The sequence below is a fragment of the Mesocricetus auratus genome, unplaced genomic scaffold, assembly GCF_017639785.1.
Source record: "Mesocricetus auratus isolate SY011 unplaced genomic scaffold, BCM_Maur_2.0 Super-Scaffold_100011, whole genome shotgun sequence".
NCBI classification, from domain to species: Eukaryota; Metazoa; Chordata; class Mammalia; order Rodentia; family Cricetidae; genus Mesocricetus; species Mesocricetus auratus.
This window is the reverse complement of record NW_024429195.1, coordinates 50552045-51668398: the sequence shown is the minus strand read 5'-3', so window position 1 is coordinate 51668398 and position 1116354 is coordinate 50552045. Positions and strand designations below refer to the sequence as shown.

Here is a 1116354-nt window from a genome sequence, read left to right as displayed (position 1 = left end):
TGTGTAATCCCAGGAACTCAGAGGTAGAGGTAGAAGAATCAGAAGTTCAAGGTCATCCTTGGCTACATAGGGAGTCTGAGACCAGCCTGGGCTACATCCTAACACCAAACGGCAACTGAAAAAACTTGTTCTGTGTTCTCTTGCAAATCATGACTTTAGTTAGTAATATGTACTTTATATTTTAAAACGTCTGTAAAAGAGGCTTTGGGGCATATTTTGTCATGAAGAACTGATGAAGGCATGATGTATTAGGCATAGTTACTACTTTGATTTGTTTATTAGAGAAGGTATATTAGAGTTGAAGCATCAACTTGTACCCCCTTGTCTGTAAAATTATCAAGTATCCACAAGCCTGTGGCTTAGCAGGATCATAATCTTGATAATGGGACACATACTTTTACTCTCACAGTTACTGGAATATTGATTTTTCAAGTATGCCTCAGCTTTGCTTAAATCTACAGTTTTGTTCAAGATTCCCCATCCTTCGCTGTAAGTCAGTGGCTCTTAACCTTCCTAATGCTGCTACCCTTTAGTACAGTTTCTCATGTTGTGGTGACCCCACCCCCCATATTTTCACCCAGTTCAGTGGCTGCCTCTTAAGGAACCACTGTCTTAATCAGCAACTGCAACTTATCAGCTATCATCAGAGGTTCAGCAGGAAGGGCCACAGCCGGAGCGGATTTTGTTCCCTCATGCACTGACTGCCTCAAAGCCACTATGGGAAACTTTTTCTAGATCTCTACCCCTCAATAGAACTCAGGATTCAGCCTGAGGTGAAAACCTCCTAGCTCAGAAAGGCGGAATCGCAAGGAGCTAACCTTCTGTCCTTGTTCTCCTGAACAACCCAGGAAACCTTCCTCTCATCTCCCACTTCGGGGCATTCACCACACCTGGCTCCTCCCTACCACTTCCGTTCAACTACTCGCTGACTCAGCCTCCTGACCACCGATTAATTTCATTTACTCAAACAAATGAAACATGTTTTTGCATTGTAAACAAAAGCAGTAGGAAGAAATGTAACACACCTTAAAATAACATTTCACATCTCCTAGCATATCAGATGTTCTGCATATCAGATAATTGCATCACAATTCATAACAATAGCAAAATTTGAGTGTAATTTTATAACTGGGGTTCACCACAACACGAGGAACTGTGTTAAAGTGTCACAGCATTGGGAAGGTTGAGAACCACTACTCCACTGCTAAAAACAAATGGAAGTCAGGCTTCACACTGTGTAAAGACGTTTGTTCACTGTAGAGCGAGGGGACAGCAATTTGATGAACTCAGATGCAGATAAGCAATAGAAAGGGAGAACTTACATCAGTTTCAGTCAAAGTATTTTAACTGGCAAGTTACAATTAATTCCTCAGAATAAATCTACTACTTGGTGTAATAGTACTACATCTTTGTGTACTGCAGAGTCCTAACATAGAAGAGTTACTATAATCTTATTTTTCTTTATTTTTTTTCTTTTATACCTCAAAATTTCCTTTCCGGATGCCCTTTTTTGCATTCCTTTTAAAACCTAAACATTTGTTGGTTCCGGTACTATTTGAGTCTTTTTAATTATTTTATGAGTGGATCAAACGCAAACATATTTCAGCTCTCTGATAGTACAGCAAATTATTTTTAGAAGGCAAATTGAAAATTGACAAAAGAAGTAGGAGCGAGGACAGTATTTTCAGGAGACAAAAACAAAAAAAAAAATAAAAGCAAGAAAGCTGATTCAACTATTAGCATCCACCTGGATGTTTTTGATAAATAATTCACAACTAATTTGCCTGTTTGAAAGATTAAAGATGGATTTGAAGAGCTATTTTCACTCAGCCTACTGGTGTTGATCTAAGTAGTAAAGACAATAATGAAAATTCTCTCTAGAGATTACTACCCTGTAGGAGGAATTTGGGGGGCCGGCATGAGGCCAGATTTTTGTCCAGTATTGCAAAAGCATTTCAAAACTGAGCAACAAAGTGTAGCGACTCTTCCCAATTTCCCTCTTGATGTGCTTGCTGTAAAATTGCTGCCTGTGCTTCCAGCCAAAAGATATTTGCATCTGCCTCTCAAAGATTAAACTGTGTCTGTCAACAAGAAATGGGCACCGGGGAAGCACATTTGATGTTACAAGGCCTTGTGTTTTCTCTTCCTGAGGTGTTATGGGAATGACATTAAATTAACATTCTCCTGCTTTGTGCTAAGCTGTGGAGGGAAGCTTTGCTCAACATTATTCTCAAGAGGTAGGGTGCCTTGATTAACAGAGAAGGACACATAATCAAGAGGAAAGACAGCCTTCTGGTCCAGTCACTCCCTACACACAAAACACACATTTAATCTGAAACCTTGGACTTTAAATAACACACTAACTTCTTTCCACAGATAACTCCTGAAGGGAAACACAGTTTTTACTTCCACTCCCAACTAAGGAACACATACAGTCTCAATCACCGGACACATAAAATATAGAAGTAAATTAATAATACCCTCATAGTTCCTCTTGTATGTCATATGTACATTTATTTGTTTGTCTTAATTTTCATTGTATCTATGGCTGTCTATTTGTTTGTGCATGCTTGAATATGGAAGGCAGAGGACAACGTACCAGAGTTGTTCTTCTCCTGCCACTGTGTAGGTCTTAGGAACCAAGCTTACGTCTTTGGACTTGGCAATAAGTGCTTATACCCACTGGGTCATCTTGTTGGCCCCACATGCACTTTGACACTTTCTAAATGTTACACACTTTAGTGTGTCCTGGTTTCCCAATTTTAAACTATTTTTTTGTATGTTAGAATTATAGGGAAAAGGATAAACACCAAAAGAACCATCACAAATACTTTGTTTTTAGACATAAGAATACAAACACACACACACACATTTATTATAAAATTTGATGTGTCAGTGAAATTTCTTAAAGTTGAATTTAGTATCTTCCCCCGGGAGAAAGACAGAAAAGGCTCCATGGTAGGTGATAGCTACATAATACAAATTCATGAAAATAGTTTAAATGTTTGAATTTCAGAATTGAATGGGTGAGAACTCTTTTGCAGTTTCTTTATAATATTCATAACTAAACGGGATGACAGTATAATGAGAGTATGTGCTTTGAGAGAATGTGGCCAAATGGGAAAGTCCAGATATAAGACTCTATAATTTCCCCAAGAAGAATATTTTTCTATTTTGTGAAGAAGTGAGATTATAAATTTTTATTATCACCTTTAAAAAATTAAATACTAGTCTTAAAAAACTGCTTAAATTTGAATAGCAAGGATGCAACCCATTAACTAGATAATGGAGTTTGAGATCACAATATGGATAGATGGAAAATACATTCAAGGAAGTATCTTTTTGATCTTATTTTGTAAATTATTGTGTTTACTGGCACTAAGTATTTTTTGTAACTTTCAATGTATTTCTTGAACCCTTCAGAAAGTGCTTATATATTGTGGTTTGCTTATTTTTGGGTTGTGGGAACCGAACTTAGGTCATCAGGTTTGGTGGCAAGTGCCTTTACCCACTGAGCTGTCTCACCAACTCTGTGTTTTCTTTTAAAAATATAATACCTTATTAAATTTTAAAGAATTTTATGCATGCATATGATGTATTTTGATCAATTCATTACCCAGTCCTCCCCGTAACTCATCCTGGATCCATTGTCAATCCCTCAACCCCCTTCCCATGTTGTGTCCTCTTTTTCTTTTTAATAACCCATTGAGTCCAACTTATTTGTAGTTCCTTACCAGTGAAAAATTAATCACCATCTCTCTGTTTTCTTCTGATAAAATCTTTGTAGATTTTTTTCTTCTAATATCTCTCCAATTTTCATGTGGGTTTTTTGTTGTTGTTGTTGTTTTTGGCCTAGAGTTTTAGATATATCAAGATAAACGTATCATTTTGGTTTTGTTTAGAAACAGCATCCATTTTTATTTTCCATAATAGTTTCTTCATTCCTGGCTCATTGTTTTTTTCTTTTTATTTATTTTTTTATTTAGAAGAATATCAATATCCTGGCTCATTATTAAACATTGTGCCTCCTTACTTCTTCTATCTATGAATTTACTTACTTGGCTAAAAATAAACTTCCACAGTTCTTCAAATGTTCTTTTAGCTATGTTTGCTTTGGTTGTGCTGAAGGCTGAAGACGGGGCTCGGCACAAGGTTGGTAAGTGCTCTACCATTGACCTACATTCCCAGCCTGTGACCTTTCTCTAGATGTGTATGTGTGACTCACAGTGGCCTCACAATTGGAGCTCTGCCGACTCTGGGACTAGAGCACATTTGTATTCTCTTAACAATCTTTCAGATGTTGGGCATCTACTTATTCCTGAAGAACATCTATAATTTGATTTTAGTTCTTGTTTGGAGATGTTTCTTTTTATCACGATACATTACCATTTTATTACAGTGTAACCCATGATGTGGGTTTTTAGTGCATTACTATTAGTAGAATTAATTTAGTCTGAGAACTTCTTTCTTTAGTATGCTTTCATGATTTCTTCTGGGGTTTTTTGGGTATTTATAAAGTTTGTTATTAAACAAACTTGCAAGCATTTAAAACATCACACACCAAAGTTAACCAGACCCAAAAGTCTAAATCAACTTCTACATAGTTAGGATAGCCATGTAAAATCAAAGCTGAACAATCTCAAACACTGAGAAGCAACTGGAGTTGCTTTGCTTCTATTTTTTTGTTCTCTTTGGGAAGCTCCTGTTGAAGTTTTCTTGACCTAAAACTTCATAATTTTGCAGGTACAGATGCCTCTATATGATTTTGCTTAGTTTTGCCAGTTTTTGTGTAGTATCTTGCTTCTTTTTTAAAGATATATTTATTTATTATGTATACAGTATTCTGTCTGCATATATACCTGCATGCCAGAAGAGGGCACCAGATCTTATTACAGATGGTTGTGAGCCACCATGTGGTACCTGGGAATTGAACTCAGGACCGTTGGAAGAGCAGCCAATGTTCTTAACCTCTGAGCCAACTCTTCAGTCTGATATTTGTTTTTTGGAATATGTTTCCCTTCATAACCCATTGATTTTCAATTTTTTGAATAAACCTACTTTGTGTTTTATGTACATATTGAATCAGAAAATAGGAACTTAGCTCTGGCTCACCTCACCATCTTGATTTAGAAGCCACCAGTACTTATTAAAGAGACAAAACAGAAAGACAGAAACTGTAACTAGAAGCACAAATGCATCATATGCTAAACTAACATGTGATCTTATGTTTTTGTTTTTTAACCTTAAGATGAAAAACCAAATTTTTCTTGTGAGTCTATCAGTTATCTCAAAATTACTGGATACTTGCTTTTAGCTGAAGGAAGAGAAACAGAAATACTTCTCATGATTCAAGCCCATCTCCCCTAAATTTCAGATTCTTTCCAAGATGTGATAAAGGAGAAAAAGTCGAATATCCTGCATCATTGACCTATAGAATCACGTTGCTCTAAAGAAGGGAATTGCACAGTAAATGGTGGCCTTCGATGAGAAGGGGAAGGAGAAAGCAGAAAGCTTGAAAAATGAACATTTGCCATTTCAGAAGCCATGACCAGGTGAAAGACTTTTAAATTATCACCATACTTTTGGATCCTTTCAGGTAGACTGGTAATAGCGATAGCTGTTTCCATGGAAACCTATAAGCTGATGTTAGAGTTTTCCAAATCAGCAGGTATTTACATTGTCAATAGCAAAGATCAAAGGAACAAACTTTCAGTATTAGGTATTCTGAAATTTTTTAACATTTTCTTATATCCTTTCTTGGGCATTGTTCTCCGAAATTATTTTTATTTGCACTTGCTTCTATTTACTGAGAAACAGCTGGTTAATTCCAAGATACACATTCATTAAAAAGTTAAAAATCCATCCTTGAAAGGAGGAAAAGATCTTACAGAAGGGATAGGGGATTACAAATTTCAAATAGGATACATGTGACATGAAAGCAAAAATGGGAAGGCTTATGGGAAGAAGGGAGATGAGCAAGAGAGGGGGGAAGGAAGGGGGCAACAAGAGTAAAATGCATGCCAGATGTCAATGTTCTCTCTCTCTCTCTCTCTCTCTCTCTCTCTCTCTCTCTCTCTCTCTCTCTCTCTCTCTCTCTCCTTCCTTTCTTCCTTCCTTTTATTTATCTTCCTGCCTTTCTTCATCCCTTTGAGGGTTTAGGTGATGACTGACATGACACCTGAAGGAAGTCAGTGTCAAACCCAGGTGAAGCTTGTAACACTTAGAGCTACTCTATGATCCTAAAATGAGTAATAGCTTTATACATAAGGCTGATATTGGCATAGTGAGTGAAGATGGACAGATGGCTCAGAGGTTAAGAGTGCTGGCTGTTATGGGATTCCCCCCTAGGTCCCATTGCTGCTTTAGCCCCCAAATAACACAAGAGACAATATATTAATTATAATGCTGTTGAATGTTTATGGTTTCTTATTGGCTAGCTCTGACTTAATTATTAACCCATCATTACTAATATGTAGTTTTATAAAGATTTATCTTTCCGAGGACACCATCCTGATGTGTCCTCTCCTCCTGGGATCACATGGCAACTCTCTACTCTTGACTACATTTCCCAGAATCTTCCTCGACTCTTAGTCCCACTTATCTTGCTTCCCTACTGGCCAACAGTGCTTTATTTATCAACCAATAGGACAACATATACACAGAAGGACTTCCTCTATCAGCTGGCTGCTCAGTTCCCGGAACTTAGGTCAAGTGACAGTCCCAGAGGATCCAATATGTTTTTCTGGCCTCTGCAGACACCCATGTAAGTGTCAGACATACACAACCACAGAGAGACACATGTGCATAAATAAAAAGAAGTATTTTTATGCAGTGGTTCTCAACCTTCCTAATGCTGTAAACCTTTAGCACAGTTCCTCGTGTTGTGGTTAGACACCCCTACCATAAAATTATTTTTGTTGCTACTTCATAACTATAATTTTTCTACTGTCACAAGCCATAATGTAAATATCTGATATGCAACCCCTGTGGCAGCAGCAACCCACAGGTTGAGAACTGCTGATTTAAAGACTGGTATGTTATTTTATTATTATTTTTTAAACAGTGCTGAATTTGAGCCCAAAGTCATGTTTATACATGTTAGACAAGTTCTCTACTACCAAGTCACACCTCCAGTCCTAGCTAAATGCATTTTTCTCCATATTCAACAAATTAAACCCCCTAAAAATAGAATCATTCTTAGCAGATGAAAAGATGACTTACTACCTGATTAGTTTTCAAGTGATAACTGACTTAAGTCAGTGTCATAGACTGCATTGAGTAACCCATTCGAAGTCCTAGCAATGTGTCCCAGAAAGATAATCCTTGGTAGAATGGGTAAAGCCATGCAATGAAGTATAAAACCCAAAATCCTCTTCTATGACCTTCCCAAGGTCACACACTTCATGGCAAGCATTTCTTAGCTTCCAGGGCACAGCACCTTCTAAAGTATTCTAGGGAATGTTACCATTTCCTGTCCTAATACAATTGTGACAGAGCTTGATGGGTTATCAGGAGGGTGGGGGCGATAATTTGCTATGGTTGTCAATTTCTTCCTGTTAAGATGCCGCGTAGAACAGAAAGTCTGCCGCGTAGAACAGAAAGTCAAAGTTTTATTATGTTGAAAGTAGCATAGTAACACATAACTGTAGGGGAGGGAGAGGTGGCTCAGATAAAGTGTTCACATACACATAAATACATACATACAATATATAGAAGCAAACCAGTTAACGCCACAATTGTTCATGCCTAGGTGCTTTTTGGATGGTGATTTCATGATCATATACACTTTCTACAGTTAGTGAAATGGAATCAAGGGTCAGAGTGAATTTGAATGTTGTTTTTGATAAGGTTGGGTGAAAAAAATCCATGATCACAGCCAAAATTACTACTCCCATATGACCTTTGGTAGTAGTAACATAACCCACCACATATGGGTAATGCATGTTTGACAGCAGAAGTCCAGGCTCCCGGTAGGGCAAGACTATGGTCCATTGGACCCCTGCTGATGTTCTATTATGGCTAAGATTTCATTGCTTAAAGAGTATCAACAGGTTTTTTTTTTTAATACCTCACATTACTGCAGAAACATTCATCATTTTAGCTGCTGGTTTTTTTTTTCCTGTTGTTCTTTTCAGTAAACATTTTAAGAAGACAGATTTTATTCTGGCTGCCACCATGGTCACCTGATGAATCAGGGTGCAGGAAGAAAGGCGAGACATAAAGAATGTTTAATCAGTGGTGATTTAAAGAAGGGACACGTTTGAGGGAATTAACGAAATCAGCATGCTGGTTGCTCCAGGCTGAATTTTCTTGCTGGTGGGACTAAATGGAAATCAGCATCCAAAGCTTTCAGGTCCAATTCACGCTGACTACGTAAAAAGCCTGCCAGGATGAAGGGCTGAGTCACTCCTGATGCCAGCTACAGCTGTGTGTTTCATATTTATGATGTATTTCTTGATTCCAGTGTTAAGAAATCACCCCTCTGCCGGAGCTGTATTCTTAGCTCTCGTCCTCCATCTCTCTTCCTTTCCCCACTTCATTCCTAGGAACTGATTGCAAGGCGGTTAAAGCATGATCGTGTCACGGGAGGTTCAAAGATGTCCTAATTTAGCCTGATGTCAGTGTTCCGAGGGAAATATTCTGAAGAGGAATCAATCAATGAGTGACAATTCTTTTGCCTCACAGAGCCATCAAGCATAAGTGAGCTAAGTGAAGTGCTTAAAACTATTATGGCAATGAATTTGGAAAAATAAATAACATTAAAGTATAGGTTTAGTGTCGTGGGAGATTTGATTTAACTGCTATGTATGGGGTGGGAGGTACAGGAGTTTACAGAGCGAAAGTTCAGTGTGTTCCAAAGGCACAGTGCTGCAAATGCCAACTGAAATCATTAGAGTCATGGTGGCCATGGCCAAGGGGAGAAGATTCGGTTCTTTCTTACACCAGTCGTATGCTATCTGAATCAACACCCATAGTTCAAAGATGCAGAGATGTGGTGATATTCTGTTTGTGATCTGACAAATAAAGCATGCCTGAAGATCAGAGTGCAGAGTTAAGCCTCTAGTTAGCCTTATATGTCAGGCAGTGGTGGCACAAACCTTCAATCCCAGCATTCAGGAGACAGAGGCAGAGGCAGAGGCAGAGGCAGAGGGATCTCTTTGAGTTCAAGGCTACTCTGGGCTACATGAAACTGAATCAGTTGAAAAGAGAAACAGAGTCAAGCAGTGATGACTCACAACTTTGATCCCAGTACTTGGGAGTCACATGCCTTTAACTCCAGCACTAGGAAGGTGGAGACAGGAAGGGATGGACATGCCTGGGCTGAGAGAGGACCATAAGGTGGGAGGAAACAGGAGCTCATTGCATTAAGTCTGAGGATTTGTGGAAACAGGATCTTGCCCATGTTGGTCTGAGGATTTGGTATAGGTATAAGTTCTCTCTAGTTTCTGGCTCCTTTGCTTCTCTGATCTTTCAGCATTTACCTTGATATCTGACTCTGGGTTTTTATAATTAAGAACAATCAGAATTCTTGCGACACAGATATTCACATAATAAATATTCCTGGTTAGTTGTCTTGGTAACTTATATGTCACATTTAATTTTTATCAAGTGTTACAACCCTCAGCATTTCCCCCATGAATTTGTAGGGTTACGTATTCGTGGAGAAATGAGCAGTAACTTATGAAAAGAGCCAGTAACAGAAGAACCAGCCTGTGAAAATTCAACCACAGATTACAAATGGGCATCGCTTCATGACCAAATGTTTTCAGGTTAACAGTGAGTACAATTCTGGTGGAAGACACCAGGCGTTGGTGGCACACGCTTTTAATCCCAGCACTTGGGAGGCAGAGGGAGGTGGGTCTCTGTGAGTTCGAGGCCATCCTGGTCTACAGAGCAAGTTCAAGGACAGCCTCCAAAACAATACAGAGAAACCCTGTCTCAGGAATAGAGGGATGGTTCAACATATGAAAATCCATCAATATAATCCACCATATAAATAAGCTGAAAAACAAAAGTCACATGATCATTTCACTAGATGATGAAAAAGCCTTTGACTAAATCCAACACCCTTTCATGATAAAGGTCTTGGAGAGATCCGGAATAACAGGAGCATATCTAAACATAATAAAAGCTATATACAGCAAACCAACAGCCAGCATCAAACTCAATGGACAGAAACTCAACATGATTCCTCTAAAATCAGGAACCAGACAAGGCTATCCACTCTCTCCATACCTCTTCAATATTATACTTGAAGTTATAGTTAGAGCAATAAGACAACAAAAGGAGATCAAGGGGATACAAATTGGAAAGGAAGAGGTCAAAGTTTCACTTTTTGAAGATGATATGATAGTTTACATAGTGAAACTCTACCAGGGAACTACTACAGCTGATAAATGCCTTCATCAAAGTGGCAGGATACAAGATCAACTCAAGAAAATCAGTAGCCCTACTATACACAGATGATAAAAGGGCTGAGAAAGAAATCAGAGAAACATCATCCTTTACAATTGCCACAAACAACATAAAATATCTTGGGGTAACGCTAACCAAACAAGTGAAAGACCTGTATCGCAAGAACTTTAAGGAAAGAAATTAAAGAAGACACCAGAAAATGGAAAGATCTCCCATGCTCTTGGATAGGTAGGACCTACATGGTAAAAATGGCAATCTTGCTAAAAGCAATCTACAGATTCAACGCAATCCCCATTAAAATCCCAGCACAATTGTTCACAGACCTTGAAAGAACAACTCTCAACTTTATATAGAAAAATAAAAGACCCAGGATAGCCAAGACATCCCTGCTCAACAAGGCAACATCCGGAGGCATCAGCATCCCTGACTTCAAGCTCTTTTACAGAGCTATAGTCCTGAAAACAGCTTGGTACTGGCACTAAAATAGACAGATAGACCAATGGAACCAAATTGAACACCCCAATATTAACCTGTACACATATGAACACCTGATCTTTGACAAAGATGCTAAAATTATATAATGGGAAAAAGAAAGCAACTTCAACAAATAGTGCTGGCATAACTGGATGCTGATATGTAGAAGACTGAAGATAGATCCATGGCTATCACCAAGCACAAAACTTAAGTCCAAATGGACCAAAGACCTCAACATAAATCCAGCCACACTGAACCTCTTAGAAGAGAAAGTGGGAGGTATCCTTGAACGAATTGGTACAGGAGACTGCTTCCTGAACATAACTCCAGTAACATAAACACTGAGATAGACAATTAATAAACGGGACCTCCTGAAACTGAGAATCTTCTGTAAGGCAAAGGACACAGTCAATAAGATATAAAGGCAACCTACAGATTGGGAAAAGAAAATCATTAACCCCATATCTGACAGAGGGCTCATCTCCGAAATTTACAAAGAACTCTAGAACCAAGTCTCCAAAGGATCCAAATAAAAAGAGGGGCACAGAACTAAATAGAAAATTCTCAGTAGAGGAGTCTAAAATGGCTAAGAGACAGGCAAGAAAGTGCTCCACATCCCTAGCCATCAGGAAAATGCAAATCAAAACAACTCTGAGATACCAGCTCACTCATGTCAGAATAGCTAAAATAAAAAACACCAATGACAGTTTATGTTGGAGAGGATGTGGAGAAAGGGAAACACTCCTCCACTGCTGGTGGGAGTGCCAACTCTTACAGCCATTTTAGAATTCCTTTTGGAGATTTGTTAGGAAAATGGGAATCAGGCTACCACAAGATCCAGCAATTTCACTCTTAGGCACATACCCAAAAGATGCACATTCATACAACAAAGATGTCTGTTCCACTATATTCATAGCAGCATTATTTGTAATAGCCAGAACCTAGAAGCAACCTAGATGTCCCTCAACTGAAGAGTGGATAGAGAAAATATGATACATTTACACAATGGAGTACTATTCAGTGGGAAAAAAAGCAATGGAATCTTGAAATTTGCAGGCAAATGGATAGTACCAGAAGAAACCATTTTGTGTGAGGTAACCCAGTCACAAAAAGAGAAACACAGTATGTACTCACTCATTTATGGATTTTAGACATGAATCAGGAGAGTGCCAGCATATGATCCCCCTGCAAAAGGGTCTGGGAAACAGAACCTTCATCTAGTGGCTGATGGAAGCAGATGCAGACACCCACAACTAAACACTGAACTGAACTACTGGAATCCAGTGATAAATAGGGAGGACTCCTGAGCAAAGGGGTCAAGACTGGGCTGGTTTAACACACAGAAACAGCTGACCTGAACAAGAGGGAGCTCTTGTTTCCCAGACCGAGAGCTCGGAGGCAAGCATGGGTCTGATCCAGACCCCCTGAATATGGGTGTCAGTGAGGAGGCCTAGGCAATCTATAGAGCCTTGGGTAGTAGATCAGTGTTTATCTCTGGCATACAAATGGACTTTGGGTGCCTGTGCCACAATGAGGGATGCTCTCTCAGCTTGGACTTGGGGGAGAACCTAGGCTCTGCCCTGAATGAAATGACAGACTCTGAAGATCCTGCATGGAGGGCCTCACCTTCCCTGTGGATCAGAGTGCGGATTGGGTGGGGGCTTGGAGGCCTGGTTGGGGGACAGGGGAGCAGGGGAGGGAGAGGGAGCTGGTCTTGATATGTGAAGTAAGCTTGTTTCTAATTTAAATAAAAAAGATGTGGAGTTTCATGACATATTTCTATACATGGAGAGTTTTTCTTGAGAGGAATTCACTTTGTTTTTAATTTCTTATTAGTTCATAAAGAATTGTTCCTTTACAGCGTTTTCCAACATATATGTTTGTCATGTCTCTTTCAGCCTCTTCTTCCGTGTTTTCCCACCTTGCACTCTCTCACCCCAGTAACCTCCTGTCTACTTTCACTTGCATGTGACCTACTGCCTTCTGATACTTCTTATTTCTTCCTTGTGGACTCCTACCGATACCTGTTCTCAAAACCCATTATTTAAGTACACCGAAGATGAAAAGTTAGGATTTTGCATATGAGAGAGAAGTGCAATTTTTGACTGAGCCTAGAAATGCAATTTTTGTGTCACTGTGATGCTTTTAGAGAGAGAATACATGAAGGGGGGGAGAGTCTGAAGAAACAAAGGTAATGGTACATCTGCTTTTTGGTAGTCTGAGGTGTACACAGAATGTGTAAGCAGCTATGTCAAGCAGGCATCACTTCTCTTTTTCTAGGATCTCTCTTTGTCTACCACTGAAAGGTGGTGTCCACACTGGGCAAGGTCTTCCCTCTTAGTTAACCTTTCCTGAGATTATCCTTGCAGACCAGCACAGAGACAAGTTTCTTGGTGGACTCCAGACCCAATCAAATAGACAGTCAAGATCAGTTATCGCAGCAGGGGACTGGGTATAATGAATACATGGGAATGCATACTAGAAGCATATGAGCATGTAAATTACCCTGTAAATGTATACATGTAAGAATTAAAGAATGGGTACCATTCTGTGTAGTTGTCATGGAAAATTTTAAAGATAAAAAATTAAAGGGTTTTATTGGTAACCAGGAAAATCCAACTTGGTAGCAGATGTACCCACAGAAAATATGGGAAGTGGGTGCTACTTCTGTAATATTTTTCGGTGTTCCTGTGAATTCTCTTCTCAGATTTCTGGTGTTTAAAGTAAATTTCAAAACTGTGGTTGTTTTACAGTAGCAGTCATGACTGTGACACTTCAAATCCTCAGCATGTAGTATGCTTGAGTTGTCTCCCAACAGTCAGTTGATTTCATTTTGTACGTTGCTTGTTTTTGATTGCTTGTTTTCATGTAAGAACAGTGAAAGAGGTACACCAGCAATGGTTCTCAACCTGTGGGCCATGGCCCCTGGCAGGTGCAATGACCCTTTCAGAGGGGTCACCTAAAGCCATGACAAAACAGATATTTACATAGTGATTCATAACAGTAGCAAAATTACAGTTATGAAATAGCAATGAAGATAATCTTATGGTTGGGGATTACCACAGCATGAGGAACTGCATTAAAGGGTTACAGCCGTAGGGAGGTTGAGGACCACTGCTTCATTGCTCAGAGTTCAGCTTCTTAGTCCCACCAAACCCTTGTGTACTGGACTTCACTCTTCCCATTCTGCAGATAGAGAAGTATAGGCTTAAAGAAACCAAGGTTACTAGGATACCTCTTCCTTTTGTCATTATTCATACTTAAAAATGTTGCTAAGTTGTTGTCAGGGTCTCACCCAGCCTCCCTAATAGGTATTTGATATTTCTTCACTCGAGCACTGTTCTGTGTGCTTAGATGAAGTCTTCCCATGTCCTGCTTTTCTGAAGGAAAGTGATCTTCAGAGTTCTCTACCGGTGGTTGCTCTAAGCAATTAGGATAATTGTTATCATTGCCACCACCATTATCACTGGTAATATCACACTGTCAAGTTTACTCAGATACCCATAAAACATTTAGAAAAGCCCTCACCAGACAATTAAAAAAATCTTACAAGCAGAAGTGCGTCCATGTGCCAGAATCTTCATGGTTCAGGAAGGCAAATGTTTATTCCTCAAACGTTCTCTCATCTCACGTATATTTACTGACATTCAAATTTCGGTGAGGGGAAGTGAGATCTTCCATGCCCTAAAAGAGCTAAAACTTAAAGGATGCATACTTTTTCTTAAGAGAAAATTTTAATGAATAAAATCAACCCCAAGGTACAAATTGAAGTGCTGATTCAATTAGAATAGAGAAATGGAGTCAATTTCTGAGTGAAGATTAGCAGATGAAGGGCCCCAGAGAAGCGGGAGGATGAGAAGCACAGGTAACCATAGTGTGCAGTTTCATGCCATTGCTTAAAAGCATCCTTTGGAAGGCTCCTCACATGCACAATCCATCTTCCCACCTCTCTAAGAAGAGAAGGCAGCCTTTTCCTTCATTCTGAAATGATAGATCTGACTTTCTTCAGAAGCTTCCTGCTCTAGATTTGTCATGTAGTTCCTCACTTGTTGACATATATTCCATCATGTTTGTCTTTATTAATGATTTTAAATTATAAATGCCTGAGACCAAGATCTAGCCATATTGCTTACTATAGCGGATTGCAATTGGTCTATAACCTTCGAAACAAATCACAAATATTATCTGATGTGGTTTGTGAAAATTAGGAGGGTTTGCCTCAAAAAGGTTGAGATGTAATACTGTCATTCAAACCTCCTTGGAGAAAAGGCGCTGGCTACAAAAGAAAAAAGAATCAAGAAAATTGCAAGAAGAAAGAGGCTGCGAAAGATCCCAGATGGTTTAGACAAGTGTTTTTGTGACCCAGATTCCTTGTGAGCAAGAGACACAGGATTTTAAAAATTACTTTAAACTCTTGAGCTGACAAGATATGGATAGACTTTGCCTATAGGCAGCATCTTCTGTTCTCAGGACATTTGATGTTGATATTTTGTGTATTACTTCCTGAATAGTGAACAATTCTGTTTATTCTTTTAACATTCTCTTTCCTGGTGATCAATTCTAGTTCTTTTTTTTAAATCTGGAATGTCCCTGAATGAAAGTCACCTGAACAAAGCAAGAAATGATATTTTGAGTAAAATGTATTAAAAGAATGTTTCTATGTTCTTGAAAGCCCAGTGACATCTTGGTGGAAGAACAGCCTTAGATGGCTGACAAACTCCTGGGGTTGTATCTGTCTGATACAGTCAGAGGAACTAAGGTACCAATGTGGTCACATCAGAAAGGAGAGGGTTAATGAGAGTGACGAAGCAAGATGGTTTGTTATTGAGGCCTTTCCAATGTTATGAATTTGTCAAAGCACAGTATAAGTAATGGTCCTACATATGACTTGCAAGGAAAACCCACATAGACTATATTAACTTTGACAAAAACTACATAGTGGTCTTGGTTTGAAGCATCCTGGCCACCCTTTCTTCATTTCCTTTTTTCTTTCTTCTCCATTCATTCTACTTTTTTCAGACTAGTATTTTTCAGATTAGTTTTGTATTAATTAACATTAGTATTGATCTTTGATGATGAAAGAGGTAAATGGTTCAATGCCATTTAAATGAAATATCAGTGCAAAAATGCATGGATTTCAACTTAATTCGTTGCCATTTGGTACATTTTAGAGGACAGAGGTGTATAATCACTTTGAATTAATCACCTTACTGTAAATATGGTCTGTTTCATTGACTTGGGAGTAGAAGGTATGTTTTTAGGGATTTATGCCCAATATAATACCTGACCCTTTCCTAGTTTTCAGCCTTATTTTAAATTAGAAATTAGCTTATTGACTATTTCATGGACCAAGATTATAGCTTAATTAATAAACTCAAGAAAAGAACAGGAGCTTATGTAATTGACTAAAACATCAGTTAGCATCACAGAATTTAGCACAGAATGTGGAGATCAAATTATATGGTGAGTCTGAAATGCAGGCATGAGAATAAGTGACATGTGACAAGGAGTATAATTGGCTAAGGTTCACAAGTATTTTTGATCACACAACAAGAAAAAAAGAGACGAGAGCCGGGTGTTGGTGGCGCACACTTTTAATCCCAGCACTCGGGAGGCAGAGGCAGGCGGATCTCTGTGAGTTCGAGGCCAGCCTGGTCTACAGAGCGAGTTCCAGGACAGCCTCCAAAGCCACAGAGAAACCCTGTCTCGAAAAACCAAAAAAAAAAAAAAAAAGAGAGAGAGATGAGAGAAGATAAAAATCTATAATGTCATTTGGACCATCTATAGAATAAAATTTCTTTTGAAAGGAATATTCTATTAAGACTCAGGAAGATAAATTCATGACTTGAAACAGCTGTGGTTTATTCCTAGAAGATCCCATGAATTTATTAGTATTCATCACATCTGAAAACCCAGAACTTAATTACACAAAATTATTACAAAGAGAAAACTTGTGGTTTTGCTTTCTATCAGTGAAAGAAAAAATAAGTGCTTGGATGGATAGTTTTAGGATCTTCCACAAAATGAAGTAGACACAGCCTTTTCTCCATATTCTTAGATTGTTCCAGTACCAGCCTCTACCTTTGTATGGAGAAAATACATGAGAGGAAAATACAAGAGTGAAGATGGTCTACAGTAGTGGTTATCAACCTATGGGTTCACGACCCCTTTGAGGAGTCATACAACCCTTTCATAAGGGTTGCCCAAGAACACCCTGAATATCAGATATTTACATTACGAATCCTAAGAGTAGCAAAATTGCAGTTATGAAGTAGCAACAAAAATATTTCATGTCTAGGCATCACCACAACATGAGGGTCATGGCACTAGGATGGCTGGGAACCACTGGTCTACAGTCTTCACCCCCTACAGCTGACACAGTATTTTCTTCATAGTACTAAAGCTGCTCTCAGACCAAATCTATATTTACCATGAATCTTAACGATGAAATTATTTCCATATTACCTGTTCTTCAATAAAGGAAAGGAGCATGAATCATCAAACTTATTTCATTTAAACTTCACAGTTCAATAAGAAAGAAAGCTCGTGAACTAGATGTCTCACACTTCGCTAAATCAACGGTGAACAAACGCAGGGAGGGGCAGGGCCGCTGGAGCTGTTCATGGTCCTGACCCCTTCGCTCCAGTTTTACCCTCTTGCTGCTTTCTCTGCATTTCCTTTTTAAATAGCAACCGTCTTCATTTTAGCGTCCAGAACACCCTAACTCTTCGCATAGACAAGTACAGTTTTCTCTTTCTCTCAACCTGCTACCGTACAAGATAGGAGGGAGCCTAGACCCCCCACTATTTGATTTAAGAATATGTAATGTATTGAGAACCTTGGAGAAATTCAAGACAATTCTCTTTTCTCCGGAGGATACAGCAATTTATTTCCATCCTATATTTATTTGTCAAGCTCAGCTTCTTGGTTATAAAAACCATTCATGATTTATTACTGTCAAACCACAAACTTTCAGCATGATTAGTTAGAAGATGAGGCTTTTATAGCAATAGCATAGCCAACGCTTGTCACACATATGCTCTGAATCTATAGTAAATCCTGACAAAAGCCAAACCCGTTGAATATTAGCATAACTTACTGACTACCCAAAGGGTTTGCTACAATGTTTTATTTTTAAAGTAGAGCACATATAAGAACAATGTCCTGTTACATAAGAGCATCTGATTATCCAAGAGAAATTAGTATCAATCATTTATAAATTTTATATATGTATTTCATTTATAAAGTTTGTTTATTTGAGACAGGATTTCATATACTTCAGGCTGACCTTGAACTCAATTATGTAGCTGAGGCTAACTTAAAAATAATAATTACTTTTTTAACTTAAAAATTAGGTTTCATGGTGGCATTTTTTATTCATTAAACAAAATCTGTGTTTCTCATTTACCTCTCCCTTCTTCCTCATTCCTTCTCCCCCTGTTTGCACTCTCCCAAGCCCAGTAGCTGAGGATAGCTTTGAACATCCTGCCTCCACCTCCCTAGTGCTGGGATTGCAGACCCAAAGTGCCAGACTTAGCTTCATAACTCTTGGAGTAATAAATTCTCAAAACCACTGATGTTCATGTAATAGATATGGTGGTCCCTGATCAGACATTACTTTTTTAATTCTGAAATTTACATTATTATTAAAATACTATAAATCATGAGGCTGATTTTCCAAAAGCATTTTTAAAACCCAGTAAATTGAATCTTAAACAATGCGCCCTCTGACCTGCTTCGTATTCAAAACCCAAAACTGAAATTCTGCCACCCACGCTGCAGCCTATTGATTTGAGAACTACAGCTGCAGAAATTAAACTGTATTGTTAGCACAGAGCTTTCAGCTGAGGAAGCAATTTCAAATTGGTTTCTTCTCTAGCCCAGCTTAGTATTAAGTAAATATGTGCTTGTAAGTATCTTGGGCAGATTATTACCCAAAGTGGTATGTGCAACTTTGCAGGTGCAGCTCCCATGAACTAAAAGCCACTTTGGAGAGGCACCTTCCTACCCAGTGGGTAAAGGTTATTATGACACTGGATGCACAGTTATCCCCTGAGCCCCCGGAATGCATCAAAGTTAGGTTCCTTTTTGATGCCTAAAATACTTTCATATTTGGTGCTCTAGATGATGACTATATAGCAATGAAATGGACACAGTCCCTGTCCCCAATGGGCACCTGGTCCAAAAGGAAGACAGAGGCAGGCATCAAAACAACATGGGATGCACATGAGATTTCTGTGGTGTGTGATGAAAATCTTCTCCCCTCTCTGTCTCTGTGTCACTGTCTCTGTCTCTATGTCTCTGTCTGTCTCTCTGTCTCTCTGTCTCTTTGTCTCTCTCTCCCTCTCTCTCTCTGTCTCTGTCTCTCTGTCTCTGTCTCTGTCTCTGTCTCTCTCTGTCTCTGTCTCTGTCTCTGTCTCTGTCTCTCTCTCTCTCTCTCTCTCTCTCTCTCTCTCTCTCTCTCTCTCTCTGTGTGTGTGTAGCAGGGGTAATTTTAGGAAGGGGAAGGTATCCCAGAGGAAATCAAGTAGCGATTGATGGGAACAAGGTCTTTGCTTTATTTTTTTAATAGCAGGTTCAATTTCCTGGTTCAAGAAATAGCTCCTATTCTCTAAAAATAATAAAATAATGTTCCTCCTGCTGGCATAAACAGTAACTGAAGTGGCGGAAATAATAACCCATCATTTTAAGGACATTCTGAAAGATGAGAGGAAAGATGATGAATAGAAGAATAATATGTAGAGCTGTGCATTTTTAGTAAAAAATTTAAGTCAAAATATCACATATTTAGATTTCAGATCTATAGACAGATATTTTGGAATGTATTAAAAATAAAAAACAATGTCTTTTCATGAATGCCTTATCTCCTTTAGAATATCTTTCCTTTCAAAGTTACACTTTGAAATAGGAAGAAGAAAACATGTAGAAATTTGTCTCAGAAATCGATAAAACCTGGCTTAGTTTGATAGCGTGTCAATTTAAGTTTACATCTGAATTCAATCAGACTTGGTTTCTTCATAGAGGAAACCACAGCAGCTATTCTAAACAAAGGTAAATTTCTACCCAAAAACCCTTAAGATGTGAAATTACCCACTGTGATGCATGTTTGTCATAAAGAGATGATGCTGAGGTTTTTGAGTGGCTCTGTTTGTAAAAACCATTTCTGTTAACCAGTGTGTGGTGTGTACTGTATCTATGAAAAGCGATCATCTGCATCTTTACCACGTGCTTAAAAGAAAGGAAAAGCCAATGTGGATGACCCTGGTTACGGGTCACATAGTTTTGAGGAACTGTACTAGAGAAGCAAATCTAAAAATTGGGAAGTGGGGGAGAAGAAAGTCACTATGCTGTCACAAGCCAGAAACAACACTGTGAAGGGCAGTGAGACTCAGGTGCATCTACATCTCCTAAAAACAAACAAGCAAGCAAACAAACAAAACCCCCAAAGGTGAAGCTGTCAGATATACTTGTCTGTAATACAATGTATACTCCCTCCCCACATAACAAGTACAGTGTATCTACTCTCCCAACCATGACAAATCATGGCTATTTTGCAATTGTGTGTAGTACAGTAATATCCACCCTCCCCATCATAACTAATGGTTATTCTGCAATTATCATTGGTCATAATGATATTCTTGTATCATTTCATGACATCGCCAGCCAACCTGACACTAAGCTCTATCAGCTTCTTTCATGGAATAGAAATCATTGGATGTGTCATTATTTTACCCATTTCTAAGAAAGCAAACACATGAACTGTGATTTTCTTTCTATTTTAGCCATGCTTAGATTCTACTGTGAAATCATGTACTTTCTTAATAGCCCTTATTTTACCAAAGAACAAGCTAAAGATAAGGGCTAGGAGTTCAAGTCATCCTCCTGTGTAAGACATTTAATTGACTTGAAGTTTCTTTATCCATAATAAGAATATGTCTATTTCAAAAGACTGTTATGCAAATGAATTATTAGAAGTGATATTGAATTCCTCAGAATGGAACAGATACTCCTTGAAAGCTAACTATCAAAAATCTTCTCCAAATCAGCCTCCAGTGAAAGTGTGGTCCAACTCTAGATATCCCTTATGTGGAAGGAATTGGCAATAGGGTGGGAGGCCGGGGGGGATGGGGGTGCGGGAGGAGGCGAGGGAGAGGGAACTGGGATTGACATGTAAAACAAGCTATTTAAAATTAAAATAAAAAAATAAAAAAAGAAAGTGTGGTCCAAGATATGCTCGAGGACATTAGGAGCTATTTGCATTTTCTTCCTACAAATATCATGGTAGTGGTGGTGAGTAGTTGAAGAAGATGGGGACAATGGAGCACTCCATTACTAAGAGATGACCGTCTTGGAGGGTAACTTTGTATTTGTATGCCACTCACCTCCCCACCCAGTATTCATTTCTCTGGTGAGATGTCATGGATTTGAGTGGTACTGCCTTAACATGTAGCTCCATGGACGAGTGTTGCACACAGAACTGGAGTCAAGCATCCCTTCAGATGTGCTTTCCTGTAGAGGAGGTTTGGTTGTGATCTTGAGGTGAGCCATATACTCACTCACTCTGGACTTATGCATCAAAACTTGAAGCTGCTAATACCCACCTTTCCAACTATGAGAGTGTAAGAGATAACACAACATGGTATGAACACACTTGAGAGATGGTGAGAGGCGGTATCCTGATGATATCCCTCTAGTCCATGTTGAAACTATTTTGATTCTATAAGTTTGTTTTCTTGTTTGCTTGTGCGTGCGTGTGTGCGTGCATGCATGTGTGTGTGTGTGTGTGTGTGTGTGTGTGTGTGTGTACTAATAGTTTCAGCTCCTTTATTCTTTTGAGCCCGTTTGGGTTGGGCTATATGTCACTTGAAACCCCAAATATCTGAGTGACTCTGAACAAGACATCAAGTCCTTGCTTGAAAGACTTGACTATTGAGAAGAAACTGTACAGCTCATTTCCTTACTAATTCTCTTCATGGGGCTTCAAGACCACCAAAGGCAGTTTAGGAAAACAGACACAGTTGAAAATAGCCATATAACTTCCTTGATTCACAGTGTGTATATGGCTTATACCTATAACATGTCTGATCATGTCTGGCTTATCTTTGTAGATAGTCATTCAACAATCAAAAGCCACACCATAGGGGCTTCATATATACCCCCTCACTACATTTCTTGGTAGAATTAGTAAATGTCAGCTCATAAGTAGAATAACTCAGGGCCTGAGCCATCTCAGTACACATCAGAAGAATTCAAGGTTAAGGAAAATAGGTTGTATTGGATATAGGTTAGACATACTTGGAACTAGTTCTACTTCATCAACTTTATTCTACATCTTATATGCAAATCAAAGTGCAGAGCAGGTTCACATTCTTTAGTCTGGCATTTAAGTCTTTCTACTTTCTGGTGCCAGACCTTCTAGTAGCATCCCACCTCCCTCTTTTCTTGTGCTAATCAACTGTCAGGCAGCCCCTGCACCATCATCTCTTCAGCATACTCAGTGCTCTTTCATCTTGCCTCTTCCATTGCTGAGGAAAGTTTCCATCTCCTTCCAACATTACTAAGACCCCAGGAAGTGGATCGACATTCCTAGCTCTGCAGTAAATGAATACGTTCTCTTGTGTTTCATGGGGTCCTTGTCTAAAGTTGCCTTTCCTTCTTCTCAACACCTAGATCACCCATTGCTTGCCCATCATTAGACGAGCACTTGTATACTGCCTTCACTCTTAGTTACCACTCATGTGTTTCATTTTTTTCAACTAGAACAATACTTCTTAAGATAAAACACATCTACACCCATATTACCCAATAAGCCCAGTAATACCTGCCTGGCCCAGTGTTCAAAAACTACTGTGTATCTTAAGGGCATAGGCTAGGCAACACTCTGTTCTGTGTGCTTATAATTTCTCTGTGGGTCTGATCTAGAAAAGGTAGAAATATGGATGCTTGGAAAGGAATGCAATTGCAGGAATGGTAGCCTGGAGAAGATAAAGGATACTGAATCTCCAGGGTTGCGATGAGACATGATAGCAGTCAATCTTCCTAACACTGTAACTCTTTAACACAGTTTGTAATGTTGCAGTGACCCCCAACCATAAAATTATTTTATTGCTACTTCATAACTGTAATTTTGCTACTGTTATGAATTATAATGTAAATATCTGTTATGTAAATGGTATTAGGCAATCCCCTATGAAAAGGTCATTCAACACCCAAAGGAGCCACGGACCACAGGTTGGGAACCACTGGCATAGAAGCTTTAACTCTCAAACCTGCACAAGTTCCACCCATTGAAGCATCCACTTTAGCAAGACTCATCATACAGGATGAGCATCCTCTACTCAAGCACATAGGATTGTGTTGTCTCGATTCCCAGTACTCTTCACTGAAGGGTTGTAAGGGAAGTGTTTCCTTGGGAAGAGAATTATAGTTGGACCTTCAAAAGAGGAAGCTCTTTCTAACTGTGATTTCTAAACCATGATTTCACTAGCACCTTAAAGGTAGGATGATAAATTTATTTTTAGCAGAGCATATTCTGGCCCTGAGAATACAAGGATCCTGTTATTGTAGAAACTTATAAGAGTATGTTGACTAGATTGATGTCAGAGACACAGAATTTGAGGCTAAAGCCCTATACAGAATGCCGGAAAGAATAGTGCTTAGGACATAGTCATGTAACCTGAGACACTTTACTTGGTGCTTCAGAGGGTAAGTTCCTTCAACTATAAGATGACACTAAGGTTAGACACTGCTAGTCCCACTGGCCCACATCGACTCTAGTGGTTTCTGCGATAACAGAATCTTCATATCGTCAGGATCAGAAAATTCTCAGCTGAAAATAAATTTCCCATCCTTCCTTTGAGGTAGTGAGAGCAGAGTTTAGAAATCACAGATAGGAGATGTGTCCTCTATATTACATTCTCTTTTTCCTCCTCTCACCTAAACCATAAATGTGATGACTGGAGCTATACTGGTCATTCTGCACCATAAGATGATGAACAGAGGGATGTAAGAAGTTTGGAATCTGGTGCCATGAATTTGTTTATTTGGTTTTTGTTTATTTGAGACAGGGTTTCTTTGTATAGCCCTGGCTGTTCTGGAACTCATTCTGCAGACCAGACTGACCTCAAACTCAGAGAATCACCTGTCTTTGCCTACCTGCCTAGCACTGGGACTAAAGGTGTGTGCCACCACAACCTGGCTGGGATTGACCATCTTTCAACTACTTTTAATGTAAGAAGAAAACTTCTTCTACTGCTTAATCTACACTTTCTGTTTCTTTTATCAGCAGCCAATATAATTGGTACTTACAAAAGTCAGCGCGTACATTAAATATTTATATGTATTATTATCCTTTATACTATTTGTAAGATTTAATCATAGAGTATATAAACTCCAGTTAAAAAGAAAACACTCACTTTATTTCAATTGTTTGCCCCCACATAGAGTTGACAAGTATTTTTATATCACCATACTCCATATAGGAATATTTAAGTTGTTTCATCCTGGCTTCCTGTCTTGCGTCTTTACTGATGTCAGACCTGGTTGTCTTATGTGTACTCTGCCTGCTCTGTGCTAACTGCTAGTGACATCCTGCTTGTCACTTGTCCTCATCTTGCGTACCCACATCCATCCAGCTTCCAATGTTCATCAGATTTCTTCAGTCTGTGGTAACTCCCCCATCTTTGTGCTTTGCAATTCTTACCAACCTAAGCTGTGAATTGTCTACTTCCACAGCTGACACTGAACACTTTCCTTCATAACTTCCATTCTGTTGTTTGGTATGTAGAAATTTTATAATTTGTAAACATAGTCATTGCTTTCTTGAGGTGCTTGGAACATAGTTAAGGAAGGTCTGCATGCTGGCAGACATGGTGCTGGAGAAGGAGCTGAGAATCCTACATCTTGCTCCACAGGCAAGTAAACTGAAACACTGGGGGTGGCTTAAGTGTATATGAGACCTCAAGGCTGGCCCCTACAGTGGCACAGTTCCTCCAACAATGCCATGTTTACTCCAACAAAGCCACACCTCCTAATAGTGTCACTTCTTATGAGCTTATGGGTGCCAGTTATATTCAAACCACTACAGAGATCAGTAAGAACACGTTCAGTCTTAGCATACATCAAAGTTCCATCTACTGTCTCTAATGCCATAGTGTGTGACCCAGAGCAGGACACAGAGATAAAGCTTAATAAATTCATCTTTTTTGTGGAATTGAAAACTGTTTTGTTTTGGTTGAGTCAGGACACAGGAATAGAAAGTCCAACAGATATTTAATCAAGAGTTCTCATCTCACACAAAGTTTCTGCCCAATGGACTTGATGTACTGGGTCAAGACAAAAAAAAAACTGGAAAGAATGCATAGTTAGCCAGGAATGCGATGGAAAAACACAAGGCTGGACAAGAACCATTTCCAAGTTCTCTGTCTCCTTCACTGAACAAAGAATCTGTTCAACTTTGTCTAAAAAGCTCTTTGGTTGGATGCCAGTGAGTTTCTTTCTACCTGTGAAATGCAGAGGCTGGGTCCACAATCTCAGAAACTAACATCGGCATATTTCAATTATTCTCTTGAATGTCTAGCACACAATGATCATTTCCACCTATCAGTTTTCTAGAAAGGGGCATTACATGTTTAATCAGAGATTAAGTGCAACATTTAATTTAATCTTGGCTATCCTCAAAGCAGAATGTTTCTTTTGAAGTGTGAGTTGAGGTTATGTATTTAGCTCAGGGAAACAATTCTTGCCTAAGCATGTACAAAGTGCCAGGTCCAATCACAAGACTTATAGCAACAAAATGTGTAGGTTGAAAGTAACAATAAAATGTAGTGGTGGAGTTGGAAATCTGAATGTACAAAGATAAAATCAAATAAAGAGAGAATGCACTTATACCTTTGAATAGTGAAGGTAGTCACTAATAAATCAAGTGATTCTTAAAATTGGATGAATCCTTTAGGTTATATAAAATTGGTTGTTAATAAAATTATAATGCCCACAGTAACATTTTTATTGCTACACAATGAATGTATGTGTGTTATAGGAAAAAATCTAGAAATGCTACATGAAGAAAGGAAAAGAGAAAAACAGTTAAAAATCATGCAAGACTACCAATTATTGACATCTGGGGTTATAACCACTAAATTGTGCACATTTCTTATAGGATGAGTTAGATCCTTACTATTCACCTAGGGATCAGGTGAGTCAAAGGGTGCAGAATCCTTCACATTTTCTACTCCAATGCCTGAGCAGGCTTCATCTTGCAAGTTTGCTGGGAATTACCATAAGAGCATCCTGGGCCAGCACTGCTTTGCTCTCCACTGCTGCCCAGGAGATGCAATGGAAAGGCTAAAAGGCGCCTACATGTTAGGAATATTCTGTTTGGCTTCTTTGTCTACAATGTGAGTGAACAAAGGAGATAGTTTTCTCTATCATGAAACCCCATGACAGGACTCCAAATAACCACTCCAGCCACTAGAGATATCTATAAAGGTGGATGCCTATATCCTATCCTCCAGTTGGTTCTAGCTCAGGACCAAACTCCACATGTACAATCTGAATGGAAATATGCATTCTACTGCATAAGAGGGCTCTTCAGAAGGCACAGATGAGTAGAAAGTATCTACGTGTTCTATAGAGGTGGAAAACAGCAACCAACCCACCCTAGAGCACATGTGATTCCCAAGAGTGATATATTTAAAAAATTCCATATGGGCTTCTGCCCAAACCCAGGGCAGAGGTCTGAGGTGAGCACTGGGTCCCCATCTTAGACTCAATTTCCTCCTGCTTGTCCTCTCTCGGATCCCCTGGCTTGGGGACTGCAGCCAGGTCGACTCCCCCAGGACGGTCAGCCAAGCGACCAGGAGCCTGAGAGAGAGAGCTGGTCCACTTCTGCCCACACTCAGGGTAGAGGGCAGAGGGCAGAGGACAGAGAGCACAGGCAAGAGAATATTGGATTTGCTTACACCTACTGAAAGGAAACCATGGTCGCCTACACACCAGGTAAGGAAGAGACTCTCTCTATACCCACTGGAAGAAGTGATGGGGAAGAAGCAATATAAGAACACACTCAGCAACAGAAAAACAAATATGCCACCACCAGAGTCTAGAGATTGTACACAAGGAAGACCTGAACACCCCAACATGGATGAAGCAGAAGAGAATGACCTTTAAAACATCTTTATGAAAATGAGAAAATCCCTTAAAGAAATGGAAGAAAAAACTAACCATAAAATGCAAGAAAACAAACCAAAAAATCTAACAAATGCAAGAAAGGAAAGAAAACACAAGCAAAAATTACATTACAAGAAACCATTCAAACAGTGCAAGGGTTGAAAGCTGACATGGAGACAAAAAAAAAACCACAGTCTGAAGGAATGCTGGAAATAGAAAAACTGGAGAAACGGTCAGGTACTACAGCCGAAAGCATAACCAACAGAATACAAGAGATGGAAGAGAGAATATCAGGTGTTGAAGACACACTAGGAGAAATAGATTCATCAATCAAAGAAAATCTTAAGTCCAACAAATCCCTAACACAAAATATCCAGGAAATATGGGACACCGTGAAAAGACCAAACCTAAGAATAATAGGTATAGAAGGTGAAGAAACCCAACTCAAAGGGACAGAAAACATATTCAACAAAATCATAGAAGAAAATTTTCCCAACTTAAAGAAAGACATGCCAATGAAGGTACAAGAAGCTTACAGAACACCAAAAAGTCCCCTCGCCATATAATAATCAGGACCCCAAGCATACAGAATAAAGAAAGAATACTAAGAGCAGCTAAGGAAAAAGGTCAAATAACATAAAAGGCAAACCTATAAGAATTACACATGACTTCTCCATGGAAACTCTGAAAGTCAGAAGGTCATGGATAGATATTCTATCAACACTAAGAGACCACGGATGCCAGCTCAGACTACTATATCCAGAAAAGCTTTCAATCACTATAGATGGAGAAAACAAGATATTCCATGACAAAACCAGATTTAAACAATACATATCCACTAGCCCAGCTCTACAGAAAGTTCTGGAAGGAAAACTTCAGTCCAAGGACATTAAATAGATAGTCCCACTTTACCAACACCCAAAAGAAAATAGAAAATAGAAATCCACATACAATACCACCAAGAACAACCATTCCAAAACAATGAGAATGACAATCAAAGGTCATTAATATCCCTCAATATTAATGGTCTTAACTTGCCCATAAAAAGACACAGGCTAACAAATGGATTCGAAGACAGAACCCATCCTTCTGCTGCATACAAGAAACACACCTCAGCCTCAAAGACAGACATTGCCTCAGAGTTAAGGGTTGGGAAAAGATTTTCCAATCAAATGGTCCCAAGAAACAAGCAAGGATAGCAACCTAATATCCAACAAACTAGACTTTATACTGAAATCAATCAAAAGAGATGAAGGAGGTCATTTGATATTTATCATAGGAAAAATCCATAAAGATGAAGTCTCAATTCTGAACATCTATGCCCCAAATACAAAGGCATCCACACTCATAAAAGAAACATTACCAAAACTCAAACCACATATAAAAACTCACACACATACAGAGGGAGACTTCAGCACCCCAATGCCACCACTAGACAGGACTATAAGACAGAAACTTAACAAAGAAACAAAAGAACTAATAGAAGTTATGACCCAATTGGTTTTGACAGACATCTATAGAATATTACATCTAAACATAAAAGAATATACCTTCTTCTCAGCACCACATGGAAGCTTCTCAAAAATTGACCACATACTTGGCAACATAGCAAACCTCAACAGGTAAAAAATTGGAATAGCTCCATGTATCAAATCAGACCACTATGCTTTAAAGTTAGAGTTCAACAACAACACAAACGGCAGGAACCCTACAAACTCATAGAAATTGAATAATGTGCTATTGCACCACTCCTGGGTCAAAGAAGAAATATAAAAAGGAATTAAAGATTTCATAGAATTCAATGAGAATGAAGACACAACATATCAAAACTTAGGGGACACTTTGAAAGCAGTGCTAAGAGGAAAGCTCATACCACTAAGTGCCCACATGAAGAAACTGGAGAATAGTTACACTTTAACAGCACAGCTGAAAGCTCTAGAATACAAAGAAGCAAACTCACCGAGGAGTAGTAGATGCCAGGAAATAATCAAATTGAGGGCTGAAATAAATAAAGCAGAAACTAGGAAAACAATACAAATCAATGTAACAAATAGTTGGTTATTTGAGAAAATCAACAAGATAGACAAACCTTTATCCAAACTCACCAAATGGCAGAATGTGAACATGCAAATTAACAAAATAAGAAATAAAAAGGGGAATATAACAACAGACACTGAGCAAATCCAGAGAATCATCAGGTCATGCTTTGAAAACCTATACTCCAAAAAATTTGAAAATTTAAAGGAAATGGATGACTTCCTGGATAGATGTCACCTGCCAAAATTAAATCAAGAACAGATAAGCAATTTAAATACGCCTATAACACCTAAGGAATTAGAAGCAGTCATCAAAAGTCTCCCAGCAAAAAAAAAAAAGCCCAGGGCCAGATGGCTTCAGTGCAGAATTTTACCAGAAATTCAAGGAACAGCTTATATCAATTCCCCTCAAATTATTCCATGTAATAGAAGCAGAAGAGTCTTTGCCAAACTCTTTTTACGAGGCTTCAATAACCTTGATACCCAAGCCACGCAAAGACACAGATAAGAAAGATAACTTCAGACCAATTTCCCTCATGAACATTGATGCAAAAATACTCAATAAAATACTGGCAAATCAGATCCAAGAACACATCTGAAAACTCATGCACCATGATCAAGTAGGCTTCATTCCAGGGATGCAGGGATGGTTCAACATACGAAAATCTATCAATGTAATCCACCATATAAACAAGCTGAAAAACAAAAATCACATAATCGTCTTACTAGATGCCAAAAAAAGCCTTTGACAAAATCCAACACCCTATCATGGTAAAGGTCTTGGAGAGATCTGGGATAACAGGAACATACCTAAACATAATAAAAGCTATATACAGCAAACCAACAGCCAACATCAAACTAAATGGACAGAAACTCAAGGCGATTCCACTAAAATCAGGAACAAGACAAGGCTGTCCTCTCTAACCATACCTCTTCAATATTGTACTTGAAGTTCTAGCTAGAGCAATAAGACAAAAAAGGAGATCAGGGGAATACAAATTATAAAGGAAGACGCAAAACTGTCACTATTTGCAGATGTTATGATAGTTTACGTAAGTGACTCAAAAAACTCTACCAGGGAACTCCTACAGCTGATAAATGCCTTCATCAAAGTGGCAGGATACAAGATCAACTCAAGAAAATCAGTAGCCCTGCTATATAAAGAGGGCTGAGAAAGAAATCAGAGAAACATCACCCTTTAAAATTGCCACACACAAGATAAAATACCTTGGGGTAATGCTAACCAAACAAGTGAAAGACCTGTATCTCAAGAACTTTGAGTCCTTAAAGAAAGAAATTAAAGAAGATTCCAGAAAATGGAAAGATCTCCCATGCTCTTGGATAGGTAGATCAATGTAGTAAAATTGGCAATCCTGCCAAAAGTAATCTACAGACTCAATGCAATCCCCATCAAAATTTCAGCACAATTCTTCACAGATCTTGACAGAACAATTCTCAACTTTATATGGCAAAAGAAAAAAATGCAGGATAGCCAAGACAACCCTGCTCAACAAAGCATCATCTGGAGGCATCACCATCCCTGACTTCAAGCTCTATTATAGAGCTGTAGTCCTGAAAACAGCTTGGTATTGGTACAAAAATAGACAGGTAGAACAATGGAATTGAATTGAACACTCTGAGATTAATCCACAAACCTATGAATTGATTTTCAACAAAGAAGCTAAAATTATACAATGGAAAAAAGATAGCATCTTCAACAAATGGTGCTGCCACAACTGGTTATTGGCATGTAGAAGACTGCAGATAGATCCATGTCTATCGCCATGCACAAAACTTAAGTCCAAATGGATCAAAGACCTCAACATAAATCCAGCCACACTGAACCTCTTAGAAGAGAAAGTGGGAGCACCCTTGAACGAATTGGTACAGGAGACTGCTTCCTGAACATAACACCAGTAGCACAAACACTGAGATCGACAATAAATGGACCTCCCAAAACTGAGTAGATTCTGTAAGGAAAAGGAAACAGTCAGCAAGACAAAAAGGCAACCCACAGATTGGGAAAAGATCTTCACTAACCCCACATCTGACAGAGGGCTGATCTCCAAAATTTACAAAGAACTCATGAAGCTATTCTCCAAAACACCAAAGGATGCAATTAAAAAGTGAAGGACTGAACTAAAGAGAGAATTCTCAATAGAGGAGTCTAAAACGACTGAGAGACACTTAAGAAAGTGCTCAACATCCTTAGCCATTAGGGAAATGAAAATCAAAACAACCCTGAGATACCATCTTACACCTGGATGAATGTCTAAAATCTAAAATACCAATGACAGCTTATGCTGGAGAGGATGTGGAGAAAGGGGAACACTTGTCCATTGCTGGTGGGGATGCAAACTTGTATAGCCACTTTGGAAATCAGTATGGAGGTTCCTCAGGAAAATGGGAATCAGTCTACCACACAACCCAGTAATTCCACTCTTAAGCATATATCCAAAAGATGCCCATTCATACAACAAGGATGTCTGTTCCACTATGTTCATAGCAGCATTATTTGTAATAGCTAGATCCTGGAAGCAACCTAGATGCCCCTCAACTGAAGAGTGGATAGAGAATATGTGGTACATTTACACAATGAAAATGTAGGCAGATGGAAAAAAACAATGAAATCTTGAAATTTGCAGGCAAATGGATGGCACTAGAAGAAACCATCCTGAGTGAGGTAACCCAGTCACAAAAAGACAAACATGGTCTGCACTCCCTCATATATGGGTTTTAGACATGGATAAGGGGAGTGTTAGCCTACAATCCCAGGGCCAGTGAGTCTGGGAAACAGGGAGGTTTCCAAGAGATATGCATTATACCCCAGAGAAGTGGAAAGAGACAAGATCTCCTGAGCAGATTTGGAACATGGGGGGGGAGGAGAGGGAACCAGGAAAAAGACTGGGGGATAAGAGGAGGGTAGAAGAAGACATGGGGGAGCAGGACAGTTGAGTCGGGGTAAGAATAGAGGAGACCAGAATGAGAGATACCATAACAGTGGGAGTCATTATAGCTTTGAGGAGAGAGCCGACACTAGTGAGATTTCCAGTGATCCACAAGGATAACACCAACTGGAAAACTAAGTAATAGTGGAGAGACTACATTAATAGCCATATAAGGTTGATGACTACCTTATATGAACCTTTATCCAGTGACTGATGGAGACAGAGACAGATACTCACAGCTAAACACTGAACTGACCCCCTGGAACCCTGTGACAGAGATGGAGGAATGATGAGCAAAGGGGTCAAGACCATGCTGGTGAAACCCACAAAGACATCTGACTGGACAAGGGGGAGCTCTTGAACCCCTGACTGATGGCTAAGAGGCCAACAGGGGACTGATCCAGACTCCATGAATGTAGTGTCAGTGAGGAGGCCTCAGAAATCTCTGGGGCCTTGGGTAGTAGATTAGTGTTCACCATGGCATACGAATGAACTCTGGGATCTCATTCCATATGGAGGGATGCTCTCTCAGCCTGGACACATGGGGAAGGGCTTAGGTCCTGCCCTGGATCAAATGACACACTCTGGAGATCCTCCCAAGGAGGGCCTCAACTTCTCTGGGGAATGATGTGGGGATTAGGCTGGGGGTGGGGAGGTAGAGGTGGAGCTGGTGGAGGGAGAAGGCGGGGGAGCTGGGATTGACATTTGAAGCATGCTTGCTTGTAATTTAAATTAAAAAAACTTAAAAATCCATATGAATAAAGAAGAATATGTTGCAAATAGTGCCTGGTGCTTCAGCCACCTCAATCCCAAATAAACACACAGATGCTGTATTATGAAACTGTTGACCAGTGACTAAGGTTTCTTATTGGCTAATTCTGTCTTAATTACTAACCTATTTCTATCAATCTATGTATTTTCACATGGTCTTGGCTTACTGGAGTATGTATTGAGCCTCCTGTCTTCCTGGGTTCTACAGGACAATTCCATCTGCCTACATTTCCCAGAATTCTCCTCATCTCCTAGCCCTGCCTATCTTCCTGCCTGATCAATCAGTGTTTTACTTACCGACCAATAAGAGAAACATAAGTACAAAAGAAACTCCCATCAAGAGTAAAAGTGAAAGAATCCATATACAATAAGTCTCAAAATAAGCAAATAAAGATGTGGGCAGAGGCGGCAGGAGCCAAGGTACCATAGTTTCCTGCTCCACCCATGGAACTAGGACTAGACTGGCTACTGGTGCTTGGGATCTACCACTGCATCTTTCATCCCAGAGGCAGGAGCCAATGCTCCCTAGTCTCCTGCCCCCACACAGGTCTAGGTAAACCAAGGCCCATTTCCAGACCGCCTGCCTGGGCCTGGGCTCTGCCACTGATACTCCCTTCCTGGCAGAGGCAGCAGGAGCCAAGGCATCACAGTTTCCTGCTCCACCCACGGAACTAGGACTAGACCAGCTGCTGGAGCTTGGGGACTGCCCCAGCGGCTTTCATCCCAGAGGCAGGAGCAGACTCACCCTAGCATCCTAGTCTCCTGCTCTACCCATGTGACTAAGACTATCAGGGCCTATCTCCAGGTCACACTCCAGTGCCTGGGGTAGACCACTGGGGCTCCTATCCACCCCAGTGGGATCCAAAGCACCCCAGCATCCTACTCCATTTTTTCACCCATGAGACCAGGGAGTGGAGAGCTACAGAACAGTGGACTTGCCGACACCCACCAGAAGGGAACCCTGGTACCATACCCATCAATAGAGGAAGAGGCACCCTCTGGAACCCACTGCAAGAACAGATGGGAAGGAGACAATATAAAAACACAAGGAGCAACAGAAAAACCAGTATGACACCGCCAGAGTCCAGAGACCCTACACCAACAAGACTAGAACACCCCAACACAAATGAACTAGAAGAGAATGACATAAAAAACAACTTCATGGAATTGATAGAGGCCCTCAAAGAGGACATGAAAAAAATCCCTTAAACAGATGGAAGAAAAAACAATCCAAAAAATACAAGAAATGGAGCAAAAGACAAAGCAAAAATTGTAAGAAACAATTCAAACAGTGCAAGGGCTGAAATCTGAAATAGAAACAATGAAAAAACACAGTCTGAAGGGTTGCTGGAAATAGAAAAGCTGGGAAAATGGTCAGGTACTACAGATTCAAGCATAGCCAACAGAATACAAGAGATGGAAGAGAGAATCTCAGGTGTTGAAGATACACTAGGAGAATTAGATTCATCGACCAAGGAAAAAATTAAGTCCAACAAATCCCTAACACAAAATATCCAGGAAATATGGGGCACCATGAAATGACCAAACTTAAGAATAATAGCTATACAGTCTCAAAATGAGAAACATGGCATGTACTCTCTCATATATGGATTTTAGACATAGATCTGGGGAGTGCCAGCCTACAATCTCATGTCCAGAGAGTCTGGGAAACAGAACCTTCATTCAATGGCTGATTGAAGCAGAGGCAGACTCCCACAGCTAAACACTGAACTGAACTCAAGGAATCCAGTGACAAAGAGGGAGGACTGATGACCAAAGTGGTTAAGACTGGGCTGGTTTAACCCCCAGAAACGGCTGACCTGACAAGGGTTAGCTCTTGAATCCCAGACTGATGGCTGGGAATCCAGCATGGGACTGATCAAGACCCCCTGAATGTGGGTGTCAGTGAGGAGGCCTAGGTAATCTATTGAGCCTTGGGCAGCAGATCAGTATTTATCCCTGGCATACAAATGGACTTTGGGCACCCATCCCACAATGAGAGATGCACTCTCACCCTGGACTCTCCGGGGAGGGTCTACCCCCTGACATGGATGAAATGACAGACTATGGAAACCCCCATGGTGGGCCTCACCCACCCTGGGGAAATGAGGGGATATTGGAGGGGTTGGTGGGAGGTCATGGGAGGAGGGGAAGAAATGGGAGAGGGACCTGGAATTGACATGTGAAGCAACCTTGTTTATAATTTAAATAAAAAATGAATAACAGGTATAGAAGAAGGTGAAGAAACCCACCTCAAAGGGCCAGAAAAAGTATTCAACAAAATAATAGAAGAAAACTTTCCCAACCTAAAGAAAGACAAGCCAATGAAGGTACAAGAAGCTTACAGAACACCAGAGTGGACCCCCCAAAAATCCCCTCAACACATAATAATCAAGACCCCAAACACACAGAATAAAGAAAGAATATTAAGAGAAGCTAGGGAAAATAGCCAAGTTACATATAAAGGCAAACCTATCAGAATTACACCTGACTTCTCCATGGAAACTATGAAAGCCAGAAGGCCCTGGATAGATATTTTACCAACATTAAGAGTCCACGGATGCCAGCCAAGACTGCTATACCCAGCAAAGCTTTCAATCACTATAGATGAAGAAAACAAGATATTTCATGACAAAACCAGACTTAAACAACACATATCAACTAACCCAGCCCTACAGAAAATTCTGGAAGGAAAACTCCAACCCAAGGAAGTTAATTACTACTAGAAAAACATAGGCAATAGATAATCCCACTTTACCAACAGGCAAAAGAAAAAGTGGTGGAAATCCACATATAATTCCACCACCACCCATTCCAAAACAAACAAGAATGAGCTATCGATGGTCATTAATTTCCCTCAATATTAATGGTCTTAACTTGCCCATAAAAAGACACAGGTTAACAGAATGGATTCGAAGACAGAGTCCATCCTTCTGCTGCATACAAGAAATACACCTCAGCTTCAAAGACAGATGTTATTTCACAGTAAAGGGTTGGGAAAAGATATTCCAATCAAATGATCCCAAGAAACAAGTGGGGGTAGCAATCCTAATATTGCTACCAAATTAGTCTTTAAACTAAAATTAATCAAAAGAGATGAAGGAGGTCACTTCATACTCATCACAGGAGAAATCAACCAAGATGAAGTCTCAATTCTCAACATCTATGCCCCAAATACAAAGCCATCCACGTTTGCAAAAGAAATATTACTAAAACTCAAAGCACATATAAAACCTCACACACTCGTAGTGGGACACTTCAACACCCTATTTTCAACACTAGACAGGACCACAAGACAGAAACTTAATGAAGATATGAAGTAACTAATAGAATTTATGACCCAATTGGGTTTAACAGACATCTATAGAACACTCCATCCAAACACAAAAGAATATACCTTCTTCTCAGCTCCACACGGAACCTTCTCAAAAATCGACCACATACTTGGCAAAATAGCAAACCCCAACAGGTACAAAAAAATTGGAATAGCTCCGTGTGTCTTATCAGACCATCATGCCTTAAAGTTAGAATTCATCAATAACACAAGGAGGGGTAGGAGAGGGAGCTGGGATTGACATGTAAAGCATTCATGTTTCTAATTTAAATAAAAACATATATTGAGGAAAAAACAAGCAAATATACCATCAGTTATATTTATAAACATCTCAAGAATAATATCAAGTCAGATGACAGGAGAATGAGTTGGAAGCACTGAAAAAGATAACACTGGCCAGGCGTTGGTGGCGCACGCCTTTAATCCCAGCACTCGGGAGGCAGAAGCAGGCAGATCTCTGTGAGTTCGAGGCCAGCCTGGTCTTCAGAGCAAGTTCCAGGACAGCCTCCAAAACAATACAGAGAAACCTTGTCTCGAAAAACCAAAAAAAAAAAAAAAAGATAACACTGTACACATAACAAAATAGTCTCTAGAACAAAGGCAGAATGGAGGCATTTTGTCAAAAAAACAACAACAATCAGAGGTATCAGACTGAAGGTGAATAACCTCAGAGGGAAGGTCTGACATACAAAGAAACATGAAGAGTGAGAAACTGTTAAATGTGGGGTTCATTTACTTACTGTGTGTTGTATACAACAGCATAATGTTTAAGGGGGTTGAATAAAATTATAACATTACAATATGTGGAAAATAGAAAATGATAATCATATTGAGGCCAAAAAAGTAATGTCTTAGTCTTAACAGCAAAGGAAAAAGTATTAGCTCCACATTTTTAAACTTGAAAGCACTTATACTGGTCCAACTTGGTGTTAGTAACTAAATTAACATAAATAATAAATAGGTTTATGGTGTTATAGAAGTGAGGTAAAATGAAACAACGCTGAGAGAAAAGGCAGGCTGGATACCTTGAGAAATACCAAGGTCAGACACATATGGTAGTATATGCCTTTAACCCTAGAACTTGAGAGACTGAAACAGGAGGATTTCTATGAGTTCAAGGCCAGTGGAGGCTAAAGAGTGCAACCCTGTCTCAACAACAAGAGAAAGGATAAGATTTATTATATATATTATATATTTAAATACATCAGTAAATATAAAAATGGGCAAAGATGGCCTAGCATACTCTCAAGCTACATGAATTTTTCTAGTGATGTAACCAAAACATAAGGTTGTTGAATGGTTAAAAGTGAATTGGTAGAAGATATCCTGCCTCAAAGCTGGTATCATGAGATAATGTGGGACAGAATAGAATTCAAACAAAAGAAAAACTACTGAGGATCAAGATGATAATATAACAGAAACACAGCTATTTCAAATGTGCATAAAATGATAATAGTGCATTAAAATTTATGAGTCAAATCTGATATATTGAAACAGAAAATATAGATAAAACTCATGGTAGAAACTTTGTATCATTCTTCTTTTATTCTTTTATTCGATGAAGAAACAAGATTTGAGCATAGAGATAATTCTGAACAATACGATGGTCCTACTTGGCCTTAGGGATGGTGATGGCCTTATTTAGAACACAGCATCAACAGCTGCTGAAGATGTACCAGAAAAGTTTGTAAAATGGATTATTGAATTTCCAAATTTTAAAGAATTCTAATAGCACAGTGTATATTTTCTGACCACATTGCAAGCCAGATTGAAAACCAAGAATCAGAAACTACCCATATGCTCTTAAAAAGTTGCTGAATAGTTATAGTGATTAATGGGGAAATCATAATGGAAATTAGAAAATACCCTGACGTACATGATAATAAAAATATTTTATATCAACAACTGTGAAAATTAACAAAGGCACTTTTTGGAACAGAAAATTATACCTTACATTGACATATTAAAAAGTATGTAATGAGCAAGCATCTGAAGAAGCTTCATTTTAAAAAGATTAAAATACCCCCCCCCAAAGGACAAAGCAAGAATAGGTTGAGCAGCAGAATGTGGCTGGAGAAATGGCTCAGTGGTTAGGAGCTTGCACTGCTCCTGCAAAGGACCGGAGTTCGGTTCCCATCACCCATGAGTGATGGCTTATAACCATGTGTAACTCCAGTTCCGGAGGTCTCAATGCCTCCTCCTGGCCTCAGTGGGTACTTACCCTCATGTGCACATAGCCACAGACAGACACACCTTCATATATATTATTTTAAAAATAGAAATGTATGAGATTATGAATAAACCCACAGCAGATAAACACAGCAAAGTCAACATTATTTTCCAGAAAGAATTATTTGATTATAAAACCTTATAGTTTTTATAAATAGTGAAGAATATGCTTTTCATCAGTACCAGGAATAAAGACCTGAGTCTTTATGGGGCCCTGAGCTGTGGATCAGTGTCTATCCCTGGTATACAAACAGTCTTCGTGTGCCTATAGCACAAAGAGGGATGCTCTCTCAGCCTGGACTCTTAGGGGAGTGTCTGGACCCTACCAAGAGTAAAATGACAGACTCTAGATATCCCCTATGTGGAAGGATTTGGCAATAGGGTGGGAGGGTGGGGGGGAAGGGGAGTGCGGGAGGAGGGGAGGGAGAGGGAACTGGGATTGACATGTAAAACAAGCTATTTAAAATTAAAATAAAAAATGATAAAATAAAAAAAGATGTTATTTGTAGAATAAAAAACTTAATTATAGTTTTCACATAAGCCATAATAATAAACAGCATAAGGAATGATGAAAAAGTGCAGGCAGTAGTGGTGCACGCCTTTAATCCCAGTCCTCAGGAGGCAGAGGCAGGTAAATTTCTCTAAGTTTGAGACCAGCCTGGTCTACACAGCGAGTTCCAGGAAAGCCAGAGCTACACAGAGAAATGCCGTCTCAAAAACAAAATCAAACAAAAAGACTGAGGAATAAAATGTTTACTTTCCAAGCATCTAGTATAAACACAACTAAGAGAGTTATAAATACACCTAGGGGAAAAATCACAACATTTTAAAAAGGGACATTCAGGAAGCTCTGAATATCGTACCTTCCCATGGTCATACCCAGAAAGAACTTGTTATCATCAAATCTTCAGTCATCGTTACATTGATGTGTGGAGTCCATGGGATCCTAATAAAACCCCAACAGGAATTTGTATACGAGTGTATACAGGAAAGTTATGAACTGATGTAAGATGTATATGACACACAGAGGGTAAAAGCCATCATGCACATGGAAGAAAACAAAGGGAGATGTGCTATCAGAGAGCAAAACATACAAAAGGCCATGGGAAGGTAGGAAGATACGTGGGCCAGTGGACCAAAATAGACTCAAGGCAGCTGCGAGGGAACATACAGAAAGGGGTGCTGTGAGTTGGTGGGGCAGAGGGGGGATACTCCATACACGAAGAGGTTGGCCATATGAGCGACGAAGAACTGAGTCCTGCATCACACACAAAGTGGAAGACCTGTAGTGGAAAGTATGGTAACATTTTAAAGAACGAGCACGAGAGAGGATCTTCATGGGGTTTGGAAAAGCATACATATCAATAGCCATAAAGGCAAATCATTTCAATGTAAGCCTTAAAATTATGAAATTAGTTTTAAAGATTTAGAAAATTAAGTTTACTTTATTTACTTAGTGTATTTATTTATGTGTATGCGCACATGCATGTGTGTGTGTGTCTGTGTCTGTGTGGTGTGTGTTCTTATGCTCATTTGTGTGAGTACAGAAGTATGCATGGAAGTCAATGGACAACCTCAGGTATTAGTCCTCGAATTAGTACACTTTGAGACAGTTTCTCTGGTTGTCTTCCACTATGTATGATAGTGGCAGCTAACTCATGACTTTCAGGGGAGTCATCTGTGTCCACCTCGCATCTCTACACAGGAAGGTTGGGATTGTAGATGTAGGCTACCAAATTAACAAATGAAATCTGTTTTGTTTTTGCAAGGGGGTGGTCTGCAAATTCATACTTCCATCCTCACATTTACGTAGAAGCGCATTACCTGCTAAGCCATCCTCCTAGTCCTCGAGTGTCTCATTTTTAAGGGCAGGAATTTCCCCATGAGAAGTGCATTTTAACTGCATGACCTAAGCACCTCCCAAAAGCCACCTCTTCATACCATCTCCTTGAGAATCAGAGTCTCAGCGTGTAAGTGATGAGCGGACACAACCAGGCAGTCCATGGCAGAAGGCCGCTCTTAATTTCTACTGTGAATACTTGGGCCTGACACTGCCTCAGCAATGTGGGATCTACAATTCAGAGTGAACTCAGATGGGCAGGGATGTCATGAGTTTCTTATTCTTTCAGAATAAAACAGATTTCTATATATACAGCTCCCTCCCATTCCCTAACAAATTAGAGCATGTAATTTGATAGCAGGGAAGAATGGTCACAGAACAGACTTATAAACCAGAGAAGGGAGCAGGTATTATGGAGACCAGAATATGTTCCAAAGAGAAATCCCTGATACTAACTTTGCTTATTCTGTGTGTTTCTTTGGTCCTGGCAAAGTTCTCCCTTTTTCTTCTTGGTCACTCTTTTGCTTCCACAGCATCCTCCAAACAGCTCCAACTCATGGCTCTGAAATGAAGGTAAATATGTGATGGAAAGGTAAAGTAATTAGAAGCAATTAGGGGAGTGTGCTTCTTCCAAGTTCTCCCTGCAAAGCCTAGGCCACCCGACCTCAATCACAGCCAAGGTCATGATCAAGAAGGTGGATGTTGCATTAACTGGCGGAACACCATAGATTTAGATAATTACAATTTCTTATAGCAACCCCTTGACACATACAGTTACAATTTTATTCTTGCTTTGTCTTATAAATCCAGAAGCATTAAAACTTGCTGATCCCTGATCCATTAATATAAATACACTAAGGTCATCAAAAGCCTGGCACAGCGGGTCCAAGTCTATTCCTTTCTGCTGCTTAGCCGAGTCTGATTTGTTTCTGTGTATGTCTGCAATCATTACTGTCCTGCTGTATAATTGAACCGGTTTGTATTAGCATCAAGCCTTCTCAAAATGAATTCACCATTGGAGAGTACACACACAGTAATAACAATCAGCTGCGTTCACATCTCTTTGGTGACTTTTCCTGTAGGATATTTAACTTATTTTTGTGAGGGATACACATCCTTAGCTGTTATTAAACCCTCATTTTCAATCCCTTCTTAGGTACCAAGAATGAAAGTCCAGCTTTTGGAATGGATGAGCTAGCATATGGTGGTCTTTCTCTTATGATAGTCTCAAATATTTGATCTCTGTCATCCTTTCATTTGGGGCTTTTTTATATTAAACTGTCATCGACCTTGGAAGTGCCAGCTGTCCTCTTGAAATATGAGACTGGTAATGATGACACACAGCATTGATAATAACAAATGGTGCTTCATATTTCAGCTGAGCTGGGTTTTTATGTTCTGCTTTTAGACTCGATGTATTCAATATGGATAGGAAATATTAAAGTGTAATTCAACTGGCTGATCTCTCTCATACATCCCTTCTATTTTTTTCCTTGCTACTAAGCAAGATATCTGAAATTGAAACCTATATCAAGTCTGTTCACGACTCAAGCTAGTCCTGGCATTAGGGTTAGGCAACTCTTTCTGAAGATTTTATGCTCTTATTTGGAGAGATTAGATTTCTATCTAGGATGGAGAAATTTTTACCATGACTCTCAACCCTGCCATAGGCTGTAAAGTAAACACAATGACTTAAATTCTTTCATAGTTTTGGATGAAAATCAAGCCAACTCAGAGATTTGCGAATAGCAACTCGGAGAGTAAGCGACATAAAAGGAATAAGGCTTAAGACAAGTTATCTTCATGTGTTAAAGGAAAATAATTTTCCATGAAACTTTGAATGACTGGCCTTTGATCAGTTTTCCCTTTAAATACACCGTTCCCTTCTCCTGGGGTCAATGAGCAGATACTGGGCAAAGGGAGCAAGAAGCTCAGTTAGAAAGCAAGGATAGGGCTTTCTTTTGTGGCTGATTGCACAGTATGGCAGATACTGTTAATAACAGGGTATTGCGTTTTTCAGAACTCCTAATAGGTCTACTCTCAGTGTTCCCACCACAGAAATTAGATGAGCATTTGAGGCACAGCTACTGAAAGTTGATCTAATTAGATCACTTCATATTAAAAACGTTCACAACATCCCGTTGTGCTTCACAAACATATATGATTCTAAGTTTTCAATATATAACAAAAGAAAGCAGTTTTAAACAGGAATGTTCTTCGCACCTTGGGAAGAATCTGCCTATTGGAGGCCTTCAGAGAGAAATTACAATCGTTTTGTTTTTCCTTTTCACCTTTCAGAAGAGGCCTTCAAAATGCCCTTGGCACACCACTAATGTGTGCAAACACTTTGTTTTAAGGTATAATTATTAAAATTCATTTAAACTCATTGACTTACAGCTTGACAGATAGCTACCAGCTGGGTCCATATCAGATCTCTGCTTCGTAGCCGCTGTGACAATGTCACAGTTTGGGGCCTTCTGGGTAGGATTCATGAGCCAAGTTTGCCCTTCAGCAAGGTTCAGATAGAAGTAAAAATAAAACCTGTGCATCTTTGGCCGTAATGAAGGGAGGAGTCTGAACTTTCAGCTCAGAGGAGCACATTCCATGTTAACAACTCTGTGTGTGTCTCAATTGTGGGAGTTTACTGCTAATGCTGGATTACTACAAAATTTTATGCTCCAGGAGTGTTTGGATTCCACATTTTTCTCTAACAGATAACTTCCTGTGTTTCCTCTTGTATCTCTAATTAGAAACAAGACCCAGATCCCAGCACAACAATATGGCCAGAGACCACATGGTGTTGGGCTGCGTATTTCTGGTTATCATCATACGGACCTTACCACTTTTCAAACCTATCCACCTGCTAGTTATTCTGACTTCAGAGCTCTCTCACCAGATACCTTTACTAGTTAGATTGTACTTATTTTGAGGGGCATATGTCCAAGTTTACAGAATACACTGAAATGAACTGGTTACTTTGATCTTCAGAGCAGGGCTGAAGTACAAAGATTGGTTCTACTGGACCTATTGACACAGATTTGGGTTTCAGGTGGATAGTGATGATGATGGTGTTGGTAGTGGTTGATGATGGTGGTGAGAATAATAGAGATGATGAAGAGATGATGATGGTGGTGATGATGAAGGCGGTGGTTGTGGTGAGGTATTGGTGGTAATGATGCTGGTGATGATGGAGATGGTGGTGGTGGTAGTAGTAGTGATGGTTGTGTTGTGGATGAGGGACATGTTGATAGTGATGATGAAGATGGTGATGATGATAGTGATGATGACGGTGGTAGTGGTAGGGATGGTGATGATGATGTTAGTGGTGGTGGTGGTGGTGATAGTGATGATGATGGTGATTGTATTGGTGATGATGGTGATGATGATAATGATGGTGGTGGTGGTGATGATGGTGATGATGGTGGTGGTGATGTGTTTCCACTCCTAAAAGGTGTTGATGTCAGTGCACAAATAGAGTAACAGCCTTCACAACATGCTCATGAACCCAAAGAAAAATCTGATGAACCAATGGCACATGAAGTAATAAACTAGTGTGTCTGCATAGCATCAAATATTTGAGAACAAAGGAATTTGTTCTGATAACAGTAATCTTTAGCTTAATCTGAAAGTGCAGAGTGACATGAGGTGTATTTTAAGAATCAGCTCAGATGTACTTTTACAAAGCAACATCACTGAAACCATAAAAAGTGGTGTGATTTCTTTGATAGGGCTTGTATAATCTTTTACTGGAAAGTAATGTATCTGTACAAATATTTCTTATGAGGAACATTGTATCTTTGTGGCATTAAGAACAATGGCAAAATATGGTTGTGTCACATCAAAAAGTCACTAAGAAACTTTTACGAGAACTTCAAGTAATGAAAATGAGGACAAAATTTTAGAAGTGAGAACAAAATTGAAGATAAAAGAAGTCAATGGAAAGAACAAGAAGACATGGGATTCAAACCAACACTCTGATATAGAAGCAGGAGAGCACTACAGGGCCCTCCAATGACAGATGGGAGCACTGTCCACAGGGTCATCAGTGTTTGCTTCCTCAGGGATAGCTAAGCTGCACATGGCTGCCTCATCTAAGGTCACCATCTATGTCGGACCCACATCTAGTAGCTGACAAAGCAAAGTGTGGCGATGGGTCACTTCATTCTTCAACTCATCATTGGGCAAGCAAAGTTTTGTGGCCAAGCTGTATCCCAGCTCAGAGCTCATCTTTTCTTGTTCAGATGTATGCTCTTCCTTCTTTCTCATATATATAGGATCAAAGAAGGCGTCCTGTTAGATGTCCAGCACAGTAACTCAGTTTCAGAATCTGAGCTACACAATGCAACAATGGGGTGCATGATGTTGGCTCTAGGAAACCTGACTTCTAATGAGAATATCTGGGTTAAGAAAAATAAGTTCTCTCTCTCTCTCTCTCTCTCTCTCTCTCTCTCTCTCTCTCTCTCTCTCTCTCTCTCTCTCTCTCTCTCTCTCTCTCTCTCTCTGTCCAAGGTATTGTGCTGGTAAAGACTATTATAATCACGACTGTACCATCTCTGACTGTGTTTCTTGGGGGTATAGGATGTTTCTAGATGAGATTGATATTTAAATTGCTAGACTGAATAAAGTGGATTGTGTTTTCCATAGCATGTGGAGGGGAGAGGGTTGAAGAAGTTCATGTAACTAGCCAAAAGCCTATGTAAAAAAAAAGGATGTTGATCTTCCTCAAAGAAAGTATGCAATTCTCTGCCAGTCTTAGCACGAATTGAGACTGTGACTTTCTTCCTGACTTGGAACTTCCCAGGTCTTCAAGCCTGCTGGTCCTTGAACAAGTACTACATTTTGAGTTCTTCTGGCTCTCAAGTCTCTTAAGTAGTTCACTCACCAGGGTCTCTAGCTTGTTAATTCACCCTACAGAACCTGAAACCAGAGACATATAAATAAATCTCCACTGCCTCAAGAAATTAATTATCATATTGTTACAAGTCTATCAAATACACACAGAGAGGTATTCCATACTACTGGCTCTGCTTTTTTTTGGAAACCCCACACTACAGAATATGACAACCTTAGAGAATCTTGGAAGAGGGGATTATTAAGACTCAAAACTGGAAAGCAGGTGGAAAAGAGAGCCAGCACCCAGAGTTTCTTGAACAGCTCTGTAATCAGCAACAGAAATCCCATAATGCAGAACCAAGTCTGAAACCACTCATGGTGTTGCTACGCGGACTTCTCTGTGTGTGCAGGAGCCTTGCAAGCCAAGTCCCCCGTCGAAGCTGAAAGAGGCCCCTTCGCCAATGCTTTCTGCCTCCATGCTTTGTGTTCACCTGTATGTCACACCTTTCAGCATGCTAAGTCACTGATAAGTCTTCCCTATCAGTACTGAGAGCAACTTGAAAGTGGGCTCAGTCCCCTCTGAATTCTACCACATCAGTTTCTCCCTTCAAAATGTCACCTCTTTCCCAAAGGATTAGTGCCTCAGTTGCCCCAAAGGCTAACTATAATGCTCTCTCCAGAGATATTCTAGTTGAGATAGTAATGCTACATATCTTTGTCCTGTCATAGAAAATAAAACACCGATAGTATTTTAGGAAACCCCAAATAAGATAACTAGAAATAAATAAAATGTGTGGTTGCTTCCCCTGTATCGGCTCACCTGGGAACTTAGGAGCCACAACACATAAGTAGTGACAAGCTGACCATTCACAAAAATGGTTCTGTGAATAGAGATGACATCACAGAGTGACAGAGAGAAGATGGGAAAGAAAGGAACTTTTCCTTCAGAAAGCCCTGTTATATCCTATGTTTGCCTCACAGACACACCAGATTGTGTTCCAGTGTTCCCAGAAGAGGGAAATTGTAGCTGAAAGGAACAACAGGAAGTGATGGAAGAATTTAGAGGGAAATCCTTCTCATTTCATCAAGTAAGTGGAACGGATGGAGAAGGGATTTCTAAAGAGAATTTCTCAATGTAAAATTTTTATTTAGATGCTTTGTTCCTGTGAATCCCAAATCCACTTGCCACTGTTCTCAAAGTTGATAGAAAAATGAATAATCAGCTCTCATTTGTGCTTTTGGTGGTGACAATGACAGTAAATAGCAAATCATTTTTATGGTAAGATTTGTGTGTGTGTGTGTCAGGCATTTTGCTAACTGAATAAGGAAATGTGGGCTTTCTTACATTTGCTTACGCAGTAGGGCTCCTGCCGATGCTTTTTCAGTTCTTAAGTTAGAATGGTAGACAGAGGGAACATCTGGGTTTCGTTTGCTGGCTTATTTGTATTTACTGGCTTTATTAGTATTCTTCAGGGTTTGAAAGTGACATGTCCTCACAAGCTCATGGGTGAAAACTTGGTCTCCAGGAGGTGGTACTGTTTGGGGATGTTGTAGCATCATTGGGAGGTGAAGCTCAGCTGAAGGAACTGAGTTACAGGCTTATTATGGGTTATAGCCAGGCTGAGGGCTCTGTTGGTTTGTGTTTTAAATTTTTTAATTAATGTAGCAGATATTATTTTATATGATGTTTCCATGTATTGTTTGTTCTTCTTAATCCTCTCCCCCCACCCCCACCCCACCCCCGTCTCTTTGTCCCCTCCACACCAGTTTCTTTCATCCCCTTTAAATCTTTCTTCTCCTTTCATGCCACATGTATTATCTCCATAAAACCTTCTCCCTCCAAATAGTCCTTTTTCTAGCTCATGATCTATATCCCCATTCACTCAATATGTGTGAATGTACATGAGTGCATGTACCTGTGGAGGCCAGAGGGATCACATTCCCTGAAGCTGTTAGAGGTGGCTGTGAGCCACCCATTGTGGGTGCTGTGAATCAGAATCTTGCAAGAGCAGCTTGCTTTCTTAACCACTGAGTCATCTCTCCACCCCCCATAGTCTAATCTCCAGCCACTCCTTTCTTAAGGCTTTCATTGAATTTCTCATTGTGTTTGCACTCATTACATTGTGAGGTAGAAATTCACTTATCTTTTTGTTTGTTTGTTTGTTTGTTTTTCAAGACAGGACTTCTCTGCGTAGCCTTGCCTGTCCTGGAACTCACTCTGTAGACCAGGCTGGTCTTGAACTCACAGGGATCCACCTGCTCTGCCTCCTGAATGCTAGAATTAAAGGTATGTGCTACCAACACCCTCCGCCATTTGTTTATCTTTTTTCACTTGTTTGTTTGTTTCGCTTTTTTCAAGATAGGGTGTCTCTGTGGCTTTGGCGGCTGTCCTGGAACTAGCTCTTGTAGACCAGGCTGCTCTCAAACTCACAGAGATCTGCCTGCCTCTCCCTCCTGAGTGCTGGGATTAAAGGCCTGTGCCACCACTGTCCAGCCATTTGTTTATCTTTTAACCAATGTTCATTTAATCATGTTGCCAAAGAACAAACTTACTATTCCTTCTGTAAAACATGTTGATTGCTGTTCATTGTGCTTACTGACTAAGGAGTCTAAACTCTTCAATATGCCTTTAGATACCTCACACCTGGACAAATGTTTGCTTAGCAGGAACCAGGTAGGGTGCCTCCCAGACTCTGATACAAGCATCCTCGTTACCACAATTATATACTCCAAACACTATAGAAACTAATAAAATGTAGATGGATGCAAAAGGAGTCACTTTATGAATAAGATGCAAGGGTTTAGAAATTGCTAATAAAGCCAAGCTACTAAAAACTGCCGAACTAGGTAGAGGCAACACTACTGCAAAGAAGGAAGAGGAGGAGGAGAAAGGCAGAGCATAGAAACTGTAGAAACTAAACAGGAATCTGCGTGCAGCTCAATGACAAATGCATGAGAACCTGCTCCACTTGGAACAACTTGAAACTGAGTGCGATTTATACTCAAGTGGAGGGCTCACACTTTAGTAACTCTACATGAAATAGGAAAATTAAAGTACATTTGTTTGTGTTAAATAGGGAAATTTAATTATAGTATTTGTGTATCGTGCTTTGTCTCCCAGGTCTAGTTTATTTTATTGCTATTACAGAACATCCAGTCCCAATTATAGAAAGAAAGTCTAGTGCATGATTACTAATTTACAAGTCCCTGTGTGTTCTGAAACAAGCAAATGATCACAGAGCCCAGAGATTGGAGACTGAAGACCAGAATTTCAGTGTGTTATAGAGTGGTAGTTTGAATGGCCCCCATTGATTGGCTCATGTATTTGAATGTTTGGTTCCAAGTTGGTGGACTGTTTAGGAAGCCTTAGGAGATATGTCCTTGTTGGAGGAGGCATGTCACTGGGGATGGGTTCACATTAGGCCCAGTCTCACTCTCTGCCTCCATTTTGTGAATCAGATATAAGCTACCAACTACTGTTCCAGCACCTGGCTGCTGCCATGTTCCTTGCCATAATGGTCACGGACTCACCCTGTGAAACTCTAAGCAAGCCCCAATTAAATGATTCCTTTTATAAGTTGCCTTGGTCATGGTCTCTATTCGCAGCAATAGAACAGTGACTAAGAAAAGGATCATAGAGCTTGGGGGCGAGGTGTATAGCTTTTTAACATCTTGAAAATGGTTTCTTCCCCCCTCCTTTTCATGTGCTTTTGTGGGTGATGTGCGTGTGAGTGGGGTGTGTGTGTGTGTTGGTGTGCATGTTTGTAATGTGCATGTGGAAACAGAAAGCTGATGTCAGGAGTCTTTATCAATACCTCTTCCACCTTGTTCTTTTGCAGCAGGGTCTCTTAATCAAACACAGAGCTGGCAGGTACCACTGCCTTGGTCTTTTGCAGCAGGGTCTCTTAAACAAACACAAAGCTGGAAGATACCACTGGCTGCAGTATCTGCTTGCTCCAGGGTGCCATGCGTTTGTCACACAGTGCTGAAGTTACAGAAGAACCATCACATCCATCAGGCATTTATATGGGTTCTGGAGATTTGAACTCCTGTTGTCTTACTTATGCGATAGCCACTTAACCACTGAGGCGTTTTCCTAGCCCTAGAAAAAGTGCTCAATAAATTTTTGTCAAGCCTTGTATGGTCACAGATTTCATAGGATAAGCTTAACTCATTGAGAAAACTGGAAAGACCAGCTAATGATGATTTCCTTAGATACAGCATTATATAGTACTATCATTCAATATCCATGATGATAATGCCTTATCCTCCTTGTTTTGCACAAAAAGTTTTCACTCAAAGTTTTTCTTCTTTGCAAAACTGGAACTGTTGAGTTCCTGAGAGTGATGCTTGTTCAAGAAGCTGTTTTTAAGTTGAATAATGAATATTCTTTCTTTAAAGGGAAGGATGGTCTTACAATAGTTCCACTTTCTGTGTGTTCTATTCTATTATTCTATTATAAAATAAAACAAACATGCATATTTTTCATGTGAATTAAAAAGAAATACTTGCTTTCAGTTATTATCAAACTACAAGGGCAAAGCAATGTACAAATTAAATACCAAACAGAAAGGCAAAAGCATTACAATTCAAATTAACAGCCTTAATTTAAATTAATACATGATATTGTTTATAGGGACTCTGTTGCTGACATAGGGTTTTTAATACATAAGGGTGCACCCTCAGGTAAGAGACTATATATCATCCACTTGTGTAGTTTGACTTTGACAGTACAACAATAACAACAAAAAATAGTGTATTCATTTAAGAAAGATTCTTTTCCTAGTTCAAGAAACAATTTTCCAATATAATCAAGACTCAGTAAATAACAATCCTAGAATAATTCCAGGAAGCTCCAACTCTGTAAATCTTTTTAAGTTGAATATTGCGCCATTTAAAAGGTCTGAATAGGGTTATTTAATCCAGCTATTAAAGCAATGAATACTTCATATTGACTGATAATCAGTTACTCATGCTTAGAAACCAAGCAAGGCAGCCACTTGGAGAACAAACATCCTAGATGACACAGTAGGCCTCTTTCTACATTTTTCATTATTTTTTAATTATATATTTTAAGAAAAGAGCTTGCTTCACATGTCAATCCCAGCTCCCGCTCCCTCCTCTCCTCCCACACTCCCTACTGACCCCCCTCCCACCCTAACTCCACTCCCTTCCACATAGGGGATATCCAGAGTCTGTTATTTCGCTCAGGGCAGGGTCCAGGCCCTCCACCAAGAGTCTGAGAGAGCATTCCTCTTTGTGTTATGGACACATGAAGTCCGTTTGTATGCCAGGGATAAACACTGATCTACTGCACAGGGCCCCATATGCTGCTCAGGTTTCCTCACTGACTCTCACACTCAGGGGGTCTGGATCAGTCCCATGCTGGCCTCCAAGCTGTCGGTCTGGGGTCCAAGATCTCCCCCTTGTTCAGGTCAGCTGTCTCTGCTGGTTTTTCCAGCCCATTCTTTGCCCATTTGCTCATCACTCCTCTCTCTGTGTCATTGGGTTCCAGAGGTTCAGTTCAGTGTTTAACTGTGGGTGTTTGCCTCTGCTCTTTCTACATTTTTAATTCTGCTTGCCAGTGTCATCAGAATCGCTGTTGTGACCAGTCCTTCCACCACATTTCTCTCAAGGCACTGGCTGAAGCTACCACAATGCCATTTGGTACAAAGAAGATCATACATATGAACCCATTCTTAGGTGTTAGGATTGCAAAACATTAATTAATCTATTAGCAGGTCATAATTTTGATAAGTTAGAATGTTACATCTCTTTTAAGTTTCTTAGTAATTAGAAAAGAAAAAACACTTAGTTAAAGATCTTTGACTCTCTGCCTCTACTACCTTAAACAGTAGAGATAAAAAAAAAGAATGCCACAAAAGAATTGCTGAGTTGGAAGGAACTTTTAAAAACCTGTAGGCCAGAATTTTGCAACTTCTAGGCTAAAGAGGTAAATATTTACATCTGTAGCAAGAATTTCTACTGTCCTGAAGACAAGAGCATATTAATGCTCTTTATTGAGATTTATTTACCCTCAGACTTAGGTCTTTCAGATATTAGAGGTAGAATTGTGAAGTAGCTTGATGGGTTCTTTAACTCAGTCAAATTACAAACTTAAATAGCCATTTTAGGAAATAAAGTCGCAAAAGGGCATTGCATTGGTGATGAAGAGCTGTCCTGTAAAATTCTTCATCCCTTTGCAGAAGAAGATGTCTTGGAAAGTGGCATAACAGTTGCTTAGCTAAGAACTACACTTCTTGTTCCACATTGCAGCTGAAGTCCTATGAGTGCAATGTGATCAGGAGTCTGTGAGACACTTTAAGGCCAGGGCTGTAGAGCTTCTCCATCATCTTGTTTTCCATTCTCCCATGCAGACTTAAATTTTGATACTTAGGATCCAAAGTGGGTGACTGTAAGCTTTTTCTGTACAAATCCAGACAAGTAGTTTAGGCTTTGTAGATCATAATAGGTGTGTTACATTATTCCTATTGCATTAGTTATTACCATAGGATGAGTACACCCATATACATGCATACCCCCCACACTCACAAACACACACATATACAGTGACAGTACACACGATGTCCATAAGTGTGTTTTGTGGGTGAATCTAAATCCAGTTGAGTTGACAATCAAACTTAAACATTTTGAAACTCCTACTATTGGACAGAATTTTTGGATGATCTATGGAGACAGGGGAAAGGGTACCTACAAGACAGTTCTCTCCCTGGAGAAGGGGTTCCCACAAGACAGTTCTCCCCAGGGGAGGTAGTCCCCCACAGACAGTTCTCTCTTTTTTGTTTGTGAAGCTTGCAGTTAGTTGACTTGCCTGGACAGCCTGATGAGAGATTTTGGTATTGCCTCTCATAGTAATTCTCTCCTTATCCTGCAACAAAAAGATGATTTAGCAAGCAGGCAATAATGGGATCAATGACATCATCTTGAAAGGTCTCAAGAAGGAATAAATAACTTATCATTCAAACCAATCCTGAGCCAAGATATGGGGTAAGGAAACTGTGTTTTACGCCTGCTAATAAGAGATGAAGGGAAATGATGTAGAGTACAATGGACTAGAAAAACAAAACATGATGCCCATCTCTTTGGGATGGTCTACCCATACCTATGTGAGTAAAATTGCTTTGGGTTTTAATGAAGATTTGCATGTGTGCTGCAACTCTACCACTATTTTCCAAGTGTGTGTCTGGATTCTCCTCAATGAGCTAGCAAGAACTGAAAATGTTTCTACAACACTGTCATTTATTGCAGGCACAGACTACACGGAAGTAAATGGGCATGGCTGTGCTTCTGTAAGATCTTATTTGCAGGAAAAGTCAGCAGGCCAAATTTGGCCCATGGACTATGTTAGACAAGCTTTATTGTGGAGGATGATGGAAAGACTCCAAGTCTCTCAATTCCTCCAAGAAACAGTAAGCCTACTTTAGCTAAGTACTCACATGAGAAATGAATTCCTATCTCACTAAATTAATGCTCAATTTTTTAAAAAAGCATTATTTGTTGTAATATAGAGTATCACTCTGTCCAAACACACACATGGTGAATGAGAATATGATCCTACATCAGCAACAATTCAGAAATAACATGTATAGCATTAGCTTAGGGGGCAGATGGGTGAATCGTAAGCACTGAGGAGAAATCTAATGCTGGGATAATGGAGACACAATATAGCAAATTCACAATTTGCAATAGCTCAGAAAGGTGAAGCGCTAAGTGAGTCTGTAGTTCTTACCATGGAAGGATGGGGGGAGGGAGACTGGAAAAAGCCAGAATCTCAATTGCTTCCAATTGCTTGGTGGCTTCATTTGGTAAGACATTGCAAGAAAGTAATGAATTCAGGGAAAGACTATCTGCTTATGCATATACACACAAAAGAAAAAGACACTGGAAAGAGTCCAGGGGGACAGGGCTCACTAATACTGAAGAATGCACCTGGACCCTAAACAAAAGAAAAGAAAAACCAAAGATTGACACAGTCCTTGAGTGTCCAGGGAGTGACTCAGCCCTACAGCAAAGACACACACAAGAACACTGCTTATTCACCCAGGCTGGTCTTCTTAGTGGGTTTCAAACTGAAGAGGACCATCCTATGGAAAAGAAAGTGACAAAATCCCTGGACTGGAGAGCTGTGTCTAGGAAAGAACTTGGGTTTGTTTTCATATGGAGCAGACTGTACACAAATAGATCAAATCTCACTACATTTCTGAGGGCTCTATTGCCAAGAAGAGATGTTATCTTAGCTCCTTTGAAGAGATTATACACACCTGCCCATGGTGAAGTTTGAGAACGAATGCCATCCCGTCCTCCATACACTTGAGAAGCCACTTCATGGCTCTGTTGAGTCAACACAGGACTTGGAGTTAATCTTCCAATCATGACCCCAGAATAGAGAAGTCACCAAAAAGAAACTGCTGTCAACCCTCAACTGATATTTAATGTGAACAAGAAATAAGCTGTTCTTGTTGGAAACCACCAAGTCTCAGTCAGGGGTTGCTTATTATGTAGCAAATTTAGCAACAGCTGACTAACAGATGAAGAAATATCTCTCATCCCAATATCATGTTTTTTTAAATACCAGGCCTTATATGAGTAAGAAGAGGGTTGTGGGAACTGGACAGAGCCCAAAGATTTCAGTGCTCACAGAAGATTCCCAAAAGGCTTTCTGGAAGAAAGAGCCCAATGTGAACAAAGGATGTTTTCCTCAAAGCAAACACAAGGTCTGTGAGGAACTCCCACAATCCCCCAAGTTTTGTCAATGCCGCTCTAGTGGAATTTCATACTGTTGTGGTCCTGTGTCTGCTATGTGCTTCCTGCCTTTTCATCATCGCGGTAAGACTCTCATTGCTTGTATGCTTTTTTTTGTTCAGTATCCCACTTATTCTCTCTGGATGTGTGGCTTCCAGACCAAAAGAAGAGTCTGTAGATTTATTATATAGGACAATACATTGCTCAGGTATGGTGATGTTTGAGACTGCTGTAGAAAGTGACTAATACTTATACTTGATCCTCTCAAGCAGCAGTTCTCAATCTGTGGTTCTCAACCCCTTTGGGGAGGGTCACCTAAGACCATCAGACATATTGGATATTTATTTTCTTTTTTCTTTAACTTAGAAACAAGCTTGTTTTACATGTCAATCCCAGTTCCCTCTCCCTCCCTTCCACCCCTGCTCCCACAAACCCCCTATCCTATCCTATTTCTGCTCCCCAGGGAGGGTAAGGCCTTCCAAGGGGGATCTTCAAAGTCTGTCATGTCATTTAGAGCACGGCTGAGAGAGTATCCGTCTATGTGGATTGGGCTCCCAAAGTCCATTCATATACTAGGGATAAATACTGATACACTACCAGAGGCCCTATAAATTAACCAGACCTCCAAACTAACATCCTCCTTCAGGGAGTCTGGAACAGTCCTATGCTGTTTTCCTAGCTGTCAGTGTGGGGTTCATGAGCTCCTCCTTGTTCAGGTCAGCTGTTTCTGTGGGTTTCTTTAGCCTGGTTTTGACCCCTTTGCTCATCATTCCTCCCTCTCTGCAATTGGATTCCAGAGTTCAACTCAGTGTTTAGCTGTAGGTGTCTGCTTCTGCTTCCATCAGCTACTGGATGAAGACGCTAGCATGGCATATAAGGTAGTCATCAATCTCATTATCAGAGAAGGGCATTTAAGGCAGCCTCTCCACTATTGCTTAGTTGTTAGTTGGGGTCAACCTTGTAGATCTCTGGACATTTCCCTAGTGCCAGATTTCTCTTTAAACCTATAATGACTCCCTCTATTATTCTCCTCTATTCTTCCCCTGACTCTATCTTACTGCTCTCTTCTGTCCTCCTCTCCCCTCCTCTCCCTCCTCTTCCCCCTTCTCTTTCTACTAACTCCCTCTCCCCTCCCCTCATACTCCCAATTAGCTCAGGAGATCTTGTCCCTTTCCCCTTCTCTGGGGGACCATGTATATCTCTCTTAGGGTCCTCCTTGTTTCCTAGATTCTCTGGCAGTATGGATTGTAGGCTGCTACTCCTTTGCTCTAGGTCTAAAATGCATATATTAGTGAGTTTATACCATGTTTGTCTTTTGTGACTGGGTTACCCCCTCAGGGTGGTTTCTTCTAGTGTCATCCATTTGCCTGCGAATTTCAAGATTCCATTGTTTTGTTTTTCTGATGAGTAGTACTCCGTTATGCAACTATACACATTTCCTCTATCCACTCTTCAGTTGAGGGGCATCCAGGTTGCTTCCAGGTACTGGCTATTACAAATAATGCTGCTATGAACATGGTTGAACAGATGAATGTTGTATGAATGTGCATCTTTTGGGTATATGTCCAAGAGTGGAATTGCTGAATCTTGTGGTAGATTGATTCCCATTTTGCTGAGGAACCACCAGCAGTGGAGGAATGCTCCCCTTTCTCCACAACCTCTCCAGCATAGATTCATCATTGGTGTTTTTGATTTTAGCCATTTTGACAGGAGTAAGATGGTATCTCAGAGTTGTTTTGATTTGCATTTCCTGATGGCTAAGGATGTTCAGCACTTTCTTATGTGTCTTTCAGCCATTTTAGATTTCTCTATTGAGAATTCTCTATTTAGTTTTGTACCTCACTTTTTAATTGGATTATTTGGTGTTTTGGTGACTTGCTTCTTGAGTTCTTTGTATATTTTGGAAATCAGGCCTCTGTCAGATGTGAGGTTGGTGAGTATCTTTTCCTATTCTGTGGGCTGCTGTTGTGGCTTGTTGACTGTGTCCTTTGCCTTACAGAAGCTTCTCAGTTTCAGGATGTCCCATTTATTTATTGTTGATATCATTGTCTGTGTTACTGGTGTTATGTTCAGGAAGAGGTCTCCTGCCCCAATTCGTTCAAGGGTACCACCTACTTTCTCTTCAAAGAGTTTCAGTGTGGTTGGATTTATGTTGAGGCCTTTGATCCATTTGGACTTAAGTTTTGTGCATGGAAATAGACATGGATGTATCTGCAATCTTCTACATACCAGTATACAGTTATGCCAGCGCCATTTGTTGAAGATGCTTTCTTTTTTCCATTGTATCATTTTAGCTTCTTTATCAAAAATCAGTTGTTCATAGGTGTGTGGGTTAATGTCATGGTTTTCAGTTTGATTCCATTGATCTACATGTCTGTTTTTGTGCCAATGCCAAGCTGTTTTCAGTACTTACAGTATATCTTATAGTCAGGGATGGTAATGCCTCTGGAAGTTCCTTTATTGTACAGGGTCGTATTGGCTATCCTGGGTCTTTTGCTTTTCCATATGAAGCTGAGAAAGAATTGTGCTGGGATTTTGATAGGGATTGCATTGAATCTATAGATTGCTTTTTGGCAATATTTCCATTTTTACTATGTTGATCCTACCTATCCAAGAGTATGGGAGATCTTTCCATTTTCTGGAATCTTCTTTAATTTCTTTCTTTAAAGACTCAAAGTTCTTGCAATACAGGTTTTTCACTTGTTTGGTTAGCATTACTCCAAGGTATTTTATGTTGTTTGTGGCAATTGTAAAGGGTGATGTTTCTATGATTTCTTTCTCAGCCCATTTATCTTCTGTATATAGTAGGGCTACTGATTTTTCTGAGTTAGTCTTGTATCCTGCCACTTTTCTGAAGGTGTTTATCAGTTGTAGGAGTTTTCTGATAGCGTTTTTTGGGTCACGTACGTAAACTATCATATCATCTATAAATAGTGAAAGTTTGACTTCTTATTTTCCAATTTGTATCCCCTTGATCTCCTTTTGTCTTATTGATCTAACTAGAACTTCAAATACAATATTGAAGAGGTATGCAGAATGGACAGTCTTGTCTTGTTCCTGATTTTAGAAGAATTGCGTTGAGTTTCTCTTAATTTAGTTTGATGTTGGCTGTTGGTTTGCTGTATATTGCTATTATTATTTTAGGTATGTTCCTGTTATCCCTGATCTCTTCAAGATCTTTATCATGAAGAGATGTTGAATTTTGTCAAAGACTTTTTCAGCACTTAGTGAGATGATCATGCAGTTTTTATTTCTCTTTTTTTTTATTCTTTTTTTAAATTTATTTTTCAGTTTAAATTTAGATAAGAAACAAGGTTGCGAGGTGAGATTGGGTCTCCAGCGGGGACCGCCTGCCCATCACCCATCCCCGGCACGATCTTCTGGGCTGCTTCCAGCATCCAGAAGAGCCGCCCACACAGGAAAGAGATCAGCCCCTCCAAGACCCCAACCCAGCGAGCCCAGCTTCAGGTGAGATTGGGTCTCCGGCTGGGACCGCCCGCCCATCACCCATCCCCCTCCATCTTCGGGGCCGCTCCCGGCTTCCAGAAGAGCTGCCCACACAGGAAAGAGATCAGCCCCTCCAAGACCCCAACTCCAGGGAGCCCAGCTTCAGCCCGCAGTAAGGAAGGAGACCAGTGGAGACGGAAAGACCCACCAGCACCCACTGGAAGAAGAGATGGGAAGAAGACAGAATAAGAGATCACTCAGCAATAGAAACACCAACATGACCCCACCAGAATCCAGGGATCCAACACCAGCAAGTCCCGAAAAGCACTACATAGATGAAGAAGAGGAGACAGACCTTAAAAATTATTTCATGAAGATGATGGAGAGCCTCAAAGAAGAAACGAGGAAATCCCTTAAAGAAATAGAAGAAAAAACAAACAAAAAAATCCATGAAATGGGGGAAAAATTCAAGAAATAAACAAATCTCTCAAAGAATCTAAAGAGCACCAAGAAAAAACAACCAAGAAAATTAAGGAAACAGCTCAAACAGTTGAAGGATTGAAAGCTGAAATAGAAACGATAAAGAAAACACAGAATGAAGGGATGCTGGAAATAGAAAAGCTCGGTAAACGGTCTGGAACTACAGATGCAAGTATCACCAATAGAATACAAGAGATAGAAGAGAGAATCTCAGGTGTTGAAGACTCATTAGAGGATATAGAGTCGTCAACCAAAGAAAATCTCAAAACCAACAAATCCTTAACACAAAATATCCAGGAAATATGGAACACCATGAAGAAGCCAAACCTGAGAATAATAGGTATAGAAGAAGGTGAAGAACTTCAACTTAAAGGTACAGAAAACATATTCAACAAAATCATAGAAGAAAACTTCCCTAACCTAAAGAAAGATATGCCTATGAAAGTACAAGAATCTTACAGAACACCAAATAGGCTTGACCAGAAAAAGAAGTCACCTCGCCATATAATAATCAAAACATCAAACCTACAGAGCAAAGAGAAAATATTAAGAGCAGCTAAAGAAAAAGGCCAAGTAACATACAAAGGCAGACCTATCCGAATTACACCTGACTTCTCAATGGAAACGATGAAAGCCAGAAGATCCTGGTCAGAAGTCCTACAAACGCTAAGGGAACAAGGATGCCAGCCCAGACTACTATATCCAGCAAAGCTCTCAATTACCATAGATGGAGAAAACAAAATATTCCATGACAAAGCCAGATTTAAACAATACGTATCCATGAATCCAGCTCTACAGAAAATGCTAGAAGGAAAACCTAGAGCCAAGGAAGATAACTACATTCACAAAGACACAGGCAATATATAATCATACTTTACAAAACACTAAAAGAAAAAGGGAGGAGAAACAACACAAAATAACTTCACTAACAATAAATCAAGCGCAAACAAGGATCACCAATCAATGGTCATTAATATCCCTCAATGTCAACAGCCTCAACTTGCCTATAAAAAGACACAGACTAGCAGAATGGATACGAAGACAGAACCCTTCCTTCTGCTGCATACAAGAAACACATCTCAACAACAAAGACAGACGTTATCTCAGAGTAAAGGGCTGGGAAAAGATCTTCCAATCAAACGGCCCCAAGAAACAAGCGGGCGTAGCAATCCTAATATCTAACAAATTAGACTTCAAATTAAAATCAATCAAAAGAGATGAAGAAGGGCACTTCATATTCATCAAAGGAAAAATACATCAAGACGAAGTCTCGATTTTAAACATCTACGCCCCAAATACAAAGGCACCTACATTCGTGAAAGAAACATTACTAAAGCTCAAAATGCACATAAAATCTCACACACTAATAGTAGGAGACTTCAACACTCCGCTCTCACCGCTAGACAGGACCTCCAGACAGAAACTTAACAAAGAAACAAAAGAATTAATAGAAGTTATGACCCAACTGGGTTTAACAGACATCTATAGAACATTCCATCCAAATACAAAGGGATATACCTTCTTCTCGGCACCACATGGAACCTTCTCTAAAATTGACCACATAATAGGAAACATAGCAAATCTCCACAGATACAAAAAAATTGGAATAACTCCCTGCATCTTATCAGACCACCATGCATTAACATTAGAATTCAACAATAACACAAATCGCAGAAACCCTACAAACTCATGGAGATTGAACAATGCACAATTGCACCATCCCTGGGTAAAGGAACAAATAAAAAAAGAAATTAAAGACTTCCTCGATTTCAATGAGAATGAAGACACAACATACACAAACTTATGGGACACTTTCAAAGCAGTGCTGAGAGGAAAGTTTATAGCACTAAGTGCCCACATGAAAAAACTGGAGAACAGTCATACTAGAGAATTAATAGCACAGCTGAATGTTCTAGAACAAAAAGAAGCAAACTCCCCAGGAGGAGCAGACGCCAGGAAATAATCAAATTGAGGGCTGAAATCAATCAAGTAGAAACCAGGAAAACACTGAGAAGAATCAATGAAACAAAGAGTTGGTTCTTTGAGAAAATCAACAAAATAGACAAACCTCTGTCCAAACTAACCAAAAGACAGAGAGAGAACATGCTAATTAACAAAATCAGGGATGAAAAAGGGGACATAACAACGGACTCTGAGGAAATCAAGAGAATCATCAGGGCATACTTTGAAAATCTGTACTCCACAAAATTTGAAAATTTAAAGGAAATGGACAATTTCCTGGATAGATATCACTTGCCAAAACTAAATCAAGAACAGATAAATAATCTAAACAGACCTATAACCCCTAATGAAATAGAAGCAGTCATCAAAAGTCTCCCAAACAAAAAAAGCCCAGGCCCAGATGGCTTCAGTGCAGAATTCTACCAGAAATTCAAAGAAGAGCTCATTCCAATACTCGTCAAAGTATTCCACACAATAGAAGCAGGAGGCTCACTGCCAAACTCTTTCTATGAGGCTACAATTACCTTGATACCCAAGCCACACAAAGACACAACTAAGAAAGAGAACTATAGACCAATTTCCCTCATGAACATTGATGCAAAAATACTTAATAAAATACTTGCAAACCGGATTCAAGAACACATCAGAAAAATCATCCACCATGATCAAGTAGGCTTCATTGCAGGAATGCAGGGATGGTTCAACATTAGAAAATCTATCAATGTAATCCACCATATTAACAATCTGCGAAAGAAAAACCACATGATCATCTCACTAGATGCTGAAAAAGCCTTTGACAAAATCCAGCACCCCTTCATGATAAAGGTCCTAGAGAGATCAGGGATAACAGGAACGTACCTGAATATAATAAAAGCAATATACAGTAAACCAACAGCTAACATCAAACTAAATGGAGAGAAACTCAAAGCAATTCCTCTAAAATCAGGAACAAGACAAGGCTGTCCACTCTCTCCATATCTCTTCAATATTGTACTTGAAATTCTAGCTACAGCAATAAGACAACAAAAGGAGATAAAGGGGATACAAATAGGTAAAGAAGAAGTCAAACTTTCATTATTTGCAGATGATATGATAGTTTACATAAGTGATCCAAAAAACTCCGCAAGGTCACTCCTAGAGCTGATAAACACCTTCAGCAATGTGGCAGGATACAAGGTAAACTCAAAAAAATCAGTGGCCCTAGTATATACAGATGATGAAGTGACTGAGAAAGAAATCAGAGAAACATCACCTTTTACAATAGCCAAAAACAGCATCAAATATCTGGGGATAATGTTAACCAAGGAAGTGAAAGACCTGTATATCAAGAACTTTGTGTCTTTGAAGAAAGAAATCAAAGAAGATACCAGAAAATGGAAAGATCTCCCATGCTCTTGGATTGGTAGGATCAACATAATAAAAATGGCAATCTTGCCAAAAGCAGTCTATAGATTCAATGCAATCCCTATCAAAATTCCATCACAATTCTTCAAGGACCTGGAAAGAACATTAATCAACTTTATATGGAAAAACAAAAGGCCCAGGATAGCCAAAACATCCCTATACAATAAAGGAACTTCAGGAGGCATCACCATACCTGACTTCAAGCTCTATTATAGAGCTATAGTCCTGAAAACAGCTTGGTATTGGCACAAAAATAGGCAGGTAGACCAATGGAACCGAATCGAAAGCCCTAATTTTAACCCACACACCTATGAACACCTGATTTTTGACAAAGAAGCTAAAACTGTACAGTGGAAAAAAGAAAGCATCTTCAACAAATGGTGCTGGCATAACTGGGTACTGGCATGCAGAAGACTGCAGATAGATCCATGTTTATCGCCTTGTACAAAACTTAAGTCCAAATGGATCAAAGATCTCAACATACATCCAGCCACACTGAAACTTTTAGAAGAGAAAGTGGGAGATACTCTTCAACGAGTTGGTACAAGAGACCACTTCCTAAACATAACACCAGTGGCACAGGCACTGAGATCGACAATTAACAAATGAGACCTTCTGAAACTAAAAAGCTTCTGTAAGGCAAAGGACACAGTCAAAAAGACAAAAAGGCAGGCCACAGAATGGGAAAAGATATTCACTAACCCTACATCTGACAGAGGGCTAATCTCCAAAATTTACAAAGAACTCAAGAAACAAGTCTCCAAAACACCAAAGGATCCACTTGAAAGGTGGGGTACAGAGCTAAATAGAGAATTCTCAGTAGAGGAGGCTAAAATGGCCAAGAGACACTTAAGAAAGTGCTCAACATCCTTAGCCATCAGGGAAATGCAAATCAAAACAACTCTGAGATACCATCTTACTCCTGTCAGAATGGCTAGAATCAAAAACACCGAAGACAATTTATGCTGGAGAGGATGTGGAGAGAGAGGAACACTCCTCCACTGCTGGTGGGAATGCCGACTCATACAGCCTCTTTGGAAATCAGTATGGAGATTCCTCAGGAAAATGGGAATTAATCTACCACTAGACCCAGCAATTCCACTCTTAGGCATTTATCCAAATGAGGCAGGTTCATACAACAAGGGCATCTGCTCCACTATGTTCATAGCAGCATTGTTTGTAATAGCCAGAACCTAGAAGCAACCTAGATGCCCCTCAACTGAAGAGTGGATAGAGAAAATGTGGTACATTTACACAATGGAGTATTACTCAGCAGAAAAAAACAATGGAATCTTGAAATTCGCAGGGAAATGGATAGCACTGGAAGAAACCATCCTGAGTGAGGAAACCCAGTCGCAAAAAGACAAACATGGTATGTACTCACTCATATATGGATTCTAGATATGGATCAGGATAGTGCCAGTCTGCACTTCCACAGATAGAGAGTCTGGGAAACAGGAAAGAACCTAAAAGATATGCATATATGCATAGTACCCAAGAGAAGAGGATGGAGACAAGATCCTCTGATGGGGAACACGGCGAGGGGTGGGGGGGAGTGGGACCTGGGAAGAATAGAGGGGGTAAAGAGGAAGGGAGTTGGTCATGGGGGAACAGGAAGTTGAGAGGGTGGGGGTAGAATAGGGGGAAGAGGGAATCATAGGATCGAAGACAGATCAGGCACCAGAGTGACCTCGAGTGATCTAAAGGTATAACATCAATTGGCAAGCTAGGAAATAGTGGAGGGACCACCTCGAATGCCCATTCCTGATAATGATCTTGATGTCTATAACCATCCGGGAGCCTTCATCCTGTGACTGATGGAAGCAGAGGCAAACACACAACTAAGCACTGAACTGAACCCAAGGAACCCAGTGACAGAGAGAGAGGAGTGATGAGCAAATTGGCAAAGAATGGGCTGGCAAAACCAGCAGAGACAGCTGATCTGAACAGGGGAGTGCTCTTGGACCCCAGACCGACAGTGGGGAGGCCAGCATGGGACTGATCTGGACCCCCCAAATGTGAGTGTCAGTGAGAAGGCCTGGGCAACCTATGGGGCCCTGAGCTGTGGATCAGTGTCTATCCCTGGTATACAAACTGTCTTCATGTGCCTATGGCACAAGGAGAGATGCTCTCTCAGCCTGGACTCTTAGGGGAGTGCCTTGACCCTACCAAGAGTAAAATGACAGACTCTAGATATCCCCTATGTGGAAGGATTTGGCAATAGGGTGGGAGGGAGGGGGGGAAGGGGAGTGCGGGAGGAGGGGAGGGAGAGGGAACTGGGATTGACATGTAAAACAAGCTATTTAAAATTAAAATAAAAAATGATAAAAAAAAGAAACAAGGTTGCTTCACAAGTCAGTTCCAGGTCCCTCTCCCTTTCCCTCCCCTCCACCCGTGCCCTCCCTCCAACCCCCCCATTATCCCCTCATTTCCCCCAGGGAGGGTGAGGCCCTCCATGGGGGTGTCCATAGTCTGTCATTTCATATAGGGCAGGGCCTAGACCCTTCCCCAAGAGTTCAGGGTGAGAGTACACCTCACATTTTTGGATGGGAGTCCAAAGTCCGTGTGTATACTCGGGATGGGTACTGATCTGCTGCCCAAGGCTCAATAGATTACCTAGGCCTCCTCACTGACACCCAGATTCAGGGGGGTCTTGATCAGTCCCATGCTGGATTCCCAGGCTGATGCCTGGGATTCAAGAGTTAATCTTTGTTAGGTCAGCTGTTTCTGGGGGTTAAACCAGCCCAGTCTTAATCCCTTTGGTCATCAGTCCTCCCTCTCTGTTACTGGCTTTCTTGAGTTCAGCTCAGTACTTAACCTTGGTAGTCTGCCTCTTCTTCGATCAGCCTCTAAATGAAGTTTCTGTTTCCCAGACTCTTTGGCCATGGGATTGTAGGCTGGCACTCCCCAGATCTATGTCTAAAATCCATATATGAGAGAGTACATGCCATGTTTGTCTTTTTGTGACTGGGTTACCTCACTCACAATGGTTTCTTCTAGTGTCATCCATTTGCCTGCGAATCTCAGGATTCCATTGTTTTTTTCTGCTGAATAGTACTCCATTGTGTAAATGTACCACATTTTCTCTATCCACTCTTCAGTTGAGGGACATCTAGGTTGCTTCCAAGTTCTGGCTATTACAAATAATGCTGCTATGAACATAGTGGAACAGACATCTTTGCTGTACGAATGGGCATCTTTTGGATATATGCCTAAGAGTGGAGTTGCTGGGTCTTGTGGTAGGTTTATTCCCATTTTTCTGAGGAATCTCCATACTGTTTTCCAAAGTGGCTGAACCAGTTGGCACTCCCACCAGCAATGGAGGAGTGTCCCTTTTCACCACATCCTCTCCAGCATAAATTGTCGTTGGTGTTTTTGATTTTAGCCATTCTGACAGGAGTGAGATGGTATCTCAGAGTTGTTTTGATCTGCATTTCCCAGATGGCTAAGGATGTTGAGCACTTTCTCAAGTGCCTCTCAGCCATTTTAGACACCTCTATTGAAAACTCTCTAGTTCTGCAGCCCACTTTTTAATTGGGTCCTTTGATGTTTTGGAGACTTGCTTCTTGAGTTCCTTGTAAATTTTGGAGATAAACCCTCTGTCAGATGTGGGATTAGTGAGTATTTTTTCCCATTCTGTGGGCTGCCTTTTTGTCTTGCTGCCTGTGTCCTTTGCCTTACAGAAGCTTCTCAGTTTCAGGAGGTCCCATTTATTAATTGTTGATCTCACTGTCTGTGCTACTGGTGTTATGTTCAGGAAGCTGTCTCCTGTACCATTTCGTTCAAGGGTACCACCCACTTTTCTCTTCTAAGAGGTTCAGTGTGGCTGGATTTATGTTGAGGTCTTTGATCCATTTGGACTTAAGTTTTGTGCATGGTGATAAGCATGGATCGATCCGCATTCTTCTACATGCCAGCCTCCAGTTATGCCAGCACCATTTGTTGAAGATGCTTTCTTTATTCCATTGTATATTTTTAGCTTCTTTGTCAAAGATCAGATGTTCGTATGTGTGTGGGTTAATATCCAGGTTTTCAATTCGATTCCATTGGTCTACCTGTCTATTTTTGTGCCAATACCAAGCTGTTTTCAGGACTATAGCTCTATAATAGAGCTTGAGGTCAGGGATGTTGATGCCTCCGGACGTTGCCTTGTTGAACAGGGTTGTTTTGGCTATCCTGGGTCTTTTGTTTTTCCATACAAAATTGATTATTGTTCTTTCAAGGTCTGTGAAGAATTGTGCTGGGATTTTAATGGGGATTGCATTGAATCTGTAGATTGCTTTTGGCAGGATTGCCATTTTTACTACATTGATCCTACCTATCCAAGAGCATGGGAGATCTTTCCATTTTCTGAGGGCTTCTTTAATTTCTTTCTTTAAAGATTCAAAGTTCCTGCGATACAGGTCTTTCACTTGTTTGGTTAGCATTACCCCAAGGTATTTTATGTTGTTTGTGGCAATTGTAAAGGGTGATGTTTCTCTGATTTCTTTTTCAGCCCTTTTATCATCTGTATATTGTAGGGCTACTGATTTTCTCGAGTTGATCTTCTATTTCCTCAGGGGTTATAGCTCTATTTACATTGCTTATCTGTTCTTGATTTAGTTTTGGTAAGTAATATCTATCCAGAAAATTGTCCATTTTCATTAGATTTACAAATTTTGTGGACTACAGGTTTTAAAAGTATGACCTGATGATTCTCTGGATTTCCTCAGTGTCCGTTGTTATGTCCCCCTTTTCATTTCTGATTTTGTTAATTTGCGTGTCCATTCTCTGCTGTTTGGTAGATTTGCATAATTTGTTGATTTTCTCTAAGAACCAACTCTTTGTTACATTGATTCTTTGTACTGTTTTCCTAGTTTCTACTTTATTGATTTCAGCCCTCAATTTGATTATTTCCTGGCCTCTACTCATACAGGGTGAATTTGCTTCTTTGTGTTCTCGAACTTTCAGTTGTGCTGCTAATTCTCTAGTGTGACAGACTATTCTCCAGTTTCTTCATGTGGGCACTTAGTGCTATGAACTTTCCTCTTTGCACTGCTTTCAAAGTGTCCCATAAGTTTGGGTATGTTATGTCTTCATTCTCATTGAATTCTAGGAAGTCTTTAACTTCTTTTTTTATTCCTTCCCTGATCTAGAAATGGTGCAATTGCGTGTTATTCAATTTCCACGAGTTTGTAGGGTTTCTGCATTTTGCGTTGTTGTTGAATTCTAACTTTAAAGCATGGTGGTCTGATAAGATACCGGGGGTTATTCCAATTTTTTTGGTGCCTGTTGAGGTTTTCTTTGTTTCCAAGTATGTGATCTATTTTAGGGAAGGTTCCATGTGGTGCTGAGAAGACGGTATATTCTTTTGTGTTTAGATGGAATGTTCTGTAGATGTCTGTTAAACCCAATTGGGTCATAACTTCTATTAGTTCCTTTGTTTCTTTTTTAAATTTCTGTCTGGTAATCCTGTCTAGTGGTAAGAGTGGGGTGTTGAAGTCTCCCACTAAAAGTGTGTGAGGTTTTATATGTGATTTGAGTTTTATTAATGTGCCTTTTACGAATGTGAATGCCTTTGTGTTTGGGGCATAGATATTCAGATTTGAGACTTCATCTTGGTGAATTTCTCCTTTGATGAGTGTGAAATGACCTCCTTCATCTCTGTTAGCTATTGGGATTGCTACCTCCACTTATTTCTTGGGTCCATTTGATTGGAAAATCTTTACCCAACCCTTAACTTTGAGATACTATCTGTCTTTGAAGCTAAAGTGTGTTTCTTGTATACATCAGAAGGATGGATTCTTTCTGGGAGCCTATGTCTTTTTATTGCTGATTTAAGACCATTAATGTTGAGGGATATTAGTGATTGATTGTTCATGCTTGTTTGTTTTGGATTTGTTGATTGTGGTGGAATTATGTGTGGATTTCCACCCCCCTTTTTTGGCTGTTGGTAAAGTGGGATTATCTATTGTCTATGTTTTTCTGGTTTTAGTTAACTTTCTTGGTTGAGTTTCCTTCCAGGACTTTCTGTAGGGCTGGCTTATTGGATATGTATTGTTTAAATCTGGCATTGTCATGGAATATCTTTTTTTCTCCATCTATAGTGATTGAAAGCTTTGTGGGGTATAGTAGTCTAGGCTGGCATCTGTGGTCTGTTAGTGTTGGTAGAATATCTATCCAGGACCTTCTGGCTTTCACAGTTTCCATGGAGAAGTTAGGTATAATTCTGATAGGTTTGCCTTTTTATGTTACTTGGCCTTTTCCCTTAGCTGCTCTTAGTATTATTTCTTTATTCTGCATGTTTTGGATCTTGATTATTATGTGGCAAGGGGATATTTTTTGTGGTCCACTCTATTTGGTGTTCTGTAAGATTCTTGTACCTTCATTGGCATGGTTTTTTTTTGTTTGTTTGTTTGAAAAGCTTTCTTCTATGATCTTGGTGAATATGTTTTCTGCACCTTTATGGTGGGTTTCTTCACCTTCTTCTATACCTATTATTCTTAAGTTTGATCTTTTCACAGTGTCCCATATTTCCTGGATATTTTTTGTTAAGGATTTGTTAGATTTAAGATTTTCTTTGGTTGATGAATCTATTTCTCCTAGTGTGTCTTCAACACCTGAGATTCTCTTTTCCATCTCTTGTATTCTGTTGGTTATGCTTGCATCTGTAGTTCCTGATTGTTTACCCAGCTTTTCTGTTTCTAGAATCCCCTACATTTGTGTTTTCTTTATTACCTCTATTCAGTTTTTAGTTCCTGAACTGTTTCCTTCATCTGTTTGATTGCTTTTTCTTGGCTGCCTTTAAGAGATTTGTTGATTTCTTGTTTTTTTTTTTTTGGTTTGTTTTTTCTTCCATTTCTTTAAGGGATTTTCTCATATCCTCTTTGAGGGCCTCTATCATTTTCATGAAGTTGTTTCTAAGGTCATTCTCATCTGCTTCATCTGCATTGGGATGTTGAGGTCTTGCTGGTGGAGAGGTCCCTAGACTCTGGTGTTGTCATATTGGTTTTTCTGTTGTTCAATGTGTTTTTATATTGCCTTTCCCCAATCTCTTCTTCCAGTGGGTACAGGAGGAGTCTCTTCCTCTTCTGGTGAGTACGGGACCAAGGCTCCCTTCTGGTGGGTACAAGTGGGTTCAATATTCTGATGGCTGTTCTCTTCCCATGCATGGAGGTGGGACTAGTACCAGGGCCTTGGCAGTGTCTGGGTGGGCTGGATGGGTTCCCCAGTGCACAGTCCCTAGACCTCAGATGACTCTGAGCAGGGCACCAGAAGGCCGATATCAGATTTTTTATAATTCATAACAATAGCAAAGTTACAGTTATGAAGTAGCAGCAAAAATAATTTTGTTATTGGGGGTGATCACAACGTGGGTAACTATATTAAAGAGTTACAGCATTAGGAAGGTTGAGAACCACCACTGCTCTAGAGGAAATTATGTGTATCATCTGTGAGAAGAAGAGGTAAAACAGATACTTAGTGATGGAGCAACAGATTGCAGACAAAGGCTTGTACTCCCCCATCCTCTTTATGTCTAAGTGACCCCTTGTGGCCAAAGGAATGTTTATGTCAATTACAATTGTCATATTCAGGCTAGAGCTTTAAGAAATAGATATGGCTTTTTTCCATGTTGTTTCCCAGGTATAGATCATTGGTCTTCAACCTGTGGGTCACGACCATCAAAAAACACATATTTCTAATGGTCTTAGGAACTGAAACACCACCCAGTAGTAAAATGGCAGTTATGAAGTACCAGTAAAATTTTTTTTGGTTGAAAATTCCTAAGTTCATCAGAAATATGTGTTTTCTGATGGTCGTGACCCACAGGTTGAGAAACACTTGTGTAGATGATTACTATTAAAGGCTTAGAGAATGTTGCCACCAAAGGGTAATAGGAAATATGGTCTGCTGATCAGGAACCATGCTTCAGTTTTATACATGAGTGAGGAAAAAACCCAACTTCTATTGTATTTAAATCACTTTTTGTTTTAGTGTATGGGGAGGCATGAGATGAGGCAAGGTTTTGCACTATAGTTCAGGCTGACCTGACGCCGTACATCCCAGGCTGACCTTGAATTGATAGTCCCCTGGCTTAGGCTCTTAAGTATAACAGTTAAGGTAAGCATCCCACACTCAATCATTTTCCATTTCTTAAAGTTCATTTTCGTCTTATCTAATGTTAGTCTAACTAATGCAAAATAGTAGTCACAAAAATATACAAATATTGTCGCCCTGAACTTCTATATGGCTGAGAGGGCTGAATGAGCTAACGCATCATGCACTCTAGGCACATAATTGTCAATGAATGTACTGCCATCCTGTTTCTCAGGGCGGAAGTTAAACATCACTTTCTTTTCCGTGACTTTACTTCTGCTTGCTTTTATGACTAGCATGTGCTTAGGAAATTTTTCTTCATACTGTCCTCTTTACAGGGATCCTAGCTCCTCAAGCAAGAATGCACTAAAAGCATATGAAATTGGCTGTGTGGCTATTTTTGCTTCTGGAAGCCATCCAGAACATAGTCCGGTACTCTCCTCATACACAACTCTCTATCACTATATCCCCTTTGAAAAGTTTCCTTTGGCCTTTCCATCTTTGATTGTCACTTTCTCCTCCAACTTTTCATCTGGATATGCATTGCATGTCTTAAATGCAGCAGCTTTTGCCTTCTGTCACTGCTCTCAGGCTCTGACCAATGCTGAAGTCTCCTTTCCTAAATCTACTTTGAGTCCCTTGGGGAAAGGGGACTTTTGTGTTTCAGTTGATTCAATCCCAGCTCTTTCTACCATCAGGAAATGAATGGATTATATTCAGGGACATTATGCAATGTCATGAATCATGCCACTTTTCAGGGAATTGGGAATGCACGCTAAACCCAGTATTAGTGCTGCACACATGAATAGCCATCTTCCATTAAGATGCACACTGGGCACCCATCCTGTCAAGATATCAAGAGACTAATAGAGCCTGTTAGTCATTATATTCAGCCTTTTTTCACCTGCCAGGCAGGGGCTTTGGTTTGTTTGTTCTTAGTTTCTGGAAAAAGAAAGGCTTGCACATAAGCATTAGTGACTGTTGAGTAAGTCACTGATGACTCAAGTACCCTACAGCATCCTCCTTATCACAAAATTCCACTGCAAGCCCTGAGTAGACCATTTTTAAGTCTCTATATCACCTAGTCTTCATTCATCAAAACCTCTCTAAGTTTGCAACCTAGAGGCCGAGGACCTTCTCTTTGGTGTTGAGATCCAGGGATCAGCTCAACTTCCCTACTTAGCAGCTGAATAAGTTGAACATTCTCTCTCTTTAGGAAAAGCCAAGGTCACCTGCAAGTTCAAAGGCAGCAGTTGTGGCATTCACTCAAGCCCCCCACTGACTCTCAGAAGTACACTGGAATCCTATACAACTGCTACATTCTTACCTAATAGTCATTCAAAGTGACAAGAGGCCCTTATCAGTCCCTACTGTGAACCAGTTCTGCATCACACTGTACTTAACAAAGCAGAGAATCTCTAACTTGGATGAGGTGTGATGGGTAAAATGTGATGATGGCGTTATGGAAACACCTCATTCAGTGTGGGTTCCTACTGATGTTTATCTGGTTCAGTATCTTGGCTCTATTTTAATGAGTCATAAATGGGATATCCCATGACTTTGTAAATGAAAAGCTTATCTTATGCATATGAACTCCAATGAATTTAGTTGAAGGCTATTTGCCATAGTGCCATCCCCTGACCAAATATGAGAAGTGTGAGTTGAGGAGGTCTGTTTTAGGGATCTGATGGCAGCAAAAGGAAGGGCTTACAATTTCACTAGGGGAGCATATTCCAAAAATCAAGAGCTTCGAAGTATCCTAGACATGGTCTGATTGCATGTTGTTTCTGAGATTTTGTGGTCAGTTACCTTCTATTTGTCTAATCCAATGATTCTCAAAAGTACAATCCCCAGACCAACTGGGTTACCCAGAAGTTCATCAGAAATTAATAAAAATCATTGTTTTATATGCCTGAAATTGTAAAGTATTGATATAAACTTTATTCATTCTAATCAACAATTCATTCTGTTTTCTAGATTTTATTTCAATGTGTATAACTTGATAGCACCTTAGAATAATCATTTAACTAAGACTTTGATATTTCTCCCCATTATTAGTCATGTTGATGATGTCAGAATCACATTTCCAGGACTTAAGCACTGTGTCAATGATCATATTGGCCAATGACAAACAGCCTCCTCAGAAAAGGAAGGTGCCAATCTGATGGGCAATGCATAAAGTTGACCATTTACAAAGAATTGGCTTTACTAGAAAACTCTAGGGGTTCAATTTTGCTTGGATTCCTGCTATGACTACTATTCCAGAGAGTCCTCCCAGCCATGCTTCGACAAGAACACTATGGAAAGATTCATCATTCCATCTCAGGATAGCTCTGCCTTACCCCAATTCTACTAAGCTGTGAGTGTATTAATCCCTGTGGTCATGTGTTATTTTTAGCATAGCATTGAAATTGAAATATATTTGGGCTTTGTCATATCTCTTGCTCCCCCACATCTTCCTTAACCTCTCCTGACTTTCCAACTTTCCCCTACCTCAGGCCCACAAGGCTGAGAAGTAGTTAGGTCACTTTTTCCTAAGTGCTCTGGTTTCGTCTAAATCTCTCCTTATGGAAGTCTGATTCTCAGAACAGGACACAAATCTCACAGATTTCAAATACACCATTCTTTTAAAGATGAACATGAAGCATTCCAGACAAAGGGGATGCAGGAAGAGCATCAGTATCTTGAAACAACATGAGCGCATTCATACAGCCATCTGCATCATCTGCCTAACCCTCCCTTAGTCACCCCCTCGTCTCCCCATGAAGCAATCTCTGAAGGATGTCACTGTTCTCATGCGAGGAATGATAATCACTGTTTGACATTCCAGTGTATTTTATGTCATCAAAGATGAGTTCTTCATTAACCTTTATGCTGCCCATACTTTCTCAGGGTGGTAACTGTCTATCTTGTAAATCTTTGTGAGGAGATTTGGTGTTTTCATGTTTAATTTTATTCTTGCTATTATATTTGAAGGCACTTGAGGGGTGACCCTATACGTGGAGATTACTTGGGCTCCATATTCTTCTGTGATATCTTTGTATAAATTTGAAGCTGTCCTTAAATTTAAGTTGAGCTTAAAAATGTCCACAAATATCTACTAGGCAGGTAATGAAAATATGATCATGTTATATCTTCCTTTGAGCCCTGGTATCAGTAATTGCTTCCCAATACCTCAGGCAAGACTCCTTTGGTATTCTGAGCTTCCCTCAAGAGGATTAAATTTCCCCCATATCTCTGAGGTCCTGGAAGTCTATTAATAGCTTAATCTATGAGCAGGATCTGGCAGATATAAATGCAAGTATTCCCAAAGTGACTTCACACAAAGCACAATGTCTGTGTAAAAGCTAGAAGGAAAGAACCGAGCTTTCCCAATATTGTGGACAGTTGATCCTACCAAAATATCAAATTCTTCAAAGGACTTGGTCAACAAAATAAATACACAGGAAGGTTATAGGCATCTCAACATTGTTGAGGTTTAATGCTGTGGCTTCAAGGGTATTCTGGGAGTATACCTTAGAAGCAAATGTTCTCAATTTTCTGATGCTTAAAATAGGCCCATCAATAAAATGATGTTTGCTTTCTGTATTGTTGTAGCAGAGATGAAACTGTTTCTAAAAGATTTCTCCCCATAGATTAAAGAAAAATAATTTTAGTCTTTTTCTTCCCCAGTGGACTCTATCTTCATTAGACAGAAGGCAGTGATAAATCATTTTTGGCAAGTTATACAAAAATGAAAGGAGATAGATATAAATTGTACCCTTCAGAAAGATTATATCTGAACCTTTAGTATCAAATATCCTGGAAAACGTACAAATCTCTATAGACCTCAAAATGGAATACTAATCAAGTAAATTATATAGCTTCAGTTCTAGTAATAAAATTGTGCCCTTTATTTGTTGAAAGGAGAAGCCTGTGAAACATAATAAAACATTCCTGGAAAAATTGATTAAGTTGCCCAGACCTCAAAACTCAAATAAAGTAGTAGTTGAATCATTATTACTTTTCCAGATTTTAAGAAAATGTAAAATAATAGAAAATAATTAACCAATTATTGTGAAAAATCGACAAATGCTGTTCACACTTTGGTATTTTGTTGTGATTTCTAATTTTGTCTTCCTTCCCAAAGACATATCATACACTGGTGGTTTGGAAATATGATGTAGATCCATTCATTTGTGTTTTTATGTTCAATACATTTATGTGATTTAGGTTGTTTGTTTTTAGTTTACGTAAATATTGCTCATAATGTTCAATTTTAGATGTCAAGTGGGTTAAGGAATATTTACACCCCTGAAAAAGCATTGTTTTGGGCATGTCTATGGGGCTTTTTCACGGATGGTTATCATGTGAGCCTGAACAGCAAGCTTAGGAAGCCCCGCCCTCAGTGTGGGCAAGCAGCATTCAACTACTTGGATCCCTAGAGAGGACAAAGACAGAACCCCATTTTTTTTCATTTCCCATTCTCCATCCTTGGAAACTAGGATATCATTCTGTTTCCTTGCATGTCTGTCATCAACACTTTCCCATATTTTGCAATTATTTTATGGCATTTTTATTTAATTATGGGGGTTACATGCCATGGTGAGTGTGTAGAGGTCAGAGGACAGTTTGTGGAAGCCAGTTCTCTTCTTCTACCATGTGGGTACCAAGGAATAAGCTCACGTTGTCAAGCTTGGTAGAAGGCACCTTTACCCACTGAACTGTCTCACTAGCCCTCATTTTTGGGTTCTAAGCACACACAGGTGAGTCCTTCTCAAAGTTCTCAAGCTTTTGTCCTTGGACCAATAGTTATGACATCAGCTTTTCTAGTTCTTAAAATCAGTCATTGGTCTCTCAATTATGATAATTTAGTCTGTCAGTTCCCTAATAAATTTCCTCCCTTATAACTGTACACATACCATATGTGTTATGATTCTTTGAAGAATCCTCAAATGGTATTTGTGGCCATTTCTGAAGTAAACATTTTCTTTATCATTGTATTATTGAGGATAAACCTGTTGACAAATGTATATCTACACTAGTCTCTTTCATTGGTATGTATTGATTTGAAGAGTTAGTGATAGAAAAGTAGGTCGTCTCCCATGGCATGATGATGATGATGATGATGAGATGGCATTTATAATGCTTTAACAGTTACAGTCATTTCTGTTCATCTTGTGCATGTGTGCTGAAGTTTTTTCAGAAACAAGCATGATGAACTGGCTGCATATTATATATTGGCAATTAAAATCCTCTCCATGTCATTTGTACCAGCTGTAAGAGCTCTTGTCTCTCTGTGCTCTTTTTAGTATGTGGTATTGCCAGTGTGGCAACAGCTTGCCATTCTATTTGGCTATCCATCACTTTACTACATATTGGAAATTGTTTCCAATTTTGAATCCTTATCTCTCCCTTCAGAAGCCATATTCTCTCTTTGCCTTAGGCTCTGCCAACTCAATCGTGAATAAAAAGCAGTGGCCTAACTGAAGCAGGTGCTTCTTGAAACCCATTCTTGTTGGAAGCAGTTATCCCCATTTCTCAAAGACCTCAGAGACAAGAGGTTTCCAAACCAGGCCAGATTTCTGGTGGTTATGAGGTTTTGCTGGTGTTAAATGGTGTGATTTTGTGTGTGGCGCCTGGTTCTTCTGTAGACTGAGTTTTCTGATAACTGAGTGTGGCTCTAATAAGGTGCGCTTTGCAAATAGGTTGCCTGGTGATACCCTAAGTCATCATCTTTTGACATACTAGCCATGCAACCTTGGGCAAATTAACCACTCATAGCCTCTTCTTCTTCTATTACATTAAAAATAGCTGCATCTACCTTACAGTTTTGCAATGATTAATGGAGAAAATGCCCATGGTACATTGTGGACTGTGCCTAACATATGGTCAACAAGCAGTAAAGATTATCTGTGATGATTAAGGGCATTCTTTATTCCTGCCTTAACTACGGTTGGCTTCTACAGACCGCCAACTACAGAACCAGGTCTAATCATTCAGGCGTTTCCACTCTCCCTAATCTGATGAATGTCAAATGCATCTTACAGTTTTTACTGCAAATTCCTTGATACAATTGCATTTGAGCACTCTGTCATGGGTGGCTCACATCTTGCGTTCCCTGAACTCTTGGTAATAGCCTTTGAGCATTTTCCATTGGGTTTCATTTCTTTTCCTTGTCAAATGGTTTGCTGTTTTTACATACTCTCAACACTCAACCTGTCTTTGTTTTACATGTTGAAAATACCTTCTCCCAGTCCATCATTTGCCTTTAACTTTATTTATGTTTTATCACACTGAAAGTTCATATTGCGATGTGATCCAATTTTTTTCGGCTATTCCTTTATCAGCTAGGCATTCTGTGTCCTGCTGAAATTCTCAACTCTTCATGCAATTATAAATATATTATCCTATTTTCCCCCTTAAGAGGCTTAACATATTTCTTTTCAGATTGCACTTTTTATATTATACTGTCTGAGCCGTAAGTTTTATGAGTAAATCATGAAAACATTTACAGCAGTAAGCAGTAGTTTTCTATTATTTCCCAACTACTATCTTAATAACAATGTTTGCAAAGGGCTTGTCTGTTCAGAAACTGAAGAGCCAATTTCCTGAGATACAAGAAGCAAGAAAAGACTGGTAACACTGTGACTAAGTCTGGATCAGGGGTCTGACCAACATATCTAGAAGATATATTACCTTGCCTTGTAAAGCCTTTCCAACTCCATATAAACATACCCCACATACATCTTGAACATAGAAATCTAAGCAAGTGTTAGTGACTGAGGAGGTCATCCTTATTAAGATTAGGGAGCAGGGTAAGAAAATCTTGGGGAGCTTAAAGATGTCAGCTGTCTTGGTCCAGCCTGACTCACAGTCAGAGTGATGATGGCTTCCAGGGACCGCATCAGTGCACCCGGCTGAAACTCAAAACGGATTGTGTCATTTTAAATTAGTCATTTCCAAAGTACCTTCCATATCTGTCTTGGCTCAGAGTGAAAGTCTGGTCTTGCTGATTTTTTCCCTACTTCTCAAATGAAAATGACTGTCTTCATTTGCTTTTCTATCTTTCCCTGAGGAGCCTATATAAAGTTGGACTTTGTGCATATACTGTATAAATATTCATTTTTTCTTAAAACTAAGTTACTTTTGCTTGAAATTGAAATTGTTGGGGCTACTGAGATGCAGTTATAAAGTCATGGTTGAGTCCCTTGGAGACCTCTGTAATTGCTTGGTGTCAATTCGACTTGCACTTGAAGTGCTACCAACAGATATTTGAGATATGTGAGTTGATGCTTTGATTTTGTAACTCCAGGGCTGCAAGAAACATCTGGGAAGCTGAAGATTCTGAGCCTTGTTTGCTTAGATTTTTTATTCAGCAGGTCCTGGAGGGACACCCAGGACTAGGCAGTTGTATATAGGAGAAAGGCCTGTTAATCTTCCTTTCAGAAAATGTGAGCTACAGTATTGCAGCTCCAGGAACATCCTATCTAAATGTTCTACGCACCCTGGAGCAATTAGCAATGGATAGACTAGGGTGAATCAACTATCAGCTTTGCTAGTAGTCTAAAATCTTAGGAAGAGAGAGATTTGGTGGAAAGTCTTGCTGAAATGAAAGGCAGAGGTGGAACTATGTTTAGATATGTTTATGTGTGCTTTGCCTAGAAAGGAGAAACTTTGTTGGGTCAGTAAGCTTATCCCACAAGAGCAGGGTGGGGCCCAGGACAGGATTCCTTTGCTGGCCCAGCCAGGTCAGCCATTGTCTATCTTACACACCTATGATTTGGAACATACCTGGCAAGGTCCTTAGGCTCTGCTACACTGCTTACACTGCTTTCTCTTCCCAGATACTGACTTTAAATGAGGAAATTAAGGTACATAAATTGTACAGTAAAGCTGAATTGACATTTTTTATACAAGTGTAGTATAGACAGCAAAAGACAAGACTAGTAAATTTTCAAAAAACTTTGACATCCAAATTAAAGCAAAAAGAGACCATATAATATAGTATATGATATATATCATAAGGTAGAGTCTAAGAGATATAGGAATTGGCAAGGTGGTGCATGCCTACTACCCCAGTATTTGGGAGGTTGAGGCAAGAGAATCATAAGTTCGAGGACAGTTAGGGATACACAGAGAATTCCAAGCTCTCTTGGACAATATAGCAAGACTGTCTTTTAATATGCAAGAATAAGCCAGAACATTTATGATACATGAAATTCTAGTCCTACACAGAGGAAAGAGAAGGATGGTGGCATAGCAGTACTTACAGAAATAATGCTGTTAAATCTCTGAAGTGGATAAGAAGCATTAACCCATTCATGGAGGGAGCCTAGAGACTAGAAAGCATATAATATACATATATACTATATATCCAAAAATATGTATAAGATACAGATTGGCCCATTAAGAACAGAAACTTCATTTAATGGCTGATCGAAGAAGAGGCAGACTCCCTTGGTTAAGTACTGAGCTGAACTCAAGAAAGCCAGTAACAGAGAGGGAGGACTGATGATCAAAGGGATTAAGACTGGGCTGGTTTAACCCCCCAGAAACAGCTGACCAGACAAAGGTTAACTCTTGAATCCCAGGCATCAGCCTGGGAATCCAGCATGGGACTGATCAAGACCCCCTGAATCTGGGTGTCAGTGAGGAGGCCTAGGTAATCTATTGAGCCTTGGGCAGCAGATCAGTATCCATCCCGAGTATACACACAGACTTTGGACTCCCATCCAAAAATGTGAGGTGCACTCTCACCCTGAACTCTTGGGGAAGGGTCTAGGCCCTGCCCTATATGAAATGACAGACTATGGACACCCCCATGGAGGGCCTCACCCTCCCTGGGGGAATGAGGGGATAACGGGGGGGGGTGGTTGGGGGGAGGGCACGGGTGGAGGGGAGGGAAAGGGAGAGGGACCTGGAACTGACTTGTGAAGCAACCTCGTTTCTTATCTAAATTTAAACTGGAAAATAAAATATAAAAAAAGAATGAAACTATTAAAAAACAAGGCTTCAAAGTAGTTAAAAGGGCATGCTGGATTGTTTCTTCACCTGTTCTTTTGTCCTTTGGATGGATTTGGGGCATTGTTTTAGAAGGAATGGAAGAGAGAACAAAAAGCATTGAGAAAGGCTGGACATCACATTGGTGTTCTATTGGTGGCTGGAGGCTGACTGTTAAAATAGGGTAGTAACGCTGAAGCTGAATGTCAATTCAGTTCCAAGTGACAGTTTAGGGTTGTTCAGATGTCTCTGTCAGCCATAGCTCAAGAAGCCTGTAGGCATGTGTTTACCCTACTGCACTTTATTAACAGTATTGGGGTTTGTATTTGTGGGTTTGAATCAGACACAGAGTAGGAGAACACAAGTCAGAGGGATGTTACATGACACACATCAATAAAATGAGGAACTTCCTTGACCACAGAACCAGGCTTACCAAGGACTGACTTCCAACTCCATCATTGCCTGGTCATGTTGCCTCTGGAGCTTTCCTAGCCTTTCTCCTCTAGCAAGCGGAGACAAGGATAGTATTATATTTCCAATACCACCCTCTTGTAAGATCCTTGAGAGGATTAGAGAATGTATAGTATATATTATTTATGCCTATACACAACACGTGAAAATATACATAACCCCGGCACATTGGATGGTTCACAGCACTTGTTTGCCTCAGACTAAGTACTGAGAAGATTCAAATTCCCCATCCTCATCCCCTACATTATGCTACATTATGACGGTGGGACACTTTAGTGTCCTATGCCAGTGTTAGTAAAAGTCACTGTTGTTCTGAAAGAAGGGATTTACAGTTGGTTATTTGTGGTTCACTTTACTCTCCAGAGGTATGACTTTTATTTAAGTAATTCAAAACTGTTAGCCTTCACTACAGTCGTATTTAAGAACATTGTTTCAAAGGAAAATTTTAGGACTGTGCATATATAATAGAAGAGATAATTCTTAAAATTATTTCCAGGGATTTTTTTCTTGAAAATGTAAAAAGAAAGTAAAACACTAAAACATGCAATTAAAAATAGATAAACTCACTGGACATGGTGGCCCATGCCCTTAATCCCAGCACTCAGGAGGCAGAGACAGCCTAGTCTACAAATGAGTACCAGGATAGCCAGGGCCGTCTAAGAAACCAAACCAAACAAGCAAAACAACAACAACAACAACAACAAAAACCAAAACCAAAATAGCAACAACAAAGCCAGAAGAAAGAAAGGAAAAGAAAATAGTAAACTCCTTGAGTTTTAATAAATATAAGATACCTTGATCATTGCTCAGTAACCCTTTAGGGTGTTGCATAAATATTCAATTACCTGTGACTTTTACTTACAAAACCACATTTTAGAAATAATGACTTTTCCTGTTCAGCAGAAATTAAAATTCACTGCTCATGATAGTTGGATTTTACTTGCTATGAATAATTTTCAGGTGTTTCTTTCAGAGTTCTGAATATTTTGGCATACATTTCCCACTTCCTTGCAAGGGAAGTCAAACCTGAATGAATTTCTCTTTAGTCTTATTATAAACACAGCTCAAAGACATACCAGGTGGAATTATCCGTGCGACATTTTCTGCGTTAGATGCAATCACTCTCCTACGAATATGTTGCTATATTTGGAAATTTATTTCCCGTCGTGCAAATTTCCTTTATATATTTCTGTTAATAGGGTTATCAAAAGATTAAAATATCATTTGAAGTAAAAAATAAGCGTTCTGTAAGAGAACCTTTTGGATTTTCTGGATTTAGCGAACTAATGACTCCAGAAACTTCATACAAACCATTATTTTTTCAGATCTCCTTGGTATATACATCAGTTCTTGAACTCTCTACTGTGTAGAGCTGCAATCACTTGTGTTGTGTCATCTGTGACAGTATTTAGTGCGGTGAATGACACATTGAAAGATGCAGTGTTTGTCCAACTTAGTGGCTTTCTCAGTTCCAGACTGAAGAAATGATGTGCATCATGTTTTCTTGTGATCAATGTGGAAGATTGCACTATAGTCCATGATTCTACAGACACACCCGCTGGTAACGTTTGATAGTTAACTCCCTCCCTGGGGAAAGTTCCAAACACGCTATGAAGTTAGGAGAAGTGATAACCCAACCAGAGATCACAGCATTGGCTCCTGAAATGCTGTGTGTCCCGGGGTGAAATTGCCACTGCTTCATAACAAAAATTTATGCTTGCTTTCCACTAGGAAGTAAGAAAGAAAAAGCCAAGTCACACCTCCGGGCAGATGAATAAAAATCCATGTGTTTCAGCAGTGTATCCAAAATTTCTGGGCTGACTCCGACTATGAATCAGATTTGTGACTTTATTGTTCAATTAAAATAACACATCCTTGAGATGGCAGAATATCAAACCTACATACACCGTAGGATTTATCTGGAACATGAAAGCTGAAACTTGTGTCTACAGTTAGATGAGCAAAACAAAGTAGAAGAAATTTAATTCACAAGATGGATAAAAAATAATCTGAATATTTCATAACAAATTTACTAGCTAAATGCCCCCCCGCCGTTAATTCTGAAAAGAATAGTCATGCAATGTAAACTAAAATTCCAGTAAGAACCAGTTACTGAATTTGTGGGAGACAAATTCTAAAAGTCACCTACAGTGACCTTAGTCTCCTAGTGTCTTCACTTTTATAGAGCCTCCTCCTCTTGAGCACAAACAAGATTTTTCATTTGTTCCTCCATGATAGAACATGGCAGGGATAATGGATGTTATTCCCATCTGGCACGACTTTTCTTAGACTTTGTGTTTACTACCAGCGGTAAAGATTCCTGTGGCCCTCATGAAGTTTGTAGTACTTGTGATATGATCATGCAGCAAGGAAAGTGAGGCAGAATCCCAGGACATAGACAGCTTCAAGGATTTTACTGCAGCATCTGTCAACCATCAGAAAAAAACCCTGGGACCGTCTGTCAGCCAGCAATGATAAAAATGAATTCAGTCAGCAACCAGGATGACCCTAGGGACAGATTCTGGCTCAGGAAAGATGCCAGGTGAGGATGTTGATGATATCACCTTCATCATGCCTGCTAAGGAAACCCAGAGAAACTGTACGCCAAGACACATCAACTGTGAAATAATGAATGTGCATGGTTTTAAGTCTGTAAGTTTGTGACTATTTATTATATAGCTATAGGAAATTAAGATAACCATAGAAAGGGCAAAAATGGAACACAGAAAATACCAAGTGTTATCAAGTATGTGGGGCAATTGTGATTTCCATGCACTGCTAGAATCGAAATTGGAGATTCAGTTATTTCAGAAAACCATTTGGCAACATCACAAAAATTAGAATCTATATTTTCTGTGGACTCCAATTCCAAAATTACAACAAAAATAAATGAATGAGAGTTGAAGAGATGGCTCAGTCATCGAGAGTACTTTCTGCTCTTCCAGAAGACACAAGTTCAGTTCCCGGTGCTGATATTAGGAAATCATAACCATCTAAACTCCAGCTTCAGTGAAGCCAACACCCTCTGCATTCCACTGTCACCTCCACATCATAGCAGACACATAGATACACATGCAGACATACATGCATGCAGACACACACCATACATACACAGCAAACACCAACACAAACACACACAGACACTCAGACAGACACACATGTATACACACACAGTAGACACCCATACAAACATACACACACACACAGACACACATGCATACACACAGCAGATATTCACAGAGATAAACATACAGACACACATGTGTATACAAATTGCAGATACATATGCATACATACACAGACACACACACACACACAAACACACACACACACTGCAGACCCTCATGCAGACACACATGCATACACATGAATAAATATTAGGGTTTGGAGAGATGGCTTAGCCTCTTTCAGAGGACCTGATTTTGATTCCTAGTGCCCATGTTAAATAGTTCACTACCAGCTATAACTCCAGTTCCAGGGAATCCACTAGTCTCTTCTGGCCTCTGCAGACATCTTAACTCATGTGTACAAACCTCCACACAGACACATGTGATAACCATAATTAAAAATAAGACAAATCTAGTTAGGCGTTGGTGGCTCATGCCTTTAATCCCAGCACTTGGGAGGCAGAGGCAGGTGGATCTCTGTGAGTTCCAGGCCAGCCTGGTCTACAGAGTGAGTCCAGGACAGCCTCCAAAACAATACAGAGAAACCCTGTCTTGAAAAACAACAAAAAAGATAAATATTAAAATAATAAAAATCAAATAAATGCAAATAAATAAGATAAATGAATGACTATGCCAAAAAACATATTAAAGTATGTTGCCAGTCAAACTATTTAAATAATCCAACGTCCAGAACTGTGGGAAACGAATTTCCATTATTCATGAGTTGCCATTATATGGTACTTTTGTGAGAGCAATGCAAAGAGACTCATAATACATGTACACATACCTACATAAATATATACATAAATACATACATATGCACATGCATACATGCACACACATACATGTACATATACACATACACATGTACATGCATACACATGCACATGCATGTACACACACATGCACATACATACATACACACATACACACAAGCATGTACATACACACACACACACACACACACACACACACACACACACATACACACACTGGCAGGGAGAAGGTGTCATGAAAAAATAGCTTCCTGGCACTTACATTGCTTCATTGCTCTCTCAACTTGTATGGATCCTTAACCCTGCCTCTTGCAGACACAGCCAGGTCTGCCTGCTTCGCTCACATCCACTTATAGAGTGGTTTATGGAGCACTTTCACCACCATTATGTCTTTTGATACTCGGAACAACCTTCTGGTAGAGCCAGGGGCTATCATTATCCATTTATGGAGGAGGAAAGTAAAACTTTGAAGTTAAGCAAGCATTTCATGGTCTCTAAGAACACCAAGAATCCCAAAGCTCGTGTTGTTTCAGTTTCCCTTTTTAGTCAGGGCACTGGCCTTTGGGCACAGCTGGGCTCTGCTCTTGGGGAGACTATTCAGCTCTCAGCTTGCCCCTCATCAGTACATGTTATGTGTGAGAACTGAGCTAATAGAATCTCACGATCGTGCCTAAAATAATATGGTAAGCAAATAACACTGGGAAATCCATCGTTTTAAACACAGTCAAAATGCTCTGAAGCCAAGGGAAATATGACATAAATGCAAATGCATGAGGGCTGCACCTTTACAAAATCTCATAAGATATATTCCATGTTTAAGTGTATATGAACTTAAGAGAGCACCGTGGGAGGCTGGAGAGATGGCTCAGTGGTTAAGAGCATTTGAGTGTTCTTCCAGAGGTCCTGAGTTCAATTCCCAGCAACCACATGGTGGCTTATAACCATCTGTAATGGGATCTGAATCCCTCTTGTGATGTTCAAGAAGATAAAGCACTTGTATACATGAATAAATAAATCTGAGAGAAAGAGAAAACACTGAAAAACACAAGCAACAACAATACTGCTGTCATGAGACAGGTAGGCAATAATATTAGTCATAGTGTCCTTATGGAGATTATACACATCTATCACATCTCTACATAGTCATGCCTTATATTCACATTTAGTTATGGCTTTATAAGCCAAAAGACAAAATTGTATACAGGAATGGGAACTCTCCCTAGAGAAATATTGGCTACATTAGGATATCTGCAGAGAGGTCTAAAAACCGGATGGCAGAGCCTTAGGCAAAGGAGCATAATGCCTGAAGAAAGGATTTGCAAGATGTTTCCATTTGTTTGAGAAAGACAATAAGTGCCAGGGTCAGCACAAGTTAGTGCATGGTACCCTTACACATGAGGACAAATTGCCGAGCCAGGCAATGAGGAGCGCATTAGAATGTAAGACAGAAATGGGCTGCCAAGACAATAACCTTCCTCTGTTGTGGTGAATCAAGTGTGCCACATGTGTGCAGTCAAGTGATACCAACCATTGATAGAGGTCTCTTCCCCCAGTAATCTCAAATTCACTTGGAAATCCATGTTTCAATCCAAGACACCCACTTTCTTGGCCCTTTGGAAAAAGCAATTACAATCTGTAAAGGGAACTTCAGTTTTTCTGGAAGAATGGAGCATGAGAGACAGTAATCAAGAGGGAGAGAAGGAATGCCAGTGTGACAGATGATGGAGAATTAAATCATGCAGCCAACTTGTTGGGAGGCTGGGGAAAGCACTTTACCTGTCTTGATATCTGTTTTGACAACTGTAAAATGAAGGCTTAGACAAGATAATCTTGCTAGTTCCTTGCCTGCTCTAAAGAGAAATTGTTTATCTGTAGATCTAAAATTGATTTTTTAAAATACTTTTCTTGCTATTTTAAACAATCTCTGCCATATTGTTATAAAGTATACCAGTTGCATATTAATTCTACTCATGTATGTGAGGAACTCTTATTTTTCAAAGTGATTTCTTTCCATTTGCTCATGTTCCCATTAAATTTTATTGTTAATTTGCAGCCCCTAATTTGCATATGATAAAGGGAGAACTGGATCCACTAGAAACCAACATTTGGGGTGATCCGTCTAATTAAGTGGGAATGCATGTGTGTCTTTTTATCACTGACATAGCATGACTCATGAAGGTTACATAACTTCTCTTTTTTCTTTGAAATTGCAATATAATTACAACATTTCTCCCTCTTCTTTCTTCCTTTCAAGCTTTGCCACACGCCCTCTTTCCATAGCCTTCATTCAAATCCACGGCCCCATTTCCCACTAATTGTTATGGCATGCATACATGTACATGCATACATATACATATTCTTAATATAACCTGCTCACCTGTATAATGTTACTTGTATGTATGTCTCCAGGACTGACTGTTTGGCACTGACAATTGGTGTTATGTTCCCTAGTGAAGACCACTTTCCACTCCCAGATTTCTTCCGGTGCGTATTGTTCTCTATGTAGCATTGAGGCCTCGTGGGCTTTTCTCCTTCCACTTTGGTATGTCTGTTGGTGTCATGCTCATTCAGCAATTGTTTGAGTTTATGGGTATGGCTTCTGATGTTACTAGGAGACACCATCTCAAAGCAAGCTCTCTGGTCCTCTGGCTCTTACAGTCTTTCTACCCCCTCTTCTGCAATGTTCCCTGGCCTTAGGTATAGGATGCTTTGAAAGTTGTATCCACTGAGCCTGGGCTCCACAACTCTGCAGTTTGATTGGTTCTGTTTTTTGTAGGGTTTTTCCTACATTGCAGAGTGAAGTTTCCTTGGAAACCATGCCTGGTACTGGAGACCTAGCTAATTACTCAGAGCTAATGAAGTCACGGTTAGTGGAGGAGAATCTACAACCAGTAATTTACCAAGCCAGTATAATCCCTCACAATAATCCACAAGCATTTGCACTGATACCCACAGATAAAGGTGTGCACCCCACCTCCTTTTTTTAAATCTCCAAGCAACATTTATAAGGTATCTATATTCATAATCTCTTCTTCTACAAAATTCTTTAAAATCAGAAATGCTTGGACAATTTAGTGAGTCCCAGAGTGGTTAATTATCATGATAGGATGCTCTCTTAACTATCAACCCATGTCTATTAAACTATGTGTTGCCAGTAGATTGTGGCTTACCTGTAATGCTTGTTACTCCTTCATTGGCTACATGGCACATATATCTCCCTGCCAACTCTCAACTTTATTCTTCCCAACCTTCTCCCCATCTGGTAGCCCCACTTATATTTCCTGCCTGGCTACTGGCCAATCAGTGTGTTACTCATCAACCAATAAGAGAAACATATATACAGAAGGATATTCCCTATCAAAGCAGGTCCAAATTTAACTCTGATCTAATGCTGAAATCAATCAGGGCTGTTTCAGTGGAGGTCTCCTCTCCCCTTTCTTTCCTCCTATCACTCTGCATGTTCAACATTGTGAATTTCACCTTGTTGGAAGCTAGACATTTTTGCCTATGTATAACAATTTTCTGAGTACCATAAGATGCAACTAGATGCTTAGAAAAGTTTAGTTATTTGAGTCTTGTGTTATAAATGTACTAGGCATCAGTAGTGCCACAGTTAGTCTGGGGCCAGATATTCCTTATGGAGACAAGCCCTCCTGAATGCTCTGTCCTTGACTTACAGAAGGTCCCATTCTGGTTGGTGAGATGCTAGTATCCCAGCCAAGTGCACACCTATCTCCAGTCCTTCTGAACGGTTCTTTCTTCCGACTTGAGAAAGTTCTACATGAGTGTGTCTGGTCTATACTCTGTGGAATATTTGGAGGACAAATCACTGCAGACATGCCCAGTTCAATCTCTTGGATGACCTCTTCTCTCAAGAACTTGGTTCTTAGGAACATTGCATGCTTTAATTCTCCCCAATCCTCACCTATGCAACCATTCCATGCTTGATACAGCTTTTCTTGAACTGCATTTTGGAAATTCTCTCCAGGCAGTAACCAGTGGGTAACTGCATGTATAGCAGTCACCATCTGTTTTTCATGCATCACCATCCCTAGCTGACTGCTGCCCAATTTTAAAAATGCCCTTTTTCATGCATCTTGTTCATTTGTTGGGTTGTCTTACAGAAAAGGATAGTTCTGGATCTTTCATTCCATTCTTTCAGCTTCATAGTTTAAATTGTTTTATTTTCAATTTTTAGCTAAACAAATAAATTTCTCGATGTTCACAATGATCTTTTTAGAGGCCTTCTGTTTGCTCTCCTCACTTTTCACAAAACTTTTGTGCAAACATTCATGGAAGCATTTAACGTGATCTCATTATAGCATCAGGATTATGCTCTAATGCTAGTTATAATCCGGTTTCTAGTATTTTTTCAATTCTTTACTATGTCTGGATTTCCTTTGCTGGACCAGATAGCTTTGCATTTAGGCAGGGCTGTTTGACTGCCTCCAATGGATGGGCTATGAATGAAACCAACCACATAGCCTTGTAGTTAGGCAGGCTGTGTGACTGTCCCCAATGGATGGGTTCAGAGCTTTAAAAGAAAGAGTGAATTGTCTATTCATTTTCTTGATGTCACAGAGAAGTCCCAATGCAAGGTGAAATAACAGTATGAAGCAAGTGTGGACATTGCATTAACCTGAATCCTGGGAACTTTACCAAGTTGCATTTAATACTTAGTGAGAGCAAGAATTAACTTGTTATGTAAAATCATCAATATCTTGGAGTTAACTTGTTTATGCAGGTAACTCTGTCTAATGCACCTATGACTAATGCATTCTGAAGCAAGTACAGCTTTTATTTCTTTCCTTTTTTAAAAGGATGTTCTCTTGACACCTAAATTGTAGTAGTAGAATTTAAAAACATCTCTGAGAATAACTAATAACTTTAGAACCTCTCCAAAATAACTTTGGGAAATGAAATAATGTTATTATGGAAAATAATGAGCACACTCTGTGTTAAAATACATGGGATGCTGCAAGATCTGCATGCAAATGGTTATTGCTATCTGATTGAATTCAGTACTAGAAAATGCACCAAGACCAAATCAAGCTTATTGCAAATATAATTTAATGTAAAGAAATATACTAACACAAAATATCCACATGGAAAGGTTAAAGAATGAAAATAATCTTCACAAATGCTAAAAAGAATTTTGATATGATTTAAGATAAAAATAACATCTTAGCAAATGTGACCAGGAAGGCACTTGCTCAAAATTACAACATAAACCAAGTACCGATTTCAGTAATAGCCGAACGCAGCCTTCTTCTTTAAAGAAGTGAAAAGGCAAAGGCATTTGTGCTGGCTCGCTGCAGAATCAACTTGAGGTCAGCTACAGTTATTTGGAAAGAAGTGGGAACTTCATTTAAGAAAATGCCCCCGCCAGACTGACCTGTGGGCAAGACTGTGCAGCATTATTCATATATGAGTCTTAGCTAATGACAAATGAGTATGGACACAGCACACAACTGGGCAGGGTGGTCCTGGGTTGTATATGAGTGAATGAAGACTGAAAAGGCCATGGGGAGTAAGACAGAACGTGGTGTTCCTCCATAGCTTCAGTTCCTGCCTCCAGGTTGCTGCCTTGAGTTCTTTCCCTGACTTCCCTTCATGATGGACTGTTGGTAGAATGCTCAGGAATAGATTCTACGTGTGTGTGTGTGTGTGTGTGTGTGTGTGTGTGTGTTGTATTCAAACATGGATATATATCCACACAATTTAGCATATGAAAAGATGACATTTAAAATAATTGGATAAATATGTTGTTGTTTTAAAGGACATTAACACAAAGTTAGATACTCACTTGATACTATATATTAAAGTAATGCTCAGATGTACTTAAAAATGGAAATTTCAAAGAGCTTGAACATTCTGGAGTATTATGGCCCCTCAAGTCCACAAAGGTTTCTAGTACCAGTCTACTTAACAGCATCCATGACAACAAACAGGGCTTTGATGAGAAGTGTCCTCTCCTGATTCCCTGGAAGAACCTGACTCTGGAATTCAAGGCCTCTAGCATTGTGAGTTACAACAAAACATTGCCAGGTTGATGGAAAACAATAAAGGCAGGCTGGGGATGAAGCAGGATAAAGGAATGTGGGCTACAGAGCTGCATAGCTCTGCAAGGGAGTAGATGACTTGAGGTTTGACATAATGCTAAATACATTGATTATAAAATTCTTAGTGAGAACTCAAAGACTACATCAAGGAAACACACCATGAATGACTATGTCCTCTACAAGTAATCCATGTCCACAAAGCTATCTGAAAATGGCATGGGGAGGATGATAGGGTACATTTTGATAAATTCCTGCAATAAGAGAAACTCTATGACTGAGATGTCACTTAAGAATACAGACTCTGGTTACACATTTAAATGTGAATCTTCCATTTCTTACCTTTCCATGCTTGAGCAAATCATATGTGGTGATTCCCAATCTATGAGTTGTGACCCACTTTGGGCGTCAAATGACTTCTTCTCAGTGATCTAAGACCATCAAAAAACATAGACATTTATATTACATTTCATAGCATTAGCAAAATTACAGTTATGAAGTAGCAATAACATGGTTGGGGGTCACTACAACCATAAGGAAATATATTAGAGGGTCACAGCATTAGGAAGGTTGAGAACCACTGTCCTAGGAGAACATAATAGTAAGATTGTCTTGAGCGTTAAGCATGGTACTACAATGCTGTACTGACTATGCAGTGTCTGGCACACAGCACTGATGAAAATTAACTATTTGTATCATGTAATGGAGTATCAAGTAAACATTAAATCATGTCTTGACAGTTCATGTAATAAAACGAGAACCTATTTTCGATGTATTGTCAATGGAAGAGGGAAGGGAATAAAATTTTATGATACAAATAAAGAGTAGAACCATAACACACATAAAAAACAGGATAGTGTACACCAACATGTTATTAGTGTTATCTCCTGATTATTTTTTGTGCTTTTCTACAATGAACCCCTATTTTGAAATTTTTAAAAAATACACATAAAATGTAATCATGGCTTAAAATGTGCTCCCCTTTCTTTTCCTCGAATATCCACTATGCTCACTCTTGACATAAATAAAACATCATGCATCATTTTATTCTGCTAAAGTTGCAGCTTATATTCTATTCTATCATCCTACATTTTTAAAATATTCTGTCCCATAGCTTCTGGAAAGATCATTTTCCCTTCACCTGTTTCCTTGCCTCTTGGCAGACAGAACTTTTGCGAGCACTTATGAAGAATGTACTTTTGGTGTACAGCTGATTCAGAGCTAGTCTCACACGGTGTTTCATTGGTTTTGCAGTCCTGATAGGACTGAAGGTTAAAGATATAACAACTTAAATTGATTTATTAGTATTCAAAAGACATTTGTCTTCTATTAGAAATTATAATTTGACATTCATTGTGTGTCTGAGTATTCACCACTCTGATCACCTACAGAACAATATTAAATGATGGTGGTCAAATGGTGGAAAATGATACCAAGAGCAGAAATGATCAACAAACACCCAATAAAATAAATTGAGCTTCAGCAGTAAACTTATGTTGGTCTCTCATTGGCTCCCCATCTAGGGTGAGAACACAGCTGGTCTCTCATTGGCTCCCCATCTAGAGTGAGAACACAGCTGGTCTCTCATTGGCTCCCCATCTAGAGTGAGAACACAGCTGGTCTCTCATTGGCTCCCCATCTAGGGTGAGAACACAGCTGGTCTCTCATTGGCTCCCCATCTAGGGTGAGAACACAGCTGGCCTCTCATTGGCTCCCCATTTAGGGTGAGAACACAGTGGGTTATGACTTTGGAGGAATAGTGCCACATGCACAGCACTGGGAAATGTATTTTTAGTTACATAATAAAGTGCTTGGCTAAAATTCAGATTACTGCTACTAAATTATAACAGAAAGATGTTATCTGGATGTGAGTAACAAAAACACTCTGGACCCCTCACTGGTGCTTTAACTCACTCTGCTGTCTCCTGTTCTTCCTCCTCCTCTTCTTTCTGTTCCAACAGAGTCATCATCTTACCGCTTTGTTTGGATAGTATTCTCCATGGTTATCATGATTGGGTATTGAACCAAAGTAGCGCTCATCTTGTCTCAGACTTACAAGGACATCCAGGAATGAGGAACTTCACCCACTGTATTCCTCAAATCTGTCTTCTGAGTGCCATGTCAAAACAATACGCTTGCACCTTAAGAAATCTCTCAAGGTCACCATCTCTTTTTGTTTAATTGGTAGCTGCCATCACAGGGACCCTCAACACACCTTGCTTGGGGATCATACTGACCAGGCTCAACATGTCTTCTTCCTGCACACATCCTTAAAAGTAAACCAATGAAAAGAATCACACAAAGGCATAGTAAGGGCAGCCCTCGGGTAGACACCTGGGGAGCTGGGGTGTATTCTCGGTTTGCTTTATACACACTATGTAGTCTCATCAAGACTCAGCACTCCGCTGGTACTCTGTTCCCTGCAGGAGGGGATGGCAGGACTATACCTGGTGGCTATCTCTTGTCCCTTCAAATTTCACAGTCACTTAGAAGCTAAGGACAAGTACAAATGGCTTGGATCCAGAGGAGTCACCACCCTGCCCAGCACCTAGTAAAGTTGAGGGAAAAGACAGGTTTGGATCCTAATTGTTAAGGTGTTCTATGCTTCCTGATACTCGATGTTTCTAAATCACAGGCCTTCTCAAATGACAGACCACGAGTAGCCTCCCAACATGCATTGATTCCCTCATTTACTTAATAAATATATTGAATGCTCATAGTAGCCACAGCCATTTTCATCTATTTGTGTGTGTGTGAATGTGAGTGTGAGTGTGTTGTGTGTATGAGTGGATGTCACATGTGCACAGGAGTCTAGGAGACTAGAAGAGGGTGTTGGAGTCCCTGCAGCCAGAGTTGCAGGCAATTGTGAGAACTCATATCATTTACTAGAATAGTGTGTGCTCTTAAGCACTGAGTCACTTCTCCAGATCCAACACCAGACCCTTTGAGGAGTGACTGGTAAGTAAGGTGAGCATGAATGACCCAATTCCTGCCCTCAGAAAATTTGAAAGTAATGGGGAAATCATCCATTGTAAGAAGCAGTGACCACATAGACCATACATGCTGAGTAGGGACTGGAGCAGAGTGTTTATTAAAGAGCATTTAACCCACTATAAGAAGATCAGAGAAGCCCTATAGAAGAAATGAAGTGCAAAACTTTGCTTTTGTATCTTCCAAATTCTTACTGGACTTATGATGTTTTATTGGTTTTTGTTCTGTGCTTTCTGCTCCTCCTGTTGAAATTACTCTTTAAATAGTGTGTCCTCACTTCTGTCTTGAATTCACTCTTTGATGTGAGAAAATAACTATCTTCCCCCACTAAATAAGATATCTGGATCCCCTTCTCTCCTTTCTGTTGCTGGGTCATGCATACTTTGACTAATTTCTGAGTATGGAAAGCTTTGAATTCTAATCTATCCACAAAGTTTGGGGGCTGTATTTATCCTGACTGATTCACTCTGGTTTGTTTCCCCTTAACTCATTTATTCTCTGTGGTTCAGTTGCCTTTGCATAGCACTTGTCTTAATCTCTTTCATACTGCTGTGGTAAAGCACCACAACAAAGGCAGTTTATAAAAGAAGGTATTTAATTCGGATTACGGTTTCAGAGGGTTGGAGTCTATGACGGTAGAGCTAAGGAACAGTTGCGTGTACACATCTTGATTCACAACTGTGAGGTAGAGAGAGAGGGAGACTCTAGGACTAGCATAAGTCTTCTGAAACCTCAAAGCCCACCCCCAATGACACATCTTCTCCAACAAGGCACATCTTCTAGCCCTTCCCAACCAGTTCTACCAACTGGGGGCCAAGTATACAAACATGTGAGCCTATGGGGGGGAACTCTCACTCAAACCACATCATTCTTCAAATTGACTCATCTGCTTATTCTAGAGTTCAATCATTCACTCCATGGAAATCCATCAGCAGTCCATTCTGGTTTCCAGTGATGTCTGAAATCTATTGAGACTGAAACAGGTGTTAGGCGTTTTGAAACGTATCCCAGGAACAGCACATGAAACTTTTGTTGCAAAGTTAAGCATGGGTGCATAAAACAGATTGGGGCCACCTGTGCCCATGACATACTTGTGCTACACATCATTGATGATAAGTGACAAATTGAACCAAGTGTTTTCAGTCCTACTTCAACAAGCCCTTCTACCAGGAAACTGTCTCCATCAGTCAGTCAGTCAGTCAGTTAGCCACTGTGAAGTCATTTCTAGCATTTCCATCATTCCTATTTTTCTCCATTGCTTGATATTCTTCTAACAGTATGGTATAATCCTTCCTGAAAATAGCTTGAGATACAAATTGACACTTGAAAGATTCCATAGACAGTAGTTGAACTTTTTTTTGAGCTTAGATTCTGCCAGTCGTTTGCTTCGTGACCTGTCACAAGTCACTTGTCCACCCACACTTGCTTTCCCATTATGAGCTGGAAATTGATAGCTCCAGGGAAGGATGTGGCTAAAAAGGTGCCTGTGAAATCCGAGACACATCTTGAAAAGCTTGTTATGTGATTGAAATTCATTACTACTGATATCAATCAGCCCCCTGTCCTGATACATTATTCATTTCAGTTAATTAATATAATTAGTAAGTAGATCTCAACAACTTTTTCTTTCACAATGAGTATAGCACCACTTTTATCTGTTCTTTTCTTCTTGTTGGCATTTAGCCTGCTATTTACAACAATCAACATGCATACTTCACTCATAGGAGGAAAAGCAGTACATTAATTATTATTGGTCACCCAATAGATTCCTTGAGTTTCAAGGGCCACCTCCCCCACCCAGCAATTTCTACTCTCTGCCACATTTGAGTAGTGATTGTTGACAATTGTTCTCACCCATTTTGGCTGATGGAAAGCCAAAAGTTTAAAATCAGCATTTGATCATCATTTTCTTGTCACATGCGATAATTTGTTCACACAGGATCGACCTCTGTGATGGATTGAAAATTCTGTTCAGTACAAGGCTTACATACAGACACAACCTGGGGTGGTTTCAAATTTTGTCCTGGAATGTATACCAAATGATAGCATCACTACTTCAGCTCAAAGTTAGAAAAGTATGAGCCAGTACACAGCAAAACTCGCCAGACTACTTTGAACAGTCTCTCTTGCTGTCTCTTTTTGTGTTTCCCTCAGAGTCTGGGAGTCTGCTTGCTCTTTTCTGTCTCCCCACGAAGACTCATCTATCCCTATTATACTCTGTATCCTAGAATGGCAGAGCTGCAAAGGATGGTGAACTCATCAGGTTGTAAATGGTGCTTTGGTCTGACTGCAACATTTGTCAGGGCTGTTTTCCCATCTCTGCTTGAGGTCTTCAAAAGTCAGAAATTCACAACCTTCGGAAGTAGCCAATTTCCTTAATCTTTTGATCGCATTGAATCAAGCTGTCCTCTATTTAATAAAAACCTGCTAACTGTTCATTTCCACCTTTGCTCGCTCATTTACTGAGGATGAGAAATTAGAAAGACTATTTAAGGACCACGGTAAGGGTTTTCAAAGAAAGGGGGAAAAGCATATGGAGAAGCATGAAAACTGAGCCAGAGATTATCAGGGCAGATCACTTTACCCCCTCTGCTATGGTCTGAATGTTCATCCACTACAAATCTCTACCTGTACAGTGATAGTCCTAGGAGATGAGCTAAATAGAGAAAATGAGTAGAACTTGAGTTAGGATTAATGACCTCCTAAAAGAGTCTTTCTAAATCCCTTCTAGCACAAAAGGGATTTAACGAAAGGGAACCATCAATGAATCAGGAATGTTCCTTCAATAGACACCACCTCTGATGGCACCTTAATCTTGTGTCAGCCTCCAGAAATCTAAAAAACAAGTTACTACAGTTTGTAATCTACCTAGTCTGTGGGGTTTTGTTGTAGTAACTCAAAATGGCCAAGGTAACTTGATTGTCTGTCTCTTTTATTTCTTGGAGAATTCTTCAATGTTTGCTGCCAATTCATACCTCCAAGCCCCACATTGTAGACATCACCACTTATTATCTATAACTGCTCACTCCTTTTCTTGTTTGTTTGTTTTTGTTTTTCTTGTTTAAACCAAAGCTGGTTACTTCAAGGATTGGGAACCACAAAGCTTGCTAAAGCACACACTCTCCCCAGTCCCCTAACAAAGTGTTCACTCTTGCTCTTTTCTAAGACTCCAGCACCAAAGAGCTTGAAAGAAGTCCATACCTGTGACACCCCACAGCCTCTTCTTGGTGGCAATTCCTCCTCCTTCAAGTATTCCCCTCTTGTTTTCTGAAACCACCACTCTTGGGAGACCACCCCTGCTATTCCCTGCTCTTTCTCTCTGTCACTTTCTCTGACCTTTCGTTTGTTCATATATTGTATAAGATAGTTTTCAAGAATTTCTCCTCACCTCATTGCATATGCTTCCAAACTCTTCTAAACCATGGTCCAACTGTATCTCTCTAGCTGCAGCACTCTACCTCAACCCCATTTCGAGTTTCCTATTATTCATAGCAATCATCTGTGTCAACATTTTTAAAATAAAACTATTTAATAGTGTCTCACAGTGTCCTTCACTCCTAAACTGTCTCTTCAATTTTGAAGTAAACAAAATATCAGTGAGACATTTTCAATTCTAACGTGAAACTCAGTAGGTTTGAACAGTAAGCAAAGTGTATTATTTTATAGAATGGGCCTGTGGGAAATAGCCCAGCCCATTTATTAGTCAGTCCTGAAGACAAAGGATATCAAGCAAATTTCTGCTTTTTTCTATTTTTGCTTCTTGCTGTTTTCAATCCATGGTTTGATCCCTATGCTAGCAGCTATGCAAGTTCCAGGGACCATGGTGTCCCCCCAGAAGAAGGTAGGGGCTATTTCTTTTCCTGTGCCTCTTCTCATCCACAATGTAAAACTTTTTATGGAGCCTCCTCCTCTCAGTCCATTGACCAGAGTCGTGTCACATGTGCTTTCCAAAATCATGTCCTAGAAAATGGACATGGGAGAACCACGGTGACAAGCCCGACTGCCTTGCAACATGCAATTGCCTTGAAAAAGGTGTGTGTCGGAGCAGAGCCAGGGTTCTGCTAAAAAGGGAGAATGGCTGATTTGATTATGATTAGATTTGATTAGTACGAATAAAGCTCCAAATCATATTTAAATGTGTAAAGGAATCCAGTGGCAGACAAGCCAGTGTAGCTGGTACTAGCTCCAAGAAGAAAAGAGAATTCTATATTCATTCCAAGCTTTCTGGCCCTCTGGACAAGCCTTCCACACCACAGTCCAGCCATTGTAGTTACTGTGTTAGAAAGCAAGACTAAGGATGTAAACCCTGCCTCTCTTTATGTCTGTAAAAAATCTTTATTGTTTTAGATTTTGTTCATTTATTAACTTGCATGCAAAGAAACATGATTTATTATGGCATTTTCTATATATTTTTTGTTGTTGATTTCTACCCCCAAATCCCTTGCTCTGTCCTCCTGCCTACCTCTTGCTGATCCCCTTACTCTCTCAAGTATCCCCACTTCCTGCTTTTGTGTCACATATATTCTACAAGTATTTTCTTCCCTCTCCTGGCCCCTTTCTAGTTTCATTATCCATACACACTGATACACATCACCATGATAGAGGGTCTGAATGTAAGAGATACCATTTGGCTTATTTCACTTAACATAACAATCTCCAGTTCTTCCCATTTGTCTGCAGATGTCATGATTTCATTCTTCTTTATGGCTGAATAAAATTCCATTGTGCCTATGAACCACATTTTTCCTGTCTGCTGATGGTTGTCTAGCATGTTCCTATTTCTTTTCTACTGTGGATAGTGAAGCAATAAACATCAGGGGCAAATACCACTGTGGTACGTTGGCTTAGTGTTGCTCGGGTCTGTAACCAGAAGTGACATAGCTGGGCCCTACGGTAGTCCCAGTTTTAGTTCTGTGTGCTGGCTAGTTTTATGTCAACTTGACACAAGATAAAGTTATCTGAAAGGAGCGAACCTTAGTTGAGGCGATGCCTCTGTAAGATCACGCTGTAAGGCGTTTTCTAAATTAGCAATTGATGTGGGAGGGCCCATCCTATTGTGGGTGGTGCCATTCCTGAACTGTTGGTCCTGAGTTCTATAAGAAGGTGGGTTGAATCAATAAAGGGAGCCATTATAGGTTTAAAGAGAAATCTGGCACTAGGGAAATGTCCAGGGATCCACAAGGATAACCCCAACTAGGAATCTATGCAATAGTGGAGAAGCTACCTTAAATGCCCTTCCTCTATGATGAGAATGATGACTACCTTAAATGCCATCCTAACACCTTCATCCAGTAGCTGATGGAGCAGAAGAGAAGCAGAGATCCACAGCTAAGAACTGAGCCAAACTCCTGGAATCCAGTTGCAGAGAGCTAGGAGTGGAGAACAAAGGGGTCAAGACCATGCTGGGAAAACCCACAGAAGCAGCTGACCTGAGCAAGAGGGAACTCGTTGGACCCAGTCTGACAGCCTGGGAACCAACATAGGACCAAACCATGCCCACTGAACTTGGGTATCAGCTAGAAGGCCAGGGCAGTCTATGGGGCCTCTGGCAGTAGAACCAGGATGCATCCCTAGTGTATGAATGGACTTTAGGAGCCCATTCCCCATGGAGGGATACTCTCTTAGCCTAGATACATTGAGGAGGGCCTATGCCCTGCCCCAAATGACTTGACAGATTTTGATGATCCATCATGGAAGGCCTCACCCTCCCTGGGGAGTGGACGGGACAATGGGATGGGGCATTGTTGGGGGGCATGGGAGGATGAGAAGGAGAGGGAACTGGGATTGATATGTAAAATAAGATTGTTTCTAATTTAAATAAAATTTATTTAAAATTTTTTTAAAAGTTGAATAAGCCATGAGGAGCAAGCCAGTAAGCAGCACTCCTCCATGGCCTCTGCATCAGCTCTGCCTCTAGGTTCCTGCCCTGTTTGATTTCCTGTCCTGACTTCCTTCAACAATGAACTGTAATGCAGAAGTGTAAGCCAAATAAACCGTTTCCTCAATTTGTTTTTTGACAATGGGGTTTTGTCTCAGCAATAGAAACCCTAACTAGGACATTCTGTGAGAAATCTTCACCCTGATTTCCACCGTGTACACCGATTTACACCTCAGTAGCAGTGAATAAGGGTTTGTTCCTCCCCACATCCTTACCAGTCTCTGTTTTAATACTTTCTTAATGTCTCAGGCAAGATTTCTACAAAAGAGGCTGGTCAGTGTCATTTCCAGTTTGTTAGGGGCTTTGATACCTGGGAAAATGTCCATTGGGAGGCAACAATCTCATGTCCTATGTGGCATATGATGGTGTCCGTAGAGTCAGCCAAGAGGGTCTTCACTATCACTATACCATCGGACCCTGAGCCTTGAAGCCAGAAACCAGTGGTCTAAGGTTGTTTCCTCATATCAACTGGCATATTCAACAGGACATGGAGCCCTGATTAGTTAGTGTGAAAAACACTTAGCAAGCTGCCAGCTGCTTCCGCCCACCCAGCACCCACTGTTGACCGGATCAAATGTTGCCTGGATGCTGTACTAGCTCTCCTTCAGTTTCTCCTCATCTTCACACACATCACACTTCAGTCCTGTCTTCACCTAACCTTTACTCTCTTTCTTAAAGACAACTTTGATCTATAGAGACAACAACAGCAGCAGAATACAATTAACTTGCCGGGCATGCCAGTCAAAATGCTTGCTAACTGATCTCTGACAACCCCTCACTCCCCTGTATGCTCTAGCCACTCAGACCAAATCTTTTTAGACTCGCCCACACGAAAGTCTGAATTTCGTGGTTTATGCTTTGATAATATATTGTCAGATGCTGTTAACATCATTTCTACTTGCTCCAAAAGCTGCCTAATGCCTTCAGCCAGTGATATTTCATTGTACTTTCCTACATTGTGTCTATTCTGAGATACGCATGCCTTATTCCACTATGATTTTCTTTCTGTTATTTATGTGTATGGTCCGACAAACAGTTTGAACTTGTGATAGCCAACTTAAGATAGGTGGGTTATATTACCTGTTAGATCTTAAAAAAGGAAGGAGAAATAACTCATGGACTTAAAAATGCAAGACTATTTCAATTGATCATGGAAAAACCAAATGTAGAAACTATTTAGTAACTAGGAATTAGTAAAAAAAAAAAGTCTTTTGGTACGTGAGATGCACCACAAATATTGCTGCAGAGAAGCTGATCCAGTCTCCATCATTTAAATTGGAAGATGTGTGAGTTGTGACCACAGCATGACTCTTAGAGTTAAAAAAAAAAGTAGCCAGAGCATGTTGCTGTAAATGTATTTCCCCAGTTTATGCAGCAAAAAAACATTAGAGTAATTAGTGTCTTCACTACCAGAAGCATATACTATGTCTGTGTACTTTAGACAGACAGAAACAGGTTCATTTATTTATTTGCTTATTTGTTTTTTAATTGAGTCACAGCCCCTTGTGGCCTAGGTTGGCCTGAAACTTGCTATACAGCTGAGGTTACCCTTAAACTGATCCTCATGCCTGCCCCTCCCATGTTCTGGGATTACAAGTGTGCACCACACCCACCTGTCTTAAAGTGGATTCATCACAAAGCTCCTCAGGCTTATGGGCCCCACCCATGCAGGTCCTCTCTCAGATTCACACACCGTGACTGTACATGTAACTGAAACTAACTTAAAAGCAGCAGAAAACTGGGAGTGGTGGTGTATTACTGGTAGGCAATCCAGAGATCCTAGTTGAACACTGATGAGTTTCCTGGTTATGAACCTTCTGCAAGTGATGCTTCAGGTTTGTGTTGTTTCTTTGTTTTGACCCCGCCACACTGGAACTGTCTGTCAGTCTTTCCTGGATGTTCATGACTTCAGTCTTTTGAAAACCACAAACCAAGTATCTTATAAAAAGCCTTTAAGTTTGAGTTCATCTGGTGTTTCCTCATCATTAAGCTCAACTAATCAATTTTGAATAGCCTCATTATATCTATACGCGTCTTTCCTTGGTCTTACTAGCTATGCTAACTTCGATCAAACCTGAGATGGTACTGAGAAACCAAGATGTTGGTATCACTGGTCCCAGGACATACAAAAGAATAAGTGTGCATATGCACACTTCTGTAATTTGTCTCCTACATGTGAGTTCATAATACTTGTGATTCCAGTTCAGCACAGTATAGCACTGTATAGTTCATTTTAGTTGTCTCCTTACCATATCATGACTCTGTGCTGAGACAGTGGGACCCTGGCTACTAAAATTTCAGTTTACCTACTCATTGGACCAATGTTTTCCTTCATGTAACCAGTCTTCAATCTCTCTATCACTACCTGCTATCCCCACCCCTATTGCATATGTGTACCCAGCCATGTATTGGCTTTTTCTTCTTGCCTTCCTTGCTATTTGATACCATATTCTGGGTAACCATTAGCAACATGTCCCATCTTATCTCATATTTACACTGTTTTTTTCCTAGTCTATCCCCTCACTCCATGGCCAATCTTGCCATAATTTTTAGTTTGGACAATCCACACATAATCATTTGGTCCCATTTGTGCTCTGTCTACCCCATGAGAGGACGATGCTATTACCCTCCTAGATACTACCCTTGCTTGTCCTAAGTTCTTGATTTGGGACTAATTTAATTAGGAAATATGGAAAGAGACATGAAGGTATGAAAGGAGGTACTTTTCAGTTTCATTAAAATAAGATCATTGCATTCCCATAAACTTATAAAGATGATTATATATATATATAAAATCATGAAATGCTTATATATATACATATATATATGTTGGTTGATAAAATATGTGGAAATTATTCTGGGAATAAAAAGTAAAATTTCATTCATAAGAGAACATAAGTGTTGAATACAATTAATAGGAAACATTTGAATGTTGTATGATGATGCAATTAAAAGAGTGAGGCACATGGGTCTAGTGGAAAAAATAGATTTCTTGCTGACTTAACAAAATAACCAACATTATGGAGGATAAAATAAAATCTATGATATGCCACTGTAATGAAAACATTAATGACAGCAGGCTAATGTTATAATTAATTCAGAGACAATTGAAGGTTAGCCTCTGCTTTAAAAAATACTAGAACTACAATGAAATCTCACTGCTCATACATAGAAGGTGATGGGTAGATATTTTCCAGACATTCTGTATACTCCAAAAATTTTGCACAATACTGCTAACAGCGAGCTGTGACATTAGAATATATTTTTCTAAATTGGTAGTAATGAAAGCAAAATTTTAACCAACCTAGCTATTGCCACATGAAGAGACTATGAATGAATATATCCCTCAAAAATATTTGGGGGCTGGGATTATAGAATTCCAATAGGCAGCTAATAAATGCAGTACCTAGTCATAGACTAGTATACAACTAGTTGTGCTAGTTAATGAAGTATCATTTTACTTCCCTGGAAGTGTGTGCATATCTTATTTGTAATAAGGTACAGAGATGGTCACATTCCACTCCGTTCCCCATGGGACAAAGGTTCATGGAGTCAAGACAGTGTTATTTGTGTGGGATTTGGTAAACACTTGTGTCCTGGTGGATTTATTAAAGAGCCGTAATGTTACACAACTCTGTGAAGCCACTGGATACACAGCTGTCAGTAACCAGAGATATCACGGTGCTGTCATTGTTCCCCACTTGCTTAGATTTCCAGGTCTTTTCCTGACCTCTTTTGTGTCTGTAACTCAACACTTACAGCAGATGCCTTTTGGTGGAGAAACACTTGTGTTTTCTAAAGCCGTTGTTAAGGTGTGGAGAGAAAGGAGTCTCCACCGTGCTCGGGAGGTGGGGGGAGGTGAGGGGAGTCTAACTTGTCTTTGTATTGTGCATGAAGGCATGGAATCCTTTTGATGAGGATTTCCTTTCATTTCCTGGTCTTATTATAACCATCTATTAACTTCCTTTCCCTCACAAAGGCAATAAGGTTTTTTTCTGCTTACTTTTCTTTTCTGTGTGACGTGTCCCGATTTCTCTCTGATGTTTAACATCTTTGCTCTATTTCTGTTTGAGCTCTCTTGCACTGCTTACCCACAATGCACATGTGACTGCAAAGTACTGCTCCAGGCCTGCCTGCTCTAATCCTCCTGTTTTCTTGACACTGGTTCATGTCCAGGCCTACATGCATAAATCCATTCATGTCTTAACACTGGCCTTTGATTCTTATTGTTTCCTAGGCTGGGATTGTCATCATGCCCAGGACTCATCTGCCCAACCCCTTCTGCAAAATTATCCGGGACCTCTCTCCCTTGTGTCTGAGCAATAGTCTTCTGATGATATGGATGTGATCTGTGTTTATTCAAATAGAGGTAGCCCCTTCTTTGCAAGTGGATTCCTTATTGTCTGATGCTTACACTAAGCGTTCATGTGCTGACATGTCAGTAAACTATAAACAAGTGTTTCCTGCGTATTAACCACTTTTAAGACATTGGGAGGACAAATGCATAGTAATTGGTCTTTGACCATCAAAAGATTTTTTTCTAGCATTTTAAAGTCACTGAAATAGAGGAGTATTGAATAGTATCCATTTTCTACTGTCCCCCAAGAGTTCTATCTGTAATTATAGAGCAATGGAAACTTAGAGGCATTTTATAATGTCCCCCTTCCAATGCTGCTCATGGGTCAGGTGGTACCATCAAATGGTCTCTAAGCATCATTAAAGGTTTGTAGGACAGACAGCTGGATAATGCAAATTTCCTAGAATTTTATCTACTTTAATTAGAAATACACTATTTCCCCCCTTGGAGGAAATGAAAAGTCTAGAGCAATGAAGACACACCATGGGCAAGATAAGTGGTACCAATGCCATAACCCCACTGAGTTCCAAGAGCGGCCAGGTCAACATGGGGCAGAAGTACACCACTGTTCCTTTCCAACCCTGCCCAGCTCCAGGCCCAGGTTCAGAGCTGTCAGAAAGAGCTGCAAACACTTGAAAGTGACCTTCACAGAGAATCTGACAGAGAAAAGCAGGGACAACAGACCCCAGCTTTAGAGAAACTGGCATTGCTGACAAAATCCATAAAGGAGGATTCCAAAGGTTGAGCAGTAGCCACAGCTTCCTGACTCCTGAGGAGTTCCTTCAGCAATTAGACCCTCATCAGCTCTGGGTTGCTTTGGGAAGAATCAGCAACTTGGATTCAGAAGGAAGATGAAGGGTCTTGAATTGGAGGACAGGAGGGTGACAGGGTTCAGAATGACTGCTCTGAGCACAGTCAGAACTACTGACCTCTCTGATTTCTTGTGTTTCCTGGAACCACATACCACTGTCTTTCCCGTTACCCTGTAGTAAAGGAGACACCTGCCCGGCGTGCAAAAATGTAGACACAACGTTTTGAGTGCTTTCATATGCCTGGTTTCTTGCTACACTTAGCTTTAGAGCATCCTCTGTGTGGTTCTGTACAATGAGTATTGTGGCTCCTACTTTACAGTAGAGGAATAAAATTCAGAGGCAAGATCTGGACTTTCTGCAGGATCCCACAAGGAAAACTTATTTCAAGCTGGGTGTCTGACTCACTCAGCCAGGCTGCTTCAAACTCTACCTTGTTGGAGCTCTGCTTGTATGAGATACATTTTGAAGCAATCAGGGGCCTATCTCCTTCTGCATGGTACCCAGGAGACACCAACACAGGCACTTAAAGTTTTTATAGCTATTACTTACTTTGTCATCTCCCAGGGAAGCTATGGGATGCGGATTGGACTCCAGGGAGTTGCTGGAAGTACCACTCGATGACCTGGCCCACTTCAGATAATTCTCTTTTTTTATGGTGTATGTTAGGGAGGGGTATGTGTTCATACACTTTAAGATATATCTGGCCTGCAGCCTGAGGGACTGCAGCAGAGGGGGTGGGGTTTTATTTTGACACAGGTTTAGAAAGAGAAATGTATTCATCACTGAAGCGTTTTTTTATCGCGCCTTGCAAGATGCCAGTCCAGGATGATGTGAGTTGGTTGCTCACTGTAACAGTGAGGTTGCAAGGAGCTCTTGATCTTAAGTTGTACTTCTTAATGGATGCTCTCCATCCGTAACTGACTTAAGCAGTTGGGGAAAAAGGCATCTTTCATTGCTGCTGGTATTTCCACTGACTCCTTTGGGGACTCATCAAGGGCTATCACTTCTAAAGTATGATAGGTATGGGAGGCCAGTGGAGAGCTGGGCTTCCTGAATTAAAGGCTCTGTCCTCAGAACCTGTGTTTCCCAGATCACACCAGCCTTGGGAGACTCGGGGAGTTGGGGTGCAGCAGGATCAAGAGATTCAACAGAAGGATGTCTCTTCAGTCTGACACCATGAACTATGGGAAGTTCCAGTCCCCACCCCCACCCCATCCAGGCCCCTGGAGTAGTGAAGGGAATCCCCAGAAGGGATCTCTACTGGGCCTCTCTTTCCAGCTTCAGGGGAGTCTCTGCCCTTCCTTCTTTCCAGGGATGGTTACTATGGTGTCACACTAATGTGACACTACAGAACCAGGTGGCCATGGTCCTTTCTGGTGAATCATACAGTAGCAGACATGGGGATCCCAAGTGTCTGGTCTTGGTGGTTATTGTTTGTGTAAGAACTGCAGTGCCAACTGCCTTTAGGTGGAGCTGAGGAATTTACCTACTGTCTTACCTCTGTTTCAGGCCACAGAGCCAAGCTGTCTTTTCAGTGTCTTACAGTGTGTGGGCGGGTTCAACTTTATCAGATGCTTCCTCTGGGGATCTGGCCCTGGGCTCTGGATGCAACTAAAGCCAGAGGGAAGTGTGAGTTATGCAAACTTTGTTAACCTCAGGATTGCTCCTCCCCTCTGGCAGTGACTCATTAATCTGCAGCCCAGTGTGCACACCTCCACCTACTTCAACTAAATCTCTTCCCATAAATCCCCATGGTTCCTCTTGTGTATGGAGAAGATGAATTCCTGAGTGAATGTGTACTGGTGACATGGGCACAACCATGTCAGGGATCCCACTGCTTTGGACCCCAGGTATTAGCAACACCTTCCTCTGATCAAAGGGCAAGTGGTTACAAATGATTGACCAGTGTGTGCAAAAACCAGCACAGCCTCCTCCTCCTCCTAGGTGTTTACCGCCTGAGACTGCTTGCTCTAAGACTAGCTAGCTCTTTTTCCCTGTGCTATACATAAAAAAATGGGGTGAGGTTCCAGGTTGTTCCTTAGTAGGTACACCTCCCTCAGGCCACACGTGACTCACCTAATCCCAACTTTTATGTACTTGTGTTTGTCTGTCCTTTCTTCATTTCATCTTGACCCCAGTCAGGCTTCCAGGGCTGAGCTTTGCCAGATGTGGTCCTCTGACACAGTGTGACCATGCATCAGGATTTGCAGGGGCCTCCCAGATGTTAACATCAGTTCCCATTGGTCATTTGAAATGCTGAGTTTTCGTACACGTCTGAGCATACCTGCTGTTTGCTCAATGGTCACACCCTATTCTCACCATCCACATCCTTGCTACAGGCAGCTTCGCAATTATTCAGGTTTTATCACAGAATTGTTTTGGAAAGCTATTTCATTCCTCAATATTTATTTTTTTAATATTTATTTTTTATAAATTTTCATTATAGAAAAACACTTCAAATGAATTTAAAAAACAATCACACACCAAAATTAACTAGACCCAAAGTATATATAATTTAATGAACTTATACACAGTTAGAAAGGGCAATTTAATTTTAATTGCCAACGAAAATAGTCTTTAAATTATTCAAGAAACTAGCCCCTGCTATTAAAGCTATTGGACAAGATTACCTAGTTTAGATTAAGTGCCATTTCATTCTATTTATGAAAAAGTACCTGGAGAATTGTAGACAAACCTGGCTTTCAGCCAAGATGAAGCAATACATTTCAAGATTCTCTTCAACTTTGAAACAGACTCGATTACAATTTCTAAACTGAGGATTTCCCAGAGGTCTACCTGAAGAGACTGGTGTTATTCTCATCGCGGTCATAATGAAAATTTGAGGTGACATAAATACTTTTGAATTTGTTTGCAAGCCACATTAGGAGCACTACAAAAGGGTCAGAGTAAATTCCAATTGTTATTTGCTATACAGACTTTACATTCCTCCAAAGAAAGAGGAAGACATGTTTAGAATTGTATTTCATTAATGTTCACTTGATTTTTTAGTTTGTGCCATTTTAAGGAGTCTATTCAACTTGAGAAATATTTAACTCAAATAGCTGGAATCTTGAATGCATAATCTTCATTGTTATAATGTGGCTAATCTTGGGTAAGCTTATAATATGTTGCCTAGACAAAGAAAGCATAATCTTCTTATCATTAATTCCCAAGGAAGAGACGATGCATACGTAATAAGAAAAATCCTAGCTAATAAGTAAACCAGGGGTCATCATGCTTCATGATAGTATGTACTTTTCACATTCTTTTGCTGTCTCCAGTGGACATTGTTTCTCTTAATTTGGGATCTTGAAGTAAGTGTGAAGAAATGAGACATCTTGCACAAGCTTTTTCCTTAGTTAAGTTAAATTTTTATCAAAACAGACCTAAAGGAAAGCATCCAGGCTAGTTGTTTAGTGATAGAGCCATCTTCAATAGTGAGAGAGGACATTTGCTTAGCACTTTAAACTTCAGAGGATTTGCCCAGCAATAGAACACAGGACTCTAAAGTGAGATTATTGCTGATGGAAGGAGACACAGTAAGTTGATGACCCACACTTATCAGGCACACCGGTGATCTCATGCTGGAGAGTAGCCTTTCACCAAATAATTGCTAAAATAACTTTAAAACTCAACAGTATTTGTGGGAGAATCTGCAGCCAGCCTACCCAGTGGCAGGCCAGGCATGAGCATGTGTACACCGAGCAGGCACTTCCTCCTTGAGCCAAGCCATCAAGCCACCAAGCCTGCCTCTATGCCCAGAAACTACTGATGGGAGAGACACCTGACCCAGAGATACCAATGAAGAAAGGCCACACAGCAGAGTCAGCCGTCTGAGTCAATGGGACCTTGGGAGGGGGTACAAAGACAGGCCTGATTTCCTTAATAAAGGAGTCTGCAGCACACTCTGCTCCTCACTGACTCCCAGTGCCTGAGTCGTTGGTGCTGCTTCTGCTCACCCCCTCCCCCAAGGGGTGTCCCAGCAGGGTGACCGGCAATAAGAATTTGCTTGTGGAAAGAAATTGACGTTAAAATAATGCTTGCTGCTACTGTGTTGATGACCACCTTTCCAGGTGTGAGACAAGGGACAGGAATCTGCTGTGCCCTAAGTCTACCTCAGTTCCTCTGTGATCATTTTGTTGTAGTCAGACCTCCAATGTCTCCCCTAAAATGAAGTCAACTGTTTTTTTTTTCCTGCTGCTCATCTGTTTCAAATGTAAACGTATCTGAATCTTCAGAGACAAGACTGGCTGGTGAATTTTCAAGGCTCACTTTGAACCTCCATCTTTTTTTCTCAAGCTGACTTTAGGGCACCAACCCGTAAATATGAAACACTCCCCTGATGGATTCATGTTTTGGAAACTTGATTGCTAGCTGATAGTGCTGTATTTGGAGGTTCTAGAAACTTTAGGAGATTGGGCCCGGCTGGATATTTGGCCTAGCTGGGGCAACCCCCTACAGGTAGCTTCTTGCTTCGTCCTATATGTCCTCTCGGCTTCTTGTCCACCATGAACAGCTTCTGCAGCAAGCCTCCTTTGCCACAGTAGTGAAGCACACAGAGCCAGACAACTAAGGGCAAAGTCCTGAGACCACATGCCAAAAGGAGTCCTTTCCACGTAGGTTGTTCCTGACAAGCTCTTTGCAAGAGCAAAGAACATCTAACCCCATCTCTGAGAATTTGCTACCCTAACGTACAAGCCGCCACTGCCATTCACCTCTATGCCAAGTGCCTTCATTCCTAGCAACAACAAAACAAAAATCACATGATTTCTCATCTCCTCTCCCTGTACATTTCTTGGTTTTAAACACAAGATTAAGTTGGAGGACAGGAGAAAGTACAGAATATGTTTGTTTTCCAGAACTCCTCTTAGCTGGCCTTGGCTGTATAACCCCTGAGAACCTGGGCCTGTGTGTACAGTGCTCACTCAGGATATCTTGCATGTTTCTGCTCAGTTTCGTCTAACCAGGACCCGGTTTCAAAGCTCTGGTGTGAGGTTTTGTTGCCCCCTTCTTTGTGAGGGATTGAAAATGTTAGTGTTATCTGTCTTCCTTTTCCCTTTTTCTCATGGCATACCCACTTTGCTACCTGTTCATTTGGGTGATCCTTTTATTTAAACAGATCTGATTATTTAGCATGTATATTATTCGTTGCCTATTTCTGTCTCCTGTATCCAGAGATGTGTGTGAAACACGAGAACCATGCCTTGGCTAGCTAAATGTTTAGCACACGTGTGTTGAATTAGTCCCGAAGCTCTCTGCATTGAATGTCCTGAGTAGAAATGATTTGAGGGGTTGATACTTAAGCTAGTCTGCCATCTATGCTGTCTCCATTGTCATTAATAAAACTTTTAGAAGTTGCTCATCAGTTATTAGAACTACACAAAGAGAGGTACAATGTCTAAAACAATTGACTATTTGACAGGCGTCCAAATCTATTACTACCAATAGATTCAGGGTAGAAAATTGTATGATAGAAATGTCTAAATCTAGCCAGTGGTCCATTTATTTTAAATTAGGCTCTTATCTACAAAACCCTATTACAGAAAAGTGATTTAAGCAGATTCTCATGTCTTCTCTTTAATGTGACTTAACCTATAAGTCAAGAAGATTTCAATTAAATATTTTGATGATGAATCTGCATTTTTTTAAAAGATCTTGAGTAATTTTAGCTGAGCAGTGGTGGAACACAGGCCTTTAATCCCAGCACTCGGGAGGCAGATTCAGGTGGACCTCTGTGAGTTCAAGGTCAGGCTGTTCTACAGAGGTAATTCCAGGATGGCCAGGGTTACACAAAGAAACCCTGTCACAAAACAAAAAACAAGAACAAAAAGAGTTGTATTTAAACAAATATCACATTTCATAAACTCTTTATTATCAACCTCTCAATTGTGTCTTTCTCTTCTTAAATCATCTTCAGCAGTGATGAAGACAAGTCCCGAAGTGTTCCCACTTTGACCCTCAGGTGCCCTCAAAGGGTAAAACCCCACACTCAAACGCATTCAGAACATCATTTTGAGCACCAGCCTATGCTTTTCCTAACCACATTTGAAGCTTACAGATCCCTGCTCTGCTCAGAGACAAAGACAGTGAAACTGAAGAGGGTAAACATGAGAGGATCAAAGCAACCCCTTTTGAGTGCTGTGCCTTGTGGGCTTTTTGCTGTTGTTTTATTTTTTCTTTTTATTAAAATTCCAATGTCTTATGTAGGGTTTCTATTGCTGGATTAAACACCATGACCAAAAGCAATTTGGGAAGGACAGGGTCTATGTAGCTTACTTTTCCATATCACAGTTCATTATTGAAGCAAGTCAGGGCAGGAACCTTGAGGCAGGAGGTAACACAGAAGTCATGGAGGAGTGTTGTTCACTGGCTTACTCCACCTGCCACCTGCTTTCTTATAAAACCCAAACCAACAACCCAGGGATGGCGCCACCCATAATGGGCTGGACACTTCCCTATCAATTGCTAATTAGGAAAATGCTTCACAGGCTTGCTTTCCTCCTCCTCCTCCTCCTCCTCCTCCTCCTCCTCCTCCTCCTCCTCCTCCTCACCTTCTTCTTCTTCTTCTTCTTCTTCTTCTTCTTCTTCTTCTTCTTCTTCTTCTTCTTCTTCTTCTTCTTCTTCTTCTTCTTCTTCTTCTTCTTCTTCTTCTTCTTCTTCTTCTTCTCTCAAGTGACTATAGCTTGTGTCAAGTTTACATAAAACTAGCCAGGACATTTAGTTTTTTTTATTTTGTCCATGATGAGTCATTGTGATTTGTAACAACTGACTTGAAACATAAAAGGATGAAGATTGTATTTTTCTATACATAAGCTAAGCAGGTTCTCTTATAGTTCCAGGAATCTGTTGGAATCCTGGACCCACCTCTCCTTACCAGAACTTACATTAGACGTGTTTTACAACTATTCTGAGACACTGACTCTTCACTCTTGAAACAAAGTTTTTGGTACTCAACGTGTAGCCTGAGACAGTGACTCCCATGTACAAGCAATAAATCTCACTCCTCACAGCCTATAGGTGCTGACATACATGTCATTGTAAGCCATAACTAAATCAGGATGCTAGTTTTCCTGATGGGTCTGATTTACTTCCTTTGGAATTTTCAAAAAAAATTACAAAGCTCAAATCTCTTTTAATCATGTTTGAACCATTACTTTTATTGAAAAACATCATGTAGAAATAGTGTCATTCAGCACACATCCATATATAAAAATGTCCAAGTTACTAAATCTTTGTCCTACAGATCCAACCTTCGTCTGGGAGCCTAGAAGTCATCCTGACATTTCGGGAGACTTAAAGACCGTCCTTGATCTTTGTTAAGCTAATTGATGTGTGTAATAGTTCCTAGCTGCTATTGGTTGAATTGTAGCCCTCAGAGAATGTTAAGTTCCAATCTTCAGGTCTGTGAATATGACTTTATTAAGAACTAGGGTCTTGTAGAGAATCAAGTTACGATGCAGCCATCAGGGTAGGCTGCACTTCAGTATCACTGGGGTCTTTACGAAAATGGAGCAATTTGGACACAGACACACATATGCATAAGGCAGGGATAGGAGTTTTATAACTACTTGCCAAGGAATGTCCAAGGTGGTCAAAATGATCAGAAGCTTGAAGACCAACATGCAATGGATCTTGCCCCCAGCTTGAGAAGGGAACAAATCTCTGGCACCTTGATGTGGGTCTTTGAGCCTTTGGGTGGCTTAAGCTCCTGGTTGTGCTTTGTTATGCCACCCTAGTCTAGGAGGGCACGCACCCACCATGGAGGGAAGGGGGGGATCAGGGAGGCGTGGGCAGCTTGTAAGCAGTTTCTGGTGCTCTAGCTCCATTCAATGTGTTCTCAGGTGCTGGGTCTTGCCAGGATCCCAGAGTTCCAAAACGTTCCTTTGATAGAGTAGAGAAACAAGGTGAACTGGGGGAGAGAGACAGAGGAGAGGGCAGGGGATGGGTAGGGGTCTGGGGAGAGAGAAGGAAAGAAGGATCAGGCAACAGGCTGGAAAGCTACTAAGAAAGAGGATGGCGGCAGCCACGAGGTTTTCAAATTCTTGCCTCTCCTCCACTCAGCACCAGGAGTCCTCCCATCACAGGAAAATCATCTTTTCTCTTTATTGCAAGGAAGAAGGCTTTAAGCATCCATTCTTCATGCTAAGCCACATGGATCTGGTGGCAGTTAAGTGATCGCTACAGTTGGCCCCTCTGGCCACCCTTATCCTGCAAAGCACCAGCTGAGGTTGAAGGAGAATTCATCATTTCCCACTTCCCCACCCTACAGCAAACCCTATTCAGGCCCTTTTCTGGCTAATGAGGCCTGCAGAGCCACCAGCTGTCAGTACTTATCCTTGAATCAACCAAAGTAGCAGCAGGTAGCACCCATCTGCCAAATACATGCACAGTTTTTGATTGCTAGGAAATGTAGTTACCAGTAGTCACCATTAGTTGACGAAGTACAATGCTAAGCATTTTGTGCACACATACCTAAATATTATTAGTGCTTGTGCTATGTGGTGTTGGTGAGTGTGTGTGAGTGTGTGAGTGTGTGTGTGTGTGTGTGTGTGTGAGTGTGTGTAAGACTGAGCATTTTGTATAAAGGTCAGAGGATAACTTTTGGAATTGGTTCTCTCCTTCCTCCATGAGATCTGAGGATGGAAATCAGGTCTTCAGGCTTGTGTGGCAATCGCTTCACCCACTGACTCATCTTGACAGCCTTATGTACATTATTTAACAGGCATTCAATCAATATTACATAAGAGCCTACTGTGTACAGCTACCGAGTTGGGTACTAAAGACAGAATGGACACAGAGGATATAAGCCCTCCTTATTGTAGATGCATGTAACTTACCAACCACTCCCAAATTTTCCAAGTTGGACTACAGAAAATTTCACTTGGTAACGCCTACAGATCAGAATTTTAAGCAAACACATTTATGGTCAAGAACTTAACTTTTCTTATTAAAATTAGACAGAAATGGCAATTTTGATCCCTTTTTCTTTCTTTCAGCCATGACTTAGATGCAGTACCTACAGCTGTCACAGCTATCTTAAAACCATCAGCTAAAGACCAAGTGACATGAATGAGCTCCTAAGGCCTTCTGAGCAATCAACTGTTTAGGGATGACAGTGATTCTATCCTGGCATAATTACTGAAACTTGGTGTCTCTGGTGCTTGCAGGTAAATTACAAAATGGATACGGCTCTTTCCATATGATGCTGATGGTGATGGTGATGGAGATGACAATAATGGTGATGATCATAGTAGTGATGATAATGATAATAATGATTATGCTGGTGGTGATGATGGTGATAGTGCTGATGGTGATGATAATGGTGATAGTGATGATGATGATGATGATGGTGATAGTGATGATGGAGATGTTAGTGATGATGATGATGGTGGTGATGATAATGGTGGTGATAATGATGGTGGTGATGATGATGGTGATAATGATGGTGATGGTGATAATGATATCTAAAGGACCAGACACAGCCAGTTTATCTCATAATATTTATTTAGTTGGGACTGTGACAAATGATATTGAAGTACAGGACACTAAGAGCAGGTATAATCTGCATATCCAATGCCATCTGCAGAAAGATGTGGGCACAATCCTCATTCTGCCACTATCAAGTTGTATAACTTTGGGCAAGAAGCTGAACCTTTCTAAAGCTTTCCTCCAAAATCTGTTAAACAGGGAACATAACACTATCTTCCATAGGTTTTCCACAAGGTTTCATTGATGAAATGCATGTTAATGTGTCTCTGAACATTAACCATTAAAACAAATGTTTACTGGTAATCATTAGTAATGTATAACTATGCTATATATCACATATGGATATTTTAAAATGGAAATTGATTTATGTATCTTAAAAATTTCATACATGGGAACTGTACATCATTTCCATCCCTTTGCTCCCCCTCTACCTCCTCCCATGTTTCTCCTCTCATTCATGAACTCCTCCTTAATCATTCTTACATATGAATAAATAATGAGTTCACTTAGTATTGGTCCTATGTGTATATGCTTATGGATGCTCTCGGGAATGAATAACCTTGTCCCTAGAAAGGCTGATTTTAGTTCTGTAAGCATTAATTGCCTATATCACTTCATCTAGGGGTAGGGTCTGTAAGATGTCTTCCATCTGCACTGGCATGCCAACTAGTGTTGTTATTGTGTAGGTCTTGTTTAGGTGACCATGTTTGAGATTTAATGTTTATCATATATAGACAATGCTATCACACAACAGATACCCTGGTTCTTTGGATCTTACAGTCTTTCTGTCCCTTCTTCCATGATGTTCTCTGAGACTTAGGCATACGAGTTGCATTGTAGATATATCAGCTGGGGTTAGGCAACCCATGGCCATTTGTTCTCTGTATTTTGACTAGTTGTGGATTTCTGTAACAGTTTCCTTCTGCTGCTAGGAGAGCTTTCTTTAATGAGAAGTGAGAGCTACACTATGACTGTATTTAGAATTCAGTCAGAGATTATAATGGTTTAGGAAAGTGGAGGCAATAGATTTTCCTCTGGGGTTCATGACCCCAAAAGCCATAAGTAGTTGACTAGATTTACAGTACTACACATGAGTTCCTGCCTATTAAGTAGGCCTCAAATCAAATTAGACAGCTATTGGCTACTCCCAAGGCACAATTGCCACTATCTCACTAATTATTTTTATTTGTGAGTGGTTATCTGCTGGAGATAGCTTCTAGGTTAGAGATGTTTACTTGTGTCCACTTCTGCTCAGTGCTAGGACACCATCTGTTGTAGACCTGTGTCGATCCAGCTGGGTTTAGAAGGCCTTGTTTCCTTGGTATCCTTAGTCCCCTATGGCTCTTACAGTCTTTGTACCTACTCTTCACAAAGTTCCCTGAGCCTGAGGGGATGGAGTTCATCAAGTCATCCCATTAGAACCCAGTGTTACTGTGTCTCTTACTCTTTGCACACTGTCTGGAGATTGGTCTGTATATTTGTTCCCATCTTCTGCAGAAGGAAGCTGCTCTGATGATGGCTGGGCAAGGCACTGATCTGTGAGTATTGCAGAATGTCCTTAGGGCTCATTTTATGGCTATGCTCTTTTAGCAGAACAGTAATATTTGGTTTTCCCCTAAGTCCCTGGTCTATCTGGTCTCAGGTTCTTGGCTACTCGAGAAATGTCAGGTTCCATCTCAGGGAGTAGGCCTTACATCCAGTCAGGTATTGGTTGGTCACTCCCACAAGCTTTGTGTTGCTGATGTACTAGAACATCTTGGAGGCAGAGTATCATTGTAGATGGAAGACTGTGTAGCTGGCTTGGTGTTTAGCTTTCTTCTTGGCTAGCATGCAGAGTACCTTCTAGGACCATAAACACGAGTTTGTAGGGAGGAAGGTTCTACATAGGTACCAGCTCAACTTCTCTGTGTTCAGTGAGTTGTGTATGTGTTGTCTTCAGCTGTCAAGCCCTACTTAGGCATTGTTCTTAAATGATTCATAAAGATCATACTACCTTGTTACAAGTCTTGGTGAATCATCTCCCTGGAGTATGTAAACCTGTAAATGTGATAGTATATCTTTCCTAAAGTTATATTTACTGGTACCCCAAAGAGGTTCTAAGTTACTGCCTTCTGTAACCAAACAAGCCCTTTTAAAGCAGAGCACCATTTGCAGGGAAGAAGGCCAGAGATATATTAAGATGTAGCAGGCATAGTATGAAGTACCTCCAGAACCACATGAACTAGAACTAAAGACAGCTACTGAAAACCAATAGTTGCTGGCCCACAGTTAACAAGTAGGGACCTCGCCTTACTCTTCAGCAACACAAAAACATGGTGTCTCAGACATGTGAATTTGGGAGAGTTTGACTTCAGATGAGATAGCATCCCAGCTAAACTCTCAGTGCCCATGTGGACAAATCTGAGAGGAAATCCTACCTGAACTAGGTCTGAAAAAATGAAAGACAATGAATTTATGTTTTACTCCTCTGCATGTTGTAATTTGATATATAGCTATAAAAAATAAAAATAATTTTAAGTACCATATTATATGGAAGGATGTACCACATAATAGACTACATATATGCTTGCTTTGGTTAACCCAAAAATGAAAAAGTAGAGAATTATCCAAGGTACAGGGAGTGCATTTCCCTCTGTCATCACTGTCCTGAGGTAAGTAGGGCAGCCTCAAAGGTTCCAGGTGATTTTAGTTCCCAATTTACTTGAATAATCACATAATTACTTTTTACCCATTTTGTTATCAAGGTCATCCATGAAAAAATCCCTTTGCATCTTACCTGAAGTCACTCATTTGCGTGTGTGTGTGTCTGTGTGTGTGTGTCTGTGTGTGTGTGTGTGTGTGAGAGAGAGAGAGAGAGACAGAGAGACAGAGAGACAGAGAGAGACAGAGAGAGGGGGAGAGAGAGACAGACGGAGACAGAGGCAGATAGAGAGATAGACAGAGACAGAGATAGAGAGACAGAAAGAGACAAAGAGACAGACTAGGACACACACACAGAGACAGAGGCAGAGAGAGAGACAAAGAGAGACAGAGATAGAGAAGCAGAGGCAGAAAGACAGACAGACAGACAGACAGACAGAGACAGAGCAGGTCTGGTGCATCTATTTCACATGCAGAACTGACAGAGAAGTTGTGGTCATGGCCTGAGTGTACAACCGGCTTTTGAAGTTTGGCCTCATAATCGCGCCTAATCTCGAGAGTCAGGGATTTTCCATCCCACTGATGCTGCATAACCCCAAGAAAGAGGAGAATAAGTCTGGTCAACAATTAGTCATTTCTACCTCAAAGATGACAAACTAGTAATCACTACAGTGTGCTGCCAAATTGCTCCCCAACCTTGCTTTCCCGCTGAGCACTTTGTTTTGATGGTTTCAGAAAAGGCTAAATGTAATTGCAGAGGAGAGGCCTCACAATTTTGCAATGCCGATCCACTCACTCACAAGGCGATGCTCGGCTCTTCCAGGAATGGAGGCATGAAGGACTATCATGCTTGTTTTAATTATGGCAATTCATAATCAAACACCCTTTCCCCGGGGCTTTGCAAACAGGTACAGATGTATTCCTATCCATGCGTGTTCTCTATCTACAAACTTCACCTGTGGGAAGGGAGAGGATGAAAAGGTAGGATAAAGAGCCCTCCCTAAAACAGCCAGGCATTTCCTCAACCCTCATCCTCTTTCCTTTAGAGGATTATAGGAGAAGGTGTGGTTCGGAATCTCTGCTAGTTTTGCTTGAGGGATGTTGTTAGGTCTAAGCTTCAATGCCAGGAAAGGAGGAGAGTTCCACGAGGTTGCAGAGGATTCTGGGAATCACAGGCAAGTCCGACAATTTTACTCACCAACACTCAGGCCACTGGGCAGGCAGATGACTTCAGGCACCCAGATACATGCCAGCATATAAGGACTGCACACAGATAGGCACAGAAACACAATCCCTAACACACAGTCAATATACAGATAAGTGCATAAGCTTAAAGACAAACATAAACACACACACACACACACACACACATACACACAAAGGTGTGCAAGCCTTTGTGCGTGCCTGCACACTGCCTGCAAAGGTGAAAGCCTCTGATTTCAAGGTCATATTTATACAGAAGTACACAACATGAAAGTGAGTACCAGAAATAGCTATGTAGCAGATTACATCACTGTTTACATTTGCATTTTCTAGACATCCTCCAGTGTTAGCCATTTTATGCTGATTCAGTACCCTGTGTCCCCAAAGCCCAGCATAAGCAGTGTTTGCCCACGCCAAATATTCAATCCAATTCCATGTTGTCTAAACATAAACTGATCCTCTATTCCCAATAGATTCTTACCATAGCAAGAAAGGCCAGAGAGACATTTTCTATCTTTCCTTGAAAGAATGTTATCCAAAATGCCTCCTTTTAGCCAGGCATGGTGGTACATGCCCATGCAGGAGGAGCTCTGTGAGTTCAAGGTCAGCCTGGTCTATAGAATGAGTTTCAGGACAGCAAGAGTTACACACAAACAAAACAAAACAAAAACAAAACAGAAAAGCCCCTTTGTTGAGATTTCCCTGACGACTTCAAGAAGGGTTTTTGTAGAGATGTAGACAGGGCAAATTGATGGTTGGTGGAATAGCCACTCCATCAATGCTTGCTGGTGTCGGTGGTAATTTTTTGCTAGATTATTCATTGTTAGAAAAAGGGATGCTTGTTCTCAGGTTTACAGAATCTCCACCACTGAACAGTATTGATTGTTGCATTCTTTTCCTCTAAAACTGGAGCTTGGCTCCAAAGGCATTTTCCAAACATGTATTTTGCTAACTGTATATAACTCTGTGTGTCATTTCCTCCAGAAAACTTATTTCTAAAGTGGTATTTTTGTCTGAGCTCTGTGATGGTGAGAGCATCAGGACATGGGAGGAAAGTTTGCCTTCTGATAGGATTTTTTATTGTGTACCCAAAGTCCTGGGATGCTGGTAGCATCTTTTATAAAAAAGACTTAGAGCATCTTTTCAAATAATAAGCCCCTTCTTTCCTTCTGCTCCACACTCCCTCAGCAAGTAGCAATGTTTAGGACACCGTTGTTTTCCTTTTTTTTCCAAGAATTTCCCACAAGCAGCAGAATCCATTTCATTTACACCTAAACCAGCCCAGTTAAGGGTCCACTTCCCCTTTTGCCAAGGTCAATCTATGCCAATGAAAAGGTTGGTTTTTGTAACTTCTACTGGGGTACTATGGTGACAGCAGAGGATCCATGACCCTGTGTAATTACTCAGGGAGTACTGAATCTGTTGGTCAGAAAGCCAGGAATGTTGAAGGATCTGGCAGGATAAAAAAGAGAAGTGGGCCAGTCTCCCCTTTCCTGCCTTCTTTGTACCTCCCACTTCCAAGGGCAAGAGATGGACCCAAACTTCATTAAAATAGGGAATTGTTATTAGTCCAGAACACTGACAAACCAGACATGCCACACACACGGGAAGAACAAATAAGTTCTGAAAACAAGTTACAGTGCCCTCATCAGGATTCTGTAGAGGACTAGAACCAAGAAGTGTATGTGTGTATGTATGCATATATGAATGTGTGAAAGTTGGTGTTCACAATCAAAGACTGACTTAGTAGGCTGACTTACACAGTCTGAAGCTCAGTGTTGCCCCATAAAAGAGTCATAGAGCCAGAAAGACCAGCAGTGCTCTATTGGAGAATTTGAGAGCTTCAGAGCAAAGGAGACAGGAGATGTAGCCAGTCCTAGACTGAAGACTCTCTCTCTGGGTTTGCTGCTGGGAATCAGTTGTAGAAGGCTGGAGGAGCTGGAGCCCGTGAGCGATGGCAGCAAGAATAGTCACACACCTGTTCAGAAAGCAATCAAGTGTTCATGCACTGGCTACCTTCTACAGTTTATAATTGCTTCACCCAGGTCCTCAGCCTACTGGATCTGGCCCAGGTCTTTTCCCTTGGTTACCATCCCTCAATTGCATGCTGATCGTCTACAGAAAAGTCTCACAGACACACGCAGAAGTGTGTTTCACTTACCTCCAGGGCATTCTTGATAGCATCATGGGCAGCAATCAAAATCAACCATCACTAGTGGGTGCCTACTTTTTTTTCCCAGTGGGGCTCGTGATTTCATCCAGACATCCAATGTATTGATAAGATACAACTTACTGAAAACCAAGCAACCCAATACTCTCTGGAGTTTGTTGAGCTATGTTTTCACCATCACCGCTCTTTTGCATCTTAATCTAGGGTGTTCTTCCACAGCTCATGGGACTGATGCTCATGGGAGATCTGGGGTTGAAACTTGGCTGCCCCGTGTGGTCCTCTACTCATTTCCCTGATTCTTCACAGCAGCTCAAAGAGCTAACTTCAAGCTTGTTTTACAAATGGGGGGTTGCAGTGCTCAAGTTTATTCAGTGGCAAGTGACGGAAACCACAGCTCTGATCCTAGACAATCTGCCTCCAGAGCCTGGATGTTAAACCAACCATTATATTGGCTCCATGGCTTTTAGGGAATTTAGGTGACCAGGAAGCAGCAGTGGTAGAGCTGAGACTATTTCTCTACTCTTTCTTATTTCAGATTCCTGCTGTTTGGGGGAGCTCTTGGGCTGGAGGCTGGAGGCAGACTTCTCTGCCTGCTCCTTTGTGCTTCTGGTCCCCCCACCACTGCAGTTGCTTAGAAATCAACCTTGCTCCAAGGTCACACTCAGGACTTAAAGCCTTTAATTTCCTGCAAGTTGACATTTTACTGTTTCATAGTCCCTAAGCCTCCTACGGCTTTTAAAAGAGCGATTTCAGATATCCACTCCCCACAGCTCCAAGAACAATTCATTTCAATCTTGGGACATTGCCCAGAACTCAGGGAAACTAGCACGATGCTTTCAGCCCAGCTTTTCATTCTGTTGACAGGCATCAACTACTAGGTAAGAGGTAGGAAACTGAATATTCCAGATGATATTTTTATCAAGTGTTTTGTCCAGATAACAGATAATTTTTTATTCATATGAATGTTGTAGGGTCATGTAAACAGTGGGAAACTACGATGCATGATTTTTATCACTACTTAAATAATGTTAGAACAAATGCTGTCTAATCATAACAAAAAGTTGTTTGCTAAATCTAAAATAATTTTGATGAGCCCAGGAAAAAAATAATTACTTTTTTTTAACCAGAGAATGACTTCAAAAAATTAGTGTTAGAAAAGGATCCATAATAGTCTTTTGGCAGCCCAAAGATTTTATAAATTGATTTCCAAAGACAGCAGAAATATCTTCAGCAAATTAGTTTGAAATGAACAAAATTATAGCACTAACTGTTGATCAAAGGTATATAAGGGGTTTCTAGACTGAATAGTTATTTCCCATAATTGCTTAAATTCCTATCATTATTGATAGTATTTTTTAATTAGTTGAAATTAGCCAAATAAGAAGTTTAAAACTAAATTTAATGCTGGATATGAAGTCTGTAAACATTTGCAAAGTGATGCTTTTTTAAGCTAAGCACAGTTGTGAGGTGGGTCAATGGTTAAGAATCCAAGAGTTCAGTTCTCAGACCCCACATCAGGCAGGGGTCATAATCACCTGTGGCTCAGGGCCCAAGGGATCCGTCACCCTCATTTAGCTTCTGAGGGCACTGCACACATGTGTATAGACCTACACACAAATACAATTGTGTACACGTCATGTTAAAAACAAATACATAGTTGAGACCAGGCTGGAGAAACCCACAGAAACAGCTGACCTGAACAAGGGGGGAGCTCATGGACCCCAGACCAATAGCTGGGAAACCAGTATAGGAATGCTCCAGACCTCCTGATCATGGATGTCAGTTAGGGAGCCTGGACAATCAATAGGGCCTCTGGTAGTGGATCAGTATTTATCCCTAGTACATGAATGGATTTGGGAGCCCATTCCACATAGAGGAATACTTTCTCAGCCTAGACACATGGCGGGGGGGGGGAGGCTAGGCCCTGTTTCAAATGATATGACAGACTTTGAAGATCTCCCATGGAAGACTTCACCCTCCCTGGGGAGCAGAAAGGGGATGGGATAGGAAGTCAGTGGGGAGCAGGGGAGGAGGTGAGGGAGAGGGAACTGTAATTGACATGTAAAACAAGCTTGTTTCTAATTTAAAAAACAAACAAAAAACCCAAATAAATAACAGCTCATAATTCAAAATGAACAGCAAGCATAAAGATTCTTCTATGAAAAAATGTAAAGTTATTTGTGTGATGGTAAATTGTATAATTCATTTTCAAATTTAAATTCCTTTAAAACAATTGGAAAAAAACCTTCTTCAGGCCATCTCAAATATACTGTTATGGAATGCAATGCAAGGATGAAAGGAAGTCACATTTTGTGAACAATGTTTTTATTTTTTAGAAATCATATTAAAAGGTAGAAAGACCTTTATAATAAATAAGCAAGCTTACTTTGTGTGGTGGTTTGTGTCCCTTTCTTTCTATCTCTCTATCTCTGTCCCTCTCCCTCCCTCTCTCCCTTCAGATTAGCATGTAAAGCCCTCAGTTACTGCTTAGGCACCATGCCTGTCTGTATCCCACAATGATAATCATGAACCGACCACCTAAAACTATGAACAAGCTCCCAGTTTATTGCTTTCTTTTACAAGAGTTGCCTTGGTCATGCTGTTTCTTCACAGCAATAGAACACTAAGACATTTCCCAGTCTCTCATAATGCACAGCTATCTGCACAAACTAAATCTCACTTAGTCTGAGCCAGCCCTCAAACGGAGCTGCTCATTCATGGACTGTATTTTTGAGCAAAACAAATCCCTGACACATTACACTAGTCTCTAATCCTCTGTAATTTTCAATTTCATTGGAAAAGCTCCATAGGCTATTCCTGACAAAATTTCCCCAGATAATTGTTTTAGAATGATGTCCTTGCTCCAGCCCAAAGGAATGAACCTCTTTTGTTATGTGTGGTGTAAGCTGCTAACATCTTGGAATCATGATGCCCAAACTACTGGTAGAGAATAGAGAAACAAATACCTTTCGAATTGTACATTATTATCAGGAAGCGCAGAACAGACCCCACGATTTCAGTCATGATGGGAAAGGTTTACTACAAGGAAGAGCCTGGACTGGTACCGTAATGTTCTAACTAATAAAATTTTATAAAAACAACGCTTCCTCAATCAAGCTCAGACAGGATCATGACACAACTTTCGTTTGTGACATGCCATTTAAAATTTTTTCTAAAATCTTGCTATCCTGCAACTACCTGGCTTCAACATATTCCAGAACTCCAGTGACAAAAATTACCTTTTGTTTTAAAGGAGCATGTGCTTCCAGCTCCTTTAACATTATATTGTCACATTCCTTTTTCAATTCCATTTTCATGACAATAAGTGCAGATATATAATTCTCTTTTTTTTGCAAATGACAAAACAAACACTCCAAAAGGATGGGAAACCTGCCCAGAGCTAGCAAACTGGGGAGAAATAAACTCAGGTGAGTTTGCTTCCATAGTCCAGGCTTTTAGTTGGCTCTGCTCCCCCCTCCCCTTTACACATTGTTGGCTCTTCTCTACAGCTGCCTGAGCAAGGGATTAGTGTTTGAGGAGGGCTTGGGAGGAGTGCCATGGTAAGAACAGCTCCAAGCTGGTAGATAGAAGTGTTTGGCAAAGTACCTCCTGAATGCCCATCAACTCCGTGAGCTAGAAGACAGAGTAGAGTGTACAATGGAAAAACAGAGTGAGAACTTAGACCAGGGTTCAAATTCCATATCCACATGAGTACCTTGATGTCCTCTGTCTGCATCCAGGTAGTTGTACATAGGATGCTACTCCAACCAAGGTCCCATGCCACTATTGCTTTCTCCTTGCAAGTGTGAGCTCTGTGCTGTGGTCTACACTGGGTATCAGTGGGCTGTTATGAGATATTTGTTTACACTGTAAAGATGTGTTTCTACCTAAGGTGCCTTCTGGTTGGTTTAATGAAGAGCTACATGGCCAATAGCTAATCAGGAGAGATAGGTGGGACTTCTGGGTAGAGACAGGAAATTGGACATGAATCTAGACAAGCTAGAGATGTCAGCTAGATGGTGGAATTAGTAAGACACACAGAATGGCATAGAGGTAAAAGCCACAGGGTAGAACTAGATTAATAAAATTATGGGTTAGTTAAAGTTATAAGAGATAGTTAAAAACAAGCCTAAGCTAAAGGCCAAGCTTTCATAATTAATAATAAGTATCCATGTCATTATTTGGGAGCTAGCTGGCAGGACTCATCACAGTATACTTCAGCCTCTCTCCTAGTCCTATCGAAGTCAGGATGTCTTTTCAGTAGCTTCCCTCTTTGCAAGCTACCGTTCCCATCCTGACTTTTGGTCAGGACTGGAACTGTACTTGCCTTGTCCTGATCTCCCAACATGGACAGCACATTGTCCCTCGTGGGTCTGGTACCCTATTCTCAGACCTATAGCCCCTGTACCTGTAGCAGAAAATTGCTCCCCACCTGCCTGCAGTCCCAGCAAGTGGTGACTTGGCTATGGCTCCTCAGATCATTTCAGTGGTCTTACTGGGCTCCTTCTGGGTGTCAGTTCAAATCCCTTAGTTCACCTAGATTGACACAATAAGGCCCTCAGCCTGGATCATCATATTTCTCATAAGACACAGTGGTACAACTAAAACTAATAAGCACTTCCTTCACATCTTTTTTTTTCATTCAGTGTCTGTATTCTAAGAGGCAGTATCATGTTTTCTGAAGGCTTGTTTGGGGGAGTGTGAGGGGAAACTTGTTTGGGGGGAGTATATGGGGGTACTTGTTTTGGGGCAGTATAAGGGGAAACTTGTTTTGAGGAAAGGGGACTTGTTTTGGGGGGAATGTGAAGGTGCTTGTTTTGGAGGAGTATAAGTGGGGGACTTGTTTTGGGAGAGTATGAGGGAGATATGTTGACTTCACCATCCACTCTTACAGAGTAAATTCTGGATATGTTGGATTGAATACAGTTTTAGAACTAACTTTTCTTTTGAAAAGTTAGGAATTCTGATGGGGAAGTCCTGTGTATATGTCAATAAAGCATTGTTGGCCAATAGGGAAGCAAGATAGGTGGGACTAGGAGTCAAGGAGGACTCTAGGAAGGAGAAGCACAGGGAGTCACGATGTAGCTGCCATATGGATAAGAAGTCCGGACCCTTTCTCCAATGAGAAATACTTAGATGAACAATTATGGAGTAAATACTTAAGTCAGAGATAACCAGCAAACTGCCAACAGCTTCATAAGTAATACAGCATCCTGTGTGTTATTTGGGGACTGCAACTGTGGAAGAGCCCAGGCAGATGGTGGGGAAGACTTCGCTCTACAGGATTCTATTAGGGAAATGTATTAATTACTGCATCCTCAAAAACACTTTATGGTCATAAATTTTTAACATATTAAGAGTATGAAGAATAACACACTGAATTACCATATATGACTGGGGTTATGGCTCCATGGGTAAGAAAAGGATTGAATCACCAGAATCCAGGTAAGCATTGGACATGGTCAAGTGCCTGTTGCTCCAGTGCTGTGGGTCTTGGAAGTTCATTGGCCAGTCAGCCTAGCCAAAATGGCAAACGTTAGGTTCAGCTTCTCCATCTCAAGAGAATAAGACGGAGACCAAGAAAACAGGACACCTGACATCCTCCTCTGACCTCCATGGGAGTACACCATAAAAATAAAATAATACATAAGAGCTCTTCGACCCCAGACCGATGCGGGGAGGCCAGCATGGGACTGATCCAGACCCCCTGAATGTGAGAATCAGTGAGGAGGCCTAGGCAACCTATGGGGTCCTGAGCAGTGGATCAGTGTTTATCCCTCGAATACTAACAGACATCGTGTGTCCATAACACAAAGAGGGATGCTCTCTCAGTCTGGACTCTTAGGGGAGTGCCTGAACCCTACCCTGAGTGAAATGACAAACTCTAGATATCCCCTTATGTGGAAGGAATTGGCAATAGGGTGGGAGGATGGGGGGGATGGTGGGGGGTGCAGGAGGAGGCGAGGGAGAGGGAACTGGGATTGACATGTAAAACAAGCTATTTAAAATTAAAATAATAAAAAATATTTAAAAACGAAATAAAATAATAAATAATTAAAAAATGAAGTGCCATGGAGCCATCACTAACGTCATTGTGTCATTCCCAGCCTCTTTACTTTATCCAATCCTTATCTCCCATGGTCTATATGCTTCCCACATCAATTCTAGGTTTCTTATCACTTCTTTTCATGAATATTTTGTGACATGTGTTTAAGATAAGGATTACTTTAAAATAACTGTAATGCAATTGTTATACTTAAAAATTAACTGTTCAATATTATCAAGCACTTAGTTTTCTCTGATTGCTTCCAAAGATAACATTTGCCTGTAATTACTTTGTTCAGCTAAGGAGTCAAAATACACATTAAATGCTTCTAAAGTCGATCCTCATATGTGTCCCATTTTCTTCTTTTCTCTTTAAAAACTTTTTTTTTACTTTTGTTTATGTGCTATATGAGTCTTTACATGTATGTCTGGTGCCTGCAGAGGCCAGAAAAAGTTGTAAGATCTCCTGGAACTAGAGTTATAGGTGACTGTGAGTCACTTGACATGGGTGCTAGGAGCCAAGCTTGGGTCCTCTGGAAGAGCATCAAGCCCTCTTTACCACTGAGAACTCTCTCCACCTCCTGCTCATTCCTCTTTTCCTTTGGTTTTCTTCTAGTGAGGCAGGCGGCTTGACCCTTTAGGGTTCCCTGCCCCATGCTGAGTTTTTCTGTTTGTCTTTCTGTGATGTTCTTTGTCTCTTGAACTTTCTGAAAAATTCACAGAAAGGTCAGGAGGCCTTGCCAAGGATCATTCAATTTTTGTAAGAATATTTCATAGTATTTTATGTTTTCCTTAGCATGTTCTGAGGAAGCATAGAACTTATGGTCATTTACTATTTTCTAGTTTAATTTCTTCTGTAACTTCTAGGTAGTCTGCTCCGTCTATGCCTTACAAAATTTCCCGGTAATTTTTACCCCTAATGTTTTATTAACAGTTATTACTCAGGCCTTTTTTCTTTTTTTTTTTTTTTTGGTTTTTACGAGACAGGGTTTCTCTGTATTGTTTTGACTCAGGCCTTTTTTTCAATTTAACTAGTGATAGTTTAATTCTATTAACCCATCAAGTCATTTCAAAACACGCACACACACAAACACACACACACACACTCCAGTAAATAAGTACATAAACCTTTTACCAGTGAACTACTTGGTGATTCTGTGATATATTTCTATGGGAAAAAGCATGGTAAACACTTTGTTTGTGTCTTTTTGCTACCAGCTTCCTAAAATGACTAATGAGGTGTGTAAGAGTGTGCAAGTGTGTATGGCTTTGTGTGTTGGTGGTGGTGGTAGTGTGGGTTTTTTGATTATTTGCTTTTTGGGGTTTTTTTTTTTGGTGTATTTGAGGGAGAATGTTGCTTCAAACTCATGGAAACCTTCCTGCCCTGTCTTTCTGAGTACTTGGATTCCAGGCATGTGTCATCATTATATCTCATCTATTTTAGCATATTTAAATATCATTATAAACTCATGTGTTTTAACATATTCAATTCATTTCTTCATGGTGCATGCTAATCCTGCTCTATAGATATCATCCTTCAGACTTTAGGTAGCAATATGTAAACACAGACAGCAGAAAGGAAATCTCAGCGTGCTAACTGAAATCGTGAAAAATCTTAAACTAAATAAAGTAAAAACGGTCAGTTGGTAGAAATGTCATTAAGAAACAAAAGCAGTCAACAAGGGTTTGGATGTGACGGTTCAGCAAGTGCTGAGCTGGGGGAGGACTTGGAGTTCATCCTCAGCTTTGCCAGTGGTCATCAACAACAAACACTGAAAATTTAGAAGTCTAGAGAACACAGCTGAGAGCTGATCACACAGAGTGCCTCTCAGGATCCAAGGAGGTCTAATGAGTGAAGGCCAGGCCAGGCTGGGATTCAGAGAGGAAGGAGTGAATGATCCCAGGAGGGAAAGGGAGAGTAGGAGTCAGGAAGCTCAGCAGGGAGCCTGGAGGAGCAGCTTTTGAGTCCCCCACAGTGAACAAAGGTGAGTGAAAATAACCGGGCATCTCTACATGGACCAGATCTTTACAGTGTGTGCAGGAAGGTATACCCACTCTAGTTGCTTCGTGGTCCTCTCGGCCATGATTTCCTCTCAGGGATGTTCCCAGAACAAGAGAGGAGTAAAAAATGGGAGGAAGGTCTTAAGTTGAAGAATATAGTTTTTAGAGAAATTTTTTTCTCAAGGACATGAGAAAAAAAAAGTCTGTGGAGGTTTCCAGGGTCTACATTATCCCTGCAGATGGCCATCACTCCTGCAAACATTCCTATAGTCTTAAGCGGCTATCACAGTAAGTATTGCTTAACTATTATTATAAAGACATTTCCAACCATTCATTTTAAGGGAAGGTTTAATAAAAATAGAGGTTATAGAGTGAGAAAGAGCTTAAAGGTCATGTAGTTATAATTTTAAATGAAAATATTAAGTCAAAACTCTCATTCTATTAAAAAAAGTTGAGATTAAGATGAACAAATTCAACAGAGGCCACAAAGCTCTTCTGCCTCCTGGCAGAAGAATGAGTTTTAGTAATAAAATGCAGCAAGAAAAACAAACATAACTCATAGTCATTATTAACTTGCCTTGTAAGAGGCCTTTTCCATGTCTTGGGAAACTGGAGATTGTCTACCATACTTCCTTGTTGAACATGAATACCACATTCTGTAATCACTTCCCAGGCTAAATTTGTTCTCTCTCTCTCTCTCTCTCTCTCTCTCTCTCTCTCTCTCTCTCTCTCTCTCTCTCTCTCTCTCTCTCTCTCTCTATTTCTCTGTGTGTGTGTGTGTGTGTGTGTGTGTGTACAGGTGAATACACTAATGTAGAGACACCTTTGAAAGCCTTGGGTATTGCTTGTTACTCAGGAATGGTGCACATTTTGTTGTTTGTTTTAGATACAGTGTCTCCCTGGGCTGAAAGTCCCAACTTCATTATGCTTCCAGGTCGGCTTTAGCCCAAGACCAGCACTGTGATTACAAAAGAAAGTCACCATACTTGGCTTTTTGTTGTGGGGTTTTTGTGTGTGTGTTGTGGGGGGGCTAAACTCAGGTGCTCAAGATTGGAAGGCAAATACTTAAGACTGGGCTATTTCTCTACCCCATTTGTTCTTAAGGTAGGTTGACGATATAATTAGAAAATGTTGTGCAGGCAGTGGTGGGCTTACATGGACCAGATGATATGGCCTTGCATTGTGTGTTGGAAGTTAAAGTCATAAACATTGAATGTTCTGCTCAAACAGTGCCAAGATGCAAAATTGGAATGTCTCATTGTTCTTATTTTAATGTAAACAATAGTTTAAAGTGTCTCATGGCAATGATGTGCCTCAATAGCTAATAACTCTGAAGTCATTTTCATACATACAGAATTAGAATTGAGACAAGTAGCCCAGGCTGACCATTATGTAGACAAGGGTGATGAGCTTCTATTTCTCTCTATCTTCCACAAGCACACACCACCACTTGGGTTTATCCAGCCCTTTGACTCAAACTCAGGGCTTTGTGCATGCTAGGCATCATTCTACATTGAACTTCACCGCCAGCTGTATATTCATAGGAGATATGAGTGAGAAAACAGTAAAGGGATTGGGTCAATCAAGCTTGCCAACATTTAGCATGCCTCTGAAATCTTGAGTTATTATGTAACCACACAGCCCTTTCCCTTTTGAAACTGTTTGCTATTGGGAAAAATTGCTACTTTTTTGTCCTGGTTAAAGGTGGGGGCATGGAAAAATCTAACTGATCTGATTTAGATAGAGTTCCTGATTGTTTGAATGACCATCTCTCCTACTTTTGTGGAGGGAAGACAAATACACAGAAGGGTAGAATAAGGTGCTAATGGAGATGGTGGTTTGTGTGTGTGTGTGTGTGTGTGTGTCCTGAAATGTTGCTTTACCCAGAGATAAGGCTAATCATCCCAAAGAGAGAAACTGCTCCTTCATGACTCAGTGCTACAGTCATTTTTGTCCCCTTGCAGCACAGTTCCAAAAAAAAAAGTTAGACTTGCTATTCATGGCAAAAGTAGAACTGGCATTTAGATCATTATCAGAACAAATGCTCAATATACAAACTTTTGAACCATGAAACAAATAGCTCCCAGGTGGTCCATCCTAGAGGCAGCCAACTCTAGCATTCAGTGTGAAAGAAAAGGAATCCTTCCCACATAAGCTAGACTGTATCAGCATCATCTGTATTGTTTCCTTCTGCCCTCTTACCTTAGGGCTAGGCAATTCCCAGTTAGTAACTCTTATCGGGTATTTTTGGTGTGGCAATGTGTATGGTTTGAGGGTTGCATAAGGAAGAAAAGGGAGAAAATGTTTCCATTGCCCATATTACAGAGGTGGGATACAAGACTAGTGTAATCACTTTCTCCAATCTGGCTGAGCTTGCCGGTCCCTGGCCAACAATGCGTGTTGACTAATGCCCAGAACATGCACGTGAGTTCACTCCTCACAGGCTGGACTGCTACACTGTCAGCACAGTTCTTCAGGTGACCCACTGGGAAGAAGAAAACATCTCTGCGAAGCTGGGAGAGGACTCAGTAGGTAAAGTGCTCTGAGAAGCTGGGAGAGGGCTCAGTAGGTAAAGTGCTTGCCTTGTAAAACCTTATGTTAATAAAGTCAAGCATGGGGTGTGTACTTGTAGCCCCTGTTCTGTGCAAGTGGGGCTCACTAGCCAGCTGGTTAGCCTAACCCTAGGCCAGTGAGAGACTTTCATAAAACAAGGTGGAGAGAGCCTAAGGATTACATACAAAGTTGACCTCTGCCCTCTACACCCACATGTGTACACAAAGTACTCATGCCAGTACTAGACACCTATACACACACACACACACATATATATTTTAATCAGAGTTTCTTTACAACTTTAAATGACAGCTGTCTGTATAATTATGATATGATAAATCTTTTATGACACAGAAATAGATTCTAACAGAACAATATTTTACTGTGACAAACTGATGCCAACTGACTTATGGAATACTTATTATATATTATTGCTTTGAACAGTTACTTCTCCCTCCCCCCACCCCGGTCTTCCACACAGGAAAACAGATGCAACAAGGTGACTTGAGTTTGCAGAGAGACAATGCAGCACGCCTCAAATACAGCTCCATTTGATTGCATGCTTCATTTGCTTCCCCATATTTAAGGTGAGCCTTCCATACTTGGGTTTCTATTCCCCGACTCTCAAGCCTTTTTCTAATTGAGTGTGTGTGTTGGGGACGGTTGTACCATGGAAGGGAACTAGTATAGAGTGTCAGTGAAGTGGCCATCCGCTGTTCCTGATCCCTTAGGCTTATTGGCTCACCACGAGGGCTGACGTAGCCTTTGCCTTTGTCACTGCCATCACTTTAAAGGGAAAATAAACTGTCTCGTGGGGTGATACCAGAGCATATCCAGAAAGATCGGTTGCTGATTTTCAGAGGGATCTGGGTATTGGTAGATACCACTAGTTCCTATGAAATTACATAGCTATGCAACCTACTGCTACCTCTATCAGAATCAAATTGAGCTCCAAAGTTGCACAATGAAGACACCGAAACGTATTACTGCCAGCATTTTCTCCTTTTTCCTGCAGACTCTGAATATTTGTCTAAAAACCCAGCTGAAGGCAGGGGAGATGGATGGCCCTGCTGCCACAGACACCTGTTAGGAAGCCTGAAGACTTGAGTTTAAGCCCCAGAATGCACACAGAAAATCCACACACATACCATGGCACACACATGAAATAAATAAAGAAATGAACAATTTATTCTTAAAATCTGGTTAAATGTCAGCTGCACAGAGGACTTGTGAAGGCAGATCAGTTTCTGGAGTTCCTGTCCATGGTAGCTTGTGTCTTTCTGTTTCCTGGCTAGAAGATTTCCTTTATCCCATTATGAACAGTTTTCTCTTATTCCTACCATCTCTCATTTTCATCTGAAAGCAGGTTGCTGGTTGGTTCAGTGAAATTCATCAACCTCTGACTAAATCCAAATGAATTGCATACCTTAGGCATGTTTTAATGCAGGCTTCCAGAAGACCATGGCTTGACCCAAAACACCTTGTGTGTGTGTGTGTGTGTGTGTGTGTGTGTCTGTCTGTCTGTCTGTCTGTCTGTCTGTCTTCTCATCCCTCCCTTGGATGAAGAAATGTCATCTCTGAAAAGGAATACATTGGTCATACATCTTGAAGGATAAAATATTAAAATAAATAAAAATTAAAAACAAAAATGGTGCTCAGAAAGATGACTGTTAGGTATGATGTCAAATGTGGATCATTGAGCAGGTTAAGAGAAAAAAAACCTAAGAGTGGTAAATCTCCTGATTCAGACCTGTGCTTTAGTTAATTGTTACCACTTTAAAAAATATATGCTTTAGCACATCTATTGAAAACGTTCTTTTTATCCCTTCCTTTTGATGTCTTAACCTATAGCTGCAATACTCTTGATTTAGTAGATATAGATTAACACATTATATTCTTATGAGCAACCGCGGAAGCAGTAAAAACTGCTAGTCTTCTATTTCAACTGAAAGCATTCCTCGGTACAAGTTGTTAGAACATGTTCAGAGATGTCTATCACAGGAACACATAATAGGATAAGTTGACTGTAGGAGCAGAAGGCGGGAATTACTCACTCGGAGGTTGGTGGTGTAAAGCCAAGGGTAAGGCCTCCATACCAGGCTGACAACCATAAGATAAACTGGCATCCTGCCTCAGTCCGGGTGTGCACTTACTTCATAATGGACTCATGAACTTTCTACTGGCTTGGATAAGGAAGCCACAGAAACAGAAAAATTAATTTTTAAGCAAGACACTATTTATGAGGGAGATTTAAAGCTTCTCTATTCGGAGCTGGAGAGATAGCTCAGAGGTTAAGAGCACTGGTCTGCTCTTCCTGAGGACCTGGGTTCAATTCCCAGCACCCATGTGGCAGCTCACAACTGTGTGTAACTCTGGTCTCAGGGGATCTGACACCTTCTATACCAATGCAAATAAAATAAAATTAATAAATAGTTAAAAAAGCTTCTCTATTCATAGTATACTCCGTTGACATTCTTAATTCCACAACAGAGTCATCAGTGGTTAACTTAATTAGGTAAAATATGATCAAAGCAAGTAAGGACTCTCCATGGAACTTGATGAGCCTTCCTTGCTCCCCAATGATTGTAAAAATAGCCCCTTTACAGTCAATTTTTTTTCTAAACAACCATCTAATTTGTAGAGGGCAATGACAGCTGAGATAGTCAAGCTGCTACCTACAGGGCAAGTTTGTGTACTCTATGCTCTTAAGACAAGTCTTTTCCTAACTAACCTCTCATTGCTAGTTTACCTTTTCTCCCAGAATCCACAGTAAGCCCCAGGGCTGTGTAAAAAGGATGGTGGCCTGGAAGCAATCTTGCTTACCCAATGGAGGAAACCATCAGTCTACAGGTGGAGGAGTTTGGAAAAACTAAAATACCACTTTCCCTTTGGAATACATGTGGCAGAAATGAATAGTGCTAGAAGTGGCTACCCTTACAACTCCCAACCAATCTGGTACTTATAAAAACTAGGTTGAGATCGAGTTCTTGCAGGGTTACTAGTGGTTACAATGAGGAAAAGACCCAATCAGAAAGGACATAAGGAGAAGAGAAAATGAAACGAAGACACACAATGGTATTCTCTGTTACCACTTAGTGTTATCCAGTCTAAGATACAGATAAAGCTGGGAAGTTTTGCTGGTAGCATCAGCTGGTCTCAGCTCAGTGCTCATTATTTGTACAAGGATCCATGATTTTCTCCATAATATACATAAGCCCAATATAGAATATTTAAGGGTTTTTTTCTGGAGGTAGGGACTGCCATGTTAGGTCAACTTCAACCTTGGTTTAAAATATACAGCCCTGCTGGATTATTTCTGGTATTCTAGATTATGTCCTCATTTTCTTTTAATTCTCAGTAAGGAATAGATTCTAATATGCAGTGGCTCATCTCTCAGACCTCATTATTTTGTTCTCCCAGTGAACATCACAATGAAACGACTGACTAAGGACTTCTGAATACAAGTAAATATAGAATCTCTATGTAAATATGCCCGTCAAAGGAGGAAAGCAGAGGGAGACGCTCAGAGCGGCTGTTGATGCTTTCTTCTGTCTCAAGTGCCATTTTCTCTGTGCATCAAGACAACACATTGATTCTAGCACACTTCAATTCTCAATTTTCCATAAACCATAAAAACCTTAATGACTTTCCCAAAGCCCAAGTGAGAAACAATCAATTAATTTTCACAGTAGTTCAACTCCGTCAAAATCAGACCACTGTTTTAATAAGATTTCAGACACTTAGTTTCCACACACTAGCAGTTTAATGCCAAAAAAGTCTTTCTTTCACCGCTACATGCAAAGTTAAAATATAGACCAATTAAAGAGAGAGTTCAAGTATTTTAACCTTTATTATAGACACTAAAGTGCAGGCCACTTGAGAGGACACTTTTTTCCTAGGGTTCAACTTATTGCTGAGTCCACAGCCATTCTCACTGTTCCCAAATCTTCACAAAGCTCAGAAGATCAGCTCTTAGCTCCCCAACAGTAACCCATGAGCTGAGATTTGAGGACAAGAATATCGTCTTTTTATCCCCACACCTCAACATGCACACACACACACACACACACACACACACACACACACACACACCCTACACCTCCCCACACCCAACCACAAACACACACACATCCTACACCTCCCCACACCCTATAATCCCCCAGCCCCACAAACACACAGGCCTACACCTCCCCACACACAAACACAAACACACACATACCTCCCCCCCACACACACACAGAGGGAGAGACACAGACAGGGAGGGAGGAGAGAGAGGAAGAAAGGGAGTGAGAGGGAGAGAGAGAGAGAGAGAGAGAGAGAGAGAGAGAGAGAGAGAGAGAGAGAGAGAGATAACATCTTTACCTAAAATCCCCACCACCAATTCCATGTCTTTCAGATGTTTGTTCAAAGTAAAAAAAATGCCCAGAAGGGAACAGAAGATACAAACACCAGCATCCCTTTAACAGGGACCCACAGACCTTAGCCTGCCTTAGCCTGCATTGTGTCATGCTAATTGGTTTTCTTTAGAAAGGGGGGATTTTCCAGTGCAGCAAGTCCAGTTAAGGGCAGGTGGAGAGGAGGTGGTAAGGTCTGCATGATGAAATGACCCTGTGGTAGCCTGTGGTGGGGGTGGTGGATGGAAAAGAGGCAGGGGCGCCTTTGAATTGGAAAAGGCTACAGGCAGCTTCAAAGAGAATTTTATTTCGGGATGTTCTGAATATGACTAAGACCAAAACACAGGATAATTGGGATTGTGAACTGGGGTAAAAATAGAATGAAATTACAGGTAGATAAGTAGGATACTGTAAGCTTCCTTAAGTTGAATGTGGCCTGTACTTTGCTGAAGTAAAAATGTAGCTATGACTCTCGCTTGATAAAACTGACTTTGTGAAAACCCCACAAGGTTCAGGACCCGCTTAGAGATTTTGTTTCATTTCTGACTTGGAGTTTTTGCTTTGGCTTTTCAGGTGGGTGATAGAAAAGGGACTGATTAATAATTGTGAATGGGAGGGAGTGATCTTGAAAATTCTTCAATTTATTTATGATGTCTTTTCACAAGACTGGGTCTGTTCTGGTCCACAGGAGCAGCACTTTCTCCCAGGCCAACTTGCCATTGGTCCTGCTTTTCTGTTCCATTTCAAAGCAGCTATTGGCAATTACTTTTTCTAGTGCCTAGTCTACTGTTTCATACAATTTTGAATCACTGCATTATCTGCCTGTTAATCATTGATAGATCCTTGTTTCTGTGGCATAGGTCTTTTCTTGGCCCTCACAGAGCTGTCCACATAGGACAGAGCTCTGCCAGCTTCTCCATCAGGCCCAGGACAGCTTTGCTCCCTGAGAGCAGATCTCTAGTTCCTCCAGGAAGCTGACCTACCTCATGGTGTCTAGACTTGCTCTTGCCGTTCTGAAGTGCAAGCCGTTATGTTATACTGTCTTTATTCCCAGCCATATCTAGAGATCAGACGACTGCGTGGGTGGGAAAATGGAAAGGTTGCTCATCATTTGGGACATAAATAAAAATCAAGAGGCAACAGAGTCACCAAGTGCAAGAAGGCTAATCGTGTCATCAATCTTCGAAGTTATTTTCCATTTACATAACTAGTAGCAAGCATCAGTCGCAGTGCTTAAATAATGTAAATACAAACTCGGAGTGACTCTCACCATGGATCTTAATGAAACATTGTATATAATAAGTACGGAATAAAAAGGCTCATTGAACAGATTTGAAGACGTCAAAGAGAATATAAACAAATGCTCACACATGCATAATACATATGTGTCAAGCACTTTGCATTCCTTGCTGAGCCTGAATTTTGTGGGCTGTGAAAATAAATAAGCTTACAAATTCCCAAGGGATTAAAGAATAATCTTTTGTTACATTAGACAGAAAGCCATCTGAGGTTTGTATTCCTGGGGATTTCAGTAGATTGGCTGGTCAGGACCCCACAGCTAGTGTGGAAATAAACAGAGTTCAGTGATAAGTTAAAGGGGAAACATATTTGCCTTCACAAAATGCCTGGCTCACCCTCCTTGTGGAGATGTCCTGCACTCAGGATATAACCTATTTGCTTCATTCCAGATGTTCACTCACCGTTACTTTGAAGTTGGCAGTTGACCATTATTGGGTATTTTGACACAATTGGATAGGAAAATTATAGACGAGCACAATTTTACAAAAGGCCATGTTGGCAGAAGCAAGAGTTCAACTAAAGTATCTCCATTAAACTCCTTAGCCTCCTGAAAAGTAGTTAATAGATACATCAATTCCAGAGTCGCTTTAAAACAATCTCTAGTCATTTGTTCTTGGTACTTTAAAAAGTTTACTAAAATATTCTTTTAAAACATGACAGAGTTATGGGTTGCATAACAATGTCTCAGCCAGCTATAGTCCTGTTATAATAGTGGTATCACCTTGTCACACTGTAACCTTTGAAAAGTTGGGAGTATGCATTTTGTTTGTGGTACTGCTAGTGTCAATACACCTACGGTACTGCCAGCCACACAAAATCATATCGCACATTATTATATGTTATTGCATATTTTTATTAGTATATTGTATTACTCTTGGTAATGACAGTTAGGGAACCTATTGTTTTGTGATCTTACTCTACTGTGTCTTATATTGTTTTCTTTGTGTAATGGGGACTGAACCCAGGATCTCTTGCATGTTAGGTAAGTGCTCTACCACTGAGCTACATCCCATTCCTTACTGTTGTTTTAGAGCGTTCTTTATTTGCTTGCATAAAGAAAACAGTTCTCTGTGTTATGCAGGCCCTAGCCCCAGGCATCTCTGATTTTCTGAGTCTCTTGAGCGCATCATTCTCTTTGATGCTAGATTTAAACTTACAAATTGTTCTTCCTAGCTCTGGGAGCAATAGAAAGTTCTACACACATGTGCACATGAACACATGCTCAAATATGTACGTACTAGGTATTTATCAGTGTATTCCCAGATAGCTTTGTGCAAATGCCCTCTGACACTTGCACAAAAAATCAGTTGATGATACTTTTCTCAAAACAAATCTCCATCATTAAGCAACTACTTTTTTTAAAAAATTAAAAATTGTAAAAATGGTTGAAAGGAGAATGATTAAACAGGCAGATAACGTCAACAGCAAGAAAGAACATATTGTGGTGCTTTGCATCCCCTTGAGAAGCATTTTCTTTCTATATTTTGCTTCTTATTAATCTAAGAAACCATCTCTATTGACAAGTACCGTTGTTTGTGCTTATTAAGAAGGATATGTTTGATGATGCACAGCTGTAATTCTATGACTGGGAGGCTGAAACAGGAGGACTGTGTGTGGGCAGCCAACCTAGACTATACAGAGAGTTCCAGGATAGTCTCATAGTCCTTACTATCTAGTAAAGCCTTGTTTTGAAAACCAAGGCTTAGCAGGACAGCTCAGTCACACAAGACCAGCAGTCAGAATTTGTTTCCCTGAATCCATGTAAAGGAAAAAGTAGAGACTTGACTCCTTGACTCCTGCAAGTTGTTCTCTGCCATGGACACACATTTTAAAAATTCAAAAGAAAGACAACCAACCTGTCCTTTAGAAATAAATTCTATCCAATAACTTTCACTTACATAACTACAATATAAATGAGATAAGCTGGCTAAGCATCAATAAAACTTTTCCACTTTCACGTTTATGATTCACTAAATGATTCAGACTTTTTGAAGGTTGTGGTTTTGCATTAAGTATCTCACCCTGGCTTGGGTAACAGTAACTCTTGAAACCGTGTCTTGCTTTTCTCTGTAGAACTTGTCCTCAGGCAGATGCCTCCAACCCACAAGTCTTCCTACAAAAACACCTACAATGAAAATGTAAGACTCATGATTTTCTCTGACTCCAGACATGTAAACATGGTAAAAACAAAGCATCCTTGGATCTATATAACCTCATTGTTCAATTATATATCATTGGAACTTATGGTTGTCTTTCAAATTGATGATAAGTAAGGGTTTTACAAGGTTCAGTGTAATTTATGTAAACATTCCCAAGTTACTGGCCATTCTGAATCATTTGTAGCTTCTTGCCATAAATAAAGATACGATAAACATCTTGGTACATAAAAACTTCTTGGAAGATACTTCCAACAATAGCAAAAGTGGGCAAAACATGTAGTCAGCAGACTGTACTTATTGCCAGTTTGCTACCCAAATGGTCACGCCAGTGTGGACAATAACAGGAGTATGAGCGTGCTCTGAGAGGATTTCTATGCAGTAGTCCTTACTACTTAGCAAGTGTATACAGGCTATGTCTTACCTCTTACTCAAATAGTCCCTGTTTGATTCTCCCTTCATCCTCATCTGTCACCTGCAATCATGATAGTAATTCCTTCCCCTGCTTGCTCTCCTTATCTCCCGCCCTGAGTTTCCACCAAGCCTGTCTCAATTAGTCTACAACGGCTGTAGCCACCACTGTGTGCCTCTCTGGAGTCAGCATCCACAGTCACTCCTTCGTTCTACTTTCTCAGACACTCAAGGGACTAAACCTACATCCATTATTAGTAGTTCCCTGCCCCACGTCAGGAAAGTAAGGATCACCTATTTAATTTTCTGATAAAATGCTTCTTTGTGTCTAGTCTTCTAGTCAGTCAGCAGCTTGTGCTCTTGCCAATTACCTGGTGTGATCATCACCCCTGTAACAGTTACCGTTCTCCATTCAGACTAAATGAGTTCTCTTAGAAATACTGTTAGGCATTGGGTGGTGGTGCACGCCTTTGATCCCAGCACACAGAAGACAGAGGCAGGCAGATCTCTGAGTTCAAGGGTAATCTGGTCTATAGAACGAGTTCTAGGACAGTCAGGGCTACACAAAACAAAAAAAGTTAGGCTTTTATTTTAGGAACAAATGAGATTTCAGTCTTAGTACATTTGTAGGCAGTGTCTTCCTGATTACACTGCAGGTGTATGTAGAAAAGAGACAGTTCTTAGTAACCCTCTTAGCAAGTACCCATTGGGCACACACAACTCATAAGGTACAATGACTGATATTAGGAACAATCCCATCAGCCAAAGCACATTCCTGACACAGTGTTAATAACAACTCAGATGTATTGTACTGTGTGTATCAGATCCAGCTCTAAATGCTTGCATGTAATTGTTTATTTAGTTGTCTCAAGAATAACACAACATTGGTCCTATCATTATCCCACTTTACAGATGAAGAAACAAAAGTGGAGGGAAACACAGGATCTCTTGGGGGAGAACTGGGCTTTGAATCTGGACCCATTGACTTCGGAATTCAGCTTGATGGACACACACTTCTGAATAATGGGGCAGATCATATCTACATAAACCAGACGCTATGGTAGTGTAGGTCTTGGGGAAATGAGGAAAATCAGGTCTAAAGAAAAGGTAGAATAAGTTGGCTAGAAATGAAAGTGGGTGCTTTGAGGTAGGGCTGGAAGATAAGAGACCAGCATTTCCAGGTTTAAATTCTGGATCTAGCACATATTTGTGGTAAAACAACTTCTCTTAGCCTCAGGCACTCAAACTATTTTAGTTCTGACAGCAGTTGGGTAGAGAAGCACTTATGTTTAAGGAATAGAAGCCATGCAGGGTGGCTTAAAGTGGCTGAAGGGAGAGAAGGAAGTGCAGCCACACACACATCTGGAGAACCACTGACTGAGTGTGGCAGAGGGGCACATGGAACTATCAGGGCTGGGCTTTGAGGGAGAGTGAGGTGAGCCGGGAGACGCCAGGTGTTTTACTTCAGGGAAAACACGGTTGGCCGCGGTGCCCACACTGAGGAAGTGAGAATGAGGGAGGCTGATGGAGTTAGCCAGGTAAAGGATAATAAAAGGCCAGAATCAGGGCGATGCCATGAGAAAGGAGAGAGATTCGGGAGTCTCTCCAAAGGTAAGTTTGAAAGAATTTGGTAACCAACTGGGTATTAGGGACTGAGTCAAAATGACCTTTCCTTCGCTGCCCCAGGGGCCTGCAGCGATGAAACTGCAAGCTAAAGAGGGCTTAGGTGTGAATCGGAATCGAAAACTTGGTTGTCAGCTGAACAGGTGACTTTGTGAATGGAAAGGGAGAGAGGGCAGGGTGTTTGGCTGTCAGTCCTCCCAAGACCTCACTAGGAAGGTAAAGTTCTTGGCCATTAACCTCCTCTTCCAAGTCAACCCCAGCATTATACACAATGAAGTCTTCTTTCCATGCATTTTGGGGATCTTTAAACTCACTAATGCACACTTTTGCATTCATTTGTAGGGACTTTTTGTATTCTTGGAAGCCCTCTAATGTACTCTGAATGACTTCTTTTATTAGCCCAATTATTAATATTTCCCACCCCTAATTAAATACCTCTCAGGGACTAAACTAAGCATCTGATCTATATTAGTACATTTAATTCTGCCATGACATGGCCACTTTGACTTTCCATTTCAGACACAGAAGAATACAGTGTTCAACTTGGGAAGGTTCACAGAGCTAGAATGTGGTAGAACCAGAAACTGAACATAGGGTTCCTATGTTAGTATTCTCCAGAGACACAAAGAGATTTGTTTAGAGGAACTGGCTGGTGCCACTGTAGAGGCAGATGAGCTTCAGGCTGTGCAAGAATGCGCCAGTGAGCTGGAGACCCAGGAGACAAGATGACGCATTTTCGGTCTGAGTCCAAAGTTCTGAGAATCGGAGTCAAGTGTAGCTCCACTCTGGGGAACAGCTTGGGACTCAGGCAAAGGTGACGTCAGCTCCTATTTGCATACAGGAAGAAACTCTGGGTCCTATTACATTTTAGTCAGTGAGGAGTGAGCTGTGTTCACAAAGAGGCTAGCCTTTTGTTCCAACCAGACCTTCAACTGACTGGATAGGGTCTACTCATGCTGGGGGAAGCAGTCTGCTGAAAAGTTTGTTCCCCCCCAAAAATCCCCTCAGAAACATCCAAACTAATGTTTATATTTTTTGCTGATGTGAGTTAATTGTACAAAATAATGGATTGCATTGTTACAGCTGTATACACGCCTATAGCATGACCATACTCATTGCATTACTCTCTCCTGCTTCCCAACCTTTGCTCTACTTTCTCTTTCTTAGTCATTCCTATACTTTTCCAGCAGTTACTCTTTTCTCTAGACTTTATATATAAGAGAACACAAGGATATTTAACTTTCTGAGTCTGGCTTATTTTGTTAACAAACCACAAATGATGGGATTTCCTATCTATCTATCTATCTATCTATCTATCTATCTATCTATCTATCTATCTATCTATCTTCTATCATCATCATCTATTTGCCTGTATGTCTATCTGTCTATCCATCTGTTCATCTATCTTTCATCTATTTCTGTTTGTCTATGGCCATTTGAATAGGAATGGCCCCATAAACTTATATGTTTGAATGTTTGGTCCATAGGGAGTGACCCGAGTTATGCCCTTGTGGGAGTAGGAGTTGTTGTCAAAGATAGAATAAAGTGGTTATGGAATCACTCCATGACTAAGCAAAGCCACTGAGACCCAGCATATGGCATAGAGAGGCCACTGAGTGTAGTTGTGAAGGAGAAGCCTGGATTGCACTGGAGACCCCAAAATGTTGGAGATGCCAGAGTTATGGGATACCTGCCAAGGAAAACTGTAACAGGGAGTGGGATCAGCCCAAGAGACAGAAGTATGTTGTAGTCAACAAAGTTGAAAGGAGCTGGAGATCTAAAGAGTGCTTTGAAATCAGATACGGAGGAGCAGAATTTGGAGTTTGCCCAGCTGGTTTTTGGTCTTGCTTTGGTCCAATATTTTCTCAGTTTGCTCCCTTCCTTACTTTTTAGAATGGTAATGTGTATTTTGTGCCATTATGTATTGGAGGTATGATATCTACTTTTTGATTTTACAGGGTATTACAGTTAAGAAATTGCATGAATCTCAGAAGAGACTTTGGACTTTGAATTTTTAAACAGGGTTGAGAATGTGATAGACTGTGAGGACTTCTGAAGTTGGACTGCATGCATTTCTGCATTATGTTATGGCTACAAGCCTATAGAGGCCAGGGAGTGGAATGTGGTGGTTTGAATAGGAATTGTCTCCATAGGCTCCTGTGTTTAAATGCTTGGCCCATAGGGAGTGGCACTATTAGGAGGTGTGGAGTTGTTGGACGAAGTGTGTCACTGTGGAGTTGGGCTTTGAAGTCGCATATGCTCAAGCTATGCCCAGTAAGGCTCACAGTCCCCTTCTGCTGCCTATGGATCAAGATGTAGGGCATTCAGCTCCTTCTTCCGCCTGCATGTTTCTCACTCTGACAAAAATGGACTAAACCTCTGAAACTGTAAGTCAGCCCTAATTAAATATTTTCCTTTATAAGGGTTGCCATGATCATAGTGTCTCTTCACAGCATTAAAACCCTAACCAACTATCTATCTCTCAATCATATATCTATAATTTTTAATACATTCATCTGTTGGCAGACACCTAGGATAATTCCACATCCTGTCTTTTACAGTGTGCTGGGTTGATTCTTTTCAATTTAGATCCAGGGGTGGTATAGTTATCAGTTAGTTCATGCTTAGATAAAACTACATGCTCACTTGATACTGGTTGGACTAATGTACAATAAAGTGGTACACAAACTTGACAAACACTTCGGAAAAGAAGTGCAAATAGCAAATCTTTAAGAGGATGAACTAGTCTTCAACATATTTAGGTATCTGGGAAATGCAAATGGAAACTACACTCAGGATTCCTTTTCACCCTAGTCAGAATGGGCACCATCACCAAAACAAGCAAGCAAAACTATGAATGGCAATAAGAATTTGAAGGGGGAAAGAACACTTAGATGCTGATCTTGGGCATACGAATTAGTCTGGATTAATGTTTTCCCGAAAATCTGGGTGCCTAGTAGGCCAGCTAAATTGACCAACTTTGACTGGAACTTCTGTGCCCTCTTCTGTCATTTTACAGGACACTGTGACTTTTAAAAAGTGAATATTCTGGCCAGGCGTTGGTAGCACACGCCTTTAATCCCAGCACTGTGAGTTAGAGGCCAGCCTGGTCTACAGAGCGAGTTCCAGGACAGGTTCCAAAACAATACAGGGAAACCCTGTCTCGAAAAACAAAAACAAAAAAACAAACAAAAAAAAAACAAAAGAAAAGAAAAAGAAAATCAAAACAAAACAAAAAAAAGGTGAATATTCTTTTGACTTTTGGAAGTTTTTCTTTCTCCCGTTACAGTCTCCCAGCTCAGTCTTTCTAAATAAAAATCAACATGGGCTTATTCTGTTTGCTGCCGCCTTGTCTATTACTTCTTTTTTCTTTTTTTCCCATAAGAAGATAAACTGCCGAAGAAGCTTCTTTCTTTTCAAATGTTCAAAGAGGACTTTGCAGGCAAAAGTGAGTTAGTGCCATCTAAAAGAATGCATGGTGCCCACTCGGAGGATAGATGGGGCATTAAAAGAGTTTGCAGATTCACTGCATTCAATAGCATGTGAGTGCTGGCTTTGCAGAGCATAGCTGAGACTTCCAGCTTGACTAACATGCTGTAGGTATTTGTGAAAAGGGTAAATGCACAGCTTAAAAAATACAGCTGGGATTTTACCTCTCTTGGGGAATTCCTTGAACCCCTGGAAACAAGTACCCCAAACTCATACTGTCATTAGAGTGAAGACCCTGTGAACAGGAGGCTGGAGGCCCGGGTGCTATAACACAATATAAGGAAATGAAAGGGACACAGATGTTGTCAGCTCCTTAAAGAACTAACAGTTGTTTGTCCATCCCTGCATGCTTGAAGACTATGATCCAATAATATAATTAAAGCTTTCAGTTTACAGAATTTTTCTTATTTCCCCTCCCTCCCTCCCTCCCTCCCTCCCTCCCTCCCTCCCTCCCTCCCTCCCTCCCTCTCTCTCTCTCTCTCTCTCTCTCTCTCTCTCTCTCTCTTTCTTTGAGACAGGGTTTCTCTGTATAGCCTTAGCTCTAGCTGTCCCAGAACTCACTCTGTAGAGTAGGCTGGCCTTGAACTCTGCCTCCCATGTGCTAGGATGGGCCGATATTGTTCAGCCTAGAAGAGAAAATGCCTTTTATAAAATTTAGAACACTATACAAGGGAGACCAAGCAAAGCTACTTTTAGGAATATGTCCTATGGTCTGTATAATTTGGTTAAGGTAAATCAAATTCAATTTTGAATTCTGTAAACTCAGGCTGTATCACCATTCAAACTACACTGGATACTTGGAAGAATTTATATTCAAAGAAATTATACAAATTTGAGATCTTGTCCAGAAATAATGGTTGTAGTTACAGGCACATTCTTTTCTTTTCTTTTTAAAAAATTCTGAGATTATAATTCAACGCTTCCCCCTCCCCTTTCCTTTCCACCCTCCAAAGTTTCCTTACACCCCTCCCTCCCCACTCTTCTTCAAATTCATGGCTTAAAAAACCTAATTGTTATTGTCCATTCTTTTTATTAATTAATTAATTGGAATTTCCGACCCTGATCACAGTTTCCTCTCCCTTACCCAAGTCCCCCCTCCAACCTCTGCTTATTCCCCATTCCATCCAATTCTCCTCCTTTCTCTTCAGAAAAGAGCAGGCCTCCCAAGGATAGTAGCCAGCCATGGTTGCAGTAAGAGTAGGCATCTCCCCTCCTGTTAAGAAAGGTAAAAGGCCCCAAGGCAAAATATAAACAAAGAGAAACAGATTAAAATAATAGCTAAGATAAGATCAAGCAGTCATAACTAATAATAAGTCTCTGTGCCATGATTTGGGAGATTGTTGGTGGCCCAAAAGAAAAAGCCTGCTACAAGGCTAGTTGATTCTTGGGTTTTCTTGTAATGTCCTTGACCTCTCTGCCTTGTACAAATCTTCCTCCCCTTCTCCCACAGGACTTCTGGAGCCTTTCCTAATGTTTGACTGTGGGTCTCTATATCTGTTTCCATCAGTGGTGGGGTAAAACGTCTCTGATGACAATTGGTATTGACCATTCTTTAAAGGACATTGACTTTTACATTTGCTAAATAAGAAAAAGAATGTGTCTTATACCCATCTAGTTTGCTGTTTGACGTCTTTTTTTTTAAATAAAGATCAGGACAATGTCTTGGTTTCCTTGAATAGACTTTTAGATACATTATTTTGAGTATTAGGCCACTTCAGACAATGGAACTGAATCCATCAGACTCAATTTAAGTGATCTAGTATTGTTTTCTAGTATTTTTGTCAACTGATCTGAATAATATAATGAGAAGGATTTATGAAGTGACTGTTTCCCTACAAGAAATGCCAGGGGTAGCCCAAGAGAGGACAAATGCCAGCACCATCAACCATCACTGAGTTTATTTCCTATGCCACTGGAGCTACAAATAGGAAAGCTGTATATGACCCTGACCCAGCTGAGGTTTAGTTGATGGTGGCCATATATGCAAAATGATGCAAGATGTTGGATATTAGTGAACAGATATTTGAGTAATAAATAGTCTGCTATAGCAGAAGCTATGACGAGTTTATCTCTTGCAGCGATATAATCCACAAGATAATTACTTACCCTAATACCGAAGATGTGCTAATTTGAATGACCACTAAAATAAACGTTTCTTCTTGCATCCCAGCTTTTATCCAAGAGTCCAACACATAGTATGAATTTTGTCAGCATTAAAATGCAACCAACAAGTGTGTGTTAGAACTCTTGTCAACTCCAAGCTGTCACTTACCAGGGTGGGACAGTCATACCACTGGTTGCAGTAAAACCTTATGCTTGAGGGTCAATACATATGAAATGTTTATTGGGTAGGTCTCCCAGATTTACACTTGTTAGAATAATCACCCACATCTTAAATATTGCATAAAATGCTGCCGTGGTTATTGTGTGGTTGGAAGCTGAGGACATGCCTGTACTCATAGCCAGCCTGGCTTTTGTTCTTTCTCAAAATCAATGACACTTTCAGTTGGAGAACTAAACTTTGAAACAAACTTAGTGCAAGACCACAGTTATCCCAAGGCTCCTGAAGGATGTGCTGTTCTGTTTTCTGGACTTTACCAAGAGTGTGGAAAGAAGGGCCGAGCAAGCTCAGATGGGATTTCTAAGGAGGAGACCCTGGGATGTGGCGACTCTATTCTTTCTTACTCCTTCGGATCCTCTGTGCTGAAGCTCTGGCCCCGCGTCTCTTCCTTTCCTTAGGACAGATAGCCACTGGTTTTCGGCAGTTGGACAGTTCTGCAATGGCAACCAACCGCTCAGACAAGGGGCAACTGAAGGTGCCAGCAATGCCTGCCTGATAAGACTGCTTATAAGGCGGCAGAAGGAGAGACCTCATCACTTAGTGTTGTGTGATTATGCTATTTCTCCTCTTCCAAAAGAGAAGAGAGGGGAGGTTGGCATGAGCCAGTGTCCTCATTCAGGGAGAGGGGTTCCTCTCCTTCAGAGGCCAACATAAGCCACCGAGGAGCTCCCCCCAAAAGAACCCCACCACCACCAAAAAACAAAACAAAACAAAACAAAACAAAAAAAAAAAACAACCCAAACGCCAATAGGTCCAGCCACAGGGCCTCCAAATTCTCCAGGACTTATCAGATAGGAGGGGAAGGCATGGTCGTTTTCTAGCTAGAGGTCCAGACTTGAGAGATGGATGGCCTCCCTGTGCAAGACAGACTGCTGCCGAAAGTCCTTCTCCTGGCTGAAACCCCAAGGAAGAGCCCACATGCTTGGGCAGAATCTTCCAGGCTCTAATACAAAACCACCCCCTTCCCCTTTATTCGTTTCCACTGATTTTTCTGTGAGCCTATGACAAGAGGAAAAAACTAATCATAAAACCTGATCATAAAATCCTTCCTACACTTGAAGACAGCTATTAAATATTCACTCAGCTAAGGTCTGCTTTCGTCCTTTAAGACAAAGGGACTCCCCACTCCCACCGTCCCCACCCCTGGAACCAGCGCTGACCATCCTGAAAGTTACCACTGCTCTATGTTGAGGGTGAAGTTAGCGAATCCTGAGCTGAGCTGCGAGTCTCAACTTGGGGGAGGGGGCGACGGGCAGGGCGGGGTGGGGTGGGGAGCGGCGAGAAGGAGGGACTTGAGGGAAGGACACTGCCCCCTGCTTCATCGAGGTCATCGCCGAAGCCGCCTGAGCGGCCGGTGGGGTTTGGGGCGGGAGGCCCGGGAGGGGCGGGCGAGGGCTCCGCAGCCGCGGCAGGGTGCCAGGCTCCGTACCTGGCGGGCCGGGCGAGCCTCGCAAGCCGGCGGAGGGTGTGAGCGCGCGCGCCCCTCCGTGCTCGCCCAGCCTCGCGCGCGTCGCGGGGGAGAGGCTCCGGCGACAGGAGCCCCGGGAGCCCGCAGCTCGGTCCCGCCCGCCCTGAGGAGCTTTGTGCGGCCGCGGCGGCTCCGAGTCCCACCTGCTGGCGGCAGAGGGACGAGGAAGGGGAAGAAGGAGGCGAAGAGGAGGAGGAGCGGAGCAAGGCGGCGCCAGCCCTGAGCTCCCGCCGGCGCCCACCTCCGGGGGCTCGGCGGTCCTGCACCGGCCTGCTCCGGTCCCCCGGCCTCGCGGCCACACCGCGCCACCGCGACTGCAGACCCCCCCTCCCGCCGCTCCCGCTCTGCCCGCGTACCGCGCGGCCCGGCCCGGTCGCCAGCCACCGCCACTGCCACCCCGGGGAGCTCCGGTGACTTGGAGGCAGGCACAGGGGCGCTCGGCGTCGCCTCAATGTTTCGGGGAGTCGTCTCGGCGCCCCAGCCCCGCTGAGCAGCCCCGGGCGTGCTGCGACCCGCCGGAGGGCGTGAGCCAGGAGGCACGGCGAGCCTCGGAGCCGGCGACCAGCGAGCGAGGAAGCGAGCGAGCCCCAGAGCAAGCTCAGCGAGCAGACACCATGCCGGGCTGGAAGAAGAACATCCCCATCTGCTTGCAGGCGGAGGACCAGGAGAGAGGTGAGGCTGGCGTCCGAGGCTGGGGGCCGAGCCGGGCGTCCCCGGTGCCTCTCTGTCCCCCAGCTCCTGAGACCTGTCCTCGGGCCAGCAAGGGAGAGGCGCCGCGCCCTCTGGGGGGTGGGGGCGCTCCAGGCCAGGTGGCACCTTGCGAATTCCGAGAGGGGATTTTGGGGTCTTGGGAAGAGTCGAGGGGGGCGGGGGAACGGTGCTGCAGCAAGCAACTTTTCGCCTGGGGAAAGATTTTTTTTTCCCTGGCGTGGACCTAAAGGGAACTCCAGCGGCTCCCGGGCCGGCTCGCACGTGGAGCCGGGGCTCCTGTCTGTGGGGTGGGCGCTTTGGGTGCTGGGGGTGGGGGAGAATCTTGCAGTGTTTTAAGTGACTTTTCAAACTTTCCTACTCCTGCTGCGGCCGCCTTCACGATGTCCCCGCCTCTGGCTGGGCTACGGTGGTGCTGCCAAGCCCGAAGTTGCTGGGGATTCATAAAGGAGGAGGAAAAGCAGGAGAAGGGGGGAAGAGTGTGGGGGCGGAAAGGGGACGCCGCCGTGGGTCGCTGGAGTGGGGTGGGGCGCGAAGGGAGACGGAGAGGGCTGTCCCCAGGCCGAGGGGTCTGGGGCTGTTAGCGTCTGCCTAGGAAATGAATTGTGCCCCAGTGCAGTCCCGGCTGGCTTTCTAGTTAATACCGCAGGACTGCGGGCTTTTCATAATTACTGTCTATTTTCTTCGTAAGAGATGGCTCTCGGTGCCAGGTGGATTGCAGACCTTTTATGGTTCAGCCTGACTAGTGTACTGGGCACGTTGCTTTGAAGTGACCTGCGGAGAGGAAAGTTGAAGGCCTTTTGCAGCTTAAATGCTTGGTGCTGTTGTCTTTTTATGGTGTTTGGGTTGTGCAGTGGTTGGCCAGGAGTTCAGCTCTGTAACCTGGATATGATGTACGGAGTGCACCAAAATTTCCTACAAGGCCCCATGGGACTGTGGGGGTGCCCAGTATCCAGAGGGCTTCCTGGCTGTCAGGGCCCACCAGGGTTTATATTTCCCTGCTTCTTCTATTCCAGCCTGCCCTGGCTCGTTGAAGGAAAATGTTTAGAATTGAATGGCTTTCAGGATGCAGGGTCTTCATGAGTATGACTACAGTTGGTGCTGGAGGTTAAATGGTGCTGCATGGTGGGTGACCAGGGAAAAAAGAAGCCAGTCTGGTGTGCAGAAAAGACAGTTGTTTCTTTTCAAGTGAACTTGATTCTGCAGCGTGGGGGGTGGGGAGCTGGTATGGACTGTGACTGGGTTACTGGTAATGTCAAAAGTTTCAGGCTCCTGAACTAATGCTTACAGTGGAAGAGCCGATGTACAATTTCCAATTTTTCTGTAGGTGGCACAGCGTGTCTTTGGTTGGTAGCTTGTTTAATGACTCAGGGAATTTATCTCTTTTAAAAGCATTTCCTTATTAGATTTGTGCATTCATTTCCAGTACACTTTCTGGCATGTGACCATATATTTACCCCTTCCAATGGTACCCCTGCTTCAGAAATGCCTCTGTCTTTGCTTAACCGCATTTTGGAGTGTGCAGATCCAGGTGCCAATAATTTACCACCAGGTATAAGCACTGAAGGAAAGCATTGTGGCAAGCAAACACTGTCTGTCCTATCAGCTACATGCGCAACACACCTGATGTTAAGTGCATTAGTTTTATTAAGAAAAAAATCACAGCACTGCCCCCAGGTTTTATCAGAATGCTGAAGTAGCTGGAATTGTATTTTTTATTTATTTTTGGATTGTAACAAAATGTACTTGCATGTCTTTTAGAAATATATGGTAACTTTGAAAGCTGATCACCTAATCTGCTTGGTTGAGATAAGACTGGAATTTATCCAGTACATAAAATCTGAATCAGAAAAATTGGATTGCCTTAGCTCCTCCAACAGGAGGAAACAGGGAATGTGTTTGGTGCCTTTTTTCTTCTAAGGATTCTTGCTCCGTGCTTATGAGATGTTTTCCTAAACAACAAGTGTGTGTAGATGTGCACATATGTTTGTATATACCTGGTTATATTTTCTGAGGTACTTCCTGCCTTATCGAGAATGTACAGATGATCTTGTTCTTTAAACACCGAGCACAAACCTGGAATTCGTGTATGTGAATGCATTGTGTGTATGTGAATGAGTAGAGATGCTTCCACGACTTCCAGTCAGAGGACGTTGTTTAAGCTTGCCTTGCACCTTTTCCAAAGTCTTATTAGAAAGTGTTGAGTAGTTGATGCTTTCTGTTTACATTTGAAAGAGCATTGTATAGAGTCCTCCTTCCGACTGAGATTTTAAGTGATTCAGATAGTATTGAATTAGGTGCTTTTGAAATATAAAGAGAAGGATTAAACTGGCAGGCCATAGAGAAAAATAATGAACATGGTATGCATACATTGCTAATGTTGTTTGAGGCTACAGTCAACCAGAAGGCCAGTTTCTAGTATCTTCTATTAAATCCTAAGGTGTGCTCTGCTTGATGCCCTTTCCACACTTCCGCCACTCCCATTTTACACTCACCTTCCTAAAACCCATTGTGGAGAGAGACTACTCTATACCCCACGTGCCTTTTATTTAGTTAAATCATTTTGGTTGACTGTAACCCAAATTTATGAGATGCTAGCTAGCTTCCCCAAAGTCCACATGTATGAACAAGTATATATTTCAGCATAGTTTATTTAAGATGCTAATTTCAGTTCACTGATGGGAGGACCTGGGGAGATGGCTTCGTCAGCATCTTTGCAAACATGAGGATCCAAGTTCCAATCCCCAGAACCCTTGTAAAAAAAAGTCAGAAGTTGGGCGTTGGTGATGCGTGCCTTTAATCCCAGCACTCAGGAGGCAGAGGCACGTGGATCTCTGTGAGTTCGAGGCCAGCCTAGTCTATAGAACAATTTCCAGGACAGGCTCCAAAGCAGTGCAGAGAAACCCTGTCTCGAAAAACAAAAACAAAAAAAGCCAGGTATACCAGTGCATGCCCATGATGCTAGTGCCAGGGAGGTGGATTACTAGGGCTTGCTGGGTAGCCAGGTCAGCTGATCTGGTGAGCTCTGGGTTCCATGAGGAACCCTGTCTCAAGAATAAAGCCGAAGAGCAATTGAGCAAGGACAACCGCACTAACGCACACAAGAGACTTAGGGGGCATACTTTCTTGGTGTTATCACATGCCAAAATGTTTTGGTTAATCTATGTAATTTTGTATCATACCCACATGCCACTCATAACTTGGGTTTGCCCTGAAGGTCTCCGTCAAGACAAAATTGAATGAGCTATTGCAATTGCATGCAGGGTTGAACGAGAAACCGTAACTTACGGGGTGTTGCAGTAAGTGCAGCCACTTACAAGATGACATGTGAAGACTTAACCATGTGAAGTGACATATTATTAAAATTCAGAACACATTTCTCTGCTCCCCCTCCCCCATTTTCTGCTTGAGCCGCTAAACCCAATGCATTTAGAAGCCACCAAATACACTTTTGGGTAAATGTTTTAGGAGAGGAAGAAGGAGTATGATGTTCTCTTTACTATCCCTTCCAATCAAATTAAACTAAGCAGTTTATTGGTTGTTTCACATCTGCTTCTTTGCTGGTCCTTTGTGATAGGAATGTAGTTGCAGAGAAGAATCTCAGTACAGAGGGGTAGGCGCCTCTGTAATTAGTAGTGCTGTTCTTTGCCTTGTGGCTTTCTGACTCGTGAGGCTTTGGCTAGTGAATGTTTATTGTAGTTGAGCATCTAAGACCAAATGTGCTTCTTAGGAAGACTGATTTGTTTCTATCGCAAACATGCCTCTTCCTAGTTGACTTTGCGGCAATAAAACAATATGAATTGGCATTTTCTTTAAATTTGAAATACTATCCATTTCTAAAGATGCCCTAACCATATTTTATATGGCTGTCTATGTGCAACAGGGAGAAAGGAATCCATTTTTTAATATTCCTCATACCTTTGCCTTTTAAACTTTTTTCTTGTAAGTTTTGGAGGTCAGCACAGGATGTCCATCAGTATTTCTGTTATAGCAGGTACTGTCTAGGCTATGCGTGAATTTTTGAAACCGAGAGACGTAGAAGCCTTTCCATGTAATTAGCTTTTACTACAGTATTGATGAGAATGGTGGGGGAGGGGTAAAGAGTGTGCCCTTACTGCACCCTTGGTCTGTCTTATTTCTGTATCACAGCATGCCCTGTGTAGTAAAATGCCAGCTTCACATTTGAGTTTTGACCGGTGAGTTTTGTGTGGGAGAAGGGAAGAAAGTAAAGAGAGTCCACGATGTGTTGGACACTGCCAAATGCTGCATATGTGTGACTTTGTGCAATTTCCTGCTTCCCATAGTAGGTATTATTGCCACACAAACAAGTTGTGGCCCAGAATCAACATGTTTGCTTCCAGTTACAAAGTCAATACCCTGAGTACTAGTTTCTAAAAGAGATAATTAAAAAAAGCTACAGTTCCTTAGAGAAGCTTTGTGACATTTTATTAGCACACTATAACATCTTCCACTATTCCTTTCAAAAAACACTGCTGCTGAATCTCTCATCGTGAATTCATGAGACAGTTTTTGTAAGTTACATAGATAGGAAAGCGCTTGTAAAGGTATATCTTGTGCTTTTTGTTCACTGACTTTAGAAGATAGACATACTAACTTCAGTAGTAAAGATGGCAACATGGATAAATTTATTTATTCATTCATGTTGCACTGTTTGTGTATGGGGGTGTCATGCCACAGCATGAGTATGGCCATCAGAGGACAACTGGGGGGGGGGGGGAGTCAGTTCTCTCAGCATGTGAGCATCAAGGATCAAACTCAGATGGCCAGGCTTGGCATAGGCAGGTCTTATCACCTACTCAGACACCTCACAGGCCCTGATTAGTTCATTTTTGATAGAGTTTTTCCATGTGATCCAGGCTGCCCTGGATCTCTCTGTCCTCAGCGCCCAAGTGGGAGGATTTATTTAGAGATGAGCATCACCACACTTGGCTCAACATGTTTCTCAGCAGAATTATTTGACAAGCTTGAAGTAACTCATTTAGGTGAATAGCTTTTTCCACCCATGTTTCGACATTATTACAGTTTTCCTTGTCTTTGGAGTGTATTAGCCATGAAGGCGAGAATTAAGGGGAACAAGGTGTTGGTTTCCTGTTGTGAGCTGGTAAATGACTGCATTGCAGTGACCATTGTGCCCTTGCTTTGTTGCCAAACATAGCACATAATTAAAGCCATATATCTGAACTCTTCGCCTCACTACCAGCGACCAAACAAAGGGATCTCTTCAGGCGATACTTTCTTTTGCAGCAATCTGATTGGTTTCTTATACCAAGAAAAAGAAATATCAATTTATATGAGTGAAGGAAATTGAGAACTGAATACCACGGGATTTAGTATTGTTTTGCTAAGTGCTCCACAATGGCAGACAGCTTAAGGCATTTGAGAATTATTTGTTTTCCATTAACTTGCAAGAATAGTTAGTAATAGAAAATGCAAGAGCAATAGTAATAGAAATTCACCAGTCTAGCTGCCATCCACTCTGAAACGCAAAGCTGATTCTGGGTTTCAGTCTCACAGAATTTTGACTCTCTGAAATGCTGAAGTTTCTTAAATGTGAATATGAGAAACCTATTGATACAGGGCTCCTCTGCAAAGATGCCCTGAGTGGTGTAGTTGCTGTCAGCTTTGCAGGAAAGTGAATGCTGTTTAAATATATCTAGCAATTAACATGCATCCGATTTAATGTCCTTCATTTCAACAGTGTTTAACCTGAAGGCACCCAATGAGGAATTGGCTTCAGTACAGTGGGAGACAACAAGTAATTAGAAAAGAAATGGCATCAAAGTGTAAACCCACTGTGACAAGTAACATCTTTCATGTAATAATGAAATGATACTAACAAACTCAAAAGATACTCTAGGTAGTATCTTGCCTCTCTAGGTGGCCACTATTATTACTCTTCTTCTTCTTCTTCTTCTTCTTCTTCTTCTTCTTCTTCTTCTTCTTCTTCTTCTTCTTCTTCTTCTTCTTCTTCTTCTTCTTCTTCCTCCTCCTCCTCCTCCTCTTCCTCTTCCTCCTCTTCCTCCTCCTCCTCTTCTTCTTCTCCTCCTCCTCCTCCTCTTCTTCTCCTTCTCCTTCTCCTCCTCCTCCTCCTTCTCTCCTCCTCTTCCTAATTATTATTATTATTTGATTTTTTGAGACAGGGCTTCTCTGTGTAACAGTCCTAGCTGTCCTGGAATTTGCTATGTAGACCAGGCTGGTCTGGAACTCACAGAGATCCACCTGCCTCTGCCTTCCAAGTGCTGGAATTAAAGGCATGAGCCACCACCTCCCAGCTTCTCTCATTGTCTTTATGATGTCTTCAAGTAGGAGATCTGTAAACCTAGCCCCTTAGGTTATCTACATGATGAGATGATATTTATTTTTTATTCTTTGCAAACATCACAAGCTGGCAGAGGGGAGTAAAACCAGTGTTTTGTGGGAAGCTCCAATGAAAATGAAGCCGAGCTTTCTGAGGCCAGGTTCTTTGATGTCTTCTAACCTGATTCTTGCACTAAGATGAAGAACTCAGTGGAGAAATCAGCCATCTCAAGACCAAGTTTCATTCCCTTGCAGAGGTCTCTTGGACACTAGCTGCCATGATGGGTGTGTGGACGAGAAAACTGTTTGCTTGTTTGTTTTTAGGAGATGGTTAAGTACAGTTGTGGAACCCGGGGTGTGACCTATGGCCCTCAGCAGTCTCCTTGCCTCTGTGCCAGCCAGTGTTTCTCCTCCTTTCAATTTGTCCTGCCCATCCTCCCTGCCACACTGGCTTTGTCCTCACAGCACCTCCTCCCCTGGCCCAGCATAGTCACTTTCCCTACTCTTCCCGGACACCATCACCATCAGATTGAAACCATGTTTGCAACTTTTTCAAGAAAGAAAAAAGTTTTTGCTGACCTCTGCTGCTACTGCCTTCTTTTTTTTATGATGCTATTTAAACATATATTTATATGTCTAAATTAAATTAATAATAATTAATACATTAATTAATAAAACTAGACACTGTGAACACAATGTCAAGAAGATGAAACAGAAATACTTCTCTTCAAAATCAGTCACATCGAAATGAACAACATTTATTACAAGTACTTTGACTTTTTGGCTGAACCTGAATTCCCTCTGCAATGCAAATACAGCCCTTGTTATTGCAGAAAGTAAATGTCGCTACTTTTTATTTTTTCTATCTAAACTTGTGATAATACCTGATTCTTTTTTTCTTTTTGGCCGTAAACAGTTTATTTGCACGGAATGTCCTTTGCAGTGATCCTAAATGTAAAACCCAATTTTAGCCTTAAAATTGTGTCCCATTCAAAGTGCACACTACCGTTGTCCTTTTTGATTTACCCTTGTCCTTCTTAAACAGTTTGTGGTGAGGAACTATTTTTAGTCAGTCACAGGTTGAACTGTAGTCAAATGACACAACGCATTGTGCCGCAAGTCACCTGCTGGGTCTGCCCGGCCGCCCTAGTCTCTACCCCATTTGATGAAATGAGTCCACCAATCATAGATCAGAATGTAAGCATGTCAAATGGTGGCAGGAATTTCTCCACCAATCTTCTGTTTATTTAACCATGAGTAGGAAACATGTACTCCCGTCCCAAGTTGGTGCCTGCCCATATACAGGGGACACTTTAGTGTCCTGTGATGCTGGGAGAAGGGCGATTCATCCCTTTGCTGTGTGACCCTCACTGTGTCCAATGCTCTGGTGTTGGCATGCTTGGAACCTGAACATTGTGCCTGGTATCCACTGAAATGAGTCTATTCCCTCTTATTGTTTTGAATGTCACCCTGGCAGTTGGTTTGCTGTCTTCCTGGGCCTTATCACTGTGTCTTCTTGGGAGACCTGCTTGTCTGTGGCCTTCCTCAGGCCTTCCTTATATGCCTTTCCTGTTGCACTTCTGTCTCCCTCCTGGGAGCCGGGGCATCACTGAGGAGTGTCTCCAGTGCATAGGCTCATTGCCACGTTGAACATTGCATGCTGGATGGTGGTGTCTTTGGCCACTGGGTTCTCTAGTGTGCTCCAATGTGCAGGAGTACGTTTTTCCTTCCTTTCCCACCTGTCAAGATATGCTGTAGCTTTTAGGATGCATAACACCTGATCTACCAGCTCCCACCTTTGTTCTTTCTTTCCAGTCCTAGGTCTGGAGGTATTTAAGTGACTTGAAAACTTAAACCAGAGGAGACAGAGATCAAAAGGGTGAACAGGCAGTGAAAGGGAAGAAAATTCCTGTGTCTATGTAAAGTGACCACTTCTCTGAAGAGCCAAAAGAAATAGAGACAAATGGTCCAGCAGCCCAGAGATGACATGGCTTGGGGCTGGCAAACAGTCCCCCCCTCAATACCGATTACTGGCCAACCTTACACACTAGCCTTTCTTGATTGTTCAGCTAGAAATCTGCCTTCTCTATTTCTTCAGCAGACATAGGCATATAAGAACTGACATGTTCCCCCTCAGAGTTAACACTGTGTGATTCCTAACAAATACTGATATTTTGTTCTGAGACAAGAGTCTCACTCTGTAGTCTAGACATTCCAGAAACCTACAGTAATCCTTCTGCCTTAGCCTCCCAAGTGCTGGTATTAAGATTTTTAAACCACCATACTTGGTTTGATATCAATGCAGTTTTTAAAAAGCTTACCTTATATTTCAAGTGAAGATTCACAGAATAAATTACCAGATATATTTAGGATTTCTTGCATGGGTTCACAGACTCAATCATCATCATCATCATCATCATCATCATCATCATCATTTTCTTCTTCTTCTTCCTCCTCCTCCTCCTCCTCCTTCTCTTCCTCCTCTTCCTCTTCTTCCTGCCTCCCCCCTCCCCTTCCTCTCTCACTCCCAACCCCCTCTCTCCTTTCTTTTTCATCTCCTTCAACTATTCAAGGGCTATTGTCTTTGATTTTGCTAGCTTTTGAATATAGGATAGAAAATCTTGTACACAGTTTGACAGATTAAATTATTAGAATTTATGTGTTTTTTGGTTCAATTCATCATTTAGATAAAAAATAAACAATGTGTTTTTTAACCCATTTGTTCACTTAAAAATGGCAACAAAGTAGAAGAAAATAGTGCAGGGAAACATTTTACACAATGATGTGGGAGGTGCCCTTTGTTTATTCTATGTTTAACCTACGAATACTTTTCCTTCTTGCTATCTCATGATGTCTAACGTTTATATCTTACTGGTGTTCACAAATTCCACCAGGAAAGATTAAGAGGAATGCAGAGATCTCCTCAAGAAGCCAGACTTAGTCACAGAAATTTCTAACTTGGCCTTTTCAGAAGTGTTGGGATTATTAACTAAAAGAGTGGCATTCAAAATCGGGTTCTTCAGAAGAATTTAAGTGTTTCCTTTTAAATGTATAATTTTCCAGTATGGGAGCATATTTTTGTCAAATGAAACTCTTGAACAAGGCAATATAAATTTAGCTTCTTTGTGACTGTTTCACTTTTCTCCCTGTAATTTGAGTTATGGGAATGAAAATGTCTCAGGCTAGAATCAGACACCTGTAGGGCTGCCGCTACTGGGAATGAATCTCATCGGGCTGTGCTGGAGAGCTTGTGTGTGGCTATACAGAGGAGAGCCCTGCCATAAAAATGAAACCTGTTCCCTCCCACCCACAGTCATGGGAAGTTATTGCATGCATCTTAACTCTACATTGAGCAACTGCACTGACTCAAACCCCTAATACTGATCATACTACAAAAAGAAGAAGGGAGCAGTATATACGTTTGATCAGCGTGCCCCAACAGAGCGCCATGACTGGTAGACTGGGCGAGTTAAGCAGTAGAAATGAATTTCTTTACAGATCTGGAGAGTTTATTATAAATGGAAGGAGGGAGGTGGGGGAAGGAGGGGAGGGAGAGAAGAGGGAGGGGGCTGACTGATTTAAGACTCACTCTCTTGTGTGTCTTCTTAGGAGGACATTGATCCTATTACATCAGCGCCCCACTCTTAAAACTCCAATTAGCCTTAATTACTTTCTTAGAGACCACATCCCTGAATAAAGCCACACTAGAGGATTAAGCCTATGTATGGATTTTCAGTGAATACAGATACTCTGACTGCAGTGAGCAGGAATGGAACATAATTCAATTTTTTTTATTATCATGTTTCTATAAATTTTATCTTCTTGGTGTCTGGAAGCTACCAATTTTGAAGAGAAAATAGTTGGCTTTGAAAGTGTGAACTCGGTTTGTTCTCTTTTCCTCATGCTGATGGGATGTGTGTGGGGGGATGGGGTGAGGTGAGGGTGTGTGTGAGTGTGCACATGCATGTGTTCATATGTGAGTGGATGCACCTGCATGTGTGTGTTGAGGCCAAGGCTGATGATATGAGTCTTCCTCAATGTCTACTGTGTTTACTGAAGCAAGGTCTCTCAGTTGAACTTGGAGCTCACTAACATGGTTAGTCTACCAAGGTTGTTCAAGGATCCCATCTCTACTGGCTCACCCATGATCAGAACTTTGGCTTTCACACTTGCTGTTTTTTGGTTGCAAGTATTTTAACTCCTACGTCATCTCCCCCACACTAACCTCTCATATTTTTTTATTGCTGTTTTTTCTCATTGAGCATCTATCCCCCTCCATTTAGATACTATCAGGCTTGTGTCTGCTTTAAACAACAGTGTTCAAGGACTGATGATTTGAACCCCTGGGGCTGGGAGGCAGAAGTTGGTGGTGTTTTCCCCCTTGCTATCTGGAATACCTGTGCCTTGACCTCATGGAGCCACCACGCTGGGAGGGAGGAATCCCCTTTGTATGGGCAGGCTGAAGTTTCTCTAGGTGGCAGCTCTGGGTGTCTGATCTTTTGAGGCCAGGGACTAGGCACAGAAGTCACTGAGCCTTGAGAGGGATTAGGATCCCTGGTTATTGAGTTGCCTCAGGTATTGGTGTTGATACTGAGGTTCTGGACATTGTGAACTAGTCACTGGCCATTTTTGTAGTGACCTCTCTTCATTCCTGACCTAAAGGATCTCTGAGCTTTGGAAGATGGCAGCTCCATTTTGGTGAGATTTGTTATGTAGCAGGGACACGAGAGCAGATACTGAAGAATTTCTATTTGGGGACTCCGTTTCAGTTCATGCAAAATATAATTTAAGTGTGGCTTAGGTTGAGTAATATGTAGATGGTAGAAATGTATCCTTTACACTCAAACATCCTTGCAGGCTGGGAAGTTTAAGATCAAAGTCTGAGCAGATTTGGTGAGGACTGTTTCCAGCTTCTGAGGGGGCAACTTGTTGCTGTGGCCACATAGGATGGAAGGTGGGAAGGCAGAAGGCACTGGGGTGATCACTCCAAACCCCTTTATAAGAGGACTAACCCACTCATGAAGGCAGAGTCTGCATGACTTAATCATTTGCCAGAGGTCCATATCCTAATACTTCATCCGGGTTTGAGTTCCAACATGCAGATGTTGGAGAGATGCATACACACGTGTCTACATGCAGCTACTGCTGCACTCTCTCCCCCCCTGTCTGCCCTGAACAAAATCCTCTGGATCCCCAGCCTCCTCTGTCAGCTTCCCTTCCCATTTTTGCTCTAATGGAGACATGGCTATCACTCAGATTTAGTCTTTCTCGTTGATTTCTCAGTTGTGTATCATTGTTCTTCACTTTTTTATATTCATCACTGTAGGTAACTTACTCATGTCTGTGGCCATATTCTGGGCCATTAGTTCTCAAAGGCTGCCCTGTAATCTTGGAATGTCTCTTAGATGCTTTTTAGAAGGTGTGAGGTCAAAGCATTTTCCATAACGATACCAAGACACTATTTGCCTTTGGATGTGTGTTGTGTCATGAGTGCATACTGTCCCGCGCTACCGTCTCACCAGCAAGAACGACGCGGCACACTTAGGATCCTTCTGCAGAACAGCTTTAATGCGTCTTGAGAGGGAGAGCATAAGCTTACAGAGTGGAGACCCGGGGAGCGAAAAGCCCAACCCTTATATAGCTCAGCAGTCCCTGCCTCGGACGTGTCATCTCCTGACTGGCTCCTGCTCGTCAGCCCATATGACGCCACGGGAGAGGCAGAGAGTAAGGGATGGAAAAGTAGCAGGCACATGCGCACCAAGGTTGTTTATTCCAACTGACAACGGGTGTCAGCGCCATCTTGTAACGGAGAATGTGGGGGCGGCTCTCCACAGCATACTGTGGATTTTTTCACAGAATTCATGGCACATGGAGACACTTTTACTCTAGCAGCAAAAAGAATTGTAGATACTTGCATTTGAAATGTTTTCTGTTTTAATGTCCATTATACCAAGTATCTACCATTGACATAGGTAGAAAATGGTGTGTGGGGTCATTAGTACTTTGAAATCTTCAGACTAGAGTTTTGAAAACTGAAGTTCTGGAACTCGACCTTGTCCAGAACTCTTAGTCTTTGGTCTTGTTTTCAGCTGCCCTGCTCTTCAGTGAACACCAGTCTTCCTTCATCTGACTCCTGTAATCCTCCAATCCTGTAGAACCTCAAATCCCCACCCTCTATGCACCACTCTGCAAACACTGCTTCTTCTATCTGCAACTTTAATGCGTTTCTACAAGAAAACGACCATGTGAGATATCCTGCCAAGATAACCCATTTATTTGTGTGCTGCTCACACTCATGTTTGCTAATGCAAGCTGAAGGCAGGAATTTCTTTCTTCAATATCAGCTTCGTTACCTCATCATACAGAATAGTCCTTAGGAGGTCCATAGTTAAGTGCTCGGCTAACATCTGTCCAGTGAGTGAGGCACATTAAAGTCACAGATACAGAGCAGTGTTCCGGGTCCTAATGTGAACAAGGAAATTGAAGGGGGTCTAAGAGAGTGACATTTAATGGGGATATTTGGAGAGGTGAGAGGTCAAATTATACACACAAAGAAAAGAGGTAGGAGCAACTTGGGTGCTTCTAAATCCATGGGGCTAGAGTAGAATGTGTCAGTGTCGTCATAATGGGAAGTGGAAAGACCCACAGGTGCTGACCAGGTGAGCATGCTCATACATGCTTACCGGTGTGCTTCCGTAATTTCTATGATTTGTATCGGAACACTTAGGCATCTGGATTCCAGTGGAAGATAACCAGGGCTGATTTTGGCACATTCTTACTTTCTGTGCTAGTTAGTTCAGAATGTCAATTTGACCTGACACAGATTCATCAGGGAAGAGAACCCTGATGAGGAATTATCTAGATCAAGTTGGCCTGTGGCTATGCCTGTGGGGAGACTGTCTTGATTGTTAATTATTGTACAGACCTAGGCTAAATGCGTGTGATATCACTTCATGACTGGGAGCTGTGTAAGAGGGAGGAAAGCTAGTGACATAAACATGCAGGCAGCAAGGAGCCATCCGTTTCTCTCTGCCCTTGACTGTGGATGTGATGTGACTAGTTGCTTGAGTTCAGGCTTGCCTTCTGAATAATGGACTGTAACCAGGAGTTGTAAGCCAAATGAACCCTCTCTTCTGTAAGTTATATTTTGTTAGCATGTTTTATCATAGCAATAGAATGAAATTACAACACTCACCCACTACAAACAATTGGGAAGCTAAAAAAAATCCCACACCAACATCTATCTCCTTTACCCACCTGGGAGGGACGATGGGCAGGGAGCTTCTTATCCACCATTGTTGAACTACACACTGGTCCTTGGAAAATGTCCCTTGATGATGAAGGCCGCAAAGGCTTCTGGCTAAAATACACCCCCGTTAATGGTACAGTTGATGCTTTAAAGCCGAGAAACAATAGAGGAAAGCTTTCTCTTGACATTTCCTGTGAGGCAGGATTATTTTGTCAGCCATTGTGTCACAATCTCCCGATTTCTGTCTGTGCCGCCTACCTACCACAGTGCAAGGCACAGTATGGATGCTTAACCTTTGCTAGGGGAATAGAAAATGAGGTAAAAATGAGTGGGCATTATGCAAAACGGTGGCAGCAAAGAAATAGACTTCATCTTCTTCCTCTGCATATAGAGAGAACTATGTAAAGTCAAGGGTACAGCATGTGTAAAGAACATTACCAATAAACTGTATTACATAATTGATTTAGGAGAAAATATTTTTGTTGATATTACTCATAAGACTTCAAAACTAGTCCCCAAACAAGAGGGTTTAAAAAAAAAGCAGAGCTAAATAGTTTACATATTTCTTCAACTATACTGTTTCTGTTTCATTCTTGGAACTTAGAGGAAAGCTGTTGGCATTATCTATCAACAGCCTCTCCTTCTGGCTCTGAGATTGGTTTTACCAGTGTATAATAACATGCCAGTAAAACGAAGATTAGTGTCGTTTGTACTGTCTTATTCCTAAGCCAGTTCAACATGCTCTACTCACTCTGGAAAGAAATAGAAATGGCCTTTAATTGAATAATTTATTGTGCCTTTTTTTTTGAACATCAAACACAAGAAATAAGTATTTAGTCAATTTCTTTGCTTAAAGCATAGTTATAGAGAAACCTATTATCTGTAAAATTATGTATATGTAACGCATGTACACATTACATATATTGGAATGTTACATAGCATTGTCCCTGAATTTGTTTATACATTCTCAGACACACCATTTTTTTTTGCTTTAGACACAATTGATTACATGGTGGATAATTTCAAATTTCAGTGTAATCATAAATCTTACTTAGATTAAGGTAGCTGGCTTAATTGGATAGTTTTCCCCCCATCAGCGCATCTCTCTAATAAGTTTTACCAGACTTCCAGAACATGTACACTGCCATTTTTCTTTTTTTGGATATGTATTAGTGTTCCTTTGCTGTATGAAGTCTTCCATCCTATTTTCTCTCAGTTCCCTACCTCGTTTTTTTCCAAATTCTATGGGATGTGCTTGTTTTTTCCTTCAGTCCCCAGCACTGCAATATCTGACTAGCAATTGATTCAATGCATGTATCTGATCCCAAGCCCTGCAGATCTCAGTTGTTCTCTCTATACTTGTTGGCTTATTAATCTAACCCCCTATATCCCTTCCCTGCAGATACTAACCAGGGCAGTCTCCTGGGGGAATCACATGCCTTTCATGGATTTTTTCCTAATGCTACCAGTGTGTTAGGTTTAGACTTCAGGTAGTGGATGAAGACATATCCCCTGGGCATATTTTTACTTTCTGTTACAGGGAAGCAATCTTGAAAACTTGGCTCTATTGCAGGGCAGAGACCCCGGCTTTTATTGGGGACTTGGGTTTGAATACTAACCCTGGCACTAACAGACTCCATGGCCCTGGGCAACTCTTTCGTAAATGAACGGTAGGAATGCCATCTCCATCTTTAGTGTAAAAACACCTGCCAGCAGTTGGTCCTTAGCAAAGGGAGGTAACTATGGAAGACTGCGCTAGCACAAGACTATGTACAGTTTTGGACTAGGCATCCCAGTTATTGTTAATGGTGCAGTGACCCAAAGACTGCTTACAGGTAGGTCCCAGAATGTTTGCTCTCGCTAGTATCCATCTCATCAGGAATGAGGGAGATGTTCCCCAGTCTCTCTTGCTAAAGTAGACATTTGACAATGCAGGGCGCATTTGTTAAGAACAATTGAAAAGCAATTATGGATGTAACTGAGAAATTTATCCAAGTTGTTTTGTGTGAAACTTGAGGGCCCTATTCAACGCTATAGAATAATGCGTGCATGATAAAAGACCTGCTTTTACTGTCTCAGGGCTCTGTCTGTTCTGCTGCTAAGTGTCTGAGACTGACATCAAGCTCAAGCTTTTCAGTTCCCTGTTTGTGTTGTCATTTGAAGGTTTTATACAGCAGGAGGCTTTCCATTTTTGGTAAAACACGACAGTAAAGGTGCCAAACGAGCTCCTATGTCTCCTATTAGAGAACCTGCAAAGATGCAAAGATCTGGATCTTATTTCCACATTTCAATTCGTGTTTCCAGATAAAAACACCAGCAGGCAAAAAACAATCTAGGAAACAGGAAGTCTGAGTTGAGGTCTGGGAGAGCCCTTTCCCCTGTTCAGATTCCCTGGGCTGCTGATAACATTTATTATTTATCACCATCAGCAACTTCTTCGCTCCCTGAACCACCAGCAACAATGTCTGTCTCTCTGACCTCACAGGGACCCGGGGCTAGCTCCTTTGAGCTGAGTCTCTGAGCACAAAGAAACAGGAACGCTTGCTAGGAAGTCCTGGATTGCTCTGGAGAGCAGAGTTGACCACCTTGCCCAGATGGTATCAGTCACAACCACAGCCCGTCATTGGAATTATGGTGCTAGTAACATCTTCACACTTAGTTCTTTTTACCACAACACACACTTTAAGTGCAATGTTAAAACATCCATCTGCAGAGTGCTTTCGCCAATCCCCTCGTGGTAAACTCATGTCAAGTAGCTTTGAGGCAGCAAGTGATCAGCATATGCAGACTTTCAGGTGCTGTGGGCTAGCTTAGCTTTTGGTGTTTGGGATTGGTGCCAAGTTACGCCATCATTCTATCATTAGACTCTTCCACTTCCTGTTTCTGGCCCATCATTTTCAAGCATCATGTACTTTTTGCTCATATCAGCCTCCAGCTCAAGCCCTCTCTGTATCCATGGATATTTTCTATCTGCTTCTTGTCTCCTCCAGACTTTGGCATTTCTTCTGTGTCTTAAATGCAAACTTTGTCCAGTAAGCATTTCCACTGGAAACCAGAATGCTGATCTCTTTGTCTATCTGTCTGTCTATCTATCATCTATTTTTCCTATGATTGACATCTTTTCTAGTTCCCTACCCTAGCCAAGCTCTGACCCTAACTTCCATTCTATTGCCTGTGAAAGCTGTCACCACCAGACTTTGGTAAGCGGGTTTTGGGTGAATGATAAAAGCCATGTTCAGCAACTAGTCTGATCACGAAACTCCTTTGCAACTGAGGCATTCTGCTACTGGATGCAGCTCAGAGACACGGGGAGAAATGCTGCCAAGTGCAGTGGTAGTGGGATCTGGAACTCAAAAAGAAATAGTAAGAGCATGTGTTGCACTTCTTCCCACAGAAGAGTGTCAGTTCTGCAGGATGTTTGGTTCCGGCCCATGTTGATATTTCCTCTGTGTTCCCGTGGTGTTGTCAATCCAGTTAAAGTCTTGATTTTCTACTTTGAAGTCCGGTGCCCTTCCTGAAAGCGCTGTTTTCTCTAATTGAGCACATTCAGCATTTATTGCGGGCCAACTCTATGTCCTCTACTGTGGTACTTGCCAAAAAGAAAACAAACCAGCCAGATCTGACCTTGAGAAGCCATTATGCTGTACAGTGAACATTTTATAAAGTTGGGACTACACAAAGCCAATTATTATTATTTTTTCCATCTGAGGCCTAAAACATTTAACAGGGATTTATTCTCTTTCCACTCCAAATAGTAAAGGTACCCCTAAGGGTAAAGAAGGAAGTTGTGAGTGTATTTTAAAAAGGCATGTATGTGAGAGAAATATCATAAGTTACATGAAATTTTAATAGTCTTATATGTTGACACTTGCCATAAACAGAATTAAAAGGCAAATAGTAAGCTAGAAGGAATGAAAAAGACAAAAATTCAATATCCTGTATAAAACTAGCACATAGTGGCACATAGTAAATCATTGGGTCAATGAATGAAAGAATGAATAAGAAGCAATAAGGAAAACAACCTCACCAGTAGCATAAAATACAAAGATGTGAAAATGTAACACATGGCACATCACACCCGTGTAGACATATACACACACCCAGGTACACAGATATACACACACAAACACACACACACACAGATGCACACAGTGAACATACACACCACACACAGAAAAATATTACCAGTGTTTTTGATCTTGTATGTGTAAACATAACAAATGCTTTAATGTTTAGAGAGAAGCATGGCCAGATAACAGAGTAACATGTGTTGAGGGAATAAGAAATACAGAGTAGTTGAGCAAATATGTGATAGGGACAGGAAACAGGATATCTAGTCACTTAGTACATGTTTAGAATTATGGTCAATATTTGTTTTTAAAGATTCAGATAACTATTTCTTGGTTTTGTGTGATTAGAGAGCTTTTTATTTATGTCACTGGTTTTTCTTTTATGTGTATTTGTGTTTCACATGAATGTATGGCTGTGTGAGGCCATTGAATCCCCTGGAACTGGAGTCACAGACAATTGTGAGCTGCTATCTGGGTGCTGGGAATTGAACATGGGGCCTCTGGAACAGGAGCAAGTGCTCTTAACCGCTGAGCCATCGTTTTAGCCCCTCTTTTTTTTTTTAAGGCTTCCCAGTGTTTTTGGAAGGTCTGCTGAAACAGACATGACATAGGTCCTGGTTTGGCAGAAGTAGTTAGATGACAGATGCTAAAAGTCTTAGAGCCATTTATATAAACTTCAGTCCAGTATTTCACCTTCTAGAATTTGATCCTTTATAAATAATTCTATATCCTGAAACAGGTTTATCCTCCAAGATATATAGGATTGCCTATAATTGCAGAGAGTTGAACGTAACCTAAGCATCCAGTGTTACTGTCATGTGGTAATCAATGATGCAATAAATTGCCTGTTGATGAATTAGCCAACAAGTACACAGTGAGTGCCTGTGCTAGCTGGCGATATGCTTTGGGTGCTGTCGAGGCATCGATGAACAGAATAAGCAAATCTCCCCCATAAGTGTGAGTTTTTAAAAGATGACAGCAAAACAAAATATTTTCAAAAACAGAGTATCAAGATACACACACACACACACACACACACACACACACACACACATCAACAGTTTGAAAAATAGATGGAGGGGTTGGAGAGGTGGCTAGTTCAGTCACAATCCTAAAGATGTGATTTTGGAGTCTCAGTGGCCATTTGAAGGTGTAGCATGGTGGCACACATTTGCATCTCTAGTGCTTGGGGAGAGGAGACAGACAGACCCTCAGCATACACTAGCCAGCCAGGCCAGCCTAATTGGTGAGCTCAGGCTTCTCTCTAAAAAGAAAGGAGAACAACAGAAGAAGACGGGGTCTCCACATGCGTGTGTGCACACATACCTGCATGTACGGACTCACTCACACTTACGTCACACAGACATAGGAACATTGAGTAAATGCAAAAACAAAAACAAAAACCAGAACCTCACAGCAAAAGCTTGGAACAACCCTGTTGCAATTAGATTGTGGATCATCTTCTGAAACAACGACTTTGCTATGCTTCCCAATTTTTGTCATAAAAAAAGTATGGTTTTTTTTAGGTTAGAAAAATAAACATAAGATGTAATTTCCATTACTCATCGAATGTTTACAGTATTCTCTTTAGGTAGGAAAATAGGAAACTCTTATGTCCAAGCAATGTACAAGGTTTAGTAGATCTAACTTAAAATGCCGGGATCTGGGTTTTTATCATTCTCCTAAAATGTCGTTGGTTTTATTGGTATGTTTAAGGCTTTTAAGATGTTGCTTTCATTAAAACTCCTGTAGTAAATGGTAATTGTATATTGAACAGATTAAAAACTTACATCCAACAGATCAAAAAGCCCAGCACAATGCCAGTTTGATTAAGCAAATGCACAATTAATAGCATAGTAATTCTTTAGTCTTCTTTTTTTACATGCCATGAAGAGTGCAGTAATATAATTAAAATTGCGAAAATGGCTATTTAAGATAATGGTGGTTCCCTCCTTCCTCTTTTAAAGTAAGATGAGGGAATTTAAATTTCTACTGAAACATTATTTCCTGTGGTGAAGGATCCCACTACTGTGATTCTAAGTAAGCTTTAGTTATGTTTAATACTTTTTTTTTGGTTTTTAAAGACAGGATCTCTATTGTTTTGGAGGGTGACCAGGCTGGCCTCAAACTCACAGAGATCCGCCGGCCTCTGCCTCCTGAGTGCTGGGATTAAAGGTGTGTGCCACCAATGCCCGGCTAGTTATGTTCCATTCTTACGTGTAAATTTATTTTGTGTAATTGAGTCATATTTTGATGTGTGTGTGGATAGTACTTTCAAGTTTAGAAATTTTTTTCTACATGTTGTGTTTGAAATTGAATCAAAATGGAGATTTTATTTTTTAGACAGCATAAAATCATAAAAGATTTTTGTCTACTGAGTTTCTGTCGGGCCTGGTCCCACTGCCATTGAGCCTCAAATAAACACAGAGACTTATATTAGTTATAAATGTTTGGCGTATGTCTCAGGCTAGCTCTCGCTTAATTACAAACCCATTTCTATTCATCTGTGTATCTCTGTGTGGCTTTGGCTTACTGGAGAATGCTCCAGCATGTTACTCTTTCGGCGGATACATGGCTTCTCCCTCGAGGCCTCTCTCTCCTCTTCTCCCCAGAATTCTCCCCGTCTCGAAGCTATGCCTATAATTCCTGCTTGGTCAATCAGTGTTTTATTTATCAACCGATAAGAGAAACATATGTACAGAAGGATGTCCCCCATCAGATTTCTATAGCACTTTGAAATGTTGACCATAGGCCAGAAATTCTGTTTCGGTTGTATCAGGAGTGGTCACGGGCTATGTAAATGTACTTAAAGCCAAGCAAAAAATGATTGTAGTTCACATGAAATTGTCACATGAGAATCAAGTCAAAGTTAAGCCAGAGAACTGCAGGGATGCCAGGAACCACAAGCGTCAGGCTCTCCTTGAATCTGGTGTGAGGAGAGTTACTCTACACGTGAAATTCCTACCTGGGGATCCTTGAGCTCTCCAGAGTTTGGTTACAGACAGAAGGAAACACTGAACCTGGACAGGTTACCATTGCAGCTCGGTTGTTGCAGGGGAATACACTGGCTTCCCTCTGCTCTTCCCCTAGGCACTGGTCAAAAGCTCTTGACTTTTGTGAGCAGGGTGCATGTGTGGGGCCACATGAAGAGGGCTTAGATTCCCTCACTTGTTTTCTCCAAAGACAAAGGAAAATGTTTGCATGCTCACCTACACGATCTATAGATGCTACAGGAAAGATAGTTGCATCTCTGCTGTGTACTTTTGATGCCAGGAATGGACCCACAAACCAGGTTTGCTGTTTGCATCTCAGGTTCTTGTTGCCTTTTGTGGAGTCTCCCTCTTCCAAAGCAGCCAGTGAAATGCACCCCCCTCTCTATTGCTGTCAGCCCTGATCACTGTTATGTCATACGTGGAACTGCTGACAGCCGCTGCTATGCTGGTGACCATAGACAAAGCACAGGGCCATCTTTCCTGCCCTGCCACCTCCCTAGTGCATGAATGTCTTTGTCCTCGGTCTTCCTCTTTTGGAGTTCGCTGTGGGTTGATACTGGAGACTCTCTTTTCTGACTTCAAAATCCCAGCAGGTCTCCCTCTGGCTCATCCTGATCTTTATTGCCCATGTGGTGCATCTTCCCATGCATGGCATGCAAAAGCTTCCTCTTACCTCATGGTCTCCTGGGAGTTGCATCCTGTGACAGGCTGCGGAGATGAAAGACAACACAAAGGAAAACATCTTTCTCAGATAACATCTATTTCCCACTCACTTCTTTGGGCTCTGGAGAGAAAATTAGGTTTTTCTTATTTCTTTAGAGTTGACAGAATCCTGTTGGCTAGTTTATTTGAAGAAGAACAACAAAAAAGATAAAGTATCATGTCCATCCTTCCAGATGTGTGTTTGAAATATTGGTAACTTTTTCTAAGCAACATGGCTAAGTCTATTCTGTGTTGAGCCATGTGTTTTACTTTGAGGCAGGGATGGGAGGACAGACTGAAGATGGCGCATGCCATTGAAATCATGGCTTTGCCATTTCTTAGCTGTGTGATGATGGGATGTGCCTCTCATCACTGATGTTTGAGGCAGTGAAAATGCCATGTTTTTCTCATGGGCAAGCATGTACAAAGCTCGTCAGCATAGTTATGTACTCTCTAGGAACAACTGTGCTTAATTCATGGGAAAAGCATGGGAAACACATTAACTCCTTGAGTTGCTCCTTTTATACCACCTTGACTTAGAATAGTTGCATCACTTGACTTGGATTAAAATCTGTTTAGTTTCTGAAACAAAAACATTGTGACAGGCACTACCGGAGAATTACAAGAAGCTGGTGTCAGCTTGAACACAGAAGAATGAGATAAAGAGCAATTGTGATATAGAAAACACCCTGGGACTCAACAGGAATTTTACAGTAATTATGATTATGGCAACAGTTGTAAGATTTTCCCAGTAGCCGTTTTTATTTATAAGATGAATGTATAGCCACTTAGGAAAATCTGTAAGAAGTTTTTGTTTTAGAATAAATCTTATATTCTATAAAATGCAAAATTGAGCAAGAAAATGGTTGAATAATGCTTCCCCAGGGAATAATACAAGATCAATAAGTGGCAAATCCAAGCAGCTTAATTCCTGATTTGCTACTTTGTACATACAAATCCCAGTTCTCTCAGGATGGGAGCTATTTGCATGTGAGATTTAGGGGAAGAATTCTTTAGATTAGTCCCTTAGGTGAATACAGCATGCCTTCCTTCTGCAAGGACATTTAACTGGTAGAGGAAATGTACTCAACACACACACTACTGTCTCCCAGGAAGGAAGTGATGGGGCGTGCTCCCAGGAGGAACCAGAAGCATCATTAGCTTCTTTTCCCAGCACTGGTGCATTTTCCTCGTTCTTTCCGAGTCGAACACTCAGAATTAATAGGCAGATCTCTGAGGATTAAAACTCACTGAGCTATTATGAGGGGTTCCGTCAGGGTCAGCCTTGCCTATGGGTGGAGTGGGCCCTGACTGAGTTATTTCAATTCAGAGACTGAGAAATGTCTTCTCATTCCTTCCCAATATCTTTCTATATCTACTCATTGAAATCTCACATTAGAGAGTCTTTTTTTTATTTTACTTTCTAAAATGAATTTTATCTTTCACATGTTCTACACAAGACCACGTATCCCAGGCAGTATCATAATTAGTGACATGTGACGACGTGAAGGGACTTAACAGCAATGTGCCAGGGTGTTCAGAAGCCATTCTGAGCCCTATGGGTTTCTGGTTTGGTTTGGTTTTTCAAGACAGGATTTCTTTGTGTAGCAGTCCTGGCTGTCTTGGAACTTGCTCTGTAGACCTGACTGGCCTGGAACTCACAGAGATCCACTTGCCTGTCTCCTGAGTACTGGGATTAAGGGCATCTGTTTTCACCATGCCTGGCACATTATGAAGACCTTTTTGGGAGGGGCTTTAAAACTATTGATAAGGAACAGTGACTGAGGGTGTAAGAAGGTAATGACTCATTGACAAGGATGGGGCCTATAGAGGGTGAACTGGGTGACTCTGGGCCTAAGCTTGCTTTCAGGGTCTTGGAGTAATTGGAAATCCTTGCTTCACACTGAGTCATTTAGGTGTACTACTGAGAGTGGCAGTGTATGCTGCTTTTAAGTGTGTGGGACCACATTCTTGTTTTCTGAGAATTTATTACAGAGTTGGACAGTTTAGTGAAACCCAGAGAATTTTCTGTTTTTCCCCTAAGTCCCCACAGGAGACTATAGGTCTTTTCCTGTTTATCCATTCCTCTTAGCAGTAGACTCCAGAGCTGGATTCTGTACAGTAAAGATGGACATTTCATTTGTGGCACTTAAGAGGACGCTAAGTGAAGAGAAGGCACGGGCTCTATCATTTCAGGAATGGTCACGGACCTGTAGCAGGACCTGTACTTGTGGCTGGAGTCACTTACACCTGCAGAGCCAGCCTTGGCTGCTGCCAATAAATAGCACACACCTGCCAGCAGGCATTTTCTCACTTGGTCCAGGCCATTTAAAGGTTGGACAGCAGGCAGATGGCATTGCTCTGGGATCCTCCGTCGGTCCAAATTGTGCTGTCATGTGCACAAGTCTATTTGTCCCCTGTGAGGACCTCCTCTGCCTCCTTCCCTGCAGCTTTTATGAGAGGCGCTCTCAGATCCTGTCCACATTTTCCCTTTGGCCCCAGCCCATTCCTTCTGGCTCCTGCATAGCGTTTAAACTCTTCTGCTTCATTCTCTCCCTACTCCTATGTCACAGGTGCCACACCTCTCTTCCTGAGTTATGGCCACATGGCTACCCTTCACCATCAGACCTGTCCCTCTGGTGTCTGCTATTCTAAAGTTCTTAACAATAAGCTGTCACCAGTCCTGGCCTCTGGCCACTTCCAATCTGGCTTTATGGACCTATCTTTCTGATGATAACAGAAGTAAAGCTATTCAAAGTCAAATGGCAGGAAAGAGACAGAACAGTTAGGACACATAAATGTCAAGATATGGACAAGTAAAGAAATAACATGCTTGGCAGAAAGACAAGGCCATTTATACCCTCTGAGTTGAAATAGAATAAAATTACCAGGTTTGCAGATCACCTTGACCTTCTGCTAAAGAGAAATATGGGAAGAGATTATGGACAATTTAATACCTCAGAGACATGCTGTTTCTTTATTCTATTACAGTACACAGAAAGAGGGGTTTTGTTTTCGGGTGGTAAGCACATATTTGTAAAATCCAGTAGGTGTTGGGTGTGGTGTGGCACATTTATAACCCCAGCATTTATGAGGTAGAGGCCAGGTTTGGCTACATTGTAAGTTCAAGGCAACCATTGCTTATATGAGACTATGTCTCAAAAAATAATCAACAGCAGAACACCCCCTCCAACCCCCTCATCCCCAAACCAAAAATAGCAGGACAGTAGAAAGTTGAACCATCCCAGTGTCATGACTTTCGTGAGTTTTCTGTAAATCTACAATACAAGCATTGCATGCATCTCTCCAAAGTTTGCATTCTACTATATACACAAAATGGAAAACAATTCATTTGAAAGTTGTACGCCTTCCTTTTTTCTGTGGATTTTCTAGATTGGAAAAAAATGTAAAAATTAACATACTCAGTGGGAACACTTACATGTTTGTCTGACATACAACCCATACTGGGAGCATTTTATGGAGGATCACATTTCTTTTGCTCTAAGAGGGGTGAGAAGAATGGCACTATTCTTCCTGTGGGAAGAATGTAATATATATTCTATAATAATGATGATTATAAATAATAAAATAATAACAGATACTGTATTATAGTTCTCCTGAGTAACAAAATCAATAGGGTGTGTATTAACCAGGGAGGGGTGGGGGGAGAGACTTGTGCAATATTATTTAACTAGGCAAAGATGTGTTACATTTGTTTATGCTGTGTAATGTTACTTTACCTGTTAAGGGGTGTTACTTTTGTTTATGCTTCATTTGTATAATGATGTAAGGATATGTGTTTAATTATGTAAAGATGTGTTGCATCTGTTTTACCTTGCCTGTCTAAGGCACCTAATTGGTTTAATAAAGAACTGAACGGCCAATAGCAAGACAGAAGAGGGACAGGGTGGGGCTGTAAGGCAGAGAGAATAAATAGAGGAGAACTCTAGGCTCCAGAGAAGAGAGAGAATGAGGGAGATGCCCCAGGGCCAGAAACCAGGCAGCCACCTGCCACCAGAAGCAGTGTAAGTAAGATACACAGAAGGAAAGAAGAAAAGCAAAAAGCCCCAAGGCAAAAGGTAGATAAGGAGAAACAGGTTAAGTTAAAAGAGCCAGCTAGAAATGTGCCTAAGCTAGGCCATGCATTCATAACTAATATTAAGTCTCCGTGCCATGATTTGGGAACTGGTTAGTGGCTCAAAAGAAAAAGCATGGTATGGGGGGGTGGTATGCTGTAGATGCTTGGTGGCTTGTGGACTTTAAAATCTTTGTGGGGTAGGACAGCAAGCTGGATATTAGGAGAGAGCTTCAGAATGGAAGTAGAAATCCCTCTTATTTGGGTGTGTGTGTCTGTGTTTCACTGAAACCTTCAAATTTCTGGGTACTTTACTCAAGTCTGTCAGTCTCAGCCAAAAACCTACAATCGTTCAACTACCCAGAGAGTGGTTTGACCAAGCTTTCCAGTGCTGTGGCATAGATACGCTGACACAGACCTAACGAACTACCTGAGAGCCTCGCCCGAGCATATTCTGAGGGTCAGGCCCCTGCTAAGCTCCCTTGGAGGAGCTTGTATGTGTTAGTTGGTGTCTGTTCCCCAGTCAAGGAAACTCCAGGGAGGAAGTGGGAGAGTTGCCCAAGCCTACTCGGGTAGGGAGTGCTGAAGGGCTGGGGCTCAGCTTTCTGCCTGCCTGCCTGCCTTCCATTTTGTTTCCCTTCCTTCCTTTCTTCCCTTTCTCTTTTCTTTCCCTGTCCCACTCTGTTCTCTGCCCCCTTTCTTGTGTGTGAAGAGAGTGTGAGTGTGAGAGACAGGGTTTCTCTGTGTAGCTCTGGCTGTCCTGGATCTTGCTCTTAAGCCCAGTCTGGCTTTGGAACTCAAAGATCCCCCTGCTTCTGCCTGTTGTCTGCTGGGGTTAAAGGTGTGGGCTGCCACCACCATTTAGTTTATACTCAGTTTTTTTTTTTAACTTGGGAATGTTAGCTGAGAAATTCACGGCAGTCCCTTGAAGGTAGGTCTACATCGCTTCAGGGGACTCTTTGGTGCAAATGGTTTTGTAACCAAAATTGTGACTTTTTATGAGAGCACTTGGAATGGGGACTCGTGTGGGAGGATTATCCAGCAAGACTCAGAAGCGTATTGTAAAAAGGGTATTAATAGACTAAGCAACCTCTGCCAAAATATTATTTTCAGGTGTGTGGCTTTTGTTAATCCTGCATTTGTTTAACACTATGAAGCTGTGATTCTTTGCCTGTCTAAAACACCTGGTGATCTAATAAAGAGCAGAATGGTCAATAGCGAGGCAGGAGCAAGATAGGCGGGGCTGGCGGGCAGAGAGGATAAAGATGAGAAATATGGGGAAGAAAGGATCGGGAATGAGAGGAAGGAGAAGGACTTTACGTGCCAGCCACCCCAGCTACACAGCCAGACATAGAGCAAGAAGGAAAGAAAAAGGTATACAGGAATAGAGAAAGAAAAGCCGTGAGGACAAAGATAGATGGGATAGCTTAAGAAAAGCTGGCAAAAAAACCCCAAAACAAAAACAAGTCAAGCTAAGGCCAGGCATTCATAACTAACAATGAATCTTCATGGATGATTTACTTGGGAGCTGGGTGTGGGCCCCCATTCCCCTGTCCTAAAAGAGAAAAACCAAGCAACAATAGCAACTTAAGTGTAGGAAAACTGCATGCATTTTAGTTATCTCTCATGTGTCTGTAATTCACCTAACCATGAATAGAACATGGACAAAGGCTATGCATGCCATGAACATGTATGCATTATAATTCAGCCTGCATGTGAGTACCCAGACCCCTGGGCTCTGCCATTAGGAAGGCCTGGGAGGTAGAGCATTGGAGTTATGTCAGAGAACTCAGATGTGCAGAATTTGCCAAAAGTGTTAGAACTGAATTCTTCTTGGTGCTGCAGCTAACCTGACTGCCTTTTACCCTGCTGGACACAGATTTACTTTTTCATTTTATAGGCCGTAATGGAAGAGTCACTTTTAGAAACTGTTTTTGTGGCCATTCCTTGTAATACTTGACATGTTAAAAAAATGAAAGGGGCTGTTTCCTTTTGTCTAAATTTGTTTCTCAGCTCTCTGAAGGTAAGTGTGGTATTTAAAAAGTCCAATGGTATGTTCAGCGGTTGTGCTTGGGATTGCTTTAAATAATAATAAAAAATAACTCAGTCTGACCTAAAATACGATGCTCATACGATACTTGGTTTTTGGTAAGATTATTTATAACTTCAAGTATTCAGAATCTGTTTTTTCATCTTTTTTTTTTGTTTGTTTGTTTTCATGACAGGGTTTCTCTGTATTGCTTTGGAGTTTGTCCTGGACTCTCTCTGTAGACCAGGCTGGCCTCAAACTCACAGAGATCTGCCTGCCTCTGCCTCCCAAATGCTGGGATTAAAGGCGTGCACCACCAGTCTCAGGCCTGTTTTTTCCATCTTAAAACTGTTTTATGAATAAGTGCTATGTGTGCCATTGTGCGCAGTTTGTGGCTATTTCTTGTAACGTATTTGTCAGAGTTTGAGGATGAGGCAGCTTGATTCTGTGGTGCATAGTAAAAGTTGGACTGGGCACTTCAGGGCATATGTATTGATTGGCAGGGAATACAGAGTCATGCTACATTAGAGCATTGATTGATCGTATTTTTAAAGGTCAATACTGGATCATCTAAGATAAAATGTGTGTTTCTGGCAATTGAGCTAATTCCAAGGAGGAAGATGCCCTTGTGACTGTGCAGAATCTGCCTTTGTAAGGTAGAATGAACAGAAGCCTGAAGCAAATTCCTGGGATTTTTATCCTCTAGCTTTTCCTCTCAATCTTATACTGAGGTCAAACGCTCTGGCTGAGAAAAACATGTAGAATGAGTTTCTAGTTATGAGTGCATCATGGTGTGTGTGTGTGTGTGTGTGTGTGTGTGTGTGTTTTGTTGGATCACTAACACAAAGACTCTTAGATTTATATATAAAGAAGTCCTTCTGGTGTGCTATGCTTTTAACTGCTCTGGGATCTGATGACTTAGATTAATAAAAACCCCAAAATTCTAAATAGCAGGCAAGAAAGTATTTCCTACTTAAAGATCTTTGTTCCAAAACACAGACAACAACTGAAATAAATTTCGAGAGAGTTGTGTATTATTTAACTAGGTAAAGATGTGTTGTATTTGTTTATGCTGTGGAACATTTAGCTGTAAAGGTGTGTTACTTTTGTTTATGCTGTGGAACATTTGTTTGATGATGTAAAGATGTATGACTTTTGTTTATACTGCATTTGTTTAACTCTGTGAAGCTGTGATTCTTTGCTTGTCTAAAACACCTGATGGTCTAATAAAGAGCTGAACGGCCAATTGCCAGGCAGGAGCAAGGAGATGTGGGACTGGCAGTCACTAAGGATAAATGGGATAAAGGGGAGCAATGAGAATGGAAGGAGAGGAAGAGAACAAGGAGAGGAGGATGTCAGGGGCCAGCTGTCCAGTTACACAGCAATCCATGGAGCAAGAGTAAGATTTACAGAAGAGAACAGGAAAAGCCCAGAGGCAAAAGGTAGATGGGATAATCTACATTAAGAAAAGTTGTCTAGAAACAAGCCAAGCTGTGGCCGGGCATTCATAAGTAATAATAGCCTCCATGTGTGATTTATTTGGGAGCTCGGTGTTGGGCCCCCCTAAAGAGCCAAAAGGCCAAAAGAGTAAAAAAAATTTAAAACAGTTGGTTAAAAACCTTTCAATGACAAGGGCAAAGGCTGCAGCACTCACTAGTTCTTCCTGGGCAGAGCTCAGGACTGCATACACGAGTGCAGACAAAGAGGCCAGTGCAGGCCATTCCTGAGTCCTTCCCTGTTTGCTGTCAACTTCAGTGTTGGCAGTTGACAGGTAGCTTTTGACAGTTTGACTGTATTCAGGGCAGCATATGGTTTAAGGTAGTTCTAATGGTGATAAATCCCCCTCAGCATGAAGGTTAAATAGAAACCTGTTTTAGGTTGTGGATGACATAATGGTTAGCAACAAGGACCAGTTGACTGCAAAAAAAGCTGGTGCTTTGTAGATTTACTGAGAAACAGCATGGAGTGAAGTTGAACCTGAGCGTTTGGTTGAGGATCTTTCCAGGTTACAAAGTCCGGTCATACTTTTAGTGCTTTATAAGCTAGAACTATTTACTCTTAAATGGATGATAAATTCTCACTTAACTATTCATGCTGGAAATACAGCTCATTTTCTTTATATTTGCTTTTGCTTTGACATGATGAGAATTGTAACTATTTGTCAAAATTGATATACATCCAAGGACTCACACAGTCAAGTTTTCATCCTATAACAGTGTGCATAGAGAGGATGTATGTTTAATGTCCCCCAGACACTGAAAGGACTGGCTTCTGACCCAAGAGGAAGACAGCAGGTTGGCACAAATTCAGAATTTGGTTATTTCACTCCTAGACCATCAGGAGGCTTTTCAGCTTTGTCGAGTTGTCAGATACACTTGTCAGTTACCGCAGGGTCTTCCCAGCCTCCAAAAATAGATGCAATGTCGACTCAATGTCTTAATGTCTCCAGACATACATTTTTATGAGTTGGAAGAAGTATTGGAGCCAGAGGTCCTCGGGGGGCAGCTTGGGGCTTTGGGGAGAAGTTAAGTCTTGGAGGGCAGGAAGTGGGTTCCAGATGAACAGATCTAGTGATCTGTAGGATTTAGGGAGCTGAAGGAAAGGGGGGATTTAGAGGGCAGAAGTAGATGAAAGAGATTTGGTGGTGATGCCGTATGGGAGTGCAGTGAAGTTATAAAATAGTGGAATCTATTTTCCACTGCTGTGGTCGTCTGAGTGTAGTAGGCAGAGTAGAAAAGCATTCTAACCACCTTACACCAGGTACTCTCGTGATGTAAGCAGTCTGGTGAAACGCAGAGCTGCCTGCTAAGTTTTTTATTTTATGTTTATTTAGAGCCCAGGCTAATCTGAAGCAGGTGACAAGTCACAGCTTACTCCAGTGTCAGGTCCCACTGGCACAGTGGGAGTGCTGACCTTTGTGTCAGCAGCTCTAAACGACTCATGAAACTTTCAGATGGACCAAAGTCATATTTACATGAACTGTCTCTGGCATGTATCACAGTCCACATGTTTCTATTTATCATCATCTTAGAATTTACTATGTTGGAGAGCTGGACCATGTTTGATGCTTCGGACACAACACTTTTCCTGTGGTCTCAGAGCATATGGTCCATTGGGAAGGAAGTGTACCATACATGCATTTCAAATGCATAGTTGTAGGTAAGTTGCAGAAAATAAAGGTGAGGTTCACCGATAATGGGAGAGGAGGCACTGTTTCGATAGTGCTGCAATGGGAGGAAGTAGGTCTCCAGTTTCCAAGTAGAATCTGGTTAGCTTTCTGTCCCTTTTGTTTTTGTGATATTTTTGATGCCCAGTTGGCAGCCTCACGTCGCTGCTAACCTCTCCTCTCTGTGGGATCTCATATTCCAGCAAACACACCATGAGCACTTATTTAAATGCCTAATCATTGGCAGAAATGCAGCTGTGTTCATTATTGTCAATTCCGATTTGTATGATGTTCCCATCCAAACATACCTCAGGGTACATTTGCGCATCTAATTACAGCATTAAAACTAATAATAGCCTGATAAAGCACTGCTCAGACAAACGTCTAAGCAAACAGCTGGCTGTTTCTTTGTGTCCTGAAGGACAGGCAGTTTGAGACTTTGTTCTCTAACTGGAGGGCCTGAATTCCAAACTGCAAACCCGCCTCCACGAGCATCCCACTGAGGGGAGGCACAAGCAGGAATTTATTCAAAGGTTTGAATAAATAAGACCTACAAAACTCAAGGTTTAGGGGACTTCATAGAGGGGAAAATTGTGTGTGTGTGTGTGTGTGATTTTTTTCCACCCAGAGGTAAACTAACTCAATTCACAATAACAAAATACAGCAGGATATTGCTACAAAGATGTCATTAAAATGCCAGCTTTTAAACCACATTCAGAAAATTGATATACAAAATTTCCAAAGATAAAGAATACTTTCCATTGTTATTTCATGGAAAACAGTGGCTCATTCTATTTGTCAGTGTTTCTATGATTTCTTTTATTGAGAGAGAAGAGATATTTTTTTAAAGTTGGTATATCCTACTGGCACAGTCAGACTTCCTGTTAACCATGGCAGTAAGAATGTGTTGCTTAGGAGATAGACACTATCCTCCTTCCATGTTCAGCTTTAGTTCAGGAATTGGACTGTAATGCTAACCAAGCAGTTAAAAAAAATTTAGCAGTTAGGAAATATTTGGCATGCACCCTATAGAAGATCCTATTTGGCTTCAGGTGTACTGACATGGATAATCTTTGATTCACATCAAAATAAAAAATGTAGACTTGTAGAAAGCTTGTTAATTATGAGAATGGTCTCTTACTGAAATGTTGAGAGAACACACACGACCTTCAGTAGGCATCATACCCTAAGGTGTAAGAAAGGACTCAATAAATCTTCAAGTTGTTCTCAGTGTCTTCACAGGTGCCACCCCTTTCAGATCGGGCAAGTGCAGTGCACAGCATTTTTACAGAGATGAATTTATTTAGAGTAATCCTCACAAACTGTAGTTATCATGTTAGGTATGAGGAAGCCATGGTTGAAAAGTGAGTGTCGCTCAGTGGAGGCTGGGAGGGCAAAGGATCAGGACTGGCAGACCTTGGGCTCCTGCTTCCTCGGCAATGAGTGATTTCTCACTCTGCCTAGATGCCCGTTGTTTCATTTGTGAAGTCCAAGTGGGGAATGTCTCTCTCCTCCACCGTAATGCATGGCCCAAGGGAAATGTGAATGAAATCAATATTTAATGAAGAAGTCTTTGCTTCTCTGCACACTAGGAATGCTCCTTTGTAGGATGTATAAATGCTTATGGTTCCTCGGGTGGAGATGTGGGAAGAAGGCAGAGCCTCTCTCTGTGTGACACGCTGACTCCTGGAGCCTAGTGGGCTAGAATTCCCTGCCTGCTGCCCCTTACTTAAATTTTCTTCTTTCCTCGGGTCTCCTTTCTTATCCCAGTCCTCTTATCTGACTGCTTTGAAGTTTTCTGAGTTCGTCTGATGCTGAACTTTGGTGTATTTGATTATAGGTATGAATAATTATGGAGCAAGAAGAAAGGATTTCTTTTCTCTTTTTTTGCCTCTAAAATGAGCTCTCAGTCTAGGGAAACTTTTCTAGATTTTAAACAACGGTCTTACTAGCACCTGTGGCAAAGATAATTGAAGTGCAGTTAATGCTCTCCCTACAATACACATTGAGTCTCAAAGACTAACAAGAAGAATTAAAATTATTTCACTAATTTTTCATATTGATTACTTGTTGAAATGGTATTTTAGTATGAGGAGTTAAATATCACATGTTGTTAAAATAGATTAATATTCTAATTTTATGCTATTCTTTTTTTGTTTTGACATGATCTTCTTATCTTGCCTAGGCTGGGCCATAAGCTCTTGGGCTCAGCTGCCTGAGAAACTGGGGTTAGAGGTCTACATCTCCCTGCCTGACTTGTTTCTTAATTAATGTAAAAGCATATATTATACTTTGCATCTGCAACATGTATTATGGTTGAGAGCAGTCAGTGTGCCTGGTGGGATATGACTGGAGATGAGGCATCATCTTTCCAGCTTCCCAGTGTAGATGATGTAGACAGGAAGAATAGAAATATTAGAAACTAAAGCTTCATTTACATTGTATTTAAACCAACATGTAACTAGCAACATTATTGAAAGGTTACTTCAGTCAGTACTGGGAGACTGTAGCTGGTTATCATGGAAACACAAAAGCAACAGGTCTCCTCAATCTTAACAAGTATTCATTGGAAGGCTGCAAATCATCTTGGAAATAAATGTGGGAGAATAAGTGCATACATGTAAATACACACAAATATTGTGTTCTGACTGTACACAAAGCTTCTACAAAGGAAACAAAAAGGATGTGTCATTCTCACCTTCACAAAGCCTTTAGGCCAGCATGAGGTAGCATGTCAAGCGTATTATGTATCTTCACAGAATGTTGGGAAAGCAGCTGTGGGAGAAACAGCTCAAATTCCAAAGAACCATATACCATGTTTTGGGAAACCAGGAACTGTTCCCTGTAGAAAGTCCTATTTGAAATATATTCCTATAGATGAGCAAGGGGATAATCCATGGAGACTGTGGTAAGGCATACAAGGCAGAGAGAACAGCATGGCCAAAGACAGGAGGCAGGATGTAAGATGTGTGTGCAAATACTTCATATTTTTTTCCTTGCTTGGAAATCTTTTTTATTTTTAATTTAAATTAGAAAAAAGCTTGCTTCACATGTCAATTCCAGCTCCCTCTCCCTCCCCTCCTCCCCTGCCCTCCCACCATCCTCCCAACCTCCCACCCAGTCCCCACTCTGTTCCCCAGGGAGGGTTAGGCCCTGCATGGGGGGGTTCTCAAAGTATGTCATTTCTTTTAGGGCAGGGCCTAGGCCCTACCCCATGTGTCCAGGCTGAGAGATCATCCCTTATTGTAGGATGGACACCCAAAGTCCATTTGTGTGCCAGGGATAAATACTGATCTGCTACCCAAGGCCTCATAGATTGGCCAGGCCACATCACTGACACCCACACTCAGGGGGGTCTGGATCAGTCCCATGCTGGCCTCTCAGCCATCAGTCTGGGGTCCAAGAGCTCCCCTTGTTCAGGTCAGTTTTTTTTTCTGTGGGTTTATCAGCTCAGTTTTGACCCCCTTTGCTCATTACTCCTCCCTCTCTGTCACTGGGTTCCAGGAGTTCAGTTCAGTGTTTAGCTGTGAGTGTTTGCCTCTGCTTCCGTCAGTCACTAGATGAAGGTTCTAGGATGGTATATAAGGTAGCCATCAAACTCATTATCAGGGAGGGGCATTTACAGCAGTCTCTCCACTATTGCTTATTTTGGCAGTTGGTGTCATCCTTGTAGGTCTCTGGAAATCTCCCTAGTGCCAGATCTCTCCTCAAACCTATAATGACTCCCTCTGTAATAGTATCTCTCATCCTGCTCTCCTCTATTCTTCACACGACTAAACCTTCCTGGTCCCCCATGTCCTCTCCCCCCCACGCTCCCAATCTGCTCAGGATATCTTGCCTCATTCTCCTTCTCTGGGGTACCATGCATATATCTCTCTTAGGGTCCTTCCTGTTTCCCAGACTCTCTGGCAGTGGGATTGTAGGCTGGCACTCCCCAGATCCATGTCTAAAATCCATATATGAGTAAGTACATACTATGTTTGTCTTTTGTGACTGGGTTACCTCACTCAGGATGCAAATACTTCATATTAAGCTGGATAATAATTAAAATTTCGGTGACAAAAAAGAACAAGAATAAAAAGAAAAAACCACTAAACGAGCAAAACCAAATAATGGAGATCATTTATAACAGATTGGCAAACAACAACGTGTGCTCTGGGTAGTTGATGCCATGTATGTAGATAAGCAAACTAGAGTGGAATTTTTAGCTTGTGTGCCTGAGGACAGAGAGGCCAGGAGGTTGGATTTGTTTGGCAATCATAGAAAGATGATGGGTGTGGTATCACCTTGATGCATTTGAGGTAAAAGTAACTTTATCTATTCAGGTGGTGCAGAGTGTGAGGCTGCCCCTTGACCACATCTATAGGCTGAGAGGGAAGATTTTGGAGTCCTCGAATGTAAAGTGACTATTGATACTGCTCCAGCAAGACATTGTCAGTGAAAGGGTCAGGAAACAGCCTTAACTCTACAACTGTTTAGATGACAGAAAGGAAAAAGTCAGTGAAGGGATTAAAGCTGTGGAAATGTGGGTCAAGACACAGGAACAGGATCTTGGGGTTCAGAGGCTTGTCCCCTGGGAATGGTCCATGGATTGTAGAGCCAAGATGTGTTTACTCTTGATTTCACAGTTAAGTAATATTAGGAGTGTCCAATAACTAGGGTGGGCTGCAGTTGAGTGTATGACCAAGTTGCTGTTTCCTGTGGGCCCAGGTTGACCCACAAGCCTCTGTTGGCAGAACAGGCATTAATGTTGTGTCATTCATTCTCTTGGATTATTCATTCCTTCATCAGATATTCATTAAACACAAAGCCATTGTTTTATCTTGCCATACTATGGCTGGTTATCTGCTGACAAAGAAGTGTGAAATACAGCATCCATTCTCAACTTGTAGGTCCAGGCCCCTTTGTGTGTCGAATGACCCTTTCACAGGGGTCGCCTAAGACCATGGGAAAATAGATATTTATGTTAAGATTTATAACAGCAAAATTACAGCTATGAGAGATAGCAATGAAAATAATTTTATGGTTGGGAGTCAACACAACATGAGGAACTGTGTTAAAGGGTGGAAGTGTTAGGAAGGTTGAGAACACTGGGTTAGAATCTTCATCATACACGGAGTTCACAAAGCCATGGCTTGGGAGAATGGCAGGAAGACATGTTTTTGGTCTTTGTGCTCCTAACTTAGATCTTGTTCACTTGTTTCCTTCAAAGCTCTGACCATCTTGAGGACTGTCGTCTTTGATAAGGGAGCAAGTCCATTCTACTTTCCGCTAGACAGCTTAGGATGAGGTGAATGATTCTGGTAAGATAACATGAAATAGAAATGATGGGAGGCTAAAACTAAATAGACCCACTCCATCCTTGATGGCATTTTTTTTTATAGTAACGAAAAAAGTAATTTAATTCTTACATTTTATCTGCTGTTTTCAGAAAGTTTGGTGAATGCTAATATAACTGCCTCATTTTAATATTTATGATGGAAGGGAACTGGGAAATAGATGAATACCGTTTTATAAACCAGAGTGAGAGAATAATAGTCTTAACATCTATTTCCCAGTTGGAAACTTTTTTTTCGCTGTTGGATTATCAAAAGCCATGCTGGCTATAATTTCTGGCCTTTCCTACACATGCTTCAGGCTTCCTGTTAGATATCATAAGGCGCTGTGTGCTTCCCAGCCTAGGCTGGGTCAGCAGTATTTCCATCTCACCCCGAGGTTGACTTTTCTGCATAGTGTTACTGGCAAGACCTCATTTCCTTACAGTGATGATCTTGTAATTGGTGACGGCTTTTATGTACCTACAGACACCATGTTTCTGATGTTTTAGGGGGAACTTAGGATACTAGTCAAGGGAGAAGTTTTATTGTTTTCTATTACCTTTTTATTGAGAATCAGAATAAAGGTGGGAGATAATTCACACTTGAAGCACTTGGACTACTTTCAAAAACAAACCACAGAAGACACAGGAGTAAGAACACTGGTGCTGTTGCCAGCAGCAGCAATAGTTCAGTGTGGCTGGAACATATCGGTGACCACTCCTGAGCCTCTACTATTCTAGAGTAGATGGGAAAAGTCAAAGTCACAGGGATGTTAGGGTATTAGTTTGGTGATAGGAAATGAACTTCACTAACTTTAGATTCATTGCTTGGTCTTGATTCAATTTTATGTAATCCTATTTAATATTTAAGCCTAAGATTCCATGTTTATAAAACAAGAATACATTCAAATCTCATTGCCAACTTCACAGTGATTAAATCACCAGTGTTATCTTAGGTGTGGCAGTAAGCAACAATTATTAAAATCCTGTAACAAATGTTCTCCATAAATGCTGTTTACTAATCAATTTAAAAACCAATTTTAAAGCGCTGGCATAGGAGAAGTTTAGAAAAAAACTACATTCTTTTAGGGCTGTGGAAACATAGCTCTGGAATTTCTGAGTTCTCCTTGCTGCCTGGCAGCTCCTGGGACATAATGACTTCTTAAACCAGTGTCATTAAAATCACTGTCTGGGCAAAATGGGAGGGGCTCATAGCATTGTAATTTATTAGTAAAATACATTAGTGAAGTGGAAAAAAATGGAATTGAGAGAGGTTAAAAAGTTCCCCATGTGCCTACAGGCTGCACTAGCTGTATCTTCCTGCCCAGTAGCAGGGCTGCAGATCGTGTCGCCATTGCCAGAAATCTTTTGAAAATTTTGCTTATGTAAACACTGGAAATTGGTATAATTGCAAGTGAACAACTCTGGCTGGAGCCGTGACTCAGTGGTTAAGGGTACTTCTGCTCTTGCAGAGGAACCCATTTGGATCCCAGTGGGTAGCTCACAATTGCCTGTAACTCCAGCTACAGGAGAATCTGTTGCCCTCTCCTGACCTCCACAGGGACATTCCTCTGTGTGGCACATATCCACAGACACAGACACATAAAGTATCTAAACTACCAAGTAAACATGCAACCCCAAATACACCTATGAAGTGACTACACTAAACATTGTCCATTTAGTCTAGTTAAATATGGTTCTACTCAAGTACAGTACTTTAATTTCAAATTCTAATGTTCAGGTAGGGTTTTGCTGTTGTTTTGCCGTTGTTTTGGGGTGTGTGTGTGTGTGTATGTGTGTGCCCCCAGCACCATGGTAGGGCTCTGCCTCTGAGGCCCTAGTGTTCAGTTTTAAGAAGTTCATATTTGATTCTTTGGTTGTGGTTCTCTGTCAGTTCCTAGCAGAGTGGCTGACTGGAAAGCAGAAACCTGGAATTCAGCACAGCAGGAGAAAACACACGTGGTTGTAAGTGAAAGTTTCTTCTGGGACTCACATCCTGAGGATGGCCGAGGCATCTCCCTCTCAGATTTTAGAGTTGGGGAAATAAGGGATGGCCTGAGAGATACAGCACTTGGAGGTCAGGGTGGGGAAGGGAAGCTGCTGGTTGGTTGACTCACACACCTTGAGACTGCTGTTTCCTCGTGGTGAGCCTCCAACAGTCACTTTGAATTGTACTCACATTTTCATGATTATTCTCTTACTCCTTGTCCACCCCTCAACCCCATGAGTTTATGAGCTGTACAAAGGTCAGCATGGTGTCCGTGGTGTACAGCATTATCGTCCTACCATCCAGCATAGCACGCAGTGTGTAGAAATCTTTGGTAAATACTGGAGGGACAGATGGAAGACAGGAAGGATGGATTGATGGATGGCAGCACTTGGATTTCCACAGCTGGACAGGGAGCCCCTTGTGTGTAATGCCTACCTCGTTGCTTCAAGCAGAGGGCAGTAGCAGTGATAGCACAGCTTTGTAGGCTTCTCTTGGTGTGTGTGCCACATCAGAGGCCCTCTGTCCTTCCTCCTCGGTCTCACAGGCCACTAGATGTGTTTATGAGCCGTCCTTGCCTTTCTCCTCTCCCTGTCCCTCACCAGGCATCTCTTCACCGTGCAGACCAGTCTTGTGCCTCTGAGAGTGCTTTGGATGGGAATCCACCAGAAATTCTGCCAGAGAGCATCTCCGTACCTATTAGAAACGATTTTACCAGAAAAGAAGATAGCAAGGGAATTCTGTAGTTGAAGGGAAAGGGACCACTATTTTCCATGGCTTCTGAGCAGTTGTTTTCCTGTGGAGTAGTTATCTCTAAGATGGTCTTATAAAATACATCCTTCTGCATCAGCAACACCAGAGGGGCTCTTGCATGTGTGCTGCTGTGGGGCCAGGTAAGCCGAGGAAAGACAGCAAAGTGTCAGAAAGTTCCCAGGCAAGTTTTGGTGGAGATAAGATCTGGCATCAACTGAGCATGTGTTAGATATCTAGCATTGTTCTAAGGGTCAAGGGCAAGTTTTAAATCATTTAGTCCTAATGACAGCCCTTGGAAGGAAATATTTTCACCTCATTTAGAAAATCTTTTCAGAGAAGTGAATAGAAAATGAAATACTATGGCATATCAAAATAAAGGAGAAAACAAATGATTAAAAAAAACATTTCCCCAAACAAAAGAAAATGGGTGAAAATGTAGAACATGAGAATGGTAGTGAATTACTGTGGCCTTTAAAGAGTGTTATCTGTGGCTGGTGGACATGGCCTCTAATAGTGTTATCTGTCGGTGGAGTAGGCATGTTTCTTTATACTTTTCAATAATTTAAAATTGCAAGCCATTCTTCTTTTAACAGAAAATACAGTTGACAGAGAATGCTTACTGTTCTTAATGAGTAATCATTAAGGAAAAGTTAAGTTGTATTAGAAACAGTGTCTAGGGAGTCATCAGGATTTTGAGGCCTTATAAGTAGGATTGAAGTAACCCTGGTCATTAGGAAAATGAATCAGAGGGTGTATACTGCTCAGCAGAGAAGCCCTGTGACTGCACTTTGGGTTCTTGAGGTGGGGAACACAAGACAAAACTAAATAAACTCAGGCTAGACCAAACCAAATTCAAATAGCCAAGCCACAAAATCTTTAAGTTGTAATAAAGTTTTGAACACTTTTCAAATGGGAGAGCTACTGACAATCAGGAGTAACTGTGAAAAATCCACTATTGCAAAGGTCTTTTGCTTAAACTGCATGTGTATCAGTCATTTTCTGTTACTAAATTCCTTCAGCACAGTTTCCTCCCGTCAATACAAACAACTCCTCAGCCTTTTGTGCCATCATGGTTATAATCCTTCTTTGTCACCATTCTCAGGAGTAATAGAAAATAGAGGGAAAAGGGAGCATTATTAGCTTTGATGAATTATGACTATTTGTCCAAAAATGTCCCCAGGTGAGGACTTGCTTCAGGAACCTGAACCGGGTGATAGTTATGAAACATTGAACTCTGGAAGATGATAGCGGAAAGGGAGACAGGAGAGGGGATCTATAATCCCTATGGAGGAAAAGAAAGATAAAGCCAAGAAGGGTGACCAGGAACTGGCCTTAAGTCTTAAGGAGACAAATGGATGAAAGATCACTGATGGGTAGAATAAGAAGTCAAGCCAAAGTTTTGGGTGCCAGTCAGTAGCTCTGCTTGGGAAGGTTCTGGAACCTTTATGAGCTGGAGTCCTGCTGGAGGAAGTAGGTCACAGGAGTGGTCTTTGAGGTTTTATAGTTCTCCCCCACTTCCTGTTCTTTTTCTTTTCTTCCTGTGTGGATGAAAATGTGATCATCAAGTTCATGTCCTTGCCTTTTCCACCATTTTCATGACTTTCCCTGTCTTGATGGACTCTGTTCCTCTTGAACCACAAACTGGATAAAGCAACAGGAAATTAGCATGTGGGTGACATGTGGGTGCTGGGAACTGACCCTGCGGTGCCATCTCTCCAGCCCCATTAGTTCTGTGTCTCAGGTTTTAATTGTTCCTTTATGTCGATAAAAGTTTAGTTTACAATTCTATATCCTTATGAATGTTGGCTGTTTGGCTAACATTTTGTCAGTTTAAGTTGACAATATCCAGAGTGTTAGTGATATGTAAGTTTTTTCCCCTTTTTACTTTGTTATATGCAGGCTCAAAACAATAAAGCAAATATTGAAAAGCCCCATTGTGTGCTCAGTGCTAGGAAACACAGCCATACTGATTTTTGAGTTGGGAGTTGCTCTGCAGAGATCACAGCACACAGAGTCCTGCTCTACTTTGTGTGGACATAGAAAACTGTTAACTGTGTGTGTTCTTTCTCAAGTATGTAGTAAGTGCCTTCTTTGAGTTTCATAGTTGAAGTGCCCTAGCCAAGTTACAAAGACTAGCATTCTATAAGCGTTCCTATTTTGTTGCACAGATTCAATTTATGAGCCATGATGAAGTGAGGAACTATGAGAGACAGGCTTTAACCAATATCCAAAACACAATAGTTGACTTCTGTTTCTTGTAATACATGACTTTTCAGGTTTTCACTGAGAGGTACAAGTCCTTCCTGCAGAAATGATGACACCTTCTCTTTTCAGCTCCTACAACAATTTTCATGTACAAGCAACATCATTTTAATAACAATGAAGAAAGGACTATAGGAGAATTTACCTCTACATTCATTCTTCTTTTGAGTCTCTTGGCCTGAGAGCAGATTTGAAAGTTAGTAAATGTCATTTCTGGCCTAGTCGCCCTCACTTGAAAATACAGCTCAAGCTCTGCGTATAGGAATGTTAGCATTTGTTTCCTACAAGTTCTTTCTGTGTGAAGTTTCCTTACATGATTCACGAGGAGTCGGGGAACTGAAGGTTCTTTCTGGACAGCATTTGCTTTCCCACTGCACTTGTTCCTGGCATCTCTCTGACTGTTTTACAGGGTGTCTATCTTTAACATGCTTCCTTTCTTTCCACTGTTTATCCTCTTGCCAGCTAAGGGCAAGAGCAGCTGTGCCTGTGGCTCCCAGTCTGTCTAGTGGAGGGAGAAGGATGTGTCTGTATTTATATCTTGTCTTCACTCAGCCCTCCTTGGTTGCACTGTGGAGCTGCTGAGAAGATTCTTTCATTGCCTGCTTCTCTCTCTCTCTCTCTCTCTCTCTCTCTCTCTCTCTCTCTCTCTCTCTCTCTCTCTCTCTCTCTGTGTGTGTGTGTGTGTGTGTACACATGCTGTGACAGCTCTGGGCAAGACTGTGGATTGCCTTTTATACCTAAACCACTATTTGTGAAGCCATTCCCTTGTCCCTAAGTGTGCTTCCTCCTCCGACCTTCTGTGATGGAACCCAGGTTCTGGCTTAAGCGAGGCACTTACTTTACCATTGAAGGACACTAAGCCCCACCCTCAGCCAGCTCCAATATCATCTCATTGCCTTATGGTTGGTTCTCTTTATCACGAATTTTCTTAGAGAAAAAAAAACTGTTACAAGCCCCAATAAATGTGAATCCAACTTCCCCATTGATGTGTGCATTTGACCTCAGTCTCTTGAGCACAGGATGAGAAGCTTTTCTGTCTTTTGATGGGTTTCAGGTTCTGGAAAGAGTTTTCAGAGAAGGGATGCACACTTGCTGCCCTGAGACCATTTTGTGGTGGTGGGGGGCAATGCATTAGTCTGCCCCTGGGTATCCCCTGTGGACCTTGTAGGGTTTAAAAACCAACTTATATGCTTTTGGTTCCCTCTGAAATGTAGGTATCTGACTTGGATGTAGCAGCATTTACTTATGCAGCAGTTCTCAACCTGTGGGTTGTGACCCTTTGTTGGGAGGGGTCACATATCAGATATTTACATTATGATTCATGACAGTAAACTTACAATTATGGAATAATCTTACAGTTGGAGGTCACCACAACATGAGGAGCTACATTAGAGGGTCTTGGCATTAGAAAGGTTGAGAACCACTGACATTTCTAGGAAGCAGAATCCGTGGCAACCAGCTCTGTGGATTACCTGTCATGTTCAGCTTGCTACGCTGAAGGCTCTCTGCCTATTATCTTTCCTCATATAGTCTTTGCTTAGATTGCCACCCATCAACATGTGCCTCACCCACCCACCCTTGTGCTACCACTGTCCTGACAAGGCTGATCGTGTAATTCAACATACAAATTGGATCACTTGGGAAGTAAGGGGCCCCTTAGAGGAAAACAGGCACAAGCTTCTGGGATTGTTCCTAGCAAATGAGGGCGTACGATAGCTATTTCCGACTCGTCTGTCCTCTGCTGCCTCTCTCCACCAGTGATCTTTCCCCACTGATGAATTCGCTCGAGTCTCTACACATTTCATCGTTCTGGTATTTTGAGTGTTCTCTTAAATTCTGAGTTCCTAGAAAACAAAGCACTCGCTTCCCCGTTAGCCTTTTCCAGAGCCTTTGGCACAGCCCTGTGCATGTAGTAAGTGATGATAGGAGTGGAAAAGAGTGGACAGACAGAGGATCCCAACACTGATATGCCATTGTGAATATCTTATAGAATCGATGGCTGCCAGCCCATCTAACATCTAGTCATTGTCTCTTTGTAATCAACTTCCACAGAGTCCTGGGCATGTGACTTAGCATCTAGGCATCTCGGTTTCTTCCTTTCAAACATGAGGAAAATTGAGCTGGGCAGCTGGCTTGGTGGGTAAAGCAATTGCTATACACTCATGAGCGGTCCCAGTGTGCTTCCCAGCATTCATATAAAAAAGCCAGGTGTGGCTGTGTGTGCCTCTTAACTGCACCGCTGGGAAAATGCAGACAGAAGGATCCAGGGATGTACAGTTCTGACAATCTAGCTAATTTGTAAGTTCTAGCTTAAGGGAGAGAGACTCTCTCAAAAACTAAGGTGGGGAGTAATTAAGGAAAGCCCCTGATGTTGGTATGTGGCCCCCATAGATACTTGCACACACATGTACATGCATCCTGTTAATTTGTTGCTTTTCTATTTGGGTAAAACATCCTGATCAAGACGACAACTTATAAAAGAAAGTATTTAGGCTGCTGGTTCCAGAGTTTTAGAATCCATAGTGGCAGGACTGAGACAGCAGACATGAATCTTTAAACTTTCAAAGCCCACCCCCAGTGACCTACTTCCTAAACACAGCTAAACAGAGTCACCACTTTTTTGTTCTGTGACCTCAGAGTTGGCATTTTATTTATTCATCCCTTCATCCATTTGAATATATATGGTCACGTATTCTTGTGCATATAAATACTATCTTTTGTTTGGAGTTATTGTAACAGATATTACAATTTTTGTATATATTAATGCTTAAAATCAGAAATTTTTTTTCTATCTTCAGAAAAAACTATTTTAACTTAATTTCTTACATTTACACAAGCTATAAAGCAAGATGATGTCCTTCTAGTCCTTGAGGTATGGCATCATCCAGATAACTGAATGTATTGGACTATAAATGGCATGAAGGACCTTAGACGTGTAACCCTTGGGCTATTTCAGTAAAATACTTTGGTACCCTGAAACCCTTGCTCCAGGCATCTGAATGGTCAGTAAAAGCCAAGTGGTAGAGTGATGGTGTCAGTAGAGGAGCCGGGACAGTAGTAACTGTCAGTGTCATTTTTACCCCGTGCTCTATTCTACTGTAACTCTGCGGGTGCCTTCCAATGAGGGCAATGCTATCTCAGAGCTTAGCAGAATTTTCCTCTTTTCCCAGCAGTTGTGTTGTCAGCAGCTGTGAGATGTGTCCTGTACTTCTGTCTCAGACAAATTGAAGGGAATTTGCTTCTTTACTATAGGAGCCCAGGAACCCTTGATACTGGATTGTTACACACTTAGGAGTCTTCCCAAGGCTGCTCTAGTGTAACTTTGGGCATCTGATGCTGAAAACAATCTATACATTCTCCCTTCTGATGCTTAAGACAATCTACACATTCTCCCTTTGTCTTCTGTGTCTGGATTTCACATGCCCAACATGGAATTCCTGTCAAAATTGCTTTTAGAGTGCTGCCGCAAAGCTCCAAGGACTCCCTGAATTACAGACCTGGCCAGCCCAAGTTGGAGTGAAGATGCCAGTCTTGTTTCAGTAAACAAGATTTATTTTAGGGCAGCTCTACAGCTTTTTGTTTTATTCTACTCAGAGTCAAGAGAACATCCCTTGGGGACAGTGAAATATGCCCTGGCCCATTTCTCTTGAGCACATGTTTATATTTCAGCATGAAAGAGCCCCCTTAGCTTGCTAAGAATTTATATAGCAAAGGTTGCAATTTCTCAAGTCCCTTGTAAAGTCATTATGGTTGATACGCCCTCTGGGATAATGTATATCTTGAAGAGCTGCAGGATGTGAGCCTGTGTACTTCCTCATCAGTGCGGGGATCCATGTAGGTCTAATTGCTGCTGTGCACGTGTGCCGTTTTCCTAGCTTTTTATTGCTGTCTTGTATAATCAAATTCACAGCTTTCAAAACTACCTTTTTCCTCACACAATAGAGGTGTTTTCTGTTATCTGTAACTTTAGTCATTAGGAGTGGTGAGCTTTTTTTCTATTTAAAAATTAATATTTTTGTGTAGTGTATGTATGCACATGTGTGCATATGTGTGTGCTTGTGGAGGTCAGGGTTGGCTGTCTCGTGTCTTCCTAGATACTCGCTGCCTCATCTTTTGTTGATATAAAGGGACTTTTCGCTGCCATCAGCTAGACTGGCTGGTCTGCAGAGTTTGGGGATCTGCCTGTCTCTTTAACTCTACATCCCATATTAGGTTACAGATACATGCTATCGTACCCAGCTTTTCAGTGTAGGTCCTTGGGATGCAAACTCCAGTCCTCACACGTGTGTGACGGGCACTTCATGATCAAGTCATCTTCCAAGATCTTAGTTTTTTATTTGGTTTTAATCTTGTTCACATACTTACTTGATTATTTAACACTGAAAGATGTTCTAGAAAAAAATTTTGAATGTATTCATTACCTTAACACATTTTATGTAAAAGATGCTAAATTTCTCACCATTCTGTTGACAGAGTCCTTTGCCTCACACAGCCTTTCCCAAGTCGCTGTTAGTAGAATGGTTATTGACTTCATAGCATTGGGCATCTGTTCCTAAATTAAGTTATTGGATAAATTCTGGGTTGTGACAGTTGATATTGTCAACTTGACAGCATCTAGAATCACGCAGGAGATAAACCTAGTCACGTCTGTGAGAGATTTAGACTAGGTTAACCTCTGGGCATGCCTAGGAGGGCTTTTTTAGATTTGGTGAATCAAGTGGCACCATTTCCTGGCCTGGGCCCTGGGCTGTATTCAAAGGAGGAAGTTAGCTGATCAATCACCAGGAGAACATCCATCACTCTATTTCTGATTGAATACAAGTGCCTGTCACCCTTACTAACCTAACATGACAAAATGTGCCTTTAAAGTGTAAGCCAAACTAACCCCTCTCCTCCATAAATGGTTTTTGTGAGGTTATTTTGTCATAGCAACAGGAAAAGTATTATAAGGAGTGAACAAAATTAAGCAATATTGTTTTTTTTGCTTCCCAGGAATACTGTATCATGTCAAGGTTTAATTCAACAAGGAATCACAGATTTTTTTTCCTCAAATACAGTTGACCAGAGAATACCATGTTTATTTGTTTTACTAGTGAGTCCTTAATCCAGTGGTTCTCAACTTTCCTAATGCTGCGTGTGCCCTTTTGTACTTCATAACTGTAGTTTTGCTACTGTTAAATGCAAATCTTTTTGGAGCAGAGGTTTGCTGAAGGGGTCAATATAAGATATTCAGGCATTATGTTTGCCTGCCTCTGTCACCTGGCAGGATGCACTCAGTCAGTACTCTGGTCAGCCCAGGGTTCATTGACTACTAGTCTGCATGCAGGTGCAAAGGACCCCTTTATGAGAAAGACCACTGTAATGTGAGGTTTTCTTGGCCCAGCTAGGTCCTGCTGGGCCCCAAAGAAGCTCACAGATGCTATATTAATTATAAAACTATTGGCTGTTCACTATGGTTTCTTATTTGCTAGCTCTGTCTTAGTTATTAACCCATTTTCTATAAGTCCAAGTATTTCCACGTGGTCTTATCTTACGAGAGAAAGGTTCAGGGACCTCTTTCTTACTCCTCTGGCATCATACATCTGGACTGCTCAGCATCTCCACTGAGAAGAGGGTAATTTCCTATTTGTCCCCTGCTAATATCCTGATTTTGCCTAGCTATGTCACTTCCTGCCTGTCTGTACAGACCTCGAGACCTCTATAATTAGCTACAGTTCTCCCCAGCTATGTCACTTCCTGGGATCACGTGACAAATCCTCTCTGCCTATACTTCCCAGACTCCTCCTTGTCTCCTAATTCTACCTATCATTCTGCCTGGCCAATCAGTGTTTTATTCATCAACCAATATGACAAATATACACACAGAAGACAAACATTCCCCATCAGACCAATGCCCACCTACACTCTTTTTCTGCTGTCTTTACTTCTGTTCTCTGGGGCACTTTTCCTGTCTCCCTCTTCTGTACTCTCTCTGTCCTCTCTCTGTCTCTGTGTCTTACTGCTTTTATCTTTCCTTCTCCCCAGCCTTCCCCTTTCTAATAAAACTTCTCACTAAGCTCTCTGCCTGGCATGTTCATGAATGGAGTCATGAAGAAGGATTTGGCCAATACATTTGTTCTGTTATACATTAGTTTTAGCTGTCAACTTGACAGTACTTAGAGTCTTCAGGGAAGAGAATCCTAGTGAGAGCTGTGGGCTTGTCTGTAGGGGATCGTCTTGATTGTTAATTGATGTAGGAAAATGCAGCCCCGTGGTGGCTAGCACCATTACATGGGTGGGCCCTGAACTGTAAGAGTGAGGGGAAGCTAGCTGAGAGCAAGGAAGTGAGGACATATTTGTTCTTTTTGTTCTTTCTTAACTGTAGATGTGGTGTGACCAGGCAAAATTACTCTCCCCAAGGTTTCCTTTGGTGAAGATACTGTTTTATTTTTATTAAGGTGTACCTGCATGTGGACTATGTGCATGCTGACATAAATGCAGGTGCCCACAAAGTCCAGAAGAGGACGTGTTTGGCTCCCCCTGGAACTGGAGTTTGCAGGTGGTTGTGATGTACACAATGTAGGTGCTGGGAACTGAACTCTGAGGTCCTCTGCAAGAGCAGTATGTGCTTTGAACCACAGTGCCCTCTCTTCCTGCCCCCTACCCACAGTATTTTACCACAGCAGCAGAAAGCAAGATAGAATAAAATAGCCAAGAAAACATTAAGAATTCATCCTGAATCCTATTGGTTTTGATTATTTTGTTAAACAAGTTAAGTATGTTCATTATTAAAAATTTAAAAAGCTGGGTAAAAAAATTGAAAGCAGTAATGAGGTTCTACACTTTGACTGTAGAACCTGACTAATTTTGACCTTCTGAAAAAAAAACTAGCCTGTTTATTGCATAAGCATTTGTGTGTGGAAAAAGGGACTCTGTCTTTTAAAACCAGACAGAGCAGGATTTCTTTTAAAAAACATTTATTTATTTATATATGAGTATGCTATTTGCATATATACCTGCATGACAGCAGAGAAAGGGCATCAGATCCCATTATAGATGGTTGTGAGCCACCATGTGGCTGCTGGGAAATGTACTCAGGGACTCTGGAAGAGCATCCAGTGCTCTTAACCACCAAGCCATCTCGTCAGCACGACAGAGCAGTACTTACTTTGTGCTGTACCTACTTCCTTTCCCCCAACAAATGATGACCAAATTACATGACTTGGTAATGTTACCAGACTAATACTTCACCTGCCTGTTTTCCTTCTCTGAAATACAGATTGAAAAATAATAGCTTTTTTTCACCAAGGTAAAAATATTTCTTAGGCATAAATTATTTCTATTTACGTAGTTGTTATATTTAGCATGAGTGCAGTGAAAGTTGTTTTTAAAAATGATTCTGCAGGAATGCAACTCAGTGCTTACTCACTGAGAAGACAGGCGTTCAATTCCTCCTAGTGCTGAATAAGTCAGTGATAGTGGAGTACAGCTGTAATCCCAGCATTCCAGAGGTTAAAGGCTGAAGGATCAGGAATTCAAGATCATTATTTTGATATAGGAAGCTTCAGGACAGCCTGGACTCCATGAGACTGTCTCAAAATACCAAAATCAAAACAGTCCCCCAAGTAAAATCTCAAACACCCAAATGAAACAAGTTTCCCCAAATTGACTGCTTAATGGAATGATGTGGGACTATTTGTCTTTAGACTCTTATAAAGAATTTGATGCAAATTAGTTTTTGAGGGTTTATCTTTTAATCCTAACCACATGGGTAAAGTAGAGGAATAACTTCACATCCATCTCCTGAGGTTCACTAGTTTGAGTGTATGAAATAAACGGACAGCAGGAAAATTAACAGTAAAATGGTTTATAAATTTATTATGAGCATAGAGACAACACATGAAAGAAAAGTGAAAACCCCAAATTCCAGTAAAGACCCACTATCTATATACTTTCTTGACAAAGGGGAGTGTAGCCAATTTGGAGTAGAACAAATGACTTGGGCAATGGATGAATGTGAACCCCCAGAATAGAGGCTTGTCTGGCTTGACATCAGTCTGTCTGTGGAACTGTTCTCCAGATTGCAGGGTACTCCAGACAACTGAGTTTCTTTTATTTAGAGACTGTTTCTATACACACACACACACACACACACACACACACACACACACACACAGAGACAGAGACACAGAGAGAGACAGACAGAGAGACAGAGAGAGACAGAGAGAGAGAGAGAGACAGAGACAGACCCTTTTTGCATTGTATTGGTGGCCTGCTGCCCTCACTTTGACCTCAAAGTGCCATTATTTTGTGGTGTGATTTCTGGAAGTACTTTGCAGGAACCTGTTAGGAATTTTATTTAGAGCTTGGATGCTGCGCTTCATGGGGCAGACATGGTTAGGGGAAGCTGTGACTTTGTGATAAAAGGACAATCGAAGTCCTATGTGGCTCCTAATCTCAGAACTTCAGCCTCTTTATCTGCAAAATGAACATAATGACATTTAAGTGGGAGGGGCTTTCCAAAATAAAATGAATCATGCCATATAAAACTCTTCTCTAAAGGGAGGACTTAGTGAATATGCTACTGTCCCTAAATGGCTAGGCACTATGTGATGACATACACTGTTAAATGTGCTGGTCTCCTTGTGCAACCCTATCTCAGCCAAAAACTGTCCTTTCGTTTTCCTGGAAGATGGTCCTTCCAAGTGTTAGTAAATAGACCATTGGAGACCACTGCATCAGAAGGTAGCTTGTGCATATTTTTGGCCAGTTGTGAATCTTAATAACAGCATACATTTCATTTAGAATTTATAAAATGAATTCACATCTGTTAATTTATCACCACATACACACACACACACACACACTATCAGATAAAAATCTTTAGGGCAGTCATTCTTATGAACAAAAACCTTCTCTCCTAAAAATTGTAGAACTGTAGGCAGGGAATTTTATTCTGAAGGGCTTCCTTCAGACTACATCAACTCAACAGCTGTTTATGTGCAACTAATACCAAGCATGTCTAAGCATCAGATAGAAAACTAAGGGTAAATAAGTCTTGTCTTTGCCTGTCTGGAAATTACTGTCTAGTGTGGAAATCTACAAGTCTTAGCTCAAACCCTGCCCACTGGCTGCTTTTGTAAATACAGTTTTATTCAGGTATAGCCAAACTTACTTTCTATTTGCTGTAGCAGCTAAATTGAGTAATTGCAACAGAAATTGAGTGTTCTACAAAGCCTAAAATATTTACTATCTGTTTCTTGTGTCTACTTGACACAAGCTAGAGACATCAGAGAGGAAGGAGCCTCAGCTGAGGAAATGCCTCCATGAGATCCACATGTAAGTCATTTTCTCAACTAGTGATCAATGAGGGAGGGCCCAGCCCATGATGGGTAGTGCCTTCCCTAGCTGCTGGTCCTGGGTTCTATAAGAGCAGACTGAGCAAGCCAGTAAGCAGCTCCCCTCCATGGCCTCTGCATCAGTTTCTGCCTCCAGGTTCCAGCCCTGCTTGACTTCCTGTTCTGACTCCCTCCAATGATGGACTGTGATCTGAAAGTGTAAGCCACATAAGCCTTTTTCTCCCCAGCCTGCTGTTTGGTCATGATGTTTTGTCACAGCAATAGAAACCCCAACTAAGGCAAGCCCTTTACAGAAAACCTTTTCCAATCCTCAGTCCTACAGACGCAATCAGTATTCTTGAGTACATTGATAAAAACTTCATTTCTTCATTTCACAATTTTTATAGCACTATGAAAGAACTTTGGACAGCCTAAGTTCGATTGAGCAGCAAGTCACAATACAGTATGCAGTGAGTGCAGAGAAGAAACCATTAAGAACAACTTCCAGGCACCTACTAGAAGCCAGGAGTTAGAAGCAGTTGCCTTTTGTGCAGCGAAGCATCCTGGGGAAGAAGTAGCTTAATGAGTATTGATGATGCAAGATTTGGGAATTTGATCTTGAGACACAAATAAGATGCCTAAGTAGGAACAGCAAGAGGAGAGTTGGGTATGCCAGTAGATGGAAGGAGTCATTCACAGTCATGAGCATTACAACTCCTTGAAGCTGTTGGTGAGTGAGGTTGCTTATGGTCCTCAGAGGAAAGTATTAGGCTGGAGTCCACAAGCTCAGAAGTTGGTACTCTGAATGGAAGAGGAGATGGGGATTCTACAGGGATCTGAGAAGGAATAGCCAGAGGAGGAGGAAGAGTCTAGAGAAACGGTGTTTCTATGCTTAAGGGAGAAGGCTTCGGTGAGGCTCAGTTTCACATGGTCCCTGCTGATGAGCCCTGATTTTACATGGTCCCTGCTGATGCGCCTCTGAAGCCTATAGTCATCCCCTAGGGTAGACACTCCAAGTACAGTGGTAACCTGAGCAAAAAGGCTTCACCAAGTGCTGCCGGCAGACACTAGATTAGTATAGCATGGGAGGATCATGCAAGGAAGCATTTTTTTTCCTAAAGCTATTTGTCTGTAAAGGATGGGGGAGAGAAAGCACCATGTAGAGAGGTGAGCACATGGAGGAAGCTGCTGTCAGATGCTTTGAACGCAAGGAAGACAAGAGCTGAAGAATAATGACTTTCAGAATACTAGAGGGGAAGGGAAGGGTCATGAACCATGTGGAAATACTGGTTTCTATAGAACACAGATGCAACATTTTTGTAACAAGGAGGGACATTGCTGCAGGTAGGCTTGCCCCTAAGCTGTTGGAAAGGGGAATGGCAGGTTCTGTGTTCTCTGTGGAGGATAAAACAAGGTAAATCTGGGATTGAATTTTCTCTTTGCCCATGTCTTGATTTTTAAACAAAAGAGTAAAATATCTCAAGATTAGGCAAGGCAAATCCTCCACTCACTGACCCTTAGATACCATTACTACTCTGCTAGAGAGATTGCATGGAGTGACACCATAGGAAACCCCCTGGAGAGGGGCAACCTTTGGGAGAATATATGGAGACCAGGAGATAGGGGAGGATAAGAATGATTGTACCATGAGGGCTGTGGTCAGAGAGCAGGGTAGTCTGTGAGCAGCAACAGATAACTGAAACAATAGAGAGGCCCTCATTATGTAACTAGAAATGACAGATACAAGCCACACTGGTGGGTTTGATCTTAGTATTCTCCTAGAGGGGAGTGAGTACTAGGAGATGACTCAGCTGTTGTTGATAACAGGCACCTAGAACCTGGGGTGTGAGGTTCTGTTGTTCCTCATGTCTGCACCTGGCTCTTAGGTTAGACACCAGGAGGTAAGGCCCCTGGCCCATTCTTGCAAAGGTTTTTCTCCCGGGTTACCACCTTGCTGTCCTTAAATATCTGATTTTGAAACTACTTGACATTCTTGTCACCTTCCCTATGTGTATTCCATCTTGCCAATGACCTTCTTAAATGTGGTACCCAGAACTGAACACATCAATTCTTGGAATGATTCTAGCTGTGGAGAATAGAAAAAGCACTATTATGTTTTCTTGTGTTTTTATGTTTCTGCTTTAGGCATTGTTCTTTGTAAATGCAACTTGAGATTGCTTTAGTTTTAGGGGAAAACTGTAATACTGTTGACTCATATTTAGCTTGAAGGCAGCTAAAACACCAATGTCTTTTTTTTAAAACCACAATAGCTGTTAGGTCAAACCTTGCACTTGTATGTTCAATTTCTTGAACATGGAATGAAAAATTAAATTATCTGATATACTTTGACTCATTCACCTAAATCATGTGGTCTTTAAGTTTTGTTGCTGCTGCTGAGCATTTTAGCTTCCTATCATTGACATCTAACTGCATCTTTATCTTCATCATCTGTATCACTATTAGGAAAAAACAGATTGATGGAGAGCTTGAGGACCATTAGTTACATGGCCTTTGGAACACTGTTTAGATTGAGACAAAATGTAAAAGTCCTCTTCAGTAATAACTCCTGAGAACTGTAGCATTTGCATTTATACCTCTTTTTAGTAATCATTCAATACAGGGATATTATCTGACAATAAAAAGGAATGCGTTGGGCATCCTATCACCTGCTGAAGTGTTGTCCATATGATGGCCTCTGTGGTGGTTGACTCAATCTCCTTCTTTCAGAACCTTCAGCAAGTAGGTAAATGATATCAAATAAATGTTTGTGGAATTGGCTAGAAAAGGAGTCTCCAGGCACACCTGTGAGGGGTTATCTAGCTGACCATAGTTGAAGTTGGAAGACACACCTTAACAGTGGAAGGCACCGTTCCATGGGCTAGGGTCCCAGAGTAAATAAGGAGGAGCATAGGCATTTAAGATCCTTTGCTCCCTGACTAAGGATGCAATGCAAGAAGCTCACTCCCCTGTGACTTCTCCACCATGAAGTTTCCACCCTTGTAAGTCAAAATAAATGCTTACTTCCATAAATGGTTTTGGTTGGGGCATTTTTATCACAGCAGCAGGAAAGTAGCTAACGTCACCTGGGATAACTTCCTTAGCTGTGGATGAAAAGGTGTGACCTGTTTTCAAAGAGGGTAATTTCATAGATCTCCCTTTACTAGGTGAGCATTTGAAATGCCCGATCTTCATTGAGTACCATTCAGTGGAACCTGTAATCTCCCCCTAGGATCAACAGATTGTATGTGTTGTAACATTGACATCCAGGATCCATGAAGGACATTTGCAGCAGTGATCAATCATCCATGTCAGTCTTTAAATCTACAAACAGGACAGATTTTGGGACCAACTAAAACCCAGCCTGGGTCACCTCTTCACATAGACCACTCTCTGAGTGGTAGTGGGAAGGCTATGCTCTTCATGGAATAGATTACACTCTTCAGTACCATGAGAAGGTAGTGGCTTCTACCATCTTTGCCTCTCTCGTCACTAAATAAGGAAGCACAGTTTTTAGGTGAGCTGCATGTGCGCCCTCTGTCAAAGTTAATTGAAAGATAAACATCTTTCTCTAGGTAGTTAGCAAATCAAATGAAGCCAGCAGCTCATTACCCTCAAAAAGAAAGTGAAATAATCCCCTATGTCAAAATCTTCAGCAATTAGATAAACTATATCAAATTACATTTCTTCATGATTCTTAAAGGAAACAATTCCTAGCCAATTCAATCTGGGAACACAAGTGTATGGAGTCTTTTAAAACAAAAATAAAGTAGCAGTTTGACTTCTCTTAGGTTTTTTCTGACTGAAGTCTGGGCTTGTAACTGCTTTGCCCAATTGCTGTCTTATCATCTCTAATTTGATATGTTTTTATTGGACATTAAGTCAAAGTCAATTTCCTAAGCAGAAAGTAAATAATGATGTATTGAGTAGCCTTCTGTGAAAATGAATTCGTTGACTTGGTAGTCTTCAAGATTGTTGACTCTCTGAACAGTATGGCCAGGGGACTTCAGATGTGTGTGTAAACACATTTTTCTTTTCTTTCTTTATTTTTTTATGCTAAAATGATGGCTGTTTCTGCAGATTTCAGTTTTTTCTTTCCTTTTTTGGCATATAATACTGGGCATGTTGAGTGTTCATGGGACAATGCCCTTTGTTCTCTTTCCTGTACCACACATAGGCAGAGGCAGAGAAAGCTGTCAGCATCGAGACTGGCTGGAACTTTTCAATGAATATGGAGGGATTTGGTGGTGTGTTGAGTCATTTGTCAGAAAGAAAAGTTTAAATACATGCATATTATCCTATGTCATGGAAACCTTTATTATGATTGATTCTTTCTGAACAGCGTACTATGCAGATGTTTTATTCATGAGTTATTTCTGCAAAAACTCTGTGGGTTCCTATTTCATTCTCCTCAGCTGAATATGCCATGATTTCATTTTTTTGTTAAATGTATCCGTATATAGACAATATTTCTCAGATATTGATGCATGCTGTAAGCCTAGAACACAGCTGTTTATAAAATTTAATGATTGTTGGCGGCAGTTAAATTCCCATGAGTTGGTAGCAAAGATATCATGATATCAAAAGCAGGCATTGACTATGCAGAAACATGTTATCTTTGACATACATGGCAAAACTGTGATCCTGCCATGTCCCTAATTTTCCTGTTGTGGCAGTGTTGGTTGTGGGAAAAACATTGGAAATGACACATGACTGACAACAGTGATGAGGAACAAGGGACTGGGTGTAAGTGCACCTTTGCAGTAAACTTCTGAGCAGTCTGTAGTCATTAAAGTAATTACATATCAACATTCTGAAAACCAACATCACTTCAGGCCATCATTTTTCTTATTTCTTCACCCTGCTTTTGGCAGGAGGTAGAGGCTGCTTGTATTGCTTCCTGTCAGATAGTAAATGCAATGGCACACTAAAATTTATGGAAGAGATTTCAAGTTTAAAACTGTGAGGATTTACATTTGAGGGTTTATTGAAAATTATTTGTGACAAGGGAAGCACATTTGGGATATCACTTTTGTGAATAAAACCTGAATGGATTCTTTCCGCTTCCTGTTTTAATCTTGTTGTCCTGAACATTTGCAGATATTATATTTAACATCAGTGTAGAATGAGGGTGTGTGTGTGTGTGTGTGTGTGTGTGTGTGTGTGTGTGTTTGTTTGTATTGTATTGTGCATATGTATGTGTGTGTTTGGGTATGTGTGTATACTTATGTGCTGGGCTGACTAAGGTATCTTGTACCCTCCTGCTCTCTCTCTCTCTCTACTCTTCTGTAACACTTCAGCTTCCCATGTAGACATCAAAGGAAGCTGGAGGTGAACAGTGCTTGGTTGACGTTGATTTCAGCTATGAATTCCAAGCTCTGCATTTCTGTGTATTTGTTCTGTGAATCAAGGAAATGGATCATCTTGAAGCTCCATGTGAGGAACAGAAAAAGAACACATGCCCGTACACATGCCTGTACACACGCAAAAACTTCCTTTTTGTTGCTTGTCTCTGAGTTGGGCTACATTACACATTGTGTTTCTTCCTATGTGGACTATTCTAACTTCTCTTTGTGTTTATTCAGTTACCAGATTTTAAAAACAAACCAGAAAGTCTTAATGGATGAAGGCTGCCATAGTGGTTTTCTATCAGTATCAATTTTCCCAGACTGGGCAGCTGTGGGGAACTGAGTTGGGCTCAGTGTTTGGTGCTCATATATTTTCACTTTTTTCCTATTTTTTTATTATTTTACATTCTGTTATTTTGAAATTATAATTATATTATTTCTCCCTTCTCTTCCTCCCTTCAGACACCTTTGTATGCTCTTTCAAATTCATGGACTTTTTTATCATTTTGATTGGTGTTTGTTACATGTACATATGTATATGCATTCCTAAATATAACTTGCTCAGTCTATGTTACATGTATGTGTTTTCAGGGCTGGCCATTCAGTGTTGTATACTCAGTTGCTATGCTGCTCTCTTGGTAAATCACCTCTCCCAATCCCAGCTTTCTGTAGTTGCCTGTAGCAGTTCTTTGTGTAGCATTGAGACGTCCCCATCCACTTTAGCATGTCTATTGTTGTAGTTCTTGTTCAGTTCATGTTTAGGCAGTCATGTTGGTGAGACTTTATGGCTGTAACTTTTGATGTTACCAGAAGACAGAGTCTTCATAGGAATCTCTCTGGTCCACTAACTCCTACAATCTTTCCACCCCCTCTTCCGCAGTGTTCCCCAGCTTTAGGTGTGTGTTTACAAATGCCCCTTTCATGTCTCCATGTATCTTTACCTTCAGTGTGTCAGGCCCTCAGAACATTGACTGTTTCCTCTATTAAGGTATATTTAAAACGATGGTAATGCTTTTGTCCATTCCCTTTTGTCACTACAACCATTCCTGAAATAAATACGAAGGAAAGATCTATTTTGTTTCATGGTTTCAGAGGGTTCAGTCCATGGTCACTTAGCATATGTGCTTTGGTACAAGGTCATGCATGCTGTTTAGAAACTTCTTTACTCTTGTGGGTAGAAGGAAAGAACAAGGAAGGAACTAGGGACCAGGCATAACCTTTAGAGGAATGAGCCCTGTAACCTACTAGCCTAGTTAGAGAGTACCTCACAAGGTTTCAAAGACTTCCTCGATGTTGATCCCCAGAACTTCCGGAGGGGCTCTTACATTCTAACACTAGCTGATCCTTGCCACTTGTAAGTTGAGGAGTAGGCATGAAGTATGCATGAAAGTCACGGGAGATGGAAAGGTACAGTAGCCATATTCCAACAGGCAGATTAGGTGACTCCCTTTTTGTGTCTTTTCAGAGAGTTTTATTTTGTTGTGTTTAACATCTATTGTCCTTTTACAATGGGCTTGGTTGTTTGAGTATTCCTTGCTGCAGGAAAATGCTGCACTACACTAATAATGTGTGACTACAGGGAACTTAATCTTTTTCTGTGACACTATCTTTAGCTTGGTTTAGTCATAATAGCTCCCTCCCAGGAGGAGTTGCAAAACCTTCATTTGTATGAGATGCTTTCAGAAGTGCCCAACCTGAAGTGTGCATCCTCTACATGGTAGGTATTGTCACCTAGGAAGGACAGTGGATGGAGTTCCACAGACTGCAATTACCTTCTCCCTTTGTTATTTTTCATCTGAGGATCTTGACTTCATTTTCTATTGTTTTTTTTTTCTTGAGACAGGGTTTCTCTGTATTGCTTTTGGAGGTTATCCTGGAACTTGCTCTGTAGACCAGGCTGGTCTCAAACTCACAGAGATCCACCTGCCTCTGCCTCCCGAGTGCTGGCATTAAAGGTGTGTGCCACCAGCGTCTGGCTTGACTTCATTTTCTAATATTGAATTTTTTTCATGAAAACAGTAATTTTCTCATTAGACTTTTGTGGTTGTTAAAGAGCCTATATAAATGCTTAACATTGTGCATGGACTAGAATGAACACTCAGCAAATGTTAGATAAAATCGCCAAAAATTTTGTATTTCTGAACTTCTTTTTATCAGTTCCTGTCTTGAGTCAACATCCTGTCTGTGTCTAAACCTGATTATTTTTGTATAATCCAAATTTAGATTAGATATAGACGCAGCTGAATGTGTAGAAAATTAGTTTCTGAAATGCTTTACCTTTGTTTTCTGTATATACACATTTTGAAAGGGGAGAAGAACAGCATGTTGCTATGGAAACTTTCTATGTGATGTCAAGAATACTCCTGTCTCTTTTTTAGAGTCACTCATGCTTTCATATCCCCTGCCCAAAGCAAGGACACAAGCTCATACTTTGTTTATGTTTAATGGAGCAGGGTCAGTATGCAGCCTTTAATGCAGATCTTAAGGTCTGGTAGGAAGGTAGTTTTTCTCCACTGCTTTTGTTTCTTGGATAATGTATTGAATACCTTTCTTTTATGCACACATTTCAGATCTTAATCTGTGTGTGTTCCCTATCAATTTGAGTTTTATTCCAGATAATTAAAAAAATTTAATGTGTATGAATGTTTTACCCGTATGCACGTGTGTGTACCATACATCTATCTGGTGCCTGCAGAGGCCACGCGAGGTTGTTGGATCCTCTGGAACTGGAGTTCCAGATGGTTGTAAATCACCACGAGGCACTGGGTCCTTTGCAAGAACAACAAATATTCTTAACTGCTGAACCAACACACCAGCCATGGACGTTAGGTAAAGCTTTACCAGATTAGCTATATACTCCATATTCATTTAATCTTCTCAAAAGACAAATATCACCCAAATCTGTCCCCTCCTTCATTTTTCCTCTTTAAGCTCATAAGAGCAATTTGCAGGAAAATGGATATAACCAGAGATAATCAAATCAAGTGAGGTAAGTCACTGTAAAAAGAACATATATTGTGTGTTTTTCCTCATTTGTGGGTCCCAGATTATGTACAGATCCATAAAATCATATATAACCAGATGATGTCAAAGCAGAAGGGACCCTGTCTTGGGTAAGAAGGGAACTTAATGGGGGGGTATTGAAGGGTGAGACAGGATAGAACAGTGGATTATAGGAGGGGAATATTCCCAAGCTTGCTTATATGAAAATGGCGTAAGTAATCAAGTATAATGAAATATACAATTAACAATAAAGCAGTTATTTATCATTTGTTTCTTTTTGCCCTCTGTGATGTTCACTGTTCAGCTCATGTTATTCCCTTGTCCTAGGGAATATTTGTTATCCCTCTTTTTTTAACCAATGGAAGGAGTGGGTTTTTATTGCAGCATATTGTGTTCTCATCTTGGTCATTTGTTTTGTTTTGTGATGGTAAAACATCACCTCATTCATTAGGCACCTTCTAAGCGGGAACTCTTTAAGGTTCGGTTTTACTCACTGAATAACTTCTTAATTAAATGAGCTGTGCTGTGCAGGTGATTTTCCGGTTTAAGGCTCTTGAGTTCTTAAACTACAAAGTGCTAAAAACATCTGTTAAAACCAGGGTCTGTTCCACACAATTGTAGCATCTTTAATACATTATGCAATTAAAACACAGAAAGTAACTGGTGCTTTTCAGTCAATTAAAGTAGTTTTCATTTAGTATGGTACTCTTATAGTAGGTTGAAGGGGGGCAGGCACCCAAAGTGACCAAGTATTAAGTACTGTAGTTTCAAAATGTTAACGATCACTACTATTTTTCAGTGCTGGGATCAATCCCGGGACTTTGTTTTTGCTGGGTAAGTGAAGTATTACTGAGCTACAGTGTCAGCTCAAATTAAGGATACAGAGGTGTGACAACTACCCAGTATTCTGCAGTGGGCCCATTGTGCCATCCCAAGTGTCCCTATAAGAGAGCTTGAGAGAGAGAGAGAGACTACACAGTGCTGAGAAAAGGCGATGTGAGGATTATAGAAGCATGCACTTAAGCCAGGAATGCCAGGTCAGCTACTAGGAGCAAGACACAGCAAGGAAGAGTTCTCACCTCTCAGGGCCCGTGGGCCGTCCTGATTCCTGAATTCTAAACCCTAAATATCTGGAAGAGTATATTTCTGTTTTTAAAGCTACCACAATTATGGTGAATTTGTTATTGCACTACTGGGAAAACCCTTTTCCTCTCTCCGTATAGCACTTAAACGAGGCAGGCTGGGGATGGCTCGAGTAAAGCTCTAGGATTTGAGTTGGGTCATCAAATGTTAAAAACTGGATGAGGTGTTACCCCAAGCTGAGCAGCAGGTAGAGGACAAAGGACAGTATTTGAGGCTAATGAACTCTATTGAGCATTTTTTTAAAGGTGGGGGCTAGAGGGATGCATCAGCACGTTAGAGCAGTAGCTGGTCTTCCAGAGGACTTTGGTTCAATTCCCAGCACCCACAAGGCAGCTCATAAGTCTATGTGGCTCCAGTCCCAGGAGATGGGACACCCTTTTCTTGTCTCTATGGGTCTTCAGACATGCATGGGATGCATAGACATGCATGCAGACAAAACACCCCCATACATGTAAAAATTTAAAATATAATGTGGAGAGTTTGAGGAAAGAAAGCTGACATTGCCTCCCACCTCTACATGTCTGCACACCTGTGTGTACATGTGCATCTAACAAGTACATGTTGAACTTCAGCCTCCACATGTGTGCACAAGCATGAGTGTGTGCACCTACTAAATACACACAAACACACACACACACATACACACTAATAGACCTAGAGCAAGGGACAGAGAGGAGAGGGGAAAGGCAGAGAGAAAATCTAAAATGGTGGTGGTAGTTGCCATTGGTTATAGAATGAACAGTGTAGAATTGCATTGCATATTTGGGAAGTTGGTTGCATAAGAATCAACATAATAAAAGGCAGTAACTGACACATGGCACACCTTTCTCTAGTCCCGTTTTGATACTTGAAACGTGAAACAAATGAAGCAAGTGGATGAGGGATGGGATAGAAGAGCAGACGGTGTAAGTAGAGCAAACAAGGATGAGATGCTTTGGAAATGCCTGAAAAGCGGTTGAGTTGCATGTGGACCAGTGCACATCATTCCTGCCATTTCTTCATATGTACGCTATGCAGAGGAACCTGATACCTGCTGTTCCTCAGTGTGGAGAGACCCTGGCATTTGATGGGCACAGAAAGGCAAAACCATCTCTTCCTCGCATTCTCTTCCTTGCCAGCAAAAGCCAACTGTGCCTTAATATAATCTTCCTGGTGGTGAGGGGCTTTTCACTTAGAAAAATCTCTGAAACTGAATATTACAAGAAGGAAAAGACATTTAAAAATGAATAAAAGAAAGCATCAGAGGTCTGGGAAAGCTCATTGGGATATGGTTGGTTGCCTTAAGCTCCACGTCGGACCGTCTAGAAGTGGGGGCAGAGCATCCATGCACATCCACATATTCAGAATCATGAGCCATTAATCATGCATGGCTTTTGTAATAAGAGCCTAATTAGTTTTGTTTTTCTGAACAAGCGAGAGAGCTCTGATTTGCCTTGTCTGAATCGCTGTGTGGAGAAGGCCAGCTGCCCCCTCCATCTAGCACCGAAAACCACCGCCTGTGCGAGGGGCTGAGGCAAGTAGCTGCCAGGCACAGCGGTGCTCTCCTTTCCCGTCAGTCTGGACGCCGCCGTGCGGCGCTCACCATTTTTCTCCCATCAGTAATTTGCAGCCATGTCTCATCTGTAATCTTTAATATTTAGGTCAGTGAATTTCAACTTGAAGATTTGTTGATTTAAGTGGCTTTGCTTCGGGTAGACTCCAGTTTTGACAGATTGTACAATTCACAAACGCTCTGTTTTGAGCAGGAAAAGAGTAGTTGCATTACGATTCTCTTGAATGAGGAGAACTGACTGCATCTATCATGGTTCCAATAATAGCAAATGTGCCGCGTGTGTTCCCATTGAGTTTGCATCCAATGCTGTTCATTTACTATGCAGTACTTGCAGTATTCTAAGCCTCACACGATTCTCTTGATTTATAACTTGGGATGTGCTTTCCTCAGGACATTTTTTCCTTATCTTGTGTATATAAATACTGCGCTGTATTGCAGTCAGCTTTATTTGACAACCGGGCAAACATATTCATCTGCCCAGTGTTGACAGTGGCGAACACCGATAATGGAAGCTGGGGTCGGGTAGGTGTGCTATGCTTGTCTTCTGGTGCATCTACAGATAGGATTAGGGAATCAGAGTGGCTGATGGTGTGGTTGAATGCAGAGTAAAAGGTTGGAATGTCAGGATCACAAGCTCCAAGGTTTCTGTGTATACAGTGTGGTGTCATGAGCCAGTAGCCAATGTGTGGTAGTTGGGGGTCTTGAGAGAACACACAAGCTCCAAGGTTTCTGTGTATACAGTGGGGTGTCATGAGCCAGTAGCCAATGTGTGGTAGTTGGGGGTCTTGAGAGAACACACAAGCTCCAAGGTTTCTGTGTATACAGTGTGGTGTCATGAGCCAGTAGCCAATGTGTGGTAGTTGGGGGTCTTGAGAGAACACACACGCTCCAAGGTTTCTGTGTATACAGTGGTGTGTCATGAGCCAGTAGCCAATGTGTGGTAGTTGGGGTCTTGAGAGAACACACAAGCTCCAAGGTTTCTGTGTATACAGTGGGGTGTCATGAGCCAGTAGCCAATGTGTGGTAGTTGGGGGTCTTGAGAGAACACACAAGCTCCAAGGTTTCTGTGTATACAGTGTGGTGTCATGAGCCAGTAGCCAATGTGTGGTAGTTGGGGTCTTGAGAGAACACACAAGGCTGAGTGTTGTTAGCAGCAGCAACTAGGTTCTAGTTCCTTAAGTTCAAGCTCGCACACACGAAAGGAAGCTTATGATGCTCAGGTGCTCCGGAGACAGAACAGAGCAATTTCAGGTAATGCCCTAATTATTCAGTGTGAGTAATTATTCGAAACGCAAATTAAAAGGCTACAGAATATTACAGTGTGCAGGTGAAATAATGCAGGCTCGTGGGTCTCACCGGAGACATTGCTTTGCATTTGTTGCCGCTCTTTTGGTGACTCTTCATGTATATTGATGTCCCAATCCTGTTCACTCCTGGAGCTGGAGAAAGAGAATGTAGAATGTTCACAAGCTCCCAGAATAACGTGTGTGGGGAGTCCTAGTGAAGAGTTGCTTCTTTGAAGGCAAAGAGCTGAGCTGAGGAAAATCTAGAGATAATCACTTCTAGAAGTCACATCAAAGGGTCCAGCAGGGATGGATGAAGAAGTGGAAAGAGGGAGAAGTGACATAAGCCAGGAAGTGTTCTACAAAAGCATGGGCTCAGGCAACCTGGACTCAATGTGTAGTGACTGTGGTCCAGGGATATGAGAAGAATGACTTCTGTCCCAGATGCCAGATGACACACAGGACACAGCTGTGGATGAAGTCAGCATGCAGGAAACCCTGTGTGGGATCCTCAACACCACGTACATTGGGTGTGTGAAATACACCTTCAATCCTAGTATCTGAGCGGTGGGGGCAAGAGGATTAGAAGTTCAGTATCCCCCTCCTGGGCTAGAGGGATGGCTCTATAGGGGCACATTGAAGGCGGTGATTTAAACGAGTTCACCAGACCCAAGATAAATGAGAAATAGATGCTTTATTAGGGACGAACTTACACAGATAAGAGTAAATAACTGCTACAGCCTTCCTGCTCCAGAAGATTCATTTGCTGCCTTTCCGATGCTTTCTGTGACCCAAGAAAGCATGCACCTGCAGCTCCTCTACCTTCCTGGGTCACATCTGCACTTGAAACCATGCCCCAAGACTGTGGCCACTACTACAAGTTCACTGACAACATGGCTCAGCAGTTAAGAATGCTTCCGGAAGACCCAGGTTCAGATCCCAGCACACATGTTGGCTGCCTCACAGTTGCCTGTAAGAATACTTCCAGGAGATCCATTGTCTTTTTCTGGGCCCTGTGGGTATCCCCACATATGTGACATTCACATTGCATGTGTGTTCATACATCTGTCAATAAAAATCTTGATAAAAAGATCATCCTTCCCTACATCAGGAAATTTAGGCTAGCCTGGACTATGTAATACCCTATCAAAATAAAATGTGAATTTCAGGTAAATAATTTTTTGATATAAGCGAGGATGAAATACTGAATGGGACAATCTTATACTAAAACATCATTCACTGTTCATATAAAATTCAAAGAAAAACTAACATCTTTTTTTTTTGTTTTTTTTACGAGACAGGGTTTCTCTGTATTGTTTCGGAGGCTATCAGTCCAGCCCGGCCTCGAACTCACAGAGATCCACCTGCCTCTGCCTCCCGAGTGCTGGGATTAAAGGCATGCGCCACTACCGCCCGGCTTGAAAAGCTAACATCTTATGTTTGAGTTTGCTAAATCTGACCACCATAGACTATGAGACTGGGCAAAATTCATTTCATCCCAGAATATCTGCAATCTGAAAGTCAGAAAAGAGATGTAGTAATCTCTTCCAACCGCAATTAGAGTATTCAATGTTGACATAGTCTCATGGTCTATCTTTTAACTTACCCATGTTCTTGATGAGCATGGCTGCAGGTGGGAAAGTGGTCCAGGCTAGACGGTGTGCAGAGCTAATGTGAAACATCACCGGCTGATGCTGTTTAGACGTCTGTAATTGGCTGAAGGCTTACACAAGAGCTGGACAGTTTATTTAAGGATGCTTTTGTTGCAGACAGAAATGTTGGCTAGACACTTCAGTGGGTATGCAATAGTGGAAAATGATTATAGGAGTAGTGGGTACCAGTATTCCTGCTGTTTGTGTAGGAATTAAATGAGGACATGAAAAAACACAGACAGTGTATATCCCATAGAGTTGTGATACTTCAATTTTATATGCCATTGCCCCGGGTGCTTGAGTCTTCATTATTTGCAGCACTATTTGTGTACAATGTAGTTACCTGATTTATTTATAACATACAGAGAGCTAGGATATGAAGACAAAAAGCATCATAGGATAGAGCTATCTTCCCCCAAAGGTTCCAGACTAGTTCAGTGTGACAATAAAGATGGGAAAGATAAAGGGGAATAAAGCTGTAAAACAAGTGCTGTCATGTGGCTTGCGTCTTTGTGGCAGTGTAGATTTTTAAATGAACAAAAGACAGACAGACATCTTTGAGTTTTTGAATCCACAAGAACTTAATGGGAAAGAGGAAAAAAACCATTGGGTCTTTACAGAATGAGGAAAACATGTGGGGGGAAGAAGCCAGAACTCACTCACATGTGGAGGGGAGTGGGTCTTTGGTGTAGCAGGTGTGAGCGCCTGTTATTTTCAGCTACGTCTCATGATGGTCAGAGAGCAACAGATCCTGTGAGTGCACATCTATGACATACCATTCGATCATCGTTTTTCTATCTGTGACACACAATTCTATCATTGTTTTTCTATTCTATGGTGTTTTTGCCTTCATATCTGTGTTGATTAGTGAGTTCTAGGCTACTTTCCCACACTGTGATTTCAGCATTCTTTGTCATTACCTTTATGATTTTTAGTTGGCTTCAGTATTCACTTAAAGTGGGTTTTTTTTGAGAATTTTATACAAGTGTGCAGTATGTTTTGATCAAATCCAACTCCTCCCAGTACCTAATCTCCAACTCCTTTCAACCCCCTCCCCAACTATATCTCCCTCACAATGTGTTATGTGCTTTATTTTGTCAAACCATTGAGTTCGATTGTTGCTGCCAGTGTAAGCATGGGTATAGAACCATCCAATTGACCATAACCAGCCTACCTCAGGCTGCAGCCACAAATAAAATACTCCCTTCCCCCAATGACCATAAACTGCCAATAGCTCATGAGCATGAGAAGGGGTTTCTTGAGCCCTTCCCCAACATAAGCTGGAATTTTAACTGCTTTCAGCCACCGCCTGTATGAGATCATGTGTATGCAATGGAATGGGGCCTTTCATTTTCAGAAAACAATGTTTTACAGCAGTTCTACCAACCTCTGGCTCTTAACATCTTTCCTTCCTCCTCTTCCATGATGACCCCTCAGTTTTGGGGAGAGGGGGTGTGATGTAGATATCCTATTAAGGGTTAAACATTTCAAGTTATAGCTTCATTTTGCTTCTTGGTAGCCTGGACGGTATCTTCATTGATATTAGAGGAACAAAAAGTGTATGTGAATGCCAGTTATATGGAGAAGCTGTATCAAGTAGTTGCTTAGAGCCTGCTTGTGTCCTTCCTGGTTATACTACTCTTTGGCTGGGTGATCTTGGGGAAGACCTATAACTTTCTTTTGCCTTATTTTCTGGACTCTAAAATAACATATTGAAAGTGAATTTCTGTGAAAATTGAGCAAGACAATCCAAAATATGGTTTATTATAGATAATAATTGTAACAATTATCCTATTATTAATGTTACTTGCGGCATTCATTGTGTGTGGTACTGACAGACAAGACCTCTATTGTCTTGGAACTGTTTTATTCTGTTGTGTGATAAAGAAAAGACTGTGGTGAGGTGACATGTGGGCACCTTTGGGTAAGTGTGACCAAATAGTACGGGAAGACCAGAAGCCTAAATGAGATATGTGAAATTGGTGTCAGAGCTTAAGGAAATGAAACAGCCCCATCTTTTTGTAAAATGCACTACAGCATGTTTTTGGTAGTTATGGACTTGACACAGCAAACTGGGGAGTGCTGACGTTACAGGGACAGACGAGCTGATGGCAGCAGCAGGCACTTTGACATGAAGAGAGGGACCCCTCCGCATGAAAGAGCTGGTCTGTGTCAGAATGTTGCACCCTTCATTTGTAAAGGGAGAAGAGAACCTGAGGCTGGTGGAAGGGGGCTCCTAGCACGTTGTTTTATTTTCCCTTTGAAGAATAAGGGGATGTCTTGTAATAGTAATTATGCCTGTCAGGATTAGGAAAGTGGTGTTGGGGACAGCTGGGGGCCTGGGATACTAGCTTGAAAGTTTGAGTAGAGAAATGGTTGTGTGAAATGAACTTGTCAGGGATCAGCAGTGGGATTTGGGGCAATTCGTGGTGCCTATTTGGGATTTGTGGTCATGAATTTCAAATGAGACTAGTTGACCGAGTTGCATGCCTAAAATAGCACTTTCTCCAGAAAGGTACATTGTTAGTATATTTCCTGAGATGTGTACATAACTGAAATATATTCTAACTTCCAAAGCAGAAATTCCAAGTTGCCTGTGTAATTACTTAGTTAGGAATTCTTATTAAGCCATATGTGCAGTGTCTACCTGTAAATACTTGTGAACTGTTGGATGCTGAGGTAGGATCAAGAGTGTCAAAAAAAAAACATCCCCGCCCACTGAATAACAATGACCACTAACCCCCAAAGCAAAGTTTTCCTAGTGAAGACCTTATGCTTTAGCTTTTTCTGTAGGACTCTCTAGAAGAACTAAAAGGTTCTGTTTCTTTTGTTCAGCCCAGTAGCTGTTTTGAACTCTTGAAATACCGCTAGTGCCTCTGAGAAACTGGAAGTTTCATTTGATTTGCTTTTCTCTGTTTAAAGTGCCACATATGGCTAGTAGCTATTGTTTTGTATAACAGAGCTGTATCCACTGCCCTGTCGCTTAATGACATTTGTTACCATAGAGAAGATTCCAAACCTAGTTGTTTTGTTGTTAGAAATCTGAAATTTCACAAATTGTAGGAATGATTATGAGACTTGTTTTTAGAATGTACTTGTTGAATACTTGGCAGTCACTAAGGTTTTGGGGGAGGTCTCTACTAGCAGAGCTGTTTTGTGATTAACAGAATATAGTTCTTTGATTGAAAAATAAAAAGATTTAGAAGCTATGCCATGGGTTTTTAGCTCTATCCCAGAGACTGTCAGTTGTGTGGCCTTTGGAATTATCCTCCTGTCTTGCAGAATTATTTACTTCAAGATTGCAATCTGCTGTAGCTGGAGGACACACGCTTTCCCTTCAGTGCTTGGTTCATTCGCCATTTCTTCATAGGTGTCTGTCACTCTTAGCCAGGACCACTGCTCGAAGCTTCCCCAGAGGTTGCCTTCACTCTTGGTCCTTTCCAGATTTTATTTCTGTTTCTGAACATCTTTTCCCATTTGTTCCTCATCCTCACTGCATTTTCGTGGCACAGGGCTCATTTTTCACCTTGGCTTTTTTATTTCTGCCCATTTCTTTTCTTCTTCCTCTTATTTGGTAGAGACAATATGTTCTGGAATCTTGGCAGGTTCAGCAAAGATCCATAGGCTGCAGCAGAGTTTGTGCCCTGTTGCCAGACAAGCCGAGGTGAGAGGATTGGTTTTGAACTCTAGAGAAATGACCCCTTGTGTGTGAGAACTCATCGTTGAAATTCTTCACTATAGATAGTTCACTAGGTCCCGTGTTGAATATTAAGGGGCCACCATTTTCTGTGACCATTATTCTGTCCAGTGATTGCCAAATACCTCATTTTCGGTCACCAGTGGGAAGTTGTTAGGTAAAGCATTGCCACAATTCCTGAGACATGGCAGGTTAGTAACTCTGTCTCTTTCTTCCTCCTTCCACACAAGGCTTCAGTGGATCCTGCGGGTGAGGTAGAAAAAACCTTTATCTCAGGTTGAAATGAGATGGGGGGGGGTTGGTGAAGCTCCACTTCTGCTCTTAAATGCTGTCAGGAAAATGGAAAGCTGTGCGTGCGCACACCTGGAGGGTGTGGATGTCTGGTGAAGCCCTCCCATCCCTTTTCTGTCTTTTAGAGTCAGTCTCTATCTGCCGGGTTTAAGTTTCTCTTTCTTCTACACACTGCTTTCCCTGTTGTCCGGGAGAAGGGGTTGTTTGGGCTTGATGGTTCTATTTTTTCCTGTGGCAGTGGAAGTAGTGTTGGGGTGAAGGCTGATGTGGGGGTGACTTAGGTGAGCTGCCCTTCAGATTCCAAGGCCTCCCTCACAGACGCTGCATTGGTTTATTTCTTTCTTCTTAAATGTGTGTTTCAGATCTTTGGTCCACATTTCTAGAATTTACTGAAGTATAATTCTCATATAACAAACACACTTTGCTTATTTTGAAACATACCACTTAAATGTACTCGTTTAAAAATGTTTTTTAGTGACTTTTAGTATATTCAGTATTCTGTACTCATCAATCCCAACTCATTTGGGGGGAACATTTTTATTGCTACACCAGTAGAAACCATGTCGATAAAGCCTTAAACATATATAACTTTTGGAAACTGCTAATCAACTATATGGATTTGTCTGCTGGAGCCATTTTACATACTTGTATTTGATTAACATGGCATCATTGATAACTTCTTTTGCTTAGCAAGTTTTTGAGGTTTATCCACACTGGTAGTTGTGTCAGCTCTTCATTTTTATCAACAAAAAGTATTCTATGACGTGGACATGGCTTATTGTGTTTATCCATTATTCAGTTAGTGCACACTTGGGTTTGCTTCTACTCTTTGCTATTATGAATAATGCTGGGATGGTTATTTATAGGTTTTTGCTTGGACATGGTTTTCATTTCTCTTGGATGTAATTTAGGGATGATATTACCGGATTATATAGTAACTCTGTGGTTAATGATTTGAACAAGTGCCAAAGTGTTTTGCTAAGCCAGCAGAACTAATTTTTATACTTACTTGCAATATGTGCATCTCTGGTATATCTAACACACAAATACCTGTCTTTATTACCTACCATTTTTCTTAAGGTCAGTTGGTACCTTATTGCAGTTTTGATACTCATTTCCTGGACAGTAGATGATATTGAGCATCCTCTTGTGGTTTACTGGGCACTTGTGAATTTTCTATGGAACAGCTCGTACTCAAAACATTTGCAGGTTTCCACTTTTATTTACCATTCCATTACTGAGTTCCAATAGTTATTTACTTTTTTAAAACATTAGTCCCTAATACATAGTATTTAAATTTTTTCTCTATTGTGTAGGTGGTTGATTTACTGACACACTAGGATTTTGTTTTGTTTTTCTGGAGTATCTACTCCATTCCATTAACTTATATGCTCACATTAAGTCAGAATTCTGCTGGCTTGATTATTGTAACTCTGTCTTTAATTTTGAAATAACAGTCTTATTCTTCTACATTTGTTCAGTTATTTTAAATAATGATCATTTTGATTCCCTTGAAAAGATTAGCTTAAAACATAGAACTAAGGTTTTGATGGGGGAATGAATGTATGGACACTGTTGATTGGGGAATTTTACAGCTGTAATCATTTTAAGCCATCTGACTTATGAACATGGTATATCTTCAGTTTTATATGAATCTCCTTTCCTTTCAACATGGTTTTGTAGTATTCAATTATCAATTTTGTGTATCTTCTATTAAAGTTATTCCTGTGTGATTTTTCTTGTAAATTGAATTACATTTGATAAAAATATAGAGATGAGTTGATTTCTGAATACTTATACATTGTCCTTTTGTTGAGCACATTCATTTATTTTGAATATTTCTTAAAACAGATCTCAGGAATTTTAATAAGATTATTTCATCTGTAAATATGGTACTTTTATTTACATATATGCCTTTTATTTCCAATGTATGTGCCCTTTATTTCTTCACGCTGCCTATTCTGGTTGGAACCTACGGTGTATGAAATTGATGAGAGGAGGACACCATTGTTTTGTTCCTCATATTTAGAGAAAGAATGCAAGTCTCATTATTATGTTACAATTTTTTTCACAGATGTGCCTTTGTTGTTGTTGAGAAATTTTGTATTTCAATTTTAGTGATTTTTTTTAACCATGAAAGATGTTTTTGTTTTATCTTGGTTTTTCAAGTTGAGTTTCTCTGTGAAACAGTCCTGACTGTATTGGAGGCCACTATGTAGACCAGGCTGGCCTTGAACTCAGAGGTCTGCCTGCGTCTGCCCCCTGAGTGCTGGGAATAAAGGCATATGCCACCACCGCCCAACTAGATGTTTCATATTGATAAATGGCATTCCGTTTCTGTTAATATTGTCATGTGTGATTTAGTCCATTTAGTTGACATGGTATATTAGATTCATTGACTTTCAGATATTGAATCAACCCTGCATTCCTGGGAATGAATACCACTTGATTGTTTTATATATATACTCTTTTAAAACATATGTTTTTAGAACATGTTTGTTGGTGTTCAGCTGGAGATTTTTGCTTATATGTTTTTAAGAAATACCAGCATATACATTTGTTTATATTTCTGAGTTTTTAGTTGTTTGGTTCTTACATTATCTCCATACTGGGTTCAAAGAATGAGCTTTTAAATGCACTGGCTTTGAATAATTTTGTGATGCATTTGTACTAACTTTCCCTAAAATTACTAATCCAATTTCTTGTTTGGGTGTATTCTATTCCAGTTGTCTATTTGTTATCAAACTAGTCTGGATAGTTTGTATCTATGGTGGTTAGTTGTTCATCAACTTGATACCAACCAGAGTCAACTAGGCAGGAGGAACTTCATTTGAGAGGTTGCTTCCCTTAGAGTGACCTGTAGGTGAGTCTCAGAGTTCACTTTCTTGATTAATGATTGGTGTGTGAGGGCCAGTCCCACTGTGGGCAATGCCATCCCTGGACAGGTAGTCCTGAGTTGTAAAGGAGAGTAGGTTTATCAAGCCATGGGATCAAACTATAAAATTCTTCTATGATCCTTTTAATTTCTATCCAGCATCTCCTCATTCAGGGTTGAGCTTAGTAACTCGGGTCCTCTCTTTTGTGCTGTTTGGTCAGCCATTAAAAATTTATTCATTTTCTAAGATCAAATTTCTTTTGTTTTCTTTCACTTCTTTTCTAATTTTCCTTCTGTTTGTTGTAAATTTTCTGCTTTCAGTGTCTTATATGACAGGGTAGCCTCATTGCCTCTGTGTTTCTTGAGATAGACATTTCTAGTTAGCAACATCCCTGTAAGTACTTACTTTTGCTGTATCTCATCAAAATCCCGTGTTTTATTTTCATTTGCATGCATGCTAGTGTTTACTGGTATTTTTAAGATTCTTCCTTCAGTTTTGATTTGGAAATATGTTTTTCTGCATATTTGTGGAATGTCTACATTCTACAAATGCTTGTTGCTACTGATTTCAATTTTGATTTCATTCTTGTCATGAAACAGATTTTTGTATACCATCAGTTCCTTCGTGTGTGTGTGCGCGCGTGCGCGTGTGCACGCGTGCATGTGCAAGCGTGCATATGTGTGTATTGCTTGTTTTATGGCTTACCATTGGATCTGTTCAAGGATGAGCCATGCATGCTTCAGAAGGATGTGATTATTGTGTTCTGGAGTGCTTTGTGTGTTAGGCTTCAGTTTATAACAAATGTCTAACCTTAAGTTTTTGTTGACTAAGAACAGATTCACCAATTCTGTGCTTGTTGATATTTTCAGATCTTTAGAAGAGCCAACTGCCTGTTTCATTGTACTCAGAACCCTTACTCTTCCAAAGGCAAAGGAATTAAATTATAGTGAAAACAAAGCAAGGACTTGGGGAGATGGCTCAGCAGATAAAGTGTATACTCTGTAAGTGTCAGGAGTTGGCATTCCTAGAACTTTTATAAAAGCTGGTCAGGCATGGTGACTGCCTACATGTCCAGCACTTAGAGACCAGAGACACAAAGAGGTCCCTGAGGCAAGCTGTCTAACCAGACTTGCCAAATTCGTGAGCTCCAGCCTCAGCAAGAGACTCCATCTCAAATCAAGTAGAGACTATTTGAGAAAGACATAGAATGTCAAACTGAGGTATGCATAAGCAAACACACACGTGCCTGTGTACATGAAATATACATGCATACCACACACATTTGTGCAGAAAAGCAAAGCACTGAATATTTTAAATAAGCAAGCCTTAATGTCATTTTCCTAGGATGTGGGTCTCACATTTCTAGTGTAAGGTGTGGGTGTCAAACATAGCCTGATTACTCATGTTCTTATATTGAATTGTCTTAAGCTCAATAGAACTGCTGGTTCTCAGAGACTCATAGAACACATAGGAAATAACAACTTCACAGATTCAAAGAGATTCAGAGATTCCTAAGGATATGAATTACCCTTTATATTCCTGCATCCTTGGTTGACCATATTAGCTATGGAATGCCCTTCAAGAGGACAGAATTCAAGATGCATTGGATACACCCAGCTGTATCCTCACACTTGTCAATTTGAAGACAGAAGTATTTCAACCATTCCTTGAAACGTCTGTCCTTTAAATTCAGTTTTGGGTGATATTTGGATATATCCCATTTTGTTAGTGCGTGTTCTCTTTTGTGAGACTGCTGGAATTGAGGCCAGCATCTCCCACTAGTCTTGTAAACCAGGATACAAATTGAGATGGTCTCTGGCTGAATACACCCCAGAGAACTCAAGAATTGTTCAGTTTGGCAAATAACAGTGTTCTCATTGACTGACACAGTTACCATTGATTAAAATATGCTCATATCACTAAGTATTATTTGGGGCGGGTTGAATTTTTTTTCTGTGCTGCATTAGACCAGCATTAAATATCTAGCTGGCTTTTTCCAGCACCATTATTATAATTAGCTTTTACAATATGAACTTGTGAATGCCTTTTTCCATTGTTGAAAAAAAATGCTTTGTCCAATATGTTTACCTGTGCTCTTTCACTTAGGAATGGTCATCATTTGGTGACATGAATAAACTTCTTATGAGTAATCTTTTATTATACTTTTACTCTTTAAATTATTACATATAACCACTTGACTGTTTAAAAGAATCAATTTATTTTATATCTTGGCCACAGATGCCCCCACCATCCTCCCCTCTCAGCCCTTTTTCCCCATTTCCCCCATCCCCCCCACCCCCAGTTCCTTCTCTTTGGAATGAATACATCCAGGAAAGGACTGATTTCCTATGAGTATCAATAAAACATAGCATATCATGTTGCAGTAAGACTAAGCACCTCCTCTTGTGTTAAGGTTGGGCAAGGCAACCCAGTATGAGTAGAGCCCCAAAAGCCAATAAAAGAGTTGGAGACAGGCCCTGTTCCTGCTGTTAGGAGCTATGCAGGGCGTCTAGGTCATTCTCATGTGGGCTTCCTGATTGTCAGTTCAGTATGTGAGCCCCCATGAGTCCAGGTTAGTTGATGGTGTGAGCCTTCTAGATAATCACTTGGTTTTTTAAATTTAAATTAGAAACAAAGCTTGCTTCATATGTCAAAGCCAGCTCTCTCCCTTCCCTCCTCCCCCACACCCTCACTAGCACCCCCAGCCCCCCACCCAACCCCCACTCTGCTCCCCAGGGAGGGTGAGGCCCTCCATGGGGGATCTCCAGAGTCTGTCATTTCATCCCTCATGTGTTTAAGCACTCAGCTATATGGGAGAAATGTTTCTTTCCTCCCCACTCTATGCGACAGTGCTTTATTTTTCCTAATTTGCAAAAGAAGTCATGTCTCCAACCATTACTAATTGATCATTTTCATTATAGACTTTTTGTAGAGGCCACACAACTTGAGTTAAAATTTGATTACTCATTAGGATAGTTTGTCTTTAAGAAACCCTGTCTCGAGGACTGTTTTATGTTATATTTAGACATACTTGTGTAGCAGGAAGGATAGATATAATGACTTTCACTCTCCATTTAATTACATTAGTGGGTGATCTTGATTGAGCAAGCGTGCAGTTTCTCTGAGCTCTGGTAGGCATTATGCAAAGTGGGACCAGTGTAGTCATTGGTGGGTGGTCATGAGTGTTGGAGATCCTCAGGATTGTAAAGCACCTACTAGGTGCCTGGTCCACAGACCAGTTCCCAGGAGCATTAGCTTCCCCTTTCCCTCCCTTTCTTTCCCAGTGGCAGATGAGCTCAGTGTTGTCATTTTCCTTTATCAGCGTTTATAATCAAACATTCTGCCCAGCTCCGCACTCATCGTGGAGATGATTTTTTTTTAAATATTAGTTTTGACTGGGTGGCAGCAGTACACATCTTTAATCCCATCACTGATGAGGGCAGAGGCAGGCTCATCTCTGTGAGTTCGAGGTCAGCCTGGTCTACAGAGTGAGTTGAAAGACTCCAAAACTGTTTCTCAAAAAACAAAAACAAAAAAAGTTTTGCATGAATTACACCTGTTTTCTCCAAACAGATGTAACTGGAACTTTATTTTGATTTCTTTTCCCAACTACAACAACAACAAAACTCCTACTTTCCTAAGTTTATGGCTTTTAAACATTAGGCAGTTATTACTTTTATCCTTGTTATGCCATTGCCTATTCAAGAGTTATGTTAATATGTTGCTAGTCAAGAATAAAAATACTATGGGGGATCCTAAAACTACCACTATTTATCTAAATTCTGTGAAATCTTAAAAATAAATATAACTCTGCAGTTTTAGTTTGTTTTCCCCTGGGGCATTTTACATTTGCTTTTAAAATCACTTATACTTTTCTTTATCTATCTCTGAAGCACTCAATAGACCTGATCGTATTCATTCCTTCAGTTGTCAGTCAATTTCCATTACAGGTCTTGGTGCTGCCAGCCTTATCATGTTTGAGCCAGGGATTCTATTTCCCAACAGCAACTAATATCCATTAGTGTCTTCCTTAAACAGTGACAGTGTTTAGTGGGCTTCCAAAGTCAGTTTGGAGTTGAGCTTTGGAATGTTATAAATTAATATGACCATACTTGGCTTTAAACATGGTGTCTGAGGATGAGATAAATGTTTTCTGTTTAATGATGATTAATAGCCTATTTGGATGTATCCATCTGAGGAGCTGAAGATAATTTTGTCATCAGTTCACTTCGGTAAGTGCACAGATGAGTCTTGCTTTACACCCTGGAGGCAAACAGACCAGATGCCCCTTTAATTGCTTGGGGAAGATGTGAGCAGGCATGTCTCCCTTCAAAGGACACTGATTGTCATTGTGACAACTTTCACGTTTGATGCTTCTCAATGACATAGAAGCATCATTGCATTTGTTCAGGAAAATCTTTCTGGACTGGACTGTGGCTCTTTACCTCGATGAAGAACCAAAAAGGGTTTCCAGTGAATGAAGGCAGCAACACCGAAGTCATAGCAGATGTACATGCAGATCCACTCAGAGGCAGACATGTTTGATTGATGCTTGGAAATTGCTTATGCCCTCTGGTAATACCAGCTCCGAGGCCAGAAGTTGGTGATTCACACTATCTCCTACAGCCTCATGTCTCTCTTATAATCTGTTTATGAGACAAATAGTCTCTCTTAGGGACTGGTTGTCAATAAGGGACCTTGAATTGGTCCATAGCAAGCATGCGTATGTGGCAGTTCAGATGACCTTTAGTTTCTAGAGAGATGTATATTATCTCTTAGGTATGATCAACCTTGCTCTCGCCATCATTTAAGTTCATCAGGTTAGCTGTGTTATCTAGTCTCATGAGCACAGTACCTACACAGCAAGGAAAGAAAGTTGGAGTTTTCTTACTGAGAGAATCAATAAGCACACTTAGCTTTTTCATCTCTTGAATGATTGTATAAGTAAGCAAACCATACATTCCATCAGATCCTGAAATGGTAATCTAAAAAATTCCAAAAACACTTGCTTTAAACTCAAATGCTATTCAAAAATACAAATTTGGGAACATTGTGAAATGACATAGCATTTTGTAGGTAGTGAGTGTTTTTAAATATTTACTTATTTATTGGTCAAAGAAGTAAGCAATCATCATTAGATGATAAGAAAGAACGGAGTTATTAAATTACTTTGCAACATTGAGAAAGATTATTGTTTGGAGTTTTTCTTAAAGTCTTACTAATTTGAAGAATTTGTGATTGGAAGAGGGTAGTCGATTTTTCTACTCTCAACTTCTAGTTCTATGAATCAGGAGTCAGAAACTCTGGGAGTTAAGTGACTGGACTATAGAAAGCAGGTTAATGAGTTGAGGTGAGGCTAGAAATCAGTCTGAAGACTGATGGAAGGCAAAAGGAGTTCATTTCATGGCTCTCTCAGGCTATACCCATCAGTGCTATTGAGTGGGTATTCAAAAAACGATGGTGGGTGGGACTGGCAGGAAGAAAAAGGTATTTACAAGAGATGTTTTCTTGCAGAAAAGACTTCCCGTGAAGGACACACATTGTGTACATTAATTTTCAGTGGGCCCATGACACTGAGAATGAAACAACTTTGTTCCTTGGTGATGACTTGAGACTTAGGTTCTTGTTAGTGAGACATTAGTTCAACAGGCTGTTAAACAGTGCAGGCTGTAGGTAATGTCTGTCTCCAGAAGGGGAGGCACTGGGCGGGTGAGTGAGCAGGTTGGTCCTGGCAGATTGCTTTTAGGCAGCTATATCTATGTTCCTTCACACATGTGATGGAGTTCCAGCTCTGTTCTTGAGTTCTCCATGGGGGATGGACAGTCAGCATTCTACTCCAGCTAAGACTTGAATGTAGGAGAATGGATATATTGACAAGAAGAAAGGTCTAGAGAAGTACTTATCAGAAGAGGGAAGTTGGAACCTAATGTTTCACTTGGTTTTGTCTTGAAGATTTTTCACATTTACCAATATCATTTATTCTTCATTCAGCGATTACTAATTGAGTACCTACTTGCAGACACAAACTGTTCCAAGCATTAGAGCTATTGAAGGGAATGATAATTTTTGTCTGTACAGTGTCTTCATTCTTGTGAGGGGAGGAATAAAATTACATCTCTTTTTCTCACCTGCCCCTTTGACATACTCATTTGTTCATTCTTACCTCCCACTCATCTAGAAATATCTAAGAATTCAACTCCATTATTACGTGTCTCACCTTCCCTGACCTATGTTAAACTTTTCTGTAAGTCAAGATAGTTCCTTTAATCCCATTGAGTTCTTCATTTGCCCAGCAGATCCTACCTGGCTGAAGTTCTTACGCAATATTCTTGAATTTATGGGACTTTGATGAGTTTCATGGAATTCCCATTTGTTGTTTCGAATGCCTTCAGACAGTTTTCACCCAAGATTTTTTTTGCCAACACCACTATATCAATTACTGGAATTTTGGGGGTAAAGTCGAAAGTATAGAAGCCAAGGTTTGTGTTTGGGTTAAGTAAGGTCTAAGATGTAGGTCACTTAGGGAAAGGGCATTGCAGCTGGTAGCAGTGTCTTCAGGTGAGAATGGCTATGATGAAGAAACAGCATGCAGCTTGTTTACAAAGATGACCCTGGATTTTAGACATGGGGGATACTGAGTGCTTGTCATCACAAGGAGATCAATGGCTATTGCTGACTGTTGACCACAGGCACAGGGAATAAATACTGTGATGGAGCTGTTTTCTAGGGCCCTCAGTGAAGGTTCTACAAATGACATGCCATCTTGGTGAAGTGAAACAAGATTTTGATTTACGGTGCTTTTTTAGGGTGAGATGAAGTGTCTCAAAGGTAGTAGGTGTTACTGAAAATGACATTTTATCTTTGAAAGCCTGAGTGGCAGTACTCATTTTTCTCCTTTAACATGATGATAGAAAAATCTAATCTTTAACAATATCAGCCCTCATCTCCCTAACTTATTACCATTAGAAAGGTGATTTGGCCTCACATTTGATTCCTAGGAGGTTGAAATTGAATCAAATACAATGACATTATAAATCAAAATGTCTTTGGATTCTTTAATAGAAAAAAGGTATACAGTGCGTATTTTATTTTTAAAATAACTTACAAGATAGTTAATTACAGTAGCACATATGGTTGACCTTGTTTAATTTTATTATTTGTTGTGTTGGATTTATTCTTAGATGTTGTAATGCGCTCATTTTCTTGTTGTGATGTCATAGAGTAGGCTGCTCCAGTAGTTTTCATATCATCACATGCTCTTTTTTTTTTAAATAAAATAACTCCAACATCCTTTTTCTTCAAGGATGTGTTTGATGTCTTTTTTTACTTTGAATCTGGGTTGCCTGACAAAGAGTTGGAAGTGATGTGTTTTAGTTCTGAAACAGAATCACAAAACTGACATGCACTTCCACCTTGTTCTTTTGGGATGTTTGCTCTTGGAAACCATCCAGTTAGCTGTGAGTATGTATATACTGGCTTGCTGCCCAAACAAGGTCCTACCTACAGCATCAACTCATGAGATGCTGGAGCCTGCAGGCATAGTTAACCCATCCCCAGGTTCTCAGCCACCCCAGCTGATAACATGTGTCCCAGAGAACAGCTCTGTTCAGATTGAGGACTTCTTACCAAATGGAAGAGTTATCCTTTTCAGTCTTGGAGTTTGTGCCCAGTCATTTCACAGCCGAAGACAATGGGAGCACGTTGCTAGCATATGTTGACAGAAATCTGCCCTATGAATCATGTTTTAAAGAGCAGCTACATATTTAGTTTATCTATACTAAAGGACAAGATCTTGACTCTCACAGCTAAGTAAAGACTATGAGTCCCACTTGTTGGATATTCACTTTTGGATGAGCATTTAGTGGTGTGGTTTAGATAGAGTGAGACTGTCTATACAGCTCTGTCATACATTAGTCAGTGGACAAGATGCTTATTCCCATCATCCACAGAATGGGGATGATATTAGTACCCTTAACATAGAGTTTGAAGATCAAATGATTTAGTACATGTAAAAATCTTGGAACAGTACTTGACAATGCAAGCAGGGAATGGGTGACAGATACTGTTAGTAATAGAAACATAACCCTGATGCCGTAGGAATGCAATTCAAGGATTTGTCACAAGTAAAAGAACTCAAACCCAATAATGATTATTTCCTAGTTTCTGCATGTTCTTGCCAATGATGAACCATGTAGTAACCAAGCCATGTAGTGTATTTTCGTCATGGTTTCCAGTTTCACCTCAGTGATGTTCTTTGATGACAGACACTAACCTGCAGGGATACTGAGATGGTTTTGTGCTTGACTTGATCTTCATGGCATCCTTGCATCTGCTTTTTTTTGCTTCAGAATTTTCAGTTTTTAAGTAGAGCAGAGGCTTCTTTTTATCTGTGCATTTCTAACTATGGCTTACTTGCTTGTTTTTTTTTTTTCTTTTTTCTTTTGAAATTGTTCTCTGTGGTCAAGTAATGTATCTCTAACCGGAACATCTTCATCTGTGTTGCCTTTGCTATAATTGCTGTCTTCTGTGTCTTGTAAAGATAGGAGAAGGCAGGCTTTAAATCTGCTTGGTGGGGAGAGGAACTTCCTGCCTGGAGTCTGATTTTGAAAGTAGATACACTATTGTAAAAAACAAAAGCCCTAATACTTCCTGGGCGAAGCATTAACTGCATTCTCAGTAGCAGCATCCAAGGGCCTGTGCTGTACCCTGATAGTTTACAGAGATGCCACCAGCTGATGAAGTGTGGACATTGCATTCATCTTGCTATTTAATGAGTTTACATGTAGATTGTCTTGAAAACACACACGACTCCTTCAAATTAGCATATAGCTCAGGGAAATATTTAAAACGCTTATTTTATTGATGAATAATTAATTCTTACAAAACATGTACCTTTCTTTTGTCTGCTTTCATGTGTATGCCTGTTCATTTGTATAGGAGTGCACATGCGTGTGTGTATGTGTGTGTGTGCATGTGGAGGTCAGGATAACCTCTTTTCTCAAGTGCTGTCTCTTGTTCCTTGAGATAGGGTCTGGTACTGGCCCAATGCTTGCCAATTAGTCTAGGCTAGCTGGCCAGTAATCACCAGGGGCCTGCATGTCTCTGCCTCTCAAGTGTGGGGCACCATGCCCTGCTTTTTTTGTAGGTGTCGGGGCTAAACTCAATTCCTTCTGGTTGTGTAGCAAGCACTTTACCAACTGCGGTACCTCTCCAATCCCTACAAGCCTTATTGTTTTTATTTCTTAGTATACGAAGTGGTGGATTTCTTTACATCATTTCCATTCACATGTGCCCTTTGTCACACATTCTTCTCCAAAGCCCTCTCCCATTCCCTGGCTGGCTCCCTTCCTCCTCCCAGAGAAGTCCCCCTTCTGCTCCCATGCCATGTGTTTCTCTTTACTCTCTTTTGTCCCGACTCTTAGTGTATCTTACTCCTCTCAAAAACTTCTCACTTCTTTCTAGTTTCATGACTCTCAACATTTATTATATATACAGTCTCCATATGAGAGAAAAAATGGTGAAGATGTACTCACCACTTGACCCTTGTCATTGCAAGTCCATGCTTTGAATTCTTAAGAAAAAGTAGCAGTAAAGATTTGTTTGTGTTGCCCTTTTTGGGCATTGATTTAGAAGAACATAAACTTCACATGAGGAGGAAGCTGTCACATACCTTTTGCTTTATAGAGAAACCTGAAGCTTCAGACAAAGCTGGAAAGGGACTAACTTAAGTTGCATTTGGTCATAACAGAATGGATGCTTTTGTCAAAAACAAAAAAAGAAAAAGCATTGTGGTGTCAAGAAGGTGTTTGGTGTTCTGGTGACAGCTCTGTGGCCATAGCCTGCTCAGGTTTAGGCCAGCTGTGGTTGACTTTGCATCCCAGGAGAGGAGTGAAGGACCAGCAGCTCATGAAAGATGCATTTTATCCCTTTAAAGTCAAGGAAACAGAGTGGTTTTCCAGTCACCCTGTTCATTGAACTTCTCATCATTAATAAGTCATATGACATCTGCTAACACCAAAGGCTTTATCTTAGTTATCTGCTGCTGTGTGATAAATTACCCTCCACTATACCTGAATCCCAACATACCCTGTGGGTTGTTAACCCAGTGACAGCTTTGCTGGTGCCTCTGTCCCCATGCTTCTCAAAAAGGGTGACCAAAGTGAAGGCAGGTATCTGAGAACTTGACAGGAATACGCCCTTGATCACATGTTCGCTGGACTGAGTACCAGGTGTGTTGATGGTTTTGGCTTTAGTTAACTCACAAGCTATTTATTGATCAGAATTCTTTTATTCCTTCTCCTGGAGCCTCTCCATGGAGCATGCCACAGCATCATACTTAGCTTGTCGTAGAATAAGCAAGAGTAAGAGAAGGCAGGGAAAGCACAGTGGCCATAATCTTCTATTTTAGTTGTTACTGTGATAGAGGAGTTATATGAGACAGGGTCTCACTTTCTGGCCTAGGCTGGCCTCCAGCTTATAATGATTCTTCTGCCTCAGTGTCTCAAGTGCTGTTATTTTAGGTGTGAGCCACCATGAAATGCTTCACAGTTTTTTTTTTATTTTGTAAGTGATACCACCAAGACCACTCCACATTTCTGCTTTTATGCATGGCAGTAGGTCTAACCCATGCTCAGTGGGAGTGGCTGTATAAGCTATGGGCACACAGAAGGTAGGATCTCTAAGAACCATATTACAAGTTTTCTACCACACCAATCAAGGAAGACAAATACGTTTAGTGTATATGTTATTAACAAAGTCCCAGAAAGAGAGGTGTATGAATGATGTGTTGTATGCAGTTAGCCATTGCTATTTGTAGAGTGAAGAGAAGCACAAAGTGCGAGGATTCTAGGAACCAAAGCTGTGCCGCCTAGTCAATGAATTAAGGAATGTCTTTGACCCTCCGTTCTCTCAACAAAGTCGTAAAGTCATTGTCTAAGTTACTTGAGAAAAATGAAGCATCAAAGCATGCATTGTAGGCTCTGTCACCTGGAGCTCTTCTATTACTGTATAGTGGAGATGAAACAGGAATCCAGTTTCTAAACAAAACAGCAGATTTTCCATTAACACAAGATGGTCTAGCCCTGATGTACAAATTCTGAGACAGTGTGGAAGCCCAGTATCCAGATAATTGACTTTCTTTATAAATTACCACCGTTTTGAAAAGGTCATCTCCACAACTGTGTAGGCAAATGTCAAGGGGTGCCATGCACAGGAAAGTGATCATCAACTATGCTGTTAGGATACCTATTCCAATGCAACACTGTGTGAATACGATTGGCTTTGAGAAACGGTCACTTTTTAAGCAGAGGGCTTGTATTTTAAATCTGTCTTCGGGTTGCATAAAGATATGTTAGGATCTTGGTACAAAGCAACAATTTAAAAAATTTCCAACCACTTTTAAGTCTAAATTACAACTTCTGTAATAGATAAGAATTGAAGTTTTTAAACGGAATTCCTTTACATATCTTTGGATAGATTGATTATTCTGTCTCTAGAGTTCAATTTATTGTTGAAGCAGAACCAGTAACTCGATATTATGATCATTATGTATCCATCCCGTCTTCATCCAACACATTGGGTTTGAACACCTGTGTGGACAAGGCACTGAGGAAGTTGCTCTCAGGAAGATGTAGAGTGGCCATCAAAGCAGTAATCACGTGAAGGCAGTAATCAGGTGGGTTTTAGCTTCCCAGTAAGTATCATGGGAAACCCTGAATGCAAAGGGGATCAGAGAGGAAGGGACTACTTCAAGCTTGCAAATCAGGAAAAAAGTCACTCTAGAGCATGGCTAGCTCCTGAATACAGATTAGGCAATTAAGCATTTGAAAGGAAAGTTTGCTGACATTGTCACCTTCTCTGCTAGAGTGCTTGGTTGACAGTATTGTATGCCATCATTCAATAGAAGGCCCTTTACATGAGAACACTTAATCCCCCTGCCCTTGGAAAATAGGAAACACTACATTGGCAGATAGGACCCAGCCCTGCTGAATGTGGGTCCCTTGTATGCACACACGATAATCTGACCAGTGTCTAAGATGAGGGTAGAAGGCACCGAGTAGGAACAGGACAAGTGGCAGAGTCAAAATTTACTGGAGTGGCTCTGTCAGTTATTCATGGCTGTGGTGATACTGCCTCTGGACTGAGATGGCTGTTATCTTTGGGTGAGCAGGCATCCTCTTGTTTTGTTTCTGCAGTTACAAGAATGCTAATTTCACAGCTGTAAGAAAGGAATGAGGTAACTTGTAGGGCTCCTCAGAGAGGAGCCAGGTGCATAGTAAACACTCCATGTGTTTTAGCTCTTACAGTTGTTTGAAGTGTGATGAATTCCCAAGATGCCAGTCTCTTACATTTAGATAGGAGTGGAGTACAAAAGGCCTTTTCAAAGGCAGATTGATGAATTGTGTATAGTACTTTGTCTTTTCCTAGATAATGGAGAACTTAACAAATTCAGTGAACTGTACTAGATTAGTCTCTTCTGATCCAGGAGTGTGGAATCTTACGAAAGAAAGGACATCACAGAAACCCTGTTAGTATTCTACTGTCTGTACAGTTATCACAGTGTGCCCTTGTTCCCCTGGGCTGCCAGAGCAAACTAGGAAAAAACCGGGTGGTGTAAGACAATGGGAAGTTCTTGGTTCACAGTGCCAGAGGTGGAGGTTCCCAGTCAAGGTAGCAGCAGTCTGTCCTCCCTTGGAACCTCTGGTTAGCATCACTTCCTAATTCCCCCTAGCTTCTGGTGTTGCTCACACTCTATATATCTTGGCTGACAGCATTCCTATGTTGTCTTCAGTTCCCTGAGGCCATTCTCCTTTTAAGTTTAAAATTTCCCATAGCATCTCTCTCATAAAGATAGCAACCATATTGGAATTGGGGCATGTACTGATGCCAGCATCTTAATTTGGTTACTGTAAAGATCCTGTTTCCTGATAAGGTTATGTCCACATAGGTATAGTTACACTGTTTTTTTTTTAAGAGAAATAATTCAACATTGAATTCTGTCTCTTAACAGTGAGGAGGCTTAAGGCTCTAGGAGGGGCTAATAGATGCTTTGATGAGTATGTGGGGACAAGGGAAGAGGATTCAGAGTAACTTTTGAGTAGTGCCTAGTGTGGATGATCTGGCTGCTGAGTCATTTTTTACTCCTGGGTCCATTAGTGAATTCCGGTTCAAAGAGAGCATGGAATTTGTTATTGTAGTGGGGGAAGAGCCATGCATTTTTTGTTTGATTCCTTGGGAGGGCTCGGTGGTCTTAGCAAATCACATAACCTGGGGAGAAGCCCAGATGATGAAAAGCTGCTGACCGAGCTTAGAGAGCCAAGATGCTGCTGAGGCCAGACAGCCTGGTCTTCACCAGATCCTAGAGCCTGGACCGGAGGCTGTGTCATGGTCCACAACCCTGCCATTTGTCTCCGTGAATCCTGAAAGCAGCAGATAAGATTTTCAAGGGCTTAGCTGCCTGCAACTTAAGAATGAACTTGGTTAGAAGTCAGATCAAGCAAAGAAAATGAAAATGTCATTGCACAAGAGAAAAATGAACAAACCGGTGGAAATTTATTTCTGAAATAATGTTTTGTGTCCTCCTTGTTCCCCGCCGGTTATTTTAATTTGCTTTTTGTCTTAGATTTTGAAGGAAATGCTTCTCTTTTTGGCTATAATCTAGTAATGGCTAGTGTTTGAGAGGGAATAAAGTAGAAACCAACTTGTCTAAGTCTGGAAAGAATGCTGAAGCTGTTACACAAAGGTCGAACACCTATGTGGTGGCATTCTTTCTTGGGAAGCATGTGGGCCATTTTGAGGTGTTGCTAAGAGTTACAGGATAGAGACTATAGGACTGAGAGAGTGGTCATATTCATTGACACAGTGAAAACTATATGCGTTGGGGATATGGCTCAGTGGAGAAGTACTTGCTGTACATGTGTAAGCACCTGAGTCTGTATCCCCAGCAGTCATGTTAATCTTAGACATGCATGGTTGCCTACCTGCCATCTCACTGTTGGGGAACGGTGGAGTGGGGTGGGGGCGGCACATTTCCAGGACAAACCAACTAGTTGGACAAGCTGAGCTGGTGTGGGAAAGACCCTGCTACAATATATAAGGTGGAGTGTGGCCGAGGAAGTCAATCTGTGTCAACCTGTGGCCATCATGTGCATGTGTACTCAAACACATGTTTATCCAGTTATGGGAACATGCAAACACGCATGCATGCAAAGAAAAAAAAACTAGATAAAGCAACTGTATACCTTGATTTTGATAAAATGCATTGGAACTTATATACAATTTATGATTCTGGCTGTTCCCAGCTTAAATGGTGTTTTTAAGTTGAATGTTGAAAAGTTACAACATGGAGTTCATCATTGTCATTTTATTAGCGTAATGAGTGGTAGTTACATCTTCATCAAAAAGTCATTCTACAAGTCTTGAAGTCTGAATCAGTGTATTGACTTACATTGATCCAATTTCTTTATTTGAACTGAAAGTTTATACTTTAGGACTTTACAGAAAGAAAAATCCCAATTTGGGAACTAATCAGTGACAGAGGGAAGATCTACTCACTGATCTACTGTAAAACTTAGGGGTATCAACTATTCTCGTATACAACAACCAAAATAAAAGACAAGAAAGTCAGAAACAGTGATAATACATGTACTGGATTCCTATTCATTCAAAGTTAGAAATAGGCAAAGCTTGGGGCACTGGCTGCTCTACAAGAGGACTACGGGTTGATTCCTGTAATCTGCATGGTAACTTACTCACAACCACCTGTAATTTCAGTTCCAGGGGTTCTGACTTTCTATTCTGGCCTTCTGGCCTCCTCAGGAACCAGAGATATGTGTGATGTAAAGACATACAAATAGCCAAGACACCTGTTTATATTACATACACATACATACACTTACACACACACACACACATCTCTGGTGTGCGTGTGTGTGTATGTAATATATATCTAATTTTTAACATGGTATGTTAACCTTATCATAAACACACACACACACACACACGCACACACGCACACACACATACACTGCAAAGCTAACCTTACAGTTTTAAAAGTTAGATGTGATAATGCTGTATGCATAGGTGATGATTTTGGAGAAGGCATAGCTGAGACTCTATGATGATATTTAGTTCACAATCTAGGAACTGTTGGTTTCACCAGTCCATCTTAAGATGCGTTCATCTTAAGAAAATTCATCAAGCTCTATACTTAACCTGTGTACTTTGCCACAACTTGTATATTAAAAAAATAAACACAACTATGGGGAGTTTATGGGGACTTGCGTATTAAGATAATTTTATCCTGAAGAAAATTAGATTTTGTACAGTTATTAATGTATGTTATTAAAATTTGTCTTGAAGTTATTTATGGCAGATTTGGGAATATATCCACACACATAAAATTAAGAAAAATATTTACACCAAAATTGCTGACTGTTTCTCTGGGACTTTACATTGATGTTTCTCATAATTAACAACTACTTTTGTTTCTAAAATTATATTTTTCAGCTACGTAAATATATTCAAAAGCCCTCTTGGGGGACAGGATTAACTGTAATTTATATTCATTTAGAATACAGAACTTGCTTATCAGATTTCCTCATTCCTTGGCAGTTAATGTGGTTTTACATTTTAAATTTTAGGAATCTGAGAACTGGACAAAAGGAAAATAACAGGAAGGGTGGGGGTGGTGAGAAGAGTCTCAGGAGGGTGGGTATGACAGGTGGTGACACAATGTCAGAAGACAGGAGTCTACGTGTAAAATCAAAAGCAGGATGAAGGAATGCAGTCTGGGCCACACACCTTACACTTCCTGTTGGCCGTCTGTGTTGGACTCCAGTTGATGGACTGGATTTAGATCATTGGCTTAGTTGTTAGAGAATATAAGGAATTTAGATTTTATTTCAAATTTTACCTATTTAAATTGCTTTGGCTGAGTGCTTTATGAGGAATGCAAAGTTTGAGTTAGGTTTAATATTATTTTCTCCCAGCAAGAACTTATTCTTGTACTGAATAACCAAGTCATTTATAGGTAAAATATTTAAATGGCAGTATATGTGTGAGATCATTGGGGATGCATGCAACAGGAACACTAGTTGAGTGAGAGTGTCCTAGTCCCCTACCTCGCTGGCATCTCTCATGCGTCCCTGGAGTACCCTCTTCTCAGCCTCTGTTTTGCTTTTAAACAGAATGTGTGGGTTTGGTTTATCAACACTTATAGTATTCACCGATGTTTCTCTGCCATACTTTGATCTATTGGTGCATTTGTTTGCTTGCCAGTCATGAAGCACTTCCTCTCTGGTGGAAAACAGTGAATGAAGTGGGATAGACTACAAAGAAAGTTATTAGCCGAGCAGTAGTGGTGGTGCACACCTTTAACACCAGCATTTGGGAGGCAGAGGCAGGTGGATCTCTGTGAGCCACAGCCATTACACAGAAAAACCCTCTCTTGAAAAATAAAAAAATAGAAATTTATTAACTTGCCAAATAAGTGTATAAAAATGTGTGGCACCAGTAATAATCTCAGATTACTGATTACAGTTTTCTCTGTCATCCTGACCCATCAAGAATATATGTTGATACCCACTGTTGCTGAAGCTTTATGGGAAGCAGCCAATTGGTATAATCTTACTAGTGGCAATTTCAGCAGCTGGTTGAGACTCAAAGCATTCTTACTCCATGGCTAGAGACCACTATAGGACCATTGAGCCCTAAGTTCTTAAAAAAAAACAAGAAAAAAAAGAGGAGGAGATGCCAAAGTTGAGAATTAAATATGAAAGTAAAGAGTTTGAACGAGGGAAAAATATCATAATTCTTTTCAAGTTGATCAATAGAACAAACATCACAAATTCATCATTAAGTGGCAAGTTAAATCAGCCTGACTCCAGGGCAAGGCTGTGAACAGCTGTGCTCTGGCGGCCTCAGACATATTATTTGTATATGTCTTTTGATTATAAAAGACCAAATCTTGTTTGCAAGATTTTTTGCACTCTGCTGTAAATGCCCTGATCTAAATCTGGATGGTGTGGCTCTTGGGTGACTGGGGTAGTCTCTGCCTTGTCCTTGTTTATGAACATTGTTTATGAACAGGTTTTCATACCCAATTTTGTGGCATTCCTGTGAAGTAATTTGTGTTAGCTTGGTTGCCACTGGATTGCCTTTATATATCACAGTGATTTTTATATTGTTTACTACACAGATACAGGAAAGACACCTAAGTCCTCTGGCAGGGTTTGATGGCTAGATCTTTGTCTATATCTCTCTTCCTCCCTCATTTTTTAAATTTTATGTGCATTAATAGTTTGCCTGCATGTATGTCTGTGCACCATGTGCATGCCTGGTGTCCATGAAAGCCAGAAAAGAGCATCAACATCCCCAGGAACTGGGGTTACAGATGGAAATGAGACTTCATGGGCTGGCAACCAAACATCTGCATGGACAACAAACATTCTTAGAGTCTTAAGTGCACCAAGCTGCCCCAGAACTCTATGGAGAAGAGGATAACCTTGACTTCTGCTCTTACCTCCAGTCTCTCAATGCTGTAACCACAGTTATATGTCCCTGCATGCAGTTATGCAGTGTTGGATTGAGTCCAAGGTTTCTTAGGTGCTAGGCAAATGCTCTAGTTGAATTATATCCTTTCCACTTTGTATTGTTAATGGTTAAGATATCGGACTTGAAAACTCATGGGCAGTTACTTGTGCTGATTGTAGCTCCACTGCAGATTGGCTGCATTCCTCCTTGCATGTGCTGATAATATCAAATATGTGCTCAACATGGGAGAGCTTTCCTTTAGTTTAACTGCTGCTGTGAACTGAATCTCTGTCTATAAATTTAAACACCATCGACTGTGGAAGATTTTTCTTTCTTTTACTGACCAGCTCTTCTCTGTACATTTCAAATATTATTTCCCCTCCATTACCCACACATTTTTGGTGCAAGTTTGGCATGAGGCATTTTCACTGCAAAATAACCCTTGACCCAGCAGGGTGAGTTGGAATCATAGGCAGTAGAAACATCCCTGAATGTTTCTTCTCTGGAACAGGCATCCATAATTGCTCTTGAAAATGAGCCCAAAGCCAATAGATGAAAGGAACTAAACCAAAGTAAATTGTCACCCTCAATTCAGTTTGTGCTACCAGATTTCAGGGATGCCGCTCATTGTAAGGGAAGCTGGGCTAACAGAGTTGGGGAGGATAGTGACAGTAGTCACAGTGGATACAGTTCAGCATTTCATTTTCATAAATTTAACAAAAACATATGGTCACTGAATACATTTTGAGGATGTGTCACATCTTGGAAGAGGTTTTGTCAAACTATAGGCTCTGAAGCTAAATTCTTAGCTAGCCAGCAATCATCTTCTCAAGGCAGTGATGGAGACAGAGTGCCCACTGTCTGCAGATTCCTGTTAAGACTCCATAGTGATATCTTTACTGGTTGTTTTTATAGTTAATGATTGTCTTTCTGCTTTTAAAAATGCTGCAGAAAGTGGCCTGGGTACATGCCTATAGCCCCAGCTCTTGGTGATAAGGATTCGCCATGAACTCAAGGCCACAGTGACATTGTAAGACCCTGTCTTAAAAAACAGCAACAGAAAACAAAACGCTAATGAATGATATCAGTATTTAAGTAAGAATTCCAATTTAGACAAGTCAAAACCATGTTCATTTTGCCGTATCTTTTCAGTTCTCTCTTTATGAATATGTTCATTAAATTAATGTACCAAGTTTATTACTGAATGTTATGTATATTTGAGATGTTCAAATTCATTCTTCATGGACTTGACATTCTTGGTGCTAAACCAGTCAAAAGTATAGACGTGAAGTCTATAACATTTTAGATATAAGCATCCAGGAAAACAGTGGGTGAAAGGTGAGACAGTCTGAACTTGGCAGCAGGCATTGAGCCTTCAGATGGGTGTCTTGGGGAGAAGGTGACATTGACCTGAAGGAATTTGACAGCATTGTGGCAGTGTAGAGATGTAAACTTTCCTTTTTGTAAGTTCGGAACAGCTTGAGTTATGTCACAGATGTTGAGAGTCATGTTAACATGACTTGACTTATTTTAAAAGTATCCCTCTGGCTATTGGGTTGAAAACAGAAGAAGCTGAGTTGTAATAGGGAGATGGGCTAGCAGACATTCTAGCTGTTGGTGCTGGATGGATGATAGGGATGTGGGTCAGGGAGGCATGCGTGTAGATATTGAGAAGGTGCCGGCTCTGTGTTTGTCATTAATAGCTGCATAGACAGATTGCTGGCTGAGGAATATCAAGGCAGTCTAGCGTGGTTCTCGGAAGCTAGTTCTCACCAGTTCAGCTACGCGTGCTGTAGTTCTCGGAAGCTAGTTCTCACCAGTTCAGCTACGCGTGCTGGGGAGGTTGACTTAGAAGGACTTTTCATGTTGCGTGGTGGCTTCTTTCTTTAGAAATGGGAAAATCAAAATAAATGTTTTGAATTTATCTAGAAAGATCAGAATGCAAGGAGGTAGATTGAAAAGCTGCATCTTTTGATTCTCTGTCTTCTTGTTAATTGTTATATAAACTAACTTTGTAGGTTTAAATAACTATGTCAAGATGAAATATTATTTGAGTGTGTCTCTGTGTTGGATATTTCTGTGAATGTTTAATGTTGAAAAGGAGAAAGAAATGGATGGAATAGGAATAGGTTAGAGTGTTATAAAACCCTGGAATTTAGAAAATTCAAGCATTGAATATTCAATATGCCTAAGGGTCTGCTCTTGCAATTTTAATGCTTGAATCACATTAAGATGTATTAGGAGAAGCCGCAACTATCAATTGGCTTTCACCTGATGTGTGTACTCTTGGAAAAGGCAATATTGTACCTGCAAATTCGCTTTCATGTAGGCTTATACCTAGTCATTTGTTGAATGGCATTGAAATGAATTGTCATTTCATGTAACGGATTTTTTTCTTCCTGGAGTTCTTTAAAGATTGGATAAAGTGGCACCAGCCATGCTGAGATGTTTTGATTTAGGCCAATGGAGGTCAGATTACTTGACAGCACATGATTTAGTAAGGTGAATCCGTTCAGTGTTCTTTAAAACTATATCCTCCTCTGTGGTGGCGGCAGGATCAGAACCAGGGGAATTCAAAATGGCTTGAGTAGGAGGCAATGTTTTCAAGTACTTTTTCTTCCTCCTCCTTTTTCTTTTCAGTTATCATGTCAAAAGAGAAAATAATTTAAATCTGCCTTGAGCCCCTAAACAAGCTGCACATAAACATTTTTATTTATTTACTTTTGGTGTAAGGCCTGTGTGCAGGCATACAGACATACACACATATAGAAAGAGTTTTCAAGCGTGGTTATACCAGAAAGACCACAACTACGTGATTACTGGACATACAAAATTAAGTTACTATGTTCATAGGAAAAGAATGTCTGTTTTGGAAAGAAACTGAGGCAATGTTTTTTGGAAAATGTATAGGCAGTATTGAAGAAACCCAAGAAGGCTTTTGGGGGTTGTCAAGCCTGCTTTCATCCCAGCCTTCTATGTGTCATGTGATATTTCAGAGCTCACTTTAATGCTGCCATTGTCTCCTTTTATCTTCCCTTCTCACCCCAGCCTCCGTTTAGGGGGTCAGGGATTCTTTTGAGAGTCTGAGTGAAGTCCTGAAAGCTTCCCCTCAAAACTATGCCTTCATGCACAGGAAATCTGCATAAAAGTTCAGGGCTCTCCTGGCTTCAGGAATCCATCTGGGGACCTCATCTGAGTGTAAGGGAATGAGGGATGTGTCCATAGCAATTTGTGGCTCCAAGAGATGCCACGGGAACAATTAGAGTGTGCCTGTGGTGATCACCAGTTGTAATGTACAGCTTGTAGGATGGGCCAGAGGATTTCTGTATGGAAAGAGTTGTTTGCTTTGGATTGTTTCAGAGGGGGACAGTCCTTCGCCATAGCCACCAACCACATGCTCTTACATAGTTAAAGAATTCAGTTCTCTATTCACAGAAAGAGGTGTTCAAGTGCTAAGTGACAGAGTGTGCTACTAGTGGCTTCTGAATCGGACAGCAAAAATATAGAATGTGTCATCTTGTTAGACAGGATCTTCCTTCCTTCCTTCCTTCCTTCCTTCCTTCCTTCCTTCCTTCCTTCCTTCCTTCCTTCCTTCCTTCCTTCCTTCCTTCCTTCCTGAGCAGAGTCACTCTGAAATTGGGAACTTTAGAGTTTAAATGAATAGAGTGAATTATGGAATGGCAGATTGTTAGTTCACCATGGCCAGAAGCACTGTATTCCGTTTAGCCACCCAGTGCCTATCCTGTTGATTGGCTATCTCACAGCATAGAGAACACACTGTCATTTAGAGGAGTCTTGCAGAGATGATGCCTACCTGTTCCAAATGATGTAGAAGACTCTGCAGAGAGCTGTGGGGCATTTATGTGAGAGGATGACTCTGCAGTTCAATACTTCCTTTGCTAACAATGAAGACACAGATGCTAGGCTACACACTTTCATCACAGGCCCCACAAATGGTTAGTGGAAAAGTACTACATTAACACCAGTGGTTTTAAGAAGTGAAACTCGCCGGGCTTTGGTGGCGCATGCCTTTAATCCCAGCACTCAGGAGGCAGAGGCAGGTGGATCTCTGTGAGTTCAAGGCCTGTCTGGACCGACAGCCTCCAAAACAATACAGAGAAACCCTGTCTCGTAAAACCATAAAAAAAAGAAGTGAAACTCAACATCTTAATTTCAGCCCAAGTAGATTTCACCCCCAGAAGAATCATCAGAGACAAAGAGGAACAATTTATAATGAAAAAGGAGTTAGTTCTCCCAGAAAGAATAGCAATATGAATACTCTGAAACAGAGCACCAAGAACACGTGAGGTGAAAACTGAAGGCAAGGAAAAGTGACAGATTTACTATAGTAGCTTCAGGCTTCAACATCTCTCCTCTAGTAAAGAGTAAATCAATGGAACAGAAAATCAGACACACACAGATGAACTAGATAGTGCTATCAGTTAGCTCCATCTAATCAACAATTGTAGAGTACTCTATTCAGCAACAGCAGAGTCTATTCTTTCAGACTTTGGGTGGAGATTAGTCAAGAGTGAACAAACGGAACCTGAAATGTCCTTTATCAAATTTAAAAGGATGATGTTACATTAATAATATATAATTGGGTGATAATGAGCTTAAGCTAGAAGTTACACTATGAAGATATTTGAAAAGCTATCAAATATGTGGGTATTAAACAGCACACTTTTAAGTAAAAAAAAGATCAGAAGTCACAAGATCAGTCAAAATATTTGGATAAGATGAAATGTAAAATTAACAAAATTGTGGGATATAGGTATAGCAGTGAGAGAACAACTTATGGTATTTAATGTATTAATCTGAAAAGAGGATAACGATGAAGCAAAGTGATGTCTTTCAACATACAGTTGGATTGGTGCACTGTGGAACATCCACACAAGCATAAAAACTTGGAGAAGAGGCACCAGCCCTCGTATCTAAACAACTGATGTATCTTCTTCACCTTCAGGCATGAGCATTTCTGTTTTCCAATCCCTAATGTAGATTACATATAATGTCTTTATATAAAATACTATAGGGTAAGAAAGGAGAAGGAATTAACTTTACCATAGTTACTACATAATACCTACATAAATACCTTAGAGTATGAAGGCTGACTCAGTGATAAGCTGTAACATCATACATAATGTGATAAACATGACTCATTGTATCTGTGGTCTTGTTGCCTCAAACATACAGTCCCTGTCTAATCATGCAAAGCAATGCCAGTGTTCCCTCCCTCTCTTCCATCATGATCTCTGAGACTTGCCAAGAGGTGGTGTGATGTAAATACCCCATTTAGAGTTGACAACTCCAAAGCCTTTTATTCATTGCACCTTGACCAGTTGTGAGGTTCTGTGTTAATTGCCCTCTACTACAAAATGAAACTTCTGTGATGAGTATTGAGATGTAGCAATCTGTGATAAAGAGACGTCATTGGGAGTCAGTTTATTACTAAGTCCGTTTAGCAGAGTAACATGAGTACGTTCTTCCCTAGGGCTTGTGACCTGTCTGGCGACAGGTTCTTGCCCAGATGCTGGTTTCAGATATGAGTGTTGTCTTGTGGGTCAGACCTTAAATTCAAGCAGATAAGTGAGTGGTTATTACTTCAGTGGCATTGGTCCCACTACTGCTCCGTGTGCAATCTTAAGCCTGACAAAATCCCTGCACGGAGAAGGGAGGTTTCCAGGGCACTCTTCCTCCTTACCAAGGAACTACAGCTGCTGTGAGAGGAAGAGTTTTTCTCTAAGGGTGTGATCCCTAGTATGGCTCCATACCTCAGAGCATATATGCACCATGGTTGGACTCAATGGGTTTAGAAAAAATGAAGAGACAATGTTGTGCGAATCCAATATAGGGGGGTGGATCTAAGAGAAATTGGCAGCGAGTATGATCAAAACACAATGCAGGTCATTCTCAAAGAATAAAAATAATTTTTAAAATTAAAAAAAGAAAACCAACCAACTAAGCAAATATACATAAAACCCAAAGCAATGTCAAGCAGAACTCCTGTGAAGGGCATATTCTGCAAGTTTGAGTTCTCCCCAGAATTCTCAGGATCATCAAATGGGGGGCAGTTTGAAGACTGCTTCCATAGTATCCCTAAGCACTGGATTTGATACCCCAGTATTGCAGAAAACTGCATGTAGTTTCACATTCTTGTACTCCCAGCACCTGGTGGTAAAGAAAGGAGAATCAGGAGGTCAAGGCCAGCATCAGCTTTAATTAGTTTGAGTCTGATGTGGGCTACATGAGACCTGCCCACAAAGAGAACAGAATGGATAGCCAAAATGCAAACATCTAAGATACAGATGTTGGTTAACAAAAATGTATCAACAGTAGTACACTGATTTGAGATTTTAACAAGAGGGAAAACAGAACTATGGATTCTTGGAGTTCATTCTATTATCTGTAATGTTTCTTCACATCTGCAACTCATTTAAAATATAATTTATTTTAAAAATTACTGCAGATACACATTTTTTCACTTGAAATATTTCCATGCTGACTGTTACAGTTTCAAAATTTCTGCTAAATAAAGCTTTTTGTATGTGTGGCATCTAGTTTGTTTCTGGAATATAGTAATCCTTTTTTTTTTTCCTGTAGAAACATTTGTCACAACAAAATCAAAATGTCAAAATTCTATGTCTTCCATATATTTTCAGTGCCTGTTATTATCCACTATAGTTTCGCAATGCTCTGCAAAGATTAACTATGTAGAGCCATAAGTGAGAAATGAAGTGGGACCATCCTTTCCACTCTCTTCATATTATCGTCATATATGAACAACCAGTTTGAAGAAGGCATCATCTTTAAACCAGACTGGAATTTGCAGAACTACATTCTGCAATGGTGCCAGATCTGGGGAGATCTGCTATGTAGAAGTCTTCATGGTTCATTCATGCATTAAGAGAGAGAGAGCTTTGCCGGTTCCTCTCCTGGCAGAAGAGCATGTTGCCATGACAGCCGTTTAGGGATGTGGAGATGCTACTTAAGAGCAACTCAAATGAAGAAAAGGGAAGAGTGCGTAGGTCTCACTGATAGTACATGGAATAGGGCGTGGATTCTCAAAATGAACCTTGAAAGTCAGTCAGCCTCATTGCACACAAATCATGCATTACCATGATTTGAATGTGGTTTGTGTTGCCTAGTAGTCCATTGTGATTGGCATCTTGTTTTGTACAGTGGCATTATTTGAAGGGGGTGTAGGAATTCAGGACACCTGAGAGGTGGAGAGACTGTAGGTCTTTTCGGTGTGAAGTGTTTATGTGTGACCCTTTTGGTAGGTTTTTAGACAGTAGTTGTGACTCAGAGTAGCCTGGCCATTTCCTTTCTCTACTTCTGATGAGCTGCAATCTCTCGTTTGGCTCCACCTCTTGTTCTCACGAGAGGCCAAAGGCCTCTGTTACTTGAGGCCAAACCAATCAGACTGAACCTTCAAAACATTAGCTAAATAACGTTTTCTTGTTTTACTGTTTTTTTCACTTAGACTATATCAAGAATCTCATTGTTCACTCACTCACTCACACACACACACACACACACACACACTCTAAACATGGGAGAGAGACAGAAATATAGTTCATCTTTCAACATGCTAAGCAACATATAGAAAAAATTAAAATGCCTATAAATATTTTCTGTTTGGTTACAGATCAAAGATTTATCATTTAGAAGATTGACAAAATTTATGAGAAATTATAACAAGGGGGAAGGTTTTTCAAGCAGAAGGGCTCTTTGTCATTCTCTAACATATCTTCTTGAGACAAGGTCTATCATGGAAGCTGGAATTTGCTGACTTAGCTAGGCTGCTGAGGCAAGAAGCCCCAGGAATCCATCTGTGCACAATACCTCCCTGTAGTGCTGGGGTGACAAGACCACATCTGGGCACATCAGGCTTTCTCTTGGGGACTAAGGGTCCCAACTTAGGCTGTCAGGCTCATGTTACAGTGCTCTTACCCACCAAACCATGCCCCAGACCCTATCCCCTTTGTCTAAATATATGAAAGAACTATTATTGGAAGACACTCTTTCTTCCATCAGTCCCCAGTAGCTGTCTGATCTCTAGTGGATGACCTTCCATCTAAAGTACATACTGACAGCACTAAACACATTGAGTGGATTTCAAAAGAATATATGAAGCTGAGAGGGCAAGTGTGTGTGTGTGTGTGTGTGTGTGTGTGTGTGTGTGTGTGTGTGTGTGGTGGAGGTATCAAGAAAGGAAGAAGCAAGGAACACATTTAATCAACACATTCATATATATGAAATTGACAACAATAAAAGTTTTAAAAGAAAATTAGCCTTCAAAGCAAAGAAATATGAGAAACTCATAAAAAATAGTGTGGGAATAATTAGGGCTAACAGCAAAGGCTGTATATCGGTCACTTAGAAAAATAATCTTATGTGATAGCTGCACCTTTAAAATTATTGTATATATTAAATTATTAAAATATGTAATATAGCACATATACATATATGTGCATGTGTGAGTATATGTTTATATACATTCATACATTTATATACACATACTTAACATAGGCACAACTGTCAGTACTGTGAGTGAGGGATCCTTTTCTTGCCTAGAGTTTTTACAAGGGTTTGCTGGCTGGTGCATGTAGATATTTATATGTTCCTGGCATGGATTTCTCTTGAATGAATCTTTGATGTTGAGAAAAATAAAGCTTCTGCAATTCAAAACCAAAACAAAACTAAGAATTTATATATAATTAAATATATTATTTATATATAAATAAATGCTTATGTATTAATATAAATATATATTAGTATATATAACAGAAAAATAACAATGTGTCTGTATTTGCAAACAGGAGCCTTGATGCTAAAAATGACACTATTTGGGTCCTTCCTAATCAAATTTGACTGATACCCTTTATGTGAGAGGAGGAGTTGTGTATGTATGAACTGAGAATGACCACAGAGACACATGCAGGGAAGATATCATGGCAAGACCAGGGGCAGGGAACCTTTCCAAGTGGAGGAATGAAAGCAGATCTGCTGATACTTTGATCTTATATGTTTTGTAGCCTCAAGAACTGAGGGAAGACATTTCTTTTAAAAACGGTGACGCTCATGGCATTTTGTTATAGCAGCTGTACTGTAATAATGCTGGGCTATCTCAAAATCAGTGCATACCTTTTTTTTTTTTTTGCTCTCTGTGGTCATGTGTAACTCAGGAACAGATGGATCACTGTGCTGTGACAGTATAGCATGGCAAATGATGTAACATGGGATATTCATATTGCTTTGGGAGTCTGGGAATGGACTGCAGCAGAACCAGAACCGGAGTGATCCTGGAGGTGGGGTGGAGTTAGGCTGAGTAAAGACAGTTGGAACAGAATAAATATTAAGTACCAGGTAGAAATGTGGGACAGTGACACATTTAGAAAAAGTAGTTCATCAGGGATGAAGGATTGAGGGAGTGTTAAGAGCACTCGTTAGCATAGTGTGGTATTCTCTCCGTCAGATACAGGGTATCTACTACATCACTTAGCACACACATGTGTATCTGTGCTTCATTGCTTAATTATGTGATCTGTCCTCTTGGAATAATTATCCTTTTGTTTTCTGGTTTCTTTTGTTTACTGTTGTATCTTTCATTATCAGGCACAAAGGTGTCCAAAATAACAAAGAATTCTATGTAGGTAAATGAATAAATTTTGTGATTTGTTCTTTGGGAAAAATCATGATGGTGCCACTGTAGGGGAATGAAGAATGGCCTCCGGCAGAAATAACACTTAAAAGGCTACGGAATAGTCCTGTTTCATCGATGGAAGAGGTGTGATGAAAAATAGGACTCAATATAGGGCTTTGGGAAAAGGGTTGCCTCCAAGTCCTTGCACCGAAAGATAAGGTCATTTCTGAGGCAAGAAGTCTGGGGAAAGCGAATCTGAGCATCTGGGAGATTGTGAGCTCAGTGCAGGTTCCTGAGCAGAGATTCAGGGAGGTCCATGCTGGACTGAGAGTCTGAACTCTCAACTTAGATAAAAGAAGCCATGGCACTGCTTGCGATTCTTCAGGAAGCAGCTTGCAGGCAAAAGACAAGGACAAGCTGTATAGTGAGTAAAAGGAAGCAGAAAATTGAACTCAGCCACGAGAAGTTCGGAACCTCTCCCACATCACTCTGGAGCTTCTATTCTATATTGGGTTTTGCCTTCTAGAACCTTCGGGATGCACAGCTCTGTAATCACTCTGAAGCCATGATCTTGATGTCTGACTGCCCACACCTTTTCTCTATCTATAAAGTGGGCTCAGTTATAACACACCCTTCTATTACCAATTTGAGCTGAAGGCCAGGTGAAATGGACGCGAAGCCCTTAGTTGACAATAAACAATAGCGTCTCTATTACTAGAACTCTTCTAATTTAATTATTAATTTTACATCCTGGCCACAGCTTCCCCTCCCTTCTTTTCCTCCCAGCCCCTCCCTCCCACCTCTGGTTTGTTACTTTTAATTATGTGTAGGTGTATGTGCGTCTCTGTGTGGGATATGTACATGTGTGTGCAGTGAGCATTTGATGGAGGCCAGAGGCATTAGACACCCCTTGAGCTGGGGTAACATGGCTGTGTGCTGCCTGACGTGGGTGCTAGGAACTGAGCTTGGGTTTTCTGTACCAGCAGTATATACTCTTAGTCGCTGAGCCGTCTCTCCAGCCCCTATTATAATGTTCAGTTAATTGCAAACTTGTGATATTTCCAGTTGAGCACATTAGTGTACATGTTTCCCAAGACCCACCATGGGTTTCTGGGGGAGTGGCTTGTGTAGTGAGACAGAGAGTTCTTTTATGGTGTGTTTGTGATGATTGTGGATGGTGATTAAAATACACAGTTAAATTTAATTAATGTTAAATCATCAATCTACCTACTGATTATAAGTTGTAAACCAAATGATAGGAAACTTTAAAGCAACCACCTAATAAAGCAAACTGCAGGAGAAAACCTGAATCTTCATTATGTTAATATTTTTCTGCTTTCTTTTTGTTTTAAGGTGGAGGTCTATGTCAGTGCTTGAGTACATATAAGTCCTGGACCCATATAGGCTTAAATGTGTGTTTGTAGTTTTTTCTGTTTTCTTTAATCCAGTGGTTCTCAACCTTTCTAATGCTGAGAGCCTTGTATACAGTTCCTCATGTTGTGGTGACCCCCCAACTATAAAGTTACCTTGTTGCTACTTCATAACTGTAATTTTGCTAATATTATGAGTCATAATGTAATCATCTGATGTGTAGGATGTGTGATTTGTGACAAATGGGTCATGATCCACAGATTGAGAGCCACTGCTTTAGTCCATATCTTGATGGACTAACTTTATATGGGAGCTCCCTGTCTTCTGTCTGCGAAGAGTCTGCTTTCTGTCTTTACTACACTCCTCAGCACAAATGCCCCTGTTTAACTGTAAGCCAGGCTCTGAGAACACTCCCCAGAGACTTTCCCCACCAGAGAAGTCCTCTTCGTTTGACCCACTTCTCCTCTTATTTCTATTCTCCTTTGAAGTCCAGGGTGGGAAGTTCCTTTGTATAAAATTGTTTATGATAATACATTAATCTTGTTACTAGGTTTCTGTCCGTAACTTGCCTCTCCCGAACATTTCCTTATATAATGGAAGGAAATAGACTGTTGACTTTCTAATTTTAAAACTGCTAGCTTGGGCTGTGTTTCCACCACTACTGTTATAGCCGTGGCAAAAAATATAAATACTATGTAATTGTAAATGTATAACTGAAACATATATATGTTATATATACACACGTGTACACACTCAGACACACACACACACACACACACATCTCATACCATGTGGGTAAGTCTTGCCCCCAGGGTAGGCTCTTAGGCAGGACTGTCCTATTTATGGGTGACCTTTATGATTTAAAATTTGGTTCTGAACACTACTAAGGCTGTTTTGCTGTAAGAAATAAATAAATGTATAGGGTAATCCTGCATAAAAATGCATGTTCTGAACTACATTAGGGTAAACAAGAGTCATTTGTAAAATTGAGCTACAGTCATTCATTTCTTCTTTACTCATGCATTATTAATCAATTACTATTTCTCAGATGCCAAGCAGTAATGGTAGTTTCTTAGCATTTTGCAGTGAACAGAGTGTAGAATATGATGTTGATTTCCTTATAGCTTGGTGTTTATTGGGGGAACAGACATTAAACAAATGCCCATGTAAATATTCATCAATACTGGGTGAACAAATGAGGTTTGTGCAAAGCTGGGACTTGAAGCTGCTCCTAAGAAAAAGGAAGGCATATAAGCCAGTGTTGTGAATAAACCTGTAATCTTAGCACCTGGGAGTCTGAGGGTAAAGGATTGCAAGTTCAAGGCCAGCCTGGGCTAAATAGCAAGACCTTGTTCAATAAATAAATAAATAAAGCATGCATGATTGAAAAACAAAACTGAAGAGAAAAGGAAGATGGAAGGAGGATATATACTCTTCATGTCTCAAATTTCTGAGTCTCATGAATCAAAGAAATCCATTTTGTGCTGCACTTTTTCCAAATTATCTTCATGATTAAAGGATTTCCAGGTCATCCAGGCTTTTGTGGTTTTCTTTCAACTTCTTCCTGTGTCATCTCTGGAATTCCACTCAGACTCTAAATGATCATTTGGTGTGTTTCACATCCTCAAGTAGGGCTTGCTCTTTTCACAGAAACTCATTTATCCTCTTTACCTACACATATTCTTTGGAACCCGCTGCTCCCTCAATCAGTCATCAACTCCCTTTCCTTAGAGGTCAGGCTCTGAGAAAATAGGAAGGTGACTAATGCAGGAGTTTAGAGTTCGTGCAGTTTCCTCCTTGTGTCTATAACTTGTTGCACGTATTGTGTCCTGCTTAAGAACAGTAGAGGTTAGCAAACATTTTAGGGGCCATTATGAAAAGTTGGTTGGAATTAGTTCTTGGTAAAACTGAATGCAATGCGTATTTCTGTGCAGTGTCAGCACTGGAGTACTGTTGCCTAACTCTGCCTTTGGTGTTGAGATGTTCTGTAGTTCTGTGACTGGTATTTCTCACTACTGGTCCTTCCTTAACCACCTGTGGTTTTCAGGTGGTTGACCAGTTGTCTCATCTCATCACCTTCTATACTGAGCTTCTCTGTATTGTACTATTGACCTTTGGGACCTAACTACCTTTGGTGTGGGGACCTGAGTTGTGTGTTGTGTGCTATTTGGGGATATCTCTTGCTTTCCTTTGCTACATGACCTTATTTGTGGCAACCAAAAATGCCTTCAGACATTGTCATATCCCCCATGGGGCTGCATAACTTCCTCAACTCTGAACTGAGAATCACTGTTTTATACTTTGTCCCTAAGCAATGCCAGCCTCAAGAATCCATCTGTGACCTAGTTGCTAATCACACTCCTTGCTGTGCCTCTGGTCAGCCCTTGTTTTTGAGCTCTAGTGGGATGTCTTTTGTATGTTTCAAAGAGTCTTAATACTACAAAAGACCGAATGCAGCGGCTCCAGTGTCTCCTGCCACATGAGGCACAGCCACTCCCCCATCTCCTTCACTCTGTTTCTATGCATGTTGGAGTGCTAATGATTTCATATTCCAGCCCCGCCACAGGTCCAGTTCCGTCTCTTCATATTTACAGGTGCTGCCATCACGGCTTACATTACCAGTGGACCTGTGTACTGGACAACTGGAAGTTTCACTTCCTTTTGATTCATTCTCTACACTACTCAGAGGGTCTTGTAAAGCAATATATTTGAAAAGTCACTAATGTGCACACTTAGCTGCTTTCAGGCTAAGGACTCAGTGGGAAGACCACGTGGCCTGTGTGATTCAGCTCTGTTTGCTTCTCCCCTGTAAGACACACCTGTTTTCCTGAACATTCCTTATATTCTCTAACCCCCAGGTCTCTCTGCATGGACAGAAGCTACCTGCTACTCCACCCTTCCCACCTAGCTGTTCCCTGCTACTAGGGATGGACAGGTGTGTCTGCTTCTTGGATTCAGGAAATTAAACAGGACAGCATGAATATCCATATACATCTTTTTCCCTGAACTGAGAAATGTGTCTCTAGAAATATGAAAGTGGAACAAGAAAGAAGTTAGACACTGAATTATCTATACATATATTTGTACATATGAAATTGCTTTGGAAAATACTTTCTGTTTACCAAATTTGATTTTTTTTACAATATACCAATATGCTTGAAAATATGCTACATGATAAAGATTCTGAGGGAGGTAATTTGTGACTACTAAACTAGAGGTGTGTGTGTGTGTGTGTGTGTGATAAATTAAGTCTGACAAACCTGTCACAAAAATAACTTTTAATAGAAGCATAATATGTGCTTTCATAACTATGTCAGAATCAATAATACATCATCAGGTTTTTTTTAAGATTTGCTCACACAATGTAAAAAATGTGAAAATAAATGTATTTTAGCATATAAACAGTTGTAAAATATAAAAATATGGCTTAGGCAAAAATAATAAGTTGTAGAGTGTGGAATTTGGAAATGTATTGAAAAACAGACCACAAATAAGACAAATTAGAGAAAATAATGAAATATATTCTACACTAAGAATTCATTTCTTTAATATATACATTCTCCATTTTTTAAAAAGTGTACTATAGAGTTTACTTGTTAGGCAAAAATATTTTAAAATGGGAATTCATAGGGTGAACACATTTAAAACACAGTCCATAGAACCATATGCACCAGTAACATCTGCTAAGACCAGTTTATTCACTTCATAGGAAATTATACCTAAAAATGTCAGAAACAGAAGAGAGCTAATGATAGAGTGGGGGGGTGCAATGGACATGCATCTTCTGTGAGTAGGTTCTGGGAATTTCTTTCATAACATGTGTTACAAGCCTTGAACTCATGATTCCAACCTAGGGGTGATTATCTTGAGTGTGATGATTCCTTACCAGAAAGTTTATCCCCGTGTTCCATTTCCATATACTATCCAAGCTTAGAGACAGGGCCAGTGTCCGCCAGTGGGTGGTATTTCCATGGATATGCACAGTGGACAGTTTTAAAGATGATCATTTAGACTTCTTATTCACACAGAGAAAATGTTTATGATGGGTTAGTAAGTCAAATGTAGAGGACATGGCTAGGTTTCAAATCCTGGGTCCTCATACTATTCTTCAACAGAGGGAACAAGCTTGTAGGAACAACCAATTGTCAGGCTGGCCAACAAAAATACAAGATGCCTCAAAGTAAGAAGTATTGAAAACACACAGTCTAAACTCACAATCTCACTTTTTATTCAAAGGGACCTGGGTCCCAATGGCCAAAGATTGGACAATGAGTATCAAAATAAAATAATATTAGATTATAATACAGTCCACAAGACAAATACCCCTGAGTTTATACTAATACTAAAAAGCACCAGGTGATTGAACAAAAGATAAGAGTGGAAATTTCTATGCAGAAAAATTCCTAGTAATTATCTTGCCTTTTGATTTTCAACGACTAACGTTGATTTATTTCCCAAGTGTATGTGTGTGTGTATGTGCATGCCACAGTGTGTATATGGAGGCCAGAGACTATGTTGTTTTTTGTTCTCTCCTTCCATGTTGGTTCCAAAGATTGAACTCAGGTCCTCAGGCATGGCAGCAAGTCTACTTACCTGCTGAACCACCCCACCAACCTCCAAATAATCTATATAGCAGCTCTACCCTGGAGGATGCAATTTTACTTTCTACTCTTACAAGGTACTCATAATGGTGTCTTTTTGAAAGTATAGCCAGGTGAGTTTACAGTGGCAAACTCTAGTGAGCACCATGTCAGCAATGTGACCAAGGTCAATATTGACAGTGATATATCCTATTGATTATATGGTATGAAGAGAATATCACTGTAGCTTCATAGTCTTTCTTCCCTGACTCTCTAAATCCAACATTATCATGAGAAAAGCAGACAAATTCAAGTTGAAGTCCAGTAGGATGGCTCAGAGGGTAGAGATGCTTGATGATTTATGTTCCAATTCCAGATCCACAAGATGGGATTAAACTAAGTTCTGTGCACATGGACGGACACACACACACACACACACACACACACACACACACACACACACAAACACACAAGTGGGGGAGTGGTAAAAAGATGAAAATAACAAAATTTAAATACCAATTGTTTGTCATTTTACACAATACCTGCCCTATCATTCATCAAGACAGTCAAAACTAACCAGAACTCAAGGTAGTCTTAAAGGTGTAGTGATAGGATATAATGGGTTAAATTCTGGTGGCTATAAGAGAACACTGGGTTAAAACTAAGAGAATTGAGTAAATAGATTTTAGTTAATAATGCATCAATAAGTCATGTAATTTTATCTATTACAAGTCTTAGGTGGACATATTGCAGTTTTGCTTCCTCTGTAGGGTCCATGAAAAGAGAATCCATTCTAGCTCTACTTGACTGTTACCTTGATATCATTGACCTTTCAATGTGTCTGCGACCAAATTTACTTTTTTCATAAGAATCAGTGGTTCTATTGGATCAAGTAATAGTCTAATAACCTCATTAGAACCTCTTTAATTAATACTTTATTGAATATGGGTAACAATCTGATGTAGTAGGGAATTTTCCAAGATACAATTTAGACCACAAGGTTTCATTTACAGAGGAAAGGAACTACAATTAAGTAACAGAAAAACTAGAGTGACATGCAGCAAACTCAGATTTACTTTATTAAGTGCAAAGAGGGATAAAGACATAAATACAGGCACATAATATGCTTATCAGTATGTATGCAAATGTTTCGTGGGTCTGCTCATTGAGAAAGCCTAGACATGGTGACAACTGCAGTTATGAAAGTCTTCCTAGTGTCAAGTTAGTTTCTAAATACCATTCTTTAATAGAGGAAGAAAGAGTGGTTTTAAGACTGAGGTGGGAGAAAGGATCAGCTAGGGAGAGAGTTTAGAGAAGCAGGCTATGTGCATAGCTAGAAAGTGTCTCATCAATTCTGCTTGCATGCCAAAAGATAGAACTCGGGTCTCTTTCTCTTGAAAGTATGCTTGGAAGGGAAGGAAAACAGAAGCCTTATGGTAGAGAGACCTAGTAGTCTTCCACTCAGGCTTGGTGTCATCAGCAGCTGACACCATGTCCCTCAGGTGGTAATGTGAGAATATTGCTTCCCTTCACTAATCTTCCCCTAAGTCCATAACCCTATCTACTGATGAAAATGACCTCCAGAACAAAGCGAGGAGGAATACCCCGTGAAAACAGCTAGCTAATTCCTTCAAAAGTGTCTCAAAATCAGTACATCGCCTTCACATAGTGTCATGTTTCTAAGGTTGAATGATGAGTGAAAATATTTGGGTGAAATTGCTAATACTCAAAAGAAGAATCACTTGATTCACACTACCCCTTGGGTTAGGAGACAGCTCTTTAAATCATTAACTCTCTATGTACCTCCATTGACAGGACAACCACTGCAATGTAGAAGGAGACTTTCTCCATCTATCTCGGTTCTACTGGACTAGTTTTTCTCCATCCACTATGTCCTTCCAGGCACTTAATGAAATGACCACTCTGTGGCTTAGTGTCAGTTACGATTGTTTAGCCAATGGCTTAGGCTTCTTACTGGCTAGCTCTCTCTTAATTATTAGCCCATTTCTATTCATCTGTATATCACCATATGGCCTTGGCTTAACAGTGTTATCCTGGCATCTTGACTACCTGGTGACTACATGGCATATCCTCTACTCTGCCTACTACCTCTCTCTATCCATGCTTGGATTTCTCACCTGGCTTTACTCTGTTAAGCCACTGGCTGGCTTTATTCATTAATAAAAGAAACACATAGTCACAGTATACAGAAGGACATCTCACCACTGCATGGCCTGGGATCTTGTTAGAGATACAGATTTCTGAACTTGAACCTCAATTTTATCATTTTGAATCTTTGGTAACAGAGCTTAGCTGTGTTTCACAAAGCTCTCCAGCTGACTCCCTTCCTCCAAATCATGGTCTCCCACCCACCCGCTTTGAGTGTGTGTGTGTGTGTGTATGAATGTGTGAATAGGTGGATGTGGGTGTGTTCATGTATGAACTTGGAGCTCATCAACTGGACTAAGTTGGCTGACCAGTGAGCTCCAGATACACGCCTGTTTCTACACTTCTATCCTTGGCTAGCCCAGGAGTTGCAGGTGGCTGCCATTGCCCCAGATTTTTATGTGGGTGCTGGAGATCCGAACTCAGGTCTTGGTGTTTGCATGCAAGGCACTTTAGCAATGGAGCCATCTCTCCAGCCCACAAATCATAGCATTTATATTTTTAAAATGCAAAGATTAGCAATATGACCTTCAGATAGTATCATATATGTCAGCAACACAAACCTGATTTAGCAATTGCCAAGCACATTCTAAATTTGTCAGTAAATGGTGCCAGTCAAGACCAGATATTTCCACTGGCTGCTTGCAATACCTTCAAGCCACCCCCCTCACTCTGAGTGATGTTTCATCAACTAGACTTTCTTATACCACCTCTGCCAAGTTCACACGCTTTGCCATCTGGAACTCCATTTCTGTCCCCTCCTTCCAACTCTATTCATCTCCTTCTCATAAGCTCTGTTTTATGTATTGATTAGGTGCATTTAAAAATGCCAGTTTTTCCTGCTGGGTTGCAATTTCTCAAGGGCAGGGGATTTCAGTATTTATTGATGGAGTCCAAATTCTGAAATCTGTGCCTGTCAGAGACAGAGGTGTGAAATATTTCAACAAAGCCATTGTGACAATATTGTCCAGTAAGAGTGGGCTACAAGTTCTATGCTATAGGCAGTTTAGGAGTTGGGCATATTTAATTTGACTTACAAGCTTCCATAATTAGACTGCACAGCCTAATTATGTCCACAGCCACTCAGCACTGCTTTGCCTGAGGCAAGAAAGGGCCACATCTTAGCTGCCTTGAACACTCAGCATTTTCCCCAGAGCTTAGTTCTAAGGGGAGGGGAGAGCAGGATTCTGAGAGAAATTTCATTCACAGAAGGTTTTTGTAGTTTCAAAGACCTTGCAATGTACTTTTCTGTGCTATTGTGCTACACTGAGTTTGTTTTCTCAAATACTGCTGAACTCTGCCATCACCTTTCAGTGCCAAGAGTAGCAGTTATGGGCTTCAAAGTTGTTCTTAGCAGAACACCTAAGGAGGTGTCAGAAAGAAAAATAAGAGCTAAGGGATAATTCAGAAGGGATTACCTGAAGCAAGTGGGTTCCCAGATGGTAACTAACCAAGTAGAGAGGTGTTAGAGGCCAAACCTACATGAGTTTCAGGGTCCTGACTCAGTGAGATAAATGAGAACTTAGTGTGGGGAACTCTGGAGGATTCCCCGAGGATTGTTGTGAGCACCATGGTTTTAAACAGTTTTGGAGGCTGTGAAGGACCCTTGTGATTGCTGAGCTGGAGATCAGACACTGAATGTGGACTGTTACTACAGGAGTGTAATGTAGTCAGCCAAACCTTCATTATCTAGGTTGCATGTGGTGCCAACATGGTATACGTGTGTGTCTCAGGTGTGTCTTTGAGCGTCTAATAAGGGTTATCCAGTGCTGCTCAGCTTTGTCTCATCGTCTTCCTGCCTACTTCTTTTTCTTGTCTTCTTCCTACTTCTTTACTTGTTTTCTTGGTCTGTCATCTTTGGTGAGGCTGGAACAGCTTCCTAGGAAACCTAGGAAACTGACAGTTAAGAACATTGCTGTGGTTCAGATATGGTGCTCACAGTTTGGTCACATTTTTTTTGTTTTTAAATTTTATGTATATGCATGCTCTATCAACTTTATGCCAGAAGAGGACATCAGATTCCACTGTAGAAAGTTGTGAGCCACCATGTGGCTGCTGGGAATTGAACTCAGGACCTCTAGAAGAGCAGCCAGTGCTCTTAACCACTGAGCTGTCTCTCCAGCCCATTGTCACATTTCTTAAAACCTAGCCTATTTATTGTTTCACTGAGCAGCATTAAAATTTCAGAAATTCCTTGATGTCTGTGAACACTGATCTGTGCCAAAATCCAGCGACACCAAAACATCCCTGTATTATTTTCTTAAAATCGAGATAAGGACATTATCAGCCATTCAGAAGGCCACTGCAAGGGTCATCCGTCATCATATTCCTTATGGGTGTTTACTCTGGGCATGGCACAGTATAGTGTTGCATTAATGTCCGTGGCTGGAGTTCCCTTTACCATCTTTATCCTCCTGTCTCCCCAGACTATCTATAACCCCTCTTACTCCATGGTCCTTCCTATCATAGAACTCCATGATTCTAGTTTTCCTCTCACATGGATTATATATGCATATATATATCCTGGTCACGCCTGTGACTTCTACCCAACAGAAAGCACATGGCAGCAAAACAAGTCACTGAATGCTTGAGTGTTATGGATTGTTTTTTAAGTTGAAAAGGCATAAAAAGATGTTCTTCATTTGTGGCTGGCAGAACAGTTTCTTCCAAGAGGTGGCATAATTTCTGTGCTTTGAAAATCAGCCCCTGTGTAGTGTCCTCTTCTGGTTTGTGTTGCAGCTCTGCTCAACCAGTTTCGGAATTTGAATCTCTCTGTGTGGCATAGTCAAGCTATACAGAATATTTATAAAAGTCCTCATGCCACTGTAATCATAAACTTGAATAACTTTGCAAGTGTGCACAACAAAAATGAACTAAAAGTGGCATGTGTTTACTCATCAGAATCATGTTCCTTTCAGGATGCTGAGGCCTGGATCATGTATGCAATTTATGAAATCATTCATCCAGCCACAAGTGGAGAATGTTTTTAATAAGATGTCAAATCAGATGCAATTGTGGTCCTGAAAGATGTTGAATATATCGAGTCACAGAAATTTCTCTATTCCTTGAGATGAGGCATTATGCTTTGTATTAAAAAGAAAAGTAAATGTTTAACTGCTACTCATATTTTTATTTTCAGTCCTATTTTTTGCCATAGCTAAGAGCAGATCATATGATCAGTCAAGGAAAGACGAGAACAGATTTTGGTGGTGTTGTTGGTTCCTTCCTTGTGAAAGTGGATTGTTGTCCATTCACTTACTGGACTTCCTTAATAGGTCATCTATAGGTACTATTACACTGTGACTCCATTCATGTTCTTGAGTTTTGAAATGTAACGCACTAGATAAACTGAGTCAGTGCTTTGATAATATGACAGTTCTCCCCACATTTTGCTCTTATTAGTGTGCACTGTACATAGCGCCTGGCTTCTTAAAGACATTTCTGTTCAAGTGCGCCACGTGCTTTCACCTCTCATCACCCCTTTCTTTCCCCTTCCTCTTCCCATGACTCCTCCTCCTCCTATCCCCAGAGTCCCCTTACTTGCTGGAATCACTTTCTTGATCCCCATTGTCAGGGTTGCTCCCTGCCTCCTTCCAACATGATCTGGCATCAGTTTTGCTGTAACTCAATTCCTGACAATGCATCCTGCTGACTGCTGTCTCAGGACGTTTGTACCATGACTCTCCTTGCCTGGAATTAATCTTCTCATCACACCATTCAGCTGCTATGTTTCATCCTTAAGATTTCAGTTTAAAATGTCATTTTCTCCAGGAACTTAACACTAATGATATAGAGTGATATGTTGCTAAGATGAACAAAAATAGTGCACATATAAGGTCTGTATTATATATTATTTTATATAGGTGTTTTATACATAGTGCACACCAATTGAATTCATGGATGCAGAGTTCACAAATATGCAAATTTGACTCTATAAAATACCTCACCATTCAAAATCCTTTGTTTCATGCAAAAATATTTAAAATATGGCTTAAAATTGTTTTCTAGTTACATATATATGTGTATATATATATTTACCTGAGACAGAAATGATTTTTCAAAGTAAGATCTATGTCCTTCTCTCAAAGTATTTTATGCAAATATCCTCACTTTTCCCCCCAAATCAAATCTATTGCTTTTAGCACAGCTGTTGTTTTGCCTCACACAAGTACTTATTTTTGTTAGTGTTTCCTAGACAGTGAGAGCTCCATGTTGGCAAGGATCATGACATCACTGTCTGACATAGTAGCTCTCTAAAGTAGATCTAGATAACCAGCACAGCTATCCTGGTGACTTCTGTGTATTTTCATTTTGACTCTTATGGCCCTTTGTATTCTTCCTTCCTTCCTTCTTTCCTTCCATTGTATCTGAAACAATGTACAATAAGGACTTAAAGTTCTGGGTTAAGAAAGACAAACATGGAGTAGGAAAACTCCAGAGGAGGGAGCTGGTACGTAGCTGTGATCAGTGTACAGTCTTTATACAAACACCTTTACAAACAAATGTCATATGTCTTAGTAAGTGTACTCATGTGGAAGCTGGGGATAGTGTTGTGTCCTGTTTCATTGCTCTCTAACTATTCCTTAGAAACAAGGTCCCTCACTGAACCCAAAATTCCCTGTTTCAGCTAAGTTGTCTGGCAAGCGAACTCCTGTGTGTCTGCTAATCTGAGTGAGGATACAGGACCCTGTGGTCATGGATTAGGAATCAAGTGCCACCGAGCCACTCCTTGCCCAAGAGCCAACTTTCTAAGGGTGCTTAAAACACCACATCAGGGACATGTCATGGACAGAGAAATAGGGTGATGAGCATGAATTCATTTTTATGCCTACTCTTTGGAATGAGAGAGATAATTTGTCACCAAGATGATTGGATAGCACAAATCATTGTTGTTGAAAACATTTAAGAAGTAAACAACACCCACATTTGTCATTGTCTTTAACTTTGTCCTTGCCAGCTTCTTGTGCCTGTTAATTTCAGGGTTGAGATGCCCTAGCATAGCTGTAGGCTCACATTAGGTAGGACAGCTAGCAGTGCTAATTGTACACACACCTCGCTTGGCTCCTCAACCTAACTCTCGGGGGAAAATTGTAGAATATGACTTTATTCATCTTTCCCATCAGAAGAATGCTTGTTTTTGTTCTTTTGTTTTCTCCCTTTAGAGAAAACTCTTAAGAGTGTTCCGAGGCAGATCACATGTCCTGAGGCCCAGGTCAACGTAGTGTTCGAGGCCTTGGCTCCTGTGCCATCTACTCCAGCTCCATCTGTCTGTGTGAGACACAACTGTTGTGTAAACACAACTGACCCCTTAGGAGAGACTGGACACCAGTTTCCCAGGTCTACTACCAGACTATCTCTTTGGCACTCTGCACCTGCATATACCCACCCAACTGTGCCCAACTGAAGGCTAAGAGGCTTAGATCTTCAGCCACCAGGAAGACTCAGGAGCAATCTAGCCATGATGCCCTGCCCCTGCCCTAATACAATAACTGGGAGGCATGCAAGAAGGAGCAGCCTCATGCCTATGACAATAAGTCTTGATGCTCAACACTCCCACTAGGGACAATGCCACCTCAGAGTCTCCTTCTGGTCTGATGACTGTGACCAGAGGGCAGATGCCTCCCCATGAACAAAGTGTAATGAACATTCTTCAAAATATTGCGCACCATTTCATTAAAGCCAGTGTTAAATGTAAAAAAAAAGTTCCCTAGGAAGCAGCTACACAAAATTTAATGCACATTTTATTTTCCTAGCATCCTCCTTTTTGTAATAAAATATTAGAGAATAGGTACCCATAATTATATCTGTAGATTATTTTCATAGTGCCAAAACCCTTTTAACAAACATTTTCAACAAAACTTAAGTGATTGCCTTTTAATTAAAGGAGCTAAAATAGATTAATTTGTGGGATAAAATTGGAAATAACACAGCATTGGTGTTATGGGTCCTCTGCTCTTCTGCCTGTGGGTCAGCTATGTGCTTTTAGCAGCAAATATCTTCATTAGTCTATAACTGAAACTGTCTACTATTTAAGATGGAAGTGAAAGTAGATAGGGAACAAAATTCTACAGTTCCAGCTGTCTGTGGTTGGAAGTTTGGTGCTTGTCCTGGATGCAAGGTTAAGAAGGGATCTGTAGAAGGCCTGCCTTTACCCCTGTCCTCTAATTTAATTTACCCATGAACCCTTGGAAACCAAGCTTAAAGCATCTTTTGGAGTTCTTCATTACTCTAGGCCATGGCTGTGTGCCTCATGTTCCCAGGTCACTGTACATGACCGTTGATCTCTGTACCCTGCGTCACAACATTCCATCTGGTCTCATGTCTGTCCCTGTCCTTTATGATTGTGAGCTGCTTTGGGACACATATACATTGTCACTGATTCATTTTAGAGCCTGTCTTGCATATCACTGTCCACTGGGCTTAGATATGTACCATTACATCCAACAATTGGACAGTAAATCTGAGTTCTAAAGCGCAGTCATGTTGAAGCCCATTTAGATAAATACAAAGAACAAATAGTTATCTGACTTCTTTGTGCTTGAGAAGCAGAATAAAGCAAAAAAGTCCCTGACCAAGAAGGATGTCAAATATCCAAGTGTTGAAATATTTCTAATACATAAGAAACATAGATATTTTAATAATTCTTTTGAAGCCAGGTATTGATGGTGCATGCTTTTAATCCCACTATTCCAAAGGAAGAATCAGGTAAAACTGTTGAGTTGGAGGCCATCCTGGTCTACCGAGAGAATTCCGGCACAACCAGGACTACACAGAAAAACCCTGTCTCAATCCTCCCCACAACTAATATTAATAATTCTTTTGATGAAAACATTCACTATACCTTTGGTTTGGGAATAAGACTATCATCTGAGTTTTGGTTCAAACATTTCTTATTCAGGGAGCCATTGGTGTATGCAAATGTATCCTGCCACACTGAGCAGGTGAGCCCATAAAGCTGTCTGACCAACAGGGTTCTTCATGTTCAGAGATGACTCTACAAGGACTAAACCTTTGAGGGAGGGAGAGGGGGTGCACAGCACCTCCCGTTTCTTCACTGAAAGATGGAAGCAGACTCTGGATTTCAGTTTACAGGGCCCACCCCCAGTGGCTGTGGCTTTTGCCTGAGACTCAATTATTGATGAGGCAGTTAAGTTTAGAGAATCTGGCAGACATCACAGAGAAATCTCGCCCATGAGAAGATGTGAACAGGGCCTCTGATTTTGGTTGCAGTTCCAATTCGTAGGGATTTGACAGCAATGGAGTGGAAGCAGCCATGCAATCAGAGCATCAGTCATTTTTATGCCAGGAGCCACCCATCTGTCACCTGCTCAGGACAGTACAAAAATAATCACATCTAAAAGCTAAACACATGAAGCTGTGTGTACCATCTCATCCATTTTATCTCCTCCAAACTTTTCCCTTTTTGCATACTCTCTCCCTCCAGTGTTCAGGAGCAAATCAAGCAATCAGCAACAATCGGAATGATTAAGGGGAGACCGTGGGGCTGGGAAAAGAGCATGATCTTTTAAATAGTTCCACATTTCTGTTCTTAATGTTACTGTAAAGACAGGGGTCTGGGAGAAGAGATTCATATGCAGACTGCAGCAGCCCTCACTCAAGATCTTGCAGGAGAGAAGCAGAATCTGTGGGAACTGGATGATTCATCACTGTGTGTGGGCTGAAGGGGACAGGTGAGAGTATTTGCTACCTACAGCATCAGCAGAAAGCTCCAGCCATTGTGTTAGCAACAGCACTGGTATGCCCTTCCTGGCCTCTTTGGATGAAGGGAATGCACACTTCTGTTAACTCATTGAATCTTAAAGGGACACAGGGCTGGGCATACTGGGCAATGCTTGTAGATTTTCCACCCTACTGTAACCATAGTTCAAGGGCCTGTGTCTATCTCAGTTTTCCAGCTATTTCTGATGCTAGCCAGAATATGAGAGAACAACTGCACCAAGGCATAGAAGGAGTAATACAGGCATGGTGTCAGGTTCTGGAAGGAAGTCATGGTGATATATTTAGGTTAACTGTTCTTTAGAATGGTGGCTTTAGTGGGAAAATAGTATTAAGAACCACAATTACTTGATGAGTATTTCACATCGTGTGTGTGTGTGTGTGTGTGTGTGTGTGTGTGTGTGTGTGTGTGTGAATATGTGGAGGTCAGAGGATGACCTCAGGTAAATTATGGTTCCCTGGCACAACCTTGAGTTGAGGCTGGGCGGTGGTAGCGCACGCCTTTAACCCCAGCACTCAGGAGGCATAGGTAGGTGGATCTCTGTGAGTTTGAGACCATCCTGGTCTACAAGAGCTAGTTCCAGGACAGCCTCCAAAGCCACAGAGAAACCCTGTCTCAAAAACACCAAAAAACCAAACCAAAACAAAACAAAAACAAAGAAAGAAAAGAAAAGAAAAGCTGAGGCAATGTCTCCCATTGGTCTGGAGCTGACCAATTATCAGAGACTGACTGGTCATTGGGCCCCAGGAGTGTCCTGTTTCTGCCTCTCAATTTCCAGGACCACAAGCGAGCATCACCACACCTGGCGTTCTTGCTTGCGTTCTGGGGATGGATGGAGCCCCTTACTGCCTGAGCATCCCAGCCTTTGTCCATGTTTTTCAGGCAAGTCTGTCACCTCACGCTCTCTGTTTGGATTGAGTTATGCAAAGCTTTGCAAGAGACTATCCTGTCAGATAGGTGTGTAGACTATCCAGTTCTCTACGTAAGAGAACTCTAAATGTACTTGGGGGTTGTGGGAGGTGGGGGTCGAGCAGAAAAGGGCAAGCAAATAATGAGAAGTCAGGAAGACAGGGCTGGTGCCTGAGATCTCAGGAAGAGAGGGCTGGTGCCTGAAAAGGAAAGAAACAGATCTTTAAGGGAAGATTAAGCTGCTGACTGTGTAGTAATCTCCCCATAGCCTTCTCTAATGGCCTGATGAGGGCAAAGCTGGGAATAGTTTTGTCGCAGGAGGAATGGGGTACATGGTGAGGGATGAAGGAACCGTCAGTTTAGAGTTTGTGCTGAGGTTTAACAGACTGGACGTTTGAGTTCTGCTGGGGGTGTCAAGTGGCTGACACTGACATCTGTCTTCCATTTCAATGATCACAGGTAGAGGAATGTTTCTTATTTTTCTTTAGATTTATTTATTATGTACACAGCGTTCTGTCTGCAGGCCAGAAGAGACTGTCAGATCTCATTACAGATGGTTGTGAGCCACCATGTGGTTGCTGGGAATTGAACTCAGGACCTCTGGAAGAGCAGTCAGTGCTCTTTACCTCTGAGCCACCTCTCCAGCCCCAGGAATGTGTTTTTAGTGAGAGTTGTCTTGTCAAAATGTTAGAGTCCACACTCATTACTTTAAAATTTCTGTGGACAGAAGGGCAGAAGGGTCCTGGAAGGAGCTCCTGTGAGATAGATTCCTGGGCCCAGTAGTACTGTGGAGATGTGGTAACCTTTCTCTTTTAGGCCCTGGAGTGGCTTCCCCTATCTCCACTTTCTCCGTGTCTTGTAAGGTCATCGGACTAAGGGGCTCGATCTCATATAGCAGAGTTCTCTATTCCTGCTGTGGGAGTCCCACTTTCTGTGTGCCAGGGAGTGACTGTATGGGAACTCTGTTCATCAAATTGCCTGCCAAAACCAGAAGTGCTCCAATTCAAACCCATCAGCATCCCCCCTTCATCAACTTGAAGTTCAAGCTGCGTGTCACATTTACCTAACAGGAAATTACACCGAAGATAGATTTTATAGTTGCCTCAGGGTGAGGCTGTAAAAAATGGAGAAAAACCAAGTTGTCACAATTCAGACATGAGGAATTGAGAGTCGGGAGAACCTGTGGTTTTACAGAGTCCCATGTCTAACAGAGCAAGAACCTGGCAGGGGAATGTGTTGGCCCAGTTGCAATGAGTACCCTTCTGTGGTGCCAAGGGCTTCTTGCTTTCCTTACCATCAAAACCAAGGATGGTCAGGGAAGGTATCAGCCATTCATCTCTTCTAGCTTTCCCCAGAAGGACTGCACCACAGCGCAGTCCATTCTGTCCAACCTGCAACACCCACAGGCTGCAGCTGTTGGTTATTTGAGCACCAAAGGGCATCACCGATTATAATCTTAACTTGAGTCAAAAGTAACTTTTGAACGAACTTAAGAGAATAAGTTGGGCTCTGCTGTTTTCTTCCATTAGATACAGAGGAAACCATAAGGATATAATGAGGGAGAAATACTGAATCAAATTTGCAGTGTTTCAATTTTTTACTTTTATCACAGTTGTAGGACCACAAACCTTTTCTTATTTAATAAAAACCACCAAAGCAACCAAAGAGCTTCTAAATGTTCTGTAAGGTTAAATACAAAGAACGATTCTGGTGCCTTGCACTCCTGAGTGGAATGATCTGCCCATGCTTTACTGTGATGGCACTTGCACTTAACAGATGCTCCCTGCCTTTTTCCCTTTGTTTTTTGTTCTAAATAGAAACATCTGCACAGGGAAGAGCAAACTCTTGACTCAGTCTTCCAAGGTTCCTCAAACGGTGTCTGCCGGGTCTTCCAAAGGACATAGTACATTGGTGGTCAGTGAAGGTGTGGTGTGTGCTCAGATGGATGTATAAAAGGTAAAGTGAAGGCGTAGGTGTAAAGATTTAACTATACCCAAGATAAATGATAAATGGGTGTTTATTGGGGAACACTTACGGAGAAAAATGCAGAGAACCTCCAGAGCGTTTCTCTGCTATTCCTACCCACCAGAAAAACCATGCAAACACAAGCCATGTCTCAAGCTTATCTCTTTCTGCTTCTGTCCTCCTGAAGTCACACCCAAAGGGGCGTGGCCACCATTACAGGTTCACCGGCTTATCACCAATGTAGTGAAGAGATCTGATGATTTCATTAGCCCGTAATTCATGGATTGTAAGTAACCCTCTATTGATCATGGTAGATATCTCAGAGTGATTAATAATTCAGATAGCTCATGGGTTTGTGACTGGCTGCCATTTCATTCTGAGTCTTTTAAATTACTTATGTATTTATGGTTTTGTGTTGTAGGATATTTTAAGGTGTGTTACTTTTGTTTATGTTCTGGAACAGTTGTTTAATGATGCAAAGATGTTTTTGTTTTTTTTTCAATTTTTTTTATTTTAAATAGCTTGTTTTACATGTCAATCCCAGTTCCTTCTCCCTCCCCCACTCCCCTTTCCCCCCACCCTCCCACCCTATTGCCAAATCCTTCCACATAGGGGATATCAGAGTCTGTCATTTTACTCTGGGTAGGGTCCAGGCACTCCCCTAAGAGTCCAGGCTGAGAGAGCATCCCTCTTTGTGCTATAGGCACACGAAGACTGTTTGTATATCAGGGATAGACACTGATCCACAGCTCAGGGCCCCATAGGTTGCCCAGGCCTTCTCGCTGACACTCACATTTGGGGGGTCCAGATCAGTCCCATACTGGCCTCCTCACTGTCAGTCTGGGATCCAAGAGCTCTCCCCTGTTCAGATCAGCTGTCTCTGCTGGTTTTGCCAGCCCATTCTTTGCCAATTTGCTCATCACTCCTCTCTCTCTGTCACTGGGTTCCTTGGGTTCAGTTCAGTGATTAATTGTGTGTTTGCCTCTGCTTTCATCAGTCACAGGATGAAGGCTCCCGGATGGTTATAGACATCAAGTTCATTATCAGGAATGGGCATTCGAGGTGGTCTCTCCACTATTGCTTAGCTTGTCAATTGGTGTTATCCCTTTGGATCACTCGAGGTCGCTCTGGTGCCTGATCTGTATTCGATCCTATGATTCCCTCTTCCTCCTATTCTACCCCCACCCCCTCAGGATAGTGCCAGTTTGCACTTCCACTGATAGAGAGTCTGGGAAACAGGAAAGAACCTAAAAGATATGCATATATGCATAGTACCCAAGAGAAGAGGATGGAGACAAGATCCTCTGAATGGATGGGGAACACGGCGAGGAGTGGGGAGGAGTGGGACCTGGGAAGAAGAGAGGGGGTGAAAAGGAAGAGAGTTGGTCATGGGGGAAAAGGAAGCAAAGATGTTTTTGATTAAATAAAATTCACCTGTGGTCAGGAGGGTGGGGTCAGCAACTTAGCTGACAGGAAGTGGTAGGGAACAACCAGGTGGAGAAGAGATGAGGGAAAGCATGAGGACTTCTAGAGAGAATCGAAGAGAGGAGGTGAGCTACTTGCTATTCAGCCTCTCTGAGGAGCGGAATTCCATCTCAGTCTTTGACTCGAGTTCTTCAGAGGAACAGATTTGGATAAGTTCCAGTCTTAGCCGTGAAAGAGTCGGTGTCTGAGGGAACAGAATTTCCTTAGGCCGTGACTCTTGTGGCCTAACCACTACTGATAGCAGCAGAGTTGCAGTTGCCGATTTGGACAGCTGTGACATAAAAGGCAGAAGCAATTAAAGAGAACAACAGTTTTGTTTCATATGCAGCAGGGATGACATGGAATGAAAGCCATACCAAGGCAAGGCTAGGTAACGAGAAAGAAGAAACAAGGGTCATCTTCACACATAGTCCCTTGTTGCTGTCCCACACAGTTCTTCACAGTAAAACCGCACTGGGGCTGGGGTGGGTGGTGTTTTACTTTGGAACTGAGAAGTTAAGTTTTAAGGGCCCAGCTCTTTTTGTAGAAAAGGGGGGGGGGCTGGTTGTATGCATTTGTGGTTCTAGACTGAACTGCATGAAAGTAACTGGAGGGAGATATACATTCACTGTCACAAGACGTTTTAGAAATGGCAACGGTGACCTTATAAAAAGGGGTGAATCATTGGACCATTAAGTTGAGACTGAACAGACTCAAGTCCCAGATGTGACTGATAGGACCCCGGTGTGGCCTCTAGAAAAGCACCGAACAATGGCCTGAAGTGCTTCAGCAACAGGAGCTCATGTTTCCATGTGAGTATTTTAAATTGTTTTTTAACCAACGCACAAAACATAAATATGCAAATTGGTGGAGCAACATGTGATGGTCACAGGTGTTTTGTAATGTATGGCTTAAGGTACACCAAGCTCTTCAAACAGTTTCTTTATGGTGAGCATTTCCATAGTCTAACTTTCTAGCATTTTGAAACGTACATAGATTATTCTGCTGTTCTCCTTTACATAGAAGTGCGTCAGAATGGTTCACTCCTATGTAGTCACTACCTGGTATCTATGGTCAACCTTTCCTCACTCCTGTCATCCTCCTCCTCTCCTCTGCCACTGTTTCTATGCTCAATTTATAGTTGACTTAACAATGTGCTGTGCAGTGTTTTACTCCTTTGACTTTTTGGTCTTTTTGGCTATTTGGTGGACCCACCACCCAGCTTCCAAATACATCACACACAAAGACTTATTCTTAGTTATGAATGCCCAGCCTTAGCTTGGCTTGTTTCTTGCCAGGTTTTCTTAAAGTACCCCATCTACCTTTTGCCTTTGGGCTTTTACCTTTCTCTTCTGCAAATCTTAGTTTCCTTATTACTCCATGGTCAGCTGGGTGACTGGATCCTGATACCCTCCTCTCCTTGTTCCCTTGCTCCTACTCTCTTCCAGATTCCTCCTTGTATTTATCACTTTATAAACAAAAGTCACACACCTTAAAATATTTTACCACAATGATTTCCAGTTTTATCCTCTCTCTGTCTGTCTCTGTCTCTGTTTTTCTCTCTCTTTTGCATGCACGCTTGTGTGTGTGTGTGTGTGTGTGTGTGTGTGCAGGCATGCACATGCATGCATACACACTTAAACCATCCCAGAGTCCTCCAGCTTGTTTCCATTTCATGGCTACTGTGAACAGAGCTACAGTAGCAGTTGGAATGCATATGCCTCTTCAAACATACTGTGTGTTCATTTACTTTGGCTATATGGGTAATAGAATTGTTGGATTATATGGTAGTTTCATTATAGCTTTGTAGGAGCCTCCACACTGCTTTTTTGTAGTAGCTATATTTATAGTCTCACCACCAGTATGCCAGGTTCTCCTTTCTTCACATCCTCTCTAGCACTTGCCATCTTCAGTCTGTTGGTGGCAGACATTCTTGCTAGTAGAGGTGATACCGCACTGTGTATAAGTCACTTGGTTGGCATTCCATGGGTAGCTTGGTCATGTAAAGACAAAATATCATGTGAGAGTCTTAAGACACACTATTCTAATGTAACCAAGCTTGTTGGGATTTTCTGGGTAACATTTATGCACCTCTTTGAGTACTGATAATCACAAGAGCATCATCAAAACTTTCTATAATTTGCTTAACTCTGTAGAGCTGATCAAGTAGAAGATGATTTCATGGAGGTAGGGTCTATTGATCTGGCTGATGTAAGTTAGTCACTGTTGGAGGATGGGGAGGAGTCAGGCAGCCAAAGACATGTGGGAGCAGCAGTGGGGTTTAGGGGAAAGGAGAGGGATCTGAGAGCATCCCTTTCTAAACAATATTAATTAGTCCTAGAATGCTCACTCAATTTTTATTTATTTATTTATTTATTTTTTATTTTATTTTTCAGTTTAAATTTAGATAAGAAACAAGGTTGCTTCACAAATCAGTTCCAGGTCCCTCTCCCTTTCCCTCCCCTCCTGCCATGCCCTCCCCCCACCCCCCCATTATCCCCTCATTTCCCCAGGGAGGGTGAGGCCCTCCATGGGTGTGTCCATAGTCTGTCATTTCATATAGGGCAGGGCCTAGACCCTTCCCCAAGAGTTCAGGGTGAGAGTGCACCTCACATTGTTGGATGGGAATCCAAAGTCCGTGTGTATAGTTGGGATGGGTACTGATCTGCTGCCCAAGGCTCAATAGATTACCTAGGCCTCCTCACTGACACTCACATTCAGGGGGTCTTGATCAGTCTCATGCTGGATTCCCAGGCTAATGCCTGGGATTCTAGAGTTAACCTTTGTCATGTCAGCTGTTTCTGAGGGTTAACCCAGCCCAGTCTTAATCCCTTTGGTCAACAGTCCTCCCTCTCTGTTACTGGCTTTCTTGAGTTCAGCTCAGTACTTAACCAAGGGAGTCTGCCTCTTCTTCGATCAGCCACTAAATGAAGTTTCTGTTTCCCAGACTCTCTGGCCATGAGATTGTAGGCTGGCACTCCCCAGATCTATGTCTAAAATCCATATATGAGAGAGTACATGCCATGTTTCTCTTTTTGTGACTGGGTTACCTCACTCAGGATGGTTTCTTCTAGTGTCATCCATTTGCCTGCGAATCTCAAGATTCCATTGTTTTTTTCTGCTGAATAGTACTCCATTGTGTAAATGTACTACATTTTCTCTATCACTCTTGGGCTGCAGAACTAAATAGAGAATTCTCAGTAGAGGAGTCTAAAATGGCTCAGAGGCACTTGAGAAAGTGCTCAACATCCTTAGCCATCCGGGAAATGCAAATCAAAACAACTCTGAGATACCATCTCACTCCTGTCAGAATGGCTAAAATCAAAAACACCAATGACAATTTATGCTGGAGAGGATGTGGTGAAAGGGGGACACTCCTCCACTGCTGGTGGGAGTGCCAACTGGTTCAGCCACTTTGGAAATCAGTATGGAAATTCCTCAGAAAAATGGGAATAAACCTACCACAAGACCCAAGCAACTCCACTCTTAGGCATATATCCAAAAGATGCCCATTCATACAACAAAGATGTCTGTTCCACTGTGTTCATAGCAGCATTATTTGTAATAGCCAGAACTTGGAAGCAACCTAGATGTCCCTCACTCAATTTTGATAATACTGAGCATGTACATGTCTGCTGTCTGCCTTTTCTTGGTGATTATATAGAAGATCTAAAAGTTTGATTCACAATAACAAATTTGTCATTGAAAGTGAGACTTGGGTATAGGTGCCTCCAATTCTATGCCTTATGTTTCTTTCTGTCCAGGGCCTGTTCTAACCAAGAGGAACTCAAGATTATCAGTTCTTGACTCAAACCTTTGTGTGTGTGTGTGTGTGTGTGTGTGTGTGTGTGTGTGTGTACACTCACACAGTTGTAAATCATCATCATTAACTTCACTTTTGCCATGAAAAGTAGCAAGAACCTAAAAGTCATATGCTAAGGCTTTCCTTTTAAGTATAAATTAAGTATATGTATATATTAAAACTAAAACAAATATCTAAAATAACTAAAATCCAAACTACTACTCAGGAAAATAGATGAAGTACTAGTTTCTTCCTTAGTCCCCCTAAAAATCATTTAAAAAAATCAAGAAAATGAATGACATTAGTCTCTTTGAAATCATCTGAAATCTTAAACATAGTGAAAACAGCTACTGTATGGTGCTTGTTTTATATAAATGTCTGGAAATAATAAGACTATACACTGTTATTTTTCTTACGGTGTGAGGGATCAACCCCCAGAACTTTGTACACACCCGTGTATGGCACTGTACCACTGACCTGCCTCTCCATAAGCTGATACCTTGTTAAAATATTGAATGGCCCATAGTTGTAGTTGAAGTAGGAGGGGGATAGCTAGCTAGATTTTCAAACTCTTATTTTCCTTGAAAACCTTTCTTAGTTATGGTTTCTATTGATGTAATAAAACACAGTGTCCAAAATCAACTTAGGAAAGAGTTTATTCAGTTTATAGTTTCAATCACACTGTCCACCATCAAAGCAAGTCAGCACAGGAACTCAAGGCAGAAACTGAAGCAGAAGCCATGGAGGAATGCTGCTTCCTGACTTACTCCCTTTGGCTGGCTCAGCTGGCTTTCTTATACCATCCAAGACATCCTGCCCATGGGCAGATCTTTGTGAATTCAAGGCCAACTTTGTCTGCTTACTGAGTTTAATGACATGTAGAGAGACCTCATCTGAAAAAAAAAAACCAAAAACAAAACCAGAGAGACAGAGAGAAGGCACCACACATTTGCCTACAGGCAAGTCAGGTCTTACTGGAGACTTTGCGAGTTCCCCTTCCCAAATGACTAGCTTCTGTCAAAGTTGACATAAAACTAACAATTAGCCAACATTATATGAAGATGAAAGCTTTGCAGTGAGAATGTGACCTTTTGTCCTGTGTGGACTAATTTCTTAGCACATACCCCAGCTGGGATGATAACATAAAGGTTATAAGGTGTATAGTTCATTCTCAGCTGTGACCTCAAGACTTATACTTACTTTGTAGTATTTTTGAAGATGTGTATTGGAATGTATTTGCTTTTACAGAATTAATCAGTCTTACCGAGATCAATGAAGGCTGAAAATTATTCATTTGTAGACATGGAAATATGTCTCCAATAGATGCTTGTTGATTAACTATATTGTAAATGGGTGGCCCATTCATTCACTCACCTTCTACCAAAATGTAGTTAGTTTTAACTAACTCAATGGCTCTTAGCTTTTAAACTAGCATGGAATAGAGAAACTGCAGAGTAGTCACTTTCCCTGCCAATGGATCTATCAACCTGACTCTCCCATCTTTCTCCAAAATGTTTTTACCTCTTTCCTGATGTCAAAACTTTTTTCCTTAGATATTTCTTACTCAGTAGATTTCTCTAAGGGGAGCACACTTTTATTCATTCCATGAGGACTGGTATCAAATGGCCAGAACTCTTTATATATTCACAATACTTCTATATGAATACAATTCACAGAAATATTATGATAGCATCCATGTGTCATTAAATGATCTGCTGACCACATTATACAAGTAAATAGAAACACATGAAATAAAATTTAATTATACGATCTGTTTAGCCTAACATATCCAAAAATTAAATGGTCATTTCAAAGTGTAATTAATATAAAACTATTAACGAGCTGTGAAAATTCTATTTACCGTCCGTCTTTGCTATCCAGGATACTGCTTAGACATTCATAACACATCTGAGTTCAAACCAGTCAAATTTCAGGTGATTAATTTTCTTTATGGTCTGGTGGTTTCTGTTTGGGCCAGGGTCAGTAGTTTCAATCCGTTGATCTCTGTCATTTCTCAACATTTCTGAGATTTGCTTTTTTAAGTCTCACTTCCTGTTATCTTTGCTGTGACCCACAAGGGTAACTTTCTCCTTTTCTGCTGTTTGTTTTTCCCATATCTTTTCTTTTCTTTAAGAATTCTAGCACGGATGGTTGTACTTTCTCTTGTGTCTCTTCACATTCTTCCTTCTGTTGTCACCAACATCTTCATTCTTTCATCTTTACTACTAACACTCTACATCTGACTGCAGTCCCTGGCATTCTGTTACCTGTCTCTTTACTCTTTCTCCTGCTTCTCCTTTGGATTTGAGGATAATCATTTTTACAGGTAGATTCCTTCACTAAGCTTTTGAGTCTACCAGGTTTCAGGAAAATGAATCTTTGATCCAGATACCTAGTTTAGTAAATACCTATTATTTATTTATCTTGTGCTCCTCTAAATGCTGAATGTAAGTCATTGACTAAGTGCCATCACTTTCTGCCGTCAGGAAGTCAGCATTCTATTGGGGAAATCAAAGGAGATAGCCACATGTCAGGGATATTGATATGTTGATATTATGACAGCATGCCTAGGTCAGTGAAGATGAAAAGCAGGAGATTTTTCTTTGTGTGTGTGTGTGTGTGTGTGTGTGTGTGTTCTTTTCCTTTTACAAAGATCTGAGGAAATCAGTCAGTAGGGTTCACCTGGGGAAGGGTGTCTTCTGTAGAAAGAACAGCAGTGCTAATGCTTTTTACAGTTGGCACTTGCCATTGCTAATAATAGAAGTCAGAAAAGCTTTTAATCTAGAACATGGTTCTCAACCTTCCTCATGCTGGGACCCACTATACAGTTCTTCATGTTGTAGTGACTGCCAACCATAAAATTATTTTGTTGCAACTTCATAACTCTAATTTTTGCTACTCTTATCAATCGTGATGTAAATATCTGATATGCGTCCCCTATGAAAGGGTCATTTGACCCCCCCAAAGGGGTCAGGACCCAGAGGTTGAAAACCACTTATCTAGGGGAAAGTGATCATTGCTTTCTCTTCCACACTGAGAACTCATGGTAACTCTATAAAGATAGTAAATGGCAGGATCCACAGAGCAGGAATGAAAAATGAACACTCCGTTATATTGCATGACTAAGACCATACGTGTAAAATGCCAGGTTTGGTTCCAGTTATGATTTGAATATTAAGTGTCTTTTGTAAGCTAACGTTTGAATACTTGGTCCCCAGCGGATAGCACAGTTTGAGAACATCATGGAACCTTGAGGAGGTGGAAACTTGATAAAGGAAGTAGATCACTAGGAACAGGCTTTGAGGCATTGTATAATTCAGCCACCATCCTTGTTCACTCTTTGCTTTCTGAGGACAGATGTGATGTGATCAGCTAGCCTTTTATATCAGCTGCCATGTCCTCTCTTGCAGATGCTCTGTCTTCCCCATCACGATTGTCTGTATCACTCTGAAATTGAAAGCCATAATAAACACTTTCTTCCTTCAGTTGCTTCTTTCAAGACATAGCAATGAGTGAGTAACTGAGATAATGGTAAACCCACCTTCCATGATTCTAGACCTGACAGGTTTTACTCATGCCAGACAAGCACGTGTTCTTTCATAGGGGCGATGTAATACTGCACTATAGTTCTGCTTATAGCTACGCTTCCTCTCAGCATTATCATAGATTCCAGAGGTTAAGAGAAGAATAAGTTCCAAACAATACCCATCTCATGTCAGATGCCACATGTCAATTTGAAGGGTCCTCAGGCCACTGGTGTGCTCGGCTGATGACAAGCTTGAAAGCTCTCACACCTCAGAGGTCTGATAGTCATCAGGATGTCCCACAGATCTCAGAAAAGCATTATACCTATTATATCCTTACAACAAGGCTGCAAACAGGAGCCAACAAAATGAAGAGAGAGATGTAGACCTTCAAGTGTTCCACTGGAATCATGGCATATTACTTCTGGGCACGTCAGTGTGTTCACTTTCCTGGCAAAGACCTCCCGGGTCCTCAGTGTCCAAAGTTTAGAAGAACTAGGGAGCTCTATTACTTGATAAGCTGTATCCTTGATCCCCATCTTTATCCCCCTTTCTGTCCCCAGAAATCAGTGAATATAACTTGGCTCAAAGTCCCCACTAATTACATAGTTGGCTCTTTTCTAGCTTAGATATGAAAAAGTAGTACCTACTGGGAATTCTTCCATCAGCATAAATTTATGTGTGGTCTGAGAACTTAACAGAAATAACAAAGATACTTTTATCCCTTAGGAAACACCAAAGATACAGTAGTTCTGTCTTTGGGACCCGGGACAAAGACAAGACCCATTATTTATACAACAGATATTTCAAAACTGTCTGCCTTATGATTTTTTTAAATAAGACTATGGTTCAGAAGAGGAAAGTAGCAACTAATGGAGGCAAAACCTCTGGACTATTTAAAGAATTCCCACGTTCAGAGTTCAAGTTCATGTCTTTGTTGAAGGGGCAGCTGTTTGGGATGTAAGTGAGTGGTAAATGAAATGCATATTTAACTCATCTTTTTACTGAAGCCTCTCCTAGAGGGCATGGCATTATAGATAGGCTTAAATTGCTCAGGATAAAGTTGATGTCACCCACTCCCTTGCTTGAGGGCTTTGGCAATTCCCATTCCATTACCTCATAGATGAAGGAAGGTCTTAGCTAATGAAGTTCTTTCTGGTGTCTCCTGGGCAGAGGGTAAATCTCACAACACATATTTGCTCAGTTGCTTACTGTGTTTCTTCCATCTCCTTCCATGATCCCTGTAGGATTTTTCAAGTTTTAACAAGCACTTACTTGTGTTTGATATCTTCTTAAAACAAGGGCCTAAATAAATAGCATGAAAATTGTTTTTAAAATGAAGTATTAGAGTGCTAAGCAATATTGTTATGGCTAAAAGGGTTTTAGTAATTTCTTAAGTTTCTGTCACTCATCATTTTTATTGTTATGATATATTGAAGTGTGCCTTTAAATTCTTTCATGTGTTTGTCCTATAGATAGTTTTGAATGTTTGCTACATTAAGGGAACAATGTAAGACCATCCTGACAAAAAATGACCAGGACTTCATCTCTCCTTTCAGGTGTAGAAATACACCTGGGAAGTTTAGTCAGTGTGGTTCTTTGTTAGGCATTGTGGGAACATAGAGGAAGGGAAATGCAAGTGACTCCTTAGGCATATGACTCCAGGGGCCAGAGAAAGTTCTGAGGAGGCAGCAACATCTGACGTCAAAGTGACAGGGGCTGGAAAATTGTATGGACAGAGCCAATTCTAGGCTACATGGGAAACAGGAGCAGGGACTGTGGGGGAGGGGTGGGAGCTCTGCAGCATGCTGTGGCCAAGTGCCAGCAGAGGCAATTCTGTGCAATTGTGATCTGTAAGATGTGACCCTAAAAGCCAGGAGCGAGCCTCAGATTGAATGCCACATTAGAAGTCCTTAGAGGTCTCTTCCAATTGGTCAAGGGCAAGAAAAGATGACATCCAAAGCAAAGTGCACGAGACCATGAATTCTGAGAGGATATTTTTCTGTTCCGCTTAGGAGACAGGAGTAAAAGCACCCCAGGAGACGATGGTGGGGGCGGGGGAGGGGGAAATGGAAGGAAAATTGACATGTAAGGGCACTGTGTCATTCAAAGAACAGCTCATTGTAGGTCAAATCACCAATGGCCCACAGATTCTTGTGTGATTCACTTCTGGGTTACAATTTTACATTCTGCAAGCTAGACTTTAGCGGCTGTAGATGACAGGTGCTCTTAGAATATTTTCCATTTAGGAGGAAAGCAGGCATCACTTCGAGTGAGTAAACACTATTGCCTGTGTGCGAATGTGGTAAATATATGGGTATAAGTGTACACGTCATCAGAAGCCCTGCTCCCCAGGGGCAGGGGTGTCACTTTCTTCATTGTATTCACTATTAGGCCCCTAGATCTAAGAACAATGACTGGTACAGTGTCCTTCCTCTATTATTATTATTACTATTATTGTTTGCTGAGTGAAATAACTGAGATGGTCATTCTTGTTAAAATGTTTAGAGGATCGAGTTCAATGTCAGATAAGATGCATTCAGTAGGGAAGACACCTTTCAAAATCAACCAAACACTCAGCTCATTTTGCTTCCCTGAGACCAGAGTTATGTTTGCAAAAAGATGTCTACAGAGGTTTCCATGCAAGATAGAATTTATTTTTAGTTTAATTATGCAGGGGTGACCTCATCGTTTATTTTGATTTCTCTGGAGAATGAATGTGTTGATGCTTCTGAACACTTGCATGGCTCCTCTGGGAAGAGGGACAATACTTAGCCATGTGTCTGGATTGCCAGTAGACATGGAAACGTGGTACCAGGCTTGTTTTCTGATGCCAATTGTGTTACAGAGAAGGGTTTGATCACTTTATTGGAAGTTAGTTTGTTCTAAAATCTTATGCTCAGCCACTAGGTTCAGTATCCAGGAGAAAAACTGATCACTGATCTAATGCTAAAAGATGTTACATCTAGGAATGAGGGTTAGTGGACATAGATGACCGTTGGGATGATTTCATCCCAGTGGTAAAGGCACTCAAGCTGTTTCCTGTGTATGTGTAAAAACTTTATCCTGCCACTCTAGTTAGCAACTGAGAGCATAATCTGTGTGTTAATGCCCAACTGAAAGACCTATTATCTCAGAGCTGCACTTGATTTCATCCTTCTTAAGAATTAGTTAATACTATCAGCGGGTGGTCTTACTGATATCCTTTAAGTACAGGAATGTGTTCTTCAAGTAGTAAAGTTTCTGGTTTGTCACATTTCCCAGACAATAAGATCATAAAAAATCACTTAGGGACTAATGTGGGGGGTTCCTGGGGAATGTCTTTTGGTTATGTCTACATGGGTGGAATGTTCGTGAGATTTTCAAAATGACAAAATGTGTGTTCTTGGATCCTATTTCCATCAGTAAATTTTGGCCAGTAGCCTTCTTTATCTCTATAGTTGCAGCATTGTGATTGGTAACAGTCGGCCCTTTTTGCCTTCTGCTTATACACGAGGAAATACTTAATCCCATCTTGTTACTTGCAAATGCATGTATATGTTTACCTCTCCTGATAAGACTTTTACTTCCCTTCTGCATCCTTCATGTGCAGTGAGTATTAGGTTAGTCAGATTTCCATCTTGGGCAAAAGATCAATAATAAACAATTCAGCTCATGGTTTCAGGGGCTTGTGACTTTGTCAGGCCACCAATCACCTTGACTTAACTGTGCCTACTGAGGTCCCATCCCCTTCCCACAGTGGCTACTGACTAACACTCTATATACAATCATCTAGGGGACATTTACATTCTTTAGTAATAGGAATGGTAATTAAAGCCACCAAACCATACAGATAGACTCTTTTATTTGGAAAGAGAAATCCTTTAGAATATGACATAGAAAATATAGGGACATGTGACAATTTAATAAAATATTGGAGATATCTAAAGCTTCATGGTTGTCATTTCACTATTACCATGGAAATGCCAATACCATATATTTCTTCTTTGGCATTTTCTCTTCCATTTCCAGAATTCATATGTTGAGGTTTGAATTCATGGAGCCTCATCCTTCTATTTAAAAGAGGATTTATGCAATGGTCATCTTACTTGTAAACCTGGGATAGTGTCCCCAAACTTAAGAGATAGTTATGCTTGTAATTTTGCTTAGGGATTTAAATAGTGCTTGTAGAAGTTAACAGCTCTCCTATTTAAACGATGCCTACTATCAGTATCTCCCCATATTTCACTGCCAATCTAGGGCCCTTTTGTCATTGTTCTACTTAGTACTGAATCACCTGCCAGAATTTATTCTCGGTTATCCTTCGTTTTAGGAATTCAGTGCCCTCTCATCAGGCAGATTTCATTGCTTTTGTTTTTTTTTCTGGTGAAATCACGAACACTGAATGACACCCACCTCTCTGTAGACATCAGCCCTCCTTTCTTCTCAGGCCACCTTATGAGACAGTATCCTCCTAGCTCCCAAGCGCCTTCTCTTCTTTCTCTTTGTCTAGTTCATGTGGTTGCCATTTTTAATGTTTGATTCTTGGTCCCTTGCTTTCCCTTTTATTTTGTTTCCTATGAAGATGTTTCGCCTCTGTTGCTTTGACTTTCCATGTCCACACGAATCAGCAAACCCTGGCAGCGAGAGCGCAGCGTGCGGGGATGGAGCTGAGGAGGAGTGTACTGAATCACAGGAGATGTCTTCCCTGCACAACATTCAGGGTCTAGATGCATTGTGTTAGGAAACATTTCATTTTCAGATAGGGAAAGTATGAAAATGACTCTGAGCATGTGATAAAGTTGGGGAGACGATCGCACTGCCCTAAATTAGACTAGACTCTAGGGGTTAAGGCAAAGTGGGTATACAGACCTTTCCTTGCTTTAAGGTTAGAATTCAACCCGTTTTCTTGCAAAGTTGTTCTAGTAGCTCTCCAAATCCTCCTTTTGTTCAACACATGAGATTGAGTAGGACTTCTATGCCTTTGGGATTGAATGGAGGAAAAACTCTAATTCCAGGGTTCACAGAAAGTTCAGGGAAGGAAGCATGAAACTTAAAGATCTGTGGGGGAGGGGAGGGCATTTCACAATGTCTTTCCTTGTAGAGTATGGTGTCAAATAACTCTTATGCATTCTAACTGAGCATAAAAGGAAGCAGACTCCCAAGGAGTGAGTAAAAGACTAAGGACTTCATGAGGGTAGAGCAGGAACCTGGGTGACAAGAGCCAGAGATGGCAAGGGGAAAACTCATAGAATGGTGAAATGACAAGCACATTTGCATTGAAATGGGAATGACAGAAAATAGTGGGATTTTTTAAAAATTATGTTCTAGGACACCAGAGGACAGTGAGATAAAAAGGCGGGAAAGCAGCTCCATAGAAGTGGAGATTTGGATTATTGATCCTCCATGTCAGGATCTTGGAATATAAGAACTGACAAGTTCATGGTTCTGTGTGTCCTCACAGCTAGTCAGCTGCAAGCTTAGAATGCTGTGTTACTTTTCAAACACAGTGGTAGACATCTTAGACAATGTACTTAAGAGGGGGAGGGAGTCAATTTATCTCAAATTTAGCAAAGATTTCAGCCACTAGTTGCTTGACTCTGTTGCTTTGGGTTGGCGTAGAGGTCACTCACCTCATAGTGTCCAGGAAATGAAAGAGAGAGAGGGATGGGTCAATGTTCCAGCCTCTATATTTCCAAAGACCTTTCATCATATCAACCTCTACTTTTCTCATGCCCCTCAACACACAAACACACATATGTGTGTGTCAGTCGATCTGTAAAAGGACAAAGCTGTGTGTTATTCCTTGGCTTCTTTCTATTTATTTTGTGGGCGTGTAGCCCACAACTTGCAAAGTAGTCTAGAATGGTTAGCCAGACAGCCCCAGGGATCTACCTGTCTCTACTTTCCCCATCAAACTCAGGTGAGTGATCTAGAAAGGGAAGCTCTAAACTGAGCTGTTCTCAGCCCTTTCTTTAAGACAACCAAGGACAGTAGTTGCCATTGTTAGCAGTTTTCTAGTGACAAAGAGAAAGAGCATTATCTACCTTGAGGGAAACAGTGAGATCCAGAAGAAAGGAACACTAAGGAGAAGAGATGAACAGTGCAGGTCCTGGATATCAGTTCTGCATGTTATCCGCATGCTTGAGGGTGGTCATCATCTTTCTCTCTTTGTCTATGTCTCTGTCTCTGCCTCTCTCTGTCTCTCTCTCCTGCTGTTCAGTATTTACCAAAACCCAAGTACTTTGTTTTAAAGTTATTTCTTTGAATTGGAAGAGCTATGTTGAATTGAAAGCATCATGGTACAATTTACTTTCATTCATAAAGAGAAGAAAATTAAGTACCAAAGGATGCAAGAATAAAAAGCCCTTAGAAGAACCATGGGTCCCAGATACATGGCTGGGGGTGGGGAAGCTTGAAATTGTCTAGTTCTTCTAAAACTTTTCCGTGGAAATTCATGTGGGAAGTGCTTTTGTGAGTGTGGATATAACTGTCTGAAGTAGCTTGTCAAAAGCATGAAATATCTTGGCATCTGACTTTTTAATGTTAAAAAATGTGAAGGAATTTTACATTCCAAGGCAAAATATTTATATAGTGATTTTCTAAACTATTCTCATAAGTTCAGTGTCTATCCTAGGTTGACCTCTCTGGCACACTGTTGTGTATCCCCAGGGACAGATGGTATGTTTACTCAAGTGTAAGCATACAGCATAAGCCGTTAGCCTCATGTTGAAGATCAGAGATCTGAAGCCCAGTGGGGCAAATAAGTTGCCCAATGTTCTGAAGATAGTACTGGGAGAGCTGAGGACAAACCAAGTATGTTCTAATTCCAAAGATTAGTACTCCCTCCAAATGCATCTTATCTCTGTGTGGGAAGCACAACAGCCCAGAGTGGAACATTGATTGTAACTGTAATCAGGTATCTAGAGCATTGTCATTGGTTAGACAGTCCCAATTGGAGTGCCTCATATTCCTCTCCCTTCCAAAAGTTCCTTTCTTCTTATATGTAAGGACTACAAAGGTCCTGTTTTCATTTTTCACACCAAAGCTAGGAATTCAAGCATGGAAGGTACTTATAGTTTTCAGATAGTAAATGAGTACCTTACACTCCTCCATCTGTACTTTTTGTCCAAGCTCCTACCACATTTTCTCCATATTTGTCTGATCAAATATTACCCATTTGTCACTGCATGGCTCTTATGTCCCCTATAGGTGCCAGGGTTGAAGCTGTTCCCCAGCATTGCAGTCCTACTGAGAGAGGTAGTAGAAGATCTCTATAAGAGTAGGGACCCCCCCACCCCAACACCTTTGTTCACTGTATACCTCAAACACCTAATCTCAGGCTCATCCATTTTCTGGCACAAACTGAATACATCAACATATTTAATAAAATAATGTTTCTGTGAGATAGTCATTAGTGGCTTTTAATGGAATAATAGAGCCATGTGTAAGAGTAGGTTAGAATACTTGGACAGTTTATAAGGTAAGAAGGCTGAATGAGTAAATTAATATCTTCTCACCTAAAAATCTGCAAGCAGATAATAAGAAGCTGATATCAGAAGAACTGTATGAGATTTTGATAGAATATGACAGGTTGGAGTGGCACCAATGTCCTAGAAGCCTTTCTTTTATTCTATGAGACTATTTAGCACAGCACCTAATATGTAGTATGCATTCAATAAATAATTGATGAATGAATAGTGAGCTCTCTAATTAGATTTGGAGAATATTATGATTAGATTAAATAGTTTATGTCCCACTGTGCCTATGTTCATTACTTTTTTTTCTTTGCTTTTAGTGGTGTGATTTGTGATAATATTAGTGCTTTGTTATTTTAACAGAGAACTATATTTCTTATGGGGAAATGTATCCCAGTGAAATGTGCTTTGATTCAGTCTTGTATGCCAAAGAAAATCCAGCATCTTTGGAGGACACAGACAGACACTGAGCTTGTACTTAGCACAGTTGCTCCTGGTATCTGAAAGGAAATAGCTACAAGGCTAACTTGCCAAATACACAAGTTGGCAATTAAAGTCCAATGGAATTGCCCGGTAGACTACTGAAATACTTGAAAAATGCCTGACCTGACACTATTCTCTTGTAGATGGGAGGTCACAGACTTAGAGAAGCAGGGCCATGCACAGTGGTTTCTGTGCTGGGAACTAGTAGAGGCAGAACTGGAAACATGGTTCCTCACCTTAACTTCATTTTTCAGTTCTTCAACCATGTGAAGGAATCTAGAGTAGTTAAGAGCAACAGACTTATTTTGAAAGTTGAGTATTAAGTTACATGTAGGTTCCAGCTATGGCGGTCACATAAGTCACTAATGGGCAATTTGGAAAAAGGAAAACAATGAAGGAACCATCTCCTTAGAAGATGAGAAGATTACTACATGTAAAAAACAAAACCTGGGGTCTGTGCTAATGACTCAGTGGTTAAGAGTTAAGATCTTGCAGAGGACCTGGGTTCAGTTTCTAGCACCTACATAGCAACTCACAACCTCACATAACTCCAGTTTCAGGGTATCTGACGATTTCTTCTAGCTTCCATAAGTACCATGAGTGTATCTAATATATATGGACACATTCAGGTAACCCTACTCAAACATAAAATAAAGTGAATAAATTTTAAAAAGACAACTGAAACTATTGTCATAGGAATTGACAGCGTTGTCTCTAAAACTCTGAGCATGGTTTTTAAACAGCACCATTGGGATAGCTTCTGAAGTCCTGTGATGGATAATAACTTAGTCAACACTACTGAATGCTGCCTAGCTATACCTTCCTGTGCAGAGAAATATCCATCAACTGACCTCTTAAACATCCATGACTATTAATCCTGTGTCAATATGCTAATGGACTTTCTATTTAATAATTTTCATATTTTCAGTTTCACCCTGTTCATGCTCACAAGTTTTCTGAAATGTTTTCATTATAAATATGATTTGTAGTTGTTACCATATGATTTCAGAAATATAACTGAATATAGTTGTGTGTGTGTGTTACAAATATAATGTGAGTTCTTGCTGCAGGATACCTCTGATAGGCCACTCATTCTGAAGCTTTTTTTCTTTTTTTACTTTCTCAATATGCTTCCTGTTCAAAGGTTGCTAGTTTATACACTGCTTGGCCATCTATCTGCCCGGTCACACTTCTTGGTAGTTCCACGTTCAACTGGACTTTGTAGGCAGGTGTGTGAACATGCAGATCTTTGATTAATCATTGAAAATAAGACGTCTCCCTCTGTCATGGATGGCAATTAACAAATTCTTTTGGCATTGATTTTTAAATATTTTTATAGCACTCATGTATTTTTTATTACCAATTAAAGCTTCTTCCTGGGAGTGTTACTTTCTCAAGTACTCAAAATTGTTAGAAAAGCCATGTAATTGCTTTTAAAATGAAGTGTCATATGTAACATTTCTATTTTGAGAGAGAGGTCTTATTTTCCGGTGTTCATTTTTACCTGGCTTCTCTGATGACCTAAGTGTCATTTTTCTGGGAGCCCCTGAAGTGATCTCTTACCTAGCCAGTCCAGTACACGGTACTGTTAGATCAACTATGTCTCTTGTATGCCACTCATTTAGCAATTCTGCTATTCTGTTTGATGCTCCTGGACAAGACAAAATAAGCTCAGAGGATGTGACTGTCTCTTTGAGAGGGTGGTGTGACTCTTGACGTTCCACAAAAGCATCCATCTGCCTTACCTATCCATAGGGTCAGTCATATATATATTCCCTAGGGATGTTCTAGATTTTATGTAGAATTGTTTAAACTTAGTTCATTCAGTGAGTGTTTGCTATGTGTCTGCTGTGTGACAGGTGCTTTACACTGTGACAATTGTGACAGATACATTGCAGGCTTCTTTATATTTGATTAGCATTGGTTCACTACTTTCTATGTTTCAAGCATTCTGCTAAAATATGTCAAAAAAGTTACTTAATTCTTTCAACGTCCCATGAAGCCTGTAGTTAAGAAACTACAGTCAAGTAGGAAAGATGGGATGGGAAGAAAGGTCAGTGTTGAAAATACATAGAAACAAGTAACACTGCATGTATTGGGCAGGGTGTGTGTGTGTATGTGTGTGTGTAAAACAAACAAAAAGAGTCATTGAATATGAGAACGAACTAGGTGGAAGATACATTGGAGGGGCTAGAGGCAGAAAGGGAAGGTGGGAATGATGCAATTATATTTTAAAGGAATCTTCTGCTGAGAGTTGGGTCTATAGAGTGCATAGTCAGAGCCTTGACAGAACTCTTGATGAGGGCATTTAACTTGGAGACTGAGAGGACCTGCCAGGAATTTGTGGTGAATCAGCTGATGTGTGGAGTGTGCTGTAGTGGATATCAAATGGTTGAAGAATAGACAATATTGCAGGGGGAGAAAAGTTTTCAAAGAAGTAAAAAAAAACATCTAAGAACTGCTTGTGTACCATGTAATTAGGGCTATCTGCTAATAATAGGGCCCTGATACTAGTGGCTCAAACTTAGGAGTTCCCTTTTGTCTCCTGCAAGAGAAACCATGAGCTAAGTGGGAAGGGTTTGTATGCAGTCTACACAGTCATCCACATAGTCATCCGTGGCCCAGTCTGTGGCTGCTTTTACAGTCAAGTCCTGTTAGGCCACCTTTCCATCCTCAAGGCTACTTCACCATCCAAAGATAACCTCTGCTGTACTGGCCAGCATGCCTGCCATCCACACAGCTGGAGAGAGAAAAGGAGAAAATTGTAAGGTGTGTGCATAGCTGGGTCAGCTCATGTTAGAGCTCTTCCCATGTGTACTGAAGTCTTTTTGGATATTGCTCAATACAGGGAATTTGAGAATCCTGGGACATTGATTAATTGACTTATCTTTTTATAATTCAGTCATATTGCCACCTAGCATATGAGAGGGCAACTTCAAAAGAAAACTACCTAGGGAGTAAGCAATTGTAATACCAGGTGTGTGTGTGTGTGTGTGTGTGTGTGTGTGTGTGTGTGTGTGTGTGTGTGTGATGTGTTTCTTCACACACCTTCTGATGAGCATCCAACATTTGGAAAATGGTGAAAACCCGACAAGAACACATTTGTACCCTGTCTTTATCTGCAGAGTTTGCAATGTAAACAGCTGCTGCTGTTTCCCTTCAGATGACCTGAGAGCTTGGGGTGTGATGTTAAGGGAAAGGCACATGATTTGGCTTTTTGTCTTTTCAGGTGAAAGTTTCACCCTATGTAAGATGGTTCAGGGTTATTGATGTGTTCTACAAGCAGGACAGCCAGGAATATCAGCAAGAGTATCACTGTTGATTGCTTGGCATATTCATTGATTGTCTTCATTCTTTTCCAATGAGAACTTCAAAGGTGTTAGTTCTTCTTATAACTATGTGCTACTAAATGAAATATAAACCATAAAAGATAAAGTAGGATAAACAGTAATAATTCTCATGGAAGCAGTGGTCCTATCTTCAAATCAATTTTTCTCCGAAGAAAGGAAAGACAGTAAAGATTAGTGAGGTACTTTGTCTTGACAAAAGAAGCTAAAGATGCCTCAGTCTACGTTTGGAGTAAAAGACAACACCCTTCAAACTATAAACCAACCCTCCAGCCACTTCTATGCTTCCTGATAGGCATTCCAAATTCTCCAATGATTTTGGGTAGAAACATATGGAAGCAACCTTCCTGGCTGTGACCAGTCCTTGTTGTTTTTTGTTGATGTTGTTCTATCCCTGAGGTCCAAGTGGGTTAGTTGGTGCAGTGAGTGGGGGGCACCCCAGGCTGGGGCCTTGTCCTGTTCTGACTTCCAAGGTAACAGAGCCTGCACTGGTGAGGATCCATGTACAGGGCTCCAAAGCAAGAAGGTTGGCTCACCTGGGAACTGGAAGTGAAGACCCAAACCATATTAACTGTGCCTCAAGTACCCAGACATCCTCAGATGAGCCAGTGGGGTTTCATTCCTCTGATAGTACAGAAGGGCCAGGAAACGGGGTGAGGGTGGGAGTGGGGGTAGGGGTGGGGAGCTAAAGAGATTCCCCAGCTGTAGCAATTTAGGCAAACACAGGTTGGATTTATGGGACGTGGGTTTCTTTGCTGTTTTATATATTTTTTTCAGTCTCCCAGGATGACACAGCAGGTTGGAGGTTACCCTAGTATTTTCTTTACTCTTATAAACAATTGTGTGAGCAGAAAGGGTTTGACGTTGCCTATTATTTCCTCTGGGTAGGAAATAATGTGCCATGACAGCCAATAAAGACTCACAGATCACTTGCTTTTAGTGGCAACACCAGGGCTCCTCATTTTCCATTACTGTGACTTTACATTCTTGTCATGGGGATGGCCATATTCTCAGTGCCATTCCAACTGAGAAGAAGTGACCTGGTCTCATGCTACAATTGTGAGGAAGTAGTCAGACGAATCCTTTCATGTCTTGGATCCTATGACTGAGTCACATTTTTGGAATTCTTTCAGTTTTGTGTAGGATAGCACATGGTGAGGAGGTAGAGAGTCTTCTTCCCAAAGGATTATGGGAGCCTTCACTCATACTGATAAAGGCATTGATGGTTTCAGAAGCCCCAATATTAAAGCCCAGGCAACTAAAGGATGGAGAAGATGTTTACTACAGAGATCTCCTGCCTCAAGATTCCACCATTTTTTTCAGGAAAGCTTTCAGAGGCAAAGGCTTGATAGAGGCCATTTATGTCTGCTAGTACTCATAATATGTGTACATTCTATAAACTTTGAACCCAGATTCACAAAATGATTGGACAGTGATTTGGGAGAAATTTCTTTTAAAATGTTTTCTGTGGAGGGTACATTAGGTGACTGAGGAATGAGGGAGCTGGGATAAGTTGGGGGAGCAGGGGTGGATGTGGGAGGCATTTCAGCTGGACCCAAAAGCTCCCTTTTAATCCCTAGGTCCTGAGGTTCCTTCTATCACTTCCCTAATGGTATTTGTCACACAGGGCAGCTCATCTGAAAACTCCAGTGTGCAGTAAGGGTGCTCTTTGGAAGCTGTCATGTATCACGTGTGTGTGTGGGGGGGTCTGTGTGTGTGTAGGTCTGTGTGTGTCTGTTTGTCTCTCTGTGTGTGGGGGGGTCTGTGTGTGTGTAGGTCTGTGTGTCTCTGTCTTTCTGTGTGTGTGTGTGTGTGTTTGTGTGTGTGTGTTCCCATGAGAGCAGGTGTGGGTACAATCAAATGACTGTCCTTTTAGTCAGCATGATGGACAGGAACAGTGAGAAGGGTAGAGGAGAATGATATAAGTGCTTGTTTCAGGTAGTGAGAAGGGAGAATTTCAAATGATCTTACCACAAAAAAAGCATAAATTTTGAGGTGAGAGATACAACGTTTACCCCGATTTCATCATTATATTTTGTATAACTTCTCTCCAGGAAAGAAATTGAGCCACAGACACAGGGGACCCAGTAATGTTGGCCAGCTGAGGATTTTATAGGTAATACAGATTGAGATCTGGCAATATATATATATTTGCCTCATTTTTCTAAAACTGAAACTGTTTCAGGGGTACATAATAATCATATGTATGTATGGGAAACATGTGATTTCAATATATGTACACATTATATAATGAACAAATTAGGGTAAATGCTATATCCATAGGGTCATTCAAATTTTTCTTCTATTTTGAAATATATAATTGTTACTTGTAGTCACTCTGTGCTATAGAAGCCCAGGCCTTACTTGTCATATCTAACTAACTTTCATGTGTTAGTCAACCCTTCCTCCTCCTCAACTATGAGATTATCTTTTGTAGCTGCTGCATATTGCCAAATTGTAATTCTTCATGATCCTGATATTTTATGATTCACTTGACTTATAATTGCTCAAATGTCTGTATTACAATCTATTCTTTAATCAGTGTTTTTGATGTACTTGAAAGCTTCATCTCCATTAGATTTGTATTATGGGTAATTGTATTTTACAATATTTCTCATTAATTTGTATTATACAAACATACATTGTATTCAAGGTTTCAATTAGAATTCCTCTCTAGATTGATGTAAACTGAAGAAAGTTAAAAAGAAATATTGAAGAGTTTATATATATGAGCTAAAATTTTTTCCTATTTTTTCATGCCTACTACTCATCGTTCAGATGATTACTCTTATCCTATGTAAGTGTCTACAATCAGTATACGCTATGATGCTTTTTGACTTGCCTGGCAAGAGGGAAAACCCAACTTAAGAATTTCTTCTATCATTTTGGCCTTTGGGCATGTTTGGGATATTTTCTTAATTGCTAAGGAAGTGGGAGGGCCTGCCCACAGTGGATAGGCAGGCCTGAGCTGTAAAAGGAAGGAAACAGACCATGAGGCTATGACCCAGGTACTCAACAGCTATCCCCTATGGTCCCTGCTCCAGTTCCTGATCCCAGGTTCCCGCTTTGAGTTCCTGTCTTGACTTCCTGGAAGAGTAAGAGAAACTGAACCTTTTTCTCCCCAGGTTGTGCTTGGTCATGGCATTTATTACAGCAATGGAGGAGCAATGGCTCACTTAATGTTGCGGTTTCTCTTGTTGAAAGGATAAAGTGAGGTGACAGTGGGCACCAAAACATGTTCTTGCTTTGTTTCTCAGGTGTCATTGACATGCATCCCCTTACATCATTAGGAAGCAGACAGCAGTCTTATGTCAGCTAAAGGAAGGGGGAATGATGTCATGATGGGAAAAAACAAGCCTCTGTGTAGTCTAGAGGCAAAGGCAAGAGGGGAGGAGTTGCATGAAAGAATTTAAAGTTTCTCTCAAGTACTGCCCAGAGGGCAGATGTTCTCATAATAAGTTGTCATTCTCTGTACACAAAAATATCCCCCTGGAAGAGAGGGCAGTTCTCAGGCTATAGCATTCAGATTCCCCAGAGAAGGGCAAATCTTAGTTCTGTTCTCTCCTCACCATACCAGCTTCTGGCTCCCGTTCTTCCAGGTAAACCCTTTCCACCCCAGCCTCCAGAAGGAAAGTCAGTGCAGGTGCAATCTGATACCCTACCTCCTCCTGCTCTGCTTGCCTGCTGGTTTCAGCTGTGGTGGCACTACCTGCTCTCCTGGTTCTCAGACCATGGATGTCAGTGGTACTCAATGGTCTGCTCTCCTGTGTCTATAGGTGCCAAGTCTCCTTGAAGGTCTTGACACCATTAGCTTTTGCATATGTAACCCAATTTCATGAAAGTCACCCCCACCCTGTGGTGTGTGTGTGTGTGTGTGTGTGTGTGTATGTGCGTGTGTGTATACTAAATTCCCATCATTTCTCTGGAGAACCCCAATTAATATAGTTAGATTGAGTAGTTTTGGTTTAGAGAAATAGAGAAAGATGATAGAATGTAATTATTTTGAAAATTACGAACAGAAGAGGGAATATATAAATGACTTCCCTTGTCATGTTTAATGCTTTTTAGAATATCTGATTTAGGAAGAATTATTCTGATTCAACAGGGAGGCAGGTAATATTTTTCAAGTGTTTCAGAGCATTCTTTAAAATGTCTCATGATTAAAATTAATGCAGTAATTTCCTCCTCTGGCACATTTTAGGTGTTAAAATACACAATGATTAAAGTGAAGTGGTACACATCATGTACTATAAACAAAATCATTTTTAACTTCATAGTGCCATATTAATTTTAATATGAAAATATACTTAAATACCAACTCACTATGGTTGTACACTGTGGTGTCTTTACTTTAGACAATTCAGGCTGGATCCTTTGTAGTTGTTCTTTGCCTGGCCAGCACGTCTTTGTGGGTGAAGTAAAGTGGCAGTGTTTGAGACCAACGCCCCCCACCCCCACCATGTTAATGGGGTGAAACCAACTCCCTTCTCCTGCCTTGTTGGATGGACTGAAACTAACCCCTCCCCCTCCCATGTTGAATGAAGTGCAATTGAAGTTAATGCATTAGGAAGGCCTAGAGACCTTAGAGCTGCATCAGTCCCAAATGAACACACAGGATGGCTGTTGGCCGTTTGTAATGGTTTCTTGTTGGCTAGCTCTGACTTAATGATTAACCCATAACTGCTAATCTGAGTATTTCCACATGGTCTTCTCTTACTGGAGAAAGGGTCTGAATCTCTTACTTCTCTCATGTCCTACATGGTGACTGACTGTGCCTCTGTTTCCCAGAATCCTCCTCGAATCCTAGTCCCACCTATCTTGCTTCCCTATTGGCCAACAATGCTTTATTCATCAACCAATAAGATAAACATATACCTAGAAGGACTTCCCCCATCAGAGCCCTCATGATTGGTTCTGATGTTTTAGTTATTGACAGGATATGAGCATATCCTAAGTTATAGCTATGTTGGTATAAGCAGAGAAGGGAAAACCAAGCATAGGCAAAATATGAGACAAAGGACTTTTAATACACTTTATTATTTTTTATTTTTAAATATTTTTAGATACTAATTCAAGTTCCCCCTCCCCCTGCTCCTCCTGTTCCCCCATCTTCCCCTCACCCCACCCCCCACTCTTTTGCTCCTCAGAGAGGGTAAGGTTTCCTGGTGGGGAATGTTGTTCTGTGTATATGTTTATCTTATTGGTTGATTAATAAAACAGTGTTGGCCAATAGGGCAGCAAGATAGGTAGACTAGGATATTAGGAGGATTCTGAGAAATGTAGGCAGAGAGGAATCATTTGATTCCAGGACGTGATATAGCTGGGTGGAAACTGACACTAGGTAACCATAGAGGTCTGTATAGACAGGCAGGAAGTATGTAGTTGGTCAGAATCAGTATATAAGCAGGGACAAATAGGAAATCTCTCTCTTCTCTTTTCACTGCTGAGACACTGAACAGTCAAGATGTAGGATGCCACAGGAGTAAGAGGTCCCTGGACCTTTCTCAGGTAAGAGAAGACCACGTGGAAATACATATATTAGTAGTTAAGGGTTAATAATTAGAGCTAGCCAATAAGAAATCATACCAATGGCCAACAGCTTATAACTAATATAGTGTCTCATGTGTTATTTGGGGACTGAAGCGGTGGCGGGCCCAGCTGGGCCAAGAAACATTCACATTACACCCTCCCACTTTAAACATGTGGTGTGATGTTTTCAGACCACAGTAGAGTATTAGTGGGAATTTTTGTCTCTGTGACAAAACACTTAAGTAAAACAACTTACTAGAGGAGAGAGGTATTCGTGCTCACAGTTTCAGAGATTTCAGTCCCTAGGGGCGGAGACAGAATGTCAGAGGGTAGCAGCTCACCTGTCGCATCAGGAAGGAATCAGGGACTTACCCTCATAGTGCACCCACAAGTGACCTACTTTCTCCAGCTAGGCCACAGCTCCTACTGTTTCTTCCACCTCTTACAAACTTGTCACCAAGTGAGACCATCTCTCAGACTTGTTACACCATAAGGAATTCTTGACATGTGTTGTATTTAAAAATCAGATTTAAAGAAAAAGATTACCAGGACAGGCCTCCTAGGAGGAGGGTGCCTTTTGTTCTTAGACACTGTGATATTAAATAGCGTTTTTTTTTCCTACCATGGGCTTTAGCTCCTGGATTTTTCTGTTTTTCTTATGTTTCCCTTAACAGGAAAGAAAAGTTAGTGCTCTGATTGAATTCTTTGAGCATCTTGTTGGGATTTGAGAATTTATGAGCTAATGACGGATACATTTTATTTTTTGAAACCACATTACTTTAACACTTCCATTTGAAGTTGTTTGTTTTTGATTTTTTAACACTTGACGGCTATTGTTTCTTTTATTCTTGAGAAGATAATATATCAGTTTCCCCCATCTTTCCTCTCTCCAAACCCTCCCATGGTACCCCTTCTTGCTCTTCGAATTCATGGCCTCTTTTTTCATTAATTGTTGTAACCTGCATCTATGTATACATAGATATTTCTGACTGTATAGCCTGTATCTACACACTATACAACACCACCAATACTGGAATTGGAAGGGATTGGAGAAAGCAAATAAAGAGACTGTTGTCTGCATGGAATCACCACTTCCCAGGGTGGCAGAGTCCAACATGCTGCAACCTGAGTCAGTGTAAACTGTGTGTGGGTGGATCTCACACACAGGGTCTTTCAGGATTCCCAGCAACATTCTAGCCTGGGAGGGAGGATGTACAGGTACCTCTTTTCCGCTGTAGGAACTACAACCTATAGTATCAAGGGGGACAAGACATAGTTTAATTTAGAAGTAAAAACATTCATGATTTCTGCTTTCACTGTGTCTCACGTATACTCACTTTATGTTTAAGGCAGATGTGGTGGGCACCCAGGTCTCATCCTCTCCGTGTGTAAGGTGACATGATGCCAGTCAGTGTTAGAGGTCTATAACTCACCTCTCACCTACTGTTTCCCACGGAAGCCTGCTCAGCCCTTTTTTTTTTTCTGGGACTCATCTTCTATGGCTACCTGAATGTCTGGTTCATACTCAGAGCTCATCAGACTTGTTCAGTGAGTAGCAGCAAGCATTCCTGAAGAACCAGGTTTGAATTCTTGCCAACTCATTTTTCAGCCTAGATGGCATGGACCCCACCCTGATTCATCCTCCTTAATGCTTTCCCCTCTGCATTCGCTGCATGCAGAAGTCCCATGGTTGGAGCTCAGTAACCATCTTCTGCCTGTCAGAAGTGCTAAGTGGCTAATGGTGGATAGCAGTATCCATTCTCTCATGCTGTCTGCTTCCCACCCACACCGAGTGACTGCTGAGAACACAGACTCTGTACCATCCGCACACTCTTTCTGTCCCCCTGTCCTTTGTCACAATCCTCTCTTCTAACACTAGCTGGCTGCTTGTGTAGACAATCCCCTATTACATCGCCAGATGGCTTGGTCTGGGAAGCCCATAGACTTTCTACCCACAACTACAGGAAGTATGGCCATTGTGACTGTCTAACTCATGGAATTTCTTGCTAATATTTATTTGCCAGATAAGTAGACATTTGCCAGGAAGAACATGACAGCATTTCTTTCACTTAGTGAGTTTTCTGATTTTGGTTGTAAGAACTTTTCATTTTGGCATATCAAATCAGATTCTGGTTTGCTGTAGTTCCTATTAGACTCTATATTTGATATGGGTTTTATTTACTTTCAAGAGTTCTTTGAGGTTCCTTTAAAATCGGGTAAGTTAGAAGACAAAAGGTGGCTGTCCAGTGGGTGATCTATGATTCACTGAGTAGCAGCCCTTGTGTTCATCGGCTTTAGCCTGATTTTGTTCAGCTTTCCCATTAGGTTCACACTGTGTGTTCCTTTTTTGCTTCTCTTTTGCAAAGTTGTTCACACACTCTTCACTCAGGTCTGGGGTTCATGAATTAAAAACCTCCCATGCTCGTTGAAATGCTAGCTTCTCACCAAGAGATTAATAACTTGGGAGTCCTATACTAAGAACCTGTCTAATGAAGGACAGTTTTCTTGTCTCCTGCAACCTGTTGTCATACAAGTCATTAGTTGTAGTGGCCAGACTACTATGGCCATTAATATATGAGTAAAAGATATAGTGATTGACAAGCCTGTTAATAATTATATTGAAGTCATGGTTAGAACGACAAAGATAAGATGATACATGTAAAATTTGCAACAGTATGTTTCGTAGCTAATGTGGTTGCAAACCTCTAAATTCTATGAATTGTAATTTAAAGCAATAAAATGTTCTTATATTCAGTATTGTATGACTTTAATTAATTAACTTCACCCATGGAATATCATCTAGAAAAGAGACTAGTATTATAAAATCTACTTGGAATTATAGTAAGTAAATACATACATACATACATATCTACACACACACACACACACACACACACACACACACACATACACACACACACCTCTCAAGGAAATTACAAAATTTAAGGTCTTTTTCTTTACAAATTCATAACACATACATTTACAGAGTACTTTCATATGTACACATAGGAAATCTTCTGTGGCATTTTGATTTTGTCACAATTGTGTTTTGTAAAAAAAAAATAGGTTGGATTTTTGGAACTATTTAACTTTCATCTGTGGAATATGTTACATAGAAAATACGTCCTGGTTAAGGACAGCTTGAATCAATGAGCGGGGCTAATATGCCTGATCAAGGGTCTTTGAAGGCCTTACTCTAGTTGTTAACAAAAAACAAGCAACAACACCTGCAAGAGTTTGTTTGGTTCCTGACACTAGTGTTAGTGATTGTTTTTCTGGCAGTGTCTTGATGTAAATCTCTTAGATTGAATTAAAAGCGGTAGGCTTCTTAGGAATGACTATTTGTGCAGATAGAAAAGTGGATAAATCTGGAGAAAAAAAATTCAAGGAGAACATTTCTCCTTGGGTAAACAAGAACAACAGTTATAACTATTTCATAGAATGATTATTAGAATTTAATGTATGCTCTGACATATAGTGTGATAAGCTTCTACTCATATCATTACTTTGTTCCTCTGATCCCAGGAATGAAAAGGAATTGTCCAGTAGCAGGACTAGTTTTCACTATCAAATGCTATAAATAAACAAGCATTTACATACCCTTTCATTTGACTTTATCTTACTATTATAACTTGTATTTATAGCTTGAATGGCCTCCTGATATAAGTGAATAGAAAACATTCCTCTTTAGGCTGAAGACATTATTGAATTTTCCCAATGTTGTTGGCCTTATCATTTTATCTGAAAGAGCAACTTAATGTAAACTCTGCCAGAAACACTGAAACATTGTTATTTTGTTAATAATTCACACATTGCTTAACATTGACAAACAATATCCTCCTGCTTCAGCCAGATATGCTTGGAACATATTTTAAAGTTAATCTTTTTCTGGAAGATCTTTGAGCAGTGAATGTTGCTAAAAGTCAGATGTTGTGCTGAAACAGATGTAGACCTATTTCTGAGAACTTGAGGTTTATGTCAGTTTTAGCTATATTTCCAAACTCTGTTGTATACCATGCTCCAAGAATGCCCAACAAATGGGGGCATTATTGTTAGGCAAGTTTGATGTTTGTCTTATTGGTTGATAAATAAAGCACTGTTGGTCAGTAGGGAATCAAGATAGGTGAGACTAGGAATCGAGGAGGAGTCTGGGAAATATAGTCAAGAGTGGAGAGTTGCCATGTGGTCCCAGGAAAAGAGGACACATGAGGCTGGCATCCTCAGTAAGATAAGACCTTATAGAAATATATTTATATTAGTAGTTAAGGGTTAATACTTAAGACAAAACTAGCCAATGAAAGCCCTGGACCTTGGCCGACAGCATTGTAACTAACTGAATTTCTCTGTTATTTGGGGTTGATGAGGCTCTGGAACCATGCTGGTAGGAAGAATTCTTGTTACACAAGTTTATTGCACATTCTGTACTATATGAGAGGTTGACCTTGGTATGTTACCTAATTTTTCAACACATAAAGTAGAGGGCTAATCCTGTACTACTATGTTTGGTATGGACATTTCTTTCTTCAGACATGAACAGAAGCTTCCTGTATTAGCCAGTTTGCTAATAAATTTGAGAGGAACTTCCAGCAGAGACAATTGAGGAGAGAAAAAGGAGAGAATAGTAGACATGTCTTCCGTATGCTTTTAAATTCTGCTCATGCATTAGTGGCCCATGAAACAGCTATATTCTTTGTCATTTTTTACGGTATTCCCCACTGAAGCACTCACACTGTAAGCCATTTGTGACATTTTATTGTATTTTATTGAATGTCCCAGTAATACCCAACATTATTAGGGTAATTGTTCAGTTTTTTTTTCTGTGTGACTTATTGAAGACATGCCTCGCTGTATTTTATTTGATGAATTTTTATCTGAACAGAATTTATCACAAAGTGTTGTTTTTTCCTAAAAGAACACAGGTGTTTTATCTTATCAAATCAATGAAATAAAATTTAGTGTTCCTCCACCAACTTTTCCTTGCTATCTTGGCTGCCTGTAAGACCAAAGCCAAATTTAATATACATTATAGTAACACCTATGCAAACGTTGGAAGAGAAAGGCTTATGTATCACTTCAGATCTCTTTAAAGCAGGCAGTACTTAGCTTTTATGTTAAAACGGAAGTGGAAGCATATTCTTATGCAAAGCCTATGTTCAGAATATTCATCTTCAGGCCCAGAGTAGCATCAGTGAGAGGTCTGAATCCCAGCAGAGAGCAGTGTCACAGGAAGGCCTGAAGCATCAAGGGAGCCAGGAGCTTCAACTAGGAGCAGTGTCAGAGACAAGGGCCCAGCCTCAGGCCCAGGACTGAGGAGTGATCACCAGGTAAAGCAACAGCAATGCTTTCCAGCAGTAGCTTCCAGAAACTATTGCAAAAATTTCTTCTGGAAAAGGGTACCTGTGTCCTAGCCAGCATCAACTACCATTTCTTGGTGGGAGAAACCCCATGACTATGTGGACAACAGGACACTCAGCCCCATCTACACCCCCAACAGGAGTGTCCAGCAGAGCTGTATCCCCACCTGCACCTCAAGGAGTGCCTCCTGAGCATTGGGCCCCCTTCCACCGGGAACTCTGCTCTACTTGTCCCTGAAGGTGCAGTCAGCAGAGCTAGAGCCCCCAACTATACCAATTGAAGAGAGAACCCCTGAAGCACCAGCTCCACCTATACTGATTAGAGGAAGAGATGCATAGACAGCATGGTAAGAACACACTCAACAGTATAAAGAGCAATATGGCACCACTAGAAAGTAGTGGTGCTACAACAGCATGACCTGATCATCCCAACACAGATGAAATAGAAGAAAATAACCTAAAAACAACTTTATGAGGATTATTGAAGCCCTTAAAAAGGAAATGCAAAATTCTCTTAAAAATGGAGGAAAAGACAAAATGTTGTAAGTTACCAACAAATCCCTTAAAGAAAACCAAGAAAAATGCAATCAAACAAGTGAAAGAAATGATTCAAGGCATGAAATCTGAAATAGAGGTAATAAAGAAAACACAAACCAAGGGAATTCTGGAAATGGAAAATCTGGGTAAATATCAGGAACCACACATGCAGGCATAAACAACAGAATACAAGAGATGGAAGAGATATTTCAGGCATTGAAGATAATTTGGAGGAAATAGATTCATTGGCCAAATATTTTTTTAAAACCAAAAAATCCTTAACACAAAACATGCAGGAAATCTGGAATACCATGAAAAGGCTGAATCTAAGAATAATAGGCATTGAAGAAATTGTCCAACTTAAAGGCACAGAAAATATATTCAACAAAGTCATAGAAGAAAACTTCCTGGCCGGGCGTTGGTGGTGCACACCTTTAATCCCAGCACTCGGGAGGCAGAGGCAGGCGGATCTCTGTGAGTTCGAGGCCGGGCTGGACCGATAGCCTCCAAAACAATACAGAGAAACCCTGTCTCGTAAAAACAAAAAACAAAAAAAAAAAGAAAAGAAAACTTCCCCATAGGACATGCCTATGAAAATATAAGAGGCTTCCAGAACACTAAATAGACTAGACCAAAAAAAGAAGTTCCCTTACCACATAATAATCAAAACAATAAACATACAGAATAAAGAAAATATTAAGAGCTGCAAAGGAGAAAGGCCAGGTAACATATAAAGGCAAACCTATCAGAATCACACCTGACTTCTCAATGGAAACAATGAAAGCCAGAAGGTCCTGGTGAGATCTTATGCAGACACTAAGGGACCACCAAACTTCTTTACCCAGCAAAGCTTTCAATAACCATAGATGGAGAAAACAAGATATTCCATGATAAAACCAAGTTTTAACAGTACCTATCCACAAACCCAGCCCTACAGAAAGTCCTAGATGGAAAACACCAACCCAAGGAAATCACCTATGTCCACAAGAACACAGGAAATAGATGAGCTTACAGCAGCAAAGAAGGGAATTGAACACACAATGCCATCACTAACAACAAAAATAGAAATAACAGGAACTAGCCATTACTGGGCATTAATATCCATTAATATAAATGGTCTCAATTCACCTGTAAAAAGACATAGGCTAATAGATTGCATACAAAAACAGAATCCATCCTTCTGTATACAAGAAACATACCTCAACCTCATAGACATTACCTCAGAGTAAAGGATTGTTAAAAAATTCCAATCAATGGACCTAATAAACAAGCTGGTGTAGCTATCCTAATATCTAACAAAATAAATTTCAAACTGAAATCAATAAAAAAGATAGAGAAGGAAATTTCATATTCATCACAGGAAAAATCCACCAAGAGGAAGTCTGTGCCCCAAACACAAGGGCTCCTGCATTTGTAAAAGAAATATTACTAATGCTTAAATGGAGCCACACACACTAACAGAGACTTCAACAACCCACTCTCACCACTGCACAGATCTCCCAGACAGAAGCTTAACAGAGAAATCAGGGAGCAACAGATGTTATGACTCAAATGGACTTAACAGATATATATAGAACACAAAAGAATATACTTTCTTTTCAGCCCCTCATGGAACCTTCTCAAAAATGGACCACATACACGGTAACAAAGAAACCTCAACAGATACAGAAAAAAAAGAATAAACCCCTGTATAAACCCCTGTACCCTATCAGATCACCACAGCTTAAAGTTAAAATTCCATAGCAACATTAATTTCAGAAAGCCCACAAACATATGGAAATTGAGTAATGATCAGCTGAACCACCACTGGGTCAAGGAAGAAATAAAAAGACTTTCTAAAATTTAAAGAAAATGACTGCACAACATACCCAAACTTATGGGATACAATCAAAGCAATGCTCAGAGGAAAATTCATAGTACTAAATGCCTGTATAATGAAGCTGCAAAAATCGCACACTAGTAGGTTAACAGAACTGAAAGCGCTAGAACAAAAAGAAGCAAACTTCAGAGCAAATGGTAAGAAAAAGTCAAATTGAGGCTGAAATCAATAAAATAGAAACAAAGTAAGCAATACAAAGAATGAGAGAGAGAGAGAGAGAGAGAGAGAGAGAGAGAGAGAGAGAGAGAGAGAGAGAGACTACACAGTGGAAGAAAATGGGATGGTTCTGTCATCACACCCCTTGTCCAAACTCACAATTTAAATCTCTGCACAGAATTCATGCAGTCACTAAAGTCTTAACTGGATATAGGCAGCCAAGAACTAGAAAATGACGTGTGAACCCAACTCTGACGCTAGCAACAAGGTTAGGAATGAAAAGCAGCTACACACTGACCTTGTGAGCTGAGAAGACATCCCAGTGGAAGCAGGATTTGCCTTGGAACAATTTTGCAAATGGAAGGATTTTTCAGAATCAAAATCCTTATTGATCTAGAAGAGTTAAACAATTTGTTTGACGCATCCTCGGTTTAGGGTACAGTTCAAGGTGTCCACCTGTCTCTCCACACATGAACCATGCTCAGTCTTTTGTAGAGAGCGCTGAAGGGTGTGGTGGTAGGTGATAAGAGGCCATGTGAGGAAAGAGGGATGACACAGGAGCTCCTGCCATTAGGCACTAAGAAAGTAAGTGACAGAAAGGACAGAGAAGAGATGGGATAGAAGATCAAACCACAGGGTCAGTTAGCAGGTCAAAAACAAATCAACACAATGGTCAGCACAAACAAAATGAAAGGGAAAAGCAAGAGCATTAAACTGTTAAAAAGACAAAAGTGAAGTCAGTGCGTGGGGAGAAGTTAATGTCTGCACATGTCCATGGGGGAGTGGTTAAGGCCTCAGGCTGTCTCCTTAGCACTGTGGGCTTCCCTTGGGCCCTGCTGAGGCTCACAGTTGTCTCAGGATGGAGGTTTGGGGTATTCAGCCTCCAGGCAGATGTTTTGCATCTTCTCTCTCTCACCTCTAGTGAAGACATTTTCACAGCTGAAAATTGCTTCAGTCTCCTCCCCACTGCAGGATCCCTGTGGAATTGCGTGTCACTCCCAGAGCAGAGTTCTACCTTGCTCTTTCCCTTGACCAAGGGACACGATTTCATGTCTATAAATAGCTCCCATACTCTGAAGGTTAATTCTTCAACCTCATGGACAACATTTAAAGGAGGGTTTTCTGATCATAGCACTGTCTCCTCTGGTCCCATTCGTTCCTCTGTTTGAATAGATTTCTGTTCTGAAATTACATTTATCATGGTCACCCATGATGGCCACCCACGGATCTCTTTCATAGGTGACCATTTCAGTTCTCTGTGGGAAGGAATGCCTCTTTGAAAGCCTCTCTATGGTCCCCATGACCTGCTTTTTCCTCCTCTGGCCTCCTACCACCCTCTGGCTCCACAAGTTTCAGGTCTTCCTTGATGTCTACCTTGCCCTGCCCCCAAGCCCCGGACATCCATTTCCGTTCTCTGCTGCTGGACTTGGCGCTGCGTTTTCTTCCCCATCTCATGTTCTTGACGTTAGGGATGAGCCCCAATATCACCAGCGCCTGTATTTTCAGGTAAAACAAGAACATAGAAGCTTTAAATCCTTAAAATATATTTTCTCTGGGACATTAACAGCAAAAATAACTTGGAAACTAGATATAGTAGTATATGTCTATCTACATCCTTCTACTCAGGAGGCTGAGACAAGAAGATTGTAAGTTCCACAGTAGCCTGAGCTGTATACATGATAAGATCTTGTCTCAAAAACACTGAATACGCGTAGCTCAGTGGCAGAATCCTTGTCCAACATGTACAAAACCTAAGTTTTTCAAACCTTGCACTGAAAATAACAACACTGGTCCATGAAGCTAAGTATAAGTTGAACAATTTGCGTGAACGTCATGGTGCTGAAGCCGTTGAGGGAAAGAATCAATCTTTTTTTCAGATTACAATGTTTCTTACTTTTGGCTCCCCATTTTGGATGATGGCCAAACCATCATCTTGAAGGTCATCCAATGCTGTTGCTCTCACTGCACATCTCTAGACCTTTCTGGATCCTAGTTGACATCAGCATGACTTCTTCCCAACCCAGCCATCTCACCCCTAAGTTACCGAGAACATGAACTAAACCAAATGCTATGCAGTTCATGTAGGATTTTACTTTTTTCATTATATTCTTAGTTTATTCTCATGTGAAATTTCTCTTGTCATCACACTATCTTTTCTGTCAAATGCTGTTCTCTTTGTAAATAGTGGGATGTAGCATGTGCTCCTGGCTTAGAACTTTTGTGGGTTCTTTTCCCCTTCTCAGAGCACTCCTGCTTCTCATACCCTGATGAAGCTAGATTACCACTGAGCTCTTAGCTTACTGCTGTTTTCTCCAGGAACCTCCAGGGAACTCTGCCAATAGATGAACTGTGTTTGTTTCTTGCTACCCAGTCCTCCTTACCTCCTCTTTGCAGCTCTCAATGCTCAACACTACAATCTCATAAACCTATAGGAGCAGAGACCATTTCTGCATTTGTTTAAGACTATTCCCAATGCCTAACATTCTTCAAACCACTATGAAAGGATGTTGAATCAGTGAGCTGTTAATAGGGAAAATGCTATTCCACTACCTTAGTCAAATTCAGTTGTCATCTTTCTGTTAAATACTCCTATCCATCAAAAATATGCCATATTCTTAGAACATACTTCTGTGTTGATTGCTTATGATTTGCCTAACAGAAATGACAAGGTCATGATAGACAAGGATGGATTAAAATAGAAATAACTAAGCATGGTGCAGAATCTGAGTCAATGCAGACCAGGGCAGCATTAGCAGAACTGATGGACTAAGTGTGTGGGTTTCATTAATAGCCTTGTAGCTACGTCAACTTCTTAAGTTTTGATAATTATTGTGAAGGTTGTATGGAATTTTGACATTAGGGCAAGCTAAGTGAAATGCTAGTGGTGTCGTTTTTGTACATTTTTTTCTGAAATTCATCTCGGCATTGGACAAGATTTCAAAGTAAAAGAACAAAAGGAATAGTCAATTAGGAGCTTCTGCATAAGGAGAATATGTCTGTAGGTTTAGACTCCTAGCCCTAATAATGTCAGCCTAGTAGGCATTCAGTAAACACCCGATTATTTTGCCATTGCTTTCTCCCACTTTGACTCTTTGCAATCTGTGCGGTCCCCTTTCCCTTTCTGCTGCACCTAGCAACAGTCTTGCTCCTCAAGGGGTTACCTTCTCCCACAGTGGGTGTGCTGAAGAGGCCAGCACTTTCCTGCAGGCAGCAGACACAGGGTGCTGTGCTCATCCTGTGTACTCGGTATTTGCTTTCTTCTGGATTGAGAGTAAAATTTAAAAGAATAAAACATACTAGAGAAAAGTCTTCTAAGACGGAGATGTTATCTGCCAGCCTTGATTGTGCATGGTGTATGTTTTGAAATTGAATTTAAACTTTAGTTAATGTGTAACTACCCAGATATTCTAGTTACGTTTTCAATTGAGCATATTTGTCAACTTTTCTTATATTCATGATTATAGCTGCCTTCGTACACACTGGGCACTGATCACATTCTCATTAATAACATCTATCTCAATTATTTTTGATGTAGAAAATGTCTCTGTAAACACTTTAAACATAAAAGGATATCACTGCCCTAGTACACAGTGATAGAAATCTAAAACACTGGCTTTTATTAAGGAAAAGGTAAAAAATAAAATTGAAGAAACCTTTACAAATGTCCATAAGCATTTCCAAGACCATGTTCCACTTGACCTACCATTTTAAAATAACTATAATGATGCGTGTAATTAATAATAAGACCTTCCTAACAGTTGAACATTTAAGGAAGGCTCCTAAATTTAACCTTTCAGAGAAATTGAGGGCCTGTGTGGTTGCTTTTCTATTGCTCATGAACTCATTGCTAGTGCTTCCTATTGAAAACAGGTAGTTTCTGTTCCACTCTTAAGCTGAAGTGCCCTTTGGTCTGTGTGGTGGTTCCCAACCTTCCTAATGCTGGCATCCTTTAATTAAGTTCCTCATGCTGTGGCGGCCCCCAGCAAACCATAAAGTTATTTTGTTTTACTTCATTACTGTAATTTTGCTATTATGAATTATAATATAAATATCTGATATGCAGGATATCTAATATTCAACCCCCAAAAGGATTGACACTGACAGGTTGAAAACCACTAGTGGCACAGCAGAGAAGGGAGTCTTTGCAAATAAAAGTCCCTCTTGACTGCTTTGCCTGGTTGTCTAGATACTTCCCTAAAGCTTTTGTTGTGAATAGCTTCCTAGCTGTGCATTTCTGTAGCATCTATTCACTTGTGTCTAGACACTTCCACTTCCACAACACAAACATTGCACACAAGAAAAGTGCAGTCCTTGTAGTAGAGATTGCAGTGTATGGTTTTACAATGCAAGAAGAGAAAGGAAACAATCTTGTTATGCTTTGTCCTTTTAGCATGAAATTCAGATGACTGGATGGAGCAATTTCAATTGTACTTGAAGAAGAAAAGAAAATAAAGAGCCTCAAGTTTTTATATTGGAAAATGTCTACTGAGTACCTGAAAGGAGGCACATGTACAAGGCCATCAACTATATCAACCCAGAAGCACTGGCTGCATCTTAGGTCTCTCTCTCTTTTCTCTCTCTCTCTTTTCTCTCTCTCTCTCTCTCTCTCTCTCTCTCTCTCTCTCTCTCTCCCTTGGTCTCTCTCTTCAGGTGAGGTCTTACTATGGAACTCTGGTTAGCCTAGAACTTAGTACATAGTCTTGAATTCTTACTTTGTCTCCTGAGTCCTGGGATTAAAGGCATGCACCATGCCCAGACTTAGACTCCTTTCTTGAGTGTATCTCAGAACTAGTCTATATTCTACACCGTCTTTTGCTTTGTTCTTCAAATAATGAACAAAAATTAAGTGAACCTTTTATCAGTCTCTCTACATTTGAAGGGATACAGAAACACAATGAGACCTACATATGTCAAAATTCCTAAGAAACGAATCTTTAAACATAATCTTAGACTATAAGTTCTGAGCACTCCATATAGGTTCCTTTTCTATTTCGATTCATAATTGGACAAGCCGTCACCCAGCTAACACACTAAGGACTTTCTCTCAGTGATCCTTGCTCCTTACCATGATTCATCAATACTTTCGTGACTTCCATCTTGTCATGGAATTTTATGAAACAACAACAAAAATGAGATTGATGGAAATGGTCAAGTAAGCCTTGCTTCTTACTCCAGCACAGTGTGTATCGCTTTCCAAATTTAAATATTGGTCATGAGAGAGACATCTGTACCAGATAGTGTTGTGAAATATGCATCCAGTAATTAAAGTGCCAAAGTCTAGGTTAGTATAGGTTGCAGATGTTCCCGCTAAGATTATGTTACAGTGCCCTCTAGCCTATATAGCACAAAGAAGCTTTGCCCTCTCTGCAGCTCATTTTTAGTTACATACTATATATGTTATTCATATAAAGGGTGTTAATATCCACTGAGGATTTTCTCCATGATTTTTTCATATGTTAGACATGTTACTCTCTTAGGCAGTCAGTGTGGTTTGGTAGCATAAAAAACACCCACTTTCTCTGTGTCAACAGATGTAGAAACACTGCACTGCTCCATCTGCTGCCTTGTGGTTGATGCCCTGGGCTTGACTGAGCAATGGCGGACAGGAGCTCAGTTTTCTATTTTTTTCCCCACAACCCATCTAAAAGCTGAAGAGTTCATAAACCGGTCCTGGACTGTGGTAAGAAGGTACTCTTATTGTAACAATTAGATAATAGGTGATTGTCACAGTCTCTGACTCCTTACTGTCTGTTGCCTTCATCATCATCATCATCATCGTCATCGTCACCTCCTTTCTCTCCCTCCATCTCCCCCTGTGTGTGTGTGTGGGGGTGTATTTGAGTGCAGGAGTGCATGTACCAGAGTGTGAGTGTGGAGGCCAGAGGGCGACTGTTCTAGGGCCAGGGTTGCACTTGCAAGTACCTTTATGTGCTGCTCTATCTTGTCTGCCTTAACTAATGCCATAACATGTTGAGAAGGAAAGAGAAACCTGCTGATGTAAGCCTTTTGTCTATGCCAATTTAAATTACAGATATTTTAAAATCAATACTTCCTGGTTTCCTCCTTTTTTAAATTGATATCAGTGATGTCCTTCATCATGTCTTGCTTATAAAGAAATCTTTGAAAACCAAAAATTTAGCAGCAGGGATTTCATTAAGTAAGACCAATGTTGGATTTCATCAGAGTTAAAATTTTACTTTATTTATTTGGTTTGCTGGGTAGGCACACACGACAAAGCATGCACGTGTGTAGGTTAGAAGACAACTTGCAGGAGTTGGTTCTCTCCTTCATGTGAGTCCTGGGCATGGAATTCAGGTCACCAGGCTTGGCAGCAAGCTCCTTTATCCACTAGTCTGTCTAGTCATCCTCATAATGTTTATATGTTTGGTGTGTCTGCTGTGTAACAAATATTCTTGATTTTAAAATCTTCATGTTTTAGAAATAGGTAAATACTAAAGCATAATTTGTCTGGTTGTGTTACTAAATAATTTCAGACATTGTCACAAAGATAGTTCCTCTTGAATATTGAAAACATTTAGTGTGGGGAAAAAGTCCCAAAGATCCTGAAGCACATAGCTTGACTTAAAAGAATGCACTGTAACACATTTATGCTTGGCTGTAAAGTACCACAATGAATAATTAAAACAGATCTAGGATGTCAAAATAAATGATAACTATGGGTTGTGCTGCTGCACTCTGAATTCTTTCATGGTTTCTTGTATAGTGTGGTAATCAGCAAAGAATCCCCCAGCTATTAAACGTAAATTAAAGGTTAGTATTTAAAACAATATCTTGTGCTTATTTTAGATTTTGCCCAATTATTTAATTCTATATCCTTTTCTTATTTCCACTCCAAGAAATAACATTTTCGTAAGTGCTTGAAGAGACACAGCTGAGAACTCCATGGTCTGAAAAGTAAAATTTAGATATTGTGCCTTGTCGCAGGTGCTTGAGGAGCTGCTGGTTAGCATGCAGACCGGGCTAAGTCCAAGAACCACACCACATACAACCAGTCCTGAAAATGGCACTGAACTGGCAGGCAAATATGATGGCAATGAGTGTGCATGCAGAGGTCATTAAGGCCCTTGGGAAGCCTAAGATGCTAAAGGACCGCAGTCACAAACTCAACCCTGGCTTTCATTGATCACCCCAAGACTGGGAAGCAGATTTGAGGATGTATAGCCAACAGTCGCAAACTCTGCCAACCAAAGTTAGATTCAAACAAAGGCTGAGGCCATAACTCCAGTTCTGGCTTTGAATGGTGCTCAGACCCTGTGAAGGCCTCCTAGTAAAGGCTTCTGTCTACCAATGTGACTACAGATGGACTGGTGTGACACACCTACACACCATTTGTAGGTGGTCAGTGCCCCATGTTGTTTTTGCAAATAAATTAGTTGAAAAAATCTGTTTAAAAGAAAAATTATTTCCTACTAATTCTTCCCATGTGTGTGAAAATTCTTCTGTCCTGAGCCATCGAAGGAAAGGGTATTTCAAACAGAACCTGTGTGCTTCCTGCTAAATAATTTAATGGTATCAGCAAAAAAAATACATTTAAGGGAATTCATATTTTGTTTTGAATAGAATGCTAGCATCATTATTTCTATGTCCATATCTAAAATTATGATTTCTAAATTAGTTTGCCAGGAGACTATGCACATCAGTGCAGAAGATTGAAATTCACATTGTTTTTCCCTTGATGTCTCTTGCAGTGTTCTAAAATGGCCTTAACCTTGTGCCTTCAACTTCATGTGTGTCTGTGTATGTGTGTGTCTGTGTGTGTCTCTCTCTGTGTGTGTATGTGTCTGTGTAGTATACATGTATGTGCACATATGTGTGAGTAGGTGTGCTTGAACATGTATATTTGAAATGCTCGTGCATGTATGGGTGTGAGGAGTATAGTTCAGATAGTCCGGATAAATTGGCATTGGGTGTCTTACTTGCTTATTCTATTTTTTTTCAGGACCCAGTCTCTAATGGACCTGGAGTTTATCAGTTTGGCTAGGCTAGCTTGCTGACTGAGTGCCAATGACCCACAGGTTTCTACTACCTACTACCTCCCCAGTGGCCTGGCATTTATATGGCTCAGGGTATTGTGAACAATCTATGTAAAATATTGGAACTTATACTTAAAAGCGTGAATTCTTGAGATAGCAGTAGTAGAGAGAGGGAGAGCTTCTGACCTTTGACCCTACAGGTATTATGTCACTGAAGCACATTCCAGGGTTTATAGCTCCTTTCCCCGTGGTACCCTTGCTTGGTGAATCTTAGATCCTGGATTCCCTACTACAGTTTTTTGCTTCAGAGTTCATCCTCTGGAAAGGTAGTTGTCCCGAAAAATTACAATATGTTTAACTCTGACAGACCATCAGTTTATGTTGTAGGTGATGGATCAGGGATGGAATAAGATCAGGTCTTTCTTCACACTGCTGCTCTATGTCTTACTTGATACCATGTTTTCCTTAGGCCAGTAACAATACTTGGGCTTGTGATTTGAGCATTGTGGTAGTTTGAAAGGAAATGGACCTCTAAGGGAATGGCACCATTAGGAGGTATGGCCTTGTTGGCAGAAATGTGTCATTGTGGAGGTGGGCTTTGAGGGTCTTATATATGCTCAAGCTATGCCCAGTTGAGAGACCACTTCCTGTTGCGTGCAAGACAAGATGTAGAACTCTCAGATGCATCTCCAGTACCATGCTTGCCTGCATGCCACCATGACTGGACCTCTGAAACTGCAAGCCACTCCAATTAAATATTTTACTTCATAAGAATTGCCATGGTCATGGTGTCTCTTCACAGCAATAGAACTCCTATAGGACAAGCACCATTTGCGGGACAATTCCCAGATAAAGCCCACCTTAGTCTATTTTATGATATTATAGCAGAAATATCCAAGGATGGGGAAGTATGAATTAAGAAGTTTTATTAGCTTCCAGTTCTGGAAGCATGGCAGTGGCATCTGCTTGGCTTCTGGAAAGGACTGTTGTAATGCTCCATCGCATGGGACACCTGAAGAGCAAGCATTATGGAAAAGAAGAGACAGGACGGGTCTGGATTCCTAGTAACTCCTTCATGCCCCTAATGAGCCAGTGACACCCCCCCACTGCAATCCACTTCCTAAAACTGTCACCATATTTCAGTAGTGCCGCAGTCTGGTAAATGAACAGTCTCTACATCGGAACCTTTGGGGGACACTTAACATTCTAAACTGTAGTGCAGGACAACTACACAAATCCATGAGCATGGACTTCCTATGATGCATTCAAAGTCTCTCTACCTCTCATTATCTTTCCTTTAGTGCTCGAGCCTCAGTGTGGATCCAGTGGAGCAAACTACATCCAAGAATGGCAGTGTCTCAGTCCCTGACTGTGAAGGTCAGTGTAGGCTCATTGAGATTAGATCCCACGTATAGTCTTGAGTTTCTGTGCTTTTGATCTTAGCCATGAAAGACTTCTCTTCAGAGGCTTGGGGAGCATCGCAGAGAGGGTGTGGAAGAGCTGGAGGATCATGGAGTTTGCTGTGAGTTTGTGTCTTCTGATCACGTCAGAAGCTCCACCCATATAACCTCCCTGACATTGGCTGCATAAACATGAGCTGAACAAGGACAAGGACAGACACACTGGAGTGGACAGGGGGACACCCATGAGGAACTTTATGCAAAGGAATACAGGCAACTAAAGAGTCTTGAGAGCAGGAGAAATCATCTCCCACAGGAGGAACACACAAATCGAGTGTCTAATACCAGACGACAGCACTGAAAACATATATACAAGTAACATCGTACAGACTGAGTAGGTGTCATTCATGAACTTAGGAATGTATAAATGAAAAACAAGTCCACGAATTTCAAAAAGACAAGGAAGGGCGTGTGGGAGAGTTTTAAGGGAGGAGAAGGAAGATGGAAATGATGTAATTATGTTAAAATCTCAAAAAATAAAAGAAATATATATTTTTAAAAGCTGTATCTTAAATGCTTGCTCATGTAGCTTTGCAAAAAGAAAATCTCTTTAGATTATATCTTCTGTCATCCCAGGGTCTTGGGCAGCATGCATGCCACAACCACTTATGGTATTCAGGGTCTCCCTGCTGACCAGATGTGTCACGCATGTAGTTGTGTGAAACTGTCCCTTCTGTCAGTGAGTGACAAGTCTGGGGACAGGCTCTGCTTTCCCTTTTCCTTGTTTCTTAGTAGAACTGTCTTGTGCCCCACCCCCTAGCCATCCGAAATTGCAGACATTTGCTAGTCTCATTCTTTTGTGGAACTCACTAGCCTTCTAATGGATGGTTTTTGTTTTCTAGACGAAGTGCTGCGTTTCAGCCTGAATCGCTCCCTCTGATATGAGAAAGTTATTCCACTCCTATAATCAAGACTTACTTTCATTCTAAACTTAAAAATAATCTAAGAGATTTGTGCAGCTGATTTAAATATCTTGGCCCGTTTTTATCCTTGTTCCTACTGGGAGAAGTGGAGGATTAGGGATTAGTTGAGGTGTTTCATTCTTGCTTTCAAACTCGAAGCATTTTGCTGCCAAGCTCAAGAATATTTTATCTTAGATTTAGCATGGAGGCTGCTACTTACCTACCCCATATTCATTCTCCTCTACTCACAGGAACTTGAGTTTTGGCCATCTGGCTGCATGCCTAGATAAACACTTGTATTTCCTGGCTTCCCTTGGGTAAGTAGTCAATGAGATTAAGCTGAAGTCCTTGGGTGGGTGTGAGGCAGGCTTTGTAAAGAGAGCTGACTCAGCAGTGACCCTTCTCCCTCTCTCCTCTTAGTTTTGCTGGAAATAAAGTATTTGGTGTTGGTGTTTCATAGCCACATGGCTACACCCTGGGACTTAAGGATAGAAGCTATGTAGAGAGAGAATGCCTGAGAGGCCTGATGGCTTTGTGTCTGCCATTGCAGCAGGTAATTTTGTCTTCATTTCAGTAAGGACAAAGTGTTCATCCCAAATATGAAAGGAGAAAGACAACCCACCCAATTCATCATAGCCAAATTAAGTTAAAGTAAATGATGAATTAAAGAAAGCTTTTTTATTCATGTTCAAGGGCTGCCTCCCTCTAAGTCTGGGTTCAAAGAGTTGTCATTGGATGTAAACAAGACAAGGATTTTATAGCTCAGGAATAGGAGGTTCCAAAAGGGGGATTTGGCAGGCAAAATAGGTGGGGTTACAGGAATAGAGCATAAGCATAACAAGTGTGTCTCTCCTAAAACAAAGACATGATTGCAAGGTGGACATAACAAGGCAGTCATAACAACAGGTAGTCATTTTAGCAAAAATCGTCACAGGTGGTCATCTAATCTTTTGGAATAAAGGTAGGGTTGCAAGATGGCTATAAACAACTTTTTGAAACAAAGATATTGTTGCCATTCCTGAAATAGGCAGTATAGAATCATTCATAGTTACGGTTATAGGTGGGGCCATAGTCCAATTCTTGATAAACAGGTTTAATCATAAACAGGAATGAGTCTCGTTTGTTTTTACTATAAGATGGCTTTTAAGCCAAAGACAGAGGCAGGCTTGTTCTTTGTTGAATAGCAAAATAATAAAGTTTTTCCATAGTTCTGGAGGTTGGGAAGTCAAAGATCAAGGGGGCAGCATATTTGGTATTCATTTCATAATGATGGTTTTCTTTATCTCCTCACATAACACAACAAGCCAGTGACCTTTGAAGATGGAGGTTTCTGACCTACCAGGTCCTGCCTCCCTTTGGCCCCAAATAAACACACAGATTATAAAACTGTTGATCAATGGTTATGACTTCTTAGTAACCCATAACTACTAATCTGTATATTTTTACATGGCCTTATCTTACCAGATAATGCCTGGCACATCCTATCTTCCTGGTCTCAATATGGCTTCTCTTCCTGGTGACCTCTCTCTAGTAGCCCCACCTATACTTCCTGCCTGGCTAGCAGCCAATCAGTGTTTTATTCATCAACATATATACAGAAGGACACCCCCCATCACCTTCCGGGAGTTCTTTTAGAAGGGCACTAATCCCATACATAAGGGCCACACCCCATTACCCAATCCCCTCCCAAAGACCCCACATCTTAGTAATATTTTGAAATTTAGGAAGTCATGACATGTAGTTCATAACAATGCCTACATGCGCATCTATGTCTTTATGCCACATTACCTTGTGAGATGGTCACATGCATGCTAATCACGTTGTTCAGTCTCCCCTAACTGCTATGAGGATGTTTGGTATTGAAACTTTGCGTAAACTTTCCTGTCCAGCCTCCAACTCCCTCTGAGCACAGCCTGCCACCCCTCCAGACATCTGTGTGGCGGAAATGCTTATGGAGAGTGATTTCAAGGGGTGGTGGAATTGTTGCTATTAAACACAGTACATTGAGCAAAAGCTGGGCTAGGAAAGAGCGTTGTAAAAAGAGAAATTTGTAATGATGTGTTGTAAGTCAATAATGAATATTCTAACAAGAAAAAGCTGTCAGATTTTTAAAACCACTGCCTTTCTCTGTCGTGTGTGTCTGAATGTGTGGTGGGGGGGTGGAGGGTGGTGTGGTGTTTATGGTGTGTGTGTGTGTGTGTGTGTGTGTGTGTGTGTGTGAACCTGGAGATTAGCTCAGCTTTACTTGACTTAGGTTTTCTATGGTAAGAGGGTTGACTGTGACACTCTAGGAGTGTCTAGAGTTTGGAAACAGTCCAGAGACAAGCAAATGCAGTTTTCAATGGTTTAGAAAAGCAGGCCTTCAACAAAAGGTTAAAGCCATTAAATGGATTTAGCCTGGAGTGGGAGTGATTTTATAGCTGTTAAAGAGCTGTATTAAGGAGGACAGTGATAAGCATTCTTTTCTCCCACAGCAGACATAAAGGAATTGTTGAAGTTGGAAGCAAGAGAGACTTAGAAGCCACATTACAAGGCATCTCCTGAAAATGAATCATCCTAAAGGAGAAGTGTGGACAGTCTTGCCCAGTTCCTGGGGAGTGTTGGAAAGCCCAGGACTCACACTCTTAGTGTATTGTACATCACAGACTCTGAGCTCACAGGGAACTGGTCCTAACTCTCAGTTCAGGTCTCTAACGTGAACCAAAGGTCCCCAAATACTCAGCTACACATATGGAGACACATAGAGGTTTGAGAGTGTTTGGATAAGGACTGAAGTGATCCAGCTGATAAATATTACTTTTCACATCAACTGATGAACTATTGTTTGTTCAAGGTCTAATGCAGTACACATGCTCAGTAGTAGTATTATTTGTTTAGCAGAGTTTTGGCCTTTACAGTAAAATGGAACCATTATTTTGTGGCAGGTAATTATTATTCCTTTGTTTTACAGAGCTAAACAGTGTGTGTATATTCATTCTTACAAAGTGGCATACAAAAGGTATTTTTGAAATCAAGGTTGAGAAAAATTAAATATTTTCGTTTACAGAAAAAGGAACCTCCAGTCCAAGCACTGTATGCCTGGAATGAATTTTTTTTTCTGTTTAGTCATGACTCTATATTCATATTACCAGGCCTGTTGTGTTACTATCAACCATTGGTGAAAACCTTTATAGAGTGCAAACCCTTACCTGACTGGCTTCATTCACTGCCCATCACCCTTGCACCCATATGTTAAAGGACAGGTTATACCTGAATATCAGCCCTGTCTATAACCCGTGTCTTCATTTTCCATGCATGTTACTCATATGCATGGTGGACAAGCTTGAGCAATTGTTAAATTAGTGTCTGTCTTCTGTATTGCCAGAAACCCCTCATCTCCGTGGCTGACTCCAAGAGTCTTAAACTGGGATTGTCCCCTAAACTCATTCTTGGCTATCACAACAGGCTTCTGAATGTGTTTGAGCTCTCTCGGAGATATGCAACTGCAAGAGCATGACCACATGCCAACACTTCTTGAGTTCCAGGGCCAATCCCAGTGTCTCATCTGTAGTGTGATCCATGTCTCTTCCCTCTAGGCCCGTGAGTTTGTCACTCTATATTCATACTTTTCAGGTGGGATAAACAGGGTCATAGGAGACACAGGAAACACAGACAGGACCACACAGTAGGCAGGTGGCTGAGCTAGCACTTTGGGTCCCGTGAGTCAGCCTGCTTGTGGTGCTGCTGTGGAGTAGTGCCTCTCGCAGCACTGATGCAGGGCTGGAGGAAGAGCATCTAGAATGTGCCGTGACAGATCCTAATTACTTGTTCTTTTGTTGTGGGAATGATTTTGAAATCCTGGAACCAGAAAACTGTCACACTATTTTCTTAATCCTTACTTGGTGACACTTAACTTCAAATAGAGAATTTATCACGGTGGTTACCTTGGAACTCTCTCGAGTTGCAAAACAGCTTCTTGGCTTATTCTTGTCAGCCAGAGCTTTTCTTTTTCCAGCCACATTGTAACCTCTTCTTCATGTTGCTGTTAATGTTAACTCTCACCTCTTTCTCCTTTTGAGAGGGGGCTTTCATTCACAAGGGATACAATCCAACAGTGACAGCTTGGAGATACACAAAGCACTGACTTATGCCTTCTGTTCTGTATCACTGTAGTAGGGAATACAGGGCCACCACAGATGCTGTTTATTTCTTTCTGGTTATCTCAGAAAATTCCCACATGGACAGTGCTGTCTTGAGTTCCTACTGAAGTAGTGATGATCTCTCTTGCCATTGTCTTCTTGTGGCCCCATATTGTTCTTTACCTGTCCCCATCCCAACTTCCCAGCTGATCACCTGTCAAGGAGTTTTCACATATGACTTAATAATACAAGGTAATTTTAAATTATTAAACAGATTAATTGCATGTGTGACATAATGGGAAAGTTAGCAAACACTACAACATAACTTTAAACTGAGTGACGATTTCTGTTCCCATGTATCCCCTGGCCATTCCTCCACAAGGGTGTGATCTCAGGTCACCTCTTGTGGGATGCTCCAGTTCCTGTTATACCTGTATATATAAAAGTATATCTAAAAGTCTTTCCTTTTATCCAGACTTGTCTAGATGACAGTTCACCCTATTTACCCTCACATTTGACTTCATCAAAGGATTCAGTAAAATCTTATTGAGTAAAATGGCCCTTTATGCTTTAATTGTAGCAGAATTGTCAGTGACACTGGGGACTCAACCTGTGTCTCCCCTCTTCACCTTTATTCAAATTCTGTAATTAGAAGAAAAAAAAGGAAACATGGTCATTCTCAATGATGAAACATTTGACTAATCCTTTAGAAGTGGCCATAATCAGTTTGAGTTTTAAGTACACTTATTTGTCAGACTGAACTAGCAATGCAGGTATGTTAATATTATAATTGAGGTACACAGTAAGAAGCTCAGAGGACTTTAAAGTGGGTATGAGCTGCCTGCTTCCTGGTTGATGAACACTGATGGGAGGGAAGCAGTACCACCCTTTTAAGTGCAGATTTGAGGCTTTCCCTTATCTTTGGGGACAAATCTTGAATGAGGCAATGATTGGCAATCAGACCTCATTTTCACTCACTGTTCCAGCTCATAATGAGCCTGTGACACACAGGGCTTAGGCAGAGACAAGGAGAGGGAAGGATGAGGCCACAATGGCTGACTACAGCAAGGATGGATGTATAAGTGTAGACCCATCATCCGTCTGCTTGAACGGTTTTCAGTGAGGTTCACCATAAACTTACCATTTGATCCTATATCCATACACCTGGGTATTTTACCTGGAGACATGAACTTCATGTTTGCACAAAACCTTATACGTTGTTGCTTATAGCAGCTGTATCTGTAATAACCAAACATTGGAAACAATGCAAATGTCCCTCAATGCTCAGTGGGTGAATGGGAAAATAACATTTGGTGTGTTGGAAGCAGTTGGATTCTAGCAAATAATGGCATTGGGATCTTCTGGGAAAACACAGGAGGGAAAGTCTGGGACATTGGAAGCTCATCGGGGGAACCTGTCCCTTCTCTGTGGAAAGCAGATTGCAGAGTACAGAATGCTGATTGCAGATGAAGAATGTAGATTTCAGAGTACAGAATGCAGAGGATGGGGATTGAAAGCTAAGCCCACGACTAAGTTCAGTCTTAGAGGGGTCCTAGCTAAGCAGGGAATCTAGGAAAGGAATAAAAATTTATTTCAACATAGTAACTTGGCGGGGGGTGGGGGAGGGGGACAGCTTAGCCCTTACAGACTCTAATTGAGTATATAACAAAGTTCCCCAGTCTGTGCCTGAGAGGCAGCCTGAGTCTTCTGACCTAACACTTGCTGTCATGATTATCTCAGAACCATATCAGGCTTTGGCCCATGAGGAGCTGAAAAGGCAAAGATGAGAGTACAGTGCAGAACCAGTGATTACAAAACACCCTCCCGTACACACTGTGAGTTACGGAAGAGTGAAGTTCCCTCCCAGTGTGTAGACAGTCAGACAGAGTGTTGTGTCCATCCTTGCAATGTGAAAATAAAAATTGGCTCATATTTAAAACCCAGGGATTTCTCAAACTCATGGATAGATTTATACATCATTACTTATAGCAGCTGTATTTGTGATAACCAAACACTGCAAACCATCTAGATATCCTTCAGTGCTCAGAGGGGGAATGGGAGGACAATCTTTGATGTGTTAACACAGATGTCTGTTGCTCATGAATAAAAGGGACTATTGAATACATCTAACACTTGGGTGGATCTCAGGAGCATTATGCTAACTGAAAATAGCCGATCTCCTATGTGTTTCTGCTCTTTGTATACAAATTATGTGGCATGTTCAAAAGAGAAACTACGATGATGATGAATAGGACAATGGCAGTCAGGGGTTAATGCTTATAGGTTGCTGGGACTGAGAAAGAAGTCACAGAGGATTTCGTTATTTGTAAAACAGAGTTGGATCCTGACTGTGATGATGGCTGCTTATATCTGCTTGCATGATATATACACAACTATACATTAAAGTTATCTGTTAAACGGGTATTTGAATAGAAAAAGTCCTAATTCCAGCAATAACCTTATATTAAAGTTGACAGCACTGCCCCAGTGTTGGTTTAATTGTTTGTTCATGAGATAGGGTTATGAAAAATGTATCAACGTTGAGAGTTTTGTTGGGGGGCATAAAATTCCTCTGCATTGTTTTTATAACTTTCTTATAAATCTAAAATTAATTCTAAATGTTACATTTCTTTAAGGAAAAAAATATCTGTAGTTGGTATCTGGAGCTCACTGAGGTGAATCCGTTAGACCAGGGGTTCTCGACCTTCCTAACGCTGTGACCCTTTAATACAGCTCCACATGTTGTGGTGACCCCCAACCATAAAATTATTTTTTTTTTTGGTTTTTACGAGACAGGGTTTCTCTGTATTGTTTTGGAGGCTATCGGTCCAGCCCAGCCTCGAACTCACAGAGATCTGCCTGCCTCTGCCTCCCGAGTGCTGGGATTAAAGGCGTGCGCCACCACCGCCCGGCCCATAAAATTATTTTTGTTGCTTCTTCATAATTAACTTTGCTACTGTCATGAATCATAATGCAAAGATCCTGTGTTTTTCCAGTGGTCCTGTGAAAGGGTCGTTCACCACCACCCTGAAGAGGTCGCCACCCACAGGTTGAGAAACCCTGAATTGGGCTGTTGCTGCTGCTCAGTCTTCTGGACTGTCAGTGGAAGCTGCTGCCGAATGGCCAGACTCTACTAACTACTGCCATTCTGTCACCGTCCCCAGGGTCCAACCTGGTACCAGGTGTTGACCTTGGTTGACTTTCAACCACCGTGACTCCCTCACAGCAAGTCAGCATTATTCACTGTGCAGCCAAGGTATTCTCTGTGGCTTCAGGGTCTGTGACTCTGCTCTCGGGGCTTAATTTCCTCAGCTCTCCATAGGGAAGGAGACAGCAACTCACCCACTGTAGTTTAAACTGGCATTTCTCATGGTTTCCTAGTGAAGATATCCCCTGTCTTCTCTTTCTACCCCTGGCTGCTTCTCATGAAACATGATCGACTCCCCCCAGGAAGCTTCTACATCCTTTGCCATGGAGTTATCACATGGAACATTTGCAAGAGCATTCCCCATCGATGGGCTTGATTCAGCCCGTCTTCATAAGTGAGAAGGAGCAGGCAGACCTCAGTGTCAAAGCATTTTCCCTTTAGTGGGTTTCACCTATGGCATCTGTGTTCCCCTACTTTCAGGAATATGCCCCGTCAATGGCGTACCACAGAGTGCCAGGCAGAGGCTCACTCTTCCAGCTTCTATCCCCAGTGATGTGTAATCATCTCTGCTCAGCCGTCTCTTCAGTTGCCATCCTAACATCAGCATCTTTGTCCATCCACCACATCCTTCTGGTCTGAGTCCTAGGCAGACCCCTTCTGGGGACTGTTGGCTGCTGGCAGGCTCTCTGCTGTCCTTTCCTCCTGGAAGCATTTGTTGATGACTCTGTGACTATTCAGATGTGAACACTTTTCCAGTCCTGCTCGGTCCCTGATATGAAAATTTACATTAAGCTCCTGAATGGTTCTGGACCACTGAGTCACACGGCACCCTATTTCTTAGCAAGGTTATGCAAAGCTTTGTATGAACTCTGAATCACCATTGGCAGTATCTCAGGAAAATGGTACTTTCACTAGCTGCTTTCCAAAGACAAGCTAAGACCTTCATTAAACAAGAAGTAAAGCTTTCATTCTGAGAGGTTTTTTTTCATTTTTAATTTCAACAAAACAAATTCTTTATCAGCATGTGTAAGCATTCTAAGCACTTTAGAACAATCAGAAAATTGCTATTAGCAACCTAATTACAGAATTTTAGAGCAACATTAGAATACTGCAGTACTTTGTTTCTCTTTTTGTTGAAAATACATAGTTTTCTGTGGTCTTTTTCAAGCCTGAGAAAGGCATCATGAACTCACTGAACGTCCATGGGTGATCCTGACCAACAAGGGTCCTGGCGTTGGCATCCATCTTGAAAAGATTCAGTTGTTTCTGTTTCCCTGTCACAGTCTCTCCTCTCCTGGTGGCATCTATAGTCGCATAATTTCCTTTTCAGGTCCAAAGGTGGTCAATCCATTACTGTGCATAATAAACTCATTTGTATTCCATTTACAGTCGTCTGAAATATTTGCATTTATTAAAAGCGTCTGTATTTCCCTCTAATTTTATATTATCTAGTGCTTATGCTTACAGACAGGGTAGGGCACAGCATTTCGCTGCAGGTGCATTGCTTCTGCAGACTGTGCCGTCGTCTTCTCTGACTAAGAAGAAGGCTCTACTACAGAGTGACCCTCACTTCAAAAACATTCGTTTTATAATGTGTTTTTATAAAATAACGTGTTTATGGTATATAAGTGCCCAGTACCCACGGAGATCCCAGGCACTGGAGTTAATGATGATGTAGGTGCTGGGAACAGAATCCAGGGCCTCTGCAAGAGCACTGAGAGCTCTTAACTGCTGAGCCGACTCTCCAGCCCCTGCATCCACTGTTCCATATTGCATCTTTATCCATATTCACTGCACCATTGTTTGGACAGTTGCCTAAATTCTGTCAAAAGTCCAGTTATCTAACGTTTTTAATTTTCTGTTTGCCAGATTTAGAGTTACATCTCAGATCCATCACTGTACAAAAGAATACATCTGCGCTTTGGAAGGCCAGGTGTGGTGGCACGTACCTGTAATTGCAGCACTTGGGAGGCTGAGACAGTTGGATCATGAGTTACAAGACAGCCTGGGTTGTATAGGGAGACACTCTCTTACTAAAAAAAAATCATTACCTGAACTGGAGTTTTTATTTTATTACTTTATTCATGAGAACTGTATGCTCCCTGAGATCGAGTTTACTTAATTGTGAAATTTACTTAAAGCAGATCTGTAGTTTATGTATGTCAAATTATAATATGTGGTGTACAATCGGTCTTCAAAAAGTAACAATTATTTTATTGACATAAATGACAATTCAGTGACACAAAATATAAGGGGGGTTATAACACAGAATGGGGTTTGAATTATACATTAAAGCTTTAAAAATTAAGCAAATAGAGTAAATTCTAAAATGAAGAAAATCATTATCTGTCATTAAAATTAGATTGGCAATTAACTCTGTTTGCTTTGATCAGAGTCAAAGGGTGTATTATAGGTTATATTGGCTACTGTCGGCTATGGTTTATGACTTCATAGACATCTCATAGCATTACAGATAGCACACATACAATCTATATAACATATACAGTATATAATAGTATACAGCATTGGACCAAGGTGTCTAAGTCAGTGAATCCATGAGAAAAGAACATTTGTGTTCAAGCAGCTAGACATGACAAAGTGTGGCAAGGGTGGGTAGAGTCTAAAACTGGACCATTACTGCCACTCTGCCTTAGACCAGTGGTGCTGAACTTCCTAATGCTGCAACATTTATTCAGTTCCTGATGTTGTTGTGGTGACCCCCATACTGCCCAATTGTAAAATTATTTTCATTGCTACCTCATTAACAGTGATTATGTTACTGCTATGAATCGTAATGTAAATATCTGGGATTTGTGGTGATGTTAGGTGACCCCTGTGAAAGGGTCATTCGACCCACCCTCAAGGTTGGTTGAGAACCACTGCCTTAGACAAATCTTAATTTGTTACTTCAGTCATTTTTCTGATTCCAGTAATCTGTAGCATTAGTTCTTTGATGTCTTATTGTGATTATGACTGTGGTCGGTCTCCATTTGTTCTAATGTGAAGTTCTAGTACTGCTAGGGAAATCCTCCTCAAATCACAACATAATTACTTTGGTTTACTTGATCGTGATTGTTGCTTTGTTTAGATATGGCTTGTGAAATTTGGTGAAAGCAACTTGGTTTTGGTGGAAAACACATCACAAACTCTTAGCAAAATGTTGGCTCCTAGCAAAAGAGCCTGACACTTTTCAAGTCATTAGTTACTTAGCTGGAGTTCACAATTCTTATCAGAAGTAGAGTTCTAAAATTATCAGTTCTTAGCTTCCCACCTTGTCCAGTTGATTTAATCACCAGGGCAAGAACTTAGCCTCTGTGCTTGCTGAAAAGCTCTTGGACCCTCGATGATTTTTATGTACACAAAAGACTAAGGACTGTTAATTTGGGTCTTTGCTTATCTAAATTAAATTAACTTCTAATTACAGTAGCATTTTTTTCTTCTGTAGTGGAGGGGGGTATCTGGGAATAAATACTTTTGGTGAAGCAAAATCACTTTGGCATACAACCACCTTGTTTGGTTTAGTCACATGAGTCGAAAGTTTAAAAAAGAAAACTGTAAACATAACAATGTCTCTTGTTTCTGAAGAATTTTTATCTTCCTGTTTTAATTCATGAAATAAAACAATGCAATCACACTCACAATGCATATTCATAGTTATCAGATTACTTTGAAAACAAATGAACAGTGGTCTGGAAAGATAGCTCAGCAGAGTCGAGTACAAATTGCAGAAGACCTGATCTTGGTTCCTATTTTTCCACAATAGGCAACTCACACCCAAATGTAACTACAATTTTTGGGGATCCATTGCCCATTTCTGGCCTCTGTGGGCAGGACACATGCACCCATGTGCTTATACCTCCTCCTCCATATAATACATAATTAAAACTTAAATATTGGTGAAGGTATACTATAGAAAAGATACGGTTGAAAAATATTTATGGTTTTCTACTCTGGAATTAAAAATGATGCTATCACTTGCCATGAGCAGACTGCATTGTGTTTATTCTTGTTTAAGAGGTTGTCCAAGGGTCGCAGAAAAGGGCATCAAAGCTGCTGGGTGCTGGAGTTACAGGTAATTTTGAGCCAACAGTCTAGTCCCATTTGAGGGTTCTCAATGCCATTAGGCAGAGGCTCCTTCAGTCTCGACAGTGGCCTGTGTCTTCATTTTACCCATCAGCACATTAAAGAATAGTGAGAAATTTTACTTTACAAACATTTTATAGGCATGAACAGTGAGCCTTTTTTCCCTCAAAAATTTATATGCTTTAGTGGACTTAGCTATTTCTTAACAGTGCTAGAATTTGAAACAGACTTTCATTAGAGAATGTCTCACTCCTAAGGCAAAGCCAGAAGGTAACTCTTCAAACAATTGAATCTACTGTACCAACTTAGTTAATAAAGCCAGGAAGGGAAAGGCTAAGATCAAGTGGTTCATGCATCACAGTTTTAATTGCTTTGCTTTCTCAATTCCCCAAGTTTCAAGATTTGAAATTCATTTAATATCTGGAGACTGATCCTAGGAAGTAGTGACGCCCTGTGCAAAGAGCACAGAGATGCTTCAAGTTTAGCTCTTGCTTAAGCAGGATATCTTGCAAAAGCCACAGACTTTTTGAAACTAAGGATGCTTATAAACAAGGCATGGGTGGTTGTAGTGACGATAACAGTAATTACATTATATGATTATAACAAAAGCTGCATCTTGCCACATCTTCTCCACAATATCATTGTCACGAACAATTAAAATGTCTGTCAGTGTGCATTCTGTTTAGAGCTGCTGTGTGGTTGACTGCTTTGGTTCTTATTCTTACTTTATTATCACTGTCGCTATTATTGCTTTCTTCTTTCTTGTCACCCATAAGTGAAAGTAGTTTCAGATGGGGAAGAGATGAATGATGGATGAGGATAGCAGCCAAACTCAGGAACCTACCCTGGGATTTTTAAAATGAGGAGATTTGCATGTGAGAACCGAAGTGTGTTTTCTCCTGGGAAACCCCCCAGATAGGCTTGTTTTCAAGAAAGGAAGTTTGACTGCAAAAGGAGGAAAAAATATGAGGAAAGTACAATATTATTTTATTGTACTTTTCATTATTAATTTGATAGAGGGATGAGCACACATTGAATACCCGAAACCATCCCAGAATTTAGATTTTGTTAAATTGACCAGTTCAAATACACACAATTTCATGTATAAAATCGGCTATTAAGGAGCTAGGGAGATGGCTCAGTGAGTAAACATTTTGAAAGGAAGCACAAGTTCTAAGCCTGATTCCTCAGAATACATGCTAAATCAGGGAAAGAAAGAAGCCTGATCTGGAGGCAGACAAGGGCAAGTTCTTTGGGCTGGCTGCTCCCCCAGTGTAAAGTACAAGTGAGCTCCAGGTTCAGTGAGAGACCCTACCTCAAAAAAATAATGTGGAAAGCAAGTGCAAAAGTTACCCAGTGCTAACTTCTGGGTCTCTCTCTCTCTCTCTCTCTCTCTCTCTCTCTCTCTCTCTCTCTCTCTCACACACACACACACACAAGATTCCATTCGTTTAATTTGTTGTGAACACTTTTATGTTAAAGGCCTCTATTATATAGGATTTGATGGTAATCTTTCCAACAGCACTCCATATCGAAGTTTAAATTCACACGTGAAATACCTCACTTGGTGTGCCTTCACTTCAGTTTGAAAGAATTCAGGCTAAAATCATAAGAATGTTGCCTTATGCTTATACAAGCTAAATATTTGCCTACACATAGTAGCGAAATATGAACCGCATAGGCAAAAATAACTGTTTCCAATATGTGCCTCATTATGTTTCAGAGCCCTTAGCTTTCAGGAATCATGAATGCTATGTCGATGGCCATGTGTTTTGTTTCTAAGCCTTCAGCATCTAGATTTCAGATATTGATGAGTCCTTGGGGAGTCATGCCATGGGTGATGTGGATTTGGGTTTTGTTCTGTGTCCCCTGTATTAAGTGTTATGTATAAGTGATATATGACCTTCTGTGAGTCCCTTTATTCTGATGAATATTGGCTTCCTTCACAGGAGAAAGACAGTGGCGTTCATGTGGACTGAATAGAGTGTAGTGTGATGTTGGGGGTATAACTATTTCCCTGTATACTTTATGTTCCTTCCTCCAACCTACCCCAGTGTTCTGTCTGCATCTTTACTCTATAAATTCTTAGAGAGAAAGATGGAGTGTTCTTAAGGATGCAGGAATAACTACGCTTTGGTCTGCATCAAATCTCAAATCTTCCTAACCTTGATCAATAAAATAAAGAAGGGGACAGTTTTATTTGTAGATTGGGCATAAACTATTGTTTTAGCTAGGGCTTCTGTTGCTGTGAAGAAACACCATGGCCATGACAACTCTTATAAAGGAAAACATTTAATGGGGGCTGGCTTACAGTTTGAGAGGCTTAGTTCATTATCACCATGGCAAGAAGTGTGGCAGCATGCAGGCTGCCATGGTGTTGGAGAAGGGGCTAAGAGTCCTACATCTTGATCTGCAGGCAGCAGAAGGAGACTGTGTGCCACACACTGAGTGCAGCTTGAGCATAGAGCTCTCAAAGCCCGTCCCCATAGCGACACACTTCTTCTAACAAAGCCATACCACCTAATCATGCCCCTCCCTGTGGGGGCCTTTTTCTTTCAAACTACCACAACTACACTGCAGGATATTTTTTTAATTCTGAGTCACAGATAATAACTTTTGTTATCTAGACATTATATAGTTCTTGAATCTAGGTCTGTCCCTCTCTCTCATATTTTTCCCATTCAAGGTAAAAAAAGCCAGTACCTTGCTCAATCACCCCTTTTGTATGTGGGCAGCCTCTAAGAGCCCCTGCTTTTTCAGAGGCAGAGCTGTGTGGGAGGGCCCATGAGAGGAATTTGTCATGCAGACTGGGCTGTTTTGTGCCTTTTCCTGCCCCCTCTGAGACCTCTCCTCTACATTTCTTTGCATGCTTTCCTTCCTATCCATGGTTAGCTCCTTGGTTATTCACAAGGAAGGTCTGATATTCAAGACCAGGCTTTAGCTACATGAAACTGGCAATAACAGTAGTTTAGGCAACATAGGAGTGCAAGGAAGCCTTGCTACTTTGTAGCTTTCATTCCTTTCTGTGTGTCCAGTCTTAGTCTTCTAACAGAAATATTATTTATCTGTGAAGCTTCAACTAGCATGAGTCTAGTTTTCTAGCCTTAGTCTTCCGCAACAGTTATACATCATGATCTATTTCCTGTAATTCCTAGCCAACAGAAGAAGGCAACTTCTCAAAAGATCCCTGCCTGTGGGTGACAGGAGTCTTGATGCAGCAGTGAGGTATGTGACTCTGTTCACAAAAGTCCAAATGCTGTAACTTAAATTATTAACAGGACACACAGGTCAAGCATACAGACTCTTGTCCTGCTTTCCTGCATTTCCCTGCTGTTACAAAAGCTGTTGTAATCTTACACAAAATCAACCCCTTACACTTGGTTTGAGTTGAAAAGTTAAGTCTGTTACTGGACTGTGCTTGAGAACTAATGCTCAGTAAGTTGTACGTTTTCTATCCATACATATATACCCTCACAAGTGGTCAAATATTCCCCTGTCAACCATAAATGTCTTTGAACAGCATGCCAGGAATCATGCCAACCAGTTTGTAGAGACTGTGAAGTACATACCCATTTTGAAGATGGAAAAACAGGAGTTTATAAAAGTTGAGCAAATTAATCAATGCCATGCAGCTAGAAGAGAATAGCACCAAATAATAATCTGCCCTCTTGTCTACCATGGGCATTCTATCTAAACTAGGAGGTACCTGAGAGCAAGTGATGTATGGCTTCCCTTTACACTGGATTACATCTGTAAGCCAGGGTTTTTCCATGAAAATGATACCATATGTTTACCCTCTCAGTGGAAACTTTCAATCACAGAGACAGCAACGAAGACACTGGTCCTTCCCCAGATCCTTTGTCTAAAGGCTGGGAAACCCTCATCTCTAAACCAGAGCCAATATTCCCAAGAGAAAATCACAAACATATACTGATGCCACACTCTGCACCTAGCCTGTCTGTACCCAGAGTCCCCTCTACTTAACCTGTTGTGTCAGCTGATCTGTTCATGAACATATTGAATTTTTCTTAAGTTGGATGTTTTGGTGACTACTTCAACAAGAAGATTAAAAACGCAAAACAATAAAATGACATGGTGTGTGCCTTCAAAGGAACTTCTAGTATCGTGTGAGGGCCAAAGGCAGCAACTAGAGAAGACAGACAGAGCTGTAAAGAGCCTGGAGTGCATGGATGCGATAGGACTGTGGCTGGAAGGGTCCTCTGGGACCAACAATAGCATGGGTGTTTATGAGGAGAATCACCATGTAGGGCAGATAGCAGGAGGACTGGCTAAACATTGACACGTTTCCAAGAGAGAAATGATCTGGGTGTTGCTGATGAGAGTGAGGAGGACTGCACAGATGAAGTAGCCAGGGGAGAGTGGGCGTGACTCCATGGGTGATGGAATGTAAGGGACAAGAGGGAACAGCCCTGTCTCCCAGTTTCTGTTTCTCTCATTTCTTTCTTCCTCATTTCTGATGCTACACTATAGTAAAGGTGACTCTTTAGGGTACAAACCTCACAGAGAATTCTAGATCATGAGTTTAAAATGGTCCTGGATGCTTTGTCTATGAAGACGAAGTAACCTTCCTGATCCACCAGGCTTGAAAATGGGGCTTTTGGAATTGAAAAGCAGAATATGAAACAAGTAGGGTGATGTTATTGTTAATACTAACAATTATAAGATTTAATCTAGACTACCTTCAAACAGAAGAGTGATGGTAGTGATATTACAGTAACTGGGACTATTCATAACATATGATCCTGACAGCTTTCAACACGTCAGATTTATTGGCCAATTTAATTCTCATAGTAATATCATTTTGTCCCTTAGGAAATTGAGATATTAGTAGTTAGGCAGGGATCCAAGGTCACAGCTATGCAATGAAGTAGGATAAACTTTTGTCCAGGCCTCTTGGTTTCCCTTACCTCTTTTTTTTTTTTTTTTTGTCAAAAGACACTCTTGTCAGGTTCCAAGTAATCTGTGGACAGGTTTTCCTAAGGATATCTTGTAAGCTTCTTGCCTGTGTATGCAGTCCTGTCTGCCAGGCAGAATTTCCTTTTAATTTATGGCTTCTACTGCATTGATTCAGATGTTCTAATGCCCACACCAATAGAAGAGCAGTCTTCTAAATGATGGCAGACTGTGTTTGCACTGGGGAACAGATGAAAGGGCAAGAATGGTTTGGGACTGTTGGAGGTTTAATGCCAAGTGCTGACACTGCTCTTTCTGCTCCCAGGAGTGTTAAGTGACCACCCATGGCTGCCATAGAGGGACAAGCAAGGGGGAAGGAAGAAGGTGTGTCAAACTGGTCCTCCCTACAACAAAGACCCGAGAAAGCTAACTTAACATGGGGGAAAGGCTTGCTTTCAATTGCAGTTGGAAAGTTCTAGTCTCTGTTGAGGTGGGCCTATTGTTTTTAGACAGAGCATCCAGGAAAGAGCATGTGACACAGCAAAGCCACTCATCTCATGGCAGGGTAGTAAAACAAAGGAAGGAACTAGTGTTCTACTCTCCAGAGAGTACAGCATCAACGACATGAAGAACTGTCACTAGCCCCCAACTCTGAAAGGGTCCATGGCCTTTCCCCATAGCACCCATTTTGGGAATGAGACTGGCACCTGTCTGATTTGCCCAGTGGAAGAATGAGGGTAAGGGTATGATGTCCTTACCTGCTGGGAACCAGACATCTTCTTGTGTCTTTCATGATCAAATATCCCAGTTAATCTTCACTACTATACTCATTAAAGAAACTGTCTGACCATCTTATTAGAGCTATGTTCTTACATGCCTTTTTGTATCTGTTAGCCCACCCACTGAGGGATCCAAGGGCTCCTAGGTAGATAATGTTGCTGGTAAGTTTCAAGCTGCTTGGCCATCCACAGCCCTGTGATTTACCCCCCCGCGCCCCTATGTGATGATTCTTGCATGTTTCATTTCTGCCATCCTTGGATTCCTTTACCAAGACCTCTTCAGGCTGTAAAGCTCAACAGTGCATGTGATAGACAAGAGGAGGAAAGGAGTTAAGAAAAACAGAAAGTGCTCTATTCCCACCAGTTCTCAGGAAGGACACTGTGGAATGGGTTAAGCAGAGCTCTTAGCATTATGAAAGTCACAATATGCATGTAATTTTTAGCACAGAGATTTATTAATTTGCATTCAGATCATTAGAGCCAATTAGCAGCTGCAGCTTCTGCGGTTATGCTCACAGCCCTTTTCCCTTTACTTCCCTTGTCAAATCTTTACAGGCTCCACTGGAAGATGACCTCTGGTATGTGACAAGGAGTGGTGCTGCTCTTGTGGTCCCCTCCCCACTGCCATACAATGCCTTATGTGTTTTCTTCTTCCTCTCCCCACTGGTGCCTGTTCTTTAAATAAACTTTCTTAGTAGACATTAGTTAGATAGCCTGCCCAAAGCCATTTTCGTAGGAATGGACAAACGGACACACACACACACACACACACACACACACACACACACACACACACACGGCACCCCCTATTTAGTCCTTTTCCTCGTTTACCTGAGTGAGATACCCACTCTACAAGGGAAAACAGCAGAAATTCTGTCCCTGGTGAGAACTCCTGGGTAAAACTAGCGTTCTCTTGTTTATGTCATTTCTTACTCAGAAGGGGAGTTTATAGAGAACACATATTGAATTATTATGAGAAACATTTGCAAAGGTCTAGTTAATAAAGTTGTGCCTATGCAACAGTATGGGCCGCTTCACCAGTGAACTGTCTTTGTGGATTCATTATCTGATGTGTGGCTTGTACTGATTATCTATACGCATTGTCATATACCCACTATTCATTTTCCATAGCCAGTGTTTCCTTCCTTTGTTTTTATTGTGCTCCAATTATAGTATAAATTCTGTGAGTTGAAAGCAACATAATCTGTGTTATGTAATACCAGGTATCGAATACTTTTAATTCACTTTTAAAATAGGCAAAAATATCCAACACATACACCTTGGTTCTCCTCATTCCATTGCTATGTTTTCAGTATTTCTGACTTAGTGGAGAATGGCTGGGGTACCCAGTCATGATGCTGCCCCATGACAGTGATGACCAATGAACACAGTCAAGGCACTTAACCTCCCTCACATCATCAGTCGTGTGAAGATATGTCTTCCTAATTCCCTATTATCTCATGGCTACCTAATTAATGAGGACTATATCTGATGGTCTGTATCCCATAGGTTTCAGCCCTCATCATCTCCTTTCCCTCAGCAGGGTTTTGCCATGCATAATCCTCAACACATGAGTTCTCAAACTCATTTGCTCTCTTCCACACAAAGTCAAGTCTCCCCTGATTATAGTCATCCTTAAGTCCTTACTTCCTTTGCAACCAGGCCATTCTGCTGCCCTTTCTGGATTTTATCATAAGCTCTGCTTTGTTTCAAATGGTATGTTCTTTCTGTTCTTGTCTCTTCTTTTCTCCTCCATGTCTTAAAAACTTGCATTTCTTCCAATGGGTCTTGGTATATGCATCATGAACAATGCCTGTCCTGAATGCTTTGGACTTTGCTTAGCAATTTTCTTCTCCTTTACCCTAAAGTTTGTTCTAAAGTCTGGGTCTTACATATGGCTCATGTAGCCTCTAGCCATCCCTATAGAGTAACAGTAATCAGTTTCTAGTCCTGAAGCCTGCAAACCCACTTTTTTTGCTCTTACTTTGCCAGTAAAGTAATGCCTGATGATGACCTTCAATCAATGTACACTTAGAGTTTAACCATGAAAAGAATATATATGTATGAATGAGTAAATCTTAGAACTAGTCACCATTCACTCCACACTGCCACACCCTGACCTTGAGTTTGTTACAGCTATTGTCTGTTTTCTTTCACAGTTCTAGTTTTCAGCTGATGCTTTTACTTATTCCTAGAGATGAACTGGTTGTTAGAAATACAGTTTCAAGCACAAGATTTGAGGCTTGCTGCCTAGGTGTGGAGCCTATTTGGCATGGATTAATGGCTGTATTGTGTTGTTCACAAATTAGTAACAAAATCACAGCAGCCTTTCCATACAGTTAGTAATATTGTCTTTAAAGTTTAATAATACACTTTACTAACAATATAATAAATATATATGGATTTTAAAAATCAGTATAACAACTTGACTAAAATACAAAACAATCGTTACCCATAATCAAGCCTTTACATATAATTATATATAATATACAAAATTATATATGTATTATAGATGTAATTATATATGAAGATGTGTGTGTATATATACACATATACACATATCTACACATCATACATATGTATACATACATATGCATGATTCTTCCTGAAGACATGAGGGAAGAATTAAGGTACTTGCCTATGTACATAGAATCACTATGGATGGGACAATTATGAATGATGTTGGAAACAAATGTCTTATTTAGCAAAGTCACATATGTACACATGATCTCCCATAAATACTCATGAATTGAGCTTGCATCCCTAGGCAAGACTGAAAATTAAAAATAGCATGAAGAAATACCCCCGCCCACTTACACTCTCTTTCTGGCTCCTCTCTCCTTGATCCTCTGTTTTTTCTCTCTTTACCGTGGTTCCATTGGGGCAGACAGGACTTTTCCTATCTCCCTCTTCTCTTCTGTCCTCTCTCTGTCTCTGTGTCTCTTTACCTCTTTTCTCTTTCCTTCCCCCTCCCTCCCCTTTCTAATAAGACTTCTCACTTAAGCTCTGTCTGCCTGGCATGTTTGTCCCTCTGCCTTAGTCACCCTCGCCTTCCATGGAATCCGTCAAGGTTTCCCTAGCGTTCTATCATAACAGACTGGGTCACAGAATGCCCGCAATATTGTCATTGTGATCCCACAGCTCATAAATGTCCACATTGCTCCCTAGCCCTTAGAAGTCCAGTTGTGAACCTCTGTTCGAGTCATACCACCTCCCCAAGAGATTTGAAGATCAGAAAAGTTGTAGTTACATGAGACATGTTCATGTTCATGAGCCTCGTGAGCTGCTAGATAGCTTTTGAGTCTGGGGTCATCCTGGTCATCAGACCCACTGTCAAAAACAGCAGTGTATAATTGAACTACCTGGGGTTAATCTGGCGCTTCCAAGGAGTTGGCAAAGAATTTGTGCTAGCTAATCTTCATCAGCCCCAGTTTCTTCACCAGTAAACCACAGGTCATAATAAAACCTAGCCCATAATTTTGGATAAAAGATTAAATTAAAGCAGTTATATAAAGCAAGCTTTGATTACATGCTAGCAATGATGATGACGATGACGATGAAGTCAGCAACAGAGACTTACTTAGATGAGCTTTAAAAATTTTTTTTAATCTAACAAGTTTTTCTAATAAGTTTTGACTAGAAATGTTTCTTCAAGCTGCTAGTTTGCTCAGTCCCTCTCTGTTGCACCCAGATCCTTATAGATTTAAGTGCTCGTTCTTTCCATGTTAGCTAATAGTAAAATTTAAATTTTCTCACAGTTGAAATCTTTCCCCCATTGATTCACTGCAGATTTGTATGTGTGACTTTACATGAAGGTATACTAATAAAGTCATTTTACACTGATAGAGAATAAATATCTAAATTTTTCAGCACTACTATTTTTGAATGAAATGCCTCCTCTCACTTTTGCAGAGGCTGTGTTCCCAGAACTTAGCTGCTGTAATGGTTTCTTTAGCAGCACACACATTCTGTATTAATCTCCCAGCAGTTTTCTGAGCTAAGTGCATTTTTATGCTTGGCAGGATTAGGGTAGTCTAGGAAAATTAGTTTTCTTTTCTTATTGCTTTTCCTGTTTAATTTGTAACCAGCTGAAGCTCCAGCACCACAGTCTGACGGATGATTGATCCTAGTAAAGCTGCAAAGGGAAGAGATAATTGGCAGGCTTTGGTTAAGCAGTGAAGTCTTTCCAGCACCCTTCAAAAGCCTCAAAGACAACCTCGTTATTAAAACGTACATACAAGCAAAATTCTGTGTGTGTGTGGAATTTAATTACTGACTAAGTAGCAATTGATGCCAACGTTTTATTTTGATGGTGGATGTGCAGTGTGTGTGAAGTAGCCCATGTAATAGTTGAGCCCTAGCAACCACACAGACGCTTGCACCAAAATGAAATTTGTTAACAAAACCATATTTGAGTCACTCAAAATGGGCATCACTGCAGGACATCCTGTCACTTGATACAACAGCCATTCCTGAAAATTTAGCCCAAACTGATATATTTTGTTGGTAAAAAGTTTGTTTCCTTTTTCTTTTTATGATGGCAGTGTTGCATGAGAATCACTTATTTCCTAAAGATGCTAAAATTAGATTTTATGACCATTTGGACATAACTCATATTATTTATAGGATAATCCTGGTCTATACTTAATTAGCAAGACAGAAGGATCCAAGAATTATACTTTATCATTCTATCACTCATTTAGTTGGTCATTGGAATCCTACAAAAGCATATTGAGTACCATCAAATGTACCTTTTCACTGACCTTGTTGAGGTTAACTTTTGTGACATCCAGACAAGGTTTAACTGCCTGAGACATAACGTGATAGTCATGACATTCTAACAGAACATAAGCCATCAGTAACTTAAAATTCCAGAACCTTAGCCAATACAAAAGGATCACTGTTGTACATGAACTAGACATCCATGGAACAATGTATAACCATAGATTCTTGAAACTAGACATCTGTTGAATAGCTTTTATATAAATGACCTGAACTAGGGAATTAATGAATTAAGAACCACCTCTGGCCTGAAGGAAAAAATGTACATTCCATTAAGAAAGGTAGATCTATTATCTTTTGGAGTGACTGTTACTTTCAAATAAAAGATTCCAGGTGTTAAATCAGATAGCCAAATGTTTAAATTCACCAAAAGAATGATTAACCCTTATCTTGAACCAGGTTAATTGCCACCAGATGACACGTTGAGGAGGAGAAATGTCCTTCCAGGATCTTATAACGTGTTTGCTTCACAACGAGTCAGGGACGATTTCTGAGCATCTTTCAGGATTTCAGAGCATCTTTCCGGTGAGGTGTTATAATGTGGAGTAATGTCACCAGATTTTTCACAGGAAAAGTCAGCTGCAATGATGTGCTTAGTGAGGATGGTATAAATTACCATGCCATTATCAACATCATCTTCCATCCATAAAACTAGAGGAAATGCATGGGCATCATAAAAATCCTGCTATCAAGGGGTTTTATAGCCATGACAGTGTTCTGAATGCAAACACAAGCTTTTTAAAGAGATTGTGAACTATTTTGCAGAGGAATCATAGAACCCAAAGACATAGCTGGCAAAATCATTGATACAGCAAATGCTATTATAATGACGAGGCATTATTATCGACTACACAATAATGCTGGAGCAGAGCCATTCTCTGTGGGAGCAATATTTATTGAAGAAAAAAACCCTGCAAATTTAGAATAGACATAATGGTAGCAACTGCCGTAACTATGCATCCCCACTCCTCCTCCCACACGGGTGCACACACACACACACACACACACACACACACACACACACACACACCTCACATACCTGAAACTGGTTGGTTCCTGGATCCCTTCTGCTATTAGGTGCAGTGCGGTGGCTTCCTGCAATGTGTCAGTTTAAACTTAGGTGGAAGAAACGCAAACCAGCATCGGATGGTTAAGCACAAAAAGATTTCATTAAGAAAGAATTCTGGGCTGATTATAGAACAGTGAGGATCCCTGGATACTGTGCCTTCAGGGCAGTTGAGCCTAAGCATGCATTGGAACTGACCTGATAAGGAAGCTGTACCTGAGTGGAAATCCTTATGCTACCTGCTCCTGGTTCTTGGATGCCTCTGCTGTCACCAGTGCCAGCAAGAGGACCTCCTCCCAAAGCTTGCCTTGTTGTAACACTGGTTTCCAAACCAGAGAGTCAGTAACCTGTGGCTGATAGGGTAAACCTAGCCCAGGTGCCCATATTGCAATTACAAAGAACTCTGGAAGGGGGGTTTTATGCATTCTGCCCTGATTGGGTTTGCTCTGTGAGGCTGATGTTATTCCAGGTATGATTAGAGTATTTCAAAGGTGCTGGGTGACCTAAGAACATGGCAGGCATTCATGAGGTGGGACACATGAAGAGAAAACCAATCTTAATCAAAAAAATGATAAAGGTGGTAGTGGTAGTAGTTATGATGACGATGGTATCAACATTAACTAAATGCTTATGTGCTAGCATGTGTTGTAGTTTTCTATTAAAATATCTTTAATAGTCCTGTGAGAGGAATAATATTATTATCTTAATTTACTGGTGCAAAAATTGAAGTCCCAACTGTCCACACAACTAACAAGTGCTGGAATACACACAAAGGCCCTCTGACAGTGGTCTCCTTTGTTGTTGCTAGAGAATTCCCTAGGTTTCTTGGTGTTTGTGCTTTCACTGGGCTCTCTCAGGGTGTCAGACAATGCGTGGTTCTCATGTGTTAACGAAGAGAAGGGATATAAATGCGGAGAAAATTGTCACAGCATTTATTAGCCTACCCTGTTTGAAAAAATAAGCAGAAACAAGCAAGAAAACTGCAACAGTGCCCCGTCCTCCAGAAAGGTGTGCTGGAGGTCCAGTGTTGATGCTAAGGGCACCGACACGTTTTTAGTAGCAGCTTCTCGAACCTGTTGCCTTGTGTAATCTCAGTGCTGAGATGATGGCCATTAATGCCTTCATTTTCTACATAAAAATAGCCTCAGAAGGGTTGTGTTTTATAGCCAAGGTCAGATAGACTGTAAACAGTGAAAGCTTAGCTTTGAGTGTAAATCCCATATTCCCAAGCACTCCTGCTAAGATCCCCAGCAAAATGCAGTAGTTCAGCCTAGTGGGACCGGACTCCAAAGTAACAGAGTCTGGAAGGATGAATGCTCCGTAGCCTTGGGAGAAGGGCCAGTTCCTTCTCAAGAGCAGCCTGGGTCCTACCCAGCACACTATGCATTATGCTCCCACTAGTTTATTTTACCTAAGAGCACACATTGCCCCTGGTCTATCAAAACCCACCTTTTCATGACTGTGGCTAAATGCAGCCAACTTAATGGGAGCTGTACTTTCTACATTAGGACAAGGTGCATTTGGTAAAGTTCCGAATACATGGGGCAGGGGCACTTAAAAATTAGAACTAAATGCAGCAGTTTATCCTAACATTTTAAAATTCGTACACTGTATCCAACTAAATACTCTGCAAGTGAGGGCATCAGGCTTTCAAAGAGATTAAGATCTCTTTTAAAGAGAGGTCTGTCTGTACATGACTTTGTCAAATATTTCTCCCACTTTTTGTTTTCTACTCTTGATTCACAGCCTGAGATGGAATCAAATGAACACATTTACCTCTGTCTAGCAATCCCTCTATGATTTGTTAAAAAAAAAGCTGGTCTACACCCTTAATTTGGAATTTGGCACATACGTGCATGTTTGTAATTCTCTCATGGAATGTTTATTTCGGTTTTAGGCTTGTCAACTTTGATCTCCAGCTGCAGAGATTTTTTGATTCCTTTAAAACAGAGGGCCTCAAACCAGATGGTGTTGCCCCAAAGGGGACATTTGGTGATGTCTGGAGAGACAATCAGGAGGGTTCTGCTGGCATCTAGTGGGTGGAAGTCACGAGTGACACTGTACACTCTGCAGTGGACCAGTATGTCTTCACCCACAAAAGAATTATAGCTGGCACAGACAGACAGACAGGGCAAGGGCTAGACTTTGGGTGTCTCTCCCTCTGGATGCTTTCTTATGCTCTGTGTCTGTCACCAGAATCAGAATCTGGTGCAATTGGAAAATAATGCCTTTTGGCATTTCAAGTTTGGTCTGCCAAAGCTCAAAAGTCTTATGCCTGTAGCTGCAGAGGACAGTTCCCATAACCACCTTCTTTACAAGTACTCAGAAACCCCAGGGGGTGTTGTTGTTGTGGAACATGCCTTTAATCTCTGCACTTGGGCAGTAAAGGCAGATGGATCTCTGCATTCCAGGCCAGCCTGGTCTACAGAGTGAGTTCCCAGACATCCAGGGCTACACAGTGAAACCCTGTCTCATAAAACAACAATTCTCAGAGCCTTTGCTTCTGGATGGTTCTTTCATGTTTTGTCAGTGTGTAAGTGTCTTCAATGAAGCACACATATCATTGATTCCAATTTTCCTTTCATGTTTTGTCAGTGTGTAAGTGTCTTCAATGAAGCACACATATCATTGATTCCAATTTTCCTTGTCTTTTATATTTATCAGTTGACACTCTCTAAGCCATGATCTGGAATACTTTATGATCAGCCACATGGCTTATGTTTTAAAAAGTCATAAATTAAGGCCAACTGTAATAGAGACCTTGCTGTTACCATCTTTTCATTTGGAGAAGCAATAGAAGCATGTTTCCTTTTTGTTGATAACTGTGAACCTATGTTCTTCTCTTGTGAAAATATTTTCCCAGTCACCATTTAATTAATCCTGAAAGGTGTTTTCACAAGTTCCCTTGGCCACAAAGTGATTCCAGCCTCTTGAAGAACTACCGTAGATCACTGAAGTAGTATTTTCCCCAACAGAAACTACAGCTGTCTTTCTGCCCAGCTGTTTTGCTTGCTTGTATGGTCAGGGGTTGATGAAATTCAAGTACTATTGAATAGCTACTAAGTACAGGTCCTTATGCCAGGCTGCCAGGGGATATAATGTGGAAAACAGATACCCCTTGCTAAGCAACTAAGATGTACTTAGAAGGGGTACTATATGCACATAAAGAACTGCAGTATGCTGGTAGAAGAGGCATTCACATGACCCAGGGTTTAATGGTGTGGCTGGAGCATCACATGTGCAGAGCCCACCATCCAACTGTGTATGGAAGCTCACATTACCAAACTAGACTTCTTACCATTCATGGAGAACCTGTTACATATGAAGTCATATACTAAGTGCTTCAGTAGTCACTAATTTACAGTGCTACAAGAAGTTATGTAATTATCAAGCCTTAAGTTCTTTGAAACAACACGTGGATTTTTGGCGGTTTTCATTTTAATTAAAATGCCATACTGAAAAGGACCACACCTCCTTTCTAAGTAGATAGCATTATCAACCACAATTTTCTACATACTTGGTTTAGTAATTTAATTGGTATATGTAAAATGTAGATGTGTATTGCCTAAAATATAAATGATAGAGTGACAGCCAGTTTAAGAAACAGACCTCAGAAATACATTTGAAAGCCTCATGTGTCCCAACCCTTCCCTTCGAATAGTCATTTCTCCCTTAGAGATGACGTCTAACAGGCTAAATTTCATACATTTAAAACGTTTACACTGAGAACAGCCATGCTAAGTCAAAATTCCAAGCTCTCCTGGCACAGTATCGTTTTTCAGTCAAAAATTGGCAGTTTGGGTCAAGGGAGCACAAATTTTAGTCATCTGTTTTTTTCCACAGTATAGAACAATTGTCATTTTATTTAAAAACCATTTGGGGGTGACAGTTTCTCTTATTTCTCATAGATTTCAAATCAAATGTTCGCAGTCCATTCTGCCCATTTTATTTTGATCCAAGTGCTGGTACAAAAGCAAGCTGGTTGGAAAGACTCATGGAAGCCCTAGGCCCAGGAGTGGCCCAGAAAGCCCCGGCAAAGGAAGTATTTACTTCCGGTTCTCTTGTGGCTTTCCACAGATCCCTCAGGACAAGTCATGCACTTTATTTAAGCGTCTTTCCTTGATAAAAAGGAGAGCGGTATTTTTAAAAGGATTAACTATAGAGATGTAGAAGGAAGTTGGAGGAAAAAACGAATAGGCAAATTGCTGGAGGAAGATGAACATTCGGGAACTCAGCCAATGAGCATCCGGGGACTCAGGAAGATGATCATGGAGATATGTAGCACTTTTCTTTAACAATTAAGAAGCGGGAAAACTGGCTCAGCATTTAAGAAAGATACATACAGAGGTCAAGAGTGAACTGCTCTTGCAGAGGACTTGAATTTTACTCCCATGTTTGGGCGGCTTAACAAACACCTATAACTCCAGCTCCAGGCCATCTAATACCTCTGGAGTCTATGGGTTTCTGCATTCATGTGCACATAGCCCACATACAGACTCACACACTACACATCATTGAAAATAAAATAAATCATTTTAAAAAAACTTTTCATGTTAGAGGAAAGGATTATTGTCTCACTTGCAATTTACAACTAGGAGAATAGGAGCCATTTGGATGGATGGATGGATGGATGGATGGATGGATGGATGGATGGATGGATGGGTGTTTGGATGGATGGGTGGGTGGAGTCACAAACAGAGTGTTACTGAATTGTCATAACTGTATGTGTGAGATTAAGCATGCCCTTTTGCAGACAGAAAACATTCATGTCTGTCTATAAAAAACAGTTGGAACATGACTCAGCTGCTCTACAAAGTCCATTTTCTTATCTTCCCACTTTAATGATTTTGTTCTTTTGAGAAAAAGAATAGCATTTTATTTTTGGAAACTTTTTAAATCAGAAATTTCATTTAAATAAACCTTGATTCATTGTGAAGCTATGATGTTCTGAAATGTATCCTCAACACTGTCCAGTGAGAACAGAGTTAGGAATGCCATGAACTTTTCATCCTGGACTAGGAGCACTGGACTTCCAACATGATTCTTCAAGCTACAACAGTACAAACCAAGTTTGTAACTTGCTATTGGGCCTGTAACTTTTAGTTTCCTGATCCAGATGTTTAATTATTCTCTTACCCATTGAACATAGCAGATCATTACTTTTAATTGGAAAATTCACTGCTCGTCTGGGATGTCTACACACAATATGGTTTCTTGGCCAGTAACTTTTTAAGAGAACATTTAAATTCTTCTGCACTCTTGGTCAAGTTGCATTGCAACCAACTTTGTTAGGAAAAAGATCTCCATTGCTATAAGCTGGTAACAGCTCCAGCCAACAGACTGTGTATGTGAAGGGTTATACCATTGATCAAAGATAAAAATACCAACAATTTTGAAGCAGAACTGGGCTTATGAATTTGATATAGAGTAACAAGGAACTTGATAAAGGCCAGCACTTTCCAAAATACTGAAAATAGAAACCAGTCTATAAAGTAAATTCAGGTGACTGACGACTGATCATAGTGGATCAATTCGTTCAAAAGCATTTATGATCAGGTGAGGTAATAAGTATCAAGCTTTGGAAAACAGTGTCTGATATCAAGGAATTCATAGGCTACAGAGGTGGTTTATACACTAAACATATAATGTGTGTGCATGCACACGTGCGCGCGCACACACACACACACACACACACACACACGCACACACTATAGCATATACCTATGCTCTGATCAGGTTGGGGATACAAGGGAGCCAGGGTGGTATTGCAGAGGTACCTGTTGTCTCTAACAACTGTGGGGTGATTCTGGTAAATGGGTAAGATTTTATCCAGGGTCAGAGGGGAAGTTCAAAGCAATAGATCATATCTCTACAAAGGGCGGTAGAGAACACTCCCTTTTGCCACACTCCCTGTCCATCTTTCAGGCTTCCAGACTGATCACTTGCCTGCTCCTGAAGCACCTGGCCTCTTAGCTGTCCCTCAAATACGCATGCACGTAGCTTCTGCTCATGTGCAGTTCCTTCTGCATCCCTGTCTGGAATGCGGTCCTCAGGGTCACTGCTCTCCCCGCATGGCTGTTAAGTGTCATCTCATCTGCAATGGTTGCCCTGACAACTTAAATACACACCCACCTCTCCCTGTCCTTATCTTTTTTCCTTCTTATAAATTATTAATTTGTGATATTTACTGATTGCTTGTCTCACCTTTCTAGAAACCAACTCACCAGAACAGGGACTTGATTATCTTCTAATCTGCCATATTCTTAGCACCTAGAAAGGTACATGATTCACAATCAATCTTCATAAATATTTGTTTAGTGAGCGCATGTGTGAATGAGTGACAGGCACAGCAGTCCAAAAATGAGAAGGGATTTAAAGGACACCAACTTAATTTTGTTAGCAAACGCAATAAGAGATATAAAGTGAGCTGCCTTTTAGTGGGCTCAAGTGGGCAGTACCATAGCTTAGTTTGGGACTTGAGCAAACATAATAAAAACATTCTCCTTTTCCTGGCTCTGCTCAGATAGGATATCCGCCCAGCACCTTTTCCTAACCACACTCACCCGTGCGGTTCCCATGTGGCCTTTCCGTCTTAACCACTGCATTCCTCACTTTAATTCTCAGCATTAATGTTTTGTAAAAATTAGCGCAAAGTTCTGCAGTGCCCTGGGACTTCTTAGGGCAGTGCTTCTCCACCTCTGGGTTGTGGCCCGACCCTTGGGATCAAAAGGCCATTTCACAGGCTTCACCTAAGACTTTCAGAGAACATGTATAGTCATGAAATAGCAACCAAGATGATTTAATGATTGGGGATCGCCACAACATGGGGGGAGGGGTTGTATTAAGGGCATCAGGAAGGCTGAGAACCACTGTCCTAGGGATGCAGAATGGTGAAGTCCTCTCTGCCCTCTCCACTCCCAGAGATGGAGGCTGAAAGTAGTATCTCTTCTACTACAGCCAAGCCTTCGGACTCCCTCTGCTCAGGGGATTTTTAAAAAGGGAAACGTCCCTTCCAGGAAGGGCAAGGCCTAGAGGGTGAGGGGACTTGACAGTTGGAGAGAATGGTCAATTTTCCCAGTCTGCTGAGAGATCTCACAAGCCCAGGGACCGCCCCTGCTCTCTTCCCTCCCCCTTGCTCAGCTGCCTTTTCCTTCCAGGTGGCTTGCCTGCTACTTTGTCGTCCCTTACTTCCTCCCATTTGCCCCTTTTGGAGAAAGCCACTATGCCTTAAATAATTAATATGCCCCAGAAAGCTGTTTAAATTAATTATGAAATTGGCCCCCAAGATGGAATCACTGCAAGCAAGTACTTACGGTGTTTTCAGCTCTGCCTGGCAATCCTAGATTCTTCTCTCTTCGCATTACGATGCTGCAGCCTATGGCAATCCACTTAATGCCCCTCCAAAGTACCTGTAAGATACATTATTGATCCGTATTTTATGCCTGCTTTCCACTCCTGCATCTCAGAAATCCTCAGCACAGCCACTCTGGGGTCATGGGGGGAACGGTAGTGAGGCCATGGGAGATCGCCCAGAGAAAGTTTCTATAAAATATTTGGTTACTTATCCTTCCCCTCAGATCCCAGAACAAATTGTTCCAAGTACCTATCATTGCTAAGTCACACATCTGCTTAACTTCTTTTAAAATTGAAGGTTGTTTAAGACTTAAATGAATCACGCTTGGTACTAGATGGAATGCTGATTTGGAAAATCAAGAAGCCAGTTCAAAATTATGCCAAGATACCCCAAGTTGCTTTCTCCTTGAGAGACACCAATGAGGAGAACTTACAAAACCTGTGTTTCTCCCATTTGTTGTCCTTGCTACTTGGGATGAAGAATTTTGACTAGTTTTGTGATTCAAAAGGAATGTATATTTGCAAGTGAACAAGCAAGGTTATTTACACGTCCTGTTTGTCTCTTGGTTTATTCATTACTTTGGTGTAGATTTTCTGTAAAATAGTGTGCAATAATGAAGACACATGAAAACTCACGTCATCCCCAGAATATTTTTTTTTCTTGAAGCAGAAACAGCTCTTCTGTTCTTTCTTGCCTTGTGGGACCTCAGCATTGAGCCCTGTGTCAAAATACTTCTCTGTATAAAACTGTTCTATTTTCTTAGGCAATGGGGAGTGCAGGCAATAAAGCTTTCATTTTTCCAAGCAGTCCATTATACAAGTCTCTAGCCTTAGTGTGTGAAAATCTGAAAATCTGCAGAAATTTCAGATCATGTTTCCCAGAGACCATCTTGTGGTTTTCTGCAGTGCACCAGCAGATGGCGCTGCACGGTCACCAGATGGCAGACTCCTTTTGGAACCATGACTGGGTGCACATTTTTTTTTTTTTTCTTCAGTTTTTCGAGACAGGGTTTCTCTGTATTGTTTTGGAGGCTGTCCCGGAACTCGCTCTGTAGACCAGGCTGGCCTCGAACTCACAGAGATCCGCCTGACTCTGCCTCCTGAATGCTGGGATTAAAGGCTTGTGCCACCAACACCTAGTTCATGTTTTTAAAATTAATTTTTAAGTTATCATATGAATGAATGGGCTGCATTATGGCATTTTCGTATCTGTGTCATTACTTTGTTCTAATTTGCTAATTGTATTGTTTGTGTTTATGACCTGCTGAAGTTACAATGGAGAAGCCGATGTTGCTTTAGGAGATGGGATGCATTTCCTCTTGGTGGCTTATACATCTGTGTAATATGCCAGACTGTCATTACATATCATTATCATTCTAGAAGTTTCTCAAGATGATGATGGCTCCTTAAGGATCCTTTTTATTTTTGTGCCTGTTAGTGGTGGGCACACTTGATAGCTCATTCTAATAACACAAAAACATACCAGCAAAACATCTGTACATGAGTTTTATCGTGTACACCCCTGCCCTGTATGTTTGTGCTGAGGAAAGACCATGGATGGGCACTGTGTAAAGTAACCAAAAAAAAAAAAGCCAGCCAAACCACCCACCCATGTCTTTTTTTTTGTTTGTTTGTTTGTTTGTTTTTTGTTTTTACGAGACAGGGTTTCCCTGTATTGTTTTGGAGGCTGTCAGTCCAGCCTGGCCTCAAACTCATAGAGATCCGCCTGCCACCCATGTCATTTTATGTAATATTTCAATAACAACACTTGGTTACTGGGAGTGAGAATCTCCCTAGACTCTACTTACCAAGACATGCACTGGAATAAGATTCTCATGTGGTCAACACACATAAAGACTTGAAAATTAGTGGTCAGAAGTCACTTTTTCTTCATTTCATTTCAAATGATTTTGAGAGACTAGGGTGTGTCAAGCCGTGTGCCCACCTGTGGCTTGGGTTACAAAGATGTCCAATAGAGAGTACCACCTGTCCGGAAGTATATACTCAGGGTGGTGGGCTATGTGTACTTGGATGTATTGTGCAACAGCTCACATTTCATAACTCTTTTACTAGGTGTGGCCACCCCAGAAGACAAAGCCCTACGAAATCAATGACATCATCCTAAAGGATGAAATAATACTTCAACACACCTGTGTTAGCCTTCAAAGCCTAAGCTTCTCATACGAGCTCCAAGAAGCCTGGGCCTTCCTCATGATCTGTCCTTAGATCTTCCTATGGAACCCTTTATTCCTCCATGGAAAATATTTACTGATTTTTTCCCTATTGTATTGTTGCTTATAGTGCACTGAGTATGTTATGTCTGGAAGCAGGACTGACCATTTCAGTTTGAATAAATGACTTAGAAACAGACATGCATGGTTGGTAGAAATGAACATGTTTCTTGTGGAAATGAAGGGTGTCACACCAGTGGTACAATAATTAAATGACCTGTGTGCCACTCTTGGCAATTGTTATTTTTTTTTCCAGAAAAGTGCCAGAAATATACATTCTAGTCCTTTAAGTTTGTTTTGCTATTTCCAGGCAGTTTGGTATATTTAGTATTCTAGAATGTATTAAAAACGGCTTTCCTTCTAGTCAAAATTCCAGCATAGATGGGAGAGGGCCTCACAGAGCTCCACCTCTGGCAAGGAGCATTGACTGTTAAGACTACTGGCTAGAGAGTTTTCTTCAGGGAAGTGGCCCATTTGAGGTTACCCATTCTCTAGTGGATGGCCCTACATCCATGCATACAATGACATGGCTGTGATGTCTATACTAACAACTCATCGATATAGGTGTAGGGGCCGTCATACAGGGTCATCTCATTTTTAAAAAGTTGAATCCTAACAACAAAAGGAGACAAGCAAATACCAAAACCACTGGATTTCCCTTTGTACAAGTTCCTCCATTCCAGTGAGTACATCCCTCATACTCAAACCCTAATGCCACAAACCCATCTTTTATTCTTCCTCCTCCCCCGTTGCGGAGTACAGGATGGTCTTTGTATATTAAAAAAAAACAGAGGTGAGAATAGAGCTTCCATGGCTCGTGTTTAGTCTTGAAGCCTTTTCAAGAATGAACTTGTGACCATTTTATTTGAAACCTATATTTCCCCATTGGAGAACAAAATGGTTGCCAGGACAGTAAACACAGATAGCCAGTATTCCCATCGTGGGGGCAGCTTTAGTAGCTACAATCTCCATGAGATCCCTTCCTATCTCCGCCCCCCAGAAAAAAGCTAGAAAACCCAAGTAAGTTTGAGTGACTGGTATTTTTAAGAATAGTTCTAGAGTACTTCATATAGTAATAGATCTCTTTACTTTTTTTTAAATACAAACCCATTTTTTATTTAAGTTAGAAACAAACTTGTTTCACATGCCAATCCCAGCTTCCTCTCCCTCCCCTCCTCCCCTACCCCCCTACCATGCCCTCCAGTCCCCCACCCAATCTCCACTCTGATCCCCAGGGCGGGTGAAGCCCTCCATGGTGGATCTCCAGAGTCTGTCATTTCATCTAGGTCAGAGCCTAGGCCCTCCCCCCAAGAGACCCGGCTGAGAGAGCCTCCCATATTGTGGCATGGTCACTCAAAGTCTATTTGTATGCCAGGGATAAATACTACCCAAGGCCCCATAGATTACCTAGGCCTCCTCACTGACACCTACATTCAGGGGGCCTGGGTCAGTCCCATGCTTTCCACACAGCCATCAATCTGGGGACATTTTAATGCCTTAGAGTTAGGAAACACTATGGGGATGAAAGTAAATAATCATGAAGAAGCAATTAGAGTGCAGGGCATTATAAAATATATCAGGCTTCGTTTACATAAGAACACATGGGTCACTTGGAACATTAGAGTGACAGTACTCTCCTCTGTATAGCAATCTCCCATTCACCACATGATTTAACTACACAGAACATCCATCTCTCTAAGATACTGCATCACCTCATAATGCTAAAAGTGAAAAACAATGTATGACCCCTTCCAAAGAAAACAACACATGCGATGAAGATAAAGGGATGGCGGGCGAGTTATTCTACCAGACCCGATGCTCCAACGAGACTGACATACTGAGATCCTCATGAACGAATGTACTGTGCAGTTTCCTACTTCTGTGTTAAGTGCCGATGCCCCGTCTCCCTGGAGGGAACCACTGATCCGTGAGTTCTTCATGGACAGAAACTTCTGCATCAGGACCAGCTCTCGTTTCTGATCTCTAGCCTGTGGCTGCTCTTCTCTACGATGGACCCCTCTTCTTTCTTGTGTTTCTTCTCTGTGTTGAATTTACATGATGATATGTCCCACCATCACCCTCAGGGCCAAATGAGCTTCTTTAAGCCTGGAGTCATGTTGTGTTCGCTTATAAACCTTCACTGTCCAGTTCTTGGATGGAAAGTGCAAGGCATACAGGACTTCACTATTCATTTCTGTGTCTGTGTAAGATGTTCACATCAGTCCCGGCACCATTTCTGTCCCAAGCCTGTGACCTCCCGTAGTACTTCTGAACACTGTATTTCAGACAATGTGGGACACATTCATCATGATTTAAACACTCCTTCCAAATCCTGGCTGCTGCTGACCAGGCAAAACACCTGTGGTCATCATGATTAGTTTTCTAGCCTGAAAATGATTTTCATTTATTACATTGAATGGGAATCACATAAAAGTCCATATTTTAGTTTAACGTTTAATTTATTCTATTGGAATTGATTGTTAAAACTGTAACATTCCCTAACACTTTATCACGGAATTTCTCATTTGCTTTTGTGCTTTTTATTATTTTGAAAAAAAATGAAGTGATTTTAAATAACTTACTTTACATTACAAGATGTCAAATCTTTTGTATGCTTGAGGGCACTAGGAGCCTACATGAAGAGAATAAATTATTTAGTGATTTACACAGTTCTCGGGACAATGGATAGCTCAGGAAAATAGTTTGCCTCAGAAACCACTCTGAGGAATGTGGCTATAGCAAGTTCTGGCTCATTCTACTCATGCCTCCAGCATACTGTTCTTCATGTATTTATAGGTGGTTATTAACACTGGAGAACAATGAGAGAAATGGCCTATTCTTTTTGCTCTTAGAATGCTGAGATAATCTACAGCCCAGCTTCCTTTGGAGACATGTGGCAATGGCATCCATCTCTAATTCCCTGTCATTGCTTTGACCTGAGAATGCATAAATAGTATTAATTATGTTTTACATTTCTGAAGCAAGGGAGACATGCATCACCTGGCTTGAATTCATGAACCTCAAGTCTGACATTCACAAACTCCATGAAAGGACTGTGTATTTTCTTCATGATCTGTGGTTTTCGCACCAACGGAGTGTGAATATGATGTTCACCCCTGCCGCAGGGATGCAGGCACAGGACAAACGCAGGGAGGTGCATTTTTACCCTGCTCAATTCTGGATGCAGCACTTTTTTCCCCTTTATGGACAATAGTTTCTTTTCTCATACACTATATACTGATTATACTTCCCCCTCTCCCTACGTCTCCCAGTTCCCCTCCACCTACCTTTCTGTCTCTCATTAGAAAAGAACAGGCTTCTAAAAATGACAACCAAACATGACAAAATAAAATATAATAACACGAAACAGAAACTATCATGTAGAAGTTTTTTGACATGACAACCTAACAGGAGGAAAAGCATCCCAAGAGCAGGAAAAAGAGTCAGAGACCCAGTCATTCTCACAGTCAGGAGTACTATAAAAAATGCTAAGATAACAGCTATAATATACACAGAGAGAACCTGGTGTAGACCCATGTAGGCCATGTGGATTCAACACTCCTAAGGTTAATTTTGAATCAGCTTTCTTGGATAACAATTTTATTTCAGGACCTAGAGATTTCATTGAAGGCAGTCAACAGGTCCCTGAGGATAGAGGTACCAGAAAAAGCCTGGTACTCCCAACACAAGAACTTATTAACAGTTGACTCATTAACAATTTTGAGTATCCTACAACTATCAGTGCAGTTTCTCTCCAGGACGGACCGCCACCCTCCTTCTTACCTACTCACTTCAAATGGTGATGCTGGTGTGGTGTGGACAAAAAATGGGTACTGTGATTTAAGAGCAAGAAGTTTTGGTTAACAAAGAGCTATGGGCTAATAACCCACAGTGAAGTCTTCCATGGCATTTCCGTGGCTCTTGCTTAGTGTGTAATGTGGACAGAGGTTTCTGTCCTGCCTGGTCCTGCAGCTGTTCAGTCCCAAATAAACACAGTTTAATTATAAACTGTTTGCCTAATGGCTCAGGCTTCTTCTTGGCTAATCTCTACTATTAACCCATTTCTATTAAACTATGTTTTGCTGTGGGGCTGTGGCTTACCCATAATGCTCCTGTATGTTACTCCTTTGGTGGCTACATGGCATCTCTGTCCCAACTCACTCTCCATGGTCCTCCTCCCAGCCTTCTCCTAGTCTGGTTGCCCTGTCAATACTTCCTACCTGACTACATCCTGCCTGTCCATTGGCTAAAGCAGCTTTATTTATTAACCAGTAAGGTAAACATATTCACAGCATACAGAAGGATATCCCCATAAGTATAGTTAACGATGTTCGCATCACAGACAGCCCTCTTGTTTAAACAGCATAGCTCTACTTGCAAATTACAAGGGCACCCATGAAACCTGGCTTGTGTGTATCCCAGTGCACATTTAATTTCACTTTCTTTTTCTTTGCAGTTGAGACAGTTGGAAAAACTGGGGCTTGTGTATGAGGAGGTTGTTTGATTTGAGACTTATCACTGATTACCTATGTATTTTTAGTCATCCAGTTTCCCCTAATCTCCATTCCTTAACCATGAAATATTAATATTAGACATGAAAAAATACTTAGAGCTGTATTGTGGATTCAGATACACACACACATTCACACATATACATGCTATTTCTCACTTAGTGAAGGCACTTAATGACCTCTGAAGTCATTAATAAATTCTTCTGGAAGTAATTCTTCTTGGAGCTGGCTGGATCAACTAAAAAACTGTGTTAGGTTCCTCAAAGCTCTCTGTGAGGAGAGTTTGTCAAGTACCAGCCCTACCGTTCTTGTCTACACGCTTTGGGTTTTTTGGGGGGGGGTTATGAGACAGGGTTTCTCTGTATTGTTTTGGAGGCTGTCGGTCCAGCCTGGCCTCGAACTCACAGAGATCCACCTGCCTCTGCCTCCCGAGTGCTGGGATTAAAGGCGTGCGCCACCACCGCCCGGCTGTCTACACGCTTTGTAACTAGTCATCCAAAGAATTTGGTTTACACTCTGACGCCTCTATCCTTGCAGTTTTCATCCTGTACTTTGTTCTCTCTGGGGATCTTCCCTGCCCATCCCTGACACCACCACAGGTTAGCATGTATAGCTCTCTTCTGTGCTTTCTCTCATGGTATATTTTCATTGTAATGTACCCTCATTATCTACCTGCCCCCTAGAACTGTGTATTGAGGGCACAAACTGCATCTTTTAATATTTCCTCCATGCAGATGCTCAGTAAATAATCCATACATGGATTCTGTCTAGCTTAATTTCCCCCCTTTGCCTGTCAGTACAAAGAGAGTAAAATGATCCATCATTGTTTATGCATCCTAATAGAGTCAGGCTTTTAAATAATTTTGTGAATGAGAAAATAACCTACATTTTAGTATGTATTTGTTTTTTAAAGATCACTGTAAGTTTAAACATATCCATTGACAAAACAGGATTCTATTCTTGGCTATTCTATTATATCCTATATAATTGAACTTCAGATAGTTAAATGGGCTGCAGCTCCCTCTTCGTGACAATGTCTTTACACATTAATTTGCTAATTTCTGTTCTGATAAGACATGTTAGTGTTGTTGGTTTAATAGTTAATAGTAAGTGTGTAGTTCATTTTGGGGTTTTCCTTGGGTTGGTGGTTTGCAGAAATGAGGAAAAAATAGTTAAATATTTTATCTTTCCACGGGTGCATTGTTAGAGCCATTGGGGGGAAGCTGGAGTCTTTGAAATTGAGTTGACATTTGCAAAGACATAAAATATATGTAGCAGCAGCTTTAATTATTATTTGAAAGCAGAGTATCGAATTCATCCCGTCAGCCACTTGAGCTTTTGATTGTGTAAGGAGAAAAAAAATCCTGATAAATTTCAAAAATGAAGTTCAGTCAAACCATTTGCACTGTCAGGTACTCTATAATTCATTTTGGGAATTCCTTATACATTTGTTCCGGGAACAAAGCCAAATATTAGATGTGTCACTTGCTCCTGACAGATAATGACAAAGGGGGAAAGCCCGTGCCCAAACAAGAGACTGAAAGATACTTACTGAACTTTGAGCATTTTCAGAATTCCCAAGCTCCACAGCCACTGAGACATTTAGAACCTCCTTTTCCTGTCACTCCTATAAAGAAATCTGAAGTCTTTGTCCAAATAATCTTGATCAGTAAAAATCAGGAGTCAGATACCGGGACAAAAATCTGGACAGTCAAAGAACCGGGAGTAACGGCCAGTTGCTTCCTCCCTTTCTCGTTTATTCCTCAGTCCAAAAAGCTAAGATCCTGTCTATGCCCACCTTATTTCTTCCTGTCTCCACCTCCCATGTGCTGGGATTAAAGACCTGTGCTGCCACTGCCCGGCGTCTATTGTTAACTGGTGGCTAGCTCTGCCCTCTGGTCTCCAGGCAAGCTTCACTGGGCAGAACACAAACAGAAAACAGAATATCATACAACAGAATCCTCATCTTGATTGCTTGGGAATTGTCCTAGTTATAACACACCACCACCACTGTATTCACACACATTTAGTGCATGTGATGTGAACTCTAAGCTGAGGGCATCTTAGTTGTCTTCTAAATTCCCTGCTATTTAAGGGAACTATATCGAGAGAAGTTGCCTGAGAGGGTTAAGATGTGTTCTGCTAGATTGGCATGTTTTTCTCGCTTTCATACTGGCAGTAAATGGAGATCCGTCTGTGTTAGGTTCTGAGTCTATTCTCCAAAGGCAAATATACTGATAGCACTAATGATTTGCAATATTTAACAGTAAAACTGTTTTACTCACGGTGACTCCAGGCTTTGAATTATAAATGGAATCATTTTATAACTTTGGGCATTAGGAGAAATGCATGGGAATTTGCCCAGATTTCTTATTAATAATGCAACAAGTAAATGTTTCAAAATAATTGGAGTTGATATCTCTATTTAATTGGCATTTGAAAAATAGGTTCTATTTATCAAAACATACATATATCAAATTTACGTTAACGTATACTCACTTAAAATAATTCAGATATCTTTAGGGGATGTAATATCATATATGCAACACATATATTGTAAGTATCATTTTCATTCTTGTTTGAAGTAATTCATATGGTCGCCTAAACACTAGTATACTAAGATTATGCTCCAATGTAGTTTGTTATAAATGGCATTTCATTGGCATCAGATTTAGCTTAAAATGTAAATTATTATTTGTGTGGTGTGTGTGTGTGTGAGTGTTTATGATGTGTATGAGTAGTTGTGCATGCCACAATGCACATGTAGTGGTCAGAGAACAACTTCATAGAATTGACTATCCACTTCCATTTGGGGATTTGTAATTGAACTGAGATTGCCAGGCTTTCACAAGTGCCTTTATCATGGCACCAGCTCACTAATCCAGGTTTAACATTTTGAGAGGGATAAGTATGTACCCCAGGCAAACCTTGGCCTCTTTCCTGATTTGAGCCAATCATACATACTTTTTTTAAGATGATGAATTTCCCTTTGAGGGAATATCTTTGGCACAGCTAATGCGAGATACAATTCCTATGATTCAACATTACTTAGTAGTTACTAGATGGATTTATTGAGACTTCAAATAAATGAAATACAATTGAAATTTTATTTTAAAAAGGTGTTCCATCTGTATATTGTCACCACAGTGAATGACAGAGAAAATTTATAGTAAGGAAGAAAACTCACAGAAAGAAACAAAATTTCTAAGATGAAGATGTGAGAATCCAAGGTCCCATGAGTCATGAACTATCAGAGGTAGGAATGAGTTATGAATCTCCTGTATTGAGAAATATGGACTCTGGAATGGAAGGGGAGACTCCCAACATCAGTCCATTTTATATATGAAAAAGTTGAGGCTAGAGAGGTGAAGCTGGCCAATCCCAGGGCACACAACATCTTGTAATTTCCATGTCTTTACTTTCCTGAAAGCCCCCACTTTTAAATGCCAAAAGTGAGGGTTGAAGCTTGCACAATGATGACATGGTTAGTTGTTTGCAGTATACAAACTCTATAAAAAGTGTATTTGTGTCAAGTGTAATTATAATAATCATCCATTTGACTTGGGGCTGGCTTGAGATCTGGATGGACAGCTTCTGTCTCATGAAAACACCCTCTTCCTTGCACTGTCCTCTCTTTAAGCGTTTGGAGGCACTTGATGTTTCTACTTCTGTTTCTTCTTCCAGATGTCTGTGTAGGCACTGATGAACTTATGAGGGAGTTGTTCTTTCAATATTGAAGCCCTTTAAAGGGCAAAGCTAATGCTTATGACTAATTTGTCTCCATGGACACTCTCTCCAAGTCTCCCTGGGTTTCAGCTTGTCTTTCATTCTTATGAAAACAAGAAGCCATTGAAATGGAGAGGAGAGGAATAACATTCATGCAGAGATTACAAAATAAGACAAAACCTTTATAACCAATAAATACATGAATGTGATGGTCTACTAAATAAGTCATTCAATGGAGGGCCATTATTACTAGAAATCCAGAAGCACTTCTGTTTTTTTTGTTTTGTTCTGTTTTTAAGATTGAATCTCTCTTGGTAGCCCTGGCTAGCCTAAGAATTACCTTGTAGATCAGTGTGGTCTGAAACTCACAGAAATCTGCTTGCCTCGGCCTCCTCAGTGCTGGGGTTAAAGGAAGATCTGCACCTTTATGCCTGGAGCATTCTAAGACCTTGACTATGATGTGTGCACTGCAAGATGCAAGACCTGGCTTCAAGAGAAATGTTCTACGCAAGAGTTAAAGTCTTCATCTGATGATGAATCAGGGTTTGTTGGTGTTCTTTCTAACAGGTTGAAAAGTTGAATGGGTGACTGTTATGATGTCTTAGAAAGTTCATTTTTACTCATGGATTTACAGTGAGTGGAATTCATCTCCCCTTTTGTCTCATTCTGCCTGTTTCCTGCTTCCTGGTTACAAAATGTAGGCACTTTCATAAGGCAGAGAACACACAATTTGTTTGGGCCAGTCTTTTGACTGTAAAACAGAAAGATTAAGGAACTAGGTCAGTGTTGTTGTCTAATGGAAACCAACAGCTAGAAATTCGACTTGCAATGCCACCGTCTCTGCCAATTGCTTTCTCCACTGTAGCACACTCTGCAGCAGGAAATACTTTATGTCTAAAAATAAAGAAGCAGACTGGGGTTATAAGAGCCTTTTTGCCCCTCCTCAGTGCGTTCATTCTAGGATTACCTAAACTCATGTGCCTTGTGGTCACCAGCTAACAATTATATCATTATTTCCATCTGATTTTGGATACCATGATTTCCACAGAGCAAAGGGGAAGGTGGTGGTATGGGGGGCAACTACAAGGAATTCTAAGATCTGACAGAATTTGAAAATCATTAGTGAAATAAAATTACTGAAGTTCCCATCTTAGCCAATAAAGAGAAGATCCCAAAATGAGTGGCCCAGCAGATATTTAGAGGAAAGATTCAGTGCAGGTGGAGTGGACTGTAAAAGCATCATGGTGGAAGTTGGGATGGGAGATGAGCTTCATGGGATATGGAAGGCATGGCTAGATGTAGAAGAGGTCATCTTGAGTGGGAAGTGGCAGGTATCAGAGATCTCGGCAGGGAAGTGAGAATTGTAGTCCATCCAAGGAAGAGAACATTTATCCATTGGAGATGAGATAGGACAGTTAACTAAGAGTGGATGAAATGTTGTCTTAAGAGCCATTAAATGTGCTGGAGTAGAGAAGTGGCATGGGGCTGTGTGTTGTTTGAATGAGAATGGCCTTATAAACTACTATAATCCTTGGACCCCAGCTGGTAGAACTATCTGGGGAGGATTAGGAGGTGTGGGATTGTTGAAGGAGGTGCATCATTGAGGGTGGGCTTAGAGGTTTCAAAAGCTTATCCCCTTCCCTGTTAGCTCTCCCTGCCTTGTGCTTGTGGATCAGATGTGAGCTCTCAGCTGCTACTCCAGTGATACTTCTCCCTGCCTGCTGCCATGCTCCTGCCATGATGGTCAGGGACTCTCACCCTCTACAACCGTGTGCTCCTGCATTAAATCCTCTCTTGTGTGTTGCCTTGTTTATGTTTCATCAAAGCAATAGAATAGTAGCTAAGAAAAGAAGAATTTGTGCATCCTTCAGAGAACGGATTGAATTTGAGAGAAACAAGGCATGTGAAAGCCATAGATGGGATAGACCTGGAAGGCGCAGAAGCTAAAAATTTGAAAATGCATGTGAGAACAGTTCATCAGGTGAAGTCCCCTTGTGTAGACTTGAAGCTGAGAAAGCTGATGCAACTTCCTCAGAATGGTAATGGTCTGCAATTCTGATAATCCAACTGTATCCGAGTGTTCTCTGTTTACTTTACAAACATCAAAGACAGTTGATAGTGATGATGAAGTGCCATTTAAATGTATCGACAATGCCAGTGGAAAATTGTTCATAAGCAATGGTTTGATGGTTTGTTTAAACCCTCTAAACTTTTGGTTAGTTACACTGAAACAGAATGAAGATGTTTATCTGGTTAATTCTTTGACCTGATCAGATGACATTTCATCCAGACAGACTCCCGTGACCCATAGGTTCTGGTTATTTTTCCCTTCTGTGTCATCACGGTACCTCCTTAAACTTCCACCGTAAATGCTTCCAAGCTACAGGCATTGTTGGAGACTTGCTTATTCCCATGAACTGCAAATGCCCACAGGCAGAACTGACTTCCTGCCCTTGCTGTTCACTGTTTATATCTGTGGACAGGTGCAGAGTCTATCAATGCCCAATAACTTCCTGTTGAAGGACTGATCTCTGTCTGGATGAAGTGATGTATTTGTGTTTTATGAAAGAACTTTGCTTTAAACTTGGCTTTATGTGTCATTGCACAAGACCCCATTAATATTGATTTAATACAATGCTGGCTTACTGGCTTTTGAAAGTCATATATGGTGCAATACATATTACTTAAGACTACTTTTTCCTCCTTGTAACATAAATCAAAATGTCCAGGTTAATGAGGAAAAGTTGTGGTAAATCTGAGTTTCAACTAAACTCCATTTGCTACCTGTTAAATAAATGTTATCTCTAAAGCAATGATTTTTTGTCAAAAAAGAAATTAAAACATGTGTTAGTATTCTCTTTGTGGAATTTAAATGTCATAAAGAAATTGCAGCTCAGTGCTGGTTTTGAGGGGTACTCATGGGTCTGATGCATGTGCATAACTGGGCTGTGTGACTTTAGTGCTAGGAACGTGACTTGTTAATAAAACATTTTCATTCAAGGTTCAATAATCAAATTTAAGTTGTCAATAAATAGAAATAAATCCAACTACTTTAAGTCAGCCTTCACAATGATGCAGATAAGTATTACATAGCAGCATTAAGTAAAGCAAGTAATGTTTTACAGTTTGCCAAATAAATTAAATCATGTAACTGAAACTGCTTCAAGGTGCTCATGAGGTGTCTTGCAACTGTTTTCTCCTGAGAGGAAAAAACAAACAAACAAAAAGAGGTATACCATCCTAGGACCTTCATCCAGTGACTGATAGAAGCAGAGGCAAACACCCACAGTTAAACACTGGACTGAACCCATGGAACCCAGTGACAGAGAGGGAGGAGCAATGAGCAAATTGGCAAAGAATGGGCTGGCGAAACCAGCAGAGACAGCTGATCTGAACAAGGGGGAGCTACGTTATGTGAGTAGAGGAAGCAAGGAACTGTGCCTGGTGAGCCGTAATGACTAGATTATTCAGGGTTTTCTAAACCAGGTTTGGAGAACGTTTTATCTTTTCATTAAGGAAACAGGAACTCTTCACAGCATCCATTGACAATGGGGGCTGCATATTTTCTTGATGAAGAGTCCAGTTTAAGAGAGACTCACAGGCTAACAAGGTAGAGGGGTGGCAGTAAGAGCAGGAGCAGGCTTCAGTTGCAGAGACTGCTTCCCAAGCCACTAGCAGGTCTGCGACGGCCCGGTCAAGTATCAGTAGCCCTCTGGGTGCTTCATTGGCAGAGTTTCATGGAGTCCCTCTTGTTCTGATTGTTCTGTCATTTAGAGTAGGTTCCCCTGCAGGACAAAGAGTTTCCCCTGCCTACTGGCGACACTCAGTGAGAACAGAGGGTTTTAATGTTTGAGACCCCAAAGAAGATAAGCCAGATATTACTATGTTAATTTTAATTCAGCCAGCTACCGAAGAGTTATTGTTAAGTATATCATGTGCTCAAATCACAGGACCTAGTCTCCTGTCCCATGTAAATTAGAATTCTGTTGAGAATATTAAACTTATAGAATGGTTTAAAAGGAGAAAAACAGAATCCAAACAGTAATGCCAGAAATATATACGATGGTTTGACCCTGTATTTATCCTTTGCCACTTTTGGCTGTGTTGTATCTTTCTTTCTTTTTAATTGTATATAAAATAATGCCATCTTAATCATCTTAAAATGTTCTGCCATTCTGCACCTGATCTGTTCAGCTCTTTTTATTTCGTATAATGGAAGCTCAGCCCCATTAAACAGCCCCACATCCTTGTCTTCCTTCCCAGTTCCTCTGATTTCTGTTTTTCCGAATTTGTCTGCTTTGAGCCTCTCGTGTAATTGGTCTCACGCAGCATTCATCTTTTGAACTAGCATGGCATGTTTTGTTACAGAACTATTTTTTTTCATATCAGCAGCATGCCCACTGACACTAGAACACACACTCCCAGCATGGCCGAGCAGAGACACAGGAAAAGAAGGGAGGGAGGGAGGGGAGAAAACACATCCTTGAGTCTTAAAGATGGTAGCCATCACCATCACCATCACAGCTGTCTGCCATTGCCAGGAAGCATCCATCCTGAGCCAGCTGTTTAATCCTCAGCTTTCGTTCCTTTTGGCTTCCCACCACTCCTGGAGGATTTCTTTTATATTCCTGAGGACTCTGTTCTATCACGTTTTACAATTATAAATACACATGCACAATGACATTTTGAGTTTCAGGAAAGCTAACAATGTTTTAATGGAAGTAAGTCTCAGGCAGTGTTTGGGAGCCGCTTATATTAAACAAATAACTCTTATATGAAATTCCAGTTGTAATCAGTGTCCTGGACTTTACTTAGAAGCTTTTTAAAATTTTGGAATATGAATGTGTCCTCTATATTTTATCTATGCCTTTTCTTTGTTTAAAAGAAAGCTGTGACTGAATGAGTAGTTTTGTTTTTCTTCAGAAATGCATGGGGTAGATAGGGGTGTGTGTTTGCAATGCTCATGTTCTCAGAAGTGAAGGACAAGAGGGTAGTAGGAGCCTGATGTCTCCTGCCTCAGCCCTCCCTAGTCTGACTCAGGGCTGTTGTTCAGGTGGCTGCTGTTTAGTATCAACTCAATAGATTACATTGTGAGCCAACTTGCAGCAGCCTGAGAAGTCTTAGGCATTTCCGAGTTAACGCTATGCCCTGGTGTGAGATAAATTCATTTTACAAGGTGAATAATAACATTACTAGCAAGAAAAATGTCACCCAGTCAGGTAGGAAAAATTTTACATATGGCTCATTAGCAGTGCGGCCCTTCCCGCCATTGCTGAGGACGGTGTACCTTCCCTGCTCGTGTCCAGGACAAATGCTCTCTCACTAAAACCCACCTCTCACATTAGTTCTCAGTCATACCTTCAAGGATTAACCTTAGGAAGATGCCACTTTTCCACGATCTCACTAGTAACTAAATGCCACCACCCTGAATTTGAAGCTAATTATTGTTCCTTTATAGGAATAACCTTCATTCCTCTCTATTTGAAATAATGACTTTGGAGATTAAGAGTCCTTCATGTTCGCTTCAGTGAGCCATCGATATCAACACCTTGTTATTATTATCCTTGCTGCTGGTATTATTTGAAATGCCCAGATAGTAGACCTTTTCATTTCATTAGAGCTTGAGGGGCCTCTATCCTCTGCTTGGGTAGCTGCAACCTGAGCTATTGATGGGCTTGAGTGGGGAAAGAGCATGTGAGATCAAAACCTGGAATAAAAATGTCTAAATTAAAATTTTCAGTCTTCTGGATTACATTTACGACCTGCCATAGCTTTTGGACACACAGAAATGGTGTGTACCATAGAAAGAAGAGAGATGGGGATAGAGGTAAAATGAATGGGATCCACCTGGCACTGTTAACTTGAAGCACTTGGGCTTCCTTATATTGACTAAAGCAGATCAGAAACCGAACTTAGTCCCCCTCCTTGCCATCTAACCACGAGATATGTGTTGTTGTAGGTAAACTGCCTCTGCAGACAATTGTCTTTGTTCTCTCAAGATCCAGTCCTTTCCTCTGAAGCCTGTTTGTTTATCCCGCGGCCACCTCCCTTCATCCTTCCTCCAGCCAGTTAGCTGCTGAATGGTGTGGTTAATTGAGTTGAGTTCTTCAGGTGTTTCTTGCATGTTTATCTTCATTTCATACATATATTCATAGACTGAGGTTTCATTGTGTAGATGCAGTTGTATAAAATAAATTCACAGATGAATATTACATGCAATTAAGTTGGAGAATTAAGTCCTTCCAAAACCCTCACCTCACAGAATTGAGTCTATGACAGGTTGACCTTGTACCCAGGCAACACAGAATCCATATGCAACTTGCAGCCTTGCCTCTGACAGGTCCACCAGGGCCACTGATTTGACAGTTTTGCCTGATAAACAATCCCAAATGTCCACTACTTATGAACAGAAAATGGGCTGATTCTTGTATTTCAGCAAGAGGAAGTTCTACTTTTTCTCTAAGTTTCTTTGTAATATTACTCCAGATATGAGTCAGTTGGGGATTAAATCCAAATTAGTATAATTTCCTTTCATGGAAATAGTCATATTACAGTAATTTTCATTGTGGCAACAGGCACTTACTGTCTTTTTATTGTGCACTCTAAGCCGTTCAGATCTGCAGTAAGAGCTCTCTCTGTTTTTGACTGAGGCAGCTGATTGCTTCTGCCTCCACTGGCGTGGCATGTCCTTTGGGTTGCTGGTTCTCTGCTAAGTTTTAAATTGGCTTTATTCATATGGGATGGCCTTCTCTGTGAATCCAGTATCTCACCCTGACAAGTCTGGGATCCTTGGGTTTCATTTGGTCGTCCCATTTGCTTCAGCTGCCTCTCTGCAGTTAACCCCCTGCTTTCTCCCTTGTCCAGTCGTCAGTATTGCCAAACCAGAATCTCCTGTCATGCTCACCTGTTTTATCAGTCCAAACCAAAGCACCCTTTATCAGGTGAGGCTCTGCCCTTGTCCTCTCCTCAGCTGTCACTTCACCCTGCTCCCTGACCCCAAACATTCCCAATCAAGTTCCTTGGCTCTATTATGTCTGAGTTGATTTGTTCCCATGCTTGACTGAATGTGCCTGGTCTCTGCTCCAGGCAGGATTCTTGTCTAACCAGACTTGTGTATCTCCTGTGTCCACTCAAGGCAGGCAGAGTCTTGTCTCATTAGTGCAATGTTGATATCTCAACCTTGTCCATCTGATAACTCTTTTACCTGTTACCCATAAGCCTTTGCACCCAGAAACATTTAGAAGCATTTCAAACGGTTTTAGAATGGGTGCTGAAGGTGGGGCTTAAATGACGTCACCAGACCCAAGATAAATGATAAATAGCTGTTTTATCTGGGAACAACTTACATAGATAAGAGTAAGTAAAATCCACAGCCTTCCTGCTCCAAAACATGTAGTCTCTGCCCTTCCGGTGCTCTCCTGGACCCAAGAGAGCACACCTGCAGCTCTCTCTTAAAGAGGTCATATCCACACCTGAAAACATGCCCAAAGGTTGTGGCCACTACTACACGTTCATTGGCAAGGCAAGATGCCACTGCAGGGTGCTGTATGCTGCCTAGCATGCATGGAGCCCAGCCTTCAAGCTCTAGTACTGCATAAAACCAGGCATGGTAGTGCACACTGTATCTCTGCATGTACAACTGAGAGGGACACAGGGAGAACAGAATTTCAAGGTCATCCTAGGTTACTTAGGGAGTTTTAGGGTGGGGTGCACGAAAGCCTGTCTGAAAACAGTGGAGGAGGGGGCATGCTCTAACCAGCATGGAGTGTAACTCATATTTCAGGTCTGGGGCCAGATGTTTCCAGGTTCTTTGGCATGTTAGCCAAGAAACAAAAACAAACAAACAAAAAACAAAATACCAAAAATTCAAAAGAAAGAATAATTTTATGTGGATTTAGGCAATAGTACAAATTGAAGAGGGTTTCACTGTCAGTTGTCTATGAGTAGCACAAGGAAAGGTTCTCAAGGACCCTGATGATTGTGTGGGGCTTCTTCTTGTGGGACTTGAGAAAAGGGGGACCTACTTTCTAAGAGTCCAGGTGTGGGTGTTTCTCTACATTGATTGCTAGATTAGGTGATTTTCACGCACAATGGAGATCATTCCCGACCCAGCCTCCGACAGCTGTCATCATTAAGACAGAGGCGTTCACTTCCTCTTCTCCTTCCATTTGGTGAAAGGACCTGGAGGAGAAATCAGCTAAGTGAATGCATCCTGCTCAATGGCCAAGCTAACCAGCTGAGACCAGTACATTTTCTCCCCTTCAAATAAACCAATCATCACTCATGCTTTGGGCGGGACAACCCACTGCCAGCTTGCAAATGAAGCCTATCAATGACATTATTCATCTGAGGTCCGTGATTTGTGAGCGCCATGGAAGGAGGACCAGAGCACACTGCTGCCAGTCATTAATCCCCCTTATTAATGGAGGCGGTCATGTCAATGCCAGTCTCTCATCTCCCTAATGCACAGCCTCTGTTCCATTGTTTACAGGTTAAAAGGTGTGTGTGTGTGTGTGTGTGTGTGTGTGTGTGTGTGTGTTTAATACAGAGATTCATGGACAGGAAAAAAAATGCCCTTGTATTTTCTTTCTAAATTTAGTGAAATCGATCTGAGGGAAGTGGTGGTGCTGGTGTTTGTGCATGGGGGCAGCTAGGGGTGTTCTTCTAATGACATTTCTGCTCTAAGAGCTGTGGCCTATTTTAAAAGATATATAGAAGTGCATGCTAATGTAATTGCCACTATGTCACTGCCTGAAAGGTCCCATTAACTAGGAGCAGGCTCATATAAAAAGGCTGTAGATAAAGGCACAGGAAGTCTGGGAGCCAGAGAAGGCCTGTGGAGACAGGCACCTTCTCTGGTAGGAGAAGGCTGTGGGTTTTCTCCACCTGGATTCCCACTAAGCTCAGAAATGGTGAGGTGTAGGTGACATTGCTAACAGTGAGGATGTGTTATTGTTGCATTTGAGACTTCACATCGGCCTCCCGAGACAGTGAAATAATCATGTCATATTTGGTCTTCTAATACGACCTTAACTCCTCTTAGACAGATCTGAGACAGAAGGCCCTGGGCTCATGACTGTGGGTCTGTCCAAGACTGTCATTTAATCAGTTAGCAAAGGAAACCATGAGGTCTCTTCCTCTGGAGGCACCTGAATCTAAGGAAGAATGTCAGCCTGGACCTGGACACAGCTTGAGTATGAAAATAACTTGATGTGTTCTAAGCCTGCAAATAACCCAATGGCAGTAAATGGCTTGAGAGGCCACAGTGAGTCTCAGAAAACGCCGTCTCCATTCACAGCTTATGTTCCTTTTTCATGTTATAAGCTTTCTCTGAATCGTCGTCTGCCAAACCAAGGATTCAGGAAGGCTGAGGAAAGTCTCACTTAGAGCTCTAATTTCTCAAAAGAATCCCTGCTGAAAGCAAACCTGATATGAGCAACTTGCTCACTGAACACTGCCACCTGCAATAGACTGTTATCTTGTTTTTAGTACATGAGGAACCAAAACTTCAAGTGCTTTGGTTGGCAAGTGATGGAAGTTAGATCTTAAAACCTGGTCCTCCCGATGGTCTTGTATACCTCCTCGTGTCCAATCTTAAAAGCACATGTGTGTCTCAGAGGGACATTGGATAGGTGAGATCATAGCTATGTGATCACATCAAAGCCATTTCCTCTCTGTCTCCCTCTATGTCTCTGTGGTCTCTATCTCTGGTTTTAAAACGGCAAGTGGAAGGCAGTACACTTCTTTAGAAACATAGCCGGGATCACACACAAACAGATACTCATTAGCTGTTCTGATTTTGAAACATATCCTGGAAACCTGATAGGGTCAACTTGTGGCATTTTGAGACTTGGAGTGACAGTGTCAGTTCCTTCTTCCTCTTGTCATTCTTGAAAGAGATTGCTAATGGAAGATATTCCAAGGCCCTTGAAAAACATCGATATCATTAACATAAAGCTAATGTAAAGGAATCAGCAGGCACTGATCAACACTGTTGGAAAAGCAGAGACATTGGATCTTGTAGAGGTAAACCAGCAGCTTACTGTGCATGTCTGGACTTGTCCATGTGGCTGGCTCTCAGGTAGTTTGGGAGCAAAGAGACTCAGAAGCACTTCCCAGGGAGGGGGAGTTTCACATGTTTCTGAGGCCTCTGACTAGGGTTCTTTGCTTCAAATTTAATTCCAGCTCCCTCTCCCTCCCCTCCCCACCACTAGTCCTTCCAACCCCCCACCCAATCCCCACCCTGCTCCCTCCATGGGTGATCTCCAGAGTCTATTATATTATCCAGGGCAGGGTCTAGGCCCTCCTCCATGTGCCCAGGCTCAGAGGGCATCCCTCATTGTGGGATGTGCTCCCCAAGTCCATTTGTAAGCCAGGGATATATACTGATCTACTACCCAAGGCCCCAGCGAATCCCAAGGCCTCCTCACTGACACCCAAATTTAGGGGGTCTAGTTAAGTCCCATGCTGGCCTCTCAGCTATCAGTCTGGGGTCCATGAGCTCTCCCTTGTTCAGGTCAGCTGTTTCTGTGGGTTTCACCAGCCCAGTCTTGACCCCTTTTCTCATCACTCCTCTCTCTCTGCAACTTGTTTCCAGGAGTTCAGTTCACTGCTTAGCTGTGGGTGTCTGCCTCTGCTTCCATCAGCCACTGGATGAAGGCTCTAGGATGGCTTATAAGGTAGTTGTCAATCTCATTATCAGTGAAGGGCATTTAAGGTAGCCTCTCCACTATTGCTTAGTTTGCCAGTTGGCATCATTCTTGTAGATCTCTGAAAATCTCATTAGTGCCAGGTCTCTTCTCAAACCTATAGTGGCACCCTCTATTATGGTATCTCTCATCCTGCTCCCTTCTATTCTTCCCCCAGCTCAACCTTCTTACCCCCATGTCCTTCTCTCCCCTTCCCTTCTCCCCCTGTCTTTCTCCCTGCTCCCTCTCCTCTCCCCCCATGCTCCCCATCTGCTCAGGAGATACTGTCCCATTCCCCTTCTCTGGGGTACCATGCTTGTCTCTTTTAGGGTCCTTCCTGTTTCCCAGACTCTCTGACAGTGGTATTGTAGGCTGGAATTCCCCTGATCAATGTCTAAAATCCATATATGAGTGAGTACATACAATGTTTGTCTTTTTGTGACTGTGTTATCTCACCTAAGATGGTTTCTTCTAGTGCCATCCATTTGCCTCCAAATTTCAAGATTCCATTGTTTTTTTTTCCACTGAGTAGTACTCCATGGTGTAAATGTACCACATTTTCTTCATCCACTCTTCAGTTGAGGGGCATCTAGGTTGGTCCCAGGTTCTGGTTATTACAAATAATGCTGCTATGAACATAGTGGAGCAGATGTCCCTATTGTATTAATGTGCATCTTTTGGGTATATGCCTAAGAATTGAATTGCTGGGTCTTATGGTAGACTGATTCCCATTTTACTGAAGAATCTTCATACTGATTTCCAAAGTGGCTGTGTGAGTGGGCACTTCCACCAGCAGTGGAGTGTTCCCTTTCTCCACATCCTCTCCAGCACAAACTGTCATGTGAGCATCTGAAGAAGAGCATTTCGGTTTGGAAATGAAGTTTAGAAATCACATTTCAGAAGATATGCTTTGGTTTATATATGTATACCATGCATAATGTAGTCTAGACAGTCCTGTAAAATGAGTACCAGCAACTGGTAAATGAAATACAAGATGCAAAGGAGGAAGGACCCTCAGATGGAAGAGGTAAAGAGGGGGCTAGCCCTGGACTCTGGAGTACAACATCTGACTTTGAACAATAGAGCCACCATCTAGTGCCTGTGTAATGTTTTAGAACAGTATTTAAGTTCTCCATGTGCTTCACTCATAAATCAAATGTGTGATTATTTCAGTTTCAAGCTGCTGCTGCAACACATTACTACAAGCATAGAGCAGGAATAAACATGAATTATCCTTCAGCTCTAGTTCTCAGATGTGTGAGGTACGTTTTATCATGCACTAAAGGCATGACCCTCTTCCCTCTATTGCTCCTGGAGAGACTGTGCCCTACCCATCCCCCATCTACATTACTTGTGATGCATCTCCTCCATCATTGGTCCATGGGGATCATTCTCACATATATTCACAGACATCATATATGTTCACAGGTCATCATCATCACATATACTCACAGATGTTATCATATATATTCACAGGCATCACATATATTCACAGACATCATATATATTCACAAACATCATATACACTCACAGACATCATCATATATCTATTCACAGACATCATATATATTCACAGGCATCATCTCAGGGCATCTTTATAGGCTGCTACAGAGGCTAAAATGTTGATGAGTATAACATGATTAAAATGAAACATGACATAATATGCACTAAACATGACTGCATGTAAGTATAATTCTAGTTGAGTTCAGCAATAGGATATCCTTACTCCAGCATCTCGTTTCTTGTCCAGAGGCACATGGGAAATGGACCCCACAACCTCTCTGAGGTCCATTTTCTACATCTTTCAGGTAAGCACACTGTCCCCCTTGGTGTGGCCATGATGATTAGGGAGATACAGCAGTTGGCTTCCCCTGAGAACCTGATATTCCTTTCCTTACACACTCTGTCAAATGTGACAGAACCCCCAGAACTTCAGGTGTCTTGTGCTCTCAAGTGCCCTAACCTGAGCATCAACTGTAGTGTTATCTGTTTGCTTCCTGTTATGTTGTGGGGCCACATGGTCTGGAAAAAGGATGCCTGATGAACTCTTTAGTACTCATAAGTTGAGAATATCACTAGAAAGATAAGGACCAGAGCTGTATGTATTAGTTTCCTGTGACAGTAACAAATCACTACAAACTGGGTGACTTAAGGTAATATTTTTTTCTCTTTTTGTCCTCAAGTAATAAAATATAAAAATATAAATCAGTTTCTTGAAGACAAAATCAAAGTGTCGATGGGGCTGTGTTTTCTTGGGGGACCATTAGGGAGAATCTGGCCTGGACCTCCCTCAGAGCTTTTGGAAGCTGTTGGCATCCCTTGACTTGTGGCTAATCTGCCTCCACATACATTTGCCCCTTTTCTTCTGTCTGGAAACTCTAACTCTCTCACCAGAAGTATTTAAGACCCAGATTGTGATAGAATATTATTTTCAGGTGTGTGACTTTTGTTTATACTGTATTTGTCTAACTCTGTGAAGCTGAGATTCTTTGCCTATCTAAAACACCTGATGGTCTCTCCATGATTCAACTGAAAGTCCAATAGCGAGGCAGGAACAAGGATAGGTAGGACCGGCAGGCAGAGAGGATGAATAGAAGGAGAAAGGCAAGGAGAAAGACAAGAGGAGGAGGATGTCAGACACCCAGACACCCAGACACCCAGACACCCAGACACCCAGACACCCAGACACCCAGACACCCAGACACCCAGACAGACACCCAGACACCAACACCGTAAGATATATGGAAGTAAGAAAGATAAAAGCCCAGAGGGAAAAGGTAGATGGGTTAATTTAAGATAAGAAAAGCTGCCAAGAAGCAAGCCAAGGTCAGGCAGTCCTAACAAAGAATAAGCCTCCATGTGTGAATTACTTGGGAGCTGAGTGCCAGGCCCCCCAAAAAAGCCAAAAAGCCAAACGAGTAAAGCATCGCACTACATAGTGGCATGACCATGGTGTGTGCCCCCTCTCAAGATCCTAAGCTTCATCACATGTAAACCACAGATGACAGGATTCATCTTTTTGCCATTTAAGGCAGTATCCCCTGGTTCTGAAGATTAAAAAGTGAAAGAGCCTTCCTGTGGTGTGGGGGGAGGGGGAACATTTTCAGCATGTGGGGAAAATGGGTGACACCTTTCAGGGACTACCAAGATTCTTCTATTACCAGCTGGCTATCAGAGCATCTTTGGTATTCTTTGGTTGCTTCTCTGAACACGAGTATTAACGAGGCATTGTTGAGGGACCCCAAATAAAAATAACAGCGATAGAGATCCCTGCCTTTCATGAGGGATCTTCAACATCCTTGGGCGTGAGCCCATCCAGCACCGTTCTCTCTGTGTCTTTGCTTCCCAGCTACCCGAGAGAGAGGGGCAGCTTCGTTTTACCATTTGCCTCCAAGTTGTTCCCCACCACAAGCCCAAAGCCATGAGGCCAAGTGCCAGACTGAAACCTGAGGATCAAATAGATCTCTCCATTTAAGTGGAGTATCTCAACTATTTTGTCATCATGACTGAAAGCTGACTAATATAGGTTTCCATCTAGTAAATTATATGTAAAACACATTTGAAAGCAACTGAAACTTCTAAGTAAAAGACAAAGCAATAGGGAGATCTTCAGAGGGGCGCTAAGGCAGAGCAGTGGTGGTGGCAGAGCGCCCCTGGGGCATCCTTGACTGAGCACAGCTGTGCACTAATGACTGAACACTATTAATTTCCGTTAAAAAAGACATGAAGTGTATTGCCTGTAATAAAAGGCAGGCTAAAAGTGGTTGAAGAAAGCACGCTTGTGTGTGTGTGTGTATTTATGTATATATGTATACTGGTTATCCACACCAGGGTTTTGTACATGCTAGGCAAGCCTTCCACCACTGAGAAACACTTGGACCCTTCTTGTGTTTTTTAGTTTTGTGACAGGGCAGCATTAAGTTCCCAGTTTGATCTTGAACTGACTGTGTAGTCCAGGCTTCCCCATGTTCCTTCTGCTGTATCGCCTGAGAAGTTGATGCTCTAGGCATGATCCCCTAGGTTCAGGTTGATGTTGTAGAATATTATCCAATGAGGGAAGGATGTGTTACGTTTGTTTATGCTGTATTGTTTAACTATATGTGTGTTCAGTTATGTAAAGATGTGTTGCGTCTGTTTTACCTTGCCTATCTAAGGCACATGATTGGTCTAATAAAAAGCTGAACAGAAAGAATAGGCAGGGCAGCAGGAAGAGAGAATAAATAGGAGGGGAAATCTAGGCTTAAGAGGAGATAGGAACAGAAGGAAGAGGAGGAGAGAATGAGGGAAATGTCTGGGGCCAGAAGCCAGACAACTGTCAGCCAGACATAGAGTCAGCAGGAAAGTAAGAAAAGGGAAAAAGCCCAGAGGCAAAAAGTAGAAAAAGAGAAACAGGTTAATTTAGGTTAAGCTAGCCAGAAACATGCCTAAGCTAGATCTAGCATTCAAAACTAATAATAAGTCTGTACGTTATGACTTGGGATCTGGTTGGTGACCTAAAAGAAAAAGGCTGGTATAGGTTGACTCTTTTGTTATTTCTACTTATGTCAAATAAGATAAAAGCTATGGATGTGTTTTGAAAAATGTAAAAGCCACAGCGACCTGAGGTGTTTGTTATTTATTATTTAGTTATTAACCACACAATTTAACTCCTGCTTATCATTTGGTTAGAAAACAAGTAGATGAAATGAGACTGTAGAGAGCAGAGTAAGTAGTTTGTTCTGAAGCTTGCAGGGCAAGTCCATGTCAAGAATGCAGGCCTCACACCTACCCGTTGGGTGTTCTAAGCACAGCCTTGGGCAGTCCCTGTAAGCCTGTACTGGCATATCAGTGTTAACCCTGCCGTCCTGTCATGTCATCTTCCATCCAGATGACTAGTTACATAATATACTAAAGCACATACAAAAAGTCATATTCTTGCATTTTGAACTAAATTGTGTTAATGGCCTCACCACAAAGCTGGTAGTGTGTGTTATCTTGGGGACCATCAGAAATAGAGGTCCCAGATTTGAGTCAAGTACAAGATGTGGCAGCGATGCCTTGTGGTGGAAGCTGGAGTGTTTCTCAGTGAAAACCCCGGGGTGAGACAATGCCATCCTTTCTTCTCTGCAGCTTCCAACCCACTCACCAAGCCTTGAGGATACTTGACCTTGACACCCAGATTCTGTACTGGTTGAATAATGAGGACACATTTATATGAAAAGGAACCTATTTGTACTCGTTGGCAAATGCATGCTTCATTCTTGAGACAATTTTAAAAGAGCACATCAAAAGAGCCCATGCTCATTATTGAGGATGAAACAAGGAAAATGTAAAGTGTACGTTTTTTTTCAGGCTTTTCAAATAAATAGGATCATCCTTTTCGTTAATAATAGATCTGCTGGATGTTAAAATTAGTAGGTGTTGCCAGCAGTGAGGTGGTCTGTCTGCTGCACCCTGCCTTTTTGTAATACTGCCTTGGGGTGACTCTCTTCCCTCTGTGTGGGCAGGACTTGTTCCTTCCTTCCTGCCAACATACAGGATCCATGCAATTACATGTATGTAACTGTGTGATTGTGTTACATTAAGTTGTAGCAGCTGTATTGATGAAACCTTGCCTGTCTCTCTTTGTGTCTCTCTTCTTTGATGGCTTTGAGGCACAAGTCCCTATACAAATGAAGGCAGCCTCTGTCTGACAGCCAACACAGAACAGAAGCTTCCGGTCTGTCTTCTGCAAACTAGGTTCTGCTTGCATCCTTAGTGAGCCTAGACGTGGACCCTTCATCTGCTGAGTTACTGAGGAGAGAACTCAGCCTCTTAACTGCATCCTTGAAACAGTCTCGGCAGAAAGCCCCACAAGTATCACCAGGACTTCTGATCCACAGGGTTGGGAAGAAAAGAGCTACATGTTCTTACATTTCTGAGTTTGGATAATATTGTTAAATAACAACAGATGCTAATGCAAGTACTTTCAATTTTCCTCCATCCATACCATGGCTTGTCTTAGGGGAGAAAGGTTAAAATCTAGGCCATAGGCATTCAACAAACTGCTAATCATTTTGTGACTTGTTATATATATTTAGGGCAGATATTACTTATATATTAATTTCCTTCACACTCTCTGTGCTTTACAAACACAGAGCTATTGAGATGATGAAGTAGGTAAAAGCATTTTGCTGACTTCCATCGCAGGAACCCATTTGAAAGTGGAAGGAGAAGATCCAATCCATAAAGTTTCCTTCTTTTCTCTGCACACTTCTAATGGCATGTTCATCCTGCATGCATACAAACCACACACACACACACACACACACACACACACACACACACACACACACTTGAACACACAAAGTAATACTTAAATGCAAACACAAAATATATCATGAATATTTTGAAAAGAGTAATGGTTATGTTACAAAAATCCTCCGATAAATTAGTTACAAACAACAAAAAATTATTACACTAGCCGGGCGCTGGAGGCCTTTAATCCCAGCACTCGGGAGGCAGAGGCAGTCTCTGTGATTTCGAGGCCAGCCTGGTCTACAGAGTGAGTTCCAGGACAGGCTCCAAAACAATACAGAGAAATCCTGTCTCGAAAAACAAAAACAAAAACAAATTCTTACACTATAAGAACAGTTTCCTAATGAACTAAGTATTGTATTATTTTAAACCTTATATTGCTTGTTGGTTGTGTTGATGTGTGTGTCAGCATACATGGGGTAGTCAATCTTCTTTTACTTTTATGTGGATTCCAAGCATTGAAGCCAGACTGTGAGGCTTACAGAGTAAGCACCTGTTCAAACTGAGTCATCTTGCTGCCATAAACTGCCTATTTAAAAAATGAATCCCTTAAACATGTTCCCTGATTTTTAACTCAACGAATGTCTCTGTCAGCCCCGTTAAGTGGGTCTCCTGTGTGGGAAAATTATAGTGTAAACATGCTCCTTTAACTCCTTGGTCAGGAAGGATAGTTTGGAAAGAAAATGGTGGCAGAGTTTCGTGAGGTTGAAGAGATGAGGACAAACCCCTCAACTCTAATGATAGATTTTGGCTCATTTAGACACTGTAGAGGAAAATCAAACAAGGATGGTGATGAAGCAGACACATCAAAAGATTAAGATTTCAGCATGGAGTGATTAAAGCAAGCCTTGGGGGAATAAAAATACAACTCTGGGAATCTGTCACAAAAAAATGACTTGTTTTAGACTGGGCCACTCAAGTCACATATGAACAGAGAAGGGTAAAATCTGTACTTTTTGTATGTACTTCAATAATTAAAATATCCTTTCTTATGAAAAAATCAATGTTCATTCTTTTTGTTCATTTTTTTCTCTAGAATTATCTCTTTCTACTCTATTTTACGCCATGCCTCTTCTACTACATGCCTTTTCTGTGCTTCTCATAGAGAATAAGCATAGGGATTTAAGCCTAAACAATTTGTTGCTCATCACTGGCTATGCTGAGGAAGAGAAGTGACAACCACTCCTGCTCCTTAGGCAGAGGGCCTTCAACTTCCTGGAGAGGGAGCTATGTGAACCTCATGGCCTGTGTGGCCACTTGCAATGCTGAAGTCCCATGACATCCCTGGGCCTGTGTCAATCACAAAAGGCCCAGAAAAGCCCCGTGGTCTTCAAGACCTGTGAGGCATCATTCAAGGAATGGCAGATCGAACTCAGTAGTCCTAGCAGTGTAGCCTTACCTGGATCTAAGCTGTGGCAGCATCTGTGCTGTCTTTGTTCACATTTCCCTCTCTCTGGACAGGCTTACCTTTAATAACCTCCAAACAACCCAAAACTTCCCCTCAAGCACTGTGTCATAAGCATGCAGGTTTGTGTGGTTGTGTCGAATCATTGCTACTATGTCTGAATTCATTGGTTGGAATTAAAAAATGGCTTATTCCAAATATCTTAGACCTAGGGACCTTTCTTTACCCATTTTCCCCCAAATCATAGCCTACTCAAGGCACCTTTGTCATGGTTACATTTTATCATAGTTAATTCTGTTAACATTTGAAACTTGATGGGCTTATTCAAATAATTGAACATATGTCCTCACCACAGTTGGAGCATGTTTCTGTGTACAGTTCTGGGAAGGACAGACCATTAGCAGAATAAACACCGGTGACATTGGGGAGTAGCAGTCTCCCTGTGTGACAGAGTGAAGATGGCATCTGAGATACTCTGTCTTTCATATGGTCTAGTTGGTAAGAATTTTAGTTCTAGCATGGCAGAAAGAACATGCCTTGTATGTATGGGTGTCTAGGGAGAGAAAGGTTGGGAGAGTTGTAACAATTACAGGTGATGTTTGCATCAATATTGAATTTCCAGTATCACTTTTATTAAATTTCTCTTAAAAATTAATAAAGGTACCAAATTATTTATGGGACATCTTAGGCATTGGTGTATACACTAAAAAGTGATGAGGAGAAGATGAACTTTAATAGAAGTGTAATTTTCTTATAAACCAATACTTTGGCAAGAGAAGATTTAAATGATCAATCCATTTTTTAGTGAAAAGTTAATGTGCAAAACATTTGGCTAGATATTTGGGGGGTAATTATTCAAGGAATCTTAATTTCCCGAAACAAATACAAAAGCAGCAACTTGAGAACAATTATAAGCTTGTACCAATGAGCACAACATTATAAAACAAAACAAAACCCTTTCCAATACTATTTATACCCTAGGAAATTTTGATATGGTTTTTGTAGATACAAGGACATATGATACAATAAACATAGAACTACAGCTCTTCCAAACACGTAAGGCAATATGTAGTTCAATCTCTTTGTTTTATAAATGAGCAGGTAAGTCTCCACAGGTTGAATGAGGTGAGCTGGGTTATGCAGTCAGCAGGCTCTGCTGAAACTAGTTCCAGGCCTTTCCTCAGTGAGAGACCTAGTTCTGTATGGCTGGCTTTGGCTTTCCAGAAGGAAATGACACATTGATCTTTGCACCCTTTTGCAGGTGCGCTGAGAAACTGTACAGTTTTATCAGCCTTGAAACACTAGGTAAAAATAAGATCTCACAAGGACACAGCTATTATCCATTAGCCAGTCCACTTGTGCACCAGTCATGGTATGGCCTCTGGGCTTTCTGTAGAGCACACTTAGCTCTTCTGTGTCTCCCTAACTATCTACAAAATCCAGTTGGGTGGCACTTTCTGAATTTCAAGCAAAACCAAAGGAGACACATGAATTGTGTCGCCATATTCAGACACATACTTGTAGTGATATGTCACTTGCTTCTCTCCTTCCCTTCTCTTTTGTTCCTAGGTGAGAGATGGTAGTCATCAGGTTTTTTTTTTTTGGCTGAAGTGATTGGCCAAGGGTCTGGCGCTCAAAGCTACTAAATCATGTATAGATTACATCAGCAGCTCCACTGTTCTGTCACTGAATCAAAGCAACCTAGAGCTCTATCCTTCTGATGGAGTTCTAAATCTCACAGTCAGCCCTACACCTTTCCATGAAGCTATTTCCTTCTGTCGGACAAGGGAGCAAGAGAGTTACTGATGGTAGCAATGGTTCCCTTATTTTCCAAGCCCAGAAGAAGGAGAATGTGTGCCAGAGAGTGGTTTCTAATTACCGCTGCCTCAATTTCTCCAGGGAAACTAGTTTAGAGGCACACAAAATTAAAGCATAATTTTGACTAAATTGTGTTAATTTTTTTGTCTTTGCAGGCAACCTAAAAAAATTCCAAATAGAGTATAAAGAAAGTCCCTTCAAATTTTCAGTCAGAATGCCATATGTCAGGGAGAACTGCCACACATAAGTATGACCTGGTTGTTCTGCATTGACTACTAAGGGCGTTGATAAAATTATAGTAGTTATTGTAAATTTAATCATCTAAAGCTTTCTGTATATCTCCTGAGATGTGGTCTTGTCTCTCATTTCAATCTTAATGATATATTATCAAAGTTGAACAAAATTTATTTGTTTATTTGTTTGTTTTTCGAGACATGGTTTCTCTGTGTAACAGTCCTGGCTCTGTAAACCAGGCTGGCCTCAAACTCACAGAGATCTACCTGCCTCTGCCTTCAAGTGCTGGGATTAAAGGTATGTGCCGCCATACCCTGGCTTCCAGAACAAAAATTCTCAGTCAATTTTATTTGCTTTTATAAAGTTTATGATTTTTCTATACATGCCAATGAAAGATTAAGTTGAATTTGTTTTCTTTAACACAGTTTGTATTTTAGAACAGATGTAGAGTAATAGCAAATTTACTCAAAGTTCACAAATCCTTTTACATCCATAAAACAGCCTCCTTTACTGTGTGCATCCTTCAGGGAATCCAGGCATCTATCTGTTAGAATTGATGGGGCTACAGTGACATACTGAATCACCTAAAGTTTGGTTTGTTTACCTGAGAGGTCATTCTTGCTGTTGTTTTGTTTTCTAGGCATTGGTAAATCTGTTATGGCTAGTGCCCATTCTTATGATGTCATTCAGAATCCTATCACCTCCCTTAATTGAAAGAAGACCCTATGCCACCACCCTTTCATCTCCCTTTTTGCCAACCTCTGGCAATTCCTAATCCTTTTACTGTCTCTGGAATAAACACTATGCAGTTGGAATCTTGCATTATGTAGCATTTTCAGAGTGGTTTCCATGACTTAGTACAGGTATTTTTGTTTTCTTTATTTCTCACAATGATTTATTTCTTTAAGTGTGAACTATTCCATTCATTTAGATTTACCACTAATTAGCTTTCTTTCTCCTAGTGGACATCTTGGTTACTTACAAGTTTTTCTGATTGTGCGTGAAGCCAGTATAAGCGGCCAGCCATGCAGGTTTCCCTGTGGATGTAAGTTTTCAACTTCTTTGCAGGGAGGATGATTGTGAGAACAAATGGTAAGGGTATGTTTAGTCCTGTAAGAAACTCGAAACGCCTTCCCAAGTAGCTGAATTCTTTTCTATTTTACCAGCAATGAGCAAGGACCTCATGGCTGTGCATTCTCATCGGTGTTTGGTATTATTGCTTGTCTGGAAGGCACTCACACTGTCTTATGTTTCCATTGTCCAGACTTTCTGTGGGCTGAGTATCTTTGCCTGGGATTGTTTGCTGTCTGCATATTCTTCTTTGCCAACTTATGTATTCAGGTTTTACATCCACCTGAGTCATCAAATCTCACATTTTCTGATGGTTGGCTATGATGGAAAAATGAGTCACACTAGGGATGTAGGGAAAAAGGTAGTTAGATATTTATTAAGATAGAAGTAACTTACATGACAGCTGAGAACTGGGTCAGTGCTCTATCGTCCCCAAACCTCGGCCAGGCCAACAGAGAACGAGCGCTCCCTCCTCTACCATTTTTTATCTTTGAATCCTCCCACGCCCCAAGGGGAATGGTCATCTGCAGTACATGATCTCTCCCTACAATTTCCCTTTTAGTCTAAAGAAAAGATTTAAACTTGATACAAAACTCAAACATATATACAACATATATATCTAGAAGATGATAAACAAATTACAATCTACTTATATCATATCCTAAGTATATTTATCCCATCTAAACCCTAAACTTATTTGAAAGAGTTGCCCAAGTCTGAATACCTCCTTCCAATCACAACCCTAAATAATTGAAAACTAACCCTATCAGGTGTAAACTATCCTGCAGTATCAACAGTAGGGAAAGTGGGCATAGTATTCTCAAAATTACTTCCTGCTGGAATGGGACGACAACCTCATGGGATCCTGTAGGAAGAAAATGTTAGTGTAACGAAAGTCTCATTTGCATTCAGTCTGTGTTGGTGGGAGATGCTTGATGGAAGTTCTTGACTGAAATTCTAATGTTGATTGAAGCTCTTGTCTGAGACTCTGGCTAGATTGTAGAAGGTTAATTAGTCTGGAGTTGTGTAGAGTGATGTAGTCCCAAATCGGTTTCAGGGTGGTAGTTGTCAGTTCAGATGCATCAAGTCAGATCAGATGCAATCGATGAAGTGGGGCCCTAGTTTCTTTCTGAGGTGTTTGAAGATTGCTGTTAGGAAATTCCTTGTTCTCTGTGGAAAACTCAAATGTTTAATGTCAAAAAAGACATCCCACTTCTGACACCAAAATATGACGGGAAAACAAGTCACACTAAGGATTCAGGGAAAAAGGTACTTAGATATTTATTAAGATAGAAGTAACTTACATGACAGCTGAGAACTGGGTCAATGCTCTATCGTCTCCAAACCTCGGCTGAGCCAACAAAAATGAGTACCGCCTCCTCTACCATCTCTGGTCAGCTGCAGGTACATGATCTCTCCCTACAGCTGACTTTTTTAAATTTTTTGCTTATTTTGGGTAATAGCTGTGATTATTTCTTGTAAATGTCTTCACCCTGTGTGTGGCTTCTCTTTTCACACCATGTAGCTTATTTTCAATGAAGTTCAAATTATCGGTTTTATTCTCATGAATTGATCTTCACATGTTGTAAAAGTCATAATCATGAAGTCGTCTAGATTTTCTTAGGCTATTTTTGCATTTACATTTATATATATGATCTATTTCACGTTAATGTTTGTCAAGGGTATAAAGTCTATATCTAGCTTTAGATTCTTTTTTTTCTTTTGGTTTATGTCTGTGTATGTTGGCTGTGTGTATCATGTGTACATGCTTGTGTGTTGTATGTCCATATGCATGTGCAGAAATGAACAATAGGACATGCACATATCGTCTAGAGGAAGATATGGGTGTCCTGATCTATCATTCACCACCTAATTTCCTTGAGAACAGTGTGTCTCATGGAACCTAGAGCCAGTTAGCCAGAGAGGTCCTCATGTCTCCAGCCTCCACAAGACTGGGGTTACAGACTTGCATGCAACCACACTTTTTACATGGATTCTGGGGCTTTGAACTCAGGATTTTGTCTACCTTGGTTCTCAAACTCTCAGGAAAAATTCTTTTTGTTTTTTTCGGAGAAAGGAATATGTTTAAGGGATAGTATTTCCCACTATTGCTTTAACTTCTTGTGATTTTGATTATCACCCAGCTTCCACTGGTTAGAATGTTTTAAGCCTTCCAGTTCTCTACTATAAAATAGGAAGGTTGACAACCATTATTGTGATATAAATGGTAATGATAATTTTAATAAGCAAACGTGATTGACAAGGTCGTTTTTTTAATCCTTAATATTTCTAGGATCCTATGATATTCAGGTTTTCATTATCAATGTTCTTGTCTATTATCTTTCAGAAAGTTTTATTGGTATAGGATTAAAAACAAACAATTTATCTATAAAATCTAACATTTTTGAAGTGATAAAATGATATGGTCTCAAGTGTTAGCATTTACTTATACTTGCATGGTTTGTTGAAAGAAAAAAAAGGTACTTGAAGAGTAATATAAGATTTCTTTCAAATATTCAATTCATAATCTATGGGATTTGTGTTGGATACATTTCTCTCTTTCTCCCTCTCTATGTGTTTATATATATTTATAATATAACATATAAATTATTAATTTATATATAAAGTATAATATAATATAAATATAAATACTATGTAGAGAAATAATATACATAGATATAGATATTTGTAATGGATATATTTTTGTATATGGAGGCAACTATAAAACAAAATTTTGTGTCTGTTCCTCTGTTTTTGGACACCTCAGTTAGTTCCATGACTTAGTTGTTACGAATAATGCTACAATGAATTTATTATTCTTCCAGTTATTCAAATCCAAAACCAATAAGTCACCCTTTCTTCCTTTCTGACTTAGCCTTTTCTCTAATCTTGCCCATTTTTCCTCCGTTGTTCAGAGTGATTTATTGTATTAAACGTAGATCAGTCTATGTCACTTCCATCCTTACAACGACACCGAATGTTCTATGTGCTTCTTGCTAATGTAGATCGCACTCGGGTTTACAGGTTTTGTTTCCAGGTCTGTAGAGTGCAGGTTGAGGCTCTCCTCCCTGTCACTGTGAAGTCTCACATTACTCTGCAATGGCTTTCTTCCTGTCCCTGGCCCAGGGCCAGGCTCTTGGTCCTTCCTGAGTGTTCCCTGTTGGCTCTACAGCTCATCCTTTTGTGTGGCTGAATGACTTTGCCTTGTTTACTTTCTGCTGAAATTCCCTATCCTCCTGGGAAATAATCCCAGATGTCCCACTGTCAGGTACAGTCATCATCTCCTTGTGTACCACTTCCAGGACAGTCAGATGTGCTTTCCAGCGCGCTATCAGTCCCCTTAATCAGGAGTGTGACCCCAAGGGCAGGAAGTTCTGCCCTCAGCACAGAGCTCTGTCTTCAGAGTCTGGACAGTGCTTGGCAACCCTGACAGATAGTAAGCGCTTGTTGAATGAATGAACCTGGTTGAGCATGAGCCCAACACACATTATTAATGGCTCACGGGAGCAGACTAATTTCTACAAGGGCCTTCCTGGAAAGTGTGTCATACACCAAAATGAGTTAGCAGGGATGTAAAATAGGAGGCGCGTTGTAAAGGTTGATGAGAGCTTGCATGGATTAAGGGTCTAGCATGTCACAGGCACTAAACATACTTTATAGAGTGAGTAAGTGAGTCCTTAAAGCCATGCACATTTCAAAGGCTCTGTTTCAGTTAATGGCTTTAAAATCTTAACTTGTAAATACAGTTAACATCAAGGAGAAGGATGGTTGAGCATTTCCCACCATCTCCTGTTGCATACCCACCGCATAATAAATATTGATTTGCAATACATGTGAGGAACAATTAAGTGGATAAACGAGGAAGCAGCCAAATAGATGAGGCAGATAAGTTCAATAGCAAAATGAGAGGGGACGCAGAACCCCATATGATTTAAATAGAGAACTCCTAACAAAGCTGAACTTGTAGATGTCACATTAGAGATTTGCTCCAGACAAAGAAAATGTCGCTGTTAATAGTAACTTGATGTTAGGGGTTTGAGAACTGGTTTCAAGAGAAAAAGACCCAAAAGATGAGGAAACACTGAGAGGAAACTAAAAATATAGATTAGGCTAGTCTTTAAAACCCCAGAAATACAACAGACTACAGGGGAATATTTTAAGTTTTCATGAAAATGTTTCTGTAGCCAAATAAATCAATTAATTTTTTTTTGAAATTTAATACTTTGGTACAACAGACATCGGCCAAAACAGATAAATAAATTGTGCTATTTCAAGATAGATTTTTCCCCACTCTCTGAGTGATTTATAAAGACAAGTTGTGGAGAACGAGGGATGAGGGAGGAAGAGGGAGAAGATGAGAATCAGGAAGTGGGGGAGAAGGGAAGGGAGAGAGAAAATATGTAGGAATTTCTAGGAAATGGAAGGCATTAGACAATACAATCTTCAGATCCATTCCACGGGCCTTAAATGCATCCTGTGTAGTCTCACAAATATCTTTAAAGACTCCATCATCAACAGTGTATTTCTCATCATTTAAAAACATCTTGCTGCCTGGAAATAATAGTGTCTTATAACTGAAAGAGACTTTCTAGTCTAAATTTTTCTCCCAAAACACATCATACCTTTGAGGGAAAATTTGTGCATAGAACCTTTTTTGAAGCCCTTATGGTGTTAAGATGTACGTTAAGCATGGCAAGTTTGAAAATTGTTTTTAATTATTCATTTTCACTCTTCTATGCTCATTCCACATCTAGGTAGTAAATGAAAATTTTATCTAATAACACAAAGTGGGGTAAGCAAAGGAAAAATGCTTGAAAACCCAAAGAATCACCTCAAAGTCATGTGATACCTTTGAAGCCTAAGAACTCAGAATCTTAGAATGGCTGCCTGACATTTTGCAAGAGGTCTAAACAGCCACAGTAAATTCACAAATGCAGACATACCACAGTTAAATTTCATTTCACACTCAGTAAGCAAGCAGTCTTAGATGCTAGACACTGTCCTGCACTGCCTTTTAACTCAAAATCTTATTGGCCATGGAGGGCCAACCTTGAAATACTTCACAGATGGTTGAAATTAGTTCAAGCACCTCAAATTCCAGGCCAGAAAATTTGCTTCATGTTATTGTGTAGGTCACTGCATTATTTAATAAACAATCCAAACAATCAGTGATTGGATGGTATCAGATTAGATATTCAATTAGTAATTACTCAGGGAAAAGCCCTTTGAAAATAAGTGGTTTGTTTCTTTGTTTTTCTTTATTCCCCCTCTGTGTTGGTTTGTAACAGTGCTGAATGGGGCATGTTATGAATGGGGTTTGCCAGAATGTTAGAGACAGTAGCCCAGGCTGAAAACAGTACTTAAATTAGGTTAAAAATGCTTGCAAATCTGAAATTTGTTTTGTATTCAGCAGAGCTCTCAACTCTCCATACGATAAATATGGTTGTAAGAGAAAATCTGTTTATAATTATTCCAGTTCATGAGTGTAACATGGTTATAGAGGCACAATGTAATAATTTTTTTGCAGTTTTACTATACAGAGACCAAACACACATTTATTCTGGTGTACACTTTATTTCCCATTTGATGAATGGAGTGGGTTTTTATTACATCTTAAGCTAAAAAATCACACTGTAAGTGGTTGCAAAGGTCTAACTTCATCTTCTGTTGTAATCAGGCCCTTAACTGCACTTACTCAATATTGTTAGAGATACTTAAATAGAACATTATTAAGATGTTTTATGTTAAAATTATGTATGCATGAGGCACGTAATCTATGGATTTTATTTAGTGAAGTGCAACAGATAAATCATTTCTACTATAAAGCTTGTTAGATTAGTGAGAATGCCATCGCTCTTGAGACTGGAGTCCTTCCTCCCTCCCACTCTGCCATCCTCAGCGTGGCACAATGTCTTTCCTGGGATCTTGGGAGGGCTGCCATAGTTCCTGACCTCACATGCAGACCCCACTGTATCTAAAAGAGATAGATTATGTAGAGTGTTAAATATTTATCAGATAGACTGCATGTTCCATACTGCCTCTCAGAAGATACTATAACCATTGCTTAATGTAAATATGCAAAAGAGGGGTCCTTTAATTAGCAATTGAGGATATATTTGTAGGTTAAAGACTTACTCTTAATAGTTGGCCTGCTCTTTTAATAAAAGCAGATGGGGAACCTAATTCAAAAGAATATAGAACCTGTGCAAGTGTTTTATAGTCAATTGCCTACTTCCCAGGAGGAAAATAATGAGTCTCTCTCTCTCTCTCTCTCTCTCTCTCTCTCTCTCTCTCTCTCTCTCTCTCTCTCTCTCTCTCGTGTGTGTGTGTTTTAATATGTGTTAGCTATTCTTAGTTGAAGTACATTTTATTGAGTAATTCAACATATTTTGTTTTCTCATGTGAGCACATTTTTTTTCTTAAAAATTTAATAGTATACTTTAGTGACCCTTTAGCTCCACTAAAGTGTACTTGTTACAATAGTTAGCTTTCTCTACAGGAGAAAAGAGTGCTGCCATTGCTTACAAGTAATTAGTGTTTGGGGACTAGCTACTAGAATATATCTCTACCATGGTCCATAGGCACAGATGCCTGCAGGGTCCAGACGTGACTGAGTGACAGAATTGGGCCCAGGGGAGGGGACTATAGCTCAGTGAAAAGCAGAGACTTATTGGTGAATGTCAGTCTTCCTCCACTCTTTTCCATAGTGACTATATGGAACTGGGTCCAGGGCTACCACATCTTCTCATCTTTTAAGAAAAAAACATCGAATATCTGGTTTATTTGTGTAATCACCTGACTTTTTATATGTTGACCCAGTTTTCTAAAGAGAACAAATGCCACTCAGATAAGCCAACTATAACATGTCTGTGGGGGATAATTGTCCCAACAGCTGCTGGCTGCAGCCTCTGAACTCTCTACCTGTGGAGGCAGCCAAATGCAGTCACCAGGGAGGACCACTGGCCAGAGTGCCAAGAACTGTGCAACTGTGCCGCTTCCTGGAGCTGCAGGGTGGGGCTGTTTCTGCAGAGGTGTATCATGCCTTGCTGGGAACAGCACAGCCACGCTTCACTAACTTGACGGTTGTCCAGGGTTACTCACCAGGATCTCCACAGCACAAAGGTTCTATAAACATCACCCATGCTCATGGAGTGCTAAACAGGAAAACTTTAAGGGAGGGCCTGGAAAAGCACCCAGAACTCTAAACTCATTAAAGCACTGATAGGATTCTGTTCTCCGCCAACACCTGTAACGAAACACTCCTGCCATGTCTTTTGGATCTAGACACATACTTGTGTGTGTCGCGTCCTTCCTGACATGTCCGTTGGGTGTACAGTCACATTCATTCGTTATCTGTGACTTAAGAAGATTTTCTCTAAATATCAGATTCCTGTTTCCTGTTTTCCTTGCTTTAATAAGACTGATACACTCTCTGCCGTAACCCTCCAAATAGAAAATCCAAACACCTTCAAAAGAGAGAGGGGCGGGGGAATCTGACCCATCAACAGCATGACTACCTAACCTACCGAAACATAAGCCGAATATGGGCAGCAATTGGCATGCCAAAGTGGATGAGGGAAACCCTACACAAGAACTAGAGGCAAGTAGGGAATGCTGAGAGGGTGAGAAATAGTCCTGCTCAGGAAGACCACACCAGTTGGTTATCTAATACCAAATGGTTGAGTAAATAGGTGGCCAGAGAAATGGTTCACTAGTTAAGAACACATAGTGTTTTGGGGAAGATCTGAGTTCTGTTTCCTGAGCCCATGTCGGGCAGCTCAGAAATGACTTGAACTCCAACTTCAGGGAATAAAACGTCTCTTGGCTCTTCAAAGATGTGTGTGCTTGCGGGTTGGGAGGGGAGTCAGACATAGACATATAATTGCACGAAGTGAATATTTTGAAAAAACACAGCAAATAATAAAGCAAGGAGTAACTGTGATCTATACTTCTGAAAACAACAAGTGTATACATATAAGTTGTGGACAGTTTACTTGTTGGTGTGGGTTTTTCTGTAAAGATGGTTGTTTACTATGCTGAGAAAATTCTCCGTGGCAACTACTGAAGGTGAAAATCAGCAAACATGAGTGCAAAGTTTCAAGTTGCCCTTGCAAAGGTATCTTCAATACTAAAGATCTCTACCTCATCTTATGAGTGTGTCAGTACTTCTGGATTGAAGGGAAACTTTTAACAACAAATCAACATCATGCACTTAAGATTCTGTGTAGTTGCGGTTACCATACAATAAAATGTGTACCTGCATTGTTTCTGGGGAACACGTGCACTTATCAAATTAGTCAATGAGGGTATTTTCTTGGTTCAATTAATACAGAAAAAAACAGCATTCAAATCTTCAAACTCTGTATCTTAGGTTGTTTCTGTTGTGGTGATGAAACACCATAACCAAAAAGCAAGTTGGGGAGGAAAGGTTTTTTTTTGGTTTACACTCTCATAGTACTATTCATCCTTGAAGGAAGTCAGGATGGCAACTCAAACAGGGCAGAAACCTGGAGGCAAGGCCTGATGCAGAGGCCATGGAGGAGTGCTGCTTACTGGCTTGCTCCTCATGGGTTGTTCAGCCTGCTTGTTTATAGCACCCAAGACCACTATCCCAGGAATACTCACACACCAATCACTAGCTAAGAAAATGCACCCCAAGACTTGCCTACAGCCTGATTTAATGGAGGCTTTTTTCTCAATTGAGGTTCCTTTAAATGACTTTAGTTTATGTCAAGTTGACAAAAACAAAAAACAAAAATTAAACAGCACAGTCTGTTTCAAGAACAATTACATAGAAAAGACTTTTTTTTTTGCAAGTGACTCTTAGGGTAGGCAAGATAATCTCTAAATTAGTAGCAAAAACTGTGTTCTATTCCCTGTCCCAATAGTATTCAGTTGTAAATCTGGGGCACAGAAATGGATTTGAACCTTCTGTTCCTTTCCATGGAGAGCTAAGTGCCCTTGTATATCTGGTCTTTGGCTGATTTAAGAGGCCATGTGCTGTTGTTTACTGAGCTGTTATTCAAAGTCTAGACTCCTGATCGTCAAGCTTCTGCTTAATTATTTTTAATTGTTCTGCTTTGTTTTGGTTGAGGAAGCCAGAATAATAATGAAAGGATTCAGAACCTAAGGACAGTGGTTTTTGTTGTTGTTTAAAGATGTTCAAAAAACACTTTATAGTATCTCTTTCTCAGCATCATTAAGTTTTTATTTCTTGCCACAATCCTCCCTCCCCTCCAGCATACAAAATGAGAAACTTCTAAGCATAGGGGAATTGCATGGAACTATTGAATGTAACTCTACACACTTCAGAGTCAAAATGTTCTTGGTTGGTAAATATCTGACTTCCTAAATAAAAGTGTCCCTACTTCATCATGAGCAATCTCTATCAGAAAACAGAGTTCTGCTTCATTGTAGGAGAGAGAGAGAGAGAGAGAGAGAGAGAGAGAGAGAGAGAGAGAGAGAGAGAGAGAGAGAGAGATTGCCCATGAACCTAACAACAGGTAGAGTGAGTACAGCCAGCCAGTACCCCTGGGATGGCTGTGCAAACTTGTTATGGTATTGTTATTGAACAACCATTATTCAGTCAGACACATTTCTTTAAATTACATTTCTGGGAACAAGGGGCTGTGGAATATCATTAGTTTGCTAGGTAATATGCTGACGTGCATGATGAACTGTACTGTGAACTAAGGGCTTATTCCTTGTGTTAGAAATTACCATCCATGCGGAAATTTCTGAAGAAAGACCCTAGAGAGGGAGGATTACATAGGATCTATGCTTACCCATGTAGCCTCTCCGGGACTTCTGCCCCTTGACCTCAAATATTTTTGATAGCCAGGTTTTTGTTGTTTTTTTTAAAGTTGTTTGTGACTTTTAAGGATCAGCATAAACAAGGCATAGACATACTTATAACCATTTCTTGCTTCAAGAATTCAGGTTCACTCGCCCTTTTGCTCACTTGTTTTGTTGTTAAGCTGTGTGACAGCTCAGCCTGAGTCATACTTGAGCTGCAGGCACTCAAAGTTGAATTATTTGTGTTCCCCTTCTCTGAAAACCATGCAACTTCTTTTATTTGATGATTGTGGGGCCAGTGCTGTTGCTAAGCCTGTGAGAAGCCTCTCTGAGAAGCTCATTTTAATATCTAGATCAAACAGCGATTGGAATACATTAATGCCCAGTGGGGTAAATGTGTCCTTTGAAAGCAGCTGCAGAGCCTTCTCCCTGCTGCTCCAATTAACACATACAGCACACTCAGTCAGCAAGAGGGCTGTACATATGGATGAAACCACTTTGCAGATCACTAATGTGGCTTGCCAAGAGCCCAAAGAGTTAACCAGTCTTCTCTTTGCCCAAACTGTAGCTTTCTAGGAAGTTTCCCACGTGCCAGCTGTGCTCTGAGCAAAGGAATGTTAATAGAAGTGGGTAGGATTGGCTGGTGGGGAAAGCCGGGTCGTCCCTAGCTTTGGTTCAGTCCAGTGACTAGGGAGCTTCCCCACCCGCCCTGGTGATGGAGGTATTGGGTAGTGACATTTTAGTGCCAGGATGCCTCTTGCTTCAGCTGAATGAAATATCTTGAACTTTTGTTTGGTATGGGAGCAAGTTGAAGCCCGCAGTTTCGCTGTGTGTTTTTAATTGTTATCTTACTTTTGCTATCATCTCACTTTCTTTCTCTGCCCCACCCATCCTTTAAAAAAATAGCAGATCTGACAATTTCTTGGGCTAAATGAGAAGTCTCACCAAGGTACTCCCTTATCGCTGTTATGTTTTCCCCTGCTGCAGCTGAACTCTCTGCCTTGATGGGCACCGGGAGCAAGGCTAGAGGGTAATGGGTCCCAGTAGCAGGGCTTCCTGAGGTTCATTCATGCTCTACAGTCTTGCACAGCAGCTGGGCTGTCTGCTCTGCTGCTGGCTGCACAGCGCTGCCCTAGGAGCCAGTTATGGACCGCTTCCTGGGATTCGTCAAGCAGATTCGGAGGTCTAGAAGAAGAAAGGGGAAAAAGTACCGCCCGGAAGAGGATTACCAAGAGGGCTATGAGGATGTGTATTACTATGCTTCTGAGCATTTTCGAAGTAAGCGCTCTCCTCCGCCCTCCTCCCTTCTGCCCTCCTCCCCTGGTCCTTCTCACATGCCCGGGCTGACAGTAAACCTTGCATGCTTCTTTACTCTTGGATGCAAAAGATTTACCAGATGGTGTTGTGTGAAGTGCAAGCTCCATTGTGCTTGGTTTGTTGTGAGTATAGCCAACACATCCGATCTGGACACTATTACCAGTCCGGGTCCACATGGCTGTTAATATTGTAGATGTTATTGATTGATTCTGTTATTTGAAGGAGTCGTTTTATCTTGTAAGTGGTTAGAATATGTTCTGTTGTTGTCGCTGTTATTTTCAATAATTTTTTGTGTGTGCCTGTATACTTTTCTCCTTTCAAGATAGAAAAGGTTGGCTTGTTTGAAAGTAGTTGTTTATGTTGGAGTGGGTGTTCATGATTAATGCACTAGTCCTGACTTCTGGACAGTTACTGGTGATGAAACACGCTGTTTGTACAAGGAAGTTGAAATGCCTTTCTCTGATGCATGTTCATAATTTTGTTATTAAGTTAGGGGAACTCATTTACTGTCAGTAAGCAGCAGCAATAACTGTAGAATTAAAAAAATACCCACATGGAGACATTTGTAAATTGACTTTAAAATAGCAGAGAAATACAATTTTTCTTGTACCTGCCAGTGCTCTGGCAGTGAGGCTTAGACAGGTCCCAATAGATTTAAAATCCAGGAACTGCCTCAGGATGAGGAGAGAAAGCATCTCCCTGCCAAGATCACTGAGTTTATGTGCCCAAATGAGAGGGAGAGAGATGGCAGCTATGTGTGATCTTCATTTTAAAAATTATTTCTTATCTTCTTGAAGAAGGATCTTTGTGAACTTGTACCTGAAGCCCATTTTTTTTCCTTCTGGACTTTTAAAGTCTAACTATGAATGCATTCCATTTATACCTTTTGAGCATTGGCTAATAAATAATTTAGATCCCAATTTCTGTGGCACTGAAAGCCATGGGAATTATTTCTACATGACAAAAACCCTGCTGTGATTGATGAAAGCTGAGAGTTGAAAACTCATGTGGTGACAATAACACAATAATGCCAATTACAATTCTTTGGTATTTGCCGGAACAGTATTGCTATAGTGTTTTTACAGAATGTTCTCTGAGTTTCAGAGATATTTCCATGTTATAATGCTTTTTCATGAATAATCTATTCTAATGTAGTAGCAGTCTATGTTTTCTAAATTTAGCTTCCTTGATATATTCTCAAATTGAACTAAGATTAGTGGCACACATTAAAAAATACTGCCAGTTTGCATGAGGAGTAATTTTGAAGTGTAGCAACTGGGGGGTGGGGAGCTCAAAGAACATTGCTTGGACTGTTATTCCTTGAACACATTTCTTGCGATCAAAACACACCAAGTCTAATTCACACCCTCTGTGATTTCTGTTGTGATGAATGTGTGTACAAATTGACTCAAACAAAATCTCTCAAATGCTTACATTCTACTAGTTTTGCTGAGGATTTTTAAAAATAAATTTGCTGGAAAAAAAACATGTCAGCAGGGCAAAGTGCTTTCCAACAGACTAAAAAGATAGTATAATGAAGGTAATAATTGTTAAACTCAGAAAATCCCACCTTATCAGAGTCACCAAGGTCGTTCTAAGGATACAACAGTGACCAGCCTGAGTGTTGCCTTGCCAGGTCAAAATAAAATGCAGTGATTTTTTTTATTTTTTCAGAAGCATCCTTTCTTTATACTATGCAGTTGAAAACTTGTAGACTTAGCTGGCTGTTGGGTCCCAAACTTCAAAATACTACATCTTAAATGGAATGTGTCACAGTGAACTGGCATCTGGGGTTCGGCATTTCATTAAATATTAAATATTAAAGCTTTGCAGAGCCATGTCACATAGCACAGTGACCTAGTAATGCATCTTTGATTCCAGTTTCAGGGCCTTTGTGAATTGGGCAGAGGGGATTCTGTATTTAACTGCTATAGAAAAGCGTACCCAGCAAACCCGACTCTTAAAGTCAGTCTTCTCAAATGGGTAATGCAGCTGAATTCAATTACATCTGCTGTGTATCTGTTTTAATTAGTCTTTGGTATAACTTGGAAGTCTATACCCCATGTAGCGCATCACATGGGAGAAACTCCATTTATGTTAAGGCTGAGAGCATGGTGGAATTTATTGATGATATTCATGTCTTATTTAATGATGCCATTGATTTTTTTTAAAGAAACATCATTCTTGGTCTCTAGTGTTTTTCTTTCCTTTTATGAAACTTAACTCTGCCGTGAAGGTTTTCTATCCATTCATATTATAAGAAATGAATCATATGATAATTAAAGATAGAGATAATAAGGACTTTCCAGAAAATCACCCCCCCCCAATTCTTCCCTCTCTTGTATAGTTTCAAGGGCTTCCTAAAACTTGATTTTATTCTAAGTAATGTTTCTTCCTTTCTGAGTTCTAAATGAGAGTTTCATCATCTTTTCCTTCATTGTGGATGCTCCTCAGTTATTGTATTAAATGCTAAAAACTGAATTAAGTTGTTAACAGGGTCCTATGCTGTGGAATAAAGATTGTTCCAGAAATGGGTGATTTCTCTGCAATGCTATCAGAAGTGGGTTTTAACAATGATGGACTTATTTTTATTTTTCTAAGGAAAACGTTTGCGTATTATTTAGAATCAACATATGTAACTGTGCGCAAGATGCAGAATTAAATATTTTATTAAAAACTGCATGTCTCACTTATCATTTCTTTTATAATTCTAGAGTTGGAATTTAAGCAAACAAGACAGGAGCCTTAGGCAAATCACCAAACACTTTTGGGCTTTAGTTCATAAAATGTGACATCTAAGGATGCTTCTAAATACAAAATATAATTTTCTATTTTAATTTCTGTGTAAGTTCATATAAAAGAAAAAAACAGTGGTAGTTGGGAAGGAGGCAGGCGTCTCCAGCATCTTACTATATTGCTCAGTCCTGTCTCCAGCACCTGGGGTCTCTGCTCCAGCCCTAGAGGAATTGATTGATACCACAGTGACTTTAGGTAAAGAATAGACAAAGGGTTTTATCTGCTATTTTAATCAAATAATCCACTTGGCCATTTTGAAGGAATTGTCTAATTAGCTGGTGAATTCATTTTGATTGGGAATTGTCAGAAAGGGTATGTCTTTTATTTAGGATCATGATTTATCATTGACTATTAAGGAACTTGGGAAAGTTTTGATAATCTGACCGAGTTCTCAATGTATTGCTAAATCATAGAGGTTTTCTGTTTAATTGCACCTACCAAAGAACACTATTTTCTCTTGAAGTTCTTGCATTGATGATTCATTGAGTGTTTCCCCTAAACAAAAACCTGAGTTGATTTCAAAACTATCTTGAATCTAAATGTAACAGCCTGCTATACAGTTAGACCCTAAAATTCACTTTAATTTTGCTCACTGACCCTCTCCCCAAATAAGGGATTATTGTGACTATTTTTTAAGGCTCTGGCTGGCCATGCTTATTTTATCAGCCACACAAATTTAAATGTCTGATCCTATTGTTACACTGGATTTCACACTGGATAATATTCAAGCTGTGTTATCTATTCATTGTCTTTTGACTGTTCTTAGCTGTGATAGAAGTTCTAACTTGCCAAAATTGATTTGCTGAATTATTGAAAGAGAGACACCTGTTTGTCTCTTACCAACTACAGCCCTGGCACCTTCTGCAGGTGCATCATGGTATTGAATTAGCCATGGTAACAGCTCTCCTGGGTTCTCATCTTAATGCACCTCTGCTGAAGCTAAGCAGTGTGTGAAAACTGTACGTGGCAGTATGTAGTGACCATTAACCTTTTCTGCTGAGGTCATTGAAAGTGAACCTAGAGAAAGAGAAGAGATGCTGGTTAGACCTTTCAAAGAAAGATCATTTGTATTAACAAGTTATTTTCACTTCTTGTTGTTTGTTTATGCTGAGCTGCAATTCTCAGGTGGTGTGTGTGTGTGTATGTGTGTGTGTGTGTGTGTCTATTCAGATGCATAAAAACATGATAGCTGAGTTATTTTATTAAGCAATGTATGCATTTGAAAGTCCTGCTCAGGCAACTTCGCTTCAATTTGATTTAGATCTTATCTTAAGAATATTTAATGTATTTCTTTTATTTAATTGAAGCATATTACATATTATTCTCCTTAGGGCATAAAGCAAGTTTGGTGGTGGGTCTTTACAGTAGTGAGGGCAATTTTAGGCAGTGATATGGGTGATTAATTTTCATTTACCTATTTGTTTTGTAAATCCATGTAACAATTCTCTTTCTCCACTGGAGGCATGCCATCTAGTTAGCGTTCTGTCTCTTGATAAATGTGCCAGAAGGATAGAATGAGAAATTTGACATATGCTTTGAAAAGGTGGTTAACCCCCTCTGTAAAATGTGCTGAAGCTGACATGTAGTGTGCTTGGTTTCTTTGGCCTTTGGGGAAAGAATGAAGAGAAGTGGGGGTGGGGGAGGGAAGGGGCAAGGGAGGCTTAGCCATCTTTACTTCCTAGGTGCTGACAAACAGCACCATTTGTGTCTGCAGCACAAACAGTGATCATCAAACTGACAGGTCTTGGATGTGAGATCTTCTTGGATGATTCAGGCCTTAGCTGTAGTTAGTTTGACTCAAGAAGTCCCTGGAGGATTTAAAGAAACAATGATTATAAAGAACCAGGCTTGGTTATGAAGAGGCACTTTGCTTGTTTTATTCCTGCCCTCTTCAGTTTTCTTTTGAAAGAATTGCTGTCCATCAGGAGTGCAGTTGTTTTGCTGAAAACTTATTGGCTAGAATATTCCATTTTTTGAATGTTTTGTTTCACCAGCTTTATTATCCCAAGCAGTGTTTTTTCTACATGAAATAAGTTAGAGGAGTATTAAACTTGAAGGTACTTTGGAACCTATGTTGGCTAACCTGTGTATTTCTTAGATGATAAATAGCTAAACCGTCCAGCAAGTTAAGTAATTTGTGCATGCTCGACTGACTATGTGGTCATCACAAAACTGGGGTGAGAAAGTAGACTCTGTTACTGGATCTCATCCCCCTGTCTGTTATCCTGCATGTACAGTTTGGCTTTCTGATAATACTTAAAATCCAAACTTTTATGCATATGAATTAGACACTTTCCATGGTGAATCATTTATTATGTTTAATTCTGAATCATCTTAACAGCTAATTTAAATTTATAAATCAAATCAATATGTTTTATTTGTAGGTGATTTTTGATGATTGATTATTAGTGACTCAAAAACCTGTGTTGTTCTTCATTTCCCATCTGTCCTGTTGTTTGCAAATACAAATATCACAGAATACATCTGTGGGGCAGTTAAGATGGCAATTTCTCTGAGAATAATAGAATTAAAACTAACATTGAACTTCAGTTTGTTAGGGTCTTTTGTCTGATGTAGAAAATCCATCCTCAGCATCCTATCATAAGGAGGACAAGCAGCCTTTGTGAAAACTTTCCAATGTGAGCATACTCGATTCCAGGCAAGGAAAGAGCACTACTGAAACCAATTACTCTTCTAAACTGGTGCTAAGTTACGCGGTAGGTCCCTGGAATAGTCTGATGACACATTACAAGTTCACAGTCTTTATCCTGACCCAAGTAACCAGAGACTGTAGTGAGTGTAATGCACTCAGATTTCATGTCTCCTCTCTGCTTGCATTCTCCCATCACTGATGGAACATATGGCATATGGAGGTGAATAACTCCTTCAGGCCTATTTTGGTCTTAACTATACAAACTCAAAAGATTGCCTGTATTGGGCCCACATCCCATGTGGCCTGTTGATTTTTTTTTAACTTTCTGTTCCTTACTCTTTTTTTTCCTTTTGTATTTATTAATAAAAGATAGCCAAGCCTATCATCTGTTTACCATTCCCTGCCCCTACTTTCCTTTAAGAATTGAATCCTACTTGGAATGAATCACACAAGTACTCCACACAGCCTTCACCAGATAAGTAACTCTGAAGCTGGTGTGTGGGTGGGGACTCAATCACACTGGTAATTTTGAATCTGTAATAGAAGTGATAGAATTCTACTCTGCTATCCCAAGTATTGCACAATCTTAGTCAAAAAGATCCCCTAAAGCATTCACCTATACATTGCAGCTATTTGAATCTGTTGATTAAAACTGAATGTCATGTATTGGTTCTACAGATGTAGGAAGATAAAATTTAGGTTCATTTTAAATACTAAACCTATGCAGATGTATGTCAGAAATTCTCTGAACTGATTCTATAGTACTATGAAGTTAGGACAAATATAGTCTTAAGTCATATTTTAAATAGTATAAATAGGAAATGCAAATTTCTTTTTCTTTTCTTCCTCGTCTTCTGAATGGGTTGATTTCTTAACTTTTATTTGTAAAGCCAGTTGTTTGAGATTCAGAATGCATTTCTTCTTAGGCATAGTAGAGTAGGAATGGGGAAGGCATAAATTCAGAGTCTGGCCTGATCAGACAAGCCTCTGACTAGTTCACTAACAGGAATAATGAAGTGGCTAAAAAAGACACAAGCTTTGGGACAAAGCTTTCCTTTTACAGCAAAAGTAGTTTTGTAGTTGTTTCTCACATGTGGAAATCTCCTGCTTGTCCAGCTTTGCAAAATTAGGCATCACAGGGCAGAGATGGGCTTTTTCAGGAATGAGAAAATAGTTGGCTCCACCCTGAAAATGACATCATAAAGTTTAGACTTGACTTCTCTATATCATTAAGCACAATGCTTAGGGAAAACTGCTCTTGCCACAGAAGTAGAGAATACTGTGTGTGATTGTTTTATTGTTTGTTTGTTTGCTTTTTTATATAAACACATGTATCAAACTCCTCCATATTCTTTGGAATTCAGTACACTATAGAGAATTTAAGGTTTATGTGTGATGGGCATGCCTGTTCCCAGACATGAAGCCAGGTTGTAAAAGCTATGTGTTTACAGCCTACCCTGTCACCATCCTCTGTGCCTAATGGGAAGTTGGACCTGATGCATGACTCTTGTTGATTTTTTTTCTAGTAATAGGTATAAGTAGAGAAATCTGTTGTTTACTGGAATATTATTTTTTCCCAATCAGTTGCTACATGTTTGTTATATATGATCCATCTTTCCTATTTTAAAACATATCCAACATAAGATGAAAACATCTTTTTTTGTTTGTTTTCTGTTGATCATCTAAACTGTTTTTCATGAGATGTGTGTCTATACAACAAATTTCAAATTTATGCCCCAACTTCACCACCATGGCCAACGTTTTGTGCAAGCAGGTGCTGCTGGTTATGGCTGGGCTGGCCCTGTGCTTTTGTGGTGTGTTCCTGCGATGCGATGTGCCTCACAAATTTTCAAGTGTGGAAGGCAGGGTTTGATTTTGTAGGTCCCACTTTTGAGATAAAACCAGACACACATCAGCTGAGGCCTGTGTGGCATCAAGATTGGCTCATGTCACACACTGCCAGGATGGAATGTGAGGCCAACAGGGACATGTCGATGATCCTTACAAATGGATGCAGGCGGGCAAATAGCTTCGGTGAAATGTTTTTATAAATGATTCTTCTTTTGGCTTAACAGATCCGCGTGCAAATAAATGAACTCAGCTGGTGTCTTTTAAAAAATGGCTGTGATCATGAGGCTTTGAAAAATAGTTCAGATCAGTATTTCACTCTGTCTATAATTATGATCATTTTAAGGGGTGGCTGCTCAAAGTTGGGGTTTGGATTTGTATGGGCCTCAACTATAAGTTAGGATGGAGGGATTCATAGCACCAGAGAACTAGTGTTTATCACTGGTTTTGTCTATGCCCAACTGTTATGACTTACAAAACTAATGAAAAGTTCCAAAGCTTTGGAGGTAATGGTGTTCTTAGGACCATTTTGCAGATAACAGGTATGAAAGAAATCTTAGAAGGAAGAAGTATTGGACCTTCCAGCCCAGCACTCTAATTTAACCCAATGGCACAGTGATTGCTCAGTGATTATGTTTTTAAGACACCGAGAGAAAACACAACTCAGGATTGCACAGTGAGCTAGGAATAGACAAAGTAATCAATGAAGTCTATAAACCTGGAGCATTTGTAACGGCATAATCCTCCATGCCCACCTCATGGCTTCAGAGGTTGCCTGTAGGTGAAGCTATCTACATACAACTCCTTCTCCCAAGGACTGGATTTGGGACTTCTGTGTGTTTGTGTAACTGTGTTGCACCTACACACACACACACACACACACACACACTCACCACTATAGCTGCCTTTCTTGTGACACTTTACTTTTCAAGCTAAAGCACCAAGGACAGTACCTCTGACATCCATAGATGTTTATTTCTCACAGAGCTATAGAGTTGAATGAATGTGCTTCTCTGTTCCCAAACAGAAACGGTGTCACTACTCCATACAGTCACTGTTCACATGAACACAATGACTAGCAAAGTCTAGAAAACAGTGCTTGACTAGATGCCCGCATTATTGTGATAAGTGTCTTCTTCCACTATTTCATCACAGCTCCTAATCACAGTGCCCACTGCCTTTCTGCTTCATGGCACTGTTCAAGGGCTCCTTCATGCTTCCAACATCAAATCCCCAGTTATGGGGCTCTACGTCAGCTCAGAAATGATTCCATGTGTTTGAAAGCAGAAAAGGTAGCACATATAACTGCTTGCTGTTCGTCCTCATCATTTTGTGACAAGATCATTCTTTCTACTCAGTCTTACACCTTCAGTTATTTTCAAGCTAATTATGCTTTATATAGGACCATGTGCATCCCATTGTTATTTGACTTCTGTTGTTGTTTAATCTTGAGTTAGAAATTAGGAACTGATATCTCTAATCCACAACGTATTTGTTGGAGATTGGGACTTAGCATAAATATGATCAATTGATCAGCCCTAGGGCGGAAACCTTGAGTAAGCTTTTTGTACAATACTCTACCAACACAGAGCCAAGAACTGGGCAGTCACCTGAGCATCTAACCATGAATGCACTTTGCATCAGTGACACCAAACACTCAATAAAAGATAAGTACTGTAAGACAGGTGCATCTGTATGACTAAAAATGAGACTGTGACATAAGTCTGTCTTGGGAAGAGTTCTATTAGGAGTCACAAATCATAGAATTCACGAGAATGGGAAAGCCACATAGAAGCTAGTTTTCTTCATTCTTCATTCATATTCCCTGTTACTATGCTATATGAATGATGATCTTCCCACCCTCAAGCAGAATAAACACCCACACATCAAATTTGCTGATGGGACATATTTCTCAAATGGAATGAAATTATTCACAGGAGGCATAAGCATTTTGAGTGAATATGATTCTGAATCTGACAGTAGTGATCAAGGAACTGTTTGTGTCTGTATACATCATTTGCACTATGCAGGCTGATCTTGTCTTTGCACCAATGTCCTCCTTAGAGTATTGCATTTGTCTCAGTTAGTTATATAATTTTCTACATTTGGAAGACCACTGGTTTTTATCCTTTTACTTTTCCTTTTTAAGGTTGAATGTTTCCCAAGTTATCGAAACTGGCCATGCTTTATTAATATGGTAGTGATTTCTTACATTCAGATATAACAGCTAACTTTAGAAGTTATTTGGTATGACTTGAAATATTTAACACTGTATCTCTCTTCTTGTCTCTTTGGAAATTCAGTTTGTTAAGACACTAAATAGCTACTAATTTTGTTCATTTTTTCCCTCCACACATCCTATTTTCCTAAATTTTTCTAACCCGTTATCTTGTATGTTAAACTGGCCTCATCCACTCTCTATATATGTCAGAATGTCTTTGAATTCTTTCTTTGGACATCCCTTTCCCTGATATCACTAGGTTCCTAAATTAGCTGCCTCCCTTGAAACTTCAGCCTCACAGATTTGCCAACATTCAATCTTAGCTCCAACTGACCATCTGCGGTCTTCTTACCTACATTTGTGCTGTTGACATTGTTGGAAGGAAAAACTGTTTAACTATGATGATTGGCTACTGGGCTCTCAATCCTAGTCATCAATCTTTTGTCTTTATTTCTACTATCAGTCTTTCCCTTTCCCAAAATGCAGCTCTCTTCTCCTCCTATTGCTCCAAACATTCTTAACTGGAAATGCATTTCAGGGTTCTCTTTATTCAAATTTCCTAGTTTCTCCCATCTTATTTTCTTAGTATTTAAAATGCATGGCTACTACTTTCTAATCTCTAACACTCAAATAGGGTTCCCAGGTAATATTCAAATGAGCAAATGATGGCTTATGACTCTCTGTATCCTATACCTACCATTCCATAGAAAATCTCCCAGCAATGATCACCAGTGTGCCCTGGGTCTAAGTTTAGTGATATTTAGGACTTCCTTTGACAGATCACTTTGATCTTCAGTCTTTCCATCTTGCATCTGTGCCTCACCTGCTTGCTGCTTCTCTCTGATCACCTTCACTGTCTGACTCTCCTCCCACATTGACTTTTTCATTGTTCTGAAATGCAGGTTTTATTTGGATTCTTGCTTTAGAAATACTTCTAGGCCAATCTAAATTCCTTCATTTCAGTTTGGATACAACAGTGGAGGTCATCATCTCAGATTTCAATTTGGCCCAAACTGAACTAACAACTTTATCTACAATCTAAATATGTACCCTCCACATCTTTCAGAGTGGAAGGAATTGCCTGATTAAAATTTGGAAAACTAGAACTTGCAATTCATTCCTCATCCCTACATTCTCTAAATTTTTCCATTTTATTTTGTCTAATTTATCTACTTTGTACTTTTTATTCCCTCTGCACCCAGGCTAGCTCAGAGTTAGAGCTTAATATATGTTTTGACTTTATTTTATATCATACCAAAGTGTAGTTAACTAGTCTAGAACTTGATTCCAAGGGATATATCTATCTTCAACTTTGATGTGTCTATTAAAACTTAGGCCTACTGGAAAAATACTTGGCAGTTAGCAATGCCTTGAAGCAAAATTTTTTTTTCTGAGGTGTAAAGTATGCCGGTAGAGTCACAGTATTTCAATTCATGATTTTGACCTTGTTCGTTAAAAGCAAAATGGGCAACTTGAGTCTCAAGGATCTCCATAGCTGGAAATATTAGTATGGTGCCTGGAATTCAATAATAATTGATTGTTTTGTCCACAGCAACTTATTGTTGATATCTTTGCCCTAAAGGGAAGTTAATTATTCTTACTTGTGCATTTTTATTTAAGATATCTGCTATTTGGACTGGAATATTGAGTTGAAGTACAGTGACATATTGAAAACATGAAAAATAAAGTGTTTTCTGTGATCACAAAATGTTAATTTAATGATTCACCAAGAATATCAGAGGAAGCAGTAGAGGAGGCAGTAGATGTAATAAGAACATTTAATTGAATCTAAATCGTGGCTTTAAACACTGTTTAAACTTAATAGCCAAGGAAAATCCCCTTTTCACAGAGCATGGTCTTTGCTGTTACAAAAATTATTAATTGACCGAAACAATTAGAATTGCTATGTCCTTTCAGTCTTAACTTTTTCAGTAAACAACTGCCACAAATCTCTTGCAAAGAGTAAATTCAGGTGGATGTGTAAGAGGTTCATTTGCATTCAGAGAACCCATTCTGGTTTCAGGTTTTCGAAATTATAATATATAGAGTTATCTTAGGTTACAGATTTCAAACTTCAGAGCATGAATTTCAAATAATTTACAACAAACTGTTTGGCCTTTTTTGTCAGTTGTGCCTGAAACATAGTGAGGACAAGGTATGTGTACGTTTGTAAACTGGTTGGTTTAATGGAATAGAATTTCAACCTCTGTCTTTCTTATTTATTTATTTATTTATTAATTTATCTATTTTTCAATTTAAATTAGAAACAAGCTTGCTTCACAGGTCAATCTTAGCTCCCTCTCCCTCCCCTCCTACCCTGCCACTCACCAACCCCTCCAGTCCCCCACCCAATCCCAACTCTGCTCCCCAGGGAGGGTGAGGCCCTCCATGGTGGATCTCCAAAGTCTCTCATATCATCCTGGGCATGTGTCTAGCCTGAGAGAGCATCCCTTCATGTAAAATGGGCTTCCAAGTCCATTCGTATGCCAGGAATAAATACTGATCTACTACCTGAGGACCCAAAGATTGCCAAGGCCTCCTCACTGACATCCGAATTTAGGAGGTGTGAATAAGTCCCATGCTGGTCTCTCCGGCATCTGTCTGTAGTCCATGAGCTCCACATTGTTCAGGTCAGGTGTTTCTGTGGGTTTCACCAGCCCAGACTTGACCCCTTTGCTTATCACTCCTCCCTCACTGCAGCTGGCTTCCAAGAGTTCAATCAGTGTTTAGCTGTGGGTGTCTGCCTCTGCTTCCATCAGTCACTAGATGAAGGCTCTAGGATGGCATATAAGGTAGTTGTCAATCTCATTATTGGGGAAGGACTTTTAAGGTAGCCTCTCCACTATTACTTAGATTGCCAGTTAGTGTCATCCTTGTAGATCTCTGGAAATATCACTAGTGCCAGATCTCTCTTCAAACTTATAATGACTCCCTGTGTTATTGTATCTCTCATCCTGCTCTCGTCTATTCTTCCCCCAACTTAACCTTCCTGCTCCCGCATGTCTTCCTCTTCTCTCCCTCTCTTTTACCCAGCTGCTTCTTCCCTCCCCTCCCCCCATTCTCCCAATCTACTCAGGAGATCCTGTCCCATTCTCCTTCTCTGGGGTACCATGCATATCTCTCTTAGGGCCCTCCCTGTTTCCCACACTCTTTGGCGGTGGGATTTTAGGCTGGAAATCCCCTGTTCCATGTAAAATCCATATATGAGTGATTACATACAATATTTGTCGTTTTGTGACTGGGTTACCTCACCCAGGATGGTTTCTTCTAGTGCCATCAATTAGCCTGCAAATTTCAATATTCCATTGTTTTTATCCACTGAGTAGTACTCCATGGTGTAAATGTACCACATTTTCTCTATCCACTCTTCAATTAAGGGGCATCTAGGTTGCTCCCAGGTTCTGGTTATTACAAATAATACTGCTATGAACATAGTGGAACAGACGTCCTTGTTGTATGAATGGGCATCTTTTGGGTATATGCCTAAGAGTGGAATTGCTGGGTCTTGTGGTAGACTGATTCCCATTTTCCTGTGGAATTCCATACTGATTTCCATGTGTCGTCAATCCCACCAGCAGTGCAGGAGTGTTCCCCTTTCTCCACATCCTCTCCAGCATAAACTGTCCTTGGAGTTTTTGATTTTAGTCATTCTGACAGGAGTGAGATGGTATCTCAGAGTTGTTTTGATTTGCATTTCCCTGATGGCTAAGGATGTTAAGCACTTTCTTAATGGTCTATCAGCCATTTTAGACTCCTCTATTGAGAATTCTCTATTTAGTTCTGTAGCCCCTTTTTAATCAGATCCTTTAGTGTTTTGGAGACTTGCTTCTTGAGTTCTTTGTAAATTTTGGGGACCAGCCCTCTGTCAGATGTGGGGTTAGTGAATATCTTTTCCCATTCTGTGAGCTGTCGTTTTGTCTTGTTGACTGTGTACTGTGCCTTACAGAAGCTTCTCAGTTTCAGGAGGTCCCATAATTGTTGATCTCAGTGTCTGTGCTACTGGTGTTATGTTCAGGAAGCTGTCTCCTGTACCAATTCCTTCAAGAGTACATCCTACTTTTTCTTCTAAGATGTTCAGTGTGGCTAGATTGATGTTGAGGTCTGTGATTCATTTGGACTTTAGTTTTGTGCATGGAGATAGACATGGATCTATCTTCAGTCTTCTGTATGCCAGCATCCAGTTAAGCCAGCATCATTTGTTGAAGATGCTTTCTTTTTTCCATTGTATGATTTTAGCTTCTTTGTCAAAAATCAAGTGTTTGTAGGTGTGTGGGTTAATATCAGGTTTTCAACTCTATTCCATCGGTCTACCTGTCTATTTTTGTGCCAATACCAGGCTGTTTTCAGGACTGTAGTTCTATATTAGAACTTGAAGTCAGGGATGGTGATGCCTCCAGAAGTTCCTTTATTGTACATGGTTCTTTTGGCTATCCTGGGTCTTTTGTTTTTCCATATAAAGTTGATTACTGTGCTTTCAAGTTCCGTGAAAAATTGTGCTGGGACTTTGATGGGGATTGCATTGAATCTGTAAATTGCTTTTGGCAAGATTGCCATTTTTACTATGTTGATCCTACCTATCCAAGAGCATGGGAGATCTTTCCATTTTCTGGTATCTTTTTTAATTTCTTTCTTCATAGACTCAAAGTTTTTGCTATACATTTCTTTCACTTGTTTTGCTTTTCGGTTGTTGGATGTGTTCTTATATTGTCATCTTCCCATCGCTTCTTCCAGTGGGTACATGTGGTATCTCTTCCTTTCCTGGTGGGTACAGGTCCAAGGTTCTCTTCAGGTGGGTGCAAGCAAGTCCAATATTTTCATGGGTCTCATGGTGGGTACAGGCATGTCTGAAGCACTCTCTCTCCTGGTTGGTGGGAGCTGGATTAGGACAGTGCTATCAGCAGACTGGAGGTTGCTTGGTGAGTTACCTGCCTGCAGTCCCCAGGCCAAGAGATCCCAGCATGGGCAAGTGGAAGGACCTTGGGCCTGAGGGGGGGCTGGAGTTCACCTCTGCCCTGAGTGGGGGCAGGAGTGGCCCAGCAATAGCAGCAGGCTCACAGTTGCTTGGCCCACTTGGGGGAGAGTCAACCTCTATGTCTTCCTCTTTAAAAACCTTTTTTGTATAGCATTTATTTTACATCCTGAGTCCCACCCCTTCCACCCCAACTTCCCCTCTGCACCCCCAAGTCACTTCTCCTTTGTTTCTATTCAGAAAAAGGCAGGCCTCCCATGGTTTAAGATTGCTCTGAGGAAACACATCGTAAAGAAAACATTTAATTGATGGTGGTTCACTTACAGATTCAGAGGTTCAGCCCATTGGCATGAAGGCGAGCATGGCATCATACAAAAAGATGTGTTGGAGTTGAGAGTGCTACATCTAACAGGAAGCAGAAAGTTGATTGACTGTCACACTGAGGGAAGCTTGAGAAAAAGAGATCTCAAAGCTTGTTCCTACAGTGTCACTTCCTCCAACAAGGCCACAGCACCTACTAGTGCTACTCCCTTTGGGGGACATTTTTTTTCAAACCACCACACATGGATATCAACAAAACATGGCATATCAAGTTGCAGTAGGGCTGAGCACCTCCTCTTGTATTAAGGCTGGACAAGGCAACCTAGTATGAGGAAGGAGGTTCCCAAAGAATCTAACTTCCACAACTTCAACAATGTATGTTCTGCACATAATAGAATTATGTTTTGAATTTCAATATGTTAGAACTGCATCTAAAAATTTTAAAAATAAAGAGGCAGTCATCCAAGGAAACCTACCAAAGAGTCCAAACCTGAGTATTTTATTGTTAAATCTATCTGAGGTTAGTTGCATCCCGTATCCTTTATCAAACTCCTCCCCTCGAGGCTCAGAGAATGTGGAAGAGGAAAAAGTGTAAGAACCACAAGTAGTAGATGACTCCAAGGAAACTGTATCTCCAACAGGACTGATATACACATGAGCTCACCATGGCTGGAACAGTGTACCCAAGACCTGCACAGGCTCAAACTAGACAAAATCCCAGCACTGAGAAGGGGAAGTGGATAGAAAGCCCCAGCTCTCAACAATTGATACCTGCTAGGAAAGGGGGAATCAGTTTTCTCCAATGCAGTGACACTGGGTCTGTCAACTACACTTCCATGCAGGTTCCATGGTCTTGTTGTTTTGTTTATTATGTGAGATTTTAGTTGTGTTTTGTTTTTCATATTACATTTTTTATTGCTTTGATTTTCATCTTTCTTTTCTGAGAAAGAACATCAGCTTGGGTGGGTAGGGTTGTATGGAGGATCTAGAAACACTTGGGGGAGGGAAAAGAATATGACTAAAAGGTACTATATGAAAAGAAATTTTGAAACAAAAAATTAAAAGGAAAAGAATTACCCATACTTAGCAGCTTCAAATAATGAATATCTCTTTAGGCATAGTGTCTGTGCACCAAGAATTCAGGTGCAGTTTAGCTTTTTCCTTGGGCTCCTACTTTTCTGCAGCACAGGAACAAAGTGTGGGTAATACCCGTTGCTGTCAAGGGCTGGACCAGGTAGAGGTACCTGTACAAACACCCTAATATGACTGCAAATATGCCTTGAATTCATATTGGCTACTGGCTGGAAACATCAGCTTTTGTTTTTATTTGTGTTTTCCCATGTCAGGTCAAAAAAGGCAGTTGGCTTCCCTCAGAGTCAGAGAGAGCCAGAAAGATTATGGGAGACAAACACAATATTCTCTTAGAATTGTAACCACAGAAGTAGCTCTTCATTCCTCTTCCCTTCTTTTCCTTAGAGGTACCATGGTGTTTAGCCTGTAGCCAGGAGAATGGGGTATACCATGGTGGGAACATTAGGAGGTGAGAATCATTGAATCACATTATCATACAACAGCAGTAACTCAAAGGACATAAAATTTCAACAGACTGGCTACTACTTGTCCAGACTCTAAGTAAAAAGTTACAGAAATTTACAACTTAAAATGGCTTTAGTGTCACAGGATAATCTTGGTGTTAGGTTCCACATCTAGTATCCAACTCTGGTTTCTAACTAGCTTAGAATGGATTCTGTCCAGTCAGGTTCATGGCAATCCCTGCAGCTAGGAGAGTGGAAAGTAGCAATTACCCAACTAATGACTTCCCAGTTACTTATCTCTGAGTCTGGGAGAAGGTGGCCAGAGCAGATAATGAAATCATATGAACTACTTGCATCTGTCTGTCAGATTTATGAACTTACTAATTCCTTCAGTCTACCATGTTTTTGGTCTTTTGAATCCATGTAGGCTATTACAACAAAATCCCATTGACTACGCATCTTGAGGAGAACAGAAATTTATTTCTTATTGTTGTAGAAGCTAAAAGTCTAAGATCAAGGTCCCAGTCAACATGGACTCTGACAAAGTTCTATTTCTCAAAGGTGATATCAATGGACTCATGTGGACAGCTTCCTGGAAGAAAGGTCCAGGCAGCTCTCTGGGGTCACCCCTTAGAAAGACACTCAGTCAATTAATGAGGATGGCACTCATGATGTAATCACCTTTCATCAATCCAAAAGCCTCACTTCTTAATGCAGTTGTCTGAGAACTTAGATTTTTTACCATGAATTTAGACCTAGTGATGGACCTAAAGGTGAACATGATGATGTGTATTATTTTATTGAGAGAATGAGAAGGCAACCATACTCCTCAATAAAAGCTGTCATGTAAAATGATTGTTTAGAATCAGTAACAAAGGGTCAACTATAATTTTGCAATTCCTTCCAAGCATTTTAGTATGAACAGCATTAGCAGAAAAACATCTTATGACTACAGTCAGTTATCAGTGTGGAGTTTCACCATGAAAACAAAGCCTTATTAATGTGTTACCTTGTAGAAAAAAATACAGGTGTGTGTGTGTGTGTGTGTGTGCGTGTGTGTGTGTGTGTGTGTGCTTGAACAGATAGTAATTGGGATCAGCTGGGGCCACTTAGGGGTCAAATACTGGGTGTCCAAGATCACTCATGTGTAAAATTAAACCTAATAAGCTGTAGCCACAGCTTTATGGGAGCTTGCTTGTTGGTGGCTTATTAGGCCCCCTTCATTTTCAGCATCTAAAGGATTAGACCTGGGGACCAGTTCTAGCTTTCTCAAAGAGAAAATAGGATTGTTGGATTGCTTTGTGATCAAATTAAATTGTGTGTGATCAATTCCAAAACCACAAATCATTTCCCAGGCCTCGGTGCAGATTTCTACTCTCTGGTTCAGTGTTAACTAACTGGTGGTAGTGACTGATGATCACTAAACCAAAAGGGTTCTATTTTCAAGGCACTTAAGATGGAGCTGGGTACATGAGCAGGCTTTTCCTACACAGCGGATCAGGGTACCAGAACTCCTGTCAGAAGGCTCACACTGCTTGTACTTTCACTTCTAGGAGAATCCTACATGCCCTTCTGGTCCCCTTCTGACTTCTGAGATACCTGGATGCAGTGGTCCATATGACTTCACACAGGATCATACATATACATAAAAGAACAAATAAATGAATGGATCTTTTTAAAATGTTTTTAAGCACTCATGGACGATACATGATTATCTAGTAGCTTGAGTTACTGAGGCTCAGTGGAGTGTCTGGTGTTCTTCACTAACTCTTTTTTTCTCAATGTATGTTTTTATTTAAATTAGAAAGATGCATGCTTCACATGTCAATCCCAGCTCCCTCTCCCACCCCTCCTCCCTGGTCCCTGCATCAGCCCCCCCACCCAGATCCCCACCCAATCCCCACATCATTCCCCAGGGAGGATGAGGCCCTTTTTTGGGGGTATCTCCAGAGTCTGTCATTTCATCGAGGGAAGGACCTAGGCCCTTCACCCTGCGTCCAGGCTGAAAGAGCATCCCTCCATGTGGAATGGGCTCCCAAAGTTCATTCATATGCCATGGTAAACACTGATCTACTACCCAAGGCTTCAGTGATTCTGAGGCCTCCTCACTGACACTACATTCATGGAGTCTGGATCAGTCCCTTGTTGGCCTCTCTGCCATCAGTCTGGGGTTCAAGAGCTCCCCTTGTCCAGTCAGCTGCCTTTGAGGGTTTTACCAGCACTGTCTTGACCCCTTTGTTCATTACTCCTCCATCTCTGTCACTGGCTTCCAGGAGTTGAGTTCAGTGTTTAGCTGCTCTGCTTACATCAGTCACTGGATAAAGGTTCTAGGATGGCATATAAAGAAGTCATCAACCTTATCATCAAGGAGGGGCTATTAATGTACTCTCTCTGCTATTGCTTAGTTTGTCAGTTGGTGTTATCCTTGTAGATCTCTGGAGATCTCACTAGTGTCAGCGCTCTCCTCAAACCTATAATGACTCCATCTATTATGGTATCTCTCATCCTGCTCTCATTTATTCTTACCCCAATTCAACCTTCCTGCTGCCCCATGTCTTCTTCTCCCCTTGTCTTATCCCCCTCTCTTTTTCCTGGCTCCCTTTCCCCTTCCCCCAATGTTCCCAATCTGCTCAAGAGATCTTGCCTCATTCCGCTTCTCTGGGGGTACAATGCATATCTCTTGGGAATTTCCCTGTTTCTCAGACTCACTAGCACTGGGATTGTAGGCTAACACTCCCCTGATCCATGTGTAAAATCCATATATGAGTGAGTACATACCATGTTTGTTTTTTTTGTGACTGGGTTACCTCACTCAGGATGGTTTCTTCTAGTGCCACCCATTTGCCTCCAAATTTTAAGATTCCATTGGTTTTTTTTCCACTGAGTAGTACTCCATGGTGTAAATGTGCCACATTTTCACTATCCACTCTTCAGTTGTGGGGCATCTAGGTTGCTTCCAGGATCTAGCTATTATAAATAATGCTCCTATGAACTTAGTGGAACAGACATGCTTGTTGTATGAATGGGCATCTTTTGGGTTTATGCCTAAGAGTGGAATTGCTGGGCCTTATGGTAGATTGAGTCCCATTTTTTTCTGAGGAATCTCCATACTGATTTCCAAAGTGGCTGCACAAGTTTACACTCCCACCAACAATAGAGGAGTGTTCCCCTTTCTCCCCATCCTCTCCAGCATAAGCCATCATTGGTGTTTTTGATTTTAGCCATTCTGACAGGAGTGAGATGGTATTTCAGAGTTGTTTTTATTTGCATTTCCCTAATGTCTAAAAATGTTGAATACTTTCTTAAGTGTCTCTTGGCCATTTTAGACTCCTCTATTGAGAATTCTCTATTTAGTTCAGTCCCCCACTTTTTAATTTGATCCTTTGGTGTTTTGTAGACTTGCTTCTTGAGTTCTTTGTAAATTTTGGAGATCAGTCCTCTGCCATATGTGGGGTTAGTGAATATCTTTTCCCAATCTGTGGGCTGCCTTTTTGTCTTTACTAACTCTTATGAATCTCCAAATAATGTATTTTGGGGATGAACATGAGGCCGTTTTGGACTGGTTCAGCCTTTACTCAATTTTGTTAATTTTATAAATACAAAACTACTTTATCCTGGGTTATATGCAGCTGTGTTTTGTAGAAGTTTTCCTTTCACTTCAAGTTTCTCCCTTCCTTCCTTCCTTCCTTCCTTCCTTCCTTCCTTCCTTCCTTCCTTCCTTCCTTCCTCTCTCTCTTCCTCCATTCTTGCTTTTTATTTATTTATATATATATATATTATTTTTAAATTTAAATTAGAAACAAGGTTGCTTCTAATTTAAATGTCAATTCCAGGTCCCTCTCCATTTCCCTCCCCTCTTCCCGTGCCCTCCCACCAACCCCCCCCCAATATCCCCTCATTTCCTCAGGGAAGGTGAGGCCCTCCGTGGGGGTGTCCATAGTCTGTCATTTCATCCAGGGCAGGGCCTAGGCCCTTACCCAAGAGTTCAGGGTGAGAGTGCATCTCTCATTGTTGGATGGGAGTCCAAAGTCTATTTGTATACTCGGATAAATAACTGATCTACTACCCAAGGCTCAATAGATTACCTAGGCCTCCTCACTGACACCCACATTCAGGGGGGTCTTGATCAGTCCCATGCTGGATTCTCAGGAATCAGTCTGGGATTCAATTTCTAACTTTCTTTGTATTTATTCTTTGTGTCTGTCATGTTTTTGCATCTCCATCCCATTCATTTCCCTACCCTTACATGTCCATCCTCTGCTCTTGCACCCCACCCCACAAAATATAATGAAATTTAAGAAAAGAAAAGAAGAAAAGAAATATCAGTCTCCCCATGGATGCTGTGGTGTGGCACAGTGAGTCACACCGTATATCCTTTTTGTCCATGTGTCTTTACTTGCAAGTGTTCACTGCAAAGTCATTGATCCGGTTGGAGGCCTCTGCTACACTAACAATGCTGGGCCCTCACTGGGACTCCTCTTGGTTGTCCTGTTGTTGCCCCGTGCTTTGGGTCTTCAGGACTGGCCCCTTCATGTGTTCCAGCAGATCACAGATGGAGTGGATGTTGGGGTGGACCAACTCATAACCCTGGTTCTGGGCTTGAGCACCTGCAGGGTTGGTCAGCCCACCAGCTCTTCCTAGTTCTCAGCATCAGGGTGAACTTTCCTGCATTGCCCTGGCTAGTTCACCCCTTGCAGCTATAACCAAAGGTCAATTCTCCAAAACTGACACCTTCAGGACCAGCTCTGTTGTGTTGCCTGGGCATTCTCCTGAGTGCAGCAGCTGATGACGGACAGGAACTGCTCTCCCACTATTATGACCTCAGGGCCAGCTCTCCCACCTAACTCTGGCATTGATGGGCACACAGGGGAATGAGTGTCATCTCTCCCACACCCATGCTACCACAGGAAAGATGTGTAATGGGGAAAGCCCTCCCATGTTTACAACTTCAGGGCTGGCTCATCCAAGCCACCACCAATAAGGATATGACAACATGAGCCGGGGAGAGAACCCCCCACCCCCACCATTAACCTTCTTTCTTTAACCACATCTCTACCTTCTTCTGCTTTCTCTTTCTTATGTCCAGTCTAGCTCATTATTTGGAAATTGACACCTCTGCTTATTTAGGGTATTAAATGGCCAGCATACATTACTAGGGTTATAAAATTAGTAGAAAAATTGGTTTCCAGGAATAGAGATGCAGGTCAGTCTCAGCACATTTGCCCTGTTTTATACAAAACTCTGGTTTCAATTCCTACTACATGATTAATAATAATAATAATAATAATAATAATAACAATAATGCAAAGAAAAGCCAGGCTTCACATGTGATAGCAAAGAGCCAGAATTTGGAAGGTAGAAACAGTCGCATTGTGCCCTAGGTAGTCTCTTCTATTCTGTGGAATGCTCTTTGCTTTAGTGTGACATGTGCAATCCAGCTCTATGATGCATGGCAGAGGTAACTATAACCAGAATGAAAGAATAGTGGGTGTTTACAGAGAACTTGAGAGGTGCTAACATATGCAACCCAAATTCGATCCAAGTAGGAAATTTCTCTTCTTTTTCCTGAAAGCAATAATGTGTCTTTCCTGTGGCCACTGTTGATGAAGCTAGAGGAGTAGTATAGCACATCACGTCACAGTGTTAAGTAGCCTAAATATTATTATGTGCTGATTGTAGTAAAAGGGTGAGATCTTGATGTAGTGTATTGTCATTATTGTCATGGACACTGGAGGAGAATGAACTTGACTTTGGATGCTCTCTCAGCCCCTTCTAGCTGTATGACTTCATCTCTGACTCATGGTGGCATCTTCTTTGAAAAGAGAAGCATAATAGTGTCCATCCCGGGCCATGGAGAAGTTGTAACCTGAGATGATGCATATCTCCCAGACATAGTGAAGCTCTAACATGAGACGATGCTTGTCTAGTGAATTCCACACACTACGTGATCAATGTTACTTCACAAGAGTATAAACTCATAGGTGTTTGTTTTTGTAAGTTAGTGGGATTTGATAAATTTGTGGTGGTTGCAATAAGAATGGAAGTAAGCCTTATAGTTATCTTCTTTGGAGTAGAGTTGCACAAAATGATTATTTATGACAAACTCACTTTTTATCCTGAATATTGTTTATTTACTTAAAAATTAACTAGACAAGGCTGAGGAGGTAACTTGGTCAGTAAATCACCTGCCACTCCAGAATAAGGACCTGAATTTTATCTCTAGCACTGACATGAAAAGCTAGGTGATCGGCATTTGAAATCACAGCACTGGGTACTGAGGAAGAGGAGACAGGAGAATTGCCTGGCCTACCTAGCCTAATTTTTGAGACTCAACTCCCAGTGAGATTCCTTGTCTCAAAAGACAAGGAGGATAGCTCCTGCAAAATAATGCCAGAAGTTGATCACTGGTCTTCACACAAACACATGCATGCAGGCATGCACAGACATATACACATATACACATACCCCCAACCACATACATATACATATACCCAAACACACACACACACACACACACACACACACAGAGCATACATGTACATACATATACATACACACACAAACACACACACATCATACACGTACATACACATATACACACAGCATACACATACACACACACACATGCATGCATACACACAGGCACCCCCCCCACACACATTAAATAAACTAAAGGTTTAGATTGGGGACTTCTTACTATTTTCCTGTCTATTACACTATTCTTGCTCATTTATCACAAGTTTGGGAAGTAAATATCATTGTTGTCCCACTGTCCTATTGACTTCAGTATTCATATACTGTATACAAATCTAAAGGAATCCTACTCTGTGATGCCTTACAAATAAGCATAAACCCCCTGAGTGTCTCAGTTTTTAGGCTTGGATATTCAGAAGGACTATGAGTAAAATCAAGCCGTCAAACTGGCTACACTTTGCCAAATAGAATATCTGAGTGTATTTTTATTATGTTTGTATTGAAAAAATAGTCTTTTTCAGTACTTCAGGGCACAAGTGGTTATTTAGACTCCATTTGCGAGACCCGCTCTAAATATTCATAGATACTTAGGAAGAAAATTGTGAAATTGATGTGTTGGCCATGAATCTTTAACCCTGTTATTGTAGGTTGCCAAGGAGATAGAAGTCCATCACTAAAAGAGGATCTGTCTGCAAGGACATCTCTCTGGGCCCTGTGTCACTTCCAGACTTCTATACCCAGCCACTCACTGACTAGTGATACCAAGAAGATGAGGCTGCCACCCACACAAGATAGCCTTGACTTAATGTATGACTTTTCCTCTGATCAAAATAGTGAGACCAACCAGATTATAACCTAGAAATATATGACTCATTCTTTTTCTTTTCATGGTATTTTAATAATGAAGAAATAACATTTATGTGTTTACTAGCTCTCTAGCTTTGACACAGCAATGCAGTATTGAGTCAAAGGAGGAGTATTGTTCATTGGTTTAAAATCTTAGACTCTAGAGTAAGCACTAATTGGAGTGCTGGCACCTCTACTTAATTGATTTTTAACCTTGTCAAAGTATGTTAACATTTCTGAGCATCTTCAGTTTCCACCTTTGTACAATGAACATGACTCTGAGACCTATGGTCCCTTGTGGACATTAGATGAGATCGATAAGGATGCCCTCATCCGGGAGAGTGCTTCTTGGTAAGCAGGAAGAGTAACTGCCATTGTGAACAAGAACGGTAGCTTGTAAGTCAAGATGGCAATTTCTGATACCAGCTGAAATACTAATTACCTATGTACTTCATGACTAACGATATCAGCTTTCTGTACATTAATTCCTTGACTGGAATGAAAGAAATTCGTCAGATTATCCTGAATGATCTCTACAGTGGATTCTGGGCCAGCAGATGCATTTATCACCACACATACTACAACAAAAGCATTTATCAGTTGTAACTGGCGGGTAATTACTTCAGTCTTTACTTAAACATTATTCTTTGTGGGAGAGAGACCTTTCCTCTTCCCCACCTCTGTCTCTCTAGAAATTTCTCTGCAGTAGTTCCAGGGAAAGGTGTCAAGGAGAAAATTAACACCTACTTGCTACCTTGTGAACACTAACTGCTCTTAATTGCTTCCCTGTTCATGAATTTGCAAACCCTGTCTCTGTTCAGACTCTCAACACCTTCTAGCTAGTGCAAACTTTACCCAATGCTCAGACATGACTTCTACATACACCCCTTGATCAGTCTATTAGACATGGACCTACCTATACAACCAGCATCCACACCAAGGATCAGGACCTCAGCAACACATAAAACTCCCCAAATGCTCATATCAGCCCCTCACTCCCACTGGTGGTAAGCCACCATCTAGTCTCTGATGTGACATAAGTTACCTTTGTATGTTTTTGAAAACTATATAGGTGAAATCATCTAGTGAGTGGTTGTTTCTGTTGGATATGAACTTAGGAATGGCATAGCTGTCCGCAGTGGATGTCTATGTTTAACTCTAACAGAGAAGGTCAAACAGTTATCAAAAACTAGCCATGCCTGTTTACATACCCCTCCTTTAACCCTAGACAACTTCAATGGACATTTGAATTCTTAATACCTGTTTAAAACCAGATCTTCAAACAGAACCCTATGCTGGATTTTGTTATACAGGTATCCCCCTATTACTTGTGCCTCAAGTGATGATTCACTCTGATTTGTTCAGGGTTGGTCATACTTACGCCTATTGTCCTGTGTGGCTGTTATTGGTGCCTTTTAGTTTTCAAATTGGTCTGGGCTAGATGGGATTAAAATGTTCCAACATTAAATTGTTTTGCTGTTTCTGTAACCTTTTGATCGTCGTAGGAAACTATACCCCTCCACAAGCAAATTTCATGGTATGTAAGCTATCTTTCTTGATGAGACTGTTTTTAAAACTTATTTTAGTTTGTTCTTCCTTCTTTTCTTATTCCTACCATTTGTAACTAAATTTTTAGATAAAAGAAATAAGAGGAGAGAAAGAAACAAATTTGACAGCTTCCTCTGTAGGAGATGTGGTAGAAGAGCCCAGATGTCCCCAAAAGATGTTATCCAAAGCAAAGGATAATTAGTTATGCCATACAAATAGTTAAACTAGTCTTTTGAAAGGGGAACCTTTCCACTGACATTGATTCGCTAAAACAAAAGATGATTTAAAAAATACATATACTTTATAAATTTTGCTAGACATCGAATATCTAACACCATAATATCTCTGCTTTTATTGCTGGGGAATAAACCCCCATAGATACCATTGGTGAATAATTGTTGTTGTATCATGGTTGGATTCTGTGAGCCAGAGGTTCAGCTGGAGCTTACCAGCAGTAGCTGGTCGGCTATTACTGAGGTCTAGGACCTAGGGTTACGTCTTAGACATCACTCAACCATCAGATATCATCTCTTCATGTGACTTCTTCCCCCTGTTGGGATTCCTGAAAAAGTGGTAGCTGTGCTCCAAGAGCAGGAAGTCCAAGAAGGCCAGATGGAAACACACACAGGACACTGATATGACCTGGAAACTCAGAGTCACTTTTATCACATTCTGATCATCAAATCACAGAATTTTGGAAGAAGCTGGGCTGAGGACACTGAAACTTGTTGCTCGACGGCAGCAGTGAAGAGAGCATAGGATGGGAAACGATGTGAGACACGACCTTGTATAGTAAGAATCCTGTTATCTGATCCCTTTTTACCTTCATCTCCCTTCTTCCCTTCCTGCTCAGAAGTTTCTCCTTGGTGTGAGGTCTTGTCTTGATAGGGACTCCTTGCTGGTCAAGACTCAAGAGTTCCAGCTGGCTGGGTGTGTTGTTGGGTCCTGCCCAGGACTGGGAACTGTGTTGGTTCGGTTACCTACCTCCCTGTAGTGCTGTCCTGTGAAGTGCTGCTGACTCTAGGGAGCTTGACCCATCAGACCCATCAGACACGTCTCTATTTCTCTTTGCTTCTCCTAAATTATCTTTTTATTTTTTAGTGATTTGAGCTTATCTGCTTGTATTATGAAGTTTCTGAGACACATTGTCTCTTAAACTGGTCAAATATAGTCCATAAGCTTTGACTATCTTTCCCTGTCTGTTTCTAGGTAGAGATGAGGGAAGATGCAAAGCCATACTGCCATCATTATCACCTAGAAACTCCTCTTCACAAATGTAGAGCCCTGCTGTTGCAACCAGAGAAAAACCCATTGACTTCTGAACCTTGAACATTCTGCATTTCAGGATTCCGTGGCTCCCTCTGTCTGGTCCCTATCCACTTTGTGCCCAGCGTGCCCTCCCACACTAACCTTCCTGTTTCTTGGCTAGTTTACTTGACAGCCTCTGAACAGACAGACCTACCACTTCTTCTTAAGTGGGTATTTTAAATGTTATGATCTCAAATAGAAGACTTCTCAGTCTAGAATGTATTCTCAGTCACTCACTATTACACAAGTCTGTTTTCTTTTCACCTGTGTACTTACCATGAGCAGATATTATTTATATGTTTCCCCCACCCCAAGACAAACAGTGTAACTTAAGGAATCTTAATGCTCTACACTTAGGAGATGTTGAATGAAGAGATAAGTGAATGGAGAGTGAAGGACCAGTATAGTGGTAGCTTGCTTTGCCAGTGAACTTGTGGTGGTGGCCGCCATATCCTAGGGTTGTGGCTTCACATGTACAAGTGAACCCCTTTAAGGTAGAGGAGGGACTGACTCACTCTTTTGGGTTGTGGTAGGAACATCGGAAGGACAGAGACTGTATCTTCTGGAGCAGAAAGACTGTGGTGGTTATTTACTATTATTTGTATAAATGCTTCCCTAATATCATTTATCTTGGGTCTTGTGGACTCATTTAAACACCACCTTCAGACAAGTACAAATTTCCTGACTATATAATTGTCATGGTGATCTCTAAGGTAGTTTCTCTTGTGGACCTCAGTTGACTAAAAGCCATTTTTCTGCTAACATTCTTTGCAGTAGTGAATCTGGCCACACATGAGGAATATGCCTGGGGCGTTCTATAGCCATAGAGTCACACATGTTACAACATCAAGATTCCCTCACAAAGTACAGCATATTGTAGCTGAAAAGTGTAAGTGACCCCTTAATGTTTCCTTGAACATCAAACTAAAATCATTTCTAAAGCCATTGAAATAAATCCAGCCACTAAAATAAATGCTACACTACATTACATTAGATTTTTATTTTCACTGGATTCTCAGTATCCCCCTGATACCTGGGTGGTTTGGCACACAGCAGAGTCCAGTTAAATGTGAAAATTTTTACGTTGACCAGGAACAGGAATGACAGAATGCCCTTGGTAGCTTACATCTGGTTTTCACTTTGTAACCTTGAAGTTATATGTTAAGGAAGGCATTTTCTCCTGGGGAAACAGCATCTTGGTGGATGGAACAACCTTTCTGTTTTCCTCCCCTCACTCTGAGGAGTTGTCTGTTTGGAAGGGATGCTTCCTACGTTGTGTGGGCAGCTGACCTTCTCTCTTCTGAATCTCCCCTAGGCTGGCACTCTTCCTCACTTCCTCTCCATCTCTCTGGTTGAAAGTCATTAGCTCAGGCTCTGTCTCTTGTCTTCTGTACCTGTCCAGTCTAGACACTATTGGGACGAGCACCTCAGCTTCCCCAGTTAAATGGTTTCCTCCCTGTCCCTGTGAAAGTCTTCACTGCTGAGCAACTTCACCCAGACTTTATAAACGTATCTGTGGATCTAGAGAGGTAGTACTTGCTGCTCTTACACAGGACCCGGAAGTGGTTCCCAGCACAGCACCCAAATGGCACAGTACAACCCTCTGTAACTCAAGTTCCTACAGACACAATGTCCTCTGACCCCCTAGGTTCTAGGCATTCATTTGGTGCACAGACAACCCAGACACATAGAATAAAACAGATCTTTAAAAAAACTGTTTACATATAGAATATGATGCCAAAGATTGGGGTGCCCCCAACTCTGACTTGAAAATGAACCCTTCATTTGTTCACTTATCTCAAGCTTATGCTTTTCTCCCAACATGTGCATCTCTACTAGGTGTCTTCACTTTTCCTTTTCTTCCGTACAGGTAACACAGCATGCACAAGCACAATAAATACTGTTCCACCCATTGATGGGCAGCAGCTGTTGGCTTCATACTAGTATTAGGGATGGCTGCCTTGAACAAAAACTCCCAAACTGTGTTGGAGAATGTCTATTGCACTTTAGTGTCCAGGTACTTCTGTATATTGACCTTATTGGATTCCCAATGGCACTCCTGCAGTGCAGGCTTCACAACCCCATCTTACCAGCAAAACAAAACACCTCAGAGGAGTGAAGGAAAAGCAAAATAATATTTGTGCTAGACTCTGTCTAAACTCAAAAACTGTTGGCTGTGTGTGTGTGTGTGTGTGTGTGTGTGTACTGCATTGTATAGAAACATGTATGAATAACATTCTTCTTGGAGGGATAGCAGCACTGTACTATAGAAATATAATACTAACAGTGTACTAAAGCCACATGTATGATCTGATTTTGATCGTGGTCACATTTTAAAAATTAAAAGTAACAGATGATCATAACTTTAATAATAGATTTCATTAAAATGGTGTATCACAGGGCTTGAAGAGATGACCCAATAGTTAAGACCAATAGTTAAGAGCAATTACCTCTTGTGGAGGACACAGATTTGGTTTTCTGAATACACATTATGACTTCCAACCACTTATAACTCCAAATCCATGCCTCTCCTAATCTCTGCAGGCTACTGCATGCACATGGTATTTGTACATGCATTCAGTCACAAGCAGTACACATTAAATAACCAAAGAAGTCATATTATAAATATTACAATTTCAATATGTAATCCATGTATAATTATGAAGACTTCATTTTTTGATGTGATTCTTCAAAATTTGTTGTGTACTTTCTAAGTACTATTCTCGGGACTGCTTTTATTATAAACAATGTGTTTATAACCTTTCTGGAGTTCTCCTGTCTTTACCTTTCATCTGTCTGTGGCATGCTTGGATTATAGACATACACTACTGGGTCCAGCTCTATGTACCTTGTGTGAGCGTGGGGGGTCTGAATTCATGTCCCCATATTTTCTCCAAGTTCTTTACCCACTGATCAGCTTGCCAACCCTAGGAGTGTTTATATTTTTCTAGATTTTGCACAGTTACCCAATAGAGAGCTGATGCAAATCCTTATTTCATCCTGGGTGCATGAACGATGTTTTCCCTGTCCTCTGTAGTAGTCTGTGAAGACATATTTTGTTGTTGTTGTAAGTTAAAGGGTTCTCAGGTGGTACCATGGTATCTCAATCATATAGCAATGTGAACTCTACCTTGTCTTCCTATAAATGACTTTACATCTGCTGTACATGCTCCTGGTGTCCCACAGTATTGCAAGGTTCTCAAGAGCCTGTCTAAGGTCCTATTGAAGCATCCTTCCCTGGTAACCAGAACTCCCTTCAGCACACAACAAGAAATTATTATAACATCAGCCAGCTAACAAGTAAATGGTTCAACTTTGTCTGAATTATCTATGTAATCTTATACTTGTGTTATTAGTTTAATAATTAAAGCAACAGCCATAACCATCATGGAAACTCTGATATATGGGATTACACAATTTGACTGCCAGCTGAGAACAATTAGGCATTCCATCTGAAATGTATAAGGTACAAAGAGCCCATTGTTCAACTTCTAATCTCAAAATAAATTGTTTCTTCAAATATATAAAACTCTTGTGATACTGAATTGGAATCTTTTGTAGGCAACAGGACCTACAGTTAGGCTCCTGTGTGTTAATTTGCATCTATCTGCTGTTTCTGTCTAGTTTATTATCTTGCAACAGAACAGCAGTTTGTAGTCTGTAGCCTTGGGCATCTGGCTTCTGAGGTCATTAGGCCAACATTACACCATCACTCAGATTTGAGAACATTGAAAATGTGATTTGAGGATGGGTTTGGACAGATGAGTGTGCGCTGGGTCAGGAGGATACACAGTGTTTCCCAGAACATTAGGGTCCCCAGAGAGGATGACAAACAGTCCATTTTGGAAACACTATCCTGTCTCTCTCTTTTGCATGCATAAGCATATGGAGGGTTTTGAAGAGCCCCAAAACAAAGGAAATGCCTGATTCCAGTGTTTCTCAAATTGATTCAACCACAAAGAACTATTTTTTTTTCTGGTAACACCTATCAATACTTATCATCAGTTTTGTACAGAACGAAACTGGAGAAAACACATGGTGATTGTTCTGTTTTCCATTTTGTACCAGAAGGGGTAATTATATAAGTTTGTAAACAGTTGTCACGATATGCACATTTTAAATTTCTGTCAAAGGAGAGGGTAATCTGCAGTAATAGACTTGATTGTGGATGCTGGTTGAAGACATATAGCACAAATGAATAGGATGTTTTTACTTAGTGATCCATCATTTTATAAACAAACTACACCCTAGGACCGACCCATCAGAAAGCATATCATGAGAATTTAGAAATGTTTAGGCCCAGGAACAGGTATTTGACAAAGCAATGATTTATAAAGAAATAAATCCAGCTAGCCTCCCAAGTTAAAATACTTGAGATATGTAGGTGTGTGAGATGTGTTCAGAGTGATGCATGTAAAACTGTGTTGCTAAACGTGCTGCCTGCTGACTGTACTTGAGTATTTAGTAAAGCACAGAGATTTGCTTAACGGAGACATGAGTTTCTCAGTGACCGTCTCTAGTTTGTCTGCTTAGCTTAGCTCATGCACCCACCCTGTTTCCTCCTCTTCTGATGCTCTCTCCCCTCTCTCTGCTCCTTAAAAACACTCACTAGGCTGGCAATTAGGGACTGAGCACAGATGCATCCCTTAATTTAATTTTACATTCCATCATCTGAAACATGACCGTGTGTGCGCTGCTTTTGGCCTTCAGAGTGCTGGGAAATCAATATGCTAATTTCCCTCCATCTTTCCAAATCATGTTTTGAGAGAGTAAGCAACTCCTGTGAAATAAGAAACACAGGCTGGAAGTGGGCTGAATACAAGAGACATGGGCCCAAATGTCAAAAGTGCCGTGTCCTTCCCCCACTGTGTTAATGTGTTTTAAAGTGTATCTGTAAATTAACTCCTTGGAACTTTGATCACTTTTCTTTTCTCTGATGAAAATGTTGTTTCTGGCCATGACAATTTCAAGCAGCCCTTCCAGCCCCGTGCATCCCTGAGGTTAGTTAAGTCTGCCACGGTCAAGGGAATGGGGCTTCACAGATGGGTATTGGGCTTCCAGTTCTCCTGGCAAGACGATTCTTCTGCTGCATCTGCCGCCCGCATTCCCTGCTGTCATCTTCATTGTACTGTTGCTTTAGTTTATCGGAAAGTGAAATTCCCAGGGGGATTTTCCTACCTCAAATATTCTAAGGTTTGGACCACACTGATCTACACTCCTGTGCAAGAGAAATGTTTTTCCTCAATAAAAAAAGCATCCCCATTCCACGGCACTCTTTTGGGTTTTGTTCATTGTTCACGCAGTGGAGTGCTTCGCTTTTTGAGACAGGGTCCCTCTGTGTAGCTCTGGCTGTCCTGGGACTCACCCTGTAGACCAGGTTGGCCTTGAACTCATGGAGATCCATCTGCCTCTGCTTCCCAAGTGCTGAGATTAAAGGCATATGTGCCACCGCCACCCCAGCTTCAAAATGTCCCTCTTCACCACATTGTATCACCTTCGCATTGAGCTGGTTTTATTGCTGTATCTTTACATAGAAGATGAGATGGCAGCCTTAAGAGATTCAGTGTTCACAGAATGTTCACAAGTAAAAAAAAAAAAAAGATTTTAAACTGGTGGACCCTCCCTCCACCCTTGGAGATGGAATGGGTAGGTGAATATGACTTCCATTTATGTAGCTGGTGAGATTGTGAGAAAGAATCAGAGAAGATGCTTCCTGGTTTCACACGCAGGTAAATGGTGACTCAGTGTCACTCATTAATCATGTACTTCTGCCCTTTGTCTACCATGTGACAGTGTTTCACTGTATTGTCCTCAAATTCACTGTTCCCTACTTTTTAAGCTTTTTATAAACATTCATCTGCTCCCGTCTCCAGACACCATTCAATTGTCCGTGACTATGCATAGATTAACTACAGTAATTCTTAGATACCATTTTTATGTTTTATATTTTCTAATGTGAGTCCATTGTGACTGAATACCTGAGCATATTTAAACCAAAGTACTACAGGTTTTCACGCATATCTTTCTCCTTTTATGTGTTCTTGGTAGCCAAAATGAATACAAAGAGTTCAAGTTTGGGAGTTTGCTTCAGATATATTCACATCACATTAGAGCATTTGAAATCCCCCAAATTTCCCTAGCACCAGGTTTCTCCCTAACTCCATAATGGCTGCCTCTATCAAGATATCTCCTTCATTGCTTGCCTCTTCTCAGTCTTCTTGATCTCTCGTGTTCCCATCCACTCCTTGCAGGTTACCTAGGTCTTAACTATTTTTCCTTCCTGGGCCTTCAAAGTGTGTACGTCTTATGGTCCCCCCTTTTACCTAGCTTCTCTGGCGTTGTAGATTGTAGCCTGCTTATCTTTTGCTTTACATCTAATATCCACTTATGTGGGAACACATCATCAGGAATCCACAAGGATTACTACTGCTAAGATGTCTAGTAATAGTGGGCCTTCCCCTTTTATCTGATTAATGACTACCCTAATTGTCATCACAAAACCTACATCCAATAACTGATGCAGTGACCCACAGCCAAGCACTGGGTTGAGCTGCTGGAGGTTGAAGAGGGGGAGGAGGGATCATATGAGCAAGGTATTCAAGACCAAAATGGGGAAAACACAGAGACAGCTGACCTGAGCTAGACAGAGCTCATGGACTATGGAATGACAGCGGGGGAACCTGTGTGGGACCACGCTAGACTCTCTGAATGTGTGTGACAGTTATGTGATTTGATTTGTTGGTGGTGCCCCTTGCAGTGGTATCAGGATCTATTCTGGGGCCATGAACTGGCTTTCTTTGGAGCCCACTCCCTATGGGGGGAGACCTTGCACAGCCTTGATATAGGGGGAGGGGCTTGGTCCAGCCTCAACTTGGTATGCCAAACTTCTTGACTTCCCAAGGAAGGCCTTACCCCTGCTGGTGAGTGAATGGAGGGAGTGGGAAGGGTGGGAGGTGGGAGAAGCGGAGGGAAGGGGAAATGGGGTTGGTATGGAAAGTGAAAAATAGAGTTTTTAATTTTAAAAAATTCCTCAAATGAAACCAGTGATTTGATGTGTTTTTGGTTCTTGCTAGACTAGACCTTGTATAAATAACCTCAGCTTGAGGCATCCCCGACTTGAGGTAAAGCAAGTGTCATCCCTGGGTGCTTCCTCTCATCACCCTTTCCTTCCCCTCTTAATTCTTAGAATACCAGAACTCTTCCTTTGGAAGTCTCTTGTCTCCCTGGTCTAGGAAACCCTGCTTCCCTGCGCCATGCTCAAGGAGGGTTTCCTGTCTTCCCTGACTCTAATGGGCTGAGCTGTGACAGCTCACACCTGCACAGACTTAATTCTCATCCCCAGCAGTGTCAAGAGGCAAGAATAGAATCATCTCTTTCTCTCGCACTTATCCTATACTTCGTCACAAGTGCCTTGTAGTTTGGGCTGCTCTGTGCTTTCCCAGGGGAGCTTAAGGAAGGAGTGTTTTTCTGTCTTCAGTCCCCAGTGCTCTGTAATAACCAGAGGACCATAAACACTGGTGAACTCAACATCAGGCATCCCTGTGACATGATGTCTTGACGCTTTTAGACCAAACTTTCTACTTGGCACATATTAGTCCTTGGTCGTTTTTCATCCTTCTGTTGTGTATTTCCATTAGCCCGGCTGAGCCTGAAGCTTGGTGCCTCCAAGATTGACATTCCAATCATCAGCCCAATACCCTTGATAATGTTTTCAGCAATATTCTAAAGGATCTGACTTGCTTAAGGTTTTAGCTTTTCTTGCTACTTTCCATTAGGGCTATAGTTTTATATTTTTCTAATTGTGTGTGGAATTTTTTTGTTTCTCTTGTCATATATTTTTATTTAAAATCTAAACCTACCAAGGAGTTCTCTGCCTGGTTGCACTTTTTGGAAAATCAGACTAGGTTAGCATGCCAGACTGCAGTTCTGGTCATCACTGAGTTAGGTTGACATTTTGGATCTGTCATCCATGAACCTCACCAAGCTTCAGCTCTCTTAGCTATAAAGTGGGTGGGACAAGTCTCTAATGGGGCTCTTGGAGCAGAGTGGCAACCAGGCACACCTTCTACACTATTTCTAAAATAAGTTCTCAACCAGTTTCAGCTGGTTGGTTCTCACCACTGTTATTACCATTTTGTCTGTAGTTCTCAACCAGTTTTATGTGTGTTTTTAACCCCTTTATGAGTGCTTTATATATCTCAGGTCCTAGTAACTTGAAGCCTCTTCCATAAATTATGGCATGTAGTATGTAGTTAGCCTCTGAGTTAACCCTTTAAACCTTTAACTATTTAAAATCTAGGGTAGTTATTTAACACAGCAGATTTGAATGGTCCTAGGAAATTATTGGTCTTTGACACTCCTTTCCACTGGGCTTTGGCACAAATAAATTGCCTTTAACTCTCCTTGGACCAAACTGAACCCCAAATTTAACTTGACCTTCACATATATTCCATAGACCTGTAGCAATAAGCAATGAATGGGTCTTATTATTATTAGCCTTGATATTATTATGCATTTTTTATCTACCAGGTGCTGTCTCTTGTTCAGGATCTTGGATGCTTATGCTCAAGATATACATTTAAATATAGCTAAACTTAATGATACATTTTATTATTATATTAAAAGTGAGTATGCGGTAGGAAAAATCCAATAATGGGAAGAAAAGGTACATCATTACAAGTGGATGTTCTTTATATGAACATTAATTATGTTTTACCTGGGACATTAGGACTCCAAATAATGGCATGAACCATAGATCTGTGCCTTTGGTGTGTCTCTGAAAAATAAGCACCAACATTCAGGCCAATTGCTAAGTTTTTACTTTTGGATTTGAGTAAAAGTAAATGAAGCTGATATCAAGACATCTACTACACATTGCAGCTCATACGATGATGTGGTGAGCATGCTTTGCTTTATTTGGAAATATGAAAGGGGGATGGGCTGGAGAGAGAGCTTCATAGTTAAGAGCACTGGATGTTCTTGCAGAGGACCTGAGTTCAATTCCCAGCATCCACATCCTGGCTCACAGCCGCCTCTGTCTCCATTTCCAGGGTGTTTGATGTCTTCTTCTTGCCCTGCATGCACATGGTACAAGGATGTACGTGCAGATGAAACATGCGCTCACACACACAAATTCATTTAAATGTCCAACAACTTTAAGCTGAGAATGGTGGGACATACCTGTAAAGAAAAAGAAGAAAGGAAGGAAAGAAACCCAGAACAATTTAACAGCTAAAGCAGTGGCAGCCAATATTTCTAGCCCACACTCAGACTTAAATTTTAGACACTGGACAACAACTCCAGACTTTGAAGAATGATAGAACCCCAGGGCTCCCTTCCTTAATGACTCCTTGACTACTTGTGTACTCGTCTATTATATTCTTTAGCAGTGGCTGAATGTCTGCTAACAGTGAGGCAAAAGCTCCCATTATAGAAGACTTGTTATGTTGTAGGCACTGATCTGAGTGTTTGTCTATGTGAGTTTATCCCCGTGAGCTGGGAACCATCATTATCCACGCTTTACAAGGGAGGAAACAGAGGCACAGGTGACCACATCATTTCTCCTAAAGCTCCCAGGTGGTGAGTGGCATAATTGGGGTATAATTTCATAATTCCAAGGCAGTTACCAGAGTCATTTTAAAATTATAAACAAACTAAATATTTTAGCATTAACTTTCCATTTGTTAAATCCAAGTGCAAGCAAAACCGTGAAAGAAAGCATTCCCTTTTACTATTTTTCGAGGGCCCAGAAATAGGAGTTAGAACAGCCCCTGGGTCACAGATTCTTCCACCATTAGCTTCCATGGTTCCCTTAGATGCACCATCCTTTGTGTGGACATTTCTAGTCCTTATTGCCATGGAAGCCACTGGCAAGGTAACAAGTTCTGGCCTTGAAGATCAGTATTGTCTCCAGGGGCATGTGGCTGGGTACATGTGAGCATGCATTAGTAGGTAAAAGCCCGAGTAGCTGACAATAATATTTTTTAAGTAATCTGGGGCAGGAGGTTGTCTGCTAAACTAGGGTTACATAAAATACGGACTTCGGTGAAGTTCATCAGAAAGTGCAAAGTGTGCAAATAGTGTTTCCTAAGGGAAGATGCCCTACCTTCCTTCCCAATGCTGTTTCCCTGGTCACAGCAATATTAACCTGCTGCCCCACCTCCACCATTAGTAAGATATATAGCAAATAGAGCATTTAATCCGCGTCATTGGCTGTGTAGTTCTGTGACTCTGGCATTTCTCAAAGTGCTTCTTCAAGGACATAGAGGTTAGGACTCATTGCTGAAGTCCATTGATCCTACCTTTTACATACCTGCAGGGTATCCAGATGCCAGAGTGCCTTTGATTCTTATCCCTCTCCTCTTCCTCTTCCTCTTCCTCCGGTGCAGGCTGTTGTGGTTTAACTGGGCACCTCAACATTGTTCATCAAGGAGAAAATTGGGGCCATTATCTCGTGCTAAAGCATCACCTCTCTCTGGCACCGAAATATGTATATTATGTGTCCACTGGACAAACTAAGCAGGGAGGTAAGCTGACAGGCGGGGCCTCTCCATCTCAATTGGCTCATGTCAAACTTATTTGCCTGTCTTTCGCTCAAGTGATTATGTATTTTCCTTTGGAGTTAGTTGCATGTTTTTTTTCCAGCCAACAGTGAGAAATCGCGCCTGGTAGCCTATGAATTCTGTCAAAGGTCAGTTATAATGATTAGAGATGTTTTTACACATGGAGCTGGCTGCTTGCTGGGAAGGCAGCAGTGGTGATTGAAGGCAGTCTCCAGCTTTTGCTGTCTAATTAGATGTAGCAGAACACTCCAGTGTCTTTAATCCTGCCCTAGACCTTCCTGTTGAAATAACTCTCTAAACATCACAGCAGAGAGGGTGTAAATAATGAAAGCATTTTGTCTTTTTTCGCCTTTGGACCCTGACTCTTAGACACTCATAAAAACTCTCCCCCTTCCCTGTCTTCTTTTCTCTCCAGGGTGATTGGCATCTTCTAACTTTAAGTGTTTCTCTATATACTTCATTTATGTGAAGTACTTTTATATAAAAAATGTGAAATTTGAAGTTAATTTTGGCGGACAAAAAGTATTTAAAGAACTGTGTAGATGTCTCAATCAGTACCTACCCAGGTTAACAAAAAAGCTGGGCATGGTAATGTGTCAATAATCCAAGCACTGGGGAGATGGAGATGGGAGGATACTTGGGGTTCATTGGACAACAGCCAATCTAGCCTAATTGTTGAGCTCCAAGCCAATGAGAGATCTTGTATTCCAAAGGTTAAGACCCAAGCCTGTCTTCTTGCCTCCACCTTCATACATACATGTGTATATACATCCTCCACACGTGTGCACACACTGGAATACTTAGTAGGTAATCTTCAAGTGAGACTGTGACTGGATGGACATTTGAAGAACAAGTTGGGCCAACCTTAAATGGAAGTCACAAATAAGCCTTCAACAGAAATATAACTTAATGAAACTTTACCTGTTTTTTGCTCTACACAGATGATCTGTAAGTCTGGGATTTGGCAATACCCAGGGAACATATTATACTTTTAACTTCATCTCTCTAACGGTAAGACTTCTGAAACAGAGCCATTGCTGGAATTGTCGATTCCTTGTACAAGGGCCCAGTAACTACATGTGCATAATACTAGGTCCAGGTGTGTGAATTCACATCCATAATCCCAGTCATTGGGGGTCTGAGGCAAGAGAATCACTATTTGGAGTCCAGATTGGGCTACACAATGTGACTTTATCTTAAATAAAAGGCCAACTGATCAACAAACCAAAAGGTCTTAAGAATGGACAAGACCTGGTGTCTGCTTCCAAGAAGCTCACAGTTGGTGAGAAACATAATCATTTGATTCAAAGATAAGTACATCGTGATAAAGGCTTTAGGGAAGCTATGTGTGCCATGTACTAATAAAAGGCCAAGGAAGTGGTGTAATAACTGATCATCATTCATGTAATACCAGCCATCGTCTTGAAAGAGAGGCCCTGTACATAGATTGATAAAACCTTAATATGCTTTTATGCCAAATCTAGATGAATCTAGAAATAGCGATTGGACATTTCTTATCCCAGCAATGACATTTGACATCCCCATCCCAAATATCTCAACTACTTGCTTGTTTGTGCATGAAATTCAAGACCAAGAGCATCATCTTGCTGTATGTGGACATTTGGTGACATTTTTTTCGAGTTGTCATCATTCACCTCTGAGTGTGAAGTGGGTCAAGAGCCATTCTACTCTGGATGCGCTTGATGTCTCACTGTGGACGAGCTGCACGTGTTTCCTCTGGGTGTGTGGCTGTAGTATAAGGGAAAAAGTTAGAGCCAAATGGGAGGAGTTTCAGAGCATGATGGGAGTGGAACAAAGAAAGATGGATGACAGTTCAGGTTGAGCACCCATAATCAAAATGCTTCAAACTCCCATACTTGCTTGTTTGAGTAACATATTGGTGCCACAAAGAGAAAATTCTATACCTGACCAACCACCGTTCTCCTTGTAGATACATCAAAACATAGACACACTAAAATTATTATATAAAAATTAGCTATAGTCTATGTGGTGGTTTGAAATAAAATGGCCCCCAAAAGGAGCACTCATAGGAGGTGTGGCTTTGTTGGAGTGTGTGTGTAGCCTTGTTGGAGCAAGTCTGTTACCATGGAGGCATACTTTGAGGTTTCAAATATGCTCAAGCCACACCCAATGCTTAGATCACTTCCTGCGGCCTGCAAGTCAAGATGTAGGACACTCAGTTACTCCTCAAGCACCATGTCTGCCTGCAAGTCCCAATGTTGCACTGTGATGATAATGTGGTGAAAATGTAAGTCACCCCAGTTAAATGTTTTTCTCCTATAAGAGTTGCTGTGGCCATGATGTCTCTTCACGGCAATAGAAGCCCTAAATATACATATAAGCATCTAAATGAACTTCATGCTTACATTGGGTCATATCTCCAAGAAAACCCACTGAGTATTTGCAACTATTCCAAAATCCAAGAACTTCAGGCTTTAAAATGTTGCTGGTCACAGAGATTTTAGATAAGAAATTCTCAGCCTTTAGCAGAACAGTGTTGAGTGGTCTTGAGTTCCAAAGATCAAGTCTTCTGTGAGCTGTTCATCTGAGTTTTGTACTCATTTTCTCTTTCTCAGTATCCCCTCCTACTTACTGTGGCTCTCACCTCTTCCAAACCAGTGTCTGTTTCTTTCATTAAAATAGAAGAGGATAGTGAGTTTTTACACGATGTCCAGAAGGGACTCCAAGAATATCCCACTTAACGTAAGTTTCACATGCAATATTTCTTATGTTCTCTCATTTGGACCAAACAATCCTAGTGAAGCCAGATGGAGACATTGGGGACGCTGAAGCACAGAGACATTGGCCACCAGAAATGAAGATTAGATGACTCAATTTACAGTCCATTGCTTTACAGGAAGTCTGTGATACTAACACAAAACTCAATGTCATTGCTCTCCACAATTTAATTTGAATAACACTGCTAAAGAACATCTTGGATGATAGAGGAGGAACCCCCTTTTAGTTGATTGGCATCAAGAATTCTCCATCCATAAAAAGCTGCAGATGTTCAACTAGGACAGTGATCCTCAACCTGTGGCCTATATCCACCAGAAAACACATAATTCCAGTGATCTATGAACCCCCAACCATAAATGTATTTTGTTGCTACTTCATAATTGTAATTTTGCTTCTGAATGGTGCCTCAGTTCCTAAACACCATCAGAAATGGATATTATGATAGCTTGAGAACTGCTGATGTAGAAAAAAATCCACCCAAGAAGTGAGCATTGCCCTAAATAACTCTGAAATCTCTGTAATCTTGCATGCTTTTGAGATTATGAAATATCACCACCAAGCAGATGAACAGGCTATGACCAAGGGTCCGTCTGATCAGTGAGGAAGATCAAATAAATGTGTTTTCACTGAAGGTTACAAATTAGGGAAATGAAGGAGTAGTTTCTTTTCTAGGTCTTCAGTGACTTAAATTTCAAAATGGTAACATGTATAAGAAAAGGTTCAATTTCTTTTCATTTCTTTATCTACCAAATAACTGTAATAAAGACTACTTCATAAGTTGTTGTAAGAGTTATGAACATGACTTCACATAAACCCCTTACAACGTGTGTGGAACACAGGAGACACAGAATAAGCCTTGAGTGATATCAGAAATATTGCTATTGGTATATTTTTTATACTACATGAGCTAGTTTTCATTCTCTTGGGTAGCAGTGTTTCCAGTAGATGTTGCAGGAGGATACTGACTTACAGTAGTCGGATATTTATTGTGTCTGGTTCTACTTTATTGCAACAGAAAAAAGAGAACAAGAAACTAAAGAAAATGCAACTCCTTTCTTCACCCTTCACTCTTTCAAATGCTCTAAAATTTACTAGGTTTTAATAACAGTCTCCTAGAGCTTATCCATGACTAGTACATGACAGGTTGGACGTTCATAATCGCCTCCTGTTAATGTACTCTCAACTATAGGTGAACTTCTGGCTATAGACTAAAGAGCATCACCTAAACGTGGCGATTAAACTTTGGTCAGTGAGCTACCACAAAGAAATCATAACCATTAGGTAGGTACATGGGTATATAATTTATTAAGCATTCCTTGGGTTACCTTGAGATCACAGTGGCTGACTGAAGTCTGACAGTGGTATAGCCAATTAGAGCACTAATTAATCATGTGATGGTTGCTGCCTAGAGCCAAATAATGGAATTGGAGCTTCTTCTATCTTCTGCATTCCAGAGTTTATCTGCCTTTTTGGCCAGTGATTGGGCTCTGATGTCTACTTCTTTATTCCTCAATGTGCCCAATCTGCCTGTGGTCAAAAAAAAAATGAAATGAAACCTGCTTTCCCAAATGTTGTTTCCAGCCAGTGTGGATTTAGACAGCCATGTGGCCTCTCCGCATGGTCCACACCATCTTGTCTTTCTTTTTTCCAGCTGTAGAGTTCTTTTGGCACATTGAGTAATAGTTGAGGGAACCTGGTATCTTGTATCTGTCCTTGGCGGGCCTTGTTTGCCTCGTTAGGCAATGCAGGAGCATACCACAGTACTTTGTAATTTGTGTCACTTGAATCCAAGAGGGAAGACACTAAGAAAATTTTCAGAGAAAAATATAAAACAAACCCATTGAAACTGTGAGAATATAATACGTACTTAGCAGACAGCATTGTCATTGGTGATTTGTATATAATTATTACTCAGTTTTAGGTGGTACTTAAGTTCTTTGTCCAGGATGGGAAAATTCATTTGTATACATCATCATTATCCCTCCTGACATGTGCTTTGGTGACATTAATCAGTGCTTTATTTCCTGCAACAGTAATGATAGGGTTGTCTTCTGTGGCTTTATTGTGCTGCTGCTGCTGCTGTGTGTGTGTGTGTGTGTGTGTGTGTGTGTGTGTGTGTGTGTGTGTGTGTGTTGCCTCTCAGTGGTTGTCTTCTAGTACAAAAGAAATATCTCATGTGGGGATAAACTCCCAAATAGCTGACATTTAACAGTCATGCTGGGAAGCATCTAGTTTTCTTTCACTTCATTCTCTCTGCTTGTCAAACTGAGTCCTGGGGGACTATCAACTATGGTCAGAGTGATGGCTGTTTGTCATCTGACCACAGCAAACACTTCTGAGATGGAGCTTCTTTCTAAAGACTAGATAGCTTGCACAGAGGTAGGCTAGACAGAGCATCAATTCAAGCCTGCAAATGACTAGCCAATTTGAAGGAAGCCTGAGGGGGGAAAAAAGTGAATTGTTCAGCTAATCTGGAGGAGCGCCAGTATTTGAAGTTGTAGTCAGAGGCATTGGTAGTCTAAAGGTCATGCTTTGCTCCTGATGGGAGGAGGACAAACGGAAACAAGAGTCCCAGGTTCTGCTCTGCGGACAGCAGGAATTGACTCATGGGATCTAATTGTGTCGTTTTAAACTACAACAAAAGGGAAGAAAAGAAACCCACAGCACATTTGCCTGCATTTTGTTGTAGCAGAACAAACTGTGTGGGCATGGCTTTAACAAACACATCAAGGGTATGAAGATCAGTGCCTCTGCCTCAATTCCACAGGCTCTGGTAACAGCCTCATGTAAAAAAACACATTAAAGGCAGGAAATGATAAACTGAAATCGACTAGTATTGTTTATTAATTTGTGAGATGTTTTAATAAATCTGATCCCCGGGGCAGAATCAGTCAATGTAACCACTGCACACTGTCTATGCTCCTGTTAAAGCGTCTGGCGCATTGCTTTGCAGCTGTGTGTTTTCATGCCTGACTCCTCCAAATAAATTTGTTTCTAGAGGAAGAAGGGAGATTGCCTCCTTTCTCTTCTGCATACCAGGATGACAATCATGGCGCTACTGGTCTTTGGAGAATCAGATTCAACCAAATTTGAAGCTGTTTTTTTTTAAGGATTTAAACTGACGTTTAGTCATAGTTACAAGTGATACCGCAGGCACTGTGGAATTAGCAGTATGGGGAAAGCAAGAGGAGATACAGAAGCGGGTATTTAGGGAAACGAAGACTGCCAGTGGACTTCAGCCCCACAGGCTGCTGTCTGGCACAGCCAGCTCTTCCAAGGGAGAGCTGAGGCTCCTGTTCTGAGCCTCCAACATACTCAAAACAGGAAGCTGCTCCCAGTCCTTACCAATGCCTACATCCTTGAATCTCCTTGTTGAGCATTAGGCCATAACATCTAAATAATGCACATACTTAACTATCACACATCAGCAGGAGAAAAAAAAACCCTGTGTCTTCACAATTTTGCTATTTTTGTTCATCATGTGCTAGGTAATGGCTTAGGCACTAGGCACATATGTACCCTTCATGTTCCCTAACAACCCTGCAGGGGAGGCAGTGTTATCCCTGTAATATAAGTGAGGAGCTGCAGCAGAGAGATATTGAGTAAGTTACATACAAGGCCTTTTTAAACTAGGCTGCTTGAGAGCCAGGATTTGATCCAGGCAGTCCATCCTTCTAGATGAAACTAGATCTGTAGCCATAGGATTCCTTCAAACTGCAGCTTGTACATGCCACAGGACCTTGAGATGGCTCTCTTGAGGCCTCTATATACATTGAATACACTACTAATGAAACTGGCTATTTGTAATAGCCCAGATAAAAGGAAGAGACAATTATGTCATACCTTTTAAGAGAAGACGTGGCTAAGGCATGAGGCAGTGTGTGGCAAGTCTAATCTATTACATACAAGAAGCCCAATCCCATGAGGGAAAGAATCAAAGATCAGAGATCTCTGTGAAACCTGGAACTTTGAGAGAGGGTTCTGAAGAATTGGTAAACCTTGGTTTGAGCCAGTGGGAGCTTCATTTTAGCCACAAGAAAAAAATCAACATGGATGGAGAAAGAAGACAGAGCAAAGAGCTTATGGAGAAGCCTCTGGTAGGTAAGGGTTTAGAGGCGAGATAAGGACTCACACCCACGCTTATGCATATTGAGAAGACGGATAATCCATAGAAATCTTTGAGTAGGCAAATCGCTTCTGTTTCGGGAATCATTGCCTGCCATCTTGCTTAGGCTGAGGAAAGACAAGGTGTCAGTGTCACAGAGTTGTCAAGTGGGAGGACATGAGGTGGAGACAACAAAGAAGGAACCAGCTGTGGGACAAAAGGAACTGATTGTGCTCGTGAAGCTCAAACACAATCAAGCTAAGACATCTTAACCTGTCTGTCAAGGGGCAGAGACCAACGAGTCTGAAGAAACTGAGTAGGTGTGCCGTGCATTCTATTCTGAATACTAATTCAGTTCTTGGGAGCTTAGTGCTTCCGTTAAGTTACATCCTGTCTATCCTATGTAAGTCCAAAAGACACACAGGCTATTTAGGGTGGAAATGAAGAAGTTCCCTGAGAGGGTTTAGCGCAAACACTGAAGCAACTTACAGGTCAAACTCAGGTATGTGGGTAATTCAGAATGTATAAGTAGTGTGACACACCTGCCCTCAAGCAGCGTTTGATGTAGGAGGGTAGCCTAATCTGGTATCAGAGAGAACATGCCCAATTCCAACAGGAGGAGAATTAAAGAAAAGCAGATGGCACATTTAGTGCAGGAGTGTAATAGTTCTGGAATCTGGCACCTTAGAGAGGTGTTCTGAAGAACTGATATTATATATTATTTTAACCCCAAATAAATGTCACAATGCCCCTCAGATATTAGAAGTATGTCTTACTTTATATCCCAAACTAAACTCATTTTGCAATTGTGGATTATACTTTCATAGATTTCATAAATGTTTGAGTTTATTCATTTAACAAAAAATATGGGCAATTTTTGTTTTCGTGCTATATTTAGGGAAGAATCAGATATTTTTATGCATGAGTCTTTTTCATCTTACAGAATTGTTTTGTGGGCTTAGCAGCAACTCAAAGATGCATGCAAAGCAATTATAAAAGTTCCTGGCCTACAGGAAGACTCATTTATTTATCTGTTTGTGGTAGTAGTGATTTGTAGCAAAACTGGCTAACTAGAAGCTGAGGGAAAAAGCATAGGTTTAAGCCTAAGTAGATTCAGTCAAGTCCTTTATTAGATTTAAATATATTTGCCAGTTACCTGGTGACATGGATGTATATGATATGCAGGAGTATATGAATGTGTATGTAAATAGACAGATGGATAGCAACAGAGACTTAGCTAATTGCAAATAGGTTAAGTGAAAGAATGTCTAGTGTCTGGCCCAGAAATTGCAATGAGTGTTAACTACCTATGACTATCACATGGCTACCCCTGATGTGATCATCGAGGGAGGAAGTTTGAAAAGATTTTCATTTTTAAATGTGTATGTGTGTGGGTGGTATGTGTGTCTGTGTGTTTGTGTGGTGTGTGTCTGTGTCTGTGTGTGGTGTGTAGTGTGTGTGGTGTGTGTTTGTGTTGTGTGTGTGTCTGTGTGGTATATGTGTGCCTGTGTGTGTGGTGTGTGTGGTATGTGTGTGTGGTGTGTGTGTCTGTGTGTGTGGTACATTGTTTTGTGTGTGTGTGGTGTGTATGCATGTGTGTGTGTTTGTGTGGTGTGTGTGTGGTGTGTATGCATGTGTGTGTGGTGTGTGTGTGTGTGTGTTTGTGTGGTGTGTGTGGTGTGTATGCATGTGTGTGTCTGTGTGTGTGTCTGTGTGTGTGGTGTGTGTGTGTGTGTGTGTGTGTGTGTGTGTGTGTGTAATGAGGTCACAGGACGATTTGCAGAAGTTGCTCTTCTCCCTCCATCCTGACAGGCCCTGAGATGGAGCTTAGGTTATCAGGCTAGGCAGCAGGTGCCTTTTATTTGCTGAGCCTTCCCACTGACCTGAGAGTTCATGTTTTCAGCTAAATATTACAGGCTCATTTTTTCACAGACTTTCAAATTTCCAAACATTAGCAAGAATCTCTGTAACAATATGTTGTCCATTTCTTCTTTCTCGCTTTGAAGTACTAGTAGAGATAATGGCATACAAGGTAGTTGTCAAAATCATTATCAGGGAGGGGCATTTAAGGTCTGTGCTTCTTTAACAGGGGTTTAGTTCACTCTTCTCCATGTGTGCATGTGTAGTGTGTGATCGTGAGGTTGCTCCCTTCCAGTTATGAGCCCAGGAAACCCAGCTGTGTGCCAGTGCAGCTCGAGAGGGATGCAGACACATAATGCTTCCAGCCCCTATGGGAGAACAGGGTTGTTTCCACTTCTGACATTACAGACTTCTGGATGCTGTGCATTTTCAGTTTTACATTCACCTTTGCTTGCGGATTCCTATGTTGTAGCTGGCTTTCTGTGACTGTGATAAAATCACTCTGGCAAGAGAGTCCCCTATAGACATGTCCACATTCCAATCTGAGCAAACCCTCCACTGAAGCCCCCATTCCAGGGGATGACCCTAGGCTGTGCGAGGTTGACAGTTAAAGCTAACTAGGACACTCATTTAAATATATACATATATATTTGTGGCTGCATTATTATTCAAAAGATACCAGATGCACATTTTCATTGGTTCATTTTCTTTTGTCCAAAGGAAAAATAAAAAGTACTTAGAAAAATCAGAGTGGGTCATAATCACGGGCCAGCAGGTTTGTTGCTTAAGTACTAAGGGCCTATTTAGAGACAGAGAGGAGATACATTCTTGGTTGTTATGTTGATGATGCACATTGCTAAATACCAGAAAGGAGAATTTGAAACAAACTGTGTTTATTCAAGAAAATACTGCTTAATTATTGCATTCAAGCTAAGGTTGAATGTGTTATTTTATCAAGTGCTAACCATTAAAAAGAGAAATCCATGCATAAGCTTTCTGTGCAATCAATACTACTTTTCAAGTCCTGTCAGTCATTCAGACATTTTCAGTGTACATTCGGTGGGTCTCTATTGCAGGGGCTGAGTACCTAAAATACACTGATGAAGAACATGTAAATCAGAGAGCTCACAAATGATTCAAATAGCAGTAAATAATAAATATACATAATAATTGCTCTGGGCACACAATGAAGAGGGTGATTAATTCTGCCTGAAGGGGTAGAAAAGACTTGATAGAGAAGGAAACTTTGATCTACAAGTAAGGGATAAGTGAACTTATTAGTTATGGTAAATAATGCTACCAGCTATAACCCACTGTCTTAGTTTGGGTTTTTATTGCTGTGAAGAGCACCATGACCATGGCAACTCTTGCAAAGAAAACATTTACTTAGGGTGGTAGCTTACAGTTTCAGAAGTTCAACCCATTATCATCTTGGCAGAGAGTGTAGCAGCGTGCAGGCAGATGTGGGGTTGGCCACATCTTGCAACAGTAAGTCAACTGCCCTTCACTGAATGAAGCTTGAGAAAAAAGCCCTCAAAGCCCACTCCCACAGTGATACAATTCCTCCTACAAGAACACACCTACTCCAACAAGGCCACACCTAATAGTGCCACTATGTTTGGGAGCTATTTTCTTGCGAACCACCACACCAACAAACTCCAAAATCTCAACAGAACACAATTGATTTGTTTCTCAGTCATGTTACAAACCAAGAACCCAATCAGGTTAATAATGGGGGATGTAACTCCATTGCCTGGCTTCTCTGCTGTGGTGGTTTGAATGAGAAATGTTCCCCTATTCCCCTAGAGACTTAACATGTTTGAACACTTGGTCCCTGGCAGTTGGCAGTGTTGAGGGAGTCTTGGAACATACAGGAGGCAGAGATTGCTGACAGAAGGAACTTGCTGGGGGTGGGCTTTGACAGTGTACAGGCTGACCCCACTTCCTGTCCTTCTTCTCTGCTTCCTGTATGGGTAACTGAAGGTTTGAGTAGCCAGCTTCCCATTTCTGCCTCCATGACTTTCTGCCTATTTGTCTGTCTTCCCTGCCTGTTATTATGTCTTTCTTCCATGTTGGGTAGCGTCCTTCTAGAACTATAAGCAAAAATAAACCCTTTCTCTTTGAAGACACTTTTATCACAGTATTCTATCCTAGCAATAGAAAAAAATGACTAATATGCATACCACACACACACACACACACTTATGCTGGTTTGCTTTGTCAAGATTCTTGGAATAAGCAATATGCAGATGGAAGTTGTATAGGCAAGACTGTGAAGTATATAGCTCATGTCATCGCTTTTACTCATGCTCTGTGTCCTGAGCCCCCTACATCTAACTGTGAGATAGGAAAGTGTGTTTTAGTGAAGTAGTAAGGTAGATGAGAAGAGAGGCTAGTAAATTGTAGTTATCTTGTTATAGTGAAATTACTTTATATGGAAAAGTTGAGTCAACTAACAAAATGGACAGAAGGGAAGACCATGAAAAAGTCTGGCGAAGAATGGATGGCTGTACTTTGACAGCAATGGCACAGGGGGTGAGCAGGGAGGGTTGATGAGAAAGAATACTAGAAACCCAGCTCATGGTCAGATTATTAAACATTTTAAATATATCACTTAAAAGTTTCTACTGGTGTTAATGCTCTAGGTTTTCATTGTCTTAATATCATAAGAAAATATTTATTTCCATGCACAAAATTTGTTTTTGAAATAGACATATTTATTCAAATCTGAAGTGTGAAGTTTTGATAATATAGGTTTTATTCTTTTTGAGTGTTGTGTTTCTTTTTTATTATTTCTATTTTTAAATTTAAATTAGAAACAAAGTTGCTTCACATGTCAATCCCAGGTCCCTCTCCCTTTCCTTCCCCTCCTCCCATGCCCTCCTAGATAATATAGGTTTTTTATAATTGAGCTTTTTTTTCAATAAGATTGTAGTTTTCTTTGAAGACTTGGTCAGTTTTACACATTATATACTTCCTTATATTTTCTTTAAACATTGAAATAGGAGAGTACTGAGTATTTAATTAATTGATAACAGGTGAATAACCACAGAAATGGTTTACAAATAAGTAGAGGAGAACAATACCCCTAACACAAGATACCATTTCTAGTTAATTCAGTTCATACTAACTGACAAATAAGGGCATGTGTGTTACAGTATTGTGTTTCATAATAAATTATATTTATGCACACATATAGCTATATATTATATACATATGCACAAGATTTTGAGGTGGACATTATAGTAAGGATGAGATTTTTTAAATTTATTCTTATTTATGTTGGCATAATATGGTGTCATTTCCCCTGAGCTGGAGTTACAGGCTATTGCGAGCTGACTGACATAGATCCTGGGAACCAAATATGGGTCTTCTGGGAGAGTAGTAAGTGTTCTTCCCTGATGAGCCATCTCTCTCTATAACATGTTTTGTTTTTTTCATTTCAGTTCTCAAATAAACAAAATATATGGCTGTCCTTGAAAAATGTGACATTTCAAGGCATATTCTCTTCATGTCTGTATCAGAATATATTTGCTTTCATTTGTTAGAAAACTAAATGCTATCTTATGCTTCAAGCTAAAAAAACCGTTTTAAATATTCATGGGCATTAAGTCCTCCTGAAAACTAAACTAGTTGAATTATCAGATTGGGCAGTTCATTGGTCTTTAATGAAAAAGCTTGATACCCAGCCAATATATTTCATTTATTCTGCTCTCTTGTCCTTAGCCTCAATTGTAGCTTAAATGTTGACTTGTTACCATAACAAACTGTTAGGTTGGGCTTTGTTATAGTTTAGATATGAGCAAACATATCTCCCCAAACATATTTTCATTAGTTATTTGTTAAAGACTAAATTGAGGGTCTACAGTAAAGATGACAATTTAGTGGTCCCTCCCCTTGTCTGTCACAGGGTCTGCTGGCTTTGTGACTTGTTTCCCCTGATAACTACTTAGTATGGCTCTGCCTTTGCCTTGGTTTGAAATTACAAACAGGGTTATAGGAGCCATTTTAGATCTCAGTGCCTATCACTGGATCATAAAGTTACATTAAGCCTGTGACACATGCTGTCTGCCCTTTCCCATTACATGTGAAGCCTAAAATGCAAATCTGTTAGATTTATACGTGAGGTGAATTGATTAAAACAATGTGAATCTATTTATTTTAGTTAAAGAAACCCTGGAATTTTGTCATTAGGGTGAGTGAAGACGCCACTGTAAATCTGTAAGAATATTTAATTCAGTGCTCACACATGGCGTATCTGCCCAGTCATGAATACTAAGATAACCCAATTCCAGCCTTGAGGTGCTCACAGCAGTGGGGAAAGAGTCCTTCAGGAAGGAGTCCCTGGTTTGGAGTCAGATTAGCACTGAAACACAATGAACCATGTATTCTGAGTAACTCCCTGGGCTCCACTCTGTTTTCCTGAAAGAACAGTTCTGAACTCCCTTTTATCGTCACTGCCTGGAGGGTGGGCCCTGAGGTAGAAGCTTGAAGATGAGAAAATGGTTTTCTGATCTCCTTGGCTGCTTCCCTCACACCACTTCTGTGTGCCTGTTGGCATGCACATCCTCTTAGTTTCTGTGCATGCCTCTCTCCTATGTTGGCCTCAGTTTTCCTAATCTTTTATTGTTCTGTTCTCTCTTCCACATTGAATTCAGTTCTACGATAGGAGACTTGTCCGATGATTAGGTCTCAAAAATGGAAGCCACTTCTCCAAAGTCCTTAACTTAGAAGTTCAATTGATTGTAATTCTGAAGGGTTCCATAAATCATGTAATTTTCTCGTATTTTCTCTATTGGACTGTATTTTTACTTTAACTTAAAACATTTTTAAAAATCAACTCTGTCTTCCCAGAAGCAGATGGTCATAATAAATATATGAAGATGAAAGAGAATAACAGTCTTAGAATATTTCCATCTTTATTGGTTTAAATCCTTCCTCCTGTTACTTTAGGAGATGAATTACAGCTCATTGCCTATTCTGTCTTAATCACATGTCAAGGATTGATTCTAAATTCTCTTTGATACCCTTAGTTTGGGTACTTAACCCCTAGCTCACCAGGAAGCTCACATGAGAAACACATTGCTTTCAGAACTCAGCAATTAGACTGGATTTTGCCGTGTATTTTCTTTGTGGTCCTCAAGTATTTTGCATTCTGTTCTGATTTAATGGGTATATTTACAGTTGTTAATCAAGAGCACTGTATGTTCTTTCAATAGTTCAGATTATCAGGTCAGCTCTGTTGTCTTGAGGTTGATAGAACTAAACCATATAGCAGTGGAATGGGCAGGGTTGCCTCCCCTTGTAGAGGTTACACTGTAGTTGAGTTTTCTTCAGGACCAGTAGCTTCCTCCATGTAGACTAAAGATCTTCAGTTCTTGGCCATTTCTCATAGTTTGTATAAACAGTGGGTACTCCTGAAGTACCCTGGAAACGGACACTCAAAGCTGCTTCCCGTATTTCCAGTGGTAGGGAGCCTCACAGGAGCCTGAGATCTTCTGTCTACCTCCCCCAGACGGTGACAGGAGCTCTACCTACCCCCATATCTCTCCAGAGCTTCTCTGGAAAGTGATGGGAAGATTGAGGGGAGAGTATTAGCTTATGTAATATTTCCTAATAAGGCCAGTAATCAAGCTGTCAAAGGACGTTGTAGAATTCTCCTCAAGCCAAGGTGTTTGGTCAGAGGAATACACTAAGTATACAGTACTGGCCAAGGAAGGAATTCAGTGTAATCACTACCTGTTAGGAGATATGAGAGGTAGGGAGTCAGACAGTGACAAATGCCAGGTCTGCTTCTATCGACATGTGTTGTCAATAGTTGACATTATGGAAGTATGAAAGCATGCTTCTACATTGTCTTTAGTTGAGGGGATTGACGTTATGGTGGTATTGGGATGCTTCTGTGGGTACTTGGCTTTCAGGCGAAAAACAAAGAGAAGCATGAGAAAGGTGACCAGGTAAAATGGTCTGCCTCTAAATTTGTTACATGGAATAAGGTTTAAATGTATTTCTTTTGTACCAATATGGACATGAGCAGTCCCAAGCTCTTTTGTCCTGTTGCTTTGCCATCTACATGGTATTTTCTTTATCTAGAATGCCCCGTCATCAGGATAGCTGCACTTTACCCAACAGGAAGGCAGAGGGAGAACAGGGACTTCTGACTTTGTTTACATCAATTTTATTCACATTCAGTTACTGCAGGGGTGGCTGGGAAATGAAGTCATCCCCACTTTATCCCCAGGCAGTAAAACTGCCAAATTACCTCTACAGGAAGTCTGGCAGCTAGATTCTGGTTACTAAAGAGGATTACAGATTTACTAAATCAGCATTTAGCAAGAGTCAGTAATGCACTGCAGAAAAAATTGTATAAATTACCTGCAAAAACCTTATTTACAGAACAGAAACAACTTCATCGCTTTGTTCTTAATGATCCTTTGCCTTAGACACAGCTGAAGAAAGGTAAGTGGTCTAGGGTGAATAGGAAGGTGTGAGCCACTGGAACCAAAGTTTGTTTTATTTTTCATAAATTACACTGTGTAAACAATATGGAAAACAGGTAGATCAGTAAAAGGTCACATCTTTTTGACATTTACTTCCCCTTGACTTCTGGATGGCAGATATTATGTCAAAAATAATGAAAATAGTATTGACTAAAAGTTTTGTTTCTTTAGAAACTAGCATTTTAATAAGGGAGAAAAATATTCAACTTAAAAACATAGTAAGTGCAGATAATATGAAGAGTTCTGTAAAAGAGGTAAAATTGAAAAGGCAGATTTAATGATGGAGTATTTACAATCTCTAATCAAATTAACATATTAAATAATTCACTCAAAATGTTTGTAAAGTGACTCACAGTTCTATCTCTGCTTAGGGTATAGAATCTATCTATCTATCTATCATGTATAATCCATCACCTGTCAATTTATGTGTCATCTATACATCTGTGTAGTGAAAAACTGGGGCTCATACATGAGGTCTTTAGGAATGAATACCTATGGGGACTGACATGTATCTTTTTAGAGGAAACATTTTATGGAATACATATGGCCTTAGTATTTAAAAATGGCAAACAAATTAACAGGAACATTTATATGGGGGTGGGGGGAGCCATGTGCAAAGTTCAAGCCAAAATGGAGTGTTTGGGGATGAAAAAATTCTTTGAAACTCTTTCTTTTTCTCCTCTTAAAACTCACCTATGTGTTTATCTGCCCAACAAGAATGCATAGAAAGAAATGCTTCTCTTTTTTTTTCTTCCTCTCATCCTTCCATTCCCCTCACCAACCCCACATCCCACCCCCTATCCACTCCCCAGGGAGAGTAAGGCCTTCCATGGGGGATCACCAAAATATGTCACATCATTTGGGCAGGACCTAGGCCCTACCCTGTGTGTCTAGGCTGAGAGAGTATCTGTCTATGTGGAGTGAGCTCCCAAAGTTCATTTGTGCACTAAGGTTATTTCTTGCTTCATGTTCATTGGGGATAAATTAACATTGAGACCCCATGAAGAAGATGTAGCTTCTCTGTCTTAGAAATGTCTACCAGAATGTATTCTTTCTGGTACACAATTGTCCTCTTAGATTACATAGGCAGAAATGGTATAGGTGCTACAGTTAGTATTCAAGTTAGAAATCTCTAATTTTTAATTTTTAATTATGTGTGTATGTGGGGGGGGGATAGGTGCATCTGAGTGCCCACTGAGACCAGAAGAGTAATAGAGCCCTGGGATTGGAGTTCCAGACAGATGTGAGGCACTTTCCAGGGGCTTGATTCTGAGTTCAGGCCCTCTGCTAGAGCAGCAAGTAATCTTAAATGCTGAGCCATCTCTTCAGCACTGGCTTTCAGTTTCTAAACATATAAACAGTCAAACCACCTGGACATGATTTTCTTTACTATTTTCACCACTGATATCCTTGGTAGATACAATCTTGAAGTTTAATTTTTAGTATAGAATATAAAATTTATTCATTTATTTCTCAATTTGCTCCTTTACTTTTTCTGATCCTAAGTTGGATTCGACTTTCATCCATGAACATTTTAAGAATATGTAATATAATAACAGGTAGTCAACATTTCATCAACATTGTTGTCTAAATTCAGATAAGTATTATTTAATTTAATATGTGATTACAATGCTATCGGTCCATGAATGTATTAGAACCTTCCATTGTTCTAATAGCAGCAGATAGTAGTGGTCAGGAACTAAATATACTTGGAAGCTTTTCCAGTAGAAAGTGACTCTTTCCTATAAAATACCAATCAGAATTCCATTTGGATCAACAATTTCCTTTAAAATATCCATTCATTTGAGGGCGGGGGAGTTCAATCAACCTCTCATACTTTAATGCATGAAATATTACATTAATGAAACAATAACAGTCTTTTTTCTCCTCAGTCACAGTGAGGCAGGTAGGTAAGGTAATGTAGGTAAGCTAAGGTATCCAGGGACATCTGGTATACCAGCAGGATTTCAGCGGAGGAAGCAAGGGGGCACCAGAGCAGAGAGCATGCCTTTCTTAGTACCTCAGTGATGACTTCCTTCCTCTGTCTGTAGCATCCTTTCCTCGGTTCTGCTTCTCAAATCACCGTGTCCATGGTTTTCACGGGGATCATGATGAACTGAAGAATTGGACTCAACAGATCTGAGGTCCAGCCCAAGATGTCTGAAAACTTTCCAGGGGATGCCATTTCTGCTATTTCCAGCATCACACATTGGCTATCAAGACTATAAAACATCAGTGTGGCAATGAAGAAAGCTTCAGTTAATAATCTGCTGAGTGCTTTCCAGACCCAACTTTTATTTTAGCAGTCCCACCTCTTTCTCTCCCTCTGTCCTTTCTTCCTTCTCTACTAAGAGAAGGACTCAGCAGTGGTTGAGCTCCTTGAAGAGGGAGGCTGAGACAAAGGAAGTCATGTTCAAGAGTGTGGGGCACACACTCTGCTCTGTCCCTCTTCTGTGGTATTTTGTCACCTCTTATAGATTGTGTTCTTTGTGAGACAGCAGGTAATAGGTACCTAAGATGCCAGCAACATATAAATCCCAGTATCCTACCTTTCCATGATACACTTAGCAACCCATTGAAATGTTTCAGTGGTGCTTTAACAAGTGAAATCTCCCATCAGGCTGTTCAACCTGGCAGCTCCTCTCCTTTACAGCCAGGAGGCTTCTTTTCTTTCACTAATTTAACAAAGACCATTCTCGGAAACCCACTGTTTTCATGTGCATTTGTGTCTCCCCTGAGTTTACTTTCTTTTTCAGCCAACAGGAATTCTGAATTGTTTTCCCTCTATCCATGCTGTTTTTGGTTGATGCCATTGCTAGCAAATGTTCACAAGGAAGATTGTTTTTTCCTTATGGCTGTGCTGGTCCTTCATGGATGTTAATTTTAAGAAATGCTACAAACTCATCTATTTGAGAACTAAGTTCAAGATAATCTCCTTTCCTCCCTTATACTGCCAGTGTGTGCAGTGCACTGCTCATTGAACATCTCTCCTTTGCTGGATGCCCATGTCCTGTTCCTCAGCATCACTTTCCAGTGTACTGTACTTGATTATTTATGATCCCCACCTTCCCTCTTTCCCTCCCTCTTTCCTTTCCTCCCTCACTCCCTTTTCCCCATCCCTCTCCTCTACATTACAGTCTGATTCCTTGTTGCATTACTTGTTCTACTTCTACTTGTTCATGATGATGGTCCTGTCCTTTCTCTGTCAAGTGCTTCACATCATTTAACTTGGCACCCAACTATGTAATGAATTCTTTTATTTATGTATTTTTCCTAATCACTGGATTATAAACTGCTAAAGAACAAAACCATTTTCTTGTGCATTTTAATGTCTGGAACTACCATTTTAATATCTGGAGTATATTTTATAAAAATAAGTGTTGAGTGAATGACTACATTCATTAATCAGCTTGGGTTCTCTATGATTTATTTTATCTCTATTTTTGACAGTTTTATATACATATATAAATGTACAATATGTTGTGATTATATTCATTCCCTGTTACCATCTGTCATTCCTTTTCCTTTGACCCCTTCTTCCTCCTAGTCTCCTATGGGTATGCCATTTAAGGAAATACCACCCCCTTTTATAGCTACCATTAAGCCAACAGCTCTTCAGGAAGGAGTGAAGCCCCCATGGACACCTTTTCTTTTGATTAAGGAGTGTTGAAGTTCCCCAGTCCTATACAGGTATCCATTTCTGCTGTGTGTTCATGATGGCCACAGTCAGGTCTTATTTGGCTCATAATGTTCTCTGCCACTTTAACCTCTCGCTTTTACATTCATTCTTCCTCTCCCATGATTTTCACTAGAGCTTGGAGGGTGACATATGTAGCCTGTTTAGGATGAAGAACTCCACAGTCACTTATCCTCAGTCCTTAGATCAGATATGAGTATATGAATTATTGTCACCCTTTAAAAAGGAACTTCTCTGTCCCAGACTTAGAAGCAGCCCTAGTTTATAAGTATAAAGATATTCAGAAGGAATTTTGACAACATGTCTATTTAGGGAACAGCAGTGTGTTTCCCTATTCAGTCCAAGACCTACTGAACCATATAGTACCATGTGTCTAATATCTCCTATGGGAGTGGTTCTCCCATCCAATCACAGAGCAGTTGGCTACCTCCAAGGGATTTGATCCCTGGTACAATACTCTATATCATCTCTAATTTAGATTTAACCCTTATAATGTGTCTTTTTTCTGCTTCAATTTATCAACAGTCTTGGCAAAACTAGTGAGCTCTTTGGCAGTATCTATATGAATTATCTTCAATCCACTTGTATATTTTATGCAGGTTTACTCATTGTTCCTGAATGTTGATTCTGTAGGACAGAAGTCTTTTACTGACCACACTATAAACATTACAGTCAGGATGCAGAAGTTACTTGACAGATTTGCTACCTGGGAACCATAGAAGCTTTGTCGATTGCTTTCTGTATTTAGACCTTATGTGATAGAGGGATCTTTTCTGTCACACCTGTTGGGTGATGCATGAAATGCTTTGTCTCTGACATTCAAGGAACTCCTGCGATGTGATGTTCCCCCTTTGTCCCTTTTACCTTTTATAGGGCCAGTGTGGCTATTTAGATGCTTAACCCAATACATTAATCTCCTGCTGGTTATGTATTAACAGTCACACAATACTCAGCATTTAGTAACTGTTGGCAGTACTAACGAAATTGTTTATAATATAACTGTATAAGTTTTCTATGTTTGAAACTAAATTATGTGAGATGAGTTGCACCAGTAGCAAATGAAAGTGACTGGATATAGTGTCAGAGACCATGAAGTGTTCGATTTCATTCACAGGTACCGGGACTGAAATAATCATGGGTTGACTGAAGTGTAAAACTGGGGACATAGATGGTGGTAGTCCAGGCCTCCAGAGGACCTGCTTAACAAGGAGTTTGGTTGCTTTACTACTGGGGGATCTCTTTAAGAATCTTGAAGTCCAGAATGTATGGTGTTGGGATCTAGACTCAGACACATTGGACAGTAGTAATTGAGGCCAGGGGTTCAGAGCATAGGAACATGGATGAGTCACCTGGCTTTTTTCTTTTCTTTTTTCTTTTTTTCATTTTTACAGGCATCTGTTCCAAAATGCTATGGGCCAAAAATTAGACAAATATTTTATGATTTTGAGATAAATTCCCCCAAATACATTTAATTTTTAGGAATAAAGAGTTAATTATCTTGGTAAGGGTACTGATGAGGAATAAGGGGTGAAATGATGTTAGATTTGGACAGTGCTGTTTTTATTGTACATATTTTTTTCTTAATTCTATTTTCCCGGTTAACTCTAGAATGGCTCTCATCCAGACAGCATGCTATCCTTACTACAGGCTTTGGAAGGACATATTTATTTGGATTCCAGAAGCATCTATTATTGGGTTGAGTATTCACAGAACACAATTAGGAAAGACTATGACCTTGTGGTTAATGGGAAAGTTCTTTATCATAAAGATATTATGAAATCATCAACTATTATGACAAGATAGTCATGCACTGCTCTTTTTTTCAGTATCAATTCCACTCTCTCATGTTTTCACTTCTTTCCCTAGTCATTAACTGCCTTGAGTTAACTACTATTTTTACTTGTTAAAACATAGATAATAAACTTGACTGACATTTTCTCTTTATTTTTTTATTGCCTCATCATGTTTCATTTGCCCTTTTTTTCTCTCCGCTTACAATTTCATATCACCATCTTGGGAAATAACAGCCCTTCCTTCAAATATTATTGTTCACTGTTTCCCATTCAGTCTCACTTGGAGCAACTTTACAATGCAATCTTGGTAGTTTTCTGAATAAAACGAGTGCAGTGTGACACACCAGATGTGGTTACAGATCCGTCTCGTGAAAAATCTATACATCAGCCAATTTCCAATTAACCTTTCTTCAAGATGAACATGGAAATGCTATCATTGTTCTTGTATGACTTTCTAACCACCTTCCAATGATCATATTTTAGATGTGTTGATGAGATCAGTAGGCAGCTTTGCTGCTTCCAGCAACTTAGTACCAATTCCCTTGTTGATTCCAAGGTCCAAAGTCAGTTTCTTACTAGCACTTGGGCCTTGGTTTTCCTTATCTCTCTTTTACCATCTTTCACCTTCTATATTGTGTTCTCTCTATCTTTGTCTCACCCCCTCTCCCTTTGACCCCCCTTTTCCTCCTCCCATAAGGAAACTAATTCATCTGTGTGATATAGCTTTGTAAGGAGGCAGAGCCACCCTGGCAGTAGAATAGGGTGGAGTTCCTTACATGGTAAAGACATGGATACAAGGATCTAAGGTTAGAACCAGAGGCAAGTGTAGCCTTGTAGACTACCCCAGTCACCCACCACAGCTAGCCACACCCCACCTGAGATGTTTCAAGCATGAGCCTGTGCAAGATATTTTGGATCCAAATATAACACAAAATAGCCCAAATTAGTCTGGGAATGTGATTCAGAAGTAGAGAAATTGTGGACTATATTTGAGACCAGAAGTTCAATCCCTAACACTGCTAGAAGGAAAAGGAAACAAAAACCAACTTCTTTTCAGGGAAAGCTGAAATGAATAAGCTTCCAGTAAAAATGCATATAGATCTGGACAGTAAACTTCACGGGGATCAGGCTTTTTTCATGAAAAAAAAAACTATGAGGTTTTAGCAGCAAAGCTTGGAAACACTGGCATCTTTTATAAATCAAGAGTGCAGCAGCATGACATGAAAATAATACATGTGCAGAAACATAGCCCGCATACAGTAAAAAGCAGGGGAGAGAAAGCACAAGGATGTATATAATGTTACACTTCCATTTTTCTTATTTATCAATAAAAACTTGTTTTCTCTAATATGAACCAAGTAGAGATGGGTAGAGAGGATGGTTTTTCCAGAAAAGAAATGACCCAAGCAAAGACAAGGATGGGATAAGAGCTAGCTATTTTCTGAATATATGAAGCCATAATGTTCTCGAAGTGTGAAGATTATTCACAAAACTCTAATGGGCAACTCAGTGGCAGCAACCAAACATGTGGCTGTGGAAGAGCTGAAAGGTGAGTGCTTCAGATTGAGACATGGTGAGTGTCTCCTACCAGAGTTCAAGTCCTAGCATGTCCTGAAACAGAATATTTCACTGGCTTCCAGGTTAACTTCATGGTAAAAATAGAAGCTTTTGTGTATTAGATTGAATTAACTAATTACATTATGGAATTTGATTCACTTGATTTTTTAAATTTATAAACCGAGACTACAGAAAATTTTTATGTTTTTAATTTTGTCTTTATGTGTGTGTGTGTATGAGAGAGAGAGAGAGAGAGAGAGAGAGAGAGAGAGAGAGAGAGAGAGAGAGAGAGAGAGAGAGAGAGAGAGAGCAGGGGGGTATTTTGCTCTTTTGGGCTCTTTTGACTCTTTGAGAGGCCCACCAGCCAGCTCCCAAATAAAACACACATGGAGTCATATTCTCAGTTATGAATCCCCAGCCTTAACTTGGTTTGTTTCTAGACAGCATTTCTTATCTTAAATTAACCCATCCACCTCTTCCCTCTAGGCTTTTTTTTTTGTCTTTCTACTTTTTATCTGACTTTCCTTCTTACTACATGGCAGTCTGGGGGTCTGTTGCCTGACATCCTCCTTTCCTTATTCTCTTGCTGCCCCTCTTCTTCCTAGGTTTTCCTTGTATTTATCCTCTCTGCCTGCCTTCCTCACTATTGACCGTTCAGCTCTTTATTAGGCCACCAGGTGTTTTAGACAGGCAAAGAATCACAGCTTCACAGAGTTAAACAAATTCAGCATAAACAAAAGTCACACACCTTAAAATAATATTTTGCCAAATGGGAGAGTCAGTGTTCATGTGTTTGTTGCCCATGGAGGCCAGAAGAGGGTGCAATATCCCCATAAGCTGCAGTTACAGGCAGTCTTGCGCTCTCCAGCTTGGGTGCAGAGAACTGAGCTTGTGTCTGTTGAAAGAGCAACAAGTGCTTGTAACCACAGAGATGTCTCTCCAACCGCAAAAGTAATTTTAAAGAGAGAAGCATCACTGCTCCACTATTGGTAATCACACTGCTTAAAGAAGCAGGTAGAGGAAGGCATGACTCTGGGTACTGCGCCTGCTCCTATTAGAATTAATGTGGACTCGTCTTTGGAAAAGAAAAATTGAATAATTCTTAACATTTGAACACCCTTATCACCTAAGAAGGTCGGGTTGAATTGGAGGGTTTCTTTTTTTATTACCTTTCTAACCTCACTTGCATTCAATGCATATGTCCCATATCATTATTATCTGATTATTCTAAGAGCTGATGGGAACCCATCCATCCCAAAGCAAACAAAGTTTTGGCTGGCTCTCCTTCCAGTGGGCCCTCGCTCCTATGGCCATGGTTAAGTGACTCGATCTCCTCCAGTCTAAGTTTTTCAAGTGTCACATTTAGGTTAGGGAAGAAGTACTCATGGACTGCTGTGAAGATAAAATGAGGTACTTGTCTGAGGCATTCAGCATAGTTCCTGGCACATTAATTTCAATAAATATTAACTGGTTTTATAGACATACCTTGGATTCCGAAAACAGCTTTCATTTACCTTCCCATAGTTCAAGCACTTTATTGTTGTAATGGGATGAACTGACAGAAGCCAAAGTGATTTTTCTAACATTTTTAATGGATTAAAAGCACTATTGGCATTGGAGCTCAAATATCAACTAGTCTAGGCCATGGGCCAGGAGCCAGAGAGTACTGTTGACTTTCTGAGAAAGAAGCTGGAGTGAGCACAGTCATAGCATCCTATCACTGAAATGCCCGGCCTCACATCAGTGCTAAAGTGACAGATGTGTCAGCCAGGCTTCACAGTCACAGACAGACTGAGGACCACATTAATCTCACACCACAGAATCAGCACTTGAGATGTGATCTCACGTCCACATTAGGTCGTGATGGAATCCAGGCGGGGCTGGGAACTCTAAACAGAACAGAGAACTGGATTTTGGCAAATGGTGACATATATTTGTCATTAGAGATCCAATGTATATGTCATGGTGACAAGGATACCTGAATGCCAGAATACTCCTGGCTTCTGGATTTTCAGCCTGGAAATGGGTATGTGGGTCCGCATCAGGTGTGTACGTCAGAAGAGCATGGATAGAAGTGACAGGACACAGGGCTGCAGCTGGAGCTGGCAGTGATCGGATCACATCCCGGGAAAACTTGGGTGGATGTTGTGGGGAGATTCTCAGCTTCCTGCTTTATTTTTGGAATTTTGGGGCAAGGGAGACATTGCCAGCGATGGATCCAGTCTTGGTTCGGTAACTGAGCTTTGATGTGCATTCAGCAAAATTAGTTTTACGAGTTCCCTTACAGAACTGCGTTGACACGTTACTGTTCCTTCACCTTCTCCTGCCTGTGTTGAACACATAAAGGAAGGCTAGATTTGCATATTGAAAAGTGAGTTTGGGGCAGAGAGTAATCCATGTCTCCCTCCTTTGCTTGAAGAAGAGAATGAAGACAGAGGCAGACAAGTTATGGTAGCTGTCTCTGACATTGCAGGAAAGCAGAAAACAAGGCCATCACAGTTGCCTGAGGCTTGGAGTTGGTGGTTCCTCTGGGAGATAAAGGGTTTTCCTGTGAGATGCGTTTTACCTTAGCCTATAAACAAGTCAATTGTGGTGTCATTCTGCAGGCTGGAACATGCTACTCTGTACCCTTGTGCAACTCACCCTGCAGTCCTCACCTTTAGTTTCTACAAGTGGAAGTCCGGCATAAATAATAGAGCCTATCCCTTGGGATTGCTATGAAATTGAAATTAGAGCTTTAGTCTAGACAAGCCGGCACACCTGTACACAGTGAGTAAACGTGAGTAAGGAGATCTATCCACTCTCTAATCTTAGTGGACATTGTACTTGTTTGCTGACTTAGTAATATAATCCGTTTAGCGCAAAGCTTTATTATGACCAACGAAATTTGTAGACCCAGTGTCTGTAGACATCGAGTAAACGGGCAAAGTGTTGAATCAAGAGGGTCTATTAGCAAAGATTTAAGGCAAGCCTGGTCAAGAAGCCCAATTCCCAAGGAAGCTCTTATTTATTGAAGTGCAGGATATACCTTGCAGTACTGTAATGGGGAGGGAGGGGTCAGGAAGGAAAGTTCCCAGCAGAGGCAGAGTGGCAAAGCAACCACCCTCATGGGTGGCATACTCGCACCTTTAGTATTGCACAAGGAGAAATCAACAAGGGTGTGCTTGTTAGTCTCCTTTCCCCTTTACACCCGATGCCCCTTATCCCCACTTGTATCTGTCCTTCCTTGCTGCTGGCACACGTAGGGAACCTCCCATCATCTATCTCCCACTATGTCTGTGGCTTCCTAGCTAGTCTCTTGCTTGCTCCTTAAGAAGTGTCCTCATTAGGTCAGTCAGTCAGTGTCTGACACTCCTGGCGTGGGAAAAGGCTGAAATGCTTCCCAGGCTTCCCCACCGTGGACCCACAGAACCTTACACGCTCTCTGCGCAGTTCCCTCTCAGCCACTCTCTACTTCTGTCCGGTCCTCAATCTTTTGGGTGTGCTCAGCCTTGAGACCTTCCAGCAAGATAGACTAGACATCAGCAATGAATTCTCTGCAACCGCTTCCAGCTTTCAGGTTACTTGAAGTCCTCCTTGACTCCTTTTAGCTGGTTAGTGCCCATTGATATCGGCCATCTCTGCACTTTGCCAGTCTTCTCTGGTGCCCTCTCCCTGCATTAGGCATTAATCTAGTAATTGACTTCTCGACACCAACACCGTAAAATCCGTGTACTATGTTTCTTGTGGGATCCAGAAGACCCATTGTGGCAACCATTACATGGTGAGTGATGATTAAACATTTATGGAAAGAGAGGCAAGGGAAATGGCTCAATATGAAGCGGCCACTACATACGTATTAGGATCAGAGCTAAGATCTCCACCACCCAGATTTGAAAAAATAGGCTAGTGTGGAGTTGTGAGCCTGGAGCTCTGGAGCTTGGGGTGGTGTGAGGTGAGTGAGTGGTGAAGAGCGGAGATGCACAAATCCCTGAATCTCAGAGCTCGCTGGCCACCCAGTCTAGCCAAACAGCAAGTTGTAGGTTCAGTGGGAGGCCCTGTCTCCAAAAGGTGAGGTGAGATGGAGAGCAATACAAGAAGATGACTCGTGGTGATCTGGGTCCCCAACACAAGCCTGCAGACACAGGGACACTCACACACGATCTCTCTCTCTCTCTCTCTCTCTCTCTCTCTCTCTCTCTCTCTCTCTCTCTCTCTCTCTCTCTCTCTCTCTCTCTCTCATTTTCCATCACACCCACCCTTCCTCCTAAGTACATCTGTGGAAAGAATGGGCACAAGAAGAGAAGAAGGGGATCAGTGCAAGACAGAGCAAAGGTGTGTGACAAAAACAAAACTCAAAGAAATATTGGAGTGAGGGGAGCAGAAGAAGATGAAAGTTTGTGCTGGGAAGGAAGGGAGAGCGGGAGGAATGAAATGACTCTATGAAGCCACAGTGTAAAGGAGAAAGTACCTTGGGACTCACTGGAGGTGCAAGGTGGAACGGAAGTCACTTTGTAGAAGCTAGAAAGAAAGAAAAAAGCCACCATGAGCCGCAAACCAAGCAAAGAGCATCTTGTGTGGTGCAGAGTGCTGACACAGTAACATTCTTGTACCAAGGGGAAGGGAGCTCCTCATCTAGATGCATGCTGTGTTTAAGACACCCGGACACCCACCTGTCTCTGCCAGCTCTTCCAGTGTTAGTCTTCTCAATGCTTTGCAGCTGAACCTGAGAGTCCCTTATGAATAGTTGTCAGTCCGCATAGCCCAGTGAATTTTAGCAATTTGTGTTTTCACACACACACACACACACACACACACACACACACTCGAGTGCTATAAAGTAGCTGCATGCCAAATCAAGCACTGATTGTATTCAATTGGAAAGCCTCCTTTCCCTGGAAGTGCCATAATGGATCTTGTCAAATGCTGATGTATCTTTATGACACGAATTTATCTACTTAGCAAACCCCTTTTCCACCATCTCTAAAATGTTCACGCCAATGTTCTCAGGGACTTTTAGCGTCACAGCAGTACCAATTCTGATGCCCAGAGTACATGTTTACTTTCTGGATTCTCTTGCTGGGTGATCTAGCCTCTCCCACCCTCACCTCTGCATCTCTCCCTTCTGCATCCCTCCCCTCCTACACTATGGGAGACTCCAAGGGCCATCTCTGCCCACCTGTGAGGAGACAGCCTGTGGTCTGATGGCGTTGCCACCTTCTCTGTGGGACAGAGTGTTGCTAGAAAGGACGGGAGGCAGGATCGTGGGGAGATTTGTCTTAGTGATGGCAGCTTTTGTATCTGCAAGTGCAGCCACCTATGACCCGTTGCCCACCTTATTTGGCCTATTTTCTCCAGACTGCTCTTGATGGCTTCTCTTCCTGACACCTCCCCACACGCTCCCTTCCTGCTGCCGTAACTCTCAACTTCTCTGCTTTCTTCTCTCTCCTTCTTTTCCTCTCCTGATGTCACTTAAACTTTTTATCTTCCTACCAAGTTTGATCAGATTTTCTCTTTTGTCATAAAAGAGTCTTAGGAAGACTAGGCAATAAGGAGCAAGGTGGAATTTTATGTCTGGAGTGAGGGCTTGTTATTCTTGCAAGAGACTCCTGCCATCGCTGCCACTGGGCTTCTGAGAGAGCTCATTGTTGGCATCACATCCTTTTAGGGGCTTTGTACCAGTAACTGCTCTTCTCTGAAATGCATTTCTCCTCCTGTGCTTCAGAAAATCCTTTCTGTCCTTTACTCCTACATAGTAAATGCTATTTTTACTTTCCGTTGTGTATCTTAAAGTCTGTTTACCTTCTTTCTGTAAACTCAAGTCTGTCATAGTGAGCATCAATGATCCCCAGGTTCCCACACAGCCCCCACATTCCTGCTCCTTTAAATGGCAAAGGCATGAAGAAAGGAGGCTCCGTTCCTTACCGCCCGGCACTGTCCTGAAGACATCTGAGCACTTCTTTACCCTAGTCTTCATGCCTGAGAAATGAGACATCCAAACCACCCATCTCATCAGACTGACACTAGTGTCAAGTGAGTTCATCCCTGTAAAAATAAAATGGCTGTCCACAGCTGAACCTCAGTAATTATTATTACATGCGACCAGTCGCTGATACGCAATAGCTGGATTTTTCTGGTACCTCTTTCTAGTTATGTTTGTTTGCTGCTTCTTTTTTACCAATATTTATTGTGTGTGTTTGAGTGAGAGGCTCAGTGTGAGATGTCTTTTGATGTGTGGGGGGGGAGGGGCACTGGAGGTCAGCATGAGTTGTCTGTTGATGTGTGGGGAGGGGGAAGATGTCAGTACGAAGGGTCATCCTCTATCACATTCCACTGTGGTTTTGAAACAGGGTCTCTCACTGAGTCTGGAGCTCATGGATTCAACAAGACTACCTGGCCCACAAGTCCCAGGGATCTCTGTCTCCACCCCCCATAGCACTGAGCTCACAAGTGCCATGCTGGATTTTTGCAGGGGTGCAGGGGGTAGAACCCAGGTCCACCTGATTGTGCAATGAACTCTTAGAAGCTGTGTCATCTTCTTAACCTCAGGTGTTTACCATTCTAAGACTTAGGTGTTTATAACCATCTGCTCACAGAGAATTCTGCTTCTAGAATCACCTTCCTCAAACTCTGAAGTCCATCTTGTCTTTAAATCTCTTCCTTACTTTGTTCCTCACACACAGATACTTTAACATCTGGCTGCTGATTCCTCCTTTTAAAGTACAGTTCAGGGAGGTGATTTTAATTTTTAAGCGCTAATCAGGGTAGATGTTGTTACCATAGAAACCAAATTTCTCATCTCAAACGTGACAGCAGTGATCACTCCTGACAGTTCACAGACCTGAGTCTCAGACAATCAGAGGCAAAGCAATTTGGAGGCCCGTTCGTTGAGAAATTTCCCTTTTTGTGATTTCAAGGAAGCCAAGTGCAGACACTCCCAATTTGCCAGAAGCAGAGAAAAGCCTGGATTGAGAGCCAAGTGCCAACTTTCAGCCCAAGGTATCAGTCCCTAACACATTTTTATTATTCTCTAGAAAATAAGGTTGTAAAAGAGTAATTGCTGACACAACCTTAATGATAGCATTTTAAGTATGCTGCTGTAATTAAAATAGGGATTTTATTATGCTAGACCTCTGAGAGCCCAGCCTGTGAGCCACTGACATAGCAGGATTTACAAAGCAAGCAACTTTGACGCCTGCTGCTTTTGCTGTGTGGGCTGCACGCTTCCTTTGTGCCTCTCCTAGTTGTAGCTTGTGTACAAAACCACCTCTCTCTTGGCAAAAAGCAATAAGCATCTGTGTTTCCGATGATGCCCTGCAGCCACGATGCTTCAGCTTTCCACAGACTTAGTTCAGAAATGTCATGAAGGAGCTCCTCTTTCTCCTTTGATTTCCCTCAGAATAAAGCTTTCATGTGTTGCACAATGAGGTTAAAATCCTACAAGGCTTCCTGATTAAAGTTTGAAAAGGACTCTCATTTCAGAGGATGTCATATCCATATGCCCCCATGAACCCCACTCCCCACCCCCTCACCCCCACCCCTTCTTTACCTGATAGACAGGTTAGACACTGAGTGCAGCTGGGATTAAAAAGACCAGAGATGGTGGCTTTTGACAAATGGCATGATGTTTTCTCTTTCTCTCCTATGATGAAACTTGAGTTTGTGGCCCACATATGGTTTCGAGTGGGGCCCCGAAGCCTCAAGCTTTGGCTGTCTGACATCTTTAATGTGTAGTTGTTGCCTGGGGCCCTGACATAGCTGAGTAAGCAGCAGACATCCAAGCCCCTGAAAGGAATAAGGCCAGGGAGAAGACTCACATCCTAGCCATCATTCTTCTTTTTGAAGAACCTATCCCTAGATGTCTAACCGCAAAATAGGCATGTACAAGTCCTTGGCCTGAACCTAGACTTGTGAGAAAGGATGGTTGATAAACTGATTGTACTGTCATGTCTCTGAGACACCTATCTTCTGGAAGAAGAAAGATATGGTGGTTTAGCAATTAGCTGCTTTTGCTGTACCTGATGGCATATGTTATTGTAAGAAGTAGAAGCAAATTTAGGCTTTCTTAGAAGTATACTATTTTTCCACCATAAATGAAGTTGTCCCTTCTTATTGTTTGGGTTCCTTGCCATCGAAATCAACCAAACATGAACTAAAAATACTCAGGAACAAACCCCCTGCACCTGTACTGATGTATACAGACTTAGTTGCCTTGTGTTTATTCTTCAAACAATGTAGTATGGCAAGTGTTTACACTGTGTTTATACTTAATTACTGCAGGCAAAGTAGTGCAGAGCCTCTTACACTTTTTCATTTGTGACTCTCACTTGTCTGAGAAGTATACTGGAACCTGGATAGGTAGGCATATAAACACTGCCAACAAATTCTCAACAATTTTATTTAAAAATGTTCCTTTGTAAAGCATGATTTTACCACTCATGAACAAGGAAAAATATATATATATATATTAATGAGGGAGATACCCTTGTTTATTTTTACACAAAGTATTAAAAAGTGCCTGAATATTATGTGGAAGGATATAGAGCATTGTAAATATTTTGGGGTTGATTGATATTTTGATTTTTAGAAGTATCAATGTTGTAGGTTGTCGCTTTACATGCAGATGTGGATTAAAATGTCAGAAGTGTATTTCGGGTCATTTTAGAGATTGTTGGAGATCCTGTTTTAAACCAAGCCAATTCACATAGAGATTTTTATGAGATTCAAGTCATCAACTCAAACTTCAAGTTTCAAAATTAAGCATTCTAGTTCGGGACAACCCAAATATATATTAATTTGGTGCATTCATGTGAAGGAATGATGGTAGGAAAATATTGAAGCTCTTCATAGTCAGTAATTAAGTCATTAGCTTCCCCTAAGAGCAGACAACTTGGTATGTGCAGTTAGAAACAATTCTTAATTCATATTGCAGAATCCACCCTGGTTGATTAGTATAAAAGAAAGCATTTAATTGGAAGCTTATTTATAATTTTAGAGTATTAGTTCATAAACATTGTGACAAGGAGTGTGGCAGCAAGAAGGCATTGTCCTCTATTATTAAGTAACCTCATTCAAAATCTTATATATGTATGTGTGTTTCAGGAGGCTTCTACAGTAGTAGGCATCTATCTATAAAGCATGTTCAAGTGTCTCTCCATTGTCTCCTACCCCTCTCATATTTACAGCTCTATTATTTTCCTCTCCCCTTCATATCACCTGTGCTCTATCTCCTCTTCTTGAAGCCCTCTTCCCTATGGTTTCCTACTGTCTTAGTCACTGTCTATTTCGTGAAGAAACCCAAGACCACAGCAACTCTTATAAAGGAAAACACTTAATGGAAGCTGGCTTATCATCAAGGCAAGAAGCGGGGCAGCATGCAGGCAGACGTGCTGGAGAAGGAGCTGAGAGTCCTACATCTTGATCCACAGGCAGCAGAAGGAGACTGTGTGCCATACTGGGCATAGCTTGAGCATATGGGAACTCAAAAACTCCCTTCCACAGTGACATACTTCCTCCAACAAGGCCATACCTACTAATATTGCCACACCCTATGGGTCAAGCATTCACAAAAAGGAGTTTGTGGGGGCCATTCCTATTCAAATGACCACATCCAAAAAGGGTAAAAAATGCCTTTAGTTTTAAAGCTCAGAAGAATGCTCTCCGTATTTGTTCAGTGGCTTGTCTTCACAATAGGTCTGCACATCCCATGCAGACAGGATCAGGTTAAATTCTCAGTGACAGGTAGTGTGACCAAAGGCAGAAAGGTCAGGAGATTAGTTAGCATATGCAATGCTCTAGCTTGCTTTCTGTTGCTGTTGTAAGCACCATGAGCAAAATAATTCAGGAAGAAGGGGTTTATTTGGTTTATAGGTTACAGCCAATTGAGGGAAATTAAGATAGGCACTGAAGCAGAGACCAAAGAGGAACACTACTTACTTGCTTGTTTCCCTTGGCTTGCCTGGCTGCTTTTCTTATACAGCCCAGGTCCTCTTATTCCTGGATGACACTGCCTACAGTGAGGTTAGCCCTCCTACATCAATTAGCAATCAACAAATGACCCACAGACATGCCCACATGCCAGTCTGATGGAGGCATTGCCTCAATTGATGTTTCCTCTTCCTAGGTTGGTCAGGTTAACTACCAAGATTAGCCATCACATGCACATATAGGCAAATTTGAAATAAGTAGTCTGTCTCCTGCATCCCAACTCAGTGCTATGTCCTGGCACCTTGCTCCATACAAATGGCATAGAAAATACCACATCTGAGATAATTGTCTTTTGTGTAGATGACTCTCTTGGCAACCTATTCTTAGATTAGTATTCCATCAGATTCTGGGTTAAGAATAAACTTATTCTAGATTAACCACTTGTATCTCGAGTCACTGGCCCACTTTTAAAAGGATACATGATTCCTATGTAATTGTGAAATTTGAACCTTTGGGAATAGATAATTCTGACATGCATAAATGCAGGAGATGGCTATTGACCTTTAGATTAGTAACAAATTGTAAATTTGATCTTAAATGATAAATAATGTGTTTCCCACTCCTGGAATGTTCCAGTAAGTTGCATTACACACTTCTCTTATTTGCAATCATAGATATTTGTGAAATAATTTTCAGTATTTTACAACCACTGTTACCCACTATTGATGGATGAGATCTTTTAATAAGAATTCAGAGTAGCAAAATCATATAAAGTGCTAAGAAATACTGTATGTGTAATAGTAAAAGAAAAATTATTATTGTGCTACAAGTGTGTTAAGAAGTGGATTAAAAATAAAATTACTAATAACTGGACTAATTTCATACTTCATTTACTCTACAGTAATTATATATACTACATATGATTATATATTATATACACAATTTTATATTAGTTATATATGTATATATATATATACATATGTATATTATGAGTCTGGGTGCCATACCACTGTTACTATGATCAGTTAAGGCAGAGTTTTCTAAACATTTATTTAGCTAGAAAATGGCAAAATGTAGATGTATAAGCATGAAGAAAGTGTCTTTCTCCAAAATGTGTGTGGTTTTCCTTCAGATATGTGCTGCAATTAAGCCAGCCATGGTCAATCTTGAGTCATAACATCAGAACCTTGAGTTTCTGGTCTCTGTGACCATCCTGTACTCAAATGAATGACCTACTTCAAGCCTCCATCCTGAAAATTGGAAAATACCCATATAATTCTTTCTAGACCAGTGGCTCTCAACCTCCTTAATGCTGCAGGACCCTTTAATACAGTTCCTCATATAGTGGTAACTCCAACCATAAAATTATTTTCATTGCCACTTCAAAACTGTAATTTTGCCACTGCTATGAATCGTAATGTAAATAACTGAGTTTTCCAGTGGTCATATTAGGCAACCCCTGTGAAGTAGTCATTCAACTCTGGAGGTTATGACCCGCATGTTGAAAACCATTGGTGTGTGTGTGTGTGTGTGTGTGTGTGTGTGTGTGTGTGTGTGTGTGTGTGTGTATTCTTGCATGTGAGCGTCCAAGGTTAATGCTGCATGTCTCATAGACTGCTATCGGCTTTACATAGACCACTAACCCTTTCATGTTGAGGCAAGGTAGCACACCTTAATCCAGGATTCACTAATTTGGCTAATCAGCCTTGCCAGCTTTCACTGAGAATCCCTTGTCTCAATTCCCAGCCTGTGAGATGACAAATAGGGTGTCATGCATGACACCTGCCTGGCATTTATGTAATAGTCTGGTACCGAACTTGGTTTTCTAGCAAGTGCTGTGGCTACTGAGCCATTTTTCCATCTCTACTGTCTTTGAGAGACTAGAATAAAGACTGTATCCAAATTCTAAACTACTTTTCTTTATTTTAGTAGCACAAGAGCCTTCAACATGGATCTTTTGTCTTTACAGTCTGTGTGTTGTAGCATTTTTTTCTGATCTGAGTGTCTGAGATCTCATCTATGAAATAATATTAACACCCATAAATATTAATTAACCTTCCTGAATTGAGGACTTTTCTGAGATTAAGATTTAGCATCATCAAGGACAGCACAGAAAAAAGACAGAAGCAAACAAAATCACAAAAACCCTTAATCTTATCCATGTTGCTAGGGAGGCTTACCCGTTCTCACTATAGAATTTCGCAGACTTCTTTGAGAATATCATGAGCTCCCCAATATATTTATATATTATATATATATATTGATGAATTTATTTCATCTATTTCATATTATCTGTAGATATTTGTCCCCCAATTCCTCATTTCAATAGTTTGTGCTCCCTTTCCATCTTTTTGTCTGGAGGCCATATATTTATAAAACAAGGAGAGTAGGCAGTGGTTGGAGAAATAAAATGAGAGCATCCTGTTTCTTCGTTGCCCATTTTGCTCCATTAACACAATACAACTGATAACCCCAGCATCCTAGTTCAGTTCCATTTATCCTGCACGCCTGGGGCCTGCAGGTGCTCTGGGCTTGCTTAGTCTCAGGTGCTCCTCAGCTGCTGGTCTACTCCATGTGTCTCTCAGTCTGCAGCAGCAGCTGATCAGCCCATGTCCTATCATTAGCCCATGGCAAAGGAATGTTGAGCAGAAGTCTCTGCTGCTGCTTAGGTTCTCATTTCTCTGTCCTCCTGTTGGGGTCAGAGCGCCTGCCCCCACCCCCGGAGAGTGTCAGTGAGACGTGCTGTGTGATGGCTATTCTAGATTGTCAACTCGACTATATCTGGGATGAACTATAATCCAGAAACAGGGCACACTTGTGATCTTGAGGTTGGAAGACACGGTCCTTTGATGTGGATCTTGGAGCTGGATGACACGTATCTTTACCCCCGACATTGAGGCTGGAAGGCACACCTTTAATCTGGGCCACGCATTCTGTGGAAGCCTGCGTGAGGACAATGAAAGAAGGAATGGTTTGCTCTTCAAGGCCCTCGCCTTGTCAGTACATCATTTCTTCTTTGCGACCCCAGCAGACAAGCTGAAACACCCAGTCTCATGGGACTGAGCAGCTACTAGATTCTTGGACTTAACGTTCACAACTAGTCATTGTTGTACTGTAGCCTATAAGATATAAACTATCATATATATCTATGTGTGTGTGTGTTATTTATATATGAGAGAGAGAGTAGAGTCTTTCCATAAGTTCTGTGACTCTAGAGAACTCTGACTAATACAGGTGCCTACTCTACCAATTCCACCCAGAGACAGTGCAAAATCACACGGCAAAAAAAAAGCAGATGCTATTCCAGGCCCTGGACTTCTTTGTGGTATTGCTTCCTTCTACCCGTTGTTAAGAGTGGACATGTTTCCTTTTGGTGTTCATTGAACCCACGAATGTGCTTGCAGTCTGGCAAACACACATCGAGTCATTTAATCTCTACTCTCCAATACAGGAGTATACATACATTAAGAGGTTTGAATGCTATGTTAGAAGAAATCCTTGGTGATTACAGTGTAGAAGGAGATTTTTCTGTTTTATATTGCCATTGTACAAAGGGTTTGGTGACTTTACTAAACTGTGTGTTATATGTGATCAACTAGTTTTAATGCCCAGGCATTATTGATTAGTACTCTGAAGGACAAAATAGGTCACTGCAGGATGTCTGCAGTTGCTCCTCAACTTAATAGACAAAATGAAGATAGTAGTTTGCTTTACCGCCTCAGATTCTTCCAGCTCAGTGATGCTTGGAGAACTGTGCTAAAAATAACCTGCACAACTGAGTGTCATTTCTCTGTGTGATTGTAATAGACTTCAGGACCTCTGTGAACATAAAATATTATAGCCCTATGACAGCTTACTTTGGTGGTCAGTAGAGGTCGGACTGATTATAAATGGGTGATAAGCTTTTCATAATATTACTGGATATACCCTCAGACTCATTTTGTAAAAGTAACACTAGTCATAATGCAGGTCTATACTAAAGCAGAGGTACCTGAATTAACCGAGTTATTCAAGTCAGACAGTTCCTAATAATTCTGGCATCCTTCTCTGTGGGAGAGGCCTGTAGTGATGATGGTCTGACTGTCTACTCCGTGTACTTTCTGGTTCCCTTGCAGCTACCAAATCTAGAGAAAATACTGAGAATTTCTATGGGAAAAATATTACAGTTGCTAGCTCAATTCCTTCAGGTGTATAGTTTTCTTTAAGCAGAGTTTCCACGATTAAATAATGGTCAATTTACTGCAGGCACTAATTAGGATAACTTGAAGGCTCGGCACTCTCATTAAGTGACATGCCCATTCTGTGGGGTCGATAGAGATCATGACTTTATGACATTAGGTACTTCTACACTCTACTGGACACACTGGAAAGAAAATGGCCATAAACCCAGATCAGCTTCATCCTTCCTTTTGCCAGGGAAGGCTGCTTATGAATTCAAGGTGGATACATGAGGCTCACCATGACCCAGACAGTTTCTACCTTGCAATATAAACATCTCTAATACAGATCAGTACAGCAAGAGAAAAGACAGTTACAGGGTAGCACCCCCAAATTCACTGACGAGGTAGCTTCACCTCTGAGCCCTGCCTTGAATTTGACCTTAAAAGACCACACTGTCTTATGCTGTGTCCCTCCTAAGGGATTGGTGGCATGCCCATTTGTTCCCCTTCCATGAAAGTGTTAGAGATATTCTTTGCTAAAATCTCTGTGGGTATGAGTCATGAAAAGGCTGTCAGCATCTCTCTGACATCTCAGAATCTTCTGTGGGGGTGGGGGAGAACTGACTTTCCAGAAATGACTTCTGACTTGGCAGAGCCACGTGGAAGCCTACTCACGCTGTCTCACGGATGAATCCCCAGTTTCTTGAAGAAGAGTGGAACCGCTTAACTCCCAGACCAATACTGTGGACTGGAGGAATGTTAAGGTGTTATGGCTGGGAGGCAGGGTCCCTCTCCCTATCATTTATGCAGAGTACCGTTTGTGTGGATTATTATGTTTGTATTTCCAAACCCATCGTTTCTCCTGCCATTTTGCAACTTGATCTAGTATTCACCGGTTGATGAAGGAAGTACATACTTCACCCGCTCATCGTGTTTTTTCCATCCCCTCTGTGTGTATAAAGTGATGGGAACTGCAGTGGCAGTCCCCAGGCACAGGAAGGTGGCCTGGAAATAGCATCTTGTATTTATTTTACTTGTCCTTGTATCTGAGGCTGTTTTAACACAGAAAACATGTTATTGTGTTGTTTTATAGTATCTCAGAAAAGTCCTTGGTGAAGCCGTGTGTGTGTGTGTGTGTGTGTGTGTGTGTGTGTGTGTTCCTTATTTATATCCGACCTTTGTTGATCCAGTAGTTTAGTGAAGAATGAGCAAAGGACATGCAGGATTTCCTGGGGATTCTTTCTCCTTTGTTGTCATTCTTACTTTCTCCTAGAAAAGTGTTTCAGTGTCCTGAAGCGTTATAGGAGACAGGCAAGCACGATGGAAGGGCTGTTGTGCTTTTTTTCCAGCGTCATGATGGGGACTAGAATTGCTGTTGTCCCTACTGTCGCTCTTTGTTCTTGCCCAGTTCACCTCCCATCTCACCTCTCCTGTGCAGTCACAGCTTTGATGCTGTGTCACTACATAGCGTCCTTGTCAACACATTCATTCTTGGTGGTTATCATTCGATGATCATCAATATTACCACATTGTGATGGTAAATTTCATTGTCAAAGTAACAGAAGAGTTGGAATTTGTTCCAGGGCCTACATTCACATGCCCACACATGCTCTCTCTATCTCTCTCTCCCTCTCTCTCTCTCACACACCCACACACACATACTCACACACACACACACAGAGATCTGTATATCTATATCTATCTGTCTATCATCTATCATTTATCTGCCATCTATCTATCTAGTTACAATTAGATAACCCAGCATTTCAAATCAATTCAAAGTGTTTTTCCTATATGAGAATTAGTAAAATAATTTACTTTCTCTGCATTTCCTACTCATTGTCATTCTGAGGCTGTGATTTTAACTTTGTGCCTAACTTATAGAGAGTTATTAAGGAAGATACTTTCATTTCGGAGGTCTGTGGACTTTGAGGAAATGAGCGGACTGAACGTGAATGACCTCCAAAATCCTTTCCACGCTTTATCCTTTTTTTGTCTCTCAAATCGACCGCTAGGTCTTCTGTTCTTTTCTCACATCACTGCTTCTAACGCTAATTTTTTTCATAGATGGCAAAGCATCTTCAGACACTAAGTCCCTATGGCAATGTGTTATTCAATGGGGTTCAATGTATAGGAAACTCAGTCACTCAAGTTTAGTCTTGTGTTGCTTGGTGGTAGTACCTATGATAAACAGTACATAGAAACAATTAGATTAGCAGGCATTTGATCTCTGCTTTAGAAGAGTTGCATTTCTTTAGCCTCAAGTGCATCGGTATCTTTGTTGACATTTGATCTCTGCTTTAGAAGAGTTGCATTTCTTTAGCCTCAAGTGCATCGGTATCTTCGTTACATCGTGGAACCAGGCAGTGCTAGCTGGTTCCAACAAATCCCTTGCTTCTAATCCATGAGGCACTTGCCACAGGTTAGCATCTGTCTATGGGGATGGAGAGGAAAGCCCAAATCTTCCTAATGAAACAATAGTGATTTTGAATGGATCTAATTGCTGTAAGGTTCATTTTCATAGTGGAAAAAATCTTTCTAATGTAATTCCCTCTTGTTATCATTATAACCTTCTAGAGAAACACAAGCTAATATCCATCATCCTTATGTGTTATAATCTTCAAGTGTGGAAATCAATGTTATGACTATCTTTCTATTATCTTTAGCTCTCAGAGTGTTTTGTTTTGTTTTACGCCTCTATCTTGAGATAATAATACCATCCCAGAGAGTCCCAGCATGCCTCTTTTCTAGTAATTGGTATTAGTGGCAACTCCTTTCATTCTGAACATTTCCCTAATTGGACAATAAATTATGTCGCGATCCTTTGTCTCTGTTATACGGAGTGGAAAGTTTTTCTGGAAGATTTGTACATCTTCAGGGTGCTCTTTAAGAAAATATCAAAAATGTATGCACACATCTTCCTTCCTGTGTAGATACAATGAACATAGTGAGAATTTACACGGGGAGGGGGGGTCATGTCTTGCTGTGTTTATCTACCTCCTTCCTGAGCTTATCGAGACACCAATTGTTGTGGAACACAGTAAAGAATTTAATTTTAGGAAAATAGCTTGGGAGGCTTTAGTCTTAATTATCATCATCCTTTTGTTAGGAAGAAAAGCTTGAACATTAACTACTTTGGTGTTCTCTGTCTACAAGTGGTGGAGCTAGAGTGCATTCTTAGGCTAAACAAATTGGAAAAAATAAAAATAGAATCTCTTTAATTTTATTACCGGAATCTTCCTCATCTCATGTCATATTTCTCCTTTAATGGCATCTCCTGGTGACTCAGTATCAGTGGCCATCTGAGGTGGTAAGAATCCTTCAGTGTTAACTGATTGTGTGGCTGTAGTCCAGGAGGACAGCTGGCCCCATCCTAAACACCAGGAAGAATCTACATCTGGGAACTAGTTAAGGGTTTAAAGGAAATTTCAGGGGACCTGCTGATGTGTCAGGCATTTCCATGGAAACTACACTGTGATGACCCTGGGTAGCACTGATTTGATCAGTGCTCCTATCAGTGCCTTATGAACATATTGTTACAGGGAACAGGATGTACCGTTCTACTGTTATCTCCTGTATAGAAACTACTAATTGATTATCTTCTAAACTAAGACATAATAATGGGTAACATGCTTCTTTCCAAACACCCAAAGATATTTAAGGTCAATATCTTTTAAGCTCCGCTCAATTAACTTTATTTGTCCATATCTGTATGTTGGATTTCAGTGCAATACCATGAACATTAAAAAAAAAAACAAAGACTAATGTAGTTACCTTTGAATGCACATCACCATTTTAAGGCATGGGTAATCTTTAGAATGATAGGCTGAAGACTGTATTTTCAATCCTCTCTTAATGCACTAATATAAATCACTTTGGCAACACACTTCTTGCATTTGCATAATGACAGAGCATGTCAAGACTGGTTATCCTTTTTAACTACTGAGATTTCTGGCACTTGGCTTGTCCTCACATCTGTGTGTTCACCATTTCCAAAGCCATGATGACATCAGATGCATACATTTTCTGAAATCAAGCAGTAAACACTTTCCTGAACCACATAGTGATTTTTTTTACAATGATCAAAAATACCAGGCCCCTAGAAATATCTACATGAAGGTTTGATGCTTAAAAGTCACACTATGTCTCACAGGAAGTCTTTCCTGTAAAATTGGCACACACACTTTTGCTTATACATTTGGCTTGTACATACTGCCCTCTGTCTACAAAATCCAAGACATATCATTTTCTGCCATGAATTGTCTAGGAATACGAACTGTATTTTCTCAATGTGTGTATTTACGATCTGTATCGTACAAGATTTTTCTTTCCAGGGGTAGTAGAGACTATTTTCAATCCCCAAAATAAGTTAACACATTGAAAAATTACTCAGGACTGGGATTTGTGGAATTTAAACCTTATTCCATCATCAAAACAGAATTATGTAAATATTAATCACAGTTTTGTAATCTGATCATATAACATTTTCATAATCTGATCAAATTCCTGCTGGTATGTGTGTGTGTGTGTGTGTGTGTGTGAGCCTGTGGAAGGGGTGAGGAAGTTAGACTAGTAATGCACCCAAATTGGAATTTCTTCTTGTCCTGAGAATTTGTGGCAGGAGATGCACGATGCTATCAACAGTGTATCAAGAGGTCAGATGTAGACCTTTCCCCTCTAAGTGCTGTCTTCCCCCTGTGGCAGTGCTCCTGAACATGGTCCCATTTCCAGAATCGCGCAGGGGATAGAGGCCTTTGCAATTTTACTCAGCCCTTCTAAGACCAAAATGTGTGCACTTCTAACCCACACAGGCACTTCGAAGACTATTTTTGAGAGACTGTTAGGAACAAAAAGGTCGTGTTCAGCTTGCTTCCTGAACGTTCTCCATGCAGATTCCCAGAGCAGTCTCCTGGCACCCCCATCTCCCCACCTACAGTGGGCCTGAGTGTCTGTCAATTCCCAGGAGACTCTAAAGAGTAATCACCTCAGGAAATCAATCACCTAAACTTGAGAACATCTTCTCTCCTGATTAAAAACTGCATCTTCAAACTGTTTACACTTGACAAAGGAAAATGCAAATTAAGTGTATTCACACAGGCTTGGGATGAATGTAAGAAAAGTACCTGGCTTTTTATACTTTTGTTTTTACACTTCAAAGTAGTTTTTCACTGATCTATTTAACCCAGAAAGGTGAGGAGGTTTATAATTGTGTTAGATAAAGGAGCTGACACCAGAAAATAAGGACATTTCATTTTTCATAGGAAATTACTGTGAGCCTACATATATCAACCAGTGCAAATCTCACTTCACTGGAATTACTATAAATAACTCTAGAAAATGCCACCTATGAGATGACATAGATGGCCAGGTGAAATATATACACTGGGTAGACACTGTTCCTCTCAGTCCATGGACTACTCAGAGACTGGCTATCCTAGTGAATGTCCCTCTCCAGGGACACACTCTTCAATTTTCCGAATATTGCAACCTCCTAAACTTCTAGATCCCATGTGTGTTTATCAAAGTTCCCACTGCAGAGTTGGTAAAGGCAGGGTAAAACAGAGAAGAGTCGGAGGAGCGCTGCAGCAATCCTGTGTCTAGATCAGTGCCTCTCAACCTTCCTAATGCTGCATCATACAGTTCCTCATGTTGTGGTGACCCTCAACCATAAAATTATTTCATTGCTACTTTGTAACTGCAATTTTGGTACTTTTATGAGTCATAATGTAATTATCTGTGTCTTCTGATGGTCTCAGGGGACCCCTTTGAAAGGGTCATTTGACCCCCCCATAGCGGTCACAACCCACAGATTGAGAACCACTGATCTAGATCTTTGTCACTGTGGCTGTAGGCTCACTTGTTACATGTCTGTACACCTTTCTGTCACTGCCCTTCTGAAAATCACTCTTAGGGAAAGGTAAACAAGTGTTCATTTATTCAGTTTATAAGGAGTAGTGTCTGCCTTACTCCAGGCAAACCTTTTGACACAGGGTAACAAAGATGAGAAGAACTATTCCTATCAGCAGTGTTTTATCTAGAAGGGAGACCGATGGACAGAGAGAAATACACAATATAAAAATCAAACAACAATTCTAAAGTTATTGAAATATACCTAGGGTAAGATCTGATGGATGAAATGGAAATGCAGCAGTCCGTTATGTAAGGAGAGGGTCCTGGGGTCTATGACAGGAAGAAGACTGTCTGAAGAAGAGCAGTTCTACCAGTGAATTCTGGAAACTGCAAGTAGTGTAGCAAGTACTATTTGGTGGGTCAGAGTCACAAATAAAGTTACCTTGTGAAGATGATCATGGAAAAATCCCCCATGCACCTTGCTGAAGACTGTATTTTTATAACCTTAGCAATAAAGAATAGTAGAGAACTGTGGTGGTATAAATGTAATTGGCCCCCGTAATCTCAGAAGGATTGGCACTATTAAGAGCTGTGGCTTTGTCATAGTGGGTATAACCTTATTGGAGGAAGCACATCACTGTGGGGGCGGGATTTGAGATTTCCTATGCTCAGGATACTGTCCAGTGGCTTGGTCGACTTCCTGTTGCCTGCAAGATGTAGGAATCTCATCTATTCCTACAGTACCATATCTGCCTGCATACTGCCATGTCCCACCATGATGATAACAGACTGAACCTCTGAAACTGTAAGTGAGTCCCCTCAATGAAATATTTTCCTTATGAGTTCCCATGGTCATGGTATCTCATCACTGCAATTGAAACATATCATATGGGACTTTACAAGACTCTCTGTCTTCAGTTCAGCAAAGGATCAGAGAGGAAAACTCAAGACTTGCATCACCTCTGTAGGAGTCAGAACAGGAAAGAGGACTTTCAGTGGCTTTGATCCGTTGGACCCTGATTTGGCCAATGGGTGAGTGGGTGAATGTTGAGGGAAGAATCAAAAGTAACTTACTTTTATTGGAACTGACCACCTGAAGGATGGGGCACACTGTGCACAGTGTACACAATATACACAACTTTTTAAGAAGTGTCCGAAGCGTGTTTAGCAAATAGGACTCAATGGCATAGATTTTCTGGCAGTGTTTGATTTTTTTGTTGGTCTTATTTGAAAAGGTAATATGACAATTACAGAGAAGTTGAGATGTTGTGATCTTTTTACTGATCTATCATGCTTTATATAGACCCCAGTTCTGATCTCTTGAATACTATTAAGAATTTCAGAGTTAAATTGTCAATTTTAATATAATACAATGTGAATAGAAGAGGGTTTTTTTCCTCCAATATTTTACACTCTTAGTAAATCAAACCCTCAAACTGTGAATTGGATCCTAATTTGATTTGATTTTTTAAAAAGTGCTGATTAGGCTCAAATCAGACTAAACTGAAGTAATGATTAGATTTAGAAAGTAAAGCAAATGTAATTTTTCAAATAGGATTAGAATACCAACTATTGAACTTAAAAATTACAGCTGAAGACATTAAGAAATTTTAATATAATAAAGTAAATCTTTATCCCCCCATCATTTATGTCAGTGACATGAAGTCTAACACAACTAGTAAGGGAAGTCGACGTGTATATCAACAAATGACGTGATAATATGACATATTAGTCCATGACAGAGATGTATCCATGGTAAATATAATCTTAGAAGGAAAGGATTAACTCTGGGAGACAGAAGAAAAATGCCAGGAAGTTACCAGAAGAGGGAGCATTGAAGGACTGTGAAGAATGAACAAGGAATGTGATAGCCTATCTGGGGGAAGGACAGTTCTCCCCTGAGGGGCAGGGCCAGCTCTCTCACTGCAGTACCCAGGGAGGAGCAGGACCAGCTATCCCAGGCCAGTGAAGGGTGGGCCAGCTCAGCAGGACCTCAGACTTCAACATGCATGGTTCCTATGATCCCCTGTGGTAGCATAGGCCATAGACAATGTGGCACAAGATAAGCTATGCTACTAAAAGTGTGAATTTCAGGAGACAAACTTGTCAACTTCTGTCCCTTTTCTGGAGATTCTCTCTGATTGGAAAGCCAAGATTCCTAGAGGGCTCAGGCAGACTTCAGTGTACAGCAGTAGTTCCAGAATTTTAGACTCCATGACTAGAGACTTATTAATTTATCGCTGTTTTCCATAAGGTACACACTACATGACTCAAATGACCATGACCAATAAATGCAGATACAGTGATGAGGTCACTGGATGATAATGATGTGTAGTAGGTAGTCACTATCCTATTTCTTAGGTAGTTCTGGTTTAGATTTGCATAGATACGTTTATTCCTACCCTGTTCTAATTTGACAAAGTAGAAAAGTTGACTGCTGCAAGATGCTAGTGAAGGAAAATTTGGTGGGTGATTGTTTTAGAAGATGGGAAATACATCTGTTGGACTGTTTACTTCTTCTGGTTTGAAGGCTTATGATATAGGTGAGAAGTGATCTATGAAAATATTTTGAACATTCTGCTTATCCAGTGTTGATTCATCATTCTTTAGATACCAATCTGCTGACATTGCTCTATGAATACATAGATTTCAGAGGCCCCTCCTCCATCCTCACTGAGCTCACACTAACATTAAAGGTGGACAAGCAAAATTTGTTGCGATACATGGTGACCACATGACAACTTCAAAGCCAGCAGTGAGCACCAAGCCACGATTTTCCACAATGTCACATCACCAACTCCTAACAGCTTTGGGAGGTGAACATTTCACAGATGAAACTGGGGTTTAAGATGAACCCAGTTTACCCCAGGTTGCATAGTGGCAACTGTGATACTGGAATTTGGCTTCAAGTATGTAAAATTGTAGTTTCAACGGCTTTATTTCTTACCTCTGTATTTCTTTGACTAAAATATAATTATGGTGGGTTTTTTTTGTTTTTACGAGACAGGGTTTCTCTGTATTGTTTTGGAGGCTATCGGTCCAGCCCAGCCTCGAACTCACAGAGATCCGCCTGCCTCTGCCTCCCAAGTGCTGGGATTAAAGGCGTGCGCCACCACCGGCCGGCATATAATTATGTTTAATGATTCTAAGATAAAGTACCTTTGTCTTCGACAGTACCAAGTATAAATGTAAAACATGAGTATGGACCAGGAATCAGACTTCATGGTCCATTTTATATCACTGAATATTGACCAAACATATACATATAGCATGTTAAGATTGAAAGCACCAAAATTAAAAACAAAAAAAATGGCTTGTCATTTTTTGATATCTTTGCCACTTGCATAAATAAGCAAAGGTTGGTTAATGGATAACTAAACTCAGTTGATTTTCATCATTATGGTAGTTTCCTTATTTATTTGAGGGGGGAAAAATGACATCTCGTTCAAATAGAGAGCCAGGTTTGTGTGATTCATTTAGGATCTGTGAGTCAGAGTGTTCATGCAGCTTGGCAAACAACCATTGAGGCACTCTAGCCATGCTTTGTCATGTAGAATTTAGTGTAGAAGAAAACAGGCCTATTCTGAAGTTCAAAGAACATCATTGTTAGGTGGATTCTTAGTTGAGCTATGACTTATGCATTGAGCCCCTGGATTACAGTCATTTATTATAAGGGATATAATTTTCCCAGTGTTTGGATCTGTGTACACTCAAAGGTTTTACTAAGAAAAAAAGTTGACTATTAATAAGTATCATATCTACTGCATTTTAGGCTTTTTTAATGTGTAGAACCAGAGTGGATTTTGTTTTATGGATACATGACAAGGCCTAAGAAAATTTAATTTCCTTGCTATAAAAACTTCTGTTGATCTATGGTGAGATAAGATTTCTGTACTCAGAAAACTTTCTTGATGATTTAATTGTGTTCATAAATTCTTAGGCACTTCTAATTTGTGCTTGGACATGTGATGTTATATTTACGAGATGTATTTGTTAATGGCAGTTGAGCTGCATCAATTCTAAACCCATTTTAGCAAGTTTGACGTCTCCCTCTTAAGACAGTCTTAAAAATGCCTTTCATTAAATCCTTTGGCCTCATTGCTTTGTTATTTCATTTTTAACCAAATCTTTTTGATAATTTTTTTCTTAAAGGAGGAATTTGTGGGAGCAAGTTCTAAATCAAGTTCTCTGAGTTCTAGATCAATACTTGAAGCCATCTTACTGCACTCATCAATTATCTCACTATAGTTGAAGAATGAAGGAGACATTATCTTCTGTAAAATCACAACAGATTGCACTAATACAAATCGGCCCTATGTGGGCCAAGTGCAGTATATTAGCTAGTATCTTCAGACGCATCATGTGTACAACTACAATAAGAGGTGCTGTGGCAATCCAGAAAGGTAGGAAAGCCTGTGAAAGATTCCTGTATAAATTCATTTCAGAGGGGGCAGTTAAATAGTCAGACTCATTCACATACTGTACCCCTTTACCCCCAGAAGCCTTAGTCTGAATTGCAGTTTGTAGTTTTATTTTCAAAGAAGAACCCACATGAATATTTTAAATGCAATTTGGTATGCTACATTATTGATCGTGCATTATTTATGTTAAGATTGTCCTTAATCATAAGGGCCTTGCAGAGTGCATGACGGAGAAAGGTGGCTGAATTTCTCCTTTGTATTTAATGTCATTAACTCAGGGGCCAAGGCAGCAATAAATTCCCAGGGAAGGCATATAGGGTATTCTGCGTATCGCCTATTGATATGAGGTTAATATATGGGTAGGAAATAAATCCACTGAGTTTATAAATGCCACGCTCAAAGATATTAGCAAATAAATATTAACTTACTTCAAGAACAAGACATATTTCTAAGAGATGAAGGAGAACAATGACTGACCCACCTGTCTTTAGTGACAGGATATTTAGCTGATGAAAATTACTTGTTCAGTCAGTGGTGCTTTACCTCTCCTCTCCTCCTCCTCACCCTCCTCCTCCTCACCCCCTCCTCTTCCTCCTCCTCCTCTTCACCCTCACCCTCATCCTCTTCCTCCTTCTTTCAGTATCCCCAAAGCTAGCTTTTCTCATCACACCGTTTATTTCTCACTTATGGTTGGGCAGTCTAGTATTTTACAAAACATTGTAGAGAGATATAGCATAAAGCTCTACTCCTTGAGAGAGAGTTACAGATACTGACCTCCTTGGGAGGAGACTGCAATAAAGAAGCACGGCAAAGGCCTCTGCAGCCAGCCGTTCAGCAGCTAAGGCTGCATCTGCATGCTGGATATAGTATGATGGAAATGACATTTCTCTCTGCTCTTCCCTCCAGCAACTTATAACCCCCAATTATTCATGACTGAACATCAGGTAAATTCTGCTTGGGGAGTATAGTCCAAGACTCTCAAGATTATGAGATCAAGGCATATTTGGGAATTTGCCATAGACTAGAACCTGGAGACATGATGATGGTATGCAGTGTGTCTCCTGAAAAAAATCCCTGGGACAAAAAAAAATAAAGATAAAATGTGAAGGCTAATTATAAGTTGGAGGAGAGATCTGGCACTAGTGAGATCTTCACAGATCTACAAAAATGACACCAACTGGCATTAAGGCTACCTTAAATGACCTCCCCTGATAATGAGATTGATGATTACCTTATATACCACCCTAGAACCCTCATCTGGTGGCTGACACCCACAGCTAAAAACCAAACTGAACTCCTGGAACCCATTTGCAAAGAGGAGTGATGAGCAAATGAATCAAGACCAGGCTGACAAAACCAACATGGGCAGCCGACCTAAACAAGGGGGAACACATGAACCCCATACTGATGACTGAGAGCCCAGCATGGGACTGATCCAGACACTGCCCCCACAACCTGGGTGTCAGAGAAGAGGCCTCGGCAATTTATGGGACCTTGGAGAATAGATCAGTATTTATTCCTAACATACAAATTAACTCTGGGAGCCCATTCCACGTGGAGGGATGATCTCTCAGCCTGGACACATGGGGGAGGACCTAGGCCCTTCTGAGGATTATATGATAGACTCTGAAAATCCCTCATGGAAGGCCTTTCCCTCCATGGGGAACAGAAGGGAGATGGAGTGGGATGGTGGGTTCAGAGGAATGGGAGGCCGGGGGGAGGAGGGGGCGGAAAGGGAACTGAGAGTAATATACGTAAAAAGTAAATAAAATATATAACAAAATAAAATAAAAAAGAAAATATGGATAAAAGAACAGAAGGAAAAAATTTGAAGAGAATGTTTCCAAAATTTGTCTATTAAAATTGACACAAACATACAACCTTAGAAGCAATGTTGCTTTTCATATGTAACCTTGAGTACTGCATGTATGTTCGTGAATTTATTGTTATGTACAAATACTTTTGTATATAAGATTTTTGTATATATAATCATATATATAATTTTATATGTAGTTATGTATTTAGATATGACATGTACACCAAAATAAACTACATAAATGTAAAAAAATTGTGAAGGCTAAGGAAATGAAAGGAGCATGGAGTTTAGGTTAATAATGCATCCACACCCATTCATTATTCTAGTAAACCTGCCATTTGTTTATGAGTAGCAGAAAAAGGGAAGACTGTATGTGGAGTGTATTGGAACTCCTGGTATTGAATCCATCATGTTTTATAAAATTTATTCCAAAATAAAGATTTTATACAGTTTTCAAATTGTGCACATGAAACACATTTATAACCGCTGTGTCTGCAGAAGTATCCTATTTGTGTTAGATTTATTGGGCTTTCTTTCAGTGTTAGACACATATCTCGTTCTAGCTGTTCAGAATTAGTACACAATCATCACCATTCTTGGATAGTGATCCTGTCCTATCTGAGCCCTAGACCTTTCGATTTATGTCTCTAGACCAAGAAGTAAAATGTACTGCAAGTTCTAAGAACTCTTGAGATTTATTTCTGTAGTCATTCACTGCCATTTACAAACATCTGTTCTGTGCTATTGACGGAAGTGGGTGCTGGGGATAAAATGATGATGCAGCCCTGGTTCCAAGAGCTCCACTAGTCATGGAGGAGAAAATACAGGGCTATGCAGAGCACTAGCTTCAAAATGCCTTGTTTTTAATGTTACCTTTTTATAGTGTTGGATGACACCCACTCTGATTCATAGTGCTATATTATCTTTTCTTTTAACTTATTTTCCTTCTGGTTTTGGTGATCTGATGTGTCAGAATTTTTTTAAAAAATCATCTTTATTTCACGTATCTAAATCTTGAAAAAAAAATGTAGGTTTTTCATTTTAAAAAATATCATTTTTATCCAGTAGAGGGAGTCAACTACAACCAAATGTAGTTAGGACAGATATTTAAAACAAAAGCAAATACAGATTTTATTTTGTGGATTCAAAATGCATAAGCACACAATTTTTAAATACGTGTACATAATGTAAGCCTCAGTCAACTAATGATGTATGCTCTTTGTGGAGAGACCACAATTTATTTCAGTTGTATAAACATAAAATAATAATCTGTACTCTTGTATTCACCTACCTGTTTTAACTTCATTTTAATATGCAATGTAACAGGATATGAACATAAATGGACTTGAAACATGCTTATTTATTTTGTTTTATCTTTAGTCTTTGCATGTTCAATTGTGACCACAGTTTTCCCAACCTGCACTTCTCACAGTCTCCAACCAGCATGCCTCCTTTCTCCTGGAGACCCACTCCTCCTTTGCCCTCCAAATACTGTAAATAAGTAAGAGTAGCCCTCCCAGGGATATCAACCGAACAGAAACATGTTTTTTTTTAAGAGGCAGCAATAAAACAAATGGCCTTTAATTTTCGAGAGGGGGGGTGCAGGGAGGGAGGGATGGAGGGACAGAGGGACTGAGAGAGGGAGAGAGGGAGAGAGAGCCATGCCTCAAGCTTCTCTCTTTCTGTGGGCACCTGAAGCCACGCCCAAAGGGGTGTGGTCACTAACACAAATACACTGACAAGAATAGATGCCACTATAGCCCTGTCCACTTAGGGATCAGCCAGTAACTTTGCTGGCACTGCCTCTAGCCCTCCTTAGTCTATTTGATTTTTCTGCACTGATACATACCAGCAATTTTATTAGCAAACCTGATGATCAGGGAAGGTCCAAAGCACATCTTTGGTTCCAGGTCAAAAGTTCATCCACCTCACTAGGCAGATGCCCTGTAAAACTCTATCTTGTGTCACCTGCTTGACGTACTGCTTTAATTTCCAATGCTAGATACCTACCCTCTTCACCTACGTCCTTTTGTGCAGTAGTAGCTACCCCAACCACAGACTGCTTTTCTGTCTGACAAACTGTAGTGATGGTAGATGCTATTGTCTGGTAAGCTTTGCGAGGATTAAAAGAGACAGAAGTTGCACATTTGAGGAGTTGGCTTTATTTTCTAAAATAATGTATTTGACCAGCAGAGGGGTATACTGGGCTAGCCTTGACTTAGCAGGGCCTGACCCAGAGGAATAAGCATTGCAGATCTAACTTTCCCTTACAAATAAACTGATAGCACCCACGCACCAGAAACCCTTAGCACTACCTTGAATTAATATCTGGGAAATTACACTCCTTCCCTTACACATCAAAAATGTAAACAGTAACTTTTAAGGTAGCGCCCAGATTTTTTCCTTTCTTTAAGGTGTTTTATTACCTTTAACTTGACACCTGGGTAGTCTCTGAGGTACTGCACGTTAGTCTGTTTATCAGGTATTGATGTGAAAAAGTTTGTGTTGCCTTGGCCCTGCGTCTTACTGTGCCAACATCACGTGTGTGCTGTGTCCCAGGCATCCCATTTCTGCTGGGAGCCGCAGAGCTCCTATAATGCGGCTCACCTTTAATATTCAAAGGGCAGTTAGACAGTGAGCTCCATTGTATGTGATGTGTGCTCCTTTATTCTATTTCATTTTAAACATTGCCAGTAATGTCTCCCAGGCAAGCTGGATCCTCACTTAACATTCGGGATTTCGAGTAGTTACAATAGGCCAGACTTCTTTATTTGTTTTAATCTGAATAGTTCACTATTTCTGATGGACTTGTGATATCAGTAGTAATTCATTTTTTCATTCTGAAGTCTGACAGTAAAAATGTAACATCATAATATTACTAGATGCTTGATCTTGGGAAAAACATTCAAATGTTCGACGCACAATGTCAGAGAGCATGAAAGAGAATTTCAGGACTGATTGAATTATGGGCCATTTACTAGGTTTCAGTTTTGTGAGAACAAGGCAGGAAGGAGGCAGAGGGAGTTGACTGTCCATGTTTCTTCCCCCATTTGCCCAACTTAGAGATCTCCTGAAGTGTCAGAGTTGCAAACAGTATCATTGGTCTCTAAAAACGCCAGGCTAACTTTCAGAATGTTTCCCGTCTCAGTGAGTGATTGGCTCACGCAGAGAAACTGCAAGTCTTCATGGTTTTGTTTTAAAAAAAGAAATACTGCTCATTGTTTTTAAGTAAGACTGGGAACAAGCAAGGTTTTCTTCTCAAAAACAAACTGAGGTACAACTGAAGAGATTTACTAGCAGGATCTGAGTTGCGACTTGGGAGACAAATTTCACTCAGGCTGAAATGGATGCTCTGAGGGGGCAGAACTTAACGCCAAACCATGAGGTGGGATTACATCCCTTCCTACTCAGGAATTCAGACAGGAACAGGCAGGTAGCAAAGATGGCTTGTACATATGGGACCTGTTTATCCATTGAAAGAATGCACATACAAGTAAGCATTGTTGGAAAGGAAGATGGAGGAGACATAGGGGAAATGTTCTTGGCAGAGGAAAATGTTGCAACAGAAGACCCCATAGCTTTTATAGCTTAGACTACACTAATGAAAAGGATTACTCTTTCCACAAGAAAATCACAAGATGTGGCAAACAGGGAGGCAAAATTTGCCTGGTGGTGGCAGATTCAAGGAGGATGCCTGGAATCTTAGTGTCCTCTGGCCTAGTGTTGGGGGACATCACAGCCTGTCTTTATCTGTTAGATTTTAGTTTCTCCATGTGTTTTTTTTCCTCTCATTTTGAGACAGACTCTCACACTATAGCCAGGACTGGTCTGGAACTCATTTTGTAGCCTACACTAGCCTTAAACTGGCAGTGGTCCTACTCCTTCGGTCTTCCAAGTTCTGGGCTTAGGAATATGAGCATCATGCCTAGCTCTGACACTTTACCTGGCATTCTTTAATCTATCAAAATAAGTGTGCAAATCAGCAGTAGTGCAGTAGTAGTAATTGTTATCAATTATATGCTGTTTGTTTATACTATATAATAATTATGTATTACTTATTACTGCTTATTCACCATTTAAGGGAGAACTCGAAAACTCTGATAGCAACAGCTGCAGTTTAGAAATCATGACTTTGGGACTCCAAAGCCTGTTTCTGGAAGTCTCCAAGAATATACTGACTTTGGGGGCAGAGTGGAACATACTTGGCCAACTTATGCACAAAGAGCCAGTTCACAAGCTGCCGGTTGCTTCAGCTTGTTTTCCTGTAATAAAAAATTTAAAACCAGTCTTAAAAGGCTGTGGCTTATTAGTTTTAAATCCTACAGAGTAAGCATTTCACAGTTTGAAGCATTGATTTTTAACTCAGTAGATGAACTGCATAAAATGAAACTACTTTTTAATTGCATTTATTATAGTCATCCTGTATGAAGATGTCCAATAAAATCATTTCAGAATCTTAGGATACAAAGGAAAAAAGAAACAAAAAGTTGCAGTAGTTTTCTCTGCAGTCATTCATTTCTTCGCTCACCTCTGCATTTATTCAATAAGTGCTTTGTGTTTAGGATGCTTTGAGTGATGGGTGTGTGACAAAGACCTTCATGTTGATAACTAGTTAGGCAAGATATCTGGACTGCAAACCTTATCTGGGAGAAAGTGAGGTGAGGGGACAGTGTGTGACAGGGGCGGCAATGTGGCTGGTGTGTCTCCCGACCCACTTCCTTCTCTCTTCCCCACAACCTCGAGCTAGTAGCTCTCCGTTTTCTTCCTGCACTGTTATCTACTGCATCTTGGAAGCCATAGTGCTGCAATATAACTAAATAATCTACTCTCTGAAATGTGCGTGATGAGATGGTTTATTTCACGGACCACACGGTACACGGTCCAACGGATATTCTCAAGCACACATCTTGCATCTTGTTGATACATCTTTTTTACGAATGGTGAATATGAATAGAATTTTCTAAAGTGGTATTTTCCCAAAGTTACTGTGAATTCTTTTCTTCCTCAACTTCAAAATTAGTTTTGGTTGAACTTGGCTGAGACCCATCCTCTCACCTAGTCCACTTGTTAAATGGAATGATTCAGTGGCTTGCATAGCGCAGAAATCGCTCTTTGCCGCCACCTACTCTGTCCTTTACTTTTGAACGGGCCATTAGTGCGCATTGGCACTGTCTCCTTTTTGCTTTGTTATGGTGACTGCTAATTGGGCTTGTCTTCATTGCACTATCAGACCACTTTGTTGTAACCCATTTCCTAGTAATTGGCTATGCACCTTCCCTGAAATGTGAGTTTTCTTTGAGCTTGTAAAATGCGCAAGGCACATATGAACTCCTTCACAGAATTTTAGCTGTCGTTACAAATAAAGATCAAAAAAATCGCTGCCCTGAAAGCAGAACTCCAGGTATTTAATTCATGACTGGAGACTCTCGGGAGAACAAAAGAAATGTGTTGTGTTGTGGTGTGAAAAAAGCATTTGGTTTTCCCTGAGAGATGACTTGAGATTCAACCACCTGAAGAACAAGTTAAAAATGTCTGGTGGTTACATTTTAATGAAGTATTACGAATGGAATAAAGCCAATCTTCAAGATTTGGCTCAAATGAGTATAGCCTCACATGAATAGGTGGAAATGGCAGAAATCATAGTCTTGTTAGGGCCATGCAGGAGGGATCTGCTCTGTCTGTTCCCATCATTTATGCCCAGGATCCTCAGGTTTGTGTTGCCTGAGTAGCACGATGAGACTTGAATATCTTAAGCATTAGATATTTTAGTGACTCAGTTAGGAGAATTTTGGCATTTATTACGGTATCTCTTCCAGCTGCTTTTACGAGTTCTAGAAGGAGACTGATGACCAGTGAAGTAGACGCTACTGCAAAAATAACCATCTGAAAGTGATGTGAAAGGGCTCTATTCAAGGTTTACATGAACCATGCCAGTGCAGCTAGTATGGGTTGACCCAAGTTTTAATTAATTACCAGGTGCTTATTGAACACCTACTATGTGTCTAGCACTTTGATGAACATGGAAAATCCATTGCACCCAGTGATACAAGCCAATGCTTATGGAACAATTTTAATTAGTCATGTGATCAATTCTGGAACACTGCATTATGTGTTAAAGAAGAACTGTAGAGGAGTGAACGTGAGAAGCCTTTCTGTTGGTCATGTAGATAGTATGTAGCTCCTGGAGCTCGTATCTCTTTTTCCCAGTGTCATAATATAACAGTAGTTGCCTTTTAGAGAAATGATTCCAGAAAGGTCTTGTAAATGGAAGTTTCTGCCCTGCCCCATCCTGCAGGCATTCATTAGTTCAGTCGGTAGAGCATGAGACACTCTCAGGGTCTTGGGTTCATGCCCCAGGTTGGGCACCACTTGTTGTCAGAAGTTTCTGTCCTGCCCATTCCCATAGCCATTTAGTCACAAATAAACATACATGGGCTCAAATTAATTATAAACTGTTTGGCTGATGGCTCAGGCTTCTGGGCTAGCTCTCTTGATTAATAGCCCATTTCTATTAATCTATGTATTTCTATGTGGTCTTGGCTTACAGGGGAATGCCGGACATCTTTCTTCCTTGGCAGCTATATGACATCTCTCTGGTGACTCCATCTCTGCGTTCCTCTTCCCAGAATTCTCCTAGTCTGGTAGTCCCACCTATACTTCCTGTCTGGCTACATCCTGCCTGTCCATTGGCCAAAACAGTTTCTAATTAATATGACCCTTGTGTATTTATTTGTGACTAAACAGCTACGAGACCAAAACGTCCATCAACAAGGTCTGCCTTGTGCTTTCTTTCCATTTAGATTGTTGGGGTTTCTTGTCTTGTCCATGTGTTTTTTGTTGACAAAAATAAAAGAAAATGAAAATGTGCTATTAAGGTATGAGACTTGGAATCTGTGTGATATAAAAGCCCCAGAGACAGGAATTGTGGAGAGGAAGTGATAGAGAAATAAAGAAGAATGCAGAAAGACAGAACCACTCAGAGCATCAGTGTTAACGTTGGGTTGTTATTGCAGAAAGGAGAGGTTGTCTTAGTTGCAAGGATTTTGGAGTCAGGCTGTCTAGGCATGAATTCTAACTGTTGTCACCTGCTCACTGAACCTTCTTAGACACATGCTCTCTGAACCTCAGTTTAGCTACCTGCCTCATGGGGGAGACTCGTCAAGTGAGTGTGTAGATCAAGCACATGGCCTGGTGACTAGCACATGGTGAGACCTTAGGTAGAACGAAAGGTTTCAGTGTGGCTAACAAAGAGTCAGGAGCCCCAATTAGCAACAAAGCATTTGCTGAGTTTGGCTGTAAGACTTCCAAAATACTTCCCAAGTCGATCCACTTGTGTTAGTCTTTGACATGAAAATGAAAATCTCAACTCGAGCTCCTGCTGTCCGTATTTGAAGTACTAGAATATCTTCCTCAATTATCTCCTCTAGTGTCTCCTTCTCAGCCACATGAACAATTGAAAACACTGATTAAAAGCTGTTAATGTTTCCCATTGCCAAAGATACAGCTGCAGGAACCCTGGGTACCCACTCCTTTTGCTCCTACCTCCAAGAATTGGGGCCTTGCCACTTCCATATTGAATTCATTGAACTTAAAACTATGGCAGCATCAAAGCATTTTTGGTCCCAGATTACATTATTGGCCTTGACCAGTGCTCTTCTCCCTGCCTATTAAGGATTAAGGATTAAGTGAGATGGGAAAATCAGTTTTGAATCTGAATGGAACTATCCCATGGGCTGGGGCCCCAGGCTGAATCTAAAGGGGAAAAGGAAACAGCCAGCCAAGAGTCACACCTGGAGGCTCTCTGTTTCCTGGTCTACTCCTGCCACCATGGAGCACCTGCTTCCATGCCTTCTTTCTCATGATGGGCTGTTATCCCTTCCAACCTTGAGTCACACTAACCTCATCTTCCTTACGTTGCTTTTTGTAAGTAATTAATACGTTTTCTTTCCCCAATTCTAATGGGGGACATGATCTGGTCTAGAGGATGGAAGCAAGAGAGGAAGAAATGTTTCAAGATTTTAGCTTAGGAGACTAGCAGTTTAGTGGCTGGGTTGACAAAGTGAAGACATTTGAAGAAGAACCATCCTGGGAAGAAGTAATTAAGCCACGCAGAGAGATAATGGAACTTCCAAATGTTGGTTGGTGTTCTGCATACAAATAAGAATATGGCTTGTGCTTGCTTCGGCTGCGTGTATACTAAAATTGGAACCATACAGAGAATATTAGCATGGCCCCTATGACTCAGCACAAATGCAGCTACTCTTATTTGATAAATAGTATTTTAAAAGTGTGTGGTGTCCTCATATAATAAAATTGCCATTGTTCATGGGCACAGCCTGACTTCTAATTTATGTGAAGCTACAGTTTTAGTTTCTTTGCTCATGCCTGTCATATTTCTGATGTGTTCCTCCTAGTGTATTCTCAAGCCTAGGTGTACATTGGCAGTGTAATGATTTTTTAAAAAACTGTTGACAGATATCATGAGTCTGCCTTGTCCCGTTTAGTAATGTGTTTCTTTATTTCAGTGCCTAATCACTAGTCATTTTATATATTGCAGTAAACATTGCTTTGATATTATTTTCTGTATTTAAATTTCATGTCTAGAATCCAGGCAAATCTAGATAGGTTTTCTGGATCAATATTAAGAGAATCAATCAATAGCTTCTATTATTATTCCACTTCCCTTTATTGAGGTGTGGGGGAGTCTTGATTTGCATTTGCTAAGTACAATAATATGTTTGCAATGATGACATGAGAAGTTTGGTTAAAATCATCTGAACTTCCTACAGAAAGCATAACAAACTTTAAAAGGCTTCATATCCACCATTTTTCCTCTCCCTCCCATCTTCTCTCCTGGAGTCTAGTGCAGAGTCACTACACTTTGAATGGACAGAGGAAGATGACATCAGTGCCATCCCTGCCCTTGTTCAGTTCCCTGCAGAAAAACATACCTCCAGCTCACACCACACAACCTCAATAAACTCAGATTCTGTATTTGTCCATCCTGAGCCCCAGGGGGCACCAGGCTAAGGGCCAGGTGAATTGAGAGAAGTTTACCAGTGACTTCTCTTCTTCTGTTTGAAGATATTGAAAATGTTATCACAAGTGTTTGTTTACAGGTGTGACCGCTTTACATGATCATGAAATTAAAACCTGCAATTCCTCTCCAAGGAAGTTCTGGGAGCTGGAGAGATGGTGTAACAGTTCAGAATACTTGCTACTCTTGTAGAGGATCAAGTTTGGTTCCCACATGACAGCTCATGGCTCTAACTCAGTTCCAAGGGACCTGCTCCCCTTTTCTGGTCTCTATAGGTGCTAGATGCATGCACCGCAGATATACACCTGCAGGTTAAATGCTTGTGTACATAAAATAACAATAAACAAGTCTTTAAACTTCAGTCCTTCAGCTTGTGATTATTAAAGTGCAAGTCACTTCATTATTCTCTTCATTGAGGCATTGCTCATTCCTGCATTCATCCTCTAACAATTGTTCACAGAGCATGATACATGCTGAGTAAACTAGAATCACATTTGTGCTCACATCCACAACAGTTGACTCTTCAGAGCAGTGGTTACTGTACAAAGTGCCGAGGGACCTCCAGGAAGTGTAGTTTATGAACCATTGAAATGAGAACATTCAGTGATACCTTCATTCAGGGAGCAGTTTTTGAGCACACACCGAATTCTATTAGTTGCTAGCTTCCCAGAACCTCCCCTGTGTTCTAACATTCTATAATTAATTTTTTATCACAATTGACTATATTCTCTCCTAACTTACATTCATGATGGCCTCTAACTTTTATAACAATAAGGAACAAAAAGCACACAGAATTTCCTTTTTATAACTTCTGAATTAGGTTAGACTGGTGTTTTAGCTTAGGCTAACAGCTTACTGATCAGGAAACATTAATATGACAGCATTATGGGTGAGAGCTTTTCTATTCTTAGAAAACTAAATGGCCTGTATGTGTGCATCTGCCTGGTTGAGCGACCATGGCTGAGATAGCACTAAGAGTAACAACTATGATGTATTGCCCCATTGGGTTGTTCGATGATAAATCATCATCTCATCAGATCCTCCCACACTGATTAGCTACACTGTGACTTGATTCTTTCTTCCCTTCTTCACTGAGTTCTGTCCCTTTCCTTCAGCCTTCATCTCCAGTGCCCCACGCTACATACTGTTTGTTCTTCATGGGGCTTCTGCCCCCTCTATCCTAGCCAGACTCCTCTCCAGCCAGATCCACCTGCAACTTCCCTTCGCCCAGGTTGCCCTCCCACAGTTCCCTCACTGCCCACTCTTATCACCCATTTGCTCTTCTAAGTTTCTTTTCTTCAGTTTTTGCTTCTGTTCACCCAAGGAACACATGCAACTTGCTTATTGTCATTTCCTTCAAGCCACCCCGCATATATAAGTCATATTGCACAAAATGCATTCACTAACTGCTCCTTGCACAGTCCTCTCAGTGGCCCACTTTCCCCGAAGCTGCTTGAGGGTAAAAAGCGTCACACCCATGCCTATGCCTCCAGTACCCTACTCGGTTTGGAAGCATTGGCATCTAGGTAGCAGCATCTAACACTGCCGTGGCCTCAAGTAAGCTCCCACTGGCCAGTCAGAGCTTTCAGATTTATGCCTATGGATCAATCCCATTAGCCATGGACATGGACTAGAGCCAAGATCACTAGCGGAGCCTATGGCTGACAAGGCAGTAGGATCATTTCCTCGAGTGTGGCCCTGAGCCCATGCTCTACCTGCCAACTTCCAGCTAATCAGTGCGTTTTTGGAGCAGGTGTTCCCTGTCCTGTGACCTGTTGCTCTGGTCAGAATTTGTATAAACAGATGCTAGATAGCAAAGGCTTAGGCTGCTTGCTGTGTCAGCCCTGTGTGTAGTGCTTGGAGCAGAGCCTTCTCCAGGGTCTAAGGTTCTTTTGTACTTGTGCCCAGTGCCTTTCTTCATTCAGACAACCCAGCCAATGGAATGCAGGAGGCAATTCTCTTAGCTGTTCACTTCTCCTGTTCAGGTCACTGAAACGTCAATAGGATGGGGATCTGGATGGAGGAGTAAGAAGCCATTCTGTCCATCCTTATTCTATGATTGTTGCTTTCTTTATGGCATTAATTCAGTAACATCAAGAGCCGTCCATAAGACCTCCCAGAGTGACATCAGGCTGAGTATGGGTGTAAAAGTAGAATGTCTTGACCAGTGTAAGCCTGGATCTGACTCTGCCCTTAGTCACAGCCTGTGTACTGGGGTGCCTGTGTGATTCAGAATCTGGTCTACCTCTATGATACAGAAACATCTCGAAACTGGTGATTATAAGACTTTCCCATAGAAAACTAGAATAACAATCTTTCTGTGAATTGGGAAGAACATGAGATCACAGAAATGGCATCAATAATTCATATCACCTCCGGAGTCAACAGCAGTTAATATTGCTGCAGATTGGGTGGCACCAAGCACTCACCCTGTAATTAATAACAACACGGGCCACAGCTATTGCCTGTTATCTTCATTTTCAGGGAAGAAACTGCTGGTGCTAGCAGATACTCATAACAGTCAAAATCACACCCATTGGAACGTTTACTACAGCGCAACCCTGTAGTCCATCTAGCACAATCATGTCAGATTGAATTCAACCTTGGTTTTTACAACTTCAGAATAAAAGCTGCTTGGGGGAAGAGATAATTAACTTGCAGAAACTCGTTCTATTTTGACTCTAAAAGAAATTCATAAATCATTTATTGGTCCTTCCTTTCTCCAAAACAATGAAGCTCATTGAAACTGCTTTCCATTGCTTCTCCGGGCAGAGCTCAGAGCTCACAAGGTGGTCAAACACTCCTCAAAGCAGGGGTGCCTTTCACAAGTCCTGGTACACAGTGAGCATGGCACCTTTCTCCCAGCAGATGGCAGTAAAACATCTTGACAAGGACCATCTCCAATGCTCATGATGGTGCCTCTGTGGCTAAAAGAGGCCCTTGCATTATCGAGAGACGTGGGGGAAAGATGACAGAGTTTAGGAAGTGACCTTTAGATAGCAGGTGCTTACGTTTTTAAAGAAAGGGAATTTGACAGCCACCAAATCACCCACATTTGTCACCAGTTGGAAGCATCCTCCTGACCATAGCCTTTCGTTTTCTGCATCTGCGTCACATATTTATGAATCATTGAACCCCCTGATAATGTGTTGTGCTATGTTTTTGCTCTCTTGACTCCTTTGACCTCTTTGAGGGGCCCGCCACCCAGCTCCCAAATAAATCACACACGGAGGCTTATTCTTAGTTAGAGATACCTGGCCTTAGCCTGGCTTGTTTCTATCCAGCTTTACTTATCTTAAATTATCTTGTCTACCTTTTCCCTCAGGACTTTTGTCTTTCTTACTTCCTTATATCTCACTTTCCTTCTTACTCCATGGGTGGCTGGGTGACTGGCCCCTGATGTCCTCCTCTCCTTCTCTATCTCTCCTTGTGCTCCTCCTCGGTTCTCCTATTTATCCTCTCTGCCTGCCAGCCCCACCTATCCTTGCTCCTGCCTTGCTATTGGCCATTCAACTCTTCATTAGGAACACCAGGAGTTTTAGACAGGCACAGTAACACAGCTTAACAGAGTTAAACAAATACAGCACAAACAAAAGTCACACACCTGAAAATAATGTTTTACCACAATGAGGGATGCATTCTGAGGAAGACTGAAGAGGGACATTCCATGTCCATGATCAAACCCATAAAGCAGGAAGTTTTTTTGTAAGATTTTTAGTGTCTCTGTTGTTTCTCTGGGATTTTTGCACACAGAAAGGCCGTAAACATGTGTTCACCTTACCAGAAAGAGTTCCTCTGTCATTTGCCAGATTCTTGGGTTAGCTGGGAGCTTTTAAAAGCTGCATTTGACTCTTACATTCTTTCCAGTTCTTCCTCCATGATGACCCCTGCACCTGGGGAGAAGGGCTGATAATATAGGCATCTCCTTCCGGGCCAAACACTCCCAGACTCCTAGTCTCTGTAGCTTTGGCAGTTGTGGGTTTCTGTTGGTCACTGTCTGCTGCAAAAGGAATCATCTCTAGAGAGATTGATAGATGCACCAAAGGGGAAGGGAGGCATACAAGAGAATCAGAGGCAGTGTCCGGCTACAAGAAAACCATTTTCTGGACACAGTGGGGTACAAGATCTGCCCAAGCTCAAGCCAGACAAAACTCCAGAATGGAGACAAGAGGGCACGAACTCCCACCCCATCTAAGGAGCTATAAACTGCCAAAAGAGGGCACATAAGTTTTAAGGGTACAGCCCCAGGTGGGTTGATCACCTCCCAGTGAAGATCACCTATGCATGAGTGTGTGGGCAGCACACATTGTACTTGATGGATTTCATATATATTTATTTATTTTTAAATTTAAATTAGAAACAAGGTTGCTTCACATGTCAATTCCAGGTCCCTCTCTGTTTCCCTCCTGTAGAGAGAAGCCTTTTCCTTGCCAGCAGCTTTGGTTTTTCTCCCACCAGTCGCCTGGGCTCTGCCGCATTGTAGTCCCCAAATAACACACAAGATGCTGTATTAACTATGAAGCTGTTGGCCTTGCTTGTTTCTTACTGGCTATCTCTGACTTAAGTATTTATCCCATAATTGTTAATCTTAGTATTTTTCTTACCGGAGAAGTTTCTGGGCTTCTTATCCCTATGGCGGTTACACCTTGACTCCCTGTGTTTCTCCTACCCAGAGTCCTCCTGGACTCCTAGTCCCACCTATCTTGCTTCCCTATTGGCCAACAGTGCTTTATTGACATATACACAGGACTTCCCCGTCACCCTCCTCTCCTCCCGTGCCCTCCCACCAAACCCCCAATATCCCCTCATTTCCCTAGGGAGGGTGAGGCCCTCCATGGGGGTGTCTATAGTCTGTCATTTCATCCAGGGCAGGGCCTAGACCCTCCCCCAAGAGTTCAGGGTGAGAGTGCATCTCTCATTGTTGGATGGGAGTCCAAAGTCCCTTTGTATACCCGGGATAAATACTGATCTACTGCCCAAGGCTCAATCTCCTCACTGACACCCACATTCAGGGGGTCTTGATCAGTCCCATGCTGGACACCATTGGATGGCCTGTGGGGATTGTTCTGGGAGAAAATGGAGTAGTTGGATATCATGAAACTGCTTTGTGAGAGGGGGAAAATGTATCAGTAGGGTCCATCACCCCAGGAGGCCTGTAAGAAATCTGTGGAAAGAAGACAGAAGCTTGAGTCCCCTTGAGTCCAGATATGTTACAGTAAGAGGAAGATGCTTGCTAAGGGCTGAGGAGATCTGGAGCATCTATGCGCCACATTTGGAAAAGGGGGTCCTGCTTAGTCCCCGTTAGAATTACCATTGCACAACTCTAGGTAAGGTGAGCTTGTAATTCTCTAAGATAAGCCACACATAGGTCATTTAAAAGAAGTACAGGGTGTTTTTTGAGCTATGCAGCTAAGTCAAGTCATTTGTAAAAGCCACTCAGGTGAAACCAGTGCTTTTATAGGTCACAGGTGTCCCTTAAGCCACCAGTTTGATAACGAGTTAAGACATCAGGCTTCACCTGTCAGGTTCAAGACCTGGCTCTCAGTAACGGGTACTACTACTAAAGAGATGTTGTTATGGCAACATGTGTGGTGATAAGACACACTCTAGCATCTTCTCTGTATTGCGGACTATTGTAAATATACTTAGTAAGGGCCCTTAGTTCAGTAAGGGCCCATAATTTGTGTATTTTTCAGTGTTAGTTACCTTCTAAGCAGGGGCTTCTGGGCTTACATCTTGACTTAAGATCCTAGCAGTGACCCCCTGAAACACCTAGGAAACTGAGATATGAGGCTAACATTGTGTCTAGATTATGTCCCAGAGTGTCCTATATGCTTGCCCCTCCTGTATAAATCAGGTGTTCAGGAGATGGACTGCTCTTCAAGTGACCCCCAGTTGTGCCACTTAGCAGAATCCAATACTCCCCATCCACACTGGTGTGGTTGTGTGGTACTTCTGACTGGATGTCATCTGCCTGGGGGGGGGTCTTCTGTAAAACCCAACTCATCTTTATACTCCAGCAAGAATTGCTTTATTCAATCTCTGTTTTATTTTTTTAATCTCCTCTGAAGCCAGCAGATCATAAATCCTTTGCTAAATGAGATTCCCAAAAATTGGTGATGGACGGCCTTGCCTATTGTCTCCTGACAAGCCTGACCCTGGCTTTCATCACAGTAGTCAAAGGGGCTGTATCCTAGGAAGCACCTAGAAGTATTGCTGGGGGGGAAGCCACAGCTTAATTCTCCACTCTGAGCTTCTTCAAGGCTTCCTAAAGGCTTACACAAGAGAAACACACAGAGAAGGTGATAAATTACACCAGTAATGACAGAGAATTAACTTTAATCTCCAGCAATACCGAGAAATCTGTGTCCGGTGTGGGAGAAGGAGATGGTGACAGAGAAACATGCAGGGATTTGCAGAATGCCAGTTATTTCCAGTTCTGTCTCCGAGTGCCAATGCCGAAATCCAAACCCTGCTGAGAGATTGATAATGGAACACCAAAGGAGAGAAGGAGGGAAAGGACAGGGTGTAAATTTACTCCAGAGCTGTCCTGTGCTGTGAATTATATCAAGAGAGTGTCTATTATCCTACTTAAAAGATACTTTATTGTATTTTAGAAGTAAATTGGGCCATTACTTTGCAGCTTTGCACTGTTTGCAACTCAACAATTTTGTGTTTCTTCCTGTAAGTGTCCTAGAGGCTGTTTTTTTTTTATTAGCCTGTGCTTGGGCACCACGCTTCATCCTCCCAGGACCCTCTTGGATCACCCAAGCTCCTGAATGTCCTTCAAAAAGCTAGTTCAGAGAAACAGAGAAATGTGGAGGAAAAGAGACATTCTTGACACTGTGGGTGGGAATGGAAAATAGTGTGATTATTCGAAATAGCATAGACGTTCCTAAACTACCATACAATCCAGTAACCCCACATCTGACTACACGGACAGAGGGAGCAGTGTGATATGCTCTTCATTGCCGTGTTCATTGCAGGGTAATTGACAAGAGGCAGGGAGTAGTCAGCCTACCCACTGGTAAGTGAACGGATGGGGAAGATGCACTCTGTACCTGGGAGTGACAGCCTCAAAGCAAAAGAGAGCCTGGCCACTTGTATAGCATGGGTGAATCTGAAGGGCATTGTACCAAACTTTCTGGGACTGTAACTCGAAAAGTAGTAGCCTTGGATATACTTGCACATGATTACTTGTTTCTACTCTGCTGAGCTGCAGTCATGTACCAATCATGGAGGAATGCGTTAAAGTGATGCAGCTCAGTGGTCCAGCACTTGCCTAGCATGCAGAAGACCCTAGTCTTGTTCTTAAACTATCAAAACAAATACGAAAGGAAAGGAGTGAGGGAAGCAGCACAGCTAGTGTATGGTGGGGCAAAGCCACTTTAATCATGAGGCATGGGAAAGAGAGAAGAGACGGTGGCATCTGGTTCCACTTGAGGACACACACCTTGAGTATCTCCCACAAGGCCCCACCTTACAAAACTTCTATGCTTTTAATATTGTCATCCCGAGGACCAAGTGCCTTTGACACTTGGGCCTTTGTGATACATCCAATGCTCAAATATTTACAGGAAGTAAAAAGAAGCAGATTTAGAGAGATAAGTACTCAAGACTCCTACTCAGCTGTGGAGTCCAAAAAGTCAAACTCGTGGATGCAGAAAGCAGACCAGTGGGATCCAGGGTTTGCGAGATAAATGGGATGTTGGTTAAAGAGTAAAAACCCAAGAGGACTAAGATCCAGGGATGCATATCATCTAATTTGGTAACTGGAAATAATTCTGTATTGTGGGGAGGGTGGATGCTAAGTGCCATCAGTATCCAAGGTAACCAGGGTCAACTGAGGGTGTGCTAACTCATCCTGCTAATCATTCCACAACACATGTGTGAGTTGACTCATTGTGTTGCTCATTTTGAATACATACATTTATCTTGCTTACCATTTTTACCTTAGCAAACCTAGCAGGAGGGCCCTTTGGCATGAAGTTTTATGGTGAGAATTCAATGAGGAAATGTGAATTATTAGTCCATGCGCAGCGCTCAGGACCCCCGTGTGAATGCAAGCCATGTGGTGATGACAGTGTTAACGATAAACACGAGGAAAAGGTAACAACAACCACCATGACCTAGCAGGTTTTCCAAATTCTTACCAGAATCCAAGTTCTCCCATCTCACCAGCCTTTTTCATTTTCATCTTTTTAACTTTGACCCCTCTTTACCTCCTTTTTCACCTGTGGATTTTGCTATTGCCTGCCTCTGGTCCCACCACTTGGATTCTCTGTTGAATTCGTGGGTTGCTGTTGACACAGGCATTGTCATAACTCTGTAAACACTTTGGGCGGGCTTTATGATAAGTAGTTTGCTTAAACCATCTCCAAGTGTCTGGCTGTATTTGGTCATCAGATGAGATCCCAGCCAGGGTGCCTGCTTCCTGAATTCCTCCTGATCCTCAGTCCCCTTTTAGTAGCTGTCCACTCTGACAATAGGCCAGTACATGAGATGGCCTGTGCAAGCTGGTCTCAGGGGGCTCACACAGTTAGTGCTATGATGTCTGAGAACGGGGGTAATCTCAACTTCAGAAGTCTCCGTCATTTGACTGCTTTTCTCTTTTCCCTAATTTCCTCAGCTCTTCCATTTTTATGACGTTCTCGCTTCCGAAAGGCATTATTATAAGAGGGCTGCAATCCATCTAGTTTTTGTTTTCTCGGGCAGTGATCAGTGATTGAAAGTGTTTGCAGAACATCTCCAAGGAGCAGTTCATGTTATTTTTGTGGAAAGCAAAGTGAAATATATGGGCTCTAGTGTTTTAAGGGAGGGAGAGGTGACCTTCAAGTTGTGGCAATGAACTCAGAAACACAAGAAATGGTTCACAGGATGCTTTGCAACTTGATGAAATGTAGACTTTTTCCGAGAGCAGTACAGGAGTGAGACATTCCCTTCTCTTGTTTATGGTTCTGTGTATCCTACATAACTAACACCAAGCCCTTTAACACACACACACACACATACACACGCACACACACACACACACAAATCAACACGTGTATACTTACACAATACTGTGTTAGTCATTGGTACGTTGCTATGCAAAACAAAAATTAAAAAAACCACTTAAGGGAATAGGATTTAATACAAACCAGGAAAAAACAAGGCAATAAGGATTTATTTTGGATTTCACGTTCAGTGATTTCAGTTCATGGTTGCCTCCATTGCTCTGGGTAGGCTTGTGATTAGGCAGAGTATCCTGGGAAACAGGGCCTATTGGGGAGTATGGTAGAGCATTGTTGCTCACCACACAATGGTTAGAAAGCAGGGAGAGATTGAGTGGAGAGGGTCTACCCTTCAAGGGTACTCCCTCAGACCTACTTCCTCCACAAGGCTATGAAGGCAGGGTACTAATGAGTTCACTAGACCCAGGATAAATGGTAAATGGGTTTTTTATTTGGGAACAACTTACACAGATAATAGTAAAGAACCACTGTGGCTTTCCTACTCAAGAAGATGCAGTCTCTGCCCTTCTGAAACTCTCTGCAACCTGAGAGAGAGAGAGAGAGAGAGAGAGAGAGAGAGAGAGAGAGAGAGAGAGAGAGAGAGAGAGCCCAACGCACACTTCTCCAAAGGGATGTGGCCACTAACACAAATTCACTGGCAAAATGAGATGCTACTACAAGGCTCTACTTCCCAGTGTCTACCATCTCCTAATTACACCATCGAAGTATGAAGCCATCAACATACCAATCCGTTCATTGGGTGTTCAGGACTTTCGTAATTGAATCGCCCCTCAGCAGCAACACCAGCTAGCCATCTGGGGACCATGCCTTTAGCACATGCATCTTTTTTTGTAGAACAATTCATATCCACATGGTGATTCCAATTTCCTCTGTCCTGGTATGAATAAAAGTCAGCTTCTTTCTAAATGGAGAAAAGATGGCAACTCCAGCTTCATAGTTTACCATTCCCAGTGTGAGGTTTTGAAGGAAAATGGTCCTCATAGGCCCATAGGGAGTGCACTATTAGGAGGTGTGGCCTTGTTAGAGGTAGTGTGTAACTGTGAGGGTGAGACTTAAGATCTTATATGTTCAAATTAGACCTCATGTGACAGTATCCTTTGCTCCCTGTGGATCTAGATGTAGAACTCTCAGCACCTCCTCCAGCACCATGTCTGTCTATATGTCACCATGCTTCCCACCATGGTGATAATGAGCTAAACGTCTGAACTGTAAGCCAGCCCCAATTAAATGTTTTCCTTTATAAGAGTAGCCATGGTCATAGTGTCTCTTCACAGCAATGGAACCCTAACTAAGACGCCCAGTGGCATGAGAGTGTCTCCTTTTTGGGACTTCTAACAGAAGATCTGAAGTTGCATCTCATCAGCCTGACCTGTAGAGCTGCCTATTCCTGTGCCTAGGAGGCTGACATGCTCCTTGGGCCGGCCTGATGGTGGAGAGGTGGGAGGGAGCCAGTCGCTCTACCATGAGGACAGAGTGGTCCACAAAGTAAAGCAAGGCACTGTTTCTCCTGAAGAGGATATGGAAGCTGGATGATGCACAGGCTAACCATTCATGTGCATTATACGACAGTTTGGCCAGAGCAGGTCTATAGTTCATGAGGTAGAATTCAGGAGTCTGTGTTTCATGTTCTGAGTTAAAATCATGTGCTTTGTGCTTGTACTTTGAGGGTCATTGTGATGGCCAACACACAGATGATACTTTTGACTTGACTTTGAGACGTCTGCATCCTCAGATACCTTTTCTCTTTCACCTCTTATTCCCGCATTTGAACTCGCTGATCTCTCCCACCATTGTCATCAGTTGTGATTAAGCATTTGACTCATAATTGCATGTGTCATAATGACCCATGATTTACACTGCCCTAAGGAAAAATGGAGTGTGTGCACTTCACTGGACCAGAAACAGAACTCTGTCTAGACTTCCTGTTCCCTCCTTCATTTAATGTTTTAGATTCTGGAATATCTATAGGCAAACTTAATGTAGTGAAATGAGCAGGCTCCCTTGTGTTCTCTGCTCATGCATTGTGACTGGGGACAGCTTAACTCCTAGAAGCAAAGCATTACAGTGGCTAGGAAAACAGCAACAAAACCAGTTTGGAGATGATGCAGATGGGATGACTAAGTGGTGTATTCACATGCTACCAACTATAGAAAGTTTTAAAGCAGACAGTCCATTTCTGTGTTGTTGCATGGGCCTCTCCACAGGCCATGAGTGCATTTGCTGCCAGAGCCAGCATGGAGGGTGAATGTGTGTTTGTGTCTTCCTTACCTCAAAGCCAAGTCAGAGAGAATTATTTTGATTTTAATATCTGTTCCATGCATTACCATCTCTTGGTTGCTCTTGACTTGGAGGACTGAAAACTGAGCTGGCTTGCATGTTTCCTCATGGTGGGAAACAGCAGTGCCATTATGAACCATCTGATGAGAAGCCCCAGAAATAAACGAGAGGCTGTCAGGGTGAATCATTCTCCCTTTCCCTCCACAAACAGGCAACACACAAGATGCTGTTGTTGTAGGGGGGCGGACTTTCCTCTCAAGGTGGAAGGGTTCTGCCTTGACTTTTAAAGCAGTTTTTTAACTTTATCTTTTCTATTTAACCTTTAAAAAATAGGGCCTATAAATACAGGCCATTCTAGGGGAAGCCCCCACTAGCTTAATTAATGTACATTTATTGAGCATGAGCTATATGCTAGGAGCTAGTCTATTCAATGAACAACACAGACACCCCCCCAAATCTTTCCCTCACTAAAACAAAACCTTTTTGGGAGTGGAGAGGTGCTGTAAACAAATCAATTATTTAAGTAGCGTGGTAGACGGTGTTTAGTGATGTGGAGAGAATAAGCCGGGAATGACAGTCTGTAGACTGAGTGCAAAAGCAGAACTTGAAGGAGGTGCTACATCGAATTCTTTTTCAGAGATTCCACTCACCTGGCCTGGTTTCCCTGCACACAGTGTCTCTCCTTTGTCTAGGCAGTGTAAACAGGCATGTTTCCTGCCTTCTCACTGAGACACAAGGCCAGTCACACTCTGGGTTTACACAAAATGCATGGGCCAGCTTTTGCCAATGATTTCACAATTGTTTTATATTTGTGGGAATTTTATTTTAATAGTTGTAGATCTTTTTCCTATCGGATCTTCTACTTTTCTTTATTCCTTAATGGTATGCTTATTTGCCAGGTGAGCTGTCCATTGTTGGTCACAGAATGGAGTATATCTCAGACTAGGGTGTTGAGCAAATTAAGTGTGATGACTTCTATGGAAACTGCTTGTAACTTAGCCCATACTGAACAAAAAGAATGAATTTTGAGTATTATTGCAAGATTCAAAGAGTTATGCCCTGCTCATATAGCAGCTTAGCTACTCATACAAATTGCAATGATTGTTGGTCCTTGACATAGGACAGTTATCTCTGCACTCAGGGCAAGTACACTGGGGCTAGAATAAGGCGATTGCTGAACAAAGCAAGCAATTCTTTCTTTCTTTTTAAGAAAAATAAACCACAACTATCCAGTAAATGTACAGGTCTGTCCTAGGATTTTGGCAATCATAAATGAAATGTGTCCAGAGGGTTTGCTGGCTAGTTTTCTATCAACTTGACACAAATAGACTCACTAGAGAGGAGGATGCCTCAGTTGAGAAAATGCCTCCATGATGGGGCTATAGGCAAGCCTGTAGGGTATTTTCTTACTTCATGATTTATGTGGGAGGGCCCAACAGTGCCATCCCTGAGCTGCTGGTCCTGGGTTCTATAAGAAAGCAGGTTGAGAAAGCCAGGGGAAGCAAACCAGTAAGCAGCACCCTTCATGGCCTCTGCATCAGCTCCTGCCTCCAGGATCCTGCTCTGTTTGAGTTCCTGCCCTGACTTCCCTCAGTGATGGACTTCTTCCCAATAGTCACCCTAACTAGAGGGGGTTTTCATACACTCAAGCCAGCCTAGTGTGAAAGTTGGTGATGGTGTCATATACGAAAGCAGGTTTCCTGCTAAGGACACACAGAAAGTTTAATGTGACTTGATCTAATTTGAGATATGTGCCATGGGTGTTCACAGATGCTGGAGTCAAGAGTCAAGGAAAATGGTTACAGAATAGGAAAGCAAATTTGGGCTGATAAGTAAAAGTAGAAAAGTCACTTCTAGAGTCTGGGAATAGGTTATTTTCTGAAAAAGTAAAACAATGTCAACTCCCTACAACATTAGTACACAACTTGAGGGAATCCTACCATTAAAGGGTAGGAGAGAGAAGGGCAGGGCTCAGCCTTATTAATTCTAGCTTCCACTTGCCTGTGTTTTGTCTGATGATCAAATCCATCTCATCACACAGAGCCATAGGGAAGATTGTGTGTTCTATGACCAAATTCTGGACTGTGTCATTATATTTCTGCAGAATGTGTGGTGTTATAAAGCCTGGTACTATTCTCTGGGCCTAAGGACACAAGTGAAGCCAGTCATTGAAACAGCACTTCCCATGACCCCATCCAAACTCACAGCAGGAAGAAGTGATTTCCCAAGGGTAGACAGCCATCCGACACCTTCTGGCTACTTCCCATCCTTTCTTCACACTGTGCCTCCATGAGCCTGGGCCATCAACAGAGTGGCTTGCTTCAGGCATCTCCCCTATTGCCTCCCCTAGTTTGCACGTGTCTCATTGTTGAACATGTCTCATCACACCCTTTTAGCAGACAAGATTCTGCAGTCTGACCCTGGGATTCCTGACCTCCTCATGTTAAGTGTAGTCAACCTTTTTCCTTTGGCACAGTGAAGGCCATAAGCGTTGAACTAGATAAGTAAATGAAAGATAATGGGGGATGTCCTTCTGCATATATGTTTTTCTTGTTGGTTGATGAATAAAACACTGACTGGCCAGTAGTCAGGCAGGTAAAATAGGCAGGGCTACTAGACCAGGAGAAGGTTGGAGAGAGGAGAGAAAGAGATGCCACCAGGAAGAGATGCCATGTAGAGACAGAGAAGATAGGATGTGCCAGTCATTCTCTGGTAAGATAAGGCCATGTAGAAATACATAGATTTGTAGTTATGGACTAATAATTAAGAGAAAGCTATCCAGTAAGAAGCCCTAGCCATTGAGCCACTGGCCAACAGTTTATAAATTAATGTAAGTCTCTGCGTGTTTATTTGGGGTTAATAGGCTGTTGGAACAAGTGGGACAAGAACCTCCATCTACAAACACAAGGACTGGCTACCTGGGTTTTATTTTAAAACATAACTTGTTTAAGTAACACAAGCATCATTGTGGGACAACCATATTAGCTCTGCGGGAGGAAAAAAGTCAGTGTAGTCAATATAAACCAGTTGAAAATGTCGTATGCTGGTTAAAAAGTATACTAACTGTTTTGGACATTTTGAGGCAGTTGCCATCAAGGAATAAAAAGACAATTATTAAAATAATAAGTAGACAAGTGAGATATATCAATTATATTTTCTAATAGATTAATGAAATCACTTGAAAGGAAGGAGAGAATACTGTAATCAAGTTATAGCTTTTCAATAATGATATCAAAGAATGAGGTTTTATCTACAGTTGATCCCACTTTTTATTTAATTTTTAATAATTTTCCTTGTATATGTATTTGGGTATAAACTTGAGATTTATAAAGACCCTTCCTTATTAATTATCAAAAGACTCCATGTCTATTTTGACATAGAAAAATAAACAGATGTGAAAAACGAATCAAACAAAACAGATACATTCTTTATGTCCACATCCTGATGTTGTTGTAATCACTTTAATTTTAATAACATTGGAGTCCTTGAGCATGCTTGAAGATATTGTTTTGATTTTTATTTATCACTCCCTGCGAAATCAGTGCTATTTAAAACCTTTTAAAATATCATGACAAAAGATACCAGTCAGCCTGAAGGGACAGCTGTAGTCAACACTTGACCCACAATGATCTCCCACCAAGATGTGTCTTACCTTAACAACCACCTGGTTGTGGCTGTAGTCACCATGTTTCCATAGACACATTAATTAGCTTTGCTGCAGATGATTTGGGCATGGGTAGAGGTGGGCAGCAGAAGGGCTAAGAGAGGCAGTGTCTTGGCACCCCCTGCCTGTCATCATGTGTAGCTGTACTTAAAGGCTCTTCTCATTTTCTCTCAGATCAGAGGAAATAGTAAGAAAACTATAAATGGAAAGAGTACCCAGGGCTGGGGAATGCAGCTTGAGAAATTGCCTATCATATGCAAACTCTAGGCTCCATCGGTGGGGAGCTATACAGACAGGGGTGAGGAATTTTTTGGTTCTTCCTGCTCTTATATGTGCAACAGCTGAGTCATCTTCCTGCGATCCTATCTTTACCTGAAACAAAAACCTGAACAGAGCCACCACGTTTAACATAATGACACGTTAAATTCTGTGTAAATGTAATACCCTTGCATTATGCCTCAAGAAGGCTGACATTTATAGTCGCCCTGAAACAAGTTATCATTTCAAGGGATTAATCCTCTCCAAAGCCCTGTTTTTATATATTGAGGCTTTGGGGGGTTTATTTGTCCATTTTCCCTGTTTGTTACTGTTTTAAAGAAAGCCGGTACTCCTGAACTGACACTTAAGCTTTTCTCCAGGTCGTTCTACCACTTCATCAGACACATTTGATATCATTTTGATGCTTTATAATAATATTTCAGCCTCTCCTTGGTGCCCTTTGGGGAGTGTGTTGTGAAATCCCAGCTACCTGTAAGGCTGAGCCTGTCTCCATTTCAGGCAGTACTTACTGGCCCAAAGGTGCATGGCTGTGTTAAACTTGTATACAAGAAATATAGGTCACACTGTCCAGAGCGCTCCTGATCAGAGTCTGCGGATGAGTTCTCCCAGAATGCCTTGGGCCCTTGAGACCTTTGTCCAGAAGGTCAGTAAGTTATGAGATAGAAAAAAAAGTGTGTCTTGGGGGGCCACTGTGCTGACCTTGGAGTTGAATATCCCAGGCTCAGTTTGTATCAGGCAGAAAGGACAGATGTGCTGTCCTGGGAATTGTTCCCAGGGAAATCTCTGGCTGCTGGAGGGCTGGGAATAAGGAGGAAGTGGGCCCACACAAGAGATTCCCTCGTGTCCAGGAAAGGGCTTTCTCAAAGGGCTCATGTTTTGTAGAACCTGAGCTGGTTGCTTAGATTAGCTTCTCAAAATCCAAAGAGAAAAGATAGCCCTTAGTGTAGACCCTCAAGAGCCTTCTGGGGTGCTCCAGGAGGAGCTATTTCTCCTGCCAGGAAAATGGGATATTTTAATAATTGTGAATATCTTTCTTGGGACCAGAGCACAGGGAAAAAACAACTGGGTGTGCTGGTAAAAGAGGGAAATATTTGCCCATCTTAGACTTAAAGAAGCAGAGAATTAGATTGGAAGCTACAAGATAGAAGAGGGGCAGAGATCCCTGTAAGATTTTGACGTTTATCTGAATGGACATTAACAAAAGGGACCAGAGTAGTAATGTCCCCCAAGTAAGACTACGTTAATACTGTTTGACAGCTGCATACTCTGAAGCCTGGATTTTTAGAAAAGTGTTAGATTCGGGGAAAGGTCTTGAAAGGAGATCGCTATAAATATTCACCTCTCATTAACTAGCAATCCAAGCCTCTGGCAACTAAGTTTATTACTATTCAGAACAAAAAAAAATACCAGGGAGGCTAAAATATTTCTAGAAATGGTCTAAGAGGAACAAAAATGATAAAGATACCATTTGTTTTTAAAATTGTGGTATTTGAGCTATTTAAAATGTCGGAGTCCCATAAACAATTTAATATTGTTGTTCCATTGGCTACTGATGACTGATGGCTTTAGGTAGGCCATCTTTGATAAGGGAATTCTGTGACTCTAGGTAGACCACCATTAATAAGGGAATTTTGTTCCTTTCAAAGGCCTTCCATGTAGATGCCCATAATGGTCAGCCGTTTTTCATACATAGGTTACTTTTTCTGTTGGACTCCAAAGGACAAGCATTTGCATTCCCTGTTGATGAATAAAGTGCTTCAGATGATACAGGATTTATGAATGAAGAGAAGACACAATCATGGGTTTTGATATAATAGAAGTTATTTTAGAATCCAGTTCTGAAGCGTTTCACATTTTTTAAGTGTGTGCAGAAACCAGCCCCCAGGAGAAGGTTTTTCTTTCTGCCATGTTGACTCTAAGTATGGAGCTCAGCCTGCCAGGCCCATGCCGCAAACTCCCTCACTCACTGAGCTGTCTTATTGGCCCTTAAAAGATTTATTCAAGTGAGGGGTGGGGACTGGAAGAGTAGAGAATAAAATTAGATGAACAATTCATATCCTGGAAATAGTAATGAAACAGCTTAAACACCGACCATGTCTTTTCTTTGGAGCAGTTGATTGACTTCTGTTGTTGAAGTTTCTGACCAGCAGACGTCTGAGTCTTCCCTGTGTCCGTGTTAACTCCTGGGAGAGGTGTCTAGGTTTTGATGGAAATTCTAGGTTTGTGGTGACTGTGTCATGAGTGGGCCGGTGCTGGCAGATGAAGAAATGGGCTCTGCCTCTTGTCACTTTGTGAATGGACTGTGAAGGGCTTATTAATTTCCTCTTCACTGGAGCAGATCCTCACCCATCTCTGCTATGTCGCAAGGCAGCTTGATTTGCATATTGAGGAGAATGGCTTAGAGGAGGGCTGTTTGGGAAACAGGATAATAAGGTACATTAAAAATAGAAATGCTTGGCCCTGTTTGCTTTTATTCTTGGTATCTTTAGAAGCAGCCTTGACTCTGCTGTTCTCCAGCCAAGACTTTTTTTTTTTGTAAGAGTGATGAAAGGGCTTGGGACTCCGTGGGCTTGAGCTCCACTTGCTTGAAACATTCCCTCAGCCTCTCTTGCATTCCATCTCCATAAACCAGTACTGCCTTGACTCTTCGAGCTTTGAAAAGTGCCAAATAGACCTTTCCAGGCACATCAGAGGTCTGCCTCTCAGCTATAGGCAAAACTAGGATGCTCTCCTGATCCCCTTGCTTAAGCTGCCCTGCTCCTTTGCCTTCTTTGTATACACCACTGCTGGAAGAATATAGTATATGATACACACATTTCTTCGTAAAGTAAGAGCGCAAGCATCTCTCACCTTCCCATTACATGAGGCTGCTAAAGGATACTGACTCGCTGTCAGGAAGCAAGGGATGGAGGGACCTGCACTGGCTGGAATGCACAGCCTTAGCCTGAAACAGAATGCATTGCCCAGTGCTTAGTGTTAGATTTATGGAATGGCTCCTCTCCCAGCCTTGTCCCCGCTCTTCTCCTATCTGGTGCTTTGTTGCTATCGAAACAGCCTTACTTTCTAAGCCATTGTGATGGAGCAGAGGGGAGGGGGCTGTGATGGGCAGCGGTGGCGGCAGCGGTGGTAGTAGTAGTGAATGACACAGCTTTGCCAGATGTCATGTAGCGGACCTCTGCATCAGCCGAGAGGAATTAAGCTTTGTCACTCCCCACTGGGACTACCTTTCTCCTGGTATGTGCGCAAGGAATTCATATGCTCGCCGCTGCAGCCACCAGAGCAGAGCCCTGAGTACACTTTGCCAGAGAGCAGGGAGCAAGAATGATAGCTGTCTCTTTCAAATGCCGCTGTCAGATTCTAAGGCGACTTACCAAAGGTACTGTGCTTTCCTTCTTATTCACTCAGGGTGGCTGCTTCCGCATCCCAGAACCACAGCTGAATGGATTTTCACTCTCAAATATGACTGCCTTTTACAGTTTATTGTCGGGCAACAAAGAACTCAGAGAAACCTGTACAGATCTCTCTGTACAGGTAGACTCCCAGATCTGTACTCCCTGGGGGTCTTTCCTGCCTGGGTTCGTGCTGAAATTATGGGGAAAAAAAGCTAGTGTGTGTGTGTGTGTGTTTTTTTTAATGACTTCATTCCTTGCTGACAGCAAATGTGTCCAGGGCTGGGGCTGAAGTTATTACGGGAAACCGTCATTTTGCATGCTGATTAACTGGTCAAGAGGAGTCAAGTGTGCCTGACTGTCCTTTCTATGGTGCACATATTAAATGCACCTGGCAGCTTTGGACCTGCACAGCTGCTGCTCAGTCCACAGAATAATTGTTTATTAATGTCTCAAATCTCATGAGCTTTTTCCCAGGACAGTTTTAATTGTACCTCCCTCCCTCCCTCTCTCTCCCTCTCCCTCCCTCCCTCCCTCCCTTCCTTCCCCCTCCTTTGCACCCTCTCTTCCTCCCTCCCTCCCCTCTGTGTGTGTATGTGTGTGTGTTAGAAGTACATGTTCAAATATGTAGAAGATTCAAAATTAATTGGTCCTATGTGATATTTGACAAAGTTTATTTGAAAGTAAAAATGCAATCATGGCTTCATACCTCAACATCGAGATTTATCAGCTTGAAATTGTCTCTCCTAGAACTCTAAAATATTAATGAAATCTTTGTAACACTTCAAGTGTACTTTTCTTTTAAATCAGCCTCGCTTCACCATCTGGTCTACCTACCGTGTGTATATTCTATCTCAAAGTTAGCGAATAGCTTCTTTTGGTGATCTGGCCTTCTAAATGTAGGGAAGGACACGTTTCTCTTGTCTTATTTCCCTTGGATAAATCTTTAGAGAAAATATATTACTGAAGAAGAAACTTTGGTCTGTGTAGAAAGATGTGGCTGGAAATGCCTTTCATTTTCAGCCTGTAATCGAGTACCACCAAGTAATTAATGGATGTAATTATGTTCTAGAAGCCCTGAACCTATAAATATGTTAATGGATGCTATTTCTGTCAGTTTAGCTTGACATATCAGAGTTCTTTGATCACCAGCAGTGCCGATAAAAATGCAATTAATATTTTATTTGGCAGAAGAATGAACACAAAGCAAATAGTGACAAATACACCAGGCATCAATAACAGGAAAGAGAAAAAGTACTGTATACTAACTTGCTGGGTCCATTTAGAAATTGTGTGGACAGCAGAATGGTCCTCAGGAGGGGGAAGGCCATCCCTTTCAAATTAGGCTGTTAGCATAAGGTTGTAAATTATCTTTGACTTTATCCTTTCTAGATGGTCCAAATTCGTGTTTGTAAGTCATAATTAAAAGACTATCCTTTATGTTAGAAGCTTGGTTAAGATTCTTAAAGACAAGTATCTCATTCTTAAAAGTTCTTTTCCTGGATGGGCACTTATTTATCTTGGTGTTGAGAGGTCAGTGGTCTTAAAATACTGAAGCAATATTTCTATTCATGTGAACCAGACATTCTCTTACAGGTACTATAATCAAGGAAGGAAGTGAATGAAGATAATTTTTAGTTCTTACTTTTTTAAAAAAAATCCCATTTTTCAGAGTCTTACAGAAGAATCAATCTGCTGCATTGAAAAGAGATTTAATTTGTTTTCCAAAATTGTTGCTAATTACCTGGACAATTGGGGAATGTATGGATCCTCTTTCTCCCCTAGGTGCTACTTCACATTTCCTCAAAAATCTTTATATATGCTCTAATTGGCATTTAATATACAACTTCCAATTTATCATGAAAGTCTCTACTGGGTATCACCTTGGCATGATGAGACTGTTCTCTATTTGGCTGGATCTTCAAATGTTTGCAAAAAAAAAAAAGACTCCTGAGTAATATAACTCCTTGCCTTGCCAACCACATGTGACCTTGTGAAAGTTCAAGTCTCAGCGATGCTACCTGTTGTTCCAAAATGATTCAGTGAGTTCCAGAACCCATCTATAGCCTTGTGGTGTTCTCCTGGACTATAATAATAAAACAAACACATAGAATTATAACCTTAAATTCCCCTTTTTGGATATTTTGGGGTACAGGTGGATATATATTCAAATGAGGTTGCTTTTCTGCCCATTTTCTCTATCCACATGACTCACACTCAGTATACTCATATTTTTTTAAGATTTATTTATTATGTACACAGTATTCTGGCTGCATGTATGTCTGCAGGCCAGAAGAGGGCACCAGATATCACTACAGATGGTTGTGAGCCACCATGTGGTTGCTGGGAATTGAACCCAGGGCCTCTGGAAGAGCAGTCAGTGCTTGTAACCTCTGAGCCATCTCTCCAGCACCCCTCAAATATGCATATCTTTACTCCCATTGAGGACTATATCTAATCTTCTCTTTCCCAGATATTTAACCCAATGCCCTATATGTAGGAGACACTTAGAAACTGTCTGCTAAAAAGAATTGGATTTCTCCGGCTAAAGGATGCAGAACATTGAATTTTCTGAGTGTTCTTAGGAAATGCTTCAAGATCTTTATTAGACTCCTTGTAGCTCCAGTCTTACCTAGATGCTTGGGGCTAGGTGGTTTACTTTATGTCTGTAAAACTACCTTACTATGTGTGCCTAACTCACTTGAGCAAAAAGCAATATGGCATCTGTATGTTTTCTTAATTCTCTTAAGGAGAAAGGGGTGTAATTAAATTAAATTTTTTCTTAAAGATACCACATTCTTTGTGCTTGGCTTCATCTTTACATTCTTTTACTACATATTGACCAGTTAGCAAATATCTACTCAGAAACTGCATTTTGTCCAGAACTGATGTTTTTTATAGTACATACACTGTGGTATTTTATAGGTGTATCAAGCATTTCTACTCACCATAATATTGAGTAACAACTAACTTTCTTTCATTGATGTTATAATATGTACTTACTTATATGTATCTTCCAGATAGAATTTTGAGTCACTCATATAGACACAGGACCCCACAGTCTTAGTGGGGTACATATTTCAAGTAACCTTAGCATTTCTCAAATCTAGAAATTGAATCCTTTTTTTTTAATTAAGGCTTCAAACAATTGATATAAATGTGTGTAGTTGCCTTTGTATGCCCCCATAAACAAATAAAATAACCTTTGACCCAGAAGCCTGTCACTGCACTGTGACAGGAACATTGATTCATTAAAGGACCAGCCACCGCCTGTGTTGTTTGGCACCTAATATTGAAATCTATGGCAGGCATTCCATCTTTTCCATCTCCCTCCCTCTGCAATGAGTCGTGCCTATTGAATCCCTACCCTTGGAGTCAAGCCCCAAAATAACCTTTTCTCAGTTTTCCAGCAATATATGACAAAGGAATTTTCTTAATTAAGACAACAGGGTTTATAGGGCTCCTATCTGCTCTAGTGCTTGCCTGGGAGTGCTGTTCTTGTAGTTAAGGGACACAGTGCCTCCAAATGAGAAGAGGATGGTCTTGTCTTCTTGTCATGATTATGTTTTCATTCTCTCTTGACATATTCTGGCCTTGTATGCATGCAATTCTGTTGTGTGACTAGTATGATGCTACTTCCTTCTTGGGTGCTACTGCTTTGAGTTCAGGGTGCCACTTTCATGACCATGGCATTTCTTGGACCCATATTGTACTCAATCAAGGTGAACATCAGCTAATTAATACTTATTGAGACCCCGTAGGAAGCGTGGCTCTGGTCACCTTGTAGCTATCTCTTTGTTTTTGTGGCCATCCATTGCATATCCCTACATTCTTCTTAGCCCAAAACTCATGTCCAAAACCTCTGCCTTCATGCACGCATTTCAATGTTTTGTTCTTTTATTTCATCTGGCCTAAGGGGTATTTTATTTTCAGTTTCATTTCATGTCCTCTCACCTCCCAAATACACACATGATGTGGAATAGAATGACCAGTCTCAGACCCTGTCCCAGGCAGCTCTGTTGGCCAACAGGACATCTGAGTGAGATGTTTGTGAGTGGTGTCCAGTTGCCCCCTGCTGTGTATTCTGCTTTCTTTCTCCTTTGCTGTCTTCTTAAAACCCTTCTTTTCTGTTGCTGGACTGGGCCTGAATGAAATGTAGAGACAGAGTGCTGTGGCCACTTCCGGGCTCTCTTCTTCCCTCCTTTGCTCTGTTCACCTGCCACAGGTTTCAAACAGCTGTGCTTGAAAGGTAAGGTCAGACATTAATCTAGGCCCTGTCTCCAGGGAGACCTGAAACTCCACTACCTCAGATAGCCAGCAATCTTGTTCTTAATTCTCCCCCTCAAGGACGGTCTCACAGAGGCGTTGCCTGGTTATTGTTTGAAGTATTATTCAGGTGACCTCTGAGTCTCTGTAGACTCTGAAAATCTTTGACCCTTATCCAGTGTTTGAAAATTCTTATTGAGAAATTAATTTTCTGTGTCTAAACTCAATCAAAGATAATAATTCATTTAAGCTTTTGTCTTAATGAAAGAAAAGATTTTTTTATTGCCTCTTAACTGTGGCATCTTCAGACAAGACTGAGACAGCCATGGAGAGCAGTGTCACTGTCCAGTGTGGGATTGTTTCTTTTCTCATAGGCTCCAATTTTCCATGCGGGTCCCTTCTCCTGCCTTGTGTCTGCTCCCACAACTCTGACTCCTCCAGCAATCTTCTTGGATGGTCTCTCTTCTGCTCTGTGATAAGATTCAGAATTGAGTATCACCCAGGTGGAGAATGTTCCCTCTTGGCTGGATCTCATTTCTCCCATCTACCCTTTCCCTATAGTACCTTCTGCTAATCCTTCCTGGCCTTTCTGTCAGATCCTGCCATTTGAACAGCTTCCCTGGATCTCAGCCATTTTCAAATTCCACCTGATAACATATGCTTTCTCTTCTATCTCTGCCCTTGGCTATCAACAGTTGTTTACAGGTTGGGAGATGGTTCTGTCGGTAAAGTGCAACTTCGTTGGTAAAGCACCTGCCATGTTAGCCTGAGGACCTGAGTTCGGATCCCCAGCACCCACAAAGAAAGCTGAGGCTGTTTTTATAGCCTAGGTACAAAGGAAAGATGGGGGAATGCCTAGAGCTTACTAGCAAGCAACTCTTAACCTAGTCTGCTCCAATGAGCTCCAGATTCAAGGAGCTATCCAAAAAAATAAATAAGGTGGCAGGTAATCAAGGAAGACACCTGTCATTCACCTCAGACCGTCAGGCATGCACACACATGGGCATTCTCACCCCCAAGCAAGAACATTATGCACCCAAAACTGACCACGCAATTTTTAAAGGGAATTTTTGACTTATTTTTCATTCTGTCTTGCAAACTTTCACAAAGAAAAAAAATGTACTCACTTTGAAATGCTTCACAAAATAGGATTCAGTTAGTGTTTGATCTCTTGCTAGAGCACAAGGCACACAAACAGAGACATACCACTTGAGGACAGGAGAAATCGGAAATAGGGTCCTTGTCAGGGGGTTGCTGTTCTCACACACATGTTGAGATGGAGTCGTCTGTATGTTTCGATTGATGACTTTTTAGTGGATGACTTTTGCATGCAGACATTGTAGAGAAGTGTGCAATGTGTTATCATACATTTGCATGTACAGAATCAGTTATCACATGTTTACATACAGACATCTTGGTATGAGTTTGTAAGATCTAGTTCTAAAATGTTAATTGACTCAACTCATGTTGAACTATAGCTTAGCATCAGGAAACTGATCCACAGGTTATGTGTATAAGGGCATGACTGCCTTAGTGGTTCCCACACTTACCTTGTGTTGTGGTCCACTGGCAAGTCTTCAGCACCTGGTGGTCAATGCCAGCATAAACTGCCCAAAAGGCTGTGCAAGGAGATGTTTAATTGTCATGTGGGTTTTCAGCTTTTACTATATAGGGCACACTGATGCTTCCTGTTTCCTTACCCAGTAAGCTCTTGAAAGAGATAGTAGCTAAAGGCAGGAGTGGTGGTACATAACTACAATCCAAGCACTCCTCAGGTAGAGACAGGAAGTTGAGTTCAAAGCCCACCTTGGCAACATAGTGAGTTCAAGGAATGACTGGGCCACAGGAGGCCCTTTCTGAAGAAGTGGAGGGAGGGAGGGAGGATGAAAAAGGGAGGAGGAGGGAGAGAGACAGAGGCAGAGACTGGGTTAGAAAGAATGAGAATGACTATCTGAAAGGCACAATTGCAAACTCCTGTTTGGTTGTGTGGAGAACACTGATTTTTCTCATCTTTCCATCCTTCCTCCTGTTGTGTTTATTCTTCCAATTCTGATGTTCTACTCATGGGGAAAATTCAACTTCACCAAAATTTGCCTCCCAGCTGGCTAATATTATAGGTCTGTGCTTACCCATTGAACTTTATGTGATTTTTTAAAATAACCTTTCGGGTTTTCTTACCACTGGAGGAAGTAAACTGCCGAGGGTCACATGATCGTGTGCACCTCCCTCCACCTGCTAATGTCCCTTTTAACTAGCAGGGTGTTTCTATCCCTCCTCCCCCCCTCCTTCTCTGTGTCTGCTCCAGCTGTCTCAAGGAAGGGCCTGGCAGGAAGCCAGGAACACCAGGAAGCTGGAGGCTGAAGGACAAACTATTGTTAAATTCTTCAGGACAAAATTCCCAATTGAATTCAATCTGAGGAATATTTAGGACCCCACAGAGTTTGTGATTGAATTGAGTCTTCTCTCTTCCACCAGCAAGGTGACTTTTACAGGCCAAAAATCAACTTCATTTAATGCCTTTGTTTTCTAAATGGCTAGTGGATTAATTTGGTTCTTAAACTGTGAAGATTCCTTATGAATTCTCAGAATCAAGGTGGTTTCTGAGAGTGATTAATTCCTCATATCCTAACATGCATTTTATTTGTTTGATTCAATCACCCACCTCCCCAATTTTAAAACCTGCTCATGTGTTAACAACCAAAAGTAGACTGACCACAAATGTTTGCTTTGATTACCTCCCAGACCAATGTGGAAGGGAAAACATTGGTTCTAAAACTACAAGGAAAAGAGTATCCGGAGGCGTTCAGAAGATTCTAGGAGATAGATGGCTGGTAAGACAATGGCAGACATCACAGCCCAGAGCGAACATAAGAAAGATGACCTGAGGAGTAAGAATTAGCAATGGGACCACAGTCAAGCTGCAAAGCGAATTAGTGAGAGGAACACAGGCAGAGAAAGAAGACAGAGGGCTCGGTTTGTTTTTAAAGAAGGAGCAGAATGGGAAGGTAAAGGCCACCCTTCATCACCCTCCATTACATTCCATAGCAGATTTAGAAGGACAATCTCAGAAATTCATGAGTCTTCAGTGATGATGATCCCCACAGCAAAGCCCTCTCAAAAACATCCGTTCTGGTAGTCTGTGATGGACAGGCAAGCATGAAACCTGCTGACGTTGCTACCATTGTGCTACCTGATACCCTCCAATAAAACTTGTCCCTGCTTGCCATTCTAGGAAAGGTTGATCAAGAAACCCAGGCAGTGTAACCTGTGCTCACTATGTTCATTGTTATGATCTAACTCTTTTGTCTTGCTGTTGTTTTTATGTGTGGATTTATTAGTTTCCTCCTCATTTATAAGAATGAACAAGCACATCATGAAATTTGATGACATACTGTATAGAATTAAGAAGAAACCCTAACTGTTACATGCAGCAAAGGGGTTGACTGAAATATAATATTGAGCCAAGGAAGCTAGACACAAAAATGCTATGATTTAGTTTCTTTAAAGATTCAAAGACAGCAAACTTAATTTATAAGGATGCAGTCGGATAGTTACTGACTCTACAGAGGAGAGGGAAGTTTGAGGCATGAGGTTCCTGGTATACATCTTAATCTGATCTGTGATTCCCACACTGGGTGTAGTCACTTTCTGAAAGCTCCTTCAGTTTCCCACACTTGGTCTGTGTGCTTTTGCATATGTGTACTGTGTTTAAATCAAAGGATATTCTTAAGTCCAAGGTTTAAGTGAAAATGGTTTCCTTAGGAAGCCACACATGGCATGGCAGTGCTCACCTGTAATTCTAGCATTTAGGAATGGAGGCAGAAGGGGCAGGAGGTCAGGAGTTCAAGACCAGCCTGGGCTACAGAGGATTTTATAGTCAGCCTAAGCAACAGAACAAAACAAAAATATTAAATAAGTAAGACTTTGAGTCATTATTTCAATTTTATAAACACAGCTAATAGAAGATCATATAACTACCAGATTGGAGAGATTAGGTAAATGAAAACATTTCCCTCAATCAAAGACATTGGACAAACTCAATTTAAAATGGATAAATAAAGGATAACGTTCATTTTCAAAATCTTTCTGTTTGAAACAGGGAAGAGTTTCCATACTGAGGGATAGAAATGGGGGAGGAAGAAATGAGAGGGAACAGTTTTCATCTTTTGATCCTCTGTGCAGTTACCGTTCAAAAGAAACCTCAGACATGGGGGAAAGCCTTATCTCTGCCACTAACAATAGCCACTGCTTCTCCCAGGCCTGCCACCACCGAGGTGCCAAACTGAATATTTATCTCAATTAAATCTTCACACTTCGTATTATTCTCCAGGTTTATTAAGAAGGAGCTTATTAACCCCGTTCTAGCAATAAGGTAGTTAAACACCAAGACTACCAATTATAATAAAGATAAAACTTTGTTCAGGAAAAAGTTTTCCTGGGCTAGAAGGTGTTTTTCGTGGTCTTAAACAAGTTTGCATTTGAGATCTCCAGCGGCTGGGGTGAATTGGGAAGGGGGTGTTTGCATGTTGTTTGTTTTTTAAAAAAGTATTACATTTAGTGTCTGTGTGTGTGTGTGTGTGTGTGTGTGTGTGTGTGTGTGTGTGTGTGTGACTAAATATGCATGTGGGGGTCAGAAGGAAGCTTGCCATGGTCGATGTTCTTCCTCCACCACGTAGGTCCCAGGGAGAGCACTCAGTTGGCAAGCTTGGTGAAAAGCACCTTTCCCTGTTGAGCTGTCACTCTGGCCTTCTCATTATACTTTTGGTCTCATTCCCCATTTAGAAACCAGGAGAGATCATCGTCATTGCCCAGCAATGAATTCTAGAAGAAATGCTGACTATTAATGCTGCTGCAGTGTGTGCAGGACACCATAATTATGACATCACAAAACATAATAAAGCTAGTGGGCAAGTGTTTCCTCTTGTTGACCCACTGTAATCGCCAGGCAATAGGGGATTTAACATGATGCAATGAAGTGATATCTGCAGAAAATGCAGAGTCTGGGTGTGTTGATTTCCTGAGCTCTGCCTCTGCATCTCATGTCCTCTGCTCTTTCCAAAACTAATTCTGCTAAACGTTACTAGTTCTTCTATCAAAAATAAATTTTGTGAATCACCTCTCATGACAACGTTCTCTGGTATTGTTTATAAATTTGGGCTCATGTGCTTTAGCATCAAGATGTGTAAAAGTCAAGGTGTGCACTGCTACAAAAAAATGTAGAAGCCTGGCAATCCGTTCCTAGACAGAGAGTCCTCCCACACACATCTACAAGGGAGTAAACCACAGCAATGCCCACACTTGAATTACATTCCCTCCCCACAGCATACCCCTCCGAAGTGCAGGGTTCTCTGCGTTTTGAATCTATCCAATCATTTCAAGTTTGTTCCCATTCAGTTCTTTCCCATGAATCACAATAGAGATGATTTGACTTTGTAGCATTTAAAGGGCGGCTATCACACCTAGTCCCTGAAATTATGAACGATGGAGATGACCCTCAGATGGCATCTACCTCCAAAATGAATGGCTCCCTGAAGAGCCTGCCTAATGAAGTTCTTTGCATGGTACCCACACCCAGCTGAGTGAGGAGACTTCCAGGGAAAGTTAGGCGTTTCATTTATATGTCACAGACTCTTTGCCAAATATAAATATTTGTGTATAGTTAGCCCTCTGCTGAGTTCTTTGGAACAATAATTGATCAATACATTCTGATACTGAAACCCTGACATTGGTAATGGTCATCTTTCAAGGGTGGAGGAGCCTGGGGCCTTACTCTGCATGTGCGCATCTGTGCGCGTGTGTGTGTATGTGTGTGTGTGTGTGTGTGTGTGTGTGTGTGTGTGTGTGTGTGTGTGATAGATGTGCAGGGATTACCTGTGATGGTCAGAGGACAATGTTATGGAGTCAGTTCTCTCCTACGTTTTAAGGCTCTGGGAAATCAAATTCAGGTAGCCTGACTTAGCTAATACCTTTCCTTTCAAACCAAGCCTCTGGCCCCAGTAAAAGAAGTTTTGTTGTTGTGTTTATTGCAAATAAATTATTTCATACAATATATTCTGATCATGTATCCCCTCCCCCATATCCTCCCAGACTCTCTACCTCCTCACCTACACAACTCCATGCCTTCTCTCTCTTCTCCATATAAAGCAAACAGGCATACAAATAAACAAGTAAGTTAGATTTTCAAAATAATAACAAAGAAAACACAATCAACATATGCATACATATACAAAGACTATGATAATTTTTAAGGTTTTTATCTTATAGATTCTAGGAAGAGAAAACCTGAGGATCACAAAGTATAGGAAACATAACATGACATAATTTACCTAAACATCTGGGAAAATGCATGTTTCTTTACTTCCTCCAGCGGTAGGTAAGCCTCTTAACACATGAGCTAAAATTCATTTTTAGAAAGCCACTAGAATTTCTGCTTCCCATAAAGGAATGTGATCCTGTGGAAAGCCTTGAAGTTGAATGGTTGTGACATCTTCTGTACCATACAGATGTTGGGCATTCCTAGGTGGGGAACTAGGAAGGAGTCTCAAGAGAAAGAAGCTAAGGTAGGAAGTGGGATGCCTTGTAGATACAGACGTTAGCCTCAAAGCTACAAGAAGACAGACACTCACCAGTTCTGGCTAGATGGAGCAACCCCTCTATCCTGACAAACTGACAGGAATATGCCCCACCCCTTATCGACCTAAGATCCACATCTGAACTATGGGATGCTAAGTGTTTCAAGAGATGGTTTTCTTCATTCTTCCAAGGATGGCTGTCATCATTCTACATGCAGAGAAGTAAGGGGTAGCACAGGGTAGAAGAGACTTGAAAGGACTTCTTGAACCTGGGATGGAACAGCTATGGAAACAAAACAAAAACCAATATTCTGGCTAAAAGTTTCCTGTCCCTGTTGGTTTACTGGTGGCATCTCAGCATGATTACCATAAGTCACAAAGAAGGCTGACAGAATGAATATCATTTCTTTTAAAATACCTTAAGGACAGAGAGGGCAAGAATAACAAATTTCTAACTATGAAAATAGAGCGGATGCCATGAGGTGAAGGTCTGAGATGATCCTTCACCATGCCATATGTAAATCTAGTGGGAGGCACTGAAACATGGTAGTTTGGGGAAAAAAACAAGAAACTATATGAATTATCTGGTTGTCCTATCTTTCTAAAGAAATTCCCATTACATATGTTCAAATAAGGTTCTCGGAGAAGTATCATGAATTTTCCCAGTAAAGCTTCCTCTGGGTGAAACTGGAAATAACAATGGGCATGATCCCCTTTGCTTCTGGTTGCCACAGAATTTGACCCAGGTTTCATTTCCACAGAACCATTTTTTCAGAGCCCCTCTCTCCTTTCCTCCCTCCCTTCTTCCCTCCCTCCTTGTTTTCCCCTCCTACCCTCCCTCCTTTCCTCTCTCTCCTTTCTTCATTCCTTCCTTCCTTCCTATTTTAAAATGAAATCACCTCTTCCTTGAATAACAACCTTTAGTATTTCACTTCTCCAAAGACTTGGCCTTTCTCATTAGGAATTTGAATTGGGGAAAGCCTCCTCATCGGGACTCAAACCTCTTGGGCAGGACTTTAAATACTAAACATTTGGTAGTCAGCAGAAGAACTTGTTCTTGGAATTTCTCAGTTTATTATGAAGGTCACTTCCTACTCTAATAATGCAACTTCCACATTACCAAGTAGGAGTAATTTACTCAAATATTATTCACTTTCTACATGTATCAGCTGTAGAGTGGATATATTTTTAATATCTGTAGGAATATCACTGCCTATCACTATATAAGTATTCATTTTCCTAAAAATTGACAATATAATATGAATGCTTAGCATATAACATGTGGCTAATATGGTAGGGAGTTCATATGCTTATTTGTGTTTATGTAAGGGTTGTGTGTGTGTAAATTTATATGCTGACTGTTTCCCTGTGTGTATATATGTATAAATGTGTACATATATGCATATGAGTTTATTAGATGCTCTGTAGAAATATTTAATTTTCCATACTCAAGTAGCCACTACTCTGACACTCACAGCTCATATTTTCAACACCTATTTCATAGCAGACCTTTATTAAATACATGGCTACCTAAATGAAACTGAATTGATAATCAAAATAGTGAATTAGCTTTGTATCTGCATATCACTTCAGAAACCGGATGCATGTTAGTAGGTGTCACCATGTGAGGTAGTGAACTGTGATTTGATGAATAATGCTGATGTAAAATTGCTTTGCAAACAAACATTGCTGTTGAAATACTATAAACAACCCATCGTATTAATAATAGACCCTAGACTAATAATAGCTAATAATAGGAACTCAGTTCTTAGTTTAACATATGAATTATAGGCTGAAATAATTTTCCTTGTACTAGACATCATTGAATGAGTGGTTGTAACGTAATGTGAACAAGTTGATAGTTTTTCTTTTTTTTTTAGTATTGGGATGTTGTCATTCATTTGAATATAAAGACATACTGTTATAATGGGAAGCATGTTATATTGTGCTATTGATTATAATATTTAATATTCAGCTTCTGTTGTGGGATAGATTTGTTATCTTAATAGTCAAATAAAGACTTAAATATAGACTATGAAAATTCTAACACTAATACTGGATTGATTCTCTAGGTTCAAACATAGCTAACAGTTTCCTAGAGAATACTTATGCTGGGATAGTTGCATCTCATGCAGTTTAGACATCACCACGAGAATCTCAGAGAACGATAAATAGTTCCAGTTTTCTCTCTAGAGAAGTAGCAGCATTGATTTGTTTTGATTGCTGTCTTGGTACAACAAACAGAATCATTTTAATAGAAAAACAATCCTTGGCTTATTTTGTATATACAACCTTTATGTTAGCCTGAGATACATCTGTGGAATTTATAACACATAAGATTATTTTTCTCTGGTCTAAAAGCAAGGTAGGACTTCTTTTTCTTTTCCACTAGAAAAGGGTTACAGGAGAATTGCACGACAACAATTCACCAGGAGTAAACAGTTATTGAGCCTCCTTTGGGTATGTGGTGCAAAACTGAGTGTTTCAAAGAATATATCTTTTAAATATCTGTGTTGCAAAAACAAGCTAGATGCACTGCCAGGGTCCAAAACCTCTTTGAAAGGGAAAATGCTGTTCTATAACATTGTGGTGTATTTGTGTTGATGTTAAATTAAAATCTGCATGGAGACCAGAGCATATGTTCTCTTTACCAAGTTTCTAAGATAGAGCAACTATGATCCAGCCTCAAGATATGTCACTGTGTGTCACATTCAGGTGGAGATGTGTTAAATACGATATTTTATAGGCAGTAGTACCTACCAAGCCATGCTTTAAAAAAAAAAAAAAGAATACACGAAGTCAGATTCATTTATTCATTTTTATGTATTAATTGAGCTCCCGGAAACAGTGAATGAAATGAAGCTCTGTTGAGAGGCAGAGACAGAAGGATCTCTGTGAGTTTGTGGCCAACCTGGTCTAGATAGCGAGTTCCAGGACAGCTAGGGTTACACAAAGAAACCCTGTCTCAAAAAAACAAAAAGGAAGGAAGGAAGGGAAAGGAAGGAAGGAAGGAAGGAAGGAAGGAAGGAAGGAAGGAAGGAAGGAAGGTAGGAAGGAAAGGAAAGAAGAGAAACAAGGCTCTGCATTGAGGGTTGTACAGAAGCAGACAGACCAGACACTGTGCCTGCATCTCTGCAAGTTCACTTCTAATGGACGAGCAAGGCAAGCAATATCAAGGGCAGCACTCTCCTGGCATTGTACAGGAAGAGAAAGGAGTGGCGCTGCTGCAGAGTGAAGTGGAAGCATGAACTGACAAGGAGCTGTTGGGGACGGCTCTGGGGTGATTGTATGTGGAAGGCACCAGGGCATCTAAGGGAAGCATTCTCTGCAGGCCACGTGTGCAAAAGCTCAGAAAGAGCATGGCATGGAAAGAACATCCTAGAATAATGTTGCTAGAGCATTGTGAGCAATGCTGCGAGTCCAGGAGCTGTTTCTCTCTGGGAAATTTTAAGTTGATAGTTCCTACGCACAGGAGTGGCAACATTACCAAAAGGTGGGGGACCTAAGACTACAGATTTACCCAATATCCTTCTTTCCTTATGAGACATTCACTCGCACGTGCTTACGCAGAACTTTCCTAGCTGTAGAGACCCCTCATCCCAGGCCACAGTCAGTAGGGACATTTGTGTCAAGCATCTCGAGCATGGTTTGTGCTGATCTGGATTTCTTTGTGCTTTTCTTTCCATTAACATGTGACTGGGTAAACCTTCTTCATTACATATACTGTTTACTAACCACTAAAACAACAGCGTGTAATCATGTTAAGCTTGAGAAATTTTCCTCTCAGTCGCTTTATCAGGAAGGAGATACCACCTCGGAGTCAGAGAATGTAAACTGTTTGTTGTGTCTCTCCTGTTTCTGGAATAGGCAACATTGACATTAAATCTTTAGACATTTCAGAGTCGATTTTGCAGTTTCACTCTTGTTACCGTGAGGACACAGGTATTCTGTCTGCCTTGAATACTTTATGATACCCTCATTTTTGTGAGAGTCTGGCACATGCTAGATAAAGAGGAAAATATAGTGAGACAAAGTTTTCTGTAGGTCAAAATCCACTGCCCAAACTCACATAAACATGGGATCCTATTCCCAGTAACTCATTTTTTTTCCAGTTTTCAGTCCAATAAACATGTTCTACTTACCATTTTCCTCAATGATGATTTCTGCAATGTTGATAACCTAACAACAAAAAAAGATCAAAGAGTGTCTGTGTTGTTTGAGCAGAATATTAAAACAAAGCTTGACTAGAAGTTATGTTTTGGACAAAAGGACAGCCCTGCCATGTTTTCTTAATGTCATTGCACCTGGCTGTGAGGGTTGAGAATATTGCACCTGGGTGTAAGGGTTGAGACCATTGTAACTGGCCATGAGGGTCAAAAACATTGATTGCATCTGTCTGTGAGGGTCAAGAATATTGCATCTGGGTGTATGGGTTGAGAACACTGTAGCTGGCTATGAGGGTCAAGAACATTGATTACATCTGGCTGTGCTTATTGAGAACATTGTACCTGGCTGTGAGGATTGAGAACATTTCATCTAACTACAAGTGTCTAGATATTGATCACATCTGGCTATGCGGGTAGAGAACATTGCATCTGACTGAGAACCAACGCTTCAACTTTCCCTCCCAAAGATAGAAGCTGTTCACTCACACTTGGAGGTCGTCCTAAAGCCTAGGGCTGACTTTGCCTAAGGATCACGACCCAGATAAGCACAGCTTTCTGTCTTCGTCATTGTAGGACTCTTGCTGGTAAGAAATCTTCGATTGAGAAATAATCATTCAGAGAGCTGACTTGTATCAATAGGAACACTTTAATGAAGCAAATATGCCCTTAATTCTCTATAGAAGTGCTAGTGTCAGAGTTAAAATGAACCCTCCATATTCTGCCTTATTTAAATCAAAAGCAAACTAATGTAGGAACATTGTGTGTCTGGTTAATAAATTCTGCCAGAGTTGGCACTGGTCCCAACTTAGGGAGGCCCCCAGGTGTCTAGAGAGAGATTTTCCAGAGGGATGAAAACTAGGTGACTAAATAGTAAAAAGATGAGAATTCTCATCTTGAAAGTCAGGTAAATATTGTATTTCTGAAAGTATTTTAGAGGAAGAGATTCGCTTGCAAACAGAAATGTTCATGGAGTCACACTTCCATTACTTACTTAATAAATACATAGGTGCTGTCTCTGCAGCCTAGAGAGTCTTAAACCTAAAGACCGCATCACAAACCCTTAAGCAGACTTCCATCAAGTTCAAATCAATATATTCGCCACAGTTTTGTATGAAACACTCTGTTTATTTCTTTTTTCCTTTTCTTTTTTTTATTTAATTTTTTCATTTTACATACCAACCCCAGTTCCCCCCACTTCCCTTCTCCAGCCCCATTCTCCCTCCCTCCATCCACTCCTCAGAGAGGGTAAGTCCTCTCTTGGGTAGTCAACAAAGTCTGACATAGCAAGTTAAAATAGGACCAAGCCCCTCCCTCTGTATCAAGGCTGAGCAAGGCATCCCTCCATAGGGAATGGGCTCCAAAAAGCCAGCTCATACACCTGGGATAAGTCCTAGTCCCACTACCAGGGGGCCTCCTAAGATATCAAGCCACCTAACTGTCACCCACATTCAGAGGCCCTAGTTCAGTCCCTTGCAGGTTCCCCAGCTGTCAATCTGGAGTCAGTGAACTCCCACTAGCTCGGGTCAGCTGTCTCTGTGGTTTTCCCAATCATCTTCTTGACCCCCTTGCTCATTTTTCCCTCCATCTTAGAGCCTGGATACAATGCACCATGTCCTGCTGTGAAAAACAACTATGCGACAGGAGTTCACAGTGACAATTGGTCCTGCGGTTGGTGTTGCAGTGCAAAGAGAGGTGACACGCTGCTAGTGTATGGCCTCTGAGGCTGCAGTTGTTTCCCTCGACTCCTCCCAGGATGAAACACAAGCCAGGTATTATCAGGTACTTGGATTTCCCAATAAGGCACAGGAATCCTGTGTTGAATAAGAGTCATCTGAAATGAAAGAAACTCTATTGCTTATCCAAATGTCTTATAGTTGGAATTTTTCCTGTTGCTTCCAGTATTCCACTCTGTGTGGCATTTCTATAGAAGGAATGAGGTTTTAATGAAGCCTATTTCTTTCTTTATAAGCTTCAAACAAATACCCACAATTCCAGCCTTTAACATATTTATCTCCAGGATATGGTCATGTGTCATTGTAGGTTATCAGTTATGAAAAACATACCTCTCTAGAGGATGTTGGTCATGGAGGAGGCTGTGTGTGTTAAGGAGCAAGGAGGAGAAGGGAAATCACGCTACTTTGCTCTTCATTTTATTGTGAACCTTAAAACAGTTCTTCATAAAGATTTTAAATGAGGTGAGATGGCTCAGTGGTTAAGGGCACTGACTGCTCTTCCAGAGGACCCGGATTTGATTCCCAGCATCTACGTGGCAGCCCACAACCATCTTTAACTCTATTATCAGAGGATCTAACACTTTCTGCTGACTTCCTTTGGTATTGGGCACACACATGGTCCATAAATGTACATGCAGGTCAAACATTCTTATTTAAATATATGTAACATATATAAAACATGTGAGTTACATAGTATATGCTAAATTATATCACATATTATATATTATATAAATTGATATATATTAAAAAGCCAAAATGTAAAAAAATTAAATATTCAATATGTTTTACATGATTTCAAAGCACACAAAACAGTACCATATTCTATGAAATTGAGGAAAACACAAAAACCTGTACTACTTAATGTTAACATAATTAGTTGATAATCCTGCTTAATCCCAGGTAGATAAGGGATGGATACTAGGCAAGAGTTAATCTAGATGCATATTGGCAACATTTTTCCTTAAAAAACTCTGATGTAATCTTGACAACGCATGAACTTTTGTTGTGTCAGTGATGAATACTTAGACCTCTAATGTTTTCTCCATGTTCCTGTTCACAAAGTTTTAAATTATAAACACCAAACTCTAGCAGAGCCAAGGCAACCCAGCCATGAGGGGAAACAAAGATTGTAGGAGCCAGAAGAGTCAAAGATACCACACGAGTTAAGGAACCCACAGAGTCAACTAAGCAGGACTTATAGGGACTCATAGAGACTGAAGTGACAGTCACAGACCCTGTAAGGGTGTAAGCTAAGTCTTCTGCAGATACTTTATGGCTGTGTAGCATGGTGTCCCTATGGGACTCCTGACAGTGGAAGAGGGAAGTGTCTCTGACTCTTGAGTCTGCTCTTGAGACCCTTTTGCTTCTACTAGGTTGTCTTGTTCCACCTTGATATGAGGGCTTATGCCTGGTCTTGTAACTTGCTGTGCCATGGTCAGATGGTATTCCTGGGAGACCTGCGCCTATATTTGAAGAGAAATGGAGGAGGGGTGGATCTGGGGGAGAGGTGAGGTCATGGGAGAGTGAAGGGAGAGGAGGCTGCAGTTGGGATGTAATATATGAGAGAAGAATAAAAGAAATAGTTAACACAAATTAGAATGGAAAACCATGACTGCAGAAGATTACTTTCGATATTCCTAAAGACTAATTACGACACTGCCCCTTATCCACTGGCTTCTGCGTGGATAACTGCTTTTACAGTTGGCTCTTTCTGGAGCTGTACATGCTCAGCAGCCTCAGGATCTCTCTGGTGCTAAGCACAGTGATTTCATCTGCCCTGTCTCTGTCCAGTGGCATCCACTTCACCTCAGAATTTTGTTGCCAAAGATGAGTGTCTTTGACCCCATGATGTCCCTACAAGTTTTTGTTGTTCTGTGCTTAGCATGACCAGCTGGAGTGCAGTGTATACTCAAGCCACAAATTTCAAAAGCAGGATTGCTAGATTCCATTGTATCCACTGTTAGCTCAGGCAAGCTATTCTCTTGGGTGGGGTTCATGGCAGATCCCATGTATTCCTACTATGAGTACTTCCTTCCTGAGCTAGCAAACGTCACTGGCCCCTTGGTTTCTGTAGCTTCTCACAGTGACAGAAATCCTATCTTGCCACATATAGGTATTGTGAGAACCTGAAGGAAGGGTGACACATTTATTCTACTAAATCAGTTCAGTGGAGGATCTTCTAATCAAATGATATCAGATGTATTGTTTATATTTCCCTAATTACTACTCAATCCATGAGATGCTTTGGGGGGGAGTTGTAATGTAACATGTCCCAACATTCTGCTAATATGTGAGCAATCAGGCTTTTAAGGGCACCTGGAGTTTCTAAAGAGCTTAGTTTTAGTTTTATTTGTTTCTTTCCCCAAATATGAATATATATGAAGTTCTAATGAAGTAGTAATTATGTTGATTGAATATTAACAACTGTGGGAACTAGTTTTAAAGTTTCTTCTTAAATTTAGAGTTTGTTGAAAATTATATGTCAAAGGGAGAGTTTGAGGTCCCAAAGACTTCAGCAGCAGGAAAGCCAGGGGTTTAGCATTTTATTAAGACTGTCAAGGCTAGCACAGACTGATGAACTTGACTTTTCAGTTCAAGCTGGTTGTATGTAGAAGAGTTCATCCTAGAATAACCTGTGTCCTCTGTACTTCTGTCGACTTTCAAGTAAGGTAGTTGGCATTCCTCCTCTCCAGCTCAGACAGTCTAGAGATGCATACCTATGCCCTGTCCCTAATTCTCCTGTAGGTCATTGCAGTAGCCCCAATGAAAGCCTCAGATAAGAGCCTTTGGGGCTAGGGAACTATTCTGTCAGACTTTAAGAAGAAAATGATAGACGACTTGGTTTTCCAATCAGCCTTGGTCATCTAGGAGGGGGAGGGTACATGGAGAGATGGCACAGATCCACAGGCCACACAAAGCCTCCACTCACTAACAGCCCCTTGTTGACTTGCTGTTAGCTCTGTTTACTAACAGCCCAGCATTCCAGATCCAATGCCAACAGTTACAGTCACCTTCCACGCATGTTTTCCTGTCCCTCCCTGCATTAGAATCTCCCCAGAAGCAAAGTGCTTGCAGTCCATCTCTGTGTTTGCCTCTGAAATCCTCATTGTAGGACTTTGTGTAAAGCAGGGGACAGTTTCATATCATCTGATATAAGAGCCAGCCACCTTTCCCAGAGATGGACACCTACCATTGATGGAATTAAGCATATTAAGCCAAGCTTGGTAGTACATGCCTGTAATCCCAGCACTCCAGAATGAGAAGCAGGAAGGATCACACGTTCAAGGCCAGCCCAGGCTACAAAGTGTTCTGCCATCAAGAGCCAATGAATGGAGATGTATGAGTACTTACTCCCTATACACAAGACCTTAGGTTCAGTTTTTAGCACTGTGAAGAACTTGATGCATGATTCAGGACGTTTATCATTTCCTTGTATTTAAACTTTTCTCAGAACAATTTCCAGATGCTACCACCTTTTTAAGAAAGCTCTTAAAATATTGCATGTCTTATGGTAGGAAATGGGTTTGGAAAATCTATGTGTTTCTTCCTGACACCAACAGTTTCCCTTAATGAGAAAGAAGATTCAGAAATGGCTGGTATCATGTCATTTGGAAATAATGGATAAAACCTCCCCTGCTTTTTCCTTAAACTGTGTCCATAGAGATCCACCAAGCAAAGGAACTTTCTCTCCTCATTGCCCAATATTTTAAAATTCTATTTAACATGGGCTGCCACAATGCCAGTGAGTGGTTGCAGGTACACATACATAATCCTAGCGTGCTGTTTGCTGTTTTCCCCCAATTAGTCACAGTGTATTAAAGTGAATGAAATCGTTTAACATCTTCTGGCAGCCATTTTTGCTGAAATGCTTGTTTCCACATTAGAAGAACGGTGATTGTGAGCATTCTGACTTGGAAATAAAGAGAAATTGAGAATGTTGAGGAAAATGCTAAATGACACAGGGAGAAAAGCAATCCCTACAGGAGAACACAATAACTCTTGAAGCTTAAGACTTACAAAATAAGACTTACATTTTGCTGATACTTCTTCTGCAGCCGCAGGCTTTCCTGGCTCTAAGGAAACTCTGGGATGTGAAACGAACCAAGTATTGATCCTGCTTTAGAATAATCATTCCATCTCTGGAATGTGAATTTAAGGAGATTAGTGATACAATGAATACAATTCTAGACGTTTGAGGGGAGGTGCTTAATATTTCCAAGATGGAATGCCACCTCTTAACTTGGCAGGATAGAATCCCCTAGAACCGATGAAGTACAAGTGTTCTAGCAGGGTGCTGGGTAAGGAAAGGCATTAACACATAACTGCTAACTGCTTGGTGCTTTCCTTACATATTAGGCATTGTCCCAAGCATTTTACACATATTAACCCCTTTAATCCTTGAAGTAATTCCATGAGTTGGGTATTATTAGCAAGACTACTTTAGAGATGGGGAAGTTTAGGAACAGAGAGGTCAGTGGTTTTTCCAAGGTTTGCTGTTATTTCTAAACTTAGTCATTAGGGCAAGAGAGCTATGCTTCCTCCTAGCCTGCAATGAGGATTGCAGAAAATATTCATTGACTAAATGAGTATTCTGAAGGGAAAATTCAGTTCTCAAGTGTACAGGTTGCAGTTTCAATCTAAAATAGACTGTTGTATAAACTGCAATCATTAATCTGAAACACAACACAATCCAAACTACGACCTACAGGCTAGCTCCCATGTTTGTTCGATACCATACCATTCATAAAAATCTTGAGAGTATAATGAATCTGTGATGTCCTGTGGATTTCAAACATTGTCTTTAATCCATAAATGTGGTCTTTTAAATTTTATTATTGCTATACATGCATGTAAAAATGTGGGCACACACAATGGATGACAGCTTCCACCCAGTGTGAGTTTCTAGAGGGTCAAACTCAAGTTGCCAAACTTGTATAGCAAGCACCCATACCTATTGGACCTTCTTGCTGGCCCTCTTCCTGTTGTAAGGATTTATTTATTTACTTATTTTGGAGGGCCTTTTGTATCCGTAGCTGGCCTCAAGCTCTCAAGCTTGCTGTACAGATTGCCTCTGCCTCTACAGTACTGGATTGCAAGTGTGTACTGCCATGCTAAGCTCTGTTCCATATTCCTGATTAGCCTATGAGCTTAATGTGCATGCTAGCAATAATTGTGACCAGTCTACTCAAGCAATCTTTCAAAGAAAGTGTACCTAGTCATAGAGGTAATGTGTGAAATATGTCCATTATGCCCTTTCTACAGGGAATATTTAAGTTACCTCTTGCTGATAATATTCTACTAAAATGCAAACTCTATAGCACAGCATGTTTGTGGTTTCACTTCTGAGAGCTCACAACTTTTCCATAGTATGACAGAGTCAAGATAACATCTCTTTAGTAATAAGCTTTATTTGATGACTAAGTTCCTTGGACAACCCTACAAGATTACCATGTCTACTCTGGCATTTCTTATTTCCCTGAAGCATGCTACAACATAGCTGGTTGCTACAGTATGGGTAGTGGCTCATATTGAATACTTGGACCCCAGTTCCTAGTGCAATTGAGAGTTGATTGAATCTTTAGAGATACAGCCTAATGGAAGGTAGTTATGTCATTGGAGCATTTCCTAATATCTAGTAGGACATTGGACTTTCTTCCTCTCTTATTTCCTGGCATCAATGAACTAAAATACTTGGCTCAGCCAACTGTTCCCCTTCATGACTTTCTACTTAACAGAGCCTCAAAATAGTGGATTGAAACATTGAAAACTGTGAGATAAAGTAACTCTTCCCTTTTCTAATTATCTCTGATATTAGTAAATAGTTCCTGAAATCTGGATAACACTGGTAAAGATGGATTTGGGCCAGTAAGAAATTCCATTGGCCAGATGTCTCTAGTGGGTCTTCAAGAGGATCATTCTGTAATGGTTTAAATGAGTTGCAGATTTCTGAGAGCTTCACAGGCGGGCTAGATACCCCGTCTCTGGTCTGGAGTTTCCTACCAGGATACTTGCTTCATCAGAGAATGACGGGCAGAGATGAGATGGGGAGGTGTGGTGGGGAGATTCAGTCTGCTCTATTACTCATTGGATATGTCCTCCTTGAGCTCATTAGTGCTTTTCTGCAGCCCTTTTTGCCTTTTCTGTAAAGCAGAACAAATATGTAGCTCTAAAAATCACCACCATGTTTCACAGTAAAGCACTTCTAGCATCATCTCTCAGTAGACAGTGACTCAAGGAAATCTGATATGTCTCCACAGAGTTATGTGAGTGGTTTTGTCTTTAACGCCTCATGTTCCTTCTTCCTGTCATGAATATTCCTCCATTTCTGTGCATCTGAAACCTGTCTGACAAGATCTAGTTTAAATGCCTAAAATGAAACTTTCCCCAGTCCCATCACCATGATATTTTCTCTTTGTGTTCAAAACACTCTGGGAAGTTCTCTAGACCATTGACCATGTCCTCCCTGGGCTATGTCACTCGTGTGTTACTTTGATCTTTCCTACTGTGCTCCAGGCTCCTGGTGAGCAAAAAGATGACTGTCTGTCTGGTTTCCCAGCATGGCACTTACTGTAGTTTCTCACATACTGGGAACCAACAGTTCTTTGCTTAGTTAAATCAGAAGAGAGACTGAATTTTGTGTAAAGCTCTGGAATTTTCTTTCTAGCCAAGCCTGAGAAACTCAACTGGCTGAGTTCAGCATAGCCTAATATAAGAGAGGCAGAGAGCTGATGGCTTTCCCTGACCCCCCTATTGGTGAATTCTGTATCTTTCATGAATCAGGTTGCCTTGTAATAGATGGTACACCCTGAGGACTCTATACATTGAATACATTTTTAAAAACACTATCAGAGAGAATCAAGCCAGACCAAATTCAAACATAAAATTGCAAAGGGAAATATCCAAACAACCCACAGTTTGATTTACATTTAGGACATGTATTGATTTTTCTTTTGTTTCATAGTTATTAAATATGATCCCCTTGCTTTGTAAACCAAAGAGAGTTTGTTCTCTTTGCTCAGTCCTCTGTGAACCTACATTGGGAAAACCGTTTGCATTTTGCTGTGAGTATAATACAATAAAATTTGCATTTTGCTGTGAGTGTAATACAATAAAAATCACAGAATTTACATATATATATATATGGAGAGAGAGTGTGTTGAATTTTCAGAACCACCGATAGGCTTTGCATGTTGGTTTCCTAGATTTTTTTTATAAATCTTTAATTACCAAGTTTCCTTTATACTGTTTTTTTTTTGTTAATGCAGCTAGGTAGCTGCAGAAGCATATTTATATCTGTGGACTGTGACTACACATTGTATGGTTTGGTGCCAGGGTTTTGCTGTAAATGAACCCTCAAAATATTAGGAGTGCCCGTCTCTCTGACTTTCAACTTTTCCTTAAGGTTTCTCAGCCATTCCCTGATTGAATCCTTGACTTGATTGTGTTACTGTTTTCAGTTATTTTGTTATTTCTCAAGGGCTACTAAGAAACCCCAAGGACTCAATCTTTCAGAATGCTTCCATGACTGCTGTGATCACACTGGAAACATATTAGCAAATTAAAATGGAACATTTTCGCAATTTAGCTAGGCAAACATTTATAGAGCAACTGCCACAGGTTGGCCCAGTGAAAATACCCATTCATTCTTTGTTTTGTTTTGTTCTGTTTTTGAAGGAGAGGTAGAAATGAGTTCACCAGACCCAAGATAAATGATAAATAGGTGCTTTATTGGGGAACAACTTACACAGATAATAGTAAATAATCTCTGTGGCCTTCCTGCTACAGAAGATGCAGTCTCTGTCTTACGTTACACCCAAGACCCAAGAGAGTGCATGCCTGCAGCTCCTCTCCCTTGAATGGATGAGTCCACAACTGAAACCACGCCCAAAGGGTGTGGCCACTGATACAAGTTCACGGGCAAGGCAAGATGCCACCACATGAGGTTTTTTTGTTTTTGTTTTTTTTTTTTTTGTTTTTTAGCTTAAGGAGGAAAGGGGACACGTAGCCAGTGATGATGTTAGGTTAACTCATGACAGATACTCAGAGTGGCTCAGAGAAAGCCAAGGAAATGGAGGACTCAGCACTTACTGCAGACCACATGTTATCAGGGATGATATTAAAAATATTTACCAAGCTGAAGGGCCTGGGATTGAACAAAATTGACCTTGGCTTCTTGGCTATAGCCTGGGAGGGCTCCTGCAGAGACAGATAGTGACTGCATTGTGAGCAGGTTTGAGGGCCTTGGGGGAGAGGCAAGCCTTGACTTGGGCAGGAGAATGGCATTGGTGGAGCAGTGGGAAACAGGTGAAGGGCAACAGCTTTTTGCAGCAACTTGGAAAGTGCTTTTAGTATTGTTCCCCTGGGAGAGCCTTTCTTCTGCAAAGCATCCAGGGGTCAAGCATGGCATTAAGCAGAAATGAAGATGTCATGTGATAGAGAGGACTGAGGCATTGAGCTACAAAAGGGTGAACCCAGTTTAACCCCAAATTTTCCTCCATCCAAACCCACTGTCTCTTTTTGGGAACAATGACTAATTCTCACTAGCCAGTCAAGAGAAGGTGAATGAGGGGTCAGGTCTTTAACATAAAATGAATTAAGTGTTTGACTTGCCTAGTATTTATAAGGACCACACACTCACTCACACACACACACACACCAAAAATGTATTTGTTCAAGACAAAAGCTATTGATCTAGAATTTAGATGCCCAGGAATCACACTGTATTTCAGGAATCATAGAACCCACTGCCTGTCTTCCCAGGTGTATGTGTGTAGAAAAGTAAATCAAAGTTTCCCCCTAATTTTCTGAGACTTCTGTATAGCTCCATGATATTAAAGGAAACTAAAGGTATTCCAGAGAGGCAAATTTCAGGTACATTATGATGTCATGAAATGCAGCATTCTGAAAATAGCACACCCACTTGAATCTCAAAGGACTTAAACAGTGAGTATTTGCTTTTTGGCACGTAGACATGTATCATTAGCCAACAAGTGGCATACTCCTTTCCCTGTGTCAGTGAACACTCTAAGCATTTTAAGCAAAGTAGAAACCCACAGAAGTTAGGCAGCCAGCTTTAGGTAATATGGCCATTGTGTCAGCTGTGGCGAGTCTTTAGAAGCCACAGGACATGGATAAGCACCCATGTGCCCATGACCTATGTCTTGGCCATTGCTTACTTCTCCTGTTGCTTTGGCTAGGTCCATCTCCGTGTGCCATTGTTTTCCCATGTGGGGACAGGGATGTATGGAGAGCAACTTACTAAGGTGGTGAAGGAGGTCTGTAGCTGCTCAGCTCTTACACCTGTCAGAGGGCCATGCGCTTCCATTGAACTTTTCCAGTATTCAGTTCCTGCTCCCTGGCCTGTGCCACCACTGTTATCTCAGGGACCTTGCTTTTCATATTAATTTCTTATATATTTTCCCTATGCCACCAATAGAGTGAGAGCAGTACAGGGAGGGGGAAAAGATGAAATTCAGGAGACTTCCCTTTTTTCCATCTTTTTAAAACTTTTTGATTTCATTTTACATTCCAACCACAGTTCTCCCTCCCAGACTTTCCTTGTTTTATACAGCAAGTTAAAACATCTCAGAACTCTAGAACTGCCCAGCTAACCCTGCAAAGTCAAAAACACAGGCAAGCAGCATCTCCATGACTGACTTACAAGGCTCATATTGGAAATCCCATAATGGGTTTCTAAATACAGCTTAATCCATAGCTATGCCGATGAGACTGTTCCACCGACACATGCTGTTTCAAAGCTCAGTATACTGAGGGATAGAGAGTAATTTCACTTATAGAAACAAATTTTACATGATGAGAAAGGAGCGATGATCCCTAAGTTTTGTCACCTGGTCCTACTTAACTGAAATCTTGTGTGCCTGTCTTTATCTTTAAGGCTTTTTGAAAGATGAAAGGACATTGCTGCTCATTTTAAGAAAGCCGTGGCAAAGTCTGTCGCGAAGCATCTGTTTACCCCTCCTGCGCCTTGTTCTCCAGCAGCTTTGGTCATGGCCAGCATCTCCTTTAATGTTGATGGGTCCGTCCAGTATAAAGAAAAGGCATATTTCTCTGCCTCTGAAGCCCTAAATGCTTACATTGAGGATTTTCACTTAAGCTGGGAGCCTCCTGATCTTAATGACACAAAGGTTAACGTGGATCAGAGCCCTCTTGAATTACAGGCTAACCCTGACAGTGGTAAGCTCTCATTGTTCTTCCAAGTTTAGTTTTAAGTTCCTGTAGAAAGCCTATGCTTCATGTGGATATTGTCTCTTTGTAAAGTTGTTGGGAAAATCTTAGGTTTCAAAGCTTTCTCCAGCTTTAGAGTTCTTTTGATTAGAAAGTTACTATGGAAAACAAATCCATGCTTTTATTACATGCACTTTTCCTGGGGAAGGGAACACACATCTCACTGCAGATAGCAAACCGATGACAGGCCAAAGAAATGATGCCACTCAAGTCTGGCTTGGTAAATGTTTAGTTCAACGAGGGCAAGGCAGTGGAGTCTGGGTCCAGGATTAGTTGGAACGTGGGTAACTAAGAGCAGCTATACCACTGAAAAGGAAAATCTCTCTCCAGCTCCAGCAACTGTGACTTTCCCATATATCCTTAGAGAGGGGCATGGCCTAATAAACTTCTCCCCCCCAGCAAAGTTAACTTCCTGTGACTGTTGAGGTGGGGGCCATGGCCTTTGAAGTCCTCAACTCCTCTATGACAGAAAGTTAATGGACCTAATCTTGTGCAGGACTCCTTTGGGGATTCGTAGCTGCTGATGGACAATGTCACGCTCAGGGGACAATGCTCCACAGCAGTGATAATTGCAGACAGGCAAAGCTCTACCCCTGGAGCCTAAATCCTTGGGCCCTATTACTGAAATGTTAGTTGTGTACATTGTCTCATTGGTAACATGAGATGAATTCTAAGTATAATTAATACATCCCCTGATTATGGTGGAAATTAAATGAATGGTGAAACACATTATTGAAAGTATAAATTCCTAGATATTTTTTTCTGGGAGACAATGAAAGGAGAAAGCTGTTGTAGAGGTCAGGTGACCTCAAGGTTTGATTTCCACTCTACTGATAACAGCTAGATACAAGAAGAGTGGCTTTCACTCCCTACCTCTAGTTTTCTTGTTAATAAGAGAGTACATTGAACTTTATGAGCACCATAATTTTGAAGTTATATTATGTAAATGGCAGAAAAGTAACATAGGTCAACTCCAGTGTATCAACATTTTTCATTTAAAAGTGTCATTTGAAAAGGCTGGCAAAATACCATCATGATACCAAAACCAAGTCTACATCTAAATGTGTGGTTGGTTGATTTTGAAGGGAAATAAAATTCTCGGGTTTTAACTTTTCATGTTTAAGAATAGAAATAACAATAATGCCACTAATAGGGAAGAATGTCTGTTCTTCCTCCAACCCAATAATTTTAAAGAATAACACAATGTAATGCTTTTCCAAAATAAGGTGGTGTTTATTGTCACTTCTAGACCATTAAGAAAAGATGTGCCATTTAGTGTACCCTGAGCTTTGGTACGCAAAGTTAGAACAGATGAACCAGTTTCTTGATGTTTTTCAGGTGAAAACAGCACAGAGCCAAGTGAGGATGAATACAATTGAGGCATGATCCTACATAGCAGAAATCTGCATTTCCTTATGTGAACTGACTGTACTATTTAGCATGGTCTGTTAAATGGCAGAAATGGCATGAGGACCAAATGTTGACAGTATGGTTAAGTGCCCGTATTATCTATGCAGTTGAAGTGCAAAATATATTGTAATTTCTTCAGCAATACTGCTGCTTTTCTTACCAAGGATTTTCATTTTTTTCCTTGAGGTTTCTGGTAGAGAGTTTTCCGTGTCAGTTTTTTCCCTTGAATGGCTAGAAGGGGTTGGGTAGCTGGCACTTGCTTGGAGCTTCTTCCAGGCAGGTGCATCTTCTCTGGGAGGCCCTAAGCTATTAGCTCCATGGGTTTTATTGCTTTCACACTTCATTATGAAGAAAAAATGCAATTCCTGCTTCCTGATTTTTCTGAAAAGGCAGAAAGTATATTCATTACAAGAAAATTTCTCAAAACAGTAATGAATATAATTCCATACTAGGGAGAACTACTGTCAGTAGTTCTCTGCAATTTTCTCTCTTTGACATTCAAATATGTAATATATTCACCTTATTATTGCTTTCCCTACAAATCCATTTTTGTGATTAGGATTCAGATCATTATGGTAGTTGTATTGTACTATATTATCCCTTATAGGACATTCTGTGAGATTTGATTTATTTCAATTTTTACGTGTGTGGGTATTTTGCCTGCATGTATATATATATTCACTGGGTGTATGCAGTACCTATGGAGGCTACAGACAGTGTTGGGTCCCCTGGGACTCAGGTTTTTCAACAGTTGTAGCAATGTAAGCGCTGGGAATTGAACCCTGGTCTTCTGGAATAGTGGCCAGTGTTCTTAATTGCTGACCTGTCTTTTCTTGTCATAGAGAATTTGCTGTTGTCTTACATGCCCATGAAGCTGTCAAGATATTTTCTTAAGTAAACTTCTAAGAATTAAGATTCTAAACCAAAAAGACTGTACATTTCAAAGACCAGATTTATATTGTCAAATTATCTCTCAGAAAGGATAAATTTATTTTATTTGTTGTAACCAAGAAAGAAAAGGACTTTAGTTCCCCATACCTAATTCCATAGACACCATGAGTCCCTTAAATACCCTATAGCTCACTGAGTAAATGTTGTCACTACGCTTATTTTGCATCTGTTTTTAATCTTTTTTTCATGCCTAGTATTAGTCTTACTTGATGTTTATGCCCTTAAACCCTTACTTTATCCAGGATTTATGTTGTCAATAGAGAAAGTGTCTACTAAACTGCTTTGCAAAATAACTGTAGTGACTACTTTTATCAAAATCAAAAGCCCCATTACCTCAGTTCTAGAGCTTGAATTTTTATCCCATGATCGCTGTGTATCATTCCTGCACTATCTTCATTATTTTAATTACAGTAACTGTTAAATATCTTGGTTGGTTACCGGACTGAAAGGTTTAGGAGTCTTACATAGTCACTAGTTCTTAAAAATAAACTTTACAGTCATTCTTCATGACTTTCAAATACTTTAGTTACTTCTGTTAGGTCCCGTAAGCCTTTGTCTTGATTCTCTCCAACCCTATTCTTTTCTCTTCAGCCAAAGGAAACTCCCTAAAGCCTAAATCTGCAGTATTTCTGCGTGTAATAACTCCTTCATACTCCATGTAAGACTCGGGTTTACTTAACAGTCCACTTTATTTTCTCTTGGTTCCAGAAACACACACACACACACACACACACACACACACACACACACACACACACACACACACACACACACTGAGACACTTGTTCATCCTAAGTCACATCTAGCCAGTTGGGATATACTCACTAAACAGTGCGTGTCCCTCTGTCTGTCTGTCCGTCTTACTTTGTTCCTACTGACTGGAATGTTCTTCCCCCATCCTCCCTGTCCTCTGGCAGTTTTCTTTCTCGCATCAATTTAGATTGCACTTGTCCCAACACCTCTGTCCTCCCTGCAATGTCTAGCTTATTGCTCCTGTTATGCCAACACCTTCCCTTAGTGCCTGTAACACCTCACAGAATAGCATTTAACACTGAATTATAAGAGCCTGCTCACTGGCTTGTCTCTCTCAGTGGAGTGATGGGGACATCTAACCTCTGGGTCTTGTTTACTTGGAATGGCTTCTCAGGACTGGCCCTGGAATAGCACAGTTAGTTCTGGGTGAAGAATGAAGCAACATTCCCATGGCCTTGTTGCTATGTCTACTACCTCATAAATTTGTTTGTTTCCCCTTCCCTTCTATTGGGACTCCTATTTCTACTACTAAAGTATTACTACTGTAAGAACTATTGCTCTCCACTCAGGGGCTATAAACAATAATAATAGTAATAAAAAGGGACATGAAGTCAAGATGGAAATTGGTTGATGGGACCCAGTGGGGAATTGGGAGGACATGGTGGGGGTACCCTGGATCAAAATACATCATATTCATTTAAAGACTAAACAAAAATACTATTTTTAAAAAGAATGCTTGCTTTCCTCTGCATTGTTAACATTGCTAGTATATTTTGATTTACTTGTTCTTGTCCTTTTCCTCTGGGAAAACATGGCCTGCTCAGTGCTCATAGGTGGTAATGCCTGACTGTCCTAGAACTCACTATATAGACTAGACTGGCCTCCTCCTCCCAAATTCTGGAATTAAAGATGTGTACCACCACTGCCAGGCTACATTTTTTTCATTTGCAAGTTGCCCAGGCCATGGTGTCTTGCTGAGGTGTCTTATCAAGGCAATAGAAAATAGTAACTAAGACAAATCTTTCAGCCAATCCCTAAAGGCCAGGCCCACTAGTTCTGGCTTCCCTACAGTTGCTCCATGATCACCTGCACAGGTCTTCACACTTCCCATATTTGATGGCTGTATCTTTTCTACTTTGCCTTTCCCTGAGTCACCACCAGCGTCTCAGTTATTAATATTTCCACAAAGCTAGTGGAACTAAGTAATTGGAACTAAACTGGCAGATTACCCTGAAGCATTGGTATCTTGATGTGTCAGAGAATGCTTTGTTTGTCTAAAACATGGACATTTATTACCGTGTCTACAGTGAGCACCTAGTGATGGGCTTCTCTTGACATATTGCAGGCATCATGCAGAAATCTGGCAGGAAGTCACCTTGAAGTTTTATCACCCCGATTCATTGTCATGCTCTGTTCTTGTCCAAAGAACTGCCTCCCTGCCCCATCAAGGGGTTTGTAGTGTTTTTTCTGGCAATGGTTTGTCTGTTTTCCTTAAAAGTAAAATGATTTCCCTTTGCTTGAAAATTGTGCTTTGAGAGATCTAGAGGGAAGAGTCTCTTGGAGGATTATGGCAAAGTATGAACAGCTTTGCTGGAAACACTAATCCCTTAACTACTCTTCCTTCAGCCTCTATGCTCTTTCATGGAGAGAATGATCCAACAGTACTGTGGCAGCCTATTTTGTGGATGAGAGGGTTGCTCTTGTCCCACAATTATGAAGAAAATTGTAACTATCGATTTGAAGCTATACTGATGTGTGAGCCAAAGTGGGTGTCAATGCATGTCTAGAAGAAAATGTTTCTTACATTCTTAAAACCAGCTGTGAGGCTGTTTGAGCCTGTCATGCTACTTTTCTTTGCGGCCATCTGTACTATAACCTATTTGAAGTTTTTAGGTTTAACAATGGAGTCTGCTCAAAACTCGTCTAAATCTAAAAATACATTTGCAATCTATGCTTTCTTGAGGTTGAGATGACAAGTTACCTGTATGTAGCACCTGAGGAATACTAAGTAATGAGCTTGGACTTAAGAGTGTCAAGCATGGTCTTTGTTCTGATAGCCATGATCCCCATCTTACAAAACCTCATGGTTTGAGGGCAATTCAAGTAAGTGTGAGCAGCAACAGTCATACCACATTGTAGAAAATGCCAGTAGGGAAACATATGAGGGTTCCCTGGAGCTAGAGACCAGCACCAGGATGGAGGATGGGAAGCTCCTTATGTATGTATGTATGTATGTATGTATGTATGTATGTATGTATGTGTATGTGAGTCTGTGTAACTAAGTCTCCTGCTAAAATGTGAAAGCCAAATAGAAGATGAAAGGTTAAAAGATAGTGGATTTGAACATTCCAGAGGAAGATATGTGACAGGGAGCAGGGAACACACACACACACACACACACACACACACACACACACACACACGAAGATGCTGATGACAGAGCTGATGACAGAAGATGAACAGAAAGTAGGAAGTGCTTATTCCTGTCTCCTGAGAGGTTGATTCAGCTTCTATTTTAATTCTGTTTATTTTACTCTGCTTATGCTGTATTCCTCTATCTTCTTGCACCGTTTTGCTCTTTTTCATGTGTATGTAGTAGGAAAAAATAGTTGCAAGGACATTGGCTGCAGATGCTTCTTATACTCTTGATCTCTAAGACCTTAGGATCTCACATTAGAAGATGTTAAAAAATTGGATAAGAATTTGAGGGTAGTTCAAGTGGGTAGTTTGGGCTGGGTTATTTATCACTCTTCTTCCACGGCTCCTTCTATCTCTCCGAGCCCTCGCTGAAGTTTTCCATGGTCTAGCTAATGCAATAAAGCCACTTTCACCTTGCCCCCAGGCCTTCTTGGCCCTTGTCAGCTGTGAAGGTCTCCACCTCTGTGAAGGAACCCCTGTAGGCCCATATCACTCTCCTCCTGCCACTCTGTCTGTGCTGCAGGTCCTTCTCTCACATGTTATGCCCTCACAAACTCCATGCCCACCCTCTGGAATTTCTCCTTTTAATATGTATACCTGCACACCCAAATCTCACATCACCCTTCAAAATGCAGAGCTCAGCCTCTTGAGAGACTTCCTGTTTCTTTTCTGCCTCCATGCTTAGTACCCCATCATGCTTTCCAAGTATCTTTATGGTAGCATCCTCTACTAGTAGTGATTGCCTTAGTGCTGTCTTTGTTATGGTTGCTATTGCTATATTGAAACACTATGACCAGAAGCAACTTGAGGAGGAAAGGGTGTTTTGTCTCGTTAATGAAGGCCATCAGGACAGGAACTGGATTAGGCAGGAACCCGGATGCAGGAGCTGATGCAGAGGCCCCAGAACAGTGCTGCTTATGACTTGCTCCCTTTGTCTTCCTCAACCTGCTTTCTTAGAGAACCTAGGGCCGTTCTCACCCACAATTGGCTAGATTCTCCCCCTATCAATCATTAATTAACAAAACATAATTTATAGTAATTAGTAAAACATAAGCCTACAGTCTTGTCTGCTTACGGCTCTGTCTTCTGGAGGTGTTTTCTCAGTTGAAGTCTCCTCCTCTATAGCTTATGTCAAATTGACATAAATCTAGCCAGTACAATTGCCAAATGCCAATTCTCTGCATATCATAGAATATCATGTATGTTATATACCTATACCCATGATACTAATAACTATGCCTCACTTTTTCTTATGTATTAGTAACTACTGTGTATTATATCCTCACAACCAAACTGTAACTTATTTACAAACAAGGAGAGGCAATATATAAAATGCCAAGAAGCACTCAGCTACAAGATAATCCGCTTTGTTTGACTTCAGCTTCTCTGTGCCTATTCTGGCCAAAACTAGACAAAGAGAACATACCCAAGACTCATCGTAGACGTTTCAAAGATGGTCACAAATGGACGGACTCAAATCCACGTTTTAATCCTTGGTTTATCTTAATAAGACATAAGTAAAGAGCAGGATCTGAGCCCAGAAAAGTAAGAAAAGTCATTAAACTGTGGGGAGCAGCGAGGGATCTGACTGAGTAGCCCTGGCCTTGGCAAGTATTGGGGCCATTATTATTGAAACTACTTTTAAGGCAGTGAAGGAGGAGCAGCAGACACAGGGCAGTTCCCAGGGCACTAGACTTTGAGTGAGAACTAACCGGAATTAAATCCCACACTCTACCTTCCTTGTGACTCCCGCCAGCTGGCTTAGTCTCTCACTCTCTCTTCGCATATGAAACAGGAAAAGTGATAAATGTCAAGGATGATACATTGCAAATAATGTGAAATGATCTGTGTGAACACATCCTAAACAGCTACATGTAATATCATCACTATCTCCAGAATTATTTGTTTCCCTTGGTGGAATTAAATGTAAAATATGGCATTTCTTAATGACTTTCACTGTTTTAAATTCTTTGCTCTCCCTCAAATCTATAACAAATATGACTGTGTTTTCATAAGGACAACTCCTCACCCCACGTTGTGGGGATGCAGATACTGCTCTTGCAACTGTCTATATTGACTTATAGCATGGATCTGTGTGGCCCTAGGACCTAATCTATGTGGTGAAAAGCATTAGTTGCAACACACAAAAGGCTCTTACCGTTCACAGTGCATTTATACTGGCATGGAATTTGTCACACTTGTGAAATTATGATTTATGTGTCTGCTCTTCTAGGCAGTTCAAGTAATTGATTAGTCTGAATTTGGCTCAATTATCTATCCCAGTTATGTCTGAAATTTGAAATTTTATACTCTTTAACTACTGTTTTCTATTCCTCTCTGTACTATATTAGCATGTGATAGACATTTGTTTACACTGGGAGATGGTGTGAAGCAGCTAATAGGACCAGACGGCTCAGGAGATCCATAGAGGAAGCCATTGGTCCTGCCAGAAAACTGGTTCCCAGGAGGCTCAACTTTTAATGGAAAAATAAAAATGGAGTATCATTAAATAAAAGAAATTACTTCACTTAACTCTTCCACCTTTTGTTAATTAAAAACAAAGCGTAAGAACACAAAAAAGGAAGAGTGAAATTATTGGCAAAAAAGTGTTGGATGAGTGAAACAACTGAATTATATAATTCAGACATTACTGTTAATTTTGTTTTGATTGTTAACATACACACATTATATACAGATGGTTATAATGTTCTTTAAAGAATAACAGGATACTAGTGAGCCTACACCCAGCTTTAAATCTATACTACTGATGAGCAGGTGAAGGCTCTCAATAATTCCCAAGGGTTTCACCCACTTTTAACTCCTCAACTGTTTTCACTGTACTCTTAAATTCATTGTCTATCTTTTGTGCCTTAGAGCTTCACTCCTCTGTTTCTCCAGGACACAGTGGCCTTGCTGGGTAGGTGTGCTTCTCTGTGACCTCGCTTACATACACCATGGCAGACTGCTTCTGTGCACTCTAATCAACACTGTGTGATTGCCATCAGTTTGCTCTTTTTTATGCATGTGCACATGTCTGTATGAGTTCAGTCACGTGAGCATGCATGTTGAGTGTGCAAGCACATGTATGCGTAGATGTGTGGAGGTCAGAGGCTGATGTCTGGTCTCTTTCTCAATCTCTCTCCACCTTGTTTCTTGAGACAGAGTCACTTCCTGAACTTGGCTCTCACCATAACTAGGCTGGCTAATCAGTGAACTCCAGGGAATTGTCTGTCTTCCTCCCCGGATGAGATACAGACATGAGCTTTTCCGTAGGTGCTGGGACAGCTAATGCATGTCCTGCTGCTTGCGAAGCAAGTATTTTCTCCACTGAGCAAATTTTCAACATCAGCACTATGCCCTTCTTCACTTTTAGTCTGCTCAGGCTGCCATGGTAAAAGTCCATCAAATGAGTGTCTAAATACCAGCTCTGTTTCTCACAGTTCTGGATGCTGAAAAGGCCAAGGTTAAGTTCTAGCAGGACCACTTCTCTTCCTGACTCACAAGATCACCTCGTCATGTTCTCACAAGGCAGAAGGGAAGTGCCTGGTGCCCCTTTCATGCTTATGAGGGCAGGCAAAGATTCTCTTTGGTCAGGGGTCCATGTTGGTGGTCTCATCGAATCTGCATCAGCTTCCCAAACCTTCTATCTCCAATGTAACCACATGGTAGGGTGGGGCTGATAGAGCACCAATGTATGAATTTAGGGTTTAGAGAGATACAGTTCAGTCCACGTCAACTGCAAATACTTGAAACTGTTGGGGGTTTGCTTTTGTTTGCTTTTTCTTTCAATATTGTAGCTATAAACGGTTTCTCATTGTACTAATTATATTTTCCTGAAGTAAAACTACAATATCATTTCTATGTGTCCAGTCCAATAGCATTGAAACGCATGTACATTGTTGTGCATTTCTCACCATAGTCTATTTTCAAACTGTTTAATCTTCTCAAATTGAAGCACATACGTTACAGACTGTCCCCACTCTGCTTTTTGTCTCTATGAATTTAGCTATTTTATATGCCAAAATAAATAATCATGTGATATTTGTTGTTTAGTGCTGGTTTCACTTAGCCTATGTTATTCAAGGGTCATTTATTTTTAATCTGAATAATATTCCACTATCACATTGCATTTCCAACCAAAGATTATGTCTATTAAGCCATCCCTGAACACATGTTGCCTCTATGATTTGGCTGCTATAAAAAATTTGTCTATGAACACTATTGTAAAAATATCTCCTTAAAGTCCTGCTTTAATTTATATGGGACCTATATATCTGTGATTGACTTCTGTCATCTTCCTAAATCTCTCAACTGTTGTTGTCTGGAATAGCAGCCAGTGTTCTTCGCCGCTGAGCCATCTCTCCTGTTCCTGAGATATATTTTTGACTTCCAGCTAAAGCAAGCATGTGCATGTGTAATGTTCAATTTGGATTGGAACTTCGTTTAACACTATGTACTGTTAGATGCCTCATACTTTTTGTCTTCATGGAGCATATAGTCTATGGAGGAGAAAGACAAATAACCGAGTGAATAAAGAAAACGATTGGGGGAGGGGAGAGAAATAGAAGTCATGTTGTTGGGAATTGAGAACTCTTGCCCCTACATGGATTATGTCAGAAGTAAACGATGATACATACTTGTAGCAAAGTGTGTCTAGGAGACAAAAGGGTCCACAGGCAGGAATTCCTATCCTAAATCTACCAGAAGTCCTGAAAATGGAAGGAGAATCATTGTACTTGTCAGTTGAATATGTGGAATAAATAAGAAAACCTTCATGTCCCATGATTCTGAGCTTCTGAAAGGCTTTGCTGGTTTAAATCCCCCAAGACAGACTGCTCAAAATAAAAGAATATAATACATTTAAATATTCCTAAAGATAAAGGAGCATAATTCACTTCCAATCCCAATTCTTAGGTCTATGTCCTGGAAAGAGTCATTTGTCATCATTTCAAATAAAACCAACTTCAGATTCCAGCTGAAGCACTTGTAAATGGAAAGCCATTTGTAAAGGGATTTCCCTATAATTAAGATGACTCTGCAGAGAAGGCTGTAAAAGCGAGTCTACCACGGTTGGCTACAAAAAGCAGAGCACTAAACTTGCTAAGTAATACTATAGATTTCAGAATTTATATGTATCTTTAACGCTAGTCTCATAAAAGGAATGATTATTTAACAGTCTAAATTCCTGAAAATGGTTTTCATAGTGGGGAAAAATGTAATACATACTGCTATAGCCCTTTATCTGTGGATATTAAAATGTAAATTTCTACCTTGGAGCATGTGGAAAAATCTTTTCATGGGATGAATCCTAAATTAAGTGTGGCAGGTGATTGTGATTAATCACCCCCTATTACCAGGAAAGGAAACGAAGAAGCCTTTCCTACTTAATGGAATGTAGCAGAACAGAGGGGAAATGCCAAGATGGTTCCTTTTGAACGCCAAGCATAAACCACTTCACATCTTGAAATTCTGAATGAAAGAATAAGAACCTTACACCTTTCGTCCCTCAGAGGGAGGGTGGCCCTGGACTTTGACATTCTTGGACCTAAGTACAAGCACATCAAACAAAAAACATCATTTGGGAATTATTTTGCTAATTGAGATGGATGCAGCCTGAAAAGTCTAAACTATGTCAGAGGCCACACTGAAGACCAGGTAAGGGCCATAACCCCATGGGACCCAGTGTCTTAGTTGGCTGGATCAAATCTGTTTCTGTCATGGCAGCTTCAGAAATGCCAGCAAGGTCCTTAGCATTAACAAAATTTTGTCCTTATAGGGCATGAAGTTGAGTGAGGGACCCTAGGGTGTGAGCTGAAGGATAGAGAACTGGGGGCAATACAGTCAAAATACATGGACTGTGTGTATGAAATTCCCAAATAATAAAATGTGTTTAAAGAATTTTTACTCTTCTGTAAAAAGGAGGGTGAGTATAGTAATTTCATCTACACATTAATTTTATTATGTACTATGATAGAATTTTCATTCTTAAACATGATCTTAAAAATTAAGATAGCTTTATTTCCATTATTAAAGCTCATGGATTCAGCCGGGTGGTGGTGGCACACGCCTTTAATCCCAGCACTCGGGAGGCAGAGGCAGGCAGATCTCTGTGAGTTTGTGGCTGGGCTGACAACAGCTTCCAAAACAATACAGAGAAACCCTGTCTCGTAAAACCAAAAACAAAAAAAACAAAAAAAAACCTCATGGATTCTTTACTTTGTCTTTTAGGTGATTTTTTGAACTTATCACATAAACTCCCTGAACTTTGGTTTTCTTATGTATAAAATGCATTGGTGTCGGTTTATAAGGAACATAGGTCCCCTCGTAGACCAAGTGTGTTAAACTTTATCCATATGTTAACAGATGAGAGCAAGAATAGGCAATTAGGTCAAAGTTGGAGACCCTGGATTTGAGTGTATATTTCCTGGAACCTTGAAATCACTTCAAACTACACATACTTGTGTTTGTGTCTGTGCTTTTTTCTTCAGATCCTTCTTTTTCAGAACTCTCTGTAAGCAGTTTGTCACTTTACTAACATTTCACCTTTGTTTTAATGACTCCCCAGAAGCAGTCAAAGATAAAGAGGTGCAGATTAAAAATAGGTATCTCCCAGGGGAGAGGAGATCTTAGCTAGAAGTCTTCAAGTGCTGCAAGCACTGTAATGTCTGTCCCTGACACAGAGCCACAAAAGACTTGTCTGTATATGGGCTTGAAGTATCCAAATACAGTGGCATTAACATGGCACTAACATCCCTAAAGTTCCCATTACATTCATTTGCTGTTTACCCATGTGCCTGCTGAGCATTTCTTGTCTCTCATGTGGCTGTGCTTGCAGCAGTTATTCTTGGACCTGTAACCACAAGGCTGCTCCTGCATCAGCATCCTTAGACTCTGGTTTCCTCTGTTCCATGCTACATTTCTCACCTCTTATAAGTGGGAACACTCTCAGTGTGCTGACAACACAAATTCCTACACCTACAAAGCAGAGGACCAGAGTGAGAGTCATGGTTAAAAAATCACCTAGGTACCGCAAGCCACTTTGGAAGCCCTGGCAGGAGATAGACTCCTGAGAGACTCCCGGAGAGCTGTCCATCTGTTTTCATTTCAAACTTACCTCATAAGGTTGCATAAGATGAAATAAAACAAGACATGGAACATACTTTGCAGCCATTTGCCTATCATCAGGTTAATATGTTTGGCTTTGGAGCTATAACTTCAAAACACTCACCTTTTGTCAATCCTCTCTATAGATAAAAAGTTCAGAACCAGCTGGTTCACACAGTGAAGCCATTCTTCCATAGTAATGATATTATTATATACCCCTTTCCCTTTGTGACATTGAAAATCAAATGCCCATTGTAGCTGAACGTTGTATTGACAATGGAGAAAATATCTTCTCCTCTAGGACTTATTTAATGGGGGGAGCAATTGTAACAACAAAAGCAATTATACTCAGTCGATGCCTTTGATCTGACTATTAGAGTCACTACAAAGGCTAGATAGAGAGGTGAATTTTTTCCCTTGTCAATGAGTTTTCAGGTCCTATCTGAAGACCACCTCTAATATCTCTTTTAATGGGACAGTAGGCAGAATCAATGAGGAAATACTTGCTGAGCCCCTCTGACATGCAAGATGCTTGATGGGAGAAAGATGAATGGGAAGTAATGCTGGGTCCAGTTATTTCTCAATCAATTCAGCGCCCAATGAAATTTCAGCTACTGCACTACAACAATAGGAGGCTTTGCTTTCTCCCTTCCTATTGTTCCTAAAATTATCCCAACAAACATCTCCCATGTGTACGGGGGTTTTATTTTGGAGAACATTTTAAGCACTTTCTTCTCTAGAAGCATCCATGTGAAATCTGGAGTAGACATTTCTTTCTCCTATCTGAGAATATCCCTTAACCACACACACTAAGGGAGTGAGGAGATTCTATACAGTTTTGGTGTATGCTTTTAAAGTTACCAGACCATTCCAAGCCTCTCTTCCACATACTCTCGTGGCTTGTGCAGTGCCACAGTTGGAACCCAGCTATATTTAGGTTGCATATTCCCAGGGAATTCAGGAAGTCGTCTGTCATAATGCTTCCAACTGACTTCTTGGAGCCTTGCCCTTCATCCGTCACATGGAATTCATTCACTCACACATTTTATTTCGTCTAAGATCCAAAGTCTATGTTTTCCTATATCGCAGGAGTTTCAGTTCTTTGAAGCAAGAAACTAGAAGAAAAATTCCAGAGAGGCTAGCATGGGTTGGAAAAGACGGATTCTGAAGTGTTTGCATTCCCCTTGGTACCTAGACAATAGGCATAATTGCCAATTTTTTTTTAAAAAAAGGAAGAAGATAAAACTCTACAAGCCCTGACTATGTCAAAACATAGATTGAGAGCCAGAGACCAAAGGACTTTGGAGGGACAAGCATTCTAAATTAAACCCAAGCTGTACTGTATAGAGGGATAATCTGAAAGCATTGTCCAAGTAGGATTTCAGTGTAGGAATATAAAAGATGAATGACTTTGTAAGCTTTCAAGGGAAGGATCCATGTATATTTAAAGCATTCACTGCCTCATGCAATGGGTCAGCAATTCTGGATGAAGATGGGTCCAGCATGGGTTAGTAACTAGCTCTTAAGAATATGCTTTCAGTTTGTAAGTCAAGTGACTTTTTATTGTTTATACGAAATATATTTTAGCACATTGTTTTAGATTCGGATCAATAATTAACCAGGGACTTTCCCCCAATGCTTTTTTTTTACATTGTAGCTCTTTTCTGGAAATTGCCTCTCACATAAAAAAGATTCTAGCTGGAATGATCACTGGAATGAAAGCTTTAAAGCAAATATTATGACTGGAGATTATAATGAAGAAACACCAGTCACTAAAGACACAGCCTGGAGGAATCCAAACTCTCTGTGAGTAGGGAAGCCAGCCTGCTGCATAGAGTCTGTCTTCTGCGTCTCTAGGGAGATCTCAGTAGGGCCACTGTGAGAGCCTCTGTCATCTGTGTCTCTAGGGAGATCTAAGTGGGACCACTCTGAGAGCCTCTGTCTTCTGTGGCTCTTGGGAGATCTCATTGGGGCCACTGTGAGTAGCTCCATGAGCCATGAGTGCAGATCATCACATGGCGTTAGCATCAGACCATTTGTATCACTCAGGCTTGTCAGCACTGCATGCTTAGAATGTGAGGGACCTCAGTGGGCCTTTTAAGAATTTGTGTCAGCATTTTCATGATATCCTAAGGCCAATATTTCTATATGGCATATGGGCTGCCTTGAGTAGACCAAAATACAACCATGCAGAACGTTTGTTTGTAGAATGTGATAAATGGACATGGAGTTAGATTTTGTTTGCTGGTGAATATGCGTAGAATAAAGGACGAGCAGGAACTTGAATGCTATCTTCTATCAGAGCTGTTGTACCGTTTTCTCAATGATGACATTCAGCAAATGACTACTGAGTCCCTACTGGATGTCTCTGGGAACCTAACAGTGTAAAGTTGACCCAGTCCCTGACCATTGGGAGCTTACAGTTTAGTGGTGGGAAATATGTAAAAACAAATAGGGGCTGTTGAGATGGCTTAGCAGGTAAAGGTATCTGCTGCCATGCTGTGGATCTAAGTGGGATTTCCGGAATTCACATGGGAGAAAGAGAAAACTGACACATCTATGCGTGTGCATACACACATGCACATGCTAAATGGGTAAAGATATTAAAATGTTTTAAATGACCAAAATAGATGATTAGTTCTAAATTATTATAGCTCATATGTCTTTTGGTTCAGTCGGTTGACTTTTAAACCAGATGAGTCTTCGATGGATGGAGCTTTCTGAGCATCATCGGATATTAAACAGAATTTCTGGCCTCTAACCACAAGATGCAGACAGCAAATTCCCTCCCAGTTATGACAACCAAAAAATATCAGATGCCCCCAAACAAAACTACAGGCATTTGTAGAGCATAGAACAAGCAAAACAAGCCTAAATTGACAAAGCTATTTCAGGGGAAGCATGGTGGCACTTGTGTTAAGGTCTGGTAGTAGACTGGGAGAGAAGGGAACTGAGGAAAGAAATGAGTTGTCTTAAGTCTCTTTCTGTGACGTGTGGGGTCTCCTCAAGGGCAAAGCAACCCTGCCACCCTGTGAAAATTCTCATGCCTACTGTGCAGATGGGTACATGGAGGCAGTCAAGCTATTTTGTTGAAGCCGTAGTGCACATTTAGGCATATAGGTCTGGTTCTTTGTTTTCATGTCCATATTCTCTGAATCGCTGGTCTGGTGTTTCTAAAGAGGGTAAATCTAATGGGGCATTCTCCTGGGAGGAGGCAGGCCCAGGAAGGCTAATGTCAGTTGGGGGCTCACTTTCCCCAGTATCTCCAGGCAGAGTCCATTACCTCCCATACCACTGGCTTTGTGACTTCTCTGGGCTTCTGTCATCACCTTCTAGCTTGGACCACAGTTGGTGCTAGCCATCTCAATACTGGAATTGGCACCTGTGTTTCACTCTTCCTCTGCCTTCTTCCTGCTTTCCTGTAGTCTAACTTCTGGCTGTCTCTGCATTGTCTCCCTCCCAGCTTTATTCCTAGGCAGGCATACTTCTCATAGAATCCTTACGGCCCTTTAGATTCTCATCTAGCAGGAAAGGTGTGTGTGTGTGTGTGTGTGTGTGTGTGTGTGTGTGTGTGTGTACATGTGCCAAGGAGCACATGTAGGGATCAGAAGAAAATATTGTAGAGTCAGTTAATTTCTTGTGTACATTCTCAGGATTGAACTTCAGTCCCAGACTTGAGCAACAAGCACCTTTACAAATTGAGCCATCTTGCAGATACAGGAAAAGAATTTTCATCCTCCTTCCCATTCCCAGCAAAAGACCCTTTGAGCATTGTCACTGTGTCAAAGATCCCAGAACCAATCACTGTGCCTCCAAGGACACAGTAATCTGACTGGCCAGAATTAGGTCTCAGCAAGCCCCACTCCAAACACACAGAATCAACCCCTCTCAGATGGCATAGGTTCAGGATGAAGCAGAAATATTTCCCAGGTAATCTACACACTGTCAATAGCAAGAAGAAAAAAATAAACCCAAGACCAAGACAAAAACCAGAACAGCTGATAGTTAGAGAAGGATATGGCTGTCTCCCACCATCACTGATTTTACTGAACCCTCCCCAACCTCAGTGTGACCCTGCTACAGCCAACTTTCACGGTTGTCAGATATGTGCTTGACACATGGAAAACATTCAGTAAATACTATGGGCAGCTGCTAAATTCATAAGCAAAGGAACGAATGAAAAGTTATCTTCATTTTATTTTATAGGTTGAGTTCTGATGAAATGAAGGAGGGTTAGGAAAACCAGCTAGGAGTCTTTTGGTATAAGCCAAAGATGGGGTAAATTTGGTTGTTGTGTTTCCTTTGTGATACATAAGCATGACATCATAAGCAAAACAGCCCAGTATGCTGCAAGAAAACCCACTCCCAAAGGAACAGTAGTCTTCCTAAGACGACCTTAGCTGTCTTGAGTGATGAGAATGGATGCTGCACTTTCCCATCAAAGGGAAATAGAGTCCTTCTGATGCTTTGTGGGGCTGGTGATGGAGCAGCCACCAGGGGTAGGTTCAGCTTGAAAGTAAGCACCTGCGGTTAAGAAAGGGGAATGCACAGAGCCTGGTTCCCTTTGTAGCTTAATGGCCATGCAAATGAGCTATGCCAGCCAGGCAGAGAGTCAGGGAACACCAAGGCATGAGTCCTGACTGAATCACCTCAACGCCATATTTCTGCATGTACCATTTCAATACCCTTTCTTCCTGACAACTGCCAAGTCTCCTTTGTCCTCAGTATCCCATGCTCACTTCCAGAATGTGGAATGTGGGTTATAACATGCTCTGCACCTCTTGGGACCTGAAACAGTAAGTTCCTCTTGCCTCCTCCAGCTCCCTCAGGGAAGGTATCAAATATAACACACAGGTAGGATGAAAGGGCAGAAAAAAGGAAGGACAGGGCAGATTTATCAAGAGGAGTTGGAAGGTGTCTTTAGGTTTCAGTTGTGCAGGCATTGCTGACTCTTGCAGGTTTATATTCAAAACTTAGGAAACTGCAGGTTTCTCTAAAGAAATTCTGTTTATCCATGTACCCATATTTAGTTTTCATATTTAGAGCACACAGACAGATATATTAATAATAGTCCCATTAATAATGTTGTTGTTGTGTTTTACTCTTTGGGGGCCTGCCACCCAACTCCCAAATAAATCATACAGAGTCTTATTATTTCTTATGCATGCCTGGTCTTAGCTTGGCTTGTTTCTAGCCAGCTTTCCTTAACTTAAATTATCCCTGTCTACCTTTTGTCTCTGGGTTTTTTTCCTTTTCTTCTGTAATCATACTTTCACTCTTACTCCATGGCTGTCTGTATGGCTAGGTGGCTGGCTCCCTCTTTTCTAGTTCCTTGATCTCTCTTTTTATCCTTCTATTTATCCTCTCTGCCTGACAACCCCACCTATCCTTTCTCCTGCCTTGCTATTGGCCATTCAGATATCTTCATTAGCCCAATTACGCGGGCAAATTAGCACAGCTTCACGGAGTTAAACAGATGCAACTTAAAAGAATAAGACATTTTTGCATCATTAAATAAAAGTTACACAGAGAGAGAGGGAAGGAATGAGGGCGAGAGAGAGACAGAGAGAGAAATAGAGAGACAGAGAGAGAAAGAGACAGAGATAGAGACATAGACAGAGACTCTGTCCATTATTTAGGTGCAGATCCGAATCAGGGATGAGCACAGTTCATTTGAAGACCTGTCTCCAAATTGCACACTGGTGAGTACAGGAGTTGACAGGTATTAACACAGACACCTTTCTTCTTGAGCCTCTTTTGCTCTGTGTTTTAAACACATACTGGCACTACAGGTCTGCCACCTACACTGAGCTTCCATTTCTGGAAAGGGACTAAAGTACATGATCTACAAGTAAAATGCAGCTTTGCCTTGACTTCCATTTGCATTTGGCTCATAAAGACAGCACAAACCAATAATAGGTTTTCACTTTGAGCTATTTCTAAATGTTATGTCAGAAATTAGCTGTAAATGTTGGGTTCTCTGGGATGAGTCAACTTGCGGATGTTGTCTGTACTAAATGAAACATACCCATGAGCTTGCTTCAGTACAAATGAGAATCTCAAAAGAAAAATGTACTTTCCACGTAACTTTTAAATGCTTGCTCTATTGTACCAGAAATTCCGCGTGGGAAAAACCAATGATGTCTTTCCTCAGGGAGAGATGGAAAAGAGCAAGAGCGTGGAAATGAATGTGTGTATTATTAGCTGGCAGACTGGTGCTTGCTGTGGAGAGTCATTTTGATTCTTTGCTGTATATCCTTAGCATAAATGATTATTCTACATGCATTATTTCTCTAATATATTCAGAGAGAATCAATAAATTATATTTATTATGCAGAGGCAAGAAACATTTTATAATCTATGCGATGGTGAATTTCTCATACATCCATTTTGCTTTAGAATGTTACTTGGCTGCAATTTTGCCCTATCTTTAGGGAATTAGCGTGTAACCATAGCAACCTATTACACAGTTTTGACTTAAAATTGTAAATCGTCGTGCTACATATCTTTGTACTTTTTGAAATGAGGTATTCTGTTTAATTATTCAAGTCAAAGTAACATGACAGACCCCTATGCAGTGTAATCTAGGTCTTTGAGAGGGTAAATATAAGTATGGGGAAAGAGAGACTAGTGAAATACTTTTCTCTAGTTAAATATTTCTTGCCTATCCAAAATCAAAGCAGTGTTGTGTTTCCATGACAATAGAGGAGGGTTTAGATGCAATGGCATTGAGTGCTGGGTCATAAAACTGTATTGTTGTTGACCATCACATTGCTTTGTAAGTTGACATTACTGAATACATATTTGAATTAATTGATTAATTAGGAAGAAGCAAGCAGGAGGCAGGGAGGATTAAAGCTGTGTTCAAACAAATGCTTGCTTCTGCAATAGCACTAATGTGGCAAAGATTCATTTTAACTGATGATAACCAAAAATAAAGAAATACAGTTTTAAAGGAAAAGTTCAAATATGCCTCAGTTTGATATGCTGGGTTGCTACAAAGACTGGGAAAAGACCCAAAGGTCATTTTTGGTGATCTTTTGAATACAAAACTGAAGACAAACAGTCATCAGAGAGATAGAATGAAATGGCCCTTGTTCCCAGGAATTCACAGGGCTCCTTCTACAGGAGCTTTCAGAAGGAATGTGGGGTTGAGATAAGATTCTGAGAGAGAAACCTCTACGAGGAGACAAATGGTATGTGAGTAGCAGTTGCTAAACTTGGGGAAGTGAGGAAGAAGACTATAAACCTGAAGGAATGTGTGCCAAGTTTAGAAAATAAATTTGGCACAGGGCACATAGCTCAGAGGTAGAGAGCTTACCAAATAATCACAAAGACTTGAGTTCAAACCCTAATACCACAAAAAGTCATAGATACCATGAACTTTACCATTCTTGCAGTTCAGGAACTGTAGGGTATGTGTTTCACTTTTAGTTTGAACACTACAAGCAAAGACAGGCCCAGGCCCAGCTCGTGTGATAGCTGTGTGGGTATCAACAGTCATTTCATATCACTGCCTCTGTCTTATCTTCTTGAGGCTGAAGATTAATACATTCCATCAATCTATTACTTGTGAAGTCCTTAGGATACCACTTTAATCAAAGACTTGTTAGGAAAACTTCACAGACAAGTACTGAGGAAACAGAAATCTGGGTCAGATTTCTCAATGGAATGCCTGTTAGTATTCAGGCATCTTTACTGGTCTGCCCTTGGGGTTCTGATAGGATAGGTCCTCAGCTGCAGCCACTAAGAGTACCACCTATGCGTACTCACTATGTTCCCTTTTAAAAGGGCCCTGCCCATCACCTCCACCCCCTATCTGCTTCTTTCTCTTGTGCACAATATTTTTAAATGACAACAATGCTTCCCCCAGAAAACATTATCTGTAACTGCTGCAAGGTACAGCTCTCAGAAGGCTGTGCTGGAACGTTTTCAGCCCTATTCATCCATTCCCTTAGTGGTATTAACTGAGCAGCTACTCTTTCCTTGGGAATCATTCCAGATACCTAGGACACAGTGATTAAAATATGTACATAGTTGTCCTTGTAGAATTTAAAATCTAGAGGGGGAGCCAACTAAATTAGAATATAGAACAAGCCTGTGTAGTATATCATGCTGGTATACAACACATGGGTGCCTTTGAGTCCAGAACTAACACAGCAGCCTTCTCTGACTGGCTGTTGGGTGTGAAGGAGACAGATCATGGGAGATTTTCTGGGAGGGGGAATTAGTGATGTGAGGTTTAGAGGACACGCATGAGGAAGACAGAGGAATGGGCCTGTGTAGGGTGCCTCTGAGAACAAGATTCAGGAGCAAGATGGCAAGGGAGAATGAAGCAAGAAAGTCAGGAGGTCCCAGGGGTAAAGGAAGCCTCATGCTGCAGGTTTTCTCTGAGGGACTCAACATTATGACACCAATTCAGGCTAGCACTTCAGAGAAGCGTGTTGTGTTTCTTTGGAGTTTATTTGGAGTCACGGTGGTCTGCAGAGTAACTCAAGAATTCTGTGTAGATGGGGTATCCAAGTTTAGTCAGAAAGGAAATTGCTTCAATGATTTCCTAACCATGACCCTCAAACCAGAGGCATTGACAGTAAGAAATGGTACTGGATAACATCATTTTAAAACTTTTCTAGAAATTTCATCATTTTCCATGCTAACTCTAGACCTCATGCATGCTGGAATCCAGACAAGCACTCTACCCCTGAGCTACACCCCTAGCCATGATGAAAAACTTATAAGGAGTCAGTCAGGCTGCCCGGATGCTGGCAGTCATAACACTTCGGCAACTGAGGCAAGAGGAGTTTGAGTTCAGGGCTATCCTGGGCTACACAGTGAGACTTTGCTTTTTTAAAACTAACAAAAAAATATGAAAGGATGCTGCTGTGAATGAAAAGGCAGCCAAAAGGCCAAAAAAATTGCAATGTATAAAGAACTCTTCCGTCAGCACAATTACAACCTGCTTTTAAAAATGGGAATTTGAATAGGTGTTTCTCTGATGGAATACAAAAATGGCAGATGCATAGAAAATGACACTCAGGGGTTAATATGGGAATACAAATCAAAGTCATAAAACAATAACCCTTTATATGCATGAGGATGGCTACTATTTTTTAAGAGGAAGTCATTATTAATAAGGATGGGGAGAAACTGCAGCACCAGTGGTGCTTTCCTGGAGGGAATCTGAAGCAATTCCATTCCTACATTTATACCATAAAGTAGAAAAAAAGGACTCAGATGTTACAGTCATGTTCACAGCAACATTTGTTGTTGTTGTTGTTTTCGAGACAGGGTTTCTCTGTGGCTTTGGAGGCTGTCCTGGAACCAGCAGTTGTAGACCAGGCTGGTCTAGAACTCACAGAGATTCGCCTCATAGCAGCATTTTTCACAATGTCCAAAACGTGAACAGAACCCAAACACATATGAGCTGTGTGTGTGTGTGTGTGAGAGAGAGAGAGAGAGAGAGAGAGAGAAGGCATGTGTGTGTATTCTGCTCAGTTTATTAAATATATATTTGTGTGTGTATGTGATATGTTACATATGGAATATTCTGAAATTTTGTACATAGTATAGGGTGAATAGTGCATAGGTAATCCATTATGCTAAGTGAGACAAACCAGGCACAAAACTACAAATACCATATAGTGCTTCTATGTGACGCACCTACAATATAGGCAAATTTATAAAAACAGAAAGTAGAGAATTTTAAGTTCTTTTTAAGACAGGGTCTCACTGTGCAGCCTAGGCTGGCCTTTGACTCATGGCAGTCTTCCTGCTTCAGCGTCCTCAGTGCTAGCATTACAGGGGTGAGCCTCAAGCCACCTGGATGAAACTTCTGATTATGAAAATGATCTGAAAATAACAGTGATGCCGACTGTGCAGCATTGGTGATATAATTAGCAGCACTGAAGTGTGCTAATTATCTTGAGTTTTAAATGGTAGACTTTGTGCATACTATATCCCACAAAACAAAATGGCACCATGTCCTGCCATTTTCTCCCAAGATAAGCTAAGATATTCCAAAATAGAGTAGTCTGTTTGCAATTTAATTCAGTCTTTATGTACCACCATGAAAACTTAGAAAAGTATAAATCTTCAACAATTAAGGAAGTTGGGTAGGATGAGACACACTGAGTAGATGGACTCATGCTTAATCTTCCAAACTCCAAAACTTTTCTACAGCTTAATCCTTCGTTTGTATTGAGGAAATAGCTCATGATGTTAGGGAAGCATCCCCCAGGAGAAAGAGGATTAAACAAGGCACAGAACTTACCTGAAGCCTCCCAAAGTCTTAGATTTGTCCCTGTGCTCTGGAATGTGGAAGTGTTTTCAGGGAGATGTTCCCTGCAACTTAAGATCAATCCTGCTGCCCCTTGATGATGCTGAGTGTTCTCTGAACCTCTCCCATTGCCTGCATCTGTCCAAGATGTACGTGGGCCATCCAGGAAGCAAGAGAGAAGATTGCCGGGGTCAAAAGCAGGAGTCGAAATCAAAGAATAAGAATGGACGCTTGACCACAATCCTATAGTCATTTTGTGTGTAGGGAATTTAACTGGCTCTGGAGGGTGACAACATCCAGTGTCTTCCTAGCAGCCTTGATCTACTGCTGGCAGGAGTCTGAGTAGATCATTGGCAGAGATGGTTCATGAACCATTAGTCCCTGTCTATTGAGTAACTTACTTACTCTAGAGAGTAAGTAACTGGTTTTCTGAGGCAATTGAGGTATTGCTACTTGTACATATTCATATTCTTTAGGGTCTGTGAACCAGAAGAACAGAATTTGCAATATCATGGACTGGGCTTGTGTCCCTGTGTCACTGTCCTCGATCTGTGTGATTTTGAGCAGGTATATAGCATATGTGTCAACCCCATACACTATGTGTGTTTTAGGGATGATCTCAGGTCTGGAAATGAAATTATAGATGAGTGTTTGTCCCAACACTGTAAAGAGCTTCTAAATAAGAGTCTCTTTTAGAGATGTATAAAAGACAGACGTTCAACCCCAAGCAACTACTCCACCCCCCCTCCACCCATCAAAGCCATGTAATAGGAAGGGCATTTTTAAAATCTCATTCTTCAATATACACACACAGCTCTCTACATACACAGTTCTCCATATGCACACAGGTCTCTTCGGAAGTTGTTGGCTCATTGGGGGATCAGGTTGGATGAACAGTGTGCAGTCACCTTTTGCAATCATTTTTGGATTATTTCACTGCATACTTACCCTTGTACTTTCCTTTCCCCCTTTCGGTTTTCTGACACAAGTAATAAACTGAACTTGTCTAGTAAATTAGTTATTATGTAGTCACTGTTGACCCCTTCAGTGTTCCTTTGTGACTCAGACCCCTTTTAGCTCCTGACTCATAATGAACACAAGGTGCCTACTGCCACAATCTCTTTGAAGTAGACTTAGGTCATAAACATTGTGCCAATAATTTTACAAAGATGTCACCAAAAAGAAAGCAAGAATACCCTGTCATATAGTGAGACAGTTGAAGGAAAGCAACCACAGCTGCTCTCTCTATATATATTTATCCCCATTTTGATGCTAAGATGGCCCAAGACTTACAATGTAGTATCTAGTTTTTGGTGTATGCTGTCTAAATTTGAAACTGTGAACATTATGTGCCCATCTCAAAATGATTTTACAGGTTCTACTCCCTGTTTGAAAAGAATAATAAACCTCTTAGTTCAAGTACCACTTGTTTACCGGTAGCTCCTCAAATTTCCCTATTTGAATTGAATGCGCATACATCTGTTTTATTTTTATTTGTATTTTGATCTTAGCATCTTGGGTGTTTTTTCTCTTTGCATTGTTATTACCTGAGGAAGAGCCTAAATCATAGAGTCTGCAACAATAACAAAATGTCTTTAGCAAATCTTATACTGCATACATTTGTGTTATGTGTCTTTCTCAATTGCTTCCCCACTGTATCTGCATCTATCTATCTATCTATCTATCTATCTATCTATCTATCTACTATCTGTCATCTATCATCTATCCATGTATCTAATCTATCATCTGGATCTATCTAATCTATCACCTATCTGTCTGTCTGTCTATCTTTCTATCTTTGAGACATGAGGGTCCCTCACTGGACATGAAGCTCCCCCATTTGGTCAGACTTCCTGTACAGTGAGTACAAAGGATCTTCCTGTCTCTGCCTCCCCAAAACTAGAACTGCAGGCTTGCACCCACTCAGGTATTCCATGCTTGTGTATGGAACTTTACTGACTGAACTATCCCCCAGCCCATATCTTCTGTATATACCAAAGTGTTTTAGATGTCCTGACTTTCTTGAATCCGAATTTCATTTTTGATAGTAGTGGGTGCACAGAGATTTGAGTTTCTAGGTATTACAAACTTATCAAATTTTGTTCTTATTATTTCTCCTGGGATAATCTACACTGGGTCTTGACCACCCTAGATTTTTGTCATCACTCAAGATGGAGGTGGAGATTTTCTCTTCCTAGCTAGCTGACTCCATCCATTGAGCTCTAGTTCCTAGTTGTTTTGCAAGTATGATGGTTAATCAATGTTAATTTCCAGGAAAGCCTACTCTCTGTGTGCTAGTAGATCTCTGTCAGAGTCTCATTGTGCATGCGTTTTTGTGAAATGCCTCTCAGTGTTTGTCTCTTACATATGTGAGCCTTCTCTGGCCAAAAAAAAAGTTACTGAGTCAAAAGAATGGAAGTGTATTCAGTCATTTGTATACAGCATGTTTAAGAAAATCCAGAAATGATGGTGCCCTAATTAATCAGGCTGTTTCACATTTTGTTTTAAATAGGCAGCTTCAGGAGAAGCATATTCTAAGAGTCCCTTCCTTCCCCAGCCTCCACTCATCCTCTCTTCACTCCAGATGTGAAATGAATACCAATTCTATAGTTTCTGAGAATTCTTCCAGATGTTCCTTAAGTAAATGTAAACAAATAAAAATTCATGTTCATAAGTTTTTCTCACAAAGTACAGCATTGTTCAACTGACTATTCTACTCGTTGCTTTCTTTTTTTCGCTGGAAAAGGCTGTAGAGAGAGTTCCAGATTAACCAAACAAATGGTGAAACATTATTTATATCTGCAAGATGTGTCTTGTGTTGGTACACTCGTGCTCATTAAACAGTTTCTCATTTTGTGAATATCTGAATCATCACGAATCATTATTAATAAACTCGGGTTATTTCCAATATTTTGCTATTAGGAAATTACTTTACATCTGTTATTGTATACATGTGGATTACATTTTTTCATTGCTATGAAAAAGATATTAAAAGTCACTTTAAGAAGGAATGATTTATTTTGGGTCACAGTTCAGAGTACAATCATTTATGACAGGGATATCATCATAGCAGGAGACAGTTTGGTCACATGATTGCAGGAGCCAGGGAAGGGAATGCTCTTGTTCAGACTGTAGTCTCCTTTTTATTCAGTTTTGACCCAATCCACAGAGTGATGTCCACTGTTAGGGTGGGTTTACTTACCCCAACTAACCTAATGTAAAAATCCCTCAGGGATGTACCCTGATGTTTATCTCCTAGATGACTCTACATCTTGTTGATAATCAATATTAACCATCACAACATTCTTAAGCATATCTAGGAGATAAAGTCATGCAACTCTAGGCCAAAGGGCATATACATTGATGACATTGATAACTGTTGACAAATTGTCCCTTTAAAGGTTATTTTGGCGCATAGTTCATCTGCTTTGTGCGAGAATATATTTCACCATGGCTTCAAACATGTGTCAGCCAACTTGAAGACTTTTGTGAATCTGGGAAAAAAAGAACTTCATAAAACCTTAGTTTGAATTCCTTATATGTGAGATACCTGATTTTCCTGAGTTTTAAGGATCATTTGTAGCTGTCCCTGAGGCTGAACGCCTGTAATCCTGATTTGGAAGACTTTAAATTTCAAGGTCATCTTGAACTATATAATGAGACTTTCTTTGTCTTGGAAAAAAGTATCTTATTTCCCATTCTGTGATATTTATTTTCATATCACAAGCCAATTTATTGGGCTTTGGCTTATAGTAAGTTATAATATGCAAATGTCTCCGATTTAAATGAACCCCTAATAACTAACCTTTAACCAAAGCCAGTGTCTCTGTGGTTGCATAGTCTTGTGGAACTTGTGTGCTGTGAGTATAAGAATGGACTGTCCTGATCATCCCTGGGAATTCTAATTTCTTGGGGAAATGATTCTATTTAGTATTGGGAAAAGTGAAGAGAGAATGTGATGAAGCATTTCTCTTGCCGAATTAATTCGTGTAGAGATGCAAGCGCCTTGGTATCATTAGCCTTGATTAAACATCATTCCTGTAAAAAATAATTAAGAACTAATGCTTATTAGATAGGTAGTGTCTAATAAAGGATGCAGATGGCCACAGTTGCTGCAATGAACACGCAGCTCTTTGGCTGTGGGGTGGAAGCAGCCAGACCTGAAATGGGGTCTCTCTGGGTAGTTAAAACTGTTATTTCACAGTCCAGCTATGGAGATGACTCACTGAAGTCGAAAGGAGCCATAAGCTATCCAAACCCTCACCACCACTGCCACTGCGCGCACGCATGTCTCACACACACACACACACACGCACACACACACACACACACACACGCACACACACGCACACACACACACACACACACACACTGCGCATCAAGCTGTTACCTAACACTTGAGAGAAAGAGATGTTTTCTCTTTTGTTTGCGTACCTTTCTCTTTCCCTTCTGACTCTTTCTGAACACACATCTCTAAACTTTGGAAAAGCCATCAGATAATTTCATTTGGCTTCCACCCCTGCCTGAGATGTGTACGTGGCAAGGCTTGAGCAGCAGGGTTGCCCTTGTTCTGTTTTAGGCTGCTGTGACTCTCAAGCCCTGCTTGGGAGAGGTGGAGAAGAGATGAACCAAGAGAAAGGATGCGCACATTATTGACTTTGCTGTTGTTTTGTTTTGTTTTATGGTTGGTTGGGTGGATGGCTGCTTTTCAAGCCCTAAGCTGTTTCTACCTCACTGTTGGCTTTCAGTACCCAAGATCTCCCCCTCCTTATCATTCTGTCCCCACCCTGCTTGCTTGAAGAAGAAATGAGGCAGAAAGCAAAGGAAGCCAAATACGCTGTGGGTGACAGAAAGAGGGCCACCGGGTCAGGAAAAGACCTCTCTATAAATAATCCCACACTTCAACTTTCCCTGTGTGTTATTTGGTGGCATTAAATGGGCTCTAAAGAATTTGAGCCACTCTACCCATTTTCTCATTTCCGTCCCAAACAGTCTCTCTCCTGAACTCACGGTAGCTCTTTGCATGCTACTGATTTCAACTTCCTGTGGTCTCCATGGTTGCTTAGGCTTCCTCCTTATGCTTTTGAAATTGTTTTCTCAGGGACTCCTTGAAGGGACTCTTACCCCTGTCATAAATTGCCTATAATTCTGGCATCATGTGTTCCTTTCAAACTAGCACAAGATAGTTGACATTAAGATCTCTTGTCAATTCAAAAAGTGTGTGTGTGTGTGTGTGTGTGTGTGTGTGTGTGTGTGTGTGTGTGTCCCACATATGCTCAAATGTACTTTTGTGTTTAGGTTTGTGGATGTGTGTGTGCACATACAATTGTGTGAGGATATGGCTAGAGTCCAAGGACAATTTGGGTTATTGTTCCTCTGGTCTCAGGCTCCATCACCATCATCTTCTTCTCTTTTTGAGACACTGTCTATCTCTCTCACTGTCTTGAACTTGTCAAGTGGACTAGGCTGGCTGTCCAAGTGAATCCAAGGGATCCATCTGTCAGCCTTGGGATTACAAGCATTTGCCAGTTTGATCATGCAAATTAAGCACTTTCCCAACTGAGCTACCCCTCAGTGCATTTGAAATCAATTCATAATAGACTAAAATATACTAGAAGAAATTATAATAATTGTCTAATAGTATAATTGGACAATAGTCCATCAGAAATCAAGAAAAAGTCAAAGGATTTCTTATGTATTATAATTAAATGCCAGCAGAACCTACACATGGATTATCAAATATATAGTTTAATGGTTCAAAGATAACTCAGGAAGTTCTACCCTGAATTGAATGAAAATACTTTGGGTATGAATGGCGGTGTTGGGGAAATCTATAATTGTTTTGGACATACTGAGATTGATATGCCTTGTAGATATTCATAGTATTGTGTAAATATTCAAGCAGATGGGACACATGGACAGGGTACATCCTGTGTCTAGAGCTTATGGGGAAAGTCCTAATTACAGACACATTACCATTTAGCATGGAATTAATGGAGAAAAGGCATATGTACAGGTGAGAGAAAAGGGTCATATCACAGTTTATATCACTTTTTGCAAGTCCAAAAAAGAGGAGACAAAGAGGCACAAACAACTTGGCTGAGATATTGTCAGTGAGCTAGAGGCATATGGAGAACCCCAAATCAAGCAGAAGAGAATTAACCCCTGTCTTTCTGCTAAAATGTTGGAAGTGAATATCAGAGTGAGTTTTCAAATTACTTTAAAGATGATGTGTACCTAGACACGTTTTTCTAGAGAAGCTTGTGACTAAAAGTGGATGATGCCTTGACTATGTTTCAGGCACCTGCTGCTTTTGTGGTTTAAACTCCAGGGGAACAGTGGCATTTCATTTTATACTTGTACAGAATAAACATAATTCAATAAAAAAGTAATTGCACCTCAATGGTTATTTGAGGGAAAAAGAGAACAAATTGGTGTGCCCTGGGCAGCCTTCCAGGAGCTTCTCAAGCTAGCTGGGAGATGACTGATCATACCCAGGAGGGCTTACCTCTTGCCATATTTCACTTTTTAAAACAAAAATTTATAGAAATGAATAGGAACTTCTTTGAAAAAGAAGTAGTTGTTTCCCAACAGGGTAATGACAGCAGCCTTTTCTTTTGTCCTAGCTCATCATGTAAAGCAAGGAGAATTGTGTGCGGTCATTGCATAAAGACTGTAGGTCTCCGCAAGTCAGTTGCTTCTTCTTCTGCCTAACTATAATGCTGAACTATGTTGCAGCATGTATGGAATCTGTGCAGCCACTGTGTGTTTCAGAGTCAGGCTTTACACAGAACAGCATCTTTGGAAGTGTTAAATGAAACAGACAAATCAGATTTGTGTAATTAGTGACAATTATGCATAAAAGATCAGGTGAAATTTTTTCCCTCATTCTAAGTTATACTTTTGCAAGGGGCATTAGTTCTAGGACCACCAGATACCAATTAAGGTGGTAATTTAATAAATGATTTCATTGTCCCATGAAAGAATTGGCATTGCCCACCTGATGTGTCTGGCTTCAGGGAATAAGTTACACCTATGGGAGGAGTGACCATATCATGTGCTAAAGATATGCTTTATGCTTAATAGTTTTCTTTATGTATTGGGTGGGATTATTTAACTATTCTTGGAAGGAGCAATTTTCAGTCCCTCAAACTCTAATTCGCTCTGTGTTTCGATTACTCTGCTGGGACACCCCTTGGGGGAGGGAGTGAGAAGATGCAGCACCAACTACCCAGGTACAATGAGTCAGTGAAGAGCAGAGCGAGCTGCAGACTCATTTATTAAGGCAGTTAGACCTGCCTTTATACCCCTCCCAAGGCCCTATTGGTTCAGGTGGCTGACTCTGCTGCATGTCCCTTCCTCATTGGTATCTATGGGTCAGTTGTCTCTCTGTCAGCAGTCTCTGTGCATTAAGGCAGGCTTGGCCACTTGGCTTTGGGATGAAGTGTCTGCTGTGTATACTCATGCAGGCTGGCCTGGGCACCAGGGCAGGGCAATTGCAGCTTGGGTAAGCTGGCTGCATTTTCTCCTACAGTTCTAATTATTATGTGTGAGAAATTATTTTCTTCTGTCATCAGGCTTCTGTACTTCTCTTATTTAAAAAAAGGACAAAAACTTAAGCACAAGAAAATTCTAGGCTTAAAAAATGAATCTCCATTTGCATGGAGTTCCTACCAAATATGATTAACTCTACAGTCAAATGACGAAAGAATGTGTTATGGAGACATTAGCATTTAGTAGCCAGTAGTGTTTGCCAAAGGCCTTTGCACATATTGCCCTGATTAAATCACGCAATCTTGAAAGTAGGCATTATCCCATTTGAAAGTTGAGAAAATGGAGGTTAAGAACATTTGTTAGCAAAGTGAAAGGAAGGAGACTTTTAGGAACATGTGCCTTCCCCTGTTCAGGTACCAGCTCTCTCTAAAAGAGATTGTATTCTTATTTCAAATTGTCTGCAGTCAGTGTAGATGGAGACAGCTGAGGAACATTAAGCATTGCATAGACATGGTATATAACACACACTTGCACTTTGCTGGGGCAGTGTCTTAAAGTCACACGTGTGTGAAATAAAGAACTACCTTCTTCTGCGTATCTTCAATCAGCTTACCTTTGCTGGTGGCAGAAAAAAAGGTGCATATGGTGAATGTACGGCCTCTTTGTGTGACATCTGTGATAGCTGTACATGACTTATGGTCTAAATGAGAAGAGATCACATTGTGAATGTGCATCTGGTCCCCGAGTTATTCACACCACAGCTGAGGATGCTGTGCACTCCTCCAGAATGAACACTCAGCTTTCTCCTAAACCCCATTTCAGTGATACACGCACGGAATGCAAGAAGGAAGTTCCATGGTCAAAATTAAAATCTAAAGGAAATGGGGAATGATGGTTTGATTATGCAAGTTGCTCCAGGCTTTCTCATATTTCTCTGTCATATTTAACATCCTTTATTTCTATTATGTTTGTAAATATTTAACAAAGATTTCTGTTTTTTAAAAGAATTTTCTTATACTAACTGATTTTAGCTAAACTTTCTGCTAGTCACAGTCAAAAAGAGATGCCTGGAAGCCACATCCTCTGGGGAAGGTGCTGGTAGAACAGTACCAATGGTCCTCACATATGTCAGCTTCATGCTCTCTATTTACATAATTGTGACAGTTTTCAGATAATGCACAAACACTTGGTTTATTTCAAACAACACATTTCTAATTGTCAAAGAAGTCAATATCTGGGCTTTACTGTGCCCACACTAGCCATTATATGGTGTTTACTCTTTCTACTACAATAAATACTGAATGTTTCCTTGAGCTTGTCTTAAGCATCATAGGAGCCAATAAGGGCTGCAGTTTTGCATTGGAAAGAAATGAAGGCAGGTCAGTGCTTACACTCCCTACCCAAATTGTTCAATAGGGTTACACACAAATGCACACCCTTTCTAGCTGCTGCTATGTAGTGGGTGTATGGGCAATACATGTGAAATGGTATTCATGCCCACCTCTGTACAGCACCTGCTGTTCTGTGCTTCGGTTATTCATTTTGGGCCTCTGAGATAAACTGATTTCTCACATAAGCATCCTATGCTGCAGGATTGCAATGCATGTGTTTCTTCTCAGAAGGCTCTGTCTCTAAGCTAAGCTGATTTTTTTGTTTGCAGTATCTCTGGATATTGTGTGGAAATATTAAATGTAGAATGCCAATGTGTTTGCTTTATGTAAGTTAAAAGTGTGAATTTCTAGTTGTACATTTTCTACAAGTTGGGAGTTCCTAGAATGCCATAGAATATCACTACTGCCCTTGCCTTTGCAGTTTACTTTAAACTCCTACTGCAAGTCTCCAAAAGAAGCCACCAGGATGAAGTGGTGATTTGCAATTTCTGCCCATTGTGTCTTGTCTTGTAAATGTGATAATTAGAATATATTGAAGTTCAGAGGTCTTCTTGAATGCACTGCTCCTCTCTACCTTTCTTAGTACTGCTTAAAAATTGATGTAGATGACTATATTAAATATGTGTATAGATGTATGTCTGTTTAGGTGTGATTTGTGTATGTTTTATGTGGGCATATGTACACACATGTATTATATATTCCGCCCTTCCTGTAGTTCTCATATGACACCAATACAAGACTTATTGAGAAAAGTAAACAATGTTTGTGCCAAAAGCACTGGCTGTTTGCCTACCTATATTGTCTTCTATTTTTTTTAAAAAGAAGCCTTCTAGATTTCATATATAATGTGACTGAAAATTACATGCATAGGAGAGCTCTTGCAAAATTTGGTCTTTGTAATTTTGAAGTGCCTAAAGGCAGGTGACAAGGCGTACGAGATTGAGTCAGGGAAGTTTCAGTTCTCATAAATGGACCTCCTCTGAGGTATTCCTGCTAATAGAATTCGATGCAGTTATACATGATTACTTCCATAATTGAAGTGTCCCACAGCAGATGCAAAAGCCAATAATGAAACTGACAAGGAAGGAATGATGGACACGAAGGTTCTTTTATTCTGTATGTTTGTAATTGTTGGTAGTTTGTTAATTGCAGAATTGGAAGTGTACTACGGAACACAATGTTGAAGAATCAGTTCCGAATTAAATATTCACATTCTGTGGCATTGAAATTCATTTCCACCGTTCATCCTAATTAAGTATAAAAGCTGGATCTGTGTTCGGGCAAGATTTATGGAAAGAAATAGTGAAGCTGATGAGATAGACATAACCCAAGGAGAAGTCAGACAAGCAAGTAATTCATGGGGGAAATTGTATATCTGAATAATTTGTCTCCAAAGCAAATGAAGATAATTTGAAATTTTTTGGACTATTAAATCCAGGTACCTGGGTTTTAATTTGTTACTTTGCTACTGACAAATCAAGTTACAAGAGACCATTTAATATCAAATGAATTTTCCGGCTAGAAACTCAGCAAGCAGTTTGCACATAGCATTAAAAATATATATCATATATCTTCTTTTTATGGTGGAAAGTGGAGGCAACAAATTGGGCGGCATGAAAATTAGTCTACAGTTGTAGGATTCCACTGTTTTCTTCTCTTTTGCAATCGTTGTCAGTTGTGTGAATTCTTCATAAGGCGTCATGGTGGCAGCATTGAGAAAAGAATAGTCTTTGTAGACCTACACTCAAATCCAGCCTCTGATTCTCAGCTGCTTTACCCTCAGGTAGATTTTTAATTTCTCAGAGGTTAAATTGTCTCATGTTCAATAACTAAGGCTCATTATAATAGTTATGACTATAAAATTAAATCCACTCTCAAAGAGTTCATATTACAAGGTAGTATTCAGAAAAGTGTTTGCTGCTGTATAAGAATGCCACTGGCCCCTGCCAGTCACTCTGGTCCTTGAGTGGATCTTTTACCCTTTGAGAGGAGGTTCACATCTTCACATCTGGGTACATTATTGATACTATTGTAATCAAGTCTCATAGGAAGCCTGTGAGGCCAGTATTTACTAAGTGAGGCAGCTGGAGCTCCAGAAGGATCAGAAACTTATGCAAGACCATACATGGAGCAACACACATGCACTCCAGTGAAATCCTAGTAAATTAAAAATGCCTTTCCGGTCTCCCATAAAAAGATGTATTCCCATCTTCACACTCTCGTGAGGTTTTATCTGTATAATCATGGTCTCCTACTGTGAAACCAGAGGGTATCCAAAGTACAGCTTTAAATAACAGAACCCAGACTGCCTTGTTTCTGACCGATACATAAATCCTGCTTTGATGGCGCATTAAGAACATGTGTCATCTGTTTGATAAGCAGTCATCTGCTCTGGCTTGACCTAGAGATGAATTAGCAAAGAAAAATGTTTAACAACTCCAGGCTGTGTGGGAAATGCATTATTCTCAAGGTGTTTGATGGGATTTGGGATTTCTGCCCTATTCCCTGATTCTAGACAAGCAGATATTTGTTCTGAAGTAATATGCAGTGACACAGACACACACCTGGAAACTAGGCTTGAATTTTTGGATTTTTTTTTAAGATTGACTTATTTTATGTGTATGAGTTTTTGCCTGCATATCTGTAAGTTCACATGTGTGTGCCTGGTTCATGAGAAAGCTGAAAGAGGGCGTCAGATTCCCTGGAACTGGAGTTACAGACAGTTCTTATCCACCATGTGGATGCTGAGAACTGAACTCTGGTCCTCTATAAGAGCAGCGGAGCCTTCTCTCTAGCTCCAAGTCATACAATCTTTTAGAAAACAAAATCTTTAAAAATAAATTCAGAAATGAGTCCTGAAGTTGTCCAAAACCAAGAGAGGTAATGATTTGGGAATAAAATGACCATGGTATTAGCCACCTTGGATGTTAGAGCTCTCTGTGCAGCTTTTGTCTAATGGAGTCCTAGGGTGGTCTGTTCAGTGGTTCAGCTGTGTGCACAGCTCCTGAGTCCTAGTCTGCTCAGCGGTTCAGCTATATGCACAGTTCTGGAGTCTTAGGCTCAGTTACAGTCCTCCCACTCTGACCCCAGCTCTTGAGCTTGGCTTGGCGAGCCAAAGGAGAGAATGGGCAGACCAACTCTCCCTTTAATCACATTATACATGGCATTGGTAGATATCAACTGATCTAAGATTTATTCATACCTCTGGCTTCAGGAGCTCATGTGGAAGGTTTGAAATACTGTAACCAATAGGCTATGGGCAGCATCTAGAATAATAAAGGAGAAAAGAGAGTGTCCCCATATTTATTCACTTGAAGATTATAAACCACTTGTGGGAAACAGTTCATAAATGCTCAATCAGTAGAGAATAGCTGGCATAGACTAGGAGGAGTAAATCTAGACAGGTTTCATCTCCTAAAATGTCTTGGGCCTCTTGGCTAAAAGATATTTTTTCAAGGGATTTGTTTATGTCCTGGAAAGATCCTTGACTCTTGTATCATAAACTAAATCAGGACTTGTGACAAAGATGTAAGATCCGAAAATTAAATGAGATGACTTGCTTTTTCCCTAAATTGAAATTTCAGGATAACATCAAACAATGTTCCAGGTGTCTGTGACACTTAGTGGCACACAGTACTCACAGTGGCTGCTACCATGTGAAGGTATGCATCTCCTTATTCACACAGAAGGAATCCCTGCCCCCAAAGTATGTGAAAGTGTGCTTAAAGACATATCATTGTGTTTAAAAGCAGAATCCACACACCAGGCATGTAAAGAGCCTTCTTTCTGCTCTTTGATTCATAGCAAATTTGGGCACACATTTTCATCTGTGTAACTCCTTGTCCTCACATGTCAAGCAGATGCAGTTGTGTCGGTGCCAACCAATTGTTGTGAGTATTAACAAAATACTAAGTGCTGACAGGATAGGGTGTTTAATAGACCCACACTGCCCTGGGATTTGGGATAAGAGCAGCTTCCTGTGAAAGTCACCAAGGAATATACAATTCAGGATAAATGATGGCAAGTTATTCCTTAAGCCTAGCATTCCTTTGGTAAAGTGAATTTATGTATTTTGCAATTTGCAATTGAATTGAGTTCTCATGACCAAAAAAAAAAAAAACATGATTTCATACAAAGATCTTTTATGTGTGCTGGTGTATAGTGGGTGCCTGGTGTTTTATGATTTTTATTAAATGTATGTATTTATTTGTTGGGGAAGGGCACCTGCCATATGTGCATGTGGAGTTCCAGACATCAAATTTAGGTTCTCAATCTTGGCAGCCAGGTCTTTACCCACTGAGTCATTTCACCAGCGGGTTCAATCCTGTTTGTATCAGTATAAATGAATATCTCTTTTCCAAAAGAGTGGTTTACTTGTTAAACACAAATTTAAAATGCAGTTTTAACTAGCCCACACTAGCTACCCTGAGGCAATTCATATTTTCCATCCACTTATCATTGTAATGTAAATCTATTGTCTTCATGAGTATTCATTTAACTCTGAGAAATCATGAGCTTGTCATCTGGAATCACGTAACAGATAAGTCAAAGGCTTAAAGTATAGAGTCCTTCCTACATAGAAAGGACATGGAATATATAGTGGATTTAAGATGTTAAAGAAGGAACTGATATGTTAAAGAAAATGTGTCTCGTGGGAAAGAGTCCAGCCTGCTAGAAATGTTGATTCTTTGATGAGATAGGTCTGCAAAGGCACAACTATGGTTCTTCCCTCCTTGTTGAGAGTTAAGAAGCAGTGGATTCTCATTTGTGGTTCAAGCATATTAGCAATGGGAATGCCAGAGGCAGAAAATATGCAATTTCATTCTCATTAATTTTAGAAAGGATTTACAAATTAACCTGTCTAGAGAGGCCCCTCTTCTAAACGGCCTTCAAACATCAAGGAGCAGAGTTACCACAGACCACTTCCAAGAGGTCTGCCAGATGTCCAGGACCTTCTCTATCCATGTGTGCTATTCTGAGATTAGGATGTATGCTGAAGACCTTCCCACTTCTAAGATAATAGTGATGCAGCTATGGCATGGCAGGACAAGAGGTGAAGGAGACAGTGTGATGTAAGCTTTTTACCCTGTGTCCCTATCACAGTCAGGAATGAATTTCAATGTACAGTGTTCCTTTAGTAGGTAGGGAATAATAACTCAGTGCCACTTAATCTAGCTACAGAAATTTGTATTATTGTTCACCATTATTATAATCCTCCCTGGCAATTCCCACTCCTACAATTCAACCACTGTAGGACTTTAGAAAGGTTTAAAGTGGATCAAGAGATAGTAGAATTCACTCAAACCTAGAATGTTATGAAATCTCACCTTCATTTGTAGACCTAATTCTATAATCAATCTGATAATAGCCATCCTTGAGGCCTAGAAAGGCAGGTTACCGGCATCAGTTTACTAACTCCATTGTGGGTTTTCATGGACATCATCAAGTGAGACAGGACAAGTGACTTGTTTCTAGTGTTACTTTCCCACCAGTTACCACTGCCACTTTAACTGCAAATAAACACACAGGGACTTATATTAATTATAAAACTGTTAGCCGATAACTAGGACTATTTAATGGCTGGCTCTGTCTTAATTATTAACCCACAACTACTAAATCTATGTATTTCTATGTGGCCTTATCTTACCAGAGAATGCCTGGTGAGTCCTATCCTCTTGGATCCTCCATGGTATTCCCTCGTGGTGCCTCTCTGCCTTACCTTTCCCAGAATCCTCCTTGTCTCCTAGTCCCACCTATCTTCCTGCCTCTATTGAGTATTGGCCAAACAGTGTTTTATTCATCAATCAACAAGAGAAACATATATACATATATATGTATATGGACATCCCACATCAGTGACCCCTGGATACCAGTACAGTTACATCAAGTTTGACATACCAATAAGAGCAGAGCTTTCCAGAGCCTATCATCTGGATCTTTTGTCACATGCTGTGATTCCACAGGTTCTGCACTTTTGACAGTCTTCTAGTATTTGCTCATGCAGGTTTCCCATGGCCTTATTTTGATATGTACAGAGTTAGAAAACAGGAGATGAGAATATTGGTCTTGAAAGATAAACTTACAGCAATATGGCCTGTATCCTTGACATTGTTTCTAGCTGCAAAAATTAATTGCTAAAGTGTTAGCTTTGATATAACAATACTTGAGAGAAAACATTGGCAGGAAATATGTATTTGGGTTTATGTTTTTTGTACATTGTATGTGGTCCTGTGTGCTTGGGCAGAGTGCCATGGTTGCAGGAACCCAGGATGGAGCAAAGCAGCTCACTGTATGACTGGCAGGAAGCAAGAGATAGAGCAGGAAAATACTCCATGATCCCAGTGACCTCCTTCCCTTAATTAGGCTACACTTCCTGTTTTCGTCTCCTTATAATCATGCAACCATCATATGAACTTAGCAAGGAATTATTCCAATGACTAGGTTAGAGGTCTCAGATCCAGTCATTTCCCAACAGCCAGTAAACTAGCAATCAATTCCCCAGTCTGTGAGCCAATGGGGCACATGTCACATTAATCCATACACGTGGCCACGTGGTTAAGAGTAATATAGCCTAGAACACAAAAGAATTTATCATACCATTTTTGTTTTGCTTTATTTTGGCATTGTTTTATTTTTGAGATTATTATTTAACTACATTTTCCCTCCCCTTTCTCCCTTTAAATCCTCATGCATACTCCTTTCTATTCTCCTTCAAATTCTTTTTTCACTAACTGTTATAGCATGCATGTGTGTGTGCATGTATATGTATGTATGATGTATATATATATATATGCATATGTTCCTAAATATCATAACCTGTTGAGTTTATATAATGCTACCCATATGTCTTTAGAGCTAACCATTTGGCACAGGATACCCCTCTCCTGCTCCTAGCTTTATTTGCCTGTAGTACTTTGTATAGTGTTGAGGCCTCATTGGCTTTTTCCTGTCCAATGGTACCTTTGTTTTTAAGATGAAGATGTGCTTGTGTCGGACACTTTAAAAAAAAAACTATAAACCCAGGTCCCATAAGACTATAAAGCACATCTGTCTCTGAATTACAAAACTATAATGAAACCTGCCAAGTCAGGATAGATGCTAATGTCATGCAGATGTGAAATACATAACAAGAGAGAGGAGGTGGATGGAGTGAGAAAACCTTTTCTTAATAGGAGAGAGATGATAATGGAGCAGAATTCTACCTTACCTCCTACCATCAGATTCATCTCATCACTGTTCCCTTCTGCTTTCAAGCCAGCTGTGTGGATTGCTTAATCAGGTTTGTGAAGGAGATGCAATTAGCCGATTTTTTAATGGTGCGTTGCCAGTAGGTATCTTTGACTGTAGTCTCCCTGTGCCTAAGCAATATTGCCGAAACCTATGTGAGCTAAGAAAGTTGGAGAGCATTCTGTCCATGGGAAGGTGCATGGTATACTCTTGACTTGTCCCAAGCAAAACAGGATTATTTTAATCGGAAATGATGAATGAGAATTGAGAATTGAAGAGAGGTGTGAGGTTGTCCCCTTGAGCTTGAACATTAGCTTCTGTATGTTCATCATACACATTACCTTAATGAGAAGAGAAAGACCTAAGTCAGTTCCATCAACAAGGCCTTTTCAAAGTTATCTTCCAGGAAATCTTGCTTACTGTTTCGAATATCTCATCAAACCACCGTTGCAGTATGCTGATTTGGAAGATGAAGGCATGAGAGACAGAAAAAACCACAATGTGTTCATTGGAGTAGTAATGAGATCTACAGAACCAGAACTCAGAAAATATTACATGTAGGCAAAAGCTTGATATTTTCCCCCCTCTTCCCATGCCCCATCTCTACCAGTTCCCTTAAGCACGGACTTAGTTCCCCCAAGGAGAATCAAGCACCTTGTTCCACTCTGTGACTGTTACCTATAAAGTAAAAAGAACTCTGCAAATACCATTCTTCTTATACTTCCATTATCTTCTATTCTCTTCCATACTTAGTTCGCACATAGTAGGCACTAAAATTCGCAAGCATTAATTGGATTCAAGGGACAGATTATTCCTTCACAGTGGGTTTCATTGTGTTCCTCTGTGGAAAGCAGTGTTTTCTTCTACATCTGTAATGGCACATGTAAGCCTTGTCACATGAGATGCCTGTCTCCTACTGCTGGGAAATAGTCATAATGTTTAAGTGAACCAAGTATCTTTCTCCCATCCTACTCAAGAATTGAGGCTTAGCAGGTGCCTCAATTGTGCATAATTAGTTGCTAGGAGTTGTTTAGCATGGGCTGATTAGTCTCAGCCAAAGGCAAATTAAATTAGTAATCAGTGGGAGAGGACCCAGTACATTGTGGGTGGTACCACTCCTGGACTGGTGTGGTCCTGGGTTCTATAAGAAAGCAGGCTGAGCAAGCCAGGAGGAGCAAGCCAGTAAGCAGCAGCCCTCCATAGCCTCTGCATCAGCTCCTGCCTCCAGGTCCCTGCCCTGTTTGAGTTCCTGCACTGACTTCTTTCATTGATAGCAGTGACATAGAAACATAAGTCAGATAAGCCCTTTTGTCATGGTGTTTCATCAAAACAACAGTAACCTTAACTGATACATAGGGTAGCAAGTGGTCTCCTTACCCTGCTTTGTTCTTCTTCTAAGTATATACTTAGCTAAGCCCCTTCTGAACTTCTGTCATTATGTTTATTCTCTGTATCAACAGAGGCATATCCCCCAGCCCCCCAGAATGATTCCAAGGACCCTTGTTGTTCTTGGTTGTTACCAATATTCAAATCCCTATGACAGTGGCAGGCCTTCATGTGTGACAGTGGTTATATAGCTACAGAGATGCCATTGGAGAAGGCTGGCTGTTTCAACACTGAGACAACATTTATTGTCACTTTCAGCATTTGTTAAAGTGGCTGTGGCTCGCCAGCTGAATGTATGTTTGGCCTCCAAGGTGACTTTTGAGAGGGTCTCTTGTTAATGGGATCTACTGTCAGTGACAAGGTTGAGTGTGACTTGAAAGTCACAACTATTATTCAAAGGAATGGCTTTAAAAATGTGTTTTCTGGGTGTGGTGTTGCACATCTGTAACCCCAGTACTTAGGTGGTGAAGCAGAAAGATCAAGAGTTCAAAGCCATCTTAATGGCCTAGAAAATTCAAAAGTAATGTGGGCTACAAGAGACCTTGTTTCAATAAATAAGTAAATTAACAAATAAATATTGTTTGGCAAATCATTCCAAGAAATCTGAATAAATGTGAAAGAAAAATACATATTTAATGCCAATTTTATAAATAGTTACATATTTCCAACATGCCATGGTACTAAGCACAAAATGAAAGAATAGTTTAGACTGTCACATTAGGTTGTCAGTTCTTAATAGTTGTTGGGTCGTGATAAGACTTTAACAGGGATAGTTTATAAACATATATCTCCCTCCCCCAAAAAAGCATAAAGTAAGAGAAAGAAAAACAGAGGTGTGTGGGGATATGCTTATATACTTCTTTATAATACCATAGTCTATCAGCAAAATATTGCTGAATGCCCATTCTATATGCTGTACTGTTCTAGAAATGTTATGTTATGTATTCAGATATTTCATTATTTGATCTATGTTTAATTCTTTTCTGTGTACAAAAGTGGTTGCCTCCCTCATGAAACAAGGTGAAAGTATTAATATGTATCTTAAAGAAATCCAAAAGCTCTGTTAGGGCCATACTGGGAGGCAAGTAATTGTATTGGCATTCCTTTTAGATTTTTAGGATCCAAAGGTAATGCCGAGGGGCTGGAGCAATGTGTCAGCAGTGAGGAACACATATTCCTCTTGCTCTTTACTGGCTTTCCCTGGGAGCTACCCGCATCACGCAATGTCTGTTGGTTTCCTATGCCAAGATGACACATCACATCCTTGCCTGATAAAACAGTCTGTGGGCTTATTGTTGGCCTGTAAAATTTTGTCTATCCAAGAGTTAATAGGATTTTTCTTTAAGTGTGGGCTCACTTTAAGGATGTCTCCTTCTAGAAATCTCTCCTGGCTTCAGTATTAAACATAAAATTTTAAAAGCTGTTTACAGTGTCATGTAAGTATGAAATTTCATGGATAAATATACAAATCAGCTTAAAAGACACGTGGGAGGAACCATAATAGAAACCTCCATTGGTTCTCATGATTTTAAGTAAGGGATTTAAAATCCACCGACTGGAGAGCTGGCTCAGCAGTTAAGAGAGAACACAGATTTGTAGAGAACCTGGGAGTCAGTTTCCAGCACCCACATAAGGTGGTTCATATCTGTCTGTAATTCCCACTCTAGGGTTTCAAAACCTCTTCTGGTTGCAGTACACAGACATGCACACACACACACACACACACACACACACACACACACACACACACACACACACACACATGCACACACACAATTAAAAGTAAAATAGGGAGCTGGAGAGCTGAATCAGCAGCTAAGGATGCTGTTTCTCTTCCAGAAAACTCAAATTCAGTTCCCAGCACTCACATGGCAGTTCACAGCCATCTTTAACTCCAATCCTGGGGGATCCGATGGCCTCTTCAGCCCTCCACAGGGCACTAGGCAAGCACACACGGTGCACAAATATACGTGAAAGCAAAACAACCATACACATAAAATAATATAGTATTTTTAAGTAAAATAGATCAAAACAAAATGTGCTCCATCTTTCTTGCTCTTAGGCGTCTTAAGGTGGAGTGTCGACTGCTGATGGTCTGTGCCTTTTCTCACTTTCCATTTGCAGACAAAGTTTGAGTCAAGAGCTGAGTTTTACTAAATCACCTCGAGACAGCAGAGGTCCACCCTGTGTTGGGTAGCTGAGGGTCTGGAGTGCCTCTCATATATTTAAAGTGAAGAGCCAAGTCTCCTGGTAACTGCATTAAGTTGTACCAGGCATCTCTGCTACTCAGCCCTCCAAGGTGCTCATGACAAGTGTAGCCTCACTCCCATCAGGCATTGCAGCCATCACTCTGGCGCCTTTAGCAAGGTACTCTTAGCTAAAACTCTACTTCCCGCATACGATTATTCGGCCAATACAGCTTTTGCTTCTGGATAAGCCTTTCCTTTCCTGTGTGCCTGGGAAGGGCGTGTTTGGTTTTGGGAGGAAGGGTTTGAGTAGGGAGTGGTGATACAGATGCTGGTCAGGTGGCCATCTATAATTCAGTTTCAACCTTTTTACCAGAGTATCTCAGCCCTAAATCAAGGAAATTGCTTTCAAATATAAATGAGAAAACAATTTAACAGGATTGGTCACTTCAATAATGCAAGCTAGGTGAATTTCTTTTTTCTCCTTAAAATAGAGAATGAAGAGAAGGTAACCCACGAGTCCCCTGAGAAAACCTCTGTTGCCCTTTAAGGAACTCCAACACTGCATTCAACCCAGGGCCTTACTGACAAATTGGAAACTGGAGAAACCTAAGTTGCAGTTCCTGAACCTGGCTATATAATGGACATCACTTGGCTCAGTGCTCTGTTTTTATAAATGAACACTTGCCCAGCTGTGGCTAAGGAAAGGAAACACAGTTTCGAAAGTCTTGTAAATCTCAGATTTTTGCACGGAACCAGCCTGTTTGGATGACAGTTGCATGAATTGAATGTCTGCTTATTAAATTAACAATGTGGGAAACTCTTCAGGTGGGAATGGGTAGTGGGACAGGCGGCAACTTTCATGATGGAATATTTAGATTGGTTTTCTGATATTTTAATTGTCCTCAACATGGTGTTTGCAATGACAAGAGTCCAAGACCTAAAATGCTGCTTAAGAAGAAGTATAAATGATGTTGATTGTTTCGGTACCCTACAGCCAATAGCTTTATTATGGTTGGAAAAAATGAACAGAATCGTGTGATAAATGGCATATGAACATGAAACAACATGCCCGCTGTTTTTCAAGTTAATTGCCGTTACAGCAAGTGTTAATCTTTCCTTTTGTCATTGCTTATAAAGACATTGCTTGTTTTTATGAAGACATGGTGAATCGTTTCCAGGAAAATCACATCCTAGAGAAGAAATGAGCGCTTTGCTGTAGAAACACACACTGTCAAGTTTCCAGAATGAATGGGCACAGCCCTTGGGAGCTAAACCTTGCTACTCGATTAAATGCTTGTTATATTTAATTGTTTGCCATGTGCAATATGATTCCTCTTAATCCTTTAATGATTTCCGGTTAAAACAATGATAGCAATAACAAACATGTTCCAGTGTGGGATGATGTGTCATTGTGTCACCCAGCTTGACTGAATGTACTGGGTAATCATTTTACATGATTTTTTTCTCAAGCCACATCAATCCTGTTCTTGAAATACTTAAGGTTTTTCGCCTGCCATCTCCTTTACTATTAATGTAGATGCTTCAACCCAGACTTGGAAGCATTGCCCTTACTATTCTAACACTAGCACGAGCCTTCCCATGTCACTACTCATGTTCCCAACTCAGAAGAAATCCTAAACAAATCACTCTACTTATAATTAGGTGGACCCATCTCCTCCATGATCTTGACACCTCGTGTTTCCATCACTCGCCTCTCTCCTATTGCTTACACATGTATGACGCTTTGGACTCTCTGTCTTCTCAGTTGCTCTCTGTATTGCTCTGCGGGTTGTTTTTAACTCATTCTTAAAAAGAACTTACAGCTCTTTGCAATACGTGTCTTCTTTTGCCAAGCCATCATCCTTCCCTATTTCTCAGCCTCTCTAATCTTATGTCTGGAATAACCCCCACCCCTCTGCTTTACCCTGAATGCCTGAATGCTGGCTAGTGTTCCCAAGAAGAACCTACTAACTGCTGTCTTCATTCTCTTGCGGTACTAACACTCTTTCATCCGCTTATCTGGAATTCTGCGTTTCTTCTCCTTTCCTTTGTTCTTCCACCTGATTATTCTTAGTGTCCACTGAGCCATTTTGTTCAGTCTTCATCTTCCTGTTATATCTACCCACTGTGTATTAGTGGGTATAGGCAACAGGCAAAAGATTGACGTGCCTACGAGCACACTTCTTTTCATTTAAAAAATGTTTCCATGTACATTTTAGCTTTCCATCCTTACCCTAGGAGAGGTACCTGAGAATTGTGTCCCTCTTTTTCAAGAAGACACTGGTGGTCAGAACATCCGCTCATCCTAAAGCTCATCCAAATGTAGGGTTAGGTCACCCATTCTTCTTCCTGCCCCTCACTACCTCTCTCTGGAAGGATTGTGATCCATTACAGGTCTTCACTTCGCTGGACAATAGATGGAAATTAACCAAACCCTTCATTGTACCGTTGCAGATGAGAGTCCCTACACTAAATCTGCCAGCCAGACAAAGCCGCCTGATGGAGCATTGGCTGTGAGGAGACAGAGCATCCCAGGTTAGACCAGACTGTTGGATATTTCAGCTGTTTTACTTTTAAACCCTGTTATTTGGTGGTCCCAAATGGTTCCAACCTGGTACCCATGGTATTCCTAGAGCATGGACTGCATTCTACATGACTTGTACAAACAATGAATAGAAACCAGGTCAGGAAACCTCTCTGACCTATGAGAATTCATCTTGCAGCCTGCCACGGCAAAACCCTTTGTGAAATGTCTCAAATTGGTATCAACTCTGCCTTTTACTAGTCTTTAACTCTGGTTTCAACTGGGTGGCTTTCATGACAGCATCCATTTCTTTACTGAAGTGCCTGGCAGAACAGAACTGTATGCTGATGGTATGTGTGAACCAAAACTCTACTCCATTCTTCTCATCCCTTCCAACCTAGTTTTGCTTCTGTTGGATGACTCTTGTAAAACTCAGGGGCTTTGTGTCCTTGGGAAGATGGTTCGGGTCCTTGTGTTACAATGAGTGACATTTTTCACCCAAAACATTTGTGAGAAACATATTGAAATGTCTGTACCCCAAAACCAGCATTTTGAAGCTTTGACTTAGAGAATGGCATAAAGCATGTACACTGTCAAATCGAAAAGGGAAGGAAATGCAAAATATGATCTCAACTTGATAATTAGAAGACCATTTATGAGAGCACCTATGCATAAGAGCTGGGTTAAAAGCATTAATGGGATTTAAAGATCCATTTAAAACATGTTTATATATTTCATTAAGCATGGCTAAAACTAAACTATAAGACTTCAGATGAGAATGATTTTGGTAATTAGGGAGTTGCAGAGCGGTGTTTTCTAGTTAAGTTGAGTAGGTTGGCCAATCTCTTAATAAAAGGGAAATGTTTTATTTGAATACGAACAAGATGAGTCTAGTCTGTGGAAAACTTGGCTTGTGGTTCTTGCTTGATTTTTAATGGGTTGCCCGCGATTGTGTTTAAGTCTTGTTTGATGCCTTAAGGTTATTAGGAAAATCCATAGCTTATAAAGAGACATGCATCCGTTGTATTTCCTTATTTCGTGGCTTTGAAGATTCCAAAGTAATTTAAATTCTGGAATTGGCTGGCCTCGCCTAGTGCCAAGATTTCTATTCCATTCTGTGAAACATCAATCTTAATGCCAGTCACATTTAGAAGAACTATAGGAGCCATTTCTAAACTGTGTTCTCGGCTGTAAGTAAGTACCCTGTATCTGAAGGTCAATAATGTCAGCTCCATGTCATCACCTTCCTCAACTTCTGTACCTTTGCTGGTGCCTCATATTTCTCTGCTGAAAGAGATAAGAGACTTCCCACTGCCCTTGCCCACCAGAGAAGGACACTATAGCTCCAAGTTTGGTAAGAATGTGAGATATTTAATTTTCTGTGCCTGGATTACTTACCATGGGCTTAAAACAAATGGAACCAACTGACCACAGACCAAGACCTCTGAAGCAAGAAGTCAAAATATAGCCCTTTTCTCTCATGGTGCTATCTCAGGCATGTGGTCACAGTGACAAAACACCATAGGCTATAATTTAGGATTTCCTTCCAAGGATTTTATGATGTCACATACTAAATTGTAACTCACTTGAGGGGACAGACATTTTCTTAAAGTCACTGAGTCGTGGTTTCACGTTACACCTGGGGTTAGATTGATAAGTCATAACTGTTCTTTCACATCATGCAAGTTATTCCTCATCACAAAAGTTTTGTTCTTACAGATGTATATGATTTAAAGTCACTGGAATTAGGAATTTTTGTAGACTTCATGGGTTATTAGCATGCTTTTTGCTCATTCTTCATAGATTGGGGGCCAGAAGGAATGAGTCTTCAAAAATGTCTATTTTTAAAACAATCCAAGAGAAAAAAAAGATACAGTATCCAGAGGGCTGAGAATCTAAATGGTTAATGGCCCTTTGCTCTGCTAGCTTACATAGAAAACAAGCTTCTCCTAAACTCCTTCCCAACTAACTAAGCATCCTTGGAACCCTGAACGTGTTCTACTCTCTCACTTTACAGTCCTTGTAAACCACTGTTTGGATAAAATGAAGGTCACAGCCCCAGAACCTTAGCAAGAAATCCCTTAGAGGTATAAACCAGCATCAAGAAATCTTGACAATTCTCCTACCAACTTCTCCATCTTTGCTCTCGGGCAACCAAGGACAGAAAACAGACAGGACAGATGCCTGGTAAACACATGTTCACAATTTGCCACAGCTTCCATTGAAAACCCCAAAGTGGTCTGTGGACTAAGCCAGATTGGATTTTGCAATTTTGTCCCTCTCCTGTGCTCGCCTTCCAGTCTCACTTCCCCTGAGGTGTTATTACCTCCCTCCAAGCCGAGCAAGTATATTTAGAGGACAGTGCCTCAGTGGGAAGGCAGTGTTGGCTCATCAAATTGCTTCTGATCTTTGTGGACAGAGACCTCCCAAGGCAGGTGCTGTCACAGAGCCATTTAACCTCACCAGCTCCTGTAGGGTAAGACAACATAAGGGGGCAGAAACTTTCAAAGAGCAGGCATGTCCCACGTCTGCCTGTAAAGCTGTATGCTGGATCATCCAGTAATGATGATTGAATCTAGCTATTTCTTGATGGATGGAAGGAAATGAGGTAGGTAAGGGCACTGTAAGATTGTGACAATTGAAGCTTTGAAAGTTGTTAGACAAATGCAGATCTAGGTAAGATTCTATAATGTGGCTGCACTATTTTCATGGCCTAGCAGATGCTCTGTAACAAAGGGGCAACTTTGAATGTTTGTACAGAAATATAATTTGCTTTTAATTTACTTCAAAGCCCAGTATCTCCACATAAACTAGAAATTAGTATAGCAATTACTTTAAAATCATAAGTCAAATATGTATCTTTCATTAAATTCTTTCATCTCCCACCTTTCGCTTCAAAAAGAAAAAAAAAGCTATGTATTGAAAATCTCTTAGGAGCAAAATACATTTGCTTTGGATAAAAGAAAATGCATTATTGATATTATTTGGGTGCTCCTCGTTTTAATCATGTCTACTGTGGTATAAAATATATAAACAAATATATTTCTTTAGACTCTCACAAGACTTCGTTAATTTTCAACGAGGGTAGTAAATGATGGCATGACTTGCCCTGTGACAATGAAAGATAAATTGAAGGGTCACCTTCTATTAATAAATAATGATAATAAATAAAGAAGTGAAGTTTTAATCCTACTTCAAAGATTAAATGAGTTCCAAATTCAAAAGTATTCTGCGTTAACAGATACCACATATCTATCTAGCTTTTTGAAAAGGCTTTGGGTCTGAGGCCCCTTAAGTTGGCAGGTGAGTGGCGAAGTGGAATTAGGCTCGTTAAAGGGTCGTGGAAATCAATAAAAACCTGTTTTCCCTACTCAAGAAAATATTTTAATCAAATCTGTCTATTGTGTGTAAAGGAAGAAATGAGACACTGCATTAGACTCACGTGCATTAGAATTAATGTCATATTGATTTGGCTCATCTCTCTTTCCACAATGGTCCTCCTAAGGAACCCCATATTACTGACAAATGTGGCAAGCTACGAGATATCATCTCTATCATCTTTCCAAAAACATCAGTGCACCCAGAAAAATTATCTTGAATCTACATTCAGATTGCATCACATAAAGTTGTGGAGGGTAGTTTTTTTCTTTCCCTTGTGTACTATTAGTAAAGATATTGATTTGTTCATAAGTGACATTTAAATATGAGGCTGAGAGTTGAAAATTTGTCCCATGGTCCAAGATGTACCTAGTAGAGCTATTAGAATACATCCAGGAAGGATTCACATATACTCAAAAGTCACAGATCTAGGGGGAAAAATGTCAGGCCCTTGACATCGTGGAGAACTGGCAACCTTGAATTATGGAGAGAGGACAATTTTAAATTTCGAAAGTCTTTATGTCTCTATTCATCATCTTCCTGCTGTTGTTGTTCAGACAATCTGATGCTTCATCGATCCACGTTTTCATTATTCCAGCAGATATCTAGTGTGACTTTGACATGAGGATTTTATAGCTGTGCTGGTGTTCAGGCATGCAAAGGCCATTCGCTCAGATTTTAGAGGCTGGCTCTACTTTGGCTCTTTAGTTCTATTGATGAAACTCTCCAAAGAAAGAATGAGTCTCCCCAGATAGCATATGGAAGTCTGCTGACCCCTCCAAATGTGACATGCCATGTAAGGACTGGTGCTGCAGGTGCTGCCCTTCATCACGAGTGTTTACAAAGTCAGCTCAAGTGTCTCCTTTAGTTTTTAATAAGCTTCAAGATGATGGTCAAGAGCACTAACAGCGATGCCACTTCCAAGTCTACCTTACAGATTTTTCATCCTCGACCCTCCTCCCCCGTAGTACTTAGCATGACAGTTCGCTACCTACTAAAGTGTTCCACAGCCTCTATTGTCACAACCCACTGATTCCTTTACTCTGTGGCAAATATTCACACTGATCCTGAGTGTGCACCAAATATGTCATTTCTAAGGAAATCACCTCCCCAAACTAATGGATGAAATATAGATCTACTAGAAACCAAAGACTTCTAAAGGTCAGAGCTCTCTCCCTTGGCTCATTTGTTTCTTTTGCGCAGAATAGATCTGTGCAGCCCTCCTCCACCTGAAGAAACCATTTAAATACTGTTTTAGAATGAAGTTGACAAGATGAAGATGATTCGTTTCATTGTTACAGTATAGAAAAGGGCTAACACCTGTAAAAAAGAAAATCCAGTGTTTATAAATAGAACTGTGCAGAATAGAATGGTTACTTAGTATGGCCGGTAAACATTAGAGATTTCTCTCAGAGAGCTGATATGGTTTGCTGTGTGTGACTGGGATACAAACTGAGTTCTCAAGTAGCACTGAGTGAAATGAGCAGTTTGATTTGTGTGCTCAGTGCTGCAACCTTCGTTAGCGATTTACGATTGTCAGCCTCTTGTGTTTTTACGTCTTCTGTGCCTACTAGTAAATAGACATGGCTGAACGACAACAAAATGGTACACATGCAGCAAGTGATTTCCCAGTAATTCTTCCCCTGCATGCAATTTAAAGGAAGATTATTTGTAGTGACTTCCTATTTCGCCTTGATGTTTCCAAAGACTCCTGGGCTATGGGGATGATGGTACTCTGGCAATGCCATGCTCTAGGTATGATCAGGGGCTGGCTTTGACCACAGCTCATGTAGCCTCGCAGTGTCTGAGAAAAACTGTCCAAGAAAGCTCAGCGATGTGTATCTAAGAACTACAGGGAATTCTTTTCCCTCCAAATCTCTTGCAGCAAAGGAAAATCAATCTCCCCCTTCATCAAGTTAGAGGGACCCCAATTCAGGGTTTAAATGAAGTTACTTTAGGAAATCAGAGGAGGTGAAAGCTGTGTGTCTTGACCAGCATGTGAGAAGAGCAAAGAAGCACTTTATGTCATTTACTACAGATTCGAGTCCTGGGGCCAGTGGATATTCCGCCTTGATCCATCACCCTTAAGTGGCAGAACAGCCTCCTAGATTTCAGGCTCTCACATGGCATGTTTTGTTATATGACTAGGTTCTGCTTATAATTGTAATTCCTATAATTTTCAAACACATTTGAGCTTATGTTTTGTTATCTCTTACACTTCAGTATCTGAGATTGATAGGAGAATTTTATTTTTATAACATAAACAAATTTACAACTAAAAAAACTAAAAAGCTTCTGTAAGGCAAAGGACACAGTCAACAAGACAAAAAGGCAGTCCACAGAATGGGAGAAGATATTCACTAACCCCACATCTGACAGAGGGAAAATGGCCAAGAGACACTTAAGAAAGTGCTCAGCATCCTTAGCCATCAGGGAAATGCAAATCAAAAAACTTTGAGATACCGTCTTACTCCTGTCAGAATGGCTAAAATCAAAAACACTGAAGACAATTTACACTGGAGAGGATGTGGAGAGAGGGGAACACTCCTCCACTGCTGGTGGGAGTGCCAACTTGTACAGCCACTTTGGAAATCAGTATGGAGATTCCTCAGGAAAATGGGAATCAATCTACCACAAGACCCAGCAATTCCACTCTTAGGCATGTATCCAAAAGAGGCAAATTCATACAACAAGGGCATCTGCTCCACTATGTTCATAGCAGCATTACTTGTAATAGCAAGAACCTGGAAGCAACCTAGATGCCCCTCAACTGAAGAGTGGATGGAGAAAATGTGGTACATTTACACAATGGAGTACTATTTAGGAGAAAAAAAAACAATGGAATCTGGAAATTTGCAGGTAAATGGATAGCACTGGAAGAAACTATCCTGAGTGAGGTAACCCAGTCACAAAAAGACAAACATGGTATGTACTCACTCATTTATGGATTTTAGATATGGATCAGGATAGTGCCAGTCTGCACTTCCACTGACAGAGAGTCTGGGAAACAGGAAAGAACCTAAAAGATATGCATGGTACCCAAGAGAAGAGAAATGAGGCAAGATCCTCTGAACAGATGGGGAACATGGCAAGGCGGGGGGAGCTGGGAAATAGAGAGGGGGAGAAGAGGAAGAGAGAGTAGGTCATGGGGGAACAGGAAGGTTGAGTGGGGGGGGGTTAGGGTAGGAAGAAGAGGGAATCATAGGTTAGAAGATAAATCAGGCACCTCTAGTGATCTAAAGGGATGACACCAATTGGCAAGATAAGCAACAGTGGAAAGACCTCCTCGAATGCCCCATTCCTGATAATGAACTTGATGTCTATAACCATCCTGGAGCCTTCATCCAGTGACTGATGGAAGCAGAGGCAAACACCCACAGTTAAACACTGAACTGAACCCAAGGAACCCAGTGACAGAGAGAGAGGAGTGATGAGCAAATTGGCAAAGAATGGGCTGGCAAAACCAGCAGAGACAGCTGATCCGAACAGGGAAGAGCTCTGGGACCCCAGATCGACAGCTGGGGGGGGCCAGCATGGGACTGATGCAGACCCCCTGAATGTGAGAGTCAGTGAGGAGGCCTGGGTAACCTATGGGGCCCTGAGTAGTGGATCAGTGTTTATCCCTCGAATACAAACAGACATTGTGTGTCCATAGCAAAAAGAGGGCTGGACTCTCTCAGCCTGGACTCTTAGGGGAATGCCTGGACCCTACCCTGAGTGAAATGACAGACTCTAGATATCCCCTATATGGAAGGAATTGGCAATAGGGTGGGAGGCTGGGGGGGGTGGTGGGGGGTGCGGGAGGAGGGGAGGGAGAGGGAACTGGGATTGACATGTAAAACAAGCCATTTAAAATTAAAATAAAAAAATTAATGTAAAAAATAAAAATTTAAAACAAAGGTTTATATATCCCACCCCCAAAGCACCTGCCATCCACCAGTGTTTTTGTATCACTTTGGGACACTCTGACTTGGACTGAGAGTCCTCCAAGTAGAAGAGACCTTGAGAATCCTAATACTCAGCACTTTATAGGTACATAAGTGGGTGGCTGATTTATGGTGGGGAAAGGTCACTCACGTGGACATGGGATGCCTATGGGACTTCTTCTTAAAGATTAAAAGAAGACACTGAATGAGAAAGAGGACACGGTACAATGTGAACCCCAAGCATGGAGGATGAAAACATGAAGTGACCCAGTCTGACCTAATCCGGAAGCAGAGAGCATAGGCAGAAGGGGAATTGTGAAATCATGAAATTGGGTGGGCAGGGATGTGGGGAGGTTCTGGGAGGAGTTGGAGAAGGAAACACATGATCAAAGTATACTGCATGAGAAAAATTTTTAAAGAAAAATGTCTATGTAGCCAATTTTAATTATTTTCCTTGAGCTGGAAGCTCTGAAAATCACAAATACATGGAACAATACTATTTAATACTATATAGTATAGTATTTTATAGTATTTTGTAGCATTATATAGTACAGTATACTATTAAATATAGTATAGTGTTGTATAATATATAGTATACTATATATAGCCTATAATTTATATATGGTTGCCCACTGGGGACAATAGATTTAGATACACAACAGATATCTAACATGGTGTCAGGCTATGGTAAGCACGATGAAGAGAATTGATAGCAATAGAAAGTGTTAGGGAAGGAAAGCAAGATGGTGGCCATAGGGTTAAAAGGAAACATAAAGATGCCCTCAGTAGACAGTAACATTCAGCGTCTGAGATGAAGGAGGGATTAGCTAGTGATCTGAAGGAGGGAGTGCTTAGCAAAACAAATAGCAAGTACAAAGGCTCTCAGGTCAGAACAAACTTGGCCTGGTGTGGCAATGGAACAAAGTCCATCATTTCTAGAAAGCTGGGAGTGGCGAGGGATGAGGTTGGGAAAGAATTGACACGGTTTCTGTAGAGTTTACAGGTCATGATAAGAGACCGTGGATGTGATTCTAAGTGTGATGGAAGTTCTTTCAGGCCTGGAGCTTCTGAAGCACTGATGGGATTTGCTCCTCGTTTTAACTTCTCTAGCTGCTCACGGGAAACGAGAGTGGAAGCAGGAAGGCCTATTAGAAGGCTGCTGTATTATTACAGGCATGTGATGGTGACATCCTAGATTAGTGGAATAGTAGTGAAGATGATCAGATTTTTATGGTGAATGGAGAAAAGAAAATAGACAAGGAACAAGAACTCTGGAGTGACTCCTTAGTTTTCACTCTTACTCTCTGGGTAGATACTGATGCCACTTGCAGAGATGGAGCCCCATGCAGGAACCACAGGATAAACCCTGAAAACCCAGAGGAGGAGATCGAGGTTAGAAATTCATACTCTGGGTCTCTCAGTGTGGAGGAGGAATCTGCACCTTTGGGAGTAACATAACTCATTTGGGCAGTTCAGGTAGATTGAGACAAGGTCCAGAGTCTGAGCCTGGGATGTCACAGTTGTCAGGGGTCAGCAATAAGAGACAACTCAACAGAAGGCAAAGAGGTATGTAGGAAGTCAAGGATGTGTGGTACACTGAGTCCCAGAAAGAGTCATATGCCACTGTGAAGGGTGTAAAATACTGAGCCAAATAGCAATACAGATCTACATAAACATGGAAAGAGATAGAAAGCTTGTGTGCTAATCAGGTTTGCCTCTTCAGTGGGAAGTTGCTGCAGGAACAAATCATCTTTGAAGAGTCCCGGTACCAACATAGTCAGAGTTCCCTGAGAAGAAAGACAAAGTGGAGGCTGGAGGATAGCAGAGGTCCTGACTGGATGATGTGTGACAGAGGAGCAGTGAAGGCCTTTGCAGGGTGTGAGAGGAAGGGATGCTAAAGCTTTCAAGAAGAAGAGATATCATTTCAAAGATTGAGTGAGTGGATTTCCTGGGCCATGTTAGGGAATCACCACAGAGTATAGAATGCATAACCCCCCTCTCTCATAAAACCTGCCTCCACCAATCCAAAGGGGATGAAGTAGACTTACTCTTCTGATGTTAGCACCCATGTCATCCCCACATGTTATACAGTGGTTCCGTTAGCCTTACTCCCACTTTTCCTCTTTGCCACAATCATTACTTCATATGAGCTCCCCGGATGTTTTGTTAGAAATCTTTGACTTCCTAGTAGTTGTCTTTGCCACTTTTCTTTGGCTGTGCTAAGATACCATGACCAAGCCAACTTATGGAAGAGTTTATCAGGGCTCATAGTTTCAAAGGGTGAGTCCATGACCATCATGGTGGAGAACACGGCCACAAGCATGCCAACATGTTGCTGGAGTAGTTACTGGGAGCTTACATCCAATCCATAAGCAGAAGGCAGAGTTAACTGGGAATGGTGTGGACTCTTAAAGCCTCAAAGCCCACCCTTGGTGACACACCTCCTCCAACATGGCCACACCTCCTAATCCTTTGCAAACAGTTCTACCAACTGGGGACCAATCATTCATATGTGAGTCTAAGAGGGCTGTTCTCATTTAATCTACCACAGCAGTTTAATATATTCTGTCTCATGATGTTCTGCAACTGTTTCTGCTGGCCTTCTGAGCCATATCTAGTTCAAGGAGGTTATTGTTCTTTCCATTCAAAGAAGTGTTCCTCTATGAAAAGTTCTCCCCCAAACCAGACATTCAAATACTTTGAGTTTTTCACAGCACTAGTTTCAACTGGGTGTGGTCCAGGTTTGCTTTGTCTGCATTAGGATCCAGTTGCTTTTATGAATCACCCCTCACAAAGTGGGGAGGTAGAAATAGGAGTCAGACTATTAAAGGTGGATTTGTACCAAGTATGTGTGTGAGAGTGTGTGTGTGTGTGTATGTATGTGTAAGTGTAAGTATGTGTGTATATGTCTGTGAGAGAGTATGTGTGTGTGCATGCACATGCATGTATGGTCTCAATTGCCTTCTCTCATCTTTGAGCAGAGGAGTGACTCAGAAATTACTTTAGTCAGGCTCTAGCTTGGAAATAGATTGTCTTCCTGATTATTTCGTGCACATACTGCTCTACACTCTTGATGAACACTTAACAGATGTTAAGAATGATGAGCTTGAGACCCAAGTCCTCGATTCTCTCCCAGGAACATTGATTTGAAGACTCTGGGTGTCGGTCTCAATGAACCTCAGAGTTGGAAACTTTCAGCTCACAGATTGTCAAGAGAGATCCATACATAGGGCGAATCACTACAGCCACAGTATCAATGAATTGGCACTGCCTGGCGGTACTATATCCTGATGGGCATATCACACTCAGCCTTCCAGGGCAGAAACCAGAGGAAGTGTGGAGGTATTTCTGCAGTTGATGCCACACCGAACCCCACACACCACTTGAACCAAAAGCCATCAATATTTTTAAATACTTAATGTCATGACATAGAACATAGGGATACTGTGTTCTTGCAGGCCTTAGTAGGACTCATATGCAAGCGGTCAGTGACCATTGTTACTCCCCTGGTACAGGGCAGCCATGGATGTGTTTTGTTTTGCTAAAAAGTACTTAGAGACAACACTGTGGCTCTTCCCTGCATTTCATGTTCTCAGCCTAGTGACCGGGTTACACACAACTCTGTCATTCAGTTTACATGGCTAGTGAGTTCTTTGGATGTGTGACTCATGCTATTGGGATACATTAGGGGAAATTTGATTTGAAAGCAACTTAAGGTCATGCTGTTTATCAGTTAGAAGCAGGCTCCGGAGCCACCCTAGTTTGTTCCAATGTCAGCAGCCCCGCTACCTGCCGCTCTGTGAAAATAAGCTGGTTGCTTAAGTTTCATGCTTCAGCATTCCCATTGTGCAAAATGAGACTACAATGAGGATTACACAAGCTAATACACATGAAGCATCTATATTAATTATCTACTATCTGCTTAACAATATTACCACAAATCCAGCAGCTTAAAACCATACACACGTATTATCTCTCTTTTTCTGTATATTAGAATGTTGAATGTGGCTTATCTGCCCTCCCTAGAGTCTTACAAAGCAAGCTTGTTATCTGAGGTTTGATGAGGGAGGGATCTATTCCTGTTAGCAGACTTAGGTTCAGAACTTCAATTCCTTGCCTTCAGGAGGTCACCTTCAGCCCCCATCACTCTCTACTATTTTATAAGCCACAAAGGAGGGAAGTCACCAGGAGGCTGGGCATTGAACTCAGTGCATAAATTCGATAACATACATCTGGAATCTTTGCCAGTCCTCCTGGTTAGATTCAAGTCACAGGCCACACCCATCTCCACAAGGCAGAGTTTTAGCATCACTGTAACCAAAACACTCACCAGGCATGTCTTAAGGGTCTATAGTTGGAAAGGGTTTTCAGTGTTATTGTGGTCCTTTCTCAAGCCCACTCCTGGTGACCTAGCAGTGCTAAGCTCCACTTCCTTTTAAGCAGCATCAGTGCCTGAGAGCTGAGCATCCTACATCAAACTCACTGGGAGACATTTCAGATTTAAACCACAAGTGTGGGGACAGCATCAGAGAGTTGGGCATAAGGAGTCTGGGACCCTGGTGGGCCAGAAGAATGTATCTGCGACCTCTTATAAAGTCAGTTATATAAAATACTTCATAATTGGTAGTTATCCGTTGGAGCTGATGTCTCAATTAGTTTGACTTAGTTTATCACGTGGGAGTGTGTGAGCTGTTCAGACAGGATATGGGAGGTGACTGCAGGCACACAGGAAGAAACACAAGCGTAGGTGGTCGTGAATCAGCAGATCCTGGAGGTCACCTGAGACTTTTATTCTGCTGCTGAGCAAAGTGAATGAACAGCCTTCTTCCTCCAGGCTTTTGACACATCTTTCCATGGTGCTTCTCCTGTTGTCTCCTCCATGGTTGCAACCTTTCCTAGCCAGCCTCTACCAAGGAGGAAATTGGAACACTATGTGTGGTTTTCTTTGAGAATACCAAGAGTTACCTTCATACCTCAAGAAATAGAAGTACATTTTTTTCTCTCCTGGGACATGCAGGTTTATCTTGTAAGGAAACAGACCTGCCTAGGCTCCGTCTATTTCTGTCTCTCAAAATCCCTAACCAGGTTTGTGTCTATGTTGCACACAAAAGTACCAATGCCACCTTCTGGAAAACAAGCAGCCTCTGTACTCTCTAGATCAGCTGCTGTTATGCAGTGTTCACACCCATCTGTTTCTCTGTTACATATTTTCACACCCTTCTGATTCTCTTGCTGCTATGCAGTGTTCATACTCTTCTGATTCTCTTGCTGCTATACATTGTTCACACCCATCTGACCCTGTTATGTATTGTTCACACCCATCTTATTCTCTCTCTGGCTTATTCATGCACCTCCACTCTGTGTATACAAGGCCTGATACTTGTAAACTTTCTTCATGGCACACCAGCCCTGGAAGAAAGTTCATCTGTAGATGGCAACACAGAATCCAGATATGTATTTCTTATTCATTAGAAGTTATTTATTGAAAACTTACATGGGCTTACATATTAAGTTTATCAGTGTATAGTCTATTCCCAAGTCTGCAATAAGTCTTTGAAAAATGTAGCCCAAGAATCACATGTGACACATATGTAAAAAAATGTGCTCTGTATCCTGTCCATATTTACCCAGGCTCTGGTGGCCTGGGGAGGGCACATGGGGGCGTGTCTGACAGTCTCTACATCTATGATAATTACTAAATATTAAACATGTAATAGCTGTGATACCACCCTGTTATTTCTTTAATTTAGGCAATTTCCCAGCAGAGTACAGAGGTGTTAATTGCTTTTGCACTTCTTTGGTTGACAGATATGTCCTTTCCCACCTGGGTAAGAGAAGCAATTATTGTAATGCTCTTGTGGGCTTGCTGAGATATCCTTTAATGGATTTTTAAAGGCATTGCGCTTTTAAAGGGAAACTGTGCTCCATTCAGTTCATATTTGAAAACAAGATTGGACAGTGTATTCAGACCACCGTTAGAGGGGAATGCACAAATAAAAAAAAGATGAAGACAGAAATAATGTATTTTCAGGAAATATATTTCCAGATTTCAGATAAGAGAAAATACACCCCAGTGTATGCCTAGATCACTGAATTGAACAGAGATTAAAACAGTAAAAAAGTAACTCCTTTCTTCAGATGTATTTTTCCAGAATTTTAAAACAAAACGTTATGCTCTGGAACTGGTGTGGACTTCCAAACAAGAATTTGACAAGTTGCTAACTCAATTCAAATCACAAAATATTCTTTTATCCATTGTGTGAAAGTCACTTTCAGCAGACTCACTGGAAAGGCAATTTGTTTTAATGTTTCATGTCTGCGTTTAAGAAGCAGAAGAAAAATAGTCTTAGAACTTTTTTAACTAGAGTCTGGAGCTTTCTTTTGATAAGGCATCACATCAGCAGTTGGGTCAATCCTTGTTAAACAATGTCACTGTGGAAAGAGGGTTGAATTTTAAATTGCAGCCAATGTTTGCAAGTTCTTAACCGATTTTCCTGATGTGGGCCCTTAGGCAAAGTATCCGTCCTTGAAAAATTTTGTGCATTTTCACCTTTTGTATCCTGGATTTTAATAGGAATCAAATGCATGTCTTCACAGGCCATGCTAAGTGCTATACACATGTGAAGTAATTGAGGCAGTGGTTCTCAACCTGTGGGTTGTGACCCCCGGAGTTGAAAGACCCTTTTACAGGGATCATATATCAGATATACTACATATCAGATATTTATCTTACTATTTATAATAGGAGCAAAATTACAGGCATAAAGTAGCAATTAAAATAATTTTATTGGGTTCTCCACCACATGAGGAACTGTGTTTAAGGGTCACAGCACTGGAAGGCTGAGAACTAGTGCCAAAGGAAGATGTAGATTTTGTGGCATCTAAAACCTACACAAATTGAAAACACAAAAAAATACAATCTTCAAATTCGACAAAACCTTACAGATATGAATATGCCACTGGGATCTTCCCCAAGACCTTGGAAGATGCCTGTGCCAGAGACATTCTCAGAAGAGTGTCAGTGACTTCCCTTGCGCATTATCACCGACTATGGAATGCCAGAGCTGGGAATGACTGTACCTGCCAGGGGACCAGGATACACACCTAGGTTATAACATTAGAAACATTCACAGCATCTTACAGCAGAGAACACAGGCAAGAACAGATACAGTTGGGACCAGAGACTTGAGGCTATACCTATTTGGTCTCCTCCCTGAGTACTTTGAAAATTTCACTTTAAAATGCAATTTGGGAAAACATACTGCATCTGAGCTATCCTATCACCTGCCCAATTGCTGTCCTATACTGTTTAACATCTGTGAAATCAAGAAGCATCTTACACTTGTTTTTAAGCCTGTAACATTTGTAATGTCATTAGTGTTGTCCGTGGATGGTTTAGTTCATACTATTGATGACAAATTCTTGATAGTGTAAATTACACTTGGGCCAGAAGGCTTCGGGAGCTGCCTTTTACCCATTGAGCCATCTCAGCAACTCCTAGCACAGTGGTTTTTAACCTTCCTGATGCTGTGACCCTTTAATACAGTGCCTCATGTTGTGGTGACCTCCAACCATAAAATTATTTTTATTGCTACATCATAACTATAATTTTTCTACTGTTATGAATGGTATGTAAATATCTCATATACAGTATATCTAGTATATGACTCCTGTGAAAGGGTTGTTCAACCCCCAAAGGGGTCACAGCCTATAGGTTGAAAGCACCAAGAATAAGTGATCGTGGGGAAGCCCAATTCCAGATAACAGATCTACAACATAACTTACATGCTTACGACTCCAGGAATATTGAGGAAGAGGAGGCAGAAAGTTTGAGAGGACCAGAATGACTGCTGCTAGAAATGACAGAGATGTTGTATCCATGAGTTCTCAATAATGTGGTTGCCTGAACAAGATCTTCATGATGACTGGACCAGTTGACATGCCGAGGGGGATGGTGAAAATTTTCAAAATCCCATCTCTGGTTGAAAAACTACAGATAGCCAGTGGCTCCTGAAAGAAATGAAACCCATGATAGGTTATCCAATTTCAGATGCTAGCCCAAAGTATATGTACCATATGAGCAACACTGTGCCTGTGTGTATACCTGTGCATGTGTGCATGCATTTGGTGTGTGTGAGAGACAGAGAGAGGAGATGAATCCAAGGAGTGGAGGAAAAGAATTGAAGTAGAGAAAGAAAGGGGTGGAGATGATGTAAGTATAGTGTATCCATGTATTACATTATCAAAATCAGCCAGTTCCAGTGCTTGGAAGGCAGAGGCAGGCACATCTCAATGAGTTCAAGGCCAGCCTGGGCTTATAAAGCTTCCAGGCTAGCCCTGACTACAAAATAAGACCCCATCCATTTTTATTTTAAAAAATAAAGTACCCCAAACTGGAGACAAAACCCTGAAGATGTAAGCTTCTGGGGGCATTTCACCATAACAATAAGAAGCAAAACTTCCAGGGAATCTCATCAGCTTGAAGGGAAGCCCAAGAAACAAAAACTGAGCATTTCCTGGGCAATGCCACACAGTATTGTGAGGACAACGTGGATGACTGACTCTGGCTCAGAAGGTGAATGCAGAAGCCTTCTTGGAAAATGTCACAGCTAATTTATTTCACTTGCTTCTCCTGCTTCCGTAGGTACCCTGAGTTCTTTAATAAGTGCAAAATCTCTACACTCTTAGCAATAAGGAGGCATTTTATTATAATTTAATTGACAGCATAGTCTTTCTTGGTGCTAAATAATGTACACATGCTTTTAGACATGGTGGCATTTTGAAGTGAACAAGTTATGATGAAAATTTAAACCATGCTTTTAAGTCTCTGATTTTTTTTAGTTCAGAGGTTAAGGCACAGCAAGAACTTAGTGACTTTCCCAAGGCAAGGTGGATGTTTTAACCAGGACATAATATAAACCATGGGTGAATACTCTTCAAGTTGCTATCTCTGGTTTGCTCCAGACTAAACCTTTGATTTGCTAATCACCAATGATTGTATTGTTATGGTTTTCAATTTCTTAAGATATTTCTTACTTGACTAAAATTTCTTGAGAGCTAGGACTTTGCCTTTTTGACTTGATAGTCAGCAGTTTAAAATATAGCAAATGATCAATACTCTAGGAGAGAATGGATGGATGGATGGATGGATGGATGGATGGATGGATGGATGGATGGATGGAATGGCATAAGATGAGTTGAGATAGCTGAGATAGCTCACATGTAGCGTGAGGATAGGAGATAATTATTACATTTGGGTGAGGTATCTCACAGTGGTTGGGATACTAAACAAAGAATGGCACCAACGAGGTAGCTGTATCAATACCTTTATCTAATAGCTCCCACGCTGCTTACTCTAATGATGGACTTTTGTTTTGTTCGTTTGTTTCTTTTTTTTTGAGACAGGGTTTCTCTGTATTGTTTTGGAGGCTGTCCTGGAACTCACTCTGTGGACCAGGCTTGCCTCAAACTCAGAGATCCACCTGTCTCTGCTTCCCGAGTCCTGGGATTAAAGGCATGCGCCACCAATGCCCGGCTTGCTTTGTTTCTTAATGCGTGGAAAGAAGAAAAGAGCTGGCCCAGGCTGGAGGTCAGAAGACAGTGCTGTCCTCTGTGTTACTGTAAGAGAAACTAACAGTGGGACATGATTGTTGTACTTGCTATGGCCAGCTCAGACTCCTCCAGCCCAGAATTCCAGTGCGTCTTAGTCAGGGTTGTAATAAAATGCAGACTGACTATAGCTGGCCTCCAGGCTTCTCCATGGAGAGCTCACAGAGCTCCTCCCTTGTTGCCTCGCCTCTTGGTTATCTGCAGTGGCTACACTATTAGTTTCCATCTGTCCCTTTATTTGAAATGGATCAAGTCTTATAAAACAAAGGAAAAGTCAAATCCATGACCCTGACATATAGCATCTGTGGCAAAATTAGAATGGCTGATTTACGGTTAGCCTGGTGAGGCCAAGTCAGCCAGAGCATGCCTTGATTTTCAATCCTTTTCCAGTCACAGTTTGTTACACTTTCTGGTGTCTGCTTCATGGAGACTCTGAAAATGTCTGGTATTCAGTTTTGTAAAGATTCAACTCTGTGTATATGTAGAATGGATACAAATTCTGCTAAATGAAAGAACCTGGTTTTGTCCTTTTCTGGACTCAGAAATGGACCATGATCTTCTTCTTGGGTTTGTTCTGAAAATTAAATGAGGTAGTAGGAGTGGAAACATCTTGAAGAGCTTAAAATACTTGAAAGTAGTGGCTGGTCTTTCAAAGTATCGGAGTGTTTTTAAATGTATGCTTTGGACCATGGGATCAGAATGTCATCTGAGTTTTTAGGGATCAGACTTAGGTGTCCGTGGAAGGAGAAGGCCAAAGCATTGTTAAATTCTTTCACCAGATTGTTGGAGGAGTCCCCCACTTTGACGTCAGAGGGAACTCAAAGCTATTTCTTTTCAGGTAGCAGTTGATCTGCCTAAGTCCCTAAAGATGGCTTTCAGGAGTGTGCTGAAGGTCTGATCATGTCTGTATCTTGGCTTCATCCTCCTGAGTGTTCCTTTCTTCACACCTATCCCTCCACATGAGACAAATCATCCATCTCTTATGACGTGGCTGGACTTTCAGACCAGAGAGTCTGTTCATTTGACACAAGATACTGATCATAAGTGGCTATCCAAACAGACGAGTGAAACGAATTATTTCTTCTAACGACACTTGGTGAATTAGCTGAACAAGCTCTGGTTGCTTCGTTTCTCTGTTAGATGGAAATGGGAGTAAGATGGGAGTAGATTTCCTGTTTCCATCTTAGGAGCCTAAAGTTCTAAGGGCACTTTTGTAACTTACAAGGTTCTTCCCCAGCACCATGGGTTGGTCTGTTAACTCCCTTTCAGCCTCCGGTCTGTGCTGTTCCCTGAGCGCACATCACTAAGGTCCTAGGTAGGGATGTTCGTCTCAAACATTTAGAATGTGAACTGCAAGAAGGGTAAAGGTTGTGACTATTAGTCTTCACTGTGTTAGCTGCTGGCACAGAGGTTGGCAGTTACAGATGCTCAGAAAAAATATTTCTGGGCTGAAACAGTCCACAAGTAGCTGTAAGAATATAGTTAACTTCCTTAGGGGAATATAGAGGAGCAAGAGTAATTTCAAAGCTAGCCTGGCCGATTGCTGGAGTTTAACTCGGCATATCCACTCCTCGATCACGTCAACAATTTTCACCAAGAGTATTAACCACTTGGTAGTGAAAATAATGGATGCTTAGTTTTCTCAAAGGGAAATCGCTTGGAGCTCTTTCAACCAGTACAATTACTGGGTCTCCTGCTTGATGCCTTTTTTTTTGCACTCTTCCTTATGAACTCTAATGCCTAAATGCCCAACCAGTGTCCATAGAGCTGTGTAAGAGGAGAGATTTGAGATCTGTGGGCCCCATCCTGTCTCTGATATATTCTGAAATACTTTCATTTAGATCATTAGATAGTTGAGCAGAAATATATCATTGACAGTTGCGGGTACTCCATACTGGCCTATAACTTGTAGCTCACATGCACACATTTTGTCTACCGATACTCTCTTTGATTGACACATTGCTCAAACCCCTACAGCAGTAGTTCTCACCCTCCCTAAAGCTATGGCCCTTTACATCAGTCCCTCATGCTGCAGTGACCACCAACCATAAAATTATTTCCTTTCTACTCCTAACTATAATTTTACTACCCTTGTGAATGGTGATGTAAATGTCTGAAATGCAGGATATCTGATATACGACCCCCCCAAGGGGTTGAAAACTGCTGCTCTAGAGATCCTAATGTCTTAAGTAGGTTTTGAATAGGCTACAGAAGAGTCCCTACTTACAAATGAATTCCTCTGCAATGGCTTTAAAGTTTCTTTTGATCGAGAGTCCACAGTTTTCACTGTATTCCCCAAGTAGTCTGTGACTCCACACGAGATTAAGAATCACTGGTATTATACTGCCTCCTGCTTATAACAATCAAAACACATAAAGATTTGGTAATGTGCCTTCTTGGAATCTTCCAAATAATGATAATTTTAATGATGCCATGGATAACATATGGTAAAAACTATAAGATAGGTGCTGTTGTAAATTGTTCATAAGAACTTCACCACTGAATATTCAAAACACCCTATAAGACACATGTCATTGTTATCCCTATTTTTGAAATGAGGAAAGTTTGTAATTTAAGAAAAGCGGCATGCTAGAGAAGGACGCCATTTGACAGGGTTCAAGCAGAGAGTTTTTTTTATTAGGGAAAGGGAGCATAAAAGAGGGAAAGGGGAGGGGGAAACCGGCCTCTGGGGGACAGGAGCACCAGGAGAGAGGAAAGAGGGCCAGGGGGGGGGAGAGAGAGAGAGACAGACAGACAGACAGACAGACAGAGAGAGAGAGAGAGAGAGAGAGAGAGAGAGAGAGAGAGAGAGAGAGAGTTTTCTGAAGTACTCTAAGAATAGAAACATGCAGGTGTGAATGTGGCTGTTGCCATCACTGCTGAGATCAACCCCAAGCATAATTTTAGTTCACCTGGATGCTCCCACTGGCTATTTGTATGCTGTGCATCTACGAATCTAATTTATACTCTGACTCCCGGAGGATGGGTGAGTTTCTGGTATAATTCTTCATGTCACTCCCCAGCAGTGGAAAGGGCCAACAGACTTTCTTCTGCGAGGCTGTGGCAAGAGCTGAGACTGAAGATGCAGCTGTTTACCATGGCAGTTGAGCCTTGATCCCTGCAGCTTCACTGAACCCAAGGATGCTAGGAAGAGCCTGAAATGAGCACTGGAAAAGGCACCTGTTTATTTCCTAAGAGGGATAAACTTCCCTCACTAAGAGTAATATACTGATAAAATCATATCACAGGCAATAATATTCTTTCCAACAGTCACACACAGATACAGCACCTGTGGTGTTGTAATGTGAACTTCAATACCCATTGCCAAGGCATGTGATAATAATAATGGTGATGGTGATGATGATAATAATAAAATAATGATAATAATAATAATAAATCGGCAGATAAGCTTACGGAAGTAACTGTCTGATGTTCCTTCATCATATATTGCTCCTGTACCAATCAGCTGTAAGCCACAAGCCATGGCTTACTATTGATTTCTTCATTCACTCAGTTGGTCCCAGGACATACCTGCTCTTGTACCAGTCACTGTTATCCACACTAAGGACACAGAAGGAACCAAAGACAATCTCTGACCGCAGCATTTCCAAGTGTGTGACTTACTATAGGGAGTTCTCATCAATAGTATTTCTCTTACTCTGTTCAAGCTTTGTTTTGTTTTGTTGTTTTGTTTTAATCTATGCAGTTGGTGGAGCCTGAAGAAGCAAAGAACTTCACCAGCATCTATATTGCTGCAATGTTTCCTGTAGTTTTTATTAATATGCCTTCTATTTTAATGATAGAATAAGGGTCTTATAGACCACTTGGGATGTAACAGAACTACTCCAGGCAGGGTTAGAGAGATGGCTCGATGGCTCGGTGATTCAGAACACTGGCTGGCTTTCCAGAGGATCCAGGAGGTTTAATTCCCAGAACCCACATGGCAGCTCACACTGTCTGTAACTCCAGTGCCAGGGGAATGGATGCTGTCTTCAAGCTTTCTCCCCAGGCGTCAGCCAGGCATGAGGTGCGCTGACATGCATGAAGACAAATCACCCATGCCCATAAAATAAAATTTAAAAAAATTAAAACTACATAACCTAAAAACTTTCTTAAATTTCTTTTAGATGTGATTCTGTGCACTTGTGTCTACTTTCAGTCACTCAGTACCACAAACTTCCCATTTTCCAGATTCCCTTTCTTAGGTACAGATATCAATATCTGCTAGGTAAACAAATCAAACATGCTGTCATCTTTGGCCTCCTCTTCCTTACACATGGGATTCATTCTCTAACTCAGGAATTCCTCTTCATTGGTGTAGCTTGAGTCTGTGCCCTCTGCATAAATATTGAACTATCTGCTTCTCAAGTTGCCTATGTGGGACATAGTCAGCTGCCTGGAACCAGATTCATCTGACTGTGCTGTCTGGGTATTTGTCTGCTCTCTAAGCCTCAGCCTCCTTTGAAGTTAGGTATGAATGGAAAATGAGCTGCTGTCCTTGAAATACCATGGCTTTCAGGAAATCTCTATTTCTTATTCCATTTGCTGGATGTGGTCAGGACAAGTAATGCCATAGCAGGTTTCTAAACTTTCTCTGTTTAGGAAATCCGTAGAGTCTTGGTCATTTCACATGGTCCAAATGAAGTTCCAAAAGTTATTCTATAGTTAGGTCCAAATAATATAACAACTTAATAACCATTTGAGAAACATAAAACAACAAAGTTTATCTCGTGTTCAAGTAGCTCCACCACTTAGTAAAGGTGTGGTGCTTGCTACACATTGAACATCTTCCCAGACCCTCAAGCCTCTAAACAAATCAACATCTACAAACTTATTTCGTGTTCCACACTGATTTTCACAGGATCTTGCCTTGATCATAGCATCTCCCCTCCCCCTCAAAAAGCAATTTCAGCTTCAGAATAATAAAGTGTCAACAAAAACAATGTGGTATGATCAGTTTTCTAAGTGGTAAATGCTGCTGCTTACAGCAGATACTAAGGAGGGCTGTGTTTCCCTCAAAAAGTAAGATCTCGTGTAATGCTGCTTGAACCCACTACGAAACTTGGGGTGCCTCGATGCACAGTTTGTCAACCAGGGACTTAGGACAGTGGGAAAATGGAGGGATAAAAGAGCACAGACCTGCAACTCTCGGGGTAAATGCAATGCTGACTGCTGACAGGAAAAACCCACCTTGGAACTGATATAAGCGGAATTAACCCCAGTATATTTGAGCTACTATTCTTTGTAATTGTTATTGTTGGTACAATAGAAGCCGACATAGTTAATGCATGACAGCATGACACCAACTTCCTAATCATTGTTTTTAACTCAGAGGCAAAATGCTTCTTCTCATGGCATTTCTAAAGTTAGGCCTGGGAAATTCTCTAGGACTCCTCATAGTCCATATGTGTTTGTTTCCCAACTCCCTCCCCAATAATCTTTCCTCGAGTACCAAGTCCTATAATGGTATTTTATAGGTTTGACTGATGTCAGAATATCCTAGAGCTTTCAAAAAAATCCCAGTTCTCATATGACCTGATATGAACCAATCCTTGAATGACACAAACTATAGCCCACCCAATATAAAGTAGATAATTTGAATAACCTTAACACTATTAAGGAAATTGAATTTGTGGGTTTTAAAATTACCAAAAAGATATTTGCCAGTCTAGATGGCCTCACTGGAAAATGTTACTAAATATTACAAAATAATTAATCTAGCATAATATCTTCTAGGTAACACACAAAAAATGTATTTCCTGATCTGATTCATTTGAGAAAATTAATGTCTCTGGGTGGTGTTGGCACACGCCTTGATCCCAGCACTCAGGAGGCAGAGTCAGGCAGCTCTCTGTAAGTTCGTGGTCAGCCTGGTATATGAAGTGAGCTGTTATGCAGAGTAACCCTGTCTCAAAAAGAAGAAAGAGAGAGAGAGAGAGGGAGGGAGGGAGGGAGGGAGGGAGGGAGGGAGGGAGGGAGGGAGGGAGGGAGGGAGGAAAGAAGGAAAGAAAGAAAGACGGAAGGAAAGAAAGAAAGGGAAAGCTAATAGTCTGATATTAAAACAAAAAAAAACACAAAAAGAAAACAAACAGGTTATATATAGAGAGAGGAATTATGAATACAAATATTAGCAATGGAATTCAAAAACTTATCTTTAAAACTATAAAATATGACCAAGTGGTATTTTAGAAATACAGGGTTTGCTCAATACAAGAAAAATCTCTTACTGTAATTTCATATATTATCAAGCTAAAAATTGAAAGATCATATTGATCAGTGCAAAACAATTGAAAGAAATGTAGCATACTTACAACTTTAAAAAACCACTTTGATAATTAGAAACAATGAATGACTTCACCAAATTAATAAAGTTAGCTTATAGCTAACACAGTGATGAAATCCTAAATGCCTTTCAAGGCTGTCCATTCTGAACACTTTAATTCAGCATTTATTTGGAAGCCCATCAAAACCTAAGGCAAGAAAGGAAAATAAAGACATGTATGTGGGAAAAAGAAAACATATAAAAAGCCATGTGTGTATATGAAATAATTTTCTGTATACAGCAGATATCATAAGACCCTAAGAAAATTATGTTTTTAAAGAAAACTCACCCAAAACTAACAAATGACTCCCTCAAATCAGAGGATATAAGATAAATATATATGTCGGTTGTATGCTTTTGGCCTAGCAAGGAACAATGAATATTCAACTCAATAATAGAATACCACTTATGACAACTGGGGAAAGTGCTTAAAGGTAATACTATCAAAACACAATATGGAACTGGGACTGTATTTATGAATGAAAGCAAAGAAACAAATCTCAATAAAAACTGAACAGATTTGCTATTTCCAAATAGAAAACTCTCCACAATAAAGAATTTAAGTCTTTCTAAATCTTTGAGTAAGAGTTCCACAAATTCCACTGAAAACTCAAGAACATTCTTATAACTTATATCTTATAATAGATAATATTATCTTCAAATTTATACAGAAAAACAAAAGAACCATTTTAAAAACTATGAACAAGTTGAGAGGAATCAGTCTATCTATGCAGTTTCAATTCACTGCAAAGTTGCAATAAGACCAGGGGACACTAATGAGTAAATGGACACATACCGCAATGGGAACAAACAGGAGATCAAGAAGTAGACCATGTCACTATGCCTGACTTGTTTTTGACAAGATGCAAAGGCAACTTAATAAATTTGTCTGTCTAGAAAATGTCACTGGAGTAATTGGACAACTTTAGGCCAAAAGAAAAAAGAAAAAGATGAAAAATCCTGCATGAGAGTTATCTCCAATCAGGTCAAAGACTTAAATGTAAATCATAGTACAAGCAATGTAACAAACTCTTAGAATATGGGTCAAAGAGGAGGAGCAAAACTATTGACAAATGCAGATGGTGTTAAATGTGGACAGTCCTTCTCAAGAAGCTGTAAAGAAAGTCTACCTCCTGTGAGAAAGTACCTTCAAGCAGCCTATATATATATAAAATTTGCTGTCAGGGAGGCAGGATGTCAAGGCATCACCAGTAAGCCACAGCCATATGGTGATACACAGATTAGTAATTATGGGTTAATTTATAAGAGAGAGAGCAAGCCAATAATAAGCCTAAGCCATTGGCCATACAATTATATATATATATGTATTTATGTATATACATATATATATATATTAAGTCTCCAAGTGGTTATCTCATAAGTGACTACAGGGACCCATTGGATGAAAAGAAACTGATCCAGGGAGACCAGAAAGAATGTATAAAAGCCTTCCAACTACAAGTGACAATCTCAATTATATGGTGGGACACAGACAGATTGATTTATATACTACAAGCAGAGACATAACATAGAGTAAGAAATCTGGAAAACAGTGGAACAGTTTCTAAGAAAACTAAATATTAGCTACTTTATGACTTACAGATTATACCTCTGGGCATTTATTCCAGAGAAATGAAGGCTTATGTTCGTGTAAAGCCTGCACATGAATATTTACAGTGACCTTATTAATAATAACTGAATTCCGAAACAACTAAGATGTCTTTCAATAGGTAATAGTTATATGAACCACATTATAGCTTGTAGTGTGACTAGTTCTCACAGAATACTGATTTTTTTTAAAAAAAGAAAGAATAAAAAAGAAAGGAAAAATAAAAATTAGCTTGGATGAAATAGTAGAGAATGCTGCTAAATGACAGAAGAGGAGGGGGAGAAAGAGGGGACGGGGTCAGCCCTGAATGATTTACTTTCATTCACAGAACATGACTCTACTTATTTAACATTCTTGAAACACCACACTTACAAAAGCAGCAATTATGGGGGCCAGCGCTTAAAGAGTGAGGTACATAGGAGGGAAACGGGTGTGTCTATAGAAAAACAATGTGCTTATGCCTTATGCTAACAGAAATTTTGTGTGACTAGATTCTGCTGATGGGTACGATGTCTTACGGCATCATAAGACCTGGCAGTAGACAAAGGGCACAATGCCCTCCTTGCTATTCCTTACATATATGAATCTGCAATGATCTCTAAGTATCATTAAAAGCTTGATACAGGTACTCTGTAAACCCTTGAGTAACTGTCAAGTTGTGTTATGGACATCAGCTTTCCCTACATAAAAGTTTTTAAATTAATGTTTTTATTAACCATGAAAACAACCATAATATAGAGCAATCCTGCCAGCAGGAGTTCTGGTTCAGTTGTTTTGAGACCCAGGAGTTAGTATCTCCAAAGTTTCCCAGATGCCATGGGACATAGCTGGACTGAGAAACCGCAAGGACTAGCACATGCCAGCAGCCTTGGACTATAATGCCTCCCCTGCCTCCAGTCCACTACCTAGGCTGCCTTCCAGACTGAGGTTCTTAGGAACCATCCGGAACACTGCTTTCTCACACTACACAGGACTCTCACAGGCTTCAGCACTATGGTCTCTGTCTACTCGTCGGTAGCAGTTGCTACCCTAGAGTAATCATCACTTACACCCTAGAGTAATCATCACTTACACCCCCTCCCAAGTTTCAGCAATGCTCATAACAATGGCAATTCCCTCTTTATTTAGCTCATAAACTTCAGTAACCTTCCAGGAAAACAAGACCAACTCCCTTTCACTAGTCTAAACCTAATAATTTTGAATAAACAATGAGATAGGAGTGTCTGGAAATCTAGGTTTCCACAGAACAAAACATTAAAAACATTATCATGACCTATCTTTATGCAAAGCAGTATGAAAACACAATAATGTCCACTATGGGTTCAGAATGCACTGTATCCATTATTCATTTCTGTTGCTTTATTCTATTATTGCTAACTTTTATTTGATTTGTTCTATGTATCCAAGCACATCTGGAGTCTGGGCAGTTTGGGAAGTCAGGCACTAAGGACTTCACTGGTCTCTCTACCCCACCTCCCTTTTTCTGAGAGCTGTTTTTGGTCATGTGACATCCAGTCACCATTCCATGACCTCTGTCAGGGAGGTGTGATGTGCAGGCTTGTTCTACTCTTTCTCAGAAATAAATAAGAACAAGATAGATCCTTCAGGGAGTTCCCACAGAACCTCCACAAGGACGCAAGTTCTGTTTCTATGGTTCTACAAATTCTGTCATGTTCCCCAAACATCATATTGGTCCAGTTATTGATATTGTCAACTTCATAGATTAATTAGGAAAAAAATGAAACTTTATTTTTTAGTTTGTGCTCTCTCTATTGGAGTGTTAGCTGATGCTTGATAGGGCTTTTACCTGTTTCACTTTTTGTTTTTTGTTTTTTCTTTTGTTCTTGTTTTTGTTTTTAAGCATTAAAGAAAACATAAAGTGGAGAGCAATTGAAGAAAATGGCCAATGTCAACCTCTGGCCATCACATTCACAAACACATGCACACTCACTCAGAGACACACACACACACATTCATAACACACACACAAGCTATATGTACATTGTCATGCATGTTACTTTTGTAAAAATCACCCTGAACTCTTGGGGAAGGGTCTAGGCCCTGCCCTATATGAAATGACAGACTATGCACACCCCCATGGAGGGCCTCACCCTCCCTGGGGAAATGAGGGGTTAACGAGGGGGGGGGTTTGGGGGGAGGGCACGGGAGGAGGGGAGGGAATGGGAGAGGGACCTGGAACTGACTTGTGAAGCAACCTCGTTTCTTATCTAAATTTAAACTGGAAAATAAAATTTAAAAAAAATCAAAAAAAATCTATGTTACTAAATTTTCATATTGTTCCTAGAATTTTTTCATGATCATTGTGCTTTCCTTCGTCATAGCTATTACTTCTCTTCAAAGTTTTTGTATCTTAAAAGATTGAATTTTAAACCCAAAGAAAAATAGCATATCACTAGATGACAGGCTATCAATGAGACTCATGTCAGGTCGTTGAATAAGCAGTGGTGCAGATGTAAACCTGCCATTTCTTTTCTTCCTTTGAATGATGATTAACTATGGTGATTAGGGAAACCTCAGATCTGGGGCCATCTCGTCCTTGTCATCTGTGTCCTGGGCTGCTGAGAATTTGAAAGCCCTGTATTTGCTGTGAGGTCTTCTTCGTTTGTGGATAGATATTTGCAATTTAAATCACAAAGGAAAGAAAATTGCAGTACATATTGACTTGCCCAAGACCCCTTGTTTTACTGTGCTGTTTGTTCAGTAAAGTCTTGATATATAAGCGAACTCATGCAAATGAAGGTATCTGTCTTCGTTGCTCTTGCCATTGCAACATCATGCAGACATTAAACACTAAAAAAAGACATGAAATGATTGATGGTTTGAGTAGAGCCTGTAGGTGAGCAGGAAGCAAATTCCAGAAGCCAGTCCCTCCTCTTCTCTCCCACTCCTTTTGGAAACACCCTAGCAGATTGAATCAGTTCCTTGTGAGACCCAAGATACTTATTGGCAGTCAATGTCCCTGTGATTCAGCACATTTTCTTCCAAAAGCATTCTGCCTTTGCTTCTGGGCTTTGCTTCATTTATATTCCTTCTTTGGTCTGGGCTGCTGCTCAGCTAATCCTAATCAATAAATTGAGCAGATTGGTTGGGAGGCAACACTGCGAAATACTTCTTGGCACTGGGAAATGCACACCTTTCTTTTACCTTGTTTCCTGGATGATTTCCTCTGTCTGCTTTCCCACACCCACACTGTGGCTTTTCCTCTGTGCCTAGTCTGAGCATCCTGAGATAATGGCCTTAACGTTTTCCATATTTGAGTTTTTGGTATTTGGCTCGTTGTAAGTCTTCAGTGACTTACTGAATTAATGACTGTACAAATGACTTAATTAACTGAGACATAAATGTTTTCTTTCTTGGTATTAAAACTAGCTCTTAGGAACAGACTTAAAATATTTATAAATGAAGGGGTAATTGACTATTACTAGCTTTTAAGGTGCCCAGATAAATGGATTTATATTCCAAAGAAAAAATAAATTAAAAGAACTGGGTTTTTCTTGATTTTTGAGATTCAACCAGGAACCTGGGAAAGACCTGGCACCTAGTTTCCTTATAGAAACACACCTACATGTCTTCACCCCTCTAATACAGAGTTTATCACAGTAGCTTCCCCATAACAAATGTTAACTGTTTCTCCTCTCCCCTTTCCCCTCCCTCATTGAAAATAGATTCTTCACTCATACAATACCTCCCAACTGAAAAGAAGTATATTCTTAAAGCTACCCTACCCTCTACCCTGACTTCCTGAATAGTGTGTAGATTTTATCCCCACAAAATCTGTGAGCTTTAAAACTTGTGTTCCCCCAATAGTGGAAGTTTGAGGCAGTTATCCCAAAGTCCTGTAGACCAATGCTGCCCCTCTGTGTGGTGACTTACTCTCCATGAAATGGTAGAAACTGTCACCTGGTCCTTTGATTTTTTTTTAAAGATGAAATAGTGTTGGTAATATTTCTCGAACATGTAGAGAACACTCGTCGGACAGTTGGCTTCCTAAGCTGAGATGTCTGTGTAACAGCGAGTGAGCCACCATGTTTTACCCATTTGTATGATTATTTAAAACTCTGTTCCTCTTAACAGACAACATTGTGTTGTGTTTTGAGTTATAATAGAAAACAGAAACTGCGGGGAGCATGCCGTCATTGGTGCCTAAGCAGATTGAGACTGTTGATTGTGAAACCAGAGTGGAGGAGCCCACCGGTGCCGGGTTAACCATTTCTCCTAGAATGCCTTTCTTGGTGCCATCCTCACAGTCAACTTCATGAGACACTGCAATCATCGTGCAGACAGAGGTCTTTTCTCATGACAGAAAATGTAGGGGGAATGCAGGGAATGGAGTCACTTAGCCAACAGCCAGCATTGTTGGATCTTCTCCCATTTAACAGGCTGAATGCTTCTCTTTTGCAGAGGAATTCAAGGGCTCTGCCGTGGTGGAGCTGATGAAGAAGGAAGGTACCACGCTCGGCCTGACCGTGTCAGGAGGAATTGACAAAGACGGCAAGCCGAGAGTGTCCAACCTACGGCAAGGAGGGATTGCTGCCAGGTAACTGCTTCATGGGGAAACAGACAAAAGGGAACAAGGGCATAATTAATTTAAAAAATAGAGTTTACCAGAAAAGGTCACTGATAGATAAATGACAGCTGTCTCTGCCAGGCAGCGCCTCCGCTCAGAAGCACAGCGAGCATCCTTCAGAAACAGCTCCCCGGCTCTGCCAGAAGCTTGTCCAGGCTGTCCTGAAACCAGTGGGGACTTTTATGTCAACTCAGGACCAGCCCAGTTCTCACAGGTTCAGTTTTGACAGGACTGCTTAAGGTCTGACTGTGCCTCTGGGTAGCACATGGGCCAGAGTGGGAAAGTGACATTCAGATCTACTAAATTTGGAGCAGATGACCCGGAAGACACAAAATATCAAGTGAGGAAGAAAGGGAGGCATAGCTCCGGGTCTCCAGGGCAAGTATTTCCTCTTCTACCAAGGAGGCTTTTCTTTCTCACCAGGACATAAGAGGTTTCCTAGAGAAGGCACAGAGCAGGAAGCTCTCTTTGTCCGTCCGTGTGTCCAGTGACAGCAACTTTGACTTTGGCCACTGGTCTCACTGCCTGCTCTTGGCTTGGAAGTTTGTCTAGTAGCTAAAGCCCAGAGCAGTGGGGGTGCTGTGGCCATGAGGGATGGTGGGAATGACCCTAAAACTCACGTTGTTTTTCTGCAAATTCTTCTTCCTCGGTATTCTTTTTATTAGTCCTGATCAGTTACAGACAACTTTTATTCTTTGAAAAGCAAACAATAAGAAACAAAGTATGTTGACTATCTCCTTGGTTCTGACTCTGACCCCCACCCCCAATAAAGACATTACAAAGATCTGAAATGTCCAAAAGGCAGGAAACTAAAATAAGAGGGAAGAAGGAGGCAAGATTTGAAGCATCTAGGGTCAGGAATAGGGAGCAAGCAACTGATGTTTTCAAGTTTTTGTTTTGTTTCATGATGTTTCAAAACTAAAAGAGGCAAAAGGTTTGGGGACCAATTAGAGCCACACCAAAGACAGATGTGGTAGGCACCACTGTGTTGCATCCTGTAACAGGCAGATGCCAGAGTATAGCAGAGGCAGGCTGAGTAGGCTAGCTCAATGGCATCCCACCCATGCTCAGCTATTCATCTTTTTTTAGCGTCCAGTCACAGCCTCGGAAGCCGGGTGTTTGTTATGTTGACCTGTTAAGCTAGATGAGGGAACCTAAAAATGAAGAGTGGCCTGTGGGAAGAATGTGTCCATTGTAGTGACATTGTTTTGCAGAAGTGACCAGCTGGATGTGGGTGACTACATCAAAGCAGTGAATGGAATCAACCTGGCCAAATTCCGCCACGACGAGATCATCAGCTTGCTGAAAAATGTTGGGGAAAGAGTGGTCCTGGAAGTCGAGTATGAGCTGCCACCAGTCTGTAAGTAAAACAACCCTGGATGGATGACTGCCTGGAACAGCTTCCTTCCACTGCTGGTGTCTCCTTTTCTCTTTGCCATCAATGTCTCTACAGCAGTGGGAGAGCAGTTGCTTCATATTCCAAAGTGACTTGAAATGGGAGACAACACATCTCCTCAGAAAGAACTGAAAACCCACAGTTAGCAGTGAAATCATCTAGGAGCTATGTTCCATTAAAGTGATCTCTGAACATTTTTGCCACTTAAGCTAGTTCAATAAACAGGTAACGCATTTTTTTAAAGAACCATGCCTTAAGTACTATCCAAATATTGTTCTTACATTTAGGAAAAGCATGTCTACATTTTTCATATTGACTCTTCAGTGGGCAAGCTCATGAAAAAACAAAAGATAATATCATAGCTATTACTAAGTTATGATGATGGTAATGAATGCAGCAAACAGATTTTAAGAACTTATTAAATCTGGCTTCACTTTTACCTGCTTTGTGTCTTTGAGAGGGTTACTTAAGCTTTATGTATCAGTTTCCCCATCTGCAAAATGGCAATCACTGCTTGGCCTGAGTAGTGACTGAGTCAGCATTTGTAAAATCACTGAGAATATTGCCTGACACAAGTTTTTAATAAATAATAGATCAACCAATCGAAGCTACAAGACAGACATGTGTAATCGTTCTTTTCATCCTTCAAAGTTACAAGGCAAAGCTTTCTCCAGTTAGTAGGCTACAAAGTATTTGAACCCTGCCTGTCTGCCTCCAAAGGCCATTTGCTCACTCTCATGAGGTGTGGCTCTGCTGTGTGTTATGGCTGCCTTGTGTTGAAGGTATGCTGTTCCAGTTCCCCATCTCCTCTGATGAGCTGTCACCACAGAGATGACCCTAGACAGCTCTGAAGATTGTTATGAATAGTTGGTGACAATCCGTGTTCAACATTGAATTGCTGAGTATTTACTGTGCTCTGGCCATGACTGCATTCTAGGAACATCAGTGGAGATTACACTCTACAAGGGTAAGGCAGTATTTATCAAAAAAACCACAATAACCATGTTGTAGCCTAAGGAGTGGGGAAAATATATCAGAAGTAATTGGGGGTGGGGTAGGATTGGGATAAGAACACAGTGTTAAATGGGGGAGTTGGGAACAGGAATTGAGAAAATGACACAGATCCAGAACTTGAAGGCAGTGAGGGAAACAGCTGTATGAATTTCTGAAGGAAAAGCTCCACAGAGAAGAAATAGTCAGCAATAAGAGCAAAAGGCGAGACAATACCGGTGGTTGTTCTAGAAGCCTTGAGGCCAGCATGAGGAGACTAGAATAAGCAGGAAGAGAATTAAGAGACCAGGTCAGAAATGTAAGATGGGGTGTTCCCATGGGTCACTGGGAAGACTTTTTACTGTATTTTGAGTGACTCTGGAAGCCTCATTTCAAACAGATACAAAACATGATCTCACAGTTCCCGAGGCTTCTGGCAGCTGTAGACAGAGGCAATGGTTTCCTGAGACAAAGGTAGGAAAACGTGTTGGGAGAATACCGCAGTGACCCATGTGAGAAGTGATGGTTAGGAAGGTGGAATGCAGTCTGCTTCTGTGTGTTTTGACTGAGGAGTCAACAGGGTTTCCTAATGACTGTGAGGCAGGGTGTGCAGAAATAGAGTCGGGGCCGTGCCAAGGGTTTGAGCCTGAGCAACTGGAATGCTATAGTTATCATTAATGGGGCTGGGCATAATTGCAGGGAGAACTGACCTGTTGGGGGAAGACTGAATACATATGAGATGTGAGCTTGCCATGTACAAAGAAATATCAAGGAATGAGCCAGCAATGTGGGCAAGTGATTTCAATGTAAATTGAAACTGTGGGTGATAATAGAGGTGTTTGAGACTCAGACCAGAATAAAGCACCAGGGCTCTGTTAAATTCGCTGAGTCTTGGGATGCCCACCTGTAAATGGCTACAGTCATTGCTGAATGTACTCTGTAGGAATTCAACAGTGTGATCACATACTTAGTCCATTGCTACATACTTGGCAAATATTAGCCATTATTACCATTACCATTATAAGGGCACCATGGTTTCTTTAACTTTATGAAAGTCTATTTGCCTTTAAATCATTATCTCAAAGTGTTGCCAGAGGTTAAAAAAACCAGCTCTATGGAGACGTGTCTCTCATTTATTCCTTTGCCTTCCACTGGGTGTGTGTATCAGTAAAACACATTCCCTTCCTAAAAGAACTCCATATAGCTCACAAGGTCAGGCCCAGAATGGGAATTTGTCTGGTAGCATGGATGATTCAGAGCTGTGAACTTGGGGAGAATGGGAAGGGATGGTACAGACAGAAGAGGAAGAGGACCGCCCTGAGCAGAGGGTCCAGTAAGGAAGTAAGAGTGGTCTGCTGAGGCTGCACAGGATGGGGTTGTCATAGCACAGAGAACAGGCAAAGATACCCAGGTTAGGGATGCAGCCAGAGAGGCAGCAAGAATCAAATGATGAGGCCCCACGGGAGATGTGGGTGTTGAAAAATCCTTAAGGGCTTTTAAAACTGTATTGTCAGACCAGTGTGTTTCAAGTTACTATTTTAGAAACTAAATGGAAAATAGATCCTCAGACCTTTTGATCAGAGGCTGTTACTATTTTCCTGGAGAGGAGATATCCTTGACCATTACAGCATCTACAGAGTTAAAGAGGAGAAGATTGGTATCCGACATGTTTAGGAGTTAAATCTGCTGAGACCGGTACCTAAATAGATTTGACTTCCCCATGCAATAAAACTGACAGGAAGAGAGAAAATATGCTTTTAAACACCAAAGTACTTTTTGTGATAGAATTCAGAAGAAAGAGGTCTATCCTCCAAGGATAATCTCTACCTATTTCTCTTATGTTCGGGAAATTAATAATACCTAGGAGTTCAGGAAGGGAGAGGGCTTTAACAAGCCTCGCCTGTTCTTAGCTTGGAGCACTGGAACTAAACAGGCCATCGCAGCTACCTGAGGCCTGTCCAAGCTAGTGTCTCTCTATCCCCCTGCTCACCTCCACCTCTGCCCGATACCAAGAACTACCAACCCAGATCATAGCTGTCTGAGTCTCAGCCTACTCAAGGGCTCAGAAAAAGCCAGGATGTCTGTCTGAGATCTGAGAGATTGAAATAAAAAATTGAAGTATGACCTTGGGCAATTCATTCATCTTTCCTAAGGTTCAGTTTCTTTATGGAAATGAAGTACTTGATCTAACTGTGTTCCATACTTCACTGGAAAATTATCTACTGCTTTCAGAACTACTTGGGGAAAACTGTATCCTAGGTATTTATGCATCAAACATTGATCCCAAAAGAACACTCTCTGTTCGTGTAACCCCAGTGGAATTTTGAAATGCTAAGGAATTCTCATCCATTTCCAATTGACACTTAACATTTTATCACCAGCTTAAATAATGAGAAAGAATGTGGTTTGGGGACAATCTATTTACTTAAATAGTGTTTCCATTTAAACCTTGGAGTCACAGATTTTTCCCTGTTTAATAATTAAAAAGAGGAACCTGTCAGGTCTTTTTATCTCCCTTTAAATCAACAGCTGAGTGAGACTATCTCTCCAAAAAAAGGAGTCTTTTCTTCACTCAAATAGGTGGGTGAATGCATGTCACTGTGTGGCCATCTCTGTTCTGACCCTGTGGGTCATCATGGTGGGAGTGATGAAGGAGGAGGAGCATCTGAAGAATTCCTCCATGCTGTCCATTCTGGGATGGAGTCTATAGGAGCACTGCTCTTTAGCGCCCTCCTTTTGGCAGAGGGAAAGAAGGCAGGTTCACCCACTGGAGCCTCACAGGGGCAAAGCAGGACGCATGAGCAAGGCAACATGATGAAGTGAGAAACAGCTCAACTCCTGTTCTGTAAGAGTCCAGGAGGATGGAGGAGGGATGAGTATTTGACTAGGAGCAGTCTCATCTACTGTAGTAAAACAGGTTTCCAGAAACATGCATGTATTCACAAACAGAAACAGGGAAACACAGTACAACTAAAATACCGAGGCGACCTTACCTAGCTCTTTGATCCTTTGGCTAAGCCTCTTCATTGCATCTCTTTAGAATAATGAGTAACATTTACATGCTCAACACAAGGATACCAATACTGGGTGTGGAAACAAAATCAGCCAGGGCCAAGAGTGTAAGTAGAAGCTATAAAGATCCAATATGTTTTTTAACTGTATTAAAACATTGCCAACAATAACAGCTATCATCTTAAATGGTGAAGAGTAGCATGCATACAATCTGAAGCTGTGGGGAATCCCAAAGTCTTCATACAGACTAAATTTGACTATAAGAATTTTGTGACTAGCTATAGAGCGCTAAAACAAAATTAAAATTCCAGTGCTGCACATTCCCAGAACAGACATCCAGCCAACAAGCACAGGTGGCTCAGAGCTGGAATTTGGTTGTGTATAATTGAAAGATGATTTAATGATTAAATAAAATAATATTTGCAAACCACTTTGCTGAGTTCTGGGCACACAGTAGATGTCCATCAGGTATTTCTCGCCATGTCTTTGCCTTCCTAACACCAATAAAATGAAAATATAGTGTTCAGAACTAGTTTCTTGGAGTGGCTTTGTTGAGTCATGGAGATAAGTAATCATTTAGTTCAAGGCCAATTTTGTTCTTCATTTAATTAAAACTATCCTTCATTTCTTTCATTTGTTTGTATTTAGTTGATTAGAGTAAACTGAAATTCCCCTGATAGCCAGGAAATGACATTCAATTAAATCAGCCATATAGCCAAACATTTGTTCAGCTGTGCATTTATGCTGTTTGTCAGCATATCCAGGTTTTTCCTATACTTTATGTCCCATCCTGGTAGTTGGCAGATCAACTTTATGTACCAGTCTGACTCTGAGTTTTATCATTGTTCTTACAGGGCGCCTTTGAGGGTTTAGAGTTTCTGTTCGTTAAAAATAACTACAATTAATGCTTAACTTAAACCAGTAGCTAGTTGTACAGATGTAGAGAAGAGTAATTTTCAATGGTTCTCTACGCAGAAGCTCGTTGACTTTGGATAGACTTACATCTTGAGAAACCCAACTGGAGTTGAAGCCCTTATGAAGTTTTAATACTTTAAATAACCCTACCAACCAAAAGTCTCAACCTGACCCACCTGAAATGTTCTCATGCCACTAAATTAGCCTATTTTTGGTAAAGCATCACAGGCTTATATTTTAATCAAGTGCCAAATAGCTCATGTCATTTGTTAAATACTACACAGAGAGCTCAAACAAAGTATACTGTGAGTACATTCCACACCACAGAAAGCCAACATGTTGTAACTCAAGCATCGATAGGTTTTGTATTGATACTTTTTATTGACACATGTTAATCTCTAGTAACAATATAAAATGTGTAGACATCATTATGTTTTTTGACATAGCATCTCACTATGTAGCCCAGACTGTCCTTTAAATCAGTCTGTAGCCCAGGGTAGCCTTGATCTTGCAATTCTCCTGCCTCAGCCTCCTAAGTGCTGTGACTACAAGTATGCTCCTCCATCCCCAGCTTCCCCTATACAATGTTTTAAAGAATTAGAAGCTATCTCTACTTTTAAACAGCACATAAGTCTTCTTTGTCCACCAAGAAAATCATTCCTATACTCGTCATGTTAAAATACTAATTTGTGCATTTTTTTTCATGTAGCAATAGTCTATCATACAATCAGAATTGCTCACTGGTCCCCAAAAGCAGTTTCACAGAATATTTTAGTGACTATACCCTTACATGACAGATACTTGCATGTATGGTATAATGTAATTAGAGACTGCAACTCGGCAGTACAATTTCATTTTGCGAAATGAGAGCAATAAAAGGCAAACAATAGAACGCGGTGGTAATAGGCAAATTTAAGCAGATCTTTGTTTTCTGTGTCGTCACATTTTGAATGTATTTAGGATTTCTTTAGCTATCCATGTTTGATTTGGGCCGCTGGCATCTTAGTCAAACAGCTGTCTGTTTGTCAGAACATCTATTTGCTTCGGCAATCTACTGATTGTAATCTGAGAATGAGTTTTCTTCATATTCCAGCTTCAAAACTAAAGATGAATGCAGATATTATTTCATAATCTTTGCATTAGTCATATTGCTTTTGTATTTCTCAAAGGGAAATGTTTCTCTTTATTTAAGGTTGCCTTGCTTGCTATGTAGAGTTCAAGCAATATAAATATCATTCCCTATCTAGGATATGTCTCTCCACAAAGAAGGAACTAGCTATGACTTTGTTTCTACCTGGAACAATATGGGTCTCTGTGTGTCATTACAATTTTTTTTTGCTCAGACTTCATTGGTACTATTAAATTATTTGCAACAGAACTTGCAAGCCTACTGTGTCACATTGAAAAAGTTATAATAGAAATGTTATTATGACCATAACCTTAAACTTATGCTTTCTCATCTTGTTCCCATATACAGCTGTACAAGGACCGAGTGTTATGTTTCGAACAGTGGAGGTCACTTTGCACAAAGAAGGCAACACCTTCGGTTTTGTAATACGAGGTAGGTGATAGTTAACAACTGTGAACCTTCAGATGCTCCTAGAGAATTTATCATTGAGATACTAGAAGGCATCCTTAAAAACTGATCTTTCCATAGGGTAAAGTTATCATTAAGCAAATAAGACAATGAAAAAGAATCAAACAAATGCCAAATTCAATTTTGTTTTAGCTCAGTATACATCATGAGTAGCTACGTTTAGTAGTATGATCAGATCCCAATGACCATAATGACTTAACACCTTCCATTCTCCCTTTGTTCTTCTGTCTGGTGTGTATTACTGAATCAAAAATATTGGTAGATATGGCTTAAGGATTAAGGATTACAATCAATATATTGTTGACGCAAATAGATGTTATGACACACAGAAAGCTGTTTGACTAAGATGCCAGCGGCCCAAATGAAACATGGATAGCTAAAGAAATCCTAAATACATTCAAAATGTGGGAAACAAAGATCTGCTTAATCCAGGGATTAAGCATGTGGATTAAAGTACTTTCTTTTGAAATGCATTTTATTATTGCAGCTTTCTAAAAATGGACCAAAGATAATCTAATCATTGAGGTACCCATGAGTATAAGCCCAATCTATCTCATTACGGGGTAACATTGATACTAAAGAGTTCAAGTGACTCCATTAATTCTGAACTATGACTCCGGGTTTTTATGACTTCGTTTTTCTTATTAGGGATTTCACCCCTGAAAGACTATTGCAACATTAGCAGTTCTTAATCCATAGTGTGATAACGAGATCCAATAATTATGTATGAATCAGGAAATTTTAACACTACAAATCTGGGGAACATTTTTGTTGTTGTTGTTGTTACCTATAACAATGTACTTTACAAGAGTAAGACTTCTGTCCAAGTGATTGATAAAATATTAGCTAACATTAACAAACATCTTAGTAAATATATAGGCATCAAACACTAAAACAGTTTTGTTCACTTGGACAAGCTTTTCTTTACAGCTGAGCTCTGGATGCTTTATTCTAATCTGGACCAGTCATTTAGCAAACCAGTCAATCAATGAAATATTTACTAAGCATACATCTACATGTTATCATAAGTGCTGTGGTGTCTTAAGACAGTGACCCTACCTCAAAGAATTAAGGTCAATGAATTTAAGACACAAGTTGATAACTTCCACTGAGTAAAATAGAGGATAAAATAGGAGTGTATTATATGGTTTGGCTCAGTGGTTATGACAGTTTTCTGGTCATAAAACATCTCTGGCCAAACCCCATTTTTAAGAATCACAATAGGTTCCAAGGCTAGGTTACTAACCAAAACCATTTGTAAATTTAGTACAAAAATAATTAGACAGATTAGTGAAAACTCTCTCTAGAGGGTATTTAGGCTGAAGGATGGTGTCTGCAGATCTCCTTTCCTTTAAAAATCATAAGGGGGAATGCTTTTAAAACACATGCAAAAATTTCTAATTATTGAATAACTGTAGCCAAGATTACTTCTGCTGGACATATTTGTCAGTAGTTACTATAAGATTAATTGATAATAAATCAAATTGCTAATGAAAGACCTGAGCCAATAACAGTTTATATTATAAAATAAAGTGAATAGATGCAACCACATTCCACATGTAATATTACTAAAATGTCCTTTAAACAATTTTCAGGGATTTCAAAAGTTTATGTGTGTATATTCACAGGAGATCACTGGAGGCTGAAACATATGCCTGATATTCATGTGTGGTCTTTCCTGTGATACTGGCATTTGCTTTGTTTTCTGGGACTGACTACTGAACCTGGGGTCTCATTCATGCTGAGCTCCTCTACCATGAGCTCCATGTCCAGCCCATGTACTAACACTTTTTTAAAGCATCTCCAATGATGCTAATGTGTGTCATTATAAACAGTGACCATCGGAGTCGCCTATTTTACTTTGAAAGTTCAAACTCTTAGAACCGAAGCATCTTATTCAGTGCATTATTTTAATAATGATAAAATGTCAGCTATCTTAGAAATCAATGAACATGCATTCAGCATTTTATGTTTAAATTTGGATCTGAGAGCGTTATGGGAAGGGTGTTTGCTGGTTTCAGCCTGCATCCTTTTCTAAATCAGTTCCATCATAGAAGAACAAATGTACCTTTTAGGAATACCTTGCAAAAGCAAATGCTACTTAATCTTTCTCTTGGGCTGGATTCCTTTCATTTACCTCCCCTTGTGCCAAGTTTGGGAAATGACAGTCTACTACACCACACACTCACTAAAGAAAAGCTGATTGTGGCCTTCATGTTATTCTACACTGGCAAACTAGAGACTGCTCATGTGATTACCCAGGGAAACAATGGATAAGAAACTCAAGACAAAGGAAGAATAGAAAAACAGGGAATGTTAAGCCTTAAATAGAGGCATCCAGGAAGGCTAGAGCTGCCATTTTCAGCTTTGGGGAAACTTGTTTGCAGAAGTGTGTGTGTGTGTGTGTGTGTGTGTGTGTGTGTGTGTGTGTGTGTGTGTGTGTGTGTGTGCTCCATTTTAGAACAAAGACCAATGGATGACTTGAAAGGTATCAGCTGACTCTCAGGAAAAAGGTTGTGAACTCTATCCTGTCCAGATGCGGGGTAGTCTGGACTGTGATGAGTGGTCCATTATTGGTAGCCACAAGCACATGCTGGGAGCACAGATGAAGGAACTTGTACCAACTGGTGCTGGATTAAAAAGAAAGTTTCCCCTGGATTATCTTCCATCTGAAGCTCTACTTTGTAGCTCTACAAACTCCTCTAGAGATGCTTTCCTGTTTACAATCAGTGTGACAAGCTCTGCCAAGTCTTCCCTTATGTTTTGAATACTTTATTTTGATAGTGTCCACTTAAGCCACTTAGTTTTGTTCTAGACAGGATCATATTATATAACCCAGGCAAGCCTGGAATGCCCTACATATCCCACAGACCAGGCTGACTTCACAGTCATGAGGATTTCTCCTGCAACAATGACTACCATGCCTTCCTTCCTTCCTTCCTTCCTTCCTCTCTTTCTTTTTTTTGCCACTCAGCTCTCTTGAGTTTTTTTTCTTTTATATATGGTTGAAGATATGTTTCTTCATCTGTCCTATAGCCTACATTTCTCAGCATGAGGTTTGCATATCTGTGCATTGTTTATGCCTGGAAGGTGTTCTCTTTGGACCAGTAGTTTTAATTAGTGAACCCCTTGCCATTCCCATTGTCAAATGTCTTCTATCATTCTGAGAGGTAGAGAGGTAGTGACTTCAGAAACACTCTGCCTAAACTGAATAAGCAGAGGTCAAGTTGCACATTCTCCTCCACATACCCACAAATGTACTGCAACACCTCTGCTGGCACTTCATTTAGTAATTCTTTTTAAAGGCAGCAATGAGAACATTTTAAATATGCTTCCTCTTTTTTTCCTGCTAGGGGGAGCACATGATGACAGGAATAAGTCTCGTCCAGTTGTGATAACCTGTGTTCGGCCTGGAGGGCCTGCTGACAGGTAAATTCTATCTTTCTTTATCATTATCCAAAGTAGACTGACTACAGCTGAGAACTCTGGAAGAACAAATGATTAATTGTAACAGCTAGATGACACATATATATGGGAGAATGTGAAAGCTCCAAGGATTTGAGCTGTGGGAACAGAGAGAATAAGGTTTTCCCTCCACATTCTTCCTTTGCTTTCTCTCTGGCAAGTACTTGATTGACAACTCACTTCCCTCCATGGTAGATACGGACAACTCTGGCGGCCTTTCAGGTTTGCTTTAAGAAAGGGGTGTTCTGGGTGGCCTGACTCACCATAAGCGGGTTCTTCCGAGGCAGAGAGTTGGCCTGTGTCCTTCTGCATTGGGAAGAGGGGACAGTACTGTAACTCTGAAGATCATCAGCATCCCTGTGCAGCAGCATCAACTCACGGTGATGAACTGTTATGTCAGAGAGGAGTGACGTTTACTCAGATGGAAGACGTCAATCTCTAGAGATTTCTCCTCCTTGAGAATTTGATGAGAACTTGCATATGTGAAGAGAAAGTGCTCTTAGATGTTTTCTCCTAAGCCTTTCTGGGTCCCAAATAAACTCACAATCTAGGCGTCTCTGGAGATGCTCGTGTCTGTGTTGTTTTCTGACGGCAAACGAGATCTCCAGAATAGCAGAGGAACACAACCCCTTCCATAGTTATTGCTAAAGGGTAGGAAGCAGACACTAATTGCTTCTGCCTATCCTTTTAGAATCAAGATCGATTTTAAAACCTTTTGGAGAACAAGTCACCACAACAATTACTATTTATGAAGCACTCTCTATATTCCAGAAAGAACACTACTTGCTTGATGAACCCTGTATTATTTTAGTCTTACAATCACCATGTCAGTCAAGCGTTTTTATTTTCTCACAGCTGAGCAAACAAAGGCCCAGGGTGGCTAAGACAGATATTAAAGAGAACTAGGGGTCCGTGTTCAGGTGTCGTTTCCTCCAGAACCCGTGCTGTGAGCTCACTCCTAAGGAAGATGGTAGTTCATGTAAAATAAGAAAAACGAGGAGATGTCGGAGTCTCAGCTGTGCTGACATCTACCATCTATTTGCCTTTGCAGATGACAGCACAAAATACAAACTCGACAAGAGTTTCACCTTTTCCCTTGCCCATGCTTCTCTCGGGAACTGCTCTTTCTAAAGAAAATAAATGTATACACATTCCTCATTAATCTTTACTGTTAGGGTTCACAGAAATGTCAGGAGCAAGCTACAAATTATTGTCAAATGAAATTAGAATCCAAAGAAAGCAGAGCGCCAAATGTGAAACTTTGGAATTCTCTAAGTGAAGGATGTTTACTTCAGAGATTTGTAGCCTTCCCCAGTCCCGCAGTTGACAGGTTGCTGTCTGGCTTCCTCATCTCATGTCCTTCCCCCAAGCAGAGACAGTGATCTGGAGGCTAATTTGACCCTGCACCCCAGGTGTCACTAATGTCCTAACATCATCTCCTGGTGCCTTAAGACTCTGTGTTCACAGCAGGGAGAATATTATTTGCCTGCCTCTTCCAAGGCAGGTGAGACTGGCTAGGCATTAACGATTGCCAAATGGCTTCATAACTCAGTAGGTAAATTTACAGACGAGGAAAATTCTCACCAGTACTCCCTATTCCACTTGGGCTCACAGCTAATAGATGGAATGGAATTAGAAGAGTTCTCTGTTCAACCCGACGTTGGGGGAAAATAGGTGAATGCTATTTCCTGGGCTCCAATAAATCAATTTTAGACTTGGAAGGGAAAGCCTGCAAGAGGGAAAATGTGCCTCTCTTGCTTTTGTCCTCCAAGAGCTAACTGTAGGTGACCAGGTTATTTGCTAATATGTAGTTATTTTCTCATTACCAGTTTTTGTATTACAGCAATTTTCTGTTCGGGGTTACCTCTTTACAATCTCACTGTCATTCTTGAGGTCTGAAAAGAATGCAAATGGGATAGATGGTGGAGTGTGCCTGAAAGCATGCCTCTGCTAAGTGGCTGTTAAAGCTGAGCCCCATTATGTGGAATTAATCAAGACCGCTCCGTTATTCTCTCTCTAGGGAGGGCACCATCAAACCTGGAGACAGGCTGCTCAGCGTGGATGGAATTCGGCTTCTTGGAACCACCCATGCCGAGGCCATGAGTATTCTTAAACAGTGTGGACAAGAAGCAACGCTGCTCATAGAATATGATGTCTCCGTAATGGGTATGTCAGAAGCTCCAATGGTGTGGTCTCTTAAGCTCTCGCTCGCGCCAGCTGTCCATTCCTGAAAAGCCATCCAGGGTTAGCTGTGACTAGCTGCCATCTCAAAGCAGCTAGGATTTCATGGGTACACATTTTAGTCGGTGTTCAGGAAGACGTAACTGCTACTTTTCAGTGGTGTGGAGTTCTCATGTCCACAGTTCAGTAATAAAGCTCGTGTTCTCTCAAGGTTGGTCTGGAAATCAGCTCTTCCATACAAATTACACATTGTATTTTTTCTTTTGTAAAAGTAGCAGCAAACTATTTTTTACCTCCCAGAATCACAAAACTTGAGTTCTGGCTTTCATGTCATTGCAAGATAGACTAGCAGCCAGAAGTCTTGAGAGTCGGATGACAGAAAAGAAGCCAGACTGAGTTTCTCCTCAAAGATTCTTGATAACTTTAACTGAGAGTAAATGTTGGTGACTACATGAATCAGTGTGTGTAGGAATATGGTTCACTCTCCATGCTTGCAGAGGAGACACGAGTGCCTGAATGAGACTCCACTGCAGCTCCTAGTCTTATGAGGTACACATCCATTCTTTTTCTTACAAACAACGTCATCTCCTTTTTCTTTATTGCTAAATAAAACTCGGTGCATGTGTGTGTGTGTGGTGTGTAAATATGTAATGTTTTCCTTACCCAGTTTACTGTTGACACCCAATGAATCTGTAATGCACTATTGTAAATAATGCTGCAAAAAAATGTGGATGTGTAAGCATCTCTGTGATAAGCAAAATAGACTAAGAAAGAAATCATAAACTTCTGCTAATATGTGGTGTGTGTGTGTGTGTGTGTGTGTGTGTGTGTATTAAAGTGGATGCATCTATTTAGAGAGAGGGAGGAGAAGAGGACTAGCAGGATGGGCAAAGGGAGGCTGGAGAGAGAATATGGGCTGATTACAATCAAAGTGCATGATATACTTGAATGACAATGTCTTTTATAAACCCATTACTATATGCCCAGTGAGCATACACCAACAAGTTTTTTTGCTTCTCCAAGTAGATTAGTAGACAAAGAAAATAATATCTGAGCCAGGTGTTGGTGGTGTATGCCTTTAATCCCAGCACTTGGGAGGCAAAGGCAGGTGGATCTCTGTGAGTTTGAAGCTGGCCTGGTCTACAAAGCGAGTTCCAGGACAGCCTCCAAAACTACACAGAGAAACCCTGTCTTGAAAAACAAAAACCAAGAATATCTGGTCATCCGTGAAGTAATTAGATGTGAACCATTTTATTTTCAATGAAATAATGTGAGAATTTCCTTTCATTCCCTTCTTCACACAGTACTTGGTATTCTTATCTATTTCATCCCATTCATTCTGGAGTGTGTGCATTGGGGTCTCATTGTACATTTAATATGTACTTCCCGGATGGATAACTGCAAAGCACCTTTTCATTTGCCAGGGGAAGATGGTGTTACTTTGTTTTTCCCTTATCCAAATCATCTCTTAGGAAGTGTGTATTTTTGTGTACAATTTCAGTATCAATACTCATCTTAGAATCATATATATATTGTTAATAAATTTTAGATTAAAAGGTTTTGGCAGTTTTAGTGACATACTTAAAAAATACTTTGAAGATGTAAATTTAATTATCTAGGATGGTACTTAGACTGTGTTAACATTTTAAGAAAAATAAACACGATTGTAGAAAGAACGGCTCTCAGGACAAGTAAGGATTCAGTTTTGAATGTTAAATCAGAGATATTCATTATTATCCAAAGAAAGCTATGAATGAGCTACTGGATGTTTTAACCCAAAATTCAGCATAGATAAGAGCATCTTCCTCACAGACAGAGCCCTATAAACCCATGAGGCTGAGGAAAATGATCTTGGACAAAATTACAGGCATTCTAAAGACATTTCTCAGGTCAGCCAGTAATTGAACATCAGCAAAGTAAAGAAACCATACAAGAAGTTGAGAAGAGCCACACAATGAACCAAGGCAGTTTAGAGTCATAGAGGCCACATTTCTTCTGTGTCTTAGCTAGGGTTTCTATGGCAGAGAAGAGAAACATTTCATTGGGGCTGACTTACAGTTCCAGAGGATTAGTCCATTACCATCATGGCAGGAGGCATGTCAGTGTGCAGGCAGACATGGTGCTGGAGAAGGAGCTTGGAGTATTTATTACATCCAGATCCCCATGCAGCAGGAGAAAAAAGTGAACCACACTAGGCCTGGCTTGAGCATCTGAGACCCCCCAAAAGCCTGCCTCCCTAGTGACATACTTTTTCTAACAAAGCTACACCTACTTCAGCAAAGGTCACACCTCCTATTAGTGACACGTCCTATGGGCCTTTGAGGGTCATTTTCACTCAAACCACCACATCCTGTACAAAATGATGAGGCTCACACTATTGCACTTGCAAGCTTCTATGACAGACAAAAGGATCTGTGCATATGTGGTGCTTAACACACGAGTGTACTCAATAAATGCAAATGTACATTGTTTTAAATATTTGCAAAGAAAAAGATATGTCCATTTTGATGTTGCTAAAATGTATTATCAAATGATTAGGAGATGGCTAAGGATCATACTCTTAGAAAAGTAATATAATAACAAGGAAAGCATGAGACTGAAAGAGAAATTTTTCTAAAAAAAAAAAACCCTAACACTAACAGAATACAGTCTTTGAATGAACTTGATTTGAATTCTGGCCTCTGTTTGCTTTGGACAAATTATTTCACCTCTCCAGGCTAGCTGGCCTAGAAAGTCATGTCTAAAATAGGGATGGCAAGGAAACAGTAGTTCTTCAAAATATTGGTGAATGTGTTAAGTAGACAAATACATGAAGCTTGCCATAACCAAACCATTATTTACTATAAGGAAATGAAAGTTGGTTATTTCTGTTCTGTGTCTCTAAAATGAATCCCAGGTCTCCCATTGTCTTGGATTAAAATACAGCTTTTGCTTCAGCTTATGAAAATATATCATCCTTTCTCAAAGGAATATGTGGGAAATTATGCAGTCTGGGTGGTTTCATTTTCTAAAAGTTCATATGATTTTGCTCACGTTTTCAGAATATATTTCTGAGAATGCAAGTTAACTTTGGTCTTAGAATCCTTGGTAGAGTAACACATAGTCATCTCATAGACACTGTGCTGGGTCTGGAGAGGTGATAAACATAAAGGCTCACAAATGCTATGACCCAACTAACCATCTGCAACTCCAGTTCCAGGGACAGTGTGTCCCATTCTGACCTCTGAGAGGACTGTACATATATGGTTCACTTACATGCATGACAGAAAGAACATTCATGCACGTAAATAAAGATAAATATTTTAAAACAAAAATATTGTTCTGGCCGGGCGGTGGTGGCGCACGCCTTTAATCCCAGCACTCAGGAGGCAGAGGCAGGCAGATCTTTGTGAGTTCGAGGCCAGGCTGGGCCAACAGCCTCCAAAACAATACAGAGAAACCCTGTCTCGTAAAACCAAAAAAAAATATTGTTCTGAACATCAGTCTTTAGATCAGCTTTATAGAGCCAAAGGGCATAAAGATTTCACCAAATCTTTTCTGGTTTGGAACATACCTTTGCTACTTTTAAATATGTCATGATTCTCCAGTAGTTGCTTACTTTACAGCTTAGAAAGACTATAGATAGTCATCAGCAAACCTGGAACTCTAGTTATCTGGCTACAAGAAAGCTCATGTTGTATGAATTAAATGTTTTCTTCCTACACTGTAGTTAATATCTATAGTGACTGGGTTGACTTCAAATACAACCAGCAAATTCTTGTAGTTGATAATAAAGATGGGAAAACTTAACCACAGTGTTTCTCCCGTGTTGTCCTGACCTTCCTGCTGTACCTAGGGTTTATCAACACTCAGGTCAAGTCCACCTTTTCATTGGCCCGATGCATTGAGATGACTCAGTCTCTTTCTCATTTTATTCCCCTCCCCCACCCCAAATGAGAAAGGAAGACACTCTATTGCTTTCTGGGCACTTCACAGGGGCATTTACATTTACCTCAGCTATGTGTGTGTGTGTGTGTGTGTGTGTGTGTGTGTGTGTGTGTGTGTTGTGACGTGACACTGGGTTCCACAGACATGTAGAAACACAAAGCATATCTTTGTTTATTTGTATTACACCTCACAGGGAGCCCATTAGGTATACATATAGGGCTACTGATGATAACTGTAGATTGCACCATATGTTTACTTATAGATCAACTGTCCTTGGGACAAATCGTTATTAAGTGGATATTTGTAGAATGTACCAAAACATCAATATTTATGCTTCACATTCAAAATGAAGTTATTTAGTGATTTATGACTTTGTCTTACACCGCAGTGTAACATCTGAAAACTTTCAATCTCAGTTCTTCTTAAACTAGCCATGATGTTTTCCTGAATCCTGTAAGTCTTTAACTTCCCCACTAGATAGCATTTTGTATGCTTGTCTTCAAACCTGTCTTATGTTCCATTAGATGATAGTAGCATGCAAGACTAAGGATAATGAGAAAAGAAATTAACGTTTCATTCCAAATTGCCATGGCACTGTCCATATGTCTCCACTGATGCCTCATGTGTCCCCAGTTAACAAATAGTGGACATTCTTCTCTTCCTAACCTCATGGCTCTCTGAAAGCAGTTAAATGAGGTCTTCAGGGGAATCTGAAGATTTGGGGCAGAGTGGCATAAATAAGAAGTGAGATGCTCATCATAGCTCCTGAGCACCAGTGTGGTCCATTCTCCAAGTACTGCACGTGAGCCACTGTTGGCTCCCCATCCTTTTTCCCAGCCAGGTGACACCACTGCCTCATGCTGGTCACATTTCCTTGGGTTTCTAGAGAAATATATTTCCAAAAGCCTCGTCTATGTCCATAATGCATAAGTTGTTGGCTTCTAGAATATAAAGTAGTTTGGTTAGTCCAATTCTATTGTAAAAGGTATGCATAAATAGTTTTAAATATCTGAGTAATACTAATTAACCTTAGGGTATGAAACATTATAGTCTTTCACTAGTTTCTTCTAGAAGCTGAATATAAGTATTAAGGTAACAGGAGTATCAGACTAAGTGGACCACAGATTAATAATCCAACATCTAAATTTTCCCTAAAGGCACAAGTGTTTATATTTTAGGTGATATTCTTTGCTCTCAATTACCATAGATGGAGAAAACAAAATATTCCATGACAAAGCCAGATTTAAACAATACGTATCCATGAATCCAGCTCTACAGAAAATGCTAGAAGGAAAACCTAGATCCAAGGAAGATAACTACATTCACAAAGACACAGGCAATATATAATCCCACTTTACAAAACACCAAAAGAAAAAGGGAGGAGAAACTACACAAAATAACTTCACTAACAATAAATCAAGCACAAACAAGGATCATCAATCAATGGTGATTAATATCCCTCAATGTCAAAAGAGATGAAGAAGGACACTTCATATTCATCAAAGGAAAAGTACATCAAGACGAAGTCTCAATTTTAAACATCTACGCCCCAAATACAAAGGCACCTACATTCGTGAAAGAAACATTACTAAAGCTCAAAATGCACATAAAATCTCACACACTAATAGTAGGAGACTTCAACACTCTGCTCTCACCGCTAGACAGGACCTCCAGACAGAAACTTAACAAAGAAACAAAAGAACTAATAGAAGTTATGACCCAACTGGGTTTAACAGACATCTATAGAACATTCCACCCAAATACAAAGGGATATACCTTCTTCTCGGCACCACATGGAACCTTCTCTAAAATTGACCACATAATAGGAAGCATAGCAAATCTCCACCGATACAAAAAAATTGGAATAACCCCCTGCATCTTATCAGACCACCATGCATTAACATTAGAATTCAACAATAGCACAAATCGCAGAAACCCTACAAACTCATGGAGATTGAATAATGCACAATTGCACCATCCCTGGGTAAAGGAACAAATAAAAAAAGAAATTAAAGACTTCCTCAATTTCAATGAGAATGAAGACACAACATACACAAACTTATGGGACACTTTGAAAGCAGTGCTGAGAGGAAAGTTTATAGCACTAAGTGCCCACATGAAAAAACTGAAGATCAGTCATACTAGAGAATTAATAGCACAGCTGAATGTTCTAGAACAAAAAGAAGCAAACTCCCCCAGGAGGAGCAGATGCCAGGAAATAATCAAATTGAGGGCTGAAATCAATCAAGTAGAAACCAGGAAAACACTGAGAAGAATCAATGAAACAAAGAGTTGGTTCTTTGAGAAAATCAACAAAATAGACAAACCTCTGTCCAAACTAACCAAAAGACAGAGAGAGAGCATGCTAATTAACAAAATCAGGGATGAAAAAGGGGACATAACAATGGACTTTGAGGAAATCCAGAGAATCATCAGGGCATACTTGGATTTCTACATATCTTAAACACTGCTCCATAGTTACACATGAGACTACACCATGTCATCTCAGAGATCCTTCCAGCTCAACTGAGCAACCTCTTTAAATTTAAATATTCAAAAGCCCATTACCACTCCTTTCTTCATTGCTGAAACCATGAAAACTGTTACACATAGAGTATTAGAAAATAACTTTTTACATTAGTTTGAACCGATTTTAAGTGGTCCCAGCTAACCTCACTATCTATAAGAAAATTGGCCATTGATGATGGTTCATTACCTCAACATAGCAGTGCCACTGACAGTTACAAATTTCCCAGACTGCCTCTCAGCATCCCTGGCCCCTGTAGTTAGCATACTGTCACTGCCTGCAAGAATTTTGATCTTGGTGTTCTGAGACATTTAACAAATTAATCAAAACTTGGTCAAAATTCTTTCATTTTCCGATTGTACATGATGCTTCTAACATTAAATATGTCCTTTCAGGGGCAAATTAGCCCTTTACTTTTAACATAGTTTAGAAAGATGAAAATCCAGCAGCTCTGTCAGGGGCAATCTTCCTTTGAGTGATAAGTTTCTCTGAGGTCATGTGTATGTATTAGCTAGTCCAGACTTTTTGTTTTGAAAGACAAGATATAGAGAAGGTTATTAATCATAAGGTCAGCCTGGGCCTATATTTTGTAGTCTGCCTTCAAAGTACCAATCAAGATTATTCCCTTCATGGTGATAAACTAATTGTATCCTTTTTTTATAAAACCAACTCCCAACTGTCTTTCACTATACTGGTCTCTAGACTTTCCTCAAACACAATTGCACATAATGATGAGCTGTGTCCTTCAAGGAAGCCAAAGACTGTAAGAGCCCTGTTAGACATGAGCCTCTTCTATGTCTTTTCCAAATACACTGGCTCACTTTGACAAACAAATATTTACTTCAGTGTCTTCCACAAGTAAAAGGGGTTCTATTTTTATTAATTCTTCCATGCTAGTGGTTGTTCAAAAATCTCATTAACATTGTCAAACTTATCACTGAGGCAGTAAGCTCCTGGACTGCCTACTGAAGTACTCTGTGACATCCTGGTCTTACATGTGACCAGGTTTTGACACCACAAGCATAGTGACAGAAACAGAAACACATGATTCTGCATCCTTGTGTGTCTTGGGTCCTGGCACCTTGATTTGGGGTGCAGGGGATTGAGGGAGTGAAAAAACTCTAGACACATGGTCACATAAAAGTGGGGTCAAGTTTTTGGGCTGTGATTGGAGAAGCTGCAGCAATCCAGAAGATCAGCATATTAATTATATACAGGCAGGTGGGGTTACTGCATTCAGCTGAACAAGGAGGCAGGGTTATTACATACAGATAAAAGAGGTAGGGTTTATGGTGTACAACTGAATCAAGGAGATGGTTTTCACTCATCTTGCTAGAAGCAGTCTCAGTATGGGAGCAGTCATCAGGCTGTAAACATCCAGGGGAAAACCCTATAGTGGAAATTTTATGAACACTATCAACATCCACACTTGGACCAGGAAAAAAGCTTTGTTATCCCTCTGAGTCTCACCCAGGGAAGGGTTCACCACTCCTAGGGGTCTGAAGCATTGGTTCTTCACATGGTCATGCTGATGTCAACTGTGCACATCTCTCAGGACTTCACCCACTCCATACAGTGTGCTCTGAAACTTTATTGAGGTTGGGAGATCAGAACATTTTTGGTGAGGACTCTTTCAGTTACTTTTCAGTCACATGTGGACTTTTCTCAACTGTGAATTCTCAGAAGCAGGTGGAAGTCATGCGTTTACTATAACTATCATGGAAGAAACACCAATTTTCATTATCCCCTTTCTGTTACTTCCTGAAGATGTTGGGGACCATAAAGTAGAAGGGAAAAGGGAAAAGTCTTGTCTAATCCCTATAGAAATCTATGGCCCAGAAAGGTTCCCACTTTAAAGCACTGTGATACCAGAGAAGTCATCTACAAGAAACATCGAATGACTGGCTACACATCCCCTACAGAATTGTTTTGGTTTTTTTGTTTGTTTGTTTGTTTGGTTGGTTGGTTTGGTTTTTTGAGACAGAGTTTCTCTGTATTCTTTTGGAGACTGTCCTGGAACTCTCTCTGTAGAACATAGTGAATGTACACAGGTGGCGCTCTTAGTGACTGCAGCTGAGACCTATCCTGTCAGAACACCAAGGGCAGGCCAATACAGATGCCTGAATACTAACATTAAGCCCAAGTGTCACCATTTGAGAGGAAATACAATCATTTGCCCAAGAGGAAGATAAGAAATCCAGAATCCTGGCTTTCTTGCCTGTGTCCAGAACTTTCTCTTAGAAAGCAATTCAGTTAATCGCAGCAGTTTCACCGCCACATCTGCCAGGTAATTCTGAAAGTCTCCGTGTTCAGAGCAGGGTCTCTTTATTTCTTCCCTGGAGTCTATTCTCCTTTCATCTCCCCCTTCTTCACACGTGCCTCCATGGAGCAGTTTCCAGATGAGAAGCCTGGGCACACTGAGTTTCCCCTTTCTCACTCACACAGGGCTTTGCACGGGATCCTCACTCACGTCTGATCACAGATTTTGCTTTATACACACACACTTGCATGCTCACTCCCAGACTCTGTCTCTCTATCCTCTTCACCTTGTGGCCACCTCCATCCCTCAAGCCACCCCCACTCATAGTCTTGTTCCTAAGTAACCTTGCAGAGCATAAATCCTGTCTCTCCCTCCAGCAACATCATTAATCCCGTGCCTTGCCTTCAAATCCCAGAAGGCAATGTCCCTGGAACTATCCCATCATTCCCCTCCAGTCTCCAAGTTACTGTCTTCCTTTGACTGTCAGGACTCTCTGTAACTCTTCATAGCATCAAATACTCTTCTCCTAAGAAATTGTTCTATACCTCCTATGTATATAGAAATACATATCCTTTCACCCATCATACCCTTGAAGGTCTCAGCCTATACATCACTTGAAAAGCTTCTTTCTGATAAGCATCTTCCCCTCTCAGGGAACCCTTGCTTTCCCTTCAAGGCTATTGTCACAATTATAATGCTAATTTGTTGGTGAGAGAATCTACTGCTCCTCTTCATCAAACTGAGAACCCCAAGAAGCCAGAGAATTAAAATACATGTATTATATCTATATATGTATGTAACCATACATATACACGACTGTATGTACAGCATGTGCCTACCACACACAAAGACTGAACACATTAAATATTTGACAGATGAATTATATGCATACAGTTTAAACGCAATCTGTTCCCTGTGTTTCATCTAAATTGAGAGTAAACATTTACTCCTCCCTGGAGCACTCCAGAGGCAGTAGTAAGAAACCCAGGAGAATCTTAAGCAAGCAGTGTGTGTTCCTATTGGATATCATCCTTTATTCTGTCTTCTTGGCTCTCATCTGCCCTCTCTCTGTGTCCCCCATTTCTGTCTCTCTCTCTCTCTCTCTCTCTCTCTCTCTCTCTCTCTCTCTCTCTCTCTCTCTCTCTCTCTCTCTCTCTCTCTCTCTCTCTCCCCCTTCCCATCCCCCTTCTCCTCCTAAAGAAGTATTTTCTTGGCTATAGAGGAAAGCCTCAGACCAAGAACAGCATCCCTTTTAGTAGATCTTCATACAGCAAGGCAGCAAGTGTGAGCTCTTGAAATAGAAGCCCCTAGCCTTGCAGCTTCTAGAAGTCACCTGCTGCGCCGCATTGACCCATTGAAGCTAAGTGTGTGCCACAAAGTCTGGAGATCCTGGCTTCTCTTTGATACAGCTTTGTCTGCATTGGGGAATGCAAATCTCTTGTCTCATCCCTACTCAATTTTCATCCTCTGCCATAAGACACAGCCTCCTTCCCCAGAACCTCAACCCTGTGTGTGCCAGTAAACTCTCCCTTAGACACATGCAGCCAGGACTTCAGGGAGGCACCAGACGTTCGAACAAGCAGAGTGTATGTGACTACATTTTCAGCTCACTGGACACACTCATTGTAGCACATTGAGGTGGGTGGTTCTCAAGAGAATATGAAAGGAAAATGACTAAACACCACTTCCTGAGTCAGACAGGGGGAAGAAATAATCTTTTGTTTACAAAAACCAGTGCAGTTCTAAGGCAGCTTTGTGGCTTGCCCTCCCATGAAGCCCCATGGGCTTTGTCCTGCACACGCTTCTTCTTATATGCTGCTTGCCTGCTTCAGACTCTGACACTTCCTTCCCTACAGAGCACTTGAGACTTGTCACATACTGTGGGACCTGTTTGGGTGGCTCTCCGACCTCTTGTTTCCCAGAGGTGATTCAGTAATGCCACCCTTCTGATAAGATCCTTAAAAGTTGGTTTAGTTTGATTTGGGTTTTGTTTGGTTGGTTTTTGCTTTGATGGTAGGGGGTGGGAGGTGTTTTAAAAGACGGAGTCTCATGATGTAGCCCTGGCACTCACAGAGCCTTGAACTCACAGAGATCTTCTAGCCTCTGCATCTCGGTGCTGGGATTAAAGACGTGTGCTATCACACCCAACTAAAGGCCATTTTGTACATCCTGGAATTGCTCCAAAGGTTGTACTGGTCCAAATAAAATCTCAGGAAATACAGGAAGCCTTTCTAACAGAATTATCACACGGAGGAAGGAACACAGGGGCCTAAAATGTTTCAGTCTGGTGAGTCAAGATGAGGAAATTATTTGGAAACATTAAATATTCTACCTGTGAAAAAACTAAAAAGTCATTTACTTTTCATACTTTGCACGGTTTAGATATTCTATGTGAAGACACACATAGAGTTCTTACTTACAGATTATAAGCCTGGATCCATAGTGCTGTAGATAATGTAAAATCTCAGGAAGGGTAATATCAGTCACAAACTAAAGTAAGTGGAACTGTGTATGGAAAGGTAACCAGTGGTATCAGGGAAGCTGTGTAGCCTTTATGCCACCTCCCCTCCTCTGAGCTTTGCTATAATCTTCCTGGGGGACAACCTCACCCCATGTTACACAGATGTAGACATTAGCAGAAGTTCTGAAGCATGTGAATAAGTCTTTTTACATTTTGGGCTTCATAGCCTCTGCTTGCTCTTTCTCTTGACCAAGCAAAGATGGTGCTTTTGCTTCACATTAACCAGTAAGTAAATAACACAGCTGCCAGCGGAGGTCCCGTGTAATAGCCTCAAGGATAAGAGAAGGAGAGAATGGGTGTGAATTTGCACAAGAGACTTCTTTGTGTTAGCAGTTGTGATTGCTGCAGTAGCCTACAACAAACGTGTCCTTCCTTCCTACAGACGAAGTTGTTCTGCCAAGGTTGCACACATCACATAGTGTTGAATTTAAGATTGAACCCAGGTAGATTTCACAATTATGATATTGTAGCCACAGCGGATTAATAGAAATTATAGCAGATGCAAAAGCTAATATTATTTCAGATAAAAGTCATAAAGGCAACAGAATGAGTATTAAGACGTGTCTTTATATTTCCTAAACTTAATTTTCCAGTTCGTACTGAAGTTCACTTATTGTTCTTTTAAAACCAAAAGTCTTACAGAAATATTTGCAAAATAGAAGTGGATTTTTAACCATTTAAAATATAGTTTTAGGGCTAAGTACATTTTAATTCCCATACTCTCTCACTATTGAAAAAAATCAAATATTTAATGTTGACTGCCTCAGAAATTTCTGAGTTAGAGGGAAGAAAGTGAGACAATAAATTCATTATCATCTACTGGTGCTTAATCATTGTGACATTTTTATTGATTTAAATTATAGTAAATCTACTCAGTACAAGGGAGTGAAGAACGACTTTCCTGGAATCCTCTTACCTCTTCTTTACTCTCGCGACGTCTTAAATAGACCCAGAGACATCTTCACAGATTTCCAGGCAGAACCCTGCAGCCTACGACACTATTAGAACCCAGAAATATGGACTGCAGCTCTCCTGAGAAGGGAAGAAGTAGGCCAGTCTAGGAGTCTGTGTTTACGTAAGAGTTCTTATGACGTCATTCCCTCGAAGTTCCAGCAATAAGATATGTTATACTTTTGAAATGCCCTTCATACCTAAGCCTGGTTGGGAATCAGATGCCTAGAGAAGATCTACCTCACAAAATGTGTGGAGACACGTTCATAAGCATCCGAATTACATTACTCCCAATGTCAGGGGTCCAGTAGTCAGCATCACTCTCCAGTGTCAGGGGTCGAGTTGGCTTCACTCTCCAATGCCAGGGGTTCAGTCAGCACCACTCTACAGTGTCAGGGATCCCGTTAGCATCACTTTGTAATATCAGGGGTCCTCCTTAGCCAGCTCTTCTCAAACATATCTAGTAACAAACATCTTCCTTCAAAGCAAGCTCATACTTTAAGGCTACATGTCCTTCCTGCCCCTCACCACACAATGGATCTATCTACAGGTGAATTCTTTAAGTGTGACCATGAGGAGAAGGAAGGTGATTCTGCGGTAGAACTTGCCTCATATGTATGAGGGTTTGTTCCCTAGTACTGCACAAAAAGAAGTAAAAGCAAGTAGATGAGTAGATGTGTGGTGGGAAGGTGTTGTGGTTAGTATTAATTGCCAAATTGATGCACTCTAGAATCATCCAGAATATGGACCCCCTAGGCATATCTGTGAGCATTGACCTTGACACAGAACCCAGGTCTATCTCAGAGGGATTTTTGAGCAAGAGAATGAAATTGGACTTGTGGAAGTGTTTTTGCAAACTATAGCTGACCATTAAACTGTACGGAGGAATAATGATTTTTGATATTCATCCATCATCCCAACCTGTCTTAATTTACTTGATTCTGACATCTTGCTTATTTTCTATTCCTGCCTAGTGTAGGCTATTTTTATATAATTGGAATTTCTACTTACCTTATAATTAGTAAATAAGTATATACTGAGGCTCTAGTATACATATGATGTTTCAGGACACTGGTGTGGCCTTTTTGCTTCTATCCAGGTGTCCTACTGCCCCAAGCTAAGGACTACTCTTGTGCCTTTGCGCTAGTCAGGTCTTCTTTGTTTTCTCATTGACAGAGCATTAGTTACACACACTAGCCATGTTGTCCTTCTGTTAGATCTGGCCATGCATTTAAACCTCTGCATTTGTCCAAAGTTTGTTAGCTGATGGATTTTAAGTTTCCCTCTTAGAAATCCCCAAAGAGGTGATTCTTTTTTTTTAAAGTAAATGTGTGGTAAATATTTTAAAGCATATTTTGAGGAGTTGGAGAATAGCTCAGTAGTCAGCAACATTTGCCAGGCAAACATTAGAGCCTGAGTTAAAGACCCAGAACTCACCCTACTGTGCACATGTTTTTAACCCAAGTCTGAAGGAACAGAGGCTGACTGATCCTTAAATCCCCTAGCAAACCAGTCTAGCTTTATTAGCTAGCCCCACATCCTGGGGAGAGACCTGTCTCAAGAGATAAGTGGAGCCAACAGATAAAAGCTGAAAAATGGAATTCAATCACTAGAACCAACATGACAGAAGATAACAACCAACTCCTACAAGTTGTCCTGTATACTTATGCCATCAACACACATACACACACACACACACACACACACACACACACACACATACACTCACACACATGCACACAAACACACAGAGTAAATATGTTTTTTTGAAGAAGACGAAGTGGACAAAAGTGGACAGTGCCCCCCAAAACAAGACCTGCAGTTGACCTCTATGACATGCATATTCACGCACGACATCTGCATGTACACCTATGGGAACACACAAACACACACACACACACACACACACACACACACACACACACACACACACGCGCCTGACAGCTCCCAGAAAACTCTCTTTGGGAATAGTTAAGTGGTTGTTATTCATTTGTATTATTTCAGATCTAACTCCTAGAGAACTACTACATGCCCATTTCTGACCATAAACATGCAGCCTACTATAGTTTAGGATGCTAGAGAGAGCTCACAATGCGCCCTTGAGCCATTAATTCTTCCTGGGGGACCTGACCTTCCCTCACACTCTTAGGGGGCAGAGCTTCCTAAGTCTTAAGAACTATTTTTAGACTGGCAGGCACTTACCCTTACACAAGCAGTTTCTCTATCTCAGCAGAGCCTAGTGGAGACTGAGTGGTTTTCTGTATGGATCAAATATCCAGCACTGGAAACCCTGACAGTGTCCGTTTTAAGCTCGAAAAGGAACCAGAATTTCTATAGACTAGTGATAGTACATGATGATTGGGCAATAGCTGAGTAACATACCAAATCTATTTTTATCACTTTTTTATTTAAATTAGAAACAAACTTGCCTCACATGTCAGTCCCAGCTCCCTCTCCCTCCCTTCCTTCCCCAACACCCACCAAACTCCCAGCCCCCCACCCAATTCCCACTCCACTCCCCAGAGAGGGTACCTCCATGGGGGATCTCCAAAGTCTGTCATATCATCCAGGGCAGGGCCTAGGCCCTCCACTATGTGTCCAGGCCTCATCACTGACACCCAAATTCAGGAGTCTGGATCAGTCCCATGCTGGCCTCGCAGCCATCAGTCTGAGGTCCATGAGCTCCCACTTGTTCAGGTCAGCTGTTTCTGTGTTTTTTTTCAGCCAGGTCTTGACCCCTTTGCTCATCACTCCTCCCTTCTCTGCAACTGGTTTCCAGGAGTTCAGTTCAGTGTTTGGCTATGGGTGTCTGCCTCTGCTTTCATCAGCCACTGAATGAAGGTTCTAGGATGGCATATAAGGTAGTTGTCAATCTCATTATTGGGGAAGGGCTTTTAAGGTAGCCTCTACACAATTGCTTAGATTGCCAGATGGTGTCATCCTTGTAGATCTCTGGAAATCTCACTAGTGTCAGCTATCTCCTCAAACCTATAATGACTCCCTCTATTATGGTATCTCTCATCCTGCTCTCCTCTCTTCTTCCCCTGACTCAACCTTCCTGCTCCCCCATGTCTTCCTCCTCTTCTCCCTCTCTTTTTCTCCTTGGTCCCTCTCCCCTCCCGCCATGTTCCAAATCCTCTCAGGAGATCTGTCCCATTGTCCTTCTCCAGGGTGCCAGGCATATCTATATTGGGGTACTCCCTGTTTCCCATACTCTGACGGTGGGATTGTTGGCTGGCACTCCCCTGCTCCGTGTCTAAAATCCATATATGAGTGAGTACATACCATGTTTGTCTTTTTGTGACTGGGTTTCCTCACTTGGGATGCTTTCTTCTAGTGTCTTCCGTTTGCCTGCAAATTTCAAGATTCCGTTATTTTTTTTCTGCTGAGTAGTACTCCATTGTATAAATATACCACATTTTCTCTATCCATTCTTCAGTTGAGGGGCATCTAGGTTGCTTCCAGGTTCTGGCTATTACAAATAATACTGCTATGAACATAGTGAAACAGATGTCCTTGTTATATAAATGTGCATCTTTTGGTTATACACCAAAGAGTGGAATTGCTGGATATTGTGATAGACTGATTCCCATTTTCCTGAGAAATCTCCATATTTATTTCCAAAGTGGCTGTACTAGCCACTTTACCAGCAGTGGAGGAGTGTTCCCCTTTCTCCCCATCCTCTCCAGCATAAACTGTTATTTATATTTTAAACATTCTGACAGGAGTATCTCAGAGTTGTTTTGATTTGCATTTCCCTGATGGCTAAGGATGTTAAGCACTTTCTTAATTGTCTATCAGTCCTTTTAAACTCCTCTATTGAGAATTCTCTATTTAGTTCTGTACCCCACTTTTTGATTGGATCCTTTGGTGTTTTGGAGACTTGCTTCTTAAGTTCTTTGTAAATTTTGGAGATCAGCCCTCTGTCAGATGTGGGGTTAGTGAATATCTTTTCCCATTCTGTGGGCTGCCTTTTTGTCTTGTTGACTATGTCCTTTGCCTTACAAAAGCTTCTCAGTTTCAGGAGGTCCCATTTATTAATTGTCAATCCCAGTGTCTGTGCTACTGGTGTTATGTTCAGAAAGCAGTCTCCTGTACCAGTTCGTTCAAGGGTATCTCCCACTTTCACTTCTAAGAGGTTCAGAGTGTAGCTGGATTTTTGTTGATCCATTTGAACTGAAGTTTTGTGCATGGTGATAGACATGGATCTATCTTCAGTCTTCTACATGCCAGCATCCAGTTATGCCAGCACCATTTGTTGAAGATGCTTTCTTTTTTCCATTGTATAATTATAGCTTCTTTGTCAAAAATCAAGTGTTCATAGGTGTGTGGGTTAATATCAAGGTTTTCAATTAGATTCTGTTGGTCTACCTGTCTAGTTTTATGCCAATACCAAGCTGTTTTCAGGACTATAGCTCTATAATAGATAGAGCTTGAAGTCAGGAAAGGTGATGCCTCCAGAAGTTCCTTTATTTTACAGGGTTGATTGGTTAGCATTACCCCAAGATATTTTATGCTGTGTGTGGCTATTGTAAAGGGTAATGTTTCTCTGATTTCTTTCTCGGCCCTTTTATCGTCTATATATAGTGGGGCTAATGATTTTCTTGAGTTGATCTTGTATTCTGCCACTTTGCTGATCGTTTTAAAAGCTGCAGGAGTTCCCTGGTAGAGTTTTTTGGGTCACTTATGGAAACAATCATATCATCTGCAAATAGTGAAGTTTGACTCATTCCTTTCCAATTTGTTTCCCCTTGATTTCCTTTTTGTTGTCTTTTTGCTCTAGCTAGAACTTCAAGCACAATATTGTAGAGATATGGAGAGAATGGGCAGCCTTGTCTTGTTCCTGATTTTAGAGGAATTGCATTGAGTTTCTTCCATTTAGTTTGATGTTGGTTTACTGTGTATTGCTTTTATTATGTTTAGGTATGTCCATGTTATCCCTGATCTATCCAAGGCCTTTATCATGAAGGGGTGTTGGAATTTGTCAAAGACTTTTTCAGCATCTTGTGAGATGATCATGTGGTTTTTCTTTTGCAGTTTGTTTCTATGGTGGATTACATTGGTGGATTTTCATATGTTGAATCATTCCTGCATCCCCGGGATGAAGCCTACTTGATCGTGGTGGATAATTTCCATGATGTGTTCTTGGATTCGATTTTCCAGTATTTTATTGAGTATTTTTGCATCAATGTTCATGAAGGATACTGGTCTGTAGTTCTCTTCCTAAGTTTGGGTGTGTTATGTCTTCATTTTCATTGTATTCTAGGAAGTGTTTAATTTCTTTCTTTATTTCTTCCTTGACCCAAGAATGGTGCAGTTGTGGGTTGTTCAATTTCCATGAGTTTGTAGGTTTTCTGCAACTTGTGTTGTTGAATTCTAACTTTAAAGCATGGTGATCTGATAAGATACAGAAGGTTATTCCAATTTTTTTGTATCTGTTGAGGTTTGCTATTTTGCCTGGTATGTGGTCCATTTTAGAGATGGTTCCATGTGGTGCTGAGAAGAAGGTATATTCGTTTGTGTTTGGATGGAATGTTCTATAGATGTCTGTTGATCCCAATTGAGTCATAACTAATGTTAGTTCCTTTGTGTCTTTGTTAAGTTTCTGTCTGGTGGTTCTGTCTAATGGTGAGAGTGGGGTGTTGAAGTCTCCCACTATAACTGTGTGAGGTCTTATATGTACTTTGAGTTTTAGTAATGTTTCTTTTGTGAATGTGGGTACATTTGTATTTGGAGCATAGATGTTCAGAATTGATACTTCTTCCTCATGGATTTTTTCTGTGATGAATATGAAATGACCTTCATCCCTTTTGATTGATTATAGTTTGAAAGCTAATTTTTCAATGCTAGGATAGCTATACTAACTTGTTTCTTGGGTCCATTTGATTGGAAAATCTTATCCCAACCCTTTACTCTGAGGTAATGTCTGTCTTTGAAGTTGATGTGTATTTCTTCTATGCAGCAAAAGGATGGATTTTGTCTTCATACCCATTCTGTTAGCCTGTGTCTTTTTATAGGCAAATTAAGACCATTAATTTTAAGGGAAATTAAGGACCATTGAGAGTTAATTCTTCTTTGTTTTTGATTTATTATTGGTGAGGGTATTGTTTGTGGATTTATCCCACTTTTTCTTTTGGCTTTTGGCAAAGTGGGATTATCTACTGCCTATGTTTTTGTGAATGTAGTTAACTTCCTTAGATTGGAGTTTTCCTTCCAGTACTTTTCCTAGGGCTGGATTAGTGGATATGTATTTTTAAAACTGGGTTTGTTGTGGAATATCCTGTTTTCACCACGTATAGTGATTGAAAGCTTTGCTGAGTATAGTAGTCTAGGCTGGCATCCGTGGTCTCTTAGTGTTTGTAGAATATATATCCAGGACCTTCTGGCTTTCAGAGTTTCCATGGAGAAGTCAGGTGTGATTCTGATAAGTTTACCTTTATATGTTATTGGTCTTTTTCCTTTGCTGCTCTTAATATTCTTCCTTTATTCTGTATGTTTGGTGTTTTAATTATTATGTGATGAGGGGACCTTTTTTGTGGTCCACACTATTTGGTGTTCTGTAGGCCTCTTGTACTTTCATTGGCATGTCTTTCTTTAGGTTTCCTTCTATGATTTTGTTAAATATGCTTTCTCCAATTTTGAGTTGGGTTTCTTCACATTCTTCTATCCTATCATTCTTAGATTTGGCCTTTTAGAAATGTTCAATATTTCCTGGATATTTGGTGTTAAGGATTTGTTGGACTTAAGATTTTCTTTGGTTGACGAATCTGTTTCTCCTAGTATATCTTCAACACTTGAGATTCTCTCCTCCATATCTTTTATTCTGTTGATTATGTTTGCATCTGTAATTCATGATTGTTTACCCACCTTTTCTAATTGTATCATTCCTTCAGAGTGCTTTTTTCATTGTCTCTATTTCAGCTTTCAAACCTTGCAGTGTCTGAATCATTTCTTGCATTTTTTGATTTGTCTTTTCTTCCATTTCTTTAAAGGATTTTCTCATTTCATCATCTTTGTGAACTTGTTTTTAAGGTCTTTCTCTTCTGCTTCATCTGTGTTGGGATGTTCAGGTCTTGCTGGTGTAGTGCTCCTAAACTCTGGTGGTATCATATTAGTTTTTCTGTTGTTGAATGTGTTCTTATATTGTCATCTTTCCATCCCTTCTTCCAGTGGGTACAGGTGGGGTCTCCTCCTCTCCTGGTGGGTATGGTTCCAAGGTTCTCTTCTAGTGGGTACAGGCAGGTCCAATATTCTGATAGGTCCCACTGTTGGTACAGGCAGGTCTAAGGCACTCCCTCTCCTGGTGGGTGGGAGCTGGATTAGGACAGTGCTGTCAGCTGACTGGAGGTTGCTTGGTGAGCCTGGGACAAGTTGACCTGCCTGCAATCCCCAAGCCAGGAGATCCCAGAGTGGGCAAGTGGAAAGAAGTCGGGGCCGAGGGAGGTGGGAGCTGTAACTCACCTCTGCCCTGAATGGCTGAATGGGGGCAGGAGTGGCCCAGCAATTTCAGCAGGCTGGTAGTTGCTTGGTCTGCTGGGGATGAGTTGACCTGCCTGCAGTCCCCAGGTCAGGAGATCCCAGAGGGGGCAGAAGGAAGTCAGTCCCAAGGCTGGGGCCCAGAGCTCACTTCTGCTCAGAGTGGGGGCGGGAGTAGACCCGTGCTCTCAGTAGGCTTGAGGTTGCTTGGTCTGCCAGGGGCAAGTCCATGCCAAATCTTTTTAGCAATTGGGGCAAGGGCTTTTTACCTTGCAGGTAAATATGTCTATTTTCCCATTGCTGAAGCAAGTGAAGGCATAACCTTGACTTCTCTGGAAAGTTTCTCCTCAAGTTCTGGTACTCTCAGTGACAATGGAAATAAACCTTCTAGAACTCTTTCAAGAGGGACACAGTGGTTCCTGACAGTGTGGCAGGTCCTGAGTTCTGAACTCAGAGGCCTGTTGAGAAAAAAATATCTTAGGCTGCTTTTCTTACCTTTTATTTTAGAGCTAAACTTTTCTTTGTCATTTAGCTATATGGATGCCCTCCAAACTTATGTTAGGAACCCTATTGTTACTTTCCCGAAAGGCATGTGTAAGTGTCTATAAAAACTATGTCGGCCTGTCAAATTAGTTCTGAAACCTGCCATACAAGACTCAATATAGTTATTTCCTGCATCCTATTCCTTGGCAGGGGCTTCAGCTCCTTTCATAGTTTCTGAGCTCTAACTTCCCCTGAACTAAACTTGTGGTGAAGCGTGACTGTACAGTGGATCAAGAAAAGTGGGGACCGTCACAGCACCAAAGCTATAAAACTCTGAATGTCAGCTATCAAGATCTACTGAAATCTAAATTAACTAAGGTACTGCGGTACCAGGTTCTTGCAAAGTTCTAGGATTTACCCAAGTCGGGCATTGGTGAAATGAAGACATAAGGAACACAAAGAAGCGGGATCCAGTGGTCTGGGCTCTCTGACAGAAGCCACAGCCCCTGGGATACCCAGCATCTCCTTCACATACAGTTGAACAGGGAGGTGAGGTCATTTGACCAGCTGAACAAGGAGATATTTTTTTTGGTTTTACGAGACAGGGTTTCTCTGTATTGTTTTGGGGGCTGTTGGTCCAGCCTGTCCTTGAACTCACAGAGATCCGCCTGCCTCTGCCTCCCGAGTGCTGGGATTAAAGGCGTGCGCCACCACCGCCCGGCGGAGATTTATGTTATGGTATGCATCTGTTGTTGGTAATCTTGGTAGAAATATCTGTAGGGACACAGTCTTCAGGCCATTACACACAAAGAGCAAGCAGAAGGCTTTGGTGTGTGGTTGATGAACATATTGTCAACATTTACACTCGGATCAGAGAGGGGCTTTTCCATCCCCATGGCTGTGAGTGAGTCATTTGATACCCTTGCCATGGCTGCACTCAAATCAAATAATACACATCCACTGTGTAGCCACTAGTCATCAGACATGTGACTTGGGTGGTATTATACTGTAAGCACAGAAAAAAATTACCTTTCTATTAAATTGAAATGATCTCCAGATGGGATGTCTAAATATGAAATTAAATCAAAGACTGTAGGAAAAAAATGGGAGAATGCCATCACGATTTTATAGAAGCAAATACCTCTTTTTTTAAAAAATCATGTAACTTAAAAGTGAGTAATTAAAAACTCCTAAGCCCATACTTAGAATCCAAGCATTTAACATTCAGGAGGAGGTTCTAGGACTTACCCAAGGAGGCAAGTAGATGAGAGTTTCAGGATCATCCTTGGCTAGATAAGTTCAAAGCCAACTTGGGCTCTATGAGAACCTGTCCCCTAACAACAGCATCAGGCAAAGGAGCTGGATCAATAGGTAGAAGCATTTGGGATGTTAACCCTATCACCCAAATTTGGTTGCCAAATACTTCAAAAGCCACATGCAGTATGTCTGTAATCCCAGCAGTCCTGTGGCAAGATGAGTACCAACTTGTCTGAAGTACTTAGCAAAGCAAAAACAGGCAAGACCCTTCCTCTGCAAGGTGGAAGGATAACCAACTCTTGCAAGCTGTCCTCTGTCCTCTACATGCATGACTGCACAGCACACACACACACACACCACACACATACAGAGATAGAAGATAGGTAGATAGATGATAGATAATTGATAGATAGATAGAAGATAGATAGATGATAAATGATAGATAAATAGATGATGATAACACATAGACATAATAGAGAGATGATAGATTAGATAGATAGATGATGAAACCTTCTCTTCATCAAACACACCAGTAACAGTAAGGAATAATGAGCCACAGGAGGACTAAGTTCATGTATCTAAGCAGTGATTCAACCTATAAAGGTTTAAATTTTTTAGATTTATTTGATATGTTTGCTGGTTTTTGTGCATATGTCTGTGCACTGCATGTGTGCCTTGTGTCCATAGAATCCAGAATTGTGTGTTGGAACTCCTAAAACTGGAGATAAAAATGGTTATAAACTTCCATATGGGTGCTGGGAACTGAACCCAGGTCCTCTAGAACAGGAGCAAGTGCTCTTAACCACTGAACCAACTCTACCATCCTATAATAGGTGCTTTAAAAGTTTTCCACACCAGTAAGTCAGTTATCATAAGAGGAAATCAAGAGAAAGAAGAGAGCACTTGAGCGGTCAACATAACAGTCAAATGGCCAATAAGTGTATGGAAAGCTAGTTAATTACTTTAGTCATCAAACAAATACAGATTGGTCCACAACATAATATCACCATGTACTAACCCAGTGGCTTTTGTATTGGAGTTAAGAATCCAAATTCAGGTCCTCATGCTTGCACAGAAAACACTTTAGTCACCGAGCTATCTCCCCAGCTCCATTTTAAGGGTTTCTTTAATTACTAATTTCTGTTATGCTTGTCTATTAGAAAAACAGTGCTTGAAAACTAGATCAGAGTGTACTTTCCACAGTCATATATGCTTTATCTTAAACCCTCATTTTTCCAGAGAGTCAAAGCACTCATTGTCTGGAAGAAGAATCCAAATCAAATAAAGTTCATAACATACCCTAGACTAACTTGAGCTTGGGTAAAGCATGGCTGGTGACTGATCTGAGCCCCTGTGACAGGCTTATTGTGACAGTCTCATCGACTGTGCAATAACCATACTTCCTATTTTAATGTGGTTGAATTTTTTAATGTACTGCTCATGGTGTTTTTAAACCTTTTAACTGAAGTGAAGCAACATAGATAATGCACAAAAAATCCTGGGTTTCCACTTGATTCACTTTCATAAACTGAACACACCTAAGTAATCACATTGGAACATTATCAACATCAAAAAACGCACTGCTATACACTTAAGTCCCTCTCCCATCTCAAGGATAAGGATAACCACTTATCTGCCTTCTAACTGAATAGGCTAGCTTTGCTAAGTTTTATACTTCAGAATAAACCTAAATTTAACTTCTTATGCTTATATTGTGTATGTGAGATTCATATGGCTAGGTTTTCTTTGATAATTTATTCTCTTTTATTGTATAGTATATCACAAGGCAATTGTGCCCACAGTTTATTTTACTGTTTAGGTATTTTTCTTGCTTTTATATAAGTTTGTATAGAGACCTTAAAGTGGGTTGCCATAGGGTAAACCTGTGCTTAGCTTTCACAGATAATGTCTAAGGGCTTCTGTGATGGTTTGAATGAGAAGGACCCCTCCTCATCCTCATTTGGTCCCCAGTGGGTGAAATTGTTGGGGAAGAATTAGGAAGTGTGGCCTTGTTGGAGGAGGTGTGTTACTGGGGATGGTCTTTGAGATTTGAAAAGACACAGCATTTCTGAGACCCCATCCTCCTACCTATGGATGAAAATGTGAGTTTTCAACTGTTTCTGCTTCCATGCCTCTGTTCTGTCATCACGAACCATAACCCTCTGAGGTCATACACCTAAATTAAATATACTCCTGCATAAGTTGTGTTGGTCATGGTGTCTTATTGCTGCAATAGAAAAGGAATTAAGACGGCCTCCAAAGAGAGCTGTATGAATTCTCCTTCCATACAGGCAAGGAGAATCCTAGTCGCTTCACATGCTTGCTCTGGTCAATGGAGCCAGTCAGTTTAGTGTGTGGCAATAAAATAAATTTGTTACCTGCACATGACAAGGGGCAGGAGAGGAGGGACAAGTGAGTCAGGCAGATCCTGGGGGCTTGTTGGCCAGCCAGTGTAGCCAAATAGGCAAGCTACAGGGTCAATAAGAGACAATCTCAAAAAATACAGTGGAGAGGAATAGAGGGCATCTGACACTGGCCAATGGCTGCCACACCAACACTCACACGTAAGCAAGCACACACTCAAGCTTACATACACACAGACTAGCAACTTAAGAATATTTTACTGGCATTCCACTATGCTGTAATTATTAGAGGTATTGCTTTCATAGCATATCATCAATTAAAATATACTTTTAACCAATAGGTAAACCAAAGTTATTTCTGCCTGGAAGCTTATTGGGCAAAGCTAGCATGGCATGTACAGACTTTCTGCTATGCTTGGGAAGTTGTAATCAGGACTTGAGCTCATTGATATGCAGAGCTCAGAAGTGGGAAAAGTGATTAACAAAAAAAAAATTGAGTGTTTCCCATATAAACAGTCCTCAGTGTAGCTCGTGTAATTATGTAGCCCATAAATCAACACAGGGTGCAAAGGCTTCAATCCTGATGCAAATATCTTAATGACTGAGATGTCTTTAACCATGAATAATTTATGCCTACATGATCCATTTCTCTTCCCAACTGTGCTTCACTCCAGCACAATAAACTAACCATTTGTCTACGGCTGGGTTCTTGATTTCTGCTTCCTACATTTTCTTCTGTTCCTTTTCCTCCTGTTGATCCACTCCATTTCTCCTCTTGTACTTTCCTAAGTAATCGTACCTCATTCTTCCAACCCTGGCCACTTGTTCCTACTTCTCCCAAGCTTTCTGTTAGATATCTTGGCATGCAGCCAGAACTCTGGAGCCCCTACTTTTCAGAAGGGCCCATGACAGTTGTCTTGGGTGGCATGGAGGGGAGCAGGCTTACTGCTGCAAAGTAGCGTGAACATCTTGATACTATGAAGGGGAAACATTTATTGTGGAAAGTGAGTGCCAGAGAAGGCCAATGATCGATTAAAACGTTAACACTTGCAGCTCCGCTTCTGTGATGTAGGAAGCCCCTTCCACATTTGCAGTTCTGAGAAGTGGCACTCGCTGGGATAGTTGCATTGTTTTTCCTATTGCCTGTTCCAATAAAATCAGCTGAACAACACTGAGATTAGATTCGAGCTCATTTGTTCAGCTCAACCCAACCGTACCCGTTCTTGTTCCCAGGTGTCACTGCCATTTCCTTGATACTTAGCATGGCTGTTGGTTAAAAAAAATAGTTGGAGATGGGCTGGTTTGGGGGATTCTCCAAGGCTCGATACTCTTCTCTGTACATCTCTAGCTCTTCACTCCTTTATGGACCTCTATGTAAACTCCTGTGTGATGCTACTATCTGCATATTTTCATAACTTTTTCCAGGTGCTTTAGTGTCCAAATATATTCAAGTTCCATCTAGAAGAGAGAGGGACTACCTTTCCCCCCAGGGGATTATGTATTACTTCTTCAACTACTGGATAAATTCAGGCATTTCACAGTTTTATATTGTGAAGTGTTGCTTGGAATTCTTTGTGCAGGCTCTGGTGTTAATTTAAAAAAAAAACCTGCTTATCATTATTGTCATCCATGCATGGGTACTCATTCTGTTACAAGATCAGGCATCAAAGAGTTTCAGTGTGAATTACAATACAAACTTCTGTGTCATTAGGATCATTGGCCTCCTGCCTAAAGTAAGTGATAGCTAGGCACTTTTTAGCTCATTTCATTGATAAATATTAGCGGACACCTATCATGTATGAACTTGCCTTGTCGGCACTGGCTAGCCACTATCATGAACCAAAAATAGGAATCCCTAGATGCATAGACTTTATGGACCGATTAATTAGCAGCTACCTAGAGAGCAACTGTTGATGTCATGTACGTGTGTAGCGGGCAGATTGGCAAGGTTTGTAGGCTCAGGCAGGCATCCCTGTGGATGTGGCGTTGGAGCAGAACAAAGAAAAGATGCGGGGAAAGACGGACAAGGAGCGAGTTGGTTTAGCCTAGGTACAGACAAGAATGTATATGGCAGAAGCAGAATCCAAAATAGTTGGAGCAGGGTGAAAGATATGTTCAGTGTGAATTTTTTTCTGATTTTTAAAGCACTTGCATATATGCTGTAAAGTTGATGAGAGATCAGACCCAAGTACAAACACAAAATTCATTTATGATTCACCTATATGTTATGCACACAGTTTAATTTTCTGTAATATTTTAAAATAAATTTGTTCATAAAGCATCCCATGTTGTGAAATTTTCCACTGTAGCACCAAGTAGAAGAAATAACGAATTAAGTAATAAATAACATGGAAGCCTCATTGCTTTTTAAAGCAAAATAAATTTATAATCAGGTATAGCAAGACCGTGAGGAAGAGCATGAATGATCACTGTCCCACAGACCCATTTTTTTCCAAACCCACTCAGAGTTAAGGAAATGGTTTGATAAATAATAACCAATCATACAAAAATTCTGAAAAAATAATGATTTTTTTTACAAGGGAAATTTATCCAAGTGGCTCTGGAGCAAGTAACAATGGGCTCTGGGTAGACAGCATAATACCTCAGAACCAAAAGGCTATTTTGGCAGAATACAGTCACTGACTTTTTGAGCTATTATTAATGACAATGAATTCTGAAACAGTAAGAATATAAACAGGCCCTAAGAAGAGAAATCTTCACCTTTTTATTACTGAGTTGTTTCAGTATTGCTAGGCATTTAGGGAAATAGTAAATACAAGACTCCTTATATATTATTCAGAGTTCTCTAAAGAAATCAAGTCAGTGGCATGAATATATACTTAAGAGGAATTTATTAGACTCACATACAAGATATAGTCTAGGTGGTCCAACAATGACTGTCCACACACTTGGAGAGGCTGAGAACCCAATAGCTGCTCAGTTCACAAGGCTTTATGTCTCAGCAGATCCAGCCAGGCACTGTAAGAATTCCTGGAGAGCCACTGGTTTTCCTTTAGCCCACCTTGGAAATCTGACAAGGCTGGATTCTGATGCCAGTGGAAAAAATATAACACAGTGGCAGCTTCTCCACAGGGTTGGCGAACTCCAAAAAAAGGGTAGGTGAACTCACCAGTGAGATGTGAGACAATGAAGCAGAAAGCATGCTTTCCACTTGGACTTTCATCTGAGCTGCCACCCATCAGTTCACAGGCAGCCTGGTCTACAGCGCGAGTTCCAGGACAGCCAGAGAAGCTCTGTTTTGAAAAACAAACAACCCCCCCAAAAGAAACCCAACCCCGAAACACAACAAAACAAAAACATAAAAACAAAGTAGTACTGTCCACATTTAGCATGGGCTTCCCACTTTCAATTAATCTGATCCAGAAAGTCTCTCACATGTATACCCAGCAGCTTATTCCTTAGTTGACTCCAGGTTAGCCACATTTACAATGAAGAATAACCATTGCAAACCCAGCCCTTATCAACTTGCTACTCAGTCATATTTCCTTTGTCATGCTTAATTTTCAAATGAAAGTAATAACAACATAATTGCACCTAACATGATATTTCAGTTAGGTTTATGTAACTATGCTGAAACACCATGACCACACGCAGCTTAGGGAGTGAAAGGGTTTATTTCAGCTTAGAATCCATCATGAAGGGAAATCAAGACAGGAACTCACAGCAGCCACTTGGAGGCAGGAACAAAAACAGAGACCTCCTTGGAAGAATGCTATTTACTGGTTTGCTCCACATGGGCTGGCCACCTAGGACCCCCTGTCTATGAGTGGCTCTGCCACCACTGAGCTAGACCCTCCCACACCAGTCATCAGTCAAGAAAAATGCTCTGTAGAGTTGCCTACAGTCAATCTGATGGAAGAAACCTCTTTCCAAATAGCACCAGAATACATCAAGTTAAAAAAAAAACTAGTCAGGACACATGGCATAACTACTGAGGTATAAACACAAACACAGTGCTTCCCCTCCCCCAGGATAGGTGGCCCAAACACCGGAAAAGTACTTATTCTTATGTATCCCTTAACTTAAATATGATAATATAAATTTGCAACAGCTAGCCCCTGATATCATCTCAATAAATATTACATTATATGGTTGACAGAAGTTTCTTTCCCACAGCGGTTTAGTTCCAAATAAACACACAGAGGCTTATATTAATTATAAACTGTTTGGCCAATGACTCAGACTTCTTATTGGCTAGCTCTTTCTTAATTATTAACCCATTTCTATTAATCTATGTATCTCAATATGGTCTTGGCTTACCAGAAAATGCCTGGGCATCCTACCTTTTCAATAGATACGGAGCATCTTCTTGACTCAACCTACTACCTTTCTCTGTTTCTCTTTGGATTTTCCAGCTGGCTAAATTCTGCCTGTCCATTGACCAGAACAGCTTTATTCATCAACCAATAAGAGAAACACATATTCACATCATACAGAAGGACATCCGACATCATTATATAATAAAAGAAATAGAGGGAGAAACCAAATATTTGCTTAAGACATGTGTATGTATACACAACATATTCCTAACCAAATAGGACAGAAATTCTTCGGGTAACTGCAATCCTCATTTCTGTAACTTGTCATGTGGCCTTAGACTACCTATTCTGTATTTCCTCCACCTTTGGCAAGAACCTCACAAACCTAGTGGGGTTGTCCTCTTCTCATTTGGAAAAATATATCCACATACCTTTTTATGATCAATTTCCCTGTCATTTTCCTTTCATGTCCCAAGCCATCCTATCAAACCATTAGTTACAGCCCATACGTTGGTATATAATCACACATCTGATCATTTCTCCTACCAAGCACAATGTATAACCATGTATACTACATGAAGTTCTGCCTACTTTGAAGACTTCCATTGGAGTTGTCCCCAAAAGGGGGCTTTAATGCTATATCTGTCCATGTCTGGGTGATTCTTGCATAGCATGCAGAACCATCCATAAACCAAGTCCTAGCCTTCTCTTCTTGAATTCACCAATCATAGGACAGAATTTTTAAGGCTATAGGGTCATACTCGGGGAAGAAGCCATTGTAATATGTAGAGAAACAATAGCCATTTGGGCAACTTCTTCATGTGACTTGCTTGTGCCTTCAAGACAAGCTCTGACCAGAATATATATTTATATAATCATTGTATTTGATGATGGGTGGCTATCGCATACAGCAAATTTTATGGCTTGGTCTGGTCACAGAATACCTAGCTCAAGATAGGCAGCTCAGAATTCATAACTTGGTAGCTCACTTTCAAATGTTCATTTCCATTAATGACCAATAGCAGGCCAGCAGATATCTCTCAAATAGAGAATAATGGTGTATATGCATGTGATATTCATGCCTTGCTGTAAACTCCCAATGGCCTCTCCTGTGGTTCACCTATGGAGACCTGGCAAAGGCTTCAAACAGTATCCTCATGTGTCACTGACATTGTGAGTACCATCAGCTCCTGGATCATATGGCCTAAGTGGAAAACCAGCCTGTACAGCATCTAGGACCTGTTGGAGAACTTTTTCCTATTCTAGGTCACATTCAAAATTATCAACTTCCCAAATAATTTGGAATATGAGCCAAAGTAATACTCCCAAATGAAGAATGTGTTAGCTCCAAAGCTCACATGGTCCCAATAAATACTATGCTTCTTTCTTGATAGTAAGACTGAGAACAGGGGCGGTGATTGCCTGCTATTTGACAATTTAGAGATCTCATCTCTCCTCTCCCTGTCCCCCTCCCATTCTCCCATCATTTCCTTCTTTACTTTTCTCCATCCATCCTTTCTCCATCAGTCTCTATTCATCCATTTATCCATCTACCCTCCAAGAATCAATGCATATACATATGTACACACATAGGAAATGCTGGTTATGTATTGAATTAATTGATTTTAAAGAAAATCTTAAGATATTCCATGTAGTTCCAAGCAGTGTAGAGAGCAAAATGATCCTGAGATGTTATCCTAACTGGCATAAAGACTGCAATCTGATTTCAGGGACTGGTGTGTATACATATGATAGCTGGATGGAGAAGGTGCCCTCTAGTTGTGTGGATATAATAGAAAAATACCTGAAGTTAGTGATAAAATTGTCAGACTAGCATTAGGTTAAGCATTCTTTATCATTTTTATTTGCTTACTTTTATCTTATCTTGTTTTGTTTCCTGAAATGTGTTATTTGACAGATTCTGTGGTAACAGCATCTGGACCACTACTAGTTGAAGTTGCCAAAACTCCTGGTGCCAGCCTTGGGGTTGCCCTAACTACCTCAGTGTGCTGTAACAAACAGGTCATCGTCATAGACAAAATCAAATCTGCAAGTATTGCAGACAGGTGAGTGTCACAGCAAATGCCTGCTGATCAGCACTGTCTATGTGCTTTAAAATGTCATATGCACATTTGTATAATATGCACACATATAATGTACACACTTATATACTTTTAGACACACACATTTTTTTAAAAAAGCCTTGCTGCGAGTTTCTACAAGTTTTACATAAGGAAGCAGTTTATTATTGTGAACCTTAAGTTGATTACTACCTGATGAGGCACTCCGTTATGAAATGTCATTTTCATCCAGATGTTCATTGTGCCCTTTATCAATAGAAAAAACCAATAAATTTACTTACTGTATCCTACAGAAAAACAAGCCCCTGCTTTTGAGATGGGCTCTTCTGCATCATTAACAATTAAATCCTGCTATCAGAAAATATTACGCCTTTTTGGAAAAGTAGGTAATACAATATTCTTAGAATGATATGGGTTTTAAAGACACACCTGATACTGTCAGTGTTTGTTAATCTTAATGGCTTCACAACCTTCAGTCAAGGGTGTCTTAAACACCATTACAGTGTTATGATAAAAATGCAATGCGTTTTCCAAGTTCCTATTTTACCTTTGTAAGGTAATGATGGAAGAGGCAAAATGACTGCTTTTCCATATAATAAAATTGTTTTACAGCTCCCATACCTGAAGCGCCCTAAGTAAATCACCACAGAATACTATTTCCAGACTGAAGGGGTGCCTTGGATTATTCTTGCCCTGACAAGTAGATTCTCACCATGGAAATCCTTAGACCTCAGCTAGTCTACTGTGTGTGCTTCTGGCCTCCTTCTCCTTTTGCTCTGGCACAGTAGCTCACAGCAACCCCAATAGTAGTAGATGGTCTATAGCTCCATTGTCATTCACAATGGCAGCCACCGATGCAGTGATGTTCTCCAGCTCACTGGTGCAGGGTGCCTCTGTTTTGTTTTGGTTTTTCTCATTCCACCATGGGTAGCCAGTTTAAGGAACTGTCCACTTGAATGGTCTAATAGGTGCCAATTCATCCAGTAGCCAGCAAGTGTCTTGAGGAGTAACAGTTAGACCCCTACCCCTAGCTTTTCCCCAGATCCCTCACGTAACTCTTGTTTCATTGCTTTTAACTCCTGCAAAATTTCTATCCTGTGCTAATGAATTTTGACCCCAGATGAACAAAACAGAGGGCCATATTAAAGGACTGGTAAATTGGAAGCCTCTGTGAAAAGACTCGGAGGAAGCAGTAGCTGAACCTCTCCATCATCCTCCTATGTGAGACCTTAGGCCAGTTCAGCACACCATATCTTAAGATGCTGAGAGACTGACAGCTCATAACTGTGACTAGAAGAGCCTAAGAGAAAAAAAAGTCAGTGAACAGAATCAGGGAAGAAACAATTTCTCTTCTCCATGTCTCTCTTGCCCTCTTCCCCTTAATGTTTAGCATGCCCATCCCCACTTCAACATGTTTAAGAACGAAATATGTTTAAAGATGAGAGAATCAGAAAGTCAGTTCTTCACATTTTTTCTGCATTTCCCAGAAGATTTCACAATTCCAATGGAAACCCAACATGCCTAAAATATAACAGGCAATATTTTCTACTAACATTCAGTGTTTTAAAGTAAGACAAACATGGAAGTCTCATCCTGAAGAGAAAGGTTTCTGATGCTACTGTTTCTCCTCTCCGTAGATGTGGCGCACTGCACGCGGGAGACCACATCCTCTCCATCGACGGCACGAGCATGGAGTACTGTACACTCGCGGAAGCCACCCAGTTCCTGGCCAACACCACTGACCAGGTCAAGCTGGAGATTCTCCCACACCATCAGACCCGCCTGGCCCTGAAGGGACCTGACCACGGTGAGAGGAGCCTTCTAGATCCTTCTCTTTATCTCCTGTTTGCAGTTTTCTTCTTACAGAGAGTTAAGAAGACAAGTGTTCCTCCCTTCATATCACCACTTGCCTTCATTCACCCTTTTGCATCTTCAGAGTCCCCCTTTTACAAGCATGTATAGTTACTGGAAACCCCAAAACAGAAGAAAGAAATGCTGAGGTTGAAATTTCAGGCTAGAACTATTTTGTGTGTGGGTGTGTGTGTGTGTGTGTGTGTGTGTGTGTGTGTGTGTGTGTGTGTTTGCTTAAACTTTGTTATAAATTGAGTATTATGAGAAGGAAAATGATTTGACTTACTGATGGTGACAATGAATTTTGACTGTCTATAATGGACAATGAAAGCAAGCATTAGCACTCATGAGACAAAACATAAAACCAAAACCACAGTTTGCAGCAAGGAGGCCAGGAAGAGCTGCCTTGCCAAGGACATCACACGGTATTGACCTTTTTAACACTTTCCCACCATCACCATGTCTCTGAATGAAATCTTTTTAGTATCCTAAAAATAAAACAAAGAAAATTCGTATTAATAGCAGGTCCACTAAATATTCATCAGGGAGAGCCTGAAGCCTGTTGTATGGGGGGGGGGGTTGACAGCTATGGCTTTCTCTATTTGCTGTAATATTTATACCCCAGGATAAAGAACACTTTCTGGCCCAACTTCCTGGTGGAGAGATGAGAATTCTAGACCTCCTTGCAGTAAATAGAGTCAGCTGGGGGAGTCTGCATTCTCACTGCTGCCTTTGCAGGGTGTGGGCTAAGTTCTCCATGCATGAGACCATCCACTAGGGCATCTTAAACAAAATGGGATATGAGCACAAGACCTAGAGCCATGAAGGCGGAAGTCAGTGTGTCTGGAAGAGTCTTCGTTCCGTTTCCTTCCCCCACCTTTTTATTAAGGCCCATGCCCCCACCCCCTTTTCAGTCCTGGAAGCAGGAGGCCTCCCTAGTGTTGGGGGCTTAGACTGAAAGAGGAGAAAGTGCTTTTCAACAGTTTGCTACAGCCCGGTTTCTAGCATTGGAATTTTGCTTGTGGGAAGGTCATTTACATGGCGTTTCTCACCTTCTAAAAGGCACTGCACTTCTCCACAGGGGAATTAAAAAAAAAATAAGAGGGACGAAATAATTTTCATACTGAATGAGTCAGCTGGATGCAACCTTTTTTAATTAAACGGAGCTTAGACAGCCCCCGGAGCTAGTGATAATCTCCAGTATGGTGCTCTGCCCTTATCAGATTTTAACTGACACATTGGAGTGGGGAAACGATGCAGCATAGGCAGGTTAGGATTGGAAAGCAGCACAGTTGAATCGAGGCTTCAAGGAGCTAAAGGATGCTGAGGCTAGGGATGTGGGGAAGGAGAGCAGGTCTCCCCCCACTCCCCCCAGAGATGTGGAAAAGAGCGCAGGTCTCAACCCAAGCCCTGGGGGGGGGGGTCTAAAACTGTGTAAGTATCTTCTGAGTATATGAAGTCATCATTGGACTTGGGGCACAGAAGGCTGAATTCTGCATGCTGTCCTCATGCCTGGAATCAGTAAATCAGAAACATGAGCAAACGCTTTCAAAATGTTACTTCAAAGAAAAAAAAAGCAACCTCATTATTTTACTTCATCTGTCCTGATGCGAATCCTAACTAGTTCAAATAGTCCCCAACTCATGAAATATTAAATATTTTTATCTGCCGAGATAATTTGAAAACATGAAGAATTTATATGCTGAACTGTATGGAGCGAGAACACATTGTTTTTCTTTTCCTGGAAGCGCTGACGTCATTTATATTTGTATAGTAGGAGGCTGACAGTCTAGAGCCGGTCGTCTTCCTTATTTAGCATATTAGTGTCTCCCCTATGTTTTGCATTAAAAGCAAACTCTCTAAAAGAACTAAACAGTGGCACTTAAACATAATTATGTCTTAGTCCTGAGGGGAAATTATTGAAAGAAAATGTGGGGTTGCTTTGAAATTCTCAAGTTTCTATTTTTGTATTAATAGGGTCTGACATATTTGTACCATTCTTCCAAAAATATAAGTTCTGATTGCTTTTTCCAGCCTGTGGTGTCTGGGTACTGTGTCTCTCATCTCATGAAAATGGAAAGATCCAACATTCTTCCAAATTTAATTAACAACAAAGCATTCATCCCAGTGATTCCAGAACAGTGTGGAAAAGGACAAGCCAACTCTATCACGTTCCCTGGTGAACAGCAGTATTTGCAACACTGGCAAAGGTGGCCTTTTCAGGGATAGTTGTGTGGCTCAGGGGAAGTATGCTTGCCTAAACATGTACATGGCCTTGAGTGGCATCCCCAGAAACATAGTCAAAAGGAAAAACATTAGTTTTCATTGAGGTTGAAAATTTTCCCACTGCAAGTCTTTGGGAGACATAAACTCAACTGAAGGAGAAGGAGCTCTAGGAAAGTTAGTGTGGCCAGGGTCCATAGGCTTAATGTGTTCAAAGTCGAAGAATATTCCATTCTGTGATCTCCAGAGTCAGCCACCAGCGTAGCTGTCACCTATTCTCCCAAGAGAACACAATTATGAATACAAACAGTACCGTGTATGTCATAAGAGTTTAATATTATAGCAGCAATGCCACAGCGCACTGGCACAGGAAGCCTGGTGGTTTCAGCTTCTTGTCTCATCTGGAGCAAGGGTGTTAGGAGCCTCTACAGGAAGAGGCAGTGCAGCATGGTGGCTGTGGGCTGGGCTCTGGAGCAGACTCCCAGAGATTCATTCTGAAGCCACCTCTTGGAACCTGAAGGAAGCTACGCAATGTTTTCTGTATGTCACAGTCTTCATCTGTAAAAATGTTAGTTATTGTAATACTCACCTCATCAGAATGCTGGAAGCAGCATCACCTGAGATACTCCATGAAAAGGCAGCTAACACAGCATCAGGCAGGCAGGAAGGATTCAATGACCATACACTGCTATTATTGCACAGCTAAGTTAAAGAGTGCTGTGAGTTCCCTCTGCAAAATGCAAGATTTTAGTGCCCAAAATATGACATCTCCTGGGATGCTTGGTTAGTATATGAGTATCAGCTATACCACTTTAAAACATGAGCAATTTGGAGTATACATTCAAAATGGATATTAAATGTGCCCTCTGTCCTGTGTTAGTTTTAAAATAGCTTTTGCAAAAGGCCTTCATCAATCATGAGTCCAACTCTCTGCATCATTTATATCATTTTACTTCATAATCATTGTGTATTTATAGACTTAATCCGGTGAAGTTTATAGCCTCCTTTTCACCTGCCTACAACAACCGGCAAGGAGATAAGCGCACAGTAGGTGATTGGCAATACCTTCCTTATGGATTCACCAATTTGTCCTGACAGTTGTAATAAATGTTCCGTAGTATTCAGAGTACTCAGTAAAGTGCTGAGGTGGGTGTAGAATTCTGAAGTCTATTCACTCTAGCCTGCTTCATTAAAAATATAGACAATGCCTTGGCAAGAGGGCAATAGAGTGGCTGTGATTGTAGATTAACCAGACCTAGCACTGGCTGCATCTTGCTACAAGGTGCCTTGTATGACACAAAGTAAAACAAGTATGGTGGGAAAAAAACAACAACCACTAATGTCTTGCACAATACTCCTTTATCTCAAGGAAAAAGCTGTTGCCATGAAGATGTCAATCATTGAGTCTCTAGGAAGCAAGACAAGTAGACTTCTATTGTTACAGGATGTGCATTTTAGTATAAAGAGATAGCATGCATTGTTTAGTAAGGCCATTTCAGAGGGTAATAAGGATTGTGCAAGATAGGAAACAGTTAGTGAGCTAACATGGCAATGACCGCTGCTTCAACCAGTAAGGTAAGTGTTAGTTCCTCCGTGGAGATAGCACCAGTATCAAGGCCTAGATGATGAGAAGGAGCTATCCATACAAACAACTGGAGGGAGCCACGTCCACCCAAAATGAAACAAGGAAGGTAGCCAGCTTGGCCAAATAGCCATAAGTCCAGTGTGGCTGAAAGATATGAATGGTGAATGATCCAGAAGAAAAAAAATAGGAAGGTAGAGACTGTCTGATTCTCCTTGCAGCATAAGCCATGGACACAGGAGTGACATGATTGAATGCATACATTTAAAAGTTCCCCCTACATGTGTTGTGGATCTGGGAAGGCAGGTGTGAGACATGGATCAGAGGACCAAGTGTGGTGGTATTGCAGTGGTCTAGAAGGAGATGGCAGCTGAGATAGAAAGAGTCCATAGATACACCTGCCGAAGGATAGGTCCAGTTCCAGATTATAAAATTACAGAAGCTGTGAAAATGGGTGCTTTTACAGACTTTTGACAAATCTTCTGAAGTCTGTTGACAAAGATCTTGTCTCGTAATCCTTTAAGGACATTTTGTTGTCGGCAAGTAGACAAAACAGTGGGGAGTTGGGATCAGTGCTGTTACTCATAACTCATTTGCTTGTATTCTGTGGATGAGCACCATGCTGCACACTGTATGTGCATAATTCCCACAGCAGGAATAGACGTTTTCATGAACCATTGACTATGAGGTCATTCAGGTCATGAAAGGCTGAGTAGCTGGCAAGGTCAACGAGAAGGTGAGGGGCAAAGGCCAGTAGGTGATGCCCAGGGCAGCCTTACTCCTGGAGAACTATCCATGCTAGAGCTTTTGCTGTGATGCCCTCCAGAGAGGATGAGAAGGATTGGGGATGCCCTCCCAAGCTTATATCTCAAGAACATTCATCTGTTACATTCGAAGCCTTCCATCGCCTTGTGTGACCAACTACTGCAACTCATGTAGACTCTTAGCCATAGAATCATAAAAGCCAACCAAAGATCATGGTTGTTTGCAACTCTTTGAGGTCATTCAGTGAAAAAGTCCCTCTCAGACATAGTGACACAGATATAACACTACTCATTTTCCAGAATGCCAGATGGAAATTTAATTTTTTCCTTGTTTTGAAGGCAAAGTCCTTGGTTAATTTCAAGATAGGAACATTTTTTTAATTTGCAACATTTTAAAAAACAAAGGATTTTGTTGTTGTTGTTGTTTGTTTGTTTGTTTTGAGACAGGGTTTCTCTATGTAGCTTTGGAGCCTGTCCTGGAACTCACTTTATAGACAAGGCTGACCTCGAACTTACAGAGATCCACCTGCCTCTGCCTTCTGGGTGCTGGTATTAAAGGCGTGTACTATAAAGTTTAAAATTAAGCATTAAAAAATATTGCACAGACTGACCTCATAGTTGCTGTGCAACTTGTGATGGCCTTGAAGTTTTTATCTCAGGTCTCTACCTCTTGAGTGCCACCACGCCAGAGTACCAAATCTAGGGTCCCTGTAAACTTAATGAGCATTCAATCTCACCACATCCCCATCCACAAAACTCAAATCTCATTAACAGCTAATCTTTTTATTTACAAAACTAAAAGGGACACCAAAACTTTGAAGTTAAATTCATTCCAATTTTGATGCAATATGAATGAAATATAATAACATTAAACCAAGTGTTTCTCATACAAATAAGCTATTAAAAATTCATAAGGTATATTGAGACTTTTCTCCTAATTAGTCAGGAAAGAGAACAGATCCTGATAGGTGTGGATGATTGCAACGGTTTATTGTTGAGGAAAATCAAGCGCACGTGACGGACGGCAGTGTAATTAAAATGTCAGGGTAGTAAATTGTGCCCTGTGACTCCTGCAGCACGCGCATCACAAGCCAGCATGATTAACCGTTCCTTCTCCTCTTTTTCTTCAAAGAAGTGCTCCTAACTGACCAAGATTTGCAAAGCTCTAATTACTAATCGTGTGCCATAGATCTTTATGGGGATGACTTTTACATTTAAAAAAATGTTTTTTAATCTCTGCAGTGAAGCGCAAGGGGAGATTAGAAATTGATTCAGTAGTCATCTTAAAGGGAGAAAAGATGGGCTGGGGAAAAGACAGGCATTATTCTCAGGAAGATGAAATGTCTCCATGGCTGGTGTTAATCATCTCTTCTGCTGACCGCTTAGAAAAGGGCAAAGCCAAGTAGGTATTTTTCCCCTTTTGCCAACAGCTTTCATTTTTGTTAACAATTTTTCTTTGTCTTTTTTTTAATTTGTGCAATTCAGTTACTTTTTCCTCTTTTTTTTCTTTTCCTTTTGTTTTTGTTTTTTGGTTCCTTGTTTTCCTTCTTCCTCATCATCACTTCATGTGGGCAGTGAAAATTCAAAGGAGCACCAGACAACTTCCTTGGGAATCCTGGGCCAGCAACCCGTGCAGCCTTCACACCAACCATCACCATAACTCGTTCCACCCAGACCATTGCAGAGTGCCAGCCCTGACTTTCCCGAAAGCGCCTCCTCCAAACAGTCCTCGTAATGTTCCAGGCTTTCTCCTCCTGGTCTCTCATTTGATTATCTCCTCCTCATGCCTCTTCGTAACTCACTACATCTCTGGCTTCGTGGGTGTTGCCTGCTTTCTGTTGTCGCTGTTGCTTTCTTGGTACTAACAATGTGTCATTTCCGGCTTCTGGCTTCTTCTTTCCCACTGTCATTCTAAAAGGATGCAAGGGATGGCGACGTCCCTTAATGATAGGTGACTTGCCTTGCATGTGTGAGGCCCCGAGTTCAATCCACCACAAAAGCAATACAGGGAGGAAATGTGTAAATGCTTGGAAGACTTTATATTCAGCTCTGGAGACAATTCAGGACAATGGAGCAGGGTGGTCTCAGATCTCCTTGTATGGGGATCACTTAAGACATCCTTGTCAGAAAATACCCCCAAAATGACACTGTGTACACTGATGTCTTAAGTTATCAATGGAGAAATTTGTTTTAATCTTTGCTGAGTGTGTGTGCCCACGTGCAACGAGGGCCCTGTTCCTCAAAGCTTATAAACTCAAGTGACTCTGAGACTCTAAAGCACTGGCTCCTGGTCTCTGTCCATATGTGGGATACTGACTAACTGTGGCTGTGTGTCATATGTCTTTTTGGGTCGTTGCTGGTTGGCAAGGGTGGCAGGCTCAGGCCCCACCTAGGGATGCTCCGTGCCAAGTCTCCACTCTCTTCCAGCGGCGATGGTGTCCTCATCCTCCCCTACCTCCATGAGCGCGTACAGCCTGAGTTCCCTGAACATGGGGACTTTACCTCGAAGCCTCTACTCCACTAGCCCACGAGGAACCATGATGAGGAGGAGACTGAAAAAGAAAGACTTCAAAAGCTCATGTAAGTGAAATGTGATCCAGGTAATCCATCCGGTCTCCAGAAAGTGTGTGGGTACTCTGAGGGATGAAGGTGATTAGGGAGATGCTGTGTAGCTGGTAGCTCTGGGCTAAAGACCATGACTGAAACCCATAATCTGAGTGGTAATGTGTACACTGAATATAGCTTCAGGCCGGTTTAGCTTGTTCTACCTTTTCCTACAACAACTTTGCCTATAACAATCTTTTTCCTTTCTCTTTTAATATCATTTGAGATGCCTTTCTACCCTAGGTGGCTTCAGGCAAAAACAACTATTGTTCATATCTTATTTCTCCTAAAGCTGTTTTATACAAACTCTGCCCCTCGTTTCATAAGTATGAGTCTTGTTCATTTAATTAGCACAGTAAATTTCATATTCTATTTCTTAACCTTCTCTCAAAACACTAAGTTTGAGAATTCCTTTTCAAATTCTTATTCCCAAGTTTCCTTGACTTTTGTCATTACTCTATACCATTGAAAATCACCTCTGCTGCATGTATTCTTGGTTTTAATATAATATTTTTCTTTATAAATTTATGTATGCATACAATGTATTTTAGTCATATAAATGCCCCTACCCCCTCTCCAACGACTTTGGGATTTTTTTCATGTTCCTCTTCCAACTTCATGTAATGCTGCCCACATATGCCTGGGGCATCCCCTTGAAAATGGTTGGCCTACCAGGGCCTGCAACCTTGAAGAAGAGTGACTGTCCTCTCTTCTAATCACCATCAACTGTCAATAGTTCTTCAGCTAAGAGTGGAGGCTCATGTGCCTCTCCCACATACTCCCTGGAGTATTGACTGGCTTGCTACAATTTACAAAAGCATCCTAAAGTCTAAGAACCTCAATTCTCATTCTTGAGGGTATTTTCTGGGATAGATAGCCAAGCATATATAGACAAATAAAGGCTAGGGAAGTGTGGTTGGCCATTTGCTTTGAAAGAGCATGATTTATATAGAAAGAAAGAATGGCTAGATGTTTCTTCAGGAAATAAACACAGGCTACCCCTAATTTTTTCTTTTCTGTTAAGAAATCTGGATATCTTTCATCTTAATCATATTTAAGGCTAGAAAATGCCCATATTTCCAGCCAGATCTAAAATCATAGTTTAGTGTATATCATGCCCTGTTTCTTTTTGGTGGCTGTGATTGGGATTCTCTGAAGAAATGTAAAGATGATGGGGTCTACTTCTATGTCTACCATGGGAATGAAGTGTAGGGACAACTGTAAGTTACTTCAGTGATATTAAATCCAGCAGTCCCAAGGGTGGCTTTGACAAGAGAAGGATCTTTGGCTCTTTAGTTTGTACACCAGAGAGCTCTTTTTTCCTTTTTTCTTATTTATTTTTAAATTTAAATTTAGATTAGAAACAAGGTTGCTTTACAAATCAGTTCCAGGTCCCTCTCCATTTCCCTCCCCTCCTCCCGTGCCCAACCCCAACCCCCCAGTACCCCTTCATTTCCCCAGGGAGGGTGAGGCCCTCCCTGGGGGTGTCCATAGTCTGTCATTTCATCCAGGGCAGGGCCTAGACCCTCCCCCAAGAGTTCAGGGTGAGAGTGCATCTCACATTGTTGGATGGGAGTCCAAAGTTCATGTGTATACCCGGGATAAATACTTATCTACTGCCCAAGGCTCAATTCTTATCCCTAGAGGATGTCTCATGAATCTATCAGTGCCACTAATACTGGGAACAGCATCTATCGCCCACTCTAGGACACAGTGGAACCTTCATTGTAAAGAAAACCTCATAAAAGACATGACCACCATCTTTGATTTTCCTGGTGGTGTACACTTAGTTTTCGACTTGCTGATCCTTTAAATGTAAAACTTGCAGAAGGCAGAGATAGGTCAGTAACTTAGAATATGTTCTGCTTTTGCAAGAGGACCTAGATTCCATTCCAAGTACCCACATCAGGTGTCTCAAAACCATTGGTAACTCAAGTTCCAGGGGAACTTATATCACCTTCTGGCCTCTGTGGGTACCTACATACACATACACAAATAGAAAATGGACAGACACAAATAGAAAAAATGGACACATACACACATTAAAAATAAAATATGTGTTCACATATAAGGTGTATCATTTTTAGTAAATGAAATTAACAGTGACTTGGAGCTTAGTCAAAGAGAACAAAATGCATCTAGATTTCTATTAAGGCTAGAATAAATTATTTAGACTTGGTAGAGACCAGTTGCAGCTCCACAGCAAACTGATTATGCACCTGACTTTGAATACTGGAGGCCTGTCATCCCAACATTGTATTCTAGCTATAGGACCCTCTTAAGCTTTCCATGAACCTGCTAAAAATGGGGATAATTAGAATACTGACCTTTAGGCAGTGTACAACCAATTAGAGAGAGAGAGAGAGAGCTACTGGGGAGCTTTATTTGTTAAGGCTGTGACATTTGTCCTCCTATAGTGGTCACCATCTTTAAAGGGGCAGGCTCATGATGTAACAGCTACATTTTGCCATAATATACAAGTTTGGAGTTTTTCATACAATGTCCCCAGGACTTGAAGTGAGTATGTATATATCACATATCTATAATTTATGCTGTCTTCATGTACAATGCTCATCACTGACAAAAGCAGGTTAGATCCCTCAGCAGACCAGAGCCATCAAAATCAATTCATTAATGTTTGTATTTCTGCTTTGAAGGCTAGCCATTTGTTTGTGTTGGGTAAATCTTGCTGTGTTGATTAAGGTCATTAGTGAATACAAATGAATACTAATATATCTGTCTGTCTTACATTGATATTTGCACATCTTGAAATTTGTAACAAGAAACAAAGCTGAGGCCCGACTTTCCCCTCACCAACTCATAAATTCTCTCTTGAATCAGCACACAGTCATTCAATTGTAGCAAGAAGATAAACAGAAACCTGGGTTGAGAAATTTCCAGGTCTTGTTTGTTGCAGATGGGAGCCACTAGGGCCCCAATGACTATGTATATAACAAGATATTTATAACAGTGTCTCAGGAAACCAGACACTTTATATCTTTAAAAAATGAGTAGAGCCCAAATGGTATGAACTCTTATTCCCACTTAAAATACATGAAAAATGAGAGTATTTCAAAATTTGGGGAAAATTGAGAATTTCTCTTCTTTGTTTTACTTCTTAATATGGCCATTTTAGATATAAAGACCCCAAGTAACTAAAAATAAAAACTTCATCATCATTCTCATTATATACCTTGGTTTCTTCCTCTGTTTTATTATGTCTTCATTCTGGGTTGCCATTTTCTATCTGGTTTCTAATAGTTATGTTTCTATAGCAACCAGGACACTCACAGATGGTGAGTCACAGTGAAAGCCACAAAGATAATAAAAAGTCTCTTTGCTGTATTGTTGATGAGGCCATAGCTTACAAAACAGAACAGAAAGTTCTTACATGTGTTTTCAGGGTAAAGTAAGGACATTGCCAGGAAACAATGGCATACTGTCTCATAGATATTGCAACCCTCATCATCCAAAGATGAAGGTACAGAAAGTCTATAACAATATGTTATGGACAGCGAGATGGTGTAGTGTTTGTTTCCGGGGGAGATTGATGAGTTCTATGAACTCCAGGCTTTGAGTGGAGTCACAGAACCCAGGAAGAGCTCCAAGTTATGTCACAGAGGAAACTCAGCCCCACCTCTGGAATCTTATTGGCCCCTCCCCACTGCCAGGTCTGCTCTCTTTTCAGCCACCAAGATCAAGGCTTCTTCCAGACCTGTCACCTACTGTTCTAGCTGCATGACTGCACAGTGCATCTAGCTTAGCCCTTCCTGCTGCTGCAGACAGAGCCAGTGGGGGTGACCCTGCACGTCCCCAGTTGACCTGCATTATAGCAAACCGCGGGAGGCGGAAGGCATTCCCAAAATGCCCTTTGTTTCTTTGGTCACCATCACTTGCTGCTAGAGAGGGTGACACTGAGAAGAGTTAAAAGGAAGGAGATGAAGAAACCTTACAATTTTCACCATCCTTTCCGCCGACCCCTAAGAAAAGGACACAAGATAAATGCAGCTCATGGTAAGCTTGCACGGATAACCGTGCAAGGAATACGAAACAGACAGCTTAGATGCTGCCTAGCACCTCTTCAGCTCTCCGTGGAGAATGAGCTGTCCACCCCCCCCACCCCACCCCCAAATTGGATCATGTGATTCACAGTGTGTTGGGCCCACAGAATACCACCTTCAACCCCAGAGCTTTATTGAGGCAGAAGTCTCAAATAGCGGGATCAAACAACAAAAACACATTATCCCAACAAAGCCCTGGGCTTTTTTCTCTCTAAACTTTTAAAATGTATTTTCCATGTGATAGCAAAGTCCACGGCCTCTATAATTAACACATTAAACATCAATGTTCAAAAACCAAAAGTCTAAGAACCATAGACTACCTTTGGCTTCCCCTACTCTCCTCCCATATATTCGGGAAACTGACTTAGCTGAAGAATTTGTTCCCTGCAAACCTAACGAGCTGTGAACAGATCTAGCTGTGTGCATGGAAACAGACAAGAGCAGAGGGACGGTGGGATGCACACCAGAGAATTTGCCACCCAAATCTCAAACTACAGAAAGCATCTCCTTTCTTTTGCTGACCAAGCACACTATTGAAGCAGCTAATCACTGCCAACATACACAGGTTGCTTTTTGTGTTCTTTCGGCTTTTGATCTTTAGGTCTACAATTTATTTTTTCAAATATAATGTTTTCTAAGGATTTGATACAAGTGGCCACAAATCCTGATCCTCACCCTCTTCCCTGCCTTCTGCTGGGAAACCAGAGAACCTGGCTGTAGCTTCCCACTGTGAAGTCTCCTTTCTGCCTGGGAATCTGCAAAAAGGGAAGCCAGGCTTCCATGCCCCTGCCAGGCTGTCTGTCTGTGATGCGAGCATCTGATCTCTCCTCAAAGCCCTTGTCATGCTGTTGTCTGTCTGTCCATGGTGTTAATAAAATAACTGTACTTGCAAACGTCTTACCCCCAGCAACTTCTCAGTTTCCCCTGAATCAAATTTCAGAGACCTTTTACTTACCGATGGGAAATGTTATCTTCTAGTAGTTTTGTGTGGCTGATAGCAAAAACTGTAGTCTAGAACACTAAATGCACACATGAAGAAAGTTAGACTAGAAAAAGTATCAGAATTAAATGTGTTAGCCCCAAGTCACACACTGGAATTTTAAGCCATCCACCACCTGTACAAAGTATAGATTTGAGGGCTACTGCCTTCCCACACACAGGGAAAGCTATGTTACCTGTAATGCAGAAGAGAAAGAATGATGATGACATGTTAGGGAAAAGGGTTTTCTTCATATTATTATTTCTCTTCATCAAATTTCCTCCTCTCCCTCCCTTACACTATCATTTCCATTGATCTCCATGATAGAAAATCTGGGTGAAGATGACTGCTGATCCTTAATGGTGACTCAGCAGTAAGTAAATGACATACAATTTCCAAAAGGAAAATACAGGTGACATCATAAAATAATTCATTAAAGAAGGGGTCATTTGATGATAGAATTTAGAAATCACTGAGCATTAACGAACCCAGGTACATGTACATTAGAATGGCTGAAATAAAAACCCGCATTAGGGTGTCGTAAGGAAAAGCAGAAACAGTTAGACAATACTGATGAGTGGGTAGCTGATTGATTTGAGGCAATGGGGAGTCATGAGCCAAAGGCTACCATGAGATTTCAAAACCAGAAGACTAGAGCATGATCATCTTAGCCAGGGGCTGGTACGGTAAGAAACTAATATCAAATCTTTATTGACACCTTACGAGCAATTTACAAGGCAGGAGTGTTCCTGGAGTCAGTCTCTGCACAACAGTTAGAGGGAATGGGGTCATTGATTTTTTTTCTTTTTAGCAATCGGAGTCATCTGTGAGTGTGGTATTAGCAAAGAGTAAAAGGAGACACACATGAAGCGGTGTCAGAATCAGCAAAATTCTGCAGACGAGGTCAGAAAAGCTAGGAGAGTGAGTGGGAATGTTCAGAAAAGTGACGGGAGAGATGCTGTTCACGCCGTAGCATCCCAGAAGGGCTAGAAAGTAGGGAAGCATCACCAAGAGGGGTTATAGTGAGATGCCTGGAATCCTAACACCGGGGCCAGAAGTTCAAGGTCACCTTCAGCTTTATAGGTAAAAAGCCTGTAGCCAACCTGGGCTACAAGAGACTGTGACTCAAGATTGAAAAATAAAAGCAGGATAAGGAAATGGGGAGAGTAGCCAAGAGGGAAAGGAAGAGAGGAGCTGGGAACACAGAGATGCAAAAAGTTGGGATGAAATATTATCTAGTAAACATTAGATGGGTGAATCTTGTCATTCTCTCAAGAAGTGACATTTGACCCTTTGTAAGATGGAGGCCTTTGGATAGATCCTTGGGGAATTAAATTAGGGGAGTGCACAATCCAACAAAGGATTCTGGGGTCCAGCAGACCATAATAAGAATTTAGAGCTGATTCTTTTTTTCTGTCAGGTTTCAACAATTCAGTAACATGAGGGGAGCTGACTAGGCATTACCAAAGAATACAGAGTATATTAGCAAATCATGCAGTGTTTAAGAATCTCTGAGAGTTACAGATGCTTCTCCGAAGTGGTCCCCAGGCTTCCAAGAACAGGGTGGAGAGAAATGATAGAAGAGAAAGGCAACAGGTAGATAGATGAGGGCTTTTCAACCCAGGACCCAGGGTCTCAGAGGCTGTGGGAAGAACCTTGGAGTCTCCTAACCCTACTTCAGCTAGTGTCGTTCCGTTTATACTTAAAATATAAAGGTATTTCTGCATGTGTTTTCATTTAAAGAGGGAAACTCAGTGGCATGTAATACTGTTTGAACATCAGTTGGCCTGGAGACAAACAACAAGAAGTAGTACTACAAATTAGATGGAGAAGAAACTTAGACTGTAGGACTTGGGAAGTCACTAATACAGGATGTGGCAGAAAAGAAGGATGCAAATATTAAGGTCTTGGGGATTTTTTGGAAGGAAGGTGGGGTGCAGCCGTGGGCTGTGTTGACAGAAAGCTGAAGAAAGATGGATTTGCTACTAAAGGGCCTTGATGGAGCTGAAGTGCCACAAAGCCGTGGGTTGGAAGGTTGTCACCACAATAAGGACAGGGAACGAGAAAGTTTAAAGTTAGAATCTGGGAGAATGAAGACATGAAGTCAGCAAGGAAATTATTAAAAGTGGAAAACTAACCTAAAGGATTAGGCAGCATTTTATACAGAATTTTAAATAGCAGTTTGGAAAGAGAAAGCGCTGTGAATAAGCGAAGAGTAATCAAGAAAACAAAACAAATAAGACCTCTCTTTGTCTGATGTAAAAGAGGGGGGGAAATGGGTTTCAGTTGGAGCAGGTTGGAAGTGTCTTTAAATTAAAGTAGGGAACAAAAGACCCATTTTGGAGAACGTGACATTTTAGCAAAGGACCATTGCAGACTGATAGCACACTCCAGCACAGAGGCCAGCACTTGTAGGCCCAGCAAAGAAAGGCATCTAGAAGTGGAGTGGCCCTTTCTTTATCATGAGAGCCAGAGAAGTGAATGAGATGGGAGTCAATTGGTGACTGGAGGCTGAGCAAAACAAAGAACAAAGCATGGACAGACCAAGCTTAGGGACAGGCAGGATGTATGAAGTTTAAATGACTCACCACCCAGTACTGAAGAAAGACTGGGAGTCAGCACAGCCTCCCCACTCCTGGGGGCACGTAGATATTGTTTCCTCAAAACAAAAGCTTGGCTAAAGTGGGAAAACTTAGACACAGCATCCCAGCTCTCCTTTCCAGAAAAAAAGGATACAGACATGCCATGATGGGATGAGCTGCCTCAAGGTCTTCCTCAGTTGATGCTCATTTGTAGAGCCCAGGACTAGATGAGATGCTCTGATCCCAAGGCTGTCTTCCTCTCACACTCTATTCGCAGTTCTGAACTGGTCATAGAGTGGCTACACTGGTCATGACTCCAGTCCAGCAAACCTGGAGCTTTATTTACCGTGTTCAGCTCGAACCCAGCATTCTGCTATAAGATCAGTATTTAAACTCCCTCCTTTGCCAATGAGCTTCCATTCAGACATATTCTAATTTGGATGCCAACACTTGCTTGAACTTCCAGTCACCCTCTTCATGTCTGTCCCTCTAGTGTCTTTAGCCTCTAGCACCGTGGGATTGGCTGGACAGGTTGTTCACACAGAAACCACAGAGGTTGTCCTGACGGCTGATCCTGTCACGGGCTTCGGAATCCAGCTGCAGGGCAGTGTGTTTGCCACAGAGACACTCTCCTCTCCGCCTCTGATTTCCTATATTGAAGCTGACAGCCCAGCAGAAAGGTGAGGTACCCTCCCTGCCCAGAAGCATTCTGCCCTGTATTTCTAACCCCAGCAATCTGTGAATAACTAATAAATAATGGAACAGTGCTTCCGTGTGGGAAAAGCAAAATGTAGTTAACTCTCCTTTCTGATAAAATTTTATGTTCTTGATCAGGTTTGAGAAGCATTATGAGCAACAGTGATTTTATTTAGCAGATTTTGTCCACTGGAAAACTAGAGGCTGTGTTAATTATAAAGGGGAAAACTCTATACAAAAAAAATGACTACCATTCAACTGGTTATTTCTCTGCATTGCAGGAATGTACATTCATCTTTACTGTCTGTTTGTTCTGGTCAGATTATAGTGCTGTCATAGTTATGAATTATTAATTCCCTGGGATCCCTTTTCCACAGTTGTAAATGTGGGATTCAAGAGTATAGGGTATTGCAGTTGGCCTAACATGTTTGCCAGTAGCATTGGCTCAACAAGATCAAATGGTTATGCTATCTTGCAAAGATTGAATGAGGCAGAGTGGCAAGGTCAATTCCATGATTGCTTAACTACAGCTTCCCTCCTGTGGTTCTGCATTAGATGTGGGGTGCTGCAGATCGGAGACAGAGTCATGGCCATCAATGGAATTCCAACGGAAGACAGCACCTTCGAGGAAGCCAATCAGCTTCTGCGAGACTCTTCCATCACAAGCAAAGTCACACTGGAAATTGAGTTCGATGTTGCAGGTAAAATATGAACCTCAAATCAGTGATAGAGTCAGGAGAGGGCTGCACATGGCTTATGTCAGCTATGTGCCAGAAAAGGGGATATATACATGTATATACATATATATACCCAACCTGTTTTTAAGAGGTTTGTCGTGTCATTTTTAATTGTTTACTGTATTCATTAAAATGTCCACACAAGAACTGAAAACTAAGATGAAAAACAAACGAGTAATATCTACTATGGATGTGATTTTGAAAAGTTGTGTAACCTCTATTCTCTCTAACTTTGCACCTTTGTGCTAGAGAAGTCAGATTCCTTAGACCCAGAAAAAAGAACACCTTGTATGACTCGTCCTGCTGCAGAGAACACGTGACAGATAGGGAGCAGTGAAAATTCTTGGGGTGAATGGATACTAATACTTGATCTTTAGTATTAAAGTGAAATTGCACTTGACACTCATGAGGAATGACAGGGAGGTCTCCATTCAAGGTTGTTTCACCAGAGCCAAGAGGATCATAATAGATGATAGAACCACCTCTGAATACAGACAGGGAGAGTAGAGATGGACGTATGACCAATGGGCGAGGTGAGTATGAGGAGAACCAGGGCTAAGAAAAATACTAAGAGAAACCTGAGGTATCAGAGGCAGGAGAGAGGGTACAGATGTCTGCTAAAGTGACTCTGGGGTATTCTTTTTATTTTTGCTTTTTTAAAGCTAATATGCAAAATAATGGGTTGCTTACTACATTTTCACCCATGTGCTTTGTTCTTATATTCCCTCCCAACAATCCTTCCTATTTCATGTTAGCCCCTCTCACTTCCTTTCCAAATAGTTCCCCCTGTTTCCATGTCATTCGTAGATTATAGGTAGGTAGGTAGGTGGGTCGATGATTGATAGATAGATAGATAGATAGATAGATAGATAGATAGATAGACTTATCTAAGTTCTACATATGACCAAGAACATGAGGTGTTTTTTCTTTCTCCTCACCTCTACCATTAACTCTCTCTTAAACACCACCTACCAGGAAGATTCTTTGGAAAACTGGGATCCTAAGCTGAGGACATGTCTTAGTCTCAGAGGCAGAGTCTAACAGAATTTAGAGAGATTCCCAGACAGTAGCTAACAAAGTTTAGAATTTGATGTGAGTTCCCATTTAAGAGAGTTGTCAGCTGGGAAGGTACCTCAGTGGAATAAAGCTTTGATATCCAGCTCAGTGGTACAAAGATTTGATACCCAGTACCACTAAAGGACAAAAAGAAGAAAGGAAGGAGGGAGAGGAAGGTAGATGGAAGGAGGGAGGGAAGAGAGAGGAAGGAACGAAGGAAGGAAGGAAGGAAGGAAGGAAAATTGGTTGTCTTCACATAGCAAAATATGGGCCCTACATATGCAGTAGCTTTTACCAAAAAGTTAAGGCATACCTTTAGACACAGTATCATATGCCAACAAATATTTTCATGGGCCAATGATTCTCCTGCACAATGTAGATGCAATTGCAGACAGGAAAGAAAAAGGTCCCTTTCTTCATATAACTTCTGAGAGAAATGGAAATTTAATTTAAAAAGCTATCAGTATGAAGTTTTGACTGTGAATTCTCTGAGGAAAATAAAGCAGAGTAGAGAATGATAGAATGGCTGGAGGGGAGCTGTTTTTGTAGGGTGAGTCCTGTAGGAAGTGACATTCAAGCAGAGATGAATGTAGGGAGAAGGCAGAAGCCAGGCAAGGGCCTGGGAGCACAGCCCTCCAGGCAAAGGGAGCAGTGAGCTTGAAGAGCCTGAGCCAGAAGAATAACTGTCTACCTTGTAGTGCAGACAGTTTCTGGAGCATGTAGGGAGGGAATAAGAGCCAGGATTGAGTTTGGGTTTAGAGAAGGGTTTGGAGAATCAGAGTTCAGCACATATGCAGAATCCTGGTAGAGAATGCCAGTCATGTCCCAAGTGTACTGAAACCAGGGACTCTGAGCTGTGTTCGGGGAACTTTCTGGAATGTGCAGGATAAGCAGAAAACTCAGGAAAAAATGATAATTATGGCAACTGGACAGATGGGAAATGGCAATGGCTTTCTGGAGATGGTGACAGTGAAATTCAAAATTTCACCATGTTTTTGTCATGTAATGACTACTGCGGCCTGAGGATGAATAAATGAGAGGCCTGGAGAGATGGTTATAAAAAGAACACAAGAACGGGGTTATCTGGGGACAGTGGTATGGTGAGTTCTACTTTAGATGTGTGGTGGCGTATCCACTGGTAACATCAGAGGATAAATACCAGCCTGCTTATCCAGAAGGCAACCATTTACACAAACTCAACTAGATGCTGCTAGGCTCACAGTATTGGAAGAGAAAATAGGAAGAACCCATGTATTTCCTAAAGGAGCCCACAGTCAATGAGAGAAGAGAAGGAATGGCCAGAAGGGAACTTGCATGGTTGGATGACTATTAGAATGTAGAAGTGCATGGGAAAGTGTTGACAGTGCATCTGGGAGACTAGGGTTGGGGGATGGGTTGGGAGATATCTGAACATAGAGCAGGACCAAGGAATGTGTCAATGATTGCTAAAGTCATTGAGATAAAGAGTGATCATGGGGGAAAAGCAGACACAAGAAAAGCACTTGGAGAGTGGGAGAGCATAGGCACTGCCTAAGTACTCCTAAGACTAAAAGTGAATTGATATCTACAAAAGGGATAAAGAAAGTTCAGGGCCGGAGAGTAGACTCAGCCAGCAAAGGCCAATGACAAGCCTGATAACATCTGTTCAAGATCACAAGATGGAAGGAGAGAACCACCTACAAACTATCTTCTTCTCTACACATGCACACATACACAAATATTCATACACAAACATACACACACATGCACAATAATATGCCTACATGCACGCACACATACACAAACATGAGCACATGCCTACACACACGTATACACATAAACATCATGCACACATGAAATAAACAAGAGAATTCAGCAATAGAAATAGAATCCAAGAAAGTGTTATTCAGGAACATAAAGGATCTCAAGGCAAGAGGCCCCTCAGCAAAAAAAGATGCCACAGGAAATTGAAGTCTCCTAGGCAGGAAGTGTCTTTGAGTTTGGTAATTGGGTGGGGTGGGCTCTACAGGAGATGTTTCAGAAATCTGGGGAACCAAAGTTTGGGTCTCTGTGAGAAAACAGTGTATGAAGAGTGAGGAGTTCATGCTCACTGACTGCCCAGGACTTGGGCTTGGGAGAGTCTGGCAGGAAACACTCCATGACTATATAGATGGAACAGGAAACTGCTATGAGGCTCCCCTGCACCCAAACTTTTGCTGCATTTACTTAGGTAAATATTACTCTGTCTTTTACTTTAACTTTCCCTCTATTCAATAGTTTCTACACAGGGTTATTTAACGTACAGCATGTGTGGAAAGGTCAGATTTAGCTGTGGAGATAGGCAATGGGAAGCTAGTAAGCTAGTAGAGGAAACTCGCCATTCATATGGGATGTTAGCTTGTTTTGTTGATGCTGGAGAGATTTGAGACAGTTGAGGCCTGAGAAGTAGGAGAGAAAGAAATACGATCCTTCAAATCAGGTCCTTGAAGAAAGAAAGAGGGAAGTATCCAGAATATTATGGATAACTTGTTTGATCAGAAGGTTAAAGGTCTCTCCCTGTGAATTTGAATGACAAGCTGTGAGAACAGAAGCTCAGGCTTATCCATGCTGAAGTAGTTCCTACAAGAACTGCTGGTAAACAGGGATGAATTGATAGCTTAGGGCTCTGAAAAGAAACATATGGTTTAGAATGGCAGATGGGAAAATTAGTAAAATCTAGCCTGAAGCATAGCACAGACTTTCCAATGTCAGCAGAGTCACCCAACAGTCTACAATGTCAACCCTTGTGGAGAAGTGGGGTTCTGTTCTTCTTTGCATGGTTGATGGATTGGTGGGTTTTGATGTTGTTTGCTTTTTAAAGATTTTTATTTTATTATTTTGTGTGTATGGGTGTTTTGACTGCATATGTCTGTGCCTGAGGAGATGGCAAACCTCCATATTGGTGCTAGGAATTGAACCAGGGTCCTTTGCAAGAAAAGCAAGTGCTTTCACCACTGAACAAACTGTCTAGCCCTGGTTTTGTTCATTTTTAGGAATCTCTGCTATAAAAGAATAAGAGCAGAAAAATGGATTATTATATTGAGGCAGGGTTTGAAACTACCAGAGAAAGTCCAAAAGAAGGGCTTTGGTCCAGATGTGTCAGATTGTTACTAGGAGATTAGATGAACTGTGACAATCATACAATATGATAGTTTATGATGTCAGAGTGCCTACTCTCTGGCCTGCTACGTAGGCAAGTACTGTGTGTCATGGATCATTTTATCAACATCTGCACTGGTAGAGGTTACTGTTGTGATGTCAATAGGAAATGCAGGCTCAGAGTTAGTGCTGGGAATGGCATGTTAACACAAGCAGACTGATTCTCAACTATGGCAGCCTGTGTTCACAAAACTCTAAGTTGATATATGGTGGGACTCAGGACAGATTTGGCCAGATGAAATGAGAGTAATGGGACTTACAAGAAGGAGGAATCTTGAGAAAGAAAAGTGGGTACAGTTAGAAGAAGCACAGACAAGAGTTTATATCTAGGAGTCTGAGGCCAAGTCAATGTGATGTGTTGGAATTTATAATTTCAGAGACTGGCAAGCAAAACTCCAGGTGATGAAGTTGCTGAAGTAATTCAGAGTGAGGTCAAAATTCATAAGGAGAGATCTGGGAATAGGGAAAGCACTACAAGAAATCATCATCAGCTCCCTGAAGGCTGTTATGTATTCTTGCCTGTTTATTCTCTCTTCCCTAGTGGAAAAAAAATCTGTGACATCATGGATTTTGTGGCTTTACTTTACAAATGCACTTCTAGCACCCAAAAGGTGCTTAGAAGCCAGACAAGTCTCTGTCAGTACTTGGCAAATGAGTGAAGGAAGGAATTAGTGAAATACATTTGGCTCCATGAACTTCTGTTTGTGCCAGAACTGGGCTTGAGTCCACTTTCTCTGGGGCTCCTGGTCTCTCGGGACTGCTTTCTTCTACAATCTGCCTTTCTCATTTTTTTTCTAAAGTATGTGCCTTGTCATTCCTGTGGCCCAGCAGGACTTGGGTAGAAAGACCTTGTAAGAATCAGTCAGGTGGCAGAGAAGTGGTTACTGAGCAAGAAAGTTGTGCAATGGCCCCAGAGTATATGGAACAACTGTGACCGGAAATTAGTCATAAAAGAATTACTATAATTCCGTACCTTCCCTTGATGCATGAATGGGGAAACCGAGGTTCTGGAGGGGAATTTTAGGTCTTTAAAAGAATGGTAGACTCAAAATTTGTTGACTCACAGCCCACTTTCCCTCCACTTTTTACTGCCTCCTCAGTTAACATTTTGCTAAATAAAATTATGATAGGAGATATTAGAGGTTTCCACCATGAAACCACTAGAGAAAGCTTTCCTGAACCTAGAATGCAGGAGAAGACTGTACTGACCACCACAGGGCAGTGGGCAGCAGCTACACACTACATCTCAGGAGGGCAATGGCCAGCGCCAGTTGGCCCTCTTTGTAAAGATTATCTCACTATCTAAGTATTTGCTTGCATTATAAATGTATTTTATTTTGTATATCCTAGAATTTTGTTTGGTGTCTCATGCATCCTTAATGTGCATATATATATATATATATTAATGTTTGTTGATTTAATACTTTAATAACTTCAAGCTCCCCCCCTCCCAAAAAAACTATCTATTAAGCCTTCTTTATCCAGAACCAGCTTGTTTATTAAAGGTCATGAAATAGATATTGCAGGTCATCTACAATAGGCCTGGGGAGGAGGGAAGTATGCTCCCATCTGTAATCCCCACTGCCTTTCCTCATGGCAGACATCACTAATTGATAACACTCTTCTCTTGACGGAAGCAGGTGCAGCCTTAAAACACTCTGGAAGGCAGTCCAGGTAATCATTTCTGATCTACTGGAAACTTTTAGAAACAGACAAATCCTTTTTAGTCATTTAAGAACTTTGGACCCACATAGGGAATGTGTGGATGCATACCCTGTCAAGACTGGCCTGTTGTTCTGGATTCATGCCTAATTGCCTGGATGTAAGCCATGCATTTCCAGAGTTCTGCCTCAGAATATTTTATACATCAAGATGAATGTTCAAGCCCTTAGCTTTCAGTGCTCAGCTATCTCAATTTAGTAATATTTTAAATGACATAAGAATGATTAAAAGTGAACACACTCTTGCCTATGTCTATCTCTTTAAACCAGTATTGCTATGCAAACACCTTAGCACGTTTAACAGAGAAGTGTTGGAGTTGAAGATACTCAATACTATCACAGTTTGAGTTCTTTTGCTGGAATCCTGTACCATAAGAATTACCATAAGAAGTTAGAAACTCATCTTCATCTGTTTTCCCCATTCTTTTTCTTTTAAATGACAATCTATATGGTGACTCCATAAGACCTCAAAGTTCCCGCTTCAACTCGGAAGGTATTTGCTCTGAGAAGTCTCAGTGAAAAAGCACATGAAGTGTCATTGGCCATGAACCAGAGCCCTGGTGCTTTTATCTGAGTGGGACAGAGTTAAACATTTACCCTCCTCACAGGGTGCCCAACCTGATAAATTATGTTGTGGCAGTTATCTTACTGTGCCGACAATGAATGCTTCAGGCAGAAAACTGGACCAATGGGAAAGAAGGAAACCCTTTTACCCAAATGTGTTTTTAATTATAGTTTTAACAAAGATGAAGCAAAACCATGGAAGTGCAAAATAATCACAAGGGTCTTACAAAATAAACAACATTTGTTTTCAGAATTATATCCACTGATGCTGAACCTATTGTTTGTCCAAATAATGGAACCTTCTTCTCATTAACAGCATTTGTTTATGAATCCCAAATTAAATATGCCTTAGCTTTAACAATCAAATAATTATATAAGGAAAGTACCAAATATAAAATACATCACATTGGCATGTAAAGATTAAAGTGAAGGCACAGCTTGACCAAAGACTTTCACTAGTTGATACTTACTCGCCATTGTGAATTTTTCAAATCATATGCTGTCAAGGGTGATCCATTGCTGTATTCCAGGAAGTCATAGTCTAACCTCTAATGTCATTAATGGTGTTATTCATGATCAAATTTCCCAGCATCAAAATTGTATGAAAGCAAGCAGACCAGATGGTTCAGTGGATTAAGGTGCTTGCTACCAAGCCTGAGTTCAAAATCCAGAGCCCACATGGTAGAAGGAGAAAACTAGCTCCCAAAAGTTATCCTCTGACTTCCACATGAGTACCATGTCCCCACCACAGACAGAGAGGGGAAGGGGGTAGGAGAGAAGAACACCAGGCAAGTAAATAAAGATAAAAAGATTAAAATGCTATGAAACCAATGGTTGCAGCAGCAACCATTCTCTGTCAGTGTTTCCTGGGATCTGGGACTCTAAGGCACCACTTGTGGGAGGCATACTCATCCACAAAGGCAGAAATAATATACATTCATTCTGCACCTTTCCATTTTCCAAAAAAAAATTGTTGCTAAAATAGAGAAGTGAAAACAGCTTCACACATATGAGATGGATCCTAAATAATGATACTCCATGCACTGCTAAGGACTACTGGCTGGCTTTATCTAAGCAATTAAATGAACTATTCTGAACCTGCCAGTGAGCAGGGGATGTCAGACTTCTGCTTGCCCCCATTCCATCCTCTCTACTGCGTCCATCTTCTTATCTCTCAGCTGCTGCATCGCAAATGCATCCCAGCTGGTTTGGGCAGAGAGCGATTTGCTGGAAGCATAATTTTCACAGCCCTGTCATCAGATGTTCCTAAGCTTGGCCCTCTCCAAGGTCCTGTTTGCTCCTTGCACACATATGTTCGTTTCTTGCCTCTTTCTGTACACCAGCTTTTGGTATAAGTGGGGAAATGCAGCCCCTTAAAAACCCAGCACTCGCAGCTTCCCTGATAACAACAAGTTCTTAAATGCTCTCTTAGGGGGTAGCAAGAAGGCTTGTTCTGTTGTTAGAATGTTAAATCATCAAGACTAAGGAAAGGAATGGAGGGAAGGCAGGGAAAGGAGAAATGTTTGGAAAATAATTATGATATGATACTCACAGACAGATCTGATATCAGAAAGTAAAACACCCTAATTTTTATTTCATTACCCTTTCTGCCCCGGTGTATGAAAATTAGATGGCTTTTTTTTAAGGCTGTCGCTTGACTGAATAATTATGTCTGCCTCTACTCATCTTCACCATACTGTCTAGGAGAACAGCAATGGTTCATAGTCTTGACTGATTGAAGGATTCAAAGGTAGGAAAGGAATGTTACCAGAAATCTCAGGGAGTCTTGTCAGAATGAGCATATGAGACTGGGAAAATAAGGGTCCCCTCTTAGGATTCTTAGTCTCATTAATGGAGAAAAAATGGAATAAAATAGAAATTGGATACAATTTATTAGAGTATAAAATAAAAACCCCAGAGCAAGCAAACTATAAATCTTGCAGCTCCTCTAATGGGAGGAGGAAGATAAGTGAACATGGGCATTAGCCGCTTGGTAGCAGGTAGTCACATGGTAAGAAAGAGACTTTTAGAAGAGGGGTAAGGGAGCCTAAAGCATTAGGAACTTTTAAGGCACACTTAGGCTCTGGCTCACATCTAAGAGAAAAAGAGAAGAGAAGAAAAAGGAATAGTTAGGCCTTTCCATTAACACAGAAATACAGAAGACCCATCTGAACTCCAGGAAGGCTCGCTCACAAGGACCGCACTAGGTAGCGGGAATTCTGGGCAGAGAAAGTACATTGTCTTATCTTAAAGTGAACCTGCCTTCCTAAGGGTGACCCCCTAGCCAGTTCCTTGACCTGCCAGACTGGATTTATCCATAAACATGTAGGGGGAGGCAAGGTTTGTCTCTACCTAGAGGCAGATTCCTTTCTTACTGTATCATTAGGAAATAGGAAGTATGCAAATTTTGTTTTGCTTTTATTTTTTGAGACAGGGTTTCTCTGAATATTTTTGTAGACCAGGCTGGCCTCCTGAATTCTGGGATCAGAGGTGTGTGCCACCACCGCCTGGCTAACATGCAAATTCTTAATGGATAAATAAGTAAATATACTCAGGTTCACTTCCTGGAACATCAGATGTTGAGTCAGTCTGGTCCCAGAGAGATTTTAGAACAATGAGAGGGACTGTGAAAGTCAGCAGACTCACTCTCCACTTTGAAGTAAGAACAGAGTGGAAGGGGGTTGCTGGAATAGAGTACCACACTGCACCACTGAAACACATGGGCAATTTGGGGGTCTTTTTTACAGGTGACTTCCTAGCAGCCTGGAGGGGCTGAGGGAAATCAAATTTTTATTGTGTTCTCTCCTTTAACGCTCTGTGGTGAACCTTCCAAATTGGAAAGATCAAATTCTAGGCTTGTAAAAAGTTTACTACTTAAACTTCTCTAGGGAAAGGACAAAAGGCCAAGAACAATTTAAGACAGAGTGAGAAAAGGACTCTTAACTTTTTCCATGAGCCCAGTCCTAACCTTTGCCTATGCTGTGCAAAATTTGTTATACATGCAGTGAACAAATCAGACTAGGTACCTGGGGAGCTCAAATATTCTACCTGCATTCCAACCTTTGTAACTAGATCTTTGTCTATTGGAGGGTTAGCCAGGCTTTAGTGGAAGTGATGAAACAGTAAACTAGTTTGGTCATCCCATGATCTTCCTCTTCTGCTGTTTCCTTTGCTATCAGACCATTAAAAGGGTCTTAGATGAGGGGTGCTTGTCTTGGGGGTATTGTTGAGTCCATTCCATGGGGCTAATAAAGAATTGTATGTCCCACAAAGAAGACCTACTCGGACAAGAGGATGAAATGACAGTTGGGGAGCTAGAGATCTGAGGTGGGGATGTGAAAGCTGCAGCTGCCTGAGAATAAAGTAGAAGAGATGCTGAGGGTCTTGGGAAGAAAGGAACTCCTGCAGAGATGGAGCAGGATGTGTACATTGCTGTCACCAGATAGTTAAAGTAGAGATCCTGATAATCTCAGAAAGTAACAGTTACAGATCCCAGGTAGAACACCAATCACTGAGCAAATACTGATCTTCCCAAGGCCAAGCGGAAGAGCTAATGAATTTATTGAGGTCACCTGCAGGAGTACAGGTGCATGGTTACTTATATGAGCAAGGAGAACTCCAAAACAGCTGATGACTGAAAAAGCCTACTCCAGCAGGATATCAGCTCCTGAAAGTTATAACATTAGACCTCATTGTACAAGAGTCACACAGCTCAACAGATCTGACCAGTCCCCTCTCTCCCCAGAAGTTCTTACTGTTTATACAACTTTAGTAGTCAAGAGACTTTGATCTTCTTTTAAGCTTCAGGGACTTCCTGAGACTTGTGAGTTGTTTACCTCTGAATCTAAAGGAACCTCCCCACTGTTAATGGGATGTTTCATGTTAGAACTTCTTGAGTCTTACTGAACAGCTCTCCAGGATGGAAATGTCTTAATTTGGAAGGCTATTTTTAACCAACATCCATTGTCCTCTGTGTTATGTAAACACTCTTTTCTGTTTTTGAATTACAGAGTCTGTCATCCCAAGTAGTGGAACATTTCACGTAAAACTGCCTAAAAAACACAGCGTGGAACTTGGAATAACCATCAGTTGTAAGTAGAATGGGATTCTTCTATTAAGATAGTAGGATTTAAAGATGCTGTATAATTACATTGTCAAAACATTTACAGGTATGGTAAATATTTTAAGTTTTCTTCCCCAGTTTCAGTGTCACCATATGAAATGTTGGAGCCAGTTCCAAAGCCAGGACCTGATAGCCTTGGGAGGGCTATCAAGAACTTCAAGTTCTCTCTGCTGTTGCATTTCTTGCTTTATAACATGGACATGTAGACTAAGAAGAGAACTCAGTTGGTGAATTGTTTCCCACAAAAACATAAAGATCTGAAAAAGCCCAAGCGCATATGTAAAAAACTGGACACAGCAGCACACATCTGCTTTCCCAGTACTGAGCAGCAGCAGGCAGGAGGCTCACTTAAACTTGCTTGCAAGAAAGTCTCACCAAATCGGTGAGTTCCAACTTAAGAGAGAGATCCTGTCTTAAAAAGTAAAGTGGAAAGTGATTCAAGAGGACTTCAGATGCCAACTTCTGAGTTTCACATGCATGTGTACAAACTTGTACACACACATACACACACACACACGAACACAGAGAGAGAGAGAGGAGAGAGAGAGAGGGAGGGAGGGAGGGAGGGAGGGAGGGAGGGAGGGAGGGAGGGAGGGAGGGAGGGAGAGAAGGAGGAAAACAGTATACAAATGAAGCAGGATTTCCACGAAGTATAGGGCTAAGTCTTTAATAAGATAACATCTACATGTTGTATGCTGTCTAGCAAGTCATAGTACTCAATATTTCTCATGTAAATATAGAAATGATTAGATGAATAATTAGATGAGGAGAAATATACATATGGTTTCTCTACATTTTTATGTCTTATGCTGTTCTCTAATTTAATACAAGAAACAGTAATCTAACTCAAAACATACTTTTATGTGTTCTCAAGACTCTCTTCAAATCTACTATGTATCTGTAGTCTATTTCTTGAGACTCAACTAATGCCTCTTAGTAAACTCCTGAATTACTCACAATACCTGGTCTGGATAACCAAACCAAAATGAAAAGTATAATACATACATGTGCTTAATTCTCTTCCTCCCCGCTTTGATAAGTTTGAAAAGTTCAGCCGCAGTGGACCTTTATAGAACAGAATAGAAATCAGAGATTGCTTTGTAATCCTAATATCCACAGACTAAGTTTATCAATAAATGTCCCCAAGCAAATCAAGCAAATGGTCAGTGAATAAGAACCAAGGAGACACAAAGGCAGGGACTATGACCACAAGGTTGTCCCGTCAAGAAAGAATGATGAGACTCCATAAAATTGCCTCAACACACTACTGAACACAGTTTATGTGAGTAGTTAGGACAAAAATAAATAAAAGGAGTCCTCAGTTGGGTAGTATGAAATAGGGATGTCCAATTCAACTTTAATAATAAAATCTAACACTAAAACTGCACTTCTGTTTATAATGGTAAACCACACATATCTGCCGTGATACTAAAATGAATGCAACTGCACGGCACAGCCCCTGCAAGAGTAAGATGCCAGCCGTCTGACACTGTCCAGACACCCCAGTAGCCTTCTGAGAAAGAAGCTGAAAGAAAAATGAAGTAATGCTTAGACTATGTAAAACACCATCCTGCAGTGTAACTTAAAATGAGTCAACATTTGAATAAGGCAAATAAATACGTTTTAGTGTGTGTGAATGACTTCTCAAGTCCAATGTATAGGTGTGTGTGTGTGTGTGTGTGTGTGTGTGTGTGCAGCGTGTACATCCCTTCTCCATCTGTAACAGTGCATCATTCACAGCTTCACAAATAACATTTTTACATGGTATACTGAGACTCGAGACTCGAGACATACTTGTAGCAGTTTATGGGTGTTTACACAGTTGACATTATTAACAGTTTAGACATAACCTGCCCATGGTTGGATATCCTCCAGTCACCCCCTCATGAGCTTCCATCACCACGACCAACATTGCTTTATTCACAAATTTTACTTAAGAAAATGTTTTTCTCCTTTGGTTATTTTATGTAAATGAATGTTCTTAAAATTTATTAAATAATAAGTGTCAGCTCCTCAGATCTCCAATTGCACTTACACAAGTGGACATCACTATACTGAGTGTGTTTCTTCCTTGAAAACACTCATACCTGACAAGTTGAGAAAGCATAATGTACTGTAAAAGAAAAACAAAAGCAAAAAGGCCTGCCTGGATTTGTATGCATTGCAATGAGAGAAGAGACTCCCAAAGGCCTCTCTCAGTTCCCAGTACACACGAGGTCTTCATTCGATGCCTGTATCTGTTGCATGGATGGATAAGATGTCTTTATCAGCAATGTTCTACTAAGCATTATGCCCTCCAGGAAAGGAGCCTTTGGATAAGACGGTCAATACAAAGCGCTGAGCAGACTATTGCATGGAATAAAGATGTGGAAAATGATCACAGAGCGAAGACTTACAGGCCAAACTGCCACTCTCTTTAAGGATGCACATACTAAGTGCATTTACATATATTATACATAAACAAATGCATATATGTATACCCATATGTGTATACATATAAAAACATTTATGTATATGTATAGATATGTGTATACACATATGTATGTATATACAAATACATATATGTATATGTATTCACATGCATATATATACACATTTATGTACACACACACATATGTCTATAACCAAAACACAATGTGAACCTCAGGGCACGAGTTAAGACGGTGATCATTCATGACTTTATACAAAGCCTTGTGAAACATTTTAAGCAAATCTCTAGATCACAAAAATCTGATGTTCACCCCAAACTACATAGTATGAAATTTTCAAAGAATATATTTTTTAAATCTAGTGCTCACTATAATAATATTACATAGGCAGGCAATCCAGGCACCTTCTCATCAAACACACACGGGCATTGAGCGAAGATGAGAGCATGCCGTGGTTTATTGATTTTTTTTTCACCATCTTTGTACAAATTCCCCTTTCTGTCTCTTTTCACCTCGTGAAACCTCTGTGTTCGGTAGTGGACCTCCATCATGAGAGACATACATGTCCTTAGTGTGTCCAGTTACCCTCCAGCGCAGTGTTTCTTAACCTGTGGGGCGTGACCCCTTTAAGACTATAAGAAATACTACATATTTACATTGCATGCATAACAGTAGCAAAATTACAGTTAGGAAGTTGCAGTGAAAATAATTTTTGAGGGGGGTTCAGCACACCGTGAGGAACTGTATTGAAGGGTCTCAGCATTAGGAAGGTTGACAACCACTGGTCCATTGTGAGAGGCATACATTCCCTCACGTGTCCAGCTACACTCTAGACCTGACTGGCTGAAAACTGACCTCCTCTGAATTTGGATATGGTAAACAGTTTTAGGGCAATTTTCTTAGGTTTAATGAAACATTCATGGTACACTAGAAACAGGCATTACTTTCACTGATGTTGCAGTAATATGAAATGATTTATTGTAGTAGATGAAGTGGGGTAAACTAACAGACAGGACTACATTTTGGAGTATAGCCACACCCCAGTGCCCTGTCACCCCAGTCAGCCCAGAATCATGGCTCCTGCCTTCTGACAAAGCCACCAGCCTGTCAAGTCAGAAAACTTTGCCTTTGCGTGTCTCTATCCTGTGTGTGCCCTTGTCACTAAATCTTTTTTTTTTTTTTTTTTTTTTTTTTTGGTTTTTCGAGGCAGGGTTTCTCTGTGTTGTTTTGGAGGCTGTCCTGGAACTAGCTCTTGTAGACCAGGCTGGCTTCGAACTCACAGAGATCCACCTGCCTCTGCCTCCTGAGTGCTGGGATTAAAGGCGTACGCCACCAACGCCCAGCTACACTAAAGCCTTTTTGACATTGGTATTTTCTTTTGAACTTTTGCAACAGGGATTTGTCCCTACTCTGCTAGACATGGCACTGTGCAATTGTTTGTGTTTTCCTACTTAATCCTCACAGCAGTCCTGCAATGGCCCCATTCTACAGAGAGGAATGGTATAGTTCAGTTGCATAACCACCCAAAGACACAAAAATAATAAAAGGTAAAACAAGGACCCCAACCTATCCTGGCAGCCTGAATGCTGGCTTTCCTGTCCCCATACCATCCAGCCCTGTCACCATGTGACTGATGAACTTTCCCAGAGCCTAGATCAGAAGAGCAAAAGGCAGCATTTTATGCATGTGGTTAATTACTTTGCCTGCTTTCTGACATGTGACTGGATTCATTGCAGAAGCAAAGGCTTAGTTTTATTTTTTTATATAAAAATCACAAAGGGGTCTGTAGGACAAGCACAACAATTTTAATCTTAAAAATAAGTTTCTCCCAGCGAGGGTGATCAATGATTTTAGCACTTCTGAGATTAGATGATGGTGGGTGAGCACATGCTATCTTGGCATGAGAAAAATGTGAGCTTTTTCAATGGCGAAATCCTATATGAAGATCGAGGAAAGGAAAGCAGACAACAGCCACAGACTCTGACAGGGAACCACAATGCATTTTACATTCCTAAAAGGCTCAAGAACTGATGGCATCCAAAACTTGGGATCTGTGATAATAATGGTATAGCTCAGACAGTAGGATTAGTTGAAAGCTAAAACTAAATACATTAATCCCTGGGATAGCTTCTCCCACTTGGTATAACAAAGTTTCTCTCCCACTCAGTGTAAGAAAGTGTCTCTCTGCTTGGTGTACTTAAGTGTCTCTCCCACTGGATGTAAGCAAGTGTGTCTCCCACTCAGTGTAACCAAGCGTTTCCCTGGGATAACTCCTCCTAAATGGTGTCTCTCCCAGGAATTCTCAGACGCTTTGGGATTTATATCTTCAAAAGCATGAACTAGAGAACTCCCTAGAATAATGGAATGCAACTAAATTCTGCAGAAGAGGAAAGAAATAGAATGCTATGTGACTTGTTCACTGTTGACACAGTTGTGCTAAAGTCTGTAGCAAAGCCTGATAATACCAAGATTATTTGGAATAAACCATGTTGGAAGAACAAAGAAGCAAGAAAAATACATGAATGTGGTGATGATCTAGGAAGTAAGGGACCAAATCCATATGATTCATAATACAAACAGAGAATGACTAAGATTGAAAAATGAAATAGTAACACTGTGTGTCATTTCACAAGTGGAATCAACCAAAGAAGTTGGAAGTGTGTGTTCCTCAAACTAATGTGGAGATATGTCCCCAATAAATTGATTATCAACTATTACATACAATACAGCAATACAGTACAGGCAGAGCCCAATGCAGAGATGCCTAGATCATAGTTGGTGTTCTAGAAATATGTGCTAAGTAAGCTCCTGGTTCTGTGGAAAATTCTGATCAAGTCCAAAGGTATGTGTTATTTCTTGAATGATCACAAGTCTCAGCAAGATCAGATGAATAAAGACAATGACAAATGAAAACCTGAAGAATGGGGAAATGAGTTCTATGTGGCTGGATAGTAATAACAATAAACGCTTATTGCAATTAGAATATTCTATGTCCATTGGTCTAATCACCATTGCCTTTGATGTCTCTCATAATCCTCTCAACAGAGGTAAAGATGGTAAATATCCATCATGTATTGTACAGAAGAGGGCCTGAATCATCTAAGGACTTGGTTCTCAAGCAATCAACCTAGAAGTACCAGAGCTATGACTTCAGCGCCAACCATTAAGACCATCAAGTGTTATTTCTAAACTGCTACACTAAATTGTCCTTCTGTTTTTCTATTACCAAAGCTACAAATCTATATAAAATCTGTTAACATTTAATAATAGTGACCTGCTTGGTAGGTTTTTGAGCACTATGAGCCTAGCCACATATGGTTGGCTTGGTATCTTCTAGGCAGAGAGGAATTTAGCATTGTGGTAGGGTGTTAACAATAGCTACTATTTGCTCAAGGATTCATTGTCAAAGCTTTGTGTCTAGTAGTGACAAAGACAGAGCACATATAGGTATGCACACATTTCTGTGTTCAATATCTTCATCCTAGTTCATATCCACTAAGAACTTTTGATGTTTCAGATATGTATGTAGTTAAAGAAGAAAGAAGAGAATCTAGAGAGATGAGGATGGCCACCATGTACATGTAGATCTGGAGAGCATATGAAGTTTCTGGCCTCTAAGAAAAAAATGTAGGATTGTCTTCGACATCATGATACCATTTTTCCTCTCTTCCAAAGAAGGCTGAGTTTGATGTATCTTCTTGTTTTTACTATGGCTGGTTTTCCATTTCAGTGGAATATGGGCCTTTTTAATTCAAAGGGAAACATATTATAAGATGGTTACTATAGGTCGGCAAGATATTGTGTAGATTCATCGGTGGATACTAAAAAATTATTGTGTATAATAAAGGTATGTGTGTGTGTGTGTGTGTGTGTGTGTCCAATGCCCAGAGTTATTTCATAACATGAGTAAAATTGGTTGCAGTTTGTGTCTATGGGTAAGTGATATCAAATAATTGAGTGAAGGTTTGAATAATGAGTTAATTGTAGAGAATACACTGTTCTGCACACTTTTCTTGGAACTAAGGGTAGTGATTAAGTGAAATCTCATTAACATTTACTCAGGAATAATTCTAATAGTGGGTAAGGTATTGGGGTGTTGGTTTTTCTTTAAATATGATGTTGAGATTGCTAAACCATCTGTTCTTATTCATAAACATTTTTCTGGGATTCAGATGGGACTATGGGATATGATATGGTTCTGTGATTATTATGGGATGATCAGCCTATTTGTAATAAAATCTTACTTCAGGGGCCTCTTAATGTTCTCTAAAAGGAAATTATCACAGGTTTCAGGTTCTCTCAAAGGCCACACAAATGTTTTTTCTCACAAATGTTGCTATCCTAAATGAAATATAAACTTTACAAACAAAGATGGTTTCTTTGTGCTTCTCTGGGCTATAACTCATATCCAGAGTTAACTCCAAGTAAGTTTATTCCCAAATGTATTTTTTATTCTTGTCAAATGGAAGTCCTACCGCAAATTAAGTGTAAAGTCTCCAAATATTTGACCACTCTGATTGACAATAATTTTATGTGCAGTTTAATAAGTGTATGCTTAGAATATGTACACACATATGTCCTAGTTAACTAATAAAATATTTACTATCGTAACAAAATAGGCAGTCACATCCCAAAACACTGTGGAGCTTTCTAGGTAAGAATTTATGAGCAGCACGTAAAGATTCATATAGGCCATCCACCAAAAGATTTCCATCTAGGAAACATGATTATTAAAGCAGTGGTTACTGCCCTATGTCCCACCCAGTGCACTTGAGAAATGTGGTGAACACCCTTCAACAAAGTAGTGCCTCCTTGATAGAGGTGCATGGAGGAAGATGTGGGACACTGGGTCACACTCAGTGTCACCAAAGCCAGCTATTCTAAATTGGTTTCATTATTCTCCTGTTGAGGAGCCAACCTTCCAGGTCCTTCTTCAGCTGCTCTCTCCAATTGCAAATTGAAATGACCATCTTGCTTTTCAGCATATAAGTACTGTTACATGAATGTTTTTGTAGATTTAATATGCATACTTCCCAAACATTTGTTGGTTGCCTTTGATTTACATGTTAACTCCCACTTGTGTTGAAAGTTACTGTCAGGCAGGAGGAAACATGCGGTATTGGATGAGTCCCGGCTACAAAGATGTGATGTCTCCCTCTATCTTCATTATTACAGCACCATCCAGTAGAAAACCTGGGGACCCTCTTGTCATTTCAGATATCAAGAAGGGCAGCGTGGCACACAGGTAAGGAATGTGCCTTTTCTTATTTGCCTGTTTCCGTCTGTATTTCCCGTACTCTAGAGCAAAAGTGATTTTTAGGGTCTCTTATGTATTGGGTGTGCACATTTTCTTGTGGCAACTCTAATGTACCAGGTGAAATAATGGAGATTTAAGTGAAAGACAAAACGTCTGGCCATTCATGACGAGAGACAGAGAGACAGAGATAAGTTCCGTGCTGGCCTCTCAGCCATCAGTCTGTGGTCCAAGAGTTCCCCCTTGTTCAGGTCAGCAGTTTCTGTGGCTTTCACCAGCCTGGTCTTGACCACTTTGCTCATCACTCCTCCCTCTCTGTAATTGGTTTCCAGGAGTTCAGTTCAGTGTTTAGCTGTGGGTATCTGCCTCTGCTTCCATCAGCCACTGGATGAAGGCTCTAGGGTGGTGTATAAGGTAGTCATCAATCTCAATATCAGGAAGGGCATTTAAGGTAGCCTCTCCACTATTACTTAGTTTGTCAGTTGGTGTTATCCTTGTAGATCTCTGGAAATCTCACTAGTGTCAAATCTCTCCTCAAACCTGTGTAATGACTCCCTCTATTATGGTATCTCTCATACTGCTCACCTCTATTCTTCCCCCAACTCAACCTTCCTGCTCCCCCATGTCCTTCTCTACCCTCCTCTTCTCCCCGTCTCTTTTTCCCAGCTCCCTCTCCCGCGCCCATGTTCCCAATCCTCTCAGGAGATCCTGTCCCACTATCCTTCTCTAGGGTACCATGCATATCTCTCTTAGGGTCCTTCCTATTTCCCTGCCTCTCTGGCAGTGGGATTGTAGACTGGCACTCCCCTGTTCCATTTCTAAAATCTATATATGAGTGAGTACATACCATGTTTGTCTTTTTGTGACTGGGTTACCTCACTCAGGATGGTTTCTTCTAGTGTCATCCATTTGCCTGAAAATTTCAAGATTCCATTGTTCTGTTTTGTTTTGTTTTTCCTGCTGAGTAGTAAGTACTCCACTGTGTAAATGTACCACATTTTCTCTATCCACTCTTCAGTTAAGGGGCATCTAGGTTGCTTCCAGGTTCTGGCTATTACAAATAATTCTGTTATGAACATAGTGGAACAAACATCCTTGTTGTATTAAAGTGCATCTTTGGGGTATATGCCTAAGAGTGGAATTGCTGGATCTTGTAGTAGACTGATTACCATTTTACTGAGGAATCACCATACTGATTTCCAAAGTGGCTGTATGAGTTGGCACTCCCACCAGCAATGGAGGAGTGTTCCCCTTTCTCCACATCCTCTCCAGTATTGAAGTTTTTTTATTTTAGCCATTCTGGTAGGAGTAAGATGATATCTCAGAGTTGTTTTGATTTGCATTTCCCTGATGGCTAAGGATGTTGCGCACTTTCTTAAGTGTCTCTTAGCCATTTTAGACTCCTCTACTGAGAATCTCTATTTAGTTCTGTACCCCACTTTTTAATTGGATCCTTTGGTGTTTTGGAGACTTTCTTATTGAGTTCTTTGTAAATTTTGGAGATCAGCCCTCTGTCAGATGTGGGGTTAGTGAATATCTTTTCCCATTCTGTGGCTGCCTTTTTGTCTTTTTGACTGTGTCCTTTGCCTTACAAAAGCTTCTCAGTTTCAGGAGGCCCCATTTATTAATTGTCCAGTGTTTGTGCTACTGGAATTATGTTCATGAAGCAGTCTCCTGTACCAATTCATTCAAGGATACCTCCCACTTTCTCTTCTAAGAGGTTCAGTTAGGCTGGATTTAAGTTGAGGTCTTTGGTCCATTTGGACTTAAGTTTTGTGCATGGTGATAAACATTGATCTATCTTCAGTCTTCTACATGCCAGCATCCAGTCATGTTAGCACCATTTGTTGAAGATGCTTTTTTTTCATTGTATAATTTTAGCTTCTTTGTCAAAAATCAAGTGTTTGTAGGTGTGTCGGTTAATATCAGCATGCTTAGTCTCATACTTTCTATTTCACAGATAAAAGCACATTTTAAGTAATTGGACATGACAATATTAATATTAACTTTCCTCTTACTATTTTTAAATTAAGACTTAAAACAAACCAACCTGTCATCATAATTGTGTCATTAAAGAAATGATGTAACCACCAAAAAGTATGGGGGGCATTACAAGAGTACAGATATATAGTATAGGCACAGCTGTGTTGAAAAGTAAATTATTAGTATTGTGTATCAAACAAGAACAAAAAAATGTTTCTTATGTAAGAGGGGGAAAGTGGGCAGGGGAGTCCAGAGTTGGGAAGCCATCATACCTACTTGCCATTCCTGATTCCTCCCATCCAAAAGTGGGAAGGGATTGGGGGTTGCCGAGAGAGCCTGTGTATCTATCACAGATGACCCAGCAGAAGAAAAGAGAGGATAATTATTGGGAAAATGGTACTAGATCTAACACAGACACAAAACACAGGAGAGCTTTGTAAGGAACACATATACTACCTTCTCATTCCTTTTGTCATTGGCTTATGAACTTTTAAGATTTCAGACCCACGAGCAAGTGATCCAGACCAGTATTGGACTCTCTGAATCCACTATCAGATGCATCTCCATGTTTGTCCCTTTCTCTAGCCACAGTGAGTTTCTAGGTACATGGAGAAACAGCCAAGATCCTAGATCTAGTTCTCACTGACTCTGACCCACCTTGCCCTTCTCCATTCCCTTAGCTTTCTACTAGGAACTGATGGCAGTGTATGAAGAGTGTGCATCAAGGTTGAGAGGAACACAGGATATATGGGGTCTCTTGCACCCCCTAAGGATTGCTAGACTTCCTGAGTAAATGCCTAAGTTAAGTTGAAGAAAACATAAGGACAATGTTTTAACAATATACAATTTGACACCATAATGCTTATCAATAAAGTACATTTTGAAAACTTTGTCTGTAAAGGTCACTAGAATACTACATTATGCTCAATGCCTCTTGAAATGGCTTGTGTAAGTATTCGTCCTAACTCATGCATTACTACGCACTTATTAACAGAACTGGAACTCTGGAACTTGGGGACAAATTGCTTGCAATAGACAACATCCGGCTGGACAACTGTTCTATGGAGGATGCTGTCCAGATCCTCCAGCAGTGTGAAGACCTGGTGAAGCTCAAAATACGCAAAGATGAAGATAACTCAGGTATTGACAACATCCTTACTTAAGACTGGCTTTTCTAACTGCCCATCTGTCAGAAAGATAATAAGTCTTGATCCTTTTCATGAAGGAGCGGGCTGTTGATGTGACAGCAGTGTTTAACATGGTTGTAGGAGTCTTTGAGTTGTGCACTGAGTGCTGAGTGAATTTTGAATTATGCTTTCAATTTTTATAACTGAAATACTTTTATAAAATTCTAATTATAGTAAGATAATTTTAAGTATGAAAATATATTAACAGCAAATACTACTCTGAGGTAGTGGAACTGGTGCTTTCAAAGAATGTGTGGATATTTGAAACACATAACCATGGTGAAAGTTGCATGTTTAACTTTGTAAATATTTAACTAGTTTACAAACTCTTAACGTTTTTCTTTATTTCAGCAATTTCTGTATCACAGACAGTAGTGTCATGCTTCATGCAGAGAAAGTTTTAATTCAGATTTCCATCTTCATTTGAAATATTTCCTTAGAAAACCTCTCTAAAACCAGGACTGCAAAATGAGAATAAAAAGGAGACACTGGAAGTCCTTGCACATTCTGTCCCAGGGTTTGCTTTTAAGGGTCACATCCATTTTCAGGGTGTCAGTAATGTGTGAACAATAATCTGTGAGCAATGCTCCTCAGACCCCATTATGCTGCATAGTCTCCTGGAGAGCTTTGGAAACATACATCCTGGACATTATCTCCAGGTAGATTCTGGGATTCTTCTTATTTAACAAACTTCAAGGCAATGCTGGCAGCAATGCAAGGAACGTGCCTTTAATAGCTCTGCAGTAAAAGCCCTTTTATCAGCTTACAATAATTGAAAAGGGCACTTATTAAAATAACTCACTAATATGGAAATTCTAGGAATTGATTGAAATCTGCATCATAAAGATTTCATTTAAAAGGTTGCAAATCTTACCATTCAGCTTAAGGCCCATCCTACATCCTAGTTTTTCATTTCTGAGACAAAATACCTAATAAAAAATTTAAGGGAGGATACATTTGAAATCATGGTTTCAGAGGTCTTGATACATGGTCGGCTGAATCGAGCTTTTATGGCAGAGCATCATGACAAAGGGTGCAGAGAATTCCAGCAGATTAGTCTATGAGCTTTACATTTGACACCTCAGAAAGTATCAGGACATGGGGGAAAGTATAGATGTGTTCTTTCCATAATGTGATATATGGTCTCTCTCATCTGAGAATGTCCTAGCATCCATCTGACCCTCATGAGCAATCGTTAATGATGCTATCAGCATTCTGGTCTTTAGCGTTCTTGGTAGAACTACCTAGCGCACTCTTCTTGTAGAATTTTAAGTCTTTTCTCTAGTTGTTTTTCAAGTTCCTCCTGAAAATCATTTCCAAAGACTTAGACACTACAAAGTGAGAGTCACAGCAACTATTCTACTTCTAAGCATCAATTTCTTGTGCTAGTTCATCCTTCTGGCACTGTGACAAAATATCTGATAAGACCAACATGAAGGATGAAGGATTGATTTTTTTTCACTTGTGGTTCAGCCCACGGTCAGTTGGCTGTGTTGTTTCTGGGCTATGGTGAGGTGGTCATAGCAAAAGGCATGATGGAGCCACACTGCTCACCTGACAACACTGAGGAGACAGAAAGAAGAAAGATAAAAAATAGAAAGACACAGCTATTTCTTTCAAAGGCATTCTCCTAGTGACACAGTTTTCCCAACCAGACTCCACCTCCTAAAGACTGACTCAGTAACATCATTAACATGGATAATCCAGGTTTCTGTTAAATGTATTTTCTAAAGAGGAAACAAAACCAAACAAAACTGGAAGATATTATAGTTTGGATATTAAGCATCTCCCCTGGAAGTCTTAAACATTGAAGGCTTTTCACACCAAGCTGGTATGCTATTGGGAGATGATTGGATCATGAGAGCAGCAACATCATCAATGGATTAAGGTGCTAATGAATTCTGGTAAACAATAAAATTATTTTAAATTCTTTAGAATTTTGCATTAGTAAAAATAAATCCCCATTGCAATTTAATGTCACACTTTAAATGACAATAACATTCTTAAAGGTACAAGAAGAGATTTTGAAAGTTTTTACTTAGAGAAAAAATTATACATTATTTAAGTCAAGTCCCAGCACATCCTGGTGGTGGCACAGACTAGTATCCAGTTATGACTAGTGGCCTTTAACATGGATGCCTTCAGAGATACTTAAGATTGGAATCATAACCAATAAAAAGATGCCAATGTTCCAGAACCTTCTCATACTTAAATCATAATAGGTCTAGAGATCACAGGCATGTCAAGCCATATGTTTAAGGTTTCTATTTATAGTAAAAGAAAAAAACAGTAATTCATCCATTGGTAGAGTTGGGAATGATGATAATAGCCAAATATATACTGTAGTCAGCATTTTAAAATATGCACAAGCTAGTGCTCATTTCTTTTCAAGTCCTGATTTTTCTATGTCTGGTTTGCATCCCCTTCTTGAGTTTGCTTTCACTGCACTCATCTTAGGCGAATTTGTTTCCCAAAACGGCCATAGCCTCCAGCTCTAACTGGGTTCTGTCCTGAGGAAAAGTCAAAGCCCTGTGGAAAAACCTACTTGGACCAATTTACCCAACTCAGCAGATCGCAGTTACCTTCCTTGCAGAGTAAGAAAATCCAAGCCAGGGATGAATGTGCATGGTAGACACAGCTGGCAATGTATCCAGTTTCAAAGCCAGCTATGCAGTCATGTTTGCAGGGCTTACTGAAACAGCGATTCAGAACGTGGAGAACTCCATCATGTTCTCAGCTGATTTCCTTTGGCTTAAGCCCCCCACCCCTTTACATCTTTCACCTATAATCCCTATGCCGAATGTTATAGTAATCATCCTGCTTGTTAAATATATTTTAATTCTTTTAAATACTAAATCTTTTCACTAAATAACATCAGGAGAAGGTTCTTGGCCAAGGCTCCAGGACAGTGGCTATTGCTCAATCTCCAGGTTCACAAAGATGCACAGAAAACTCTTGAAATAACATCTGTCATTTCTGTCTTGACTGTGTCTGGTACAAAGCCATGCAATGAAGAGTATTTGTAGATGTGACTAAGTCCTAAGGAGGAGGCTGTAGAGGCTTTGTGGAGAGTTGTGCCAGTAATACAAGTGTGTCCATGAACCTGTGTTTTTCAAGGCTTTGCATCATATGACTGCACTTCTGTCCATTAGATGAGCAGTGTGTGTGTTTTCTTTTGGTTTAAATCACCTTCCTCCTGCTACAGAATCTGTAGAATTGTTTGTAGAATCTGCAAAATCAGCACTTTGCCCTCTTCATAGGTTCTCATATTGTGGGGAAAAAAACAAAACAAAACAAAAAAATATGTGCAGGCCTTTGCTTGTCCTACTCATAGCAATTGTCTTTGTTTATTGTTTAATACAACCTCATGCAAATTTAGCCTTTACTTCTAGTTGAATCTATTCTATCTGGGCTTTCTTTGGGGTTTTGTTTTCAGTTTCAGTTTGTTAAGCCAAACTATTTGAAGTAGATTTTCCCCTAAAGCCTAGACTGGAGAAGAGATGTCGCCCTGTGAACCTTGACTGTGCCTTGGGCACTGGAAGGATCTAGCTGTCTCATGTTTGCTCCCTCAAAGTAAAGGCACCCAAACTTGAGGGCACCTGATAATCACCAGGGCTGTTCCCACAGCCACCTGGGAACTCCTCTGGAGTCTGTGGTTGCTCCAGGTCTGGGAAGGCACAGAGAATCTACATTTCTAACCAGTTCCCAGATGATGCAAAAGATTCTGGCCCTCCAATGGCATCTTGAAACTCAGAAATGATCGCTTTCATAAAGACTTTTAATTCCACTCATAAACCTTCCATATCTGCTGTGAACCCCCTTGGTCCACTGCTTTGATGCAACCAAGTAAAATGGCCTTAGTGCAGCGAAGCAGCTGTAAAGAGGGGTGCTCCAAGTGGTTTATTTTCTCGGGATAACGCAACTGCAAGAAATTCAGTCATACTCCGAAACTAATTCCATCATTTCTTCAGTTTAAGTGAACTTTGATTGACCTGCGCGTGCATCCCTTCCAAAGCCTCTCTCCTGAATCTGAACCTCCTATTTGGCCATGGCAGCAGCTGCTATCATGGATTCGAGCCAGACAGTGTTCATTTTGTTAAACAGGCAGCACTCAAGAAGGCTGAAAATAACATTACAGATAAGTAATGTAGCAATTTTGCATCTGTTCTGTGGTCCCATTAATTTCCTTAACTAGAACTAAACTGAACATACAAACAGTCTGGCCCCTTTCCTGACTTTCACTATTAGTTGTAAACCTGCTGTTGTAATACAAAAGCTGCTTATAATATCATTAACATCTGTTTAGGCTCGCTCTGAAACTTGCTGGTGACACTACACCCATCCTTCACAAACAGTTTTTCTTGGGATTGAAGATTCTAGTGGCTCCTTTCTAAGCGTTGAAAGTTGGAGCAGCCTCAAGCACAGAGTGGCTTGGAGAGCTTCCACCTCCAAAATGGTCTGAACATACCTTCCCAAACAGTGCTTAGTGCCCTCCTCCTGGGCAACATGGCCTTTCAGATGCCAGCTGGGCTAAAACCCAAAAAGGCAGATGGATTCTGAAATTCAGCCTGAAGCTGAACTGACACTCTAGGAATCTTGTAGGGAAGAAGTTCAGGTTGGTTGGTCCCCCTAGTGGCCACCAAGGTCTTAGCCTCACACTCTAGATGAGCTGCCCTGGCTTTGTGCTACCTGCCTAGAAGAAACATAGACTTGGCCTGATGTGTGCTAACACATGGACTGTTCTAAATAGGTCTTCCTGGGAATCTGGCTGGATGCTAACAACTGTCCATCCTGTTATTCTTCTGGAAAATTTCCTGAATTCTCCCTGATCCCAGACAGAGTTCTAGGGTGTGAGGATATGAAAATAAAACTATGTTTTTAGCTGATTTTATTCTAATGAGAGAAATCATTTAAAACACAGGATAGGGACTGGAGAGATCTTTTGCGCAGTTAAAGCACTTGCTACTCTCCCAAAGGACCAATGTTTAATTCCCAGTACCTAAATGGAGGTTCACAGCCATCTGTAACTCCAGTTCCAGGGGATCTTACAATGCTCTTCTGGCTTCCTTGGGTACCAGGCATGCGTGTGGTGCATAGACATATGTGCAAGCAAAAAAAAAAAACATGTACATTAAACTTTAAAATATACAAATACAAAAACAGAATTGAAAGTATACACCAGAAGATGGATCTTGTCAGGAACTGGTCCTTGGGATAAAAGACTCTTAGGCTCTGTGTGGCAATAGCTTGTGGGCTTCAGAGCTCCACTCTACCAGCCTGAATCTTTTTCCTTAACCTTTAGTTGTTTTCATTTAAGAAAATGTCAACTTTATTTCTTTTAGTTAAAGGGGGAGCTGAAATGATGAGTTGGGAAGTTGAGAAACACTAACACAATAGACGTGACCTATGGGATGCCGTAGGAAAGCAACTCCAAACCCAACTAAGAGACCAGAAACTTCCTTGGAAAACAAGGCATATGGGTCAAGTCTTGAAGTAGAAGGAGACATTCCCCGGGAGCACAAGAAGGAAAAGATGGGTACCTAGTGAGTGAAGTCTGAAATCTGGAGACAACCCAAGGACTGTGTGAGAACTTGTGACTCTACCAGGAGAGACTCTACAGGTTGGGTTGAGATATGAGAAGACAGTGTGGCCCTCTGGAACTCAGCTCTTACAAAGGCCTTGTTTGTAATCTATTAGGGAAGTTGGGGGAACTGATAAGGAGGCTTCACCTGAGATTGTGATATATTCAGGTTTGTGTTTGAAAATGTTCCAGGAAGGAAAGACCAAGCCTCGTGGTTGGCAGCACTAGCAAAATGGATGGGAAAGGAGGGTGATGGCCAAGTCCCAAGCAGGAAAACCATCTAGAAGGAAACCTTACTGGAAAAAAGCTAGGCAGAGCCAAGCTCAACCTCCTCAAGGACAAGAGAGAGAGGGAGGCTTGGGCATGTCCAGATGGACAATGTGCTTTAGATAGAACCAATGAGATGAAGGAAGCAGGCTAATCAAACACCTATTTACTTGAGGCATCTTGCATAGGGATTTCTAGGAGTGTTTAACCTTGTCAGAAAAATCACTTTTAAACTATGATATTTCAAGTCCATACAGAAAACAGAGAAACAGTGCATAGCATCTTCCAGAAGCAGTCATGGCTAGCTGATTCCCAGTCTAGTTTCTCCTCCCACTAAATTATTTGCATGCATTCCCAGGCATCCCATCCTGTAAACATTAACAATATCCCTAAAGAAATGTCCCTGGAAATGTGACCCAGTTAAAAGTATTAGCCCTGATCTTAATATCATCATGTGTCTCAGCAGTCAGTGTTCACTATTTCCAGAAAGGTGGTACTCAGTTTCATATATATATATATATATATATATATATATATATATATATATATTTATATATGAATATATGTATACATTTCATATACATGAATATGTATATATAAATAAATGTATATATTTCATATATATAGAGAGAGAACAAGAAAGTGAGCAAAAAGCAAGAGAAAGAGATAATTAAGATGTATTTTTTAAATAATTGGTTTGTTTAAATTAGGATCCCCAAAGATCTCCCTTTTGCCTCCCGCCGCTCTTGGAAGAATGTGTTTTTAATATAATGTTGCCGCTTTCTTGTTTTGCATCTTCGTCACATCCTGGGTGCCCAGCAGTTGTCTTCTTTGCCAACTACTTGGGTACTAATATGAAATGTCCCCGTGTAAGATGGCCTGGAACACGACTGCCCTAAACCCATCTACTCCATCCCAGTGCTACTTGTCATTTTGTGATGCAAGGATGGACTAACCAGAGGTTTCCCCACTCTCAGCAAGTGGGTCTGCCCCCAAGTCCACCTTCCTCTCATCCAGTGTTTGTTTCATCTAGGCTGAAGCTGCACCTAAAACTTTCTACAAACTAACAGGGGGACCAACAGAAAACCCAGACATAATTAATATTAGCTATTGTTTAATTATGCCGGGGTCACTAATCAAATGAATCATTCCCGATTCTATCCAGAATGCAATTATTGATGCAGCTTGCAGCATAAATGTAATCTACTCCCTATACCCCTCATTCATTTACATCAAAGACAGCTCTGGCAAGTAACAAAATAGTATGCTATCAGAAAATGTGGGCTTGGGCTTGGAGAGATGGCTCTTCTAGAAGTCCTGAGTTCAATTCCCAGCAACCACTTGATGGCTCACAACTATCTATAATGAGATCTGGTGCCCTCTTCTGGCATGTGGGCACACGTGCTGGCAGGACACTGTATACATAATAAAGAAATAAATCTTTAAAAAAGAAGAAAGAAAGAAAGAAAGAAAGAAAGAAAGAAGGAAAGAAAGAAAGAAAACGTGGGCTTCTGGGCTTGAATTCACCAAACAGCTTCTGATGCTTCTCCCTGGAGCACTCAGTAGTTCCTGATGTCCAGCCTGTTCACCACCACATAAGCAGCAGCCCAGAAGACACGTTGGGGACCATCTCCCAGAGTCTTTAGACTTCATGTGGAGGACCCTAAGCCACTCATCCAACTAGAGCCAGATACCGGGTACCTGAGACAGTGATTCTAGCAATGCATCTTATGTTTTTTGGCCTTTAACTCCCAGCATGAGGGGCTGGTGAGGCTGAGAGCCCAAGAGAAGGGACGGTGGCTGCATTCCAGAACTCCCAGGCTACCACCAAGAATAAAGCAAATGCTGACAAGAGAGGTCACGTCCCTGCCCGCATTACTCCCCTGACCTTGCTTTTTATGTCCCCCCTAATTCTTCACTGTGCACACAGATAATTGAATTGTTAACTCAAGCTTTCCCTTTCCTCCTTATTTTAGCATTTCATATTGTAAATGAACAGCTGCTTGCTGCAGAAGTGTGGCTCTGTGAATACCTTACTCCATACATGCTGACAGCAAAAACTGACTATTTTCTTCAAGTAGTTACTGGGCCATTTCATTGTATCCTGAGGTACAGAAATGAAATAGCTCCTTAACCGTTCATGGGTCTCTCAGGCAACGGATAAAGCAAATGTCAGGAATTTTAAACTTGAGCAAATAAAAATCCTTTGAAACCTCAGACCTCATAGTGCAACCCAAATGGAGTCGTAACATCCACCATGTTGAAAGTGGCCAGTGACAATTTTCTAACAAATGTTTGGGGAAGAACGGAAATGTCTTCTTCCTTGCCACTGTTAAATGGCCCACAGAACACATGCCCATATGGCAGCCTGGTAGAGGATCCTGCAGTGCATCAGTAGTTGGCATCAGTTCTTATTCTCTATAGTAGAAAGAGCATTACTCACACCCCTGCTACAATGCCTCTGGTTTGATCCATGGGACTAAAACACTGTTGATGGAATTATATAAAAGATTTTCTAAAATTCCTGGTACTGTCTTCAAGATAACCTCACTGAGTCCCACTTAAACAAGTATCATCATTTGATCCGACCCTGAGCAAAACCAACTTTCGTATTTTGAGACATGGTGTGTTTGTAAGGCCTGGAAATGGAAATGTTTCTGAGAAATTGAGTGGCATACTCATTCAGCAGTATCTACTCACCTATATGGTTAATCCATGGGTATTGGTCACATACTCAGTGAAAGGCTGGCCAAGCACTGTCACAGCAGAGACACATAACATGGAAGTTCTGTGGCCGCCATTAGGTGGGCCACCCACTGGCAAAATGAGAATGTTTCCCATCCCTGGCACTCATGACAACTTCATCGCTGAATTAGAATGTGAAATCCTATTAAGGAAATGCTGCTTCCCAAAATAATTATTTTTCTGAGCCATTTAGTGTTTCAGTGGCGACGTTTTGAATTTCCTGCTTCATGGAAGGATATGTGCGTTATTTCTCTTTTTCCGACGAAACCAATTATGATTCCTTGGCATTTATTGCAGATGAGCAAGAAAGTTCCGGAGCGATTATTTATACGGTGGAGCTGAAGCGCTATGGGGGGCCCCTTGGCATCACGATTTCAGGAACTGAAGAGCCGTTTGATCCTATAATCATCTCAAGTCTCACTAAAGGGGGATTAGCTGAAAGGTAAAATGTGAAGGAATGGCTATAATTGCCTGTGTCTGAGAGGGGTCTGCTCCCTCACGGCTGTGTGAAAACACGCTCCCTTCTCCTAGCTGTTTATCTGTTGACTTTTAAATCTGCACAGAGGATTGATTTCCGAGCTTGGAAACTCTCAGACAGAGCTCTGACTTGACATTGAAGGGCATCTTACAGGCGGTGAAGGATGCCATAGGCTTAGCATGGGTATTAGTCTCCAAAAAAAATGTGTTGGGAGACCACAGTCAGCTGCAGGTAGATTTATACTGTGTCCATTTTGGAAAGAGGATGCTAAAGTTGAAGGAGGTTAAGAGGCTTGTCCAAATCAATTCTGCAAACACTTGCTGAGCTTTCTGTTGCTTGACAGGTATCAGACTAAGCTTCTCTGTATTGGGGCGGAGTGGGGGAATAATAAAGACTTGGTGCTCAAAGACTACAGCTAACAGAGGGTAGTCACCCTCTCAATAGTGTCTCGTTGAGCTGTGTTGTCCATTTCTTCTTTGACAGTGATGAGCAGGCCCCACCCGCTCTCAGCCCTCCGCTGAACTGCATTTCTTTTATTCCCGAGACTTGTTGCTGGGTACTCAACATGCTCTATAACTAGATCTATTTTTCTGGTGACTTAGTTCAAGAATGCTCAGGCACATCATTCAGGCTGATATTTGATGACAATAGTTTGCAAGGTGGGGATGTAGCATTGCAGAATTTCAGAATTACAAGGTCCCTTACTCAGAAATCAGTCCACTTGACAACTCTGTCTGTCAGATAAGGGGGCTGGGGGAGCCAGCCGGGGCTGGACTAGGGTTCAATATTCTAATTTTAGCTGAGACACCTGGCAGAGGGAGCTCCTTAGGTATCCCCATGTCCTAGTTATTACTGTTAGACAGCACAGGATTCAGCACAATGTTTCTTTGCACTTACATCTCACAGTCTATGTCTTTCTTTAACTAATGTTCTTTATGAGAGAAGAGATTTTTTTTCAAAGAAAATGTCCATAATTGAAACTACAGTGGCAGGCAGGTTAAATAACCCCTCCTGACCAGTGTATACTTTGTCATCTCTGTCACCCAGTCTGTGGCCTCTAGAACAAGCTGTGTTCAAAGCACCCAGTGCCCAGCAATTCTGTAAGCAGGGTTAATTCCTTCATTATCTGAACTTAAAGTGATCCAGATAGATGACAGACAGATAGATAGATAGATAGATAGATAGATAGATAGATAGATAGATAGATAAATAGATAGATATGATAGATAAATAAATGAGGTAGAAGGTGATTGAGAGAGACCCAGTGTTGACTTCTGACAATGACATGCCCACACACATATATATACACAAACAAACATACACCCCCCCACACACACACACATTGATTAATCGGTTGAATGATGTGTTTTCTTTGTCCACATTTTGATCCAAGCTCGCACACATGTTTTCCCATTTCCTCCTCAAGGTTTCCCTTTGAGATGATTACCCCCATTCTAGTGGCCAGGGACTAATATCCGGAGAGGTTAAAATGAGGTGACCATGTTTCACAGCTGACCTGGTGGATGACAGAGATGGACTGAAAACTTAGCACTAAATAAACCCTCTGTTGAGCGTTTTTCCACCATCAGAACCAGGCAGGGGCTGCTGCTGCCCTTGTTTAGTCTATGCCCCATCTCTTGACCTTGTCTTACAGTAAGGTGAGCTCCACTTCGTATTAAATATTTTAAATTGGGAGATGCCTGCTACACACTGCTGCATCTGCTGATCCACAGAGTTCATTTCCTGGGGACCTGTGAGGAGTTTACCAAATAATGCCCAAGTCCATTCTCGAAACTAATTAAGATACTTTTTCTAATTTTATTAGAAATTACTAAAAAGTAATTCACAACATATGCAGTTATGACATTTCCCAAGAGAAAGCTAGAAGTGAATGTTAGAGACCTCACCAAGTCTTTATTGTAACTAATGTACAGGCGTATTGGGAAATTTACCCCAAGAAGCTTGTGGGGATTGTGTCTGCCTTCCCCGTCCCTGTCTGGTGTGCATACCTTCTCTGTCCCTGTCTGGTGTGCCTGCCTTCCCCATCCCTGTCTGGTGTGCCTGCCTTCCCCGTCCCTGTCTGGTGTGCATACCTTCTCTGTCCCTGTCTGGTGTGTCTGCCTTCCCTGTCCCTGTCTGGTGTGTATCCCTTCCCCGTCCCTGTCTGGTGTGTCTGCCTTCCCCGTCCCTGTCTGGTGTGTCTGCCTTCCCCACTCCTGTCTGCTGTTCCAGGACTGGAGCGATCCACATCGGAGACCGGATCCTAGCCATCAATAGCAGCAGTCTGAAGGGGAAGCCTCTGAGTGAAGCCATCCACTTGCTGCAGATGGCAGGAGAGACTGTTACCCTGAAAATTAAGAAACAGACAGATGGTGAGTGGGGTGGGCATCCTAGTTAAGGATTTCCAGTGTGTCTGTTTCCCTAAAAGAATGTGCCCAGAGTCTGCGTGTGTTACTAGAAAAATGGCTCTCCAGCTAGAGTATACGGGGATCTTTTCATTTTTTAATTTCCACTGATGCAAACCCCCTTTCCCTGTCTGTAAAGCACAACCAGCCTCAAGTCCCAAGAAGTTCCCCATCCCCAGCCACTCGAGTGACATGGGAGATGGTGAGGAGGACTCCTCCCCAATACAGAAGCCTGGCAAGCTCTCCGACATGTACCCCTCCACGGTGCCCAGTGTGGACAGTGCTGTGGACTCCTGGGATGGGTCTGGAATGGATGCCAGCTATGGGAGTCAAGGTATGGAAGATTCACCTGTGCTCCATGTGCAGATTGTCTTTTGGCAACCCAAATCTGTTTCAGTTGTGTCCACCTTCAACAACCTGAGCACTGCCACATGCTGCTCTGGAATGCCCTCCCTCTTGTGAGTCATGGGGATGTATCACACACTGGTAGGCTCCTAATGGCCAAGTGTTCTATGCAGAAAGCTTAGGTGGATACGAAGCAGACCATACTGTGGGGTTCATGGAGATAGGCTCCATTGTGTTGTGGTTTTAGCACACATTCCATGAAGATGGTCATGGGAATCTGAGCCTGTAACAAGAGTGTCACCAATGACTAGTGAGCCCACTGATTCTTGGGCATTCCTGGCTTGTATAAAAACCACAGTTTTCCTTATTATGCATTGTTAGGGTGATGGTGTGTCACAAATGTGTCACCACAGACGCCGAGCTAACATCCATAACACAGACAGCGTGGGGAAGAGGTTTGAGTGTGTGTATATCCAGCTGCCCTCATCACGGTTATCCTATTTTGATTGGCTCAGCCTGCCGTGATTGTGTTACTCTCTGTCAAGTTCCAGATAGGTGGGAAAAATTAAAGGACATATTATATCAATTTTTGAGCTATTACATAGTCACAATATTGGAATTTAGTGGAGAAACTATGTCAAACATCTCAAGTAAAATCAAAGATCGATTATGGTGTGTGTGTGTGTGTGTGTGTGTGTGTGTGTGTGTGTGTAACAATGTGTTGAGTATGAGCACAGAAGTTCAGGAGGCCAAAGGTGTCCCATCTTCCTGGAGCTAGAGTAACAAGCAGCCACCTGATGCAAGTGCTGGGAACCAAACTCGGGTCCTGTGCTGAGCCATCTCTCCAGCCCCCATCAAAAATACAAGTCAACCCTTCATTTACCTGGCAATTCTTCAAAGTCATGATACCTTGTAACACATTAGCCCTGAAAATTATTGGGACATAAGGAGATGCCAGATAAAGGACCCTAGTCAAGTTTTAATCACAGTAAGTGGAGTTTATTAGTGGGTGTGTTGATTTATTCTTTATTAATGTGGAAACATTTTTGAACACATTTTTTGAGAAAACTATTGATACCAGTGAGTTCTGCCCTATAAAGTGATACTTATAAACTCATCTATTCCAGCCTTTTGTACTCTAAGATCAGGGCCATGATTGACATATGAAATATATGGTCTGCACTTCCTTAGTAAAAAATTAAAAACTGCATTATGAAGTATTTCAAAAATTTGAGTAATAGTCATAGTAATATAAATTTAACACTGACATTAAAATCCTTATAAGGCTGGAGAAACTACGAGATGAATAAAGATCATGATGATGGGGTAGAGTTAAGATAATTTAAAATTGTAACAGTGCCTTATATCGGTCGAATTCCTAAGTTTACTAAGCATGTTCACATGACACCCCTCATGCAATTCCTTAAGGAAACTGCAAGTCAAAGGCCACTGTTGGTCATGAGATCCAGTGTGTGGGGAAGATGCAGAAGTCAGCTAGTTTGGCATCTCATGTGGTCCTTGGGGCTGTGTCTAGCACTGTTGTGTATGGACGTGCTGTGCATCCTTGAGCACCAAGCTGACAAGCCCTCTTCGCCTTCCCTGTCTCTCCAGCAGCTCTGATAGCTCAGAACTATGTAGAGCTGAATTCTGCCCTGCCCTTGGTTTCTGTCAATTATTCCTACTTACATCTTCAGGTGATTCAGAACCGGCTCCAGCCCCTTCCACTTGGCAGCCCTTTGGGTTGCTGGGTGATGTTATTGCTTCTCTTTCAAATCTTTCCTTCTTCAAGCAAAATAGCCCAATTCCTTCAACCACTTCCCTACCTAACCTATTTTTGAGCCTCTTTATTGGCCCATGGCTCTCTCTTCTCAATATGCCCAAGTTTAATTCTGTACTTACTCGAGTATAGCACTCAGAAAACAGTCCTCAGTCAACTGGCAGCTCAGAGCTCAGCAAACCTTCCCTGTCTTCGTGAAGACAGCAGAGCCTGCCAGGACCACCCACCATGGCACAAGGATTAGGATTGCACCCTGTATTCATCATTCATTTTGAGCTTGCTGTTCATCAAGATCTGGGTTTCTTAAGGCGTTGTGTGAAAACCAGGTAGATTTAGCTTTTTTATTTATTTACTTATTTTTATTACATATATAGTGTTCTGTCTGCATAGTTGCCTGTACACCAGAAGAGGGCACCAGATCTCATTACAGATGGTTGTGAGCCACTATGTGGTTGCTGGGAATTGAACTCAGGAACTCTGGAAGGCCAGTCCAGTGCTTTTAACCTCTGGGCCATCTCTCCAGCCCTGGATTTAGCTTTTGACTGGATTTTGTATTTTTTGCTTGATTTTGTTTGTTGGTTGGTTGCTTTTCTTTTTTCAACATCCTAGCTGTCCTGGAACTTGCTTTTGTACACCAGGCTGGCTGTGACCTCACAGAGATCCACCTACTTTCGCCTCCCAAGTGCAGGGATTAAAGGCATGCACCACCACCACCTGATTAGCTTGTGACTATTTATAATTGACTTTTTATAAGCAAAGGGTAAAATGTACTAATTTTCCTCTCATTAATTATCATGCTTTGAGCTAGTCTTTCAACTTATCCCTCTAGCCCAGGTCCCTCTCAAGCTGTGAGTTGTGACCCCTTTAGGGGGGGTTCATATCAGATATCTGCATATCATTTACATTATAATATATAACAGTAGCAAAATTAGAGTTATGAGGAAGCAACAAAATAATTTGTGGATGGGGGTCAACACAAAATGAGGAAATGATCATGGCATGGCATTAGGAAGGTTGAGTGTCACTGATGTGCAGCATTAGGACAGTTGGGAACCACTGATATGCAGCATTAGGAAGGTTGCGAACCACTGATTTGCAGCAGTGGGAAGGCTGGGAACACTGGTTTGCAGCATTAGCAAGGGTGAGAGCCACTGGTTTGCAGCATTAGGAAGGGTGAGAGACACTGGTTTGCAGCATTAGGAAGGGTGAGAGCCACTGGTTTGCAGCATTAGGAAGGGTGAGAGCCACTGGTTTGCAGCATTAGGAAGGGTGAGAACTCTGCACTATCCTGTCAGCAGTCTCTGCTCTGACACATAAAGACCTCACATGGACTCTGTCTCCTTTAAGCCTGTAGCTGCCTTGGGTTTCCTGAACCCCCATGATGCAAAACAATGCATGACTTGGGTAACCATGTTCTTTATTGTTCTCCACTACTTCACCAAAATGTCCCATTTACTCATGCAACAGGCATTTAAGGTTTAGCATAATCCAACAGGATGAGGTCTCTGTTCTCGGAAGGGCCCAAGAGTTCACAAGTAAACAAACAACTACCAGCAATGATAAATATTTCTTAATGAAAAAGGAAATAGGGTAGAATGACCAAACCGATGGGGGCAAAGAGGGTTTGTATAATAAAGGGCCACAGTGGGACATCTTACTGAGTGGTTTTGGGATATGAGCTTCTCCTGCTCACCTGGAGAGGGGTTACTTCTCCCTCTCCCATTTTCCAATACCCCAAATCAGTCTCCTTTATCCGGATCTGGATCTTTGGGCCCTTGGGTCTTAATAATTCCTTCTTCTACTTGAGGAAACCCTAATGGGTACTGGGATATTGCAAAAGTCAATATAAAAGGAGACAGTAAATTATCGTCTCCTGAACTCCCATCTTTGGGGAAATTGACGCTCTCATGGTCTCCATAGTCCGCGACTGGCAACTCAGGTAGCTATGTTTCTGACTGATTGTTTGAAGTCACTTTTACCATTTGTGTTTTCCCTAGAAAAACAGTCTTTTTTATCCAAGTTTAAATGTATTTGCATATAATTAATCTCTTGATTAATTATCTTATTTTCTCAGTTTCTAAACACATCCCTAATACACCTTCCTTAATATATTTGTGCTACTAATGTTTCCATGATTAGATTATTAGTGGTTTGTTTTATTTTTTTCCAAGAAACTGTCACTTGTATTTACTTATTATTTTCACCCTGGGTCTTTGATATAACAGTTGGTTTAACTCTTTTTTTCTTATTTTGGTTTGGTTTTTGGGTTTTCAAGACAGGGTTTCTCTGTGTAGCTCTAGAGCCTGTCCTGGAATTCTCTCTGTAGATCGGACTGTCCCCCAACTCACAGAGCTCCACCTGCCTCTTCCTCCCTAGTGCTGGGATTAAAGGCATGCACCACCACCACCTGCATCCTCTATTCTTTTAATATAAACTGCATACAGCTTGTGCTCACCCTTTAAAAATTATCACTCAACACCCCACTGAGTGAATCTACCATGAACTGGAAGTTTGCTAGAGACTCTGTGCAAGCTGTAGGCTCCCATCATGTTCTAGGCCAGCCTCAGTAGCAGCTTCACTGTGGTAGCAGGATAAGGGCTTCCCAGCTGGCTGCAACAGAAGATGCGGCTCTCACCAGAAGAACTGCTGCTCATCTGTATGTGTCCTCTCTCAGTCCACCTGGCTTTCCCCTGGTGACAGACAGGCTCCAAGGGTGTTTGCTGCCACCAGCAGGTTCAGTGCATCCTAGCCTTCTAAGCAAATGATTGCTGCTTTGTCTCTGTTTTGGCTGACTGGGCCTCTGCAAGTCTCTGACCAGATGAGTCGTCTTCCAACCCCATATCACCACACACGCCACTACCACCACCACACACACGCACACACACACACACTACCACCACTACTACAAACACCATCCCACCACACCACACACACACACATCAACACACACACACACATACTACACATGCCACCACCACCTGCTTCTCATGTGATTCTCACTGAATTTGCCAGTTCCCCTGTTATATTTAAGCTTGGGGTTATGGACCTAACACAGTTGCAGTGAAGACAGGGTGGGATTCTGCTGTTTGTCCTCACTTTCTGGGTGACATCTGAAAGCCAGAAAAACATTCCTTTCCTTCCTCTGCCATTTTTCAAATAGTGTTCATCCAGACACATGAAACATTTATTGGCAAGAACAATTACAAATAGTCACTCGAGCATATGATTTGATTTTCTTGTTCTTAACAAAACTGGGTCTTTGAAAAAGAGACCTGGCCAACATTGTCTGGCTTGATTCTTATGCTACAATTGGTTTCCAAAACTATGAGGAACAAGATTTACAGTTCCCAAATTATAGGTTCAAGGAGGAAATTCCCCCAAAACATTTTCAAACTTTCTATGATGGAGCCAGCATGGTTTAGCTTCCTTTCCCACATGAAGACTGGGTGGGAATTAAAAGCTATATAGAAAAGCAAATGTGACTGGGTTGGGGTGTCGGGACTTGAAAATATCTCAGATTTATTAGCCCTAAGAATGAAAATCACCATGCCAAGGCGATTTAGAAGCACCTACATTTGTGAAGCTTTATCTTCCATTCTGCAAATAAATAAAGTGGAACATTTTGCTCAGCAGAAAGAGCCAAGACTGAATTTTAAACCCTCATTATGACACAAAATATAAACCTCGATATTAAAACCACGATACAGAAGACATAAAGAAGAGAGGGACAAAGGTTTCCAATTCTGAATCAAGGCAGTGATTACTTACAACATAGATTTTTACAGTTTCTTTGATCAAAGTTTCACTTAAAGTGCAATTTATGGAAGCTGGGACGATGCCTCGGTTGGTAAAGCATCTTTCACACAAGCATTCAGGGCTGAGTCGGGCTCTCTACCCACATTAAAACAAACAAAACAGTCAAGGGCATCCCCACACTGGAGAGGAAGAGAAGGGAGGATTCCTGGGGCTTCTATATAGCCAGGTGCCAGAAAACAAGCTCTAAGTTGGTGAGAGATCCTGCCTCAAAAAAAAAATAGGTGGAGAGCATTTGAGGAAGATACCAAACATAAATTTCTGGCATGTAGAGATATGCACATGCATGTGCATTCCCACACACACACTCACCCAATGCACAAACACATACACTCATGCAAATGTAATTTCAACTATCATAAAGGCATTTTATTTTCACATGCTTGCACCATCATTCAATAAAAACAAATTTTAATTATATTTTTTGCAGTTCAGTTTTGAACACATGGGCCAATGCAACAATTTCAGTTTGATCCCAGGGTAGAGGATTATTCCCTGGGATTTATCATCTTTACACCTCTGAAAAATAAACAGCTTGTTTTTATTGTTGTTTTTTGTTTTTGTTTCTGTTTTCTTTTCTTTCTTCTTGGGGGTGGAGAGAATGCACTGATGGATTTGGGGGTAGAGAGCAGCCCTTATTAAGATTGCATCTTCATGCCGGGCGGTGGTGGCGCACGCCTTTAATCCCACCACTCGGGAGGCAGAGGCAGGCGGATCTCTGTGAGTTCGAGGCTGGGCTGGACCGATAGCCTCCAAAACAATACAGAGAAACCCTGTCTCGAAAAACCAAAAAAAAAAAAAAAAAAAAAAAAGATTGCATCTCCACTATTACTCTCTCCTGCTTGGTCAACACTATCTTCCCAGACCTCAGACCTAGTAAATACTAGTATGCTAACTTCAAGCTTTCCTTTGGACATCCTTTGACCCCATTTATGACCCAGGTTCTAGCCCCCAAATGGTGAAAGCAGGGCTTCAGGTGTTTGCTATGTTGAATTCCTTATGCATAGTAAGACACACATCTACTGCTAAGTCATATGTTTAATGATTATGATATACATTATGGAGTCAGGCCCATGCATATGCCCTTGAGCCCCCAAAAAGTTAACTGAAAAACTACATACTTCATCACATATTCGAAGTTATCTTCTGAATGCTTTCCTCAAAAATATTCTCAAAAGATATGATTTCTTCCTTGTTATAAATAACCTTTAACTCTGTTACTGTCAGGATCTCGGTGTTATAGACTTAGCTGAAATTCAAGGGTGGTGCATATTACATAATCTAATTGTTTCCTAATCCCCTACTGTCTTGCTCACCAGGCTAATCAGACTTAACCGCCCTCCCCACCTCCATCAGAAAACTCAGTCTTTGTTTTGCAATTCGGATAAACACTAATGCTGTTTATCCTTGACATCATCCTTGCTTCTGACTTTCAGATAGAAGCAGATGGCAGGGCAATATGGAGGGATAAATAAATGCCTTGTCCTGAGTTTGCCTGGTTCAACTATGACCCAGCTTCTGGGTGCCCTTATCTCATGAGCAAGGTTTTTCCAACCTATCCCTGCATTTGCTGGCTTATGCTTACAGTCCTGAGACTCCAGGCCAAGCACCCTCAAGGGTTTAAAATGACTGAGAACCACAGAGAAACAGTTGTGAAAGGAGAGGGGAGAACTTGTCAGTCCAGATCTCTGGGCTGCATCAGCCAAAGCAGTATGGGGAGGATGGTGGTGTGCATTTGGCACTGAAGGACCTGGAAACTGGTTCTCCTGAAACTGTGTGTGACTCCAAGCCCCCAGAGGGCTTAGGTACTAGAAATCACCATCCAAAGCCTTTAACTTCCTCTTTTATTTGCAAATAATTATAGTACCAAAGCATGCTGTGAAGAAAGCCTCAGAGCCCAGAGGCAGGATGAGTACCACTATGTGCCTGCTGTCATTCCTTCTATTACTTTGCTACCCGACCCTCTTCTGGTCAACCCCATAATATCTCAATAATCCCCACACCCAGCTCTAATGCCTTGCTTCTGTTTCAGGCACCACCTTTCAGACTTCGGGATATAATTTCAATACCTATGATTGGAGGAGTCCAAAGCAAAGAGGCAGTCTGTCCCCAGTCCCCAAGCCTCGAAGCCAGACTTATCCAGATGTGGGATTGAATAATGAAGACTGGGATCGGTCCACAGCCAGTGGGTAAGGTTCCCTGGTCTCAGAGAGAGGACTTGCACCTCTCTATACCCAGTGGCAGCTTTTGTTGGCATTGAACTTGTGGAGTCACCATTTTAGCCATCCACAACAGCCACAAAGGTTTCTAAAATGTGTGACTCCCCAGTGATAGCTTGGTAGCACCAGGCAGCATTGCAGTTTCCCAGAGTAGCACAGGGGGAAGTCGGCTTCTCAGTCATGTCCTTTCTGTGGCAAGCATCCCTATCCCTCCTCCTATAGGTAGTTCCACACTAAGTCACATGTAACATACATCAAGAGCTCACTAATTAGACTAGATTGGCTGGCCATCAGGTCCCAGGGATCCACCTGTCTCAACATGTCCAGTGATGGGATTGTTAGTGTATTCCCATATCCTGCTTTTCCACATAGGTTCTGGGTATCAGACTCGGGAGCAATGATTTTATAAGTTCTTAGGAGAGGCTTGTCCTCCCCTACAGATGTAGCAGAGGAAGTATATTCCCATGGTGCCATCTGCCACAGCACAGCCACATCTATGCAGCCATGGATATTCCGAAGCCAGCTAGTTGTGACAAAGGCCCTTTAATTCTGCATGCCACTTAGCATTCCTAAGGGACAGACATGGCTTGACTTGGAGGTCACAGTCTAAAGGAAGTCTGCTGAAAGTGGATCTTCTTTTCTCTTTTTTTGTGTAAAATGAGAAAGATTCTACATTAAGAAGTGTGTGTCTGTGTGTATACAACTTTGTGTGCTGTGTGTGTGTGTGCATGCACATCTTCCTTAACCCAGAATGTGTTTCTTGCGGGCAGCTTCGCAGGGGCCTCTGACAGTGCGGAGGCTGAACAAGAAGAAAACTTCTGGTCTCAAGCACTGGAGGACCTGGAGACCTGCGGCCAGTCGGGGATCCTGAGAGAGCTTGAGGTAGCCTCGGTCCCACTGCTTATCTTGTTTCTACATTCATTTTTTTGTTTTTTGGTCCTTTCATGTTTGCATTGATCACAGCAGTTCATTTAAAAGCTTTAACCCCTTTCCACAGGAGAAAGCTGACAGGCGTGTGTCATTGAGAAACATGACTCTCTTGGTAGCTACCCTTTCTGTTTATACTTTTGCTTGTGAAGCTGCCTCCCCCCACCCTTGCCTTCCAGACAGCAGTTTGATTTTATACAATGCAGTTCTTACTGACTTGTGGCTTCTGCCATTGCTCCCTTGCTAATCCTGACTGTACCTGTTTCCCACCAAATCGCTAAGGAGCCAGCCCAGTCTCCCAACAGTGGTGCATTTCATTCTCTTAGCTGCTTTAGAAAGGTTTCTTTGGCATGTTTTCATTTGTACTTGGTAGAGAAATTAATTTGTTCGTTAAGAGGAACATAAGAGGAAACACAATTATATTTTGTTTTGCCCTTAAATTGATGATGATATGGCTGTTTTAAAAGGTCAGTCTAAGATAAGCAGGCACAATATTACTCCCTGCTTTGCTGTCCATTGGAAATCTTAATTCCATGTTAGCCTTACATGAATCTGAGGAGGGACGAGCTGGATTGTAGCAGCCGATCTCTGGGCAATTTCTTCAACAAAGCCATACATCTGCTGGCAGTTTCCCGATTTAGTCTGGGAAGGCCTGGAATGTTTCCTTTTATGTTCTTTTGAAGTTTTTAAGTCATAAAAAGTAAAGTGGTGAAAGTCTCATTTTTGTTTTGATGTCATATGAGGTCCCCGAGTCCCTGTAAGGAATGTGAATGGCACTACCGGGTGGGACTCTTCAGTTTTAAAATGATTACTCATCTTTACATTAGTTTGCTTCTCAACTGCATGTGTGGACACCTTATGTGATTCTAATGTTTGTGAATCTGCAAAGAGAATTCTAAAGGAAAACAGTAGTTTGAGTTTATAGACACCATAGTACTACGTGGCATGAATTTTGGCTTCAGAGCACAGTTAAAGGACCTGGGCATGGATAGACTTATAAAATTTAAATTAAGACGTGAGACGTTGATTCCTTTTTTTCAAAAAGAGCACAATTTGTAAGTGCAAGCTGGTTTATTTAAACTTTTACCACCCCCTGTACATAGCGCGAGAAGCAGGGCTGGCTGAATAAGGAACACAATTCATAATTCTTGAGCAAAGGCCCTCACCTAAGTTACTTTGGCTCCCACGCCTTTCCCGTTTTTGATACATTTCTTTTGTGGCACTCACTGTTCTTACAGATTCTCTTACATTGTATCCATTGAAGGTTCTTTTAAAAATAACTGGATGAGCCTGGGTGATTACCTAGATATTGAGTTAGCGGAGGAAAACCAGCGCCATGGAAGTATGTTACAGCAACCTGCAGTTATCTCCATCACAGCTTCATGTGATGTGGCCCTGGAATTACGAACGCAGAGAAAGAAGAGGCTGAGCTTTAAGCCAAAGAGAAGTTACATTTTCAGCTAGGAGGAATGCTCACCAGGTCCATATTTACACTATTATCACAAAAACTTTAAACAGTGTTTTTAAATGAATTGTTTCCTTGATTGGGAAGGCTGTTACATTTTTATTGAAGCTAGAGTCCTATGGATGAAATTTACCTTCAATAAAATTAAAGCAAACTATGGAGTTTATAAATATAGATTAACTAAAATTATTGTGATTAAAATAAGAATTTACTAATTTAGGTTCAACTTTAGCACTGAAAAATATACAGCCTTCCCTGAAACTAAAAACTCAAACTAAGACTTTGAGCAATTTTTAACCTCCTTTGCCAATTTTTGCTTGTATAAAACATAGGAATTACCAGGTAGTGGTGACACACTCCTTTAATCTCTGTACTAAGGAGGCAGAGGCAGGCAGATCTCTTTGAGTTCGAGACCACCCTGGTCTACAGAGTGAGTTCTGGGCTACAGAATAGCCAGGACTACACAAAGAAACCCTGTTTTGAAAAATCAAAATAAGATAGTTTCAAAAATAAGAATATAGTAATAACACAATGATTAATAGAGAACCTGGTATTTAATAAATGCAATAAAATTGAGTACTGAGTTTGCTGTGTCTTAATTAATACTATCTTAACTTTTTTAATAGACAAGAGTTTAGCCAGATGTCTGGACCTAAATTGTATTTGTACTTTAGCTTTTAGAATCCTTGTTAGATGCTATTAATTCCCTTGAAATTTAGTGAAGGTGAAAAATCCAGTCATAGCTTGAAACTTGAGTGAGGAGCTGTTCTTACCTCTCCTCTTGGTCACGGGACCCTAGTAAAACCCATTGGCAGTGTCTCCTCTGGCAACTCAGACTCATCAAAGTCAGACTGTCAGCCCTTGGGCTCAATGATTATTTTATTTCCCACATGAGAGGGAAAAATAGATATAAATAAAGCAGATAAATATTCTAAGTAGGTAAGGACAATGGATGGGTGGTCACCACTGCAGGAAAAAAAAAATGACTGGATGCTGTCAGTTACCACAGATTAAACACAGAAGCAATGTATGTAAGCGCCATCAAATGAAAAGATGTCCCATGACACCAACATAGCTGGCTATAGAATATGTCAATAAGCCTCAAAAAAAGAGTATTTATCAGAAATATGTAATACTGTGGATGCCTACATTTGCTTAAATATTAGAGACTTTTTACATACAAAAGGGAAGTTTTATGTGGCTAGAAAGCCAGTTCGTCATGGAGAAAGACTGCAACCAGACTGTTGGGGTCCCCATACAAGACTTGTGACAAGTTATGGAACTTACCCAGGTGCCCCTCTCTCCTGATGTGAAGGAATAAGACTACTGATTTAAAGCCTACTGATGATGTTATTGAATATTAAGCAATACTATATGCAGTGCTCAGTAATCAGCAAGGATTTTTCTGCAGCATTTCCATTCTCAAAAGCATCGGTGATTTAAGTGGTCCTGTCCAAACATACTTGTCAGTTTGGTCTCTTTTTCATAGAGTTGTTAGGTCTATGTAGATTTGTGCCAATACTTGGCTGTTGTGCTTTCTTATAAGTACATATAAAGTGAACCTCAATGGAGAGATACAAACTCTTACATTTGACAACCAATAAAAATGCTGCTCACTTTTCAGTGTTCCTTCTAGTGAATAGCTGCAGGTAGGGCCCTTGCTTCAGTTACTGCTTATACGACCTTGGGCAAATAAGATTCTTTGTGCTTCAATCTCCTATAAAGTAGAATGAATGGCATGCCTACCTTACAGACTTACAAGGCTTAAATTAATGAATACATTCAGAGTTCAACAAGTCAAGCTCTGTTGCTTATAGATTTTTCATTAATGTAAACAAACCACATTTTACTTATTCACATGGTATGAACATAATTTCTGTTTCTATAGATTCAGGCACATTTGCCAGTGCACACTTCTGCATATAAGCATTGTATAAGGAATAGAGAGATGGCCACAGTCCTATTTTTAGAGTCCTGGCATCCTCTAATATGAGAAATGTCCATTCCCATCATGATACTTCTTTCAAATCCTTCTTTGTTCTAGTTCTGAGATTCAGGGATGTAATCTTGCCATTGCTTATATATTATTCAGGGAATATATTTGAAGCTGAGCAAACTTACCTTTCATTGGCAAAATCCAATCCAAGCCTCACAGTTGAGCAATGATTGAATTGAGCAAATTGTTGAATCCAATATAAAAGGGTAATTTTTAAGCCTCTCTGAGAATATTACACAAAGACCATTTCTAAGAAACGCTATCTGTGCCATGAGATGTAGAAGCCAAATGCTGATGAATATTAAAAGATGTGTCTACAAGCTTCTGGGGCAGGTCACTGGGCCAGAAGAAAGATGCTCTTGACAGTGCCAGGCTGGAAGTGTTAGAAGATCCTTTACCTCAACATCAGTCAGTCAGTCATCCCGTTCCAGTTTACAGATGGTTTCTGTTGGAGCCAGAGGCAGCAACATGGACAATGGCAGCCCGGCCTCTACTGGGAAGCTCCCCAGCCACTTATCTAAGACACGCTGAAGGTGGCTTCGTGAATCCCAGCTCTTAGAGTGGGAACTTGGTGCTTAAGATACGGTTTGCAGTAAACTAATGCTGGAACTTTTCAATTTGCCTCAGCGTTGCTAGGGGTGGTATTTGATTAAATAAACTCAAGGGCTTAACTGCTTCCATTGGATTTGAGATGTGCATTATAAATGTAATTGCAAAGCATGTTCCAGACGTTCATAGCTGAGCTAGTGCTTCCATTCTCCAGCCTTTGGTTATGCCCTGAAGACACCATATTTTGACTGGGCAGAGGGAGAGTTGTGCTTAATGTTGAGCAAGCAAACCCTTTCCTTATTTGTGGTTTAATTGTCTCTGAAAATTGTCAATGCCACAGGCAACAATCATGTCGGGGAGCACCATGAGTTTGAATCATGAGGCTCCAACGGCCCGCACTCAGCTGGGGCGACAAGCCAGCTTCCAGGAGCGGAGCAGCTCACGGCCACACTACAGCCAAACAACCCGCAGCAACACCTTGCCCTCCGATGTGGGCAGGAAGTCAGTAACCCTGAGGAAAATGAAACAAGAAATAAAGGAGATCATGTCCCCAACTCCTGTGGAACTTCACAAGGTCAGTAGGCTTCCTCCTCCTTTCCCTGAGGGTGAGGGTACTGGCCGTTTGGCACTGTTGCCTTGATGCAGGCTTGCCTGTGACTTCTCCTGTGTGCTCAGCCAGAGAGAGAAGGCAGAGTTGAAAGGCAAAGCCCCAGAGACTTACTCCTTAAAACATGTCCTGCGGGAGGATCAGCCTGGAAAGCAGGGAACATTGGTTGTTCAGGCTATGTATTTATCAAAATTGGTCACAATCTTACAAAATTGTGAGATTCCAATGTCACGTAGTGCTTTGATGAATTTAGTCTGTGCCCATTGAGAGATTTTATACATCCTTTGTCCATCAGTTCACTGAAAAGAGGCCAGAAGTTCACTGCAAGCAGGCGTACTCCTCAGTTACATACCTACATTAGACCCGAGACTCTCAGCAAACCATTAGATATCCTGAGCTGGCACAGAGTGAACCCGGGTTATGCTCCATGTTGGACTACAATATTGTAGGGAAAACTCCCTATCATGCTTAGCCAAATGCCAGAGCTGCCCGCAGAGTTTAAGCGACTCAAGCACGACAACACCAGTGAGTCCCAGGCCAACATGAGCAGTGAGAGGTAGGGAGATGTCTCTGGCTTACTCAAGTAGCAATGGTACCTTATTCTTTTTTAATATATAAGGATGTATTACAAAGTAACAACTCCAACCCCACTTTTCATGAGAACCAAGATGCCCCCTATCATCAATAATCTCCTAACATAATTCATTTTACTCAAAAGAACGCATACGTGTCAGGTCAAAAGGAATTAACAGCCACCACTCCCTTTCCCTATAAAGACTTCAGTTTCTCTAACTACCCTACGAAACACAGTTATTTGTTTTGTAGCTGACGGTATCATGGCGGCGAGGGGAGATGATGTAATGAGGTGATAAAATGAGTTAAGCTGTTTCTGTTTCTTCATTTTTGCCACATGTTGTCCATTCATTTGACATGGACTGTGTAGACTGTATACACATTCCTTTAAAATATATACTGTTCATCCATAGGGAAACAGAATCTAGTGGGAAAAGATGTGGGAAACAGTGGGAAGACAGCAGGGTCAGCACAGTGACAGTAGCAAGTCTGGGCAGCTTCAGAGTGCAGAAGGTTGATGGGGGATGTCCTTCTGTATATATGTTTCTCTTGTTGCTTGATGAATAAAACACTTTGACCAATGAGGCATGTAGATAGGCGGGACAAGGAGATGAGGAGAATTCTGGGAAATGTAGGCAGAGGAAGACCGTGAAACAGTTGCCATGAGGGACCAGGAGGATAGGACATGTCAGGCATTCTCCGGTAAGATAAGGCCATGTAGAAATATATAGATTAATAGTTATGGGTTAATAATTAAGAAAGAGCTATCCTATAAGAAGCCCTAGCTACCAGCCAACAGTTTAACAATTAATATAGCGTCTCTGTGTGTTCATTTGGGGCTGAAGTGGCCTGGTGGGACAAGAACCTTCAGTAACAGATGGTGGCACTCCCCCCACTGGGAAGGAAATGGGAAAGGCTTCCTAGACATAGGTATTGACTGTGCAGAGGAGGTGGAGGGAGGAGAGAATTCCAAGCACAAAAATAAGCATATGCAAAGGAATATCAAACAGCGTATCTGATCTCAGGCATGAAAATACTTTCACATGACCAGAGTCCTTTGCATTAGGAGAATTTCAGTAAAGCAAAGATGCTTCTGGCATCTTATAATTAGGATCCAGATCAAGCCCCATTGCACAATTTAACTTGCTTGTCTGGTTGTCCCAAATACATATCCTAACTCGCAGATGGGCATATACTATCATGCCATAGGAAATTCCAAGGCCATTAAATTGCAAAGACTGCATGGTCAATGTTAATTTTGCTGTGCCAAGAAGAGGCCAAGCCCTCCTGGTTCCCTTGGGTGTGTGTGAACACCACTTTTCCCTCTTGTATGAGCTTCTTCCCTGGTTGAGAAAATCTCGATTGTCTCCCTCCCCTTCTTTAGCCTCAAAGGGAAATGATACTAACATGCACCAAGAACCTATTGAATTCATTCTGTCTACTACATAGTTTTAGCCCTCACAATAGACATTTTGAGTTGACATGTATTATTCTCATTTGTGCGATAAGAAAAGTTACAGTATGAAATTGTCTCTCCCTCCTTTATTTTTTTTCTAGAGCGATGCTATCTCCTCAAAGACAGTTACTTATGGCCCTCGAACATAAGCCTCTTGTCCCCCTATCGTCCTTACACTGGAAGCACTCAGGAAAAATCATGACTGTGAACAGGACATGGATATTGTTGTAACTGAGAGTTTTTAGCAGGGCTCTGCTGAAATACAAACCTTATTAAAAAGGAAAACAGTATCACTCACTTATGCCAACATATGGCAATGGATTAGTTGGCACATTTGTGAACCAGTGTGTAAATGGGGGGGAAATCATGAAATCATGGGCACAGATGGGTCAACATGGCCTGATAAATGCCGAGTTGCTTTTTCCCATTTTTTCCATCATTTCTCCTAAAGACTGGTTATAAGTGCATTTCTCTTATAGCTTTACTTTCTTCTAAATGTATCTCCAAAAAAATAAGGCTCTCAAAAGCTAAGTGGTGTTCTAAGATTAGAGCCTCCTAACGTATCTAGTTAAGATGTGGCCTGTGGACAGATGCTATGGCGTTCTTGGGGCAGCTTATGAGAGCATCTCAGGTACTGTTGGGTGTACTTGGTTACCCTGCTAGACCATCAATTGTGTTTGCTATTTAGGACACTCCAGTGGGTGAAAAGGAAATGGTCACTAACCGAGACTGACCTCAGACTAAACTCTTGACTGTGCCTGTGTCTAATGTGTGTGTCTTTTTAGCATCTGATGCCATGGGAAAGCATGCTAACATGTTGATTGTTTTAGTCAATTTTCATTGTGTGATGGAGTGTCTGATGGAGACTAATTGTGGAAAGAAAGATTCAGGTTTTGTTCATGGTTTCAGAGGATGCAGTCCTTCCCAGTAGGTGTGGCATGTCCAAGACTCTCTTTAATCATGGACCAGAAAGCAGAGAACAGTGCAGGAAGCAGTAAGTGATAAAATGTTCCTGCAAGCCCACTACCAGAAACCTACTTCCTCCAGTTAGACACCACTTCCTGAAGGTTCCACAGCCTCCCAAAATATTGCCAGCATCTGGGATCAATCATTCAAATAGTGATTGAAAAGTTTCTGGACCCCGATATTAGGTCTCTCCACCAATGCAATAGATCAGATCAGGCTGAATTAGTAAATCCAGGTTTAATCTGAAGCATTCCTGGGTGGTCCCAGGGGATGAAGAGGTACCACAAGGGGATGCCACATGGCAAGTCTGGGGACCAGGTCTTAAATAGCTGTAGGCATGATCCCAGGCATCTCTGGGGGAGCAGCTGCCATTTCAAGGGCTTTCTGAGACTGGGCAGGGTTTGGAGTGGAGAGGGTGCTGAGTGGAGCTCCATCCAAACAGTGATGTCATGGGGAACATTATATATTCAAGCCATAGCATTGACAGACTACAGTTATCTTCCCTGTGACCCTGCCTGCTTGTCATAAGGCTTTGTCAGACATAATGGCAGCATGGTGAAGGAGCTGCAGAACTAGGAGACTTCCCTACCTCCTTAGGGTAAAGATAACCTAGTCTGAACAAATGCAGATTCTCAGTCCCTAAAAGGCCATAGTAGAGGGATTTCCCAGAGGCTACAGAGATTATCCTGAACAGGGTAGGTGGCACAAATGACTCTAAACATGCTTGATGTTTCAGTCTTTCTGATAGTTGTTCACTTGCTAAAGTTTGAACCCATTTATGTCCAAGATAGATGAATGAACAGACATCCCTGCCATTGTAAGAAAGACAAAGAAAGTAAAAAAGCTCAAGCTCCCCATCTCAGGGGTGGGTCACTTACATCACCTTCATGGGGAAGTGTTAGCTTGTCTGCTAGTTTCTTGACAGTGATGGTTTAAAACTGGATGATTTGCCAACTGGATGGAGATGAGAGATGTGTAGGATCTTTGTAAACACACTGCATTTCCATGAACAATTAGATAGCGAGGGCTTTGACTTAATTGATGGCATAATCCATCCAAGATTCAAAATGTTCCAGACTCTGAACTACAAATATAATATGTAGTCACTCACAATTGGATATTACACATAAAGCAAAGGATAACCAGCCTACAGTCTACAACCCCAGAAAACTTAGGCAACAAAGAGGACCCTAAGAGAAACATACATGGATCCACCTAGGAAGGGGAAAAAAAGACAAGATCTCCTGAGTAAATGGCGGGGGGAGTCATTGGGCAGGGTGAGATAAAAAAATAAACTACAGAGAATTATATCCATCATGAAAAATATTCAAAATTTGAATAAGTTATTAAGAGGCGATAGAACCATGAAAGGAGAAGCCTAGCTAGAGAAGACAGATGAGACTTGCAAGGACACATCTGGTCATAATGTTTCTTACTCCTTCAAGACATGTTCTCATACAGCACAGGGTGGCCTCAAACTCATTACATGGTCTTAAAAATCTGGTCCTCCTGCTTCTAGCCTACGAATGCTGGGATTCCAGGTGTGTGTCACCAGTTTTATGTGGTGCTAGGGATGGGACTGAAGGTTTCATGCATGCTAGGCAAGCACTCTACCAGAGCTGAACTCCACCCACCCCCTTTTGTCCACTGTGTATGCTCCATATCTGATCTCTGACAGCCATGGTGTCCTGCCTCACTGCAGGCTCGAATCAACACAGCCCCAAAGACCGTCCACATAGACTCTGACCCAGGCAATTGAAGCGTATCCTCCCTTAAGGTGGCCACAGTGGCATGAAACTCAGATAGAAATCATGTCTCAATTTGCTTTCATTCCATTGTTTCCTCCTCATTTTCCACCCATGCCTTCCCTACGTTCTCCCCTACCCACCCCCTCCTGAATCCTTAAGTCATTAAACTACTTCCAAGAGTTACTAATGGATCACACACAACAATTTGAGGAGTAAAGGACAGTTGTTTGAGTTATAGAGAGGACATGACCGTCACCTTGGGGTGCTTGTTAAAATACAGTCTTTCCTTGTTTTTGGTGACCTTGGGCCAGAAACACTTATGTTTTAGCAACACTGTCAGTGGATTTACTTGAGGACCAAATATGGTGAATCACCTACAAAAGTTTTGTGAGCTCTAGATAAGCGATTTCTGTTTTAATGAAACCCCAGACAAAAGGGAGGCTACACCTCAGGCCCCAGAGCTTCTGTATTTTATCTTTCAAATGGATTCTGTTTTGTGTTGTAGCTTATCACACTCTTTCTCTCTGCAGATAAGGAGCCTGTGATCTTAGCCACAGCTCATTGACAACCCTCCTCCTTTCCCTTTGGAATCTTAAACATCCTTTGGTGGCCAGTTGATCAATTTCCGAGATGAAACACGGCTTCACTTCCATGCACACCTTCAGGCAAAAACTGCTCTTTTGCGGGATGACAAGTTTCCCACATTCAGCCCAGTTGAACTTCAAAATAATTCATATTGACACTCAGTCACTCCCCACCATGAATAGTCTTCAATAGAAGTGTACCCTGAATCGTACGTAGCTATTTGTATTTATCCTTTTATAGAAGGATCCTGAAAATAATTTCCCAATTGAGCCAGCTCTAGGAAGCTCTGTACCCTCAGCTTTTCCCTCAGCCAGGTTCATCATGCATTGGCATTTTGAGTTTGCTTAGAGGGGCTGATGTGGTGACATTTGTCTTACTCCTTGGACAGAATGCTGTGCTTAACACCAGTTTCTTTTGCAACCTTCTCCCCGAGTAAGGAACAGGCTGCAGACCTGGCACTGTGAAATACATATCACATTCTTACATGTGAAATACTTATCTCTTCTTTGCACTTGAAATACATCTTATTCTTGCATGTAAAATACATATCTCATTCTTGCAAGTGAAATACATATCTCACCCTTGCTCTTGAAATACATATCTCATTCTTGCAAGTGAAATACATAAATCTTTCTTGCACATGCCTCTTTCTTTGAGAAATATTTGAAGTCCCCACAAATGATCGCAGGAATCTTCCTTCATGCCAGGCACAGACCTCCATACTGCTGGTTCAGGACTGCCTGCTGTAGAAATCGTGGAAGCTAGAAGCAGCTCAGTGGGTGTGTGCACTTGTTATCTGTGACTGCTTTGCTAGGCTCCTCTTTCTGAAGAAGAGAGAGTGGGCACCTGGGTTTCCTCACTTCAAAAAGAGAGAGCAGGGTCACCTGTCACAGGGAACAGAGACCTTAAAAAGCACATTTCCCCAGGTGCAGTCAGCTGCCCAAACTTGAGCAAATGCCATAAGGCTTGGAGCCACCAAGGACAGACAGCAAAGCCGGGAGACCGCTTACTCTAACAGTGTAATGTCTCTGTGACAACGGTAGATATTAGTGGGAACACTGTTGATGAAACATTGAATAGGACAACCAGGACTGAGTTTGGATTGCATGTTTCAATTACATAGTGCCCCCTGGCAATCCTCAAAATGTGTGCTTTCCAATGGTTGTGGGTCTGCTCTTTTAAACCTTAGAGCAAAATACTTGTGTACTTACTTCAGTAACAATGACAGCAGATGACAAAACGGGTTTAAAACGTGACCAAGAGGTGTCTGTGTCAACTTATGGAGGAAGAGTGCTCAGGCAGCATTGCTCTGCTCAGGGCTGTCTTTCCCAAAGAGTGACACAGAAGTCATCCATACTCTGTTCCCTTGGTATCTTATAGTGTTCTGTGAATTGTCCACTTCCACAGTCCAAGGAAGTTGACTAAAATGCAACTGATGCCCACACATCTCAGATGACCTTCCGAAGTCCTATGAGACAGGCTTGCTAGACAGCATGCCTTGTTGCTATTTTCGATGCTGCTTATGGCTTCTGTTATGGGTCCGTCTCCCTGATGTCCCTGTATGCCTCTGTTATGATTGATTTATAGGTGGTAGACTTTTATATCATCTATGGTATGCTCATTTAAAATAGTGGGTTCCCTGCAGGTCATTGGGCTACACTGGTGTCCACATTCTGGAGGAAGAGTCCTCTGTGTCTGCCTCTCCATATCGCTTCAGCATATCTCTTGCCCAGTAGTGTTATGGCCATTGAAGGCATAACAGTATAGCCCTGCACACACACACACACACACACACACACGACAGTAACCTTGGGCTCCAATTCCCACAGGTTTAGTATCAATGGATGGTGTGGTTCTCACAAGAGCTGACAATTCGTTCCCAAATCACGGAGACCCATGAGGTTCTACAGGGAATTAAACATCTGTAACTTGGAGGCAAATTAGAAAGGACCAAGAGCTAGAAAAGCCAGGCTAGAGTGACCAGGGACCTAGGTAGCAGAGTGATGCTTGCATGAGAAGCATCAGACAGTTCTGAGAAGAGACACCAGGAACAGGTGCCCAGGCACACAGCCAGCTAATTGAGAAGCAACTGAGGTGAGTAGAAAGTCCAGAGACATGGCAAGACATTACTAGGGGACCATCAGCTCCCATGACTGGATTGAACTCTCTGTTTTTCTGTGAAGTACATGTGTTAGCAAGGTGCTCTGTGATGAACCAGAAAATCAGCTATTAATACTCCACAGTTCTTCAGAAGGGTTGCCCTCCCTTAGTTGGGATGAAATTCTCCAGGTCCAAGTCAGCCAACACATAGATCCAGCATCCTGGATCCCATGCCACCCAATGCCAAAGAGCAGGAGGAGGCAATATCAGAAGCAGTTGGGCTTTTTCCTCCCCTGCCAAGGGTACTCCCCTGGTGGAAGCAGCAGATGCCTTTCTGACCCAATTTGTTTGGAAGCAGCGTCCAGTGATACAAACAAGATCCACTTCATCTTGGACTAGAGAGTTGGTTGAGAAGATGGAATCTTATATTTTTCTCCAAAATCTGTAGGAAAGTTAGGATCATCTTCAAACCTGGCATTGCTTGAAATGTCTTGCTCGAAGAAAACATGGCTGCCCAGTAGTGTCTGCCAGGGATAATCCCAAGCATCTACTGGTTTCCAAGGAAGTCAGCATCATCTTTGAGAACTAGGTGTTGCTTTGACTGGCACAAAAGACTGAGCTATGAGAAGGCTGTCAGGTCTTAGGAGCTGATTCCAGTGTGGCTGTCACTTACTGTGACTTTCTCAAGATGCAGCACTCGGTTGACCTTGAAAGGGGATGAATTGGCTCTGGTTAAAGCATCAAGCGTTGGATTTCCAATCTCTATCTGAGGCCACGGCTCAGCCAAGCAGGTAGACTTGTTTAAGAACATAAAACAAGGCTGAACTTGAATCTCAGTGGCCTCCCTGGCCCTGTAATAGGTCCCGCTCAGGCTTTAGACTTTGAAGGAACTGTGTCAAGAGTGGAGACACAGAATTGGGCTAAAATCCATTGAACTGTACTCTTGTTCACAGTACCATTTTAAGAGGTATATTGGTTCTTTAGGAACAGAAAAACCTTTCAGCTGTGTGAATGCCTCAGTTTCCCCAGAGACCGCTCATGAATAGAGAAAGATAAACTGTGCTCACATGGGCCACAATAGAATGCAAAACCTGTGACTGGGTTACCTCACTCAGGATGGTTTCTTTTAGTGTCATCCATTTGCTTGTAAATTTCAGGATTCCATTGTTTTTTTTCTGCTGAATAGTACTCCATTGTGTAAATGTACCACATTTTCTCTATCCACTCTTCAGTTAAGAGGCATCTAGGTTGCTTCCAAGTTCTGGCTATTACAAATAATGCTGCTATGAACATAGTGGAACAGACATCCTTGTTGTATGAATGGGCATCTTTTGGATATATGCCTAAGAGTAGGGTTGCTGGGTCTAGTGGTAGACTGATTCCCATTTTCCTGAGGAATCTCCATACTGATTTCCAAAGTGGTTGTACAAGTTGGCAATCCCACCAGTAGTGGAGGAATGTTCCCCTTTCACCACAACCTCTCCAGCATAAATTGTCGTTGGTGTTTTTTATTTTAGCCATTCTGACAGGAGTAAGATGGTATCTCAGAGTAGTTTTGATTTGCATTTCCCGGATGGCTAAGGATATTGAGCACTTTTTCAAGTGTCTCTCAGCCATTTTAGACTCCTCTATTGAGAATTCTCTATTTAGTTCTGTAGCCCACTTTTTAATTGGATCCTTTGGTGTTTCCTCTCATATATGGATTTTAGACATAGATCTGAGGAGTGCCAGCCCACAATCCCATGGCCAGAGAGTCTGGGAAACAGGCCCTTCATTCAGTGGCTGATGGAAGCAGATGCAGACTCCCACGGCTGAGCACTGAGCTGAACTCAAGAAATCCAGTGTCAGAGAGGGAAGACTGATGACCAAAGGGGTTAAGACTGGGCTGGATTAACTCCAGAAACAGCTGACCTGACAAGGGTTAGCTCTTGAATCCCAGACTGATGGCTGGGAATCCAGCATGGGACTGATCAAGACCCCCCTGAATGTGGGTGTCAGTGAGGAGGCCTAGGTAATCTATTGAGCCTTGGGTAGTAGATCAGTATTTATCCCGGGTATACAAGTGGACTTTGGGCTCCCATCCAACAATGAGAGATGCACTCCCACCCTGGACTCTTAGGGGAGGGTCTAGGCCCTGCCCTGGATGAAATGACAGACTATGGACACCCCCATGGAGGTGTCCCTGGGGAAATGAGGAGATATTGGGGCATTGGTGGGAGGGTGTGGGAGGAGAGGAGGGGAAGGGATAGGGACCTGTAAATGACATGTGAGGCAACCTTGTTTCTAATTTAAATTTAAATAAAAAATATCATGCTAAAATATCAGAGATATAAACAAAAAACACATTGTTATGAAGGACCTATTTGACCAAGCAGTAGCCATCTACAATAGGCAACCAGGACCCTACCTGGACCCTGGCAAAGGGAATGGTACCTTTCTAAATCACTTCAGAAAGATCTAATACTCATTCAGTGAACAAGAATAACACTTCACGGATGCAGAAATACAGTACTCATTACAATCCCTTAAAAAGCCACAGACACAGTAGCTTGTTGTGTCTGTGGGTATACATAAAATTAGACTTCTTGAAGTTGCTACAGACTTGAGAGCTAACTTGCTGGAGCTTGACCACTAACCTTGATTTTCTACTGTCTTCCAATCATCAGCTTCACTTAGATGCTGTTTCACATAAAGATGATCTGTAGCCATAGTTTATAGACTATTGCCTTGGAAAATAACTTTGTTGTTTTTCAATGTAGATTTTATGGGATAAGGTCAGACCTAAGGATGTTATGTCTTAATGTGTACCAAGTAAGTTCACATTGCCCAGCCTGTGTCTATTACAGTTAAGACTGTATTCAAGCCTTGCTAAATCCATGCTAGAGTTGATCAGTCAATATAAAGTCTCTTATTAAAAATAAATGGATAGTGGTTTTTAATGAAAATTTTTAATCAAGTGCTATGCTATGAGAATTATATTTTCTTAACGTGTTTCTGACAAAAATGTAAAATAATTAAAACAACGTATTTCATCCACAATGAAAAATTTCCATTCTCCCTCCTCTCTAAAGAGCAGAGATGGGAGAGTAGGTAGGTTGGGAAAAAATTAAGAAAAATCTGTACCAAAATGCTTGTTAATTTGTATGCTACCAGAAAAAAATAAATTTTAGAATCAGTGTTTATACTGCTGTTAAAAAAAAAAAAAAAGAATGCAAAACCTGCTTCGGGATGGCCATCTTCATGGAGCAGAATTTTGTGTGATTTTCCTGGGAAACCACAAGAGGGCACAAATGAGAAGAACTGCAGGGAACACAAGATTCAGCTGGAAATGAATAAAGGCCGCCTAGCCAGCAAGAAGATTCTGTATCCAAATAGAAATCACAATTTGGTAGAAGACACCCAGAAAATGAGGTCAGATACTCCAATATTGGATCCTAGCTAGCACGTTTGCATAAGATCAAACAAGTCACTCCATCAACTTCTTCATGACTCTGTGACCTTATTTGGAGAAAGGATGATTTTCTTGCATAGAGTTATAGGAAGTTCAAAAGGAATCGGGGTAAGAAAGTGCCTGGATAAGCCTTCGTCTGTGGGTAGAGGAGATATGGGTAAATCCTCAGAATCCTCAGAAATGTTGGAGGCCCAGAAACAAATCAAGTCCCCACTAGCAATCTCCAGGCAAGCAGCGGTGCACAGCAGGAACTATTGTGGCTGTTTTGAGATCAGCCAGCCTATGTTTCTCACCAGTAGTTATGCATTTCTGGGGTCTTTTATGTGATTCTAAAAACTTTATTTGTGTTAATTTACTATGCCTAAGAAATTTCTAAGTAAGGATAGAGCTGGCCATTAATATTCAGTATCTTCTAGCCTCAGGACATCTTCCCAAGGAAACTTTGCTTTCTATTTTAGAACAGTTAGGAGCCCCTTATCCTGAACAGTTTGTCATTGACGTGCATCTTGTATGAGGCTCAGGAAAGTAAAAGGTCTTGGCCAATCACCCGCACTCAGAATCTCACAAGCTAATCTGCTAGTCCACTGTGTTGGCACTCGTCTTCAGTGCTCCAGCTAACTTGTTGATATTGACAGTTTAGGTGTCACTCATTGTAGAGCTGTCTTAGTAAAGCCATGGCTATATAATGTCACCAGTGAGCATCTTCCTGTCCAGCCACACTGGCACTGGAAAAGTTTCTAACTGCAGAGAGTCTTGGAGGGTGGGTGCTTTGAAGCCAGAATTAAATCCCTCTTCGTGTTCATGTACCTCCTCTGCACTGGCTTGTAAAAGTATAGCACAGCATGGTGAGCTAACTAGTACATGGAATATCAGAAAGAGCCCTTTCTTTCTATTGAACTCAACACGCTAGTATGTGACAGGCACTTGATTAGAGTGTCGAGATAGATCACTGAACAAGAAGACCACTGCCTTTCTTAAGAAGCTGCAAAAGGAGTTATATGCCACACGTAGCTGAGCCCAGGCCACTAATAAAACTTAGGCTTTCTCATGGTGAAACTGACTTTGGCTGAAGGCAAGCTCCCAATCAAGTCACTCAATGCTTTCCACATCACTAGATGGGGTGTGGATTTTACTAGAGTATGTGTGTGCGCACACACACATACACATATATACACACTCACACATATACATACACACTCACACACACTCATAGACACACATAAAAACACATACACAAACACACACATACACACATGGGCACACTCACATATAAAAACATATACACACACACATAAAAACACACAGACTCACACACATATACACACACCCACACACACATAGACACATATATAAAAGCACAGACTCACATACACACACACTCTCACATATACATACACTCTCTCTCTCTCTCTCTCTCTCTCTCTCACACACACACACACACACACACACACACACACACACACCTTATTCAGTTCCAAGCCTTTCTTTGGAGTGTGCCTGGGGAAAAGAGACTAGAAGACTAGGAAGGACAAGATATTTATATATTTACCATAATTCCAGGCCCCCAGATGCCATCAATTACAAAACACTGTCTGAGTTAAGGCGTTTAAAAATATGAACCAATACAAAAGCTTTCACTGTAGCATCATAATAGGCATTCTGGCTGCTGGTGGAGTATGCCGGTTAACCACTGGGTGTCTAGTTCCTGACAGATCTGACCCCACCATCTCTTACCCTGTGGTCTTGAGCAGATTGCTTACTCTCTATAAAACTGAATTTCATCACCTCTAAAATGACTATAACCACAGAGCTGGCTGATAAATAGTATTGACCCAGGAAGTTTGATTTTTTTTTTTTAGCTTTCTATCCAGTGAAATAAAATACCCAAACTGACCACTTTTGTATTTCCTTCAGCAGTCCATACCTCAGTGTAATAACCGGACATAAAAATCTAAACCTGTTATAAAAGGTCGAGCTGTCATGTTTGCCTTGTATAGCGCTGAGGGGGTTGTGTTTCTACTATGTGACAGGAGCATATGTGTGCACATGTGTGTGTGTGTGTTGTTATTGTTGTAATTTAAGAAAAGCAACTCAAGAAAGAAAGATGCTATGAGATAGGGTTCAAGCAGAGAGTTTTTTGTTTGTTTGTTTGTTTTAATTAGGGAAAGGGATCATAAAAGGGGGAGGGGAGGAGGAGACCAACCTCTGGAGACAGGATCAGCAGGGGAGAGAGGAAAGAGGGGGAGAGAACAGAGATAGGAAGAGGGGGGGAGGAAAGGTGGGAGATGGGCGGGACCCTTTTAAAAGGGAACATAATGAATGTGCACAGGTTGTGCTCTTAGTGGCTGCAGCTGAGGGCGTATCCTGTCAGAACCCCAAGGACAGGCCAGTACAGATATCTGAATGCTAGTGTGTGATGATTAGTTTGTGAAGTAAGCCCAAATACTTGTTGAAATATGGTCAGATTTTAGAGGGCACCCACTAAACCTCAATAAAGCATTGTCTGCCTTATAGCATGCATGAATGTAAAGTGCCGAATGGAGAAGAAACTCACTGTGTGTTTGGCTCTCATTGCTGCCTTCACCCCTCTTCCAGCATTCAGCACAATCATTAGAACAGGGTCAAGGGTTGGAGAAACATTTGGTTGGTGTGCACATGGCTTACTCTTTTCACCTCAGACTGCCTCTTGCAGGTGACCAGATGGAGATGGGAGACTGGGGGAAGCTGTTGGGAGCTGCCTCCGGGCGTGTGGTGTCAGCTGTAGTGTGGGAGGGTAGACCCCTTGAGCTCCTAAAAACCCCAGGCAAGTAAATAGAAATAGGCAGGCCACGTTGTCCAGTAACGTCTGTTATAGGAATGCTTGGAGTTGTTTTAGACGGTGCTTTGTTGATGAGGTTGTTTGGGTTATCTCAGCAAATAAAATAGTGTAAGTCATGGCTCTGGTTCAGAGGGAGAGGGACTGTGGAATACAGTACTCTGCAGAGCACCAGGCTGGTGGGAGACAGAAAACGTTTTTCATTCAATATTGCTCACCCCTTGCTTCTCCCCAGCCTGGGGGCCACTCCAGGAAGACATTAGACATCAACCTGTCCTCTGTTTTCTGTACCTAATGACTGCAACTTGAAAGAAGGAGGCGGTGACTCTGGGGAGATGGATCAGTGGAGAAGTGGATAAGAGCAGTGCTTGCTATACAAGCCCAAGCACCTGAGTTCCGATCCCTAGCCCACAAGTAAAAGCTAGATGTGGCCATACATTCTTGTAACCCCAGAGCTGGGTGGGGGACAGAAGGAATGGGGGATGACTTGGAGACAGGAGACTTAATGACTAGTCAGCCTCGCTGAAAAATGGCAAACTTAAGTTCAGTGTGAGAGCCTGTCTTAGGAGAATACAGCAGAAAATGGTAGATCAAGGGTATCAAGGTACCTGACATTGTCCTCCGGCCTACACACATGTGTGCAAACCACACACACACAGAGAGAGAGAGAGAGAGAGAGAGAGAGAGAGAGAGAGAGAGAGAGAGAGAGAGAGAGAGAGAGAGAGAGAAAAAGGAGAGACAGAGACAGAGACAGAGAGTGGAGAGGGAATACACATGCATACTCATTGTTTTAAGGAAGAGGTACAATAACAATAAAAAGGAAAGCTATGACTCATGTCTCCTCCTTAAACAGCTCAGGTTGAGACTCTACAGAATCCAATGATATCTCGGGGTAGGAGCTAAGCAGCAATGGTGGGTGGCAGTGGCTGCCTTACCCTGATATTGTGAGTCCATTGTGTGACTGAAATTAATTCTTGAGGCTTCTTCATCCAAGAGACTTCAGCAGCAAACGGCTCCTGTTCCACTAACCTTCCCATTTTCACCCTTTCCAGGTGACCTTATACAAGGATTCTGGCATGGAGGACTTTGGGTTCAGTGTGGCAGATGGCCTGCTGGAGAAAGGCGTGTATGTCAAAAATATCCGCCCTGCTGGGCCAGGTGATCTTGGTGGCTTGAAGCCCTATGACAGGCTCTTGCAGGTAAGCCCTCAGAGAGGGAGACCTGAATCCTTGCCTCTGACCTACTAGCAGCAATGCCTTCCAAATCCTCCTTCATACCTGGACCCTTTGTTTTTGCCCTTCCGTTCTTAACATCGAACTATGGCACTAGCAGCAGTCAACAGCTGGATAGAGAATTCAGCTTCCTGAGTTTTATGACACTGAGCTACCCTTCCCACTTGAATGTTCATTCCTCAAACCTCAGCCTAGATAATGGTCCTCGAGCTCATTGACCAGCCAGTCTAACAAACCACCGAGCTCCAGAATCAATTGGAGACCCTAAAGAAAAGTGCAGAGCAATCCAGAAAGACACCTGATGTCTGTGACTGACCTCCACACCCATGCCCACACATGTGCACATGTACCTGCCTGCAAACAAACACACATTAGCATGAACATGTGCCTACAACACACACACAAACACACACACACACACACACACACACAAAGAAAAGCAATACAGTATTATCATGAGTGAACAGGGACACAGTGGGGTGGGGAGCCAGGTGCTCACAAGGGACTAGAGAGGCGTGGGTAAGCTATCTGATTAGGATCTATCCAGTCATTCATAACATTAGCACATCCCGATGGGACATAGTTCATAAGCTTGATCTGTTGCTTAGAAATAATGTTCAGGCAAGGGCTAAAGATTTCTGGAAGAAGAGGGTTAGATGAAGTTACCCATGGTGAGCATCTAGTCAGAAGGGGAAGAGAACCATGGAGGGAATTCTGACAGCACCCTGAAGCATGGAAGCAGAGTAAAGCAGAGTGTATCATGAGAAACTAAGGGCCCCATTTAACTGGGCTTTGGGTACTAGAGTAACCACAAAGCCTGGCTTAAAGGACAGCGACAGAGATTTGGATGTTTGAAATGGGAATGGTTTAAAGACAAATTCTCCAAGTTGTCTCAATAACTGGAGGCCCTTGTGTAGGACACACATTTATAGAATGGCTCTTGTCTAACCCATGTCGAGTTTATGCTGCATATGGTCGTGGTTCTGAGTCCACTCCTCAGTCCTGTGTCTGTTCCGTCCATCTGTCCCTTGTTGTGTCCCCCCCACCCCACCCCACCCCCGCTTGGGAAGAAGCCGGGCCTGGGGGCAGTCCCTGTGTCTTCACAGAGAGCCATCAGGGCAGTCCTCTGTCCCCAAGTCACACAGACAAGAATGAAGAGTAAAAAAAGAGAGAGCAGGTGGCAACTAGCAGTTTATACTGGGAGACTTGAAGTTCCAGGGCAAATGTCTGAGTGGTCCATTGAAGGAACAGTGTAAGCAGGAAGCAGCCAGAGAAGAGGCAAAAATGCCCCTAAGTGTTTATCTCTAGCCAGCAGCTTGAGACATGGATGTGGTATTCTTCTCTGGCCCAGGCAGAAACCTTTGCCGTCATTCATTACAAGAGAGGAGAGCTAAGGGACAGGCGGGTGTCCAGAGTAGGGAACTGTCAATAACCAAGGAGGCTAAGGGCTCTACAGTTCCCAGAGTTTAAAACTGGGTCCACCTAAGTGCCTAGCACTGGTCCTCAGAAAGTGCGGGGGAGAATGGGAAGCCAAGACCAGAAACTGAATTGAATGCAGATGAATTTAACAAATGTTGGGTGGGGACTATAGCTCCATTGTAGAGTGTTTGTCTAGCATGTGTGACATCCAAGGTTCAGTATCCAGGTCCACACACACACAAAAGTGTTCAAAGGGAATTAAAGAGGAGTGAATGGAGCATGTGTAAGTTGAGGAGGAGGTGGGTTTGTTCTTAATTGAGGGAGCTAAGCATCATGGGAGCCAGACTGCCTGGAACTACATCCTTGGGGAGCCCTTACCCACTGCCGGTCTAAAGTAAACCAATTCCCCCTAAGCTTTGTTTTCTTCAGCTGTGGACTGGGGTAGCATTCAGCACCAGGAGACTCTGGGAGGAGTGATCTTAGTGTGGAAGATAAATAGTAAAGCAAACACCTTGTCACTGTGTAGTCAAACCCCATGGTCCACCTTCGGGATTGAGCAATTTGCCACTGGGTTTGGGAGCAGTGTCTACAAAGGTCATTGAAAGTGGCTCTTCTTGGCCTGGCAGGTCAACCACGTCCGGACGAGAGACTTTGACTGCTGCCTGGTTGTGCCGCTCATAGCCGAATCTGGCAACAAGCTGGACCTGGTCATTAGCAGAAACCCACTGGCCTCCCAGAAGTCAATAGAACAGCAGGCTCTGCCAGGAGACTGGAGCGAACAGAACAGTGCTTTCTTCCAGCAGCCCAGCCACGGTGGTAATCTAGAGACACGAGAACCCACTAACACATTATAGCAGCACTTTTATAAAGCAGGGCAAAAGACAATATCTACATGGTGCTAAAAATCCCTTTAAGGTTTCTGTGACAGCCGAAGCACAGAGAATCACGTGGCATTAACTGCAAGCACAGGGGTCTTTTAAATCTTCCTCATGGCTCATGTTCACTCCCCTTCCCAACTTGAAGAGGTTTCTTTTACAGTGACCGCTACAGTAACGGGCAGGTCATTCCCTGCCAGGCCCATGGTAGAGAAAAAAAAGGAAAGCAGCCCACCCCTTCTCACAACTTAAGATCAGAGGAAATTTTTTACAGTTCATCTTACTGTCACTTTTTACAAAGAGGAACATCCGTTTGACAATATTCTGTATGGTAATTTCCTTAACAAAAGTAAGTTTCTTACTATAAAGTCATTCACCTAAGAACGGAAGCAACATGGGTTTACAGAGCTGGCTCTGCTAGGGAGCTAGGACGGGGCGGCTGCTAGGCCTGCCACAGTGGAAGGGGCACGGGTGTAGCGTTAGGTTTTCTTAAACTGTTTCAGCAACCATGCACGTAGGAGATCATAATAGGTGGTGGTAAATGTTTTGCCCAAATATAGGAATGATTTTAACTAAGATGTATGCTATTCCCTATGCAACAGATGATCAAACAGGATATGTCTTGTGACCTGTTTTTTTTTTTCCCCCTCTCTTAAGGACACATTTTTTTTTAAATAGCTGAAAATCTCTGGTAATTAATTAGAATGTGTAGTAACACTGAGAATTAGTGATATGATCCTATTTTTAAAATCCAACACTAAAGAATTTAAGGATGAATGAAGAGTTTAATGACATGAGATTCACTTAATGGATAGGCAAATAGAACTCATCTAGCTCAGACATTTGCAGATCGGCACACTGAGGGGCGCACAGCACATGTAGGTAATGACACGGGGCTACTTTTGTTCTGAGCCATGCCACTTGCTGACCTTGTAAATACATTTTCACAAAACTCATTGCCAATCACCATCCCCCAAAGCAATAAAATAACTGTGACGGTTGCTTTAATGTTTGTTGGCAACTGTTTTCATTTGTTCAGATATTTTGAATAGCTATACTAATAACTGTTATTTGGTAAATATTTAAAAAATATATAGATCTGTATATTGATGGTAGAATGTCAAAACAATTATTTTCCAAACATGTTCATTTTGGTCACTAACACACCCGCACAGGCAAAGCATCCAAACACTGTGTCCTTTGTTTAAGGGAAATTATTCATCCTTCTCTGTGCAAAGAAGTAATACATGATTTCAAACACATTTCAGAACTGCCAGGGCAAGGAAGTATAGAACAGAATCCTGTTAAGGAAAAAAATAAATAAAAAGATCATGAGTCACTTAAATATGTATTTTTGTTTGTAACAAACAAGTATTAAACTGTAAAGTATTTTTGTACAAATTTAATACTTTAATAGCATGGTATTTATCGTCTATGTATGGTTTTGGGGAATTCAAAATTGTTGCAGATATTTGTATGAAAAAAATCCTCTACCAAATGGAATAAACAGTGATTTTAAAAAGCCAAAATAAAAAAAAATGATGTGCATGTTTGGTGCATTGACTGTGATTCGGTGTCCCAGCCTGAGTGTCCCCAAAGGAGGGGAATGTCTCCATCATCCTGAAAGCCACGATGGATGAATGGAGCTGTGAAGTCAGAGCTGGGTTTGGATGCCAACTCTAGTACTCATAAAGTGGTGTGCAATTTACATTCTGCCAGCTGACTTCCCCACCTGTGATACTGAAGGTCACGTCACCAAAGAGCCTACAGAATATGCTTTTAAATACACAAGAAAGGACCAAGAACACCTGTACCCAGCAACACCTTCAAAACCAATTCCTCCTTCACCTTAGGGAACCATGATAGTTCCTAACTCATGGGTGCAACACTGCATGCATTCTTGGAGGCACATTTTAATTAATTATTAAAATATAAGCTTTAGCTGTGATATCTTTTAAGGACTACATGAGTGACCTCAAGACTCTTTCAATTCACATTCATTTTTACACACTTTATTCAATATGCACAGGGCCACATTATAAACACATGGCAGTCACATGACCCCAACTAAAGCTCCATTTTCTTTTGTAGAACCCAAACAACTCTGCATATTTTGACCATACTGTTTATGGCACATCATAAGGTCTGTACAATAACTGAGGTGAAAGCCAAGGACAGGAAGTGTGGTTAGAGCCAACCCTGTCAATTAAAACAAGTGAGAAATGGCCTCATATGAGAGACTGAGATTAAGTAGAACCAAAACTAAAATGAATCAATAGAAAAACAGCTGTTATTAAAAAAATGAAAATAGAGCTAAAAAATCTCAGGTAGTAGTTTTCAAATACAGTGACTAGCTTGAGTGTCATACGCTGATTGTGGCCATCCAGGGAGGACAGCATGTAAAGCGTGTGTCACTTTGGCTACCGGTGGCATCTAGCCAGGTACTCAGTCATGTTATGAAACCCTTCGGTCGTAATACTCTTCGAGGAAACACCATTTGCTTCACATCCCAAATTTAGGTTCCTAGACATGCTCTCTTCCAATGACAGCTGCCAGAATATGGAATTAGGGCAATTATTTGTATTTTGACCCCACAGTACAATCATCATATAAAAGCTAGTCCCTGCCAGGTGTGCAGGAACAGGCCCTTAGGCCCAGCACTCTGGGACACAGAGATCTCTGTGATCTACAGTGGGACTTCTAGGCTAGCCAGAAGCTATGTTGAGACACAGTGACATATAATTTGTTTATTGTGTCCTAAGGAAGACAGGCTAACTTAATAGTGTATTGATGACATTAAAGCTGTACTCTTGAATACAGCTATAGTTGAAGATGGTTTCTATCTACTAGTTTGGTAGTTACCATTCCCTCCTCTGTGCCCACCAACTCCTGTGCTCCAGAAAATGTTCATAACCAGGAACCATCCTTTCCACGTAACTTGATAGCTAACAAGGCACAGGCTCTACCACTCCCACAGCAATGCCAATTAGTTACTCCTAAACTGTTCCCAAATGATGAGGCTGGGCAATCTGAAAGAATATCAAACTGTCTTTCCCAAGACCCCTGAATGCTGACTAACCATGTCAGCCAGAATGCAGCCCTCCTTAATGGCCTTTCCTAGGATAAATGAGAATACAAGTGAAAATCAACAAACTCTCCATGATAAAAGCGACAGAGAGCCATCTGTGGAACTTTACAAATATCATTACAGGAGCTGGAGAGATGGTTCAGCAGTTAAGAGTACATATTGCACTTGCAAAAGTTCCCAACACCCAGGTCAGGCAGCTCACAACTATCATAGGGGATACAATGCCTCTGGCCTCCTCAGGCATCTATACTCACACGAATATTCCCACACTAGACACACACACACACACACACACACACACACACACACGCATACACACATGCATGCGATTGAATATAATAAAAATAAGTCTTCACAAATAGCAACAAATTTCATAAACTATTAGAGGGAGAAGGGTCTCTCTGGTTATTGAAATCAGGAGTGAAAGCCAAGCCAAGTCTTACAGAAATAGCAGGCTATAGAGGGCTGTCTTGATAACCGGTTAAGTGTCAGATGACTTAGACAAACTGGTCAAGATTCGAACTCTCGAAATTGAGGCTCCTAAACACAAACAGACCTGGATATGAAGTAGAAAGTCTGGAATAGCAATCTAGACCTACAGTTACAAGGGGGTGAGATCACGAGTTTTGAAACTTTCTACTAAGAAAAGCCCAAATCCCAATAGTTTCACTTATGAATTCCCCCCAAACATTTCAAGAAAAATAAGCACCAATTCTTCATAAACTAGAAGAGTATGGAATATTCCTCAACTTGTTCTACATGGCCAGTATACCCTGATGTTAAAAATCAGACAAAGGAAATCACAGACTCTCGTCTCCTATGATTATAGGTAGCAAAATCCCCAGCAGGACACTGCAAACTGAACCAGCAGTAGCTTTTCTCTTCTCTTGTATCCTGGAGAGTCTCTTAGGTTTAACTTCCAAAACACACAATCAGTACTTTACACCATAGCTGTGTAACAAAGGCTAAGACTATATTGTCACCACAATAGGAACAAAAAAAAACTGACAAAATTCCCTTCACAGTAAAAACATAACAATGAACTAGCAACAAAGAGAAATCCTGGCCTTAAAGAGTATGGGAAAAAAAAATAAATGCCCTCTGGTAAAAGATTTAATTCTTCCTCCAATGCTATTTGGATGCTGAATACACTCCCTCATCCAAGGACTGTGTGTTTAAGACTTGGTCCCCAGGGTGATCCTAACTGGAAAGTGCTATGGACCTTTAGGATATCAGGCTTTGGGAGTGTCTTTCAGTGATTAATTGTGGGGCTCCGTCCTGCCTAGTTTCTCCCTTGATTCCTGGTTCATAAGGAGAGGAGTTCGCACTTCGACACACATCTGCCATGATGCACTACAGACACTCACTGGAGTTACAGAGATGTCAGAACTGGGAGTCAAAATGAACTTTGTCTTGATAAAGTAATGGCTTCTTGATTCATTACCATGACAGCCAACCAATACGCCTTAATGTCAGGAACACAGCAAGGGTGCACATTCTTGGCATCTCTACGACAGTGTACTTGGACAGTGTACACAGGGTGCTAAGGCAACCTATCAACATAAAATGCATCCAGACTGGAAAGAAAGAATTAAAACCACACCTGCTTTTAGATGATACGGTCTTAGACAGAAAACCCAGAGGAATCCACCAAAAACCTACTGAAATCAACCAGCTTGGCAAGACCAGTACACAAAAAACATTTGCTTCTATACAGTGACAAGGAACCAACCAAAATTTAAGACAAGGACTGAGGAGACAACATAGTGAAATGCTTGTCATGCAAACATGATGCCCCCTGGAGTTATGTTCTAGAGCCCAGCTAGAATCATGTTTGTCATCTCACTGCTGGGGAGTCTGAGACACGCCAATCCCGGGGCTTACTGGACAGCTGGAAAAACAATTTTTCAGGTAACAAATAAATCCTTTCTCAAAAACAAGGTGGATGACCCCCGAGGGATACCTGAGGCTGATCTCTGGCCTCCTCCTTGTGGACATGTGCACGCACACTTGCACACAGACAAAAACATACAAGGAAATGATTTCAATTTAATAATATCAAAAAGAATACAGCTTTAAAAGTAAACTTAACTAAATGTAGAAATACAAGACGGAACACTCTAAACCTACAAAGAGGACACTTGACATAAAAGAAAGACCGTCCTTGTAGATCCTAAGACTCGATTTTAAAATGAGGTCAATTTGCAGCCCTAGAAATGTTTCTGAAGTCAAATCCCCACCAGATTTCCAGCTGACTCCTTCACAAAAACTGGAAGCTAAAATTCATATGGAAATGCAGGGAATCCAAGTCACAATGGCTAATGCCTTTAAACCCAGTATTCTCAAGGCAGAAGCAGGAAGACCTCTCTGACCTGGAGGCCAACCTAGTCTACATAGCAAGTTCCAAGCCAAACAAGGCTACAGGGTAAGGGCATATCTTAAAAAGAAAAAACAACAAAACCCCAAGGGACCCTAACAAAACAATGTTGACAGAGAACAGCAAGTTAGAGGGCTTGTGTTTGATTTCAGACCTTACAGTACTACAGTCATGAAGACAGCATATGGTATTGGCACACAGATCAACACACAGGCCTGTGGGATTGACAAAGAAGCTATAAACACACTCTCACATAGGCAACGGAGTTTTGACATGGATGCAGAGACAACTCCATGGGGGAAAGGACAATCTCTTCAGGAAATGGAGCGCAGACAATTGAATAAGAGTGAGGCAGACCCCTTCCTCACACCTTATGCAAAGGCTACTTGAAAGTTAATCTAACATCAACAGAGGAGTCCAAAAACTGTTAGGCGCTTAGAAGAAAAATGTAGAAATAAGTCTTCATGCATGGCTTCAGACAGGCCATGGTTTGTTGGCTGTAACATCAAAACAAAAAGATCACAAGCAGTAATATCAGAAATGGACATTACTGGAATTAAAAATAAGTCCTTCAACATAAAACTTCATGGAATGAGAGAAAAAATATGAATCATTTATGTATGTATATGTACATGTGTATGTATGTATGTGATTTATATGTAGTATATGTAGTATAAGTAAATCTAAGATTTTGATGCTAACCTAATGTAAAAGTCAGAAGATAGGAATAGATTATTCTCCAAAGACACACAAAAGGCCAGTGAATACATGAAAGCTGTTCCTTGTCTAAAGGGATTAAGGTAGTGATGGAGTAAAACACTCAACATCCTTCTTCATGTTCAGAGATGCATGCATCCTGCCCCATGCACACACAGAGGTACACACAGACCATATATATACACCATACACTCAGCTCTCACACACCTACACACACACCCATTCACACACACAATACTGGAGAAATTGGGATACTCGTAACTACTGTTGACAACATAAAATGCTAACTGCTTAAGAGTCTAAAGACAGACTTATATAACCCAACAATTCTACCTAGTGACATAACCCAAAGAAATGAAAATATGTATCTATACACAAAAATGTTAACACAAGTGTTCAGAGTAGTATTAAGCATAACAGCCAGAGTAGAAACCAACCTGTCAATCCACTAATGGATGGATAAATTCAATATTATTTAGTAATGAGTGACTCCAATAACCAACATATTAACTGACAAAATGTGGGTGAAATCTGAATAGCATTGTTCAGGAAATAAGTTCCAAAGGACTTCATACTGTATGGCTTCACTTATAGGAACTGTGCATTATAGCCAAATCTACAAAGAAAATCAATTAGCTAGAGTAAATGAGTAGATTATGCCTAGTAGGGTGTAGGCTTAGGGGGTTATAAGAATACCCTAAAATTGATTATAGTGTCAAGTTTTACAATTTTTTCACTATACTAAAATCTACTGAATTATATTAGTTAAGTGGATAAATTGCATAGAATTTTTTCACAACACTATTAAAAACATTAAGTTAATGAGTACTTAGCTTTTTATTTTACCATTGGTCTTAGTTCCTTGTGTTATTATAAGTAAAAAATCACAGACTGGACAACTTAGTAAATAGAATAGTGCATTTATTGCTCACAAAGGCGTGTCTTGGAGACACGGCAGATTAGAACCCATCATGGCACAGCAATAAGAGAATATTACATTCAGATGAGTCACACAATTGCTTTGTTTGCTTGCTTCTCATATAAAAGCTAGGTTTAGGGCTAGAGATGCAATTCAGTAGTAAAGTACTTGCTTAGAATGTATGAGTCCTGGGCTCAAGCCCCAGCCCAAAAAGAAAAAGAAAAGAAAGAAAAATGTCTCTGTGTTATCCTGGCAGTCTTAACAGGAAAACACAACAGATTATGTAAAAATGAAGCAATGTGCACACATTAACTAAAATACTTTGTTGCCAGAAATTTCTATGGCCTGAGCTCTAGGAGAGTGGCAATGTAAAAGTAACATACTATCTGAGAATTGCAATAAAGCAATGTGTAAGACAAGGAGTGCCTATAGCCAGGTGTGCACATCTAAGGAGGACTTGCCATCGCATGGCAAAAAGAATAAAAAATATAAAATATAAAATTAAAAAAAAACTCATGACAGCAAAAAGTGACTTTTAGCAGGTACCCACTACCACAGTACAACCCACACGTGTGTGGGGAGACACATTCAAACGACAGTACCACTTGGCAATAAATACTTAAAAAAAAAAAAAACAATCTGCTTTAAGAGAAAGGTCTCCTACAATGGGATATATTCAAGACTTACTCCCAACTAGGAAAAGGCACAGCTAAGGAAAGTCCTAAGAATGCTGGGTCCCAGGAGCAGGGCTGGAGTGAGAGAAGGCCTTGTAAAGGACCCCCTTGTGGTAAACATAGCACCCCTGAATGAGTGGCTAGCAACAGGTCACCCCACCTTTGCTACTGCTTCAGGTCACGCAGCATTATCACAAAATGTACCACACCCCTAAAATGGGAGAGTTCTAAGCACACGGCATCTTTCCCCACAATCTCTGTCCGGTGTTAACTGTTGTCTTGAGGACAGAGGATGAGATTGCACAGTTTGCTTTGATCGGGTAAATTTATAATAAGTTTTAAAATGCAGATTTAAAAATACAAGTAAAAATGCCCAAAATACAATGCCCCAATCTAAAATTCCAGTTTACAAATCATCTTCTCATAGCTTGGAACATTGAAGCTAAAATGTCTACTTTGTCTTGAAGGGAAATGACAGAAGAGAGCATTTGATCCTGTTATAGATGACTGTGAGCCACCATGTGGTTGCTGGGAATTGAACTCAGAACCTCTAGAGGAACAGCCAGTGCTCTTAATCACTGAGCCATCTCTCCAGCACCCAGGAAAAATAATTACTTTGAGCAATACAAAGTAAAATTCTTTCTGTTTGGAGGTTTTCATTGGTGGTGGTGCCTGTACATGGTCTCATGATGTTGCCCAGGTTAGCCTGGGACTCAGGCTCCTCCTGTTACCCAGGCTGGCCTGGAACTCAAGATCCTCCTGTGTCAGCTTCCTGATTGCTGGGATTATCGGTGTGACCCACCACACCTGACTTAATCGTTTCTTGATTGTCAGTGGGTTTGAAAAGTTGTCGAGGGGTTAGGTTACTCAACCTCAAATTCTGAAATCTAGAAGACACTTGTGGAGATGATTCTTCAACCTGTTTGAAAATAAAAATAAAGTTAATTTTATAAAAACATACCTGGCCTACCGTATGCACTTCCATTCCCCCTGAAGAAATAATGCATTTCTCACAATCCTTAAAGGCTTGAGCATCCCACCAATGGGTGTGCTATCTGCTCCTTGGAGGATCATATCTGTGCCTGTCTCCTGTGGCATCCCCTGTACCTAGAGCTAAGGGCCTGTCATGGAAAAGTAACTGTGCAGTCTAAATATAGGCATCTACCTTCTAAAAGAAAGGGATGGGGCTTACTACATAATATGGAAACAAGGCACAGAATTACTGAGAAGGTTCACTGTGCAAACATTAAGAATTTCAAGATGAAAACGAGTCCTAAGCACACAGTCCTGCATGGCTGCCAGGTTGCACACCCACGATGACAGCTCCTATGTGATACATGGAAGCACGGCAGTGCCAGGCTCACACTCTTCACGCTTCTCGTGACACCCCAGCAGCAGCCACCAGGCCAGTGTGGCTGTCACATTTTCAATACCATAGAAAAAAGAGGAAGAAATACAACTCATCTCCACAATGCTATAGCTGTACATTTTAGAGACTGGGTGTGATTCGTCAATCACTTGTGCCAACTTCTGAACTTCTGGAACCTGGACTTAGTCACACATTATTCTAGGCACTCTCACAAAGGCAGAGCTAAACGAATATGTAAGCAGTGAACTCTGATGCACGGATCACCCTCTGTGAAGTGGGTGGACCTCATCCAGCCATCTGAAAGTGTTAACAGGAAAAAACTCTCAAGGAAGACCTGTAGCTGTCAGTTTTCAGACTCAAGCGGCAGCACCGTCTACACTCGATTCTACAAAGTGCCCACTTGTGGGTCTCCGTAACCGCTTGAGCAGGTTCCTTCCAATGCAGACTACTGGGACAGACACTCAGATCCACAGACAGACCATGCATACATATGGCTCTGTTTCCCGAAGAACTTTGACTAACACAGGGGCTGGCCTTCACTGGGCTATTATGATTGTCTTATCTAGCTTGCTTTTTATACTATAATGTGAATTTTGTAGAAATATATTTTCTGGAAGTAATTGTCTTATTTGACAAATTTAGCAGTGTTCACTCAGATAGTTGTATCAAAAACCACAAATGTATTCTTTTCATTTTCTACTTTCAAAGCCGACTCAGGAATTTTTCAAAACCCAAAGCTGTTGATACACCAGGAAGCATGAAAGGAGGGGTTCAGCCATCAGTAGTGTCACCTATACCGTAATGACATTTTTGGGCCAATGATAAACTGCAATAATATAATAATAGTCCCCTAAGGTCAAAAGGGAACTGAAATTTTCCTATTGCCTAGTGCAGTGCAGTAGCCGTGAACCTGTGGGGTTGGCGATATAGACCTGCTAATGAGGCCAGAAATGACACTAGACAGTGACTATGCTGCTAATGTGGCCAGTATATAACACTAGTCAGTGGCTATGCTTCTAACTGATGCATTTATTATGATTTTTATCATTAATTTAGAGAAGTAGTTCTCAACCCATGGGTCACGACCCTTTTGAGGGTCAACCAACTCTTTCACAGGGGTCGCCTAAGACCATCAGAAAGTACAGATATTTACATTATGATTCATAATAGCAGCAATTACAGCTATGAAGTAGCAACGGAAATAATTTTATGGTTGTGGGGAGGGTCAGGACAACAGCATTAGGAGGGTTGAGAGCCACTGATTCAGAGTGTGACCCACATACTTTTTTTCCACGCTGTAAAAGGGCATGTGAAGCAGCCTCACACAACTCAGTCTTAGTGTGTCTCCTATTGCACCAACAGGCCACCGTAGCCGTAACCGTCTATGTTGGTTTTGAACACACACGGACGGTATTTGCACAACAGCAGAGTGGCTGCCTAAGGAGGCGTTTCCCAAAATGAATTTAAATGCTGGTGTGCCTCATGGGAAGAAACGTGAATTTATCTGACGGAAGGACACATGGATAGCCCCTGCCACTGGATTTTTCTTGCAAAAATCACACATTCATCTAGAGTTATAGAAACAGAGAAGTCTCTAATTTACCAGTCCTAACGTTCTGAATTCTGTTTCCTCGTTTACAGGGATTCCTGTAGACGCTGTATACTTTTGGCAAAGCCTGTGAGAAAGAACATCGTCCCCTTCCACGAACGAACTTAAGGCTGATGTCACCGTGCCAGGACGTGAGCCAGCACACAGCCCCAACTCCACTCTTACGTCCACAGATCTGCAATGCCGGCCTCGGTGGATGCAGGAGGGCTCCAGCAGGCTCAGGACTGGGGCTGGGCCACAAACACTGCCACTTGCTCTTTGTACCACCACACGGAAGCATAACCCCCACCCACTGTTGATGAGAAGAAATATAACTCAAGAAGCTTTTTCTGAAGGCTCTTTCTTTACAATTGTCCCTTTACTGATCTGGTCAAAAGCCTAGCTTCAGGGCCTTTGCAAGCTTACTTTTCTGGGGGGGGGGGGGGGGGGGAGGGCGAGCTGTCACACTAAGTTGGAAATGCCATATCAAATGTCATATCTGTACTGGGGTGTAGAAGGAGGCTTAGACTCACCATGGATTCTTCTGTTGCCATGGAAGAAAAAGGACAGTCCATTTCCCCACAAAACTTGTCACTTACACTTTTTATTAATTCTTATTAATGGTATCTGGATCCACCCTATGCCCAGGCCAAACACATGTGTGCCATTCTAGACCCAATCTCCACTGCACCTAACTCATTTTTAGGACCCATCAGCTCAGCCCTTAGCATCTCCTCCTTCCCTGTGTAAGCACCTGACTTTTAGACAAATCACTGTACCCACGGGTTTCTTCATGCCAGGAACTTAGTTTCCCCCCTAATCACTATCAGTTACACCAAAGTCAAGATCACCTCATTGAATTTCAATTCACAGGCACTTACAGTGTTCCTAGGGATCTCCACACCAATCAGAATGGACAGTCTCTTTAAAAGGTCCATCCCTCCTGAGCACTCTGTGTCTGCAGACCTACCACTCACAGTTGAACTCTGTGTCACACAGACTCTTATTTGAGAACCCATGATATGTGTGCCCTGCAACTTCTTCAGACACTGTGCATGAGTATCACCCCTTAGAACCCAGGCTCATCAGCACGTGCTCTCCACCTAGCAAATCTGTGGCAGGTGCTTAAATCAACAGGTAAGCGTCTCTTGAAACCACAGAAGTCATTTAGAACCCCTCATCTCTAAGTTGGAGGAAGACACGTTATCTCCTCAAATGAGGTCTTCTTGTGTCTTTTTCATCCCAGTAAATGGCTTTGCTATTTCCCAAAAAGTTTCAGCCAGAAAGCAGGGAATCCTTTGGGAGTATTCCCTTCGCCTTCTCCCATCTAGTCACCCTGTTGACAGCTACCTCTCCAAAAATATAAAAAGTCAAAAAAGAGATGAGAAAAAAAAATTGTTTCCCTTAGTGAATTGGTAAACAAAAACAGTAGATTGACTGAAGCCAAAAGTTGACAGTGGGGAATTTCATGGCACAGGGGGAGCTAGTCTAGACTGAGAAGTCTCAAAAGCCCACTTAAGGCACAAGTGAGACTTTACCTAGAGGAATGGAGTATATGAGGAGTACGGCAAGAAGACAACGGGAATAGGAAATCCGTTCATCCTCCAGTGAGAAAAGGACCTATGCCTAGGCAGAGTGGGGGGAAAAATCCCGGAGCAGGACATTTCTCAAGAAAGCTACCTCCCTACAGGCAGAGAGGAGACATGATGAGTATAATGTGACTACAGGACTTCAAGCTGTCACACTAGGAGAAAGGGAGTTGAAATGGGAACCAGAGAAAGGTGTTAGGCTATGGTTCCAGAATGGCTATTTCCAGGAACAAAGACTCATGACAGAATTGGTTCCTGGACGATCTTCAGTGAGTTGTCAAGTTACTTCCTAACTTGCCTACAGTCCACGCAAGCGTAAAAAAGTCACTCCTTGCTTACCCACAGTTCCCAGCACCTGCATCACGGCAGCCACTTAAACACTAAGGCAAAGGGGATGGCTGAAATGAAGAGAATACAGTGTGTCTTCAAGGCCTCGGGAGGAGTCCCAAGTAGGGGATGTACGGGAGAAAAGCAGTGAGGAACGGAATGGCACTGCAAAGGCACGTCTCACATCAGACTAGATTAAGGCCACGTGAACGAAGAGAGACAGTGAACCAGAAACAATAGTAAAACTACTAATTGCCAAAGTAAGGGCAAAGGGCAAGACCTAAGGAAGCCTCCAGATAAACCAATCAGTACAAGGGGGCTGGGGAGATACTGTAGTGGCATCTTGTTCAGCCAATCACATCCACACACTGAAGCCACACCCTCAGGCCACTACAGAGATAGAGTGATTATGGCCTGCAAAGCTAGAGGTAACTGACAAGGAAGAAGGCAGGTACAGAGTGGAAGGCTTCCTCATGGATCATGATGGGTCACCATCCATCCACCAATCAATGGAAGCTGCCTAGAGTAGCAGCCTCGGGACGGATGAGAAAAGAGCTAGGTGGGCACAGAAGGGCAGCTCTGCAATAGGTCAGACACCAGGTATCTTGGGATCCCGACGACGCAGTGGTACCCTAAAGGAAATGCACAGTTCTGCCCCGGCAACTGCAGAGGGCAAGATTTAAAGAAAACTTGAACAGAAGGGAACATGGCTCTTACCAAACGGAATTTACTGGGGCTTTCTTCATCAAATGGGAAGCCATCACCAGTTCTTTTGGACCCTCTAGGCTGCCCTGACTCCTCGTCTGTATCTATGTCGCTAAAAGAAGTTGACAGCCATCCTTCATAAAGGGCAAACGTCTCCTTGGTGGCTGAAGATGCTTCACCCCTGGCATTGTTTGGAGTAGCTCTCTTGTCTGGGGTTCTACAGAAGGGTGAGACTGGAGGCTGTGTGCTGGGTCTTTCTCCAGCTCTAGGGCTTGCAGGCTGGGATAGAATGCCAGTGGGAGATGCGTGGGCGCTGGAGAGGAGCTGCTTCTGCAAGAAGTGCTTCAGACGCGTCTTCCTGGGGAAGCTGCGCTTCCGGATGGCGCTCCTGAGCTCGGATTCTTTGGCGATGACATACACTCTGGAGCGGCCCCTGGTCACTGCGGTGTACACATGCTGCCAGTGCTGGCGGCCTGCCTTCCCCACTACATAGGCAACTGTGCTCTCCTCCGACCCCTGGGAAGTGAAAACAGTGGGAAGACTTAGCACAGCAACTCAGTGCCGTGGGCTCAGGCACAAGGCTGGGAAGACGGCTCACTGGGCTACAGGAAGGAAGCTCAGTGACCTGTCACGTGCATGTCCTACATTGGAAAGCAGCTCTCAGAAACCAAAGCAAAATGACAAGATGGAAACTGGGACAGCACAGAAAAATAAAATTAGTAACAGAAAAAGAAACTAAAAAGAAAACAATGTGAGGTCCATCGTGTTGTGGTTAACTCTGTCAACCTGATGGGGTCATGAGTCACCTGGAAGATGTATCTCTGAACATTTGTGCACTCACTAAAGTGGGAAGACACACTCTAAATAGGGTGGCATTCATTCAATGGGCTGGGGTCCCAGATTGAATAAAAAGGAGACAGAGCTGAGTAGTCAGCATCCATCTCTCTCTGCCCCCTGACTATTGATGCCATGTGACCAACTGTCTCACGTGCCTGCCTCTATGCCTTACCTGCCATGAGGGCCCATACCCTCGGACTATGAGCCCAAACACTCTTCCTAAAACCACGTTTCCCAGGCATTTTGTCATATGGATGACAAGACTTTCTAATACAAGCAGGTATTCAAATAACTTTGTAAACATCCTCTCTCACCTGGAAAGTATGAATAGTCCTAGCCCAGGCGTGCTTTATCTGACAGTTCGTCATGAGTTTGCCAAAGTCCACAGTCACTTCCAAGCCAGCCTCGTTATTGATCGTCAAAAGTCGTTTTCTTTTGAAAGTGACATCAGTTACATCCTGGGACCAAGACAAAGAAAACTTTGCACACATTCAAGCACACACGTGATGAAGATATTCTATCTTGGGGGTGCAACACGAAATACAAGCGTTATACATCAAATTACCTTCCAGGTGCTCGGGGCTGAAACTGTAGATGCAGTGTATGTGAACAGTACTTGTGAGGCTCTGGGCTTGATACCCAGAGTGGAGCAGCAAACGAACTTGAAAAGGTTTAAAATCCATCCTTAATTGTACAGCTCCACATTTTAGTAATTCAAAGAGCAGACATAGAAATGTCCGGTCCCTGGAACCTCACACACTCTTTCCCCACATAGCCCTTCCAGAATGTTTTAAGTATGGGAGGGGAGTCTACACAGGAACAGGCAGTTACTAACGTTTCCACATTGAAGTTACATCTAAGGATGGCTGTCTGCTTGCCTTGTCTTTTGTTATTTGAGCTTCCAATGTGCTACAAAGAAGTTTCCTTTCTATGTTTCTCATTGAAATTTTTTTTAAAAAGTTAGAAATAATGTTTTCCAGCTTAACTATTCCTAACTATTCCATCATATTCTGATATTAATCCAGAAAGGACACTGAAAAAAACTAAATAAATAAAACTACAAACCAATATCCATCCCAAAGGAGGTTGTATAAAAATCCCTGATGAAGAAACCCTGAACAAGAATGTCATCTCTGATATGGTTGGAATGAAATCCAAGGCTTTAAAAACAAGAACTCTAGCTGGCAAACATTATTTCCTAAGACTTACCTTTGTTATGAAAAATATTTCCCCGTTACACAGTCGAATGCCACTTTCAAAACTCTGCTTGCTTTTGAAATCAGAGGGGGCAGCATCAGAGGGGGCAGCATCAGAAAGGACAAGATCAAAGCCTTTCCTGAAAGCTTCCTCATCCTTGTCAGGGAGTAAATCAGAGAGGTATGCATTCCGGGTACAACAGATTTTATCACCAACTCTAAAGACGAGCCTCTTCTTGTGGTCTCTGTATTGAGAAGTGATCGCACATCATCAAAACCCCTTAAGTCTCCACTTCATTCTACTTAGATATGAACTCCACTCGGAGCTGATACAAAATGATGTGTATACGTCTTGTCATTACTTTCATTCTCCAAATGTCAAGAAGTCAAGCTGTCATAACTGTCACCTGTTTATTTTACGCTCTTGTCACCTCTTGACATGGCCCCGTTGAACTCTCTCAGTTAGAAACGTTGTTGTAACTTCTCTGACCCATCCATGTTCTAAACCAAAAGCCTTATTCTTTTCATGCAAATTCACCCTCTCCCCACATTCTGCAATGTCAGGTACTAGAACTTTCCCATATTTCCACTTTTAATTACACTATGAGAGCACAGTAGGGTTACTTTCATTCTGCTCTGACTCTACCCTTTAGGGGCTTCTGTGTAAGCGGCTTCGTTTCCACAAATGGAAAGATTTTAAAAGCACCTCACAAGAGCAAAGTGACGAGGACCACGATTACATCGGTCCAACCAAGCACACTTTGAACCTTCCTCCCCAACACAGTTTTCTTATGACAGGAGTTCCTATGCTTTACACAAGCCCAGCGATGAGCATGTGCCAGCAAACACAAGACACATGAATTAACTTTTCTTACGTGCAAGCATGGTTACTCAGCTACATCCCTGACCTTCGGTCATTCACAAGTGTTCTCTGCACACAGCCTGCTCCTCAGGCTTCTGGAAATATGACATAGTATTAGAAATTCTCCCTATTCTCCATGTTGATCTTGAAGAAGTTGGAAGCTGCCAACCGGGATGCCACAGAGAAATGACCATTCCTTATTTTTTCATCTTATTCTACTCACTGTCCAAGTCAAGTCCTAATGACCTAGAATCCATCTAATCAAAGAGACCATGATGCTTCACAAATTGGAAGAAAGTGTACGACTTCTAAGTATGAGGCCTTATGTGACAAATATTCATACAAATGCAAGAACAGCAAAGCAAGGCAGGACTGTCCCCTGGAGTGTCAGTGAGGGGGGTACTCACTTAATTAAATGGCCTGTGTAGTGCTTAGAGCAGCAGTCATTGATGAGGTCACAATCTTGCCTGAAACACATGAAAACCAGAGTCACTTCAGTAACACCTGCTACACACTGGCTTATGTTTACCAACAATCAGATACTGGGCCACTGGAGTTTTTAAATGACTGTTGTTGTGAAACTGGGAATTCAACTGAGGGCTCTATACTTTCTAGGCAAGCATGCTAGCACTCATACCTGTGCAGCTATAGTAGATCCTATCAGATGTTTCTAGGACTTTCTCTAGGAAAAAGTATTTTGGTTTTTGTTTTGTTTTTGTTGTTGGTTTATTTGTTTCTTTTTATTGTTGTTGTTTTATTGAGACAAAATTTCTCTGTGTAGCCCTGGCTGTCCTGGAACTAGTTCTATAGACCCAGATGGCTTGAACTCACAGAGATCCACCTGCCTCATCCTCCCAAGTGCTGAGATTAAAGGTGTGCACCACCACACCCGCCCAGAAAAAAGTTTTTTATAATTGTTACCTTCACATAAAGTTTTGTTCCACTCACATTTCTTGTGAGATTATAAATGCCCTGGATAAAAAACAGCCCTGTTCATAAAGCCTTCTGACAAGGCTAATAAAAAGATATTTCAAAGTAAGATTGAGAATTAACAATGGAAAATTACAACTATCTCCCCCTAAATATAATATACATTTAAAAAGTTAAGAAGTTTAAAAGTTGGATAAAGTATATTAACACAGTATAAATGCTTTTACCTTCTAAATGCAATAAATTGTGATGTTTTTGCACTTTCAAAGTCCTTTCCTTGAAGCAAAGTTGTAACTGCAGAATATAAATCTGGCAAAGAGAAAAAGGTTAACAAGGAAAAAACTGCTGAATTATAATGCTATTTCCATGGGAAAATTAGCTAGCAGCTCCTACTAATCAATCCACATAAAACATCTCACCACATGAAATACAAGGTCACCATGGCAACATCTATGTCATCCTCAACAAGGGCCACGCCAGTAGAAGGAATGTGAGAAAGGCTTAAGCCCCTGAGGTACTAGTAGTAGCCAGCTGGAGTTTGAAATCTATAAGCTCAAACAGTATATCATATAATCATAAAGAATTTCCAGACTCAGCTGAGTCTTAGTTGGTGTACGCCATCTTACAACACTCAGATATTCCAAAGTGGCTCTAAAGTGGCCACTGACCTAAGACGCCATTGCTCCACCTTCAAACCAACCTTCTCTTTCCTCCCCCGCCCAGTCCTCCCATAATTCAGCCACTAAAGCCTTAGCCCCGGCGGCAGCAGTAGGGACTCCGTGGTGTTCATGCCCTGCCAGCTGTTACATAGTGTGGTCACTACTACACTCAGCTCTGAGTGCGGAAATAAGGCTCACGGAAGTCATTTTCCAAAGTGGGCAGGCGGCTGGTCATCTCCTTCACAGCTCAGAGGACCGACTGGGATGTCATTCACTTATAACTCCTTCACACTGTCCCACAGACAAGCGGGCCTCCTCTCATCCTTCAGCAATGGTACAAAAAAAAGTTACCATGTCTCAGGTGAAAATAAAGAACTGGAGTGGTGGGCGAGGGATACCGTTTAGGTCAGTAGAGTGTTTGCCTAGCATGCAGGAAACCCTGGGTTTGAGACTTCTTACCACATGAACTGGATATATACTGAGATTGAGACTAGCCTGGTCTATATGAGACCCTATCTATAAAACAACAACTAAAAAAAAGGGGGCGGACCAAACTTGGTGCAGCGAGCTAGGCATAGTGGCACATGCGTGTTATGCTAGTGTTGGGGGGGGGAGAAGACAGGGGAAAAGGAGTTCAAAGACGGCCTTAGCTATATAGCAAATTCAATAGCAGCCTATGCTATATAAGACCCTACCTCAAGAAAAAAGGGGGGCAGGAGGATAGGCACATTGTGGGATTTTGTGGTTTGTTGTTTTTTGTTTTCTGGTTTTGTTGTTGTTGTTTGAGACAGGGTTTCTCTGTATTGTTTTGGAGGCTGTCCTGGAACTCGCTCTGTAGACCAGGCTGGCCTCAAACTCACAGAGATCTGCCTGCCTCTGCCTCCCGAGTGTCTGGATTAAAGGTGTGTTCCACCACTGCTTGGACATTGTAGGATTTTGTGCATCATCTACTAGCAGACGAATCATGCGGTACTGTGGTGCTCTGCTGTAGAAACACAAAGTCCACTGCTCACATAGCCCTTCATTTCTTCACTGAAGAAATCTTACTCTCTAGAAAATAGCTGACCTTGCATTGCCCTCAGTCATCCCTGGCTTGCTGGAGTAGAAACTTCCAAAGGTCCCCCAATCTGTGCCTCATTTTCCTCTCTGACTCTCAGATCTACATGCACTGTGCATTTTACAGATTTTAAAATACACATTTTAGCCTCTCTGAAATTCTAGCCCAGTTATGGATCCCGTCTTGGGTCTCTGCACTTCATGACAATGGGTAGAATTTACTCAATAACTTATTATTGAGAAAGTGCTATTTGCCTCTCCAAGGAATATTTATTTACCCAGTGTTCTGAAGTAAGAGGCTAATTTTCCAGCAATGATTTATAATTAAAATGGCCAGTCAGCTAAGCTCTGCCAGCACTCCAAAATGGACAACTTGGTTTTCTTTTAGGAGAACACTGTCCTGAGCTGGGTGTGACAGCATAGGCCTGCAATCCCAGGACTAGGAAGGTGGGCACAGGAGAATTCAGAGTTCAAAGTCAGCCTGGACTACAGAAGACCCTGGCTCACACAAACAAAAGTACATTCCCTTTAACATACATAACAGTACCAAGATAAGCAGTGCTTGAGATATACTCTACAGAGCCGCAAAGAAAGCAAGCTATAAAGAGCCTGCATCTACTTTTCTCATTTGTAACGGTACCTATGTTAACTAAACTGTTTGTGAATACACATTAGCTATCATATTTAATTAAAACCAGCTCACAAAATACACATCTTATTATCCAATTTGTATATAACTGAAATGAATGATGGTATTGGATATGCACAAAATGGAGGACAGACTTGGATGTTTCTGAAGCTGCCTGTCAACTAGGTCTCCCATGCCCAGGGGTGGGGCCTGTCAGTGAGAACTGTGCCGACTACAACAGGTTCCCAGAAGAATCATTTAAATCATTCCTCATCCAGCCCGAGTAAACCCTTATGCTCATCTAAAAGTTTGCTAAGTTAGTTTGAAATCTAAATAAAGGCCAAAAGAACCTCACTACTATTCTCCATTGCTGTGATAAGACAACAGAAACAATTTAGGGGAGAGAAGGAAATGTACCTGGCTTATAGGGCTTATTCTATCACTGGAGGAATTCAGAGCAGGAAGCTAAATGGAATGTTGAGGCAGCCACCGTGGAGAATCCTTGGCTAGCTCACTTGGCTCTTGCTTAGCTAGTTTTCTTATGCAGCCCAGAACTACCTACATAGGGATTGTGCTACCCATAGTGGACACAGTGGGCTGGGCCCTCCCACATCAATGAGTCATCAAGACAAACCCTCATGAACATGTCCACAAGCCAATTGATCTGGCCAGTTTCTCAGCTGATAGTTCCTTGAGTCTCTGAGATTCTAGTCTGTGTCAAGTTAACCAAACCAACCAAGACAACTATATTCAAGTAAAATTGTTTGCCATAATCAATTTAGTGACATTTATTAGCACATATGTAGCAATTCTTAATATGAATGCCCCTGTAGCTCCACGGGCACAAAATCCTGTTACTTCACACATGTTGAAGTGACTTGGGTCATGTGCTTAAGAGAGAAGACTCATTATCCCATATTCCTTCTCAACCCCGACAGGTTGACATTTGAATACCCAAAATTACATGTGGGTTTATCTGTTTAACAGTAACTGCAGTTCCATAAACGTACTCAAAGAAAGTAAAAGGAATATTTCATTAAATAAAACTTATTTTCTCCTGAAGAGACTTGACTCTTCAAGTATTTAATGAGGGTCGTTCCACTGTGTCGAGAACTCCCCTCCCAAACTTCTAGAGCAGTAGTTTTCAACCTGTGGGTCACAACAACCTTGGGGTTCGCGGGACACTTTCACAAGGGTGACCTAAGACCATCAGAGAACACAGATATCTACATTACAATTTGTAACAGTAGCAAAATCACAGCTATGAAGTAACAATGAAGATAATGCTATGGCTGGGGATCAGCACAGTGCGGAGAACACTATCAAAGGGTGGCGGCGTTAGGAGGGTTGAGAATAACTGCCCTAGAGTCACCTGGTTTTGACAATTCTTAGGTTGCTGTATTTCCAGTACTCCATTTTTCACTAACCATACCCACCTTTAGCATCCAATAATATGTAGCTAGGCATTTAACAACAATATTACAAATCTAAAACACTTACATGCAAGCCCACATCAACACTTACTAGATCGGTGTTCGCCTTTAGAAGACTGGGAACTGCTATCCTCTTCAGGGAGTCTGATAAAAATAAATGTCTTATCTTGAATGGAGATGGGTAATGTGGGATTACCAGTGATACTTAGTTCTACATCAAATTCTGGAAACTGACGCCTGGAGATTCTTAAATAAAGATAAACATATATTATATATGTGTTGTATAATAATATACATATATATATATATATATATATATATATATATACATATGAGCATCACCACCCACAAATGTGCTTTGTGTATGAAGAAACCGAATGCCCTTACAATAATTCACACCTGTTAGTGGATAGTAACCTTGCAGGACCTTGCAGGATATATACAGCAGCCAATTCATTTTATAATAGACTACAAATACTGTAAGATTTCAGTGTTATATACAGCATACAACCAAGCCAATGTACACATAGCAAAAACAGAATACATAAAAGAGTAAAAGTTAAAGATAAAATTTGACCCAGTGAATAAGACCATCTCTTGGTATCCCATGGTCCCATTACACCTACAGCTTTTAGTATCTTCTTAAAAGTCATAAAACAGTGATATTCTTGGTTCTCCTACACACTGAATACTGAAAAGCCAAACATCCGAGCCCAGAGAAGAACCCCAAAAGCTTATAAAAAAACACTGGGAAAAGAACTCTTTTCCACCAAGGAGTAGATGCCTTGGGGGCCATCAGGACTCCTCTCAGAGTCAAATCCTACATTTACTTTGCTTTGGGCTCTTCCTCCCACAGAAATTTCATTTTTAATTCCCCTTTGAATATAAGACTCATTTCCAAGTCTCTGTTGCCTTGGGCTTACTTCAGACTCCAAGCTTAACCAACTTTAATTTCCAAACAGTTATCCCTGCATATTACATTTCAGAATCTTCCTAGGATAAGCGGATGCTCAAGCCTATATATAAAATGGCATGGTAGGGGGCTGATGAGATGGCTCAGTGGTTCAGAGCACTGACTGCTGTTCCAGAGGACCCAGGTTCAATTTCCAGCACCCACATGGCAGCTAGCAACTATCTGTAACTCCAAGATCTGACACCCTCACACACACAGACATGCATGCAGGCAAAACACCAATGCTTATAAAATAAAAATAAAGTATTGAAGAAAAAAATGACATGGTAGTTTCATATAACCTACATACAACTCCGTGCTTATTTTAAGTCATCTCTAGATTACTTATACCTAATGCAATGTAAGGCCATGTAAATGATCATCGCAGGGTGATAACGAAGTGCAGAATCTGTACATGTTCAAAGCACGTACAATTTTTTTTCAAATATTTTAATCTCTGGTTAGTTCTACACACAGATATGGAACCCACAGATACAAAGAACCGGATGCACGTACTTTTTTAAAGTCAAGAAATACATGCATCCCTAAATGTTAACAATAGTTTATGCTGGGCCAGTAATGAAAGATGCTAACTTTGGTTTTCTAACGGCAACAAGAGGCATATGGTAAAGGGACAGAACGGGTTTACTAAAAGAACTCAATAAATGATTGTACTAAATCATTTTGATCCAAACAAACAAACACACAAACCCTTTATTCCTAATACAACAGAGACAAAACTCAGGAACTCATTATCTCATACCTCGTAGCATTGTCCACGATCAGCTGGGACTCTGCCCTGTGGTTTGTCTTTAGTTCAATGGCACACCCTCTTGACTTCAGAGTCTCAAAAACATCCTGCAGCACGTTGCCAGGTTCGATACTGGGTAACTGTCTAATATCACCTAAAGAGAGGTGGGGTCGTGAAGAAGATTTTAGTCAACTAGGATTCTAAAATTTGGAAATCATTTTTATCCTGCCAATTGAGGGAGAGTCTAATTGTGGAGTTTTTGTAACTTAGGAAAAAAAGTCTCTGAAGTCATTATCTAAAATTATTTAGGAATATTAAATATCTTGGGAGGAGTTAGAAAAAGGAATGAGGGGTGGGTGTGATCAAAATACAATGTATGGAATCCTCAACAAAAATGAATTCTCAATTCAAATACTACATTCAAATAAATACTAAGTATTTTTTAACCAAATTAGGTTGTGTGTGACGTGAAAATAGAATCAGGTGACAAGTTTTTTAACAGATCTCTTTCATAGCTGTAACCCAGGAAAACCACTAGGAACATTTACAACTTTTAAAAAGAATATGTTTAAAAATCGCTGATTCACTCTGGCTCATTGTGCTACGGAACCCGGGGAAGCCATGGCTAACTGCATAAAAGAAGCCTACTGAACACAAAGTGAATCAGCTGGATCGATGTGAAAACAGACGAATTCTAGCCACCAAGTGTCAGTGCTGGAGACTACTGAAAATCTTAGTCTCATGCAAAAAAGCAAACTCTAGAGGAAAGAAACATATATACGGGGTGACAACTGGGAGAATGCTAAAGACTTCAGCAGAACCATCTGCTTATTAAATGTCCCCAAATACCTAAAATAAATGGCAATTTATACACAATCCATTACAATTCAATCACAGAATGGACTGACCCCTAAAACTCTAGAGGATCTAACTGAATCTCATCAGATTAGGAGGCTGGCGAGCCCTAATTTGAATTATTAGCTTAGAATCATAAAATTACTGTAAAGTGGTCTATAATTCAGACTTTTTATTATTTCCAAATGGTCTATATCCTGATTTAGTCTGACTCTGACATTTTTACTATTTTAATAGCCATTACTCAAACAGTGAGCAGTAACTTACTGAACCCCTTCTCATTCATCCTAGCCGGCTGATACACTGGCCAGAAGACCCACCCAGGCTGGTAAGGACAGCGGACTTAACCCAGTAGCTTTGAAATGGGCTGTGAGAAACACTTCCCACGTCCAACAAGGCAAAGCCTGGAGTGACATCCACAACACGGCAACGGTAATGCTGTGAACTGAATGGGCAGAGTCTTCTAGTATTTTAACTTACCAAGGATTATAAGCTTAGAGAGTTTGGCATGCTCACACAGTATCTTTAATACTGATTTGAAGATCCCGACAGACACCAAACTCCCTTCGTCCACAACCAGGACTCGAACTGTTGAGAATTTCCATGGCATTCCCTCATTATGTTTCCTCCAAAAATAGAAGCTATAATTGACCTATAAGTAAAGTATACATTTAAAAAAATCAGGTTAGAGATTAACAAGCATGCGGTTTTAAGAATGAAGCTTAGGTGGCAGGTGGAAGGAGTATAAAAGCATAAGGAAAAGGCAAGAAACAGGAAGGACACACCATATATAGGGATGAATGAACAATAAAAGATGAATTTAAAAAATGTCAAACTGTAAAAGGCTCAGAAAGCTATAAAAAAATGGTTTCCCAGTAAGCCTTGTGTTTAACTTAATAAATAAGTTTTAATCACAATTTCCCTTGCAAAGAACAAACAAACAAAACAAAAAAAACCACTTCTTCCACTGTTCTAGATGAAGAAATTTCTCTATTTCCTTTCACTCTCAATACACCTCTTGGCTTTCTGAAATATTACAATCTTTTTCTCCTTATTAAGTTTCCTTTCAAGTACTGCAAACTTCTGACCACGACACTGTGAAACTGCAATAAAACCATTAGTAGCGGCCAGGCGTTGGTGGCGCACGCCTTTAATCCCAGCGCTCAGGAGGCAGAGGCAGGCGGATCTCTGTGAGTTAGAGACCAGCCTGATCTATAAGAGCTACTTCCAGGACAGCCTCCAGAGCCACAGAGAAACCCTGTCTCAAAAAAACAAAAAACAAAAACAAAAACAAAAATTAGCAGCAGCAATCCTGCTGACAACAGAATTTATAATATGATTGTTTTTTAAATATAGATGATTTAATGAGATAATGGCAAACTCCCATTGTTAAAGCTCAAACTCCTTGCCTTTGGGTTTATTTCTACTATCTACAATACATAGACTTCATTCCAATCAGAAAGTCACCCTGAACCCCCTACACACTAACACTCTGCCCTGTACATCTGGAGCGCTTTCCCCTAAATAAAACCTGATGACAGCAGTGGCCATCAAGGGACAAAGGGCAGGTAGCCCGTGCAGCATGGGTACCTTGCAGAAAGGTGAACATCTCAGCGAGACTGGATCGAATAAGGTAAGGTTGCATCACAGTGTTCCCAACAGCGTGTAGTTCAACTTCACAAACTGGTGTCTGGGAGTTAACAGCAGGACAGCCAGAAAGGGAGACGCATTTGTCTTCCAGAGCCTGAAACCACCAGGCACCTCCTTCCCAGGAGGATTTCACCCTGACTGTGACTGAGCTGATCCTAAGGAAGCCGTAGAGAAAAGTGGAGTGTGCCAGGATCAGGCATGGAAGGGCTGAGTCGGTTCACATTGGTAGGCAGCAGCTTCAGCACAGCTTAGAGACAATGTCATGAAAGAGGAACTGGCCTGGCCGGATGTACCCAACATGGTATTTAAACATCCGGATCCTGTGCTCATCAAACAGAAGCTAGGAGAGGCTCAGGGGACAGTGGAGAAGAGGCTGGACTATATATCAGCTAAAATTAAGTGATACGAATCTCAGCTTTGGAATCTTGAGCAGTCCAAACAGTCGAGGGAAACCCTTTGCTCAGCTATAGCCGAAGTCCAGAGGACACAGGCAGTAAAGGCAGGGATCCTGGGAAGGCCTGACATGGTGGAAGTAGGGGATGTGGGGGGGGAGGTGGTAGAATGAGGCACTATACTAACCAATAAAAATGTAAAAGCCCCGTCAGGAGAGGGGCTTAGAAACTATTGAGCCTGGGAATGTAAATCAGTAGGAAAACGCTTGCCTGGCATGTACAAGACCCCGAGTTTCATCTCCAGTACGAAAACAGAAAGAAAGAAAAACTTCCAAGCTGGTTACTTCTGAATAAGAAGCAAAGATGTCTTTAGGGAAATGTTTTATCTACACCCAAAGACGTCAAAGGTTTTACCTGACACAGCGTGTAAGCCAGAAGATGGGTTTTCTGCCTCAATAAAGCAGCTGCTTTCCCGGTAGGCGCCGTGAGCAAAACCTGTATAGCCTTGTCCACGGCTGCTGGACTCTGCTTAGGAAAAGCAAGCCATTCTTCTGAGGCATCCCAGTCTTGCTCAAAATCCTCACAAGCTTGTTGCACTTCAATTTCTTCCAGCTGCTGCACGTGCTTAAAGAGATGGCTAACAATGGTGGTCTTCCCGCAGCCACCTTTCCCGCTGAGAACCGTCACGGCATTGGCGCAAATCATTTCCAGTGCAGCCACCTGATCTTGATCCAGTGGGACATCACTTATTTCTGCATCCATTTCATGACCGCCATTATTGCTAACATGGTCACCACTGCCCTGTGGGTCTGAAACATTCTCGCCCTGTTCTAGCCCCACGTTATCCGGTTCATTTCCTTCCGCTGCCTCAGCACTTCCTGAATCTTTGGGCTCCCCGCTGCAAATTGATGCCAGGACGTTTTTCACGTCCACTTGTAAATGCCACGGGCGCCTGTCCATCAGTTCACAGATGGAGGAGGCAATGCCTTGCTCAGCCTCGTACAGTTCAGAAAGAAAGATGCAGTCCTTCTCATAGGTCACCACGTCAAGGCCCTTCATAAACTCCAGAGACCCACACGCTTCTTGGAAAGACATGTGCTCTGACACCGCCGAAGTCAAGTCTTTTACTTCAACATAAGTGTGCCCATCTTCTCTACATGTCTGCCTCAGCTTAGAATATATGACCAATGCATTCTTCTGCTGCTCAGTCATCAGCTGGAACAGGGAGGGACACTGACTGAATGATGTCCAGCTGGCCTCGCAGGACAAAAGCTTCATCTCCCGGTAGGTCACCTTTAAGAAAAACAAGAGTTGAGGATGTTTCATATAAAGTATACATGGTGATGGGTAGTATACCTATAGTTGTAACTATGTTACCTTAAAATTTGGAGAAAAGGTAATATGGTATAGCATTCATGGTTTTTTTAACTGCCTTAAAGTTAGGCAGTTATATGTAATTTTCAAATCACCACATTTTCAATGCCAAACAATGCCACATGGCTTAACGCACACAAATACACACACAGGAATCCCCTGATTTATTCTTCCCCAGGCCTCCTAAAGACAACATCACTAACAGTTTCTTCTTCCAGAATGGACTTCCACGCTGTAAGTGTCACTAATCTTTTTCCTTGACGTTTTAAAAATCCTTTAAGACAACAATTATTAAATCGCAACTATGGAAAAAGGCTTTATAAGAGCTTGTGCCATATCTTGACACAGGCTTCTTTTCTTGTCTATAGACAGAATTGTAGCACACATTTAATTTATCAGTCCAATTAAGTCAGTGTTAATCAGGTAATATGTAAGTATTGACATCACTTTTGTAGGGGTCTTTGCACGTATTGGGAAATGAGTGGCTGCTTGGTTTTCCATGTGTCTACCAATAATTCATCCCAGATACTACACAAGAGGTACGTCACCATGTTATCTCTCAGCTCCATTATTTTCATGGATACACCCTGAGGCCTCTCTTTCTAGTGTTCCCTCATAAGTCAAACACTGAAGATCCCACTTCCTCAGAATGTGACGACATTTGGAGGCAGTGCCTTTCAAAGAGGTCACGAATGCTGAATAAGACCATAACATTAATGACACTATTAGAATGGTGTAGACAGAGTTTCTGTCTTGTCCTGTCCCACAGACGTTCAGTTCCAAATTAACACACAGAGGCTTATATTAATTATAAACTGTTTGGTCAATGACTGAGGCTTCTTATTAGCTATCTCTAAATTATTAATATATAACTATTAATCTATGTATTTCTACATGGCCTTATCTTACTGGAGAATGCTGGGCATCCTACCTTCCCAGTACCTGAATGGCATCTCCCTGGTGACTTCTCTGCCTTTTCTCTTCCCAGAATTCTCCTAGTCTGGTAGCCCTGCCTATACTTCCTGCCTGGCTTCTGGCCAATCAGCATTTATTCATCAACCAATAAGAGAAACATATATTCACAGCATACAGAAGGACATCCCCCATCACAATGGGCCTTCAATTTCTAAGATTGGTGTCCTTTGATGATGGAAAGATTATCACACAGAAGTAAGAAAGAATCTTCCTGCTGAAAAGAGACTGGATACAAATGAGATTCCTAGAGACTAACATAGAGGGAAGGAGAGACCTGAACCCTAATGGGTGACAGATCACGTCACAGCTAATTCCTGCCTTACCTCCCTCTGCTGCCGCTAAATCTAGGGCCTTTCTGGAGAAGGCCATCAAGGAACATGTCTACTTTCATGCTGGGCTGGGAGACAGTAATCACTTAATTCTCATACTGGAGATTGTTAAACTTAATCAGTTGTGTTTTCATTTGGAAACTGTGTTATAGCTACCACATTTAATTCTAACACCATCCAGGCCTTCAAATGCCACTTTCAACTCTTCATCTCTGACAATAAGAACAAGCATGGGCCTACTTATAAACGGTGTTATTGTGCCAGTTAGCAAGCAGATGTACCCTGAGAATATTTAAGTCTTCAATAGTCACACTGGGAAATGGGAGCCTGCACTACAGAGCAAATGGACTCAACAAAACCCTTCAATGAGACTGACACAAATGACAACTGAGCGACAGAAAAGCATGTCATATCATAACACATTGCATAATTAAATCAATAGTGATAATCTGAATGGCATACATCTTGCTGCGTCGGTTTCTGTTTATCAATCGACCTCATTGTTTATTGACTTTATAGTTGTGTGAGAATTATAGACCTAAGACATTTATATTGGGCATATGACACTCAAGACACTAAGTCCGCATATATTATCAGCAGAAATAAATTAAAACATGGCCAGATTTGAAGAATTCTGCCTCACACCAGATTACTAAAGGCTGAACAAATGTCTTACTCACTCTTCGGAACCCAAGCTTCCATGGATGTGTACCCAAAGCCTCTTCTATCTTTTGCAACACCTCTTCAGAACTTGAGCTGATAAGCTTTCTAAAGTGTCGAGGAAGAAGAGTTGGAAGGAATTCCATGACTTTTGGAAACTGCAAAGCTGTCATTACACTTACAAACGGGACTGCAAGAGATGAAGAAAGAACAAAGCAAAACATACTAGTGAGCTCAGAAAGACAAATGGGGAGAGTTTTCTCTTACCACAGCCAGCTGAATACACCTAAACCAGAAAGATTACTCAACTTACCTGAAGCACTAAGAAAGTTAATAGAACTATTTCTACCAGGATGGTTTCTTTGTTATGAACACCAAACTTTCTGTCCTTTATTATATACTTAATCCTTCTTAGTCTTTTGTTTTGTTTGCAATATAATCATAAAAAAACCTCCAATGCATCCTATAATGGTTAATTTAAAACCAAGCACAAAATAAATCATTTACATATCAACCTTTACAATTATTTCCCCAATTGTAACCATGATTCTTTTGTCCTCAAAGTCATTTTGGTGTGATACAAAATTCATTTGCTTTCACAAAGAAAGGAAATGCCTTCTGTCTATGGATGTCCAGATAGAAAACCACATTTTAGAGCTATTTTAAGTCATTCAAAATTGAAATATTTCTAAAATAGATTATTCCAAAGCTTTCCTTTTTCTTCAGTCTTCTTAAAAAAAAACAATTGAATTTTATCTTCACTCCATGAACTCAAAAGTCAAGAAACAGAACTATGGTCTCAAGATCTTGTAGATCATAGAATAGAATCCTGCTGCAGGGGAGGGACACCAAATACAACATAATGTCTGCATCAAACTGACTTCAAAGAGGACTCAGGCATGCCCAAACTTTTTACACTGCAATATACTATCACCTAGGAAGTTCACAACTGAAAACCAATAACTGAGTCACAAATAAATAAATCTCACGTCTTTTTCTTTTTCCTTTAGTTTTGCAAGACAGGGTTTCTCTGTGTAGCCTTGACTATCCTAGAACTCACTCTGTAGATCAGGCTGTCCTCGAACTCACAGATGTCTGTCTGCCTCTGTCCCCCACCACCTAGCTAAATCTCATGTCTTAAGAACCGTTACTTAAGGTCACCTTGGGCCATGTTCACAGCTATCCCTGGGCATGTGTGGCCTGTGGGCTGTGAAAAGATGTTGTGTCCTTGATCTGAAATGCGTTGGAGAAATACTTGGAGATTTTTTTTTCATATTCTAGAATATTTACCTATAAGAAGGCTTGGGATGTAACCTACTTGTTTATACACCTTAAACACACAGGCTGAAAAATAATACTGTAAGAATATTTTTAAATTTTTGGGGATGAGACCGAGTTCATATGTATAAATGAGAAAACATCACCTGTAGTATTATGCCTATGCTCAGAAAGTTTTATATTATGGAGCATTTCAGACTTTCTGATTAGAGAGGCTCAATTTGTCCCATGCAAGCTAGGGCAGAGATTAACAGCTGCAATACTTCCAGCCATTCAATGTCTGGATGACACAAAAATTCACCGCCAAAAACCATACTTACAGGATTCCTCCACGAGCAATCTCATCTCATTCCGTTCATTCTGTGTGGACTGCTTTTCACTTTTCTCTTCAGTTTTTCCACCAAAGTTCCTTAATGTCTCCCGCAGATTTTCAAAGTTTAGATTCTCATAGCCTGACACTTTCTCTACCCATTTTAGAAATTCATCTCTGAGTGCATAGTTACATTCTTTAAGAAACAGTGAAAAGATGTTTTTTCGATGAGATGGTGACATATCAGACTGTAGGAAGTAGGAAGGAAATCCTTGAGCTTGGTAGACCTTGGATCGCCCAGGCTTTGCAACCCGAACCTTCACTCGCCACCAAGGACCTATGAGCGGGAAACGTCCTTGCACGGTGCATCTCTCTTTCGTATTCTCATCAGGGATAGAAACTAAAGGAAGGGGGAAGATGAAGGTAAAGATAACGGGAAATTTACAAACGTTTCCCCGAATAATCACCTCTCTTTAGCGCCCTCACACATACACACAGGAAGCACCCCATACAGACATCCACCCGCGACCTCTAACACGTCTGCCTGCCTGTTTCTCTGACTCCCTGTCTACAATAGGACAATGCTCCATGCATGCATTCTGGAAGTAAGCAGGTGCGAGCCATGGATCGCCTCTTCTAAATCCAGTCTACCTACTACCATTGCCTCAGCCAATACTGGCCTTTATGTAGGTGTCTAAGAATTTACCTTTGCATAAAGCTATTCCACTCTCTCAGGTGAGCTGCTTCTCCTGGCCGGTCCCGACATTTCCTACTGAGCTCAGTTTAGCTCCCTTCTTCAGCAAAGCCTTGTTTGAATCTCATGAATATCACTTCTCCAAGTCCTGTCTGGTGTTCCTTCTAAGCACTCAGCATGGGTATTTCTATGACTAGACAATGACTGCCTAATTCATGAGTAGTGTTTCCACTGAGAAGGAAACTTCACCATTTGCTCTTCCTGGGGTGTCCCAGGACCAAATGCTTGGCCAGAATAGTCAGCTGTGCTTCCATCAGCACGTAATCCTTTGCATTTAAAATCAAATTCAGTTAATACTTAAAATTCAGCTGGCTGTGTTTCAGTTGCCAATGTCAGATGCCACACAGGGTCAGCAACTATTATTGTACTAGACCATGCAAATAGAATGTGCTTGTATGTATGTGTGGGCATGTGTACATGTATGTGTATGACTGTATGTGTGTGTAATATGCATGATGTGAATGTATGGACATGTGTGTATGTGGGTGTGCATGAGTGTATGTGTGTGAATGTGATGTGTATGTGTGTATATATGTGTGAAGGTGTGTGCATGTGGTTATGTGTGTGGGTATGTGTGTGTATGTATGTGCATTGTGAATGTATAAAATGTGTGTATACATGTGTATTGTGTATATTTATGTCTGTAAGTTATGTGTGTATGTATGTGTATGTGTAAATGTATGGATGTGTGTATGTACATGGTATATATGTGCATGTTTGTGTGTGTGTGGTCATGTGTTTTCTCAAGGTTACTAAAAAACAACTCAGCCTTTGATTCAGGCAGAGCAGTGTAATAACTAAAAGATTCTGTTATTGGGTGGGAATATGGGCACAATTTCTATATCCTCGCCTGTAAAACTACTTCCAACAACTGTTAACACTGAGATGACATATGTCAAAAGCAAACTTTATTTTTTTCCCGAGATAGGGTTTCTTTGTGTAACAGTCCCAGCTGTCCTTGAACTCAGGCTGGCCTCCAATTCAGAGATGCGCCAGCCTCTGACTCCCTCCAGAGCTGGGACTAAAGGCGTATGCCACCACCGTCCAGCTACTGAACGCATAGTATGTGCGCCTAGTCACTGCCATTATCACTATTACTACTCCATGTTAAGTACGGAGAAACAACCATGCCATGCCACAGGTCTGCCCGTCAACTGCAAAGGGTGCCCGCGCCGGGCAGCAAGAATCGAAAGTACTTCTTCCAACTCTGCAAACCCGGCCCCGCGGGCGCTCGCTCACCTCGGATGCGCCCAGGGAGGCTGCCCGCCCTGATGCCGCCACTGCAGAGCTCCTCGGCGTCCACAAACTCCAAATCCTGGTCCCCCTCCTCCTCCTGTACACACTCCTCCTCTTCGCCATCCTTATCCGGGTGCAGAGGGCCCAGCAGCTCGCGGAGAAGAAGACACTCTCTAGCCATACTCTTTTATGCAAACTCAGTCCAAAACAACTCCAGAAAACCCCGCGCGGTGCCCAAGATTGCAGTCAGCCAATCAGCTCCACCAAGGAAAGACTATCAGCTTCCGGGAAAGTTCAGAGGCTTGAGACCTAGGGGCGTGGCCTGAGGGACGCTCCACCCCTGGTTTCCTGGAGAGGGACACTACCAGAGAAGGAACCCGCTGTCCAGGAGGGTGTGCGCTCCCAGAGGTGCCACTGGGACTAGCAGCAACTGACACTTTAGAGAAGTGCAGGGCGTTTCCTGCCAAGGGGGAAACGCAATGAAGGGGCCACGCCTCCTGGACGCAGAGAACCCCGGGAAAGCAGGGCGTCTGCTGCTCACCCTCCTAAAAATAGCATAGCAGAGTCCTCAAAAGACCTTGGGCACCACCCAAAATTTAAGAGTTAATCCGCAATCCAGAGAGCTCAGTGGTGCCTCTTCTACTTATTTGTTAAAGGGCCACAGAGGAGTTGAATTTACATCACCTTAGGCACTTATTCAGGTACCTGTCTAGGTCCCTTTCCACAGCTTCTGCTTTGGGAGTTAAGGCAGTAATGCAGCGTCTTATTTTAATGCATGATCTGGGGTGTCCTTTTGTTTTGTTTTTATATGTTTTGTTATTCGAGACAGGGTTTCTCTGTGTAACAGTCCTGACTGTCCTGGTACTCACTCTGCAGGCCAGGCTGGCCTCGAACTCACAGATATTTGCCTGCCTCTGGCTCCTGAGTGCTGGAATTAAAGGCATGCGCCACCACCGCCCGGCTGGGTTGTCCATTTTCATACTCTGCCTGATTTGGAAACTCTTACATCTTTCCGGTTTATATGCGTTTTCCCCTACTTTTTAATGCGGAGGTAGTTCCTGTTCTTAGTAAAGCAAAAGGTGGAGACTTGCAGCCCATAGAATATGCAGAATTGAGACATGATATAAAGGAACAAAAGAGTGATTTTAAGACATATACTGCGGCTATGACTCTCCTACTATGCAGGGATAGTTTTTTGTTTTGTTTTGTTTTTTCGAGACAAGGTTTCTCTGTGTTGTTTTGGAGGCTGTCCTGGAACTTGCTCTGTAAACCAGGATGGCCTCGAACTCACAGAGATCCACCTGCCTCTGCCTCCCGAGTGCTGGGATTAAAGGCGTGCACTACCAACCCCCAGCAGGGACAGTATTTTAAAGTCACGGTCTCCTTTAAGAAGCACTATAAAATACTGTCTTACTGTACAAGCATTGTTTATTATGTAATTGCCCATTTGCAATGTTTACTAAATCCAAAAACTCTTAGGCTGTTATCTAATAAAGGTGTTTGTCATCTGCAGGTCAAGCACACTTTTAAATGAAATTCCATTTGTAGTGAATATGTACAGGCAGGCATCTTTCTTTTAGATTTCATTTAATGTGTGTGACTGTTTTGCTTGCATGTATTTTTGTGCACTATGTGCATGCCCAATGCAAAAGTTTCCCGGAACTGGGACAGCTGTGAGCTGCCGCGTGGGTGCTGGGAATGCAGCCTGGGTCCTCTGGAAGAGCAGCCAGTGCTCTTAAATGCTGAGCCATCTCTCCAGCCCTCAGACATTTTCCTTGCCATTCTCTAAGCAATGCATAAAACTGTTTACATAGCATTTACCTGATATTTAATATAAATCATATAAAGATATTTTAATTGGGGGATGCAGTTTTATAGAGAGACTTGTGAGTGCACTAGTATCGGGGGGGGGAGGTCAAGAACCAATCCCCCATAGATACAGAGGAACTCAGCTATAAGGAACCCAGAGCCAGGGTAGAAAAACTAAAGTTGATCTTGCTCTTGGGTATAAATTGGTTAATGTTCCCACAAGGAAAACCTTGTGGCCAGGGACAGAAGCCCAGTGTCTCTAAGGTTCTGCTGCACAGTTTGAATTCCTTCCTGTTAGATCACAAACCCAGTACAAAAGGCTAACTGAGGTGCCTATTTAACATACCAAAAACAGACCTGGCTGCCAGGTTCTACCAGCATCCCTCAGTCCCTACCTGCCGGGTATGGCTGGCACACCCCACCTCCTACCCTGAACCTCTCCAGCCCAGGGGCTGGGTTGCCCTTGCTTATATGATCCGGCCATTTTGGTTACCTGGCCATTTACTCTCTTTGTCATTTGTGCTGGCCACATTATTTGGCAGTTTCTCTCTTGCTCTCCCTCCTGCCTCTCGTCTCGTCTCATGGTCTGGTTTAGTCTGATGTCCATGCTCAGCCTGGACTATTCCATCTTCCTGCTCCCCTCCTAAAATCTACACTAAAAATCTTCTCCATATTTTAGGAGTAGTTATGTTCTCCTCCTCTTCATTTTTTTCATTCACTTCCTTCACACATGGTTACTGTTTCCACCTTTATGTAGAATCGGGCTTTAGCTGAGGAAGTACACAAGACTCTTTTTAGCCTGTGTTTTACCTGAACCCTCAGCAGTCTTTGGCATTGATGAGTGTCCTATCTTGTAATGTCTGGCTGCCTGAGATCTGCCATTTGCCTTCTCGAGTCTGGCCGTTAATATTCTCATCCATTTTAGCCTCCTCTGATGGCCTCCTTTATTAGTGTTCCCCCACATTTTCACTCTGAAATGTACCCCTCAAATATCCATCACCTGCATACTGATGACTTCTACTCTATTAATGCCTCAGGGAGAGATGGGGTCTAGGGAGTACCTCCCCATCTGTGCCTAGATTTGCCTGGATTCATCTTGTGCAGGCAAACACCATATGCTGTGAGTTCATGGGTTCTCAAACCTTGTCAATATTCTGTAGCAGTTTCCTCCAAGACTGTAATACCCCACCCTGCAGGGAATCTCCTTAAGACATCAGGGAAATAATTCAAAACAGCTTCAGGAAGTCCCTGAAACTGAACACATTCTTTAGGCCCTTTCTTCGCAAGAGTAAACACTCCAAGTAGCCTAGGGTTACTCTCTGGCAAAGAATGCTACAAAGAAGATTCTGGGACCAGACCAACTGCCCAGAAGAGGTTTACCTCAACTGAGTCACCTGGAAAGGACACTCTTAACTCCTCATCCATACTCCTGTAAATAGTGACCCCCCACACAAAAAAACAAACCCTCATTGGTTCACCAAGTTGGATTTTAGTAGTATCCATACTTTGGTCTGGAGTGAGAAGACTGGTGTGTTGTGTCTCCCCAGGAAAAGTCTTGTCACACACTACACCCCTCCTCATCTGACTGTAATAGCATCTCACCTTGCCAGTAAATTTGTGTTAGTGGCCACACCACTTTGGCTATGGCCGAAGGACAGAGACTGCATCTTCTGGGGCACGAATGCTGCTGGTGGTTCTTTACTATTACCTGTGTAAGTTGTTCCCCAATAAAACACCCATTTATCATTTATCTTGGGTCTAGTGAAACTCATTAATACCCCACCTTCATCTGGCTCCTATATTCTTTCTACCTTCTCTTCAGAGATATTCGCCACTGCAGGAGAAAACGCCCTAATGTGGGAAAAATACTTGATACACTGTGCTTCTAGATAAGAAGGGTGGCACACCATGCTCTGGAACTCAGAACAGTGAAGTTGTGGGAGTAGTCAGAAGCTGGCCTGTGGATAAGTCTACACTCTCCCCATTTCCTTTAATGCGCTTTTTCCACATAGAGACCCTGGTGGTATGAGCGCTCACTATCCAGTCTGTGCTAATATGCAAACCAATCACAGTTGCCTGGCTTCCCCTATTTAAGTGTTTGCTTACAAGCAATAAAGCAGATGCTGTCCCCTAGTGTGGTTTATCTCCATGAGCTTTACCGACCTTTGCACCCACAGGCATTGCTGTGTTAGCTGACTTAGCACCCCAAGCCTTATGATAGCAGAAGGGAAGCTCAAGAAAGAAAAAGTTCTGAAGGTAGAAATGTAAGTACAACTCCTGATGTAACAACCTATTCAAGCAAGGCTTACCAAGGGATGCAGCAGCATTACTTGAAAAGTCTTTAAAGAATTGATCATCTTGGACTGGAGAGGTGACTCAGAGGTTAAGAGCACTGGCTGCTCTTTCAGAGGTCCTGAGTTTAATTCCCAGTAATCACATGGTGGCTCACAACCATCTACAATGAAATCTGATGCCCTCTTATGGCTTACAAGGATATATGCAGGCAGAACACTGTATTCATAATCAATAAATAAATCTTAAAAAAGAAAAAAGAACCAGTAATCTCAGACAGTAAATATTACCAGTCACAAAATGTACAAACTTGTAACCTTTAGTCATAAGATAGATATGTGTGTCTCCTGTCATGATGAATTATGATGAGCATAAAATCAGCTGTGAAATATTGCTACCCAAAATATTTTGCCTAGTTTTAGTCAATGTACAATGCAAACCACACGTATACTTTAAAACTTTCTGTCAACCACCTTTAAAAAAACAAATAGATGTTGCTTATTTAAATCACATCTCTGAACAATTATTTCAAAGTAGTAATCAACCATGGTGGTTTGAATGAGGATGACCCCCAGAGGCACTATGTTTGGACGCTTGGTTCCAGTTGGTAGAACTGTTTGGGAAGGATTAAGAGGTGTAACTTTGTTTGGGGGGTTTCAAAAGCCAACTCCATTCCCAGTTAGATCTCTCCACCTTGTACTTGAGAATTGAGATGTAAGCTTTCATGTACTGCTTCAGTGCCATGTCTGCCAGCCACCATGTTCCCCGCCGTGATAGTCATGGACTCTAACCCTCTGGAATCAGTTAAATGCTTTCTTTTATAAGTTTCCCTAGTTACAGAGTTTTGTCATGACAGCAGAAAAGCATGACTTCAGCATAAAAAGTGGCAATGGGGTTCCTTCATCCTTGGACTTTGAAATCATTGTGTGTAATATTGTGACACAGCTCAATGTGAGCCACTTACATTTCAAGTGTTAATAAGTACTGTGTAGGGCAGTACATTATAAACATAGTTTCCAGTTTGCCTCAGATACAATAAACAGGGATACTAACCAACAGACCCCTGGAGGACCCAGGGGTCTGGAACAGAGCTCTGAAAATGTGCTTTGCGGAGGTCCAGAGAATAAATGTGTTAGGTATTGCAGGCCACGTATGGACTGCATTAACTGATTCCCCTTCTCCTCTGCTCCATTCTTCCTTCATTTTCTTCTTCCACTTGATTTTTTAATATCTCCTTAAAATATAAAAACTATTCTTCACTCAGAAGCTGTATAAAGTCAGGCTATGTTTTGATAATACCTAATCTAGAAAATGGAACGTTCTCTTTAAAAAAGAAATTGACTCAGATTTTTCCAAGAAGTCAACAGCACACATAGGCAGGTAGTGAGAGAACAAGAGTGATTCCCAGGTCACCCATGGGCAGACCATGAAGATGAGATTCAAGACAAGTGGGCTGGATCTAGAGTTTGCTGGTCGGAGACTAGAAGATCAGTAAGTAGCTACTAAATGATTTTTTTTAAGCTTAGCCATTCTCTTCTGAAAACATAGCGACTAATCTTCTATAGACCATGCTCTGATGCCATTGTCTCCTTAAAATTTATCCTGGAAAAATGCTTATTAAATAAGCTAATTCATCTGAGTCGGGAACCCAAATCTCTAATTGTTTAATGCATACCAATTCTTAGATGTGTGTGTGTGTTTTATATAGTGTCTTTTGTGGTAATGCTTTAAGTACATTTGCTGCAGTATATCTAAATGGCATCGACTTAGATAACGTTATCAAGGTATCATTAATAAAACTTAAACAATTTATTGTGTGAGTGGGGAGGGAATAAAGTTTAGTGACCTGTTTAATGAATGTGATAAGGTAAGTAGGCAATTAAGATGTAGCCATGATAATGACAGCTTCATGGCTGTGCTGAAAGTAGTTCAAATTAATTTATCTTGACAAATGTTTAAAATAGTGTTCTGTCTGTATTGTTTGTGAAAATGGGGTCCAAGGGAGAATGGTAGGGTTAAGACAGGAAATGAGTCAATAATAACATTACCATACAGATTGACAGTTATGCACAGGGTAGAAATAAAAATAAAAGCACCCGTTAGATTCCAGTCAACAAATGTGTACTCATGTTTTGCTGTTTTACTGGCCGCTGACACTAGGCTCCCCCTTATTTCCAGGCTCCTGGGGAACTGTAATTCATCTGCATTCTTGTGTTCAGTTGACTTCCTTTGGCAGATGGAAGACGTCCTTTCAGAATAGAAGCATCAGACTATGGAAGCCCCACTCTCCACTTCTGATTGTTCTTTGCCCGGTGATTGCAACACTGTGGGGTGTGATACTGTGACATCTTAAGACAGACAATGCAAGAAGAACCTTGAAATAATAATCTACTCAGATAATGGAACTCTTTCTCCTTTCATCTTAAGCTAGCTTGTCCTTCCTGATATAATAGTGGGTCTTATAGTAAAGATTTATTTTTGGTGAATAGAGTGAGAGATGAAAAACAAAGAGCTCTTGCCAAGAGTTTCCTGTGTCTTAATTAAGCTATGTATACTGGCAATTAATAGAACAAAGGTGTGGGAAACTGTGTTGATGACCTTACCTGAGGAGCTGTGAATGTCAAACTATGGAGACATTACCAAAGGAGCATAAGGAGATACCCCCACGTCAAAGAGTTGGTGTCTATGTCTCTAATTCATTCCTTAGGATCAAGACTTGCCTCTAACTAAAGATATAACAGAAAGGGAAAAAGGACACAAAATAAAAGGCAACTAATTAATTAATGCTAATGTTAAGTCTTTGTCTCTAAATACCAAAGCAATGATCTCATTCCCCTTGGTTACAAACCCATATTAGCTTACTTTAATCACATAAATGTTTCTTCATGCTAAAATATTTGAACAGGCTTGGTCCATATTATTACATTTCTTTTTCATTGAAAGTTGATAACATATAGGATAATGTGGTAGTTGCAAATCACTTCTTCTGTTAACATCCTGTCTAGAATTCCCTTTATTCCCAAATATGCTCTCATTGAACTAGCAGTAAAGCATAAACTATTGGTCCAGCTTCCATATAGAAATGGTGCCATGTAAGATTTTGTGGGAATTTGGTGAAAATTATTTTTCTCATCTTGTGTAACTCATAAAAAGCAGCAGATTTTGGGTAGATGGAACCTAGGCCCCCACATGAGCCCATGCTGACAAGTGCAGTACCCCACAGCTCATGCCTGCACATGTATGCATACACCACAGGCACACTCATTAGCAAGTGCCCATTGTATGTATGAGGAATCTACTAGCGAGTAAGTAGTGAGGGTAGAGTTGGAATCAGCAGAGCTAGGAATCAAATCCAAGAGGCTGGCTGCTGAGCACTGGCTGTCTGCTCCATGTTTACCTGTTTGCACATGCCCCACACGCACACTTGGGGTAGCAAGGAGGTACATACTGTGGTACAATATAAATTATTCCAAAATCATCACTTCATTGTCTATCAGTTGAGATTTATCACGCATACACATTTCTCTGGGGCCTTTAGTTGATTTAAATCAGTTATGAAGACACCACAATATCATGTTATCAATAAGTGATAACTCCCATTGTGGTATGGTTATTTGCAATCATTGGATCAAGGTGTAAGTAGTCTACGCTTGAGGTTTACAGATGAATACATGTAGAAGAAATGACTATTCTTCTCCCCTTTTCGACTTTGGCTCTGTTTTAGACAGATTATTGTTGACTGATCTCTTTCCTGAAACACCTGTCCATGACTTCCTATTTCAAGCAACAAGTCCTTACACTTCTCCACTGCACTCAGAAACCTTGCTCTGCCATCTCTTCAGAGTTAACACTGTCAAGTTAGCTGCTGTGTTACAGATGTTGCTGCAATCAGGGAGTTGTCCTTAAAAGGTGACTAATCCTTAAGCTACATCTAAACTTCTTCCACTGAAATTTCCCTTTCAAATGACCTTTTGTCGTTGTATTAGTCAGGAGTCTCTAGATCAGTGGTTCTCAGCCTTCCTAATGTTATGATCCCTTAATGCAGTTTCTCATGGTGTGACTCAGAGAACTTCTCCAAGCATCTCATCAACCCACCCATGGAACAGAGGGCAGAGAGCAGCACACCAGAGGGTAGAAACAGAGGGCTGGGGTTCACATATGTCCACATTTGAGCCATCCCATTCAGATGGCACTGCCAGTCTCAGATGGTCCCATTATCTCAGTGGGGGACTTGGGAGACTTGAGGGAAATACTTCTAAGATTTATGTGATAAGAATTAGGCATAGAGTTTTTTGGGTTTCTCTGCAGGAAGAAGGAGCAAAGCTTCACAAAAAAGTTAAAAGCATTGAATTGGAACATAGGAGGGCAAAGGGAAAGAATACAGTATGAAAGGTCACAAGCCCTGAGAGCTGGAATTGGGGGGGGCGTTTTGCCTGGTTTCCTACTACTCTACATGGCAATGATGATAGTGCCACATGGGGCTATTGGAATGGTTAAATGAGGCGCATGTCACTTAGCTGGCATGTAGTGAATGCTTCAAATCATAATGACAACAGGAATTATCGCATTACCATACGTGCTAATGATCACGCTGACAATGGGGTGACAGGAAGAAGCATTCAGGAAACACCTGCAATATTACCTGCAAGAGATCAGCAGAGTCTGTGCAGAAATTGGAAACCGGACACACATGAGTGGAAACCCTGGGCATGGTGAGTGCTCCGTGGTGGGAATGGAGCTGGAAGTAAGGCATGCTTGTTTTCCATTCCATACTGGTTGTTGTTTTTTAAGTGTCATGCTCAAAAAAATAGAAGAGTTTATATTTAGAATATGGACTTCTCTTTCATTTAGAATGCCTAGTGTGATGCCGGGCAAGAGGCTGCTTGGTCTGAGTACCCTGGGCCTCCATTAAATGGAGTCTGCTGGCTCCAGCAGGCCACACCTTACTATTCTGTCTTCTCTCCCTTGTGTTACCACCTGTAGGCATTCAGATCTCTGAGTCCTGGCCTTAGCCAAGATCAAGTGTGTAGAGAGGAGGTGACGACTTCAGGAAAGGTTAGGGAGAAAGACTTGAGGTGGGACTGTTGACCAGTTAAATGAGGATGGAATATGATAGGTGGGCATACAGGAAGAGAAAATAGTTTATGAGGGATATACCAACTTAGTTTGGACAGCTGTGTAGGTCTGTGGAACAACTGGAAAGAGATAACAGGTGAGTCTGTGGATCCTTCTGAAATCAAATTAAGAATTACAATTAATAAGTGGGATCTCCTGAAACTGAGAAGCTTTTGTAAGGCAAAGGACACAGTCTGCAAGGCAAAAAGGCAACCCACAGATAGGGAAAGGATATTTACTAACCCCACATCTGACAGAGGGCTGATCTCCAAAATTTGCAAAGAACTCAAGAAGCAGGTCTCCAAAACACCAAAGGACCCAATCAAAAAGTGGGGTACAGAACCAAGTAGAGATTTCTCAGTAGAGGAGTCTAAAATGGCTGAGAGACACTTAAGAAAGTGCTCAACATCCTTAGCCATCCAGGAAATGCAAATCAAAACAACTCTGAGATACCATCTCACTCCTGTCAGAATGGCTAAAATAAAAAACTCCAATGACAGTTTATGCTGGAGGGGATGTGGAGTAAGGGGACCACTCCTCCACTGCTGGTGGGAGTGCTGACTTGTACAGACACTTTGGAAATCAGTATGGAGATTCCTCAGGAAAATGGGACTCAGTCTACCACAAGACCCAGCAATTCCACTCTTAGGCATATACCCAAAATATGCCCATTCACACAACAAGGATGTCTGTTCCACTATTTTCATAGCAGCATTATTTGTAATAGCCAGAACCTGGAAGCAACCTAGATGCCCCTCAACGGGAGAGTGGATAGAGAAAATGTGGTACATTTACACAATGGAGTACTACTCAGCAGAAAAAAAAAACAATGGAATCTTGAAATTCGCAGGTAAATGGATGGCACTAGAAGAAACCATCCTGAGTGAGGTAACCCAGTCACAAAAAGACAAACATGGTATGTACTCACTCATTTATGGATTTTAGACATGAATCAGGGGAGTGCCAGCCTACAATTCGAGAGAGTCTGGGAAACAGAACCTTCATCCAGCAACTGAAGAAAGCAGAGGCAGACACCCATAGACAAACACTGAACTGAACTCCAGTGTCAGAAAGGGAGAACTGATGGACAAAAGAGTTAAGACTAGGCTGGTTTAACCCACAGAAACAGTTGACCTGAACAAGGGGGAGCTCTTGGACCCCAGATTGATGGCTGTGTAGAAAGCATGGGAGGGACTGACGCAGACCCCCTGAATGTGTGTGTCAGTGAAGAGACCTAGGTAATCTATGGGGCCTTGGGTAGTATTTATCCCTGGTGTACAAATAGACTTTAAGTGCCCATCCCACAATGAGGAATGCTTTCTCAGCCTGGACTCTTGAAGGAGGACCTAGACCCTACCCTGGATGACATGATAGACTCTGGAGATTCACCATGGAGGGCCTCACCCTCCCTGGGGATCAGAGTGAAGATTGGGTGGGGGGCTGGGGAACCTGGTGGGGAGGAATGGGGAGGAGGGGAGGTTGAGGAAGCTGGGATTGACATATGAAACAAACTTGTTTCTAACTTAAATGTTAAAAAAGAAGAGAAAAAAAAGAATTACAGGTAATGAATCAGGAGACAGGTGCCAGTATGGTTGTAGGCGAGACTACGGAGGTTGAAAATGAGAGTGAGTAGGTTGGACTGTCTCCAAATTCACAGAGATTCACCTGCTTCTGCCTCTTGAGCACTAGAATTGAAAGCAAATGTGACTACAATGTTCAATCTGAGGTGGCTTCTAAAAAGAAAGTCTTAGGGATGTGAAAACAATGATTCCTGAAGGAACTGGCAACTTGGATAAAAGTGTTTTAGGATTTACACCTGCTGGGAAGGGACCCCATGATCACAGCAGCTCTTATAAAAGAAACATTTCATTGTGGTGGATTACAGTTCGAAGATTCAATCCATCATGGTGGGGAGCATGGCGGTGTACAGGCAGGCATGGTGCTGGAGAAACTGACTGTCACACTGAGTGAAGCTTGAGAAAAAGACCAGGGACCTCACAGGGACACAATTCCTCCAACAAGGAAATACCCCCTCCAACAAAGCCACACCTCCTAATAGTGCCACTTCATATGAGATTATGGGATTATAGGTTTATGGGACTATGGCAGCTAATTACATTCAAATTAAGAAAGACCACAATGCGTATCCCTGCTCTGCTTTCTTTTCTCTTCTTTCTTTCTTTTTGTTTAAAAGGCAGGGTCTTATTATGGGCTTTGGTTGGCCTGGAACTCACTGTGTAGATCAGGCTGGCCTTGAACTCATAGACATTCCTGGCATCTTCCTTTGGAGTGCTAGGATTAAAGGCGTGTACCGCCACACCCAAGCCTTGATCTGGTTTCTAATGTCTCATTTTATTAACAACAGTATCTGTTTCTCGTGGTAAAGCCTTTATTCTATACAGTAACTGTTCAATCATTGTGCACCTAACTGAATGTCTATCGCAGGCCATTCCCTGTTTGTGCTTATCAACTGGACTAAGAACCAGTGTGTCCACGTAACAAGACGAAGTTTTATTTTAAACTGCAAGATGTCTCTGAGAAAGTGAGGGAAGTGGAAACAGTGTAGGAAAAAAAATTATGTGGGAAAATAAAGATTCTGGACTAAAGGATATGAAATACAATGCAAGTTGTGTTTAAAAACCATTTAACAAAAATTATTATTTTCCCCCAACAAAATATGTCGTAGTTTTATTTGCTGACTCTGAAGGCCTAGCACTTAAAATTCCACAGTGATTTTGGCTTTGACTTGACCTTACTACTTAAACTAGACCCAGCAGTGCTTTTGTGCTTTGCTGCCCTCTCCTGGTCATAGTTGGTCATGGTGCTCTAGGGAAAGGTCTGATTTCTTGGCCCTAAAATAATTCTGAAAGATATGGGTGAAACATGCTCATTTTGCAAACATCGCTGGACCATCATTTTAATAGCACTGAAGACACAGACCTAACATATATGAGACTGGACACCTTAGGGAGAAATTTTTATTCTAAAATCTATCACCAACAAGCTATGCAACTTTGTGGTCACTGGGCTCAGAGTGCTTGGTGTTTTCTCATCAAATTAGAGCATTGATAGCAGGAAGAAAATGCTATTTGAAACCTTAATGAGCCATCACCTTGGGGAACCCCTTGAATATGCAAAGGGCAGACCCAAAAAATGAGGGATTATAAAAAGTCATAGAAGGAAAACAGAACTAAACCTTGATGACATTGAACAAAGCTTTTGTTTCATGGGTATCACACACACACACACACACACACACACACACAAAGAAACAAAGCAAGAGGAAACGAAACTTCATTAACATTCCAGTTTGGGTGTCAATAGATATCACCAAGAAAACAGAAAAAAAAAACTCAGATGAGAAAACAACTTTCACACATCATCAATAAGGAACTAGTATTCCGAATAATCTAAAAGATTTTTATAACTCAGCAATAGAAAAATCATAACCTAGTTTAAGAACAGACAGATGACTCAAATAGACTTTCTCTAAAGACATACAAGGAGCCAGTAAGCACTTCAAATGTTCACATCATTTGTCAGGGAAGTATCAACCAGAACTACAATCAAATGCCATTTCATACCTAATAAGGTCTCCAGTTTGAAAAGACACAGCACAACCACCCAAAAAAAAAAAAAGCTGAATCTTCACACACAGGTGTGGAATATTCCTTTACCCTGTGTGAATATATGTCACTGTAACTGGCTTAATAAAAGCTGGTTGGCCCATAGTAGGCAGGATATTCAGGGCAGGGGAGGACATTAGGAAGAGGAAGGGCGGAGTCTGAGGTGACGCCATGAGACACAGAGCAAGCAGAATGAGAAGTACATTGATGCGGTAAATGACCCTCGGGGCAGCACATGGAACAACAGAAATGGGTTCATTTAAGTTAAACTATCTGAAATCAAGCCTAAGCCGTCCACCGAACATTTGTAGTTAATATTAAGCCTCTGTGTGGTTATTTGGGAGCAGCTAGTGAGACAGAGCAGACCAGCAGTGAAAAGAAAAGTCTACCTACACTCAGGTGGCAGACTTGCAAATGATACAATCAGCATGGACACAGCTTGACAGTTCCTCAAAATGCTAAACACAGAGGTACGCTAACTCACCCATTGTATCCCTAAGCATATGCGCAAGAGAATGGAGAACATATCCACACAAGAACCTGTACATAAACTGTTCATCATAATATTGCTTGCAATACTCAAAAGGCTTAAACAACCCCAAAACTCATCAGCTGCTGACTAGATAGTGGTAAATCTCTGCATCTTGGCAATGAGAAGAAATAAAGTACCCATTCATGCTACAACATAGACCAAGAAATACACAAAGTGAAAGCAGGCATCATCGAAGACCACATACTGCATGGTTCTGCTAAGTTAACTACTCAAAATAAACAAACTTAAACGTGCATCAAGTAGGGAATTTGCTTCCTAGGCCTGGGTGTGTTTTAGAGGCAATGGAGTGTGGTTTTTAGTATGTACAGGGCTTCTTTTAGGAGTATGGTGGTTTGAATAAGAAAAACCCATGTAGGCTCATATATGTTTGAGTGCTTGGTCATTATGGAGTGGCACCAGTAGAAGATCTGGCCTTTTGGAGTAAGTGTGACCTTGTTGGAGGAAATGTGTCACTAGGGGCAGGCTTTGAAGTTTCAAACGCTCAAGCCAAGCCCAATGTCAGTCTGTCTTCCTGCTGCCTGCCAATGCGGATGTAGAACTCTCAGTTACCTCTCCGGTACCATGCCTGCCTGGATCCCACGAATGCTTCCCACAATGACAATAACGGACTAAACCCCTGAACTGTAAACCAACCCCAATTAAGTATTTTCCTTTATAAGAGTGTCAGTGGTTGCCAGGTGTTGGTTGTGCACGCCTTTAGTCCCAGCACTTGGGAGGCAGAAGCAGGCAGATATCTGTGAGTTTGAGGCCAGCCTAATCTACAGAGCAAGTGCCAGGATAAGCTCCAACACTACACAGAGAAACCTTGTCTTGAAAAACCAAAAAAAAAAAAAAAAAGAGTTTCGGTGGTCATAGTGCCTCTTCACAGCAATAGGACACTGACTAAGAGAAGGGGTGGAGAAATATTCTACAGTGTGAAAATTTATACTGGAAAACCCTCAACTATGAACCATTAGAGGATGAATTGTCTGCTGTCTAAATTGTGTCTCCATAAAAGCTGCTAAAATTAGCAATCATTGTATCCCAATAAAGCTGCTAAAATTAGCAATCAGTTGCAGTAAAACTTCAGAGTAGTTATTTCCTTTGGGGTCAGGATGGAAAAGGACTTTGGGAACTTTTGGGTTGTTAACTATGTAGTACTTTTAGGTATGATAGATAGTTACATGATGAGGTTTCATTTGAATGATTTATAGGACTCTCTATAGGTTTTGTTTCACAACAAAAACGCTTTTAAAGTATCCCTGGGACTGAAGAAACAGCTCAGTGGGTAAGGCATGTGTTGCCTAAGCATGAGGACCTAAGTTTGGATCCCTAGTGCCCTTGGAAATGACAGATGTGGCAACACCATCCTGTAACCTCAGCATTGGAGTGGAAGTGGGCTGATCTTGAAGACTCCACTGCCCAGTTGAAGTGGTGAGCTCCAGGTTCAGTGAGTGGCCCTATCTCAGAGAAAAAGAGGTGGGGGGGGGTAATTCTGATCTCAGTCATCAGGCTAAACACACACAGAGAGAGAGAGAGAGAGAGAGAGAGAGAGAGAGAGAGAGAGAGAGAGAGAGAGAGAGAGAGAACTTTATTTTAAAAAAGAACCTTGAACTCAGGCTGGGGATACAACTCTGCTTCTACTGATGGACTGCTTGCCTAACATGCATACATCCTTGCTTTGATCCTGGTGGTGTGTCTATAATCCTAGCGCTCGGGAGATGGGGGCAGGAAGATAAGAGGATCACCATCAGTTTCAGATACATAGTAGGTTTGGACCAACCTAACATATGTGAGACCCTGTCTCAAAAAGAAATCTAGAAGAAAGAAGCAGGGAGGGAAGCAATATCTTCTAGAGCAGGGAGTACTGTTCCGAAAGAATGGTCAGAAATTTTGAAGAGTGAGCTTTTCTCTAATCAGAGTTCGAAGTCAGAGACCTCTGCCCACATCCCTCATTGCACCCTGCTGTGAAAAGCAAACACACATTTATTATCTCCTTTTGCATAACAGCTCATTAGTGTTGGAACATAAACATTTTTTATTCATTGTTTGGGACATTCATACATTCATTTACATTATTCAGCAGATATTCATGAAAGGCCTGTCTCATGCCGGATGATCCACTGGTGGACAAAGGTGAGCAAAGATGCCAGAGCTCTCCTGGAGGTTGCAAGACACCTGGAACTCTTGGGGGTGTCACTTGGGTCTGAAGAACCATCATCAGAACACTAGTTACCAGGAAAGCTAACTAACTAACAGAGAGATGAAAAGCATTCAATTCTGCCCCACAGAAGACAGAAAAGAAAGATTGTAGGAGCCAGAGGGGTCAAGGTCACTACAAGAACACAACCCATAGAATCAACTAAGCAGGGCTCATAGGGGCTCACAGAGACTGGAGGAACGACCATGGGTCCTGTAGAGCTGTGAGCTAGATCCTCTGCCTACACCTTATGGTTGTGTAGCTTGGTGTTCTTGTGGGACCCAAAAGTTCCAAAAGTGGGAGTGGGGGTATCTCTGACTCTTTTGCCTGTGCTTGGGACCCTCTTTCTCCTACTGGGTTGCCACATCCAGCCTTGATATGAGGGTTTGTGCCCAACTTAATGTATTTGTGCCCCGTCTTGTTATATCTTGTTAGGCCCTGTTTGGTGAGGCCTGCTCTTTCCCCCACCCCCAAGGGAATCAGAGAAGGAGTGTGTTGCTCTTAGGGAGAGGGGAGGTGGGAGAAGGGACTGGGAGGAGTGGAGGGAGGGGAAGCTGCGGTCGGGATATAATGTACGATAGAAGAATAAAGGTGAAAAGGAAATGTGTTCATACTTGGAATAAATTCACCCTAATCCAAGAGGCACTGGAGGCCTCTCCTCAAGGAAAGGTGGAACCAAAACACACACTCCACCTTATATTTATGTCTAATGGAAGAGGAAGTTAATGCCATCATGAGCAGCTGGAGTAGTCCAGGCAGAGGACACACTAGTGGTTTCCCCATTATGTGAGAAAATTCATCGTAGAAATTCACCATAGAGTGTATGCCATCCACAACTGTTCGAACAATTCTTCCCAAAATTGATGACTCTGAGACAGGCACTAAAATCCAAGGGCCAGGGGTTTTCAGAAAGCAATGAAAACATTCCATATATATATATATATATATATATATATATATATATATATATATATAAAATCCCTGTGCAAATCTCTGACACAGAGACAACCTGAATTTAATGGTGTCGTTTCTATGACGCACTCTGGAGAAATAAGATAGAACCAGACAGTCCATTGTGAGGAAGGCCTCCGAGAATGGTAGACAGCTGTCCCCATCATCCCCAAACCCTGGGGACCACTCTCCTCATTCATTCTGTCAAGCATCCCTGAAGTGGCTGCTTCTCTTTTTCTTACTTTTTAATCCCTGGCTGACGTTTCTGTTCCCAAAAAAGCTGACTGCAAGAAGCTCGGTGTTATGCCTTTCCAAGAACGATGTCACAGAGAACCGTCGTTTCCCTTAAAAACAGAGTCTCGGTGCTGTGGCTACACTGGAAACCAGGCAAGAACATTGCATCTGCAACAATAACTAAAATATTCAAAGATCACACCTCTGCTAAGTATATTTGTACTGAGTTAAACAGCTATTAATGGCTATTCAAATCAACTCCTCACTGTTCTGCTCCCCTCCTTAAATTCTCCGTGGCAGTAAGCAGAGCTACATGAGTGGTCCCAATACATCGCCAATTTTGCTGCTGGGGGTTAAATGAGAGGCAGTTTCTCCTCTCAAGTAAAATTTTGAAATGACAGGTCTTTGAGATAATCTACAAGCATGTTTGAGATCAACTAATTAAATATTAACTTATCTAAGGAAAGTCACCTAAAAAATGAGGAGGAATATTTCCAATGCTGGCAGTGATCTGAATTCTTAATGTTCAAAACTAAAATCCACATTCTGCTTCCTTGTCTTTCCCACAAGCATGGGTATTGACATTATCCATAAAATCAGACAGCGCTGACAATCATGCAGCGCTTCCAGGCTTGTACGACATGGCAGAACTTCAGTTTCCATTAAATAAACAACAAATGACTTTAAAATTTAAACACGAGGCTGAATTTTTCATGCCTTTGATCTTCCAAGTGCCTGCACCCAAGTGTCTTCCTAAACTGTACACAAGGCGCCCCCTAGTGGAATGTTAACAAAGCGTTTCTCCAGAGTCAGCAGCATGCCCAGTGCTGCCCTGGGAACTGGGGACAAAGATACTATTGAACAGATGTTTGCAAGGCGAGCATTGGTAGAAAGTTTTGTCAGGGATGCGGTGGAGACGGATAGAATGGAAGGAATTGATTTGACGATGGGATAAGAAGGAAGGAGTGACACTGGCTGGAGAGGAGAGCAGAAAGAGAGGTGCCTTTGGCATGGGGCGCATTTAACAGTAGTGGAGAAGGCTCAAGGATGAGGCAAGAACCAGCTGGGCCCTTCGGTTTGACTTTACCACATCAAACAATGTCCTTCAAAAAACGTGACCCTTGCATATTAGTGAGTTCACGGCAGTGCACGAAATCTCACCCAGATTGCCTGTGTGCACGACTCCTTACATACGGGGAACTTTCATAACAGACTCTTTGAACTCAGCAGATTCAGCAGATTGCATGCATGAATTTCTACACACATGTATGTAACAATAATAATTAAATAATAAGAGGCCACGCGTTTGAGAAGTCAGGGTGGGTGACCACAGGAGAAGTTGGAGGGAGGAGGGGGAAGGAAGAAATGATGTAAATACAATACTTAAATGAAACTCTCAAAAAAGAATAAAATATTTTTAAAAAACCAGACCTCTTTATTATTTGAAGGCTATGGTGACAGAACACTGGACAGGGAAGCTGGCTAAACCAAAGCCAGCCCGTGTGTGTCTTTAGTCTTATAGTACAAGTCAAGGGACAGAGGTTAAATTTCCCAAGTTCATCTAATGGAGGCTTTGTGAATGACTGAGGTCAGTTGTTCCCCGACTCCGTGGGCCAGAAACAGCACCGGAGGAGTCCTCCGAAAACAGGTGTTGAGAGTCACAAGACAGAATAAAATCATAAAAGGAAGGCAGGCAGGAGAGTTTAGGGAGAGGCCAGACCCCGAGGTGGCCCCCTGGAGCGTGTGAACCTCTGCGCCACAGCAGAGGAAGAAGTAAAGAAGCCCAGGCTAGCGAGGCTGAGAGGGCAGCCTGGTCAGGAAGGAGTTTGCTTGTATGCATGAAAACTGAGTGGATCCCCAGAATCCGTGGAAGAAAAAGTTGCAGTAGGGGAGATGGCTCAGTGGGAATGGTGTTTGTTTTGAAGTATCGGAAGCACCCACAGAGGAGCTGGGCGTGGCGGTGTGGAGCTGTACCCTAACACCTGTGTGGGAGATGGACGGTACAGGGGCAGAGGGATTGGCAGCCTCTCCTCAGACCTCCAATGGCCGGTATATGGGCGAATGCAATTTTACCCTGGACAGACTTTAAAGAGAAGTCAAGTAAATGTCCTTGGATGAGGACCAGGTTTTGTTACTGTCCTGGCCCGGGTGCAGACTCACAAGAAAGAGTGTCTTTGCATAAACATTCTACTAGCAGAATGGAAATATCCAGGAAGGAGGTCTCTAACGAATGATAAAGCTAGAGGGAAGAGAAGGTATTCAGAGAACAGGGGAGCAGGTATGTAAACAGAGGCCCTACTATCCAAGCAGTCTCTCCTCCGTTCTCTTGCGCCCTCTGCTCTACTCAATGCAGCCCGTATGTTGGGCAGACTGTGTTTGTGGTGGGCTTACGGTAGATGTGGCGGGTTCACTGTGCAAGGTGCATCCTGTAGCGAGCACTAAAGGATAGCTTGCTCTCCCGCACTGAACCAGGCATAATGACTCTCATGTCCCGGGAAGTGCTGTGACAAATTAAGCCTAATTTCTTGAATACTTGCTTGGGGATCATTATCTTCAAAATCTTATAATAATCTCTCCCAGAGAACAACAAAAAAGCCTTGTCTGCAGTTCTATGGCTAGAAATACTAGCAATTAATAAATGCAAGGAGGTACAGCCGTGGGCCATCACTACGGGAATTAATTATATGTTAAGTAGAAAGACAACACCAGCTTTCTTACATGGAAAGCTGGGAAGTGAAAAATGCTTCAATGCTTTTGAATTTGGTTCTCACTGCCTCGTCAAATGCCTTCAAATAATATCAGAATTAATTTTACATTATTCTAATGGTGACAATCATTTTAAGAGGAAGCGATACTTGTCAATTATACGGAATGCATAGTCTTAAAAATGTTCAAAAAAGAGAACACCACTAAACTCACTTTCTTTTAGACACTTATGTTTTCATCTGGTCTTTCTCCTACTCTTATGTATCCACATATTTTCTTTTTGCAAAGGTAGATGCCAATTTTACACAAAAATAAGATTGCTTATTCCTCATTGTTAAACATTCAAAGCAATCTTATATAGTATATAAATGGCTACATTTAATTCTAACATATTTAATAAATTTCTTATTGCTAAGCGTTCTTTTTAACTATTTACCATTATAAACAATGCGGCCATGATTATCTTTCATACTCTTATTATGCTTTCATAATTGTTTCCATGTAATAAATTCACAGAAATGTCGATAGTATGCTTAGGTGTATGTATGCTTTTAACCCTTTGGGGGAAAGCACTCATCAGTAGATAGAATGGTATAAAAACTAGTCTGTTTGAATAATTATTAAGTGTTTCCAACATGAAGAGCATAATGGAAGTAAGACCAAATTAAGAAAGGTTGACTGGGGACATTGTTCAGGGGGTGACGTGTGTGGTGTGGACATGACAATTTGAGCTCGATCTCTAAAAGCTGTGTGCGACAGCACATGTCTGTAATTCCAGTGCTGGGGAGTAGAGACAGGTGGATCTTAATAGCCCACTGCCTAACAAGCCTAGCCAAAATGGCAAGTTCTGGGTTCACGAGAGACCCTATATCAAAAGCAGGGAAGGCATCCTAAAGACAACGTCTGGCCCTTACACACTTTGGCACAGGAAAGTGTACTTCATGCACACACATACACATAAAGGAAGAAGAGGGGCAGAGGAAGAGGTTAACTAGTCACTCCACCCCCTTCAATCTCTTGCCATTAAGCAGGTTTGAACAATAAAGTGGAAATACACTACCTAGTCTTTGGAGTTGAAGTAGTTAAATCTATGCATAATGCCTGTGGACAAGAGATAGCAACAGGACATCCATGAACAATAGGATTTAAATATAAATATAATATAGTCACAAAGTATTTAGTGGCATTAGTGACAATAGGCTAGAAGTGATGAGTGGGCTTCTCCACATCAAGTCTGGTGTGATTTCCACCCTGTGGCCTAGTGCCTACACTGTCCAGAGTAAAAGTCAGTTCTGAGCTCATTCCTTAGCACCACTGTAAGGAGAGCCTTCCAACTGGCCACTGGTGAGAGATTGATTACTTTGGACCATCTAAGCTCAAAGTAGGGTGGGAACCATGATTTGTCCTCACCAAAATCAATGTCCAAGACCCTCAATGGTGGGTTTATAGTATCTCATAAAACAAAGATCTGATATAGAACTCAATTTACAATAAAGTGAGTAAGGCAGCTAGGAGATTACCCAGAGAATTCCATCCTGTCACTGAAGCAAGCTTTCCGTTAGAGCAACTAGCTGTCTCTGTGCATCTTTGAAATGACCTGCAGAGTGCTCAGGTATGCTATAGCTAAGAGCCAACACAGGTGTTCGAGGGAACATGGTTTAAATCAAAGACCAGTTGGTTCACAGAGCTATTTCTCGAACTATCAAAATAGACAGGTGACTTGGGGACAGTCGCCTTCCTTTTAAGTATACTTACTTGGTAGGGTTTCTTTTTCTCATTTCTTTCTCAACTCTTCATCTATAACGTCTGTTAATTCAAAGGTCTTGCGTCTCAAGTGAGAGATGATCAAATGATCGTACATAAATCAACGCTTTTACTGACCTGAAGCTGAGAGACTGTCATTGTGGACTGAGCTGAGAAGAAAAGAAGTTATTGTGTGGCCCTGTGTTTTAAACCCAGACAGATGTCAGATCTGTGAACACAGTGAACCCACGGAAGCTGGAGTTTGGAATCTATAGGGGACTCAGGGTACTAACCATAGCTCCGGATACAGTCGTGCACATTATGGAGGTTTAGGTCAGAATGGCCCCCATAGGGCATCTATTCAGATACTCAGTCCTCAGTTGGTTGAATCTCTTTGGGAAGGGTTACGAGCTGTGGCTTCTTGGAGAAAGTATGTCGTGGGTGGGAGCTTCAAAAGACATCAGCCATTCCTAGTATGCCCTCTGCCTCCTAGTTTCTGATTGAGATGTGAGCTCCCAGCTGTGCCTGTTGCCCATGCCTTTGTTCCACCATCATGGACTCTTAAGTTTCCGAAACTGTAAGCCCAATTAAATCCTTACAAATTGCCCTGGTCATGGTATTTCATCACAGCAATAGAAAAGTGACTAAGACATAAACTGTACTGGCTGGTCTTATGTGTCAACTTGACACAAGCTAAAGTATCAGAGAGGAAGGAGCCTCAGCTGAAGAAATGCCTCCATGAGATCCAGCTGTGAAGCACATTAATTACTGATCAGTAGGGGAGGGCCCAGCCCACTGTGGGTGGTGCCATTACTGGGCTGCTGGTCCTGAGTTCTATAGGAAAGGAAACTGAGCAAGCCAGGGGAAGCAAGCCGGTAAGCAGTACCCTCCATGGCCTCTGCATCAGCTCCTGCCTCCAGGATCCTGCCCTGAGTTCCTGTCCTGACTTCCTTCAGTGATGAGCAGCAAGGTGGAAGTGTGAGCCACATATATCCTTTCCTCCCCAAATTGCTTTTGGTCACAGCAATAGAAATACTAAGACAGAAATAAATTAATTAATTAATTAATTAATTTTAAAAACCTGGAGCACCCCGCTAAGGGCTCCCACCTTTCAGAAGGAAAGCTCAATGCCCTTCAACAGAGAAAGAAGAGGAAACAACTGTGGGCTGGCCAGTGATGACTGGGAAACACCTCCCAGCTGTGCCTATGAGGGAGCTTCTAGAAGACTCTGGAACTGAATGAGGACACTGACAAAAAGGGATTTCCCCTCATCCATGCATATGACCATCAAGTTGAGTGCTGGCAGAGCAGAAGGAAAGGAAGGGGACAGGCAAGCTACTGTCTCTCCTCAGCTGGGCAGCCAGCCATCTCTTCTGCCTTCAAGCAGGGCATTTCTACTTTGTGAACCTTCAGACTCCAGTGCCCACGCTTCTCAGACCCCAGACTGAATCGTCCCACTGGCTTTCCTGCTTCTCACTTTGCAGATGGGAAATGCAGGGGCTCCTCCGCTTTCCTAATCATGAAAGCCTCTTCCTAAAAGTCTCTTATTGATCTACTGGTAGTCCCTTGGATCTGCTTCTCTGGAGAATGCTAGCTAATACAATATTGATTTGTCAGCTGAGGATAAAAAGGAGCATAGAAGGACGATGAAAGGAACGCGCAGGAAACATAAATCGCAGCCGATGACAATGTACTGATGTTCTATCGCAACCAGACATACCCGTTTCCTTTTGATGCTCCTCGTGCTTACTTGCTTAAATTAATCTGGAACGTAATTTTCGTTTTCCTTTTCCCCCCTTACATACATGAGAAATGTAGCGGATGATGATCTTTACTCTCAGGAAATTTAGGGAGGGTATAAGGAAAGACAAATTAATGTTGTCTGGAGGTGAAACTATGACTGGTGAGAATATGCCACTTCTTGATTATTTGTTGTGTGTTCCTGTTTAGTATGTGTGCACGCGTGTGTGTTCCAGTACATGAGTGTAGGTACGTGGTTGTGAATGCATATCAAGGTTGACATGGAGCGTCTCCGTTGGTACTCTTCACTTCATTCGGCAAGGCAGTTAGCAGTTAGCTGTCCTGCTGAGCTGGATGTCTCAGATTTGATTTGCTAGTATAGCTCAACAGCTTTCCCAGGATTCTCCTGTCTTTGCCTCCCAGGAGGATTACAGGGAGGCCAGCATGCCAGCCAGGCTTTCCAGCATTTTTATGGATTCTGGGATCAAAACCCCAGTCTTCAGGCTTGCAAAGGTTTTATCCACTGAGCCATCTCTCCAGCCCCATGCCACCAATTGTAAGAGAATGACAGCCTCTTCCTCTTTCAAGGTATGTTTGATTTATACTGTCCCCTACCATTCCTGGCAGTTTAAACAGATGGTAGACAAGCAAGGATGAGTGCTGAATAAAGGGTGGGATTTGTCTGTTGGCCCATGTGATGGCTGTTTGTGGTTGCTGCCTTTGCTACTTCTGGAAATAATTAAAACCCAAGCTGTTGGGTATACCTGTGAGGGATTTTCTTGACTGGCTCATTCCAGGTGGGAAGACCCATCCTAAATCTGGATAACTTGAGGTTGGAAGACACCCCTTTTTAAATCTGGGCCACACCTTCTGGTGGCAGACCATACAAAGGACACAGAAGAAGGATGTAGGTGGAAGATTCTGTTCTGCCTGGTCCCGCAGCCGATTAGCCCCAAATAAACACGCAAAGACTTATTTTAATCTATAAATTGTTTGGCCGACGGCTAGGGCTTCGTACTGGTTAGCTCTCTTTTAATTATTAGCCCATTTCTATTAATCTAAGTATTTCATCGTGGTCTTATATTACTGGAGAAGGGTCTGGACCTGTTACTCCTTCCTCTGCTACATGGTGTCTCTGCCTTCCTCTCCCCAGCCTTCTCCTGGTCTGGTGGCCCCACTCATCTTCCAGCCTGGCTATTGGCCAATCGTGTCTTATTCGCCAACCAATAAGAGAAACAGGTATACAGAAGGACATCTCCCATTAGAAGGAAGCACTTGTTCCCTGTCCACCTGCTCTCACTCTCACTGGCAAGATCATTTAGTCACTAGCATTAGAGTCTCCTTCTGGATTCCAGGCTATACACGTACATGTCAATCAGTGATTTGATTCACACCATTTAGAGCCAGTGTGGAATGTGGTGACTAAAGAAACACTATTTTATGATAAGCATCCATCTTGGTACCCACTAGCCGTTTATCTGTGACTCTAGGCCTGGAAGATAAGTTCCCAGTCACCTGACTCAGTGACCCACACCTAGAAATGTACAGCTGTGGCATCTATTTTTTGTGATATGACTAACTGCTTTTCTGGCTTCTGTAACTTGCTTATGCAGACATCAAAGTTATTATTTTGGGTCACCTTGACCACCTAACTCGGCAGAACAGAGGTTTTGCTTGCTTGTGTAGATATTGAAGGTCTTCTTGTGGTTTTGCCTTTTAAAAATCCCTTCCCTGTATTCCTCCTTCACAACATACCTGAGACTCAGCTTTAAGGCTGTCATCCTGCTAGCAGCTAATCAATAAATCCTGTAATTATAATCGAATTAGTCTATGGTCTTTTCCCAGGGTCAGGGCATGACACCACAACTCCAATCATTCCCGTTACTGTTTTCTTTTAGTTTAGGGAAGAATTCTATTTCCTCCATGAACCTGTCAGCCAAATTCTCTTTGAGAACATGGAGGGGGCCCCTGGGCAGTGGTGGTGGTGGCATACACTTTTAATCCCAGTACTCAGGAAATGGAGGCAAGTGGATCACTGTGAGTTCGAGGCCAGCCTGGTCTACAGAGCGAGTTTCAGCACAGCCAGTGCTACATAGAGAAACCCTGTCTCAAAAAACAAACAAACAAGCAAAAACCAACCAAACCAAAAAAAAAAAAACAAAACAAAGAACATGGAGGGAAAGAGATGCCTTCTCTTTTTCTACTTCGAAATGATCCGTAACAGTAGCAGCACAAAAAAAAGGGGTCAGTTCCTGCCTCCTCCTCAGAAGAAATATTTGGAAGCAGCAGCAGCAGCAGGTTTGCAGCAGCAAAGCAGTCCCCAGATCTTAGTTGTGCATTTTTCTCTTTCATCCCTAAACGTGAAAATGGCCCCTGGAGTCATTAATCCCAGGGCAAGTTCATACTTCCTTTCTGAGATACTGAGAAGGGGCAGCTCTGTTTCCTTAAAAGCCAACCACTAACACAGGCAAACGCAAACCTCAACTCAGGCAAAGGAAAATTTAGAACAGGGGGGAGAGGAAAGGTATTATGGGTCCTCAATGAGACCTTTTAACCGTGAGACAATGAATGGTGCTATTTAGTTCATTGAAATGATTATTGGCACCTGAATGATAGTGCTAGCATGTGAGGCAAGAAGAAAGATGGGGCAGTGCCAGCGAGGTCTCCTCAAACACTGTGATTACTTTTTATTAGGGAAATGCATTTTAATTGCCTATATACGCCATGAGTAAACACATAAGTTATTTTCCTGTCTTCAGAGTGCTAGACAAACGCGTAATGAAAATGCCAGCGACTGCTGTGCCTCCAGTCTCAATCAAAGCCTTAGCACTGCCAGCAGGGAATTACTATACACAGGCATATTGGCTTCATACCCATTCCCTGCTGCAATCTTACGTAAAATGGAAACCGTAAAAGGTCAGAGATAAATACTTACTCTAGGCTGAAGTTAGTGCAGCTCTTTTTAAAAGTCTTAAGTCAGAATCATAAAAGAGAAATATGACAAGAGTCTGTGTCTGATAACCTGGCAGTCCCACTGTAATTAGCTGTCCACTTTCAGAATGACACGCAATTATCATCAGTAGCGGGATAACCAAGACACGATTTATTGATTCCCTGCTTTGACATGCTATTTGGTACTGGTTCTACTTACATGACATTTGAGAATTTTGTTTCCCCATTCCTCTCCTGAGGACATAGTTCCTTGATGTTGCAGTAGGGGTGGTGGATATTTCCCTTCCACATTATACAGTGTCACAAAGTACATTAATTTGCTATAGAAACAACAATTTCTGGCTGTCACACCCTCTAAAACTAGTAGGCATTTATCTTTTAGCGAACAGTTTGGATCATGCTTACACCCTGTGTAACTTAGGTCCACAAAATGGTCCCTCCAGACAGGAATCCTCAGAACTGTTGTTTTCCTCTGGAGTTTAGCCCACGTTCTTCCTTTACAGCTAAGGTCCCACTGTGGCTCCATCAGCATCTTTCCATACCCACACCCCAACCGCTGCCTGCAGGCCAGATGCACAGAATGATCTCCAACCTTTCTGCACTGTTAGAAACTTTATTTCCCATTGATAACTTCAGCCCGGAGTCCACTAAATCCAGCAAGTCAAAATTTTTATGTCGACGGGGAATGGATAGCGGAGAACAAGTCTGAGGAATGGGTACTCTATGTTGGGACATGCTTATCCCCAAAGACCTTTTCACTTAGTTGTAAGTAACCCTTTGGAGTGTGGATCTGAAAGCACAACTCTTAATAATGTGTATTAAACGGTGCTATCAAAATCAACTACCACTTAGTCACAAAAATCCTAACCCTCACTGCTAACCCTAACAACTCCTAACCCCTAACTCATTCTGAGTGAGGAACAATTGCTGAGGAGATATTTATGCAGTGAGTCCTTGCTGCTTGGGGATTGATTAGAGAGGCTGGGGAGGCAGTTGGTGATGGGGGAGGAGAAACAGGGGGGGGTGGGGGAGGGGCTGCTCTGTAGAACCCACACTTGAGCTAGGTGTTCAAAGGGGGCTTCCAGGAGCATCAGGGAAAAAAAGTTACCCTGAAAGGCAAAGAACACTGTCAAATAAGAGACCATCCAGACTTTTGTGATCAGTTCTTTTCCCAGGACCCAAAATGACTTGATAAAAATGTTGCATACTCTACTGAGGATGTGGCAGGTCTTGGAGTTAGGAAAGCAACAACAACAAAATACTGTATTTTTTAAATAAGCAATTGGATTAGTATGGGAAACTCTCCTAAAAGTTTGATTTAATAAAAGAACTGACCGCAGGTAGCTAGGCAGGCAGTATAAGCCGGACAGCCAGACCCAGAGGATTATGGGAAGAAGGGAGTCTTGAGCAATCACAGAGAGAAGCAAGATGAATGTGCCATGTTGAAAGAAGGTAGCCCCCACATGGCAGAGGGTAGATAAGAAATTGGGGTTAATTTAAAATGTGAGAGTTAGCTAGTAACAAGCCTGAGCTATTGACCAAACATTCATAATCAATGTTAAGTCTCTGTGTGGTTATTTGGGAGTGGCTGGCAGAACAGAAAAGTCCACCTACATCACCCCGATAACACATTTCTTTAAGTCATTCTGAAAGACCCCGAATTTATAGAAATAAAATATAAGCTTAAACAGGGAGGGCACCCCACTAGAGAACTTGGGAAGTAAACAAAGGACCCCATCCCAGGAACTGGCCAAACCACAGAATGGAATGTATGATTTAGCAACCTTAATTGCAGAAGGGCTGTAAACCCACAAAGGGCCAATTCCGGGCTGCTGACCACCTGTGAAGAACTGACCAGGGCGTCAGAGATGGGCAAACAAGATTTGTGGGAAACAAGGAGATGATAACACCATTTACTTAGGGAGAGATGATTAACTCATACCAAGGTTTGAGGAATTTACAACGTGTAGGTCAGGAAGACATCTACTTCCCCTGGTCAGTAGTCACGTACTCCCTTCCCCCCGTCACAAGATAGGGACCCCTCCCAAAAGCTTGTGGTTTTTGTCTTTAAAAGCTGATTGTAACTGAACCTCGGGGCCAATCGGTCTAAAAGCTGACCGAGAAGCCCATCTGCAGATGCCTAATTAAAGCCTCTTGTGTGTTGCATCAATTGGCATGTGGACTCTTGATTCTTGGGGTGATGAATCCAGCTTGGGGACCCCTCCTCAATTCGGGGTACCCCAACAATTCTGCTTGGCGGATGGAAAGGAAGGAACAGAGCTGCCTGGCTGCTTATCTGCACTACACAAATTTGCCATCAGTAGCTCCCTTAGTCTTATTCATGGAGTGTGTATCCTTTCATGGGAACATTATTCAGCCTTCAGCGACATTTGCCTTTGTTTTCTTTATCTTCTGGTGAGTTCACTGTTTTTTGGATTGTTCATACTCACTGCAGCAGAGTCCAGAGGGGCATCTCTTTTCCATTGGCTTTTCCATTGGTTTGCTCCCATAAGAATGGCCTGGGACTTCCCAAGAGGAGCCCAACGTGATCTCGGTAGGTCTTAAGTCCTGTGATGCTGCTTCAAGCTCCGGGGGCCAACATTCCTCACAAGAGTAACTGGGAACATTGCAAGCAGCTTCACTTCTCTTGCTCCCTATGTTTCTGTCCAGGCCCAGAAAGGTAACCTCAGACTGACTGCACTCAAAGGGGGTTTTCTGAGGTACTCTATCTGCCCTCAACACTTTTTTGTGAGGTACTGCATGATTATTCTGGTTTTCATCATCTTCTACTGGGATACTTGGGATGTTGTCCAAGAACAGAGGAGAAGGACACCTGAAGGACTTCAGAGATGTGGGAGGGTCTTCCGCAAAATACAAGCTAGGCTGCGTGCTCTCCAGGGCGTTCAGGACCTGAGTAGCAAGGGAAAGAAAACATGGAGGGAAGCTTGAGTGACACTCCCTTTTACTTAGTAAAGAGTATTCTCTCATTTTCATAATTAGGAAATTAGATAAGAAAAATAAAAGGCAAAGCAAGTACAAGCACAGAATCTTGAATCTGAAAGGACTTTAGAAGTGGAGAAGCCCTTTTATTTCAAGGGCTACATGAAACATGAAGTGAGTTGAAGGACGTGTGGAAGAAACAGCAGATTGAAGAGAGCTGACCTCAGAAAGGAACTTACCACCTCACTCTTGCTGTCAGACTCTTCCTGCATTTTCAACCACAGAGAGTAAGGATTCTCATGGTGTACGTCAAGGGCAACACTACCTCTAGTTCTCAAATACCAGGATCAAAGAGGAGAGCTTTCTAAAAATACATGTCTCTTGTCCCCAGCCAAGGGGAGATCATTAAAAATTGGGGGACAGGGATGGGGACCCAAGGTATTTAAACAGCTTCATACAAGATTTGGACACGCAGCTGGATTTGCAAACCAACAACCTGATATATTCATTCTTGTTCTCCCTCTCTACAAATACAGATATCTTGAGCATTTACAATGTGTTTGTTTTTTATGTGTTTCATCTCCACAAATGGCATTATTCTGGTCTTACATGCAAAGTTGAAGATCAAGAAGAAATCCACCCAACTATCTAGAAAGGAGAAGCTTTGATGCTATACCCTCATCCTGATCTTAACTTTGTCCTACAACACCACTGATAGATCTCGATGGGACAGGATTCTACACTGAGTCATGTCAGGCCTCCTCTGTTTCCCTAGATGCCAGGCCAGGTTCTTTCCTTGCTCAGATCCACCACAGCTCTACAGCAGACTGGGGATAACACCCAACTCCAAGAATAGAATGAATGCCCCTCTATCACCTAGAAGCTTCCACACCAACTCTCCTCTACCTCATTTCACCTCCGTGACGCTCTTCCCGAAGTCTTATGGCTAAGGGTAATGACCTCTGAGTTAAGAGTACTGATTGCCTCTTTTGAGGATGTCCTCCCATCCATGCTGCTGCCTACACCCAACCCGCAGCTAACTGTTGCCTTCAGCAAGGATCTCCTGGTTGCCATAGACTGGAAACCTCACTCTGTTCTGATTCTATCCTTCCAGTCATTCTAGGATTCTGCTTGTCATCACACCTGCCTATGGGGTCAAAGAATCATGTCCATTGATCTGACTTCTTTGCACAGCAAGCTTGGGACAGTCACCATGTCTTGTCTGCTATGTATCCCCAAAATACACATCCAAAATGGGCATTAATACTGGCTTACAAATGAATGGGTTACATTTATGACAAATGAATACATTTTTTAAAACACTGAAAATAAATGTATGTTTTCTAATGGGCCAAAAAGCTTAATGGGTGTTGAATAAAATACCACCTCCAAACTACTTTTCATTAGATTTATTTTTAAATTGATTATTAATGATAGTGGTGGGGGTGTGCTGAAGAGAGAATGTGAGGTCAAGAAACAACTTGTTCTTTCCATGAACTCCAGGGATCAAACTCAGGTCACCAGGCTTGTATGGCTAATATGTTTTTTATCTGCTGAGCTACCTTGCTGGATCCATATTCAGTATTTTTTATAACAATCTGATTCTATGTAGTAATGACTTCTCCATAGATAGCAATAGTGTGAGGTATTCCTTTAAGCTACAAAGTTTACCTATTAGGATAGAATTCTCTGTGAGGAGCTGAATTGTCTCACAAATTAAGAATTCACTTAGAAGTACAATTTATCCAACTTGGATTTTTCATGGCTCATGTTTGAATAAAACCTTGTTTATCTTACCTCATCCATTGTAGGTCTTAACTTGGCCCGAGTTGCCGCACACTGGCCCGCCAGAGAGAAGAGCTTGGCAGAGAAGTTTCTAGGACAGGGGTGTATTTTCCTGTCTAGAAATGAGAGACACGAATTGAGGTCTCTCTTCTCCATCAGTTCCATGAGGAGATCCCGCTAGAACGAGAAGATACACTTATTTCTTGGAACACCATCAGACAGCTAATTGCCAAACAGGTACCGGCGTTAGAGCAATTCTTACCAGCTGAACATGTTTGGGGTCATCCAGCACCACTTTACAGCCTGTCAAAACTTCCATGATCACCTATAAGGAACACACACAAAGTCAGCCACAGAGGCTGAGAAATTATACAGTATTAGTTTAAACTGTTTGACACGGCAATGGGTTTCATTCTAATTAATGTGCTTGTATTTTATTACTTCACAGATTAAGGGAAACTCATGTATTGGATAGTGAGTAACAGAAAGTCAATAGGTATAAAAGTTGAAACTCTTAAAATGTTTCCTCCAAATTGGTGGTTCTCAACCTTCCTAATGAACAACCGTTAATACAGTTCCTGATTTCGACACCCCCTCTCCCCACAGCCATAAAATTATTTCGTTGCTGCTTCATGACTGTTAACTTTGCTACTGTTATGAATCATAATGTAAATATCTGACATGCAGGATATCTGATATGTAATCCCATGAAAGGGTGGTTTGACTCCAGCGGGGTCGAGACCCACAGGTTGAGAACCACTGCTCTGAAGATTTAGCATTTAGGTCTCTGAGGATTTAGCATTTAGGTCCATCTTGGCAGTGGGTTCTGTTCCTTAGCTAACTAGTAGGTGACACTCACAATTCCAAAGCTGTAGACATCCGTTTTAATGGAAAGTCTTCCCTGCCTGATGTATTCTTCTGGCAAGTACCACAGATGTTTCCTCCCACTCCCGGTCATATTTATGGTAGCACTCTGATGTTCTAGGTGGGGTCGGAAGTGCGCCATGGCAAAATCAGTTAGTCTGGGCTGAAACTCATCGTCCAGAAGTATGTTTGCACTAAAAGTGTGAACAAAAACAGGACAAGATATCACAGAGGCATTTAGTAAAATAAAACATGGTCAGTTAATTCAGAACACTGATAAGATAAAGGCAAACGTAAACATTCATGAATGAGTGAGCATTCTAAAGTTTTTCTTAAAGTATAAACATGAGCTACAGAGATGGCTCAGCAGTTAAGGGCACTGGCTTCTCTTCCAGATGACCGGGGTTCAATTCCCAAACCCACATAGCGGCTCACAACTCCAGCTGTCTGTGACTCTAGTCCTAGGGGACCAGACACCTTCATACAGACATACATGCAAACAAAACACCAATGCACATAAAATAAAATAAGAACTGGAGTATAAACATAAATTTGTATGGAGCCTTAAATGAAAATCTGACCCATGAGCAGTGGCTATTTCAGATTTCCAGACATGCATGGGCGCTGTGTCAACCAGACAAACCAAAGTTAAGCACAGCAGCCTGCTTGTGCTTTCTGAATGAGACCATGAGCTTGGTATTAAGCAGCTAATAATGTAACTGTTACATGCAGAGAGATATGTTGTGGAATGCTGGGCATAAAGAGACGTTACTCAAGAATGTCTTGAGGAACCTTTGGTGGCCCCTACTTTAATAGTAGTCCCTCCTCACAGTCCCATCTCTCTAGGTTTCGTTCTGATTTTGAGACTCATTTGCAGAATCAAAGGCAGAGTGCATAGAGTCGATTTGGGGAGCTGTCACATTAAAAACAATCATTTCATATTTTGCAAAGGTAAAAGTGTTGGTTTATCTTATGCTTTAAAAGCCTGCCATGGGAACAACAGGAAAAGAGAAGCTAAAAGGGACAGGCATTTCACACTTCAGGGTCCCTTTCCCTGATTCCAAGACCCTCAGTCATGTCCTCTTGCATTTAAGGCAATGAAAAAGAGCAACATAACTGGTAAGACTGTAACACTGTTCTGGGAATAGGAAACCCATTGGCTGCCTGGCATGTCAAGACACATGGTAGCAAGGATGGAGGCTGGTAGCCAGTCAAAAGAAGGCAGGCAGCCAGCGGATGCTGCTGGAGAGGGACGCTAATAGAGTAGTTGCAGCCGGTGAGCAAGTGACCTTTCCCTTCAGTTCTGCGTAGGGCTCTTGAGAGCTTGTTCGTGTTCTGAAGCTGAAACGTTTTCTACTTAGCTTGTTCACCCAAATTTCAAGGGATAGAGGTTGCAGTACTGTGTACCGCTTACCAAATGTGGTAGTGGCCACTGGGTAAGATGCTCTTAAGCCTGAACAAACACTGAATCTTACAAATATCCCAAAATCTATGCTGTCCCTGAACTAATACACAAACAGGTGGGGCTAGTTCTGAACTGAGAGCCTCCAGAGAAAGACATGGCTCAGAGGCCATGTTGAAATTCAGTCCTATGTCAAGTATTTGAGCACTCTGGTTCCATGTTCATAACTAAGGTCTCAGTCCAGACTTTGTCTAGGGTCAAGTTGACAACAGATAAAACAAAGGGATGCCCCTGGTTCCTTTAAGGATAAAAACATGTTTTAAACTTCGACTTTTCCCTCCACAGAATGGAAAAAAAACTGGAAAGTGCAAAGAGCCAACCTTATGCCCTGTCTCTTTGCTGTGGTCTTTTCATTTATGGGGGAATAAGCCAGGGGCTGTGACCCCAAGATTTGTGTCAATGAGCATAGTCCTTAACTTTCTCCCTGTCTGTCTTTTCTCAAGTAGCCAGCAGCTGCCAGAGCCAGCCTGTGTTTCACGTGACCCGACTCTATGCCATTCCTCACCCATTCTTTCATTTTCTCACTCAGAGAACATGGTAGAACCTCCTGCCATTTCTCTGAAGATGCACAACAAACGAGAGTTAGGCCCTACCTTTTCTCCAGCACTGGGTAGGAAAACAAAACACGATTAAATCCCTCACAGGTGCACACTTCACTTGCTCAAATCTGAGGCTTCTGGACCTGCCCTGATGCTTCTAGAATTTGGAGGAATATGAATGCAGGAGTTTGCCAGCTGGGCAGGAGATGAAAGGGAGGGTAAAACAGCCTCCAACAGCACCCATGTGAGGCAGGAAAGATCAGAGAGTGAAGTCTGGAAGACCTTGGGTAAAGGCTGCAAAATTCAAATATGAAAGAAACAAACCAGAAGAGGGAAAGTGCAAATCCTCTACCCTCTGCCAAGTAAATCCCTGACACAGACCCATACACAGAGGCACTCCAGTGTGCCTGAAGGTGACCCATGGCTTATTATAACACTAAAGCACCCACTCCTGGATAGAGACTTAAGATGGTGAAGGTACATGTGATGCATGAAATTGTATGTTGAATTACATGTAGCATAGCATTCCCAAGAAAGCCCACGGTATGCAAATAATCTAGAAAACCCAAAAACCCCTACGCTGCATGACAGTCATTGGAGACACTGACCTTTCCCCTGCCCCAGCCTGTTTCCTCTCTTGGAAATATGTCTTCTTTGCATACACTGTCTACATTGCTATCCACGAATCTTTGTCTAGTTCCTTGTTCCCAGACATAAGGCGGTGGAACCCCTCCAGAAGTTCCCAGCAAACCTTAATACCCGCTGTCATCATGAGTTCCTGCCCTTCCGGTTCCTGCTACTCTGGGAGCTGCTTCTGTGTGCCCTCGCCTAGAGGAAGAAAAATTCTGAATACCACATTTTCAATGTCTCCATCCACCCCAGTTCTCCAGAAGGCATGATATCCTGGTTAATATGTTAGGGCCTTAAGTATGCCAAAGCTGAAGATGAGTCTAAACAGCACATGGGAACCCGTGTGTGTGTGTGTGTGTGTGTGTGTGTGTGTGTGTGTGTGTGTGTGTGTGTATATAAGTATATCTATAAATACATAAAGTGGTAGTGGACTGGGGAGGGGTTCAGCAAGAATAATAAAGAAATCCATAATCAATGGGTGTTGGTGGCACACGCCTTTAATCCCAGCACTCAGGAGACAGAAGCAGGTGGATCTCTGTGAGTTCAAGGTCAGTCTGGTCTACAGAGTGAGTTCCAGAACAGGCTCCGAAGCTACATACAGAAACCCTGTTACAAAAAAAAAAGAAAGAAAAAGAAAAAGAAACCTATAATCTAAACCATTTACTTGACCTGCTGCAAGACAAGTAGAAGCCAACAGCGAATGGTTGTTGGGGGAATATGAGTGCCGGAGTTTGCCAGCTGCCTACCTGTCTGCAAGAGGTAGGCAGAGACGAGCTGGGTGACCACAAACCCTGTTACCCAAGAAGCCTCCTGGGGACATGGGGTCATTGAGAGGTCACCAGTCAGACAGGATTATTTGAGGATGCTGCACTTACACATTGAATAATGACATCTGGTGAAAGGCAAGTTCTTACCAGCAGACCTTAGTGTAAAGCATAAATTCTGAACCCAGTGATTTATTTGGTTCTAAATAAAGGTTAACGGGAGCTGAGAGAGAGAAATGTTCGGTTTTAGGAAAGTGGGGATTGCAAAAAGCCCTTTGACAATCAATTACTCCTCCAATTCTTTCTCCTGCTTCAGCTTTAAATGGACTCTTCAAACATAAAGTACCTTCAGCTACCATGCAGGTCAACAGAGTAAGTTGATTCTGCAGAGTAAAATGGACTGACAAAATGAATACTATACGAGAGAGCTAAAATTGTAGCGATACAATGGAAAAGGGCATCTGGCTGATAATTATGGCCGCTAAGGAGGCAGACAGTGATGTAGGTTTGGTCCTCATGCCCTAGCTCATGTTTCTACTACCTTTTCCCTACTCTTTGTTGGAATTTGCTATAACAGAGAGGCCAGCGTGACTTTAAATAGTTCTCTAAAGAAATTGTCCCACATCCCCTGACTGAGAACATGGGGCAATTCTGTACAGGTAGCGAATTTGTACTAACTTGGGAGTAATGACTTACTATCCGTACCATGAAGCTTTTATTGAGGGACCAGATTCCCCAAGCAATACTCCTTTATAGTGAGAACAGCTTTCTGGGATCATCAGTAAGTTTTCTAGTTTAGTTAAAATGGATAGGCCTTAAAAACGAAGATGATGTATAGAGATTAAAACAGAAGATGATTTATGGAGATTAAAAGGAAATTATGAATAGAGATTAAAAGGAAGATGATGTATAGACATTAAAACAGATGATGATGTACTGAGATTAAAATGAAGATCATGTATAGAGATTAAGATGGGATTGAAGTATGAGGGTCATGTGTGATACACAGGATGAGAACTGATCTTTAAGGACATGACATATATTTAAAGGGACTTGTTTTAGCCTCAGCTGAGTGCCTGACCACCCTCAGGAAAGGTGGGATTCCACTTAGTTGATCTCAGACATAAAAAAGATCCAACAGCTTCTCAAAGACATCCTAAGGCCAAAGAGTTAGTTAACTAAGAAATTACCCACATTCTGGAAACTGGTTCTTCCTTGTCTTCAACAAATCAATGCCTACAACCCATAAATGTCTTCGCCGTTGTGTATTATCCCTATGTGCGTGCTCATACCCCCATAAAGCTCTCTACCACGGCTGAGTCGCTCTCATTTCTCCATCCCCATTCAGAGGCAGCCATCTTGTACACACACATACCTCTCCAATAAATATGTTGTATGATGTCTGTTACATGGTGTGATTTTTATGACATCCCTTGACTCTATTGCAATGATACTCTTTCACTACAAAGAACATTTACTGTCCATGGCATGGCAGTCATAACTCTAAGACCCTCTCCCCAGATAACCTACCTTCCCTCAGATGTAGCAAAATCCAGTTTTTCCAAACTCACTGGTTTCTGGGAGAGCTGTAGATTCTCACACAACTTTGAACACAAGAGTATGTATGTTGCTTCTAGGTTCTGGCTATTACAAATAATGCAGCTATGAATATAGTGGAACAGACATCCTTTTGTATATGTATACATATGTATATGCATCTTTTGGGTATATGCCTAAGAGTGGAATTGCTGGATCTTGTGGTAGACTGATTCCTATTTTCCTGAGGAATCTCCATACTGATTTCCAAAGTGTCTGTACAAGTCAGCACTCCCACCAGCAGTGAAGGAGTGTTCCCCTTTCTCCACATCCCCTCCAGCAAAAACTGTCATTGGAGATTTTTATTTTAGCCATTCTAACAGGAGTGAGATGGTATCCCAGAGTTGTTTTGTTTTGATATCTCTAGCCATTTCCCGGATGGCTAGAGATATTGAGCACTTTCTTAAGTGTCTCTCAGCCATTTTAGATTCCTCTACTGAGAATTCTCTATTTAGTTCTGTAGCCCACTTTTTGATTGGATCCTTTGGTGTTTTGGAGACTTGCTTCTTGAGTTCTTTGTAAATTTTGCAGATCAGCCCTCTGTCAGATGTGGGATTAGTGAATATCTTTTCTCAATCTGTGGGTTGCCTTTTTGTCTTGCTGACTGTGTCCTTTGCCTTACAGAAGCTTCTCAGTTTCAGGAGGTCCCATTTATTAATTGTCGATCTTAGTGTCTGTGCTACTGGAGTTATGTTCAGGAAGCAGTCTCCTGTACCAATTCGTTCAAGGGTGCCTCCCACTTTCTCTTCTAACAGGATCAGTGTGGCTGGATCTATGTTGAGGTCTTTGATCCATTTGGATTTAAGTTTTGTGCATGGTGATAGACATGGATCTATCTGCAGTCTTCCTCATGTCAGCCTCCAGTTATGCCGGCACCATTTGTTGAAGATGCTTTCTTTTTTCCATCGTATAATTTTAGCTTCTTTGTCAAAGATCAGGTATTCATTCTTGTATGGGTTAATGTCAGGGTGTTCAATTCAATTTCATTGGTATATCTGTCTGTTTTTCTGCCAATACCAAGCTGTTTTCAGGACTAAAGCTGTGTAATAGAGCTTGAAGTCAGGGATGGTGATGCCTCTGGATGTTGCCTTGTTGAAAAGGGTTGTTTTGGCTATCCTGGATCTTTTGTTTTTCCATATAAAGTTGAATATTGTTCTTTCAAGGACTGTGAAGAATTGTGCTGGTATTTTAATGGGGATTGTGTTAAATCTGTATATTGCTTTTGGTAAGATTGCCATTTTTACTATATTGATCCTACCTATCCAAGAGCATGGGAGATCTTTCCATCTTCTGGTGTCTTCTTTAATTTCTTTCTTTAAAGACTCAAAGTTCTTGAGATATAGGTCTTTTACTTGTTTGGTTAGCGTTACCCCAAGGTATTTTATGTTGTTAGGGGCTATTGTAAAGGGCAATGTTTCTCTGATTTCTTTCTTAGCCCTTTTATTATCTGTATATAGTAGGGCTACTGATTTTCTTGAGTTGATCTTGTATCCTGCCACTTTGCTGAAAGTATTTATCAGCTGCAGGAGGTCCCTGGTAGAGTTTTTTGGGTCACTTATGTAAACTATCATATCATCTGCAAATAGTGAAAGTTTGACCTCTTCCTTTCCAATTTATACCCCTTTGATCTCCTTTTGTTGTCTTATTGCTCTAGCTAGAACTTCAAGTACAATATTGAAGAGGTATGGAGAGAGTGGACAGCCTTGTATTGTTCCTGATCTTAGAGGAATCATGTTGAATTCCTGTCCATTTAGTTTGATGTTGGCTGTAGGTTTGCTGTATATAGCTTTTATTATGTTAAGGTAAGTTCCTGTTATCCCAGATCTCTCCAAGACCTTTATCATGAAGGTTGGATTTTGACAAAGCCCCTCAACTGAATAGTGGATAGAGAAAATATGATACATTTACACAATGAAGTACTATTCAGTAGAAAAAAACAATGGAATCTTTAAATTTGCAGGCAAATGGGTGGCACTAGAAGAAACCATCCTGAGTGAGGTAACCCTGTCACAAAAAGAGAAACATGGTATATACTCACTCATTTATGGATTTTAGACATGAATCAGGGGAGTGCCAGCATACAATCCCCCTGCCCGAGAGTCTGAGAAACAGAACCTTCATCCAGCAACTGAAGAAAGCAGAGGCAGACACCCATAGACAAACACTGAACTGAACTCCTGGAATCCAGAGTCAGAAAGGGAGAACTGATGGGCAAAGGAGTTAGGACTGGGCTGGTTTAACCCACAGAAACAGTCGACCTGAACAAGGGGGAGCTCTTGGATCCCAGACTGATGGCTGTGTGGAAAGCATGGGACTGACTCAGACCTCTGAATGTGGGTGTCAGTGAAGAGGCCTAGGTAATCTATGGGCCTTGGGTATACAAATAGACTTTGAGTGCCCATGCCACAATATGGGAGGCTCTCTCAGCCAGGACTCTTGGGGGAGGGCCTAGGCCCTGCCCTGGATGAATTGATGGTCACTGGAGATCCACCATGGAGGGCCTCACCCTCCCTGGGGATCGGAGTGGAGATTGGATGGGGAACTGGGGAACCTGATGGGGAGGACAGGAGAGGAGGGGAGGGAGATGGAGCTGGGTTTGACATGTGAAATAAGCTTGTTTATAACTTAAATAAAAAAAGAAAATGGGAAAAAAAGAGTACGTATGGCTTCCAACCTAAGAATGGTACAAGCCCCAAACTGAGTTTCCCTGATGGGCCTGTTGGTTGACAGGTTCCAGAGCTGAGGCAAGGAGCAGGCAGGTGAGGGGAGGAGTGAGCCAGGTAGTGGTCATCTTGTGGCCTCACTGACTAGCAGCTAGAATGCTTCATTATTTATATAAAATTCAGGAAACATGTTTCTAAACACAGATCGTATCACTTTTGTTTCCAGACATATGTTTAACGTTTTCTCTTGCACGTCTGGGGTCATAAGTTTAATCATGATTGATGAACTGTGACAGAGCAGAGTTATCATTTACAATAATTTTCCCTCAAGTTTCATCTTCATTGATAAACAGTTGTCTCTGATAAGCATTTTTTACTCATCAATTTCCATAATCCAATTTTTAAGAATCTAGAGGCATATAATAGCTCATTCTCAGGATGCAAGCTTTTGTGGCTTCAAGGACATTAGACAGAAAGAAAATCTTCAAGTCAACCTGTGCAGGTTGCCATGTCCCTAGAAGTGTATTGTTAACTATTAATGGTCAGAGTGGCAATTGTCAAATAGGCCCAAGAAAAATCTTTAGGCCAAAGCTGTGGCAACTATCATTTGATTTCTGGCATAATTTAATGTTTATATTATCTATAAAATTTGTTTATATGTCTAATACTGGCATTCTTTTGCCCCTTGGTCTTATGACACTACAGTGGACCTGTGATAGCTAAGTTTTCTAAGAAAAGGAGGTCCTGATGCGTCATTCTTTTATCATCTTTCTACATCATTCTTTGCTCATAAATGTAAGTCCCTGTGTAGTTGCTAATCTAACTTTGTTACTGTATATGTCACATAATTGTCTGAGTGTATAGTGGGAAGAGGCTTGTAATCTGATCTGCCGCCAACTCCTAGCCCACCTATTCTTGGTGACCTTTTTAAGTTTAGTTTGTTTCAATAATCTTGTTCCTGAGTAAGTACAGGGGCAGATGTTTTAAGAAGATCTCATAGCCTCATAAAGAGCTCTCTGACTTCTTTATGTACATCGCAACCTCCAAGACATAAGAGAGACCTTGAAGTAGATAAGGATATTTCCCTCAAAGGGGTAGCATGCACAGGACTTTTCTTGTGGGCAATATTCCCGGGCGAAGGCATAAATGATTCATAAGAAATTTTCCATCAATCCAATATTCCCAAACTGTACGAATATTACAAGTCCCCCAAGTGTGCAACAGGAGGCGATGAAACCAAAGGTGGCATGGCAGCCATCACTCAGCTCAGCTGTGCTGGATCTGTGTCAAGCAGCTGTGCTGGCTTTATGACCTTTCCCATTCCCATCAGATACGACAGCGCCACTTCCCCCACGGCATTGTGAAGCCCCCTGTATGTGCACTGCATCTGTGCAGGTCTTAGAAAAGAATGGATGTTTGTTTATGCTTTTCGGGTGCGTGAGTCTCAGCATCCTGCACCACGGCCCAGTGCTGGTCCTTTTAATTCCCAACTTTAGGGCTTGAACTGAACTACCCAAGGGCCTCAGTTTCCATACAGGTAAGAAGGTCTGACGATGCTTGTTGGGTAAGAAAATGCCTCAAAATGCACTTCGAATGATGTGGACTGCCCACTGTCCATACCACTCCTTATCATATCTCAAAATCCCAAGAGGTACAGTGGAGTGTCTCAGGAAGAGTTCAAGAACCCTGTTTGAGTAACAGTGAAATGGAGGGTTACGGGGTGGCACTGGAAACCTGACACCCGGAGAGGTTAATTAATTTCCAGGAATCAGATGAGTTCCATATTATTTTCTGCAAAGTCCTCGACAAATTTAATTAAAGTAATATTTCTAGGTGAATTAAGACTATGGAGGAGGAAAAAGAATGCTGTTATTTTTTGTGCCTGCATGTACATATCTATACATATAAATTAATGAGTGTCTGTGGGTGTTTGCATTAGTTACTTTTATGCTGCTCTGTCAAAACACCTTGACCATTGAGCTACTTATGAAAGAAAGAGTTTTGGTCTAAGATTGCAGAGCAGTAAGAGCTATCATCAGAGAGAGGCATGACAGGAAGGCAGAGAGGCAGGAGCAGGAAGTTGAGAGATCGCATCTCCTCCATAAAGACAACGTAGAAAGAGCAAACCAGAAGTAGAGTAAAGCGATATAGTCTCAAAACCCACCCTCAGGGACATACTTCCTCCAGCAAAAATATCTGCTAACAGCATCACTAACCGGGAACCAAGTGATTAAACACCCGAGATTATGGGGGAACATTTCTCATTCAAACAATCACAGTACCTAAAGGTAATGCTGGCAACAAGAATTGTTAGGAGAAATTCTGATTTCCCAGTATCTAATTGTTTTGGAATTCTATAGGAAAACAGTGAACATATGTGGGTATCATAAAGGAGAAAAGGGATAGGAAGAAATGGTCTAAGGAAAATCATTTTTATCTAGGATGGTTATGAAAGATAGAGGTAGTTATTTAAAAAAGCTTAAAGGGAAGGGAGAGAAAGGGATAAGGAATCAATCTATCAAACAGATCCTTCATTTCCTGCATACCTAGGTGTCCTGTTAAACACTAAGCAGAATTCCAGCCTTGACAAGTCTACAGCATCAGCTGACTTACCCAGGATTACCAGGATAGGGGCAAAGGGCTGAGTTCTCAAGTAAGAGTGTCCTGACGGCTGACATACCAACCTGTGCCTGTCTATCGAGTCAACTGGACCCCGCCCCACACTTACAGACCTTCGCGTGAGACATGATGTGTACACTCACTCACTCCTCACTCACTCGCTCACTCCTCGCTCACTCGCTCGTTCACTCACTCACTTACTCACTCGCTCACTCACTCACTCACTCGCTCCTCACTCATTCACTCACTCCTCACTCACTCACTCCTCACTCACTCTCTTACTCACTCGCTCACTCACTCACTCGCTCCTCACTCATTCACTCATTCACTCACTCACTCACTTGCTCACTCACTCCTCACTCCTCACTCACTCCTCACTCACTCATTCACTCCTCACTCACTCACTCATTCACTCCTCACTCACTCACTCATTCACTCCTCACTCATTCACTCACTCACTCACTCGCTCGCTCACATCTTGTGTCTCTGATCAGTTTCTGGTTTCAAACAGCCATATCTAGCCTTCCTGCTTCCTTTCTTTAACTCAGAACCCTGTTTTATAAAGGCAATACCAGCCTAGTACCTGAGTTTATAGGACTCATTAGAAACACTCACTAAGGTTTTTTCCTTGATTTGGAGCCAATAGCAGGAATGAGTATCTGTGATGAAAATACTCCAGTAAAACTGCATTTCAACTTACACTTGTCTGTCTGTGTGAAAGCAATGAAGTTTTCTAAGGAATAGATAGAAATATCAAAGTTGTCACTTTTAGATGCTTTTATGAGATCCTGTATTCAAAAGCATCTTCATTTCCCAAAGAAGAACATGAGTCTTTTGCCGAGACTGCAGACCACACTCCGGATTCTTTCTTTAGATCCTTTCCTTCTCAACTCCCACCATCTGGGAGTGAGTTTTGTTTTTATAACACTCTCTTAAAGAGTTCAAATCACTAAGATATTTTTGAGCTAAATGAACCATCAGACTTGCTGAAAATACCTTTGATATGTAGGCTTTGCTTCCTCCTGTGGGTGTTTCTCAGCTGTGTGCTAGACAGTGTCCTTCTTGGAAAGATACTTACTCTCTCTGCTGGAACAAGGCAAATTGACAGTGTAGATGTCCAGACCTACTCTCTCTCCCAAAGCAGAGCACCTACTGCTTTCTCCCCAAGACTCTGACACCAACATTTCTCAATTCCTGTGTCTGCTGGTGAAGCCACTGGCCCCTGGAAATCCCAGGCTGTAAATTCCCTATTAAGAGCATGGTTATTGGGAATACACAGGATATGGAAGGTCATCTCCCTTTTCACATCTGTAGCCACGTGACAGGCAAGTTATAGACCTCTCTGAGCCTCAGCTTTTCTGTTAGTGGGAAATGACAAAGATCACACCTACCCTCAGCACCATGGAGGATTGACAAGTATTTCCATGGGTGTTTATATGAGCTCTAAAGTCCTTGGCTTTGACTGAACTCCATAATCCTCCTGCAGTCTGTCCACCATCCTTCACAGATAAGTATTTACAAATGCCATGGGACAAACTTGTGGACTATTAGTTAAAGATGTGTTACATTCTTTTACACTGTAGAGTATTGACTTAATGATGCAAAGATGTGTGGCATTCTTTTACATTGCACTTGGTTAACTCTGTGAAGATGTGTGGCTTTGCCTGTCTAAAACACCTGATTGGTCTAACAAAGAGCTGAATGGCTAATAGTTAGGCAGGAAAAAGGGTAGGTGGGGCCGGCAGGCAGAGAGGATAAATTGAGAAGAGTGTGGAGGAAGAAAAGAAAAAGGAGAGGAGGACGCCAGGGGCCAGTCACACAGGAACACAGTCACACAGGAACACAATCACACAGGAACACAGTCACACAGGAACACAGTCACACAGGAACACAGTCACACAGGAACACAGGAACACAGGAACACAGGAACACAGTCACACAGGAACACAGTCACACAGTCACACAGGAACACAGGAACACAGGAACACAGGAACACAGGAACACAGTCACACAGGAACACACTCACACAGGCACACAGTCACACAGCCACACAGGAACACAGTCACACAGTCACACAGCCACACAGTCACACAGCCAGCCACCAACCATGGAGTAAGAAGGAAAGAAAGGTATGTAGATCAGAGAAAGTCAAAAGCCCAGAGGCAAAAGATAAACAGGATAATTTAACTCATAAAAAACTAGCTAGAAACAAGCCAAGCTAAGTTCCGGCATTGACAAGTAAGAATAAACCTCTGTGTATTTATTTGGGAGCTGGGTAGCAGGACCCCAAGAGCAAAGAGTAAAAAACCAGCCACACAAACTGCATATAACTGTCTCGGGGTAGACTTTGTGCTGCTCCCCTCCAACGGCCTCCTCTTATTTTCACCCAAATCATCCATGTGCCACCAGAATCACTTCAGCCACGATGTTTCCACTGATCTCTCTGAAGCCCAGTGTGCCTCCTACTTCTCAGTTCCCACAGGACACTGGGATATGCCATTTGCTGCATAATAAACCCACCTTGTGTTGTTTACATAATCCTGAGCCCATAGGAGACTCCAAACATTTATTTATATAATCATTTCCTCTGGAGAACTTGAAAACCTCAAGTAGTTGTTGATGGCTGAGCATCGGAATGGCAAATATATGGCCCGAGTGCTGTCCCACACATGCCCATATTACTATCAGACATCATCAACTGAGTCCAAAAGCACTCAGCAAAGATTCACTTTCCACCCTGTACTTGGGAAGTCATTGCTAATCAATCAAAGATAGAATGAGCTAAATTAATTTTTCATGGTTACTATAGCACACTGTTTATTTGACTTCTTATTTGCAAAGTAGCTAAATAGTAGAGACAGAACTAAAACATACACCTCCCATTTCCATGTTGAATACTGATTTGGTTTACAACAGTTAACTGAAAAAAATCTTTGAGCTATATGAACAGAAAATTAAAATCTGATGATTATAAACATAAAAAATTAACTGATCCCTCTGTCTCTTTTCTTCTCTTTCTATGTGTGTGTGTACGTGTTGTGTGTGTGCATACACACACACATGGCAGCATACATGTGAACCCAAAGGCTCAGTCACAAGATTTTAAGTCAATGTACATAAGTTTCTGATAATTGGAGCCCTTCTCAGGGAATTCAGGATCCTCCCAGACTGAGTCTAGAGTCCAAGGTGAGTCAGAAGGAAGCACGTGGAGCATTGAAGACATAAGTCTCAAAAGAGTGGAATATAATGATAGCTTCTGCCTGTCTTTCGGCTGCCATTTCCATTTAGTAGCTTCATCCTCCAAACCATTGGAGGCAGCCTACTGGTATCCGGCTCAGTTCCAGGAGCAGGGAGACAAAGCATTAGGGAACTAAGGAACTATCCCAAAGTCACAGTACTAGAGAGGGGTAGGAGAAAGATAATGTGTTCTGAAAGGCCACACTATAAACCAGGGACAAGAGGCAGAAACATTGAGATCATTGAGTGACTGCAATAAAAGGAGAAGAACATAGAAAAGTGTGGAAAGAGAGTTTCTGGAAAAGAGGCATTTCAGATCTGATCTTGAGGGTAGCCTGTCTCAACTCCTCATAATGAATAAACAGGACAAAACCAGGCCTGAATTTAAAAGAATATGGGGCCACACTACTCTTCTTTCCCATCTCTATGTTTGTGAGCAGAGCACGGAACAAGTGTAGATAATTTAAAAGGAGAAAGAAGTAGGAAGCAAGAAGTCATCTTGGTTGGGATTAGATGTGGAAGTGGGGGAAATGGCCAGATAGTGTGAACCAGACCCCGAGTTTGAACATGGATACCCTGGGTACACCATCATCCTTGCTTTCCTCTGAAGGACTAGGTGGACATTGTTCCACTTTGTTTAAGCAAAAGGAGCTAGACACCAGGCTGCTGATTTTCATTTAGTGGGGAAGTGTTGGGAGGCTACATAAAAGTTCTAATACTGGACCATGACCCCAGCCCTCACAATCTTCATTCTCAAAAACATTTTTAAAAAATCAGAGCATGAGGGCCCTTGCAGATGGCAGGGGGGGGGGAGAAGAAATTTAACCGTCATTTGAGTTTTAAGTTAAAACAACAGTGGGTCTGTCTGTCTTTCCTTCAGATAGATGCTGAGTGTTGAGTTGAGCCGTGTTTATGATGTCTTATACCTGGGCAGCATGTTTCTTATCAAGAAACATATCATTCATGAGAAATAGCTGTCTATGTAAGATGCCCTACAGTCTTAAGCCTAATGTCTGGGAGTGTGAGTTCCTAGACAGTTAAAGAAAAAAAAATCAATCATTTTCTCTTTGGTTATGCTCTCCTAATTGGGTGTTTAAGATCATTCAGGTGGCCAGAATTAACCTTTTTTTCTGTCAAGGTTAGTTAAGAACTGGTCCACAGGAGTCCCTTGTGTTGTGAACCTCTTTTTTACTAGTTGTTGCATCTAGGTGGCAGCGAGTCAAAGGCTTTGATTGCTGTGTCTTGTTTGGAAGCATTAAAGAAATTTCCTCTGTGTTGACCCTCCTCTCTATGAGCATTGACACCAGTTAGAGTCTACCCCTCGGGGTCTCCATGGCCTACCAGACTAAGAGGACAAGTGACTCAGCAGGGATACAGGCCATTTTGAGACATGATCCCCAGACCACTGGTACCTAATTGACCTTAAAAGGCAAAGTGTTTTCTCATTTCATCCTTCTATCCACAGTATAGGCTTTTAAGGATGGTTATTGAGCACTCAAAAAGCCAGTGATACCAGTAAGGTACTTTTAATGTCTGTGTAATATTCATGTAAGACTTGGATATAAACCAAATGCTTGTAAATGAATCCTGGTTAGACTTATATACTCATTCTTTTAAACCAGTACTTTTAACTTTTACCAGAAAAATTACTTAGCTCCAAGTAAGGGTTTGATAGCACTATATTGAATTTTGACCTTAGATATTTAAAATAACAGATACATAATCTTTAAATCATATTGTGGTGGCTTGAAAGAAAATGCCCCCCCCTAGCGAGTGGCACTATTAGGAGGTCTGGCTTTATTGGAGTAGGTGTAGCCTTGATGGAGAAGGGTGTCACTCTTGGGTAGGCTTTGAGGTCCCCTATGCTCCAACTACACCCAGTGTGGGACACAGTTCACTTCCTGTTTCAGATGAAGATGTAGGACTTTCAACTCCTCCAACACCATGTCTGCCTCCATGCTGCCATGTCCTGCATGACAATAATGAACTAAACGTCCAAAACTTTCCCTTTGTAAGAGTTGCTGTGGCCATGGTGTCTCTTCACAACAATAGAAACCCTACTAACACACATATGTTATAATATATAGTATAATATATGTAATGATATGTGATGATATATGTATGTGTGTGTGTGGGCATGTGTATCATCTTATCATCTTTTATGTACCTGTGTAACTTACTTAGGTCTTAATGACTTGTCTAGATTTTCCAGTTCTACCTTTATTTTTTTGTTGTTTTGTTTGTTTGTTTTCCCCGAGAGAGACAGGATTTCTCTGTGGCTTTGGAGGCTGTCTTGGAACTAGCTCTTGTAGACCAGGCTGGTCTCAAACACACAGAGATCTCTCTGCCTCTGCCTCCAGAGTGCTGGGATTAAAGGTGTGCGCCACCAACATCTGGCCATCTGCCTTTATCTCTAAGAGTCCTAAATGTGTAAGATATTGAAGCCTTTAATAGTAGAATTAATTCTAGACAATGGAACTTCTTCATGTTAGTTAGTTTGTGAAAGAAAGGCTGATGACAAATTGTAGGGAGTTTTGTCCTAAAAGATCTATTTTTTGTTTGTTTATATATTTATATTTGAGGTAAGTTCTCACTATGTAGCCCTGGCTGTCCTTGCAGGATGTAAGAGCAGGCTGACCTTGAACTCTCAGAGCTCTTCATGCCTCTCTATTTCCTGGGATTAAAATCATGTACCATCAACCCCAGCATAAATTTTAGTTTTACTTTTAGAATATAATATAATTCTGGAACATTTTTAAAGTTGGATTATGTGTTTCATCAAGAAGTATTAAGTGTACAAAGGATTGGACTTCATCATAAAATTTTCCTTATGTGTGCATGATCTACTTCAATCACATATACTGTAATTACTGGCCCTTCTGCCTCCAAGGTTGCTTCCTCTTCCTAAAGAGCCCTGCTTGTATTTTCATCTTTTTTAAAATATAGATTTAACACATGAGAGAAAACACAGCATAGTTATCTTTCTTAGTCTTAGCTTAAATTTGCTTTTTAAAGATAAAATGGAAGAAAATCCTAGTCATTACAAAAATAAGCCATAGTGACAAAGCCTTGTTGATATTTTGGTGGGCTTCACTTCGAATATTTTTAAAAAGTAAATTTGCAGTACTGCAATGTTTTAATTATGTGCTACATAATACTTAGCTTTGGCTTTTTCTAACTAATCTCACTTTATATTCATTATGCCAGGTTGCTTTATGATACTGATATTAATCAATGTCAATGGTTGCTAATAAAGTCTGTGATCCGTTAGTCTCAAGTTCAATACAGAAAGGAAAACGAAGATTATCCATTTTTCATTATTGTTCAACACAGATCTTTGAGCCAACTGTCAAGAACACATATGGCTCCCCTGCTGGAAGCTGTCCTTCCTAATTATGGCTTTTCAAACTGTATGTCTAAGACGGGAGAGTCATCGACTTTGAACCCTCTTATGAGCAATGAGCAAAGAATCAGCAAGGTCTACGTTCCAAGTGAAGGAAAGGGGTCCCTTAAGAGATGCAGAAAGGTGACCTGGGTCAGCCAACTCACAGATGGTGCAGTTACCATCTGACAGGCGTTTGGTGGCCCAAATGAACCCAATTGGTCTCATTCCAATTCCTAGATCACAGGTGTGCCTATCACTAAGTAAGAAGGAGATGTCTATAGCTGAAGTTGGCGCTAGTTAAACCTTTGCTGGCAATTCAGCAGAAAGGCTATGAGCCAGTGGCTATGACAGGGCTTGATTTGTACTGGAACATTCAGGGATGATGATGAAACCCTGTGAAAGCATGACTCCCAAACACATATCCACAGCACTGGAATTTCACTCTTGAACACTTGTTTCTCTGTGTGCATGTAGGAGCATGAAGGTCCTTGTGCACGCAGATCAACACTACAGTATCCTGGAATGTTAAACACACATGGTTTGTTCATTCAGATGAAGGGATACATAACCTGTTATCCTCCCAGAATGCTGGGAGAGGGTATGGTTAATAACCTGGTGACTTTTGCACTGTCTGTGTGGGAGGGGACCATACCAGATCCTCATCCAGACCTTTATCATAGGCTGGCTTTCTTAGTCAATCTATAGAAGCCATCTGAACGGCAGATGTGATATGTACTTCACAAAGTGTCTCAATGTAGTCACGTCTGATCTTCATTTAGCTTACTCTGTTCCTCGAGGTCCTTGGGGGGAGATTTATGCAATCATTATTGTGAACATGAGATCGATCGAGTTAGTTATCACCAGGAAAGGTTTTGACAAATTGTGCTGGCTTAAATATGCCTAAAATAAACTGCTCCTGGTCAGACTTCTGAAGCTTGAACCAACACCAGCTACTTAGTCATGCTGAACTAAACTGCCTTCTTGTCTCCCATGGATCATTACTCTGGAGGTGGCAGAGACCCTGCAGGTGCAGTCTATGGATGGGCTAGAATCCTCAGACTCCAGAAAACCAGCCATGGTAGTCAGTTTCCTCTCACTCACAAAATACTGGAGAGAAACAATTTAAAAAGAATAAGGTTTACTCTGACTCATGGTTTCAGTCCATAGTTGGTTGGTCCCATGACTTTGGGCGTGTAGCAGGAAACTACATCATTGTGTGGAAGTACAACAGAAGAGGTCTGTTCTCCCCAAGGTGGCTGAGAAGGTCAAGAAAGGTCGAGGGCTCTAACATCCCCTTCAAGGAGACACTCACAACGATTCTAACTTCACTGCCTGTTCACTGCCAACATCTCCTAATAGGACCACTGCAGCGACCACATCTTCATCCTCTGGGAGTTATTTCTTTTGAGGGAGGTTTTTTTGTTTGTTTGAGATAGGGTTTCTCTGTGTAACTGCCCTGGCTGTCCTCCCTTTGTAGATCAGGCTGTTCCTGATCTACCTGCCTGCCTGCCTGTCTTCAGAATGTTGTGGTTAAAGGCATGCACCACCACTGCCCAGCAGGGGAGGTGTTCAGGAGGATCTCATTCTGCATCTCATACTGGCCCCAAACCCATAGCAATCTTCCTTCCTGGGCCTCCCAAGTGCTAAGATGAGCCACCACCATGCTAGGTTCTTTCACACTCACTTAAGATCTAAACCCTAACAGCCAGATAGGGAACAGTCATCCGGCCCTCCCCCAGCTAAAAAGTAAATATGTGATTAGCTGTATTTCCAACTCAGTTGTCACCTCTTCCATGACACCTTGCTCTGACTAGTCTCTTATCAGCTGTCTGTCTGTCTGTCTGTCTGTCTGTCTGTCTATTACCAACCGGGGATTCTGTCTGGCTGGGCTATTACACAATTTTATAGTTCCACATATCTAGGCAAGTACCTGGGCTATTGCCTTGGAAGCACCGGCTTCCTGTTCCAAGACCATGGAAGAGACTCCAGGATTTTTTCTACTTCCTCGAGTCTTCAGGACAAGCCCCAGTCTTTCCATTGAGTTTTTACTGAATCAAAGAAACCAAATATGCGAGTAGAGAAAAGGAAGACCTCAGAACTGAGCAGGTGGAGAGGTCGTCAGTCTGTCGTGGCTGTGGCAGCCCTAACTGATGTCATGGAAAAGCTGCAGAAGCTGTGATGCTTTTCAAAGATGTCAATAAATCAGGTGCAGCACATGGTGCTTGCCCTGTGGCCTGTCCTGGAGCAGGACTATAACTTGAGTGCAGCATCTCCCTTCTCCCGTGCACAGTTCCAGGTGGAGATTCGGTTGTGAGCCAACATCGGCTCACCCTCCCTCCATGCTAGGGAGCACAACCCTCCACACCAGGAAGCAAGAGAATACCCAGGAGCTGGGTAGCAATGATGGGAGCATGGGACACAGCTGCAGGGGAAGAGTCGGCCTAAGAGAGCTCTGAAATAGGAGAGGCAGGAACGATTTTTACCATCCTTCATCCTCCCACCTCCTAGCTAGGCTTCCCTGATGTTTACATCAGAAGGCCTTAGGAACCAGTCAGAAAATCCTCTTAAACTGTCACCTAAGGGAACCACGTTTAACTTCTCTAAGCCTCAGCTTTTCTCTCTTAAAATGGCTAATGCAATGCTTTAGAAATCTGGTGAACGCCGGGCATTGGTGGTGCATGCCTTTAATCCCAGCACTCGGGAGGCAGAGGCAGGCAGATCTCTGTGAGTTCCAGGCCAGCCTGGTCTACAGAGCGAGTTCCAAGACAGCCTCTAAAAACAATACAGAGAAACCCTGTCTCGAAAAACAAAAAACAAAAAAGAGAAATCTGGTGAACACATCTTCATTGAGAAAAATGTAAGCATTTTCATACATAGACGAGAGTTCTCATTACACTCATACATTCCAGGAAGAATATTGACCAAAGAGGATGGGATTTTTGAGTCACTCACCTTGCTGAAAGGGGCTGTGGTGTGTGGTGGAACCTAAGGTTCCCAGATCATTTACCTGGAAATATTGCCACAGATGACTGAGCACGGCTGAGTGTTGTGTAAGTACTGGATGGCTTTGGATAGTCCTATCAATACGCCGATTCGGATGTGCCAGGAAAGTGGGGCCGTGTTATCCTAAAAAACAAACAAAAGAACCCAAGAGGAGTTGGTTTGCTGTATTTTCTTGGTGCAAATTACCTGTATACCACTATGTGGGTGGGTATACCACGGTGGTAGAGGCCAAGCGGAGTGAGAGGGGAATCACTATTTCAGTTTGCTGCAACCTACTTTTAATTCCAAATGGGTTTTCCTCATGCTTCTAGGGAAGTGGGTTTCAACCTGTGGAATGCGACCCCCACAGGGCTCACCTAATCCTGCATATCAGATATTTACACTACAATTTGTAACAGGAGCAACATTACAGTTACCAAGTAGCAACGAAATAATGTTATGGTTGGGGTCACCACAACATGAGGAACTGTATTAAAGGGTCGTAGCATTAGGATTGTTGAGAACCATTAGCCTAGGGAAATATCCAACAATTTTTAACATTAGTTTATTCAGACTGTAGCCGGTGGGCTGAGAGTACAGTCCAGCAATAGGATACTTGCTTAGCATGCATAAGACCCTGGTTTTGGTTGGCCCAGTCCTGTGCCCACCTAAACACCACGTGCTGAGAGAAGTCGAGACTCACTGTTATAAACTCACTGTAAATATCTGGCAATATTACACAGAACCCAGAAACTCATGTGCTCAGGCAGCCTTCTAGAAGTAAGAAATCAATTTCCGGAGAGGTCCTCTGCTTCCTGAATCTCCCCCCCCCCCCAGTGTGTGCTCACCTCACTGTCAGCTCCCTCCAGAGTCAACAGCTCCCCTTTACCCCAGGCTTTAGCAGGCCAAAGGACCTGAGAGAATGGTAGCCGTGACTTACTGTACACTGCAGTCTGTCAAAAAGCGTCCCGTTGCTCATATATGGATGAACCAGGCAGAGCTTCTCCATCTCAGTGAAATATGCAGTCAACTCTAGTATGTGGGGATGATGGAACCTTGAACCAGAAGGTTTGAAACCGTCAATCCCATCACTCAAATAGAAGGTGAATGAGACTCTGATTAGGAGCAGTGGGAAACAGTTCTCATAGGAGACTAAGTTAGGCCTAGAGACAAGTAGTTTCATGGGAAGTTCCAACAAGTGCTAGCTTCACCCCTTTTAGCTGACTGCAGCATGTAAATAAAAACAATATATTAAAACAGAAGGCAGGACATTTAAGGAAGCATTGATTTCTTAAAGTTTGGGATCCTGGGAACTTCATACAAAAAGGAAAGCATGATTCCATCTTCAGTTATTTTTGCTGATATGAAACAGTGTCATATCTTTATTGTGTTAAGCAAATAATGACGACGTAACTGTGATCTAGCTGGTTAAGGATACAAAGCAAGTAACTCACAAATGCACAGGGTTAGAGAAGACTGTCTTCGCTCATCCATTAACAGGCCTTTGCTGCATCAGGTGCTGGGTGAAACCCCACTGACAAACTCTTTCAGCTATTCGACTCTTTACAAAGCTTGCATTGTTATCTAAAATCCACATAATAGTAGCTTAAAGTATAAAACTATGACACTGACCTTGAATTACATATTTCTACATTAATATACTATGTAACTCTTAGGCTCTTATACCAATCAGTTACTGACCAATTAACCAGAATAAACGCTAACCCTTGGATACTGTTGCTTTATGGAGATCAGTACACTCCAGATGTGACGATTAAACTTCTCTGTTGACTTGATTAGATTAGAATCACCACGGGGAAAGCACTGCTTTTGGGCAGAACTATCTCATGGACTAGAGTCCAGAAACTACGAAAAAGAACAAGGCAAGCAGACCACAAGAACTCATCTCTGTGTGCTTTCAGACTGTGGACTCAATAAGGCCAATCACCCTGCAATCCTACCACTGTGACTTCCTGCTGTGATGAATTGTACTCTCAAACCATTAGCCAGAAAAATCTTCAATTATTTAAGACCTTTTTGTCAGGTGTCTTGTCATAGTAGCAACTAAAGTACTAATGGCCCAGGTAACTGCAAAATGTGCAATATGCAAAGACTATGAGCTCAGTTTAATATAATGAATACATACTATATCTTGGGCATAGTTGGGAACATTAAAATAAATGAAGCTGTTAAAAATGTTCTACTTATAAAGGTCTATAATTTGCTTCTTTTGTAGCAAATTTCCTACAAACATAACAAATATACTCTCTTACATACACATGTATAGATTTACAATTTATATACATTTATCTGGCATTACAGGGGTGGTGGTGGCTACTTTATTTCTCTTGCCTCAAATGAGCTAATGTCTGTGTGTGTATATCTGTATCTATAAACACATATATAAATAACATGGAAAGACTTACATTTTAAAACATGTCAAAAATAAGATCCCTATACTTTATTATAATTCAGATTGTACAATGGAAAAGAGTGGGCTAGTAATAAATTGAGGAGGCATGTCAAGTTGCTTAAACAGGTAATCTGTACCACTGGCTGGCTGGTTCTCCTGCAGCCTAAAATAATGCAGAGAAAAACATCTTTTGGAAAGCAGTAGGTAGGAGACATCATAGAGGCAAGGCATCCCATGATTCTCAGTTCTCTTGTTTTTATTTTTTAATTTTAATTTTATTTCATGCAAGTGTGTTTTGCCTGCAAGTATGTCTGTTCACCCTTTATTTGCTTGATGCCTGTAGAGGCCAGAAGAGGGAACCTGATTCCCTGGAACTGGAGTCATCATAGATGGTTGTGAGCTGATATGTGGATACTGGGAATCAAACCTGGGGCCTCTGCAAGAGCACCTGGTGCTCTTAACTGCTGAGCCTTTTCTCCAGCCCCACAATTCCCTTAGTTTTCAACATTTGATCAAGTAGAAAAAAAACCTGGCTCGCTCAGATGTCAGTGAGGAATGGACATAGAAAGACAGTTGGGATTACTACTTTTGAGTCTATAAATTCATGCCACTGATAATTTCCCTAGCAATTTTTAAGTCTACAAGAATTTTAAGTTATATAGACCAAGATCAGCAAATCTGATACTAACTGAAATCAATTCAGAAAACATTTCCAAATAGCCACCGTTGGCAAAACAATACAAGTCTACATGGTGAGACACAGCAGACAGACTTGAAGGATGCACAAACCTGGGCTTGTGTCCCTGACTTTATATCAGCTGTGTAAAGGCGGTCAGGTTATTTCAACTCTCTGAGAAGGTGTCTGTAACTAAACTCAGGAGCTGAGACACCTACATCTTGCCAGGTGTAGCAAGCACTCAGGAAGCAGACAGATCTCTGAGCTCCATCCCAGCCTGGTTTATAGAACAAGTTCCAGGACTACATAGAGAAACCCTGTCTCCAAAACTAAAACCAAATAAACAAACAAAAAAGTAGGGGGTGGGAAGAGTTCTAATGGGTTAAAATAGAAAAGAAAGCTCAAAGTTAGGTGGATAGGGCGGTGAAGACAGAGAGGGTATTCCTGAGAGGAATGAGGAAATGGCAGTAATATGATCAAAGACCTTGTATGAACTCTCAGAGACTTAAAATACTGTTTTTATAAGACCACATCCCCTGATGAAGTAGAAGTATATCCTTGGGACTCAAGAATGGCAGAACACGCACAAAGTGACCAATAACATCCACATTATCCAGGTGAAGGTAAAAATGTCACGTGATCATCTCAACAGATGCAGGAAAAGCATTTTTCAAAATTAGAAGCCCTTCAAGATCGAACTCTCAATGAATTGTGGGGAGAATGCACCTCAATACAATAAATGCTGTTTACCATAAACTCATAACTAATGACAACTCACTAGGACAAGCGTATTTTCCTCAAGGAGTGGAAATGAGATGTGGGGGCCCATACCCACTTCTATGTAGCATTGCACTGCAAATCCAAGCTAGAGAAAGTAGGCAAAAAACCCCAAACAAACAAAAACAAAACAAAACAACAACAACAAAAAGGCGTCTGAGGTAGGAAGGAGACAGTTAAATTGTCTCACTTTGCTTGTTACGTGATCTTATTTGTAGAAAACTTGAAAGACTCTACCAAAAAAATGGCTAGCACTAATGAATTCGCTAAATTCTCCCAATACAAAATCAGCGTATAAAATCAATGTTATTTCTCTACATTCACAATGAGTTACCTGAATAAAGAATGAGGAAAACTGTCTGTTCCTAAGACATCAGGAAGAATAAAATACTAAGGAATAAATTTAACCACAGAGATTAAATGATCTGTACACTTAAAACTACATTAGTAAGAGAATTACAGACACAAGCAATTGGGAACATACATCTGGCATTGTGCATTGCAAGAATTAATCCTGCCAAATTGTCCAAGCTACCCAAAGTAAGTGGCAGATTTTATGTTATCCCTACCAAAACTACAACATTTTTTCACTATAAGAGAAATCCTAAACCCATATGAAACCATGAAAGACTTCAAACAGTCAATGTAATGTGAGAAAGCAGAGCCCCCATTTAAAGTAGCATGCCAATGCTTTAGTAATCAAATCAGCATGCATTGTCAGAAAGCAGTCCCACCCATTAGTGGCACAGAAGGGAGACTCCAAAAATAACCCAATCCGTGCATACATCATTAACTAAAACCCTGACTAGGAGGTGAAAAATACACAAAGGGAAAGAAACATCTCTTCAATGAATGGTACTAGGGAAAGAGGTAGGGGAAAAATGAGTCTTAAAACACAAATAAAAATTGCCTTGATTGATACATCAGAAATTAAATAAAAGATCTGACAACATTTGGGACCCTAAAACAAAATTTCTTTAACATTGGTATTAGCAATGTTCTTTTTTCTTTTTTGATATTGTACATCATTCTTGGGTTAAAAAAAAAGATGATTCCGGGCAGTGGTGACACATGCCTTTAATCCCAGCACTCGGGAGGCAGAGGCAGGCGGATCTCTGTGAGTTCGAGGCCGGGCTAGACCGACAGCCTCCAAAACAATACAGAGAAACCCTGTCTCTGAGGGGATAACGGGGGGGGGGGGAGGGAGGGCACGGGAGGAAGGGAGGGAATGGGAAAGGGACCTGGAACTGATTTGTGAAGCAACCTTGTTTCTTATCTAAATTTAAACTGGAAATAAAAAAAAAAGATGAGACATTTAAACCTCTCAACAGAAGAAAGGTAACCTTAGAATAGAATATGACAGCAAGAAGCAGAGTGAACTGTGTGCTATGTCACCTTTTGTGTGGAAGGATGAAAATAAGAAGCCAAAATGTATTTGTGTGTGTGACAGACCTTCAAGAATATATACAGAAAGCTGGTAATGAGATTGCCTTTGGGAAAAAGAAATCAGCTGGGTAGTGAGGGAAGGTGGTTTAGAAATTTACCTCTTGTGCTTCTTAGATTTTGAGATGTCTGAATCTTACCTTCATAAATAAATAAGTGAAACCGTAGAAATCTATTATTACATAATCTGGATTGAATGTACGTTATCGGCCACTAATATTACCTTCAATTCTAGTCCTTGGCCCTAGCTATAAAAGGGACAGGATGCAGCATAATGCTTCTCTCCCTACTTTCCTCTCCTCCCCATCTCACATATCTGCTCCAAAAACACCAGGGCAAAGCATCTTCTATTTGTAAGGAGAGGTGAGTTCCCCAGGGTTAGAGGCCTCCAGTGGGCCTCCAGCTGCACTTACGAAGAAGTTACATAAACATGAACTCATTTCAATTTGGCATCCCGGGACTCCCAGATTCATGAATGAATTCCCAGGAAAATCATACACATGTCAAAAGCCCTTGATTTCTTTGTCTAAAGCTCGTTTCTGAAGAGAGCCACTCGGATGAAACAGTCTCTCAACTGGAACATCTCTGAGGAAGGGGAAGGGGACACACGTGCCATGCTAAGAATTACTATTCAGCAGTATTAGTCACACACAATTTAACCTGCTTCCTTGAGACAATCTCTTGTTTCAATATGTCCAAATGAATCATGGAAGTGCTCTATTTTGAAATTTCTTTTAAGGGATACACAAAAGCAGATGTCGAAAGTGTACCCAATGTTCTTAACATCCAACCCACACTAATTAAATGCCAGCCATGCCAATACTGCTGTAAGATCCATGATGAACAAAATGAACTCACAGGAGTAAAACTTCCAGTTCTGATAGAAATCTCTTCCAGTGCTTCTTAAACTGCATTTTTTTCTCCTGAATGGTATATAAGAAAGAGAAAGAAAAGGATTTAGGAGCTATCTCTCTACTTCTGAGCATCTTTGTCTAGGGAGAGTTTCCCCGTTTGATACAGTTGAGTCCTCACTCTCAAGCCCCCCAGGGAGAGAATCCTTAGCATTCCTCAGATTTTCAAAACATTTTAACTCCTAAACAAGACTTAAAACTACTACTCTTGAGTTGAAAGTTTTCCTGCAATCTGCCATGTTGCAAATCTCATATTCAAACAAACCAGTTTCAGACATTTACACAAATTCTAAAGAATTATGTATTCATGGAAAATTCCACAATGATAACAGCTCCTCACTGATCAAACACACACACACACACACACACACACACACACACACACACACACACACACACTATGTTACCCGTATTCTTTGCCAACTTCCACTGATTAAGCAATTAAGAATTGGCTCATTTGCATATGTCTATTCAAATTTATTTTTGCATTAATTTTGAAAAGATGTGCCTACTATCAAAACAAATTATAACTTTTTACTACAAAGTTTTAAATCTAGACAAGTGGTGCAGACCTTTAATTTCACTGTTTAGAGGGCAGATACATTTCTGTGAGATTAAGGCTAGCCCAGGTCTACACAAGAAATCTGTCTAATCATCATGACCACCACCATCACCATCATCATCACTACCATCATCATCATCATCTTCTAGCCAAAATCTAGGCACACAGGAATTGAATAAATTAATAACTTCAACAACATTGTTCTGAGCACTTGGGTAGTAGATGGCATGTCCTTGGTGTCTTCAATGTTGTGTCACTGTACATTCCTGGATCTCAAGTTCCTTGCTTCTACCATTAAAATGTTGCATTGAGATGCTCCTAGGTCCTAGCTAGAAGCTCCTCATTTGCAGCTTGCTAGAATCAACTGTTTAGAGCTCTATTGCCATAGAAATCCAAGGAGAATTCTGGGTACAACTGTCCAAGCTGAATTAAAAGCAATTAACCTGGCTAGTTAATCCTTTCCAATGACTACTTCATTGCAGCCTACATTTTGTAAATCTTTACTGAAGGTTTTGTTTGTTTGTTTGTTATCAGTTTTAATATATTAAATAAAGACACTCCTGGTTGTGCCTCTGTAAACCTGGCACTTCTGAACAAAACACTTCATGTGGGTTGGGCACAGCTAGGGAACACTAGCCCTCCCACTGAGCTGCTGCCTAGACCGGCCAAATCCAAACCAACAATTGTAAGATGATGTCCGGGTGACTGGGAGTACAATGGAGTTGAGAAACACAGATATGACCACCTGATAGAATGTTCCACTTTGGGTACTTTGAGAAATAGCATTAAAGGCACCATCCCAATGTTTCTAAATGCATCCCTTTAGGAAAGCATGTAGTTAATTAATTAAGGGGCCTTGCATGATTATGTCTTCCATTTGCCTATGTGTGTTGGGTTAAAAAAAAAAGAGGTGGGGGAAAAAGATGGGGGGGGGGCAAAAGCCCTGCACTTCCACTTGCCGTCTTAAGAGGGAGCTATACTGTAGGGCCACCAGGTACAACAGGACTTCATACTGTTAAATTCTTGAAAATGACCTGTATGGTCTTCCTTTAAGCCACTCATCAAACACCCATTGAACAAATACTGATGATAGCCCTGTAATAAGTCTCTGGGATGCACAAAGAGATCAGAGTTCTCAAGAGAAAGCGTGTTACTCCAGTTGAAAGTGCAGTTGAAGACTTTGTTATGAGGCAATGAGGCAGTGATGTTGTGACTTAGTTGGGTCACTGAAACCATGCTAGACGGTGGGATACAACCAAGAAAGGAAAAAAAGGGAGACCCAGAGGCAAGAACATGCCACCCCAAAGTCAGTCTAGTGAAAAATTCCAGAAGAGCCTGCACATTTGGTAGCCACTGCAGAGAGAAGACTAGAGAGATCCTTCAGGGAGGTGGCCTTAGGGTTCAACCAAGAGAGAGTGTGCCAGTGGGGCCAGTGACTCGTTGACAGTTTTAAAAACTGGCTTCAACTGTGTCCTAAGGGCCAATATTCTAACGTCTTGAATGGCTTTACAATCTGATTTTCTTCAGTAGATAGCTGGTCTCAGGAATCTCAATGTGTCTGTATGAGATTACTGACACAAAATGGAATTTAAGGACATTGAAGAACTCAATTACATAAAATGTCTGAAACGTAAGCTACAAGCAGGAATCAGTCTAGACTCCATCTGTCCTGTACCTCCCAAACCTTGCCACCAGTTTTGGTCCACTTCATTTTACTCCCTCTTACCTTCCCCAGTGACTTTGTCTCAGCTTATGTAACAGTTCTCAGCACCAGTTACATAGAGGAAACTTTTACAAAAATGTGTTGTGTCTCAGCAATGACCAGCATGACATGATAACCCTGAGGGCACAGTAGTGAATACTTGGTGGTAATCAACAACTTTCTAATTGGATTGGACTTAAGACCTGCTCAACAGAGGGTGAGAAACCATGCCCAGTAATGGAAACCTAGCCAACTGCCCAGAACTAGTGAAGTTACAGCTCTTGGAGGAGAACCTACAATCATCACTTTACCAAATCAGTAAATCCTTGCCTGCATTCTAAACATTTGTCCTTATAGCCACAGCTAAGTATAGTTCTCACCCCTCATCAAGGAAACCTCTCTTTCCGACAGATGGGGACCATTGTAGAAAAACCCAATCAGTCAAAATGCAAAGCCCAATTCCAATGGATACATCTACAAAACAATTACTGCACTCAAGGCTCAGGAAATATTCAGCAGTTAGGAGCACATACTGTTCTTGCAGAGGACTGGAATTCATGTCCCAGTGTCCAATGTCCATATCTACCAGGTGGCTAACAACTGCCTAAGACTCTAAATGAGGAGGATCCAAAGCCTCTGGCCTCCTCAGATAGACACACACACACAATTATTTATTCATATATATATATATACATACATATTATGCAATATATATTTATTGTGTGTATATGTATATATACTATATAGTATATGTATGTATATACACACAATATAGTATACTATATATAGTATATATAATACATAGTATATATGTATAATACACATACATACATATATGTATAATACATATAGTAGGTTATAGGGCCTTGTATCACTGGGGCCGTGTTCTAGAAGACTATGCCCTGGCCCTGGCTTCCTGTGCCCCTTTCTTGGCCATCATGAGCTGAGCAGCTGCCCTCTACCCAGTTCTATTAGAGTGTTCTATCTCACCACAGGCCAGAGCACAAGAGCACCAACTGAGCTCTGACTGAAACCCCTCCAGCCATAGCCAGAAAAGCCTTTCTGGCTTCAACTTAACTCTTGCAGGTATCTGTGGCAATGCTGGAAAACTGACGTAGTCCTGCTGGTGCCTCTTCTCTCTCACCTTCCTGAGCTCTGATAAAAGATCGTCCATAAACGTGCTCACATGTAGCATACATAGCTCTGCGGTTGTGGGAGAGGACACTACTGGGACTAAGCAAGTGTGCACAAGCTGATCCTCCCCTCTTTGTTTTAGAAAAGGTCACATTGTGTAGCCTTAGCTTGCCTGGAAATTTCTTTGTAGACCAGGCTGGCTTTGAGCTCACAGAAATCTGCTTGCCTCTGCCCCCCTGCTCTGGAGATTAAGGCCATAACGCCCAGCCAATCTGCTCTTCATTGAAGCTCCTGGGGCCATGGATGGCTTTTAGAAAAGCCTTTCTCATGCAACACATCTGGGGATGAGAGGTTTTGCTTCCCCTTTAGGACAGGCATTCACACCATTTCTCAGCCTTAACCCTACCCCAAGGTCATACATCTCACTTGCATTAGTGAAATTTTATTTTCAAATATATACCCCTTCAATGTTAGTGAAAAAGGCACATTTTTAATATGAAATAGGAGCAAACAAGTAGAATTGATGTCCATTATAGTAATTCGTTCCGTACCTGTTTAAATAATTTAACAGCATATGTTTGGTTTTGAATCTCCACTTTGTATACTTCAAATATCTCCCCTTCTCCAATTAGGAAGTCTTTGTGGAAATGGTTGGTGCCTTCTATGATATTTTGGAAGCTGATAGAGGGTTTATGCAGTATTCCTTAGGGGGGAAGAAAGGGGGAGACAATGAGCCATCTCTTCTCTTCTAAGAACCAACATCACTGTTACAACTAGGGCGTATATATTGAAAACACATCATCAGGGCAGAAGGCCTGGGAGCAAGCCCTAGGAGGCCACAGTGAAGCCCACAAGTGTCCTTTGGGCATTTGCTTGGGTCTGGTTCTCATCCCTCAATACAGCATGGGGCTTCTGAGGTGCCTGAATGGCAGCATGATTTTTATCTTCAGAGATTAACTGAAGAAGTTTAGCTGAGGCCATGAATCGAGAAATAAGTTTGTCCTTCGGTTGACACCTTGCTTTTGACCTAGTGGACTCTCGGGATGACTAAACAGTGCTCCCCCAGCATTGCTAATAGAGAAGCTTTCCGTCAGCCACAGCCTCTAACCACCTAGCTGGTTTCTTCAGAGTAAGTGAAGATCACCCATAGTAGGTGCTTGGTGAAGATATTTAAAGATAACCCAATGCAGATTGAAAAGAGAGGGCCTAGAGGTGCGACTCAGCCGCAGACAGCTGGCTGAGCACTCCGGAAGTTCAAGACCCAGAGCTACAAGGATGAACATAAAAAATAAAAAAGCACAGCTGATTCACTGATGTGTTTTATAAAGACAACTTCGGCCAATGGATCCTTACATAACAATGTCATCCACTACAACTATGTGTCTATCAAATTTTAAAATATTTAATATCGGGAGGGCATGGGAGGAAGAGAGGGATAGGGAGAGGGACTGGAACTGACTTGTGAAGCAACCTTGTTTCTAATCTAAATTTAAACTTAAAAATAAATAATAAAAATATTTAATATCTATGAAAATGCTATATTAAATTGGAGTACAAACAGTATGATTATTTATTATTTCCCCTGCAAACTCACTAATATGAGAGTGTGATTTAATTAAATTGAGATGTAATTGCTTTTGTTTTTCTTTTTTTTTTTTTACCTTTTTCATTATGTTCAGGAACAAAAACATTATCCGCTGTGATATTGGTTGACTCCTGAAAGAAGAAATATATACTAAGTAATTCCACTTTCTAAGTCTAGGAAAAGCAGAGCCCTGACAGAAATGGATAGCTCCCTGTGAGACTATTCACTGCCACAGAGCAAAGTCTAATTTAGAAGAAAGCTAGAGTAAACCCAGCTCACTTCACCCAATAGTATCCATTTCCTTGTAGACACGGTGTCCACGTCCACTGGGGCAGCAAAGTATGAGGGCCACAGTCAGTTATATTACAGTCAATTTTAAATGGATTGCAATGCTTTTTTAAAAAGTCACTAATGATTTGCTGTAAGAAAAAGAAAAACTAGCAACTGCATACAACATCAAACAGAAAAAGGAAATTAAGAGCTGAGTTAGGATGAGTGAGAAACTCACAGCTCCTTAGTAGTTCTAAGTCTCCGTTCCTGGAGGTCCTGGAAGGAGACAATGCTTACTCCTCACATGCTTACAGACCTCAACTAAATACAGACAAAAGGAGAGGCAATGCTTTCCTAGAGTCACACACTGCCTGTGCGTCCAGCATCTTTCCGCCAGAGCATTCAATCTCTATGAAAGGAATTGCACCAGAGGTCCAGGGTCTTTCTCTTTACACACATGCTCTACGTTGGGTGAAGCGTTGGGAAATCGAAGCTCCCGATGGTGATGCACCAAAGGATTGGCGCTTGCTCCTGCAAGAGAAGTAAAGGGCATAGAAGCATTTGTGTCACCAATGTTCATTCGCTAACACACACCCTGGATCAGGTATTGCCACATACACCATTTCAAGACTGGGAACTATACATGTGTCGCAGTTCATCATTCTTTTGTTATTAAAGAAAACAAAGATGATATTGCACTGTCAGGAAATGGCAGCTTCAAAATAGTTCCTCTAAGAAGCCAGTAGAAAGCTGTGTATCGTATATCAAAGCTACCTCAAAAGGAAAACAAGAGAACACTGATTCTGCGAGATAGCTCAGTCAGAGAGGTGCTTTCTTTGTTCACAAGTGTGAGAATCTGAGTTCAATCCCCAGAAGCCACATGAAGAAAATAAAAACCAAACAAACAAGAAGCCAAGTGGCCAGGCAGAGACTCAAAAGACAATTCAAATCTAAGGGACTGCCTGGAGGTTCAAATATGAAGGGTAGAACACTCTTCTCAAATCAAAGGTAATCCACCAAAAAGAACAGAAGGTTTTAAAGGCAAGAAAAAGGAGGTTATCCGTGTAGCTGCACATCCTGGCAGTGATAGCAGCGGGCAGCGGGTAAGAGCTCTGCCTCCGGAGTCAGTGAGCAGCCTCCACACCTGCTCAGCCATGGTACACTGGAATTCCTGGAGCCCACATTTAAAAAAAAAAAGGCTGAAAGCTGCAGTGTGACTGTCATCCCGGCACTTCTAGGGGAGATAGGAGGTGAAGATATGAGAACCATCCTCCTACAAGCTCACATACCAGCTAGTCTGGAATGTGGAGCAGAAACAACAGAGCCAACTCCTGAAAGTTAGCTTCTGATAGTCACGCTGGTGCTGCAGCATAAATGAGGCATGGATAAAAACAAACAGATGAGACAAGCTCCAGTGAATGACGGATAAGTAAGGCACAATTAAAGCCCACGGCCCAACATGGGGAGTCACAACTTTATCCTGGAGGCAACATTTACATCCAAAGACCTGATTCAATAACTGTCTATAACTGGGAGATCCAATGTTGTTGCTAACTATTAATAATATAATGAAATGAAAAATAGCATTGTATATTTTATTTAAATATTTTTATTCTTATCCTGAGATTTAGGTGAAAAGCTCATGCTATTAGTTGCTAAATGAAATGTTAAAATCCTTTAGTTGCTAGGAGAGTGGGGCACGCCTTTAATCCCCACCTTCAAGAAGGTGCATCTCTGTGAGTTCAGTGCCAGCCTGGTCTCCATAACAACTTCCAAAAACAACTCCCCCCCCCCGCAAAAAAATTAGAAAGGAAAGTTTTGTATTGTTAAGCAACAAGGGAAGAAAGTGTCACATTCACAAGCAACAGGTCACAGACAGCAAGGCTGGCCAGTGTCTGGGTAAAATGCAGTGTTTCTATTCAGAAATGACAAGTACCATAGGATGTCTGGAGAGCCACAGTGTGAGACTCACCATAGGTCGTGATTAAATGGATAGCTCGTTGATGCCCCATCTCCTGGAGAATCTCTAAAAGATCGCCGATGGTCTTGTTTTTCTGTGCCCAGGACCACAGCAATTCTCTTGTTCCGCTTTTACCTTGATCTACGTATTTTTCGATATGACGGACATCCAGCCAGCTGTTAGAGAGCCGTTCCGCTGTGGAAAATGCGATACATGGAAGGCAAGAATAGCTTACCTTTATTCAAACACTTGTGATTTGTCTTGTCACCTTTTCTATTTTGCCTCACTTGAATTGTAACCTCATCATAAGCTTGTTTATTTGGAGCTAATTTATTAAACACCCCTGCCCTTCCATTCATATTCGCATCACTAACCAGGACAAACTTGCCAGAATGAGTAACAATAGAACTTTATACTTACTCTAGGTCCCCCGACAGTCTCGCTGGTGGACCTGTCTCCTCTCCTCTCTGAGAGTTTCTGCATTGCATTGCTTCACCTCTGAGTCTGCTCTGCTCTCTGCCTTATCTTTCTGGTCAGTGGATAATAGTGTGTCCTTAGTGTGCAGTGTCCACGGATTTGGTACGACTATCTGATCACCATTTATGCTTATCTACAGTGCTTCGTTTTTGTGTTGTCTACAAGATCTCTCTACTACAAGCTATCCTTTCAACTATGATGGAGAAGACACTAGGTGATTCGAGAACCATCCTGCTTCTGCTCGGGTTTATTCTGCACTGCTCAATGGATCTCGTTTTCACAATTACAACTAAAGCACATTTGCTTAATAATGTTTTTCCTTCTGTACTCATTAACAGTATTTTTCTGTAACAAAGAGTATGCACTCTTATTTATTCATTCACTCAACTTTAACTGTGTTATCAGTATGGACTTAAGGATATTTTATTCCAAAGGGTAAAATCTAATAATGTTGTTTTGTTGCTAAAGTTTTTTCACTGTGACCATCTAGGTCAGCTCTGTGTTTTGATAAGACCTATGTTTTTTCAGCACTTCCTAATTTGTGGCTCTATGCTATGCTCCCAGATCATTGGTATTTCCCCCTTCTACAAGGATGCAATTAATCTCTTTCTCAGAGAGCTGTAGTTTCTCTGAGAAATGGTGTTCCAAAGTTAAGATCTGGTTGCTAGACAGGACTCCAGCTTTGTCACTGACAGACCCCCAAAGCAAGCGTAGCTGGCAAATGCTGCCATGTGATCCAATGTCTGTATTTCTCAACCTGTATGGCGCACATTACACACTAAATGTCTGTTCTAGTTCCCTTGGTTTGAATCCAGCATCGCAGGTTACATGTTGTTCTTGTGTAACTTTATTCTTAAACAGTAAGAAACTTCTCTTGTGACTGACAATATTTCTATCTGCTTAGTCCTACTGTAAGCATCAAGTACTTTCAGAATTGCTGAGCCACCTTCGTGAGAAATACATGAACTAAACTGGAGTACAATAGCTCCCGCTACCCCAGGTATAAAAGCATCCAGTTAAGGCACTGTTTACCAACCACTTTGGTTAATAGTTTCTTCCTCACCTCTTTTTTGTAGCTATTACTCCTTTGCAATACATTATACTTACTCTGATGCAATGGTTGTTTAAACATTTGTTCTGTAATGTCTTGGTATTGAACATTTTTGAATAACTAAAAGCCAATATCTGAGTGGAATCGTGTCAATGGGGTACTATGCTTTTCATTGCACTAAACAGTACACATGACTTATTTAGGATCTTGTATTTCCTAAAAGTGGTACCAATGTTACATAAGACTTCATGGTGCCTGAGTTAACAGGATTTATCAAATGAAAATTTGTGCTGTCTCACTGCACAACTCCGAAATGTTAATGCACACTGTAAAGAGAAAGAAAAAACAGAAAAGACAAATGACAGAAGGGAAAACTTACTTGGTCCTATGGTGACACTTCAGGTTAGCTCAGCCCTATTGAGTCCTAACATAAGCCCTGTGTTTGGGGATCATGGATGGTCATGATACCATCCCACCACTCCTTTTCCTCGAAAGACTATATAAGTTAGGGTCTGTGGATGAAAGCCAATTAGTGCCTGAGAATAATAGTGGAACTCTTGATGCACCACCATGACTGGCTATTGGGATTCAGCACATTTTCTTTCTGCCATGCTCAAATAAATGCATGGAATAAACTCTCCAGCTGGAACCATGGTAACACTGCTAAGATATTCTGCTGCCCGCTGATGCTATTCTTCAAAAGGCTAACAGGGGCTCAGATCTGATAAGAACAGCAAACCTTGCAGGTCTTTCTTCTGTTTAAAATTGGTTTCAGAAACTCGGGTCTGTTAAACTCTTAGGGAGTCACTTTTTCATTTATAGTGTTTGAAATCATATTAAAAAGACAGGTGTTTCTGCTTTGATATGGCACCCTCTGCCCCCACAGTTCCAGTTCTGTAAGACTTGGCCAGAACACACAGTTGACTTCACGTTAGAGTCTTGTTAATATCCTCAGTAAAGCCATAAAGTTAAAGGAGATAATACAACCACAACACCTTCCTGTTCTTTGAGACAAAATTGACTCCACAGGTATCAACACTACTCACCAACATTCCCAATTCTCTATTCCATTGTTGAAGGTTAAATTTCACTGCCTTGTAAGATTATGGATGTTCAAATGACAGTTCTAGTCTACCAAGATGCTGAAGATCCAGGGTACAATTCACCAGGATTCTGTCACAGTCATGGTATGGTACAAGCATATGCCAACAGGGAGTGACTAGGGAATGACACGGCTTAGCATTCTGGGTCACCCACATGGTCCCTCAGTGTTATTTTAGGTCAGAAAAAGCACAGCTGTGCTGCACTAAACCACTGAGGGTTTGGTAGTGCTTGTTACTGCAGCATAACTCAGTCTATCCTGACTAATACAAACTCGTTACTGCAGCATGAGTTGGTCTTTCCTGACTAATACAAACTTGTTACTGCAGCACCACTTGGTCTATGCTGACTAATACAAACTTGCACCTTGAATTTTCTGTCATCGAAGTGACATCTTGTTTCAAAACAGAGTAAAAGGTAGTGATGAATTTTGTGATAACATATAAAGTGAGCAGGTAATTAAGACATTCAATTTGGAAGCATGTATAGTCTGTAAGAAAAAGATATACACAACCCAATATCACTAAGCTGAAGAAGTGTCGTCTTTCTTCTCTCGTGTCTCACACACAAAAAAGTGTTTGCATTCCTTGTGTCTTTTAAGGGATAGTGCCTCACAAAGAGAATGGAACTGCATGGATACCAAATGCATGTTTTGGATGTGTGACCATTACAAAACACAAAGAGGCCTTTCAGGCAAAACTCTTGGCAAGAGGCAGTAATGCTCTTTTAATACGTAGTTCGCTCTTCCTATCAGTGATCTCTGTATCCAGGAATTCAACTAAGGAAATACAAAAATAGTTTTAAAAAGCTATGTCAAGAACTTCATTGGCAAGACTCTGTTGCTGATGAATCACATACTCGAGTCATCGAACACTGAAAAAACTCAAGCTGGTGTATATCTGGAAGTTTTATTCCTACTAGCTAGCTTTTATAGTACTGGAAGGGTATGCATGCTACCAGGCTAGTAACCAGCAGTCTTACCCAGGTGGGAGCTCCATGATCCACAGTAGCAAGTGTGACAAGATATGCCTCCTGGATCAAGAGTGACAAAAATGTTATGGGAGTGAATACCCACTTTCTGATTGGATTGAATGTTCACTCCACAAGACAGAACTCATGCCTGGTACCATTAACTGGACTAGGAACCCTAATAAAATTATTCTGCTAAATGAACACTATAATAAACTTCCTTGTAAGTTCTTATCTGTACAGTTTTAAATTATTACATCTCTCAGGTCCCACAAGAGAGATTTCTTTTTGCACTAGATGCTGATTAACACAGGAGCCTACAACTGGTTAACATGCATCAAATAAGAGATTGAAATTTTTCAACCCTAAGTGAGACATTTATGTCACATGAACCCCCTCCAGAGGCTCAGGGATATACACAGAAGATTGTCAGAGCCAGACATGTAAATACAGTGAAACAGTATTTTCCAGACACAACCAAGAAGCTGAACTTAAGAATTCTGAGCATCTGTGACTGCATGCACAAGACTTGTATAAGATCCAGCCAGACAAAAATCTCAACATGGAAGGGGGAGGAGCTCACAAAGTCCTGCACATAGCTGAGAAGTTATGGGAAACTGAGGGGTGCTGGGAGGAAGGCAGGCCCTGAGAAGCCACCAGTAGATGGGCTCTTCATTCACTTACACAATGGCAGCAATAAGTGAACTCATAGTGTTTAAAACTAAGATCAAGTGGCCGGGCAGTGGTGGTGCACACCTTTAATCCCAGCACTTGGGAGGCAGAGGCAGGCAGATCTCTGTGAGTTCAAGGACACCTGATAAACAGAGTAAGAGTCAGGACAGGCTCCAAAGCTACACAGAGAAACCTTGTCTTGAAAAAACAAAACACAAACAAACAAACAAAATTCACTTGAAGTTGGGAGGAAGATAGTGGTGAAAATAGAAAGGAGAAAATTAGGAGGGATTTGGTAAAAGGAAAACTCATAATATACCTTTTTAAATTCTCAAATAAAAAATTAATTATATTAGGAGTTGGGGATATAAGCCAGTAGTAGTGCTTGCCTACTTTGCAAAAGCCCTGGGTTTGATCTCTAATCCTACAACAAAAATTCAATATTAAAACATGCACAATTGTGTTCTTATAACTTTCCCTAAACGCTACAATGTGACTTTCTATTTATTTAGACTACTCATTTATTTGTGTTGACTTACATATTATTAGTAATCTAAAAACAGGTGTAAAGTATATGAGGGGACTGTGTACTTTACACACAAATACAATGTTTTCTTGTATAAAGAAACTGATGGATAGGTTATCTCTTTCTCAAACTTATCTGTCCTTTTGATTAATGCTTTATTTGGCTACTTCTACAAGCTCTTAAGAGTAAGCTACTGTCATTTAAACACTCGCTCATGTCCTCCTTGTTCAACTTGTTATAGCAACACAGGCACCAAGGAGGAGTATAGCATAGATAGCTCCCTAAATAAAGATGGGGACACCACAAATGGATCTCTACACAGGGAGATTCTGGACCCGTGATTAGTAATTCTAAACGGGGGTTAATTCTTAAATAGATATTGTCTAGGGTTTCCTGTCTTGGGGGGGGTCCATTTGAAAACAGCACAAATCAACTGTGAACTCTATGGACTGACCCTCCTTCCAGGGAGAAAAGTTTCCAATCAAAATGGAGTGTGGCTGCCTGTGTGTACTTAGGCTCACACAGGACCATGAGAACTTAATGATGGCTCTGCCATTAGCCTCTGGCAATGAAGAGCAACTTCAATCTAGTCATGGACTATGAATGATTTCCAACTGCTTGTGTGTAAAGTGTCCTTTCAAGTTGTCTACCAAAAATGTTTACAATATTTGGTTGCACATTCCTGGTCTGTTTTTAAAATTATAATGATCACTGACTTCGAAATCCCCTTAGTCTTTTGAAGTTGAAACTGTAGGTCAGTGGTACGGATTTGTATGTCATATCCAAGACCCTGGGATAAGTCCCTAAAACTGAAAAAACAAAAACAAACAAACAAACAAAAAAACAAAGCCAACTATTTCTAGTCCTTAGGAAACTTCCTACCCTCAAGAGTAACACTCCAAAGAAAGAGCGCTCAGTGTTGTGGGTATTTTTCTTCAGCCAGGGATACTTAGCTTTCTTTTATTAGAAAGTGAAATATCTAACTATTATTGTTTTCAGAGTATTGGGCATAAAGGACCACACGAAACAACAACATTACTTCTATGACACATGACAGGTATTGGCATTTGTTAAATGAATAAGGCTGGTTCCTTTGTACTTCAGATCTTTGGGATTGGACATACACATCTGATTTCCTGGGGCAGAGACAGAAGATTCTCCTTGAGCGTCCACCCTTGAGCCACCACAATCAGGGAAGGGATGGGGAAGGTGGGACTCGGCCAGCCTGGAGTGGAGCAGCTGGGGCAAGGTTTACTTGGATTGAGGGGAGAAGAAAAGGTCTGTGGAATGGAAACTCATTTCACAAATGAGGAGGGTATCGAAGAGTAAAGAGAAGGCAACCCTTAAAACATAGGTTCCGTCGGGCGGTGGTGACGCACACCTTTAATCCCAGCTCTAAGGAGGCAGAGGAAGGTGGATCTGGGTGAGTCTGAGGCAGTGTGGTCTACAGAAGGAGTTCCAGGAATCCAGTTCTACACATAGAGAAACCCTGTCTCAGACAAATGAAACACACACACACACACACACACACACACACACACACACACACACACACGCACACACACACCACAAAAACGTAGGCTCATGTTCAAGAAAAGCAGCAGCCAGGGAAAGTTCCTGTTGTCTTTGTATACCACACACCTAGCACTGAATTTAGATTAACATTTGCCAAATGACAGACAGAGGCCCTGAGGACTATAACTTGAGAGTTCATCCCACCACTAGCAATGAGACTGACCTCAAACTTTAAAGTACCACAAAGTTGGCAGCTTCAGCTTTAGGGATGATCTCTCTGGTGACAACAGTTTACAATGGGGTTGAAGCATTATTGTATTACTCAGAGTTCTCACAGTAGCAAAGAAACAGCTTACAGTGATTAAGGAAACCAATTAACTTTCCAAAGCCCAGAGATGTCAGCTTTCCCACATTCCATTCCTCATTCTCCTTCCTCTTTTTTTTTTTCTTTTTTTTTTAAACTGCTGGATTTCCCTTTTAAAAGTGCAGCAGGGCATAACCCTGTGGTCTCCCCCTGCTGCCATGCACCTGAGAGACTACTGAAGATAGAAGCCCCACCGCGTTTCTGAGATCCAGCTGGGGCGTGAGTGGACAGGCATCAAACGAGCTCCCTGTGTTAGCTACATAACACTGACCTGCACAAAGGAGCATAAAGAAAACTAAATTGGGCAAGAGGGTTTTTCTGCAGAACTTGGCGGTGAGAGACTGGCCAATAGCGACTTAGAATCAGTACTGCCTGCATGCATGGATGGCTTCCACGACTAGAAATTGAATATGAATATGCTTTTTCTTTCTCCTACTGGTGATTCATAGTACAGCCTTAATAGCTTTTCCCTGAGGATAATGCATTGTGAATAGAAACACCACCAAAAAAAAAAAACCCCTAATTATAAGCAACCATAAAATGTATAATTCATTTACATCAAATTCTACTAAACAATAACTTAAATTTGGTACAATGGTAATGCAAATTCTTGGCAGGTTAGCTACAGTCCATATTCTTAGTTTCCTCCAATACTTCCTTACCACTCTCTTCCAGAATGTGGGACTTTATTTCTTCATAAATCAAAGAGCAAAGTTCCCAATGATTAATTTTATTGCTAAACAACATTCCAAATGAAAAACATAAAGTAAGAAAAACTGGGCTGTAGTTGTAGAAAAACATTGTTTTGGAAGACAAACCTTACTGAAAGATTCCTTGTCCCTATGGAAATACAAAAGGTGACCTGAGAAGTTGAGAAATGCATTGACCTGAAGGTAGCAATTGCTACAACAGTATTTCTAGATGCTTAGGAGACTCTGTGGGATGTTTTGAGCAGGTAGAATTGTCTAGATAGTGCTAACCACCGGGGAATTCACTGACAGAAATCATGTCTCCGTATGCAAATATGTCTCTGGAGGGGGATTTTTAGAATAACGCAACACACCCCAGTTTGCAATCTCTGTATTTGCATGCAACCACATGCCAAAAACCCTAGGAAGTTAAGACGGTATTCTGGCTGTTTGTTTTTAGGTAACATAATGGGAAAGAAAATATGCCTCTTTTCTGTTTTTCTACAAAGCACACAAAGAAATAGGTTTGGTTTCAACAAGCAGCAAAATTAACAAATCCTTTATGATAAGGGATATTTTTAAATTCCAAAACAATAAAACAAAATTAAAGTGTGTATGTTACTTATATATTCCTCATACCAGACAGCGGTAACACCCCGAGTGTTTCAATTTTGTAAGAAATAATACTTATCTATTCTTATGCACATGTGTACTTTTCATTCCATACCCGAGAAGGATTTTTATCCTAAAATGAAAGCAAGCATGGGGAAAACTGTCACAACATCTCAAATGTCCCCCATCTATATGTTTTCCTAGACCCAGATAGGACTTGAAGTTAATGGCCATTGAGTGTTAGCATGAGAAGGGGTCACTCTCAACATCAGCGCTTCAGCTTGTAATTTAGAGTCCATGCAGCTTTAACCAGGCCAGGTGGCTCACGCCTTCACTCTGAGCACTTGGAAGGCAGAAGCGGGTGGATCCCTTTCGAGTTTGAGGCCAGCCTGGTCTTCATAGCAAGTTCCAGTGTAGCTAGAACTATATGATGAGACCTTGTCTCAATAATATCAAAATCTGTGTAGCGTCATTCACTGATAACGACCAATACTTCTTCCCCATTCAAGTATTCCTTATGGCATTTATATAAGTTTGCTCTCTATAAAATTGGAGAACCTTTACGAGAGATTATGGCAGTGCCTTTGTAGTGCAGCCTTTGTTGAGCAGTTCTCCTAGTAAGATTTCAGATGATTTTAAAAAAATCTCCGTTGACTATTCATTATTTGATTTAGAACATAAATGGTGGCTCTGTTCCAGCTATAATTTTAGATGTTAAGGGAGCCAGTGTGAAACAGACAAATTAAAAAACACAAACAAGCAAACATACAACCCAAACAGCTGCCTACATGAGGTATGTCAGTTAGACTTTGTAATGTCATAACAAAGGTCTGAGTAAATCAACCTAAGGAGAAAAAAACATCTCCAGCCCACAGGCAATATTTCTCAAGATGTGGGTCATGGCTCCTTTGGGGACAAATGACCCTTTCATAGGTGTTTCCTAAGACCACCAGAAAACACAGGTATTTATATTATGATTCATAACAGTAACAAAATTGCAGTCATGAATGGAATGAAACAGTTTTATGGTTGGGGGTCACCACAACGTGAGGAACTGTATTAAAGGGTCAAAGCACTAGGAGGGTTGAGAACCACTGTGGTAGGGTATGGAGGAGCCTAGTAGCTCAGTTTGGGGATGTCGAGAAGTAGCGTGGGAGGGAATGTCTGCACTAGCAACACCCCACCTTTTTTATTCCATCCAGGACCAGGCTGTGGGATGCTACTGCCTACCCTCCACGCAATCTCCCTCTCATGGTTAACCCCCTCTGGAAACTCTCCCAGTCACTCCCAGAAGATGCTCTACCAATCTCCTAGGCACCTTCCCGATCTATCAAGTTGACAGTTAAAAATAACTGTCCATAGGAAGCATATGGACAATAAACAATACCAAATGTGAAAGGTGAAAAAGGAGAAGTGGTGTAGGCGAAAGTAAAACAAGAAAGAAAAGGGGCATACAGAATCCGGATGTCAACTTACAGGGTTTCTCCGTGTAGCCTGGCTGTCCTGGACCTTGCTCTGTAGACCAGGCTGACCTCGAACTTAAAGAACCACCCACCCCTGCCTCAGTGCTGGGATTAAAGGCTTGAGGCACCACTCCCCAGCAGGGTTGTAGGTTTTAAAGGAGCGTTAAAGGTATGCCAAGACATAGAGAAGGTGAAGAGGGATGCCTCAAGGTTGCCTGCAGGGCAGTTGTCCTGTGAGTCCAAGAAAAAAAGTGTCAACATAGAAGAGAGAGGAGGGAGAAAACTTACGTGGGCTCTCCATGCTTACTGGAGGTGAGATGGGATGCTACCACAGGGCTGTAAATGTAATAGTCACGTGTGCAAAAGGCCCACTGACCGCTCTTTTGAAAAGGGTTTTGAGAAGTGTGAGGGAACCTCAGCTAGAAGACAGCTACAAAACCCAGGCAAAACTCTGATGTTGGTTTGGTTGGAGATGGCTGTGGTGGCTGTGGCAAGTGGTTAATATTATTACACAGATCCAAAAGGCAAAGTCCAAAATATTAGTTGCTTAGAGGTAGGATGTGGTTTGTGCAGGGGAGGATGGGGTGGGGGGAGAGGTGAGAAGTTACAAAATATTAACCTTTTGGCCCAAATAAAAAAAAGAAAGACAAGGTCGCTAGCAATTAAAATGGGAAAACTGCAGGGAGTAGAGGAGGGACATTTTGGGGATGTTAATTTGAAGGCATCTGTCAAGTAGGTACATGGAAGGGTGATGCTGGTGTCCACAGAGACCCAGGCGAGAAAGTTGGGAATTAGTGATGTCTGGATAAAATTTCCTAGGTAGTGAGTATAGTGGGTCATGGGTTAAGCCGAAAGGCACCATAAAGAGCCCTCTGTGACAAAAGGAAGTAATAAGGACAGTGTAGAGTTCAAGAAATACAGAGTGCTTTGTGGAGAAAGGACAACTCATTGTGTCAAGTAAGATGAAGCCTGGGAAATGACCAGTGCATTTGACCTTGCTAGGGAAGAATATCTACAGGACCAGTGTGGGATGCAAGTCTAAATGGGGAAGGTTCAGGAAAGGATAAAGTCCTGGGCTATAAATAGCTCTTTTGAGGGAGAAGACGTGGGCTGACAGTAGAAGTAAGCCTTGTAAGATGAGAGAAATGACGCAGTGGTCAAAGTCAAGCAGTGTTCTCTCTTCCGGAGGGAAAGCCCATTGGCTGCTCCTGGGGTAAGGGAGTCGCGCAGTGTCCCCTTCTGAAGAGGACAACGTGGAAAGAGGAGGACAAAGAGAAGTGTTATAACGTGGGTACCCAACAGACACCACCTTAGCCTGCAGTGGTTAATGTGGACAGAGGCGATTGACATCAGAAGTATGGAACCTTGTTAAGCTATGGTGAAAATGGTCCCCAGAATCAACCTCAGTCTACTAATGAGAAAGGCATCACAACCCAGTTGAGGAGCAATAAGTTTTCCTCAAACTGTCCAGGTCTCCAAAAACAAGCCTGAGATGTAACAGTCCAGAGGGGACAGAGAGCACAGGGAACTAAATGGACATGGTAACTCAGTGGGGAAACTCGGATGGAAACCTGGGGGAGAGAAGGTGTTGGGGGAAGTCCTGTGCATTTGTCAATAAAGACTGTCTGGCCAATATGAATCTAGATAGATGGGGCTAGGAATCCAGGAGGATTCTGGGAAGGAGATACACAAGAGAGTTCGAGATGTAACTGCCATTGGGGTAGGAAGCCTGGAACCTCCCCGGTAAGAAACATACTTAGATTAACAATTATGGGGTAATTACTTAAGTCAGAGCTAGCCAGTTAGAAACAAGCAAGGCCAACAGCTTCATAATTCATATAGCCTCCTGTGTGTTTATTTGGGACTGATGCGGATCTAGAACCAGGCTGGCGCTGCAGAACCCAGGCGACTGGAGGGGGATAAACCAAAGCGGCTAGCAAAAGAAAAAGCTTCTCTTAACAGAATGGTTGTCAGGAGTGGGATTGAATTTCCACGCAAAACAACAAAAGCTTTAAAGGAATTTTAGAAACAGAAGAACAGAGAGAAGCACAGATTATTGGTAGCAGCATTTTTCTCAGGTGTGCTCTGTTTTGCTATCGACAAGCCAAGATTCACGTGGCTCGTTTACCGGAGTCTTCCTGACTCAGCATAAAAAGAAAAAAAAAAACAGCAAGGTTGTTTTAAGAGACTCTGCTACCGATTGAAAGGAGTGTACGTACAGCTGGAAGTGGCAGCTTTTGCTGGAGGTCAGCATGGACTGAGGCGGTAAGCTGGAGTCACGCTTACGCCCGCCATCTTGAAACGGCAGTTTCAAACAGCCGCGGTTTTACAGATAAGACACGTGGCCAGAAAAACATAAAGATTTACAGTAAAGTCAGACTTGGATAAAGAAAAACTTCTAAAGGTTTACAGTGTGTTTAAAAATATATGTGAGATTGAGAGAGAAACTGAAACGACAAAGTGGTAAATAAATACAAAAGCCGGCGTTGTGGTGGCGCACGCCGGTAGGATTGCTCCAGAGGCAGAGGCAGGCAGGTTTCCAAAGAGAAACCCTGTCTCAGAGAAAAATAAATAAAAGTGAAAGAAATAAAGTAATAATAGATGAATAAATAAGCCACATAAAGATGGAAAATACACAGAGAGTCTGGATACTGTACACTATTATGTTTTTCAGTTTTTTCATTGCTAAGGAAGGAACGACTGATAAAGTACACTTGCTTATAAATGCTGCTAAATTAATCCAACTTATATCTTTTGAAAATGCCTTGACCTCAAAATTTAAGTATAAGGATATGTTATTTGGAAAAGGAGAATTTGCTTATGTTTCTACAGAAAATGAAAAGCTGAGAATTCCTTCCAGGCTTCTGTGGTTTCACGAACCAAGACCCCCGGAAGCAGTGGACCAGGTGTTCCAACGACTGAGATAGCTAAGATGATACAGCTTTACAGACCCCGAAAATACGGACTTATACAGGTTTCTGAGTTTTGTCATGATCCCCATGGTATAAACAGCGCCCCCTTCCAGCAGGAAGCAGTTTGGAATGAGCGACGTCCCAATTCCCATCTTGTTTATAAATCATTGTTTTCATTTAAATGGGATTGTTTATAATTGGCTAGTGATCACAGCCAATCTTTTTTAATGGTAAAAAGGGGAATTATGGTATGGGTATTGTTTTTCATTTATTGATACAAATTCAAGGTCAATTTTGTGATATGTATATTTCTCCTCCTGATTAAGTATTGTGCTTATACTGATCTTTTAAAATGTAATGCGTAATTAAATACAGATTATAGATAGTTACTTATAATAGTCAGAATTTATAGTTAGGTTAGTTAGGTTTTCTAGATATACAGAAATATATTTGAGATGGACAGTCTTCAAACCTCTCAAAGACCTTCAGAACATGGCATTTAAAATGGTTTAGGGTTTTTCTTGACAATGAGAAATGTCTGCTCCTGGCAGCACCAATTACGTCTGAGAGGAAGATGGGCATCGAAGAAACTTGTTATGGAGTTTGCTTTCAACATGGCAAGTTTAGCCATTTGGACAAGAAACTGCTCTTGCCTAGATTGTTTGACTGTTGTTGTATCATCTGGACATGCAGGACCCACAGGAAAGTGACTACTGAACTCAGTCTTACAGGGTTCCTGTTTGATGAAGAGTCTACGAGACTTTCTACAGGACAAAGAAAAATGACTGACAGACTGCCAATGCAGATGGACAGTTTGAAATTTCCTGCTTTGCTGAGAAGTGTTCCAGACACATTGTGGCCTATGGGCTGAAGATGGATGCCCCAGCGTTACAGAGGAACTTTGAGTGACTGTCCAGGTAGCAAGATGTCTCTGTCATTTCTAGTGTTTATATATTATCCTTCTGTGGTCTTTGATGGAGTTGAAGACAGATAGTTATAGTGTTCCTTAGTTATGATAAAAGATAAGCTACATATAGGACTTTGAACTCACAAGAATGAGATAGATGATATTTTCTTTAAATCTTTCTAAAATATTGTAACTATGTTCTTACTTGATAACTGTTCTGTTATATACAATTTGACTGTTAAAGTTAAGACTTTCTTTTTGTTTAAACAGAAAAGAGGAGATGTTGGGGGAAGTCCTGTGCATTTGTCAATAAAGACTGTCTGGCCAATGTGAATCTAGATAGATGGGGCTAGGAATCCAGGAGGATTCTGGGAAGGAGATACACAAGAGAGTTCGAGATGTAACTGCCATTGGGGTAGGAAGCCTGGAACCTCCCCGGTAAGAAACATACTTAGATTAACAATTATGGGGTAATTACTTAAGTCAGAGCTAGCCAGTTAGAAACAAGCAAGGCCAACAGCTTCATAATTCATATAGCCTCCTGTGTGTTTATTTGGGACTGATGCGGATCTAGAACCAGGCTGGCGCTGCAGAACCCAGGCGACTGGAGGGGGATAAACCAAAGCGGCTAGCAAAAGAAAAAGCTTCTCTTAACAGGCTAGGAACAAAGTGAAAGAAGTGTGAATAAAATGTGAACTTCAGGCAAATAGCCACGTGCCAGCCTTGTAATCCATGTACAAGCTAACGTGAAACATTAGTAATAGGAGATGCTGGGTGCAGGCTTTATGGGTAAAACTTATATGCAGAGTATGCTAAGAGCTCTTTATCATCGTCTATGCCCTTGCTGCAAACATAAAGCTGTCTTAAAAGGCAAAACCACTCAGTATTTTGAACATAGAAGGAAAAGAGGTGTCTAGATGTCTGACCATTTCATAGAGTCTTAGTCTGCCACTCGTTAAATTAACCTGAGGCGAGTCATTTCAAACTCTCTAGCAGTCCATTTTCCTGTCAATAAAATGGAAATGGGAACAGGGTCTACATTTTTATAGTAGGTTCAGGAGACAGCCTATTACAGAACATAACACGGGACCAGGAAACTGTAGATACTTCAGAATGGTAGCTGTTAGTATCACTGGTCTTATTGCACGGATTTATTAGATATTAAAATGCATGATTAATGTGCTATTAGATTTATTTATTTTTAAAAATGACTATTCACTTGCATAGTTTATTTACTTTTAAAAGATTTTGTGATTTTTAATTATGTGTGCATGTTGGGGGCACACGTGAGTGTGGGTGTTCAGTGAGAACAGAGGCAAGGCCTTCAAATCCTTAAAGGTGGTTGCAAGCTGCCAGACATGGGTGCTAGGAGCAGAACCCAGGTCCTCTGGAAGAGCAGTACACTCTTAACCACTGAGACGTCTCTCTAGCCCTATTTCCTTTTATGAGAGAAAGAAAATTGTGAATACCTCCTATCGCATAGAATCTATAAAACAACATGAGTTTTCTCCGTGTATCTTAAAATGTTGAGAGGTGTGCTAGCTTGAATTGTCTCAAACTAATTACTTTAAATAGCAATCTATGGTAATGTAATAAATGAATGTTCTGCAGAGGTTCTGATTGTCCGTTATGATGTCATTATGCCTGCAAAGCAAACAGTTAACCACCAACAAAAGTAGTTTGAGGGATTTGGTCCATGTGAGTTCTGAAGCAAACGGTACTTCCAGATGTGTATTGAGCTTTCCACCACACTTAATGCATCAGCTGCTCCAGCAGAGACACCAAAGCATTTGTGTGTTCAAAGTCTTGCATGGGTGTTTCTAGCATATGAGCAGCCAGGCTTCTTGGTCCCCAACACACTTACCCAACAAAGAGATGGCTATGTGATCTGCCAGTGTCTGAACTGTCTTTGGTAATGTACCCAGTAGTCACCATCATCAGGGATCATTATCAGTCTAGGACAATTTCTCCTATCACTGTTATGATCCCTTTCCATCTGTAATTGGGGGCCCTCTTATCTTCAGATTCTCCCTCACTGTGTGCATAAGAGGACAACCCATCTGTGCGTGCCTGTGTGCATAAGTGTGTGTGTATGTGTGTGTGTGCATATGTGTGTGGGAAGTCTGTCTGTCTATGTCTGTGTATGTGTATGTGTGTGATATGTCTGTGTCTATGTGTATGTGCATGTGTGTGTGTGGTATGTCTGTCTGTGTCTGCGTGTGTGTACATATGTGTGTGGTATGTCTGTCTGTGTATGTATGATTGGTATGTTTATGTGTGTGTGTGATATGTCTGTGTGTGCATGGTATGTCTGTGTGTGTGTCTCTGTGTATGTATATGTGGTATGTCTGGCTGTCTGTGTATGTGGTATGTCTGTGTCTGTGGGGGGGCACACATGCATACACATATGTACATACGCATGTTCTAGGGGATCAAACTCAGGACCTCCCTATCCCAAGCATTTACTCAGCTACTTCTTCAGAGCTCAGCACAGCTTCATGGTTCAGTCCCCCATTTCTCTCCTTGTCACAAAGATCTAGTTTTCCCCCCTACCACGTACAACTTTTTCTCTCCTAGATGTACCAGTGAGGGGACCCAGCATGTTATGTGGGCAGAGGCCTGCTCTCTGCACAGGCCATTACAGCTACATCAAGGAGTATACATTTTTAGAGCCTTCCCCGCGAGACTCAATACGCAAAGGCATGCATAGTATCCACACCTCATAGAGACAGAATTTTGGTCCACAGCCTGCATCAGTACAATCCCAGTAAACCAACCTGCTAACTCCAGTAAGCATTCCAAAACTACCTGTGGCGGTGAGTCCAGGGAGCCTGTGGTCATCGGCCCTACACTGCCAAGACTTTGTTAGTAACCCATACCTGCCTAGAATTTGCTCCATCCACTGGAGAAAGACAAATATGTACCTCTATAGAATCACATGAGATGCTGCCTTTAATCTAGTTACCCTGCCTGCTACCTTCCCCATGCTATCAGATACCAAAAAAAAAAAGACCTTCCTTTCTATCTCCAATTTAAAATCTTCCCATTTTACGACATCAGCCAAATGTACTAGCTTCAGAGTCCTCTTTCATCTGTCCAGATATCCCCAGCTTGTGCTTGTGTAGGTCATCTTCATTTATTTCCACAAAGACGAAATAGAACTGTGTGTGTGTAAAAAGCACACTGACTTGTTTTTTCAAGTCAGAAATGCTAAGTTTTTAGGGGCCTGTGAGATGCACAAGGAAAGAGTATAGCAGTGGCGTGTGTGTGTGTGTGTGTGTGTGTGTGTGTGTGTGTGTGTGTGTGTGTGTGTGTGTGTGAATGTGGCTTGTGGTTAACCATGGGTACAGACTGCCTCCGTTCAAGTCCTGGCTCTGTCACTTCAGAATGTTTGGACATGGGCAAGTGACCTCACAGTTTGTAACCCAGTGTCCTTTCCTGCAGATACACGTTCAGTGCTGACAGCACCTGAACCATAGGGGATGACTATACAGAGTTTAATGATGGAGAGAAAGATGACGAGGAGACAGAAAAGGAGCCAGACTTCCTGGAAAGCAGTGAGGACCAGGGCCTGAGTGGAGACTGCTCCCTTTAAATAGGAAGCACGTCTTCCATCCTCATAGCCTCCAGAGACTGACATCATTCATCTGACATGATCTAAGCCCTTGCGCACCTGCACATGGAACCAAAAGTATTTTGTTTTAAAAAATGCAGTCATCCTCAGAAATCTACAGACACAAATACTACCTATGTCATGATCTAGTTCAAATATGGAAATAATCTGATAGGGAAGGAATCTTATCTCTCAAAGGCAGGCTGGAAATTCTTTTCCAGAAGTCAGAGCCAAGTATCCTATTCTGAGATGTTTGCTGAAGGGTCATATTGTAAGGTATAGTTTAAAATCACCAAATAAGTTGTTTAGGTGCTGGGCATGGAACCAAGGCCTTCCTCGTGCTAAGCAAGCATTCTGCTTCTGAACAACTATCCTTAGCTCACTCCCAAAGCAAGTTTGCACAAAGGTTAGAGTTTCAGAACGTGCAAGCATATTGTTTACCAGTCACAAAGAAATGTTTTGCTCATAGGGCTGCTATTCTTAGTAAAAAAAATCACCATTTCAGATAAAGCTGTTTAAAAATACTCGTGTTTACTTCCAATTAACATTAACTGTGGAGGCCTGAGGTGTTAAACCTAACCCCAAAGAGAACACTTGCCCTTAACAAAGCAGACATGTTTGTCATTATATTACCACTTCCAACACACAGTTGCTCACTTTACCAAATCTGCATAAAATGGATTTTTGAAGATAACTTTCTAGACTAATATAAAGAGGCTTTCTTTATAATTTTATTGTACCAGATTTGGCAAATAAGAAAACTGGTAGTCACATTCACTGCAAACAAGTTTCCCTTGTAGATTATTGAAGACTCATTGAAAACACTGAAGTAAGCTATGCAAGCCTGATGTCCATCCCAGGATCCCATAGAAGGAGAGAACTGGCTACCAAAAGTTGTCCTCCTCTGGATGCCACAGGAGTATGTGCACGAGTGAGCACACACACACACACACACACACACACACACACACACACACACACAAGAAAATGCCAAAGGGGGCTGGAGAGATGGCTCAGCAGTTAAGAGCACTGGCTACTCTTCCAGAGGACCCGGGTTCAACACACATGGCAGCTCGTACCTGTCTGTAACACCCTCACTCACATAGACATACATGCAGTCAAAACATCAATGAGTATAAAAGAAAAAACTTTTAAAAAGGAAAACACCAAAAAATAGATATCTTAAAGTTTAAAAAGTACAAATAGTTTGCTTCTTGTTTGTTTTTGAGACAGAGTCCCAAGCCAGTCAGGAACTCTAGGAAGAGGATGGCCTTGAACACCCGATCCTCGTACTTCACCTCCCCATGGTTTGCACCACCACGGTCTGTTTTATTCCATTCTAGGGAATCGAACCTACAGCTTCGTACATGCTTAGATCATGACTCTAGCAACTGAGTCACATCTCTCATTCTCTAAATAATGTTTGAATATTAAAATAATCTAGTCACTTTTTGTAAAACCAGTAGACATCACTCACATATGATACCATTTGCATATTCATACGCACATCCCAAAGCGAGTGCAACAGGAAAATCTTACAAGCGCGAGACGCCTTTTCCATACCCAACTTCCTGAATCCCCCAGCTTGATACAGCAGTGCCCAAAGTGTCAGAGAGGGAAGAGAAGGGAGTGGCAGGTCTCTGGGTTAGCTAGGTCCCTTGCAGGGAGGACAGGCAGATCTGGGTCGCACTCACCCAGGCCGCGCCAGCCCAGCGGGCCGTCACAGCTGTCCAGGATCGCGCACAGCTCGCCCAGAAGCGTGGGCGGCAGGTCGAACAGCAGCGTGTGCGCCGACAGCGCGCCACGGCTCCCGCACAGGCCTGCCATCGCCGGGACCCCACGCGGCGCAGCAGGGATGTCGCCGCTGCTGCCACCTCCTTACACAACCGCGGAAATCCAGTTCCACGACGGCTGCCCGGAGCTTGCAACACGCCGCGCCCCGGCCCTCGCAGGGCGGGTGCCACGTGACGCAGGGAGCCGCTCCCCAGGGATGCCCCTGCAAAGACCTGGGCCTCCTCTGCCCCCTGCCCCGGCCCCGGCCCTGCGCCCCGCCCCCTGTCCTCGCGTTTTGCATGCTTCTGTCAGCCCTTGGGATGTGACCCAGACCGATGAGACCAGCCAAGAAAGTGAGGGCGGGAAACAGCGGCAGGAATCCGGGAAAGCCACCACCCCTCCGCTGCCCTGGCATGGGCGGCCTCCTGGCCAGGATGGACGTGAAGGTCTTCGTTACTTCTTTTAAAGTTTCGTTTTGTCCCGTCCGGAAAGAAATACATACTCACTAAGAAACACGTTTCCCTCTCCCGTTTTAGCCAAATAAATTTAAACGGAAGAAAACGTGGACACACTGCGGGGGTGTGGGATGCAGGGGGAAATCACAAAAAACAGGCTAACCCAGGGCAAAACTGCTCATCCTTGCGGTCGAAGGCAGCCGCTGCCACAGTGCCACTCGGTTTTACTTCATTGTCCTTTTCCTTCCTCAGAGTGCATCACCGAGCTTACAACATGGAGTTTAAGCAACCCCGGCCGTTGTTTTGAAATATTCTACCGTTTACACTGTAATGGCCCACCGCAGGAACGGTACGGATGCTACTGACAAAAGAGGTCTTCAAAGCGGGTGGGGAAATGTCAGCTCTGAGGCTGGGGATGGGACAGTGACATCGGCTGAAAAACAAGTTGTTGCAAACCTCTCAGATCTTACTCTTTGGGAACAGCTCCCCCTGGGGTTCAGCAGACATGGTGCAGGGGCATGCAGCACCGCTGCGTGAATTCCCAAAGAATAGTAGTATTCCGTAAAAACATACGTGAAAACTGATAAAAGTAGAGCTGTTTGAAAGAAACTTCTGAAGTCTCTTCATTCTAATGACCACGGGTTTATCAAAATGCAAACTTGAAAGGGTCTCTATGTCACTATGCTGAGCAACAGAGGGAAGAGGGAGTACTATACTGGGTACCCTTTTGGCTTTCTAGGATAAAGAAAACCAGGTGTCTCAACAAGCACACCTGGACGGGAAATCACTATGTGTACGTGTGGTAGACTTCTGACAAAATGCCCAACAGAGCGGCTTAAAATGAAGGGGGGGGGGCTTGTTTGGCTCAGAGCTTCGGTTCGTGGTTGCTAGACCTCTGTGTCTTTTGGGGTCCTATGAGAAGTCAAAGCATCATGATGGGAGTATGTGCTTCAGGAGGATGCTAACTTCATGCTGTCTGGGAAGCAGAGAGGGGGGTGGGGGAGGAGGAGGGGAGGGGACGAGGAAGGGGAAGGGGGAGGGAACTAGAAAAGAGGGAGAGAGGGAGGGGGGCTAGGGTGCTAAAATTCCCTTCAAGGAACCCTATTTCTTAGGTGAGAAACCAAGCTTTTATATAAGGGCCTTCAGAGGACATTTAAAATCTTCACCATGACAATAACAGGAGAACTCAGAAATACTCATCATCAGATCTTCTAATCTACCTCGAGACAAGGAGAAAGAAATTAGGGATGACAAGATATCTGCTTCACAGTCACACCTCCAGTGGCACAATCCATCCATGAAGTTAAATGAGCTAGTTGCCTCTAACACTGCCACCGGCTAGGAACGCATGAACTTTTAGTGGTTCTTCCTATTCAAGACATAATACACACTTCTCCCATCTCTAGTGGTGAACTGTCTGTACCCCTCCCTGAATCCCATCATTTACAGACACGATGAATCCTAGCCCTTTCCCTGTAACTGAAAGGAGTAGGGGTAGTTGTTGTCATTTATCTCTGTGATTTTAACTATTTGTCACTCTACTGGCTCATCTCCACCAAAGTATAAACACAATACTATTCCTTTCACCTTCAAAACAAAGTGTCTTCCTGGCGGAGTTGAAAATTCTCACCACCTCCAGCCTTTCTCTTACCCTACCCTCAGCAGAATGACTTTACCCTGCTCAAAGAGTTCTCTTGAGGGCTACCCATGTCCACAACATTGGTGCTATCATCCTCTGAACAGTTTCCATCCTTACCTGTTGGTATCAATAGAAAAACAAAGACTGAAGAAGCATGCTGTAATGAGCTGGTAGAACTTAATTCTACAGAAGAGAAGAGCTCAGCTTCCTCGCTTGCCTCCTGTCTTCCACGCAAGCTGCTTGATGCTCACACGGGGATGCTATTAGTCATGTTACAATGCAATCAGTAGGTTCTTTTTGAGGCTGGCCAGATGTGGCTCTGTTGGGCCTAAGAAAGGCTTGGATGCGAGGCCCAGTGTAAGCTCCTGAGCCTGACTTGAGTTTTGGGCTCGGATGTGAGGCCCAGTGTGTAAGCTCCTGAGCCTGACTTGAGTTTAGGGCTCAGATTTGAGGCCCAGTGTGTAAGCTCCTGAGCCTGACTTGAGTTTAGGGCTCAGATGTGAGGCCCAGTGTAACCTCTTGAGCCTGGCTAGAGTTTAGTGACCTGTCTCTAACCTGTAACCTCCACATGGGGGTGGCTCAGCCAGATCTGATGGAAGATTGCCCCCTTCCTAACTACCTGCCTGCTTGGTGGAATACTATTGGCCCTTAACTCCTCACGTCACCTTACCCTATTCCAAGATTCCCATCCCCTACCTCAGTCCTATATAAATTCCTGTGTGTTGGAATAAATTGAGATCCTGCTTCGACAGACTCCGGACTCAGTGTAGTTTTTTCTCCCTAGTAACTAATGGGGGGAGGGTCTGAGTCGTCGACACTCACCATCCTGCTCAGCCCCCAGGAAGAGGCTGGCTGGAAGGGCCCTTCCCGCGCCCCCCCCCCGCGCGCCCCCCTCCCGCTCTACCTGCAGGGAGGACCCTGCATGGCTCCTTGATATTAGATCTTCAGATTCCAAAACTGTGAGCTAGGAAAACCTCTGTAGTTACAGAGTGGCCCAGTTGGAAACACAACGAAAACTAAGATATTCATTGTATGCTTGGGTGACATAGGACCCCCTCTGTCTTCAATTTGTTTCCTGTTTCTATGATAACATACCTCCAAAAGGGGAAACTTAAGGTAGAAAGGTTTAGCCCACAATTCCAGGCCACGGTCCGTCTTTTTAAGACAGTAAAAGTAGCAGGAACTTGAATCAGCTAGTTACATTCCCAGTAATGGATGGAGAACAGGGCTGCAGAAATGGTTCATCAGTTAAGCAGACTGACTGCTCTTTCAGGAGACCCAGGTTTGGCTCCCAGAAATCACATAGCCGCTCACAACCACCCATAACTCCACAGCGTGCAGACATATATGTAGGCAAATATGTAAAATTATTTTTAAAAAGAAAGAGTAGAGAGCAATGAATTAACACATGGGTATCAGTGTTCATCCGGCTTTCTCCGTTCATACAGTTCAGGATTCTGTTCCCAGGTGATAGTATCAACTTATCAGTTAATTAGCCATTGCACTCTGCAAATCTCCTGATTCATTAGAATGATTCACAAGACTCAGGAGAGGTTTGTGCAGTCATCCCTCAATATGTTTGCCAGGTATTAGTCCCAAGATTCAGTTACTGAGCATGTGACTGGACTAAATAATTGCGGGAGGGTGTGGCTGATGGTTCCATCGTGTTAGTCATGCTCTTAGTCACTCAGGCACAACTATTGTCTTTCTCAAAGTGCCTATGAACTCACCACAGATCACCTCTGGGATCAGATTCAAATGTGATAGAACAGCTAATTATAAACAACAAAAGAAAACCCATCCTTCCAAACATTCCAGGAGAGGGGGAAATGGATTGTTTATTATATCATACACTCACAACCACACAAGGATAGCATCAATGCTACCTGTCTTTTATAGAGAAGAATTGAAGCCTACTGACCCACAAACTATGGGGCTTTTCCTGCTCAGTTTTCTCCCAATTCTTCTCTCCAAACCTATCCACGTTAAAGTCTTTGGGAGCTCTCCATTACAGAACAGAGTCTCGCTGCAAAGTACTTAAGAGTCTATTTCACAATGGTTGTGTTCATTCTATCATCTCTTTCATACCTCCCCTTCCCCTCCCTCCCTCTGACGATCTCCCTTGACACTTGACAATGTCGGTCCCTTAGTTTTAACTTTTGATATTTAGTTATGCTTTTTCTGACCACTGAGAGTAAGCATATTTCCATATTTGTGTTTGGCTTCTTTCTATGCACATGTGTTACCTGATCCAGTCTCTTGTCCATTTTCCTATTTGCTGCTTGCTTTACCGGATGAGTCTGGATTTCCAGTCATTGTTTGTGTGGCATGAAATGGAAGCTTTATGTAGATATGTGTATTAAAATATTTCCTATTCTGTGGTTTGTTCTTTACTCATTAATGATAAAATTTAACTACTAGGTGCTTTTTATTCTACTAGGTGCACTTAATGTTTATATAGTTTGCAAATCTTCTTAGATTTACTAATATTTTGTCAGTTTTAAGAGATTATTTTCATGACTTTTACTGTTTTGTCTTTCACATTTAGGGGCACAATCTAGCTAGCATTACTTCTTTCTGAATGATATGCTGGTGATACTTTAGGTAATACAAAGGTAGGTGTCCAGCTCATCTCCAGCGTATCCTCTACAATAAATACTATTTTTATTACTTTTTTGAGGTGAATAGCAGTTTCTGAAGCATTTAAAAAGTAACAAGAGGTAAGCATTTTTCATTCTTGTCATCATGGAACATTTTTGAGAAAAGATTCCTGAAAATAATATGTATTTAGTTTTAGAATAGACCATTTTTCAATTATTTTAAATCCTACTTGCCTAGTCTTGAAAGCGTGGGCTTTGGTTAAAACAAAAAATTTGGAGAATATGTGTTAAGTCAAAATAAACCCATCAAAAAAAATTTCGAGTGGGTCATTTGTGGTGGCACTTTAATCCGAGCACTCAGGAGGCAGAGGCAGATGGATCTCTGTGAGTTCAAAACCAGCCTGGTCTACACATCGCATTTTAGGCCAGCTAGCTATTTATTGAGAGTCTTTATTTGGAAAACACGTGCGCGCGAGTTATGATAGATGAATCTTTCAACCGAGTTTAGCACTTGTTCCGGGAAAGGCCCGGAGAAACTTGTTTGCGGAAAAATCCTAGAAAAGTTTCCCTTGGATGTCACAGGAGGGAGTAGCCCGCCTCCTCCTACCGGGAAGCAATCTCCGAGATGATCGACTGGTTCGGCGCTCGCCCCAGCGAGGCAGTTCGGCTAGTTCTGCCTGGAGGCCATCCCGGAAGTGGGAGAAGGCGGTTGTGGTCAGTGCGGGCTCCCTCCTCGGCCAGGCTCTGCGGGGTGCTGCTGGCGACATGGCCGACACCGACCCGCGCTATCCCCGCTCCTCTATCGAAGATGACTTCAACTACGGCAGCTGCGTGGCCTCGGCCAGCGTGCACATCCGCATGGGTATGTGGAAAGGGGACCAGGGGACCAAGTGACCTGAGCTCAGCTGGGAGGGCCTCTCGCCAGTGCCAGCACTTCTCAGCCTTCCCCTGCGACAGGACCGACACCAAGGGGTCGCGACCCTCAGGTTGAGAACGGCTGGCAGATGCCCCAATGCTGCGTGACCTTTTAATACAGCTCTTTATGATGTATTATAAAGACACTATAACAGTCTTTGTTGCTGTAACTGTATTTTTTACTAGTTATCAATTGTAATGTAAATATCAGATATGCAGGATAGCTTATAGGCAATCCCTGTGAAAGGGTCATTCAACTCCCAAAGGGGTCGAGACCCACAGGTTGAGAACCACTGGCCAATGTCCTTATTGTTTATTTCCCTGAGCCAAGAGCTGATGGCAATGAGACTTTATCTCGGTCATTAATTTCTCATACATTTAAAAAGTAATGACTTAGAAGTTTCCAAGATCAATACATAATGTCCTGGCAACACAAAGTAATTATGCACTATGGTGTGCAAAGTTACTATTTTTACGTTAAGCTGCTGCGTGTCCTGTAAGGAAGCGGAACTCGTTCACCGCAGGTCAGCTGTTTACAGAAGCTGCCCCAGATTCAACCTGCCTGGGCAGCTGAAACCGGTTCTGGAAAAAAGGAATTTTGCAGGTGGTTCTAGCACATCCTCTCAGTGCCTACCTAGCACAATGTTCCTAGAATGAGTTTTGAAATTACTTTGACAAATGAGCTCAGCTTTTAAAATATATTAACTATGACAAAGTACTTGTAGGAGAAAAGTTGCCACCCTAACCACTTTGGAGGTACAGGGTTAAGTTTGGTCACACTGTTGTGGTACCTGCCTTTCAAAGCAAAAGTGAAACCATCCATTAAACAACTTGGTGTTGCCCACCTCCTCTGCCCTTGACAACCACCATTCTATTTCCAGTCTTTATGAAGCTATTAGAAATGCCTCAGTAAAAAGACATCACACAGTTCAGCCTTTGTAACTGGCCTGTTTCTAACAGCACAACGTCTTAAAGGTGCGTCCATGTCATAGCGTCTGTACGTCTGTCCCACTTTCATTCGTCCTTTCTTTTGTGCCTGTTCCAGAATGTTGAGATTGTGTGGCATGGTGGCTTTTCCCTGCTCTGATATGCATTATTCACTTGGTACCTCGGTGCCTGTTTAAGATTCCCCACCTCCTGTCTTCCATGACCTGATAGCTCATTTGCCACTAGGGAATCTTCCGTTTCCGTGTGTGCCAGTGTGCATTCTCTTATCAGCTGAAGCTCGGCCTCTTGGCTGCTTGTACCTGTGGGCCGCTACAGATAAAACTGTTTTGTAAACGCCCGCGTGCAGGGTTTTGTGTGTACATAGTTTCAACTCGTTTGGCTAAGTAAGAAGGTGCATGAGAACTGGGTCATCCACAGGAATGTGTTTTCTACTGTAAGAAACCGATAGACTGTGACCCTGCATTGCTAACAACAAGCAATGAAAGTTCTTAACCGTCCTTGCCAGAATTTGCTTCCCTCCCTATCTTGGATTGGGGCCATTTTAATAGATCCTCATTACTTATTTTGCCTGCTGGGTATATCTTTTGCAAATATTTCCTCGAAGTCTGTAGCTTGTCCTTTCATTCTCTTGATGGTACCCACTTAAAAAAAAGACTTTATTGTGCGTGCGTTTTGATAATGTGTTTTGATCAAATTGATCCCCAGTTTCCAACCCCGTCAGTTCCTCCCTATCCCTGCGCTGCTTTTCCCTCTCAACTGCGTGTGTTCCTTTTTTTAAAAAAACCCACTGAATCCAGTGAGTGCTGCCTGTGTGTGCCTGGGAATGGGGCATGCGCTGACGCAGGGGAAGCCACATCCCTGAAGACAACTGGTTGCCACTCCCGGTCTTAGTCATGCTGTATTGCTGTGAGGAGACACTGTGACCACAGCAACTCTCATGAGAAAGCATGTGATTGGGGCTGGCTTGCATTTCAGAGACTTAGTTCGTTATCCCCACGGCGGGGGAGCATGGCAGCATGCGGGCAGAAGCTGGAATCTGCTTCCTGATTCACAGCCAGAGAGACACTGGACCCGGCATGGGCTTTTTAAAACCTCCAAGCCCACCCCCAGTGATGCACTTTCTCCAAGGCCACACCTCCTAATCCTTCTAATCCTTTCCAGTAGTACCATCCCTTGGTTACTAAGCATTCAAATATGTGAGCCTATGGGGGCCATTCTTATTCAAACCACCACACTCCCCCTGTTGCCGTCAAATGCCAATAGCTTCTGTAATGAACCATCTGAATCACTGCTTTTGAATTTCAGTATTTCACCTTTAGTCAGTAGTTTTCATTTATTTTTTGAAATTGTCATCCATGTATATAATAATCCTATCCAGCACCACTGTCTCAACACCCCTTTCTCACCTTCATGTCCTTTTGTTTGTTTCTTATTCTACTGAATCCAGTTAGCGATGCCCACATTTGCATGAGAATGGGGCTAGAGCATCTTACTAGCAGCCAGGAAAGAAAAATGACTCCCACTTTTCCCAGAAGCCATCAATGAAGACCAGACCCTCACCTAGCCCCCTGCTTTGGCAGCCATGACAGACTGCAGAAAAGACCCAGCAAGATGTGCTAAGTTCTTGACCTTGCCTGACCTTCCAGATACCCTCCACGTGGCAAGGAACCATTCAGAAGTTAGCTGGTGGGCTCCGGATGTGCTTTACAGTAACAGTGGAGTGCAGAGCTTAGCAACCGCCCTGGGAGGGCCTCTGAGCATAGCAACCATTCCCAACCAGTCAACACAGGACAGGTCGCCCAAGACCGGAAGTGCACCAATCCTGAGACTGTTGCAGACCCCCCCAGACACTCCCCTTGCTCTACCCATGCCTCACAGTCTCACCAGGTCCTTCTCCCTCCACCCTCCATGTTGAACAGACAGAGGACCTGAGCTAATAGTTAACTTGTTAAATAAAAGACTCTTGGCTTATGCATCGGATAGGATCTCTTGGTGATTTGGGGGTTTAGAATTTGGGCACACCAATCAACTACTCTTTGCTCCTTAGGAGGAGTGAGGCATCATGAGCCCCGCCCCCCACATTCCAATTTGACTGGCTTGATCTTGTGCAAGTCTCATGCAGGGAACCATGGATACTGTGTGTAAAGGGAAACCTTCCTGCCAGCCTGGTTCCAGAGCCACATCAGTCCCAAATAGCACACAGGAGGCTATATTAATTATGAAGCTGTTGGTCTTGCTTATTTCTTACTGGCTAGCTCTGACTTAAGTATTTACCCCATAATTGTTAATCTAAGTATTTCTCTTACCGGAGAAATTTCCAGACTTCCTACCCCATGGCGGTTACATCTCGACTTCCTGTGTTTCTCCTTCCCAGAGTCCTCCTGGACTCCTAGTCCCACCTATCTTGGTTCCCTATTGGCCAACAGTGCTTTATTGGCTTTATTGACATATACACAGGACTTCCTCCATCAACTGGGAGTTCATGAGTGCAGCAGCTGGGCCGTGTCTTGGAGAAAAGGTTTCATAGGGTTGCTCACCATCTTCCTAGCTCTTACATTCTTTCCATCTCTCCTTATTGTTCCTGAGCCTTAGCAGGGAATAGAGGAGTTGAAATAGATAGCCCTTTTAGGGGAGAAAGGGGTAGAGATGAGGGAAGAGGGAGAGAATACTTGTCCTAACAGTCACATGTTCTCAGTACCTGGAGTGTGACTTAACCTGTGGCCTTTATCATGGTGAGTTAGTCTCTTTTGGTTCCTAGTTAACTTTTTTAAAGTCACAAATCATTGTAGAATTTTGTCAAATGCTTCTTCTGTAGTTGACAATGACTGCATTTCCTCTCCTGTCTATTGTTCCATAAATGTGGTGTATAACGTTTGATCTATGTTCACATATTGAACCATCTCCTGCCATTCCAGGAGTAAATCCCACTTAGTCGTGTGTGATGCGTGTACCGTGGACTTTTCTTTGCTAGTTTTGTTGTTCGGGAATATCGTTTCAGTATTCAGCAGGCGTATTATGCTGTAGTTGTGTTGTGTCTTTCCCTCTGCTGTCAGGACATTGCTGCCCTTATAGATATGTTTGCAACAAGAAGAGAGATGGTCCATGTAGCAAGTGCTGGGCGTGGGCAGGGCTGAAAGTTTCCTGCTGGTCCCAGAAATGATTACATGAGACAATGGATCTCTTCAGGGAAGGCCAGGACAGAAGATGACAGATAGCACAGGGAGCTGTTTCTTAGAGGTGGTTCTGAGAGTGTCGATAGCAGCATCTGCTAGAGGCCTTGGTGAGACACAGTATGACATTAAGGACATTTAAATCACTATGATGTGTTTAATAAACACATCTGATTTTTCTTCAGCAACTCTGTACTAGATGCAAGGGTAGAAGTTTCACGGGTCGTATTGTTGTTCTTAAAACATTGACTTGTCCAGCACCCAAAATAATTCCTTTGCAACTGCTCAGCTAAATTCTAAAGTGCAAAATGCCAAGCCAGGAGGGGCTTTTGAGAGGAATCAACAGTCTGAAGAGTGCAATAACCTAGGGAGCTTTCAAGAGGAAGTGGGATTTCCATGGAGCCTGCCTTTTAAATGTGAGGTGACTTGTAGGGAGAGAGGAAATTTTTGATGAGTTGTTCAATACTGGGAACGACATACCAAATGCCACAGTGGGAAATGTACCTGTTTAAAGTGGCATTGGAAGATGGTATAGGGTTATAGGAAGAACCTGGACTTAAGGGTCTGACAATTCAGCACCGCTGGTTGGTAGTATGTTCAGTGAAGTCTCTGTGATCCCTACATCTTTATCTTTAAAGTAAACATGATTGCTGCAATCTAACAGGATGTTTTAAGGATCAGACAGTTATTTAAACATCAAAACTTACCTGATTTGGGCTAGAAACACTAATTCTGGTATTTTGGCATGGAACTAAAAACTAGGTTTCACAATCCCTAGAAGAACCATACCGTCTCTCTTTTTGAGTAAACTGTTTTTTTTAAATAGTTTTCTATTTAATTTATTTCTTTGTGGTGCACATGACTATAACAGTACTGATTTTGTGTATGAATAGCTAACTATGAAGGAACCTCTTAGTTCTGGTAACTGGGCTGATGACTAAGCTACTTGCATCTCTGTTCATTAGATTCTCAGCTGTTCCTTTAGCAGTTTTAAAAGGCTAAACAAAATGCTTCCTTTAAAAATAAACAAAGTAGCTATTTATGATGTATACATTTTCTGAAAGATACTTTGGGAATGCTGTACTTGTAATCAAGGTCCACTGGGAGAAAACAATGAACCCTAAAGATATAATGGAAAATTATATGAGAATCAATTTCTGAGTGTAGCATCCATCTTAGGTACTTCCATAGTGCTGAGCAGTCCATATAACTATGACCATAATGTACATACCCTCCATATTAGTGTGTAAAACTAGTCTGTCTTATCAGTATGCTGTATGTAGTTTGGAGAAATTGAGATGCTACTATTTTGTACACTCATCAACTCAATCTCATCTTTCACAGGTCACACTGTAAATTTTATATGTTCACTTACTGTATCTTACTTTTAAAAATAGCTGTCATACCACTGTATCAGGATCTTGTAAAATGTGGTGGTCTTCTGTAGTATATATTACCATAATTTACTTAACCATCATCTTGAGAGTTACCTTCCTTCAAATAGAGATAAAAGGTAGATGCATTTTAAGTTTGATTGATGTTATCACTGTTGACTGCCCAGCAGACAAAATAGAGGGTGCCTTTGTTGCACCCTTACCCATCGTTTTATAAAGCTGGCCATCTGGTAGATCAGGGAGTTACCATGTAATAAATATTTCCAGGTTCATGAGACACACAGCCTTGGTCCCATCTGTTCAAAAGCAGTTGCAGGGGCTATATAAAAGATGTCTGAGTCCCAAGAAAGCCTTACCCACAAAGCCAGGTGATGGGCTACACTTGGCTAGAGGGCCATAGTTTCTTTAGTCTTGGGGTGGGTTAAAAAAATGTTATCTTAGGCCAGATGTGGCCTACTCACCTATAATCCCAACATTTTGGAAGCTGAGGCAGGAGGATCGTGAGTTCGAGGCCAACCTGAGAGGGAACATGATTTTGTTTTGAGTTGCATTTCTTTGGCTGTGTGAGTAAACGTGAACATATTCCTTCTTGTAGAGGCTGGCCCTGTACTAGATGTTTATACATAGCAGTATATAGATGGCATGACAATACTCAACAATCAAGAATTGTCATTTGGATGGGAAAGGAGGTACTTGAGACCCTAAAGAAATGTACTTAAATATACATAAATGGGACAAGAGAAACCTAAGTGTGGCCATAAAACTATGGTTAGGGACTGGAGAGATGGCTCAGTAGTTAACAACACTGGCTGTCCTTCCAGAGGACCTGGGTTCGAGTCCCCACTGACAACCTCCTGTAACTGCAGTCCCATAGGATATAGCACCATCTTCTGTCCTCCTTTGGCATTGCATGCACATGATGCACGCATAACATTCATGCAGAACACCTACCTAAACACACAAACAAGCAAAAAGGTCCTGGTGACAGCTGTTTTAGTAATGGAGCAGCAAAGCAAATCAAGGAACTTTATATTCCTTTTAAGGAATTCCATCCTGAGGAAGCATTTATGTGGGTGTGGAAGGTAAAAATTTATGTCTAGCTATATTTTATTTCTGCTTTTCATATCATAAGTAGAACCATTTTGTAAAAATACTATATTTTTCTTTGCTGAATGCTCTGTGCACAAAAAGGCATTTGATAGTTTCTTTTTATTATGATAACTGAACCACTGATTTGAATTTTTAAGCTTATGGTCTTTGGAGGACTAGATACTCCTTCTAATTTTTAAACCCTCTAGGTTTAGTTACAGGTTTTATTACTTAGCTTAAGGTTAAAGAAAAAGAATGCTTTTGAAAATGTGGATTTTTCAGGCTGTGAGGTAGCTCATTGGGTAAAAGTGCTTGCCACCAAGACTGCTGATCTGCGTCAGATGCTTGGAGTTCACTTGGTGGAAGGAGGGGTCTGACCCTGGCAAGTTCTCCTCTTAGCTCCACATGTGAGCCGCGGCACATGCCCCTGTCACCCTAGAAAAAAACCTTAAACTTAATTTTTTCCAAGAAACTTGGTCCTGATAGAGGGACAAATATTCTGGAAAATAATCACGTGTTCTATTTTTCTCTTCTAGCCTTTCTCAGGAAGGTTTACAGCATCCTTTCTCTGCAAGTTCTCCTAACTACAGTGACCTCTGCCGTGTTCCTGTATTTTGAGTCTGTGCGGACATTTGTCCATGAAAGGTAAGAGAAGGGGACAATTGTGAATTGTTTACAGATATTTCATCCAGTGAATAGATTTCTTTTTGCTAACCTTTTTTTTTTGTTTGTTTTGTTTTTCGAGACAAGGTTTCTCTGTATTGTTTCGGAGGCTATCGGTCCAGCCCGGCCTCGAACTCACGGAGATCCGCCTGCCTCTGCCTCCCAAGTGCTGGGATTAAAGGCGTGCACCACCAACGCCCGGCTCTTTTTGCTAACCTTAAAGATTAAAAAAGTCCATCATCCAACTTCTATGATCCCATTTCATTTTTTACAAAGGAGAATATTTCACAACACACTGTTTTGCCTCATTTTAGCTTATAGTTTTCTGGAGTTAAACCATCCTTTCCTGGATTAAGAGTTTGTACTGTGGGCTGCTGAGGTGGCTGGCTCAGCCTAGAAAACCATGACAACCCTGCAGGACCCACAGGTAGAAAGAGAAAACTGACTCCCATAAGTCCTCTTCTGACCCCCAAACATGGGCACTGGCTCTCAAACACTCCTGCCCCTCCCCCTGCAACACACAAAATAAATAAGAATTTTTCTATATACAACGAAATTATTTCGTTTTATTGTATTTGATTTTACTGTCCATCTTGTTAGTGTCTTGCCTATGACTATACTTGCAAAATAAAGTCATATGAAGGATGTGAGGTCATGTTGATTTTGTTTCATTGATAGAATAATCTCTAGACCTAGCTAGAGGAACTGCACCCAGTTGATCAGCATAATTATTTAAGTGGCTAAAAATAATATGGCTTCTTTATTTGAAAGAAAATTAACAACTGTTTTCCAAGTAGACTGTCTCTCCTCCTCCTACCAAAGGAGAGTCTTATTTAAATTACAGCCCTGCGACAAATGCCCTAATAGAGAAATTTAATATCTGTTTATTGTATTTTAGTTAACAAAATACCATGCTAATTATAAGCATTACTCCACTGTGAGGGACATTAGTAAAAGAAAGATGGGTAGACAGCCCCTCCCACTCTCTTACGGCCCCTCCCACTCTCTTACAGCCCCTCCCACTCCCTTACAGCCCCTCCCACTCTCTTACAGCCCCCCCTTATAGCCACTCCCACTCTCATAAGTCACGCCCCATCTCATGCCCTTCTACTTTTCCTGTTAGAAAATAAGTTTTTTAATTTGGTATGGATCCAGATTTTTTCTTGTACTTTTTTTTTTTTTTTTGGCTTTTCGACACAGGATTTCTCTATGGCTTCGGAGGCTGTCCTAGAACTGGCTCTGTAGACCAGGCTGGTCTCGAATTTACAGAGATCCGCCTGCCTCTGCCTCCCGAGTGCTGGGATTAAAGGCGTGTGCCACCAACGCCTGGCTTTTTCTTATACTTTTACGAACATAGAAAATACATAGATTTTTTTAGTAAATTGTGTACCATTATCCCTGCTGTTTTTAGGCTTGACATGCTTTTTTTAATGTTGTGTCTTTCAGCCCTGCGTTAATTTTGGTGTTTGCCCTTGGATCCCTGGGCTTGATTTTTACGTTAACTTTGCACAGACACACGCATCCTCTGAACCTCTACCTGCTTTTTGCGTTTGTGAGTACTCTAATATTGGCTATGCCGTTAGCATTTAGCCTGAGCTTCCAAAATTGTTTAATTGTGTGTGTGCGCGCGCGTGTGTGTGTGTGTGTGTGTGTGTGTGTGTGTGTGTGTGCGTTACCAGTGGAGAATAAAATCGAACTTTGTGGTTTGCCTGTGCATAAGCTTTTGGGGATCAGAGGTTGGCACTGGTATCTTCCTCTTCCATTCCCCATTTCAGTGTTTAAGACAGGGTCTCTGTGAATTTGGATGTTCATTTCAGCTCTGCTTGCTGGGTGGTACGTCTCTGCCCTATAGCACTTGGGTCACAAACAAGTGCCACCACACCAGACCCTGGGCACCGGGGACCAGCACTCAGGTCCTCATGCTGGCACAGCAAGCACCTAACCCGCTGAGCCAGCTCCCCAGCCTGAGTTTGTAGTTAGAATATATTAGGAAATCACTTATAAACATATTCTCTTTTAGAACTTGTAACTCTTGTCTGCTTTGGTGGCTCTTCTGTCATTAGGATTTAGTGGCAAACACTGGAGTCACATGGCTTGGCTTCACAGCCCTCCACCTATGTGACATCTGGCAAAGCAGTTAGCCTTGTTGTAGGTAATTTTTCTCACACATGACATGGACATTGTAAGATATGTCATCCATGTGGCACTTTTTTCTGGAATGGGGGGAGGGTATATTGTGGCTTTAACTTAGAGAATATGGGCTCATATTCACTCTTTTGAGTTATTTTTATGTCTTCGCTCAGTTCTCTCTTAAAGGGCCATTTTGCTCAAATGATATGCTCTCCTAACTTGTTTGAAATCTACAGATGGGACAACCCAACATGAAGTTCTGTTCACTTGTTGAGACACTTGTAAAAGTTAAATCCCAGTTGACCTACAAACACTTCATCTTCACTTGAGTAAGATTGGCAAGGCTAGCCGGGCGGTGGTGGCGCACGCCTTTAATCCCAGCACTTGGGAGGCAGAGGCAGGTGGATCTCTGTGAGTTCGAGGCTGGGCTGGACTGATAGCCTCCAAAACAATACAGAGAAACCCTGTCTCGTAAAAACCAAAAAAAAAAAAAAGATTGGCAAGGCTCTGGGCATTTTTACATTATTTTGTCTCTTACCATGAGTATGGATTTTGGCCTTACAGTTTTTCTTCAGTACATTCCACACACAATATATGATCTAAAGTAAAGAACGTTTGTGAGTTCTGGAAATGAGTGTATTTTCAAATTATGCTGATGACTTTTAAAGTGGGGAGTTTATTCACTGGAGTCTGAAGCGCATGAGCTCCAGTCCGCACCGTCTCCAACAGGAAGTTTCTTTCCAGGGTGTAAGAGCTTCGAAGCCCAGCGACTCACAAGCCCCCCCCCCTCAGTTCTTAACACCTGGAGGAAGGTTCTAGAGGCGATGCTAGCACATAGCTGAGTGGCGGCTGTGGTCTCATCGCCACCTCTGGTCTGTCTCACGTGCCACTGCTCCCCGTCTCCTCAGTTTAACTGGATGGCCTGCCTCTGGCCCATGTAATTCTTTTTCCTATTGCCTTAGCCCCCGCTACCGTTGCTTTTTTTTCTCTTCAGATTGCTGTAAGAAACTACCTGACTTGTGCATGTCACAGTGTGGGTGCTGACTCGTACGCGGGGTCCAGTCCTTGTTCCACAGTGTAGATGCTGCACTGTGTGACAGTGAGGAAGCAAGCCAACAGGCAAAGCAAAGCCAGCGAGATGACTCAGTCAGTAGAGACGACCTGAGTTCAATTCCTACAGCCCATGTAAAAGTAAGAGTGAACCAACTCTGAGAAATTGTCCTCTGGCCTCCACTGGTGTGCTGTGGCGTGAATACCCTTCACATACACGTATCATGTATACTCATAATAATAATTTTAAAATGACTCTGCAGTGATGGCTCCGTGGTTGAGAGCACTGGCTACTCTTATAGAGGATCTGCCGTCAGCTCCCAGCACCCACGTGGCTCACAATTCTAGTTCATGTCTAGGGGATCTGACATCGGCTGCTCATCTCCAAATGTACACGGTGCACACAAACATAAGTACATATAGGCAAACAGTTACACAATAAGATAAAAATAAATCTTGAAAAAAAATCATGTTGGTCTTATAATCTGTTGCAGCCTCCTCTCAGAAAGACCAATTTCTTTGTAAAACAGACTAGACCCCTCCCCCTTTGCCCAGCAGAGAGAGCTCTCACTAGAAAACCATCAGCCACTGTTGTTAAGTGACCTGTTCATCCTGTGCTGAGCTAGAGTGGTTTAACAAATAAGGAAGTCCTTAAAACACTTCCTTCTCACTGCCCAGTGAGCTTGTGACACCGGCTTTTTTGTTGTTGTTGATTTTGTTTTTTCTTTTGTCCTTCTGCAGCAAAGTAAGAAAGGAAGGAAATTTTACCAGCTTTGTCAGTGTGTATGTGTGTGTAGTGTGTGTGTGGTATGTGTGTGTGTATGTGTGGTGTGTGTGGTGTGTGTGTGTAGAGTCCACTACTATTTCAGGGTGGTGGGCTGGTTTCGGTGTGACATTGTGTTCTCCTTGTCTGTAAACTGTTTACAGTGTCCTGCGTGCTTTGGGTACTTTAACGCAGGGTGAGGTTTCTGGTCATGCCACACATATCAACAGTGTAGTCCATTTCTCTGATCTGCCATTGATTCCCGGGAATCACCTGTCACTGAGGCACGGTACTCATTTTACTGCCTCCACATCTTTGTACAAGCCCCAATACTGGTTTTCTTCTGGTTCTGGGGACTGTTGGTTCTAGGTAGGATGGAATACAACTGCTTCCTTATCAATATAATTACACAGCCATTGCTGTTACTTCTGGCTTTGTCTTTGTGGTACAGCATATCAGACAGTTGATAAAATATAACTAGAGATGATATAATCAAGGAGAAAGAGAGGCTAGAATATAATTGATAGGAGAGTTATCCTGAGCTCAGCCACCCATGGATTCAGGCACTCCCAAGGTATTGCATAGTATAAGATGATAGCACATTGCCCTATCTTCATAGCATGCAGTTGAAATTCAGATGGATACAGTGCGGTGGGGGGCAAGCCATGTGCTTGCTCTTAGAGCATATTCCAGTGGCTGTGCACCACTCAGCCAATCTGACTTTGAATGCAGTCAGGTGATGAGACCTAGCTTCAAGGGAGGCTACAAATGTACTGTTTGTTTCATCAGAACAGGCAAGTGTCCAGGTACAAATCCTGTTTCTGGGGAAGAAAGACGTTTATTGCAAGGCTGTCTTAAGCTGACTCACCAAAGTACATAACAAAGTATCTTGCATTTCTTGTGTTTATTTGTATGAGGTGTTGAGGCTTTGCAAGGCATATACATGGTTTTGCAGTATCATTGATATTATCCGGCATGAGAAAATATAATTTTCTATGTTAATTCTACTATATAACCTTCCTGTTACAGATGAAAAATCTGGTTAAAGCTTAAAGAGGCACAGTGAGAATGTAAATCTTCACATTGCATTGAGACCTCACTTTCATTATAGTGGGATTATACTGTCCTGCCCTGTGTATGTCACAAGGGTTCCCTGAAGCTAATGAACCATTCCTATGGGCTCATACTGGACTGCAGAAGTGAGAGGGGGGGGGCAGTGTCCGTTTCTCATGCGTTCACTAATTAGTTTCTTTTCTTAGACACTGTTGGAAGCTCTGACTGTGGCAGTTGTTGGTAAGTCCTTCTGTGTGTCACAATTTTACTCTGGATAGAATCTTTTAGGTAACAAGGTATTTGGGGTTAAAGTTTAACATCGTGGCATGTTATATCAAAAACATGGCACAGAGTAAAGATTGCTGATAAGCAAAAGTCAAATATTTCTACTTTATATAGTTCAGCTGAGCTGGGAGGAAATGGAAAAGTTGAAGGCAAACAGACGAGTTGAGAATAGTTTTTTGTTTGACTTCCTGTTAACACAGACAAGACGCTAGAGTTGCTCTCCCCTGCTCCCAAGGACTCATCTGTCATACCTCACTCCCTCAGGACTGCCCCCACTGAATTGTGACTGCTTCACACATGTTCCCCTAAATGACACCACAGATACAGTCACTTCCTTTTCTGATTTCATGTGTGTGTTCCTGACCAAGTGCTGTTATAATTATTTGATGTACCTTAGTAGTGTCTCAAATTAACAATTAAGTGGATCACAATAAAATCCCAAGTGTTTGCAGATGGTTTACTGTTGGTGTCACAGAGGTCAGCATTGACTGTTGGAGTACCAGCCAGCCATTTGTCCTTATGAGACCACATTTATCCCTTCCTGTTTGTCATTGCTGCTTTTGACCATTTGATGCCAGTTTTGTTGAATCTGTATTGTTTGTACTCTACCACCCTTTTTAGAAGAGTCAGAATACAGGTAAGTACTAAGAAGTACCAAATTACATGGATTGGTAGCTTTTCAGCATAGAAAGGAAATGTCATTAGCTTGTCTGTAGTTCAGCCACTAATATTACTTACCATCATGGCCAACTGTCCCTTCCCCAGTGCCACCATACCATTAATGTAAGAAGTGTAAAACTGAGTATGATTGCTAGAACTAGAGTCAAAATGCATAGATGAAGTAATCTGGGAAGATTATTTTCCTTATGGATTGTACTATCCTATTCTATGTGATCAGAATGCCAAATTATTGGCAAGAAGTAAAAACAACTATGTGTTTTTCTATGTTCACCTCACAAATTCTGTAATGCCATAGCAGACATTCTAGTGATTTGTTAATAAAAATAACAAGTACAGTTCATCTTGGAAAAAAAAAACTTGAATTACTTAAGTGTGGGGTTCAAAGCACTTAATCCCCTTGCAGGAAGCTAAACTAACTTTCTGTGAAAACAGTAATAGTTTTCCATTACAGTGGCCATCACTGCTCAGGATCACTATTCTCTTGCCGAAGGGAATTTAGTGAGTTACACAGTAGTGTGCTCTAAGATGGTACAGGCTTAGCCAGCAATAAAAAGCTGGTAGAGATTGGCTTCTGTCCTATATAGAATGGGTAAGTGGCAGGCTGACTCAGACATCCTTAGTGCTTTCCTTGCACGGTTGCCTTGGATTAGGCTACTCAACTGATTCAGCTGTCTAGGTGAAAGACAGCTAGTGACCCAGGTCACTGTCATTCGTAACCATGGAAACAGCTACCAAGTCCCAGTTAAAGTGCAAATGGAGCCACTCCTGGATATCTATAGGGTATCTTAATAGTCTGGTTAACTCTATGATAATATGACCTACTTATTTTGTATGAATAACTATTTTGGAGCTTTTTAATTTTATAAGTGTGGTTTCACTGTATCAACATATTTAAGGCTGGGTGAAGAATTTTAATTGTTTTTATTGGTGAATAGGATAGAAGAAATTGAGAATGGGTGAGGACAAGAGAGTAGTAGAGTGAATATGATTAAATACATTTTGAACATGTGTGAAATTGCTACAGAGAAGCCCATTATTATGTATATATAATCAATACATGCAACAAAAACATTTTTAAAAACTAAAACATAAGAAAATGCTTGTTAATATTGGCAAGGCTCTTTGGTATTGTCTGTCTGTGCACGTTTAATCAGCTTCATTTTTGTTCATTTTTGCAGTTACTTTTTATAATGTGTACCTGGTTCTGCAAGCTTTCATACTGACTACTGCAGTCTTTCTTGGCTTGACTGCCTATACTCTACAGTCAAAGAGAGACTTCAGCAAATTTGGAGCAGGGTAAGTAGTAAGTCTTGTCTTACATGCTTCTTCAAGTTAGATTCTATCAACTGTCTGATACCACAAAGTCTATCACAGTCTCAGCAAATTTTTTTTTTTTTGGTTTTACGAGACAGGGTTTCTCTGTATTGTTTTGGAGGCTGTCGGTCCAGCCCTGCCTCGAACTCAGAGATCTGCCTGCCTCTGCCTCCCGAGTGTTGGGATTAAAGGCCACAGGCAGACTCTTCAGACAAGGGCAAAAGGGAGACACATTCTTCACCAAAGTGTCACAAGAATGATCTCTAGGCCACATAATAATTCTTCTCTGCTATAACCTCTTGAGCCAGCCCCCCCACAGTCCAAATCATTCTCAGCACCACTGTCTTCCATGCTCCTACTAGTATGGCCCATTAGACAGCACGAAAAGCATTTAACTGCTTTTCTAATCCACAGTTCCAACCAAGGTCCGTAGTCCTTCAAACAAAACCATGGTCAGGCCTGTCACAGCAATACTCCAGTCCCTGGTACCAACTTCTGTCTTAGTTATGTTTCTATTGCTGTGAAGAGACACCATGACCATGGCAACTCTTATAAAGGAAAATATTTAATTGAGGTGGCTCACTTACAGTTCAGAGGTTTAGTGCATTATCATCATGATAGCACATGGTGGTGTGCAGGCAGACATGGTACTGGAGAAAGAGCTGAGAATCCCACATCTTGTAGGCAACAGGAAGTAGTCTGAAACACTGAGCATGGCTTGTCTCACACACACACACACACACACACACACACATACACACATATGTGTGTATATGAGATCTCAAAACCCACCCTCACAATGACACAGTTCCCCAGTAAGGTCATATCTACCCAACAAAGCCACGTTTCCTAATACTGCCGCTCCCTATGAGATTATGGGGACCAGTTACATTCAAACTACCACAACCCCTAATTCCAGTTCCAGAGGACCTGATGCCGTCTTGTGACCTCTCCAGGTATCAGGCAGGCACATGGTACATATACATACATGCAGGCCAAACACTCATACACATAAAATAAAAAAAGTGTTTGTGTAAGTCACAATAATGTGAACTGTTAAAATTTTGAATTTTTCCAGGCTGTTTGCTGTCTTGTGGATTTTGTGCTTGGCCAGATTCTTGAAGGTGAGTTGTTTTATAACAGTTAACTCAAATATGATTCTGACTATGTCAACATATGTCAACTAAAACTACAGGAAAGTTGTTTATAAAGGGCACTTAGAATCAGCTAGAGGATTAATATACATGATTTATGGGATAATTTCAGTAAAAATCATGGTCTTCTATTAATCATTATTACTTATTGAGAAAAAGATGAATGCATAAGTACGTGGAATTGCACACAAAAAGGCCGCTACCTGTCCTACCACCCTCTAGGTGGCACATGTAATTCTGAAAAAGAGGGGGCTGATGCCTTTAAGCCTGACAGCCTGAGTTCCATCCCTGAAACCCACAGAGTGGAATTTGGGGTGGGAGGGTCCGAGTCTGGCAAGTTGTCCTCTGACCTCTACATTCTTGCCTGCTGGTTGTGGTATGCACAGTCTCCAATAAATAAGTAGATGTCATAAACTACTTAATTCTTAGCAAGTAATATTTTTACAGGGGGGGGGGTGGCGCATGCCTTTAATCCTAGCACTCAGGAGGCAGAGAGGCAGGCAAATCTGTGAGTTCGAGGCCATCCTGGCCCACAGAGTGAGTTCCAGGGCAGCCAGGACTACACAGAGTAACCCTGTCTTGAAAGACCAAAAAAGGAAAGAAAGAAAAGAAAAAGTAACCTTGTAAAACAGTCATGTTTAGAATACTACTATTGGAAGTCAATCGGATAATTGAAAGACATCTGCTTATCTACACATCCTTCTGTCAAGCAAACGTGGTCCTGTGTCTACTGCCTTCTTCCTGCCTGTGTCATTCACGCATCAGTGTTGTACGTCGTTGTTACGTATGCAGCTAGTTGTGGATTGCTGTGAAAGTAATTGAAGTAGGTCTAATGTGACTCCTAAATGTGAACTTATTTCTTTCATCCCTTGCTTGTAGATTTTTTTTCACAGTGAAACACTGGAATTGGTCTTGGCTTCTCTAGGCGCCCTTCTCTTCTGTGGATTCATCATCTATGACACACACTCGCTGATGCACAGGCTGTCTCCTGAAGAGTATGTATTAGCTGCCATCAATCTTTACTTGGACATTATCAATCTGTTCCTGCATCTGTTGAGGTTTCTGGAAGCAGTTAATAAAAAGTAATTGAACAGAACACAGACCATTGTATTATGTAAAAAGTTTGAATTACACTTAAGTATTAAAATCGGTCCTGATCTTTCTTGGCATTCTGTGTTCTTCTCCGTTTTAGAATCTCACTATTCTCTGTGTTATTTCATTTTCAGATCCTTGGCTTAGAATCTTGGATAAGAGATATTAACATTGTTTCATGCTTTTTTTGTAAATTGAGGCAGAGTCTCGCATAGTTCAATATGGCTTCTAACATATGATCTTGCTGTGTCTTTCCTATGTTCTGGGAATACAGTCATGTACCACCATGCCTGGCTTATTTATTAATCTTTTTAGTGCTAACTTAGCCATTACTAGCTGTTCATCTGTAATTCAAAATAATAAAATGAATAGATTTGGCTTTTTTTTTACATAAGTGTTTTGCATACACATATGTATGGGCACTCTGTGCATGTCTGGTGTTAGCAGGGACCAGAAGGAGATGTTACGTCACCTGGAGCTGGAGTTACAGGTAGTTGTGACGTGGAACCAGCACTGAAGGTCTCTAAGGAGTAGCAAGTGCTTCTCATAATCACTGAGTCTTTTCTCCAGCTCCACTGCTCCTGTCTTATAGTGCCTAGTTTATTAATGGAAAATCACTGGTGTCAAATACATTTGATAAGTGAATGGTGTATATACTTAATGGCAACACATTTTACAGTGTTAGTCCTTTTAGTTTTATTTTTTACAGTTGCAGTGGTATTCATATCCCTGAATGTGTCCTGTACCAAGCAATGAGAGTTTGCCAGACAGGAAATATAGCAACAAAAGAATGGATAGGTATAGGAGCATGGACAGCTTAAGTTTTTTATATCACATACAGGTAAACCTGTGTGCTTAATTACCAAGGGAGTAGAAAAGTAGGGCACAGAGAAACAGGTAACTCACCGTGCATAGGACAAAAGTAGGAGGAAGTGAGGAAAGCAGAAGGATCAGAGAACTTTTGGTTGCTGAATAGCTTGTGGACAAAGAGGTGTGGTAGGTGGGCACTGGAGAGATGGCTCAGTGGTTAAGAGCACTGACTGCTCATCCTGCTCAATTCCCAGCACCCACATGGCAGCTCACAGCTGTCTGTAATTCCCTTCCCAAGGGACACCCATGACAAAACGCCAATGCACAGAAAATTTAAAAAAAAACAAAGTTAATTTTAAAAAAGAAGTGCAGTGGGGCCAGGTAGTGGTGGCACACGCCTTTAGTCCCAGCACTCGGGAGGCAGAGGCAGGCGCATCTCTGTGAGTTCCTACAGCGCAAGTTCCAGGACAGCCAGGGCTACACAGAGAAACCCTGTCTCAGAAAACAGACAAACAAACAAAGAGATGCAGTGACCATGTTATCTGCCTTCAGTTCTCTGCAGAGCTCAGAGCTGGTTCTAGTCCATTTGATGTAGTTTCTGCGGGCTTCTGTCTGATCCCCTTCAGGCCTTTAGCTGTCACCTCTGTAGTTCAGAGTCCCCATATCTCAACCCTCTGGGAACTGAAAGTCACTGTGTGGATTGCAGAACTCTTTCTGTTCCTGGGGACTCAGGCATCCCATGGAAAGATCTGGGCAAATGCCAGTTGTGTCAAACACCTTTTAGATGATAAATCAGTTGTTTTCCTGTCAAGTATTCAGCATTACTATCTGTGCATGTAGTTCCAAAAGCTTGTTCCAACTCTTTTGATTTACCGTGTGTGTGTGTGTGTGTGTGTGTGTGTGTGTGTGTGTGTGTGTTTGTGTGTGTGTGAGAGAGAGAGAGAGAGAGAGAGAGAGAGAGAGAGAGAGAGAGAGAGAGAGAGAATACAGGTGTATGTAGGTGTCATTCCTCAACAACTCTTCTTCTTCTTTTTTTTTTAATAGACAAGGTCTCTCACTGGCTGGAATTTGTCTAATAGGCTGGCTGTGGAGCCCAAGGGACCCCAGTGCCTGTCTGCCCAGTGCTGGCCATTTTTTTTTCATGTGGGCTTTAGGGATCAAATTCAGATCCTCTAGGGTCTGTCCTCTCCAAAGCCTTATTCTCCCACTTTTCTGAAAGTGCCTGTTCTAGAGTTCATGCTTGAATGTTTGAATGAAGGTGGGAATTAATGATATCAAAACAAACAACAACAACAAAAATTCCTGCCATTTAGCTCCTAGAACTACTTGCTTTCAATTATTTAGTTCCCAATTCAGTTAAACGAGCATTGTAGTGCAATGCTGAATTGTGGAATGTATTTTAATACTATAATAGACTGTTGTTTCCTTTTGCCTGGTTTCTGTTCAAAACTCATAGCCTTTTGGTACATGAAACAAGCTGTCAATTTAGAGCATCATTAAGGGGGCTTTTTAAAAATCCAGTGTGCACTTACTGCCTTTGTTTTCAATGCCACGTGTATTTCGCCTACGGTAAAAAAAATTACAAAGTGTTGTACTATGCATGGTTTCTACAAGGAGACACAACTCTACTAGCAACCAAACAGGAATTTCATAAGCCATCATTAAAGATAATGTTTGAGGGTTAGAGACATAGTTCCGTGGTTAAGCGCACCTGCTGCTCTTGCAGGAGACCCAGGTTCAGTTCCCAATTCCCACAGCCAACTATAACTCCAGTTCTAGGGGATGAGATACCCTCTTCTGCCCCCCCACACCAGGCACACATGGTACACATACTGTGGTGGTTTGAAAGAAAATGCCCCCCAAAGGGAGTGGCAATATTAGAGTGGTCTTGTTGGAAGAAGTGTATTGGTGGGCTTTGAGGTCTCTTTTCCCTAGCTTTAATCAGTGTGACAGTCGGTCAGTGGACTTCCTGTCGCCTGCAAGATGCAGCACTCCCAGCTCCTGCACCGCAGCTGCCTCCACATGGCCAAGCTCCCTGCCTGAACCTCTGAAACCAGAAGCTACCCCAATTACCTTTTCTTTGTAAGAGTTGCCATGGTCGCCGGGCGTTGGTGGCACACGCCTTTAATCCCACTCAGGAGGCAGAGGCAGGCGGATCTCTGTGAGTTCGAGGCCAGCCTGGTCTACAGAGCCAATTCCAGGAGAGCCTCCAAAACAATGCAGAGAAATCCTGTCTCGGGGGGAAAAAAAAAAGAGTTGCCATGGTCAAGGTGTCTCCTCACAGCAATAGTAAACCCTAAGACACTTAATATCAGACAAAACACTCATACGCCATAAAAATAAATCCTTAAAGATAGGTCTGTGGAGCGGGGCATGGGTGGTGCACGCCTTTAATCCCAGCATTGGGGAGGCAGAGGCAGGTGGATCTCTGTGAGTTCGAGGCCAGCCTGATCTACACAGGGAGATCTAGGACAGCCTCCAAAGCTACACAGAGAAACCCTATCTCGAAAAACAAAGACAAAAAAAAAAGAAATTAAGAAAGAAAGAAAGAAAGAAAGAAAGAAAGAAAGAAAGAAAGAAAGAAAGAAAGAAAGAAAGGAAAGATAGTCCGGTGGTTGTGATATATGCTGTAGTCTGTATAAAACACTGCTTACACCCATGGATTGACTAGTCACCCTCTAGAGATCACTGAATGAGGTACTATCTAGGCCACCGATATCTTTTACAAATGTCGAAAGGCCTGTGTGTCCCCATGGCCTGTGTAATTAAAAGCATATGTAGAACCATATTTGTTTGTAGTCTCAGCCATCTCAGTCTTAGCTTTGTTATCTAACGTTTTGGACAGAGCAGCATTGGTTGAAATAGGTCGTTTGACACTTTAAATTCTTTACGATAGGGAAGGATTATTTCCTGCGTTTATATTGACAGCTTTGAAATATAATTGGCATGCAGTAAACTTAACACATTTAAACCGTACGCTTTGATATATTCCCACAGACGCGAACATCCTGGGATCCTCCAGGGAACGAAGAGTTCTTTAGGCTGCGAATAAAAAACCTCACTGAGGGCTGTAGGATAGGAAGCGCTGAGCAATCGCTTGGGTATCCCGTACTTGTGAGGTTGTCACAGGCAGGGCCACCGGCCGGGCATGGCCTATCAGGGGCTTTGAGAATGGCTTGATCTATAATCTGTCGCTCCCGACAGGAAATCCCTTCTGCTTTCTCCAATCACTACATTTTCTGTAGGAGATCATTAAAGCTTCACGAGCACAGAGAGCGGCGAGCGCTCCCGCAGGGCTGCCAAAGACCACGCCTCTCAGCATTCCCGGCATGCCGCGCCGGCCTTGGGCGGAAGGCGGAAGTACGGGGACTTCCGCTCGGCGTCCTACGCGTGCGGTGCGGTCGTGTTTGTGCGGTGAGTCGCGTGGGTCCGGGTCTTAGTTCTGCTGCGTGGAGGGTAAGCCTCAGACCGTCTCTCCGCTGCTGTCCCTGGCCTCGGCCTGGCGGGGCGGGGCCCGGGACCTGCACGGCGGCGCCAGGTTCCCCCGGGGCTGTGGCTAACCGTGCTCAGGCCGGCTTGGGCTCGCCCAGTTTTACTCAGCCGGCGGTTGCTGGCATATTCAGAGGATGCTCACCTCGCCAGCCCACGGTGCACGCAACTCGTGCCGTGTGCCAAGCAGTGGCCCCGGAGTCTGAGAGCAAGCCTGGAGGAGAGCACTTTGCAGCCGTAGGACGGGGAGCGTGAGGGGGCTCAGGTGGGCGTGCCGTGGGCTTTCCGCAGACGCCCCTGGAGAGAGCGAGATGAGAGTTGCCGGAGGCGCGGGGTGAAAGAATTCCTTAAAAAGCCGGGCATTGGTGGCGCACGCCTTTTATCCCGGCACCCGGGAGGCAGAGGCAGGCGGATCCCTGTGAGCTCCAGGACAGCCAGAGCTACACAGAGAAATCCTGCCTCGAAAAACAACAACAAAGGTAGAGAGAGCTGTGCTGTAAGCTTTGAAAACGTTCGCACTAACGACTTCGTGAAACATTCAGGACTGAGAGATGGAGCAGGAGAGCAGTAGGTAATTTTAAGGCAGTTTGTTAACCTTTGTTAACAGCTTTGCCAATGGAGTGATGTATAATTTGTCACTGGCCTATAAGGGCCTGACATCGTTTAATGTATTTAATCGCTGTGTGCTCTGCGTTGAGCCTCACATAAGCTAAGTACGAAGACATGGTAGATTATCTTCCATTTGTCCCAGTACTGAAGAGATCGCAGCCCGGCCTTTCCTGGATGTCCAAGTGTGTAAATAGTTAACTTTGTTTCGTTTGGGTTTTTGTGGACCGCCAGGTGAAGCATGGCCAAGAGCTTACGGAGTAAGTGGAAACGGAAGATGCGTGCTGAGAAGAGAAAGAAGAATGCCCCAAGAGAGCTCAACAGACTGAAAAGTATCCTCAAAGTTGACGGTGATACTTTAATGAAAGATGTCGAAGAAATAGCAACCGTTGTGGTACCCAAACAGCGCCAGGAGAAAACGCAGTGTGCCGAGGAAGAAGAAAAGGGTAAGCTTTGCTTCGTTTACGTCGTTAGAAAAGGAATCGGTTTTCTCTCGTGCCCCTCCCCCCTTTTCAAGATGTCTTCTTTCCATCTCTACTTGTCCCTAATCTCAGACCCAAATAGGGACAAGTGGCTGACTGTGGTGTCTATTAGACACCAAAGTGCCTGCTGGCTCCTCCCAGCTCACCCTGCTCCCCTAAGCATCTCATGGGCTTCCCTTCCCCATCTTCTCATTTCTGTACATATCACCCGGCCATTTCGTGCTCTCCCTCCCCTCCCTCTCTCCCTCTCCCCCTCCCTCTCTCCCCATCCCCCTCTCCCTCTCCCTGTCCCTCTCTTGGTCTTTCTGGCTCTCTCATCTGTCTTTCTCTGTCTTGGTCTCTGTGTGTGCCTGTGTCTGAGTCGTCATCGTGTCCCCCACTTTCTCCCCTTCTCCCCTCTCGCTGCTTTCTCTGTCTCCTTTGCTTCCTCTCTGGCTCTGCTTCCCCTCTCCCCATGACAGGGTTCAGTCTACTGGCCATGTTTAGTCTACCGCTTTCTCTCCCTGCTCTGGATTCTTCTAGACGCCTCTGGCTGTATGCTGCCTCATATCTACAATGAAAGATTTCCCTTCAGCCATACCATGGAGTGGTCATGTCTCACCTCACACATCTGAATGTATAGATGTGCCTGTCACGTCTTTATTCTTCAAAGCTCGCATTTCTATCTGAGATTCTGTGCTAAGCTGTTTCATAGTTCGTGCTTTGGAAAGAGCATGTCCGGGCTATTTCATGGATCTTCAGCAGTTCCGTAGCATCCTGAGTGCCCCAGGAACTGCCAGTACTACAGGGACAAGCTTAGGACCTGGGCAGGTGAGGGAGGGTTCTGCTATTCCTCTCAAGAGCCAGTTCCCATGCTATGGGTCCCATACACTCGTATTATTACCCTGAAATCACAGAACCCACTTTGTGTTAACATATTTTAGACACCTCTGTGTATTATTAACCATGGGTTAAATTTAGAGGCTCTATAAAATGCTGATCTCAGCAAAGAAAAGGACAACTTTTTTTTCACGTCCCAATTTGTCAGCAAGCTAAATGAAGCACTCACACTAGCCACTCTTAAAGACAGGGGTGTATTTTATATCTTCAAGGAGAACAGTGTTCTTAATTCTTCTTATCCTCAATATTAGCACCCCATTCTTGCAAAGAAAACCCTTCTATTTGTTGTGTATTTGTTGTTTCAGCCGCCTTTGAGAGATTTGAAGCACCTGGATTAATTCGCGGTGCCCCTTCCAGCACACATGCACCTGTGCTATCAACGCTTTTCACTGTTTTAATTTTATATGGACCATTTTATGTGTATGGTAGTGGCAAATAAGTGCAGTCATGATGTTTTGTGGTCCCAAAACATTTTCATCCCTCTAAAAGGAAACACTGCCCATTTAGTAGTTTCTCTCTCTTCCTCCAGCCCTAAGACTGACAGTTAGCTGCTAATGATTTTTTGTCTATGAATTTCCTGTTAGAGCTATAGCATGTCAGTGGAATCTTAGAGTGTGTGATGTTTTGTGTCTCTCTTGTCTAACTTGTCACATTTAAGTACTCTGTGTGTTTCTAAATGTCGTCTCTATGGTGTCTGAGTCCTTTATTAATTCTGGACATCAGGCGCCCATGCACTCCTACGTCTTGAGGTGATCCTTTTCTTCTCTCTTTTGTGTTCTCTATTTCCTTGAGTTGATCTTGTAGGATCTTAGTAACTATTATATTTTTCTGCTTCCGAAGGCATGTTATTTTCAACTTTGACTATTCCTGTTTTTTACAGCATTCAGCTCTTGTTGGGGATAGAATTTTATCTCATTGGGAGTACTGTTTGCTTGTGGACTTTGAGTGGCAATTCGAGAGCGTTGTTTACTTTTTGAGTTCCCATACCCTTGCCTTCACCCTTGTTTCCTTCATGCTCATTAACAGTTTTTTCGTGCGCTTGGTGGGTTGTTGACGTTTAAGTGAGGCACAGAAATGATCAGCAGCCCCTGTCACCAAAGCTTGAGGCATCTGCCCTCAGGTACATGTTTCTCTTCGTGTCCCTCTTGCAGCTGCCTGCCCAGTTTCTTAGACCAAAAACTCCAGCCAGCCTCTCTGGCCCCTTTATCCAGCAGTTTCTGCGTGTGCCTTGATAACTAGCGTTCGTTTTTACTTCCCTACCTGCTCGTTCTCCTTTCTTACTCTATATGCCAGGCATCGTGGTCTGTAATCTTTTTAAACTACAATCAGATGTTGTCTCTTGCTTGCTCACGTGTCACTTCGGGTACTGAAGAGGTAGCTGTGAAGCTCTTGCAGAGTTCAGTTCCCAACATCTTACGTCAGGGGTTCAGGACCCACTGTAACGTCAGCTCTGGGGGACCTGACAGCGCACTCTGCTTTTCCTCCAAGGCATCCACACAAACTTGTGTGCACGAGTGAATTTGGGACCGTGCAGCAACATGTGCTGACTGTGTGTGACACTGCTGATGTTCCTGTGCTTTCCTGGGGGGGTTGATTTTCATGTATGACTGTAGTAGCTGTTCATTTTATTATTGTTTTTAATTTAGATGACAAAATGGAGACTGAAATTAAGAGAAACAAAAAGACTCTTCTAGACCAACATGGACATTACCCAGTGTGGATGAACCAGAGGCAGAGAAAAAGACTGAAGGCAAAGAGAGAGAAAAAACGGGGGCAAAGCAAAGCCAAGGCAGCCAAGGGCCTGGCCTGGTAGTCCCTTAAACGGGAAAGTAGGCTGGGCGGTGTTGGTGCACGGCAGAGGCAGGCAGATCTTGAGTTGAGGTCAGCCTGGTCTACAAAGCAGATGCCAGGACAGCCAGGACTGTCACATAAAGAAGCTGTCTTGCAAAAAAACAAAACAGCAACAACAACAAAAAACCTGGAAAGTATTCTTGAGACAGACGTTTGATTGTTAGAAATGTCTGCACTGATTTCAGCTCTCACTAAATGGAAACTATGTTTTCATATTTTAGTTTGGTCTTACATCTGTAATTCAAAACCAGAGTAATTCATTTGTTTGGGGGAACTCGAATAAACTGTCTTCTGTGATGAAAGAAAATTGCATGCTGCCTAATGTTTCAGTATTATTGTCAGGCACCACAATCTTGTGAGCATTGCTGTGGTTATAATTATAATCACTGCCTCAGATTAAACATGCTTATACAAACAAAATTTGGACAAAAGCTAGTGTATTGTCATATCTTAAGATAGGGTCAAGGCTCTGAAGAAACGGCTCGGCAGTTTAGACCAGGTACTGCTCTTGCAGAGGACTCCTGCTTCATGTTGAGTGGCTCACAACCAGCTCCAGGGACCCACCCTCTTCTGGCCTCCACTGGCATCTTCATTCATGTGCGCAAGCTCCTCACACAATCACAACTAAAAAATAAGTCTGGAGAGAAAGGATGTCAGTGGATCTGGATCGTACAAGTAGTGTTTGCTTGGGGTTTTTATTTTTATGATTCATAATAAAAGATATTTTGTGTGTAGATCCTACAGTTTGAGGTTTTCTTTCATATATCTCTAAGGTTTCCAGCTGCTGAGAAGACCAGATGTCTTTCGTTGAGGTAGTCTATAATATACAAATTAGTGTGCCTTTTTTAGGTAATTCAAATATCACGGGGTTTCTCTGAAAACATGTTCGTCAGGTTCTTTTTTTTTTTTTCTTCTTTTTGTTTTTTGTTAGGGGGTTTTTCTGGGTAGCACTGGCTGTCCTGATACTCCCTCTGAGACTAGGCTGACCCACAGAGATCCACATCCCTCTGCTTCCTGAGTGCTGGGATTAAAGGTGTGTGCTGCCGCCACCTCCCAGCAGTGTTGTTCAGTTTTATATTGTGTAGTTTAAAATAATAAAGTGCAGCATTTCCCAGAATGTTATTCAGAATCAATTTCTCTAGTGTTAGTATTGTTTTATGAAGAGAGCTAGCATTAGCGTAACTACTGACTCTTAGGGACCAATATGATGAATTTTAGTTGAATCTATCTCAGCATACTTGGTTAATTTCATTCATTTAATCTAAATTTAGCAATCCATCTGAAATTTCATTCTAGTCAGATTCACCACCTTATGTGTTGAAGAAAACCAGGGACTTTGCAAATATCAGGAATGCTAAGAGCTATGCGCCTGCTCAGAAAAAAAATTAGCTTCACATGCAAAAAAGAAATACATTAGAGTAAAATTACTTGGCCCTAAAACCATAAACTGCCAAGTACATTGCTGAGCGTGGATATGACCAAGTGCTACAGAAGCTACAAAGTGATGCTGGATGCTTCTTAAGATTAGCATAATAAGCCCTCCTCAATTCACTCAATAGTTCATCAGAAAGTGAATAATTTCAAAATAAAACACATTTTTCTGAAGGTGGCAGGGAAAGACTAGGGTTGTAGCTCAACAATCAAACACTCGTCTTCCATGGATTCGAAACGCTGGGCTTGCTCCCAGTATTGATGGGTGAAAAGAAAGGGTTAGAAGGCGGGTAGCGTTCAAGGCCTTTGTTCCTTTTGTCGTAATTGTCAGTAGCTTTGTGAGGGGGAAATAGATACACTATTATGTGAAATGCTGCCGACAGTAAGCCACTGACACTGGAGTTATTTCCCTCTTTGATCATAGGCTCGTCTGTGTTAATGCGGCACCCTTACTTTTCATTGAGTTTTAGGAGCATCTGGGTTGCTGAAGTTGAAGACCCCACTTCCAGGGATCTATATACATTTTCCCTGTGGCTCTCAGCCTCAATTTTTTTTTTTTTTTTTTTTTTTTTTTTTGGTTTTTCGAGACAGGGTTTCTCTGTGGCTTTGGAGGCTGTCCTGGAACTCGCTCTGTAGACCAGGCTGGTCTCGAACTCACAGAGATCCGCCTGCCTCTGCCTCCCGAGTGCTGGGATTAAAGGCGTGCGCCACCAACGCCCGGCTTCAGCCTCAAATTTGATACCAGTGATAGAAGCTTGGAATACCCACCCAGGGCCTCTCCATGATGTTAGGTTGTTCACCTACTGTTGGTTGTGACATTTGGTCACTCCAGTTTTAATGTAAAAGTTGGAGACTGGGAGATGGTAAATGCTTACCGTGAAACTGTAAGAACCCCAGTTTGGATTCCCAGCACCCACATACAAAGCCAGGCTCAAGAGCATGTGCCTCGGGAGACAGACAGACAAGAGGGTTCCAGGATGCAGGCCAAGGTCAGTGACTATGAAACCAACCTGAAGGATGTGACCTGTGTCCTGAGGCCAATCAGTCTATGCAAAAGAATGGGCTCATCTTTAAAAGCAGTTGAGAAAAACGCCAGTTGAGGCTGCCCACCCACAGCCTCAGTTTACCAAAAACACTATCAAAAATGCGTGAGAGTCATGTTCTAATATGTCATGGTCTCACAACTTGGAAAGGTGACTGCTGTAGAGAAATTACTACCTTCCGCCCTGATTGGTCTCAGCCCCGAGTTTCTGGACTGTAGATGTGTTCATCTCCAATTTTTTGTCAGGACATTTAGAATGGGACTCCAAAGTCAGTTCATGGATGTGATCAGCTTGTCGTTTTATTTTTCGAAAGGCAAATATGTGGAGAAGCAGTATGGTTCTTCAATCTTTTCTATAAATAACTTCTCTTATACCGCTTTGTCTTCGATGCTTTCGGGAGAATTGCTGTGAAACCACCAGGGGGCGCTCAAGCCAAGCAACAAACACTTGGAATTAGATTGAGATGCATTAGAAACAGAATGGAACTACTTTTGTTGCTTTTAAAGAGATTAAATATACACAGGCCTAATAAAAATATACATTTAAAATGATTAGCTCACTTAATTCAGAAACCTTGTGACTATGCTGCTAATGTTATCTATACTCAAGGAAACTGAGGCACAGGGGTCATGGAGCTAAAACCAGACAGATGTTCCAAAGAAGGCATTGTCATAGAGAAACGGTGTTCCTAGGGTACAGGACTTGTAACTTGGTTTAACCCGTGATGGGATCGGGTTGAAGCAGGCTCAGGTTAGATAAAGAACACACTTTACTAACTAAATGATTTATAAAGCCCTTCTCAAACTAGGTGGAAGCCAGGCTGGGTTTCTTTAAGTAACACTTCATTAGAAATGTGCTAACTGATCCAAACACAGGTGTAGGCAAGGTTTATTAGTGATCAGGCAGCTAGGTTTGTTTTTGAGACAAGGTCTTGTTATGCAGGCCTGGATAGTCTGGGACGCATAGATCAAGCTGATCTAACTTGCAGCAGTGCCTGGGCATCCTGAGTCCTGGAATTACAGACATATACATACCACCATGGCGGCAAGTTGGTCACGTGTTGTCGATTGCTGTCACATGAATGCAGACATACGGTTTTCCCCATCAGTGCACATATTACTTAGAATATACAGTGACTTTAAAGAAACTGAATGCCAGGTGGTGGTGGCATACTCCTTTAATCCCAGGGAGGCAGAGGCAGGCGGATCTCTGTGAGTTTGAGACCAGCCTGGTTTACAGACCGAGTTCCAGGACAGTCAGGGCAACACAGAGAAATCCTGCATGTGTGCACCCTTAGTACACAGGCAATTGCCAAAGTTTTATTTCTGTGCCTACTTTAAAGCAGAGGGAAAAATACAGTGTGAAATCAAATTAGACTCAGCTGATGGAATCATACAAAAAAAAAGTAGGAGCTGCATGCCTTCAGAATTCGTATCCATGTAACTGTGTAGGAATTTTAGGAGTTGGAGAAGAGAAATGAACTGGCTACAAATCATTAGATTCAGCAACTTGAAGTGTCCTGGAGGAGAAAGTGAAGGAGGATGACAGGCTTCTTAGAGAAGTGAAACACCAGGACCACAGGGGCTCTAAAGCCCTCAGGGAATGGCCAAATGGAGGCAGTCCCCAGCTGTAGTGCAGATATTAAGCTGTTAACTTACCAGGGAAGGACAATTGGCAAAGAGTGATTCAAACTTGCACTAGCCACACATAGTTCTATCACATAAAATCTTCATTGCAGCAGACACATGCAACTTTTATAAGAATCTGTTTGCACATGTTAGGGGACGTTCAAGTACTTACACTACACCAAAAGCCACCTGTCTGGCTCACGGAGATCAGGTCGGTTCGGCTCCATTTAAAAAGGAACCATAAAAATTTACATTGCTTGAGATCAGGAGACAGCTCCACAGATAAGAACATTTGCTACGAAGCCTGAAGACCTGGGTTCAAATCCCGAGCATGTTTAAGCCAGGCATGGTCTCATGGTGGTAATTCAGTGATGTGGTAGCTGCCAGCCTAGCTCTATGCTCAATGGCAGACCTATTCCAAGGGAAGGAGGTAGAGGATGATAGAACAAGACACCCAGTGTCCTCTGCTGGACTCTGCTCATGTCCACAGACGTGTGCCCGTGGGTGCACGCCATACAGACCCACATGCATGCACGTGTGCATGCTTAGTATACAGGCAATTGCCCAAGTTTTATTTCTGCACCTACATTAAAGCAGAGGGAAAATACAGTGTGATATCAAATAAGACTCAGATAATGGGATCATACAAAATGTTTAAAGAATGCTTATTCTTCTGTATACCTCACATTGATTGCTGAATCTGTAAAGTAATGCTGAGAAGTTAATCTGTTTATCCGTGGTTTCCAATGAGCAGTTGGAGAAGGACATGTTAAGAGTCTTACAAGTGGGATGCTGTCCTCAGGGGAGAATGAGTGTCTAGAATGGAAAACTGTGGAGACAGACTGATCCCATCTCAAGAAGAGTCTGTATCTAGGGTGCCACCCCTGGCCAGCTGAGGCTGGGTGGAATGTAGCTGAAAGATTAAAACATTGGACTTTCAGGTTAAAAGCAAGATCTTCCCTTCAGGCCCAGAAATATCATGTAGAAAGTTGCACTTAACGTATTTTATTCTTATTTTGCTCCCTCCAGTCTTTTGGCCTTCCATGATTATAGACTTCAGTATCTTTATAGTGAAAAATAACAAAATCTGAAGTCTCCTTAATTTCGTTAATGTTAAATCTGGTACTCATTCAACTAAGCTCCCAATTAAAGCATGGAAAAATGCTGTAAACATCTGCTTTAAACAACGGATGGGGTGAAGACTTTCCAATTTCAATCTAAAGAATGGCACAGCTTTCTAATATGTTAGGTTTGTGCGTATTGGCTTTCCCTAAAGCGATGGATTGACTTGGCATCCTGCTATCTTATGGAACACTTTCTCACCCTCATGGTGTGTGTCTTTATAGTTTTCAATATCAGCAAAACCTTTCCTTTAAGTGGCCTTAGCCGGGTGTTGTGTATCACTGTACAGTAACTGCGAGTACATATGGGGTCTCTGATCCGTGTAATAAAGTACATTTGTCATGGATCTTGTGATCTGCGTACCTTCCAGCCGTTACTTCATAAATCTGTTCCATCGGAGGATTGCTTTGTACAGCCGTGGCTGAAGCTGCTTTTAATAAACTAATATTTTGTGTCTTTTATATGTAATCAACAGGGAGTATTATAGCCTTGTGCCCCTATGGAGAAACATTCCACTAAACTTCTTTTCTCTAGACAATAATGAGGAAAAAAAATAGCCCAGGAAAGGCACAGATGTTCATGAACATATGTTGTTTTCTCCTAAGAGTCAGCTGAAGATCTTTTGTATTGTTCCAGATTTAAAAAAAAAAATGCTTTCAAGAAGAAAGCGTTTGAGATGTGTGATGGGGAGAAGACAGTTACAAATTTCATTGAGAGTCCGACATGGGGTGCTATTTGTCAAGATTCTAAGATGCCTCCCTTCGCTCTCTCAAAGAGTGCTGATGGGGAGCAGACCTGTAGGCAGTTGGCCAAAGATTGGCCGGCCGTTCTCATGACTTCCTATTCAGATATGCGGACTGTTTTAGTCTTTGTTCCACCCCAAACTTCCAATTAGCAGTGTCTCCAGACAAAGCAGGTATTTAATAATTCAAGTACCAAACACTCCTTGTGCCCTCTTTCCTTGAGTTACTAAGCAGGGACAGTTGTCTTTCCAGGATGTAGACGTGTTTGCAGGGTGTGTCAGATGTCTATGTACTGGGCAGTTGGTTCTTGACATACGTAAAGGAGAATGTTATTGGGGAAAACCTAAAAAGGGAGCTATGTGCCTTAGGAGAGGTTGGTGTGAATGTTCTTTATAAGGCTATGAATCTTTAAGAAGACTTGTCATGAAGAGAATGGGAACCAGCTGTTCGGATCTCCACCGAGGAAACAGGTCTTGACTATAGCAGATGGGACTGGAGTTAAATATAAAGAAGAACTTTCTGGATGTGAGTGTTACTAAAAGTCAGGGATGTATCGGAAAGAGGGAACAGGATGGTCTCTGAAGGAAGGCTAGAACATGAGAGAAAGAAATAGAGGCAGGCCCAAGGGGAGCCTGGCCCTCATTTAATTAGGAAAGGCTCACCTGTCATTCCATCCAAAGGCTCTTAGTCCCTCTCTCTCACACCCACGTCTCAGGTTATGAGGTTTAAAGAAATCAGTGCCAAGGTCTTGTCTTTTCCCTAGGAACTTACTTGCTGGAACTGTAGGTCTGGAGGTCCTTTCTGATTCTCCACTGACAGAAAGCACTGAGGTGTGACCAGTAGACAAAGACATTGCCTTGTGGTTAGGTTTCCACCATTGTCACGGAACAGCAAGCATAAACTGTACCAGGCAGCCTCAGACGGCTTGACTGGGGGAGGGGAGCACCTTCTGTTTCCCAGCAGGTTGTGTCTTAGTGCCTGTAGTTTGTTTCAAAGTCCCCAGCAAGACTGAAGGGATTCAAGGCTGGACTCTAAGAGAGATGGAGCCTTTCAGTTATCTCTTTGATTTATTTTGTTTTTCGGCTTTTGGTTGTTAGCCCATTCCTACCCTCATCTCATCCTGTTTTCACCTCTCTTGAAATATCTCTTTAGCTTTCCTTTTCCTCCTTTAATCTGTGTCCCTACATTGCTTTCTTGTCTTTGAAAATATAGATGTAAAGCTGCGGGTCAAACATTTAAGCCACCGAATTTAGCTCTAAGTAACTTCATTTGTAAATTCCCTGTAGAGTGATTGCTGTGGCCTAGCGTCCATTGATGGAAACAGGTTTCTGTAGAGTGATTGCTGTGACCTAGCGTCCATTGATGGAAACAGGTTTCTGTAGAGTGATTGCTGTGGCCTAGCGTCCATTGATGGAAACAGGTTTCTGTAGAGTGATTGCTGTGGCCTAGCGTCCATTGATGGAAACAGGTTTCTGTAGAGTGATTGCTGTGACCTAGCGTCCATTGATGGAAACAGGTTTCTGTAGAGTGATTGCTGTGACCTAGCGTCCATTGATGGAAACAGGTTTCTGTAGAGTGATTGCTGTGACCTAGCGTCCATTGATGGAAACAGGTTTCTGTAGAGTGATTGCTGTGGCCTAGCGTCCATTGATGGAAACAGGTTTCTGGTTGCTGTGTTGCTCCTCTTAGCTGTCTATTTCTGCATTCCTCTGCATGCTCCTTGCTTCTGGACCAGACTCTGTAACATCTTCATTCTGCCCTGGGCTCTAATCACTGCCCTTGTTACCCCCCCACCCCATTTTCCCACTCCCTCTTCCCTTTCCAACCAAATTTCTCCACTAGTCACTATTTATTTCTTATCTTTCCTATTCATTCTCATCTCCTAACATTAACTAGATACTATATGAATAGAAAATATACAGTCCAACAAAGGAGGAAAATAGACTGGCTGTCTGCATTTGTAAATAAAGTTTTATTGGCATGTAGTTACTCCACATGTGTTCATGTAGTATCTATGGCTGTTTTGGTGTTATGAAGACAGATGAACAGCTAAAATGGAGGCCTTCCTGTGGCCTGCAAAGCTTACCTTACACTCTGGCCCTTAAAAAAAAAACAAAAACAAAAACAATAAAAACAAAGTTTGCTGACTCCCACTTTAGAAGAGTTTCTGTGTTTATTAAGTGAAGATTTTATTCCTTATTGGAAAATTGGGATGAGTAGAAGGTGTATTCTATGTCCATTCTTTCATTTTTCTCATTTGGTTCCTGCCCCTTCCCAGATGCCCAGCTTCCCTACTTCAAGTAGTCACATCCCAAAGAGAAAAAGATAATGAAGCTCACTCAATGGGAGACTGCACTGAATGCTGTCACTTGCGGCAGGCTTGTGTTTAGATGTGTTCCCACCTACCATCTCCAACTGGACCTCATTCAGCCTTCAAATTAAACAAACAAACAGCAAAGAGGGTTTTGCAGCTAAGCTTTTCACAAATCCCACAGCTAATTTTCCTGCAGGTTCACAAACCATTTTTGAAAATGTTAGATGCCAGATGAAGGGCTCTGTTTTAATTCAATACGGCACCTAGAATGCTGGTTCGGGTAACAGCATTCCAGCACAGCTGATTCGGTGGGTGGTCTTGCTGAAAATAGTTTACACAAATTCACTTCCAGGCTGGTTTCATTAACATGAAATTAATATGGACTAAAGTAGTCATAGCACCAAGGGCTTGAAACGCTTCTGAGATCACCTATTCTAACCCCGTGCTTCTTAACGAAAGAGGAAGCTGAGTTCCCCAAGATACTAGCAGTTCATGGGAAAGTCCAGGAACCCTGGTCTCTGTAGTTTCGGGCCAATCATTTTCTAAACCATAAACCCATGACAACTAATCATACCAACAAGAGCACAGTGACTAGTGTCAAAATTAAATGTATTTTTTCCATAAAAAGAGCAGCCACTAGGTGAAACTGCTGTGTATATCTAGTGATTTTTTTTTCAGATCCGTTTCTCTTGTAATTAACAGTGAAACCTTTTCTCATAGTGACTTGGCCTCTTTGCCTTACAGATGGTACAACATATTTTGATTTGAACAAAATTAAAATAAGCTAAACAACAATAAGAAACGGCACCCCCCCTCGTCTCTCCTTATGCCTCCTGATAAAAGGCTAAAACTTGTTTTTCTTTACTCATAGTTTACCTATTTTGCCTGTCAGTTTCTTTTATATCTTATAACTTTTGGTATTTTTCTCATAAATGTAGCACATGTATATTATAGAATCCCTGAGCATGCAGAGAAGCCTAAAATGAAATATAATCATTTGTAATCCAGCCGCTCACAGGATGTGTGGCTTGTGCTTACATCTTCACAAGTATCTTAAGGCTGCATATGGTTCTACCCTACTTTCCTAACATTATAGCCTGAGGATTTCTCCCCATGCCACAGGGAATTCTCCAGAAGTCTTGTCTATGGGCTGAGGAGATAACTCCATCTGTAAAGCGTTGTCTTGACAGCATGAGGGCATGTGTTCCCTCCCCAGAACCCAGGTTTAAAAATTGGTGGGTGTAGTGACACAAGTTTATAAACCCAGGGCTGGGGGGTGTGAAGAAGGTGTGAGACTCACGTGGCCAGCCAGACTAGCCTGCTTGACCGATCCAGGCGAGAAGGGAAAAGAAAAAGGGTGGAGGGTGCCTAGGGAACAACACGAGGTTTTCCTCTGGCTTCCACATGCTTGTACCCACACATGTATGCACCCCTAACACACACACACACACACACACACACACACACACACACACACACACACACACACACACACACGCGCGCGTGATGGGGCGCTGTTTGAAAATTACATCACATTTTGTCTCAAGTGGGGACTGCACATTTTATTTGCCTACTTTTGAATGCTTAAGTTTTCTCCTCAAGTTGCCTTTGATTTTTGCTATTAAAATACTTCTCTGTAACAGGGATAACCCACTGTATAAGTCTAATCTTGTGGAAGAGCCCTAGAAGAGCACTTACTTTTCATGTGTTTTGCCAAACTGGCTTCCTGAAAGACTGAAGTTCAAGCCCCTCCAGGAATGTGAGTGCCTGTCAGGGCACTTGGGAAGGGCTGTCAGGCTCACAGGGCGATTGAAACATTCCCTTCCCCACGGTGCTGTCTTGATAGTTAACTTCCCCGACCTAAACTTCAGAATATATTTGCTTCCTATTCTTTTTTCTTTTCCTTTTTCTATTTCCAACTGATATCCTAACAGCTGTAATCTGGCATCTGCCCCTATCTGCCTGCCTGGAGGCTTCAAAGAAATAACCCTTGATGGGATCAAGTGTCAGGAAACAGGGGTTCAAATCCCAGCCCTGACACTACTAGTATGTGACCTTGGGTGAGGAAGTCAATTTCTTTGAGCCCGCTGCCCCAGCTTTATGGTGGAACTAGTAAAACAGGCCTTGATGTTTGAGGCTCTCAGGAGAGACCGTAAGAAATGCTTTTAATCTGTGGAGGACCACGTGGGGGGTAGTACCGTGATTGAGACTCCTCTGGAGACTAGTGTGTGTGGTAATTATTAGTGCTGTCCACCAAATATTTCTGATTCCTTTTATGCCCATGCTTGAATTTTACATCCCCACCCCATCCGTTTGGCTGTGACCCTGTAACGGGCTCTGACAAGAGTAATACGAGTGGAAATGGCATATGGCCAGCAGGGCAGGATCTTTCTGGAACTGGGCCTTCCTCTTCAGCCTCTCGCTTAGCCTCTGTGCATGAAGAAGGGAGAAGCTACAGATAGCTGTTGCTCATGAACCTAGGACCTGAAGACACGATATCCACCGGAAGAGGGGTTCCCCACCAGCTGTATGACTGGAGGATGAATTGGACCTTATTTACATCTGAGATACACATGGGCCTTGTTGGGTCTTACTGAACTCTAGCCTGATAGTTTTGTAGCATTGATGGTAAGTGCCTGTATACTCCGGGTTGTACACATACAGAAAGATAAGGCCTTTCCCCCCATCGTGCCACTTCAAGGACTGATGAGGCCTCACTGTGCCAATGTCCAGACCTTGTTTGTCACTAGTGACACAAATTAGCCACAGGAGGGAAGGGTGGCTCTTGCCCTACTGAGAAGGAACACACATTTTCTTTCAAGCAGAGGTCTCTGGGCTGTCCCTTTCACAGGATACGGCCGTGACTTGAGTCTTCGTTTCTATCCTGCCTCATCCACTCCCTTTATTTTTTTCTCGTGAAGTTTTCTGCCACAGGTAAATCTGCTCTACCTATTCTGGGGCAACTCTTTTCTGCTTCATACTCCACAGCTAGCACTGTAGGGTGATGGCTACTCCATCTTTTCTCCCTGAGAAGGTATAAACACACACAGACACACACACATAAACATATATACATATACATACATATGCATATACACGAACATATATAAACACACATATATAAACACACATATATAAATACACATACATATACATATATGTATATACTCACATATAGGCATACATACATATATACACATACAAACATACATAAAAACATATGTACACATATACATGTTGTAGAATATTATTTTAACCTGGAAAGATGTACTACATTTGTTTATGCTGTCGAACATTACTTCAACTGTGTAAACATATGTTACTTTTTTATGCTGTATTTGTTTAATGATGTTTGTTTAAGGAAGTATGCTTAATTATGAAAAGATGTGTTGAATCTATTTCACCTTGCCTGCCTTAGGTACCGGAATGGTCTAGTAAAAAGCTGAATAGCCAATAGCTAGGCAGAGAAAAGATAGGCAGGGCTGGTGGGCAGACAGAATAAATAGGATGAGAAATCTAGCTTTGAGAAGAGAGATGTGAGAGAAGAAGGAGAGAACCAGGGAGGGAGACTCCTGGGGCAGGAGCTAGGCAGTTAACCAGACTCAGAGACAATGAGAAAGTAAGAAAGGTAAAAAGCCCTGAGGTTAAAGGTAGATAAGGAGAAACAGGTTCAGTTAAGTTAAAGGAGCCAGCCAGAAGCAAGCACAAGGGAGGCTGAGCCTTCAAAACTAACAATAAGCCTCTGTGTCATGATTAGGGAGCTGGTTGATGGCCTAAAAGAAAAACCCTGGTGTACATACACATACATACACACATAGAGATATACACACACATACACGTAGATTATACACACGTACATACACATATATACATATATACACATACAACACATGTATATATACACATACATTTTATATATCTGTATACATACAAACACACACGTATTTGTATGCATACGTATATGCACATATATATTTGTGCTAAAATGTTTCTAATGAACTTTCCCTCTTAAGTTACAGCTGGTGGCATTAGGTGTGTCCCATGTTGGATAGCCATCACTGCTATGGATTTCCAGAGTTTTCTTCACCTGAAAGAGAAACTGTACCCATTAACACCGATTCCCCCTTCACTCCCTGGTTCTTTACCTGCCTGTCACCACTCCAAATCTGCGTATCAAAGTCTAAGTGGAGTCCCTGTCCCTTCCACCCGCCTCCTTTCACTTTCTAACTCCTGGCTGATAGCATTGCGTTTTAACACCAAAGAATCCTCCACCTCGAGAATACACATTTTATTTGTCCCTTCATCAGTTGATAGGTGCTTGCTTAGATTGTTCCCCTAAGCATATCTTGAGAAGCCCAGGGTCAGCTAATCTAAAGTCCCCATTCTGAGGCAACTTTTCCATCCCAAAACTCTCTCAACGTATACCCCTGACTGCCTCAAAGTCATTTGCCCAGTGACAAATGGGGGAGGGGACACAGGGTTTGAGGAAAACAAAGGGGGTTTCACAGACTCTCTGGGTGTGGTTCAGTTTTTTTTTTTTTGCACTTTAAAAAATATTCGTGGTAAATGATTGCAGTGCCACGGATTTCCCATTTGCTGCATACATGTGTTTCATTTGGAAGGTGGGTGATGTAAGATGCTCCAAGGCCCTCAGTGCTGATCTTTTATGGTTTGATGATTTAACGTCTAGATTTTGGAAAGGTGGCACATTTCATTTCTTTGGCACTGTATTTTTAGTTTCCTCTGGAAGGATAACCATTCTATGGTTTGGTGTATCTTACACTGAAATCAGATAAAGAATACAGATGTCTTGAAGAACTTAAGGCGTATTTGGCACTCCTCAAGATGTTTCCCCTTACTTTCTGTTTCTTCCAACAGTATCTAACAGAAGATGATCGTAACCGTGCTTTCCTTTAGTGCCTAACAAATTGGTTAGTCTATTGATTCCAGCTCTGCAACCTGCTTGCTATTTTTAAAACACATCTGATACTAGAATATTTGAAATAGTATCTCCCTTATGACCACTGATATGGTAATTATGCATACTCACTGCTGATATAAGTTATAGCACATATGTATCAATTTATTCCAACTGTTGATTTTAAGAAAGCTCTCCAGGGGCAGGGTATGAAGTTTTATTCTCTCTAAATATCATCTCCATGTGCCTACGCTAGTTGGCATCTTTGGTTTAAAGCACAAAATATTTTCATGCATGCTTATTGTAGGATCTTAATTCCCCAAGATTTACAAAGCACAAATATAATCTTAATGTTTGTACTTCATCTCACAGGTTTGTTTTATAATCTCAACAGTTATTTCTAGTTGCAATTCCACTTCCTTTCTAAATGTGTTAATAAAATGCTTGCATTAAAATTGGCTAGGCTCCAGGATCTGATATGATCCCTCTTGAAGTAAATGATAAAACCTGTGACAATATAGCACTCGGAGGTCTTTGGATGGAGCCTAACTAGTCAAGTGAGGAAACTCATGGTTCCTTATAGAGTTAAATTAAGGTCAGGCCTGGTTTCCGACACGAAGTTCAGATGTATTGGCAGATCCCCCATGCTTGCATTTATTATACTGTAATTTGGGGCTTAAAGAGTTATATCCAGTCCATCCCCAACATCTGGATAGTGTTTATAATGATCACATTTGATCCTAATGTAATTTTGTTGGGGAATTCACTAGAATTCCTCTGTTGGCTACATTACAACTAAACATGAGATCTGCTAAAATATTACCAAAAGTGAGTGACTATCCACAGAGAATACAAAGCATAGATAGATTTCAACCTTCCGATCTTTCCCCAGACTGTGGCCACGAAACCATCATTTCATCTATCTGGGCTTTCTTGTCTCCATTGATAAAGTGAGAGCAACCCTTCAACAGCAGCCAACGTTTGTCCAGGGCTTTGAACCCAGAAGAGCAGAGGAGGCACAAAACCCTTTCAGAAATGACTATGGGGTGCGTGCAACCACAATGGCAGTGTCACAGACTCCTCTGATGGGGGTGACATGATTGACGGAGATTTTTTTCTTCCCTTTCATTTTCATTTTGATTTAGATGCTATTCCTTGGGGGGTCAGGAAGACATTATTTGGAAAGTAGAGCCGAAGGATTGGTTTTAAACCGCCTGCCCCCATCAATGGAAGCCTCAAACGAATCAAGCTGAACCTTTTAAGGGCTGTAAAGGGAGCCTTTAATTATGTGAGATTGACAAGGGGACATTTGGGAAGTTTGGTGATGGAGTTTCAGGACCTCCCAGCCCTGGCAGCAGGAAGATTATTAGCATAGTGTACATCCCCTTCCCATGAAATAATTTTAACATTCAAAAGAGACAGATGGGAAGGGAGAAACGCAGATAGGAAAGGACAGGGACTCTGACGGTCTTTAGAGAGGGGAAATTATTTCATTAAATCTAGAGTGTATGCTTTTCTGATGCGTAGCATATGCAAGTCTATGCAAATTAGTTAATAGCAGTGCAGTCTGAGTAATTTCCATTTCCTTCCTAGCCTGTGACGGGGAATATTCCTTTTCATCAGATTAGATGACATCCTCCTCAAACTTTTGGGGGTTTCGACTTAATTTACCATGCTAAGTAGTTAGGATAATTCGAAATAAAGCAATCAGCGGGCTGAAGAGAATGAAGCCAAACCTCATGTCTGTCTTTGTGACGAGCGGCTGCCTGAGCCCCCACAGGATTTCTCTCGTGTCCTCTCCTCTCCCTGAACCCAGCACCTCAGGCCTCCGCTGGGTCTCCAATGACCAGTTGTTTTGTTTTGATGCCACCTCCTGGGATCTGTTTCCCATTGTTGGAGCTTGTCTGAGATGTTTCATTCCACCAGACCTCCCCCGAAGGGGTCTTTTGTCCTGGTCTGCAGGGACTTCCGGATGTTTCCCATCTCTAGGTTGTGGGCACAGGCAGCAACCTTCCTTCTCAGGCCACGGATGCTACAAAGAAGGCTATGGCTGGGGGGGACACACCTGAAAGGCACAGGCATTTGTCATTGATGTGCAGACAGCAGGAGCAGTGTCAGCCCTTGTTTGGAGCCTGTGTCAGAAGCTCCTTTGGAGGCACAGCTCACAGGCCTGAAGGTTGGTTCCCCGCCATTCTCTGTTGTCTCGCTGTGGGCAGAGTCTGTGTGGTAATGCCTGTAAATGTCCCACAGGTGGCGGTAAAGAGTCTTGAGGAAGCAATTCTAAAAACTGCATCAAAGTTGCAGTTCAGGCTGGAAGAGACCAGTCGGTCTCCTCCTTCAGAGCTCTCTGTTTTATGGGTGGTGGTGTTGGGGGGGGGTTTAATTGCTTAAACTAATTCCCTACAAAGTGTTAGCAGATGAGATTTAAATATCATCCAACCATCTATGTTAAGAGTGTCAGGGTTTTCCTAGCCACCAAGACATAAAGGAGTGAAACTTAATGGCAAGCTTTCAAGTAGTATGACAGTTAGTTAGCCTTCCTCTCCTCCTCAGTTTCACTCCCTATCCCCAGGCAGTCCCCCCAGTTGGGACATTGGTTTGTGATCTGTTCTTAAGACCTGTTTGATGGTGCATGGATATCATGCACTGTGTGCTGTATTACATGTTCTACAACCGCTGAATGTTACAGAGAGGGGAAGGAGCAGGCTGCTGCTCGTTCACTATTTAGGTCAGGTCAGCCTTATTAATACCCCGGGTGATCATTGACTGCATTAGCGACCCCCAGCTTAGGGACAGGATGACTGGTCTGAGAGGTTCGTGGACCTGAAGGAAGCTACCAGTGAGCAGCATGCACTCTAGAATCTTAAGCCATGAGGCCCAATGGATCCATCCCACGTTAGTGAAGGGTACTCACGCATAAAAATGGGACTAGAGGAGAGTCGTGGTCCACCCCCCACCCCGGACTTTCTTTTCTTCCTCTTTTCTTTTCAGTGTGTGCATGTCACATGTTCTCGTTAGTATGGATGTGCATGTGTGGTTATGTGTGCACGCATGTGTGCTTGTGTGTGGAGACCAGAGGTAGATAACTAGTGTCTCTCCTGGGTTGCTCTCCACATGCATCAAAAAAAAGTGTAACTATTTTACGTGTGTAGGTGCCTCAGTGCATGTGTGGAGGTCTGAAGAGTCCAAAGACAACTTGTAGGCGTGAGCTGTCTACTTTTTACCCCGGGGATTAAACCCAGATGGTCATGCTTGGCAGCAGGCACCTTTACCCAGTAAGTCAACTGTGGCGGTTTGAAAGAAAATGCCCCCAAAGGGAGTGGCACTCTTAGGTGGCGTGGCCTTGTATGGAGAATTTACTGTGGGACCTGTTTGAGGTCTCCTTTCTCAAGCTTCACTCGGTGTGACAGTCAGTCAACTTCCTGCTGTCTATAAAGATGAAAGGACTCTCAGGTCCAGCACCATGTCCACCTGCACACCGCCATGCTCCCCACCATGATGATAGGGACTGAGTCTCTGAACTGTAAACTGCCACATCAGTGAAATGTTTCCTTATAAGAGTTGCCATGGTCACGGAGTCTCTTCACAGCAATAGAAACCTAACCAAGACGCTGACTAACCTTTATTTTTTGAGACGGGGTCTGTCAACTGAACCAAATTTGGTTGACGGATAAGTGAGCCTCAAGGAAGCCTCCCCACAGTGCTGGGATTAGCGGCAGACACTACCCTACACGTTATCTCTGTGGGTTCTGGTTATCAGATCTCAGGCCCTCATGCTTTTGCTGCTTCTGCCCATCACTTTAGCTCCTGAGGCACTTTCTTTCTCTTTTGTGTGCAAAGGCTATACACAATAAATTCAGGCACACAATACAAGCAGGTTTCTCTCCTTCCATACCGAAACCCTGGCCACTTTCTCACATGCCATCAATTAGAGCCTCCTCTGTATTCTTTCAGAAACAGTTCACTCTTTTATAAACATGTACAGACATATTCTTTTCTTTCACATGGATGTGGTTGATAATATTTCTTTTCTTTTTTTAAAGGAGTTGTTTATTTCACATGTGTGGGTGTTTTGCCTGCATGTGTGTCTGTGCACCATGTGTATGCAATACCTGTAGAGGCCAGAAGAGGGCGTCAGAACCCTGGATCTGGAGTTATAGATGGTTATGAGCCACCATGTGGATGCTGGGAGCTGAATCTGGGTCTCTGTGAGAGCAGACGGTGCAGTTAACCCCTGAGCCATGTCTCAGTCCCCTTCATCATGTTTCTTAAGCTGAATTAAATAACTGCAATGGCTCCAGAGCTGGGAATACTTTCTGTGGAACACATCATGATTTCATTTAACCGAAATCAAGTGGTTTAACTTAAATTTAGGTGAGAGAAACCTTACAGAGATTATCTCTAAGTGCAACCAGCTTTCAAAAACTTCTTTATAAACAAATGTCCTGCACCTCAATCAACATATGGTCTCCCAGAGAGACTTGATTATCAGATACATTTAAAAATTTTTTTGTTTTGTTCTTTAAAAATAGTCACTGTCACTTCTAATATTCATCTCCCCAAACCCCCCCACAACTAAAATCAAAGGTTCCCAGTGACAGATACCAGAATCTGAGGGTGGTCAAGAGAAGTTACTAGTGGGCAATGAAACAACCTATGGCCTTGTCTACACAATCCAGCTTCCTTCAAGTAGTGAGACGGCCAGTAGGAGTTCAGTGGGGCTAGGGAAACATTTTAGAAGGTAAAGGAAAAGACTAACAGAGAAAGGATTCGGTTACCTCCATAGATAAAGAAGGAAACTCTGCTTTAATCCAGCAAATTCAACTTCTTTGGATAAATATTAATATAAATATGCATATAAACACACATATTTAGCTCTGATGTGAGTCCGATGTGCCTTCTCTGTTGAGGCTTTATTAAGATGTATTACAATTCTCAAAGTGCTTCAAGTGTTGTACAAAAAATGGAATTTATGTTCTACAAACTTGGGAAATTTTTCTACGTTTTGTAGACATTGCAGTAAGAGAGAGAGAGGATTGGAGTGGGGAACTCAACTGGAGACCCCACAAGTGTTTCTAGAAAGCAGCCATTTGATCTGAGAGTCTAGTTATCTGCAGGCTGGCAATCTTCAGCCCCCAACTGCCTTAACTGTCCCTCTCCCCTCTGTGAGTTCCCTCCTTTAAGGTCCCCTCGTGTCTCTCCCTGTGTCTTATGGAAAGCATACCAGCCTCCTGCAAACTAGAATCTCAGACCTCAGGAGCAATGACACTAAATCCTGGAGGACAAGGTGGTCATCACTTGACCTGAAGTAGAAGCTACCAGAATGCAGGAGCTACTTACATGTGAAATCATGAACAGTGGGAATGGCTAGCTCATATAGAACATATCAAGCCATACCTTTGAAAAAAATCTTATTCGGGTGGTGGAGGCACACACCTTTAGTCCCAGCACTCAGGAGGCAGAGGCAGGCAGATCTCTATGAGTTGGAGTCCATCCTGGTCTACAGAGTGAGTTGCAGGACAGCCTCCAGTGTTACAAAGAGAAACTCTGTCTTGAAATACCAAATTTTTTTCAAAGTCATATGATTGTAATTGTTTCAGAGTCTGACTGTAAAGATCTCTCTCTCTCTCTCTCTCTCTCTCTCTCTCTCTCTCTCTCTCTCACACACACACACACACACACAGACATACACACACAAACTAGAATAAATTGTTTCACCATATCAGTGCAAGAAATATGCTATCATTTGTCTAAATTCCAGAGAAGCTGTCTCTTCTCTTCTGGGTTACAGATGACCCTGGGGACATTTGTATTACACTAGCTGTTGTTGCAATGGTGTCGTGTGGTAAGTTCATTGACATGTAGCAACAAAACAGTAAGCCCAAACACAGTATACACCAATGAGCAGCAAACTTTTCTTGTGCTCACTGGTCTGTTTGAATGAGGCAGATATGATAAGCTACATGCTGGCTTCAGATGTGTCCACGAGCCCTTTATCCTTCTGAAAACAGTAGCTATGAGAAAGAACATGTACTTATCAGGGGAAATACCAGGAATGCAAAAAGAAAGCTAGCTGTGCAAGTCTCCTTCAGGCTTCTGCTTTCACCTCCGCTAAGACAGTGATTTGCCCATGCCCTGTGGAAGCCCGCTTCTGCTTTCCCTTACGACAAGACAGGTGACGTGTCCCTGCCCAGTGGAAGTCGGGTTAAGAAGGCATCTTCATCCACAAAGGGAGGGCATTGTACAATCCAAGGCAAATGGTATGAATGTCTACAGACTGTAATTTAAATGAAAATACACGAGATCACTCTATAGAACTCCACGGATACATCTTCATTCAGATCCTGATGTTTGAAAGTCAGCCTGGGCCACAGAGTGCGTTCCAGGACAACCTCCAAAGCTACATGGAGAAACCCTGTCTCAAAAAAGAAAAAAAAAAAGAATGAAGCATCCAAGACACTTCATCCAAACTAGCACCCGGGGCTCTAAACACACACTGGAGAATACAGTGGAAAAAGCAAAGACCGAGGGATGTTTTACAAAACTGTACGTGGAAATGTTCAAGCTGTCAAGAGACTGGGGACCTGTTCCAAAAGAAAGAATCTAGAGACAGAGTTTGAGGACATGATGTGCCTGGACCGGATTTACTGCTGGGGACCTGGGGATGCGTGAATGGGGTCTCTGGGTGAAGTGGGTTGAGCCTTTGTACCGTTCTTACAGGTTCTTGTGAAGAATTTGTCAACTAGGTGCATTATGCCTTTGAAAACTCCAATCACTTCCTTGGCAGAAGAAATCAAACTTCCTTGAGTTTGTAGTTTTCTTTTTTCCCGTTCTTTGAAAGGGAATCACTCTAACAGTTTTGTTTGGATAATAAATGAGACCCCTGGTGTTCATCAGGGGATCAATAAACAGGAATTTATTTCCTTTTTTCTTTTCAACCGGCTTATCTACTACTCGGGTTTTGTTTCTCAAGGTGAAGAGGTAACAGTGTTAGGAACATTCCAGAAGCTTCCATTGTGGTGGTTTATTTGGGTAGCTTTGTAAGACTGTTGGGAATGGTCACCCTCCAAGGCAGGGCTTTCCTCGAACTCACAGAGATCCGCCTGTCTCTTCCTCCTGAGTGTTGGGATTAAAGGCGTGGGCCACTGGTCAGATGCGGCGTTCTTTACATCACATCTTATTAGCAGGCCTGTGGTGTCTGTCTGTCCCGTTACTGGAGGGTTTGCTTTAGCCTCTTGAATTAAACCTGGGGTGCCTGCCTGGTCTCTCCCCTATAAAATTCTTTCCCCGCTTGTTATTAATAAATATTTTGTAGGTATGTTGAGTCTATAAAAATCTTATTCCAATTTCTCCCATTGGTTTTGGCTTCCATTGAGGTTACTTCTCAGAGTTAATTATTGCTCTAGAGATTGCCAAATGGCAGCTTTCTAATAGTGTTATTCTTTCTATATTTATTGACTGGCTTTTCATGGTAAGGAACAACTTTTTTTCTTCTCGTTCATTCACATCTGTGTGGACTCATGAACTGCTATTTATACAATGGATTAGAACCTGGCACTCTTAATATTTCTTTGAGTAGCCACACTGACTATATTTGAACAGCTGGAAGCCCCTTTCAAATTGGTTTTTAATCAATGTCTTGTAGATTTTCAGGGTTTGTTATTATATCATACTAATATTTTTTAAAAGGCAGACATTTAAAAAGGAATGAAAGTAGGTATAGAGTCTGGTGGAGACTCTATGCTCACACTGCAGTGATCATTGAATTCTTAGGTAAAACCTTGACTGTCTTTTCTTACTTGAATGACGTTGGCCAGGTTGTCTGTCTTGGGATGCCCGCCCTCATTTTCTTAGTTGTAAAGTGTAGAGGATAAGATTTAATCCATGAGGTTGTAATAATTACAAAAGACGATGTGTCAAATTAAAAAGTCATGACATGGTGTCTGATGCATGATTAGTGTATAAAAAGTGGTAACTATTGCAAACTGGTCATAATTATGAGTTGTATTCTTCTCACCTCTGAAACCAGGACAAACATCTCCCACTGAACTATTACAAAGACCAAATGAAGTAGCGTGTGTAAAACCACTTAGCAGGTGGAAGTACTCCAAATGTAACGATTATGACTGACATTATTATTCTCTGACGCTCAGTCTTATCATCTTAAAGGCAACAGTATCTATATCACATGCTTGTTGTGAAAATTAAATGGAATTATGTATGCAAAGCTGCCAGCCAAGTGCCTGGCATTCAGAAAGTTCACCACAAATAGCGTACTGCTATTGCAAATCAGACCTAAGAACATCTGGAGAGGTTTTGTGAATGCAAAATGCCACATTCCCTGGGGAAAAAAATCATGCATGCAATTGTGTGACAGTACTTGGGAGAGAGAGAGAGAGAGAGAGAGAGAGAGAGAGAGAGAGAGAGAGAGAGAGAGAGAGAGAGAGAGGGAAGGAGGGAGAGCCTGTATGTGTGTGTGTGTCTGTGTGCCTGTGCATGTGTGTGCCTATGTTTATGTGTGCCTATGCAGGTGTGTGTGAGAGAGAGAATCTGTGTGTGCCTGAGTGTGTGAAAGAAAAAAACCTGAGTGTGAGAGAGAAAGGACTTGTGTGTCTGCCTGTGTGTGTGTGAGAGAGAGAGAGAGAATAAGAGAACCTGTGTGTATATGCATCTCTCTCTCTCTCTCTCTGTGTGTGTGTGTAAGCTTGTTTGAAACAAGTTGATACCTACTGCTCTCCGTGTGAGAGCCTCTTTTCCTGGCTCTCTGCTCACTGCTGTGAGCTGACAGAGGAAATATACTTATGTGTAATTGGTTCAGTCAAGGGCAGTGATTTAAAGACACACTCACATTCCCTAATCTGATTTCTATTCACTTGGCGCTAACAGGGATTCTAATCAGCCTCCCCACTGATTCACTCCACTTCCTGTAATAAAAGAGCACTCTGAAGCGACATGAAAGCCACCAGAGTGGTCATGAAGGGAGCAGTGCCTCACTCAGATGGACAGAAAGCTGTTCTAATTGGAAAAGTCCCAAGTCAGTCTTCCCTTGAGCAAGCCAAGAAGCCGGGCTTTCATTTCAATGTTCTATTTTCATTTAGAAAGAAACAGCACTTAGTAGGGCTGCAGCCAAGTCCAGTGGCTCATTCCTGAGCCTGGTAGCTGAATATTTAGTTCTCAAAAAAAAAAAAAAGTCGACAATGCTGGGGAAACCCCATTGAGTGACTGTCTCAGAAAGAAGTTTGATGTTGCCTGATGCCAGCCAGCCTCCTAATGTCCCTTGTCCTTCATTCATGCCAAGAGCATGTTGCCATTGAACAGCTTATGAAGATGAGATAGGCAGGCTACTCCTTTAAACAGGCTAGGGTAGCACTACTGCTCACCTAATCTTGCAAGGCCATGCAAACTATTGATGCTTGGGCGCCAGGTACTGTATTTGACACTACCCAGAGTACTCATCATTTCAACTTATGGACCCGGAAACTGGAGTGAAGAAATGCCTCTGCAGGGTCATACAGCCAGGGGTTCAAGATTCCTCCCACCCCAGGCAGTTTGACCCTAGAGTTCAAGCTCGTGTTCTCCTCTAAATACCAGAGGGATTAGGTTTTTGTTATTACTGCTCTTTTGTTTTTGATACTTGTATTTGATTATGAAGCTGTCAGTTGCACTGGGAATTCGCTTCAAGCCAAGTAATGACATCAGAGGATGCTCAACAGCAATTGCTTCCGAATTCTTGCTAGACGCAGGCCATTTCCTGATACCATGTGTCTACTACAAGCACAAAGACCAGTGCAGGACAGCAGTTTAAGGCACAGGCTTGCTGGCCAAACACTTTGTTTCAAAAGACCACCCTGGAGTGTCCGCTTGTCTTGTTTCTATGCACTTTCTTCCACTGCAGTGTCGAACTTTGTGACTTCTGTTGTTTAGTCGTTACTTTTCCTGTGCTGGAATCTGCATTGGGAGCTGCCGTTTCTCTCAGTGCTGGAATCTGCAATCCAAAAGCGTAGATGAGATGTCCTACACTGACCGGGTTTCTAAACAGCCTGATAATGATCTTCTTATTTCCAGTTCTCAACCTAACCTCTCCAGGGTTCTCCTCCTCCACAACCCCACCCCCATTTGCCTTCTCTTCTAAGCCTCCCCTGCTTTCCCTCTTGCTTCTTTTTCTCCCCCTTGTTCTGTTCTCTTCTTTCCTCCCCCATCCCTTTCATTTCCTTCTCTGCCCCTTCGGTTCTCTCCCCTCATGCCCTCCCCTGCTTGCCTCCTCCTCTCTTTGGAATCTCTCGTCTCTGGGTATCCTTGGCTCTCTCATGTTTCCTGCCTCTTCCCTTATTTCTTCAGTGAGATTCGGAACCCTTGTCAAAGGAGAGTCAGAGGACCTCGTGCATTTCCTTCAAAGACAGCAATGGACCCTCAGGGGGAAAGAAAGTGGGTGTCCAATGGTCCATTGTCTCTCTCTCTCTCTCTCTCTCTCTCTCTCTCTCTCTCTCTCTCTCTGTCTCTCTCTCTCTCTCTCTCTCTGTCTCTCTCTCTCTCTCTGTCTCTCTCTCTTCTCTCTCTCTGTCTCTCTCTCTCTCTGTCTCTCTGTCTCTCTCTCTCTCTGTCTCTCTCTCTTCTCTCTCTCTGTCTCTCTCTCTTCTCTCTCTCTGTCTCTCTCTCTCTGTCTCTCTCTCTCTGTCTCTCTCTCTTCTCTCTCTCCCTCTCTCTCTCTCTCTCCCTCTCTTCTCTCTCTCTCTGTCTCTCTCTCTCTCTCTGTCTCTCTCTCTCTCTCTCTCTCTGTCTCTCTCTCTCTCTCTCTCTGTCTCTCTCTCTCTCTCTCTCTCTCGGCTGTGGAGAGAATCTGTGTCTGGCTACTTCCTGGCTCAAGAAAAGCGTTTCTCTTGGGTCAGCTCCCTGTCTCTTGTGGAGCAATCTGGGCTCCATCCTGCAAAAGCAGTGCTAGCAAGAGTTTGCTTTACTTGGAGAATAAGAAACATGGTAAACATGGTGAGGGGCTTCAAAAGATGCAAATCTCAATCCTCATTCTGTTTTGTTGACATATCAGCTTAGAAAGACACATCAGCTAGATTTGGGCCCTGACAGGCCAAAGCAGTAGACAGTGACATTTTATCTTGTATTCTCTTCTCCATGGTTAGTGATTCACAAATCTGTCTTGCTTACCTTTGTTTGGGGTTGGACATTGGGGATTTAACCTTTTCTTTCTTTCTCTCTCTCTCTCTCTCTTTTTTTTTTTTTTTTTTTTTTTTTGGTTTTACGAGACAGGGTTTCTCTGTATTGTTTTGGAGGCTGTCGGTCCAGCCCGGCCTCAAACTCACAGAGATCACCTGCCTCTGCCTCCCGAGTGCTGGGATTAAAGGTATGCGCCACCACCGGCTGGCTGGATCTAACCTTTTCTAACAGACTGCTTTATAATTCAGATCTCCCAGGGAGAAAAACAAACCCTTTACTCTGAGGAGTGGATTCTCCATCTCCCTGCATCTCACATGGGCTTGAGATGAATTGTGACAGTCTTTAGTATTAAACCATCTCCCAGGACAAACCATTTTTTTTTCTTAGCTCACTTCTGTACCACTGGAAGTGTTTTATTTTTAAAATAAAGCAATGCTTATAAAAATTTATTAGTTTTAGTATTTGAATTAATTACTACTTTTTAAAAAGCTTCCATCTTTTACAATATAATATTTTAATTGAGAATTTCATACAATATAGTGCCCTGAATAGTTCTCTGTCAACTTGCCTCAAGCTAAAGTCATCTGAGAGGCATCTATGGCCACTTTCTTAGTTATTGATCAGGGAGGATCCAGTTCACTGTGGGGCCATCCCTTGGCTGGTGGTCCTGGGTTATAAGACAGCAGGTTGAGCAAGCCAGTAAGCAGCACCCTCCATGGCCTCTGCATCAGCTCCAGCCTTCAGGTTGCTGCCCTGTTCTGAGTTCCTGCCCTGACTTCGATGATATACAGTGCTTTAGATGCATAAGCTAAACAAACCCCTTCCTCTCTGAGTGGCTTTTGCACGTGGCGTTTTATCACCCCCTCTGCCACATACATGTGTACAAGAGCAGGGATGAGGCAGGACAAGACACGCGTGTAGGGATCAGAGAACAACTTCATGGAGTCAGTTCTCTTCTTCCATTCTTGGGTTTGTTTTGGAATCAAACCTGGGTCATCAGTTTGCACACCAAGTGCCTTTACCACTGAGCCATCTTGCAGGCCCTAGGGCCTGTTGCTTCAGACTTCTCTAAGGGCCCAGGACTTTACACCATGTGCTCTTAAAAACATCCGAGTCCTTCCCATGTTTGCATTCTCACATCTAAGGAGAAACTTACAGTCAAAACCATCAGTGTCTGACCTTATTGCATTCATAAGTATTTTAAGCATATGCAGAGTCCTGGATTTGTTGTAAAAAATGTATGAATTATCTTTAACACCCAATTGTTACCAGTGTCTTTACACAATTGTTTTTATTTTAGATACCTCAGGTAAGCTAATATTTGGTTCAAGAGAGACCCTCCCAACTTTGGATTTAACTTCGACATAAACACCAGGTTTGGAATTTAATATAGTTCTTGGAAAATAGTTTTTCCATAGAGCCGCCTCCTCCTCCTCCTTCCTCCTCCTCCTTCCTTTCTCCTCCTCCTCCTCTTCTTCTTCCTCCTCCTCCTTCTTCTCCCTCCTCCCCCTTCCCTTCTCCTCCCCCCTCCTCCTTCTTCCTCTCCTCCTCCTCCTTCTCCTTCCTCTATAAAAAAGAGATTTCAGAAGCACAATCAGGCAGTCTCTGCTCGGAGATGCCTGGTACACCTCATGATTTGTGGACAACCCCTGTGTGTGAAAAGACCATGGTTGTTCCATCCTGGCTTTAGCAACAGCTGGGCCAGCTCTGAAACTGGCCATCTGCAGCCAGCAGGGTTACATTCTTACACTGCGAAGTGTCCAGGCCCCCGGGAGCTCGGAACTCAAAGGAGCCCCATAAGGGATGGGGCAGGATGACAAATGGACCTGTTAGAGGTGGCTGGGAAAACATTTACGGAGTCTTCTGTACCTGAGACACAGGAAACGTTAAACAGCAAATGAAAGGGGCAAGTTCTGCTTGTGAGAAAGCAAATGAACTTTAAAAAGACGTTGTGAAAAGAGCACATGCTGCTGAATGGGGAGAAGACTTGGGACCTGACATTCTGGAATGGTCCACAAGAAAGTACTTAGAGAGAAAGAGAGAGAGAGAGAGAGAGAGAGAGAGAGAGAGAGAGAGAGAGAGAGAGAGAGAGAGAGAGAGAGGAGGGTTCTTGCTAAGAAATGGATTTGTTAGACTCTGGGATGATACACACCTCTAGCCGCTACAATCACCCAGTGATTCATGGCACGGGGAGAGTCCTCCTCCTTTCGGTCTTTGTAGAGAGGTGTTAATTTGACACCAGCACCTGCCCCCTCTTTCCACATTATATTCACTCTGCTGTAAACTCACTGGTCTTTAGATAAGATGTTCACAAAGACACAGTTAGTCAGGTTCCATCCGGCTTCCTCATTCCCGCACCCAATCAGCAGGTGTGCAGTCGCAGGTCAATGTGCTTCTGTTGTTACTAACGCACAGTTGTGTCACGGGAACCATCTCTGCTCGTCAACGGTTGGTCAGCCGAAACAGCAGCTTGGATGTATCTTTGTAGAAAAGAAATGGGCTCATCTTTTCCAACTGGGCCACCTCTGGAGCTGCCCCAAACAAAATTTTCTTGCCAGGTCTCTCCACCAAGAGTCATTTGACAAAAGACCAATAGATGGCGCCACGAGCATCTTTATAAACTCCAAGGCTGTGAGAATTTCTCTTCACAAAGCTCTTCTTAAAATATTAAGGAAAACATTGACCGAAACACAACCGTATTTGGACAAGCATGTTTATTTTACTTCAGCGCTTTGTGATTAGAAACACCCAGATGTGTGTAGATATATTTTTACTATCGGACCCTAAAGTTATGGAAAATATCCTTGATGGTTAGGATGGACTGTAAACTTTTACAGGATTATTTGCAGGCAGAATTTTCAATTTTTCATTGACGCTAACATTTTCTTCATGTACGATTTAGTCATACAGTTGTTAAGTAAAACCCGGGAGAGCAGTTTCCTTAATCTACGAACTCCTTTGAGAAGCACAGGCATTACATACAGAGTGGAGCACAGGCATTGCGGGACACATTATGTGTGCATTTTAAAAAGACGTGCAAATCTTGCTTTGTTTTGTTTTCTTGAGAATACATGGTCTCGGCTACTCTACAGCTTGCCAAATAGAACAGGTTCATCTCAAATCTAAAGTGATCTTCCTGCCTCCATCTCGTAAGTGCTGGAGCTACAGGCGTGTGCCACCAAAACAGGTAGGGTTTGAATTTGAAATTTCAATGTAGACGTATACACAAAAAGTACAGCAGCATTTATTCAAGACTAGAAAATACATAGTGTTCAGTATAAGAATATACTCTGGCTCAGGTTCCTTTCCAATTTCAATGCTAAATGGTTTAGACTAGGAAATGACTGTTAGCTCTCCTTGGTAGATACAGACAACCTCTGGAGGAGAAGTCTGAACATAACCTTCCTTGATCCTTGTGGATATTCTCATGCTGGGTAAACATATAGGGCATGGTACAGCACAATCAAAACCTGATGGACAGACACGAGAGTCAGAAACCCAGGTCAAATGGCCAAACTGCATTTGAGACCGAAAGAAAATTACAGTCTGGTGATTAGAAGGACGTTAATGAGTCACACCGGTGTTCCAGGGGGGATACAAGGGAAGCTGGAACCGTTCAAGACTTGAGAGTCAAGCTGCACCCTTACAGTGACTAGGACCTGTGAGGGAGATGAGGGTCCATTTCTTAGCGACAGCCCACTTGCTGATGATTCTGTTGAAGATGGAAGACCTGTCTTCAAGTCTTTGAAGAAGCTTCTTTGCCCACCTAGAGTCTCCTATGTATTGTGATGGTATGAAGCACCTGGCAGAGCTAGTGATCTCTTTTTAATCACCAGTACTGACTTTGAATCATTCATGCTTGGTATATTTAATGGCTAGCACTGACCTAGCAGAATAAACGAAACCATGATTATTCTTTGAGGCAAACTGATAGCCAAGGAGAGGGAGGGCACCCTGGGAATGTCCAGAGTAGGTGAGCTGGTGTGGAGTTGTGTTTAGAGATTGCAACCATCTGGATGGGAAGTTGGCTTGGGGAAACGGAAGTGGAATGGGAGAGGATGACAGCCTGGATCTGCAGAGAGATCTGCTCATGAGCACCTATGGTCTCGTGGTCTACCTTAGCAGCGATGGGAGTCTCTGGCTAGGAAGACTAGCCTGTTCCAGGGAGGTTTCTCTGCAGTTGGCACCAGGAAACAGGACCAGACGCTTGATTAGAATGTAAACCAGGGAGGTTGGGAAGATGGTGGTTGACATGGTAGCAGGAAAAAGGATAATGGTCCCCAAGTGGAAATAGAAAGACTAAATGCTGCCATTTCACACCGCACAAGGGTGTTTAGAGCTCATAATAATCCACATGGTATTTTATGAAGAATTATAAGGAGGAGCTCAAGGCTTCAAACACAAAGAAATGATAAGATGGGAGTGTTACCTATGCTCATTTTAATCAGAAATTATGTACACACACACACACACACACACAGGTATATATCTAAATGTGTCAATCCTGTCCCACAGGATACACATGATTCTTGTATGGGAGTCAATAATAAAAGGCAAGGGATGGGGAGGTGGTTCAGTCATCCAAGTGCATGCCATGCAAGTGTGAGGAACTGAGCTCAGACACCCAGTACCCCATAAAAAGCTAGGTGCAGTGTTGCATGCCTGTGTTTCTATTACCGAGATAGAGGGCAGGCAGAGATAGGCAGATTCCTGAAGTTCATGTCCAGCCAGCCTAGCCTGAGCTCCAGGTTCAGGAAGACACCTTGCTTCAGAAAAGGAAACAGGATGGAGAGAGAGCCAGCTCATGCCATTCTCATGCATGAGCACCCATGCACACATACATGGGCACACATATGCACACAATAGAATGTAGTCAGTTTTAAAAGTTCCAAAGGTTCCCCCCTCTTAAGACTGGATTTGGGGCGGGGTGAGGGGCAGCCATGCCCACCCAGCATTTACATGGTTCTGGGGGTCTGAACTCCTGTCCTCTTGATTATGTGGCAATTGCTGTAACTGTTGAAACCTCCCCTCAGCCTCAACATGTTAGCTCTTTGACAGAATGAAGTACTGTGTGTTTAGACTAGTGATTATTAACTATGTAAAGGGAGGCACCTATGAAATTTACTTAACCATTCCCATTCTAGCATCGATTTCCAAGGGATAGGCATGCCTCGGCTGAAGAACTCTGCCTGCCACAGGCTTCCCAACTACCAACGAGGCACTTTGTCTTTCTCAAGTAGCTTACTTAGGTCAGGAAAATCTTGATTCCAATCACCAAACTTACTGAGTTTGGGAGAAATAGTGTTCTTTTGGTGAAGACTAATATGATTTTAAAACACATGGGCCCAGTTTCGCTGTTTGACAAAAAGGTGTTTTGAAGGTCAACGTGTGATGGAGGCCGCCAAAGATCAAACAGTCAAAGTGTCTGGAGACTCAGACTTTCACTCAGGACAGTGTCAACCAATCACTGGGGAATCAATGCCCCAGGACTCTTCCTAGCATAGTTGTTTTTCCACAGAGGGCTTCTGGAATTCTTTCTTGGAGGTTCCTTAAAATCTGCTTTTACAACACTGTCAGTAGTTTTGATTCATTTCAAACCTGCATTGCACTCAAATGAAATGATTATACAAAGATCTGCTAATCTGATTCATCGAAGGCCATCCTCCTGAAATGCCTGGAGGCAACAGGGCTTTGGGAAGATGGACCAAGAGCAGCAGACTTATAGAACTCATGCTCATCCAAGCACAGCAGGGACACACATATTGCAAAGGCAGAGGTATAAGAGGACTCACGGCAGGCATGAAGCCACCCATGCAGGGATCACAAGTCTCTCTTTACACTGTGGTGGTGTATTCTGATATAGCATTCACTAAAGACAGAAGGATGCAGTTTTTTTGTCCTGTGAATTTTGCTGGGGGCGGGGCTGTAAGGGATGACATCATTATCTTTCTGTTAACGGTACAGACGTTAAATAACAACAGCTCAAATATTTTAAGAGAAATTTAAAGCACTCTGCAATACTGTTTTGGGTGCTGATTATCCATCCAATCAGTTCCAGGTATTGTGTAACAGATCCCTCCAAGACTGAAACATTTCATCCTGTTGGAAACTGGGGAAGCAGGAAGGGGAACCCCTCAAAATAGCTTCAGGAAGTGCCCCAAACTGACCAGGTTCACTAGGCCCCTCTCTGCTAGAACCCAACGAGTGAAGTAGCCTGGGAGGGCTCAGACCAGAGTCACTTGGAAAGATGCTCTCCAACCTGTTGAGCTGCCTGTAGGCTATATAGTGTGCTTTAGGTTCCGTGTTTTTGTGAGCTGTCACCCATACTGGGTGGGCTTGGGTGAAGCAGCTGTGTTTGAGTCATTCCTGCTCCTCTAAGTAATCCCTCTTCCATACTTTTGTAAGTAACCCCAATAAAGCGCATTGGTTCGTCAAGTTGGACTTTGGTGATACCCATACTTGGGTCTGTCATGGACTCCCTCAATGGAGTGAGTAGATTGTCACTCGATAAGGGGACCTGACATAGGCTAGGCCAACACTCTCCCTTGAGCTATACTTCCAACCTGGATACACCCAATGTTCTATTTAAACTTAAGATTTATTGATATTTATCTCAACTGATGTATAGGGTATTTATTCCTTCTTTTGGCTATAATTGCCCAAACTTACTTAATAGACACAATTAAAAATTTTTAAATTTACTTTTACTTGTCTGATAGGGGATATCCTTCTGTATGCCATGAATATATGTTTCTCTTATTGGTGGATGAATAAATGCTGATTGGCCAGTAGCGAGGCAGGAAGTATAGGTGGGGCTACCAGATGAGGAGAATGCTGGGAAGAGGGAGGCAGGGAAGCTACCAGGGAGATGCCATGTAGCTGCCCAGGGCGCAAGAGGGCAGGGCATCCCTGACAAGCCAAGACAAAGTGGGGATACATTGATTAATAGAAATGGGTTCATAATTAAGACAGAGCTAGCCAAATAAGAAGCCTGAGCCATTGGCCAGACAGTTTATAATTAATATAAGCCTCTGTGTGTTTATTTGGGGCTAAACGGCTGTGGGACCAGGCAGGACAGAAACTCCATCTTCACTTGTCTCTGTCTCTCTCTGTCTATCTGTCTCTGTCTCTCTGTCTCTCTGTCTCTCTCTCTCCCTGTGTGTGGGGACCAGGCAGGACAGAAACTCCATCTTCACTTGTCTCTGTCTCTCTCTGTCTCTCTGTCTCTCTCTCTCTCTCTCTCCCTGTGTGTGTGTGTGTGTGTGTGTGTGTGCATGTGTGCGTGCATGCGTTGTGTGTGTGTGACTGAAGGTTCCCAATGAGACCAACAGTATTAGTTGCTCTGGGAGATGGAGGTATAGGTGATTGTAAACTTCCTGGCATAGTCATTAGGAACAGAGCACCAGTCATCTGCAATTGCTCAGCCATCTCTCTGGTTCCCAAGATCACAGGTTTTAAGTTTTTTTTTTAAATCCATTTCATTTTCCCCTCATGAAGAGAGGCGATTGTTGTTATGATTTGAACTTGAAATGTTCCCTGATGGCTCATGTGCAAAAACTTGCCAACTGACAGGGGAGGAGCCTGTGGCAAGTGTTGTGTGAACTCTTGACAAGGAGGCAGATCAAAGTGGCATTCCCCACCTTAGTCTAGTCTGGTGAGCCAGTAAGTTTATTGGGCTTGCTTGTAGAGCGCGGTGCTGGGTTGCTTTCAGGAGCCGCAGTGATCCCAAAGCAGTGGGACCACCAAAAGTCTCATCCCAGCTCAGATGACAACATCTCCATAGCTATGATGGTGGAGTTCCTGTTTCAGTTAACCTTCCACACTCCGTATCCTCTGTCACCTCCCATGCAGTCAGAGTGGAATCACATACGGTTAGTTGCCTTGGAGGCATAGGAAGGAGTGGTTGGGTTGAATGAAGGTTTGAGCATCTTCCTTACCCAAGTCTTCTACAAGGAAACATCAACAATCCTGATGTGCAGGCCGTCACAGCTGATCTGAGTTAAATGGCATTTGTGCCCAGAGGGCTATGTTCCACAGCAGCAAGCAATTGAATCCTGAGGGCTTCAGTGTATTCATAATCTGATGGCATTGTTGAGAGGTGATGGGAACTGGAAGGTTTCCTAGGTTACCAGGGGCGTGCCTGTGGCTGTGTGTGTGTGATGAGCAAATGTATGGTTTCTGCACATTTGAGTGTGCGGTAGTATGCACACCCATGCACACATGCAGAGGTCAGAGGAGGGAGGGCATCAGGCGTCTTGCTCTATCACTACCTAGCTTATTCCCTTGAGACAGGGTCTCTCAATGACACCAAAAATGGCCAAGTATGCCATTTAGTGATAAATGACACCAGGGACTGTCCCATTACTAAATATTAGCTGGGCATAGTGAGGCCTTGAAGTAATTTGTTTTTCTTTTATGTCATTAGTACTAGGTCTATGAAGGTAAGCAGACACCATATTTGTGCTCAGATGTTTATTTGTGGGGAAGCAGGGAAAGCTCTGAGCACTGTTTCAACTTCACATGAACTTTTGTGTTGCTCTCACTTGCGATTGGCATCAATACATGCAGCTTCACAATAAAATTCACTCCCACCCCCCGGCCCCCTGCCCCGTGCCTTTTTATAGAAATTACCTTAATGATAGGATCGTATTTCTGGTTAATGTGGTAAGCATTCCTAAACCTTTGTTTGTTTCAGGTGTCAATTATGTGGCTAAATTGCAAGTTTGATAGTGTCTAATCTATCATAAGAATGTCTCAGGGGAGACAGAGTTGTACTGATAGTGTCTAATCTATCATAAGCATGTCTCAGGGGAGACAGAGTTGTACTGATATGTAGTGAACTGCTTATCTTTTCATTAACTACAATTTCTACTGCCTTGAAGATTCCTGCATCTCTTACTCTTGCTCCCATGTGCTCATTTCAAAGAGAACTCTCAAGTTCCGACAAAGCTTTTCTGTACTGAACTTCATTTTAAAAACTAGCAGAGGGTATAGGCTAGCTGATTTCAATATGAGGTATTGTTGTACCTCCAAGTTAAGCTGGGGAACATATTGCAGCTGTGGCTAAAGACGTGAAAGGAAAGGCTTTGAACTCACAGGAGAAGGTAGGCTTGAGTCACTTTCTTCCGTCCACCCTTCCTTTATCCTTTATCCCGGGACGCGGTTTGTGAAGAATGGTTTAGTGATTCTGAGAATGGAAGAGATGAGAGAGACGAGCAGCAATGACTGGCTGATGATAATCCACATAAAGACTGAACACAGCTCAGGGTGTGGGCTCTTCCCCATGGAAACCATGGACCATTAGCATGTACATTAAAATTTACATATTCAAACCAACATACACAGAAACACCCAGACGGAGGAAAATAAGTTGGTTTCTAAAGGTGCCTGTTCGTGGGGATGCTCATAGGCTGGAGTACGGCAAACAGTTGGTAAGAGGGTCGAACATTGGCCTCCATTCGTAGTCATTGGACATGTTTGCTTGTTCGAGGACCCAAGAAAGGAATGAATTTTTCTACCGTGATCCCTCCTGCATTAGAATTTATTGCTAGCAAATGAACAGAACACATGTCCCAGCCTTTGAGACTATGGACTTGTAACTAGCATGTCCCTATGAATTAGTTACTGGTGGGGGAAAGGTTCATTTTGGTTCATGGTTTCAAAGGCTTAATACACCAGGACAAACACCATGGTGGTGGGTTGGAGAATGTGGTGGCACTTGTCATGATGGTAGACCGACCGAAAAGAAGACTACAGTGCTGGAACTGGGCTTAGTTTAATCTTTAAAAATTGGCTCCTAGTGATTCACATCTCTCATTTGGGCACTGCCTCCTAAAAGCTCCAATGCCTTCAAAAACAGCATTGCAAGCTGAAACCAAGTGTGCAGAAGTAAGCCTGGAGGTAGCAACTCTGATTCGAACCATAAAACTCTGTCCCAGACCACTAAAAGCTGGTGATCATCTCATAAGGCAAAATACATTTAATCCAACTTCAAGAATTCCCCGTGTTCTAGACAGTAGCAACATTGTGCCATGGGCCAAAGTCTCTTTGGCAATCTCGAGGCAATTTCTTAACTGTGAGTTCCTATAAAACACAAAAGCAAGTTACATACTGCCAACACACAAGGCACAGAGTAAACATTCCATTCCCAAAGGAGCTGTAAGAGACAGCAGAAGATTAAACCAAAGCAAGTCTGAAATCCCAGAACTAACATCAAATCCAGTAACTTGATGCTCAGCATGTGGGGCATCTAGTGTCATCATGAGAACTCCAGCAGGTCTGACAGTCCTGCCCACAGTCATGCCCCTGCAGCATACATCTCTTTTTCTGAGAACAACTCACTGCCTGGAACTTTCTTTTACAGACATCCCATCCAACATCTTATGGTCCCCACTCCCCACAGAACGTGGGCTTTACCCTCAAGCTTCATAGATAGCCCACTCAGAACTTCTGTCTTAGAATTTCTTTTAAACACCATGACCAAAGGCAACATGGGGGAAAAGTTTATTTTTGCTCACACAGTCCATCACTGAGGGAAGTCAGGACAGGAACTCAACCAGGGCAGGGACCTGGAGGCAGGAGCCGATGCACAGGTCAGGGAGGGGAGCTGCTTACTGGCTTGCCTCCCCTCGCTTAGTCTGCCTTCTTACAGCACCTGAATCCAGCAGCCCAGGGATGGCACTGCCCACCAACATCAATCACCAATCAGGAAAATGCACCACAGGCTTGCCCCACAATCCAGCCTGGTGGAAGCATTTTTTTCAAGTGAGGTTCCTGCTTCCAAAATTACTTGTGTCAGTTTGACGTAAAACTAGTTAACATAAGCTCACTGCGAGTGATTTCACTTGGCTACACACTGTCTGACCTAGCTTCTCTGAAAAAATAAACGAATGAATCTTAGTGTAAACCCTCATAATCCCATTCCTCCTGTATTGTGACACCTGTAAAACCAACTCTGTATGGACAAGTTATTGTGTCAGCTTGAAAAGTAGCCAGTCTTTTTTGGCCATGGTTACAATGACCCCTGGGTATCTGCCCAGAGAATATGGGAAAGCAATTCCCTAAGTGGCCCTGTCAGCTCTTTTTAGGTATTTCCTTTTAAATGAAAGTCTTTTAAGTGTCTGGCTTTTTATACACTATTGCCTTCAATGGGAGGAGTTTCACTCTTGAAGGGACTTTCCCTGTTGCTCCAGAGCTAAATGTACAGCATCACTTTAATGGGGTCAGTGTTTTCAATAATGATAGCCACTTTATCAGAACTTCTTTTTCTCTGCAAACTGAACCATGTTTGAAGTAATTTTCTCACCAACATGCATATTTCCCATATCTTTACATTCTACCAGTTGTGCTGAGCCCTTACTGAAAACCTGGTTAAAAGCAGCTACCAATAACCATGCCACAGCCTGAAAGCATGTGTCCTATACCAAAGAAATGGGTTTATTACTTTTGAATTCAGCATCACCCAAAATTTTAAGGCAAGAACAAAATATATTCACAGTTTTTGGCAGAACGTAGCATATAGGCCTCTCCCAATTCCATTTGTAATCTCATGGAGTTTTTCCATTCATAACCTCAAGCACAGTATTTACTATGGCATTTTTTAAATCAGCTTTCTGATCTTCCGCACTGTTAGCAAAACTGACCATTAAGTAAGCTTAAAGCACTTTAGGGCTCTTCTAGTCCATATCTTTAATCCCTTCCGCATTTCTCCCACAGATCACTGCTAAAGGCTACAGAGTCATACATCCTGGTCTCTTGAGGCGACAATCCCTTATCTCTGCTACCAATTTTTGCATCAGTTACTTTTGTCTCACGGTGACCGAAATACCTAACAGAAGCAATTTAAGGCATCAAAGGTTTATTTTGGTTCACGGTTTTAGGAAGATCTTCCCGGCCCATTGTGGCCAGGAAGACGCTGTGGCAGAGGGAAACCCATCCTCAGAGGACGCCTGTGCCACTGTGGCATGGTGCTAAACAGGGCCAGAACTAGACACAGCCTTTAAAAGACTGGTGCCCCGTGACTCACTTCCGCCAGGCACACCCTATTTCTCAAAGACTTCAAAGCTTGGGGATTAAAACATAGGCCCATAGGAGACTCTTTATCTTCAAAAAGACATACCCAGCAGATTTGTTTCTTATAACCAAGTTCAGGAAAAATCACCTTTCCTTTTTCTCCATTGTAAAGCAGAGGTGTTAGAATGAAAGAGCCTTCCAGGACATGCCGATTCTCAGTAAGGGGGCTTATTTTGGTCGTATTTGGATGTTAGAATAAGGCACATCCTAACTGCATTATTTCACTCCAGTAATGAGAGGGTCTTTGTCCCAGCAGGGTCCCACCACACTCGAGAGCTCCAAATAAACACACAAAGACTTACATTAGTTATGAAATGTTGGCCGATGACTAGGGCTTCTTATTGGCTAGCTCTGACTTAATTATTAACCCATTTTCTATTAATCTAAGTATTTCCACATGGTCTTATCTTACCAGAGAAGGGTTGGTATTCCTGCCTTCCTGTTCTAACATCGATACTCCTGTCTGCCTACAGTTCCCAGAATTCTTCTCCTCCTCTGGTAGCCCCGCCTATCCTTTCTGCATGGCCACTAGCCACACAGTGTTTTATTCATCAACCAGTAAGAGAAACATGTACACAGAAGGACAACCCCATCACATTCCTGGTCCTATCTGCTCCTGAAAACGCCCTGTCTCTATGCCACCACACTCTCTCATCTCAACAAAACATCTACAGTAGAGTTTCTCAACCTGCGGACCATGACCGTTTTGGGAGTCAAGTAACTCTTTCACAGGGGTCACCTATCCCTGCATATCAGATACTTATAGTATGATTCATAACAGTAACAATTACAGTTATGACGTGGAGATAAAATGATTTAATGGGTGGTGGTCACCACAGCATGAGGACCTGTATTAAAGTGTGGCAGCGTTAGGAAGGTTGAGCACCGCTGCCTTAGAGTGTGTCTTTTGATTGTCTACAGTTTCAGCAATAGAGGTTGCATATCCCTAGAACATAGAGATGGCAGTTTGCCAAGCTGTGGGGACACATTGTAGCATATGACCTCCACTCCTAAGAGGTAGAAAAACCTGTTCGTTTCATTCATTGATGAAAAAAAATATTCTGTTCAGTTTTTTTTCTTCTTCAGGGGTTGAAGTGAAGTGTAAAAGCCACAAGACTTGCAAAATGTTTGTAGCTGAAGACAGCGTTTCTCTAACTTCACTAGAAAGAAATTTGTATTCTCCTGGATGCATAAACCACACTGTTTGCAATGGAAACATTTCAAGGCCCTAGAGAAGCATTAAGTAGAGATACTACTATTTCTCCCCATGCAGTAATCATTCTATTCTTAGGCTATGGTGGTCTCTAAGAGCCTGTGAATTATATTCCTTTCTTATCACATTCCCTTAGGAAATGGTCCCGGGGTCTCCCATCGAAGAAAGAACATACGAACATTCCCACCGCTTTGTAGCCTCTCTAACAAATGAACTGAAACCCAGGTCCTCCCCTCAGGACACACCCCATTTCAACTTGGCTACAGCCCCTCAGCTATTAGTCTTGAGTTTTCTGCTAAGGGCTATAGGGGCAGAGAGATAAAGGGCTACAGTTTGCAAGACTTGGTGGGGTTCATGATGGAATATGTTTCATCTGGTGATAGATTTGAGCTGAGGCTTGGTAAATGGGTAGGAATTACATTGACACAGCACAATATTTTACAGAAAGGACACTGTAGGCCAAAGCTGGGAGGGAGGGTTTTCCTCTACCTCTCGGTAACTTATCCTCCAACCCCCTCCCCCCAAGCTGGACCACACTGTTAGCCTGTGGTGGCAGTAGGGACAGACACAGGGGAAAGCAGTGACCACTCACAGAAAATCAGTATGGTGGCATCATATGACATCAGCTACAATGTCAGGATAGGGTCCCCTTATCTTTGCCTCATAACATACTACTGTGTCAAACCACAGTTGTACTGACCTGGAAGACCTCAGCTTCCGGTGCCACAACCCATCCAGCACAGTCATCCTTGATCAGCTCCCTGAAGCTTCTGCCATGGCCATAACTCTGAAATCAGCCATAATCTGAATGGCCAGCAGTATTTCCAGGGACACTTTCCTCTTGCCTCCTCGTTGCCTCCAAACTATATTCTACATCTGAAGACACATGGGTACTTACTTCTAGGAACCCCACGCCCCCAGGTTTCCTATTCCTCAGTCCTTTATTCTTGGGATATGCTCTTTTCTTTGAAATCACCCTCTCAGACACTGTGGCCTATGAACATTGTACTCACTCATTAATTTGTTTACTTAGTATGGCGATGGGCTCTTGTTCTTGTTATTGCATGCATGTGTAGGTCAGAGGACAACTTGTGGAAGTCACTAATTTCCTCTTACCATGTGCCTTCTGACTACAGAACTGAATTCTTTGGGCTTGGTGGCAAGCACGTTTATCTACAGAATCCCCAAATTGCATCCAGCTTCGTTAAAATCTCTTGCAAATCTTCTGCTTCAGTAGGACACTTTCTTTTGTCTGAGCACAGGTTGAGCATCCATTATCAGGACATCTGAAATCCAAAATGTCTAAAAGCTAAAACTTTAAAAACAAAACAAAACAAAATAAAACCAAAAAAGCCTCAACAATCATTTTATTTAGCAGACAAATTCAAGCTGATGTACATATTAATAAAAAGCAGCCTGAGGGCAAGCCTCTTTGAAACCCATTTATATTTTGTAAAGTGTAACTTCCCTTGTACAAAGCGCTCACGTTTACAAACTGCTTTAAAAACACTGTCTATGGTAAGAGAAATATTTGGCTGGTGTGATATGACAGCTATCAAGTCCATCCCACCATTCCGAGTTTTGACTTGGGGTTGGGATAGGAGAACAGGCCACATAGTTGGATGTGCTCAGATGTGAACATGATGAGGATGAAGAATTTTGAAATCTTACACAGCTGTACAGCCGAGGAGCTAAGGAGACCTGTCTTCAGGTTCTGGTAAGATATTGCCTTGTTGATGAAGCCATTTCCTCCATATCCATCTCTAGGATGCCCTGTTTATGTTGCCCAGGGTGATGCAGGTCATACCATATATTCATAAGAACATCAACCAGGAGCTAAAATACCTTGATTCCTTGCACCTCCCTTCTGAGTTCTTATGTTTATTACTAATTGGCAAGTCAGCCAGTCACACACGCTGGCTTCATCTTTGACTCTCACGATTGCCTGGATCAGCTGTTGTTCTTTCAAAAAGCCTTGAATTCCACTGGATCAATAAAGCTTGATTCAACACTCTGGAAATTTAATCATGGATGTGTAATTCCTCTTTTACCCCTTCAAAACCTGGTGCCGTTGTAAATGGGATGTTTCTCATAGGGAAAGACTTAGTCTTCTTTAAATTGCCCGATACTGCTACCCTTCCCCCCAAACACAACACACATGGAACTGTTTTCTTTTCAATAGAAAGACCGAAAGATTGAAGTTGTGTTGTTTCTTAATCTGTATTTTAAATGGGTTTCTTTCAAGCCGAAACTTTTTGATCGCTGAATTGCCCTCCATCTGACGGTTCAACGTACATCATCTTTGTTGTGCACAAAGATACTAGAATATTACATATAATTACCCTCAAGCTATGCATAAGGTGCATATGAAGCAAAGGAATGTTGTATTCAGACTTGGGACTCATCCCCAACGTATCTCCGATGCGTACACAGATGTTTCAAAGTCTGAAAAAAATTATGAAAACCGAAGCACTTCTTGTCCCAAACATTTGGATAAAAAATAAACTATATTTTGGGCCAGCAAGTCAAGAGCACTGGCTGCTCTCACAGAGGCTGGATCTTCAATTCTTATCGCCCACATGGTAGCTCACAGCTATCTGTAACTGCGGCTCCAGGGCAGCCATGCTCTCTTCTGGTCTTCATGGACACATGGTACCCATAGACACAGTCAGGCAAAACATTTGTGCACATAAAATAAAAATAATAAATCATCGAAGGAAATCGATTTACACTTTGTGGTGGTTTAAGCAAGTATGGCTCCACAGACTCATGTGTTTGAAGGCTTGGCCTGTAGGGAGTGGTACTATTAGGAGGTGTGGCCTTGTTGGAGTGAGTGTGGTGGTGTTGGAGGAAGTAGATTACTACTTGCCTGTGAGTCAAGATGTAGAACTCTTAATTCCTTCTCCAGCAGCATGTCTGCCTGCACACTGCCATGCTTTCTGCCATGATGATTATGGACTAAACCTCTGAACTGTAGGCCAGCTCCAATTCAATGTTTTCCTTTATAAGAGTTGGTGTGCTCATAGTGTCTCTTCACAGCAATAGAAACACTAACTAAGACACACTTTATGGAGTGTAGTTGGAGGTACATTTTGAGACATTGGCTGTCCTGGAATGTAACATATAGACCAGCTTCTAACTCATAGAGATTCACTTGCCTCTGCCTTCTGAGAGTAAAGGCGTGCACCACAGCTGTATCTGAGGCTCTTAATAAGTAGCTGTTGAAAAGGGCTTGGTTGAAGAATTGAATCAGCCTTTCTTAACACGATCAAATACATGGAGAAATGTCTATCAAATACATGGAGAAATGTCATAGTTTCTGCTATGATTAATATTGGAGACAGGCTGATGAGCTGTGGTATTCAGAGCCCACAAGGTATCCACTGGCAGCCAGTGACATGGGCATTATTAGTGCCATGACTAGGAAGTCCTGAGTGAGCTGGTGGTGGGATGGGTTTCACCTGCTGACGGATGGGCGTCGAGGAGTCTTGGCACCGATTCCCTGAGGCGGTGAGAGAGTCACTGCAGGCCGCAGCTGGGAGGGTAGGCCCTCCTCTGCCTCTTCCTTCCCTCTCCACCCTCCCTTCTCCTCTCGTTTCTTCTCTCTCCCCTTCTCTAGCCTCTCTCCTGCTGCCTCAGTCTCTTCTCTCTCTCTCCTCCCCCTTGCTCCTCACTCCTCTTCCCTGCCTTCCTCCCTGCCACTCTGTTTTGTTTCTTTGTAATTTTTTTAAACCTCTATCCCCCTCCTTTCTTGCTTTATTTTTCTTCCTTTGCTCCCTCCTCCCTCCCCTTTCTCTTTCTTCCTTTTTAGACAAACATCCCAAATTCCTTTGCCCACCCCTCATATGACATCATTTCCGGATCCTTTTTCTTCCTCAGGCCTCTGAGCTTTGCTCTGCTTAGATTGGGTGCCTTTTCGATTCCCCTCCTGGACCAGCGCAAGGCTGGTCAGAGGGTAGGAGGACTCTACTTTGCTGTCCCAGGATTTATACTTGTTTTAGTTAAAACATCCACCCTATACAGAGATGACTCCCTAGGGCAAAGGAAGCTGACACCTTCCCTGTCGCTTTCATTGTGAGCACAGCCAAAAGCGGGGATCCCCCCAGGCTTTCATGAACACGAACTAATTCCAACTTGCCACAGCCTGGTGAGGACGGAGCCTTCATTTCTTCCAGCATGGACTTACAGGCTGCCTCTCCTCTGTGGAATGCTAACCACCACCATGCCGGCCAGGCTGCTGGATGGAGGGTCCAGACTATCAGATTCGATGGAAACTGCAGGGGGAGTTTGAGGGGAGCAGAATGTAATTACTTTAGTTGGACTCGGGCCAGGATTCTGGAGTTAACACAACTGCCCTTAGAAAGTCTGTCATAAGATCTCTGGTGACCACAAATGGTTAGGTCTGTGGTTTTGGGTTTCTTTGGAAAGGTAAACAGCACAGGGCAGCGCGGTGGCCCTAACACCGCGCGGGCATCTATTCACAGGGACCCAGAGAGGAGAGGCCACCTACAGAATCAGAAATACCATTTCCTGAAGTACCTTCTTGTTCCTGGGAGGTCTGTCATCCCTAGTAAGAGCTGACAGGCTCACAGGCTGAGCGTTATGGCTGCCAGCCTAAATTATGTGCTTGTCATTTCTCCTGGTGTTGTCCAGGGTCCCAGCAACAAAACAGTAGGGAACTCCGGATTCACATTTCTGTTCAAAACACATTCGTTTCTTCTCTCCGTAAAGCTCCTGGATCCCACAGTCCAAGTTAAACACAACTGGAATTTCCCTATAAGTCAAAAACAATATTAATTCTGAGACCACATATTTTTCTTCTTGTAGGGTATGTACACATTTAAACACAGCACATGCCGCAGACAATCTGCAAACGGTAAAACGCTCAGAGCAGCAAACAAAAAAGGAGAAATGGGAGGAAATATATATATGTGTAATTTTTTTTAAACAAGAGACCAGAGTTTGGTAGGGTGTCTGACCCAGCAATGGGAATTTTCCTCTGTGGTCTGTTGAAAGAGGAGTAAAGGCTGGCACCCTGCCAGGAGTGTGGGCTGGGAGTCTCTGTACCACACAAATCTCCAATGAGGGTTACTTCTTGGTGGGAAGCAAGAAGATTTTTGCTGACTTTTAGGGACCATGTCTCTGGCTGCAACAGTCACCCGTCTCAATGCATCTGAAGTCTTCGGATGGTCACAGCCATCTTTTATGAATTAAAATGGCAATCTAAAGTTTTGTAAGCCTTAGCTCTTCTGACAGATGGTGGCCTGTCTAATTAAAAGGAAGTCGCTAATATTTTCGCTCATTTTCCTTCTTTATTTCTGCAAGTTCAATCCTGGCTAACCCAGACAAGACATTCATTTTCATGAAGACCCACACTGACCCCTAAATATATGACTTTTTTTATTTTTGGTTAATGTTTGTGCCCATCTGGTTTGAATTTAGCATTCTTATGAGTCATTTCACTATGATAGGAACACTCTGCTACAGAAAACGTCTGTTAATATTTTAACATTTTAAATCAAACGCCGCACACGGCGTTACCTAAGCCTCCTTTGCAATTACGGAAACCCATGCCTCCGTTCTCCATGGTTGCTGCCACACTTACCGTAAGCTGAAATAGTACATGGTAAGTGAGTGTACATCCCACATACATGCTAGGATTCGGAGCATTGTGGACCAGTGTCGCCCTTTTGCTTAAGAGCCTCTTTTGCAGGCAGCAATTTGCCAAGGGGGGCAGGTGGGGGCTGGCTGACTCTATAGGAAGTCGATTCTCGAGGCTGACACTTAGCCCATTTAAAGACCCTGTTTATTTTGCCCTCACCATCAACTTTATAACTTATGTTTTACTACCCAAATTTCCTGATTTTGAAGCTCGAACCCATTTTCCTTTTACTGCTGGACAGCATTTCTCAGTGTAGCCTTTCAGACGAAAGGGAGGAGGGGGGAAAATGCTAGGAATTTCTTTAAGAAAATACAGCAGCCGTCCCCTCCGCCCTCTTAGGTAAATGGATGGTTCCCTGAGAGGGGAGGCTGACTATGTACTTAGTGGGTAAATTGAATCTGCACATGGGGTGGACATAATTTAACTTAAAGAAATAAAAAGAGAATTTTGAAGGATTATTTGTCTATATTAAAAGCGAAGTAAGTTTGCCTCAGCAAGCAGAGCTATGTTCTCCTTTATTTCACTGTACGTAAAATATTTCATCTTAATTTTGAAAAGGGGGGACTCCAGAGCTTTAAATCAAGCGCTCCATTTGTAAGATAGGTATGAACTCTGAGCTTCCACGAAGATACAAATGGGTTTCTGTTCTGAGTGAATAATAGGGTTTCACTCCCTCACTCCCCATTAAAGTTCCTGCAGTTTATTTCCTAATCTGCAAAATCAAAGCTTAACAAAACAAAACGCCTTACCTGGGCCCTGAACACCAATTCCTTAAGACAACTTTATTCTAACCCTCATTACATTGTACCTTACTCAGGCGCTTGGAGAGGTTTAAATCAGAATAAAAATAATAATAATAATGGTTGACTCACAGAGATGGGGCTCTGGTGCTTAGCCTTTGTTCAGACAAAACACGTGTTGGAGGCTATGAAAACGTTGCAGAATTCAAATCTGGGGATTTTAGCCACCACATACCACAACTGCAGATCCCAGACTCTGGGCATGGCGAATACGTTCGTTCCTTCCCCTTAGCCATATTGTTGTGACTGAATAAAAATGTAGTTCTTTTTTTTCTCACACAATTTAATTAGAAGTACCAGATGTGGTGTTGCATGACTGATGTCAAAATATGACACTTTTATGTAAACACTTTAACTTAATCAATCAAGTAAATAGCTTTCACTATTTTAAAGCATTTCAAATCTGTTTGGTGCAAATGCATTATTTTTGTGTTATGCTAAATAGATCACAGCCAGCTGCACTGTTAGTAAGAGATTAGGGGAATAAAGCTAGATTTTACTATATTATTTTTCAAGGGCCAGCCTTTACAATTTCCTCCTTTGGGAAAGATGGGGGGGCAAGGTTACAAAATCTTTTAATTTTGTGGTGCCAAGGAAAGTTTTCTTTGAATAATAATAAAGTTCTTCTGTATCCCCATGAAATACCATTTTAAAATATATGTTTGAACTCATGTCCAGGGAATCTAGCTTTTCTCTTATTCCCCATGTAGTGAACAGACTTTGTGGGGTGCTGACCCTTTGCTGCATATTAAGTGTCCTGGAAGTTTGATACTCCCCGGTGTAAACCCTGAGAATGGAACATTCAAAATGGAGACCATTCGATTTCAGGCACCTCCTAATCCTGCCTAGTCCACTCAATTTCCTTGTGTTACTAGACTTTATCAGCCAAAGTCATGCCCGCAGGTGTTCCCATCAGAAGAAGCAGAGCTTGGTGCAGGTGCGGTGACAGGGTGATAAGAGAGGCAGGAAGATGTAGGCTTCCACTGCAAACTGAACTCTAGTTGTTCCATGGCAAGGTTGCGTGAATCTCTGCCCACGGGGACACCCAGTGGAAAATGCTCCCATTTTAGGTTTCCCCGGGGCAATGGTGGTTCAGAGGGTGGCTGAATGTTTCTCTCATCAATTTCGCCCTCACCCGGTCCTTACTTTGTCTTTGGGCACACATTGGAGGAGACTGGGTGCCTTCAGGGTGGTATGGCTGTAGATGGCACAAAGCCCTCTGGGCGGCAGGAATTATTTTGAAGGGAGGGTAATTGGGAGAAGTACTATGTAACTATAGGAGCCAACAAGCACAAAGCTCATGTTCTAGAATGTTCCACACCTCCTAATCTTGGTACACCTTTGTGAACACTTTCTACATAGTGCCGTTTGCAATAAAAAGTAGGGTTGCCGTTGGGCAACACAGCGGTTTGCTGAAAAACAGTAGGAGGACCAGATGGAAATTAGGATATCTCCCTGGAGCGTGGGCTCACTTCCGGCTGTAAGGACTATCGACAGAAAATGGACAGAGAATTTGCGCTATGGTGTGTGTACCTGTGTGTGTGCGCACGCACACGCATGTGTGTGCGCGCTTGCTCACGTGTTTTCTCATTTCAGCTAATATTTAGTTTGCTGAGGAGAGGGCTTTTTGAGTATGGTTAGAACAATGAGGCTGCTTCAAAACTTGCAAGGGAAGAATAAGCACAAAGAGTTCAGTTTCTTCTCAGATCACCGCTAACACCCAGCCGTAAAAGGAGAGCGACTCTGTGTGGCGTTTACATCTCGACCTGACCCGGTGAAAATTCCAGGCGGGGTGTGGGAGGTGCTTTGCCCCATTCCCATGTCTAGCTCTGAGGACTGTTGCCTCAGACTTGTCCCAGAGGATCTGGAATTAAGAAAACACCGTATGACCTGTGATTCCATCTTACAATAATTTCTAAGCACAAAGTTACTTCATGCATGGCCCTGTCACGTGACCCACACCCTGTAAGTCCCAGGGAACTCTACAATGAGAGGCTTCCCAAAACCAGAAGGTGATGGTGGCTCCCTCAACCCTCTGCTGCCCCTCCTCCACCTGCCCGCCTTCTCTTATGTTTCTTGTACTTTGTCATGTCGGCTTCCTTTTCGGACCCTACTTAGGTTGCAGCTTTTACCTGGAAAAAACAGTGAGTGAGTGAGCGAACTGGAAGACCAGCAGGCTTTGTCCTCTAAATGGATTGGTTTTCTGGACCACACACCTCGAAGGCAATCAGCAAGGGTGGGGATGGGGAGTGGCTTTGTTGGGCTCCTTAAGCTGGGTGATGATGTTGTCTGAGCCTTGCAAAACTATAGGCTGGCATTCAGAAGCCCCGTGAATCTCAAAGTGCAGGAAGGTCCTGGGGGGATTTCTTTTCTTTTCTCCCTCCTTTTTTCTTTTCGTTTTTTTCCTTTCCGTTTGTCTTTTCTCCCTTCTTCCCTTCCTCCCTCTCTCCCTCTATCTCTCCTCTCCCCTTTTGTCTTTCCAGCGCCCCCCCAACACATCCCTATGTCTTCTACAATCTTGTGACAGGTCCTGTGTGGTAACAGTGGACAAGGCTGGGCCTGAGGAGGCTGTGGGCCTCATGGTGTGCTAAAGAACATTCCAGGGCTCTCCTGTCTTTCCTATAGCATAACCAATAGTGTGGGGACCCAGATTCCTTTGTTGGAATGTGTGTGTTTATGTGGGCACGCATAGTGCACATATAGAAGTCAGAGGACAATGTGCAGAAGTTAGTTCTCTCTACCACATGGGTCTTGGGGATTGAACTCAGGTAGTCAGGCTTGGTGGCGAGCGCCTTTACCTGCTGAGACATCATGTGTGACCTGGCCTCTTGTTTTCTAGTGTTCAGTTCCTGGAGCAGTGTCTTGAAGATACTGCGCTGTAGTCAAACAAGGAGGAATGGTGTGTTTAGTAATTGAAACGAATATCCTTCTTCTATCAAGCTGCTTTCTGCTCCAGGGTCTTTGCACATGCTGTCCCCTCTGCCTGAAACATTTCAGCTGCAGTCCACTGTCTTGGTTGACACATCACATTCCTCCGGGCTATGCTGATGCCGTTCTCGCATTCAGCATCCTGATGCCTTGTTTCTTGACAGCATGGGTGTCAATTATAATGTGTTGATGTGAGGGGCAGTGCTAGTTCCCTGGTAAGCTTTCCTGCCACACTGAGAGAGCCTTAAGGCTGGACTGACTTTTCCACCGCTGTTCTCCATGGATATTGGCTGAGTGGAAGAATGGACAGAAGAGTAGATTCTGGCTAGGTGCCTGCTACTCGTGAAGAAGTCAGTAAAACCCTTAGCTCCTCACTTGATCGTAGAAGATAAGCAGTTGCCAGATAGAAGCCTGACTGGCCAGCAGTGATGGGGGCAGTAGGTAGAAACTGGTCAGGTGGCCTAGAGCTGGGATCCCCCTGAAATCGTCACTTCCATTCTTGTCTGGGGCCAGAAGCTGAAGATGTCCTTGGTTCTGTCTTGGTCACAGGCCAGGGAGCCGTGGCTTCTTATGTCACTTTTCTTGAATGAGCACCCTGCCTGGAAGTGATCCATGACAAGGTAACTGAAACTCCGGTTGGTGGGGACACTGATCCCTTTGGTGGACAGTTCTGGAGCTGGACTCTGGGTTTTGTCTTTTTCATGGTGGAAATGGGGAGTAGCTATTCTCTAACTTCAGCCCACTTTCTCAGTGATCTTACATCTCAGCTCTTACGGGGGGAATGTTTATAATAACCTTAGAGGCTGCTGAGGATGAACCCCTCCCTCAGTCAGTTTCCATGGTAACACTAGACATATACACTTTGCCACTGCTTGGGCATCCTGGCCAACAGACTGAAATACTGCTGACCCTAGATCTCCATTGTCAACGGACCTGGTGTTCTGTTCTGTACCAAAGATTAGAATATTGAATACTATTGCCTTATCCCTTAAGAGTTAATGCTGTCTATGGATGGAGAGATGGCTCCGGTGGCTAAGAGGGTGGGCTGTTCTTCTAGAGGACCTGCTGGCTTTGATTCTCAGCATCCAATGGTAGCTCATAACTGTCTGTAACTATAGTCTTAGGGGACCGAAAGACCTTTCCCAGCCTGAAATGCCCTCTTTTGCCCATTCTTGGCACTGAGCATACTGTGGTGCCTAGCCGTACATGCAGGAAAGACACCCATAATATAAAGCTGAACAAAATTTGTTTCTAAAGCTTAAAAAATAAGAGTATACCCAGTTGGATCTGTCAAACATCTGTCCAGGAGTCCATTCCTCAAAGAAGGTCAACTCACATAAAGCCATGCTAAGGAGATAGAAGGAATAATTGTCCCCTTAATAAGATAATATACTTGTCCTCTTCAGAAATCCCACCACAAACCTCTTGTAGAGTTTCTACCATGTATCAATGTGAAGTGTGGTCACTTTTCTGGGTAGCATCTCAGAAAAAGTAACTCCCTCTTTCATCTTCCTACCTCCTTTGCTTTCCGTTACAGGCCAAAGCCTGAGCATGCATGCCTTGACACTCTGGGTTAGGGGTGGAGAAGGTGCTTCTATAAGGTTTCTGCTTTTGCTGAAATCCATGGTGAGCAGAGGCTCCAGACAATGTCTTATGTTGATGCCACCAGCCTTGATGGGGGATACATGAGGCTCATACTCTGAGTGATTAGATAAGTTGCTTCCCTGTTGCTGTGATGTTGCTCTTACAGAAGAAAGAGTCTATTTGGTACTTTATCTCCTGAGGGATGAGAGTTCACTGTGGCAGGGAAGCGCAGCAGCAAGCAGCGTGCGTAGGAAGCTAAGAGTTCACATTTTCAAAGGGGAGCATGAAGCAGAAGAGAGAGTCAATAGAACGTGTGACAGGAGTATTAACACTCATAGACCACACTCAGTGACATAGCTTCCTCTGGCCAGACTACATCTGTCAGGGCACTTGCTGTAGCTCCCATGTTTTGATAGAGCTACCGTGTGTTCATGGTGCTCCACTCTAGACAGAACCACAGAGTCCTCTTCTATTCAGGGGTATTGGAGTGGTAGGGCAGGTGGTTCCCAGGCCATTTGTTCTTGTGCTCGAGTTATATTGAACTTTAACACTGCTGGGCATACGGTGGAAAGTTTATAGAAAAATTGTTCACAATCTGTGGAGCGTGTAAATTATATGCCTGTGATGTTTCAAAATTTCTTGGCAGGAGGAGAAGTGTTGAGTGAAAGGCAGTAATCTGCTGTTACCTTCCCCATCTTTTCACTGCTAGGATGACTGATGCAAAGCCCCCCCCCCCCGCAGACATCTACAGAATTACACTCTTGTCATTGGACTTCACATTGGTGAGACAGCGTCTTCACTCATCTCTGTCATTTCCCATGGTTGGCCTCTGATCGATAGGATCTTCAATATAGGCATGCCACTGATGCGCCATTTCCAACATTTCCAAGAGGTTCACTTCTTAACATAGTGGGCTCTAAGCTAAATGAGAGTTTCTGCTGTTAATTTGGAAGGTGAAAATATTCCAACTGTCTGCTGTGTCTTAAAATCTCCTGTCTCAACCTGGTGGGAGGCTGACTTTATTGTCATTGTTCTTGGAAAAGTTTGGAAGCTTCTCTAAGAGCCTCCATTCGGTTTGTCCTGAGATTTTCACCCAGATGAGGGAGAAAAGAATTTCAAATAACAGCACAGAGCCAGGTACACACTGCTCTTTTTAACTGAGGCAGTTTTATCTGCACTACCTGGCAATTGTTATTTCTTCTGACTCAGAATTGCTAGTTTGTATCTGTACATTGATTGTTTTTATGAAGACAGTGTAGAGAGAATTGACTAGCCCTCAGGTTTTGCTTAAAGGTGGAAAGTTTAGGATCCATCTTCATCATGAGTATCTTCATCAACAAACAAGGCGACAGAGGCAGAAAGAACCAAAACAAGTCACCCAAGGCAACAAACTGGGAAGTAGTTGGTTTGGCCCTAGAGAAGTGTCAGCATTTACCCATGATGCTTTCTTTTCAGTCCATCCTAGTTTATGTGAAGCGTAGCACGGGGAGGGTGGAGCTCCTTTGGAAAGCCAGTGTGGGCTGTTAGACAGCCTGGCAGAGTAACCATGTTTCTGCAGTTCTGATGTGTGCCTTCTTGCTGCCTCTGGAGGATCAGGATGACAGGTGTAAGCCAATAAATATGACATTATAGCTCTTTAAGGGTTGCTTCAATCATTTGGGGAAAAATGTGATGGGGTAAAATATTAAGAAAGCTTTCTATGGGGGCTGTGGCTTAGCGGTTAAGAGCCCTTATCGTTCTTGCAAAGGATCCAAGTTTGGTTCTCAGTATGGATATGGAGATCAGAACTGCCTGTAACTCCAGTTCTAGGGAGATCTAACACATTCTTTTGGCCTCTGAGGGCTCCTGCCTCTGGGTAGTGCATGTAAATGCACACAGAAATATATATACTTAAATAACAAGTAATGCTTTAAAAAGAGAAAGCTTTCTTCTTGGGGAAGACAGTTGTTCTTTATGGTACATAAAATATCATATCTTTGAGCCCTACAAATGGATCCTACAATTTAAAGAGACCAATGTCTCCATTGCTTTATATTGGAACTATGTTACATTGTACGTTGTGTTTTCAGTGGAAACAAATTTTCTACAACTAGTTCACTATAGGTGAGTTGAGAATTATCCAATTTTGTCTTTGCATTTTTGGGTATTTTTCCTTCTTTCCTTCCTTCCTTCCTTCCTTCCTTCCTTCCTTCCTTCCTTCCTTCCTTGCTTGCTTCCTCTTCCTTTTTCTTTTCTTTTTTTGTTTTGCCTTTTTACACTTGTTTTAATGACTTCAATGTCTTAAAGTCCTGTTGGATCCAATAGGATGACATATGAGACACAGGCTGAGTTTACTGACTTCAACATCTGTTCTTAGAAATCTCAGCACTTCTCACCCTAACGTGGAAGCCGCTGAGTTCTGCCTCTAGAACGAGGTACCCTTTGAGCAGTAAAGGTGAAGATTTTACCAGGCCCTCTTAAACATCTATGCCTTTTAAAGCTCCCTGAACAGAGCTCTGGGGATGAAGCAATGTGGTCTCAGCTGTTAAAGACAGTGGGCCAGGAACACCTGGTCACAATAAATACATGCTCCTTCCCTCAGCCTACTTTGTGGTCTTAAAATGAATCTACAAATTTTAAAATTTGTCATTTCCAGGATTATGATAATCCTAGGTAATGAGACATTTGTGCTAGTCCTGCATTGTAAATCTCAGGCTTGCTCACGGGGAAGCCAGATCCACTAAGACTGAATTTTGCTAATTGTATCTTGGATTCCATTCATCCCAGCACAAAATAGACTTAGAAAGCAGGAATATTTGTAAGATGCTTAATTATAAAATCATGCAAACAACGGAATTCCATGAGTGTTTAAGAAATTCTCCAACATTGTAAGAACTGTTAACAAATTCCCAAAGACTAGACATAAATTAGGATAAAATATCCGTGGGTGTTAGTGAATCTAAAAGTCTTCTCACTCCTAAATAATAACATGCATGCTTCTCATTATAAAACATATTCATGTTTATTTTAGATATGGAAGAGGGGTCAGGGGAAGCAAAACCCACATTCAATGTCATACCTGAAATTTTAACAGCCAATAAAAAGGAAATTGAGGATCCTTTTTCAATGCATTTAATTAAAATTAATATGCATTTGAGTTTAAACATAAGCAAGAATATTTGGTAATAGCATCAATTACAGTGAATCTATACTGCATTTTTTTGTAATAAGGCAACCTATTTTAGGATACACTATCACCCACTTTTCAATTACAAAAGTCACATTTTTAACTATTGCACCTTTAGAGAGATTTTTTAAAAATTACATTTAATCACCATATTTGTCAAGTGAATGATATTGGTTTGTTTCCAACCAGCCCCAAAGTCTTTATTTTTGGAGGTGCCTCTTAGAATGCATAGAATTGGGCCATCTTACAAAAGCAGGCAATTTTGGCAATGTTGGACCATGGGTCAGGCTTTGGCAGACTAGAGCTGAGTAAGAGGAAAATCTCCCTGAGCTCTGAGCAAGAATTTATGGGAATGTCTTCTAGGAAGGACACATTTGTTCCATAAGGCAGCCTCAAGCATGTTGGGGCCAGTGGTCTGTATGTCTAAATCACCCATCACCCGTGTATGGTCCCTTAGTGACACATTACCTTGTCTTCATACCAGCTCTTGCTTTACCCACAATGCCATTTTACTTCCCCTATTAATTGTAAAAATAATTATCTCAGTCTACTAGAATCATGGACTTGGCAGATCTTACATAAGTAATTATTCTGCTCAGCTGATTTATTTTGGAGACAGAGTCTTGCTATGTAGCCCAGGTTAGCCTCAATCTTGCTACATAGCTGAGTTCAGCTTAAAACCAGCAACCATTCTCCTTCCCTGAACCTCCTCCTGCCTCCCCATTCCCAGTGTTGGGGGACACAGCTGTAGTCCACCATGCCCAGCAAAAAACCCAACCACAACCAACCAAACACAGTCCTGTAAATGCAAACTCTTGACTGCAGATTTATTTAAAACTATCACATTGTTCCATGAAAAATAATTAAACTTAGCTAACATCATTTTTAAACAAATGTGAGTGTATTTAAGACTACACTGAAGGGAAGGAGGAGGAGGATGACAATAGAAAAGAAGGAAGCAGGAAAATCTGAAGGCCAGGAAGTTACTTATTCAGCAAAGGGTTATTCACCTATCTATCTATCTATCTATCTATCTATCTATCTATCTATCTATCTATCTATCTTCTATCATCTATCATCTATGATTCATCTATCATCTATCTATCTATTTATGTATCATCTATCTACCTACCTATCATCTGTCTATCTGTTCATGAGATGTGTGAGTGCACATGTGTGAATACATACAGTATATATGTTACTACCTATATATGTGAAAACAAAATTTTAATAAAAATATCATGCCTGGCTATTGTGCTGACAAATTAAACCTTTAAAGAAAAATAAGGGGAAATGAAAATACTAAAAATAGTATCAGTTGCTAAATAGGTCTACATAGGAAACAGTAATGATAAAAATTATGTTTTTACATTATCAGTAATTGTATTTTGCTTTAATGGGTTTTATCAGAGAATTGATTTGACTCACATATGGATTATGCTTGGCCTGGTTAGTAACATGCTAAAGACCTCTCTGAAATGAAGGCCAGTAATCCATATGTTGGAAGGCTTTTTTCTTCCTGGAGAAATTTCTTGCTTGGGAAGTGTCATCTGTGGGAACTGTCCACCTAGCATAGCAAAGTGAACTGATGGTTGTCCCCTTACTTCAGTGGATGCTCTTTTGGCCTCCTGGGTCCTGAGACACTGAGGGTCTATGTTTTGAAATGAATAGTTTGAAGATTACCTCTGTAGAAATTACCTAGCTGCTAAATGCTTGCAGGGAATCCTGGGACTTCCTCCAACTCTATGCACAGGACAATCAGGTGTGTGTGGGGGGGACCAGCATGACATCCAGAAGGTGTTTACACACATCCAAGTTTGAAAACACAGTGTAGGACAAAAGTGGAAGTATGTATTTTGAAGTTCTTCGATTGTGGACCACTGAGAGAAGGGATGAAGTTCATGGGTTCTTTGACTAATAGGGGTCTCACCCTTTCATCTTGAATCTGATTGTTTCAGGCTAACAGATAACAAAGTGCACACAAGGAAAGTGAATTGTTGTGCGGGATCTTGGTGGTGGTGGTGGTGAGGGTGGGCAGGAAGCCTTGATGGGGAATGTCCTTCTGAATGCTGTGAATATATGCTTCTCTTATTGGTTGATGAATAAATGCTGATTGGCCAGTAGCCAAGCAGGAAGTACAGGCAGGGCTATCAGACTAGGAGAATTCTGGGGAGAGGAAAGACTGAGAAGCAATTACCAGAGGTAGATGCCATGTACTCGTAGAAGGAGGAACATACTGGAGCATTAAGGGTAAGCCTTGTGGCAATACATAGTTTAATAGAAATGGGATAATAATTAAGAGAGAGATAGCCAGCTGGGCGGTGGTGGTGCATGCCTTTTATCCCAGCACTGGGGAGGCAGAGGCAGGCAGATCTCTGAGAGTTTGAGGCCGGGCTGATCCGACAGCCTCCAAAACAATACATAGAAACCCTGTCTCATAAAACAAACAGAGAGAGAGAGAGAGAGAGAGAGAGAGAGAGAGAGAGAGAGAGAGAGAGAGAGAGAGCTAGCCAATAAGAAGCCTGAGCTATCAGCCAAACCCGCGGAACCAGGTGGGATAGAAACTCCATCTACAAAGCCTCTTCTCCAATGGATGAGTCGGCTTTTTGGCCACTGTGATCAGGACGATAAATTCCAATGTCTGATGATGACTTGGTGCTCAGTATGTCTCTGTACAACTGTAGAAACTCTTGTGTGATTTTTCTTTTGATAATCAGGAGGCTACTCAATGATAGCCCATTGGGGCTCCAAGGGACCAAACAGTGTGGACTGGGTATCTTTGCTGATCAGTTGTGTAGTTCTCCTAGTCTAAGATGTGGGATCTAGCACACATACTAGTGCTTTCCAGAGTTTTCGAAAGCACAACTTTAAGCACACCCCTTATGGAGCTTGATAGCTTGATACAGTTTCCGTATCTCCCTCCTTTGTTGGATCTTAGTTGGAGCAGTTGGTCTCATATATGCTATGCCAACAGCCTAAATCTCTGTCAAAAACGATAGCCAGAGGGAATGCAAAACTGGCTGTTGCCATCCCCTTACAAGTTCCAGACAGGGGGCCTCCCTTTTTTTCCCCATCATACGACAGCACAAGACCTTATGTCTACTGTGAAACACGTTGCTAAGTTAAAAGATATTATATCTTTACTGACGGTGTTCAGTCTTTTGGTCTAGGTATTCATGGATAAATTCAGACTACCTACTCATGAAATACGAGTACTCTATTTATTTTATGTACATTGGTGTTTTTCCTGCATGCATGTCTGTATGAGGGCATCAGGATCCCCTGGGACAAGAGTTTACAGACAGCTGTTAAGCTGCCATGTGGGTGCTGGGAATTGAATCTTGGTCCTCTAGAAGAGCAACCAGTGCTCTTAACTATTGAGTCATCTCTCCAGCTCCCCTGTCTTTCATACAGTTCTGGTTGGAAAATGGCCAAGTAATTTTCTAAGAAGTGGCCAGGTCAGAATCTCAGAGTGGAAGTCATCATGCCAAGAGAAATGGCATCTCTTGGTGTTTGGTGGTCTTAAAAGGTTAGCTAGGTTTTTTTTCTACTATGCTAACACTGCATACTAAGTAAGCCAATGTGTAGCATCTCGAATATGCTATGAAATGTTTTTGCTTAAGTAACCCTGGTAAGGTTCTCATGTTCCTCAGTCCTGCCTGTATTGAGAATTGGCAGTTACTTTAAAAAATTTTAACAACTTTCATGTCTTTTGTTGCAAAACTGTGTTTGGTTAATTCTAACCTTTAATTAGTGGCCCCTGGATTGGCATAGACAGACACAGGGATGTTATTAGTGTGAATAAATGCTATGTGTGTAACTCCAGAACAGATCAAAACAGACGCTATGTGCTCTGACAGCACTGCACCCCATTGAGATCTGACAAGAATATAGTTTTTGGGTGTAAAAGAGAATTGTAATACAGGAGTACCAGCTGGATGTTGTACCCCCAAACTTCTGCTTCATCATATCTGCCCAGAGGAGTGAGTCATAGAGGTTGAGACTAAGGACCTGGTTTGTGGTTTTAATAATTTGAAATTAGATTCATTCAAAATATTTAAGCTGGAGCCGGGTGGTGGTGGCGCACGCCTTTAATCCCAGCACTCGGGAGGCAGGGGCAGGCGGATCTCTGTGAGTTCGAGGCTGGGCTGGACCGATAGCCTCCAAAAAAATACAGAGAAACCCTGTCTCGAAAAACCAAAAAAAAAAAAAAATTTAAGCTGGTAAATTGGTACATCTTGGGTTTCTTTTGAGATGTAATAAATTGGTTGATTAATTAAATTTTTACATTTATTCATTGGGGCATGTGTGAGTGCCACATGCATGAGTTGGTCAGATGGCAACTGGAAGAAGCTGGCTTTGGGGAATGGAACTCAGCCATCATGTTTGACATCGAGTACCCTTCCCATGACCCATTGTGGCGGCCCATGGTTTTTAATTAGAAACAAAAAACTCAAACATTCGGGATGGAAAATTTTGGAGAGCCACCGAAATCCTCACATTCATACACAGTAACACTTGATACTACTACATCAAGAAGAAAAATTTCACCTACAAAAATACATAAAGACACAACAACCAATACCCAGGTATGGGCAAACTTGAATACACAGACTTAGGAGTGGGTATCTGTTTCAAGGAGCAAGAAAAAGAATTTCGTTGAGTTCCTCTTCAGAAACATATTCTACCTGGGGGTGCTACCATGTGCAAAATTACAAAGCAAACTCAACAAGAACTTTACAAGAATGACTAAGATGGGGGAAAAAGAGGTAATGTGTTCTAGTTTTGCTGGCAGTACCCTGGGGAGTGTTGAAACGTACTAGAGCTCTCAAATGCCCATGCATGAAGTGTGTTTACAAGCAGCCCACATGGTTATCCCAAGACAGGATGAAGATCATGCCCACTTTGGTGTTGAAGACAAGACAGAGAGCTACTGGACAATTTACTTGAGCGTCTGCTCTTCACTCTGCTACATGACTTTAGTTAGATGGACGTGGATTCCTTAATACTTCTCATACCCTTTCTTAAAGTGTTATGTTTGTGAATGTTTCCTTTGGCTAGACAATTTACTCTAATACTTCAACACAGTTTCAGTATAATTTCACAGTAATATATAATGCACATAGTAGGGTATAGTTAACGGCTTTCACCTTACAGGCAAAACACATTTTATCTGGCTATACCTGTAAGAATTTATTCCCTAGTAAGATCCCCCTCCCCCCAGACTGGGTTTTATTATAGTAAAAGTCTATGTTAAATCCCAGTGATTTAAAATGTAAATTGTTATATTATTTTTCCATATAAAGGAGTACAGAAAGTAACTTCATGGTATTTTGGTTATATACATAATTTGACACCAAGTTCCCTGTTGACTAACTCGAAAGATAGATACCACTTTATTTTCCTTTTAAAAGCCACAGGCTGCCTGTCACTGAAGGAAGAGAAACATTGAAACCCGTGACTGGAGGCAGCTCCCTTAAGGAAAGCCAGGCCTCTCTCTCATACCTTGACCTTGTGAGAAGACAAATGCTCTGAAAAGGAGCATTTTCATCAGGCGACTGCAGTAGGGAAAGACCCGTGGTTTTGAAAACGGACTCTTGGGCTCGTCAGTGCTAGTGTGTGTGCGAACTGAGCAATAAAACCGCACAGGCAAGCTGGAACAGGGCTGTGAGGCTGAGGAATAAATTCGAACCTTCTTGGGAATTTTCCCTTTTGGTTTGTTTTTCCCCTCTGGTTATAAACCGCAGAAGGGAATGTGTGACTCTCCACGCCGAATATGAGTTACTGGTACTTTTTATCCTTTGAGCATCCTCTAAAGCAGAGACGTCTACTCTTCCCATTTTATATATCAAAACTCCCACTTCGGGAATTAATGAAACCCGAATGTCTCTTGATTCATTTTCTTTTTCAAGTTCGTAGAAACAATTCATTTAAGAACCTCTCCCCCTTTTCATGTGACATTGGGAAGATGCTGATTCCCCTCCTCCCTATAGTAAAAATTATTTAAAATCATTATATTTCTAAAAGGTTTTGAGTTTTTGAAAAACTACTAAATAGGCAAACTAAGACAAAAAATAAAAATAAAACCACAATGTTCTTTGAAAATGTATAAAGAGGAGGATTCCTTTGGCCTTCATAAGTTATTAGGTTTGCCAAGAGTTTTCACTGCTAAGGCACTTTTACTTAAAATGTTAAAGTTGCTTGGCCAGGTGGTGGTGGCGCACGCCTTTAATCCCAGCACTCGGGAGGCAGAGGCAGGCGGATCTCTGTGAGTTTGAGGCTGGGCTGGACCGATAGCCTCCAAAACAATACAGAGAAATCCTGTCTCGTAAAAACCAAAAAAAAAAATGTTAAAGTTGCCATGCTACTAACTTGAGTTATCATTGTATGCACACAAAGAGATACAACAATGCCTCTTTATCTGTGTGTGTGGGGGGAGGGGTCTGTGTATGACACATGGGCAAACCAGTACTACTTTCTTCTTACCTCCTTGGAATAGGAAGAGGTGGGATCATCTTAACCAACGTTTTGGAGTTGGGGAACCTGACGTCTAGTCTTCAGTCTTCTTCATAATATGGATGTGGACACTGATTTTTTCATAGAAGTCTCAAAAAAAAGGAGGACAACCTAGTTACAACAAAAGACAACCTTTTCAATAATGGTGGTGACAAAACTGTATCTCTACCTTCAGAAGAATAAAGTCAGTTCTATATAGTTTCCTTTTGCCAATATAGATTTTTTAAAAAAATATACTTCTCATCTCCTAATGTTTAACTTTTAAAAATTATTTCATATATGGGCAGTGGTGGCATACACCTTTAATCCCACCACTCAGGAGGAAGAGGCAGGCAAATTTCTGAGTCCAAGGCCAGCCTGCTATACAGAGTGAGTTCCCAGACAGCCAGGGCTACACAGAGAAATCCTGTCTCAAACAAAAAAAAATCCTATTATTTCAGAGGTAGTTACCAGTCAATGATTTTAGTGATTTTTTTACTATAACAATTCAAACAGACATATTTATTATAACTATTCTTTGTTTAATGATTTTAGCCTGAGACAGGCCCCGAACCATAATATCACAGTCCCTTGTAAATAATACCAAAATACCAGATTACTTCATAATCAAGAAGCACATCAGAACAGCAACCCTCCAGCAATTGAAGAATATGTAGAAAAGTTTTTCACTAATAAAGACATCTTTTGAATTAACTTCTGCAAAATGAAACTAACCTCAAATTTCTGTGAATTGGATGGGTTAGGCTATGAAAAGGAAGCCTACAAATTGTTCCAAGGTCTTTCTCTCTCTCAACTTTTACACAGTGGCAGAAACAGGAGACTAAAGAAATCCATTGTTTGCGTCCATGCTGCAGGATTAGCAGTGGAGGGAGAGGCATCATCGGTATAGCTTTGCCCTGGAATTCTATCTAAAAATCTGTTGTTTCCAGAGGTTACTTATGAGCCTGTCAAACAGCACCATGGTGGATGGAGCACTTCAGCCTGTCTGCTCTTACTCAGAGATGGAGCATGAGGTCTTTGTTGTGTGTTCGAGACAGGAGCGGGCACTGTCATTTCATGATGAGGAAGATGGTGAAACAGAGAAGGCAGAGGCATGTCATGACCATAGGTCACTGGAGAAGACTCTGGGGCAGACAGTATGAGCTGAGGATGTCTGGCGTCTGACTTGGTCTGCAATAAGACAACTCCTATGGATGCTACCCCACTTTTCACCCTTCTTAGGAGTTCTGCTCTGGATGGATAGACTCCCAGGAGACCCCCAAATCACACATCCAGTCTTTGCACATGTGCTTCATTTGCCTGGAAAAGTCCTTATCCTCCTGTCACCTCGGGGACCTGCTGTTTCAGAAGCATTCAAATCTCACTTCCTCCATAAAGCTCGCCTGCACTCACAGCGCCCCCATGCACCCCATGTGGCTGTCTCTAGAGAAGGCCATATATTGTGAATTTGTCAACCCACATTTACCTCCCTGTATGGTTTGCACATCTCTCTTCTGCGACACAGGCAGGGTTTGTGTTTGGTTTCTTTTTACATGCTTGGAACTTCCAAGATGGAAATGAAATTTTAACACAAAAATAATGGAATATAAATGTAACATAACTGGTCTTGTTATGAGTTAATGGGGTTTGTTTTGTTGGGTTTTTTGCTTTTTTAACAGTAATTTTTAATTTTTGAGATGATAATATAAGTGCAACATTGCTACCATTCCCTTTCCTATCTCCTCCCCCTCCCATGTACCACTTCCTTCTCTCTCAAATTCATGGTCTCTTTTGCTTTAATTGTTGTTACACACACACACACACACACACACACACACACACACACACACTGTTTAGTATGTATTATATGTATGTCTATACACATACATATTCTTAAGTATGCAGATGCAACCTGTTCAGGACATGCAATGTAACTTGTACACATATGATCTCAGAGCTGACAACTGGTATTGGATAACTAACTGAGGGGAAATCTTCCCTGGGGGATATTTCTTTCTTAGCAACCCCTGTTGTTTGCAGTTCTCGGTCTAGGGTTGAAGTTGGAGCGCTTTTCCTTCCATGTTAGTATGTGCATTGCTTGTTCAGGTCTTGTTCTGGCAGCCATGGTGATGAGACTCCATGGGTGTGGCCTCTGCCATTTCTAGGAGACACAATCTCATTGGCTCCTACCACCTGCTCTTCCGCGTTGATCCCTGAGCCTTGGCTGTAGGGGTTTTGTTGGCTTGTTTCCTCTGACAGGGTCCCACTGTGTAGTGGTGGCTGCCTGGCTTGGAACTCACTATATGTACCAGACTGACCTCAGACTCACGCAGATCTGCCAGCGTTGGCCTTCCTCGGGCTGGCATGGAAGGCGCGGGCCACCATGCCCTGCAGATGACAGCTGTCTTGTGAGGAAGGAGGCACAGCGACCATTTGGGAAGTTCTAAATCTCGGTATTGGCAGAAAGACTAAATAACGTTCATATGGAAAGAACCTTTTAATATTATTATCACCTAGGGGTGTGTGTTTGAATGTATGCCGCATGTGTGCTTAACAAGGCCAGATGTGGACACTGGCTTTCCTGGAGCTGGACTTCTAGGCAGTTTATAAACCACCTAACATGGGCACTGAAAACCAAAGAGCAGCAAATGCTTTTAACTACTGAGCCATCTTTTCAGGCCCAGAAAGAACATATTATAGTGGCATTGGAAAGATACTCACAAAAAAGTAGGATTCAACATGTTAAAGGAACACGTGGTTAAGAAAATTAAAAATAACATCTACATGAACTCTGGGTTTAATTAGGGCTGTTAAGTATGTGTGTGTTGTTTATCTAAATCCTAAGGTCTTTTAGGGGAAAAGGCTTCTGTTTCCAGCAAGTGACACAATGGTTAGTATATAGTTAATAGCAGCAAGTGCCTAAATGATTGCACAGATCACACATCACGCACTTCACCACACACATACTCCACATCTTCAGAGTCACCTGGGAGCCAGGACCTATTTTTGGCTAAGGTACTCAGGCCAAATGCCAGGTTTTAATTGGATGCCATTGGTATATAGTTCATGAATGGGAAACAGTGTCAATCAAAGTGCTTTGGAATCTTCTGAATTTTCTGGCAGTCTGTTGGCTACAATTACAGAGCAACCTTGAGAGTGCTTCCCCATGATGCATAGGGGAAGCATCGTGTCAGCCTGCTCTTTGCTGCAGAAATGACTTCACTTGTGAGAAGTTTGCCAGAAAAACCTGCTTTCTCTATTTGTGTGAGGAAGAGCAAGCCCAAACACAAGAATTTCTCCCACATGGTACTGACTTCCTCTGGGACCCCAGGGAAGCCGTTTGAACGATCTTCCTTAGTTCCCCCAGCTGTAAAATGGAACTAATAACGACTGATAATGTATTTCACAAGGCAAATGTGAAGATTGAAGCAGTCATTGCTCCAAGGTTTGAGGCCACAAATCCGGGATAGTTATGCAAGTGAGCTCTGTTGGATCAGTGTTCTTCCAATCGGAGTGTGACCGTTTTCTATTACATTGAATTTTCAAATCCCCTCAGTTTGTTTTTAACGCCCAGCTGGAGTGGCTTGCAAGCAAGACTCTCTGTTTCTACATTAACAACTCCATTTCTGACATTTCCAGAAAAGCAATAGTACTTTACAGTGAGGCTCGATATGAATTCTCCTACATGGCAACCGTGAGGTCATAACATCTCCTTCTCCTTGTTTCCTCTCTGGTCCTAAGTATGTATCCCCATACAGAATTCAGGAGGAAAGAGATAACATATGGGGAAATGCTTTAAGCTCTGTGATGAAGATGCCAGAAAATATTAATCTATGGGTGGACAACTGAGTCCCGGAGAAGCTAACAGGTTTAAATAAATCACACGACAAGCGAGCCTGAGGAACAGCACTCAGTCTCAGCACACCGGTTTCTCACCAGGTCCTTCAGCCTCTGGCTTTCTATTCGACCTTTCTACCTTCAGGGTGCCTTAGCTGTCTTTCATCTGTGGTTGTGGTTTCAGTGTGAAATGGCTCCCACAGGACTGTGCATAAGAGCATAGGTTCCCAGCTGGTGACACTCTTTGGAAGGTGCAGCCCAGCTGGAAGACATGGGTCCCTAGGGCAGGGGTGGTGGCAGTGGTGGTAAGGTTTGTAATTCAGCCCAAGTCTAGCCCCATATGTGTCCTGGTCCAGGGGGATAAGAGGCAGCAGCTGCTGCAGGCTCCTGCTACCACAGAGCCAAGCCTTCCTCACCAAGGTCCTCAGACCATGGTCCCAAATGAAGCCTTCCTTCTTGTCTGGCGTTTGATGACAGCAAAGAGAACCATAACCAATACACCCATTGAGTCAGCTAAATATGGATGCCATTTTCCTTTGAATAGCTGCGGGATTGAAGAAGGTATGACTCAGGCTTGTTGCCAAGGAAAAGAGCCCCATGAGACCATCCAGTTAAACTTACTGGCTGCTGAGAGTGCTGTAGTAAGTCTGGAATGGAGGCATAAAGACAGAGAAACATTGCTGAACCTTCAGCCTTACATGCAGTACAGTATAGTATAGTATAGTATAGTATAGTATAATATAGTATAGTATAGTATAATATAGTATAGGATTGAATTAATCTATTTGCCGACACTCACGAGGGCAGAGTATCAGGTACATAAAGACATAAAGACACTCAAACCACCTTGTAGTTAGAACAGGAGAGCCTAGTGCTCTTCAGGAGACCACGTCTCAGAGATGATGCACTGAATCTTGACTAAAGGGACTTGCACCAGATATATTGCTGGTGACCTGAGCAGGCTTGGGAAGCACATAGGCTTTCTAGGATGACAGGTTTTGTATGATATCCAACACATATGGTTGTCACTCAATGACCTCATTATTATTATCATAATGATTGTTATAAAACACAATAGTATATGAACACAAGACTTGGGTGGGGAAGACAAAACACAAATGTAATTTCTACAAATCTTCCCTCCTGGTTCCATCTTTTGGGGCACAAGCTGAAAAGGAAAGAAAAACAAGCAAGCAAGCAAAAACAAAACAAAACAAAACAGAGCAAAAAAACGCCCAACAATAATAAAAACAAAAACACCAAACAAGCTGTTTAGATTTTGTCCTACTGTTTTCAGCCATTTGACTTTTGAGAAGCCAGTCACCTGTCTGTTCTCCAGACTTTGCAACAGGGACTGTTGTAAGGATTAAGCATCCTATTTGTATATGCATGTGTGCACATTTGAGTGCATGCGTGTGCACAAACACACACACATTCTGTGCACAAATCTTTATATAGAGAGTAGGTAACCGGTAAATACTTGGGATTAACAACTTGCTTTCTCTGAAGAGTCTGATTGGAAGCATCCTCTATATCTACTGAACTCAAATAGAATTTTTTTGGATAAGGACTCATAGAGGGCTCTAGTCCTACAAATGAGAAAGCACAGGGAATCCATGAGTGACAGCCTTCTGGTCCAGGCATCAGCTCTGGTGTCACACTTTATCTCAGTACCCTAACTCTTTCCATGATTATTTTATGCCACACAGACACTAAGTTGTTCTTTCTGATCCTCTTGCTATCCCTCACCTGCTTTGGCTTCTATGGTCAGGCACTCGCTCTCTACAATGTGATTTTTTTCTGTCTGTTTCCAGCACCTGCACAGCCCCTGCTTCTGCCTACAGATGATTAACTGTGACAGCATTCACCCTCGCACTGAGAACATTGAGCATCAGCCCACAGTGCCAGACACGGGGGAATAACATTTTCATCTTTGTGAATAGGAAGACAGAGTGAAGCAAGCCCCATGAGTGACATACTTACACTTGAAAGAAGGCTTTTGGGACCCTACCCAAAGTGGGATAAGTAAAGGAGAGCCCAGCAGACTTCACTGAATTCTAGACAGCCTGCTTTTCTCCACCCTCTCCTCCACCTGTCTCTGCTCTGATGTGCTCCTCTCATTCACACCTTCACCTTACATTAAAAAACCAAGGTGACAAAAAGCATCAGTGTCTTGGATGCTGTCTCAGTGCTCAAACAGTAAACATACCATAGTAATGATAGTCACCATATTGAGTCCTTACCAAGTGCCAGGTAAATGACTCAATGACAAGGAATTCGAATGCTAATCCAATACCATAGTACTCAGTCTTTATATCATGGATAAGAAAGTGTAAACCTGAGTGTCACAGTCCCTGGCTTCTGATGATGTGCACAGGTCCACCTTTGGTCTCCAAAGTCTCAATGCCTGAAGTGATTCCACAGGCAGTCCCTCACACCCTCCCTTGGAATACTAGAGCAGAACCCACAGGCTAGCCTGATCCCTGTGTACATGTGCTAGCCTGATTCCTGTACACATGTGACAACCTGATCCCTGTGCACCTGTGATAGCCTGATCCCTGTGTACATGTGATTTGATAAGCCTCATCTACACCGTATCAGCCTATTGGATGTTCACTTATCAAGAGCATCCATATCCTATAGTCTGGAATCCCCAACACATTTTCCCATTATCAGTATTCAGGCATCTGTACTGGCCTGCCCTTGGAATTCTGACAGGATACGCCCTCAGCTGCAGCCACTAAGAGCACCACTTATACATATTCACTATGTTCCCTTTTGAAAGGGCCCTGCCCAATTCCCATCCTCCTCTCTTTCTTTCTTTCCCTCTGTCTGTCTGTGTCTCTCTGTCTCTGTCTCTGTCTCTGTCTCTCTGCCTCTTTCCCCTCTCCCTCTGCTCCTATCCTTGGGGCCAGTCTCCTCCTTCCCCTTTCCCCTTTTTATGATCATTTTCCCTAATAAAAAAACCCTCTGCTTGAGTCCTGTCACATGGTGTCTTTTTCTCTTGTGCAGCTTTTCTTAAATTACAACACCCGGGGTGTCCAGCTCTCTTTGGAGTGACCTAAGCACCGAGATGTTGCTTGTAGCATTCTGTTGCGTTGATGCTCACTGTTACCCTGGGATCCCTCTCCTCCTTTGTACCCTCAGTTCATCATGTCTCATCTTCTACTTTGTGCGTGTGCATGTCTACATGCTCATATATGCAAGTGCCTGTGAAAACCAGGGCCTGAGGGCTAGTGTCTTCCCCCATGGCACTCTACCTCATTTTTTGAGATGGGGTCTCTTCCATCCAAGGCCCTATCCTGCTTAGCTTCGGGGATCAGTCAGGATTGGGTGTGCTCAGGGCGTTATGGCAGTAGACAAGACAGGGTCTTTCACTGGCCTTGAAATGCCTTAATTCTGCTAGTCTGGTTGGCTAGCAGACCGTAGGAATCCTCCTATTTCTGTTTCCCTGGCATTGGGATTAGAGGCTCACACAGTCACACACAACTTTTTTTTTTTTTTTTTTTTTTTTGCTTTTCAAAACGGGTTTCTCTGTGTAATAGCCCTGGTTATCCTTGAGCTCACTCTGTAGACCAGTCTTGCCTCAAACTCCCTGAGATTCACTTGCCTCTACCTCCTGAGTACTGGGATTAAAAGTGTGCACCACCACAACCCTGTAACACACACAACTTTTTTAATGGGGGTGCTGGGGATCAGAACTCAGGTCTTGGTGCTCGTCCAGTAAGTGCTCTTTGGCTTTTCCCCAGGTGCTCCCCCCAGATTTTCACTTTTAAATACAGCTCAAGGACATGACTAGAAAAGGCTAAATGTTTGCAGAGAGCTGGGTAAGCCATGGAGCTTGCTAGGTGAAACGGATGTCTCCAATGATGTATGGTCCCAACTGTAAATTAGTCTGGGGAATCATCTAACTGTTTGTCCAAGTGGTTTTTTTCTGCCCCTCCTAAAGGCAGGTCATTCAGGAAGTGCTGGGGGACTCCTCATAGACCTTCATCATACAAGATCTTGGCAGAACTATAGCCATAGGTATGGTTATGGGTATAGAGGTACATTGGTAGAACTTCATTAAAGCTTTTGCAAATATTTATTTTTATTTTATGGATACGAATATTCATCTGCATGTATTATGTGTACTGTACGCATCCCTGGTGACTGGGGAGGCCTGAAGACGTTGTTTGATGCCTTGGAAATGGAGTTACAGGTGAGTTGTCCAATATGGGTGGATGCTGGGGAGCACTCTTGGGTGCTTTGAAAGAGTAACAAGTGCTCTTAACTGCTGAGCCATCTCTCCAGGCCCTAAAGCTCATTTTTACATTTCTATCATCCACAAGCAAAGTCTAAGCACTTCAGAAATACCTTATGGAGACCAAAACACTCTGGAACTGAATTGTAAAGGGAAACTGCCAAAAAATCACATAAAGTCAATGCTATTGGATAACTGATGAAAAACAATTTTTCTAATTGAAGTGTTTGATACACATTGGTTTTGGTACATGAGTGGTCACAGTGTCTTTATGTTGGACTACGTGCTATTATGATGATAAATGGTTTCAGTATTTTCTTCTTTTCAAGGTATAGGATATCTGCAGTCTTTCTGATTGTCCCTTTTGTATTCATCACCACCCTTCTGTGGGGGTCTGTGTTAAGCCAAACAGCTGCTGTATAGAGATGGTGGGGATTTTCTCCTGAAACATACCAATTGGGGCAGAATTCTGGGACAGGGGTTGAGTTCAACCAATAGCATAGAGCATGCTCTTAACTGATGCTGCAACTTTATTTTCGGTGTTAAGTTACTGGAAACACTTCACAGGAATAGTCCTGTTTAGTAGGGGCAGCCTAGCATAACTGACCAAAGCTGTATCCTTGGACACTTGTCTGTGAGGTAGCCAAGGACCAGTTCCGGCCTCCTGCATTTACAAAAAGTTATGCCAATGCCTCCATCTTGCCATCACAGCGCTCAAAGGGGGGCGCTGTAGGATCATTTACTGTTTCCTTCTTCAAAGTTAGGCAGAGATCTGAATTTTTACCAAGAGGCTATGAGGCATGATAAAGTGAGACTTTAGGTAAGGCAGATCTTGGATCTGACTTCTATTCTTTATTGGCATGGCTTTGGGGAAAATTGTTACTGGTTTAAAAACAAGCGAACAGGCACTTTTGAACCTGAAAATATTCAGGCAAGTTGATCCTTAGATAGTGAATGAAATGATGGGTTTAACGTAGAAGGCTGGAAGAGACTGGAGAGCTTGTGGCTATGTGGATTTTGTTTTGTTGGCATTTAATTTGAATGATTTAAACCATAGATTCTCACATGTGATGCTATTTTCTTTTGCACCTGGACAAGTAGCCAGTCTATTTAAATGGGGCCTGTGAGAAGCTAACGAATTGATCACTTTTAACCTGAATAACAGTTTTTTTTGTCCTTTTCTAAATTGTATTAAGTTCATGAGGCAACTTCATCACTAGTATCAAGACCTTTATTTTTCTATTTCATTGAATCTGTTTGTCAGGGGTAATTACTTATTGTTAATTATTAGCATTATCATAAGGAGCATCTAAACGCCAAATGGTTTGGTTTAACTGTTTTGCTTCTTTGGAGACCAATGGTGATGGTTTTGCTTTGAATTTCTTTTTTATTGTGCTTTTATTTATTTATTTACTTTGTGTGCATGTGTGTCTGTTTACATGGGGCGGTACTTGTGACAGTGCACACGTGGGAGTCAGAGGACGACCTGTAGGGGTCTGGTTGTCTTTCTCTACCATGTGGGAATGGGATGTCACACTCAGATTGTTAGCGTTGCTAGCGGACACCTTTACCTTCTGAGTTATCTCTGCCACAGTCCCCTGTACCTCTTCTTTAAGATGGATTCAGGAGGGTCTGCCATTTTCTCTCAGTGACTCAGCAATCCTTTCCATCTTCCCTTTAATACAGTTCCTCGTGGTGCCCCCCCAACTGTAAAGTTAGTTCGTTGCTGCTTCATAACTTTATTTTTGCTACTGTTATGAATCGTAATGTAAGTAAGTATCTGATATGCAGGATGTCTGATCTGTGACCCCGCTGGTTGAGAACCACTGCTCTCTGGCTTCCTGCAGACCTGTGCTGGATCTGTTCTAGGGATAGCTGTGGAGCATGGAGAAAAGAGCAGGCAAGGTCTCATTGTCAGGTTGAAGGCAAGCAGTGGAACACATTTGCGTCTAATTGTATGCACTGGCCTCAGTTGTCACAAGATGCCATCTAGAAGTAAGAGGACTGCTGGGTGTAATTCTCTTGTGTACTCAGAGGAGAAAGTAAATGGCTTTGTGAATTCATAGAGTTGTCCCTCTAATGGCATTTCTTCCAGAGTGTTAGCTGGCAAGAGGCCACGCTGTGATCATTCAGAATGTTTGTCGGCTGATGTGCAAAATTGTGGTTTGCTAGGTAAGCTACACAAGCAGCTCGTAGCTCCTTGCCCTCACATGTGTGAACGCAGATGGAACATGACAACCTGGGACTCTCTGTGTAGTTCTCTGAGTTTCATCTATTTCTGACTCTTTGAAAGAGTAAAAACATATGAAAACACCCAACACCGCGTCTGTGCTGACCAGTGGTTCTCCGAATGTGAACTCCCTTAGCATGCATTCTGACTTTCCTCTTTTCTGTCAAGGAAAGGGAATGGTCCCTTCACAGAGTAAGTGCTCTGTGGTCTCCATCACAAGCACGATGCATGCTTCTAGCAAGGGCCATCGCTTCTTGTGTTTTTCCCAAATTAATTTTTCTATAGTCCAATCATACCCAGTTTGAATGGGCTTTCAGAGAAGTCGTGAAACATCTGGTCATCGCTCCTCCTGGATTTCTCTTTCAGAGTCAAGCCATTGGGCCATCTGTAAGTCTTACTGGGTTGGTTCACTTAAAATCCTACTGATGTGTCTACCAGTTTTCACACATGACTGAAAGAGTATTGGCTGCTGCTCCCTTGTGGCTCTCTGTGTGTGATAATTAGAGCACTTGAAGAGTTTCCTGTCTTGGGAACGTTCTGATGACTTTTACTTCTTACTCAAAAGTAGATGTTCATTTCCCCAGGCTTCCCCCCACCCAAGAGTGTATTTTCAGCAACATGTCTTCTGCAATGTTTGTTGTTTATTTTGCTTTTGTTTATGAGACAGGGTCTTATATGCAGACCAGACTGCCCTGGAACTCACAGACATCATCTGTTTTACCTATGCTGGAATTAAAGGTGTGGACCATTATGTCCTATTAGCTTTTAATATTTTTTTAGGAGCAATAGTTGTCTGTTAGTGACTCATAGACAGGCTTCATTCTTCACCATGGCTACAAAACATATTACAGTATGAGTGAGAGTTAGTCATTTAGCATATGTAATAATGGTTTAAATTTGCACTGTTTGAAGTCTTTAGTGAATACAAACAGTTGTTTAATGTGTGTGTGTGTGTGTGTATGAATGACTCTTTTATGCAAAAATAATTCAGGCAAATAAAAATTTCATATAAAGTTATAGAACGTTTACTTCCCCAACGAGGTTCTGCTATGTGAAACCTATAAACCCTATTATCTCATCCAAAGCTTTTTGAGGAAGTCACTTTCTAGCAACAGACTATGATTGACAATTTGACCTTTGCTTTAAGCCTTATTGGCATCCCAAAGGTTGAACTTCCCCAAACCAGGCTTTCTGGGAGTGAGTCAGAGTCTGCTGCCCCTTCCTTCTGTACTCCCATGACTCAGATCCTTGTGAGTCAGCACTTGTGAGTCAACAGCCCCCTCATAATGAGGACACTCAAGGTCGGAGTAGGGACAGTGCTCTGAGTCTGATTTGAATCTGGAGGAGCTTGCTTGCTCAGTTCCAGAGGTGTCATAACTGAGAGGGATGTGGGCCATGGGTCCTTGCTCCTCCACCATGTCACTTATCAGGTTCTCATGCAACCCTCTCCCTTTGAGTAGTAGGTTTCTGGACATTCTCATCTATGAATATAAAAAAAAATTGTCTCCCCTGATGAATTGCTCGTGTATGTACCCGAATTATGATTTTTTGTTTCCCAGTTCTATCACGGCAGGCATAATTAACAATGTCAAGCTTTAAAACTATATTGTGACAGCATTTAACTTGTTATGCTTTGCCTGCGGATGTAATTAAGGCAGTGTGTTTGGTATCAGTTTATTCTTTAAAAGCAAAGTAAAAGCAGATGAGGTGTATCTATTGACTCGTCAAACAATGAATGGATGAAAGCAGACAAGAAACTAATGGGGATATGTCAGCCAGGCTGGAGGAGGGACCCACTACCAAGTTCATTTCCAGACCAACTATTTGGAATTTAGTCCAATGACAGCTGTCCCTTGATTTACAGTGTGTGTGGGAGGGTGACATTTGTGAGACTATCGTGCCTGGAGAAGCAGGCAAAGAGTAACATACTTCAAATAAACTTCTCCAGTTGGGGTAGGAGCCAGACCCAGCTCTTGTGATTAGAACCCCACCTGGAGGAAGCCTGGAAAAACCTGGAAAAAGAAGGGAGATTCCTAGGAAACACGGGGGGTTTGGAACGTGGTTCTGGTCTCTTAAAAGCTGTTTTGATTTGGAGTCCAAGACCACAAGGGTGGGAGCTTCGGAGTAGGAGTGGTGCAGATAGAGGAGGGGAATAGAGAACAGTCTGGAAGACAGAGTCTAAACCCTCAGCCTGGGGAATTCAGTCTTCAGACCCAACCAAGAAGAAAAATGAGCTACAGAGCTTGAGGGCTACAGAGTCTTGTCTCTGTTTTCTTGTGAGCTGGAGCCGCACATTTCCTCAATTATGAAATGAAACACGAAAGTTGTTGAGAAATCCCGGGCATGTGTCTAACATTAGACGCAGGTGAGGCGGAACAAATGGGGACTGTCTAGAATACATATGAGGAGCAGGGTGAGGGGAGGAAACACAGTCAACTGGGGGTCCTGTGTCTAACCTTCCGTATTTCACAGTCTAGGGGAAAATGGCTCGGGTCTAACAAAAGTCCTGTGATCTATCCTTGTTCATCTGGGGGGAGTGGGGGTTGTAAGGAAATGGCCTCATGGGTCCTCTCGCCAAAAATGGCTACAGGAATATTCATGAATGTCTTTTAGAAGACATGCCTTTAGATTTCCATAGGTAAATAACCAAGAAGAGATCTTGAAAAATTCTGATTTAAAAAATTCTTTTCTAGATGATTAAAATATATTAGTCAAAGCTTTTGGGGAAAATGGACTGTAGGCGATTCACGAGGGAAGACTTCTTTTGTTTGTTGTGGGCACTGGTCTCCAGATCCCAAGTGTGTCGTGGAGCCTCCGCCAGTTCCCTTTCTCTGTGTCTCTCTGACATCTCCTCTTCCTTCCTCCTCCTCAGTTATACTTTATTGATGAGTGTGAATGCTGCCTCTTGGTTTCACTCTTTAAAGAGAGAGGGACAGGGGCAGTGGCTTTATATAGAAAGGGTGAAAACAATGGAGGAAGGTAGGGAGGGCGGATGGGAAGGAAGGAAAGAGGCAGTCAATCCAACACACCCATTTGTTTCTACCGTTCAGTCAGACCATACTTATCTCTGTCAGTCGTGACACATCTGGAGAGACTGAGGAAATGAGTTCACCCAGCTTTGGGCTTTGTTTGTGTTGAGCTGGCTATTGTGTTATATGGATAAGCGGTGTGTGTGTGTGTGTGTGTGTGTGTGTGTGTGTGTGTGCACACGCACGCGCGTGCGTGTGCATGTGCACATGCATGTGCAAACCCATGTTCCCTTCACCATACAGTTGTCTCAGTCTCCAGGTCACTTCAGGCCTGAGACTACTTGTTTCTGAACTGTGTGGGCAAAGGACACTTTAAAAATTCCTAATCAGTCATGTTTATGTAAAATATAACAAAAACCATGTTTTTAGAAAAAATAGAACATAAAATCTTCTCTAAATCATGCCAAGTCTCTCTAATGTTTACTATTTGGTTTAACAGACAAAAATAAATCATTTGCTGAATGATGGTAAAAGTCTCTGGGAGCTGACTCCCACTTTTTGTGCTTGACATTACCTTGTGACTTTCTTTCAAGAGAGAGGCTCTGAAAATGTGTAGTTTAGTTCATTTTGGTTCAGCGCCACTAACTATCTTTTTCGTTTATTTGAGATGGGGTCTTGCTATGTAGCCTTGGACTTCTGATCCTTCTGCTTCAGCCTCCTAGCTGCTAGAATCTCAGGTGTGGGTCAGCATGTTTATCTTTCTGCCATGGAAATGTAGACAACAGCAAGATCAATTCTTGGTTTCCTTATGTATCAATGTGATCTTATTATTTCAAACAGATATTCCATTATCAGAGCAGTATTGATTCTTTAAAAAAAGTCACTTAACACTTGCTTAAATAAAATAAACACTATACAAGGAATATTTCTGTTATATGGTCCCCCTGCTTGTACTCAAAAACTGGAAGACTCCATTTATTTCACCACTGAAATAGTTTTTAGAATAAAGCTGTCTCTAAAATGTAAAGACAAACTATTCTGAAACATACATAGATAACTGATGTGGCATACACACGTATGTGCATGCCATGTTTTCCCCCTCATCGATCTTTATCCAAATATAATGAATTAATGTGGGCTATTTCCCAAATCCAGTGTTGACTGAAGTAACACACATGAATATTCAACCAGCAATATTGCAGAGAGCTGAGATGTTTCTAATGTGAACTGCCTGTTTTTCTCTTCAACTGGAAGACATTTACCAGTTCCTACTGGTTCCAAGCAGCCCTAACAAACTTTCCACACATAGCCTAATAGAATTCATGCCCTTAAAAGAAGAAACTGAAGGAAATGGAAGCTTGAGTCACAAAGAAATTCCCTGGTATAAATGTATTATTTGCCAGGGAAAATCTCTCTCTCTCTCTCTCTCTCTCTCTCTCTCTCTCTCTCTCTCTCTCTCTCTCTCTCTCTCTCTCTCTCTCTCTCTCTCTCTCTCTCCCTTCTTTTTTTTAAACAGAAAGTACTGAACAGAGCTATTGCTGTCTTCCCCACATGGACCTGGTGCTGAAAGCTCTGTGGCCTCATGGAAGCCATATTTATTGTTATCATGTGTTTCTCTTCTCTCTGGCTATCAGAGGAAGCCTTTTTGGGAGGGTATCATTTACAATGCTCTATTGTTTGACATCCAACTTTATGATTCTGTTTCAATGGTATTTTATTACCATCCCATCCCCCTCACACCCCTGCTAGATTTGTTGGGAGATAAACGTGGCACTCTAGTAATGAGATTTTTAAGAATTACTCAGTTATCAAAGCATATGGATTCAAAAGTCCATAAGCCTGGAATCTGTGGAAATTCTGGTGAGTGAGCATGATAGCGGTGCACTTAAATATGTCACTTTACAAAAATACAACTAAAATGGCAACTGACAAGTATGACTTGGCTTTGTTGTTAAGGAGAGGAGCTGGGTCTTTTATAGGTAGATTAGAAGCAGGGAAGAGCGCAGCAGGTTTGGATAGGGGCCTCCATCGGAGGCATTTATGGGCCAGGAAAATAAAGGTGTGGTCTTCAACTCTGGAAACTTCAAAATAGCAAAGTCACTTAAAAATGGTTGAATTTGGGCTAGAGGGATAGCTCAGCCATTAAAGGCTAGGCTCACAACCAAAACTGACTGAATTTAAATGGTTGTTCCCCCATATGGAACTCTTCTAGTGTTCCCAAATGGAAGGAACCCATCTCCCTCCCTCCCTCCCTCCCTCCCTCCTTCCTTCCTTCCTTCCTTCCTTCCTTCCTTTCTTTCTTTCTTTCTTTCTTTCTTTCTTTCTTTCTATTCATGTATAAATCTGAGGGTGGGGGGTTGGAGGGAGCTTTGGCCTACTAGAGGAGACAACCAGATGACAAGCATTCTCTGTCCCTTAATTGGATGTGGTGTTGACCCAAAGACATGATTCGCCATCTCTTATCTCTTGGCTTGCTCTGAGTCTTTCTCCTCCATTTCCATTCCCATTCCCACACAGGCCACCACCACCTCTGGTGGCTGCTTTCTACAGTGGTGGTCTACAGTATTAGAAGTAAGAGAAGTAGCTACTAATCAAGAGAAGGAGAATGAGGGCTGGTCCTGAGTAATTCAGTCAATGACTTTGTTTTTTTAATTAATTCATCACAACTACCATCATCACCATCATCACCACCACCATTATCATCATCATCATCACCACTACCACCACCACCATTATCATCTTCTTCATGATGTGTGTGTCCTCTGTTGGGTAAATTGAGGTGTACAGGTGGAGGTCAAAGGACAACTTTTGGCGGATGGTTTTTGTCTTCTTTCATTGAGGCAGTGTCTCTCATACCTTTCCTACCATATTTGCTGGCAAGCTTCCTAGTTACTGTGTCTCTGTCTCCCTTCTCTCCACAGCTGTACTGGCATTAGAAGCTCACCTGCTCTTGATGCGAGTCTTAGGGTTGGAACTCAGGTTGTCAGGTCTGCAAACATTGTGCTTTTTACCCACTGACTCATTTCATCAGCAACATAAAGCTGGTTTGGGGGGCTTATTGTTTACCTTCTGGACAGCACAGACATACAACAGAATACTATATATAGGTTGATTGGTGAGTGTGAACTCTGCCTCCGTGAATTCTCTACTGACCCGGTATTTGCATGCTTTAAGAGATGGCACAGATTATGTTCTCTGACTCTAGTTTATTCTTTGCTTTATATAGATAACTTCTTTTTAAAATCCACTTGTTATGGGAGTTTCTTGTCCCACCTGGTCCCACAGCTGCTTCTCAGCCCCAAATAAACTCACAAAGACTTATATTAATTATTAAACTATTGGCCAATGGCTAGTACTTCTTATTGGCTAGCTCTATCTTAATTATTAACCCATAACTACTAATCTATGTATTTCTGCATGGCCTTATCTTACCAGAGAACACCTGGTGTGTCCCAGTTTCTACATGACATCTTCTCAAGGTGCCTCTCTGCCTACCTATCCCAGAATTCTCCTCGTCTCCTAGTTCAGTCTATCTTCCTGCCTCTATTTGCCAAACAGCGTTTTATTCATCAACCAATAAGAGAAGCATACATACGGAAGGACATCCCACATCATCTACTCTTTAGTAATGTATCAAATGTTGACTGTAGTTACCATGTTGTGCAGTGGACTAGAAAACATATTCCTCCTGTGTAATGGAACTTCACACACCCCTTTTGACTACCAACTTTCTATTGTAATTTCTGCCTTCAGTTTCTGTAATCAGGGTTCTACTCTTCTGTTGCCTTTTAAAATTTCACATGGCCAGGCGGTGCTGGTGCACACCTTTAATTTCAGTACTTGGAAGGCAGAGGTGGGAAGATCCTTATGAGTTCGAGGCCAACAGAGCGAGTTCCAGGACAGGCTCCAAAGCTACACAGAGAAGCCCTGTCTCAAAAAAACCAAAATAAAATAAATAAAATTCCACATGTAAGTGGGACTATGTGCTGCTTGTTCTCCTCTGCCTGGATTATTTCTTTTAGCACATTGCCTCTACCTGTTCATCCAGGTTACAGAAATTCATATAATTTTTTTAAAGTCTGAATAGTGTTTCATTGTGTATTTGTGTATGCATATCATATTTTCTTTATCCATTCATCTGGTGATGGAAACGAAAGTCAGTCCTGCCTTAGCTGTGACTGGTACTGTGACACATTTGGGAAGGCAGACGTCCCTTCATCATACGGAGTTCAATTCCTTGGGACAAATATTCAGAACTGGAATTGCTGAACCATATGGAAATTTGATTTTTTTAGTGTATTCATTTTCAATCCATACCATTCTCCACAATGTCTGTATTAATCTACATTCCTGCTAGCACAATCTTCACCAACATTTGGTATGTATTGCCTTTGACAGCACCCATTCTGTAGGGATGAGGTGATATTTCATTGTAACTTTGTTTTGCATTTTCCTGATAATTCATACCACTGAGTATTATTTTGGCTGTCTATAAATTTTCCTATAAATAGAAACTTCTGACATAACTTCCTGTCTATGTCTCTCATACACACACACCATTTTAAATATTTGTTGAGCTTGTAGTAAGAAGGAAAAAAATAGTTATACCATTACTTGAGTTCATTTAAAATTATTATTTGTAAAACTTTTTCACTTCATGTCCACATAAACAGGAATCTTTTGATCTAGGCTTTATTGAAATAAAGTTTCAAGGTGAGAAGTGGTAATAAGGAACACATTGTGTTTTATTGAGGAGTGTGTTAGATACAGAGCCACAGCAACCCTGAGGAGGAAGTATCTTTGTGTGAAAACTATCGGGTTATGAACCGGAAGAGTGCTAAGTGCTAAGTGGGATTCGGGTAGAGTCACACCAGTGGAAGGCTTGTCAGTTCTCACACACAACAGGCTACAGCATGAAGGTGACTGCAGGGAAGAACGCAGAGGCTTTCTGGACAACTACAGCAATGTTTTCTTTTAGTGTGACATTCGAAGCATTCTACAGAAGGTTTCTCTTGTGTCTCCACATCTGAAACGATTCAATACTGTCTTATTTGAAGTCTTTGCTTGTTAGGGAGCTGGCTGTTGGAGACATATCACATACAGTGGTTTTCTGTGATGTGGGTTGCTGGCCATGGCAAGATGAATGGGGATCTCAGTCACATTAAGTCTCAAGACTATGGTCAGTCTTAAACCATCATCCTTGAGGTGCATAGCTGCTGATTTATCAATGTCTTCATCTTTAAGAATGAATGCTCTCAAGGTTGTTGTACTCCGTGTGTGTGTGTGTGTGTGTGTGTGTGTGTGTGTGTGCCTCCATGCATCAGGTAAGGTATGATGTTAATCTCTCCCCTAACTTTGTAAATAAGAGTGCATTGTTTTGAGGCATAGAATAAATGGCAAGCTTTATTGAGCATCTGTATATTTAAAGAGCACGAAGGGGATAATGTCTGTTGGCAGCAGGTCAGATTTCTTTGATACACAGTTTTCCAACCCCCACTGGAATTTGCATTTGTTGCTCCCTGGCTGAGCCGTCTGAACAGTTCTGTTTATAAGTGGATGGTGTGTTTATTACATCACTTTCAACCCATCTGAATATAAGCATGCTAGGATATTTTTCCTCCTGTGTGCAATTTCCAGTTTGGTGGCATTTGTGCTTTCTAATAAATTCCAGAGGGTCAAAGTAGATACTCAAAGCCTGTTTTATGTATTTCAGGTTGCTGTGTTCAGCTACACTTTGTTTGGAAGGTATCTGACTTCGATTTATGAATATTTAGAGAACTATTCACAGAATTGGGGGTGGGAGAGTCATATAATCCCAGTATATATATATATATATATATATATATATATATATATAGAATATCCTTTCTTTAGATTTCAGTTTTGGGTAACTTATTTTTTATTATATGATGTTTGATAACCTATGGACTTAACATATTATTTACTTGGTTTCAAAGTTGTTCTCTTCCTAACTCACCATAATAAGGTTATATATATAAAATCTTACATTAACTCTAGGGAAGATACAAAAGATGTCTCGTCTATTTGCATTGTTGTTTTGACTTTAGAAACACCAACTTTTTAACTCCTACAACTTTAATGGGATGTATTATAAAAACTTAGGCTGCCTTAATGTACTAGCAACACACAGTTTATCACTTCCATCTGCTTTTTTCTTTGTTTTCTTGCATTCTGCATTCAGAAGTCAACTTTTTCTATTACTTAAAATTGTCGTGAAACTCACATATATACTTCTTCTGATATTTCTATCGATATTCTAATAGTTATGTTAATACTAACAGCATTAAATAAATGTATTTTGGACAAATAACTATTCAAATAATCATCGAGTTGATGAGAGTTTTTTTATATTACTAAGATAATAAATCAAACAAGAGCTGGGCAGTGGTGGTGCGTACCTTTAATTGCAGCACTTGGGAGGCAGAGGCAAGTGGATCTCTGTGAGTGCAAGGCCAGCCTGGTCTACAGAGAAACTCTGTCTTGATACAACAACAAAACGATCAGGAAAAGCATTCAGTCTCTTAAAGTAAAATAGTTGTGTTTACTGTATTAACATAGTGATGTAAACATTACTGAATTTCAAAAGAAATCTCTCTCCTGTCTCCAAAGAGCTGTGTAACAGTGTGGTGGCTGAGCTGTCCAGCTCAATGGGCTAGGACCCCATGTTTATAGGAATCCAAAGGAAAATTTCAGAGCTTGTCACTTTCAGTTAATGGATTTAATCATCAATCTATCTAATTTTTACTTTCCTTGATTTAGGGCACTGATATATGCTACTCCCTGGTGGTGGCACTTCATGAGTATACCAAAGGCCAGCTGTGGGAGGCCTTGGAGGGAGGCCTGACAGAAGGTAGAAGCCCTTCAAGGCACAGCCAGTAGACAGGCAATTATCTGAAAAAAACGACTGCCTTGTACACAGCACAGCTGATTCCAACTAAACTTTCTGCTTTTAAGAAAAATCACATGTGTGCTTGCACGCCAATAAACACCACCCTAAGGATTGATTGAGGTGACCGTTGGCAGATAGGATTTCTGGTTTGCACAAGGCTCCTTCTCAATCCTTCTTAACTCAAACTCTGCTATTGCATTAAAGGATAGTTCATGCAAAAACTTAAAGTTTCGGAACTAAGTCTTAGCAGAGGTGTTCTGGCAGTTCTATACAGCTTGTGACGTGTCGCTGTTGCTGGACACACAGGGATAGTCCTGAGTTTCGTGGAAACATTTTCTCATTCTACCACATAAGAAATTCTGTGTTTTCTTATTCCCAAACGAAAGTTTGTATGGTGCCTTTGGTGAGGGAACCAATTATGAACACTCGGGGCAGAGCCAGGCGAATGAGGGACAGGAATTGATAAGCAGATGAGAGTCATTAGGAGGCACTAGGTTATGTAGGTAATAGTTATGGGATCAGTGACTTACCGTGTGCTTCACACAGTAATTGCTGAACTTGTGCCAGCCTTCCCTAGTACATTTTACATTCTTTGAAACATTTAATCTTATTAGAATGTAGAACCTTCTGTAAGTAACTTGGTCAGCTGACCTTGATCAATTTTGATCTTTCTTTTTTTCTACCTGTCTTTTTCTCTCATCCATTTCACACCTACATGTTCCCCCAGTCAAGTCCTGATATGACAGGGCCACAAAGGGGCCAAAAGTGCCTGCCTTCGAGTTTGCAAGATAATACAAGGATTATTCAAAACCACCTCTCTTTGCTCAGAGTTCTGGAGACTGGCAGACAGGACTGCTTCTCTGGGCAGGCTTTTGGTGAGGCAGCCTTCCCGCCTGTCCCCACTGGGGACAAAACACACTCTATGTCCTTTGGTGTCCCCTCTTTACATTATGATGTCAGTCTTGCTGAATTTGGGCCCTACCCTTAGTTTCCCATTTTTCTTTATCTCCTTAAAGGACTTAATATGCAACATGTTGGGGATTAGGGCTTCAATGTAGGCATGGGGGGGCACACAGTTCAGTCTGGAACAATTTACTACTGACAGTGGTTATAATTCATGGTGAAATGAGCAGCAGAGAACTGATATCTGAGTGTCTTTTTCCAACTTGTTTGTTTTGAGGCAGGGTTTCTCTGTGTAACAGCCCTGGCTGTCCTGAAACTTTTTGTGTAGACCAAGCTGGCCTCAAACTCAGAGATCTGCCTGCTTCTGCCTCTTGAGTGCTAGGATGAAAGGGTTGTGTTACCTCCACCTGGCCTGAGTGTCTTTTTTGAAGGACTACCATGACTGTTAGCCAGCTAGGAGAGAAGGGGATGGTGTCAGGACCCACTCTGCAGATGAGTTCAAATCTCCTCTAGTTATGACTTTGAGCTTTGCTGTGGGCCTCTCAGCTCTTCCCATGTGAATCTGATGTGACTGCTAGGTCACTATTACGAAAAAAGTAGGAAGCTGCGTATTATTATCAAGAATAGCAAACTATCAAAGCTCGCTTACAGACTTCTCAGTTCAGAAGGTCTGATCAGGGTCCATTCCCTGGGATGGCACTCTCACTCACTGGAAATCTCATAAATTCTCTGAGGTGGATAAAAAAGCAGGGTAAAGACTGTACGATGGGGAAGGCCAGTGAGTCAGGGTCTGGCTGCTGCATCTCCCTCCTTCTGTCTTCACATGTCTGACTCCAAACTCTCTGAGTCCATCCTTGTGACTCAGTTTAATGCTATTGTTTTCCATCGTGTCACTCTGCTTTAATGGGTGTATTTGGGCACATGTGCATACATATATGTACATATGTGTATACATGCACATATATGTATATACGCTTATACACATATGCATGTAGACAGAGTCCAGGACTATGAACTTGCTAGTCATGTGATCAACCCCAGACCTCCAGCAGTCACCATCCTTGGTTTCCTCTATAACAGCATTCGAAGGTTTTTTGTCTGCCTGCTGTTCTACAGTCCTCAGTCCTGAAGAACAGACTACTCCCAGCATCTACACCAGAACCCGGCACATTAGACACTCAGGACATATTTGTAGGATGAATGGATGAAAGAACAGTCACGGGAAGCTGGTCTGGTGGCTAACCAAGACCCACCGACTGCGTAAGGAGAAATTGGCTGTCTGCAGTGCAGTGTTGGAGGTCCACAGGGACCACACAGTAGATAGAGGTCTAAGCAGATTCCAGGCTAGAAGGTTTGTGTGTGCGCGCACGCGCGCATGTGTGTGTGTGTGTGTGTGTGTGTGAGAGAGAGAGAGAGAGACAGAGACAGAGACAGAGACAGAGAGACAGAGAGGGAGGGAGGGAGGGAGGGAGGGAGGGAGGGAGAGAGAGATCTGAGAATCCAGAGGTTGGGGGCTTCTGTCCCACTGGCTAGTGATTACTTTCCCCACATGTGTGATGTTATTGGCTCATTTAAACACTTGGAAACCGTCATCAGCAAATACGACTCTTTATGCTGTTCCTTCAGGAGACTGAGTGTTCTGTGGAAGCCGGCCCTCGCTTTTCCTTTGATTTCCACACTGAACCTTCTCGGTAGGTGAAGTAATTGATGGCCCTGTATTCCCCCTTTCCCAGCTGTCACCCTCCTGTGGTGATGCTATGACTTCCATAGCCCACAAGGCCATAACATCCTGAACACCTTCCTCAGCGTCATCCCTGGCTCTCATTCCTCTTGACCTGCCTCCTTCTGTTAGGTGAGGCGGGCAGTTCACACAACCCAGACGCTTAACCATGCTGAGTACCTGAGTGAGGGCCACACAGGGAACCGTTACTCACCTTTACACTGTGTATGGTTGGGAAAGACACCTTTTCCAGTCAAAGAGGCAACGAGTGCGCGTCCCACCTCTCTTCTTCACAGACCTCCTGCGCCAATGGTTTGGGGGATCTTAGCCCCGAGAACCTCAGTTGTTGTGTGGCTGCCTTGTTGATGACATTCCGCCTTTGACTCGGGACTCTGCCCTTTGGAAGGCAAGGGACTGTGCTTTATAGAGTCAGTCAGATGTGCCTTAAACCCCACCGTCAAGTGGATCAAACAGCGTGGGTTAAGATCATTAGGATCTGGAAGACCCCATGCCCTCTCGATGAACTTCCATCGCCTCATTTGTAAGATGAAGATGAGTAGACTTTGGCAAAGGACAATCACACGGGCTGTAGAGAAGGCACAGTTGGCGAAGTACCTGCGAGGTGGGTGTGGCTCCCCTACACCTATGTAAGAGACTGCATGATGGCTTAAGTTCAGGCTGTCAGATCTGGAACCCGGGAAATAGGGGGAAGCTTGGGTGTGGTCCCCGGGGAGACAGGGGAAATCCCTGGTGATCATTGGCACTGCTGAGCTCTGGGTTCTGTGTTAAACATAGAAGATAGAGAGTGATTAAAGACAAAACCTGATGTCCACCTCTGGCCTCTACACACAGGCAAACACACACACAGGTAAACCCACATACGCTCATACACACACATACATACACACACATACACACAGGCAAACACACACATATTTGCTCACACACATGAGCACACACAGGTAAACAAACACACACACACACACACACACACACACACACACACAGCAGTCATTTGAAACGGGCAAAGAATCAGTACAGAGCTTGAGAAGCAAATCTGCTTGCTATTTTCTGGTCTCGCTTCTACATGCCTTCCTCACCAAGCCAACAAAACTGCCTGTGACTGGGACTGCTCTGAGCTGGGTCTTCTTGATTCCAAAGGTTTTTGCTGGGAGCTCAGTATTTTTTTCTTTTTAGTTTAGAGAAACTAATCCTCACCTTATTGAGACCTCTAATTTGTGCAAGGAGACAGTCAACCAAATTTTTTAACCCAGATGTTACCCACTCAACAGTTTGTGTCTGATAGCTGGTGCTGCCAAAGGGCTCTGCCTGGTGCCCTAAAATATAATTTCAGAAAAGGGCACCATCCAACGTAATGTCTACATAGACAACTTCAAAGAGGAGTTCCCTTTACTTACCAGACAATGAAGATCATAGAAACAGCAGATGCCGACAGCTTCAATCAGTTTATAAATGTGAATATTTTATGGGCCATTTACCTTTTCTTCAAATGTCGGTGTCAGTTGTACTTTTTTAAGAAATAATTTCATTTTGGAAACTGACATGATCTAATCTTTTCCATGCGAAGAATGCTGTATATAGAGGCTTCCTGGATGGCACAGATTGATGGGATATTTGCTTAGTTCCACGGGTGGAATTTGCTTCCCTTTAAAAAGAAAATCTCCCCGTAGGGTGTTTAACATATGTCTTCCAACTGATCAGGTTCTGCAGCGGGCTTTCTTCAATGGTGTGTCGTGCTGCTCTCTGCACTCAAGCCCTAAGGTGCCCTGTGTTTAGATCAGAGAAGCAGAACCTACAGATGCTGAGAACCGTCCTCTGAGAATGGGAGGAAAGGGGAAGAAGGGGGAGGATGAGGAGAGGGTTGGCAAAAAGGACAACAAAGGCACTGTGAGGAATATTTATGAGTCAAATGTCAACAGAGGAGAAAACCCCAAACCAAAACCTATTTCCAGAAATGCTGGGGGAAATGGTGTTATCTATTTAATGTGTTTAAGAAAACAGTTAAAAAGAACTTTGCAATATCGGGCCCCTTAAGTTACATTTATTCCAGTGATTTTCCCCAGATATTTCGAAGATCCATTTAAAACAGAAGTCTCCTATCAAGCAATCCTTTGAAATTATTTACTCTTTTATGGTTGTAAAGTATGGAAACACACTACTTTTAATGGAAGCCATAATAAGTGGCACATGCTACCAAGTGTATACTGACAGGCCCCTGGTAGGTTGGGCTCGTGTATCACCTAGCTTGCTAGCCTATACCTGTGGTCCTGTAAATGACTCAGTGATCCGAAGGAGGGCACATGGGATGGTGTGGACCATTGAAACTCACAGTAAGGCGTGAGGAGCTCATGAGATGGGAAGCAAATGTGCGAATAGCTGGAAGCAGAACTGTATTTGGATTAACGACTTTGTTTTGGTTAGTGGATGACAACTTGCTGGGAACCACAGCTCGAAAAGAGGGATGTTTTCTCACACTCATCCCAAGTAACATTCTGTAAAAACCTGGTTGTGAATTCCCAGAATAAAATAGGAGGTGACCATTTTTACCACATATTTAATTAGAAATGATAAATTAAAGCCACTGACTTACCATGTCCCTATGGATCACAGAGAAAATAAACTCCCAAGCAAAAAGGTTTTAATGTGCCCCCCCAGATGCATAGTTCCATATCAGTGTTTAAGTTATATATCCTTAATTTCATTCTGAAATAATACTCTCAGTTGATAGATTTCTTCTCCTGGCAAATTAATTTTTACTGAAATGCTTTCAAGTCATTATGTTCTCGCCTGGGTATGTGTTAGCAGATAGGAGAACATTTTGTATTAAACTAACTGATTTATTGACATTTGATAGATTCATACTCACGTTGAACAGTTTTAAAGAACTTTGTTAAAGTGTTGCTAATAATCTATGGGTATATATTTCAAATAACTGTCATTAAATGCAGAATAACTGTCATTAAAGAGAGTGAATTAAATTTAATAGAATAGTTACTGTACACTTAAACACCAATGGGTGATTAGAAACAGACTTATTGAGGGCTTAATTATGGCTGAATAGATTCATGCCTTTTTAGAAGAGATAATCATTTTATCATTCATTTTTCTATTTTAAACTAGATGATGAGTAGGTACTTAAGTTAGTAACGGTAAGGCGTCAATTAGGCAGTATTGAAAATTCCAGAAGGCAATTTTACTTTTTGAGTTGGTTCAAACATGTATCTTAGTCCCCTGGAAGCCAAAAAAAAGTCCTCCCTGTGAGCACTCAATGAGGAGGAGGAGGAGGAGGAAGAGAAGGAAGGAGGAGAAGGGGAGGGATGGAAAACCCACCCCATCCTGTTCATAGTTCCCACTTGGTAAAGTGGTTACCTAACCTTTTAAAATGCCTGGGATGCTCTGGGTAGAATATCAAAGACCCACCTTGCAGCCACCGCCTTCAGAGGTGTCAGTTTGATACATTCAGACTATCACGCTTTGGTTTTGTTTTATTTTTGAAATAACAAGACATATCTCCCAAACTATCTGGAGAGGTTGGTTTCTTTATCCGGCCCTTCAGGCAGGCCAGCCCACTCCACGTTTGGAGTATTTTGTTGAATCTCTTTGATCTTCTGTTTGACTTCTGCTTCATGGAAAAAATGCTCATAAACCTTCTGAGAAAGGCTTTTTGACTTTCAGCTTTTTAAAAAAGAATTATAAACAGTGGACAAGTCTATAGCAACATGATTTTTTAAGAGCACTTAGGACCCACACGCTAATTTATTTCCTCACCACCAAAAAGAAACTTGTTTGGTAAAAAGAAGTTTCAGAAAGCTCAACTTCGCTCAGTGAAAAAGAATACTACTTTTAAGTGGCTCAACGTATTGCATTTCTTTTCTTTTTCTTTTTAAATATTAAGCTCTCCAAAACAGCAATCTCCTTAAAGACGTTATGCGCGCGGATTGGTATGACATTTGAAATGGCTTCAAGAGAGTCCTGCTACTCTTGACATGCTGGCAAACAGTTCACAGATGTGTTTCTAGCTGCTGCCATGCAGAGAGGGACTCCAGGATCTGTGACTGCAAACAAGCTTCTTGTGTTAGTGTGAGGGAGAGGAGGCCCGAGATGCTAACCTCTGCCGTCAGCACCCCAGCTGTGTGAGCGCCCATCCACACATCATGGCACCCATCTGTTGCTCTCAGCATTGGTAGTTGCTTGTTAGTGTGAATTCCCATAATAACAATATACAAACCAACAAGTAGGATTAAAGTGCTTTAGCGTTCGACATTTTGCAAGTCCTAAGAAGGTACCAGCCAGCTTATTACATGCTTGCTTTCTAACAACGCAGGCTTCTGAAGTTCTCCTGAACTAGCAGACGTGCCTCCTGGGGGCTCAGTCAGTAATACTGAGGGGTTTTGTTTGGAAAGGAAAAACATCACTAATTTCATGTAGAAATTCAGCATTTAAGATCAGATCATAATATATTTCCTCTAGAGATACCAATTAAGAGTTATAACGCTCTTATAAAAAACAAAGTAACAAAGTCTTCGGGGCTGGCAATATGGCTTAGCAGGTCACACAAGCCAGACAACCCGAGTTTGACTCCCGGAACACACGGGCAGTTGAAGGAGGGAGAACTGTCGTGCTCTGACTTCCATGACCACCACATGCACACCGTGACACACACTTGTCCATGTCTCTATTCTTGTTCACTTCACGTTTCTTTTAAACATAAAAGGCTGGCTCGCAACAGCAGGCATGGCCAATCCAAAGGGCACCACAACATGTGATAAATGGGTAAATTGCTGACATTGCTTTTTTGTCATTTTACAAAATCATTTTGCTGGCCAGTTATGGACATGGCAGGCAAGCAGGGTGAGGGAACTGAGCACAATATAGTTATCTGTGAGGCTGAATCAGGAAGAGAAGAAAATACCCCATGTTGAGGCAGATTTTCAGCTTCAGGCTCTCTCTCTTCACTATTTGCCCCATCCTTTCTCAGCAGAAATCCTAAAGGGTTGAACTTCTGGGCTTCACCTCTTACTGTCTGGATTTGACAGCCCGCTTCAGACTAGCCAAGCTCTTAGCCATCATCCCTGCTTCCTGTCGACGGTGTCTGCTTTATTTCAGGTCTTCATGGTTGGATACATAACCTGGTAAGCTTACTCCAACTCTTGATCTCTCCATTAGCCTGGAAGGTTTGGGTTTGTTGATCTTTGACCTTGAACAGTAGCCAGACCCAGTTAGTCCAATGATGGTCCTGGAGTGAATAAGACGGAAGACCCTTGCCTCACAGCTGGACTGATTTAGTGATTCATTTTAGCATCATGGAAATGTTGTCCATTCTCTATGCCTCATGCTTGTATTTGGTTCTCCTTGTCATGGAGTTATGGGATAGCTTAGTGTTGTTTTTTAAAATCATTAATTGAGAAATGCTCATGAATTTGGGGACTATAAGAGTAAAATCAATGAATTTGTATCTAAAAATAGATAGCAAGCACATATACACAAAAACTAAATAATTATAAATTCCAAATGGAAAACTACACCTGGCTGGCTGGTGGTGGTGCAGGCCTTTAATCCCAGCACTTTGGATGCAGAGGCAGGTGGATCTCTGAGTTTGAGGATATCCTGGTCTACAGAGTGAGTCTCAGGACAGCCAGGGACACACAGAGAAACTCTGTCTCAAAAAACTAAAAGGTAGAAAAAAAAGGAAAAGTAGAAGGTAAATTATGGTGACTGTCACACTGGGGCCTGCTTTTGTCCAGATGGTACATTTGCCTATTCTTCTCCATAATTCATTTGTTAAAATATGGAGGTCTAATTTAAATGCAGTGGAATCTACCTTCTGAAGTATGACATTTTTATGAGTTGAGTCAAATCTATGCTTCAAGTGCCTTTCTGGCACTCCCCTTTGCCACTGAGCTATGGATTCAGCTCTTGAACCTCACTCAGACTGTCAAACAGCTCTATCATGCCCCTCAGTCACTATGTCTGTATGCAGTCAAAGCCTCCCTTCATCTCCAGCTTCAGGCTGGCAGTGACAACCGTTGTGAAACATTTGGGGGCTTTAACCACGGACAGCTGTCCTCGGGCCCTTTTCATGCTACATGTAGACAGTATTGGAGAGGCCAGCAGAAGAATATGCTGATGCTCTGGAACTGGTACTGTTCTGAGAAATAGAATATGTTTCTCTAATTAAAGAACTTTATTTCGTCTGCAGTCTTTCTACGGAAGAAAGGCAGTCAACTTACTACATTTCAAGTAGAGCAAAATTACATAGTTCTTGACAATTCAGTTCTTCCTGTCCAATTATAGCATTTTACTGATTTTTCAGGCTCTATTGTATTGGTGAGAACCTCTAGTATGTGTTTAATAGAAATATTAAACATCAGAGGGAGGATAGAGAGAGACTCAGTTGCTAAAGTGCTGGTTGTGAAAACCTGAGGGCTTGAAACTGGTCCCTAGCACTCATGTAATAAGCCAGGGTGGTGGCATGCATCTGTAAGGAGTGCAGGGGGGCGGGAGGGGTACACCAGTGCAATGAATCTCTGGGCCTTGTCTAATCTAGCCTGCTTATCAAATTTCAGGTTTATCGAGAGATCCCGTGTCAAAAACCCCAGGCAAAGGGTGACTGATGCCTGATGTTTCCACACACATGTGCATACATGCTCACACATACATGTATACCCACATGATATAATGTACACACACACACACACACACACACGCACACACCACAGGGGTGCACATTTCCCCTTTTTAATGTGTTCGGGGGGGATGGGATACAACTACCCCACCCCACACATGTCTCTGTTTTGGTTTTTCTAGACAGGGTTTCTCTGTGTAGCCCAAGCTGTCTTTGAACACACAGATCCACCTGCCCCTGCCTCTCGAGTGCTGGGGTTAAAGGCATGCACCATCACACCAGCCACTTTCTCATTTACAAGTATATCAGCTACAAGTTATTCATAGCTACCTTTTGCCGAATGGTAGACGATCTCATTTATTGCTAGTCCATATCACTATCTAAGTCATAAAAAGAATATTCCTTACTGGTAGACTAAGTTGGTGACCCTTCCCAAGGAGGAGCACACCAATAGTTGTCTAGTACCAAACAGTGAGCCTTGGAAACATACATACGAGTGATATTGTATAGACTCAACAAATTGTGTTTGGGAATATACATGTATCTACATATACATATATACATTCAATAACAACTGATAAAAGGGGACTATGAATTTGAAGGAAAGCAAGGGAGTGTATATGGGAGGGTTTAGAAGGAGAAATTAATTTAAAATACAATCTCAAAGAAAAAATAGAGTTGTTGCTTCAATGGGAAAAAAGTGGTGGTATTTGATGCTAAAAACAAAAATGCTGCTTTTTAAGAAAACACTAAACACTAAACTTATTGAAAAATTTCTGAGTTAGTATTCTGCCAGTACTGAATATTCATTTAAAGACTTGGATAGTGATATGAAGGTTTTTTATTTTTGAATATTATATTATAGAACATGCTATTTAAATATATGTAGAAGTTCCAGGTGTCAAATTTGTTAACACGATTTCACAGACCATACAACAATGGTTCTATCTTTTGTATCACTTTCCAAGTTTAGTTATACTCTAAAATTGGAATGTACTTATTTGTCTTAAAAAATTGTTAAAATCGTCTGTGGTGGCTTGAATGAGAATGGTCCCCATAGACTCCTATATTTGGATGCCTAGTCTTTAGTTGGCAGAACTGTTTGGGAAGGATTAGGAGATGTGACCTAGTTGGAGAAGGTGTGTCACAGCAGGTGGGCTTTGACGTTTCAAAGGGCCATGCCAGGCCTTGTGTCTCTGCTTGTCTGCTGCCTGTGGATCAGGATGTAAAGGTCTTAACTACTGCTCCAGAGCCATGTCTGTCTGCGTCCTGCCTTGATGATCATGGACGAACCTTCTGAAACTGTAAGCAAGCCCCCAATACTAAATGCTTTCTTTTATAACAGCTGTCTTGGTTACGGTGTCTTCACAGCGATAGAGCAGAAATGAAGACACCATCCTCTTTCCAACTTAAAAAAAAAAAAGAGTCCAGAGTGAGGTGTTTTGTAGAGTTGGTTGGTGGATCCAACAATATAATCAAGGATTCAACTTCTTTCTGGGCTGGTTGGCCCAGGCTGTCAATTGGATTGACCTAAGGGTTGGCCAGGACTGGTGAAATACACCTGTGTGTGTGTGTGTGTGTGTGTGTGTGTGTGTGTGTGTGTATGTGTGTGTGTGTGTGTGTGGTAGGCGGTGGTCATAGATGATTGACAGGTGGAGACTTTTGGAATGTGGGTGGTACCTTAGAAAGCCTAGATGCTCATATGAGAACCTGGAGGAAGACAGTGTACACACGTGTGAACCCCTTTGTCTTCCAAATGAATGGCTACCTTTGCTTTGCCATAGCCAGCTGACATCAGACCCTTTCAATGTGACCTGAACAGCTGTGACTTTCCTAGGGCTTCCAGGCCTTCATCCCTCCACTGCGATGGTTGAGACATCCTACTTCTCAGTTTGGCTTCTCTGTCTCTCCAGCACACAGGTCATCATGGCAAAATTACGTAACTCCATCATGTAAGACTGCCTAGTAAATCCATTTTTATAATGTGCACACACATTCCTCGAGTTCTGTGCCTCTACAGAGCCTTGCCTGGTATGCATCCTCTCCACAGTCCTCAGTGTGTTGTCTTTCACACAGAGCAGCCATCTGAGACAGAACACATTGTCTACCCCTGTTCTGTCTTCTCAGGGAAATGCAGCGGCTTCATCATAACTGACTGACTAAGAAGAGTGTGTGTTCCCATTCTTAAATCAATCACTGGGTCAAGAGGTTTAGACAATGATTCATAATCCCCTTCTGTATAAGCTCCAACACTAAATATCTTGCTTTGTGAGCCATATGGTGGGTAATGCAGCTATTTGATGCAGCTGTTGAAAGTCTGAGACCTGGCATAGACAAAACAGGAGTGAGAGGGCAAGCAATTATATTTCAAAGCCAAGTGGTAGGCAGGATCTGATGCAGGGGCCATACACAGTTCACCAGCATCTAGCTTAGACAATATCTGAATGTAGAGGCAGAGTCAGTTATCAGTCAAATACATGAACACAGAGATGAGTTTAGTTGCCTCGAAAACAACAAGAACAAGCCATTAGAATCTAGTTGCTGCTCAGGTCACAGAGTCCTTTCACAGATCTGCACAGGTGAGACATTGTGAGTCCCTAGCTCACTGACTTCCAGTGAAGATATCTCTCACTGGGAAAAGTGCATTTCTCTGAAAGAGGGAACTGGGGTCCTGCTCCCCACCCCATCCCTTGCTCCTGCAAAGGAGTCAGAGAGGCGACTATAGGCTGGTGCTGAGAAACAACCACCTCATCATAAAGGACACCCACATCTGCCACATGGACCCTCATATCCTCTCATTGTACTGTCTGTCTCTGGTGGCTGGGGCTTGAGTTCTTTTGCCATGCTCTTGTCTGTCTGTCTGTCTGGCCATGGTGTTAAGTAAATCTTGTGACCTCAAGGGTAGTCATTGCCTCAGTGTCCTCTGTCATATGTGAGACCTTCCATTCCAGCACTGGGAATGTGTTGCAGGCACTGAAGTGGGCCTAGGAGAAAGGGGTGATGTCCAAGAAATGCTTGACCCCAGGCTTTATCTTTTGGGATATATGAGCCACACAAGAGAAAGGAAGGTTTCATAGGCAGTATGGTGCATGAGGGGCTTGAACATTTTTTAAAATACAAAACTGCATGTATCCCCATCTTTGGAGAGGTATTGTAACATACCCTGATTACCCCTTTCATATCTCACAGCTGAGGCAATAGCTTCTTTACTCCGGCTTGGGTAATTGTGTCCGTTTTCCATTTAGGAACTTCCCTTCCCTTTTCCCAGATAGCCCCAGTATACAACCAGAAATGAGAAACACGGGGAAAACCTACTCCATAGCTTCTGTCCCTTTTACTTATTGGGTGAGCTGAAAATTCACCTTGAATCTTATTTTAAGGATTGTGAACAAAGGAACTCGTGTGAAAAGGCAGTGTTCTTTTTTTCTAATGGACTCCTAGCTGTCTTGGTGCTCTCTGAATGAACCTCCTGCATAACTAAAAACATAAGAGAAGTTCATTGGCTTTAATCATCACAAGCCATTTATTTATGCCAAGTGTCATTGTTTGGCTATGACGTGTCCCACTAAGGCTCATTGTGGCGAAGGCTTGTTCCCCAGGTGGTGGTGCTATTGGAATCATGAGACAGATAACCTTGTTGATGTATTAATCCACCCTGGACTTCAGGACTGAATTAAGGCGGGGTCCATGTCTAGAGATGTGCCCTTGAAACTTATATCTGGTCCCCAGAACTTTCCTCTGCCTGTGCTTCCTGGCTGGTGTGAATTAAAAGGCTTGGCTTCTCCCACCATGCTTTTCTGCTGTGGTGCTCTACCTCTTCACCAGTTTAGAAGCAGTGGAGTCAGAGGACCATGGGCTGGAAACTGAAACGGTGAGTCAAAGCTAATCATTCCTCCTTTAAGATGGTTTTCTGAGGTATTGTGTGACAGTGATGAAAACTGACTAGCACGCAGAGGGAGAGATGCAGGAAAGGAGCAGGAGTGGAAGGAAGGGGAGGATGCAGGAGAGGGTGTAGAGGATGAAGAGAGAACTCTCTCTTCTACAGTTTGAGGTTGTCATGTTGGTGTTTTTAGACCATCACGAAGACTGCGAATGTAAGAGGTCTGCATTGGGATAATCAGGGTGCTAGTTGGAGTGCTGTTGAGACAGAGTCAGGCGAGGAGAGAAGGAGGGGCTTCTCAGATTCGTTCTCATGTTCAAACCCTGAAAAGCTCTGCAAATGGCTATCTGCTATCTGGGATGCCAGGAAACCAGTTGGGTAGTTCTCAGAAAAGAGAAGCGTCAAAACAAGAGAGGCTGATGGCCAGCTCCCATGGGAGAGAGTGTTCCTCTGCCTCCAGGGCCACCAGAGCAGAGCAGATTCGGATCTGATGTCCAAGAGGGGCAGCAACAGAAAATTCAGCTTCCTGGAAAAAAGAGAAGGGCAAGAGAGAGGGGGGGGAGGGAGGGAGGGGGGGAGGGAGGGAGGGAGGGAGGGAGAGAGACATGCACAGACAGAAACAGAGACCGAGAAACAGACAGAGAGAGAGAGGGAGGAATGAAGTAGGCATTGCTTCCTCTCCTTCCCTCTATCCCCGCCCAGCCTAGCCCTTAGTCCCTACCCACGTTCAGGATGAGTCTTCCCCACTGAGTCTGCGGATCTCATCATTTGCTTCCCTTTCTGAGTCTGGGACTAGCCATGGCATCTTTGAGGTGTTTGGGGACAAATTCATCTAGACAGTGGCTCCATAGATCTATACCTGTAAGATCTGAGGGTGTCATAGATAACATGAACTCAAAACCTCATTTGGGGCTTTCAAGGAGAAACAGTCTTGGGTGACAGAAAAGGAAGGTTACCCGAGTTTTCTTTTGTGAGCCTCCACTTCCCCAGTCACCTTCCTTCCCTGGGATCTGTTGTACAGAGATTCTTCCTGCCGCAATATTGCTTCTATTCCCAGAATTTAGGAGCCAGCAGGCGAGAATCGTCCCAGCCCACACCCAGGCCCCTGCATGCCGCTCGCCTTACTCAGAGCGCCTGTGGGTTTGTTTTTTTGTGGGTTTTTCTTTTTTCTTTTTTTCAGGATGGAAGAGATTCAAAACATACTCTCTGAGGCAAAATGGCCCCAGGAGAAGATGCACGTTAACAGAAACAGACACGTAGCACAGCTCACTCGGACCTCTCACCCGCGTCAGAGCGCATACTTCAGAATTTCCAAGGACTTTTTCTTTTAAAGAAAGAAAAGCGCACAACTTCATTCTTGTGGTTTTTTGTACCCCAATTTCAGGCAGGCTTGGACAGATTCTCCCGTCTACTGCTAAATGATGGATTTGAACCAATTTTCAGAATTTAACACGAGAAGGAAGACAAGGATGCGAGGCTGCGGAAGATGTAATGGGTGGGACCACCCAGACGGCTGCAGGAAGCCGTTGCTGGTCACATTTTGAAACCTTTTGAAACTTTACACCATTTCGAGGAAGGCTGGGGATAGACTGTAGGAGGCTCCTAGGTGTCCCTAAGCAAGTGCAGAGTGAAGGAGAGGGAAGCTGGGCCCTGCTCTGAAGGCCAGGTCGATTCAGTGCCACTGTCCCACTGTCCTGAGTGCAGCAACTGTGGTACAGAGGTGAGTGGCAACCGTTTCCTGGCGGAACTACCTGGCTCTGGCAATTGTCTGGGTTTATTACCAGAACTGAGCCAAAACAGGCCCGGCACTTTTATGTTCTGAGTGTTCGGTGCAAAGTCCGGGGCTGGCAAGTCGAACAGTTCTCTTGTTAGTCCATTTTGTCACCCGTGTAAGGAGCTGCTTGAGACAGGCTAACTGTAAAGGGGAGAGGTTTCTGGAGCTCACCTTTTGGTGGATGAATGTCTTAAGGGCACAGTGCGTGCTCTGATGAGCGCAACCCCCCCCTCCAATCGGCGGTGTCATGTCACGGCAAGTGGGTCTGGAGGAAGCAGGGGAAGAGACAAGTGATGACAGACAGGCAAGCCAGAAGTCAGCTGAGCTGTGCCAAGCTCAGTTATTTCCAATAACTCTCTTGAGAAGACTACCATGGACTCATGGGAGAACTTTCATCCCTTTTTAAGGGTGGTACCTCAACTGACTTGAGGATGTCCTATTACCCAACTTCCTAAAGAGTCTACGTCCTCTCCCCATACCATCACCCTGGGCCAAGCTTCTCATGTGAACTTGGACACAATAATATGTATCAGGTCTAACACCTTAAGGTAAGAGCACCAGACACAGCCGGTCATTGGTGGAGCACACCTTTAATCCCAGCACTCAGGAGGTAGAGGCCTCATAATCTTGCCATTGTTATGAGTCTCAATGTAAATATCTGATATGCAAGATATCTGATAATGTGACCCCTGCAGAAGGGATGTTTGAACCCCCAAAGGGGTTTTGACCCACAGGTTGGGAACCACTGCTCTACAGGCATGTGGCAAAAAACAAAATCATTGTGGGTGTGTGTGAAACACACTATTGCTCACTTCATGGTGGCTGGGAAGCAAAGAGAGTCAGAGAAAGGAGACGAGGTCCTAGCATATCTATCAAGGACACCTCCCCAATTTCTTACTTCCTTCGCAGGAGCACGCCCCCCTGCAGACCAGGAGTGAGGGATCAGAACTTCAACATTTGCCCATTAGGGGGCGTTTAGAGCCAAACTGTAGCAAAAGCAGACAGAGGCATGAATCCAGGTGTGTGAGCAGGGGCTGGAAAGAAAAGGCAGATTTGACAATTGCAGTGACTTGTTGACTGTTGGGTTGGTTGTCAGCCCTCTGAGATGGATGAGTAAGTGAACTAACATGCAGCCTCTTTCAGAAGTTGAGGTTTGTGATGAACACATCTATCCTCGCTGCCTGTTTTATGAATTAAAAACATTGCAAATGTACCTTCCCATTGAGAATGGGAATGGGAATAGACATGCTCCTTGCAGAGGTCTATGGGATGTCCTTCATGTGCCTTCCCACTCCGTTTCCCTTGTCATGTCCTGCCCACTGGTTGCTCGTGGGTTACCGTGTTGCACACACATGGCCCTTGACTGGCTCTCTAGTCCTCCTGGCACACGCCCCTTTCACACGGAACCCTTGCCCTTTTCAGTTCTTCAAAGGACAATACCACTGTGTTGCTTTGCTTCTTATTCTTACTCCCTTCTGACCCTTCCTAAACATAAATCCTTCCTCCTCTATTTCTGCATTTTACAACATATTTATTTTAGATATTTATCAATGGGCAGTTGCACCTATCTCTGATGGTCCAGGCCTGGCATCCCTGTCCACAGGGATCAGTAAGAGCACAAAGGAAGCCAATAAGTGTTTGTTTCTAAACTGTCACCACACAGTCTAGAAACTGAAGCATTGGATTTGTTGGAGGAGCCAAATCTGAGTGACATGAGGCTCAACAGCCCACGAGAGAGACTGCTTGAGAAGTAAAGACCACCAAGAGAAAACAGAGTAACGGAAGGAAAGAAAGACTCCTGAATACGCAATTGAAGCTCTGGGGTTTTCAATCAGGTTATCTGATTCTTGTTTTTACTGGTTACTGTGGTCCACAGTCCTAAGTGTCTGAGGCATGTGACTATCCTATACTATGCCACAGCATCCTTTTACAAAGATATACACATCAGATTTCACTGGAGGATGCTACATCTAAGAAGAAGTGCTCCGTGAAGGTGGTGATAATATATTAATATTATGTTAGTCATATAACATAACTCTACAATAATATCTTAATGGATTAATAATAAACCTAAAACTGTAAATTACGTATGACAGGGGAAATAGTCTAAAGAGTTGCATAATTCCTATGCTTCCTCCTCCAAGTCCTCAGCCTTGTACCTCTCTAAACTAGTCCCTTTCCCCTTTAGGATCCCTTGGGAGAAGCTCCACCCACCTTTTAGAAAATCCTGTGTTTGCTCTATCATTTGTTCTCGTTCCGGGGTTTGCTCTTCTTCCTCAGCTCCATGCTTACCTAGGTTGTTCAGTTTCCAATGCTTTTCAGCAATGAGACAAACAAGGGAGGCTGAAGCGAGAGAGAACGCCATAGGACCGTCTGGCACTTGGCATCCCACGGGCTTCAGAACAGCCCAGGGTAGATACAACAACTCCAGATCTAGACTCCTATGTAGTGCTCTTGCTGGGGCAAATGGTAGAGCCTTGTCCAGCAGGTGTTGACTTCCAGCCATGGATGACACAGAGAAACTCCAACAACTCTCATAGACAGGGTCCTCTAGGCATGCAAGAAAGACTGATTTTCTACACATCCCTCTGGAGCTACACAGTGTCCTGTCAGCTCTTTTTCTTGATTTTACACCCAACCTCTATCAAGAAATGATACTGCCTGAAGCACGATGGAAACCTGAAAATGTCTTAGTAAGAGCTTGCAGCTCAGTGCAGTGTCTAGTGCACTAGAGTGTGGCCAGGGGGGTTGTTTAGGAATGAGACAAACTTGTTATTTTAGTTACAAGTGTTTTCTTTTATCTTGTGTCTGGGGCTCTTTGAGTGTCCCAGTCAGGTAGGCCATGGATAAATAGGTGTTGGATGACTGGTGACGATGACCAACACATGCATGAATCACTCTTAAGTTTGTAATAACCCTGCTTTACAGGTGTCACCAAACACGCAGAGTTGGAGAGTCCTCTGGGTTAAGTCCTTGCTTTTTCACACATTGTCAATTGTGACAACATTATGGTCTGTGAAGAAACAGTAATTAGATCGTAGGTATTCAATAAAGGAGAAAGTGTTCCTATAGGCCAGAAGAGGGCGTTGTCCCTATGGAAATGGGACATGGGACAGCTTCATTTGGGTACCACAGGCAGGTTTTAGGGCACATGGAACAGTCCAGGGAAAGCAGTAATAATAGTTAAGGGAGGCACTCGAGCTGGGAATGGCAATGAAGAACTGAAAACAGGAAATTATGTCTGATCCTGGGCGCTAAAGAAATGAACAAATAAGTACAGTGGCAAGTACAAGTTTGGACAAGATGGGAACTCTCAGCTTCTTCTCCAGCCCCATGTCTGCCTGCAACTGCCGTGCTTCCCGCCATGGCGATAATGGACTGAACTTCTGAAGCTGTAAATCAGCCCCCAGTTAAATGTTTTTTCTTTATAAAAGTTGCCATGGTCATGGTGTCTCTTTACAGCAATAGAATAATAACACAAATGATGAGGAGTGGGAAATTCCAGGAGCTAAAGATGGTTGCACTATGTTGAGGAGGAGGATGGTGGCATGGGACAGGTTTGGTGGTTTGGGAAGAATGAAGCAGAGGGAGAATTTGAATATTCCTGCATGGGCAATGGAAAACTGTTGAAAGGTCTCCTTCCTTCCTTCCTTCCTTCCTTCCTTCCTTCCTTCCTTCCTTCCTTCCTGCCTGCCTGCCTGCCTTCCTACCTACCTGCCTGCCTTCCTTCCTAAAATCACCTCATTCTTGTTTTTTTGTTTGTTTGTTTCGTTTTGTTTTTGTTTTTGAGACAGGGTTTCTCTGTATTGTTTTGGAGGCTCGGAACTTGCTCTGTTGACCAGTTTGGCCTCGAACTCACAGAGATCCCCTGCCTCTGCCTCCCGAGTGCTGGGATTAAAGGAGTGCACCACCAACACCTGGCAAAATCACCTCATTCTTAAACTATCACACAGCTGTGGCTTAAGAAAGCCACTCATACCCTTGCCTGGTCCCTAAGCCTGCACATATCAGCAAACTTCAACACAGAGTAGCCATTGTGAATCAATGGAGCTTTGCTTAGGAATCTAATGTCCTCACTGCCCTTTACATTTTTTAAATGAATTAACTAATTTCTTTTTATGGCTCTTGCTACTTTGACACCCAGAAGGTTTGAATTTGCTTATTTACCATGAAAAACAAAACAGACAAAAAGCCCCATGACAGAGTTGAAACTAGGGAAGAAAGTTGTGTGTCTTCTTTTGAAGGCTGATGCATCTTCATTCTCATCCAATATTGCTCTCGCTTGGTCTTCTTTCTAAATTCTAGACTATGTCCACATGTACACCTGTTTACAGAGAGGGAGGAGGGATGAGCAAAGGGGTCAAGACTGGGTTGGTGAAACCCACAGAAACAGCTGGCCTGAACAAGGGGGAGTTCATGGACCCCAGACTGATGGCTGGGAGGCCAGCATTGGACTGATCCAAACCCCCTGCATGTGGATGTCAGTAAGGAGACCTTGGAAAACTATAGGGCCTCTGGTAGTAGATCAGTATTTATCCCTGGCGAATGGACTTTGGGAGCCCACTCCATGTGGAGAGATGCTTTCTCAGCCTGGACACATGGGGGAGGGTCTAGGCCCTGCCCCAGAAGATATGACAGACTTTGGGGATCCCCCTTGGAAGGTCTCGCTGTCCCTGGGGAGCAGAGGAGGAATAGGGTAGAGGGTTGGTGAGGGGGGGGAGGGAAAAAGAGTTGGAATTGACTTGTAAAGCAGGCTTGTTTCTAATTTAAGTAATAATAAATTTTAAAAAACAAAACCAAATCCGTCCGTACTCCTGCAAATTCCATGACTTCATGTTTCTTGATAGTTGAATTATATTCCATGTTTATGTAGCAACTTTTTGTACTCATCTCTTGATAGACATCTAGGTCAATTCCATTTCCTTGCTGTCATAAGTAGAACAGCAAATAAGCATGTGTCTAGATATTTTTCCTATAGAAAAATGAAAATAGTAAAAGAAAATTAATACACCAGTTCACAGAAATGTGCAAACAAAGGCTTAAGTGACTTTGTATTCACTCTGTCCTGAAACACCATCTATCTCTTTACCTGGCTGATGCACAAATAGATGATGATAGCCATGAGAAGGAATACTACTTAGGAATAAAACAGGAATGTGACAAAGTGGATGGCTTTGCAATGTAACACAAAGAGAAGGCATCCAATAAGAAGGAGGGGAGAGAGGAATGGAGAGGGAGAGAGCAAGAGGAGGGGAGGGACAGAGTGGGAGACAGGGATGTGGAGGGGGAGGGAGAGGCAGGGGAGAGAGAGAGAGAAAGAGAGAGGAGACCCTGTTGCTAAGGTCCTTTAACAGAAATCTCTAAGCAATAAACCCCCTGAAGCATGTCATAGGGAAGTCAGAGAAACAATAGTCAGGAAATTCAGATTTCAATGCCAGACAGTGACAGCTACTGGCTAGTTATGTGACTTGACAAAATCACCTAAATAAGCCCTTTAGGACCACACTGCCTGAGGATAAATGACCCAATCTGTATCGCGGTGAGTTATGATTTTAAAACCCAAATGGAGACGGTTCGTGGATGTGCTTGTCAAAGCTGTTTCCTTCTGCCATAAAGTATGGTTCCTTTTTTATTTTATTTTTTATGGTTCCTTTTAAAATCTTAATAACTTTCTAATGTCAAGTTATCTCTGACTCTGTGTAGCAAGGCAAGCCTTGTGTGTTTGGTGTCTTGGAATTGTCACCTTGTCTCCAGGGTCTTACTGCTACAGCAGCTCGTATTGAGAGAGGGAAAGTGGACATTTCAGAGGCTCTGTAGTGTGCCGGTGTTACCCAGCAGTGAGTAAAACAGAGACCGAATGAATTCACTACCATCTGACTGCTAGGCCCTTGGTCTTATTCACTCTCTTTTTGCTTCTCTCAAAAATGTTTTCAATTTGGAGTCATTGTGTCCAACTTGGGACATTATATCTACATACAGAGAATTACATTGCCCGCAGCTATGCTTATTATATATACATAAGACATATGAGAAAGCCAAAGACCTACGAAGTCATCAAAGGTTTTGATCAATGCAGATATAAAAGAGTTGGAAAAGAGTAGAGTGAATGCAATCAGCATTTTTATTACCTGATTGATAGGAATTTTGAAAACTCTGGGCAAATAGGGCTGGTTATTTACCTAATAATGTGTATAAACTGAAGATGGCATCTTACTGTGGTATCAAGATCCCCTCCAGCGACTTAATGCAGGCTCTTGAGGGAAATTGTATTTATTTACAATATCCACTGAAAGAAACAGTTGAATCTTTAAACGTATCTTTGAACCACTTTAGATAGGCCCAGTACTTTCTAACATGCAATTGCGGTTGTTTGGGTTTAAATAGGTTGTGATTTCCTCTTCTACTCACGAACTGTTTGTAGGTGCAGTTAACTCAGATATGAATCAAAATGGTTCTCCCTCTCTGGGTTGTTATTGTTGGTGTCTAATTGGAGGGTAAAATGGCTTTTAAAATGTAATCTATATGATATGGAAGTATGGAGAGATGCTGAACTTTCCTTTGCCACATGGTATATGGTCTGTCTTAATCAGTATTTTATGTGTGCTTGGGTCGAATTTGTATTTTTCAATTTGGGGAACAAAGGGTTTTCCATCCATAGCTGTAACTGGAGACCTTAATCCAAGATGCCTGGTCAACAACCAAACAGCATCCATAACCCTATTCAGTGGGAGAAAACATCTCTGCTCCCTGGTCCAAGTTGTGGGAGCACAGTATCTTTTCTGAGCTACTTTTACTGTGTTCCCAAGTCCCCTCTTCTCTCGCATCTCTGCTGGGGCCTCTCCATCAGTGTATGGCCGTTCCCTCAAATGAGGTTGCTTCTGTGTGTGCCCCCGGTCTATGGATGGCTGTGGCTCACACGGACAGGCGTAATTGGCCACTGACTTCTGGTCCCTGCTCCCCCACCTTTTGACTTGTAGCCTGCTGCTCCTCGATGAATGGATCAGCACCCCGAGATTGTCTGGGTCCAGAATCATCTCTACTACTCTCCCTACTTGCCAGCTCCTTCCTGTCAGCTCTCAACTTGGTTTTTTGCCTGCTGTTTGCATTTCCTCACCTCAAGTCAGTCACATTCACTTAGATCATGGCAGTCACCCAGTGACTTCATATCTGTCGACTAAATCCCTCCTCTCGGAGCCCCTGACTTTTCTAAAACGTACACCGGAGTGAAGCCATGGTCCGTTGAAGTCAGAGAAGACAGCCCAAGCTTTGTAACTTTGATTAGCCGCTTCTTTGTGGTCTAGCTTGGTTTCTCTTTAAGCGCCATCTGCAATCATTTCCATGTCCTGAAAGCAAATCTAGACTCTAGCCTGTTTGCAATTCCCAGCAAGGTTCTGTGCCTTGTGGTTTGAAGCATAATGTGTAAGATTTTATATCTTTAACATTAATAATATTTATTTACTTTCTGAGTGGGAGACCATAAGATGTTTCAGCAGGTAAAAGTATTTGCCAAACAAGCCTGGTGACTTGATCAAAAATCAGGTCACCTAGAACTTATGTAAAAACAGAAGGAGTGGACTAGCCCTGCAGATGTGCCCTCTGACCTCTGCATGCGTGTTGTGGCAGGTGTGTACATGCATACATATCATGAACAACATTAGCAAATAAATTTTATCCTTATGTTTTGGTTTATTGTTTTTTTAAGATGTGTTTATTTTTCTGTTCATTGGTGTTTTGCCTGCATAGATGTCTGTGTGAGGGTGTTGGGCCCCCTGGAACTGGAGTTACAAGCAGTTGTGAGCTGCCATGTGGTTGCTGGGAATTGAATCTGGGTCCTCTGGAAGAGAAGCCAGTGCTCTTAACCCCTGAGTCATCTCTCTATCCCTAGTTTATTGTTTTGGTGCAGGGTCTCCTTCTATAAACTGACCTGGAGTTTACTGTGTAATCCAAGCTGGCCTCAAACTGGCAGCAATCCTCCTGCTTCAGCCTCCTTAATGCTGGGATTACAAATGCAAACTAGAATAACCAGCTTTTGAAAATAACGGAGTGATGGAAAAGAGATTATGTATACACACACACACACACACACACACACACACACACACACACACACCATCCGTATGTGGATGGTCTGAGAAAAACATCTTGAAGATGCTTTCTCTTAGCTCAGGATTTCAAATATACAGCGTCTGCAACTGTCACCCAGGTTTCTGGGTCTGTATTGAGGCAGAGCATCAGGTGGGAGGGTGTGATATAGTTCTCTCCGGCCAGGAGCAGAGAAATGGGGCCTGATCAAACAGCATTCCTTCTGATTCCCCAGTGTCTCGCTTCTTCCAAGTAGGCCTTGTCTACTCGTTTCTACCACCTCCCAGTAATGCCATAGAATGATACATTTGTTAATCAGTTAGTTAAGTCAAAACCTTCATGATCCCACGACTTCTCCAATGTTCCAGCTCTGAACATTGCATAGAGCACCAGGCCTTCAAAATGTGAGCCTCTAGGATGGGAGGATACTTCATATAAACTCTAACACACACACACACACACACACACACACACACAGAGATTTATGGATACATATGTAAACACAGATTTCTAGGTTACATATAGCGTTTTGGAGAAATACATGTGAAGTGTGCATACATATTTGTATATGTGATAAAAGTTATAATAATCAACGGACACTTCTTAAAACTATGCATGGATAATTACTGATAGCAGATTAACCAATGCATTAATGTCTTCTTTTCTAGACTCCCCTAGAATCAAGATCAACCCATAAGATGTACAGATTCATAGAGACAAAAAGATTGGAATTGGAGCCCACATATTGCTAGAATATGTATTTATCAGATCTAATGGCTTCTTTGCCTGCACATGCATGAAGAGGAAGGCAAAAAAATCAGGTTTGTCCAGAACAGTCTAAGGAGACAGAATTCCAGGCCACATTGTAATGAGACATAGGCTTAGATCCAAACTTGGGGAAATCAGATGACTCAGTTGACTGACAACCATTTATTCAGGCTTATGGCACATCTGGGATTGTGTCCCAAGCCGTGGTTTCAGGTGAGTTTTAAAAAGTCCTGAAGCCTCTAAGGGAAAAGACTTCCACATGCTTGTTCCACAAAGTTATAAAACAATTACACATCAAGAGGGCCTCCCAGAGAATGGCATGAAAAAATTAAGACAGGGAAACACACAGAAGCTGGGCAGTGGTGGCACACACCTTTAATTGCAACCCTGGGGAAATACGGGCAGGTGGCTCTCTGAGTTCAAGGCCAGCCTGGTCTACTGAGTGAGTTCCAGGACAGCCAGGGCTACACAGAGAAACCCTGTCTTGAAAATCAAACAAAATCAAAACAACAACAACAACAAATCACACCCATAAGAAAATCCAAGCACACAAGAGGATTCAATATCAGGATCAACCCGGGACCAGCAGGGAATCCAGAAAGACAGATCTGAGACAGCAAAGGTGAAGAAATGATTAAAGAAACAACACAAGGTTTCCCTCCCAGGCCATCTAGAATGTTCTTTGCCCCCCCCACCCCCATTTTTTACTGAATGTGTCACGTTTGACTTGCTGTGTGTTCTATGTCCTGCGCTTCGCTGCCCACTGGAAGGCGAGCCTCTTGCAGGTGTGGTCTGTCACAACTTTCCTCTCCGTGTGGACCTAGAGCAGTGGTTCTCAGGCTGTGCTCCATGTTTCTTCTGCCTGGCACAGTGCATGTTCAAAAGTCTTAGTGGAGTGAATGATGCAAGAGCATTGAGTCATTGCCAGCTGTGAAAGGTGCCACTCAATAATGCCTCAGATGTACTAAGCAATAACAGGTTAGGTCTACAGTTTAGAACTGTAATGGCAGTGTTTGAAGGAGCAGCTAAGGGATTAATATGCATGGTTGCATCTGAAGACTAGCATGGGAGTTTGGGGTGTGGGCAGAGGCGAGCCGCTGGCTGTTGTTTTTCATTATAGGATTTTTGTAAATGATTTGGCTTTTTCACCAGATGTGTGCATTGTTGATTTAAAGAGTGTACATGACTCTGAAGACATTTCGTATGTATTTACCATTTAAATAATGTCATATCAACAACAATAATAACTCACATTTATTGAGCACTTATTACATGCCGGACATTGTGCTAACCCTGAGTATGGATTATTGGAGACCGTATGACATATTTGCTGTCAGTTTGCATGGGATGAAAACATCTGGATTTACCCTATGCAGAAGAAAAACCTCAAGCTCTGGATATAAATATTCAGTAACATAACCCTTCTGCTTGTCAATCCTCATAGCAGATACGAATTTGTTATGCTCTCCCACATCTCTAAAATGGAAGGAGAAAGAGTACTGAGTAGGATTCTTTCTGCAGGACTGCGGACACCCCTGTCAGCAGGATTTGCTGCTGTAGGAAGTACAGAGGGTGAAAGGGAAACTGCGTGGCTTCTTCTGCAAACATCCATCAGCATCATTTGTTTGCCTTGCCTCCAACTTTCTGTGTTTCTCTCGCGGTCACCTTAGCTGGAGTGTATTGACCTCCAAGGGTGTATTGTCGTGGGTGACGCGGCTTCTGATAACCACCATCCTAGAACCTCAGCTCTGATCTCTGCCACGCAGCCTGGTCCAGGCTGTACTACGGCAACAGGGTCGTACACCAGTTGTTAAGGTTCACAGGAGTCCACCCGATGGCCATTCATTCCTCAGCCAGTCTGATAGTGTGACTTAAATAATGCTACTTGTTTAAAAAGAATTCTTTTGGCACAATTCTTTTTGTCTGGGAGCATCTGGTGTTTATAGTGCAGATATGTTGGGGACCCTTGTTTCCCTTTGCCTGTCTAACCTCTATTCCATCTTTCATGCTTCAGCTAGATGTGTCTTCTAGAAAACCGTGCCACATGGACATTCCGCACTTTCCTCAGTTCCAGGAACACCATGCCGGCATGTCACTTCAGGTACCTACAGCCGCTGTCATTTGTTTACTGCTTCGTCTTCTGTGGACCTACAGGCTGGACTGTTTCTGAAATGGTCCAAGGTCTTTCATATTTTCCATCTGTTAGTTGTGGATTCCCAGGGAATGGTTCAATAGTTCTAGCTCCTCCCCACACAACACATGCTCGCAGGAGGAGGCTGGGATTTCAGCTGAACCCAGGTGTCTTTCTCTTTCTTTCCTGATTTTCCTTTACCTGTTCAGGATGTGATCTCCGCTTTTTGAGTGTTTCACAGGCCCAGTATGTGTGTTACTCCTCCTGGCAAGACTTTTACCTGTTTATTTACACCACTGTCAACAGCATGCTGAGTGACACCATAGAATCTTGCAGTCTTGGTAATGGGTCGTTCCTTCTTGAACAGTAGTACCCACTGTTTGGTTGTTTGAATATCATCCTTTTTTGGAGATTGTCTTAGAGTTTCCACGGCTGACATTAAAACACCATGACCAACAGCAACTTTGGGAAGGAAAAGGTCTATTCCATTTTTACTTCCACAACACAGTCCATCATCAAAGGATATCAGGGCAGGAACTCAAGCAGGGCAGGAACCTGGGAGCAAGAGCTGATGCAGAGGCCATGGAGGGGAGCCGCTACTAGCTTGCTTACCTTGGTTTGCTCAGCCTGCTTTTTTATAGAACCCAGGACCACCAGGCCCAGGATGGAACCACCCACAAATGAGCTGGGCCCTTCCCTACCAATCATCAATCAAGAAACTGCACCACAGGCTTCCCTACAGGCCAATCTAGTGGGGGCATTTTCTTAACTGAGGTTCCCTCTTCCAAAGTGACTTAGTTTGCGTTGGACTGGCATAAAAGTAACCATCCCAGAGACTGTTCTGTGTGGTCAGAAGAACAACTGTGTGTTCTAAGTGGCCTGGACACCACACAGTGTGGGGCCTCTCCTCTTTCCCTTCGTGCTTGTCATCGTGTTCAATGACAGTTAGCTGGCAGTTCTGTTAGACTGGGTTTTGTTATTGTTGGAATGTGGTTCAGTGCCTGGTATATAGCAGGTGCTCAATAAACATCTGCTGAATGAGCAAACAAATTGGTGTAAGTCACTGACACTATGATATAGTTCCACTTTAGTTTTCACACACTGATCATCTGTGGAAAGGAATTCCCAAGAAACTAGACACCCGCACGTGACAATTGAATCTCAAAGGGAGTGGAGCATGGAGTCTGGAAAAGGTGTGTGGGGAGCTCCAAAAGGATGGAGAGGGGATAATTAAGTACTGAGTTGTAATTGGGCTGGAGGTGTATATCAAGTGTCGGGTAACTATGATTGACAAAAGTTATTTAGAATATTTCCAAAAAAGAAAGATGACTTTGAATAGTCTCAACACACAAAATTGATGTAGTGTGATGAGATAAATCCCCCAGCCACTTGGTCTGATCATTATTGTGTACATACATTGAAGTGTCACATTGTTACCCATAAACACGTACATTTATTGTATAGCAAACCAGTGAAGAACACACCACAGCAAATGAAAGAATGGATTATTTGCATTAAAAATGGCTAATGAGCTACAAATATTGATCTAAATACAGAAATTGAAGGGAAAAGATAGTAAGAAAGTCATGCATGTTTCCTTTTTCACCCAGGAAATGAGTGATTCCTTCCTGAGGTGTCTTCCTTCCTTCCTGCCATGACTTCCGACTTCCTAGGTAAAATGAGAATGAGCCATATAATCTTGAAGCCCCATGGAAGAAGAAAGTGACTTGTGTCAAATGCCCCCTTATCATGCCTTGACAGATAAGTGAGGTAAGTTGCCACACTTTCCTGTTTCTTTGGAGCCTTGAATAATAGTCAGAAAGGGCTAAAAAAATGAAACAGAAATCAGAACAGTTGGACCATCTGGACTGTAAAAAGGAAAGACTAAATTTTACCTGCACCATTAGACTGGAAAAGATGACTCTGCTGTGAAGAGATGTGGGACCAGGGAGACAGAACAAACAAGATTTGACGGGAGCTTATAGTAGTGACCTTGAAGTTGAAAATGAAGCAAAAATTAAAAATATTTAAAGGTCTTGAAGCTGCAAGCACTGCGTTAGTTAGACAGTCAGTAGAATATGTTTTGGGAATTGGAACAGACAGCACATTTTCATTAGCTGTTGAATTGCAGGTTTTCTTTTTCATGGAAGTATTGAATTGTCCAGGGAGTCAGTGAAACATAATGACTTTATGGCTAAATGCATCTCTTGTAATAAGTAAAAGCCATATATCAGCCTGCTTAGATTTGAGAGACAGGACCACGGATAACTCTATGGAGTCTATGGATTTGGGGGCTAAACTGGACTTGAAGGAAAAAGACCCTGAGCTCTGGACACCCTTGTGAATCTTGAAGCCAGCATGCTGGTTGCAGTGTAGATCACCCACTGGGTATGCCAGAGCCCTTATTCTCGTGCATAGGGTTGGTTTCTGGATGGGCTAATGGGCCAGGTTACAGTGCTCCTTAACGCAACCAAGAATTTCCAGTTGGAAATGCTAGGGGGTAGTGCCTGTGTGTGTGGGTGCGTGTGTGCCTGCATGCATGCTTGTGTGTATGTGTGTGTGTGTGTGTGTGTGTGTGTGTATTTCAGAGTGTTCTTTCACTGATTCCCCAAGAAGCCAACTTTGAAGACTTGAATTTTAGCCCCAGGAGGATAGGTTTAAATTGGAGATGTGCCTCTAAGAAAAGACTCACATTGCAGAGTTTGCCCAGGGTGCCACATAGAGGTATGTGGTAACGCCAGTGAAGATAGGCAGGTAGCCCCCAATCCCATTCCAAGGCTGACCAGTCAGGAAAAAAATAGAGAAAGGGAGACTTGCCTTCTTATTCACATTTTCTTCCTTTCCACTGTTTGCACTAAGAATCCCACTGTTTCTTACCGATGGGCAGAGGACCCTTAGCAGGCTAATTTTGGTGAGGGACAGGTCAATTAGGTGGCCTACAGCAAACCCATAAAGGTCAAAGCCTGGCTGCATAAGGGCAGCCAGTTAAGCTGCATTCGGTGGGTGGGTGGGCTACAGCTGGAAGCTGGAATCTTAAGGGCTAACAGGAGTTAAATTATACCAGCCTGGAAGAGGGAACCACCAAGAATCCTGATACTGGGATGTGACGATGGACCTCAAGCCAAGCCACCATCAGGAGGCTGGAGCAGTCAGCTGAGAAGCGATTATACTGGATGACAGAGAATAAGCCTCGTCAATATCAGGGACGCTGAGAGATGTCATAGTAGGGAAGGTAATTGGTGTTCTGCTGGTTTTTCAGGAGTGACTCCTTGTAGCATCCAATTCTAATGAAATCCAAAGGTACAAACCACACAGGGGGAAAAGAATGCGCACAAGCAATGGCTTCCATCCTTGCATCGTGCAAACTGAATGGTGTTTGAAAACCTTGTATGCTCTGATCATGATCTTGGGATGTCTTTACATGCCCAGGTCAATGATGACAGACAGTAAAGGGAAAAGGCTAGCTCTACGCTTACACAGGCACCAGGAGGGCAACAAACACTGACTAATACTTACTCTTAGGAGCATTTCACTTGCATCAGCTTAGCTCATCTCCATTTGGCATCAGAGGGTATAAAGGAGTGATTTGACCAATGTCCTTAGACTTCAGTCATCCCCTTTTTGGAAAGGGATTGAACCACATGCATTGTTCAGAGCATGACTTGGCACAGTGACACTTAATGACAACTCTTCAACTTCAGTCCTGACTGATCAGCTCAACAGAGCAGCCAACCCCAGAGATGCAGCCTGGCTGGGCAGGAATGGAAATCTCAAGTAGTTCAGAAGGAGCCGTGAAGTGCAGAAGGCTCCTGTTTCCTTCCATCCGTCTGGGGTTCTCAGAACCAGCAGTCACACTGGATTTCTATTTGCCCTTCTCTGCCCATGGCAGTTTTCTGCCAAGGTAGGTGCCTTCATGGTCTGGGGTCTGGTGGTTCACTGCTCTTGAGGGTTGCTACTTCATGTTTCCAAGAATGCATGTTTAATCTAAGACAAATGAAGGCGTGGGACAGACCAAGTCTGAGTGAGGAAATAGGTGATCAGATAAGAGGAGAAAGGAGGACTGATGGACTCAGCCACAAGCTTGGTTAAGTAGGGGGAATGAACCGGGGCCCTTGGAGAGCTGGCTTCAGTAAGGCCAAGGCTCAGTTCATCACAGTGTTGAGCCCGGCTAGATAGAGTAGGGCAAGATTGCAACTATTGTCAACTGCGTGCAGAGAGCTATTGCTCACCAACATAAGACATTTTCTCATAGGCCGTAACTGGATGTTGGGGTAAGGGCAGAGCAACACAGGCATGACCCGCTTAGAATGGAGGGAGTCTTGAGTGCAGAGGCTTACATGTACAGCCATGCCCCTCCTACTTCAGGAGGAGTATAGATTGCAAAATTTACAGCTAAGCTGAGACAGGAAGTGTCACCTCTGCCATCGGTCATTATCCACCTGCATACCACATTGCAGAATGATCTTGGATAAAAGGGCTTCTTCCCCACTTTAAGGTCAGACTTCCTAAATCTCAACAGTAATTGCTCAAGGATAACCTCACTTAGTCCTACTTCGTAAGTAGCCACTGCACGAGCCTTAAAAAGCACTGCTCTGCTTGCCCTGGTTTCTTCTCATAAGCTTCTTTTTCTCCCAGGTTCATGAAGTTTTAACTGGTTTGCATCCTAGGCACACCCTGGGTGGAGCACTACTCACTTTTTTGTTGTTATTGTGTTTTTATTTTTCTTGTGCTTCTAAACCACCTACCGCTCCTGAATTCACTGAATAGTTGGCACCCTTGGCTCTATTGAAAACTACACCTCTTCCCTACACCTACATACTGCTAGGTGAATGGTAAATTGGCTATAGGTCATTGTCTTTGCTGCACCAGGATTCCTCTGTGGTGGGGACCTCGCATTCTTCTGAGAGGGCTAGGGGACAATTTGTTCCTAGTACTGGTAGAAAGTGCGGGATGTATCCAGTCTTCAGATTACTATCAATCTCCTTGGAATCTGCTCTTTCATCAGTAATTTGACACCATGGTCAAGGGTAGAATTTACTTACCTTTATTGCCCCAAACAGCATCAAGTGCATAGAAGGACTCCACTGTTAATTAACTGTGTTGACTGGTTTCTTTAGTGCACAACCCTTGAATTTAAATATGAACTTAGGTTTCGTCAATATAACTGTCATAAAAAGTGTTTTCATTGTTTGAAGACAATGCATCAGTTAAAAGACACACATTTCAGAGATCATTTAGTGAGTCTCTCACCTCTGGAATGTAAACATTTTACCTTAATCATTCATTCATCCTAATCTGGATAACATGTATTCTTCAATTCTTTCTAGTTTCAAGCCAATGACTTGCTCTTCCTTTGTTTATTTTATTAAAAAAGAACACCCAGCTGCTTGTTGTATGCTTTTCTAACAAAAATATGGATTGTGGTAAATGCACTTGGTTAGTCTTTCTTCTTTGGGGCTGAACTAATGATAGAGGTGACCGTTCACTCTAGAATGTAGAGGTGACCTTGAGTGTGGTAAAATCATTCTGTCTCTGCTACTCTGCTAAGAGTTTTAATAGACTTAGAAAACTATTTTTGGGCACTTGGCTGCTTCTATTTTGTGTTTAAGTGACTAAACCCCTGTATCTTTCTCTAAAGATACTTCAAATGCAATTGACTTCCTAGCTCCCCTTTTCTTTTACTACTATAGCTATTTGGTGCAGGTGGGTGGGGTCTGGCGTGTACATGGCATTGTATAAGGGCGTGATGTGTGCACATGTATTTATGAAAATATGTGTGCACACGTGCATGCATGTAGAAACCCAAGGTGCACGTCAGGGGTCTTTCCTCTATTACTCTCCACCATATTATTGACTTATTTTACTTCAATGTTAAAAGTTATTTTCTGTGTATGAATGTTTTGTCCGTGTGTATATCTGTGCGCGCCTTGCATGCCTGGTGACCAAAGAGGCCAGAAAATGGCGTCAGACCCCTTGGAACTGGAGTTAGAGATTATTATGAGTTGCCATGTGGGGGGATTGGGAGTTGAATCCAACTCCTTTGAAAGAGCAGCCAGCTGGATCTATTCACCTCTGAGCCAGCTCCCCAGCCCCTCAAGCATTTTCTTGAGATAGGGTTTCTCAATGCACCTGAAGCCCACTGACAGACAGGCAGGTTGGCCAATGAGTTTCAGAGATTGACCCGTCTCTGTGCCCCCACTTCCCACCCAGGCTTGGCTTTCAGGTGTGCATTACTATGCTTGGCTTTTTGAAAGTTAATTTAATGTGTGTGTGTGTGTGTGTGTGTGTGTGTTTTCCTGCATATATGTATGTGTACCATGTGCATGCCTGGAGCCAGAGGAGGACAAAAAATGGTATTAGCATGAGTTTGGAGTTAACAGATGGTGGTGAGCTACCATGTGGGTTCTGGGAACTGAATCCAGGTCCTCTGCAAGAGCAGCCAGTGTTTTTAGCTGCTGAGCCATCTCTCCAGCCCAACGGTCCAGCTTTTTAACGTGGCTTCCGGGGATCTGAACTCAGGTCCTCATGCTTGAGACACAGACACTTTATTGACCAAGCCATCTCCTTGGACCTGCACTGTCTGTTTCTTTACACAAACATTGTAGGGACTAGTCCTAAGACAGTGGTTTTTAACTACAACCTGTTCTCCCTTTACATTCCTTCTCAGCGGGCTTCCTGTGGAATTCAAGGTCAGAGAATTCAAGGTCTGGTAAGTCCTAGCATGTGGCGGTGTAAGAGAAATATACTTTAAACCACACCCCATGTCACACGTTCCAGGGTAGACCTGATGGACTGTGATTGTCTCCCATCTTGCCCGGTTTTGACTAAACTTTATTGTTCACTAAATGGAATTGTGACAAAGAATAGGAATCCGAACACACGGGGACCACAGAGGCTGTTATGTTTATTGTGCAGAAAGTCAGTTATAATCCACTAGAGAAGTATTCCCACAAGCAAGCCATCAAAGTACAATCACAGACAGCGATTCTACATGAGGAGCAGAGAACAAAGAGAGAGGACGCGCAAACGAACGGGGAGAGAGTTGGCTGCAGTCAATCATCTTGATAGGTTTCTCCTGCAAACATACCTAACGTGCAGAAATGGCAGAGAAGTCAGATGTCCAGTCTTACTTAGCTGTGACCAACAACAGTAAAAAACAGTCTTATAAAATTTATCTCCCACAAAAATAAACTATATATATAAAAATTTTATGATGTTCTCACTGTTCCATTGGACACAAGCCTTTTTTTTCTTTTTCTTTTTTTTTTCAGTATGAAAAATGAGGTATACTGGGACGTAAGAGGTAGTAGTGTGTTTTGATTGTACAACATACAGGAAATAAAGAGTAACTTCATTAGAGATGGACATCGCTCGGTGTGCCGAGCCTGGCCAATATGAGAAGCTGCTTCCGATTTTATGAGCTGGCCAGCGAGGTTTCTAAAAGGCCCATCCAAAGATATGGGATGGGGATTTGAGTTTTATGAGCCACTGTTTATTTGCTTATTTAATGCACAGTGGACAGTCACGTTGAGTTTTAATTCTCTCCATGGCTCCTCGGGTGACTCACAACAGCGAGCAGCCTGCCGGTCTCAGAAAGGTTATGTGGCCTTTGAAATGACCTCCCTGAAGTGGCTGGAAGAGAGATGGTTTTGTTTGTTTGTTTGTTTCATTTGGCTTCAGTATTAAGAGTCACATGGACACAAGCCATCATGGGGACTACCTCCTGGCCCAGTGAATAACACCGTGAGAAAAGTCAACGCCCTTGCTAGGAAAGAAAGGCACAAAAACTCTACACGAGAAGCACTCAGAATAAATCTGCTTGAGACATTTTTCAGAACTCACATTGTATAACATACAGGAAAATATCCATCAAGCATCATTCTTATAGGCAACTAATCTTAAAAACCTATTTTATTTTCTGATTGCATTAGGCACAAACTGAGCTGTTTGTAGCTCCCCTACAAAGTTTCAAGTTTCTTTGAAGGTTGGCTTGATTTATTCATTCATTTTTGCAAAAGCAAAAAAGTGTTCTTTTCTATCAAGTGTCTTCTTACAAAAAAAATAGTTTCGGTGAGGGCTAAGTGGAGTTTGATCTATTTAAAACATCAGAGGAAGGAAATTTAAGAATGTTGTAGGCTACAAGTTTGTTCTTTTGAGATCTGGAGGTAGGTCCTTGCAAGTCAATCCGTCTGTTTCTTACAACAATTCATTTGAGGTACAGACTTGGAGAGTGATATTTGAACACTACAGACAAATTGCATGTGTGTGCATGCATGCGTGAGTGATACCACGTAGTGTCACTGAAGATAAGAACCTAGGAACGACTTGGTTAAAAAAAAACTGTTTCAAATTAATGTAGGGATCTAGGGGGTAAGCTGTGACAAGTATTTGCAAAAATTTCAATTAAAAAAAATCACAGGAACATGCATAGCCATGCTGAGATGGAGTGAGGGTGTGTCTTTGACAAGAATGACAGAGAACTGTGGATGGTGGGATTGCCTGCCCAGTGAGTGTTTTTCTCTCTTGCAGTGCTCGGTTTAGCAGCGTGTTAACAAGTGCAGGACTGTAAATTCACGGTAGCATTCAGAGGTAGTATTGAGTAGTGGGGAATTATTGCATCTCTGGCTAAAAGTGCAGCTTGAATGCAGAGATGGCAGACCGAACCTAGACAATGCACCTCGGCCGACCATCTTATGTCAAAAAGAAATGTATTACTTGAAGTAACACACAGGCTTCATCTGAGGTAAGTGGTACTGCGGTCTTTCACGGAAAATGATTCACAATGACAAAGAGAGAATAGAAGGAAGAGAGAGAGGCAAGGGAGGGAGGAGAGGGAGAGGTGGACATCAAGCAAGAGCTTTTTTTCCTTTCAAAACTATGGTACTTTATAGCAAAAGAAATTTATATTTTGCTCCTCCCGTCCCATCACTTGGGTGAGTTCATCAGGTATTGTACCTTTCCATTAAATTCCAAAAGAGGACAATTACACTTGTCCAGGATGCTTCAAGGCTGACAAGTGTCATTTACTGACAAGTGTCACTTATTGCTAAGTGGCTTTCGGCTGTGTAGATATCCTGAAAAGGGAATAAATGCATAAATGCTTGTGGGTGTGTCGCTCCTGCTGATGTGTGTGTGTGTGTGTGTGTGTGTGTGTGTGAACCCATAAACACAGGAGTCAACATTTATTTTTTGCTTACTTCCCTTTTTGAAAAAATGAGTATAACCTAATTCTGGTTTGCTAGCTGAATGAAAGCATACACCAGCATTTTGTCTCGTTTAGAATTAAAAAGTTAAAAAAAATCATCAAGTAAGTGTCTACAAGATTATACACAAAGGAGAGTAGTATCTAGTTCTTATCTTTGGTGTCCTAAGCAGAAGATTTACTATGATCAGGGTAGGGTGGCATCTGGGGTTCCGAACAGAGTCACACACAATGCTTTTCTTATACGAATGCCCCCCGGGTCACCAGGGTGACCTGTTAGGGTTTGGATGTAGTGACTGATTAAGTCTAACACAGAGGTTTTCTCAGCCCCCCCCACCCTTGCATATCAGATCCACAAACTATTAGTAGGTTAAGGAAAAAGAAAACAGTCGTTAAAAGTTGCATTGTTAAACTGTGTCCCCCGTGCTTACAGCAGTTTTTCACTAAACCTGGGACTGTGAAGGGATTACAAAGGAAGTGATTAATATAGTCCTTCTCAAGGTTATGTGATTTCTCCCGCCCCACCCCCGCCCCTCGCCCGCCCCGCCCCTGCCCCACCCCGCAGAAAGTGGAAAGACCGTGGCAGTTAGAGAATAAGTGGTCACTGCAGTGTCTTCTCCCTTCGAAAGATCCAACTGATGCTGAGGTAGAAATTGAACGTTGGCGCCCCCTAGTCCTCCTCGGCAGACTCTTGCGAGGATGTCTCTTCAGTCTCCTCCTGCAACAACACAAGACGGCAGGTGGGTTAGGCCTTGTTCAGTCTGGCCTGGGCGCCATCCTTCACCACCACAGAGCTGGTGGCCTCCACCATTCAAAAGCTCAGTATGCTCAACTAGATGATGGCCATGACACTCCCTGCCTTCTCTTCCCAGACTCCTGATCTGCACTTCATTGAGGAATCAAGGGGTTGCCTTTTCCCAGGGCCGCCTTTAGTCAACTGTTGACTTAAGGCACCATGGTTGCTGGTCAGCAAATTCAATTGTTTGTGCTCTGGAGAGTGTGGGATCCCCAGAAGCTTTGCTCACTATGAAAGAAGAGATTTTTTTCCCTACAGCATGCCACTCACTGGTTTTAAAAACTGGCACAACCAGTCTTCAGAACAATGTGAAAGAAAGTGAACCCACCTGCCAGATACCTGGAATGGTAGCTGGTGCTATCATGGCGCTTACAGGATTCGTTATCATAGACAGGAAAGCCCTGCATGCATTCACGAAACATACCCAAGGTTCTAAGGCAAGCAGGGACAGGTTTGGGTCAAAACTACAGTTGAACTGGTGTAGGGCTGACTCCTCTGCAGAGTCAGTGGGAGAGCAAGAGCAGTCCCCCCCCGTGCACTGCATCTGAGAGCTATATCCTCACCCTCCCATTTATTAAAGACCATTTTGAGAGGAGCGAAGTTTGACATAACTGCTCAGTCTCAACACTAAATCCGTCAACATCAGGCAAACATTTAATGGTGGGCCAGCCAAGCAGAGAAAACCTAATATATATGATTTTTTTTCAGGGCCTTGCCTCCATATAAATCCAATTCCTCCTCCCCTCCCACCTACCCCAATTTTTTTTTCCCCTTCATTCCTTATGGCTCTGGAATTTGTTGGAGTTCCTGCAACCTAGTGTGAGCTACAAAGTCCTTTTAACTTTTGCTTATTTAACAAACCTGGAATACCTTTCAGGACATGGGTGGTAAAGCGGAGACAATAAACAGTTCTGATAAAAAGTGTCATTAGAGGGAGGTTGATTTTTATCAAACGCTGCTGGCTGCCTACAAAGACAGCATGTGAAAAAGATCCGGGTGAGAGGTAAACATTTACTGCAGCAGCCAATGGAACCCCTTTAAGAACGGGCAGCTTACAGCAGCTTATACAGCCTTCATAGTTTAATAGATTTGGTTTTCCACACGGCTTCGTTTCATCTGGGTAGCTAACTGACACAATTTATACCTCTCTTCCCTTACCAGGTCACTACAGAGTCCCACTCAGTAAAGCACGCCTCCGAGCCTGTCTGTACTACACGACCAAACTTCCATTCATTAGTGTCTGAAACACTTCAGCTGTGAAGAAGCTCCTAAATGGTACCACGTGTGACGCTGCTTCTCTGAAAAAGTAGCAAACAGGAGGGGAGAAGCCTCCAGAGCTGGCTGGCTGCGCATGCCCTCCCGTGAATGTTCATACACACGTACACGGCCATGGAACCTCTAGCCTGTTTTTTTTTTTTTCCTCCACAGCCCACTGCTTCTTACAAGTTGAAAAAGGTTTCAAACATTCTCTTTCCCTCTAAAGCTGGAGAAAGTTGTAAATCCAGGGAACGCATGCAAACGAACGGATTACAGTTTAAAAAATAGAATCGCCGCAGCATCAAGTCACAGGAGTTCACACCGGTTTTGTTTAGTCTGCTTTTGGGTTTTGTGGGAAATGTGGAACGCATGGAGCTACCTCCCTTCTCCTCCCAGGCCGCCAAACTGCGGGCTTCACATCTTGACGAGGCAAGAGGCCATGACCCTGAGATTCTCTGTGGAGTCCCTGTTAGAAAGGAGGATGTAGCAAGATGAAAGCCTTGGGCAGACGAAATAGAGACAAGCTGGGGATCAGCTGCCCCGTGACCCTGTCTTTTCACTTAATATTTAAATTCCAGAAAGTCACTAAACTGTTTGGCAGCTACCTTATTGTCTCCTCCAGAGGACTCACTTATCCTAACATGAAATGTGAACTCACTTTAGCTTGCTCCCTTGGAACAGACCACAACAGAGAAGCAGGTAGGCATGTTTTACTCCATCTTCTCAGATGAAACCACCCCCACCCCTGCCAACCTAGCTATGGTTATTCTATTTCTGTCAGCTCAATATTCTCCTATCGGTAAACCCAAGTGCTTGAGAATCGGGAAGGAAATAGGATTTCTCAGGCCACAGACCTACGGAGACCTTGCACTAAATGGAATGTGATCAGCTTTATAGGACATTCCCAGGAGCCTTGTTTGATGGGAGCTCCAGCAATTCCTGATAGTCAAACCCATTAGACATAACTCGACCCCAAATGATGGCCGCTTGTTTCTTTTACTTAGCATGGCTTAACACAACATGGGGAGTAGTTTTATTTATGTATCTTTCCTCCGACCTTGAAATTCTTTTGCTGGTAGCTATCAATTAGGACTGGGAACCTAACAAGGAGGCCAGGACAGGAAGTCTCACCCCGCTAAGTGTGGGGTGCAAATGTGGCTCTCATATGTTCAGCATGGTGGGCGTCTTCAAAGGCCTAGTGGAGAGTTTCTTTCTTGGCACAGCCTTGGCTGGTCTCCCTCCAAAACAAGGCCAATGTGACACTGGCAGAGCGGGTAACACTTCCCAACTCCACCAGCCTCAGGCCTCCTCTCTCTGTGGCCTGGCCTTTTGGCCTATATGTAGCTGCCCTCCTGTCAGGTACAAAGACTGGAAAACCGACTCTGGTCCTACTCTCACTAAACTCCACCCAGGGATCCTGTGCCTTGCAAAGAACAGAAACAAGGGGCATTCTGGGATAAGCAGCCATTTCTGATGTCCCAAACGAAGTCTGTCACCACCACAGAGAAATTCCCATCAACCTCCAGGCTCAGTCCTCTTAGAAGACATGGCCGTGGGCTATGGATCACAGCTTGTACCCCAAGATGTGTACCTTCAAGATGGCTTCACACTGGCAACACATGGGCCAAGGAACTTTGAGGGCTGCGACTCCCCATGGCAGCCTTGAAGTACTCAAGGGACTGAAATGCTGTGTCTCAGAGTTGCACACATCCTATTAGGGGCTGGTTGGTGGGTGTGAAAGGCAAACAGTGACACTCTGCTCCAAGGACTACCTGTTCAGAACGGGGCTTTGGGAATGTTATGCTAAAAGGACTTCAAAGTAGAGCTGCACAATGGCATTTTTATGAGCGGCCCTCCCTATATCCCTTGAACACTGACCACATCCCTGCCATCCACACAGCTACTTGTGAAGACAACCAAGGGTACACCAAGCTGGGTGAAATGTGCGAGTGTTTCCAGCAGATAGATAACGGATGGGAGGGAGAATGGGAGGGAGTGGGTAGCGTTAGAGAAATGTATATATGCCATAGCTATCAGAAAATTGCACTCATTTTTACCTTAAATTTTCTTTTGTTCACGTGGAGCCTTTGTCGCTGCTTTGAAAGCTTGCAAACAAAGTCCCTGTGATAACAGTTTGCACCTATTGTTCTTTCGAGCTGGTTCAGCATCATGTTCGTGTCTTTGGGTGTACTTAAGTGATTAAAAAAGCACACAAGATGATAGCCTGGTACCCACAGTACCAGGTGGTTAGTGGTACAGGCAAGGATGTCAACAACAAGGAGTTTAGTTAAGGACAGAGCTTGGGGCTTCATTTTTGGAGGAAGAATAAATAGCAGGTCTGTATTGGAGGAGAGCTTCTTGCAAACTTGGTGGCAGGTGACATCAGGATGCGATGTGATATTCATGGTAAGGAAGGCAAAAATCGTCGGAGTCCACATGGACTCTAACAAACCTCTGTATGCTTTTTCTTTAATTGCAAGGAATTATGCCAGTGTTTCATGACACCACGCCACAGACCAGAAGTGGTTGTGTGATTGATGCTCTGTCACCAACCAATCCACAGAGGGTTGAAGGGCCACTATGGTGAAATGGCATCCTCAGACACACTGAGTTCATAAATATTTGAGGTCAGTCTTCTCAGAAGAGATGCAAAGACTTCTGCTCCTCAGCAAAGAGCCGGCTCCAATCTTGCCAGCTGTATCTGAAGAACCCACAAGACTATATAAAGTCAACTTTTCCTATTTTCCCCTTCTTCTGCCTTAGAGTTTGACTCAAAATGGAATTGGGACTATGTGACTTCCTGAAAAATGATCATTTCCTCCAACTAGGAACATTTGGCAGCAGCCTTTTAGAAACCACGTGAAATGAAACATGTAAACTATGTAAAATGGGAAGTGCAATGCTGGGAATGCTGGGAGGGGAATGTGTCCTTCAAAATGAACTTTGCAAAGCTGGGCTATTTATAGCAAGACAATGATCTTTGTTAGTGCCATATGTATTAACAATATGTAACTTTTGGGCCACCTTCCACCTATGTTATAGGTTCTTTTTTTTTTTTTTTAAAGATTTTATTATTTATTATGTATACAGTGTTCTACTTGCATACCAGAAGAGGGCACCAGACCTCATTTCAGATGGCTGTGAGCCACCATGCGGTTGCTGGGAATTGAACTCAGGACCTGTGGAAGAGCAGTCAGTGCTCTTAACCACTGAGCAATCTCTCCAGCCCTGTTGTAGGTTCTTAAAAGGCATGTCTTCGTGGCTAGGCAAGGAATCTAGGGCCCTGCACTGTGTCCCCAGATCCCCCTTTTCACTTTTTATTTTAAGACAAGGTCTTGCTAAGTTGTCTACGTTGGCTGTAGCCCAGGCAAATCCACTTCATTCTCTTGGAATTACAGGTCTACTCTGAGGCCAGCTGTTTGTCTTGACATAGTTCTGCCATGGAAGGTCTTGCAACAGATATAGCACTGGTCCTTGGGATACCAAGAATTTCTCTGCCCTAGTTTTAAAAAAATCTTGAGATGGAACTCACTTTTTTTTTTCACATAGAGGAAGCATTTCATATACAAACTACTCACAAATTTCAGAAGGCATAATTTCTGAGGGCCATGGGTTCTGCCAATTCTTCCATTCTTAGGACAGGAGCCTTGCATGTGAAAAATAAACTGGAGATGTAGTAAAAGGGTTCATGTGTGAAGGAAAGCTTTCAGGAAAAACTCCCAAAGTCACCCAGATTCTCTTTTTAATGCAAAGTAATTTAAAAATACAGTTTGGGTGACATCTGCTTGGTGGGCAAATACAGACTTGTTTATTGGTGGCACAAGCCAGGAGATGTCCTTCCTTCCCCTTCAGTTTCTTTGTTTAAAACTTTGGTTGGCTCCTGTATTTATTGTTAAGCAACAGAACACCTCTGGAACATTAATGACAATTGCATCACTATTTTTCATTATCTTGAGTTTTTTCTCTTTCCATTCTTATATTATTTTTAAATTTTTATTTATATTTTATGTATGAACACTCTGCATGTATGCCTGCATGCCCAAAAAGGGAATCAGATCCTAATCTAGATGGCCACCATGTGGTTGCTGGGATTTGAACTCAGGATCTCTGGAAGAGCAGCCAGTGATTTTGCCCCTGAGCCATGTCTCCAGTCCTCCCCTCTCCCCTTTTTGTGAGCATATTCGGTATACTTTGTGTGTGTGTGTGTGTGTGTGTGTGTGTTCCTGCATGCTTGCACACATGTGAGTGCACACACCCGAGTGCACAAATATGCACTGGAGGCTAGAGGTTGATGTCTCGTCAAGATGACTATTCACTAACTTCCTTGTTGTAAGAATTTGCTGTGCCTCTCCTTTCTGAGGCCGGAACTTCCAGCATGCTACAATGCTCACATGAGTTCCGGGGAAATGAACTCTGGTTCTGACATTTGTGTGGCAAGCAATGTAACCATTGAGCCCTGTCCTCGGCCCTGCTCTGAGTTGTGACTTTTGAATAATACTAAAAGCATCAATAATCATAGTAGATTAACAAGCAATCATTATTCAGCAGACACTGGAGGATTTAGCAGCCCTTTCCTGCCTGGTAGCCCATTCTATTCTTTCATGAAGGACTCGCTCGGAAAGACCAGGCTGGAAGGCTCGTTACTGTTTATTCTATATTTAGTGTGGGTTGGCAAGTGTGGGAGATAATTTAGATATGTGATAAATACCTGGATTCGATCCAGCTTACATCAAAGTGCAAAGCAATGGCCATCTTCGATGTGAACAGGAGGAGAAGACGGCACTGTTCTTTCATGAGTAGGCTAAGTCACATGGCTAAGAAGTTGAACTTACAAAACTAACTAAATAAAGAACAATAACAGCAACAAAACTACAGCAGATGTGTCAGGTCCAGAAACACTGAATTTGTCTGTTTTTGCAGTTTTGGAAATTGCCCCTGTTGAGTGATGTCCTTTTGCATCTGTTAGGAGCTACATTACTATCTCTGTAGTCAAACTTGGACAAGAAGCAGATGGTCTCACCTTGCCAATGCTCCTTTATTGGGACAGTCAGCTAACTTAATTGCTGCATCTGTTTAGCGTAACGATCGTGATCATTTCCCTGTGCTTCCTCTGCCCTCCGCCTCCCCTCTGCTGCTGTGCCCTTGAGCTGGCCCAAACAACTTTGTTCTCTCCTTTTCCCTCAACCGTTGCAATGCCAGGGGTCAGAGGTGAACTCAGAAAGCATTTGCTATGCAACAAAATGACACTCAAGGAAGTCTCTGATGGGATCCTTCGTGTTTGCCACTTGGTACCAAACATTTATTGGGCCACAAAATGTTTTACCAGCGTGGAAGAATGTAACCAGGGGAATAAATCAATCAATACCTTTTATGGCTTAGGAGCACAGATCACAGGCTCCCGAGTGACTCTAAGTCTGATTTATTATGAACCGTTTGCTGCGTTTTGGCCAAGGTACCATGTAAAAGGTGAGTGTTGGAGAATGTTCTCTTCTCTCTCCATCCTCCTTCCTTCTTTGTGTGTCTAGACTAAAAGCACCCAGTAAAAATGCCTTCTTTGAGAAGAATACGCTGGCTGTAATTCATCAACTTGCTTGTCCCCAAATGAAATCTCCCATTTTGCTGCAAACAGTGTTTAGGTTGTCTGCAATGTAAACATCCTTAAAGCTGCCCTTGAAGTTCCTGTAAAAACATTCAACATTTTGGAAGGGGGCAAGTACCACGTGATAACTGAGGGTTTTGGAGATTCTGTTGCCCAGCTGCACACCTCACGTGGAAGATGTTTGCAGGTAAGAAATCTATTTTTGAAGTGGAACGCTTTGTTTCCATTCTTGCAGAAACTGATCAGTTTTCAATCCTCTGGATAGGAAATTGAAAAGACAAGGTTTTTTTTCTTTTTTTCTTCCTGTTTTATAGCTCAGGGAAAGCTTACAAATGGACAGTGTGCACTGAATGAACGAATGTTGTGAGAATAAAAAAGTTTGTTTTCCCTTCGATCAGAAAAATGTCTGAATTATATATAAGGGGCCACTTCTAAACTCCATTCAACATGTTAAAATGGGAACTTTGAGAAACAAGGAGAAGCTAGTGGTACCTTTTCAGAAGGTAGGGTTAAAGACAAAACTCTCGAGAAATAGGAGATGAGAAAATAACTTGAAAAGTCTATCACCCTTCCCTTCTAAAACTAACATTTGAATGTATGTTGTTGAGGATTTACTCCTAATTAGCTGGTTTCTATCTATCCTCTGCTTACTTTGTTACTTTAAAATACAAAGCAAAATTTCTAGTAAGACTTGTTTTCTATAGGTTGGGGATTTAAAGAGAGTCAATGAGAACACTGCAGACGTCTTCCACTTTAGACTCAACTCCTGCCTGTAAGAATTATGGGAAAGGCTTGCAGTTTGGGATCCATGGCACCTGGTGCGTTTTCTGAACTCAAACCCTCCACAGCAGAGTTTGCCTTCAGCTTTTGTAAACACACATGCTTGTAAAGATAAACACATATGCAGAGACAGCATCATGCTGAATTTGCCCCCTGAGAGTGACCTTCTGCTGCTTTTATCCAGGGAGCATGAGCATTCTTTGCCACTGAACCTCTAACTCCCAATCCATGCGACATACATGTAAATGAAGGTGATTTTGATGCCTGTCATCTTAAGGATAAGATTTAGCAATTGTTACACAATTTCCCCCAACTAAAACAATCATCTGAAAACCATGCAGTGAAGACATTAGGTAAAGAGGGGACCATTCTGAATGACTAAAAACTCTAAAAGACTTTGAAAATGTCAATCTTGACACCGCCTCAAAGCAGGACCCGAATATAGCCCCTCACAGTGATGAAGAGAGGCTAAGATGAGCCCACGTTGATCTAGACTAGGTCAGGGACAAGCCCTCTGGGAGGGTGTTTTGAAAGAAACAGATGGAAAGGAGTCTTCAGCTGCTCTGTAAAATTTACATTATCCTCTGTGAATTTCCCTGTAGTGCCCGTGTTTACATAATTCATCACCGTGCCTCGAGACAATATAAATTAGGCAGTCCCACGAGCTGTGTTCCCTTCCCTCCTAATTCCGTCTGAGCTCCTTTCCTTTAAAGGGAAATTTTGGAACAAGGCCTGTATAACAGCCAGACAGATCAGTGATGGCCACTGCTTCTCTTGCGACTTCTTTCGGATTCCCTACTCCCTGGTGTGTGTGTGAGTGTGTGTGAGTGTGTGTTCACCTAGATTATCCTTGGTGTTCTAAAGCCCAGTTTACAATCATTTGCAGAGATATTGGTGATTTCTACCTGTGATACATATGTTTTTGTTTTTCTACTATTGCATGTGTCGTTCATTTCCCCCATAACATCTCCTTTTATGTCTCCATTTTCCCTTCTGTAACTAGAGAATTTAACAACAAAATCAAAGAAAACCATGAAGTTCAGCTCTTAGGGAATCTACCCGCTAATAACCCATGATCTTCTATTTATTCATCTGTGTCCCCTATGGATCACATAGACACTGACATTTAGTGGTCATTTGCTCATTAAACAAATATTCAAACATCTTGCCATTTCTTTTTTCTTTATCAACTGAGTATGCTCATTCTTGGCTGTCCAGTAGGCTCACATGGAGAGCTCATAGAAAGTCCTTAGACAAAGGTCTTCAAACCAAGTAAGCAGCATGGATGACATTTGGGGCCAGTAGTTGCAGGAAAGTGTTTAGCAGCTTTCTCTCTGGGAAAACAATGGTCCAGATAGGAAGCTTGTGCCAGTTCCCAGGGTGTAAAGACTCACACAGTGAACTTAAGTGAACACAGGGTTTCAAAAAGATGTTCACGTCTGTCTCAGAGTTTAGATGCTTAGGATATGAATACAAGTCTTCTCTATGCACAGCTCCAACGAGAACCTCTGCACCACACACTTCTCTAACACATTATTTTGTTCACCGTGTCTTCCCTACCACACCAAGAGTAGAGTTGGGATCAATGCTATCAAGCTATGTGAGGTTATTATTCTATAGACTATGATGCAATGCTGAGCCCTGGGGCCTCCTCCGATTTTAAATGCACAGCCTTGTTTATTTCACTTTCTCTTGATTTTCTTCCCAGCAAAGGATGAGAGGTTATCAGATCATATGGAGTGTTTATGTACATTTTGTTTAGTTAAGTATTGCTTAAGAACATCGAGTATTTTTTGTATTGCCCATGCCACACTGGGCTTTTAGGTTAAAGAACCACAAAGTGAATGATTTTTATTGCTATTGTTCTAGCTCAGCTTTGCATTTATCAAAGTTGTAATACACGTAATTATTTTAATTCCCTTCCCCCATGTTCTTATACACATTTGAAAACTTTAGCTTTCCTGTTTGTTTTTCTATCCCTGGCTGCCCTGGAAAACACACACACACACACACACACACACACACACGAGGTGGGGAATGGTGATGTGTAAGTGGAGATGAGAGAAAAATTCACAAATGTTGGCTTTCTCCTTCCAACTGTGGACTCCTGGGCTAGAATTCAGGTCATCACGTTTAGCAGTGAGTTCCTTCATCAGCTGAATTGTCTCACTGGCTCTGTTGGGGTTTTTTAATAAATGATCTCAGACTGTCTATATTCCTGACTCAAAAGGATAAAACAAATATTTCAATGCATAATCAAAATGAGACAATGTTAATTAAAGGCATGGAAACCTTTTTTGGCACACATTTTACTTGAATTCTTTTGGGAGAAAAATCATAAGGGATCATGTCTTACCTGAGCAGGCTTCTTCTGAACAACTTGTTGTGGCTAAGGAAGAGACAAACAAAAGAAATGTTATATTTTAAAAGGAAACAGACAGAGGGGAACAATATGAGTATTTAAGCTTTAAGTGTGGGCGTGGATCTGCAAAGCAAGGGATAAAATTCAATATTCCAAAAGTTCATCTAAGTTCAAAAAAATGTTTATTCATAATCTCCGCTTGTGAAGGAAGGTGCTCTTTTATTCACGTTGGAATAGTGAGCATCCCCCCAACACTTCCCTAGTCAACCTCCAAAGCTGAATTTGTCACCAGCCCACCCTGTGGTATATAAATTGACTTGTTCCAGAATTTCATAGTGGAAGAATCATGCAACAGGTCTTCTTGTGTGCCTGCCCTCATTCACTGGCGAATTTAATTTCCAGGTGAGGAGGGTGATTCATATGATAATATCTGAGATGACTAATCTTAAATGTGTTGACAATAACTATGAAAAGGGTGTGTTTCTATAGTTACTTCCAAAGGTTTAAGAGAGAAGACTCTCACTCTGAAAGGGGCAGCATCATGCCATTGTCTGGAAAAAAAGGAGGAAGTTGATCTCTCTCTCTCTCTCTCTCTCTCTCTCTCTCTCTCTCTCTCTCTCTCTCTCTCTCCCCTAAAGAGAGAAAGTAAATGTGACCAGCTGCCCCAGGCTACTGTCATCATTGTTTCTGTGGACTGTGTCTCCTTGAACTGTAAGCCCAACTCCCAACCCTTCTTTCTTGAATTTACTTTGTTAGGTCTTTTGTAACAAAACTGAGAAGATCACTACTGTAGTATCAACAGTTAATTGATTTGTATGCCAAATGTATACCACATTTTACCTATCTGGATGTTTATTATTTGATGTCTATTAGGGCTATTTCCACTTCTTGGCTGTTAAGCACAGCTCCTATGAGCATTCATAAACACACTCCAGTGTGGGCATGTTTTCATTTATTGTGGATAACACAGGAGTGGTATTTCTGAGTGTTAAGGAAATTCCTCCTTCAGCCGCTTCTAGATGGTTTTCCAAAGCAGTTACACTATTTCACACATACCCAGTAATGTAGGAGAGTTCTAATTTTTCCACATATGTGTCAGCACTTGTTATTGTCTGTCATTTTTATTGTAGACTTCCAACTGGGTGGAAAGTTAAGTGTCATTGCTCCTACTTAAATTATCTCTTCACTAATTCCACAAACCATTTTTCATGTGCTTACTAGCCATCCGTTTAGCTTCTGTAAAGAAATGTGCATCCAAATGCTTTGTTCATTTAAAAAAAAGTTACTCATTTTTCTTTCAACATTGAGACCTGTGCTGGCTAGTTTTATGTCAGTTTGACACAGGATACAGTCATTTGACAGGAGGAAACCTTACTGAAAAAAAAAGTCTCGCTAAGATCAGGCCTGTAGGGCATTTTCTTAATTAGTGATTGATGAGGGAAAGTCCATTGTATGTGGGGCCTTCCCTGGGCTTGTGGCTCTGGATTCTGTAAGAAAACCACTAGAAGTAAGCCAGTAAGCAGCACCCTCCATGGCCTCTGCATCAGCTCCTGCATCAAGGTCCTTGGTGAGTTCCTGTCCTGACTTCCTTCAGTGATGAACTATGGATGTGGAAGACTAAGTCAAATAAACCCTTTCTTCCTCAACTTGCTTTTGGCCATGGTGTTTCATCCCAGATTAGAAACCCTAAGACAAGACCCAAGGGTTCTTTGATGCTCTGGATATAATACTTCATCAGATCTACAGTTTGTGAACTTTGTCTCCTGTTCTATGGATTCATTCACTTTGTTTATCCAGACAGGGTTTCTCTGTGTATCCTTGGCTGTCCTGGAACTTGCTCTGTAAGCCAGAATGGCCTCGAACTCACAGAGATCCACCTGCCTCGGCCTCCTAGGTGTTAGGATTAAAGGCATGCACCACCACACCCAACTCAATCCACTCACTTTTGTGATGGTACCTTATGAAGATTTAAACAAAGATTTAAACTACAAGTATGCATTTGATTGTGCCGGTAGACCAGTACTCATCTCTTCTCATTTGAGTGAAATTCTGAGTGAGATCTTCCTGTAGCTTAAATTAATTTTTCAATTAAGTTCCAGAAATGATTGTTATTCTTCAGTGGTAAAAATGGAGTATTTGAAGCCCCAGCCCTTTGGTAGATTGCTTCCTGATAACACATTTATGTCTGATTATAAGCCCTATTAATTTCGTTTATACATTCCTGAAGTTTGCAAATAGAACTGAACCACCATGATTCAGTGAGAGAAATACAATTGCTACAGTCCTTCAGAAATGTATGAGGTGGATTAAACTCCTTATGTCCAGAATTTAGAATGTCTGTAATGGAGTGTTTTCTTGCACATTGCAAATATTATGTAAAGCTTGTAGAGTATTTTTTAAAATGGATGATTTTTAAAAATTTAAAGACTTTTTTTTTCTTTAAAGGGAGGAAAAGGGTGGTTTACTCACTGAAAAAGAAAAGGTCTATGCCATGACTTTGAACAGCAGTAGAGATAACATCATTATCAAAGCATAGGTTGAGATGATTTTTTTTCCAGGTAGACTTGAACCCAGGAGGCACGGGGTTTCACGCTTCTTAGGACTCAGAAGCGTGTGCTTGAGAGAGTATTCATTTCCAAAGGGTCACTTTTAAGAACAATCCACCTCTCTTCTCTCTCATTTCCCCTGCCGCTTACACCTGTACAACTTTAACTCCCGACCGTTTCAAATCCACACACATTCGTGCAGGCCGTCTGGCTCCTACTCATCACCAGCCCCTCCTTTCCTGGCTGAGGAGCTCCATTCACCCGAGTCCCACACAGTGCGTCTCAATGAAACTCCCTGAAAGGGCTGCCAGCTCGCCCAATTTTCCATGAATTAGGCCCTGACACTTCAGTGAGGGGAAAGACAATGTCTGAACCTCTGCCAGCCTTGGCTCCCGGCCTAGCTCACGTCACAGAACTTCTCCCAGCTACACTCAGACCCAGCACTTCATACTTCTCAGGCCACCAAACAAACAGACCCTTGAATGCTCTCAATGCTGCTTGTGGTTAGGGCTGCTGGGATGTTTTCCCAGCCTCTGGCACCCGTTGGCTCCAGACTGTGCCCAGAAAGTTTTTTTGTCGTTGTTGTTGTTGTTTTGTTTTTATTTTTATGAATGGCTTTGGTCTTAAAAAAAAACGCAGATCAAATCATAATACTACCGCCATTCATAAAAACAGAAAGGAAGCACACTGCCAGCTGGAAAGCTTTCTGGGCAACAAACTGCCTCTTATCTTGCTCTCGGCATCTCTTAGCTCAGAACTAAGTGTTGAGACAGAGAAGCAGGACTCTTACGGTTCTTGGCAGCAAACATACTTGGCCACTGCGTCTTCATAAAGACTGGGCGATAACTCTGCTTATTAATCCCTGGCGTGGCTAACATTATGTTTTCATAAATCTTTTAAAAAATGCGTAATGGTTTACAGAAAGGTGAAAATCCTTTATATTTTTAACACCTGCCCCCCTCCCACTTGGGAAGGCATGGGGACTCGAATCTCCTCGGGGTGATTTCTGAAACTGAAACAACCTGAGTCTGTTAACTCTCTTGAATCCCCTGGTCTAGAACCAGCCCGGAAGGGAGGGCTGTGCTTCCTGACCTACCTGGGTTGGAGGAAGAGCATCATGTTTCTCTGTATCTCTCAGGAGATCCCCACCAACCCAGGGCAATCACTGCTGGGCCTAGCCCTGCTACATCAGTCAGCTCTTAGTACTGACGGCAATAGTCAGTAAGGGGCCTTCGAGGCCTCAAGCAAATTAAGAACTGTTGAAATCCACATATACAGTTTAGGGGTCAGAATTCCATGGCACTGTAGAAGGCATATGAAAAAATAAAAGGGCATATTTTGTGGATTCTGAACTCCATGCAGCAATACAGCAAAGTAGCCTGGCTATCTATCTATCTATCTATCTATCTATCTATCTATCTATCTATCTATCCATCCATCCATCCATCTTCTACCAATGTCTCACTATATACCTTTGGTTTGCTTGGAACTTACTATGTAGACCAGGCTGGTCTTGAACTCAGAGATCTGCCTGCTTCTGTCTCTCTAATGTTGAGATTAAAGGCACACACCACCCCACCTGGCTAGTTTTTCTAATCTTAAAGTTTACATTGTGTTTTATTTTTGCTTTTAAGACTGTGAAAAGGGACACATAGGCAGGAAACGGTCGATCATTCTACCTATCTGTCTCATAATAACAAGGGAGTTCTCTAGACACTCTTGAGAATAGTCTGTGGTTCCAGAGAATCCAAATCTGCCTTGGTGCTGATTATCGCTCGCCTGTGTGTTGAGGCAGAGGCCGATGGATACCTGGAACTTTCTGGCTAGCCAACCTCACCCAGTAAGTGAGCTCCAGGTTCATTGAAAGTCCTGGTCTCAGACAGGACTGCTGGAGGTCTGGCAAGACAGCTTAGTGGATGAGGGCTGGTTGGTGCCAAGATGGACAGTCTGAGTTCTGTCATGACTGTAGCCATGGCAGCTCTCTTAGGACAAGATTTAAGGGACAATACTCTGGGTTTGTTTGTTGTTGTTTTTTTTGCCATCTTGCTGATGTCTTAAATATACCTTAAGATGAAGGGACTGATCAATGAGGAACCTTTTAAAAAAACAAGTGTCCTGATTAGTCCCTGAATCCATCCTGCCATCTTGACCTAGTGAACTTACCCACTGGCCCATCAAATAGAAATCAGTATTTCCTAAGCTGTGTATCTGACAAGGAACATGTAAAAGTAAAGAAGAAACATCTCTAGGAGTCCAGAGACTCAGGAGGGAGAGAGGCAAGGAGGTACACAATGGATAATAAAGTACAATTTTCAATTCACTTTTTCCCCCACCAGACAGTCTTACAGTGGGAGGACATGTGCCCCAACTACACAGAACAACAGAAAGAAAGAGGTGCCCGCAAGTCCCTCTAAGCAGACACGCACATTCTTAGGACTACCAAAGGACAGTGTATACATGTCCGAAACAGTGTACTGAGGGTTTGCCTAACACAGATGCAGTAGCCAAAATTTAAACCTGAGCAACCCAAGCTCACCAGGTGGAAAGACTCATGCACAATGTGTGATGGAAGAAAATGTCTGTGAGGCAATGGGAGCGAAATCAAATGCTATTTGAGGAGAAAAATAATTAATGGACAAAGTTGTCATCAGTATTTCACCTTGCTGGTGACATAGTCGAAAGGTGACTAAAGATGCGTATTGTAATTATCCAGAAAGCAGCCACAGTAAGCTGGATCTCAACTTGCTTTATCGCATACATTTACTACAAATTCTGTATAATGTGTACTGTGCCCTGTGTACTTTCCTATATGCTTATGAGAAAAAATAATAGGGTTATTTTCATTACATTTTACTTTCATAAAAGATTTAGAATTAGCACTTCTTCCATTGGGCCTAAAACATTGTTTTAGGTCTTACATTGAAATGTGAAGTTTTTAATTATCGGCTTATTTATTTAGGTTTTGGGGACAGGGTCATATGTAGGCCAGGCTGGCCTCAAATTCACTATGTAGCTGAGGCTGACTTTGAATTCTTGAATCCCCTGTCATCTCAGTACTGTCATAATGGGTGGGTACCATGCTACCACACCCAGTTCTGAATGGCTTTATAGTTTCATTTGGCTCCCTAAGTATTTCCTAGAAACTATAACATTTAGTCACTGAAACTGAATTTTAAAAGCTGATTCATGATTTTAGGCATTTCCTTTCCTAAAGGATAAATTTACTGGTAATCTCCCATGTTCTCAAGAACTACAAAGGGACAGTTTATGGGCTGGGATCCCTGTGATACTTAACTGACTCATATCTGTTCTGGAACCCGAATTTAGCACTGTTTTCTTGGCACTGATGTGTGCCTAACTTCAGCTGCAGAGCTTTTTCCTTGGAGGAAGCTTAATATTCAATCTGAGAAATGTTAGCTATTCCCGAATGAGTTAGTTTATATCCTGAAACATTTTCAACAGTTGTGGAAGTGAGGTCTTCCCTTTTCCACATTCTCACACTTCCAGAGTGGCCCCAGCATCCTGGCTTTTCCCAAGGATGCCTTCCTCTTGGATCTTCCTTCCAAAGTTTTCTCTGCATTTCATAACTCTTTCCTTAGAATCTGTGAATTACAATGCATACCTTTCTTTCTTTCTTCCTTTCTTTCTCTCTCTCTTCCTTCCTTCCTCCCTCCCTCCCTTTCTTTTTTTTTTTTAAAACTATTTGGTTGGCTTCCCAACTCACTCAATTCCAAACCTAAGAGGAACTTCAAGTCAACCCCGGAACTATCTGCTTCAGCTTGGCTTCTCTGATAGGCATTTTGTCATCTTACAACTATGAAGCTTTGCTTAAGATTGCTATCACTTTCCAGAAGTGTATTTCTGAATACCGCTTCATAAGCATGCCACCAAGCAAAACCAACTTTATTTATAACTCAGGTGAGGCGAGGATGTGGCTTAATTTTGTATTTCCACTGTCCAGATGGAGATAGTGCAATCTGTATTTAATAAAGTGGCTTAATGCCCAACATACTTCTCACAATGGCCATCCAAAGTAGTGCCATTCAGATTCACACATAAAGGTGGGATGACCTTCACAAACCTACAAGGTCAGTCATAAGGAAGTCCCAACTCTAGCCCAGGGTACCTGGTCCACATCTTTCCATCTCCATATAACGTGGACCCAAACAGGTAGGTTTTTTGGGCAATCATTCAGCTTATTCCCATTTTTTAAAAATGGAAACTCACTTTTTTGCCAACTATTGTTTGAAACAGTGTTGTTTAAAGAATATATAATTAAAATATTTCTAAGACTATGATTTCATGAAGAAAAATGGTCAAATGAGAAAATTATATTTTAAAATAACATTTTTTAAAAAAAGAACAGGGTTGGAAAGGATGTCTTCAATCAGCATTAGGAAACTATTTTTATAGTCACAGTTTTGGTTAAAGAAAGAAGGTTTTTGTTGTTGTAAGTTCAAGAAGTCAAGCCAGGCGTAGTGGTATGGCACATACTTGCAGTCTCGAAATTAGGGAGGCTGAAGCATGAAGACTGTGAGTTTGAGGCTGGTTTACTTGGGCTACATAGCCAGTCTCTGATCTCCAGATAAAAAGAAAACAAAACAAAGGTTCAAGTGTTTCACAAATTAAATAACATATTGTTTCTTGTTGGATTTCTATTGAAAGTAGCATTCCACTTCATCAAATGCAGCCCTATTGCTATCTATATACCTGTCTCAATCCTTTTGTTTATCTTTTATTCCCCTCAAACTCTGAAAAATTCAGGCAAGGCTCTAAATGCAGAAGTACCTGTGATGAATACTAGTGAATTATTTCCTTGTTTTAGTTTTGTTCATCACTTACTCTCAGTTTTGTTATAGTACAAATGTTAGCTACACCTTCTATGGTGTATAGAGCATATGAAACACAAGACCTAGTTTCTACAACTATGGAGTTTGTAACCTCATGTTATGTATTATTGTTTGGAACCAAGAGTGTGAGGATGGATGAAGATGCTTGCCTTCTGTAGGGATGTCATTTAGGTCCCCTTAGAAGCTCACCCGGAACAGCATCAGACTTTTCTCGTTTCACCTCCATGGCTTTCTGTTAAAGAAATGTGTACATTTCTTCCCTTTAATCCCTTGTCCTGCACAGCCTCTGTACTCACTGGCTGATGCCTTTGTGAATGTACATGTTCCCTTGGAATATGACCACAAGCGACACTTAATTTTTACCCATGGTACATTTGCATCACTACATGGCAGGGTGGTGTTTAAAATACCCCATTTCAAGTTTGCTTATATATATAATACTTACAGATATTTATGTTAAGGTGTAATTTAGTCAAAGATCCCAACACTGACCATTTCATGTCCCGGTTCAGAGAAAGCTGAGTTCACAACTGGGAACCATTCATGCTACCAGTGAGGAATTTCAATGAGACTTCCCAGATTCCGTCCACCCACTTGACCCGTCCCTGACATACTTTTTGTCTTCTATGTGGAATACATTTTCAAAAAAAAAAAAAAGCTTTCCAAAGAATGTCGAGATCTTCCCATTGCCTGGAAGAAATCTTCTCCTTCTCCAAAGCAGAAGGGTCAAACCTCTGTGACCTGAAATGTCCAACACTAAACATAAAATAACACTTCCCTCATTTTAGCTCTTGGGTATTTTGTTGTAGTAGTAGAAAGTTGTTAACACACCTATTAGATGTAATTTTATCTTCCTAAATTTCATATAAGTCAGTATGCTTGTGAAGAGAGCTAACAAGAATCAAACTGATGTGTAAGAGCCTAGATAATGAATTCACATGAATTCCAAATCAAAGAGAAGGACTGTAGGCTTCCAAGGATACTTCAACTACAACTTGCTAGAAAGGATAGGATTTATCTAACTAACAAGCTTAGCAGTGATATACACACCTTTCGCAGTGGTGTGTCTGTGGGTCAAGAGTCATTCAGAGTCTGTCTCTCTTCCCTGTCACCTTGTATGATTTTCTCCATTTCTCTCCCTCAGAATCACACGAGTGAGAGGGTGAGACTTTAGTGGTGAAACTTGCAGCCAAACAGCAGTTCTCAACCTTCCTAATGCTGTGACCCTTTAGTACAGTCCTTCATCTTGTGGTGACCCCCACATAAAATTACTTCTGTTGCTACTTCATAACAATAATTTAAATCTCTGTGTTTGCCCCACAATCTTATGCAACCCCTTATGGGAGTCGTGACCCACAGGTTGAGAACCACTGAGACAGAGGGAGAAAAAGTTCCTCCTTCATGCCAAGCAGATTCCCCTGTAAGGTAATGAGGTCAGTTCCAGCAAGTGAAACCACCCCTGTGCCTCGAAAAGTGTCACTTTGTGCCACTCAAGGATGATAAGAAACCAGAGACTGCTGAAACCAGTATGGTGGCTGATAGGAGCCTCTTCCCACAGGGTTTTCCTTGTTCTCGGCTTTGTCCCGCCATTGTGGGCTGCATCCAATGAGGTGGAACAGCTCTCTCATTACTATGCAGTCTCCGCTTTACAGTTACTATGAAAGGGCTCTCCTGGCCAGTCTGGACCATTGCTTGGAAAGCTCTACTCTAGAATTCACTTCATCGTGGGCTGAAGAGTGAAGCCCCTCGCGACAGCCAGTGCAGGAATGTGCCATGCTGCCTAAAGCCCGGCTATAACTCATTGGTCATGTTCAAAAGGAATTCCGGAGATGCTGGGCAGTGAGTAAATAGCACGAGCTCCCCACACTTGGGAGTCTTGAGTAAGTGTCTACCCGCTTTTAACGGGAGTCAACCGGAGTTCTGCTCAGTTACACTCAAGAGCAGAACCCCGGGGTGTGCAGGGGCTCCCTCAGTCCGCAATAACTGCTCTCTTTGTTTTCCTCTGCTCTCCAGACTGCATGTCAGTTCAGCAGGGAGGATCCCAACCACATGAACAAGTTGTCTATTGAAATGAGATGTTCCACTCTCTGCAGATGCAGTGGTATTCGAGTCCTTGGCTCTGGATAATACACGCTTTGGTATGTTTGGACTTGCTGCCAGATATGAGTATGTACCTCTGATCTCAGAGGGAACATTAGTGCTGGGAGCATTTTTTTTAATTTTTAATTTTTTTAAATGAAGGATGTTTAGGAGGTGCTGACTGCTATTGCCTTTTCCGGATGTGGAAGCCGGTTTGTCTGAGCTATTACAAGGCAGCTTTTTGGCCTTGGGGTGAGGTGGGGATTCCTTTCAATTTACTTCATAAAGTTTAGAGATAACTTCTTGTACCTGAGGAGGAGTTCTGCTGAGAAAGAACTTGCAAGACAGTGTTAGCAAATATGGCTTGGGAATTAGAAAGACCAGAGCTGGGACTCACTGTGCAGAAGCAGAGTGACTCCTTAGCAATTTAAATGTCACTTTCCTCATCTGTGTAATGTGGATGCCTCTCCGGGTGGTTGGGGGTGACTACATCAGAAGTCACCAAGGTGCACAGCTCCGCGACTGGCGGCAAGAATGTAATAAACACCACTTGATAGCATGAGGAGGGTGGCCAGTGTGGCTGCCGCCATAGCAGCAGCAACGGAGGCTGTGACAGTGTTTATGATTTCATTGTTCAATATCAAAGCCCTTGGCAGCACTCTTGGGAACGATCACAGGACGCCACAGTGCACACTTAAAATCCACATAGTCCTCCCATTTGCCGGTTTGTCACTCAAGTCATTTCTGTGGCCTTCAGGGCATGGCCACCAAAACAGACTGTTCCAAGTGCTTTGTTCACCTATATCCCAGTCAGGGCAAGGGCCGTTTCCTTTGTGTTGCGTGATGCAGAGTTCAGAGGTGCACAATTCTCAGAGATATTACCTAAAATGATTTCCTACAGTCAGCACTAGCCTGGCAGATAAAGATGCCCCTACCCCAACAATCTTAAGGGAAGGGGTCAATAAAAGGAATGGAGTAAATGCACACATGCACGAGAGAGAGAGAGAGAGAGAGAGAGAGAGAGAGAGAGAGAGAGAGAGAGCCAGAGCCAGAGCCAGAGACAGAGACAGAGACAGAGACAGAGAAACAGGGAGGAGTTCTGGCATTCATAATAGTCACAAAAGCAGAGCAACAGAGACACACAGTTTTTGTATTCACAATACTTACAAAGAATCAGTATTTCATAGTAAAGCAGTCTGCTAACTACTTCTGACCTGCAGGTCCTGTTTATGACTGGATGGATGTTGAAGTGACATATAAGAGGCATTATGAGACTTCTGTGACATCCTTTCAGTTACCACCACAATACCACACTGCATCAACTATGTGACCCCTAGAGCACTCAACTGCCACCTGCAAGGCTTAGCTTCGGGCCTTCCCTGTTCTCCTGTCTGCAAAGCTGGCAGGGATGGTTCTGGGAAAGAGGGGTGGTTCTTTAAAATGTGCCACTGTAGAGGATTTCTTTAGGAAGAAACAATTATTAAGTTTGCAGCTGGAGAGATGACTCAGTCATTAAGCGCACTTAATGCTCCCTGCAGAAGGCCTGTGTTTGGTTCCCAGCACCCACACTGGGCAGCTCACAAATGCCTGTAACTCCAGTCCCAGGGCACCCAACACCCTCTTCTGGCCTGGCTGTGTCACTTTCTGCTGGGATTCCTGTAAGGGGGAACAGCTTGTTCTTCTGTTCTGCTATCCCCTTCAGTCCTTCAGAGAATGGCTACTTAGTGGTCACAGAGTGGCTGAGTCTGTCTCCTGAACCTGTGGACTCAGGCTCATTTGGGGTCCATGGAGAGAAAGAAAGGAAGTCAGCCTGACAACTGCCAGGCTGTAAGCTAGGGATTTACATTCCCAGTCCATCGACCTGTATGCAGATCACTTTCAATTTACAAACCTCCCGTTGTGTGAAGAAGGTTACAAGGCAGCATAAAAGCTTGCCAGTTATGCTCACTGCTCAGCAAGCATGCAGCAGTGGCACTGGGGAAAACGGAGGCACTTAGGAAGGTAATTCTTGTACTCTCCAGTTACAGCCACAATGTATTAGATAGTAAAACCCAGGAATGCAAGCATGCCGGTAGGCTGGTGACTAAAAGGAACCATTCAGTGGCATGAATTCCCGTAGTGCTCTAATGAGAAGCCAAAACATCAAAGTACAAAACGATGCTAACATTATTAAACAATACAGTCATTACTGCAACACCGAGGAAATGAGCACAGGAAATTGTCACTTGCCTCATGCACCACGCTAGTTTTATCCTCTCTGTAATTTATGAATGCTCAGAAAGTCACCACCTTTGAGGAGTTGTGCAGAGGCTCCCTTACTCAGCTGCGTGGAGCAGTAGCTTTCCCAATGTACTCGGCCCACATTCTCTTTAGGTGGGCTCTGTTTAAAGAGATGGCTTCTCTCGGAAAGGCGGCAGAGAATGCAGAGATCAACGTAAACCATCTGGGAGGAGTTTGAGCAGTTGATGGAGACTTACAAACTGATTGGGAGGGGCAGTGCTTCCTCCTGCTGGAATCGGATGTTAGGGAAGAAGGGAAAATGTGGCAGTGTGATGGTTGATCCGCAGGGTTGGACTGGGTTTAGAATCACCATGGGAACATGCTTCTAGGTGCGCCTATGAGGGTGTTTCCAGAGACGTTTCATTGGGGAGGGAAGGTGCGCCCTGACTTAAGGTGGGTCGTACCATCCAATGGTCAAGGGTCCTTGACTGAATGAGAGAGAGAAAGAAGTGAGAGCCCACCACCACCACCATCATCATCATCATCATCATCTCTCTCTCTCTCCATTTCTTGATGGTAGAAAAGGCTATCTTGCTTCACAGGCCTTAGGCAGTTCCTTTTGCTAAAGAACCTGGACCCCAAAGCCAAATGTAGGACAAGCACCACAAAACAATTAAAGAATGAGCCTAATTAGTTGATCCAAAGGTCAGATAGTCAGATGAACTTCAGGGTCTTCGGTTCATTAAATATTTCGGTCCTCCACTGATTGTGTCGGCCCTTCCCCAGTAACTAATAGGTCCCACGTTCAGGATTTTAGCAGGGGGGCGGATGTAGATGTTTAATTGGCTATCAGCATGCTAAGAATCATGTAAGCATCTGTACACACTTTGGTATATATGTACACCTCTCCGCCCACATACACATACATTCATATACACGTAGCTATAAACTCAGTTAGCTCCTGGCTTCCATTCTTGTAGCCCTTGATAAACAAGGGAGTTATAATCATATAAAAGGTTTTTATGGGAGCGAAACTCTTTCAACATTGGATTGCTTTATATAGTTGTGAGATGGTGGTTTTGGGGAGGAAATAAAGAAGGAAATTCCAAAATGTGAATGGCATTTAAACCTCTTAAATGTTTTTTTCTTCAAAGGAAGAGAAAAAGAACAAAATTATGTTTTCCTATCAAGTGCATTGCAGAAGGACCACGGGCAGAAAAAAAAATAATAACAAGGAATAACCAGAAAAACCCACAGTGTGATGACATGCAGAAGGACCACGGGCAGAATAATAACTTTACAAAGAATAGCTACCAAAAAAAAAAAAAAAAAGCAACGACTCAAGCCCCTCTCATGAAACATGTGGGTTTAAAAAAGAAAGCCCAGTAACTATAAAACAACCTTTCTTTGATGCTGAACAAAAGGCAAGCTGGAAATTGAGTGCTTCTGGGCAAGTGAGTAAAAAGTGCCCTGATTTCTACCTTCAGGGCAGCTCAGATCACGCCGTCTGAACAGCTCCGTGCTTAGCTCTATGTATGAGATACGTGTCAAGACAGCCAGTTAATAGCCAGGCTCTACAGGAAACCTTAAAAATAGGCCTTTTCCTTCTTTTTTCAAAGTCTTGCATAATTACAGAGCTCCCTTGTTCAATATCATCTTTCTTGTCCTTCCCACGTTACAAAATTAAAGGCAATACAGAAGATTTACGTCATTTCCTGGTATAGATATTGATTACTTAAAATATAGAACTTTGATAGTGTTTTCATTTTTCCAAAGCCAGTTTATAATACGGATTTTCCCCAAAGGTCAAAAACAATATATTAAGGAAATACCACCTGATACTTAGGGCTTGCACAGGAAATTTGCATTTCCACTTTTCATTATTTGAAGGGAGGAAATGACAGTCTGCTTTGTTAGTCCAAGGCAGAGTCCCAATAGCTGCAAAGGGGCAGGCAGAAGGAGGGGCAGCCAAGGGTCCCCTTCCTAGCTGAACGTCACAGAAATTGTAATTTCAGCGGGTGAAGGCAGACAGCATATGGCAGAGAGCATCTATGAGAAACACCGGCTCCCCCAAGCCCTGGCCTCTGCTCCCATTAGAGCTGGAAGTGAGCCAGCCTTGCAGAAGGGCAGGTATGGGCACATTTTTCAATCTTTTGTAAACAGTCTCTGAAGGATTGAGGTAGTGGTCTTGGCCATGCCCTTTGACTTGACTCCAAGAGTGAGGAGAATGCCTGTTTAAAGTTCAGTAGACCCCTTTTCACAGTTTTATTTACAAACTAAACAGGGTTGAAGATAGATTACTTCCTACCGTCCAGCCACAGGAAAGGAACATTTTGTGTAGACATAGGATATACATTAAAGAACAAAGGAGTTCTTGGAGGCATCTTTTCTTAGACGCATTCAACTATACTGGAGCTCATAAAACATTGTACTCTGAAAATAGTCTTTGCCAGGTCAGCTCCTCTGATGTGTTGTCTCCCTGTCTATCTTTCACGATTTCCTTCCGCCCGTGGTCCTTACTTATCTTCACAGATCAACCTGCTAGTTCCCGCCAAACACCTTGCACTTATGTGCATGCTACATCTTGACACTTTACAAAAGTTCACTGAATGGATCAATGATTTCTTTGCACAAGGGCAAACAGTCAGTTAGCTGATTGTTCACTGACTGCATTGAATAGTCCGCCTGAAGTCTGCTTTCAGTTGAACTTGGTCTAAAATGGGCTAGAGATGAGTATTCCTCAAAGTGCTTGATTGACGTAACTTGAAATACCTACAAGATTTATTTTATTTCCCTGTGTGAATTGCTACTTAAATATATATTCTTTTAAAAAGAAGAAATTGGTTTTTAAAATTCGAACCACGGTATTTCAAAATAGCAACATCTTAACAGGACCTGTGAGGAGCTTGGAGAAGAAAAAGTGTATAATCAAAACGCACTGCATGAAAAACTCTTCTAAATAAAAATCATTAGCAATGCCTTCCTTTCGTCTTCTAAATAAAAATCATTAGCAATGCCTTCCTTTCGTCTTCCGATGTAGTCTGTAGTCGGTGTGGACTATGGAGGTAAACAAGGAACCACCGCTTGCTCAAGACAGTGTGCTGAGGCAGCCACAGAGGCACACAGGGGACAGAGATGCGAGGCAAAGGCACTCTTCACAAGCAGCTCACTGCCGCCTCCTCCTAGGATTCACATAGGAAAAGCGGAGGGCTTGCTCCCTCAGTATCCAGGACTACACAAAAAGTCAGACAATTCCCTGGACAGTTTGTTTCAGACGACAAGTTTGATGCACATAGACTAAGTTAAAACTTGTAAAAATTTGGAAAATGAAAAACCTTAAAGTAAATGAGAAGGACTTGGGCAGGTCAGAATGTCTAGGAGAGAGGGACTGAAGGAGGGAGGGAGAGAGGGGGAGAGAGAAACAGAGAGAGAGACACAGAGAGAGAAATGAAGGAATCAGTGGCACTCAGTGAGCCCTGTGTTTCTAAGTGGTGAAATGAGGAGGCATTTGCAGGAGACATTTGTGCTTATCTAGTTAAGACGTTTGGAAAGCCCACATCACAAGGAACTATTGGTCGGGACTGCAGCTTCTCACTCATTTTCTGCTTCTGAGTCACTGTGAGGCATTAAGCAAATCTCTTAATTCTCCAGGTTTCATTTCTCCTGTGCAAATGGAGATCTCTTTTAAATTCTGCAGAATGCAGCTTTTTTGCTCTTTACCAATTTTATCTCTAACCTGGCCACTTAAAGGGTTTTTTTGTTTGTTTGTTTTTGTTTTCCAGTGTGCTTTAAGCATTGGGCAGCAGAATTGAACACAGGCAGAGGCAATAGTCAAAAGGGTCACAGGCTGTTTAGGGACCAACCCCCCCCCCAACACACGCGCCCCGCTAGTATATGGTTGTGATTCCTTTCACAGGCCTGGCTTGACCTCTGATGGTAATTCACAGGATTACATTTGGAAAACTGTCCTGTCCTGTCCCTCTCCCGCAAAGGTAATCAAATTCAGCTCTTCAAAGAATGGCACCTGGTAACCATCTTGGAATGAGAGGGAAAGGAAGCCATTTGTAAAAGTCAGTCTAGGTAGACCAAAGGCTGGTTCAAAGTCTGTGTTACGCTATACTTTTAAAATTACCGACAAAACTTTTTACATTGGTGATAAAACCCGAAAGTGCTGAAGGAAAACTGCAGAACACCCAGGTTCTTCTCGCTTTACAAAAAGGAGCCCTGGTGAGGCCCACCTAGGCACTGCCGTGAGACACCTCACATTACACTCAAGCAGCAACCAGATTACCACGGTTAACAATGACAGGCGTGACCATGCCAGGCCTAGCTACAAGCAGACCTTTATTTTCTTTCTCGGGTGAACGGACTGCTTCTGGAATTACAGGGTGCATTTTCCCTGTTCCATAGCTCCCTCCAAGCCAGTGTCAGGGGACTGGCTGAAGGAGTCTGGCTGGATGCTTCCTGTGACAAAAGGGTTGTTTCAGAGTTTCCTGCTGTGGCTGGTGATCCCTGCTAACCCTTCCTTTGTGATCTTTGTAGTTAATAAGACTGTAAACCAGCATCCAAGCTGATTGAAGGCGGGTGAAAAGGCCAAGAGAAAATGGTGGCGGTTTAATGATTAAACAACTTTTTATTACCAAACATCTCTGTCGCCATCTTTTAACGTTTAAGTCAATGCCCATACAGAACTGTATGGGCAAACTGTACGCAGGTGGGAAACAGAACCAAACAAAACAGCCATTCACTCTGTGGTGCATGGGAGGGAAATGCATGCTATCACTTTAAATCTCAAGTGTGACCTTGGCTCCAGAACCTAACTCTCCAGTCCTCTCCCTACCTCCCAGGAATTGAGTCTACAAAGTTAAACACATAATTTGTAAAGCTATTGAGAAGTAAACTTCTTGTCCACAGTAACTGGAGTCCTTGCCAAATGCCGATAAATCTTCAACCCGGAGTAGGAACCCCACGCCGCTCTGAAAACAATCGCTAGACTTCGCCCCCGTTGAGACTGTGTGAATGCTGGAGCTGCCGACAGAGCCGTTGCTCCCTCTCACTTAGGGCTTTTAGGGGAAAAATTAACACTTAAAAAGAGAGAGAGAGAGAGAGAGAGAGAGAGAGAGAGAGAGAGAGAGAGAGAGAGAGAGAGAGAGAGAAAGCAGAGCTTCCTTAACAAACACTGTGATTTGGTGGAGATATTGAGTGGGTAGAATTCCTGAGAACATTATAATTATTTTGAGCCAAACAAGTGTGTAATGAGAATAGAGGCTGTGGTGCTCAGAGATCCCTGGGAGTTGGTAATATATTATCCTCTGTAATGTCTTCCCAAAATAGACTTAATGGAAAGAGGATGCAAAATACCCCCTCTCTGAGGAAGCATTCCCCAATACAACAGAAACAGTCTTTCTAAAAACAGCTTTATGGGGCCTTCAGTCAATAGCTCTATTTTCTCCTCTTTCACAACTTCCTTCCTTCTGCCTTGTAAGAACCTATGTGGGGACACACACATCCACCTCCCGGGTGGGGGCATAGATCTGCAAATGCCCAAGGTCTGCAGCCCCCTGCAAAGGTCTATGCAACGGATTTTAAGGATTGCATGTCATGATTTTCGACTGAGAACTTTACAACGATTTGCATTTAATTTCACTTTCACTCCATAATAAAGAGTGGAGAGCTGTGAGTCATAGGGTTAACTTCAGTTCAGGGAGCAAATTACTTAAGTGCCTACTGTGTTTGCAGCACTGAGTCAGCTCAGACACAAAAGGCAGATAAGGATAGTGCTCTCGAGTGGGATGACCTAGATCCGGCTACCCAGAAAAGGAATGATGACAGAATGGGAACCCTGGAGTCCAAACAGCCTCTTTTCCATCTCAGCCATACAGGTGAGATTCGGGCCAGGCTGCTCATCCAAGGACTTGGAAATGAAATGTCCTAGGGGTCGGGGTGTGTCTTCCTCAGTGTATTTCATAAACCAGTGGGGGCATTTCCTCCTCCTCAGGGCTAACCACAGCCTGATGGGAACAGATGCAGTTGCAACGGTGAATGGAACATAAATGGTTTTCAACTTTGGGAAGCATTTTTTTTTTTACCATGGGTGAGCACTAGGCACAACCTACAACAAGGTGGCAAAGACTTGTCACTTAAGTGTGACACATTTATATCCGAAAGTGCTGGGAGAAAAAGACCTCTGAGCAGTAGCACGACTAATTTAAAAAGCTAAACATTTCTACAATGTGTTTTTAAAACTGTTGAGGAGTACCAGCGTTTCATAAAAGGCAGCGGGTGGAAAGTTTGAATAAGGGTCTGGATGGAAGCTCCCAGGCCTTCTCAGGGGCTGAAGATAAATGGCATTCTTTCTTTATTCTGTTAAGTTTTTACCTCTAAGCATATGGTTTCTCTCTCCTCTGATACGTTTATTGCCTGGGCCACTCTAGAAATATGACAAGATGGGGGAAGAGGCAGGGAGTGGGGGAGAGATGTGTGCCCATAGACCTGGAGGAAGTTGGGAAAGAGGAAAGGGAAAAAAGGATGAGAAACTTGTAGGGGTAAAAATCTGTGCAGGAATAAAGTCTGGAAGGATGTGAAGGCAGAGGAGCCATAACCTCTGAACCATACGGCGCTCCCTTCTAATCCAGAGCAAATACCCTCTGCCAAACTTCAAATTAGCTTCTGAATGGCCTCAGAAGTGTGTGTGAGTGCTATGTTGTGTTAGGTAAAGAAACTAAAAGGACAATTAAATGGTAATGAGAGATTGAGAGTTCTAGGGTTACAAAATTTGAGTGCCCGTCCTAAATATAATTAACACCCAGAAACTACTACACTGAAGAAGTTTGAGGCTCTCTTTAAACACAGAATGAAGAACAATGGGATTAGGTAAAGAAAAATCAAGAAGTTGAAGATCCATTTTATAACTGAATCTGAAGTTGGTTCACTTAAAAAACTCACTTCTGAGTTTGTAATGCAGCCACAGTGGAAATAAAAATGGTGGCTGCCTGCCACCTGAAAATAGAACAATTGTAAGATCCAACATACCAATGCTGGGAAAATATGCAGAGAAAGCCTAGACAACACACACGTGAATGAATCCATGTCTACTGTAGCATTAATTCCCGTGAATGAGACATGTAATCAGCCGAGATGACCATTAACAGTTGAATGGATCTTTCTGTCCCTGCCTGTGTGTGTGTGTGTGTGTGTGTGTGTCTGTCTGTCTGTCACACACATGGGGGGGTATTGAGGAACCTGGAATTTGATTCAGCTGTTAAGAATGGAATTACATAGGAAAATAAATGGAACTGAAGATTATTGTGTTAAAAGAAAAGAGCTAAACTTAGAAAGACAAGTATCACATTTATTATCTACCATCTACCTATCATCCATCCATCCATCTCTTTGTCACCTACCTATTGCCTATCTCTATCTACCTACCTATCTCTATTATCACCTATCTATGTATCTATCTGTGTATCTATCTGTGTATCTATCTATCTATCTATCTATCTATCTATCTATCTATCTATCTATCTATGTATCTATCTATGTATCTATGTATGTATGTATGTATGTATGTATCTATCTATCTATTTATCTATCTGTCAATCACATATCTGCCTACCTATCTACCTACTTACCTACCTACCCACTACCTTCCTACCTATCATCTATCCCTCTGATGTGGAAGCTTGGAAGTGGGACTGTGTGGGAGAAGAAAGAGTCTAAAGGGAGAGGAAAGTGATGGGTGGAGATGCCACATGGAGTCTTAGGATCTCTCTTTATGAATGACCTTTTGTTTTTTGTTTTGGTTTTCTGTTCATTTCCCTTTTCCTTGACCCTGCTCAAGTTTATCAATTACATCAGCTGAAGGAACAAGCTACCTTTCTTTGGAGTCTGCCAGTCAGTGGGGATGTGCAGTTTCACTTCAACATCCAGTATGGGAGACTGGAGGGCTCATGGGAATCCATTTCCCAAAGCTATGCTTGAAGAGCTAGATCTAAAATGCACATTTTAAGCAATTCCTTTCCATTTTCTCCTGCCTGCCCCACCTCTTTTCTCAAGAGTCTTCTATTATTTTTTAATATGCCCTTGATATTTCTGAAGACTTGGCATATTCCCAAATTCACAGACTCTAAATTTGGGAATCCAGGAAATATTTTGCTTAAGTGTAGCAGTTTCTTCTGAAATCATATTACTACCTAGAGGCACAGGTTTCCTGTGCATACCCACTCCACAAGTCAACTCCCTTTCTGTACCAGCTAGGACCCATCTTTCACTTAATAGCTACTTTCACAAAGAAAAGTTTTAAAACACAGCTTTTGTCTCAAACTCAAATTAGTAACAACCCGAGTTCTATTGGGATGTGACTACAGGAAATGTGTAGTGTCACAAATGAAATTATTTTTCTTTCAAGTACCAGCTTACAGGGACTTTAACTTTCTGCCTGAGAAAACTAACAAATTACTTAATGCCAGGGACCTCAGGTTCCATCTTGAAACGCTGAACACCAGTTGCCCAAAGTCTGTGGTATTCTCTGTAAATCGTTTTTAATTCTTTGTGGACAGTGGAGTAGTGTAACAGTCCTAACTCAGCCACAGATAAGCTACAGATCTGAAAATCCTCTAAGTAGGCACTGTATTCATTTTTTTATATAGATAGATGCTTTACCACTAACGTCATTCCCCGGCATGTGTTTTAGTGTTATCAGTGGAATACTGAATACTGTTTTTTTGTTTGTTTTTCTTTTTCTTTTTTGAGACAGGGTCTCTAGTCCAGGCTGGCCCTGAATCTCTTTGTAGAAGAATGGGATCCTGAGCCTCTGACCCCCCTGCCTTCACTTTTTAAGTACTGGGATTACAAGAATACATTACCACACCAGGGTCAGAGGCATCTTAATCCTTACCAGTTTAATGATGGCTTTAGCTTACAGAGTAAAGAAAACTACCAGACTTACACAAATGATTGAGAATGACTAGCTTAACCTTTGAAATAACATTTTTTTTGAAAATCTTACAGTTCTTCTGTTTTATTTCATGTACAAAACTCTGCTGGTGAATCACCTCTTCTTACTCCTCTGCCTCCTCCTAGGTATCCAGAAAATCCACTCTTGCTTCTGTGAAGTTCTATGACCTTGATGGGGGCTTCTCTGCATTCCTTAATGTTTTCTAAGACAGGGTTTCTCTGTGTAGCCCTGGCTGTCCAGGAATTCACTCTGTAGACCAGGCTGGCCTCAAACTCACAGAGATGCACGTGCCTCTGCCTACCGAGCACTGAGATTAAAGGTGTATGCCACCATAGCTGGCACATTCCTCATTCTTACTAAAGTCATAATAGAGCATAAATAGGAAAGTGAGCCAGTTTATAGTTGGTTTTCCTTTAAAAACATTACACACCTTTCCTGCTTCAATCTCATTCTTTTTTTAAGTCAAGAGTGCCTGAGCTGCTGCTATGTCTTCAGTGTAATACAGTGTTACATGTTTAACAAGCCTGCCACACTGCCTAATGTGTTCATCAGGGTGAGTGGCAAACGTGGGTTATTGTTCTGCTCAGGAAACCAGTCTATATTTTTATAGTGTTTTCTGTCTGCCTTTTGGGGAACTTACACCACACAGATATCTCTGTGGTGTAATGTTTCCAAAGGGACACGGCTGCAAATTTTATGAGGTCTGAAAAATACTCTTATCTGATAACAATCTGGTTCTGTAGAAAAATTTTATTAGACAAATCAAGACTGACTCGACCTTTGCCCTTTCTATGATGATAAGAGGTTTACCACATGGTATGTTTCTTTTCTCACAGAAATTAAATATATATTAATTACACTAATATATTATTTATATATTTAACACACATATATACACTATACATCTACATCTAGCTATAGCTCTATTATTTATCTATCTAAATCTATCTATCTATCTATCTATCTATATCTGTCTATCTCAAAGTGCTTTGAAAGTATGGTCACCTCACTGGTAGGAATGTAGGAATCTTCCCCTCTTTTTTGTCTTTATATTCATTGGTGTTTTGACATGGCTGTCAGGTCCCTTAGGACTGGAGTTACAGACAATTGTGGGCTGCCAGGTAGGTCCTGGGAATCGAACCCAGGTCCTCTAGAAGAGAAGTCAGTGCTCTTACCCGCTGAGCAGATTCTCTTCAGTGTCTCTTCCCGTCTTCTCTTGTATCACTACCTTCATTCCTAAATGTATTATTATTGTGAGGAACAGATACCAGAGACTTTTATATGCTTGGTAAATCACACCAAGACCCTCTGGGACACGCTTCGTTGCCCACATAGAGCTGTACTGGTAAAAAAAAGAAAAGAAAAGAAACTATCCAATTACATTCAGGTGTTACCCACAAGACAGTGTTCAGAGTCCTCCAGCTCCTGAAATCTGTCACCTTGATCTTCACCAAGGGCGATTTCTTTTCTTCAAAGTTTGAGAAAAAAAATGTGTCCGGTTGCTTTCAAAGTCTAAGAAGGTGGAAATGACATTCTGGAGGCCACATTTTTTTGTCACTATTGCATACAGGCTAGTCACATTTTTGTCGTTATTGAGTTATTTAAGTTTTTCAAGTATCTAGAGTAAAGAGATCCTGTAGACAAATTATCAAAATATTTCATAGGTTCAAAATTAATGAATGAGTACCACTAGTCTCCAAAGGCCATGGTTGCTCCTTCATAATGTTCCTTACTTTAACCGCTAAACTTGGCTTTCCTTTATTAATCTTCATATCATAAAATTAAATGAACATGTGATTTCCTTCAAAGACTGACTCAGTTGTTGGATCTTTTATAAGCTAGTGTTCTTGGAGGAGTCTTGGAGGAGGAAGAAAATATATTTCATATCTTTCCTCTTTCAATTATCAGGAAGGGCATTTTGTGATGCTGACTTCTGGAGAACATGCCACAAGCCATGCACCTAATGCCTCTGGAAATAATTTATTTAGAATATCCCAATTTATACGCTTTCTCTGTGAAAAAAACGAGAGCTTCCTTTCTTTCTTTCTTTCCAAAATGGGAAGTTCTCCCTGATTAATTTTTCTGGGTAATTATTCACTTATAGTAATAAGTGAAAACTTTCCTCTCTGTCACTAGGTCATTAAGTGTAGGGTAAGTGCTTGAGGGGCCCTCATTAGAGTCTAGAGAGACACTCAGAAGTAAAGTCCCATTAGAGAAAGAATAATGTACCAGAAACAATTAAATACGTAAACAAACTAAAGGCCAAATCCATATATGAAGACATTACATCCAATGGCTACACAGGCCAGGAAAACTTCCTTCTGGCTAAACTACAACACCTTCTTTTCCCTTCCCCTTTCTCCTTTGGGATCGCTTAGTGATGTTTATAAGCAGGTTATTTATCTTCTCATTCATGAAAAGAAGAAACATGATTATGTATGTACTCATCTGTTTGCTACATGTACTCATGCCCTCCCTTGGCCATTCATTAAACAAGCGCCATCTAAGCATTTCCTAGGTCACATGAGCAATCACTCTCCTAGATTCTGCCCCAGTCTTGCCTGTCTGAAAAACAATACAACAGAGGTCTTGGCTTTTGCCCTTGACCTCTATGAGGGCCACCAAAAGCATTCGAAGGATCCACAGTGATGGACAGACAGCATCCTTAGGGTCTCAGAGGTTGGGGACATGAGGCTCTGGGCTTCTCAGATGCTTTCATCTTCTCACTTCTCCTGCCTCACTTCTGCAGGACCACTTAGTTCTCCAGGGCTCAGCCAGGGGCTCCTTCTTCTTCCTTTCTTCTCCCTTCCCTTCTCCAGATTCCCTTGGTACACCCACATGGCTTCAATTAGCACCCATCACAGATGAGCCCCAGATTCCTATCGCTAGCCCTGACCTTTCATCCTCTCTTCAGGCCCATATTTCTTACCGTCCAGAAAATATATAGAGTAGATATTTCACTGCCATCTACAACAGACACATCAGGACCAGATTTTATTATCTCTCCTCCCAGAATAGCCTCAATGGGCTCCCTCCTCACTGTTGTACAAGCCGTACTGCTCAAGTTCAGGGGTGTGTTTCAATAGCCCCCCTCCCCTCTCCCCTGTACCCTTCCCTCAAGTCTTCAATGAAAAAATCACTAGGTTTTTTTTAACTATACTTAATTTGTGTGTGTGTGGGGGGGGGAGTAGATTTGAAATAGGGTCTTTCTATACAGCCCCAGCCTGTCCTTGAACTCTCAGAGTTCCACCTGCCTCTGCCTCCTGAACTAAAGGTGTGCATCACAACATCACAGAAAACTGGCCCTTCTAAATCTTCTCTCTCCCTCTCCCTCCCTCCCTCCCTCCTCTCTCTCTCTCTCTCTCTCTCTCTCTCTCTCTCTCTCTCTCTTTAATATTTTTATTTCCACAGCCAAACTGTTCTAGATATTAACTGCTTCAAAGTCAAAACTACATCTACTAACACGATTCAAAGAGAAGTCATAAATAAGGACACTTTCTAGGTCACTCTGTTGTATTCCAAGAATGATCAAGAACACTTGCTATCACCTGATGGCTACCAATTTAGAGAGCCTAAAGAAATGCTTTCAGATTAAAGTATTTGACTTTATTAGCCTTTACTGTTTAGTTAACTCAATGGTTGTTTTACTATTGTGTTCCCAGGCACCCTTGCACAAATTTGTTGAGTTGATGGCCTCGATGGGCACATGAGAAATAAAGGAAATAAAGAAAAATCTAGACAAGGTACATTTAATGCCATACTAAGCTTATCAATCAAAAGGCCCATCTGTAAGACATTAAGATGCCAGCAAATTTCACCTTGTCTTAACTTCATATTTCCCAATTCTTAATTTTCATCCCTTCCTATAGCTTTTGTTTGCTTGTATCAAGGCAGTCGTCTGACTGATGGAGATCAACTTAGGAAAGCCTTTGAGTATTGGAGAATGAACCCAAGAGCCAGCCAAGTCTTGTAGACTTACGTTGCATCCTCCACAGTCCTCTGAGGGGTTCGTTAGGAGTGCAGTTGCTTTGGAGGATGGCCCCACAGCCCTTGTAAACACAGAACTCTTACTTCCTATAAAAATCACCCTTGTGTTCATTATCCAAGTGCTCCCATCCCTCCCATTGCCTCCTCTCACGACACTAAGACACTCATGTGGCAGAGGGGAACTATAAGCAACACTGACACAAATTCCTGCCAATTTCCCACTTGTTAAGACTCTATTAATGGAATTTGGAGATATTTAGTGAAGTCTGTATTACGCAATCTCCAGTTGCACGATGTTTAGGTCTAAAGAAAAGGGGAATGTCACAAAATATGCCCATCAAGGCAGACATCAAAAGGCACACAAAGAAACAACCAAGACCAGCAGAATTGGAGGTCCCTTGAGTACGGAATGAAATGCTGTTTAAAGTTCTCCTGGCAGCTGGGCGCTGGTGGCACACACTTTGATTCCAGCACTCGGGAGGCAAAGACAGGCTGATCTCTGTGAGTTCGAGGCCAGCCTGGTCTACAGAGCAAGGTCCAGGACAGGCCCCAAAGCTACAGAGAAGCCCTGTCTCAACAAACAAATGAACAAAAAGGTTCCATGCAGATAACAGACACTGAGAAGTGGGAGGAGAGGCTGATGCAGGATGGCACCGATGAGCCCAGGGCAGTGCTGAATTTAAAGCATCTCATTTACGAAGTTAAACCGCACCAGAACCGACACTGTGGTTCCTACAGGTACGGCAGCTCCTGAAGTTTAGACGGCACTCTGAGCTCTAGGCAGAAAATAAGGGGATTTTCAGAGGCTATAGGTGAAGAGAATTTTTCCAAATGCTCAACGCTGTATTCGGATTTAGGCCTGTGAAGTAGGAAATGGTGACCTGATGTGGAGGAGGGGCCCAAGGCAGGAGGAAGGAAGGGGACCAACATTTATCACAACATTGAGGACAAGCCAGAAACGTTACATGCATCATAAGTTCTGGCAAGGACCCTGCAAGACAATTCTCATTAACCCCCAGCTGACGGACAAGGAAAGTGAAGTTCAGAGAAGTCAGTTCTGACTGGGGTCAGGCAGCCGGGGACTGACTCTGCAGCCCATCTTCTTTCAATTATACCACGCTGCTCATTAAAAGCCTGGATGGTTCGCCTTATGAGAAAAGGCTAGAGGAAGTTCTATAACTCATGCTGGACAAAGAGGACTGGAAAATGATATAATGTTTTTGAAGTACTGTCTAGGAAGGACTAACCTAAAGGATGGCAACCAGCTGTTTTGAAAGTTCTCCTGAAGAAAGAGGAATAGGAAACAGGGCTTTAGTGGTCACGTGATGGGAAGCTTCCTTATCAGAAGGCTTGCCCATTTTGGAGTCTTCTGAGGGAGTCTTCTTCCTGTGCAAGTCAAGATAACTGACCCAGAAGAGAGGAAAAGTGGAGTTTTGCTTAAATGGAGGCTATGATAAAGGGGTTGAGAAGAGATGGCCTTGGAATAGCATGTCACCAACACAGCAGAGCGCTGGGGGAACTGAGCAGTTAGAGGACACACACACCCATACATACATACAGATACACACACAGAGACATACACATACACACCCCCCACACCCCCACACACAGACATACAGACATATGCACAGACACAGACACAGACACACGTACAGACTCACCAACCCACACACTGTAATACCACCAAAGAAAGTCTAGTATAACTATGCCTACAGCACCTGTTTCCTCAAAGGTATTCACATTTTATCCGAATGGAAGAATTTCAGAACGGTCCTACTTCCAGGCAGGAATGCATTTAAAACATTAGCAGCTAAATGAGAAAGCACTTTAGGGGCTCTTTTTACGTACCAAATGGTTAATTTCTTTTAAACTTTACATTTATGTGGGTTTAATAATGCTCACATTTCAAGCATTATTTGCCCCCACTATGTCTCACTATAGATCAGACATTATCCTGTGGCAATCTACATTTTAGTCTTGTGAGAACTGTGGCCCAGTGAAGCCAAGAAACCTTCTAGCTAATAACCAACAGAACCTAGACCTGACTTGAAGTCCTTGAGTTGATTTCAAATCCTGATTCTTTTCCCCTGGGATTTTAGTCTATTCCGCCAAGCACATTGTGAGGGCTGGCTGACTGTCAACCATAGCCTTGTTCTTTTATCCTCCACGTGAATCGCGGTAAATTCTAGAGATTTCTTCCTCGGGTGGCTGAAGAACTGATAAACATGACTAATAACTCCTGCATAGCAGACCAGCACAGAGGAGACCCGAGTCTAGACCACTAATCCCACGCTACAAACACATTGATGACGCTGGTTTTGGACACATTGAGAAATAACATCTAAAAGCTTTGTTCTTCATTTGTTGAAACCTGCTGAGCTTCCAGAGGAACATTCTTTCCTTCATTTGTTTATTCATTCATTTATTCAAATTTAACACAGATGAGGTCACAACGTTGGGTCTATTTTTGCTGCCTTGAAAAACTTTAAGAGCATGTACTTTGTGGGAAACCAATTCCTGAATACATTGATTTTTTAAAAGTCATTTAGCTTAGTGACATAAATAAAAAATAATTTAAATATCTAGCACTTGTCTTTCAAATAGTTCTGTGGCATATGGTAGGGAAAGCAAGTGGAGGATTTTTAGAAGAGCAGAAAGAAAAGAGAGGAAAGTATAGTGTCTAAATAGTGGATCTCCATTTCAAACCTGCACATGGGTTTCCAAAATGTGCACATGCATATGTGTATACACATATGTGCATACACATTAAGTGTGCATATACACAATGGTATACATGTTGTTGTGTATGTATGTGTATATATATACATCTGTGTATATATATAGTATGTGTATACACACACACGTGTGTATACATGGTGCCTGTTTATATGTTCGTGTGTGTGTGTGTGCGTGTGTGTGTGTGTGTGTGTGTGTGTTGTATGAGTGAGTGTGCCGAGATTTACAGAGTATACTCTTTAGTAAAGGGATGCCACTACAGTCGCCTCATTCCTGTTTGGTTATGCTTGTAAAATAATTTCAAGCATGAAATTGTTAATAAGCATACAGCTAAATGTAGTGAATCCCAAGTCTTGGATATTCAGTAACACAGACCCTTTGCAATGGAATTTCACTATTTTCCCAAAGATGCCCTGGATCTGTGTGTGTATGGCAGAAACAGGGGGCTTGGGGATCCTCAGAGACAACCTCCCAAACCTCAAATGTGACAAGAGAGACCACGGGAGGCCTAAATGGAGTTCAGTTTGTTACTGACGGAAATTCAGATGAACAAGCGCTCGTTTGCAGTCTTGGCTTTAGGGATAGCTAGTGTTAGTGGAACTGGCCATGCTAAGATAATAGGAGAAACAGACCGAAGGCTTAGTGACTCTGCCCCAGACCTGCTTCCTGCATTCTAATCTTGCTGTCATTGCACACACAGCTTTCCTTGGCGCTCCGCCAAGCAGTGTGCCAGCAGAAAAGTTGCTCTGATGAACAGAGGATGTGGAAGCTAACTGCTCTGTCACCTGCTTCCGGGGAAGGAAGGCTGCAAGCGTTTAAAGGTTTTTAGAAGCCCAATTCTGTGAACAACCAGACCCATTATTAGGCTACCCTTTAATCTGAAAGATCACTTAAATGCCAAGCGGTAGAGGTGGCACATTTGTTCTCCCAACTTTTGGATATCTACTTTCTATGACAAAACCCGGATCTTCCCTGCACCCAATTGTGGGGCCCATAGGCATCTTCAGCAATAAATTTAATTGGCCTTAAATGATTATCAAGTATCCCAGATGAGTGGGATGCACATTGTTGTTTTGAATTGAAGGGTTCATGGGGGTGGGGGTGGGGAGGATAAAGAAAATCAAAATGCTTCATATATGTGTAAGAAAAGTTACAAGAAGATCTGTAATAGACACCGTTAAAAAGAGTGAAGCACCTATTAGTTATGTGTCAGGATTTAGCACTGTTTCTTACTGTACATCCTCCTAAGACTTTGGCCTATTACTGCCGTGTGTGAGGGCTCCACTGAGGAAGAGAACAGGGGTCCAGAGAAAACTCTCAAACAGTTTCCTCTGCTGTTGGCTTTCAGTGACGAGTCATTGCTGCTCCTTAATCTATATTTCCAAGACTTGGTCATTGGATTTGAGCTTCTAAATTCAGTGAGTCTACAGAACATTGGGTATTCGGCTGTTTCTTCAAGGCAAAAGGAAAGGTGTGGCAAATGGGACTGTCCTATGAAATCGGGAGAAACCAGTATCTACTTTCCACACAGAGACTTTTTAAGTACAACAAAACCCTCTAGCAGCACCTTGGTCACTGGGAGCTGTTGTTGGTATAAGGAGCTGGAAGAACCTTCTGTCCCTGATAAGAGCTGGAAGAACCTTCTGTCTCTGATAGGAGCTGGAAGAACCTTCTGTCCCTGGTAGTGGGGACATTTAAGAATGTGGTACCTCCATCTCCCACCTGCTCCTTGTTTTTTAAAGACAGGTTTTCTCTGTGTAGCCCTGGCTGTTCTGGAACTCACTCTGTAGGCCAGAGCTGGCCTCGAAAGATCCACCTGTCTCTGCCTCCCCAGTGCTGGAATTAAAGGCATGCACCACCAAGCCTGAAATGTTTTCTCATTTCTAATGGTACATTTTCTAAGGCCATGGAAGAGCACCACTGAGTCCAAGAACCATCTGGAACACCAAAGAGAGTAGATGTGGAACTTCTTTTTTATTGATTTTGGCTCAGCCCCTCTGGTCTCCTCCAGTGTTCGTCCCCTCTTCTCCCTCCTTCCTCTCTACCTGTTTTCAAATGCTGTTGACTTTATTTACCCTTTTGCTTGTTCTACTAAAGTGGGTCATCTTCACATTCCATACCCAAGTGCAGCATGTACAGTCTCCAACCAGAGGACCTCGTGGGCCACAGATGGGCCAGAGCATTGCCTTGGAAGTGTGAGCTCATATGGAGGGCTGCAGCTTTCCCCCAGAGGCGGATTGACCATGTGTTCTGACACACATTTGAAGGCTAATGTCTTGGACCTATGAGAAGGGTATACAGTGTGTTAAATGGATTACATACAATTACGCCTCCGAGTTTGTGCTTATGGACGCTCTGCTTTGCCGTCATGGCTGCACAGACAAAGCAGGGGCACGATGGCATACCGGAAGACAAAGCAGAGGCACGATGGCATACCGGAAGACAAAGCACAGGCACGATGGCATACCGGAAGACAAAGCAGAGGCACGATGGCATACCGGAAGACAAAGCAGAGGCACGATGGCATACCGGAAGACAAAGCAGAGGCACGATGGCATACCGGAAGACAAAGCAGAGGCACGATGGCATACCGGAAGACAAAGCAGGGGCACGATGGCATACCGGAAGACAAAGCAGAGGCACGATGGCATACCGGAAGACAAAGCAGGGGCACGATGGCATACCGGAAGACAAAGCAGAGGCACGATGGCATACCGGAAGACAAAGCAGGGGCACGATGGCATACCGGAAGACAAAGCAGGGGCACGATGGCATACCGGAAGACAAAGCAGAGGCACGATGGCATACCGGAAGACAAAGCAGGGGCACGATGGCATACCGGAAGACAAAGCACAGGCACGATGGCATACCGGAAGACAAAGCACAGGCACGATGGCATACCGGAAGACAAAGCAGGGGCACGATGGCATACCGGAAGACAAAGCAGGGGCACGATGGCATACCGGAAGACAAAGCACAGGCACGATGGCATACCGGAAGCACAACAGTTTGGTTAATTTGGTCAGAGAGCCCTGTTTTTATTTTATCACCTTCTCTTCCCCCCCCCTTCCTTCTTTTCCTAAAGTTTACTACTGTGAGAACTTGTCCTTCTTAGCCTAAAAGAAGGTGAGAAAATTTGAACTTGCCTTTCCTATGAAGGCAAGATTCAAACTATTCTTGTAAAAACATTAAACAGAAAACTAAGGACACCAAATATCCTACATTGCAGGAACGAATCTGACATTGGGGGAAAAAAAGCAACCCATAGTTTAAATTTCCTGCCTTTGGGGCACACTACACCTTACACCCTCTTAAATGCCACAGGTAATATAATTTATATTAAATGGGGCAGGTCCCAGCAGAAATTTGTACCGGCGCCAGGCAAAACAATTACTTTGATGTGTGCTTTGAAAGTATGGTGGCTCCCAGGTATGGGCTTAATGTGTAGACAAACAGAAGGTTCAGATGTACAATTTGGAATTAAAATTATTTAGTTACTAACATGATTGTTAAGGGTAATGTGCCACCAAATTAAAGCTAATCTATTTATTCACTTTAAAAAATTACACCAACAATTAAAAAAATAAGAAAACCCTTAACTAAGGCCATCTATAGTTTCTTAAGCTATAGCTCTGTAGGACAGAAAGCTCAGTGAATGCTCTACCAGCAGAAGTGTCTAGAAGGAACCCCTTTAAGAGATGATGGCAGGATGCATGTAGTAAAGACAATTACAGTGGAATTCAGGTGGGGCCATGGGACATCAAGATTAGTTTTGTAACAAAAAGCCTTTCACTGGAGTTTGATCATGTTGCAGGAAGTCCTTAGGAGCTGCGTTTCAGAAGTAAGTTTCTTTGTAAACTGACTATCTGGAAAACAAAATGAACTCTCTTATTCAAATTATGATGGCTAAGCAATAACAGGAGCATACTGAGTCTCCAGTAAGTCCCAGACAAGTTGCTAACAGTGAAAGAGTCCTTCTGAGACGAAAGCAGACAGGTACACAGTACAGCATGGCGCCCCCTGTGGTACAAGAGAGAAGCAGACAGGTACACAGTACAGCAGAGCCCACCCCCTCCGCCGTGGTGCAAGAGAGATGCTTTGTGCTTCAGCGTCAGTGTTTCCACCTATGAGGAACAGTGAGGTGGAAGACACAGACACGGAAAGAAAGGAGGCTGTGGACAAACACTGGACGTAGAAGACACATGCACACACATTTAAAGTGGTGGTAAAGATTAGCGAGGCTGCAGTGTATGACCAAAACATGCAAAAGAAGGAGCAAACAGCAAGGCTGGAGAGGAAAACAGCGTCTGTGAGGTGGTCCGAGACACAGCTCCCAGTGGTGCCTACTTGCCTGGGAGCAAAGTTAATTCCAGGTGGGATACAGGCTGCCATTTGTACACAGTGGCTGTGTGGAGGCTAGGTTCAGGAAACCCAAACAGTGCTTTTATATTACACCATAGTTCACTATACAAATAAGGCAAGTTCTTCCCAAAACTATGCCAAATTTTAGGCAAATTCTTACTTTGCTTGGCTGTTTAATCTGGCTCTGCCCCCTCCATAAAGTAAAGCATTGGCCTTCCTTTATGCCCTTTATCGGTAGATTGCAGATACAGCATCAGTTCTGCTTATGATCCTAAGAATCGGGACACTGGGCAGAGGGGAGATGTTGGCTAGAGAGGCAGCAGGCTTCCTTTGTAATGAGCGGTAGCAGGAGCTAGCTGGCCTGTTGAAATGGCGTTTAAGCCACAGAGTCATCGATACCACCCAGGAGCAGGAGAAAGACTGGAAATTACAATGGAAACTCAATTATATCATTACTACCCAGTATAGCTGTTTAATACCATGCCTCCACTTCCCCAAAGCACTCAGCTGCAGCACCATCGTTACCTAGTAACGTCCTTACGGGGCCGGGGGTGGGGGGGTAAATGTGTGTCCAATAATTTCCTGTTAATAACCAACTTCCCTAAATTTTGTCTTAGGTGTCTCTTAGTTGCCACTCCATTTTTCTACTCTTCTGTCCCAAACCACTGACATTCACAAAGAATGCACCAAAGTAAAGGCTTCCAGGAGCTTCCAAAGAGAGAAGCAGGCTCCTCTTTTGGTTTCTGTAGCACTTTCCCCCACGTAATAATTGAGTGCTGAGTGGTACCCTAACTTATACGAAGACTGTGAGCCTCAAAACTCTCAGTTATGATCATTTCCCCTTCTACTGAACACAGAGAAGACCAGGGGGGGCTTGACTTCCACTTATTCTCTGCTTCCGCTCTGGTAGCTACAGGGCAAAGCGCTAGTTGACATTGCCTGGGTCCTGGCACATTTTAGTTCATCAGTGACTGTGAAAGAAACTCAAGTTGACAAGACCCTGATCTTTAATGCTCCCAGCCATCACAACACCCTCATCTGCTGTTGGTCAACTGCACTGGCTTCTAGACAATGGCATCTGACCCTAAGCCGATAATGCCTAATAGATAGGATTTTCTGCCTTCAAAGAACTTACAGTCTAAACAAAGAATAAAAGAAAATATAAAGTCCTTACTCTACAGAACTGGATGTCTGACATAGTTTGTCGTTTTGGGCCTTCTTGAATGCCCTGGCCTCCCCTTCCCCTCTCCCCTTGCCTCCATTCCTCTCTCTTAGTTGGCACCCAATATTATCAACACAAACAAAAATACCCTTAAAGAACAAAATTTGTCAATCGAACATCCTTACAACTCAGAAAGGAAACGATTAATGGTGGAACCTGGAGTTGCCTTCCCATTGAAAAAAAATAAGCCAAACCACATGTCACCAAGAGGGTTCTGCCTCCACTTTCCCTGCAAAAGCCACAGAGCCCACTAATAATAGCACAAATGAGCATATAAGCATACAGTAATGAACATTGCCAGCCACTGTCAACCCACTTGTGTAGGAAAGGCCTTTTGAGGACTCATGTAAAACAGAAACATTCTGTATGCCGGCAAGATGCTGTCTGCAGAGGCACTGACCCCTGTCCCCAAGAAACCCCTCACAGTCCGCCTGCCTCTCTCACAAGACTTCCAAAGGATTGTCCCCTCCAGCCATTGTTCCACGTGACCTCACAGCAACTTCCTAACATGAGTTTAGTCTTGGGCTAACGCCTAAAAATTCAGTCACTATAAAAACCGGTTTATTGGATGCAAAAGAGAATTAGGACATCAAAGGCTCTCACTCTGTCAAATTAGATTAACATATGGAGTGGCAGCTAGGCTATGGCTGGTATTCATAGCATCAGGTATTTGTTAAGACTCTGGCTGAAGCTTCCAATAGCTTGCTTACTGTCTTAAATAAGCTACTGCTGGGCTGGTATAGTTTCTTAAAAGAATAGTAAATGATGTCGGAAATGCAAACAGTAAAGTGTAACATGTACAAGGTCAAATGTCAAGTTACAAGTAAGGTGAAATTCCGAGTTGGGCTCCACATTACACAGAGTGAAATGAAGTTCTTTACTTCATGGCTGAAAAAGTGGATACTGCAATATGCTCTCTGACTTCCTTTGAGCAGGGGAATTAGGAGAAAATTGCTAAAAGTCCCAGGTGTGAACAGGAATAAGCAAGTATGTTCACACAGGTTATAGAACATTGTATGGCTCTTCTAGGAAGACATGTAATCAAGAACAAGAATGCCATCAGACTAGAATGCCATCAGATGCAGGCAGTGGCTCTGAAGTGAATGTCTATTGTTCGCCTCTTATTTATTTATTTTTTGTATTTTCCAACTGGGAAAGTTCTACCAATGTGTAAGCAATTCCTTACATCAAATATTTTATTTCCTGGTTTTGATTATAAAAAGAATTGATTTAAAATATAGCGTGGTGCCAGATAGCTTGGCGAAAAGAGTAAATAAAAGCACATAGGCTAAAGTCTAAGAAATGGACAACATTCAAGCAATGTTGTTTGGTCTAATTAAATACACCAGTGTATGTATGTATGTATATATATATATATATATCAGTGTGTATACATATCAACACACACACACACACACACACACACACACGTCTATTTTAGTGTTTGTGGCTATTCCCATTAGGCATATATTTAAGTTCTAGTAATTTTCCCATTTTTTCATTCTATTCCCCAAGCCATCAGAAAGCCAATTCTATAAGAAACAGTGGGGCATACATCTCAGAGTCTGTTATACATAATTTATCTGCAGTTGGGGGCAGGGATGGGGAGCTGGGCAACGAACCCAAGGCCTTAAATATGCTAGACAGGTAGGTACTCTGATTACATCACTGACTACATCACCGCCACCCCTATATGTAATAAAAAATGCTAGCTCATAATTTGTCCACAAAAACAGCTGACTTGTCTACTGAGTTATATGTATTCAAAATGTTTATGTTTTAAAATAAGTCATGAGTTCCATTACACTAGCAGATAAGCTAATCCCCCAGACATCAAAAATGATTTTTAACAGATGACTCCATTCAGAATCACCTGACCAAGAAGCTGGACATATCGGATAATTGTCCCTGCATCTTGGTTTAGTAACTTATAATAGAGTAACTTTTAACTAACTATAAGATTGGAACAAATCAGTTGTGGAATGGAGGGCTATGGCTGGCACTATTGTCTTGATTCTACATACTTCTGGCTGGAAAATTAGGATAAACTACAAGTATATGTTGAAAGAGCAGACCTGAGTACTGTGCAATGTTATAAGCGCAATGCCCTGCAGCAGCCTGCAGTTATTAGCCGACTTTAAATCAGGGGCCACAATGAGACTTGGCTGACTAGCACACTGAAAGACAGGTGGAAAGCCTTAAGGTCAGACTGTAGTACTGGCCTCTCAACCCACCAGCTCCGTGACCTTGGACGAATCTCTCCTACTGCCCTAGCCCAGGGTCTTCTTGCCAACAAAGGGAATGATTTAAAATTCTGGGTCAGTGTGTGGTGCTTCACATATTACTGTAATTCAGGAGATCATGACTGTCCCTGATGGTCACTGCAGGATGCAACTTTTTTCCTTATTTACTGTTGCTGGCAAATGTAACTCCCCCTGCCCTCAAACAGAGCACCCCCTCTTCATTTCTGGTAGGAAATGTAGCACGTCTGGGCAGTCAGCATGGAAGTGAGTTAGTCAGTGTTGAGTCCCATTTCAATATAGCGACTGCAAGCAACATGACTGGTGACCTCCAAGCAACATACTCACACCTGTGACCTAACTGTAGATTCTTGCATTCTGTGATTTGATTAATACTCGTTATTGGAGTGAAGGAGCATTGCCATTGGAAGATGGATGGCCTCTCTAGGTCCACCTGTGCAAAGTGACAAGGATGCCAGAGACATCGTGCTTACATTTGACCTAAACCAACATTCACTCTGACATCTTAGCCAGGGTCACGTGCTCCACTCTACCCTCCCCATTTTTGCATGATTTAATCCTTTCGGGGGTTCTATGAGGCATCAATTCCATCACTTGGGGCACTGATTTTACTGTTAGCACTTACAGACCTTCAGATTGCATTTCCAGTGTGTTGCAAGTCATATGCATGAAAAAAAAAGACTAAAGAATAAGATTTTTAAAAAGCCTTCATTTTCCTTTCTTTTCTGGCACATATCATCCATACGTCTGTTCAGTTTGTGACATGGTCTTTTGGGGGCACAAATTTCAGTTTGTTAATCAGTAAAGCCACTGGCTCCAAATTCTGGGGTTTGTGGGAAAATAGTTAAAGCAACTTCTGGATCAGTACCCAATGCAATAGGAAGCAGATAAATGGTACTCACGGTGGCAACTTATGTCCCGGTGCCTCCTCAATAGCAAGGTACAAATACAAACATTGAGGTCTACACATATGATTCTACTTGGACCACAGCTTTACTCTTTTCCTAACCACACTACCTGGCTTGTGTAACTATTTCACTCTGCAGAATTCAGGTGTGTGTAGTTTTGAATGACTATCATGAAAGAGCACACTGCCAGTTTGCATAGGGACAGAAGATGAAGGAGAAGTTGGACTTCTCCTAGGGTACGCTACGCTTTAATAATTAAACTGCATAGCATCTGCATGTATGTCAAAAGAAACGGTTGTATGGGAGATCACAGAAGAGACGCGGCTCTCTCCGTCCAAATGTAAAAGGATACGGACACACACTTACAGCTGTCTGCTCGGTTTCCTCATTTCGGGGCAGCTGTTTTCTCATACTGCACTATCTCCTGCGGAAAAAAGATCCGGCCACCCAGCTGTCATTGGGGCTAGTTCTCACACTTGTTGAAAAGCATTCCCCTCGGGCCCAGCGTGTATTCAGTGATAACACACAAAGGAATATAACTTTTGTTGTTTTCTTTTTAAGAGGCGTTAGGGGTAAAATTCTTTGCAAGAAAGATCATTTCTGAAGTTGGAGTGGCAGGAACTTGGGTCTCACCTCTGTCATGTATTGCCAGCACGAAACTGTGCCAGTGTTGGCTATTAGTGTAAAAAAAATGAAGGTATTAGAATCTAGTCTTGAAGAATAGGGCTCGTACAGAATGTACCATGTAACAGCTGCTTAGCCCTGTCACACTGTCCTGTGGGATATAATTTCAGATTCTCACCAGCCTTCATGGTTTCTTACCGTCCTCAGCAAAGTACCAGCTTAGTACTTTGTCGATTATTTGGAAAGAGAAAAACAAAACTAAATGACAAACTAATCTGTAAAGTAGGCAGATCCATATTATGAACAGGCGTTTGTGTTTGACCTGGAAGCAAGAACTGTGTCCTGATTGTGTAGAAACATCAACAGAGGCTGATACCCAGCTGACTCTTGAAAATAAAAATGAATGCTGGGCATGGTGGCACTTCAGAGGCTGAGACAGGAGGGTCAGGGATTTGAGGCTAGGCTGGTTACACCATGAGACCCTATTTGAAAGAGAAAGAAACAGATAAAGGAGCAGAAAATTGATACTACTTTTTATGAAAAGTAACCTAATTAACATCAATTTAGGCTGTACTTGAAATACTACTTCAGAAGTTCCCCTATAAAATATATGGTTTTATATCCAGTATGTTTCTGGTATGTCAGTTCAGGTAGCTTTTCCTAAAAGAAACTAGGTTTGTGGAACTGCTTTCTGTCTTAGGTGTGTGTGTGTGTGTGTACATACACCTCTGTGTGTACACACTCATGTGTGTGTTTGTCTCTATGTGTGCACCAGTGTATGTTTTCATCCTTGTGTGCATGTTTTTCATTCTGTTTCAAAGGTTCTCCTGATGTCCTTGGAACAAAAGAACCTAAAACTAAGAGTCAACAGAACTCCTGAAGGATTTATGGATTTGGGTCATAAGGCGTCCTTTGTCTTCTACTATCTAGTAAATGTTCAACACCTGGCTCTGTAGGAGGAAAAATAAATGTGTGTGCACATGTACATTTATACAAGTACATTGTAGACTTTATAAAGGAGTGCAAATATTTTACAAACAGTAAGAGGAAATACTCTGTAAGTTCTGTGTGAATGTGACATCATTTGCTACTTTTGTGGAAGGCACTACTAATTTTCTATTATTCCATTACCAATGAGAATATTATAAAATCATACCACAAACCAGACACTTGGTGACTATTTACATGAGCATGTGAAATATACACTAGTGTACACACAGAGCTGTATGATTCAAATCTACAAAAAAGGCAGCTTTTATTGTGAACAAATGAGTACAATTTCAACATAGACTACAGCTGATAATTTTGCACTTAACATATAAGGCCAAACTGGAAAAACCTCAAAGTCCCAGGAAGTGAGAACCTTATTTGCTCATCAACACTGCGAGTCCATTGCTGGGTGAATTGCAGCAGTGTTTGGACACTCTCTTTTATACCATTCACAATGTAAGTGATACTAGCGCAGCGCACAAGTTTACCTGGCATTATTAACACGTTCCCGGTGACTTTCTTGTGCAGACAAGCCCTGTGATATATACTAAGCCCTCCCTCTCTGCAGTAGCTGAGTGGTGTAAATGCTCCCCCTGAGGTGCGTTTCATTCTTCCCATGGTTCACCGCTGGTCAGGGTTGGAAAGAAAGGAACGGTAGTCCACTAGTATACAGTGTCTTCTCCAGACTGATGCCATGAACAAGAACAACCACAGACCACAACTGATTGGAGAGCAGAAACATACTCCAGAAGCAGTGAGCTTTGCCTGTTACTTGTATATTTAACCTGATTTGATTATAAATATGTATGTTAATTTGTAAAAATGGCTATGCTTAACAGACAGCTCACAGACTTTTTGAGAATTTAAGAACTGGCTCTAAAGAAGCTCTCTCCTCTCTCCTCTCTCTCTCTCTCTCTCTCTCTCTCTCTCTCTCTCTCTCTCTCACACACACACACACACACACACACAGGAACCAACAAAACCCAACAGCCAAAAAACCTTAAAAACATTGGGCAGTCTAGGTGATGCCAGCATTATCTATAAGTGGATTCAATGAGGCTTTTGAAAAGAACTGGTGCCTCTACTATAGAAGTTAAGCCTATTTTGCCCTTTGATTTGTCTTTTCCTGACCAAGGAAGAGTGGGATTGCTGCTGTTGTCTTCCTACTGTGCTCTTTGAAGTAGTTGAAGCCCTGGTGTTGCTCAGTCTCCGTTGGCACATTTTGTATGGTGCCTTCTGCGAGCTTGGAGGCTACTTACTGGAAAAGTTAATGACACTGACTCCGACCTGAACCAAACTCAGGATTCTCTAGTCATGTAAACTCTGATCAGGAAACAGACCTTCCCTTGCTTGAACACACCCTGGAAGAGTTTGGAGATGAGCCAGGCCAGACCTGGGATGATTAATCTTGGTGGCCAGTTTGGTTGGACTTGGGATGCTCTAAGAGATAACCTCTTGACAGGTCCGTGAGAGTATTTCATGGAAGAATTAACAGAAGGGAAAAGAGCCTTTCCCAGAGTGCTCATGGCTTCTCAGTGGCCCAACTATAATAAGGTCTGGGGGAAATTTAGTAAGGTCTTTGCCTATCCACCTCTGTGGGTGAGTGCATCCACTCTGTTGCAGCTGCTGCCCCCTCCTTCACTGGCAATATGACAGAGCTTCTACTGCCTACCAACACGGACTGAAGACCAGTGATTCTCTAGGAATCTTCCAGGCCTTCAGTGCAAGAGAGTAGTGACAGAGGTGCTATTGGGTCTCAGAATATTCACTGTACAGGCAGCCATGTAGAGTATCTGTAAACTGATCTACAGAGTCCCCTTTGCAATATATATTCATTCTCCTCTAGAGAACCCTGACTTAATACCTTTGGTGTACCAACAAAATTGAGCCCTCCAGACAATACTACTCAGCCAGTTAGTCTTGTAGTGTACAATACTTTGAAAGGAAACACAAGAAATAATTTAGAGTACAGTAAGGCCCAACCCAACTGAAATAATCCAAATAATCCAAAACCACTTTCACTGTCAATAGACTAAACAAGACTTAATCTAATGGCAACCTGAAAAATGCTCTAAGTCACATGTACAAAATAATCTGAAATAATCAATTATTCACCCCACTGGGAGTTTCTACAAAAAGAAAAAAAATCACATGACTGAGACAAAATGCTTTCCTCTCTCTTAATTTTATTATTTTTAAAATTTCCTACATACCTGCCTCCACCCCTGACTTCATGAGTTTTAGAAATCTCCAAGTGTCTTGAAACTAGTTGTACAGGTGGCACAAGAGGTGGCATTTAAAATGTGACTGGTGACTTTACAATGGAGCAGGAAATGCTAGCCTTCCCAGAGTGCCATGGGGATATCTGAAACCAGAGATGAAAGAGCTTAGGCTCTCATGGAAAAAGGAACGAGCACTCCCTGGGAAAGTCACTTTCTCTCTTGGAAGGCAGCGGCAGGCCACAGGAGTGCAAGGAGCCGTGTGTAGCAACAAGTCCTTTCCCTAATCAGTATCTAGAAACACGGCACATCTCTGCTCACTGAGTTCTTAAATCAGACATCTGCTGCTCCAGAGGGAAACGTTCCTGACCCCTTCACTCCACCACATCTTTCTGCAACGCAGAAAATACTCTGCGACATCAATCACAGCACGCAGTACGCTTTCCACAATAAGGAAGAGAGCCGGTGAAAACAAAGTGGGAAAAGCACGAGTAGACTCGTCACGGGATGTGAGGAAGAGTATTTCCTGTGAAAGCAAGAGGACCTGAGTTCAAATCTCTACCACCCTTCTAAGAAGCCACACAAGGCTATGGCTGCCTGTAACCTCAGTGCTAGGAGAAGTGGCGTAGAGACAGGTGGAGACAGGTCACTCACCCGCCAGCCAGCCTAGAGAAAATAGCAAGCTCCATGTTCAGTGAGGGGTCCTGTTTTAAAAAATGAGTCAAAGAGCAACAGAAGAAAACACGTAATCCCAGCACTCGGGAGGCAGAGGCAGGCGGATCTCTGTGAGTTCGAGGCCAGCCTGGTCTACAAAGTGAGTTCCAGGACAGCCTCCGAAGCTACAGAGAAACCCTGTCTCGAAAAAAAAAAAAAAGAAAGAAAGAAAACACGTAACGTCTTCCTCAGGCCTCCACATGTACACACATGGACATGTATCCCTACACATACACACACACCACATACACTAACACACATACCACATACGCTAGAAAAATGTCACCACGGGGGAAACCCTTTCAATATAGATACAATGAGGAATATATAAACATTGCAAAGGGCTTGACCTCCAGTGGATTGTAAACTACCAGCTACAGAATGTAGGAATAGTTGGAACTGTTTGGATACTGGAAGGAACCTTCATGTTCTCATGGAACACTGCTGGGAGCTTGACATACAAACATATAACCCAAACTATTTGCCAAGCAGGACTGTCACACAGCGCCAAAGCTCAACGCTTCTCTCCCCGAGCCCCAGTCTGTGCATTGCTAAGGCAGGAATAGCTGGAATGCTGTTTTGTAGGATTGCTAGGCGCCTTCCAGATGATGAGAGTCCGGGTTGGACATTTAACATGTGTGAAGATTGCCCCAGTGGGATTACTGTGCATATAAACAACAGTGAAGCCTTTGAAGGCTGTCAGATACATTCCATTAGTTCAGCGTGTGAAGTACTTGAGTATTAAATGTCAGAGATTTTCAAATGCCTGATGTCCCCACCCCCACATGGAAGAAAAGCGGTGCCTCCCTAGAACCTTGTCCTGCAGGAACCTGTAGCTACTTCAGGGGTTGGTTGAGGTGGGCAGGTACTAATTTTCACTGATAAAAGACGTGAACGCTAAGTTCATGGTTCACAATAGCCTATACTCCACAAAGGACAACAAGAGTATTAATCAAAACCCAAGCCCTGGAAGATAACAAATAGACGCTGCAGTGAAGAAAGCAATTGTCTGCCCTGTAGAGTTCACTGGTTTTCCTCAGCCGTCTACACATTTTGGACACTTACTGAGACAAGGACTTGGGGGCTGGGAAATGTCACCACTGCCACCCTCCAGCTTGAATGTGATCTGCAATGGTGTGTGCTCCTCAGAGAGGCTGAGACTCCCAAGGAGATGGCTGTGTGTCAACAGGTCACAGCAGAACGAAAGCACAAGATGAGACGCACCGGTGTTGGAAACATGGCACCTTGTGGCACGGTGTCTGCCCTGGGTTAAGGCATTGGGCGTGGCCTTATGCCCCCCTTTGAATTTTTAATCTCTGCCCTTCGAGGCTTACTACCTTTGTGGTCTTCAATACTTGTTTTAAAAGTCCTTTTGTCTAGGGTTCTAGTAGCAAAAATTAAACATAAGAAAAAAATGTTTAAAAAAATTCAGTAGAATAACCAGCAGCCCTGCCTGAAACTATTTACTCCCAGAAACATGAATGAAAAAAATACTTTACTAGAAACACAAACCCTGCTGCACATGTTCTAGTTAGTGTTGTTGGCTTTCCCCACCCATCAAAAAGCGAGGTTATGGTATTGAAAATCATTTTGAGGAAGAAGAATATTTCCACACCACACACACACACACACACACACACACACACACACACACACACACACACGCATGCACGCACGCACCCCTTATTTTGTTATAGAAGAATCCAGTTTCCAACTCAACAGCTCTCCTTCTTAGAAACAAACAGGAAGGTATATCTCAAGGGCAATGACTGAAGATACACCATGAAGTAAGTCTGATGCTGGCAACACAGCCAAAGATGAACCTGGCAGAGCAGTCACATGCCGTCACCTTCTGTTCATCTCACCTACTAACAATTTTCAGCAATTAAATGCTGGGTTGCTAGAAGGCTATCTAAATCAGATTCTTACTGCAGCAGTCCTCTGGTGTTTAATCCGTTGGGAGAACGGAGATTGTCCTGCAGGCCATGGAACTATTGTTCATCAGGTTCTAGAATCATATTTTTGACAGAGGCCTGCGATCGGTTATTGACTTCCCAGCAGCAGCAGAGGACAGAAGATTGGATTCCAGAAACAGTTGTACTGAATATACACAAAATGTACAGTCATAAAAAGAAAGGAGAAGGAAGCAGGGGGGGGAGGGAAAGAGAGAGGGGGGGAGAGGAGAAAACCAGCAAGTACATGAGTGTGCAGCACACCTTCCAACAACAGCAGCGTTGTGATCCCTCTGGTAATATTACCCAGTTTTTGTTTATCATGAAAAGACCCCATTAATGCCTCAGCCCCATCAAACAGCAGACCAAGTCCATGAATGGCACCTATCAGAGCCCAGGGTAAATCCAATGATTAGAGGGAATTTGCCAAAGAGCCTTTGTAGCTGAGAAAAATGCCTACTCCGGGGAGGAATGCAGAAAATTCCTGGGCACACAGGCCCCTCTTTGTTGGCAGCCTGGTGGTATTCTGGAGCAAATAAAGGACAAAAATGGGATCTTAGATGCAACGAACATTTGAAGAAAATGGTTTTCAAAGACCTCCTTGAAACATTCCTTTTAACCCCCTCCCAGGAAGGGAAAAAAAAAGCCTGATAGAGATGAATGACAGGACTTTTACCCAAAGCGCCAATTTATAGCATAGCACAACCTTGACAATCCTCAGCTGGGATATAGTTTTAGTGAGATCGCCCTTGTCCTGCTGAGTATCCTAGTTAAACAGTAAACCAGAGTTAAAGCTTTACAGCTAGGAACACACACACACACACACACACACACACACACACACACACACACACACACACACACACACACACACACACACGGCTTTACTGACACGAAACAGCCAGCAGGAAAACGGGCCGGGGCTGGGCATGAATACCAAACTGAGTGTGTTAACCATTTGTACATTGAAACAAAGCTTTTGCTGAACTGTCACTACCATCCAAACATATATAAACAACCAGGAAGAGATTCCACAGGCAGGCTAGCTAGGAGAAAGAAAGGCAGATAAGGTCTAAGGATCCTGGGCATCAGCCCGCTGCTCTTCTGTGCAAGAACAGGGTTTGTCAGATACACCACACAGGCATGGCTTGGCCTCTACAATGGTCTAGGTCTGTGAGAACACTACCATACCTCATTCAGTATGCTTTCCCAGGAAAACAAACTCTTCCATTTTTGTTTGGTGAAAAGCAACTACTGTAACAGGGACGAATTGGAACCCTACAGAGCAATTCCTTTTTTTTTCCCTTAACACTGAAGATTTAGGTAGTCCTTAGCAAGTCATTTTGTACATCTGAGTTTCTCATTTTTCTGAAAAAGACCCCCCATGCCCCACCTCCTAAGACCCAAACAATTTTAATGACTTTTCTACACAGTGTGCCCCTAAGTGCAATACCTTTCCTCATAACTCTTGTTATAGACTTATTTTATGTTCCATTTTAATGTCTGCTGGGCTGAGGGGAAGCAAAGTAATAATCATGTAATTCTAGTTGAAGGTTTTTCCTCCCCTTTCTCCTGGGCTGAAATCTAATAAAATATTATTTATTTGCATCTTTGGAGAGCTGTTCACTAACATTTTTCAAATCCATAGGAAAGGGCTCGTAGAGGTGGTGTCTTTATTGCTCTGCAAATGTTGTTCATTTTACTCTTTGTTTTAAATACCATTTTACTGGTACCAGTGGATTTACATTACAGACCCGAAGAAGGATGTTATTCGGGGTACACACAACAGATGCAAACCTTGGGTTGTGTTTCTCAGTATACACTTTACAGTTTGCCATATAAACTATAAAACCCTTCTCCCAGACTTCACTTGCAATAATTGAGCATACATGACTGTGGGGTTATTGCACCCTGGTTTATGGCCAATCTTGTCCTTTCTAAGAGTTACCCCAATAAGTCTCTACCTGGGGGTGTACTCTTATAACATTTATACCTCTGCGCACCAAAATGGAGTTCAATTTTGCCTTTGCATCATTAAACATCGAGCTTTGCAAGCGCTGGTGAATGCAATGCTTTTGAAGCATGTGTGGTGGTTTAAGAAAACAAGTGACCCACTCTTACAATGCGTTTAGCAAATTTCCTCCTGGGTCTGGACTAAAATCGCTTTTACTAGAAAGTGCATGAATAAAAGCTTTAGTTTTGCAGACGTGAAAAACAACAATAACCCATTTGAAAGAAATGTCCAGAAAAGAAATACATTTAAGTACAGCAAGAAGTAAATGCTCGCAATGATACTAATTCAGATACCTTATACATGGAGAGCACCTCTCCATCACTCTAGAGGTCTCTGAAATCTTGCCAAATGCATAAATCCCCAATACATCTTCTAAAAGATAAGAATGAACTTGGAAAATGCATCATCAAAGAAACTCACGGTGCCAATAAAACAAACCACACACATACACAAAACCCTCATTCACGAGACCCCTCGTCCACAAACCTAGCAGATGGTAAGAGTTTGCAGACTAAGCTCTGCACACAACAATCTGTTGTCCTGCTTAAGCCAGAGCCCTCAGCATGCGAGTCATTGCAGTGTACATCACACCAAGAACAGGGACACACAACCGTGCTCACATTAAGCTGAACAATAAGGATTGAAAATTCAACAACAGCATCAGCACTAGCAATCATTATTTATGTAAGTCTTTATATTTTGAGCTCATTTTTAATAGTACTACAGCATTTTAAAACTCCACATAAAACAGTGTCAGACAGTTGACTTCAACTAGGGAGATACTTGTTTGTTTTTTGATTTTGCCTTTTTGTTTGCAAATTAAACAAAACCACACACAGGAAGTGACTCTGGGTCAAAATGTCCTTTGTTTTCCACTCTGAGGATTCAGTCCATCTATCCTAGTAGACCCTCCTTCTTGGTCGTCATCCTGAAACAATGACTTTTATCCCTTCACCTCTGGAAGAGGTTCAATTTACTGTTACCTGTAGGAATCTCTGCTCTGTGACTGAGGTATCATGGGTTCTAACCATGATAGCAGAAGTCAAAGGCTAGGTCCCCAGGAGCCACCGTTTTTGACACAGCCCCATAGCAAGAACAAAGACTTCAGGCAAGAAGGACATTTTTGAAGACAAGGCCTATTCTACAAATCTCTAAGAGGATTACATTTTTTAGAGAGATTTATTTTATGTCTATGAGTGTTTTGCTTGGGATATGTGTGTGTGTACTACATGCATTCCTAGTGCAGGAGGGGGTCAGATGTGAGTATTAGAATCCCTTCGGATTGGAGTTATAGCTACCTATGAGCCTATATGTAGGTGTTAGGAGTTCAACCTGGGTACTCTTCAAGAACAATTGCTCTTAACCACTGAACCATCTCTCTAACCACAAATTTTAATGCTACCTTTTTTTTTAAAGATTATTTTTTCAAAGTGTTAGGACTGTATTCTCAACAAAGAAGGAAAGGAAAGGAAAGGAAAGGAAAGGAAAGAAAGAAAGAAAGAAAGAAAGAAAGAAAGAAAGAAAGAGACCACATGGAAGTAATGAATCTTCCAACCAGAGAGGGTGTGTTTTCTTCTCAAAAGTATCCCTTTGACCTCTTCTCACAAAGGGTGGAATTGTGGGGTGCCCTGCCATGGCAGATCTTGTCATGACACTAAATGCCTGGGGTTTTAACTCTGACCACACCTTGTGGATGTTGCTATGAACAAAGCCGGTCTTGCTATGGCCCTTGAAGGATCCCCTGTATTAACAGCAATTAAAGAGCTGAGATGTAATTTCAACCTCCTTCATGCAGGACCCTGCCTCAACTTCAGCAGGAAATGGGGTCTGAGTCAGTGGGGCGTGACTATAATAGGAGTCTGTGAGTGGGGTGTAGTGTAGCCATCCTATAAATCTGTCAGAGACACACTCGAAGAGGAAGAGGGCCTCTGTACACTGCGGTCTTTACACTTTCGGATGCAGATACTGATTTATGGCACACGGGAAGCAGAGAACCTTTGAGCCAAGGGGGCCCTGTGAATCAAGGCCATTCTGTAGGTTTCCGCCCTCCCGTTCCAAATAACTACACATTTATAATTGTGCCTGAAGTCAGTCTCCTTCCAGCCCCAGGAGGCAGCACCATTTGGTGGAAATAAAACCGAGGACTTGTCCCAACAGCTGGCCAGTCCTCGTTTCAAGTTTTAACAACAGGATGAATGGACTGAGCACCGTGGAAGGAATCATAAAGCATTATGCAAGACTTTCAGAGACCCTTCTCCTAGCCACCCTATTCCCATGTATCAGGTTCACCCCAAGATGACCAACCCCACTTTGAAGAGCTCCCTGTCTTTGCCCGTCCCGCACAGATGGCTCTCTCACGGAGATAATTTCTAAAAACCATCCAGATGAGAGAGACCCTGAGGGAAATGTCTCCAAACTTCCAGGCAAGGGAAAAAAGGAAAAGGGTCCACTAACAGTAAATGAAAACCCAGCCCAGAGTTAGTGTTAATTAATTAAAAACACAGTTTCAAAGTATCGCTAATAGAAGACTTCCTCCATGCAGCGAGTACTTGATTCAGAGTGACTCAAACATTAAAATCACACTCAGGGCGACTCTCGTGGTGCTGGCAAGCCAAGTGCAATATTTTCCCTGGGAGGCATGCCCGTACTATAAAAAGAATGTGATGTTTAAAAAACTGGTGTCTCTGCTCCGGGCTGGCATTCAAAGCCTCCCCTAGCTCTCCTGCCACATTTCCAGAGTACAGTATGAATCACGATCATGTGATGAGCCTCTCCTTGCCAAATTCTTTCATGCTGCTACCACAGTGTGTTCCCTCTGAGGTCCCTGCCAGCAGCAGCTCCTGTCCCCTAGCCAAGACCATCATCATGAGTGTCGGTGGAGAGGCAGAGCCCTCCGCTCCAGACTCACCAGCCAGGAGACAAGGAGTCGTTATTGTAAACACTGCAATGGCTGATCCGATGGGCCTAGGGGGAGGGGAGGGGAGAGGGGTGGGGATGGGGAGTGGGGAGTAGGGGTGGGGGGGTTGAGAGATGGGACACAATAGTGGAAAGGATGAGACATACAGAAAGGGGGTCTGCTGATCCAGGAAGGTTGTCTCTGTCCGGCTGGCATGGGACTGGGTTCCTGGAATTCCCTGTCATTTCCATCTCCTGACAGGATGGTCACTGACCATCAGCCTGGGTGAGTGCCGCAATGCAGGCACACAGTAAATGGAGGCAGAGAGGCCTGGAGCCCTGGCTTGTCCAGCTATCTTACCTATCTTGACTGTGCTCATCATTTCAACCTTGGAGCAGCCAGGAAGCCCTTCTTTGACCCTCTGGGGCTCCCTTCATGTTCACTGTACCACTGTCAACAATGTGAAGGGAGAAGCTTCACCCCGGCCCCTGGCAGCCCTGTACCCGAAGAGTCTGGGATGCTATGGTGGAGGTTCCACCCAAGCCCCCTCCCCCATCTCCCTCCAGACTCTGCTGCATCTCAGAAAGCCAGACAAATGATGCTTTCCCCCCAGAGATGCTCAAGACCACTCCCACAGGATATTTAAACTATCCCCAGAGAACAGACTGGTCGTTTTTCTGGTCTGCCTTTCCCTTCTCCTCTCTGGGGGCTGGAAGGCCATCCGGGAGCATTGTGTCCATTAAACGTGAGATTTTCTAATTCGGTTTGGTTTGGTCTGATTTTGGATTGCTGTATCGGTGGAGAGGCTGATCCGGGTCTAGAAACTTTTCAAACAGGACATGCCATCTGTAGGCAAGCGTCTGTCACCCACATTAACAATCACAGGGTTGTTCTTCCACAGTCCTCGCCACAGAACCATCCTTAAGCCTTACTGTCATCCCAGATGCAACTCTGGGGTCGCCCTGGAAGCCAGGAGAGCGTATGACGGAAAATATTATCGTTTTCCCATCATTTTGAGTCACTGATAGGACCACTTGGGGTTTATCCCTACTTACCCACTGTGTTCATTTATTGCTGTGGTTAACTGGGGAGAGCTTGCCAGTTTTCTGTGAGCTTCCTATAATGAGCCTAGCACTATCTGGATGCTCAGAGGCAGAAACGAATGTGGAATCCTGGGAAGCTCTCTGGAGTTACAATGCCCATTTATCCCAGTCTTCCTAAATGGCCCATTAGGTACTAGGGCTGGCATCAAAGCAGCGTTTACATTAAAAGACGTCTGTGTCAAGGGTTAGACGAAGGCGAGGAAAAAAGGCACAGAAGACGCAGTTGCTTGACCTCCCTGACCTCAGCCTAACAGGGAGGAGGCCTCAGCACTTCCGGGGTGCGGGGTACTCAGCATTTCCTAGACTTCTCTTTTGCATGAGGGCAAAGTCTGTGTGGAAATGAGATGGAGGATGATGGCCTATGTGCCTAGTTTGGGCGTGCTGCTTGATACAGCTGCTCCCCGACCCTAAAAGTTTTTATATTTTACACAGAATGTTGGACACATAGTATAGAATAACAACAGGTTTGCTCTCCTTTTCATCGCTCAACTCTTAGGACTATATTCCTAAAAGAATAAGGACACAAACCAATGCCAGCTAATTCATTCAGTCCACTTTGCTCAACAGACAAAAGTTATACAGCAAGTACCTCTCAAGCTGTGCCTCGGGCAGCGCATGCAGAGAAATAAAGAACATGGTTCCTGTCCTAGTGAATAGGAATGGGGGAGGTAGTGAGGTGACTCATGAGGTAAAGGCATCATCCACCAAACCCCCGGGGGGCCTGAGTTCAATCCCAGGAACCCCCGTGGTGGAAGGAGAGAACTGGCTGGGGCAAGTTGGCTTCTCACCTCCAAGCATGCGCGTGCACATGCAGCTTAAGAGAATTAGCTAATTAACAAAGAAATAAGTGGTAAAACGCCTTGACTCTGAAGCCAAGCAGTCCCACCTGCTCTGCCCGTTGGCTGTGGGTGACTGTATCTCCGTTCCTCCATCTTTTCATCAGCAGCAGCAGGAGGAAGGGAATGCTCCCCTCATGAGATGCCTTCCTCAAAGGAAACACAATCCTCACAATAGCCAGGGTCTGTGCTTTCCCATGACCTAATCCACTTCCCAACCAAGGTTTGTCAACAACCACCTATCTACTGCTTCAGCTGGAATGTTCTTTCCATGCCCTGTGGGACTCCTATACCAAGTTTCCACACCATTCTATCAGAGAGCATGCACCTCTGGATACTTAATTGTTAGTTACATGGTTACTATGTTACTTGTGGTGATATATTGTTTATGATTTATTAAAGCCTGCCTGAGGATTCAGAAAGCAAAGTCAGCCACAAGCCTTAGAAGCCAGGCACACTCCTTTAATCCCAGCAGCCAGAAGCTAGGAGGTGGTGGTACACACCTCTAATCCTAGGACTCAGCATTAAGAGGTAGAAGGATTTCTGTGAGTCCAAGGCCGCCCAGATCTATACAAGATTGATCCAGTCCTGAAGAGAAACAGCTCACACAAAGGTGATCTCAGCACCTGGGAACACACGCCTTTAATCCCCGCATTAGGGCGGTATGTGAGACAGGAGCAAGGTCTCAGTATAAGGAATTCAGCATCGCTCGTTCATTTTCCAGCCACAGAGGAGAGGCAGCAGAATCAGCCCCTTCAGCCTGAGGTAGTGGCCTGCAACTTTGCTTTTCTGTTCTCCAGCATTTAGTTTGAACCCCAATATCAATCTCTGGGTCATTTACTTTTTGTGTGACAGTTACTATGAGGGCATTATCGAGAGTTGTCTGTGGACTTCACAGCCCTTCCGACCATCCTCAATTCTGGGTCAACATCAGTTTGTCAGAGGTGAAGAAACAAATGCTGAGCCACACTGGCAGCTTGTGGTACACCAGGTGTGTTTGCGTTCCAAGAGAAAACAAAACCAAAAACAAATAATTCTTTCTTGGTGGGGGGGGGCTTGAGAAAGCAAAACTAAAATGACAATGGTCCTATATTCATTGCACCAGTTTTAGCAAAATCCAAATGAGAAAGACCTAGGCAGATGGTTCAGTGGTTGAGAGCACTGGCTGATCTTCCAGAGACCAGGGTTCTATTCCCGGCACCTACATGGTAGCTCAGAACCATTCGTAACTCTAGTCCCTAGGGATGTGACATCCTCTTAGGACATCCGTGGGCACCAAACATGCATGTGGCGCACAGACATGCAGGCAAAACACCTAAACTCATTAAATAAATAAATAACGCTTAGAAAAATGAAACTGCCTATTGGGATACTCAAAATTATGTGACAGGTGATTATGAAGTTTGGGAAAGCAGGGCCAAGCGGCCCAGGCTTGTAATCCTACCTTCTCAGGAGACTACAGCAGGAAGATCATAGGTTCAAGGTTAGCCAAGGCTAGAGCTCAGGGTCAGCCTAAACATCTTGATGTGATGAGATGAGACCCTGTGTTTTGGGACTGTTTTAACATACAGGTGAGACCGCTCAGTAGGCTAAGACTCTTGCTCCCAATGCTCACAAGCTGAGTTGAATCCCCAGAAGGAGAGGACTGGACTGATCCCTACAATTTACCCTCTCATCTCTGCTTACCCACTACACATGAAACTCCTTGAGTTCACTAACGTGCCAGGGCTGGGTTTGAACCCACAGTATCTCTAGCAGCCTGTCTCCTTCCCTGTAAGGCCATGTAAGAACAGTAGAGCAGAAGAATCTCCTTCCTAAGAGGAGGCCAGCAGCAGGGACTGGGGGCTTGAGAACCTTTAAGTCAACCGCAATGTCAGACTGAAAGCCTTCAGGGAAGAGCCCTTGAAATTCTGCTCAGCATCCTAGCTTCTTCAGCATCTCAACCTCCTCCACTTACTCAGGGGCCACTCTGTTGCAAGTGGAAAATCAGACACCGCCACAAAGACACACGTGGAATCAAACTTAAGGACCTGATCTTTCTTTTAATCGGTGTAACTCCGAGACTCACCTTTAAAAAGGGAAGTTCCGTGGCATGCTGTTTAATATCAGATTACATAGTTTTGAAATTTCATCCTCGCCATTGGTAGTCACTACTCTTATCATTTGTTGTTGTTGTTGTTGTTATTCTGACATGAGACAGGAAATGTGGGAGGGGCAGGTAGCCTCGTGGAAAAAGAAACTGATTTGCAATATGGAGCGTGTGTTGCAAGGGATCCGAGGTGCCTTTTATTCCCAGGGAATGTGCGCCTTCCAGAGGCTGCCACCAGGGCTCCTGGCGCACAAGCAAACAAGCGAAGGAGACACACATTAGCTCATGTGACAAATCACAACGTTTGCCAATTGGAAGAGAACAAAAACTTGGAGGAAAACAGTTTGTTTTCAATCCACAAGGATATTAATAAAACTGAAGCCCAGCATTGTGGCTACAGTTCCCAGGAAGAACTGTGTTCCCCAGCCAAAAGAGCAGAACAACAAGCGTCTGTGTCTCCGAACTATGTATCTCGTGATGTCATTTAAAACCCCGTTATTTATCATGAGCACGGCTGCCTGGAAACACGTCTCTCTGCAACTCGGGCACTGGGAAAGAACACCCGAGGACAGATTTCCCGTGACAAAATCTGTAATTCCGACGCAATAAATCCAACGAATGCAATTTGACCCGTTATATGACAGTTCAAAAGCAAAAGCTTTTCCAGATAAAAATTCGAAGGAACTCTAATTAAATTACAGCAAAACTAATTTGCCATGGTGCCAGAAAGAGGGGGAAGTAGAGGAATATACATACTTCTTAAAAGACTCTCAATGCAAATATAATTCATACTACAGAGAGAAAGAAGGGTACACATTGTACAACTAGACACCATCTAAAAATTCAACTGTGGGAAGGCTAGCCCCAACTCAGTATGCATTTGATACCACTGTAAGTAGATTCCTATTTGGAAATCACAAGTAGTTAATGCTTTAAACAAACATTTAAATGATACTTAAAACACTAGTGTGAACTACTTTACATATGGGCCAATTCAATGCCCTCAACAGCCATCATCAATAGCATTATCAATTCCATTTTGCAGCCCAGGCAGTAGATTACTCTCAGAAGCAAGATTATTCATTGGTCATTGTGCCTTATCTGGAAATACTTACATTTTGAAGGTAACCCCAGCAATAATCCATCCAGCCCTTCATTTACAGGTAACGGAACTGCATGACACTCACCTAAGTCACACTCAAGAAAAGACTGAAATTAAGAGTCAACAAGGCAATACCACCGTGGCTTAGCACAGGGTACTTAGTGGCCAGAAACCCTGGGTAAGCTACTGAACCTGAAACCCCACCATCCCATCAGACCATTTCCCTGGGCTTAGAAGTTCAGCGAGATACAGTGAAACAAGTGTGCAATGCCTGGCACCAGGGAGGGCTGAGGCAATGCCCACTGCTGTTACATTGATCACTATTCAGCCATTCACCTGTTGGTTTCTCAACAGGTGACAAAGCACTTTGGGAGGAAGGTCATCGAGCTTCTTAGCCCTACCCAGAGCTGGGACTACGGAGACAAAAAGCAGGTTATCATTAGTGTTTTCTCCTAGGTCACCATTGTTCATGATCTCCTCCCTATTCCTTTTTTTCCACTCCTAAGACAATCTTTCTGCCCTTAAGGAAGTGTTTTCCATCAGAGTATCACTTTGAACTTAGATGTTTTCCGTTCTAGACCCCATCAAATGGCATGAAAAGTTGAATACAGACTCTTTACCAGCATCCTCCAACTTCAAGCTGGGCTCTTCATGGAACCATGTATGCACCAGGCATGCAGGTACCGCAAGCGCACATGTGGGGAGGTCAGAGGGCAGCCTGCTCCTCTTTAACGTAGGCTTCCCGGACTGAACGTGGGTCATTTGGCTCAGAGGCCAGCACCTTTACCAGCTAAGTCGTTTTGCCTGCCCAGTCACTGTGAGCTCGATTAAAATATGTTCCTTAGGAAAAGCCACTCTTCCTAGCAGATCTGATACTTAACAAAACCAAGCCACAGTGACTGAAGGCTTACGATGATGCAGGCACTGTGCCATGGACTTTGTTTACACGTTCTCATTCAGTTCTTACAACTCTCAAAATTATTACTGCCATCCCCATTTTACAGACCAGATGATGGCTGAGTCGAAGCAAGTACCCGTTCAAGGTTAGGGGATCCTTAGCAACCGGATCTATGAAAGATGGGCCTTTGGAAGATGTCAATCCCACTTCTAGATGGTCTGCTGCCCAAATGTGCAGCCTCTCTGGGCCTCAGTTTCCCAATCTTGGGAAGATTCAGCCACATTCCGTTCTGGGTTCCCTTTGTTTTGTTTTGAGCGCTCAGCTGCTCTGGCTGGGCCTCCCTGGGCTCTGCCCTGTTTTGTTTCTGCTGCTGGACCCAGTACAGACGCAGTCCTGGCAGCGGATCAGCAGAGCCCAGTAGAGGTTTCCTCCTTCCCCCGTACTGCTGGCAGCTTCAGCATGAACCAAAAGGGTGTGCATGGGCCAACTGGCAGAACTGCACAACTAGCAGCAGGATTCTCCCTCCAGGGAGCCACAGAAGGGCGGGCACGCCTTCTGTCCAGTCCACGGCAAAGGTTGCTTTGGGCAGGCAGTTACCACTGGGTGTCTGGTGCTAGCATCCCTCCAGGCAGGCAGGGCAGACGGATTTGGTGAGAGACTGATTACTGGGAGGTAATGAATGCTCTGTGGTCCCATGCCAGCAGCTGACCGCCCAGAGACAGGAGATGGAAACACGGATCTGCAAAAGCCACGTCCAAACCTCACAGCTTGGACCTCCAAGTAGGCTGCAGAACCAGCCCTGCCAGGCTCTGCCTTAGGGCACGCCTGTGCCAAGGGAAAAGGGTGCAGTTGCAGACTATGAGTGAGTGAGTGAGAGAGAGAGAGAGTGTGTGTGTGTAAGAGTGTGTGTGTGTGTGTGTATGTGTGTGTACACCTTTCCTCAAAAGCTGCAATACGGGGCTCTAGAATCAACAGGGCTTTTCTTTTCTCCAGCACTTGCTCTGTCCAGGAGTGGGGGATGTGGAGGGGGTTCCCTTTCCTTTCCCTCCCAGTCTCTCCCCTGGCCTAGGACAAGGCGGGGGCCTGGACAGTTCCAATTGCAACTGGATCTTTCCACTACTTAGTAGCACACCAGAGGATTTATTGGAGTGGTGTTTGTTTTGTTTCGCTACTATTAAGAAAGATTGCTTCATAATCCTTTAAACGTTTTTTTTTAGCCAAGTCTTATTTACATATCCTGGCCAGTCAGCACTGTGATTAACCCAGGACTCTGCAGAGAGAAGGCAATTGGAATGGTGACACAAACAACATCTGTACTGAGGAGTAGGACAACTGTCTCTTGCACCAAGGGGACACAAAACTCTCAAAGCAGAGATACTCTGGGACCAGGAGAAGCTGTGGAGGTAGGTTTGAAGAGGCTAGCATTTCTTTCCTGTCTCCTCCTTTTCCCCCAGGATAGATGGTTCCCCATAGCATCTTCGATATAGCAACAGTGATTCACTGCCCTACTAATCCCAAGGCTAAGACTTGCTGCCCTTCCCAAACTCCCAGACCAACCAAAAACCGAGCGATGTTTGTACGGACTGTCCAGAGATTACCAAATACATAAGCATGTCTGTAAATGAATGCTGTCAAGATTTACTGGGTAGTTTTTTTTTTTTTAGTGTGACAGGATCATACCCAGCGTCTTTCACTTCATGGAAAGGCTGCGTGGGGCCAGTTATGATTAACATCATCTCTTAAGAATGCAACTCATGAGCCACCAGAAAGTTAAATGGATCCCAACCTGTGGTGGTGTGTTTGTTGCTGCTGTTTGTTTGGATTTTTTGTTTTGTTTGGTTTTGGTTTTGGTTTTTGTAAAAGAAACCTTAAGCTCAAGATCCAGAGTCTTGGAGCAAGGTCTGCTCATCAAGGAGAAACGACAGTGAGGTCTAGACCAGAGGCTGTCCAGCTGTCAGGCTAACATGACACATACCCATCTGTGTCCCTTCCTGTGTGTGCACTCGCATATGTGTGTGTGTGTCTGTCTCTCCTATTTCTGGCTAATCCTTCCAAACAGCCATGCCTCCCACCCTGTTCACGTCACGGATCCTCTGTAAGCATACATTTTATTATCTTTAATGTTTAGGGATCTAATTTTTTTGGTCCTTCTATTTCCCATCCAAGATGAAATATTTGAACATGAGAATCTAATAACACAACACTGTCAGTGGTGGCTTTGATTTTACCTTTAAATGCCAAGAGCAGCACAGGCCTTCACTGCACAAAACTCCTAGCAAATTATTTTTTATAAAATTCACCTAGCCCTTCTAGAAAAAGGCACGCAAACAAACATAGGGGAACCATGCCAGGAGGTTTTGGGAGTAAGCAGTGAGGGCAGGGCAATGATACAGGAGAGTGGGCAGAGGTTTTGGTACTCCATTCTGAACTGAAATGCTCTGAGACCGATCAGGTTTTCACTTTAGGAAATGCTTTGCCTCTGATATTATGCAGCAGTCACCAACAGTGACTGTCAAAGCTCCGTGAATGGATTTCAGGACGTGTAAGTGGCACCTCCCAGCTTTAGCTGTCTACATTTTTTTTTTGTAACCACTTGCATACTTTTGGTCAACCACTGTAAAATAAACAGTCCTTCCCAAATGTTTTCGTTGTCTTTGACAGCACAGCAATAACTCACTTGGAATGCTGAGGAACAGAACGGCACTCAGCGCAGCTTCCAGGCCAGCTTTTTATGGTTTCTATACATCAAGTTGTTTTTACGGGAAGAGACGCCAGACTGAGAAGAACATGAAACATTTTGGAGATGTCTTAAATTGACATCTCCACTCCATGTTCCCATAAAAATGCATATGCGTGTACATGTGTGCGTTGGAACACACGTGCACATGCGTATCAACATAGTTAGGTGCATGCTTAGCATGCATCTTAAACAACACTCCTCCTCTAAAGCATTTGCTGGTTTTGCACTTGGACTTTTGTTTTAGACTTGAGGTGGGTAGCTTCCAAATTATGGTAATTTTATCCATGCAAATGAAGGTTTAAATTAATATTTATTCCTTCTTAGAAAAGTTTGGAGGAAAACATGTCCTGACATGTTTTATGCTTACTTAGTTAATACTCATGATCCATTTTGTTTTCTATGCACAAACTAAAATGTATAGAAAGGATATATATATAAATAATTTGATATAGTTTATTCAAAAGAGCTTGACTTTCTTTTAGAGTTACAGGATTATTGATAGAGGTTATTGGTATAACCTATAAAACAGAATAAATCATACCCCTGTATCAAGAATGGAAGCGTGAGGAATAACTTGAGAAAGCCCACAGACTGTTGCATAGGCTATCTTTGTGGAGGACAAGATTTGAAGGAAGAGAGTAGAGTCTGGATAGTGTGTGCACCTGCGTCTTCCAGCCTGTACAACATGACTGGAGTCTGTAGTCTCTGATGGGTCTGACAAAAATCTTTCATTGAATTTAAGGGCTGAGGTCAGGAGTTTATCACACAGACCATTGCACCTGCATTCCTTGAAAGTGATTCACCCTAAACGCCTGGGCTGGCTTTGGGCTTCTCCACCAGAGAGCAGTGAAACACTGTCAATAAACCAACTTCTGGGGACCCGCCAAAGCAGAGCTGGCCGACCCAGGGAACTCACAAAGAAACTATATTTGTGAATTCAAAAAAGAGATATCCACTAAAAATCTAATGCACTGGCATTATTCATTGCATACATTCTGAGAGTTAAATTTTAATGTCATGTGGAAATAAGGAAGACAATTCAAAGGAAAAAGAACGTTTTCCAGAAGTGGCTTCCTCTTTTAATTCCACAGTTCCAAATCTCCACAGTCAGGATAGTCTTCAGATCTGCTCTGGAACCCTGCCACCCACCTTCAAAGATCTTCCCGCATCCTTTGCTGACAGCACAAACAAAGGCTGGGGGAATGGAAAGGCAGTTTGTGCATACACGGTTGAAGACAGACACTGCTACAAAGAGCCCATTTGGGGAAGACTGAAAACAGTTTTCAATGGCCAGAGTTCAAAAAGAAGGTTCCCAGTGTGCGTGTGAAGGGTGCTTCCAGGTGAGGTGATTTATGGCATTAACCATGAAAGTGCTAGCAGTATAACACAAAAGGGTGCCTGCTCCCCAAACACCTCACTGCTAAGTGGGGATGGGGGCGAGGGTAGAGGGTGTGGTGTAAACAGATTCTTCTTCTGATCAACAATAGCCCTGTGACAGAGTATTAGTGAGTGGAACGGTTGTGCACCACTGCTTTTAACAAAAACATTCATTTTCACCAAAGGAAATATGAGGCTTTGCAATTCCACCATGTGGCATGTGTGATTTGATCTGTTACTTTTCTTGGGCGCAAAAGACTGTGGCTTTTTTTTTCTTTTTAAGAGGAGGTGTATCAGAGAAGGGATCTAAAAATCCAGATGGATCATTCTTTTGCTTTAGTAAAGTGGTAGATAATACCGTGTGTAAACACTACACAAACTTCTTTGGCCAGTAGATGGATGCTTACCCATGCCAAAACTTTTCCCTCCTTGTCTTCAAAGTGCTGGACTCAAATGCCAGCCTCTGCATGCAGGCAGCCAAAATATAAACTGAAGCAGGGGGCACCACACATCAAAGGGGAGAGGCCCCAAAAGCGCGCTGTATAGCACAGTGACCTTCGAAGAGATTGACTCCTATCAAAAGTTACAGGCACACGTTTAGTTTTCTCCCCAGTGAACAGTGTCATTTGACCTTGCTTTGCAAGCTCTTCTCAGCCATTCTACCTGCTGATCTTGAAGAAAGCCACTCCCTCTCTAGCCTTTTCCAAAGTCCTCTGTGGTAAAGCTCCCAGCAAAAAAGAAATAGCCCCAGAGGGCAAGAGAAGCTTCAGCTGTACACCCATATACCCCAGCTCCTTGCGACTGGCGGCAGATTCAGAAGCAGGACTGCAGGTGACAAGAGTGCTCCTGTGTCCCAGGTCAGCATTCCATCCCTTTCAGAAAACCTTCCTTTAACTAACTCTTTCTCCCCCACACCCCTCATCCGCTTTTTTTTGTTGTTGTTGTTGTTCTTATCAGTTCAAACAAGAACAATGAATTCCTCAGGCCCACAAGAATGTGACAAGGTGTCAACAAAGGCAGCCAGGAAGGTGATGTATGGCCCAGGCAGCTCCCATAAATCACTTCACAGCAGGGCCCTACAAAGAAAAAGCCAGTCACCCATAGACCAGAGTTTGAGGCCCTCATACCCACCCTGCTCTAGCTCCAGTATCCTTGAAGAAGCTCACCTGTAAAACACACACACACACACACACACACCATCCCTACTGTGCAAGGGTTAAGATAAATTATTTCCCAAATGTAGCAAATACTTCACAGACCTGGTAGAACACTATATAATTTAATGCTTTAGGGACATGTGTTTACATGGCTTTCCTAAAGGCTGTCTGGAAAATTCTATTTGAAACTTTAATTTAAAAGTTTATAAATGGCAAAAGCATTTGTTCTTAAATGTGATCTTAAGAAACTTTGGACCTATGTGATGAAAAATGATTTTAAGGCTTCAAAAAGCATAATCTAAAGCCAGGAGGTAAAGCTAGGAGAAGCACTGGGTTCCAGGCTAGCCTGGGCTACATGCCTCAAACAACTAAAACTATTCAGAAGTAGATAAAACCCAGAGACTGCTTTATGGTGGCATAAAGAGAACTTGAATATGACCAATCTAGACTCCCTTTCTAGGTTCATAGACATGAATTACTTGAAAGAAAAACTTAGTATTTTGCTATGTATGTGTTAGAATGAAATGCTGCCCTTTGTCACTGTCCTATGCAATGTAACCTATGAACAAATATTAAAGATCAAAGATGATGTTTTGTGTATATGTTTTAATAAGTTGAGCTCTGCTCTATGATTTGGTAAGGAGTGTGTCATACATATTGAGTGCAAAAACCCTGGAAATATTTAAATGCAAATGACTGATCAATTTCATAGCAACGTAGAATCCTGTGAAAGCATGACGCAGAATTCCTACCATTTTTAAAAATAGTAACTTGCATGTCCAGTAAGGTGGACCACCACAGCTAGGTAAACTATTTGTAAGCATATGAAAAATGATATGATGTATGCGTATGATAAACTGAACTGTAGCTGCTACATTCCTACAAAACCATGTTTAGAAGAGGGAGACTTTCCAAAAAGCCAGTTGTCAAAAACTGAAGACAATAACAAGAGACAAAGCCTTCCTAATTTTTCATGAGAGGCTAGAATGAGCCACAGAATGCAGCTCTATTTCTCTCCTCCAAGTACTTTTTATTTTGAATCAAACATTCTAAAATGAGCTGAGGAAGCAGAGCTTGGCTCTTCACTACTTACTAACCTTACTTTTTCTCCAATGACTATAAAAATAATTCAAAGAAAAGGAACCATGCCAGCTGTAATATGAAAAACAAGCTGAACACATGAAAATTCCTATAAGGGATTATTTGTCATACTTGTTAGTTTTGAACTGAGGGACCCATGGTTATTATAAATTGCAGTTCCGAGAGCATATAAGCAAATCACCTGAAAACAATCATTTATTCATTCATGATCACAGCTATCCAATTAAGTAGTGAAATAACCTGGTCATTGACACAACCCAAGTATATAGTAAGTCACTGTGAGTGTGTCCTCTAGGATGGGAATGGAGGAGTGAAAATTCAATTTGGGGCTACACTGGAGGAATTATTTCCTGTATTAACTACTAAATGCTACTTAGCACGTGGAATTCTTTGTTACATTTGAGCATTTGTAACTTAAAACACCACCTACTATGGCTCCAATATCAAGTTACGCAGTAGGTCTAAAACAGTATTAGTACAGGGCAAAATCCTTTTTGGATGGATGAAGGGGGCAGGGGTAAGAACCTCCTAGTACCTGTAAATCTGGGAGCATCTAATAGTTCTGCAGTGGAAACTTGTGGAAAGGTGTCTTGTAAAATGAGACTCTATTTTCCTGAGATGGGTTACAAACTGGAAAGTGGAGAAGAAGATACTGGGACCAACCATTTAAGTGTTGTCCATAATTTTAAGAATCCCTTGAGAAGATATTAACCGTCATCACACAAGTATATGTGTGTACTTGGGGATATGGGAGATGGACGTTTTGCATAGATGCACCATTTATCTGTCCAACAAGGCACTTTCTACCATGCTTCCATGTGGGGAGTTAAACTTATCATTGTGTGTGATTTACTGGCAGTGATGCTGAGAACCCTTCTTCTTTCCCACAATGATGCACCTGATGTCGTGAGTACCTGCTGCCATCTGTAATTAACCTGACTCCATCCCAAAAAGATGCTGAGAGGTAAGAGAGCTTTTCTGTTGATATTGTGTGATGTTTGCACAGTGGCATTCACTTCTGACATGCCTGGCACCAGAATCCAAAGGGTTCATCGCCTAGACAAAGATCCATACGTGGACACATCTGTTCCTCTGATGCTTTTTATGATAGACACTGTGGTCTACACTCCAAATCCAAATAGTAGTGACACAGAATTTCATGCAGGAGAAGTACATTAGTGAACAATCACAGCACATGGAGACATGTGTACTCAGCTTCGGGTGTGTGTCAACTGCCTTGTGGCAGAGAGCAAACAGTAATGAGATCTGAAAAGGGACTAACACATCGGAACTGGTTATGGGGAGATGATGGAATTAAGAAAAGAGAGACAGAGGTAAAGAAAATACAACCAGACCACACATGTGAAAGGGTTCATGCAATTTGGGGGGGGGGAAATTCTGTTCATTATGAATAAGGAACTATAGACTACAGCTAGTGGGGGGTAGGAAACAAGAACAGAAGCCAGACCTAGTGCTATATCAACATAAAATGTTTGGACTTTATCCCTTGATAGAATGGTGGCCATTGAGAGGTTTTGCTAAGAGAGAGATAAAGTTTCTGCTATGACAATAACAGTTGAGTAACATTGGGGGTGGGGTGGGCAGAGAAGGCTGGAGGCAGCATAGCCACTGAGAGCACAGACAGTGAAGTGAGGCGTGATAAGAGCTCATGCACACAAGGAAGGAAGCGGTGTGGACGGAGGGAAAGGAAGCAGGACGCATGTGGTTCCAGGCGTATCTAGGAGTGAAGAACGACCAGATGCTGAGTGCCGGGAACGGAAGATGAATCAAGGGTGACCAGGTGGAAGAGGACGCCCTCCAATGCACTAGGAGCCTGGGCACTGAGATGCAGGTAACAGCCAGAAGGCAGGCTGTGGCAGAGCTAACCCAGAGTGAACGCGTGGAAGGAAAACCAGGGGGATCAACAACAGCCACGGGGCAGGCAGGCTGAGAAGAGCATGTAGGACTTTCAGGCAAGAAAGGACACAGGAGGCTACTTTTGTTCTGGGATCTAAGGAAAATGCGCAACATGGAAGGTCGATACTTGTGCTGGGTATTTAAGAACAGGCACTAGCAGAGGACTGGAGAGCACTTCTGCCTTGCCTTTACAGGGTAGAGTGATTGGAAGTCTCACTTCAACTGCGTTCTGTTAGGGGCATTCTATGAAGGATGGAAGAGTAGAAGCCAGCATCACGTCATCTCAAAGTGGAAGAAAGACACAAAGAGGCAGAGAGCTCCCTGCCACGACACACGACCTTCAATCTACAAAGAGCAGGCTGTCCTGACTCCTCTTGCTGTACCCAGGCCCTGCAAACTTAGGAATGTTCTGGCACTGATATTACAAGCCTGTAATACCCACAAAGCAAATGGTAGGTCAGTGAGACATGAGCAGCTCAGATAGGAAAGCTATGGATGCCATTAAAAAGCCAAGATTGTCTCTCTAGTCCTGCGCCTTCTAGGGAATGGGGGCATGGATACAATTCACATGGTGATTTTCACAGACCCCAGCAGCTAACCTGACATAGCTCTGTGGAGCCCGACCACCAGAGTACAAACTAAAAGTGCCTAGGAAAAGAAGGCGCCCTTTCAACTAAAGAGAAATCCATGCTTTGGGAATCCCCACAGGGAAGGGAGATGGTGATGAAGAAAACACATTCTACCTCATTACCTTTTAGCTTTGAGTATTTAGGCATAGAACATTCAAAATTCTCCAGAGAAAGGGCAAAAAAAAGCTGGAGGCAAAGCCAAAGTTTTCTTGCTTCTATTAATGAACTTAAATTTATTTTCCATTCACACATTAGAGGAAGAAATCCATACAAGTGGATTAAGAAGGCCCGGAAGAGACACTAAGGCACTAAGGCAGGTGTTGGCAAACACCTTCTGCTATCAGATAATAAATATTTTAGGCTTTGTTGGTTGGATGGCCTTTGCGATGGGTACTACATTCTGTTGCCGCAGAAAAAGACTTGCCACCAGCCAAGACACTCACAATAAGGTGGCTGTACCCTGAACATTTTTTTCAATACAGGAACTTGTAATGTTTTCATTCAACAAAACACTAGTTTTTATTTTATTTTTCAATAATTTCCAAATACAAACATATGCATTATAAACACATGCTCCGGAAAGTGGAAAACACAGGTTTTAAAGTCCCTTCCATCTCTCAGTGCTCAGTTGGAGCACCATCCACCTCCTTGTTTTACATGGCTTAAATATGAGTCCCATAGATCATAACTTATGATTTGCAACTTGACATGTAAATTAAATAACTTGACTCAAGCTAAGCGAGACAGTGTCAAGAAACCTGGCATGATGCTTAAAATTGGCCTACCCCTAAACTATAAAGCAGCTAAAAGCCATGTTTGATTTACATGTGCAAAACTTACAATGACCTGCCTACACATGCTATGTGTACAGTAAGCATTTATTAAATGTAAGTTGAATATTAAGTACTATGTTTTTGTATGTGTGTGTAAAGCATAATCAGTGACTTTAATCCTAAAGTTAAGGGTGAGAAGGTTAAATCACAAGATTTCCTTGATTTTTCCAGCTGAGTTGGCTGGAACCAACAAAAAAGTCATGGACCACAGTGGCTTGTAGACCCAGAACCAGGAGTCAGTTGGATTACTGTCTAGCTTGTGTATCTGTGCAAGATGCTTAAACATCCTGTTTATTCTTACTATGTATATGGCCAGCACTTTGAAACAATGCTCAAAATAAAAACTTTCTCTCAACCATTATTTTATAAATGGAGAAAGAGAGCAGCAATCTCTTTGTTTCTCTTGGGGGGAAGAGCCAGGTAATTGAAGGTGTTCAGTTTCCAGGAGATGATCCAATGGTCAACACCCTCTCCAGAGTTTAACCTCAGCAAACAGCAAGAGCAAACATAGCTATGACATTAGATGAGACTAAGAACACATTCAGCTAGAAGGTGGGACTCTGAATACAATCATGAGAGTTCTTCTATGTCTTTGCTATGACAACCATCTTTCTGAGTTTGTCTATAACCTATTTTCTTTCCTCTCCAATCTCATTTTGACTTGTGAAGGTACAAGGTGATGGAGATTGCACTGCCCCTATATTGAATACTGCATATCCAAACTAATGTGGCCCAGGTTGTCTTCCACAAAAATCAGCCACAGCCTACCTGGTATTGAGTTGAATGAGCTGGCTCCTTAGAAAATTGCTGATAGCTACAGTCTCACTAAGCTGATTATTTCATGACTAAGTTTTGCCTTAGTGATCAAATAGTAGGTGAGGAAGTCCATTATCTTACAGCATACAACACAAAAATTAATGGCACGCCATTAGTCTCACTTGAATGTGTTGTGCTGGCAACTTGAAGTGCCATGGAGTTCCTGACATTGTCTATATTTTGTCACAATTTTTAATTTAGTTTCCATCACAAAACGCCATGGTCCTATTGTCCTATCAAGAATGTAACCCCCAAAATGAAGCACACACATATATGTGGTGGTGGCCTATAAACTCAGCACTGGAAGTCAAAGTCTGAGTGATTACAAGTTCAAGGCCAACCTAAGTAAAATGGTGATTTTTTTTTACTTAAAAACAAAAACCAAACATAAGAGAATTAATAACCAATGAAGGATTAACAACAGGTTCAGGTGTCACTGAACTGATGGCTTACTAAAATTGACACAAGCATTCTCATTGAATCCTATGATCTGTAGGTATAGTATCTAGAAAAATAAACTCTCATTTCCCTTTTTCTCTATCTCTGAGGTAAACGGTAGTTGGGCCCAAAGGATGTAACTCATCACCTCTGTTCCCTCTTTCCTGTTTCAAGTTCAGACAGCACTGAGAAGTAACCTGACCCCTCTCCATCTTCATTGGACAGTGGCCAGGATGAGGGCTTTTCTTTCTCTGTGTGCTCTGCAAAACCACCTACCGCTCAGAGAAGCTCTTTGACATGTTCTGAACTCGAAGGACAAATGAAATTGGCATTTTTAAATCTGAAGGCAGAACAAAGAAGTCGGAAACATGATACTGCAGGATCAGGTCCTTATCTGCACTCTCAGGGAAAAAGCAGCCTCCAGGCTCGAAGAGGGGAGCAATATGCCTACTGCTTTCCCCCCTGGGACTTCACTGTCACCAGAGAGTCTTGCATTTCCAGGAGCATTCAGCAGCTTCTCCCCGTTTCTGTGGGGCCAGCTCCAGGAGGTGACAGGGTACTGTTGTCCCTCATCAGATGCAGAGATTCTTATGTGAGCAATGTAGGAGTCGGAAAGGGCTCAAGAGGTATGGCCACTGGGGAACAAAAGGGACAGATATTCATGCTGTTTCTGATATCTGCTCTCCTTCAGTGCAAATTGGGAAGCAAAGTTTTGTCTTTTTAGCAACATGGTACCCAAGCCTAGCCATTCAGGTTCTTGCTGAATTTTTCTATGGACATCCTAACAAGCAAAGTGGGGGGGGGGGATTGTAGGGACACATGAGACAGAGAGACCATGTTCTAGTTCTCGAGGGGCTCTTTGTTAAACTTTAAGTACATCGCTTCGCATCTTCTTTTAATTTTCTGCAGAACCCTCCCCAAATCTTATATTCTGTAGCCATCTTCACAGAGCCAACTAATAGCTCTTGCCTCAACTCTGTGTCCCCCAAGACTTATAACTTTCACTTTTACACTATGTGAGCTTGGCAGAGCTTCGGTTGACTCGTGTGTGCTCAGCCCAACTGGTTTGTCCCTATCATGGGGATGGGGCATCCGCCTTCTCGGTCCTTCATGTCTTTGTAGTCATTCCTTCTGCAGCTCGAACACTATAAACACTTGCTAAGGGAAATCTTGCCCACCAATTCTCACAACCCCTGACTCAGATGCAATTCCAAGCACGCTGGTTCCTGACTCTCTCCCTGGCAGATTGACATTCCTCTGCCTGATAAGTCATGTGAATTTCACACTCTGGCCCTGTGTCTATGTGAAAGCACGAAGATGTTCTTGACTGAGCAAATTGTGAGAAAAGAGCTTAGCGCCAAAGTGGGTTTGATCTCTGCTCATCGCAGAAACAGGACAGGTCCATATCATTGGCTTCATTTAGAAATATCAGTGAACGGGAAGGGCGGACCCTGAACCGGTATTGGCAGTTTGAAGCCGTCATTGCATGAGCTAGTGAGTTAAGTCAGCTGAGGAGTCCTGTGTTGTCTTTCTGCTTTCTCCCCACCCATGCAAACTGTTTTCTCTATGTTCTGCAACATTTAGAAACCAGAGACCCAACCAGAACTCAGTCCTTTTCTCCCATCCTCTAGCTCTCCTTTCCCACTCTCCCCAGAAACAATTTGTGTCCGGTTGGATGGATAAGAGAGTACAATGCTAACCGTCATTGACACACGCAGGCTGCGTCTCAGCTAGGCGTGTGTGATCTCGTTCACAAGTGATCTCTACCAAAAAGAAGCATGGCCGATTACATTAGTGAGGACTCTGAAGTCTGTCTAACATTTGTGGTGAAGAATGTGAGCTGGCAGAAATGGGGGAAGATTCTAATGATTTCATTTTTAAATTTCAAATAGGTACACAAATGAATGTCCCAGAGAGAACAGATATAATGAACCAGATCCCCTTTTCTCCAACTCTGATGAGACGTGCAGCATATCCTCAGGTGATCTGTAGTGTATCTATGTTTAACTCTTAGAGTACTTTATGTATAGTGAAAAAGTTCACTCTCATGTTGTCATTAATGTGCAAATGAGCTAATGTGAATAAAATGCATCAAGACATTTCTAGTTGTGGGTAAATAAGATTAAGAAATATAGATGATATGCTTTCACGCTGCAACTTATTAAGACTGCAGTGGAACCCAAGGGCAAGCCTGTCACAAATGCTAAATGCAAGCACCAAAGTCATTTGTAGTGTGTCCTTGGAGAAAGAGGATTATAGTCCCACTGCAATGTTGATGCGATGCTAGTCATGAATTCAAACCATTTTTCCTGTTAATTATTTCCTCGTGTTAAGAAAAAGCAAGAATGCCGGGCTGTGGTGGGTGGTACATGCTTTTAATCCCAACACACTGGAGCCAGAGACAGGAGAATCTCTGTGAGTTCCAGGCTAGCCTGGTTTAGAAAGTAGAACTCCAGGACAGCCATGGCTGTTACAAAGAGAAAACCTGTCTCAAAAAAACAAAAAGAAAGAATGAAAAAAGAAAGGAGGGAGGGAGGAAAGGAAGGAAGGAAGGAACAAAGAAAGAAAGAAAGAAAGAAAGAAAGAAAGAAAGAAAGAAAGAAAGAAAGAAAGAAAGGAAGGAAGAAAGCGAGAATTCGAATAACAAAGTTGGTGTTGCCTGCCTGATGCAAACAGTGAACATGCCCTATTTTACCAAAGAGCAAAAAAACAATGTTGATAATAGAAGCTCTCAAAGAGGCACCGAAAGCAAGCAAACAAACAAAACCCCACTATTATTTTCTGGATAACCATAATTCTGTTTCTTACTGTGTGATTTTTGCCTGTGTAACACTACTCAATTAAATTGACAGTTGGACCAAAAATTACTGTCTTGGCTGCTATGTGGCATTCTGCAAATCTCTTAAAACCCCTTACTTAAGTCTGTTTTTTCTGAAAGGCACTTACCTACTCTCTGGGGTGTTATATGAATCAGGAGTTCTGGAGCCCACAGCGTCTAAGCCTGGTTAGCAGGTTGGGAGCTAATAAGTACAATGGAAATGGGGCCTACTTAGTTACTATGGATACCTCAGACATAAAGGATTCCTATTTTGGGTACTCATCAACCACTGCTAGCACAAAATCCCTCGTGCTGCTCAGACTTAAATATGGTCATAAATGTTTACTGCACATGGATAATATTCTACAAGTTCTCCAAAATGGCAGAGCCGTACTGTGGGAAATGTTTTTGTCTTTTGGTGTGTTTGCATTGTCTGGTTCCAATCTAGAGAAGTAAAAGTTTTCTTCTGCTATTCACTTTGCAGAATTGAGTTTTTTGCTGGGTTGCTAAAACCGCTTCACTATAATTAGGCACAAGTGCAATATCCGTGGCAAACCAACTCACCTAGAAATATTATAGTTGGAGCTGGAGAAATGGCTCAGTAGCCAAGAGCATTGGCTGTTCTCCCAGAGGTTCTGAGTTCAATCCCCAGCAACCAAATGGTAGCTCACAAGTGTCTATCAGTGTATAACTGTAGTTTCGTGAATTCCCATGCTCCCTTCTGGTGTGCACATGTACGTGCAGACAAAAGCACCCATAGACATAAATATAAATCTTTGAAAGAAATACTACAGTTTACAAACAAAACAAAACCCACACTGCCTGCTCAGTGTAGAAGTCACAACTATAGTAGTCCAGGAAGTTGGGGAGATGGGCAGGGTACAGAGTCTCATGATCTTAATCTTTACCTATTCATGTGAAAACTTTCCACACCATTTCTTCTGACTGAATCCCAAATTACAACTAACTTTTCTCCACATCTGATCCATGCAAGGAAGTTTCAGTGATTTTATATATATGTATGTATGTGGTGTACACACACACACACACACATACACACATATATATATGTATGTATGTATCTTTGAAATCTAATGATCCTTGAAGTCAAAGTGGTTAGTTTAAACACACTGGGGACATGTCACTCCTCTTCACAGATGTGCACTTCATACTGTGAGTAGGAAGATGCAGGCCACTTGGGAGACCAGGGCTTGCACTTGTGCCCTGTTTTGGCTTAACGACTTCAGTAAACCAACAGAAACATGCCGTCCCATAAAGATAATTGCACAACAAAACTTTATCTTTTCCAGATGGCAAATAGGATGTCACTAAGTGTGACTTAATGATCTGGGCCCCACAGGACTCTCCCTAGGTTCATTTGGCTGCCCAACCAGAATGTCCGTTCATCTCAAGTACCTCAACAGGGACCCTGGTCTGGCGGCTAACGAACATAAGGGTCGAGCCAAGTGTCATGCGCTGGACACAGACATAGACAAAGAGGTGGCTGGGAAGACGATGGGCATTCACAGCTCCTGGCAGGTTTCATGATCTCTGCACGCGGCCGTTCACGGTCTTTTCCTCCCTTTCCTGCTTTTGTTTTCATCATTCTCTTGTGATCTTTACCCACAGCCAAAGCCTCGGCTCTTCCTCCAGGGCTCCCAGGTTTTTGCTCAGCTCCCTCCCCTCGACTCCATGTGTATGTAGCAGGGTACACAAGTGTTGCCTCTCCACCCAACACCCCACTTCCGTTCTTTTTCTACAGAATTTTTTCCCTTAGCTGAGGGCTTGTTAGCATTAATATCTGCACCATATTTTTAGTTCAGATGTTTTCCTTATTTTTTAACTTTCTAGAATAGGAGTGATTTCTAACAGCTAGCTTCCTTGGTATACACACCATACCAACTAATGCTGTATATATTTAAAAATACTTTAATTTTAATATATTTTTCAGAAATGTTTCCTTTTTCCTTTTACAACATAGTTTGCATGTTTGCTGCAAGATTCAGAGAACAGATAAATATACCCAGTGTGTTTTTGTTAATACCCTTTAAATTTTGAAGTCATGTTGTGGAATTATGAAAACAGCTGTGTATAAACCAACCGACCTTTTAAAAAAATATGTTGGCATGTTAGTTTTTTAAAGTATAGTTTATTCAGAAAATAGTCATATATTTCCTTGCTGAATTTATTCTTCAAGATTTTGTTTACCAGCCTAAGGTTAAGAGCTCTTTCTGTTCTTTCAGAGGACCCAGATTCAATTCCCAGCACCCACAGGCTGGCTCATAGCCACAGGTAACTCCAGGGCCTTTGACACCCTCTTCTGGCAGACACACACGGTACACAGATAAAATACCCATACACATAAACATTAAAAATTACCACAGAGAGCCGGGCATTGGTGGTGAACGCCTTTAATCCCAGCACACGAGAGGCAGAGGCAGGTGGATCTCTGTGAGTTCGAGGCTAGCCTGGTCTACTGAGCAAGTTCCAGGACAGCCTCCAAAACAATACAGAGAAACCCTGTCTCGAAAAACAAACAAACAAAAAATTACCACAGATACACAAGCTGCTTAAATCACGTAGGTAGATATATGTGGATGATGCATAGATAAAGACACCAAACATAGTGTTTTAAAAAAGAAAGAAATGTATTCCTAGAGAACAGCAGACACAGAGCAATGAATAAAATCTAAGAAATGTATGCACAGACAAGATTTGCCAGATGGGGAATCTGTTTTGTCCACCATGATGACCAAATATTTTTCTTAAAATGTTCCTTTCCCCCCTTCTCAGCAACTGACTAATGAGCTGTGGAAGTAGCACATCTCATTCTAGGGTTGCTGACGCATCTGCGGCCATGTTACCACGCCCTGCACACAGCTTCATCTTAAGCTGTGTGCGCGTGAGCAAAGCCCAAACAGGGAGACCTAGCTCTCTCCCTCTTTAAAGATTTCCCCCAACATCTACTGCTTCCTGTTTTGCGGTCTCACTGAAGACATTAGCGGCGCTAACACCACTTATATTTATGCTTCTAAGTGTCAGAGCCAAGAGATTGGCAACAAAATTTGCTCCTCTGGGCCCAGCAATTAATGACATTAGCACTGCGGAAATGCATTTTTAACTTTCAGTTACCTAGCTCTGCCCAGCATACACTTTTTTCTTCTCCATTCAATGTGTTTGAGGAAGCTACCATTTAATACCACCTTTAATATTAAACACACACCACACACGACACACAACACACACACAACACACACATACACAACACACACACATACACCATACACACAACATACACCACACACACAACACACAACACACATACACAACACACACACACAACATACACCACACACACACACACACACATACACACACAAAACAAAATGAAAACACCCACTACTCAAGGAGCTTATGGTAAAGCGCATCAAATACAAAACGCGTTCCAGACAGACCATCACAAATGAAGACAGTGGTGTTATAAGCAAGGCATTTGTGTGCATCCTTGTTCTTTGTGAGGGACTGCCCACCTCTGACTAGGGAAATCGGGACTGTTTCTTAGTAGATGAGCTGGGCACACCATTTACCCATGCACATTGGAAGTTTTGTTGTCAGCTGGGGCAATGGACAGGCACATGGAGGCTGAAGCTGACAGGGGAGGAGAGGAGGGAGAGGGACATCAGGGCTGAGAGGACAATGTCTTCACTTCCCTATTTCTCTTAGTGCAACCTGTGTCCTGTGATTGCTTTTTAAAAGTATACCAAGAAGTCCAGCCTGTCACTGCTGCCTGATAAGTGTGGAGCCACTGACTGATAAGAGGATTGAAATGGTACCCGATGGGTGTCACACCTAGGTAACGGCATTCGACCATTGACATTTTGTCCTAAGATTAGGGGTGCTAACATTCTGGGATTGTCAAGATCGTCCCTTTTTTGAACTCAATAAACTATTTCTAGAGAGGCTTTTAGTAATCTAGATAAAATAACGCGGCATGGTGGCTAATTAAGGTAGGAGCACAGAGCAAGCTTCCGAAAAGAATCATAGAGAAACACAGGTGATGACATTCTGACTCTGGTCTGGACTTCAGGTGGCTTGGCATGAAAGGCTCCCTATTACTGCAATATTTAATGTGCTTTTTAAAATCCCCAAAGTGTTGACTTACTGGACTGTGTATCACTCTCTCATGGATTCAAAATGTGAAGGTATAAGCATAAGGATGCCTGGAAATACCAGAGATAGATCAAAGCAAGGTCATTACAGGGGTGGGTGCTGTTTTTCCCTTTTCATTTTTGAAGGAAAATAATCACCACAACAGAAAATAATGTCTTAGTCCCTTCAGACTATACATGAAATATGAGTATAAATATCTCACTGCATTCAAAGATACCTGTAAGACTCAGACCAAGGTAAGAATTCCCAAACTAAACTGTTTGAACTGTTTGCTCGCTCTCCTCCTCCTCCTCCTCCCCTCCCTCCCTCCCTCCCTCCCTCCCTCCCTCCCTCCCTCCCTCCCTCCCTCCCTCCCTCCCTCCCTCCCTCTCTCTCTCTCTCTCTCTCTCTCTCTCTCTCTCTCTCTCTCTCCTCCCCCATCTTTCTTTCTTTGTGGGAAAGAATGGCTGAGAACCAGGAACTCATTCATAAAACATAGACTACTGGGGATGAGTCAAATGACCTGATCTACACTCACACATTCAGTTTCTTGACCTGGTACATACTATTGGAAACTGCATCAAACCATAAAAATAACTCATGTGTCTGTTATGTTTTTCCATTTTAAGCTTATAATAGCAATAACGACCTCAACAGAAGGCGTTCCCTTGGAATTAATGGCTGGCTGGGAGGCAGAGCCCAGGGCCACTGGTTCTTCCCAGCTGGTCATTAATCCCCAGGAAATGCCTGCACCTCCATCATGATCGCTAAAGCACCACTACAGAAAATTCTCACAGTTCCAGTGCATGGAAATTTGAGGCTATTTTGCAAGACCACGGTATTCATGTGAGTTAATAGGCCACCACTGAGCACAGCGCACGTAATTATCAAAATGACAGAAGGGAAAACAGTGTTCTCCTAGGTCTGTAAGATTATAGGAAGTGGGAACTAGCCTTATGGGAGGGGTATGGTTGAAGCTAAACCACATTAATTTAAGGGGAGACTGGAATCCCGTATATAAAAGTTAGTGAGGAAAAAAAAAGAGACAAGGTAATAGTTTTAGGATATTTTTAAAAGATGCAAGTTAAAGATATGTATATTTCTTCCTAAACTGACTAAATACTATGAAAGAGAATGAGTATGAACACAAAGAATTGTATGCAGCCAGTGAAATGGAAGGGAATGAATACAGTGGGTAGGAAGGATTGATTAATGTTTATTAAACTTTGCAGGCATTCACCTTTACATATTTCATGCAGACATTTTGTTTTAGACTTTCTGGCTACAGGAGTAAGCAAAGAAAAGCCACCACGACGACAGCCTGAAGTTGTGCTGTTTGCCTAACTAGAGGCTTAGCATCTATACGCAAGCAGGAGAGAAAGGAAGCTGAAAACCATTACTTACAGTCCTGGCTGTCCACATTACCGTGTTTAGATGCCTTCTTAAAAATGCGCAAGTTTACAAGCTACACTGAAAATGAAAATTAGACGCTTTCAAATCTATTCTTTCCCCACTTTATAACACTGGGCCCAACAAATGTTTCAAAGGAAAGAATTAATCCAAAAATCACACCCCAAACAGCCTATAAATCTTTCCAATGTGTTCTTATAACAAACTACAAATGTTGGCTTTGATGCTCCAGATTTAATGAAACTCCATGTACGTTCTCCTCACATGTTATAAATACCTGCCTCACTCCAAAGCAAGCTTGAAATTAAGAAGGTCTGCTATGGGTTAAATTGCACCCCTAAAATGATTTGATGAAGTTCTAACCCACCTTGCATCTGCAAGAGTGAAGCATTATTTGGAAGTCAGGTCTTTGTATACGTCATCACGTTAAGATGGAGGTTACTATAGTTGGTCCTACTCAAATATGGCCTGATGTCCTCAAAGGAGAAGACACTTGCCTGAAGAATATCATGTGGCAACAAAGGCGTATCCTAGAGTGGTGTGCCTAAAAGCCAAAAAATCCTCAACTAGAAACTAGGGTATGTTGCCTCACACCTGTAATCCCAGTACATGGGGTGGGAGTGAGGAGCTCAGTCGGAGGAACATTTCCAATTAAAGGCCAGCTTGTGTGACCAGGCGAGATCCTTCTCAAAAAGGAGAGAGTGCCAGAGACAGAGAGACGGGGACAGAGATGGACAGAGAGACACACACACACAGAGACAGAGGCGAGATCATGTCTGCAGACTGGCCTCTGGGAGAGCAGTATGACCCTGCAATCACCCAAATGTACAATTTTCCCTTCCCAGAAATGTGAGAGAGTAAATTTCTATTGTGCGGAGGCACCCAGGCATGTGGTACTTTGTTACATCAACCCTCAGAAAACTTAATACAGGACCCACAGGAAGGAAGAACCAGGGCCAACATTACAAATGGAAAAGAGGGGAGAGTCAAGCCAGCAAGATGAAGCCAGCCATTCCTTGCAGGGGAAACATCAGGAAACCTGTTTCCTGTCAGGATAATGAGGCTCGTGATAATTGCTCTCTGCTTTGACTTTGTCACCTGTGGAACATGAAAGCCTGGGACTCTGTAAGGGACAGAGCAAATCCAGACTCCTACTTGAGGAGGTTGAGCACCAATCAGGATAGCAAATGCATCCACCGTTCAAGTAGGCCTCAGTGACAGACAGCGGGACCCGGGGACCACAGCTGAACCTTCTTCTATCACGCACCACGTCCATACTAGCAATCCACACACGTAAATGTGAGTGAGGTAAGGACAAAGATGCTGCCGTGGAAATAATAGCATTCTGTCCCGGTACTCTCATAATTTTTATTCTTTAAAATGTTTTTTTCCCCCTACACATCCAAGATTCTCTGAAAACGTCTCTGGTTAATTTAAAAGTGAGCTTTTGTTTAAGTAAGATGAAAACAAAAAAAATTAGAATATCACTTGTAATTAAGAAACATTTTCTTTTACAGTGCTACTATGGAAAATCATTAGCTCAAAGAAAGGAAATCAGTCTTACAGGGCACCATAGAGTAGGGACTTGGGCTCCAGTAGGGCACTGGATCCAAACACAATATATTCTCTAAAAGGCCCCTGTAGTAATCGCATTTAGAGTTGGTTCACTGGTCATTATGTTCATCTGGCTATCTAACTGCTCAGATCCCAGGCGTGACCAGTAGAATGCTGCAGTCTTTGTCATTCTAAAACAGCAATGTCAGTACTTTGAGCTATTTGTTAATTGCTGTTATCAGAGTAGAGATGCTTAGCCAGAGACAGGCCATTACCAGATGTTGCTATGGCTTTGCTCTGTGTGTGTGTGTGTGTGTGTGTGTGTGTGTGTGTGTGTGTGCATATGCACACAGAAAAATGCACACATACATGTGTTCATGTTTTCGAAAGATGTTTGCCATTTTTCTTTCTTCATTATTTATTTACGCATTTATTTTAGCTGGTGGACTTAGCTGTGGCAGCATTATCTAGTGTGGGTATTCCCGGTGGTGTCAATCTGACAAGGTTTTACTGCAGTCCATGCATATTAGAGACTGGGATAAATGGCCAAGTCCAATTAACAGGGCAATTTGCCCAATGAATATCTGCTTTTGTGGCCATATAAAATCTATGTGAAACAAATAACTTCTGGTTCAATTTTTGCTCATTTGTTTGTGTATTGGCTTACTTATTGGTTGGTTTTCAGTGTTGGCAATCAAACCCAAGGCTTTGTGCATGCTATTCACATGTTTAACCACGGAGGATCCCCCAGCCTGCATTTCTGAAGGGGAATAAATGTATTTACCCACAACTTCAGGACTCTGGAGACATAGTTGAACATACCCCAAAATACAGACCAGACAAGTACTTAACTAGGCACAGTGTGTGTGGCCTCAGGAAAAGCAGGTGTGTTGCACTCCTAGGCCGGTTCTCCTTCTTGGCCTCTCAAATTGGAAGAAACTCTCAATGCAGTAAAGTACAGGTTACTCCAGGCAAGCCAGGAGCTGGGTGCCAAGCCCACCTACACTTCTGCTTGGGCTAGCCAGCTATTCATAACAAGGGAATCTGAAGGAGCACCCATAAAGCTACAGGGAGGAAACACAGGCCAGACTCTCTCTGCCTTGCATCCACAGCCAGGCAACGTTCTAGTACATGTAGAAGACATGACGCATCTCCCCATGTCTGTCATCATGGGATAAGCTGACAGTTCGCAAGCAACTATCTTAAAAGACAATACTTCGATGGAGGATGTCTGAACCTACACACTCAATAAAATTGGTTATAACATAACCCATGCACAGACACACGGAACCCGGAATGTGATAGTGGGTTTGGTTAACAACAACATCATAGTTGAGATATTGTGACTGTAGTTTATATGGGGTCAGAACATTGTTCAGTAGTTGAGGTTTTGGGCTGATTCCCAGAGCTTCAGAGAAAAACAGGAGAGAGAGAGAGAGAGAGAGAGAGAGAGAGAGAGAGAGAGAGAGAGAGAGAGAGAGAGAGGGAGAGGGAGAGACAGAGACAGAGACAGAGACAGAGACAGAGACAGAGAGAGAGAGAGAGACAGAGACATGAGTGTTGGGAACCCAGACAAAATTTACAGGACATTTCTTACAACTGCATGTGAGGCTCCTGGAATCTCAGGAAGACAAAGATAATCCAGTTGGATTTTGGAGTAAAGGAAAGAGGAAGAAGGAAGGCAAGAAAGTCATTTTATTTTAACAAATATAAACAGGTGAGGCCATCAAAAGTTTCTCTTAACTCAATGTTTTCCTCGTCTGGGCCTTTGGGGTGGGGGTGGAGATGGTAAAACACAAATAACGCATAGCATGTCTCAGAAGTGATGCTATCAGCTATTTTTCATAAAAGTGTCTTCAGCTGCCATGATATTACGCACAGTTTAGAAATCTGCATTCAGTTAAAATTCATTCATCTTGACAAAAATCTCATTAGGATCCATGGGTCCAGGAAGTTCAGTTAGCTCAGCTATGCAGCCCAAACAATGACCTCCCTCCCAGGTCGACTCGCTGGAACCACATCCACTCACGTTTGCCCCAGCTTTCTCTGTGAATTTCAGTAGGGGAACCTAGGGCTCTGGGGGGGGGGGCGGTCTCAGGTTTAAATGTTTCTACTTCAGATCCCCAAAGAGACAGAAAAACAACTCAATTTATTGAGTGTTCACTGTGTGCCAAGCACTGTGCATAGAGCCTTTCAGGTCAGGAAGGGTGGGCCCCGTATGTGGTGAGGACATAGGCTCGGGCCCCAGACATAACATCACCCTACCACCCTGCCTGCTCCGCATCACTGGCTCGGAAGGCCAGAAACAATTAAATGATTCAATGGCTACGGTCATGGGCAACTGTGGAGGAAAAGGCCTTGGGAAAGTGTCCCCTGTGAGTCTCTGAAGCACTGTTGCCCCACCATAGCTGGTTCTTCTGGAATACTGGAGCTTGCCACGCAGTTTGCAGGGACAAATGAATCAAATTCTATGTAGAAGTACCCAAACGTCTATGTGTTCAGGCTCATAGTTAACATGAAACAACTGAGTTGAACAATAAAGCACACACACACACATACACACACACACGTGCGCGCGCATATGTGTATATATATATATATATATATATATAGGAGAGAGAGAGAGAGAGAGGGGAAGACTTGTTTTGTGAACCCTGGGTGTATATTTAAGTAGATTTAAAATATGAAAGCAACAGCACATATAAATATTCCTTTGGCATTAGAATGTTTACTCTAATTTCTTTTTCTCCCCAATTTTAATCCATATGGTTCAGCTGAAGGATTCATCTTTATCACTGGCCTTCCGGACAGCATATCAATCATCCTTCCTTTCCCAACTTTCCCCACAAAGTCTATCTCTGTAGATACCCTCTCTCGTCTGGGGTCCCTGCAACTATCTGGTCACTTTTACTCTAAAAATCCTCTAGTGGGCCCAGCAAAGATTCCTCCTCCTTCGGCTATGTTTTGACCACGCGTTCTGTTGGAACGTGACAGTTACTGTCTGAGGAGGTAAAGTTCTACAAGCCTTCCTTGACATGTCCACCTCTCATCTCTGTACCTTTTTATTCCCACAGACATCATTTGGCTCCTTCTAAACATTACACAACCCCACATACAAATAAAACCTTCAGTGTTGGAACTTTAACCTTCCAACAACAAAAGAAGATGGAAAAAAAACTAAGGCCCCAAACTTCAATGGAAAGGGCTGGAGAGGTGGCTCAGCAGTTAAGAGCACTGGCTGCTCTTGCAGAGGACCTGGTTTGATTCCCAGCACCCACATGGTGGCTCACAATCCCAGTTCCAGGGGATGTCCTCTTATGGCCTCTCTAGGTACCAGGCTCACAAATGGTGCACAGACATACTTACAGGCAAAACATTCATACATGTAAATAATTTCTGTGGAAGAGAAGAGTGAGGTTGAAGATGTTGAGCAAGGGTTTAAAACGTACATGTGTGACAAGCCCAAGTTTACTCTCCTGTTGTGAAATGTTGCTTTCACTGTTGAGACTTACCGCCATCTTCTTACGGTGACGTCTGCTCTGGAAATTCTAAATTTTCTCCTTACCTTATTTTGATCACAATCCACAAAGAGCGACATAGAAGGAACAAGTGTCATCCCACATGAGATGTGGACAGGTGGGGTTATAAGCAACCTATCCAAATCATGAAGCTAGAAACTCATTAAGTCACAAGCCAGGCAGATGGCATTTTCATTTCAGTTACAGTGTTCCAGCTAGCTTCCTCAAAAACTATATCAGCAAATTACAAAAACAAGACTTAGAAGAAACCTAGGTATGGAAATGTGACAGTAGTCTAAGGTTAGCAAATGAAAGGGCCCAGACTCTACTACAGATTGGTTAAGATTTACAAAGGATTTATATGCTTTGTGGGTGTAAGCAATATGACTCAGCAGATGGAGATGTCTGGTGTGCAACCTAGTAACCAGAATAAGATCGCTGGAACCTGCAAAAAGAGGTAACTGACTCCGCAACGTTATCTGCTGATCACATGTATGCCATGCCATGCACGCACGCACACACACACACACACACACACACACACACACACACCAGGAATATATACTTTGCCCTACCCTCAACAGGATGACTTATTCTGAAAAAGAACACTACAAATGAAAACTGATAGAAATGGGCTAAAACCCATATAATTAGTTATCTAGTTACAATTATTTAGCTTAACTGCATAGAAATATAGTTAGACTTGTATACCTTGTGTTGGGACACTGATGAAATCTTATTTCTAGGTGGCATTTTCCAGGCACACATTGCTATTATTATCACAAAGATAATTTTATGGCTGAAAGGACTATAAAAATTTTCTTAGGCTTGAAGGTATCTGACTCAAAAAAAAAAGACAATTTAAAAACCACAAAACTCATAAACTTTCATAAATGTTGAAAATTTGTGTTTGCTTCATGGGTATGTTTAAATGTCAGCTTCTCATAAGAGGGTATCAATGTTTACTGTAATATGCTTACTTGCTGGGATAGTGAATTATCGTTCTGAAGATATGATATAATAATGTCTGATAAAAAAATCAGTTTTAGCCACTGTCCTGATCTATCTATCTGTCATCTTTCTATCTATACATCGTACCCATCTATCTATCATCAACTTGACAGAAGTTAAGAATTATCTGAGAAGAATGAATGAACATCTACTAAGAAAATGTTCCTACTGGACTGGCCTGTGTGCAAGCCTGTGGGGCATTTTCTTAGCGATTGATGTGGGAGAGCCTAACTCACTATGAATGGTGCCGCCCCTGGGCATGCGGCTCTGGACGGTATAAGAAAGCAGACTGAGCAAGCCATGAGGAGCCGGCCAGTAAGCCTCACTCTCAATGTCTCTGCTTCCATTCCTGATTCCAGGTTCCTGCCCTGACTTCCATAAATGTCGGATGCCAAACTGTAAGAGGAAAACACCCTCTCCTCCGCAAGTTGACTTTGGCCATGATGTTTTTTTCACAGCATTAGAAACCATAACTAAGACAGCCACAAAAGAATTCTTCACACTGTGACTATGGATGCACATCTTCTCAGTCTATACAACCGGTGCACATTGAAACTCCTATTAGCCCAACACATTTATTTGTTTTATCATAGGTACCAGCATATGGTACCAGGCATATGAATATAACATGAATTAATTTTCTAAATACTAAGGACCCTAAAAACCTTCTACAATGCGAAAGGATAATAGCCATATCTGCCTATTATTCCCGGAGGTGTCAGCTTTTAAGAATGGTTCCAGCTGATCTGTACTCAAATTAATAATCCAATAGTCAAGCAGATTATTAGACAAAGTTGCCATTTTTGTTGTCCTTAAAACTTGGAATTTGACATGGTATTAGGAAGCTCACCCATTATCTGCACAGAATGCCAAGCATACAGCCCTAAACAGAGTGATTCTGTCATACATTTTAAAGTACACACACACACACACACACACACACACACACACACACACACACGGGGTTAGCAGTGCAAGGGTGTAAGTAGAAAATGCTCTCTAGGTTCTTTGACTGCCTCTCCATGAAGCACTCACCACTAGTATACTCACTGCCTCCTTCTGCCATTGTAAATGCTGCAACAAACCCATGGAAGATGAAAAAAGGCATTATCAACTGTTTTCCCACTTTTCTTTGTTTTCATGCTAATGGGAAGGGAATGGAACACAGATAGGGCACCTGAATGAATTTCTGTCAACCTACACTGAGATTTTCTATTTATAGGATGATCCAATATTGAGTCGGAAAGTCTTTTCAAGGGACTGTGCTCAAACCTATGATAGAAGGCAGACTACCATTTCCACAAGTAAAGAAATAGAGGTGGTAACAGGAGGCAGAGCAGTCAAAATCCCCTTGGGGCCTGTGGCATATAGGTACCACCAATGTATTATTAAGCGGCAAGGCATGAACTAGCATTTGAAACTATTTGGAGGCCATGTTTTGTTATGTGCTTAAACCTAGTAAAGTTTCTTTTAAAACACAAGTCATCAGGTTGAAAAGAAAATGAAAAGCCAAAGAATGAAATTTCAACCTACATTCACATCTAGAAAACAAATACTCAAAGAGCTTGCTTTGTAATATGAAAATTATATACACTAAAGAACAAAACATTAATTAAACACCGCTATTGGCCTCACCTGATACTAATATCAAGACCTACGGGGCGCCGGGCGTTGGTGGCGCACGCCTTTAATCCCAGCACTCGGGAGGCAGAGGCAGGCGGATCTCTGTGAGTTTGAGGCCAGGCTGGACCGACAACCTCCAAAACAGAGAAACCCTGTCTCGTAAAACCAAAAGAAAAGCCGGGCGTTGGTGGCGCACGCCTTTAATCCCAGCACTTGGGAGGCAGAGGCAGGCGGATCACTGTGAGTTCGAGACCAGCCTGGTCTACTGAGCGAGTTCCAGGACAGCCTCCAAAGCCACAGGGAAACCCTGTCTCGAAAAACCAAAAAAAAAAAAAAAAAAAAAAAACCAAAAGAAAAAAAAAAAAAAAAAGACCTACGGGGCAACGCATGCATGCTTGCTGAACAAAGTTTTTGAATGTCTTCTCACTTGGTTCTTCAAAATAATCCTATGAGGAAGCTTCGTCTCACATTTGTGGAACTGGGGGCTGGCGACAATGAGTGGCTTGCCCTGATGAAGTGGATATCCTAACCCAGGCAGACTCAGCTCTCAATGACCCTGCTCAGCTCTCTCCTGTCTCTAGTGCTAAGGGTCGGAAGATAACTATGATGTGTCTCTGACCCTCCAAGAGCTCATTTTTAAAGTACAAAGGGTATAATGATTCAGAAATACTCATGTATACAATTAAATTTCCTTAAGACCTGGTAATTTAAAACATCACTCATAAACATAGATCATATGCAAACAAGCACAAACGGGTACCCTGAAGTCAAACTATGATGAAGTGAGATCTAAATGGAACGATGCTGACCAGATTCCCCTTTTCTTCCCCATGGAGCTTGTAGCTGACAGCTTATGCCTGTGTTTTCAAGCCTATGATAACTGTATTTGTCTCATTTTGACACATCAAATAGTATATACACTTGCTGCTGTCTGAATACCTGTTGTGGTGACAGTGGGGGGACACAGCACTGCCCCCACAACCATACACCAATTTATTCATTATGTATAAAGAGATGTCTGTTCAAATTATGGGTTTCTCTGGGCAGTGGTGGTACACACCTTTAGTCCCAGCAGTCTGGAGGCAGAGGCAGGTGGATCTCTGTGAGTTCAAGGCCAGCCTTGTCTACAGAGTGAATTCTACAGCTGAGGCTACACAGAGAAACCCTGCCTCCAAAAACAAAAACAAGCATATGAACAAACAAAACAAAATTATGGGTTTCCTTTTTAGATTCCCCAGGCAAAGCCAACTCCCATCTCCTTTGTTCTCCCTCACCTTCCCAGGACTTGGCACAGGTTTGACCCATGGTACCATGAGAATGGCATTAGAGAAATGTTTGGAGGAAAGAAAGAAAAGTCACATAGCCCTAGAGTCTCTGAATTGGAGCTCTAGGGATTAAATGGTCCATCCAAACAAGAGATAAGCAAGCCAACGAGGGAATAAACGTGTGTTCAAGCAGCCTTTACCTCAATGTACATTCAAGCTCTGTGTTCAGGATGAAATAATCGACACAGCAGTACAAATAATCACACTTGCAGACACACAGTGAAGGTTGTCTTCATGACATCCCCCTTCCCCATTAAATTTATGCTTAGGGCATGAAAGCTTTGTAACTTTTTAGCAACCAAATAAGACCCTTTCAACATCATAGGACAATCACAGGAAGCCTGGGATAGAGTGTAATTGGCAGCTACTAACCAATGTTAAGCAAGTATTTGTGAAAGGAGACTTGAGGTAGGATAGAGTCGGATTTAGGATATTGTCCTGAAAAGCAATTCCCTATCTAGCTATACAATCATATTTATTATGAGAATAGACAAGTACTTTCGTGTCTCCTGTCCTGCGGACAGTGTCGGGTCACAGTACACTGAGACACTCCGAAAAGCTTCTGTTGGATAAGATTAACTTCCCGTCGTGGCTTTTAGCAGAGCTGACCTCTTGTTCTTGCTCCCATATGACAGAGGCACTAACAGTGAAATGGCCGAAGACAGACAACAAAGCAAAGAAGGAGCCCAAAGGCACTGTCATCTACAAGCTCAGTCACCAGTTCCTTGGGTGACTGAGCTGGCTATGTTAATAGAGGGTTTTATATTTTGTGGCTAATAATGCATGGCACTCATTGCTCATAGACAAAGTTCCCATAGGGTTCTTAAGAATGAGAAAATGAATGAATAAATAATGCGACCTGCCCAAGGAATTTAGATCCTGGGACACAGAGGTCTTTAGCTCATCGGAGTGCAGAGGGGAGGCTTGATTGGATGGTATTAGGTGTTGAGTTTTCCATGTAAAATATTGAAGAGTGTAGAATGAAGAGCTTCTGACTGGGGGTGGGGCTTAACAGACACCATCTTGCAATGTGGAATAAGAATAATTATTCCTTAGTCTAGCAAACATGCATGGCTGGACATGGCAGCACGCACCTTTAATCCCAGCACTTGGGAGACAAAGGCAGGCAGATCTCTGTGAGTTTCAGGCCAGCCAGAGCTACATAGTGAGATGCTATCTCCAAAAGAAAAGAAAAGAGCCATGTTGATTCTATTTATAGACTATGATAGCTTCCACTCTTTGGGGGCTATTTACAATGATCTGTAAACACTGGAGCCTGAATAGCTACAGGTAAATAAATGTACCTGGTGGTAGTGTACAAGGACATAGGTCATTTGTGCTTCTGAACCACCTCCTATCTATAATTCACCAATCTGCAGGGGCAGAGGAAAATGGGACTCCCTTGATTATAGTTCGATAAGCTCATCAGGCACTGTGGCCCTGACAAACACCCCTCAGAGATGCCGGCAATGCGTTCACATTGTCTGTTTAGTTGTGAATGGTTGGGACCTATGAGAGTGAGTGTGCCGAACTGCACAGATGACCAAGAAGGGTTTGCAGTTATCAGCCTCTTTTGAAAATAAACACCAGTTAGCACAACAATTTAGGGTAATACTTCAATATTAAAACTAATCAAAAGAGATTAACTTTGAATGAAAACGTATCTGAGCTAGTTCCAGTATTACTCTATGGAACTTATGAATGCTTTTGTATTTAATCTTGCAACTTCAAATCTTCATTTTGAGAACTATTAAAAAAAAAGCTTACTCTATTTTTCCCCACCAAGTTCTATTAGGGTTTGGATAGTTCTCAAACTTCATCAGAAAACGTAACAAAGAGGTGTATTCTTAAAGAAAATATTATATATTGATTTTAAATGCACCATATGCATCAGGAAATTTCCATTTTAAATCCTAAGCATGTAGAAAAATCTATTTGCTTTACTGATGGTACTTTATTGTAATGATCTCAGACATAAAATATGAAACAGCTAGATTAAGTAACACTCAAACCTTTGCCCTCTTCCACACTCTGTCCACCTCAGTGAACATCCATGTTGTTAGAATGGCCATTTGGAAGCTGTGGAACATCACTTGGGTTTTACACCTTATTATCAATTTCTCTACCCCCCCAAAAATGATGACATTGAAACTCTACTAAAATATTTGTCTTCAGTCCTCTTTCATGACTCATGTGCTCTTTTGCCTACATTCTGTCCATGTTCATCAACTAGTAGAACCCTTCCTTGGTCTCCTTTCCAAATGTTAGACTACACCCACACTCACACCTATTTACATATACATATATACATTACAGGCTAGGATCCACATATGAGGGAGAACATGTGATTTTTCTTTCTGATTTTAGATCATCTCATTTAATGTTATAACTTACAAATCCATTCATATTCCTGCAAATCCCACAATTTCATTTTTCTTTAAAACTGGATAGTATTCCATTGTGTATACGGGGCACATTTTCATTATCCACTCATCTGTTGATGGTCATGTAGGTTCATTCTGTCTCCTTGCTATTATTATAAGTAGTGTGGCAATAAACATGGATGTGTACATATCTCTATGGTAAGACACGGAATATTCTTGTGCAATAAAAGCTGGGTGGCATGGAAGTTCTGCTGGTTTTAAGAGCATATTAATGTTGCAAGTTTTTAAGGGGAAAATAGTCTTGCTTTTACAAATTCCATTTAGCTGGCATGTTTGATGTTATATCAAGGTCCTTTCTTCCCCTCTGATGCCATTACAAACTTAAAATCATGGGTATTCTGCATTATTGGACATCTCTTCTTAAGTTGTGTTTCATTGTGAGCAAGGCAAGTGTTGAGTTACAATGGATACATGTTTTTCAAAACAGAACAAACATCTGGAGAGGAAAGAAAGGGAAATGGAAACAACTGTTTTACTTCCAAGTAGATTTCCAGGTTCTTCAGAATGTGGCTGCTCAAAACTCTTAGAAGAAATAGGTTTCAATCCGTCTAGTGAGAGCCAAATGTATTTATTCTGAGTTAGCATCTCCTGCTCGGTCCTCAAATCATCTCTCCTTACATTTCTAGCTTGTCACATATCAGGGAAGACCTTGTCTATCTAGAGTCTTCACGGGTTTGAGTAGCAAATGAAATGACATCACTTTCCTGTGTCTCACAAACTCTTTAATAAAGCAAGTGCCCCTTTAAGGAGGTGAAATGGAAATGTGTATTTTTAACTTAACATCCTGTACACACCCCACTGCCAAATAAAGAGTTTCACAAGCCACGGAAACAGCTGGAGTCGTTAGTGGCTTTCTAATGACCATCTAAACTTGGCATCTGGTCCCTGGGTCAATTTCTGGGTCAATGTCATGATCTCCAGAATATTTTTTTCCTTTTAAAAAAAAGCGTTCATTTGTATCAAGGTGTATTTTCCTTTGTTGGGATGTTCTAAAAACAAAACACTTAAGGCCCTGCTTGTCCTCATCCATGTATCCCCTGTATTCCCTGGCTGCTGTTCTCCCAGAAGCCCTAGTGGTCTTCCTAAGAAACATCTGGATGGCATATTTCATGAGTGAAGAGAACATCTCATTGTGTCCACACTCTCAGACGTGTGCCAAACATTTTCTGTCCCTGTACCAGTTATGTGGTGAGGTCCTTTTTGAGGGAAAAAGGAGAAAAGCACAGAGGGTAGGAGGACTGACTAATGGAATGATATAGAGGTTCTGAGAACAATCAAGTTTTTATAAGTATGTATTAAGGTAAATAGCATGAAAAATACTTTTCAAATTCAGTAAGACACAACATCAAACTTGCACTATAATGGGAAAGAAAGGCTTTTAGTATCAATGTCAAATTTTCCCCTCGTATGAAGAGACATAAAACTCACTTTAATATCACTAATAAGCAATTCATAAACTTGATAATAATAGACAGAGATGCATTGTAGTAGGTTGAATGTAATGGGTGCCCATAATCCCATAGGGAGTGGCACAATTAGGAGGTGTGGCTTTGTGGGAGTGGATATGGCCTTGTTAGAGGAAGTGTGTCACTGTAGGGGCGGGCTTTGAGGTTTCCTATGCTCAGGATACCACCCAGTGTATCAGTTGACTTCCCGTTGCCTGCAAGATGTAGGACTCTCAGCTACTTCTCCAGCACCATGTCTGTCTGAATACCATCCTGCTCCCTGCTGTGATGATAATGAACTGAGCCCCCCTAATTAAATGTTTTTCTTTAATAAGAGTTGCCGTGGTCATGGTGTCCCTTCACAGCAGTAAAAACCCTAACTAAGACACACATTGAAAACATGGTACCACCAAGAGAATGTGGTTGGTATGGTCTGTGATTCTCACTTTACTTCATGTGTAATTACTGGTAGCTATGGACAATTAAAGTGGGGGCTATAGTTGACATTAAGGGGAATGCATATGCTCCACGATGACAGTTACCAATCATTACGTGTTAGCAGGATTTTGTGGGGGTTTTTTTGTGTGTCTTTTTGTTTTTGAGTCATTGCACAGATTTCTTCATTTAACATACACCTTTTCCAGATGAGAAATGGGGCCTTGGGACAATCATGACAATCATGTCATTTGTTCAAGATGGGGATGGGTCAAAACCTGAACCCAAACCACATGAATCTTGACCCTTGGCTCTTAATTGTCAAAGAAATTTAGGCCCCCTAATTTCTCCTTCCTTTACCTCTCACCTCTGACATGCACAGACAGAGACTGAAAATGCAGAAAACTCCTATCAACGTAATAATCTGAAATGTAATCAAACCAGAGGAAAGAAGAGACCAAAGGCGGCAGTGGAGTAGAAGTATTCCTAACCCTGTCTAGTTACACGCTCACAGGGTCACTGGACCCACAGATCCCCTATCCTTTCTAAGGGGCAGGACTGGTGCCAGGTGCTCTTCAGATCTACATATTTTTGCTGAACTAACTCTTGATTAAATATCTCACTATTGACCCCAGGTACATAAAACACTCTTTTCCAGGCCAGTTATATGGGTCTGTAAGATTAATAGGACAGAGTGTATACTTGAGTGGCAGCGGAGGACACTCCAATACTTGCCACAATTGATGAGAAACTCCAGGAAAGAGTCAAGACTGAGGAAAACAGTCACATCAAACTGAAGGTGGTGGGCAGGGCGGTTCTGTGGTACTGTTTAAGATGAAGAAGCAAACACCACTAGTAAACTAATGAAAGCCTAGTGTGAGTGACAGGTTTGTCAAGGAGGCAGAAGAGATTCCAGTCCCATGAGCAACAGTCGATGGCACAGACACCTGTACAGTTGGAAATGGAGGATCAAAATATGATTGGTGTGTTCCAGCAGGACAGGAGGTGTCTACTAAAGGGGAGCCTGACGCTTTACCCCAGGATTTTGTTGAATACATTCTCAATTAGAACGCCTTAGCTTGGTTCTACTGCATTCTAGCTGTCTCTACTCTTTCCTTTCCCCTCCCCCACTCCTTTATTAGACAGAAACATATTGTTCTTCCTCTTCTCTCTCTCTCCCTCTCTTCCTCCTCTCTCTCTCTTCCTCCTCTCTCTCTCTCCTCCTCCTCCTCTCTCCCCTACCCCCCCCTCTCTCTCCTTTCCCTAACTAAATGACTGATGTTCTATTTTGGTCAGCATCTGATAGAGCTGGTCTCAGAGAAGCCTTGGGTCTGTGGAAATACCCCCTTTCTCCCCTAGTGCATGTTCACTCAGCTCTTATCTTAAAAACCCAGTACGTTATTTTGCTCTCATTGATTTAATTAAAAAGTTCAATGGCATGCACTCCCTGTATACCTTGTTCAATGCTTTTCACTTATCATTCTGAAACCAAAGACAATTTTGTAACTTTTTTTGTATGAAGCTGTGATATGCAGGGCAATCTGTCTTGAGTAGGGGTAAATTACACTGGAAAAGAATGAAGCCTTGAATCTCCTTTGAGGCAAGTATCTTCATGCTTAAATAAATTTATTTCTTATTTATAGGATATATATCTATATACATACAGAACTTTAAAACGAAACAGCCTACAAGAATAAAGAGAACAATCTGGCCTCTAATCCAAATACCAAGTCAATCCAGTCAGTTCAAAAATATATCTACAACTCAACGAAATCAGTGGATGTAATTGTTGGAAAGAATCATACTTATCCTAAAGTGCAAGCCCACTTCCTATGGAGAATGCAGCAATTCACTCCACATAGACTCCTCAGCAAATAATGCTGCTGAACAGAGTGCCTTGCTGGAGCTACCAGCACGGTCACCAAGAGAAGATATGCAAGCCAAGAGGAAACACTTTGTCTAGGAAAAATATACCATTTCCTTTTATTCCCTCTCCTGAGTAGAGCTGCTCTTCTTTGGAGACCAAACTGGGGGCTTGCTGCAATGCATCACATAGAACATTCCATTCTCACAGCCAATAAAAATTAGAAGCCAGGTGAGTCAGTGAGGGTCACACAGCTGTTCCCAGGAAGCCAGTGTCTCTATGGTTGATAATTACTAAGCACTCTTTCCCAACATGAAGATGATATGTTCAGAATCCAGGTACCCTCCAATAAACAAGAACCCCTAAGAAAAAAATTGTGCAACACTTGAAGTGCTCTGTATTTGGTAGAAACAGCTGTGGGAGCTAAGATGTATGGAGGTTGACTCAAGGACAATAGAGCAGCAGTTCTCAGCCTGCGGGTCGCGACCCCTTTAAGGGTCACATATCAGATATCCTCCATATCAGACATCTCCATTATGATTTATTTTATTTTTTATTTTTTAATTTTTGGTTTTTACGAGACAGGGTTTCTCTGTATTGTTTTGGAGGCTGTCGGTCCAGCCCGGCCTCGAACTAACAGAGATCTGCCTGCCTCCGCCTCCCGAGTGCCGGGATTAAAGGCGTGCGCCACCAACCCCCGGCTCCATTATGATTTATAACAGTAGCAAATTACAGTTGATAAAGTGGTAACGAAATAATTTTATGGTTGGGGGTCACCACAATATGAGGGACTGTATTAAAGGGTTGCAGCGTTAGGGAGATTGAGAACCATTGCATCAGAGGGTACCTCAAAGGCATGAGGTATGGAGAGCAGAGATTTACTTGGTGGGAGGTATTTTCATGGTTGATTTTCTCTGCAACTCATTACCACCTATTTCATTTTAGTCCTGCTAATCCTATGACTTCAAAGATCTCACCTATTGACTATTCCGTTGCCTATTAGAAAAAGTATGCAGGTCTTTCTTGTTGATTCATCAATGAGATGGGGTACCCTTTTGGAGATTGGATTCTTAGCAGACCTGTATTTAGTCTATGTGCTCTCAAAGCTTAGTCAGCACTGTGCTCACTGGAGTGGAACAACAGTGCAACTTTTTGATGTCTGGAAGTAAGTTTGTGGTTTCCTTCCAGGTACTGACCCATGAGTGCAGATAAGAAGGCCGAGACCATCCAATTACAGTGTGAGCTGTCCAGACACACTGATAGCCATGACCAGACTTTCAGCCAGTCAAAGACCTGAAGTTAAGAAGCCTTCAAATTCCAGGCCCCGAATTTTAGGTGTGGCTAAATGCTGGGAGTCCTCTTAGCAGAGACTTTCTGCTCTGCCCTGTCCATACTCTTGACCCAAAGAACAGGTATAGCATAATAAAATAGTCATTTATTCATAATGTTGTATTCCTGGAAAACTGATTTCACAGCAACGGACAACCATTTGTACAAGAGAGGTAACAAACCCACTGCTTATAGAACCCACACCTGGAATACGATCCTTAGTTCTGGGGAACACACTTCAGAATATTTTAAAAACTGTATTCAGAAACAAAGAGCAAGAATTTTCTTTATGCAGGATGAGGTGGGGGTAAAAGGGTTGGAGACAGTTGTCCTCCAATATTTGAAGACCTACTGTGGATGTGAAAAAAGAATATATATTTCAGGAGGAAGGCAGAGAGGTGGGGGTTGTTTCCACAGTAGAGTCAAAGATTTTCTAAATCCTGAGCATCTGAGGAAGCAAGAGGTGGCCTAGGGGGTGGTGTGAACCCTTTGTTTAAGGTAATCGGGAGTAGACTGGCGGACGGCTATGTAGATAAGGTTGGGAGAGAATTCACTTATCGGAAAACGGGCTCCATAAAACGCCTTTACACTAAGGTTCCGCTGCAACACTAAGATGTTTTTAATCTAAAGATCATCCCCATTTCCTTGTGCTAAGAAATCTAATCCTAACACATGTGGAGCAGAGAGGGAGAAAAATACAACATGAATAAATTACATGAAAGGCAACACCCAAGGATAAATAGAAAGTGATGCAGAACTTGAGGAGAAAGGGACAGAAAACCAACAGGGGAAATCCAACCCAGAGGAGCAGGAAAGAAACGCTGAAAGGCAGAGGGAGCGGGAACAAAGCGGAGACGTGCTTTGTGGGAGGAGAGGTAAAGGAGTGACGGACAGGCTGGGGCCAGACAAGGCTGCCTCCTTCCTGAGAAAGAGCTTCCTTTACCGTGGAGAAATCGGTGGGAGAGGCCTTCTCGAGAATGTGGGTCATGCGCCAGGCACCAATGCCTCTGTTGTCCATATGCACAATAGTAATTGAGGCTTGCTGGGACCACTGGAAATTACACCTGTTTCCTGAAGAAACCAGTGTGAAGAAGAGCGTGCACAGCGCCCAGAAAATAAGACTGGCCCAAAAGGAAAGCCAGAGAGGAAACCACAAAGAGGAAAAGATCTAAAGGAAGAAAAAAGTTATCTCATTCACATTTCATCTGAATTGTTTCACCATTGTGATCCTTTAACTCTAGTTACTCAACCTGTAATCAAATCTTCCCCTGTTGCCCTTTGCAGGAATTGGGGAGACTCCTTTGGTGTGGAAAGATACAGAAGGAAGACGTCACCTTCAGGGAACAGAGGCAGTGAGTTCTGGAGCTAAATGGTAAGCAATGATCATAGGTCATGTGCCTCAGTCTTCCAAAGATTCATCACGCCAGAAGTTACCAATTCACATCATCCATGAAATGCTTTCATTTTTAATTTTAAGTTTTAAAAAAGACATTATTTTCCTCTTAAGAATGGAAATTATAGCTTGTTACTCACCCATTTCCTAGGCCTGCCTCTTGGCCGTTTTTCTCCAATGGCCTCTGCTTTCTGAAAAGAATAAGAAAGGACATCATGTAATCTCCCACCTGAGGATTTTCACATGAGCTGGTCCAAGGGCTATGTTTCCAGTTAGAATGTTCTGGACTGAAGATGAGGTATGATCCTCGTGTATACTTCATGGTCTGTGCTTCTTAGTGTATGCGTTTTCCTCGCTGTTCGCTGCATGATGTAAAGAGGTATCTACGCAACCTCTCACCATAAAAGACTCCCATGGGGTGATCTCCTCCGAAGTGCATGAATACACTTTTGTGAAGCCCACTTTGCCTTTGTTTCTGATCATGGCAAGGAAATATTCCCACACCCCATAGTTTATGCAAATTAATATAACAGCATGACCCTTCTTTCAATGGTCAAGATTCTCTTTCCAGTTATAAGTAGTTACAAATATTAATATGGGCATATTAACTTTCTAAAGTTAATAATAAAACAGTTGTCCCTACACTACTATGGAAAGCAGGTCTGAATGTGAGAGATAATACAGAAACACTTTAATATGAAACAATGAACATCGACAAACTTCCTCACGGCTAATTTCCTGTTCTTTGCCTAAAACAATCACCTGTTAATCAGTTACCTAAGGCAGATATAGTGACAGAGGGAGAGAGAGAAGAGGGAGATGATAGAGATAGATAGATAGATAGATAGATAGATAGATAGATAGATAGACGACAGATGATATTTTTAGAAAACACCAGCAAAAATCACCAATATTTGTCCCAGATATTTAAACCATAACTATACAAAATTATTAAACTAAAATGGGCATTTTTAACACTAATTCCACGTTCAACATGAGTCTGGCACAACTTTCCTGTTCTTTACAGTTTGTTTCACTGTGATACTGCAGATTTTTCTGATATCAGCTATTTCTATTTCAGTTCTAATCTTAACATTCATAATTAGCTTTAGTTACCCTTACTCCATTCCCTAAGCATGTCAATACACACACACACACACACACACACCTACCTTCTATAAAAAGCACATGTTTAGGCTTTTCTGAATAAAGCTGAGAACTTACTGCTTTGTGTATAAGAATCATCTCAAGACCCCCACATGCAAAAATGTAGTCAGAGTCAGGACAACTTGTTTTATAATTTAGTTTTGTGTCCTGAGGTTAACAGCCCAGTGGGGCTTGGTACAGTGATACTAAAATGAGATATTAAGAGCCTGTAGTGCCAACTTACCTAATAAAAGCAGATGAATATATATGACAAGATGGATGGATGGATGGATGGATGGATGGATGGATGGATGGATGGATGGATGGATGGATGGACAGAAAGTCAGACTGAAAGTCAGACAGACTGACAGAGGTGACAGTTTGATAGTTGATAGAAAATCTGCAGATAGATACCTGGCATTGCTATCCAGCCATAGGTTAATCCAGATTCACAACTGTCAGAAGTTCTATACAATTATAAAGTTATCTCCAATTTATTAAGCACTTAAAATTCACTGTTCTAAGTTAGGTGGTGTGTTACTTTAATCCTCACAGCAGGCTTGTAACAGGGACATCGTGATATCATTTACTTTGCAGATGAGCAACCAAATCATAGATGAGTTGGGTCATATCACGCAGGTAATTTATGGGCCTGAGATTTGAACCCAACTCTGTTTGGCTTCTAAGACTTTTGCTAGCCTCTTCCCCATGCTTGAGACTGCTCTGGTAACAGAGCCACAGACTTGGCTCACTTCTGAGAATGAAAAGAAATTCAGTAGCTATGAGGATCTTTTTTTTTTTGTTTTTTGTTTTTTTGTTTTTTGAGACAGGGTTTCTCTGTAGCTTTGGAGGCTGTCCTGGAACTCACTTTGTAGACCAGGCTGGCCTCGAACTCACAGAGATCCGCCTGCCTCTGCCTCCCGAGTGCTGGGATTAAAGGTGTACGCCACCAACGCCCAGCAGCTATGAGGATCTTTAGCTGTCAGTGTTTCCAGCTTTGTTCCAGGTCAACCAAGGATTTCTTTATGGTCAGACTTAGTGAACTACCTCACCTTTAGTCACAAGAGCATGGGTTGTGAGGTAAGTGCAAGCTGGGGACGCCCAGAAAAACCACACAGCCTTTCTCAGTTGTCCCCTGGAGGGATGAAGATGTCATACTTCAGAAAATCTGGGTTCAAGGCCCTTCTCAGTCTAGCTTTATGACTAGGCACAGGTTCCTGGAAGCCTCGTTTTGATTTCCTGCATAAAGTGGAGACAAGTTCTCCTTTGAGGGGACATCAAGGTACTTGGATGTGCCCACCCTAACCAAGATGTTCACAATGTCTTTTTATACTTAATAGGATAGAAGGTTTAGAAGTAAAGTTTCCCTTCAAGTTTATCCAAGACAGTTGAGTCAAGGCAAAAGTATTCCAGTATACTCAACCATCTCCTCTAGAAGACAACTTTAAAGAAATGCCTGACTGGTATACAGTTGTAAAGGTTCACAGCCCCCTGGGAGAGGGCAGCATTGGAAGTAACTATAGGATTGCACAGAGTTTACCCAGTAATGAATTACGGGAGCATGAAACACAGACATCCTTTCTCATGGGAGCTGGGTGGTCCTTGGTGGAAGGGAGGTTGCTATTAACCTTGAAGGTAACAATGCTCTGCCAGAATTTCTGTATAATTCTTACATCCTAGGAGCTATGATATGACCTGGGTGTATCTGAAATCTACTGGAGAGAAGGAGTTTTCTGAAAAGGCTTCCCTGCATTTTAAAGTCAGAGAAAACAGATCTCTCAAAGAGAGAGGAGAGAAGAACCCTTGCAAATACGATAACTTTTAAATGAGTATCCCATTTACAAAAAGCCCATTGAGAAATAAAATTCATACCATTAGCGAAAGGGCACAAGACCATGATTATCACTTTGACTTGTTAAAAGTAAACTTGCTCCCTGGTCATAGAGGCTGGTGTCCCGTGTAAGTTGAAACCCTCTTCTGAGATGACATCTAGAAAAACATGCTGGCTGCACTGTGTGGCCTCTATCTGGGAGGCTTGATTGTCCTTGAAAACCCACATTACTGAATCACACTGATCAAACTTCACAAAGGCTGCAAAACAAGCTGGGGTTTTAGTTTGTAAACCAGAGTAGCTCCAGGATTTTCAGATACTGGGAAATTGTGGTTTTAACCGAGTGTGTGTGTGTGTGTGTGTGTGTGTGTGTGTGTGTGTGTGTGTGTGTGTGTGTCTTCAATGCTCTTTGGGGCATTGCCTGAATTTCAAAGAAGGTAAACAAAACATCAAGAGTACAAAGCATGGAGGGTACATGTTTAAAAGCATCATCATATACAATACTGTAAAAGCGAATGTTTGCCTTGCCTTTGTTGGGATCGGTTTTGGTTCTATATTCCATATACATGTATAACTGAGACATAACTAGTGTTTTTGGCTTTTATAGAGGGCAGCAGGGTAAACCAGTAGGCTTTCTGCGCTTGTGAAAACTAAAATTTCAGACAAGTATCCACATCCCTCATAGCACGGCCTATTCAGGGTGCTTTCTTCCTCTGTGGACTCCATTATACTTTATGCCTTTGTAAAGTGCATAATTCAGAATTGTGTCCTCAATTTTAGATGTTTAGAAAAAAGTTTGGGAAAATGTGGTGGGGTGCTAAATAGCAGGTGCACTTCTTTCTTTAGGAAGTACTGGGTACTTTAAGCTTGGGAGTATACTCCATATTTTTAAAGAAATTAAAAAGGAAATTTATCTTGTGAACATCTCTCTTGGGTTAGAAATGGTGACTATGGTTATTGTGACTATATTAGAGGAATTCACTACCAGTTTTTGAAAGGAAGGAATAAAGAGAGGGGTAAAAGGAGGGAGGCGGGGGGGGGAGGAGGAAGAAGAGAGACAGTGGGGAGGGGATGGGGAGGTGAGAAGCATTGGTGTTCTGTGTGCAGTTTGTTTCCCTGTTACCATCAAGCCTCAGAAGCATGGTAAAGCTTCCAAACCATCTCTGGTAGAGCTTTCATTTGACAATTAAGAATACATTTGAATTATTGCGATCCCCAAACCTTGTGGATTTTTCGGGGGCCCAAAGTCTTTGAGTGTTAGTGGCAGGAGACCCCCATTTCTCTGCCCTCATGTCTTAGAATATTTCATGTTCCCCACACTTTTAATCTGGTCTGTATCTCAAGTCATTGATGTGGATGATAAACAACTTTGCGGTTGGCAATGTATAAAGGATCATTCCCCACAAGTGGGAAGGATGAGTTTTAGAAGAGCTGAACACTAGAAATGTGACCGTTTACAATTTTGAATCAGTTTTATCGTTTGTGAAGACCACAGCAAGGCACCTGGTGGTGAAGGGTCCAGCAAGACTGCAGTACTGAACAGACACTCAAATGTAACTCTACTGCATTCCAACAATGCCCAGCAATGACCTACTGTATTTGGAGGTCTCCACAGTGACACTTCTATTTAGCTGTTTCACCGGTCTCCCACTCCATGGGAGATTCTGTGACTTGTGAACCTTCACAGGGAGTGGAACTTAGAATCAACCTGATATTAAGACAGGAGGGCTCTTTTCTGTGCTGAGATAGTCTCAGATATAAAGCAGAATGGACAAAAGCAAGGTGTGAAATGAAGAAAGATTTTTTTAAGACCAAGAAAATTTTAAAAATAAGAAAGGTCCTTAGGATGGATGAGTGGCTAGAAATATTTTCAACATTCCTATATTCCTATTAAGACATGAACAACAGCAGTGTCTGGGAACCGAGAGACTAATTCTAGTCTAACTTCAGGTTAAGCTTAGACATTTAAATAGATATTCAAGTTTTACAATTCTAAATGATCTCATCATATTTTTTTTGTGTTACAGTGGGCATTACCTATAAGCCAGACATCCCCACTTCGAATCAATAAGTGTTTAAACACAGAAAAAAAACTAGGAAAAAAATTTAAAAGCCAGCTACATAAGAAAGTGGCTTGGTTTATCTTTGTATATTTGTATTTTGATTTTTTTTAAAAAAGACTAAACCCTGTTTGAACCCAATAGTATGCAGAAACACAACAGTGTATGAAACATAAGGACATCTAATCAAAATCTAGAAAAATAAACAATTTCTTCCAACCTCTCTCCTCTCCTCTCTCTCTCCTCTCCTCTTCTCTCTCTCTTCCTCTCTCTCTCTCTCTCTCTCTCTCAAAAATCCATAAGCAGAGTGAACCAACATTCATTGGAATTGAATTGCATTGAATTGGCTCAATCATTTGGAATAAACATCCATCCAGTAAATTCTCATTTCACCATCTTGATAACCCAGCCCTGTGGGTTTCCCAAGATTAAGCGCAACCGTTTTCACCCTTGAAAAGATGCTATGATTTGCTCACCTACTATATTCAGTGAGAAATAGAAGAAATTCCCATCATCCATTGCAGCTCATTCTCAAGGAAACACATACATGAATGAGTCCCCCTGCCATGACCGCTGCACAGTCTGCTTCCGCGTGCGTGTGCAGCAAGTCAAAACCAAGGACAACATTTTGGAAGAGTTCTCCGTGTTCACAGCTGCAGAGTATCCTACTCTAAATCATCTCTGCAGATGAAATAGCAATGATGTAGGGGTTCACAAGACAGGCTGGGGGGTGTGGCTCAGTAGTAAAGCAACTGTCCGGGGATGTGCAAGGCCCTGGGTTTCATTTTCAGCACTTAAAAGATAAATAAACAAATAATAGAATATGCTCTCTGTGTTAAAGCCATATAAATGGATATGAACCAGTTTTAAAAGATTACTGTTTCTCTGTTCACCTTATTTCTACTGGTTAACTGAGCACAAATGCTCAACCAAGAAGCTTAGCATCGGGGTTGTGAAGCTCAGTTTCCACCCTCATGTAAAGTGTGAGGTTCTAAGGTGGACTCTGGAAACTGTAAAAAACAAATCAACAACAAAATCTCACAAGAAAAGACAGTTTTGAGTGACTTCACCAGCTTAAAACACTCTTCCTCACCCATCTATTCTCAACAAAGACCTGAAATGCAATAGGATCCCTGTCAGGAGCACTCGACCCTGAGATAGGCATGACCCAAGGATATAGGTCAGCTGAAGTAAGGAGGAGCTTTGGAGGAAAGAGTTCAGAGGACCGAAAGTTTCCAGAAAAATAGAACTGGGGGGTCACCCTGGCACTCAGTTACCACATAAAACAATACTGATGTATCTGAATGTCCCGTTTGCATCTTGATCTAGGATGACTTGATGGCATTGCCATATGGAATCTACAACTACATTCAGGCCTCTTCTACCCAGGCAAAGGGAAGTTCTGAAAAATGAGTTCAAACCCCAAGACAGTGGAGACAGCAGTTATATCATCCTGCACAGAACCAGCCTTGTGTTTACTCTGTTAGAGAACTTACCTGCCCGTCAACACACAGAGGGATTGCACTAAATCCTTCCAGGACTGTAGAACTACAGGCTGGAACTTTATGATCACGCCCAGAGTCATCTTTGATGGAGTCAACAAAGGGTGTGCCTTTGGTCCCTCTCTTCCTTGGCCTTCCATGTTCTAAAGACAGTCCTGTACTCACACAGCCATTGGATTCTGCAGTTAATATGAAATTAACTCTCTCCTCTATCCCTAAATTGTCTGTGATTGAAATTAGTAATAATTTATGAAAAAAAACAATCACTTTCAGGAATGTAAATCATTGGAATATGACTCAGTCTACAGAGTACCATTTAACCTCAGGGCTTGCTTACCTTGTGTATGAAGATGAAATCAAATGTTTATTCTGAGTTATTCAAAGAATACATACTCGACCCAGATGTAATTTTCATTCTGGGCTCTGCTCTCTAGTCTGGCCATTATGCCCCCAGTAGAAGGAGAGGGCCAAGTAAACTGCTAATATTATGAAACAGGGGTATACTTCATACCTAAAATCTTTGTACTAAAATTTAACTCAACCTCAGAAACACACACCTTTCCACAAGTACCTAAATGAAACCTGCTTTGAAATTTGAAGACCAATTTGACTTGTGACATGAAGCAAAGGACATTAGTGACAGCCCCTCCAGTTTTCTCTCTTGATTAAAAAGAAACAACAAAACCCTCAGCACTATGTAAGGTAGTGATAGTCTCCTTTCCAAGCATAAGAAATGTGGAAATATAAAGTATCTTCAGTGAACCCAAAACACAACACAAAGATTAAAAGGTAACTGGGTATAGGTATACCTGGACCTAAAAACAAATGAATACTCAGATAAATCATTTATTCCAGAATATGGCAACTTCTAATTTCTTTTTATTAAGACTACATTCAGACTGGGAGAGTTCCCGGGAAAGACTATCATGGACACACAAGGGTTATCCATTAAACTAGTATTGCTGGAGAAATAATTATCTTCTCTTCCATAAATTGTAAACATGACAAGTCGCCTCTTTATAAATTTGTTTCTTGTGCATTTTACACTTTCTATTGAAAGTGAAAGGGTAGCTACCTTAGTAGTTGTTCATCCACCTGGCCTTGCAACATTCTGCATGCATTGTCAAGTTTCTCACTGTTAATTTTCTAATGAGCAGTTTTGTTTTCAAATGCCCCAAGGCCAGTTGCTCAGTCCAAGCATAAACTTAGTCAAAAAAAAAAAAAAAAGAAAAGAAAAAAAGCTCAAAGAAGCAAGAAAATTTAAACAGCATCATCAGGACTCCAATATACATTGCATTCCCACTTATTTGAGTTTGTTTCTCTCAAGTGCTTACCAGCTTACCAGCTCTCTCTTCTCTCCTCTCTCCCTCTTTCCCCCTCTCTCCCCCCTCTCCCTCTCTCCTCCTCTGTGTGTGATTCCCAGAGTGCAGAAAAATATTCACTTCATTAATCTTATAGAAGACTTTCCACATGTATTCAGCTCAGTTTAATAGTGTATTTTCATCTTGCATGTTTTGAGCTGTATAACTCTTTCTAAAAAGGTTTTCAGTTCAAAACCATAATGAGCAAAAGCCTTGTAAGAAGACCATACACCATTAATAACCTAAGTGTGTATAAAGGCATAGGAACACCTTCCCTAAAAACTGATTTGAAAGTTAAACACTTTAATTTTTACCCATTCCAGGAATGACTTATCCATGTATCCTCACCATCATGATCTCTAAGGGAAGTACAAGTTATAAAACTGGAGAAAAATAAGTCATGTTCTAGGCTAATGTATTTATTTGCTTTTATTAAACACCTGTAATAGAATTATATGAAATAAGTATACCTTGTAGAAAGAAAGAAGGAAAGAAACAAAGAATTCAGAAAAAGTCTTCTGGGGGGTATTTGTATTTTACACAAGTATGTGTACATACAAGAATTACAGGAAGAGGGCAGCCTAGAAGGACCATCTGTAGATTCCTATGTCTAGAACCAAACATGCTTGGAAATGGATAAGCTTTTTTTTTGTTTTGGTTTGGTTTTGCTTTATATGTTAAATCAGACACAAGCCTTAACTTTCCTTTTGTCCATTAAGATACTCTTAGTCCAAGATGAACTTTGTGTGAAAAACTTTGTAAAGAAGAAAGATCATGATGGAACCATTTATACCTATTCGTTCAAGTAAAAGTGTCACACAGTAACAAACACCTTCCTTTTTACATTATCTTTCAAAGCATTTATTTATGGTGAGCTTTAAAGAGTTCTTAAATAATAATTTGATGAGGCGTCTTTTAAGAATGAGCACATCATATTTTACATATCTGCTGATGCCTACCAAGACACTCCTATGTTGCCCCTGAGAGCAAAAGTACCACAGGCACACAATACAGAATAACTTTGGTTTGTTAGTTTGTTTTGTTTTTAAGTACATTTTAGTTCATTTATAAATAAAAGGCAGAGAAAGCACTCATAGTAAAAATACCAGCTTGCTATTATTACTTAGATAACAAGGTTATTCAGGAACACTTGAGGGTTAACTGATTAAATACTAACTGCAAACCTGAACTTTAAAATGTAGCTAATTCAAATGCTAGAGAAATCTGCTCTTTCCACTCTGTTCAAAACTGTTAAAATAAAACAGCCAGAAGTCCTAATGACTTCCTAAGTGGTTTTTATACATCACTAGTTGCTATGACAGGATACACCACTGAGAACCATTACATATAATGTGGTTACTGGCTACACTCACAGAAAAATACACACAGAATATTAATCCCCTAAAGAAGAACAAAGATTCATTTTAAACAAATGCAGTATATTTAAATCTATTGAAAAGATAGATGGAGATGTATTTCTAATTTTTGAACCATTAGTTTCAACTACAAGACACATTTACAAATAGGATGCAAACCATTTCCAATTGTATGTAAAAGACCAAAAAGTGACTTATATTCATCATTGCTTCTCTATACAGGCACTGACTGTGAGGTACCTCCTCTTTGCTACCACACACAACCAACATGAAATTATTATAAAGGTTCTACTTAAAATCTGTTTTAAAAAAAGTGAAGGCTGAACTTAATTGGATTCTATCACACACACTCCCAAAATATGAAATAAGACAATTATTTGTTTTTAAAACTTTTCATTGTCTGAGAGCATAACACTTGGTGGGGAAACCTTCTTGTGATTATGACAATATTATCTTGCAGGTTTGTCCTACACAGTGTCCTTTATCGCATTTAAAGTTATAAAACTCATGAAACTTTTTGCCCACTAACCCATAATTGGATTTTCTTTTTAATTAGCATCTATGTGACAAAGCACTTAACTCTAACAGGGAGACTTGTCTTCCAGTCATCATGCAAACAAACCCTGAATAAGTGAATCTCAATTATTTTTCAGAGGAAATTACAGTCATATCATCACCAGTCACAATATCTAGCTCTGATTTATTATGAACCAGTTCACCATGGGTGTAAATATTAATGATATCATTTCCACCCCTATCCCACCCAGCCCTATCTCCACAGCCTCCCCCACCCCTGCCCCCCCACCAGCCCTTAAGATTTATACTATTTCATGACTTTTTTGTTTGTCTGAAATCACTGTATCTCCAGGAAACGTTTAACCTAGGCGGCAACATTGAAAAAAAATTAAAAAAAGAAAAAAGGTTAAGACCCATCTAGCAAATGTAGGACTGATTCATCTCGGACCAGTCCTGGAGTGTGGGTATAGAATGGGAGAATTACAGGGAGGTCATTGGTAACATTAGAAGAACTTCACTCGAAAATTCTCACCTTCTGAGCTGCTTTAGAAGGACTCTTGTTCTTGCTGCCTTTGGGTCTTCCCCGGGGTCTCTTGGGAGAGGGCTCACAGGTTGGCTCCTAATTGGAGGGAGGAAAGAAAAGCTGTTGTGGCTAGACCTACAGAAAGAGAATGACCCTGACTCTGGCTATGTTTTCTGCCTGGGCCGCTTAACAAACCTGCTGGAAGTCATTCAGTTCTTGCATAATTGGATGATGGTGGCACAGCGTTTGCACAAGTTGGGGTGGGGGGAGAGAATACAACCATAGTCTGAATCCCAGTGCTCAAAGAGGAAACTACTTGCGTGTGAAAACGGGATTATACTTTGAAATCAAAATGATAGCAAAGCCTGGAGGAGTTACAATGTTCTAGAAAGTCCCTGTTTTTAAGGTGCAAAGTTTACATGGCTATGCTCTTGGCAAAACTCACAGAAATAATAAACTTTTTATAGGACTATCAGTACCCATTCTACTGGGATTTCAAACAACAGAATAGAACCCAAAGTCATAGATAGTTGGAAACATGGAAAGGATTGCTTGCAATTACATCTATATACCTGTTTCAGGTGCTTTAGGATTGAACCCACACATTCTGAGTGCAATCTTGTAGCGATTTTCCAAACTCTTCAGCTCGGAATAATTCCATACCCCCTAAAATTTCCAAATAATTATGGTAGATCTGAGGTGGGAGGTTTTGCTTGAATTATCTAGATAATTGCTTCAATTCTCCACTTCCTTTTGAGAGACAGGCAGAATCTCTAGTCGAAATTTAAATATCTTTTTACAAAAATAAACGTGTTGCGTTAGAGTTTTTGTTTTTTCACAAAGAAAGTTTCGTGGGGGTGGAGTGGAAAGAAAGGGGGGAAGATGGGAGAGGAATGTAAGTACCTGGGAAGGAGAAATTGAACCGGCCAGATCACCAGGTACATCACAGCTTTCCTTTATTGGGTGCTAGGCTAAGAAGCCAATACTCAAGCAGTTAAGAAAATGTGATGATTGATACTCCGGGGATGTCGAACATCTCTCTGGTGAATCATCTACTCTCATTTCATTCAGATTGCGTGCTTAAATGAGACTAATTACAACTCACCAAAGTTCTCAATGGAAGCTCGCATTCTACTCAGAGAGCGTGGGGGAATGGTTTCTTGGAAGCGTCCATTAGATACTCGCGCCAGTGGGCACTTAGAGCAAACACATCGGAAACAATTTTTCTTTGTGAGCTCGGCCTTCACTCAAAGGTAAAACTCCCAGTCACCTCCGGATCCCCTGGCGTTTTCTTTTAGACATTTGTTTTTTAACTGGGGGGAGGTGCGATTAGTAGAATTCCGAAAAGCTGGGTGGCGAGTAGGTAGAGCGGGGACTTCCTGGGAGGTGTAAAACAGGATCCAAAGGCATAGTGAAGTGTCGCCAAGGCCAGAGCGGGAAAACTCGGAGGCCTCTAGATTGGCTTGTTTCCTTTGAAGATTTCAAAAAGGTACACCCCTCGCTTTTTTTCTAAAACACACTGGCAATCATTCTTTGATTTCCCAACTAGCGCCCGGGGACCAACGTGGGACTTTAGGGTTATTTTCTAACCCTTCTTTTTGCCCGAGGGAAGAGATTTAAGGCAAAAGGAGAAAAGAAAAGTGTTTTGTTTTTTAAAGGCTAGGAAGCTGAGTTTAACTGTTCCCAATAGTCGCATCCCTAGGTTTGGAATTGCTGCGGACCCCCACCCCCACCCCCAAGCCCCCGGCCCTGGGCGCTGTGCTCAGCTCTGCAATAGCCGGCTGCACATTTAATTGGTTGCATCCGTAGACAAAACCCTCCACTCCGCGGGGTCCTGGGTGCCCCTCGATCGTCCCCTCCCAGCCCCCAGCCATTCGCCCTGGAGGACACTAAACTTCTGCCGCTCTAAAGTGCGGGATCTAGGAGCCAAAGGGGGACAGAGCTCTTGGCGGGGAAGCGACCTTAGCTACCGTGCACTCTCTAGGACTTCCCTTCCAAAGTTCCTCGGGAGAAGCGCATTAACTGGTCCCGCGGGGACCTGAGATTCCCCGGGCTCCCTTCCCCGCCAGCTCCCGCGACTGCAGCTCGGCAGGCGTTTAAAGATCCCAAGGAGCACCCGGCAAGGCAGTAGGCTCCACACGCGTTCTTTGTCGGGAGGGCGCGAGCCTAGGGCCATGGAGTGTGGGGAGGGCACCGAGGGGGCGGCCGCGGCGCTCCAGGCTCCCGCGGGCAGGCAGCCCCGAGACACTGGAGAAAGCCGCGGGGTCTCGGCGCCTCCGACCTACCGAGTTCCGACCCTCCTGAACGTCCCAGTCCCCGGCAAGCCCTCTCGCTGAACAGTTGCAAAAGCGGCTGACAAAGCAATGCTTTTTAGTCTGTGGGACCCCAGAAGCTCCGGTCCCCCAGCCACGCCGCGCCGCTCCGGGGCTGCGCACAATAGCGAAAGTCCCCGTACGCGCCTCGCGCGACCCCACCTCCCGCCGGGTGGCTGCGGAGGGCAGCGGACCCCCCACCTCCTGGAGCTGTGGGGCGCGGGCAACCGGGAGCTTGCACCGCGCACTCGCCGGTGAGGGAATCGGTCTCCCGCCCACCTACACCCTGAGGCTAGCGGGCAAGCTTGCGCCGCCCCGGTCGCTGCGCTCCCGCGCTCTGGTTGCCCAGTTGGTCGCGGGGCCCCGGGGCAGAGGCGTCGCGGGTGGGCTGAGTGGCCCCTCCGCGCCGGCGTACTGACTTGCTGCTGCTTCCTGGGTCGGCCGCGTCCTCGCTTCTGTGGCGCCGGGGCGGCAGGTTGTCCCTGGGCTGATGTGGACGGCTGCCCGGCGCCTTCACCGCGTGCGCTCATCCTGCCTCCCGCCGCCGCTACCGCTGCCTCCGCCGCTACCGCCGCTGCAGCCGCTCGCCCTCCGCCGCCCTGGATCCGCCCAGCACCTTTCGGGAGTCGGGATGAAGAGGGCTGGAGAAGGCAGGGGCGACGAGTGCTGGCGGAGTTGGCGCGCGCCGAGGGCTGCTGCTGCTTAGGCTGCCTCTGCTGCCACCATCAACACCGGACGTCCAGCGGCTGCCAAAAAGAGAGAGAGGGGAGGAGGAGGAGGAGAGGAGGAGGAGGAGGAGGCGGCTCTGCGGGCGGTGGGTGGCGGAGGTGGAGGTGGAGGTAGCGAGAGGAGGCGGGAAGCAAGGAAGAGGGAGAATTGAAGGTGGAGAGGGCTCCTCTCTCCGCTAAGGATGGGGAGTTGCGGGCACTGGGAAAGCTGGGCAGTGGCTTAGAAAGGAAGACTTGGAGTGAATTGTGTCCCTTGCAATGTTAGGCGGGGAAAGAATTCCTCCTCCTCTCCCGAGGGGGGGCGGGCTGGGGACTGGGACAGAGATACAGACTCTTGTGCCTTCGGAAAGCAGGGAGAGGGTGGGAAAGATTCTGCCTGGATCGGGTAGGGGGCACAGCTCAACTCTAGCTAGGAACAGAGCAGTGGGTGGCACCGCGCCTCCTCGGGTGGCGAGGGCAGGCGGCGGCGGCAGCACTGCTTGCAGTGTGTGGGGAAACAAGCTGCTGGCCCCGGCGTTCTGCAACCCCGTGTGCGCGCCCGGGTTGGAAGTTTTCTGAGTTCCTGCCTGGGTTTCAAGAGGGATGAGTGTGTGTGCACGTCTGTGTATGTGCCTGCGCGCTCGTGTGTTTGCGTGTGTTGTGTATCTGTGTGTGTGTGTGCGCGCGCGCGCACTTGCGGAGGGGGTGGCGGGAGGGGGGACTGCCCACTTCTGATCATGGGCGGATAAAGGGGAGGGGGTTGCAGGAGCAACAAGAGGAGGGGGAGGCCGGGCGGACCGCCGAGCCGAGGCGCCTGGCCGCCCGCCAGAGGCAGCGTTCGAAACACAACTGCCTTGGCGGCGGCGGCGCCCTAGTGCCACCCGGAGCCCAGGCTCACGTGCTCCCGCCGGCGGTGGGGTTAAAAGAGACAGGGCCTAGGCTCTCCAGCCCGGCTCCCCGCGGGTCTAGTCCCTGTTACCCTCCGAGGTCACCCCTGGACGGTTGTCCTGGAAAGGCGAGAGTAAATGCCTTTCTCAAAGCCACCTTAGGGAGCATGGCCACTACCTGCGCTTCCACAGAGCGGAGCCAGAAGGTGGCCGGAAGCACTAGGAGCCAACCGCCGCCGCCTTCTATTTCAGTCCTGGGAACAGGCGGCCAAGGAGTCTGAGAGCCCCCGCGACAGCCTGGATCGGTTGAGAGGTGTCCTCACCCCAGAGCGCGCCGGCGGGTGCACACACACAGTATGCACAAAGATCCATGCGCCCACGCGTGTGACCGAATAAACACTTGCACGCAGATAGATGCACGTGCACACACGCACCGTCCAGTGATAAACTCAGGCTAACAAACGCGTGCTTACGCACGCTTCCGGGCACATGGATGGTCCAGCAAGCACATTCACAACAAATGCACACACTTGCACACTGCACACAGGAACACGGAGCGTGCCAGTTTCTCCATCGGGCATTTTATTCCTCCAGGAATGACTACTGTAGCTGGCGCTGTGCCCTCCCATGCCCCTTCTTCAGACACCCACAGAGAGTAGGGACCTTAGAGATTCTTTTCTCAACAACTGTGTCTATCTCTTCCTTCTGTTTACCTTCATGTAACCTTCTCCCTCAGAATTCCTTTCTGCCAAGTCCTAATTTTATAACCTGGGCTGTTTCTGGGTTATGTGAACACTATCATGACCACAGTCAGTTTTTAAAAGGTTGAGAATGTTCTCAAATGTACCTCCTTTTCATCCTTGAATAACACAAAACTGAAAGGAAAACACACACACACAAAACAAAACCTTAGGTTCACTTTTTCACACATCACATCCAAAATTGTGTTGGACTGACTCCAAAATAAAAATGTTCACCCAATGAAGAATTTTTCTCTTCTTGCAAGGATACAGACCACCGAGGAATAAAAATGTATACTCTGCAGCCATAAGCTGGGAACTAGGCTTTGCCGCGTTCTGATGTACTTAAGGCAGGGGCAAATGTCTGCCTGGACGCGACAGTGCTGATTGGTCAGCGTTGCCATTTTAAATCCATTTCTAGCTGCCCTTTGCAGAGTTGGGACACTTCTCTGTACGCCGAGTGGTCTGCAGGAACTCAAGGCTGGCGGTGGGTCTGGGAACGCTTAGCGCTAATGGAGAGGAAGAGCCCCCATACCTCCAGATGGAGTCCAGCCACTGAACAGCGAGGGAGGGAGTCAAACCGGCACCAAAGGTTTTGTCAGGGCTTGGTTGAAAGATAGTATCTTCATCAAAGGGACTGAAATTTCACCTTCTAACAAGTGCACTGACATTTCCTGGCCGCCAAGTTTGTGTGTGTGTGTGTGTGTGTGTGTGTGTGTGTGTGTGTGTGTTCTTACACTTTGTTGCTTGTTTGGTTGCATTTTGCCAGAAGGACAGACAGATAGAGTTCTGGGGGTGGATTTAGGCAGAAGTCACCAAGGATTTCAGCGAGCTAATTTTATACTGGGAATCCCATTATCTTCGTGAGTTTTTGTTCATTTGTTTGTAATGCACAGAGGCTAGCAAGCCAGAGATTTCAACTTGTGTGTGTGCGCGGGGGGGTGGTGAGAGGGTGTTGTACTTTTTTTTGTCTGTGTGTGTGTAATTTTTTTCATTAACCTAGAATCTAAGAGAAACACATAAAAGTTGGGAAATCCAGTCATTTTTTTTCATTCCATTTTGTTCTCAGACTTGAACCCTTTTCAGTTTATAGAGATAAGGACAGAAACGAGTTTTGTGCTAGGTTTTTATCTAAGTTAGGCTTAAACATTGTCATCCTTCAGTGACTATAATCCTTTCAAGTTGCTGTATTTTTTATTTTTGCAGGCAAAGCATAAAATTTTGTTTTTGTTTTTTAAATTAATACTTTTTATTGAAGTATTATCTCTATCTGGTCTTTTAATTAACTCAATGGCTATATTTTTCTTTTTAAAGACACACTTTCCTGTTCACATTTGAGCAGTTTAATTCCAAGATTAAAGTTTCTCAATCATTCATTCCTTCTTCTATATCTTGCTATGTAGTAGTCATTCATTCCAGGTTAAGCTATTCATTCCCAGTCTAATATGAGATTTTTCCAAGTGTTTTCTGTCCATGTTAAATTGTTTCCTTTCTTATTCACCTGCTATCAAATCATATATTAGCACATCAGCTGTATATGTCAACACACTTTCTATTGACCTGTGACACATGATTTAGACTGGTGTTTAGATTAGGTAAGCACATTAGAGGTTGGTAAAATCAAAAGACTGGACACAGAACACCATTTAAAAGCAGTAAATATATTAGAATAGAAAAATTTGGACCAAATCACACTCATTTTATTCTCTGCACCAACATAAAATTGCTTTAAGATCCTCAGTCCCATACTTTAGAATGTATGGGTGTAGTTGGACAATGCACGCCTTTAATCCCAGCACTCTGAAGGCAGAGGCAGGTGGATCTCTCTGAGTTTAAGGCCAGCCTGGTCTACAGAGTGAGCTCTAAGACAGCTAAACCCTGTCTTGAAAAACAAAACAAAAAATGAGGGAGAGGGAGGGAGGTAGAGAGAGAGAGAGAGAGAGAGAGAGAGAGAGAGAGAGAGAGAGAGAGAGAGAGAGAGAGAGAGAGAGAAAGGAAGGAAGGAAGGAAGGAAGGAGTTGGGGTGTTCAAAATTCAGGCTGTTTAGCACTGTGTTATGATACAGCAGGCAGAATCGTTTTTATTTTAGTAGTGTGCTTGATACAGGGTATAATGCTGCTGCTTCTAAAACAAATGCTCAGGTTCTTCCAACTCACCTTGAGATGTGTGATATCATGTTTTCTACTTTATCACAACTATATGCAAATTGCACCCATAATCCCCAAAGATAGGTAGCACTCCCATGCCTCATTTATTTTTGTCTTGCTAGTTTTGCCTAGGCATTATTCTGTTCATAACAAACTTTTGGTAGTCATTATTAATTTGTTACTATGACAAAAGGTAATTTTAACATAGTTGCAACTTTATAAAATGTACCACACAGGATCAGAAAAGTATCCTGCAATAAACAAATGTCTTCAATACTCTTTTGACTAAAGGATGATTCTCTTGTGATGAGGAGATCTAGATTTCCAAGCTTTACCCAGCATATTATGTTTGCATTTTAATATATTCACACATCGAAAATAGTTTATAGATTTTGTCATAATTTAATGAATTAATTATGAATGCATTTTAGTACATGGAATTATTATAACCAGTTATTTTGAAAGTGACTTTTTACATGGTCACAAAAATATAGCTAATATTTTCTTTTCTTTCTTTTTTTTTTTTTTTGAATTTTTCGAAACAGGGTTTCTTTGTAGCTTTGGAGCCTGTCCTGGAACTGGCTCTGTAGACCAGGCTAGCCTCAGACTTACAGAGATCCATCTGCCTCAGCTTCCAAGTGCTGCAATTAAAGGCGTGAACCACCACCCCGCCAATTAGTTAACATTTTCTAAATGGAATTTTGTGTGTATATAAATTTACTTAGGTACAGTCCAGTGCAAAATACATATTCTTGCATTTAGAGGCTTGTATCATAATTTTGCTGGAAAACAATCTCAAATGTTTAAAATGAGCTCGTTTACATGGCTCAAACCCAACTGTGTTTCTTCATGTGTATTTAGTGATCTGTAGGAAAGATCACTTGTGCTCCTTTCCCTACAGTAATGCAATGAAACACTGACTGCCACAAAGTCAGACTTTTGTTGATGACAATAGACTGTATTATTTGAACAAACCCCTACTTCTAAAATAGGAGAATTACCAAGCAAAATAAGGTTGTTTATTCAACAAAGGTTGGGTTTTAGTGAATCTAATGTACACTGACTTGTTTTCACAGAAATGTCACCTGTTATTCTCCCAGGAGTCACGGGTATAATTTATCCGGAATTAAAGAATCCTCTAAGAAACAACCTGGAACATGCAGTGTCTTAAATACTTCCAAGTGTGTATTCTCTATGTAGTTCATAGTTCCTTCAAAATCTGTGTAGTGAGTGCCTAATATATGCTATTGGCCAAAGTCGTGGAAAGGAAATAGAATTTTCTGCCTCATCTTAATAGCTGAAGTTGGAGATTAAAACCACAAGGCAGATGTGTGTGAACCGCCATTGCAAGTCTGAGGATGTAGGGACTGTGTGACTGGGATTGTGAGTGATATTTAGGAGCTGGGGGCAGCTTTAGACTAATTGCCAGCAAGGAAACGCAGACTTTCTTTTTGGCTGCCAGCCCCAAATAATGGCACTGAGACTTATTATGAAATCTTGACCATTAGTTTAATCTTGTCCCCAGCTAGCTCTTATAACTTAAATTAGCCTGCTTCTATTAATCTACATTTTTCCTCATGGCTCTTTACCTCTTGTTCTGTAGGCCCTACTTCCTGAGTGTCTCCCTGGCATCTCTCTGCCTCTCTTCTTCCCAGAGTTCCTCTCTCCCTCCAAAAGTCCTTCCTATCCTCTCCTGCCCAGCTATTGGTCTTTTAGTTCTTTAAAGACACATCATCTGGTGGTACACGCCTTTAACCCCAGCACTCCAGAGGCAGAGGCAGGCAGATCTCTGTGAGTTTGAGACCAGTCTGGTCTACAAGATCTAGTTCCAGGACAGCCTCCAAAGCCACAGAGAAACCCTGTCCAAACCAAAACCAAAAAAAGACATATCACAGTGCACAAAAAAGATTATCCCACAACAGACCATTATTTTCCAACAAGGGTTCTCCAAACAGGAAGCCATGAAATGAGTTTGAAAGTGCACCCACATCTTCCCCAGAGCCTTGACATGAACTCTGCCAGGTCAGCACCTTGCTGTCACAGGGACCTCAGCCATTGGGTAACTGATGTCTGACTTAGAAAACCGTGAGCTAATCACTAACATGTAAGCCAATGATGTTTTACATTTGTTGTGCTACAATGGAGAATTAAAGCAAAGTGATTTGATCCCAGGGGCTTCCCCTCATTTCTCCCTTCCATCAGCGTTTCAGAGAACAGTTATTCAGGCATCTACCTTGAGCTGTGTCCCCTGAAATAGTGTGCACTCCTGCTAAGACATCTGTTTTTTTGAGCCCATAGGGAAACAGTGACCAGAAAGACAATGCATTGATTTGATTCACTCTCTGCTCCTTCAAGCCTTGCCTCCATGTCTCTTTATTCTTAAATAAGACATAAATATGAATCCCAGCCTTGGTGTCTATTATCTATGACCTAGACTAGGGCACCCAGAAATTAATCTCAACCTCATTTATGGAACTTTTAAAATATGTTGTTGTCAGGCATGGTGGCACACGCCTTAAATCCCAGCACTGGGGAGGCAGAGGCAGGAAGATCTATATAAGTTTGAGGCCAGCCTGGTCTACAGAATGAGTTCCAGGACAGGCAGAGGTACACAGAAAAACCCTGTCTCTCCAGTCATTTAGAATCTAGTGACTAAATAAAAGACTGTAAAACCAAGGCTTCATAACTCTGGGAGTCAGGCAGAACAAGACCAGAAGAACAGTACACTCTCACTTGAACCCATCTCTTTCCTTCTCTTTCCCAACACACCTCAGAATCTCTGAGGGAAAACATCAGAAGTTGCACTAGAACCTCTGTATTAGAGCGATCATGGGAGAAGAAGGAGGAGGAGGAGGAGTAAGAGGAGTAAGAGGAGGAGGAAGAAATCGACTTGGCTGTGCCTGCTCCTGGGTGTTTCTCTTCCCATCAGGTCATCAACTCCATTCTAAATCTTCCCAATGCCTGAATTTAAAGCAAGCCAGGCTGATGGGAGCTGGGACAAGAGAGGCGAGGGATGAGCTCTCCTCACTTACTGCACATACACACATAAGTGCATATATGTATTCTGTGCGTATTTACATACATACACTCACTATATATGCATATCTTTTAGTTAAAAACTGTGGGTTTTGGATGGATCATTAGGCATCGAATCTGGCCCACTATTGTCTTGTAAAAGCCAGATTTGAGCCCAGCAGCGGTGAGGTAGTAATGTCTTTAATCCCAGATATCTGAGTTCAAGCCAGGCTATCCTGGTTTACAAAATGAGTTCCAGGACAGCCAGAACTGCACAGAAAAAGCCTGACCTGAAAAGAAACAAAACAAACTAGATTTGATAGACACATCATGCAATTAGTCTTTCAAAAGGAGAAACAAAGTGTAAACCTCAGATCACTTTTATCTGGGATTTCCACATAGCCAGCAATCAGTGCATGTCTCCCTTCCACCCCTATCCTCATCCCTACAGTTCTACCTTCTAGATGGTTCTTGCTTTGTCTGCTCCATTCACGTTTAGATTGCTGTATTATCAGTGTCCCTGACCTAGCTTTCCCTCCCATCCTTTGTAATCCCATTCTCATGTCATTTCCACAAGAATCTCTTTTTAATAATTTGCCTCTGTCTATTTTGTTAGAGGTTCTCTCTGTGTAGCACAGGACAGCCTCCACTGCACTTGGTTTTGATGAATTTTACTTCTTGTTATTTTCTTTTCTTCTTTTCTTTTAATCACAAATGTACCAGAAGATGCATTGATGGATATATAGACGATAATAAACTAAAGGAAAAAGAATCCCCATTATTCTATCACTCTGAGATAACTCTAAAACATGTTAGCCTTTCTAGAATTAGGTGAGCAAATACAGGTTCATACTACACATCTGAAAATATAACCTGTTTTCATCTAAATAATACATTGTACATGTTTTTCAGATTAATATTCATCTGCAATATCACTTCTAATGTCTCCATTGTATTTATTCTAATTTACATATAAAACAGAACATATAGACACAGCACCTGGAATTAAGTAAGCCTTTAGTAGAAGTGTTTATGACATCCTTGTGGAGAGCTAAAGAAATACGACTGGGTTGTTGCACATTCCTTTGTGTTGACACCGACTTCAAAGGTGGTTTCTTCTATCGGCACCCTCATATCATTTTCAAATTTTCAGATGTCCTAGAGGACAAAAGGATCACTAAGCCTACCAACGGTCAAATTAAAAGTCAACCAACCATAATACAACCTAAGAAAAAGAATGTATGGTTGGTCTTAAAGGGTGGGGAAAGTCAGCATGCCAGTACTGAAAAAGATGCCTAAAAAACAATCTCTATGATTACACTTAAGACTGAAAAGCAGATGCTTGGAAGATCCTAATGTGTGTTTCTCTACACATATGTAGGGAAAGAACACCTATGGTGTTGAGATGGACGTGTGAAACTCTGGTGTTCCTTGGAGGTCACTGGGAAAAATGGAGGCAGAAGCCTTTGAGTAGTGCTTCTGCAAAGGCCCTTTAAACAGACGATTCTGTGGGGAGGGTTCTTCCGGTGTCCTTCCATTTCTTCCTTATTTTCCTAATGTTTCCAGACAGGAATGTAAACAAGATAACCAAAGCTCCAAAAAGCATCTCTAAGATGATGAGGCAGCTGCAAACTGAGGCTAGTGGAGAAGAAATGTGGAAAGGCTCTATCACCCCATTTACTTATGGAGTTAGTGTCCCAGCCCTGACCCCTGATCTCAACCCTGGATTTATGGGCATCGACTTTGATCTTGTTTGAGCTACTTCTAAATTCTCTTGGAATCGCCAGTGTCGGTCAGGTATAGCCACATGTAATTGCTAATTGATAGATTCAGTCCCTGCATGCTTGGCATAAGTTATAACATGGCTGGTTTTTTTTCTTCCCTTCAAGTCATAAATCTTATTTTAAAGAAGTCTTCAGATCATAGCAGAATTGAACAGACTATCCTCCATGTCCCTCCATGTGCACACAAGGTTCTCAACTCTGGAAACTGATACCAGCTAAATTTGCCAGGTATCCATGAATCTGTGTGAATGAATTGTTAGCAACAGAATTTATGCAAAGCCCCACCAGCACTGATATACATTCTCTTGCTTTGTTTACTAAGGATGTGTAGGTTCCTGCAGAATGGTATCCCTTGTCCTAAATTTCTCTTTAGTCTGCCTAGTTAGCCCTCTCTCCCCAGTAACACATGGCAACTGTAAGCCCTTTTATTGTCTCCTCAGCTTTGGTTTTTCTAGGTTTTCAGATTTTCTTCTACTACTTAGAGACAGTTAAGGTTCTCCCATGTCTTTTCATGGCTTGACACTACTGAATAACATTTCATTGTCTGGAGTAGTGGTTCTCAACCTTTCTAATGCTGTGACCCTTTAATATAGCTCCTTATATTGTGGTAATCCCTGACTAAACATAAAATTACTTTGTTTCAACTTCATAACTGTAATTTTGCTACTACTATGAGTAACAATAATAGTATACAGGATATCTGACATGCAACCTTTTGCAGACTAAAGAGTATTTTGTTTTTGCTTAAAGTTTGGGCAATTATGAATACCGGTGCTGATTTTATTCACTGTTCTATTGCTGTGAAGAGACACCATGACCTTATAAAATGAAGCATTTAATTGGGGTCTTGCATACAGTTTCAGAAGCTTGATCCGTTATCATTATGGTGAGCATGGCAGCATGCAAACAGGCAGTGCCGCAGTAGCTGGGACCTAGATCTGATTCTTAGGCACAGAGGCAGAGGGAGGAAGGGAGGGAGGGAGGGAGGGAGGGAGACTGGGCCTGGCATGGGCTTTTGAAAACCCAGTGACACACTTTCTCCAACAAAACCATACCTCCTAAACCGTCTAATCCCATCAAACAAATTCCACTCCCTGGTGACTAAGTATTTGAATGTATGAGCCTATGGGGGCCATTCTTACTCAAACCACCACATTCCTCTCCCTGGACTCCATAGGCTTGTAGCCAGATCATAATTCAAAATGCACTTAATCCAACTTCAAAAGTCCCCACAGTCTTTCCCAGTCTCAACAGTGTTTAAAAGTCAGAAGTTCAGAGACTCGGAGGCAATCCCTTAACTGTAACCTCTGTAAAATCAAAATCAAAAAAGCAGATCACATACTTCCAACATACAATGGCATGGAATATTCATTACTATTCCAAATGGGAGAAAAAGGAGAATAATGAGAAAATAATGTAACAAAACAAGACCAAAAGCCGGCAGGGAAAACTCTAGATTCTGTTTCCATGTTTGATATCAAAGTGCTCTTCAGACCTCCATCTCCTTCCAGTGTTGTTGACTGTAACACACTTTTCGCTCTTGGGTTCTTTCCATACCCTGTTATCAGCTCTCCTTGGCAGGTATCCCATGGCTCTGGCATCTCCAACATCTTGGAGTCTCCAACACAATCCAGGCCTCACCCTGATAGTTTCACACAATGGCCCCCTGGGCCTCCATGTAGGGACACCCCTGACACATTGCTGGTCCCAGTGGCTTTCCTTAGCCGTGGAGGAAGATTCCACAATCCCTTCTTTGTACTCTTACCCTAAAGCCAGAACCATATGGCCAAAGCTACCAAGTTCTTCTTTCCTTTAATTTCTCTCTTACAAGTTGGAAGCCTAGCTGGATGGGATCTCACCCTGTCAACACTTCCTTTATGCCCTTTTATTGTCAGGTTTTTCTTTCAATGTTTTGTCTCCTTCAGCACAGGACTTGGCTCCAACAAAACACTTCCTGGTGCCCCTTTTCTTCCCAAACTTTTACAGTTTGCATTTTTAGTTTGCTCTATTTGCTCCTTTTCATTGCATATCTGCATAAGAATGGCCACTACATGACACAGTCAGTATTAGGGTATCTTGAAATTTCCTCTACCAATGTCATTAGTCTAAAGCTCTACAATTTAACCTCAGGAAGATTTTCAGGACAAGGGCCAAAAATACCCACATTCTTTGCCAAAACATCACAAGAATGGTTTCTAGGTTACTTACAAATATTCTTACTCTCTGAAACTTATTGTCTTAGTTAGGGTTTCTATTGCTGTGAAGAGACACCATGACCATTGCAACTCTTATAAAGAAAACATTTAATAGGGACTGGCTTACAGTTTCAGAGGTTTAGTTCATTATCTTCATGTGGCACCCAGGCAGACATGGTGTTGGAGAAGGAGCTGGGAGTTCTACATCTAGATCTGCAGGCAGCAGAAGGAGACCACCCCACTGGTCATTGCTTGGGCATATATGAGATCTCAAAGCACACCTCCACAATAACAGTTTCCTCCAACAAGGTCACACCTACTCCATAGGCCATACCTTCTAATAGTGCTATTCCCTATGGCCAAGCATTCAAATACATGAGGGGCATTCCTATTCAAACCACCATACCTCTTAATCTGGTCCCCAGTATTCCACACCACCCTCAGTACCACTGTTTTCCATGCTTCTACCAGGATGATCCAGTAAGTCCTGCTTAAAGCATTCATCTACTTTTCTAGTCCAAAGCCCCAAAGTCTTCCATATTTCTCCAAGTACCATGGTTAGGTCTGCCACAGCAATACACCACTTCTGGTACCAATTTCTATCTTAGTCACTATTCTATTGCTGTGAGGAGGCACTATGACCAAAGCAACTGCTATAAAAAGAAGCATTTGACTAAGTGCTCACTTACCCATCTCTCCAACTCCTCTACATTCATTTTGAGACGGGGCCTCCCTTGGTTGCACAGTCAGCCTTGAAATCATCCTATAGTCCAAATGTCCTTCGAACACACAATCCTCCTACCTCAGTCTCCTAAGCTGCAGGGATTGCAGGTCTGTACCTTCAGGTGGATACGGGCGCATACATGTGATTTTCCTTGACACACCAGGGAAGTATTAGAAGAAAATCAAATTTATTGCTTAAAATTCTTAAATAAATAAAAATCATGGTTTTAATGAGAAATGGCCCCCATAGGCTTGGGTATTTGAATACTTGGTTTCCAGTTGGTCACCATTTGTTAAAGTTTAGGAGGTAAAGTTTTCTTAGTAGAAGTACATCAGTGGGACAGGTTTTGAGAGATCATAACCTCTACATGCTTCCAGATTGTTTTCTCTGCTACTTGTTGAGGTAAAAGATGTGACCTCAGCTTCCTGTTCCTGTCACATGCCCACTACTTCCTGCTCTGCTTTCCCCATGGTGAACTCTAATTCCTCTGAAACCATGATCCCAAATATACTCTTCATATGTTGCCATGGGTGTGGCATTTTACCACAGCAACAGAAAAATAATTAATAAAATCCTCTTCCATAGACAGTTAACCCTCTGTACTAAGAGTTTTGTATCCTGACAATCAACAACTAATCTAAATTAAAAAAATAATTATTTAATTTTATTTTATGTGCATTGATGTAAGGGTATCAGATTACCCAGAACTGAGATACAGACAGGTGTGAGTTCTGGGAATTGAACCTGGGTACTCTGAAAGGGCAGTCAATGCTCTTAACCACTGAGCCATCTCTCCAGCCCCACAATGTGAAATTTTTTATCTTTGCAGAATTAATACAGACATTCTTCTTGCCATTATTTCTCAAGCAATACAGTGTAGCAACTAGGTAAGTATTTAGAAAGTAACTGCATGTTTCCAGGTATTATTATTATAAGCAGCATAGAGATGCTTCAATTAGAGGGTGTTTATAAGCCTTATTCACTATTTTATAAGGAACTTAAGCATCAGTAGATTTTTCTATCTGCAGGAAGTTCTAGAACAAGTTCTTTGCAGATACTAGGAGGCAGCTGTGTGTATCATAGGTGAATATTGCCTATTTCAAGTATAACAAATGTATCACTGACTTGCCAATGAAAAGTTTGTATATTTGTTGCAAAGTGTCCATCATAACTGGAGCATATTCTAGTTCTAGGAAGTAGCACTAAGTAGTAAATAGGAAGTAATTATAAGGAAGTAGCATTAAGTAGTAAACAGAAAGTAGTACTAAGTAGTAAACAGGAAATAATGATAAGGAAGTAGCATTAAGTAGTAAACAGAAAGTAATACTAAGTAGTAAACAGGAAATAATGATAAGGAAGTAGCACTAAGTAGCAAATAGGAAATAATGATAACATCCATTTGGTGTCAAGCCTTGCTTGGGAGAACAGTCAAAGACTGGAGAAGAACAAAAATGGAAAGAGGAGAATGAAAGCACATTAGACCTAAATGTGGGTTCCCACTCCAAAAGATGGTCAAGGGGCCAGAGTTACATGTATACAAGTCATTACAAGGTAAAGCAGAATAAAGGATAACTATCAAGTATGTGTTGAGTGTGAGGGACGAGCATGGTAGACTACTTGTGGGTAATAGTCCTCAAGAGAGTCTTGAAGGACAGCTAGACACAGAGGTGGGGCAATGGGATTTCAAGCAAAGGGAGGATTATGAGAAAAAGTTGCTGAAATGAAAACCTGAAACCGTGCACCAGAGAGGCTTTATTTTTTCTTAGGCGGATGGCAGCTGGAAGCAATTCACAGCAGATGGTTCTGTGAGGACTGAAATGCAAGGACTAAGTATAGCGATCTCGTAAGTTTATAGGAACAAAGGAGAGGTGTTGAGGTACTTACATATGAGTAACATCGAAGAACTATTGTCACCATAGAGCTGAAGAAGTAAAGGGAGGAAGTCATGCTGAAGGTCTGGGCACTTGAGGAGGAGATGTGATGGTAGGAGCCCAGGCTAGGAAGATATCATGTGACCAGTGTCAGTGAGGAGGCTCCAGAGGAGGTGAGAAGTACCCTGACATCTTTCTCTGTCTACTCAGTAGTCTTAGGTCATCCTTTGCACCGCTCAAACTCAAAGATAGGCATAGTCAAGGTATCCTGGGTGACTGATATCAGGAGACTCTCAAGATAGGAGTAGCCCACCAAACATTCCTTAGTGGAAGAGTGGCCCAGGAGGAGCCCAGGAGACATGTGAAATCCTTTTTCTTCAGGGATCTGTAAGTGACTAATAACTGCTCCAGAGGAGACTGCTTTTTAGTGGTGTAACCATCTATTAGTTAGTCACCTGTGGTGACCTCTCACCCATACTCCTATAAATGATCCCAGTTAAGTTAAACTCATGGGTTCCCCAAGCCAGAATTGTTTCTATTGTCTGCCCCCAGTGTCCTATCTGAGCTAACCAGATATTTGTCCACATCTCTCCAGGAAAGGGAAACTTAAGAATGAGGAATAATGTCCAGGTTCTTAGCCTCAACTCTAAAATATGGCCACTCCACCTCAGGGTTCAACAACCATGTGCTAGACAAAACATGAGCAAAATAAGGAAAACAGACCTGCCCAGAAATCCACAGCAGAGGCTGCAAAAATCAACTCAAATAAAATGTGTTATGACTCTGAATTCGGGCACCTGGGACCTGTTTGTTTATTGAGACAGGCTCTCACTATGCAAGTTAGAGTGATCTTGAACTTGCTATGTAGCTCAGGTTAGTCCTGGCATTATGATCCTTCTGCCTTAGTCTTGTAAGTGTTTGGATTCCAGCCATGTGCCATTGCATGAAAAGTAAAAGACCCGGAGACTGTTAATTGGGGTTCCAGCTGAAGATTGGGGAAGCAAAGCACCTGACCACCAGCTCTTACCCCTGCCTCAGGCTGAATGGGATGCTCCTGGTGCCTTTACTCAGCATGGCTGGAGAATCCTGAGACTGAATGTCTTCCTACCCTCAATGTGGATGGAGAACAAATGCTGATACGGAGACCTTGCTCCTGTCTCCACCTCCCTAATGCTGGGATTAAAGGCGTGTGTTCCCAGGCGCTGAGATCATCTTTGTGTGAGCTGTTTCTCTTTAGGACTGGATCAATCTTGTGTTGATCCGTGTGGCCTTGGACTCACAGAGATCTGTCTACCTCTTAATCCTGACTCCTAGGATTAAAGATGTTTTCTAGCTTCTGGCAGCTGGAGTTAAAGGAGTGTGCCTGGCTTCTATGGCTTGTGGCTGATTTTGCTTTCTGAATCCTCAGGCAAACTTTAATAAACCATAAATAATGTATCACCATGATGTGCATCACAATGAACTCAGAATCACATTTCTTCTGTTGCTGTGTGTGCATGCATTCACATGTTTGAGGTACACTTGTGTGTGCAGGTTCATGTGTGCACATGCCTCTAGAAGCCTGAGATCGATGCTGGATAATTTCCCTAATGGCTCTCCACATTTTATATCGAGGTTCTCTCATGAGCATGGAGCATGCTGCTTCAGCAAGTCTAGCCAGCCAGTTTACTCTGGGGAACCCCTTCACCCCCTCTGCCTCTGCATCCTGGGATCTACACCAGGCCCACTCAGCTTTAATGAGGCCTCTGGGCATCCGAACCCTGCTTCTCACACTTGTTCCCTGGGTTCTTTACTGGCTGAGCCATCTCCCCCAAACCTGAAATCAGTGATTTTTAAAGAAGCAAGGAAACAGATAAATTCTGAGTAGCAACATGCAATATTTAATAGCAAAAGAGAAGCTTCGGTGAAATCCAACATTCTAATTCTTTTTTTAAAATGTATTTATTTATTATGCATACAGTTTTTTATCTGTGTACATGCATATACCCCAGGAGAAGGCATCAGACCTCATTATAGATGGTTGTGAGCCACCATGTGGTTGCTGGGAATTGAACTCAGGACCTCTGGAAGAACATGCAGTGCTCTTAACCTCTGAGCCATCTCTCCAGCCCAACATTCTAATTCTTAATCATCCCAGCTTCTAATAATTTCTAGATATTCTCCCAAATGGAGAAGTTGGGGGAAGGAATTATTTAGGGAAGGGATGGAATTTCTGGGATCTGAGATGCCCTGAAATCTGAGTGCGATGATGGAATCACTGTGTTAACAAATAGGAAGTTAGGTAGAGTTGAAACAGAGAGCTCAGCGGGAGGCAAACTGGATTGTTGTTCCCAATAATCCACTTCCTCCCTTTGTAACATTATACTCCCTGGTTTACTCACTGACTGACTTGAAGTTGGGTTTGGTGACAAGAAGTCTTTGGACAACAATTTGAAATCAGAAGTGTCATGTGTCTGATCCAGGCCACAGAGTGCCACTTGAGGGCAGATGTTCCACCATGACAGAAGTAATCTCAGTCCTGGAATGAAGACACATGAAATAAAATCGGAAAGGATGCCCAACCTAGCCTCGCAGAGGGAGACCTGGATGCTGGTGGTTAAAGCCATTGGATTTTGTGGTCACTTTTAATGCAACTCTGTTGGAGGGAAGTGTGGTTGGTTCAGGGAGTCATCCTCCAGAATGTATGGAAATGACTTCATTCCCACTAGGATGCTGCGATCATGAAGGCAGATGACGGAAGTGCTGGCCAGGAGACTGGGAAACGGAGGCATGCAGCCATTGCTGGCGGTTTTGAGATGTGATAGGGTTGCTTTGAAAAACAGTCTCACAGGGTAGTTGTAATTTTTTTAAAAAGCTGCTGGAGAGAGAAATATGCCATTTTTTCACACTTTTTGTAAAAGCCCAGGCACTAAGAGAGTCAAGAGAGAAAATGGACCATGCGAAATTGGGCCTTGGAAGATCTGCTTCTCGCTCTCTTTCAAAGGAAAAGGGGACATGGGGGGGGGAAGACTGGCCTCTGGGGACAGGGGCAGTGGGAGAAAGAAAAAAGGGGCAGACAGACAGAGAGAAAGAGAGAGAGAGAGAGAGAGAGAGAGAGAGAGAGAGAGAGAGAGAGAGAGAGAGAGAGAGGTGGGCAGGGCCCTTTTAAAAGGGAACATAATGAATATGCACAGTGCTTTTAGTGGCTACAGCTGAGGGCATATCCTGTCAGAACCCCAAGGGCAGACCAGTACAGATGCCTGAATACTAACAGTAGTTCCTTAGAGCCTTGGAGTACAATTTCCATATGACTCATATGACATCATATCATTTATATACATATATGGAAAATTAAAACATACATGCATGTCTTAGTTAGGGTTTCTATTGCTGTGAAGAGAACCATGGTCACAGCAACTCTTACATAATTGTGGCTTACAGTTTCAGAGGCTTAGTCCATTATCTTTATGGCAAGACATGGCAGCATGCAGGCAGACATGGTGCCAGAGAAGGAGCTGAGAGCTCTACATCTTGATCAACAGGTCTTAAAAATCATTAATTTTTGTAGGAAAAAACTATTCTTTCACACTTTTTTTTTGTAGAAGCCTAGGCACTAAAAGAGTCAAGAGAGAAAATGGACCTTGAAAAACCGGGCCTTGGAAGATCTGCTTCTCAACCTCTTGGTCCCTCTAGGCACCTTTTAGGGGACCCACTCCCTTAAAACAGAGTAGAAACAAGCACTTTACCCAACTGAATTGTCATATTCTACCCCAAGATAGAACAATGGATTCTTTAAATATGGTTCATATAGCAAGTTAATACCAAACCAGAGTTTTAGCTATTCCTAAGAGTAGTATATTGTTTTATTATGACAAAAAAATGGAGCATTGTCATCTAGGATTGATGGGGAAAGTCCTTCTGTGCATTTGTTTGTCTTATTGGTTGATAAATAAAGCACTGTGGGCCAACAGGGAAGCAAAATATGTGGGACTAGGAGTAGAGGAGGATTCTGGGGAATGTGGTCAAGAGTAGGAGTCATCATGTGATCCTGGGAAGAGAGGATGCATGGGGCTGGTGTCCTCTGTAAGATAAGACCTTACAGAAGTGTGTGTGTGTGTGTGTGTGTGTGTGTGTGTGTGTGTGTGTGTACACCAACTCCTTATTAACAAAGCAAGGCTGGACTCCTCCTGCTGCCCCATGTGAGTAGGAAGACCGTTGCCTAGGGTGGCTTTGGGAGTTGATGTATCCTTCTTGGGATAATGTGCCCTCCTCCAAGCTGCCACTTGGCTTGAACATATTGTAGATGTTCCATAAAACAAACCCTGTGTCAGGAAGAGCCGTTAATTCAGATCCTAAATGTTACACATATTTATTACTTAATGGTTCTGGATTAATTCTCAGGCTTACAAACATGAACTCAGAATGCCAATGTTACCATTCGGTAAAGGAACACATTCGAATAACAATAAGTGTTTGGTAATCCAACACAAAACATAAGGAGATGCCATCTGACTCAAAGGAAATCTTTGTTGTTGTTGTTTTGTTTTACAACGTACACACAATTTTTAATGTTAGTAGTAAAAACAATATTATCCTACTTTTTAATATTTAACAGTAGTAAGACTTCCTGAAGACATTCACTACAACCATATAGCAGATTCTCTCGTCAATATGATGGTCTTGGCATCTTAATATTATGTTCATACTTTAAGTCTATTTAGTAAATAAAAATAGGTAAGTTGAATAAGAGGTTCATAAAAAGGAAATACAAATAACCAATAACAATGGCATATCAGCCACATTTGTTATGAGAGAAATACAAGCTTAAAATATGGTATCACTTTCAAAAAATAAGCCATCCTAAGGACCTCACCCTCCCTGGAGAGTGGAGTGGGGATTGGGTGAGGGGTTGGTGGGGGGCAGGGGAGGAGGATCAGAGGGAGAGGGAGCTGGGATTGACATGAGAAGCAAGCTTGTTTCTAATATAAATAAAAATTATTCCCAAGCACATAGACTTCCTGAAAATTGAAAAAAAAAAGCCATCCAATCTTCAGAAAAAAGCAAGACAATTCCTACAGTTGACCAAAGGGTACAAAGATGGTGGCATTCACACATGACCAACGTATAAACTGCAGTTTTTCAAGAGACATATGGTAAACTCATACCAAAGTTGTTTGTTTAAACCCTTTGAACCAGTCATTCCATTTCTAAAATCTGTCTGCAAGATACAATTAAGCACGTCTCTCAAAATACCAGTTTTCACTGTACTACGGCTTACATTAATGATGCGATTAAAACTGCTAACAGGGAAATGAGTACACTATGATACATCTCACTCAAGCCCAGTAGTGTTATTTCAAAAAGGCTTAGCTTTTCCTTTCAATAGTCTATTTTTGACAGTGGTTAAAAAATGTCAGACATCTCAGTAGGGGAATCTTTGGGGGGGAGATTATTCAACACTGATAAAACAAATGTCACAACTTTATAAAGATATAAACCTGGACTCTCCAGCAGCAGTTATGTTACCGCAGCTAAGGCAAAACGAGTAGTGTAATGCTAATGACAACTTAAACCTTACACTGTGTGCCACACAGACATCAAAAAAGACAGTATCTTAGAACCACTAACTCTATGCAACAAGAACAGTTATGAAGAGCAGATGTATTTTCTTTTTTTTTTTTTTTTTTTTTTTTTTTGGTTTTTACGAGACAGGGTTTCTCTGTATTGTTTTGGAGGCTATCGGTCCAGCCTGGCCTCGAACTCACAGAGATCTGCCTGCCTGTGCCTCCCGAGTGCTGGGATTAAAGGCGTGCGCCACCACCGCCCGGCGCAGATGTATTTTCTTAAAATTACAAAACACATGATCTCATTTTTAAAAAGTTAATATGGATTCATTTGCAACAAAAGTTTCTGGAATGGTAACTCAAGTCTTGTGGTAGTTCTGTGAAAATGCTTGCCTTCCTTAAGTTTATACTCTTTTCTTTCTATAAAGCACATTTATCAATGGAAGATTCTGTTATCAATTCTATCAATTACAATTCTGGACAGTAAGAAGTAAACATATTCAAAGGAGCCACTGAACTGGAAATCATTTGGGTCTTTAAAAATGTTTTGATAATAAACTTTGACCACATCCAGCATTTTATTTTAGTGAACCAGAAGACTGCCCCCTTCTCTTTTCTTTACTCAGGGGAATCTATCATGACTTGGTACCAGTTCGTATAAGAATTTCTTCTGTGAAGCAAAAATGGTCCCAAATGAAGGATCCTCGGGTGTCATAGGAATAGCAGATGCTATCAAATCACTGAAGTTAAGAATGGTGAACTGCCTCTGGGATGGCTTAGAATCGTCTTGATATGAAACACTTTGATGTCTAGATCCATCAGGTTTCCTAAGAACCATTGCAACAAAATGGTGCTCATCTATTTTGCTTTCCTCAAAAGCCCATTCCTTTTCTTCTTCCCCATCCTAGAACAAACATGTTTCCTCATAAACCTGGCCTATATCCAAGTTTAATGGAGACACATCAAATTCAATTCGATACATTTCAAATTCCAATCCAACACCAATGGCTTTTTATAAAGATTTCTTTCAGTGCCCAATGATGGTAAAACATATCCGGTTGAGTCCATTCATCATTAAAACTTCTGATTGTTTCCCAGTTGTTGATAAACTTACTCTTCATAATATGAAAGAATTCTGGAATTGAACCACAACCTGG

The 1116354-nt window shown here is 41.6% G+C and overlaps 6 protein-coding genes, 3 long non-coding RNA genes and 3 pseudogenes across 19 annotated transcripts; 7 read left to right on the top strand and 5 right to left on the bottom strand.

Annotated features, from left to right (window-relative positions):
* The first annotated feature begins 99274 nt into the window (after positions 1 to 99274).
* LOC121143134 lies at positions 99275 to 130009 on the top strand. The gene is made up of 4 exons (XR_005880235.1): positions 99275 to 99399; positions 111730 to 111900; positions 129316 to 129421; positions 129850 to 130009. It is a non-coding gene; the product is annotated as an uncharacterized LOC121143134 (long non-coding RNA).
* Positions 130010 to 146143: 16134 nt separating this feature from the next.
* Grip1 (glutamate receptor interacting protein 1) lies at positions 146144 to 732349 on the top strand. 8 transcript variants are annotated; one of them, XM_040754819.1, is made up of 26 exons: positions 146144 to 146687; positions 566118 to 566198; positions 595454 to 595589; positions 596834 to 596979; positions 603410 to 603493; positions 606883 to 606958; positions 609015 to 609160; positions 639139 to 639286; positions 640939 to 641108; positions 647297 to 647452; positions 648149 to 648301; positions 656441 to 656627; positions 657199 to 657344; positions 667909 to 667989; positions 675626 to 675695; positions 678682 to 678827; positions 687765 to 687909; positions 690178 to 690317; positions 690490 to 690684; positions 698318 to 698474; positions 699275 to 699386; positions 699502 to 699546; positions 703782 to 704015; positions 718795 to 718941; positions 721020 to 721209; positions 732054 to 732349. In XM_040754819.1, the coding sequence occupies exons 1-26, from the start codon at positions 146630 to 146632 to the stop codon at positions 732092 to 732094; spliced, it is 3390 nt and encodes a 1129-aa protein (XP_040610753.1). In that variant the 5' UTR covers positions 146144 to 146629; the 3' UTR covers positions 732095 to 732349. The 8 variants fall into 8 exon arrangements, with proteins under 8 accessions (XP_040610753.1, XP_040610750.1, XP_040610747.1 ...); XM_040754813.1 differs by lacking the exon at positions 146144 to 146687 and adding an exon at positions 380335 to 380877; XM_040754812.1 differs by lacking the exons at positions 146144 to 146687; positions 699502 to 699546 and adding exons at positions 519728 to 519762; positions 520715 to 521013.
* On the bottom strand, positions 441647 to 446328 carry LOC110342982. Its single transcript, XR_005880470.1, has 3 exons — positions 446174 to 446328; positions 444720 to 444769; positions 441647 to 442596 (listed from the first exon to the last, which is right to left on the bottom strand). It is a non-coding gene; the product is annotated as an uncharacterized LOC110342982 (long non-coding RNA).
* Positions 474597 to 474693, top strand: LOC121143373 (annotated as a pseudogene).
* Positions 728355 to 754047, bottom strand: Helb (DNA helicase B). Its single transcript, XM_013121560.3, has 13 exons — positions 753742 to 754047; positions 751759 to 752148; positions 750181 to 750350; positions 747237 to 748115; positions 745261 to 745432; positions 743938 to 744079; positions 742314 to 742468; positions 738674 to 738755; positions 737924 to 737983; positions 736668 to 736899; positions 735773 to 735916; positions 734634 to 735137; positions 728355 to 729962 (listed from the first exon to the last, which is right to left on the bottom strand). The coding sequence occupies exons 1-13, from the start codon at positions 753917 to 753919 to the stop codon at positions 729792 to 729794; spliced, it is 3279 nt and encodes a 1092-aa protein (XP_012977014.1). The 5' UTR covers positions 753920 to 754047; the 3' UTR covers positions 728355 to 729791.
* Positions 754048 to 781760: 27713 nt separating this feature from the next.
* On the bottom strand, positions 781761 to 837384 carry Irak3 (interleukin 1 receptor associated kinase 3). The gene is made up of 12 exons (XM_040754811.1): positions 837103 to 837384; positions 818550 to 818732; positions 817035 to 817108; positions 816384 to 816438; positions 815274 to 815425; positions 811272 to 811336; positions 806045 to 806159; positions 805130 to 805248; positions 785223 to 785421; positions 784626 to 784688; positions 784376 to 784540; positions 781761 to 782548 (listed from the first exon to the last, which is right to left on the bottom strand). The coding sequence occupies exons 1-12, from the start codon at positions 837233 to 837235 to the stop codon at positions 782060 to 782062; spliced, it is 1812 nt and encodes a 603-aa protein (XP_040610745.1). The 5' UTR covers positions 837236 to 837384; the 3' UTR covers positions 781761 to 782059.
* A 5161-nt stretch (positions 837385 to 842545) lies between these two features.
* On the top strand, positions 842546 to 859653 carry Tmbim4 (transmembrane BAX inhibitor motif containing 4). Its single transcript, XM_005081517.4, has 7 exons — positions 842546 to 842737; positions 849928 to 850036; positions 851501 to 851606; positions 855257 to 855290; positions 857195 to 857312; positions 858409 to 858454; positions 859364 to 859653. Exons 1-7 carry the CDS (start codon positions 842641 to 842643, stop codon positions 859568 to 859570), a joined length of 717 nt encoding a protein of 238 aa, XP_005081574.2. The 5' UTR covers positions 842546 to 842640; the 3' UTR covers positions 859571 to 859653.
* Positions 859654 to 863648: 3995 nt separating this feature from the next.
* Llph (LLP homolog, long-term synaptic facilitation factor) lies at positions 863649 to 868427 on the top strand. 3 transcript variants are annotated; one of them, XM_005081518.4, is made up of 3 exons: positions 863649 to 863800; positions 864716 to 864927; positions 867489 to 868427. In XM_005081518.4, exons 2-3 carry the CDS (start codon positions 864723 to 864725, stop codon positions 867653 to 867655), a joined length of 372 nt encoding a protein of 123 aa, XP_005081575.1. In that variant the 5' UTR covers positions 863649 to 863800; positions 864716 to 864722; the 3' UTR covers positions 867656 to 868427. The 3 variants fall into 3 exon arrangements, with proteins under 3 accessions (XP_005081575.1, XP_012976985.1, XP_012976986.1); XM_013121531.3 differs by having other exon boundaries at positions 863755 to 863842; XM_013121532.3 differs by lacking the exon at positions 863649 to 863800 and adding an exon at positions 864300 to 864446.
* A 103508-nt stretch (positions 868428 to 971935) lies between these two features.
* Positions 971936 to 975233, top strand: LOC121143271. Its single transcript, XR_005880469.1, has 3 exons — positions 971936 to 972041; positions 973682 to 973841; positions 975136 to 975233. It is a non-coding gene; the product is annotated as an uncharacterized LOC121143271 (long non-coding RNA).
* A 6593-nt stretch (positions 975234 to 981826) lies between these two features.
* Positions 981827 to 1097496, bottom strand: Hmga2 (high mobility group AT-hook 2). 2 transcript variants are annotated; one of them, XM_040754809.1, is made up of 6 exons: positions 1097357 to 1097496; positions 1096004 to 1096330; positions 1093282 to 1093368; positions 1083098 to 1083148; positions 992062 to 992094; positions 981827 to 981991 (listed from the first exon to the last, which is right to left on the bottom strand). In XM_040754809.1, exons 2-6 carry the CDS (start codon positions 1096112 to 1096114, stop codon positions 981944 to 981946), a joined length of 330 nt encoding a protein of 109 aa, XP_040610743.1. In that variant the 5' UTR covers positions 1096115 to 1096330; positions 1097357 to 1097496; the 3' UTR covers positions 981827 to 981943. The 2 variants fall into 2 exon arrangements, with proteins under 2 accessions (XP_040610743.1, XP_005081576.1); XM_005081519.4 differs by lacking the exon at positions 1097357 to 1097496 and having other exon boundaries at positions 1096004 to 1096584.
* LOC106022068 lies at positions 1060853 to 1079387 on the top strand (annotated as a pseudogene).
* Positions 1097497 to 1115832: 18336 nt separating the features above from the next.
* LOC101828218 overlaps positions 1115833 to 1116354 on the bottom strand; it is a 948-nt pseudogene continuing 426 nt past the window's right edge.

What these genes read in the sequence shown, in the direction of transcription:
- Grip1 (XM_040754812.1), top strand. Translation starts at nt 520,827, where the DNA reads ATGGCCAGCATCTCCTTTAATGTTGATGGGTCCGTCCAGTATAAAGAA. An exon ending in CTTCGGTTTTGTAATACGAG is followed by an intron (nt 603,494 to 606,882) that starts GTAGGTGATAGT and finishes TTTTCCTGCTAG; the next exon opens with GGGGAGCACATGATGACAGG. An exon ending in GCCTCCTCCAAACAGTCCTC is followed by an intron (nt 647,453 to 648,148) that starts GTAATGTTCCAG and finishes ACTCTCTTCCAG; the next exon opens with CGGCGATGGTGTCCTCATCC.
- Helb (XM_013121560.3), bottom strand. Translation starts at nt 753,919, where the DNA reads ATGGCTAGAGAGTGTCTTCTTCTCCGCGAGCTGCTGGGCCCTCTGCAC. An exon ending in CCTCCCTGGGCGCATCCGAG is followed by an intron (nt 752,149 to 753,741) that starts GTGAGCGAGCGC and finishes CCCTTCCTTTAG; the next exon opens with TTTCTATCCCTGATGAGAAT. An exon ending in CTCTAAGCTTATAATCCTTG is followed by an intron (nt 744,080 to 745,260) that starts GTAAGTTAAAAT and finishes ACCTCTCTTTAG; the next exon opens with GTGATATTAGACAGTTACCC.
- Irak3 (XM_040754811.1), bottom strand. Translation starts at nt 837,235, where the DNA reads ATGGCAGGCCTGTGCGGGAGCCGTGGCGCGCTGTCGGCGCACACGCTG. An exon ending in CTGTTAAATTATTTAAACAG is followed by an intron (nt 811,337 to 815,273) that starts GTACGGAACGAA and finishes TATACCATTCAG; the next exon opens with GAGAAAAAAATGCAGTTTAA. An exon ending in TAAGACCTACAATGGATGAG is followed by an intron (nt 782,549 to 784,375) that starts GTAAGATAAACA and finishes CTTGCTACTCAG; the next exon opens with GTCCTGAACGCCCTGGAGAG.
- Tmbim4 (XM_005081517.4), top strand. Translation starts at nt 842,641, where the DNA reads ATGGCCGACACCGACCCGCGCTATCCCCGCTCCTCTATCGAAGATGAC. An exon ending in CAGCGTGCACATCCGCATGG is followed by an intron (nt 842,738 to 849,927) that starts GTATGTGGAAAG and finishes TTTCTCTTCTAG; the next exon opens with CCTTTCTCAGGAAGGTTTAC. An exon ending in TCTACCTGCTTTTTGCGTTT is followed by an intron (nt 851,607 to 855,256) that starts GTGAGTACTCTA and finishes TTCTTTTCTTAG; the next exon opens with ACACTGTTGGAAGCTCTGAC.
- Llph (XM_005081518.4), top strand. Translation starts at nt 864,723, where the DNA reads ATGGCCAAGAGCTTACGGAGTAAGTGGAAACGGAAGATGCGTGCTGAG. An exon ending in TGCCGAGGAAGAAGAAAAGG is followed by an intron (nt 864,928 to 867,488) that starts GTAAGCTTTGCT and finishes TTTTTAATTTAG; the next exon opens with ATGACAAAATGGAGACTGAA.
- Hmga2 (XM_040754809.1), bottom strand. Translation starts at nt 1,096,114, where the DNA reads ATGAGCGCACGCGGTGAAGGCGCCGGGCAGCCGTCCACATCAGCCCAG. An exon ending in GACCCAGGAAGCAGCAGCAA is followed by an intron (nt 1,093,369 to 1,096,003) that starts GTCAGTACGCCG and finishes CCCTCCAATTAG; the next exon opens with GAGCCAACCTGTGAGCCCTC. An exon ending in GAGGCAGGCCTAGGAAATGG is followed by an intron (nt 992,095 to 1,083,097) that starts GTGAGTAACAAG and finishes TCTCTTCCTTAG; the next exon opens with CCACAACAAGTTGTTCAGAA.